General features: G+C 39.3%; 3 protein-coding genes and 2 long non-coding RNA genes across 9 annotated transcripts; 3 read left to right on the plus strand and 2 right to left on the minus strand.

Annotated features, from left to right (window-relative positions):
* Positions 1-133,749: 133,749 nt before the first annotated feature.
* On the minus strand, positions 133,750-843,553 carry RBMS3 (RNA binding motif single stranded interacting protein 3). Of its 3 annotated transcripts, XM_048301460.1 has the most exons (15): positions 842,806-843,553; positions 736,672-736,740; positions 627,138-627,311; positions 483,837-484,006; positions 454,846-454,904; positions 394,198-394,289; positions 280,678-280,835; positions 270,376-270,455; positions 215,764-215,870; positions 203,846-203,892; positions 196,583-196,679; positions 193,959-194,009; positions 162,715-162,825; positions 136,433-136,513; positions 133,750-133,881 (listed from the first exon to the last, which is right to left on the minus strand). In XM_048301460.1, exons 1-15 carry the CDS (start codon positions 842,983-842,985, stop codon positions 133,750-133,752), a joined length of 1,608 nt encoding a protein of 535 aa, XP_048157417.1. In that variant the 5' UTR covers positions 842,986-843,553. The 3 variants fall into 3 exon arrangements, with proteins under 3 accessions (XP_048157417.1, XP_048157433.1, XP_048157425.1); XM_048301476.1 differs by lacking the exons at positions 627,138-627,311; positions 736,672-736,740; positions 842,806-843,553 and adding an exon at positions 578,689-579,211 and having other exon boundaries at positions 483,837-484,003; XM_048301468.1 differs by lacking the exons at positions 627,138-627,311; positions 736,672-736,740; positions 842,806-843,553 and adding an exon at positions 578,689-579,211.
* Positions 843,554-909,003: 65,450 nt separating this feature from the next.
* Positions 909,004-932,792, plus strand: AZI2 (5-azacytidine induced 2). The gene is made up of 8 exons (XM_048301489.1): positions 909,004-909,242; positions 917,564-917,793; positions 920,237-920,362; positions 920,667-920,766; positions 922,475-922,623; positions 924,865-924,926; positions 928,193-928,308; positions 931,065-932,792. Exons 2-8 carry the CDS (start codon positions 917,569-917,571, stop codon positions 931,451-931,453), a joined length of 1,167 nt encoding a protein of 388 aa, XP_048157446.1. The 5' UTR covers positions 909,004-909,242; positions 917,564-917,568; the 3' UTR covers positions 931,454-932,792.
* Positions 932,793-935,261: 2,469 nt separating this feature from the next.
* CMC1 (C-X9-C motif containing 1) lies at positions 935,262-981,945 on the minus strand. 3 transcript variants are annotated; one of them, XR_007203156.1, is made up of 5 exons: positions 981,853-981,945; positions 969,358-969,450; positions 940,513-940,603; positions 938,309-939,192; positions 935,262-937,890 (listed from the first exon to the last, which is right to left on the minus strand). XR_007203156.1 is itself a non-coding variant. In XM_048301500.1 (4 exons), exons 1-4 carry the CDS (start codon positions 981,875-981,877, stop codon positions 939,078-939,080), a joined length of 324 nt encoding a protein of 107 aa, XP_048157457.1. In that variant the 5' UTR covers positions 981,878-981,945; the 3' UTR covers positions 935,262-939,077. The 3 variants fall into 3 exon arrangements, 1 of the variants encoding a protein (XP_048157457.1); XR_007203155.1 differs by having other exon boundaries at positions 935,262-938,229; XM_048301500.1 differs by having other exon boundaries at positions 935,262-939,192.
* Positions 952,729-964,185, plus strand: LOC125324957. Its single transcript, XR_007203157.1, has 2 exons — positions 952,729-952,778; positions 963,749-964,185. It is a non-coding gene; the product is annotated as an uncharacterized LOC125324957 (long non-coding RNA).
* Positions 981,946-982,020: 75 nt separating the features above from the next.
* On the plus strand, positions 982,021-1,000,744 carry LOC125324962. The gene is made up of 3 exons (XR_007203158.1): positions 982,021-982,106; positions 983,959-984,134; positions 999,477-1,000,744. It is a non-coding gene; the product is annotated as an uncharacterized LOC125324962 (long non-coding RNA).
* The last annotated feature ends 98,992 nt before the right edge of the window (positions 1,000,745-1,099,736 follow it).

Below are 1,099,736 nucleotides of genomic sequence, written 5' to 3' on the forward strand. Positions count from 1 at the left end.
CATTCAAAACATAAAGGACCAATTTCAGTGTGTGAGTAGCTCAGTTAACTTCAAGGAAATTATTTTGACCTACCCAGAGATAAATTTTCCTCTAACCATGAATGCAGTTAACATAAACAGCCATAGAGAAACTGTGTAGGTCGTTGATTTTGTAGATTATTTTACACGTAAACTAACTTCACCTTCTGGATTTAATGAGTGTTGATTCAATTTTATGGACTGCTGTTTCTACAGTGGCCCTGAATCACATAAAAATCTCATAAGGAAAGAGTTCCATGATTCCAGATGGTAAAAATTAGCTCTATCTTCATTTTCCACCTGCTTTTCCCTTTGTTAGGATCATGTACTTTATTGTGGTTTTACCAAAAAAGTGAAATACAATTTGATAGTGATGATTTAAATAACAAAGATCTTGTGTGTTTGGATGTAGTTACCAGGACTGTCTGTAAAAGCAGAGGTTTGTAGAAACTGATTTGGTATATTCACTAAGGCTGAGCATTCTAGCTCTTACAGTTATTTAGACTAACTTGGAAAATTTGAGCCTTGTTTTTCTAATTGGAGTTTCACTTTTTTTTAGGTCTAAAACATACATACTAAGTGGTCTGGGCTATTGGCAACTCTTAGCTACCAGTCTATGCAATCTCCAAACTCTCAGATATCAAAATATTTTTTTCTCAATTATGTTGAAGTTAAACAACATTCTGAAACACTTGTACTTTTCCAAGTGTTGACAGTAAGGTAGAGAACAAGTGAAAGCTAAGAAGAAGGATGTAAGTATTCTCCCTCAGACAAGAACATAGCCTCTCTAGTTACTCTTCCCACTGAAAAAGACCTCTAGAAGATAAGGCAGGGATGCTCAACTATGAAGTTTGTAACACTAAGTAAGAGACAGGGATGTGAAGTGGAAGGTAGGCACTGAACATGGTATTCTTTAAGTAAGCAAACACTTCTTAAATAAACTAAACCACCTATGTGTGGTATAAAATTTGTAACATGGCTAGAATGCTTATGTTAAATGGAAATCCATAAAATATCAACTCCAGCACAGAACTACTGAAATGAGCCCTGCCTCCGATTAGCAGAAGCAATGCTGATGTTTGAGAAACTAAAAACTCTTTTCTTCTCAGAGAGTTCTAATGTTCTATTGTTTGCTGCGAAGAAGGTAGAGCAATATAGCTCTACAGAATTCTGCTTGCAAACTGAAGAACTCACAAAAATTTTGTCTTTTTTTTTTTGTTTCTAAAAGTATTCCCAGAGATGAAGCACTTGATCCTGCCTCTATGCTGCACTACTCATGAGATATACTTTGCAAAAAAACTTAACAGAGAAGTTTAGTGTCAATTGTGGCTGAGTAATTAAGGAAAAAATTCCTCTCTTGCACAGAAAAGAAAGCAAAATAACAAAGCAGCGCATTCCTGAGGTTATTTTAGAATGCATTTGTTCCTGTCTGTCACTGCCTGTGGTAAGGCAACAGAACCTGTGATTTTTGACTGACTTGGTTCTGCAGCTACTTGTGCCAGTCACTTTACTAAAGAGTGGAGGTGGCTTTTCAGGTGCGGTGGTGATCAGCACGCAGCACAGAACCAGCTTATCCACAACCATGTCCTCCTAATATCTATGCCTGAGAACTGGTAGAATTAACAAAGTATTACATAAAGGTAACAGCAAGAAAGATCCAGTCTGTAAGCACCATTCAAAATAAGTCATGGCCAGAGGTCTGACACTTTAGAAAAAGAAGCTGTTTCAATAAACTGTTCCTTTTCTCTGGAGTTAGGTTATACCATTCTTGCCTTTGTTGGAGCTAAAGAAAGAATATAAATATATAGCATTTTCTCACTGGCTGCAAAGTATTTGCAATAAATAACAGTTTGGGTGAAAGAGAATAAATAACAATTTTAAGCTTTCTCCAAACACAAAAATTCAAAAAGTTCTGGCTGTCCTTTGTTTCCAGAAGCACTCTGCAGTGCACGAATTTTACATCTACATTATATTACCAATGGAAATTATGCCTTCCTTTTCTGTGATCCATCCATTTCCTTCCTCTGTGGGCTGGTGCATGTGCACAATCCATAAACATAAATAGATAAATATAACTATATATATGCTTTTATATATATCTATATATAAACATATATATAGATATATAAATAGACCTATCCTCAGTCAGGGACATGAGTAGCATAAAAGTGATCTATGTAGCCTATTTGTTTCCTTGTTAGGGTTTTCTAAGGAATGAGGTAGGTTATAAAAAAACCCTAGATTAAGTAGGTTTGAGTTTTCCTTTGAATACAAATGAAAGTTATTATTAGCATAGCATTGGTTCTTAAATTCTGTTAAAAAACTGAGTCATCCAATTAAGGGCAAAATTATTGTGAGGAAGATTAATTGCTTTCCAATGAACCCCCCCATACTTAGTGGGAGCTGTGTTTATTGCAGATGGATGGAGTTCTTGACTGTACAATCATTACCACTGACATCAGTGAAAGTACATATAATTCATGAGCTGAAGACTGACTAAAGAATTGGACTGCTATTTATTCCCATCCTGAGGAAGGGTCTGACTGGTTTACAGGAGACTTCTCTGATTGACCTGAGGAAGAGTGGGCTCAAGCTCCAAATTGACAGTGTGATTAATAACAATATCACAGTGATGTTCCAGTCTGTTTCATTAAAATGGATCCTGAAAATTTTGCCATAGAGATATTGCCCGTTGCTTCATCTGTGTCCCCTTACAGGTCTCCTGATGATTTAGTAGCTGAAGATAAAAGCAGAAGCTAAAGGCCACCAGGTCTTCTGCTGGTATACACTACTGCATCTCTACTGAAGGGCAATGGAGTTTCAGCAACCCACACCAGCTGAAGTTCTGCTGAAGCATTTATTGCAAACTGGAAGGGAAGGCAGAGCCCATATGCCACAGAGCAGGTTCAGAATCTTTGAGCTACTTTTTCTTTGTACCCAGTGAATGTGCAGGTACTCAGGGGAAAGTGTGAAAAGAGAACAGAAGCCAATAGCCAAATGGATGATTGTGCTGAAGGAAGAGCGAGCTGTGAAAAACTGAGTTATAATGAAATAACATATGGGGCAGTTGGGGTGGGAGGAAGCCCATCATGTTTGGTCCCTCAGTAAAGTTAATTAATAGTTGAAAAATGTGAAACTGGATGCAAAAAACAACACGTGGCAAATACCAATGAGGTAAATAAGGCCATTTAGAACATTTCCTATTAAAATTCAAACACATGTGAAAATAGAGCTGCAGCAACTCATTTAAGAGCACATGGTTGTTCTTCATAAATTTTGGTTTACACTCACTGGAAATTACCAAAGTGCTTTTTTGTCACAAAAGAAACTTGAAAGCTCTCTGACTGTGAACATTTTACTCAGCTTGAAAACACTCTGAAACCTGTTAGCTGAAGGGAAGGTGCAAGTTTCACATTGCTCCAAACCTCACTCACTGAGCTCTACAGCTGTAAGCTATTTTCTCACAGAGGCCAGTGCCACTTCTGCGGAGGGACCCAGAGAATTTCACTGCTGCCCACTCTTTGTCGGGATCTGCATAACATCGTCTGTTGGGGTTGCCCAGGATTATTGAGTGCCCTGCTTCCCTAGCTATCTTTCATATTTGCGTGCAGCTATACTGCTTGGGAACTCTCCACAAATGTATTGGTGTGAGTGTGTACTTGTGTGTGTTTGTGTGTTTGCCAATATATTTGGCACAGACAGAATGCATCTGTCTCAAAGAAACTACAGGATATCTACTCTGACAGCATTCCAGTAATGACATTCAGCTGAGGCAGACATATCTATGGAACAATCATGCATTTGTCTGGTCTTTTGAATCCGAAATGCTAACTTGAGTTGGAAAGGGCAAGGCTCTTTCAGAGCACTCATGAAGCAGTTGGGAGTAGGAGATCTAGAAGACTTAAGTTTTTTTCTATCTTGTTCTTTGGAGCCCAAATATGCAAGAACAGAGCATAGCCCGAGGGAGGCTTTGCTCATGCCTAAGCCCCTGACCTCAAAATGGAAAACTTGGAGTCAGCTAAGTCTCCCTGACAACAAAGAGGGGGGAAAATGGAATTGGCTCTCCACATCATTAATTTACTTGCATTACAATTTCATTCTCAAATGAGGAATAAACGAAATCAACAAACACTGGTAAGAAGCGATCTCTTGTTGACCATAAAAAACATATACACATGCATATGCTTGTGTGTGTTTATATATATACACCTATATATATCTATACATATATACATATATCTCCATGGAATGGAGAGAAGAAGTCTGCTTGCCCTTGGGCCCATGACAGGCAGCATTGGGTGTGCCAGGGCAGGAAACAGCACTTATCTTATCCTGTGACATTTTGGGGTCCTCTTCGAGTCAGGAAATACCATCATGACCTGCAGCAGATAAGATAAAGAGTTCTAAAGAGGGCTGCAGAGTCTTTATGAGTAATCAGAGCCTTTATGAGAAATCAGTTGTTCAAATAACTGCTTATATTCTGTGTATTCAGAGAAACTAATACTAATTTCCCCACTTGATTCTTACATGCCAGTGGCACCACTGGCATTTTCTCAGAGATATCTCAAGACCTGACATCTACCTTGTGTTTTGGAAAAAAAATCCAACAGGAATGCTTGGTAACTTGAAGAATCCATGATCAAAACAAGCCTTCCCCACCTTCTCTAGTGCAGTTTCCCTACCTGGTAAAATGAAGAGTTAAAGTGAAAGGAAATGGAATATGACATAAGACCTGAGGCCAAGTCCTTAATTTGTTTTTTTGCTGAGGCTGAACTCAGGGAAGTTAGCTGGATCCTTGCCTGAGTAAGTAATGAGGAGAAATTAAGGAAGGGCTTGAAGACTGGGTCTTTGATGATTAGGTCAATGCCTTCCGTGTAATCCCAAGCGACCAAAAGAGCACAGAGAAAAAAAAGAAAACTACCCCTTAGCACTTCTCATTGCCAGCTCAGGCAGGAGGACTTCAGTACTCATAGAATCAGGGTTCTACAACAGAACTGTTAAAACCCCATGGAAGTGCAAAAAAACACTGGGGCTGGGCAGTTGCAGCCAGGTGGCTGCGAAGCTAAAATAGAGCCATTTAAAATTTTGACAGATTCCTCTCTTCAAAATCACTGTGAAGCACAAGGCTGTAAGCATACATCTCCTCTACCATGCTGAGCACACCACAGGATTCCAAATCAGACTGGAGATACATTCTGCAAAGCAATTGCCCAAGGATGTAATCCAAATGCCTGTATCACCTACCTCAGTGAATTCAATGCCTGATTCATTAAGTCCAAGGACTGGGTTTGCAAAGCTTTTGTTGAAACTATTGTACATCATGCAAGCTATGCAATTGCAATAAAGCAGATGACTGCTTTTACCTACAAAAAAGGTAAGTGTTTTGTATATTTTGTATAGGACCTGTACAAAGCAGATTGGTTCTACTAACACATAATATCATGCAAAAAGTTTTCCAAGAAAGAGAATGATAATGTTCAAAAAAGTAACCAATATGTGACCCTGCTCAGTCTCCACAGAACTGCAGACTTTTGGTTTTTCTTGGATCTAAGTGTTATGGCCAAATTTTGTATTGAGTCATTACTCAGACAGTCCTATTGACTCCAATGGAATTGTACCAATCCAAATCAAGCCCAGTTGTCCAACATCCTTCCCTTGACTCCTAACCCTTTGCAGCCTTATTCTTCCCACCTCACAAAGCTTGCCTTGAGCTAATTCAATGGCAGGAGTACAAATGCAACACTGCAGAACTGACCAGTTTTATGTGTTCATAGCCACAGCAGCCAGAGAGAGTCAGTAATCCTGGAATCATCTGATTAGACAGCACATAAAGCTAAATTTAATTCCATTGTTTTGCTGCCTACAGCAGTAGTAGGGAAAGGAAAGCTATTAGTAATCCCCTTCTGTATTGCTCTCACTGTAAATAAGTGCTTTTTAGTGGATTACCCAAGGATGTAGATTTTATATTATAAAACGTTCTTCTTGCTGTATAAACTATGAGTGTAAATTAAGGCGTAAGAGGTAATGGAATAATAACCAAGAGTGCTAAGGGTGTAAATTCTTCAAAGGGCTTGCTTGAAGACTCGGATCATAACATCAGTGAGCAGATTTATATTTATGCTGTTGGTCTGAAACAAACAAGATCATTCTAAATAAGAGAACTTAAGCAGATTAAATAAGCATTGTGCAAATATGTATACAGTTCTTCTTCACCCCATTTCCTCCCACGCATATCACTTGTTTGCATTTATTATATTACATGCAGGAAAAAAAATTTCAGTTGCTTAGGAGTAAGCTCATAAGGAACAGAAATTGCTGATATCAGTGCTCAATGGTTTGGCTGGCTCCAGCACTAAGGAGGCAGCTGGAGGGCATCCTCACTGCAGATTGTGTCAGGAGCTGTGTGTGACTCCACACAGTGTGAAGAGGAATCTCACACTCGCACCCCCTGGTGCTGAGAGACTTTGAGTACTGAGTGTCTGTCACCTAGCTACTCTCTCCTTGAGGAAGATGGGAGTCAAGTCCTCTGGGATGCCTTTGCACTCCATTGGCTGATGCAGGTGAACAAGTTGACAGCCAAATGGGTCCAAACTGGGAACTCTGCCAGCAGAAGAAGGAAGAGGCAGAGAAGAGTCTGTCTCTGACAGCTGTAACTAAAGCTGGTGTTCGTACAGCCCTCATAAAGGATGGCTGGCAGTACCACAGGGATCTTCCAACAGAAAGTAAGACTTCAGCTTTATGAGGTTTAGAAGAAGTGCTCTTTACTATGCAACTTTTTGCAATTAAAAAAGACAGAGCCCTCTGCAGGCATTAATGCTTTTTCCTGTTCCTCTTAGGGCATTTGACATATTTTTGCTCACATAAAAATTGCCCACCAATTCTTTTATACCATGCTTTTAGGAGATGTCATCATGAATCATTTTCTTAGTAATAGTTTGCTTCTACCTCATGTAGCATATACATGTTATATGTGTACCTAGAAGAGGACAAGCATCTAGAATATATGATCTCCCTCGTTGGCTGTCTGACTAAACATGAGGCCTACACCATGTAAGGCAGGCAGACAGAAAGGATTTGGGAACGGCAAGACTCAGGGGGGCAAAAAAAGAGTGTATCCACTTGGCTTGTTGTTTCCAGGCTGCCAGCAATGAAGTGATGGTGTTCATACACTTATCCTTCGTGTACCCAGCCATGTCATTGTTACCCAGCTTTCCAACCTGGGCCATGCCATGACTCACTGCAGAAACCAGTGTCTGGTTTTTTACAGAAAGGCAGTGTGTGCATGTGTGTGAGTGTACAGACTGGGACTCTGCACTGAAGGACACAACGCTCATGATGCATTCAAGAATCACACAAGCTGGAAGTAGTGCATTTTGCCTTAGCACAGGTGCATTCAGTTTAGGACACATTTCAGGCTAGATTAGAAAAAGAAAAAGCATCTGGTGCAAACACTTTGGGTTTAAAAGTTCAAAAGCCACTTTCTGAGACTACTCCCCCTTGCCAGTATGCAATTTAATGGCAGATACATTTGCTGTTTTCACCTATATGTTCATTACCAAAGTGAGAAGAGCAAGCTGAAAAGCATACTAATAATGAAAGCACAAGGATATTTCTTACAAGAAGAGTGGTCTTAGGTAAAGGGAAGAGATAAATGTTTCCTTGCTCAAGCCAGGAACAGAGATACAGAGCTCAATGTAACTGCAGATTCTGATACCAGATTCATTGCAAGCTGGACATTTATTTTGTACATGAGAACATAATTTTGAGAACCTCTCCAAGCGATACCTCTGTAACATCCAGATTTTAAAGGGCAAACAGGTATAAAAGGTTAGAAATAGGATCTTCCAGCTTCCGCCACATATCAAATTAGTTGTTTTTAAATGAAGAATCTCAAATGTTAAAATCACTGCATACTGGGTGGAATCTGGCAGTCTCATGCAAAGAAAGCAAACAATAGACAAAATATGGTCAAACAGTGCATTAAAACCTCTCTAAAATAGTCTGCTATTACATCTCAATATTTTCTGAAGCTGTCTGATGAGCAATTTTAGGCATCTGCAGAGTCTGCAGTAATGTTATGACAGATCTGTCCAACCACAAAACTCATCAGCTGGGGCTCAGTGGCTTACCCAGCTGCAAAACCGAGGCCAGGCTGAAGTAGACCAGGGACAAAGGTCTGTCTTCACCTACCCAGCACACCATATGTAAGCAAGCCATCATTTGTAGGCTACAGCAGCTGAGCTGCCAACTTCCAAAATCCTTGGGTGGTACTGTGGGCTCTCGGAGATGCAGGCAGAAGTCAAAGTACATAGGGAAATGCTGCAGTGAGATTGTGAGAGATTAATTGGGAAGTCTGAAGCCATAGGTTTTATCCCAAGAGCATATGAAAGTCTCACCCAGGAGCACAGCACAGCCTGAAGTTGCCTTAAGAAGCCAACGAACCAGACAAAGAGACAAAAATAAATCCCAGTTTATATTGAAAGTAGCATTTTTGTTTTAAAAAGCCTCATTCAGCTATTTCAACCTCCCCTTTGGTTTCAACTATTATTCAAATCTTTAAAATTCTGCATCAGTCCTTTAATCTTGTGGAACCAAATTTCTGTTCTGCAAGGAAAAGGGAATGTAGGTTCAATAAAAAAGCAGAAACTCAGAGAAGAGCAAAAGTAGTTTAAGTATTTCAAAAGGACATGCCCCTTCAAAAAAAAAATCAATTGAAATTGTGCAACTGATAAAGAAATCCTATAATACTTTAACTTGGAAGCATTCAAACAGCTGAAAAATAACATTGCAGGGCTGAAGAAATAAATCAAAGTTCATTGGCCAAATTCTGCTCTCAGAAAATAACAGCTAAGATCAGAATCTCTCCCAATTGCTATCTGTTTTCCTATTTTATAATTAAATCTTGCAATCTTTCCTCAGACAAAATCATCCTCTGGGATTGCTGGCATTTTTTAGGACTTCAAAAACTTGGCTCTCAGTGTTCTCAGGAGGAAAATCTTTAAGAGTTAAAAGTATACAGCTGAACTGCAAAGAAGAACCGTCCAGAAGTGGCACGACCTCATCCCCTAGCAACAGAAATCAATAACAACAAAGATAATATAATTACACCACAGAAAGGATCCAGAGGGCAGATTATGTCAAGTATTATGTTGTTAAGAGAGAATGACATGTGAAACAGACAGTGTATTTTAAACATGGATGAAAATACAGAAAATGTGCAAGGTCGATAGAGAAAAGTAAAATACGAACACAGAATAAATTAGCCTGCAAACTCTTAAAAGGGAAAGAAAATTATTCCTGTTCCTGCTTTCACTGTTTTATTTATTCAGTACACAGAATCAGATTCCCAGGGGAGCAGAGAAAGGCATTTTATTTCACAAGAAGCATAGTGGCACAGAGAAAATAGATGACCCTATGATGACAGCCTTGTTCTGGAGCTCTGAAGACCCAGTTCATTTCCTGTTTTGGTACGGATGGTCCATACTACTCAGACAAATCACGGGCTTCCTGTTCCTCTGTCTCCCCTCTGGAAAAGAGTGCCAGTAGAAGTACAAGGATTCAGAACTGAGATGGAACAGATACTGCTGTAGTCTGGGAATTACATGGAATTACCTACAACAGAAGGATTCCTGTCTGCATTGGCACAGAACACACATTTGTCTCTTGAACAGTGCACTTCACTTTTGCTGCCCAGGTTGCTCATAAGCTTAGAGGAGGCAGCACGTAGTGCCTGGGCAGCCTCCACTTCTCTGCAATACTTGGAGCTCCAGCACCACCCGCCTGCCAGCACAAAGTTATTTGGAAAATGTTCCCTGACACAACTCCCAGCCAGTGCTTTCTATATGGCTTTGAAACACTAAGCAACGTGGGGTAACTTTTCAAGGACAATCTCATTTTAAGCAAAACTGACCAGTACCGACGGAAGCTCATACGCCTATTGCTTTACATAAGGCAGTAATGTCCTATCGGCGAATTACCTGATCCCTCTGCCACAGTTTTGCCTGTTTCTTCCCTGTGCCATTGCCATGTGAATGTAGTTTTCTCCTCAGTCCTAAGCAGGCTTTGACTAAAGTGACCCTGCCCTTTTCAGCCGTGTGCAAGATTTTTGCTGAAATTGAAGTATTTAAGCTAACACAAAACCCAAACAAACAGCTGCAAAAGGAGCATCAGAGGTTAGTAGTGGTGTCTCATCACAACTTCGACATACTGATACATGGACTAAGCTACAGCTCGGTGAACTCAGTTTCTAAGTACTCCAGGAACTCAAAAGCAGGAACAAGGTGAAATGTTTGTAATAAATTTCTGAGAGGATAAACACTAAGAGTATTAGTTTCACTTATTACTTTTCTGGCATTAGTGAAAGAACCTTCTGAATGACAAATATGTGCTCATGGACAGTCTTAGCAGTACAGCCAATAATAACGGAAAAGCCCAAACTAGAAAGACAGAGAGAGTATTAGAATATATGTGAGATGTTACTCACACTGTGGGTTTTGTCTCATTTAAACATTCTTTATTTTGCCTGTTTTCATTGCAATCCTTGTGGCACCTGGTGTGGTCAATCTTTATACCTCTACATCTAATTTTTAATTGATAGGGTTCATATGTCACACATGGAGGACACATAAACACAGAGATACCTAAGCACAGAGACTACACCCACAGCAATAAATGCAGCAGGGCCAGGAACAGTCCTGGACCCTGGGTCTCAGTCATCCACACTGTTAACCTGTAATGTTTCCAGGCACAGTTTTGGCCCAAGGCTGATAGTCCACCTTGAAAAATTCCTGGGCCCTGTTCAGAAGTTGACACTGGCCAGGGAACATTCCCAATGGCAGTTTGGATGCAGACACCTGGCTTGGGGGATCAGAGAATTTAACAGTATGGACAGGTTCTTCCATGCCATTTGGTCTCAAAGTCAGTCCTGGGGATATTAATTGACTCATATGTACATTATCTGTGATTATTTGTGCCTTCTTACCATGTGAAACAAGTGTTACTATTCTCAAAGTCTTTCTAATTCTTTTTGAATTAGAAATGTTTGAACCAATTCCTAGCGACAATAGCTTCTTGCCTCCAATCTGTGCAGAGTCCTACTGCATTTTTTGAACCTTTGCAGGCAAGACCCAAAACTGGGCACCCATCCAGGCCTGCTCTGCTGTGGTACCCATCTTCATATCTCTTTTATGAGCGCAAGTAGCTGATAACAGACCAATTATGGTCATCATTCCTGTCACAAGATGTAAAACTCAGCACAGATGGTATCTTATTCAACCTTAATGTGATGCAAACAAAAGAACTATTTTAACACACTGTATAAAATCAGGGGACTTTCCACACTCTTTCCCAGGAGTGCCTGAGAGCTGGTGATTTAGCTGTCTTGGCACCTACCCTAGACCCATCAGCCAAACTAGACTATTTTTCCTTCAGAACAATATGTTTTGCAGATATTAATAAATCCTGTTTTTTTCCCCAGCTTCATATAGAGCTGTGTTAATCACAGCTCAGTGGATGGGAGAGTCAGTGCAGTGGGTGCAGTTTCATAAGCCCTTCTCACAGCCTGCACAGTCAGTCTCCTCTAATACTGGCTGTTACTATTCCCCCATCTGAGCTGCTGTTTAACTCCACTGCTTTTTTTTTGTATCACACAGCTCATCTTTCCTAAATCCCAGAAAGGTTTATCAAAGACTAATCAAGTCACTGATACTCCATGTGATAGAAATGAGCCAGAGTTTTCAAACAGGACTCCCTGTAAGTTAATTTGAGGCAAGGTCATTACCTGCATTTATTAGCAGTTTTTGAGGTGAGAAATACTTCTGAAGGGTGAGGTTAAAAAATGAGGCTGAAATGAGTTAATACATTTTTTTTTTCCTGTCTGGTAATCTTACAATCTGCAGGGACACAGAGGTTACTCCTATAGTTCAATTTACTGGTGTGTATTCATGTGAAGTAAGAAGATTTTCCACATGAAGTAAGAATACTTTGATTTTTTTTGTGGCAAGTACTGTATTTAAAAACAAAAAAACCCTGATGTTAGGGCAATTTAACACAGAACAACATAGAAGTAAATGGTAAGCAGGTAGAAAACACAGTCAATATAAAAAAAATGCATAGATTGTGTCCCAGTAATAAAGAATATACATAGAGAATCCTGGCAGTGGTAACACTTGTGATTATTACCTGTTGTGTACGATATTGCCATTCCTTAAGGGTACTGCAGTTATTTCATAGTTTGTTAAATGGTACATGGCATCATGGAGAAAAAACTGTGAGTGGTCTATTTGGAGCTGTGCAGAAGAACAGAAAATCTTCACTATTTTGTAAGTTAAACTTACTAAGTTTTAGCTCTTTGTCAATGCTAATGTCTCTGAGTGTCTGAATGTCAGCTCCCAAAAATAATTGGTTTGATATCTTTGTTTAGAATTCACTGTAAACAAAATAAATAAATTAAATTTTGGTCAACTCTTTTGAAAGGACTGCATTCTTTAGGCAAGCCATGTATTTTATTGCCTCTAAAAACTCCTTGTTTGGCTCAGAACCATTTAAAAATGACACTGAACAATGCTGAGTATATGTTTATATAAATGAGCAGATTATTGGCCTTGATCCAATCAATCTTGTATTTCAATTGCTACAGGAAATGGCACCGGCATGAATCAAAAAACACACACAAATCATTAGAACTAAACAGAGTGCAAGCTATTGAAAAATTCCTCTCTAATTGATAGAAACATTTGTCTACTACCCCACCCTCTGCTTCTTTCATAGCTGTTACACAAGAAGGCATGTTGCTGCTATTCTTGTTTCTGAATTCCAATAATGTGTTCAGGATCACATACACTTATAAAGAAGTTAAGTAACTTATGATCTAGATGGATATAGAAAACAATATTTTTGTCATGATGTGTGAGGCAGAAACACTATAGCTTTAAGAGGTATGAGTGAAAAAATGCTAACAAGTGTTCACTGATTTGATGTGCAGTAAAGAGTGAAAGGATTCATGTCTTGAGCTGACTGGAGAAGTCTTTGAGAAGAACAAACCACTGTCAAATTCAGCGATAATAATGCTAACATTCAAGTATTTCCTGATTTGCCAAATAAAATCTCAGGTTTCATGTATACGTTTTTTTTCCTCAATTAAAAAAAAAAAAAAAAAGAGAAAATAATATAAAACTAAAAATAATACAAATTTATGCAAAAGTTTCTGAGGAATGAAGGTGACACACTGTTTCCCAAACTTTGTTAAAAAAAAAAAATGGCAACAAAACCAAACACCCTTGCAATCTTTCAGCAAATCTTCTTGTTATAAATACTTGTTTATATTCTTCTAGGATGTGGTTGGACAATACCACAGGAGAAAGTTACAAGGTATTTGCACACAGGTAGAAGAAGAGGGGAGAAACTGTACAAGAAGAATCACAGAGAGCTTAAAAGAGAAAGCACCTTTAGCCAGGTGAGGAAGATGAGAAGTGAAACCTTACTAGGAGACTGAAGTTAATAAACATATGATCTTGGAGAAAAAAATGCTGTAATTTTATTTCAAATGAGGCCTTGACTTGCTGTAACTGATAAGGCTGCAAGTATTGCCAAGGGGTAATCTCTTCCTGAGTATGTTCCTAAAGAGCTCTCCACGAGAGCATGGAGCTGTGAAGGAGAGCAGCCTGCCATGCTCTTCATTTCTGCTGCTCAATGCCCTGAAGAAAGCAGGAGTCCAATGAAAGTGTACCTAAACTGGCCCTCAGCATCTACTTCTAGTGGATTGTTCCTATGCCCAAGGTAATGCAAAGGAGTAAAGGTATTGGTATTCATAATGAAGGGCCTGGCCTTGTCCTTGCTGATTCATCTCTGCTTCAAGAAGTATATCAATTTTTAAATTAAACAGGAATAGGTTTGGAATATGTGTATACCTTGTTACAACTGTTTCTTCTTCACTGGGAAACCAAATAGAAAAGGTTTGCCCATTTTTTACCCACTGACAGAATGGGTCTGTTGGAAGAACAGTTCTTCCTTGCCCCTTAAAATACAAAGGATGTGATTCTTGTCTGCAAATGAATAGCAGAAATAACTGTTGAAGTTAGTGAAGCTCAACAGTAAGGAAAATGAGAACCACATCCTAAATGTCAGCACGGTCCCTCCAGATTTTCTGTACTGCTTGGCACTTACACAACACTTTTTATCTGAGGAACTCAAAAGGCCAGTTCTCAGTTCAATTTTGTAATACCCCTCTGAGGCTGGTAAAATGCCCAGCTAAGGGAACTTGAGTACAGAAAGGTTAAATAATTTACTGACAGTCACACACAGTCAGTAGCAAAAACCAAAGGCCCAAATTCCCAGACCTGTGCTGTAAATGTAACAAGCAATGAGCAAATTCTGGCCATTGTCAGTAGATTTGTGTATCTGTACTTTGATGGAATGCATTGACTATTCATCCTTAGGGGCTTAAATGCTCAGTAAATCAAACTGAGCTAAGGCTTGTTTTAAACAGATGTAGATTTCTAAAACAAATAGCAGCATTCACTCAGAGAAGTGGATCATAACTCATGGATAGGTTGTTGTTTTGGAACGAATAATCAGCAAAATGCAGGAAGAATTTTTACAGTGTTTTCTAGTAACAGTTATTACTCCTGTACCATATTACATTTAATAGCAAAGTCCCTGCTGAAACTGCAATGCTGCAAATGCCTAAAATGGTTCTTTGTGGAGGATAGGAATTATTACATTTAGTTTCCATGCAAAGAAACTGATGTCCATTTGGAAACTGGAAAAGAAGAAGATTCAGCTCAAACCAATTTAAATTTTGAATAGCTCAGGTAATGACAGTTGAAGGAAAATGGAACTAAAATGCTACCCCATTTAAGAATCTGTTACACAGTACTTTTCACAAAAACTTGATGTAAAATCTGAACTTGTATTTCAGGATTTCTGGAATTCTAGACCAATATGAAAATCCTGTTTAGTAGCATTTTTATAATCAATGAAATTCTAGCAATTAAAGAGAAGACCCAGCAGTGTTCATATGGATATGTAGGTCATCAGTAACTTACAACTATGGAAAATTTTTTTATAGCTAACATATATTACAGGAATATACTTATAAAATTTCCAAGTGTCGTGGAGCTAGGACAAATTGTGAGTACCTTAGAGGACAGGATTAGGATCCAGTTGGAGAAATTACCTAAAAAACATAGGGTGTAAGTCTAAGAGGATATACAGTTAAGTAAGAATAATTAACTGCATAACTGTACAATAGGAATAGCAAGAGTAGCTCATTAGGTGGGGCTTCTTTAGCAATGGTTTGGGATTTATAGTGCCTCAAAAGCCATGTTAACAGTGTCATGTTTTTGGAAGGAAAAAGGTAAATATGATACTGGGGTACCTATATAAACAATTTTCAAGGCATAGGAAGCCATCCCCCAGTTTTTGTCAGCTGCTGCTATATGAGTGCTGAGTGAAGTGGTAGCCCTGTGCCCAAATTTCAACTCAGGAACCATGAAAAATAAGAGAGGGAAAAAGGAAAAGAGAGTCTCAAAATTCCATCCTGAAGGAAAGGTTCAATGAACAGGGAAGGGGGATAGGGTGGGGATGAGAGGAGAGTTGATAAGCTGTCAAACATACAGAAGGCTGCTACTACAAAAGAAGGAAAATCCATTCCCTGTGAGTAATACAGACTAAAATTCCATAAGAAAGATCCAGGGTGGGAATTGGGAAGAGCTTTCTAACAGCAGGAAAGGAAAATCCTGGAGTAAATTGCAGGAAGCTCTACAATCTTCCCACCAGTGGTGAGATAGGTAAATATCAGGAATGACATTGACACAAGATCTGTAGATGATTTCCCTGGGACTCTGATTCTATTCTGCTAAGTTACATTTCTTCAATATTTCACAGGAATATCAGCATTATTCATTTCTCCTGATGTAGTGTGCTTGATTTCATCACTTGATCTAAGCTTCCACTCAGACAAAAAAAGTCTCTAAATGGACCAAATGGCTCTAACTACCAGATGCCCAGCCCACAAATCACTTCTCAACTAACACAGTGCCAATAGGCTAATGGGGAATCTGAAGCAGACGCTACTCTCAGAAGGGTTCTAAGTTTCTGTTGTGGATGTTACAATCAAAACCAGTGAGAATGCATTTGAACTTGATCAAGTTTGACACTTAGTCTTGCTCAAAGCTAACTAGGGTGGTAAAGAGAAAATCATGATCTAGACCCATTTCATGCATAGAGAAGACCAAACATTGTAAGGTGTGTTGACAGAAACACTAAAAGGCAGTTAAAGAGGGTTTTAACAGATAAATCACACCGGGCTTTGATCATGTATATCATGCATCAGAAACATTTTGATTGGTGCACCTAAGCCTATACTGCTTCAGAATTATTTTTGCTTTGCTGCTTCTTGCAACTTCACCTTGCAAAAGGTTTTACCCCAAGTTTAAACTAAGTTGAGATATCTAAATAATCTTACAACTATTCTTCCTCTTCAAAGTTTAAAAATATCTATACTGGCCCTGATGAAATAGGCATATGATAGTTGATCCTGACATTCATTATCGAGAATTATAAAAACTTACTGCAAAAACATCCTCAACTGCCAACAAACACCTTTTTTTTTAAGAATCAAATTGTATTTATTACTTCAGAATGGCTTTTTATTTTTGTAAACCTTCACCTGTATGGACCAGAGACAGAGTAACAGTGAGGGAAGATGAGGAGAGGAAGAGGGGGAAGAAGAGATTAGGGGAGAGCAAGAAGAAAGGAGGAGAAGGGTGAAGAACAATCTTAACCCCAGTACCTCATGTTTATTTTTTAGGAAACGTTGTGTTGCAAATCTAAGAAGTATAAATAAATTCAAATCATGCTGAAAAATTGCTGTTACTCTTACATTCACTAAGTTTATATAATTGCTAATAATGTGAGAATTTGGCCTCTGAGTTTTAGATGTTTATTTAAATTTTCTGTGATTAAAACTCTTGAAACAAACCCCTGTTTTTATTAGACTTCGTGGCATTCACCAACTTAGAGAAGGCTTCCTCCTCCATTCTTCACACAATTCCTGGGTAAATTACTGGATAAAATTATATTTATGGTAGCTCAAGGGTTTCTGGAATTTAAAACCTGGTAGGTGCTTAACAGTAAAACACAGAGAAGCTCAGATCTTGTGTGTGTGCTGAATGAACCAAGGCCAGAGCATATATGTCTTCCATTGTGCAAAACTGAATGTGTAATTAAATTAAGAACAATAGGTATTCATAAATCAGCACAAGTGCCCATGAGAAACAAGTCTTCTAATTTAATAAGAGAATCAGTGTTCCTTGTTCCGGGAATTGTTATTTGGTATGAAGGTAGACTATACTGATAGTAGAGAGACATTTTTCTGTGAGAAGAAATATTTGGTTTATTTATCAAAAACAGCTCCCTTCCTACACATTATTCAAGTTAATTTACACAACTGATTTGGAGGGAAATACTATTTGTGCTTTTTGAAAAGGAGCTATAAAATGCTCTTAAAGAAAAATAAATCTTTGTGATCAGAATAAAACAAAACTAAAAGTAGTACTTGTGTGGAAATCATTATGGTATTTCATTCTGGTTTGATTTTATACTAAAAGACAAAATCAAAGAAAACCTAAACCCATCAAAAAACCAAGACAGGCATAAGTATCCTTACCAGGAGAGAAAATTCTTCAGTGGTATGAAAAATATTTATTGTCTCAAAAATACTTCAGAATTTGAGTGGAAAACAGTTGAAATATTCTAGACTTGGTGAGTAAATGTGGCTTGAAGATGGCTTTATTATTTTCTTATCCTGATCCTTCCCAACTACCCGTTTTCTCATCATCTCATGCAGAGAAGACAGAAAGCAGAGAACTAATGTTTTCTAACTTGGGTCCTGCAACCCCAAATTTCATCTGCCCGTTAAGACGTGTTGCAGCTTTTAAAGTAGAAGGAAGAACCTGAGTAGGTTATACTTGGTAATGTAGTCAGGAACATGGACATTTCAAATATTGGGGACATGAAACATCACACTTACTTTAACCTCTTAAAAAATAAAACATTCTAAAGAAACTTTCAGAAATTTGTCTTCAAATCTGCTGTTAAGTCAGCCTTCATACGACTATTTTTATTATGCCAGGTTGACTGAATCCCATTTAAGGCATACTAAAGGAAGTAACTACATGTTTTCTGCACAGAGGGTAAGTACTTAGATCACCAGTTTAGGAATCATATTCTTTTCTCACAGTTAATCTGAATTCCTTTTCAAGGCACATTAATCTCTGGTGTAGACACATACAGACTTGAGCTGGCTTTGAAATTCCATCTTCAGTTTTACTCAAACTGCCAAGAGAATAGTTAATACATGTAAATTCCTTTATTTTCCTTTCTTTCCTTTGACATACAAGTTCAAAGCAGGGAAACCCCACCAATGCCTCACTTTGGATGAGGTTGAAACTCAGTTTTGAGATTGTCCTCTACAGCATTTCCATATTAATGAACATTAAGCTGCCAGGGCACCTTGCTTGCCTAAACAAGATAGTGCACTGAACTACATGAAATGCACAGTGTATTTACGTGATACATTTGAAGCTTTTTTATTTTCACAAAAGATGATTTGAACTCATTGTGTCATAGTGATTTAAATATATTTTGTCATGAGTAGCATTTTAGGCTTTTTACTATAAATGTTTTTTAATTGATTTAATGCAGTTTGGGTTAGTATTTTTCCACCCAAAGAAAACCAAATTCTATACATACATTCTGGTCCTGTGAGTCCTAAGCCCAAATTATGTAATTTATTTTATATTTTCCTTGATTTTCCTCAGTGGAAGAAAGAGTTAATACTAGTCTGGCTTGAAAGTGAAAGAAAAAACAGGGTTTTAACATTCTGAGTTCAAACTGTTGTCTTCTTCTGAAGCTTTATGTGACATATTAGACATACTGCATCACTGGTTCTGTACATTACTAGTATTCAACTCTAGTATGAGAAACTTAGACACTGTAGAAATGAGGTAACTGGCATTGCACCAACTCTCTGTTATTTAACTCTGGGCAAAATAGAAGTATGATGGGATTTCAAAAGCAGACTCTCTTCTGTTGCCATCACAAGACATTGAGCTAAGACTCTTCTGGAAGTCTTACCCTAGGAGTACAGGTTGCAAGTCTTGCTGGAGTCCAGTCAGTGAAACAGTGGAGCGAAAGCTTTTAAAGTATTTTCCTGCTCCAGTCACAGCTGTCACAGCTGAAAATTTGCAGTCAGTTTATTTGCATCATTCTGTGGCAGATTCTAGAAGATTCAGTAATTTTAGTCATTGAAAGCACAAAGTTGTGCTTTGTGGATTTGTGTCCACAGAACTGTTGTTACTGGCATTTTGACATGAGGCAGGTTTTTCCTCCAAGTTCCTTTGAAGTGACCACTGTAGAAAAATTACTAGCTCTCCAAGTGTTTACGTAGATCTACCATCAAACTTGTAGGTCTATTCCATGTAACAACTAAGAAAGTGTTTCTGACACTTTTTTATTCCCAGTTGGGTGATTTTGGTGACATATCAAAAAGACAGAACCCAGAAGCACAAGGAGATAAAAGCACATTATTTTTAGGTCCAGTTCTGTGGTGTTGGGAAATGTTTGTGAAGGCTGCTTGCCCAGGGCATTGTGTTCCCCTTGAGCTTCCAGAAGCCAGAATGGTGATAGACCACACAGCAGTGACCATCAAGGGCAGCCTTGCCTTTCAAAGTCTTTGGTTTCCAGCCCTATAGACTGTGTTATTTTCATGGCCATTGTAGGGCTGTTTTTTCTCTGCCTGCAGCATTTTCTACAGAGTAAACTCATAGGCCATGTGTGAGAATGTATGAAACAATTCATATAGAATTTTGCCATCATTTCACAGAGGACCCACATTGTCACTGCCATTGTACCCAATTCCAAACACAGGATGCTGATCCCCTGACAATGCAGCACCAATGAACAACATTTTATGAGGCAGAGGAAGGTAGTCTAAAGAAACAGAACTTAACTCGAGAAAAAACCCCACCAAACAACAAAAAATCCACCCAAGCAAGCACAGCAAAACTGAAGCCCATTACAAAGAAAAGATTAGGATGACATGACTATTTTTTCCCCCCATTGTTAAGTGTAAACCAAGCTAATGGTAAAAAAGTGGTGGAGAATGAGGGAGGGAAGTTGTGGATGATTGCTGCATTCTTTATTACGTCCTCTCTCCATCCTGGCGAGTTGGAACATCAGTGCAATTCTCATGCCAGCTTCCAAGCAAACAACACACACTTCCTGGCTATCTCTAATCTGGGCAGCAATGTGTGTGAAAGGAGAGTGCTGAGTGATCTGTGGTTGTGACCAGGTATCCTGTTTTGACAAGAGTGTTTGTCCTTTACCCAACATACTGCAGAAGTTATTCTTGATATTTTTGTGCCGTGCTTTATTGGAAAAGACCTAATTAGGTCTTTTGGGAATGACTTAATTTGGATTACTGAGAAGTTTAGAGGGCCAGAGGTAACAATTAAAAAGCAACAACAACAGAAAAGCTTCACTTATAAAATGCTTTTTGCTTTCAACATTTTAAATTACAGTTAATTCAAAGATACTTTCCTCTAATTAATATTTACACTGTGTTACAGTCTGTGGTTCAAAATCAAGTTTTAAATTTGATTCTAAAATATTTTGAGGAGCTAAACGAATTGTTTTAGTAGCTGCCTTACTTTTCCATTCTATAAGTAATGCTGCTCAAAAGTTATTTTCAGCAAAAGACATCTATTTTGGAAAATGCCGGTTAACCAAACCCCCTGACCAATAGAATGCAATGCTTCTAGTGAAGCTCTGCTGGCAACAGCAGCAATCTGAACAAATTTAAAGATGAACAAAGTGCAGATTAGTGTAATTAATTATCTGGTACTTGGATGAGATGTCATTCAAGATCCATGTTTTAAAAACAGACATGCTGTCTCCCAGGGGAGTGGTCTATTATTTAGGCTGAGGAGAACTCTGTAATTTTACCCAACGAGTCCTTAGATTTACTCAGATGAAGAGTGTCCTTCACAAGAGAGATTTAAAAGAGGCTGAACACTAAAGATAAAAATTTTGGCTGGGGTAGAGTTAATTTTCTTCACGGTATCTAGTACAGGTTTATGTTTTGGATTTTTGCTGAACACAGTGATGGTAATAGAGGGATGTTTTTGTTATTCCTGGGCAGGGCTCATGCAGAGCCAAGGCCTTTTCTGGGGGTGCACGGGCAGCTGGGAGGAGACACAGCTGGGACAGGTGGCCCAGACTGACCAAAGGCATATTCCAGACCTTATGACATCATGATCAGTATAGAACGTGGGGGAAAGAAGGTGGAAGTGTGGAACGTTTGGAGTGATGGCATTTGTCTTCCCAAGTAACTGTAATGAGGCCCTGCTCTCCTGGAGATGGCTGAACACCTGCCCATGGGAAGTAGTGAATTAATTCCTTGTTTTTCTTTGCTTCCATGCATGGATTTTCCTTTCCCTATGAACTGCCTGTATCTCCACCCATGAGTTTATAAGCTTTTACCCCTCCAACTCTCACTGCGATCCCACTGCTGCGGGAGAGATTGAGCAGCTATGTGGGGCTTGGTTGCTGGCTGGGGTTGTACCACAACAGCCACACAGCTGACATGTAGAAAGTTACAGTTGCTATTCCTTTTCCATCTAATGTGGAGAAAAGGCTTGAATGGGCAGTTCCCATATTCCACCTAATTGCCAGAGCCATCTAGATACTGGCATTTTTCATAGGGAAAGAAAAAAAACCCAATAGTTTTAGTGTGAAATACTCATAAAATTCTACTTCTGTTTCCAAGTCAGCTTTAGCAAAATACTGTTTAATATGGATGAGGAAAAGAAAATAATAAAATTTACATTATATCATTTGTTTAAATGGTCTAGTCCTTTGTACACTGAAGACTTGTATTTTTTTCTCTCTATGATTACTTTGCACTTTGGACTAATCTAAAAGCTGATTTCATTGGACCCTGGTTCACTGAATAAGATGGATATAACCGTCCAGTTGTGGGCCTGGTCCTAAACCGAAGAATGCTAAGGTAGGCTTGTCACTGACTTCCATAGGAGGGGAATGGATATCCCCCAAACCAAAAAACTCATCATTTACAAACTTAAATTATCTTAGTTAAATCTAACATACCTGAAGATTTTACTCTGATAAATAGTGCTGGCGTCAAGTAAGGGAAAGAGGAGACCAGAAGAATGCAGGTTACTTGTGTTAGGGACAGTTTTTAGGCAAACTCTGATCTGAGAGATATGTGGGAAGGTAACAATTCTATCTACTGTGTCCAGTAGGCACAGAATTTACCCTTTCTCTAGCTAGCTTTCTCCGTTTACTACGTTTGATGAGAAAAACCCACTAATTAAAAATGGCTCTCAGCTAGCTACAGAACCTGCTCAAAATGTTCAATATTCAGAGAAACTTAATTCCTCAAACAAATTCCCATCTATCTTAAAGAAAAAACAACTTGCATTTTCCTTTTTTTTCTTTTGAAGATGAATTTTATCTCTGAATACCTTGGAATTGTCCAACCTTTCTACCACAGCCCAGGGAAGGAAAACTGGAGCCACACATTCTCCTTAAATTCCATCTGATTGCATAAGTGTGACCTTGGGATGACTTTGACCTATTATTTTTTCATTTTAGAGTTTTGTCGGCTAATTCCCTCTGCACCCCAAATTGCATAAATCCAAAGATAAATTAATATTTTAGTAATGTTAGGAACCTGCTCTTAAGTCCTACATTTCTAAGTTACTTTTTCAATTTTTTTTTTCTTTGAGAATCAAATGTTCATCATCTATTTTCTATCAGTTCATTTCAACATTTGAATAAAGGCAATCCAGAGGCACAAATTGTCATTACATAAAAAACAACAGGACATTTAATGGCATGATATGCAGTTAATATAGGGACTGACAGTGATGTTATATATTGTTGGGAACTCAGTGTCAATGAACTTAGAGCAGACCTCATTAAACAGCACTAATTTGCTTTTTCTTTTTAAGGCAAAATCCCAGTTCCACAAGACATTGTAATGGACTGTGATTCCAGAAGTCCTTCTGAGCACAATGCTCACATAAGGACCACTGGAGGGAACTAGTTAAAAGGATTTACTTTTAAATTATCCCGTATGAACTGAATATATTAGAAATAATGAATCATTACTAGCTGATGCCTTAGAATGCTAAATCCTCATTTTAGTTAAATATACTGGAGCTGAACAGGAATGATCTTGGAGGGTAATGAAAAGCAAAATAATGACAGATTAGCCAGTTCACTAACTTCACTGATTAAAATCTTTCTCCATAATGAGCAAGCCAAATTAAATGGAGGCATGAGGTAAAAATATAAAACATACTTTTTTGTCGAAGTTTTAAGTACTTTAGCAAATTTTGTGAACAGATTTCAGATTCAAAGACCAGAAATGTAGCCTGAGGTCTCTCCCTACATTTTACTTGGGATATGATGCTGTTCCAGTGATAAAGCCTAAATGAATTCGACAAGTCTTACAAAACAGAAATTCACAAACTGTGACTTGAAGTCAAGACTTGGAGTTAATCCCATGGCTGAAGAAAATCAATAAAATAAAGTGAGGGATTTTAATCAGGTAAAGCCTCCCCAAGATAACTTAGCAGTATTCTGGGAACAGCAACTTGCAGACACAGAAATCAAGAAGTCCAGCCTTCGTACTACCTTCAGTTGATTTTTTTTAAAATATGTTGAACACATACTAATGCAACTAATTAGTTCATTTGGGAAGCATCATTAAGAATCCAGTACCCACTAGAAAAAGATATGTTTTCCAAGGAAAAGTAAAGTAATCCAAGAATTACTTGGAAAAGTCTGAGACCCTAAGCTGTCATGTTCTCTTACAGCTCATATGGCTTACCTGCCGGCACAATACACCTTATAAAATTTGTAAGACTAGTGACTCCAGTGCATTCTTTATTATTCCACAGCCTAAAGCTAGCCATATTTTAATTTCATTTACACTTCTGTCAGTCCAAATAAATTCACTGGGTAGCATCCTGAGGTTTTTTAAGTCAAGGACAAATTGTCCATTTACTTCACTGAGAAGTGTTCTCCCTAAATTTGGTGGAGTTACTCCAATTCATCTCAGTGCTATCAGCTCTGTGTCTCGTCTTTTATATCCTGGGGTTACAGCATAAATAAGGGAGCAATTAGAGATGCAAACCAAGTTTCAGTATCAGTGTTGGAAGCGAAATGTGTCGCACTAGGAAAATAGAAATATGAATCCCAAATGATTTAGGCAGAGCTGCCAAAGGGAATATCTAGCATTTCCCTAATGGAAAAAGTGACTGTTAGGTGGAAAGCATAATTGGAAAAGTACAACAAAACTTGAAGCCATATGACTGATTTATATAGAGTGTAACTTGAAGTATGCTCACCTGTTATTTCCTTTCTAAAGTCTTTAAAAAGAAAGCATTGGTCACTTTCCCAGGGGTCTGTCAAATAGTAACAGATATGGGGAGACACTTATCTAGATATTCTGGTTTTGAAAACTGTTTTGCCACCATCTTTTGTTAAATTTCACATATTTCTAATTTCCTTTACTTGTTTGCATTGCACTGATTATCTGTGATTGTTCTAAGACAGTGTCAATACAGAACAAATTATTTTAGTAAGGGAACTCAAGAAACCCACAGCCTCCTTTTTAGCAAAACAGAAAAGTCTGCCTATATTAAGTCTAGCCAAAAAGAATACTAGTTTCCTGTTTGTTAGGAGAGCTCCAAATTTCCATGAGTTACAAAAACTCATGCCTGTAGCACCTCCAAGAATTTTTGTATCTAGGAAGACTTACAGTTGGACTCGATGATCTTTAATGTCTATTCCAGCCTAAATGGTTCTGTGGTTGGTGGATTATTGGATGATGAGTTTGACTGGTTGCATGCGGGGTGGAGTAAGATTGCTTCCAACCTTCAGCTCTGTGTGCTGTGCTCAGGCAGTGTGCTTGTGTTTCTCTCTTACACCCGGCAGCATGCGGGCAAGAGAGGCAGGAAGCCCCACTAACTGACTGTTGTATTTGATGTGATCTGGAGCCCTCATTATGCTTTACTGCTATTGCAGACCTTTCTGGAACACACCTGGATCAAGAAACACAGACAGGAGCGGGTATTTCTCAGACAGTGCACTTCAGAGCCCCTTTTGCTCAGAACTGACCTCAAAGGCCACAATCTGATCTTGTTTTTCAGTTCGTTAAAGAAATCCATAAACTCACAGATGTTACAAGGAATACATTTATTTTCCCACATTCTGGCAAATAAAAATAAATGAGATACTAAAACCCTATTTCTAATGGAGAAAAATAATATTAGAGGTGAGTGAACTATGACTTTGGCCAGGACTTTCAGCAAAAAGGTATGTGACTGAAATTGCTCTGAAAGGGACTAGTAATTATTAAGAAAAAAAAGAAGTAAACATGTCTTTTAACTTAAACCAAAGTATACATCACCCTCAAGATCTTAATTAAATTCTCAGCAGGAATTAGCTCAAAAAGAAAAAAAAAATTCAGTCAACTTAAGGAGTCTTCTATAACACAGAACCTTGTGCTATTAAAGGCATTTCAGAGAAAAACCATAGTATGAGCTTTACAGGTAGACTAAAAAGAAACTAAAAATCCTCAAGTGGAGATATTACAAAACCTAACTCTATCTCCTTCTTTATAGCAGCAGATAAATGTGTCTCATATTTTTAATTTTTAAAAAAATTAATATCTCTCTGTAATTTTTAACTATCAGTGCCTTCCTGATACATTCTTAAAGATTTTACTTTCTACTAACTTCTCTTCCTTAGTGTCTTCCTTTGCTCCTTTTTATGTAGAGCTTGGTGCATCACAGGTTACAGTTACGTGCCCAGTCTGCACCCCCACAGAGAGCTTGGTCTGTATTTTTGTCATTTGCTGGATGGTTTGTGTGAAAACCATTCAAGTGCCCTCTGGTGACTGAAACTCACAGTAAATTTACAGCTCAGTACAGCAATCATGAGTATTTGATGGACCCAGTAATAGCAGTAAAGTGGATGTGGACGTGTTTTAGGCATTTCCCTATTGCTGTGACCAGCACTGGAACATCTGACAAACAGCATGCCTGCAAGCTAGAGGATAGAAGCCATCCCCCTGGTGTAGAGAAGATAGATGCTGTGATGACAGGAAACCACATATGTTTATTACTTTGTCAGTCTGAGGTCTAAGACCCGCAAGAAATACAAAGTAATGATAATCTATTAACAGTTTATTGCATTCTTCATGAAGCAATTTCTGGTACGTTTATTACTATATTTAAGAAAATAATGGTAGAAAAGCAATGTATTAGTAATGGTAGGCAAAGCTGCCATTTTACCACAGGCTGGAAAATGGATTGTAAAATTTATGCTCTTTCAATCAATTCAGATTTTGAACACTCTAATGTAACTGAGCCACCGACTAACACCTTATTGCAGAAGTGCACTGTTTATTTGTCTATCAATTTATCAATTAATCTAGAAGCTTAGCCTCTGGAAATGGAGAATCATATAATAAAATATATGTAAATATTACAGCCAACATAGCTTGATAAAATGAATTCAAATTTTAAGCAGTAAAATATGAAGAAGAAAAACATAAGTTTTAAATTTAAACCATTTGAGACAATAAAAATGGCAGAAATACATGGAAATGCATTTTTTAAATTTCTACTCTAAATAGTAAGTTAAAAAAGGGCAACAAGACACATCACAGAGACATTTTGGCTCACTAGAAGACATCCTGGTTGTGTGGATTAGTATAATAAGTGTAATCTGATCCAGCAATGAATTACCTACTGAATATACAGGTCTTAGGAAAATAGCAAAAGATACTCAACCTGCCCATGCCATCATGGGCGAACCATTTTTTCCTCTCCTACCTAAAGGAGGTCTACAATTCCTTTCCACACTAACATTCAAAGCAAAAAGGGGCACTGCACTGAATTAACCAAGGAAACCAGAGTTATTCATCATTTTTTGGCAGTTGCTTTATACCAGGATAAGTTTGATTATGTTTAGAGATACTTTTAGACACTAAAGCCAGCTCAAATTCTGTGAAACATGAAGAATGGGGAAAGCAACAAAAATTCAACAAAGGGCAATTCTGGGGTTTTGTACTGGTAAGGAATTCCTCTGAATACACTTGGAGGCCCTGGTATTATCACAAATTGAACGCTTCTAATACAGGCATAGTGGTTTAGTCAAAGTATCCCACTCTGCAAATTCTTGTTGAAGTGGGATAGTCAGCAAATGATATGTAAAGCAGAATGGTCACTTTTACAAGATGTTTTGCAAAACCTCCTTTCTTCACGTGTTTCAGTTTTCCTGGGTTATAACAATAAATACTGATCCTTGTGTGCGCTTCCTTGAAAGTTTCTTTACTGTATGCTTCAGTAAACCCAAAAAGCTCAGCAAAAAAATAACCACAGGCAGCCACAGCTGCATGCTTGAAAACAGAGTGCACAAAAAGTTTCCATGTGTGTTAGGAGAAAAAGGATCTGTTAAAATCCGCTATACAACATGACAACAAATCCTCTACAAGTGTGACTGTTCTCCAGCTTATCACTACTGTTCTGAATTGCTGTTACTTCCCCTCCTTTTACCTCAAACTTTTTCTACCTCCAGACCCTTCATCATGCAACATGTTAATCCTTATTGTCCTTTTTTGTTCTCTGCTCTATTTCTCCTTTGTCAATGTCTCCCTGAAAACATTTACCTGCAATATTATTCTTTTTGTATCCTCATTTTCCTTTTCTTGTCCTCCCCTCTCACAATATGACAAAAATGTTATATTGCAGTCCTCATAGAATGAACATTCCTGAAAATAAATCAAACTCAAATTTAAGGTTGAAGAATAAACCCTAAAACCATCCAAAATTTTCACTGGTGTTCAAGGGTCTCCACCTTTCAAAAAACTCCTGCAACAGTGGGTTTTAATAGGGATGTTTATTGTTTTATTTATTGGAGCAGGCTTCTTTATTGTGGTTTTGTTTCTCAAGTTTGCCTTAGAGAAAATCTCTTAAATGGTTTCTAGACCTCTTGAATGTCTCAAAAACAATCTCTCTGCACTACCAATTTTCTTTTAACAGCAGGACAAGTTTGCCTGCCAGCAAGCCAGTTCCTTGTCAGAATGAGGAGCTTCTCACCAGTAAATGCAACATCTTCAACACTGTATTTCACTCTCTGTGGTAATAACACAGCCCTACCAATGACTTGAAAATAATTAGCCAGCAGCAGCATTGATATTTTCTTATTGCCAGCACAGCTCTTCAAAGCAGTAATTCGTCTCTCTTCAGGAGCATCAAGCTCTTCAATTGAATAATGATGGACTTGAGCAAATACCAGCATCAGCAGCAGGATTCCTACTGTGGAAATTTGTAATCCGGTCTTCTTGCGTAGTAATCTAGTATTTAAAGAACTACCATCAAGCCCTCCATAAAAAACCCTCTGATGTAATTGTGTGCAATTAAAGTGGAGTAGCTGAGATTCAAGCTTCTGAGGCCAGTGTTTTCCTTCCAACACACACTTTGAATAAATCTGCAATTCCCAACATTCTCCCATGTTATTACCATGTTCACACATCCAAAACAAAGTCAGTGAGTTCAGTGATCAGTTTGCTTTTTCAGTAGAGACTATAGCAAGCAACACTCTCCCTTTTGTATCAGCATGTATATCCTCTTACTGAGCCTCTCTGACCAAGACTTCAGTCTTTTGAACAATCTGTCTACTCCTCTACATACACAAAGAAGTCCTGAAGCATGTCTTCAGTCTAGCACTTTGATTTACACTGTCTCAGAAATTCACAAGAAAAGAGCAGCTAGTTCAAATGCAAGCTCTAGAAACATTTAACCTTCATTCTCACCAGTCTTTTTTGTTTCCCTGTGCATACATTATTTTTACACATGGGCATAGGACTGATGATATGTGTTTGCACTCTCTTGGCAGTAGACTCACAAAATGCTGTCCAGTTTCCTCCAAGCCTGTAGCAATGCTCCAACAATTTAGGAATAAGTAGTATGAGATAACCTCATTTTATTAAACCAAGTCTGATCAATAGACAAATGATAGTAAAAACAACTTTTGGAAGGGAACACAACATGGTCAGATTGCTCAGCTGGGTGGATGTCTTTATCTGAGTAGCCGTAAATTCCTGGAGGAAGCAGGTGAGGGCCATAGAGGCAATGCACAAGCCCAAAACCAGCAAGAGGTAGTCAGTGAAAAGGCACTTTAGGCGCACTGTGAAAATATAAGTTCCTCCTGGCTTTGTTAATGCTACAGCCTGAAGTAATTTTCTTTAATTAGTTAATCCAAGTTCACTTTTTGTTTGGGGAGGGCAATTTTCTTTTTGTAGAGTTAATCAAAACCACCAGACAAAATGGCTAGGTACTTTTCTGATATCTTTTTTTAAAAAAAAAATCACTCAATGGTGCATGTTTATTTATGCAAGTGTATTAGGAATATCAGCTGTGTAACTCAACAGTTGGTTTCCCAATTAAGCTGACTGGTAGCAGTAATTAAGACAGCAAGAGGTGGCCTGTAACAGTATAGTCAGGAGGCTATCTCAATTATGAAATTTAATAGATTTATGTATGCCTTCTTAGTAAGTAAGCAAATTGTGGTTTCTTTTACTACAAAGTCTGTTTTGGTTTGATTTGAAAATAAACCTCTTTTTCCTCTGTGCCAAGAAGAATGCCTTTTGAAGCTGAAAGTCAAAACTCCAGACATGGTCTACACCATTTCTAATAATCAAAGAGCTCTTAACTGAGCATCAACACACACTCCTCTAAACAGGGCACTTTCTCAGATCTATTTGGTTTCCACCACAGCCCTCCTACCTCATTATTTGCATTACTAAAAGCTGCTTGTCCTCTACACTCCCTGCTACTGAACAGCTCACTTCTACCGATGTCTAAGAGAAGCTTCTTCCTTTTCATTCCTCTTGAGATTCCACTTTATTCTTCTATTCCAGCTCCAGTTCCTCTCTGGTGAACTGACAGGCATAACTACCTGAAATTTGTTACTTTTAAATAACTGTGTTTTGTAGGAAAAAAAAAAATTAAATCAGAATGTTCTGCCTACATGCCCACAGGGCCTTTTCCTCCATTGCTGAACCCTTGATTTACTGCCTTCGTGCACATAATATGAAAAAGAAATTAGGATGGTATTCATATAAATCCCAACAATTTTCTTCAACACATTTCCTTTTCTACACTTTGCTTCCTGATAAGTAGAGTTGGTCAGAAGTTTTTCCAAGAAGGCCTAATCACAAACAGGAATGCTGTCTGAAAAGATGTGTCCTAGTCATTTAATCCCTTGTTTCTTTGATGCATTACCAGAATAATAGTGTTTCTAACAGCTCTGATTCATGAACAACATTGTTTCAGGTCGAGGCAGCTACTGAGGCTCCCACACTCTGCTCACTCCTTCTTGGGCTGCTGAGTCAAACCAGCAACCTGTACACTGGTTTGCTTTAAGATGCTGTGTGGAGAACTGCTGCTGCCTCAGGAGTGAATTCCCAAGCAGCATTGCCATTCATTTCGGACTCACAACTCTGATAGGTATTCCCAGCTATGTTCCCCATGAAAAATACCTAGGTTAGAAATTCACTGTGGCATGGCATGTAGTAACTGGCCTTGTACTTTTGCAGTTTGCATTCTGCACTGGCCCTTATGGCCCTTACGAAAAGGAAAAATCTATGCACTAAGAAATGTTAATAGAAAATGCAGAGCAGTTCTTTCCTTACTCTGTCCTTAATTTCTGTCTAAGCATACAAATCCTGAGACATAATTAAAACTTTAAAAAGCTCTAAATTATTCTTAAACATACTAAAAATGGAACATCTGCTTAATTCACAAATAACTCAGAAATTTAGGACTATTCACACTTGCTTCAAGCAAAACAAAAAAAATAAATAAGAAAGTGTCACAAAACCAGGAAAATATGATGAAAATGCCTCCAACCACCACAAGCTAAACATTTTGATACCATTCATTCCACCCACAACTCAGAAAAAACAATGTTAAATAAATAGAGAAATGGCAGATTCACTTGTACTGAAGTAATTTGAGAATTCTGAAGTGAGCAAAGAGAGTTGTGCAGGAAAGTGCATAGAACTACAAATTCACAAAATGCAAGTTGCCATTAATTTCCTTGCAGTTGTGACTAATGAGGATATAGGCAGGGGAGAGTCTGGGAAATATTAACAGAAAGAAAAAGTGAGGAATTGCTAATAATATCTCAGGCTCCAATTCCAAGTTTATTATTTTATGGCAAATTACATAGCTAACGTTATTAATATTCAGCCTAAGTAAAAAAAGGCAGACAAACTACAGGCTAAGCTCAGCTGCACAGAACACATACCCCAAAATTCTCATTTGCTTGTTAAAGACAGCTCAAGCTTGAGCATGTTTGTTCCCTTACATGCTCACCTTCTTCCATTAACTCTTTATACTAATCGTTGTTAAACTGAAGTTTTCCTTTTAAAAAATCAGAAGTAGGAACTAAGCTTTGCAAAATAAATTTGTGTCAGCATAACTGCAGAACACTTCATTCTTTGGCAGTAAAACCATGAGATACCATTTTGTTTATAGGATGAAAGGATCAGGTTTTTTCCTTTTGTATTTAACTGAGGCTTCCGTTACTAAATTTTTATCAAAATGATCTTGCTCATAAGTTCATGTCACTGTTTCTTACTGGCTTCAGAAAACACACATGGGTAATGAGAAATGACTGCCTTCTAACAAGGCACTCTTGGATGAGGATATGTTTATGCCTCTAAAATTTGCACAATAGATACATGACTTTCATGTCTTTGAATATCTGTCCAATTCACATCTCAACAGCCTTGGAGTCTTCCTTATGCTACTTTTAATACTTTTTGAGTTTGTTTGCACTATATTACACTGTGTTGGTTTTCTGTGTAACTGTTCAGTTTTGCCATTACTGGCATCCAGTTGCACTTTATTATTATATAAATGTGAGGTAAACCAATCAAGAGCATGTTGAAACCTTACATGACAGCTACAGGTGAGTGTACATGACACTGGTGCAGATTGGGAACAATGTAGGGTTTTAGCCTATTGTTCCTCACCTAAACAAAATTTGTGTTCAAGGAAGTAGAAACATTGCCAGAAGATTTACACTCACATTCTGCTTCGACTCTGTGCCTCAGATTCTATACAGAGAAAACCACATTTTCACAGCGTAGACAGTAGAAATTAGAGGGAAAAAATAAAGAGATCAATGGAAAAGAGATCCATTAGCCTGAAAACGTGGAGTAGTCAAGACAAAATTAGAGTATTTGAGAAGCATGAAGAATTAATCCCCCAGCACACTTCACAAAGGTATTTGGAACACAGTGGGAAAATAAAGCAAAGCTGCAGTAAGATATTAAGTCTGGAAGGCACTGGAGAATAGGAAAGACTAAACAGTTAATATCTTTACCATAAATACAGCACAGCAGACCATTTATATTATTCAATTTCAGATGGCCATTCTATTTTTTTTTTTTTTTGTAAAACAGGGTAAAACCATGCAAGCTGACCAGAAAAAAAGGAGTAGTAAAATTTTAATCACTTCAAAATGCCACAGACTATGTAGTGCAGATATTCATTTTGCACAGGTAAATCCAAACTAATCCTTTACTCAAAGAATAAGGTGATTATTTCTCAGATAAGGTGCCTAGCTGCACTGCAACTCATGCTTTTCTGACTAACATTAAGGTGGACTCTGGAAAAGTTTATTAAGTGGCTACACTGGTGACTGACTCCCTGTGAACCATGATGCTAATCAGGAGAACAAACATGAAAGTTCTGTAAAATGCCCTGAAGCTGCAGTTAGTCAGAAGAAGGTGAAAACAAAATCTTGACAGCTTTTCCCTGGAATGGTGCTGAGGTTATCACTGGTGATGCATTAACAGATCCTTAAGCTAAGACTGCAGAGAAAGGGCAGTAGCTGGACTGACTCGCTACAGAAAATGACAAGCCATCAAGGAAAGGCACTGGAACTGCAGTGTGCTCTGCTGCATTTGCATGCACTAACCAGAACAGGGACCAGCAACAAAATTCCAACTATTTATCCTCCAGCACACATTTTTTTAACAGTGATCCTAGAAAGTGAATTTGTTCCTCCAAAAGGCAGAGTGCTTTCTGTTACTAGTAAAGAAAATTTCAAAGGCAAATGATCTGAATCTCAGTGGCATTTATGCCCTCAGTATCTGCCTGTGGACAATTAGCACTGCTACTAGTTAAGATTTAAGGATAGAAATTCACTGTGTTTCAAGTGTAAAACACAGAAAAGATGGTCTCTGTCTAAAAAAACTTTCAATTCAGACTGAAAAATTTGAAATGGAAGCTAGGCGTGGTAACAGCAGGGTATTCAAGAAAACAGATGGCAGACTGAGTTAATGAAAGGATTTATGTCACATGTTCTGAGAGTCACACATGAAATCATTGGACAAAATTTCTGTCTCCTACTTACCTGCTCTAAACATATATATCAAGTTAGATGGTAGATCAAATAAAGGACATAGGGACATAGTATCCTGTAAAGGAAAACACCTGCAGCATCTCATGCTTAGATGTCTGCCCCTCAGAAATATACATCAAACTCATGCTTGAGTACTGAGACTCTTATAAACGATTTGCAGTCAGAATGATAACCCCCTGGCATCAAGATGCAGGTGGAGCTTTCTAGACAGAGTCAGCAAAAAACCACTAAACCCAGGATCTGTCTGAAATCCCGCATCTTTTAGGAGCTTAAAGGCTTGAGCTTGAGCAGATGCCTGGATTCCCTTGGGATAAAATGTTCTTCTGCAAGTAGATGCTTACAGAGCTGTGTTTTTCTCAAGCAGGTGAGCAGGGTTCAACTTTTGAAGATTCAGCTTCTGAAAGGAATATATAGTATGAGCTCTCAGATTTTAAGTAGTAGCCTCATGTAGATATTAGAGGACTCAAAGAAAACTTCTGGGCTCCTAGAAAAGCATCTATCCAGACAAAGTGTGTGTGAGATAAGAATGCATACTTCCCCTTTCAGGGGTACCACGTGCCTGTGCAGAGTTTTATAGCAATCCCAGGGCCAGGAGAGAAGCACGGGGGTCTGTTAAACAGCTGTCCTGCCTCCCAAGTATGTTAACACTGTGGGAAAAGGGCCATCCTGGAAGAGGGGACCGGAACCACCCACCATCAGGCTAATCCCTTAGCCATGGACACATAATCTCATCCCCTCTTTGTGCAGTTCAGTGACTGTTTTGCAGATACACGTTTCAAATTGATCTACAAGCACTATCATCCCTTTCCTTTGGGAATAGCTCATAGTTTCTTCTCCTACAGAAAAACCCCATGGTCATCAAAAAGCCCACCAGAAAAAAAAAAACCCGAAACCCAAAGCAGGCATCAAAACCAACAGAATAGCATTTTGCTGAACTGTTTCATAGCTGTCCCTAACCCTGATTAACATTAATGGGACCTTCTGCGAAAGCACAAAGGGGAACCAAGGCCACTACTTCGTGCCTGGAATTGTAGGGTTCCCATTTCCTGAGGTTCTTCCCTGCAGCAGGAAATAGTAGAAAGGTCTGAGTCAGTCTTGAATCACTGCCCAACACGCTGTGAGGGGATAGGAGTCCACGTGCAGTTTTTATTATGTTTTCTTGTGGTGTCTTTTGAATATAAGCATAAATTAAGACCACAACAATTTTAAAGATCGGACAGCCCACTATGCTTTTCACACAAGTATCTGTGATGTTTGCACTCCTAAAGCAAACAGATACAATATCCTGCCTCCTGTTTAGTGTTGCCTTAATAGCTAAAAAGCTGCAAATCCCACTGGGGAAGTAACATATTTCAACAGTGGATAGGAACAGCAGGAGAGGAAGGGTGACCTCATGCTTCAATATTGGTCAGAGGCTTGAAAGACCTAGGTTTGAGTTCTGAAGTGAGAAGACCAAACTTCTTTTGCTTAGATACACATTCAAATGAGACATTTCATACCTAAACATTGGCCACATCAAAACTGTAGTCCTTAAACCCATGACCTCCACCAGGCCCATCTGCCTGGAAAGGCTAAGTCTCTGAAGACCTCAAATGCATAACACAAGCAGAGAACACCAATTTTAATGCTGCCTGTGGAGAAAAATTAGAATTTTGTTTCTCTAGGTAATGATGACAGTAAATTAGGCAAGACAACGTTCCGAGTTCGAGGTCTTGCTCCAAAGTCAGCACACATACTTCATAGCTGGTTTATGTCAAATGCAAACCCTCCGCAAAGCAGTAACTTGAACCCAGTCCTTTCCTTTTCCCTCATAAGTGTCCAAAAATTACGCTGAGTATCCTGTTTCCCCTCACTGGGCCAGTGAATTTGCAATGTATTCCACTTAAGTGGAACAGCTTCGGGGAAAGGAAAGCACCAGCCATATGGAGTTCTCACTAGCCAGTAGCCATATGGAATGCTCACTTTTGCAAGATGTGGGTGTCTTCACCAGTCAGGCGAAGACAAGAATCAGCTGCTGTCTCCTCTGTCTTGGATCAGTGTTCCAGCCACTGACGCTACCCTACTGCACGAGATACCAACCCACACTCGAGAGGAAACATTGACTCTTTTTTTGGCTGGCAGGCTGCCAGAAAGCTGCCTTAAAAAAGAAGGTATTGTGGGCTGCAATTCCCTTCCCAGGGAGTGAGTCTTTTGTCTTTGTGGAGTTGTATAGATGGAGGGGGTAGGATTTAAGTTGTAACACAGCAGTGCTTTGCATAGTCCTACTAGACCAGGCAACTCCCAGTTGATTATTTTGGTTCCCAAATCTCTCAAGATCCAGTCTTTCCCAGGTGGTGTTTTTTGGGTTCAAGAAGGAACCCAAGTATCAGCTTGTAACTCTCAGCTTGATGTGTGTTGGAGTTAACAAACACAATGGGCTGTGCTTTGCCCAAGGCCTGTGGCAAAACTATGACTGCACTCATAGTTTGTGAAATGCTCAAGGGCACTTTCAGGACAAAGCACTATACAAAACACAAAATACTGTTGGACTGATTTCCACAGCAGAAAGGAAGCAAACTGTTTCCTATCAATGCCACTGGCAAAATTCCTTCTTGTCAGTGACAGCAGAAGGAGGCTCCAGATAACTAGAAAGTCAGTAAGAGATAGTGAGAAATACCACTGAGCAGCATTGCATTTTGATTTATTATATTGTTTGTGCTTTACATTAAAGCTCTTTCCTGTTTTGTAGCCCCTGGTCTAGAGAGCTGAGGGTGTGCATTCACTGCCCTGAGCCAGGAATTGCCTCCATGTCTTGGTGGCGGTTTTTAATCAGGTGCACCACCCTGCTGAATCCAGTGGCGCAGGCAGGCAGAGTGCAACAACTGAAAACCGAGGAATAGCAGGGTGTGAAACAGAAGATAGTTGCACCACATTTTGCAGCAATCAAATGCCAGCTCTTTGTAAAAGTGAGGAAGGTATCTCATCTATCAGTCTCCTCTCCTTCAGACTTGTATGTCACATCCTTTTTTAAAATAGTGTCTCCTACTTCTCATACACTGACCAAATTAGTAGTGGTTAGTAGGAGGCCCTGGACATCACCTTGCTTGCCCAGAACATAAACCACCGTATCCAAAGCTTTTGTATATAAAGAATCTTTAGGGATGTAATTTCAAACTGCGGCCTGTGCATTGAACTAGAAACGGATTGGAAAAGCTGCATAACTATCAAAACAGATAATTCCTCTTTCCCCCCCCCAGCAGTGGGATAGGAAATATAAGAAGCAACATTGCCAAGGCAGAAATTTCTTTCTGAATCCCCTAAAAATTCAGTCCCTGGAAGAGATACTAGGTGCTATTAAAAAGCTGGAATGTACACTAAATTAGGAACTGAAAAAATGGCAGGGATGATTTAATTCTGAATGTGTGAAATTCCTGAGATATTCCTCAGTGATATCCTCAAACCTTAATGACTTTGTCCATTAATGCAGATAATAAAAGTTACTGTAAACTACAAATATGCACATATCTACAACAAATGATTCTTGTTGTATTGTACTATTGTACTATTCTATAAAATAACTTTAACTTTTCAGGAAAGCAGAGAGATTTCAACACTTCAGAGAAATAAAAAAGTCCTAAGTAAAATGATCTCAGAATGAAAATTCATGCAAATTCACTAATTTTGAAAGTGCATGCATCTAGCAAAGCATTTCACTAATTTTGAAAGTGCGTGCATCTAGCAAAGCATTAAAGCAGCTTATTAAAACAAATATCTATTTTTTACAAAATTCCTTTTTCTACTCAGGCTGAGCATAGAACTTAACTCCTTGATGCCAACTGAACCTAGGAGGCTCCATGAATAAATGATGATGTCAGCAGCAGGGCAGTGCAAAGCCAAAGGCTCAGCCTTATTGGGTCAGGTTTTGGACTGATACAAGTTTTCACACAGATGAACTACAAAGCCCTGAAAAAATTTATAAATCTCTATCAAGGAGATGCTAGTCTAAAAGAATAATCCAGAGGAAAAAGAATCAAAACAGATTAAAAAGTGGTCTGGGTGAGGTCTTGCCCATCAGTCAGAAATCAGGTGAAATGTTAAGCTTTTGTGTAGGCTCTCTACAGTTCAGTTCAGGACAGTTCAGGACAATTTCCTAAATACCTAATAGAAGACATTTTCCTGTTAACACACAGCAGTAGGTGTTTCTGCAAAGGATTGATTGAGCTGTGTTTTTAAAAGCTGAACATATTCATTCTGCATTTACCATCATATGTTGAGCAGGAAATGATGGGGGGGAAAGCGTATTAAAAGTTGGAAGGAGAAATTTGTCTCCCTCCAGTCCAGAGTTTTAAATGATGAGATTTAAGCTATGCATTATTAGTTGTTTACTTTTTGTCTTAGTACTTTTGAATTACAACACTTTATTCATTAATTCAGATGTGCAGAAGAGGTCTAACACATGATTTTTAGGTGTTACTTATAAGAAGTCTGACCCTTCTCATGGCATTTTATTTATTTGCTCATTTTTTACTCCCACTATCACTTTGTTTTTTTTAAAGATAGACAGAGACATTATTTCCCACTCACTCATCTCTACTCGCCTGTCCCTTTACGTTGCAGTTTTCTCTTTTAATAAGCTCTGAAGACAATTTGCTGTTGAGGCAGTTTTGCCCACTCTGCAAAATACAAGTTGTTGGTTTATTCTTTCCACCTAATTCACAAAATGCTTTGGGCATTACTAAGCGCTTACAGCTATAAATCACTATTTCTGTAGCAATTTTATGCCAATGATCTTACTTCATATATCACAGGACAGACAGCCATCACCATCCACTCTTTGTGCAGTATCTGTTGCTTTGAGAGGCACCAGAGTTGGATGCCATGGCCCAGAACTGTGAGGCTGCTGGCTGGAGAGGAAGCATGGCAAAAGTGCCAAGGAGTTGTAGCACTGAATGTTTCCTTTCATGACCACGGACCATCACCATCTACACTGTTCAGAGCAGCTTCCTGAAAGGTCACTCAAAGCAGCCCTCCAAGGTCTGACCACCTCTATGCCATGCAGATAGGCTACTTTGAGTCTCTGGGTTAAAAACAGCAGTATTCCTCTTCAGGAAAAAAGTCATCAAGGAAGCCTTATTCCCAGAGCTTCCCCTACCTTCTTTCCCCTCCCACCTTGAAGTGAGCTACAGCAGTGGTCTTGGAGTTGCATTAGTGTGTGGTATTATCTGAGATTGTTTTCAAGGGCTTAATTAAGATGTTTACCTGAAGCCAACAATCACAAGAAGTGTGATGTAGAAGTAAGGAATTTAACTTGAATTCACTACTTTAAAAAATTTATAATTTGCTTCTGGAAAGCATTTAGTTCCCTGTGAGTTATCAGAAACGTAACATTTAAAGAGAGCTGAGATTTTTTTTCCATGAAACTGGTACTACAATTCCAATTATCATAGATCACTGTGACATCTGTGAGCAATTACCTTTCACTTCCTTTCTAAAACCTTGACAACATGCTAAGCTTAGTCGGGTCTCACTTCTTTCCTGAGGTTTGGATGCATGGCCAAAGTCATTTGCAGTAAGATCAAGTTCAACCCAAGCCTTCTTGGGTTGAATATAAATATATTTATATAATATATATATTATATAATATATATATTACAAATATATATATTTGTATATATATACGAATATTCGTATATATATATATACGAACAAATATACGAATAACAAATATAAACCCAACTTGTTTATATCAAGAGTTGCTGCTTCAAAATTGCCCTTTCCGAATTCTCCCTGTTTTTCTGTCTGTGCTTCAGAAACCCCTTAAAACTCCATAAGACTGGTAGCACACTTTGGATGGTACTTCTCTCTTTTTATGAACCAGATAAAAGATTGCTCCTCTAGGGGAACGGATACTGCAAAGCTGGAGTTATTTCTCTCCCTTTGTCCAGGACAGACTATTGACTTCTCCATCCCTGTATGTTACCAGGTTTGTTCTTACACCACCACATTAGTGAGAATAGTAACCCCGGGGATCAGAGTGACATTGCTTATTTGAGAGGAAAAATAAAAAACAACAAAAAAAGAGTATTTTACTTTTCTCTAGCAGTTGAACTGCATCTTAAACAAGATTGAAGGTGGCTGTCAGTACACGGTCAGTGCTGCCTGGGTTTTTTTTTATGTAGTGGAACAAAAAAGCACCACATCATTACATAAAAAAGGTCCCTTTTAAAGTTATTTGTTTCTTAAGTGCACCCAATCATTTTTTCCCATATTTTTAAGTGTTCAGAGGACTGATTATTTATTAAAACTAGGACCAGCAGAGCTGGAAGTAGTTATAATCCATACTTTCTACTTGTATTTCTACAGTACATCCTATAAGTGGAGGTCCTCAAAAGATAATCAAATTTATCAGATCTGACTGGTCTGAACACCTCACATGTAAGAGTTTGAAAAGCACATATGTTTTTGATTGACACCAAAAGTTCACCCAAATGAACCTTTTCTGAAATTTTTCAGCTCCATGACCCCTGGGAGCTTTGTTAGCACACACATTTTTTTAACCATCAACAGCATTATTAACAATATCAGCATCAGTAGATACTGCTGCCAACTGGAAGCATCCCCCATAGAGATGTTTGAACCCTAAATGGGATTAGAATACCTCAAAATGGATCTGATTTATACTGTTCAAGAACTGAGAGGCAACAGACGTTCACCCCTGTTCTTGCTGCTCTGTGGCAAAATTTTAATCTTCGTAGTCTTCAGTCCAACACCATCCCCATCATTTAGGAAGAACAAATGCAAAACATACAAACTGGGTTGATATTATTATAGCAGTGCTGCTGTGGTCTTTGCAATGACCCTAACAGTTATTTCTAGAATGATCCCTCAAGGTCTTCACAAGGTTTTCAAATAAAGTATTAGAAACACTTTTCTTCTACCCATTACTTATCATTCCAGTACCTAAAGGGGACCTACAAGCGAGCCAGAGAGGGACTTTATACAACAGCCTGTAGTGACAGGACACATGGGAATGGCTTCACACTGAAAGAGGGCAGGTTTAGACTAGAAGTTAGAAAGGAACTCTTTACTGTGGAGGTGGTGAACAATGGCTCAGGTTGACCAGGAAAGCTGTGGCTGTTCTGTTCTTGGAAGAGTTCAAGTCCAAGTTGGATGGTAACGCTGTCCGCGTCACTAATTGTTGTCTTCCCTGATGAGGGAGACATTCAGATTTTTGCCAGGAGAAAAAAGGAGGCGAATGGGACTTCATGCTTCTCAGTCTCCAGATAGGTGTTTATTAATTCTTATCTAAGGAGTACAAGCCACTGGCATGGTCTAGACATAGCACAGAGCAGAGAATGCAGCAAGAAGACAACTTACCAAGATCTCACAGCCTTTTTAAAGGTAAATTACCCTATGAAAGCATAAAACACAAGATATTTTCACTTTTTTACCAACGTCCAACAAGTTCCTAAATCACATAGACAGGAACTGCGGAATTCTGTATCCAGTCATCCCAAACCACTATAGCTGCAAAATGTGGAGTTAGTGAAGAAGGAGAAAGAAGCTTTTAACTACAACTTATCCTCCATTTTGACATTTTCTACTTCTATCTACTTACTATGCAAATAGACCTAAAAACTCTAAATTTTTCCTCCTGTGATAATATCACATAATATTCTATCACCTAATTCACACCATTGTAGATTCTAATTCTTCCCAGAGGCTGGGCAAATTTTCTCATGGACAAAGGTCAACAACAGTACTGTCCAGGGGGGTAAAACCTTTCAGAACAGGCAGAGAAATATTCTCTGCATTCTGGGTTCCCACAGATGGGACTCTGAGCAACCTGGTCTAATGGAAATGGGGAGTTGCAACTATAAAACCACTATAAAACCACTGTTCCTCATTACTCTTCTAAAGCCATACTGTATTTCTATGACTAGTGCCTACTGGAGATTTAATCTAAAGTTTGGCATTATGAGACTGGTGAATGATTCATGTCTTCTGAATCAAAGACAGACACTTTCCACAGTCAAGGAGAAGCAGTTACAATAGCTACATGAGATAGATGATCTGCTTATAGTCCCACAAACTTGTTTAATTCAAGATACCACTTCTGCTATTCATGGTGATTGTAGAAAAAAAAAAGTATTCACTGTTCAGCTATAAAGACAGACAAAATCTCTGCCTCAAGACAAATAAAGGCTGATTCTTATTGATTCAATAACACTCTGATTGATAGACTACAAACTCCCTCAGAAAAATACTGCTACTTCAACAGTGATGATGGAATCTCCCATTGAGCCAATGTTCAAAGTTTCATTTTTCAGAGCACCTTTGGTGATAAATTAGTGTGATTTTAACCACAAAATGATGGCTAGAGGTGTCCTAGTGTTATTTGTTGTGCCCACTGTAGCAGCACTCTTCTCATTCCCTCTTTGTGTTGCATAGTGTCTATTTAATTCTGCTCACAGTGCCAACAAAAACTACTCTTTGATTCTCTGAAACATCAGAAAAAAGATAAGCTGTGAGTGGGATATTATTAATGGATAGTGAAACTAAACCCCACTGAAAAGATGTGACTGGCTGAAAGACGTAGGAGACTGGTATTTAAAAACCCCAACCAACCACCACTGCTTCCTTACACTTTTCTAACCTCAAGTATTCATATAATGATGAATTATTTAGGGAAAAATGAAAGCCATATTACATTTCTTGCAAAACACTTACACTTTCATAAACACACTTAAGAACTGCCACTTCAAACCCACATTCATTGTTCCAGGATCCTCTGCCCATGTTTCAAGTACTTGCACTCTCACTTCTCAACTTTTACACAGGACAGTTTTTGCTTTGTATGAAAATTATCCTCAAATCGATTTATACTTCGTCATTTATGTTTCTTCTGGTTGCCTCATGAAAAAGAGATCTTATTGAAGATTTGAAACGTAATAAACAAAACTATTTAAATATTAAAAATATGTTAAAAATATCAGCCAACATTGATTAATTTATGTCAATTCCATCAAACTAGACTTAAAAATTTCACAAATTGCTGAGTCTCTAACATGACTCTGATTGAAGAAGCTGAGAGACTTTGGTCTGCTTATTAAAGAAACTTTTTTTCCCCCTCTGATATTTATAATTCCCTTGTAGTCTTATAATTTCTGTAACATCAGCCTATTTTTTCAAAGGTTCCATATTTAGGCTTAGGCAACAACCATGCTGGATTCCACAATAATGTTGTCAATGGCTTCTTCTCTTGGCTATTCCCATTGTGGCTCCACTTGTTGGTATGTGGGGCTGCACAACTCCCTTTTAATCTGTGTATGACATTTTTAAGCATGCCTTTAGTGCTTCTTCAGAAGCTTACATGCTGCACTTTCACTTAAGAATTTAAAACAACTCCAGCCAAGACTAACTTCAGAACACCATGATGGCAAGAGGCTGCTCTGTCAGTCAGCATCAGTACTAAGGGATGAGAAAGCTGAATTCATGGAGTGGGGGTTTGAAGAACTCCGAAGTGCTCCTTTACAAAAATTGGTATACTGGACATTCAAAATAACAATAAAGCAAACAAACAAAACCATAACTTGGCTATGAAATCAGGCTGCTCTGATGTCAGGGAAAGTGACAGCAAGCGAGGTCTCTCAGCTCTTTCTATATGCAAAAGTCCAGAGAGCTCGCTCGCTCTGGGGCAGGCCCAGTTTGCACACCGAGGTGCCGGCAGTGAGTCGCAAGCTCGATACGGCTGTGGGAGCGTTTTGCTCAGCAGTGGTGCTTGTACTCATCATGGGAACTGCTCCCCTGTGCTGCTCTCACTGAGCAAAGCACTTACACAAGTGAGGAATACCCTCTGTCTCTTCCAAGGCCCCTAAAAGCCCAGTGTACTTCTTCAGCCACTGGTGCTCTAACAAGGTGGAAAGCACTGAGCAATGTACTGCCAATGAGTAATGTCTAGAAAGTAATTCTGCCACTTAAGAACAGTCAAAATGTCAAAACAGGCAAATGTTTTGCAATATCTAGTTGAAAAAGTAAAAAGAGCCTTACATGAACAAATTTTCCTGACAGTTTTTTTTCTCTCTCAATCTTTTGTACTTTTTATCCTGATCAATAATAAATTAAGCACCAATGCTTTTATTAATTTCCTTCAGCATCAAGGAATTTTAAATAAGTTCACACATTTGTTTGTTCACAATAACAAACACCTAAGCAATTTTTGTGTATGAAATTCATTTTAAAAAGCTGTGCAATGAGAATAAAGCTTTCAAATAAGCTCATATGGAATATTACTCCCCTGGAAGCACAATGTCACAGAAAAAATTTCCAATTTCACTTTTTTTGTACTATGCAGCAACTTTCTACATTTAGTTTATCACCCATGTCTTACAGTATTACCAACATCTGTGAAAGGATTCCTTATACCTGCCAACATAAAAAACACCCCAGACAAAGCAAAACACAGGCAGAATATGTTGCTTTGGAGTTCTATTTATTTATTTCAGTTAATTTTTGTCCATTTAATGAATAAACTATGGACACAAGTAAATAACATTTCAAGCTCAACTTTTGACAATGACCAAGAAATCTACTTTATTACCAGAGTGAAAATCTTGTACTAAATAATTGAGTAATTTTATAATCTCATGTCAATTTTGGATTGCGCTAGAGGGAGATTTTTATTTTCTTGCTACTTTATGTTTGATTTTATCACACTTCCTCAAAGGAAGTCAGACCTTTTTGTTTAGCTCTATGTATACTTACTCAGATAAATCTTTTTGTTTAGCTTTGTATATCCTGACTTGGCCATATGAGGAGGGCTATGGAGAGAGTGTAGAGGGTTTGATCTTCTGAGTTTTTTGAAAGGAAGAGATGCATGAAGCACCAGAGCTGAAGCTTTTTGTCTGGTTAAATCCCACTCTTCCCACTTCATGTAAAGATACAGTTTTACCCTTCATATTGTTACCTGCTGCAGACTCTCCATGGTTTCCATCATGGAGAATACGAGACACAGCAGTTCAGATATTTTGCCTTGTAATCTTTTCAAAGATACTTTTGGTCCAGTTATGTACCCACAGTTGTTGCTTTGCAAGACAACAACATTGAAGAGCTGACAAAGATTAATAACAATTTTCTTAGAACTGATGCTTTGTCAGACTTTAGTAGCAATCAAATTTCCTTTGTAATCAAATCATAGTATTAAAACAATCAAAGAAAACTATTATGCAGTGTCTTGAAAATGGTCATTAGAGGCAGGATAATCAGTCTTGTTTCGAACAGGGGTGGTCGGCTAACGAGCAAAAGCTACAGTTTAAGAAGGGGAGGATTTCCTAAGTAGAGAGAAAAACACACCAATGCATGCAGCCACTAAAATCATAAAAGGACTAAGTATTATGAGTAAACAGTGATCAAGGAAACCTCTCAGATCACTAGAAGCCAAGTAGTATGAGAGAGTGAACAAAGAAATGAACTTTTATTGTATAAGTTGAACACTTTGACGGCATAGAGTTGACACACATGAGTTTTTAAGGGGGATTTGATAACTGATTCACATGATATAAAGAAAACTTGGCAGACCTTATGAAACATTTTTTAAAAGCCCATTATCATTCTTTCTTAATCAAAAGATTTAAAATTATGATCAGGTAAACACAACTACATGCCTTTCCTGTTTATGTGCAGAAATCTGTAATTCTTTGAACTACCCAAAGTTGATTCTTTCTGGCCAAATATTATCAAATATTCTTAGGCCTATTACAGAGTGATTTTTTCCTCTACTATTACTAAATGGGCAAACTTTTCTCAAACTGTGCTCACTACTCTTGTTTTTGTAGTATCTGTAGAGAAGAAAGATGATGATTAGCTGTGCATTGCAGCAATGATTTTAGCATTTGTGGTTTATGAGTCAGTTATACTTTCCGTGGAGGGAGACCAGACCATCTCTGTGGAAAGGAAACAGCCTTGCAGGTGACATGTCATGGCTGCTGAGATATGTGACTATGTCTAAAAAAAGAAAGTGATGTCCTCCCTCCTTGAGGTAAAGAAAAACTTAAACTTCCACACAGAATACCTACTAGCTAGGATAAAACGTTAGAGCTAGTATGTAAAGTTATGCAATCATACCTTATGCCACTCCTTGAATAATAATTAGATTCAAATGATAGTATTCAGGTCCAGTATTTCTTGGCTGACTTCCCTCACTCCTTTCTCTTGTGTGCTTTTTAATGCAATAGATTAGCATGGAATAGACTCACATGGAATTTGAATAGGATGAATTTAAAATAAAACAACATTGTGGACATAGCAATTGCTTTGCTAATGGTTAATAATCTGATTGTGCTCCTTCCAAAGACAATGAAATAAGATAATTTGGTGTACTCTTTTGTATCACAGACAAATTTACAAATCCATCCAGTAGGACTAAACCATGAACAGCCCAGAAGCCCAAAATCTCCAATTTATTTTAAAGGGGTCAAAATTGTCACTATGTTTCTTACACTTGCTAAAAATGACAACAAAAAAGCGCTGTTGTTATGAAGTGAAATGTTACAAATGTAACTGTACTTGATGTAAAAAAATGATACAGCTATTTAACTTTCCTCGTCACTAATTTGGCCTTACTGTTTACTGTGACTTAGTAAGAAGACAGTTAATGTTCTCAGCAGTAGGAGATACATCTAAATGGTAATAGATTCCCTGAAAGGAGCACTTCTAAACTCCATCATCCTGTCACAAAATCTGTGAGGAAGCCAGCGCTCTACTAACTAGTATATTATCTTTCCTTGTGCTGGTTGGCTAAACAGGGAAAAAGAATATTTTAAGTATGCCCAAAATGTCCTGAACTGGGAAAACAACACCATAAACTTACTGTCAGATGTAATTCTGTACAACCTGCTAGAAGGAATGGAGGAAAGAAAAAATTGTTTGTCTCAGTGGAGAAATGCCAGAGATAAATCTGGCCAACTATTTTCACAACAACGTAAGAAAAAAATAGTCTCTCCAACCAGAAAAAAGAAACCCTGAACCAAACTTCAAATAACTTTTGCAACAGCCTTACTGACATAGCTTTTAAGTTTCTAAGAAAAATGACTGTATTCCTGAAAAAAAGACTCCTGGTTTCTGCCAAATAGCAACCAATAAAGAAATCTCTATTCATATCAGAGGATGAAAAGTTCTCAGAACAAAGCCATTCTATTTCCAACTTTGCCAAATACCAGCGTAAGTTTATTTTCCAAGGGAACATATCCAAGGCAAAGCACTTTTCCTAGGAAAAAAATAATATTCTTCTAACTTACGTCAAACAACAAGGAAAAATAACAAGCATATTCCTGAACCTTGAATACCAGGTCATAAAACTCAAAAGGAGGAGAACAGTTTCCTCAAAATCAGGAGAAAATGTGGCAGACTTTCTAGAGTCTTTCTTCAGTGAGAGCTTGTGTGTTCAAGGCATGTTTGTATTATATGGGAAAGAAGCAAGAATAAGCAAAAAAAAGTGGTGACTCTAGGGAAACTATTGTAGAAAATGTCTGTCTTCATAGTTCAGTAAGTGACCCTGTGCTTTAGGAAAGCTGTGACAGGGAGCTGCAACAGCACTGTGTCTTATGAAAAAACTTTGCATACCTGAGCATTCAGAAGTGTACTATGCCTGCTTTCCGGCATACTAATTCCTCACAGTTTACAGTTCAGGACAGAAGAAACTTCAGGGTCTCATCCCAGAACATTTCAGTGCCGTGTGTAAACATGAGCAATGTGTTTTAATTGGCAGACACCAGTGACTTGTGCTCTGACAGTACAGGATGCAGCTGAACGTGTCATGAATACAGAACAACAAATTCAACACACATACCATTGTGCAGAGACCACATGCCCAAACACAGAAATTTAAAATAGCTCTTGAATGTTTTGAAACCAGGCAGAAAAAAAATCTGGTCTTCACTTACATGAGTGAACTCAATTACTAGAGAATGAGTAGAGGATGCTTTCTATCCCTGCTCCCATCCCAGGGAATCATCAAAATCGGTTCCAGTTTGAGACTCCCCAAGTGCCAGGAAGGGTTCTGACCTGGAAGTTAGCTTTGGAGGTTTTTCAGGCTCCTAGCTCTGTCTCCAATGCTGTGAATTAGCATTAGCAAATACCTGCAAGCCTACTATTTGTTATGGAAGACGGAAGTTATTTTATTTTCCATGCTTCCTTTAACAAGAATGTATTACACCAATCCACCACTCCCATACCTTCAAGCAGCAAAGAATGGCAAGCTTATAAAAATGCTTCCAAGAGCTTGTTTCCCTTTAACCATATCCAGCTCTTGTGAATAGTATCAGTCAGGATAATTTCCTGTGTGTACATTATTTTCTATACTAAAATAAAAAGCAACACTTCAAAGCACAGACAGCACTCTATAGGACTACTCAAAACCAGAGTTATGAATCTATGTTCAAAAACCATACTCCTACTCCTGGAAAGTATCCATCTTTCATTATACTTAGTTTACCATTCTTTACAAATGGAAGCAAAGAAAGAACATGCGTGGTTGTCTGAGTCTTCTTTACGATGTATAAAGTACTGTGTTTATTGCTGCTTTAGAAATATAAGTTTTCTTTGGTTTTTAGTAGCGGTTTTATTTGGCAATTCTCAAGATGGCAGAAAAACTGTAGTTCTATTTAAATTAAGATGGCAAAATACAAACAGATTTTTACACAAAATACCAGAGGTTTGCTGAGGTTTCTCTTTTTCAATTTTTAAATAAAAATATAAAGAAAATCTAATGAGCTAAAGCTTATAATTTGTTCCTTTATTATCAAAGAAACTAGGCAATTTCAGAAGGAATAAAAAACTACCTAATAAGGTTTCTTTCTGAATTAATTTTATGAAACTTAAAAAATTTTACTGAAGAGGTCCATGAGCAACTTGAAGTTTCACCTTCTTTGAACAAGGTTTTGGGCTCTCTGCTCTTCAGAGGTCACTTACAATCCATGTGAGTCTAAATAGCATGGCTATTTCTGTTTAATCCTCTGTCTAAATTAATTGGTTAAAAATATCCAGTCAGGTTCAGAGTATGGTTGAAACATCTACTTACTCCCAGTATCAGTACATCTGTAATAACCTCCCTATGATGCTGCGTCTCATGCTGGGGTCATATCCTTGTTTTCTTTCCTGCTTTACCTTTACATTTTAAATTAACTTCTATTTAATTCAAATTACTAGCGGGACTGGAAAGAAAAGCTTGATTTGTGAAATATTAATTATCTGTATCTTCTGAACTAAGGACTGAGAAATGAAATGCAAGCTTTTTGCTTCTTTCAACAAATTATCACTACCAACAACATTAACAGCAATGATTATTGATTAAATTTATAAGATTAATAATTATTCCTACATTCTGTATTGATTTATTGGGCTGAGACCTAACTTCAAAATTGTGAAGAAAAATAATCTAAGCTGCGGAAAATGCTAGCATGCTCATACTAGGAACATGAAGCTAATTAAGATCTGGTGACTAACGCATGTTTGTGCTTTTACTGGCATACAATGGATATATGCCAGCACAGCTAGTTTTGTTTTGTTTTGTTTTTTTTTCTTCATGAAAACAGCTGTTTGCAATGAATCAATTCTTATAATTTCCCAATTGACCCATAATGAAAGAGAGCAGCCAGCTTCTAAGTACAGTTGTTAATATCCTTTCCTAATCTGTGTTTGTGGGGCTACCTTTGCAATAAGTGAAGGTGAAACTGGAAATGCATGCAGACACACATATGTGTGTGCATTCCTTCTACAGAGAAGAAATGCAAAGTGACATTGGAAGTTGATGGCAAATACATGAAAACTATTTTAGGAATTATATCCAGACACTAAGAATTTAGAAGCTTTTTGAAAGTAACATTCATTAATTATACTTCACAAAAAGTTTTCAATTTATAGCCCAAAGAGGACAACCAGGAAGCTCCCGATGCACCAGAATAGGTAACAGCAAGATTATTTTGTTGTTTGGAAGAAAAAATGCTTGGCTATTTCACAGCTACTTGACACCATTCCTATTTTTATCTTCCTTAGACCATGATAACTATGATGAGAACTGAAAATCTGAGTACCAGAAAGAAGAATACACAAGATTAGTCTCATTTCTACCTTTCTCAGTTGGTTTAGTACTGACAACTGATACATGAGCAGCAGTTTTCAGTTTCAGATCACTACTTTGACAGGTTTTTCTACCTAGAGAAGTGAAGCTACTTCTTCTGTAGTTAACAGATAAAGCCAAAGACTCGTCTCCTGATTAGATGAAGCAACAGTAGCAACACAGCATTTTCTGAAGAACATCAATACTTTTCCTGTGATTAAAATAAAGCTTTTCTAAGGTCCTCTATAGGCAACTGCTATGTAGTATATGCCACAGATTCTAGCGGCTTAAACAGACACCTGAGTTTATGAAAGATACACAGATACTACATTCTGTTTGAAGTACTAAAAAGGGAACATCAGTCAATGTACATCAGTCAAAAGACTCATGTATGTGGTATGACCTTCATGGCAAAGCTAGAACACAAAGGAGTTGTCCAGCCTTTGCCTGAGCTTTTACCTGTGGATTTTGATGATCATGGACAGATCATATTTCCTAAAGAACTCCACAGCAGCTCATTTAAAGGAACTCCGTGAATCAATTTGCAGCAAGCTGTAAATGTTGCTCCTTTGAAGCGGCTGGAATTCCTTTGAGAATCTCTCTTCTGAAAAATTCTGGATACCTGTCAATCACTTGCCTAGGTGTTTAATGATATGAAAGCCAAAAAAAAGAAAAACATATGCAGAAAAGTGTTATGCAGTAAAAAGCTATCAGACCTGGCCCACATTGCAGGTCCAGAACACAGCATGTAATCAATCTGTAATAGTTGGTAATGTACTTGGGTCCATTCTACTCAGATAACTTTGTGGTGGAAGCAAGGACATTTAGCTTTTAACTGAGCATCCAAAGAGATCTTTTGGAAGTCTGAGTAAGGAAAGTTGATAATACCAAGAATTAAGTGGAATACATACTATAAGAAAAGTCATATATTTTTAACTGCCCTAACAGTGGAAATTTATCGGTAGCATTAGAAGTGCTATAAAAAAGAATGATACTGCGAGTGTCTGAAATATATTTGGCTAATAACCATTTTTAATATGTAAAATATTACATGTTTTTGTTTAGCTCTCTGGTAATGTGTTTTCCAAGAAAGAGCAATATATCTGCATGGAGTGGGACATAAACCTGAAACACAACCCTGCAAGGAAACCCTACAAGCCTAGGCCCAACATTCTTACGACATGACAGGCCTTAAGGGTGGCAAAAATGTCCAAGAGACTTTACACCAGGAAACCAATCTGTGTTGGGTTGTTGAAATTCCTCAATGGAGATCATGTTTCGTGCAGGGTTTCTCAAGTACATGAAGATGGGGAAGATCCTTTATTTGGTATCACTTTAATAGATGGATTGGAAGAGAAAGGAAAATGTAAGAGGCACAAACAGGTCCCTTTTCTCCAAATCGTTTTGACAAAAGTCAGTGGTAAGAAATTACTTCAATTACTTCACATATTTTAAGTCAGAGGTAACATTGGCAACAGCCCATTAACAGGCGACCTGAGTTGTAACTCATTAAAAAGTAAAAGAAAAAAAGGAAATAAGTACATTCCAATGTTTCCTCTCTGTCAGTGTAAGCCACACTAGTTACTCAAAATTTCTTTCTACAACCTCAGCTATTTTCCAGGGGACCAAGAGGGTGAAAAGTAGCCCAGAGGTAAAAAGCAATTTTTAACAGGCAATAACATCTCATTATCTCAATGCTACAATAATGTACAATGTCAGGGGAAATAATATTCCTTCAAGTGAAAATGCAACCATACGCATTGTAGTCTTCAATCAAGGAGTTGGAGAGAGGCAGGTGTTGGGAATCACAGCCATAAAACAGTTATACAAAACCATAGGTGTCTCAATAGATACTTGTTTACAGTAGATTTGCTTTCTGATATTTCAACATGGACTAAAAGACTGGAGTTGGAGAAAGACAGAAAATGATGAGCGAAACTTATCCCTTATCCTGAAGAAGAATTCTGTAAGAAAGGCATAACATATTCAAAAAAGCCATTATTTCATATCAACAGGAATCAATTAGCTGTGGCTTATATGGTTGGTTTGGTCATCAGCTGCTGCATTTGCATTCTTATAGATCTTTTTTCACAGCATGAGTTTAGCAAAAAGACATGAGTGAAGGTAGTTGGAGTTTTATGATTTTGGAAGTAAAACAGTGAGACCTAAATTTCAAGGGGACCTCCTTTCTATGAGCTTCTGGAAAAACAAACTCGGAACACTGACATGAACCAGAAGGAACATAAACTATTCATTTCAGTCCTGCAAGAGTCCACTTAACTCCCCTTTCTGTACAGACAAATGAGTGACTGCAGGGATGATAAATTTGTTCAGCTCTCAGCGGTCAGTGACAAAAGCAGAAGAATTCACATTTAGGATTATTTTATATAAGCAATATCATGGACATTTAAAGAGAATGAGTCTCTTTCATGGTGATTTGATCTGCTCGACACACGGGGTGCCTTGAGAAGCTGCAGGCTGCTCCTTGCAGCTGTGTTCCCAGAGACTCCTGCTGGACTCATGGTAGCTGCTGACAAAGAGTTTTGCTACCCATGAAGCTATACCACCTCCTATATGACAAACTAAGCCACCAAAAATACCTCATCTGTAGCAATGATTTTTCCCGCCACTGGAAATACTGGATTTTTCCCCAGTCCTGGCTAAGGATACAATGTCAGAATAGCTTTCCTTTATGTCCACCCTTCTGAAAAGTGTCCCTGTCTTCTGCACAAGCTAGTGCAACTGTTGGAAGAGAGAGAGCTGTAAAAACAGACTTCTGTCTTCTCTGACCCTTTTAGAGGACTTGGTCTTGCTGTGAGCCTTCAATAGGCTTTTATACATGACCAGTACTTACGAAGTAACTCCCTTACTTTTCTGCCAGGAAGAGATGGATGCAAACACTAATTTTGAAAAATTGGATGCAGTTGAATCAGAATAAAATGTTTAAGACCCAGCTTCACCTGCAGTATTCTGAGTCTGTGTTATCCCAGTATTGATCTGAAGCCTTATTTTCACATTTAATGGTAGATCTTGGTGAGACATTTTATTGAACTAGATATTACAATACTGACATATTAGACAAGGACAGAGTTGTGAAGCATTCTTTTGCTTTTATTGCAGTGGAGAAAAGAAGTAGCAGAATTTTTTAAAGAATTAATATTAAAGTACTGTATTGTGCATCACATGCAGTGATTTGTGAGACAAGCCCGCATATTAAAAGCTACAACTCTATCATAGAAGTATTTTTTCAAAGTCTAGTAATAATTCAAACCATATAACCAAATGTTCCAGTCCATTTTGATCTAGTTCCATCACACATTCCTAAGCCATACTGTAAATCCCACCCGAAACAACAAAAACCACAAAACAGAAACTCAAAAACCCCACCAAGAAACCTGAAGGTAATCACTTTGCAAGCCTTTTTTATTTTGTTATAAAGTCAAGCTTTTGGAAGGCTTTCAAGACAATGCTAATTCTTGAATAAATGCCACTACAAACTTTGCAAACGTATAGGACAGGCAGACCAATTTCTGGAGAGAGAATGAGCAAGCATCCAGCTGAACAAACCACAGTGCCCCCCTGCCCCACTCATATTCTTCTTCTCCACACAAAAGCCAGAAAACAAATTCCTTGTGGATAAAGGGAATGCTGACTGATTGCAGGTTGCTTTTTTTTAATTAAATTTGCCACCTTGACAAAATCTGCCCATTTGCTCTATCTCTACATGCAACCAAGACTGCTTTTCTGAAACACTTTCAAATTCCCCTTACCACCAGGATCACTGAATGTTTCACCTATTAGGCTTGAATCCCCCTGGCCATGACATTATTCAAATACTGCTGATACAATGGTCTCCACATACAGCTGCTTCTGCTAACACATACCAGGAAGAATTTTATTGTGACAGCTTATGAAAAAATTTACATAATCAAAGGAAATGTGCTAACACCTTAAGTGTCCAGTATCGAGTACTTCATCACAGCACAACAGCTACAGGATGTGCCTGTGACATCCACAAGTACTAAATGAATCCACTAGGATTAGTGGTATTAAAAGGAATACCAGATGCATTAACAAGGGACTGCATAAAACAAAATGCTGCACAAATGTTTGCATCCCGATCCCAGCTTTCAAATAACATCAGCATATTACCCTAAAATCATTACTTTGCTATTCTAGTTCCTTTCCTAGGGAGCTCTAATGATAGTTCTTGCCCTACAGTGAATTCATATTGCATCTGGCACAGGAAATTTGGCATTTCAATTTACATAACTGTTTTCAATTGCACAAATTTGCTGTTCCCTAATTCTCAGCGTACTTTGAACAACAGTTTTCAAAGCTTGACTGAGAAAGAGCAAAACTGAGCCAAACAAGTTTTCTTTCCCTCCCTCCCCTTCTGTCAGTAGGTTCTTGTGCTTTTTCAAATGAAGATAAAAGAAGGCTGAATGTCAGATTTCAAAGAAGAGAATTTGTCCATCATTTTGCCTAGTTTAATTTGGATACCTGGGACTGACTGATAGAGACTGGATCATGTATTACAAGGGAGAACTGCAGCCTGGGTGAAAATCCAGACACCAAAAAGTATGACATTTCTCAAGAAATAGTGTTCTCGTTTATGTCAGATCAAAAGAGACAGAGATAGTATTATAGTATTTTATATGAGAATTTTATTATAGTATTTCTGTGAGACCACGAAAAATCTCTAAAGATTTATGATTAACTGAGTTTGAGCTGAAGCTATGGAAGGCAGATCTGCTTCTCTAGGGTATGTCCAGTTCCAAGGTGTACACTGCTGCATGTTGAAGGAGTAAGCAATGAGTGAACAATGATAATACACTACACACCATCCATATTAAATGGCAGTGTGGAACTTAGAATGAAGACAACAAAGGTGGAGTGGAGAGGAGGAAATGTGACACATAAAAATAAATCAAGTCAAGCTCTAAGAAGCTGCAGATCCTCTAGCCTAATCTAGTGATAACTAAAGTCCTCTGAGTGCTTGTAAATCAAGGGAAATACCATTATAGTGTGACCCAGGGTTTTGGCTCACACACTGAAGCTATTTACATTTCTTGAGAGAGAAACAAAAAGCTGATATGGGGAAACTGCACAGAAGTACAGCTGTGGAAAAGGAGAGGCAGGCTAATCCTAGTTTTGTTGCCAGTGTCTGTTATCAGGAGCAGCAGTGATAACATTACCTTTTCTGGTTGTCATTGACATCTATAGTTTATGAATATGTTACTCAATTTTCCAACATTGGCTGCTGTGATATATTCCATTTTTGCCATTACCTACTGTCTTGGGGTGACTTTATGATGTGTATCCCCTCTCGCTGCTCTATGCCCAGAAACCAATTTTGTGCCTTTCTGTGCCTTTAAACTGATCCTGAGAGGGGGGAGAGGAAAAAACCGAGCGAACTTTTCAAAACGGTTGTTCAAGGACACAGACACACACACCTCCTTCTTCTGCAGCAGCAAGAGTGGAGGAAGCACCCTGCTTGCTTTTCAGCCAGCTTTCGGCTCCTCTTCTCCGGAGGGAGACAGAGAGCTGAACTTTGTTTTCCTGGGACTTCGGGTTTTCCCTTCTTCTCTTCTGGACTGTTTCAACATCAGAGCACATTGGGAGAATTTCCTACCAAGGCCCTGGAGGTGGGTCCACATCGACCCAGCTCCAAGGAGGAGGAGAGAGACCACACCTACAGAAGGACTCTGAAATCTTCCCAGGTTTCTCTCCACAGCGAGAGGTTTTATTATTTAGCATTATTATCCCTTTCCTGTGTGTTTGTTAAATTAATAGTTTTTTATCTCTTTCACTTTCCGCCAAGGAAAATTTCTTTTTTCCTGAACCTGGTGGGGGTGGGTGGTTGTAACCTGCCTTCTGTCAGAGGACATCTTCCTCCAAATTTGTCCAAACCAGGACACCTGCCTCTGGCAAGATACCTAGTGTTTGTAGCAGTCATTCTCCATGAGTGATTCTGGTGTCTGAGATGTGAAGAAACACCTTGGCTTCTGAACAGGGCGTGTCCTTGGTAAAGGAAGCCAGCACCATCTTCCTCCACGCAGAGAAATCTATTAATAGAAAAGGTAAAGCCACAAAGTATGGTCTCTCCTAGCAGCTCCCAACGACGTTTGTAGTTCTCCTTGCTGAGGCAAGAACACAGAAATGACAAGCAACAGAACTCAAGGGAATAAAGTTTGGCAGAGCTACACTGTCTCCCTGTGCAGCCATGTCCAGTGTCTCCTGGCCTTTTTGAGGATAGAAACAGCAGCCACGGGGTGGGCTGGGGACACAGAGGCAGCAGGAATTTCCACATAGAGGAGAGAGGAGGAGCTGAGCTCAGTCAAATGAAACACAATGCCAAATTTCTCCAGTATGTCTAAGCCACAGAAAAGACAGGAACCACTGGTCTATGCAAATGCCTTCTGCCATCCTGAAACCTTCTTGGCAGCCTGGCCCTTCCTTTTCTTTCTGCTTTTATTAACTGCTGCCACCATTCCACCCACTACAGCTGTTCGGCCATCACCTGTTGCTCAGTCACTAGTGCGTCCCAGTCACTTCGTTCTCCTGGCCTTTGTTGCTACTTCCCACTGCCCAGAAGGAAAACATGCCAATCACTGGCTCAACAGGTTTGAAGAAATTAGAAGGGCAGATTTGACTTTTCAGCCATTATGTGGCAGAATTAGAGAAAAAGCTACAGACCACGATATGTAGCATAATTATGGCTTTCACAGATTTTACTACTTGATTTTTCCCAGCTTGTTTACAAATTCACTGAACAGAATATTCCAATTCCATCCTAAAGGTCAGTCAAAGTAAACCATTTTAAGAGCTCTTGAGATAATAATTTTGAAGAAAAAAAATATATTGCTTTACTTAGACACCTTGCAGAAGGTGGTACAGTATAAACACATAGAGGTTTCTTGGGTTCCTAATAACTGAATGGAGAGAGTGCACCCTGGAATACGTACATAAATGCTTGTGTGTGCAGTGTTGTGGACTCACTCTATGCTTTTAAAATAAGTACATGTTCCAGTTTACATCAGAGAGGTCTTTCAATCACAAGGCAAGAGCAAAATATTCCACTATTAAAGCAAAATACCACAAAGGATGAAGGAATTGAAGCTGTATTAGTTGTTTTATCCCTCTAGTTAAAAACAAGAAAAATGTATCCAAACCCCAGAGTCTGTGTTGAGTCTACTAATGTCACTGCCAATAAGAGTTAAAATTTCAGTTCCTATGTTTGTCTTCTTTGGATATGTTTCATACTACTTTTGCAGTATGTGCTCTGACAGGGAGGTCTGAGAGAACTGCCAAATTCCTCATCCCCCATACTCACAAAACTACAAATAATCACCTCTCCCTTAACCCTCCCAATTTTTTGATGTTATGGAAGTAAAAATAAATTAAGTAATTTTTTAAAAAAGAAAGGAATAGAACAGAAAAACTGTCAAGTGTTATCATTTTCAGAAATGCTAACAAAAAGTTAAAAGTTATGACTATTTAAAATGGCTGCGGCACACTGAGGTGTGGTTCTATAATTGAAATTAATTTCCAAATCCTTCTGTAACTCCAGTGAAGTCAATAGGATTTGGATGAATTTGATGCACTACATTTATAAAATATATGAACAATCACAGTACTGTCTACCATTCATAAGATTTTTTTACAATTCTAGTTTAAAGGCACTTTGGGCTTGTAAAATTGGAAAAAAATGATTTACAAGATTTCATTAGTTTATAGATGCTTAGCTTTTTAGGATTACACATTTCCATGTCCCTTCATATTCAGGAAATACTTGATTATATACTTGATCAAATTCCTGATTCAGAAGTGGCATAGGGAGAATCCACTTTAAAATATTTAGAAGCCCCCTAATATTATAATTTTAAAGAGATCTTGATGAAATAATCCATGTTTATGCTGACTTTTTTAGGTAGAAAGTGACAAGATTAAGCAATCAATATTTTCATTAGTTTAAAAGCTTGTATATATGAATCAGTTACCTAATGTTGTCATAAAAGGCATAGTCTGCCTTTAGACGTGGATTTAAATAGCACACATCAGCTTGAATGTAAGCTGTGCCAGGCACTCACAGGCAGAATTGCATGGGGACTGGTCTGTTTTTCTTTTTATGCCTTCTAAACAACAGGTACAATCACACAAAAAACCCCCATTTGAGTCATTACACGTCTCATCCTCAGATCTAAAAGCCGAATGTCAAAGGGAGTATATCACAAATCTCTATTGCATTGTTTGTTGCACTCTCTGTAGAAAACAGCTGCTAATAATTAATCTATTTTGGGTTGCCACACTTTCTTTTCTGTAGCTCTCAGAAGAGCAGCATTTACAGGATGCTTAAATAAATTTTTTTGGTTTAGTATGAAAAGGAGGGTATAGTTTGAAGGGCACTAGACAAGTACTAAGCCAGTGAAAGATTGTGTTCTAGTCCAGAACCTAAAGCAGACACTGCCAAATACTGTTGGTTTCTGGTTTTGTAATACTGAATAATTATGCCTTGAATTCTTCCAAATGGAAAAAACATCAAACACTTAATCCTGCTTTTAGAAGGTTTCTACACTGCCTAGCAAAACCATTGCATTGTGTATACCTCACTGGAGTCTCATAAAAGAAAAGTTGAAGAAACAGAAAGAAATTCCACGCTGTTCTCTAAGCTTATCCACTTTGGTTCGTATTTATTTTTCCATCATTATAGTTATTATATTCACTTCTACATAAGCATTGTCTTCTCCACTTCCCACCTCAGGTTATTGTAACAAAGTGTTGACTGACAGAGATTTCCAAAATTAACCCCAAAGAAATGAGCAACCCTAAGAGCATGAGTCTTGACAAGCTTTGCAGCAGGAACATTCAGATGATCATGGTGAAACAAAGGGCAACTTTTGATTAACCTTACCTAGAATGAACGGAAATGCTTCAGTGAAAGTCAAAAAATGATCTTTTACTGAAGAAGAATGGAACTCTGAAGATCAGCTTAAGTAAATTCTGACTATAAGCGACACTATTTTCAAGGTGAGCATTTCGTCCAAGAAACACTAAAAGAGAAGGCATCATTCTAAACATGAGCTAAACAGCCACCCACCTAGGGTGCTACTTGTTGTGTCTCTCAGACCAGTGCTGCCATTTTGGGAGTTATAATGAATGAGGAGACTGAGGAGAGATGAAGATCAGCTCATAAAAACCCAAAACAATCAACAACACAGCAATAAGATGCAGAGGCTTGTGAGACTGTGCGCTGCAGAGATTCAAAGACAACTAAAACATTTGAAGGAAAGTAACTGGTCAAGGGTGCCCATTAACATATTCGAGGAATTTCTGCCCTTGCATATATTACTGACAGTCAAAAATGCCCAATCTAAGCTATATAAAATATATATACCAAAGACAATCTGAAATTAAGGAGAGTGCCTTGAAGAATAGACCAAAGAAGGATATGATTATCAACCCCACATCTTGATATGGAAAGAACTGCATCAACAGAGATGATGACTTCAGTAGTAGAGTATCAAATCCATTATATTTAACATTAGCAAATTTCATAAGCTTTTTATATTAAGCAGGCTAAATTGCTACAGCAGTTCTTCCTGACATACCGTCAGTGGCTCAGCACAATGCTAGAACACGAAGCAGCAAAAGTAATAATGAAAAACTAAGTGCCAACAACTGCTTTGCAAAAGAAAGATGGAAAAATCTGTGGAAATTTTACCTCCCATAATCCTTCCCAATGCCAATAGAGAATAAACCTCTTTTCCGCACAAGACTATACTTATAGGCCAAAATAATTCAAAAGAAAAATCTTGTGCAATCCCTTCAGTTGTAAAAATGACGTAGGTGCCAGGAGATGAAAGAACTAAAGCAGAAAGAACAAAATTATTAGCAGCAGAAAGACAGTCATGCACTAGCAGAACACACCCTCATGGTCAATAGTGCAGCAGTTCTAGTGCTAAACACTTTGGGCATGATGATCTCTTGCTTTTTCAGTCTACACCACCTCCAGATTTGTCTTCCCAAGAAATTTTGAGTGCATGGTAAAAGGGATGCATTACGGCACATTAGTTTACATAAGGGCAGCTCCATGAGTCATCAGATATCCAACAGATCAAAGTGATTTTGTCTCACTGCCTTAGATATCTCCTTGATTACAGAGAGGGCTTGACTTCTCAACCTGTGCTTTTTAAAACTAGTTCTAGGGGCTCTTACTGGGCAACAAATAATGACAAAATCTGTTTATTAGGATTAACTTTATAATTACCTGTTGGCTGATTTTGTCCTGGGCAAGAAGAAGCAATGATCCACTGTAGAGAATTGTCTTAAAATTTGCCTGTGGTTCTTATTAAGTGCTACATTTTAAAGGATTACCTATGTTTTTCCCAACAGGAAAATCGGAAAAAAAATTTACTAAAGTAAAATTGCCTTGTGTCTTGCACCTTGATACTTCTTTATTTATATTAATCCCAAAATATTCCACTTAACTGGAAATCCATAGAAACTCTTTCAGTGTTCTACGTATTTCAGTTCTTTTTTAAAAGTTAAAAAGCATCTCTGCCATTTTCTAATTCTTTTTACCATAAACAGTCATGTTTAAATATTGAATATTCTTTTGAGATTTTTTTGTCACTTGTGGTTTTCTATTCCAGCTTGTGAGCAGTTCTGCAGATGGTATTCATTTTTAAGCTTAAGTGAGGTGAACTTTTATATTATTACTGTTCACGCTTATTCATAACTGGCTTTCTTTCAATAAAATAGAGTATTTGTGTGCTCTATTCGACTAGAACATAATGTACAAGAAATTTTCTTTATAAGAGTCAGGAATTCCAGCCAAATTCAATCTCTATATAAACATTTGTCTGCACTGTCCTGTTGTTTATCCCATGCAAAGAAAGATGAGGTGCAGCTGGTGAGGGGGTGAAATTAGACCATTGCATATAAGTTAATTAATCAAAATAGACAGGAGTGTGTAAGAGAGGATCATGTTCGAGTGAGGGATGATGTTCAAGTGAAAACCTCTCATAGAGATATTGAAAAACCTATTCAAGGCAAATAGCTTAGACTAGCAAATTACATAGGTGCTGCTGTTATAAGTAAAACAGCAATTAAAACCCCAGTGAATCTATTGGTGTACACAAAGTCAGCAGCAGGAATCCAACTGTATCCAAAGTCAGAACAAATCCAGAAAAAAATCCAACACTAACTACAGGTGTGGTCAACCTTCAACCACAGTACTCTGTCTTAAATTCCTTAGCCTAGGGATTTATTTTCTTACCAATATGAAATACACGTGCTAGGGAATTAAATGCCTCTAAACTATTTGACTTTGCTAGAGTGCACCAACCACTAGATGTGAGAGCTGTGAGGAAAATGGCTTTGTGTCAATTTCTGTAAGCAGTCACAAAACTATTTGAAATCCAGAATTTTGTAAGTGTCATAACTCTGCATGAAACAGCCCACAAGCCTAGCAGCTAGAGTGAGAAACACTTGTCTTGCCAGAGTAAGGCATGGTATGGAACCAATAGAGAAAAAAAATGTGGGACTCTAAAGATGCCTATTCAGGTCTGTGTTGCAGTGACTGTTGATTTCTGTAGAGGAGTGGATGCAACCTGAGAACTTTATGGAGAACAGAATCTGCAAGAGTACGTCATCATTACAGAGGTTATTCAATGGGGCCCCCACTTTCCATAAGTCATCCCTATAGATGAAGTGTAGAATGACCTGGGCACTGAGTGCTTGAGTGTGAGCTGGAGAGGGACATACAAAGATGTGATAAATATTTTAGGTTTCTACTTCTTCTGGCTCCAATCTGAGAATGTTAGTAAAGTCTGCTTTCCTGGGACAGCTAAATATCACTTTTTTTTTTTTTCCCCCTGAGGGTTAGGCTTCAATTCTCAAAAAATTCTGGGCAGGTGGAAATGCTGTAAAACCTCTCCACAGATCTGAAATCCAACCAAATTTTGTCTAGAGCCATTCACCCACTTAACATCTATCCATCCCTTCAATTGGAAGAGATATTTTTACAACATTGCTCTGCTTCACCCCAACCATAGAAAGAAGGCAAACCATGCTGGAAGTCCCTGAGTGAAAGGTAGGATGTTAAATACATGATGAAATACTATTATTCAATAGGAACAATCAACATATCAAGAAGTTCAGCACACTAAATTCTCCTATTAGTCTGAGTTACAGAAGCAATTGGAAAAGTAATCTCCTGGGGAAACTATTCCATTAACCTCTCATATTGTGGCAAAACTTGTCTCGATTTTTAATTCCTAACTTTCAGGAGATGTGGCTACATGACAGCAGTAAATGTTTGCGTCAGAGCTAAAACTAAACAAACTTCAATGGAGCTGAATATGTTGCAATTTCCACTTTCTATTACCTGGCTGGTGAGGGTATGTGGCTGCCTGCAGTACAGTCTGACAATCACAAGCATTTTGCTGTGGTTTAAATGAGCCTTTTTTCTTTTCCTATATTCAACAGACTAGCAGCGTGCCTATGGTTCCATGTGGTATTTGAAATAAAGGAGGGAATTTCCAACCCTTTTATCTTTTTGCATCTCACACAGAATCTAAGTCAATTACTTTTGTTCATGCTCCCGAGGGTCTGTAGGTTTTCTTATGTAGACTTGCTTACATCACTGCCCTGTCATCAAAACATAATTGACATAGCATCTGCACCCAGTCACCTTATTTTGTCCTGAGGCTGCACTAGTATATGACAAGCGTAAAAATAAAGCTCCAGTTGCTTGGTTGGTAGGTTACATTAACACAGAATCTTTGAGATATCTTTGAAATAGGTGCAAATAGATCCTAGGAAGGATAATGAGGTACAACATTGTGCATGGTTCAATCATCAGTTCAGTGTACTTTCAATGATGGTAGAGAGTGCAAGGGCATGCTCAATGGTTAGCTTAATATTTTTAGAAGAAGAAGCAGGAGATTTTGTTTGAACTTTTACTTTTCCGGGTCATATACTTCATGTCTTGTCTTAAACTTGATATTTAGTGTTTCATCTTCTTGACCATGACTCTTCTATGGCTAGCAGCCTGCTTCCTCCCAGAATCATACTGTGAAGGGAACTGTCCAACTTGATTGCACCCAAGAGACAGGATGCAATTCATGATATTAGGAACATCACTGTTGATGTCAACAGAAAGTCAGTGCTAAGACAAAGCTGGCAGATGGAAGCCAGACAAATCCAAAATTGGAAAATACTACAGTTGGCTGCCAGTGTGAATTACTTTCAGGTGGTCAGGTTCATCCCTAATTAAGATGGCACCCTCAGCATGCAATCCTAATGAGCCCTCAGCAAAGGCATAATGAGTCCTAATTCTCAGCTTGCATAGTTGCATTTCTCAAAGTGGGCTGATTACTATGCAACAAGTGAGGCATATCAAGGATCTTGCATTTGCTAAGTGAAGTGGGAGTCAGATGAGATTAAAAATTTGATTAGTTCATTTACATGTGCCTGTTTTAAAAGAGTCTGAGAACAAAAAGAGGTAAAGTTCACAATTTATCCTATCATTACGCTGGGGAAGTTTTGTTGTTTACATGGAGTTTATCTTTATAACATTTGAAAAGATATACAGGATACACAAAGCTTCTTATAAGTCTTGATTTTATTTACTATCAGAACTCAGATAAACTAGAATAAAAACAGGCTTCCAGCACAGTTGTCTTGTAGTTGAGTGAGATTTATAACAAAGCTTTAATAAGGAAGCTTGGCTAGGTAGTATAAAAGTCAGGTCTCTTGTAGAGATGCCTGGCCAAAGGATTACAGGGCTATCAAGAAGAAGACCTGGCCATTCCTGGCTGAGCCACAGAATTGTTCCATTGACTTTAGAAAAGCTATTTTGTCTACTGCAAATAGAGCCAACTGAGTAAAAGTACCTATGCAGTCTCATTGCTGTTTACTGTCTATAACACCAAAATAGATTCCATGTCTCATGGGCATTTTATGACAGCTGTTGTTTACAACATCCTTGAGCAAAGTAGCCTTCAAAGGTGTTCGTTAACATGATATGGTTAATCACAGTAAATTCTAAGATGCAAAGGTTTGTCCAGTAATTGACCTACGGCTTTTAAAACAAAGAGCCATTTTAACTTCAAATCCCATTTGAGAACCATAGATGCTCCTGTATATGAATAAAAAATGCAATTATTATAGTTAAACTGTGTGGGTAAGCACAGTAGAAAGCTTACCTTCTCTGAAAGTATAATAGTAACTCACATAATGATGAACATACCTAATTTACCTTATCACATAGCAAGTGTCTAAAGTAACACTAAGCAATAAGGGCTTTAAGTGCAGTGCCCTCCAAAATGTTTGTTCATAGGACAATAATGAATTTTAACAGGCATTCAGATGATTATCTACTCAAATTACTGGGAATATTTGGATTATAGGTACAGTAAAGCTTTTGCATGGCCTTCATGCTATTAAAAAACTTGCTTACATTTTTTGCTGTGACCACAAGATTTCTTACACTGCACTTTGTCAAAAATGTTGGGTTGCTTCTGATTATCACTCATTAATATTTTCTTAAAGGTACCAATACTTTGAGCATTTGGGAAAACACTGCTCAGTTTAGTGAAAAATATGAAGTGCCAGGTGTTCAGCTAATGTGAATCAATGTTGAAGAAAATGAGTCTGGCAAGGGAAGTTTTATTACTATGTCCAGGCTGGTGTGCGTAAAGATACAGAACTCAGCATAATGGAGCATCATATTCCATGGCAACGTAGGCTGAAAATAAATCTGGTTGATTTACAAGAAAAGTTTCCTCCTTTTCTTGCCTCTCCCTTTTTCAGTGCCTCAAGAAGCTGCCAATGCAAGATATAAATGCCACAAAGACTTTCTGGCATTCACAGTATTCTGACCTCTTACAGCTTTGCTGAATAGCAATTTAAGAAACCCTCAGGTAATACTTTGGCATAGACCAATCCGACTCAGCTATTTCATCCTCCTCTTCTACTCAGCTGCACGTGGATCTTCCTTGACATCCTTTTTCCTGGGTGTTAGGCATTGCCAGATACCAGCATACGCTCTTTCAGAAAATCGTATCACTGTTAGACTTGGTTGGGAATTTTATGTGATTTTTTTTTTAAGTTAGGAAATACTGAAAAAAACTAAACAAGTCATGGGAAAATCAGTTTTGTAATGGAAGATCAACTTTAACATATGTTACACAGTTGCAAAATTACCATATTTTTTGACATTTTCAAAGGCAGTTTATTTCCCTGGTGAAAATGACTCTTAGTTTTGAAATTAGTGTATCCCTCAATTAAAGGGTTAGTAAAAAACTGCAGAGGTGAGGTTGGTGTGACAGGAGTGGGGGTAAGTGTTAGACCACAGGGAAAAAACCTTCCTGTGATCATCAGAAAGACTTGTGATTGTGCTATGTAGACATAGTTCAGCTTAAAATAAAAACATCAGACAGGAAAAATATTGCCAAAATGGTTAGAAAAGTTTTGTATGGACAGAGCTCCAAACACTCAGATTCTTGTGATACTCCAGCTAGAACTGGATGGCTCCTTAGAGGCATCTTGTACTATCCCAGAGGCTAGACTAAGTGTGCTTGCCTAGGCCTGAGAAGTGTTTCCACACTGCTCTTAAGAGCTGTCAAGGGATAGCAGTTCTCCAGGTCCCTAGTGATTGCTGTCCAGTCTTCAGACATCTCCAGCTCTACAGACACAGATTCCAACAGATTCTTTTTTAGCTGTGCCAGACCTTGACCTTAAAAACTATCCTCAGAAATCCTAAGAAAGCCTGACAACTCATAGCAGATGTCTTCTGAATCTATACTCAAACTGCACTGTCTGGAAGATTCTAAAGTCACAATAGCTGCTAGGACAGTGCATTGGTTGAGCACAATTTGTAAAATTGACTAGGCCAAGTGGATTTTATTTGATGACACTAACAGAAAACTTCAGTGTGATAAGATGGCATGAGATCATATTTTTCTGTTACCACTAACTTGTGATAAGTTCTCTTGCCTTGACCAAGTTGTAAAGATTGCTTGTTAGGACTGCTGTTTTTCCCCTTGATGAAAGCCTCATTTTGCCTGCTCTTGGCAAAGACAGCTCCAGGCACAGGCAAAATGCAAAACTATCTAAGCAATAGGGAAGCTAGCCTGCTACATACAGCTAGAAAAGGGTTGAAAAAGCAGAATCAGCACCACGAGAAAAGCCTTGTCCTCTGCCTAGCCTAGACAGGATCACAAAAAGCAGAACTAAGGCTGTTCCTTTTGTCAAAGGATTTTAGAATGAGTGGTGTAGCAGCTACTGCAGGGAGTTTCTATCCCACCCCAACAGCAACTCTCCCTTGTGGAATCCATTGCTCCTTTTCTTTATCAATAGCTAGAAAAAGAAACTTATTTTCCTATCTGTATCTCCAGTTTGTCTTATCACTTGACCTTGGCTGTGACTGGAAAGTTTGCCTGTAATATTTAGAACAATAAAATTCAATTTTGCCTGTACCACTGAGTGTGTCTGAGAAAGATCTGCTTTGGGAGTGAAGAGGAAACAATATAAAGGTAAATAAAATTAGCCAATTTCAGTTTTCTATAAATTTCAGACAAACTTAGAAGACAAGCTGCAATAACACCACTCTTCATAAGCAACTAAGTTTCTGAGTCTGATCTCTTAAAATTAAAATTATGTAATTAATTAGAAATATCTATCTAAGCAAGCTATTTAGTTTCGATTGCTGGAGATGTTGATGAGCTTTATCATGTAGGTTTCAAAGATTAATGTGTTTCACCATGGACACATTTCTAATACAAAGTAGACCTGAATTTCACTGAATGACTAAGGATGGTGAAAAAAAAACCTCCAGTATGCTAAGTTTTTAATAGAAAGGTTTTATTTGCCTCCCCAAAACTGCTTTTTCCCAGCTGGATGTTGTAAAACCAATTTGTAACCTACATAATTGCAACCTCAATTACTCATATGAATTAACTGCTCTGTTAAAAGATTATTTACTGTTGGAATGACTTATTAAGAGCTGATAATATATTTATTTATAAGTAGAGAGGGGAAAGTCATAGGGGATTTCAGTTTTGGAAACTACAGTCAATCTTATCTTGGTTTTGCCACCTGAAGCACAAAGCTATTCAGGAACCAATAAAAACATGAGAAGTTCTACAGGCTCCAGTTTTTCTTTTTTGACCTACAAGTATTATTCCCCTTTTATTTTTTTTTCTACCTCTAGAAACTATGACAAAACCTAAATTTTTAACCCTTGCCTCATAATAATGTAAGTTAGAGGTTTCAAGGTATCAACATACCTAACAAAGAATAGCATGAAGTTTTGTAGTGCATATGCCAAATGCTGTCATCAATATTTCATTAGCTCCAGATTAGGAAAAACCAAGCAGGAAATTACTCTCATACATGATAGAAATATTAATTGCACACAAGTTCAAGTATCCCACTACAACTCTTCCATTTATGTCAGGATAATTGGACCAGCTATTCATCTCATGCGGCTCAAGAAAATTGTGGCAGCTGTTAAACTTGTGTGCTGGGGATCATACCCCTCCTTCTCATACTTCCATGGAAGTGGTTGTTTAAATGACAATAAATGCAATCTCAGAGAGCACACAGCATCACTTAAGCAGCACCGTACATTGTATAAAGCAGAGTTAACAGCCCAATCACTCCTGAGCAGCACAACATGGAGAGCAACAACCCTCTGTGTGTCCAAATCACTGGCCCTGTGATAAGCACAGTTTAACTATGGGGAAGAGCAAAACAACTATCCAATGGTGTCCTTAGAGCAAAACATACTGGAAGTATGGTACTGGCCAGGCTGGAAGAGCATATGATGCCCAGAATATGACAACTACATTCTTTCCTGCGCTCACTGCAGGAAAACATTCAGGGATATTTACTTCCACATAATCATAAACACTTTGAAAGTCAATTTATGCACCTACCTAAAAGAATCACCTGGAAACTCTATCACCACTCCAGCATGTACACCCTTGCAGCAGCTCTGATAGCAGTGAAATTTCAACTGTATCGTCTTCTCCAGATGAGCAAACTTTCAAAGGCTCAGAAGTTATTGTTGTAGTAGGAGAGATCAAAGGCCTTGTAGCAGGTGTTTAAGCAGCTGTTCCTGTCCAATTTCTGCCCAAACAATTCACAGCTGGCTATGAAAGGACCTGCAGAAGTAGCTTAGAGAGCTAGTCAAAGTTAGGGGAACTCCTAGTTTGCCTGACTTGGTTTGTTATGGAAGAAGTAAATTATTATTATATGATATTTTCTATGTAATAGCAGGAGGAAGAGCTTTTCTGTTAAACACCTGATTAGCTAAGGACTTAGACTCAACAGCTGTGCTGAGTATTTCTGAAAAGCATCTTTCTGTCTGCCCAAAATGTCTACAAACACCTTGCAAGGAATGGAGCTAGGTGCAAAAGTAGGAAAGAGGGAAAGGCCAAATCCTTTACATGGACATCACAGCTCAGTTGCAATCAAAAGATACCCGCTGACATCCTGATGTTACTGTAATGGGGTGCTACAGCAATAAGCAAACATATGCTGAGTACCACAGTTTTCCCGCTGCTTGTTAATGCCTGTTAACAAATTGACAATGGTCCAAGAAACAGCACCACAGAATGGAAAATAAACCATACAATGAAAGAGTGTAGCTCAGTTTTTCAGAGGAAAGGGATTTATTTGTCTGTGGTTTATAATATACTGACAAAGAATTTCTCGTTATGCACAAAATGCAATGCGTGAAAATTGAAGCTAGACATTTTGTCTTGGAAACACTGCACGCATTTTAGTATTGAAAATAACAATCAAATTCTTATTTAACAGTGAGGTGACTTTTCCATTGTCATCTTCAAATGGAGTTTAGAGGTGGTTTAAGTTATGTGCTCTTTCTCCTTCAGAAGGTTTGGGATGGAGGAAAACATTGGGCTGAACTGCCTTGGGACATGCAAATGGATGCACTGCTCACTTTACATCTTGGAAAACTGTTTATACTGCCATAAGAAAAGCAGGTAACTGGTGGATATGCAATCTGCACACCTGCTGCCACAATCATCCTTAGGAGACTAAAAAGAATTCCTACTCACTGTGGCTGGAATAACATCGTGTTGAGGTAACTGAGTACCACCCCAATGTACACCAGACCCTATGGGAGTCCACACCAGTGTGATAAACATCCAAATTTGCACTACAGCTATAAATGTCCACATAATTTCTATTATGGAAACAATTTTGGTGGTTAAATATTTGCTCATATTTCTGTTTGAATAGAAACAAACAAACAAAAAAACCCCACCCAACCAACAAAGAAACAGAAGATTTCTCCTAACAGGACAGAATTTTCTTGAGAAAATTAGGTGCTGATCTAACATGGCTTTCCTATTTAAAAAATTTTGTTTTGCATAACCTTTGAAACATTTATATTAAAAATTGAAATACTGATTTGAAATGAAATATTAAATTATTTCACTCCCGGCAATGTCAGCACCATTGAAAGTGAGAGGCCGAAATTTTCCAAAATGAAGTGTCACTGAAAACTTTGACAGAAGGTTCTGATTCAAAAAAGTTGCTTTTTCCAAACAGAGGAGAAAAAAAGTGTTAGAAAAATGATTAACGCAGCTTTGAGACCTCTGGAGACAAGTTGTGGTGTAAAGCCTGACTGCAACGGAGGAAATTAAATACAGTCTACACTCTTTAAAAGGCAATGCTTTAGAAAGTGCATTTTTTTCCCCTTTAACTTTTATTCAAGTATATTTAGCACACCTGCAAAGAGTCAGGGAGACTGTCCTGGCAGCTGACCTCCTTTCACTAGAGAACAGTTTGAAAGCAAGGAAAAGCAGAGTTTGCTTCCTTTTTCTTTCCTTTTTTTTCTCCACAAATTTCAAGCAACCCAACCCTCATCTGGGTAGACCATCTGCACTTATGAGAGGACAGCTCAGTGTCCATCCCCTTCCAAATTCTTCATCTAATTCAAGACACATGGAGAGTTTTTCACCTCCTTCCAATGTAGGATGTCAAGAGGGTACTAGAGTTCAGTCATTTTAAAGCAAACGAGACAAGCTGGCAAAAAAAGTAATGGAACCAAGAATGAAGAGAGGTCAGCTGACCCGAACAATCCTAAATTGAGAAATGACTGTAAGGGAGCCACCAAAATCCTGCCAATGAATGCTAGAGTCAGGGATAGGGATTCTATCCTAAACAGCAGGATTTCCTAACTGTGCTACGGTAGCATTCCTCTTAACCTGTGTGACTGAAATCATGTAATCACTTTTAGAATATGCAGTCTTTCAGGTTAAGGTAGCTTCACATGCTATGCACTATTAATGTAAAATAACAGCTACCTTCCTGAGGTTTGCATGTCTTAATGTAAGAGTTTTATTTTTGGATTGCAAGGCACCCACAGTGCAATTAAACAGCCAACCCCAGGCAAACAATTTCAGGGAATTTACTTTTTGTCAAAGTGTTTAAGAATCTCACTCTCTTAAGGAGTTAAAGAAGCTTTGACACATGAAAGGATAGCAAAGATATCTACTTTACAAAATGTAGGAAATTTACTCCTGGATTTAATTCATGCATGTATACGGGTATACATTCCTATATATCTTCCAGGCACATTTTTGTATTCAGAAGACCTCAGAGGGTTTTATAGTTTTATACATATGCAGCACAGACTGCTTGAGAGGTTATTTTGTGCTTTGTAAACAAGGTAAACAGCCACCCTTGAATTGCTTCACGAACCAAAACCAAACACAGAATTTAAATATTTCAAAATCTAAAATACATGCATTAAATAGGGCCTGGAATACGTCCACAGGAACATACTGATTTTCCAGAGAAATAAAGGGGAACTTTAGCCTCTTCTCTCCCTTTCCTAGTTACCGTTGCTGGGTGGGGCATAAAGTCTGTGGCAAATAACAGTGTTTAAAAAAAAAGAAACATAAACAGAAAAGAAGCCCGCTCCTGCACTGTTTTCTCCTTCCAGCTTCATCATTATAACCAGCCCTGCTCATAAAGAAGCACAGAGTTCCTCCTTTTTGGACACAGAGATATATGACTGAAATAGGTCCATACTATTAACCATAATTCCACATTGAAGGTAAGACCAGAATGCTGAATGTAAAAACTGAACTCTCCATCTTCTTCCTTCAGTAGCTAGTGAAAATGAGTTTGGCCCTTTTATTCTGTTTTGGTCCAGCTGTTTGGCCATCTTATCCCAAACAAACTACTCAGTAAATTCTTCAAAAGACTTTTCCCCCACACTCTCCTTCAAATCAATTCACACTGTGCTTTAAATTCTGTTGGGGTCCCTCCCCTGCCATGGAGCCCTGGGAGAGGGGCCCTGAGGGCACAGACACGGGGCTTCCCTGCCCCTGCTCAGCCTCGTTCCCATTGGTTGGTTTGTGTTCCCTGCGCGGGCAGAAGGACCCTTGGTCCCGTGACTGGAACAGTTCCTCGGCAGAGCTCCGGCCATGCGGCTGGAGAAATAAACATCTCTGAAACAGCTATCAAGAATCCGTCTATATATATTTCCGTTCCACGGGACTCCTGGTTTGATATATGTATGTTGCAGTATCCCCGCTGCAACAAAATTCATTCTGCTGAATGGGCTTCACAGCTGAACAGTAATGTCAGGAGTAAACATGGCTAAGTTATGGGAACTGAGGCTGTTCAGCCTGTGGTTCTTCTGATCCTGGCCAACAAATCATTACACACCAGTACCATTTCCCATTGGACTGGAAAGAGGACAAATCCACATAGTTTTGTACAAGTTACATGAGCCCAAGAGTCTTTAGCATCCTGGATCTTTAAATGCATGGCTGCACATGGCCAGGAAACTCATGACAAATTTATAAAGCCCTTTGAGATACTTGGAGCAACAATCAATAGCTATGACAGTGATTATCATTTTTATTATGAACCTATTGCAGTTTGGCAGAGTTGTGTCCAGTAGAAGTAAGGAAGAAGAGAATCATCTGATAGACAACTATATTATGATCTGAGGCATTGCATGTGTTACTAAGCTGACAAATTTTAGGGGGTGCTGGCTACCTACAACTCACATTGAAATCATCTCTTGTGACTTGGCTTAATTTTTAAGGAGTATGGGTCTTGCAGATTTGAGCAATGAGAACAGGGTTGAATGAGACAAACAGCAAGATTAGAGCAATGTGCAGAGAAAGGAAGAGCAAAGTGTATCTGCAGAGAGAGCTCTAAAAACCCTTTTTCTTCTATAAACCATGCTTATGGTTTGCTTTGTTACAGCTCCCAAGGAGTATGCTTTACACAGCTCCTGTAGAAAGCACTAGCTGCCACAAAGTCAAAGGGATTTTGTCTTGGTCTGGTTTTTTTGAAACCAAGATGTCTTGGTTACAAAAGAAAGATGGTGTTGCATAAAACTGATACACTAGCCGCATCAAATCCAAAGATGAAACATTGTCAGATTTAAACCTCTACCTTATAACTGGTCAGAAAGACTCCTGGGAATATCCAGCTGTAGCAGCAGAGATTTCCTCTGAAACCAACCCTCCCTCACCACTTCTCCACTCCACAAGAGAGCTGCTATCGATGTTAGAAAACATAACAGTCTGTCTCATTCATATAAATTTACCTACATGAAAGCAGATCTGTAGCCATGCATTTAGCTCTCAAGTGCAATCCCTCTGGGGGTTTATCCTAAGGGAATGGTTCCCAGACCAATCAGCCTTGCTTACCTTACCCAGTAAGATAATGAGGTTCTAGCTGACTTCATTACTCAAATAAAATAACAAGGGGAGGGAGGAAGGCAGGGCAGTGCTTTAAGCTTCCCTAAAATTGTTGCCAGTGATCTCTGGAAGTAAATTATCTAGATTCATCCAGACAAGATCATCAAGCAAGAGACTGAAGGGGGAAAATGTGATGAGGTCAGTGATGGCTTGCCTCTTTCTGCAGAGATCTTGGTGCAAGAGAAGGCTTCACTGAATCCCTTGCTACCACTCAAGCTAAAACAGGAGTGTGTGGTGGGTGCAGTCCTACAGTCAACTCTTAACAGCATTCATGTCCAGTATGACAAAGTGAATCCATCCCAACTTCTTGATATCCTTGTTCTTTACTTAATAAACAGGCCTTTTATTTGAACCCAGCCTTGCCTGTGTGTTAAAATATTCAGTTCTGAGAGTGAGGATCAAGCAGTTTCCCCAGGGTGACCATGATGCCTCCAAGAGCCTAGAAAAACTCATCATTTTAACAGGTCTACCATTACTGTTCTTGTCCTAAACTGTAGCACCAGTCCACTTTCTAGAAGAAAATCCTCCTATGGCATTTATTTTTTGCCTTATACTCGATACTTCAAAGTCATCCAAAGTCAGCATCTGCTTCTTCTATAACTGCAGCAGCAAGAATGGGGGAAGCATTACAAGCTTTTGCTTTTACTGCATCTGGATTTAAAATACCATGCACAATTATTAACTGCCTCCCCTGGACATTTCCTTCATTTATTTTGCTCAGGCAAGCAGGTCTTGGAAACTTGAGTTTGAGTAGCCTCAACAGCACGAAATGGTCAGTGATTTATTAAGACAAGCTCTAGGTGCAGAAATGCTCACCAGGTGGCTAATAAACAGGCTTTGTGAAGTAAAACTAAGGGGGGAAAAAATATCAGTGACCTTTTCTTGGGATAGTTTCAAAAATTTTAAATATGCACCAGGGAAGGCACACTTTTTTTTTATATTATTATTTTTTGAAACAGTTTGACATGTTCTTTGAATGTTAGACACACACTTGGCATTTTCTAAGTCAGTATAATTCCATAGTGAAGAAGGGGGAATATATTAATATAGAAATAGTCTCCCTTCCGTGTGGAACAGTGTTTAAATCTCATAGTGAAATGGTCTTTCATAATGAATTACAAGCATAATCCAAAAGCTGAAGAGGGCTTTGATCACACTTCAGTGTGCTTCCCAATCTGCAGTGACACAAGGTAACTGAGACTGAGAGACACTGCAGACAAAACTCTCAGAGAAGTTCAAAGACAAGCCTTCTTTTTTTTTTCTTTGCTAAACTGTGGAACAAGAATATGTTCCAAACCATGGGGTAGGAGTGAAGATAAGAAAATACACACTGGGGTGACCAAGATAGATATTTCAACAATGTGAAAATGGTTTTTTCAAACAAGTCATATACCTTGCATATATAAAAAGGTTGGATAAGGAAGCCTTGATAGCTTGGCAAGGTAAAGGTAGATCCCAATTATTAAAATTTTGATGGTAAAAAAAAGTTTTTATGGAACTTAATTTTTTTCTAGAACAGTAAAAGATGAAAACCTTGCAAACCTTTTGTTTGTGGTTTTCATCATATTGAGGAGGAAAAAAATCTTGAACTAAAAAGTATATTGATTATAGGAATTATAAAACAAATTTCTAAAAAATACAATAAAGAGAACATACTGACAAAAAGACAAAAATAGACATTGAAAACTGATGCAAATTTTGATTCCAGAAATTTATCTGATCACATACATTCAATAAAGGAATAAGAGAATTTGTTTTTACCAGTATCACTTTTCCTTTCTTTCAGATTTCTTGTTTTGGTAGTACTTTGCATTGCCACTGATATTACCTGGCAAACAGGTTGGCATGGATCAGCTCCTGATGAGTCATTTGAAAACAGACAGCACCCTCTTTAGTTCGCATACAGTTTTACAGCCCTCTCTTTGTCCATGGGCTAGAACCTTTGGCAGGATGTGACCTCAAGAGATCATTTGTATAATTAACAGAAAGAGAGAGCATGTATTCAGCCACAGGGTATTTCCCTTACCAACAATCCACCCATTTTTTATGTTTTTTGCTAAGGACTGAGAGAAGATGTAATGACTGCTCTGTGGCCACCTCTGTATTACACCTTATGTAAACTGCACAGAGGCATTTCCCACAGATTGGGACCAACAGCACTACAGCATTCCAAAGGAGCGTATGCAGAAAGCATGGTTGATTACAAAGGAGAAAGATCTCTTACAGCATCTATAAGTAGGTCACTGAATTTGCCAAGCTTCAGAAAACTGAAACACTTGGGATCCGTAGTCTTGCTAGGCCACACGTACATCAGCCCACTCCAATATACTTTTATTCACTCTTGAGCACAAAAGATCCAGCTTTCCTTTTCCTGCAACTGGCATTAATTCAGTGAACTTCCTCAAACTGCATAATTACTTAATAAGAACAAAACCTGAGCTCAAAGATAAGCAAAATATTTGGCTTATTGTTTAAGGCTTCAGCCCAGAAGCACATGGTTACCACTACCCAAATTCAGGATAATACTTAAACATTTACTGATGTCAGACCCATCTCAATTAGATTTAAATAAATTTAAAATGTCCTCCTGAGTGTAAGCAGGAAGAACTCCTGGTAAGCACATCTCTCAACCTGGTGGGAGACCTCTGCATTTCCAAGAGGATCTGCAGTTGTACGGGGATTAACTCACCTGCTGATCCTTTTGAGAAGAACTTTTGCTTTGTGTTAAAACAATATCTTAAATTTTGCCATCAGCTTCTTAACCTCGATGCCATGTAAGTCACCATAAAAATATTACTTGTGAAAGGTGACAGATTAACACATTTGCAGAAAAACTGTTCTTCATCAAGGATTTGTGGAAATAATAGTGAATCTGTGGTACACACAGTCTATAAATTCAGATATAAAGAGTTTAATAATATGAAGTACCTACAAGTAAAAGAACTGTCCACATCAGAATTGCCTTCCTTCTTGTCCTCCACCATCAGTTGTCAAAGGAATAACGTCTCTCACTGATGTACCAAGCAGTGATCCCATCCCCCATTCCAATTTCTAATAAGGAATATTATGAAGTAACTTGTCTAACTTTTCAAATTTATGATGCATGGTAAAACGGTGCTGCTTTCTGCCCTTAATAGTAAAATTTCACAGAAATGGGTTGTCATAGCTGACAAAATTTCTTTTGAGAAATGGCCTCTTTTCTACTGAATTACTGGTCCCAGTGGAGACCATAGCATCACCCTGGAGATGCAAGACCATCAGGATAAATAACCAGACAGAAGGACACTCATCTTAATTTTCAGGTAATGCTCTGTCATCTTCTGAAACTTCCTAGTCCTGAGAGACTTAGAGTACTAACCAGATAAACTATAAAATATGGCAAGGAATGATCTACAGTGACTTGTGCATCTTTCTCAATCCATAAATAACTTTATATTTCATTTCTGGCAGCATGACAAAGCAAGGAGGTAATGAGCCATTATGGAAAACCCATCTGTTGCTTATAAGGGGAAAGGCTTTGTGCTGGTAGATTTATAGAGGAAAATTTTCACTGCAAGTCCTGTTGTTGTTAATGAGAATTGCACATCTAATTGCCCATGCTGAAACTGTACCCCATTATTCCTTCACTATCTAGAGGGCTATTGTGTGCTCCAGCAACAAGGGAAAGTTATTATCAAAAGAAACCCCATTGTTAAGTGACAGTGACATTCAAATTGTGGGGGAAAGGAACATCAAACAACAGGGGAGGAGACAAGTACAAATGGACTAGTCAAAATTTCTGATAATACAAAAAAACCACCAAAGAAATTATTTTTGCATGCACACAGAGAAGCATAGGTCACTTGATCTACTCCAAAACACATGTGTTTTTATTTCTCTTGCTAAGTTTCTTGACTTAACCTTCAGATTCCCAGTTAGAATTTTAACCTTGTATTGTTTTACTTGATCACTCTTCCAACTGCTCTAGAGAGGGTGCTCTAGGCAAAAATATCCTGCCTGCATCTTACTCAGCAGGATTTTCAGGCTTCTCCAGAGCACTGGAGACTGTCTCTGCATCTTGAACACCCTTGAACATCAGGAAAGACAAGGCCTTTATCTTTCCTTTTGCCTATGATTTATTTAGCTCATGCGTACACACTGGACCCCACCTAGCAGTTCCGTACCATATTGTGCACCCCCAGCATCCCACAGCAAGTGGAACAGGACAAAAAGCCAGGGGAAAAGGAATCTGGGCCAGAGGTTTCGCTGAGCCCTTTGGTCTATAAACATTCTCAACTCATCTTCCATGCCTGTCTCTGTCTGAACTTACCAGTGCCACAAGACAAGACAGCAAGTGCTCAACCACAGCAGCTTGATCATGCCAACAGCTGAACAAGCAACTCCTCTCCCCAGCTCCAAGACTCAGCCCTGAAGCCACAGACACATCACCTCTAGTTTCCTGCTACCATTTCTCTGGTATGGGATCCAGAGCCTGAAGGAGCAGGCAGTCAAGAAGCCTGATAGAATATTACAAGGGTTCACCAACACCAAGCAACATGGAACAGATGGAAAGAAAACTGTAAGTAAGCAATAGTAACAAGTTCCTTCTAGTCCTAGCAACAGGGACAAGTTACTGTCACTCAGACAAAATAACTTTGCCCTTCTCATTTACAGAAGAGGAGCAGGCTCTGTAGCCAGGGCCATGTAGGAGCAGGCCCTGTAGCCAGACTGAAACAACAGCAAGACGTTAACTTAGCAATATCCAGCTATGCACCACACTGCAGTTTTAAGAGAATCTTCTCTGGCTGCAGACCCCCAAAGATGCTGCTAATCCAAAATAAATCTCTGTGTCAAAAGCAGTGGGCCTTAAACAACACCAAGCTCCTACTTTATCTTTCCAAAACATAGCTATAAATGTAATCAACCACTTAAAGCAAAACAGACCATTGCAACCATTGCCAAAGTTTGGTCCGTTAATAAAATAAAGTGGATGACCCCCCAGATATGTTCTGGGTGTGCTTCTGACAGCTTGATGACCACCAAAAATTTTATCCTGCTGCAACTTCCCAGAGTTGAAGACATTGAAGACAATGTTGAAGACTAACAATTGAAGTTCCTACTGAACTTAGCAAAGCAGATCTCGGAGTAACGAAAACAACAAGACAAATCATACCATGCACATATTTTGAAGAACTGTTGTTCAACAGCCCTTTCTATTGAGAGGCCTCAAGTACTGTACAAACATGCCTTTCCTCTGCATAAACTCAGTGAGGTTGAGATGACATTCCATATGCTACTCCTGAAACACTCACATCTGGAATACACAAATTAGTTTGTGAAGAAGCACAACATAATCTGCTGAATGTTGCTGAAATTGTAGAAGGACTGTAAGTAATCAGAATAAAGTCAAGAATTTGGACAGATAACTGTGTTTGACATGAAGCACCATGTGGATCTTCAGCTGCCATTAGTAGCAATATTACCTATATTAATTTCCTCAGCAGAAACAGTTTAAGAAATAGATATCTCTCAAAGAATTACTTATTGATTCAGCACTACTTTTGGGGGGGTAATTGCAACATCATTTTTAAATGCCCTCTGTCCAAGTACTAGTTCAGACTGCTCCTTTGGGAGCTGATGATCAGTTTAGAATGTTATGCTACAACTAGTTCCTTTTAGAGCTCTTAACTGAACAAGGAGCTTCTGGAATTACCAGAGGAGAAAGACTCTATGTTGCTTTAAGGATTCTCCAGTTGAAGAATCATACTCCTTGTCAGCTTGTGAAGACTAACATGAAACTTCGTAAGACCATATGTGCCAGCTGCAGTTTTGTGAGACAGTTTTGATAGAAATGCTATAAAGAATGAAGAGACAGTTATTTTAGTTTTATGTCTCATCCTGTATGTATGTACACATGCAAGCATGCACAAGTCCTGAATTTATAGAAGCCAGATTTTGTCTCAGAGATCTTTTGTTGGGATATGGCTTAAAAATGAAGATAAGGGCTCAAGGAAGGTCAGAACAGCATCAAGAATAACAAAAGAAAAGTTGGACCATCAAAACCAACACATTAAAATTTAACAGAAACCACCTTACAACACTAAAAGCAGAAAAGAAGTATGCCTTGTCTCCAAAGCACATGTATAATGTGACTTTAAAGAGTGAAATTCCTTGGGGAGAAAAGGAGAGGAGTAAAAAGCCCAGGCCGAACTGCGATGTGGTACATATCTCCATGTCAGCAAGTTTCAAATGGCAACAGGAGATCTGGCACACACTTTATATAACATCCTGCAGAGCTGCTGTGAACAGAGGAGGAGTACAGCTTTTTCTAAAGGCATAAAATGTGCCCTTACTCTGCTGCTGTGGAGAAAATAGGATGGGAAAAATGAATGTTTAGGTGACAATCTAGCTGCAGGGTAAGACCATGACTGGCAAGGGCAATCCTTACACTTCAGCTGGCCATGGTACAAAGCTCTGTAAAATTTCCCTTTCCTTGCTGAGTCTGTATATCTGTCCAATGTCTCCATGCTGCCTAGCCTTACAAAAGACAACAGGAAGAAGCATTCTGCCTGGAATTCTGCATTTACAGATAGCAATAACACATTCATTTCTCTACTTTAGGCTTATGCCACATCTAAATTTATGTGCCAGAACTCCTATAGGGATCAGCAAATTCTTTTGAGGAAATATAGGAACATAAAAGGACAGATCACTCCATTTAAGAACTGCTTTAAGATTCTTTCTAGTATAAGCCATGATGCTCATAGCAGAACTTGTTGCTGCAGTTCCACCACTGTAACTGTACCAGCAACCTCCTTCAAATCAGACAAGACCTTATTTCACCAGCAGAAGGCCTAAAACTGTTTTTCTCAGAAGACCTTCTCTCTTCTGCTGCCTGTCTCTCTGATGAGGTTCAACTGCTCTCTCCCTGGGGATGGTGGTGTGTACAGGGTTGTTTTCTGATCTCTGCAGGCCTTGAAAGCAGCATGATCAAATGGATGACTGAAGAGACCTGACAGGTACGCAGCTGTGTGCTGCAGCTCCACTGCCCCCTGACTTCCCAACTCATCTGTCTCTCTTGTCTCACAGCACACAGACAGAACAGAACAGAAGATTAAAGCCACATTACACGTTACTGAATTACACCAGAAAAAAACCCCAGGTATCAGCAGAGGATAGAGATAATGCTCCCAAGCAATAAAGTAGACAACAAATTCTGAGAGTCCCTGTTCTCTAATTGAAATGAAGCCTCCATTTCATTCTCCCTTGGATCTTCTTGGGTATTCTCCTAAAGGTTTTAACAATTTTAAGCTCTTTAAGGCCAAATGGATTAGTTCTCCATAAAAAAATGTAACAGCAGAACTGACATGATTATCTGTTCATAAACATTATAAACAGCTATCAGAAACACATTTTTTTCCCTGAAGAGCTCCTTAAGATAGATCTGAACTGAAGAAAACTGTAAGCTAATGACATTTCTTCTAGATTTAAACTGACTTACTCAATACCAGATGCAAGTTAACTATACCAGCATAAAGCTCAATAGAGCCTGGCTTACCCTACAGTGGAGCATCTGTACAGTCCTATTGCAACTGCTGAATGTTCAAACACAGTTTTCCTGGAAAAAATTTGAGAAGATGCTGTAGCCCTTTGGCTGCTTTAGAGAAGGGAATAGATAATTGCACATACCTCACCAGGAAACTTATATCAACTTAATATTCAAGACAGTTTAAAGCCTATGTCTGGGGCTCCAGCTTTGTTCTGTATGTCATATTTCAGCTTCCATTTCTGAAGACTGTCCCTACAGAATTTAAGACTGCCCTGGACTTAAAACAACCAGACTGTATAATTGAACGTACAAAGGAGGAGATGAAGAGGAATCTGTACCTTAAGGGTGAATCTGAAAGACTTCCTGAAGAAACAGAAGAATTAACAAGACTAATTCTTTTATTGAGACATTTGAATGCAGTGTACATGCACTTGACTGCACAGTGCAGTTTTACCTGCACAGGCAGCTAGAAGACACACAGCACAGCCACACATGCCTCGATAGTTGCAATGTTCAAGTGTTCCACAGACTGGCTTAGTGCAACAGATGGGTGGATATCCTTGAGGCTCACATAAAGCAGGCAGACTGGTGGTTCCAAAACCCCTCTGTCTATTTTCTGTCATGCTCTCAGAAGCAGATTGCTAGTTTATTCCATACCTTTTATACCTAATGAAAATAAGCCCCTATTTGGCAGGCCAGTGCCTAAAATACATATTTCCTTTTATATTTACAGCAAAACCTTCAGCATGTTGTACTTGCCTCTTTTCAAAAACAAAACAAAAATCCACAAATTGTGTATGTCACCTTTTGAAAATGCCTAAAGAAATGGCCCTCGATTTTAATTTCATTTTGTAGATGGAGATCATAAACTGTGATCATAAACTGGCAGTATAACATGCATAGTGGCAAGAACAGTATGAAAAAACCAACATTCCTGGTGAAAATGTGGAAAAATAATTGATTTATAAATACTTTATCTCATTTAACCCAAGGAAAATGAGGGAGAAAGGGATATCTTTACATAAGAGAATTTGAATTCATCTTTTTGTTTAAAATCTATCTACTGCAACACATTAGAAAATACCTCATAACAGTTGATTATCATTTGATAGCATAAAGCTCAGATTCATCAGGCAAGGAAGAGACACATAGAAAAAGGACAAAACAACTTGGACCCGCCTGCAGAAGTCTGATTACAGCCCTGCACACTTCAGCGAGGGTGGATACAACCGCAGAATGGGCTCCTTTCCTATTCACAGACTTGACTAAGCATTGTGCAGGCCAGAACCAGCCAGCATATATTATACTGGTTAATATGTCATAGCACTGTATTTACCAGCTTGAAAGAAACTTCTTCATTAGAGCTTTCTGCTTTTGATATCCTAAGATTTTAATTAAGCAGTGTCACAACAGGGTGTGCATTAACAGAGCATTGGCACATGCCTTTGGAGCATTGTGAAGCATTGGACCAGAGACCAATTACCTTCTACCACCCAAGCAGTACAACAGCAGCCCATTAATGCACACCCTGGTGTGGCCTGTTTCAATTAAAGTATATTTGTGAAAGGACAGGCAGTGTGGAACCACTGAGAAAATCAGATGTTTTTAGGCTAGGATCCCACTGATTATTCTAAGTTTTACAAATGTACACACCGAAATTCAGTAAACAAATTGCCCAGCTTACACTGCATAGTAGGAAATGGGGCTATTAAGAGAACAGAATGTAATTTCCATCTGAACGTAGAGAAGGCAAGGGGGAAGCTGTGGTGTCAGCACTTCTGCTTTCTCCATTCCCCCAAAGGAGGCTCAGTTTCAAGAATCTGGCAGAGACAACATTGAGGAGAAATAGGCTCTACTCATGCCATGACAGGGTTTATCCATGGATAGAGTTCATCCAATTATGTAGCTGTTGCCTGCGCAGGGAACATGTAGCACAGTGAAATTCACTAGGAACTTAATATTCTCTTTGTGTCTTGGTTTGTGGTTTGTTGGGGTTTTGTGCTTTTACTACAAAACTAATTTTCTCCCTGCATAAAAATTTCACGCATGGCTTCAGTAAAAGATGTACACACTTGGGAAAATATATTTTAACTAAACATCCCATGCATATCAGTCTAGTCTTGCTTCCTCACAGGTTTTTGTTTCCCTCTTCTCTCCCCACTCCTTTTTCACCTATGTATTTATGTCAGAGACTGTTTAGGGTAAGCTCAAGCCCTTCTGAGATACTCATACAGCCCCAGATAGAATGCCTCACCATTTTAATGGCTTTTAGCTACTCTAAAACAAGTCACAAATAAATATAAAGCACTAACCTGTGGCCAAGTGGAAGACTATAATTGTATGTTACAGGAGGGGAGTATAAAGCTGTGGTTTTGATCACTTCACTCTAATTCAAGTGCACACCACCACCACCAAAGCCCATAACAATACAAGTTGCAGAAAAAACAAAATTGGTGGCAAAAATTCCTTGGCATGAGTCTCACTCAGTGTCCATAGAAATCAACTTGTCCTGATGGGTTGGCATAAAATTTTTTATGACTACACTGTAACTAACCATTACCAAAATACAGGGCTGAAAAAACCTGGCAGGAGCATCTAATGAGTAAGAAGCCATATCCTACCTTACTACCTACCTACCAGGGTAGGCTGAGAGATTATGAACTAGATGATGGAATATCTGGTAACTGGAAGCACCAGAAAGAGAACCAGTTATGCAGCAAAACAGTGTTATTACTAGTAAGCAACTAGGAATGAAGTTAAACAAAGAGATGTTCACGATGAGATGTTAAAGGAGAACAAGCATGAAGATCCCTGTAGGAAATTAAGGTGGGTTTACTAGCCAGGGTATTGAATCTGTTCTAAACTCCAAGTAATCTTCGACAGGGGGAAGCTGGCATTCGTAGGAAGATGAAGTGGATGGCACAGAGATGTTTTTCCACCTTCATTTTCCTATGTTTTTAAACGAGTCATCAGCACGGCCATGTAATGAAGGGAAGTCATGTACTTCAGCTACCTTCCCCCGAGCCTCAGAGGTGAAGCTCGATACCTCTGCAGTACAGCTAGTTAGTCACACAGGCAGCATCAGAGCCCCCAGATTTTAACTGCAGCATTGCATTTAGCAGCTGGATTTGCTTCCGTATTTCAGGATCTACCTGAGCCAAGTTTGAAATGAAAAATGAACCATGGGATGAAGACACATGGCAAAATAATGAGATCTTGTCCCTCCTATTTTGTTTCCTTTCCTCAGGGTATAGTCTAATAACTCTGAAAAGCAGATGTCATCTCATGTCAACTACTCTTCTTTTTCTCTTGCTGTAATAACAAAATTTGCCAGTTCTTATTTCAAAAATGCTATGTCTTCTAATCTTGAGTCACTATTTAAGTATTAAGAGAACACAAGCTTTTCTTCTGCAGTTACCCAGTGAGCTGAATGCTGCGTCTATTCTCTATTTTGTGTTAACAAACTCCCAGTGCAGACAATATACTGCCAGAGTGATGGATATGGTTGAAATATTGACAATTAGATACTGACTTCAAAGCAAAATTGTAAACATCAAATGAATTTCAAACACATTTGAGCTGATGTTGCTGTTTCTCCAGCTACCAATTCTTCTGGCCTCTTATCTGTTTTTATGGAAATTTTTTCTGGGATTGATAGAAAATCTCCCTCCCATCTTTTCACTGTCTTTCAAAGGAAAGATCAATCTTTCAATCCCAATCACAAGGTAGTCAGAGAAGATTGGTAATGAAGCATCTAAAACTTTAATTAAAAGCAGTAAGACATATTTCTTTTATTTTCTCCTCTACCCCATTAAACAGGATGTCTTGCAGGACTTTCAGGATAACTTAAGAATCAAGTTTATTCTTTCTTCTCTTTTCCAGATTAAATGATTTTATAATCTGCAACTGCTCTTTAGGTTAGTATTTTATCAAATTATCAATGAAATAAAGTGTGTATATATATAAAAAGTATAAAGGCAATATATAAATATACTGAATACACATAAATACATAAAGAGATATAAAGCATGTATCAACATAGATATGTACATCAAATATGCCTCATATTAGAAGTATTAAATGTGATTCCTGATTCAATTTCTTTTTAAGGAAGAAGCATAGAGCAGCACATCCCAGATATGGAAAATGTATTTTCTGAGGAAACACTATAATTTAATTCATTCTAGCTTTCCTAGAAGCTCTGTACACTGGTACCTACTGACAAAACATTAGTGCAAGTTTGACTGAGACTAATATCTAGATAAAACAAGGTGTAGAGCATTAAAACTGAACCCAGAATAATACATAGTTTATTTTAATATTTATGTTGTATATTTTTCTATTTTATTTATAATACATGGATGTTATGGATAAGATGTAGAAGCGCAAACTTCTTATTAAAGGTTAAAAATATCTTACCTGTTATCTAACTTTAAAGAAACTTTGAGACAATTTTTTGTTTTCACAATAGGTTTCTATTCAGAATGAATCAAATTGTTAGGATTTGGATTGCAGTAAACATATTTGTTGAGTCCTGTATGTACATCTTGCCATGAAGATTGAGTTGAACATTTACAGATAACAACTTCATTCATAGTGTTCTGCTGTCTGCTTTCTGCAAAGTTTTGTATGATTGAGAGTTGTTACCACAGGGATAGCAAGATATTCCCCCAAAAGAGAGCTGAGAGTGCTTTCCATAAGCACTTGTGTGCACTATATATATAAAAATATTATATATAAATTATATAAAAGGTACTAAAATTTGCATTGTTTTATCATGTTTAAAATACTACAGTTCTTTTAGGGACGGCAAGAGTGTTGAAGTGATTCCATTTGTAACATTTCCTAAAACTTCCTAAATGAGAGAAGAGAAACAAAGCATAAATTAATTTCCTAAATGACCTAGGTTAACCCCTTATATTTCTCCTAACAAAAGTCAATTGCTAACAGACAAAATGAATAGCTGTTCATCTTTGTTGCTAGTAATCTCTTCTCAAGACTATGCAAGATAAAAGTTGAATTAGTTCTTCATGGTTCAAAGACTACCTGATAGAATTTAATATCACATAAAGTGATATAATGGCCTTCCCTGACAGAAAGGGGGCCTAAGGACATTTTTGGTATAAGGGTATTACTTTACCAGTCCTACAGAAGAAAATTATTCTTCCATAAGGAATAGCTTCTCTCAGCTGCTAATAATTGATTTCTTGCTTTAAGTCAGCAATTCATTGCTGCACTGCAATAGTACAAAGTTAAAGACATTATTCCAACAAATATGAAAAGTTCTTTAAGTTCAAATATTGCCTATTGTAATAGTTTAAATAAAATATAAGGAAAAACAGAGTTCTCCTATTACTTTTCATGTATTGTGTTGACAGCACTGTTACAGCTCATGAAAGTTTTGTAGGTTTCATGATTTTATTTTGTCCTGACACTTCATGGAATTTTTGCACATCCTGCTAAAAAGGCAGGGAGTGCTAGATTTCCATGTGTGTTTTTAAACAGCAGCTCATGAGGCTGATCACTAGTTGGATTGATTTATGTTTTAATTTTATGGATGATATCACACAATTATCTCCAGATGGAATAATCAGGATGAAGCACTGCCAAAGAACATTAGACACTAAAGAAGTCAGCCAATGCAATCCATTCAGTACTGTAATTATTTTTGTTTTGGCTTCAGATATTTCTACAGAGGCACAAACTCATTCTGGTAGGGCCTTGTTCAGTATCTGTGTAAGTCAATGGAAAGACTGCTGTAGATGAAAGGAGGCTCTGGCTCAACACCCCATAATCCTCCATTCCCTCCACACATTTCCCTGTGGTATATCTCAGAGATTCTCTCACTGTATTTCCTTTCTCTTGCCTTTCTCTCTTCTGGAGTCAGCCCTTGCCTTCCCACGCTTGTGCCCACCAGTTCTTTTTTTCCCTTCCCAGAGATTTGCAACTGATATTCAGACCCATTGTTTTTGGTTTATTAAACACAGACAGAGTAAATGAAAACTTGTTCAGCCTGGGTAAACCAAGAAAGCTTTAATTCCTATAGCAATCTCTATAGTTCTTATTTGTATGCATTTATCAGATGAGCCAGATTGATGACTTCAGGTTTCTCAGTGCTGAACTCAATCAAATATTTCTTCCTAGATTAAATCTAAGAGATAGACAAGTTTCTCTCTTTTTTTTTTTCCTGGGAAAACAAATAGACACTCTCTTGTTTAACAGGTCCCACTTTACTCAGCATCCAACATTTCAATGCATACAATTAATTTTCTATGAGTGAATTTTCAAAAGGACCTGACTCAACTAGGAGCACAGACCCCGTTCAAAACACCCAAACTGTATTAAGAAACTTAAATAAAACCGAAACATTGATTCTGAATTATAAGAAGTGTAGACTTCAGGTTGTGACTATTTTGGCTGTATATCCTACTGCAGAAGCCAAAAAAGCACCACAGGGGAACACAGCAGATGGCCCTCTTAGGACACGTCTCCATTGGCGAATGCCCTACCAGAGAGCTAATCAGCTAACTCAGGAACTGGAAGCAGTGCCATGGCACCAGGGCAGCCTGCTGAAAGACAGAGATAATTACACTGGATTCAGGGCTGTACCAGTGTGTTTAAAATGCTTTCAAGACACACGTAGTCCATCGTGGAGTTATAATGATGTAAATGAATTTTCTACAGGTAAGTCTGACGTGCCCATAGGTCTGAATGAGTTACTTTGTCTTCATGATACACTCATGCTATCTTAAGTATGTTTGTGTCTGGCTGAATGAGGCATGACAATCTATATAGTGTCATAATGCATAGGGTTCTACTTGCTTGTGTTCCTGAGTGAATGAATGAAGTTTTCAGGCTTCAGGAGTCTGAGCCAAACTTCCTGAGTTTCACAGCTTTCTGCTAGGTTTTGAATCAGCTGCATTAGTTGTGACTGACACTTCATATTAGGTGAACAGCATGTTCTCTTTCTTCCTATATATATAAACATAAAAAGGTTGTAGGTTAGGGTATCATATCTGATTATTACAACTAATTCCTGAAAATGCAAAGGGGAATATTATTTGATGGGTTTGTATAACATCTGGGAATCTTTTAGTATCATTTTATTAACCTCCATTACAGACTTTTCCCTTAGCTTTTTCTGAGACATTCTTTGCAGAATATCACTTATTTAAATGTAATTAGGAAGAATTGGAAGAAACAAACAGACAAAAAATTGCCCTTTCTCTTTGTACTAAGTGTTCAAAAAATTCAGATAGCTGTAATGACCATTTCCTTACAAAATTCCTAAGACTTCGATCAACAGCCATACAAAAGAAGTGCTGCCTGCCTCTCATTTCACAGAAAGAAATGCATATTTAAGTTTTTAGCCTTAACCTGAGAATCCAGGATATGAGTTTACAGTTTATGAGCTACTCCATGAAAAGCACCCCTTCTGTATGATCTGTGGCAGCTTATCCTCTAACAGAGCAGCAGAAAGCTATCTCAGAGGGTAGAACCTCTAAAGCAGTTGTCGCAGATCAGCTAATGCTGTGTGAATTCCCTGAGCTTTCACCAAACAAGCAAGAGGTGATGCAGCCACTTGGTTATTCCTTCTATTCCACCCTACCACCTGGGTGATTTCTCACTTCCTATAAGTACCTTGGCAGGATAAATCCCATTTAAAATCTACTGTGTCCCATTGCACTGCATGCCCATAGCATAAGAAAAGTAAACAAAGCTGGGATCTGAAGCACAGAGACCATAGGCTTAAATGCAATACCTTTTCCACCAGAGTTCAGTTTCACCAGGGTTCAATGCTGAGTTCAAAAGGATCTTGCTGAATAAGGTGCTTGCTCTATCCACAATGCAAGCAGACATGCTGACAAGATGACAAGTGAATTCATTAGACTGGCATTGAACCTGAGCAAATAAATCTTCTTGGAACCTCCTGAGTTGTGTAGAGATGTTCAGGTGGCACTCAATAAGCCTGGCTGGCTTTGAACTGCCTCTGTGCAGTCCCGGTCCATGTGGGAAATAGGAACACAGCACTGAAGACTTCCTGATGACTCCACAAAATGAGACGGGGTCTTTAGGGCTATTAGTTTCTGTTCTGAGACACAATGTGGCTAAACTGCTCACAGATCCAAGCTGGCTGGGAAGGCAGCACAGCTGCCTCTTTCTGGCACTGGGCCTAAACTATTAAGTATGGGCAGCCCAACGCTGGCTGGGTAAGGACAGAGCTCAAGTATTTCTGCTTCTATCGTATGATTAACCTCAAACTGTTTAAAGCATCCACAGATAACTGAGTGTTGATTGCAAATAAGCTCAGAATCACACAGAAAGCATGTGGCAGAGCCCAGGGCTGTATCTACGCCTCCTGCATCCCAATCCTGTGCTTAGGAATTAGCATACAAGATTGTTTCCCCTTACCAGAAAGGGGTATGTTTTCAGTCATGTGCCAGCAAGTAAAAGGTGGCTTCTGTTAGTGCCTGACAAAATCATAATTAGCAGAAGACACCTACATCAGTGCAGAGGTTGTTAAACAAAAAGAGCACCGGAACAATAAAAAAAAAAAAAAAAAAAAAAAGGAAATAAAAAGAGCCAAGTGACCATTCCTTACACCTGATAAGTGAGGCACAGCCACTCTGACCATAGGTAGTCCACCCCTCTGGTAAACTGCTTATGTGAAAACTACAAATCATTTCTTACCAAGTGCCCTCTAGTCCCTACATGACACCAAGACAAAATTACCATTTAGTGGTTTTATTTCAGTCTCTGGATTCAGACTGACCAATGTGATTACTGCCTGTACTGTAATCTATCAGAATCTGCAGCTTTTAGCTGAAGTTGGGTGTTGCATGAACACATTATGAGGATGCTTGAGGGGTAAAGGCTGCTGGGATTTTATGTTGACAAATCATAAGAGAAAACACCACCAGACACATGGCAGCCTTACACAGCTTTCTGGGGGAAGCCTGTTGAGTGTGCTCTTTCACAGAGTTGTACCCACGTGGTGGCTTAGAGAGCCAAGCTGTGTGGCCCAAAACAGAGCCAGGATGGGGAGGAGTGCAAGAAGGGCACTAATACTGACAATCCAGGATCCAGTGCCTAAGTGTTGTCTGGTCTCCTTTTGTTGAAGGGCGTACACTTACATTGACGTTCATAAACTCAACCGGTTTCAAAAAAGATGTATTTACATTTAGAAGGTAATTATGTACCCCAGGAGTGAGGCTGGACAGAACATGTGAATATTGGAACTACTCACTACATATTTCTTAGACATGAAAATAAAATAGCAATCTTTTCAACTGAAGGCTAAAATTCACTTCATTTCCATCCTAGCAGTGTGCTTAGTGCTATGAGAACTGTCCTAGAAAGAGGCTATGAATATCTCTTTCTCTCTGTCCCCTCCCCAGTTATTAAAAGAAAACACAACATTTGATGGTGAGGAAAATAACTTCAGAGAAAAAAAAAAATCAGAACTTTGTAGAAAAAAGGAAGTGCATCCACCATTGTATTGTGACAGATCTCTTTGTATTTCTTTGACAAATGCAATGAGTTTGTACAATACAACATCTGAAAATGAGAGAAGTCACCTTTGCCTCCCCCTAATTATTATCAAAGACTGTGCAATGAGTTTGAAAAATTCCATTACAGGCTTATGACTTTATTATTTGCAATAAAAAGAAACTGTGCTAATAAAGATAACAAAGGTAAAGGAAATGGAAAAGCATTCTGCATGCCTGGATAGCAGGGTAGAAATCAAAATTCAGCAGCAACATACAACATCCCTCCTAACCTCTCAGTGAAGATCAATGCCATTCTCCTCTGCATTCACAGACTCCCATTTCAGAGGAACACAGCAGAAGGAATGCAGAGGTAGTAGGAATAAGATTACAATAAACTCAGCTAATCCCCTTTGATTCCCAGGTGAAGGCAAGAAAAGCGACATTGATGCAGTCTAAAAATTTTGAGCTCCATCTTGGGCTGCATTTGACAGAGTATCTTCTTGGGCACTAATGACATACTAAGACCAGCAGTAGAAACAGCTGTGGCAAGAAGGTATGGTAGACATTTCTAGTATTTGGGAGGTGGCAGAGGGTACTGGTAATGGCTGAAACTGTTTCATGACCAATATTTTGCTCCATTACCCAAAGCAACATGCGACTTTCTCTACTCCATAGTGACACAGTAAACAACAGCTTGTAGATTATGCCAGTTCATAAATAACAGCATGAATCTTTTGTCTCCTAACACCTCCTCTGAAGACAATCTGAATCATGACAAGTAGTCACAAAAATAACAATTACGTGTTCTTGAGATTGTTGAATTAACTTTATTATATGAACATGCTCTTAAATTATACATATATATCTATTTAGAGGCCCTAAAATTGTCCAGTTAAAATATGTCCTGTCACCTAAATTTCCTCCTACAGTAACTGCCTTGGGGCTGGAATGGGGAGTGAGGGTTAAAAACACAGTAGACACAGTATATCTTGATTTTGACATAGAATTTCCATCAGCAATCTATGAAATGAAATAATGACTCCATTACAATACAGTGGATGAAAAAAAAATTGCTTTGGCTTCCAAATCAGTTTTAAAGGGATGTACTCTAGGCCTGATTCCACTCAATGCTTTCTTAATGACCAGGATGAGGTATGAGAGAATATGTTTATACATTCAGTAATGATGATAACTGGGACTGCAAAGGGTAGGGTTCATCACAGTGTTGAAAACTGAATATGGTTGAAATAACAAAAGTAAAAAAACCTCAAAACAAACGTAAAGTAGCACAGGCTGAAAGGACAGATCAAGTATAAGACATGGGATAAAATACATAAGCTGTTTTACAGCAAAAGAGAAGCTAGGGAATTGAAGTAAGTAAGAAATAAATTTTGAGGCCACAACATGGCATCCCTTTTCCTCAGTGCACTGTATTTAGTGGTGCTGAAATTCGTCTCGTGCACCTCTTTCAATTTGGGACATAAAAAATTGAAGGGAAGAAAATATCAACAAGAATGGTGTGAGGGCTAATACACTAATCTATGAAGAAAAGCAGATTGATTTGATGAAATAGTCTTCTCTGAAAAGAAGAGAATAAGTAGAAGTTGAGTTGACAATACACATTGCAACAGTTTTCTAGCATATACAAGGGAGAAAATTCAAAAGTTACTGGGGGAAGCCTAAGGAAAGTTCTGAGCTTCTGAATGTACTCAAGAATTTTAACACATTGCCTAGAAAAAAGGAATGATTTAGAAACCTCTTCCATTAGAATTTATTTTTTTAGATAGCTCCAAGAGGGGCTGCTAGCATAGTAGTCCTCCATCACAGTAGGGGAATTTCTCACACACAGTCTCTGAAGTCCTTCTTGCCCCTATACACCTAAAATTACAACAAAAATTATTTGTACATTGATGAAGAAGTTTTAGTACAGTCCTCTTACATGAATATGCTGGGAGCTGAACAGCCCCACAGTGATTCTCTTCAGTGCCTTTTAGATATTTGTGCTAGGACTCCACAGGAGTTTAGGCAGACAAACACTTCTGTACTTCAAATTATATGTTTACCAGAAACTGGGAATCTTGATCTAACTACAGTGTTTACAAAAATTGTGTTTCTGGTCTGCATTTCTGTTTTGCTTCTCTTGGTAACAGGACATAAGGTACAGGATTACACTTTTGGCAGGTGGTGGGAGTTCAGTGCACTAATGAGTGCTTTGACCCTCCAGAGTAAACATCAGCAAAGGTCAAAACCTGGTTTAATAAAACATACTGTTTTTAAGGAAGGAATGCCTCATGTTTAAAATAAAATGTTAAAAAAAGGTAGTGGAAGTAATTAAAAAAAAAATTCCTGTACATTAGAGTTACTCCTAAAAAATCTACTACTGACATATCCGTGTGTCATGAGGCACGTGCACAAACCTGTCTGGACCACAGAGGTGTGATTTTTCAATTCATTACTTGCTCTAATTCTAGGAAATCTCCCACTGAATACTGAAATGAAAAGTAGCCAAAAGGAGAGGTGAAAATGGTATTCGCAATGTCTTGAACTTCATGGCCACTAAGCAATTCTTTGGTGTCAGTATGAACTGCTTACCATAAATACAATCTCCTAACAAACAACCTCCAACACGTAACTTTTGTGAAGCTCAGTTACAGATTCTCTTTTCACCTAAGACCAAACTAAATGTGCATAATCTGCACGGACTTTCTCTCTGTCACTCTGTCATAAATGGCAGTCTTTTGACTAGTCAGTTGAAGAAATGAAGGATATCCTCTTCCCATGGCCCTCAAAGTTCGTCTGATTATAGAGGGCAAAGGCAGAGCAAGCTTTCTGGCATAGGGTTTTAAATTAATTTACTTTTCCTCCCTAAATTAAACAATTTCATCATGAATGCCAGTTTCAATATTACAATAAAATTCTTTATGGGGCCCAAAGCAGATAAATACTTTTTTTTTTAAAAAAAAGCCCTCAGAATTAAAGATCTTGAAAGATCTTGCAGAACAATAAACTATTGTCAACTGCTGCATGGCAAGCCCTGTGGCAGCTGTTTGTTGTAAGATATTTCATCTAAGACATTAATCTCCCCTTAAAGGTAAGCCTTACTCTCAGTGTAAATAGAGGCAAAAACTGAAATAAAATCACCACAGCTATAATTTTACACCCACCTGTTGGGAACATAAAGTCTGTCCAGCTCTGCCCTGGCACTGCCCCAATTCCTGTAGTAGCACAAAATGTACAGCCCTCTACCCCAGTTCACCCCGACAACGCATGCAGAATAGGAAACGCTTACAAGGGTAATTTAGTTTATCTGGCCTGTGTAAGGCTCTCCTGACAATTTTGGATGCAGTGTCATGTCTTTGAATAAATGAGAACTATGCCTCTCTCTTTTTTTTTTTAATTGAAACTGATTTAAATGCATGGACTTCCATTACCAGGCCATTCCCCTGAGATTCTGCTGAATCCAGTTGATGACAGCATTGCCAGTATCGAAGTTTATTTCACTGCAATCTTGCCTAACATTGCCCTGTTGGGAAAGAGCCCCCAAAAGGGCTTGAAAAAGTAGCCGGTCTGGATAAAGAAACCAAGCAGGCTTCAAAATCTGAATTCTGACTGCCTACTGCCAGCCAGTCTGAAACACTGCCCAATTGTCCAGGCTAGCCTGCAATCATGTGAGAATACAAAGCTACACTTGTAATCCAGACAAGCGAATTGGCTGCTATTTCCTGCACAATGATACGGATTTCACTGGAATGCTCTCCACTGCAAACACAACCAAGGTAGAAACCCTTAACAGTATTAACTACCAGCCTGGATTTTGTCTTTTCTTCTTTAAATGGACAAGTACCTAAAGACTAAACTGAAAATATAGACATTTAAAATTGGGCACATACCTATTAACCTTCAAGGTACATCGGATTGAACCTCATTTTAAAAGGGTGATCAATCATTAGGTCTTCTCTCTGCAGAACCTAGGATGTGGTAGTCCCTGTTTTGGTCACCTACTTAAAATGCTAGCCAAATTTCTCCTCATCATATGCTCTGCAACAGGTCTTTGTCCAACCTAGACAAATAAAACCTTGCCCTACACTTAGCCATTCAAAGATCATTTTCTTATCTCACCTTCCTGTTCATCTCATGGTCCATTCTTTTTTAATTCCTTCCCTGATTTTCTTACACCACTGAATCTAATCTAAGCTGCTTCTCTTAACTTTTTACATGGCCTAACTTCAATGCACCTGTTATTCACAGTGGAAAAGCTGACTTTTAGATCACCATCCATACCTACCATCCTTGCCTTAATTTGCATTTGCAACTGGTTATCTAAGATGCAACACTAAATAATTTGGTGCAGAAGTCAGCTTTTAGCATCTGTAAGTATGAAGTTTTATTCCATAACCAAAATTCGAAGATACTACACAGACATAAATTACAGACAAGAGCACTAGTCTAGCACTCTAGAAATCTCCAATAGTCTTCTACTGACCACTGGACTTAAATTTTTAGTTACTAAATAAATAGGGCTGATCTTACTAAACTCAATAATATACTTAATTTCCAACCACTCCAGTTCCTCAGTTAACCTTACTGTTGGTGTATATGTAGTAATTATCAATGGAGCCACAAGCCTGGCAACAACATTTTCCTGGCAAAGCCAGTTTGCCATTTATCACAGGTGTGGTCAAAAAACACACATCTGAAAGCAATATTCATCAGTTGTTGATTATACTTCAGATTGAATTTTCATCTTCACCTTAAAGGACTGCCATCATATTCTCTAATTATTTAAACTTTTGAAGGGTGAGACCTTTTAGCTAAGATTCTTACTTTGTCACTGAGAGGATTGGTGGTATAAAAGTGAATTTTAATTGTTCTTTGTTTCTTTTAGAAGGAGTACTCAGAAGATGTGGGCCCTTTGAATCTCTCGCTCTATCCTTGATCCATATATATGTTTATAAACATTTCTATCCCTACATTTATATATACATACATATAGTTGTCTCCAGAATCTGAATTGTTGTGAGTGGAATAGGTCTGAATTGGTTTTTTGCATAATTTTTCTGAGAGATACAAGACTTAGAATGCTGTTATCAACCAAATTAGACTTAATAGATCTAAAAATATTTCTTTAGATATTTATCTAAAATTTCTACCATTGCAGAGATCACAGATTACTAAACTGACAGAACACTTAATACTCAGTCTAAATCATTCCCACAAAATTCTTTAACCTATACTCAGAAACATACTTTCCTTAGCCTGACTGGGTAACCACCAGCTGTTAAAGTCAGACTTCTCCTGAGTTGGAAAAGAAATCTCACAGAAATCTAAGCTCACTGCTCCTTATCTCATCTATCACTGACAAGGGAAGCAAAGAGGACTCCTTCCTTCCTTCCTTTCCACAGCACCATTTTATATTTTTGAAGGCTGCTACGTTGTGTCCTTCCACTCTTCTGATGGAAAGGCGTTAATCTTCCTAGATCATATTTCCCAGGTGTCCAATCACTTTCTCAAGACTGATGACTTCTCCACATCCCTCTGCAACATGTGTTTGCCTCTGTAACACAGTAGCTGCTGTGGGGAACTTGACGTCCATCCACCTAAGTCTGACAGGCATTTAGACCCCTATATGTCTTGTTTTGAAGTTTTTGGGACTCCTCACATTGCCTTCAATGGGGGCAATGTCAGATCCCATTCACAGCAGCTGGTGCATTCAGTTTGATTACTATAGGTATTCTGAAAGATATGAGGAAGCCAAGGTTCTTTTCTATAAAAGGATCACACACGTTCTGTAATTCCTTTTAGAGCTGAGATAACCCATGAGAACAAAGCAGTAATCTTGGCTCAGACACATACTGGCTTTGCTCTTTATGTTACACTTCAATGTTCTTTTTCTTTCTGAGCAGTAGTTCATGAGTGCTGTTGCCTCTCTATCAGGGAGACTCAGACAAGTCATCAGCCCACAAATCAAACTTGCTTGGAGATCCGATTTGCAGTTAGTCCAGCAGTATATATAAGAGCTCTTTAGTTGATCAAAACCCCAGATTACAGAATCCATGAAGTCAAGAAAATTACTTATTATAATTGTAGCCTATTGATAAGGCTTAGCATCCATCAGTACAGCATATTTAGGGTTGAAACTGAAAAATAATTTCAAAAAAAAGCTAAGTCAGCCCACTTTAAAGAGTTTGAACTAAGCAAAATATCAGTGGTCTGTGATTTTTTCCCCCCCTTTCTTCATTAAAAAAGATGTGAAAGCCAGAAAGAAAACCAAGGATCAGATAAGGGCAGGATATCAGAAAATAAAAAGTGGAACAGATCTTTAACCTTTAACTTTGATAATACACAAAAATTGAACTCATCCCTTTACCTGTAAAAAGGGTAATTAAGAAAGAAAAAACCAAACCAGTAGCATGAAATCCTCAAATACCAAAGTGAATGAAATAATCATGTGGTAGTGACCATGAATGAAGCTAAACAATTTTCAGACATCGTTTGATGATCTACATGAATGAACAACCTTCATTCTGGAGCAGAGGAATTAATTGGAAACAGAAACCAGCAAATAACTGCAATAATCAATGAAGTCAACAGAGTCTGAAGAGGCCCTTTTCTTAGCTTGAAAGGTGTTTATAAACACATCACCTGTTCATTTATTATGTACTTTCTCTACACATTTTTATACCTTAATGTTGTTTTTCACCTGCAGAATTCATCACACACTTCATGCCGCAAAATGAGTCACCCATGCTGCATCTCAGACAGGGAAATTATTTCAGCCGGAGTGCAAGACCAAAATAGGTGAAAAGACTCTAAATTACTTGGAAAAACAGTTCTGACTTCACTGGTCAAGACCCATCATCCATGCATTCTCTTTTGAACTACTTCTATGCAGCCTTTTGCTACATGGGACGGGACTACTTCTTAGAAACTGATTCTAGTCAATGGTGAGTGTAGTCCAGGATCAAACTTAAATGTACCTTCATGATTCATGGTACAAGGTGCTGCAGTCCTGAATATGGTTAAGAAGACAATTGGCCACAGTTATTTCCTGCAAAAGCCAACACAAACTGCAATATTTGGTTGCTATAACTAAATAAGCATCAAAAAGATGGGTTACAAGCGTGTAAAACATCTAAACAACTCCTTCCTCTGAAGCAGAAGGTGCTGTAGGCAAGTAACTCATTCCCAAATTGAACAGCATGGCCAGGATGGGATTAGGAAGGACAGGGAAGGAAGGTTTATCAGGTTTTCACACTGGCTTTGGTTGAAGAAGAATTCTGTCAATCCTCAAGCACAGAAACTGCTGCCCAGAGATGGTTTTCAGGAAGTTTAGTGTTAGATACTGTCTTTAGTGGGAATATATGCTGCCTAAAAAGGGGCACAGGCTGTCCCCCAGACACTTGAAATTCTTTCATAATTAGACCAAGGGAGATCTCCATAGTACAGAAAAATTAGTTTTAGTAGATCAGGACAACAGGGCAGGTTGGGGGAATTATTAGCATATTTGGATAAAATTCAGCACTTAAAGGAAAGAATGCAGAAGTGACCCTTTTGACAAAACCCAAATCCTTTGTTATTTCTTCAGACACCATTTCCAATAGGATGTAATGCTACTACCTCCGTTCTAATGCATGTATTCATATTAAGACACTGCTTTAAAAGACAAGAGAACAAGGGTCAACTTCCACCCATACCAGCTTGGGGTTGGGCCTCACTCAGAGGCCTCTTCTGACTGAACTGTGCCAAAATGAATGTCTTTCAATCTTCCAAAATGGATGTCTTTCACTATTCCTACCTAAAACTGTTAAACTTCACCTATGTGTTAAGACACATGTTGAAACAATGGGTCCCACCTCCCTCTCAAATGGGAGGGTGCCATCACAAGCTGTCTGTACACAACCACTGGTTTTTTTTCTGTCCTCACAAAGATGTGACAGGAGATTTATCTCTAAGAGAAGATGCCCGCCCTCTCTGTACAATACTTTTGCAGTGGCAGCACAATTCCTTACTCCTAGTAACACAAGCATCAGAAGGAATGATGATCAAAATTCCACTTCAGAAGACTACACGAGGCTCCCCGTGCTATCCTTGCTTTTATATTTAAGACTGATTTTCCACCATATTTTCTTAAAATCTATTCCAGCAAGGTTTCAGCCATCCACTCTCCACTCTTCATTGCTATTCCACCTTCTGAAGTACTGCAGGAAAGAAGGGACATTTCTGCTTCAAAATATCCATGGAATTTAGGTCAGAATAGCATAATACAACAAATGCTATTAAATTACAGAAGGCTTGCTTTCTCCACCTAGTGGCTAAAATACAAAGCTAATATCCTGTACAATAGTAGCACCCTAAGGAAAAAAGGCAAAATAAAAAATAAAATAACAATAAAAAGGATCAAAGATAAATCACCTGATTCCCTAATACTGAGTGGCTTAATTTTATCTCAAAAACTGATAAATTTTTCCTCTCCCTTGTCCTGGGGTGATGTTATGGAGCTGCTTTATTCCTTAACCATCCGCTCAGTGCCCAAGGATGCTGTGCCTCTAAGATGGACCCGGGGCCAGGGCTGGAGCCAGGGGCTGGAGGGGGCAGTTGAACGGTTCAGCCCAACGGCTCCAGGGGCTCGGCAGGGAGCGCGCCGGGAGCGCTGTGCTGCTTTTTGGTTTCCTTTGTGTTCTGGCTAGCTGGGAAAAGTTCAGTTGGTTTCTTTTCTTGTTCTTTTTTCCCCTTCCTTCCCCTTGCCTCACTGCCTCCCTTCCCTCCTCACCAGTCCGGGGAGCCTGTGGGAGCAGCCCCAGCGGGCCCACGGGGTGGCCCTGGCTGGTCCGAGCCTGTGTGTCTGTTCCCTCTCTGGGAATTTGTTGTATTTTGAGGGGTTTTTTTTCATCCTGTTCTACCCTGTTTTGTTTGTGTGTTAATAAACTGTTTGGTTTCCTTTCCCCACTTTCACTCCTTGTGACCCATTTGTCTCATTGGCAGAGGAAAAGGGGAGGAACACTCATTCTGGAGTGTTCCCTCCTGAAGTTTTGTCTCAAAAACCAAGACATCCCCTCACTTTCAATAAAAGAAATTTTGCCGTTTCAGGCAAATCAAGGGAAATGGATTTTGCCCTCAATGAAAACTGCTAGACAAAGGTACTTTGAGGTTCAAGTCCCCTGTTTATTTATGGAAGAGGCATAGTGCAACAGAATATCACTATTATGACACTGAGAGCTGCCCAGATGCTGAGCAACATGACAAGAAGAAATGCAAAGGTACTATTTTTCTTACATTTGTGCTTCTAAGCTCACTGTGGGCAAATTCTCATGACTGCCATAAAGTAGAGCAGCCCAAAAAGGGAGGAAAACAGTTCCTTCTCTAATTACATTAAAGTAGGATCTCACCTAACCCTAGGTACCTCAAGCTAGACTTCTACTCACTGCATAGTTTCCCAGGCCTTTCTCCATAATCGAGGGAGATAAGCAGGTGCCTCCAGAGAGCGTCTTCTGGCCTTTCTCAGAGCTTGTCTCACTAGGAGCTGCACTGGCTCCTGCAATATTCATCTCTTTAGAAGAGACCTAGGAAAACTAGCTCAGTATCAAATAATTTCTAACATGAGGTGCTAAAGTAGAGTAGAAGATTGATACATAGCATAGCGGGATAGGAATTTTTAAATGTCACATGCTTTACTTTTCAACCTGAAGAGGCACTGGCCTGAGTGATTAAGGCTCAGAGTGAGCAATTTGCTTCCAAGATCAAAAGCCCCATCAGCATATTTTTACTATTTCAAAATAGGATGGGGACAGAAAAGAGTTTTCTGTTCATATTTACCTCCCCCATCAGTCAATCAGGTAAGCTAACCAGCTCTGAGTTTCACAAAATTAAGAACCAAGAACCTGAGGAAATGCTGAGGTAACTTTTTCTACTTTCTAAAGGCCTAGTCCAATGAATTCTAAGGTATTGCAGAAATAATTTGGCTCAGCAGCTACCACTACTTATTTACACATGCAGATTTGTTCTGAGATGACAAACCCCATGTCCACTGTGTCATAAGGGGCATGGTTCAGAAAAAAGCAGCTCAATCATCTTTCAGGTAATGAGAAATAACAGAAAAAACTTCCTTCATTCTTGATGTCCAATATACCCAGGCCCATCCAAAAGTATATGTTTGCACTTGTTCTAAAAACCTAAGGAATTCAATGTGCTTGTGTCTACAAAGAAGAGAACCAGAGCAGAGTCAAATTCTCCAAGCAGATGAACTTCATAAAATAATTCCAATTACTAAACCCCTGGTTTTTGTCCTGGAGGATACACAGGATTGGTTTGAGCTAAATATTTTTGTTTGCCCTTTCATTTAAGCATATGCTTAAGAGCTTTCCTGATTAGAGATTGATTTAAACCTGTATTTAAGTGTTTTTGCAGATCTTCATACATTAATGACAATCATAAACAGGACTGAACAGAACCATTTTGATTTCAGGATTTTCAACATTACAGGAAAATTACAGAAGACAATGTGCAAAAAAATCCCGAAACCTACAAAAACCCCAATAAAAACTCTACCCCCCCCCCCCCCAACAATGGGGAAAAATAGGCATTATTTTTATGGTTTCTGGTGCTATTGGAGGTGGTGGGGAAAAGGGTTTTTGTATTTGTTTGAGGATTCTTGTAACATTTACACTGAGAATATTCAGCTTATATATCACTATCTTCATCAATGGGTCATCAGCATCAAAAACCAGACAATACCCTACTTAGGAAAAAACTATAATTTATGTTATCTAAGATTAATCTGAAATGGTTGTTTAATAACCCTAAATGTCCTTTCAGAGTTACAATACCAGGTTTCTCAATATCAGAGGAAGGCACTTCCTGAACCATATGTTGTAAGAAGAAATATTACTGACCTACTTTCCCTCTTCTCTTCAAGCAGTGAAAAGTAATGAACAGATACTTGCACGGTTATGAAACATTGCAAGTTTAAAGCAACTTAGGGAGAGCCATCACCCAGCAGCTCAGCACCTAACTTTTAATTAATAGACTTTTCTCCTTTTTTTTAATTAGTAATGGCAGTTCATAATGTATATCACTTTATTAATGTATGATATAGTAGTACACATTAGTAATATGATTTTTGCACTCACAGACAACATGTTTCAAAAACAAGTTCTTCAACCTACCTCTGATATATCAAAAAAAGCCCATGACTTCTGCTTCTACATCTTTCACTCTATCTCTGAACAAGCTTATTACTTAGAGATAACTACTGCATGATTCATTCAGCATCTTTTTTATTTATGGTAGTATATTTTCCCATGCCAGATTGAAGGGAGAACAGCATATTCTGCATGTTTTCACAAACCTGAACAGGGTCACAACACCCTCTTCAGCCAAAATAAGTTATGTTATTACTTCAGTACTGCCTTACTGACAGTATTTTTCTACAGTGTGGCAAGATTACTGTAACATGCTAACATGATAAAATTGCTAGTCACACTGCTTTTCTCTCCACAATCTGTCTTAGCATCTCCCTTTTCAGTGAAGGATAACAGCAACCCAATGATGTATAATAACTGACATTGCTAAATCTCCTTTTCTATGCTATGAAGCCCCATGGTGCAAATCTTGAAGCAGCTCCTTTGTTAAATCTCTTACTAGCAGTCTCCAATTTAAGTTCCCTTAATCTGACCAAAGGGATAGAGACACAGATCGATAGTACAGAGAGATAGAACAGGATGACTCTTTCAAGAAATTCATAGCCTTTCAGGAAGAATTTGCAATTGCATTTCAAACAGAGTCTAGAAATACCTGTGCACTGTGTGCTTTGTGAATTGTTCTAATGGCATCATCTGAGCACAAAAGGGATTCTTTGACCTATCACTCAGAAAACTTGTGCTTTGGATGAAATCTACTTTATTAAATGTTAAGCTACTTCTGGCCCCAGAAAAGACACCCCAAATATAAGCAAGGACATTCACATTTTTCAGCTAAGAAATTACCGAAATATTTGGAATCTGATACATGTTGACAGAAGTCCCACAGACAGACTGCAGGGGCAGAGCTGTTTGCATTTCCCACTCAGACACAGGCTATTTATAGATGATATTGGTTCACCAGCCAAGCAAGATTTACTGCTATCCTAAAGGTGATATGGAAGGGCAGTACAACTCTTCACTGACTCTGTAGAAATGATTGTTACTGTTGCAAGCATGGGAGGATTTTGCCTTTATTTTTTGAAGATGTTACTAATATTCTCTGAGTTAATCAAAGGAGAAGAGGGATTTTGTTTCCTTTTGCTTTTCTGCAAGGACTGCTTCATATTGCTTAGATACACAAGTTATAGGTTGCAGCCAGCAGTCAAAGGCAATCATGCATTCATATGCCACATTTCCACTAGGAAAGACAATATGTTGGTGGTATAAATGACAGCTATTTGCCCTGCTTGGTCTTCAGACCTGGCAAAGGTCATTAATAGTCAGTATGTATCAGAAGACTTTTTTTCCTGTGCTCTTCTACAGTGCTCAGGGGACTGAAATAATGAAGCTGTAGGTGACATCTTTTTAAAAGGTAATTGCAGGTAAAAAATACAAGCAGAAATGAGAAATAAGAAAAAAAAAAAAATCCCTGGCTACAATTAGTGAGTTACTTGGGTGGTGGGGGAGAAGAAAGGGGAGAAAATGCTCACCAGCACAAAGACTGATTCTCACTGGTTCTGCTACCTGCTCACTCTGTCCCAAGCTATTTCATTCTGCTGAAGCAATTTCACATTGTAGTGATTGAGACTTTCAGAGGCTGATTCCTCATCACCACACACCTTGTATTTCTGCTGTAGTGTAATTTCATTGTACAATGTTTTACTTCAACTGTCTGCTTGAGCAGACAATTAAATACAGTACCACATTAAGATTATACTCCACCACTTACTAGAAGGAAATCCAGCAGATAAAACATACATTTCAAAGCAGAGCTGCTGCAAATAAGGAAGAGTTTGTAAAAGTAGGAACTTAAGATAAAAAAATAATTGTTTATACAAACCTGTTTTTCAAACCCAAAAGTATGTTTTTCATCTTTCTGAATCTCCAAGAGATTCTGATTTAGACTGATTTAGGTAATTAGGGGTAAGGCCATATTTCAGTTTGGATACAATCTAAGTAAGCCATACTTTAATTTAGATACTGTCTTACAAGTCCATTTCAGATTGCCTAACTATACATACGACTTTAAATTAGACACATTTTAAGTGTCTTAATGCAGTCCAGATAGATGACCTCCACCACACTTTTTGTTGCAACTGGGGTAGTTTGAACGAGTAATTTTTTACCTGTAGAAACTATTTATCCTTCAACTCCTGCCAAGCACAATGTCAGTTGTAATTTCCAGATAAATCTCAGGAGACAGACTGACAGTTGAAAGAAAGAGAAAAGCCTGCAGCTATGCAGTGCACAGTACATGACTAGGTCTCATCTACAAACTGCTCCTAAGAGTGGCTCAGAGTCATAACAGACACTGATCTGATGGAAGGCCTTGTTGTTTGTTTGTGGGTAAGGATTTTTTTTGGTTTTGGTTTTTTTTTTAATCATAAGCCTCACAGAGTTAGTAGGGTGTTGTAATCAACACTGCAACATGACTTTTTTAATGAGTATCACTCATTTCTCACCCTTCAGTCTGACTGATGCTGATGCTTTTCAGCTTGTTTCAGTATTCACACTTCATACTTGTACAGAACTGAAGCATCTCTCAAGATTTGCTTTCATGACCTCTGAAACACTTCAAGGTTGCTTCAAATCCCATGAGTTCCCTCCTTGTCTCCTTCGTCCCCAAGCAAACACCTAATACCTAAAGTTCAAGTATGCACAGGTCAGGCCTAAGTGGCAGCCAAAGTATATTGTGGGTTCACAGTCGTCCTGCTCAAAGCAACAGTATATTTTTTAATACATGATTTTTCCACAAAGGGGGCAGAAGGGATGTTCAAACAGGAAACAGATGAAGCACTGAAAGTCTAGTTAGCCTAGATAGGCTTGCCTTTTGGCACCCATCTACCAGGCAGACCGCATATAGCTGTGACCCAGTTACGCTATGATGGACTTCCAGATCTGAAAGGCTTGATGGGGGTGGATTAGAGGTTTTACAATGAGATAACAAGAGCACAACTGGGGAAACAGAAAAGAAGACATGTAAGTATTGCAACAGGAGACTGTTGGGGAGATAGGGAAGTGAAGAGGATGCAATACCCAAATTTGTAGCATCTCAGGATTCATTAACTCAACTGCAACAAATTTATTGTTCTCAGTGTTCCTGTTTAGAATTACAAAAGACAGCTTCATTTATTCTTCCTGCTTTGCTCATTATTTCTGCAGGAAAGACTCCAATAAAAGTAAGTACAACAGCAACAAATTAAGCTTTTACAACTGCACTCACACAAACCTAACATCCTTCTTCCATCTTCTACCACACCCTCAGAAATACACACTACTGAATAAGGGCTGAGCAGAAAGCTAAAACTTACTGCTTCATATTGGGCTGTGAAAGTGAGATGTCTGTATATATGCTTCAAATTCTGATGCAACCGTCTGGTATGGTTGCACTCATAAGAAAAATAAAAGATGGCTGAAAATTAATCTTAGTAGGACAGACACTAGATTTTAGTTAAGAGGGCATATTTCTTAATACGTTCATCTTCCTTAATAGCTCTAAAGTAGACAGGCAATTGTGCTGCACCTATTTAGTATAAAATTGAATTTATGTTAAAATTACAGCCCTATAAAAATATTGCAGCATCCTCAGGATTCAAAGGCAGTCATATATCATAATTTCATCTTAGAATGCATACTGACCATGTTTTACCATGTGTTTTGTGTCTAGGAAACACATCCTAGAAATAACACCACAATGCAATACTCGTATATTAAATAAACACAGGGAATTATTTCTCCTCAGACATGGGTATACAGCTTCCACTCACTTCAGGGACTACACAAGGCAGGCCTGCACCTCTGTTTTCAGTGTAAGTTTAAATGAAATGTTAAAAGTCTACAAGCAGGAAAGCAGATAGAAAATAATGCTGCTCTGTCTGAAATAAAAAGATAAACTATAATTTCACTGTGTGTTCTTAACTTTCAGATCGTTCATTAAGTGATACTAAAATATAACCATGCAACCACTAGTTTAGTTAATTATAGGCCAAGAATCTCAGCGGATGATCTGGCACACTTCCGCTATTGTTAACAAAGCAATACCAGCTGAACACATGGTTTCCCTTATCACGGACAAATTACTGGCCTTGCCCTTGTACACTTATGGAAGAAGAAGGAATGTGGAATAAAAAGGCTGAGATACTGAATGCCTTCTTTGCATCAGGCTTCACTGACAGGACCAGCCCTCAGGAATCTCTGGCCCAGGTCCAGGGAAAACCAGTGGTGGAAGGAAGACTTTCCCTGTGGTCAAGGAGGATAGGATTAGAGATCATCTCATCAAACTTGGCATCTGCAGGTCCATGAAAGGGCCCTGAAAGGATGCTGAGAGCTGGCAAACAAGAATGTGGTCAGGAGCAGTGAGCATGGATGCATTAAAGGTAAACTCTGCTTGCCGACCTGATTGCCTTCTACAATGGCAAAACTACCTGGATGAATGAGAGGAGAGCAGTGCATATTGTCTACCTGGACTTCAGGAAGGCTTTAGGCTATGCCTCCCACAATATCCTCATAGGCAAACTCAGGAAGAGCAGAGGGTGAAGTGGGTTGAGAACTGGCAGAATGACATATCCCAGAGGGTCATAATCAGTGGCACAGGGCTTAGCTGGAACCTGTCACTAGTGGTGCCTCCAACAAGAAGCAATGAGCAGGAGCTGATGCACAGGAAGTTCCACCTGCATAGGAGGAAAAACTTCTTTACTGTGCAGGTCATCACGCACTGGGGCAAGTTGTCCAGAGAGGTTTGGGAGTCTCCCTCACTGGAGATATTCAAGACTTGTGTGGACACAATCCTGTGCCATGTGCTCTAGGATGACCCTTCTTGAGCCAGGAGGTTGGATCAGATGCCCCCATTGGTGGTCCCTTCTGACACTAACTATTCTGTGACCCTGTAATTAAATAAAGAGTCTATTTATTATTATTTATTTATTATTAATTTGTTAATTAATTTGTAATTTCTGAGAAAGTGACATTTCAGGTTGTATCTTCTAGCTACTAAGAGAAAATTCTTTAGAATCTATTAAAAAAAAAGTTTCATTTGATTTTATGGCTTTGGTTAAAAATGGTGTTGGCCTTTCGGCCAAGCTTCTTAATGCATCAGGGAGTCATACATAGAGGTGAAATACACTGCTTTAATACGATATCATTCCATGATTGGAGAAAATACCATGAAAGAAAAGGACAAAATCACACCTTACTTTAGCTCCAGAAATGCTTCTCTCAGGTACTGAAAAATATAAATACAAATCCAGTAATACTATATTTTACAGTTAGTTAACCCACTACCTTCATTTTGACTTTACCTGAAATCAAATCCTGTGCTGCATACTCATGTGTTAACACGTTCACCTGCCAAAACAAGATTTCTGGTCATTAAGCCCTCCCCTCAAAAAACCCAAACCCATCAATAATTAGAAAAACCTCCAAGAAAACAAATCAAAGCAAACAAAAAACAACCAATCAAAAAAAATCCAAAAGGCAAAATCTTGTAACATTTGCTGTCAGTGTTCAATTAGTTGTCAAAGAAAAAAGTTTTATTTCCATACGTTTGTTTGCTTTGGTAATGGATGTCTCTTCCTCTTGTGTTTTTAAAGCTGTGTTTAACAAAATGACAGCTTAAAAGCCCTCCTTATTCACAGCTTGAGGTTGAAATGGAATCAAGCCAGAGCTGATTCCAAATTAGCAAGGGAGCCCACTGTTGAAGTAGACTATTACCCTGCATGTGTTTGTGCATACAGCCTTGTTTCTCGTACCCACAACTGGGCTAGCTATCATTTACTCACCTCACAAAGCTGCCTCCTTCCTGTTCTCAAAGAATTTAGGTAAAACAAAAGAAAAATCAACATAAGATCTTTTGTGCTTGAAAACACTTTTCACTTCAAATGGCCGAGCAGCATCAAATCATTTAGGAAATAACACTGAAAGGGTCTTGAAGTGCTCAAGGCAAACACAGTGGGCTGCAGTTTCAAAGGGGCTGTGTGAGAGGCTCTGAAAGTCTTACGTGTGGTGAGTACTTACACAGTGTGAGTAGTGGCACACAAAAAGCCAGGGCTACAGTCGCATCAAAGAAACATACAGTGCAAATTGCATAGATCATGTGCCTTGCAGGTCTGCTGAGGAGCCTCTTAACACACATGCAAAGACAAGGCTTTTTTTGTTGAATTCACTCAGTGCCATACGTTTTGGAGAGACCAACAGATGCAAGCCACTTTAGAAATGGGAAATCTAAGCCACAGAAATATAAAAAGAAGACCCTCAAAGAGTTAACAACAAAGACAGAACATGTCCTTCCTGATCTAAGTTTCCTACCCTTGCACAGAAGAATCCTGAATTTTAATGGAGATTAACAGAAATTACCTAGCTATTTGGGCTGACTTGCTTATAGGTATTAGCACTTACAAAGCAGCCTAGCATGCAAAGATGATGGGCAATGATTTCCCAGATGTCTCTTGATCATTTTCCCCTTGATTTCAGTTTGCACAGAAATCCATACAAATCGTCACTAAATGTGCTCCTTACAGAGACACTCCAGAGCTCGAGAGCAATGAAGAAGGGCAAGAAGAACAGCAAAACTTCTCCACAGCTTTTGGGAGATAAAGGGAAAATGTCACACACAATCAGCTGTGTACGTCTGTGGGCTGCAGTCAGAGCACTATTGCACATTGCAACCCAAGAGCCCTGTGCTAACAAAGTTTAATTTAAAGGAGCTAAAAGTAGGAATTTCATAACTAAGTAAAGGGCACATGCAGAGCCTAAAACCACCAGTAAAATTGCAGCAACAGCAGAATGAGACCACATGTCAAGAAAACTAAAGAAACTGCTGACTATGATAATGAACTACCTTGAAAAAATCACAACCTTATTCTACCTTGCCAAGTGAGTTGGATCACACATTAATCCTCAAAGCAACTTAATTATTACTTACAGTTTCCTTTCTCAGCTGCCTTGCTGCACTCCTTGGACTCAAACAATACTTGTAGGATAAAGCACCATACAGTCAGGCTCTGCTGGGTCAGCATCCAGGGCTAGGTAAAGAGAATCACATACGATTTCATGTGCCTGGTTGCTTTCCTCATCAGCTGCAAGCACTTCTATTTAGCTCTCTGAAAGAGCTAATTAGGAAAATACGTGAAAGGGGGTTGTAGCCAGGTGTGGGTCAGTTCCTTCCCCCAAGTAACAATCTGATAGGATGAGGAAATGACCTCAAGTTGCATCAGGGGAGTTTTAGATCAGATATCAGGAAAAATTTCTTTTTAGATCAGATATCAGGAAAAAGCATTGGGCTGCCCAGGGAAGTGGTTGAGTCACCATCCCTGGGGGCACTTAAAAGACCTGTGGATGCGGCACTTAGGGACACAGTCTGTAGCAGACTTGGCAGTGCTGTGCTAATGGTTGTAGTCAATCTTCTCGGTCTTTTCAATGATTCTGTGATTCCCTGGAAAAAGTGGATGAAACTAGGATTGACTTAGTTTTCCTGGTTTAGGCACTAATCCCCAAAACCCAGGTGAAACTCACTCAAGCTCTGGTGATTATCTGCTTCCAGTGAGAGGTCATCAGAACGGACAGCATGGGATGGCTGCCCTTTTCTGCATGGCCCTGAAGGGAGGAGGTGTGTGCCCTTTCTCACCTCCCTGCCCACAGCACAGTATAGCTTGCAGGGCATTCAGGTGCTAGTTTTGGTAATAAATCCCAAAGCCAGGCAAATGTTATTGTGCTTCTGGTGTTACAGTGGGCATTTTTTCATAATTTATAGGTGGCTTTTTCAGAGACTAATCTTGCTTCCTAATCACAGATCTTTCCTTTACTTAGGTTATTGCAAATGTCACAATTTCAAAAGATGCAGAGGAGATAGGGCCTTGAGGTTTTTTTCACCACTAAGTTTAAAAAAAAAAAGTCCCAAATTGCTTCATGAAATCTCCATTTTTAAAGCAGTTTCCTACTTGAGACTGATTCTCTTGGAAAAGTGTCTGGCCTGGGATCAGAGATTAGTGGTCTAAGACAGAGGAGCTGCAAATGAATGTAGAAACAGCAAGGACCAAAGCTGGTCCTGCCCAAGCTCACTAACCTTGGTGAGAAGACAATGGTATTTATGTTGTGAAAGGCCAAGGCTTCTAAAGTGATGATGGAAAAGAGATGGCCAACCATGGTGACTCAGGGCGCTACTCCCACCTGCAGCGGCTGACCAGACGTGCACGCAGATCACGGGTGACATGGGCTGCCTGTGCTGGCCCTTGCACTCAGCCATGTGTTCTTCGGTCACTCTGATGTGAAAAGAATGACTTGTAATAGCATCAGACTTTTCCTCCAGTCTCTCCAAACTTTCTGTCCCATGTTCTATGCAACACTCCCATGGCCTGCCTAACCACAGTCCCCTCGAACATGCCCAACTGCAGGATTGACACAATCTGACTCTCAAAAATACTTTCCTGATGGGACTTAGTGGAGTCAGAAAGATGAGTTGGCAAAGGGGTATTAGACATTAATGGCCAGGAAAACTTGGAATTTATATTTTAAAATAGGAGAATGTCTTAATGTTTTAATATTATATAAAATGAAAATAAATCCAAACAATTTATTGGGGAAAAGCTTCAGACATGCAAGACATTGGTAGGGGCAGGGAGGAGGGAAGGCAGACTTCCTTTTTTTTGGCTTTTTAGTTCACGTATTCTATCATGCAATAGAATCAATCTTCACTTAAAATATACATGTGTGACATGTATTACTGTCTTCTGGGGACCTATTTTCACAGCAGAGTGCTACCTGGCATGAGTGAGCCAAAGTGGCATGTTCTATCTGTCTGAAAAAATGTGCTTTGTTTTGGGTGTTTCATCATTATACCAACAATTTTAATATTCATGGCTCTCTAGCCTTTGTTCTCTAATCTAGGGCTCTCCTACCTTTCTTCTGTTTGTCTCCTCATCCTTTTTTCCAGCACCTCCTTCCTTTTGTTCTTTTCCATGTGTTGCAGCCCTTGAATCACAGCCCTGTTGCCAGACAGTTTGTCCTCTGCGGTGCTGAATGGGCACTTCAGAAGGCAGCGTGTCTCCTTCTCAGGAAGTGACTGCTTATTGCACACACAGAGAGGAGCAGCAATTCAGCACAGCGGGAGAAATTACAGAACTCAGCCTGGAGGGGAGGTCGATGAGACAGAACATTTTTCTGGAGCTTTCTGGCTCCATTTAACCTCTCAATGAAAGTGGGTTAGAGCATCCTGATATTAAGGACCATGTGAAAGGGGAAAGTGAAAAAAAAAAAAGCAGAGAGAGGGGAAAGAGGAGGAGAAGGGAGTCTTTATACTGGAAAAACGTCCTTGCAGGTAATGCACACAGAATTCCTTCCTGATGTATAAACGATGGTGCTGTAACCGCTGGGCTCTGCCTAGCAGGCTGCTGCTCCCGGAGAGCTCAGCGGGGGTTTCCCAGGGCCATGCGATCAGTCGCAGCCCGGAGTCCATTTCGGACAGCCCTGCGATCTGGCTCTAGCAGCCAGCAGCGTTACAACGCAGGGGATGGTAAAGGAGGTAGAGAAGGGTCTCTCATGAGGGTTTGAGATGACTTTAATCACATCTCGTCCCCGCAGTGTTCAGAGGTAGAGAGACAGTGAGGTCTGGGAGCGGGATGGTTCTGTCAGGCGCCCAGGGGCGGTCCCTGGGCAGGGTTGGGGTACAGAACAAATAGGGAGAAACTGAGGGAGTGGCCAAGGCTAGGGAGGGAACAGGGGAACATACAGAATCATGGGGTTAACAGGCCACTGCAGGATGGGATTATCATGCTTGGCTCAAGAGTTTGCAAGCGTGACTTTTTTTTGCCAGTGTCAGGTTTGAGCTGTCACAAGTCTAACGATGCTTACTTCTGCATCTAGACTTGTTGAGGGAGAGACCAAAGAGGAGAGGGTAGAAAAAATATTGTCACTTACAGGTCATACAGACAAATCTAGAAAATAAACTGTGCTGTATTCTTGAAAAAATAGAAGTGTCTGAAGGTCTCAAATTCTTTGCAAACACAATCAATTATGCTTTTAAACAGGTGCTGAGCAAAGACTCTTATTGCCATTTCTCTACATGGGGAAACTGAGGAACCTTCCCCAAAAAGTTGTGTGAGACAGCTCTGGACTGGCCAGGCACAGGGGAAGGGATGGGGACATGACCACTAAAATGAAATGTGAAATTGCTTGTTAAGAGAAAACACCCAGAGAACCATGAAGAGGCTACTGCTTTAACTTCATTGCAATTACTAATGTAGATTGATACAGACGGGGGGGGAAATACACCAGCAAGCCAAGGCAGTTTTTTACCCCTGAGTTATGATGGATAAAGATGTTTGAGTGGGATTTTGTAATACATTATTTCTGTTTTAATCAGGCACTATAGAGCAGCAACAGGACTTATATATTTCACAGCCACTTTGGATTATTGAATGCTCACAGTAGGCTAAAAGAGCACTTACAGTTCATCAAATTAAGCAAGAATGTGTAAATTAAGTACCATCAAGCCCACAAGCCAATGCATTTATGAGGAGTGAAGAAGGGGAAATAGAAGAGATTTAAGAGATGAGGCATTAAAATGTACTTTACAGTATGCTTTTAAGAAATGACATTCATGACTAAAGAAAACAATTAACAAGCATCTCAGTCTATTTCTATCCATTGTGTGAATCTAAGACCTATTTCTACATGTCTCCCTAGTCAACTATCTGTCTTCCCTGGTCATTGATTATTGCAGTATTTCCAAAGAGCATGATTTATTGTCTCCCACACATGCTCCAGCTTATATAGCACACCTGTCATGTGAGGCAGGCTCAGCCTGGAGCTTTACATCTGCAATGTGGATACAAAGCTCAGAGCCTCACACACAGAACCTGTTTTGCAGGATACCATGTGGACCAAAGGCACTGGTACGCTATGAGACAAAATTGCAGCCTTCTGGATGCAGAGCAGCTTTCCTGTCACATAAAAGCCTCATCCAGGTTTAACGATCCTGGGAATTTCGATACTTCTCCCTGTCTCTGGGCTACCAGAGAGAGTACCTAAGCAGAGACTCTCAGCTTGCTTTTTGGCACTGCGAGTTTGTCAGTCAGTAACTCTTCTTTGCTGCTGGTTCCTGGGCACCCATCATAAATCAGTGATGTATTTTTTTCCCTGGTGGGAAAATGCAAATCTTCAATATGTTTGGGATTGCTTAGGCTCCTAGATAAGACTGGAGGCTAAGACAGGCTGAAGATGTCTTCTCCAGGAACGGGAGGCAGCAGGTACCAGCCCATTTCAGAAAGGGCTGGAAATGAATGCCTTAAAGGCATAGGGTGAGAAGAGGGCAGTTTCACCGCTGTGACACCTAATCCAGAGGGAGGGAAGGAAGGGACAGCTGGACACGGACAGATGGAGAAAAAACGCAACAAACATTTTTTCTTCCATATACACTAAGAGGGTATAATTTCTGTTGTCTCTTTTACTGTTGTGATAGATTATGAGAACTGCCACGAAGTAAAAATAATAGCACAAGTTAAGATAGCCCTTGAAAATCATGGAGGGGAAAGCTATCAGGATTATGAAAATGTCAGAAATTAAAACGACTTGGAAATAAATCACAAACCAAAAAACCTTATGCATCTGATAAACTATTTGCAAACAATGGTCATATATCTTTAATCTACATTGCAGCATGAAACACCACCTTTTCAGCAAGGACTTTACAGTAACAATTAAATATCACTGTCCTCAAAACCATTACTGTTATTTCTCATCTCTATGAAGGCAAGACCTCAGACATTAAGTAGTCAGCTGAAAATCCCCATTGAAGACTTTTGAGATGGAGGAGAGATTTTGTTTCTAAAGCAAACTGAAACAACTGAGAATTAATTAAGAAAAAATGGGAATATTAATTAACAGTCAAATTTGCCAACTGTGTTTTAAATACTAACCTGCTAGATAAGGAACATTTTATGAGTATTATTTTCCAGTTTCTTCTAAAACAGTTTTTCTGTGTCCATTATCAACTTGTGCTCATCTTTCAGGTCTCTACAGTATTCTCACAGAGAAGGTGTTAGGTTAAACTACTGAAGAGTCAAACTATGATAGGTAACCAGTTAAAATAGAAAAGTGTTCCCTTCCTATTTCCTACAGAAACATTTGGTAGGCAGCCCATATTGGGATGTGGAACTGCTGGATTGAAAAGATTTCAGATTTGGATTCTATAGAATAATCCTTCATCAGCTGAACTGTATATGAGAATGACCACGCAGTAGGCATTGCAGTTCAGAAGAAAGTGGCTACTTTAAGTTGTGCTAGAAAGTAAAATTCATAAAATGCACTGCATCTTTAATATTTTTTCTTTTAAATAGTATGGAGTGCCTGCACCATGAAAGTGTCAACTGCAGAAGCTTTATTTCTAGTGTGGTCTCAATGCAAGGTGTGGGTTGGTCTTGCTCCTCCTTCTACTTTGTGTGGTAGGATAAGAGGCAAGAAAAGTGAGGTTTGCAGGTGTCTAGCACTCCTATGTTTTCACCAACAAATGGATGTCTCTGGCTACGGTCATATGCACATACATTTGTACAAATATGTATACACACACGTATACATTGTGGCTATGGATCACAGTCTGTGGTGCCATCTGGTGGAAAGAAGTCAGCAGCGGCCCTACTGCTAAAAAAAAAACCGTGCCAAGTAGCCTTAAAATAAGGAAGGAAGGAATGAAACCCCAAAAGAAGGAAGGTCTGATCATATGATTAATGGAAGCCACAGAATTGATCAAAACACAATCAGTTCCAGTCTGTCTCAACACCTAAAGCTTCTTACCTTGACTGTCTCAGACTGTCACACGCATTGATATGGATCAGCAGTCACTGATGAGCATTTAAAACCACAAAAAGACTGAATGGGTAATGGAAAAATACTCCCTGTCATTTCTAACTGTCTCCTTTCCCACTTCTGTCTGAGTTAGAAGGGTTGGAGTCTTGCAGACTTAATGGAACAGCAAACATCTTCAATGTCTTCAACATCTGCATCTCACAGAGAACCTTTAACAGTGAGCATGAATACAAGCTTTTATTTTTTTTTCCTTGATGCCCTGTCAACTTCACCTGGCATGAGTTGTCTCCATTTCGCTCAGTAGATGCAGTTCTTGGCATAAAACATACTACAACTTCTAGACAATAAAAGCAATTATTTGTTTTAAAGATTTCTTGGAGTAATGTTTGCCATATAAGCAGAGGAAGGCAGTCATGTTTTATATGAAGGATCTGGGTTGGCTTTCTCAAAATTCTTTTTTAGTTTTGAAGAAAAAAAAATATAAATGGACTGGGTACTTTTTTAGAGAAATCTTTTATCTTCAAGGACAGCACTCACATCAGAACAGACCAAGGCCTGAGGGAGTCTGCCCAATATCAGTAAGGTCTAATGCTTCACTAGGTTATGCAAAATTTGGTCATTTGGGAATGTTCTTTTATACAGAGTTATGATATACTTCTAACTGTATTCACAGTTACACTGAGGACTAGGGATAGGCATTGTTAAGGCTTCCATGGCAAAATACATGCAGCAAAAACAGTTTTGCAGAGAAACAAAAAATAGTTGAATTGTTCATCATTAAGGGTGGTGACATTATATCATATTCATATTCTTTTAAATGTAGCTTTAGCTGAAAAATTTCAGCTTTCCTATTTTCAGGTTAGGATCCTGAAATGAGTCAGTTAATTAAATTATGATCAGGGTGGTTTCTTAAAAGGCTGGATAGTTTGTCAAATGTTCTGTGTCTCATAAAGAAAATACTCTGGAAAGCAGAGACTTTAAGTACATAGCTGAGCAACCACAAATACATATCCATATACCAGCTGTAATTAGTTTCTGCAGCTGAGGCAAATGTGCCACCTACACTTCCTCCTTCATTTTCTTTCCCCAGGCTTTCCCTTTATCCTTTGCCCATTCAGTAGCTTTACATCACTTCTCCACTTAGTTCTTAGGCTCTCTTAAGGCTCTATCCACCTCTCTGACAGCCATAAAACCCTCTCAAAAAAGCAGATGGAAATTCAGTGGGGCAAAGAGGAGATACGACTGAATAAAAATCCCATCCCTTCTGAGATAATATCCTAATCCATTGGCAGTCTTTCTTGATAGAGATGGAGAAGAATCTTGGATAAGATTTCAGAACTTGAGTTGTGGTTGAACCATCTTTATAGCTGCCAAATTAAATATATTCCTTGACCTCCAAAACTCAGCATTGTCAAAATGTGTTCTTAAATCTCACTCAAAAAAGAACAGTTTAAATTTATGACTTCTGTTTCAGCTGTTGCCTTATTTCTGCAATTCTTGCTTTTTGCTCTTGTGTTGTTTTGTTTCTCACTGCTTATATTATGATGTCTGAATCACAAGCTGCTTCTTGTATCCAGTGAACTCAGCAGAATAATTTGTATTGACTTTACTTGGTATAGAATTGGATTTACTGTCCATTGCTCTAATCTGTTAGATTACTTTTCTCCTGCTATTTCTTTCATATATGTAAATAAACAATGAATATAGAGAAGTTGTACTTACTGGCTAATGTAGTTGTTGGAAGAATGGAAACGAAACAAAAGAAATGGCTGTTTTGGGGAACAATTTTCACACAATTTTATAACAAAATATTTGTCCGTAAGTTTCAAATATGAGATGCTAAAGAACAAACTTCCATTTACTACAGAAATGAAAACATTTCCCAGTAACTATAAACCCCCTTACTGCCTTCCTGTGATGTCTTTTCCTGGTCTTAAGAATCAAACATGGTTAGAAGGGAAAAAGGGATTTTACCTCGGTATTTATTGTAAGGATCCTTAGGTGCACCAGGTCCAGGTGGAATGCACCGAAATGCACCCCGCAATGCACAAACACGATAGATTGGGTATAACCTTATAGGTCTTACTAATTAGCATATCTACCAGAGGTTCCCGGGTGAGAGGCTCGAGTGAGCCCCCCTCCCCAAGGAACCTTCCCCTGGATGGTTCTATCTTAGTTCACAAAATTTCCTTCTGGAAAGGACCTTGGTGTCTGGGGCTTTCTGATCCACAACTACGAGCCTTCTAAGATGTTTCGTCTCCTAGCTTGACAAACAAGTCCAAGAATGTTGGCTAAAAATCACTAAGAATACAAAAGTTATAAAAAGGGATATAAAAGGGATATAAAAGAAAAGGCAAAAAATCATCATGGCATCACCTGTAGCTGAGATTCTTTCCCACCCCCATCGTTCAGCATATCCATTGTAAGAAAATGATCTTTTCTCCCAGTTTTTCTAGCAAAATTCCTTGGTTTCTGTGTAAGCTCAGAACTAATTACTGAGAGGGGGAGGGTTTCATTTGTAGGACAGTAGAGCAAGTTCAGTGGTGAATGCCTGGAAGACCCTGTGATGTGCATTGTTACTATGATTAATGACTCTTATTATTGATGCAGAACCATAAATTTATACAGGATCTGTCAAGAATAAATAAGAGAGCAGTGTGTTCTGCAATAACAAGTTACAGCAGAAAAATCGCTAAGATTTATAAAAAGCAAATATTAACAGATAAACAAACACATAACCAAACTGTGAACATGATATGCTCCCTTGTAGTTCTCTTTTCTCTGAGATGGGAGGGGGACTGGGCTCTTAGTGGATATAAGTAAACCAGAACACAAAAGAGAATTTGAATTTAATGAAGGAGCTGATTCATTTCCTCATAAAACCTTGAAAAAATAATTTGAAGACAATTTGTTTACAAACACACACCCAAACTGATGTCTGACTAAAGAAACTGACCATAAATAGGATGGTGTCACAATTCTGGGGAGCAGGAAAGAGACCCCCTTTTCAGCCCCGGTGATTCCTTTGCAGGTTCAAAAAGGAGCATTATCCCCTGTGGTTTCAAGGTTCTCTTTTCTCTGGGGTGCTGCTGCAGATCCTCACTCAACAATAAACTCTGTGCATAGGTAGTGACACAAACTTGGAGTGTGGAAAGTAGAGCTGATAGAGTCTGGTAATCTGTGAATTAGTTAGGTAATCAACAGCCAAAAATATACACCCTGGGATTTGGTAGTATCTGCCTTGTTCAGATATCCACTTGAGCCTAGGACCAACAAAGGGAAGCCAATGTAATTTCACCTGGGGCCTCAAGAACGATCAGAGAGATACAGCAGAAAAATCCATCAGGGAATTGTGGGTTCCATATTAAAAAAAGTGTACACTGGGTCAAGCTCACTTTCACTGGTTTTTGGTTGTAAAATGGTAGGAATGTCACCTATTTTTGTGCATAATGGAATGTGTCTCTGAGGTGGCTGTGATCTTAAAAAATACATTATGGAAACAATAAGACCTAAACTCTTGAAAAAACCTCCGAAGTTTGTAATTGGATGAAGAAGTGAAATCTAGTATCATGAAAGAGTACAAAAATGAGAAATCAAGTCACATATGGATATGTATTGGCAACATGTAGGGAAGGAATGAATTCAGATGTGTTTCAAAGCTGAGGCAAGAGACCATAGACAGGATCAGTTTTTCCTCCTTACCTCAATGACACAAGAATACCTTACATGACCATGAGCATCACACTTCTGAAGTCACCTCTGCCTTTCCTGTGTCCTCATACTGTACTTGAAGGCACAATTTAGGCTCCTTCTGTGCTTGATTCTTCTGGGCAGCTCTTGTTCTCCCCATGGTTGTATTCCATAAGGTTTCCCATTTCATGTCATGTTCAGCGCAGGGACTCCTTCACTGGCACCTCTCACACGTTGCTTCTGGCTTCATTCTTAGCACACCTCATAGGCATTTCCACTGCTTTTTCTGAGCCTTAATTACTGAAAATGTGTCTGGGCAGTATCAACTACACTAAAATGATTTCCTCTTTAATGTCAATTGAAAAATGAGTTCCGTTTCTTGCTCCAAACGCTACTTTCATGTCAGTTATTTCATGAGGCCCCTGAGAGTTTTACTAGAGCAGCCAGCTGCCATGGTGGAATCGTGCCATGTTGAACCAAGCTCTGCAAGCACACACTCAGCTGTTACTGGCATTCTTCAATTTGAGTGCTCAATACTTACAGGAACACCAAATATTTTGAATAGATCTGCATTGGGTGGGAAGTGGAGACAGTGCTGCAGGGAGCTACTGTACAGACAGAAGCACTAATGAATTCTGTTGCAAGAAAAGGAGGATTGGAGGCTTCTTAAGTAAAGCTATGGGAGAGGACAGAGAAGGGTATTTTTTGTAGCTCATTACAGTGAAAAATTCCCCTGCTTAGGCCTTTCTCTGACCTCTGCACACAGATTATTTTTCCTGTCTAGAGACATGGACTTCCATGCTTTTTATTCTCTACAGGCTACATCTCTGCTGTGTCTGTTACACCAAATGGCATCTGCTGCCATTAAATTGAGAGTGGCAAAAGCCCATGTTGGCACTGGCATGCAGTGCCATGGATCAAATGGACAGGCATGTTTTGCACGTGTGCCTTGCTGCCAAGCAGTTTTTATTACTGAAACTGTTGCAGGAAGAAAGAAACAGGTTGTCAACTGTGCAGCTTGCTCTTTCATTTGAGTTCTGAGGGTAGGTTATGGGTTAAAGAAGACTGAGTATAATGCCCCATAGAGTCCTTATCTCATAAAATTATCCCGGCTCTGTTTATACACATGTACATACATTCATATCCACAGCACAATGCTTTTCCTAAATAGCATTTTATAAAGGGGCAGAGGAACGTGGAACTTTGTGAAGGATGGAAAGCAGACATCTTTCTTGACTCTGGTCAGCACCTTAGTCTGCAAAGAAACATCCCACAAGTGTGAATCTTCTGTAACTCTTTTTGAAACAAGTCTGAAATACTCAGTGTCTCTCACTGCACTTCTGCTGAGGTCTATTGGCAGGTGTAGCTGTGCTGATTAAATGTCTGGCTGGGTGTGATGGGGTTGGGGGCAGGCAACAGGTAGCTGAAAGAGGAAAGTGACTGGGGCTATTTTTTTTGTAAATAATTCATTTTGGATGATTGTAGATATCACTACTGGAAAAAGTAATCCTGCTATAAATTTTTTCATCCCATGTTTCTGAGCCCTTGTTACTGATAAAGTGAAAACTTGCTTGTGCCACAGGGAGGAGAAGACAATTTTCTGGGCCAGAGGCTGATGTCTTGCTGACATTCAAGTTTCCTTGTTCCCTCACAGCCTGCATGAACCTCAGCCATTTATGCTACTTCAGTTCTTTCCCTTTAATCTGTGCACAGAATTAATCAGAATTATTTGTTAATTCACTCACCAGGGCAGCTGATGGTCACTTATCTAAACCTTTGTAGCAGCCTCCATAGGAGAGGCAAAATGAGGTAGAGCCTCACTAGACTGCAAAGCCTCTTCTGAGTTAGGGAAGAGTCTTTCCTGCCTCTTCTCTTTGGGAAGTTTGTTTAGTTTTGCCCATTTTTGTCCAGTTAGCTACAACATTTAATACTCCTACTCAACAGACTGTTTCTCTCAGGTAAACAGCCCGCATTACCGTAGTGAGCTTTGATGCTCAGGTCCCTACTTTTTAATGAGAATTCTTTCCAAGCCTAATAAAAAATCATATGCTTTGGGAAAAAATAACCTAAGAATTCCCAGCAGAGAATCCAATGTGGTTATAGCTTGTTGAAGTTATAGTTTTGAAGGTTTCTCTTCGGTGCTGTATAGGCAAGTAATAGAAATCACCTCGGAAAGCTACACTCTGCATGTCAGACAGGATGTGTCATAGGGAAGGGAGAGATAAATGAGCTTGAAGTGGATTGGGAGGAGAAGAAAGTTCTAATAAAAACAACTATAATTTAGCCAAAGAGCAGTGGTTTTTGCTTTTGTAATTCCCTGATCCTGGGTCTCCACAGCTGGAGGAAGTTTCTGGCACCTTTTTTTTTTTTTGGTGGAGAGGAGACATGAAGAACTTGTTCTCAGGACTTCCTGTCAAGAGGAACTGGCTGCAAAAGCTGAAATATATTACAGTAATTAACATATTTCACTCAGGCAGGACTGGCAAATGGAAGGACCATTGCTGCAGTCCAGGGAAGCCCTTGATATGGAAGAAAACCTTCTTTGTCCAGGGGCCTCTGCGTAGGGGCAGAGTTCTCACTAGAAGTACAGACACTGTTGCCAGCATGCAGTGAGCATGGAAACAATCAATTTCAAAGGGAAAGCAAGGAGAAAGTGTCATTTGCAGAAAACACTTCTAACGCAAGCCCTGTCCCCAGTGCAAAAGACAAAAGAAGGGACAATTTTATGGCCAGCTCACTGCACAAGACATCAAAGTTATGTTCAGGTGAGGCGCTCGCCTACAAAGACAATTCAGTTCCCCTGTGTAGTAGAAACAACCCTGCTGTGAGCATCCTGTCTCAGTCATTGCTACAGACAACACTCATCACTACTCAGAGCACGCTCAAAGCTTTAGTACCTTGTAAAGGTCAGTCTGGCCCCCAATGTAAGTCTTTCTGCATTGAGGAGATATTTCATCCTCGCCATACAGGTCTGCACAGGGGTGAGTCATACACCTCAAGATGATTTTGGTGGCAGCGCTTCCACTGACTGAAACTACTGGGTAACTTTATTTTTCTAAGCAGCAGTAGATGTTTCTTTTGAACATTTTTTCTTCTGAAAAAAAAAAAAGAATTGCATGTTCTCCAAAAATTGGCATCTGCAAACAGCTGTTTACATCCCAAAGCCCTCACATCACAATCACTATGTGAAAAGGGAAACAGATTTTGGAAAGCAGTCCTTGAACTCTGTGTTATAGCCAGCTACTGCTGTGAAAAGTAACCAGAAACACCAAATCCCACTGAACATAGGTGTGTCAGAAGGTCTAGCAAAAATCTCAATCGCTGAATGGATTAAGCAGATCATTTTTCCTTCCCTCATAAGCCTAGCTGGACATCTCTTTTTTTCTGTTTGCATGGCACCTGGTGGAGACTGAGGCCACTGTATGTTACTGTAATAAATATTTACTTGCTCCTTTGGAAGCATGCATGGGACATAATACTGAAGGGTCACAACTGAGAAACTGGGAAGAAACACTACGAAACTGATTTTTTTTTTAACTGGTAACTTTCTGGGCCTCTCAAAGTTTCACCTCTAGAGCAAGAAAGTGGGCTGTCAGAGTGCTTGCTAAGAAGAGAACCTGGAACTCACAGCACAAATGGAGAAAGGAAGCACTGGGTCAGCTCTCCACTTCTCCTGGTGCTTTACTCAGTTCTGTTTGCTTTGTGGTGGACGTTCTTTTCCTCAGCTAAGGATAGCTGTGTCTTGGCATCAGCTGAGGAGATCTGTCTACTTCCCTGCCTCCTCCTCTGTACTAAAAAGAGATTCAATGGTGGCAGAGCACCTGCATGTCACCAAGATTAACTAGAAAAAAACAAGATGATGTGTGGAAAGCTCAGAGGAGCCTGGGCTCCACTACAGAGTATTAAATACAAAATTAACACCAGGCAGAAGTTGCTCTACCTGAGGAAGAGAGCATCCTAGTCAGCTGCTGTGTGATGTAGCACAACTGTTAATAAGGAGGAAATTATTTCTGAGTGAGAAACATAGGACTCGATCCCAGAGGAATTATGTGCAAGGAACTTACACAATTTACACTTGGCTGTGTGTCAATGGCTGAATTCCACACAAGACAGAGAATGTACTGACTGGTAAAAAAAGGTGAAATAAATCAAATAATAGGTGTAAATCATAGTTTCTTCTTCTTACACAGTCCTACTTTTCAGCAGCATTTTCATGCAGCAGAACTTCGGGCCTCAGCTATAAACACTAGGTCACACTATAAATATAAGCCCTTTCAACTTTTAAAAACAGCTGCATCATTTTAACTGGATTGACTTTCAAGTCCTTCATTTAAAGCAGTGCACATATCTAGTAGATTATTTAGTTATCATTTTTGCTCCTTCAAGTAAGCTCAGTGAGGTACCAATGCAAAGCATCTGTTCAAAGTGAGCACACCTTTAAATATAAATTTTGAAAAGGAAGGAGGTGGTTTGGTCACAGCATCTTGCCAAAAAGTGGATTTTTTCAGGAACAGTGTAACATTGGTAAACAAACCTTGACGACCGTGCATGTGTTTTTCCGAGCTGACAGGCTCTGTGTGGGCTTAAGTGGAGGAATGTTCTGTCTCCTGCCTGCCTGCCTTGCGTGCAGCAGTGGGCAACTGCAGCCTCCTGTCTGCATGTGCTGAGCAGCACGTTCCCCTCCAGGCAGGCTTGTTATCTGCCTGGCAGAAATCCTGCCCTGTTGCGTGCAGCCTCAGGACCACTCCTGTTAGCCATTAATTACTACCATGGCTCGTGCTCGCCGAAGCCAAACGGAGGCTCTTGCCTAGTGCACAGTATTCTGCTAAGATCAGATTGACACGAGTGGGCAAGGAGCTGTGGCACAGACAAAGGCTTCAGCAAGTTTACCAACAGTCAGGTGGACACTTAGGTTTGAATCTCGGCTTGCTTGCTACTTTCAGTAGCTTCTGCTGCAGTCCTGTCTGCTCCTGACCCTTTGCTTCTGTGTTTGCTGATCATTTTTGGCATATTGAGACCTTGCTCTTAATGTGCAATCCCTGGTCATCCAAAATAATAAAACTAAAATTTATTTAAATCTGCTAAGTATGGAATTGTCCTAAATTTATGCTACACCAGCTATTGATTTGTTCTCTTTCCCTCTACTTGAAATCTCAGGGAGTGACAATCAAAGGACACGGCTTTCTCCACATGGAAGACATGGACATCCATTCCAGATGCAGACTACTGATAAACATGGCTTTCACCCTCTGGAAGCAACACACATCACACACTAAAAAGCCCTATTTGTCTTTATTCTTTTAATTCTAAGGCTGACAGATACAATGATATAATTTACCAATTAACTTTTTTTTTTTTTCCGGACACTAACAGTGGGACCAAGAGGATGAGAAGATAAAGCCTTCTTACCCACACTTCTGTGGAAGCTGATGCAAACCCCCCTTAGACTGGTTCCATATGCACACAGAGAGCCAACTGACAGACAATAAAACCAAAACCACTAATGCCACATTTGTTAGCAATTTTCTTGTTAGTAGAGCTTGAAGTGGAATGATCTTGGAAATGGAGCAATCCTGGCAGTGACAAAGATGAACCTGACAGCAGAACATCAGATATAAACCACCTTTGCACCATTTGTGTCAGTGGAACACTGTGTCCAACTTTCTGCTGATCTCCCCAGCCTCCTCAGCCAACATTCAGCGTTCCAACCAGGTTGGAGCTTCAGCCTCCTGCCTTCCTCCTTTTCTCACCATCATCATGGCCAGCAGCAATGGACATTTCAGCACAGGTACACTTGAAAAAAATCCCTCTCACCTGCTTCTTCACCTCATTCCTCCGTCTTCTAAGGATTTCTTTGGTCTATCCTGATTAAGCTGAAAGGAGTTAGAAGCTCATTGATGTGTATTTTATTGGGCAAAAAGAAGTGAAAAGAAAGCGTGCAGGCAATCCCAAAAATAGGTATAGGGCTGAAGGAGACAGGCACATTGCTGGCAGGTAAAAAGGAGCACTCAGTGATTCCAAACCTGTGAACAAAGCCACTTGGCTGCGGAGGAGACTGGAGCTGGACCCTTCCACCCCACCCTCGCCTTTGCCACAGAAACTGCCCTGATGGAAAGCAATGCACATGGCAACAAGAGAGCTGCTGAGTGAAGCAGCCATGAGGAATGCACCAAATACCTTTCTTGTTCCATGTGAGATATGGCTGAGGAGGCAATTTACTTTCCAGTTTCCTTTCAAGATGAAGTATGGCTTGCTCTACCATTGCTTAGGCTGTACTTATTCCACAGATAAAGATTTTCTCTCTTCCATGTGGCAACTTTTGCCCTGAAGTCACTCTTTAAAATAAACCTCAGAAACAGAGGCAATGTTCTTCTAGCAGGTGCACAGCTGAGAGCCTGGACAGCAGATACCCACCAGCATTATATATTCAGTCTTGGTGTGAGAAACACTTTCTCCTGTATTTCACCTCCTAGCACGTGGGTGGGCTGTGCTGCTGACAGGGCAGCAGAGCTGTCCTGTCTCTCTCATTCCTTCCTTCCATTTGGTGAAGATGTGGAAGAGGCAGACTTTGCTGCAAAGCCTTTCTGCTCCCTCTGTGCTCAGCACAAGAGTCACAGCCTTGGAAAGCCTCTGCAGAAAGGTGCCACAAGAACACAGAGTCACCCAGCTCTTTTCTTTCTTTATTTTTTTATTGAAAGCTTCATCAAAGAAAACAGAAGTTTAAACCTAACATCCACTGATCTACAGAAAGCCCCAGGAGTGGGAAAATGGCAGCTATTAAGGATTGTGTTACAAATGGAAAACATAAAAAAAAAACCCAAAACATAGCAGTACAGATCTTTCAGAGACATTCTGAGACATCAGCACACAGATGCCCATATAAATAAGATTCATAATTTAATGTATCACAGAGGTTCTGTATTCTACATTTTGGCTGCAGTGAAGTCTGTAAAGACTGTAAAGAACCTCTGACCCATTTTTGTGATGGATGTTTTCTTGATAGGAAGTTCATCTGCTTTCAAAGCTGCTTTGATTTTTCTTACAGATAGAATCTGTTCATTCTCCTTTAAAAAGGAAAACAATTAAAAATTCCTAAATGAATTCTGTACACTTCCTGGTTTTACATAAAATTGTTTTGCCTCAAAAAGATAGTAGAATTTTCTTCCACTCTGGAATACATCATATTTAATAATACTTCAGTTACATAAACATCATGTTCTCTTCTTTAGGTTGTATTTTTGGGCTTTTAAAAATATAACTGACGGTAAATTTCACCAAATTCATAAAATTATTATCCAAGAGAAAGACACTTAAAGGCAGAAAATTAATGTTGGGCAGATACTCTCTTAAGGACAACAGATCCAGATCTTGGAAGGTGCTTACACCTTGCAGGCTTTGGACCTACAAGGAAAAATGGATTTGTGAACCTGTCAAAGGCTGACATTTTACACTTGATTACACATTTTTATTAAGGTGAAAGAACTCAGCTGTCACTGTTGGGGAATTAACAGTTGAACTGAACAACTTCAATAAACACAAGAATTTTTTCTTATCATAGAAATCTGAACCAGCGCTGGGTTTCATTTCTTTTACAGCTTTACTCTCATAATTTTCTGTTCAATTTTAACAAAGAGTATGTTAATAAAGGGGAGAAGAAAGGGTCTCTTCTGCCTGCTTTGAGGCACAAAGGTGAATAAATCTCTGGGGTGCATACAGCACTCTAGCCTATCTGGGTGACAGGAGCAATATAGAAAAAGTTGGTGCTCTTTTTGAGAGGAAAATAACTCTCCTTACACTGCATTTTTGCTGCTTGCTGAGATTCTAGAAATCTGTTCCACTGAAGGGGAGGAGAAGTCTGCTGCTCACTCAGCCCTCCTTCTGAGAAAGTGTGCGTGCATGACTGTGTGTATGCGTATTAGAAAAGAAAGGATTCCTCATTACTAGAGTCAGTTGTCATTAAACAGAAAAGACTAATGCACCAAATGTCAGCAGTTTTGTTGTTTTATGTTTTGCATTTCCATCACACCGTGACTGTTTTCTTGGTTCATGTGGGCTATTGAGAAAGACCAGGAAAATCCCTTACCCTAGGGCACTTCTTTTATATCCAGACCAATTTCATGTTAAATAAAGTTTTGAAAGGAAATGTTGACCATGCGTGTATCAAACATTACTATCTTCAACTACCACATTTGGTCTCATCACTAAAAATGGATTGATTCATTACTTTAAGCACATTATCACTCTTTAGCATGACTCTTGCTATAGGTGGAGTTAAGTGAGTCTGCCTAAACCTGTTTTGCTCATGTCAGCCTCAGCATTAAAATGAAGTGGCATGAGGAGCACCATCAAGCTTAAAATCATGAAGCATGGCAATTTGTTAAACACTTAGGATCAATCTCAATCTTCAGTACCATAAACAACATAATATAGATCCAAATACTATGACATATTAAAAATAAACTTTATTACAATGCAGGCTTCCTCAAATTTGCTGAGTTTTGGTACACATACATACATAAATAATACCCTTCATTTGATTTTTACTTGAGTAAAAATCCATTCGAATGCTACAGCCCAATTGCCCATTGAAAGGTTAAGCCCTCACTTCTCTAATGACCAGCCTTTATCTTCCACGTTTGGGCATGCATCCATAGCAGAAGATGATACAATGTGATGCAACTGCTCTCTAATATGCCTCATTCTGCATTACGGTGTATTTCTTGACCAACACAACCAAGGCAGTCTCTTGGTATACAGAACTATACAAGTAAGCACAGGCTAAGGACATTTCAAGAGTCTGTTTCACTGGAAGGCAATAAGAGGACATTCACAATTTGAGGCCTGACTGTCACAGGTGAAAAGTGCTTACAAAACCAGCAGTAGAGCCAGATAGGAAGAAGAGTCCCTCTGCAATCTCAGCAGGAACAGTGAGATTTTTCAGTGCCCTGATCTACACTTGGGTCAGCACCTGCAAATATAATACTCTCTTCAGTTCCACTGTATCTTTTTCTTTTTTTTTTTTTTTCCCCTTCAATGTTAAGTGACAAGCCCAGGTATTCAGAATTTTCTAGCCATAATTCATAGTTTTCTGACACCCCTTTTGTATTTATCTTTTAAGGTAAAAGCAAAATACCAAACCTGAACATCCAGATTTGATTTTTACAAGAATTCAGGTGTGATGGAAAGTACATACGCAGTTCAGTTTATGGATTTGATGTTACTTCTAGACCTCTGGGCCAGGCACCATTGCCTTAGACATCTAGAGTTGTTTCTGCAATCTTTCAGGAACTCTCGTGATATTTAAAGCTAAATTGGCAACACAGACAAAGATACTGACTTTACAAATTCAGGTGTTCAAAAAAAAAAAAAAGGAAAACAGAAACTAAACAGAGCATAATAATAAACTTTCAAAAAATCGTATTAGCCAGAACAAACATAAAGAAAACCAGTTTAAGATTTCAGAGGCCACCAAGTGACAACACCCATGCAGTGTGTTGCTATTTCACTGTTCACTTTTATCTCATTTTTAACTTTTAGAAATGAGTTACCACTTTCTGAGTATCTTGTAATTTCCAAGTAAGCTTTTTTCTTACCTTATGATCTATGACTGTTTATACTCAAGGCTCACAGTGTCTACAATTCATAGATTTCAAGTACCAGTTCACTGGTTTTTTTTGGGATCAGTAAGATGATGAATTGTATTTAAGGGGTCCATTTTCTTTCCTCTTCTCCTTCCTCTACTTCTTTGCTTTGTTTCTTTCGATTTCAAACACTATTGAACATTATAGCATGAAAAAAAAGGGAACAATTCTAATACAGAATGCACTTGAAACACTTTAAAGTGACAGGCACTGTGATACTGTGTTGCCTGCCTGGCTTAATAAAAAACACTGAGATTGTTTAACTTTGCTGAAAAAAATAAGAAAAATGTTTCTGAATGTATAAATAAAGCAGCAGAGTTCTGAATAGAAACAAGAAGGTACCTCAGCATATTCATCAGCCACATGGTAGCTACCTTGTAGCCTCATTGTTGATAGTAAATGAGACTTTGTGTGTGTCACATTAGAACTAACACAGAAACAAATGTCTTTATTTCATATTTAACTGACTTGTGCCTGGGGTTATCTCCATTTGTACAAATAATTCAGAGAGAGACAGAAAGAGAGTATGTGTAGAAAGGAAGAAAATAAGGCTAGATCGATTTTTTTCCCTCATATGCCCTCTAAAGAAAGAGGGAACCTTAATCTAAGGACAAAATTCAAGTGCCCCTCTCAAAAAGCAACAAGGAATGAGACAGCACATGAAACAGAAAGAGAGGTTTGGGGTTTTTTTCTGAATTGAAAACATGCTGTGGATGATGTTGTTCTTTTACTTTGGCATCATCTGGTTTTCAGAAGTGTTGAATATCAACAACTACTCTGGAGAAAGCAGAAGCTTTATCACTTCTGAAAATCAGGCCCTCTTCCTACAGTGAAGCACTGTGTGAACTCCCATTTCTCTCTTTTCTATGTTGCATATCTAGCAGCATTTACTTGGGAAACCCCCTCCCCCCTCCCACTATGTTAAAAAATACGATCTTGTTTTATCGGTTTAAAAAAATAATTGTGTTCTTTTCCCCAAAAAAGTCAGGTTAGGGAAACACAGACCTCTTTTTAGGATTGGGAAGCTGAATCAGATTGATCCAATACATATGTTTTAATTTCATTATTTTTAATGGATACCCTGTCTGTAATCCACCACAATAAATGTGATGAGCCTTCCCCTCTCTTCTGAATGGAGGAAAGTTTAAAAATGTTTGGTTTAATTTTCACACATAGATATGTGTGTATGTATGTATATATGGAAATGCTGCTTCACTTCTGCCTCCTTAAGGAAAAAAATCATCTTTTGACTTCCTTCTCACCTTTTTCATTTGTCTCTTTGGAAGAAGTAAGGGCCATAATCAAGATTTCTGTATGGAAAATAACTGTCATTCCTAAAACAGATTTTGGTAGATTAAATTTACAGTCTTTTTTTTTTTTTTTTGCCTAATCATACTAATTAGTGATTGTCAGCCAACATATTAAGACAACAGAAATCATAGCAGAGAAGAATAATTTTTAACTTCCTGCCTGCATGACAATACTACATAATTTTCAAAATTTTTGCTTGTAAGGGAAAGCTAAAATGAGAACAAAGATCAAGTTTGCTTTCTCCTATATCTACCTGGCAACTCAAATGCAACACTGAGAAATAAATGCAGAATTAAGGTGGCTATGCATGCTGGACGATGACAAAGACTGAGGTGAAGAAATGAATTGGTATGTTGGAATTCAGAAGGAAGACTGTTGTTTCAGTAGAAATACCAAAGATCAGGTAATTAAAGAGAAAAACTCATCAAAATTAAAGCCCACCTGGACAGATTAGTTGGTAACCCAATCCCCTTGCTTTGGGATGTTCTCCAAAGCACACCATCGAAAACCAGGACAGCTTCTAATACCAACTATTCTGAAATTTCCACTATAAACATATGCCGTATGTAAAACACCAGTGGAAGATAGTTTAAACAAACAAGAAAGTAAGAACTGGTCCGGCCATGTAGGTCAAATAAAGATAAAAAAAGAAAAAAAACCTCTATCTTCTGGACTGCGTTAGGGTGTCACTTCATCTTTGGTATAAAATAGGCCATCCATAGGCTGCATTTGTTCACAACTAGGAAAGACTACAGAAATTGTCAACAATTTCTTCTATCTATTGCTTTTTTTGCACTTTTTTTGACCATAAGCTCCTATCTACTTAAGTTTTTTTTAATGCTCTTAAGCTAGGTTTTTGCAATGTGACAAGCAAAGCAGACTAAAAACTTCTTAAAGCTCATAAAAAAGACTGCAGATAAAAAGCACTAATGCTTTTGCTAGCGATCACGCTTCGTAAATAAAAAAATCTGCATTCTGCAAGAAAAAACCCCTGCATTCTCTATAATGCAGCAAGTTTTTTTCTCAATTCAATAACTTTACTGTAAAATGCTTTAGCCTTCTAGAATTTTTTTCTGTCAACACTTAAGACAAAGTTCATAAAAGTCCCAGCATTTTTCCAATCCTTTCAGTTGCCACAGTTCCTTTATCATCAACTTTTCTTCAAAAGAAGAAAATCATTTTCTTTTAAACTGTACAGTTTATTTTTTGTTCACCCCAAAAACTCAGTCTATTAAACTTCTGCACCAGCACCGGTGTGAGCAGTTTCAATTCATTCTCGGGTTTTCTAACAAGACGTTGACAGCTTGCCTTGAGAGCCTTTGACGTCCTTAAAATTAAGGCAATTAAGATTCAAGATAAACCTTACCTAAACATTTCTTTTAAAAAAAACCCAAAAAACAAAAACCAAAAAACCACTCTAGATTTAAAACAAGAAGAAAAAGAAAATGAGAGAAAAAAGAGTAGCTTAATTTTTGAGGAAGACAATTGGTTTTCATCACAACTTGCTCCCTCTTGACATCATCAGTTTTTCTGTTAAAAAAAAAAAATAAAAAAAAAAAAATCTAGCTACACCTCCAGGTAAATTCTGAATTCAAATGTTCATCCAGATGAAATGTCAACCCAGAATTTTTCCTCTGGGCTTTTCCTTTAGTTGAAAAAAAAAAATATAGCAAAAATAAAATTGTCAGACTACATGACGGAACCATTTGCACAGCACATAAAAACACTGTTTTGTTTTCATTGGGAAAGGTAGAAAAAAAAAGCATTCATTTGACGCCTGTGCAAACTGGAAGCCAACTTCTTGTTCAGTGAAGTTTCTCCATTCAAGGCAAAGATTTCAGACCGACATTCTTCAGTCCTGTTTATTGTCTGTAAAAACAATTGAATTAAAGTGGTCATTAAGTCAAAACAACTTTGATATAGGCTCCTCTCCTTTTTTCCCACCCAATTCCCTTTAAAAGTTATCCAAGCTAAACTAACTCTGCAGCTGTTTAAATATGATACCACCACTAAGCTGAAAATAGTCAGGCAAAAATAGGGAACTCCTACTTTGGGGATGTTAACACATCCTAAGCAGATATGAATTTACTCTTTTAATGCTAAGCATTAATAGGCAGTCTAACTACACTGAAATGAGATGAATACATGGCTTAACGCTGTGTAAATCTTTCACAAGTAATTCAATAAGAGGGTGAACATTTTCATAATAATAAGTGCCACTATTTATTTTGGGTATTAATAACAAAATGAAGGATAAAATTACAATACAGGATATAACCAATTTGCTAAAGAGAACACATTTTCTGATGGCAAGAACAATTAGACTGTGGAGCAGTCTGCTTAATGAGCCAGTTAAGGCTAACTTAGCAGAAACCTTCAAGGCAATATTAATTAGAAAAATATATTTTTTATATCATATAGTGTCATATCTTTCTAAATTTAGCACAAAGAATAAGCAAAATTACCAACTTTTTTCTTACAGATGATACCTCTCATTTTGTCTTTTTGATGTTTCATGTCAGTTAAAGATATGTCAAATCTAGCTTATTTTAACAAGACAGTATGAGATTATTATGAGAGACCCAGAACCTACATAGAGATGCTATTCTGTGTCTAGGGCTATCCATAAGGCTATCCAACTGTTGCTTTTCCCACAGTCCTTAAAGCTTACATGGAAAAAATCATTTTCTGACCAAAGTTCAGCACAAGAAAATCCAGCACCTTTCCTTTTGCAAGCATTAAGCCATTTGCCTTGCCTAGTTTAAAACAAATTTTAAAATTAGGAGTTAAATTGTGAAGAATGTTGATGACCTAACATTTGCCACAGAACTTTTTGTCTGGGAGTATAAACACAGAGCTGCAGTTTTAAATATTAAATTTGCCAATGGACTTTTTCATTGCATGACGCCTGAAAATTAATGTTTTGAATGTTAAGAACAGATTTGTGTGGAATGCAACAATTAACTATTTTCTTCAGACTTTCTACTTTCAGAATTTCTTGTAGGAGTACTCAAGTTGGAAGCTCACGTCCTGAGATTTTACTGCCCCTCTGGGTCGAGTGGCTGCCACATGTATGAAAGTCCAATATCACCAAAGGGTCACAGCATTGAGTTTGCCTACAAAAGGCTCCAGAAAAACATAATTCTTTCCACATTTAAAATCAGATTTTATGTTTTCCAGCAGAATTTTGCTTGGAGGTAAGAGAGTATACTTTCTGGGGGCAAGGATATCCATTGAGCTCTGCTTCATAGTGTTCATGCTTTTATGTGCTTATTAAATATTTACAAGGAAAAAAGGGAGTAGCGTCTAAAATAATTAAGGTGATTTCCTCATAAAGTAGATTCCTCTGCTCAGAATCAAGGACTGTTTTTATCTACACAATAGGTAGCCAGGTTTTTGCCATGAAGTTACCATTTCTGAACTCTGTGGGTGGGATCCTCAAGTATAGCATTCAGCATATTAAATAAAAGAACACAAATGCTGATTAAAAAGTGGAACTAAGAATTGAAGTTTCATGGTTTATTTTTACTTACAAAGAGAGTACAGAGTCCTTATACCACCCAGTTCATTCTTAGCACATTGCCTCTCCTTTGTTGCCTGCAATTTCATGATAGTTGCAAAGAAAATAAATGTAAGGAAATATACCGTTATAACTTTTCTCCTGACTGATCAGCTCCCATGAAATAACTTTATATAGTCTGCCTGTTCCTTTGCCTTTATCTGACAAAATCACTGTCCAGTCGTGGTAATTACTTTCTTGTATTTCTCATTGACAATCACTATTGTATATCAGGCATGATGTTTGTTATTAATAAATGTGCCCTTTGAAAAGCAGAGTAATAAAATTATATTTTAATTATAAAACAACTTCACTTGGTTTTATATTAAAGGTTACTGGAATATTTTGTCAGAAGTTAATTTTTAAAGACAGAGGTTGTGTATAGTTTGGTTTGTTTCTACAGCTTCCCACACTGCATTTCTGCCTGCAACTGGCAGATATAAATAGAGGGCCCATTTCAGATAAAAAATATACTGAAATAAGCATAATAAAAAAATCTGTAGTGGATCTGCCTGTCTGATTAAAAAAGAAAGAAACTCCTCCGAATATAAATGCCGGTGCCATTACAAGTATATCCATCGCTGCAAAAAAGGCTGTAGCTGACAAGGAAAGATGAGGCATCCCATTCTCAGGGAATTCACCAGACAGGCAAGAAACACAGCACCCATTTCAATAAAGAATTGCAATGTAGTTTCCTCCTAGGCTGGAAAAATGCCAGAATCTGCAGCTCACAGCTATCTTATGAGGGCTTCTAGACCTAAGCCTTTATGAGGACTTCTAAATCTAAGTCCTTTTGCTTCGAGATGTAAGAGAAAGGCAACTGAGACACAGGAATGGTCATATCCAAACACTACGGAACACACCAAGCCAACAGGATGGTACAGACATATTTCTCTCTTTGCCTTTTATATTCTGTAAGTATTTTGGAATAAGTATTTTATAGGTGCTAGAGAGACTGGCAGCTAGAAAGGATGAGCACACATAGTCTGTGTCTCCAATTGCGTAGCTCGTGGTTGACTGTTTTTGTAATATGTTCATACCGACAGATATAGGCATGACAAAAGAAATAGTGAGGTCTTCTGTCTCATGGTGGTCAAAACCACATAAATCTGAAACAATTTGATACTCATATGGTAGACAAACAAATACATTTTCCAGAGGTCAAAAATGAAGTAAAGCAATTGACAAATTGGCATAATTCTAATCTTTCCTATACCAGCTCATATCTGATGCCTCTGTAAGTAGAGAGTCATGATGCATTGACTGACATATCTATTGTATTTCTTGTCTATTTCTCAACCTTCTTCCCCAAGATAAAATGTGTAATTCTCTTTTTACAGTGATGATGGTGTTCAATATACATGTATTAATGAAGGACTGGATTTGTGCTCCTTCCTAGAATCTGTCCAACATTTATCAGTTCCAGTGAGTACCCTGTCACTAAGTAACTTTCCCTTTGTGAAGAGTTTTGTTGTAGCAGAGAGAAGAGCTGTGTTTGAAGAGATTATTCTGAAGATGAAGGGACTCTTTAGGAGTTCTAAATACAGCTGTCAGTTTATAAATTTTGAACTCTCCAAGGTATTCCATGGGAAGTAAACAAAGGGAGCAGAAGAATGGAGACAGATCAAGCAGCGCTTCTACCCACCTCTTTCTTATCCCTTCTTCTTCCATTTCCAGGTCCTGCCTATTCTGTGTCTGCATGGCACAGTTTTGCACAATCACAAATACAAACCTGGGGTGATTTTTACTGCTTCATTAACTACAGTTTCAGAAAGAAATCTTTACATGTGCCAATGTGTCCTGTGCCAGTATTTTTACCACTGCAAAATTTAAGCCCTTTTTAACCTCTGATGCCAGATGCAGCTTTAGCCCAGCATGACGATTGTTAATGCAGTTGTTGAGATCCTTCTGAGTCCAGAAAAGCAGCAGACAGTTAGAGAGCATATCATTGTGGGCAGGAGCTCAAGGACATTTTGCCAAGTTGAGGCCATCAGCCAAAACCTTTTTACACTGCGATATATCTAGAATTCATCTGAACTTAACAAAGCTATTCTGAATTTAAATTGCGGAAAGAGGGAGTCAAATTTGGCCTGCTATTATCAATAAGCAAACTTCTGACTCCAAAGCCTATGCCGACTTACTTAGACTGTTGGTAAGAATATGCAGGCGCATGTTCACTGGATGTTTCCACTGTCATCTGTTGCTGTTGACCACTGGCTTCCTGTGATGAAGATGCTACTGTCTGTGGAGAAGTATCAGCAACAACACCCTAGGGAATCAAATGAGAACATGAAAAACTTACTGATTTTGCTCACGGCAGTGAATCACGTAAAGGAGCTCAGCACCAGCTCACCATTCACGCATTTCTCTAGAGATCAAGAGAGTTTGAGGTAGCAGAACCACATGCTAACACAACAAACTCCATCAGTTTTAGAAAGCTAATTTGGCAACAAGAAGCTTTCTCAGCCTACCAGTAGTAGTTTGCTCTCACAGGCTGCAGTGAAAAACACCTTCCCCTTTGAGGGCAGTTCCTGCCCATTCAAAGCTAGAGGTAAATCTTCTGATTTTGGTGGATTCTGGGTTTTACTTCTTGGCTTTTTCACGACATACGTATGGCTCTTCTAATTTTTGCTGACCTACTCCAACTTCACAGTGAGTTCACATTTATTTTGTTTGATTTAAAATGCAATAAAGGCATAATCTAGGCTCACTGCTCTCCACTTTACTACATATCCAACAGAATTTTAGTCACCTTAGAAAAATGCTGCCTGCTTCTACGCACTGTTTCTATGCGCATTCCTTTCAAAAATAAATTTGCTTTACACTAAAGACTTTAATCTGTTAAGTCAAAGCTCCAATGAAGTTTTGTTTATATGTTTGCAAAAAGTAGATAAGTAAACACGCAAAAGATTATATTCATTAATTTAACATTATGCACAATTTCTTATCCTATTTAGACAGTCTGAATATTACTTGGTTTAAGTTTTCGGTATGCTTTCAAAGCAAGCCACATTTTCTTTCCTCTACTCTCATGCTTGGTATGTTGGTCACATGAATAGCAAGCCTCTTCAGGGAACATGCTTTATTACTCTATTGCACACAACAGAGCCAGAAGAGGGAGCACAAAGCACTTGATTTGTTTTTATTTGAGTCCCATGTAAACAACAGGTAGCTTATTTTAAAGCATCTGTTAAAATATCAGTTTCATTTTTCAGAAATTCTTCGTATCTATTGCTTAGCAGACTGCCAGCATTATCTTTTTCTGTCTACTTCCTTGTCTTTATCCTTCTGCTTTTGTTCATCTCATCTTGAGATTGTAAGCTCTCTGGGGCAGAGACTGTATGTTTTTGGTCTCTGCTTGTGGAGCATCCAGCATGGTAGGGTCCTGGTTCATGATGCTACATGAATACAGATAAACATTAACAATAATCATCATCACAGGATAAGAGAAAAACAGGCTATAGATTCAGATAATGTTTTGATTATTATAGTAGATAATTATGACATCAAGTTACTTTAGAAGGCATGAATATACTAGCGAGTGATGGGGAGAAGGGCTCGACAAGTAATTTAAATTAACCTTAATTCTCATTTGGACAGGTCAGCATGGTGTGCAGCCAATGCCGTTGTATGAACCAGTATCTATCCCAACCAGTCTCTGTCCCACCATCTCCTTTTAATTCAGATTTTTATCTACCTGATTTTGACTTAAGAATGGCAATTGAAAAGAGGCACCCACAGTACATTTGCAAACAAATGAAGTTTAGGGCAAAAATTATACCGAGGCAAAAAGGACTGAAACACAACCAGCTCAGTATGACATAACAGTAGTAGCCTTTCCTGTGGGACCTTATCTGGCAATAATTGCAAAGAACTAGGAGAAAACAGGATAAGCCCACTTGACTGCTGGTGAAGCCATGCCAGCAGTAGCACTAACTCACATCCTCAAAGCACAGAGTAGTAATAGCACAAAATCCAAAGTCCACACAGATGAAGACAGAAGTACAGAGACCCTGGCACTCCTTGCCTTACCCCAGAGCAGGGCAGAAGTTGTTAATACAAGAGGGTAGTGCCAAAGAGAAACACACAGGGAAGAGGATGCCAAGGCTCCCTCCTCTCGCTGTGCTCAGTTGCCCTTATGAAGCTTCACAGAAGTGGAGGCCAAGCTGACGCTCTCCCAGCAGCTTGTGGTCTACAGGGTTGAGTAAATACTTACTCATTAGACTGTCATCAGCATGACTCAGCCCCAAGGAGGGAGGGAGCGAATCCTTCCTCAAGGATGAAAAGCACTCAGTCAGTGCAGCATCCTCCACGTCTGTATATACAAGAGGAAGGTTTCCATTGCTCAATCACTTTTTCTGGTGGCTAAATGTTTCAGCAATTACCTATGCTTGCTAAGGACCGCATCAAACCCTCTTGCAATCTTCTCTTCTTGAAATCTCTTTTGGTTTCGTGGTCTGCCTGCTGGGTTTGTTTTCCTGTCTCTTCCCATCTCCCTCCCAAGTACATGGGGAAAAAATAGTCATAATCACTGATGTTTTATTCCATGACCTGCTGTACAACAAAACAAATGCAAAACAAGAGCCCTTGCAAATAATTAAAAAAAAAATAAAAGAGGGGTTAGAAAAAAGAAGGAAAAGGAAAGAAAGAAAACAAAAAGAGAAAGAAATGTGCAGTCCTAATTAAAAAAGCTGGAAGCTTCCAGCCACCACTCCATAAAGAACCTTTAGGCCCCTTTCAAACAACAGGTGCAAGAAGGCATAATAGATAAGAGTTCTGCTCCCCCTTCACTCTACTTTCATGAATAGAGATAAACTTACTTCAATAGGGACAGCTGTTGGAGGCACAGGAGTGTACTGGGGAATGTAGGTCCCTTGCATAGGTGCAGCAGCAGTCATGTACTAGAACAAATCAAAAGCAAATGAACAGAAGAAAACCACAATTAAGATGCATAAAACCATGTTAGAAGCATGACATTATTTCAATTTCCCATTCAGAGTTTTTTAGTTAGTGTATAGCATATTATTTCTTTTAATTAGGAACTTTAGGTAATGGTACAATTTACCCAGCTATAAAGGTAATATCTGAATATAGGCAATAGTAAACATTTCTCTGATAGAAGCAGATTGTTCTAAAATTGAGAGACTCCTATTTGTACTTACAAAAATCTCAGTGGAGTCATGAGAGCAGCATATATATATATACACACACATATATATGTAGTGGTTACAGATACAAAGCAGTCTAAACAATCTTTTGGAGTCTCATTGACCTTATCTAATGACACCTACAAAATAGGAAGCATAAAATTTGAGAGGTTTATTCCAATCTATATTTAACCCCATCAACAACAGCAGCTGAGTTTACAGGGACACAAAGCTGCAGAGAGGTGCAATCCAAGACAGGAGAAATAAAGGAAGAGGAAGATCCATCTGGAGTTTCTCCTTTTGTACACAGATACCTTAGCTAAATTCTGATGTCTTATTCTTACTATCCAGGGATCTTTCCCATGCATTTTGAAGCTTGGGAAAATTACTATTATAGCATCAATTTGTATTAGCTTCTCTGAAATACTGTCTCTCCCATGTACTACAAGACAATCTTTTTTAAAATTCACGTGTGCATGTGAGTTTTGTCATTGTTATGGCACTGACCTCTTTATACACAGCACTTCTCAAAAAGCTCTTGAACTGAATGCAACAGTCATTGTTCAAATTTTCAAATAAAATATCAATATTAAGTTCTTAGATCTATATGTACTTTTCTTTCTACAATCCAGTCCTAACTACATGTCTTCACTGACAAGAATCTCAGAATGTGCCTGATCCCCCATCTGACTGTATGACACTTCCACTACATGTTATCTTCAAAGACACACCAAAGATCTGAATCAGCCCACAATGTATTTGATGAATTTTAAAATGAGTTAAATATATCTCTGCTTCCTGGCAGAGCTAGGAAGTGCTTGCAAGATTTTATTCTGCTGTTTACAGTAAAATTTACATTTAAAGCACTCTCCCACCTCAATTCTAAACGAACTGGATGGTTTGATATGCCTGTCACAAACATGCATTATGAAATTGCAAAGTGGGGTGCAGACTGCAGTAATGCTGGAGAAACGCCTAAGGGAATGACAACAGCATATGTAAGAATCTCACAGCTAAATTCTGAAGTATTCTTTCACGTAGAAGAAAATAAAAAGTATTTAAGTAAATTGTTTTCTATTAAAAAAAATAAGTGAGGATCATATGTGATATAGAATGCATACTTGCAATATGAGCAGCATATGGTGTTGGGAACCATCACAATATTTTTACCCAAATTCACAGTATTTTGCTTAACTTGAGCAAAGAGACAGGAGTGCCCCCAGTGTCTGTGTGCCTGTATCAGGCCATGTTTTTCTGCAGCTCTTTTTCCTTGTTCTTCAGGAAGAGAATTGAATTCAATAGTGTTTTTTATGAAGGCTAACCCACCAAAAGCATTAGGCCAACTCTCCCTATTGTCCTCAGTACAGCTGGGCTGTTCTCCTGCCTCACAGATTAAGAGCTAATGAGAATGTTACAGCAGGGTGTTCCAGAGCCACTTCTGCTCCATTCATTCTGCCTTGTAACGCTGCCTTCACATGTTGGGAAGACATCTGTTGTGTAGCATTGTTCTAAATGTGTCAATATTTAACATTTACCTGAAGCACGCTTTCTTAGACTTCTGCAACGACCTGCAAAGGTGCTAAACATCTAAGCAGTCTAGCATCACTTGTACAAATATATATAGAGTTTATTTGAAAGTGTTAATTTAAATAATAAAGTGGTCTCATTCAACTTGAACATCTTCTGATTTCTTCCTTAAACCTGGCAGAAGATCAACACTCAGACTCATGCAGTTGTCTGCCATTCCCTTACCTTACACATAAACCCAGGCGACTTAAGACATAAATATCAAATTATTCAATTGCCTTTTAATTCATACCACTCCATTTTTGCAAAATCCTTTGGCATTGTGTTCTGTAGCACAACAATGGAAACTGTCTGGGAATTAATTGATGTCTTCGCTGACTCTAAAAGCACTGCTCTCAGTATTTGTGCAGTTTCTTTCTCTATTATTTTTTATCTCTTGAGGCAGATCCTGATCTTACTTTCCAGACTACTTCATGTTGCTTCTTTCACAGCCAGACAATCTCTAGGGAAAACTGTACTGTTGACTTGAATGTCACTGGTGGCCCTGGCCAAAGCCTGCTTGCCCTTGTCTTTTCAGACACTCACACCTCCCCACACTCTCCTGGTTTAGTTTTTTTTGCAGGAGTTTTAACTGAGTTCAGCCAAACAGCAATGATTTAAAGCACTGGAGACCAAAGCTACCCAGTTACTTGCCAGACTCCCTGGAGAACTGTAGGAGAGTGACTTCTCCCCTGAATATAACATTCTGCTTGTCTAAATGTCTTCTCTAGTGGTGGTTCAGTTTTTTTGATAAATCCTTTTGGGTTCTACAATTAAAAAGACGAATGTTGTGAGCCAAATTAGTCCCACCAATGGCACAAATGAAGTCATAGTACTTGTGGCAAAGAATTTGATCCTAGGAGAATTCAGCCAAGGCTCAGTGGTACAGACTACTGGTGCTTAACTGGTCCAGTTGGTCCTGGACCACACAGCAGCAGTGGTCTGTATCACAGGTACACATATTTTGCCCTCCAGTGAAATGTCCAAACATATTTAATGTCTTCCTCTTTATGAATGTAAAGAGACCCTCGCCATTTCAGGCAGGAGTTATTCGGTCGACAATTAAACATGTTACTGGGGCTTGGAACTGATTCTCCATCTCCAGGGTCTCACTAAAGGTTTCATTGAGGCTTCTGTAAAAATCTTTACCAACCTATAAAGGACAACTCCAGCTTAGTTCTCAGAGATACATAATTGGTGTCTAGTATCTGAAGTCCCCTCACATGCAGCACAGGGAGTCCCAGCTGAGACCACATGAATTCGGGAGTGTCTGCCCTGCTGGATCAGTTTCTACCATGGGAAGCCAAGTGCTGAGAAGCTGTTTTAGCTTAGTTTGTTTACTAATAGTGTAATGAAAATGGAGACAGATTAATTTTTATTATAATTGACACTAGCTCAAGCAAGTTCACATGTATTTCTTTCCTTTGCGAACTACATAACTCTAATTCTCTGATCTCACAGGGTAATAGAGATTACATAGTCCTAAGGCACAATGTCAGTGTTGATACTTACATCAATGGGTTTGGATAATGCAAGAGTTGAATTCCTTGTCATGAATATCCACAGTTGGTTGTTTAGCAAAAAGCTTCCTGAACACTGCTGCTCAGTAGCTTCCATATCCAGCACACAACGAGCCCTCTGGAATCTGTGTCTCTCCCTGGGTATCCCAGACACTTCACCTAGCTAGTCTACTAAAAATGTGCTCTGGATGTGTTAAAGTGAGTAGAGCCCATGCTAGGAGGTGGAAAAGAACTCCAGAAATTATTCTGAGATTTAAAGAAAAGTTAAATATTTTAAATCCACTCAGTTTAAGACCACCCTGGATGAAAATTCTAGTCTAAGGACATACCTGAGCTGAGGGACTCTGTTGTAATGCAGCTCGATTTGGATCACAGCTGCTGTAAATGTACATACTTTACATATGGCATCCCATCTACCTCAAGATACTCATGTAACCTGGAAGTAGGCAGACAGCAAACAGGACATCTATGTCCGAAGACGATCACTGGGATTTATTTTCTCCATGAACCACACTCATTACTTTTTTTTATCCACACATATATGAGAAACAGAGACAGCATGACTCACGTGCTCAGCTCAGCAGCACCCAGCTAAATCTGCTAAATATTAGTATTATGAACACTGAAATGAGAGAATCTGAAAAATCCAAATGCATCCTTTCCTTGCCATGTGTTTCCATCAGGATGAAAGATTCTTGAGCTGTGATGTGATCGGTCATTCAACAAGGTATGTGCAAGGTAGAAGAAAGCACCGTTCATTCTTCCACAACTGTACAGGCTTTGTGGGTCTAAAAGTAGGAGCTGCTTATTTCTGACAGTAAAATGAATAGTGACTCTACAGGCACAGATGATGGATCTGGAGGTTATAAAGGAGCTTTTTTTGGCACTCTGATCCTTGAAGAGCTGGTAATTTCTGCTGCAGAAAACTACTACATTGCTGGTGGCAACATGCTCTTAATTTGCTTGTAAGCTATTGTTTTCTTCATACAGTACAGAGAATGCATGTTCTCAGCACTGAAGATGTGCAGTACTATAATATAATTCATGCTTTATGATGCCCGACTGCTTAATTCAGACAGCACTTATCAGGTACCAATTTAGTCTATATGCTACATTAAGAATTCTACTCACACCTTTTCCAATGGGGTTTTTGTTTCTTACCATTTTGAAACTACTTAAATGTGTGAAAAAATATATAGCTAGAAAATGAGAGTGTTAATGTACACGTCTGCTCTCCTTTCAGATACTACTCTCTGTGACTACAAACAGTTAAATGCAAGGAGGTAACAAATGAGGAAGTGGGTTGAGGGGACAAAATGAGATCCCTCAAGAATAATTAGAGAGCAACATCGCTTCTTAGAGATCTGCAAACAGCGGGGTGTCCCAGCCTGGCTCCAGCAAGAACGGTGTTAAGCCTGCAGCAAACACTAAACCCATAAAGGTGACAGGCATTGGGAAATAAAAAACAGGAGGAAGGCAGCTGCCTGTACCTGGCAGAGTGAGGGAGAATGTTGCAGTAGGATAATATGGTTTACCCGTCAAAGGTGGAGCTGAGTCACCTACAGGGAGATTATAGGAGCTTTTACATTGAGACTATGGCACAGGTCATGTCCATTTATTCATTTGCCCTAATCAGCCCCTAGCCTGCCTTTCTCAGGCCCAGGTTAAGGCAGAGTCAGGCAACTGAGGTTGACAGCTGAGGTACATAGCAAACACCAGTCATTAGTTACTGAATTTCAGCTGAGACAGTGCCTGAAAGAGTGCCTCTTGCAAGACCAAACTATTCCATTTACATCACCAGAAGAGTTTGGCTGCACACTCTGTTTAAGTTCTGAGGGCCATCATTAACAGAACATATAAGAAACCGCCCTAAAGTTCAGTTCTGTTTATAGGCCTAGCTGCCTATAAAATAACACAGCTGTGATTAGATGGAGGCTGCTGCAGTTACATTAACTCCCTTGGTCACTATGAGTACTGTGGGATTTTAGAGTGACAACAGTTGATAATCTGATCAATGCTGAATAAGTTTCCTGGTATAAAGAAAACAAAAAAGAATTTACAAAATGAGATAGTAACAGATAGGTTGCAGTAAATCTGGAAGCCTCAAACAACACTCAAAATCAGTAGACTTACTAAGGACAAATGGCAATGAGCAAGGAAAAAATGTTAAAGAAGCCTTTTATAAATTCTACGTGCAAATGTTCTTTTCTGGTGTTTTGCTTTGGTTTTATATCAATGTATATCTGTTGCAAGAATCAGAAATCTCTTTCCTTATATCATCAGTTTCCATGTTCCTGGGAAGGCACAGAGCCTTTTCAGTAAAGGTGAGAGCCAAAATGCAGAAGCCTTTAAGCATTTACACCACCACAGCCTGCTGAAGGGAGATTAAATGGGAAGTCTTACATGAGCAAATGCTAAACCATGTATCTTAAATAAGCAAGGATTCCAGAATCTGGTCTTCAATGACTATTTGTGGTTTCATATCACCGCATGAACTATAGTACAGTGATAATGACTTAGCTTTTCAGGATTCCCAGAATTAATGCCAGGGTTTGTTTCTGCTTTTTTTTTAATCTTTTAAACTATCTGAGAAGTCTAGACACTGCATCACTCACAGAATTATGTGAAAACATTTGCATTGCTGGAAAACTGAAGGAAATGAGTCTGTTGGCTGAATTTATTTTTATCTTTCTTTTTTTTTTTCTTTTTTTTTTTTTACCCCGTGAAGGAAACCTGCCCTTCCACTTTCAAATCTCTTTCCCTGCAAAGAATAAAAATTGCATCTCTCTTTGACCATTGCTCGTGGTTATAACTGTAATGAAATACAGAATAAAACTGCTGGTTTTTTCTCTCTGGTTCCACCTTCTCATTTGAAAATACCCTGCTCTCCAACAGAAAAGAACATTGTCTTGCTGTGTCCTCTTATCCCATAGTCTGGCATGGAGACATGGGAACTCAGGAAGAGAAAAGGACCATCTAGTTCATCAGCGCCAGCGGCAGTTCAGTGAAATACAATATCCAGCTGCCACAGTTTTCACTTTAAACTTAAAATATCTTTTGCTACCCAGAAGCATTCTCATTTTCCAGCTCAATCCTGTACTTATTCAATGCCTGTTATTAATTTCACTTTCTCCCAATTAAAGAATGGGAGAATAAACGATACAAAGTTTTTGCATATATTACAATAATTTTGCTAATAATTATCAGTCAGGCCTAAAATATAATAATATAATTCCATTTTACCACAAAATTACCATAGCCCTATCAAGAACAGCTCTGTCATTCAACAGAATCCCATCGCTGGGCCACTGCACTCATTGTTCAGGCAGAGAATAGAAATCTTTACCGGATTTAACATTCCTTCCCTGCTGCTCAGTAATACAAATGTATTTAGGAATGCTGGCTATCAATTCTCTTTCAACCTTCCTAATGAGATGTTACCTAATTCTCTGAGCAAGTTAAATGAAGGTAGAGAGAATAATAACTTCAAGAACTATATTTGCAAACTAATCTCCTTTTCTCTTCAGAAGTTCTAAACATCCTGCACAAATCCCTATCTTTGGAAATCAGATAATACAAAGGTATAGAAGGAAAAGTGTAGATGAGCTAACCACACAACCCTCCCCCTAACAGGTCTTTTCTTCTTTCTGAAATTCAGTCCTGCTACTAAAGCAGAGTGATCAGGACTAATCAGATAAAGACTATTTAGAGTAAACAAATATGAGAACTATCAGACCCCCACATACAGCTGTGCACCACGCTCTCAACAGCATACACTTTGTAAAAACTGTAGTAAATGCAAGCACTATAAACAGACAAATAAAAAACTGGCTCATTCACTTTAACCACTTTTTAGTCTAAAGGCTGGCACTACAAATTAACTCAGTAAAAGTCTCAAACCACTTCCAGATATCTCATCAATGTGTGAAAAGGGAAAAAATGGAGGAAAACACATCAGGATGTGAAAATAAGTTCCCATTCTGATTGCATCTTTCATTAATTGGTAACTTCCTTTAGGAACTTGACCTGAGGGTGCCAGTGATCCTTGCAGTCCATGTGAGTGTACCAAGGCCCATGACATTTTCACTCTTCCTTGTGACAAAGCTTCCATTGTAGGTGGGGACCCATGGAGGCTGTACAGAAATGTAAACTGATTCTTCATGTATGAGTCCACATATGAATAGCCCCAAGATGTGAAAACTGCTTTTTTGCATAATTCGAATAATGCCATGTGTCTGATGGATACATTTGCAAGAGAGGAAGACTTCTGTGCTTAAAACAAAGAACAAGACTCTAGCAATTTGTTGTACTTTCTTAATTCTTCAGTTCTTACCCATTTCTCTACAAAAGAGGCTTTTTTTTTTTTCTAATACCCTCTGTGTACCTGTTCTATGAATGCACATTATGAGCTCTCTGGGGAAAGTTTTTGAGCATGGGTTAGTGCATGATTTATCACAGTCCTGTCTGCAGCACCCTAAAAAAAACCAGCATATAGTGACTGTATCATAACGTAAGAGTATACTGCATCAGTCTTGGTCAACAAGGGTGGGTAATCACTGAGATTCTGTCACATTTATATTCCTTCAGATCCTGTATACTGAAGAATAAATGGGTGATGCAGTAGAATTATAAGTGGCTCCCGATATTAAAAAAAATCCCTATGCACCACCTTAGTTGGAAATTCTTAGAAATTTCCATCTACCTGCAATCCTTTCAATTAGTCCCTGATGAATGGCGGCTAGTAAGATGAAGGAAGGCTGATCTGTACATTTTAATATTTTCAACGTAAGAAAAAAAATAAAATGTGTCAGTGAATCTCTCAACATATGAGCACATTGAGCTATTATTAATAACATATCCATTTATATGAACAAATAATGGAGGGAAATGTCTTCTAGATGCTATTAAATCTCCATGAATTTGAAGAGTCTAAAGAGAAGCAGACTGCTGTGTGTAAATGTCCATACTGCATGGATGAAGTTTTTAAAACAAAAGGAGAACTGCTTAGACTTTTAAATAACAGTTGCTTATCAATCATCACATGCACTTTCCATTGCTCTTTCAGACCAGGGATAAAAATGGACAACTCATGGGCCAGCTGTCCAAGAATGAAGCAGATGAAAGCCAGGACAATTAGCTGGAATCTAAACCAAACCAAAAGGAACAGTAAAAACAGACAGAAGGCCCCCTGAATATTGGTATTTCCAATTTTCCTAGAAACAGGAAGAATTTCAACACCTCCTGCATGAAAAGGCAGTCATGCTGCACAGATGAAAGGTAGTAAGAGAATAGAATTATACCACCAGTGTACACCTTGGATGTTGTTAAGAGCAGCTGAAGCATGATATTGCTCAGTCCTTTACCTCTAAAAGATCCCTAGAATCCAAAATATTTGGCTAAGTATAATGAAAGATATCACTGTGGGAAGGGAGGAGAGAGCAAGGCAGGGCAGGGCAGGGACCATTTCAGTACTTCATAAAAAAGACTGCTGTTCACCAGTACCCTGCATCCAGAGATGGAGGAGAACTTGCCAGTTCAGTGAGCCTGAAACACCTTGGAGACATCCCCTTTTGGAGCTTACCCTGGAAGTGAACAGTGGCATTAGGGATGCCTTGAAAGCTGGCCTTCCTGAATTGATGGTGAACACGCAACTCCAGGCTTAGGCAGAGGGAAACATATTCCCGCTGGGAAATGCTGGGCCCTTATCCCTAAGGATACTAGGAAAATCATCCTGCTGTTGGGCATGTGTGGACAAATGTCCTGCAAATCATTCACTCAGGCCTTCCAGGCAGCTCAACACAGAGTCAGTGTGGTTGAGGAGAGAGTTTGCAAGCCTCAAGAGCCCTGCTTCATATGAGTCCTCACATGAAGCTCTGGGATGTCCTTGCCTCTTCCTACACACCTGGAAACCGGCAGTCCCTCTTCAGTCTTCAAGCCAGTGCCCTGCTTTTTTTCCAGGACAATCCCATCAAGTTGCGTCCCCAAAGCAACATTCCTGGGGTTTTCTGACTTGGCTGCCAGACTAATCTGGCCATCAGTAAGCAGACCTGTAAGCCGACCCATTAGAAGGTCTGGAAGCCTGCCCAAAGCATCGGACATGGTGAGGCTGCTCTGGAACATGAAATCCTGGGAGTGTTTTGCAGCTGCTGCCTGAAAGCTGACAGAAACCAAGATGGCCATTTAAGCCAGTTGGCAGCTGCCAAGATCTTGCAGACTGTATTTTGTATTGGGAACACCATGAGGCATTGTTTCTGAAAATTAAATTTTGTTTGGAATTTCTGGCTCAAGAGAGAATCTTTCTGGTTTGTTCTGAGTTTTTAAAAGATGAATCAGAATGAACCCAAATTTCATAAGATCAATTTCCCACAAACCATGAATGTTGTTCAGCCAACTCTTCTTCTATCTTCAACTTCAGCAAAAGGATCAGCCATATTCGTGTTTGGATAGGGTGGGGATTACAGAGAATACTAACCCTTAAAGGCTGGTGTCAACTTCAGTACATTTAAAGTAAAGTGTTTTAAAGTGATGCAGTACAAAATATTGCTTCTCATTAGCATAAAATTGTTGCGTCAAAATCTTTAAGTATATTTACATGACCATTAGCTTTGCTTACATGGCAGGGCTGTGGAAGGTGGTAATAGCAAGCATTTCTGGGGAAGACTTCCTTTTCCCACTTTCCATAAACTCTTGAAATTCTTATGGGAGAAGGATCGCCTTAAAATTAAAGTCAATGCCCTACTGATAGAGTGTGACTGAGTAAGAATATTACAGTTTGGCTCTAAGTATGTTAATTATCAACTGTGGGAGGATCTCTGAGACACATCAGATCATATCGGCAATAGGGCTGCAAAAGCAAAGGAGAAATCTTGACTTTTAGCAGAGTAGTCTGAACTATACTGCTATGTCATCAGCTTATCTACCATGTAATGATCTGCTAACAATGTTGAACTCCTAAACTTACTGCATGATAAAAATTACACAAGATCTCTCCTAATTTGTCACTGTTTCATCCAAATGATGAGGGGAAGAGGTAAGAAAGAAGAAAAGATACCAAAAATTAAAGAAAAAAACAGCAGAAGAACAAAACAGAAAAGGAAAGAAGGACAAAAAAATCCTGATACCTCAAAAAATAGTCATCCCTCCTTGCCTTAAGCCCTCCTGTCCTGTCATCTAATCAATAATTTGCCTCCTACAGAGAGAGGTCCCTTTAGAATACCTCCCATTTTTGACTACTGCAGGTCTTTCACACTATTTCACTGTACTATTTTCTTAACCTAGTACTGGGACACTGTTTTTTTGGGAAAGTGTGATCAACACAGCTGATGAACCGTAAGTGAAGTAGCCAAGAACACAAACCTGATGCTTCAGCTTTGACTCTCACTTTGTACAGGTGAGCAACTTAACACAGAGGAAACCTGAGGTTTGTTTGGGGAGAAAAAAAAAGTGCAAGTGCACCTTTTTCATAAGACACAGAATTTTATGGGTGTGCTTAGTACTTATTTTACCAGGAATAACACAACCATTGCTTGAAGGGGCCAGCAAAACAGATGTGTCTTAGTGCTGGCAGAATAGCAGCATTCCAAGGCTGTTCTTTGTGCTCTTTCAGTGCTAGTTTTCCAAAGGAGACAGAATCCCTTCCTATGCATTCAAATTGTGCAATTATCATTTGGTATGGATTTGTGCTTTAACACCTTCTTACAGTTCGGGAAAATATAAGCACTGAAAGTTTTCAGTGCTGGTGTATGAATTTAAATAATTTTTAGGGCTAATAAAGACCAGGCCAAGTAAAAAGCAATTCTCATCATTGGAGAAAAACACCTGTTAATCAGTCTTGTCCTCGCTCTCAGTGTACTGATTGTAAATAGTTTTAGACAGGGCTAAAAAAAGCGGAGCAGCAGTCTCAGTTTGACAGACGAGTATGCTGCAATGGTTGCTCTTGATATATTTTTTCAGCTTAGCACATTCTGTGAAAAATTAGAAGCAAAGCAAAATAACAAAATCTTCCCAACTTCCTCCTCTCTCTCTAATTCTGATAGAGATTATGAGGAGAATAATCCAGGAAGGGAATCAACATTGGGGAAGACTAATACATGTTCAAACACCCATATTTCCTCCCTATGAATGCCCTTTATATGACAGAAATGTCCAAAAAGCACTTAAGGAGCAACAGCAAAATGCCTGACAGACAGGCATGATAAGTAATGGCTCAAAATGTTTGCAAGCCAGACAGAAGGGGTGACTTTTTCTCCCTTTTTTTTTTCCCCTGAAAATCCTTTAAGGTAAGCTCACTCCATGTCTGCTGGCATGCAGCCACTTTCCTATAAATTCATATTACAATGCTGTATTTCTAATGGATTGGGTATGGTGCTTTTCCATTTTGCTAATGAGAAAAGCTAAAGGCCATTACTTGTTCTGATTAAGATCCCAAGGGAAGAAATGTGATGTGTATATTACCAGGCCATACGTAAAGGAAGTATTTGGCATTTCTAATCAATCAGATGAAGGGTAGACAGAAAAAGTCTTATCCTGTGACTGCAGAGGAAGAAGATATAGGGAGAAAAGAAACCATAGAAATTGTCTTTAAAAGGTGACTTACGGGAATCAGTTATAATGATATTTGTATGATCAATGACTAGGGCTACTATCTGGGAAGGATGTAATTACCAAAATGAAAACTTTCAAATGGGAAGCCTGATCAAGGGCAGAGGTACTGTCATATTTCTCAGAGGACTGTCAGCTCTCATCCAGGCAATGTATTATCGTGTCACTCAGCAGCACTACGAGGCTGTGCTTCCCTGGGGTGGGAGCAGACCTAGGAAGTGAGGGGTTGAGAAACTTTGCATCCAGCTCAGAAAAGTGGGTAAGTCTGGTCCCAAAGGCAAATTCAAGATAAAGAAAGATAAGGATGGACAAAGGGAAAAGAGAAAAGAGAAAATTCCCAGTCATGACTGGCTTTAAGGAAGGTTTTGCAGCAGTGCACATTTAAAAACCATTTCAAGTGAGAGAAAGGAAATGCTGTAGACCAGTGAGTTACTTGTTGTAAAGGAGAGGAAACAAAAAAATGTACTGGGAGATGCATTGTTCAATTTACAGGATAGTCTGGAATATTCTCTAAGATATTTCAATATGCAATTCCTACATCTTTAATCCTGATGGTCTAGAACTTTTTCAGATTTATACCTGAATGAAATACAAAGTCTAGAGACAATTTTTCATCTCTTTTTCAGTGGCTGCATAGTAACAGTTTGAAAATGGTACAAGATAGATACTCCAAATGGCAAATAAAATAGAGCGTGGAGATGGGTGTTCTAAGAGAGAACAAGATCCTTTGATTGTGTCACACTGCATAGTCAGCTCTGTAGGCATACTTTAAGTAATACATTAATTTCACAGAATATTATAAATCACTCATGAACATTAAAACTGACAAAAAAATCTACCACACTATATCCTCTCAAATGGAATTGCTGATTAATGAAACATTACTGTCAATGACAGCAAAACAGTAACAACTGATAAGGTCGGCAGGAGAGACAGTCTCCTGCACTCTCCCAAATCTGTGTTAGGGCATCTAGCTTTCCTCTATAGGACACCAGTGATTCTTTGTAGATACTTGGGAATGCTTCAGATACATCCACTTGGGAATAGGAAGAAAGGCTGTAACACCTTCCCCCATGTGCTTTAAAAGAACATCTTCAACCCTTCCCTTCATCATGAGATCAGGAGGCAAAACTACGAGATATATTTCTCTTAAATGTTACTGGGGACCAGGCATCGATGCAACATACAGTGCTGGAAAAAAATAGGAACCACAGCTGAGAAAGCCCATCCACAGCCATCAAACTGAACGTAAATCATCTTCATCTTTCCTTAAAGACATATATTTAAAATATTCCACACAGGCCCTAACAGGAGTTCTCAGTGAACCCTTCTGATCCCTCTGCTCCAGTCATGTGGAAAGGAACAAACGCTGCACAAATGCACCCCAACCTGTACAGGCAAGCAATCCTGGCCTCTTCTAAATGCCACAGCCTACTCAGGCAATTTTTCTTCTCATGAGGATCTTGCAGAGTATCTATTTCTAGGCTAGGTTGTCCATTCGGGTTCTTTGATGCACTTCTGGCTCTGGCACATGGACTGACTGGAAAGCTCAGACATCTTCATTTTGCACTGGTGCTCACTGATCAGCATAATGTTCCCTTTCTCCTTTCCTTTCATACACAATATATATAAAAACCAAAAGATTAAGTGCTGTGCAAATATTTGCAGTGGACGAAGTCCTAACTGCACCACAGATTTCCTTGTCCAGAAATATGACAGAGACGACAAAGTGGCCATTCTTCTGTCAAATAAATTTAATTCAACACTTTAAAGCCATAGGACTTTGCATGATTTACCTTACAATGAAGGATCACTGCTGACATAGAAGTGTTATTACTGAACTCACAGGCCACACTAAATAGAAATAGAAATTAGCAGAATTAACACTTAGAAAGTATAAAACTGGGTATTCCTGAAGCTGAATATGGGCATTTGCAGATGCCTGTCACTTAGTGGCTGATGTCAGGGACAACAAATTTAATCTTAGGATGGGAGTGTGTGTGTGGGGGATGGCTTGCCAGCCTGCCCAGCTGTAATATCCCCTAACAGCCTTGAAGGAATGGTAATTGTGAACTGAAACAGCATCTGCTTAACTGTCATCCTTGCCTCAGGACTGGAACTTTTTGCTTGTTGTGAAGATCATGAGAAACATTACATGGAGCATGAAGATGAAAACAGAGCAAGACTAAAAACATTAAGTACAACCACCAAGACACAGCTGTCCATACTGTTAGTGAACTCAGGGAAATATAAATGCCAAAAGATATTTGACATTCATGATATAATTTGGTACAGGAACTTAGAACACTGAGTTAACTTCAAAATTCTATTTTAAAATATTTTTCATTATTATTACTATAGAGGACAGATTATAACAGATGATTTAGCAAGAAGCAATTAAGTTTCACTGCTTGGTAGTAAAGCCAAATCTAACTAGAACTGGTAAAACCTTCTCTTTTCTTACTGAGAAGAATGGGCCAATTAGTTCAGCTGCCTTGACCAGAACAGCATATGGCAGTCAATCACACTGAGACTCTGGGCTTTGCCTTAAATGTACAGCTGAGCATCTCTGGGTTTGGAACAGGAGCTGCTGTCCATACTGTAAGAAAGGCTACACTGTATAGAGGTCATTTACCTCAAAGGGAGTTGAAGACCTTGCATTAGTCTGATTATTTAAGTGATGCTATAAGGTTTAATTAACATTTTTAAAACACCTTGAGAATATAAAATGCAATATAGGTGCTGCTGTTGCTAGCTGTCAGTTGTTCTCTGCCTCAGGATGTCTCTGAAAAGACTGGAGCCCTATTGTGTTTGGGAGGATCAGCAAATGCTATAGATTCCCTCCTGTATAATTTGTACCTTAGGGGAAAAAAAAAAAAAAAGAAAAAGAAAAAGAAGAAACGTTTGGCAGAAATCTGCAGGACATGTGCAGATGGAGTTAAAATACTTCCATAGAAACTCCACAGCTTCATAAACTGAACTAACTGAACTGCCAAAAAATAAGCGCTTCAGACTATCAGTAAGTACTGGAATTTCTTAGTTTACAATAGGATCAGCTCCACCTGCAAGGATCCCTGTAGAACAATTACAGACCAGAGACACCAATACTTTACACTTCTGTGCCAGATTTGTAATTGCAATCATATATATTAACATTCCTTGGAACACATATCCAATAGTGTATGCAATAAAGTCAGAATCCTAATATTAAAAATAAGCTCAAGATGATGCCATGGTGCTTAAGCCATATTTTTCTGTTTTGAAACATAAGAAAATATAACAGTGCTCATGACATTCGTATGAAAATTAATGGAAGAGAAAAGTGGATTTATAAGCCTTGAAATGCATTATTCTTTTCTTTGCCTTCTGTTGCAGATTAATTACTTCAAATTTTTCCATCAATCATTTTCTGATTTCCAATTCTGTTACATTCAGTTTTAAACAAAGGATAAACATTTCAGGAAGGTCAGTGATCTTCTGCTCTCAATATCTATCATTCAGATACAAATAAATTAAGGAAACCTCCTTCTTCAACTAATGGCCACATACTGACTGGAATTTTTTGCTACTATTTCCCTATGTCCCATAACACAACAAGAAAATCTGAAGTTGTTGCTACCTGCATTTTTTAGTTATGGATAAACTTTTTGTAATACAATAATCTTCTAGAATGTGTATAGGAAAATAATACCAGTCAATCAAATTATGACCATTTTGTTGGAACAGCCATTTTTTCCCAGAAAACTAAAGATTCTAAGTCCATTGTCTTCACAGGAAATCAGTTCTACTAAAGCTAGTTAGGAGCATTTGCATGTTAAAAGAAAGGCAGCAAAATAGCTTTTGTTAAAAAACTATCTTTGAACACTAAAATTCTGAGCACCAATTTGGATTCTGTGGATAAACTAGGCAAGGTTATCTGTGGGAATACCATCATAGCCCAATTTTCACTTCCCCTTGTTACTGTATTCGTGTCACTCTGATTTTCACTGTCAGAAGTGGCAGTTGAAAAAAGAAAAATACAACAAATTTTTTAGTCAAGTGCAGGTGTTTTAGGTGGAAAGGGCTGGCAGCAGAGCAAAATTGTAGTAAAGAGGAGGAAGGGAGTGGTCAGGTGCCTGAGTGGTTGAAAAAAAAAAATCACTTTGGAAATCACAGCACCTTTGGTCCATACTGCAAACCCTGCACACTGCTGTGGTTCACAAGCCAGAAAACACAAACTGCACAAAGTTCTTGCATCAGTGAAATCAGTTTGTGTTATATAAATATTATACTGATTTAGGAGAAACCCCCAAGGGAAACACAGCAAAGGAAAACAGGGAGTTGAGGTTAGCAAACACACAATAATTTGGACATTTAGATACTAAAGTCTTAACAAAGTGTCTGTTGCTGTATTGCAATCACTAAAATGAAAAAGGCAAAATTAGAAGCATACATGTGTGTCTATCACATTCAAAAGCCATAAAATATCATGAAGGATAGAGCAGTCCTTCACAGGACCAGAAAAAGATGTGCCTCTGGGATATGAGTGCTCCCTGGACCCATCCCAATGAGGTGTGGCTTACCTCTGCCACACAGTAGAAATCTGCTGTGTTCAAGAGTTCATCACCTTGGTAGAAAAACAATTCAATTCAGCAAACTCCCAAATTCACTCAAAGCAGCTGCTCTCAAACCCCTTGCTACAGCTCAATGAAAATTGCTGACTGAGCTGTTTCATAGTAAATATTAGGTATAGCAGAACTCTCCTCCCAAATTGAGTCTTTTAGGAGCAAGAGGATTCTACAGCCTCGTAGCTCTGACACAGAATCACCCATAACTCACAGAGTATAAAATACCATCAGAGGGCAAGAGGTTATTGCCATCAGCAGCTCCCTATAGAATTGTAAATCATTTGAACAAAGCTTATCCTTTTCTGAGAACTTCAGGCTGAAATCACTGTATATCCAGGATCCCAGTGTCTTACACAACGTATGAAGACTGCACCTTTAGCTCCTTCCTTTAATCTTGCTTCACAAATGAGTGAACTCTGAACAGGCTGCTCTTTCCAGAAAAAACCAAGAAAGATACCTCAAAAGCACTGGTAATTTGTCTTACAGGAAGTTTAAACCTTTGGGGTACCAGTTTGCCAACCATCTGATAAACCATGTGGATTAACTGTGAAACACACTGTGAGCTGAAATTCAGTGGGATGCGATATGGGAAAAGGCAGTGAAATTCAACGGAATATTATTTTTGCGAGCAGGTGTAGGTCCAGGCCTTTGTCCAACACACAGGTTATGTTATCTCTTCCACTGTGATTAAAATATGTAAAATACTGAACATCTTTTAGATTAAATTCACTTTCAACTCCATTGTATGTGTTTCCAGTAATGTGGCAACAGGTCACCTTCCAAAACACTGCAACGTCTGCAATCTAGTGTTTCTGTGAAGTCCCAGTGCCTCTGGAATTAAAAAATTTGCCTTATGAAAGAACATGGAAAATGTAATTCAAAGGTTGCTGCTCAGAGCAGGAACATTTTGCTTAACAAAATGTACCCATCCCAATGGAAAGGAAAAAAAAACCAAAGTGAGCGGTATACTTACTAATCACACAACACGTTGAAATGAGTCAACCTTACCTCTTGGGCCCAAATTTTTTTTAGTAAGAGGATACTGTGAATGCTCAGTTGCAACATATGTTTACTCTTTGACTGTGTAAACCTCAGACATTACAAATAAAATGTCATTTTGATGCACAGCTCTTTTCTGAGTCTTGGTACATCACGCTCAGTAAACATTTTCAAATTTTTCATAATATATTGAAGTCTCACTACTTAAATGAATATTACTTGTTCTGAACTGAAATAACAATGCTTCTTTGTGATGAAAAACAGAGGTTGGAGATGAAAAAAGGCTATTAGCCACTGCTCTGGATTTGTGTCAACATCTGAAAGTCCTTCCTGTGGATTTTAAGGTGTTCAGCCCAGTTGAGTGCTAGATGTCCCAAACAATGAACTTTCTATGCTTCATTTCTAACACTAGTCTAGCTCTTAACATATTACCAATTTCTGCAACATATTAAAGTTATACTTTCCCTATTCTACTTTCATATCCTTATTGTTAGCACCACTAAAATTTCCATGGGTACCCTTCATGCACCTACGTTGTGTTGCAAACCACTGTTGTCTTTCACCTCTGTGGCCTTTTCTTTCAGCTAAAGTTTACATCTCTGTCTGAAGTTGATACAATTCAAGTGCTTCACATTAGACCGAAATGATATTGTGTGAAGGACTGCAACATTACTTATGATAAAACTAGTTGGTTTCCCATATAATTTATCATGTTGTTCTTTTCCACTGAGGATACAGCCTCCTCAAGCATTTCAAGACTTCTTGCTGTGTTTGTGTACACTTGTACATGAAGAGAAATGACCACAGATCTGTTTCCCAGCTCTTGGGAAGAAGAGCTGTGGAAGCAGCACCTCTGGGAGCCACTTCTTGCTTTTCACATGGTCACAGTTTTGAAAAACACCCTTCACCTCTCTAAGATCCTCAAACTTGCCTTGCATTACGGAGACCCCACAGAGTTTGTCTTCAGTACTTATACTTGGATTTATTACTTCTCTGGAAAGCCATATTCATAATTTCTGTCAGAATTACCTGAGCCTTCTCTAAACACAGGCAGGACAATAAAAACAACTTTTGTTCTAATAAGGCAAAGAGTTCTTGATTGAAAAATGGAAAACACATTTACAAAAGAGAAACACATCAAAAAAATACAGATGACAGACCTGACATTTAGAGTACTTCTGTTTTCCACCTTTTATTGAGTTTGTCAGTTGTAGGTGTGGCAGGATGTTTCAAACCTGGAATTATGTTCAGGGGGTTTTTAAACTTATTATATGTTCCTCTCTTCTACTTCCCTCTCTGCTAAATAGATTCTTTCTCTCCCCCAAACTTGCCCTGTCATTTATAGCATCAGCACAATTTCATAAGAAAATGTGTGAACATTATATTTTTCCTCTTAAAATTCAAATTTTTTAGGTAAATGACCTACTACTAGTTAGCAAAATGAGTTTGCAATCTTGATTCATCTGTAGCAGAGATATCAACAAAAATTTCAGGGAGTATGACTACACGGGAGCCTTTTGTGGCAGGATACTCTGCAGACCACTAACTTTATGCCAGATACTACCAGTTTTATGGCTTTCAGTTTCTATCCATTGCTACAAAATAAAGAAGTTTATCTTACATGCAGTGCATGGCTTTGAACTGCACTCCCATTCACCAGGTGGCACTTCTAGAAATCACAAAATAGAACTGCAGCAGTCATGTTTAAGAAAATATATGATAAACAAACCTCTAAATGTTCTACTTCACAGTTATGTGAAGTCTTCTGCAAATTAATTATATTATGAGGTTAGTTTGATGATGAAAATGAAGTTATATTAGTTAGGACATTTCTGGCTGATACTTTTTGCTTTGCTGATCCATCACTGTTGCTTTGTGTTGATGTGTATTTTTATCACCACAATCAGGGAGCTGACTCCTGCTCTGAAAGGGAATCTGGGCTAATGTCACTTTGAGTCAGTAGCTGATACCTCAAAAAGAGGCAGAGAGTCCTCAACAAAAGCTCTTTGTTCATTTGTGGAAGTGTCATGTGAAGGTAAAATTTAACACAGAATAAAAGCTACTAACCTGCTGGGCTCAGCTGAAGTGCTGCTTGGACCAAAAATGGAATTCCCTCCATCTGTGTTTATCCTCCTTTTACATTTTCCTTTCCTGCCTATGACAGGCAGTGGCTTTGAAGGTTGGCACACTTGCACGTAAGGGCAAACAGTAAGCCACTACCAAAAAATGGTAGGAAAGTAAAGCTGAGCTCAGAAGAGAAGGGGGAACACTACAGAAATATGTTTTTATAAACTCCATTCAAAAATACCATCTAACCACAGCTACGGTCAGACATAGACTGTGGAACCCATGTTGAAACAGATGAGTAGAAAGAGTCTCCTCTACACAAGAGCTGATCAGCCCAATGCTTACACAAGTCTGTGGCATTTCAAGATGGTCCAGAAAGGGAAAAGATCACATCTTTCCTTGCTCACCTGAGCAGGTGTTTGGCCTATGCTGTCAATTTAAGAATTTTTCCACAAAAAATGCTTCCACAAATGTTTACTCATAGAAATGCTGAATCTATTTTTTAAGATTGCTAACCTATTTGTCTCAATAATATTTAGTGGCAGTGAACTCTGCAAATTGCTTTAATCCTTCATGATAAAAGTTCTTTGTTCCCTGTTGACTGCCTTGAATCTGGTACTTTTCAGTTCCACTTAGTGCCCCTTTTTATCTCAAATTACATGTGAGGTAAATTGGAACTGCCTTTCAAGGGACTCTTTGGGAAGGAAGGTGCAGGAGGAGTTATTTGGTTTTTAACAATCTTGTGAGAATTTATGCTGATCTCCTTTCCAACCATAATAATTTCTTCTTAAATGGATCCCATGCCCCAGACAGATCCATGTTGTTAATCACTCACATTTGCCCTGGACTTTGGCTGAGTAAAAGGATAAGGAAGATCTTAGTTTCAGCCTGAACTAGGCTATTTTATTTGCAATGGGTTCAGTCCTATATTTTCCACACAAGCAGTAACTGAAACTGTCAGTCAGTAAATAAAATAAAAGAGCTCTAAGATTAACACCTGATAACGTGAAAGGCACAAGACTGCAAAGAAACTTTGCTCCTGTAGCTCTCCAAGGACCTTGTGACATACAATTAGAATAACAGAGACTTCTTTTTGAACAAGAATCTGAACATGAGGGGAATGTGATGATGTTTCAGCTCCATGTAGCTGCAGTATCTGCAAATAGAATGGAAGATTAAACAGGAAAAAAAAACAACCCTATCTAACAAAGCAGTTATTCTGCTGAGGCCTTCAGGTGACATTTTAAACCACCGGTGACCGTGGAGTATCCAAAGGAAATAAAAGATAAAAAACCTATAACAAGCTTGTTGTTCCATTGAAGGGTTCTGGAGATATCATCAAGCCTTGCTGGCAACAAAAAGAACCAACAAAGTGAAAGATAAGACTGATGTACCTGCATAACAAGCCTGCTATTCCACTGAGAAATTTCGGTGATACTATAAACCAGGAAAGCTGAGTTAGGGTAGTTTGCAGTTACAACAGGATCCCACATTATGTCAGCACAATTCTTTCACCTGACTGCATTTTTAATACAGAGTAACTGGAACAATTAAACAAATTTGATTTTGTTTTGTTGTTTAAAAAGTGCAACGGAGGGTTTATTTTGTAAGTTGCCTATCATGTTTTTAAATTAGAAACTGAAAGCAGAGTGAACTGCAAGTGTGAAGTACAATTAAGCAGCCCAGTTGAACTACCAGTTTTAGCAAAAAAACCTGGCTTCTACTCACTCTCCCAGTGGTGTGGGCCTCAAAGGTTTAAGTTGAAACAAGGCTACAGTAAGGCAGCTCCAAAGGAGAGGGAGAAAAAGCTGGAATTACCCCTCTGCCTATGAGGACTAATAAAGGGTGCCTCAAACTATTGAATGTAACTGGAACCCAAGCAGTACCTGAAATGGATGCTAACAGCAGGGAGGGGAGGGAAACCCTGACCAAGAAAGTGCAGAACAGCACACTTCCTTCAGGAATGAGAAGCAGAAGAGAAAGAATAAAGCAAATCTTCTTCCCACTGAAGAGGCAGATTATTGCTGCTGATGGCCAAACATGGAAGTGCCAAGCAACAATGACTGAAAGCAGTGATCAAACTGCTCAGTTTTTGCATTTCTAAAAGTTTTTGTATTATATCCACTCAGGCATCAATCACAATGTTATTAAACCACAAAAGAGATGTCAGATCAATGGCTGTATCAGAAACATTTTGAATGACAGGCTGATGATGGAACAATTCCAGCCTCCCTACATTATTAAACACATACTAATGCTCCTCTTTCAGTGCTACCCTTACAGACTCACACACTCTATTCTCCCTCTACAATACCTTTTTAATAGCAGACCTAATTGTAGATGAATATTACATAGGAAAAACAAGACTTACTATAATAAATAATAATAAACTAGTAAAAAAAAATCAAGCTTTAAACCCCTTGTCTATCTTCGCATTATGCCTTCTGGCATTAAAATTTCATTTTAATACAGTTGTAGGAGCTGAGACTGAGTTGTCAGCCTTAATCAGAATATTCAAAGCTATTGCTTTCTTGCTGTAATCTTGACATAATTTAAACTTAGGTTTTCTTTATGTATTTGCCCACAGCTAGTACAGCCATGTAAATGCTTTTTGCTCTTTTTGAGTGAAGAGGTGTGTATGAAAAATACATATAAATATGGCAGAAATCACCCCTCTGGCAGATTGTCTGCTTAACTCCAGATTTCAAGCAGACTGGATCAGAGCAGCACATGTGCCTCTCAATTCATCAGCAACAAAAACTGTATTTTCACCAGCGGAAATCAATTTGATTTTCATAAAGGCAAAAAAGAATTATGTTCTTGGTGGATGAAGCACAAAGCACAGTAACTGGGACATTCAAATGCTGTGCCAATTTCTCTCACAACACAGGAATATGGGGTCAAGTTGCCATAAATGGCAGGCAACCTCCTCTCTCCCTCCAGTGCCCTATACCATCCTTTGGCATTGGAATCAAGCAAAGATGGATTTGCAGCTTTTCCCTTGGCCTGGCATATTGATAGCCTTAGTGCATCCTCCTGATTAGGGAGTGCTTGGTATAGCAGAGATGTCTAATTTTATGCAGACAATTCAATAATAGATAAAATATAAGAATGTTAAAAATATAATAAAATTAAATTAAACATGCATTCTTTGGAAGTTTGGATAGAGAGAAATCTTCTTGTCCCTATTAATGGCAAATGGTTTCCTAAACAAAATTATTTGTGTTTTGAGGGGAAGGCTTTACCTAGGGCAGTGGGTATGCAGCTGACTATGAGTGAGTCTGTAGGAAAACTACTTTGTTTTGACTGCTGAATTGGATGCTCCCAGCTGGAAGTGAACAGCCCTGCCAGCATTAAGCCCGCCCTGGGCTGGTGACCAAATAATCAAGTGGATGGAGGGAGCTGCCCCTGGATTCCCAAAGGTTTTAATATGTGCTTCAGGGCTGAGAGATCAAAACTCAAATCCAGTTTTTGGAGTCAAGGCAGGAAATGGCAGAGGTTGCTGTTACTCAGGTCACTCGCCTCACCAAAGAGCTAAAGAGTGCTCCTCTGTAAAGGGTTATGGAATGGCTCCAGCCTGGACAGAGTATTTTAATCTTTTAAGAAGCATCAAAAGGCAGAGTAATTCCCACAAGATACGAAGCTGCATAGGCCCTTATGCTATTTCTCTAGCTCACTCACTAGAGAATAGATTTTCTGTGGAAGCAATGTTTTAGAAACTCAGTGTTCATCCTGAATCAGGCAAGTGGTGAAGTGGTTTTGAAGTCAACTCTCACTTAAGTGACCACAGGGATCTGTTTCGGCTGAAAAATATGTTATGTTAATTAGCAAAATGCTTTGTCTAAGGAAGTGAACATATGAAAGCCTTCCAATAAAAACTGCTTCGCATACTGCAAGCTTTTAAATTAAATTGGGACAGAGTTACTGCCAACAGTGAGTAGAATTGTGACTTTTTGTCTCGTTTGCCTAAAAAAATCTGGCTGGTTTCTTGAAAGGTAGCTGGTGGCTCTTTATGGCACTCTGTTGCACAGTTTTAAGTATAAAACTGAAAAACATATTCGTAACAGAAATGTATCATTTATATCTTTTACCTCCCATAAAACCTAGTCCTGCTGAGGTACTCACAGTAGCATGGCTTAGACTTGGCACAATTCCTCATGCTTTATGCTCTCAATGCTCCTTTCTCTGGACCAAAACTCAGAACTCCAAATAAATGAAGTAAAAATATCTCTAAATAAATCATGTCTCTAAATAGCTTGTGTTCCCCACATTTTTATTTTCTGTAACAGAATACATGCTGAAGAATGAATTTCACATTTGGATGGATACATCCAAGAAAACTGCTACTGGCAGCCCAAATCCTGAATTCTGATAGGAGGAATTCCCAATAGGAGGAATTCTCCATGACATCCATTATTATCCTGCTTGCATGAGTACTTTAACTGGATATGGTGCTGATGCTGTTTTTATCAAAGAGAAATCCTGTATGTGATAAAATAGGGTGTCATTTGAGATGTTTGAAAAGCCTATGGATATTGTAGCACTCATCAATCATTTACTCTTTCTTGCTCTTTAAGTTTTCTGTGAATGAGTTAGGAGTTTTACAGAAAGTAAACATAATCCTGTATGGTATACCTCTGAATGTATTTCAAGAAATTATCATGGGGAATGCTGTGACCTTGAAAGATAAAACTGTGTAAAGAGCAAGGAAGAGAAAGGAAAGATTTGGTTGCAGTAACATGAGTTCAGAATCTTGTTGTCACACACTAGATGACCCATTGCCTCTCAGAGTCCTTTGCCTGACTCCCCAGATGGATTTGTTACTGTAAGCACTGTAAGAGTTGTCTCAAGTAAGAAGAGAACATTAACTGGGAATTTTCTAGTTTGCATTAAGATTGCGAGACAATGAGGGCAGAAGACAATGTCTGTTAAGAGTTATGGAATTGAAAGTGACAGGCAGAAGAAAAAATTCATAGGAGCTGGCCAGCAGCACAACCAGAATTCATTTTCCATTTCTTTGCCTTAACTTTTAAACACGCTATGGAATCACAGTAACTACACCTGCAGAAATTCTCACTAGTCCAAGTAATTCCTTCAATTTCATGATGGGAAAAATGCTGAGATTGAGTTTGCGATGTGATTCCTACTTCTTTGGATTGTTGAATGCAACATTTAAAATATCAGGAATAAACAATAAACCATCATGTTCAAGTTTTATGGGAAAAAAATACAGAAGCCTTAGATCTTTACAGTTTTTTTAAAGAAGTGGGAAGAGACACTGGAGTTAGAATTAAATTCAACAGATAAGGAAGAAGGAGGTGAAGAGAAGAGGACCAGGAGGAGACCCAACACAGTGGGTTAAATAACTTTGTACAGATGTAACTTTATTAAGTACCTTATTCAATTAAAAAAAAGTTGGAAAATGTGGATACAAAAATGCTGTTAGCAAGGAATTTTCCTGCTACTTCTAAACCGTGGGATACTTTTCTCTCTCATGAAGAGATTAGCAGAAGTTCTGTAAACCATGAACACCTGTGACCTTGGAGAATTTTGTTTACAGAACAGTAGAAAAATATTTTGACAATGGGTGTTTTAGGATTTTAGCCAATCACCCCCAAGGAGTGGCTGATCCTTTGTCCATTTAGACTATGAAGAAAAAAGTCTGTAAAAGAGTTTGTAAAATAATTAAATAAATCAATTTTGCTGCACAATTCCTGCCTGCTGGATCTTTTCCCCTCCTCCCTACAGCTGTGGGATACGGTGGTATTTACTACAGTAATAGGAAAACTGTGTTCCTATAGATTAGTATCAAGTAGAACAGTGGTGAAAGAAAGGGTAAGTGCATAACAGAGCATGTTATGTAAAGACATGTTTCATGTAATTATTACATAAAGAGCATGTGTGCTAAAGATATAGAAGTGTAATACGTATGCCTGTATTTTTGCAAAAATTTACATTACATGCAGCGTGCACACATTCACATATCAAAACACCATATTTGGTTGTATATGTCTGTAGATGCTGTATTTCAGGAACTCTTCAGAGAGCTTCAATGATATTAATTAAGAGGGGTGTTTGCCTTTCTCTGACACTGGGGGAGTTAACTGAGTATGACCTACACAGCTTAAAAAGAAAATAATTGTTGAAATACACATGTTTAAATATGATATATTGGAAACAGAGCTGACCTCGACCAAAAATCACATTTCTAAGCCTGGAACAAAATACATATGGCTGGCTGCTATGGTTTGAAGTGAGTGGTGGATCCTACCACAAAGCCAGAACTCCCGTTCCCAGTGGTATGAAACTTTCTAGACTGACAAGGAAATAACTTCCTATTAAAAAACAAGTTGATAGAGCAGTACTTCCACAATTACATGAGAACTAGTACAGATAATTCCTCTTAAATATAGAACAGGTTTTGTTGACCTACCATTTTACTACTCATACTACTTTGTAATTTCTGTTCTGTAATAACTAATGCTGACTGCATGATGGTGAAGCACTGAAAGGCACTCAAAAGACTAATAAATTACCTTAAGAAACTCAGTAAGCAAGAGATGCTTTGCAATAGAGAAACAAATAGTGATCTTACCGTTCCTGTTGTGCCCAAGGAAAGGTGGTTCATCTGCTGGGTCAGAGGGCCCATCATGCTTGCTGGCTGCATTGACATAGTGTGGTCCATTGTTGGTGTTATCACAGCACCCTAGAAACACACATTATTTACAGTCCAACCTCTCTCTTATTAAAAAAAAAAAAAAAAAAAGCATTCTCTAAATGAGTGAACCTGACTGAAAACTTGACATGAATCTTAAAAGAGACTAATATATCTGTCAGAGGAAATATGTTTTGTTCCTATTGACAACCAAGCTACACACACATAATATTTGTACTGCTAATGAGGCCATTTTATGTCAGCTCCAATTAAGTGTCATTTTTTACTTCATTGCTTCTGACACACAAATGCATATGTTCTTTCTATGATGAATGCTACTGTACATTGCAAAATACCTGTCATTTCCATTTTTCCATATCCGATATAGAACAATCTTACAGACAGAACACATATGTCCCCAATTTCCTCTGACTTCTAAAACCTTCAGTCTCAGAGATCTTCAACCTATTATGGTAATTATCTTGGATTTTTCCAGTTTCCATTAAGAACCCTTACTCATGATATTTTATAGCTGATTAAGTAAAACTAGCTATTGACAGTGAGTTTGGTAGTGACATCCATTTAAAACACATACAGAGTGTTTAAAAGCATTGTTCTTCTCTGCATGAAAAACAAAGACATTAATAACAAAGAGCATATGTACTAAAGCAAGAACAAGACTTTGACCATAAAATGAAACAAAAGACATTCCAGAGGAGCTCTGGAGAGAGAGCTTCTTTGCCATTCATATTCCTTGGTTTTTGCTCTCCCACTCCCCAAGGTTCCATGTTGGCAACAGCCTGCCTTAGTGAAGTGTTGATTCTCTTCAGTTCTACGTTGTAAAATGCTATTTCCTGTGTCGGTTAAAGAAAGTCAGTCAGAAAGAGTGGTCTGCTCCTTTTCTTGCAGATAGTGAAATAAGAAGGTACTTCCAGCTATTTCTTCATATGAAATAATAACTTTACTTTGTATGCATGTTTGCGTGCACACATCACAGTTACATCTGGCACAAAGCGTGAAAAATGCTGAAGAATGTATTTGTACAAAAAAATTGGCTTTTTTTCCCCTTTGAGAATACTGGAAAAACCCACCTATAAACAAACTTGTTTAACCAACCTGTAAAACAAACTTGTTTCAAAACTCACAGCACACCTGTTCTTATGTGTCTGTCTCACATTTACATAGAGCTATTATTGCCAAGGATCTGATTAGAAGCTAAAGATTTCAAACTTTCAGCTGCAATTAAAAATAAATAAAAATTAAAGATTCTGGGGAAATACCAATTCAATTCTGCCTCGCCTTCCAGCAATATTTTTTCTATGCACATCCTATCTGAGAAGTATCGAGTCTGCAGTCCCTGCAAACTCATTCCTTGCATGCAGTGGGGTAAGAAGGAGGTAGGCTCATTTTGGTCAGTCCTTTTTGTAATACTCTCAGCATATGAAATACATACACACTTGTTTTATGCCACAGAGTGGATTACATTTCTTGCATTGACAAGAGTCTCTAGAGAAACCTGACAAATTACAGAAGCTAGCCTCGTAGAGTATCTGTCACAATTCCAAATAAATGCTTAGAAAACAAGCCGATCAGTGTGCATGTATCAAACCTCCAACACTTGCCACTTTTGCCACTTTCTTGGCTATATTAATTTGCACTGGTTTACATAGATTAACCTACTGATTAACTCATTTAATGGACTACCACAGTGAAGTCTTCTCTTTGGGTGAAAGAGTCTAAAAGAAAATCTGTGAGGCACACATCCATTCAGCCCATCCAGGAGTTCCAGCATAGCAGATTCAGTGCAAGAGTCTAGAGAACAACCATGTACAAGGAAAATAATGTCCATATTTTGTTTTTGAAATAAGTGGCCTGGGATACCATGCAGCCAGATGAGGTCCTAGGGTTTGTACTTCACCTGCACTTTTTGGTTATGATAGGAAATTGTAAGCTCTATGCTCAGAGTGATCAGCATTTTTACTGTATCAAACCATAAGCGTTCAAACTAAATTTGTCAACTGATAAACAGTTCTCAGTTTGCTCTACACGCAGTTTTCTCCTTTGGCTAAAAGATAGACAATTGCCTCAGGGCTTTCCATGACAGACAAGTTGAGGTCCCACTTGTGATGTCAAGGAAGGCAATTCTCCCCGTCTTATCCGTACTCATGAGATCTCACTTCAATATGTGCCCAGCTATGGGGGCCCCCGTATACAGAGAACGTGGACCTGTTTGAAGGGTTCCAGAGGAGGGCCATGAAGATGATCAGAGGGCATCAATGTATATAAGCAACTGAAGGGAAGGTATCAAGAGCATGGAACCAGGCTCTTCTCAGTGGTGCCAAGCAATCAGGCAAGAGGAAACAGGCAGAGACTGATGCACAGGAATTTCCTGAACATGAGGAAGAACTTCTTTGCTATGCTGGTGACCCTGTACTGGGAACAGGTTCCCAGAGAGGGTGTGGAGTTTCCCTCACTGGAGCTATTCAAGAACCCTCTGGATGCAATCCTGTGCAAAGATCCTTATTGCAAAAGTATGGTTGGAGGAACTTGCTGTGACAGACTGATAACTACTACGGTGTATAAATTCTGGAACCTGGAAGGAAGGAAGAGGCAGTGATGAAGGAAGTCTTATGATTTAGTGTAATAAACGCAAGTACTAGACATATAGTAGAAAAATCTGAGAGCAAATGTCTTTCAGCAAATAAGTAAGCAAGACAGGTATTGCAAACAAACTATTAAAAAAATATGGACTGGAGAGAAAATATATCAAGGACAAAAAAATTGCTGAGAGACAGCAAACATATTATTTTCAAATTGAATATATATATGTATTCCTGACCCTAAATATACAGCATTTAATACGTTAGAAAAAGAAGCTGGGAAAACAAATCAAGTATTTGCAGCTTTCCTAAGACAGCTTAAAGTGTTTTAAGCTGACAGTTACCTAGAGCAGAGAATTACATGCATTTCCCAGATCATTAATTCACCAGTTCAGAATCTTCTTGTGATCACGTAGGAAAGAAATTATACTTAATTAAGGAAATATTGTCTGGTTGTTAGGGCAACACCCAGTCTCCAGACCATAACGCGTATCATAATACATGCTGTCAAGTCCATTCATATTCAATTTATTTAGCTGTAGAAGACAAAAATGTCTTGCATCAGATGTTGCCATCATATTAAAAGTAATTTTATTCTTTTCAGCCCATAATATGTAATTGCTGATAAACATCCAGTTGGCTACTGGCAAAGGTTATATCAAACATATTGTTTTGTCTTCATCTGTTTGGATGTCTGATTTTGCTGAGTTTGTAAATGTATAGAAAGACATCTTAGCATTGCAAACCATTACTTAACGCCCAGCCTTATTACAAAAAACCTGTAGAAGAAATTATGATGAAAGTTTTACCACTGTCTTTGCCAAAAAAAGTAGTTGGCCTGTCAATAATTTACATCTTTCCTGTTGCCTCAGTATGATTACTTTTTTTTTTTTTTGTAATTCCCACAAGAAACTGGTTACTATAATGACTTTTAAATTTGGCAAGATATTCTTGGCACATGATTTGTCATACAGTTGTGTCGATGCTATAGTGGATTTAAAAGAAATTAACAGGGCAAATGGTAAGAAATAATGACATAGACATGCATATTTTTTGCAACATTTTTATAAACCTAAGATAAACTGACACACAGATTTGATTTCCCCTTTACTTTATTTGATAGACCTTGCTGTTTTAGAATGCTTTAAGTTTTATGAACATACCTTTCCTATAAAAAAATGAATGTATACATATCAGAATATAGTCTATCACTTACAGAGAAAAAAGCCTGACTTTATTAACTATAAACACTGCACACCCCCTCTATGGCAACAAACCCAAATTACAGGAAGGACACCAAAACCAGTTTATTATATTAGGTAAAAATCTTTATGTATTTGCCAACACCAAAAAGCATCAGCAGGACAAGTCTATGTTGGTGCAAAGACAGAAGCCACCTTTTGTGTATTGAAAGGTGGGAAAGTGACATCAGAAATAAAAAGTTTATTAGGAGGCTTTAGGAATGGAGAGTTCACTAGTTGAGGGATGCATTTAGGGGCCAGTGGGAGGATGGATTAATTAGCCACAGCTTTCTACAGTAATGAACTGCATTAAAGGCTTATATTTTATTTCAGTGTTCTAATACTGATATTGGACTTAAGACGAAAAGACCAGCTGAATAAATAATTTTTAAAGCCTACAGTAAGCACCTTTTTATTTTACAGTTTACTTTTCCTTTATTTAAGAAGTTTTAACAAGTTAACCATAGTTACAAATTCTGCTTCATAAACACTGGCCAATGTAAAGCCAATAAACATTACAGCAGAAAACTTACTTTTCAAATTTGTTTACAGATATCTTGTGCAGACATATAAGCACCAGGCCATTCAATTTGAAAATTTATTACCCTACTACAGGGTGAATGCCTTTATGTTATCGAGAACATGTTGTTTCTTGAGGTTTTATTAAACTAAGTGAAACTATGACTTTCCTTGTGCTTATCAGACAGACACATCTATCAAGAATTAATATGAAAAAAATCAACATGCGTGCTTTTTTGCAGATAAATATACTCTCTCTGCATACTGAACAAATGATGGCCATATTTCGAATTACTGTTCTGTCTAGTCTGACTTGTCCCATCTCCTTGGGCTGCCTCTTACAGGCAGCAGAGAAAAGCAGGTGCCCTTGTTGGAACTGCGAGCCCACTGAACTACTCCAAACTTATTGGTAGGTGGCCAAACTCCTATGACTGTTGCAGGAAAATTAAAGGCAGCTTTGAAATCCTCTGTGTCCTCTGTCATTGACTCTGCTGGGAATACTCGTTGGTATTCCAAAACAAAGGGAAACTTATTTTCCCTTTCTCAATGAAAAGGCAGCAATTGCCGTGGCATTTGCCAGTTTATCAGAGATTAAATCATGATTTGAGTATGGTGAAAAAGATCAGCAAACATCAGCTAAAAATGTATATTCTGCAAATCTTAGGATTTGTTTTCATTTCATTACACTGTTGATTTTCAAAGCATATACTAAAAATGTGGTAAAGTGAGCAAGAAGCCCAAACCCTCCACTTAATATTAAAGCAACTTTAACTTTGGAATAGGCAAACCTCATACAGACCTTCATCAAGGCTGAGCCCTGCTTCTGTACTGAGTACTAAACCACAAGTTCAAATGGTAATATTTTGGATCTTGAGCATAAATTCAAATTCTTATCTGAGAGCACCTTCAAAACTTAGCTGAATCTCCTTGGAGCAATGGACATATTTGCTTTCCCTTTCTTATGTTTTTGCTGTGTGTTTGTGAACTTCTTTCCTCGGCTGAAAGTATATGTCATAGGTCCAAGAGAGTTACTGCCCAGAAGTAACTGGTTTTAAAGGATTAAGAATCCAAATACAGTGTGGTAAATAAAGAACAAAGGTGACCCTTGTGTATGCTTCACCTTTCTTACAATAATAGCCAAGGTTTTTTTGATGGTTTCTTTCCCACTGTCCTTCTTGTCTTGTATTTCCTGTCTCCTAGTTTGAAATACAGCTTTTGATAATGTACAGATACTAGCCTACATGTACAAATGCAGATTAAAAGGATATAGAAATGGGAACATCAAGATATAAGGAAAACACAGGTGATGCAACAGGAAGAGTTTTATATTAGTAACTGTGTCCACAAATAAAGCAATACCTGAAACTATATTGTACCAGCTAAAAAATGTATTATATCAAGCAGTACCATACTGTTAGTAGTTTATGCTTCTACCAGAGTTGAAAAAAACAGAAAATTTCTTAGCATACCTCTGTCTGTTAATCTAAAAGGACTTAACAAAAAAAAGAAAATAGCATTTCTGTTGCAAACAAAAAGTTGCCAGTGTCACTCAGTGCCTAAGGTGACTTTTGCATGGTGACTTGAAACTTTTCACCCAAAATAGATCTCAAAAGAAAGGCCATTGAAGAAAATAACAATATTTATGAATATTTATGAAGGAAAAATACACTTGAATTTCTACAGGAACTCTGAAGCAGATTTTGTGAGCTCTGTTCTATACCTTTGCCCTTACTGTCTGCCCATGCAGGATGGACCACAAGCCCATGTGCTTCTCTATAGACTGAAAAGATGAAGTTTTCATACCCTTCTTCAGCTTACCCCAGGAATAAAATAAAATTACTGGTATTATATGCATGAATAAATGGGAGTAGTTTAGCTTGGGCCTTCCACAGCAATTAGGGAATGACCTGGCGCAGTGGGGTAGTCATTCCAGCAAGTACTGGAGAAGGCAGAGAGGCCATAGGCAGCTCTTGCTCCCTCATCTGACATATTCTAGAGGGGAACGAGAAATCACATTTGCTTTTTTCCCTACTCTTCAGCTTATAAGTGCACTTGGCTGTATGACGGCTTTATGTAGCCACTCCACATATCAGTGCTTTTGTTCTGTCAAGAACAGTCACCACTAAAAGAAGCATCCTCACAACTCTCAAATAAGGTTTAGCATCCCCGGAAGACAAAGAAGAAACACAAAGGTGGTGATTTGCCTGGGATATAACCACTGTAATACACAGATCAAATCTTCTCCTGCCCTTCCCGGTATCAGATTTCACGAAAGAAATATCCAAAGATTTCAGTCCATGTCAAAATAAGCAATTCCATTCTGTTTATATTCTTATATATATATATTCTGATGTGGATGAAATCCTTCCTCCACTGTCTCCCAGCAGCTGATGTGCCATCCTAGTAAATGGGAATCATGCTCTCAGAAGTCTCATTTCTGTGGACTAGTTTTTCTTAGCATCAGAATGGATTTTCATCTACTAAAGGTAAATCCAATTAATATTTCCCCTCAAACAGTTCTGTTCTATTCCCTCCCTTCTTGCCTATAACCAGGTGTGAAAATGGACTTAATGGCACATCCTAGTTCTAACAAGCTGATAAATGGATATTATCAAACAGTACAATTAAAATACAAGCCAGGACCAATCTTTAGCCTAAATTTTCACTTCCTTGCCTTAGTGGGTTCAAATGAAACTTTCAAAAAGGATGCCATATTTGTATCCTCAATAGTTTGATTTTACATATACATATATACACGCACAAAATTGCACATGGGAAGATAAATTATATTGCCAATTCTATTACACCCACCAGGCCGCAACATTTTTTCAGTATGTGGATAGGTTTTCTTTAATGTTTAAAACTGTCAGTGCAGGATTTATTATGGCAAAGGTAATTAAAAGCAACAGTGACTGGTTTGTAAACTTCTTGTTCATGAGCCACATTTAATGAGCAATGAGTAAAAATTTCTGTTATTGGCTCAAAATGCTTACTAATTTATTTCACTCAGGCAAACATGTCCTAAGACAAAAAAAGGGAAGGTTTTAACAGGAAGATTTGCCTCCAGAGGCTTGTGCTTTTATGTAGAGGTACAGAGAAGGTTGGTGGCATGAGAACATGTAAGATGTGTTTAATGTGGTGGGACCTTGGTTCTCCCCGGGTTTTCCATGCAATGTGAGGCAGTCCCACCTACTGTGTGCTCCATATAGGCAGGACAACAGACGTGACCAAGTGTCTGACACACTGGGCTGTTGATCTCTCTGTTGATTCAGTACATAGGTCATTTGCCAGGCACAGAGAGTGCTTAACTGAGTTTGGGGAGGAAATGCCTGTGACATTTCTTCTACGTGCACTTCTAGCCTCGAAACTGCAATGGCCAGTGACAGGCCAGCAGCTGTGATGTGTAACAGATGTGCTGTATTTCATTTCCTGCCCAAAACCTGGAGGGACTTGCACTGTGAGCTGTAATCTAGCAGCTGAGCTGGAGGAAAAGATTCACTCACTAGAAGGACAAACAATGACACTGGGAGACATCAGAAATTATGAGGAACTGGCTATCAACAAGAGAAAAAACCAAACCAAACAGAAAATCAGGCTGGTAATACAACCCTATGTATTAAGGTTATATTTGAGGTAAGATGGCAAAAACAACACCCTACACAATGAAGAAAATGGTATGGCTGTGCATGGTGTTAACTCCACAGCACTACAAAGACATTACACAACCAGACTTAGATGGAAATATCTGAAATACCTTCAGCTTTCAAAAACGTGAGGTGGTATCACTGAGAAGTTCCAAGCAGACATACTGAAGTGCCAGGGTGGCAGAGACCAGAGTGCTCCTTTGTGAGATCCCAAATACTTGAGAGGACAATGGCAACAATGGTCAAGGAATGGGTAAGTATCAGGATGTTTCCCTGCAACTCTGAGATCAGAAAGGCTCTTGTAAACCAGAAGTTATTAGTGATGGACAATACCAATAAGGCAGCTTCACACAGTTGCTCCTGGACTTCATGTCAGCCCTTCCAATGTCAAGCCAAAGGCAACTCTTCAACATCAGAGTTAACTCATAGGCTAGGCCCAAATCTAGGCTGCACTCTCAGAGACATGCTGATGTAAGGGCCACCATGTAATCCAAGTATGCAGCTGCATGGGGTGGGTAGAAAGCCACCTTAAAATGCTGAGGTTAATGTCATTGTATCACTCTTGAACTCAGCTACGAACGCAGCGTCCATCCTCCATGAGGATGCGCGATGGAGCACTGCCATCTGCTGCCTATGTCTCAACTCCTTGTTGTGCAGCTCCTGCACAAAGGAAGATTAAAGGTATGGAGGGTCTCAAAATTATGTCCTTTCCCTCCTCATCCTATTTTTCAAATTTAAAATTTCTGGAAAGGTGACGAGGACAAGTAATATGCACATAATCTTCACAGGAATCCTTCTTAATCTACCTATTAGGACAGACAGATAGTAGAAGATGCTATAAATGAAACCCTGGGTGAGTAAGGAGGTTTTTCTAAAGATATACTTCTGTCCAATAATAGATTGTAGACTTGAAGATGATAGACTAGAAATCCTGTACTAAGCCACTGTTCATGTTATGTATCAATTCAGTTCTAGATCACAGTGATTCATACCAATCTTTAAAACTAAAAGTGTGCCCTCATTAGAGAGGGCAAATACAGAAATCTGTCTCTCTGTCATGTTCTGTTAGATTTGTAACCTGTAATGTTAAACAAAGCCCTTTCCCACACAGTAATGGAAAGAAAACTATTCCAGCCTGCCCTTCCTCTCATTAAAACCCCAAAATTTTCACAGCCTACATGTCCTGGCCCAGGTCCTAAATTGCATTTCATTTTCTGGACTTGTAACTCCTTAGGGGAAGCTATGGATGAAATCCACTCCATTCTGCATTGGGATTTGTCCTTTGACTGGTTAAAACTGGCTACCTGGCAGTGCCAGCTTTGTCTTTTTTCGCTTTTTGTCCGACCTCAAATCCAAGACTGAGGCACATATTTTCAATAGTGCCTTCTTACCTTGTATTCCATCATTAAAAGTAACATGGGACTTTCCATCACTGCGATTGGTGATGTCCAACAGCCTTCCCAAGGGTTGGGAAAGGTAGGGGGCTGCATCCCCACAGGTTAGCTCGAAGGTGAAGAGCACTGATGACACAGAGGGGAGAGCCTTTACAAATTTTAAGCACGATTTTTCCGACTCTAAAAACTCCAGACTAGTCACTTCTTGGACTTGACTCTGCACAAGCAAACTGCCACCAACACCTGGCTTTTGCTGCACCTGGACAGTCCACTCCACCTTGAATGATGCTCCAATGACAGCATTGCAGTTTTTACATTGTTTTGAACAACTGATAACATAGGCACAATCTGGACAAACTGTGGCTGCAAAAGTACCCCTACCTAAAACTTCTCTCCCAGATGCAGGAGACCTCAAGAGGCCAGAAAAGCTGATGGCAGCAAGAACACAGAGCATGTCCTTCAAAGGTAACTGCATGGAAATCAGTGAAGGTACAACTCCATATAGATGAAGTCAAATTCAAGCCCTCAGCTATGTGTCACCAGTCAGAAAAAAAGGAGTCTAGAGAGGGTAAACAGATTTTTTAACTAAAAATTGGATATTTTAAATTCTCATTTACTTTAAGGTACTTCCAGTGAAACCAGTCTGTGTATTAGAGTAAACACTTAACATTTGTAAGTCTCCCTTCTACCAAAGACCTCAAAGTGTCTGAAATCCTGTGTGACATAGAGGGGACTCAGGAGCTGGTCTATTATCAGGGTTCTGGGATGAGTTTGGATCTACATCTAAACTTTCCCAAGTCCATGAGCGTTCAGACTGCAGAGTACATCTTGGGTCATCACCATTGCAAGTCCAAAGAGAATAGGTGGTTTCAATTACACATACCAGTCCAAATTGATCAAGAAAAGGATACATTTAAACTCTTGATTCATGCTGAGCAGTTTGAAATAAATAAGAGAAAATGGCTGACTTGAGTCTACTTTGCTCCACACTTCATTGTCTTTAAAAGCAAATGAAAATATTGTGGAAAAGCAATTTAAAAGCAACACATGTGAGTAAATACTCAGTGCGAAAATGGTTCAACTAGTCCAAGAAGTAGACATGAAAAGTTAAAAAAGATGCAGATTCTGGCTATTATTAAGCTAAAAAGAAGAGAAAGTAAGTGATCCAGCTAGGATTACTTACTTTCTTTTTAATATATCTTTACTGATTAAGAATGACTAAATTGATATATTTTCCCTTTTGTTTTTTGTCCAGATAAAGTCACTCTTGGGCAGAAATCTTCCTTATAAAGTTTCAGCCTCGAGCACATTTTTACAGCTGAGTTATTATCCTTAAAATACAAGTTCATACTGGAAATGCTGGCAGGCCTCTTAACTATTGTATAGCAGTGAGCACAGCTGTAACACGTTAAATATGCTGAAAGTACATTGGGGAAATAGGGTGGCTGAGGGGCCTGGTAATAGAATAGGGAGTCTCAAAGCTGGGTCACCAGGTTTGGTCATTGCTGGGACTGAAAGTCATTATCAAGCAACAGCTTCTCAGTTATGTCCAGGTATCAGCTACCCACAGAGAAATCCTTCATCACAGAAATACATCACTGCGACTGGTGATGTCCAACAACCTTCCCAAGTGTTGGGAAAGGTAGGGGGCTGCATCCTCAGAGGTTAACTTGAAGGTGAGGAACACTGATGACACAGAGAGGAGAGACTTGCGTGGTCCTTGTCCCGCATGCTGCCCAGTCTACAGAGGGTGTTTGTCACCAAGTCTATGGCTACTGGGTCTTTTCAGGGCACTCAATTTTATCAGAAGGATGGTAACCATCGAAGACTGTTCCTTTCTCCACATTAGTGAATGGACCACATCCATCCCATCACACTACCAGTTTCAGAGGAATTCTGGTGATACTGGTTAAAATAAGGCAGAAAGCAGACAACAAAGTACTTTCTCAGCTCCAATTATTACCAAATTCTTTATTATTACCTCTTTCTTCATTCATAGACACCCATCTCTTTCTTTTGGCATCAAATTATAATCCATTTCAAGCCCAAAGCAGTAGTCAACATTTGCATTAGGAGATGAATGCAAAGAGTTCTGCATTTCTTAGAAGCAGGCTGCCTGCTTGACAGCAGCCTTTTGCACAAACCAAAGTAGCCAAAGCAACACAGGCAAATGAAGTCCAAGTCTGCTGTTTCAGTTTTCTCTAAATGAATTTACAGGAGTAAATCAGATGAGTCTCTCTGGTTTACACTTATATACGTACTGCAGTAATCTCCATAAAAAGTTTTGACTTCTTATAACTTTATTTTGTACACCATCATTTCCTACCAGCTACTGTGTACTATACATGTCAACGCACAGCAAGCAATCAGATCCTGACATACAACAAAGAGGTTCTTTACTTCTTTGTGGTTTTGTGGTTTCCACACACTGCCTGATTTGCAGAAGTTTAGGTTGAAATCAAAGTTTTTTTGGGCAGCTTTTCTGAATTTCCTTCAGCTATTTGAGTATTGTGGAGGTGTTAAAAAAAAAATTCTTTATGTTTATTTTCTATGGCATCTAAAAATCAAACTACCGTTGCGGTCAACAGTAATTTCAGAGGTTCTACGAATGAGCCAAGAACGAGCAGTTCAAGTTATTTCAAAGTAATTTTCTAAACCCTACCTGAATTCAATTCTTCAGGCTACAAGGCAGCTGATGGGAACTGCCTGCTACCAAATACTGCTCCAAAAATGTCTCAGACAACAGAGAGCACCTTGCACTGTAGCCAGAGAGGAATAAGCTGGTGGGTCACTACTGTGGTCAATGTACCAGAGTGAGTCTTTGACCCAAACTAGATGATCACCCTTCTGTGAAGCACTGATCAGGCAGCTGAGTCTGCCACGAGTTCAGTAAGAATTCCTTTAAACAATGGTAAGAAGATCTCTATGCTTAGGAGAAATAAATCATAGAGCAAGCTAGAGAAAAAAAGGCCAGCTGGATGGTATACACATATTGCTGAGATGAACAGTAAACTATCTGGAAAAAAAAGTCTGTGGGAGAATAAAACATCCTGTGAATCCAGGTCACACTTGGCACATAATTGTGACCAAAAGAATGAAAAAACTGGAGCTGTCAAAAAGCAATGTTTCCACCATATTTCAAAATGACATGTCATTTCAGAATTTATCTAAATTTGAAGGGGAAAAAGAAAAAGCTTAAAATTAGTTCAATAACCCAGAAATGAAAACAGGGAGATTATAGACACTTTGTCTTTGTTCTTCTTCTCACCCCCTCCCCACTCCCTAAGTCCTCCCTGGAAGTGGAGTCAAAACAACACTTTTACAACTTTTTCCATGTCACTACCCTCTCCCTCTGCACATTTTCACTTGAAGACAAGTTTTAGAGCTATTATTTGATTCTGCCCACAAAGCCAAATTTTATTATCCACAGAGTATTATATATGTAATAGTCTTGTCAGTCCTAGCCAGAGGCAAAGGGTAGCCTCAGAGGTAAAGGAAACAAGAAACATCCAAAGGGAGATAAATAAGAATGAGATGATAGGCAAATGGCTAATACTCCCATCTTTTGTTGAGAGCTGTGTGGATAGAAAAATAGTACTCTAATGAATTCCAGAATGACAGGGACTCAAGGGCTGGGTTCTGTGCACTGCATGCTTGTGAATCTTCATAATATGTGAAACCCCATCCTCCAGAAACCAAACAAACCCTTGTTTTGTCTTTGACATCAAAAGATGCATCATAACTAACAGCAGATGTTCCGATAAACTCCAGTAGGGACCAACCTCCTGGCAGCCACATTTCTGTTCTGCAGTGACTTTTCTAGGCACACAGAAAACCCACTTGTGGTACTGAAAAGTACATGAAATGGTTTTCTGGTAGTATTTCTTGTGGTATTTTCTGTTACTATTGAGGAACTGCAGCATCATGAAGGACTGTCTTCTGGTGTTTCAGTTCAGTGTCACTGCAAATGGTTACGGATACAGGTAAGTAATGCAGAAGTGCACAGCTTGAAGCATAAAACGGGAACTAGATGAGGCAAAATTTTTAGCAGAAGCTGTTTCCAATTTGAAAGGTTTAAATTTACGTAATCCAACAATCACGGTAACGTACAGATCTTAATGAATTTGAAAAATTTGTCTTGAAATCCTGGCCCTGCTGAAATTAATTACAGTTTTGTCATCAACTGGAATGCTACCAGTATTTCACATTGTTTTAATCCTCTGAGACAGATGCCAAACTGTACATTACTATGCCGGTATCCAAAAGATTTTTATACCACAGACAGATCTTCATTAATTAATTATCTCTAGCAGAGATGATTCTGCTCTTGTTTTCAGATTCAGATTGTAATTCAGTGATCTTGGGTTTTTTTCAGTTATCCAATTGTAAATTTTGTGGCCCTATGCTGCCTGCAGACTTGTTTAATCAAGAAACAAAATTTTATTTTCTGGCAAGACAGCCATCTTGTCTAGAAGCTGAAGTAAATAATAAAGATAAGGACAACGAACCTTGGAACAGGAAAGAATCAAGTCTAATAAAAACTTCCAGTAAGAAACCATCTAATAAATACTTGTTATGCACACTGAGAAGAATCCTTAGGCTGAAATGTTGCCATAAATTATTCATATGGAAGTTTTGGACTGTAAACAAATTTATGAAGATAATGATCTCTTTGCAATTCATGAACAAAAGTGGAGGGAGGGGTCAATCCCCAGAATAAACTGCCATGTATAAATCCACCAGCTGGAGGCATAAAGTACTGATGCAGACATTCACTGCAGAAATTGTAAAATAATCCCTGTATGTTTTCTCCTTCCAGAAAGACAGCTTTGAAGAGCAACTGCAGAGCCAAATAATTTAGCATATCCTCATTTGCTGTTCTTGACCAGAGCACTAATCACAAGTTAGAAATCAAAGCCTTTGGACTATAATGGGTGAATCAAATGAGAACTGTGCACAGCATTAGCCTGTGCCTGCTTAAAACTAACAGCAAGCAAGCGTGAAACCTTCATCAATACAGACTGCAAGGGGTTGTTGCAACTTTGGGGAACACTGATGTTCATTTTCGTTTGATGTACCAAACTGCTTTTTCCTCAATTGAGGATTCATACTGACTGACTAGGTGGTTTAATAAGCTGAATGAATTTCACAATGGCAAAGTTTACTTCCAGTACATTTATTTAATGGCTGAGGGAACTGATGAAAGGGAAATTAAAATCTGATGAGGAGAAAAAAAATTAGTCTAGAATCTAGACTCCCCCAGGACAATTTCTTGTGCTTTGTATCCTCTGTACTGACAGACAACATATTTGCTTTCTAGCTAATTACCAACAAGACTAAAATTTTACATCTTTGATGTGTATGAGATCAAAGAATATTAGGAAATAAAAGTAAGATTAACATAATTGTCTTGTACAGCTATAATAAATTATGACTACACATACAGACACCCCACTCATCAGGAAGGCATAAACTAGAATCAATTGAACAATACAAGGATCTTGTTTAACTTTGTTTCCTCTGCAGCTTCTCAGCTCTCCTGACACCCACCACTGGATCCCAGATGGAAAGCCAGGAAATAGGCCCTCTCCCAGTGGCCTATCTGACACCCATGAGATCCACGAAGCTCCTGTTTCAGTTGTTGAGCCTTAAAAAACCGTATTAGCCTTGTGCAGACACAGCAGGCCACCAGCAGGGGATGAACTAAAGGATTTCCAGGTCCAAAATCACATATCCCTACCACATGCTTGATCTAAAGGATTAACTTCTATTTACTTTTTTTTTTTTTTACTACTATTGTCTACCTAATGTGCCTACACAGACTGGGCACCAAACCTCTTTGGGAGCATTATGTGGTGGTGCAGCCTTTTCCTATTATGTATGTAGGACATGATTCTCATCCATCAAATCTGTGTGACAGTTAGCTTGCTCAATTTAGGAAAAAAAGAAAAAAAAATAGGGGAACCAATGCTTTGATGTATACCTGCATCTCATTCATCATTACCATGGCTGGAATAATGTGTTAGGAATGTTGCATTTTCTTTAAACTGTCCATGAGAACAGTGCTGCCCTATAATAACTGATAAACACCTGGCTTTGATTGATTTATCTTCAGTCTTAATACACACAGCATGTTTGTTTACTCCATAAATATCTTAGTATTCCTATTTCCTCACCAGCTCAACTGTGAGAAAAAAAAAATCAAAGGCAGCCAAAAGTAACTGCCTTGTAAGAGTAAAATGGGGTGGGAATGTTTGGATCACTCTGGCTCATTAAGGTGACGTGAAAGGTCTACTTCTGGCTAGGAGCTGTGAGCTACTTCTTCAAGCAAAAGCATTTTGAAGGTTTTATTTGTCATCAGGTGGCAGTGACAATGAAAAACATCTACTGCACTTCAAGACAGCTGGTAATAAAGCAGCACAGGGAACAACTGACAGAATAATAGTTACTATACCACTGTAGCTTCTAAGTTTTTACAGCCACTCAGCTGGAATTATACCATTGTATTAAAAGAGGTTTAGGGTATAAAAAATATTTGGTACGGAGGGGTTCTCTCCGTCCCCATTGCTGTATGAGGAATCAGTGCAACAAAATTTGGGAAAAGAGGGTTTCTTGCTCAAGTGAATTTAGGTATTCTTAATGTGTAGTTTTGCTTTAGTTCACACAAGGGCAAGCCTGAAAATTTTTCTGACAACTACCTCATTCAGCACCCTTGCAAGCAGCTCCCAACAAATCCCAGTCTTCAAAGTCACATTGTTTTTGTTTGTTCTCATTGTAACAGATGTTTTGTATCATGCACTTCAACGAACTAATTCATCTGCAGAGGACCGCCTACTCTGGCTGGTGTGCACCCAGCTGTGGAAATAGCTCAAGTGTCATCTGTGACCACTTTCATTCCATTCTTCTGACCTCACAGGATCTCAGTGACCGCATCCAAGCCCATTAAAAATAAACAGACCTGAGAACATCCTTTTAAAAAATTTCCAGCGGAGGAGTAATGCTACTCTAGGCAGGAACTGATGCTCTAGGAATGTAACCGATGCTGAAGGAAGATTCACTCAGCTCTGTAAGTCTCCTCCAAAACATGTTGCTTTTATCATATGAACTACCCAGTCAATATTAAGAGGCAATGTCATGTGTGATTTTGATGGAGCTGAGAGCTACTGACTAACTCAGTGCCATATCAATTAGCCTGAGCACCAGACAATCAATCACCACTTCTGCTCTAAATGTACCGAGCTCCCATTAGAAGCTGCAAATACCATGAGGCTACTTCATCTCAACACACTGAGCCCTTTTATATACTGTGGCTCTGCTGTAATATATTTCTGAAGTAGAAACAAAATCAATCTGAATTGCTCTGGAGTGGAAGCATATCCCATTAACAGCTGTGCACCAAGATTAAAATGTATTAGTGGATAAAAAATCCACTTCCAGTCTGTGGCTGTAAGAAGACAATTACTGCTTTCTTAAAAGTGACCAAATGAAACATCCAATAGCAGTAAAGAATAGACTTTCTGAAAACACCTTTAGAATCACTTGGGATCACTTCATCACAAGTCAAAACATGCCTGGGATGGTGCAACTATTCCTTGATTAGCTTCCTTACAAGCAAGAGCAACAAGTTGCTTTCTGAATTTGTTGAGAAGTCGACTGCAGTTTCCCACAGGAAATAAGTAGTTCCTGATAAGATGCTGATCATACACTTCAATATTGGGTCCACTGTTTGCTAATTACTTTCAAACCACTTAGTCAAGTCACCCATTAAGAGGAAATTATTCAATTGCAGATCCACTGAACTGAGAAACTAGGTGACCAAAACTCCTTGTGGAGCTAGAATTATCCACCTGTGTAAGAGGGCTCGCAATATGTCAAACCAAGTAGTTAATTTTGGTTCTGAGAAGCAACTATGGCTGTAGTTAATTAGACAGCTTGGAAGGAATTTTAATACTGTACAACACCAATTACTAGAATATTTCAGAAACATTTCGGAAGCCTTTGAAAAACTTCAGGAAAATTAGAGCCTTATATCAATCATCAGAACTGATTCATCGCTTTCAGGATGTTGCAGTCCAAGTCCCTTAAATCTGCAGAGAAAATTTTAAAACTTTCTGGCAACTGCCCTATATTTTAGAGATGGTAATTCATCTTTTACTTCAGATCAGGTGTATTTGCTACAAACTTGCTATTTGGGTATACCTAGGCCTCATCTGCTTCAAGGTTTAAGCAGATCATGCAGGAGGCATGAACAGCTGGCTGCAGCTTGTGATATTTTCTGCAGTTCCTAACTCAGAGGTCAGCAAAATGGACTTGCTCACAGCAATGCTAAAGAATTTCACATTAGTGTTCACTGACTTCACACTAACTCATTAACTGGTGATACCTAGGGTAAAAATGGGTGCCCTACAGAAGGCTCTTTTGGGATTTTAAGTCTTTGTCTGTCACACATTCTAGCCTTCTGCTGATTTGGCTGTTGCTTGGTTTGTTTGGCTTGGGCTTTCACTTTGGATCATGTCAGAATGATAGATAGTACTCTTTGAAATAGAGAAAATATTTCTCAGAGGCAAACAACCACATTTGAGTAAAACAATTGTCCTTTAGCACATACAGCATACAAAAGTAATGCCTGTGAGTCTCCTATGACTTTTACTGGATATTGGAATTGTTAATGTTGAAGAGTTCCATCCCTTGTATTTATCCACATGAATTTTACCAGCACAAAAGAGTTAACATAGCTGTTTATGCTGTGAGAAGCAGAACAAATATTGCATAATGCCTGGTTACATATTGTCCCATCTTGGCCAAGTAGATGAAAGGAAACGGCAATGCAGAGTCTCATACTTCACTCGACACAACAGCACTCATGGCATGTTTCTACTTACTTCTTCTCTTGTGTGTTGGACAAAATAATGAAAAGAAGCTCAAAGAGGATTCAAATACATTGCATATTGTGGAGGCAAGCAAATATCACCACAAACAGATCATTGCTAATCACCACAGCCCACACTCTCAGAGCCATGACCTGTATCACTGATTTTTATCTGGAAGACAGATTTGAATGGCATGTAAAACTCTAGGAAGAATAAAATTGTATTTATATATTCACATTTTGAATATTGTGAGAAAGTTCTCTTCAATTATGGTATTTGAAACTTCCCCAGCTCTATTACAAGATGTTTATAATGAGTGCACCTGGCTTACGCACACGTCCAGTATTTTTTTTTCCCGAATGGATGAAGTTACACACATTGGTACATTTCTATTATATCAGTGAAAACATCCATGGTTACTATTCATGAAGTATGAAGTCCAGAATCTCAAAGACATGCACATCACCTGTGAGAGCCAAGCAAAATGTTTTAGCCAAACAGGTTTGGCTTTGTCACCCAAGGATAAATAGTCTTGCTTTTCTACCCTGGAAAGTGTAGGCAAAGCAAAGGAAAGGGTCAGACTAGTATGGAATTCCCAGGACCTACTCCAGATCCATGCTTTTAACAAGAACACTGTCATGGATTGAAGGTATGTTTGCTGTGTGAGTTCAAATCTGAGCTCTGAGCCATAACTCTTTTCTTGGCAGCAGCACCCAGACTCCCTTTCAAAGACCAGTTTCCCCCATCACCATGCTCTAACCAACCAAAATTGGCTTCATAGTCATCCCCTGGTAGAACCAACATGCCCAAGGTGTTGAATACCTGTGAAGATTTAGGTTGAAATGTTATAAAATTGGATATCAAGTGAAGGGTGAAGATGTGAATAGGGTATTACTGTCTGCAGAAAGCAGCATGAAACCAGGGGAATTGCACAGGTCTTTCTCTTCAAATTTTTCTTATTCCTGTGCTGTTCCTGGGGGAAGATGTGGCCTGTCACAGCTTTAGCTGTCATGATGAGTGTCTTTGCTCGCTGCACTTGGAGCGGAGTTAGCAAGGGAGCTAATTCAGCTTTGCTACTTCCACAGACACAAATCAGGGAGATGGGGTTCTGCATCTGCCTGTCTATCAGAAACACTCAAACTGCTCATGACAAATGTCCACCCCTTTCTCTCCCTGAAGCAAGACCTGTGACAAGCACCAGGAAATGATCATTGCATCAAACACTTCATCCTCATTTAAAATAAGTACATCTAGAGCAATCCTCTCCTTTCCACAAAAATGACATGGCCTGCCAGCAGGAAGAAATGTCAGTGGTGGAAGGCATACAACCATTCTTTTCCTGAAGCACTGCTTGTTCTCCTGGACCACTGAACTCTGGGTTAGCCAGGAGCAGTAGTGGCAGTGCGGATGAACCAGCTTTACAATGGTAGGTCTCTTCCCCTACCTGCCTACAGAAAATATACTTTTAGCCACAACCCTGTCAGATGTGGGACATCTGTGAATGTGACACCCGCCCTCTTGGCTAGCAGAAGGCAGTAGACTAGTAATTTCCGAAGCCAAAAGCAGGAGTTTTTTATTGATAGTGCTAAAGAGGAAGGCTATCAAGCTGGGAGCTGACACAGACTCACATCCTGTGTGGATTGGGCAAAGAGGGGGTGCATAATGATTTGCAGATTGCCGTACCGCAAAAGTACAAAGGCTGTTTGAAAGCAGGCTGTGTGCTGTGTGAATCACATGCAGCCCTCCTGTCCCACCACGGAGATCAGTAACAGGGTGTCAATCCTGTGATCCTCAGCTTGAAGTTGAAATAATCATCCAAGTTATCCCAGACTGAACCCTGCATGAGGACTCCACACTCTGGGAGTTTACAGCATTTTAGGAGGCAGAAGTAGACAGCTGATAACGAGGAACCCAACTGTCTTCCTGCTTTGGGATGTGCATGTATGGTTTGCCACGCATAGGGAAAAGATAACTTCCACTCGACTGCTCACTCGGAAAAGCACAGCGGTGAAAGGCTACACCTGGGATTTGGGGTGGGTGTTAGAGACAGGGGCTCTCCTGGGCAACAAGACCTGAAGTGACATTACAAAACAGGTAGCTTATTTAAAAGGCACAGAATGGGAAAGGATGTCCGGTAGACATCCTTTAACGAGAGGCTGTAGTCAGTAACAAAAAATAACAAATTGCATTTAAATTGTGGTAGGAAGAAGTGATATTTCAGCCCCTGATTTCCAATTGCTTGTTAACAATAGGCTATTTGATAAGAGAACCTACCCTGATGGAAGTGAGTCTCTTTGGCACGTAGTCCAAACAAAGGTAGTGGTTTCACTAAATAACAACTTGTCACTCCTTCAAAATTCTTCAGATTCTGTTGATCTGTCACTGTGTTGCACAACTCATTCTTCATCAATCCACTATGAAACAGCCAAAGAATGTTCAGTGTTTATGCTATTACATTTCACTATTTGTTTTTGCAGTCATGTAAGAAATGGGTTGAAACCGTGCTCTCAACAGCACTGCAGATACCACTGACTCAAAACAAGAGGCTTTGTGGCAAACACTGCTGAATGCGTGGACTTAATCCTAATTCACACTGCTTTGAGAGGAAAACAAGGCCACAAGATTACAATCTGAAAATTGTTATTAAGCAATTACTCCACTTCAGTGGGACTGAAATCAGTTTAGGAAAGATACACATGATTTGCCTCTGTACTGTAAAGTTTAGGTCAGTATCACATTCTTTCTAAAGACATTTGTAATGAAAAGAAAGCATTTGACCCATGAGAGTAAAAAAAATGAATGTCAAATACTGTTAGACATTCAATACATTCAATAATAAGCTACTAGTTATGATATCTTGGATGTTTCCAGCTTCCAGGGTGTCAGATCACGGTGTACATTTATACATTGATATAAAAAAATAAATTATTAGCACTTCCTCTGCAAAAATAATTTTAAAATAATTATGTTATTGAGATGCTTCAGCAGTTACAGTTGAGAAGGTGTTAATTAATCAGCCACTTACTCAGACACCTCAATAAGTATACCAGGAATGAGCACAGAAAGGAGGAAAACAACAAGGCAAGAAAATGCTGTATTTGGAGACCAGAAATAAGATTCGCTGTAAGTCTATCTGAGACTTTGCAAATGATATTCAAACAACTAACAAAAGGTTTCTTACATAGATAAGTGAAAAACAAGGAGAGAACCCAGAGCTTGGCTCCTGATGCAGGGAGGATGGGGGACACATTAAAGATACTTCAGAAGTAGCCCCAGCAGAATAAGGACACTGTCTCAATTTCCTACATGAACCATCAGACAGCAGAGGCAGCACTCAGAGAATGAGTGTTTGGGCAGAAAAATGAATACAGACAAAGGAGATAAAAAACCCAGAGAAGTCACTGAACTCAAGGTGAAATGGGAACCAGGACTGGATCATCTCTGTTGCAGAGCTGGAACATATGAGCACAGGTCCAGTGGCCAGGACTAAAGGATATTAATGAAGATAGAACATAGATAAATCATAGATCTAGCTAGCCTCATTTTTTAAAATAAAATGACCTATTTTCTCAACAAAGGACATGCAGCAGATCTAAACTCTCTGAAGGTCAATAAAGTATTTCAGGCAGTGCTACAGCCAGAAGTTACTAAACTTTGGGGATGACAAAGGATTAACTAAAGCGGAAATGAGAACAGGTTGTGCTAAAAGAGAAGCTATGCTTCTTCAGTGGGAGGGTCACTAAAATGTCCATCAGGATTGTTCTCACCCACTGTTTTTAATAATTCCCTTGAATAAAAAGATTTGGGGAAATTGCAAAGTAGTAAGGCCCATTAAGTAAAGTGGCAAATTAGACTACCATACAGGAAGGACTGGATTAAACAGAGCAAGGCACAAATTCATGAAGACAATTAGGCTAACATGTGGTTTCCTTTATCACGTAGGAGCATCTGCCAGAAACGTGGAAGAAAGAGAAAACCTAGGTATATCAGTGAATTTCAGGACGACTGCATTACCAGTCATGAGCACAAGGGAAAAAAGATATTTTACAATGCAGGAAAGTCATCCTAGAGAAGAAGAGGAAGTATTTATGCTGTTTGCACAAAAAGCTGGAATCCTGTGAGCACTGGCTGCCCCAGAAAAATGAATTCGAAGTGGAAGAGATCCAAAGAAGGGTCGTTGTTGCAGCAAGAGGTACAAAATCCTTACATTACTGCAAATGCAGTGATGTTAACATAGTTAGCCTAAAAATGAAAATGCAAGTAAAATTTTTGTCTATAAATTAATGTGGGGAACATTGAGAAGGGACAACAGTTACTGAATGTAGGAAGAATGTTTGACCAAGAACAGATGGAGGCAAAATGAATAGGAGCACCTTTAGGTTGGAAATTAAAAATGGAGTGCTAAGCCCCAGAGCAAAGGTGTTTTGAAACAAACCTCCTGAGAGGATTATCAAGAGGTATAAAATCAAACTATTTAATCAGGTTTTGCAAGGGATTATGTAGCATGCCACTGAGATAAGCTCAGCTGGTTAGAGCATGGTGTTAATAATGGCAAGGTTGTGGTTTCAATCCCTGTATGGGCCATTCACTGAAGAACTGGACTTGATGATCCTTGTGCGTCTCTTCCCACTCAGAGTATTCTATGATTCTTTATGGTTCCTGGACACAGGAATTTTTGAATCTTATAAACTGGTCACTAAGTCCTTAGAGTACATTATTATAATTTTTTACACAACTCCTGCACTAGAAAAATCATGATGCAATCATAAGTAACATATAGATTAGCTAGTTTCCCCTCCTTATGTAAATTGGTCCTTGAATACACTTGGTGTAACATAATGGTAATTTATGGAAGTGCTTTTGTTCTAAGGATTAAGAAGGTGCCAGAGTCTCCTTCATCAGTTTATTGCTGCAGGCATGATTCTCTTCTAATTCTCACTGTTTCACACCTATGCAATTCAATTTTCTTAAGTAAAGTTAACTCTTGATGTATACTGGTAAAAGTCAGATTCAATATTTCCTTTTGTAGCTGGGACAAATTTATTTTAATAATTAACATGAAAAGCCTAAACCCTAGAAGTATCACTGTGAAGATGTGTTTAGAGGCATCAGTCAAGACAGGCCCTTGTTCCACCAGACTTTTCACAAACTTCTACTAAAAACTATTTAGCGGTATGACAGTTTTATAATCTAAATAGATTGGGATTAAAAAAAGACAAATCTGAAACTGAGCCTGAGAGAAAGATGTTTTCTCCAAGGTCAAAATGCTGATCAGTGGCAGATGAAAAAGTATCTGTCACTAAGTGCTCTAAGCCTACATGTATTCTTTGAAGCCAATGTGAGGAAAGGCAGGCTCAGGTCAAAAAGGAGCTGCAGCAAGGATAAATACAGCTACAGAATACATTTGTAGCTGAACAAGTATGCGTGATTTCCATTTGGAATTTTCTTTCAAAAGCAGCTGAAGCCTCTGGGACAAAACCCCAAATGAATACCGTATTTTAAAAAATAGTAAATTAATTAACTGTGATGATTACACCTTGATTCATACATCATTTTCTTCTTACTCAATTGTTTATAAAAGAACATCTTGTCAATAGCCTAAAACTTGACTTGATCCTCCACTAACAAGAATTCACCTTACAACTTTGACAGGTTGTGCCAGTCTTTTTAAGTCCTATTTTTGGAGTTATCACAATTACAGTGCTTCCCTGGCATTACTCTAGTTGTAAATCACAGGCTTTCCTCAAGAATCCTCTCCTGGGTTTGCAGAACCCCAGAGCCTGTCTCCTTCTCCAAAGCTGCCCAATGCTTCTTCTGTAATGGAAATGCTGATTTCCTGCAGTGCAGGGATGGGGTTTGGGAGGCAGAAAGGAGAGCCAGGTCCCCTTCTGCTGGTGAACTGTCCTCTGGTAACATCTTGTATTCTTAACTGCGCTATGGAAATGAGAACCACATCTCCAACATGGGAAAAGCACCCAGAGATCATTCCCAGCCTTGTTGCCAGCTAGTGTGAAATCTCTGTGTTCTCAGACCACAGAGCACATTCAAAGCTCTTAGCTGTCTGTGGCAGATGAAAATTGTTGCCTTTCCCTTCCACTATCACAGACCTTGCATGTTTGGCAATTGCACCACATGACCATCTTTGTTACAAGCAGGCTGGGGTCCTGCTTATGACACGCACATCGTCTGATTTGCTGTAAGCCAGCAGAGCAGAGCGCTCTCTGCGGAAGGCGAGTAACATCAGCATCAACTGCAAGACAGCAGACAATGCTAGGCACAGAATAGGAGAATGGTTCACGATGGAGGGTAAATTTGAGAGGACTGTAATACACAAGTCACATACCTCAGCCTGTTCACAGCACACGTGTGCATGCATAACCAGAATGCAATACATGGGGCAAAATACGTGATGGTGAGATAAATTTAGCACTCTGATGAGGCCTTTACCATCTGCACACTGATTAACCTAACTCTTGGCCTATCATTAATAGCATGTGTTTACACAGTCCGCCACTCTCTTCTAATCCTACACATTCTGCCTACTTATTAATCTACCACCTGGAAAGTAACTAACTTGACCAGTGCTCACCAAATGAAGAATTTTTGCTCAAAATGGCAAACACAACATATGAATCTTACAGGTTTGTGTTCAGGATTTTGACTCTGTGTAATTCTAAAACTTGATGTAAACACATATCTCCACGAAAACAGAGACGTTATATATATTGCTATGAAATAAATAAAGTATTGCTGATATTCTTAGGTGATGTACACGGAGTGGGGAAAGTGAAAGCAGAATGCAGTCTTCGTACAAAATTAGAGATTGATTTTTTTTAAAAATGCACTACATTCTTCCACAGAAGGTCCTCTAATATCTATTGATTAATAACTATCTTTTAAAAAAATAGTCCCCTTTGATAGAGCTGCTTTTAAACAGCTGTTGTGTTAAGGTTTTTCTTGACAATTAACATTGATGGGTAAGGTTGCATCTTTTCTGTTAAAAAGAAATCAATATTCCATAACCTCAACCGGAATTTCCTGGCTTCACAAAACTCTGGGGAATCTTTCAAATTTAGTGTCAGATGCCTTCTTTTCCAAATATCTTTTTTGTTTGTGTTTATAGATTTATATGAAACACAGACATATGGTTTTTTCCACTAATGGAAATGTCTTTAAACAAACCCATGGTTTATCCATTTAGTGTTCATGCTATCTGTAGAATACTTGAAAGAAAAGAAAATTTTACTAGAGCTCTGAAGTCTTTTTAGGATAAAACATCACAGCAAAAGTTCCTCAAATGCAAGGGCTTGTCTACTGGAAACATTTGTGGTTCTCCTGTCCATGTTTTCTAAGTGAATCCATATGTGGTGTGTCTTGCTGCCATCACAAAAAATGCTCAGTTTCACTAGGGGGCTCTAACAGAGTGTCAAAAAATGTTGGCAATCTAACTTAAATATATCTTTTTCTGGCATTCATATTAATTTCTACAACAGCAGAACAAAGGACTGGAGCAATACTTTGATATGATTCCAGAAGCATTGTATAATCAGACTCAAAAACCGCTACACTTGCGTAGGAGATGTAACTTGGCTGAATCACTTAAACCTGTTTTCTTTTAGAGGTCTAAGTTGGTTGAGCTCGAGCACTGCTTTTCTGTCCTGAATGCTCTCCCCAGAACAACACCTGGCACTAAAGAAAGTCAGAAAGCACATGGTCACCTGCATCTGAAAAACCCATTTAGGTAGCACTGAGACAACATCTGTATACAGTGAGTGCTGGGTGAGAGGGAGGCAGAAATGACCTCGTGAGCCTGCCTGCTCCAAAGGAACATTGCCAATTACTGTCTTGATTATCAGTTATAGAATTGGCAGTCCTCAGTTTTCTGCCTTGGGAAACACTGGAATTAAAATTGTTCAGCAGAACTTTGTCATTGGTATTTGGCTAGTTATTTCAACCTTTAAACACTTTAGCCTTAAGAGTTCAAGTAAGTTCATGTTCAAAGGATCTCTTAAAAATACACAGCTAAAAGTTGAAAGACTTACTGGAGATTCCAATTTCTAAGGATTATTTCCTGTTTACTTTTCATACCAGCTAGCTGAATTCTTACATTTCATCTTAGGGGCAGGACTCAACTGTCTGCAGAGGACACACTTTGTTTTCTTACACTCAAACAGGCAAACTCGAGATAGACTCCTGGCTCTGTTTACTAAAAAGGTAGAGCAATAAACGTGAGGTAGAAAAAGCCGTCTTGGGAGAGGGACATGGATTGGAGCACAAGGAACTTCTTTGTTCCAGAGCATAGGAATCAAAACACTGAAACTGCTGTGGTATTTTGGGTATTCTCCAGAACAGCAGAATTGCTAGTGAGAAAATGAAAACTGATCCATTTCAGTTGAACAATTTGTACCTTTTATGCTACATTCATGCACAACAATCAAAAGGCAAGAATCTGGATTCCTTACTCAGCCTCACTTCTCACCAAAGTAGGGGTTTTACACTGCTTATGAAATAAGACATGTTTTTGTTGATGTTTTTAAAGACAGACAGATTACATTTAGCCATGGGCCACAGGAAGGATGACAGAAAAAAATAATAAGGGTGTTTTTCAAGACATTGACCTTTCTAGAAGGACTGTGAGGGCTTGAGAAACTTCCAGAACAGAAGTTCTCCCCAACATACTTTATCATTATCAATGGCAGATTTTTCCATATGCTGCTCTGCTTGCACCTTTCATGCTGCCACTGGCATACTCCTTCTCCAGCTATTATGTAGAAACTATTCCACACTGACAAGAACATCTATCTGTGCATATCCAGTGATTACTTATGGTCGCATAGTTTTACTTGTAAATGAAAGAGGATAAGTGTAAAGCCAGTGTGTACACTGAGTACCAGGGTAGCACATTTTAGTTGGTTCACTAAAAAAAAATTGCCTTTAAAGAGGAAGAGTACATGTATTTTTCGTAATAAAGATTTGAATCAAAATATTTTGAACAAATGTTCTCATTAGTGAAAATGAGATTGTCTACATGTGACTTGACATGTAAACTTGTTCTTCAAAGCATCCCCTGACCTGTCAAACAGCCTTCAGGGACTACAGGAAAAACACAATAATACGGCAAATGTTACAAATCCCCAGAATAACTCTTATCCCATTTATGTTTTCATTCTGTCATCACTATCCATCTATCCTCATCCTGAGGCAGTAATGAAATATAAGCCTTATTTCAAACACAGAAGAGTAAGCGCTGTACTTTGAAAGATATAGTTAACTAAACTGAGCCTATACTACCATCAGTGCTTTATATGTTTTGCCAATTTTAATCCAAAATCACACTGCTATAACTCTTTTGGAACTTGTCTTCCCTTACAACTATGGAGAGAGAGCACCAGGGCACATGGCAAAGCAATGAAACTGCCAAATTTTAGGTATTCTTACTGGGACACAGCACAGTCAATACGGGAAAAAGTGGTGAAGGTTCAGTTTACAAAGGGTGCATTTTTCAGAAGTGTCTGAGTCACACATGAACCTCCAGGTAAATTTTTCATCATGTCCACATGATTCAGGAATCTTGTTTTCCAAAACCCTGAAGGTTGTGCAAGCATAAAGATGTGAGAAGTTTTCATGTGTGACCCTACTATGCAAGCAGAAGTTTATTTTTAATACTATTTATTCAGAAATAGCAATGCTACCTCAACCTATTTGATATTATTTTTCCATGGCTCTTAGAGTAAAACCAGCAAAAATCACTGGTAACCAAAAATAAAACCCCCTTAAAAATTGTATCTGCAGCTGTTTATTAGTATCACCCCACAATATCAGTTCTATACCTGCAGAGTCCTCGTCTGTTCATCTGACTTTCTGCTTTTAGGACAAAAATGTTTGGACTATTATTTTCTTAGAAAATGTATTTTTGCTTGTTTTCTGTTTTTAGGGTATCACAGAAGAAGACAAACAAGGTGAGAATGGAAAGCAATATACACAAATATTTTCCAGTTAATATATACGCCATTTTTGCTTGTTAGGGTCAGAGGTTTATCTGGTTGTAGTTAAAAAGCTACAGAAGGAATTGGAAATGCAATCTTTTACTATAGTGGGCTTTTTAATCCACCAAGCAAACGGATACAGAATGCACACACTCACACATCAGGAAAATGTGGCTGAAATCGATATACAAAGGGAAATAAAGGAGCAAAATGTCTGGCAGGCCAACCTACTGCAGGGGATATCACTGAAGAAAGAGCTTTGTACTTGCTGCACAGGGAGGCAGGTGGGGAGGGAGATGAGATGGGCAGGCAGAAGAGGGACAGACAGACACAGGATGGTAGTGCCGTGCAGCACAGCTCTTCCCTCCTGTCAGCAAGCTTGCCAGTCTGGGAGAACACTGCCCGGTCTGCGCACAGCACGCTGAGCGAAAAACCCCCTTTATCTCCTCTACAGCATGGTTCTGCCTGTCTTTTTGTCATGAGGGACACTACGTGATGTTAAATTATACATAAATATCAAGTAGGTCTTTCTGTCGGAAATGAAAAGCTAATCATCCAGTAACATGATTTAGTGGATACTTATAATCAAAACAAAGAATTAACCACCACCGTTTGAGCAATTCAAACTGTGCTTTCTGTTTGAGTTCATCTCTACTCACAAAGAATAATAGAGGCTTAACAAAATGTTCTCCTTCCTGGGGCAAGGGGAATGTAATATTTATCTGCAGTGGTTTCCAGGGGGACATCACATGCCACAATCAATCATCTCATAAAATATTATGAAGTAAAGTGGCAGCAATTTAGATAATAACATGCAAAACTAACTTACAAGAAGAAACAAAAAGCTAACCAAATTAGAAAGTTCCTGGTTTCATCAGCTCACAGGGTTACAAAAACTCACATCCTTAATTCTGCCAACTTTACTGTAATCTTTTCTTTATTTTTTTTAAAGCTATGGAGATGCCGAGAATAGAGTCTATAGTTAGGCATGAAACTACAGAAACTTAAAACGGACACAGACTCTTTATTTTCTTTCAAAACAGGCCATTAATTCTGAAGTCTCCTGAATTCTGTGTGGTAGTACTCTGACAAGTTTTCAGACATTTCTGAATAAGAATTCATCTCTGAATAAAACCCAGGGAATGGTAGTTCTGCCTTTTTGCTTTTATACTTCTTCTGTACTAAATGCTTCATGTCCTCTTAAGAACATAATCTTTGGAAACATATGGGAAGAGATTAGGATTGCTACAGAAAACACATGGAAGTAACCCATGACAGCAATTGGAACAGAATTGGTACACCAGACAATGGAACAGAAATGGTACACCACTTAGCCACTGTCCCTCTGCTTTTCCACCTAGAATCACACTTCCTTTTTTTGACATGACTCTCTGGTTGACAATGAACACAAATTTAACTCGGCATATTGAGGGTGCCATTCACTATAAAAGACAGTTTTCTCTTCATGTCCTTACCAAGGGGTAAATACATTCAATTACCACACTAAAATACCTCTTCTAGTACTGCAAAAAAATGCTCTGCTGAATATTGTCAAATAAACCTCAAATACACACATAAACACAAAATCTGGGATTGGCAAAGTTCTTAGGTTTTCCTTTTAAAGGGAGTCTTTCTGCAAGAATTGGAGATTCTTTGGCTTCCACAAGTCTGGTAACTCATCATATACATGCATCTAAGATTTCTTGTGCTCTGCTATTAAATCCGAATATTAGAATACAGGACTGATGTTAACTGTGAATTTGTTCAATACATTTCATCTCCCTACAAGGAATACAGCAACAGCTTTACTCCACCGAGATGGAAAGTTCCCCCACGGTGTGCAGAGAGGAGCAGCACTGCAGCAGTAGGAACTGGGTGCTCAGTCAGTCCCACACTGTGGTCCCTGCCTTGTGAGAGAATTGAAGAACTTGCCTCCAAAGAGCTCAGGGGTGTGGAAGCGGGATTGCAAATTGGGATGAGAGACTTGTGCTACTAAACAGATATGTAGTGTAATTATATCCATGTTGCTGTAACTCTCACCAGAAGTTACATTACTGTGAAGTCAAAATATATGAATAACAAACAATCCTAAGCCATAGACCTTCATTTTAATTTTACTCTTCTTGTATAAATCAGTGTATTGATGATTATCTGGAATATACATTTAAATTCTGATTAATGCCACTGTTAAGTGGATCCATACCTGAGAAACTCATCAAAGGTAGAAATGTAACTAAAGTGACCTGCATATAGTGGAATTCAGTGTGGTGTTTTCTTCTCATATATCACTAATATTTAGGCAAAGTGCTTTGAAACTGTTCTGTGAGGTAAACAAAAAATCAGCTGCACTACTTCTAATAAATGTTGGTTAGAAACATAAAGCAGCCTTAAGTAGTTATAAATTGATAAAGATTACAATGTCCTCAGGGGGACAAAAAAAGAGAGTTGACCGGTCAAATCATAAAGGAGATACAGATTTCGTAGAAACTCTCTAAGACAGTTGTGCTTCACCTTCTCCACTATGTTGAAATGCATTACTGAGGCACTGAGGATCCTTTATATAAAACTGCACAGGACATTTTTGATGGATAAACATATAAGGAATGGTCACATGTTGATTTTGGCAATTCAAAGTATGTAGGAATGCAGTTATCTTGCAGTCCCCGAAGCAGAGCTTCAGAAACAACACTTCAGAACTTGTTACTCTCTTACAAACAATGCAATTAGATAACACAGTGCCCATGCTCCCCTTTCCACTAAATCAAGTGGTGCTCCTTAAAGAAACAGAATCTTTAAAGCAGAGGGCTCTTGTCACACACAGGGAGCAGCTGGCTGCTCTTATATGACCCAGGACCTTCATGTAGCTGGACAAGCAGAGCAAGGCTACAATGGAAGCACTTTTAGCCAGATATAACCAAGTATCCACTTACTGTTGGTTGCATAACATATGGCGGATGAGGCATCCATGAAGTACTCTGGACCTGCACATCAAATACTTTTAATTAGCATTGAAAAGTTTAAAACTCGAAGATTTACTTGAAAATATTCTCTCTATTACAACTAAGGTGCTAATTTTGACAAAAGACTTAAGTCTTATAACTGAACACAAAATTAATTTACGCTTCATAAAGTTATTGACACAGGAAAAAACTTTCGTATTTCATTTGATAATGTCTTCCACCAAAGTCAGAAGTCTCAGTGAATGCACCACTTCCATGAAGCACATTTTATCTCATAAAGCAGTCTTCAATATTCCGTTTTCCTATTTTTTCATTTGCATTGTTTGCTTTCATCCATCAGTGTAATCATGAACATGTCATCCAACCGACAGTGCAGGAGACATAAAATGTTCAAAGTTTATTTTCAAAGGTATCTGTATGAACTTTTAAAGGTATAACATTTTCAGAGATCCCAGAATGGCTTATTCTGTTTTCAGTAAGCACTGCAAATCTAATTCAGAGTTTTTGAAACTTATTCTAATTGAAAGCTTTCATGGCAAAGCTGGCTTAAGAAGTCTGCCCCTCCAGGATCATTCTTAGCTTGAGCATACTGGGGTCTACTCCCACCAGAACTCCATATGCATCGCCAAAGTCTGTCTTTGTTGTTCTGCCTTATGACTGACATACATTTCAAGGATATAACAATTTTACTAAGAATTAAACACATTACAGAGTGTTTGCATATTTGTGGTGGCATCTCTGAGCCATAACTCCCTCTTATGCTATGTGTGAGCAGCCCACATGCTATCATAGCTCAGACTCAGCCCCAAGAATTGTGTATTTTAGTTTCCTTTTGCATCAATCTGGGCACCACAACACACAAGTACACAAAAGATGTAGCTGTGCTAGAGCAACCAGAGGGCACCTCCCTTGCTGTCACAGAGATGGGTGTGTAGCACCTCAGGCTGACCATGCATGACAAGGAGAAAGTTACAAGGTCCCGCTTCTCCAGATGCCCTGTGATTTTGTTGATGAAGGAAGTGTTGAGAATTAATTGTATAACAGTGTGCTTCAACCTTTGTATGTGTTTATCAAAGTCTATTTTTTGTTGAAAAGCAAGTTTAGCAAAATATCTTTAGAACTAAAACCAGCACACCCACATGCGAACACCTCTGCTGCAACATTTTCTGCTGTGAATCCCCATGAGTTAAAACACACTAGAGCTGGCACATCTTGCTGCTGCTCATTGCTCCCACTCTTGCACCACTGCAGTTCCTTCACTGTGCCAGGGCAAATGTCTTTGGGCTTACACTGCAAACTATCTAAGGAAAATGATACGGGGTAAAAAAAAATAAAAATGAATGGTTTTGGTGCAAACACATGAAATCACAAACTGATGCAATGGTTCAAATCAGAATGGGAAAAGGGAGCAACTGTGAACTGTGGAGCAGTGGTGAAAGTAAGTAGCTGGGTGGCCTGAACTCATTGGCCTGAAGAAGGGGGAAGTAGTATGGCTCTTAAGCCAGCTTTGCTACTGAGAAAACGGCGTGTGAGCTGCGCTTGTGTATCTCTGGCTTTGACTCTTCTTTGGTGCTGTCATTACTGAAATTTACTGAATTGACCTCATCAAAACAACTTTTGTTTGGCAAGTGCTACATAGCCATCCAAAATAAAATAACACAAAAGTCAAAGAGAATGACAAGAATAATCTCTCTTTGAAAATCAAGTTTAAAGCACAGTTACCCCCCCAGAATTACCTGTAAGCAGTACCATACCATCAGCAACCCCCCACCGACAACAAACCAACCCTGACGTTAAGAACAACCCACCATGCAGCTTTGCAAGTTTGGGTAGCTTATTTCAGGTAAGACCCAGGGCTGGAAAAGCACCGATGGCACAGGAGAGAAATAACTAAAATTGGAAAATGTATAGAAAATGACCAGCTTCTGTGAAGCGATATGTTCCCAGAGAATGGCTAATAATAAAAGTGTACAATCTGGGTTTGACTTCCATCTCAGAAAGCCAAAACAAGACAATAATTTCCCAGTGGAGATCTGAGAGAGATATGCTGAAAAGAGAAATTCTGAATGATATGGCATGTAGCAGACTAAAGAACGATTTGAGGACACTTATCCTCAAGTAATTTGCTTTGTTAGGGATTATTGTATAAAAATGAGTGCTTTTAAAGGATGCACTTACTGGAAAAAATACAGCTGAGGTCAAAAGGTCAAAGTATAATGCAGTCAACATAAATTATTAGAAAAAACACTTAAAAAAAAATTTGGCTAATGAAGGGGAGCCAAAATGAGGAAACAGTTCAATAAGAATGACAAGCTTCTGGTGTTGTAAACTGGTAATTAAACAAAATTTTGTTTATCAGAGAAGCTGATTGAAATTAAGAATTACAGTGGCTTTCATTACTGCTGTAAAGAATGCGGGAAACACTTAAAACTCTACCCAATGATACCTGAATACTGCTAGAGAGCCCTTTGTTATAAGCGTGACTCAAGAGTGCAAGCACTTACACAATTTTCTGTGGTATACACTCTGCCTACATCCACGTCCAAAACATAATTAACTGGGAAACACAGTAGACAAGCGCAAATCTGACGTACCTGATATGTAGAGACAGGGGAAGCAGCAATGAATGGCGTGATTGATGTCTGTGGAATCATGCGGTTTGTTGGAATACTGTACGGTGAGGAATAAAATCTGCAAACAAAGAACAAAAGCGAGATTTTTTGAACCTTTTGACTACTTAGGCTCTGACTAAATAATTCACTGCCTCCTGGGCAAAGACAAAAAGAGTCTACACAGGTAATTATGTCCATCTATTTCCAAAACCACAATAAAAAAGATGTGATGGCTCCATTGAGCAGATCTTGAAAATGGAAAGGAGGAGGAATATTTACACAAAGCATATTTTTTTCACTTCAACTAGCACAAATATAGAACTTCACAATACAAGAAGCAATTATCTGAAATGCAAAGACAGCTGATTTTCCAGAGTGCTAGCTAGTGAAAGGAAATTTCTTACACGATATCGAAGACAACATTACCGATTTCATTTTTACACAGGCTACTGTTTTCTTTTCATATCCTAGTGCTTCAGTGCTGAGAATAACACATTCTATATACATGCCTGAATTATTTTATTAAGGGGTGGCTACAAAAACTCTGGCTGAAATTTTCATATTCATCTAGGCAGAGAGCAAAACACTCCTTTCCTGGTGAAATGTATCAGGAATTATGAGGCTAAATGCCCCAGGCAGCACTGAAAATCTCAGATTTACTTGGTTTTATTTCCACTGTTGCATGCTATGAACAGAAGCTGCACAATCTCTTGCTTTATGGTAATAAATGTTATATTCTTTCTCCTTCCCTGTGGGTTAATGATTATTGATAAAATTATCACTTGGAAAATATCACTACTGCTGGATTGAGTTAGTACTTAATATGTGTGTGCTTGTAAAGATTTCTGCATTTACCCTCTTTTCAGTTTTAACCGTAAGCCAGAACAATAAAATTGCTTAAAAAAACAATGTTTGTGGTCTTACAGTTGTCCAAATGCCGGTATTTTGGACTCAGAGAGAAACACTTATGTGCAGTGTTCTTTTGTCCGATTTAAACCTCATGTAGATCCTTCTCATATAGGATGCACCAGTAAGCAACAGAAGATTCTGCAGAGTGAAGTGGACTGCATTCTCTCTCTTTTTATATTTTTTCCCCTCCCTACTCTGAGGCAATCAACAGTAGCTTTCCATGAGAGCTATGCAACAACAACAAAAAAATCATTACTGGTGTTTGTACAAGTGCTCTATTTCCTGATCACCCTGGCATCACAGATTTAGTACTAATCAGTCTAGTTCAGACTGGATGCATTCATTCTTGATGCAGGCTCAAATAACCACCGACTTCAACCAATAGCCTTGGAAAAACAGGCTGATGTCTTTGAATGTTGGGCGGAAACATTCGAAGTTAGGAGGGGAGAGGGAGACAGAGAAGCAATAATTTGTTCTTTCTATTCCAAATCAGATTTTAAAATGCCAAAATCAGCAGGTGGCATCTGAGTGATTTTTTGTTTAATAGAAATATAATGCTATTTTAGGACCATTTATCTGCCCTCACAATGCTCGCACAGAGACTATTTTAAAATTGTGCCTTTGCCCAATTTTATATATATCCTATTATGAGAACTTAGAGGTATTTGTATCTCCATGCTTACACCAAATATTAAGATCACACAACATCATGGGAGAAAGGATTTTTACCACTAGACTGGTTCATCTAAGGCACTAGCACAACGCATATTATCTAACTCCTTTTATAGGAGTCTTCCCCCAGATCAGTGTTAACCAGAAATCTCTTGGGCCATGCTCTTGCTAAGTGGATCAACTAAAAAATGTGTGCAGCAGATGAAAACAGTCAATGGCAGATTGACAGAATTTAGTCTATGGGTAAAATGTGGAATGTATAGAAATACATATAAACCTCTTAAGCTAAAAGATAATATAAAACCAGAACTCTTTTGAGAAAACCACACAGTTTTGTTCATTCTGTTCTCATTCTGTTCATAAACCTGGTACTGATGTTGGCCTCACACTCATAACCACATATGAACTGCTTGGACAAAGACAAGTACAGGGAAGAAACAACTTTCCATTTGGAAGTAGTGCTGACTCTTTGGAAAAAACTCTCCAATAAATCCTAGCAAATACTAACAAATTTACAGAAAATGTGTGCTAAGCCAAGAACTTGACAGACAGCTTGCCATTTCAGTTTCAGCATAGAGATGCAGTTATCTGAATAGTACATAAGCCTGTAGAATATATACTACGGTAATGTGGAAAATACAGCCCTTCCAACACCCCTGCCAATGCCGTTTATCTGACGCCATTTGGAATGCTCTCAAATAAGCATCAAATAAAACATACTACCAGGACACTCAGCTGTATTGGGAAAATTCATGCACAAGGGCATCAAGGAAGAGACAGGAAGAAACTCTGATGATGCAAATGCAAGAAAATCCAGTCCATATATTTCAGTTTTAATAATAATAATAATAATAATAATAATAATAATAAAATCAAATGTAACAATCTCAGTCACTGCAACAGGCTGTAGAGAAAACATTTTGCAGTCAGGAATCTCTTACATCAAGAGACAAAGGCTTGTCTTCCTTCCTCAGTGCCACTTGTGGCCAAAAGGATCTAATACTAAAGGATGGGGATGTCTCTGCCACACGTGAAGTACAGCCGTATGGTGAGGATAGAGGTGTCCTTGCTGGGGACAGGCTCAAGCAGAGCCACACTCAGGTATGGGATGCTCAACCTACCACACTGCTGGAGTCATTTGCTGCCAGGGCAGGGCTCATTGACAAAGAGAGCTCAACATGCCCTCACCCATGGGACACTGAGGCATCTCGCTAAATTCCCTTTACATACAAATGGGCTAATATCCTCATATGTCTGGCATTAAGAGACATGCTGGGGATCTAATAAAAGACAGGGGGAACAAAGAACAAGGGTGGCCTGTTCTGGCACAAACCCTAGAGCATGCCAACAGGATCTGCAGCTGAGGACCTTGCTATATTCAGTCTTAGGCTTTACCTTCTTTTTTTTCTTTAGGCTTAGGGAGAGGTGAAATGAGGTGGAAGATGCATTTGTAAGTTCATTCAAGGGAATAAAGGACTCTCAGTCATCAGAATATCTGCATCAGAAAGAGGAGTGGAAAGAGATATGAATTATACTGGCTTTGACTCATTTTAGATGTATTAAATTATGCCTCCAAGTTTCCTGGCATTGAAGTGCACTAGGTATTTTGAGAGCTGTAGGCTTCGTGGTAGTTGACCTGTGAGCTCTAAGGAGAGCTCTCCAAAAGGCTCAGCTGCATTTTCTGAGAATGCAGTTTGCATCCTTACATTGGTCCATGCAGTTTTTTGCAGGTGCAAGACAGCGTCCCTGCTCCTCAGCTGCAATTGCAACGCCAGAAGCATAAGCATGCAGGTGGCAAGGGCAAGGCAAAATGGACATCGCCCTTGTATTAAAAATAGACCTTTTCAGCATGTCTAGATTCCATAAGCACAGGGGAAACTCATCACTAGTAGGCAAAAAGATGCTCCCAGAAGTTCCTGAGGGGGGGTTTATAAGGAGCTCAAAAGAACACATTTTTAAGTGCTGTTAGAAAGAAGTGTGTTTCCAGTGCATCATAAGGCACACAGAGGCAGCGCTTTAACAACAGTTTTTGTTGCTTAACAGACAAAGCACATACTCCCCTGCTACACCAACCCTCCCTTCACATTTGGGGACTGCACTATCTGCAGTGTCTGGCCGCTATTTCCCTGCCAAAAAGTAGAAAAAAAATCCATATGGTTCCCATTCTACTGGGGAACATGCAAGCTTCCAGACAGAATCTGCACAAGAGCAAGATCCTATTTGCACTGCAATAAACACCATTTGCTCATGCCTCGTGCCTGCGGGCAGTACTGAAAAAGTTAGATTCATAAATAGTATCCTGGGGCTCACATAATGTAAGAGTATTACCAAGCATTATCAAGGCAGCAATTTTCTGTTGCAACAAGGCACACAGTCAGATGTTTGAGTTGGAAAAGACCTATCTGAATATTGAGCCCATTGGCCAGCAAATGCACAAAATAGTCCCCCAGATATGAGATACTAAACTGATACAGTACATTGCAACCTTAGTCAAATGGCCAGGAGGACTCTAGCCTCAGGAACATTTTAAATGAGCTTCCTTACAGTGCAAGTACAAGTGCTCTATCCTGTTCTTTGTATGAGTGCATAAAACCATTGAAACAATGTTAATGCCACAAACTGAAAAATCAATAGCATATTACAACAGGCACACTACTCCCCAAAATAAAACCTGAGTACCTTGGTAAACACAATTCAGAAAAGGCTGATTATAAAACAAAAAAAAAGGTGCAGAGAGGTTGCCAAGTGAAAAGAGCTTATCTACTGAAGTGTGTGCTTACCATATCTTCAGTACCTCATACTGCAATGCTATGGTACACTACGGGCTGGATTCTCTACTACATTATACCAGTTTTATGCTGATGTAACTCCACTAGATGCTTAAACAGAGCTATATGGGCATAAAAACAATATAATGAAATGGAGAATCAAGCTTTACAATGTAATAGACTCAGAAGAAAATAATCTATTCCTTAGTGGAGAAAAAATCGTAGTCATTTTTAGTGAAAGCCTCTCTCTCACTCTCTTTTGTTTTATTCCTGCTATAGATTTTCAAGGCAAATATGCAGTTATATGGTAATAAAAGTGATAGTACGACACCATGAACAGTAAGAACCTACCTTTTCATTTGGAAACAAGAGTCCAGATTCTTCCCTGAGGTTTGGTTATGGCCCAACTCCAAACCTAATATAATCCATGCCTCTTAAAGAACTACGAATTTTAAGTACTACCCCATGACACCTGCAGAGACATGTTTCTCTAGTAGGCTTCCATCCTCCACATAATCCTGTGTGGACTTAGCAACTTAGATGCATCCAAATGCATCTATCAACCCTATAAAGAACTCTAGTAAATGTCAGCACGTGCAGTTAATATTTTTTTAAAAATTTTGTTTGTAATTCATACCTCTTCTGAATTACTACATTGACTTGGTATCTTTACATTTCCCATCCCCAGTGTCAGTTCACTAAGTGTCACACTGGTGACCCCAGCTGAATGCTACAAGGAAAAGGCCTTTGTTTTACAGATCTTTGGGTGACACTGAGCCATGCAAACCTTACTGGCTCAGCCCACATGACTGCCAAAGTATTCTGCACCTTTTTAGGTACAGGGTGAGTGTGGGCACAGCAACAGCTTTTTGCTCACTTCCACACTGCCCTCCTCGTGAGGAAGATGCTCCTTTGCTGAGTTAACCTGTGTTACTTCATAGAGCTTAAGAGCCTTTAAGTCTCTCTCACCACGGCCATACACTGATGCCTGTGTCTTGTGTCAGCGAGCAACAGATCACATTTACACATTTCACAAGCAAAGCACCAAGGTGCTCCCAGACTTCACTAAAATAAAACTCCTGAGTTAGATTTTCACTGTACAAGTAAGTAAAGAGGCTTATGAAAACCAGAAAAAAAGTTAAAACTACAGGATATGTAGAGATTACTATGTGAATGCCTGGGAAGATAAAAATCCTGTGGGACCAAAAGGGTCCTGGTGATCCTCATGATACTGCACACAATCAAGATCTCACCACAAGAGCATTTTGAATGATGGTTTAGTCCTGGTAAAACTGAAAATATTTTTACACTTTAGAAAGAAGACATATGTCAAAGTGGTAATTAATTGTCACTCTCTTAGAGAGATATCTAGTACTGTAATTTAATTTATTTCTTGCCTTAAAAATAAAAGAATATTTTAAAAAACTGCAGAGCTGAAATTCTCCATTGGGTACAATTCCTTTACCCAATGATCAGTGACAGTATGTTCAAACAACTGAGTGACCAAACCACCTGAGCACCCTGAACACCATGAGTACTCTTTGATATAAATAACATCTGATTCTGAGATAAGATTCATAACTTCAAGAAAAATTATTCTTGAATTAAAATTGTATTAGTCTCAAAGGATCCTTCAAGCTACAGTTTCCATAACATTCACACAACCGACATGCAGGAATTTATATGAAAAAAAGAGCTAGTTGTCCACATGAAACACTGGTGGATTATGAACCAGTGATATTTTTATTTATGGATTATAATGTTTTACCAGCTGAGAAGTATGACAATAGAGAAGAATGACTCATTTGGAGGTCAGAAAAGGGAGACAGAAGCAGAGGATTCTGAAATCACAACTACAAACAAACTCTCTATTCTTCTGTGTTTGGCCTCTTCCTCCACAACACAGGAATATCACGAGTCCTACAAAATTACTGCATTTAAAGGGAAATTAGACAAAACAGACTGACTATTACTATTGATTTTTTTTTTTTTTAAACTACTAGGAATGTTAGGGTGTTTTCCTAAATGCTTCAGCTAGCAGTGACCTAACAAATATTTAACAAATAAACCCATCCTTATCTATATCAATAAATTCTCCCCTTCAGCTGGAGAACACAGGTGGGAGTGTGCATGGAATTTGATAATCATATCATACATCTCTCTGATCAAAGAGTGACTGTTGAAGAGTTCAGGGCTGAACTCTCTGCCTCTCTTCAAATTGTTGTTAACCTAGCTGAAAAGAGAGCTAAATTTCAAGGATATCTTTTTCTAGCTTATGAAATAATTGGAAATGTAATCATGCAGGTAAATAATATGTTGATGTAATTTCACTGCACAACTTGAGATAAAATTGCAATTCCTTGTGTCAGCAAATGGTAGCTGAGAAATAAAGAAGAGTGTTGCATTTTACCCTTAAATCCCATCTGCTTAAACACTAATTTAAGGCTTTCTCCCTATCTGGCATTTTTATTCAGACAATGCCATGGAAGCCAGCCAGCCTACAGAAAGAACCCCAGATGAAGTAACAGCTCTGTTATCCAAAATACGTTGGAATCTTCAATGGCTATTTTAACAAAAGCCAAGTCAGTAAAGGGAAACTTTACTGGTTCCCACTTCATGATAAAGAGAGATTAAAAAGACATCTACTGACATTTGCCAAATAGTGATGGAAATTATTAGGAAAAACAACTTCCCGTTCAAATGGATACTGCAAATAAGAAGGCATAAAAAGAAAAGGAAAAGTAAAAGAAGAACTTGACAATATGGCATTATACACTTCAGACAAAATATGACTGAGTGGATTTGCTTTTCAAAAAGTTTCACCACAGAAAGAGAAAACAGAAGATGACATTCAAAATAATTTTTAAAAAGATGTAAGAAAACATGCATTCCTTACCCATTCTGTATAGCAGCTGTTGGATCGTAAGTCAAAGCCATGCCAGCCTGCATATAGTTAGGGAAGAAAAACAGATTTTTACTATTACTGCAGGAAAAGAGAGAAAAAAAAAAAAAAAAAGAAAGACATGAAACATATTCTAAGCCAGTATGAATAAAAACTGAATGCAACTTAAATAGAAATCTAAATTCTCTGACGGCCCAAAGCAGCATGGACAGATTGGGTACCTCCCCTGCGTGAGAGATCACTGAGAAACAGATCTGTTCAGTCTGTTGGCTGTCATCTTTCCATAACATTTAGGGCAAATGGTGTTTTTGTTGCTCCAGTATCAATTAATAACTCCAATCAATGCCTTTACAGCTGATTACTCACTATAACAAGACAGGCCCAAATCCTGCTGTTACCTGTGAGATAGGTGGTTGGTAAATATTCCAAAGCCAACTTCATGAGAGCTTCACAGGAAGGAGTCTCATCTTTCCTACAAAGGTCACACCCGCATGACCCCGCCAACCATTTCCCTGGGGTGTAACTCATACTTAGAGTTAATTCATTACCATGAGACAAGAAACAAAAAAAGGGCTGTGGAGCAGAAAAGCTTGAGCTTTCAAACGAGGCTTTTAAAATACTTCAGAGGTCTGGACAGCAGAAAAATTTGTTAATGTGTTACACAGAGCTTTTCAACTGCCATTTACCACCAGGCAGACCGTGACCTGTGCAAAAGGATTTGGCAGTGTTAAAACATTGTCCAGTTAACAACTGTCATCACTGCCACCATTAGCAGACATATCCACAGGTACCACAGAAAAGGCAGTGAGAGAGCAGGGCTGGAGACAGAATTTAGCACTCCACCTTATGCTCCAAGATAGCAGTCAGGGTCGTGCAGGAAAGACCTTCTTTTCCCCCAGCATTTACTTAAAGACATGCATTTGCTTTGACTTTTTCCCTTCCTTATCGATTTTCATCCCTCCCTTTGTGAAATGCTTTCCAATGTAAGACACTACCAATGTAAGAGATGGGAAGAAGTTGTCCTTTGTGCAGGGTTACAAGCATAGGGGAGAGGAACCCTATTGCTCAAGGTGGTGCTCTCCCTGTGGGAGCAGCTGAAAAACTGCCATGGCACCATCCCACCCCCAAGGCACTGTATTTCTCTTCATTTTTCATACACATCCTATGCTTGCTGCCTGAGACAGGCAGCATTTTCTTCAAGGACAGATGCTTTATCAACCACGTGGCATGGTCTGTGCTCCTGCTGGGAGCTTTTCATGCCCCTAAAGCCATCTACCAAAGTACTTTTGAATAATGGCATCTGCCCCATTCCAGATGGCTGCGCAGACAGGTCAGGAAAGTGTTTGGGCTTGGCTGGTTCCCAGGCAGGCAGGTGAGCAGCCAGGGTAAATGCACTGGTGACGAGCAGGCAGAGTAGCAGGCAGCAGTCCTGGAAGAGCCGGGTTAGCCCAGCAGCTGCAAACTGCTCTAGGAGGAGATGGTCCAGGTTTCCAGAGGCCAAAAATAGTTTCTGATCTGAAAGGCCAGGCTTCCTGCTACCTTATGTCACCAAAAAAAAGGTTCATGTCCTTATTAAATTTGTGTATTTTTCTTGTTATTCTTTTAAGCAGATGCTAGGGCAAATGTTTTGCTTTAGGAAAATGCCACTGTTTTAATAAAATATGTAGTCTCTCCCAAGCAAAGAATCATTCAGGAGACTAAGTCCAAGTGCATGTGGCTATTTTTAAAAGAAGTATTGATTTCATACAAAGAAAGATAAAATGGCTATTTCTGCAAGTTTAAAATGTCAGAGAGCTGAATTTATGGTGACCTAAACCACTACTTTTGATGTAGAAAATCATCATCCGTTACTTTACTTGGTTTAATATTCTTATGTTTTATACACGTTCAGCATATTATATTGTTTAGTAAGGTTGCATTAATTACTAATGGAAATGTATAAATTTCAAAACAAAAGAAAAAAGAAAACTTCAATATCATAAACTTTTTGTCTGCAATACATTTTTGAGGAAACATGTTGTCTTGTTTTCATTTCTCTTTTCAACATCTGTAAAATTTGTTACTGCTCTCTTTTTGTATTCCTGCACTGGCGAAGACAAATAGTATGTACAAGCCCTAGAGGGACAAAAAAATTAATTCTAACAATTTAAAAAAAAATACTGGCTAAAATAACTTAAGATATTCCCTATAAATCTAGGTGTTTACATTTTATCACCTCATCACACATCTACTCAAGTCTGAGGGGAAAAAAAAAATTCTTTGGAAAGGACAGAGCCAAGCATTCTAAATTAAGGAGTTTCTAGATCTAGTCACCCTTAGAGTTTCTGGATCAGAGTTCACTATATCCCACAGCTTGCATTAGTGACCTGGAGACAAAATGGCAATAAGGGAGGTAGGTCTGGGAGGAAAAGTGGAAATAAAAAACTGGTACTATTTTGGTTTCTTTGACATAAGTAAGAATGAAGGTGCAGAAATGACAACCTGCAGCAGCTCTTTCACTGCAGCCCTAATGATGCTTGCTGTTCACGTGAGACCTGCAAACAGACGTTTGTGTTCCTTTCAGTTCCTTTTCTCATGGATATTTGAGCACATGGCCATGGCATGGACACTCATCTCACCCTCCAACCCCATCACACCCCAGACCTGTGTGTGGGTCCATGCAGACAAACTGCACAAACTCAGTTCTCTGCACTGGTATTAAGAACGGGGGAACCAGCTGTGTGCCTGAAGAGTACAAAATTTGAAAGGCTAGACACTCATCTCCTCCTTATCCACGTTCCATATCCATACTGCATGGAGACAGATTACCAGAATCTGTTCAAGTACTTCAGCAGTGACCACTATAAATATCACCACCACATTTACCAGTAAATGAAAAGTTTCACATTAGACAAATAGGACACAGCATGTGGCAATATGTGCATATGGTAACCACCTACAGTTGGCCCCAGTAATATTGCTAATATCCCCCATTGCTGCAGAGCCTTAAACAGCTGCTATTTCAAATAGCTGCTAACACAGGACTATTTACTTCTTTCTCATCAAGTTGTACAATTCCTCTGTACAAAATTATGCTGGCTGGAAGCCCAGGAGTGGCAACACTTAGCCTGGACCAGTCAAAGATTTATGGTCTGAAGCATCCTCATTCATCAGGAATAAAAACTGATGAGCAATAATAACTTACTGGAAAATTGTCTGAACTTTCCTCCACAGCAGACAAACAGGAATTCCAAAAATACCAAATGCAGAATATTAGGGTTGGCCTCAAGACTCCCATGTGAGAGAGGTCTAGCTATTCTGTCAAAATCAGAACTGAATATAGCCATCATAGGGCTTAAAACAGGCTGAACTATACCAAGATTGATGCCTCTATAGCAGCCCTCTGCCGTGCTGAGAGACTGTTTTCTTCCAGGCCTTTTCATTCACTGGTTTGCTCCTGTTTCAGTAGAAGGAGAGGGGCTTATTCTTTCTTCTCACAGTGACATCTCCTGATAAAATGGCACCTGAGGGAGTGCACTGATGATGGAATGCTTCTTTAGCAAAGTATTTGTCAGAAAAATCTTCTATTAAGTAACAACTGAACCACACAATTTTCATGCCACTCAGCCAGATAATGGACATAGACTCAGCTATGGAATGAAAACACACGATGCAAAACTAGGAAGAGCTGTTGACTCCATTGAAGGCAGAGAGGCCCTGAAGAGAGACTGTGACAATTTAGAAAACTTGGTAATCACCAACCATATCAAGTTAAACAAGGGAAAGTGCTGGATTCTGCACATGGGATGGGGTGGCCCTGGATGTATGGACAGACTGGGGAATGAGATGCTGGAAAGCAGTTCTGTGGAAAGGGACCTGGGGGTTCTGATGGCAAGCTGAATCTGAGCCAGCAGTGCCCTGGCAGCCAGGAGGGCCAACCCTGTCCTGGAGGGCATCAGGCACAGCTTCACCAGCCAGGCAAGGAAGGGGATTGTCCTGCTCTGCTCTGCACTGGGGTGGCCTCACCTCGAGTGCTGGGGGCAGTTTTGGGCTCCAAAATATAAGAAAGATATTGAGGTGTTAGTGAAGGTGAAGGGCCTTGAGGGCAAGCTGGATGGAGAGTGGCTGAGGTCACTTGGTCTGTTCAGTCTGGAGAAGGGGAGACTGAGAGGAGACCTCATTGCAGTCTGCAACTTCCTTATGAGGGGAAGAGGAGGGACAGGCACTGATCTCTTCTCTCTAGGATAGGACCCAAGGGAATGGCCTGAAGCTGAGTCAGGGAGGTTTAGGTTAAACATTAGAAAAAGGTTTTTCACCCAGAGAGTGGTCAGGCACTGAACAGACTCCCCAGGGAAGTGGTCACAGCACCAAGCCTGAGAGAGTTCAAGAAACATTTGGACAATGCTCTCAGGCACATGGTGTGACTCCTGGGCAGGGTCAGGGGTTGGACTCGGTGATCCTTATGGGTCCCTTCCAAATCAACACAGTCTGTGATTCTGTGAAAATTCTGCACCTCAGCATTTCAATATGCAACTGCTTAAAGTAATCAAAAAAAGTGATAGCTGCTTTCAGTCATATAATGGAAATAAAGATCATTCTTAATAACTACTGGTCTGTTCAGAAAGTCAGGTGACATAGAAATTAACCCAGTTTGTTAAAATATTGATTTTTTTAAAAGATTACTTATCTCTTATTTTTACCAAAGTGTCTGAACTTAAGGACATGAGGAAGGAATTAAGGTTTTTGCTATTTTTTGCTACAGTTTTCTAACTCTTGACATCAGTGAAAGAGATACTAAAACCAAGAGATTCAGTCTGCACCTGTCTTTAAATTTAAGCTCTTTCATTCAATGAAGTGCAGAAAATATCAAAAAGCCTCTGGAAAGCAAGGGTTTCCCTAGAAGTTTGAAGGCCTTTTGTTCAACACTTTACTGTGACAATTTTTCCATGGGCAAAGACAAGGTGTTCTGCTTCTGGTTTGGTTATTTTTTTCCCTCCTCTCTTTGTTATGATTTGAACATAAATGAGCAGATCTTCAACATCATGTGAAATAAAGTGGGTTTATTATTTCTCTACCCAACCCCTGTGATGTCTCACAAGAACACTTATCAGTGCAGTATCTGTCTTCCAGCAAACATGAATACCTATAAATGACCAATTTCTTCTGCAGTATCTGTCTTCCAGCAAACATGAACACCTATAAATGACCAATTTCTTCTGTGCATCTTCTGTGCAGCCCAGCATCTTCTGTGTTGCTGGGAAGCTGCTTTCATGAACAACTTCACCATCATATCACCATCTACTCTCCGTGTACACGCCTTTACGACACTGCATGCAAAAGTTCACCATAATACCGACCTGCTACAGAGATGTGCTACACCTCCTCCTCAGAGGTGAAACTTCCACATTATCTCTTCAAACCTGCCCTGGCCAGCCTCTGCCTAGTGCTGGAGCACCTCTGCAAGGCAAGGCTGCTGCCATTGCAGGATCTCATACTGCGCAGGAGACCACAGTCCCATTGGAAAAAATTGGAGAGGCCTACAAATTAAACAGGGGTGAAATCCATGGATGTGGGGAGTTTTCCCCCTGGATTTCTCCTGCTTAAGCTGAGATTTGGAAAGGTAAGGTTGTACACTTGGACTTACGGGACTTCTGTGGTGAACTGATGTGGGAGTTAGACTAAAAGATATGTTTGTCTTCTCCATCTCCACTGACTCATACCTTCACCCTCTCCCACTGGAGGACTGCCATCCCAGGACATGCTCTTGGCTACTACAGTGGAATCAATTGAAATTTCGACACTCAGATTCCTGTACTTGTTTTGTTTCCATTGCTAATATCTGCCAGGCGTCACAACACAAGGATCTCTTGTGCCCTGACAGCAGATACCCTTATTGAAATGCTTTGATGGAAGAAGAGAGAGTAGGGGAAAGAAATCATCAACCCAAATGAGATTAATGGGAAATACTGATTTAATAAAACAAGCTCAGTCACCAGTAAAGTTAACTTGGCAGAATTCCTTTCTTTGATTATTTAGCAGTTCTGTCAGAAATATTCAACATTATTAGAAAGGCTTCTGAATTTAATTGTGAATAAACCCCCATCTTTGCTTTTTAGAGAAGGAGAAATCTAGAATGCAAATGTGACACCTCTTAGATATAAAAATGCATATGAAAGAAATGGAGCATTTCCCAGTGATGTGTGCTCCTTAAGCAGCTGCAGATTCTGAGGAAAACAGTGGTTGTGGAGAGAAAAATATATAATATTGATGTTAAACTTGGGAAGTGATTCATGAATCTCAGAACGTCAGAGGCTGCACTGATAAACACAATAACAAGTTCAGATATCCAAATGAATGACAAGAAACCCTTTTGTCCCACAGAACTGGAATGAAAGCCTGACATACACAGCTTCTGTTCTTGGGATTGAGTCACTTTCTTCCCACTTCAGTTTATCTGGTTAGTTAAAATGTAAGTGCTGAAGTCTACAAAAATTGAAAAGAAAAATAAAAACCAACAAAAGAGAAATAATATAACATAATATAATATAATACAATATTTCTCTTTCCACAGCCAGCCCATACATTTAACCTTGTCATCTTCAGGTCTATGAACCATCTGCTCTTGGGGATCTGGCACACCCATTTTGCCATCAGTGTGATCCAGTGTTATGTCAGCTGTTTATTACATCTGCACACTAGATGTGTGTGCTACAGTGAGTTAGCTTGCAGCACTCCTGGTATCTGTTGGGGATTCAGCAGAAAAAGGTATGTCCTTTCTCTGTCTCCAGCATTTGTTTATTCTGTCTAAGAAAACACTGTTATAGCAGCAGAATTTGGAGGAAAACCCAGTTACAGGAAAATCTCCAGGGCAAATGGCATGACATTTTTCACTAGAGAAGGAAATTTGAAGCCAAAATGAAAACAAAGAAAACTAATCTCTAAGAACAGGTACACTGCTGATTCTGTTTTAACTATACCATGGGCCTTTTAAAATCCTGATTGCAGTGACAGTGATTGGTTTAAAATATTTCTAAGTACTTTATAAGCTCAAAATCCAAATTAGTCTTTGGTATTTGTGCCACTGAGGCATCTTTTCAAAATATTGCCCACAGTGACAGCACCTTGTGTCATTATTCCAGATATTTTCAATTACTGGTCAATTATCTTTTGCCCTTCTCTTTCTCCCTCTGCTTGGGCTTTCTTCAGGTTCAACACCTCTCTTTGCTAAACTAAGCTTTTGTTGAAAACAAGCATGCAAAGTGCCAGTGTTTAACTTACAGGCATACTAAATATATATAGTAAATGTCTTTGTGGATGGTTTACATATGAGGGTACTACTGCTTGTCTGGACAGAACTGGGAGTTGCCTTTCACAGCGAACAAACGTTACTTGTCCAGGTATAAAATACATCTGTCCTAGACACTCGGGATTATGGAACACAACTAAGTAGTACCTATCTCCTTGGAAGCATAAAAACAATCCATGTCTGAGCTAAAAATAGGCCTGGCACAGAACTACTAATCATTTCCAAATGCATCTGCTGGTAAAGAAGGGACCATTGGCACCAAGATCAACTGCTTCAGCCCTTCACTGGTACTGACTTTACAAAAAAATTGGTGTGTGTCTCAAATTACCTACTGCATGTTTTTCTCTCTAAATTACTGTTTGCATTAGGCAAAGTTGTAATGATTAGTGGATAAAAAGACAGTTACAAAAGCAACATTCCCCAACTACCAGGTCATTTTATTTTTTTAAGAAAGAATTAAAAACATGTTTAATTCTTTAGGTATTCCATGAACTGAGCTTGAAAGAAAACAAAGGAGAAAGGGGTAAGGAGGAAGACAAGAAAGGGAAGGAAAGGAGGGTAACCTCTTGGCTCTTTAGAAATAAAAAATGTAACTCAGATTACAGAAGCACAAAAAGCAATCAATATAAGTATTATTAGTGACAATTATTGAATATCATTATAGACATCAGACCAAATTCAATGACAAGGGGATTGCATTCAATGGTGCATCTCACTGTTGTGAAGCATGCACCAATACTGTAAGGGTGATATTCCCTTATAAGACAATGCAACTATTTCAATAGCCCAAATTTTACAGAAACTTGCAAAAGAAATATCAAAGAGTTCAAAATACTGTGACTATAAAAAAAATCTTAATCACTTTGGGCTGACCAGATGTAGAAAAGCTACAGTTTCTAAAATTGTAAACAGTAATAAACTTCAGGACGATTTCTCCCTGTCTACCAGGTAATTTTCAAATAAACCTGGTCTTAAATACATGTACCAAAAGACATTATTTCTGAATAAGCAAAACAATTTCATTAAATCTGCAATAGAAGATTATGTTGCAAAATTCATGTTGCAGTTTTTAATCCAATCTGATCTCATTTTGTGACTACACTTGATTCCCTGGGTACATTTTTGACTAAAACATTTTGGGGGAGTTATATCACCCACCTCTAGACTTGTCAGTTGCAATTTGGAGGTAAACTGAATCAAATATTTTATAGACAGAATTTGAATATGATTATGCTCTATCACTATTTCAATTCAATCTTGTCAGGTTAAGTTTCACAACAGAATGCCTAATTAAAACAGTGTGAGGAGAAACTAGCCCAAAAAAGTAATTACTGAACTTAGTGCAGAAATTGTCAGAATTTTACTGCAAATATTTCCAACACTTGCAGGTTTCACTGTACATTTATTGCACCTGTCTATTAGATGCCTAATTTGACAGCCTTATACAAAGCCATCACTAATATAAGCACTCGGCTCTGTAGTCCAGAACTGGTCAACCATCACAAACACTCAGTTAAATGTCTCAGTAAATCTGCTGAACATTTCCAAACAAGAGTGTAAGTATAAGGACAAGAAAGCACTATTCAAGATCTGGCATTCTTCACTGGTTACAGATGGCCAAGCAACCAAGCACCAAACCCACCCTCCCAGACCTCCCAAAAAGCCCTAGAGAAATTCAATATATTCCTAAAGACTTGGCTTTAAAAGGGATGTCAATTTAACAGCCAATGAAAGTATTTCTATATGGTCAAGAAGGAAACTACAAAGATGTATGACAGGAATAAGATTTTCTATTGCATTCTGCAGCATGATCTGACAACTTTATAAAAAAAAAAGAAATCCTGTCTTATAAAATTTCATAGAAGCTCTTCATAAAAGAGAGAAAAACCTCTGAGAACAGCATGACCAGAGAGGTAACACTGCAGCAAACCTGCTCGTCCCCACTAAATCTCCTGCCATTCCCTCCCTGCAGCAGAGTACTGGGCACAGCTGTTTGTCTCTACTTTGCACACTCAAGTTTGAGGCCAGTGACAGAACTGTTGGCGTCATTTCTCTGGGATCTGCCTTTCTGAGAAATAATCCTCATGCACGCTCAGTGCTAATGCTGGTTAAACCTCAGATGTTTTAGAAATGCCCTTCATGAAAGTATTCAACAATGCAAAGGCTTATCTGAACAATAGCCAAAATACATCTTGGTCTAGATACCACAGGATTTGGCCAGGGTGGAAATACTAAGGGAGGAATCTCTTGGATGCTTTTTCAATACTTTTCTTTGGGGAAGAAACCAAGAAAAAGCAGAGGTGTAGGGAATATTTCCAGATCCCATTTGTCATCAGAACTACAACACTTGTCATATATCAGTTATTTTTCACTACTCACTGCCTGCTCTTTTAAAAAGGAATTAGAAGACATTAAAACTGACAGGAATAACTGTAGGAAGGTTACTCAAGTGCTGCTACCTAAAGAACAACTGAATGGTAGATCGTTTTTAGAACAAGACTGTTAAAGGACAAAGAGTCAGAAAACCCCTTTTGCATATACAATATAAAAGTAATTATAAAGAAAGATTTTACATTGGAAATAAGAAAATTAACAGTAGGGAAGAAATTCAGTAAATGAGGGACCCTAAAAGAGAACAAGCATTCTTGTCTTTTATGCTCCGAGTAGTAAATATCCAAAGTGCAGCAAGCTATTAAGCAGATGCTAGTAAACAGAGAAAATCTGAGAAAATCTAACCTGAAATATCTCTGAGTTTGTATCTCTACAATCTTTTCATGTTTGCACTTTATACCATGACAACAGCTCTGTAGTTGACTGTGATCAACAACAAGGAATGACATCTTCCAGCACTGAAAATCAGTTCTTAAATGTTGATACTACAAACACACCAGCCACACCCTGTCTCTAGGTCACCAGGATATCACTGGGCTTAACAGGCACTACTCCACTAGCAGCAAATGAACTACACAAGATGCAATAAGCTGATGCCCTGAGGCCACAGGCATAATGGTGGCTTGCTGGCTTTAACTTTATATTCTCTTTTTGTATTGATTTGAACTGAAGGAAGTAAAAAACAGTCGAGATAATAGCTATGATGGTATTTACTTTTTAAACAGGGATTTAGACATCTTTAAAATATGGATTGTTGACCTTATTGAGGGTTTATTATTGTCTCCTATATATAGACCTTTGTTTTGCAAGCTCTGTGTATGCTGACCTGAGTCTATTGCTTGAAGTACTTCTTGGGCACTTGCTCTTCAGTAGATCCCTAATATGACAAACCATAATGGCTCCTGAGAAGACAGCTCCATTTTTTCAGACATACAGCATAAGAGACTGCAGTGAGCCTTTGGAGACTTCTGCAATGTCCTTTGGCAAATGTGTCTGCCACACTGGGGTTTTCAGCCCACCGAGATAAAAATGGACCATTGCTGTTGGAACAGTGTAGAACAACCATGGGATGGTGGGAGAAATTTCTACAGGTTCAAAAGGACTCTCTGTTTGTTTTAGGAGCTCACCAATAGTGCTGGAGTATATATGTCATAAACTAATGGCCTGAAAAGTATCAGCTAAAAATATCAAGTAGTTACAAAAAAGCAGAAATACTCTCAGAACATGTAACTCAGAAACACCAAATAATTTTCTTTTTTTTTTTTTTTAGTTTGCCTTGTAAAATTGAAGTAAACATACCAACATCCCCCCCAAAAAAGAGATCCCCCACCTCCCAACTTGTATTCTAGAGGAGCACAATTGCACAACATACTTTTTTTCCTTGAAATCTCAATCACAAACACAAGGGATAACTGTTTAGGATAGAAATACTTGCAAGTCCTTCAGCCTTCATAGCTATCAGGATGCATAAGAAGGCACTATGATCAAATCTCCCTTATTTATTCAAGTCTTTTCTCGATAACAAAATTCATAAACAGTAAACAAACTCTTGAAGAGTCAAAAAAATGCCTTTCTTATTTCACCCAAATTTGGAGTCACTTCACACAAAAGAACACAGAGAAGAAACTCCAGTAACAGACTACTTGCAGCAGAGCAGAGGGCAACCATTAGATTACTTTATTTTAAAACTCTGTATACATGATGCAGCTGAGCCTACTGTAAACTGCTTTGTCTTGAACAGAACAAGGAGCTCAGCTCAGATAAGCTTGCAGAAAACTTCTACATGGACCCTACATCTGGATGCGTAAGTACATGTCTCTCTTTCAGAACAGGTCTCACATTCCCTAAGGATCTTCTACCACCAGGAACTAGATGGAGAAAATAACATTGTTGAGTTGCTTCAGTGTAAATTGATTTGGTTTTTAAAAGGTACACCTCGGTTGCTGATGGCTCACCAGGAAGAGAATCCTCGGCTCAGGTCCGCCTGCAGAGCACTCACAGTGGGACCAGGCTTTGCACAGCTCCACAGCAAGCTCGGAAATTCTCCTTTCCTGCAACTTTACACTCTGCACATTATCATAAACCTCCGTCTCCCCACTGCTCACATAGCTTTTCCTGTACAAACCTATTGCATTTTTTCTGCAATCTGATTTCTTCACAGCCTGAAAGGTAGACCTCCAGGTCTGTCGCTGACTTCTGCCAAACCCCAGGAAAATAATTGCTACGTGGCACTTACCTCTCCTTCTCTGGGCCACGGCCTTCCATTCTGTGTGTATTTGCTTTGATTCTGGCGCTTCTTTTGCCCTCCATCAGCAAATTTGCACAGCAAAGGCTCAGTGGGGGCTGTGAAGACAAGAAATCCAGTCTATATTAGCATCCCCCCCAAAGAAAGTGATTATACCAGCAACAGTAGTGCTTTGTAATACTGATCTTTTGAAGTAAAATCTTGCCTTCTGCAGATATTTTTTGCCTCTTTTAGCCTTGACTCCACTGGCAGCTGTTCTTATTAACTAAGCTTCAAAAAATATATACTGGCAACCCTTAAAAGAATTTAGCAAATATTGTTGAAAAAATAATCAGCCTACGCAGGATGTTAAGTTGCTGTAGTGGAACAGTATAGTCAGGCATTAGTTCCAGCTAAGTTAGACACGTATTCATGACCAGCATTAGTTCAAGGATAAACACTGCTTTACTAAAGCAGCTTTCTGTTTTTATTGTAAAAACTTTGCAAGAACCTGTTTAAGGAATAAGTGTTCTCACTACTTTGGTGTTTCTCAGCATCCAGTCCTTTAAAAATCGGACTAAACAGAATAAAATAGAGACTTTTGCCAAGTCCAGTCAGCTTTCTTTTCCTCTTAACTCCTCTTTTAAGCAAGCTGGCAGCTGAGAAAACCCTTTTCCTCTCCAAGTGAGATCTGGAGTGTGTGAATACAATAGTCAGGGGGGGCCAGAGTCCCAGGAAGAAAGGATAATCACAGCACTGCACACCCCAAAAGGCAGCCCACAATAGGGCTCCCTAGAGAAGAAATTAACACACATCAAATGGCCACAACAGGAAGGGAACTTGGTGTCTTCGGATCTCTTCCCATCTACCCAGCTTTTAACAGCCTCCTAGAATATTTTTTTTAACCAAAACTTTATTTGTTCTGCTGGTGGGAGCTTGTTTCTGCTGCTTCATCCTTAAAAGGGGGGCCGAATTCTACCCACTTAGGTGTATGTTAGAGTTGTGCTTTATTGCCTGCATCAGCAGAGAAGTAAAACAATATTTGCCTGGTTGAAAGAAATCTAAAAATCGTGTGTCACATTTGAGTCTTATCAGGAATTTTTGAGTTCCCAGGCATGATAAGTCTGTAATTAATTAACCAAGAGTTTTGATGGAAAAACCAAGAAGTCTGGTTTTTTTCCTTCCCATTTCCTGTTTCTGGGAGGCTAGAAATGTTGAAAGAACACAACTGCAGAGATATGAAGAAAATGTTTGGGTAGGGGGGCTAATCAAGTTGTCAACTTATTTATTTGTAATAAAAATTATGATTTGGTTAAGGGACAAGTTCATGTGGTATTAAAACTAGCTAACCTCCACCGACCTCCTAGTTATAGACAATTCAAAATGTGTCAGAAAGTGTAGATTAGAACTTTGATCACTTAAAAACTGCAACCAAGAAACAATGCACGTAGAGAATCTCACATCAAAAGCACAATTGCTCATTGGGACAGCGTCACTTTGGCCACTTTTGAAGTTATAACAGCTTTGTTTTTTCATTACCATTTTACCAGCCTAGTAATTTCCAAGGTCACTAGAAACTGAACTGCAGGGAACAATCCATTATTGGCAGAAAGCTTGACTGTGTGACCCCAGAGGTCCTTCCCCACCTCCAACTTCGATTATTGTATCAGATTTTTGTAGAAGCAATGCTCAGCCAACCATTTTAAATTTAAAATAATGAAGGTTTAAAAGCATCCAGGTGGCTATGGAGATTCTTTCTGCAGATGGAGAGATTTTACAGGGCTGATTGCCCTGCACTTTCCCTGGTTTTACTCTGTGGCCCGATGCTGCATGATTTCAGAGTGGTTACTTAGCGTTCACTTTGATGTGATTGTGAGGGAGGAGCAGGTGCTAAGCCAGCATTAGAGAAAGACCTATTAAACATCACATACAAAGCTTCAAAAGCTTTTTGTTTTAAGCACTGAACAACTACCAAGCAACATATGATACCATTAGGAGGACCATGCAAAAACCATCTGCACACTGGATATTGACACATGCCATGATCATCAGCTAATGAACACATGTGGTATTAGCCCATGCACTGTGATGTGGTTTAACAAGCTAGGAAATCTACACATCCTCTCTATATTAGCCAACAACAAATAGGAAGCTGTTACCATTTCTGGAATTCCCCTAGCCAGCATTACCATCTGACAACCTCATATTTGTTAATTAGTGGCTTCCTAAAGTTGGTTGAGATTGAACAGAGCTACCAAACAACTTTACTAACCCCATCTAGAAAAAAACGTGAAAAAATATTGCATAGACTTTTCAGGAGGTTGGAAAGAAGGTGGAAAAGGACAATGCTCTACACAGGCAAGATTCTGCATGGGAGGTTATATTCCTCCATGACAAACTGAGGGTAATTCTGTGGAAAAGTCAGTCTGTGCTGACCAACATTAAAAGAAGTAAAAAGTTCAAAACAAAATGTTCTGACAGGAAGACAGAGCCCATATAAATTTTGGGTTGAGGGTTTTCAGGGTTTTGTTTTGGATTTTTTCCCTCCACAGGCATGTAACATCAAACAAGACAGAAAATTATCTTAACTGATGAAGTGGCGTAGGTCCTAATGGTTTACACCTGGAAAAAATTATGGTAACCAACCTCAAAATATATCTATATATAAAACCCTGAATTAATAATCTCTCTTCTTTCAGGACATAAGACAGCCTTGGGAGTTCAAAGATGTTGCTCTAAGTACACAGAAGAATTCAAGTGTTGGTTTGCTTCAGCCCTCTTGAAATGCCTTGTAAGAAAGGTCCTCTAGGCTTTCCAAGATCAGATGCACCCAAATATTTGGCATTAGTACCATCATTCTTACTAGTCAAATACAGAGCAACAGAAGATACTAGGAAGAGCACATCCCACTCCACCATGCGAGCATAATTATTTCTTAGTAGAATTCTTTTTTAATGGTTTCATTAAATTTCCAAAATGCTTTAAAAATAATAAATTCAATTCAGACAACAAAATGATCACAATTAGGTACTATTGTTATCAATTCAAGAAAGAAAATATTTAGGAACTATCAAACAATATCAACATTAGATGAATAATATTTATGGGTTGCAGTAGAAATGGTATATTTCACCCTAAGTACTTCAGAAGGGGGGGGAAAGGAAAAAAGAATATTTAAAATTTTTTTGTTTCTTTTCTTTTCCATTCCATGCAGACAGTCTTCAATTTATGGACTACATTTTTACTTTTCTCCTTTTCCTCTGTATGAACACACTGACTGAAAATAAATGCCTGTGTCTCTGCCTCTTCTCTCACCTTTTGTACTGCTGACTTAATAGAAAATGTAATTTGGATATCTGTAGATGTTCACATTTTGAAGTGATAAGCAGATCTTTTTGTATGGTTCTTGACATCCTCTAAGTTTTAAGCATATGTGGTATTTTGAAGCATATCTGGAAAATCTACTGTTGCTATTTTCCTGTCAAAAAAGTGAGAATTGATTTACTTGAAACAAATTTCAGGCTATTCCATCCTGATAAACTCTTCGAGATAGAAGGCACTGCTCTTTCATTGACTTCTACCTGACAGCAACAAACACAAATATCGAGAATAAATAACTGCTTTAACCTGAACAAGGTTCATTAAGCCATAACCCATTTTTCAAGGCAAAGATTTAAATGCTTGATGCAGTTCCCAGCCAAAACCTTCTCTAGTTAATAAGACATAAATAGCCCTGAACTTGGCTTTGAGTCCCGAGAAGGAAGTGGGATCAAATTGATAGGGCTTCTAAACAGCATTTGCCAAGATATTCAGGGCTGCCTTAGGAGAGGGCAGTAGCTGCTAGTGTTCAAATTCTGTTCCCATGGAAGTCAATGGCTAAAACCCTATCTCACTTCAGTCAGGCTCTGAATTTACTCTAAGAGTTCAGTGGAGGTGAAAGAGAGAGACTGGTTTTATGTCAATCAAGCCTGTCGATATTGTTGGAGTTCCCTCAGGAGATCAGCTTCTCATGCTCTGCTACTTTAGATGGACAGATTGTGCAGACAAACAGCACAGAACTGCCAAAAGGCTGTTAGTATCACCAAAAGCAACATTGGTACTTAAATAGCACAAAAAGTTCAGAACGAAGGAGAAGGGGTAACAGTGCCCCCTTCTCGAATCTGGCAGCCTCTAAGAAATGTTCCAACTCAGGAAGGGAATTTCAATTAAATTGGAGAATTCAACAAAATAAAGCAAACTTCTAACTAATTCTGAATACATAATTTCCATATTCTTTCATTCATCGGAAGGCAGATACACTTGAGCTTCTGCATGTGCAAAAATGTATATATTCATGAGCATGTGCTTCATAAAGGAAGATGAAAGCTGTCATTTGCATTTGGTGAATCTTTTTCATTATTTCAGGTGCCCTGAAACTTTTACTGTCTTAAGAGTTACTGAGAAAAGCTTGTTCCCCACTGTCATATAGCATCATCTGTCCAGCAATGGCAAGAATTACATATAGAAAAAGCAATAACAGGACATTTTCATGCATTTTAGCTGCTTTTACTACAAATATTTTTGAAGACAGAGTATTTTTCAGCATGTCAGGAAGAGTTTAATCTCTTCTTATTTTTTGCAACAATGAAAGTAACATTTTCAGTAGACAGCCTAGAAACACGTACTTTGCAAACACTCATGTGGGTCTTTAGCCACCTCTATTTTGTTAATGTGAAGAAAAATAATTAGAAAGTCATTGGTATGACAATGAATGGTCAGTGCACAATCAATGATCTTTTTCAAAGTATGTTTTAATGAGAAAGTTGGATTATTTTCTTTTTCAGCCTTGGCAAATCCTCCTCCACAATAAAAAACTGCGCACAGTAATAACTGAGTTCACAATTAGACCAAACATTCATACTGATCAACTCTGATAACTATTTTCATTCCTAACTGCCTTCCAAATTTTAAGTATTTTGGTAACATTTTCATGTGCAAATCACACAGAACATCTGATTGAAACACCCATGTAAGAACCAACCTCTTTGTCTGCTACACATCAAACATTTGTAGTCATTAAGAAAAAAACTTCACTTTATGGTAACATCAAAGCCATTTTGTAAGGAGACATTATTTCACAGTAGACATGAGAGATACAAAAGCTGTAGAGCAAGGCAAGACACAGCAAGTTTAAGTTTTGATACTATATCTGGGCTCAGATGGATGTACCCAGCAGGACTATGGTATTTACCGAGCCTGCAGTTTATTTACAAAATGAATTTTGTTGTTGTAAGCTTTGAAAATGTAGAAGTTCCAGGACCCCATCAATAGAGTCACACTCTGCTCTAGTGAGTCCACTGGCTTCTAGGAAAGCTCTGCCACGCAATACTTTTTCATCCCAAAGTCATAAATAAACAAAACTTGAACTTCAATGAAGATTATAAAACAAAACCATAGCTATTCTGCTCTTGGGAAATGAAGAACTACAAAAGATGGTACATGACAGAAAAGGACATGTAAGGACAAAGTGTTAGCTGAGTAAGGGAACTATAAATAATGTGGCAAATAAGCACTTCATCCTACCCTGCATGGAGTTGTTAAAGGCCAGAGTAATAGATTTTGTCCCTGAATTCCATGATACAGGATGAGATGTCACTTGGCAGACCCTAACGTATAGAAGAGTTAGCTTTCAAAAAAGGTGAAGCCATATACAGTATGTCATAGAATTATAGAATATCCTGATTTGGAAGGGACCCACTAGGATCATCAAAGTCTAGCTCCTGGTCCTGCACAGAACAGCCCCAAGAGTCCCACCATGAATCTGAGAGTGTTGTCCGAATGCTTCTTGAACTCTGTCAGGCTTGGTGCTGTGACCACTTCCCTGGGGAGCCTGTTCCAGTGCTCAACCACCCTTGGGGTGAAAAATATTTTCCTAATACCCAGCCTAGACCTCCCCTGACTCAGCTTCAGGCCACTCCCTTGCATCCTGTCACTGGTTACTACAGAGGAGAGCTCAGTGCCTGTCCCTCCTCTTCCCCTCATGAGGAAGTTTTAACTGCAATATCACCCCTCAGTCTCCTCCAGACTGAACAGACCAAGTGACCTCAGCCACTCCTCATTTGGCTTCCCCTACAGGCCTTTCACCATCTTTGCAGATTTAGCCATGTCATAGGTTAGCAAGCATAGTCCCGGAAGGGACGTCCTTGCTAAGGGGTGCTTACAGTTTCCTCTGGGACCTGACAGAACCTATCAGCTGGCCAGTTTGAATATGGACAATTCTCTAAGCCACTTAAAGTTGTGATCACCTCTGTGATCCACATTTAAGAATAGGCAAACTCCCCCCCAAGCTCTCTCTCGTTTCCGGCGCTGGGACAGGTGGCTGCGGGCCCCGAGTGGGGGCCAGCGGGCCCGGCCAGGCCCTGCTTGGGCCAGACCGGGCCAGGCCACGGCCATCCTGAAGCCATGGACCTGTTCCAGCCATGGAACCCCCCCCACTGCCTTGCCGTGGGCAGCCGGAGCGGCTCGGCTCTCCCCCCTCTCCACTGCGATAAGAAAAATTCAACATTCCAGCTGCAAAGCTGCAAGGCCGAGGTGAGATTAACCCTTTTTATTGCTGTGAAGAGCTGAAAACCTGAGGGAAGAGAGAGAGGAGATGCTTAAAGCTGAAATTCTGTTGTGAAGCTATGATATATCAGAGTATCCTGTTGTAATTTCATGAAGATATGGGGGGTGGAGTGTTCAACTCGTGAGCAAAAGCACCTGCGCTGAGATAGGCAGATGCTGACACAGCTGTAATATCATGAGAAGTTTGGACAGGGAGAGATGAACCAGATGAGGACTTTTGCTCCAAACGGGAAAGGAGAAAACCTCAGTCCGTAGAGATGAACCAGATGAGGACTTTTGCTCCAAACGGGAAAGGAGAAAACCTCAGTCCCTAGAGATGCTCCCAGAGATAGTCCTAAAGATGAAAATGAGGAAGACCCTTTGCTCCCAGGGAAGGAGAAGGGCCTCTGTTTTTGTTTCTGAACAGCTCAACCTTAAAATTGTACCCCAAAAAACTTCAAGAGTGGACCCTCGAAAGCAGTTGCGGGAAAAGCTGCAAGTCGGGGGAAAGGACTCACACGCAGGCAGAGAGACTCCTCTTCCTGAATGGACTGAACGATATTTGGAAGTGGGCGGCTGTCTCGTTGTGGTAATGTTTTCATAGCATGAGCAAGAAGAGACTTCTCTTTCTAAATGGACTGAACAAGGTTATTATGGAAGTGGTAACAGACTGAACATCTTAAGGGTTGTCTTTGAACATTGTCAGTGGGAGAAGGGAGGAAGGTGGGGGGAGGAGGAGAGTTCTGAAGGTGGTATAATTTTTTTTTCTTCTTTTAGGTCTGTTAATAAACTTCTTTATATTCTTTCAAGTTTGGTGCCTGTTTTGCATTTCTCCTAATTCTTATCTCACAGCAGATAAACAGTAATGAGTATTTTGGACCAAACCACTACACTAAATTGGTGTTTCTGCCCGGTTACAAACCGAACCCGCGACAAGCCAGTATTTTACAGTTAAACTGAACTACATGATATTAATTGGATTTGCACAGATGATTATGAAAGCAAAACAATGAGTTACCATTGCATTTTAGTTTCTATAACACATTGCTTTCACAATGTAATTATACAAATTGGGGGAACAGCTAATAGAAAAGGACACCAAGGAGAAAAAATATGCAGCGAATATCTATTTGGGTAATCAAGAAAGTGATTTACTTCTGATAAACTCTATCACAGCTTAAGTAATTATCTCTCGTTCATCTCTTTGTCTTAAAAGATGGGAGGCAAGCCTTTCATCTTTTTGTATAATAATTATTTTTAAAGAGCAAGAACATATTAGAAAAGAAAAATAAATCTCAGAAGAGAAATGTGTCAAGCACAAAGTTAGGACTTCTATCCTGTGAAACAGAAATTACTTAGAGCAGGTGGAACAGGTAACCATATGTGTATGTTGGAGAAACACCATGGCAACTTGGAAGTGTGGCCCAGATCTTGTTGCAATCAATCTAAACAGTCAAGCTACTACATGGAAAACTTCTGCTTAATCATATTGTTGCTGAAATGCCCATAAATATTTGTTAGAGTAGAGTTGCCTATGAGAAACTGCAACATTCATTTTACAGTCTGTTTTTTTAAAAAAACCCCTACTTTCCTTTTAAATTTTCAACAGAAGAGCAGACTGGGACTGCCAGATTCAGGCCTATTTAAGTGCTCCATTCCAATCTGCTGATAAGGAGGAACTGTTGTAAAGGTTATAGAAACAGATGCTTCAACATGGTATGAAAAGTTAAATCAATCAAAATAGCAAAACTGAGATGCAGTATTAAAATCATGCTGAAGAGTTGTAATATGATGGTCTGTTTTTATTTTACCAAACTCCATTTCTCAAACAACTTTAGTGCTGGTCTCTGTTGGAGAGAATGAATGCATGGTGAGCAAATCCAGAACAGAATTAAGAATTTTATTAATTAACTTTATTAATTATTAAATAATTATAAAATAAGCTGCACTTTAACATTGAATTCTGCCTTTATTTTAGACAAACGGCCTGAATCAGAGCTCACAGAAATTAAACATTCTCACTGAATCCAAAGCCACTCTACTGAACCCAAATTTAAATTTGAGGTAAGCATAAGCAAGAACAGACTCAGGCCCATGATTTTTCCCAGAGAAATCAGCTTCCTCAAACTTGATGATACAGCAAAGTCCTGCCCTATCAGAGGTCCTCAGCATAATGCTGAAAAATACCAGCTGTAGTTCATCCTTTGTGCACAGTGCTGTGACAGCTGTTCATGACCTTTGAACACTGGGTGAAAAGGAAGGAGCGATTTATTTTGCAGTTTTAAAATTTCTCCAAGAGCCTTTCCAGCAAAGGAGTAGATCCTCTTACTGAATGACTGTGCAACCAAGCCAACTAAACATGTGCATCAGTTTGCAGAAATCATTTCACACACCTATGCTTAGACCCAGTGGGTTTTTTTCTATGACTTTTGGACAAGATCTGTTACAAACTGAAATGTAACGTGCCAATTCTAATTACAAAACATGGAATTCAGCTGGGTTAATATCTCCTCCAAAAACCACTTTGATAGACTCCCTTGGGTTTGTCCCTCATTGGAAAAACCATGTACAAAAGAAGTGACACAATATCATGTTTTGAAGAGGAGCATTTTTGACAAGTCATTGAAATCACTTCATGTATTATCTGTGAGATAGATAATAAGTAAGTACTGAACTGTTAATTTATGTTAAATAAGGAAAGCCTCTCACTTGCTCAATCATCACTGTTAAAAGGTGAATGCTTAAGAAACCCACCACCTTCCCCTGTTTGAAGAATTTTTGTGTAGAACTTATGTGCACCAACTTCCCTGTATTTCTATCTCACCAGAGTAACTAAGCAAGACACTGCAGAAAGAAGAGTCTGTGTAGCTCTTCTGGAAACTATGCAAATAATCAGTAGAATAAAGATTTATGATAATCTAATGGTCCCCTATCAAGAGTTTCTTCCCATTGACAAGAGCTGACAACTGTGAACAGTTTTTCAAAACAAACCAAATGAAACAACAAAAATTATATTTTTTTATGTTTTTGTATAGAGTTTGCAATTGCTAATTATTGTCTGGGATTCTGACTTATATGGTTAAAAGGAAAAAAAAGAAAAAAGACAGAAGGGTCACTTGTATCATTTTTATGCTATTGATTTACTACATCAGATGCTCATGGGACTATGTGTTGGGCAGGAGTTAATTCCCCCAAATAAAATGAAAAGAATGCCAAACTTAAAATATATTCCTATATTAAAAAATCATTTTAAAACCTTTTGGTGTTTTTCATTGTAAATTTCTAGACCATACATGATTTGCCACACAGACACACATATCTGCTGGGTGTAACAAGGAACTAAGAGAAATCAGGCAAACAATATCCAACCCAAGAACACAATATCCAGTGAAGTTGATGAGAACACTTTCAATACCTACAATAGGTTGGCTCCTAGCCTATGACTTGAACTGGAAGTAAATATGACAGCAGTTACGCTGGAATATATCTTACAAACTTTGTTTTTGGTGTTTTATTTGGTCTTTAAACTTCAAGCTGCAATCTCTTCACACTAGCAACATGCAAAGAGAACGGGAACAGTGGCTAGACTGTCATCAGAACCAGTTTTCAGGAAAAAAAAAATTACACAGTGAGGTTTTGCTGTCTTACGGTGTTGCTCCTTATCCCAGAGAAGCATTAAAGCTGAAAATTCATACACTGAGGCAGTGAACTAGAGGAGAAGTCTGAGTTGTATAATGTTTTTGAACCGGTAGCACCCTGACTTTAGTGTATGTAGTCCATACTGGTGCTCCTCAACCGATTGTGGTGCTCCTGAACCAGCTCTGTGGGGCCCCAGGACTCCAATCTGCAGGTAGAAGCTTACTGAGGAAACCTGACCCTTTAAATGTGAATCCAAAACCAGTCTTTAAATCCCCCTCTGAGACTGCCCTGTGAGCTTTTAGGAAGATTGTACTTCATATACTTTTTTCTCCTCTCCCATCTCATAGGTTACTTTGGTTGGATGAAAATGGAGATCTTGTATTTCTTACTGTTCAATTATTAAGGAACAGCAATGGAGTTGGCTTCACCTGAAAGGCTGAGCGATTTTTAAATGATCTCATGTACCGTAATTTATAATGGAAAATCAGGTACAAATAGTGTGAGATGCTTTCTAGTTCCTCTCTAATGGAAATAAAATGAATCCCTGGTAATGGGTGACCCTACTTGTTTCTGTGGTCACCCATTTTACTTTTTAGTGTTCTCTTTAGTAGTCTCAGGAGAAAAGAACAAATGCAAAGCTTTTATCCAAAGCTGCTTCTCAAAAGAATAGCTCTATGCTTCTGCTATAAAATCTATTTTTACTATTCTCATAAACAAATATTATTGATCACAGAGACTTTGCTATTCCCACAGAGAAAAACTTATTGTGCTGACAGTCCAGAGATAAAATTATTAGAATTTATACAGTACAAAGAATTAATTCTGGTTCTGTTCATAAAAGATTATTTCATGTTGCTGTTTAAGCATTACTCTATTATCTAGTATGGAATCTACTTATTTTAAATTTAATTTTATTATATCCTTTATTAGTGTTCATTTCGTATTTATTTCGATTAACCAGAACATTACCATCGTATATTCCTCTGTATGACACTGCTAGAACTAATGGTAGAGAGAAAAAAACCTCTTCAAACATGTTTTCAATATAAACAAGGAAACCAGGACAAATGTCTCAGGTCAATATGACCATTTATTTCCACCAGCATAATGATAATTGCTGTAGATACACATTTATTTTTTTATAATTGAGGTTGAGTTTTGCCATTCCCTGCTTACATTCCAACACATGTATACTATTAATGTCCAGAAGAGCTTATGCAACCCAGGGTTATACTGCATGAGGAAAAAAATGCTTCAATTCTGACCATTAGCTTATTTAATTCACGTATGTGTGTTCTAATAATATTTTTTTCCCCAGTTAGGGAAAGACACATTTGTTGTGTCTTTGTGAATGGCCACTGCAATAAAAAAGTGGCTATATATGTAACGCTAACATTATTTGCAGCTCTACTCACAGCCTGTTAAAGAGTAGCAGTAGAAAATACATGCAACCAAAAAATACTTGGTTTGTGCAAAGATGCCCTGTGTGTGGTGAAAGTAGTAACATTACCTTCTTGATAGCAGAGTTGAAACAATCTATTCCTAAAAGCACTGATCACTGTGAATGCATGAAATATTCGTCTGTAAATGTAAAATAAAGCTAAATTTTAACCAGCTATCAATCTGTTAAAAAGTTCAAAAATATTCAGAAATATTCATACCTTTTTTCTCAGACTGCCTAGTGAAAATCCTTTTATTTAAATCAGTTCTAATTAACACACATTCTAATAACAACTGCTGGGTGCAGCAGCAAAAACTCCAGCCACTGATAATCTAAAACACAGCTCAGTCATATAATTTTGCCATTAGTCTGAGAAAGAAGGAAAATTTGAAGGGAATCTTTTTTTAAGTTATTGTCCTTCTTTCATTTTTTTCTTCTGCATTCACTGAAAATTATAATGTGTATGTCCTAAAAGTAGTGAGTTTGCTAGGACCTAACAGATAGCATTACCAACTTTCTCACTTCAATGCAGGAATAACTTTAAAAAGTGGATTTGACCCTGTGACAAAACCAGGGCTGGGTATAGGTTCCAAAGCAGAAGGCATTTACAAAACAGTGACTGACTGATTATTAAAAGCAGGAGTTCATTTTGCTGCTGTAGAGAATAACCAAGTCACGCTAAACACCTTGGACAGAATAAACTGTGTACCACAAAACCTCACTGTGTGCTCTCACCGTCTTCTCCTGTAAATAGGCCCAAAGGGAGGAAGGCAATACTTTGGAAACAATACATAAGTAAGGATGTTGATACCCCTTACCTTTCTCTCCCCAGAAGAAGGGGCAGGCATAAGCTAAGAGAAGGACTGCAGACTATACAGCACCCATGGACACACCAATACCCCTTGCAGCTCCAGTCTGATGCACTGGCTGCTCCTCATGGCAACTTCCAAGCCCAGAGTCTGAAAGACACTTTTTTCGGGTAGTAACTGTACTGGACGGCTACTGCCCCCCTAAGCAAGTATCTGAAGGTAGGGAGCCAATGTGGCACATGCACTTACTGCTAAAAAAGGAAGATAAGACCTTGGGAAAAAAAAAAAAAGCTCAGTAACTCCCATTTCCTTGAAGGGCAAGAAGGCAGAAAGGCCCTAGCATACAACCACCTGGAGCTCCTGTCAGGACATGGAGGCTTTGCACCAGCTTGAAGTAAGCCTCTGCCTTCAAGGCACAATTGTACCTGTGGTTTCCATGACAGAAAACTGCACAGTGGATTCGCTGGGAATTTTCCACTAAGTCACCTATTTATGATGACATTTTATCCAAGGGAAAGACAAAAAAGTGAAATCATAATCTTTTCCCAAGACAATGGAAGATCTTACTCATACTTCTTAGCTCTTTTCAAAATGTGTTGATGATACCAACACTAAATCTAATGTGCTATGACATAAGGGAAATTCTATCCCTTGCAGCTTAAAAATCTTTTATTATCATCTGAGACAATATCCTAGAATATTAAACAGATAACACTAAACCCTTCTGAAATCTTCAATTGCAGAGCTCTCAGCTGAGGGTAGAAAAGGAAGCAAACTTACATATTAGAGACTGAGTGACAGACTAATCTTTACCTCTGTAATACATGTCTCAGAGATTGTATGAAGGTCATACTAGATCCTACTTTGCCATGGCCCCAAACAGTACAAAAAGAGTAGGATTTCAATGCTAAGATTGGCAAAGTAAAAAAATCAGCCCTCTGCTCTTTCAGTTAAAAATACTGGAATAATCAGAACAGGAGAGACCCAAGCACAAGGAAGAATAGGTGAAAAGGAAAAAAAGGTATAGAAATATGCAAAGAAAAACACTTTAAGAAAATGGATGGAAGAACAGGAAAAGAAGGGAGACGAATGTTTCTGAATTGCCCTTGAAAATGTTGTAGCTTCACAGAAAAGCAAATGCAACTCATGTCCTCCATTTCTGGATGACAACAGGGGCCTTCACAAACACTTCACAAAGACTGCAGAAAAGAAAATTCTAACTGAAATGGCTGCTTAAATGTCACTGCCTATAGCAAACAGAATGACACATAAAAAATATGTAGTTTTATCTGAAAACAGAAAAGGAAGACCTGTTCTGTTGCATTGTGAGGAACCCACTAAGGCTGTGGATGGTCTCAGGGCAATTGTTTGGCATCAAATCACTGAAGAAGCCGGGAGAGACTACTGAGTCCCCTCTACAAAAAATACTAAGGCTCTATTATCAAAGTAAATTCAAAAGCTTATGTCAAAACTCTGTAGATGAGCCAACACTTAACATGCTACAGAAGACAAAATTAGAGATGACTATGTGAAAGATGAAAAAGCAAGGACCTCTCTTCCAGATAAATTATATTAGGAGAAATAGTAATAGTTGCCTACACCAAAACCCATCATTATTTAAAATTTTGTCCCCATTTGAGTGGGATCCTTCTTTGGTTTACAGGCACATGGATGCAGCCACGCTGGCATGATGAATCTGTGTGCAACTCCATTCAAAGCATGACTGCAAGTCAACAGCAGTATCAAAGTCTAGCCTGACAAAAGTCGTTTCTAGCTAATGTGAAACAGCAATTTTCTTCACAGCAAATTATTTCATGAATCAGCCAGCAGAGAGTGACAACATTCTGCTGCCAGTGACTAAGTGTATGACCTCTGGGTTGTAATTTCCACCGGCTTAAGAAGAGTTCATTGCAAACACAAGCGTATTTTTCACTCCACTGTTAAGAGAGATGCTAATCTGGCTCTCAGTTTCCTTTTTTCTTCTTTTTTTTTTTTCTTTTTCCTTTTTACCAGCTTTATTGCTTACAATGTAGTATTTCCCTAGAGACAGAGAACAAAGTCTAGAAGAGGTTGCTAATAAAACTTGAAGACAACACAGTAGAGTAAGAATTAAAGGGCAACAACTTTTCTACTTCGAGGAATGTGGCAGGCCTAGCACAGACCTCATGGCTTTCTCCTGTCATGAAAAGGCAGGTTAGTACTGAACCTTGCAATGTGGTGAGAGATAAGCAAACTGAAGTAAGAGGGAAAAAGTCTTTTTGAGAATGCTTTCTGATACAGAACCAGGGACAGAGGAAAAATCCCACTCCTGAGTATGGCCAGAAGAGGAACAATGAGTTTTAAATGAAGGGTGAGGTAGAGACTGAGCAATAAAAATATGAATACTGCCCAAATTATTACATTTTCTCCAAATACTTCATCTAGGATCTGCACACAAATAAAACTTCCAGCTAATGAACCACAACAGACTGATGTCAGCACTAATGCTACTGAATTAACACAACAGTAGAATACCGTACTGCCTTATGTGACTTGATTGTAACAATAAACCATGTAGAAAGTGCTTTTATACCTTTAATAGAAGTACTGAGGAGAGGAAAAATGGAACCCTAGATTTCATTCAGCATTGGGATTCTGTTTGATTGTTGATCCTAAAAGGAGTGACAACCAACAGTTGAAAGAGCTACCATTAAGCCACATTTGTTATTCCTCTGCAGTGTAGTTCTGCTTCTTGGGTTGCTACCAGTGGGGAGAACAAAGTCACAGGCTCTAAAGCTCAGCTCTGAATTGAGAAGGACAAGCTTCTAATACTGATAACCAATGACTCTTAGACTCTATGGCAAGGGTGGAAGAAGTTGGATTGAATAGGCCAGCATGGACTTGTTGGTGGAGCAGGAGATGGAAATTGTAAGATTTCTTTGTCACCACCTCTGTCTGAGGTGCCCTGACAACTGGACTACTTGGACATGTGCCATATGATTAATGTGGATCTATCAAACTGTGCATTCAGAAGGACAGAGTCGTATGAGATTTCCTGAAAAGTTACTGGTTGGCTACATGGTATGTGCATGGGGATTTTAAGTAGTCTGGACAGAATACATTACCTGGATTGAAATACAAGCACATGTGACATCAGATGCAATCACAGTGACCCAGGCCTCAGCCCAGCCTGGTTGCAGCAGACTGCTTTTGCTAGTGGATAAGCAAAGATGAAAGCACATTTTGGAAAAAGCCTTTGCTTTAAGGGTGCCTACGTGCCAAACCAGAATAACATTGCATGTTTGCTCCAGGAAGACTTGCTTTACAACACCAGAAGAAAAACGTATTTATTTGAAATTGTCAACTTAGACCAAACTAGCTTGCTTTTCTCATCAGTTTTTAACTGTGTTTACATAGCATATAAAAGGAACACAGAATTATTCCAGGTTTAATCCTGTATCTCTTACTCCTGCTTTGTAATACCGTTGTAGGAGAGTCTTCTCATACAAACTGAAATATTCACATTTTTGTTATGCAACATGTACGAGTGCTGGAGGATTAGGGTATGAGCATGCCTATGTAGTTCTAAAGCTGTGTCATGCCATGCTCCTTCAAGGTAACTTCTGCTGCCACTTTTTGCATACTAAATAAGGTGGGCGTTTTTATGGGGCTTATCACTGACTTTGTTTGCAAATACCTTACAAACACTAATGGTTTCATTCTCCCAGTAGGTAGTGAAGTATTTCCTTTGTCTCACAAAGAAATGAGATGCAACATGGGGATAATGCAAGTTGTCCAGTGTCACGCAGTCGCTGAGTGCAGATCTCCTGAGTTACTGTGCAGTATTTACTCACAAGTTAACCTTTCTCAAACAGTTCTGCCTAGCTGCTCTGTTTTCTCAGCCTCATTTCCCACTTCACTCTATGTCAGGAAAAATCTCTTTCCCCAATCCAAGTTTGCAATGCCACCATCAGCTCACAAAAGTGCTTTATCAGAAGGCAGCCTGATTTACAGCTCTAATTGAGCTTTTATTGATAATAAGGACTGGACGCAATTATGGGCACAGACATTTCTCTACACATGTTTGTACATAACATATCTATATTATCAGGTATCTGTGGAAAGTTATCAAACACCAAATATCAGAACAGTCAAACTGCAGTTATCTAAAGCTTCAAACAAACCTGTTTATTCACTGTAATATTTAGCTATTCCAGGCTCACACTCCTATCTATATCCCTAGAGGGCAATGTCACCTAAGAGGTTGCGCTCATGTCCCTGTCACCTTCGTATGAAGTCAAAGATGATATTGCGAAGACAGACAGAAGTTAAGTCTGTACTTAATAGAATTTTCTGTAATTAAATATAAACTTGTCCCTGTTTATATTCAAGAAGTTTTGAAGCCTGATTTCAAGAATGTCAAAGTACAGTTGATTATCCCAAATTTACCTACCTTCACAAACCTCTGGGATTTTCCTACTATGTCCCAATGTCAAACAGTGTAAGGCATAAATAAAGACACAATTCAAGACATTAGAGTCTTAGAGAACAGCATGCAGAAAACTAAATCACAAGAGAAACTTGAAGGGAAAACAGAACATTCGTTTTCTTCCTGGCATTTACTATCTTGCTGCTTCACAGCTAATATTCTTTCTGCAAAGCCAAGTTTCCTGTTGGCAAGGCCTACATCTATCCCCAGGTCTCACTCCACATTTACTCTCAACATTGTTCAACTTTCATACTATGGCTCTGCCAACTCTGGTGGACACCATTTCAATGGTCTCTTCATGTGTGAAATGAAACCCCTCACTTCATCAACAACCTCGGAACAGGAAACGATATTTGGGTGGGGAAACTTCCCAGCAAAGCTTCTGACAGTGCAACTGTCTTTTTAAATCAGAATAATGCCACGTAATTGCTTCATTTATGGATTTAGCAGCCTGGATTTAGTCTCTGAAATATAAAAATGAAGGCTTCTGTTGTTTGTTTCCTTTTTGTTCTAAATTATTGATAATTATTTCACAAATGTCTTCCCCTGACATTTGATTTGCTAGATAATACACAAACATACAGTTTCTAATGGGTTTTCTGGCCTTTTAACCTAATTTCTTTTCTCATTATTTTTCATTTTATTTCCAATTCCGATACAAAATCTGTTTTCTAGAAGATTTTTGCATGATCTGAAGCTTCCTCACTTTAATAACATACAGAATGATATTTTAAAACAATGACAAAGCCAAGATCAATGATAGCAGAGAAGCAAAATCAACCCATATTTTAAACTTTTCTTTTTCATGTTGAGCTCCTTCACACACATTCTCCCCAAGAAGGTTCCAAAATTATGATGGAAATTAATAATCATTTTGTATATGTTAACTTTAAAAAAATCTGCTACATGAAAACAGTTAAGTGAGGACAAAACAAGAGAGTTCAGCATAAGAACACATGTTTTTCTGTTAAGCTACTAGCTGGCATTGTTACTGTATTGCAAGGATCTATTAGCTAATTATTGATTAGGGAGATCACAGAGATAATCATTAAGAAATGAAAATGATAGATTTTACATTTTTATAGCACAGAAGAGGAAATAACAGCTAAAACTTCAGGGACACCTTTGAGTCTGCACAAAACAATGAAAAAATCTCAGTGTTAAGAGAAGTAGTAAGAATTCCAGTACACTCACTAATTGCAGTGGCAGTGAGTAACAAAGTCCAGTAATTTATTTGCTATAACAGCATTTACACTCTTTGGAACAAAGCAGAATGTAGTTGCAATTGTTCTATCTTTGGGATTGTACTAATTTACTCAAAATTTATCTGTATGAAGAATTACACTGCTTTTTTTTAGTTTTCCTCAGCCAATATAAATCTGTTGAAGTCAGCGGGACCTTGTGATTATTGGTCTTACAGCACTCCAGGTCCACCCACCACTCCATTCATAAATGCATGAGAATGCAGGTCATCTTTCTAAAGAAAACTACTTAAAAGTTTAAAGGACAATAGCCTTTTGTATCCTTTGTTGGAATCCTACGTGACTAGGAGGGAGACATAACTTTTTTTCCAGTGAAGATTCTCAATATGCCATCTGTATATCATCATTCTTTACAAAGACCTACCGAGATTCTCTAGAACTACATTAAACAAATTAAATGCATTTTTGTATTGCTATACTATTCAAAAGACTGCTCCCATGCTCTAAGACTCAGAACAGCAGAAGTCTTCTGAAAGAGAAGTCTAAAGAGAACACATCCAATCTGCTATTTAAACTATTCTTCTCATTCTAAAGACTCTTTTTTTTTTTTCCCCCAAGGTGTGGCTCTGGTTAGAAAGGATAACACAATAATGATCTCCAAGCAACAATACCTGTACTGTAAAATCACAATTTATTCAGATGTCCTTTCCAGTGTAGCCAAAAGAAATAACCTGACATGCTAACAGACAGGTTTCTATTTAAACAAAAAAGAAAAAACAGAAGTCCTTAAGAAATAGCCTCTAAAAAACATGTTTTTGACTCTTCTCCTTGAATTCCACTGACAAAAGTAATGAGTGAGGTGACAGGAAACCTGATATTAATTCTGCAAGTTCTAACTAGATGTGCAGGAGATCTAAGCTCAAGGAATAGAGCTTGAATGCAGAGCAAATAGGCAATTATTCTGAGCAGAAGGATTCTGTGCCTGATGATGACTTGCCTGTCTCCATTCTCTGGGGTCGGTTCTACAGAGACTGTAATCTTCTATGTTGATGCCTATATTCAATCTTAATGCCTGATACTGAACGATGGCAAGCTGTAGGGATTCTTGCAAGATTCACTGTTAATAGGTTTAACTCAATTGCCATGTCTGCTGGGATATTTCATAAATACATAACCTGTGCTATGTGATTGGAATAATTAACTAGAATCATGCAGAGCACATATCTCAACACGGCTCTAAAACTTTTGCCATCTTCTGCTTTAGCCACTCAACTTCCTAAAATAATAAATGCTGGTAAGAGGACACAGAGTGATTTCTCCTCCTCTGCATGCATTCACGGCACATTCACACAGCTCCTGCCTTTGCGGTCTGAGGTTCTGAAGGAATCCAGACCTCAAGAAACAATTTTTTGCCACGTGCTGGGATGGCTACAGTTGTTCTCTACTGACCATTCTACAGAATATATGCAAGTTATACTCAGAAACTGAAAATTCCTGTCTGAAAGAAAACTACAGATTTTATATGAAGAATTTTTGAGAAAGAAAACCCTGCTGCAAATGTGCTTTTCAGCAGCTTAAAGTTTATCCCGCTGCTTTTTTTGTTATTAAACTTCTGCTTCTTGGTCCTCTCTTTCCTAAATGCAACATCTACTATTTTTGTTAGCATATGACATGCAGGAGGCTTATTTGTCCATAAGGCCTCTCCATAAATAATGCAATTGCTGTGGCTTCTGACCTACCTGAACTCTATCATTTGAAGTGGACTGCATTCATTTATATGAATGGACTTCCACAACATGGATCTCAACGATCCACCAGTAGCAACATTCTCAGTATTTGCCTTTCTTGCATTATTGTATTAAACAAAAGGAGGAAAATGACATAGGGTCCACCCCAAGGGAGGCTGTTTCAATTTACTGTGCCAGGTGTCTGACAGATGATTCAGGCATGGTGACACCATGCATGGCTCCTTCCTCTAAACCAACCTTCTTTCTTTCTACAGTCTTCCCAGTTCCTTCAAAATTAAGGAGGCATCCTAAAGAAAATACATGTTCAGAGGTACAGAACTACCACGTGATGTAAAGTGTTCCCACTCAGTCCATATGAGAGAATCCCAGGGGTTTATTCAGTCTGCTAATAATAATAATCTTGCTGCAACATCACTACAATGCAATCTTCATTTCCAATCCCATCAAAACACATGGCTAAAAATTATTTTCTGAATGCTGGATCTCATCAGATCTTCTCCTAAGAGTTAATGTGGCTTTTCTGATGATCAACATGAACATGAGAACATTGGCCCTAGGAACTCCATAAGTTAAGGGTGACAAGCAGGAAGCTAGAAAAATTTAAAAAGGAAAATTACACGATTGAAGTTTTAAGATCAAATTGACAATGGATTGTGTTTAATAGTCATGACTAGTTAATTCCCTTCAATTAGTAGATGTTGAAACTTTAGTTTGAATTAGAGAAAATGATATTACTAAGTAATTAAACAATGGTTATTACCACTTAAGTCTTTCAGATGTACAATTATGCAAATCCACCAAGCACCATTCTGACTAGATTTTCATTACTTGGCAAAAATTGCGCTCATAGAGGAATGAGTTTACATAATGTCATCTGCTATTTAATTTACAATTTGTATTTCAAATAAGGTGTATGTAAGGTAACTTGTACAACAGTTCCACTATTCCTCACCTCCAACAGCTGCCATTTAAATTTTTTCCTCCTTGTTTAGTAAGGATGCAAACACAGGACTGAGAAAAAGCAAGGAATCAAGAATACAGCTTAGGATATTTGCCAGTACTGGTCTCATTTCCAAACTACATGCTCTCTGAAATATGCATGCTTCCTTTTAAACATAGCCAGAACATAAATGCAGATCTAGATATAACAAAACTTCTCATTTTTGGTGTACCATGAAAATGCATATATTTTACAAAACTCAAAGCATAAAACCCAAAATTGAGATATTCATATCAATGCTCTCTTCTGACTCCCTCCTCCATTTCTCCTGAGTGAGATATTTGAAGATTCTGGGCTCTTCAATACTCTTTCACATGGCAAAGTAACAAAATGGTCCTTTATCCTTACAACCTGTCTCTACTGCACTTCATATCAGCTCTCACTGCATATTCTTCTGATCAAATTCCTTACCAGTCCAGTACAAAACTAGAAACAGAAGACACATAGGACAGTATTGGCAAGATAGTATTTCTTTATGCACAAGTAATGTAACTCGTCAGTTTTCCGGTAGTAGATAGAGATTTTGCAAACAGAGTTTTAAAGATGGACCACCAGGAGAAGAACCATGAAAGGGATTTTCAGATGCTTCTACATTCTAGACACTTACAACACAAACTAAAAGAAAGAGAAAGACTATGCACATTCGACAGGAAAGATGGACGAAGAAAAAGGTGTTAAATTCCAAATGAAAGTTTTTTCAAACTCACATTCAGGACCATTGAAATATATGAGGTTTCATTATTTGATCACAAGGAAGGAAATTTTTTTGATTTTCATTCAGGAGAGAAATGCTACAAAATCACATCCCTTTGGATAGAAAAACAAATACTTTGGAATAAAATAAAATACTGTACTTTTGTCTGGTTCCAAGTTTTCTGTTTGTTTTTGAATTTTCTGCCCTTGTTCTGAGTTTTCTTTGTTATTTCAACTTAAAAGTTTCCTTCTCATTTTTAAAGGGAAAAAAAAATCAGCTCTTCTTTTAGTGGCTGGCAACTCTTCCTGAGTTCTGCAACTTGTGCCCTTGTCTAGAGATATTTAACTTTGACTTCAACTTCTCCTGCTTTGAGTGACAAAATGAAAATTAGATCAAAGTAGCTGAAGTTCAGCATTGTTGCTGTTGACACTTTCTTTGTGAATTCCTTCTCTCACGATTTTCACCCAAGATAGTTCTTTTACTTGTTCCCATTTCTTTTCATCAAAACATTTCACTTTTAAGTCTCTGCAATACATTGTACTGTACATCTTTTGGATATGAAAACACTGAATCTGCGTTTTAACTGACCATATGAAATAAAAAAAAAATAAGTCATGAAACATTGTACAAAATATCTTTTCCATTCTTTTGGCACTTTGGGACTAACTTTAAAGTTGAACAAAGAGCTATTTTCTATTCCCTCTGGAAACAACAAAAGCAAAGTTAGTACACACATTCATTGCACACACTTAAATCCCACATTTATATATCTGAATACCACCAAAATTCAGAATGATCCAGTAGTCAACTACTAGTGTCACATCTGTATGGAAAGAAGCACAGAAATAAGAAAACACTCAGTATGTGATTATTCAATTATCACTAAAAGTGGAGGTAGTAGTGTGTGCACACTGCCTTGAAAAATAACAATATAATATCCATGCCACATAGAGTACACTCTAAATTAGGGAGACAATATAATGAGAAGCACATAGAGCCTTTGAATAGCACATTTGCACATAAATGAATTGAATATAACACATATTCCACACAAACACTTCTTGGTCTTTTTTTTGTTAACTCCTCTCAATTGACACATTTTACCACACTACAGCACGACTGCTACGTTTGCAAGGATATTAACACCATAAAAGTCTACACAGGTGTTTATTTCTGCTTGTACCATGTGTTTGAGAACTGCAAAAGAACAATGAGGCCAGATCCAAAATTCTTTGAAGCCCATACAATCAATGTTAGTATTAAAAAATCAGTTTGTTTAAGAACGAGGCTGAGATCTGCTTTTGTCCTTTTCATTTTAAGCCAAGCTGCTAAATACTATTTTGGTTTTCTCCTTAAATGACGAAAACTTGCATATGTTATAGTAACCTGACTATTCCTTTGCTTCACCTTCTGTAAGAGGGGTAACCCAGTATTTATTGATTTGACACTGGTAACTGGCACTATCTACAGTACAGCATCTGGTGAATCAATCACTATCACCACAGTGGCACATTACAACTCAGTCCAAGGTTTTTGTGTTCACAGCACAAAGTAAAGAAAGTTTATTACAAATAAATAACCAACTTCAAGCCAAGCATGCTGTGTTATCACATGTTTTATTGTAACTTGTGATACCAGACTACGCTCAGCGTGCTGATCTGCAAACTGGCTTTCTGAGGGAGGAGATGAGGGAGTCTCATCTCTCTGCCAAAATGAACTGTAAGAGAGAGTCATTACATCCAAGTCCATAATAAAAGATTGTGCAGTTCCATCCACAGTTCATGTAATTTTTTTTATATTTTACTGCATTCAGTATTTAGCTTTAACGTTGAACAAGTTACTTTTCTCTCTCAGTGACAGGTTAAGACCTTTACAAATCTCTTTTTAAGAGTCCTGGCAAAACCTACACTGCTCTTCCTCTTGCTCTGTTGAAGAGAAACACACTCAAACCTCCAGCCCAATACTTACTGTAGGTACAATCAGAGCTCATTTTCTATGAAGTAGAATTAATGGGGGTGGCTTCTCAGGATGATTTCTCTAAGTAACACCAAACATGACAGAGATGGGGGCTATGTGCCTCTGCTGGAGTCTGCCTAAATAAAACAAACTTGGCAGGTTTTGCTAGGGACAACTGTTATATTTTTCTCCTAGTAATGTCATGTTTCCTGTGATGTTTATATATACACTCGCTGGGTGAAAACCCTGCTTAGGGTATGTGTCCCCTTGCCAGAGGTGGGGTAAATGCAGCACAAGGAACTGAGCATACAGAGCAAATGGTGGAACCACACCACAAATGAAGAAACCCTTTGACATCAGATCTATAGTTTCTAAGCAAGATCCCCCCATGGAACTTCTGCTTTCCTGGAGGAATTGTTTCACCACAAGACAGATATGGTCATTACAGACCTCTTCATGTGAGCTGCTCCTCCTAAGATTCCTCTACAATCAGTTAAGAGATAAAAGAGCAGACTTGTGACTTCAGACATATAACCAATTTCAGGACAAGATGAAACACGAATTGAAAATGTCTATTTCCTTCTGTTAATTGTGAGAGGAGACCAGGTGATGTAGTGAGATGCAATCTTCTACATCCAGCTTCTAGTGGCTAATTTCAGGCTCTTGAGCCTGAAGATTAGAATTCCTACTCATAGAAGTGCTTACCAAAATGGAGTGAGATTTGATCTTTTCTAATCCGACTAGCAATACTATAAAAACAACAATATACTTAATATACTGATCATGGTAAAAATACACAAAAAAGATTAAAAAAAAGACAGTTGTATCATAAAATCAGCTAAGAAAGTAGGCAATAGTACTTTACATATGGAAGTTAGTGATTCCAATTAAAAAGCCAAAATTTCTTGGCTGCTTGTTGATGACATGGAAGGAGTTGATGGCATTGACTTATATCAATGTGAAGGGCAACTTATGCTGCAGTATTATGTCACTGCCTTACTGTAAACAGAATTCCTACTCCAAAGCCAAAAGGAAAGTGAAGCTTGATCTTATATATTAAATGTATGTGTGCTTATGTGTTGGTGAGAGTGTGTATTTGTATCAGCTCTCTTTAATATCAACTGAAGCTGCTTATGCACAAGCATATTCTCTGCTTTGCTTGCGTTATGTTACAGTTAGATTAATTTGTCCTTTAGCTTAACAGGTCTTATTTCTGACACAGTGATGGACAAATGTGAGTGAGAGGTCAGGGAGAAGGATTCCTCTCAGCCATCTTTGTTGTGTAAAACGAAAAATGGGACCTAATTATGAAGAAATATGATTAAGACTCCAGTCTCTCTTTTTGCCTTGTCTGTGAAAACTGTCCTCACCATATGGATGGGTGAAAGACAAAAATAATGACAGAAATAACCATCACCCCATTTTCTCTGCCTACAGAAGACACTCATATTTGATCCAAATCCTGGGCTAAGTTATTGTTGTCAGTCCTTTACTTCTCTTAGCCATTAACTTACTTGCATATCACACCAGTCCAGCATAGCAGAGGCTTTCATTAAGTATGCTGAGAAATGCCGGTCTGGCCTGGAATTCAGAAAGAAACTCAATTTAAAATCAAAATGAATTTAAATGTCTCTGGATATGACACTGCTGAAACTCTCAATTTATTCCACCAAGAACTTTCAGGTTAATATATATTAATGTATTTTTGGTAGCTCTGCAATGCAAGTTTGATTTGTTTCTCCTAGAAGTAATTTAAATTTAAATTCCAAAGCTGTAGACATCTGAAGAATGCTTAGGTTCTCTTAATCATGGTAAAACACCATATACAGCGATTAAAAGGAGGCAACAGCCTACAGAGAGTCTGTTTAGAGAAGAAGCTGCTTGATAGCATTAAGGTGGGGTTAAAAAAAACAACAAAAAAATCCCATTTAAAAATTTCCAAATAGATTTTTAGACCCAGCAGGCTTGATTCTGGTGTTTAACCAACACAACTAATTACCTTAAGCATAAGAATTGAGAGAGGAGAAAAAGTGAGGAGACCTCTTTCAGGCAGCATCTGAAGTCATGCATCCAGTTGTGGGCTCAGAGAGACATGGAGCTCCTGGAGCAAGTCCAGTGGCGGTTAAGAAAGATGATTAAGGGACTGGAGCATCTCTCTTATGAGAAAAATCTGAGAGCTGGGCCTGTTCATTCTCAAGGAGAGATGACTGAGAGGGGACCTTATCAATGTCTGCCAGTATCTAAAGGGGGGGTGCCAAAAGGATGGAGGCAGGCTCTTCTTGGTGGTGCCAATCAACAGGACAAGAGGCAACAGCCAGAAACTAATGCACAGGAAGTTCCAGCTGAACATGAAAAGCTTCTTTACTGTGCAGACAACCACGCACTGGAACAGGTTGTCCAGAGAGGCTGTGGAAGTCTCCTTCACTGGAGACACTCCAGAACCGTCTGGACACAATCCTGTGCCATGTGCTCTGGGATGACTCTGCTTTAGGAGGGAGCTTGGACCAGGTGACCCCACTGTGGTCCCTTCCAACCCAACCCATTCTGTGATTCTGCAAAAGCAGTCTTCACATTCACAAGCCTACTCTGACTCTTGGAATTAAAGAAGATGCTGGAGAGGAACCCGCAGCAATCATTCCAGCTGTGGTGGGCAAAGGTTGTGAGTCAACAGCTCTGCCTCATGGAGGACAGGGTTTTTTTTCCTATTTTCACAAAATTTGAACTAGGAGAGACAGCTGTGCCCATTGGGACTCTTCTGTCATGTAGGGGGTCTCTGGCCTCCAGCTGTCAGAGAAGGCAATGGGAAAGTGTAACTGTGGGAGTGGAAGGAGATGCTTAACCCTTACAACTCCCAGTAACAATCACCATATGCAGAACACCCAACCTAGGAGCACTCCTTGGGGAAAGGGCTAAGCTGGGGTTTTTCGGTTTGACTTGGGACACTTTTTTACAATGACATTAGAGGAGTAGTCCATGTTCTCTGTCAACAAGGGAATGTCAGGTCTGCTTGTCTTATCCTGGTTTCCCTTATCTTCATGCAGCTGCCTTTCACAACACTGGCCAATCATGTCATGGCAGTTCACAAATTTATTCACACACAGCACAGCACAGCTCACACACAGCACAACAGGCTGGTGTCAATAGGAAAAAGTGGCAGGTTTCTAAGTGGTCTGTTTCTGTTTCGGAAATGTTATTTTTTTCTGGAAAAGCTAAAAATCCTATTAAAATAACTTGGCTGTCTTTCACTTTATTAATCAGACTGTCTAGCAAGTGACTTCTTGGTAGCTGAGAAATTCCTATCTTGCAGGCTTTACTAGTAACACCAATTAACACAGCAGGAAATATAAACATTTCTACCATGCAAGTGATTATTCCAAGGCAGTAGCACGCTGTTTTTCAGAGTGAATAACTCCCAATACCTGAGCAAGTTTCTACTCTCTAGCACTGGAAAAAAAAAAAGAATTGGAGAAATGCTTTTTTACCTTTCTCAAGAAAGGAAAGCTAAATTCTCAATGAAAAAAAAAATCCCCAAACTGTATTTTTCAGAATGTGAAAATGTATGTGAGATGTAATGTCTATTAGCTTCTATTTAGCGTCTTCCTCACACCAGGGAACTTTATAATAAGAAGCAGCTGAGGAGGAATCAATGTTGGCCTCCATGGATATTCTGTATTCATAGGGACAGCTCCTCTGATTGATTTGTTGGCAACATGAGATAAAAACAATTTAAATAAAAAAAAAAAAGGACTTAATGAGAGCTACAGCCTATATGAGAGAACAGTGAGAGACTAACACTAAAAAAAGGAAAAAATTTTTAACAGCTCCTCTAACCTTGCTTTATTAAAATTTTTGGTGCATGGACAAGGACAATGGAAGGAGAATGGCTTCTCCCCTAAATTTGACCACTGAGATAAAATAATCAGGTCAAAACACTTGAGGCCTTTCACAGTATGAGAGAACTTATTTGGCTGAAATAATAACAGAGAGACATTCATTCCTTTCCAGTTTGAAAACTAGACAGCCCCATTTTTATTTTCTATGCTTTCTTGTTTCCTATGGGAGACATAATCTACTTGCTCTGTGTCAAAGCCACATCCCTACTTGCTCTGTGGCAAAGCTAATCCTCCAGGATTCCACAAAGCACTAGTAGGACAATGCAAGAGTACACAGCAGCTTTCAGGCCAATCCAGCACCTGATACTACCTTCAGAATATAGTCCTCCCCCAAAGAAATACTTCTCATAACTGCTAAAACACATACAGAGTGCCCCTTTCTTCTTCTACACAAAATTTCAGACTGTACTATATACATGTATGCTTCACAGCCACAGGATACCCATTTTAGCAAATGTTTAAACAGGGAGCCTCTACCTGAAGGCATCAGAGGGGGACGAGCATTCACAGAGGTATTAGATGAATGAAGCTTGAAAACGGTGTGAAACATAAATGACACTGCACATAAATTCAGCTCAGTGCCACTATCCATGTAAAAAGCTAACTACATGTTCTGGGTGGGCAATGTTCTGATGCATATTTTCTTTCCAATCAGTATTGTGCATCTCTTATCTGCACCACAGGTCTCTGCTGTATATCCTGACAGTGCCTAGCACACAGAAATCCTGTTGAGATAAATGAAACTTCTATGCATAGAAGGGGCAGGGAATGAGCAACAGAGATCCCCGAGGTAGATAAGTCTTTAAAATCAAGTTCATGGAAGGTGAGTTTGCCCTGTGTGACTGGTAGCAGATTTATTTCAGGTTTTATACAATTCACTGAAAGCCAAAGATAGGTCTGGGGTTTTACCTGTCATTGCCTTTAAAGGAACACTGAATTTATTTTATTTAGAGGCACATCATGCAGCTCTGTACACTGACCAACAAAGAGAAGTGACTATGACATCCAGCACAGACACGAAGTCAGCGTATAGATGCACTGAGGTGTAAAAATTCCAATTGAGTGGGATTCTCAAGCCTAATGTATAGCTGTGCACTTAGTCTGAAGCGCTTTGGGCAGAAAAGAATCAAGATACAACACTTAGGCTTAACAGCAGAGCACTTACTCTTGTCTTTTGTCTCCTGTTGGTGGTTAAGTGGCAGAACAGAGCTGGTTATAATGCAAAGTGCTTTCATCCATGCAGGATTATGCCCCTCTCTCTTCCTCACAATTTCCATTGTGTGCTTTCCAGGATCACATATATTTTCCCAACACAAGACAGAATTATGGGGAAAACTGAGCTCTCATAAGGATTCATACCTTACCATCACTGTGCCCATCCTAGTATTTCATAGAGACTTCCCAGGATCACAGCTGCTGTAAAACACAGCAAACTCTGAAGGACACCGAGATTTTAGGACAACAGCTGACAACACCACCAGAACACAGAGCAGATAGTTTGCTTTAAAGATCATCTATTTATGTGATTCACTTTGTCTCAAAGCTTTGCAGTTAGATAAATGTCTTTTTTCTTCATCTGAGTTAGAACATTCCAATGCAACATCACAGTCTCTGCCGCCTATCCCTTGTAACTCATCACTATAATCAAAATGTTAACATGAATGACCCAGAAAGCATGCAATCACTCAGCATTGACACAAAACTACCTCTGTCAGGCCACATGGGCTTATGAGGCACAAAAGAACATTTTGCTGTGAAGGACAGATACTTCAGCAAACACACTCTGCTAAACATCCACCTACAAAAGTTAAAGCTCTTCATCACACAGTTCTGATGATACAAGTATTCCCTAAGTAAAAAATAATATGCCCTTGTATTTTCATCTCTGCAGCATGTTTCCATAAATTGTTAGTCCATTCCACTGCAGTGTACATCCACTCAGCTCTATTTTTTTACTTAATTTTATGATTTAGCATATTCCTTACATTTTTAAGAACTTTTTTTTGTTTTTCAAATAATGGAATCTTCTCCCTCCAGAATGAGGAATCATTGCCGGTTGTGATGAAGTACACAAGCTGCCATCCACTACAGGGCCTCCTCTGCTACCAGTTCAGTTTCACCATAGTGAAACCAGTTTGCAACTGCTCCAGCAGTCCACTAAATCCCACAAGTAATCACGTGTTACTGACAAACTGCTGAAACTTAGAATACATACCAACACATTGCGAATAAATGCATTGGCTGGTGCTATATTTCTATCCCATCCATCCATCCCATCCAAAGCACTTCATCATTTGAGCATATTGTCCATGAGAAGTGGAAACCTGGAACCTCCAGCACAGTATGGCATGGGGCCCCTCCTTATGTCACACTCTGGAGTATTAGGAGATATTTAAAGCCTCAAACCCTTGTAAGGAAAAATGCATTGTTGTACTCAGAGACAGCTTTCCTCACTTAGGGACGCCCACCTCAGCTGATGCACGCCCATGAACAGTTATGGAAGATACAAAAGGTGGTTATAGCTTCCATAACTTCCCACCCTGCACAGAGATTGAGGAGTCATTAGTCTTAAGAACAGAATCATAGAATCATGGAATGGCCTGGCTTGGAAGGGGCCTTAAAGATCATCCAAATCCAACTCCCCTGCCGTGGCCAGGGACACCTTTCAATAGATCAGGCTTCTCAAAGCCCCATTCAACCTGGCCCTGAACACTTCATGATTCATCTGAGGATACATCTGGTTATGACTGCTACGCAAACTTTGTGAGTTCAATTCCTGACTTTGGCAGCACAATTTATTTACGTACAGATGATGAAAAATCAGCTCAAAAATGTAATACAAAACAATAAATCATATATTCAGATATAGCTGTCTGCCACAAATGAAAACACACCAACAGAAATCAGAGAAATATATTTTCAGCAGAAATGCTCCAAAAACATAGGGCCCAACCATTTACAGTAAAATCAGTTCTCACTAATCCCAAGATCTATACTCTGTTTTGAGGGCTAGTCAGTAGAGATTGGGAGGATTACGAACATACGTTCTGGTCTCAAAACTAAGACCCAGGAATAGAAAGCTGGAGATCTGGGCTCTGTTTCTTCTAGGCCTCAGAGACTCATACACTGTGCAGGAAGAGCAGGAGTCTTTGGAAGGTGAAGTCAACTCATCAGGATGCTTTTCAATAAAAAAGGTATCAAGCACTCCAAAACATCATCTCACTGTATCTTTACTGGGGAAACTGGCATGTTTTCCTCACATATAGGAACTGAATTAAACTAAAATAACAGGTATTTGGAAAACATTACTTTGAACATGGATGACAGAAACCAGATTTTGTAATCTGTTGAGAAGATCTGACAGAAGAAAGAAGATAGCTCCCCTGCGCTGGCCCTAAATATGAACAACTTTGTATCCTGAGGCATGATGAAAGAAAGGGGCAGCTATAGTCATTCTTTGCCACTCTGTGGTGGCACCATCAGCCACTGAATCTATCACTAGTAATGGACAGATTCTCACAGTCTCACCCTGCAAAACCACTTAAATGAAGATTAGCTTTTTAAAAGGGCCCTGTCCCTTCTAACACCCATATTGGTATTTAAGACTGAACACTTTAGGGATCTGAAACGCTGGATGTTTTATCTTTAATAAGCATCACAGAAGCTCAAACCATTAAAATCCACTCACCATTGATCACCTAGAAGAAAAGAATATCCTTCAAAGTCATGTAAAATTTTCAACATAAAGCATTGACTTCTTTTGCACCAGCTTTGAGTATATCTAAAATGCAATTTCTTTGCATCGTATGAACAAGATTTTCAGCAATTTAGTGAGAGAAGCATGTGTGCATTTTTTTTTACTCTCTTTGCCAACCTTCCCCTCCAAACACATAATCAGATCCAAAGAATGATTAAATACGTAATGGGATGAGGCATAATGCAACATCTTACTGAAAGATAAGAGGGCAAGCACAAGTATTTAAACTTTTCTTCTAGCTTGTGACAGACGAAGCAGGCACCATTATGTAGAATAGGCTTCATGTTACTTTAAATATCCTGTACAACTCCTATAAAGCTTTTGTGTAAAATCCTTCCCTGCATATATAGAAATGAATCATATCACACTATAGCTTGCTATACATTCTTCCCTGAGCACACTATGTTTTAAATTGCAAAATCCATTTTTATTTTCCTTTTCATTTGTCACCTCACCACTGGAAGGAAGGTTTCCTGGAGCGTATTCCATTGCATGCCTGACAATATCAAGCCTGTCTTCAATATATTAGTATAAAAAATTGAGGATAAATGATTACATTTACATGAGGTCAATGAGCAAGCACAGGAGATAGGAAGCCTACATGATTCATTATCTCTTCTGCTACAAAATTCTGAGACTTTTTGATGGCAATACAGATACAATAAGTAAGCACTTAGCAGAGAAAAAACTCACTTTTTAGTACTCTGATAATTTTCAGATAATTTGGATAAATAAATCTGATATGAATATGTCTTCTTTGTTATCTGTCATCTCACAATACAACATTATGCTGCACAGTGTTAGCCTCTCCTAGTCCTTAATGTAACTCAGCCACTTGGAAATGAGGCACTGATAGAATTTCTCTCTGAGGCATTCTCCTTGTTAATTCTGAATTAGTACACCATTCTAATCGATGTATACATTCACAACATGCTTATGCAAGAAAGCTTTAAAACTGGTGCAAGCATCTTACAATGCTTTGTCATGCATGTGTTCTTGAAAAAAAAAAGTAAAAGAGTAACATACTTGTAAAACATGTATAAAACAGAAAGGCTGAGCATGCTCTGCAGGGCTGAAACACTTTTCAGAGGACTAAGGGAGAATCCGTAGATATTTAACATTGCTACCTGCAGAGGGATTAACAGAGTACAGCTCTTTGATCAATACTTGCAGCATCATGTATTATTTCCAGCAGGGATGAACAGCAAAATGCTATTTATTGACTAAAGTATGCTACACATCACTGAAGTTTAATAAAAGGGGACGTGAAATTCTCTCTTCATCAGGAGTAAGCCACTGACCTGACCGTAGCCTAATCAACCATTTCTTGAACTGCAGTAGCACTTGATGGTTCCCAGACTTATTTTTCTGGGAGCTTTCCAAGACACAGACAAATCCAGTCTCTGACATCAAGAGATTAAAGTATTAGATAGTTTAAGATGAAATTAAATAAAGCTGGTGCAACAGAACGAATGAAAGTATGAGTAGTAAGAGGGCAAAAAGAATAAAATCACTTGGGTTCATAGACTAATTAGGACTTCAATTAGGAGTTCAGAATAAGAAACACTTTTGGTGTAGTTTTCTAGCTTATAAAAATAATAAAAAAGAGTTTTGGCAGCTTTCCTCCCAATTTCATTGTATGCAGTGCTATGCAAGCCAAAAAGGAACAGCAAAATGAACACAGCTGCCAGACAGAAGAGAGTTCTTGATGGGGCAAACCAGAAATGACCCGATCAGACTGATGCCCCATCTGCCACAGACGGTGCTCCATATCAAATACATATAAGGAAGCAAACTGTAGACATCTGTGAAACAAATGGACGGTAAGAAAACATCATCTGCCCTGTCATCCTGAGTCTCTTAAAATACATTGCAGGATTCTCACTCATTAATCTCACTGGGATACATATGAAATTACCTAGCACTACTTGGGAAAAATCAACCTGTGAACCTAATTCTGCTCTTTTAAATTTCACATGCTTCCAGTAGCTGAAATACCTTGAAACAAATTGTATGGTCCCCACCCTTAATGCAAAACCCTGCTGCACATACAACAGCCAAGGAAAAGCACAAACAAGGAATTTTGCATCAGCCATTCCTAACACTAAGACCTTTTGAAGATAAATTGTTGTAGTCCACTGTCCTCCAAGTCTGTTCCCAATCTCCACATTTTCTGTTGCTGTAGCATGCAATGTTTGTTGTATTTATGATAAAGCTTAGAGTAGATAATACATGAGATAAAATCCCATAACAATACAAGTGCATTAGTCTAAAATCCAGGAACATATACTCCTACAGGGGCAACCCAGACAATAGAGTTCACATGAAACTCTTTTCCTCTTGATGTTGAACATGGATGAATTAATGTCACAACAGTCAGCACCTGAAAATTGTGCTTGCCTGCTGCTGAAGAGACCAAACTCTCACTCAGGTGCAAGGAGAGGCTTTCCAGTGCACAGGAGTTCAGCTGCCTCCAGACCCATCACCTCTCAGGGCTGAGCTCATTTCCCATAGATCATAACCTATATTCGACACTGCTGAATCTAAACCTGTGCTGCTTATTTGGAACTAGGTAATCGGAATAAAATGAAATAACTTTTCCTCAGAAGGGAACTCTCTCAATTTTCCCTTCACAGCTGCACTTTCTGTTACTCAATTTCAAGGAAACCAAAGTGACTGAATGCACCTGACTTAATCTTTTTAAAGGGCTCATATATGGCTTTCAATTTCTTCCTCATTGACTGACGTTGTACCACATCCAGGAAGCAAAGAGAAGCTTCCCTTGTAAACTCTGAATAAACTTTTCCAGTAAGTGTATTTCAACCCTTACTTCTAAGAAGGAAAAAGGCTATTCAAGTAGACAATTGCTACTTCTGAATTTCATTTAGCATATATCTCTCATGAGGTTTCTAAGTGATACATGTCAAAAGCTAAATGTGAAATTCCAAAGAAGCCATAAACCACTTACCTAAAATGTCATTTATTGCCAAGGAATGATTCTGGAAGATAAATCCTTAAATGACCATTTTATATTTTCTTCTTTTCAAATATGGTCCTACTTTCCCTGACAAAGCATTTTGAGTCCTCTTATGCAGTTATAAGCTTTTCTTAAGGTTCTTCAAGTGTTATGAAAACACTTTATGATTGCTTTTAACAATCACATATAATCCTAAACACTATGAGGGATTTCAGAGAACAAATTTCAGCAGCCACTGAAATAAGAAGTCACCAACTTCAAAAGGTTGCCACCTCAACCTACCAGACTGACTTGTTTTCTACATCTGGTTTAAAAGATACGATAACTCCTCAATGCTAAAATAAACGAAACCAAATCAAATAGTGCAATGGTTGAAAATACTGACAGAGGAAAAGAAATGATGAACGGAAAAGAAATGATGAACGGAATAAAAATAAAAATCCTTTTCAGCACTCCAGCCAGCCCACAAGAACTCCTTAGGGCATCTGATGGGTATTTTCTCAGCTGATAGCAGGACTGATGCACAGAATACATTGTGGATGTAAATCACATGAAGTGATGAAAAGAGAATGAAGAGAAGAGGATATATGCACTTAAAGAGGAACAATGACATCATGAGTAAGTGAAAATGTCCTGTAGGAAATTTCTAAAGGCACTGAAGAGGTGAGTCAGAGAGACACAGAGAGGCAAATAACAGTGTCTGCAGAGGTAGGAGGTTAAAGGCAGTCCATAGGTATACATTCAATAGACAAAAAACTAAGGAACAGTCATGTTGATGAACCTCCTTGTCAGGAAAGTCTTTCCCACCTTTTTTTCCTTTTTAAATATGAATTGTGTACATAAATGTGTGTAAGGAATTTTAATGAGATGTACACTTTAAATGTATTAAAATGAATTATGCAGAAAAGCAGTAGGAGAGCAACAGATGTACAGATCTGAGGGTGACATGCTTAGTTTCACTTGATGAATGTTTGTTTTGTTGCTTTGAAAAATTAATGTAATGAAATATTTAAAGTGAACAAGAAACTTTAAAATTAACTTGGGGGATGGATTACTTCCTTACAAGGACAGGGTTTTATTAAGGTAAAATATGCTGCTAGCATTTGAATCAGGACTCTATGAACAACCATTAAAATAAGCTAGATATTTTAGGAATGTCTTACAGACAATGTGTTTTCAAACCATGGTATAACACCTCTTATGGACCATAGAGACCAGAGAATAAAGTCTTCACAGCAAACGTACAGGGTGGCGTTTCCAATTTAAAAGGCAGTGATACGATAATCTTTAAAAACTTTCACAGGCTGATAGAAGACCAAGGCTGTCCACAGGTCCAAAAGAATTCTGGACCACTGCTTTTATCTATACCAATAGTGACAGTATTAATTCTAGAAACATCATTAACATTTAATTGTCTTCCTTCCATATACTTAACCAAATGAGCAAATTAGAAAGTTATGACAATTCCCTCCATCCCGTAATCCTGCTATTAACTGTGTCTATATTCTTGTCTAGAGCATGATTTTCTGAAGTTTATGCTAAGCAGTGAAACTTTCAGTGGTCTTTATATTTGAAAAACATGTTCAGGTATTTAAATTTAGGTATCTACACCAAAAGGACATCTGAAAACCAGACAAAAGATTCTCTGCCTAGGCTCTTCAGCTTTCATTGGCAACAGCTATGAGGGGATCATGTATGTCTGCCTGATACCTCAGTGCAGTCTGTACAGCATATAGAGAAAAGCAAGTACCAAGCTTTTGATTTCTGAGACCAAAGTCAAATTCCAGAATTGTAAATAAGAGTTAGGCTGCAATGGAAAGTGATTGTGAATGAAGCAACAAACTGGAATTATTGATTTTGCCAACAGCACCTCAGGGAATCAGAAAATTTGTAGTTTTTTCAAAGAGAAAGCATATTCTTGAGAATATCCAGCCTCTCCTCCATGAGAAAATTGTTCATGAGGCAAGTAAAGAAGAACAGAGGAGGTTATGATGACATAACTTGCATGCCAAGCCTTTGAAATTATAGCCTCATGAGAAATAACATGAATCAAAAGGACTCTTTGATTTTTCCTTTTCAAAATAAGACCCCAAAACCTCACATTGTCCAGTACTATGCTCTTTACCATTTAGAATGGCCGTTAGCCAAGAAACGCAAACTAACCATGTATGAATGATACGTGTCAAGGTTGTTCTGCAAAAAACAAAAGAACTTTTTATAGCCTAATAATACTCTCTGACTCTAATCCATCTATGAAGAGATTGCTGCCGATAACAGCATGAGCATCAATGGAAAACCTGGGTAAAAACATCTCAATTGCATAAGATGTGGAAATTGTATTATTTTTGTAACAATTTAACCTCAAGCCTTGTCTGTGTATCTGATAAAAACCCTCCCTCTCCCCTATATCTTGATTCCCTATATACAGGATCAACAAGTAGAACACATTTTCATGGTGGACTTTACCAAAATCTATTTTACTTTTATGAAAATTCAATTAAGCAAGATAGTGCAATTATCTGTTTACTGGCAAACAGGCAGTCCCCATTAGTTCAGCTCTGCTTTGCTGAACTGTGTTCAACTGCTCAAAGCATTCACATGTTTCATTACGAGATCTCATCAGACACCCTGGCTCCAACACCATGGCACACAAAATGGAATGCACAATGCCCACTGCTCTCCACATTTTGGCTGCAGCTTAAAAGCTGATCATGCTCTCTAAAGAAACTGTTCACAGGTATAGCAAGGGTTAGGATAGCTTCATGCATTTATGGCTTGTATTATCCACATCTTATCCAGGTTACTTCCCCTCTCCCTTTTTTTAGCATGGAAAATCGAAAATTAACTTTCATGGCTTTGCTTTTGCCTCACTTCAATCATGATGCCTAAAAAATCAACAGTATATATAGTATTTTGTAATCTATTAACCGCATGCCGCCTGACATGCTGGTGTAACTTCCCACCAGTGCACACAAAGCCACCCTGTCCCTGCACGGCTGAGTTGGCACCCACATGCTGATGGCACAAGATACATCTGACTGAATCGCCATTTAAACCTGAAACTCCTGATGGAGCCAGAAGAAGCCTTGACCCTGGGAAATGTTTCAAGTGAGCTGTACTCTTTCCCAAAGCAGACAGATCTCAGATCTGAAATGTCATGCGCAATTACCCTAGAGTCTTTGACTGAGTCTCCAGATAACTCGGGGCATTATGCAGGCTCTCCTCTTCCCCCAACAACTTCAGGACTTGATTTTAATGAAATATAAAGATTTTTCTTTCAGAAGTAGTGGCTAAAATGAGACCTATGACTTAGTATAGGAAATTAAAAAATATTACGACATTGATTCTTACAAATAAGCAGAAGAATGCAAATTGTTAGGAAACAAGTAGTAAGACTGCCTCAATATGAAGGTCATCTAAAGATTTTTCAGGCTGCTTTTTATTCAATCTGTGTTTGGGACTTCTCTAATGAAGACAAAATGTCCCTCTTTGTGATGGTGGAGCAAAAAACTACGGGCATTTGGAATCAGGTTTGTATTGTGATTCAATATTGTATATTACAATTGCTGTATCATGCTTGTGTTGTGATTTTCACATATTGCTATATGAATCTTACAAATCAAAATCCCATGTAATATCAAATATCTTCAAAAGCCTATGTTTGGCACTAAAACACTGAACAGTCCAGCTGCCTCAGACCTGCTGAAGAGACTACAGTTTGTAGGCCAGGACCGGAAGCCACCAAGTTTCCTTAGCGTGACAAGGATGAGGAGCTCGGTGAGTTCTGTGCCAGCAAGAGTGGTCTGTGTTTCTGTGGGGCTCAGGAAGTAAGGTAGTGAGGCAGCTCATGATATCAAGAGGTTGCTTTGCTGGTCATGTGCAGGGGCAACCATCTCAGTGACCATCAGAGTAGTCTTCTGATGCTCCACGTCTGCAAGGATACCTGGAGCAAGCAGGATCAAGGAAAGCAGAGGCTGCTGTCCTTTGGCTGGCATGCCAAAGAGTCACGGCACTGAGCCATGCACTGGATCACTTTCTTGGCCAGGAAAAGCAACACATTAAGAAAAGGGACACCAAAGACAGCATCTTTGTGCAGAAGTCATCACCAGTGCTTCTGTAAATGATGATGGGTGAACCCCACAAAGCACAGCGACAGAAATGAGCCCAGGGAGGTTTCTGAGCTCATCAGCATTTCCCATAGGCATATGCTCCCACCCTCACTTTGACCAGGCAAGAGGGCGGGTCATACATGTGATGACAGATTAAATTCACTGTGCAACATCAGTGACCACTAGTGCTGGTCTGAGGTGGGGGTAGAAAATCACTGACCAACAGCTCATCATCCTTGGAAGAGGAGATGGGCACAGGTGAGGTATGTGCTCATGAAGTTCAGGGAAGAATAGACAGGTGACCACAGCCTTAAGAACACTGAACTGAACTCAACACAGAGGACACCCACAAGGTAAAGAGCCCTCTGCTTTAGACAACAGCACTGTCAGTTGAGTGGATCATCTCTTTGTGTAAATGGAGTTCCCTGACTTAACCCAGATACTGTGAATGTCATTCTGAACTGTGGAAGAAATGTCTACAAATTTCAGGCCCATTTAAAGTATAACATATAGGCAACTAATAAGGGAAACTTAAAAAAAAAAGCAATAGGTTTGATCTGGCTTTGAACCACATGTTCCCCTGCAGTGACTGGGAATGTTCAACATCATGATGGTGAAGCATAAGACTGGCCTTGGGAATCATGTTTTTATTGGGATTCTGCTATGTAAAGTGATTGCCATATCATGCTTGTGTTGTAGTTTCAGCTTACTGCTCTACTGCTCTTCTAAATCACAACCCCACATAATGTCAAGTATCTTTAAACAAATCTGGAACTCTTCTCATGTGAAATGTCTGAAGGAACCAGATCTGAGAGTACTGGACTCTGACAAGCAGAGTCTCAGGAGGAAAAAATTTTTTGTGGGCTGTTAAAATGATACTACTTGGAATCTAGGGCTAAGAGATTCCAAACTGTCCCCTTTTTATTTTTGTACAATGAAAATAATAATAATAATGAAGACTATAAATAGAGTAGATAAGAATCTTTTTCTCAACCAAGCAGTAAGAGCCATGGGAAAGCAGTGATGATGCCACTAAGTGCTTATTCCCCAGCATCCTCTTCCTGTGAGCTCACAAGCCCAAATACGTTCTCAGAACTCTCATCTCACTGCGCAGGGAAATGAGCGAATTTAAAGGCAAATAAAGGTGAAAAAAAATTAGGAAAAAAAGGAGGTGAAGTCCTTTAACTAGGAAATTAAATCCAGGATCTGCCAAAAGTCTTAAGCATGTTTCTAATTTTGGCAAAGGAGGAGATTGACAATCTTAAAGACTGTCTTTTTGTCTGGAATAGAGCTTTGAGATTTCCAAACAGGCAACAAGCAGTGAAAAAATTTCAGTACACAGCAAAAAGAATGAAACTGAAGACCAAATATTAAACGAAGAATCTATCAGGATGTCAAAGTCAAGGGGACTTGCTGAAAACTGGACGTTTCTAAGACTGCCGCAACTTTTAAAAGATAGCACGGAAAAGGAGGAACTGTTTTAAGTTGATAGATGCTTTTGAGCTCTTAACACGAGAAAACAGGAAATACCTAAGGAATTGTTATTTTTGTTTTGGCAGCTACTATGGACAGACGTTTAAAGTGCCACAAGAGCAAAAGGATATCCCCTTGAAAGGAACACAAGTCCTTTTCTAAGAGCTAAGCTCAATTGCAGAAGCCCGTAAAAATGAACTAAGGCAAGCAAATGTTAACATTCATGGCTCAATCCCCGATTCAGCTCAGCTGAGATCTAATTCCAAAAGACAGGTATTTCAGCACAAAAGGATATGCCAACAAATTAAAAGCAGTATGCAGAAGGAAGATGCAGGCAGCAGTGGTCTCAAAAATCAGCACACACTGGTTAAATATCAGGAAACTTAATTCCTTAAAATGGATTACCTAGGAAAACAGATTTATAATCACTAAAACCAAAATAAAATCAATCAAATCCATCAAAATTAACACAATCTGACTTTAAGAAGAGTTAATGAGCTTGAACTAAGATGTAGGATTAAAAACCAGATTTCTTTGAGCTCCATTAGGGAAAAAGTATATGAAAAAGCTATGCATTAATTATTCTTATTATTCTTAGCACTCCAACCTTCCTACATGATATAGTCTCTTTTTTAGTTTCACCTTAGCTGCCAAAGAATGGCCAAAGATTTTTCTGTATATTATTCTGTGAGCTAATTCATTTGTAAGATGGTAAAATGTTACAGTGCCGGTACTGTAACACGCATATCAAACAACAAGGCCCGTGGAAAAGAAATACATATGGATGGATTCTTGATAGATGTTTCAGAGATGTTTATTTCCCCAGCCGCATGGCCGGGATCTGCCGAGGAACTGAGGCAATCACGGGACCCGAGGGTCCTTCTGCCCGCGCAGGGAACACAAACCAACCAATGGGAACGAGGCTGAGCAGGGGCAGGGAAACCCCGTGTCTCCCACCCAGGGCCCCTCTCCCAGGACCACATGGCAGGGGGGAAGGGACCCAACAGTAAAATATTAGGGACATTGAATGGAATGGAAATAGATATACATATTGAACAAACAAAAATGTCGAAAGCATTCCGAGTTTAAAAAGAACAGAACTGTTTTTACTGTAAGTGGATGTCAATATCCCTCTAAAGATTTGGCAATTCAGAGGAGTTCTTGGCTTGCTCAACCAATTCAGGTAAATTGATTTTGATCTATCCAAATTTTTTAACTTTCATTTGCCTTTAAGAAAAAGATAAAAAACATCATTCAAAACCTTGGCAGACATTAGAAAATGAACCTTGCTCTCTCACCCAGATGCTCTTTTAATCTTTATATAGAAGGTTCAGACTCAGGAGACCACTGCTATTCAGGTAAAAAAAAATCAAGCATTTATTTAAAATTTGAGTAGGGGTTATTTAAGTATGTGCTAAGAAACCTTTCTCAGTCAAGGTCACCGATAAGATTTCAGGAGGAAAATAAAACCAAAAAATATATATATTTATATACATACAATCATATGAGAAACAGCTTTAATGCAAAACTAGCTTGCCAACAATTTGGCACAACAGGTGGGAGCACAACTCAAATTTTCCTAGGCTGTTGGACTGTATCTTCACCTACAAAAAGCAACAATGCAAGGCACACTCAAGTCAGCATATTTCACATGTATCAGAGCTTGAAAAGCCCAAGCAAAAGGGATATACCAACACAAGTAACTGTCATAGGGATTTAGCTCCAATGACACAGACTTGTTATCAAAAGAGGTTATCAGAAAACAGAAGGTTTCTGCTGTCTAATCTGTCACAGGCAAAAACATTAAGCAATTTTGAGTCTGCATTGAGGAAAGGACACAACAGACAGGCTCTAGGTCAAAGTCATTGGTGCCCAGTTTGCCTACCAAGAGTGCAGGAATCTGTGCTGTGTCATCATCCAGTAAAACCCTTCCTTCAGGAGTGGATAAGTGACAAGATGCAGACGGTGTCTGATCTAGTGCTGCAGGCACAGGACATGGAGATGCAGGATTGTATTTACAAGAAGTTCAGTGCAGCTGAGGCTGCTCAAAACCCATGGAGGAAATTTTTGAAATGCTTGCATGAAAGAGATGGTGACAGGAAGGCGATGCTAGCTGCAGGGAAGACACACTGTACTAAGCCTGCTGGGAACAGGAAAAAGTGATGGACAACCATTTTATTAATCGAGATATTCTCTCTAAGGTGTAAGGAAAGTGAGATGAAGTCAGCTGTTTTCCGAGTAGTTGCTTGTGCGGGTTAAGCTGGTTCTTACTAAGAAAGTAGCAGTTTAAGAAACACTAAAAAAACCCTAAATGTGGATTAAACCAAAGACCAAACATACCATATTCCTAACAGCTGAACTCCCTCACAGAAAGCATAATGTGTAGAGTTTGCCCTGTGGTACCTAATACAGGTCTCTGCTCATAGGTGTAGTAAGACTGACATCCCAATGAACTTGGCATTGTGTCTTCCCCTGCCTCATCTTTCCCTGTCACGTCCCTCTTAGATGCTGTACATAACGCGTCGAGAGACCCCAATCTGGAATCCATCAGCTGTGCTAGATAACTGAGTTACTTTGATTGCTTAACTAGTGTTTGTAAGTTCTGACAGCCACATTTAGTTTTATTAAATGTACTTGTGCTGGCTAAAGCCTTTCCCGATACCTCCTTAGGGCACTATTACAGATTTCAGATTGAGACTGGACTACTTGGGAATCATTGTGTTCCTGGAAAATGGGCTAATTACAATGGCAATCTTGCACAGCAGTTACCACTAGTCTCTGCCTATATTGTTTGTTCCCTGCAAAAGGTTAGAAGCATGAAAATAAATAGAATTAAGTCTGTGTTTGTTATTAGAAGATATGCAGCAATCAGGCAGAAAGGTTTTCATGTTTACTGCTAGGTACAGGATCTGATGCATGAGAAATGTTAATGAGGTAACAACTTAGCCATTGATTCAGACACATCAGTGATGACTGAAAGCCATTACGTAGTGACTGCTCTTTTCTGGGGGTCTGTTTGAAGTATGTTGGTGGTCCTCATGTATTTCCTAGGAGAAGAACATCTGTTGAACAAAAACCACTATCAAAATCAATACAATTAGCATCTTTTTGAAACTCTCGCCTTAACAGCAGAGTGGATCTTTTTCCTGATCCTGAGTTGATCTTTTTCTTGTGTGACAAATAGAAGCTTTCAGCTTCCAAGTTGTTTTTGTTGGTTGAAGAAACAGTTTTATTTCCCAGGTATGACAATCTGGCTCTATCAATTGATTTTCATACATTTGGTTATATTAATGTTGATTAATGGTCAATAGTTTCAATTAAGCCTAAGATTTCAACACCTAAGTATCTATGTAAATTAATGGGACTGACATACTTCCCACTCAAACTAGTTCAAAAAATGCCAAAAATGTTAAATTACTAACAGATACCAGAGGAGTAATATGGAAACCACTTGCAGAATAAGCCTCCTTTATGTCACTACTCTGGCATTCAGAAAAACCTTCTGGAATCAATGGTCACGCAAAATGACCAGAACAGCAGAATCCCAATTCAGACCACTCCTTATGTATATTTTTAGGGGTGCTGAATATTTTTTCATCTTCCAATGCCAACAAAAAAGCAATGCCTTGGGACAAAAAAAGCTCTAAAATTAAATTTAAGGCACACCCCAATCCCAATATCTGCAGTATTTTCCACCTTCAACTATTATTTCCCATGTACGTCTCTTATTTTCTTAGCACTGAAATTAAATCCCACATTGGTTGCAGCTCCTAGTATATGATGCTATACCAGCAGCCTGGGTCATGAGATACACAAAAGGACTATATTTGGTTGAAATTACAGGCAGGCAAAACATATATAAATGAAAAACTGCCTACCAATGCCTTAATCACAAAAAAAAATTGCATTTAAGCCCTTCAGTGACTATTTCTTCTTACATTGTATGCAGTATGCTGAAGTAAGGGTAACTCATATGGAAAAGGAGCTGCTCAACCTGAACTTGTATCCACCACACAGCTGTTGGAATTACAGCCTCCTAAGGCACAGGCAAGTTTCTTGGTGCTACTGCTCACATGCAAGACAAATGCTCTCCGCTTTCAAAGAATCCAGCTCACTTTTCCCTGGTTTCTATTAGAGACACCCTTGGGGCTAGTCTGAAATAAGATAAATTAGAGATAAAAATAACCAATGACATCAACGCCTACATCAGTGAAATGCAGGCTCTCACAATATACTTACTCCTATACTACCAGGCTTCTTTTGAAAATTCCAAATGCTGAGGTTTTTATTACACTGTAATGTAAAATTCAGCTGATGAAGAATTTATTGAAGGGGAGCACTTTGAAAGGTGCTCATTCATGTTGCTGTTACCACGGGTGAGGTTGGAGGGGGAAATCCAGATGAGAATACAGTTAGGAGGCTGCTGGGTCATATTTTCTTTATTTTAATACATATTTTTTATTCAAATACATTCTTTGAATACAAATTCTTACAGTATAAGCTCTGAACTAAAAATCTTTATATATGGTCAGAAAGTTACAGTACTTACTCAAAGGGGGACAGATGGAGAAGGAGGGGAAGAAGTGAGAAAGGGAAGAGGGAGGGAAAAAAAGGAAGAAAGAAAATGAAGAGGAAAAGGGAAAGGGAAGGAAAAAGAGGGAAAAAAAGGCTCAGAATCAGTGAATTCATAGTGTAATCAGTAACCTAATAGAGAAAGATGCTGATTGTATTCAGTAATACAATACTGTAACTGAAGAGCCACCCATGACAACTGGGATATATACATTTTTAGTTGCTTTTTGAGGATTTCTTTTGTGACTATAATTTACATTTTTTGAAATGTAGAAGTCTTATGTGAAGTAAGGATTGTTAAACTTGGTGTTTGAAAGGTATTTTTTTATACCATATCTGTGCAATCTAAAAGTTAAATTACTCCTTTGCCCTTTTTCTCTCATTTTTTGGTTTCTTTTTCTTTGCTGAACAGCAGCAATTCTAAAAATACTATATACTGAAAGATTATATACTGGGTGGTAGGGTAAAGGCTACATAGAAAATGCTGCTTTAATAAGCTTTAACAAAAAGGACAAATGTAAAATCAGATATCCATCACCTTTCCCCTCCCTCTTGATGTCTCTTACATTGTGGAAGATAAATTGCAGACACATCACAGACATGGAGGCAGCCCAAGTAAAATGTAAGCTGCTTTGCCCTTCTTTCAAGTTCCTGTGATTGAACTTGGGAAAGACCTTTCTATGATCTCGTGATCAAATGCTGCCATTCAAACAAGAAAGGCTCAGAGAAATGGCTGAGAAATGGCTAAGAAATGGGGCTTTTACAGCTGCTCAGGACTGCTGACCAGCATAATGACATTGTTTCTGTGACAAACAAACAAAAAAGTCTAATAGAATCTTAGCCTCCTGCTTTCCCAGTGCTTTCAAGGCTGAATGGCTTTTCTCTGTTTAGCAGTACCATTCGAGGAGAAGGGGGAGAGAGACACTTCAAGTATGCAAGAGGCTCCTGGTATTCAAAACATATGGAAAAGGGAGAGAGAGGCTCCTGGTATTCAAAACATATGGAAACTGCTATTGTGATACCACTCATCTTACTTTGTCTGGATGAATCTCAAAGGGAAACATCTTCACACGCTACTCCAGACACTTCATGTCACTTCGAGCTCAGAGGGGAAGGCCTGCAGAAGAGTCCTCAGTGCTCCTCTGGTGCCAGGGACAGGTTTACTTTTGGAGAGAGGGAGGGAGGGAGGGAGGGAGGCAGTGTGGCAGAAAGGCAAGACTACAAGGGGAGGACAGACCCTGTGTACTTTTTCCCATTATATGTGTCTTCCCTTTCCCATGACACTCCCTTTCTCACTACAAAGTCCTTCCTAAGGGCAACAGTGCCAATTTTTTCCCAAAATGCTTAGGGACACACCAAGCACCTGCAGGATTACTCCCGTTCACAGAATTACTCAGAAGTTTGGATACATATCCTCTCTTTCCAGCTACCAAATTTTCCACATTCTCTGCCAGTGACAACGTCTTTGTAGAAAACCCTCTGTACCAGCCCTGATGGGACAAACCCAGCTGAGAGCCTCAATGAGGCTGTCTGCCATCCAAGGGCACTTCAAGGCACCTCACCTGGATGTTTATTGATTTACAGCAGTGTTCCAAAACATGTGAAAATTCAATACTCCAATTTTATTGGGACATCTGAAAAGTCCACTCCCAGAGGCTTCCACTTCTGGCTGAAATACAGATGCCCAAAGGAGTGTGTCAAAAAATATCTATCTGCACATTGTTAAGCTTCAATAAAACTTGTTTGTTCAGGTTAGTTGGAATTTACAGGTTAAAGGTTCAGACTGAAACTTCTGACATAAATTTCTCTATATTTTGAATTTAAAAGTGTTCAATGTGAAAGCAAGTGGAAAAGCGTGAGGGAGGGAGGAGTAAAGGAAGAATTTTTCTATGAAAGGCCTGAAAGGGAAATAATTTTCCTCGGTTAAAAAACAAATAAGACCATGCAAATTCCCACTTGCTGCGAATTATTATTATTGAGCATAACACACTATGACCTAAAGTGGTTAGTCTGTGCTCAGCCTTGCTCAAGTTGGCTTTTTAAATGACTTTTAAACTAGTTGGCTCAGGTGTGACAACACTATACTGCAGCAGTAGGGTCTGCAAAGCAGATGTACTCCATCACTGAAAGAGTCCTGAAGGGACTAATAAAGTAATGCAGGAGAGGAATAAACAGGAGGAGTTGTGCCACCGTTGGCCCCAGCTTATGCAAAAGCAGAATTCCTCCCTGAAATCTGAATCATGCACAAATAACTTCACAATGTTCGACATTGTTTCATGCTCTGATTTGCATGTTTTTATTTATTTGCATTGCTTTGTTTTAAATTGCCAGCCCTTTAGACCTAAACAATCTGAAATTCAAGCTGTGAATCTTTCTGGCTCATAAATTTTGCCTGCCATAACACCTGCGCAACTCGTCTGTCTTGTCTTGGCTTTTACAAGTGCATCCAAGGAACAGCACTGTCCCTGGACCAGAAACTTGTTGACACTTCTCCTGCTGATCTATGAGGCAAGACAGAATTCAGTGCACACACTCTCTAGCTGTGCTGCTTATGCAGCAGTAGCATACAGAAGGGACTTTTTTGTTCATAAACAAATATATCCACCATTTCCCATAAAGGGAATGGATTTTCTGAATTAGAAGATTTATACAGTCACTCTTAACAGCAAAAAATGCCCATGAATTAAAAGAAAAAAAAAAAAGCATATATTGAAATTAGTTTAGATAAACTGTGGCACAGTTCATTGCCACTAGATATTATGAATGAGAAAGAAATGCAGTTCTCTGTTTATGCTGCAGACTTTTGGAAATCTTAGGAAAGATATGACAGGTGGTACTGTGACAGGAAGAAAAGAGGAATAATCTGTTCTCATTTATATGCCATATTGTTCTCTAACTTTCATTCTTATAAACCAAGTGAAAGATTTTAATCTAAACTGCAGTAATGCTATTTTATACGTCATAGCCTGAATTACTGTGATATCACAAACAAACTGATCTTAGGCATTTTTTGTTACCTCCAGTTACAAAGTAATAAAAAACCCCCAACCCTGCCAGAGACTTTCTTCTTAATTATACAGCCAGATTACAAAATTCAGTATTTGATCATACAGCTTCTTGAAATACAAAAAGATATGGTTCTTTTCCTAGTAACTTACAGACCAGTACAAGATCAAATGAAACACAACATAAATATGTAGCACTTCAGATCTCTGAGACTGTCCCCATCATCAACAACTTTATATATTTTTGGAAAAGCAGGCTTTAGATGATGTCAGCATTCTGTCTTCTCTCCCGCAGCTTTCCTCATGAGCTCAAATTACATGACTTAGCACTGATACACACCTCCTAATATCTTAAAAACAAATTGGCTCAGCCCTCATTCCTCCAAGCGCATACCAACTATTGGGGTTTACTGGGTAAACAAATAATTCTGTATCCTCCTAACCAAAGGGAGTCTTTTTTGAACTAAATGAAAATGGATAAAATCTTGAGAAGATAGGAATTTTTCTTTTTCGCTTTTCAGAAAAATATCCCTTTCCTTTAAAGAATCTAAAGAATACACAATCTTTAAGATCCAAGAGACCTAGGAAATTGGAATGGATCTTTGCTTCATGACATGGAAATGTGTGCTATGAAACCAGAAGCACTTACAGCAATGTCAGCACAGCAAGGACAACTGAAGGTTACATAAACGTAAATGTGAAGAAATAAAACCTTACACTTCACATTTGAAATTCTTAAGAATGCCATGAAGCAAGACAAATATCAGATTTTAAAGGCTGTCTTTGAAAGGAAGGAAACTTTAAAGACCAAGAAATACTTGATTTCAGTTGAAGTCACAACCTATTGGAAATTTCTGGCTGAAGAGTTGGTACCTGTTTGATTAACTACAAATGCTGTTTGGCCGAGTGCCAGAAAGGAGGGCAAAGCCAGGAGCCTGTGCTGGTGGTGTGTGACAGCTGTGGGTCTGAAAGGGAGGGCAGAACATGGAGCAATGATGAGGTTTTGGCCACATCATAGAAGCCTGCACAAACCACAAACCAAAGTCAGAGAGATTTAGCCAGGGAACTGCTTTCTAAGCAAAAGGTTTTATATTTTCCAATAAATCTGTACCCATTCCGTAGCTTCTTGGTTGGAAAGTCCATCTTTATGACCATCTTCTGCAAAGTCCGTGTGATCTTAACCATTACGTGATGTCTGGAAAATGAAACTCTATTTCCCTAGGGATGATCCCTTCTGAGAGCTTTACACACCATCCAGGCACCTCTTAACATCTAACATGACCCAGGCAATAGGTCCACAAAGCCCATTCTGCATGGAACAGTTTGTCAGAGACACCAGAGTTGGGATGGCGCCTGCACATTGCTGAGGGCGTGGAAGCACATGCGGTCCAAAGCAGGATGGGGTTACAGCAGCCTTGTGGTCATCACCAAGACTCAACAGGAGTTAAAGACTTTAACTGACTGCCAAAGATGAAGACTTTGAAAGAAGATGAAACCAAGAGAAGTTAAAAGAGTGTTCAGAGGGCTTGCAGTGTAAAAGAAATTTCTGCTAACAATGAGCTGAGCATTTGTGTATTTATGGAGCACAGAAAGTGAAAGATAACAGTGATTCCATTAAAAATGACAGCCAAAAATTGAAAACAGGAAAAATAAATAGAAAATTTGTTAAACTGTTATTTTTTATGAAGGTTTTTACATGGATCATATTTTCTGACACAATAAGGATGAACTTATATAGTGCAATCAGCAGATAACAATGAAAGTATTTAAAAACCTGAATTCTTAGACAATCTAAAAGACTTAGATAACGTTAATATCACATACATGAAAGGAACTGAGAATACAAGTAAGAAAATCCGGGGGTTTTTAGTCCAGACAATTTTTGAGGATAACAATATGGAAAAGAAAACCCCCTTTTTAAACTAGCTTCACTGAGTATTACCAGTATCAAACCTGGAAGAATCCCCTTTATTCTAAGTTCTCTGTAGCATTCAACAAATGTTTTAAGACACCTACAAACCAATACCTAGTTTAGAGTTTGGGCTGCTATTTTATCTAGTTTAAAATATCAAAAAATGCATATACATGTAGACAGACAACTAAGCAAATGCCCCAAGAAGAAATATTTGGAAGAGTTTTTCAGTGTTTTATGTATATAAATGAACAGACAATTAAATAAAAAGACAAAGTACCAAGAGACAGGGGCTAAAAAGTTATCAAACAAAACATTTTAAGTTCATTCACTCAGAAAAACAATTTACAGCATCACTAATGACAAACAAGGTAGCATTTTTTCATCCACTAAGATAAAACCAGTGGAAAATGTTAATATCCATTACACAGTTAACCTTCAACTGGAATATTGTTCCCTCATCACCATTTTAGGCACAATATCCTAGAAAACACGTTGCTCTAAATAGAGTATTCCAAGTTCTAAGTCTACTTCTCTGAAGCGAAGATTAATTATTTGAATTTACTCTCCATGGTGGAAGAACCTGAGAGATGTCCTAAGAGAAATATTTACACTAAGGAGAGAGGCAGAAAATACCAATTGATTTTGGTGAAATGAGTCCATATAAATGCAGTGCTTTGAACACTTTCAAGATGAAGAAAAAAAAAAAGAAGCATGCCCAGTAACGATTAAAGGAAGATATGAGGTATTTGCAAATACATCTGTATTGTTGCAGATAATTTCTTTCTATTTAAGAGTTTTTACTTCAGTAAAAGTCAGTATCAAAATGACACAGTCACTTGTTACTTGTGGGATTCTTAATCTACACAAGGACAATAATTCCCTTTTCTTTCTTTTTGTCAGATATCTGTAATTAAATTAGCAATAAGATAAAGATTCTTGACAATGTAATGTAGCATTCATGTGTCTCACTTCCTTTAAATTTTCTCTGAGATAGGAACTGACTCAATGTCCTCTGACAACTCAAAGTATTTACAAAGCAAATGAAAATTAGGAAGTACTATAATGACTAGAAAATGCTGTGAGGGAGCATAATGGACATATCAGCAGAGGATAATTATTGCAACTGAGGCATGTTCCTGTGAAATTCCAGAGAGAAAAGTAAGAACTTGTTAAATTTTTGCATTTATTCAGAAAGAGAAAATGAAGTTATCTAAAAACATCCAAGGATGCTGGGAGATGAACAAAAACTCTGTGTAAATATCATACCCTAAACTTGCCCATCCAAACAGAAGCCAATTTGTTACTGAGAGACGAGCTAGAAAGTTTTAATTTAATTCAGTGATTGCAAAATCATAGATTAGCAAGATTTCATGTGAAGTCTCCTATTCACCAACAAAAATAGATGCAGCACTGGAAGACTGAGAGCAAGCTACCGTCATTATCAGTAGCGGTCTTCACATCTTGATGGAGATGTGGAGCGCTATAGAATTCACTTGCTGACTTTCAGTGTGGCTGTACCAGGCCCATACAATTAGTTTCACATGGGGCTGAATTCTCTATAGGATGAGAATATACCCAGTAGGCCCTGTAGGTCTATTAATCTCAGAAATGCAGTGCTAATAAAGAGAAAACAAAAAACCCTCACAAATAAAACCCATTAAAATAATAATCACTCAAAGCTACTCAGAATATTTATGAAGTTGACACGGAATCTGCCAAGCACTGAGATTTTGCAGATTTTTGGAGATGACTGTGCTGTCTCAGTCTGAAAGAAATGCAAAGATATTAACTAATTATTTATGGGATGACCAATTATTTTGTACTGTAAATCTCAGACTGAACATCATGAAATGCTTATTAGTTGAGCAAGCACAACAGTGGAGCAACTCCTTTTGGAATGGAATGAAGCCAAGGAGTTGGATGGAGAAGGCCCCTTAATGAGAATAATTCACTAACACAGACACAGTGATGCTCAATTTACCTAGGCACTATACAACTGAGCAGCAAAATGTTGCAAGAGACAGAAAATAACCCGTACATGGTGACTGGGTTGAAGCAGAGGGGTCTGGAGCTGCAAGTGCTCAGTTCTACAATTTTTAAGAAACAACAGACAGTAATTGAAGTTATAAAGTCCAAGAAGGATGTATGTGTTCTTGCTTTCAGAAGGTACAGAGCCTCCAAAGTGCCCTGTGCACCCTCCTTTCCTTGCAGTTGTAACACTGCTTTCCTGCTGCATTGTTGTCCTGGGCCAGCCTAGATGTATGACTCTGGGCTAGAATCAAAATTTACATCTCATTTGCCAAGAAAAAACTAGCTGAAGAAGAGTTCAGAGTTCAAAATTAATGTTTGAGACAACCTTTTGGGAAGATACAACTAAGTCATGGCCCATGCTTTATTCTGGCGTGAAAGCCAGAGCCATGGTGCCCAGTGTTTCTGTTCAGCATCATGTGAAAGCTACCTACTCCAGATCTTCCATCATGACTTAGTAACCAGGCAAAACTGCCCCTGCAATACATGAACATTTTATCCTCTAAAAATGCTAATCTCACAAGCATACATCCCACAGGATGTATGGTGACACATCACCAGGCTCACACCTTAGGGAACCCAGCTGAGGAAGACAGCATGGATGGAGGAGAGCTGCCAAAATGATTTGTCTGGTCCATAATCCCACTGCCTCAGGCCAGTAGTACATGGCCAGCAGCCAGGCTGATTTCTTTCTTAATGGGCCTCATGCAACCTTCTATTAGTTGGCAAACCTGAACCAGAACATTAGAGCTTGGATGAGAGATGTGGACAAAAATGCAAAACCCTTTCAGTTCACTGCTACACCTGAAAGAAATCCATCTGAAAATCCAAAATCAATGTAATTTAACCCTAAAAGGATTGATCCATTTTCTTTCTCAGTAAAATCAGCCCTCTGAGCAGCAGAGGTTAATAACAGATAGTGTTGAGTATTTCTGCTAATGCTCTCCGGTTCTTCATTTTTTAACTGATATCCATAAAGAGGTCACAGCAATAAACTAGAGATGATTCTCCTCCTATGCCAATTCCTGAGATGCTGGGAGGATCCTTTTCAGACTATAACTGTGATTTTCCAAGTACATTAAGAGACTTGATTTTCCCTCCTACTTCATGCAAGACACTTCTATCTTTGCTGAGAGGCTTAAATACAGGTTCATAGCACGGATGTAGAAACTGAGTACAAGCCTTAACAGGAATCTACAACAAGAAGAAACTAGGAGTGAATTATTTTTTGCACTGGATAAAATGTAAATCATCCCTTGAATCAATCCCACTGCTAAGGTGATCATGTTTGTGCCCTGGCCTCTCAAGAAGAGCAATGAATACAACAAATCTTCTAATTATGGATTTAAAGAGTGCCCTACTCTAATAACGAGGCACAAACAATCTCTTTTATGCAGACCAAATAACCTATGACAAGTTCTAATTATCTGTATTTGGAGATATAAAATCTGTCTCCCAAAACTTGCGGGCAAAATGGGATCTTACAGATATCTCGTGCATAGCTGAGTGAGTTCAGTTAATGGTTCAGTGACTTTGTCCCAAGCTGCATTATGCTCTATCTGCATCTGAACAGTACTCAGGTAAATTAAAACCCTTAATATAGTCACTTCCCTTGTGACTAAATGCCATCTGACAACAACAGTCACGACAGAAACATGGTAGACAATCTTTTCACATGGACACCTTTTCTTCTTCAAGAAACTAGGAGCTAATTCATGGCCTTTAAGAAAGCATCAAAAGTTATAGCCATTAAAATCCAATTTCAGTGTATCTCTTGGAATAGAAGTAAATAAACATGCTGTCTTATAAAGACTCCTATTTTGATGGCCGACATTACCAGTACTTTCCTGATTAATTAAAAAATTTAAAAAGGAAAAAAAAAGAAAATTATTTTCATTTTATAGCTTTCATTCTTTACCATGAAGCTCTGTCTCAAGAAGGTTCTGTAAGAATATTCTATTTTATTGCTGGATCTAATGATGTGTCCTCTCTGAGACAACTGGGAGTGTGACCATGGAGCACACAGGCTTAGAAGGACAAAGCCAGACTTACTGATTCCTTGCTATTCACACTCTTTCCATTGGGTGTTGCTATGATATTAAACAGATTACTACTGGGACTCAAAGTGTGCATACAGAAAGGCAAGCCAAAGGTTAAAGTTCTCTGCCTATGTTGCTCAGCCCATTGTTCTACACAGCCTAAGTTTGTTGTACTTCACAAAGTTGGTGCTGTAATTCATTAGCTGGTGCTGAGAAAAATTGTCAGTGACCACTTTTGAAAAAGAAATCTTTAAATGGAGTCTTGCAGCTTGTACTAAAAGCTTTATATTGTTTCATGAAGGTGATCTGACTAAAATTTATATGTACATTGCAGCATTCATTTACTGTACACCATAGCTGTACAGATGGCTTTCTTTTAATTAGAGTATTTAGTACATCTTCTGCATAAAGAACCAGGCAATGAATAAGAAGAAATTTAATGAAAGTAACCAAAAAAGGAAATAGTTTAAAGGAAGCTAGGGAAAAAAAAAGGAAGATAACAACTTAGGACACAATTCTTGCAAATATTTCCTGCTCATTTAATGCAGCCCTTCAGAAAACCCAGAGGAGAAATCTTTGCAGATTTGTGGCCTTGGAGAGGTCTTGTCAAGCAGTAAGTATCAAACATCTGATCACAAAACTTTGCAAAGCTGACGGATGCACAGATGATAGCTAGGCATTTGAAAAGGAAAATAATAGCTGGAACTTGGCTTTCAATGCGACACGGACACACCAATGAATGTGTTCTATGGGTATTTTAGGAAAGTGTCAGGATTTCATTAAGTTATGGCAAGCAAAAATGATATAAAATGATTTAATATTTGAAATATCTTCAGTATTAACAGCTACTGCTGTTAATACTGGTAACAGTAACTAGCAACGCTAAGTAGAAACTGTAAGGAATATAAAGCTTCTACAACTTGACATCCTGGATATTTTATAATCTATAATGAAGCTGCTAAGCTAGTTACATTCCTAGTTAGTCTGAAAATCATTGGTGTTTAGTTATGTGGCCTCTAGTCTAACTGAAAAAAACCAAAAAACAAACCAACATTCAAAAGGAAAAAAACACAGTAAGGCAACATGACTTTTATATGTTCTTAAATTTGCTGCTGTCAGGCATAAATGCTTAAAACATACAAATCTGGGTAAGAAAAAGTTGCTATGGGTCACAAAGGATAGGCTTCGACCAGGGAAGTTATATGCCGTCTTAGCAGGAGCAGTAATTTAAGCCACTCTCAAGACAAATTCCAGTATTTCTGTATTGTAAACTCTTCAGTGAATTTTAAATTTCATAATGATGGCTGCTTGACTTACCTGGTAGACCGGGTGGTGTTTTCAGATATTTGCCATTAAAATGTTGAATTACTACTTCACATTTTTCTGTAGACTCCATTCTGAAAAAGAGAAGAGAGTGGGATATGGGTAGAGGCAATATGTGTTACTAGACCGTTATGGAAGCACTCAGTCAGCAAAAAACAAAAAGCAGAAGGAGAAAAAAAAGGACAAGCACAGATGATGAGAGAAATCTTCAAAGCTGTTCTTGCTGATTTCTGCAGAGAAACTGGTTGAGCCCATTAGGACACACTGTGGCTCACGAGGAGGACCCGCCACCCTCTCCGCCTGCAGCTGCGCTCCCAGCTGTGTTTGAGCTGCAGCCCTGTCAATGACAGTCCCCTTTTGGATCCTGGGCATCACCCTGAACAAGGACACTCTTTATGCTTTCACGTGCTGCTTGGAAAAGCAAAGGACGTGTTTCTAGGTTCCTTGTGCACCCAAAATAACTTCAAATGGCTTAAAGAAATGAATTACAGGATTTGGAGAAGAACATGGAGGATTAAACAACAATTATTAAGGATTACAATGTTAAAAAAACAACCTGCAAAGACAGACTTTATAGTAAAACCACAAACAGTGCATATATGCCTATTACAACATAAAGCCAAATTCTGGGTGAAGACAGTAATTTATGTGTAACACCAGCAAGGGAAATGCCTTACTGTTCATCTTCTGTGAGTTTAGGATAACTTTCATTATCCTAACACTGAGACATTAAAGCATTAACATTGAATTGGTTCATGCATTTTTGAAGAAATATTAGGAGTACAAAGTTACTAGTCAAATCCCAAACCATGGTTATACCACACCTGGGAGCTCATCATTGTTTCAGATCTTCTAAGTTAACTGCATATAAGTCCACAAAAAGAGTTAACTTTGCTGCAGAGGGGGTTTAGAAACTTTGAAAAGAGGAAAGAGAGAAATGGAAAGCTAGTAATTTCCTAGAAAAGTTGTGTTTAAAAAACATGTTCAGTGCTCCTTCAGTACACCAGTACCTACCTCCAGGTATTCTCCACAAAATAACTCTGCTGACATATATATTGCTTACTTCTCACCAGTGTATGTCATTTTAAAATGAATTTATCCACTATCCTTCGTGTCACACGGTTTGGGGGAAGAGTGGTTCACATACAGCAGCAGTTTGTCACCCAGGATACAATTTTGCCAGAGCCCAAAGGACTGGACCACACCACACCACCCCACCCCAAAAAAAATTTTAAAAATCCTGCTTGCCATTTAATTCTTTGAGGAAGTCAGTCTATTGTCCAATTTTTTCAGGTGGAGTCATTAAAATTTCCCCTTCCAGGTTGTATCACTGTGTATCATGTGGGCTGGGCTATTTCTACAAGCACAAAGACAGCGACTTAGATTGTTCACTTTGGCTTCATTCAGATTTAACTAAGCGAATGTCTGTGTTCAGCCTTTAGAGACTCTTGTCTCTGAAAGAATAAATGCAATAAAAGTCTGTTTTCTGTAGCTGCAGGCATTTGGTGTCAAACCATGTTATGTTGCACCACACAGCAGTGACAATTTCATTTTAATACATGGGGTACATTTTAACAAGCCAAAGCAGTCCCTGCAAAGAATGCAATATATAAGCTGCCAAATGAAAGAGACTCAGTGCACTTCATGCGTTTTATGTGGGAAGAGAATAAAAGTGAAACCCACAGTGTTCTGGGATAAAAAGGCCATCATTCGAATAGCACTCTGAAAAAGAATGTGCACATTTTCCTCTCAAGTTTCACAATTAACAGCTCTCAAATGCCATTGCTGGCTATCTGTAATCTGGCACACGCTTCGCTTGAAACTGACACTGGCATTATCGACTAAGCCTGAAAAGGCAGCACAATAGACAAAGCCCTCTATACATGTTCCCCTCAGATGTGTTGCTGAGTAACAACTGCATCCATCCTTTGCCCACCCCACCTGAGCCCTCATGTGCTTTCTGCAACTTGTGCCTGTGGGGGTGGCCTTTCCTCCCGGCTGGGCTGAGACTGGCCAGGCAGCCACTCACTAAGCAGGAAGGCATCTATCCCAGGGCCACCAAAACATGAATTATAATTTACACTTGTCCACAATACCCCTTTCCTTAGAAATAACCCTTTCAAATTGAGTTCTTCAGGATGATTAGCTCACTGACCAACTGGGGAAATATAGGGGCCTAAAGAAACCAGATATGCTAGCAAAATTGCCTGCTTCTTGCCATAACAAGACCCTGGTTTTAGTTTAGTCAAAATTCTGATCAATATCAACCACTTAGGTGGCAATACCTATGGCAGGCACCTACGCATGAGCTGAACCTATCGGCAGACATTGATTCGCCCATTACTCCTTCTCTTGTTTCATCCATGAAGACGAGCTGTATCCAGGCAGAAGCCCCAAAGCCACATTTTTTTAGGTCCACATTTATAAATTCCTCCTACTTTTCCTTCAGAAAGCTGTGGCACTTCTCTGTTTTAGAATGTGCTTTGAATTATTCTTCTCATATGAGCTAGCAATGTTTCAAAATGTTGCTTGAGACTAATATTTAATAAAAATATCACTAATGACATTGTTACATGTTAAAAGATTTTCTATAAAAGAATGTCAGCTGAGCACAGGTAAACTTGGGAGAAATTATTTAAATACATTTAAATATGGTTTTTTTAATAGTGGTGTTCCTTTCATAATTGACAGAACAAAAATATGAAAAATTTTAATATTCTGGATAAAAGATAAAGACCCCAGATGCTTCAAAACCTCTCACCAAAAGACATAGATATTCAACACTCTTGCTGGAAAGGTAAGGAAAACAGCTTCATATGATAACAGAAATTTGGTTTTGATTTGATCATTTGTGAAGTATCATTTTCAAATTCCTTCAACTGTAAATTTTGGTGTTGATCTGAGATAGTAAGTCATGTTTAAATGCAATTTGGAGATAACTATAATGCATCTGAGTATTATCTTGAACCAGCAAATGCACTGCAGAAAAAAAAAGAAAATTACCAAAGCCATAGGCTTTTATAATTTTTTAAAAGGTCCAGATAATGATATAAACCCAAATGAACTAATAAAACCATGATAATTTATTTTTACTTGTGTCTATATATCTCCCAGTTCTGGAAAATAAGCTGTAATTATAATACAAAATGGGTAATGAGACTGTCTATATTCTATCCAATTTGAAAAGAAGTAAATTTTTAAAAATCTGAAGACTGTTTTATGTTCTCTGTTTCTAGCTGTAGTTTGTAAACTAAAGATACTTCAGTATGAAAGGGAAAAAAAAAAAAAACCAAACCAAAACCAGGGGATACTTAAACAAGCATCAGAACCAAATCATTTGATGTCCACATCTTGCTATTAAATATTCACTTTAGATAATTTAAAAACTTTATATTATTTCTATTATAAAATAATAATAGAAATAATTTATTTGATAAAATGAAATTTATATTATATATTGCTCTACAGACCACAGTAGCATCAAAGTAGTCATTACGTGTTGTTAGAAGTAATAGGGAGCATTTACCATGAGAGAAGAGAAGAGAAAAAAAGAGAAAAAGAGAGAGAAAAAAAGAGAAAAAAAGAGAGAGAAAAAAAAGAGAGAAAAAAAGAGAGAAAAGGAAAATTATTTTAAACCCCCCTAAAGCTCTTACACATGCTTATTATAAAGATTGATGCAGTGTCAAGAAACAACTTAATAAAATTTTCATATAAGGAATAACATGATGATTACATAATTATTACCTGAGAAATATTCAGTACCATGTAATTACCAGTTAGTGGAAAAGTGTGGGTTTGGTTTACATATACCTTATAGTCACTTAGCTTAATAATAATAATGTAAATGAGAATCAGGACTGTAGGTTTTTTACATCCAGAGTAAATACTTAAAGATGAAATTGTTACTACCACATCTATGTTATGATAAACATATGAATATTGTTTACATTTACAAGAGTGGGAATAATGAATCTTGGAGAACAATGTTTCCTTACTATTTAAGGCATTTTGCAAAGATGGAAGCAGGTAGCTAGTAACAGTATTATACAGTGAGAGAGTCCATAGAATGGAGACCATAGCTAGAATACACACCAGAGAACTCAACTTCTTTTGGCATATCAAAAGGATGACTAGAGGAGCAGTCTGATAGCACTGCATAAGCAGCTTTGTGGGGAGAATAAACTAGGGAGTAAGGACTTCTTTACTCTTCCTGAGAAAGTTGTGACAAGAACCAGATAAATTCAAAAGAGAAACTAAGCAGAAACATTTAATTGCAAGGAAGATGATCCACTGGCGAACATTAGATAGAAAAAAGGTGATCCTTTTTTTCTGGTTGATGTCTTTGAATCACTTCTGAAAGTCTTATTTTAGTAAAACACAAACATTATCTCAATATTAGGTAACTGGGAGTATTTCAACTGCCTATGATATAAAAGATGTGAAGCAAAACAATCTTCAGGTCTCAAATACTCTAAAGCTACAAGATAGTATTGATTAGCATGAGGTTTCCTAGCACCTCCCTATGTTCTTCATCCTTCCATGGAAACACACTCACTAGCTCTTTTAATTTATTTTGCTAATTTAATTCCAGGCATTCTAAGACACTGATATGGCTGCAACCTGTGATTTCCTCCTCCCCTGTAACAGATTTAGGTATCTCTCCAGCTTTTCAGTCCATAAGAGATTGCTTCAAGATGTTTGTGCTTTTTGGTTTATGTTGGAAAAAAGCTATTCCCTTTGCCACTCACAGCCTAAGAAGACATTTATTTTGACAAGTTCTCTTCATCGCTCACAAATTATATCTTTTCCCAACATGTCTTGCCTGTATATTCTTCAACTGTCTGCTTGAACAACAGGAGGTTGTTTACTTTCTCAGATAAATATACAAAATCTACAGAAACCACTCTTCTCTCAAGATACGGTTCATTCCGTACCTTGCAGCATCACCTATTATGCCAAGGTGAGCTGCCTGAGTATCTCTGCAACACAGTATCTGCATTTACAGTGCTCTCCATAGAGAAACTTCTTTGGGTCAGAAGAAATAACTTCATTACACCTACATTATCCTGAAAAACTCTGAAAGATGCAAGGATTCCTTTAAGGAAAAAAACCATAAATATTAAAGGCTCATCTCTCTCGTTTTACTTCAGTGGAAACTGGAGCATAACCATTTCTACTGAAACCCATGCAAATCTTCTACAAATAGAATAATGATCCTGTGACAGCTCAAAGTCTTGTTTCCTAGTTTTTGTTGCTCCCTTTCAGTTGCCGAGTGGAATATTGTTTCCAAAGACTAAATTTAAGACATGTAAAATGCGGACAAGCAGGAGATAAGTTTAGTAAAAAAGACAGGCAGGCAAAGAAAAGCAACCCACTGGAAGCTTTTCCAGAAGAATAACGTAGGGAAAAGATGAGGATGAAGCCCAAACTCCCAACAGCAGAGTGTTTAAATGCCTCACTACAGACCCTGCAGCTAGGTCACAAAGGGATGGAAGCATCTCCTTGATATGTACCTTTGCTCTGAGGTGACAGCTAATTGAGAATCTCTTGACTTTGATTATTTGCTGGGAACAGAATCAAACCAGTCTTTTATGACAGTTTGTGTTGGACAAATTTTCTCGTGCTACTGGAAAAGAATAGTATGAACACACAGTCATTTCCACCTAGACCTAGGCTGATTTATGCTACTGTCTTCACAGTCTCAGGTTAAGTATTATACTGGTGCCCGCCAGCAGTGCAATAGTTGACTGTCTGACTGTCAGCATTTCCATCATAAATTTCTGTTTTCAGAAGCTTATGACTTCGTTGTAAAATGTCGCTTGGGGGAGGAATCTTGCAAGGTCGTTTTAAGTTACAAGACAGCAAACAAAATAAAAAAGTTAGTGGCTTCTAACTCTTTCTTTGCACTTTATCATTTAAAAGGACCTATAAAATGCTTGTTCTGCAGTTCAGCTGAGTGTGACAAACCTGTGTATGGTTTTATTAATATTACTATCTCTTTAGGGAAGATACTTAAATAATACTTGAATGGTATTTTATTGTGGGGTTATAAAAAGCAGTTTTTATTTCATTGATTCAGTTAAGTCCCTCCCCAAGGTATATACAAACGTCTCCTTGCTCCCTTTTCCAGTGCCCAAGGAGTTCTTCAATTAAACTTGCGGTACCTCAGGCTTGGATTGTGCAAATTGCTCAGCCAAATTATCTGATGGCTCCCAACTTTCCAACTTCCTCCCTCATCACCTTTCAGAGCTTCACGTTTATTTTCATCTTATGGAGTCCCATTGATACTTGTCTAGAGATCCTGACTCACCTATCCTACTCTGGAGCTTGCTTCTCCCTGAAAGTACAGCTTCATGCCTGTCAATTGTCTTAGGGATGTACAAAGTCCACCAAAATTTGTCCAGGTTGAAACTCCAGATGGAAGTGTGAGGGTCTCCGAGATACATCCTCACACAGAGGTCCCCACAACCCTGCAGTGTTGCTCTGGGGCTTTCCCAGGGAGGCCTTTCAATGGAAATGTACCACCGCAGGCATTGGAATATTTTACAGATATCACACAAAGTCTTTGGAGAATGTTTGGGATTTCCAGTTTCACCTGAGATATTCAATTATAAAGCAATTTCCTGGGTAAGATGTAGGATGTGACAGATCATTCTTCTGACTGAAAGTAGGAATGATCCTCATAATGTCTAAGCCTGTATATCTATACTGTCCCAGATGATGGATCTATTCAAGCTAAATTTATAGCATCTTTTCAACCGCCTTCAATTAAACCCTTAAATAAGGAAGAACAAAGCACTTTTCCCCTTCACAAATGCATCCCTAAATTGCCTGGATGTTCTTTATCCCCTGGTGCTGCTGACACTTCTATGTCTCCCAAGCAGCAACATCACTGATCCTCAGAAATCCCCCTCTAAATATTACCCCTTTCATTTAGCAAAACAGCACCACTGCTTTGCCGCCACTGTGATTTTGTTATTTTTTTATCTTCTCCAACCTTAACATCTGGAACTCATCCTTTGTGGGCCTGTGGAAAGCCAGGTCTTCCAGCACGTACAGTTACCTCTTTATAAGTGGCAACACTTCTTCAGGATGAAGATAAATATTTCCCTCCGAGCTCTCAATACCTTCCCCTCAAAGACCTTCTTACTATCTCTGATCTGCTTTTTACTCATACCATCAACAACACTACTAATATTCTGTTTGCCGAACTCATATCAGCTTTAAAATTATATCTTGAAATAAGTCTTCAAATCCAGTTTCTGTGGATTTTTTCCTTTTTTTTTTGCGTTGTTTTGTTCTGTTTCATCTTGCTGACTTTTTTTTAAGGATGAAGGACTATGATTTCATTCTAAGCTCTAAAGAATACACTTACACTTTTAAAACAAATGCTCAGATGCTGAAGTTATTAGATGACTCCTAGCAACAGGGATTTAAGAGAAACACCTAGAAAATTAAGTGCTGTGATGAAATTCTGTGCAAGGGTACCACAGTGTCACTCCCTCTTTTGACAGGCAATCTTACAACAGACTGAACTCAAAGCTTCACATCCAAAGAAGTGCCTCCTTTTTTCCAATATCCGACTTCTAGTAAGTGTTTCTGCCCCCTCCTATTTCTTCTCATTTCTCTCTCTGCTCTAGGATAGGCTGTGTTTAGTCTCAGCTTCTGCTTGCCGGTGTCAACAGAAACACCCCTGCCAAAAGAACACAGCAGTATGAGCCCGGTGGAATGCCAGCTCCCACGGAGAGCCTGAAGGCAAGGTAATATGGCCTTGAAGTACAAAGCATGGGCCAGGGGTGAGGCAGAGGCAGATGTGCAGAGGTTACAGCATGGATAGGCTTTTATGAAGCCACAGTCAAAGTCTAAAGTTTCCTTTCTCTGGCCCCTTGCTCATAACTCTCCTCAAAATCTCCCCTGGGGTGCACCCAGGCACAGCTGGCTCAGGCCACAGTGAAATGCTCTGGAAAGATTCAGGAAAATCTGTTCAGTTGCTTCTGAGGGATGCAAAACAGAGGAAATAGTTTCACGACTTAACTTACACTCAGAGCTAGTTTTGTACACACATACTTTAAGGGAGGCTGTTAGTGTCACCAGACACTACTAAAATAATTTTGATCCAAGAACATTTGAAGTTCTCCAGGTTATAAATGATTAATTAGCCACTTGCAGTACTATAAAATTGTTTATCATACCATTTAAAAGAAAAATCTGACATTAGCTGCCCACCTTCAGTCTTTACTTCTGATTGCTTTTTGAATTAATACAATTATTTTGAGATTGACTATTTCCATAATTGGGCAGACTCAAAAAGTGACTTTTAATCACCATGAAATTTAATTAATAACTTTGAAACATCAAATTTCAAAATTGTTGGATGCTGCATCATTTCAGCATATGCAAATTTAACTTTTTCTCCAGTGCTTCTGTGGCTCTGTTTAGAGCTATGCTAAGCACCGTGGCACATTCCACAGGCAGGCAAGATATACTGTGATAAAAGGTCCCTGGTCAGAATAGCCAGGATCCTCACCTGGGGGGCTGATTTGAACTTCTAAAGTCTTATCTGAACTGGAAGTCCAGCTTCTACCCCCTACCTATACCGCATTGGTACCCACTCAGCATGTTCTCACACTATAGGTACATTAGAATGAAACCTTCATGACTACAAGCAAAGCTAAAGAAATTAAAAATCTATTTGGTTTGACACACTGCAAAAAGATACCAAACAGCACTTCATTATGAACAGAAATTCAGCTGGTCATGTAATTAAATATTGTATTGATAATTCTGCAAAGACAAGAGTCAGCATTCAACCATGGTTCTAAATTTCTGGATTAACTTTAGCCTCACTAAAATCAGTGGGAGATCTGCTCTATACTTTGATGAAGTGAAGGTTTTACCCCACTGTTGTTTGCATGGTGAATTACACATCCAACAAGTTAGATCATTAAAGGATTCCTGAAAGATGTTCCATAATTAAACACATTTTCACAAAGTAAGTCAATTTTTAAAAATGCAAGTTTATCCATTATATAGACTAATTAATATTTAGAGAGCTAGAAAAATTCATGTTATTATCCGCAAGAATGCATAAGGAACAGTGTGCCATCTTTCAGCATAAATATTTTTCCATTTTCCATTTGAATTCAGACAATATTATCTTAACATTTTTGTGCATTATGGTCTTTCACATCAAGGGCAGAGGTAACACTAACAATGGCACTATTCTTGAAAGCTAACTTTTTATCTTACAGTATCTCATTTTATTCAGTAGTGTTATGACACTAACAGAAGTGCCATGATATACCAAGATATCATGGATTTCAGGGAAATCTGCAAGATGAAGTCATTTTGCCTCCTTTACAAAGCACAATGTTATGAATATTCTGTAGAAACAATGATCTGGGATTTTTTTTCCCCTTTTCTTTTGAAGCAGAAGGCTGCAGTAGAATTGCAAATTTCTCTTCTTATTTGTTTTTTCAACACCTTTCTATATACAGCACTCTACTGCTTGGCTTTTCAAAGGAAAACTATTTGATTTGAGAATGTTTCAAGCTGGAGAGAATCTATGTATATATTCCCTGAGAGTAAACATGGAACCTTGTCTATCTGTACTAACAATGAAGTACATGGTAATAATACGTTGCCCACTCTGTCTAAAATATCTGACTACTCCGTCAGGGCTTGTTCTATGCAAATATTTCTTCTTAAGCTCTTTTCATAGCTGCAGTTCAAGGAAGATGCAGCTTTCAAGGAAGACACGTTTCTTCAGTTACAGTTCCTACCCTTTGCTCTCCCAGCTGCTAAATTTACTTTCTCCTGTTGCAAGACCTTTGACAAATATTTAAACAGTTTCATAGAATGGTTTGGGTTGAAAGGGACCTTAAAGACCATCTAGCCTCTCTCCAGATTTCTTACAGGACCCCTTCAGGTACTGAAAGATTGCAATAAGTTCACCCCAGGACCTCCTAAGTACAGGCCTCGGTTTCTTTACCAAGTGTGTGCTTTTTGCTGTAGGACATTTAGTATTACCTGAGCTTGATCCTGTACAGGCAGCTCACTATTCCTAGCAATTTTTATTTATATATACCTACATAGAATGAACCAGATTTTAGAGCAATGAAATGAACATCCTTCTGCACTGGCATTTCTTGGTGGAAAGAACAGATACAATCTGATAAAGGTGCCGTTCTGCATCTTCCATAGCTGTGAGACCTCAGAGCTACAGAACAGACAGCATTTGCGAAGGACCAAAGGCGAAAAAATGTGCATGAATCAAAGTAAGAGCAAAGGTTTCACCTGGCAAAGCCGACTCCTCTGCTGACTCCATTCGCATCTCTTAATATTCTGGTGGAAATGACATGTCCAAAGGGTTTCAGCATATTCTCCAGTTCCTGCTCGTCCATGGACACAGGTAAATTTGAGATGTATAGATTTGTGGGATCTTGCTCTTGTTGCTACGACAAAATGAGAGAAATATCCTCAGTTAGGCTTAGCACAATAGAATAGCTTATGGCTCATACAATAAGGGCTACTCAAAATAGGACCAAGCCAAGAATTCATAGCTGCATTAGAAGAAAGGCTGCCTTTTCATGACAGCAACATATTTGCCAAATTTCTGCAAACACTCATGCATGTGCTTAATTCTGTGCGTGATTGCTCTTATTGAACTCAGTGACACTACTCATTTATAGAAAATTACTCTCATGCACAAGTGTTCTTGGATTTGTGTCCTAATTTAGCAAAGAGATTGTGAAGAAAACGTGATTTCCACAAATGTGCTAATGTTAACATAAATAAAGAACAAAAATTCAACACATATTTTAAGCAGATGTGCTTTCCAGCCTGAAGACTTCCCATTCAGCCTGTTCACGATGAACAAGGTTGTTTGAAACACAGAACACTTTTCATAATATCTTTTCCCTTTTTTTTCCCCATCAAAAATGTCTTAATAATAAGCAACAAGATCTAACTGGGCGAGGGGCAGGAGGGGGAGCTCTGCAGTTCAACCTATGGTCCTGGTGAGATAGGTCACATGTTTATTCTGAGACTGAATTTAAAAAATCTTATAAAACAAAGCCTGTAGCATGAATAATTGAAAAAAACAAAAAACCAACAAACCAAATTTGAAAGCAGCTTTCTTGTTCTATTTCAGATCTTTAGGCAAAACTTTCCCTTTTGGTAACCACTACAACTCCTATTCTTGCTTGCTGAACTACTGAAAAAAAACATGAAAGAGACATAGGTGCCATATTAAAATAAGTGTATTAAAACAGTAAAAAACCCCTTGTATACAGACAACCAGGTCTTGATTGCACTAAATCAATTTAGTTATGTCCTTGCAAATTTTCATGGCTCTACCCATTTTCATTGATACAAGCTTTACATAAAATCTGATCATCTGCCAATACAAGCCTGACTGGGATCAGGCACTACTATATAATTTCAGCTAATGTTAAATAACAAAAATATAAAATGCAATCATTATACTGTGCAGTAATCCAGACAACACCTTATCTGAGAAAGTTCCCTGAGACAGAGTTTTTAATTCTTTTTATTATACATTTTAATGGGCAGAATTATTTGTATATTTTCAACATTGAGTTAACAGTAATACCCCTTTCTTGCTGAATTGCCCTAAAATCAGATTAATAATCTTGCAGCAGCACCGCAACCTTGCCCTGTTATGAAATTACACACAGTCCTGCAGCCATCTGCCCTAGTTTAACTAAACTAGTTTCAAATTACACTCCATTAAAATCAGTGAGGATGTGCCTTGTCAAACACAATCAAGCATTCTGTTTCTAGAAGATGCATGAAGACAGGACAGAACCAAGATGTCTGCTCCATCTCTGCCTTGTACTTTCAAGGCCTCAATATTGGAAAGAGAAATTGCTTCAAGCTGTGATTCACGCTGCCCATCTTCGCAGGGACAAGAATGACTAAGCCAAATCTAATGTAGCTAGACACCAGAATCAGAAACTGAAGAAAGTTTTTAGCTTCTCTTGCCCCAGGCTCAGGGGAAATTTTCGCCCTTTTGGATAATACAAAAAACTGCAAATGGATACCCCAAAAGGTCCAAAATCAGGAGGAATGTAATATTGTTGTACTGCTTAATTTGAATTCTGATCTAAGGGCTGTGGATGCTTGTCTTTGGACATACTGCCTAATGCCCATTGCATCCTAGCTTTGCATCTCCAGACTCACTACCCTACGAAAAAACACATTATCATGCATGATGAATTCTCCACTATTTTACCAAACATAAATAAAAGAACAAAGTAGGCATGTTTTCAAGCTGCTGTCCATAAAAATAGACCCAGTTATTACCATGTCTTACAATAAGGAGCAGAGGAGAGAAACACCACACACATGAATACTGAACTTACTGCAAATTCAACTGAAGTTACAAACTTCAAATCTGGAAAAACCTTCTTTCCCTTTCTGGTTATCTTTCCCTGCAGTCATCTTCCTTCCTCTCACATCAATTTACATTTATACAGATCCAAAAGCTAGCTCCTGTCCAGTAACCAAAAGATGCTAGTGAGGGATCAGAACTGCTACCATACTGACAATGGAAGGAAAATCATGCGAACAGTCCTGGAGAGAAGGCAGGCAGGAGAAGAAAAGGAATATGAGCTTCAGATCACACTTTTAGTGTTGAAAAAAGCAAGGAGACAAGAATGCAAACCATTTTCTCTCTCTCTTTTCTATTTTTTACATTTTTCACCTTTTCTATATGCAAACTATTTAAGTTTTATTGATTGCTACTTCCCCCCCTCATCCACCTCCCACACCCTGAAGCCACACAAAAAAATGAAAGATGTAGGAATTTGGAAGCATCTTCATTGTTACTAAGTACTTTGAAAGTGTGAGCAAGAGAGGCAGGTAAAGCAGAGGCATTCAAGAAGCAAATCGAAGCAGTAAGGTTTGCAATTCAAATTGGCACAGTTCTTCAGACATAATGCCATTATTATGCAAACCTCTACCTATTGATTGGTTAAGGACTTTGATTAATCCACCAATCAATGCTCAAGGACTAACATCCCTTGCTAATATTTAGGAAAAATATGCTGATGAAATCCCTGTAGCCAAAGACCAGAGTAATGTGGAAGAGTGGAGTTATGCATCAGTAACTTCACGACAGCCTCTGCTTTCACTGAAGCAACTCAGTCCCGCAGCACATTAAAATGAGAACTCTTCCTTTGACTATTCAGTTTTCAAGCTGGGGCAAACAAATAAAATAAATAAGAACCGTTGCCAATGTGTCTCACTTCTGAACTAAGAACACGCAAGCCTTTTAACTGTGCCAGAGATTAAGTGTCGTTGTTTTAAATATCCTTGGAAAGTTAGCTACAGTCTGAGTGTGAATGAAAGACTAGCAGACCATAGTCACTCTTTCACAGGGATTTGACAAGTCTATCTTTTATCAACGTGATAAATAAATGCTGCAAACAGAGAGAGACAGATGAGGCCACTCATGCTACCTCCACAACACAACAGTGTTTTCTAAGAAAGGAAAAAATTCACATTATTTTTCCTTACTATACAAATATAACATTTAGAGAAATACCCCTTTCCCTTACAGAGAAATATCACCCCACAGAAGCCATATATCACACAACCAACTGAAACAAGACGAAATGTCTTCACTTCACAGTAATGCAGCCTGGAGCTGAGCACACTTTACAGGAGTGGTGTGGAACCCAAGTGCCCTATCACTGTGCAGCCGGACCCCACTGCCGCCTACCCTCATGAGTCCCTGTTTGTCAGGCTTGGTCCCACTCCCAGCATCTGTCACTGAGGCTCCCTGTGATCTTTTTCAGCTGTGCAGAGATCTCTGATGTTCAGCGTGGAAGTGCTGACACACGCCTCTTATTTTGCCCAAGCCATCACAGATTCCCCATGCTCCTGCATGAGATATTCTCTTCCCCATCCCAGTGCCACTGCTGAGCTTTTCACTGTCAATAGTAAGTGTCCTGCTGTTCAAAATGTGCCTATTTGTTGACAAGATTAGCCTAACTAGAACCATAAGTCCGAGCACTCCAGGAACTACTTGTCTTTCATAATCCTAACAGTTGAGACCTCAGTTTATGCCTTCAGTGAAGGAACAGCTCCCAGGGTTGCAGAACTGATGGCAGTGTTAGTGCCTGGATGAGGCTGCCTCTGGTTCATTTAATTCTTTCTGAGACTTTTCACCAGACATTAAAAAATGCTACTTCCCATCTTGGGATGCTAAAATCCCACTTATTGTTATCTCTGGTCTCGAACTGCACTGACTGACCAGTCATCATTGACAGACCTGAAAGTCTTTCGTTCGATACTGAAGGTCACTTCAGAACTGCATCTTCCTCCTATGCCCCCAGTAGTCTGGGCAGGAACCGAAGGGGTGGGCTGGCAGAAAGCCACATGCTCACCACAAACAACTCCAACAGCACTGTGCCTTGGATGCCCCGCAGCTGGACACTTGGAGCCAGCGCAGTGGGGCCACCAGCCAAGTAGAGACTGGGCTTTGCTAGCAATTTCATAGAATCCTAGAATCACTAAGGTTGGAAGAGACCTCCAAGATCAAGTTCAACCACTAACCTAACACTGCCAAGTCCACCACTAAACCATGTCTCTAAGCACCACATCTACATGTTTCCTAAAAACTTCCAGGGATGGTGATTCTACCACCTCCCTGGGTAGCCTCCCTAGGCCACCTGTTCCAATCCTTGACCACCCTTTCAGTGAAGAAATTTACCCCTCCAGAGCACACAAGAGACACCATGCTGGCCCGGCACTGTGGGGGAACAACACACCTGTTGATACAGTCTTCCCAAAGCACACCTGTCCCTTGGATCTAATCCTGCATGAGTGAGAAGGGCCTCCCCAGGGGGACCAGGGCCAGCCCCTGCAGCTGACCACTGTCCTGGAGGTTCACAGGAGCAGGGGGCTGCTGGGAGCAGTGGAGGGCTCTCTGCAGTGTGGCAGCACAGTTCCTCTGCCTTTCCCAGGCCCTGTGCCAAACATGGATAAGTAATGGGTACAACACCAGGCCAAGTTGCTGCTTCGTGAAGAGAGTGGTGAAGCAGCTGCGGAGCCTGCTGTGTGTGCCAGCTGCAGAAGCACCATGCTCAAGACATGCAAACTTGCAATCGCAGTCTCAAGGCACGATCAAAAGCCTGCTCCTGGCTATCCTCACTGATGTTCATTTTAGCCAAGATCTCCCATTTGATAGCCCAAGGATTTTCCATGTACAGTTTGCACTTGCACTGCAGCCCCAAAGAAGCGGGTATGAACTTATCCAGTCAGTCCCAAACCTGTGAAATCCTGGCACAGCCTCACACCTCAGACTAAGCGCATTCTGGGATCCTGGTGTGTGCCAGTCTGTGTGAGTACACTGAGTGCCAGAGAAAAACAAAAAAGAAAGGAATTAAGTCAACTTAAGCTCCTCTCCAGAAAAGTGCATGGCTTTTTGAAACTCCCTTTGCTCCCACTGCAGCCTGTTTCACCATCATTGCACCAACCCAAATACGTCAGCTCCTCTGGCCCTTGTGCTCCAGGGGCTTTAGTTGCACGCATATGTTGCATTTGGGCCATTCTGGCCAGGGGATGTGTATGATAGACACTCACAAAGTGACCAAAACCACACCTAGGAAGGCTTAAAATTGTGAAGGTTTAAGATTTTTTTAATTCCAATTAAAAAAAAAAAAATCCAATTTTAAAATTGGAAGGTTGAAAATTGTGAATACTGCAAACTAACAGTAGGTCAAACCCACGTTTTTGATTAGCTCAGACCTTCTCCAGTGGTCAGGAGCAGGCGTCCTGCTGCAAGGCCCTGGAGTTCAGCAGTCAGGAGTAGTTGTGCCGGGGAAACAGCCAGAAATCTTGTCACTGCCTTTTAGCAAGAACTGGGCCAGGCACTCAGCTCCCAAGGCTTGTGCCAAGGAAGCAAAAGAAGTTTATAATGCAGAGGACTTAAAATGCACTACACCAACAGCATTTCAAACAGAAAAAAAAACCCAAACAAACCCTAGCGGAGGGCATGCTGCAACTTCAAGTTTGCTGTTTGCTTTGCTGGACCCTCCCAGACACTTTTGAAAGGAAGGACAATGTTCAGATGGGATTTTCCCTCCCATCTTGAGATAATCTTTGGAAGCAATGCATGAAAAGCTGGAAGAACAATTCCTGCTTGTGTGAGCTGAGGCTGAGCCTCTTTACACAGTACATTTAGTAATGCATTCTTTAAAGACACGTGTAGGGAGGGGCAGGCAGCTTTTGGTGACGTTATTTTTTTCCCAAAAGGAACTCAAACCTCTTCTAATCTGTGGTCTCAGTAGGACTGGAAACTGAGTGTGTTTGGTTTATCTGGAAACCTTATGTACCAATTCCTTTTATTGAACCTAATTTATTTCTCCTTAGAGCAGCTTGCTCTAGGAAACTAAGCACTTATTATGAGTTCAAATGATTTCTTTTTCCATCTTCCAAACTTATTCTGGGAATATATCTTTGTATGTGGATCGATACAAGATTCTGAACTCCTCTTTTAAAAGATATAATCGATATTTATACTAATAGATCATATGCTTTTCTCGTCTTTAATAAATTGAGACTTCATAATATTAACTTTGACACAGGCCAATATTACAGCTCACCTTTAGAAACACAGTTCTGTCTTTTTGAACATTTTAGACCCAGGTTCAAAACACCCTCAATCAGTATTTTCCCCAAATTAGTTCATCTCTGCCTTATGGCTACTGCCCAGATCTTCAGCCTATGCATTGAACTCCTTGTCTCCTTTAAAGATCTAGGTTAAACTTCTGTTCCCCTCAAGGTAAAAATAGCCACATTTTTTATAGAAAAAGCCATTTATGTGGAACCATATCTATGAAACCAGATCATTTAGATGGAAACATTTATGTGCCATTTCATACATTTTTCAGTGTTTGCTCACTGTTTTGAAAACTGCAGTTGTATGGTAACATCAGTCTCATTTTCAGTTTATTAAATTATTTCTAAACTGGATTCTTTATAGCCACTAAGCTTAAGTGAAATTTAAAGGAAGCATGTAATACTTTCTCGCAGTAGATTCACATTCAATAACTCTTCTTGTTGTTTTATTTTGTAATATTCATGTTTTTAATACTGCAGATCATGAGAACATTTCAGGACATCTGAAACAGATATTTATTTAAAAGCTGATTTCATGTGCATTTGGTTGGATTCACACACCAAAATTCTGAATTAAAAGGCTTTCCCCCAGTTTTCTGTTGTTACTCCATTTATTCCTGCTGCTTTTCCACATTAATGTGGCATATTTTTTCACACGTGCAAAAAAGATGCCTGGTTTTCAGAGTAAGGTACTGAATTTATAATCCTGCTGTTTGACTTCAGCTCTAATACGTTATGTCTTCATGTAACATTTAGAGAGGTTCTCTCTTTACTGACCTATTCAGGCATGGCAGGGTGCTCCTAACTTACTTAATCACTCTTAGATGGGATGAATGTGGGCTAGTAATGTGAAAGTTAAAGTCACCGCAAACTCCACCACCTCCTGGTATCAGAGAAACAAGAACAGGAGGCCCTTATCCTCTTTCTCAGTGAGGATGGGAGGGAAGGGTATGGTGTAGTGGCTGGGGATGAAGATCTTGCCTGAAGGCTCATGTGAAGGTTCATGTGGTACCTTTCCAATCAATGAAGATACACTGATATGAATTAAGTGATAGTAGTCCTGCTCTCAAAGATTTTTTACATTACGTATTTGTTTTATAGAAAGAAGGAACAAACTAACAAACTCTCATGAAACCTTTGCTATAGCAATGGTCCAGCCTTCCAGATTTGTCAGTGACGTATTTTGAGCCATCATTGCAGTAACATGAGGTGAACAAAATGAATGAAGTGCAGCTGCCAGGGTTTCCTTTGACTTTTTTCTTGCTTATTTGCTTTCTTTTGTGTGGGCACATTTTTAACAATGTAGACAGCTAAATCAATGGCCAGTTAACTATTGATCCCTGGCTGGTTTCACTCTCTTGTTGAGCACCAAAAGGCTTATAGTACTGTATAGAATGCCTGTACTTCACATGGATTTTATTAGTGCACTATATATTAATAATACAACAGATACAGTTGAAGGCAACTGCTAAAAGTAATGCTGGCCTCCTTGTCAAAGTATTTCCAAAGCTCTTTCATAGAATCACAGAATTTTTTAGGTTGGAAAAGACCTTTATGATCATTGAGTCCATCCCTTAACCCAGCACTGCCAAGTCCATCATTAAACCATGTCCCTACCTGCCACATGTACTTGTCTTTTAAATCCCTCCAGGGTTGGAGACTCCATCACTTCCCCGGGCAGCCTGTTCCAATGCCTGACAATCCTTATAGTGAATTTTTTTTTCCTAATAGCCAATCTAAACCTCCCCTGTTGCAACTTGAGGAAATTCTCTCTTGTCTTATCACTTTTTATCTGGGAGATATGACTCTCACCTGGCTACAACCTCCTTTCAGGCAGTTGTAGAGTGATAAGGTCTCTACTGAGCTTCTTTTTCTCCAGGCTAAACAACCCCAGTGCCTTCAGTTACTCCCCACAGGACTTGTGGTCCAGACTCTTCACCAGCTTTACTGTCCTTCTCTGGACTCACTCCAGCACCTCAGTGTTCTTTTTGCCCCAGAACTGAACACAGGATTTGAGGTGTGCCCTCACCAGTGGTGAGCACAGGGGGACAATCACTGCCCTGGTCCTGCTGGCCACACCATTGCTGATACAGGCCAGGATGCCATTGGCCTTCTTGGCCACCTGGCCACACACTGGCTCACGTTCAGCTGGCTGCCAGCCAACACCCCCAGGTCCTTTTCCACATTTAGCTTTCCAGCCACTCTTCTCCAAGCCCACAGTGTTCAGTGGGTTTGTTGTGACCCAGGTGCAGGACCTGGCCCTTCACCTTGTTGAACCTCATATAACTGGTCTTGGCCCACCATTCCAGCCTGTCCATATCCATTTGTAGAGTCTCCCTATCCTCCAGCAGATCAACACTCCTGCCCAACTTAGTGTCATCTGCAAACGGACTGAGGGTGCACTCAATCCCCTCATCCAGATCATTGATAAAGGAATTAAACTGGCCTCAGCACTAATCCCTGGGGAACACCACTTGTGACCAGTGGCCAACTGGATGCAGCTCCATTCACCACCACTCTTTGGGCTTGGCCATCCAGACAGTTTTTGCCCAGTGAAAACACATGCATCCAAACCATGAGCAGACAGTTTGTCCTGGAGAATGCTGTGGGAAATGGTGTGAAAGACTTCAGTAAAGTCTACTGAATGTCAGTAAAGACATTCACAGTCTTTCCCTCATCTACTAAGTGTGTCACCTTGTCATAGGAGGAGATCAGGTTGGTCAAGAGGTACCTGCCTTTCATAAACCCATCCTGACTGGGCCTGCTGCCCTGGTTGTCCTGTACGTGCTGTGTGATTGTTCTCAACATGATCTGCTCCATAACCTTCCCTGGCACCAAGTTCAGACTGACAGGCCTGTAGTTCCCCAGATACTCCTTCTGTCCCTATGGATGGGACATTTGCTAACTTCCAGTCAGCCAGAACCTCCCTGGTTGGCCAGGACTGCTGGGAAATGATTGAAAGTGGCTTGATGAGCATTATGTCAGCTTCCTCCGTATCCTTGGGTGGATGCTGTCTGGGCCCATGAACTAGTCTAGCACATCACTAACCATTTCCCCATGGAGTATGTGGGCTTCATTCTGATCCCATCCCCATCTTTCACCTCACCTGAACAACTGCTGGTCTTATCATTAAGGACTGAGAAAAAGAAGGCATTAAGTACATCAGCCTTTTCCTCATTCTTTGTCACTGTTTCCCTCCACATCCAATAAGGTATGGAAATTTTCCATAGCTCTCCTTTTATTGCTGATGTATTTATAGAAGCAATTTTTATTTTCTTTCATGGCAGTAGCCAGATTAACTTCTAGTTGGGTTATCGATCCCAAAATGTTTTTTGGGGAAGAAGCCCTAATTATTACATGACCATTCTCAGGTGTTTGTGAGGTTTCTAACACATCAATAACCCGTGCTCTTGCTACTGCATGGATCTCCACCCCTATTTCCGCTGAGACAGCAGATCTCGCTAGCACACTGCCCCTCAAACACTGGCATGATGCCCCCAGGCTTATCTCTACTGAGCCTGGTTTTATCCCTTTTCCACTTTAAATTTTTTTGCATTAGGCATTGTCAGAAGCATGAGCTATCTCCTCAACCAAGACTGTCAAAACACGGATGGTTTCACAGGGAAAATACTGAAGAAGAGAGGACATTTGGTTATTCAAAGCAGCTTATTTTGTCTTAGGTACCTTCAAAAGAATCTCTGTGTTGTTTGATGGTCTTCCAAAGGCTCCAATATGCAAAGATTTAACATACTGAGATGTTAAATCTCACACCCTGACAGATCACCTTCACAGCAGTCACTGTGCCTTTTTAGACTTAGTGCTGACTACGTTTCATAAATTATCTTTCCTCTGTACCCAGACCTACCTGATGTTTACACCACAATGGTGCAAAATTTCTTAACAATGTGTTGTTTCCAAAGAGTCGCAGGAGATTTGGCCCCAGAATAATTATGCAACCCCTATACAGCCATAATTCAGCCAAATCCATCAAACATTATAAATACATCTAAAACTAAACCTCTATAAGCTCGACCGTCACTAAGTCAAGTCAAAAGTCTGTTAACAATGAGGACACTTTCTGAAAAGACACAGTGGTTCTGCACATGAACAGAGAAAATGCTCAAAAGTGCTATTTTGAAGAAAAGCATTTTCCCAATGATTTTCAAAAGTATTTTTTTGTTATTTGCAAAAGTAAATTCAAGCACTTCTGAACTTTATAACGGCCCAAGAAAAGAACTCCTGCCATTTGAAACCCTTTTCCTGGAACCATCTAATCAGAAAAGAAAGATATGATTTGGGCACCCAGCATTACTGCACCATCACTGAAACACTCTTTACAGTTACTTCTTAAACAAGGCATAGGTTAAAATTTGCTCTACCAAATTTTGTCCAAAAATTGCAAACAAGCCAATTCCTAAACCCCATGACCTATGAAGAGAAACAACAAAAGGTATTGTAGGAAATTATTTGTCACAAATACCTGTATCAGCTCCACAGTGGCGTATTATTTATAAGCACTGTTTTAATTAAAAACATGAACTTTAAAAGAGTTCACAGTTTATATATGCCCAGGATTTCTTCTCTCTGTGCAAACTATGAGAGTGCTGTGTCTGCTGTGTAAGCTGGACTCAGCTTTCTCTTAATTAAGTTTGTTCATGGACAGCACAGCATTTGCTAAAGCTAAATATTGCTGGAACTGAATTGTTATTGGTCTGTCCAGCACAGAGCTGCTGCAGAGCCTTCCATCATGAAATTCACCTGCCAATGGTGATTTGATTTGCCCTTTTTCTTCTGTGGGAAATATGGGCTTGAGTCACAATGGTTGCTGCCTTTAGAGCGTTCTATAAGATACATGGTACCTCCTTTGACTTCCACAAAATACAGTCATAACCAGAAATATCAAAGACTGCTATAAGAACCTCTTATTCATACTTTTGCTATTATGAGGTGAGATTTTTAAAACTTCTTACTTCTTAGTCTTCCTAGAAACAAATTTTCAGTTTCCAACTTGCACAGTACAGTGCAGCCAAAAAGGCAGATCAACTCAAAAAAATCATTGTGTCATTCTAGCTTTGAATATGTTCAGCTGTCTCCATATTCTCTTTCACACTGTTTTAATGACTGGTTTTCTATTTTTATTACTGTTAAGTAAGAATCAGTTAACTACCTCAGATGATCTGATGACTGTCTATAGCAATTTCTGAAAATGCTACACAAACCCCTACACATGAACCCGAAATCAGAAACTCACTTATAACCTCTGGAAGCAAAACACTAATTTGCCAGATGAGCTGCAATCTAAGTTGAACACCTTATCTATTTATTTTGATTTGTCATCAACGGTGTGCCAGTGAACTTATGACAGTTTCCTATTGCCCATTAGACAATATTGCCTCAAGTATGTTTGCTTTTTGCTATACTGGGCTAATGACATGCTGATTGGTGTATATTTTGCAGGATTCTCTTGCTGATATTTAGACAAGAGTCAAGTCCTTCTTCCCCACAGACAGTTAATGAATCTTGCAATTTAACTCTACTATTCGCTTTCCCCCTGAATTGTGTTTTACATGATACTGTCCAACAGAAAGGGTGCATTTGTGATGTGCAACAGAGAACAAAGAGGTCACGGAAGAGCTTACTTACTTTGCAGAGGACATAGCATGAATATGAACCATTATTAATAAGGGAGGAAAGAAAACTAATTCGACCTAAATTTCCATATGCACTAAAACAATAACATTAAATTAACAGCTTAATTTAAAGTGCTCTTAAAAGAAAGAACTTAGAAGTATGCACTAAAACATCCCATTTTTATGGATTCTTGTCATTATTTGTAATTTTGAAAAACATGATACAACAAATAATAAGTATTTAGTAGAACTGCTTACTTCAGTTCTTTAGAAAATATCTGCAGTGCCAGTGACACTAATTAGTTGAAATGCTTTTTTCCATACATATAAAATTCTCTCTGAAAAGAAATTCTGATTGCAATAATACCTGAAAGAGAAATTTACAATTATTTTTTCTCTACTTAAAATCATAATACTTCCAAACACCTGACATAAAAACCAAGCATTTCAAGATGGAACTCAGATGATACAACTCTTTCAAGAATTCTACAGTTTTACTCTGCATAAACTGAAATATCAAGAGTTATGGTAAGAGATACTCAAAAGGTGTATTTGTGTTCAAAGCACTGCAGATTCTAGAGTAAATGGCTAAAATTATTACAGAATTTCTAGATCTTGCTTTGTCAGTCTCCATTTGTCAAGATGACAACTCTCAAGAGTGGTCCCCAGAGCTGACTAGGCTGTGGTACTTCCTTACCTCAAAGTTTAAAGCAGAATGTCTATGTTCTCATGAGAGTAACACTAGACCAAAAGCATTGCAAATGGCAGTGGAAACAAATGGCTTTCTCCCTAATCTGAATCAGGATACAATACCACCTGCTCAGTGCAGAGGTCAGAGTGCAGTGTCATTGTAGAGGACAAAATTGGGCTCCTCAAACTGTAGATATAAAGCATTTAGGTCAACCTGTGGATTAGCCCCTTCTGTGTAACTTGTGGAACTGTAGCAGGTGTTAGAGCAGAGGGTAGAGGCTCCTTCCACAGCAAAGGAAGCAATGGGACTTCTTAAATAACAGGAGCATGGCAAAGGTGAGGGCTTTGCTCTCTGATCTTCCACTGGCTATAGGATGGCATAATGGAGCAGCAGAGCCACAAGTTACAGATGTGTTCATGCACATGTAACCTGTGCTTGGCCAGAGTGGCTTTAGGGCTTTCTGTCCAGTATTTCTGGCAGCGGTACTTCCTAAGGACAGAGTATTTGTTCTGTCACGGCCTGATCCTTCTCTAACTGAATGCTACAGGAAAATTCTCTTCAGTTTAGTTGGTAGCATCAGGATCTGTACTCGGAAAGTATTTTCAGAACCACATTCAGATTAACAAAGATGCAAATAGCCCAGTGGATGCATTTCTTCTGATGATTATCATGCATTTATTGTTTGCCTTTAATATTTCATTTCAAAGCTGCCAGAAAAATAAAGACAACATAGACTTGCACATGGGGTTAAATTATTATCGATGTTGCATCCACCTGTAGAACAGTAGGAACTGATGTGTTTCTCTTGAGAAGCTTCTCTAGATTTGGGGCTAAGTCTGAGGAATCTAAGGAAACTCAGACTTCTTTGTGTAAAATTCAAAGGCTTAACATTTAACTGTCTACACTTGGACTGGAAAAAGACCATAGCTATTAACAGTAGTAAATTATCAGCACTGGGACAGCATTAAAAGCTTCAAGAGGACTTTTTGGGACAGTATAAGGTTTTTTAATATTTGACCTACTGACCCAAAGGTGAATTCAAGCAGTGCACGAGTCCCATGTGAAGAAAACAGAAGGCTTTCTTCTGTTATATTTTGTGTTACTTCCTATAAACCATAAATAAATTCAGAATTTTCTAGTCTGGGAATTCCTGTTGGGATAAAGGTTGAGGCCTACTTAGCCTGAGTCCATACAAACTGCTAGAGAGCAGTTATTCATCTTGATGCACATGCCAGAAATAGAAACCTACTAGTCCTTGAGGATGCATCAATTTTCAGGGAGTCTGGATTCTTTTAACTACTACAGAAACCTAAGGAAAAAAAAATCTACATAGACACTGCTTAAGGAAACCAAAATCCATCACAAAACACTGCCTTGACAGTTTTATTTTGAGAAATCTGTATTTAACACAGACAAAAATACCATTTCCATTTAAGATCAGGCTCAGCTCACAAAATATACACTGCAGAAATATTTGTACTATATCTAAATGCATCAGATATAAAAAGGCAAACAAGTCATGTTTCAAATGTGACAAGGGACGGTTATCACTCAGAATCACAACAGACGCAACATTACCACATTTTCCCTATTTGTGGAATTTCCAAAGCTGAGTCAGCATGTCCCAGCAGAGGGTTGGCAAGAGGGCCTTGAAATAATCAGTTTCCCCTCCCACAGATGAAAATGAGGAAATATTATGAGTAAGGGAAGAAAATGAAACTTTTATTTATTTAAAATATAACATACTAAAATACAACAAAAAGGCAGGGTTGAATTGCTGTGATTAACACTGCTGAATCCCATTGCATGGGATTCACACAGCAACTGAGCTGTCTGTGCTTTCCTCAGCACCCGTCAGACCAGGTCTTGCTCCATGTGATGAGATTGCCCTGGTAAATGAAGTTGAGATTAGGGGCCAACATCAGGAAAGAAACATGCTAAGGGTTAATGATGGGGTTAAAATCCTGACTCTTTGCCAAATCAAGCAGGCATGGTCCCATGGTGTCCAGGCTGGAGTCTTAGCAGTGCTGCACTGTCCCTCTAGGTTTTTTTCTGCCAGAGAAGTGCACTGCTCCACAGCTGCAGTCAATGTCAAAAAGCAGAGCCTAGACAGCAGGTAGCTGAAGGGGACACTGGGTTGTGTGGGACCACTTCCCTCCCTGCTCTGCCCTCAGCTAACCTGGGGCTGTGACCAGCTCCAGGGGAGCTGCAGAGGCTACAACTAATGAACAAGGAAAACACAGCAATGGCAGGAAACAAATCAATAACCCATGATGGCCAGGGAAGAGGGGCCAGGTGTCTGTGGTTCCTCATAACCTGCTTCAGAGAAGAAGATGAGCTAGGTGTCAAAGCTTACCTTCCCTGACACAGAAACCAAGTACCACTGGGGAAGGAAGCATTATTTAAGGGTATATTATGCTTTGTGCAGGCAGAAAATAGGGATCTGATTGGTTCAATGCATTACTTAGAGGTTTGGGGAAAGTCAGGTGACTATACCTCTACAATACTGGGGGAGAAAGGAAGAATAGCACGATCAGTATGAGAAACATGGTTCTTCTTTTGCCATTTGATGAAAGCAGAGAGGAAAGGGGATTTTATTGTACTTTTCCATCTGCAAAGAACATAGTGCAAGATGGCAGTGGGGGGAAGCAGCAAACCAAAAAGGAGTCTATGAACTCTCCTACTTCCCAAAAACAAGGCAAGCACAAGTTCTTAATGAGTTTTCCTACAAACCTTTCATTACTTTCCTCCACCTTTCATATTGGCTAGAAGAATGCTGTTTTCTGAGCAATGAATGCTGACACAAGTTTTCCAAGCCAATGAATGTTTCCAGTTGTATATTCACACAGAAAAAGACAAAGTCAACAATTATCTGCAGAAGGAAGCAGAAAAACACTCTGAAATCAGAATAGGTATAGCAAAGTGGACAACATGGCCAGTTCTATCCACTTATGAAAGGTCAAGACAGAGTTATAAAGCAAATTTTGTTGAGCCATGAGGAGCCATAAGCTGGTCCTACTGTGGTGAGGAAAAAGAATTTCCCTCTGCTCAAGAAACTGGTGTGAAAGGGCACATCTGCTGTTCTTGCAGCAGAAAGAGAGTTTTGAGCAAGCCATTAAGCAAAGATACCTGGCAACCAACATGAAATAACAGATGCAGTTGTCAGCTGGTGACATGGATCCGGATGGGAGTGGCTGGACAGGGCTGTGCAGCACAGGGCTGTTCACTGGGTGGCAAGGACACGCTCAGAGGTGCTGCTGCATGAAGCTTATGCAGTTCATTGCCTTTGTAACCCAGAGACCAGGAGGCAAACTGTACAGGGATGGCACAAGATGATACAAGAGAACAGTACAGAAGAAATTGGAAGACGCTACAAGTTGAAATTCAGACCGAGCACAATACTTGAGCCTGAGTACACATGACCAGCCCCTGTGAGAAGGAGAAATGGAAGAAGGAAATGGTCCAAGCCCTGTAACTCCATCTTTCCTTCTGTTCCCAGAAACCTGGACTTGGCTGTCTGTAACTGCTCGCACATCAATGACTTGCTATGTTGTACTCAACTGGCCTGTGAAAAAATGCACCAGCATTCCAATACTAACCTCTCTGAGGTTCGTGCATATCTGTTCTTGTGTCTGTACAATATTTCAGCTGTGGATAAGGTGTATATGTGTGAGCCTGTGTGTGCGTATGTGCATGGGAATCATAGAATGGCCTGGGTTGGAAGGGACCTTAGAGGTCATCTAGTTACAATCCCCCTGCCTGTGGGCAGGGATGCCTTCCACTAGATCAGGTTCCTCAGAGCTCCATCCAACCTGGCCTTGAACACTTCCAGGAATAAGGTATCCACAACTTCTATGGCAAACCTGTTCCAGTGCCTTGCCGTTCACCCTCATTGTGAAAAATTTCTTCCTAATATCTAATCTAGATCTACTCTCTCTCAGCTTTAAGCCATTTCCCTTTGTCCTGTCACTACATGCTCTTGTAAAATCTCTCTGCATCAATGATGGAATAAAGTGTATAAGTATGTAAGTATTGTGCTATATTACATATGTAACAACAAAATATACACATAAAAGTGCATTCCAGTTTACACATGCTTTCAGTTTTGAAGATCTGGATAAACAGATGCCTATGTGTAAAAACATGTAAGACTACATCCAGGCTTCCAAAAAAAGGATGCACATTTGCAATTGAGCATCATATGTGTGAGTGACTGTATGAAAAGTAGGTATCCCCATACATAGTCACTTAATGTGCTTAGCTGGTGGTCTGCTTGTGTGTGTCATTAAATATATCTGCATGTAATCATATTTTACATTTACTTGTATATGTGTATAAACTATTCACGTAAAAAGAGATGGCTGCATCAATCCAACAAATGAAGGATGTTATTATTCTCTTTCTCACTTATAAATCATAAGCAACTCTAAGAATTTCTGCAGTAATAAAACTGTGAGACAAGATGTGCAGGCATTCTGTGAGTCCCAGACTGGAAAGGAATCACAGTTGGGCATTTTTGGATGTAGTAGATGGCTGGGAATTAAAGCCAAAGGGGAACCTGCAGCAGGGTGTAGAGAGAGTGGTGTGGTCTCCTCCTAGGATGCTGAAAGCTGGTTCTTGTGTTGGTCCTTAAATGATATGATGGTCCTAAATGATCATCAGGAAAAGGGGGAACGGGTTCTAACTGAAAGAGGGTAGGTTTAGATTAGATACCAGGAAGAAATTCTTTACTGTGAGGGTGGTGAGCCACTGGAACAGGTTGCCCAGAGAAGTTCTGGATGCCCCATCCCTGGCAGTATTCAAGGCCAGGCTGGGGTCCTGAGGGGGAGTTCTGAGCAACCGGGTCTAGTGGATGGTGTCCCTGACCACAGGCAGGAAGGTTGGAACTAGGTGATTTTTAAGGTCCTTTCCAACCCAAATCATTCTATGATTCTATGGCTTTATTCCAGCTTTAGAATCTTTTTTATAATGAAAAAGACAGCATTAAAGAAGATAACTTGAACTACTGAACACTTAAGGCTTCTGGATTACCTCTCTCAGGTGCTGTATTCATAACTTGTTTTCAGAACAGTTTTAGTGAAAAGAAAAGCTGAAGGCTTAAAGGTGGAATATCTTAAACTCTCAGCTCTCTAATATTACACCACTAGTGCAAAGTAGAGTGAGAGAGAGCCATTTTACCATGTAAATCAGGAGTGCTTTATCTGACGTGTGCTTGTTATGCCAGTGCTTATCCTTGCTAATACTGATATCAGCAGTTGATGACATAAGTAAAAACAAAAAACAACTTTGACCATTTTTTGATGAGGTAAAATGCAGTTGTCTCTAAAGGAGGTAAGACTGAAAAGATACCTGTGAAATTCCAGAGTCTGACTGTGAAGTTCCTGTCATGAGTGTAGCAATTCCTGGTGGCACATGGTAAAACATACAGCTGTGGATGTGTGAGCTTTCTTTACTAGCTGTGTAAACACTTTAAACCTAAGGGAGCGAACCTGATATTATGCAGTCCTGAGAAGTCTGTGCTCAGCTCAACTTTGTCAACAGATCAAGCTAACATTACATGTATTCTGTGGGCCTCTTAAAAAGAAAAAAATCCCAAATCACAAAACCCCCCATGTCTATGTTCTAAATATGGAGTTGGTCACAAAACCCCAAATCTACCAAAAAAAATGCCTTAAACACTCTCAGGTTCTCCAAGAGAAAAATAAATATCCACTGGATCCCACTGAGTAATGTCTCAGTCTGATGTTGACTCAGTTGTGGACCTGCAGATTGGTGACTGCCACAGATGGATTGCACATCCAGCAGCCTCAGGATGGGATCTGACACTCAGAGGTTTCCCAGCCTTACCACGCCAGGGAGCGGATGAGGCTGGCTCTGCTGAGAAAAGCATCAACAACCTCTGCAGCTTGTTTGTTTTTTATGGGAAACAGTTTCAAGTTACATGACCCTATTTTTAAAGATCAATCAACTTAACCTGCTAGGCTGCTTTTCACAGGTTCTTGAACTACTACATTGTTTCAAAAGATCAAGCAATTCCCAGAGAAAGTGAATAGCTAAGTAGAGCTATTTGCATTTACTGTGCTATTAATTTTAAGACCTTAAATAACAATATTTAAAGAGTTCAAAATAGTCAAGTATGGGAAAAAATATTTTGAGGGAGTCAACCAAATCAAAGGTCATGCAGTGAAATAAGAAGAAAAAACAAAATACAGAACCAGACTCTGCCACTTGAGATACACCTAGAAAATTGTGTTGCACTGTCCCAGTGTTGCTGATCCCCATGTAAGTAACAAATTTCCCCACTTTTCAATTCTGCTAAACTTGCTATCGATTCTATAAGCTCCAAAATTAACATGAAGAAAAAGAAATACTATTCAGAGACAAAGCCCACTTGAAACTAAGTACTCTGGGACAATTAAAGTGCAGCCTGGGTATATTAATCACAGCCTTCTGGCCCATTTCCAAATCGGGCAATTACAATCTGCCTACCTCAAATTCTCCCCAGAGTTTCAAATGCAAGAGTTATTTGTGATTTCCTTCCTATAAAAAGTGTTGTTTAGCACAGTCAGTAAAGACTGGTTTCATTCAAGTGATGGGTGAATAACCCACATTGACTATAGAAAATGTGTAAAAGCACTTTAGGATCCTTCAGGAAGAAGGACACTTATTACATGGTCATTTTGCAGTGCTTTTATTATTCTAAGAGGAAGTACTCCTATCTAGATGTTTCTTCACATGACTCTTAGTAACCAAGTAGTTCAGAGTTTGGACTTGTTTTTCTAAAATTATATTATGTTAGATTATTTTTTTAGCAAATTTAAGATGATAGATTTGAAATGCAAGCACCGCATCACAAAGACAGTTTAGGAAAACATACACAACTTCTACTTTGAAAACTACTCAGACAATTTCAAAGCCAAAAAAGATTAATGATTTATTATGGGGCTCATTAATCAAAAATTGTCTGTGCATGTTTTTTAAAGGACCAATTCCACTGTTCAAGTCAATTAGGTCCTCTAAAGCTTTTACATTGGGAAGGAGCCACAATATTACCAAGACTTCCTGCAATATTGTTGAGACTTCCCCAAGTGTATTTAGAGTATAAAATAAATGCTATTATTCAGGAGATACTGAATTGCTAAGCTCCTTAAATTTGTACAATTGGGAACTTGAAGTACATTAAAATGCTGAAACTCATTAAGAGCCCTTTTCACAGCTGCAAAATTGTTGGCATTCACAGCACCGTGCAGAACAATAAAACACTCCCCACACCTTTGAACAGGGCGACTTCCGTTCCTCCAGCTCTGCTTTAATGAATCACTGAGGCAGAACTGGTATCTAACCTCTCCGCCAACCTCTTTCATTGAAAGTAAGAAACAAAAAGCCACAATAGCACTAATATTCTGAACGGAAAAGCAAAATGTACAAGCATCCTGTACTAACCCTCCCCTAGCACAAAAACCTCAGCTATTGCTGCGTCTCTGTTAGAATGCAATTCAACTTTCTCCATCAACAAGAAACAAACCATCTTCAGAGGCAGAAAACAATCCATGTTTTTCTCTCAAGCCACCCACCAAACTATACCAAGTAGACTGTTTGCTTGGGTGTCACTTTTCTGAACCCAAAGCATAGGACTCAGCATTTTGGTGGGTGCTTTCACAAACACTCGCTGGATATGGTCACCCTGCATGCCAAAAACGTCCTCCTGCCTTGATCACTGAGGGGCTGGATTTTGTGCCTCCAAAGTGGTACCAGAACAAAGAGCCCAAGCCCTCAGGAAACTTGTGGATGCCCCATAAATGTTTCCGACACATTCTCCAGCAGATGCATGGTGCTGGTCCTGATGATCAGAAGACAGCGCCTTTCTGAGGTTCAACAAAATTCCATCTTTCTCCAACCGCATCGAGGTAACCAGTGCCCAACCCTTCCCAGCCAGCAGCCAGCCACTTTGCACATCAGGTGATTGCAAAAGTGATTAAAAACAATCCCTCCCTTTGATCTAGGAACTGTATGTTCTGCCTCCTCCTCAGTCAGGAGGGTCACAACTGCACCTCCCATATCTACAGGTCTCACCAACCCCAGGGCAAAGAAACCCCAGTCTTATCAACACTAGTGTGCATCAGTCTGATTTCTTCAGCTGAAGGATTTTTTTCTAAGTAAATTTCCATTGGACCACCTACTGCGCTTCCTTTGGTATTTGAAAAACAGAAGAAAAAAAAGTCAGCAACTGACCAAAAATTAAGTGTGAATAAAAACTATTGGAATAGTGATTACTCTAGATATTTCACAAGATTCATCATAATCTTGGTGCTGGACAAAACTGAAAGAAACAGTCTTGGGACTATTATTTAGCTTATTAAATTCTATGTGCAAACTCTATCTGTTTATTTCAAACTATTCCCCAAAGCAACAAATGGATTGTCTCCCTGAGAGGTGGAAATTGTTCCCTTTTCTCCTCTAAACATTTTTGAAAGGAATGGAGGAAAGCACAATGCCAAACTGGTGAAAAGATTATCTATTTCAGAAGTGGGTTTGAAAGATCCAACAAGAGATACTCACAATAAGGATCACAGAATTAATTACAGAAAAAGAGGGGGTGGGGTTCTGCGTGGGAGTTCCTGTCTACATCAAACAAACTCAAAGAAAGCAATGTTATGAGGGAAGATTACAGTATGACAAAAACAAGGCATGTGGTTAAAGCAAAAGATGCTTTGATAGTGTACAAGCTGAGATGGTTTTGTTGCCGGCAACAAAAAAATGTAGCTTTCAAAGCTTAGCTGAAGAGTACTACCCCAGCCCTACAGCTCTTGACAAAACACACAACCACTGGCACATGGTTCTGGCTCCATATGTTCAGCTGGGGATACCTAACACATGCCAAGTGAGGAGAGCAAGAAAACTTGCCTGCTGATTGCCACAGGAGTACACACAGGTGTAGCGCCTGCATACCCCCTCCAGGATCACATTCCTCAACTGCTTCCCAGACACGGAGACATGGGACCAGCCACTGCTGCTGCATGGCCATCAGCACTGTGGGCAAAGGAGGTGTCTGCCTCCATGTCAAATACTGCAAGAGACACAGCAGTGGCAAATCCCAACTTCTTCCTGACAACAAACCCAGTAAGAAAAGGGCTTTGGAGTTGGGAGTAGGTGCCTCATCACACATAGCTTCCCTCCAGCATATGTGAGAAATATTTAAGAGACGTTTTAGCTTAAGCTATTGTCATAAGGGTTCTCCATTGTAGTAAGCCGAAACTGCTCTGTTTTAGCACCTGACCCTGGTGCCAAGATCCACATCCAGGTAAAGACTGTTTGGATTGCAGACCCAGCCCAAGGACCGTGTCTGATTTTGAAAGCTTTTTCTTTCCACTGCCTATGATTTTCCTTTTAGAGAAGGAAATGAGAGGAAGAAGCCATTCTAAATGACTTGACTAAATTTAACTTTGCTATCTAAAGTCAGACCAAGAATTTTTGGTTAAGAGTTTGGGTTGTGCTTGCTTTTACTCCTAAGTGAGTTCCAGCTTGATCCTAGAAGCTGCCTGTGGCAGCTGAAAATGGTACCATCCCTTCAGATCTTATCCTCATACAGATCTCAGTACTATCCCCTTCAATCCCCTGTGGTTTTGAGCATCTGGCCTTTCCTTGCCAGATGACATTAAGAGGATGAGTGTAAGGCTCAGAGTGAGGCAAATGAACAGCTCATTTTCATGAGCAACACCTAATGTGCAAATATGGCCTGAAAAGACATGGAACACCAGAACCTGCATTTCTAAAACAGACAGTAAGCAGAAAAAAGCCCCCAAACTATCAAACCACAAAAAAAAAGCAACCAAAATCAAACCAACATCAAAGAAGCAAAACAAGACAAACAAAAAAGGATTTATGTTTTAGCTGTTTCAAGTATATATGTCAATGATGTCATAATCAGCCAAGCATTTTGCTGATCTGACTTACACTAGTTATTAGAAAACCTCTAGCAGCAACAGAACACAACGAAAATTAAGTTATCAGGGAATATCTTTCCTTATATTTTGCTCTAAATAACCTATGCATAAGTAAATCTGGAAGTGAAAGACTTCTACATTTTTGATACAAAGTAGCTAAGCTTTGGTCCAACTTCACTGAAGCAGTTTGTCAATACCCAAGTAACCAACAATAAAAAAAAAACAACAAACCAAAGAGTAAATTGTAATTTGGCCAAGCATGTTCAACACCAAATTATGCTGAATGGGATGGGTTATGGACAAGCTAAAGTACAACACTTGTTTGCAAATCCCAAGATGAAAAGCTATAGAAACAAGAAAGAGTCTTGAGAGACTCATGAGAGAAAAACAAGAGATATCACTGAATTTGTAAGGTAAAATACCCAAACATCAGATTCTTAACCAATATCAGCATGTACCAAATGCTCTCTTGAACTACTTTTGAAAATGCAATCCTCTGGGCTTAGGTTTGTGTTTTGACTCTTCTACGCTTGCGCCCACTCTATTAAAAAGAAATGCTAATTTAATTTTTTTTCATTTTTTAACATATCAAACTTGTAGCTAGGACTACTAAACTTCCATGTTCACATGGTTTTAAACAAATTCTTTAGTTTGCCAACACAAAGATGACAAAAATGAGTTGAAATCTTCTCACGGAAATGTGTTCAAAGCTAGGAACAGATTTCTGTACCTAGCAAGCTGAACACAATTTGCAAGCTAAAATTTAAGCACAGTTCAAATCCCCTGAGAACTACTACAAGAGCACTTTCTTTCGGATGATACCTAAATAGTTAATAGAGGAGTTAACAGTAAATGATGTTTAAAATGTGGACCTTAATTCATGAACTTTATGAGAATGATAAAATACAGTGATGGGCTTTTCTAATGGCTTCCACAGTTCAGCCATCATCTCTTAATGGGTAGGACCTCAGGCTTTATGGTAAGCATAAAAAGGCAGCATTTGCCATCCTGGGTGAGGTTGCTGGCCCACCTAACCTGGAGATTACATCCTTTTACATCAGTTTTGTCATCGCAATGCACGACCAACAGCAGCTTTTACTTATATAACAGTAGAGTTTATTTGTTTATACAGGAAAATGAAAATATAAATCATCACTGCTTTATGCAGTACATAGAATATAGCCCAAATTAAGATAGATTTCAGATGTGCAGTTTCTTCACGACTTGTCTTTCTCTGCCATTAAAGAGAAAGGCTGTGTTAGAAAATTGCAAGACTACATTATGACACTGGGTCCTGCCTGGCCCTTCTATTGCCTGTCATGGCAGTGGCAATGGTTTAGAAAATCCACCATCCCTGTCTTTGGAGACCCCAGGACAACACCACAATTTCTGCCACATGGAGAAATGACAAAATGTTTTCAGCAAAGCACATCTTTTAAGTTGACATCATCCTTCCAGAACATGTCAAATACAGCCACTAAAACTGCAGCCTACATATGGTTTAGATTAAAACTAACAAACAAACAAACCAGCCCTTAAATTATGAGGCCTTCCAGAAGCAAGAAGCCAAAAGTACAATAATTGCTTTATAGTGCACTGCAGGGACTGCCAGCAGAGCCGGCCGCGAGCAGAGCGCTGCAGCACATCTGGCGCCACTCGGAGGAGAGATCGCTCCCTGTTCCCGTGAGCACGACGGCATAACACCCCCTCCCAGGGCAAAAGGGCTGCTGGGATGCTCATCCTTGCTGTGCCCTGGCTGGCAGATACCCCCAAGGGCACCTGCACTGACAAAGGAGTGAAAAACACAGCACAAAGCACAGAAAATCCCTATGTAGCTCTGTGTAACCGGCATTGGACCTCTACCTCAAGGAGAAATGAGCTCCAGGATGGTTTGGTATTAATGACAAAAATGAAGAAATTAAATTTGTGCAGCTTCCTACATTTAGTAAAGGAAATTATGCATTTCCCACAAAGGCTAATGCCAGCTCCACAGGGATTATATCACTATTTATTGTTTTGTTTGCTCAAATAAAACACCTGTTGAGGTCAGCTATTCAAAGAATTTTTAATATAAAAGCCTTACACTATGGAGAGTAAGAAATGTTTATAGAGGAACTCCTGGTAAAATTGTTGGCTTTTTTCCCCCCAGGTAGGTGCATAATGATTTAATAACAGAAACAGCATGCCCGCAAACCTCTGAACCTCAGATTTAAATAAAAACTAATCTATCTGAAATCTGGATATCAGTCTCCACAGACCCTTCAGCTTTCCCTGTTATGGAAGGAGGCGTAACCCTAGGATACGGCATCCTTCTTTTATAAAGTCCCATCTTAAAGTGTCAGGAGTCAAGGAATTAAAAACAAAAGCAGCATAAATCGCTGTCAATCATTAAAGTCTTTGATCTGCTCGTTGCTTCAGAAGGCATTATGCCTCCTAAATGGAAGGATCAATCACCCTTCACCAGACCTGCTGCTAGGCACTCCTGCGCCACGCCGCCAGCACGGAGGGCAGCCCATCACGGCACATTCCAACTCCTCTTCCAGGCAAACCAAGGGGGAAAACTGCACCAGCAGGAAAACAAAACAACACAACACAAACCCATTTGTGCAGCTACACAACATGACTGCCTCCCCTTTTGGCATATTTTTAGGTTTTTCTGTTAAACAGCAACTCACTTTGGGTCTGTCTTCCCCGATATGTCCTCAGTGCGTGTTCCACCATCACCATGCCACACTAGCAAACAGGATTATTGGGGATTTTTTTTTAATCAAGGAGAAAATGTTTATATTTTCACTCATCTGTGGCCATACAAAATTATATCTTGGCCTGCCTTAGCTTGTCTCCCCCTTTTTTAGAGTAAAAAAACAGGCTGCATAAGTAAAGGGAGAAAAATTTATTCATCTCTTTCTCAAATGCCAAACCTCCCCAAAAGCACCACATTTATCTCACAAGGAAGACTGAGCAGTTAAAAGAAAAGGGAAAAAAAAAAATCAAAACAGAATGAACTTCCTCACTATGACAGCTATACACAGAGATACATATACCGACTTAGAAAGCCATGGTTCAACCCAGACAGACCCTGCTGTCCTGTGGGGATGGATCCTGCAAGAAGGCTCAAAAGGAATGCGACCTCAATGTTCTGTACCGGTGCAGGAGATGCAATGAGCTCCAAACAAATTCAGCAGGATTAGGCCCTTGATTACCATCCTGGCTACTGATAGAGTTGCACAGATTTGGTGGAAAAAGAAGTATTTTAATGATAGCAAATGGTATCAATCAGCTGCTGGCCAAGAGACAATATGAACAGAATACTTGTTTAAGATGGGTGCTCTTGGCCTGTGGCAAGAGCTAAATAGGTTTTCATCCTAATTCAAACATGTTTGTCACTTGAAGGTTTCAATCCCTCACACGTCTCCCAGGGCTTAATTCTGTTGCCCTTCCTCAGTTGGAGAACTCTTTTCCATAAACATTCCTTTTAGATTCAGATTATGGCAATCACGAGCACAATCTGGTCTTTATAAACAAGGAGTTGAAGAAAAAGCAAACATCAAAGAGATAAAAGTAGCATTGTACTTTTAATTATCAAAGTATTTTATTTCTTTTAAAGGAACACATTCGCTGGTCTTTTCCCACTGCCTTGCATCATCACAGCAATGCAAAGCATTGTAAATCCAGTTCAGGTGAATGGTTACAGTGAGTTAGCAGCTGCTTTACATCACTGGAGCAGCATAAAGCAGCAAGCATTTCAGTCTAACCCCTAATCTTTCAAGGCACTTTACAAAACACGAGAAAAGGTTTTTCTCTCCATCAGTGACTGCTGCTTAACTGAGAGCACAGAGCCATCTAGTAAAGAGGAATAAAAGGTACCAGAGAAAATATCTGCAAACAATTTTGAGGCAGAACTCATACACTCTACTCTCCTTTGGCTAGCAAGTACAATTCAGTCTCCTCAGTGTAACTGGTGGAAGAAAACTGTTTGAAACAGTATGCCTCATTTGCAAACCTGATTTTAGACAGGTTGCAATGTAATGCTTCAACACAAGTTAGAAGGGCATATTCACTGTTACTTAGGGCTTGGAGCACAGAGAAATCAATGCTCAGAGATAAAGGCAGATAAGCACTTTGGGAGGATATGAAATAGGAAGAAAAATACCACTCTCAAACTCCTCCTGCTTACCTAATGCAAGGTCAGTGGAAGCGTGGTATCTTCCACAAGGTGACTGCAATGCTTCTTTCACTTGCTTTCAGTTTTCTGTCTGTTCATGAGCTGACCTGCAGCCTGATTAGATGAGCAATTAACTATGCCCTACATTGTTCTTTTTTCACCTATTTTCTCAAGTGGATGGAGCAATTGCTCCTGTTTGGCTAAGCTCTTAACAACCACAACTACTAATTTTCCATATTTTTTCAGGCAACCTGCAGTTCAGAGCAAGCATTTTTTTTCTACCTGAATGCCATAGAGAATGGGGGAATAGTGCCATGGGAATGGCATCCCCCATCAACATGTGCTCCACTCCACATGTGTGCACACACACACACATACACTTACTCACTTTCAATTGTCTTCTTTTACCTTGCCATGTTTGGAAGATGACTAGAAAAACAAAAGTAGACTTCATTCCCATCTCTTATCTGTAAACAGTGGCTATTTTATCCAAGTTCCTACGGAAATGAGGCAAACACAGGATCATAGAATATCCTAAGTTGGAAGAGACTCACAAGAACCATGAAGTCCAGCTTCTGGCCCTGCACTGGACAACCCCAAAAAACCACACCACATGTCTGAGAGAATTGTCCAAACACTTGAGCTCTGGCAGGCTTGGTGCCACGGCCAAATACGCTGTTTGTCTGTGTTCATAATTTTTTAACATAATGGCTGCCAAACCCAATAGAAAGAAAGATAAGGTTTTCAAAGACAAACTATAGTTCTACATGTCTTTTGTCATAAAGGAAAATGAGAGACCAAGTAAGCTCCCCCAGCTGTAAGAAAAAAAAAAATGTATGTGTTCACATTTTGTTGGACAGCAGATTACCCACACAGAAGAGAGGCCTTACAAATGCCTTTGCTGCAAAAAAGTTTCACTCAGATCTTGTGAACTTCTGAACCACTGTCATCAATCAACTTTGCAACAGAAATCTACAGGAAAACCAAGCTTTCTTAGCCTTGGTCTTGAGGGAATGATGTGCTAACAATGCTGTAGCAGATAACTGTGCAGCATCCTTTCTTGGCTCTACTCTTTGATACGCCTGCACTGTGGGTGGCTGCCTTGCAGGAACCTTCAGGTTGCCTGAGTTACCTTTCTATTTGCATCCCCATTGATCTGCACCCACCTGGCCAAATGCTCAACTTCATTTGCACACAGGGCTTCAGCATGCGAAATCTTTGTCCATCCTTACATCCCTCTCTCCCATTGACTGTGGCATGTCTTAAGTGAGGTTGGGCCCAGCACTGCAGCCTGGCTGTTGCATGACTCCTGATGGACATCCTGGAAGCACTGGGCTGGCTTCCCCACTCAGAAAGTGAACATGGAAACTTGAGCACAGACAACACTTTATCCAAATGACAATTACTGGAGTGCTCTCTTGCAAGCCATTTCAACTCAATTACTTCAGTGAGCAGTAACATTTAATTTTACAGCCTGGGAGCACAGTGATTCTGTAATTTAAATGCTCCTGACAATTTCAATCATACTACGGTCTTCATGCAATTTTATTCTTGACACTGAGTGGCAGAAACTGCAGAATTGATGCCACTTGCCACAGTGGCACGTGCTCATAATCATGCTGTCACAACAACCCGACAGCCTGGCACCCATGCTACCAGGCTGGGCACATCCATAGCTCACTATTACTGACCAACCAGATCAAAAGGACAGCAGACGATGGGGAAGAAGGCAGAGTCCACACTAGCACACCTGCTGCTACTTCAAGAAGCCAGCAGCAGTAACAACAGCAATTCACCCTCCAAATATCCCATTTTCTGGATTCCTTATAACACAGGAACATCACATAAAATCCCAGAGACTTCAAGAACTGTCCATCACACCAGTCTGCCAGTCTCATTTTCTACTACGAGCCTTACACACTCGGAATTAGCTGCAGGAACAAGCACTCTTTCTTCCCCTCCCTGAAGTGCAAGGAGGGACTCAGTGTGGTGGGGGAAATTGGCAACTCAATAGGTGACAACATGGCTGTGCAGCTCCCACCTGCTCTGCATTTCTAAAAGATGACTGAAGCCTATATCCCAAAAAATTAGGACCTCTCTTTCAGAGACAAGCAGAGCTGCTGTCACGCATTCATCAGAAATCACAGTGAATGCGCACACCTTCTTCCCAAGAAAAGCTAATAATTAAAAAATAAAAATAAAAGACATCCCCATTTAAGTTTGAACTCATAGAAAAAACAAAGCTTTTAGACCTTTCTACAATTGAAAAAAAAAACAAAACAACAAAAAACCCCGAGAAAAAGTCTATTTAGTTTAAAAGTTAATTATGAATACCAGTCAGAAACATTTCTGATGACTACCTGGTATCCAGTTTGGATTGTTTGGCCTCCTGGTTTACTAGTACTGACACCCTCACTTCCTATTTTCATGCTTGAGAAAGGTAGGGATGAGTAGCAGACATGGCCAGTGACCAGTCAGGCTTCACTTTCCTCCTTTACCAGTCAAAATGAAGAGGAAAGAGAAACCTACACCATGGTGAAAGAGGGGGCAGCTGAATGCAATGCCAATGGCACCACTACCATTTTGCAAAGGCACTCTTTCACTCCTGTACATGCAGCTCTCCTTACCACCTCACCAGCATGAAGCAAGGCAAGCTGGAAGAGAAGCAAAGGACAGCTGTCTGACCGCTGAGCAAGGAAAAGTACAGGGATAGGTCAGCACCAGGCACAATCCTCCTCCTTACTTCTAAGCTAGATATGGAGTTAGATTTCCCAGTCTTCCTTGCTTTCCTCCTTCCTCTACACAGTTCTTTTCTCAGGAGGACAAGAATTATCATTTGGAAAGTCACTCTATAGCTGCAGTTTCTCTCTGGCTGTATGTCAGCTGAAGCTGAAGTTAGCACACTGCTGGGTGTGAGGCAGAGCCCTGCAGACCAGCTTCTGTCCAAATCCCCAGCACTATAATTAAAGTAATTCCTATGTCCAATGAAAGAGGTTTAATTTCATAGGGATTCAGGCAAAGCCAGAGTGTGTCTTTCCTTCCCGAGGGCTACATAACAAACTCCAGTGGCATGGAATTTTATTTTGTCATTTTTAATAGTTATTAATTTTGAGGAAAACACCTCAAATGTTTCCACAAGTATGATCAAATATGTTGAGCTGTGGAAAATGTGCTGTCTGCAACTGAAAGCTATTATAGACAATGTATAAGAATGCATGACAGCAAGAGACTTCTTTCTCAGAAAAAAAAAAGTCTATTCCAAATGAATATGCTTCCCATGAACCACAGTTTTACCTTCAGAAAATTTTTGGTGCTGGAGCAAATATTTAGTCTTGAAAGACAACCACTTTTTGAGTTGTTGAAAAGATTAATAACACAAATTAAACTTTTTTTTCAAAAAAACAGACCCAATATACAATATCAATGACATCCACACTAGTTTTTCTACTCACGCCTTATGAAACCGTTCTCCTGTGTGAACTCCAACAATTTTTATCCAGAAATTTTTTGGAGAGAAGTCTATGCCTATGCCTATTGCACATATATTTAGTAAACTCAATTTAGAAACATCATACTCTATATGTTCTTTACACTCAACATGTCCACATGTAAATCCCAATGCAACAAATGCTGGAATTATTGTTTTCCACAAATCATCTGGGTGACACATTCATGGCTCAGTGCCCTGGATTTACTGTGCATTGCGACACAGCAAAACATGCATGAGCAGTGACTTCAACCACACTGCACAACATCTGCACACTGTGGACATGGCTACAGTGCACCGAGACGCCCCAGGGATCCCTGAGATAGTTTGCAGTGAAAGTGGAGTTGAGTTTAACAAAGTCTCATATACTGCCCAAATAAAAAGCCTTGAAAATTCCCCCAGGCAATTCTGTTTGTAAAAGAAAGACATTAATGGAAAAAAGTGGGTGATGATCCTTTTATGAAACTCCCCTCTGTACCTTGGTTATCAAGAGATGACCATTGCACGAGCAGGAGGACTGCTTGGGTGGTTACTTGTTTCCCAGGGAGGCACAGGAGCTGTCTGCAATGCACCCATTTCAGAAGAGAAAACTCAAAACATCTGGAGCTTTTCTTTTCTATCTTCCCAAAGAAAAAAATGAGTTAAATGCTTAAGAGTCCTGGCAGAGTTGACGTGCAACAACATATAAAGCATTCACTCCCCTCATGTGAATTGGCTGCTTGATAGAGCTATGTGGAAACTGGGGGGCTGGGGGAGCTGTTGGGTAAAAAGGATGAGAGTACATTTTTCCCTGAGGCTGCAGTTTCAGTCCAGCTCGAGTACCAGAGCTGTTGCTGCCAGACACCATTTCAGTTATTCCTGCGAAATGATGGATGGCCTCAACCCATTCCCTAATGAAGATTTCATCAGGAAGGCTGCCATTGCCATCAGCTTCTTTTTAAGGGCAGCCTTAAAGAATAAGCCAAAGAAGGGGAAAAAAACCCCAAAACCAAGAAAACCCAAATGAAAACACTCACCTCCCTGTGCACTTCTCTATTCACTTCTGAAAAGCAAGGTGCTAAATGGCAGCAGAATGTTTTTGAAAGTTTCTCTACTGTATTTATTAGCACCTCCTTTGTGTAAAGCAGAGACGAAAGAGGGAGAGAAGGCCTATCCTACAGGCTGAGACCTCAATGAACAGGAGTAAAAGATGGTGCTGAAGGAACCAAAACATGCATGCCAATTCATGCTGTGAATTCAGGACACCAGCTAGTTATAATGACAAGGAATTTCTGTTAAATTCTATAGCATCACAGTGGTCAAGTTCATTGGATATTTCTGCTGCTGAATGTTCCACCAAAACCTCTTTCAGGTCCCTCTTCTTTTCTTGAGAGTGTTTACAACAAACTCGGCCATGTTTTATATTTTATTTGAGAGGAAGAGAGGAACAGAGGAAGGCTATACTCTTGTATACAAATGTATAACATTACACCAACCTGTAAGTTCCTTATAAAACAGAAAAATAAAATAAAGGCCTCTTTTTTTGATCATTCTTTATGACAATGGCTACATTAATTAGAAGTGCAAAACAGAGATAGAATAGTAAAATTAGAATTGAGAGTGTTCTTCTAAACAAGAAAATAGAAGTTGTTCATGTCTAGTAGCCTTAATGATATATATGCAACAAATAACATCACTGAGAACAACACTGTATTTGATGCAGTGTGCAATGGTTTTGTTCTCTAAGTTGACCTGGTGCTCCATTTTTATTTAGGAAAAAGGTCCATCTTGTTTAGTGCTTTTGGCCATAAAGTATATTTTACATGCAGAATACAAGAAATGTTTACACAAACCTCTGAATATTTTAGAATATATCTGTCTCTTTTGGTTCACAGTTCTGCAGCTGTTGTTCACTAAACTTATACTTTGTTTTTTGACACAGTCAAATGCCCTGGCTCTCAGGTGGAAGATGACATTCAAGTCACCATCATCAGCATCACAACTGTGTTCCTCACTCCCCTGTCTTATTGATTCTGGCGCTTAGAGTGGCTTTCTCTGAATCTTCTGATGGGGCAGCGGACAGAAACCCCATGCTCAGAAAGAAAGCAAACGCCCTGCTGTTGCCCAAGAATGTAAAGCAAAGTACGAAATTCAAGTTCAAATTTGAATGATTACCAAATTTCTGGTGTGTCTGTGGCTGGTTGGGTTCCAAAATGAGGGTTCAGAACATTTCTAATATCTGAAATGGGCAATGCAGCTCTACTTCCTATAAAGAGGATACAGCATAATGAAACACAGTATTATTTTAGCTAATGAAAACAAAAAAAGAACAATTCTTGCTTTAAACAGTGTCTTGCACTAACTAGATATAACTAGGACACACCAAAACCCCAGCAAAATAAATACAATTAACCATCTAAAAATTAATGTTTATTCTTTTAACCATATTCTTTTTATCTGAAGTACTGTGGACATCTTTATCCATCTTTTTAGGAAGAATAGGAGACTATTTTTTCACCAGTATTACACCACTTTTGCGGGGTTTGGCTACAAAGTTAAAAAAAAAAGTGTTATTTATTCTTCTCCTGTTAACAACAGTTTATAGGAGGATTTTCCCCTCAAAGATTAAAGACAGAATAATGCAAGTAGCTGAAACCAGGACAACATGTTACATTTTTCTAAAAAAGCAGCACTGTCTCTTTTAAAGTAGAACAAAGCCCTAAACTTTCCACAAAGCCAGCAACTGAGTGAGAGTAGGACCAGGCAGCTCCCACTGTCTTCTGAGAAGCCACAGAAACCTCCTGATTTCAGAGCTTTAACATTGTTGCTTTTGATGTACTACCGAAAAAGAAAATGCACCTGCCTTAAATTTGCCCATTCTTAAGAGGGCACAAACAGGTTGTCCCACCAGCAGAAGACTAGAGGAAGAATTTATTTTTAACACTCCCCCAAAGACAAAGTTGAAAGATGAGCAACATCACAGCTGAGCAAGGTGTGATTTTAAGAGTGCTGAGGCCTGTGGAGGCCAACGCACCCTTTACCCAGCTCCCACTGTTGATAGCAGGGGAGAAACACTCCAAAGAATATTGACAGTCACTATTTCCATAGCTCAGAACCTAAGGAAACATTATCACTTCACTTAAGTTCCCACAGCTATTGCTTACAAAGAAGCAAGCATTGTTTCAATGGCAATATTGACAAAGCTTGACTTCATAATGGTGGTGCCCAGGTGACTTCAGGGCACTGCATCTGAAAGTGCCTGATGCACTGTGAACGCAACATCAATGATCATAGCTTTGAGTTCAATATGAAAACTTGGGGGAAAACAAATTTGTTCTCACTGTAAGTACACTCAAAATGCAAACCATGACTTTATGCACGTTTTGGAACAGACTACTGGGCTTCAGACCGTACTTGCTGGTATTAGCAGCCCTTCTTTGCACATTGGTGATACACTCTCTCCTGCTTCCATCACTTGCCACGGGTAAATCAAACCCTACAACCAGATGTTTCAGGGTTAATGCAGAATAATTAGGTGAGGTTATAAAGTCAGTTTTGTGCAAAAAAATCATCTGTTGCACCAGTATCTATGAATGAGATGAATGCTCAGTACTTTCAGAAAGATCAAATGTGAAGAGAGGTAGCTGCCCAGAGACATAGACACCTTTCCACATAGCCTTTGTACTTATTAATAGGTTCCTTCTGCTTTAGTGCTTCCCTCGCATCTGGAGCAAATACAGAGATGTAGACTTTAGCATCATAAATAGGGGTGACTCTTTTAGGAATGTGTTAGTGTTTCCAACAATCATATCATCTGTCTTTGTTATTGCTCACTGTTTTCCTGTGTGGATAAGCTTTCCTTGTTAAAAAGCATCCAGTAAAAGAAGTACAGAGAATAGGAACAATTGACAATGTTTTCAAGTCTTACAGAAAATTGTTTTTTCCCTGGCAATAATATTAGGATTTAAAAGTTTAAAGCCATTCAGGGATAAAAACAAATATTAGATCACCAAGATACTGGGTGTTTCTAGTTTGCTTTTACGGAAATGAATTCCTCTCACAACTATCAAGGCAGTGTATTATTGTACTGTTTGGAGAAATATCCCACTATACTTTCACAGTGCTTGAGCCTGCTACTTCCGCTTGTCCTAAGAGCCACCCTGATGAGTTACTGCATTTGGCCAGGTTCAGCACAACTGCTTTTACCTCGTCCAGTCCAAAGCTGCAACTTTCATGCTTTTTAAAGTGGAAATAACATCACAGCAGAAAGATTACCCTCTCCTTTTCAGATAATCAAATGGATGTGTGCTTTATGCTGTTCAAAACTTTCAAATTTGAAAAATAAATTTCAAGGAAGATGAACTAGAGGGGTATGCAGGTCAAAATGTCCAAATTTCATCTTGAACACAGGCTGGTATACTCAATACTACTTTTTTTTTTTTTTTTGGTACATTTATTTACCTTATAAATTCAACTTCAGAAGTAGCTGTCATATTCTGCCATCATATGTATAGAGAGACATGTAGAGACAATATTCCCTTTGCTGGTAACTGGTATTATACTCTAAGGTATACTTGTAAAAATGATACTTGTTTAAATAATTCTGGTTGCTGTTCTCCTGTTTATTTGAATCAAAATTTTTACCTAAATGCTATTTGATTCTTACTTGTTAAATCCCTTTATCAAACAATAAATGGGAAATGTCTCTCTTTACTAGCTCCATAATACTATAAATGCAATGCGACTAAGCTCTAAAAAAAAGAAAAAGAAAAAACTGCAATAGATGACAAACTGGGATTGCTTTGTAGCTCACTTGGGCATTGTGAGGAGCGGGTCCAACCTCAGCAAGCACTGCTTAGTTTCAGCAAATTGTAAAGTTATCTCATGTTGGGACTAAGAGAGAAATTGAAGCTTCCATTCAATACAACAGGCCATGTTAGAAACACATCCTGCCTGGTCCTCATTAAACTTGTAAAACATGACTGCTAGAGTGCAGTGCATAACACCCTCTAATAACACCATTTAAATACTAGTCAACACTATAGAAGAGGTAGAGAAATGTGACAGAAGTATTAAAGCTAAGTCAGCCCTGAAATGTCTGGAGTTTAAACGTCTATCCAAATCTCTTTGGACCTGGAATCAAGAAGAGAAGTCTTGTGTGAACACAGAAATGTTTTTCTCCAATACCTGTTTGCAGTCAGGCTTCAAATACCAAGAAAAAAAGACTACGAATATCAAGGAAAAAAATGTATTGTTGGAATAAAAAGAACCATATAGTTTCCTTTTGACCTCTCCCTGTCTGAAATCATTCTTTCACCCCACAGAATGCTCAATTCCAATGAAATGTTTCACTTCAAAGAGTTCCGCCCTTATCTTAAAAAGGAAATATGAAGCAAGTATTCTCCAGGGGAGAGTAAACAGTAATCTAACTTGCTGCCGAATTTTAAGAGTGAGGGTTCGGTGAAAGAGCATTCAGTAAACACTAAAGCCAGCTCCAAATAAAATGAAAACAAAATTTTAAAAAAAGGAAAGCATAAATTACAAATCCAGGGACAATGCAAATTGATTTTGAAAAGAAAGGCACTTTCCTCCTTACTGTTTTCAGCACCATGACAATTTTCTTCTAAAAACACTTTATCTGCTATTTTTCTTTAAGCATGTTGAACGTGTATGTGTGAGCTCTTCCTCTAGCTAAGTACTGTTACAGCATTATGAACAGAAAGTTAGGTGATAGATACTAAAGGGGTTTAGTTTCGGAGAGGCATGTTTAGTCAAACTTTCAAGCTTAGCAGGAAAGACGTTGCCTCCGATGTTTTTAATCTTGGAAGAATTTTCCCCTTTGAGGCTGAGATCTAGTAAAATTTCAGTGCTGTTGACTTTATGGAATTTATTTGATTTCAAACTTCAGTATCAATAAAAACTTACTGCAGTTATCTGAAAACAGGCTTATTGAACTTATCTCAAGCTATATTGATGGATAGGAAAACAATGTTCAACACAAATAAATGTACAGAACATTTCTAAGGATCTGAAGGACTCCTATCCAAAAGCAGATTATTTCCGCAAGTCTTTTTCTACCTTTCTTGCTTAAGTGCTGCATGAAATAAAATTATTTCCAAAACATCTCTTCATAAAGTAAGTGTTCAAGTGAATCAGTACGTGTAAACAAGCTCTACTGAGGATTCATGTTGCCAATTTAGGATAAACTATTTTGTATATTCAACTCCATTTCTCTGGTAAAATTTCCCTAATGAAATGTAGTAAAACTCACAAACCATCAGATCAACACACACCAGCAAAATTAAACCCCTGAGAATATTCACTGCTTTATTTTTATTAGTACTGCTTTAAATATTCAAAATGTATGGGTCATAAAATTATGCTTAGGGCAACATTTTCTCATAAGTTCATTTGTGCATGTTTTAAAATAGATTTAAAAACTAAATAATTTTAATCTCAACCTTAATGCACACACAACCAGCAGAAATATGATGGGAGCAGATCTTAATAGCCTCCTCCTCAACTTTTTAATTTTAGGGTGTTTTAGGGCAGGAAAAGGAATGTATTTAAAAGCCTGAAGCAGTTTATATAATATTTCAAATTTCTAGAGCAGCCCTCACATTCCCTTCCTTACAAATACAAGATAAAATTACTTGGAATTTCCTTATATTATTACTGAATATAGGACAAACAATAACACAGTCAAGAGTCAGACAAGGTGACCCGTGATTATTTTTCATGGAAAGATCACAAGACAATATAAAATCTGAGCAGTCGACTAGAAAAATGGGCTTCCATGTAGTTTAGACACATATGCCTCAGCCTACAATTTATCATGTTATTACCCTGATCACAAAACGCAAGAGGAAAAGTTCATGTCTGCTTTCTCGCAGATGTGGTGCATCACTGTAGCCCTATGCACAGGAAAGTCACAATGTGATTTGAATGGGAAAGGGTTGGGGGGTTTTTATGTTTGTTTGTTTGTTTGTTTTGGGGTTTTTTGAGGTTTTCCTTGTTTGGTTTGGTTTTCAATTTTTTTTTTTTTTTTAATCTCGAGGAAGCCAAGACAGCCTGTGATACGACATGGATAACTTGAGAAGACAAAGGATGTTTTATCTGCAGACATTGGGAGAAGGGTGCCCTTCATGTTCACCCCAAGAATTGAAAGATGCTAGACCCCTCCTGAATCACAGAAGATGGCCTTGCAACTCCTCCTGAGTTTTTTGCCAGGTCTGAATGCAAAAGCAAGGCTGAAGAAGAGGTGGAGGAAGGTGGCAGGTTGTGCAGGGAGCCTGGCAGCACTGGGAAAATGGAAGCTGCTGCTAGCAAAATCAGCAGGAAATGTGACACCTCATATTTATCCCCAGGAGCTTGGAAGCATCAGGACAATATTCAGCACAAGCCAAGAACTCCACAAAATGCACTCTGATTTGAAGTGCACTCTGCCCAACTTTTAGGTTATCATGAGCTAGAAGGTAGACAGGCCAGTGTCAAAGCCTTCTGATGAGGTAGGGAGGACAGCAAGAGAAGGCAGCAACATATTGCTGCAGGACTGTGTGTGCCACCAGGAGAGGATGCAGAAGCTGCAAGAAAAGTCACTATCAACAGCCATCTCAAGCATATAAAAAAAGCTTTCTTTTCTTTCCTTCTCTTTCTTTCCTTCTTTCTCCTCTTTCTCCTCCCCCTTTCCCTGTCTCCACACACTCCTCTCTCCCTGCCCCTCTCATCAATGTGTCCTAGGAACAGACATTAGTTTTCACTTTCTTTTACTTTTGCTTGCAGGCAGGAGCAGAAGCTTCCACAAACAGAAAGTCCTAATGCCAGTGACTTCTGGGTACAGGCAGTGCAACTGCCCAGCACTATCTGGGATTCCCTGTGGGAAGAAGTCAGTTGTGAATATCTGTCTCCTGACTTCATAGAAACCATTGACAGTGCAAACTGGCTGGAGACTGCCTAGAGCAGAAGACTGCCTGGCTGAAGCCTTGGTGTTGAGACAGCCACAGACAACACAACTGGCTGCATGGCCTAAGAATACTGGGAAGGAACAATCAAGCTGGGGGCTTGGTTCCAGCAGTTATCACCAGGAGAAGTTTTGGAGCAAACCCCACACCACTCCTTTGGTCTTGAGTTAGAGCTACGTGTGCAGTTTATCCTTCTGTCGTACAAAATTTTGCATCCAAGAAAAGCCTGCCTTGGCTCTTACTCAGAACAGTCCTAAATGTAATTTCACAGAAAATGATTATTGAGAAGAATCTGAAAGTGGTCATCCCTACAGAGAAGATCACTTTTGTAAGGAAAAGGAATGAAATATGATGCCCATTACATAGTACAGGACCTTAAGAGAGACAAATTGACCCAAAATGCACATCTAATGTTGCTTTCCTTCAGGATTTTTTTTTTGTTCAGACATTTCATGCCAGAAAATAAGGTATCTGGATAAGAATCCAAACTGATTTGCCATAGAAAACCCACTTTATTTGACTATGCAGTGAGGCAAGAAGAAATTTTTTGCTAAGCGTTTAAAAAACAACTTTCTTGGGGAATACAGTGAAGTCACAGACCAGACAGCAAGAAGGAATGAGACTGGTGAAATGCACACCATTATAACATTTCTCTAGAAAGTTGTCAATGTTCAAAAGTGACAGGACACAAACCCACAAATGAACATGTATAAAGACCACCCCAAAAACACTGTCTGATGTTATAGCTGGTTGGAAACAATTTTTAACAAAATAAACCTTTCAAATGCACAGGGAAATATAACAGCCAAGAAATCACCTAAATGCTTTTCATAACAGATTCTCAGCAGAATATTATTTAAATATTGAGAATTATAATTGATGAAATTACTATTATAAAATACTATGTTAGCAATAATATGTCCCAAAACCTCTTCCTTACATTATACTGCTCTTTACTGTATTTTCAGGCAGCCTCTCTAACATGAAATACCAACATGGTACACATCAATGGCCTCGAGGGTATAATTACCACTTGTTATTTACATTTATTTTTTAAAATAATTAACTGGGAGCATGTCTAATGAATGGTAATGGGCCTTAAATTGAGACACAATATGTCAACTACCTTGCCATTCGGAAGCGAACTCCCATGCAGTTCTGTGTGATCAGGAGGATGGGGCTGGTACTGGAGCCCTGCGGATGGCACTGCTGGTATAAAGTCAATGGCACACACTGGCTGTCCATTGATAACTTTGAAGAACCTGATTTTCATAGACATCTTCATTTTACATAGAGCATTGATGAGTTAAGGCATTGGCTTGGTTTTGGTAGGCGTCAGAGGTTAAACAGAGGCTTATCCATACCCTAAGGTAAACCTGCTGCGGTCCTTTGCTACTACACTCTCTCTCTTTTCCACTACTCATAGGTATGTCCTCAGTTGACACAGTTTATAGGACATGGCATAAGCAGCTACTCATGCCAGAATAAGCTTCTGACTCAGAAAGAAGCTATGCATAAAGAAAATCCTCACACAGTGATGTACTTTCAAAATGCATGACCTCATTCTTCCCCAGTCAGGCTCTCAAAGGGAAACAGACCCAAACAAAACATTCTGTGGAGTGAAACATGAAACCAGTGTCTGCAACTCACTTCCAAGAGTGAAAGGCAAATTGCAAATGTGTAATCAATGTAACAGTGCTTTTGTCAACTTACTACAGGTATAAATCCATTTTCCCAGCATCCTGAAAGATTTTGCCACCATGGTACACTTGGGTCAAAAGCAAAGAATTGACCTATAAATGTGCACTCATTCAAACCTGATCACTGGTTGGGGGTGCTTGTATTAATTATGTTCATGAGTTAAAAAAATATATAAAAATCTATATGCAGTGTTTTCTCTAACAGACTCATGTAATCACTTCAATTCACATAAGTTTAGAAAGACTCCCTAGTTTTCATAATATGGCTTCAAACATATTTTTGTAAAAGATTAGCAGCTGTTCACGTGTAATACATATATTCCATAAGATGAACAAAAAAATCTCACTAGGAGAAAAGCCTGAAAGTCCCTGTGTCAACAGTACCACATATCAACCATATGAATGAAGCTCCAGGTTGTAAATACAGTAAGAGAAGGAAGTAGAAAGAACATGACATTTTTCAAACACAGCACTCATAAGCTGAAGAATAGTTGGATGTGTTATCACTGTCTTTCCCCCCCGCCTTTAACTTCTTCCCCTATGTCTGCCCATTTTCAGGCTACATTCTCCTTTCAAAATCCTATTTGTCCCTCCTCCTTCCAAGTAATTTTTTGGCCTGTTATTGTGGGCTGCACTGCTAATATTTGATGCAACCTAATTTATGCAAGTCTTGCACGTATCAATACTCATGAGTTGGTAGTAAAGGCTGCAATACCTAACAAAACTAATTTGACATCAGCAAAACTACTTTATGTAGCTCTATGAGGATGAATTTAAGAAATGCAAGATGAGGATAAAGAAATACAGAGATTTATTTATCTAAATCTATTTTATAATGTGTGCTATATACAGGGATACAGTGGAAACCACCTCAAGTAATGAGGCAAAAATCCATGAGTTCCGTACCACGGCTAAAGCAAAACTATGGCCGATTATGGCTTCAGACTGTATCAAATCTACTCTTTTGGTCCAAGGATCTGTTCACCTTTCTTGAGACATAAATGTGCATCTATGTGCATCAGTTCAAGGTAAAAACAGAAGAAAAACAATGCTTCTATTTCAACATTAAATATTTAAATTTTCAAAACAGCTAAAAATTTTTGAATAATTGTACAAGCAAGGGCAGTTGCTCTAACTAGATAATGATTTCTTTGTATGATATACAAGAAGAAAGTGCATCACAATCACATGTATACAGCTGGGTGCACTTCTACAGAGCAGGTAAGAAAACAGCGACCATAATGCATATGCTAAGAGAAATAGAAGGTGGTATTCTAGACAGAAAATGTACTGTACCTGTAATATCTGTCAGTGTGAATAATTTCTTGGCTGCTGGCTAGAATATATTCTGCAGTTCATTTTGTTTTATCACATTATTCACACTTTTTTCTGGAACAAGCAGTTCTCTTCTTATAAGACTACGCTCTAGTGGAACAAATGAGCTCAAGCCTATGATTGATTCTCCAACATAGCTGAGATGCTACAGCTTTATTCACTTTTTTTTTAAATGGCTTTATTCATTTACTACCTCCAGCATGACTCCAGAGTATGCTGAGAAACAGCATTTTGAAAGGTTCTCTCCATGCTCAAGGAGGTGGTGGTAGCTTTTTTTAAATAGTAAATTCCATGATAAGGAGGAGGAGAAGTGCCCGACACAGACAGACTGTCTCTGCTCACCAGTTCAAAAAGTGCACTCCCAGAAATATTTTCTAAAAGCTTATCAGTCTAAACATTCCTCTTCAGCTCTGTTTCCCTGTTGAAATGCTGTGTGAGTCTGTTTGGATCAAGGCAGCAACTCCCTGTTTTATTTCCTGCTGAGGAACTGGCAAGGATGGGAAATCAACAACAATCTGAGCAGGGCCCCTGGTGAAGCTAAAGCCATGCTATAGTTGCGAAGGTTTTGTACAATGCTGTTCTGTCACAGTGTCACCAGAAAAAAAAAACCAAAATGAAACAAACCCAAATCACAGCAACAAAAAAACCCCAAAGCAGACAACCACAACTCTTTTTTTCAAAGCTATATATATTTTTTAATCTCTATAATAACCAACTAAAATAAACATATTTTGAGGGATACAAAATTCACACAGAAGTAACCGCACACTTTTCTTGAAAGACTCTCATATTAAGGGCAGAATGACAAGGACTACCAACTACCATGGATTCCTCTTTCTCAGGACTTACCTGTTTTGGTCAGTGAAATTTTTTTCTAGGAAAAAAAGAAAAAAGACCCTTTTTCCAAGATTTTCCTTGATGTCTCAGACCTGCAACACATCAGCTGAATAGTTCACGCACAGATATTTCTGCTCAAGAAATCCCGTGAAGAAGTATGGGACACATTTATTCATTCTCATTTTCAAATACACACATTCAGAATAATCCTAGACAAACAACTGTATTCCTGAAACATCCCAGTAAAGGAGACATTTCCGAAAAGCCACCAGGAATTAAAAAAAAGAAAAGAAAAGAAAAGAAAAGAAAAGAAAAGAAAAGAAAAGAAAAGAAAAGAAAAGAAAAGAAAAGAAAAAAAAAAAAAAAAAAGGTGTCAACTGCTACAACTCAAAAAAGGATGTAAAAAGATTAGAGGAAAATGTGGGGTTAGATACAATTTAAAAGGTACAGGTTTAGGTACAATCTAAAAGAGACCTAGGCTGCTTTTCTTTATGACCAAGGAAAGCACTTAAGCACTTACAGAGTTGGGCCCCATAAACGGGAAACAGTAAGAAAATTCAGCCAATTCTGCAATATAAATGTTAAGATCTGTGATAGGTGAAATTCAATGGCAAATAAAACTGGTTTTAGAATAAATTGTGAAAAAAAAGTTGCACGTGTGGAATGATAATAGTCACTGATATCTCGTATTATAATGCTTTTGCTCTTTTTTTTCAGAAGTATTTCGTTGTTCTTTTAAAGGCAAGAACTTTACATGGCATAGCAACCACAGTTTATAAAAATGTAAGTCTCTAAAAGGGAGACAAGAAGTAAAAACATGCATGAATTTAACTCAGATCTCATGTAACAAAATGACCTTTTAAAGTTCTGCTTAGAAGCAGCTGCATAATTTACTCTGCCACAATCTTTAGAAAGCTCAGAAGGCTGGATAAAGAACAAAATTCAAATATTTGGAACTGAACCACGGAATTTTGGACTCCTTCCTTTTCCAATGTCTTAACTTTGTTTATCAGCAACTCTTCTGCTGTGCAAATAAAATTACAACCACTTAACCAAGCAAGCAAGAGAGCCTTAAATTAAGAATGCTCTGTGAAGAGAGCAACTGTGTAAAAGCATCATGCAAACCAAAAATGACTAGGAGCAGAAGCAAGCTAAGCAAGTTCATGAGCTCAAGGATCTCAAGAGGAGAAAGTTTTCATTTTCCAAAAGTTCTACCTCCCTCCTTTTCCAACATACAGGACAGAAGAAATGTGAAGGGAGCAGGACTTCCCAAGGATTGCAGGGGCAGAGAAACAGGGAAAGCCACAGCTGGTTCTTGTGTCTGCTCACAGAAAGGCTCCTTACCTTTAGAAATACCTTATTGTGTCTGATACTACCTCTTGCTGGGAGAGATTACACCTGCCTCTCTGCTATAAAACTAATACTCACCAGGTGCTACAGCAGTAAAATAAAGAAGAAATAGTAAACATCATCTTTGTCTCTCTGACAGACATAGGGGTGGGAGTCACTGATTTTACACCTTTTCCTTTAAACTTGCAAACAAACACCAAATCCTTCCTCCTGCAGTAAGGGAACAGCCTTACTGCACTGCACCCTGCCCCCAGTGCTACACACTGATCTGCCATTCTGTGCTATTACACTTGGTATCATTCACCTCGGGTATGTACTAAACATGAAGCTTTTTTATTTCTCCTCATTTTAAAAATAATTAATTTAATTTTAGGCTTAGGAGGGAATCTGCAAACTCTTCTGGGCTACCTAGAAGCCATTCATCACTTGTGGTTTGCATGTTTTCCTCGTTTGGCTTCTTTTGACATCCTTGTCAGCAGTTTTGGAAGAAAGGGACTTCAGAGCTCCTGAATGACCCAGAACCCTTTCACCCCATCCCGCCAGCCGCCTCAGGCTCTGCAAGGCAGCGCAGCACTGCAGCACCAACTTCCCCCTCTGCCTGTGAAAGAGACTGAGCATTTAGCACTCTGCTGAATGTTTATTTCAACCACAACTAATCAGAAAGAAACATGCAGTTGATCTCGGCCTCCTCCTCACAAGGAGAGACTTCTCATCTCTCCTCCTACCTCTTCAGCACGGTAATTTAGAGCACAGTTCTGGGTCTGTTATATGCTACTTGGAAGTTATCATTGCTCCAGCTATTCATGGCTCATAAAGTATTGTTCTCTCAGTTGCACTGTATGGCTCTTTGTGTGGAAATGATGGATGAAATGGGATACATATTACTTAATGATTAGACTTCTGCAAAACATGTTCAAACAGATATGCCAGGCTTGATGATACCTTATTATCATCAATGAAACAGAGACAGCATAATGGTGCCATGTATGTATTTCTCAGCAGTAAAGGCAAGGGAAATGTTTCTGTTTCAAACCCCGACAGCTCTTTAGTCTCAGCTATTTCAGTTCAGCTAAAGATGACATGCTAAAATGAGGGCATTTATTTCTAAGTGGCATTAAGAAGGGGGATATTTAACCTACCATTGCTTACAGCAATGCATGGAGAAATCATCTAATGTGTGCTGGCAGTAATTTATGACATTGGAAAAAATGCTATCATCTTTTTTCCCTCGTCTGTGGTCTGGCTTTGCAAACTACAAGCCCTCAGGAGCAAGTTTGATATAATGCAGCTAATGAGAATAAGTGAGCATACTGCAATATTCTTAAAGGGTTACACTGCTGAGTCTTTGACTCTTTATACTTTTTAATTTCCTTGTACAAACAGTGCAGTGAAAAACGGCAAAATCCATTTGGCTGGTCTGTGCTACAAATTAAATCCTTGATTAAATTTTGGCAATTACTTCTCCGGGTCTTTTTCATTTAAACATTTTTAATTCATTTGAATAAGCTTCTTAATCATGATTCTGGCAATCCATTGTATAGCAAGACAAACTCTAATAAATACTATAATGCAGCAACAGACAAACAGAAAGATGGATGGATGCTGAAAAGGAAGGGTTCTGTCTTTTGGGCTTTTTTTTTATCTTGGTAAATGTTGCCTGTATCCATCTTTCATGAAAGTTGTATTCCAGTCTTCTGTGATGTTGAAATTTTTCTCATTATGTGTTGACATTTCCCTTTGTGATGTCAAAAGCTAATAAAGACTCCAGGTAGGGTTTCAAACCCTCTTAATAAGAGGGTGGAAGAAAGATTAAATCATCCTTAATGCACAAATCAATATTGTAGTCAACCAAAGGGTACAAATTAAGAGGAAAATGTGAAGGGCTGTCACTCTTGTAGCAGGAAAGATGCTAGATGGACATTTTCAGCAAAGGTGCTTGAATTTATCTGCTTAGCCTTTACTGCACAGGATTGTATTACCTATTGAAAAAGTATCACAGAACTTGAGCTATTCCCTGGAGGTTTTGGGTGGATTTTTTCATCTGCGAAGACAGACATGAGACAGCAGGAGGTAAAGTACCTCCTTAGTCAGAGAGGAACTGTCTGAGCATGGAGAGCAGCACCGTGCCGTTTTCTGTGCAAAAACGATGTGAGGAAAAGCAGTGGCAACTGGATGAGCAGAAAGAGCCAGGAGAGAACAGAGATTAAAATAAACCCCACAGGACAAGCAAAACTGGGTGGAAATAATAAAATGTTAACCATTTAGTTTTAATTATTGTACCACTCGTTTACTGCTGCTAAAATGCATAGAAAATATTGATAAATATAGAGATTCAAAATTCATACAGTGTTTACGAGTGGCCCTAGAAAAGAAAGAGTTAAAGTCTTACTGCAAGGCCAACTCTCTGTTGGACAGGAAATACGCTAATATCTAACCTGCAGTATCCCTATTCCTGAAACCTCTGCAAACGCTTAATCTCACCAAAACAGAAAAGACGACCTCTGTGATCCTGAGAGGATAAACAAAGGGAATGCACATGCCCTGTCTTTTTCCTCTTTCCTTTAAGCCACAAGTCACCTGTAGATAGATTTGCTTCTTTTTCCCACTGCATTCCAGAGGCCTGGCTTCACACAGTTCATAAAGGAGAAGAATTTAAAAGCCGTGCATTGATTTAGGTGCACTTAATTGCAGTTTCACCATCACATTACATTGTGCGCTCAGCATGAGGTAAAGGCACAAAGAAAACAGACAAATAGAACGCCGAAAAAGAATACCTAGATTATATTAAGAATTGAAAGAGGGGAGATGCTAACTCTTGGCAAGCTGTATTAATGTTGTATCTGCCTCTTCTTGTCCCCAGAGGTAAGAGACTGACTCTAGGGGATGTAAGTTGAAATGTGAAGGTTCTGCATACAGGTTCATTGGCATGCAGGGGATACAAAGAGTGGGTGAGCTCACCTGTTCGGTATAAAGCAGTAGTGGATAAAGAGATACAGTACCCGAAAAATAAGTCTGTCAGTGCTATATCATTATGCTTATGCTCAATTTCGCCAATAGTACATAAAGTCTTTTTAAACTTTAAATGTTGGGCCACACGATTTAGTCTACCAGTTAATAAAATCGTGGTTTTCTTTTTAAAGCCTCTTGTCATGACAGAATTTCATTCTCTAGAGTGTTCTTATCAAACTTCTGTTATGATACTAAATAAAAACCTAGTGCCTGAAAAATACTACAGTAAAGAGGGGGAAAAAAGCCCAAATGAAGCACAGAAGAGAAAAATCCTTACCAAGATAAAAACCTTCAATATATCACAACAAATCATATTAGAGCACAGGTGACAAACACCCCAAATCCATCACCAGGAAAGAAAAATAAACTATGATCTATTTATACAAGTATAGGGATATGAAAGGAACAAGGAAAGAATAATTCACAAGGAAATTACAAGCTCTGAGCTTCTAATTTTGTAGATTATTGTCATTTTCTCTACAGATGTTGGCACAGAGAGCCAACTTTAACCCTGAATTCTCTTCTTGCATAAATGAGGGACTACAAGCCTCCTGATACTGGGTTCAATATAATATGAAAATTAAATTTGGCAGAAGTAAAAGTAAAATGTCGCATATAAATCTATTGAAAGGGTAAAACATAGAAGTCACATATAATACCTTCAGAATCAGCATTCTATTGCAAATAGATGTTTTTCTGTAGCACCCCTTAATTTAGTAAAGACCGGTAGAAGAAGCAAAGACTTTCTCACTGTAATTAGAAATTAAGGTCTGAATTATACTTCTGGATGCTCAAGGATGTCTCTAAATGAAGCACGGTAGTGTAAGGGAGACATGCAGCTCATTACCTTTGATAAGGAACCATATGATGTCAACAATGACAAGAACTCAAATTCTGCTCTAAGCTGGGCTCTTCACAGGTGTCTATCACCTACTAGTAAGACTTTTCCATTTTCTGCACCTTTGGAACATTACCTCAATTTTGGTGTGAAGGATAAGACCCTCTGCTTAGAAAGCAATGAAAATATAACTACTGGCTGATTAATTGGTGCATCAATGCATTTTTTATATCAATTTTTATGTATTAGAGAGCTTGGCCAAGGACTTCCATAACCAAACGCCTGGCAAGGATGAAACTACATTCGGACAATTCCCTCTCTCAACTAGCCATTCATCAAGAGGCAAGCTTTTATGACAGCTCTGGTTTTCTTTTTTTAATGGTTTTTTTTTTTTTTAATTTTAAAATAAATTTTTTTTATGAGCTTCAACTCCAGCACATCCCAGCCTGCCAAATTCATGTGCTTATAGCCCTGGGCTGAAACATCTTTTAATGCTCGGTTTCTACAAAGCCTGAGAAGGACAATTCCAAGGCCTGTGTTGTATCCACTCATTCCCTACCCTACTCTGCCCAGCTGGCACCTCCTGCCCAGCCCGAGGGGCACCTTCAGGATCTGGTGCTGGCAGAGAGACACCCTTTGTTAATCAATGTTGGGGGCAGGCTGCAGCCCAGCGCTCATCAGGACATTACCATGCAAGCCAGCATGTTACTCTTCTCTATTCAGTTCCTAAACGAATCGTGTTTGACAGAAGTGAACAGCTGCTGTGTATTTAGAGATGTGAATGTATTGCATTATTTAATGAATTGTGTCATTTTAATATAATTATTACTAAAAGTCCAAACGTAAGCCTATTTTTATTTATGCTCAAAAATTTTACCCACTAAGCATTTTCAACTCTGTTTGCAGCCAGAAGTGCTTTCACAAGGTTAGACCACCATAGTACTCCCAGTTTTGTTTGTGGATCCTTATTCAGCCACTTTCTTTTCAACAAAAATGCTCTCCGCCTTTCCAGATAGTACCAGGACTGTAGCTGCACTGCTTGCACTTGAGCCAGCTCCCCTGCATGCCACTAATATTGCTATCTCACATACAGTATTTCTGGGCTTTTAACAAATTACATCCATGCAAGGATTCCTGTTTCCCCTCCTTTTTTTGTAAAAGTCTTTTATTATCCCAGTGCCTCCACCTAGATGTTCACTCTTACTTAATATCATGACAGTAATACCTATGCCAAAAAGTCCTGAGCATGAATTATTCCTTCATGTGCTAGGAGAGTACCTCATGTGGAGCAAAGGATGAATTTCAACAAGCCACTTGATGCTACCAATTTCTTAACACACAAGCAGCCTAACAGGCACCAGGGCAGCTCGGCAGGTCTCGCTGTCAAGCCCATGGCAGAGCTCAGCTCCCACCATGTACAAGGACATGACAAGGCAGTTTTGATCCCAGTGTTCACTTTCCCTTCAAAACAGCACTGCTAATAAACTCACAGGGTTTTCAGAACAAGAGGGAATAAAAAGGGAACGCGGGCTGTGACACTTTGCTTCCTTACTATTGGAATCCAGAGCGTGACTTGACTCTGCCTACCTACCACTTAAAATTACAGCGAGGTAAAAGGATTTTAGAAGCGGTGCTCTGCCTCTAGCAGGAGAGGGATTCAAAACGACTGGTCACACAGCTCTGGTGATCACATGCGTTCGCAGGCATCTCATTTTATGCACTTATGCAATAACCTCATTTTTGAAAGTCATCTGGAATCATTCTCTGGGGCTGGGACCCTGGGCCTGACACATGTTCTTTTTGGAAGGTGTTTCTGGTTTCCCAACTGTTGTTCTGCATTGCTCTAGGGCTTACAGACACTCTATCGATGGACACAACCTCATGCCTTATTCACATACCTCTATATTCCTACATTACTGGGTGGATACTGAATTACTCATTACCAAGGGTCACTGAAATATTCACCTATTACTTCATTTGCAGTAGATACTCATGTGGATATGAGCCAAGTTAATGCTGAATATGTTTTTCTCTTGCAGTGTTAAACAGATGATGTCCTTCTTTTTTCTAAAATACCTATTGCTATCAGAAGGAAAATAATGTCTATGTATCTTTTCATATATGTCACACGCATCTGTCTGAAATCAATTAAAGACAGGAATGTTGCTAGCCCACCTTAAAAAATGCTTAGGTAAAATGTGTGTACACCAAACTACCCCATGCCAGGAGTTTTTAAAGATATTAAGTGTTTATTTAAAGTAGTCAGACAGAATGGCCTCTAGGATAAAATTCAATTCAATCTGAAACAGCATGGAGAGAGTGATTACAGAAGGGTAGTGCTCTGTTTCTTTCTAAAGAAGTAGAGAACATCATATGAAACTGTCAGAGGTCTAAAACAATTACGCAGAATTAATAAAACCATGGAACTCACTGGCACAGGACGTTTTAGATGTTTTAGATTCACAAAGTGATAAGTATAGAAAAAAGATCCCATATGATGAAGCAATCCAACCGAGGGAAGACATGGTACACCCAAATACATCTGTATTTGCATACCATACCCCTACATGCCTCAGAAGCAGGACACGAGCACATTGAAAGCCTTTCACAGCAGTGCACCCAGGCATGATGCTGTTTAATCTGTCCCTTATTATTAGTTTTCATTTGCAAATTGAAAGGGGGAGCTGTGGGCAGGAGGGATGTAGCTTGTTCCTCCCAAAGGGGTGCTTAAAATCCAACCCCTTTTCTGAGCAGCCATGAGTGCAAAAGGCAGCAAAAAAATCCTGACAGGCACTCTAATGACAACGCAGTCTGTTGTAGTCCCTGTGATAGAGAAAAATTCAAAGAAAAGGAAGGAGCAGCCAGTGGGGCTTCACAAGGGACTACTCTGAGGGTTTAAAGAAAAAAAGTGGGCATACTGGAAACAGAGAGGATCCACACAAGACTACAGAGGATCAGTAAAGACTTGCAGGGAAAGTAAGAGTAACAGAAAGGGGAGTTCATGCTAGCCAAAGGGATTAAGGGGAGTAAGAAAGGCTTTTACAAACACTTCATATCAGGCAGGAAAAAGATGGAAGAGGCTCACTAATAAATGAACACCAGGACAAAGAAAAGACAGGAACTCTAAAATGAATAAATTGACTTTTAACAAGGGACATAAATAAGAGAAAGCTGGATAATAAAAGGAAAACTGGGTAATAAAGAGGCAGGTAGGGGGAAGCATGAGTTCAGTGTTGCAGCACTGAGGCACAGGGAACACAGGGCAGCAGGGGAGCCTCTGCAGAAGGCACTGTTCCCTCTGCATGGGGCAGAGGGGACAATATGGCCCAGCAAGGGCTCCCGCTAGCATAATAAGGCACAGCATGTGCCTGCAGCTCTGCTGTGTCCCTCTGCCATTTCTGGAGGGAGTGAAAAAGCTCTCCTCCTCCTCCTTACCCACCTCAGAGACCAACAGAAGGATGGGGAGTTTCTCCCAGGATCTTGTGGGGTAATTGACTGCACAAAACTCAAAGGCATGTGAACTCAGTAGCTCACAATTTTGACCAAGAACCATGTTGTGAGGCCATTCGGCAAAGAATTTAGTGAGGATCTTCTGCCTGTCATGTCAGTTCTGTGTCCCTTTGAAGATACATTGTAACCCAATGCCCTGGTTTACAGATCAGACCTGCTGTGACATCTCTTATGGCACCTCCGTCAAGGGTTTAAAATTTAACCCGATGATCAAGCTCAGGCTTTTCCCCAAAGAAGCACAAAACCTCAATGGAGAGCAAGGATGGGGTAGCAAACTTCCCCCAGTAGACTTGGCCTGTCCACAACTGGTGGACACCCATGGAAGTGGGTGACATACAAAGCCTACCACTCAGGCAGTGGCTTCCAGACCAAACCTAATCTCACTGCAGAACATCTATAATATAGGTAGCAATCAATCAAAATAACCCATCGGTTCTAAACTACCCTTCAAGCTTGGCTTTGAAAAATGCCTCCCTGGAAAGGATCAGACTTACCTCGATCTTTTATTTTTGAATTCCACTTATCAACAAGAATACTACCAATGTGATGGAAATGTATGGGCCACTTGATTGCTATGTGCCCTTTACCATCTCTAAAACTAGGCCAAAATGATAGCAATACAGTCAGATGTCAGTGCCTGGAGAGCCACACAGCAGTTTCTGAGAAACCTTGAGAAACTCTTTCAGAGGTTAAGATATTAAATAATTTAAATATGCTTATGTAAGTTTTCCTGATAATCATCTCACCCAACAAAATAAATGTGTCAAATGTAAACTCTGTATTATTGGACTCTCCATCTTCTCCATCTTGGCTATTTTAATATTTCTCTGGGGAAACTGCAGCAAGTTATTGAGTGCAGCCCAGACCCAAGCAGGGAGTGAGCCTGCAGTTCTGAGCCCACTTAGCCGCCTACAGACTGCATCTGTGATACAGTTCACATGGCTCTGAGGACCCAGTGCTCCACAGAGAGCAGCTCCCATCATACCCACTGTTGCTAACTCAAAGGCACCCAAAGGCTGCAAACCCGACCCATGCGCTCCAGCTTTGCTTGCAGGGGTGGCGGGATGATGCCTGCCACCTTCGGCCCCCCTCATGCAGCCTCCTCTCTCTGTGTTACCATTTCCTGCTTCTTCCTTGTCCCAGAAGAGGGTCTTTTCACAGTTCAAGTCCTGTTCTGCAGGGAGACCCTGGTGCAGGAAGGAGGGCTGCTGAGCCCTGTGGGGAGGCATGGCTCACCCCTGCTCTCAGCAGGTATTGTCCCCCCACCCTGTATGCCGAGCCCACCTACTCCACTGCTGCACTAACAGCTTCCTCCTAATGGTCTTCTTCAGCTCCACACCAGCACACTGAATGAAACAATTTATGCTGGCAAATGGAGATGCACATAACCAATGTACCAAGCAGCAGAGATATTCAGCTTGTTCTCTGCCTATTCTACTCTCAAATGCACCCAGTCTCATCAAATTGCTGATCAGAGATTATTAACTCTGAGTACTTCCTTCCATTTTGTCCAGCTTTCTCTTGGTTTTCCCTATCACCTGCCAGATGAACCCACTAAATTTCTACAAGACTTCTATTCAGTTTAATAAATTAAAAAAGAAGCTAGAATGAATGGAGCCCTAATACGATTTGTACCAAGCTGAAAGTAGCCAGAGCTGCTATGTTGTTGGAAAATAAGCAAACACAGTCATTTACACTGAATCTTTCTCCATATATCAGTCTCTAGACAAAAGCACCTGAAACCACTTCTCCCATTTCAGACAGGACATACATTAAATTTACTTTAGACAAGGATGGATAATTAAGCTCAGGATCTATTAAAACCTTGACATCTGATTTAAAGTACAAGCATACATGAAACAATATGTGTCAAAGTCTCCAGAAGTTTCCAGGCATTAGAACACAGGAGAAGCAAAATGCTGCAAAGAAGTGACCCAAATTAATTATTTCACTGGAAACCCAGAAGCCGTCAACATTAAGTATGGATGCACCAAACTACATTAGAGAAACAAAAAGTTACTTCAAAGGGTATCCATTATTCTTTCCTAATACCCCTGACCTCTCCCCAGTTTTTTTGATAAGCTAATGACATAGGCTGCTGGGGAAAAAAAACCTGCCGTGAAGAAAGAACTGGGTAAAGCCAGAAATCACATCTCATACGGGAGTCAGAAAATCAAAACGTTTTTAAGATACAGGCTAATTTATGCACTAACTTTGTTTTTCAGAATAAATTTGCTGCTGAGGCCCCAAGGATGCCTCTCACTGAGGCAGAATATTATCAAACAGGAATGAGTGCTTTGCTTTCTCAAAATCCCAAACAACTCAAAGAAGAAAACCTGAAGCTTATTTACAAGCATCACTTGTGCACTCTCAGCCATGAGTAACAGATTTCCATTAACACTCTGAAAGAGTATTTGATTTTTACAGACAAGCTACAGGCTATGCTTAACTTTGGATGCAGCCAGTGACCAAGCTTCAGTGATTAATTTTTATGTGAACCACAATTATTACGAGAATGTCTGTGCTGTTTTCTTCATTTTCTGATTTTTCACTTTCATGTGTTTATGTCAGAGACTTCAACAAAACAGATTTATAAGCAGGGACTTGCATTATTACCCTTGACTCTTTCATCTTCTGAAATAATGTAACATCTAGTGTAAACTTGGACAAAACCAATGAGATATACACAGTTTATCTGTTCACAATAAAATTACACAGAATAAAAATGACTTAAAGATTATTTCATCTTTTCTCATCTTTCATGTAAATTGAATTTTGCTACCGTGAGCTCTTTCTGTACACACAGGGGTAGGAAAACAACTACTTTTTATGGAATAATGAACACTTAGATAGCTGCAGAGAGAAGCACTCAATTGCATTTACATTTCACAATTATTTAATGTCACCTATTAATATCCAGCTACTGTCTCCGGCAGTCCTACCTTGCAAGGTGGCTGAGCATGCAAAATGTGCTAAAAAGGAATTTCCTCCTCATTTCCATCTTTGTTCTACTAGACCATGGCTCCCATTGTCCCTGCACACCATTCCCACCAGGAAGGCAGCTTGCATTAAGCGCAGCCCCAGCATGCCAAGCCTGCTGCCAGCACGCTCTCAGCGCTGTTCTTCTTTTCTGCTCACACATCATACTGCCTCACTCTTTTTGGGTTTTGTTTTCTGTAATCACTATCCTACCGTTTCTTGGGAGGTTGAGTCCCTTGTCAGCCTTGGAAAAAAACCCAACAACATAGCTTTGAATGCCCCAGTTTGTGATCTTGTCTTATCTTTCCATCTATTGGGAAGATTCAAGTGCAACATTGAGACTAGTAGAGCCAAGTTTATACCATGCCACTGTTATTTCAAAAATAATTTTCTGAGAAGCAGACATCTATCTAAGCTGGTCTCATGGCTAAATTTCAGTTTTCATAGTTTGGATCCCTTCACACCTTACATTTGAGTACTGTTTTCCAACCTGCTGAAAGCACCGAGTGGTACTGTTGTGCCATGAAAACCGTGTGGCACACCTGTACAAAGACAGGTGCATGTCACCCATGCAGAGATCCATGTCAAACTGGGCACAGAGTGATCTGAGGTATGAAGCATTAAAGGAAGCTTGTAATAAGGAAACTTTCAGGGCTTTACCATATTATTAACCCTTTTCTTTCACTTAAGCAGCCTGCCCAATTTTAGTTTCTTAACACACCTTCCTTCACCAATGCTCACGTTGATCAACATCTCCCTGAGGAGCCTCCATCTCCCCTTAAAATGAATACACATGAAGTCAGATCAGCTGGTGGTTAATCCCACTATGGTTCTAAAGGGTCAAAATGTTGGCAACAGAAATCAATGGTCAATCATGTAATGACCTCAGCAGGACTCTGATTACATGAGTACAAGACAGCTTACACAGAAAGCTGGCTACCATGGGGATGTACTTTGGAGCCCCAGGGTATTAGAGAAGCTGGCAGCCAGAACACAGACAGGCAGCAATTCTCTCAGCCACACATGCAGATGGATTTGTAGGTATGCTGCAAATAAGTCCCAAAGGCAAGAAAAAAGCCCCAGCTTTCTTCATAGTGTCATTTCATTGCTGATGACTGGTAACACCTTTCAACTCTTCTCTCTCCTTTGCTCTATAAAGACTGTGCTAGCAGAATAGATCCCACTACATGAATCCACAAAGACCAGTGGCCCAAGCATATTTGACACTAGTGGTGAAACTTCCCTTGGCTTCAGTGTGGGAGAAATTAATCTTCTAAGTTTCATTCAAAGAGCCACAGGTTAATCTCTGAAAACTCATAAATTAATTTTGGCCAAAACTTGCAGACTTCCTACAAATCTGCTAAGACCAGCCAAGAAAATACATTTATTTTAACTTGGAATATGAAAATAAAACTACAGAGAAAGGCCTGCTGAAGACTAACTGCTATTCTCTCCAAATTTTAAGAGAGACCCTCAAATGTTTACGCAGCATTCTTTTAGCTACGAATAACTATTCCAATGCTATCTACTGCAGTCACAGCTGGTTTAGCCAAATATTTTAAAACCATTCTGCCTGGGTGAGAATTTATTTAGATGCACAAGTCTGCAAAGAGGAATTTAAAATTCAACAACAACAATTGCACACTTTTTGGAAGCGGATTGCAGAAATGCTGAGAAGAGACTACTTCACAAAAGTTTTCTGACACTCTACTTTGGATTGGGTGGGTCAGCAGCCAGCCTAGGTGTAATTCTGAAGTGTTGCAGATGGGAAGATCATACAAAGCATGTGAAACTATCTCAACAAAAAATTGAAGTGCTGAAGAAGTCACTGTGCCAGTGCAAGGGCTCTGTAGCATCAGCATGGAGCCAATTCTTTCTGAATGACATTAATTCATATCTGTGTAAAAACAGAAAGGTTTCCAAGGCTGTAAGGAAAATCCGAGGTGCAGTTTGAAGTAGAAAGCTTTTGAGAGAGGTATGGCCACCAAGTTCCTGTATTTTTTTCTTTTTTTTTGGGGGGGGGGGGGGGTGGGGGGAGGTGTGTGTAATTTTGCTCCTTTTGTTTCCAGTTCCAGACAAAACAAGGCAGGAAGAAAAGTTCTCAGAGATTCAAATCTGGCTTTTAAATAAATGTCCCACTGTCTTTCGAGAACCAGTCTTTTGTGGAACAAGTGTCCCTCCCTCATATGGGGAGAGAAAAGGGAAGGTTTTAGATCTTGACTAATAAAATGAATCTATGAAATACTGACCAGAGCTGCTACTCCTCACAAAACTGCTACACAAAGACATCATTTTGTGTTGCTGATATCTGACCAAAGGCAAAGAGGCTGAGCAATGTGCCTTCATGTCAGGAAAAATAATGCAATGCTTAGATTGTGCCAAGTGTGGAAGCCCACTGGGGCTGAAAGGGAGGAAATGCAAACAATAAGCCTTTAGTTTCTCACTCCACAGCGCTACTCTGAGGCTGAACATCCCAGATCCTTTCCAAGTGCTGCCTTCAGAGCCTTTCCAAGTGCGGCCTTCAGAGCCTAACAGTATTCTTTCTGCATGATTGAAGCATAAAATAAAATAGAATAAAATAAAATTAAATTAATAATAAAATAAAATTGTAAATCATAGGTTACGCTTCTTTCCTGAATCATTAGGCAATTCTCTTGAAACCATAAGACGGGAGTTTTGCCCAAGCATCTTACAGCCCAAAGCTCATCTGTGCCAGAAGTTATATTCGAAATGCCCCCACAGATGTTAAGAAGACTTTGCAAACTGTTTGTCTGATATTCCTCTTCCATAACTTAGTGCCACTGAGGAACTACTGATGAAAGAAACAATACCCAGAGGCTCCAAAAAACCCAAAACCCATAAACATCGCTCGGTCACCACATTTCTGAGCCTTCTTGCAAACCTTGGTTGAAAAAATTCACCTCCTGTTTTAACTTTTTTAATTAAAAAATGAATTAAAGTGAATTAAAGCTATTTTTGGATTTAACCTGCTTACCTCTTACATAAACAACTACCTTGAGACAAAGTGTCTGAAACACATGTAAAAATGAATATTAAACTCTTAGTATAAAAATACCTCCTGTGGATTTCAATTTTGCGTTTAGACTCCTCTTGGGAAAATTATTTTAAACACAGATAACAGATAACAGCAGGCTTAGATAAAAAACTGGTTTTCAATAGTTTGGGGCTGGATTACAGGCTAGTAATTCCTCTGTAAAGCCACAACAGTAAAGATAGCCTGGACAGGCCCTGAAAGTGTACATACGTACCTTATAAATCTTACACAAGATTAGATGCTGCTCTTAAGGGTGTTAAGAACCTAACAAAACACCCACGGCTCTCATGAACAGAGCCAAGAAAGACAACTAAAACTTGTAGTTTTGGACACCTTTTCCTCCCATGAGAGGCTGAATTGTCTGAGAAAGATATTCAGAGCATACCATTAGCCTAAGACTTTCCAAAAAAGCACTCTGAGTTAGTTTTTTTTATGGAATTTCCATGTTTAGGAGTTAAGTATCTATCTGCTTTCAAAAATCTGCCTGCAAGCATAATTGCATCTTTGGATATCTAAAATAAATTTAAAATTCTGGCCAATAGTGCCCCATATTCTTCCATCTAGCCTCCACAACTTAATCAGCCAACTCATCACTTTGAAAGCAAGAGCAATTAAATCCTTGTATTAGAACTGGGTCCCATTAGATCTCCTCCAGCAGAACATCTTCTTAAACGAGATCTGCAGGAAAAAGACATCTGATGGAAGAACTGGGCTGTAAATTACTATTTGAATGCTGATGGCACTGAAAAAAGAGAAAGAACTAACGGCATTTAAATTCCTATACCTAGAGAGGTATGCTTTTTAATTAGATGGGAGAGTTGACAAGGCTTGGAATAAGAATATTTTCATGTGCTCTGCCTGAAAATACAGATCTCTCTCTTCAGTCCTAAGAAAACTATCAGTTCGATGTGATTGTGTGCTATAGCTCTATTCATGGTGTAGTCTGCACTAATATGTTCCAAGAGAAGCCTCCCTAGGAAAAGCGTTTGAATGAAAAAATTTGCCTGTGGAAGGCATGGCTTGCCTTGCAGTGCACGGGGGGCACAGGATGTGTTTGTAGGTACTGATCCATCGTGCCTATTTTTGGGTAGCCCTCTGCTCTCTGAAGGCAGCCAAACAACTCCAAAATGAGAACAAGCCCACTGCTCCACATATTAAATCAATTTGTCCTGAAGGAGGCTGTGCTAATGATGGCAGAAAAAAATAGAAGTCTCTCTCTTTTCCTAGTCTTACTTTGGATATAAATCTGTGGCAAAAGAAACATTTGTACCTGATCCAAAGAAGTTGTTACTGAGTGAGTTTGACAGATTGATAACACTTTCTTTGATGCAGTAATAAACATTTTCAAACAGAAATCAAGATGCCTCTTTTCTGTTTAAACAAGGATCCGGAGAGGTCCAGTATATTCAGTTCAATATTCCAGACATATATTGAATTAAAACCAGCTTGGTAATGAATATTTGTATTTTTTTGTCACGTACTATAACTGAAGAATGCTGTGGAAAGACAGCTTCTACCCCCGTACCCTGTAGCTAGCACAGAGATGCCCAGCAATGAGCCAGCATGCAAAAACAGTGGCAGGAAAGCTAAAAGAGGTACAGCAAAGTCTTCAAGAGGTCTCCCAGCTACCAACACGACATGAGGCTAAGTACATTTACTCACTGTCCTTGGTAGGGCACAAGATTGATTTCAAGTGCTGGATAAGCAACATGGATGAGCTGAAGGAGAAACCAAGGTTAAGGAGATGGTTTGAAGGAACACTACTATGCAAACTGGATTTCTCCCCATTTGGCAGGCCTCTGAACGGAGACGAAGGGAACCGCTTGCCATAAATATGTGTAGGGCTGCAGTGCACCAGCTCTCTTGTGATGAGCAATAAGGGATCAAAGCTGATCCCTGAGGCTGCCACGTGCAAGATGTCAAATAAGTCTCTTACGAACTTCCAAACCCATGACATTTCTTTCTTCCTTCCTTGTTTTTTTCCCCCCGTAATTCACAGATGCCCAAAGATCTCTGATATTTCAGCAATCTACTGGGGATTATCAGATGAATAAATGTCTGAAAAGCCACAATAACAGTCCACACACTCCCCTCTTGCCTGGATTCACTGAGTAATGCCAGGAGTTTCGTACACCCCAGGAGCTCAAAGAGCAGCACGGGCGACTGACTGTCTAGTAAAATAAGGATGATTAAGTCATATCAGAGTCACTGTTTGCCTTTATGACCCACATCTAGTCTTTCATCACATTTACAACACTTAGTCCTTAATAGGAAATGCTCCATTTATTTTGACCACTGATGTATTCAGGACAGTCTCAAGGGTCAACAGAGTTTCCATCTTTCTTCTTCCCAAGATACATTATTATTACTGTCCCATGGGAAAATCAGGCTTCAGCTTATCACATCAGTTTCTTTCCATCAGCTGAAGAAGCTCACTGAGAGGAGAGTGAGAAAGAGGGATAGCCAGGGCAGAACTCTTCCCCCCCAGAAGCATATCTACCAAACACGTTACGTGAGCTTTGGTTAAGTGATCACAGGGAGCTTCCAGCAAAGCTTGGCTGATATCAACAGCATTTCCCCCCAAAATATGGACTGTGTGATATTGTTCCTTCATCTCAATTTGCATTAAAAATGGTATTTACAAAATATAGCTAACCCAGGTATTAATAATTGTGTTCATATTAATTTTTTAGCATATTTGAGTGATTCACATTAGGATAATAATGAATACAATACATTTAAGGAAAGAAACAACTTATTTCTCCTTTCTAAATAAGTTATTCTGTTTATTATTCACAAAAGACCACAGATTTCTACATCACTGCATTCTTACTGAGATCTGTTTATTTGCAAAATTTTGAAGTCATGGATTTCACATCACTGAGAGATCCAATTTCTTTAAATGGACTTTCCAACTTCTTTTACAGAGTTTTTGACCAGGATAAAATATTTTGCCTCACAAACAGAACGTGACAGCTCTACACTCCACATATTTGTCACATTTAAAATAATGTAAAGGTAGATGACCAATGGAAACCTGACAAACTAAAATATGTAGGCTTATAAGGGAGGACTGCACAGATGGGTACATTTAGCAAAGTCATTTTCCATCAGCATGTGAGTATCAAATTTCTAAATTCTTAAGTCTTTATTCATTCACTTATGGAGGGTTTAGATGCCAATTCATTTTCTCAATCTCTCAACTTCATAAATTTTCATTATTTGCATTTTAATTCAACATGACCTTCATTCTAGATTCAGAATGAGTAAAGATAGGACAAGAACAAAAGAAAAAAGCATTCTTATAGATGGTAGAAGTAGAGTGAAATGAAGGGAAGGATAAAAGTTGATTACAGATTTGGAAACTTAGAAACACCAGGGAGAAAACTATTTATTAAAAATTAGAAAAGAAAAAGGGAGAAAACCCCAAAATAAATGGAGCACTGATTAAAACCTTCGTATTATTAAACAGCATGGAAAGAAATTTAACATCCTTTTAAAAGAATGAAAAATAATACAAATATCAGAGGAAACCACAGGCAGGGGACAGCCTCAAGATGAGAAGATGTCAAAATGAAGAACATGGAGCAGAGAGGAAAGGTACCCTTAAAAGGTCATTCTTTCTATTCATTGCATAAGTTTGACTTTGTCACACAATTCCAATACTCACAGCATTTTCTGTGGTATGTGCTGACCTTTTAGGTTTGTCTGCTGAAGTATCTTCTTTTACTTCAATATTTTTCTTTAAACATTTTGAATCAATGATTTAATGTCTAGTTAGGTAGAGCACTAGTAAAAATAAACCCCTACACACAGAACAAAAAGAAATCCCAAGAAAAATAACCCTCCAGAACACTTCCAGCTTTGGCTCTGGACATGGGTGTAAGACCTCCCCCTCAGAGCTAACCTGTGAGCTTTACTGGGGTAGCTTCAGTGTGGTGTGGAAAAGCTGACTGGCACAAACACTTTTATATGCAGCATCTCTTAGGACACGGAAAGCTTAAGGATTGATATAGCAAAGTGTAAGCCTGTGACTGATGTGGCACCTGAGTATTACGCTCGGAGCAAAACAATGGGTTATAATGCCAAGCTCGGACATAATGGCCTCAACCAAGTGATTTAAGTTCTTCGGGCCTCTTCCTCCTCCTATGGTCTTATAAATACTACACAGATCACAAAGACTTTTGGCCCTCAACATTGCCTGCTCACGCTGTTCCACTTTAGGGACACACAGGCTGCCAAATAAGGGTCCAACGCTGGTGTGGAAGAAGAAGGGGAAGTGAACGTTTTCACATACAGGAATGGTATCAGGAGCATTGGTATTTATGGTCTGGCAGTAGGATTAAGCAAGACTGACATGATGAGGCTAGAATTCATGGTCTGGTTAAATACAAACGCTGTACTTCCAGCCCAGAGTATTTCCACTTGATGGGGGTAAAGAGATTGAAAGACTACATTGATAAAATCAGTCAGGAACCTGACCACAGTTTATTAATACGAAAAAAAAGCAAAGTGAAACAAACAAGGGAAAAATTGGATAAAAATTGAAGACCCTATATATTACATCAAGATTTGAAATGATAACTCTGTCATCATTATCCAGAGTTATCAAAGTCCACAATTATTTCCTTGTACAGAAAGGCAGACTGATAATTCCCTTACGTCAGTTAAGGTCTTTTTTCCCCCCTCACTTTTTACACAAAGCCCTTCTTGTCACTGGGAAATTCCTTAGACAGCAGCAGGCTCTCTTGTTAAGAATGAAAAACACAAAGCTCAACTTCTGCAAAGCACTGCTCATTCAGCAGATATTAATTTGAACACTGAAATCAAAGTGTCTGCTGACAAACAGCTCAGCATCACTGGAGAAATGCAAGACCCACAGCATAAATCTGTGAAAGGACCTTCAGATTTGTACATACCTATGCATTGCTGCTGCCCCGCTCAGCAGGAGTTTTAAAACTGATGCTCTGAGACTCAACATCTCACTCATTAATCGCAATTTAAATAATGAATTTAAATGGACCTCAAAAGACAAGGAAGCCTTTCAGCTATCCTATCTCTTTTGGAGCAGAAGTTTGATGATGGCTTTTTCTGCTCAATGAGGTTGCTTCCACAGGCCCCTATCTGCAGATTGAGGTAATTTTAGTCAAAAAAAGCTCTTTTAAGAAAAAAGCCAAGCAACGCATGTGTATCTTATTTAGCCACATAAGGAATACTCAAAGCACAAATCTCTAAATGCAATAACAAGTCCTGCTTGTTTCAATACACTGGTTTCATGGTCTCAAAAAGTCAATCACATAAGTAAATTGTGCACATAAGTAGCACATCCAAGAGTAGAAATTTAATTTGTTTGTACTTTGTTAAAGAATAACAATGAAAGAGGATTCCTGAAGAACTTCAGGAGAATCTCACCAATATTCCTGAAAGTTATGGATGACTACTGGCCAGGAAAAAAATGAACCAGAAATGGAGGATCTGACACTCCTGAACATAAAACAGTGTTTAGAAGAACTATATTTACATAGTAAATGCATTGCTGTTCATTGCTACTTGATATAAAAATGTAATGACATTGGGAATACTAACAATTGCTTACATGACTCTACTAGATCCTGGTATGGAATGGCAGCACCTTCAGTTCTTAGAAGTGCTCTGTAACTGCTGTTTCCACTAAGTCAAAATTTTAAAATGAACCATGCTTTTGCAAAGCCAGCTCTTGCATACTTTTTCTGTCAAACTTTGCAAATGCATTTTTGAAGATCAGCTCAGATCTGGTACTCATTTGCAAGTGAAATGCTGAACTTGGCATGAAGTTTAGCTCAATTCATCTCACAGGGTCACATCTTCCCATTCTCCCTTTTGGTGCATAATGCCTCCTTGGTGAGTTCTAGTCACTAGGGTTTCACAGGAGACATTGCTATATCTTCTTAAGGAATTATTGTTATTTTTAATTGGAGCCATTTGCCCTTCTGAGAAATCCACATCACTGATGACAGCTCTTCTGTTTCTGACCTCCACCACCTCCCTGTCAAACTGGAATGGAAAACAACCAACTCTTCCATTTAAATCAGCTCCTGCTGTCAGTGACAACACCCAGATTTACACAAGTAAACTGAAAGCTGAAAAAATGAACAGCCAATCTCTACTGCTGCTGCACAAGCTGTCTTCACTCAGTTCAACCCCCTTAATCTGAGCAAGGTGAGAAAGATGAAAGGAATTTAGATATAGCAGAAATCAAATTGAATTGCAACATCTGGATCCAAAGCGTTCTTCCTATGTGACTGTCGGAGGAAGAGACAAGGACTTGAAAGACGGAGCAAAGACCCAATTTAAAGCACACTGAATAGGAAGACCACCACACTTCAAGTATTTTATTAATCAGTTGTTTTCTAGAGATAGGAGAAAACTCCTTACCTGTCTTTCCAAGTAGAAGTGATGTTCTGTCCCGATGTGAGAACAAGCAGTCTTTCAGGCAGGCCAGCTGCTTCAGTGCTCTTTCAGTTAAGCAAAGCTTAGAAAGGAGAACTGAATGGGCATTTTTCTTCTCTTTTTTAATTATTCTATTTGAAATTTATTTCTGCTTTATGTAGGAGTAACTTTTTATGTACAATGATGCTGTCCAGAGACAAACAATTGCAGTCCCGTTGCAGGGAGTTAACCAAGGCAAAAGGTACTTGATGATATCTAAACCTTCAGTGAGTTCAAACCCTCTGCTTTCACGGGGAAAACTGAGAAGCAAACATTTAAATATCTCCTGGCAGCCCATAAGAATCCTCTTTTAAATGCAAGTGTAGGAAAGGCCCACATCTAGAATGTATCTTTCTTCTTCTCCTGAAGTAAGAGCAAGACATATCTTGCCCACTTACAAGAACAGTGGGTTGGACTGCAGAAATAAATATAAGACAGCACGAGGTCTGCTGCCCTTGCAAAAAATGATGAAACATTCAGGGATCAGCATTTTTCGCCCCAACTACTTACAATCCAAAGTAGATATTTCAGGCTGGCAAGTTATACCTCTGAGGACAGAGTTATGAAATAATTTCTCCCCTGGCTTGACAATAAAACGGGGGGGAAGAAATGACAAGCAGGATAAATGTGCCTGTCACACAACTAGCAAATAGGAGAATCAAGCCTTAAGCACTCTTAAATAAAAAAAGAACAACAAAAGCAGAAAGCCCAAACATCTGAACTTTTGCCACAAACTGAATTAATTTTTCACGATGAAAAATCCCCCCCCCAACCCACCTTCTATACCATAGGTATGTCATGTTGTTTGACACTTGGCCGGAAGATAACTTTATAATTGTTGGCTAAGCACTAAGGTTTTGTTTGGTTTTGGTTGTTGTTATGCTCCTCTGTTTACCATAGGACATTACAAAAAAGGAAAAAAAAGGACGAAGGAATGATGATTTTGGACAGTATTATCAATGCCACAGGATGATACCCCTTTTCCTACATTTTGGGACATCCAAAATTAATAAGTATTTTTCATCGTTAATGATTGATGGTGAACTGAGAAAGTATCAAAAGAGCTTATCTCAAAGAGTGAAAGCAAATCCGAACACAAATGCTTTATCATAATTTAGAAAAAGCAACCTGACAACAAAGACAATGACATGATGCCTCTCTTGTGTCTTCCATGGGCTACACTGGCCTAGGAGCTCATCCCTAAAAGCTCTGCATGTGCAGCTGCTAATGCATGGGAAATGTGATTAACTGACTTGAGAAAGGCCTAGAATTACTCCCATTCTGACTAGATTACTGGATAATTAGATTGGTGGCACTCTTCCCTTACTGGGCTGTCAGATTAAATCCTGCTGGTTTTCTTCAGATAACTGTCATGTTTCACAATAATAAACAGGGACTGACACCAAGTCTCTTCATGTTCAAAGGAAGCAAATGCCTCTTCTACCCCCACACATCCAAAAAGAAAAATGCTCAGTGCACTTACTATTTCATTGAAAATGTCATTAAATTTGATTAAAACATACCTAGTTGATGAACCTGGTCAGAAACATTTAATTTGACTTGATAAATGGGAATCACAGGGCTTTGAATCCTCATCTGGCAGATTACTTAATGGAAGGGCAAAATCAAATTATGCTTTAATGGGGATAAAGAAGGAACATTTCAAAGTTCTGCTTACAGAGAAACAAGTCTCTCGTTCACGTGCTCCTAATGGGGATTTGTTCAGCCCAAGAAAGGAGCCGGCAGGTATGTTTGGATCTTCCACATCTGCTTAATGTGGGAAGGGAAAGTTTTTCATATTCCTATATTCCCGTAACTGGCACTACACCACAGGCTGCTAAAACAATAATCAGTATATTTTGGAATTTGGTTCCTCTCTTCCTTCCATGAAGACCATAACAGAGCTTGATATGAACTCTGTGATTTGACCAGAATGGAAAGTTCAATTACCAGTTCCCAAAATACACAAATAATGCTACCATTCTCAAACTCACACATTTAAATCTCATGAGGATCAATAAGTTTGATGTTTCTTCCTGAACTAATCAGCAGGCGGGGAAAATCTTCTGAAAGATAAGAACAGACAGACACATGCCAAACCTGAGCCAGTGTTTTAACTCAGCTGAAAACAGTGCTGAGCTTCCCATCGTCCTGAAGAGCCCAGAGTAACAGCCCTGGGAAAAAGGGGTCCTAATACATGGAACTTTGTTGCCCCACTGTAACCCTGCCCCCAAACCAAATCAACTCTCCCCACCAAGGCACCCATGAGCTATCACAACACCACTGCTGTTTTGCTCCTGCAGACTTCGAGAAGACTGCTATTTGGAACAAGGCACAAAGGTTGACATTCCAATATTTTTTCTTCTTGCTTTAAATTACATAATAGTGCCTTATTTGAAGTATTTCCACAGCTAATTAATAAAGGCAAACTTTTCTGTTCGCCTTGTCGCACTCGCAAATTTATGCAATGTGATGAAAAATGTATCGTTTGAAGTTTGCACAGGAAAGAGGAGATTGAAGCCAAAGAAAAGGTGAAACATCTCTGATAATGTATGCCAGAATATCAAAAACATTAGAAAGTGTAAATCTATACCTGCCTTTTTTTTTTTTTTCCCTGCCTTCTAAAGGCTTTTGGGTTTTTTGTTTATTTTAAACTGCTAAAGTTGTTTACACTTTTGGATGAGATTATTTGCAATGAAATGGGGAAGGGGTAGAGTTACAAACAACAATGCGAATGAAGTAGAGAGTAGATAAGCATCTAAAACAGTAAACTATAACTGTAAAGAGCATGAGCTAGCATTAAAAAGTAAGTCCCTGTTATATGGCTTGTATTTACAACACTAATATATGTTTACCATATTTGATATGAATAATAGTTCCAAGGACTCGCAACAAGAGTTAGAAAAACAAAACTAATCAAGTTAACTATATGGAGATACTTATCTAGAGAACCCTTTTTTTTTCCACCCACAGGTTCTGTTTTTTATAAAACTAGATTAGAATCATTTGTCTTTTCCACTTATGGCTGAAACAGAACCACCTTGGAGGGAAAATGAGCTGGCTGATTTACAGCGCCCAGCAACATCAAATAGCAAGTTTGGATAAGAAGTGACTGACACTTTACCTAAGGAAAACAGAAAAGAGATTACAATGAATTTCTTGAACTGGAATGTGATGAAAATGTTCAAATTAACTCTTTCCACTCCCACAGATTGACATGAACAGTAAATATTTTGAGATCCTCTCCATCAAAGTACAATAAAAGGGAATGTATGCTCAGATATTTATATTAACTATTTGTGAATACATGCTAGATTGTTATCTTGAGAAATGAGATTAGCAACACAATGCCTTGAAGAAATCTTGACATTTGCATATGTCTTCTGAATGCTACAAAAAACTAGGTTACCACACAAAACTGAGGTTCCCAACAATTAGGGCCTTTGTGTGCCTAACAGAGGACTGGTGTAAAACTTCAAACTCCAGTTGCTTCAATGGAGCCAGGCTGATTTGTACCCATGATTTATCACACACCCTCACCCATTTTGATCCCAGATCTATGACATTTCTTAAAAAAACACGCATAAGAAAATTGCTGATGAGTCAGAGCCTTGGGCTGATAATTTTGGGCTACTGAGTATAAACGTGTTCTGATCACTACTCAGGGGGCTGGGATTAAAATCAATACAGAGAGGGGTTTGGAGTCATTTTTTAATAAAGAATTCTTTGTCTGAGTAAGGGAAAGAAAAATGTCTTTGACTACTTGACAGAAGTAAAATGGCACTTGTTTAAGGTTGCTCAGGGACTTGGAATGGCAGAAAATGACCTGTGAGAGATGGATTAATATAAAGTTAATCCTGCCATAAGTACAAACACATTATTCACCTGTGCTCTTTACGAGATGGATAGATACATGTCCATGCAGTCATGCACCCATGAAACCTCGCCTAATACTTGAAATACTTTGCTTTTGCTTAATTGCATTATAGCTCTTCATGCTTTGAGGCTGCTTTGATAATACCAGTTGAAGGAAACCTTCCTGTGCAGTTAAAACAGGGGAACTCCATTTTCCTGGGTTTTCATCCTCAGGCTTGCTCAGGAGCAGGTGTGTTTATGCTCACTATGATGGAGGTCTTCCCTGGACACCTGTCCAACATGAGCTGAACGGAAACCCCTGACACCCTTCACGGCGTCTAACAACTATCAGATGTTAATACATTTTGGCTATTAACAAGTGGGATTATGATTAAAGCCAGTATCGTAGGAGTAGGAGGGTTTTAATCACATTCTTACATGCACTGGGGAGAGAGTGTTCTCCATTTTGAAAGGCTATCATCCAGTCCCTTTGTGAGAACTAAATGCAGCAAACCAATAATGTGAATAGTATCCACCACTTCACATACTTTGGGTGGCCTTTTTTAACAAAAGGTTATTCATGCTGTTACATTATGAGGACCCCAAAAATCTCATTAGCAGCAATGAAGCAGATCCAGTGGCAGTAATAAACTCTAGTTTAAATTAGAAACAGCTACATTTTGCACATTCACATGTGTATACATGATCTGTTTGTTGATAACCCAAAATGACCAATTTATTAAAGTTTAAATAACTTAGAGATGAAAAATAATGATCAGAAACCTCTGCATTTAGAGTAATAAATCCTTTATTCATCCTACAGCTGAGCTGCTCCTCTGATCATTAAGGAAAAACTAATTAAAACAGGGGTTCATACACCTTTGCAGAAATTGCATCCCAGGGTGAAACACAGTAAAGCAAAAGTAGGTTTGCATTTATTTGCAGTGTGTGGTCTCTGCGGTGAAAAACCACACAACTTACAAGAGTCACTCACATTTTAAATATTTCCAGCTTGAACATTCACTGCAAAACATCATTGCTAAATTTTTATTCAAAAGACACAGCATAGTAAGAGTTCTCTTTAAACGCAAAAGGAACGCTTTTTGTTTTACAGCTGAACACTCCTCTCCCTCACCCTTTATTCCACTGAGGAAAACACTACATACTGCAATTCAAGTTTGCTTTCCTGTATGAAAATTCCTATTTCAACATCACAACTGCTATTAACTTCAAAGGAAGCTGACAGTTCTGCAGTTATTAAGTTAAAAGATGGCCAACTTTCAGCTGGAGTCATTGCAAATTAATTCTGCCTTACAAGGCCACATTAGGTCATTTCCTGAGCTGGTGGTAATAAATAGCCCTTTCCGTAATGTAAGAACAAATGAGTAGAGTGAGGTTGTCCTGATGTGAAAACAGGAGGACCAGGCTAGGCTGGGCTCAGGGAAGTGCTGTAGGGCAGCCTGAGCCACCCACACTCAGACCCACCTCCAGATGGAGCCTGAATCTTGCCATACTTAATAATGCCATCTTAGGCGCAAGTCCAAGCTAGAGTGTGGCAGTAGGTATGATCTCACAGTGCCTCTCTTACAGCCCCCTTTACTTTCTTGCGTTTTTTGGGTTGTAACTGCCCTTGCCAGCTACAGGAAAGAGATGGCACAGTGGAATCAAAATGGGCTGACATCAGCAGGTTTTGTCTTACAGGTTTGATCTCTATAATGTCCTCAGCTTTGAGGGGCACTTATTTATTAATGGATGTATAGGAAGGAATAGAGTTGGCAGAGACATGCTGTGTAAACAAGCATCAAACTACTGACATTTTCCTTTTGTGCCTTTGTGCTGAGTAATTTGCCACAGCCATGCGAAAGCACTAGTTAACAAAGCCTAAAATCCAGGATTTTCTCTTCCTACTAAATTATTCCAGTAGCTTCATTTCTTAGAATGCAATAACCTCCAGGTAGAACATTTCCTCAAGTGGTAGCAGAAAAAAAAAATCCTGCCTAAACCTTGCATGGCCTCAGACTTGTGCAACCCTATCTCTCTTTATATACAGAGATGCCACAACATCCAGGTACATGGCCACCCTCTAATACACTATGAGTATTATCCTGCATCTTTCATCACCTGCTGTCTTCCACCTGAATCTCTTCCACTCATAGGGCAAGGACTGCTCTCTCTTTTGATTTGTTCAGGATCTAGTAGAGTCATGGGCCTGATCCATTACGACTAACACAAAGTCTCCATGGTGTCCATGTTACGGTCAGGATCAATGACACAAGCTAGTGCAGAAGATAGTGTTTCTGAAAATAGCAACAAAACCCAGGGGAGTTTTGCCATTGCCTTTAGCGAAGCTACCAGTTAACCCAGAAGGTCCACAACTCATGTTGCGAGGTGAGTAGTAAGAAGTTTGCACTGGGCCTCTGACACCTGCCTTTCATTATGGGAACATGGATTTCCCTTTCTAGCATTTCTGCTTTTTAGTGTTGAAACCTCCATATCTGCATTCTACACTGGGTAAGTGAATTTCAGTGCAGACGGCACAGATCAGTAATAATAATTCTCATTATTACTATTACTGTCATTATCACTAAGTTAGTACAAAAAAAGGAAAAAACCCAAAACCTCAGAGTCCCTGACCAACACATGAACTTAGGTTTAGTTGTAAACAAAATGGGCTTGATGGCAGGCTTTTGCACAAGTCTTAGACAATCAAAGCTACTGATAAACTACAAGCATTGTTTGCCAGGGGAAAACAGTATTTTTTGCTTTGTACAAAAGAAGGAAACCTGAGAGCTGGGAGAGCAACAGGGTGTCTCCATGGATGAAGTAGTATGTCTTACAGCACACACACAGAATATTAGTAGGAAAACCTATACGGAGATGGCCACACAGCATTGTCTCTTTGAGGGAGTGAGGAGAATGCAGGTCAGGAAGAATAGCTGGTGGATTATCCTTCCTTTGCCCAAATCAGAAAAGAACATTAAAGTGCTGCACACAACCTGACAGCATGGTGCCCCACAGGGATTCCAGGCTTCTCCAGCAGGATGTGAGAGCTTTGGATTCAAGGCCCTACATCCCTGATACATAGCAGGCTATAGCTTTATTCTCTTGCCCTGCCCCAATGATTATTCAATTATTCGTACAAGGTGAGAAAGGTCTGGGTGAGAAAGAATGAGAACGTCTTCTTTCAAGACAGACAATAATTTGATGGAGGGACAATCTCCTGGCATGTAAGAGACCCTCCTCAGAGCCACAAGAGACCCTCCCTAGAGCCCCTGCTGCAAATCAGACTGACTCAGGACTGAGGCCAAGCCACCAAAACCTAAGTTCCCTGAGCTCTGAATTATTAACTGTTCTGAAGAAAAGAGATTCTTTCACCATTAAACTTCTGCAGCTCTTTTATTTTCTTCTTTTGGGGGTAAGGTCAAAAAAGACCTTGCCTTTTTCACCATCATATTTATCTACTATTGTAGGTGCCAAAGCAAAGTGAGGTTAAGTGGTCCAGTGAGACCCATGATGAAAGGTTCTACACAAAAATAAGAGAGATGTACAAGTTTTTAAATCCAGAAGGAAGAAGTTAAAAATATTGAAAACTGATAAACAACTGACATAAATTGAAGTTTCATTGACCCTGCATTCAGAAAATTGCACTTGGAAGGACTTTAGGAGTGCACCAAAGAATTAGAATGTTTGGGGTTATGATAAATAGAATTTCTTCATGAAAAATAAATTTACTTGACATAGGTCAACAAAGAATACAGCAACTAGTCAGGTGACACCATAGATATTTAATATATACAATCAGGATAAAGATAATTTGTTCACACAACACACTGCAAAATAAATCAAGCAGGCTGATTATCTTCAGTTATACTGAAGCCAGAGATAATTGCTAATACATCAACATACGCTATTCATCATAACACTCATATCTTTCACCTCAGAAAATAGCCACTCATTGTTCTTTGCAACTGTTTAGTCTTTTCCATTGCTTTGAGACCTTAGTATTCTCGTTGTCATATAAAATGCATTATGGCTACTACACAAATCCTTTGCAATCACAGTCAAATTTTCTGAAAATGGAAAGAAACCCAGCAATATAACCAAGTGAACCTCACAGAGCTCAAAGTCCCAGGAGAGCTGTACAGTGCAGACAATTAGTTTCTGCTTACCGGTAATGTTTTCCAGGCAAACACAAGAGAATCAAACAACAACAACAAAAAAATCCCCTCATAAACAAGGAGAATGGATAAGAACTCTGAAAGGGGAAAATTGCAAAGCATAGGAAGAAAAAAAATCAGAAACAAAATTTGAGATTATCAAAGCTTGTCTGTGTTTCACCTCTGTAAGGTCTCTGCATTTACTTCTACCTATTAATGCATATCCACTGACATTTTGAAAACAACATTAAATAAAGCAGGTCTGTTTGGAATAGCATCTTTCATTATTTATTTACTATAAACCACAAACTTCTATTCAATGCATTTGCTGTGATTGGGGGAAAAAAAATACTTTTATTACAGCCTGAGTCATTTCCTATTTTCTTCCATTACCGAATAATAATTTAACACAGTAAACAAATATCCACTCATTAAAGTTTCTTAGCAGACTAAAGCTTTGAGTCATTGTTCTGGCAAAATTTATTTCTCTGAAAGCTCTGTGAAATGCTTTGTGATCAATATTACACAGGTAATGAACACAGCAGATGAAGATAAACAACAAATGTTTTGTTTTTTAGCACACTGAAAATCTGACCATGGGCTGCAGAAGAGCTGTACATTCATTAGGTCATGCTCATTTTACAAACCTCCTTTAGAGCTCTCAGGATGGCAATCACCAACCTTCCCACCAGCTGAGCCTGAAACAACACTACATGGGTCTCACCAGAAAAAAAAAATCTGCTAATTAGTACACAGCTCTGGGAGGCAAAGTCTTGGGTCCACAATGGGCACAGAGACATGGGGGAATAAGGCTGAGAACAGCACACATAACATGGGCAGAGATGACCGTAAAAACAGAGTAAATGATTGAAAATTACCTCCTGACTGCCTTGATTAAGTTTAACACAAGGCAGGGCTCAAACCAGCCATCTTGAGATACACGGTCGAGCGTGACCAGCTCTGTGGGACTGTATCTCATCTCCAGGGCACAAGTTCACAAAAGTGAGTACTGAAAGTTTAGAGATCAAGAGGAAGAACAGAGGTTAAGAAGTTGTGGTAGAATGGAGACAGGAAGCAGAAAGCCATTTTCAAGTGTTGTTCAAGACTACACATGCAGAGACAACAGAAAGTCTGCAGGTTCTGGCCTTTTCCTAAAACATAAAGGAGAAGACATGTGCATGCACTTTTTGTTTAGATCTCTACCTTTTCCAGTGTTTTGGTACTCAGAGAATACTACTTGGGTGTAAGCAAGGGGTTTGCCATTTAGGATGGTCACTATTTATGGGACTCACAGAGGTCAGGGCACTGCACGTGCTGAGTTAAAACTAGACCTGCTGAGATAATCACCAACACATGTTCCTGCTCAGGGTATTCAAATAAAATATAGAAAAATTGCACAACCCTGTCCCAAGACTTGCAGTAACCAGGATGCTGAAGGTTGGAAAGGATACTGGGAAAAATCAGGAAGTGACAAAAGTCAACCTGTAGCACAGACTATTAAAATCCTGCTTTTAAAATTAGAGAAAAAATTCTCTTGTCCTAAATACGTCTATCAACTTTCACATAATGATAGGAAGATAGTGCCTATATATCCACGCAAACAAAGTTTCAGCAGGCTTTTGGTGAGAGGGACAAACATGGCCCAACCTGGGCAAGCTCAAGTCAGCATCCCATCCCAGGATGATAGGCTATGTGGCTACACAGTTAAAAATGGCTGGAGTTGCACCTAAAAATCCCTCAGGAGAAGAGTGGGGAAGCCAGGCTGTCTCTGCAGCATCTTCCATATCCATGCACCTGTGCCCTTTTCTGGTAAGCTCTCATAGGAGAGCTGCTAAAGACTTCTCCAATTTGCAGCAAGAAAAAAAAAGAAAAAAAAAAAATCAAAAAACAAATCAGGCCAGAAAGTCAGGCACAATCCTGTTTTTCCACATGGTACCAGTGAAGTATTTTGAAGCTGTCATGAAGCAGAGCTGCTGGCCTATGGGCAGGTCCACTGGAGACACGACTCCTGCACAGCAATGTAGGAAAAGGAGGTACAGCTGCCCCAGCCCCAGGGGAAGCAAGAGACAAGAAGCCACAGCAACACCATGGGCTTCATCAGTAGCACCAGAGGGGAGGATCTGCACCCACCAGCCCTCCCATGACACCCTTTGTCCCTTTCCCCCCAACATGTTCTGTACAAAGAGGATGCCAGAGCCTCCCTCTGAGGGATTTACTACAAATAAATAAGGTATTACTGCTAAGGCAGATAGGGATCTTACAACTCTGATTTCTTTCAGGTTTCTTGCTGCTGGCTTAAGACATCTAGAGGACTGAAAATTCACACACACACCAGCACTGCCATGTACAGTGAAACCAGTGGCTCTGAGGATATTTGGAAGCTCTCAGCTTTTTTTCATTAAGCATCTGGGACTGGTTATTTCTCAACACATATAGAAATTTAACAAAGGTCACCCCTTTGCCCCTCCCTCAACTCTTCGCAAAACATTTTTTTTTCCAAACCATAATCAAAATTTGTTCAGCAGGTATTTTAGCATCTGGCATTCAAAGAGGCTGCAGAGGAAGGAACAAGCTGAGAGAGATAAGGAGGTAGAGCAGAAACAACCAGAGTTGAGAGGAAGGAGGTTCAGATTGGTTTTGCGCATTTCAAAATATTTTACATTCAAAGATAGGACTGTGAAGCTCCAGATGACATGGAGGTCTACAGAAATATTCTCCACTACAGTAATCTACAGCACTGATATAAAATACCAGGGGAAGAAGAGATGTAACAGCCAAACATTATTAAAAAAAAAAAAAAATCCAGTCTTTTTTTTTCTTTCCTCGTTTTTAAATCCTGAAAATTCAGGAATTGCCAATATTCTGTCAGGAGTGGCTCCAGAGACTTCTGAGCACAGTTTTGAAGGCTTCCTTTTTATTTTATCATCTCTTTTCCACTTCTTCAGCCTCCTCTCTCTCCATTTAATTATAGAGGTGTCAATGAGGTTGATTAGAGCACAGTTTTTAGGAGCCAGGGGACTGCCATGATAAAAATCTAAGGAGAGACAGTTCTGATGAAAATCTTTTATAAATAGCTACAATTTGCAAAAGAACTTAGTCTACTTAAGAAAAGAGGCCAGAGGAAAATGGCATCTTAACTCTACCTACTTCTCTACCACTGCACGGGTTACATCATGACACTCCATGATCTAGCCTTTGAGTACCTGGACATACCCATCTTTACAAAACTCCCCAAATCCTTAAAATCTAAGGTACAAAACGCTTACAGCAATCCTCTGGTAAAAGTATATTAAAGCCCCTGCATGCCTGAGTGCCTGAACTTCCAGTCCTCTTCAATGTGAGCACTCAGTGCCTTAGCTCAGGCTGTACCACGATATGCTTCTGAACTCTGTGGCTCCTCAGCACAGACTCTATTTGAAGAAACATGATAGCAGGCATTGCATTTTTTTCTTCTCCATGTTTTAGATAACTTTTATTCTTGACAGTACATGTTGCAATATTCTATACTGAGGAGGAATTTTGTTACAAAGGCTTAAGGGACTAAACTTGTAACTAAAAATCAGAGTCTGCACTGTTACGAACAGATACGGGCAAAAGACAATCCAGTATATCCTTCTAACTTATAAAGCAATCTACTTGCTCTGTTAGGCTCTTTTTCCAATAATGGCTGCATGAAGTTATTTACAACATAAATTAAGGCAATTACTAGCCTTGATTCCCACTTAGCCAGTCTACAATTTTTCCCATAGCCTAATCTGCTCTCACTTGTTTCCTTCACATTTTCCAAGAGGTGCAAAGCAGCTTGAATATAAACAGGCACGAAGCTCACTGAGGTTGCATCTACCTTTGCATTTCAGTGTGAATCAGGAATGTGTTTTTATGCAAATTTCCTAATTATTCCCACTTGACTTGTGCCGGTTCATATCACAGAGAGGTTGTGGAGCACAGGGAACTCAGGTACTTTTAGATTAAATTTACCCAGAAGTTCAGTTCAGGACTCCTCTCGATGTATTTCCACCACAACCAAGCCGGCTGCCTCCAGGGCCTGACGAGAACTTGTGTGAGATGAAACCTCAATGAAATGCACAGTGTGGATGTCAGCTCTGCAGCACTATTTTGTCTCCCCAGATGTGCTCCCATTAGTCCATACTGCTCCTTACTGTAGGAGCAACCTACAGTAGACAACCTGAATGCTGGACTTGGGTAAAAACCTACAGTTCTCTGCTTAGCTCAGCAAACTGCCCCGCTGGAAACCACAAACCCACTTTGCTCTCTGTTAAATAATATACCCAGATTATGCTGATCTAAAGATAAAGCAAGTGAATGAGGAGTCAGACATCATTTTGGTCCCCTTGTGTCACTCCAGCATCGTCCTTAGCAGCAATGCCCAAGAAGGTAACCTACAGTAACACCTCTCAGTCTTCACTGAGTCTAGTTAAGGATAGGAAGGTTGACTGCCCACTGCTGTCCCCGGGTCCGGACAGAAATGATAAATGCTTGGGAGCATCAATTTAGGAAAACACCTAAAAGCTCCTTCATGATTTCTGTGGGAGTACTAGTGCTACTTTTGTATAAAAATTACCCAAGTATTTATATTCTTCTGGTAGTGTGAAACTGAAATGGTTATTCATTTGTTTTCATTAAAAAAATTGAATGATTAAATTTGGTTGTATTAATGAGGACATAATTTTTACAATGAACATATCCTGAAAAGTGCCAAAACCTTGAGAAAAACAAAAAGGTCTCACTTTGAACAGAACTTAAAGCAATGTAGTCCTAGTGACCATTAAACAAGATCTCCTTCTTCCACAGTCATGGCAAATGTGTATGCTGCCTAGAACAAGGAAAAACATATTCTCTGGATGTAAAGTAGATTCAGTATGTCCTGAAGAGGTTCGTAGGCCATTTACTAGTACTTGAATTTTATAAGTAAGCTTAAATTGGTAAGTTAAATAAACATACCTGTATCTAACCTTTTACAAAGATGGTAAACAAATACCCATAAATTTACCCACATATTTGCTGTCTACAAGACAAAAAGCATCATCATACTCTCCTGGGAAAAAAATGTTCTTTTTTTGACAGGACTTTTTCTGGTCAAGGGCAGTACAAAGACAACATAATACACAGACCACGGAGTAAAATTAAATACTTAGAAGAAATCACAACCTCTCAAATAATCATTCTGTCTGTATAAGAAGTGTCTTGTTTAAAGATGGCAGGAGTATATGTTCTCTAATTTGCCAGCTCAACGCCATAATTATATTAATGTTGCGTGTTTCCTGGCAGTTTTACTATAAAGATTTGCACCTATTCAAACATTCTCTTTCGCTTTTGACGAATGTGGATTTTCTCCCCCAACTCCTCCACATCTTTATTTGCCTTCACAGAATGGAATGAAGGATTTTCAATAGTATATCCAAGAAAACATTTTTATTGTGGCAAATTACAGGAAAAAAATACTAGTAAAGCGCTATTCCAGAAAAAAAAGTCAGCCCTTTTTTTTTCCCCTCTGGAAAGGCTGAGCAACAAAGCAGGTGCACTGGGGAAAAACAAATCTGCTGGCTTTGCACAATGGAATGGAAAGTCCACTTCGTTTTATTATTTATTACCATTTCAAGCTGCTTACAGACTTCAGTGTGGAATGAAAAAAAAAAAAAAAAAAAAAAGAAAAGAATTAACAAAATCCAGATTTTTCTTGTATATACTTCAGGAAATTCCCTTGCTAAAGCAGAGCAGTAGAGGTTTTCTCTTGTTTCCCTTTTCTCTCTTCCCTTTTAGAGGACTGTTGTGATCTTGAAAACATAATCTAGGAAGAAACATCTGGTCTTCACTTTTTAATTACATTTAAATCATCTCAAAGGCTTTCCTGGAGGTAGACATACCTACAAGGGTTTACTGTCAAAACTATAGGAGTTACAGGGCTGCTGCATAAATGGATCAACTGTAACGGTGGATTTGGGACCAGCCTAAATAAATAAGATAATGCCATGTAAACTTCAGAAGTAGAGACTTTATACAGGCAGATTGGGAGTTTTTAATGCCGACAGATGCATAACTTGGGGAAGGGCAGGGAAACCTTCAGGGAGAAGATAGGGCCAGAGACAGAAGAAGCATCCCATCTGGATGGTGGGAATAACTCAGCAGCCTGCCTCTGGCCCCTGCCCAAACCTTTTTACATAGGGAGCAAGAGTAGTCTCTTGTAAAGGGCAGAAGCAGTGCCCTCCCTAAGCATTATCTCCAAATGAAGATGGAAGGGAGAACAGTGCCGCGGCGATGGCAGCGGGGCCGGGAGCCAGGCAGCCACGCAGGTGGGCTGCAGCCGCTTGCCTTGCGGCTGGGACTCGCTTCCTGAGCCTCCCCCAGCCCAGGTGCTGACACTCGGGAGACCACGTGGGGAGAGCAGGAGAGCTGCCAAGTACAAGGTGTTACCCTGGACACTAAAATGCCTCGCTACAGCTCTGAAGCATGCAGTAATGTAGATACGAGAGGATAAGGAATTCACAATTTGTTCAGGCTGCGATCCAGCAAAAACCACTTACGCAGGTGTATTACCAGCAGAGCCACCAGCTCCATCACACACAGGAAGCAAACATCCAGTTTCCCAACAACAGGATCCACACCATCCTGAGGGAGCAGGGGGATCACTTTGAGAAAAGCCCTTTTTCCTACTATCCATTTCGAAATTTCATGTCAACCTGGCCACAGTATTCCCTAGAGTGCAATGGAAACACTGAACAACAACCTGAGAAAAATGCTTCCCTCCTTCTTTTCTCTAATATTTATGTTACAGTGACGAGAACAGGGCTGCTCTGTGCTATGTTCTGCACAGACAGGAAATAAGAAAGTGTCCAAGAACCACAGGTATCAAAAGGGAAAAAGCTAGAGGGAGTACAAAGATGGTGAGAGGAAATGACTTGATCAGTGTCACACCATAAAGCACCAACAGAGCGTGGAAGAGCATCCACACTCTCCTGAATTTTTTGCCTCTTAATCTTGGAGATTAGTACTATCTACTGTATCATCCATGCCCTGGCAGCCCAGAATGAAGGACCAAAATCTGAAGTAGCAGGTGCAGATATTGTTTTTATAATCAGTACTATGTGCCATGCTTTAGAGTACTTTGGAGACAACAATCCCATGCCAGAGCCCTGAATTCTAGCAAGTATTTTGCCACTTTAAATTATCTAGTAAAATAATGGTTAAATAGTTCTCTTTTAGAGCTCTGTGTGTACATATATACATACAAAAGTACATATTTAGATATTAAATCTAATACATACTGACAAGACAAAGTATTTTTCTCCTATTTTTTTCTTTACATGAACCTAATGAGGCTCTTCAAGGCTGTTATGTCTCAAAGTACCATCAGTGACAGGTAAATAAATAAACATGTCATCCACGCCCTTCCTTAAGATCTTTGCTCACTGTGTCTCTTGCTGGTAAGGTCAACCTGACATAAACCAGTTCTCAGCAGGCATCTCGCAGCTTTCAAAGAACCACCAAACTTAAGCCCTGCAGATGATAAAGCACCTTGTGTCAAAACCACTGCCTTGTGACTTTGGCCTTGCAGTTAAACCTCAGAGGTCTGTTCTGAAATGATGTAATCCACAAATTATTTTTCTTCATTACTGTTTTTAAACTTCATAGTGGTGAATAGATTAACAGAAAATCATGACAGGCTAGAAAAATACTTACGGGTAACAAAGTGAGAGCAGAAATTATTCTTAAATTTTCACTGGCCTTCTTTACTACAGATAATTAGCAAGACGGAAACAGTTGACACTGTTTGAAGTAGCCTAAGTCTTGGCAAACAAAAAGGTCCCACCTTGATTAGCAAACAAAATTGCAATAACCTCATTTGTTTGGTGTTCTCCGGTGGCAAGGAATGGGTGTGACTTTTCTTGTTCAGAATAGAAGTGTGCTGACCCTGAACGTGATTCAGCCACATTCAGGGTATGGAGTTTCCCCAGCCTTTACACCTTGTGTTGGCTGCCGTTAGTTTATAAAGCCTTTCAGTTAGACAGAAGACCTTTCAGTCCTGAACTAGTTCCACCATCCATTTAAAAAAACATTTTCTAAGAAGGAACAGCTCTATTAAATAACACTCTTTCAATGTGATCCTGCCAATATTCATATTCAATTTCTTGACCTGTAGTGGCAAAATACTTCATGAACCTACTGCTGCACATCCAGTAAACTCGCATTTGGCAGTGATGGATACAGCTGGCAGGCAGTGCTGTCAGCCTAGTCCAGCCACACAAGAAGGCCAGTTGGGGTGTGTATGTGGTTTCTTCACTACACTTATTAATTTCAGAAGTTTAGATGATATGTGATATTAATGGATTAGAGGCAAAGATGGGAAACATTTACTTACATTTTAAAACCACCAAGCCTTAAATTTGGGATGAGAAAACACAGAAGGAATCCCAGCTCAGAGGGCAACTTGCTTTTAAAACCACTGCAGTTAGAGGAAGGCATGTGTTTGGACAAGATTTATTTTTATGTACTTGGGGACTGATCAAGAGTAAAGCCCTGTCACACCCCTTCCAAACAGCTCATGAAGAAGTAATCAAAAAGCCAAGTTGCTTCATTCCCTCTCCCATTCCCCCTTCTGAAACCCTGCCACACACAGGTGATGCACCTGATGGAAGGATGCCAGGGAAGTTAGTTAGGCCCCCAAATTAGGTTCATACACATATTATCTCTCTGACTAACCACCTACAAGAGAGAGAGAGACACCCAAAAAAAAAAAAAATCACAAAAGAGGCCTGCAGCTAAGGTACCCTGAGCATTTTGGGGAATAAACTACCCAGGAATACAGGGTCTTGTACACTTCAGAGGGAAGAACTCGTAAGAAAGATAAGGAAATACCCTGAATACCCTGGGTATTTCAGAAGTGCAGAGTACTTGAAGCAAGATTTTACAGCACAGGAAGTTTGGTGTATCGGTTCTGTAATGCCCTTTGGATTTCCATGAAGGAATATCCTGTGAATAGAAACACAAGCATTCACAAAGGCACACAAAGCTGAGAGCAAGATAAAAAGAAGCTAGCAATGCTGTAGTTAGAGCAGCACCACCAACAGTGGCATATGTCTTTTTGTTGCCATAACATGAAAACACATGTACAATACTTATATCCTGCACCAGGGAGCCTAAACCCTGCAATGTTATCTTGGGGTGAGAAAAACAGCACAAAATTTCTGATCTGAATGTAGCCTGGACAGGCAGAGTCCTCAGGATGAACAGCAATGAGGGCTGGTTGTCTGCCTGCTGCACAATGTTTTGGAGGGGATGTTAAGCTCCAGCAAGAATGAGGGCAGCACCTCAGAGCTACTAAACCTCCTTGCCATGACATGATCCAGACACACGGCTTGTTTCCACGCTGCAGTTCTGGACCACCAATCCCTCTTCCAGCAATCAACAGTGCTCCAAATGGAAACAGAATTATGGGAATTTGTTTCATTAGCCTTCTGCACAAGCATTACGTGTTTCCTTCGTACCCCTTTAATCTTTAAAAAAGAGCTACTCATTCTAAAGATCCTGGCATCTCTTCCTTCTTGTGCACTAACCCGTCCAGAACAAGACAAGTTACAAGTACCTTTATATTTCTTTCCAAAAGAGTCTCTGGTTTCTAAAAGGAAAGGAAAATGAAAGAGATTCTTCCCTAAAGTCTCCATGGATATTTGTTTTCTCTAGAAGACTGTTCTCCTACATTTCAGCAAATGGCCTGGCTGCGTGACCCTCCCCCTCAGCACCTGGGAAGCAGATTGTCAACTCTGGAAGTGTTTATTCTCTGTAGATTAAACAGCATTTGCTGGACAGTGATCACAGAAAGTTGTAAAAACAGATGGACGAAGATCTGTCCAGACTTCCAGAGCTCACCACGAGAAGGCTACTTACATAAAAACATTTCACTGAAGGATCAAAGGATTTTCTTTCCCCCTCTCTATACTCAGTTACATGAGGTCTTTTATATAAACATGGGAATGTAAAACAACCATCATAAATAATGCCTAAATTCTGAATTTTGAAACTAACATGTCAAATTAGACCAATAGAATTACTGGATTGGTTTAAAAAACCCCACACAAAACCAAACCAATCCTATGCATGATCCTTCTCCCATTTCACCTGCATCTTGAAGTCTTTTTCTTTTTTTCCAGGTATACAATCATTCATTTTACAATCATGCTATTTTCAATGAAAATAGCAAAACTATTTATTCTCACTAGAGCTCCAGATCACACTGATTTAAAAGTTGACGTCAGTGTGCCCTCTCATGCATCAACATATCCAAATAATGAGCTGTTTAAAAGCATACAGGCTTTCATCTAGGAATAAGAAATAGCATTTTTCTAGATGGTGAGCTCAACCCTGAGCTGTGCCTCTGACAATGTCTTGAGGTCAGGCTAAATGAGAAGATGAACACGAGTTCTTAGAGTAGCACTGCTTCAAGAGGCTATGATGTGATGAAAGGGGGATACGGGATGAGTAAGTACAACACCTTGGCTCTAGTGCTTGCAGTACAGGAACTGTGAGGTCCAAGTTCTCGCTTTCACAGTAAGGACCTGGAAAAACTAGAGCAGTTGCAGGAGAAAAAGCAAGAGTGATGAAAGGATCAAAGCATTTGTTTCACAGTGTGAGATGCAAGATGATCAATTTATTTAACTCATCAAAGAGATGGTTTAGAGGTGACTTGATCTCAGCCTATGAGTGCCCATATGGGAGACAGAAATTTAATAGATGGCTCTCCAATCTAGGAAAAAATTGCTGAGATCAAACAGCTAGAACCTGGTTTGTTCATATTATAAAATCATTTTCTACCTCTCTGCCACCAATTCTGACTGTATAACCATCTGCTCCTTCTTCACATACTTCAAACTGAAATTCAAACAGAAAAGTAACCAAAGAACTAAATGGTATAAAACAGGAAAGAGAATTTATGAACTACATGAACAGGAAAAATACCAGTGATCTGAGCTGTATGCAAATACTGTTTTCCAAGCTCCGACTTCTCCTCCATTCCATGTTCATGTTTTTCTGCATTTTATGTTTCTAATTATCTCATTTAGAACTCCTCTGCCAACAAACACTGTCTTTACACTTACCTTCATGCAGTCAGGTTTCTGTACTGCCTAAGAAGTCAATATGAATAGTACCTTTACTTTGTGTACCAGGAAGCTTGAGTTAATCCCTCGCCTGGAGAGCAGCAGTTTTCAAACTGGAGATAGAGGATTGCCATTTTAGTGGCCCTTGAGAGGTTATCAAGGGGACAAGATGATTAGCATTTCTGCTCCTATACAAAGTGTGGCCTCCCATGCTTTTAGGCATTTTGTGATACTGTTTTGCAGTCTCCATAGGGAATGCATCTTTGCACAGGCATTTAAACAGAGTTGGGAGGTTGGGAAAATCTACTGTACAGGAATGTCATAGTGCTACTGCCCAGAAGGCAGCAGTACTTTTTGCCTTTCTTTGCTAAAGAGCAATTTTGTATAATGCATTAAAAAGTCTGAGTAATACTATAAATTTGCACGTGCAACTTTCAGTATAATGTCCATTACTATTTGAGAGCAATTGATGGTTTTTATATTCTTCTATTATGGTAGTTAAGCATTGGGATTTGAGAGACAGTTTAAAAATAAAACATAAGGAAACTCCCAGAATAGGTTTCAATCTAAACAAGGCAGGTAAATGTTGGGAAAGGAAAAGACCTCATGTCAAGAAGACCATATTGCCTGGCATGGAAAGCACCAGCGTGATTGTTTGGAGCTGCATGCTTTCTTGGTCACATCCTCAATATCATTATGCTGTATCCAGAAACTTATAAGGAAGTGGGTAATATGCCAGCCTTTATCAGAGAAGGATGAATGGCTCAGTTCTAAAAGCGGCTAGTGCAGTATAGCTGCTTGCTGTACATATTTAATCCACAAGCACCAATACTGTGCAAGCTCTCCCAGACAAGCATTTTGCCTTGTGTGTGGGGGGTTTTTTTAATACATTTAAAGCACTTTGTAAGAGTAATAGTCCTGAGATACACACAAAGAAAAGTGTTTGCCATACCAGTGTGTGAAATCCCTGAGCTGACAAGCTGTGTTATAACACAGAATAGAAGAACACCCCACACTTGACTTACCTGAAGAGCTCTTCAAGAGCAGCTGAGTTGGACTCAGAGTCTGACTTCGAAAAGGCTAATTAAGAGCCTTCTGTTGTGAGAATTTAGGAGCAAATTACAGAAGTACAAAAAGGGAGGACAGAGGGACATGAAAAGCCCAGCCCTCCACCTGCAGGATCTTTGTAGGGCACCAGGGTGCGGGGAGCCCAACAGTGTCTCTGTACCTGCTCTGATCCCATGAGCAAGCAGCCTGCCCCTCAGAACCCAGAGCAGGGAGGGTGACAGCCTACTCCTTCCCTGTCTAGACTGTCACACTGGGAAAACTCAGACACTCCCTCTGAACAAATAAAATAGCAGACACAGGGAGGCATGAGAAGAATCCCTTCTCAGAAGGTCCCTCAGTTTCATCCCATACCATAAGCTGCACCTTGGTGACACAACCATGCCCCTGAGAAAATAATAATTAGATGAACATCTTCAAGGAGGAAGAGGTGATGTTTATAGAAGATGTCCTCTGGATCTGGCTAAACTATTGCTTCTCATGGTCCTTGTCCTGCCAGCCCCTGGTGTGAATGTCCACTCTGGGGTGTGAGACCAGGGCCACTCACTTTTCAACTGACACACGTGTGTAAACACACTCACAAGAAACAAAACATGAGGGAAACATGGGCAACTACATCATTTAGTCATGAGCAAAAGGAAAGCCATTTAAACAATGGAAGCCAAGGATGAGTTAAGCCTGTGTTTCATCTTTCTAATGAAGTAAACAAACTAAGTTAATTCTTTTTTTCCCTATCTTTGTCTTCCTCCTTTCTCCCCTACTGAATGGTATTACACATTAATACAAGTTTCAAATGGGGTCCTTGCCCCTGACAATCAGCTCTTCTTGCTCCATGCCTCAGGAAACACAAGATGTTTGGCTGACCCTCCTCTTTTAATTTATGGAAAAGAGCTACAGTGCTGACTAGCAATTATAAGCAAGATTAATGATTTGCCAAGAGACCTCTTTGTACTTTCAACTACCTATACAAAAGCTGGTCTTTGTCTATAGAAAACAAATAGTGTTTTGAGAGAAAATATGACACAGTTACCAGACATTTTCCCCAGAATACTACAGGTTGAATATTTCAAGCCAGTGCTACAGTAAGGCATGCTTTGCACAGTGTCTGTTTGTATCAAGTATACCCTACCAGGCAGAAACTCCTCTAGCTTACTCAAACCCTAACACAGCAATGTTTTAGAGAGGGAAACCTCCATCAGAAAGTACCAACCACAATGCAGACACACCATGTAGCCAGTTAAGCTGCCTTAATACTTATCCGATTTTTTTTCAAAATACTGCTACTTCAGAAATAGTTATTTGATCAATCCATCATAAAATCAAGCAGAGATAACTTTTCACATACCTTCTCTCTGTCACTGATAATATTTTTTGAAAAATCGGGCAATTTTTTCTAGGAAATGAGAAGGGGATCATGGCTTGCTATTACAATGAGTTAAATATATTTTCTTTTCTCCAAGTCCCTAGAAAGCACTAGTATTGTTTCTAGGCATCGCTGTGTTTGCCACAAGGGTTCCAAAATGTCCTTTCTCTGTGTTGAATTCTTCATCTTTGTGTAGCTTAAAATTTAAACAATTCCTTAATATACCACTGCATGAAAACAAGACAGAGGCCTGCAAAAATGCGCCTAGTTATATTTTCTTAATGTGCCTTTCCTGCTGCTTGCCTTTTTTCACTTAATTGCAGGAAAAAAATATGAGCAATACTGAGAAAAAGATAGAAGGGTTATTCAAAATGGGAACTGTAGTGCAGAAAAGAGATTTATATTCAATAGAATATGCTCAATAATGATTACTATCTAATATAGCTCTAGCCTCCCATATACACATGCATATACAGAGCATAGATATTTTCACTCTACACATCTGGAAAAGAACTGATAGCTTTCAAATCCCACTAAAATGTGTGAGAATTGCTGGAAATAATTTGTATCCTGGAATTATCCTATGACTTGGAAGAATAAACACTAGGACAAAGGAAGTAATTTCAGTGACTAACAAAAATATGAGCGATTTGTTAATAAACCCAAATGGTTTAACAGGGGATCATGCTTACTGCCTACATCTATCTTTTTGGGGGGGAAATTATGACAAACATGGAGTCACTGTAGGTATTCTCCTTGTGACTACTCATCATTTCAACAATAAATTTATGCATAATTTCATTTTGCTCCTGATAGATTCAGATTACCAGCAAAATGGCATATATACCAAACAGCTGCATCTGTTTTCCAGTACAGCTTTTAAAAGACAAACAGGTCTGAATCTTATGCCTTGAGACATTGCTACCATATTCCTAGGAAAAATGTTCCAATAATTATAACTAGTGCTACTTTATGTTGGGTACAAAAGCCCTAGGTAAATGTGATTTTCTCACCATCTTTCTAAAAATGTATCTTTTCCTTTTACTCCAGGTAGTTAAACTAAGTACAGTCCAACACATTTTCCCTCACACAACTTGTGGAGGAACCACAGTCTAAACACATATGCAAGGCTGTGACCATCTCTTCCTTACACATAGTGACATCAAAGTCACCAATCAAAACTACAATTCAAGCTAAGACAGTTTATTGGAAACCTCTGACTAAGCTCACTGCATATGACCCTGTGCTCCAAGGGCAGTGTCAGTTCTTTTCCTTAGCAAGGAGGCTGTGTTTATAGGGTAACTCTGTAGGGATTTCCCCAGGAACTCATTCTGTCCATGTTAAGAGCAAAATGAAAATCAGAGAGCTGAGGTTAGAAGAGAGTTGAGCTACAGACAGAAAACTGGCTGAGCAGTTCATAGATTTAATTTTAAACATAGTTAAGCTCATCTTCTGAACAAAAAATAATATGATCAATTACAATACTAGAATTGCACCATATTTTAAAATATTTTTCTGAACTAAGGCTGGGTTTCAGTATCTCATAGAATCTGGTAAAAAGAGGGAAGGCTTTTCCTGCTAAGGCTGTGCAATGTGTTAATGTAAATGACTTGTAATTCAGTTGCTACCAACAATAAAGCACTTAAGAAGATGATGACACTAAAGGGAGAACATATAAAATAATGCAAATGGAGAAAAAATGGCTAAAAATTGAACTGTAACCATAGCATTGCCAAAGTTGAGAAAATAGTGACAAGATACATAAATAGAGAATGAGGTTTATTAATCAATCACAATGCTGTCTGCAAAATACAATATTTTCTTCTTTCTTTTTTCCCCTTTTTTCATCAACATTTCACCTGCATTTCAAGTAGAGGAGCATGAAGGGAGGGAGTGATTGCTGCATTCTCTGTTATATTCAAAAATGAATTAATTTGCCTTACAATCTGAAATTTCAGAAGTAAAGGGAAAGTACTTATGGTTAAAAATGTTTGACTAAGGCAAGGCAATTCATTATTATTTCTATGAGCCCCAGAGTGGAGTCTGCAGAAACCACAGATAGTTTGTAGCTGGTTCTAGAGAAAGAATTTTGGAAAACTCTGCTTTATGTGAAATAAACAAGTCTAATAAATGAAGTCAAGCTGAGTATTTAAACAATTACTTTCTTTCACCATCAATGTAAATGCCTTCAATGAATGTCAATCTTCCTTCCAGAAATGTAAACCTTCAAAACTGCTTCTTACCTCAACAATAGCTATAGATCACCTAGCTATGCAGAGTAAACACACTGTGCTGTATTTAATGCATGTTTCTTTAAAACTCTGGGCATAACACCTAGGCATTAAAAAAAGGTACTATGGCAGTGTCATTACAGCACACAGTTTGCAGGTTGATTAGTAGAACAGAGCATGTTCCCAACTACCTCTGTTTTCTGCAAAGGAGAGTATTTATGAAAGAAAACCATGAAGCATGCCACATATATTTACATTCAAAGGCTCATCTGCATTCCTGTTTCTCAGGATGGTGGATCATTCACATTCTAACACCTCTTAAAAGGTTAACGTTTTTTCTATAATTGCTCCCCTTTTGGTGCTTCAAACCTAAGGCACTGCCACACACTGGAAAAGGGAATTTAAACAGGGTAAAAGAAATGCTACCAATGTACAAGAATAATGGAATAAATTTCACCTGTTGGAAAGCAAGGGGTATTTCTTTTCTGCATGGGAAAAGGCCAAATTTTTAAAGAGGAATCATCCTAGGCTTTACATCTGGCTTAGCACCAACTTCCCCTTGATGCAAAACAATTTATACACAAAGATCAGTACTTCCCCGTGGTAAAAAAACAGCTACTGCAGAGTTCCATTACCTTTATGTATAATCATCTCCCATCATCTCTTTATGCTGGCAAACTTTTTCTGGATTGCATATACAAGGAAGACTCTTACCAGGAGTGCTATGAATTTACATAGCTTTTTATCTGTCACCTATGGACCGGACTATTCTCACTGCATGTAGGACTCAGTACCTACCATTCATGCATTTGCAAATCCTTCTGCCCATACAAAATCAAAAAGAAACATATTTGTCTTTTTTTTTAATATCAGTTCTTCTTGCAAAAACTTCCCTTTTTTAAAGTTTCTATTCCTCACTCTCAATCCTTTCTTAACCATCTTTTATTTTCACTTATGTCTTCTATCAACTACCTTTAAAGATGTTCAGGAAACCTCTAGATAAGATGGTAACAGGTCCAGGAGGAAAAAAAATGCATTGCACCAATGGCAAAAAAATACATGAAACAACATGAAAATTGCAAAGGATAGCACTTTCTCTTTTCAAAGTTTTCCACAATCAGCTCTAACATACTTCCCATAACTTCACAAACTACACAGATAAAGCAAAGGCCTCATTATGTAATTAGAAAAAATCTTTTAATGCCACAATGTGCACTAGATGTCTATCTGACACCCAATAAATTTATGTGGGAGGCTTTCCATTTACTTCAAATGTTACTGGACTAAACCCTGAGTGTGTGGGCTCACTTAATGAGCAACCTGACTTGTGCTCATGAGCCTGGCAGAGGATAGCTCCAAGAATATGCATTTCCCTACAGCTCATAATTGTTTCGATGCTGGAAAATGAAAATAATGAACTGGTAGAGACACAGCCCATGACACATTTGCTTTTCATGTATATCACTAATTGAAATTTGTGGCATATGATTGGAAGAATAAAGTATTTTTTAAATTAAAAAATAGAAAAAAAAAAAGCCTAAATTTGTTATCTAGAGTGGATTGAAAGCTCATTCATAACTTAGGCAGGAAAAGCCTGTCTTCTGTTTGGAGACATGCATGGAGACAGTGCAGAGAGGCATACTTAGGGGCATGGTTACAGTGCAGTGCAGGAGAAACCCAGCTATGGTCTTGGAGAGTTCTCAACAAGCTAATTTAACTTGCTACACAAATTAGATATAGACCTAACAGGAATTATTTCCTCCAAAACATCTTTAACCCTCACACACCCACTACCTAGTATCAATCTAAAGCTTCTTTAAAGAATCAGGTCTTGAAAAGATTAGGTTGAATTACAAACATGAGATTGGTACTTTGATTTACCTTGTGCTAAAATACAGCCAGCACACAACATTGGTTTTATACTGCTTTATGGAGTATACAATTACATGAAATACACATCAAACTCATCTAAATAGCTGGCCATTTAACTGTCTGTTTGGAGCAGTTGCACACTTTGTCATCCTGTGTGATCTAAAGCACAGAGTCAAGTCTGGCTGCTGTTTGTAATTTAAGATAGGTAGCTCTGAACAACAGGGCCTTTCCCCCTCCTCCCTCCCAAGCAAGGGAAAGCTCTTAAAAGGTCAGGCACCAATGCAGTTTACTGAATAAAGCTCAAGTTTGAAGAATGTGCCTTCTAAAGTGATTTTACTACCTGGGATGTAATGAGTTTTACAGGCTCGCTTTGTTAAATTGCCCTGACAATTTCCATTTCCACTTGCTTCAATCATATTAACAGAAGCTAAAGTTCACAAGTAGTAAAATATTTCAGTATACTGAGTTGGGTCTCTAAAAAATAGATCACACACTTGACAAACATACAGGACATAGCGTTTGGCATTCCATTTCATGTTTGGCTTGGCATGTCTCGTTTAGGGCAGACAAGATGCCCTATCATAGTACCTCATTACTCATGGAAATAAAACATGGTTACACCAAGGACTTGACAAATCCCATTAAGTATGTCAGAAGGACAGGATTGCCCCAGTGACTTGGAGTGGGAATGAAAAGGGAAATATTGGAGATGCTCCACTGAAGGGAAATGTACTTATCATCATAAGACACAAACACACAAAACCTGGGTAAATAGGTAAGAAACCAGAAATCCCTTACTGAAATGAGAAAAGGGACAGAAAAAGTGAAGACAGTGAGGATAAGTCTTGTTAATGAGGGGATAATTCTCTCATTAGAAGAGTACACACACTACTCTGTTACTACCTTGTGTAATTGCCTTTGCCTTTTTAAATCACACAGTCCTTGGGCCATGGGATGGACCTTCCTCTGTCTTTGCTAAGTGCTCCTTGGAAGGTACTGCAATCCAAATAGAATGACCAGCAAAAGAGTGTTTCCCCTTTTCCAATGCCGAAATAGTTCCAAAAGCTTTTTAGAGTTTGCAGAATACAGGAAAGAAAACTTCAGTGAATGATTATATTGTACAAAGGAGGATTTGAAATCTTGCATTAATTCAAAGGAAAAGTTTATAATGTTCAACACAAGAGGCTCACCCATGTATGTTGATTTACAAATTTTACTTCCCAAGTGGTTTTCTACATTATTATACTTAAGTGCCATAGCTCTGGTTACCCTGTAAGACACATAGGCACTATGCTGAGATTTAAATTGATTACTATCACTTCGATTTAAAATGCAACTTGGTGCAACCAAGAGAAGAGCTGGGCCAAGAAATGTTTTTGCTAAGCTAGCCCATACTAAGTGACACATAGAACAAATAGAGCATCTTGACATATCTGAAACACCCAACAGCAATCTACAAACTCACTGAGTGAGGGAGTCTGACACAGATCTTTAGGATGCTGGTTAATGGACTACTGAGGCAAAAAGAAAAAAAAGGAAAATCAATTATTTAAAAATAATTTTAAAGCAAAGAATTTGGAACTATGCCTTATCATCCAATTATTCTCAGAAACATTAATATTGCTGAAGCAGGTTCAGATACAGTCAATACTTAACATAAAAAACAAGAACAACAACAACAAAAAAGCAGTACTTAAATAAATGCTGTACTCTTCACTCATTGCTCCTCCTGAATCCCAGACTCCAGTAACTGGCTTGACAGCATGGTAACCAGATCTGATGTAAAAGATCTTTATTATATATACTTATCTGGTGGCACTGACTGAAGGTGGCAGACAGTATGTGAAGATGAGTGCATAATGGGAATACAGTTCCCCAGATCCCAGAGGGAATAAAAACCTGTAGCGATCAAGGTAAATCAAAGCCGTATGAAAAGAAACGCTCATCTCATTTAGATGCAAATATATCCAGATGCCACTGTACACCACCTCTAAACAGTATTGCACAGACAGTATTGCTTCCATTGTACCAACAAATGCCTGTCTTCGCTCTAATAATGTTCTCTTTGATGCACATGCTGTGGAAGAGTTAAGGCATATTTACATTCAATCAACGAAACTTCATCAGCACAGCAAGATGAACAGAGATCATATCCATAGCAGGCAGCTGACCTTTTCATCTCTCTCTCCCTGAATGCGCACGTGAGGCAGGCAGGTGTGCACATGCACAGCAGCAAACGAGCGACAATGCCTGAAATCAGCTTCTGCCCAAGGCATCCTGATAGTTTCTCCTCTGGTAAGTATTTTATTCACTTCAAGCACTGGATTTAATTTGTAACGTCTACGGAGCTATGCACAGTGTCGGTGCTCCGGTAATGAGCATTGAATGGAACTAGAAGAAGGCAATAAATTAAAAAAACACATTTGTTAAGTAAGTGCATTACCTTTATTGAAACCACCTATTTAGTCAATTACTTATTTACTAATTCATGGTATTCAGCCAGGTTCATGACCTACTCAACACAGACCTGTGCATATTGCAGGACTTTGGTCCAAGAAGAGGTTATTACACATCAACCACTTTTCAGAATCCATCTACATGAGTATTTTTCTCTGAAAATATATGTAGCAACTTCAGGTCAGTTTATCCTTCAGTAAAGGAAGGACAAATCACCAATGTATTACTATGATATAATTTGTTTATGTGTCAGAACCTTTAGAGTTTTACACAGTTGGACCTTGATCCAATCTGTCATTCAGCATCTACAAATAAAATCTTTACACATACAGCAAGCAGCAGAAGTTAATAACACTTTTGATGCTACAGTTTCATCTTGACAAACACAGGACATAGCAAACTGTAATGGTATAACAGGGCACTGGATGGAAAGCTTCGGTTACAAAGGCTTCTTTCTTACATTCTGCAGAATGTGAGAAGCTATTGACTCCTAATTTTTAGCAAGCAGATTAATTGGGGATTTTTACTTTGTTGGGACTGGTTTTGAAAATTCTAAGATGTCTTAAAACACCTAAAATATTTGCCTTAATGTACACTGCTTATAGAAATCAGTTGCGATCCTCTTTTGAAAGGGGTTTTCGAAGAAACTGCTGGAACCTTACCTATGATTTAGGTCCCAATATGCCTCAGTTGCACCTCCTTTCAGCTCTTCAGATTTGTGAAGGAGGAGATGGTTCATGGATTCAGCAGGTCAAAGTGCACATCGCTGACTGTGGCTGATAAAATGAGACTTGCCCAGAAGGCCAGATGCTTAGATTTTGGTTTCAGCTTGATGGGCCAAGCTGACTTCCGGGAAAAATTCGGTTATCTCAGCTTTACCTTTGGGCTTCAAACTATCCACAGTAGGCACAGAGGGCCCACACTAAGAGACATAAGAGTTTTGTGGAATGATTTAATATGGATATTTTCCTCCATTTGGGACTTGAGTTTTAAAGGCAAACCTGACCCCCATTTCCAAATTCTTCCAGATGAAATCTTGCACCACACCACTAAGGGTGAAAACCAAAGTTTGTTTCTTGTTCTAAAGAAAAAAGGTTTTGGTTGTTTTTGTTTTTACTAGTGTGTTAAGGAAAGGCAGTTACATTACTGATGACCAAGAAGAACAATATCAAATATTTGAGGGTTTTTTGCCAAATACATACTACCTTGGATTATTTTTTCTGAAACAAAAACTAAGAAAAAGTGTGAATGGAATTAAAATTAAAAGATCAATAGAGATAATTTGTTGAACAAAAACCTTCAATATATTCCATTTCTGCTGCAAGATAATAAGCAGAAATGACACAGTGAAGTATTTTACATAGATGGAATACTAGCAAAGGACCCAGACTGTGAAAATCTTGAAACAATCCAGCACATCTTTCTAACAAAAGGCTTTATACTTATTATTGCCAGCTGAATATATGTGTGAACTTTGGGTCCAAAATACAGGCCTCTGTTTTAAACCAACTAACTTCAGAACCACAAATGACTGCTACGTGACTCTAAGCAATCTTATTTTTAAACATGATTAGAAGTGGCAGTACAACAAGGTTGAGGATCATTTAAGCCATGCAAACTTCCAAATTTGTGCTCCTACTCAAAAAAATCAAGTTCTGCCTTAAAACAACCGAAGTTGATTCCCTGAAAAATATTTGTACATGTATCTGTCATCTGGATATTTATATTTGGGACAGCAAAATTTCAAATGTTTGTCTAAAACAAATATTAGAGACAGATACATCTCAAGAGTGCATCTCTCAAGACTACCAATTTGAAGAGTAGGTAATTTTCATAGCAAACATTTTGTACATCTCAAGGTTTTGCTCCACATAATATTTATGAGAACAGTAATTCTGACAAAAAAAAAAAAAAAAAAAAAAAAAAAAAAAAAAAAAGACCACAACACAAACAACCAAAAACGTGAAAGGAAAACTAGTAAAATACTCATTTGCTGCTTACAGCTCTATAACTTAGGCCTATATTTCTCACCATTCTGTCTTCATGTTAAACCTTTTAGCAGTGAAGTATCTGCATAGATAATAGAGAGTTTGTGGTGGCTGCTTTTTTTTTTAAAAAAAAAAAGTAATCTTAAAGGTAATAAAAACCTGCCAACTTCATGGAACCTAATCCTCATTTCTTAAAATGCGAGTTTTTATCATAATTGAAGCAAATGTTCCCTTAGGGCAAAAAATTCCAAGACTTAATATGTTAGAAACCCATGTACCCTCTTACTGCTATTTCCTCACATCCACTTTTCTTTGTGAAATGCAGCATTTCAGAAAGCATTTAAAGTTTAGAAACACATAAATATAACTTACTTTCGGTATCTCCTGTTTAGCTTACCATATTTTTGGAATTATACACAGCTAGAAATGAAGCTCTAGGACACTAAGTCTCTCCTAGCACAACTCAAGATACTTGAGCTGTCACATTTATGGTGTTAAACAGCCAACCAGTTGATGTACTCACTAAAGACAAGCTGAAGAACAGATCTTTTGCTGTGAATGTTTACAAACACTTGTGGCATAATTTTAAAACTTGTGCTTATAAAATATAACATCCGCATTTGAATGTACACCTGGTAAGGCATTCAGAGATTTAATTGAGCAAATGAAATTTAACAATAGAACATGCAAAATAATGTAGTTTATGCACTTGCTAAAAATAAAAGTTTCTAATGCAAACTCTGCAGTGCTCATCAATTTATTAAAAGGTAGTAAAATATACATATTACAGCACTGCAGACTCTCTGAAAAATAGCATACAGCTGCACTCAACCAGACTTAAGAAAGATGGATTGTAAACAGAAAAAGTATAGAAAAAACACTATCAGTCAGTGGAATATCCCAAGAAGAACTGTGAATATCCTAGAAGAGAGACTTTGTCTGTCTAACGCAACATCCACCCAGCTCAGATCCTAAACTGCAACAGAATGGTGACAGGTGTGGAGGAACACCCTAAAAAAAAATGTTATATTCACAGCAGCAAAATGAAGGATGCAAATGTGGTATCATTCTGCTTTCCCAATGCTTTGTGTGGATTGACTAGAGCGGAAAAGACTAAAGTGAAAGGACTCCACTCACATGGGAACAAAGGCGGACATTACAGAAGGAAAAACATTTGCGAAGGCAAAGACCACTACTAAAAACTTCGAAAATATTAAGTGAAAGACCAACACAATGGGTTGTCAAAGAAATACCAGCAAACAGGCAATAAATAGTATTTACAGGTATCATTCAATGCCTGATCTGACCCATGGACCGTTAAGACCAGGTGACTTGAGAGTGCTGTGTTTTGTGGGAGGTTTCCATCACAGTATAACGTGTTTCAGGTCTCAGCTACTACACATTTAAAGGACCTCTCAACAAAGAAATTGAGAAACCTTTAGTAAAACCCAGTATAAAGGATAAAGTACTAGACGACGCTCCCAGGAGGAAAGTGCCTAAGTTGCTGCTTTTTCAGACTATGTCCTTCAGATAAGTCTGCACCAGGCTTCCCAGATGTCTTGGGATCAAAGAGGGCCAGCACAATAGTCACTTAGAGGAGTGCACAGAGGTGCCCCTGTAACTAATCTAATTGCTCACTGACATAAAATGTTGAGCCTCTTCGAGGTACCCCTGTAAGCCAATCTGGAAATTACTTATATTCTCGAGAGAAGTAAATAGCGTGCAACAATGTAATCATGCAAGATGAAACTATTTATTTAAACTTCAAGCAAAGCAAAGCAGAGTCTGCATCCAACACGCCTTTTCAACACAGAAAGCTTGAGTTCAAGAAGACTCTGAAGATTGATCATACAAAAGAGAGCAATTACGTATTTCAGCTAATGAAATTTTATTCTGAAAGGGAAGCATTTCCATCACTTTAGGCTCAGCAGCCCCAGGAGAGAGGGCAAGGCAGCGAGACTGCTGCAACCCCATTACAGCCAGACTTCAACCTGGTTTGGATCAGTTCGGGCTCCTTTACCAAACCCACGATTTTACCATGTGAAATGTGCTGTGCAACAGGAAAGCAGGCTGAAGTGAATTAGGTCATGCTATTAGGAGTGGTGACCTTTCACTGATGAACGGTTTTTAAGCAGGGGAAAAGATTTTTTAGGAGCTAAGATACCACAAAAGCCCTCACTTCACTGACTCCACATGCTGCTTTATGCTGCATCCCTGTAATAAAGCAACACAGACATATAAATGATAGCCCCCGCTTTCCATAACAAGCTATAATTGGGGTAGGTGACTAGGAAATGTTTAGATAAATGGTGGGATCATAACCTTTTATGCAAAATGGACAAATAAGTTATGGAAATATCTGGGAAACCCTGAGGCTGTGTAGCTCTACTGCAAGCCATAGGCATGGTTAAAGCAGACAGTAAATCACTAAATCTCGTCTCAGAGTTTACAATTTTGTTGTTGTTTTGGAGTTTTTTGCCAGTTTTTGCTGACAGATGGAAAAATACTGGCTGATTATGACCAGGATTTAATTTACCTCCAATTTCCTTCCTATTTCTACAGCACATTCCTAAAAAAACCACATAGTATTTTATTCTCAGTCCTTAGAGGTATTACTAGCAAATAGCCATACTCCAACAGCACATATTACAAAAATACCACTGTAATACTTTTTGCTACTCATGAGAATCTCATTATATTATAAAATTTTCTCAAGATCATTTCTATTATCATCTATGAATGTGGGCATACCTTGATATAAATACAGTTTCTTGGACACTTATCAACTAGACATGCACAGAGTAAAACCCCGTATTTCTATATATAGACAGACAGAACTGTGATACTGCACTGGAACAGCATTATCTATCAACTAAGTGAGGTAGTAAAGTGCCAAAGATACCTTTGAAGATGGGGAAGCCTTTCTTCAGGGTGTCTTCTCTTTCTTTACCTGTCTAGCCGGTAAAGACCAAAAATTATCCAACTGCATGAAGAAATGATGTCTGAGACACAGACTTCGGTCTCAACTCATGAGAAAGGTATGTCCACTTGTTCTGAGGAATTCAAAGCCAAGCTTTTTAGCACCAAGCATTAATTATCCTAACTCCAAAGTTTTCAAATAGAAACAAACATCTTTCTTCCTTATCTCTTTTCCTTTTTGAATCTTGATAAGAATATCTAGATAGCAGATGACTGACAAGTGGTAATCATTGAACACACCCCACTTTGTTACTTACTGGCACCCAGATAAACAAAGTTGTAACCATTTTAACAAGGGAAAAATATACCTCCTACCAAATACCATATCTATATTCTAACTGTGTGTTCACATGGGGGAGGTCCAACTTTTCCAACTACAAAAATGCCTTTACAGCTGCTTTCATCAAAGTTGTCATTGATCTCCGTGGTTTTTGAGACTGCAAAGTTATGAGGCGCAGTAGAGGAAATGACCATTGCACCTCCATTAATGCAGTGTAAAGGGTATCTTTGGTAGGTGTAAACCTCCCAGACATACTCAGTACATACCTTTGGGAGTCACAGAAAGACTCCATCTGCCTACACAGTAGAGGAACTGGCAATTTAGGGCCCCTAGGTTCTTCTACGTGTCCTCCATTTTGAACTATGACTAATAAAAGGGTAATTTTCTTCCATGAGCTCTAGAGAAAGCAGAATATGAATACACATCTCTCCTAAATAAGGATTCATTGCACAGCATGACATCTGCTGCAGTAGCTTCCTTGGTTTAGATATGAAGGCACGTGCTGCAGCACTGCTGGTTACATCATGCCCAAGCAGTGGGTGCAAGACAAAATGCACAGGGGTGCTTCAGTAGCCCCTGGCAAAGATAAAGTCCTCAAGCCTGCTGACAGAATTGGCCAGATATTGATCCATTGGAGGCATCAGTTTCAGGTATTGTACAACAATAAGACAGATACTAATTTGAATATTTAATATTTAAGGAAAGCTGTGACCAAACCATCCAAGACTTTAAGGCAGGTATTTATAATGCCTTATTTATAAACAGATGGAAGGAGTTGGGTATATTTCCTTTTGACACATTGAACATATGTCCTCGTACTTGGAGTTGTGCTTCTCTTGCTGCTTTAAAGGAATAGTTCTGTTACTTTTTTTTTAACACTTCAATTATTTCTGGGGTACATTTTTCTAAAGCTGACAGTTCTTATTTAAAAAATTGATCTTCCTAGGTTTAATCAAATATGTGCATTTATCCTTGTGCAAAATGAGGACTGCCTTACAAAGTACCTGATACCAGGCAAATGTACCCTTCCCCTATGCGTCCATTTTCCCATTTCCCAGGCTGCAGCACGACGCAGCATTAGCAATACCCGCTTCATGTCCAGCATACTGATATAAAATGACCCTCTAAGCTTCCTGTCAGCTCTGCTCTTGTATTACAAAGCCACTTTAACAGGCTTCACGTTCATTACTTAGCAACTGCTCCTTGCTTCTAAGAACCACATCCTTACTGATGCATGCACATCCTGGCACATCTTTCTTAAAACTGGAAACAGAACAGGGATTAAGGGAAGTTATGATTGCATTTTATAAAATCATAAGTGCCATGAAAAAGATTCATAGGGAACAAGAGCCTTCTGTCTCTTCTGATGCAAGAATTAGCAAGCAATCAATGAAATCAACATTGCAGGTCTAGAGCAAGCAGAGGAGATGGATCTCTGGAGAACATGAAGTTAAACTGAAGAATTTCTAATGGCTGGATGTTGTGCTGCCAAAATTTTAAATGCAAAACAGGCAGCATAAATTGTTTATTTGGGGGTGGGGAGGCAGTTCTACAAATGACTATTCAATACAAGCTGAATGTCCTGGGTTGCAGCGTATTCTATTACCATCCTCAGGAGCCGTTGAAACCAGGTGGGGCAGTGTTTCCTTGCCTCCTCCCCCCAGACTATCTTTCTGTTAATGGCCCATCATTGTCCTGCCGCCTGACTCAGAGATAACTCCCTCCGGACTATCTCCTGTTAATGAGCCTAATCAACACTTGGCCTCATGACTCGTTACCCCATTGTGAGATGCTCCGCCCAGAGGGAGGAACCAAGCATCCCATCGTGGATATAAGCTGAGGCTGAACACCAGAGACACCGGCTTCCCACTGGATTTCCAGAGGACAGGAGCTACACAGCCACCATTGGACTTCCTGAGGAAGAGCAGACTGTTTTACTACAGGATCACTGCTTCAGAGGACTGCAGCCACCATTCTACCAGACTGCTACCACCACCCTGCCTAACAGGGTGTCAGGTTGTACCTTGACTCTGTCAGTTTGACAGTGTTTTCTTTTACCTTTTTTTTCCCCTTTTCTTTAATTTCCATTAAATTGTTATTCTGACTTAGTGCCTCCCACTGGTTTGTTTTCAAACTAGTACATAATTTGGCGCCCAATGTGGGGCTTGCTCTGAGAAAAAGTCAGAATTACAATTTTGTATAAACAGAAATCTATTCACCATGGTGCTCAGCTGGTCTGCATGGGTACTGTATCTTGCTCTCTATATTTTTCCTCACATGGGGAACTACCTGCCTGTTGTATTACTCCTGTTAAAACCAGGGAATGGTATGAGAATTGCTTTATTGGTTTATTATGTCTATAGCATAATAACCTGCGAGGCGATGAATACCATTCGGAATATATACTCAATTTTGTTTGGCTGTCCTAGTCTGGGCTCCTATGTCTGGGACCTCTTCAACAATCACAGCCAGCCCCTGGTGGGAGGAGTAGAGAGTGGTTTCTTCCAGCCTTTCAGGCCAGGCACAGCAGTTTTTGAAAAAATTGAGTTCCCTCTGGATGTTAAGGATGGTATAATCTTCTTGTCAGTTCTCTTCTCTTTTTTCTCTATGGCCTGCATTGTGTACACCATGCTTAGAAACAAAACACTACTTAGTGTGGTGCAACGTCTGCTTGAGGAGGAGGTAAAAAGGAGCAAAGCAGCAAATACCATGTCTACACAGACCGTCACAGAGGAGAAAGGAACCAAGAGCAAAGCAACCTCATCCATTTCCACGCAGACCGTCACAGAGGAGAAAGGAACCAAGAGCAAAGCAACCTCATCCATTTCCACGCAGACCGTCACAGAGGAGAAAGGAACCAAGAGCAAAGCAACCGCATCCATTTCCATGCAGACCATCATAGAGGAGAAAGGAACCAAGAGCAAAGCAACCGCATCCATTTCCACGCAGACCGTCACAGAGGAGAAAGGAACCAAGAGCAAAGCAACCGCATCCATTTCCACGCAGACCGTCACAGAGGAGAAAGGAACCAAGAGCAAAGCAACCGCATCCATTTCCACGCAGACCGTCACAGAGGAGAAAGGAACCAAGAGCAAAGCAACCGCATCCATTTCCACGCAGACCGTCATAGAGGAGAAAGGAACCAAGAGCAAAGCAACCGCATCCATTTCCACGCAGACCGTCACAGAGGAGAAAGGAACCAACAGCAAAGCAACCGCATCCATCTCTACGCAGACTGACACAGAGGAGAAAGGAACCAAACAAAAAGCAACAGTGTCCATCTCTACACAGACTGTCACAGAGGAGAAAGGAACCAAATGTAAAACAACAGCGTCCATGTCTACGCAGACTGACTCAGAGGAGAAAGGAACCAAAAGCACTGTCAGCGTCCCCATGCAAACCATCACTGAACCAGAACAGCCTAAACCGATTGCAGTTGCCCCCGTGCAGAAGAAGAAATCAAAAAGCAAATCAGTCTGCATAGTGACTGACGAGGATGCAGCAGGACCTTCGCACCCAGCAGAAGAGGCAGAGCCAGAGATCATCACTCGGTCGCTATCCCTGGGTGAGCTGCGAGACCTGCGGAGGGAATTCACCCGCCAGACGAACGAGTCTATCCTGACCTGGCTGCTCCGCATCTGGGACGCTGCAGCCAATGACACCATTCTGGACGGAAGTGAGGCCAGGCAACTGGGATCTCTGTCCCGGGATGTGGTCATTGACCAGGGGATTGGGAGAACCCAAGAAACCCTCAGCCTCTGGCGGCGACTGCTTACAAGTGTAAGGGACAGGTACCTTTGTAAAGAAGACCTCCAGGTGCACCAAGGAAAATGGAGCACAATGGAACAAGGTATCCGGTGCCTGAGGGAATTGGCTGTGCTGGAGATCATTTTCTCAGAAGATGAGAGATTTCCTAAGAGCCCAGATGGTGTCCAGTGCACGTCACAGATGTGGTTGAGGTTCGCACGCCTTGGACCAGAGATATACTCCCGTTACCTGGCAACGCTGCAATGGAGGGAAGGCGAGGACAGGGTGGGTGTCTTGGTGAACAAACTGAGGATTTACGAGGACACCGTCACAGCCCCGTTTCGCACCCATGTCTCATCCGTGGAAACAAGTCTTTTGGCTGAGCAAGTCCGGAGCTTGATTGAAGAAGGCCATCAGAAATTGAAAAAGGAACTTAAGGAAGAGATTTACCAGATCTCACCAGAACCAACAAGAGTCTCTGCCATTAGGAGCCGGCGACCCCCAACCAGGGAGAGAGGATACACCCCACGAGGTAATCTCTGGTTTTTCCTTCAGGAACATGGAGAAGACATGAGTAAGTGGGATGGAAAACCCACCTCCTCCTTAGCAGCTCGGGTACGTGAACTAAAAAGAGGGACAACTACCACAAGAAGCGCATCTAGAGTCAACATTGCTCCGGTCTCCCGCACACAGAACTCCAGACGGTACCGGAATGATAATATGACCGATCCTCTTGAAGGGACCTCAGGAACGTATTCACCGGAAGGAAGCAACATGCAACATGACCAGGAATAGAGGGGCCCTGCCTCTAGCCAGGTAGAGGAAAGGGAGAATCGGGTCTTTTGGACTGTGTGGGTCCGATGGCCTGGCACATCTGACCCACAAAGATACACGGCTTTGGTTGACACCGGTGCTCAATGTACTTTGATGCCGTCAAGGTATGTGGGAGCAGAACCCATTTCTATTTCTGGGGTGACAGGAGGATCCCAGCAGCTGACTGTACTGGAAGCTGAAGTGAGTTTAACTGGGAACGAGTGGCAGAAACACCCCATTGTGACTGGCCCGGAGGCCCCGTGCATTCTCGGCATAGACTATCTCAGAAATGGATATTTCAAGGACCCAAAAGGACATCGTTGGGCTTTTGGGATAGCTGCTGTGGAGACAGAAGATATCAGACAACTGAGTACGTTGCCTGGCCTCTCAGATGACCCCTCTGCTGTGGGACTGCTAAGAGTTGCAGAACAACAGGTGCCAATCGCCACAGCAACAGTGCACCGCCGGCAATACCGCACCGACAGAGACTCTGTGGTTCCCATCCATGAGATGATTCGCAAACTGGAGAGCCAAGGGGTGGTCAGCAAGGCCCATTCACCTTTCAACAGCCCTATATGGCCAGTGCGTAAGTCCAGTGGAGAATGGAGGCTGACGGTGGACTACCGTGGCCTGAATGAGGTCACGCCACCATTGAGCGCCGCTGTGCCGGACATGTTGGAACTTCAGTACGAGCTGGAGTCCAAAGCAGCGAAGTGGTACGCCACTATTGACATTGCCAATGCCTTCTTCTCCATTCCTTTGGCAGCAGAATGCAGGCCCCAGTTTGCTTTTACCTGGAAGGGTGTGCAATACACCTGGAACCGACTGCCCCAGGGGTGGAAGCACAGTCCCACCATTTGCCACGGACTGATCCAGACTGCATTGGAAAAGGGTGAGGCTCCAGAACATCTGCAATACATCGATGACATCATCGTGTGGGGAAACACAGCAAAGGAAGTGTTTGAGAAAGGAGAGAAAATCATCCAGATTCTCCTGGAAGCTGGCTTTGCCATCAAAAGGAGCAAAGTCAAGGGACCTGCCCAAGAGATCCAGTTCCTGGGAGTAAAGTGGCAAGATGGACGACGTCAGATTCCCACCGAGGTCATCAATAAGATCACTGCGATGTCTCCACCGACCAGCAAGAAGGAAACACAAGCTTTCCTAGGTGCCATAGGTTTCTGGAGGATGCACATTCCCGAGTACAGCCAGATCATGAGCCCTCTCTACCTGGTTACCCGCAAGAAGAATGATTTCCACTGGGGCCCTGAACAGCAGCAAGCCTTTGCCCAGATCAAGCAGGAAATCGCTCATGCGGTAGCCCTTGGCCCAGTCAGGACAGGACCAGAGGTGAAGAATGTGCTCTACTCTGCAGCCGGGAACAATGGTCTGTCCTGGAGCCTCTGGCAGAAGGTGCCTGGTGAGACTCATGGTCGACCACTGGGATTCTGGAGCCGAAGCTACAGAGGGTCTGAAGCCAACTACACTCCCACAGAGAAGGAAATCTTGGCAGCCTATGAAGGAGTCCAGGCTGCCTCAGAGGTAATTGGCACTGAAGCACAGTTGCTTCTGGCACCCCGACTACCGGTGCTGGGTTGGATGTTCAAGGGAAAGGTTCCTTCCACGCATCATGCCACCGACACCACATGGAGCAAGTGGATCGCCCTCATCACACAGCGTGCCCGTATTGGAAACCCGAATCGCCCTGGGATTCTAGAAATTATAACAAACTGGCCTGAAGGTGAGACTTTTGGATTATCCTCTGAAGAAGAGGAAGAGCAAGTGACTCGTGCTGAGGAAGCCCCACCATATAATGAGCTACCGGAGACTGAAAGACGTTATGCCCTCTTCACTGATGGTTCCTGCCGAATTGTAGGCGCTAATCGAAAGTGGAAAGCTGCAGTATGGAGCCCCACACGACGAGTTGCACAAGCTACCGAGGGACAAGGTGGATCGAGTCAGGTTGCAGAGCTTAAAGCCGTCCAGCTGGCTTTGGATATTGCTGAACGAGAGAAGTGGCCGAGGCTCTATCTCTACATCGACTCATGGATGGTAGCCAATGCTCTGTGGGGATGGCTGGATCGCTGGAGAAAGGCCAACTGGCAGCGCAGAGGGAAACCCATCTGGGCCGCTGAGATTTGGCAGGACATTGCCGCCCGAGTAGAGAAGCTGACCGTGAAGGTTCGACACGTGGATGCGCACGTACCCAAGAGTCGGGCTAATGAAGAGCATCGCAACAACGAGCAGGTGGACCGAGCTGCCAAGGTGAAAGTATCACAGGTGGATCTGGACTGGCAGCACAAGGGAGAATTATTCCTAGCTCGTTGGGCCCATGATGCCTCTGGTCATCAGGGGAGAGATGCAACATACCGATGGGCCCGTGACCGAGGGGTGGACCTTTCCATGGACAGCATCTCCCAGGTCATCCACAGTTGTGAGACCTGTGCTGCAATTAAACAGGCCAAGCGGGTGAAGCCTCTGTGGTATGGTGGACGATGGTCAAAGTACAGGTATGGTGAAGCCTGGCAAGTTGACTACATCACCCTTCCCCAAACCCGCCAAGGCAAGCACTACATGTTGACCATGGTTGAAGCAACCACTGGATGGCTGGAGACCTACCCTGTGCCTCATGCTACAGCCCGGAACACTATCCTGGGCCTGGAAAAGCAAGTCCTGTGGAGACATGGCACCCCTGATAGGATCGAATCAGACAACGGGACTCATTTTAAGAATAGCCTCATCAACACCTGGGCCAGAGAACACGGTATCGAATGGATATATCATATTCCTTATCATGCACCAGCTGCTGGAAAAGTTGAACGCTGCAATGGACTACTTAAAACTACCCTAAAGGCACTTGGTGGGGGGACCTTCAAAAATTGGGAAGTGAACTTAGCAAAGGCCACCTGGATAGTCAATACCCGAGGGTCCATCAATCGAGCTGGTCCTGCCGAGTCTGAACCCTTGCACACAGTGGATGGAGATAGAGTCCCTGTGGTACACCTGAGAGGTATTTTAGGAAAGACTGTTTGGATTAATCTCACCTCAGGCAAAGACAAACCCATCCGTGGGATTGTCTTTGCTCAAGGACCTGGTTGCACTTGGTGGGTAATGCAGAAAGATGGGGAAACCCGTTGTGTACCACAAGGAGACCTAATCTTAGGTGAGAACGGTGTGTAGGTTTCACTGTGTGTGTATATATATATATATATATATATATATATATATATATATATATATATGTATGTGTGTTTTAGAGTTTAAGAAGGTATTGGTTTGGGATAATGTAGATGGTAATAGAATAAGGGGTGGATAATGTCCTGGGTTGCAGTGTATTCTATTACCATCCTCAGGAGCCGTTGAAACCAGGTGGGGCAGTGTTTCCTTGCCTCCTCCCCCCAGACTATCTTTCTGTTAATTGCCCATCATTGTCCTGCCGCCTGACTCAGAGATAACTCCCTCCGGACTATCTCCTGTTAATGAGCCTAATCAACACTTGGCCTCATGACTCGTTACCCCATTGTGAGATGCTCCGCCCAGAGGGAGGAACCAAGCATCCCATTGTGAATATAAGCTGAGGCTGAACACCAGAGACACCGGCTTCCCACTGGATTTCCAGAGGACAGGAGCTACACAGCCACCATTGGACTTCCTGAGGAAGAGCAGACTGTTTTACTACAGGATCACTGCTTCAGAGGACTGCAGCCACCATTCTACCAGACTGCTACCACCACCCTGCCTAACAGGGTGTCAGGTTGTACCTTGACTCTGTCAGTTTGACAGTGTTTTCTTTTACCTTTTTTTTCCCCTTTTCTTTAATTTCCATTAAATTGTTATTCTGACTTAGTGCCTCCCACTGGTTTGTTTTCAAACTAGTACACTGAAGAAATCCCAAATTGCAAATTGCTAGAGGCTAAGAGACTACTCTGGGGAAGTATCCTCAGATGCTTGTCTGGTTCTTGTACTCCTCTGTTGGCACGCACTCTGGTGCATTATCAGAAGCAGAATCTGATATCAGAAGGAACTTTATTCTGGTCTGACATGGCCAGTTTTACATTCTTGTATCACTTACATTTATTTTGATCACATCAAAGCTAATTTATCATGACTACAAATAGAATTCAACTGTTCATGTCATCAAAATCTCCCTTTCTGAACACAAATATATACAGGGAAAGGACTAAAAATTCGATGAGCTGCCATCATGACTCAGTATGTTGCATGTAGCATGAGGACAGCCTAATTTCATATTTTTGTACAAAGGAAAAACAGAGTTTCCTTTTATAGCGACAAAAAATATCATTCATTAGTGAACAAAACTGCATCTAAACCTAAATTTATTTAGATTGCAGAAAACCACTCAGACATGTCGGTTGAATGGGAGACAGTCATTAATAAAGAAATAACAAGCAGAGTATTCACTGATATAGTAACATTTAGATATTCAGAGGGGGATGCAGAGGTGCACAGGGAATATCTATGCATACTGCTGGTAGATTTGTGTTTACCAGTAGAGTGTGCACCTGTGTGTTTCCAGGCTGATGAGCTGTTATACAGGCACTCACATCAGCTCAGAAGAAATGCTACTGAAGTTTGCACACCTGCTTTCCAAATCAAACCAAATAATCTGAAAGTGGCTCAGTTTTCACACAAATTGCATTGCTTTTATGAAGCTCTGTCTCAGTCCAGACTAAGTGGGACCCCAAAAAGCATGCACATATCCTCCTGCTGGTGGTCATATGAATCATCATGCTAGATACAATGAATTTTTGTTTCTCACCTTACAAAAGCATTGTCCTCAGGCTGATCTACAGAAGAACATAATTAAATGATATGTCACTGAAAGAAAGGCTACGTCCATTTTCTACCACAGTAATATTTTCTAAAACCACAGTTTTCTGATCATTTCAGAGTGTGCTGGGTTTTTCCTGGTGAGTAAAGCTGTGCTTACTGAATTTAGAACATAGTTTTGCTCAGTCTGAGCTGCAGATTCCCAAGCTGCATAGTTGTGGTTGGATAACTTCTCCGTGGGGCGTTTGGAGTTTCCTGAGTATGGAGGCAAAAAAGAATTAATCTGACTCCAGTGTTTAACTCATTTGCAGGACTCAGATTTCCTGTTCTGCAAACATAAAGGGTTTGCAAAGAGTGTGTCAGAGCTTCCAAGATGTATAGCTATGTGAGTGCCATAGATAGAGAGCCCCATTCTTCTCCCCAGCTTAGATTGCCAAAGCTCTGTGGATTTCAGCTGTATTATTACCAATTCAAATGTGTTCCAAGTCAGAGGAAAGTCAAGAACAATGTGTATTTATGAAAAAAGGCCAACTCTTGTTTGGCTGAAGTTCATAACCCGAAAAGAACCCAGTAATTCCACTATTCTTCAGCCTAAAAGCTGGCTACATTTTTCAGTTTCAGCATCTGTTCTGTGGTGCAAGGCATTAATAGCGTGGAGGTGGATATATTTACTGATTGCTTGTATTTTAATTTTCAAAGGCAGAAGAATGTTTTAATGTTAGATGAAGTTACAGTATGAAAAAAAAATCAAGTAAATCTAGAAACTAAAGCAGCACTTGAAAAGGGAAGGAAAATACCATGGCCAGGTCTATCTGAGGTGATAGCTAGAGAATAAACATGATTGTGTGTGCTTTAAGATTTTCTAAGCTAACTTAGCGGTTAAGAAAGATGCTGAGCTACAATTTTTGGGAACAAAAGAACATAGTACTGACCTAATTCCTCTCAATTAGCCAACAGTAAAGTTCCATTCACTTTCAGAGAGTAGAATTATGTCAAGTTAAGCACTTTTGAAAACCCCCAAAGAAATTTTTGTTTATAAATTTGGCAGGTGTGGTTCAAATGCTGTCGATGTGCATACCCTCCTTCATGCTGATCTACATGTTTTTAGGAGCAACACATGCTAGTGTGAAAGGATTGCTGGATTTTAATACCCCCAGGATTACTTGATGTTCTTTCAAGAATTGCTCAAGCTAATGCATTCTATATGGGCTTGTGAATGCACATCTAAAAGCAGGAAAAGGATCATAAGATCATTTCAGATTGGCTACCATACAGTTCTCAGGTAGAAGCATAAAATTTTCAAGGCTAGATAAGACTAGGAAGTGCTTCCACTGATGTCATATATCTTTGATATCACCCTAATCCATCACTGTTAGTGCAAAGCTGCTCACTGCTTTAGTCTTGATTGTCTAGGACGCTCATAGGACACTGTCGTCTGCTACTGCAGATCTTCTGAAATTTAAAGTTAGCACTTTGCTAGCACATCTGTGATTTGAATCCTGAATTTAGACAGTGTTTCATCTGGGAAAAAAAAACCAAAACAAAACAAAAAAACAAACCCACAAAAAAAATTTCCAGGTTTTGAAAGGCACATCTTCCTAAGAAATTTTGAGATACAACCTAATACAAACAAATAATTTAATCTGTCAATGCTCTTGCTTTGTCAATTATTTTCCTTTAAGGAATGGAAAAATATCCTATATTTACAAAACCTGCACTTAAGAGCCAGCTCCCTCTGGGAAACTATGATTCCCCATTCCAAGAGCAAAAGATAAGTTTATGCAAAACACAGGTAAGCAGGCAATAGAGGATGAGGACAGCATGACTTTGATAAGTAGCAGTACATGAAATCTGGAACTTCTGGTTAGTGCTTCTGCAGGATGCCTTTGATACAGTAGACTTGGTCAAAGAAATCAAAGGAGAGAGACACTTGCATGTGTAATTTCCATATCTAAACTGAACTACCTCTCATTTCCTTCCAGCTATGACTTTTCATTGTCATCAGGATTGTTACCAACTCAGCTCAGTATTGGTCAGCCAGCATGTGCTGTGAAAAAGCACAGGGAGAGACAGGGCACATTTTAGGAAGATAAGAGGAGAGCTCACTGGAGAGTGCTCCACACACATACACGAGCCGTGTGCGCCAAACATCTCTGATGACTGTTGCAGCAGCAGCAGCCCACGCCTGGCTGTGCAATTCATTCAGAAATGACGTGGAAGGTGGCCAGCACAGCCATGGTCTCAGCTTCTCCTACACTACTGAGCATGGCGAGGTTTCCAGAGGCGCCAGCCCCTGTTCTAGCAGCAAACGAAAACAGTGTTTTATAAATCGCCGACACAAATATTTGACTTCATGGAACAGTTCGCTGGGGATGGGAGATCTGATAATTAAAGCACAGGAGTAAAACAAAGCCTGACAATTTCAATATTGAGCTCTAAAACTCCTAGAATATCATTTTGATTTCAAAAGGAAGTTTAGCTCAGTCCGTTAACCACAAATATTATCAAAAAACTCAACCAACCAGTATTCTGAAGTTTCGTTAGCTAAAATTTGCATACATTTCAATCATGAGTTATGAAACCAGTGTATCGTGTATAGGCCATATTTCGTATTTTGTAAGGATAGCATTCTTATTATTTTCATGAATTTTTAAACTGCAAAAACAAACAGAACTTTTCATTAAAAATCTAGATTAAAAAAATATTGGAAAGAAGGGTTTTCACCAGAGTTTTTCTATTTTAAGGATCAGCCCTTTAGAGTATTGGTGTCTGACAGAGAAAAAAAGGGAAGTTATTTAAAAAGAAAAGAAAATGAAGCTGAAAACTAAGCAGACAGAATGAACTTATTTGGTCAGCTGACTCATACCAGAGCAATGCTTAAAACCTACGCAAAAGTCTGGAAAATAAATAAGATTCTTCTGTGGGATTTCCTTTTCCTTGGTCCTTGGAGAAAATCTATTTAACTATACAGGAACCAGCTCTCTGTTCCTCTTTAGAAGCTCTTGTGCTTGGCTCTGTTCTGTGGGAAACAGCTCCCTTTTATCTTTCACCTAGATGGTGATTACTCCCTTCATTTAAGCTTCTGCATGATGGAGAGATGAGGAAAATATCACACAAGAAGCAAAATTACTTTCTGCAATTCTCTTGTGGAGGAAAACACATCAGAGCCTACTGGCACAGCCCTTTTTCAGAACCAGTTCCTGCAGTGTACTCTCTAGACAGCAATTACTGCAGCAGAGTAGTAGTAGCAGAAGAAATGGCTCCTTGGACTTAGCCAGCGCTAATTAAATATTCCTTCAACGTCCGCATTTTTCACGCGGGTCTTGAGGATGTCTAAATGCATTATAGGTACAAAACGAAAACCCAGAGAAGACACACATCATCAAATACATTTTTAATCCTTATAAAAGCAGGATTGAAAACACTTCCTTTGTGAATGTATTTGTTTCAACACTCTTGACGGGCTGCTAGGTATTAAAGAAGCTCTTAGATACTCTGCTAGAACCCACCTTCGCCTGAACTTCCACATTATGCAATCTTACAGCAGATTAGAACTGGAAATAAAAAATGGTAGAGAGGACCCCAAAAGTCTGTGAAGGTATAAACTGATTGCACAGTTCAACTGCAGGCTGACACAAGCTCAGATGCTCAAATTTATTTAAACAGCAGACTTCTATTGACTTTTCAGGTGATTTAGACTCCTTGGCATCATTAAAACTTACATATAAAGTAGATTAAGAAGTGTCCTCATGAATGTGTAATTCTGGATGAAGGACTATTGCAAATCCCAAGAATAGATGTGGCTACAGATTTTATTAGAACACTGATACATTTTTCATGTGTACTAGTATTCCTTGCCTACTTGTCTGAGCCAACTCCCATATAACTAAGATTCTCCTTATTAATTTTCCATATTCCGTCTATGATATTTTTCTAGGAAATGCAGGAAAGGAGCATCTGGAAAAACCTAAACTGATATATAAATCATGTACATAAGCAATATTTTTTCTGTCATGTTTCTGTAGTCCCTAGCATAAAGAGACAACCAAATCAATAATTCCTGTGAGATCATCCAGAGGCATATCAGTTGTGCCATTTTTAGTAGGAAGACAAGCCCAAAAAACACCTGGCCTCTATGAGCCTGAACAAGCAGGCACCACATACATACAAATGAATCTGCATGTCCAAAGGCAAGCAAAAAGCACACAGCAAAATAAGCCAGGCCAGCTAGGAAAACATCCCTCAGCAGCTCCATAGCGTTAATTCTTCTCAATAAATTAAATTCTTAATAAGCACTTTTGAAAAAGATGGACAACTTAGATGAACTTTATTGGACACAGGACAGTGGCAATAGTAAAAACTCCTGCTTCGTGTACCTATGAGAGAGAAATGCTAAAGAAGCCAGGTGAGGACACACGAGTGTACAAGAGCCTCACACAATTTTCCTGTGGGTGGGAGGTTGTGTGGGTCCCTGTCCTACCAAGTGGGCAGCTGCCCATGGGCCCATGAGACCTCATCTCCTCAGCTGCCACCACTACCTCTGCAGCCACACCTCTGCAGGCACTGCCTCTGCTCTTCCTCTCCCTCCACCAAATCCTCTTCTGCCTGCTTCAAACCAGAACACAGAGATTCAGACATGTTTAACGGTTGGGGTTTTTTTCCCTTTGTGGGTTTATGGGGTGTATTAGTCTCGACAGAACAAGTTTTCCAACACTGATGGGACTTGGAGCATCAATCCACCAGAGTTTAACCTTCTTCCAGAGGCAGCACTCTGAAACAAAATCAGCCAAAATGGTATCCAAATGCTATTAAAAAAGAGGGAGGCGGCTGTATTTTAGCATTGATAAAATGAGTATATTTTACTCAAGTCTCCACAAGATACTTCTGCTAGCCAACATGGGTGGGGGTTCAGTTCTGCTTTTTGTTTTTCAAAGAAGATTCCTGGATTTCTATGAGAAAAATTATATTGTGTTAAAACTGAGAAAGAACCACTCTTTCCGAGCAAGATTTCTCTCCAGAAAAACATCACAGACAATACCGACACTTCAGCATACTTTCTCTCACTACCGAAGAAGGCCAGCACATAGCAAAAGTTGGCCAATGCCTCTTTCACCTTTATTCAAAAGCATCCACAGCTGGACTGAGATTATTGACATTTGCTGAACACAGGTTACAGTCTGTCTTCTCTCTGGCCTATACACGGGGCAGTCTCACTGCTTTGCAATGCAGAGTAAAAGACAGAGGACATTGACACTATGAAAGGATGGCACACAAAAGGTTTAGAGAATTTCTTCAGACTTAACTCCTTCTATTCTGATTTCATTTGAGAGCCACCATTCACCTCTAATTAAAGCAGCTCTTGAAATAAAACTGCTCCAAATAAACTTCCTGAAATGCAGGCTAAATTACTGTTCTGCCCCTTTCCTCAAACCTCTTCTGAGCCCTCACTGGTAAATCAGACACTGGCAGGTAACACTGTCTTTCAGTCCTGTTACGCAACTTGGCTTCCAACATATGCAAGAACTAACTTGTTTCTCCAGATAGATTTGCTTTCCCAGGCTCCTGCCTTCTCAGCAATGTGAGGTACTTTGTGTGGAGTCATCTCAATTTCCTTTGAAACCCCATTTTTCTAAATACTTAGATTTTTTCAGAGATAAGAAAAGTCAGTTGTATATTTATCTTGAGCTATCAAACACACTAAAAAGAATCTATCTGAGATTCCAGGCACCATGGCTAAATAATAAAAATACAGTCAGTCTTATGCAAACAAATGTGTACACACCAGCCGCCTCAAAATCTCGCAGGGCAAAAAACTACTCCTGCCACAGATTCCCCAGAAAACAAACCAACCAAGGGTTGGTATAGCCCTTCCCACTATGAAAACATCAGGCTTTGCTTTTAGTCCCTAAATATGGGACAATCCAAACCACAGTGTTTTAAGTCACCTTCCTTTTTTTGTATTTCCATGAACACAGGCACTGCCATTGTTCATTGTTCTGAATCATGACAACCCCAAGCATAGATTTATCTTTCAATTCTATCTTTAAATCTATAATTTTAAATCTATAACTGCACAGTTTTATATGGATTTAGATTTTTTATAGATTTATATAGATTTACTCCTCTCTACAAATGACTATTTGATATCAATCATTAGGACAAAACATATCTCCTGTCTTTGGTTTCTTTTCCACAGCTTGACTAATGCATCAAATTGCCTATATTTTAACAAGGAGATGCCGTATATCTGAGAAATAAAATATCACAGTCCATAGCAGAAGCTCACATTCTTCAGCTTGCCATCTTTTACCCATTTGAAGCAAATATTTTTTATCACCATGTGTCAATAAAAACTAAGAGCCAATAAAACAGCCTAGCTTGCATTGTGGGGCACTCTTAAACAGAAATACATGGATGTCATCCAGTTTCTTTCAGGCACAGTGAGTGTAATTCAGTACAAGGCAAAAGAACCTCACTTACCAGCAATGATTTTTCTCTGTAAAATAAATAAAAAAACAAACCAACACAAACCAAAACAAAACTATGCTTTTCACTAAGACATCATTGAAAAACAAAGGTTTAAACCACCAGCATTCCTTTAAGTGGAAATCTTCAAATCTGATGGTTGTTTATTAGTTGATTTCCCTCTATTTTTGTAATTACCTGTTTGCTTTCACTGTTTTAGATTCTAGGACAGCATCATTTCTACAGAGACTAAATCAGGCAATATCAAATGCTTTTTGTGATCCTCAGGTAAGGCATTTTTAAAGCACAAAACAACAGCTATTTTTGCTGGCTGACACAGTCTAGAGCCCAAAGACACATTATTCCACCTTCAGAAAGGGAACAGCTGGACCACACGATGGTCATTACTATAACCCCTGTCTCCCCATCAGCCTGTTTGCCTGGGGACAAAAGACAATTCCAAGAGTGACTAAGCTCACTGTGCTTGCTATGGCTCCTACAGCCTCTCTGAACAGATGCCAGTCACCTCCAGACAACCTTTAGCAATTATTCTTTCAGCAACCTGCTACACTTCCATTTATGTCCTCAAAACAAAAAAAAAACCTCAACAAACAGGAGAAGCCAAACCTAGGCAGATCAACAAGATTTTCCTTATGCTCAGTCAATCATTCCTTCAGAGAAGCCTACCAGCCATGTCAGATAAGAGTTAACTTTTCCAAAGTAAAGGAACCAAATGAAGGCAACTGTAAAGTGAAGAAAAGGCAACTATCACCCAGCAGTTAGCAAAAAGCATTTCCAATGCTCTTCCACTCCAGTGCTCTGTCTTACAACCCTCTCCACAGGGAGGGGCAGAGAGAGAATCGGATCAGAGCCCATTATGTGAGACAGCTCTCAAGAACACAGACAAACCATGGGATGAACAAGGCGCTGGAGCCAAAGGATGAAAAAATCTTTGGAATAAGCAATCCAAAACCTTAAGAAAAACAGGAGCAAAACAAATCCTTGGAAATTTAACCCAACAGCTGAAATAATCCTGCAATAACACGGTTCTTCTTACCTTTGCCATCTGCGCCTGCACACCATTTGCTTTGAGAGATGCTACTGCTTTCTGTGCTGCTGCAGGACTGTCAAAATCTACAAAACCATAACCTGAAAAATAAACAGATAAATACAGATTTTCACTATTATCCATGTGTATGAGCACAGATAAAGATTTTATTTTAAAAAGAAGGGAAATCTTTCCATTCTCTCATACTGTCTCACAGTCTTCCAGTAGCACTGCCACCACACCTCTATTTGTCACTTCTTTTCTCCTCAACCTAGTGGGGTTTAAGGGAATGCATTGGCCTGATGCTTCAAAGTGCCTGAAGATATGAAGCAGAGGGGGAGTGCAGGCAGGTCTTTGTCTGTCCCAACAGATAAAAGGTCCCTGAGAGCTCATGGGACTCTGGTGCTCTGGAGTCCTGCTCCATCTCTTCCATAAGAGGAGGTAACAGTACGGACCTTCCTGGCATACAAAGCTACAGCTTGCAATGGCTGGTTTCATGAGAAAACAACACTCCTTCGCTTGTCCCCTGAACCCATACAAGGATTAAGCCTCCGAAGAGGAGGGCAGCAAGTCTCTGTGGCAGGCTGGGGCCATCTGTGCAGGGGCAAGGAGAGCAGCCTTCCAGCAGGTGGGACCAATTCAGGGAGAAATCCCAATGTGTGCTCTACGGGCAACTGCCAGATAGCTCTAGAAGATGGTGAGATAGCAAAGTCTCAGCTTTGGTTAACCACATCCCTTTCATCCCACTGCTCTCTGTACTGGAACAAGGGACAGATCCCTGCCAGGAATTGCTTTGGGGTATCATCTGAACAGCAGCCTAGTGAGGTTAGATCTTAGGGATTGGCAAGGGATAATCACCTGCTTTTAAGTGGCTTTCTTACTCCTGGTATTTGCATTAGTTTAGTATATTAATCAGCCAGTCACTTCCTATCTTCTCTTCTTCCCTCTCCATTTTTTTCTTCCCTTAACCAGCAACACTGGTATGTTCAAGCAAGCCCAGTGCTGTTAAGCCCCTACTGGACAGCAACAATGCTGAAAGCATTTTTATTTTCCTTTAAGACATAAAGTAAGGTTAAGAGGGCAAGGAATGGCCTTTTCACAACTTTTAAAGCACTGAGCTCTCTCTGATCTTCAATAACATTCAAATGTCTTGCTCATAAGGATTTCAACTGAATTAGGAAGATCTAAAAATCTCACTGAGCACCTATTTAGGCAGCTCCATATATTTCACAATCCATCCAGGGAAAACCCCTACATCTTATTAAGCAATTACAGTGCAGGTAGGCATGTGCTGCTCAGACAAGCTGTGGCCAGGGGCCACATCTTTAGCATCTCCCTGGAAAGCCATATGGATGAAACTGAACCGCCTGAAAGCTTTAATAATATTAGCACAAGCATATTTATAGCTTCTTTGCAGACATCTCCATTTACTAGGTCAATACACATCCTACAGGAGGCAACCACAGATATGATTTCCTGCTGTATCCATTTGTATTTCTTTTCCCAGCCTTTCCTCCTACTCTTGGGAGACTTCACTGCTGTCCTCTCTGCACCGAATCTAGGTATAAGAGTGTGTGCTTACCTTGCCCCTCAAATTACAAATATCCCTATTATTATTGTTGTATGCATGCATTACTCAATGCAGGGGTTAGTCCAATCATGAAAGAATTTTGTGTACATGGATGTTTTTGTTTCTTGGCTTAAATCTCATTCACAAAGTTTTAAGAAAATTAAAATAAATAAGAAAAAATAAACCAGACAAAATTATTAAAGAAACTGCTGACTTAAGGAGCATGAAAAGCACTACTTTGTAGCAAAGTCAGTATCTGAACCTTTCTCTTCTTTTCTTAGCTCAGTTTTCTGTTTTGGTTTGTTTGGTTGAGGCTTTTTTGTTGTGGGGAGGATTGGGGAGATCTTTTTGATAGGGTATTACTACAGATTGAGGGACACTGTGATAGAGACACTGACAGATTGAGGGACACTGTGATAAATCTAATAAACACTAGAGCTTGATCAGCTTGGGGATGTGAAGAATGTTTGACCTTCTCTGATTCCCTCATTTGATTTTCCCTTTTAACTGCAAGCCACTTTTAAATCAGCTTGTTCTGCATCGCGTCTTTCTTTGCAGCGCTACCCAAGCATTCTTCTCACTGCAGAGCAGCAGTAAAGCTGATGCTGCTTTGAACTAAAACACATGCTACAAGGGAGCAAGAGTCCTCCCTGGATTTCTCCAGTGCCTTTGCCCTTCGGGAGAGCAACTTCTGGAAGGAAGGAGGAGATACAATTAGATGTAACTTCCATTTTCCTGTGTGAGAAATCCTGACAAGAAGCCAGAGCTGCCAAATGGGAAATCTGAAATGTCTTGGGAAGTCATGGAATGGCTTGGATCAAACACTGAGAGAATTACTTTTTAGAACAGTGAGGTGGTCTTCTCAGGAGAATAATTTTTTTTTTTTTTATTTCTCACCGTTTCCATGCCCAACAACCAGGAGCAGAAGTGCAAAAGTAAGTTTTAACATTGTCATGAAAAACAGATAATGGAGTTAGATTTTTATATTAAGCATCAGTGTACAGTGCAGGCTTCATGTATGAAGCAATAGAAAGGAAATTATTTTTAATATGACTTTCCAGACAGCGCAATAAGTATTCACATCTAAGTTTTGCTTGTAGATATAAACCAGAACATGTAAGAACATTCCAGCGTTGTATTACAGATACCAGGTATATCTAGCATAATAAATTATTGAGGAGTAACATCAGTCCATATCTAAAACCATGAATATCTTCTAAGCATTTTTGAGTGGGCACAAGGGGCTATATGACCATACCAGAGATCCAGTGAGAGTCTTGAGACAAAAAAAACCATCTTTAGCTGTCCATTATGCATTCTAGTATTACTACTCCCTGCCTCACTGCAAAGTTGTTCTTTTTCCTTCCCTCAAGCTCATTTTCATTCCAAGTATCTTTTTGTAGCCCTCCCCCCTCCTGACACATCTCTCCACCACACACAGAACATCAGGACAAAATCACTCCATGGCTGAAAACCCGTCCAAAGAACATCAATCTGCCGCAAGGGAAGCCAAGTTCCCAGGCTGTTTCAGCATTCAAGTATCCTTACAAGAACCCTGCAATGCTATATAACAAAAAACCAGGCATGTTGCCTTTTTGTACAGTTTCCGTTCTTCCATGCAGACGTTTATAGTCTATGTTAGTGACCTACACCAACATATTTCATTTGTTTATAATCTCACTTCATTTTTGTATCTCGGGCAGTAACTAAATAGCGTCGGTTTTTCTGTTTGGGTTTTGGGGGTTTGTGTGTTGGGGTTTTTTTGTTGTTTTGTTTCATGTACTTGTCTGGGTGGATGAAGTTTAGCCCCCACAAAAGCTAAAACTGGGTCTTGGAACATCCCCTCCAGTGCTCTCCACAGTGTAAATGAACCTCCAAACTCCCTGTGCTGAGAGTTCTTCTCTCTTGCCCAGGCTATGGCTGAAGTGGCTTGTGCTCCTCACCAGCAGAACTGGGCTGCTGTGGCTGCCCCTGGCAGGTGCACCGTGGCTGCATTTGGCTGCTCCGGCATCTATCCCTGCTCAGATAACTGTTCCCTGGCTCCTCCTGGGAAAAGGTAGGAAAATGGCTGGAGTCATCCCCGGGAGGAATTCAGATCAGGGTCTGCCAATCAGACGCTGCTCTAAGAAAACATCTACATTTCTTTTTCCTCCTTTAAAAACAAGTGCAAGCCCCACCAGACTGTCCCTCTTCTAGACTCAAATTCCACAGCTTTTTTTTCTTTTCTTTTCTTTCCCCTGCATTTTTATTGTGTGTTCACTGCCTTGTAAACATTCTGGTCAATGGATTATATGTTTTTTCCCCCCAGCTTTTATGCAGAACATAATGAAAAACAAACTCAGATTCTAAACCAGGACCTTCAGACTGTGCTCACAAAAATCCATGACCACCACAGGAAACCAAAACCAAAACTATTTCCCCTTTTTTCCTGAAGCACCCTGACATTTTCCTTTAAGAACTCCAAATACAAATAAGGAAAGCTGTGTTGCTGCTTTGAGAGATGGGAATTGAACTTAATCACTAACGTGAGCCCCTCATTTCAAATGTCCTTACACTGAAGGTGCCTTTGGTACTCCAATGCTACAAGTACTCCAGGATCCTGAGGTCTGTTTTGTAGAATGCCATGTTACTGGTTCATGCATGCAAGCACACACACAAAGAAACCCAAAGACAAGACTATCTAGAATAATTGTTAAACTTTTCCTTTAAGAAATACAATGCCCGTAATTTTGTACAGGCCTGATGCCATTAGGGCTAAATAATTAAATTTAAGAAATAAAACCAGTATGGGTTGGTTTTTTTTTTACCTGTGGGGGAAAGAAAACAGCTAAGCATCAGCAAACTCAAGTTTATAGCTAGCTGCAGTAAGTGCTACCCAAATACACTGGCAGACACTAAACATCTCTGTCTCCTATAACCTAAATGGCTGGGGGCCTCCCAGTCTCAGTTTCTCAGTTCCATAATTAAGCTTGGCAGCAGGTTCAAATGAATTAAAACTGAATGTCACTATTTCCTCAACAAATCCCTCATCCTTGTTTTTTCTTACTTGTCAGGAGAAGACCAGCAGAACAGCAATTAGTGGTAAGCAGTGCAGTGAAAAAGAACCAAGTATACACTAATTAGGTCACTCACCAAACACGTTCATTTCATTGGCAGATTTAATCAATGTTTTCCTGAAATGTCTTAAATCTCCTATGCTAATTTAAAGTTTTGTTATTGTTGTTACTTTAAACAGAGATGGGATGCCTGGAGATTTTCAATTGCTTTCCACAAATCCATTTCAAAATAACAACCCCTCATATAGCATATCATCAAAATTTCGGCACAGGTTTTAGGAAATGGCCTCTAATTTTATGCCAACATTTTTGTGCCTGCAAATACCTGTGGGTGCAATTTTGTGGATTTAAGTAATTGCAGGTGTGTAGAGCTCTTAGACATCAAACTCTGAATTGCCCTGACTGATTGGGTACTTAGGGGTAATTCCAAATAATTTAAGGGACTTCCTGGCACTTGTGGTTCCCAGAAATCTCACGAAGTGCTGGATGGTGGCACAGAGAAAAGGTGAGCTCCCATTGGCACACATGGGCTTTACACTTCCCCTCCAGGAAGCTTTGCTGGTGTAGTGACAGGAATGAGAGCCTTGCTGCCTTTTTGGAGCATTAAGGCAGCTCCCCAGTCGCTGCTGAAAGCAGCATTAGTTACTCAAAGTGCATGGGAACAGAGGTTTCAGGGTGTCCTGGGAACTTGGTCCCCCAATTAATGCTTACAGCTAGCACACCAAGGTGCTTTTTTGCATGGAAGATGCTCCGTCGGCAGTCGCCACTGCTGACGCCATCGGAAAGGGAGCTGTCACGGCTGCTGAACTAATCTGCACCACCCCAGCCTGCTCTGCCCTCCTTGCTGTCCTGACTACACACCCTCGGATCCCCACAGTGGCTCCATCCTTCCTGCTGGCACTGCCCCTGGAACCAGCTCGCCCACGGCCCCTCAGCCACCAACGGGTTTGAAAGGACAACATGCAGCCAAGCCACAGCTCGGCAGCCACCTGATCGCCCAGGGTCAAAATAATAGAGAAAAACAACGCCGAAGAGCAGGAGAAGTGAGGAGTGGAGAGCCTTGGCATGCTGCTGAGCTGGAGCTCTGCAAAGACAGGAACCTCTGGCGGGGGGCTGAGAAAGGAGAAGCCATGACAAATGAGGGAAGATAAGCTGGGGATGAGCTCTCAGCCTGACCCTGACACAAGGCCAAACACCCCATCTGACCTCTGACCAGGTGCTGCTTTAAATCACTTGAATTCAAGTCAAACAGTACTCTCTTGTTTTTTGGCTCCCACACATCCACACAGACACAGACAGGAGACCTGATGCATCCAGCCATGAGTCTGGCATGGAGTCTGGGCACTAATTCAGCTGGTGTTCCTGGGTCACTAATCGTGAAAGCACCTAAATACTGATGGGGAATTCACACATACTGAGGAGCTCTTCTGGTTCCACTGATATCAACAAACTCACTTCACCAAAAGAGTTAATGCTTGGTTTCTCTAAGTCCATTTTCTGTCCTTCCTGACAGATGGAAAAGGCCAATCTTCCCAGGCAATCTCCACTCCTGCCAGGCCCTCTGTACCAGGGGCTGACATGGGCATTTAAGGGAAGCTGTGGCAAAACAGGAACTCCAGCTCTTATAATTTCCCACCTTGGAGATCTTGACTTGGTCCCAATGACTCCTTTTGGCAGCATAAGATTTGCGTAAATTTTGCATAATAATACATAATAGTGGAGAAACTTTTTGAAGATGAACACAAATTTGCTTGTGTGTAATTACAATTCCACTCTACCTAAACTTTTTTTCTAGGTCTGAAGACCAGACCATTTGGAACTGTCCTTCTCACCAGCACACAATGCCTTTTTAATGTAAGAAAGTTCCCAGTCCTTGTTTCTGACCATCTAGAATTCAATACATCAGATCTGAAATCCGGAACAGAGAGGACTGAGCATATCATACAGGTTTGGTCTTCAAGGAGTGTAGAGGTTGCTTGGACAAAAAAGGGGACAAAGTAATTTTAAGAGAGTGTTTGCTTTTTTTTCAATGTTTGTGTTAACATTACTTAGAGATTGGAAATTAAAAACCACCCCCAAAAGGAGATGTGATGAGGGAGAGGAATACCCTAGGGTATTCCTGCAGCCTAGGGAAGAGGCAGCAGTCAAAATTACTTGATGAATTAAGAAACCATGAATAGAATATATCACAGATACCGTATTTTAGCTTTTTTATATCACCTCCACACATATCTGTACATATATATGCATACATTTGAAGACACAAGCACAAAGTTTTGACACAAACACTAGTATAAATACACAACAAAGCAAATATATAATAATCAGAGAGATGTTTCTCCTTCACACTTAGAAGAAATGACTAGGATTTCACAGAAACCTAAGTTAATTTGAGTTGTAAAGTTCACTTTTGCCCAGCATTTATTTAGAGTGTCTCTTAAAAGGCAGTATTTCTTCTGACAATCAGGTAGTCTGCAAAAAAAAAGTGATTATCTATTAATTTACTATGCAATTTTCAGACATTGTTTTATGCTCAGATAAAGAATCAAATTAAAGTTTTATAAACCTTGGAAAATTAGAGTTAGCAAGCAAAGAGGTTGAATCACCCTTGAACACAAAATTACCGAAAACAGCTTTTTCTTTCATTGTTCAAATTGCGCTAAAATATTCCTACAGCTCCAAATGCTCAGAGTAATAGTAAAATAGTCTACATTATTACTATTTTTAAATCTCTACTTTATAAAAATGTTCTCAGTGGCTAGAAAGTGGTGAATCATCACCTTTTAATTAAAACAGCTAATATATAGTTAGAAAAATAATTGGAAGTGAAGAGTCTTAAATGCAAGAAAGAAAAGATAGTCCCTTCATTTCTGATCACTCCCCAGAGATGCACCTACATTGTTAAGTATGCATATATAGCTGGGGGTTTTTTTGTTTGCTTTAGCTTGATATGGAAATACAGCACAAAACTGTCACTTTGATTATGTTCCTGCAGTGATTTCTTTTGCCTCTTGTATTATCTGAATCCCGTTCATAACAAGAGGACTGGGGAAAAAACAGCACCAACTAACACAGAATTTTTAGAGATCTGTTTGCCAAAACATTCTTAATTTGAACATTCAATTACTTTGATTTAAGCAGCTCGTGTATGAATACAGGTTATTATTAATTGCATTGAGTAATTAATGATAATATTTTCATGCAAAACTGAAGTATGGAACTCCTGATTATCTTTTAATGTATTTTAAACTGCTTCGAAATTATTTTCGTCAATCTCCGATAAGTAAAGGAAACAGTACAAAGAAACCTACAAAATTTTGGTATGTGGGAAAGAAATACTGATACAATAAGTAAGTAACTATATGTGTATGCATATTCATGCCTATTTTTCTGGAAGTTCATGCTTCCAAAAACTTAGTCTCTGAAGGAACAGAAGCAGATCTCAAAACTGACAAAAGCTCTTTGTGAAAGATGGTTGCAATAACAACAGTGAGGGGGAGAGGCATAAGAAGTTATGAATCTAGCAAATATACCTATCAAGAAAACAGTATTGCAATTGACTACCCTCTCTCAATTTACACTGCATTCCTGGCAATTCGGAACTCCAAAGACTGGCAACTGAAGAAAATTCTAGAAAAAGCACAAACATAGCCATAAAAATCCAGATTTTGCAAATGGCAGAACTGTATTTGTTCATCTCTAACAATATGACAAATGTTTGGGGTCTTAAAAGCAAACCTACATGTGAGTGAGTACTTATGGCTAACCCTAATTGCAACACATGACCAGCACAAACAGAGAGGCCTAAGACTTTGTGAGGACCTGTCAAAGAATGAAAATCTTGATGAAAATGAACTGAGAGGAAAGTTGAGAAATATTTCCAGGTATTTGCTAACAACGCGAACTTGGATTAATCACACAAAACCAATGATGGAAAATTCATTGCTCAAGTTACTAAATAGGGACTGAATAAAGAAGAAAACATGCTGTAAATTTTGCAGTGGCAGAAGGACAAGAGATAAACACACTTTTCCATCTTTAACTTTTGAAGTAAATCTCTGCAAGTCCCATTGATCCACTGTCAAAATACAAAATGAAGATTAACTCTATTTTTAAATACAGGGACAGCTCGCATCTGCGAATATAAACGAATGTATGATCCAACATTATAGTTATTTACTACCATAACATTTTTATCAATATATTAGTTGTATTATATAATCATTAAGGTTATTTTCACTAGATTTGTTTAGCATGAGACATTCATTGTGGCTCTGCAGCTGAGCTAAATTTCACACTTGAAGCAGCGATTGAAGAAAGCAGAATGTTCTCCCAAAAACAAGTACTCCAAGAGCAGTGCTTAGTTACATATTTACATAAAAGGAAGGGAAAGATACAATAGCTGTTTCTTTCCTTGACTGAAGACATACTCAGTGACTCACAAGTGATAATATTTTGCAATACCCAGAACAAAATAGCCAGAATTTGCAGGTTCATATTTAGATCACCTGCTTTGAGATACAGTTACAGTATCAATTAATAGCTTCCCTGAAAAACTTAAAAGGAACCCTTACACCCAAGACTGAAAAAGGGTTCACTTTTTAAGCCACTATTTTTCATATTCACTTTCCTCTGATTACAGCGACGTCCAGATGCCGAAGTTTCAAAATACCACAAGAAAGACTGTTTTCTCGGTATTTCCAGACAGCAGGAAACACTGACACTCTCACGAGAAAGTCTGTTCTTCTGAGGTTTCATGCTCAGTTATGCAGACTCCAGAGCTTTACTTAGCTTGGATAATGTTTGGGTAAGATATGAAACCAAATCTCTTGAGATTTGTCCATCACTTATTTTAGACCTGAGTGACTTGAGTAAAAAACCTGGTGTAGAGAAACAGTTTAGAAAAAAAAATCATTCAGCCATTACTTCAGAAAGCTCCCAGTGCCTGTGTAAGACAACCAATTTTCTCTTCTAAATACTGGACCTCAGTTTACCCAAAGCTAAGCAAGTTACCATCAGCTGTTCACCAAAAGGGCACATAACCTAAAAAACTATGAGACTAATTCCAGCTCCCGTGGACTAGTTAGAAACGAATGTTAACACAGTCCTGCATCTCTCAGGGCTGGTATCTGGCATGGTGTTCTAGCAGGCATTTATGGACAGGCAAAACAGAATCAATGGGTGCTTTACTTCCAGTGCACCAATGGAACCTATCGAAGACAGCAGTGAAATACTGGGGAGGGGGATGAAATCTCTCAGCAGCCAATTCTTCCAGCACTCATTTTAAACAGTGATACTATTCTAGGAGGCAAAGGAGGATGTTGTATATCACCCAGGGCTCTTTGTCAGAAATGAAATATTCCATTCTCTGCCTCCCAACACTGGATTGCTCAGCAGTCTTAACATTAAGTAACTGAAAAACCTTGCAAGTAGGAAGAAACAATATGACAAGAGAAGATGCACTTGGTGATCACACTGTGATTACTGTACTTTATTAAAAATAATTTTCTTTTCAGTATGTTTTGACAAGAAAATAGAAAGCATCTTGTGCAGGCTTCAGGAAATATTAAAATAACCCAAGGTGATGAACATGTTATTATCCAGTCTGTTCCAGAGGGAGGATGCTCAAGTACTGAAATGGTTTTCATTTCAAATACACATTCATTTTCAAGACACCGCACTTGAAAAATTGGACTGTATATTTGTCATACAGTAAGAAGTGATAAAGAGCACAGCAATTTATGTTCTTTATGCAAACCACTTGTAATTCAGAAAACAACTATAGTTTCTAAAAGGCAGCAAAGTGATAACACTTTCCCAAGAAAGTGAATTTTTTTTTCATGCCAGTTGGCCAATTCTGGCATGTCAACCTTTGCTGTGATAAACATTTTGGATAACATGCAAAGAGCTCCTATTCCAACCCATCAACACTCATGATGTCTTGGAGCTTTAGGCAGAGATGAGCAATACCTTCTGAATATTTCATAATTCTAAGAAAAGGATCCTGATACCACCATCACCATAATGCTAAAATACTGATGGCCTTTGAGCAAGAGGTCAATGTGCTTTCAGTAAATGACTGGTGCTAACTACCAGCATTACACCTGTGCTATGGAGGAGAAGCACAGCAGAGATGAGCAGCACAGAGCAGGATAAGCCACAACACACAGGTGAGAACAAAATCCGTGTTAAAGACACAGTGTGCATTTATTGCCCAGTGATTTTGGACTTACTATTTCAGACAATCAGAATTTAAGCATCCTTAGAGTTTTACAGCTATACTGCCCAGGGTGTTCTTTTTCTTTTGTGGTTAAATACTTGTTGCACCTTCTGAGCTTTTTTTCATGTATCTACCACATTTCTCTGTAGCCTAAAGTTCAAAACTGCTATTATTATGGTAGTCAAAAATGGCTATTAGTTTTCCAGGCTGAGACAAAACAAAACAAAACAAAAAAAAAGCCAAAAAAACCCCAAAAAGAATGGAGAAGAAATCACATCAGAAAATCTCTTTTCAGGATCTCTAATCCATTTTTTTCAGATTTGAGACAGTTCTGCAATCTAGGGAAGACATGGATAAAGTGGGTGAAATGTGGGCTTTTAATCAAATCTGAATTTCGGAACTAGTAGAAGTTTCCTATCACTATAAATCACAAATCTCTAATACATGAAAAAGAATCTAGTGAATAATACAACATTTGAATCTGAAGCAAACACCTTCCTTCCTATCTTGAATTTAAGGTAGCTCTTTAGTGCCAGCTTGCGTGTAACATTCCCTGCTGGTGCAGAACAGAGGGGTCACACACCACAAAGGTCTGATGAAGATGCTCACTGAAACCCACCTGGAAGCCACCTGGATGATGACTGTGAGGCTTCAGGAGTTCAAACCAGCAGGAGGACAATCCCCTGTGTACAAATGCCAATACGTAGGAAGCTTCTTGCACACTGAAATTCATGGCCACAACAAGCCTCCAAAGAGCTTGTAGAGAAAAAAGGCACAAATATGGGACTGGAAGAGACATCCTGGGTCTTTCTGGAATGTGGGTGATGAAAACCCAACATTACATGACCACGTGGAGTTACATCAGTATAATTACATACTAAAATAATTACATCATTCTTTTAATATTACCCTTTACTTACTGAAAAGATCTCATCTGATGCATCCTTGTACCATATATGTTGCCTTCACAACTGTGCCCATTTTTGGCTTGGGCACTTACAAGATGATCTGATACTTTCCCTACAGATAATCTTCCTTTTTTTTTCCAATTACTTGCTAAGTGAATGATTTTACTGTTGGATTTGTTCTCTGTTTCTCAAAATCCAGTCCTCAGGATCATCTAATTACCTTTCCATGTAATTGCCTAGTTCTTCCCAACTTAGTATAACAAGCAGATATTGAGGGAGCTTTGGCAGCAATATCATCAAAGAAGAAATGAGAAATCTGGTATATGCCTTAAAAGGAGGGGGTGGGTGGGCATTGCGGATGGTGGCAATTGCTGTGTCCTATCCTGAATCCAGATCATAAGAATATCAGCAAGGACTATGTTCAGTAGCTCCTCCTAAATGCTCAGGCGTCCTCTGAACGTAAAGCTGTTTACTTTAGGGTCTCTAGAGACCCTTAAGGATTTAACTAGAAAGCAAACTCGTTGATATATATTGCCGGTGAGAGGCCAAATATACAATGGAAAACAACTTTCACCATATCAAACCAGTTTAAGGTATGAATTTCAAGACTTAAACATAGAAGGTAAATATGAGGAAGGGGGATTTTATATGGTAATATATTATTTTTAAAAATGAAAGTGAGGAAAATTCAGATATAATCATACTCTGTTATTAATGAGGGATATTTTATTATTAAAATTATCACAGTTTTTATAAATTATACACAAAATTACGGAGATGTCCAGGTCTGTAATAGGATCTGAGTTTGGAGAGAGTGGTTGTGCATCAGCATAATACATCAAATAAACAAAAATGAAAGAAGAAGCAGCAAGGAGTTTTGCTGGGACACATAAACTCAGCAAACATATTTTGCCTAGGAAGCCAAAATGCACAAAAAGAGAAAATGACATTTGAAATGCCCAGCAGGATCCTCATACACCACATTAAAGAAATAAAGAACCAGCAACCAAAAATTATTTTTCAGTCTTTCAAGAAGCAGTGGGGAATCTCCCACAGTTGTGTGTGTGTGTTCTTGGTCAGTCACTTGGCCTAGGTTTGCTGTAGCAGGCGAGACAGAGCATAGACACAGGCACTGCAGCGCATCTCTCACGCAGATGCCAAATACATGTTGGTGTTGTCAATGCAGAGATATGTAAATGTTTTGAGACTGAATGTCTGCTTCCTGTCAACAGCAAGAATTAGCCAGACAAATATCCGGCAGGCACGGTTGTGCTTTCTTAAGAGTATAAATGTTGTACTACAAAATTTGCTGCTTGCTTTATCGCTGGCCTGTAGCTCTCAAAGCCATTTTTGTGACCAAACACAAAGGAAAGCACCTTCCCACACCACCACCAGACCCTGAAAGCAGTGAGGGGTGTGTGTGGAGGAAGATGATGAGGTACTAGCTGGCTGAAAAAATGAACACATGAACTCAGGGTCCATGACCAAAAGGGTGCCCACAAAAGGAAACCCATCTCATTTCCATTACACAGAGACAGCAACTTTGGCAACAACTTGCTAGTCTACCCTTACGTCTTCTGAGGCACCATTTTGTATTTCTGGGGCAATCCTGGGACTCTTTCTTCCAGAGGTGACACAGGCAGGTGGTACATCAATCAGAAGATGGCATGTCCATGTATTTCTGTACATAATGCAATCAGAAGATCCTGTACTGGGTATTTCTATTACATTGAGTGATATTGTGTTATATGACCCTGAGAGCAGGTATATTTTCCACTGGTCAAGGGCAATGGTGGCGGGTAACCTGGACCTGAGGCGCAAATTCCCTCACATGCCAGGCTTGGAACCTTTGAAATAAACGGGGATTGCCACTCTCTTCTATTCACGGGGCACAACAGCTTCACCCTCCCTAGTGCTTTCTCCTGAACTGGAGGACAAGATGAGGTTCTAGCAGCAGACAAGGAAGACATTTGGAAAGAGAAAAGCTCCCTAGTCTTCTAGAAATCATACCATTCTGTCATTTCATTACTTTTTTTTCCTTTTTTCTTCCCAGATGGTTGGGACAAACATTGCACATGAAAAAGAAGTAGCCTTTCCTTGCCTTTATCTAGAAACAAGCAGATGGAGCAGATGAAGGATCTCATGCAGATGAAGGATCTCATGCATCTCTACACCATCATCAATGGTGTAACATGATGGGAGACAGACTACAGTATTAGGAAGCTTTTCCCTCCCTTAGTCTACACTACATCTAATTAGCATGCCCATTTCACCTTCCTATCAGGGATTTTATTGCTTAGGAAGTCTGCATTTACTGCATCGAGGCATTGTTGTCCCAAAAACAAAATCTAAAATCTTTTTTAAAAAGAAAACAAAAAAAAAGAAGTCCAGAAAATCATGTGATTCCAATCCCAATGCACATATGTGGCACAAGTGCACTGCACTTGTTTAATGGGCAACCAAGAGAATCAAGCTTCCCTCAGGAAAGTCAACATTTTAGTGTATGCTAGGAAAATTAAGAAAAAGTCAGCTTCCAACCAAAAAATAAACTCCACATTTAATAGCTTAAAATGAAGCCACTGAAGACTAAACATCTGGACTTTTTGGATATTATCCCAGATACTGTGTGTAGCACCAAAGCTCTTCATCACGATATCCTCTTAAGAATTTGAGTAAGATCATTCCCCCAGTACATGTTACTTCTCTGCAGAACATCACAAAAACATGCCTTGCAATAAGATCTCTTTGCTATGTGTGTGGAGATCCTACAGAACCACAGCGCTTTGGATTTCTTTGGGTTCTCCAGTACTTCATGTAATACTAATCACCCATCTGCAGCAGTGGCAACAGCAGCAACCCATGTGCACCACAAAAGAAGCCAGTTACAGGGGGATTATCAGAAACACTCTAATAAATCAGCAATGTTTCTAGAACTGCCCCTGGAAGTCAGTGGAATTTTCTGTTCCTGAAATGCAACAGGCACATCCACAGCACATCTCGCCAGCATCCATCAGAGACCTTCCCACCAGCATTGAACAAAGCAGTACTGCCCACATGGCAAAGAGCAGTGCCCGAACAGTGTGGTCCTCCCAGAATATTTAGGACTGTTTCTCATCAAGTATAAAAAGAACTAGCAGAGCACCACTGTGTCACTGGTTTCAGTACTAGTTTAGACAGGTCTACTCAGTACAGCACTGTGCTTTTGGAAACCCCAGTTCCTGAACAACTTGTTATGAGATCTCCACTGGTCCCATCTTCCAGGCAGTACCGGCTGTGCTGAGATGCAGCCTGGATTTCCTGGGACTGCTGCACAAAGTTCTGTAGCTGGTTCTGTGCAGAAGGTCAGACTGATCAGTGCATACATTTAAGCTCTGCAAACTTGTGAGAAAGAGTGTGTGGAACGTGGCCACTGGAAAGCAACTGAACCAGCACAACATTTCATAAGCCAGAGGCACACAGATTATAGCCAAACTACACAGTGTGAGAGAGCCACACAAAAGACAAAAGTATTGGATAAGGCTGAAACAGAATTAGCCTTAATAGACAGTGCCTCCCTAGAACTTTTATGCTCACAGCCAAGCAAAACGGTTCTGCACAGGAAGACAAGAACTGCAGACTTCTGGCATGGGTCTTGAGACATAAACAGCATGAGAGATTTGTTCCCATAGTGGAACAAAGAGGTGAAGCACACCCCCTTGAAACAAACAATTCCTGGCCATCATACCATCCAAACAAGCACAAATAAAATTGTTTCATTTAAGCTCTCCCTTTATTTTTAAATATATACTGTGGAAAATAATATTTTAAAAAGTTGCTAGCTTTTTTTTTTTTAATTGACCTTCCTCTACCTCCTTCAGCAAATCACACACAACAATATTCTCCCTTTTTTGAGAGATACATTGATATCAGGAAGCTCTGTTTTAGACTCTCTTTTTGTTTCTTTTTTTTCCAGACAGCCTTGTCCATTTTCTTCCCAGCCCTGAGATGATCACTCCTATTCTTCATTTTCCTGCTCTCCCTCCCTGCTCCTCTAAGGTGACTTAAAAAGAGAAAGACTCACACACAGGCTAGGAAGATGGCTTGATTAATGACTTTTCTACTCTTGTAAGTAATTTCAAAGGAATCATTCTGTCCAGGGATGACAACAGGGAAGATGTTTCCATAAACCCCTGTACGCTTCCTGCAAACACATAAGGAACCCAACACAGGCAAGGAGAGAGTGAAGACCTCATTCTCTCGCAGTGCAATTCCTTTCCTTTTCTGTTTGCTTTTTCTCCCCATATTTTCTGTTTTCCCCATACTGCCTATGTTTTCATCTTTCCTTTACTGTATTTTATGTATTTCTGTCATTTTCTTCCATCATCTCCTCTTTCCTAGCCTAGCTTCTCCAGCCCCCAATGTCCTTTGTTTGCTAATTTCAGCAATTAAGATGGAAAGAGTAGTTCTCAAAAAAAAAAAAAACCCTAAACAAAAACAAAAAAAACCACCCAAACCAAACACAAAACAAACAAAAAAACTCCAAACAAAATAAAAGGGGGGGAAAAAAAGGAAAAAAGAAAAAAAAAAGAAAAAGAAAAAGAAAAAGAAAAAGAAAAAGAAAGAAAAACAGAAAATAATAATAATAAAAATCAGCTTTTAAAGTTGAAACGGGAAAACCAGACTTTGAAAAAAGGTGAAAAGTAAGCACAAAGATCTGTTTTGAAATGATAGTGCAACAAAGGAACCAATCAGGGAAAAATAAAGTGAAAAATTGACCCAAGTTTTCACTTTGAATTCAAGCTTTCTTTCAGTTAAAAAAAAAAGTTCTTGTCCAATATGTTTCTGTACTCACTGATTTTATCCATAACGGGGAGTAGTCTTGCCAAAATATCATGAGAGTCTTACTAGTAATGAGACTTTTAGACAGAGAAAATGCCAGAGTTTCTAGATAAATCAGAAACAGAAAGTACCAAGTATTTGAATGGAAAATTTCTCTCATGAAGGAGTGCAGCCCTGTATCTCAAACAAAACCAGGCCCACAAAGTGCTGTACTTATATTTTTAATACCCTGCCATGGAAATCAATTTTCTAAGATTCAGTCTAGCTGCCTCAGGAGGGGCTTTGTTATCCACACCCTACAATACACAGGGCAGTTTGGTCCTAGCTGGAAGGAAAAGGACGCAGAACAGAGAAACCAAACCCTACTCCTGATGGATGCTGCAGTTTGAGGTTGCAGCACATTTCTAGGGCAGTTTGTGGAAGCCAGTACTCTGCTGCTGTCACAGCCTTTGGTTGCCTGCTGCAGGGATTCCCTGCTGCAACTTGCTTCACAGACACTTGCTTCTGTCCTGCAAACACAGCCAGAAAACATTCAAGATGAACTTGGGGCCTTGGAAAGGTTTTGAACACACTAAAAATAACTATTTTTTTACTGAAGGAACATGTATTAATAGATTATTATTTTGCTTGTCAAAGTAGGCTTGCTACAGGAGTAAACGTGTTCACTGAAGGACAACTGAAGATAGCTCAACTTCTGAACCTCAGTTTTGCCCAGCTTCAGGTAATGTTGACTAATTTAGGAGACAGGAGCCCCATATTCCTCATGTGTCAGAGGAAATGGAGAGCAGCTCCTTTGTAGGGCATTCAGAGCCCCAAAGGTAAATTCATTTTCTGAACCACCTCTGAAGGAGCTTCTCTCTGCAGGGTTCATACAGATTCTAGGAAAACCAGTTTTTACACTGAGAGTTTTGCATTTGTTTCCAAAACTGGGGAGGGCAGACATTTCTCTCTGCAAGTGTCACTAGCCAGCCTTTATCAAGCTTACAGTGCGGGACAAGATCTTGCGAGCTCATGGCACGTGCCAAAGGGAGAAGAAAGGAAGGGAAAGGATGGTAAGACTCTCACGCTGGGATTGCACATAGAGGAAGGGACAGTGTAGCGAGGCACTCATGCAAGGCATAGCATAAGCGGATAAGGAAACAAAAAAAAAAAAATCAGGGATACTTGCACATTGGATTTCAGTTCTAATAAATAAAAACTAGGGCAATGCACCCATTTTTATCACAAGACTTCACTAATGAGAACACTTCTAATGAGAACACAACATGGACAAAAGCTTCTCTCAAAGCTTTCTCATTCAACACCGAACACTTCCCAGTCAAAATCCAGAAAGACTTCCTAATAGGGATTAGCTCATTTTCATTGTGAGCCAGAGGCCTTTGGAACAAAAATACCAAGTGTTTGGTCAGGAAAAGTAATTTGGGCCAAATATTGTTCTCATTTGCTCTTGGTCTCTCTTTCCCTCCCCTCTCTGTTCTCTCCCAGTGATGATGAAGGGTACGACTGTCACCACTACCTCTTCCTGTTAGCACATAGGAAAGACTCAGGCAAAAGGCTCTTGCTCGATTCCATTCATTGCAGCTGGGTCATGCAGGCAAACCACAGCGAGCTGACACAATGAAAAGCAAGTTTCAGCTGGAAAGCATGATTTTTTTTTTTTTTTTTTTTCCCCCCGAATTGTTCTGCTCTCATATATAATTTTAAAGCAATGTGCTACTATGTATATTTTTTAAGGAGCTGAATAAATTAAAATCAACTAATCCTTTCTTCTTGAATTCTTTTTCCTTACAAAGTAGGCAGAGCATACAAGCATGCATATTGTTATATGTATGCATACCTTTTAAATAAAAATAAGAGGTCAAGTTTGGTATGATTTACTACCCTGATAACATACCCTCCAAGTATGCAGCACCCCAATAAATCCTGATGTGCCCCCTTAAATTTGCATAACAAATATGCAGTATCACTCAAATTAAAATGTGGATTGATACAGACATCTCAAGGAACAAACAACTCACTGCATAGGCACAGACTACAATAATAATCATTCTCTGATTATGGCTGATGCCCAAAAGATTAGCTAGCTAGTGGAAACAACTATCTACCAAGCTGGCTCAATTTAATGAGCATTTCATTCATCCTCAATGAGATTCTCTTTGAAATAATAATGGAAAATAAAACAAGATTGTGGTGGGTTTTGGCTTAACTGAAAGTGGAAAAAAGCATTACAGGCTTCAGGTACATCTGCTGAAGTTCGTCATTACCATGGGAGATCAAAGCATTTTTCTTAATCTCTCCTTAACTAAAACAATTTAAGCCCATTTTCATTGTTACTTCCCCAGGCTGTACCTTTCAAGGACAGTTCCACTGTTTTTAATCTAAAATACAATAACCTGCTTCATACACAACACACATAAATTTCCAAATCTCTCCGTGCCAGGCAAGGGCAGTAAATTGAGAAAAGGACGAGGAGAGTAACTTCAGGTGTGCAAAGCCTGTCTCCTAGCAGGGGATCAATAACAGCTGACTGCAATACGGTCAGGGGAACCGGCAGCAGCTTTGCTGTTTTGCTGCTGGAGGTCACTACTACCCTCAGTGCAACTGAGCCTGATGAGCTACATGCCCAGGGTAGAAATGTGCAGAGATCCTTGAAAGAGCTCTGAACAAGCCAGCCTGGTTGCCGGAAGCAATAGAGCTGCAGGAGCCAGGGAAAATGGTCAGTGCCGACCCAGGTTAGCACAGCAAGTGCCTCACAGATATCTTCACTTCTTCCACAGCTTAAGTAGGACTATTTTTAATCCTTTTGGCCCCACTCACATCACAGCTTTACTGGCTACATCCATCTCCCTAACAAAAACAATAATGCTAAGCAATTTTTAAAGTGCAAGTCTTATGAGGAGCAGCTGAGGAAGTTGGGGTTGTTTAACCTGGAGAAAAGGCGGAGGCTCAGGGAAGATCTTATCACTCTCTACAACTAGCTGAAAGGAAGTTATAGGGAGGTTAATGTTGGTGCCATTGCCCAAATAACAAGTGACAGGACAAGAGGAAATGGCCTCAAGTTGCACCAGGGGAAGTTTAGATTGGATATTAGGAAAATTTTCTTCACTGAAAGGGTTGTCAGGCATTGGAACAGGCTGCCCAGGGAAGTGGTATTTAAAAGATGTATAGATGTGGCACCTGGGGATACGGTTTGGTGATGGACTTAAAGTGCTGGGTTAATGGTAGGATTCAATGATCTTAAAGGTCTTTTCCAAACTAAATGATTCTATGGTTCTATCTCAGTTTTGTCTTTGCAGGGGTTACTCTTTCCTCTCAGAAAGGAAGGACAAGTTGGTCCAGCTCGCAGAGTACAACTAAAAGAGTGAAATGAAAGACAGAGCTCTCACTGATTGTCCTAGATCACCAAAGAGGGAATGTTACTTTATTTTATCTCCCTTTCTGTTTATCAGTTGAGCTTATCCTTTTTATTCCCTTTATTATGCCAGTGCTAAACAGTCTGCAGACCTTCCTGTAACTTAACCTCTTGCTGCCTCAATGTCTTCTTCTGTAAAACAGGAGTAATACATTTATATTCACCTTTTGGCAGCTAGATTAACTAATCCAATTAACCAGTTATCACGCATGTGTAAAGCACTGTAAGCTCCTCAGAAGCAAAGCAATACAGTAACACAAAGTTTTATTGTTATTGTTGTAAAAATAATCAAAATTCAGAGGGAAAGGGAAGATGCCAGCTGGCAGATTGAATATCCAGTCTCATTTATTGGCAGCAGGACCATTGCTGATTATGCAAACTTGTACTTCCAGTCTTCAACTGGTTAAGGAGCTGTTGTCAGCTTATTTCACAGAAAGCTCCTTGTGGCTCAAAATACTGTCTGATCAGCTTCTTTTCATGGATCCAGGATTCCCAAAAGCAGAAGTCCTTAAGCACATTTTCTAGTGTAAAACCAGCATTTAGGTGCTCTGGTTAATCTGACGCACAATAAAAAACCTGCTCAATGCAAGAAAATAAAAAGGTTTTTTCCTCACAAAAAATGCACACATATTAGAGTATCCATGGCCAAAATTTCTCTTAATAAAACTCCTCTCTAAACCTTGCATTTGCATAGAGTTTGTTTCAGCTAAGTATATGCATATATATACATACAAACATATATAACACATATCATACACATTTCATTTAAATAAATCTTTTCCTTGGGGCTTGGGTCTTGGTGTTGCAGAAAGATTCTAAGACTCCACTAGGCTTTCACTCCTATTCAAGATATCTGAATTACGCCGGTCTAAGGGATATATTCCAATTTAAAAGGGCCTTTCTGGCTATCTAAGAAAAGTTACGTGGTCAGGGACACAGAAAGATGGATGCATGGCACAGAATACACCAAGGTAACAGACTCTACACTGGCAAGCATGGACTCCTGTTGAAAGCTGAAAAGTAACAAAATCTGTGAGGATGTACAACTTCTGAAATAGAAGTTTGGAACATTTGGAGCACGGCTGCATCAGCAAAAAGGTAAAAAAAAGGTTATGAGAAAAGTCAACAAAGAGAATCTCATCCTGCAGTAATTACTCTTCCTAGAATAAGCAATAGTTAATAATGAGAAGCAGACAGCTGCTGAGAAATGAAAATAAAAACATAATTTAGTCAAAGAGAGAAGATGGTTACCACACACAGGAAGCATCATTAATTAGGACTTCTAAAAGAAGATTTCTCATCTTGAAGGAACGTATTAGCAACTGATTGCTCCAAGGTAGGTTTCAAAACACGTGAAAATAACAATTATAGGAAGTTACTAGCTAGAAGATGACTATGATGATGAGATCAAAGATTAAATCTACAGTTTTTTTATTGGCAAATTCCCACAAAAGAGAATGGGAAAATGGGAAACTTCACAATAATGGGGATATTGATAATTGAGTAGAGAAAACTACAGGCAAGTCGGACACTGATAACCATAGCCTACTCAGTAGAAAACCAGGTTGATCACCAGAAAACTGTTTCCCCAAATCAGTGCCACCATATGACTTGAAATGTATCCATGTATTACACCACCTCCCCAGGACATTAAAGGAACTAACATCATGAGCAATGTAATTCCTGATAGGTAAAACTACAAACCTAGCTTGGAAAAGCCTGATGCTCTCACTCTTTTAGGAAAAGCAATAGCTAGCAGATGGCTGGAGGGTCCAACAGAAGATTTGATACCACTAGAGAAATCTACACTGACCAGAAGAACAGGCTTCAGTGCTCTTAGATCAGATCTCAGGAACTGCCACACTGCAGTTTTGTCTATATGACAACTGAAAGGCAATGCAGCAGCTACAGCTGCAAATAGCTCCAGGGAGGCTCATCTGAAAGCCCGCATAAGTGGGGATACCAGCATGAGAAAGAAAACAAGTCAAACCAAATGTTAATTTCTCCAAAATATGTCCTCAAAGAAAAAGGCAGAAAAACATAAAATGTAAATCAAAGGTGATCTAAATGAGTCTGATTATTGGTGACAGGGAAAATGGATGGCCCATATTAGCATATCTAAGAGAAGAGCAGACTGGATTTCAGAGTCCAGAAGATCATGTGCCTACCACATTTTCACCTTCAGAACAGTTACTGAGAAGCACATCAAGTGGCAAAACAAGCTCATTAACTTAATCAGTTTTTGATGGCATCTGACAGCCTCCATCACTGCTCACTTAAACACTAACAGAGGCATCTGAAGGTTGATCAGAAGCAAAACACACCTTCATTGTCGCAGACACAGGGGACCATGGCTGGGTTGTTCTTTTCACCGGAGAAGAACAGCACAAACTATTTATTTTTAAGGTCTTGAAAGACAATGTGAAAAGAGTCCCCCTACACTTTGCCCTACCCCAGTAGCAGCCACCTTCCAGCCCATCCCAACATCTTGCTGGCCCACAGCACCAGAAAATGTAGATGGCTCAGGACTCTGCCATGAATGACATACACATTAGGGCCACCACTATTATCATCCAGGGTGGTGTTTATTTTGCTCACTTGTAGCACCTCTGCATCTTTATATGCCATGCATTCCATTAAAAATAATGACCAGTCACAACATGAACTATCAAAGTGAAGCAATAAAGGCACAGGACCAATATATGTTGTTTGTCGTCTGCAGGACACTGCCACAGATTTTGACATGAAGAATGGATAAATGGATACTGTCTGAAATCAGTGCACCCTTTTAGCGTGAGACAAAGATTCGGCATTCAATGCCAAAACAGCCAAGTCACAGTTCAACTATCACATACATGCCTCAAAATTTCATACCCAGTAATGAACACAAACAAGGTGCTGCAAATGATAAGTTAACAAAAAACACAAATCACAAATGAATTTGTAAAGCAGAAAACATGGCAGAATTAATATATGTTGGCACTGGCATGCATGTTAAGAGGGATATTCACAAAGACCTATCAGCAAGCTGTTAAGCACTTACTCATTCAAATAAACTCAAAATCTGGCTGTCATATCCAACATTTAAGACTGCAATATATGTACTCTTCACCTTAACAAATTGGTATAGAACAATACCCTTGAAAGATAGATTTGTTGTAATTCTCCCTGTAATTTACCTTAAAAACAGGATGAAAATACCGAGTTCATTTGCTAAGAATGAAGCCTTACCATCAACCACGAGGCAGCTGGGGAACATATAAGGGTATCTCTCCTTTGGCATTTCTTTTCTTCAGGAAGAGATAATCTATAGATCCTGATAGAAAAAATGCACCAAGACCAGGGCAGGAGTGTCCAACAATGAGTTACTATTTGAGATCACATAACATATTCCAGTTAAAAAACATCATCTTTTACATACATTTATCACCCTTACTCTATCATTTTCTATTCTCCACAGGATATATCACTGGACCTACAAGCATTTTTGAGTTTTTCTTGCTATAAAAACAAACCCTGAGTTTCTACTGTTGGTAGCTCTTTCATTTGAGATTTCTTGGTATTGGTGACTCATCTAAAAGTCAAATTCAATAATTTATTTTCCTAATAATTTTTGATTTGTTGGTGGTTTTCATTTTTAGTGTTTGGGTTTGGCAAAAGATGAGGCTTGAGGAACAGGAATAAACAAACATGACTAAGCACACAATGCTACCTCTTCGAGTGCTATTTTAAAAGACGACAAAAAAATAGGACTCTGTGACAATCATTGATTATTTGCATTATATTGTAGAAGAAAGGCTTGCACCACGCTTGGGCCCCACGTTTCAAAGCCTCGTAGAAAGCAAAACAGAAGACATATTTCATGTCTCAATCAACTATGGATAAAATATGCATGACAATTTCAGCTTGGGAGGCCCAGAAAGGTTATTTATTTTTCCTGTCTGGGAAAGAGTTATTTGTTTGTTTAATTGTACTGTGCCTTTTAAAAAGGAATGCTAAAGAATCTTCTGTTGACAGGAAAAACAATACAGTCTAAACCATTTCAGCAAGCATGCCTATTATTCACTGGATAGTATTATGCATATGACATGCATTGTATTTGCTGCAAACAGGAGAAACATTTGCTGTTTTGCTCAGCTGAACAGAGAACAGCTCCTCACCCATGCTTTATCTATTTCTTTTTTCAAACATTAAATATTACATCACTGTGAAATAAATTAATTGACCTGTGCTGCGAACAAATAAATTACAAAATTCAATACGCTGCTCTGAATTTGCAGCTCATTTCTGCAAGACGGTTTTGCAGTAGCTCTAACATATGAGTTAAGTAAGCCTTTCTGACAGGTGTAAAAGCCTTTCATACCACTTGCAAGGTTATGCTAGCGAAATATGACAGAAAACGTGGACTAGTCACAATATCATATGTTCCATATCAGCAAGTATCATAACAGAAAGGCTCACTACACCAAATAAAATGTACTATGTGGTAAAACAATGGGTGTGCAGAAGTAATGACGTAACAGAACAGGCAGGAGCTGGGGCTCTAATTTGGCAGGTTGCTTTGCCATAGAATTAACCCAAATGAGACTCATTATCTGGGAAAAATAAAATCATGAACTTATCCATCAGGAGCCTTACCCTATGCTTGGCTAAGGAGAGAGGAAGCAACATTTATTTATTTGTTTGCTTTTTTAGAGCTAAAAAGAACTCATACAAGATTTTGGCAGCTTTTATATGTACTGCTTTTCTCTGCCATCCTGTTGTATGCGCTTTCTTGAAGGGACTTTATCAATCTCTCTCCCCAGATGTTTCATATTTGAGGAAGTGTCATAAATCACTTTTGGAGCAGGAGACATTGCTGGCTTTCACCCATACAGTGCTCCAAATCTGCATTTGATTTTTTTTGCCTAGTTAGTAGCTCACACTCAGCCCTTGGCTCATGTGCCTGTACCCGACTCATCCCGGTGATACCCTGCATACTACACAAAGAACATTTTAAGGGCCTTGGCCAAGGGATGCTTTTGGTTGCTTCCAAAGCTGGGTGACTCTGTTGAGCCACTCCATTCAGAAGAACAGTGAATGCTGGAAAGGAACTGTTTTTCTATCATAAGACGAAGCAGCTGATGAGCCAAACATCATCTAACTACTCACTTGTGATTTTGGAAAGAGCTCTACCCTGGAAAAATAGGAGACTGTGTGGAACTGCAAGCTGGACTTCAATCAGGGTCTCTGTGCTACAAGGCCAGCACTCCATTTGGTATGTCATCCAGAAACTTCTGCAGAAGGTTTATGTGAATTACACATTGCCTCATGTTGAGAGTCTGGCAGTTAAGACATAATGTTCTAAATGTCCTTGTTCACATGAACTTCAACCACTATTTACTAGCATTCAAGAGAAAAAAATAAATAAAAATGACATCAACACTGATCTAATACTTCGATTTTTCACTAGGAGGACAGCTGTTTATACCAGTCTGCCTCACATCTGCGAAAGAGCACAACTTATCAGGACAGCTGAGGGATGTAGGGAGCAGAACTGAAAACCCAGTTTTAAACTCCTCAAACCTGAATTGACACCAAAAAAGTAGATTTTTTACTGCCTCCCTTAAAAAAAAAGCCAAACAAACAAAACAACAAAACAAACCCACAACACCATAACCAGTCTTCAGAGAAAGAAATACGAACAAGTGAGGTATCAACAAACAAAAAACCAACCCACCAGGATGTATAAACTAGGGATTAATTGTTTTGCTCTATGACTATCAACAAAGTCTATCAGCTAGCATCTATTTCTAGAACTTCCAAATTCAAATTACATCTAATGAGTTTACAGTACAATTTTTAAAGGGTCTCGCCTGAGTCATAAAGACTGAAGCAACCATTAAGGCCCATTTGTTAACAGCTATGATAACTACACTGTCATTACGCTCGCTGTAGGACATTGTGCTACACAAAGGACTAATGTTATTGCACCAGACTAGAAGCACTTTAAAGTCATCTTGTGCAACTAGTAAGACAGGCAAAACACATTTTCTGATCGTAGAAAGCATTCTGGAAATTGCCAAAATTCCTGCATTACCATCAACTACACATGTAAAATATGACATTATATTACCATTTAAGTAGAATGCATTAGCCTGCCATGTTTAGCTTTGCAATTTCATAACTATGGTTATCTAAACACTACTGTTACGGTTATCTATGCATTTAGTTTTGATGACAGTTTTTGTCCTCTTATGCCCTTTAAATTATTTTCATCTGAGGCAGCAAATTTGTCTTATTTTTTTAACAATATTAATTAACATGTTATTTGTATTATAACTGTTCACAGAGTCTAGACAATGACACAGAGTGTCAGCAGATATCTTAGCCAAACTGATGAAAACTGTGGATTTCTGCTTGAACCTTGAAGGGTAATTGGAGCTTATCTACTTGCAATTAAATTGCCACCAGGTAAAGATATCAAATCGAAACCTACTGACCAGATTCTGGTCTTAATATATACCTGGAGAACAGTGAGGATATGAGAGATTATTCTAATTTAGAGTGATGCAGCTAAAATTGGATTCTGAGGGTTCTTGTCTTCAGTTCTAGAAACCCAGGGTTTTAAGAATGCGCATCTAAGATATTTTCAGAAAAAGTAGCTTTATCTCAATCTTAAGGACATCTTTATGTTCCCATTTATTTATAGAAAATTAAATGGAGCAATGGCACATCATAGAATCTTGTGGCCATGATATGTCAGGCTAGAAGTCAGACAGGAGACCTTTGATAGTTCTTTTGTATCAGAAGGGAGATGTCTCTGACAGCATTGACATGAGGTACTGCAAAAATACTGAATCAGTTTTGAGAGGACTGCTGGAATGGATAACAACTGCTACCCTACCATACTTTCACCCCAGGAAAACATGTAGCACACATATAGGCTGTGTGAATGTTTCACTTCGACATTTCATCCAAGGTATTCTCAGAAAGCCTAATGATTTAGGTCCAACGAAAGCAGAGGTATTACAAAATATGCAGTGGTTTATAGAGACAGATCAACAACAACATGGCATACTGCTTTGGATAGAAGGATGTGAAAGACAACTTAGAATAAAATTTTAAAAATCCAGTCCCTGGAAACCCCAGTTAGTGATCCATTTATATACAGCTTTAACTATGATACAATGATGGCTTCTCTAGATAAGCAGGAAGAATTAGCAGGCTTTTTATACTGACTTAGCAAAAATAGAAAGAAAGAAAGTCTTGGTCAAATCTGTATGTTGAAGGTAGAATCTGTATGTTTTATGTTGGTATGCCAGAACACCATTTGTTTATATACTCCAGAATAAATAAGGCATCACAGCCGGGAATGAGTACTTGTCCTCTTCCTTACAAGTCACTTTATCATTATAATTTTCTGAAAGAATTATTTATAAAAGATTCTCTATAGATATTTATTTGGGGGCATATGCCTAAAGAGATAATCACTTAATATACAAACATCTTAATTTAGAGTTAACATTTGGCAGCATGTTCCTCTTAATGTTCATCTGGTAAGCACCAAAATGTAAGCTTAAAGAAGGACTTTTATCTGAGGGAGGAGGATGGGAGGTGCATAACGTCTCATGTCAGAGCAATGTTTTAATCCTCTTATCAGTCATAAACCTTATGTCTTACAGTGTTTATACTACTTACTGTAGCTATTTAATTTCTAAATCAAAGGCTTTCCCCCATCTTACTATGACCTCTTCCTATATGCTCCTGCCTGCAAGGTTTTGACTTCTACTTCCCACATAGAAATCAATATCTTGTAATGCCCCACACAGCTACAGCTGTGTGCTGTTGGTCAATTCATGTCTGAAAATCAGATGCTTACTTCTTCTGATTAAATTTAACTTCTAGGCTTCTAGGCCAGACTAGCGAACTTCTCACTGCTCCACTTATTTCTAGTCTTACACTCTTAGTGCTGGTACAAAGTATGACAAATTGCTCCAGGCTTTCCTCTGACCAAGTGCAGCCTGCGAGCAGTCCTGGACATAGGGGTGTTCATTCTCCTGGGCTACAAAACACAACACTTTGACTCTCCAAGGCATTAATACTTTTTTCTGCAACTTGTTCCTAAGGAACATACAAATACTGCAGGCTCAACAGCAGAACGGGCTGGGAAGTTGTCAAACAAATATTTCTCCTCTGAAAAATACCCCAATTCATTTAAATTAACACAAAACAATATCGTGGTTTCCACAGACCTTTCACCTCCACATCGTATTTCTACTAAAAGTTGTGACAGAGCTAAGGAAGGCAGAGCAGCCTGAGGGTCAGGACACCCTCAGTGGGGGTGGGAGGGGTCAGGCTGGGTGCTGATTCAGAGCCAGAGCTCCAGCCTGAGCTTGTCACCTCTCAGCCAACTCTCTGGATGGGGTGTTTCTTTCAGGGGTTACTATTAACAGTGCCAAGCTAAGGACAGGAGAAATGCAGGTACAGACAAAATGCCTTTTACTAGACTGACAGCTGGAAAACATTCATTTGCACATATAAGCTCTCCTTCAGATTTGAAAAAGCTTCTGTTTCTTCCCCCCCCTCTTTTCTCCCCTGCCTTCATTTCTTAAAATCTTGGGTTCACCCCAATGCAGAGTAGGTGAAGAAATCCTCAAAAAGACTTAACAGATGGGAAACCCCTGTTTCATCCAATTCACTGCTGACTGCAGCTGACAGAAAAGTTGGATCTCAAAGGGAAAAAACCTACTGAAACAGAACTCCAAAAGGACATAGGAAAGTACCAGGCAAAAGCTTATTTCTAACTTAAAAAAAATCATGGAAATTGTTCCAGCTGACACTGCCTGCTTATACGCAATCTTCAAAGACAAAATAACTGTCCAAAAAAGTGACTATTTGGATTAAAAAAAATGTGGCAGAGATTTGGAGGTTTGAGTCTGAGGGTCTTCTCTTTGTGATGGTGAACTGTAACTACACCTACTTGTAACTGAAATATTTACAGACAAGAACATTTGTGCTTGGGAATGGTCCACATTCTTGGCTTTTTCATGATAGCCAAGAAAATAGTCCTTTCATTAGTTCAAACTCTGTATTGACACATGGGCTTTGCTATCCAACCAGTAAAAAACACAACTCAGCTGAGCTGCACAGATGTTTTGAACTGGCCCAAAAGGCCAAGCAATGTGATCAACATCCTATCACCTAAAGTTGCCTCCCTGAGCACTCAAGTACACATCTGTACTGCATATTTCTTCTTTCACCAATGACATCCAATAAAAACCAACTAATTTAACACACTTGCCAGTGGATTCTGCAATATTTCACTTAAGTCAAAAAGAAAACAGATGGTTTTTTTAAAAAACACAGCTATTTAATGTATCATTGCTTCTTGGACTTGAAAGCCAGGCAGCAGACATGTAGCTTACAGAAGTCACTGAAAGCAGGGAATAAAAATGTATTTTGAAACAGTATATTGATTTTTATTTCTTTTCTAAGGGCATATGGAATTACCCTGGGTGTAATTCAGCTTGCCTTGTCAAGGAAACGTTCTCTTTGTGTGTGCAAATTGAGTGTTTATCCTTTCAGCCACTTGGGAGCTGCTGGCTTTGTGCTCCTGGTGCCCCTCATGCCAGCAGCATGAGTACGCTTTGCTCATCCATTTCATACCAGCCTTTCAATACTGTGACACTGGGGCCGAGCTAAAGGCTGCCTCATAGCTGCATTCACTTATGATATCATTGTGCTTCCTTTGTAGTCCTTCAAAAAAGGACAAATGTCAAAGAAGCCCTCAAATACTCAAACTCTGAACAGTCCCTCCATGTTCTACTTGCAGCCACCAATGCTGCCCATAGTCTTGCCCAAAGACACAAAATGTTTCCAGCGAACACATATATTGCCTTCTTTTGTCTTCTATTTCACAATCTAATCCCCTCTTTTTTTTTAACCTCAGTGTATTTCCAGGGCAATTTCGTCTTTTTTACTATATGTGATCCATAAGCTCCATAACTTTACAGACCAAGATGTAGGTTTCAAAGTGATTCTCAGGTGCCTAAAACCTTGGAAGCTGAGGGGAAAAAATGGATTAAAGGAGGCTAATTTGTCTGGTTGTCCATGTCAAAACCATAAAGGTTACATGAAAATCAGAGACATAAGTGCATGGATAGCTGGTCTGGCTCCAAAAAAATATGGTTCTTGCCTCCTAACATCTGAGAGAGGGATCATTTTCCACATATAGTAAGCTCAGCCATTTATTAACATAAAAGCATTTTACAAAGGGGAAAAGTTTTTTTGAAAAAACACACAGGTTAAAAAAAAAAAAGAAAAAAAATTTAAACATTTTATTTGTCCATATTTAACAATGTTTGTTCCCAGAAGTATAAAGCATTACTTCTCTTCTTTTACGATAATTTGAAAGCTATGCTATTAAAAATACAACAATACCAGGAATGTATAGAGAGGAAAAAGGCTAGCAATAAATTAAATTATACTGATAAATGATAGGAAAAATTAATGGTATTCTCCAATTAGAAACACGACCGAATTTTTTCCCTTGATTTTCTAACATGTTTGGTGATAGTAACTATTTATGATTTTTTTTTTGCCATTTTTTGGAAATGTTTAATTAACCTCACAATTTCCCCTTATCCTCCAGCCATTGGAAGCAGTGTGTTGACACTCAAAAATTATCTGCAAGTACCGAAATGTTTCAGATTGGAAAAAAATGTGGAAGCTAGGTTGGCTGTGGGACACTGCCCTAGCCTTTCACCTCTGTTGAGCTGGGAAAAGAAATCTGTCTTAGGTCATAAGTCAAATGGGCTTCGTGATATGAAGGAGTCCCTCAGGAACGCAGGCACAGAAATGAGGAATGAAAGAGAGACACACACTAGGACTCATAACCTACTTCTGTATTGCTCTGAACCAGCTTCCTATTAAACCCTCATACAAGCATGCTCCTTCCTACCAAATTTAACCTGGATGTATCCTCAAAAACAACTGAAAAAGCTAAGCTTTCAATCTTCAAAATCACACACTCAGATACACAAAAAGCTCTTCAACCTTTTTTGGACCTAGATTGATATTTATTCAGCACACTGAGCTCTTGGCATGGAAAATGCAGGCTTAATTCTTCCCACCCCTGCCTGTATAAACAGGCATTTGTGTCCCATGCCCTGTCGTGTTCAGTGAGGTGACTCACAGCAATGCCCGGCCACTGCCCTCAGCAGCCCGTGACACAAGCCTGCTCTCCAAAAGTGGGGTTTGGATGCCCAGCCTCATTTTCCTTTTCTTTATTTAATTCTGAAAGCCTTCATCTTACTCTCCTGAATCATCCTCCAGGCCAGGTAGTTAAGGACTCTCCTATTCGTATCAATCCCCAGTAGCTCAGGACAGCAGTAAAATAGTGCTGGTATGCTAGGAGGATGGGATGTACATGGGATTACCTGAGCAGAGACGTTTTCACTACAATACTTTTCCTCCCTGACATAAGCACTAAAAGAGCAAGGCAAATCCTATAATGCTCACAGGGAGTAGCAGTGACTTTCTCTAGTCCAGCTCACGTTGCTGGAAGCAAAGAGAAAAGCTTTGGGGCACCAATGACTCTTTCAGGGCTCCCTGTTTGATCACTGCATGGCTCCAGCTACAGCTATATATTCATTCCTGCGATAAACACTGAAGTTATTATACATATTCATATGTGCATATAAGCATATTTTGATACATGCATGTAGCAGAGGAAACAAGCTAGACAATGAGATGTTACAGATAACATGACAAACATCCTACTACAGGCTTTGCATTAAAGGACATGTCCAAATACAGTTCTTTTCTCCAGCTACTGGAGGCCATGTTTAGGTTGGACATATTGCAACAGAGCTGTAGCAACTGTATTAAAATTGTATTCTGACAAGTAATAGCACATTTTCACGAGGCTTTACACATGGTCAGAGATTCAACACTGCCATTAAGGAGAACAGTCAGCCAGTAAATATCTTGTGCTGTTCTTCTCTGGCAGGAGTGTAATTACACCCCAGCATACCAAACTGCTCTATCTCGTCCTTGTGACCTTTGTCCTTTAGCAAACCCACAAAGGGAAAAGCTGGTATTCCTGCTCCAAGAGCATCACATACTAGTTTTAATCTGCTTCAAGATTTTGCTGCCCTTAGAAACACTGAACTCTCTTCTGTGTGAACAACCTGACAAGAAGCCAGGCAAAGGGCCACTCGCCGGTCAACAGGAAGTAAGCTGGGACAAAAGGTCCAAGTTGAGGAACGCTTCTCTGGGCTCTCTGTCGATGCGCAGCCTCGGCAGCCTGCACTTGGGGCAGAGCCAGCATAAAAATGTACTCCAGGTAACTGTGGGCTTTGATTAAAAAGCCACAGTGCTTAATAACAAAACCTGACTGGAGAGAAAAGAGGACTGAAAAAGAAAGAGCTGAGCTTATGAAAAAGAGCCCATGCCTTCAGACTCATTTTAAAAATGTGTTTTATTGATTTTTTACTCAATTAAAGGATATTCTTATTCTCTCCTTAGATACTGTCCACTGCTTCATACTGCACATCAATAGATGATGAACCAATACAAAAATCAGGTAAAGCAATCCAGAGCCACTGTTGAATGAGTTCGTGTTTCTCTCAGCATCTCGGAAAAAATGAGCTCTTGAACTATTTGGAAATCCCATTAAACCCACACATGGATAGAAAATAATGGCATTTCCAGAATGTTTGTATGTGCACTGACACCATGAAATATTAAGTATGAATAGAACCGATGAGTTTCATGAGCACTTCTGAGTTAATTGTTGTGACAAGCAAAAGCTTGCAGGCAGCTGAACCTGGTGGCATTGCAAGTACCAGAAGATGTTTTTCACTGAAAAATCTCCAAAGTAGGACTTTGAAGAGAGATATGAAGGCTCTTTAGAGATCACATCAAGTGCTCAAAACCAAATCCCTTTCCTCACTTGAAATAGCCTTTGTGCATACAGAGAACATGTAAATGTGTCCTGTGTAGGAAGATCTGTCTGTAGCCATCCCTGCAATTTTACTGTATGCAGCTTTGGGGGATGTCTCTTCTTCTTCTCCCCTCTCACTCTCTTTAAAAAAGGTTATGAATTTCTTTTGCACATAAGGAAAAAAATCCTTAGAATGAGATTTAGCTCAAATATGACTTTCTAGAACACGACTGTGTATTCCTCTCCAAGTAATTTTAACTGGATGACTAAAAATTTCAACTGAATTATTAAAAATAGAAAGATTCTATTTCCTTACTGCCAGAAAATTTCTGAGTGCTCTGAAGTCAGTTGGCTCAAGAAGTATCATTAATAAATAGAAAGAATAAAAATAATTCACAATTTTGAATTCGGTAATACAATTTCTAGTTTCAATTAGGAGACTTTTCCACTACATTATAAGGTAGGCTTATAAAGGCCTTCATATTTAAAATGTGGTTAATTATTTTTTCTCATAGCTCAGGATGAAACCAAAGTAGCAATACAGGAGCAAATTACTATCCATCATCTGTTTTGCTACCCCCTTTGCAAGTTCTCATTCCTTGCTGAAAGCAATCTCTCTGGTAAATAATGTGCTTTTACCCCAATGTCCTGAGATGTGTGTGGACCTGAACAGTCCCCAAGGAGCATGCAAGAACTTGCTGCTTCACAGTAACTTGCTCATACAAGTCTTCACTCACTCCCTCTCTCCTTCCTTTGTTGATTTTGCCATATAAACAGCAAGAATTAAAAAAAAGTGCTAAGAAGAGATTTTGCAACGACAAGTATTCTAATATGAAGCTTTGGTCATACTAGGGACATAATTTTCACTAAGCAGGGGAATAACTGCCTGGCAGCAGCTTTAAAAAACACATGCTGGAGTTAATAGCGGTAGCTAACTGACCAATGCCATCAGAGCAGCGAAGAACAGATCTTACTGCAATGAGTGAACAGAAAGGTGGTGCAGACACCAACTACAATCATCTCTCCACTCTTCAGTTTGGAGGTTCGTGCCCTTTTCTGAAAGCCACATTTCATGACCAACTGGTTAAGTCCAGAGCAGAATAGAAAAATAATTACAAGCTTAGATAGTATAAGCTAAGAGGAAAGACTGAAAAACTCAGGGTCCAGGGTCTGGACAAGGCAGAGCAGAGACAGGAAGACAGTCATCTGGCAAATTAACAGTTGCTGCAATGTATAAAGATAAAACTATGTTTCCTTGTTCACTGGGAACAGTAGCCTAAAATACAGCAATGGAAATAGATTGAGTGTCAAAAAAAACCCCCAAACCATGTGGGTAAGCATAGTATGCATTGCCTAGTAATGTTTAGGAATCCCAATCATGCAATGTTCTGGGGACAGGATGTAGGAATAACTGCAGAAAACAAATCAGCCTGCCTTAAGATCAGGTGGAATGAATTCTTCCCAGCTCTATCTTCCATAAGTATAATTTTTATCTAGCCTCACTTTAATCTCACTTGGAACTGCAGAATTTATGCTAATATTACAATGAATATGTCTCACAACAGGTTTATACTACCAAGCTGTCATTGATAACTTGAAGCCTGTAATAAATATGTTTGGTAACTAATGAAACGTTATACATATTAAACTATCAGCTGAAGAAAGACTGCATATTTCATTGCAGTATTTTTTCACTTCTAAGGACACCAACATTTTTCTCATGTTAACCTCTGATTTAAAAGACAGACTAGTGCTCAAAAGCTTATGTATGATGTGGATATACAAATCTCAATTTTACAAAGAAAAAAGAATTGCATAGATACAAATTTTAGGCTATCCAGACACTCAATCATTACACAGCTGGCACTTCTGTTGCTGTCTGTTACAGTCTGTTTGAAATTATGACCATCTCTCATTGTAAAAAGCTTGCAGAAAACTTGACAGTGGTTTCTGATCCCTTGTATTTTCACTGCTCAGTAACAAGACCTGTGGAGGACACCTGCTTCTACCTTCTGGACATAACTTTCTGCAATCTTGACTGGTAGAAAATAATAAACATCAAAACTTCATTACAGTGGTAGCCAGCTCTGTCATAGTGACTTTCTGTAGACATCCCCTCTAGAATTCAGAACTTCAGATTAATTTATTAGGACAATCTGAAGGATATTCTGGAGTACGGTATCTGAAACACAAGGAACACTGATTTGCTATTTCCTTCTTTTGTGCATTCTGTGTTGTTTTCCTCATTTGTTCATGTGTTACACTGTCAGGCACATTGGAATTAACCAGAAAATATGACCCAGATGTCAGTGCATTTGTAGTGGGAAAAGGCAATTTCAGAGTCTAGTGCTTAATAAAATTTTTGCATGATTTCCTACAGCTGTTATCCATGTGTTATTTCAGGATAGCTGAATCACTGCACTGAACTGAAACAAACACTCAAAACACGCTGAAAATGCAAATCCACAAGTTACTTTAATGTGGGATGTAAGTCTAACAGAGTATTTGGGGCTAGCACCAATAAATAACCACTATGTTATCCTTGCCACCAGATTCTGGATTCCAAACCCAAAAACCTACTAAACATATGTATTTGCCACATGTAATTATGACATCCTGATTTAGGCACTGGAGCCTCTTCTTTCCCTGAACTTTAATCCTGTTTATTTTTGACACAATGTGGGTTCTTGTTGCACTCTAGTTTCTAGAGACAAAATAAAAACTCTGTGGATTAAAACAAAATTATATAGAAATCCTTCCATACGAACTCCATGTCTGATGATTCTAAGGGCCACAACTGTGTGTAAGCTTCAAATAGTAGTCCTGAAGCTTTAAAAAAAAAACCAACTCCCTTTCTCTTTAAATGTTAAAGAAAGCAGGAATTGGTTTGCCCTATGTTATGAACCAGGATGTGATCCTTCTTCATTTCCTACACCACTTTTGAATACAGAGCTTTTGCTCCGTCTGTCACACAATGGATATGTGAGTTCAACAAGTGCTAAGCTTACCCTAAAAAATAGATGAAAACAAACATCCATGCTTATGAATACACTGCTACTGCACTTGGGTGGCCATCTGCAAGAGAAGAGATGCTGGGACCAAAGTCTTCTCTGGTATATTTCCAGTGACCTCAAGGTTACATCAAGACCTACTTGCCCATTGCACTTACTGATACACATCAGGATTTTTAAATGAAAACATAACTTGGGTGAGAGAGTTCCAGAAACAGATGCACAAAGCCTTAGAAGGGTTTTATACTCAGCATGGTGTAACTGAGTGATGCTGTCCAGCAAAACACCGGAAAAGCACATTAATCAAGAGCCAAAAGCCCACGTTCTGGATTTTTTTGTTTATCTTAACATAATTTGTTTACATAAACTTTGCACAATATTTTTCAACCCACTGTTCATTTGGTATTTACTTATCTTCCTAGAAAAACTTCCTGCCAAATAAGTAATTAGAAAATAGATTTTTCCCCTTCCTAATTATTAATTATTGCCACTTGAAAGAGAAGATATTCAAAGAGATTTGATAGTCAAGAACAGCCTCCTCTGATATGTACATCAGTAGTCCCACAATTTCAGCCTTTTCCACTGTTTCAGATAAAAATAGAACATAAAATCATTAGAAAATATAAGGCTTATACAAAGGCACAGAGCTGAAAAGATCATTCCAGGTACGAAAAAAAACAACCAAACCTGGGCTGTGATTTAAGAAGGCCATTTATGAAGGAAAGAAGATTTTGCAGAACTTCAGCTGAAGTGGGGTACCTTCCCATAAAAGCAGGCAGAGGAAAGGACACAAGTGAGAGCAGCAGTTAGAAAGAGGGGAACCAGTTGCAGACACCTAGAAGGTGGCCAAGTATTCATTTCTGCAGGGTCCAGATCAACAGAGAAACTCTACAGTATCTAAGAATGATCCTTCCATGCCCAGAGCTCTGGCTATAATCCCAGGTAAACACTGACAAGCGTCCTGTCATGTTTCAGAGCAGAACACTGGATACCTGACCTTCAAATGCTCTACTGCTGCCAAAAAAAAGTTTTTATAAAACTACTGGAAGTGCATGTATCAAATCTCCTTCTAGTACCTTCATTAGAAGTAATTAATGATGGAAATCTATGGGTTTGCACAGAATGAGTCACTTGCACAAGTCACTATGGGTGTTCATGACAGAACTTGTTTTTCTTTTTAAAAATACCTTAAATAACCACTGAACGGACACCTTTGAAACAGGTTTTGTTGTTAAAAAAGTGGTGGCCTATCAATAACAAAATAACACACCCTCAAAACCAGCTGCTTCACATTCCATTCATCAATCTTTTGGTTGCTTATGTCAAACATTGACAGGTTTAATGTATTGAGAGATAGGAGTTTGTCCTTGGCTCTAGCAGGAGGGAGGAAATGACGGCTGAGCACCAGCTCACAGCACACATACTGAAAAGCCTCCAGAGTAAATTGGGGCCTTGAAAAAGCTCATCCTTCCATGCCCTGGGATCACCCCGCACAGACACCACAGGAGGCGCAGATGTGTGTGTGTGTGTCACCCCGAGCAAGGACAAAAATAGCAATCCCTGAACGTTTTTTTGGATGCACTTTGGGCAATGCAACAGGAACAGACAAAAGCCTCAGGTACTAGATGCTGGGCAATTCCAAATCTCCCCTAGGCTTTAAAAAAAACAACAAAATAAGTATGTTTATACAAACACATATACCACAATGTTCTGCACTAACACAAAGCAAATAGCTCCTGCAAGTGTAAACATACCCTAAGCAGCCAAATAGTTCATCCAGTTTCAATTTTGGGGGCAAATCTGAAGCATGGAAAGAAAGTACAGGTATCTTCAAAAAACACGTGTCCCAAAAAAAGCAAGTTCTAGTACCTGTTGAGACAGCTGGCAGAGAGCGGAAGAAGAAAAGAGGAACAAATGTGGAGGGCTGTTGTTCTGAAATATTCCCACGCTATAAGGAAATAAAAGACATCGGTGATACTGAATTAAGATCTCTGTTTCCCAATGGCAGTTTTGTACATAGAGTTTGGGAAGCCATTTGATCACAGCTCGTACTGGAATTTTGTCCTGTCTTGCAGCGTCCCTGAAACAAATGTGTTTACCCTGGTAATCTGCTGATAAAGGAAAAAAATAGGGCTGCAAGGCTGAGCTTGAGGTTGGATCCTGTTTCCCCACAAAACTGGGAACATCGCCAACATTTCTCAGGACAGTCCTTGCTTTCCTTGGGGCTTCTTCCCTCCAGCTGCTTCACAGCTTGCTACAAGAATCAGGGCAAGCTCATTCCCATGTACACATCCCCAAGATAATTAGTTTGGAAAAGAAAGGCATCAGCTTCAACCACAAAGACAGCAATCTTTCCTGTAAGTTTGGAGCACTGACACATGACACTCTCTGGTGCTGCAGAACATGTTAGTATTGCATAACAAATTCAAGACACTTTATTCTACTTGTGTTATATGTTATTATTACATTCATGTTGAACAAAAGACTGAGTATGTTTTAAATATTACCAAAAACCTGGTCATATTCCCATCCTTACACTGGGCACCATTTCCCAGATAGAAAGAATGGTTGTGTTCGTTCCCTAGCCTTGGTCTACTTTAGCCCAGGAAATGTAGTGGCTACATTACTGGGGCTACTTGGGACTGCAGCATCTGTCTTATGAAAATAGTCTGAGGGAGCTGGGCCTGTTCAGTTTTGAGAACAGACGACTGAGAGAGGACCCCACCAACGTATATAAATATCTAAAGGAAGGATGCCAAGAGGATGGAGCCAGGCTCTCCTCGGTGGTGGCAAGCAATAGGACAAGAGGCAATGGGCAGAAACTGATGCACAGGAAGTTCCATCTGAATATAAGGAAGAACTTCTTTACGCTGCAGGAGACCAAGCACTGGAAAAGGTTGTCCTGAGAGGGAGTGGAGTGTCCCTCACTGGAGATATTCCAGAACCGTCTGGACACAATCCTGTGCCATGTGCTCTGGGATGGCCCTGCTCAAGCAGAGACATTGGACCAGATGACCCCACTGTGGTCCCTTCCAACCTGACCCATCCTGTGATTCTGTGTGAACAGCAGTTCATACAGTTTTGCCCACCCAGCTCTAATCCCATTAGGAATACCTACAGTTTACTGAAAAATACCAGTGGTGTAGTCAGTGTCACAGCATATTTCCTGAAAGATTGTCCTGGTTATAATGTAAGCAGGGCCTATCTTGGCTAAGAGAAGCAATAGTTATTTATTTAGCCAACTCAACTACCCAAATGACACCTTCACCCAGGAGGATAATAAAAAAAGTAAATGTTACTCTCTGGACCCTCCACTTTCTCTGGGTATTATATATGGTTAGAGGGAATAAGTCTCATAACAAACACTGTCCTGGAAAATCTGCTCTACCACACACTTTCTTTAAAATTCTGTAAAATCGGATTAACAGTACGTCTCCCACATCCTGGGGTGCTGGGAGATCAAACGCATCCAAGACTGGGAGGCACTCAGATACTTCAGAGATGCAAGCCATGGAAGAATCCAAGATAGACAGATAATCCTCATTTATACCATATGGGGAAACACTGAAGCAGAGAGAAGTTAAGCAACCTGTCACTCAAAAAAAATACATGGCGAGTGCTGCAAGGAGAATTTCATCCCCTCTCCCCACTACTTCAGACATTTGGAACAAGCTTCAACATGAAGGATATTACTGGAAATAACAACACGGGAGACAAGTGACTAGCAGATTCCCAACTACATAGCCCAGTGCATATAAAACACCCTCTCCTCTATCCCGTCACTGGTGTTAGCATATAGAGCACAAAATGAGTGAGTGCAGCATGACTGTAATCATTTTGATAGCGATTGTTTAAGTCAGTCAAGAGAAGAGCTGGCTGTCATTTCTAATCCTTTTGTTTGAAAGATGGCAGCGCCAGCTCTGCCTCGATCCTTCTGCAGGATCCTACACCTCTGAGCATTGAGGGGCTTGCTACTACCAAACAAGTTTCATGGAAATGTATTAACTAATGACATTGGAAGAATGACTCTTGATTTCCACTGGCATTACCTCTGCCTGGGTGGTTTAAAGAAAAGAGTTATCAGTTAAGGAACAGCAATTTAGAAGCCATAAATGTGGGGATAGAGACACCCATGGGATTTGTGTGTTAGCTTTGCTTGCAACAATAGATTAGGAAATCAGGTCGAGAGTTTCCAAAAAAAAAAAAAAAAAAAAAAAAAGCAAGAAACTAAAGATGGACTGATAAGAATTACTGCAAACCCTGCAGTTTTGAAATACAGGTCTGATACGAAGAGATTCATAGGTCAAGAGAGTTTATACCTCCCATGTGTTCATTCACAAGCTACACTATTTTCCATGTGCAAAACAGTCATATGTAGCGATTTAAACTACCCACGAAATCAACACTTTAAAGAATTATTGTTTTACTAACAAATGTTCAAATGAAAACTTAATGTTTTTCAAAAGTGTTTACAAATCAGAAAAACGTACTGCCATGTCTGTAAAAGAATAAGCACCAATATTTCACCAGATATTTTAGTACAAATTTCTTCAAGCTCAGCCCTCCAGAAATGTCCAGTTTAAAACAACGCATCTTTTTAGAATGACTGGAGCTATAAAAAACCATATATTTACAATATTAGCAAAGAATGTATAGCAATTTGCTATGGCAACACTACTTCAGAGCTCAATGATACAATTGCACAAGAAAGCAGCTTACTTAAATACAAAACATTATGTCTGTTCTTACAGTGGATGCGCTGACATATTTAAGCTTTTCCAGGAACAACATTGACTGACATGATTTTCAGTCAATCATTTAAAATGAAATACAGGTGTCTGATTTTTATTTAGCTTTCAATAACCTTTCATTGTGTAACATTACATTCAGCAGTTCACTTGATTCTCTCTAGAAAAAAACAAAGTGCTGAGCTTGTCAAGTTAAAACTTTAAAACAGCAAAGTACCATGATACACTCCTGCTTTCTGATGGCAAATGCTGATGGAATACTGTCGTCTCTCCAAGACTACAGTGTGCCTCACTCTAATCTAAATAGTACTTTCCATAAACAATGACAACTGGGAAACTCACTGGAGTCAAACACTAATGGAGAAGGACCACAAGGACGTATGGCCACAATAAACTCATTATCAATTCAAAAGCATATGCGTGAGAACACATCTGCAACTGTTTATCCATCACGACTTCTATATTTTTATTTTCCTGAGTCACGGTAGCTGTAACTTGCATGAGGTGTACTGCTACATGTTTTCAGTGGACAAATTTGGAATTTTCATAGCCCTTCTTGTAGTTCGCATGGCCAGAAATCATCATGTTTCCCTACAACTGTGCAACATGGAAAAGGGGGCATCTCCTTTTTGAAACTCAGGTTTACTACACAGGATTTTAAAATGCAGACTTCATCATTCAGTAAATTTATTTCACTTGCCATGACTCCCTGTTTAATTTTCTTACACCAATTAATGCAATCTTTTTCTGGTCTAAATCAATTTTATTAATTCTTTACCTCCTGGAGACAGTTGTAAAGAGTTTTGTGAGATGCACATGAGACAGCATAGAAAACTCAGAAGGTTTAATCCTAGCTTTGCCAACACTTCCCTCTGAGACTGTGCTTAAAAGACAACCTCACCCTCCCTCCTCCTGTAGCTTCAATTTCCTTGAAAGGATCTCAAAATAGACTAGTAGACCAACCTGTGAGGAGATCTTAATTTCATTAAACTCTTAAAAGGAATAAAATTTCTCACTATTAATAATTTAGTCCTATTGCTGATCCATTTAAATAGAAACACTGCAAAACCACTTCACAAGTCTATTAACTCTGAAGTGACCAGTAGCTCATTATTTGTGACAGCTCTCCAGTTTGAGCTTACTCAAACTTCCTGTAGTATCCATCAGGACTCTTCTATAATCTCTAAGGTAAAGACTTAAAATGCATGAATTTAAAGCATTCTTTCAGAGTACTCCTTATTCTTAGCTTTCCTGCTCAGCATTTATTAGTGGCCTACAGCAATTTTCCTCAGGCCAAGTAGTATCATCAGCGCTTGTGCACAGCTTGGCCTTTCTTCCTAATCAACCATGGAAACACGGTCCAGAGAGACATGGTCTCCTCTTTGTCAGGTGACAGAAAACCAGACTATTTTTCTGTTATTCATTCTATCAAAATATTAAGTCCTGGAGAACTTTCAGACAGTAATTTACAGGACTTTTTGCGGAAGGACTTGGCCAACATATCCTAACAGACATCATCTCTAATAAAGGACTTAGTCTTTTCAGGAAAAGCTCATATCAGTCCCACTTTTTGTAGTGGAATATACCATATTTGCCAAATGACAAGGACATGTTCTTTCCAGCCTTTATTTGCTCATCAGCTGGGACATGGGCTTGGTTTTATTTTTTTTACTACTTGGGTTTGGTTGGGTCTTTTTTTCTTATTTTTAAGGTGATTAGTAATATGTGATGGTACTGTGCTCCCTTTGAAACTGGAGTGCAGACTTTTAAATGTAAAAATTATCCTAAGTGTCCTTTTTCATAGAACCATTAAGGTTGAAAAAGTCCTCTGAGATCATCATTAACCCAGAACCGTCATATTCACTGCTAGATCATGTCTGCAAGTGCCACATCCACATGTATTTTTGAACAACTCCAGAGACGGTGACTCAACCACTACCCTGGGCAGCCTGTTCCAATACCTGAACACCCTTCCAGTGAAGGATATTTTTCAAACATCCAATCTAAACCTCCCCTGGCACCACTTGAGGCAGTTTCCTCTCATCCGGTTGCTTGTTATTTGGGAAGAAACACTGACCCCACCTTGCTACAAACTCCTTTCAGGTAGTTTTTGAGAGTTATAAGGCCCCCTCTGAGCCTCAAAGGCTCTCTATTACAGCCTAGATCCTTATTTTTAGAGCCCACAGCTTTGCTCCTTGTCTTGAAAGCCTCCATCATATGGACAAAGCCTCACTTCAGGGTAAAACTCCTCACTTACAGCTCAAACCCTCATGTGGAGCACCCAAAGACCTATTTTTAGGGTATAAAGTCCCACTTTTAAGGCCAAAAGATTCATTTGAAGGGTCCAAGCCTGTCTATTAATACTCATGGAAGGAAGAGAAGAAATGATGGTTTTGTCAAGGTTCAGGTGCCTAATGACAGACAGCATTTGTTTCCTCAGTGAGTTGTTAAAGTTTACCTGCAACTGGCACGTAATATCTAGGACACAGATGATAATAGCAGGAAAAAAACAATGAGGGAGGGCAGATGTGATAGCTGTGTACAAATGTAAGATAGAATGTCATTAAGGAACAGAGAGTCTAAGTACTTATTTAACCAACAAAGGGCAGAATAGTAAAGAAGGGGCCTCAAAATGTTAAGAAACCATTCCAGAAATAGCAGTGATGGAAAAGGAGAGGCACACAAGTCGAGACTTTAGAAAGGTTCATGCCAGGACACCCCCATATATATCACATGGAAAAAATCATCAAATTATTAAAATCACCTATGCCTTAAATACTTATTAAATAGGACTTCCTAAATACATTAAAGAAGTGTCAGACTCTAGTTTGATTACATATCAGATCATAAAAACTACAATCAATCTGCCTTTAAATAAATAAAAAAAAACCAACAACAACAACAAAAAAGCCCAAGAAAAAGCAAACAAAAATGGTTTAAAGGCACTGATACATAAAATCCCAGTTTACAATGTCACTCACACACTTAGCTGGGGTAATGCATCTTGTTCTGATCAGTTTCATACCAGCAATTTTTAAACAAACCAGAGAGTTTGTTCACTGATGAACAACATTGAATAGAGGTCAGCAGAAAGTTTTACAAGGAAAGATTGCTGGAGCTCAAATATACCTGTTGAGCTGAGTAAATACACGAAAAGAGGAGTGCATTTTAACATTGAACTATAATATTGAAGGGTAAGAAGCAAAAACCAAAGAGGGAGATGAATTAATTAGTGTGGTGCCCAGAGGTAGGGGAGGAAGGATAATGAAGAGTAGTGGGATTAAATTAGGAAAAGCAAAATTTAGGCTGAGTATAAAGAAAAAAAAACTTACTAATAATGAGTTTTATTATTTCGGGAATTAGTCTCTCAGGTGAAATGATGGCAACACCTGTCTAAGATTTAGGACTTTTATATTTAGGTTGCACAAAGGCATACACGCTTTGGGGAGCAAAACAGTGCTGGTAGGGACAGAGAGAGCGGATGCAGCCACATCCTGTCGCAGCTCCATGACTACAGTGCAATCACCAACATCCTCTCCAAGAACTGCCCGAAATACAGCCTACACACACGGGGTACAAGCTCTGCTTGGAAGCACCGTCCACATGAAAAAGTGATGGGCATGTGCACAAGGGGATTGGGGCACAGGTAGCTGGCTCAATGTAGCTCCAAGCACAGTGGGTAAGGACACATCAGCACACCTGGTCTTTGCTCCCAGTTCCAGCATTAGCTCTCTTTGCCACCCTTCCAGGCCTTCCAGTTTGAAGGTAACAGCAAAAGAAATCCATAACTAAAATTGTAGCATTTTGTTGTTCTAAATCAGGTAATTTTGTTCGGAGATCAGTGAGCCCATGCCACATCATTCAGAGGCCAGACTTGGTGCTCCAGTCAGAGCACTCTGCTGCTGAGCACTTTCTGGAGTCAACAGTGCAGTTCAGAGGAACAGCTGCTATTGCTGCTGCCTCTTCATTTGGTTCATGAAGGCCAAGAAAGCCAGCTACCATCATAAAACAAAATAAAGCATCCCTTCAGAAAGGGCTGCAAGACGAAAATGCCATACACTGCAGTTGGCAATCTGATGTCTTGTTTATAGCACTTTTCCTGCTATCTTAAGTGGGAAGCATCACCCAAAACTGTTCTAACTTCTTTTTTTCTGGGGTTTGCTTTGCCTACCTCACATAAAAGTAAAAAACAGCAAAACCCTTGCAGGCAATTCTGAAAGCACTGCAGGGACCACAACAAGATAAACAGTTTGTGCCTCACAACAGGCTGGCTGTTCACCCAAGTGAAAAAGAAGGGTTAAACACTCTAGCTTTATCAGGAAATTTGAGGCTTTATACTGGAAGCAATTTGTTCAATGGCTATTTTGACCATAGAACTTCCTAATCTCAGTTCCCATAAAGTTTGGCTTGGAGCCAGCCAGAATGGTTCATTTCAGCTGCACAGATATCTTCCACAGAGGAAATAAAAGGATTTCAAGCCCCGGAGTCATTTCCTTTGGTTCTCGGCTCATTCAGAAAAAATGTCCTTTCGGTCAGTGATATCTCCAACTTAATTCCTGCAGCATGACTTTAAAAAAAAAAAAAAAAAAAGTCTTTGTGGGAAACTTTTTCTGAAGGTTTGGAAGTGTGCCCTATAAGCTCTTTGCCAGTTGGTGTAAAATACCTTCTTTGCTCCCAGAAGCTTGCAAAGAAAAATGTCCTCTTCACTTCTACATTAACTCTGAGCTTTCCAGAAGTTTTTACTCATCTAGCAATCCCCATTTAATAATTAAAGGAGATATTCACACTCATACAAACAGATGTATGAGTTTACAGAACTGTGCAAAATAATCCACTAAATGTATTTTAATCACAGGGACTGATGCACATGCATCTTCAGAGGCAGTAGTGCAAACAGAACAAGCAAGCACTTGTTAGCTGCAGCAATGTGTTTCTCTAAAGTATCATAGACTTTGAGACATCATAAGCCTCAGTACCTTGGTTTTGAGAGTAGTTGACAAACATTTCATTTTTTCACCAAGATTCAGCCCCAAATCTGAAAAGTGATCCAAAAAATCCAAACAGGATATGTTTAAAACAAGCATGCAGGCCAGCCAACATAAATACCAGGAGTATAATGTCCTCTCCAAGTGAGTGGGATACGTACTCCTAGAGGCTGCCACCATCTTAAGCACATAGGGTTTTACTGAAATAATGGAGATAACATTTTTGACACACAGTCTAGCTGTAATGATCAAATTCATTCCAAGTGCGTCAGACCCGTGAACACTACCTTTACATCATCATGAAAGGGAGAGGAAGCTTTTCAAATATATCCTCAGGCCTGTGATATTTCTAAGAGTCCTATAAAACAAAATACTGAGGTGCAGGGCTCAGTATAAGCGGCAGCACTTGTGGGTTCTGTAATAGTGAGCTTATGCATCCTTTGTCCTAAAATGAACTTTGAAGCACCAGGATGCCTCAGAGCTGACACGTTTTTCATCAAGAAGATTGATTTTAGTGAAACTCAAAGCCTTATTCAGCGCTGTGCTTCAGCATGCATCTAATACTAAGCATACACATCCTGAGGTGGCCCCATCTTATGTTCAGAAAATTCAAAAAGCAGAGTAAATGACACATGCAAAATGGAAACATTAATGAGTTCAACCCTACTGTCAACTTCAAATGTCAGCGCCGATCTTGATAATTAAACTACTCTTTCTAGGAAAGTTTATCACCAGATCAAAATTATAGTTTTAGTTATTATTTATGAATTGAGCCTTGTATAACTTATACTTAAATGTGCAGAATTGTTTCTTCCTGCATCATAATGATTCAAGGTGTTGTATAAGATGGACTGAGACATCAACTTCTCATAAAGTACTTCAACACACATACACTCATATTTACATATATCTCCATATATATCACAAGCTCCTTGATAGCACTGCTCTGCAAAGGGCAACTGAAGCCTTAGAACTGAAGGCCTTCTTTAGCCTAACTCAGGTATTTCCCAACAATGTCTCTAATAGAACAGACTAGATCTTAAATCTTTGGATCTCTACCAGAGAGGAGATAACCTATAATATTAGATCTTATTTCTGTTTTCTGAAGGAATGTGGGGGGCTATTCAATTTATAAAATAAATAAAACAAGTAAAATAAATAACAAAGCACAATTTTCTATATGCCAATCCAAACATTTCTGTATTGCTAAGTTCCGTCCATTTAAATCATTATTTACCAGGATAAAATAACAGATACTGATGAAGCATGTAGAAAGAAAGGCATAGGGGAGATTTACAGAACAGCTAATTTTTCTGAGGTTAAAGGGGACCTACACTGTAATTATAATGGTACCTTTTTCCCATTCTTTTCTAAAGTTGTATGTAAATTCAAACCAAATGTTGACTGGAAATTTTTTCCCCTTTTACATTCCACTTTTCTTCTCCCTTTCAGGAATGCCAAACCCAGAAGCCGAGTGTCAGTAAAGACTGTCCAAATTAAAACAAAAATTCTGGTTTCACTTAGTCCTAAGGGTAACATGTGCTTCCACTCTTCCCTAAAACACAGTGAGAACATGGGGCTTTAAAAGTGTAATCTGAAAATCCTATTTTCTTACAAGCCTTATTAATATGAAATGACTCGGTGACACTCGAAACTTACACTTAAAATAATAGAAGAACATTTCATAGCCATTCCTCTGCCTTACCCTCACTTCCAAAACACAGCACGCTCATCTTGCTGGGCTTTTGAAGGTTAATTTTACAAAACCCATTTAGGAGTTGGTTTTTTTCTTTAATGTGCAAACCTGCAGACATTTCCTAGGCCTCACACTGGCAAACACACAGGTAATTTGCAAGGAGATGAACTGTAACAGAGCTACACTTCACTCCTCCAGCTCCTGCTCCCAAGCATTTCAGCCAGCCATCACAGCTTCCCCACACACTCCCATGCACCCCAATGCAGGCCTGCCTAAGGATGACTGAGACAGTTGCCCTCTATTTGAGTTCAAAAGCCAGTCCTTTTCTTTGAAGAGCTGCCCCAGAAGCTGTCCTCCAGGTAAAGATTTGCTCAGAGAGGCTGTAGATAATGTTGTGGACTGCCACAGTCCCAAGAGCCCTGAATTGGCATCCAGCAGAGCCCACTTGCCACATCAGCCACAATGGCCCCAAGGAGAGCAGTCCTAAAGGGAACGTGTCTCCCAGCTCCCTCCCCAGCTCCTTGTGGGGGTGCAGCTATTGAGACTATTAAAGCAGTTGTATGAAAATACATCTTACAATATTTGCCTGACTCCAGATGCAGAATACTGGGGGAACTCCTAGAAGTAAGTGCATGCATTCAGACAAGAATCCTGACCCTACTCTCAAGCAGACTCGTGACACAACTCCCCTTGTCATAAAAACTGAGTTTGCTCCACCCTCCGTACCAAAACTTGGCTGCTCTGGTGGTCAGAAACTCTCACCCATATTGAATCATGGCCTGTTTACTCTCACTTATCCTTGCTGCCAGCATTGTGCCCACTTTTTTTTTCCCTTGCCTAATACCAGATACTGATTTCTTCACAGACATTCCTGTTTTGTTCTGGTTCTGTGAATACTCTTTTAAATGCTACATCTTCCATTCCTCACCAATCCTTCTCTATACTCTTGTGAGTAAGAAGAACCTCAGCATTTCCAAGAACTAAACTGAGGCCACAGTAGCATGAGTTTGGCTGCATGAAAGAAGGAACAAACTAGCTTTTGTCTTTAGGGCAGCAACAGGAGGGGAGGTCAAATAGGTTACCTGGATAGAAAAAAGTGGTAGGAACAACCCTATCAAATACTTCGGGAGAAGAAATTAAAGTGGGAATTAACTAATTTACTATGCCAACTATCATTTTTTCCCCATGGGAAAGCTGCACACAAGTGCAACAGGCCCAGGTCTATTAGGGCAGCTGCCAGTTCAAGACAGGACTCAGGTGGGAAGGCAGGATGTAATCCAGTGCTGGGTCTTTTCCACTGAGAGCTGCTGACATTGCATCTTCTTGCATTGAAAGTGTCCCTCTAGAACTTGGAGCTAACCAGAAGGAAGGAGCAGGTTGGAATGATGACAATCTCTCTCTCCAGGCAAGCAGATGGAGGAATAGGTAACCTTTGAGAAAATCAGAAGGTGATCACTAGATCTATTCGTCTTGCAAACAAAACAACAGGCTGGAGAACCTAAGTGGACGAAATAAGTGGCAAAGTAACCATGGAGTCACTCAAATGCAGTGCTGACAACACAACTGAAACATTAGTGGCTCCCTAAGTGTTTTAACCCTTAAGAAATAAGATGGGTGAATTAAATACATACTACAGTCAGAAAACAGTCACAGAAAAGCAGTGAAAGCGAGGCAATGAGCGGATCATAACACAAAGATCTAACATGCGTGGCAAAGACAGAGCAAGCTGTGCTGGTGGGGTAGAAATGACCAGACAAAACATGGCAGTGAGCAACACACAACCTGCAAGAACTGAAATGCAGGACAATACAGAAAAGCAGTAAGGGGAGTGCTCATAGAGGACTTTTATCATCCCTACACAGATTGAGCAAAATGGGATGTATTGCAAAGATCGCATTTTTAGGTGCTGTTTCAGAGTGCTTAGGAAGCCCAGAACAGATGCAACTCTTAATTTTAAATGACCACAGAGAAGGTTATAGGAAAAATTGACAAAAGTGTACGCTAACAAATTGCAACAACAGATGGTATTCACCCTCCCAGTTTGAAAAGAGCTCCAGGATGTAATAACTGACTACACACACTAAGAAGTGGTGTGCAGTTTTTTTTTTTCTAAAAGTGACTTTGTACCTGAGGGCTGGGAGGTGGCACACATGGTCCCAGTGTTCTGAAAACATCCCAGGTAAGATCCAGGTATGTAAAGATCTGTAAACTTGATGTCCGATCACCAGAAATTACAGAAACAGAGTAAAATCAATGGAAATACATTATGTGGAAAGAGTTAACCGGGCTTTTGTAAGTTTGTCTCACAGACCTATTGGAGTACTTCGAAAAGGTCAATAAGCCTGTGGGTAAGGGTGATCCAGCTAATACAGTCTGCTCAGATCTCCAAAGACATTTGACAAGCCCCTCACAAAAGGCTTCTCAGGAAACTAAGCAGCCATAGCTTAAGAGGGAAAGTTCTTGGATAAACAATTGGTTAAAAGATAAAAACAGAGGGTAGAGGGCGTGATCTTTCTTACAAGGGGGAAACAGCACCAATGGACTTCCAAATGGAACTTTGCCAGGACCCATACTGCACAACTTGCTTCTAAGTGACAGGAAGAGGCTAAGCAGTGAGGTGACAAGATTATTTAGGAGACAAAACAGGAGAGGCATCTGTGAAGAACTGCAGAAGGACCTTATTAAAGTAAGCAACTGGGTAATAAACCAGAAGAAGAAATTAAATGTAGATAAGTGCAGTCATGCACATGGGAGAAAATTCTGGTTTTACATTATGATGCCCTTGCCCTTTGAAATGTCCATAAAAGTGTCAACTTCCTATTTGCTCAAAAAGGCCAACTGGATTCCAGGAATTATTACAAAAGAAGCAGAAAGCAAGGCAAAGAATATACAGCAGACATATCTACATATATTTCCCTGTCAGCCCCTCCTCTCCCATAACTTCTGAACTGACTGACCCCATTCAAGCAAATTTGACAGAGGTAGCAATCTCGAACACTTTTAAATTCCAAAACCTCAATCTCATTATTAGACATTGGTGAAAACACAGCAGAGGTTTGTTAATCCCAGCAACCTCAGAAGGATTTTTTGCACAGCATACACCCCTCTCCTTTAAGTGTAACAATTTTACCACTTCTGCAATAAATTCCCAAGAAAGTAGAGCATGGCAGGCAGAGCTATGCAATTCTTTCTGATGTAAGAACTCAAATTCACCCCACTTGATAAATATGTATGTCTCCAAAACTCCAAGCATATTTAATGTCTGTTCCATTACTTTCTTCTCTAATAACTGTCTATAGTAGCAATAAAACCCCCTGTTTCTATTTATAAAGAAAATTACTGAAGTAATATGCAACAAATAAACAAAAATAAACACTAAAATTCTGAGCACAGGGTTTTTTTTTCCCCCTCAGTTTTGGGGCTTTTTCTAAAGATATCTTCCATCAATTATGTGGAATTTACCCTGCAATTTACTGTGAGCTGAAGTGACTGACAAGAGCAACCAAGATACCTCAGGCAAACCAGGTCACTCAGACTTCTTCCTGCTGCTTTGTGATTAAAGGTTGACCACAAAAACCTTTACTTTATGCAGAATGCCATGCTTGGTTGGTTAAATATGCAGGCAATTAACATAGAGATAACATGCATTTAAATGGAGGTCCCATTGACCCCCATCTCCTGACTGCAACCTTTGCTCTGAAAGCAAACAGCTTAGCAAAAATATTCAATTAATAAAAAGCCATTAAGGGCAACAAGTCCATTTCAATTAATTTAAAAATAAATAGTGTTTACTGCTCCATATTTAATAAGTTAATAAAAAACAACAGCACAACTAATATCCCAAGCAGCAACAGAATGCACCTGAAAGATCTTTATGATATGAAGATCATATAAAAAACCCAACTCTTTTTGTCCTTTGTTTAGAATGAAACAGAGTATTATGTAAGCAATGACACAAAGAAAGCCAGATGTTTTATACATTTGAGCCCCTTCTTTCTTGCCTCTGCCCATGTCCTATCCCAACTGTGATGCTACAACTTGCTGCAGTGACTCCCATTCCTCTCTTCAAGCATTCCCTACCATTTCCACCCTCTACTCTCATACCTGTACCTCCCTCACAAACTCCTTGTTGGCCAAAACCAGCACAAGCTCTGGTTCCACCACAGAGGAGCAACCAGTGAGTTACTTTAGTTACTTCAGGTAGACCAAAACTAAAACCATCCTGCATTTCTTGTAGAGAAGCACTGAGTGTCAATTCTACATAGCTGCCCATTTTCTGAAAATATTTAACTTGGTTCTATTCGAAAGTCCCAGTCTTCTTTTGCTTTCAACTGGACAATAAATTGTAGACTTCTATGTAGATAAAAAATTGATGGCTTGGAGACTCTGAAATTGGAAACAAAACTAAGAAAATTTAACAATTTTTAATTTTTTATTAAAACTTATAGTTTGGGGGTCCAGAGAAACCACATATCACACCACTGCCATCTAATGGAAGAAAACATCAGCCAATTATTGGTCCTGGAGAAGACCCAGTCAGACAAAAACTATTTCATCAAGTAGAAGAGTCATTTCTAGCACCCCTAACATGGCCTCCTCCTTTTCTCATCTATAAACTTAGCTCTCCTCAAAACATTCTGGGTTGAAAAAACTCACTAAATGTTATCCAAATGTATGATTATTCCCAAGAGAGCTGAAAGACTAATTTGGGTTTTTTGTTGGGTTTTTTTGTTTGTTTGTTTTTCGTGGAGAATTCAGTAATTTAAAGAAACGCCATTTAACTCCATTCAAAATCCTAATATTACTTATGATTGTGGACCCTGCTCTTTTCCAAAGACCTGGGCTGCAAAGTCCACAGGACAAGGTTGCCTTTTAATTAGTTTTTTATAGAGTACAATTGTTTTCTGTACTGTTGATTAGCACCTAGAGCTTTAGTGCTCACATAACTGTATATGGCTACCACAGCCTGAATAGATGGAGCAATATTAATAATGCCTGCCAGTTTCTTCCCCAGAACTGGTGTGGGTGGGTTTTTTGATCAGCATTGAGCGAGCTACATCTTTATTGCCAGCAGTTATGACTTTTCTCCTGTGCTGCACATCTATTCGTGTTTGAGCAATCCTGCACCATCTCCGGACAGGCAGCCCTCAGACACCCAGAAAGACAGATGTAATAAAAATGATGGCATGGTCTCTTAGTGTTCCATTTTCACAGTATACTCTCGACCAAGAAAGAGAACATTTACTTAATTCACTTGGGTAAGAGAACGCTACTCTTCGAAACAAAAGCGGGGGATGTGCAGTAATAGGGGAAAAGCGAGCAGTGACCTCTCTGCTGGCAAACCACAGAAGTGAAGTCACGCTGTAATTCACAGATCTAATTCAGAATGCTTCCTCTTGAGTACCCACGTTCAATAAGAGCCTGTCAATTGGATTCATTATCAAATTGTCACTATATCAAGACAGCATGTATTTTGCATATGCTGTATGCTCTGGGAGAGCCTAACAGAGTCAGCTCTAGCAAAACTAAGGAGCTGGATGGACACTGTCCTCCTCTTGCCTCTGCCCCAGGTTTCTACTGGTCAGCTGCTGCTGAGGACTTGAGACTTCTGAGAAAGTAACTTCTGAACAGAGTACTGTTGCTTTCAGAAGAGATGACCTGCCTTCAAGCAACTAGAGGCCAAACAGATTTACTGGTGTATAGGATGCTGTATCAGGGCGTCAGAAAAAAAAGTTTAAGAAAAGTGATTCTTCAAGACAGTTGAAAAAGCTGAGGCATTGTAAGGAAGCTTTCAACAAAGCTGATTATGAGCCACTGTTCAGATTAAAAAAAAAATTCTCTTCTGTTCATTTCTCTGATATGAAATAGATATTTTCAAGTCTGCTGAGACCACTAAGAGCCTACTAGCATTACCCAGTCCCAAAATGCATTTCAAGTGCATGCTAAGCTATTGGCAAAGTTTTAAACAGACCAATGAATCAAAACATTAATCACTGTGTATAAATGGAAAGTCTACTTTTTTATTTCTCGGGAAGGAAACAAAGTAAACCAATTTTTGTCAGTGATATGGACCTGCAGATTTTGGAAGCAGTAAATTAAGAATAATCACAGATTAGATATGTCATAAAATACTTGAGCATCTTGGGTCTCCTTACAGAAAATATTTGCTAGGCCATGAGTTCATTTACGAAAAGATAATGACGCAGGAAATGTTTTCCTTAATTGCAAAGAAGCCATTTAAGAAAGTGTCTGGGGAACTAATTAGGAAGGAGTTTCCTCTGTAGAGGACCTGGCTTTAAACCCAATAAACAATTTTTAGAGGTCTTGCTTGAGACAGAGCACAGTTTAGATGCAGTCAAGAATGTTTGTTGAGGTGCAGCAGCATTTTGCAGACATTGGGGCAGGTCCTCACCACGGTGACGCAGTGGCCAGTGCTGGCATGCTCCAGCTACAATGACTTGCTGGGCACAACTCATTGAATCCTTTCCTATTTCACTTCAGCAGATGTGAAAAGCACTCAAATATATACAGACAGGAGAATCTCTACCTCCAAGCTGAAGTGATATTTCACAGAACACTTGCACATTTGCCAAGACATAATAATGCCTGCTGGCCAAACCAACAGGTGACAGGAAAATTGCTTTGTTATAATACCTAAACATCCATGAATACATCATCTGTAAATTCAAGGAGACAACTATGTAGTTATTTTTTATATATATATGCAGCTTTCCCACCTCCCATATAGTTTCTGGTAACTTCCTAAAGTGGTCAGATTTACAGAGCATCATAGCTCATGAGCCCTGAGATCAAACAAGCTTCTATTTGCTAAGCTAGGGTGTGAACTTACACTTCGTTTGTGAGTGAACAACCTCATGTTTTTTTATCGGCAATTCTTTTCACTTCATTTTGATGTATGCCTGCCATCATGGTATTTAGATGTCTCCTTTAGGTATTTTTTCCTAAAACTTGACTCTTGGTCTCATGTGGTTCCACAGTAATATCACTTTTTAATTTAAACAGAAAAAAATATTATTTCAACCTTTACTTATAAAAACCACAGGAGTGAAAGTAAAAAACCACTGAAGTTTAAAAAAAACCCCAGAAAACAGACTAAAAAACCTCCAAATATTTACAAATTTTAAACAACTAGCCTCATACTGTTTAATGTAGCTTATCAAAACACATAGCATTGCTTTTTTCCTTTCAACTGTTTCAAAGTGGGGATTCATTGACACTGTTGAAGACTTTGTCCTTCTAGCCCTGGAGATCTGGTTTTATCAGCTGGCTTGCTAACCAAAAGTAGTACTACTCAGCATAGTTTGTGGACTCTGTTCAGGAGACCCAGGAACAGAAGGACCAGATCAGTTGTGGCTGCTACTGGTCAATAGTGAGATGGATCAGCAGAGCCACAGACAAAACTTGCCGAGCTCCTGCCCCACACTCAGCACGTGCCCGGCTTTCACAAATGCCTCACTCTCAGAAAACCTGCTGAACTAAAATATTCCATATCGCTACACTTTTAATAACTTGAGAACTATTATGCCACTGATTACATAATGCTTTGGAGTGGGTCAAAAAGGAAAAAAAAATGCAAACAAAACTAATGCACAAAAAATCAGCACATCTATTGCTACTCTGGCATCAAAAACAGGACTGATTTATTAGCTACACAAGTCTAGAGTTTCAAACTTAAATAAGTCTGTTTTACAAATTACTTACTTTCTACAAGATCCATTTCCCCTTGAAGCACACTGTGCATGCCCTCCTAGTGCGAACAGTTTACAGTCTGTGATCAGGCACAGACCTACTTGTCTGGATTTTTTTCCCTTTCAAAATGGCAATTCTGAGAATCATAAATTACACAGCACAGTTATTGTAATTTGAGCTTATTCCCAATAAATAAAATTTATTAACTAAATAGCTTTCTATGTAGCTTAGCTCTTTCCCATCAGCTTATTATTTTACATAGACTTGCTTCACATTGCTAGTCACAACCAAATTGGGCCATCTCAACGATAAGAATATTAATTTAAAAATATAAAGTAAAAATGCATAATTTTATTTAATCACAAATAACCTTCACTCTTCATAGAATATGTGCAGAAAATACTCTGTTAAATTCAAAGTTTTGAAAGTATTTTATCTAACATACATACCAAGGTATATCTACTGTATGATTGTAAGCTTTGTTTATCAGAACACCAGAGCAGAAGCCTCCAGCTCATTAAGCTCCAATGCATTAGAGTATTTAGGGATGCTGGTGAACTTAAGCAGATGAGTAGCAACACTACACAAGGCAGGACAGACTCCTTTTGGGAGATATGAAACACCACTTTATCATGCCATTCCAATTATCTCCAGCATTTATAGTAAGCCTCCAGTTATTCCATTTTTGTTACACAAATAAACTCTCAATTTATAAAATAGGTCATGGTAAATTTTAAGTCCTGGTCTAAAAAACAGCAAGGAAACTGGAGAAATAAAATTGTATGTGATATATGGTGGGTTAACAAAGACGACTTCATGGCATTTTTTTTATCATAAACCTACCACAATCCTAATGAGTGCATATCTGCATCCCCAGTTTTCTTATTTTAAAAAGAAATAGATCATTGCTAATGTTACTCAATAAGAAAAATGGCGTAATGAAATATTAAAATTATAAACAGAGTCACTTTAGTTCCCCTTGTCATGTTAAGCACATTTCTCTCCTAAGACTAACACTGCTATTCAACAAATCAAGTCACCCATGGTTTGAAAAAATGTACATAAAATGAAGAATGTACCACCAAAGTGTTTGTCTCCTACAAATTAATGTGATTCATAGGTTTTATTTATTAAAAAAAATAATTCCTACAGGTGGGATTTCAGACTTTTAGTCATTCTCCTGTGCTCATCTTCTAAGGTACTAGCAAAATACTGAAAATCATGCAAGCCCCTGATTAAACCAGGAAGCAAATCTGCATGCATGCAATTACAGTGTCTGCAAGGGCAGACGCAGATGACAGTAATTCATACTCTAAGAAATGGGCTTGTGTATTTGGCAGATTAACTGTTCTGTATTCCATTGCAATGAGGTATGGAAACTGTACTGTGAAACAACCATTACTCATTCCCTCAGCTCTGAGCACGTAGGTCTATCAAAGGCAAGCCAGGCTGGAGAGGGTGGGCGGCGAGGGCTGGAAAGAGAAGAGTCTACACGTTTCAGATTAACACTTCTCTTGAATGGTTTCTTTTATTTCATTTCCCCTACTTTTTAAATTAGCAAATACAGTAGGCCCAGAAGGGAAATGTGCAAGGGGAAGAGGGAGAGAGGGGAGGGAAAGGGAAAAAGCAAAAGCAGCCAAACCTCTCCAACTTGTTCATTAGGGGTTTTGTGTTTGAACATCTGAATGAATCATGTGTCTGTTTTCCATTATTCTCCACATGTATTTGTTCTTTGCTTTGTTCGGAGATTTCTGGCCATGTTTTCATGACTGTGCTTATTTTGTTTTATATATTGTTCTATTACAGGGTGATTGTTACTTCTCCTCTGCCTCACTTAGCAGTTATGCCACCAACAAAGAGCAATCTGAAAATGAGAGGTTATGTCAAAAGGTGTCCCTAGTGAACTCTCTTGCAACCTATACGATTACTTTAGATCCAACTGCTTAATTCATACCAGGGAGAAATCCTTAGATAACACTGCTCCTTATCATGACAGGAATGTTGTGGGTATCTCTTTAAAAATCTGAGGAATACTGGAGAATGATTTAAAGTACATTGCCAGGTGTTTTCCTCATCTTTCCAAGAGGAAACCTAACATTTCTTGCTAAGCACTAACCTATTTTAACAGATCTGCTGTTACATGGAGGTTTTTGAAATAATTTCCTCACTAAATTAAGTATTTCTACTTTAAGCTTTACCCTATACCTTGGTCAACACACAAATGACACTGAAATAAATTCTGAAATCACTAATCATGTGATAATTTCTATCATCTCCTTGAATTTAATCCACCCTACTTCATTGGATACACATATCAGGATGATGTGTTCATTTAACAAGATAATCTCGTACTTGGCAGAAAGTGAGTGAGACCCAAAACACAGGAAAGAAGCAAACAAATAGCGTGGCTTTTTCCTGCTTGTTGTTTGAATATTGGGTTAGGTTTGGGGGTTTTTTTGGGTTTAGGGGGAAGGGGGTTGTGTTGTGAGGGGCTTTTTGGTGGTGGTTGTTGTTGTTTGTTGTTTTTTGTCGGGTTTTTCTAGGGAATAGATGTAGACTCCACTGTGTTAGAGACAGTTTCAACTTCTGGAAAAATCTTGGAGCAAACAGTTGTACAAATCCATTCACAGACCTTCAAAGGTGGTGATTAGTCCTATGCAGCATGGATTCAGAAAGAGTAAAAAATGCCTTATAATAATTTTGTCTAAACTAGCACATAAACTGGTATGTAACCAGTCTTATAAATAGCTCAGTATCATGTATTTTAGTTAAACCTTGCTTCTCTTTCATAACTTAAGCAGATAATAGAAAAAAAGGTCTAGCTGAAAATGCTGTGAAGTAGGTGTCAAACTGATCAGCAGATCCAATTTAAAGACATTCTCAATGGCTCAATATTGCACTACCTGGTGTACTGAGAGGGTTTCCTCAAAAGTCTTCCCCAGGTCTGTTATTATTCACTCTTTTCCACATTATCTTGTCCAGTGTATTAGAGAAACCATTTATTAACTGTGAAGAGGAGACTAAAGAGGTAAATGCTGCAAGCACTCTGCAGGCTTAAGATTATACTGAAATCTTAGTAAATTAAGGAGTATCTAGGAAAAAATAGGATAAAATTAAATATAGACAAATGAAAAGTTCTAGTTCTAGGAGGGAATAATCAACAACACAGAACAGCACCTGTGTTGGAATGCCTGGCTGGAAGCAGCACTGCAAGAGAGTAACAGAACCAGGGGCTGCACAGAATCTCTCAGCATAAACCAGCACCATTTTTCTCATGCAACACCCTGTGCCTCAGAGGTGCATCTATATTTTAAATACACTGTTATTTATATGTATACATCAACAAAGAGGAGACTCGTGATCACAGAGAAGACAAATGAAACCCCTCTGTACTATTTAAAATGATAGAAATTAGGCCATCTAAAAATCCTATGCCCAGTTCCAAGTTCTTCAAGTAAGGAGTGAGCTGATCAGAGAGAGACCAGCAAAGTGTAATATATTCAGAAATTTAAAACAAATTGCCTTTAAGGAAAAAGTTAAAGGACTAGTGTTTCATCTAAGGAAAGGATAAGGCAGATGCACATCAGTCTCCAAATATATATGTTTGCTGCAAAAAGGAAAGGAATACACTGCTCTACATGTCCACTGGGGATAAGAAAAGAAGCAATAGCCTTAAATTGCATCAAGAGAGATTTGGGTTAGACATTAGGAAATGCTTCATAATAGTGAGAAGAGGAAGTGTTATCACAGACTGCCTGACAAGCTCAAGGAATCTCCACCACTGGAGGTCTTTGAGCGAAGGTTACAGAAATACCCCTCAGCAGTGGATTAGAGCTGATCCTGCCCCAAGGCAGGTCCTGACCTCTTCAGGTCCCTTCCACTTCTGATTCCTGAGAAGCTTTTTCTTTTTTTCTGGCAACCTTACTGAAGAAAAAGGAAATTGTACCCAGCATTTAAAGCAGTAAACATCTTTTTATGCCATAAAACATACTGTTAATAAATCCAATTATGTTTATGATCTTTTAATGGCACCACTTATGTCATGAAGATCCATCTTTGAAAATACAAATAGATATCTCTGCCCTACAGTACAATACAACAGCATGAAAGCAAACTTTCAGAAAATTCCAACTGATTGTTATATGTCTCCTATTAAAATAATCTTAAAGCTAACTATAATATAAAGAACACCAAACCCTGATGTTTTTATTTCTCAAAATTCTACCATTCATATTCTTTACAATATTTTCACTTCACATTTTGTGTTTCACAAACAGATCCACTCCTTTCCTTGTTTACTACTGGCAGTGGGAGCAAAGGAAATTCTGCTCACAAGGGTATTCCTTCATAATGCAATCCAAAAAAAGCCAAAAAACCCACCAAATCCCAAACACAATGAGGTGTTGTTCCTGGTGTGATATTCAAAGAAATACAGAGTGATGTTACCAGAATTCTGCCAGAAGAGTGCCCCAAGGAAATAAAACGCACGTTCAGGCAAAAGCAAATGAACAGCAGAGCACCTTATGACAATGGCCCATGACCAACTGGGTTGGCAGAGTTTTCTAAGACTAGAACTGCAGTCTTCCAACTTGCTTTTCTCCTGAGTACCTAATTAGTGCTGTTTCTGGCATGCAATAGATAAAGTCACACACTTCTACAAACTTCAAAAACATCTTTGGTACAGGTGGCAGGATTTTGTCCCCATCTCATAATTTCCCCAGAAGGCTTCTCTGCTGCTTCTCTTCACCCCATATCTGGCTACTCACAAGATAGTCCAGAACTGCAATGCCTTCTCTTTTTACTAACACATATAGAAACATATAGAAATGTTCTTCTTTTCAGAAGAACCCACTTGAATAGGTCTTATTACTCCAAAAGGATTCTGTATGCCACTAGCAGAAAGCTACAGAATCATTTTAAAGCACAGCTTCTCCCCCACAGACTCAGTGGCATTGCAGACTCATAAATGAGTAACAATTCTAGTCCCGAAATGCTACTACACACGTTAGTCAATATTTTTCTCAGCAAATATAGCTACACACACACACACAAAACATGCTATATTTCATTTAAAAATATTTTCATACGTTAGCAGAAAAATTAGGAACATAAAACTGGAAGAGGAATTATTTTTATATCTTGGTATTGCAACTTGTAGATCTATTTGTGTCATAAAAAATATTTTCTTCTTCCATTAGCATAGGCCAAGACTTCACAAAAATATAAAAATTAGACCAGGTTTTCCTTGGGAAACTTTTCCCAAAGGTTTCTCAGTTTTATATAGGAAATAAATTTGCATCACTGATGATATCATTCAAATAAGACAGAACTATGTGGTTAGAAGGTAATTTACTCTTCTGCTGAAGCAATTTGATACTTGTTCTGATTTGTGATTTTCATTTTGTTTGTTAATGAAAAAAATTAATGAGCAATGTTCCTGGAAGCACAACTCAAAGCTTTGGCATTATTAAATATGTTTGTAATATACTGTGCATTATGTTGATTGCACAGTTGGAGCCAAAGCTTTGGCAGTCAAGCCACCAGTCAATCATTCAAACTGATAATGAACTCACAGGGTGGACACTTTGCACGTACCTTTGCACTGATTCGTGTTTTTGTCAAGAATTGCCTTTGTGGATACAATTTTCCCATACCTATGGAGAAAACAAAAATCAGAGGTACACGTTACTATATTTTAGTAAAGTACATAGTGATTCTTGCATGCATGTAATACATATCCTAGGAGGAGGTCTACAGGTCTCGAAAAATGTTCATCTGATAATCCTGGAGATGTTCCTTATGCCACTAGTTCAAACACCTTTAAAGATCCCCTGAAGAGCAGTTGCCACATCCTGTCCATCTCTGGTCCATGCACTGCCAGCACAAATGCCAATCATAGTAAGGATTTCACTGATACTAGTTAGGAGGTTTCTTTGACTAAAATAATTTTTTAATAGTTTGTTTCGTTTAACTACAGAGGGACCACATTCCTTCAGGATTAACAAAAATGCAGGAAATATGGTGATTTTTTATATGCATGCATGCACAGCTGTGCTCATGTATGCATCCATGTCTAAGTATATGCACTCTATCTAGTTTCGATAAACAGAGCCTTTGAGGTTTGTGTGCATCTCCCAGCTCTTTTCAAGATGAATGTTAACACTCATTTGAATTTATATCACCTCCCATAGATAGCATGGCACTGCACTGCAATTTGATAAACTTAGCATGGTGAAGAGGGAACTCGAGCAGCTACAACTTGTTAGATTCAACAACTAGACCATAAAATAGGTATCTGTGTTTACCTCACAGAGGTTAAGACTAAAAATGCAGACTTAATAGTAAGTATCACAAAATCCTGGTAAAAGATCACAGAAGATGGCATTTATGGATGAACATAAGACATCAGAAGAGTAAGTAAAATAATCACTGATACATTTCTGTTGGTCTTCGTTGAAGAGAACCTCCCTTAAAATGCCCTTTCCCACATTTTTTTAAAAAGCATTATTGATACTCTGACATATTGGGCTTTCATTTGAAGGACTTTTCCATGAAACACAAGTTTCTACATCCACAAAGGACATATTACTGTGAAAGATTTAATAAAACTATATCTCCTTGTTGCAAAGCAACACCCATGGAAAATAACCAGCATCAATTATAAACCATTGAAATGTATGGTAGACAAATGCTTATTTGCTTAATCTTTATTAACAGCAATATAGACTTGGTGTTAGTGACTTCTACTTGAAATCCAGAAACCAGGATGTGGAAAACCTTGCTGCTCTTCCCTTCTTTGCCTCAGGAGGAAGGCCACACTCTTCTCTGTCCTATGGGCCCGTAGACACACTCAGGAAATCAGTCAAAAATAAAAAGGAAAAAAAATACACACGCCCAAAAAAAAAAACCAAAACAAAATCAAAAAAACAGGGAGACAAAAAGGGAATGGTACCACAACAAAGAGTAAAAGGGACTCTTGGGTTTCAGTCTGGGACCCAGAAAACATTTAAATACTTCATGAAGGGGACTAGCACCAATGGGAAAGACTGGGAATAGCCCGCCTAAACATACTCTTTGATACCTGCAAAAAATTTGAGGCAATTTTGTGCCTGACAGAAAGTTCTCAGATGAAGTTTCCATACTGCAAGTGACATGTAGCCACTCAGCTTAAGATAAAGGGCACTGTCTCTCCCTCTCTCTTTACTCTGCTTTCATGAAATGAGACTTTCCATTTCACTGTTTTTCCTTTCCCTAAGAACCCACAAAAGCATTTGCTTCCATTTGACTTTCATTTGGGGAGGAAAAAGCATGTTTTAGTTCATTTGTTTCAGTCTAAAACCAGCCAGGAAGAGGAAAAATGGACCTAAGGGCATTAACAATTTGTGTAAACTAAATCAAGTCCCAACTCAGCTTTCTTTTAGGAACCAAAAAAAGTCATACAAGCCTTCCTCCCCTTCACGTCTTTCCACCCCCTTTTTTTTTGCTGACTCTGCAGTCCAGAAGGATTTTGGGCTCTGCAGGCAGGCACAAGCCATTGTTCACTGCATTGTGATGGGTACATGGGCAGGTAGTTGAGAATTTATTCTGCCATAGCTGGCTTCACTCCAACCAAATACTTAACAGATTTAATGCTAACCATGAGATCATATGCTTTTCCAACCTCAGGTGTTTCCAGAATAGTGGCCTTTATACTCACTTATGTTCCACTTAATTTTGTAATTCTTCATGGTAGTACCTGAAGTTGACTTTGGCCTCTAAGATATTGGAGCATGTGTCTTGAGAAGGCAAAGCCAAATTCAATTCAGTGATCTATGGCTGTTCAGTGGGTCAACCTACCCACCAGGAAATTTGGCCCATGTGGTGCATCTTCATTTATTTGATATATTTAGATTTAATATCAAATACATGGAAAAACATGCAAAAACCTGCCTATCTTGTACAGTAACAGGCTTCAGACAGATATATGGAAAAAGAATCCAACAAAAATCAGCGGCTAACCCACAACAACCTCAAATAAAACACAACCCCTACCTAAACTTCCGCCAAAAACAACTAACACCCAGCCTCCATTTCAGTCCAGCCGCTCCTAATGAATTGATATGTTGTTTCATCCAAGTCATGTGAGAGCTAAAAGTTTACATTTCTTGCCAGCAGAGAAAGGCATTTGTGGTTCCACTGCTTTTATTACAGATTTCACAGAGTTATTTGCTATGTACTGCAATCCTGCAAACACTTAGTTACACTAGAGATTTCACTCACAGAATTCCGTTCAGCTCCGGAAACGCTTCCCCCCACATTCAAAGTTATGTGCACACCTTCACGTTTGCAAAAACAGACATCAGAGTGGTAAGAGGCCCCACAATAACAAACACTGTTATAGGCAATTAGCCATATGTCGGCCATTTAATCTACTGCTATAAACCCTGAGTGCTACCATAAGAAAGTAATTGGAATTAATTTGGACACTGTTTTACTAAATATTTCAAGTAATTATTCTACAGTAATCAGAACATCAGTTCTGATGAAGAATGTTAGTTTGTGTGCTGCACGAAATCAGGAAGGTATTTTGTTCCTGCAAATGCAGTCATATTTCTTTCTCTCATGTGTGAAGAGTAGTATTAAGCTATGTCTCATCTCCAAAGTTGTGTGGCTTTCTGTTTGTTTTACCTTTAATCACAATTAGATTCACCCAGAAGTACAAAAAATGTATTCTTCAATGGGGATACTCAAAAAAATAAGGATAAAATACATCACAAGAGCTGACCTCTTGTTTTCTTATATTTAAATGGAAATTATTATAAAATTCAACAGCCTGCACACCTGTGTTCTACAAACTACTAATATAATTAATGTAAAAAAATAAAAGGTATGGCTGCCTGTCATGAGAAAATGTGAGCACTATTTAATTTTCTCCTGACTACAGTTCATGGAAGTACTCTTTCAAAGATATCGAATCAAAAATTCTGGTCATAAAAGGATGACTGTAGAATTGAGTTCACCTCAATGCCATATTACCAACGCTTCAAAATAATGGCTGTATCATTAAGGATAACCTACTGCATCACTCTGTCTAAGGAAATAGACATAATGAATCTGAGAAATGGCTACCTCAAGAATGTGTCTATTGAGCATCTGAACTGAAATTGATGTTCAAAAGGTTTCCAGATACTCTTCCTGAAGTGTTATCTAAATGCATAGTAACCACAAACAAAATTCTTCAAGTGCTTTTAAAAAACCTTCTAATTGTTTATATTCAATTATGCTTTTAATTCTTTTTTATGTAATAATAATTTTCATTTAAAACCAGGTGGTCAGATTTTGAAAGAGCTTCCACATCAGGAGCAACTGCACAGACTAGGACTTCACCACATTAATGAAGAACCCATGCAGTGAAATAGTGACTAGTTGTCTTTGTTGTTTCTCACAATATATCCGGACTACCCAGAAAATTACAAAGTTTAAAAACCACAGGTTCCAGAATGAAGAGTTACTTGGGGAACGCATTGCTACAGCCCACACTGATGTCCCACAGATGCATAATTACAAAAAGCTATTGAACAGCATCTAGGAGGGAAAATCTTTCATGAAATTAAAAGCAAAGACATATTTGTGCTCTGGAAGTCACATACCACCAGAAACTGTGAGAGGATATCAGAGTAGCACCATCGCATGTTGTCCCTGTTCTAACATAAGGCACCTCCACAGCTGCTGAAACAAATTCCTATCTGGCCCAGCCCAGCCACTCGTGCATTCCAAGAAAACATTCAGTTGGGGGTGGAAATACCTTCTAACAACCATAACCAATTTTAATTTCTCTTGTATATATCAGTATGGGGTGAAACTGTTCAAGTCATCTGACATACACTATTAAAGTTACGAAAGGTCATTTAGAAACTCTTCACTCACCAACAGCAGTAACTGACCCCATGTCACACAAAAGGCAGAACTAAGGGAAGAGCCCACAGAGCTGTGCACAGAGAAACAATCTCCCTGTTCAGTCCTGGCTATAGAGCTATGTCAAAAATCACTTTCAAGAGCCCCATCCCATTGCACCCCACATTTTCACCCTACTCAGCAGAGACTCAGGAAAGATGCAAACAATGCAAAATAAGCCCTTAATGTATGTACATCAAAGCAGATCACTTTAAGAGCTTTCAGGCAGGCGGTCGATCAGCACTTACACTGCAGACAAAGCTCAACATGATCATTTCCAGGAAGTTATTTGATAACTGCTGTTAAAATGGAGATAGCTCCTGAAGGAAACCATCCAGTTGTGAGTGATACCCCTTGTAAGATGTATGAACCTTAACCACAGCCAAACCCAAACAGAGGAGAATGTGCTGTCCCAAAGCACACAAGGAATTTGAGCCATTTCTCCTCCTGCCTGTGGGAAGCTAGGGTGCAGGAAAGGTAAGTGGACAGCTAGGATTAGGAGACAAGTGAGATTCAGCTAAGGACTGGCTCAAGGCACAGGAGCCAGGTGCCACCCCCCCCCCCCACTGCTGGCAGGCAACATGCCAAGAGAGGAAGCTGGCTGAGTGACAGCTGTGACCCGGAGTTGCTGCATCAAAGAATGGATTTCCTAGGAGGCCAGGCTGGTGGGGGCCACTCAAACTTTTTAGCTTTTCCATGTTTTTATGGGGAAAAAAAACCTCTGGGATAGGCACATCATATTCTGTCTTTCAAGGCAACCTCCAGGTTGGCTACAGCTAGTCCTATAACACAAGATATCTGTGGGATCAGACAGGATGAGTCTCTTACCACTCACCCAACTCAGTCCTGCACATGTGTTGCCATCCTCATCTACAAGGCAACGGGTGCACAGGCACGTACAAAATACAGCTTTTACCTGATTCCAACTACTGCTTGTATACTTCAAAAAAAGTGAAGCTTGGAATTGAAACTTGAGTAACTGGTGTACAGAACTCTTCCTTGCTCAGTAAAAATCAATGGAGTTATCATGTAATTTCCGAGTTCAGAGCTTAACAATTATGTCCCCAGCATTTGAGTTCACTCAAGGCCTCAAGCACTGCTCAGAGCACAATCCACCCAACTGAAAACAGTCTGCATTTCTGGGTATTTAGGTAATGTATGCTTTTATCTTGGGAACTTTTGTACTGGGATGAATTTGACCAGCAGTAATTGGATTTAGATAAGCAACTCTGAGGCACTTTCATTCTTGTGAATTAATATCTAAATAGCACAACCAGGTTTATTTTGTTTAAAGCAGACTCTATTAGGCAAATCATGGATTTTCGGAGAAAATAAAGCCCACATTATGAAGACCTAAAGTGCAGAAAGAACTGCTGTTGAATTTCTTGGAGAGACATTTTTCCTACAATACACTGCGACATGAACTTACAACATCCAAATACACACAAAAGGGAAATTCACTCCAATTTTTTTTTTTTTTTTATTTTTTTATTTGCATGATAAGTTCTGGGCATTTCATCTACTGTGTGGCATTTTAAATGCCTGCATTTTTCCTAGAATATAAGACATTACTATTCCGTCCCTTAACAAAGAGTGAGTTGCTTTGTTGCCCTTTCTCTGTATATTATTTTTAAGTAAAAAAAAAAAAAACCAGAACAAAACAAAAAACAACTTGAAAAGTTAAGACAAAATTCTCATATTCACACAAAAAAACAACAACAAAATACATGCCATTCAGAGCACCTCACGCAGATCAGTGCATGGCTTGGGGAACAAACAGAAGGAGCTACTTGCAGGGAACCCGTGATGTACTGGACTGACAAGACCATACTTCTGTAAGAGTTTAATGTTTGGATGCTGTCTTCTCTACTTACTTTGGTCTGGCTGTCATGTTTACAAAAATCACTCCTTCACTCAGTAAAATGCAAGGTTTTGACACTGTCTCTCACAGTATCCTGCTGGAGAAAATGTCCAGCACACAGCTGGCTAAACATATGCAGTGGGTGAGCAACTGGCTCATGGGTTGGGCACAAAGGGTTGCAGTGAATGGGGGCACATTAGGCTGGGCATGGTCACTAGCGGGGTTCCACAGGGCTCCATCCCCAGCCCAGTGGTCAAAATCTTCATAAATTACTCGGACACAGGACTGGAAGGGATACTACATTTGCAGACAGTACAAAATTGGGAGGAGCTGTTGGCTCCCTCAAGGGCAGAGAGACCTCAACAAATCAGAGGACTGTGCAATCAGCAACAGTATGAAGTCTAAAAAGGGAAAGTGACAGATTTGGTACTTGGGACAGGGCAACCCTAGATGTATGGACAGACTGGGGAATGAGAGGCTGGAGAGCAGCACTGTGGAAAAGGACCTGAGGGTCCTGGTTGACAGAAAGTTGTATATGAGTCAGCAGTGCCCTGGCAGCCAGGAGGGCCAAGAGTGTCCTGGGGTGCATCAGGCACAGCATCGCCAGCCGGGCAAGGGAGGGGATTGTCCTGCTCTGCTCTGCACTGGGGCGGCCTCACCTCGAGTGCTGGGGGCAGTTTTGGGTGACACAAGGCAAGAAAGGTATAAAGCTATCAGAGAGTATCCAAAGGAGGGCTGTGAAGATGGTGAGGGGTCTAGAGTGAAAGCTGTATGAGGAATGGCTGAGGTCCCTTGGTCTGTTCAGCCTGGAGAAGAGGAGACTGAGGGGACACCTCCTTGCAGTATGCAACTTCCTCATGAGGAAGGGCAGGTGCTGATCTCTCCTCTCTTGTGACCAGTGACAGGAACCAGAGGGAATGGCCTGAAGTTGTGGCAGGGGAGGCTTAGGTAAAGGTTCTTCACCCACAGAGTGACTTTGATGATCCTATTGAGTCTCTTCCAATTCACAATATTCTGTGAAGTTGGCAAAGCAGTTCAGAATATCAACTCGTCTAAGAGTTTCAAAAACACCACAGAAAAAGGGAGAGGGACCTCTTAAATCTTTTGTTTGTACATCTAAATGAGCCCTGGACTTTCAGAAGGGATCCCGAACCATTAGCACCAAATTCTGAAAGGACAGCTCAGCAATTTTTGAAACTTCTATTTCTGTTCCTAACAGCACAGTTAGAAGACTAGTTTTAAGCAGACAGTAATCAACACTGTAGCATGTGTGAAGAGTCAATTTTCAAGAGAATGCAGGTTGATGAATCACTAAAGCAACACATTCAATAGTATCTTCTGGTACAGATATTTACTACTAAAGGTGTAGTGATTTCACTCATACATGGGCCTATTAGTCACCATCATCCCACATCCACTGAAAATACATTTTTCAGAACTAGGAGAGGGGAAAAGCTATGAAATTCATAAAATAACTGTGGTATATAACATGTCTGTAAACACTATTATTGCTTTAGACAAATAAAATCCAAGATCTTACCATTCTATTGAAGAACAGGTCCATGTTAGGAAGAAAGAACCTAAAAGGGTATTTCAGATTATGGATCATGCCATTTACTTTAACACTGCTTTTACAGATCATATTCAGAAATCCCACTTTTCAGAAGATGCAAGCACCATTTATCTCAAATCACAGGGCTCTAATACAGCCCTGGAGACTGTGTTAAATGAAGAATAGGGAAAACTTAGTAGTTTTAGTAAAGTTTGCTTCTTGTAAAATTTCAACAACCTCAGAAAGATAATCCTGTAAATAAACAAGCATGTGAAGAAAAATCTACAAAAAAGTCCTCTGCTGTTAAAATTCTAGCTTTCCTTTCCAAAGGAAAATCTACTGCTATTAAAGCCCAGGAATGTGTCTTGCCTTCACCTTCACAAAAATGAAATATGTGTCTCACATTCAAGTTAGAAATGTATTTACAAGACAACACATATATTTATGAAGAAAGAGTCAGCCATACTTTGTATTCAAACTAATCTGCATTTATATACTTCTACAATATATGAACCTTGACCTCTGGAAAAACAGTTCCATATGAAAGTATGCAGGCTTATTGCAATTCTTTAAGTACTTGGGAAATTAGACCAGGTAGAACAGAAGTTAAAGTAAATGAAATTTAAACAGACACAACATTCATTGGAATAGTAAGACCTTGAACTTTCAGACCTGCAAGACGTATATAATTTTAGTAGTTCACAGTTAACCTTTCCTGTAGGTTTGTTCCTTTCCTTGCAAAAACCGAAAGAAGAATTTTTTGTCAGCATGTAAATGAAACCAAGTGGTTTAATCCAACACTTGCAGAAATCAAAGGTAGGTTTTACGTTGCCTTCAGTAGGTACCAACCTCAAATCCTATTCACAGAGTTTATAATAAGGCTACAGATTTGTCACACCCTTGTTACCCAAGACAGAATAAAACGCCACTTACTAATGTGGCAGTCCCCCCCAAAGCCTGACATTTTACAGAGTTTTTTCTCAGTTTGTTGCAAGTAAGACACTTGGCTATTAGCTGCAGTTTCTATTCTAAATGCTGTTTATTCTTAATTAGTGCTATGTATTATATTCATATTAAATCCGTATATTTAAATATTGAAGCTATTTAAGACTATTTAAAAATTGATTACATTACTGTATATCATATTAAAATTATGACATTTATGTTTTTACTTTGATAGAAAGCTATGTTTTTCCCTCACAGTTCTGCCATGACAAATAACCAGTGTTAATAATTAATTAGCAAAATATTCTACAGTTGCTAAATTAAGTATGGAAAACGAAATTCATGCACAAATTAATAACTATGATTTCATGCAGTACAGTTCAGTTCTTTTTCTGGGCCATCATTAAATCTTCAATTACTAATTATTCCATATTTTCAAGAATTCAGATGTCTTAAAAAATAAAATGCAACTTTTGTTTGCAGACACTTAGCAGTGCCTCTAAATTTTCTGTATGATAGGAGGCACTGTTGGGAAGACTGTTTAGGAATCTGAAACCCTTCACAGAATAAGACGTGACTTACTGTAGCCTGTCACAAATGATAATGCCAGGCCTACAGTAATTTTCAAAATGCAGTGGATTTGTAAAAAGTCCAAACCTTTTCTACTATAAAATCATTGCTCATAGGCATTGGAAATAAAAAATGAAGCAGTTCTTCAAACTTGAAGAATTTCCTCTATCCAACAATTCAATTATTTTAGATATTGTGAAAATACCCCTCCCCCCAACATATCATTCCAATGAGTAGAATTTATTTACTTTGTATGTTCTAGCATGCTGTGCTGTCTTGTATCCGATTTCTCATTCACAGTCTTGCTTACTTACGGAAGATTCATTGTTGAATTACAGTTGGTATGAACCAGCATGCCAGCATACCGTGATATTAATCTCTGAAGTGTTCAATCATTCAACAATAGCCTCATTATTCAGGGGAACTCTGAGCATTCAGTTTGTGAAGATTTTCTGACATTTCACTAAAACAATTTACTCTTAAAGGAATTCAGTGACTGCAACATATCGTAAAATACATGTATATCTATATACATGCCTCAATCAGGTGGTTCCTCTCTAAGAATAGACAAGAAAAAGAAGAGGAATTAAAAAGAAAAGGAATTACAGATAAAAGCAAGAACTCCAGCTACCACCAGGGACTGTGAACTCAAACTGATAATTTAAAGCTAAAGTATTTTATAGGGTTCACACAGAGGCCACTTGAGTCAAATGTGTGAGTGAGACTTCTTGAGTTCACAGAGCTCCCATTTCATTATTTGCAAGTTCGAAAAATCCAGGTACTCAGGTTGTCTTTAGAAACAACACAGTTTTGAGAGGAACTGTTTCTTCAGATTTTTACATTGCAAAATACATTATTCAGGAACTACATCATAGAAATTATTCTCTTTCTTCAATATATTTATTTTAATCCTTTTATTTCCAGGGCTGGAATGTCACAGTTGTATTCATTTTCCAAAGGCCAAACTTTGACAAAAATGGCACAGAGAAGCATATTTTTTTCTGCCTGAAATTTTCAGGAAAAAACAACAAGCACTTGGGTTTGGATTTTTACAATTATGCAGGCAAAAGTTCACACTGCTTACCCAGAACTGGGACAGAATACTTCTGGGTTTGAGTTCCTTTGAATTTTAATTCCGTCAAGTGTATTTATAAAAGCAAAGATTTTTAGTCCATTTATTTATACAACTCTAATATAAAGACAGCTCAGGAAGGTATCTGACAACAGATTGGATAAGGTATTTCTTCATGATATGTTTAAATGCTCATGCACACGTACAATTTCAGGCATGTTGAACTTAAACAGGATGAACCACGTTTCTCAAGGTTAAATTGTGTTTGTAGGCTCATAAATTAATGTGCTTGTTTGGTGTGGAAAGTCCTCCCTATAGCCTTGAAACACAGCAAACAGATGTACACAGGACATACAAGTGCATGTACCCAGTCAGCCAGGGCTTTGCTTTCCTCAGTGCAAGGCCTATAACTACCATAGTAATTAGTTTTAAGAAGACAAATCTGCTCTGGCTGGTAACTCACCACAGCTCCCAGGTATTCACCAAAAACTTCCTTTGACTGATAGTTATGTCAACAATTAAATTCAAACTAGGTGAAGCTGCCCCACATGCAATATAGATATACAATTTATGAACCATGTAATTTTTTTTTTGGGTTTTCAAATCCACTAAAAACTTGCAAGTGAATGCAGCATTAAATGAAGAGTCACCTGATACAAAAACATATTTACAGGTTTAAAAATATATTTAGTTCAGAGTCTTTGTCTATTGTATAAATAATTCTTCACTCTTTATTATCCAAAGACAGATGGACGTATTTGAACATATTAGCCTCACTATGTCAGGTGGATGAATATCTTTGGAGCAGCAAACCTTATTAAAAACTGCACTTTGGATCAGACTTCTGCTTTCCAGAAATGTGGTACACTTCTGCTGGGTCCAAGGGCTGCCCTAATTTACACTGATGGAGCAATTGCCTCATGTCTTTTAAGTGTTGAAGCTCTACTTTAAGAAAACATCAAGGGGCAGGTTGTGCAGCATAACTAGCACATCCTGTAGCTCTCTGCTCATCAGTCAGCACTTCTGAGCCTAAGAAAAACAAAATTTTAGTTAAACAAAATCTCAGTCTTTGTGCCAGCTGCTCTCACCGGACACCTTGGCCATGAGTCTTCCACAGAAGAAAAGCCAACACTGGCAGTTGCTGTGCTCTGCTGTGGCTCACTTTGTACCCAAAAACAGCCAACAAGGACCAGGAAGGGATGAGACAAGCCATGGGATTCACTAAAGAAATAAACTCTTTATATCCATACAGTCTTCTGTCCTTAAAAGGACACTTGGTTGATCCTGCTAGGCAGAACCCTAGATGGAAAGCAATGAAGAGATGCATTGTAGCCCATCCTTTCTGAAATATCCATGGGCAGATCTACAGAAAGGCACAAGAATTTAAATATTTTATGTTTCTGCTGAAAAATTTTACCCCAGGAACAAAAGACTCACTGAAAAAAACACAGGGAGCCCATTTTGAAATCTGACCAGTAATGCTGAATTTGGAAGCAAATTAGCTTCAGTTGCTTGGGAGCCCTCAAGAAAAGACTTTTGTATATTACTGGCTTCAGGCATTTTCAAATAAACTAATTAAATAAGATTCAATCCTCAAACCATATAAAGATACACATGGAAAATCTGAGACCTCATTCTGAGTATTGGGCATACTTTGAGAGAGAGAGAACTGTGATTCACTGGAATCAATCCACATCTCCCTGAAACTGGTCAAGGAGCATAGCACTGTCAATTGCTCTTTAATGCACAAGAAAAGGTTATGAAATCAATTTTGGCATTAAAAAATTACAAATAAATATGAGATGTTCTTTTCTTTTGCTTATCTATTTCAAGCTTTTGTGATAGACTCAGGCTGTATTTTCATGCTTCTCTTTAGAGCCATGGGGGAAAGAAACCTACATTTTTATAAGAATTGAAAGCTGAGTTCTCTACCTTATCACATACCTACGGAACTAAGGGTTTAAGAAACAAATACTGTGAACCTTGCAATAAAAATCTGAGGCATGGCAACACCAAGGGCTACATCTTCATCAAATATTAGTGAACAACCTCAGCTAGGGTAAAAACACTGCTTGACAGTTGCATGGTTTGGGTCCCAGAAAACAATCCCAAGGAAAAAAAAATTATAACAAGGAACAAATCCAGCCTGTGCTCTACTCCCCACTTTATAAAAAGAGCTGGATTTAAAGGTAGATCAAAACCCCACTGCTGACACGCCTCACTTACTGCTATCACATATACAAATAAGAAGTATATCCTATACAGATAAATTATATTCCATCCTATATAATCTGCCAAATATAATCTGTCAAAGGTGCTGGGTTTAAAAATTAGTAACACAAAATTTAAAATGATCACCTACAGCAGCAAGCTGCCTGCTTTTTGAACATCCCATCAGAAGCAGTGAAAGCACAAAACCTACGTAAAAAGGTCACACTCATACTTCATGGAGTCAAAGATACATTTTACAAGAAACTGGCAAATATTCTGCAAATAGTTACAACTATGAACAACTGAATTCATATCCTGGACAGTCCTGAATGCACCCAATGGCCAGCTTTCATCAACCTAGCACTTGCAGTATCAGACCATATATTTACACATTTCCTGAAACGTCTTATTCATCAACAGCATTTGCACCCTTTCCTCCCACTTACTCAGACCCTGGGAGTTTCTGACCCTTTTCCTTTCTGCTGTTCAAGAAAGGAAGTTCTCAAAAGACCAACATCTTGAATAAGAAGCCAAGGCAAAAGAAAAGGTCTGCTCTAGCTACTCATTTCCCATATGCCTTTGCCCTTCACTTTACTTGGGCTTGCTCCAGAGAACACAGGGATCAAGAGACAAACCTGTGGATTTGCACTGTTTTGCAGTTTCAAGAGCCAATAAATGCTACTCTACATGCAACATTCCATTTTGTAACACAATTTCCTACGTTCATACTTCAGTTTCTTTTTGATTCCCACATTCCCAGGACAACAGTTTCTTTGTTCAAGCTTCCATGTTTATGGTATGTTATCTTATCTCTGGTTTAGCCTTTAATATTGAGCAGAGTCAGAAAAGAATCATCCTCTTGTTTGAGATGCAAAAATTTACATCTGCTTACATTTTTAAGACACACAAACATACAAACATAGTTTAAAAAGTCTAAGCAAATATACTCTTACTAATGCTGTTATCTGAATGATGATATTTAACACCAGTTACAGCTTAGTGCCCTTATCTCCCCTGTGAAATAACTTTTTTTTTCCCTAGGACACTGTCATTTTACTCTCATAACAGAGCTTGATAAAACTTTCCCCAGCTCTGCAAAGGGAAGATCAAGGTTGGATTAGAAGGAAATTTACAGAAGTGAGAGTGAAGCAAACTATTACAGTGTTGGGGAGAATTTTCATAGCCACAGGGCCACCCAAAGTTAAGAGAGACACTCAGTGTTGCAGCAAAACTGATTCAGAGAAGAGACACAAAAACTTAAGAGTGGAGAATGGCAGAAAAATTCAGGCCCTAGTCTGAATTCCAAACTGCACCTGCACATGGTGAGGAACACAAGGACCCATCCACACCACTGTCATGCCAGTTTTGCAGGAGAGCATGGAGCTACTTTAGCTGGCTTTTACCTGGTCCCAGGTTTCACCGCATGGCTCTAAAACCTAGCAGCATCTGCAACAGAGGCTCCATCAGGAAGTGAAATGGACAGTACTGACTCAGTTCTGCATGTTTGTTCTCCATCTAAAAGAAAAACGCACTTCAAAAAAGAAGAAAGAATCACCATTTGTTTAAACCCCTGGAAGTGTTCTCCCCAACCTCCTCATGGTCCCACAATCCCGACCTTCTCCCAAAGGCTGTTTTCTCTCCCACCTCTAAGATTAGTATGTTCAAGACCTGCTCAGTTTTGACAGGGGAAAAAAAAGCCACCTTGAACAGAAAGCCTTTTGAGTCTTCCCTTACTTTTGAAGCCTTTGTACTTTTTAATCCCTGCTCTGCCAATTTTGTCTCCCTTTCCCCTCCTCCCCCTTTCAGTGGAAATTTTCTACTCTTTACAAGCCTGGCTCTCTGCAGAAAATTGATTTCCCCTAGGATACAGCCATCCTACTGTTCTATGCATGGTCATTAATGACCATCCTGTTCACCACAGAGACAGACAGACACGGTGGCACTCCTCCCCAGCTCCTTAGCACAGAAAGCACACAGGGAAAATCGTAACAGCCTCGGAGCTGAACCGTACCAAGGGTTCACCATCCCCAGAAAACACCATACAAAATCCCCAAATGAGCTATTACAAGAATAAAATGTTTCTTGCTGGTTTCTGTCACTCTTTACTTCAACTGCACTAGATTGAATTTTTTTTAATCTCTCCGAGGTAACAATCATTATGTAGTTTCCTCTCTCCCAGAGGAGGTAGTTCCCTTCCTCCCCCACATGGGAGAAAACCCTAATCAGATGTTACTTGGGCTCATATAGGTTTTCCTTGGGTACTGGCATAAGGCTGTCCAAGGGCAGAATGAATTTCAGCACAGATTGCACAACCTGCTTGAAGATGTAAGAAAACACCTGGGTGCTGCACTTCTTGCCATTTTAGCTGCTTTGCAAGTATTGTACCTGCTGGCTTCACCATCCCTGGGAGATCTGCAGCCTCACATCTGACTGCAGTGAATTCCCATCCTTGGAGTGACAGACAATTCTCCCCTTAACTCTTAGTGTCTCTGACGCCAATGGGTAAAACAAAATGACTGTACTCACAAAACAGCTTAAGCTTTCTTTAGAAACATCTTTTGGATAGACTCCCTGTCTCCTCATTGACCCATGCGGTTCTTGCAAGAACTTCCCCTTGTCCCTGCTGCTAAAGGGAGTTACAATGGAGGGCTAGAAGCCACAAGCTACATTACTAGTTTCAGCAGAACCAAAACTAAGGAAAAATATTAATAAATCCTGAAGATGGATATAGAGTTGGCTTTAGTGGGTTTTGTTTAGTATTCAGCTTAGTTCCAGTGAGTTTACGTTAAATAAACAGGAGCAGTGTCTTTAAATCAAAAGGTAAATTTTAAACAAAAGAAAACCTTTTTAGCGACTGTTGATCAGAAAAAAACCCCAACTCTAAAAATTAGTTCTGAAACTGGAAGAGGGTCTTAATGAAAAGTGTCAACACAGTGAATGCCTGATGCAGCACTTCAGAAAAGCTGGGTTGGGGAAACTGCCCAAACCAAGAAATTCATATTTAAATCTCACATTGTCCAGCTACGCTTTGTACATTGTGCTGTGATTTCTTTATATAACTCTCACAAATGCTGGCTGATATTAACCAAGGAAATCCTCTGCATACAAATAGGACAATCCACCCCACTGTAGGTCTCATAAAATCACATGATCTGTGGAAATTTCCAAATGCCTCAACACCGTATGGGTGAGTTAAGGATAAAGTTTCAAGCCTGAACTCCATAATTTCCTGTCTTTTGCTGGTCTACACAGCTCTTTAATGTTAGGTTAATATCATTTTTGTGGGTGTGATTGCATTACCCGCCGCTCCTGATGCCAGCATTAGTGGATTTCTGTGTAACAGGAGAGCACGCTTTACTGCTCGTACTGTTACTAAATACCATTAAGCAGAGCAGCTGCAGCCTTCCTGATAGCAGGACTAGAGGGCTACCTTGTTAGGAGAGGACAAGCACTTTACTGCTGGCACACAGCCTAAATCCCACAAGCCCTCAGCATGTCCAATTTGCCTCGACGTCCCCACCAGACAGCCTGCTGCAGCATATCCCCCAGCCAAAAAAAGGTCCCCAGGTCTGTAACTCTGCTGAGATGCAGAGATCTCTCTCACAGGCTCAACATCCCGAGTCCTACATGATGCTGCCGTGACTTGGCAGCTTGAAAAGATAGACATGTATTTACTTGGTGACCTTTCGGCTCCAGGTGCAACAGAGGGCTGCTAAACTCTCCACTGAGAGCACGCCGCACACACTGGTGACAGCTACTAACTAGTGGCACAGTGCTTTAAAAATCCCTCACAGAAGTCTTTGTGGAGAGATTAAAATGCCACATGTACGTGAGTTGTAAAAACTCCACAGCAGCCTCCAAAGGGAGATTTAACTTGAGTTTCTCATCAATACCCTTGCACTGCTAACCAGCACCCACTAAGGACATTATGAGCCTGACTACTCTGCAGACACATCCTGCTTTAGAGGAGGAGTGCATTAGAGAAGGGGGGGATGACGAGCAATGGAAAAAAGAATGAGGGAGAATGAGGAGTTTACATCTGTTCCACATAGCTGGCTCACTACGCACTGAACTGTACTGACAGACAACATCATCCAAGCAGTTGCAATGAGCTGTAGTTACACTTCCTGCCACTCTAATCCACCACAAAATGCCTGTATGCTGCCTATAGAGCTATACATGACCAGAAGCAGTGGGAGATTCAGCTGCTAGCACTGAACTAACAGCAGCCCCATGTCCTCAATGGACCATGGGAACAGCATGGCAGGGACACATGAGGGACAAGAAATGTGGTCTTGTGATTGAGAGGAATTCTTGTTTCTCTATATCTAAGTTCAGTAAGAACCAACAAACAAACACAGGAATCTAGTAAGAACCAACAATTGCAAATCAGAGACAGTTTTTTCTTACCACTCAGTGAAAACAGAGATGGAACAACTGCAGTTCCTGAAATTGCTGATAGCATTTAACAGCTGTGTCATTACAACCTGTCTCCCACATCTATATGACCTGCTAACATTTATGTCTGTAGTCCAGTTCCGTTAAGCAGGGACCAAAATCATGGCATGAGTATAGTGCCCTGCTTTCCTTTAAACCCCACCAATGACTTGGAATTTTCCATTCTGTTCGACCACAGGCATCAGTTTTCCTTTCCATCTAGAAGCACTTGCCTTGAGTTCATTTTATTCTGAGTCAAGAGGTTGTCCTATATGAATCCTTCAGGTCCTTGAACTGGCTGTATGTTCATATATGTGATAGGAATTCATCTGTTATAAGGCACTTCATTTGTTCGTAAGGCACTTAATAAATTTTATATTGAAATATTTGTGTTTAATTCTTGTAATCAAAAAAACTTCCTAGTCATAATCCATTTAATTGGCAATTCTAAATTTGGTATTGATTTAAGTAAAGCAGAGGAGACAAGATACATTAAAGATGAGTAGAGAAATTGTTAAGTATGGCTTAGATCCAAATTCCTTACTTTTAAAAATAAAGGTTTGAGGGTGCTGCAGTTTTCTCATTCTATGGGGTTATGTTGCTCACAGCTGAGGATGGACAGACACATGATTTACAATTAAAGGTAATCCAAACCTTAGAGGTTTAGAGATGGGCAGGAACAAACTCTTAGCAACAATGGTAGGTTTGCTGGTGTTTTCACATCTTCAGTTACAGAGTGGGTGCTTTTCTGGAACACAGTCTTTACATCAAAATAAATTGCTATGTTTAGTCCAAAAGCAAAAGGGAAATTTAAAGATCTGAATCAACCAGAAAATTATGGTAGACTGTCCCTTGGTCTCTTCTGGATCTTAAATTCTATGACTTTGTGAATAATTTTATCCCTTTTAATTATTAGTTTCCTACTATAAAGAAGTTTAAAAGTTAATGTTCTTCTTGAATCAATGAATTACAGAAAATAATTGAAGGTTCATAATTGGATTATAACCCCAGAAGAATAGGGAAATGCTGAACTGGGAAGCTGAAGTAAGGAAAGCGTGTCTGTTTTCTTTTTTTTTTTTATGAGATCACCAGGCAGTAATAGCCATAAATGCTTCACTTATTACCTGTGTTACACTGAAACAATAACATGCCTGTGATCCTGCAAGAACTGCTATTTGAAGAGACTGCTGTGCTTCCATAGGACACAGAAAATACATGCCCAAGATAGAGAAAACCTTTTTAGATCTCTGTCAGATCAACATCTTTTAAAAATTAGGCTGAAAACATTCCATCTTTCCTGTCTCTGTTTAAAACAAGGCAAATATAAAAACCTCTGACGTAGTTGCAACAATTCTAAGAAATTCCTTCTCTGGTGAACATCTTTAAAAAAATTAAAGCCTTTGCAGTTTTTAACAGAAACCTAGTAGCAACACTTGTCACACAAATAATTCTGGGAAGTTACCAAATACTTGGAATGAAGGACATTGCATGCTGCATAGCACAGAGCTCTTGTCGATGCTTGTTTGGAATGGTATGAGAAAGTCTAGCAGCTGAATACAATGACATTTTTGTTTTCGTGCTGATAATATTCAATAGCTTTGCCACCAAAGTTGGCCTGCCACTTCCTCTTGCATAGAAATTGCAGGCATGCACTAAGGTTTTTGCCATTAGCTGGAAGCAGTGCCCAGGTTATTCTTGGTTTGGGGAGGGGGTTGTTAAGCGTAGCTGGTATTGTTTCCTTTCAGCAAAGCTTTAGGACAATGTATTTCTCAAACAGAGCAGAACATAATCTGCGTCATACCTTCAAGAGAAAGGTTACAGAAACATTTCTGCTACACAAATGTCAGAACATGAACAGTGTGTCTCCATCTCCCCTCAAAAGCTGGTGACTCCTAAGGAGTATAAACCACATGCCAGTCACAGAACTTCCGTCTCCACTCTCTGCACATGTAAGACAGCAACTGGCTCTGCTCTCCCACTGCTGCCATCAATTCTCAAAGGATATGAGATCAGAAAGACACACTGAACCTGACACCATGGAATTTAGGAGAACAAACACCAAAAATGCCGACAAATCTAAAACACATGGATAAGCTTCAAAACAGAAGAAATAAAGATAACCAGAACTTTCATTGCCACTAAAAAAACCCAACAAAACACCACTATGACTTAAAGGATGGCAGTGAAGCAACCTTTATCAAACCAACAGCATATAAACCAGACCCCTTACTGGAAAGCAGAAACCAAGCATGAGAGTTTTACAAGACACCTTGAGGGCCTGGAAAATTCAGACTGTCGAGAGATCCATAGTTATGAAAGCCTTTCACAGAGCAACATCTACATTTGCAAAAACAGACACGTCCCACAGACTTATATGGTGGAGAACCTGTCCGCCCTTTGGACAGTTTCTGGCCATGAGCACTTTCAAATGGCTACATCAGTAGCCTCATGAATGGATGGTGATGCTGTGGTTGACTGGCTGCACAAAAAATATGCGGGAAAAGTGGAGAAAGAAAGAGGACAAGGAAAGAGTGGAAACACATACATCTCAGAACAGGTCAGAAGAAGCTCGTAAGTTGCTGCCCTCCTACCTCGACACTCCTCCTGCGCTGTAAGCAAAACAAGTGGCTGTTGAGGTCATGTCCTTCACACTGCTACACAGAAGACTCAATATTTCTGAGTTCTCTTTTTAGTTGTGGGGTTTCTTTTTTCTTTTTCTTTCTTTCTTATTCCACAAGGACTTTAATTAAAATTCATCAGAAGAAATGTTTTCAGCAGCAGTGTCTGAAAATGCTGCCTCCTCCCATATCTTCCATTAAATCAGGTTCATCCAACTTGAAAGGAGATGAGAAACTCTCACTGACACCCTGTCACACTCCAGTGAAAAGACAGGCACATTCAAAACAGAGGAGAGTGCAGGTGCTCATTTATTACTCTACGCAGATTATTCTCCTGCCTTTCTTCCTGACAATGGGAACGTTCACATCCCAGATGGAGCTCTCTGTAGTGCTGTGGGCATTTGCTGACCTAAAGTTTTGTTTTCCCTGATGAAAGAAGCAAGCTAAGAAGAGGATTGGTTCCTTGCCTACTGAGGCAGCTTTCATGTTTGTTTCTAACAATGGAAGATGTTTGGGGATTATTTCAGTGGGCATGAACGTATAAATAATTTTTCAACAATATCAGGTAAAGGAGAAAAACCCTGTACACATCCATGCCCATATTTACACATGCAAAGATATAATATTCATATAACTGACAGCAAAACTGCAAAGCAACTGATCTCAGAAACCAAATTCAAGGAAATAATGTTCATCCCTGTTGTTCAAGGTCACTGCCTTGTATGATTTCAGATCTAGAGAGTAACCCCACAATGTTTCTCATAGCATTAATAAGCACCATACAGTGAAGACAATTCTTCAATGCAAGAATTAACAAATCATGTCCACAGCATCAGGTTTCTCTGCTTTAATGCCTACTTTATGCATCCTTTTAATTCACCATTTGGCTCCTGAGCAAAAGCATTTTGACTTAAAAGAATTAACCTTCTTTCCCCTTTCCCACCCCTCTTAATAAACTTTTAGGAAAAGTCCATGACATAAAGAATTTGAGAAGAATACAGATTTCTCCAATCTAACCCATCAGTGCGTTTTTCTCTGGTCTGGAGACACAAACATTAACAAATGAGAGGAATATACTCATGTAGCTCCCCCCTTGCTTTCTATCAGCACAGTAGTCCAGCAGGGTAACTCTGCTGTGCTTGGTCCAGCAGTACACCCTTCTTGGGACTTTGCTTTCCTGATTTTACTTGGAGTAACAAAGAGGGAAGGGGAGGGAAGAGGGGGAATTTTGGTGTTTTTCTTTTTCTCCCGTCAAGCGTGGGCATTTCTTTAGTTCCCATGAAGACTGATCTCTCCAGCAGATTTCATAACCATTCCCAGTTCTCATATTACCAGGATACACTGAACCAAAATATCCACCAAGATTTTAAGCAGGAACTATTCCCTGTGATGCCACATGGTTTCTATATGAGCTAATCCCATTGAATGAGTGCTCTCACCTTCATGCCCTCTCAGTCTCTGCTACATCACAGAGCAATGGTGTCAGCTGATACTAATTACAGGAGAGATGTAGGCTGTGGTTCTGCCTGAATTAATATGGAAGACAGAGTGCACGTTGCTTTAACATACAGAATGTTACAGAATGCAGTAAATGCCTTCACCACTCCAAAGACTATTTCTTAAAAATTGAGGAGCAGACACAGCCTAATACTCTGTAAGTCTAAGTCTCTCTCTCTGTTTTCACCAGGGTCAGGATGAGAACATCAGTTTACACTGGGTGCAAACTTTGTCTGACTTCACTGTGGAACAACAGATTTACTGCAGAGATTCTTTTGGTCTTTTTGGTTCTGAGTTCACTATGGCAATTGTATTTTGGTTAGCCTTTATTTTATCTATAGTTCACACTAATTGTTTTTAATTAACTTTTTAATGCAGTAAGAAGCAGGAAAGGAAGAGAATTTACTTTCCCCACACCTTCATTTCATCAGTTTTCATATAATAAGGTCTTGTTATTTAAACAAAATAAAAGAAAAATGAAAATAGTCAGGAATGTATAACTCTTGCTGCCTTAACAGATGGCAGGAATGACCATCCTGACTTGCTATAAGGCTTGGTCTAATGGAAATGTTGTACTTGTTGCAGCTATTAACAAGACAACCTATCCTGAAAGGCACCTTGAACCCTTCTGAAACCTCAATGAACTCGGCCTTTGTCAGTGAGGGCAAAAGGAACGCACACAGTTCATTTCAAAAACAGTCTAGAATTTAAGTAAATTAGTGTGTGACTTTTCAATTGATAACCTCAGTTACATTAGCCTTGGGACTAACCCTTTAGTAGAATCTAAACAGTAACAGCCTGAATATTTATTCAGACATTCCACAAGACAAAACCAAGGACGTTCAAAATTAAATGAGAGGCTAAAATCTCACATGTTGGGGTCCCTCCCCTGCCGTGTAGCCCTGGGAGAGGGGCCCTGAGGGCACAGACACGGGGTTTCCTGTCCCTGCTCAGCCTCGTTCCCATTGGTTGGTTTGTGTTCCCTGCGCGGGCAGAAGGACCCTTGGTCCTGTGACTGGAACAGTTCCTGGGCAGAGCTCCGGCCATGCAGCTGGAGAAATAAACATCTCTGAAACAGCTATCAAGAATCTGTCTGTCCGTATATATATATTTCCTTTCCACGGGACTCCTGGTTTGATATATGCGTGTTGCAGGATCCCCACGGCAACAAATGGTGGAGATTTGTGAGCAGAACGATCCCCGATCCCTAAGCGACTGATTTGTGTGAGTAAACCCTGGAAACTTTGGATTCCTCTTCTTGGTTTTGCTTTGCTATTCCATATCTAAACTATGGAGGAACCGTGGGAAGACTCTTGGCTCTCAGAGCCGCATATGGACATTTATCTTAAACTTAAAATGATTCTTGAACAACGATTTGTAAATTTTAGCTTGATTCAAGCTCAAAAAGAACTGAAACACTTCCTGGCATGGTTGTTTAAGAACTTTTTCTATGTTTCTTGGGATTTAATTCTTACCAAGGGCTTTTGGAAAACCGTTTGGACACAGTTAATACTGGAGTCAAAATATATGCCGATGGAAGAATATTTTCGTGAATATTATTTAGTTACCGAGACTGTTGAGCAGTGTCAGCTGTGTCCTGGTGAAGGGAATCCTGGCACAGGGACCGTGCGGCCCAGGCCACGTGCACCGAGCGCTCTGAGAGCAGCAGCGAGGCAGTTCCCGCGCGCGGGCGGAGCCACGCGAGCCGCAGTGTCGGTGGCGGAGCGAGGCGCGGCGGGACCCGGCGGTGCCCGCCCGGTCCTGTGCAGTGCGTGGTGGAGCGAGCCCCGGGAACGCCCGACCGAGAGGGGCGGCGCGCGGGCAGCGGCTGGCGGCGATGGCGGTGGAACGGAGCCGTGCCCAGCCGAGACGCGCGCTGGAGCAGGGCGCGGGGGAGTCGTCGCTCGGGGGCCCGGCCGAGACGTGGGTGCAGCGCCCGGCAGCGGCAGCGAAGCTGCGACCAGAGGAGGCGACGCACGGAGAACTGAGCGGCGTGGCCCGGCCCGGCCCGCGCGGCCCCGAACGCGACCCCGGGAAGAGCGCGCAGGCACGAGCAGCCCCGACAATTCCAACACGGGAGCGACCGAAGGAGAGAGCAAAGACGCAGCGAGACAGAAAACAGCAGCCACTCGGAAAAAGGAAAAGATCATAGCAACTAAGACCTTAGGGATAGTAAAATGGTATAATGTTAAGCAAAATTATGGTTTTATAACAAGGTGTGACAACCAGCAAGACATATTCGTGCATAGAACTGCTATTAAAAAGAATAACCCTGAAAAATGCATCCCAAGCTTGGGAGATGGAGAGGTGGTGGAATTTAATATTGTACTAGGGAGAAAAGGGTTACAAGCATCGCAGGTCACTGGGCCTGATGGTGTTCCTGTAAAAGGCAGTATATATGCAAAAAATCGTAGTCATGTTAGACAATATCTCTATTGTAAGCCCCCCCTACAGTTTCCCTTTCCTAATCCCACCTTTCCCTTTTACCCTATGTCCTATTACCCCCAGTGTATTCCCAATCCGTTTTTTCACCCATGGTTTCCCTCACAAAACCATGCTTTTGCCAATTGTTTCCCCAAAAATCCCTTTCCAATGCCGAGTGGGGGATGAAAAGGGGGAGGGAAGAAGTTAAACCCTCTCCTGCCTCAGTTTCCCCACAAAGCATGCTCAGAGAATTCTGTCTCCCTTCTGTCAGCCCTAAGATGTTCCAGAGAATCTGTTTGGACATTTAAAGACTCAGGAGGGTGGCTTGTTTTGTTTTGAAACTGTTCTTGTTATGTTTATCCAGTTGTTTTCATTCTCCTTTTATTAAAATAAAACGGGTGAGGTGTTGGGGTCCCTCCCCTGCCGTGTAGCCCTGGGAGAGGGGCCCTGAGGGCACAGGCACGGGGTTTCCTGTCCCTGCTCAGCCTCGTTCCCATTGGTTGGTTTGTGTTCCCTGCGCGGGCAGAAGGACCCTTGGTCCTGTGACTGGAACAGTTCCTGGGCAGAGCTCCGGCCATGCGGCTGGAGAAATAAACATCTCTGAAACAGCTATCAAGAATCTGTCTGTCCGTATATATATATTTCCTTTCCACAGGACTCCTGGTTTGATATATGCGTGTTGCAGGATCCCCACTGCAACACTCACACTTGATGAATTGTCAAGGAGTCAATCAGGATACCTTCAGACAAAAGAGAAATTAAAAAAAAAACAAATCCAAAATAAATAAAACAACCAACCCCACTAACCCAAAACAATCCCAAAACATTGAGTAATCTGCTCAAAAGTATCAATCTAGAAGTTATTTAAAGAAAGCAACCCTCATGGAAATCATTACGCAGCAAGGATTTCCCATACCTGGAAAACCTCAGAGAATTCTGTCTCATCTTCCTCAAGAGTTAGCCTGAGCAGCATACAGACTTACTCTCTTTAGGTTTAGATATTTTTACTGTTGTTGTTGTTTTAATTAAATAAATAAGCCCTTTAATTTTACCCTGGAACACAAAGAAGTCAAATTGACTGAATCAAGATGAACAGAGATTATCTTTTGAATACATGTGAATGTCTTAACTGTGCAATGCAGAAGGCTTGAGTTTTAGTCAAATGCTGGAGTTTTTAAGCCAACTTTTCAAAATTACTGGGGGGAAGAAAGAGATATAAAATATCTCTTTTCCCAAATTTCCTTTCCCTTCTGCAAAGCTTAATTTTATCTTTTAAAAAATTTTGGGCCTAAATCTTCTTCAGTGCAAAAATGTAAGGACAGACAGAAACAACAAAATCTTGAGAAACAGACTGAGTTCTTTAAATTAAATATGTTTTAAAACCATAAAGCTCAAGTGTTTAGTCTGTGCGTGAGATTTCCTTCAACTTATCTTCACCAGGATGCAGTTAGGAAGAACGGGATGTGTTTAGTATAATAAGAAGGCACTAATTCATCTGTGTATGTTTTTAAGAGGATCTTGAAATTCTTCTGGGTGAAATATAAGACAATGCATGAAAATTAAAGTGACAGATTATGAATATTTCAAAGATAATAATTTATATTTTGTTTGTACAATGACACACCATGCAAATTTTCCTGTCTATAATGTTATATTTTAAGGCTGATTATCTTCCCTTTTGATGAAAAGCATATTTTGACTGGAAAGATACACATATCATGGTGTATACCACTGCACCAGCAGAGACTGTGTACCTCCAAGAAATAAATTGTAACTATTTGATACTTACTATTATCTTTATGAAATATGTAAATATTTAAATTTTAGACTAATAAATTCTGATGATCAATATAATCACAGATAGGTAGAAAGCCTGTTTTTTTAAGAACCTCAGAAAAGGTTAAGAGAGGCCAAGGTCCATTTTTGAAAGTTCCTTTACTCAGTGTCTATGAAAATCCAGAAGATGATACATACACAAAAGAACAAGAGATTCTTGCTTGCTTTAACACTCTTACTCTTTCAATGTAACTTTTGACAGAGTTATTGTATAGAGTCCCAAAAGATACAGTGCAACCTAACAGCTCCCTACTGCAAAAGCGAATTTGATGAAACTCTGCTGGACACATGTTAAACCAACTACTGAGGATCAGAACCACACAAAAAGAAAAATCTTCCAGTAGCAATTTTTTTTTTTTCATTTACTCAGCTACTGTACAGCCTATGATGACTTGTTTTCCTTTAGTTATATGAACAGTTTGACAGATTACTGTGACAAGGTTACTCTCAAATTGATAAAAGGTTTGATAGTGCCGGAACATTTGTCAGAAATGTCTCACATCACATGTAATGGACTCTGCACTTCAAGCATCAATGGTACTCCAGTCTGCTGTTTTCTGTTTAGTGTGCAATGCACACCAACAAAAAATACACAGCAGAAAGACAGAAAAGCAGGCAGGATTTACCAAAACAGCCCCATACTTTATCAAACAATTCTGATTAAAGGGTTTCTCTTCCTTAACCCACCTGGAAAAATGCAATTAAATGAAAAACTTTACACATGACTTGAAGGGTGGCCCATAGGTCTAAACCTGAAAATGGGATGGGATATGATAATGTACATAACCCTAAGTGTTTCCAGCATTTCCTGTACTTCTGAGAGAGAAATATTGTGGGTTTAAGTACATTATTCCTCCGCCTGCCAAATGTGAGACATTAGAAGTGATAGTTGTACTGCTAGCAGCCTTGTCCCATGCTGGAGTAGAGGAAATGAGTTCAGAAGGGCTCATTTTAAGCACTGGGAGTTAGCCTATGGGAACCAGTGTGCTGAACGTAAGCCAGCTTTGGTGAATACCTCCCTTAAACACAGCTCTCCAAAAATATTGTACTACAAAATAATAAAATGGTTTATGGATTGGAATTAAGATCTTCCCCTCACATCTCGTAGCATATGATGCTAATATGAGGCTATGCAGGAAGCCTAAGAACCAGCACCACCTGCTCGTTTGCAAATACCTGTTCACATGAAGACTTTAATGCCTGGTGAAGCCCCAGCCATGTAAGCTACGAGAGAGCTCTGCATAGGACGACTTTTCTGAGCAGAAAAATCCTTCTTGTTCATATAGCAGCAGACTGTTGGGCTTAGTTTTAGTGGAGTTTTTGGGGAGGAGGGTTGGGTTTGAGGGTTTTTTTCAGGGGTGGGGGCAGGTGAAGAGGCAAGGGCTTTGGACCTTTATCTACCTCTACTGTGCAATCACCTGCAAAGATAAAGAAAATATCTTGCAACATATTACTTAAAATCTACACACTGCTGTCATGAGCAAGAGTGTCTGAGATTGCTTAAATAATCCCTGATGAGGGTATGAGCAAAAGTCAGATTTAAGCATTTCTCAGATCACACTGCAGCCTGGAAAGGAGGCGGGGTGGGGAATGCACCACCACAGCTGCCAGTACAAATTCTAGTATTTTCAAATGTTTAGGTTTCCCTTCATTGTCTTTTTCTTCTGCTTTGATAAATTCTTTTAATTTTCTGGAAAAAAAAGTCATAAGAACTATCTGGTTTCTCCTCACTGACATTCAGCCAAAGGATAGAAAAACCAGCAAAACGAATGTCAGCATTTTTCTTAAAGAGCATCTGTTCACACAGGAACCCCATGACAGCAAGACAAAGCCCTCTAATCTTGTATTAGATTAAGTTTAGTGGAGCACATTAAAAATTTTGCCACAGTGCTAAAAGGAAGCTCTCAGATACTTGATGCGCACTTCCCATACGCAGACATGGGGTAGGGACGCACTCTCTGAACTTCATGATTCAAGTATCACTGCTCACACCACAGCCTCACACCACGACGGCAGCACTAAGCACCAAAGCTGCGAGGCTCCTTTAGGAATAGTTAGTTCAGTCTTGATCAGCTGAAAGCATTTCTGTGAACTGCAGAAGGGTGAGGCTGCAAGAAGATGTATCACAAAATAGCTTTTTGAACATCAGCAGACTACAATCAATTCATACCTACTGAGGATCTGGCCCTTGAACTGGGATTATCTGTGACTGTCACATGTGGAAAGTGTCAGTGAATGTAGTTTGTACAAGTGTCAAACAGGTACACTCATATTTCAACTTGCATGAAATATGAAACCTCACCAGCACACTATTCTCCTGTGAACAGTGAGTCAGTTCTACCCAGAGAAGCTTTAATAGCAGAAAGTCACAGGGAAGAGTTTCAAGCTCACATAATTTTACTCAAATCCGGGTATCACTTCAGTAAGACTGCTAATTCCAATCCTGGCCAGTCCTGTCCACATAAAGGGTACTCAGGAAAGCATTTCAGGATTTTTGATCAAAATCAGGAAAGGCAGAATGTCAAAAAATGGTAAAACCCCATTAAATTCTTACTCTTACTGAAAACTTCCAAACAATATTAATTTGGATTCAGGTCTGTAGATCAGCCCCAGGCTGTTCCTTACTTTACAAAATTTCATTTATTGATACCTATTTGAAAGGCTGATTTTTGATGACAAAATACAGAGATGATGTTGTCTTTTGGAACAGATGATTCTATGGCAAAAGTACTGCAGGTCTGCATCAAAACGAGTGGATTTTTGTTTTTCAAATTTCTCATTCTTATTTCAACACCAAAAAAATGTGTTATGCTAAATTCCACCCTGGTGATCTCTGGCTGGAATCTCAAACTCTATTTCCCTCCCACATGTCATCAATAATAATCAAGACTTTGGAAATCCAATCATGTTGTCATTTTACATTGCTCACTACATTCAGTCAAGAGAAGAAGGGTAGAAGAGTGCAACGTTTTAGGAAGCAGCTCTTTTGATGATGCACGAGGAGCAAAGAGCTCCTTTATGCCACCTCTTTGGTTTCAACACGAATAAAACACAATAAAACCAATCTTTATCAGTACAGTATGCAAATATGACTCTCAAGATAAACAGGGAGGTAGAAGGTGCCACTTTCTACAGCATCATTTTTCAGTGGAACGGTAGTTAATTAGATGTTAATTATACGGATACAAGGCCACCTTCAGTGGGTTTCATACTTCTCAATCTTTGAGCACAGCAACGTGTGACACAGCAATCATAAAATGTGATAAATGATTGAGGGAGGAACACCCATGTTGTGTTGTGCACTGCGTTGTGATTCACAGATCATTATAACTATAAAATCTGTCATTAGGGAGGTTTTCCTGCCATACAAATTCTCCTTTTAAGGTAAGAAATTAACCAGATTGGAGTAAACAGAAGTCAACGTGAAGGCCCTCACCTCTCTCTTCCCCTAAACTCATTACCTGAAAGTTTTTAGCAGGCATTAATTAGCCCTTCAAACTAAAGGACGAACACTCAACCTTCAAGTTCTGGAGGCTTCTGATGCCTTTTTGTGGCCACACAAGTGTAAGCAGGAGGGCCAGCTTTGACATCTTCCTACAGAAACACGCTGAGTATTTTAAGGGCACTTACGGCTGGCACAGCTTGATAAGGTCCTGGTCAGTGGTGCCGGGTGGAAGGCCTCGAATGTACAGGTTGGTTTTACTCAACTGCTCTCCGCTGCTGTTGTTGCTGCTGTTGTTGCTGCTGTTTGTGCTGGGGCTGGGAGGAGCCATGGGGTGGGGAGCTGGTGCATAGGACTGCTGGAAACAGAGCAAAACAACAAGGCTTGTTACTGGAAAAGGCAAAAGCATGGCAGAAGCATGTGCTTTACCCAGGTAACTCCAGAACTATGCTATGCTTGTCCTGCCCTCCCTGACCCACTTCTGTGGTGCCTGTATCCACTCCCAGTCAGCAATACCTTTCAAAATGCAAAACAGGACCAACCAACATTTTGGGTTTAGCCATGGCTATGAAATGCATTATTCTACTATATTTTTTAATTTGGAATTAAAACAAACCTCTGAAATCACAAAAAAACCCTCTGAAATGACAGATACTCCAGGAGTAACTAGCATTAAAGAAAGAAGTTAAACACAATCTGCTCCAAAAGTACGCTAAAACACAAATAATACTATCTAGCCAAAGGTACAGAAGCTGATGCCAGAAGCCTAGTTAGTCTTTTCTAAACATGAGGAGCACCCAGTACATGCACAGTCAGGTGGCAGAGGGTTGGCTAGTCTGAAAGAGGAAAAAATTCCAAAGCAGCCTGAAAACACTCTGCTATTACGGATGTCTTTCGCAATAGAGAAACAGGGTTTGGAAAAGATGATCAGGCCAAGACCTTCTGCTCTCAAAATCGTACCCACTTCTGAACAACCACAAACCACACACAGCCACTGAGAAATATTGCTTAAGAAAGGAGTCATTCTCACAGGGAAAAACAGTATTCTCCCCTAACTCAATGGTAAATACATGCTGTGAAAAAAGACACCCACATGCTAGAAAAATTACCTAAACATCTCTGATATGAGGCAACAATGGGGAATTTCACTTGCTGCAACCATCCCTGGCTCTCTTACCACCAGAATATTTACTCATGGCACAGAGTGCTTGCCAGGAGAACAGAAGAGTGGTTGGAAGGAGGAGGCCATCCTGTCACCACTGTACCCTACGCATAAAAGCTGAGACCTAGAGGAAAACTTGCAGGAACTGGAGGATCCTGGGACTGAGCTCCAGATGGGCAGCCAAGGGAACTGGAGTCAGAGCTTCAGGAATGTAATTGCCTGCTGAGAGGGAGAAAATCCCATTTCCACAGCCTGATCAGCTCATTCTGCTAGCTTTATGTGTAGCGACAACAGCAGGTAAATGTTGGACCAATGCTAAGTTAACCATGCTATGCTAATGGACTAATAAAAGCAAAACATCTGCAATTTTCATTATAGCAGCAATGACACTTTAGTAACTTCTAATATGCTTGTTCTGTGTTTAGGCCTTGAACAGAGAAAATGTTTAAGTCTGTGAGTAATTCTGATCATGCTAATCAACTGCCCCTTCAATGTCAGTGGCTCTACTTTAGTGCTTATAATTATGCACACACTAAATCACAGTCTTGGTAGATGGATGTTTCTAAATTAGTAGCTCTAAACTCTTTCTAACAAGTCCCTTTATTTAGTCCCTTATTTAGAAGAACAAAAAAAAAAAATTGAAGAATATAAGGGGAGCATCAGTGACAGGTGATGCTCAGAGGTTTCAATCAAATGAAACACCACACTTGCACCAATGCCTTTCCTCCTGGGCTTCTCCTTCCTTCTTCCCAGTTTCTCCCATTTAAACCAGGAGAGAGTGAACGTAGCATCAAGCGTCAAGACATCAGAATTCCTCTACAATCTCATCTGGTTGTAATGTGACTCAAGTAGGAGCCATTAAAAGGAAAAAAACCCACTGGTTTTCAGTGTGATCACCGTGCTACCAAGTAATGACATTCATTCTCATCTCCAGTAAAAGAGAAAGGGCAATGAGCTCCCTTCCCCAAGTCTCTGCACAGATACTTTTGCTGACAATCAAAAGCACTTAATGCATACGGATCATATTTCTCTGCACACACATTTTATCACTGGGTAATCCCCACCCACTCAAGCTTCAGTGTCATTCCCAGAAATAGAGAGCTGAGGCAGCAGCCTTGAGTACCAGCACAGGCAATCACCTCAACTGAGCCCCAGCACTGGGGACACGTCTTGGAAATCAGCTCCATGCCATGGCTACAGCCCAGCTGGATAACACTGCAGGCAACACTAACCTGTGTTAAATACATAGGTATCTACATATTATAATATCCTGCCTGAAAGCATATTTAAATCTCTGTGCACTGCAGGGCCATGGAAGAGGCAGGTATGACTCTGTATAACACTTTTGGCTTTAATATATCAAGAGCTGAGGAAATAACCCATGGTAATCTTGCACATTTTGAGCATTAATAAGGTTAAATAAATAGACAAATAGAGGTCGAGGTTACATTCTTACTGCTTTACCCTACGCCTCCAAGATTACCATGCACACTGAATGCACGTAAATGACGTAAAGCAATGAAAGAACTTTCCATAAGCCAGTGAAGTGCTATGTACTTTAATTAATACTTGTTATTATTATATATGTCTTAGCAGGGGATAATGAGTAAATGTCCTATTCTCACACCAACCTAATAAGCAAGAAAAAGAAAAAAAATAAGTGGAAATTTACCTTTGAAATACAAAGAGCAATTTTCATTCTATTATAAGATCTTTATCTTCACACTGAGGAAAACACTGGGGGCCTAATTCTAATTTAAGCTTAAGACATTTTATCCCTCTCAGCCAGCTGAAAGGGGATGTAGAAGTGAACACGAATTACATTTACGCCAATTTTGAGGCCACAGCTATTAAAAAAAAAAGTTCCCAGTATGCAGAGAGAATGAGGCCATACAACAGGTTCTCCCTCAAGTAAGAGCTGCTCAGACAACAGGCACACATGGATGCCTGGGTTCACAGCAATGTCCTCGGACATGCTCTAAGGGTGGGCAGAGAGGCAGCCACACTCCACTTTGGGAGATGCTGATCTTCTCAGCCCAGCAAACTCTGCTACACTCCAAACCCTCTTCACTAATAAATCTCAGCCACAGCAGCCCACAGTAATTTCCATACATATCCAATACCCCAGAATACCATCTGCAGAAAGATTACAAAATTGCCTGTACTGAGGCTGATGACATCTTCTGGCTGGTTGCCAGACTAAAAGCTTCAGGTCAGAAGAAAGCTTTGAATTCTTGTTTCCTGAGCTGCTGAGTGTATGACTGATGGCAAAAGTATGCACTTTGCCTCTAAATGAGCAAAGGATCTGGTTTGGTAATCTCCAAGTAATAGCTGAAGTGAAAGAAATGACTGGCAACCTAATGATGACCCCAGATATGGACCACTTGGTCCTGGACAATGCCAAAGTGGGGGACTGTCTGGGGAGCCGCCTGCACACCTGGCAGCAGGAAATTTGTGCCTTGTTCTGATGTTGGACCCCTCCACGGCTGGGAGCAAAGCACTTAACTTCTCTGCCTCGAGAGCCAGAAGGAGCAGCACTGTCAAGACTGGTTCAAAACACCCTGACACCAGCTGTAGAAATCTGGAAAAGAGGTTTTGCCACCGCAACCAAGCACAGGACCTACAGCTCTAGAAAAAAAAAATAGGCAAAATCTAAATGTTCCACTTCAATAGAGAGCTGGAATTCTGAGCTGGTTTTGCCATTAATTTTTCACATAACCAATGCAACCAACTCATTTTTCAATTCTCATGCTTCATTATTCAGTGGAGAGTGTGTGGGGAATGAAGTGGTTTGTAGATCATTCCAAGCAGCTTATTAATTTAGCATGGATGGCTAATAGGATTTGTTTTCATCTTTGAAAAATGAATGAAATTTCTCCTTTTTCATTATTTAAAAGTGAGAAATTAATGTGCTAATTCTTATCCATTCTCAGGAATGCACCCTTGTGCTTAAACCCTACAGTTCAACTCTCTGAGACAAAGTGTCCTGTGAAACTGCACACAGCTAAGCATGAATAATGAGATACACCTTGGTCTTTCTAAGCAAATAACCCAGAAATGCTGAACCAGAAGCCTCTTGGATACTAAATGAACAACACTCCTCCTTCCAACATCCAACCGCCTTACAAAAGAACAGTATTTATCTTTCCATGGCAACCAAGTACTCTTAGGTAGGTTTTCACTAGTTGCAAGTTTAGACTAAAGTATTTTCCTTCCAAAGCAAAACACTACTTAAAAAGACAAATTTCAAATATTTTTCACATACAATTTCTTTTGGATGGGAATCACAGGCCCCAGATGCCAAGTTGTAGAGTCTGCTTTATTAGCAGCAGCTGGCTCCTTGGCAGGCTTCTGAGGCGGTCGGGCTTGTGGTTTTGGAGTGGCCTCAGAGCCTAGGATGCAGCTGGACAGCTATGCTAAAGGACTAGCCAATTTGTTTGTAGTCACCTTTGGCTATCCCAGATTTGTACTCTTTTATCCACTTGAAAGGGAGGCCTTGGAAAGATTCACTATTAACACAGATATGTTGACTTTTCCTATCATAGTTCATATTTTATATGAAAAAATGAGTGCGACACACAGTCCTACATTAAAAGATGCGTTATTTAAGCAATTGTGAGCACACACTATCCATTTCACTCTGAGTGGAGTGTTTTCCAGCTGCTAGATTGGTCTAAGTGCCCAGTTGCAACACAATTCCCTTCACTCCCAAATGAGAAAAATAAAATAAGACAAAGTAAATACAAGTAAACTGTGCAAATACCACTTTAATGCTCACATTAGGAAAACACTGTTCTCTCTACATGCTACTGTACAAAGAAGTAATTTTTGTGAGCTGGAGAGTTCTTACTGGCCAATTAGAAAAAGGATAAGAGCATGCCACCAACTTTCAGTCTGTTGATGGGATTTTGGAGCTGAGTGAACAGAAAATCTCCTGTTAAGCAAAAGACAATCACCACAGTTGAAGATAAAACAGAGCAGTAAGGAAAATACAGGAAAAAGACTTAGATCAGTGTCACAGCAACTCTCCTGCCTTTGGTTTGCTTCCTCAGTGAGGAACAGCACCAGAAGGTAAGCTGTATTTCTCATCCACAGACAGGTGGAACAGAGAAGTGAATAAAAGATGAACATTGAAGCGGGCAACACAGACACCTCATCTATTTTAGAAGGCTGCAGTCAGGGGACCTCGAGTTACAATTTTCTTCCCAAGTTTGCAGGGCAGTCACCGCTCTTGCAGAATCCAGACATGGCTATTGCCTATCTCCCATCTGGCCAATGAAGGCCTGGAAGACAAAGCTTCTTTTGGATGCTTCCCCACATAGTCAGGTCTTTCCCATGACATTTAAGAGAAAATAAACAGATGTAAAAGAGCCTGAGTTTTCTAACCCCTCTGCACAGTAACAAAGCTTCCTAGACTGTTTCTGTAGAAGCACCAACTCACCACTTGGCAACATTTTCAATTTGTAAAGGAATGGCATGTGAAAACGTGAGTAAACTCAGAAGATGAACACAGATAATAAGGTTCAAAGTCTGTTCCCTCACAGTTCTTTCAATCAAGAAAACCAGAACACACCTCAAGAGGATTTTGATTTCTCTGAATTCCTTCCAAGGCCTATAAAAGTGATTTGCTGGATACAAGAAGCCCAGTGAGTCAGAGCTGCCGGGTTACACTCTCTGTACTGCAAAATCACTGTGCTACCCCAAGCGAGTCATTTAAGTTCCTTACATCTCAGTTTACTAATCTGTAATGATTCTTCCTTACCTTCTTAAGGCATATATAATGCTCTGTGATTACTAGATGAAAGACACTACTAAGGATTGCAATATTACTTAAAGATGGGAAAAATATTATTAAACTCTAACTTAATAACTAGAGCTAAACCTAATTCTTTTGCACATAAAAGTGATTTCTGCATACAATGATTTTGCTATTCTGTATCTAAACTGAATGAATGAAATAATTTAAAATACAAAAATACCAAATTAGTTTTCTCATTAATAATAATTTTTAATTTAAAAACAAACTTAGAATCATGTGTTCACAGTGTTATTGTGATCTGTTTCTTGTATGCACTGAACTTGCTTTATTTCAAATGACATCTTTAGTACATGGGAAAAAGGTGTAATTTTGTTTTGTTTATCCTTTTGTTTCACACAGGAAAAAAAAAGATTACTTGGTGAAAATGGAAATTATGAAAAAAGCCCTAACCTAGTCCTCCAAGAGACACAGTAGTCATTCCACCATCAGATTAAAATTGGGATTTGATGGATCAGTAAAATACTTTGAGATCTTTGCTTCACAGACAAAGCTGTTGAAATCAGTAGGCTAAATACTCCTGAGGCTTAAAATTCCCTTGAACCTGTCACAAAGCATTAGAGATCTATAGAATACAAGCACAGGCACAATTTGGCTCAATTTTCTGCATTCCAAAATACGTCTCTTCCAAATCATGACTGCGCAGATTTTAGCATTTTATAAATGTTTAAAGGTAGACAATACAGAGAAATCAAGGCATCCACAGGAAGAGGGAGAAGTTCTTTATTGGACATTACCTGCAAAGTAGGTCTCATTTTATGCAGTTTTCTGAATTAAAACCAACCAATCAAGCAAAGAAAAAGCTTCAGCAATTCACCATTCTGATTATCTTCAAGAGCACTGAGAGTTTAGGAGTCGTTAGCAGGGTGACATACACTAGAAGCCTTAAAATCTTCTCACTGATCATAGTACCTTCTATTTCCAGTAAGACAGACTGAAATAGTCTGCACTACCACCATTATCAACAGGAAATTTCAAAAACAAAGTGGTCGGGTGTAAAGCAGCTTATTTTGAAGTATGATGAAGTAGAAATAATAAAGTGGATTAGAGCACATATCATTAGGAGAGTCTGAAGATCATCTCGCCTGAGGATGAATGGGCCACAGCAAAAACCAGTCCAAGACAGGGGAATGGCACAGAGATTAGAGGCATTGTTTGCAGATGGAGAATACCCTGGCCATCACTGCCTGCCGTGGTTTTGGTCGCTAAATAGATGTAATAGATGCTGCTGGGCTGCCGACTTCAGCTCTTCACCCTCTCCTGCCTAAATATATACCACAAATACCACAGATAGAGCTACTCATCCCTCATAAGCAATTTTCTGTTTATCCACAGGCTACCTGTAGCTCTGGTCTAAAATGTGGTAACTTCTCTGAACTTACTTCTTACATCCAGCCAGGAGGATAAAATTTAGTCCCTAGCATTAAAAAGCGAAAAACTAGCAATAAGAGCCATGTCACCAAATAAATATTTTCCAGAGTGGAAAATAACCTTCACAGCCTTGTCTCCTCCCATTTATTTCATGGCAGGAGGCTCCCAAGACAGAATATTCCTGAGGCATTATTTATTTCTCCACAAGGGAGAAGAAGAATTCTTTCTATAGATAAAGTATTTTGGCACTTTGGCAAACTCGTAAACAATAGCCTATATCCTTTGACATAAATTAGTGTTATTGCTTCATTATCCAATCCATTCATATTTTATTGATGTACTGGGACTAAATGTGAACAGACTTTAGATCTAAAAATTACTAAATCTGGGCAATCTGGACAATAAAACATTGCAATTCCTCTAATAAGAATATTTTAGAGCACAGATCAAAATACGACAGCAATTACTGCTTGTGATACAACAACTCTGTGGTAAAAAAAAAACCAGAGGGGAAATAACAAATTCAAGAAGAAATGATTGTTTGTGTTTACATTTCCACATAGCCAGTTTTAGGGTTACAATGAGCTGTCGGTCCATTTGAAGGTTAAGAATAAAAATGCAGACCAAGAGGCTGATACTTAACTTTCCAAATGTTTGCAAGAACAAACACATATTTGGTTCTGAGAAACTAAATTTACTCTCTGGGTATTTGTTTACATGTGGCAGACTAAAAGCATCTTGGAAATAAGATGCAGGAGGCATGTGCTGCATTGCATTGCTTTTCTGCACACAGTCCACACACACCCCAGAATCAACACTGGTGCAAGAACCTGGCTGCAATAAAAGCCCCCCACATAAACCTGAAGTTACAGCACAGAACAAAACTAAACATCGATATCTTCTCTTTCCTCCCCACTTGAGAATTTGGCAAGCAGAGATCAGAAGCAGATGTGTTTTCGTTTTGCAGAAAGAAAGCCCAACCAAAAAGGTTTTTCAAGATCCAACCCAAGTTTCCTCAGTTTATCTTTCTTATAGAAGAATTAAGCAGGAAATCTGCCACTGTTGACATAAGCCCTGTTGGGATGGAGGATTCAGGGATGGCAGAGCTCCCCAGGAATGTCGCTCATCATCTCGCCATGGTACCACAACAATCTTTTGTAGATGTGTATAGGGAAGCTCTGCCTCCTCCACCCAGTATATAGAAAAATGAGCTGTGCCTCCTGTCCTGTGGCCAAAAGAATCCACGGAACACAGAGTCTGGAAATGGTTTTTCCTTTCCACAGCAGCGTGGCATCATCAGGACAGAATTTGAGGCATTTCACAATAGCCAGAGTTCATGTTTTCTTTGAGACCCCTTGAGCTACAGTAACACACTGGTCCAGGCAGGGTGCCAGAGGATGCCCACAGAAGATATGAGTCATCACAAACCTCACCACATTTTTGCTTCCAGCGCCAACTCATCCAGCACGTTCATCACAGAAAACAGCTTTTAAAAAAATTGCCCACACAAGTCATTACAGTTCATACCTAATTCCTCACTGAGGAAGAGGAGGACACAACCAACCTTGTGAGACCAATGGATGCAATGTCATTTACAGGAGAGCTAGAAAGCCTTCCAAGAGTAAGCTGATATGGTGGGGATAAGAATCCAACCACAGAGATTAGAATTAAGGTGTCAGCCCATGGACATAGTTGGCCAAGGTCACCTTCATGTTTCTGGCAGCCCTGAATACTGTACCAGAAAAAGGCTAAAGGAGGCAGGGAAGCTGGGGTGGCCACATGTAGGGCTCACTCACTGCAGGCAGCTGGGTCTGAAACTCCACGTTAAGAGCCTCTCTGTCCCATTCTAGATACTCCTCTACATTCTCAAAACCAGCTGTCTGTGTAAGAGAGAGAACTTTATAATGAAGTCACCATTATACATGACCTCAGAAACTGCTGGGTCCCATGGAAAGACTGGAGGAATGGGACTCTGCAAGCCTTAACTTGCTAAAGAGGTGAATTCCAGACCTTCCTCAGATCTAAATGAGCTTTGAGCATCACATTACTGGCATCCCAGGAGCACACAAAGCATGAACATGGGAAGGTGAGCAAGATATACCAGGAACATTCTGCAATTTAAGCACTTACATTTTCAGCTAGGGTCAACTATGGGCTTTAAATCATATGCTAAGGAATATGAGCACTCTCTCTCCACTTTGTTACTGCAGATTCTGGTGCCTTATCAAATCTCCATTTTCTTTAGATTTCATGTGGCAGACTTAGGAGGTAGTATGGGAAAAACTGTTTAATTTTCTTTGACTTAACAAGCATCTAACATAACTTACAATTAAAATATCATCCAGACATCAATCAAATCCACTTGAGGCAAAATTTACTAAATAAACTGAATAATTAATATAAAAATAGAGAACTTATTTATCCTATCTTTAGAAAGTTTAGAATTACACCCAATTTATTTACAGACATTTCAATTTTTTTCCTTAAAATTCCATTTTCTGTAAATTATATTGGTTTTGAGAATGAACTTACTTAAGCATGCTGTGAGTGAGTACAAAACCCCAACACTGCTGTCTTTTTGGATCTATGAAACAAAGTATTGCCACATTTTTGTTTCCATTCAAACTCTTATAAGGAAGTAAGGCTGAACTGAAGCCTGGGCACTAAACTCTCAAGATGCACTCTATATTCACACCAAATGCAGACAGAGGCAAAAGTCTTAATTGATCAGCCCACTCACAGGGGTATTTGGCCACCTGTCTAAGTAGATGCCACAGCAGTTATTGCCCAGCACTCACTTTTTGTTGTCACAACTCAAGGTCCTGGAACCACAGGACTACTGAATGATGGAAATTTTGTAATACTCAGAGCCACTGGAAGATGACAACTGTTTCTTTGCAACTAGTGAGATTCTGGCATGTTTTTCCTAGAAGGCAAATAAAAGCTATGCAGTTTTTTTGAAAGGTAAAAGTAAATTCAGAATGTCCATTTTGCTTCAAAATCAGTGAATCTGAATACAGATAAACCTGACCTGCTGCTTAGATATGCAAAAGACCCATCACTTTTAACACTGCAATCCAGTATCATTCAGCAAATTATTTCCCATCTAATTCCTACTTCTTTCTCTAATGTTTCCCCTACCTCTGATTTTAAGCACTTTTCAGAGCAGGGGGGAAAAAAATTTAAAAGATCTAAATTTACTGTGGTATAAGTTCTCAGTCTCTTCCCATTTCTTCAACAATAGATTGTGCCACTCTGCTTGTCCAAAGTTTCAAATCTCATTTCACTCATGCACTCAGAAACATTGACTCAATTAAAATATCCACACAAAACTAACTTTCAGTTTGGTAAAGGTAACCTACTCTCTTTTTTCTGATACACTTAGAATGTCTCATAGTGGAGAAATTTTATTTCAATATGTCAACTTGCTTTTTTTCAGTTCCCCAAAATCATCAGTATTTTCTGCTAAATGTTGTGGCACAATGAGCCAAGTGTCTTGCTAACAGCCACAGAGTCAGCTGAAGATGCTTTTCCTAAACCATTTTTGGCTCTGTGCCACGTGTTTTTTCCATACGGTGCAAAGTAACAATAAGAAGAACCTAAACTCCTGCACTCAGAGGTGAAGAGCTTTGCAATGTGGGGACACAGCTGCTTCGTTACGCATCTGTGTAAAATCCAACGCACCACTAATTGGGATAATGAGGTACTCTTGTTGCAAGCAATAGGAATTCAGAGTAACAGGGTACATATGTTAAATTCCTGAAACAAATCTCTATTTACTGTTTTTCATCCAAATGATGTATTTCCTGATAAACAAAAGCCTAAATTTCCTTCTGCACTGCAACATTGCCTCCAATCTCTTCTGTTAGCTTTCTGGCTTTTTGACCTTTTAATAGTCTTCATTCATGCATGATTTATTTTTTAAGTCGGCATTTTTTTCCTCTGGAAAGAATATGTATTTGAAGTAATTTCAAATGTTAAATCAGGATAAGCAAAGGAAGAAAGTAAATCTCCCTTAATACATTTTCTTAATGAATGTTGTACCATGCTTTAGAATAGAAGCTTGAAGAATTATGGCATGTAACAATAAGGTTTATATTTCAAATCAGATACATTTAAATATTCTGAAAGTCTTAATACCACCTAATACCACTGTCAGAGGCTCATACGCACCAAATGTTGCGCAAAACCAAAAAAAAGAGTTCAAGTCTAAAACGAAAAATAATTTACATTTACCAAATCAGAATGGAGAAGAGCAGCAACTACAATACTTTTAGCAAGTAATAATAACACACAGTGTTACCAGTTGGAGCAGAAAGAGAAATTGGTTAGGAATACCAGCTTGTCTACAGGCATGTCGGCAGCAAAAGGAAAACTAAAGAAAAGATTTGCCCACTGCTCAATAGGGCAGGGGACAAGTGACAAAGGCAGATGAAAGCACTTGGTGCTTTCTTTGCCTCAGTCTCCACTGGCAAGGTCAGCTGCCAGTTCTCTCGGCTGTCTTCCCCTAGTAGTAGGGCCTGGGCTGAGAAGTGCTGCCCAGGAAGAGGAGCATTAAGTTAGAAACTACTCCAGGAAGCCGGTGAGAGGTTACGGAACACAAACTGTAAGGGAGCTGGCCGGTGTCACCCAGAGGCGCCTCTCTCTTACCTCTCTCTGAAAGGCCATAGCAACAGGAGGCCATCAGGATGTTCCTGATGTCTGTAAAAAAAGAGCAAACATTACATCTGCCTTCAGAAGAGGGAGGATCTGGGGGTCATCAGGCTGGCCACAGCCTAGCATAACTAAGGAGAAAAGCCTCATAGGTGCTGTGTCTTAAGCATGTGAAGGACAAGAGCATCCAGCATGGATGAGCAAGGGCAAACAAGATTTGGCCACCTTGCTCACCTTCTGTGCTGGGACAAGCTTCTCCACAGATCAGGGGAGAGTAGTGGATGCTGCTTTCCTTGACTTTAGCGAGGCTTACAACATGGCACTGCTACAACAAGCTGGATGACAGGAGGGAGCGCACCCTCACCAACACTGCAAGTAACACCAAGGTGGGGGGAGTGGTTGGCCAACTAGAGATAAGGGCTTTCTGAAAATACTATTATCAGTCTATCCAATGCTATAAGAAAAAACTATTCACCACAAAACTCCTTCACCTCACACATTACATATGCTAAAAGCCCTCCAAGTTTACTTACAGAACAAATGACTACTAAGTGATTTGTGCAGGTACATCCTATAATCAAATTCAACTGCACAAAAAGGATTTACTAAAACTGAGACATCTGAACTTTATTCCTTTGCTATGCTTTGAACTAAGTTTAGTTCATTTGCTAAAGTCATTATTAAACAACAATGTTCCACATAGATTTCAGCAGCAGTAGTATTTACATTAATGCAATATCCCTGGATTAAAGGAATTAGAAATACTGAAAATCCTATTCCTCGGCTTCTTTGAAGATCTACAGCATAGACTAAGGAAACTCTCTCTAAGAAAAAGCAGCACTAATTTAAGGGCAGTCTGGTTCTCAATCATATGAAATTAAATAAACTGACAAGCCTTTAAAAATCTCTGAGACTAAAAGTTACACAATTAATGCCACTACCAGTTGCCTTCAGATAATCAAAGTTCAGTTTGGGTAAGATTTTAAATTAAATGTACCCATAGTTACAACAAATTGATTTTTTTTAATAATTTTCTTAAATCAGTTTTTTAAATCATTTTCTTAAAATGGTGAAGGGAACCTGACTCCCCCAGTAATATCAAGGCATAGGTCCCAATGGGCAGTATACTCAGCTCAGGCACTCAGAGTATCTAGGCTAAATTTCAGACACAAACTGTCACACTCAATAGATCTAACCTGCTAACTATAACTTCAGTCTCAGTTTTGGGGAATTTGGTCCAAGAAAATTTGGAAAAACAACTGCAATGGGACATAGAAAGACAGCAGCACAAACACTGCAAGTCTCCCCAGTGGGCCTGAGGACAACTGCAGGATTGAATCCTAGTTACAATGAACCAAACTACCACTAAATACAGCACAGGCTGGGGTCTTGTGGAAAGCACAACATATCCAATCAAGTATTTAAATGGCCACGTGGCAATGGCTGTTCACGCAAGATCCAAATTGAGGCTCATGAACAATTCCAATATTTCCTAACTTCTGACTCTTTGACTATATAATCTTAACTTCCCCTAGAAGAATTAGCAGAGTGTGATAACAGGAGCTGAGACTGAGTTTCCGTAAGAAACACTCCATTTGGGAAAACAAAAGGCCTGTCTAATAGAGAGATGGTGAGAGTGTTGCTAATAACAGGTGGGAACATCTTAGGAAATGGCATGAGAAATGCAAGCAGAGAGTAAATATCCCCAGAACACTTTTCACTTTGCAACTTCCTAACCAGATGTTGTACAGAGATCATCATCCTACATCTTCTGTGATTTGACCCATTAGACTTTAGTCCTCTAAACACCTCCTTGTGGGAATCAGTTTTAGAATTAAATTTTATATTAAAGACAAAAAGAATCTGTGTATTTTAAACCTGCCACCAAAAAAGTGTAATTTATGCTGCTTGCCCCCACTCTTGTTTTACAAGAAAAATTTTGTAGTGGTTCTTTTTCCACCTTCTTCCTACCATTCAGAACATTTTATGTGAAACATTTTCTCCCATGTCTTACGTGGACAACCTTCAAAAACACGAGGAGGTGGCAGCCACACAGGGGGATTGCTATCACATCTTTTGCAAGTAAACAGAAACACTGTTAACACAGTGATGCATTTGACAAAGCAGAGAGTCAGACTATTAAAAGCACTGGATGTTTTTAACACACTTTAAAAAAAAAAGTCTACATTAAAAAATGTTTTTTTCATAGGGATTTCTCCTAAGGAAAAAAAAAAAGGAATCCTAGACAAAAAAATATATTGATACTCTTAATTCTGCTTAAGTTAAATATCTGTGCTATCCCTCATATACCTAATTTGTTTGCAGTGGCTTGCCACTAAATTTCTTTTCGTGAACCCTGGGCTAATGCAGTTCTTGCTGGGCAAGAAGTCTTTCAATAATAGAAACAACCTGTTATCAGGTTATTATATATTTCACTGAGGTCCACTTACCATTACAATTCCCTCATCCTACCACACCCAACAGAGGAAATCCTGCAGAGGAAGAAATAGATACAGCAACACGGCACCTCCAGGAAGGACCATGCCACAGCTTTTGGCTGCCAAACAGAGCCCAGATTTCCCTGCTCCCATCTCAGACCTTGAGACCTAACCCTGCTCCCAACACATCTGGAACAGCCTCTGTAGCCAGCAGACCTTCAACAATCCACTAGTCTGGCAAGGAGGATACAATTTAAAAGTTCCTTTGCAGGCTGTATTCTGAGCCGCAAGTGGTCTCCTGACATCCTCTTCCCTTTCTTTCCCTTCCCTTCCCCCTTCTAAACATCATCAGCTGCATAAAGATGACTCAGAACCTCTGGAAAAACAGGGTTTGTTCAGGCTCTGATGGCAAAACAGGTGAGTACAGGTGAGAGTCAATCTGCAGAGTGATTCCTGCAATTCAGTACCATAGCTCTGAAAAAATACAGCGATGGCTACGAAGTTACATATGCATATGTAATATTCACTGCATTTCTCAGTCCCCATATCTTATATTTATTCACCAAAGTAACAGCTTTGCTTTTCTCATTAATGCTTTTTTACAGTCTTCAGCAATTCTTCTGCAGGAAGCTATTAGTACATTAACACAAGCCAGGAAAACAAGACTTTGAAACATTCCCCCCGCTGCTCCCCACTATGAGTGGCATCGAGAATGATGACACAGACAGTCCTGTTTCCCTTAAAGCACTGCCACCCTCCCAAAGTGTTAACTGCCAGGTTTCTGCAGTGACAGTCTGCAAGGCTAAAATTAGCAAGCAGCACCTTCCCTTGCACCTCATCACATGATAGGAAACAAACATAAATAGGGAAATACAATATGTTCCTAAAGGTGGAGTCAGAATACTTTCATCTCCATAACAGTTTAGTAAAGGACACTTATACAAGCAGCTTCTCATAATGTGTCATCTGTTACTTGCATTGTCATTTGCTTTCTGCACAGTGTTAAACATGACCACCTCTAATTAATATGCTCTTTCAGAACCATTTCTGGCCTGAATCAAACTACTTAATGTCTGTGCTACAGACAAACTGTTTTGTTAGGCACCACTATATTATCAGATGCCTATTTATTCCTGTACCCTTCTGCATGGATAAATACCAACCTTCCAGTGGATTCATCTCATTGGCAACTATTGTACGTGGAGTATCCCATACTCCTCTGCAGGCACATCCCTCCCTCCTGGCACTGCTGAGGTGCAGCTAATTGTAGGCTGGATGACAGACTTGAAAGATAAAGGACCAGGTGATATTTCTCTTTTTTTTGCTTCCTTTTCCTAAACAGTGCCATGCAGGCCTTTACAGCCATGCAAAGCAGCCACAGCTCTTTTTCAAAACCTTATCCAGAGGACCCACAAAAAATTAGGTGTATTGAAGTCAATTTGTAAATTCAAATGTAACAAAGAGTAGAATTAAATCTGTTGAAGTTGCACCACAGTCTGCACATAAAAAGAAACAGTATCCAAATTATTAATTAATTTAGGACCTTTATTTCTCCTGCACAAGGGAAGCATGAATAGTCCTTTGCAATATACGAAAGCCCAGACATATATCACAGTGTTACCTAACGTGACACGGCATACAACAGGAGGGCATAGAGCTAGTGTAATTCAACTTACACAGAGCTCTGACAACCTGCTTCTAAAGCTTATCATCACCTTGCTGCCTCAGTTCTAGCACAGCTCCATCAACTACCTCATGTACTCTTCTCCCTGTGCAGTGTGCCTGTGGCTGAGGAAAAGGGATAGCTTCTCCCTGAAGCAAGGGTTTGGCTTGGCCACAAATTCCCAAGGCAGCATCCAGGATGTGCTGGAGCCACAGCCATGTCAGCAGACCTGAGTTAGGGAGAGACTGAGATTTTTATTTTTTTTAAAATCCTCGGGGATCCGACTGCTTCTATTTTAGTATCCCTAATTACAAACATTGTTATTTTGGTCCTAAAATGTTCTGAGCTTTCATAAAATTAGCCGCAGCATTTTACTTGAAGATGCCCTCGCAGAGGGCAGTTCCACAGGCTAGCAGCCTACTTGCTAAAATAGCATTTATCAGCTACTCACTTGATCACAGTAACATTTCTGCCAGTTTACACTTGAGTCCAAATTTAAAGACATCTTTTAAACAACAGACCTCTTGATTAGCAGTTCTCACCCAACATCCCGAGTTTGTGAACTGATCTTGATGTTTAATAAAATCATTTATGCCAATAAAAGGGAATTAAAAACAAACAAACACAAAATCCACACCCCCCCTCCCCCCCCCCCCCCCGACACAATTGCTAAGGAGCAAACAAGGCCATCACCATCGATTCCTCTCAAGCCATTTATCAAACTACTGGCAACAAAAATAAGACCCAGCTTCATTATAAACAGAATAATAAAGAAAAAGAAGGTTGGATATTAAGGAAGAAATGCTCACAGACAATAGACGGGTTCAAGAATTTTTTTTACAATATATTTTTTTGTCAATAGTCCAGGCACCAGGTTTTTTTCACTGCACTCAAAAATTACCAACAAAAATACTAACAAAATGATGCAGCTCTTTCTGGTTATGTTTCATGACTTTGAATTTCAAGTGGTTCTTGAAATATTTCATTATTGATCAGAGGTTTTTTAAATATACATACAACATTCATTAATGAAATCAGGACAGGACAAATCACTTTCATCTACATAAGCAGTAGCTGATCTTATTCAAACAAACACCCAAATTAGCTCACTTTTGCTGCCTGTGTTTCCAGCCTATCATTTCTATTTACAGATTTTTTAAATGAACTTAGCTTTTTTGAAAAACAAAAGAAAAACACAATCCTACCAAAAAGAAAAACTACTACCTAGAAAGAATTGTCAACACTTTGTCCAGTGTAAGCCTGCAATTTTTGTATTCTGCAACCATGGGCTTAAAAGTGCCTTAGCTGCATTTATTAGCTATGGGGTGGCATGAGAAGATGAGCTCCCTTTGCCATCCCACATAGGATAAGAAACAGCCACCTCTCCCACAAGGTTATGGTCCAAGGGTTTGGTCCTGCTCTTGTCATTGCCAAGGCGAGACAGCACTAACACACACACAAGGACCACCACAGTCCCCCAGGGCAGACAAGGTTGTTAAGCAGGGGGGGGATGTTGGGCAGAAGAGCATGGAAGTCCCACCAAGAAGGGCATGCAAACGCTCAGGATCTCAGGGCAGCATCGCTCAGCAGAAGGTCACTGCCTTGCAGCAGCACTTGATTCATCACTTTGCAACAGAGTGGAAACTCCCAGAAATGAATGTGGACAGCGGTGTTGGCACTTTGTATCAATTAATAAATTTTAAAATAAATAATACCAATTGTGTGACAAGGCTGGGAAGTGAATACCAAGATGCCTCATAAATCAGTATCAACTTGCCATATTTTGAATTTAAAGCAATCAAGGATATGAAAGGAGAGCCTTTCTTCAGAGAAGGTAAAACTGGCAGGATAGGAGGCCTCTTGACATCTAGTACCAATATAAACACTTGCACGCTAAGTGAGGTAGTAGGATAATTACCCTTTCTGAAGATCTGGGCTATTGGTTATGTTGGCAGGTTAATTTTCTCAATTTTCTAGGCTCTGTTGCAGTGATCCACTGATGGCCAGCCTCCCTCTGACAGTTTATCCCAATAACTGACACCATTGCTGTTATCCTTAGAATAGCTTTTGTTCAAGCTGCCATTGTTTAACAGCCATGGTCTGTGTATATGAAAAGAAAACGCATTAAAACTAATTTCAAAGATCTCTGTGAGCCCAAGAAATATTTAACAGCAGCAGTAGCTATGCAACAAGAAGGTTAAGCCAGTTAGTGTTTGTGACAACTGCACTTAGCTATTCTATCCAATGGCAAGAACATCTTTGCATTTATCAAGGGAACAGATTTAGTAAGAAACAACACACAGCAAGAAATAAACGAGAGATACGGGGAAAACTCATATTATTGTGGCATCTGCTAGAGCTATTTTAGAACGGTGTCCCCCTGTGCTGCTCCACTGATGGGCTTGTGAGTATTGACTAAAATTAAAATCTGTTTCTCAGGCACTTGTAAATAGGCCACAAAAACTTAGCAAGTCTCAGGTTTTGTTTTGGTTCGGTTTTTTACATAGTCGCATATTTTTCTACATTCATTTAGAAAGTGTTTCAGCTTACGCTTTGCAATGGCCGTTGTACCCTGGACCTGCTGTGAGAAAGGCTCTGCATTTCCCTCCTCCTCTGCCAAAGAAGTAATTCCTTATGTCACACCCTCGTCCCTCTTGCACATAGGGCCAGTTGCAGCAAGAGTTTGCCCTAAGGAGTATTCATTTCTCAAACAGGGCTTCAGTATTAAATCCAAAATTTTTTGAGGACAAAGCAGGTTCTTTGTTCCCAACAGCTTTGGGAATACAATTTCTTAAAATGTGTGTAGAAATTCTACTTCATCTTCTACTTTGCCTATGCACAGGAATCCCTTGCACATGGAAGGCCAAATATTTATGCCTTTTTATATTTATGTTTTTTTAATGAAACGTCCCATGAAGCAGAGTTCACCTCTTTTCAAAGCAAGCTGTTCAACTCACCATTTAATTACGTTTTGGCTCCCATTAGGATGTGGCAGTCTGACCAGACAGCCAGAAAAACATAAACGCAGAAATGGCTTTGAGCAAGATTGCAAGCCCTCTGCTCCCCTTGGCAAATCTGAGCTACTCACACAGGCACTGAAAGAACTGGGGCAGTATGAAAATATACTCAACTGTGAGAACAAAGGTTGTGTAAAGCCAGCCACAACTTCTAGAAAAATGCATATACAGTATCTCTTATCATGGTATTTAATTTTTTTTTTTTTAGTGGGAATTACATGCTACAGCAAGGTCTATGTTACCTCCAGAGACAGAGAAAAAAAGAAGCACTGGGAGCCTTAGAGAGAGAACTAAAATGGTATGTCTGAAATTTAAACTAATATGCTAATCTAAAAGCCTCCTTTATTACGTGACTGGGTTTGGAACACAGAAAGCAGAATATGCCATGATTTGAATAAGTTGCACTTGGCAAAATGAAGGAGAACTGCTGAATCACTGACTTCTATTTCTGGAAATACTGATCCTGGCTATACCAACACATTAACTCTTCATGTCATCAGTCTCCACACAGTATTATCAAAAGTGTTTTTCTTCTTCCTCAATGGGATGATAAAGATAAATCCCACTCTTGTAGCTATATAAGTGTTTCCATGAAAATGCACTGCTTATCTTTTGGTGGAAAAACTGTATCTGTATCATCAAAATGGCCAGTAGATTAAGTAGAGAAAATTATTTGCATGCTGAAGAAAAAGTGCCAAACTGGAGAACAGAGCATCTGTTATGGAGAAGGCTATAATTATCTCATACATCTGAACACCACTGGGCATTGAAGTTACTCTAGCTATTTTGCCAGATACTCTGCGTTCAGGGCTCTTACTTGACACCAGCTGGAAATAATCAAGAGCTTGAGAGGTCTGTCAATATAGACCCTACACACTTCGAAGGGCACTATCTTGATGTCGTATGCCAAGTCTTCTTGCTCTAATGGGGTGAAAATCTGAACTATTTTGCAGCCACTGTCTCATATTACAAAACACTGTAACATTGCTGATTGTAGGACTCACAGGGTATCAACTACTTCTGTACCATCCATCGTGGAGTGCTTCACTGGTTAGGCATTTTTATGGAGTCCTTGGCAGAAAGAAAGAAGAAAACAGCAAAATTGCCACTCTGCCACCTTACCTTCACCCAGCAGAAAAAGCAAGTGGCTTCCCTCAACAGATGTACAGTAAGCGCTGTTGCAGGAGCTTTTCCCTGGGAATGCCAAGCAGAGAAGACTCAAGCTTGCTCCCAAACCTATGTGCAGGAGCTGGGCTTCTCTGTCTCTGCAGAGGCAACTCCCAGTCTCAGGCCCCACATTCAAATCATCTCAACGAAAGCCTTTCACGGGAGCATTCTTTGGTATTCTGTTAGCTTATCATGCTCTTCTGATCCACTCACAGAGAAAATATCAACTGCAGCTGATCCCCAGCAAGACTTTTGAAAATATCCACCTCATTAGTGTCATTAGCAGATCACACAGGAAAATATGGAAAAGGGTTATAAAGTTGTTCTTTCAGGACAACAAATAGCTATTGTTCTATTTTTTCACAAGTAATACACATAATTGTTCACTTATGGCAAAGCAACTGAAAAAACCCCATAAAACACATCTTTCCCTGTTAATTCTCAGTCTTTGCCTGTGCTTTTCTGAAAAAGGGATCAAGGTATAAAAGGAATGATAAAAACACCAATAGCAGCAAGATGAAGAGCATACAACAATTTCCTTTGATTCTGGGAACACTAGAGGCTAAAAGAAACTCAGCTGCCTGGGTATCTCAAGGACAGATTCCCACGTGAGACTCCAGCCCGGCTGTGTCACAGACACTGACAGATGGGTTTCCCCAGCCTTGAACAACCTAATGGAGCTTTTAGCCAATTTGCATAGTGGCTGTCCCTGGGCGAAATGGGTATGTGTCAAGGACATTAAGCAGGCCAAGACAAAAGTGTAATAGCCTTGTATACAATATCACTTCTTACTGCTTGCTATTTTTAACCCCCAGGAGGAGGAAAAAAGAAAAGAAGAGAAAAAGAAGCCTCGCTGAAAGACGGTTCTGAGGCAGCAAGTTCCTGCTTTTGGGAATGGCCATAAGCAACAAGACACTTTTCTTGCAAAATGGAAGAACAAAAAGCACTGTACAAACAATTACTAGCTAGTTTCTTTTCTTTTTTTAAAGTAAAACATGGTTGGAGTCTCTGTCTATACTAATGATCTATTTTTATTCCAAACCCTCACAGAGAAGCATGTGAAGCCGATTCCTGCACCTGAAACAGAGTCCAAGATAACACCATTAGAGCCCTATGCAGGTACAAGAGCCCAGATGCTGCAGCTCTGTACAAGAGCTAAACCTAAGTTTTCTCAGGCCTAAGTCCAGATTTTCTTCCATATCTCCTAGCACCTCACACAAGGCTGCTTCTTAACAAATTAACAAGAAGAATGAAAAAATTCAAATTGGACTCACAACAAAAATTTATAGCTTGATGTGAAATGTAAGGTCAAGCCCTGAGGGTGGCTGAGTTACCTGCTGAGTTGCTGCAACCCACATGCACTCCAGGGAAAAGCACATGTACTTCACATTTGCTCCGGCAATCATCACAACCTCCTGGCTAGATTCTGCTCTCAGTCACATTAGAATAACTCAGCTACCAAACAATAAGCTGTGATTGAAAAGTGGGGCTAAACTGCAACTTGTGCAAAAAGAGCCCCCTCATAGAATCACTGAAGTTTTGTTGCCTTGCCTTCTTCTACAGACTTGTTCCTTTCAGCTTGCACAATGAAGAGTCTGCCAGTGCTTAAACTAATTCTTTAACATTTAGTAGAGATCAGATTAAAAATTAAGCATGAAAACAGAGGCTTCCTTGAGGAAAGATTCAGCTCTGGCAACTAAACTCTTCACACAGCAGTATAAAACATACCCCCGACAAACAGTATCTCTGACAGCAACAAAAACCACACCGAAAAGGTTTAGGATTTAACCCAGTCGAGCTATACTACTTCAGCTCTGAGAGAATACACCCAACGTGTGATGCTACAAAAAACTGGAGATCTTTGGCGAAGAAGTGTGTGCCGATTTGAGATCTGTTTATGATCCTCCTGCTCATGGTGAGTGATTATCACAAGAACACAAGAAGGTAGGTCCTGGTTTTAAGGGTAGCTACCGCAGCGCTATTTCTGATTTTGTCATTAGCCGGCTGCGTGATTTTGACTAAGCTGTCACTAGGGACTTCCATTTCTTCTAAGCGAAATGAGAACACTAACTTTATTTTAGGCACTTCTGAGGTCTTCGGATAGAAAAGCTCTATAAATGAACATTATTTCTGTCAGCAATACTGTTCTACCACTTCCATGGTTATTCAAAATCAGAACCAACAGCAGCGCACAAAAGAGCTATCTAACAGCTATCTGCAAATCTAGGTTATGACAGAGGTCACCACTTTATGTGTTAAAAAGCTTCAGGATTTCCAGATGAGCATTTCAGTCATCATAGTATCTCAAGCCCAGTTCTGAAGTCCATTTATTTAGAGGGGATAGCAAGGAGTAAAGCCCAGAGGGTGTCTCTGCTTGGGTAATGCGTATACGTCTGTTTGTTTAGCATTACAAGAACTGCTACGAGCTTAAGTGTAAATTATTTCAGCCTTTGGCACTATTCAATTATATATGCTAATTTTAGATGGAGTAGATTGTACTTGAAATAATGGGATTGCATAGGAGCAAAGCCTTTTGTGGTGAAATTCTGTTGATACCCTCTCAAATTTTCTCTCTTGCTGAGAGTAACCCTTTCTCACAGCTGATTTTAATCTTCAGGACTTTTATTGTGAAGAGAGGATTCGCTCTTGGTGTGACAAATAAGCATCTCAATTTAAACTCCTCATTCAGTTCAATTACATAGGAGCATGCATGTATCTACCCAGTAGCTAATGATAGGGAGTTGTAAATACCCTCACATCACTTGATTTTAAGACTTTCAATGTTATTAGAAATATGTTTTATCTACTGAAGCTGTAAATAATTTGATTTCTACAAAGTGGTTGAAAATGTTGTGATCATTTACAATAAATAAGTTCAATATTTTATTAACATGTTAACCACTATAATGCAGCATTTCATCCCTTTATCATTTCACCTATTATAGACATAGACTGGATGACCAGCAGCAAGAAGGCCAGTGTAACAGAACCAGAACAAGTAAGGCTAAGGCTTAGACAAAGTAAGGCTAAGCCTAATAGTAGAGATAAACTGCCTTTTGCACCTGAGTTGGTTGCTCTGCAGTAGCAAGCACAGACCCAGCAGCTCATTCACAGTGAGCTGAATTAATTTAAGGTTGCACAATGCCAGGTAGGCAGTTCCTTCGAAAATTTGAAAAAGCATAGAGTATAAAAATCCCAAGAACTTTACATGCAGCAACAATATGCAGCCCAAGAATACTCAATGTCTAAAAATCTAGAGCCTATATAGAAACCTATCTTCCGAATAGAAACACCAGAATAACACTCAAAAATATCAGTATCATAAGGGACTTTCAAACAAGGGAGATATTTTGTTTCTTCTATACCAGTCCTGGAACTAGAAAAAATTAAAGTCATATCAGAAAAAAATTATTCAGGGCTTGACTTTGGTAGCCTTTTCTTGGTTTGGGGTTGGGGGGGTGGGAGGGGGAGAAGAGGTGGTTGGGTAGTTTGGTTTTAACCAAAAAGAACATTTTTAATTCAATTGCATTTACTTGATAAGACAGATATCCATCAAATAATTTTGGAATAGCGGAGACTGTAAAAGTGAAAAAAAAAAATCATTATTATTAACAGTACTTCCTTCACTAAAGAAGGTTTAAGAGTTTTATATACACAGCAGCAGTCTGAAATGCTGACCTCCTCTAGATCTTGGGTTCACACCTCAACCCAGCAAGGCAGATTCAAGATTTACAGCTTAGTGACAAGTCTGCCAATTCATCACCACTAAACCATCTTGAGCCCTCTTTGGAAGTGGCACAGGTCAAAAGAGGAAACCACCAGCTGCTAAAGAAATCCCTTCTCAAATAAATTCATTCCAGAAGTAGCCAGCCTGGCACTAGCTCTCTCACACACCCTCCCCCAAACTCTTCACCAAAATCTGTGCTGCAGTGGGGCCATACACATCCTGACTTTTCCACTTACCTTCCGAAACCACAAGCATAAATTTTAAAAAGTGTTACCAAACTTTAGGAAGAGTTAATAGAAAGAGTCAAGAAGATAATAAAATACAACCACACAAAGCTCCAGAGGTTCTGATGGTTGAGTTTTCTCTAAAGCCAAGAGTGGCTGTCCTGCCTACTATCTTACAGTCTGTAGAGGCACAGTAGTTAGATGTCTTTAAGTCCAAGAGTAGATGAAAGAGAAAATTTACTTCTATCAATCTTTAAAAGGAAACTACAAAATAATTTAACAGCTTGTGGAAACATCCAAAGAGAGGATTTTTGTGGAACTAATGTTCTGGCAAAGAAAATTGAGGCAATTTGTTCTAGTTTTACCAGGAAATGCATATCCATATCTATATACCTTCAGTATGCCTACCTGCATAGTTATTTTATCAAATAAACTCACAGTTCAGTTTAAGAGTGACTTACTTTACCTTGATTTAAATCTTTGTCCTAATTAATTTAAATCAAACTGTTATAAAGCCAACGGAATGCGGACTTAGGCTTATGCATACAGTCTTTTGCATCAGTTTAACTACATCAGTCTGAAATTACACCATAAGTTGGACTAGTGTCATTCTGCATAAGCTTAGCCCTTGCAGCATCAGACAGCTAAACCCCATTGAAATGCTGTGACATTCTTGTGCTTAATTCCCTCAAATTCCTTAGGAAATCCTAGCCTAAACTGTGAGCAGGAAGCAATCACACTGAAACCCCTCACAGATGAAGTGAGCAGCTCACATCTCTACCAGAGCTACTGCTCTTCTCTTACCACCCCTTGCATAATAGAATACTTTAACCACATGCTTAATATTTTGCAGAGGAGTGGTAAGGGTTACTCAGGTGTTTATGGACAAGTTGTGCTAAATTCTTTGCTAGGAACCTCAGAAATTACTGTTTTGATTGCTTCTGCATCAGGTACAGTATCTCTGCTCCTCAAAATTCGCCACCTAAGAGCACTAAGGCTTTAGTGAGGATTGGTGGGTTGGGGACCAGCCTTCTAGGTCATCTTCCTATCCACTGCCCTCTGAAAAATACAGTGGGGAAGGCTGGAGTGCTGCCTGGCTCATCTCCCCCCAGAAAACTGCTCCCAAGAGCTACTGAACAGCCACTGAACAGCCTGAGCGAAGAGACACTCCAAGGTTGCCTCTCCATCACTGCAGTTACCCTAAGGCAGCTGCAAAAAAAAAAAAAAAAAAAAAAAAAGCAGCATCTGATGATCTGATGGCTGTTTGCATGTAATTTTGCATACCTCATGGCCCCTATTTCAGAAACAGTTTTCAGATGAGTAATTTGGCGAGATTCGCTGTTTGCAAACTGCATACTTGGTCTAAAGAGTACTTACAGTGATGTCTACAGCACCAATGTTCAGGCCACAGATCTCTGTTTACCCTGCTTTTCAGACCACCCAATCTGCCTGCTTCCTCACAGTGTTGATTATTACTTACTCTTCTGATACAAGAACTTTTTTGGGTTTAGTTTGGGTTTGGTTTTTGGGGTTTTTTTTGGGGGGTTGGGTTTGGTTTTTTTTGTTTTGTTTTTTTCTTTTTTAGCAATAGAGGGGGGAAAAAGAATAATGTTAAAAGAAGGAAAGCCTAAACTAGAAAAGTTCAGGTCCTGTCATTCACCATCTAGGAGAGCTGAAAGGAGCAGTGGGATACAAAAAGACAAGTTCTCTAACTGGCAGGTCTCCACCAGCCTTTACAATTAACAAGCTAGCTCATTGTCTGGGTTATTATCTAAATTACAGTCTAGGCATTTTCTGCTAACATATTTTCTGACTTTTTAGACACTATACTGTACAGTACCTAGTACAAAGGAATCTTTCTCTAATTCTATTTAAACCTCTAATTTCCTGTTTTAAAAATTAACTACTGGAATCATAGCCCTAAGCAAAGAAAAGGAGAAGGGGAAAAAGGAAGAGAATGTACTTTTAGCAAGGAGGGAAGGGAATTCAGGTGTTGGAGTTTTGAGTCAGAGGCAATAAAAACTCACTACTTTTTAAAAGACGTAAAATCCATTTTTGGTCCCATCACATTTGTTTTATCAGCATTCATCAACAGCTTGGCAACTGACAGGAGGAACAAGATCAGTCCTTTCTTATGATGTTTCTGAACCACTGAATATATCTTCATTTTCTTGTCTTTTTTTTGTTTTCATATCTAATTCCAGTAGAAAAAAATTATTATTTAAAATAAATTTTTAAAAAGGGATAATATAGCAGGCCATACAATATAATAAATGTTAAGTATGATCACAAAAATATGTTCCATTATATTTATTTTATTTATAGCACATAAAAGATAAAACACACAAAACTTGGGAAACATATATTAGGCATTTCACTAAAACTCATAAACAGGGATCTTCAGACCAGTCCTCCCAAAAACAAGCACTTTTTCTGCTTTTTCTTAACTTTTGTTTCTTGAGATTCCCCTCCCAAGTCGTCCTTCGTATGTGTAAATCTTGCATATACAGGCAGGTATGCTTTTATGCTTTTTCAACCATTATTTTTTATTTCAGATACTGGAACTGCTTTTAAAACATGTTAACCACAATTACACATATCCCATACTCTTCTTTTGGCCAACAGGAAAAAAGAATAGGGAAAAATGGAACCCGCTTCATTAGTTGATTGTTCATTTTGCATTTGTGGAGTCTGTGAATCTAATGTTTCACTCCAAGTCAAAAAAACACTGTTTTCTTCCATTCCAGGAAACAGAAAAGCAGCAAGGCTTTTTTCACCACGTATGTGATCATCAGCAATATTACTTACGTGACTGAAGGCAATGCAAAAACAAAAAAGAGTTTGCCATAACTTTTAATGGTAAAGTTCTAAGACAGGCCATCAATAAATCTATTAAAAAAATCAGCAATAATTACAAACCATTGAACAGCTATAAACAAGATTTCCATAATAGCTTTTATGTTTGGTTTTCAGCACAGAGTTTTACTGGTGCCGCTTGCCAAATCTGGCTGACATTATTTAAACTGGAGAGCAACAAAAATAAAGCTTCTTTTTTTGACCTAGAAAGATTACAGATACGAGAAATTTCTCAAAATTTACTTTACCCTTTTACTGAATGGTGGTCCTGACACACTAAATCATTACACTACGGGAAAACACACTGAATGCTGAGAACCTCCTTTGGAAGATACCTACCAGAATTTGCTTTCAATTGAAATATGCACTACTTGAAATTCTAGAGATCAATTCAGATGATTCGATACACCAGTAAAGAACATGGATTTGGTTTCAATGGATTCTTTACATTTCACATGGGATGTGGTTGCTGTAACGATGGTCTTCCCTCTATAGGTGCAGACTTAATTTAACGTGATCATGTGTTGGGCCGTTTTTCTCATGCAGACTTCACTGAGACATCGGTCATGTAAGACAGGAAGTTAAGACAAACCCTCTCACTGCTGAATGTATTCTGGTGCCTATTATTTTTGAAAATTGTTTCATCCTCACTTTTCCCAAGCAGCATTTATTGCTAAGACACATTACCATCCCCTTGGTTATGATTCCCCGCAGCCAGACAGTACAAGTGCCTCACAGCAAACCCTAAGCATCAGCAGCAAGCTGACACCAGTGAGGTATAAATTGCAGCAACTTTTAGTTCCTTCATCTGGCACCTGGAACAAAACCAGTTCTCTCATGGAAAGCTGTCATTGGTGTCAAGCTAAATCTGGCCCATCCTTTCAGCTCAATACCATCAAAAGCATAGAGCCACTTTGGGATCAATAACTTAAAAAGCTGTTTGCTCTGATTTGTAATCCAAACAAGTATGTGGGAGACAAAGAACTGGAGGATTGAGCCCAAAGTCATTACTTCTGACTTATACTTCCAGAAATATGCCTTAGCCATGCATTTTACCAATTAGCTTTAAAAACATCCACATTTTGAAGGTTAAACATATATAAATTGTAAACAGAGCACAGCATAGACATAACACAGTTTTGAACATGAAGCATTAATATTTATTCAAAGTGTAAAAGCTTTCATGTGAAAAAGAAATACCTTTTCTTAGCTGAAACATGTTTAAAGGTTCATCTTCTCTGAGGAAAGTATCAAAATGCAGTGTGACAGATAAAAATCCAGCATATACCATGTCCATATACACATATAAAAAGATATTTTCAACCTTTCAATTCAAAGACCAGTAATAAAAAAATCCCTCTCATATCCTTAGGATGCTAAATGATCATTTCATCCATGTCTCAGTATTGACTTACAAAGACATGACTTGCCTTTGCTCTGTAGTTTTTATATACAAATGAACTGAGGACAACTCATTGCTACGGAAGTCAGTGGGATTGTCAGCTTCTTTACCAAAAAAAAAATCAGCTAGCTGCAGTTGGCTCACAACTCTGGAAAAATATTAAAGATGACAGAAAGAGCATGATGTTTTGGCTCTTCTGCAGCCATTAAGATATTGAGCAATATGCTGCAAAGAACTATTGCAGTAAAGTGCTGCAAGACCACCTCCTTGCTGAATAAAGGTCATGCAAGGACTCCCTTGAATACTCTGAGCTGTACTGCTACATCTGCATCTTCCAAGTTACAATTTTTATGCATCTTTCCACCACGAATTCTGGGCTCTTCACATACCGACAGAAATTTTGTATTGGTGATTAAGATCTTCCAATTCCAAACATCACCAAAACCCTAAATTATTTGTTTCATTTTTACCATCAAAACCATATTAGCTGTTTGGCTCAAAATAGCTTGAAGAGCTTTTCATGATCCCTACCACAGCATGGAGAGACAAAGGTGTCATTCTTGCCTTGAGATAAGAGGATACTGCTCTTCTCCAGGGAGTGTGCTGGTTATCAGGAACATCTTTACCCACCTGTCCCCACCGCAGCAGTCGGTGGCGGTGGCCAGACATACAGAACAAGCCTTCCAAGGACACCCACCCTGCCCACCTGACTGGTGCTGACAGCCTCCCAGCACCTGGCTGGCCCATGTGCTGCTGCCCAGTACTCAACACCCAGCACTGGCCTGGGATTCAAGGAGGTTTCCCTCCACTCTGTTTTATTTCCATTATGCTATGTTATGGTGCTTTCTATATGAATATGTTGTATACATTATATAGATAATGTATATTTGTGCCTAAATAATGTATACTATATATATATATATACACACACACATAGTAGCGAACATCCATCAGCAAAAGACCTCTTTTATATTACAAGCAAGGATTGCACCAGTCACACTAATAGCTGACATGGTAAAACAATTTTACAGTTTGTATTCTCTCCCATATTTTATATTTTCAGAAGGGGAAAGCAAAGAAGAGACCTTAATTTCTCCCTCTAGTTACTCAGACCATAGAATCAATGTAATTTTCCTGTCTTCATTACATTATTTTTCCGCAGAAATCATAATACTCCAAAAAGATTAAATTAAATAATACTCTAAAAAAAAAAAACAAAAAAACAAGCAGTTTTTAAATTTCATTTCAATACCATCTTGCTCTTCCAACAGCCTCTCAGATGTGCAGGAAATGGCTTAATGATGTGCCTTTATTAAAGGGAAGTGCTGAGGTATCTCTGTAGGTTGCTCCCATCCCCCAAAAGTTTGCACAGCAACCACTCTGAGAATACATATCTGCCAGCAAAAAATGTCTTCACCAGAGCCTCCTTTTATCACAGAAGCTGCAACAAAAACAGCACTTAAAGGACATAATCATCTCTACTCACAGTACCTCCTGAACTGTAAACACAGTTTAAAAACTGCACGCCATGGAGCTCAGGAGTGTTATCTAATCCTTTAGAAACTCTACCCTACTACAAACACAGGGAGCTGCAATGCCAGCCACGCCATGTGCTTCCACTTACTGACCCACTCCCTTTCCACAAGCACACACACACCATCCCTCAGCCCTCACCGCCCAGCACAGAAATGCTAACACAGCTCTCGTGGCCAAAACACTTGGGGCCTCACCTGGGAAGCATATCCTGCCCTGCCTGTCACCCTCCTAATGCCCCCAGACATAGAAACGTGCTACTATGAATTATATATGCTGTTGTCCAGAGTTATATTCCCTCACCCTTGCCTGCACCCCTCCAGTACTACAGCCGAAAAACGGAATGAAGAGAGTGGGGTTTTTTAGTGTAGTGTCTGGGGCTGCTGAGCTTGTGGCCTGTTTGAAACATTACTTACCTGAGCAAGTGTTGCAACACTCCCGTCACACTTATTTTGTTAGTAAAGCAGCCAAACAGCTTGGGGGACTTTGCAACTGCCTTGCAGGGCAGCACTGCAACAGTATGGGCTTTGACAGCCAGACCTGTCATAACAAGGAGGAAACAGCTTTTTTCCTTTTCTTTTCCTTTCCTTTTTTTTTTCCTTAATCTTCATTTACTCTGAACAAGGTAATTTGATCTAACTAGAAAGCCATTCTTTTATTTTCTTGCTAATAGTCCTGAAGACTCCTGACAACACACGTGAGCACAAGCCTCACTCAAAGTGGCATTGGGAGCAGCAAGGAATGCTTGGTACCTGTTTCAGAGCTTAGTGTGGCTGGGGCAGGAGCAGCCCTTCACAGACCATCTTTCCAGTGACCATTATGAAGCCAGAGTCTCATTCATAGCACCAACACTACCGTAACTTGCAATGGAATAACGCTTCTCCACAATAAAAACAAACAGTAACTGGTAGGTTAATAATTCTGGGCAAGACAAGTTAACAACTGAAGGGTGTGGGCTTTGCCCTGTGCCCCAAATTGTGCCAGATCAAACTGCCTGAACCAACACTCTCTTTTGTAAATCCTAATGCTCTGAAAAGCTGATGGTTTTCCGAATGGTAAGCAGAGCTGGGGTTTTTTTGCCCCCATACTTGCAATACAACTTAGATGCAGTAGGTTCACTAAGGACCATATGACATTTTGTAAAAGCTGTTACTCATTTCTGCCTCTGTTAGTCTCTGTCCCAACACTCTACATCGCATTTGAAGTGCTGAACCAGAGAGCCTTTAAGTCCTAACTTGCATTGATTTTTAAAATCTGCTCACAGAGAAAGAGGAATCCTGCTCTACAGATCAATTTACATGACCATCATGGCACTAAGGTCACAGACACAGGAACAACCTTCTGCCATGAAGTTACTCTGTAGGACCTGAATGAGCTCTCCCAGTGAAATCAGCTTTGCCATTGGGAACATATGGGATCCTGCTTTGGATGATCCGAGACTCAAAAACTGTATTTCAAAATCACACATAGAAGAGATAAACATTCAAAGGTTTATCATTTATCTCTGCTATTTCTGAGACAACAGTGGTTTAAAAAAAATTAAATGTGTCTTTGTTAAGGGTCAGCCACACTGTAGATGACCACTCAGACTGAGGTCAAACAGCATCGATCAGCTTGATCCAGGTGCTGTCTTGCATCACAGATCGTGTACTCGCCAAGCACAACTTCAATACCAAATCATTCTTCATACAACTACTTCAATGATCCCTATAAAGTTTACAAGATCTCAGAGACAAAAACCAACATCTATGCAGGTATCAAAACTAGAGCAGAAGATAATGTATTCTTGTGCCCAAAATTGTACATTCTAAGAGAATTCTTATGTTGTGCCCAGATTAATTACTTGCTCCAGTACAGGACAATTTTTACAAGATTAGCATACATTGGTCTAGCAAAGGGCTATAAAAATTTTTGCTTGCTTCAGGCTGAACATGTCTTCCAAACACCACTGAAAGCCACACACTAAGCTAGACCTTAGCAGCACCCACACAGAGATGTAAGTCATGTTGCATTAGACCCTATGAAGTGAAATTACAGCCCACATCCAACACACAGATTGTGTCCTAGCAGGCCAGATGTTGCTTGCATGATTAACTACCAGCCTTCCAGGGGAATGCGACGAGCATACTTGTACATGTCCTCTACTCAGACTGTCCCTGAAAAATCTTTTTTTTCTTTTTTTTCATCTTGTGAAACAGAGTTATGCTGCATTTCAAAGAGATTTTAGGTGCTGTTTGATTCCCATTGACATGACTGATGAATAAGACTGATCCACAGCAAGGAAAGGTAGTACCAGGTCACAGGGAGCAGCAGCTGCCCTGCAAGTCCCCCCTCTGGAGCTTTGTTGGGAACTATGCACTGCTGTGCACCCAACATCCACTCACAGGATCAGTCAAAACTACATCATGACCTTAAGCAAGGATTAATCACAACAACAGGGAAAAGATACCTGTCCAAAGGCAATGCTGCATTCTCTACCTAGAGAGAGACATCGCAATTGATTCTCACGTAAGAGATGGGGATGAAGAGCCAAGGGAACAAAAAGGGGAGGATTTTCCACCAAAAAAAACTGTGTTGGTGGTCTGGAGTATGAAACACACTGGGCAAGGAAGAATGAGTTAAACTTCACCGGCTTTCACACTTGAGGCACTAAAAATTAAGAATGCAAAGATGCTAATCTGACTTTCAAGGTTTTTTGAAATTTATTTTTGTTTTATTCTTTTTGTGTAAAAAAAAAAGAAGTTTAGACAGCACATGTTTAAAAATGAAGCACGGAGTTCTTAAAAGGTTTCAATGACACAGGGTATGAGCAAAGACCTCACAAATCACACCTGCCTGAAAACTAACAAAGACCTTAGAGAAAGCTAATTCACATTTTGTAAGATGGTCTGAAATATTCTCTCTGTGTTTATTTTATTAGCATCAAGCAGCTGACACTACCATGAACACTGCAATGCAAAGGTATCATGAATCTGTACCTTTCGTAAGTGTTTCTACTGAACAGCTGAGGACTTAATAGAGCATCAGGGGGAGGAGGAGATTTTTCTGCTTCCTAATTAGCTGTCAAGTGACACAGTTCTCCTTATTGTCTGCAACAGCATTTTGGGAAATGGTTCCTCAGTACATTAGGTCATACAATCCATGCAAAGCTAAATGCACAGTTACTACCATGGGATGTGAAGGTGTTTTAGTTTTCACCCAGACTACTTATTCTGCTCTTGTTTGCCAGCTACCCTTAATTTCCTCCACATCTCACTCCTTGTTGGTCCATCCCCCCCTTTGCCCCCAGTACAAATAATGTTGATTTTTTTTTAAACTCCTAATCTACATTGAACAAAGCATTTGTTCAACTGTTTGTCCAATAGTTCTCCACTGTCATTTTGCAGATGTTCCACTGAATTCATTAAAATTTTATAACTTGCCACCAACACACGGAAAATTTTTTATCAGCACATACTTCAAATGTTAGGCAGGACATCTAAGAAACTACTAGATTCACATTAGATTTTGCTTCCTTGAGGGGGGAAGAAAAAAAAGCAAAACCTGTGTTTCTACCTGTCCCTCCAGACATCAGGGTAATACCCATATCTTTTTTGGTTACTTTACTTAGTTCTAAGCTATTGTTGGAAACTGATGCTTAAACATCTTTAAAAAGCATTAAACCTGTTCTGCTCCCATTTGTGGAATTTCTTAGACTAAATTTATCAAAACTAGCTGCACCAGTAGGTCACTGAAAAATAAGCCTCTAACTAGGAGCTTTCTGCACTACACAGTAAAGGAATACCTCAAACTGGTTTCTCATGAGCTCCCAAGAATGCAACTCAGATGCTCACCACTAGCTGAGCAGCGTCGTGAACCCTTTTAGCTCCTCCCTTGCATTTTGTGATCATTTATACTTCTGGATGAGTTTTGATTATAGCTCAGCCCATATTAGACAAAGTAATTAACCATAAGTGTATTCATTACAGGCATGCACCCATAAACTGCAATATGAACATCAACTATGCTTCCCTAAGTGACAGGGAGTCCCTCAAGGCTCAATTACTTGCCACTTTTTGCTCCATTTCAGATGTTAGCAGCCCTACTCTTCTAAATGGGTAATAACTACCGATAACTGTTTACAAGCAGCAATTAAGAGTTTTAAACCAATACCAATGACTTCTCTCAAAACTGGGACCAAGCTTTACTTATTTTTCCCAATTTCCTAGATAATTATCTCAGTGTGATCCATTTCCCACATACTTTACTGAATCGCTATTTTTCACAACATACATCTAGATGTTTATTGAAAATCCCCGGCCTGTAACAGGGAAGCTGAAGGTATTGATACATCAGATGAATTTTTCTCTGTAGCGTAGATCCAAGAATGGTGATTAACTTTGGATGAGACTATGGTGGTTCAGAATAGCTGCTTATATCCAAGTACAACAGACAAACCAGGCTAAATAAGCTCTCAGAGCCCCACCTTTTCTGAAACCAACTTCTACCCCTTTTCTATAATTGAGCTTAGCGTGCCAACATAATTCTAGGAGATATCAGTATCACATAATGATTGATCATGTGTTAATTAATTATCACACATTCCCATGACCACGCTTGTGCGGCTTCCCTGCTCCTGCACTCAGCCATTAGCTGCACACACACCCATCTGAGACAGGAAACAACACAAAACACCCCAAATGAAACAGGACCTGTCCCAGCACACTCAGAAACTGATTAGCCAAACCAGAGCCTGATAACACACTCTGGATGTTGGCAAACCATCCAGATGTCTGACAGCCTGCAAGAAGGAAAACTCAGAAAACTTCCAGCAGAGGCATCAGAGCTGATCACAGCAACAAGACTGTCATTTCACACCACAGCAAGAGCAAGCAAAAGACACAGAGCTCTCAGCACCAGAGACCAGCAGAATTATCTGAGTGGTAAAATACAATGTCAGGTGTTTCAAAGTCTTCATCAACACCCTTTAAAAATATTTCCTTTGTTATCTAGAATTTTTTTTCCTCTATCCTTTTACCCTGGAGAGCATGACACTTTGCATTCTACTTTACTCATTAATTAATGATGGCTTGACTCTCATAATTTCTGTTAACCAGTTCTACAAACCAAGCAGCTATTTCCATGGATTTAAAGAAAGTAGTGGGTAGGTGCTCTAGGGAGTCATTTAAAGACACTGCAAATGTTCCATGTGTTAAAAGTGAATAATGTACTCTGTTTACATTCATTTTATTTAGGATTCATTCTAGAAGGAAAACCCTACTCTTCAAACTTTTTAAAGTGATGCTTGTTTAAACCCTTTTGTACCACCTGCATCTCTCCTTCCCAAGGTTACGCAGCTTGTGGCAAAGCATACATATGGAAGCAGAGTAAGAAATGTCCTTTCACAGTTATTACCCTGAAAACTAGTCAAATGCCAGACCCAAGAAAAAATAAAATTAAATACTCTATACTTTTAAATGCATGTTCAACTCAATTTTTTGGTGTTTTTTATTGTTTTTGGTTTTTTTCCTTTTAAAATCAAGTTCTCTATTTGAAAAGAACAAAAAAAAGAAAGCCCAAACAAAACAACCCACAATATAAAACAATACAGAGGTTAGACATAGTGCCCAGTGGGGTTTTTTTCCTGTAGTACTTATATACTCTAGTCAGAGCAGGAGACAGAGAAATAAGAGAGTATAATATATTCATCTTTCTTCAGAGTCACATAAAGATGTACTTGGATGAGGCTAAGGGGAAAAAAAGGAATAGAAGTGATGTCTTTTTTACAGGGCAAACTTTCAAATACATACTACATTAAAATCAAATATCTAAACATAGCATCTGTAGTAGTCAACAAAAAACCACAACTCCAGCTAACAAGATTGTTGTTACAGCCATGATCTCTGATGCTGAGCTTGTGCCACCTTGAAAACAATGAAAATTAAGACTCATAAGCAGCAGCAGTCAAACCGCTCAAGAATGCTCTGAGAGAGAAACCTCTGTCTCAGAGTGCCATCGGCTCCTGACAGCCAGACTCAGACAGGCAAGGTAAAACGTTTCAATCTGTGCATCCCTCTGGTCTGTCTGCAGCGCAGTGTACAACTTCAAACAGCCCTCAGTAAACAGTCTTCTCATCACTCCAGCCTGGGCTGAATTTTAATCAGGGTCCTTTAAATGCCATTGAGCAAATCCATATACTATGGATTGCTTCTTGCATGCCTCCGGCCAGCCACTATTTGGAGGGTCATTTATTATTTTTAGAAAACCAAAACAATCCAAAGTTATGGTACAAATCACAGCACATCTCGAAGCAGAGTGCAGTTATTTCTGGACATTTCATGTTGCATGCAAATGAAGCTTTTAATTATTCCTTTAACATGACATAGTGGATGCATCCATCTGTTAGTCACATGAGAAGAGGAGCTAGGTTTATCTCACGATAAAACAGCAGTTTTCAGGCCGCTCAAATGTAAAACTTGGATTCTAAAACTCACATAAAGGCAAGCAAAAGACAGAAATATGGGAAGAGCTCCCAACCATAATAGTAGCAATAAAGAGTCTGCAATTCAGAAGGGATGCCACATATGATGAAAACACTAAGATTGCTCATAAACTACTTTTTTTTTTTTTTTTTTTTTTTTTTTTTTTTTTTTTTTTGCAGATCTGTCCCAGAGAAGGTTAGGCTCGGTGCATCAATTATCAAACAGTAGTATGTCCCCACTAGAACTACAAGCTCAGCAAAAAGTAATTAGAAAGTGTGCATGTGTGCAGGGGGGAAGTGTGGCCATTATTTGACTGCTCTGTTCTGCAAAGAACTGTATTATGGACGTGTAAGCCAGCAGAGTGCTGACTGCTACAGTTCTTTCTATCTCCCATAGATAAGTCAATTAATCAAACTTTGCTTACTACCTGTCAAAAGCCTGTCTCTGTCCTCTTGTTGAAATACAGAAAGAATGCAGGGGCACTTCCTCTGCCTGCAGGTTCTCTCTTGCTTAAGGAGTGGTTCCAGTCATTTTGAGAAAACATTATTTCATGCTGTTAAACAGCTTTAGGAAAATCTTCTCTTTGTCTTTCTTGCAAACAGAGCAGCTGACAAGCAGGGAGTGAAGACTTTCACCCGAAGAGAGGAGTGGCATTTAGCACAGCATCTGAGTGCAGCCCTTAAAGCCACTGTAGTGCTTCTGACACCTTGCTCCTGTGCAGGGCTTGCTTTGGGCCAAGCACCGAAGTGGGCATTATTCCTTGGCTTCACAACTGTCCATTCAAGTTTGAATTTCCAACTGGATGGGCAGTCTCAGGACTAGCAATCCACATAGTTCTGCTGGCTCAGAGGAGGATAACAAAAGCAGGTCTTTCAAGAAACGCACGTCTGAGAAAAGAACTTCCTTGGCCTCTATGTCAGGCCACCATGATACAATCAGGGCTGCAATGTGCGATGAGATGATGTTTCTCTTCTCTTACAATTACAGGCATTACTTCCATTATGGGAAGTGTTTGAGTACATTCGTAACTGAAGACTCAATAAACATTCTTTAAGAAATTATGTCATGTCCTCTTCACAGGAACAGGGGAAAAAAAGTAGGAGGAATTTTCCCTTACACCTTGAAAACCTGAGAAGCTGGATTTGTACACATCTGGAATTCAGGCAATGTACAAGTGGTCTCTATAGTTCTTGGAAGGTATCTTACGACAGTGATGTTTCCCTACGACTTTGTGGAAGAAAAATAGAGTGCCATGAAGGCTGGTTTTCATCCAGGTTTGAGGAAGATATGAAAAAAGGCTACATATATAAATCCTGAAAGATCTATGCCAGGGAGAACAAATGCAGGATAAGGACATTATTGCTATTTCTCACCCAGGCCAAAACGAGCCCAGGAATCTGGGCAGTCACCATATGATGAATTGAGAGTCCACCAAAGTAGATGGAAACACTACCACTTGTTACCATTTGTTCTGTCCACTTCTGGCCTGTGATTGACTAGGTTCTTCAGTACCTATATAGTAGATACTTCTTTCACACTATTGCTTGATGAAATGCTAAAAATGACCAGTTGTTGAATACAGCCAATTCCCAGAATACACTTATTTTGGATTAGTTTCTGAACTAGGTTCAGACTAAGCATTTTTAGGTCTATTTTTATTTGTATTGAAATAGATGCTTCAGTGTTTTTAGCTGTTTGAGCAGCAGCTGTTGCCACAGACTACTTTGTGGCAGCATGAGCAAGAGTTGGATTCAATGTTATTATTTGGAAAGTATTTGAATTTTTTTTCCTCTTAAAACTGCCCTGCATATTGATTTGTTTCTAGTGGTTTCTGCAGTTTCTATAAGAGAAAAGAAAATGCTCTTGATTAAGTTCCCCAACACAAGCATAGTGAGCAGCCACACTTACAGTGTGAAAATATAATTCTGGCTATGGTTGAAGCCAATAAGACAAATTTAATTCCTGTTAAAAATGTATCCCTTCCTAATTTTGTTTGTCAGACTTTCTGACTAAACTGCTTTATTAGGCAATCACAGCCTAAGGTATCAACTAAGAACTAAAGTTCTAATTAGAGGATCCTGCATCCTCTATAATCATAACCTCCAGACATTTAAAAAAGCCCCACACGATCAAGCAAGAAACTCTAGTGTTTCCACTCCCTAGCTTTTAAGCAACATCTTTCAACTCCCAACAATCTATTTCATAAATTGAATTCTCCCACTCTGAAAAAATTCAGAATTTTGGAAATGGAAGAAATTGCAACTTTTGCCTAAATACAAATAGGTTTTTCTCTCTAGTGAAGGCAAAGTAATTTTAGCGAAATTTATGAGGGAGCATTCCACATCAGTTAGTCAAGGTATATACCAAATTCTTAACTGGAAGATAAAGATTACAGCCCCCTTCCAAATCTCTCTCCAACTCCTCTACTATTTTCCTCATGTATTTGTTTCCCTTCACACATATTATGCTCCTCCCCTTTGCTCACATGCACGGCATTGGTGAGTACTCTGACAAGCAAAAGTCGTGCAAAACAACTAAAGGTAAAATGCTTCAGAGCAAGTAGGTAATTCTAGTGGTTCAAGAGAGTTTTTGACAAAACATGAAGTATATTCTTTGGTTCTGGCCCACTTCACTAACTGGCTGATAAATACCTTGAAACATCCAAGCAAACACTCATCAAATGAAGCCATTTAACGCAAGCAAGATGGTTTTGGGAAACAAAAAATTCATACTAAAAGGCAATGTTAGCCTTTCTTATAGAGTTGACTCTGCAGATTTGTGCAGGCACTACTCTTACAGACTTTTCAATGAAAGAGTTGTTTTCATTGGCCCCTTGATTTTTGGATTCTTGGAGTTATTCTTCTAAGCCATGTTGTTCCAGTTGCAAAACCTGATGAAGCTCATTTGTCATCCTGATTACACAATATATTCAATGGTCCATTTTACAATATAATATTGACTAAAATATTAATAGAAACTGTTTACAGGAACCAATCCAAAATAGCAACATGCACGCTGTTATTAGCAGTGTAGTTTCCCCCATTAAATAGTCTAAACCAGCTTAATTAGATTTCAGCAACCTAGAAGTCAAGAAAGGAAAAGAACCTTTCAGAGCATTAACATCTGAAGTTCTACAGCATGTTTCAGAAGCCAGCACAACCCAGTGACTTGTTATGCATGTAGAACATTGCAGAAGATCACCAGTCATTTCCAAAGTCCCGTTTCTTTAGCCCTTGAGTTGAAAATTAGAACATGGCATATAAGGAATTTTCACCTGAAGTTTAAAATGCCTGTATACATAGAAGTTTAATTTATTATTCTAATGACTTTCACAGCTTGAGATTCTCACTGGGAGACATGCCTGTATGCATTTAATAAGGCTGCAGAGATTGGGACTATTCCTGAAGGACTTTCCGAATCATTTCCAAAGCATCTTTTTATAGCTAGCAAAGTATAAATTATGTAAAAAGGCAATTAGATAGATACCATCAAATCTATTTGACTGTTAACCCCTCTTTGTTAGATTAATCTATAAACCTGAAAAGAATCCACTTTTAGCATTCCAAGACCATGCTCACATATTTAGATGTGAAGATGTAATCATTCAAATAACTGCAGCAGGGGGGCAGGGGAGGGAGGGAGAGGCAGGAAGTCTTCATGTTCTTCTCCTTTTCTCTCGAGACCTAAACAGCACATTCATGAAAAATATGCTGTCCTATTACTGTGATGTTGGTAGCTGACAAACATAATTAATGATCCCAGAATTAGATTTTTAGAAATCTAGTAGAGATCTGATACACACATGTATAAAAAAGATTGTTATATCTTCTTTTCTTACTGATGAAACCCTAGTTCTTTGGGGAGGTGAGAATTGAGAAGAAACATTCCCATGCTTCCCATAAATCTTCCAGTAGCAGAGAATGAAGACAGCCAGTGGCACAAAACAGAGTTCCAATTAAGCCACATAATTTTTTTTCCACGAGATCTTCCCACAGGTAACAAAAGATCAGGGTTGATGCCACAGCTCTCTGCTCCTTTTCATAAAGAGCACTTCATTGCCTTCTTGGAACACACGTATCATGGCACTGAATATTAAATATGAGTTTCACAGGCAGAGCAGGATGAAATTCTCTAGAGTTTCTACCAGGGCCTAACTCTACGCCAAAAATTTCTCTTCTCCTCATAAGGAAGTTATGAACAACATGCAGTGTGTTTCTGCCATTCAAGGCCAAGATACTCCTGAAAATTGCCTATCTCCAGTGTCAGTGCCCTTGAAGCCAGACAAGATCATTCAGCCTCAAACACGAACTGCAGCTTGCCTGTAATCCAGACTCAGATCTGAACACCCTCTTCTTCAACCATCTCTAATTATGGGTAACCTTGGTTTGCTCTTTAGCTGGATAAACAGACAAGCTGGCTCAAGCGTTTCTCACCCCATGGCAGAAGAGTAGATAATACATACATCAAAAGTGCTCTCTTCCCCTTCACCGCATGACTTCTGTTTTACGAGGCATGCCCAGAAGTAGAGATCATGTTAAACCATTTGACAAGAACATTCACTATTTCCTCCCCCCTCCCAGAAACCGACTGTGAGATTCTAGTTACAAAGACATTTTGTCAGTTCACTGCTGTAAGTGGCCACTTTTCATACGCGCCAGCTAAGCAGAAACAACCTGAGAGTTATGAATACTTATCAGATTGTGTGAAAGTCACGGGCATCACACTGCTGTCTGACTCTCAATAGCAGGGGACTTCTGGGTGTCATTTGGGAATGAAAGGATGCTGTCATTACTCCAAGAGGAGAAAGAGAGCCAAATGAGACTACTTGTGAAAGCAACCCAATGATAGAACATTTTGATTAGAATAAATGACACCAAGAAATTGTCTGCTGGCAACCACACTTTTTCCCATTACAAGAAGATGATACAATAAAAGGGAATTTCTTTGCCAACTCTCATTCTACTGGGAGGTTTCTGAAACCTCAAATTTCATGAGACAACAGCCTCTAGAGATAAAGAAACAGAAGAAAGTATTTTCTGGGGAACAAAAAGAAAAGTTTCCTTACTTATATATACATGCACTTCCCTTCCTACAATCGATTTTGTTTCTTTACAGGGTAAAAATCTTGCATTTCAAAAGAACCCAGACTATTAAGAACAGTCTTCAGCAAAACCATGTTGCCTGGCCTGAAATTCATCAATAGTTCCAATGGGTGCTGCTCATTTATGGACAGAAAAACTGGTCTTCTCAAGGAGCAGATGATCACTGTATGGAGAGCATTTGAGAGCTGCTTGTACCCAACAGCACTGAAAACTGAAGCCCAGCCCAGATCAGAGCTCTCTGCATGCACTGCCAGCTCTGCACCTCAGTCACTGACCCATCACAGGGCAGTGGCTCAGAGGCATCTGTGCTCAGCTGTTGGCTTCTCTGTCTCCAGCTCTTCTCTCTTCCCCCACCATTTTACAGATATTTCTTCTAGTCACAATTTAAGAAAAGAGGCATTGCTAGTACACAGCTGTACTTTGGGGGGTGTTAGTATGAAAATATAATTCATGCCTTTCCTCCACCAGATCCTTTCCCTCTCAGTCACCAAATAGACATTCCACCCTGGAATAAAGCTCTCTTCCAGACACCTCAAACAGATGGAAGGATTCAAAAGAAGTCATTCTGATGTGTGTGCCATAGTAAGTGCCTGATCCATGCAGCTAGAAAGCCAGCCCTTCTTGAATTAATTTATATTTAATTCTATGAAACTGAACCAATCGAAGAGAAGGAAAACATGTTGTTTTGGGTATGGGAAACCCAGAAACCAGGGCCCACACCCAACTTAGAAAACACCTGGAAACTGCAGTGTGATCATGTTATTTGCATGGGACTATCCCAAAAAAATGCATTAGTGACTACACTGGAGACACTTCCTCCCTCTCAGCTGAAAACTCACCATGCACCTCAGAAATATTTACGTAAAGAGTCTTGTTGAAGTTGATATGTACTCGAGTGGTAAATAAGCCTGGAAGAAGAGGTATGCCCAGCTTTGCCTGCAACTCTCTCCAAGTGGTCAGTCACAGTGAAAATTGATGCAAATGTTGACTGAGAGCCCCAGCAAGCCTGAAAACTGCACTGACCTTGGATTGAGTCACCGTTTGTAGAAAGCTAATCATGTACCTGCAAGTCCAAATAAAAATAAGCACATAACACTTTCAGCTAGATCAGGGAAAAGGGAAGAAATCAATACTAAATACACTGCAAATTTTATTTTGTGTTTTGAAATACGAATAGAATCTATCCATGGTTCAAACTAAGATAATAGTTTCAGTGAAAGGAAGGTTTCAGCTGCTATATTAACTGAGAAATTTGACCTGTAAAAATAGTAAGGTTTTTCTCCACATTTTTCACTAAATCACTTGAAGCTGACATTGTTTAAATATTAAAACCCCAAATAAACCCAGAAGTGAGCAACACACGGGATGTTCCATGCAGGAAAAGATGAGGTTTTTTTATCTAAACACTCTTACCTTAAAGAACAAAGTATCATTAACTAACATGGAAAGTTTTAGATTTACTTGGTTCAATGCAAATCAAGTTTTCAGGAAACTTTCCAATTCATTGACAGACTAGAAAGTCCTGTATACATCCAGCTCCACAAGTAATGTTATCTCACACCTTGCTCTGGTCCTCTAGCTCTCTTTTGGGTCATTTCCTACACGATTTGGGATGGACGTCCCCAAGTGGTGGTAGCACTCAAGTACAAATGAGCTGCTGAAAAGCCAGTGGGTAATTATGGCAATCCTGCATCTCTCTTACTTCTTGGAATTCAACTGCTCAAGTTTCTGGCAGGTAACTTGCAATGGGTGAGTGCCCAGGACAGAGAAGTTTCAGTGTGCATCAGGAGGAACCTAAGTACCACATCTAAAAAGAAAAGAACTGTTTTGTCAGGTCACCACTTCAGTGCTCTTGGGAAGTCATCCAGATGGGAATAGCAGTCTTCCCCCAAAAGCCGCATCCAAACGGTCTGAAATTGAGGTCCTGTGATCAAGTCACACCTGTAATGTTTTTCACAGTTTAGACCAAGACACCGATCTCCACATCAGCTCCTTTCTGCCACATCCCAGAATTGTGGCAGCATGAAAGCCTTTCAGATGACCTGCAGAAGATGCACCAAGGATACCTGAACTGAGAACGATTTTAAGGCTACTGTAAGCACCACACTTGTCCCCAGTATTCACCCTGTGGAAAGCTGCAATGTTCCCACAACACCACACATGCAGTGACTAAAGCCCACTTATCCAGGCTCCAGCCACCTGGTCAATGCTAAAAGCCTTTACTGGAGCTCTTCACATGGGTAAACCTGATGGCAAACGCACAACAGCTTTGCATGAGCACAGCCACCCGACGCTCCATGGAATAGGGACTCCATCTCGCTGCTTTGCAAAGCATCACACACATCCTTGTGACTAAGGAATACACACGAATAGCAAGAAGGACTTAAAATGAAGAAATAGTATTCATCCTACAGCTTTCTGATCACAGTGAGGCACTGTCCTAGGCACAGGGGCCTTTCTGAACAGAGTTTACCTCTGGCAAGCACAGTCATTTGCAAGCTGATACTCTTATTAGAAAATACCAATTTATACGTTTGAGGATACACAAACAATGAAGTTCAGTGACCAAATCAGACCTCACAAAAGTTCATCTAAAAAAGTTACCTGCTTGTAATTTAAAGGTTTGAGTTTTGGTTGTTTTATTTTTACCTAATTCTCCCAAAGTTGTGCTAAATTCCAGATAGGCACACCACTTTTCAGTATCATTCTTGTACACACTTTCCAACACATTTTATTAAGGCACACTACAAATAAATTCTATTGCAGAGTGAATGAAAGAGAGAATTTTAGAGAGAATGAAAATCTTTAGCGGCACAATGCAGATATTAGGCATTCAAGTGAAATAAAGGTCTCGGACCTCCTGATGTAAATGTGAAGACAGCAAACTGAAAAAAAAATGGGAAAGAAATGGGAAGGAAATTCTTCCTTTTGCATTGTAAAGTTACTTTTGTTATGAAAAAGACTAAATCAAATAGTAAAAATTCCTGTGACTCAAACTATATTATATTAATGTGGCTCCACAACAAAGTATGTTGCTACACTGTATAAATTAACTTTCATTTTCTGGAGACAGTAAGTACGGAGTGTTTTGTCTAGCTATATGGATCTTGAACAATGTAACAATTTCAAAGCATTCCCTTCACGCATAAAAACCCCTGCATACTGTTAATATATCCTGACTAGATTAAAAGTCTTGCAAATGATTTTGCCTGAAAAGCCCTAGTATGAGATCTCCTTTAGGGAAATATCTTCAGCACCAATTAGTTTAATTGACAAGGAAGCCAAGAGAATAGCAGCGAAGAGACAGAGTAGACCAGGAAAGCCTCTGTTTCCCCACTTGCTCTCACATCCTGGAGTCTATTTGCTATTAGTACTTGCAGCCTTCCCCACCCTAACTTATTTATATTACTACCACTTCATGGATATGTTGAAACTTTAAATCATGGGAGACCAGCAGAGTAAAACTTAATAGGTTATGAGCACCACAGCCATGCCTCACAAACCTTTTTTTTTTTTTTTTTAAAAGCCCCACTTTCATCACTTGCTGTCCCCGAATAGCTGGTATGCTTTTGAACAGTTTTAGCACACCACGATTGTTTTCCTCCACCCTCCAGGGAGGAAACAAAGGAGAGCAAATTTAACCTACTCGGTGTGATAACAACTGTGAAATCTTCTGCCTTCCGTTCCTCACTCCCCCCACCGTGCCCTCCAAAAGTAACCCGAGCCTACCATCCCATCAAATCAGTGACATTTTAAGGCCCCTGTGCAAGGGGGGAAGGAAAAAAAAAGTCATTTCAACCTTGGGAATCATGTGGAATCCACATAATTTACTATTTCCTGTGATTCATCAAACTTCCTTCTTCCCAAGAGTAACTGGTCACCACTTATTTATATACCACAGAGAGGCTTAACTCCAAAGGTCAGTCCAAGATTAAAAAAAAAGCAGACCATTTATTCAAGAAATCTGGGTGGCTTGGGGTTGTTGATTGGTCTTTTTTTTAATTTTTGTTGGGGTTTTGGGGGGGGTTATTAAATGTGTAAAGAAAAAAAACTTACATGCTTTAAGTAGGCTTTTAGCCTTCCAGAAAACGCACGTGTTACCATCTCTAAGGCAGTATCACACCGTAGATTTAGGATGCAGAATCTTCAGCAAAGAAAACTGCTTGCATGTGTGGTAAATCAGGCCTCAGTTTCAGGCAGAAGAACTGGGAAAACCGGGAGCACGCACCGCAGCATCGCACACTCACTTTGGCAACTCTTTTGCGTGTTTTAAAAGAAAAGGATGTTGCACACATGATCCAGTCCTGCCTTGACACCCAGGCAGATGGGGCGAGTGACGGTGACAAAAATACTTTTGCAGGAAGAGTGCGTGTGTGGCTTTGTGTTTACAAAGCAAACCATTTGGTCCCCCTACAGTAAAAATGTTTAATCTTTACTATAATAAAAAGTAAGGAAAAGCAATTATGACGCTAGAAGCCCAGAGGAGAGAAATAAAACAGTCCTTAAGTGCCACAATTCAGACAAAACTGTCATACTAACATTAAACATCTACTCTTAACATACATGCACTTTTGATACACAAACACCAGGAGACTATGAAATTGAGCACTTTCTCTAGCTAAAAATGCTGCCCAGTTTTCATTTTCTCTCTACATCTCACAGCCCTGTAGCCCCACCTACACAAATGTGAAAAGTAGTCTGAAAAAAGAAGCTTGAACAGGTTAATACTGCATAATCTGCAAACCCCAGCTGGGGGGAGCAATTCATATTACCCATGTTAGAGATTTGAGTAACTAAATGCTGAGATATAAGATGTCTAATCAAAAGGAAAGCTTACACGTATGAGCTTAATTGTTGTAAATGTTACATCCATGAAAATATAGCACATGACATAGCTGACATTAAGAGGGGGACATTCTAATCTTGTTTAAAAACTAGAAAACACAGCCCAGCTCTTCTTTTAGGGCATAACTGAAGCATATCAAACATATTTATTTATTATATCAAGAAAACAAAAGAAACTTACAGAAGTTAAGCCAATTGTTACAGAACAACCATGTATTTTCTAACCCTCTTAGAGATTCCAAAGATCTCCTTTATGGGGAGCAAAGGAATTCCAAACATCCTTGCAGGGCACTTTGCCCCAGGCATTAACTGAAATTCCCACCATGATCCAGACAGAGAAAGAGGAAAAGAAACAATTAAAAAAAATATATATACATACACTAATATATATACATATAAGTAAAAGTACATACATATGCAACAATATGTAGTCAATTGTATTTCAGATGAGGAAATAGAATTAGTCTTTAAGAATATTTATACTCTTAATTATGATTTTAAATAGGATTCTCCATGACAAAATGGCAGATGCAGAAATCCCGATATTTAGGAAAGATATTATATGTAACTGCTTTTGTTCATGTGTTTAGGTCAGGTTTGGTTTCACTTTTTTACCTTCATTTCTTTGTTAGGAAATATCTGATGTCTGAAAAAACAGGAATCTGAGACAAAGCCTTCTCTCCTTCAGCTAAAACACTTCAAGCTTTTTTTCCCTTTAAGCATTTCTATGTACCTGCCGAACACTGGTCAGATGTATGGTCAAGATCATAACCATTTTTTCAAATTAGTTCAAAGTACTTCTTCTACTCCAAATTAATCATTTTAATTATGCTGTCAACAGCTGCATCAGGGCTTCAAATCAAATCTGTTTCGTTAATGAGATCCTGTTGCCATACGCTTTTTACCCAATACTTTTTTAAACTGCTAAACTACATGTTAGGATATTCCATTATAGGCAGGTCTTCATATAGACAATCACTTTAAATAATTTAAAGAACACACTCTGAATTTTCATATGCACATAGAAAAAACCCAGCCTCCTGGAAGTCCTGTCTCAGGAACACAGGAATTTTTGTCCTTCTTTTGAATTCTCATAAAAGTGGCAGGGGGAAAATTGGTTTAAATGGAAGTGTAGCAGAGAAGGAAGATAATAATCCTTTCCCCTTTTTCTTTTGTGATGAGCTGTGATCCTTCCTGTTTCTGCATTTGCTTCAGTGAAACCTTCCTAAATTGGCAGAATTTTAATGCAACAAAAATATGTACTGCCAAGGTCGGGATTTTGCTCAGCGTTTTTCCTCCCATCTCTGGTGCTCCTTTAAACCTTACAAAAGAGCCTGTAGACAGGACTGTCAGGTAAAATTCACAGAACAAAAGAATGCAAATTGCCACCTATTACCTCTCAGGCACATTTCAAATAACCAAAAGAAGTCTAGATAAATGATAAGATTCCAGCCAAGAGCTCATTTCTGCTATAACCACACAGTTCTGAAAGGAAATACACTGCAGTTAAACCAGTAGTGATTACTGGACAAGAAAAATAGTTACCTTTTAACCATGGCACAGTAACATTTACAGATCAAAAACATGTTATTAAACTCACAGACTGGCCACTCTCCATGTCTTCTCAGAATATTTCTCAAAAGCTAACATTTCTAACAGCGCAGCACCTGAAAGTATGCATACCTCGCATTTTCTTTCCTGGCTTCAGCTTCCATAAATTCCATCTGCCCCTCTACGAGGCTGAATAACTATCCTTTTAAGAAAAGTATTAGCTTTTGTAAAGTCACACGCTTAAAGCTGCCACTGAAGCAAGGTGCTTATAAGCACTTTGTGTTGGCCTAACCCACACTCTTTTGAAAATACCACCCTCGGGCAACTAAATCCTTGGCCTAATTTTCAAAATTGCTGAAGATTCAGCAGTTTCTAATCATTGCACAGGAACTATTGGGGTGTTAGCAGTTTGAAAAACAGGCTACTTATTTGAGTCCCTTAGGACCAGAGCTTGGGATGCCTAATTTTATGCAGCCATTTTGTTTAAACAAAACAGCCTTAAGCCAGGCTTTTTGCCAGTTTGGCCAAGCAGCTTGCCCCTTAGCATGAGAGGCTAAAAAGGCTGAGACATCTGAATATGGAGAGGGGGATGGGCAGTAATAAGAGCAAAGTTTACGAAAACTGCATAGGGCAGTGGAAGAGGTGAATGCAGAACTGCTGCTCCACAGAACTACTGCAGCGTGGCAGGTGCCAGGAAGAAGGAAAAAGAAAGCAAGTAGAACCATCATGAATTAGCTACGTGGAAATGAAAAATAGGTATCCATCCTACAGGAAGACAGAATAGGGCTATAGCGCTATTGCTTAGGCTCTATGCTGGATCATAAGAAAGTTGTGTTATAAAAATGCAGCTTCCCAAATGTCTTAACTAGTATCCTAGCCTCAGTATACAATACCCGCCCTGGCACAGCATTCCTCACTGAAATTCCTGCTGTTTGGCTATCAGTAACAACTGGAACCACACAATAGCACTCCTGATGGAGCAAGGTGCTGGTGTGCCCTGGCCTGCCTGTGCTGCCAGGGAACAGGTGAGCTTGGAGGGTCTCAAGCCACTGGAAAAGTCTTCCATACCGAACATGGCATTTGCAGTCACACAAGAAGCCCCACCTCGAGCTTAAGAAACAGCTTCCAGTTGCTGTTGTACATTGTGTTGCTCTGTATGCATTACAGCTGCTTCAGAACTGAAAGTGACACACACAGGAAAGGGCAGCCTGACACTAAGAAAGCAGTGCTCTTGTGAAAATATCAAGCATTTGGGGTTTGTAAAGCAAGAGGCAGCTCCTATTTGTCACCAAATTCCTGAAGATTTATACAAACAGCAATATCTGGTGCTTGATAATGCTGGTGTGTAACATAAGACAGAGCCTGAATGGCACTGGGCAGCTAAGAGGGGGAAAAGAATTATACATAAGGTCAAATTCTAGGGATTTCTACAACTCTTACACAGATTTGCAATAACTATTTTCATTCACAGAGCAAACAATGGAAACAATTATCAAGGCTGGATCTAAGTTTTTTAAATATCCCACAGGAAGGCATTTTGTAATGCACTGAATCTATTTAACAGTTTGAGAACACCAGTATCATCAGCCAGCTAATAATGAAGTCAAAGCACTACCCAGGCAAAGAAACGTGCAGAAAAATTCTATCTTCTAAAAGTCTGAGCTGTATTGGAACATATTTTCTACATAAACATTACTGGTGTAATCCAGCAGATTTATAAGATGTATTCTTAAAAGCTTATTATCAAACAAACGTTTTATGAAGGATGGTATGTTGTGCTTTATGGCAAGGTTCTGAGGTAAACTTTCATTTAAATGCATACTGTAAAATGGTCTAAGCATTATTTTGGCAACTTGATGTGTACAGAATTCATCCCTACTCCAATTTCATAATATCTTTAATAAATTCTTGTAGACTGAAATTGTGCCTAGCAATTATTTAAGAAATATGACTCAAGAATCTATACATAGTTTACAAACACTGCAAAAATATTTGCCAGCAAAATATTAAAGTCTTTTCACTTTCCCCATAATGTAGTTAGATTTCTGGTTTGGGTTTTTTCTGCGATGGAAAATAATTTTTCCCTTAATATCAGAGACACAAGCTCAAAGGACAGGTCCTGTCCTCGTTTAAATCAGGTAGCTCTGTGTAAATCCATTTTGCTCAACTGATGATCCCCCTCAAAGAAAACAACTCTTGCTTTTTATATCATCAAATCACTTTTCCCACCACAAATTTCCATTACATTACTCTTTCATGGAAGATGAGTTACAGCAACAGCTTACATATCTCTTCTACTTTAATTTTGACATATCAAGGTTTCACTAGCCTCTATTACCTCCTTCTTTTCCCCTACAGTAATTGCCAGGATTGCTTTCTTCTTTGAAATGTCCTTCACATGCAAATGCTGGAGTTAGCCAGGCTGGGCACCTCTCCCCTCTCAACAACAGGGGAAAAAAGCTACCTGCTATGATGAATCGGAAGACTTTCATGCTGTTACTAATTTTAACATTTCATGTTCAAGTAATGCTGATCACAGACTTTTTTTCCCTAATTACTGTTTTGGATGAACTATATGATTTTTAGAGCTAGTGGAAGAACATCAAAAAAGTATAATAAGCAAGCAGGGCTGCTGAGAACATAACACAGGCTAGCAAAGGAAAGCCAACAAATAAGAGATTGAAAAAGGGAACTAAATGTATGTATCATTAAACAGTTTATTCAGTGCAAGATAGTTTAAATAAAGCAGGATTTGAACAAAAAAAAAAAAAGGGTTGTCTTTGATGATGATGTAAGTCATGTTGATATCATTTCATTCCCCCATATATTACCTCTCCATGCTCTCAGGAAGAATTAAATATTTGCCTACTGAAAGAAAACTGAAATATTTGGCTATTTTAAAAGCCATAGTAATAGTAAAAATACTATTTCTAGTTAAAATCTGGGTGTCAGCAAGGCAATGTATGCTAACAAAGATCTATATAGTTATATAAAGGTGTTTCCCTTCCCACTCAAGCAGCACCAGTTACAGAAGAAAAGTTCCAAAAGTTTGTATTTCCACGTAAAGAAATTAAAATAGAGAAAATTTTATTAGAAATGCATTTTCACCTCAAAAACCTTTCTCCAAGTCTCTCTGCATGCCACAATCTTCATGTAAATTAAAAAAAAAAAACAAAAAAACAAAAAACCAACACAACCAAAAAACCAAACAAAACCAGAACCAACATGTGCAAAACCCAAGCGGCCTCATACTAGCACCTGGAAGTAGCTCTTGGCTTAAAATTTCACCTGAGAAATCAGATCCTAAAAAACAGTTCAATTCACCCAAAAAAAAAGTTTCTGAAATTGGTTTCTGCCCAGCCATGCCTGTCTTGTCCAGAACCTGCACATGTGCAGGTTCACACTGTAGTCTCCTGCACTTCATGCTCCCCATCATAGCCACACATCTCTATACAGGTAAGAGCTTAATTGAATGAGTTACAATTACTGGCTTTTAACAAGGCAACTCTATTTTCACTGTGCAAACTTTTACTGAGATGGATGACTTCGCAATTATCAGGCAAACTTTGCTTGCTCCTTAAACTCCACTGTTTGGGATTCCCCCAGCCTCCCTATTTCCAGCATCACTGGCCAGGTTCTTTGTCATGATTTTTTTTTTTTTTTTTTTTTTTTGCTTAGATAATTTAGCATTATGAAACCTGTGGATTTATGCCATACAAGTCACAAATTAAAAATTATATACATGTATATATGTATACATACATAAATGCAGCAATTTCTTCAGTACATATCCAGGTTTTTCAATTTATTTTTGGAGCATGCTGTTAGGAGCAAGTCTCGTTACCACTATTAAATTACCAACAGGGAGGGTAAGTATGAATCCTGTGATCATATCTATCTTAATTTTCAGCAATCTTAAGCAAAATATTCCTTGTGTATTTCATATAGAAATTCATACGCAGACACTCAGACTTTCATTGTTATCTCTATTCTATATGCACTGTTATCTTGAGACTATTTTGATGTGTGTATAGTGTTGGTTGACAAGCTTTGTTTTAAGGAAAACAACTATTATTACCTAGAGTAGCTTCCACCAAAAACTGAAGAGCAGTAAAACACTTCTTACAGTTCAGCAGGTCTGATTAAAACAAGTATATGGCATTGAACTCCTCTTTATGGTCATGCATCAAGAACTGAAGACTTGCCTGCGAATTTTGCAAAATACCTTATTCTTTATATTTGCCTGGCTCATTCACTAACATTTTAGGCTGACTCAAAAGCCAGACTGCATAATCAGGCACTGTATGATCATCCACAGAGTTGAGGTAGCCTTTTTGCCCTATTTCAACAAGTCAAGTTTAAGGTAGAGAGGTGAATGGTGATTTAGATCAGCAAAGCTTTTTTTTTTTTCCACAACACTGAACTTAAGTTATTTCTAAGAGGCACTTAGCAATCGTGAACCCCCATATATTGTAGTCCTAGTGTTTTACCTTGACCCTGACTAAAGGGGTTTTTTTCCCTATCTACCATCACTAAAAAGGATTTTCAAGAATTGCATCTCATCATGTCAGCTTCTCCTTGCAGAGCTGACCTCTTTGCAAGTCAGAGCCTGGAAAGATCAGGAGAAAAAATGCAGAGCAGCTTCAGCAGAAGTTGTACATTACTTATGAAGACCAGACAAACTCAAAATCACATTCGCATCAGTGATGCTGCAGTTACAATACAAAATCAAGTCCAGGAGTTCTCTCCCTCCTTCCTGGCATTCTTTCCCTCTGGTCATTCCTACTCAATTTTAAGAGTTGCACATTCCTGAAAGTGAAGCTCACAGGTTTTTTCTTTTGGGGGCTTTCCCAACATTTTGGTGTATTTCACAGAGGAATTCTTTTAGAGACCCTTTTCTCATCAGAACAGATCAAGAGACAGACAAATCACAAGGAAGCATTAAGCTATTGCAAAAACATGCAGAGAAGGGAAGACAGAACCGCTGGATGAGCCCCCAAGCTCCTGTGCCTCAGCCATGACCTGAAGATCACTGCTGCCCCTTTTCCTGACAGCGCTGTGGCTGGAGATGTAAATCTAGGTAACAGTCCAGCTGTGCCAGGCAGAAAGGGATCTTTAAGCTCTAAACTCTTTAAACTCTACCCACGTCTGTAGCAACATCACAACTCAGGTGCATTCTGAAATGGATTGCATCTGCAAAAAGCACGTTTCTCAAAGCCTGTAATCCTGGATTATTCTCTTGTCTTTTCCACTTTATGAAAACCCTAGATTTTGGGTGTCTGTGTTTTCATCATTGGACATAATGTAGCAGTACTCCAGGATCTAGGGAGCATTCAGGACTCAGGCCACAGATTACACATCAGGAATTGGTATTCCCTGATAGCACCTGACTCGTAGTTAGATCAAATGGTCTGAGATGTGCTATATAAGACATAGGCATTATTACTATCATTTGTCTCTTTTGTGCCAGACAAAACATTCTGAATTGCAGCCTTCCTTGTTTACATGAGAACAAGGAAATTAGCTTTCTGTCAGTGCTACCTAGGGAATGCAAAAAGGATGCCCTAGAAGAAAGGCTTTCAGAGTTTTGCCATAGTAAAGATACTTCAGGGCAGGAACCTATGAAAACACCTTTGAAGTGGGAACTGCCACTCAAGGGCATCCTGAATATAAAATATATAATTGTACCAATCCAATTATTAGTCTATCTACTAAGTTTTATCATTATATTAGTACTCGAGCACGCATGATCACATATTATTATAGCTGTTATAAATACTAAGTATATTTAATTTTAAAATATTTATATTTGTATAAGTTACATATATAATTGTATGTAGCAACACATTTCCAATTCAATACCCACATATGCATAATGTGATGAAAATTATTTCCTTAAGAATTTAGATGCTGGTTTATCAATATAATTCTTGCACTTGTGTACTCTTCTCTGACTGCCTACCTTTCTTTTCAAAGGACACTATGCCAGATACATTATATAAAGAAACAGAGAAGATCTAGAGTGGCTCTTTTTGGTTGGGTTTTTTTTGGTGGATTTTATGGGGGTTTGTTGGTATTTTTAAACATATAGCAAGTACACACTAAGAAAAAGGAAACAATGTATTTTAATTGTGCTCAGGAATACTTTGTAGTTAATTGCACTTGTGTTTTCTCAAGCAGCTCAAACACTGCAAAGTCACAATCCTAATGAAGTAGGAAAATATTATCTTTACAGATGTGAAGACAGAAATAAGATGAAGTGACTTTTCCAAGGCCACTGACAGACAGGAGAATAGAAAGAAGCAGAATCAGCCTTTCAAACATTTGATCTTTTACTAGAGAGAGGCCTCCTTCTCAGCTGAAACAGGTCTATTTTGGGGACAGTTAAAAAAAATAGCTTCAGTTGAAAATCAGGGGCTTTTTCTATTTGGCTGAGTTAGTTGGAATGGGTAAGTAATGGAGAGACTCATTAACTCCTGTGCTTTTCACCACTGCTTTCAAAGCAATCACAGAATTAGCAGAAAATTGTTCTCTGGCCTGTCCATGTTTTCTATTGAACGATTCTCATGATAGAAGAGCCAAGATCTGTGACCTAAACTTGGCTCCAATAATGCAGAGAGCAGCCTCTCTTCTGTGGTGAACTGAGCCTTGAACAATTTCATTAAAAGGAATCATTGGAAAAGATTAAATCGATGCTCTCATAACACAATAGCGTAAATCGTTAATACAGATCCTAACTTAAAGCAGGCAAAAATGTAAATTTTCCCTATCTTCTTTCACAGAATGACATGTGCCAGGCTTTCATAAGAGGCATAAACTCACCTGCACTACTGATGGCAAAATTCAACATTTATTAATTCCAAGAACATAAAAAATAACCAAGGCGACAGCTCCATTTTGTAACACGGAGCTGCTCAGGCCTAAGCACACAGCAGCAGTAGGTGATCTACCATGTAAATGAGATGGATGGGTGTTATGAAATCGGCATGTTTGTCACCAAATGATCCTACTGCTGTCAAGCAGTTTCAGTCCATGCACAAAGATCCCCAGCACAGGTCACAGTAAAGCATTCAATTCAATACCAAGAACCTTATCATATTATTTCATATGAAGAAAGATTGTATAGTCAAGAAGTCTGACAACTTTGCCTATGAAGGACGATTTCTCCAAAACAAATGCCAACAGCTTATTAAGTTACCAACACATTGCTAAGCTATAGTGACTTAATGCCACCAGGCCAAAATATTTTCTGATGATTTTTAAAGGGCAGTGCTGGGAAGCTTGCAAATCACACATTCACATTTTAATGAAAGGTGCAATTACTGAACATTTACCTTGTATTTAATTAGAATGAAACATCAATAAGGCTCATTTAGTGTCTCTCTAATATGTCAGCAACTTTTTTTAAAGGCGGTAGCAAACATTTGATTTATAGTTATGCAGCTTGGCATTTGCTGGGTTGCTGCTAAATGACTGAATGACTAACAGTGCAGTTTTGTCAATTCCAAAGCAAAGATAATTCTGCTGTGGTTCTTGCACAGGACTCAAACCAAAGACTAATTTAAAATCAGTATAATTTCCTTTAAAATAAGAACAATGGATAGGATTATCATATGTAATTAGGATGAAGGAATTCATCTGTTTTTCTGACCTAGCTGTCACTGTTTTGACTGCTTCCTAATGGATTCAAAACTACAAAGCTGATGTATTTTTTCTGAAAAAAAAAAAAAAAAAAAGATAACAAGGCAATAACATGAGAATACCTTTGCTGAAGACATCACATGCAACACAACTGATTCCACTTTGCCAGTCTGGTTTCAGCATAAGCTGTTCCTTATGCTACATACCTCAAACACCCTTTCAGCTGGTGGCACAGTGACAAACCAGACACAAGGTGTAGTAATACATTTCCTTCTGGCTCCACAGTATTTTGCTGTTCCAAGCATGCTTGTAGTCACAAGACTCCAGATCTAGATAAAAGTTTCTATGAAGATCTGCTGATCAAGGCGCAATGCAATGACTCCAGCTTCCCTGGACCAAATTCTTCATGGCTAAACTATAGGAACCACTTGCAACTTCTTTCCTAGAGACTAGGAAATGATGAGAGGAATAATTGAACACAAACAGAGGAAAAAAACAACACACTGGAACCTTAGAAGGTTTACCCAAGCAAAATTTGCTTCCAGACTGGAGCACCTGACACCCAAGTACTCAGGTACTTATGTATTACATAAGCTTGCCATGTAATGATGCACCAGTTGGGATGCACAAATACTCATGGAAAAGACCATGGCAGGTTTGGCCAAAGAGAGATCACAGCATGCTTGATTAACATCCTGCTTCCAAAAAAAAAAAAAAAAAAAAAAAAAAAAAACACCAAATCCCTTATTACAAATGCCAGTATGGGAGATGTCCCATGAAAGCCAACAGAACAATTTCCATGCCTTTACCCTACAGTACCAGCTGCAGGTGCTGGTTGCCACTGACCAGACTCTTCTGGACCAGGCTGCAATATAATTCTTTTGAAATAAAAGCCTTAATGCCTGGAGTGGGCACTTAACCACAAAATCACTATAGAAAAATCTTACTTTCACCCAGTTCAATGCTTGTGCATTACAAGCTGACACCCAAACAAGAAAACAACTTAAGAGAAACTTGTCCTTCTAATTCAATATTGAGCAGCAACCTACCAGGTAGGAATATATATCTGTTACAGGAAGATTTAAATATTTAACATCTTATGTGATAAATATCTAATATTTACTCAAGCTCATAATGAATGCTTGTCTAGGAGGAGGACATGAAACTGCACTACAACTATGTCATTACTTAATTAAATTTTCCTTTTTTAAAAATTCTAATTTGCCAGCCAGCTTGCTAATGATTTCATGACCATGCTATGTAAACATTATTTCCCTGATTTGCTTTAGATGTTTTCACCAGATATTGAAAGGGCATTAGGTTTGCCAATGGCCTCTCTGCTCTCACTCATGGGAACCCGTGACAAGTATCTGCCACCGAGGGCTCAGAAATCAGAGGAAATGGTCAGACACATTCAGAACGTATCCTGCACAGGTCAGGGCTTTGAAATAAAGCATAAGTGAGCATCTCAAGGCTTTCTGATTATTGCCTGCTCCTTACAGGCCATCTGTACACTGTCAAGACATTTAAACTGGAACATCTTTGAAAACAAATGACTGCAAGAGACAAAGAGAACTATTCTCTGATAGAAGCTCTGGACTGCATCTCACAAGTTTTGAGTTCAAATTCAGGATCCTGCTAGGCTGACTGTGGGATTCGAGACGTTTCACCCACTTTGCCTGCCATTTCCAAAGGGGATTATTTGTATGACTTACACTTCTATGAGGCCTTTACCTACAAAAGGAGTGGGGTTTAGGAGCACATACATCCCTGTGCACATTATACAATTAAAACCAGAAATCAGTACATTTTGCACAGATTGCAAATATTCTTGTGCTACAAGGAAAGGAACAATCTGTGAGAGCATGTGTGTGGTAACACTGACCCCAGCTGCCCTCAGAAGTGGGTGCCAGGTCTCCATATACTTACACAGGAATAAAAAGCTCTTCTGTCAAGTTACTCTCAGGCAAGTGCTAGACATCCTTCTGCCCAAGCAAACATCAAAACTTCTTTTCACTCACACTGGCAGGTCAAATTTGTGTTTTACAATCAAGGCACACACACACAAAATAAAAAAATAAAGAAAAAGCTGGAGTTGCATTCTCTGATGGAACTGATGTTAACAGACTGAGAGGGGAATGAAGTCTCCAAAGGAAACTCTAGCAAAACCACACTTAAATGTGTTTTTAATTTATAACAATGCTAGAATCCAGGACAATTATGAATTTGGTTTGTTCTCAGTTCGTGCAGACTCTTTTCTCTCCAGAGTAATCACAGAGTATTTCTTGCCCTCCCAATTAGCATGGTCTCCCAGCCCTCACCACAGACAAAGTTAATGTGAGGAATGGAAGAGCAGCTCTGCCTATCCTTCTGCAGGTAGCAATTTCATTACATCAACCTAATACACACCTGTCTCTGAGAAAACTGCTCTGCGTCACAGGCCATCTTGTAACCATCAGATGGCAAGTTTTCAGCACTGCTGATCTGAACTGCATTCAGGTAATGACAACACTGACAGTTCTGATTTTCTCATATTTGATGTTTTATTTAAAACTCTAGCTGCTGCAAACAAATGATTCTCTAGGAATGTCAGCTTTCACTTCCCAAAGCATACTTTCAGCCCTCATGTTGTACATAAAATTCTGGGAACAGGAACCAAATGTACCTTTGATGCCATGAAGATTTTTTGCCTTTTCTTTTATACCCCTGTTATACCTTTTTACAACTTCTGTATTCTTAGTGCTTTTTGCCTACATTCTTGGACTTGTTTGTTCAGCTGAGAGACTAAACATTTTAGAAGCTTCATAGCTAGGGATCAGTGTGCCCCAGACCCCAAGGTCCTCTCCAGAACACATTCTGTAAACTAAGATAGAACCATCCAGGGGAAGGTTCCTTGGGGAGAGGGGCTCACTCGAGCCTCTCATTGGGGAATCTTTGATAGATATGCTAATTAGTAACACCTATAATGTTATACCAGATCTTTTGGGAGTGAGCATTGCGGTGTGCATTTCGGTGCATATGACCTGGATGTAGTGCACCTAAGGATCCTTAAAATAAATACCAAGGTAAAATCCCTTTTCCCCTTCTAACTGTGTATGACTCTTGATTTTAAGACCAAGAAAAGGCATCACCTTGATGTCTCAAAAATTGGGAAATTGGAAAATGAACGGACACAATGTGTACTTATATATCATCATTTTAGGGTATCAGACTCCTTTCCACTAAAATTAGGGGGTTTTTTTCCCAAAACCAATGTGACTAGCTAGAAAATTTGCCTTGAATTTCAATGAAAAATTTGCTTACAATAAGAACTGTTTAAAAGGAACAGGTGTACTAAATAACTTTGAACAAAGAGTAGTTTGGGCTTTTTTCTTCTCTTTCTCTTCCCACCCCTTCCCCTGGTCTTGATGGCTGCTCATTAATGCCAAGAGATGGAGGACTTCATATTGGCTCTGGCTTAGTATTTATGAGATGCCTGCAAACTTCAGCATAAAGCGGATTTGTTTGGAGTTTTTACTTGAACCTGTACAGGGACTTGGGGATAGACTGATTAGTTGGAAGGGACATCCTGAGGATTTTAGCAAAAATCTTTAAAGCAAGAAAATACTTTAAGTTATCACAGAAAGAAAGGAGGGCACACGATTGCTTAGCCAAAACAAGGAGCACAGGGAGTTAATTTCTGACAGAATTGCCCTCTTTCCTCATATTTAACTCAAATGCAAAAGAATGAATTTATAATGCCAAGTTTCAACTTTGCGAAACACCGCTCTCCAAGCATTATGCATTTTAAAAACTGGTTTAATAATATACATTCATGCACAAACCAATGCTATAATTGCAGATTCCTTAGAACAATGAAAGACTAAACAAATCCTAAATTTACAAGGCACTGTAGTACTATTTAAGGACATCCCTGTGTTACTGTAGAATTCCAAGCTGAACTCTCACACTCACATGCAGGGAGGACCTAGCTAATCCTACACAGCAGCACGGTTTAGTAACTCTTTTGCAATTAGCCTGAGGCCTGAGATGAAGCAATGCAAAGCTACCCCTACCTACCTCCATCCCATTTACTTTGGGTTGTAACATGCTTAGACTCCATAAGGGTTAGAAAGCCCTCATCCTCCCAGAAGAGACCCAAGAAAGATGAGGAGAATTTCTAGCTAGGCTGGATATGGGGAAAAAGTCAGTCACCAGTTGTGTGGCACTGGCTGAACAGCATCATTGCTCTCGTGCTGACAGCTCCCATCCAGATGCCATTTGATGCTGCAAGACAGGCAACCTGCACACAGACTTTGCTTAAGTCTTTGGTAAAACACCGTCCAGGAAGGAAAACATCGCCAAGCAAAACTGGAGCTTCAGTTCAGCATTCAGTATACTCATCATCACAGGATTTTAGAAAGAATAGCAGCTCAAAGAATAGAACAGTTTGCCAGGAAAGAGAGAAATCACCACTAGCAAAGTGACTCCAACTCAGAAATACCAGTCAGGGACACTTTTGGGTTTGTTCTTCTCCCCTTCACCCTGGTGCAGTCCCAGTAACACACCTAAATTCAAAGGAATTTTACAAGAGAGGATACAGTATGTAAAAGAAAAATCGAATCTGATGGAACATACCTGTTAAATGTGTAAAAGGAGCAATTATAGGAAAGTAACAGATACTGTGGCACTTCACATTTCCAATCAAAAAGTGTCAAAAAAAAAAAAAAAAAAGAAAAAAGGCTTTCAGTCTCTCCACGTTTTGTATTACCCACAGTTGCAAAACAAATTTAAATTTGAAGGACTAGAGCTCCTACCCCTTCCAGTAAGTCACAACATGTATATTTTCCGTGCCTATTTCACTGCAAATCTGAAGAATTTCAGAATTAGTTTAAGAATGCTGATTTTGGTGCTGTCTGACTTTTCAAGACTCACAAATGAAAAAGCAACATGCCATTCTGACTTAGTTTCTCATTCAATTTCTATAATCCTGCAAACAGGGTTTGCACACTCACCATCCATACCATATCTTGAAACTTTTCCCCAAACTGACTACAGTGGTGATTTTAATGTTCCTATCCAATAAAACTGCTTTTACAGTAAGACTGAGAACAGAGTTCCCTGCACTTGTATAGTCTCATGGTTTAAAAAAAAACCCACACAAAGCAAATTTTTAAAAATACCCTAATCAGGAGACATACAAATTGATTGATATTTGGAACAAGAGATGAAGAATTCTTTTTCTAGCGCTACTAATATTTCACGAAACTGTGCTGTAGACTCATCACAAGTAAGATGCTTGCAACACCGATTAGACAAATTCACACATCACAAGAGACCACAGAAGCCTTCATTAAGCCATGGTCAATCCTCATTATAAGTTCAGTTATGTGATGTATAACCCAAACCACATGTGTTCACAGCATTTCTGAACAGCACCAACCTGTGTTTTTAGATGGCCATCACAAAATGCTCTCAAAGAACTGCACAACATTGTCACTGATGGTTAGAAATAAAAGTATCAGTGACGAAGTATCAGTGGAAGTGAAGAGTTAAAGAAAGAGCCCTACTTTAATGTAAGGAAAATCTTTTCCCACTGTTGTAGAGATACAAAAGAATAATTGAAGGTAATTAGAGGAGAAGCATTAGAGGAGACAAAAGTACCCCTCCATCCCATCAGTTCTCATGGAGTAACCCCCATTCACTCCAAACAGAATCTCTCCAAATTATTGTTTGGCAGGGCTAGAGAGGAGGAAGATGAGCAGTCATCTTTAAAATCTTTGATAATATTGCCTTTAAATTTTCTTTAAAACACATGGATATTTCTTCCACTCAGCAGCCAATTTTTAAGTTAGTTTTTAAATACCAGCTCTATTATCTCTTTACTTCCCCTTTACAAGGGCAGCAGAACAGTTCCTACAGGAGAATTAAAGCCAGATGTTGACAACCGGACCATGAACCAATATATTCTTTAAATCCTTCATTTATACACCTCCAACCTCCTTGGTATCTCTGGCCAACTGTACCAATACACCTGTTGCTCAGGATATCACTTGTGATCAGGTATTGTCCAGTGTGAGGAACAGCACAGTCAGGCATCTCCAATTTTTAAAATCTAGCTCTTCATTAAAGACAGTATATTACATGGAGTCAGCAATATATTTTTAGAATTGACAAAGATTTTTATTGAGCCATTTCAAAACCATGCGTATGATGGCAGAGTCATCCTTCTTTCTCACTTGCCTTGAAAAAGGATATATCAGCAAAAGACAGAACAAAGTACCTGGCATGAATAGTCAGACTCCATTTTCAGACCATGACTCCCCTATTACCAAGGAAACACATGAAGGAAAAACAAGGAAAGAACCTCCAAAATACGGAAAATGAACCTCTACTAACATGTTTGGCAATCCTGCCCTTTGACCAGATGAGCTTAGTCATTCTTAATATGGAGCTGGGAGCTTTTGCAGAAACAAAGATTCAAGGATGCGGCAGTGATGAAGAGAAACATTCCTGCCTTTTACAGCCCTGAAGGATCTTGCTTTGGGACAGGGTGTCTGGAATCAACACCACCTCCCACAGTCACAGAAAAGGTGTAAACAGATTCGCTCTGGGTACCACCACTGACACTCACAACTTTTCCTCCCCTGTTCTCTCTAATTATGAGAAGTAGAACCCAACCCCCTGATGAGTGATTTTGCCAGAAGGTATCGCTGAACATTTTCCTCAGTCAAATACCGTGAGTCATGTGAACAGAATAGGAATGGAAGAAACCTGACTCTATAGAAATGCCTTCAAACAGCCTACGGACTTGAGCTGAGATTTATGGGTCTGATTTAAATCCCTTTGAGGGCAGTGTAAAGACTGCAACAGGGTAAGGCAGGAATTCTGTTCCTGCTGTGGGAAAGCACAGCAGAGATGCCATCTTCTCTTAATTATTTTATTTCTACAGGGAAGTCTCGGGAAAGGAAAACCTGGCCCTAAAACATAAGAAACAATATATATTACTGAACATCAAAGTTTACTTTAGCAAATCAATAGGATTTCACCTTTTGTTGCCAATAAAAATAACAACTCCCTGCCTAAATTACAAGCACTTCGATATTATATACAACTTCAATTAATCAAATGAGCACATTCACTACGAAACTCTTGATCAAACCACACTGATAGGCAGTTAAGAATGATACTAACAGTTGTTTAATAACAGCCATGGAGTAATCCCATTTGATTACTTCTTACAAATATACATTAAACAAAAACATGTTCTCTTATTTTACTATATTCAAGGTATTTGTGCCTTTATAATGCACTTAGAAAAAGTACATAAAAGTTCTTCTTAGCTGTTATTCACTAGAGTTTCCACCAACTATTTGAGATGTATGCCCAAACAGAACTGAAACGTGGTATGTGTATGTTTACACTTCTACTTTGCATTACTTTTAGATAACATGTAGTAGTGTGACCACTTGCATCGCACTTTTAGATATTCCCCCTGCGTCCAGAAACATTTTTTATAAGGTTTTTTTCCTAGCAGCACTGACAAGTCCAAGCCAAAACCCTGCTCCCTGCACAACCTAAAGTAATATGTTTCTGCTCCAAAAGGTTTACAAACTAAAACACAAGGAATGCAAAACAAATGGATAGAACAGCATCTACTTGGATAAATTAACAGACTGACAGTGGAATGATTTTTCTTGCACATATACCTCATTTGGAAAGCTGCATCATCCTAATGCCCTGAATTTCAGAACCACTAACTTAGCAAGTCCTTGGGACCAAGAGGATAGAGATACAGAGAAGTCTTAATTAAAAAAATAATCTATTGCAATACTAAAAATTGTTTTCTTAATGAAGACTGGATTCTACTGGCAACTGTCTATATTGCATTATTGAGGTTTTAAGGCCACTAACACTTTATTTCTTTTACTTTTATAAATGCAGAATATGTAACACTGCATTAAGACTGATGCAACTAAACTGAGTTCTTATAGTGAACTGTAATTCTTTTTTATTATCTTTATTCAAATACTGCTTGTAAACTGTACTCTGGCTGCACAACTATTTATTTCAGTCTTGCTTTCAGAAAGCTAAATAGGAAAAACATTGTTTGCATCATAAAACCACTTTTTTTTGCTAGCTTTGCTCTACGTTATGAGGAAATGGTTATGAAAGCAGAGATTTCACATGGAAGACATACAGATTTCCATGACTACATTTGTGTTTACTAATAGAAGAAGATGCATGTAGAAAACCAAAAATTGAACATTTGTTCCTGGTTCCATTCTTAGCAACAAAGACCAGAACTTGTTGAGGCTACTTGTGTGGCATCCCCCTCCACAGGCAGCTCTACAGAAACTGCTGGGTTTCTATGTTTGGCTCAAATGCAATTTACCACCCAAACAGAGCACACAGGCCCTTAGCAAATGCCTGGGTATTTGTAACCACCGTGCCTTTGCTCAAAAAGGAATCAAGACTTTTCCAAACTCTTGCACCCATTCTGCAGAGCAGTATGAAACTGCTGCCCAAACATCTCCTCTTGTGCAAGTCTGAATGCTGCTCCCAGTGCCAGCATCACAACCGACTACCAGCATCATGATCAGCAGTATGAAGCTGGTGAACCCCTGTCCCCACCTGTTCATGATACCTGTACTGTGAAACACTTCCTAAGGAAGAAAGCATTTTGTTTAGAGCTCAGCGAATTTCTGCTTTGCTTTTGCAAGAGTTGAGTACTTGCAGAAATGCACAAACAGCTGCATATTTTAGTTTTATTATTCATGATATATTATGTTGGAATGAAAATCAGACAGCCAACCTCCACTGAGGCTCAAATACGAGTTGGATACCATATTCTTTTAGGATCCCATAGGAAAAAGAAGAAAACAAGAACCCCAGAGTTCAGCCTTGTATCATTTCATAAGGATCACAGCCAATGGGCGAGGGGAAGGAAGAGAACATTGTTCAGGAGATGGCAAACGATAGGAAGGCTTTCCTCACCAGCACAATGAGATGTTTGTAAACAAGATGCCAGGTCAGTGATGACTCATTTTTTAGCAAGCCTACAAATATTGCCTTCTGAGCCTCAAGCTTTTACTCTCACAACAATTCTTACCAATCATAATGGGATTCAACCATGCTGGGGACTGCAACACAAGATCTTCACACTGCCCAGCTGTGCCTATTGATCTTTGCACTGAAGACAGGATAAAGATTTCAGATCAGTTAAGGCTAAGCTAAAATTGGAATATTACTCTAGCATAGCAAGAGGCAGTTGTGCTTGTGTGCTATGCTGCTTACGCAACAGCATCACACACTCGAGAGGAAAACTGAGGTTTACACCAGGCACTTCTTCAGTATCACACAATCTCTCAAATGCAACTAAACCTTTAAAGAGTGCATTGAGCCCACTCTTCTCATGCAAACACAGTGCACCAAATACCTACCACTTTCTGAGCAGCAAAAGCAGACCCGAAAAATAAACACTTCTGAATAATGTAGAACGGTCTATTATTATATTATTAGATTCCTTCAGAGAAACACTCATGCCAAAAATCACTTCTACACATAAGAAAACCTACAAATCAGAACTAGTGCGCAGACTTGCTCACATATTGAGAAATAACATGGCAAAGAGGAAATCTGATACCTTATTTATAACTACATACTACATCTTGGTAATAAAGAGGTTAAAGGCACATCATAGACTGCAAACACAGCTTTCATCTCTACATATGGATAACCTGGCAAGCAATGCATGTGTGTGCGCCTGTCTGTGCACATGCAAATGAGTGAAATATTCAGCAACTTGTATGAAACCAGAATTAAAGGATGTTAACTATTTGCTTACTAAAAATTTAGACATGGTACTTTATTTCTTGGTCATTTCCTATACACAGAAATATACACTGGTTCCCAAGTACAAGCTAGGGAAAAAGCAAACAAGCAACTTCTAAAATTATTATAATATATATTCTAAAGATATGAACTGCAGAGCATGCTCCCAGTAACAGCAAACAAGTCACTTTCTGACTCTCTCCTCCCTGTTCTGTTTATTTCTAGCAAAGTTGTGCTTGTGGATCATCTTGTTCAAAGAAAGAGGATTTTAAAGTAAATACAGACACATTTCTTCCTAGCAGTCAAGATCCTAGGGATCAAAGATCCTTTGTAAAAAGAATTTCCACCTCTTCCTCCCAGATGCATTCCTTAGAATATAAATACAGAAAATGAGACAAGTTGTATACGGTTTTCTCTCAATACACACCAATGAGCAGAGAAGACCTGGGGACCCACACTTAAAGAACTGCTAACAGACTGATGACAAAGAAGCACAATGGGAGAATTTCTATATCACTAACCCTGCAGCCATTTGGCCTATGTGACTCCAGGCAAATTGATTTCCCTGCCTTGAAATCCTAAAAGTTCCACAGGACTACATTTTGAAGTTTAACAGAAGAAAGAAAATCTCTTGCATTTTCTTTGGAAAAAACATGCGAACCAGTTGAGAAGACTACTGCTCTGATTTCAGAGTATAATATTAGGCTTCAAAATTGTCTGATTAGAAACAGGGCCTCTAAACATGTCTATCTTGATGGAAAAAGTAGTATAATGTTTATTTTTGCAGGTATTTGGCCTGGGGAGGAATATATGAAGCAGACTGAAGTTTCCAAATTATTTTCAATTACTCTGTTGGACTAAGGAAGAACAGATCTTTCTTGCTTGGACAGCATTCTCCATAAAAACACAAGCCCTCCTGAAGGAATCCATTTAACATGGTCTTTAAACAATACATTTTGTATAAGCCATTACTGTATGTCTACTTTTCTGCATCTGTGAGAGTAATAATGATTTCATTCAAGTATCCATTTCCTCATCTGGTCCCAGACTGCATTGCAGACCAGCTCTGCAAGCTCAGTATGCCACATCCAGGGATACATTATCCAGAGAGGAACTTCAGCTCAAAACCAGTACCAACAGCACAATTTTGTTCTCAAAAGTCTGAAAAAAAATAGACTAAGAGACACAGCCCAGTTTCATGAATCATGCTTCACCAAATGGAGACAGCTCAAGGTACAGTACTTATCTTTCAAGATGCAAAGTGGTCAACTACCAAACTCTTAGAGTGAAAATAAGGGAAAAGAGAAAGAAAAAAAATAAATAAAGGTGGTATAGGGGTCAAGTCTTCATTCTGTTGAATTTTCCCTCTATTAGGTATTAGGTATCTGAATGCTGAGAGATACAATAAGCTCTGCATCATCCAAGAGATGTTTACTCAGTAAATCAGCATCAGTTTGGGTTAAGTTAACCGCTCAGAGAAAAAGCGCAGCTCCGAGATCTTGGTGAATCACCAAGTTCAGCTGAATGGATGTTTTTTCTTTTTCATTTTGGACATAAATAAGCACCTCTCCTCTCAGTGTCTGAAATGAGGATTGAACTGACCACAGTGTCTTATTCTGTATTCAGTCAAGACAGCAGAGAAAGAATAAAAGATGATGATCATCATAGCCAAGGTATCTTCTAATGTGAAACGGGGAAGAGATAACAGGAATTAATGGATATCTTTTTTATTCACAGAAGATCTTTTGTGCAAGAAGGGCTTTCCCAGAGGGTTCAAAAAGGATGTATTGTTTTGATTTAGCAGCAACAGTTCTATTTCTTCATAGTGATTTTCATCTTCAGTTAACATTCATCTGAGCTGAATCTTGTTCTTGACAGCATTTATCCCCTTGTGTTTGTGGTTATAGCAAATCCAGGGTAATCCAGGAACTAAATTACCATGTATGTTTCCCTCTGCTCTTTCTCTGGACAGAACTCAGATCAGGTAGAAGAAAAATTCCGAGAAGTAAAAATGAATATGCTTCTACTTCACAACTACACTGGCTTTATCTGGGAAAGCATTCAAACAGTAGCAACCAAAGGCTGCCATTCATATTAAAACTAAAGAGAGAATATGAAGATGTACCTATTTTTGGAATCTACCTAGATGCATACCAGACAGAGCTTTGCTCAATTTGTTCCCCGGTCACTTGAAGTTAGAGGAGGTTGTCAAATGGGTTGCAGTGTTCCAGCCTCAAATGGGTTGCACTGTTCCAACCTCAGGAAGCTGAAAATACCAGCTTCAGTCATGTCTGTGTGAGTCCATTGGTAACAAAAAGAAAGCACATTTGCACTTCTAATTTCTTGCTTATTTTCAGAACACAGCCTTGCTGGACAAAAATGTAATTATGATAACGTAGTTAGTACCCCCAAAATTACCAGCCAGGCAACAAAGGTAGGGGAAAAAAAAAGCTCTACTCCATAGAAGACTTCTCACACACCTTCATTTACTTCCACGGAAAAGAGAATTTGTAGTCTCTTTCTCCCTAAGAATGATGTATGGTTTGCCCCAAAGCTCTCAATTTTTGGAACTGAAAACCTCACACTAAATGCAGAACCTGCCAAGCTCCACAGCAAAGAGATCAGGAAGAGGAGGGCAAGGACACTTGCTTTCATCCTTGACATAACTCAGGTCTCTTTCCTAGAGATCTGTAAAGCAAATAGGGCCACAAACTCCAAGAAGCAGCAGAATTAAGATAACAGTCTCTTTGTGAGACAAAAGCTGTCCTGTGATATAACTAAAAATGAGACACAGACAGGGTACTGTTAGTCCAAAACTTAAGTGTCTCTAATAATAATTCAGAAGCACGAAGGCTGCTTTGAGCCAGACAGAAGCTAAGCACAGAGCATTCATGATTACTGCTGTCTAAAGTTCCCCCTTACCTAAACTGATCAGGCTGAAGCATCATTTTAGGCAAAGGACCTTGACAGGATGTAAAAAGGAACACATGGCTCACAGAATGTTAATTATTCGTTACAAATGAGCTCATGAATAGGATATTAGATAATACATGTCAACCAATATTCTGTGGGTTTTTTTCCCAAATATGTGGTAGTACTATAGCACTAGCCATGTCAAGACAAATGCACACTAACACTGTGTAGAAACAGCAGCACTAATGAAGTAGATATCTTGGGAAAAAAGTCACTGATGGTAGAAAAGTTACTGAGCATTAAAAGAATACCAATATAAAACTAAATTGGTTCCCTATCTTATTTCTGTTGGGAAAAAAAAAGTCAAAAGCTGGATTCATTTTTCACTGGATCATTATTATGCTCTTCTGGAAATTGTCTGCAGTGACTTTCATTCCAGGAAATAATATAAATCTAGTATTAGAGCTGAACTCAGGAGTCACATGCACTTTAAAACCACAAATTTAATTGGGTTCTGGGATCAAAAAGTTATATCCAGGTTGCATTTGCCATTCTTTCAGCCTCCAATTGTCCTTTCCAAATCAGAATTGCTAATAGAAACTTTTACACATCTGTAATAGTGAAAGCTCTCACATACAGATAATGGGCTGGATTGTGCCTGGCTCTGTGAAGGTGTGTAAAGGGGAAAAGATCACAAAGAGCCTACAATACACAATACATTTTCTGCAAGGCAAGCCAGGATTCACAGCCTTCCAATTTATGGAGCGGAGGCCAGTGCTAGACTCTCAAAAGCACTTGAGGAGGGTTATGCCTGCAGCAATTGACTTGTCTTGCACAAGAGAAAAGGACAGACATGGTGCACCTTCTCAAAAGGGGCAATAACAGCCAGGCTTTTAGAGAACAACTGCAAGTTTTCCTTCTGCTCAAGCCATAATGGTCTTCAGGTCTTTTAAATTGTACTAATCTCACCCCTACTTTTAAAGAACCCCGAAAATTCTTATCTTTGAGTTCTGCCCAAGCCAGAGATGCTCATGTAGGTTTTGAAGAGAAAGCAGATTAAAACTCAGTACTTATTATGTGCTGCTCCTGGAGAACAGCACTTCTCAGCTCTGATTGCACCCTACAGAGCTCAAAACCACATCCCTTTCTGTGCCAGGAGGATGATAAGCTAAGCCTAGCTGCTCTCAGAGAGGATGCTAGGATGTGGTATTGGACTTGCAGTAGCTGGCTGACAAGAATAGTTTTAGAAGAATCACATGTTACAGTGACAGTAGCAAGTTTAAGCTCTCGGTCATATAAGTGACACTGTACAGTGCTGATAAAATTCTAATGCCAAACTATAGCTAGAAGACCAATAGTTTACGTCATAAATGTTCTTTCTCTACTCTAGAATAGACGCTTAACTTTTATTCCCTCAGAAAAAAAGGGGAAAAATATCTGTCTTTGCTATCAGAATCAGTCACCACTATTTCAAAAAGAGCAGGAAGTCAAATCATCAAGGGAGTTTGCTGGTGTTTGTTTTGGGAGTTTTATATTTGCAATTCAAATTATCTAATACAGTAAAATTTAATTTCATATAAGTTGCATATTACTTGCAAACATCATTCTGAAATAATTGCTGACGTTAGATCCAGTCACTCGAAAAATATGAAGGAAAGGAATGAATATGAAGTAACAAAAATTTAAAAGAAAACAACAAAAAAATCCCACCCCGAACAAACAAACAACAAAAATCCTGCCACTAAGGTGTCCTAACATCAGGAAGTTACTCAGATGGATCTTACGGTCTTGCATCAATCTCAGCAAAAGTATGGGAAAGAATATAATTTACCTTGTTTGTGGAACAATAATTCAACATTTTTCTTTTCTGTTAATGTGTGCTGATAATCACGAGCCCAGAACAAATCCATCAGCTGCAGGGAGTGCCTGTACTTTCAACATCCTTTACTACCAAAGAATGTTTTCCATTCTGCTCAGGAAGTGCACCCCTTTATAAACATGTGAATCAAAGCCCTCTATTCTTTAACAAAACATGCCTCAAATTAAAGCATTAAATCTTTCCTTAATCAAAGGAGCAGCAGAAGTTGAAAAGCAAAGTTATTCTGCTCAGATTTTCAGATTTATCATTATTATTATTATTATTACTGGAGTAGTAAGTAGCAACAAAAAAACCAGACTGAGAGCTCCCTTGGGCAAAACACAGCAGAACATGGGGGACCCCACTGGCACAATGGGAAGCTGGCGAGGTAGACACCTTGGGACACCACCCCATCTTACCTGACACATGTGCACCTCAACTATTACAATTTCAGAGTTAGTGTAATCTATTTTAATGGCAATACTTCAGGATAGTTTAATTTAACCTGCTTTAATATGCAGCCACAATGAAATTCTGCTGAGAGGCAGAACTTCCAGCAGTGCAGAGCCAAGTCCTTGAAATGTATCGCCTCACTTGTGACTGTGCAAATATGGCCTAAGTCCTCAGCTGACAGAGATGACAACCGAAATGGCAACACAGAAAAAGGGTGTGTGTCAGGAGGAGAGTCGAGTCAAACACATGAAATAACTTGTCCTGAGCTGAACAGAACACTAATGGCACAGCCAAGAAGATAATGGGTTCTCTTCCAGACTACCGACCCTATCAAGGTAAGTATCAAACCAGCTCACCATGACCTTGTGAGGTTCTGTGACTGGTACACAAACACCCCTATTAGGGCAGGGTCCCCAGACTGGTTTATCAGAACAGCTGTCTGCACTAAGCTCTTGTGCCTATGGTTACAATACTCCACTTACTGGACTCTGCTACTTCTAAAAATATTCTCCCTTCAAGTTGCAAAAACAGCTATGTCAGTTCATAGCATTATTCCATCTAGCCCCAAATCTTGTCTTCGACAATAACCAGAAGTAGATGGCAAAAGGAGAGCACAGGATCAGAGGAAACATACAGATAACTACCCTTGACCATACTCCTAGCCTTTAACAATTTGAATGTTTGGCACTTCATGCACAGTCTTTTGGAGGCAATTCCTCAGTGATTTCTATGCAATAAAATTATCAATTCTTATTTGGAAACCAGGTGAAGTTTTAGCATCCCAATACTCTATGGCAAAACATGTATTTTTTTCCTTAAACTGTGGTCAAATCCCCAACTCTGAGATGCAAAGTCTGGTGCTCAAGCCATGCAACCACCCAAGGTGACCCATCATTATGGCTCCAAATAATTTTAGAAGTTTTACCACCATTCACCCAGTCAAAAGTTGTCCTTGTCTACAATCACCACATTCCCCTATTTTTCAAGTATTGCTACCCTTCTGTTCCACAAAATATTCAGCCAGTACCATCAACAATGACGCCAACACAGCCCACAAGAGCAAAACCAGCAGGGAAGAAAATCCTCTCTGAAAAAAGAATATTGCTCAGGGTGGGAAGCAGGCTGTCCATCTCTACACCTGTTGTCTCTGTATCAAGTCTCTATTGGATAAGCAAATAGGCATCACCCTCACGACACAGGAGACGAGTACCTGTTGTACTCTATAATTCAATTCAATTTATAATTCAAGTAGGGAGATAAAATCATTCTACTCCTAAAGTAAAACCATTCATGTCATTTTTGGTACCCATGTAGTATTGCCATCGCAACACTGACAAAAACATGCAACTGTTATCCAGGCTACCAGTTTGTCTTACCATAACTTTGAAACTTCTGTGAGCAGTACACATCAAACATTCCTATGAGGGCAGGATTCCCAGATCGGTTTATCAGAACAGCTGTCTACACTAAACTGTTGTGCCTATGGTTACAAGAATGTGCCATGGCTAATCTGGATCTGGGTGGGATTAACTCCCTACAGCTGCTGGTGCTGAGATTTCTGGCTCTATTTAATTTGGCAAAGAACCGCACAGGAAGCTAAAAGACTCAATCACTATAGTGAAGCTTCTGACATTTTTGTGCCTGGACCCTGGAGAACCCAAACACAACTCCTGCCAGAAGTCAATAAACGATTCAATTTACACAAACAGGCATGTAAACTCAGGTTTCAGTTTTGTTACCAATTTAAGTTGCCCAAAGTGCAAGTTGTCTCTGCCCTTGCTACCTCCCTTGGCTGGGTATTTGTACTCCCTCTTGGATGCCAGTGCTAGAGCTTGTTTGGCCATGTGCTGAGCTGGCTCAGAGAGCCAAAGTACAAAGAAAAAAAAAAAAAAAAGAAAGAAAAAAAGAAAAGTGACAGAAACCAGAATGCCTTAGCTGTCAGCCATATCTGTTCCCTAGCCTGATTCACCTGGTAGCCACACAAAAGCAAATGCCTCCACTGGGGAAGGAGCAGCTTCCAGCAAAGACAGAATTACCTCCTACCACTAGGACGGAATTAAATAACCATGAAACAGCAGCATGGTAGGGCTGTGCTTGTCCTCTACAGAGCTCAGTGGTGTTGCAGCAAAGGGAGGGAACAGGTCTGCTTGTCTGCAGCACTGCATAGATCATGATCCTGCCATGACTCTGGACAGCCACTTCTTAAGATGATTTAAATATCTATAAACATTGCCTGTTCAAAATTAAACAAATTAGTTGGTCTGACAGTGCACATTTACTAATTACTTCACCAACCCTTGGATAGTTTATCTAACCCAGTAAGCCTGGCTCAGCTTTCTTAATAGAGAACACAATTTAGCAACAATGTGCTGTACAGAGCCCAGCCTCATTTCACAAGAACTTTACAACCTGCCATCTTCATCTCTGCTGAGTCAAAAAAGGACTACCCTCTGTTCTCAGCCCTTGGAGAAACACTAAGGTCTACGCAAACCTAGGACAAAGTACTCTATTCTCCACAAGACGTGATCTTTCCCTATTAACACTAAATAGGATTATCAGGGAGGGATGGGAGACTTGCACCGACCCTGCCTGTCCCCTGTGTTTGGGAAGCTTAGATTGCTGGGAATGCCTACATGGTATGTATCTGCAGCTAACTAGTGGTAAAGACCCCTCCTGTGGAGTCCATCAAAGCCGCCCCACCCCTAAAAGGGTTGCTGCACAGAGATCTGAAGCTCTGCCTTCCTTCTAGAGGGAGGCAGGGATTCCCTTCACCATACAACAGTGAAAAATCAAATCCAGGAATCAAACTCAGGTATCTCACTCGTGAGATCACTAAGGCTGGCTGAAACATCGATTTTAATCAAAATCAAATAAAAAGTGAGCCACTGAACCTTCAGAGAGCTGCCACAAGCAAAGTATGTACAGCTTCACTTTAAAAGACAATAACAACAAAAATATCACAGCCTCATCTGTGCTAAAATATCTTTGACAGCGGCCACATGAGCCATCCCACTTGACTTATTCCCACTGGCATGTGGCTTCAAATTGCATCCCTTTATACAGAAATGCCTAAGAGGATCTGCCTCAAGAGAGAGCTGACATGACTGCACCAACCTTCCCCCAAGGGTTCTTCCCTATGGAAAAAAAGCTTAAATTGGCAGCTAATGCTTTCCAGTACTTTGTCCATTTGAGGCTGCAGGGAAAGAAGGCTGAATCTCTGCATCTCTATGCAACCAGGACCAACTACACCTGCTCAGTCCTTCAGAGAGAAGGAATCTTGTCCTTTTTCTACTGATAGAGTCATTCCAATCACCAAGATCTTGGAGCCAATGTCCTCACCAGCAAGAGGTCAAGTCTATAGACTTGTGCATTCTCAAACATTTAGTGCCTTTAGTACGCTTCCAGTTACACTTTTGATTTCCCAGTGATTTCCTCACCAGGAAGCTTAACAAAGGACTGTATGAGATACAGACAGAAATGTTTCCCCACACATCCCTTTCCAAATTTCCATGACAAAAGCCATATATAAATGCCTCCTATTAACAAAGGACTTTCTGGAACTAAAAATCAGAGACAATCTGTAAGATACTGCAAGTGAAGCTGCTGAAGTACATTTTAGGAATAAACAGAGGTTTAAGAGTTTTTAGATAACAAAGAAAGAACCATGATGTCCACAGTTAAATATTGCAACGTACCTTTTCAGGCCTGTCAAGCAACATTTGTTTTTCTCCCTTACCCACCCCTTTTCATCTAAAGCATCCTTCTGTACATTAAAAAAAACCCCCAATATTCTATCTCCCATGCAGCCAACGGATTCCACTAAGCAAAAATAACAGAAAAAGTAGAAGAAAGTATAAAAGAGCCCCAAGAAAATGTAGCAGGCAAGACAAACTCACCCTCCAAACTGGCCTTTTTATTTTAGTTAGGGAGTTTCATCCTTGTTTTAAAAACAGGGACAATTGTGTTCTCCAATCTTTAAGGACGGTGGCTGAAAATCATTAGCAACACCTGCAACTGCAAATCATTTTGTAATGCTCTAAATGAAAGATGATAATAAATTGCACTGACATTCATGGAACATTTGCAATTTCATCATTCAAGAGAACACAGGGATTCTGGAGGAGAAGCACGACTGAAAATCTTATATGATAGGAAATAATATGGGTAGTTTGCATTTATATAGGTCCCATCACCTGAGAATATTTAAAAAAAAAAAAAAAAAAAAAATATATATATATCAACTCTATCTCTGAACATCTTTCATAAAATTCTACAGGCCTTCTTGCCAACCTCAAATCATAAAAGGAAGACAAAACAGTGAGTTTTTCTTCAGTTAATACAGCAGGGTAAAAGGGAAAAGAAGAAACCAGTCAGGAATTCCTTTACCTACCCCAGAGCTTCTCAAACGCTTAAGTGCTGACATCAAAAAAAGAAAAAAATTCTCTAAAACATAATGAAGGGGCACAGAAACATTTATCAATGCTACAGTCTGGAATAGAGTTCAGCCTTTTAGCAATATACTCTGAACTGAGAGATGAAATAAGTTGCATAGCATGTAACTTATTCCTAAAGCAAATTCTACTGTAACTTAATTAACAAACAAATGTAATTTTTCTTCTATTCAATAATAGAAGGAAAAATCCATTCTATTCTCTAATGAACTACAGTTAAAGTTTCCTTTGTTTCAGCTCTCCAAGAGTGGAAATGTTACTAGTTCATTTCTTGACTTTTTCTTTTAACCTTGTTTGTTGCAGGAATTTCAGGGAGTACAAACAACCATAAATCAAGAAAACTTCCTAAAACCATTTGGACTTAATTGTTTTCAACACAGCAGTTTATATTTCAGCATTATTGTGCTGTCTAGTCCTCTTCTAATTTTCCCCTAGCCTCAGAACATGGTTAGCTGGGGAGCAAAGAGGAAAGCAGGTGGCTTATGAATAATTAGAACTTTTTACAGTACTTCTCCACATGCATTTCTACTAGCACACTGTTCTAAATTTAAAGGGATTCTGAATAATCTGAACATAAAGAGAAGTATTTACACGGAGCAGCATTGTCTGTCTTGGTTGATTTACTGTTGGTAGAAAGAACTCATTAGCTGTCAGGCCAGTTGCTGAAAAGACTATAATGCCAATGCACAAAGTTGACATAATGAAAATAAAGGAAAGAACCTGGGCCAAATTCAGAGGCAATCTGTAAGGTAATGTAATTTATACCCACTTATGCTCACTCAGATTCCCTTAGAACTTGTTCTGCCCACTCTATTGGTGCATGAGGGAATCTAAATTGATGTAATTTATATATCAAAGAGTCAGAAATGCTATAAGGCCCCAAAGTCGGGGGCACTTAAAGTCATGCTTTCCAACATATTGTTCTCTTCGTTAATCTGTCCTGAATCCTCCCTCCTTTTACTGTTTCAGCCTGTGATTTATGCCACCAAGAATCCCTGAAATGCCATGGGCAAAGCGAGAGGCAGAGTGTAGGTAAATGAGCATGACTCAAAGGAAATCTAAATAGATGTAACACAGAAGTTAGGGAAGGCAGGTGCCTCTTGCATGCACATCCACTCTTCCCAGTGCTTGGATTCAATTTGAGATTTGGCTCTGCATATCCTCCATTACCACTGGCAATTGAATTTGTTAGTTAAACGATACAAGAAGCCACAGCTCATAGACCCTTTTAGGGCCAGGAGGAACATTATGATGGTCTAGTTTGATCTTCTGCACAACAGAAGCCATTAAATATCACCCAGAAACCCCTGGACTGAACACAGCAAGGATGAATGAGAAAGACCCAATGTCAGTTTAAAGACTTCAAGTGATGGGGGAATCTGCTGCATCCCTCAGCACTATGTTCCAGTGGTAAATTACCATTGCCCTTCAAAACATGCACCGTGTCATCTCCTGAATTTTACTGGCTTTGACTTTCAGCCATTGGCTCTTTCCTTGTTCCATTAAATTCTCTATTTCTTATAGAGTATATATTCAATTGCCTCTCACCCTTCAGTTCACAGTCTCATATTTTCTACATTCGGATTCAAGAGAACATAAACTTTATACTCAAAATAGTTTTAGAATGAGTTGAGCTTGCACTGGAAAGTATTTATATATGCTATCCTGATAAAAGCTTTTTCATTTGGGAGAGGAAACAGGACAGCTGGAATTTGGGGACCACAGTCTCTTCCTTCAGTATTTGAGCACTCCAGGATACTATCAATTGAAGTATTTACTCTCTCTACTCTATCTGAACATTCTGGGAAGAAGGGAAAAGAGAGCCAGCATTGCAAGAGGCTTGGTTGTTAAACCACTGCTCTTCAGTTCCTTCCAAAGCTCTCTGACTGACAGGTATTCTGCCATTCCACTCTAAGCGAACACTCCATCACACAAAAAAATTCAGATTTTATCACCATCTGCTAATATACAGAGATATGTGGTCAGCAGTAGTTCTAGTGGCAATGATATATGGTCATGTTTTCTGGTTTCCTGTAGAACTACAAAATACTGTGTAACAAAAAATCCTCACACCTTAAGGGAAATCTCATTAAGAATTCCACTACAACTTAAGGAGTTGCAGGAACATATGAGAAACACATAAATGGATGCTCTGGAGTGGCATTCTGGTCTTCTATCAACCAGTAAATGGGATTGTCCAGAACAGGAGGTTTCCACGTTGTTTTCTTTTTTGTTTCTAAGCCCTCCAAGAAGATTCATCAGACAGTACAATACATGCCACTGTTGTTTCTGATTTCAGAAGCTGGCACACTAATCTGCTCTGCACAGGCATGGTTGATGCTACCTGTCCCAGTCAGAGAGATGTTAAAGGTTTATGCTCTGTATAACTGAAAGGGATGAAGCACAGACTAGCTCAATTTCTCTTCTGGTCAGAAATCTAACTCTTGGATAGAAACTAGCTGGCTCTCAGCAAAGTTAATGTTGCTTTATTATCTGTCAGGATTACGCACTGTTCATTTGGAACATCTGCTCCCCAAGAGGGGGACAGACTTTGCACAGGAGCATCAAACAGAGACAGGAGGAAGCACATGGCTGCAGCGAACCACAAAGAGCAGCCAGCATCAATGTTTCCTATCGGCTAATGCCCTTTATCCTGTGGCCTCCTTCACCTCCAGACTTGGCCTCTGTCTGCATTTACACCTTCCCAGAATAAAACCCTTGCTTCCCCCACCCACTTGGTAACCATCATTCAGCTAGTTTGTCTATGACTCATCCACTTCAAAACCCTGCTGACTCACAGTCCTCAAAAAGGAAACTTGCTCAAAGAACGTACTGAGATGTGGGTATGCCATCCACGCCAGCGAGGAACTCAGCCAAGCTGACCTGGGCTTTTTACTAGTGAAAGAGATGGAAGATGTGTTTCCTTTGTGAATCTTTATCATTTTAAAGCCTAATTAGCTTATGGATATTTATAACCAAAGTATATCTCAGTGGCCTGATTTCCAAAAATATTATGCACCCAGTAGCTCCCACCAAACCTAATGGGCACTCAACAGTGAAAAATAAGATAAGGCCACACAGCTTTTGAAACAAAAATATACATGCTGACTTCTTGAACCCATGGGTAAAAACTGTGACTTAACTCATGTCCATCTTTGAGAGCACAGGAAGTTAAAACAGCAGCTCTAAGAAAAAAAAAAGGTAATATAAAAAATAATTAAGACATTTCAGATGGACCTGTCATACCTGAGTTGACCATGGCTCCTTCACCTTCATATATTCAAAACTAAGTGTTTTACAGGGGGAGGGACAACAGGCCCTCCTTGAAGGAAAAAAATCAAAGAACCAGACAAATTTGCCTTTATTTTTTCCACTTCACTATATAATGACTAACACACCTACAAGGGTAGGTAGCAGAACCCTCTCTAACCAGGGGTGAGGGATTCAATACCTCTCTCACCATGAGATAGGAATTCCTTGTGTCTCCTTATAATACAAGCCACTGAGAAATGTCTGGTAGAGATACCGTAAATCCATTTGATTTCAATTCTGAGGAAGGGAGCATGGTCTTGATGAGGTCTCTTCTAATACGGCACATCTTCTAACAAAATACTATCAGTATATTGAGGAAATGAAACTTTGCGCTGCAAGATTATCCTCCCTGCTCTCCCCATTTCTCCTGAACTCTACCAGAACTACTCCTTCTCCAAAAACTGCTTACTAAATGCACAGCCTAGTTCAAATCCATGCCTTAATGATGCGTGGTTTACCTTCAATTTTCTCTAGCTATGAAATGACCACCAGTAATTTTTCAGTCAAAAGTTACCACACACTTCTATCTTCACTAGGAAGAAGTTCCACCCTTGCAAGCACTCATATGTTGGCAGTAGGGCAGGTCTAGCTTGCTCTAGAAAAACAACAACTAAGAAATGACGACAGGATCAGTCATCTTCTGAATTAACCACAGGACTCATTATTACAACTTGAGTTTCTTCAAAAATTTCTTACCGTTCACATCCAAGGCAGACACCTACGCATATAAACTAAATATAAACTAATCAAGGTGTTTCTCTGACAGACTGGAAAGAAAGAGAGAAAACAAAGATGTTATTTTTATTTCTCTTTGAAATTATTTGGGAAGAGTCAAGTACCTCGTTTAAACAGACTACATAGCTGGATAGATAGATAGATTAGCCGCATAAGACTAATGTTGAAATGGTTCAGAACTGAATATCTAAGCCAGTTAGTAAATCATCTCACTGTAATCTCACTAGCCTTAAGAATTTATTCGTATGTACTAATTTAATGATTTAAATTATTAATATTTATTTAAATATTTCCTCTTACGAGAATAATTTAAAAAGGTAAAAGACTGCATCTAACAATTCATATTAGCCGATATAGATCCGGTATGCATTAGCTGTAAAAGTGCAAATATTATTTGAATGTTTTTTAAACAACTTCGATAACATTGAACAGAAAAGAAAACCTCTGTACCACTGGCTATTTGATGACTTATGCCTTATCTGCTTGATGTGACATTAGGAAAACACATTTTTAAAAGTCAGTAATGTATTCTGGATTTAACACTGGCACTTCTTGTACCCCATAACCTCAGTCAAAACATAAAAAGGAGAAGAAAAATAATTTTACAACCCATTTAACATCTTCCAAAAAAACAATCTAAAAAAATACTATTAGAATGTAAAATTACATAATACAATTTTTTTTTAATCTCACCTGGTATTTTCTCACCCCCTAAAGAAAGATGTGTCAAAGATTGCACAGTTCACTGGGGACTTCAAAGTTTCTATCAATCTCTATATAGAAAGCATTCAGATACTGGCGTGATGGGCAGCAGTATAAAACCCAAAGAGAGAGAGAAAAATAGATAAAATGCCCTCAGGAACAAGTTTCTTTCCAAGAAAGCTTACTAAAACCAAGGCTTACATTGAAACAATATTATTTTTCTATGTAGAAGCAGTTTCTCATCTTTTAACTCTCTCTTGTTTGTAATACACTCACAAAATGAAATTTCTATCCTAAAGGCCAAATTCTGACAGTTCTCTTCCCACTGAATAATTTCTCATCCCTTATGCAGTGCTGCAGTTTCAGCAGAGTTGCTTACACGGCAGTGTTCAGCTGTGAGCACACCTGGACCACAGGACAGGGCCCAAAGGGAAAACACCTCACAGGCTGCCAGTCTCCCAACACCAGCACTCCATCTGTCCCAATAAATCACTTCCACCAACCTCAATGGGAAGAAAATTAATACAATTTTAAAAATCAGGTACAGGGGTTTTTTTCCTCTCATTGTCTGCTTTGGATATTCCCACTGTAAATGCTGAGTAACAGATACAGCAGTACTTGGCATCAATATGAAACACAAACCCAGAATTTCAAAATGCATGTGTAATTAAAAAAGTCAACAACCATCAGGTGAGTGTTAACCCCAAAACTACTGTCTATAAACTTGGGAAATACACAGCACTGCAACCTACACCTAAACATAAGGAGCCCTAATGAGGCTGGATGTTACATCCCAAGCTTTTTAGAAGACTGCATTCTGGTTTTTTTTGTGTGATTTTGGACCCTTTTAGGTATATCTGGGTTAGACATTTAAGCTTTTTCCTGCAGTCTAGAGGGAGATTAGAATTGGTACATATACAAATACACATTTTGAAAATTTAGATCCTTTTGAACTAAAGTACCTTTAGGAAAAATAAATTCCTGCTGCCTAATATAACTGGAAGAGCTGGTAACAGACCAAAGCAGTAAGTATTTTTCAGAATGCATGTTTAATAAAAATAAACTTCACATAACTGTTAGAGAAGCTTCTGTTGCATTTTTTCTATCTATGCAAATAATAATTTCCTGACAGTCCATGCATCCCAAAAGCTACAAGATTTTTTAAAAATTAAAATTAAATAAGGGAAGAAATCACATCTCTCTTCATTATCCAATCTAAGTTGCAGGAGCTAAATAAACAATAAAATTATTTAAATCATTAACAGCCCACCACTAACAAAATGAAGAGTTATCTGTTTAGAGGGGTACCTGGTTTTGGAAATACATTCTATTCACAGCTGTAAAAAAAGAACACAAACAAACAAAACCACCCCAAAAGACACAAACTTCTTCCATTTGTCTCCGAACCCTCTTTTCTTCCCCTACAAAAAAGTAAAAGTGAGAGATTTCCCTGCCAGCTTGCAAATGCTATTTGAAAAAAAAAAAAAAAGGTAACATTTAAGCCCTGAGGAGCTCTTGGTCTTCGAAAGTGCAAAGTACATACGGTTCTAGTTGAAATTAATAGGAGCTGCAGGTGACCAGCACTTCTGACTCTGAGGCCCCAAGCTACTGTACAGACACTGTCCCTTTGAAATTTCAGCATTTACCAGCAGCCAGCTTGCTGAAGTGTAAGACACAAGCATCCCTTTCCCCACAGTATTTACTTTTCAAACGCACCAAACAGTTGTGGGCAGCATGGCTCTCCTCCACATTACAGCCCTGGTGCAACAGGGAGCAAGCATGAAAAAATATCAGCTCTAATCCTCACCGAGCACGAGCCCCCAGCCATTGCAGACCAGGATATTTCCAGAGCTCTCATCTGCTGGGAATAGACCTCTTGTCTCACACTGACCTCAACTGCTTTGCTCTTTTGTCCAGTTCCATTACGTTCTCCGTGAAGTCAGACAGCAACATCAACTAAGACCGTACTTGTTCAGTGCCAGTTTACCAACACAAGAAACTCCAGAAAGCCACTCCATTGCTTCCTTCACTTCACAACATCCAAAATCTGCCAGACAATGCACAGGAGACTGGCCACCAAACAGCAAAGACGGAGAAATTAAAGCCCAGGGAAGCACAAAGGCAGTTGTAGAAAAGTAGAAATGATTGTGTGCAACTGAAACCCTACATATTAGGGAAAAAAGTGAAAAAAAATCAGCAATGCATGAACTGGGAAGGCAGAGTGACTCATTCCCAAGGTGATGGAGTAGCATACGGTATATGGGTAAACAGTAAACACTAGTTGCCATCTACCATCCAGGTCCTGGCACTGCTTTGCAATGCAGCCTCCCACCAGGCACTTCACTTCTCTCCGTTGCTGTTCCTACCCACCTTTGTGAGGCTGCGTTATTTACATTGCTCATAAACTCTTGCAGGCAGGGACTATCTCTTACCCTGGTTTTGTATGCAGCTCAGCACAACCAAACTGCACAGTCAGAGGCAGTCTGCAAACAGTAAAATACCATTAAAAAAAAAAAGAAAAAAAGAAAAGAGAGGAAGAGTATGACTGGCTTAGAAAATACAATGGCAGTATCTAAAAATAACAAAATAGTTGTGATGGTCAAATGGTAGAACAAACACCATGGCATACACATAAGAATTAGGTGAAAGAAAAATGAGAACCAGCAGAGCTCTTAAAAGGCTAAGAAAAAAAAAAAAAAAACAAAACAAGGGGGGAAAAAATCAAAGACATTGGTAAAGAGGTAGATTTGTTAAATCACAAATGATGGACAAATTGTTGAATAAAAATAAAGCTTCTGGCTTTCCTTATATTCATTTCATTGTAATGATGCCCTTTATATCTCAGCTTTTTCAAGGTCTGTTCTTGTCACCTAAGCATCAGATCACCTCTTTGACCCTCAGGTTGGTAAAAAAGAAGGCTTTAACTTACCTGACAATCCATCTGGAGAGCAAATGAGAATGAGGGAAAGAGGAGGAAGGAAATAAAATCTACCTATCTCTACCTCAAAATAGCTGACTAGCGCAGAAAGGAAGTCACCCACTGAAGGTTAAGAAATAATAAACAACTAATAATTTACTCCCTTGCTAAAAGATCAGGAGAGATGAAGCATAAACGCCTACTTCATCGGCTGTTGCTGGAGCATGGCAGTCCTACTTCATTCCTCAACATACACTGTAAAAGCACAATCTACATCTTTGTGGCCATTGGCACAGTTCCCTGTTCAGTTTTAAAACACCAATAATCAACCCTTGTTTGTAATGTTTTCACACATTTAAAACAAAACCCTTGGGACACAAGAAGTTATCAGCATCAAGAATATCATCATTTCTCTCCCATCCATGAAGTACCTTTGAGCCAAACAAGCTGTGATTTTTAAAAATGCAACTATTTCCAACACAACAGAGAGGGAAGCACATATGATACTGTTACAAGCCAAGGTGAGAAGAATAAAAAGAGTAATGACAACAGAAAATCTAAAGTAAGTCCTGGCAAGGCACACGATGTTGGACATGAGAAAACCAAAGCCAGTTGGCTGTGACAATTTTGTATCTATCAACTACTACTTAGCTAACACCCATCCATAAATAAATTATTTGCTATTGCCTTGGAGATTAACAGGGTGCTGTAGATTTGAAAAATGAACCTGAAGGACTCAAACACAGACCAGTTTCTTTGCACAATGTTGGTGGAATTGTGGCAGTTGTTTTTCTAGAACTTTCCCATCAGTGCCTAACAAAGCCAGCAAGCGCCAGTGGGACTGGGGGCTGTGCACAGGCACTGTTGGAAAGTGTTTTTCCCTCTTCTACTTGAAAGAATGAAGAAGTCCTCCTTTGCATCCTTGTCCAGGTGCCTACTAAGTTTTTGTCTTCTGGAAACATTTGGGCCAAGCACTGTTCAAATCTCTAAAACACTCCAAGTTGGGGCCTGATCTGCACCTCATAGCACTGGTCAAACACCACAAACATCTTTTTCAGACACCTTAGCAGGACTGCAGTCAACCTCCCTCCCCAACACTGGGGACACTACAGGGAATTCCTCTCCTCCCACCCTGCTCCATTTGTCCCCTTCCCCAGCAGAAAGGCTCAAGAGGAAGGTGTAATGTTGAACCAGTAGGAAGGTTCAGGCACTTGCTTCAGGTAACTGGTCTTGCAAAGTGCTCTGTAATTCTGGATGCACATCTGAGAGTCATATTGGGTTTAGTGTCAAATGTCTTTGAGAACTTCATCTGCTAAAGATGTGGGCACTCAACACTTCTGGATAACCAGAGATAAACATGCCACCTTCTGAAAATGCTTTCCCTTTATTTTTTCCAGCTTTGTCTCCACTCTTACAGCTCTCATGCACCACATTTGCTCATGAAGCAGCAACAACATTCCCCACCTCCAGATTCTGCCCAAAGAATGTGGATGCTACACAAGCCTATCCCCCAACTCTTGATAATCCAGTATAGGCTTCTGAAAGCTGAGGTCATTATTTGCATGCAGCCATTGCATGAGCAAATAAGGTGTTTAAGGCACCTCTCAGAATGGGCTCTGAAGATTAGTTAATATTTATACAGCCCACTGAAAATTGAAATGACTGCTACATGCTAAGTATTACCATCACCAGAGATCCATTTAAGTCAAAGCAGGGCAGACAGTGAAGGAAACAAAACTTATTTTTTCTGTCCAGCACAATTACTACCTGACTTATGCATGCGAAAAACACCCAATAACCCCTCTAACACAGTAAATTAATGTTTATACTATTAAGTTCAGACAATCTTAAGCTGAAAGCTTTTCAAACTACAGGAAATTGCATGTTGCACTGGGACAACTGTATACAATTACAGTGATTTCATAAAATGGCAGAGATATAAAGCAGAAACTGAGTGGTCGGCAAGGCTTCTAAAAATCACACAGATAACAAATACGTTCTGGTGGGCCAGGAGTCTACAACTTTCTCACAGCTGTTCCTAGAGACGGGAATTATATCCATAATCTCAAAATTCAAGACAACTCAGTGCATTGCACACCTGTATCTGTGAGGCAATGACAGACACGTCATTGTTCAGCGTGTACTATTACTGCCATCTTGGAGTCACCATACATCAGCCAGATTTATTATTATCCCATCTTGCACCACCAGCTGACACCCACAGTAAAAACAACACCAAAAAGGACATGGAAATATTTGGACCAAACAGTGTGTTTCTTTAGGATGCAAAAGCTCCAAAGAGACACAAAGAGCACAAACATAAAATCCAAGGAGTGCAATGCTCCCCCAGGCAGGAAGTTCCCAGCTGCTTTGCTAAAGGCCACAGCAATATGTCTGCTTTATGCTTGTTTTCACAAAGGATTGTTTAACAGTACACTTAGTGCAGCTCTACCTTGACACAGTAAACGTCGTCTTAATACAGCCTAGGTAAAGCTTTCAGCTTACCAAATCCTGCTGCACGCTTTGTCAAACATCTGAAGGACTGCAGTGCCTCTGACTTTTTTCTGATGTCTTGCAGGTATAGAGTGGTATTAAAGGTAGTTTTCATGAATGCAAAACCAGGCAGAGGCTTGTCTAAGAGCTATCAGTCCTATTTTTCACCTTATTCATTGTACCATTCACAGCATATTTTTATTGCCAGTCTCCCTTCCACTAAACAATTCCAGAAATGTCATTTGCACACCAAACGAGTGTATATTATACCGTTCAGTTACATGTGGTAGATTATCAGGTTGTGTATAGCAGCTAAGCAGAACAGCGACAGCTGTGTAGACACATCTCAGCTGATACTAAAAGAAGTCTTGTCGGCAGTTCTGATCTTAAAGTAAATACACTGAAAAACTTAGCTCCAATTAGGCTGAGGCTGATATGATTTTCTGGAATGAACATTAAACGAATGTGGCCGATAACACCATCTTTGCAAAATATCTTGTTTGGTTTGTCTTTAAAAGATAACATTTTCAAGATAAAAATGTCCTGACTTAAAAGCGATACGTCCCTGCTGTCTGTGTTCACAAAAATCTGAATTTTGTATTTTAAGCTGTGTGTTATGCTTCATTAATATGAAATCACCACCCTGCATCACTGACATATTAGCCGAGCTCCAAGTGACCTAATTCATTTTTAATATTTCATAGTTTGTTAAAGGCTGTAACGAGAGATCACTAACTCAGCTCTGACACTCCCTGTCATGAATCAAAAGATGTAGGGGAAAGGTCATGTACTTACTAACTGGCACCAAACCAAATTCATCACTACAAAATGAGAGAACAGAAATGAAGACTGCATTTCCCATTATGCTTCTCTCTTTGTAAGAGTATCCATCAACTTGCATGACACTAAAAAGCAGAATTTATTTATATGCATGTACCCCAACAAAAGGTCAGAAAGAAGTGAGAAAGAGAAGAAATAAGGATTGCAGCTTTTGTCTAAGCAAGTAGTTCCTTCCCTTTAAAGCATATTCAGCAGCAACAGCCTTTGAAGACCAAAAGGAGAAACAATTCCCAACCACATAAAGAAACTAACAAGTCCCTTATATGGCTAAGAATTGCAATGCCATTTTTTTCCACAGCTGGAAAAATTAGAACAAGAGGGAAAACTAGAGCAAACTTTAAACAGACAGCTCTCTGAACACCGGGGAATTCACACAGGCATATCATTCCAGCTTTAAGAACTGCTAAACACTTTCTTCTTTAAAGGGAAGGAGGACATTACACCAGGTGAGTCCCTGAAATCTAGATTTTAACTCTCCTGTTGTAACTATGGATACCTAGCTTTAAAAACCTTTTGTGATGTAACGGTACACCAGGCTCCCTTATCTCCTCCTCTGGTGAAACGCCTCCTTCTGAAGTTCCCTAGTGTCCCTTTATCACCAATGCACCACCTCAAGGTTTTGCCAACTCTGGGACTGCACATCCAGAACAGCCCTCTGCCCTATCCACTGCATCTTCAGTCTGCCTTTCACCCTGCGTAACCCTGGCATGAAGGTTGCCAGCTTCTCCACCGGGAAGGCAACTAGATTGCATCACATGTTGTTCCAAATAACCAGAGTTTCTCGCAGGCAAGACACACGAGACTTGATGGCGGATCCAGTCCTGCCATCTCCCACCGGCATGAGGCAGAAAGGTCAGGCTCCTGTGCAGCGTCGATACTGAGCTCTGAATGGCTTGGCCTGGCTGGGCTCTAAGTATAGCTAGGCAGAGGAAGGGCTGTGAAAGTGGGTGGGGAAGGGAGTGGAACAGAAGCCAAATGAGCAATCAATTAAATACAACAACATCATGTTGGTCCCCCAGTAAGCCTTTCCCTCTCTACTCCACCACATTCTGCAGCAGAGTATTCAAGCACAGCTTCAGGATTTAGTCCATGAATGCAAACTCACAGAATAAAAACAAACTGCTGGTTGATTTATACTTGGGGAGGGGGGAATACAAATCTGTTCAACAACTTATCTTCTTGAATAAATTTGAGTCACACAGGAGTGACATCACTTCCACAACATGACAGCCCATAAATCATCATCAACCACATGGTACTAACCATAAAACATGTGTCAGGAAGACACCAACAAGGAACAAAATATCAGAGTGCTTTACATTGTAAACATGCAATCTTACGCATCTTCTGGCTTCTGCTATGATCTATATATGTCAGGTGGTTTATTTCATTCATTTGCATCTGAATGAAGCTAACACAATTAACAGAGGAATCCTCATAGAAAATCTGTCCAAACAATTTCACCTGCATAAATATACCACAAATGAAGCACTTAAAAATGTAAATATTTGCTTTTTAATAAACTACCACATTTGATACTAAAGTTGACTTTACAACGAATAAGCAGAGAGGGAATTTATTTCAACCATGGTTGCAAGCTAGCCCAAAACCAAATAAGATAAATAAGAAGGAAAGAAAGAAAAAAAAAAAAAAAAAAAAAGAAGTTTTTCCATCCAAAAAGCAGAAAAAATAATCTTTTTCTCTTATTTGACAATGTTAGACCTGAAGTCTTTCAGCTAATAAAAAGCTTCTAGAAGAAGAGATTAGACTTTGCTGTAAACCAACAAAATATAAAAGACAGTATGATTGAGGATTTCAACGGGAGCTTCCAATCTGCAGCTACAGATAGGACCAGCAACCTTTGCGTCACTTCTCCATTTAGAAACACTGTATCCTCAGAAAAGACCTGCACAGAAAACTAACTTGTTTCAAATTTCAAAGAGGCTACACAGTATTTTTATTTTAAGAATTGTATAACTAAAAGCAAAACCAGCTCTCTCTCCACTTTTTGTGGATTAACCGCACTTAGTCTCTAACAGAAATTGTTAATCTTCATTATAGGCACTGGGCTCCATGTGAGACATCTCCTATGGCAATTAGACTTCTGCTCTGTATAAATCATATCTCAACTGGCAGAGAGAGAAACAGACAGAAAGACAAAACATCTGGTTTAAGCTGCTCATTCTCTAAAAATATAAATCAGGATAAATAATGTTAAATAGAGATTATAGCCACAGCAAACACAAAATGCTGTTAAGTATTGGAGGAGGTATGTCCTCAACCCCTTGCACGATGTAGAATCATTCTGATTGACTGGTTTTATTTCTTTTGTGACTGTATTTTTTAAAAAAAACCTGTATATTGTTCAGCTGTACTGGTTTTGCCATGGTGATCAGTATGTGCTTTGTGGGCTTGATTCTGTCTTGCTGAAGACAACCAAATCTTTTTCATTGATTTTTCAAAGGAAGCAGAACAGATCCCTCTCACTATAACTTCTATTCAATAATATTATTGTTAATCCTCTACTTAAAATACATGGTACATCATTCTGCATCAGTAGACACCATTCTTAGGCTGATACCTGACTGTTTAGAATAGCTCTCTTTGTAAAACTGTTTACTTCTAAACTTCCCTTTGTTACCCAATCTTGCCGCCCATATGAGTGGGAAAGCAATTGCAAAACACCGCTACAGGAATACTCAGTGTACAGGCACTGACAGTATCTGAGTAAATCACTGTTCTCTGACTCCCTTCTCTGCCCATCTGCAGTCTTTGGTATGGAACAACTATATCATAAAAGCTCTTATTCACACATGCTTTTGATATTACACTATTTAATCACATACAGCTGTAGCTGATGAGACTGTTACAAAACACAATTTTAATGCAGCACTGGAAGCAAGTTCTTGAGACACATTAACTATTTTCCTCTCTACATAAAATTTCTAGCACTAAAATTCTTTTCTTCAAGAAAAAAAAAAAAATACAACCAGACTATTTGGGTTTTTTTAGAAAAGTCTGCTTCTCTTCCTGGACAGTCCGGAATGGTGTTGTTTGCAAGCAAACTCAAAGTCCCCGCCTGGAGTATAATAGTGGAAAATTCACTTCCCACCCCTTAAAAAAAAAAAAAATTAAAAAAAATTAAATTGAATTAGAAAATGCTGCTTGCAATTATATGCAAAGGGAATACTATACAGACTTCTCACAGCAAGACCTGAAATGAACTCAGACATCCTACTTGAAATGCATCCTTTCTTATCTGTTTTTTAATTCATGGAAATTTAAGAACCAACAGTCTGATGATTTTTACCAAGATACTTGAATTAAAGTGCAAGCATACCATCATGCTTTCTTTGAAAGGACTTCATGCATTAAAAACCAAACCAGTTCATTTCTGAACCACTGCACTTTATTTTGAAAGGGCACCTTGTATAAGGCATTCTAAATTATAACTATTAACACACAGCACTCGCCACAGCAAGATCTTTGTAGCCTAATCTGGCAAATGCTTGCAACTTCCATCATTTTTTACAGAAATAAAATATCTGCTTGCAAAATAAATAGCCATAGAATATCATAATACATAAGTGTTTGAAGTAGTAAGAATTTGAATTTTCCTTTTCCACAGGTTTGGTCTGGGGGTTTTTATTTGTTTGTTGTTGGTTTTTCGGGTTTTTTATTGCTTTTTTTTTTTTCATGTGGTGCTTTCTTTTGTGGGTATTTTTGTGGGTTGGCTGGTTTTTAATTTAAACAGACTTGTATGGAGGCAACATATGAAAAGAAGATCAATCAAGAAATTTAACACCATTTTAATACATATCATAATGTCCCTTAAAACAACAAAACTATTTTTATCCAGGCAAGCAAGGATACATGAAAAGCAAATGAGTTCATATATTTCTGCATTTTTCAGAGGAACAAAACTTTTATCTTCCTTATTGTTTAAGCCAGGTGGCAAATACTAGAGCTAGATATTAATATTACTATCAAAATCATAGCCAGGCTGAAATATTTTTAAATGGCATTTAAATGAATTTGTATTCCTTTCGGGCAGCTCTCTGAGGCATTTAAAACATGCTGTGACATACTGACTCAAACAGGGGCTAAGTGCGAACAAACTTCATTCCTAGAAATGCATTTCTCTATTTGCAAGTGTTTGCCTTTACTTTGGCACGATCACATGGGCTCCAGCTAGACTTTTGAGCTCTGGCAAAGATCCAAGCTGCAGATGGTTGGAAATGCAGCCTGAAATCAGTGTGTGGTTGATGAATTACTCCTTACACCTGACCCCTGCTTCACACCAGGCACCAAACACAATCTGAACACTACCAGCCAGAGAAGCCCTGTCAGGCATCTCTGTATCTGGAACGCTTTCTTCAAGGCCTTCTGTATGGCCAGATGGTCAAAAGTGGGGAATGCCATAAACCCACTAAACAGAAACGTGAGTGACAAAAGAGCACGGGATTGGTAGGTACAAGGTGAAGAGAGGCAAGAGCTTTGCACTGACTCCAAATACACACTTTGTAAAAGACGGTGATGGAGCAAGGAGGGAGGTATGGTCATGCCACACAGCTGAAAGAAGTCCCCAATTCCCTCATGCCAAAAGATGCCCTAAAAAATGTCAAAAAAGAGACATAACACACACTCAAATGTGTGCCCATAAAATCACTATATCAAACTTAAACTCTTCTGAGTACACCTGTTTGAACTTCCTAATTGTTTTTTTCCTCAGCTGGGGCACGTATCTGTCATTTCAGGAACATATTCATTGAGCCCTCTTGCTTGCAGGTCAGTCTGAATACCTTTCACAGCCACAGAGAAGGGGTTTTATTCAGGTAGGTGTTGGGAAATCACACTTCGTCCTTTCGCCCGTGTTCACACGTGCATCAGGGCATATAGAGATGAAGAGGTACTGTGGGTACTGTAAACATTGTCTCTCGTTTTGGGGTGTTTCAGCCATCTGACTGGGTTACAGAGTCAACACCATGAGAGTTAAAACTACCAGACCCAAACCATGACTAATAAGTAGGAAATATCTGGAGAATGCATGAAAGCAAACCGCACGGAAATAGCTGCTTAACTGGCATATTTTTACCCCAAGTGCAGGTATAGAGATTATAAACCAAACAATTTCTGTTTACAGGTAACTGTGGCACCTCCTCCTTTCTACCCAAGTGATTCAGGCTTTTTCAGTAGGCTGTTTGCAAAGAAAGCTGACCCCAGCAAGAGGTCTAATCGTAAGCTGCAGAGGACAAAGATAAAACACATCATCTACTAAATCAAGAAGACTCTTTCAAATATATTCAGAGTTAATATTTTTCTCCCCTTTTTCACATCATTACATGATATTTCATAGTGCTTATTTTTGTTTTCTTCTGTGCTAAATGGCAAAGAGAAAAGAATTTGCTTTGGCAAGCAAGAAACAAAAGAAAGAAATTCAGACCATAACGCAAGATTTGGCACCATTAACATTTTACATGACAATTTACAACATACTCCTGTAAACCAGCTGTTTGAGTAGTTACACCATCAGCAAGGATGCAACTAAGGAAATTCTCTTAATATCTTGAAAAAAAATTTAAAAGTACTACAGATTCTCATCAGATATACACGAGCTGAACCACCTCCCTGCAATATATTTTGCAACAAGAACACAAGACCATGCTTCACATACAACAGTAACCAGAAACACTTACTCTGAAATAAACTCCTATGCCAGTTGGACCCCACTCTCAGCATCTGTCTAAAGAAGTTCCAAAACTGTACTTTCAAACTGAAGTTGTCAGACAGCATCACACCAAAACGGAAATAAGGTTATGTCTTTCCTCAAACTCAGTGCTTGTCCTTAAGAGATGTATTAAATTCCTTGCAATTGTCTCTTAAGGATTCACATCCTCCCGTCCTTTCCTTTTTTGGATGACAATGGCTTTTCCTAAACCTGAAATTAAAGTTTTAGCTACAGTGGTGGCATTTGATAATGAAGGAGCACAAATAAATTGAATGAGTGCATCCTTTGTGTTCCACAAAAGGCCACAAAACACTAAAAAGTTAAAGCAATCAGACAAACATATGGAATCCATTTTTTCTATTTATAATCCCATTACCCATATAGCTATTCATTTACACCCTTTCTGCACAACAACGTGCTAGCCACGTTAGAAGACACACACACAGACTGTAGGCTGAAATCCCGCGCAGCTCCGTGGTCCCCCGTGAGAAGGACGTGATGTACTGTAATGAGGTACTTCTCAAAGGAGAACCAAGGCAACTTCACCAAACAAGCAAAGCAAAAGCAGCACTTCACCCAAACATGCTGGGGAACATGGATTTCCAACTTTGCCTGTTGAACACGCTGCCACTCTGAATTTCAGAAGCTGTACAGAAATGCTGTAAGAAAGCCTAGAATTTCTTTCTTGATGACAAATGAATGCACACACCCCCCCCCCCCAGCATGCATGACTATGAGCATAAAAACACATTCTTTCTGTAGAGCTGAATCCTACCATGCTTGGTACAAAGAACAGTTTTTGGAAAATAAGAAGCTGAAGTTCTCAGACCGGCTGGAATCATACAAAGGTTTATTTATACGTGTTGCTCCAATAGGGATGATAAAAGATACAGCTCTCCACCACAAGATTATTTGATTACCCAACTATTAGCTTTAGACATACAATGGATCTAACTGCTTTAAAACGTCCCAGAAGCTGATGGCTAGCTTTAAGGTAACAAAATCCAGATGCTGCCTGTCTGCAGTGCTTTAAAGTCTTATGGTCTATGGAAGAGAAATACTTGCATCTGTATATGTATATATATATGCACGTGTATGTGTGTTTATTATTTAGAGTTTATGTACATGCTTAACTGTGGACCGAGCAAAATAAGAAAAAAAACTAAAATGTATCAGCGATTTAAAATTTTACCTATCCTTACTCTAATAGTGCAAGTGTGCCAAGACAGATGCACATGACTTTTCACAGGGTTGATAATTTTATATACTGGCTATAAAAATGCATTTAAGTTATATTTTAAAGCAAGGGGTTAAAAAAAGTCATGGTACAGAAAAGCTATTGTTTCTACTGTAAGCTCAAATATAAGGTTAATTTTCACAAAAAGCTTATTTTACAAAGTTAAAAAAATGAAGAAAAAAAGAAAAAAAAGGACAACTGGCAAAATGTAAGCTACGTGAGTAAAAGGCATGGAATGTCCAATATATCTCCTCCAATACTTGAGGCTATTGTTCTTTCAAAAAAACACCATCAATTGTTTCATGTCCTTGGCTTGCCAGGTTTTGAGGAATAGCATCAGCCTACATCCCCCAATCCCCCAAACAGTTAAAGCTATAGGCAATATTGCAGTCAAGCTAGTGACAGGCTGCTGCTGCAACAGCAACATTACACACTAAATGGTCACAAAGGTAAAATGCTATTTGGATTGACTTTGAAAGGAAAGGGGGGAGAAATGATAAAATTCACTCCAAAATACAAAATTATAAAAAGGATGAATTTTATACCAAAAAAAAAATATCTGCATGATGCAGTGAAAGAAACACGCAAAGAAGTGAGAGGTAACCCTGCCATGAATTACAAGGCTGTAATCATACTGAGTGCTTCTGGTGTCATCACAACTCCAACCAGCCTGAATCACAGTTTTTACAATTAGTTAATTTATATAATGGAGTAGTCGGGCTATAAACGTTAATGGGAAAGTAATTTTTACTAACAAGGAATATAACTTATCCTTTCACAACTGCAGCCAGATCAACGTGATTCAAACCAAAAGTCTGGAGAAGTCAGCCTCCCTTGTGGCACTTCACCACACACAGATGCACACGTCAAATGTCCCATGTGTTAAATTTGCCACAGAAGCGCAATGTGTCTATGTGCACACAGTGCCACACGCACATGTGTGCGCCCTGCCTTGGCTTTTCCCTCCTAAAGGATGTTCGTTTATTTACTGAAACTGTTAATCTGTGGCTGTGAGGTTACACTTCACCTTGTATTTTTTCCTTTTTCTGTTCTCCAAATAAAGTGTCCTGACAGGGTTTGCAAACTTTCGGTTTAGGGCTTTCTTTTGTTACTGTCCTTTGGTCACACAGGAAATCTTTTCACGGAACAGACTATTATACAATGGCATTATAAAAGTAAGGCTTTAATTAACTAACTCATGGCCAGGTAGCATAGACTTCACTCAGCCTCTCTAGGAGAGGCAGGCCTGCTTTTCAGTCTGCTGGCATTTTAAAAATTATTAAGGAAAGAAGAAAGAAAACGGAAATGTCCGCGCTCGGATACACTCTCCAAAAGTAGTTATCCTCTATTTCTAGACCTCCTAAATGCAACAGAGTACAGCCATATCATCCTCGATATTTAATGAAATATTAAAAGCAGTGCAATACACTGAAACAAACTCCATCAGATTTACAGTCAGTCAGCTCCAAGCTCCGATTTCCACAGCATCTCCTCCTGAGCTGATTAAAAGTTTGAGTTGCCACAGACAGCTTTTCTAACAGCAAAATGGTTTTAAGCTGTGATAAACTGTAGAGATCACTGGAAGAGCCACCAAAAGTGTTTCATGCCCGATGCTGTCCAGAGCAATCTTTATCCCATGCCATAACAAACACACTACCTGCCCGCTGTTACGATAGCGTTAACCGCACTGTTCTCCCCAAACAATAAAAGGAATTAGCCGACGCCAGCAGCCCTTGGGAAAAAAATAAATAAATTAAAAGAAATAAAGAGATAAAGGGGAGGGCAGACAGTAACCTTCCTGCCTCTCTCACGCCTGCTTTCTGCCTACCAGCTCGGCTCTGTGTAACACCAAACCCGAGGAAGAGACAGAAAAAATCGCCAAAGAGAAGAGGCGAGCCCGCAGTTCGCGCCGCTCCGCTCTCCATCCCCCGCCAGGCGCCCGGCCCCGCCAGCCCTTACCTTGGTTTGGAGATAGTGGGGGTAGTAGTAGGTGTACTGGGGGTACATTGGCTGCTGGTCCAGGCGTTTGCCCATGTAGCTGGAGTCCTTCTGGCTGGTGCGGGGAACTCGTTGGCAGGGTGTAGTGCCCCAGGGCCTTTCTTCCTCTCACGCCGCTATTCCTGACAGCGCGGGCGACAGAGAAGGCTGCCGAGACTTCCTCGCCGTCTACCGCGCGCTACTTCCAGCGCAGCCAAAAACGCGCCCGCACGAACATATACGTGTGTGTGTGTCTGTGTGTGTGTGAGCGCGAAGGGGTGTGTGCGGGTGTGTGTGTGCGTGGGTGGGTGGAAGCCCCGTGCCCGGGTGCCCGCGGCGGAGCAGCCCGCCTCCCCCGCTGGCAGCAGCGTGCCTCCGGCGGTGCCCGCTGCCCGGCTCGGGAGGGAACCGTCCTGCGAGAGGAGCCGGGAAGACAGTGCAACTCCAAATCTCCGCAGAGCCGCTCGCTCGCTCGCTCTCCTCGTCCTCTCCTCGGCTCGCCCCGCTCTCGAGCCCTCCCCTCTCGCTTCCCCACCCACCCCCCTTCTAACCAAATTAAAAAAAAAAAAAAAAAAAAAAAAAAGAAAAGAAAAATAAAGAAAAGAAAAATAAAGAAAAAAAAAAAAGAAAATAAAAAAAAAAGGGGGGGGAGGGAAGAGCCTTCCCCAGTCTAGTTGCCGCTGCCTCCCTCACGGAGTGACATGGTGCTCCGGGCTCGTCCTGTCTTTCATTCAAACCCCCTCCGCGCCGCGCCGCCGGTGGGAGGGACCTCGGCGCGCCGCTCCCCCGGGAGGTCGGCGCAGGCCGCGCGGCCGCCTCCGCGCCCCCGCCCGCTCCGCGCCCGCGCCGGACCGGGCAGCTCCGGAAAGCGGCCGTGGGACTCGGGAAATCCTAACGCCGCCGGCCGGGGGAGGAGAGAGACCAGCCCCAAAACGCTGTCTTGTATTTATGATTTTAATTTAAATATATATATGTATATATTTTTTTAACAAACGGGCGGGGGAAGGTCACGGAGCCTGGTCGCCGAGCAGGGAAGTCCTTGTCGTCCTGCCCCTTCAGAAAACTACTCCGCACCATCATCCGGCACTTCGCGGAGAGGCGACCCCGGGCCAGACATATTAAATACATACTTTGTTAGACCGCTTATATAAGACTTGGTTTATTTAAAGTTGGAACAAAATGGAGGAAGAGGGTAAAGAGGAAATTCGGCCGGCCTGACGTGCGGGTGCCTTCCCCCAGACGTGTGAAAATACCACGGTGCCACAAAAGTTCCCCGCGGCTGCGTTTCCCCCGGCCGGACTCCCCCGCACGCAGCAGCTGCCGCCGCCGCCCGGGCCCAGGTGAGGGCCAGGTGTGGCCCCCGCGTCCGGCCGAGAGCCCCACACCTGCCACAGATCCCAGGCGTGCAGGACCTGTGTCAGCACCGCGATCCCAAATATTTACCCTCCGAAAGAGTCGAAGGAAGAGTCTGTCTTACAACAGGGCTATAAATCATCAGGAAAAAACAGTGCGTGAATAACAAAATGTTTCCTCTTGTACACAAATCCTAGCGTTTCTCCTTTTTTAAAATAACTTATTTCTTTAACATGTCATCAAATTCCTGGGCCTTTCTACAGTGGTTTTGCCTATTTATAAATTTCTGGGGAAAAAGAATGTGGGACAGCAGTTTCTTTTTGTTTTTATTTAAATCATCCATAGTATTGCAGCGCGATTGTCAGCTGCTGTATTATCAACCAAATTGCTTCCAAAAAAAAAAAAAAAAAAAAAAAAAAAGAATTATAAAAAGAATTTCTTTAAAGGGACACTTCTCAAGGCTGGTAGAGCTAAAATTAGACTTGCCAGCTGTGTTTTGGTTTGTGGGCACGTGCTTGCACATGACAGGAACATGGAAATATCACGCTTTACTCTGGCAGTTTGCTGTTCTCATAAGCAGAGGGTTTTGGTATGGATCTCCATAACTGCCCCATAGCCAGTTAGTCCATGAGCGAAGGAAAAAGGCAGTGCGAGAAGCCATATACACGCTCAAAATATACACTACACACTGCCTATACACTGCGCTTTCATCACCAGGCATTAATAATCAGTGGTACTTAGTTATCAGCCCTCTGCCATACAGTGGGAGCACCATGCCATGCTTGCACAGCTATTTGCCTCCTGTTGCAGGAGAAAAACTTCTGCTAAACGAGTGCTCTGTTCCCAGAGCGCAGTACAGGCATTCAGTGGGTTCTTGCACACCCGGATGAGACCTGTGGGGCACTACCATCTCCCAAGCTTCCAACAGATTCTGAAGAAAAGCCTGGTTGGGTAAACTATTGAGTATTTTCATTCCCTAAAGAATTCCAAGCCGACCAGGACCATGTGGTCCCTCTTCTGAGGGTCCCTCTTTTTCATTCATCTTCTCTTCTGAGAAGTGAATTTAGAAAAAAGATAGGAATGGGAGAAGAAGCCTGAAATCCCCGCCTCCCAGCCCCACGGTTTGTATCACTGCTCAGCTTTAAATATGCTGCCTCTCGTTGTAGTGCAGGATACACCAGTGATACTCTTGCTTACGCTTTCTTCTCCCCCCTCCCCCTGCCCGGCTTTCCCTGAGGGTGAAATAGACTGTTTGAGGGTTGGGATCTCCAGAAGTGAATAGTGATTACTTGACGGTACGTGATACTTTGAGCCGAGACAACTTTCAGATTGTTCTTTCAACTGCCAGAATTAAGTTGTTGTGCTTCTCTCCTCACCTTCTCAATTTTCCCTCAGGATATTAACGCAGTTTTTCTTGCTAAGCGGTTTGCTTGTAGAAGTGGATGTAACCAGATTTGGGAGAAGAAAGAACCTATGTGTGCAGGGTGAAATAAAAGATAAATACTAAAGGAAGTAGAAAACTGTGCATTCTGACAAAGAAATCTACATGAACATACAAGGTTTTCCATGGTCATTATCTTAAATCCAGGAAGGGCTGTTTTGGCTATATCATCTGACTACTGTGAGTATTTCAAACCATGCCATAACATTTCAACCCAAGATTTCCACACACTTCCTCATCAGATGCACTGGTTAGTAGCTCCAGCAGTTCTAGCAACTAAGAAAAGGTGGAAAGCTTCAGGAGAAGTCGGACTATTATCTGAGTGGGTAACAGCTCCACCTTTCTCCAGCTGTCTCTCAGCAAAAGTCTTCAATATGCAGATGCTTTGGGTTTCCCTTTTCACCTGTAATCCCGACCAGGTGCTGAGCAGCCTCTGCTGTTTGCTCTGAGTGCTCAGCATCTCGCATGATTGAGCCTTCAGAGATGCAAGACAGAGTGGAGGCAGCAAAAATAGGAATTCAATATAAAAGAGTGGGGGGCCAAGGGGAGAAGACAGGAGGCAATATAGGATAGCAAAAATGCAAATGAACAGCCACAAAAGCAGATTTAGATAGCATACAGCCTCTGAACAAATGCTAGTGCTGGAAAATGGAAAATTTCCATTTGCAAAATACAGACATCAAAAAGATCATCTGTGACTTGGGAGCACAGTGTTTAAATAGAATCCCCTTCATTTTCTGGCCTGTGCATTTGAATAACTGAATCCACTTGCAAACTGAAATAGCAGTTTGCCTACCGAGTGTTAAGTATAAATGTTCCTCAAAAGAAAAGACAAGCTGTTCGATCCCAGTGAGCAACAGTGAGCAAACTTCACAACTGTTTTTTCTTCCTGTGGGAGGGCTCATTATCAAGCCCCAGCCAGTCCCAGCCTCAGGAACCCAGGGAGTGAGTCAGGTCCCAGTGCATCTGCAAAGACACTGCTGCCACTGGTGTCACTGACCTGAGGGCAGATTCACAAGCCAGGTGAGTAGTAAAGATCTTTTCAATGAGAAGTTTAGAAATGAAATTAAATAAATGTGAACACATCATCTGTAAACTTGACAGCCAAGTACATTCAAAGGCACGAAAGGATATTTAACCCAGTGACAACCAAAGCTGTGGATAAGAAACCTGGAGTTAACCGACAGAAGGCAAAAAAAAAGAGAGACTCATTCTCCTGGCAGCCTAAAGTATAGAAAAATCACATATGTTTGGATGTATTTTTACCTTTCATAGAATGCAGATTTCTTCATTCACAAAAACTGAGTTAAAATAAAGAAGCAGATACCTAGTAGAAAATCCAGGAGCTTTTATTTGATAAAATACAATTCTACTCACACTTTTTTTTTTTTTTTTTTTAAAGCCTTTTACCTATCCTATTAAAACATTCTAAAGTCATAGGTATCAGAATCAGGGAGCAATTCAAACATTTTCTAGCTCCTTGCTCTTGAAAAGCAGCAATATGTATTCTAGAACATTCAACTTCTGACAAAATTATGTCAAAATTTTCTAAGTCAGGACTAGAGAAATAGAGATACCACCACCTAAAGCAATATAATAGGTTAAACAACAACAAAAAAAGAACAATTATATTTGGCTTACATTTTTTACCCTGTCTCTCTACTTTTATTCTCTCTTTTTACTCATTAAAGCTATTACAAAGGAGACCATAGTGATGCTTGACAGCTTGTTTACAATGGATTACAAGAAGGGCACTGATTTTATTTTTAGATCTGTCAGCTCCTTCAGTCCAGCTACCTTAAAATTATATTGATGAACACAGAATTTTACTATTTAATGGATCATTTATCAACCTGATTTACCCAAGGAGAGCTGAGTTTCTAAGAAGTGACATATCCTGGTGCAGCCATCAGTAAAGCATGTGATAGCCACAGAGAAAGTGGGGGTGGAAAGACACAGGGGATCAGAACACTTAACAAGGACAGCATTAAGTGTCTGGGATTGACAGAACCTCTCTGAGTTGGAGGATGCTACCGTTTTCAGGTGCCCTCCTTTCATAAGAGACCAAACACCATTGGAGGTGGCTTTACCCTCACACACCGCCCCCCCCCCCCCCCACCCTTCCCTGCCTGCATGAAAAAACCCAGCAGGTTTGCTCTCCAAACTTCAGTACTAACCATCACAACACCACAAAGTCTAGAATTAGGCAGAGCTACAGATGGCCTAAAGTGGATCTGAAAGAGTTAATGGATAAGATTTTGGACAACAGCAAAGGATTGCCATCTATCATCATACCTCATTATTTTTCACTTTATCATCTTGTGTCTTTACATTATGGCTCAGGGGTTTCCATTAGTCTACTTCTACCTAAACACCCAATCCTAAAGGAAATCTTTGGACAGCAGAGTGAAAAATTTTAGATGAAAAGTGAACAACAATGAACAACAATGAACATTCACTAAATTCTTTCTGTTTTCCACCTGACATGATCTCTTACAAACACAAGCCTATGAAACTAGCAGTCAGTTGTACAGACAGACTGAAATTACGCACTGATGTACTCCTTCTGCAGATGTTAATGGATACAACCAAAGTAAATAATGCTTTTGTCTTTTGTCTACAGTCTGTTTCCTACACATCTCTGAACACTTTGCGAGAGTGAATTCATCCTGAAGTGTGGAAGAGGATTAAGTAACATGACCAGTCAATGGTAATGCCCCAACTGTGACAAAAAATGCAGGGTTCCTCTCACCTCACAAACCCTCATTGCATGGTAAAAGCCACAGCAGATAAGAAAAATGGGGAAAAGATTGGTACTTTCTTTCAGTTCTGGAAGGAGTTCATGTGAAGAGAAAGCAGTGCAATGGCAGTGAGATGCAATGTCAGGAAATGGGAGAGAAACATTGGCTGTAGCATATCAGAGGATCACACATCAATAGTTTAGGGCTTTCAGAAAATGCCAGGATTGCACACAGGTTAGAAGACGCACGTTTCAAAGGTAGCATTTTCTATAGCAACTCCACATCACAAGTTAGTAAATATTGCACCTGGTCTTGAGCCTAAACTCTCAGGATAAAAAAGGCAAACAAACCCCCAAACACTAAGAGGACTAGCCAAGGCCATTTCTCTCTTGCAGCACATTAACTTAATACTACCAGCATTAAATGTGATATGATTCCAGAGGGAGAAAATTCTTCACCTCCCACCTTCCTCCCTCCAAAGTCCTGCTTACTAGTCACTTTCCCCCCCTTGTTTACTTAAAATTAGATTGTAATCAGGGAACACGAGATTTTTTCCCTGCAGGAAGTTTATTTCTGAAGGTAATGGGGAGACGTAAATATGCTGCCTGTTTACTGAGGCTCATAAACATATACGAACACATAAACATATACAAATTGTCACTGAAAGAGTTCCAGCAAACATGGAAAATCCTAGCTTTTTGGGGCATGTTTGACTAAATGTTCACCCATCATGTACTGAATTACTTAGTGAGATATTAATTTTGTGCTCCAGCTGAGGGTAATCACGGAACAAACTGGCATTATTCAAGTTACTCTGTGAAATTACAGCAAGGGTAATCTTAAGAACAAAGGCCAGCAGGAGTCGAGCCTCTCAACTTGAAAGGAATTATCTTTTCCTCTAATTGAAGTGAGGGCTGTTTGTTTTATTTTGTTTTTTTCTTTCCTTCCTCTTGTTAGATTTCCAGCAACACTCTTTGGCAGAAGGTCTCCTTGCAACAGGGTTTTGTGCTTAAAGTCCATGAGCAGGGGCTCATCTGCCTGGGAAAGTTTACTAATGTAATTACACCAGCATCCTCAGCAGCTAGAGTTATACCCACATAATGCCTCGTATGGGCATTCTTCCCCAGGAGAGATTATGCTGGTAAATGCCCCTATTTACACAAACCCATACTTCTCGGTCCTGTTTTCCTGCTAGTGCTGCCGCTGACCTACGCCATGACCTTGGACAAACTACTTCATCTGCTCCCTCCCGTCTGTCTATGTCTCATGAGTGTCAACTGGAACTCTTTATGATGAGAACAGTCTCTATGTTTTTACAGTACCACAGGGGAACCTCAATTTTGGTGGGGCACCAAAACAACACAGCAGAAATCTGTAATAATGTATGTAAACGGTTTGTTGTTCCACCATCCAGACGGCTGCGATTAGAGAATTCACAAGCTGTAGCCTTTTTTTTTTTTCCGTGGGAAAAAGTTAACAGTAGGCAAGAATGGAGGGTCATTTCAGGTGACATTCCATCACTATCAAATATAATAGATTCTGCTTTCTCCATACTTATATCCTCCCCAGCATGCCAAGACACATTTCTTCTTGACTCTTTCATATTTGGCAGGCTTATTTGCCCACTAAATAACACTTTATCTAATGCTGGCTGTAAATAAGACCTGAAGGAGCCTTTACTAATAATTTCTATTTCATCTCCTGATAGACCCCCTTCTAAAACATGGTACAATTATGGCACTACCCTTGCAATTTCATCCAAAACTACATGCAAAAGTGTTTGCAAAAATAATTTTTCATTACAACTGCTGGAAATGTTACAGTTTTGATGAAATCTCAAACATTACCTTATTTTTTCAGTTTAGTTCAAATTTGATTTTTTGTTTTAATTTTCCCATAAAAATTCTGCCTTGACCCAACTGCAATAAATATTTTTCTTCTTGGTCCCCCTGAAAAAGGAAAAATCATAGTCTAAAAAAAGTCTCTAGGATGTTTTCAAAAATATCTTAAGCAAAAACTCTCTTTTATCTCTACACATGCAGGAAAATATTATTTAGGAAATATACAAATGAAATACCCCTATTTAAATCAGCCTCAAGGGAAATGTGTTCATCAGTTGTTTGTTTTTAACTGAAATTCATGACTGGGAAAAGCAATCTGCACTTTAGCTTGTGCCAGTAAGCCCTACAGTAATTCAGAGTCTATTTAGTCCAGAGTATTTTATAAATAAAGAAAAATCACAGGTTGGGAGGAACGGTAATCTTCACCCATAACAAAATGGTATTCTTCTCCTTCTCACCTAAACACAACCGGGAACTAAAGTGGAAAGCACAGAAAATCACGTACTAGGACTGCTAGTGCCTTCTTATCAACATGTAAAGCTTCCCTGAAAGCATTACAAGAAAAATTATAAGTGTCCACTAAATACGGAATCAAAAGATTGTGTGTAACGATTCCCAACAGAGGGGGAATTTCCAGCTCTCAAATTCTGTCTCACCAAGATAGGGAGAGAATGCATAGCAAATGGAGAAGTACAGTACTGGGAGTTGGGTAAAAAGTTTCAGGTGCAGGTAAGCTGCAGACTTGAACCAATTCTCCATTCTTCAAATCAGTCCCCTCTTTTACAGGAATAATGGCATTTTTTTGTAATGGGCAGCTTCCATTTACCACAGAACCAATGCAGCCTGCCGTGCAAAATCAAACCTTATGTCACACTAGATTACTGTCCATCATAACCAAAGAAAACGTATTGAACTGAATATATTTGGTTCAGGAAACCTGTATTTTGTCAGCTGCAGTATAACTCATTGTCCACTAAACAGTACCAAGCCCATTCTGAACAGAGCACACTGTAGAAATGCTTAACCTCCTAATCCTGCATTTGTACACTTGCCAGAGCAAAAGGGAGGGTAATACCTGACATGTAACAAAAACAGGGTTAGGACTGATGTTTTCCTGTACCAGAAAAAGTCTTTGGGTAAGAGATCATTCATTTCCTGCAAACAGACAAATGCTAATTATAGTGCAAATCTTCCCTCTGTTTTTCCCTCTACCATTTCTTTTTTCTTTTCCTTCCTCCCCTCCTTGGTGCATCTTTTCTTCAGTCTTGTTCATCAAATATTTTTTGCCTTCAAAAAATCTCATCAAATCTCTACATTCTCCTTCATATGAAAGTTATCTGGGTTGAGAATAATTTGCCTGCCTTCTTTTATGTATTCCAGCTGGAGTTTTTAATAAAGCACAAGGACTCAAGGCTACTGTATTTTTATTAGGAGATGGTGGAAACTTTATAGTGATTTCTATTCACATTCAGCAAATACTCTTCCCTATTGTTCTATCCTATTTACCGCTCCCAACATCCTATTCCCAAATAGTTTTTACTCTGTAATCCTTCATCTGTTTTGTTTCCTCTTTATTTCTGTCCCTGCCTAACTGCCTGTCTTGCCAGCACAAGCACTTTCTTTTTCTCAATTTTTCTCTCCATTATTTTTCTGTTGCCCCCATTCCTCAGCCACAGATGCTTTAGGCTCCACTTTCTTACTTATGTTGCAGTTCTTTGAATGTAGAACAAAAATATTCACGGGGGGGAAAAAGATACCACTGTGCTATTCTTTTTAACTTGGAAATCCATCCTACTAGATGGGAAGAGAGAGCACAGTGTGCCATAAACATCTAAATTCATGTCAGCTAAGGTGCCTCGGCAGGGTTGTGGACTGAGTTAAAATAAAGTAGAAGGTGAGAATATTAAGTTCATTAACAGAGGAAGAATTGGGTCTCATAAACTGAGGATCCAATCAATCTCACCTCTTACTGACTTCTTTTCAATAAAGGGCTTTAAAGACATTTCTGCTAAGTACAGATGTACACAGGTTCCCTTCTCCTTACAATTGCAGGTTGTACACCCCTGATATCAACATGCTTGTCTTCTCAGGATCCTATGTCAGCAAAATATGTATCAGCTTAAAACCTTAAGAGCAGTCTTTCCTAAAGAATTCTCACCTCACATACAGCAGGGTAAGAATTAGAAGAAGAAATAACTGAAGAGTAGAAATAACTAATTAGAAATAACTGAAAGCGAGTAGGAGTTAAATATTAATCTTTTGATACCATTAAATACTGACATAAATTCAGCTTGAAGATAATTTGCACTTTGGCTATTTGGTACATTCCCACCAAGTAAAGGTAGAGATGCTTTTGTACTGTGAAGACCTTGTAGGAGAAAAAAAAAACAAACAAAAACTTTATTTCATTTAATTAGGAAATTGTATTTTAGCAATAGCTATTTCTTTGTGCTAGTCAATTATTTGACTGTTTTATGAGAAGGGCCGGTAGTGTTCTTCACTATGGGGGCTTGACATTTCCCATGGTCTCAGACATTCATTGGAGTGAATCACTGGTTTGTCAGATCTCTAGAACTGCAGCTGAATATTTCCATCCTGCAGATCACATCCTCCCTTCAAATTCATGGTGAGAAATTTCAGTCAAGCCACTTTTTCTTTTCCTGTTTCTCAAGAAAGATACAATTTTTTTACCTGTGTTGGAATAAAGTGGTGCCAAATGCAGGCCAAAATGGCCAAGCTCATCCAGCTTCTCCTCCTTGGATAGTGGTTGGAAGGAGCCTGAAGGACAGCAAGGTTCCTTACAACATGTGGAAGAGAAACCAGAAATTTGGCCAAATGGGTGACTCAATGGGATGTACCTTCTACCTTTCTTGTGAAAACTTTCCAGGTTTGGCCACATGAGGAACACTTGAAAACTCACAGTCCCTGCATCCTCAGCACATATCTCTCTGAAGTCCCTATACCTGCTTCCCTCCCAGCTTCCATAGACCTCTGCAGACAGAATGGCACTTTCCTCCCAGGAGCTGTACAGAGCAAGAGGCAGGGATAACAGGCATAGCAGGAGATGCTGGCACAAAACTCCAGCAGTACTGTAGGTATTGCATTATCTCTGCAATTATGATACTGCTGGGCTGTTGGGGTGTTGCCCATCACTCACTGAGATGAGGAGGTGTGGAGGAGGGAGTACAAAAGGAGACTGAGGAGTAAAAGAGGGATGTGCCTTGGTTACAGGGGGAGTGAAGACAATACATCAAGGCGCCGGTGTTGTAAAAGAACCCTGGGGTGAATAAGTGTTACAGTCTGAAGTGGAGAAGAATGAAACAGGGATCTAGAAATACCTGTGGAAAATGGGACCTGAGATTAAGAATTGACTAAAATTAAGAATGAAAAAGCAGCAGTGATGGCAACCAGGTAGTTAAGATGAGCCAAATTGATTTGGAGGGCTAGGCAGGACATGAGAGGAGCCAAAATGGGTGAGAACAGAAGGGCACGGAGACATACAAGGGAAAAAAGAGGGCAGCCCTTTTCCCTCTTCATCCTGGCTGCAACCCCCAAATTCCTGACATTGACCACTCCTCCGTTGTCAACAAAAATCATCTACACCGAGCAGCAAAGTGATCCACCCTCTTCCAGCACTGGTCCACATAGACTATTAAAATGTAATGCTGCCAGACTCTCCAAGTCTCTGTGATAAATAGAAAGATTTCAGCCTTGCTGACAATCCATTTGTCAATATGCCATGGGATAGTTTATGCCATTTTCAGGTTCCTTTATTTTTTAAAGCTGAAACCTTTTTCACATGTAAATTAAATTAAAAGAACAAGTGGGAAAATTCCATATGATCTCACATTTGAGGTTAATGAGTAATGGGATAATTATAATGAATATTAAAAAGATAACGAGTGTTCACAGAGAAGCCTGTTACAACTGCAGAGACAACCATTACACTGTAATTTTATACCTCTTGAACACTTGACTTTGCAACCTTAATGCTTTCTTAGCATTGTTTTTGCCTGTGTAATGATATATAACAATCTCTAGACACCATCTGCAGTCTTCATATTTCCTTGATACCTTTCAAATAAATTTTTATACTGAGTATGAGAAGAGGCAAGTGATTATCTCACTGAGCAACAGCCAGGAGATAGTGAGGGATGCATTTTGTTGTTGCCTCTCTGCACATTCATAATTCCTATCTCAACAGCTGGGACCATGCTACAAACTCTTGGGCTTGGTTCTTCTTTTTTAAAGCCTCTGTTTTTATGACAGTATTGTAAAAATTTTCTGATTCTGCAGTTTGCTTCGCCCATTGGTCTAACAGTGGAAGCCAAGTTAACAAGGTTTCAGGACACAATTAAGTATTTTGCTTTATTCAGTTAGGGTTGTGGCCAAGAGCATGGCATCAACCATTTTCTTCATTCCCTTCCATCTGACACTGTACCGATTTACCTTAGTTTTATGTGCTGTCCTTCACTGCTGGACTCCTGCTCAGACATGGTACTAGGCACATTTTTTAATTGGAAAGAGGCATTGCATGCTTACAGACTATCATCATATTTCAAGTTTACTGCTAGAAAAAGCCAATATTAATAAGGGCTGCTTTTGCATTTCTTCAGGCATTACATATTTTAGCTGCAAATGTCAGCTTTTAGAAAGCTCTTAGCTCTTGTTTCCAAAGTACTGTAACAATAATAATAAATGCCCCATAGGACTGTCCCAACTCCTTGTCACTCAAGCAACTCTGGGTCACCTTAAAGCCACTGCAAGTCCCTGAACATCTGCATCATTCAGACTGGAATCCTAATGTGTACCATATAGCAACCACTGCTACACTACGTGCATGCTTATATACAGGTGGTTCTCTTGGCAGCTGAGATTTCTGTTTGCAATAAAAGGAAAAAACACTGATTGTAGTGAAGAGCAGACACTTTGGGGGGCCAGCTCAGTGAGCTGACTACCTGTGGAGCACACATTCTCATTTACGACCACATGACCCTGAAGCAGTCATTGCAGTCTGAGTGGAAAAGGGGAGTTAACACTAAATAATATTAGATAAGAGTCAATCTCTAGTCAGCACTCTTCAAACAGCAAGAGAAACATATCTTAGGTGTAAAGTGAGAGATCAAGTAGGAGGAAACAGTAGTGAAGAATGATAGAGCAAATGAAAGACCCTCTCAGCATGCTTCTCTGAATTGGTCTTTTCTATTATTAAGTTCTTGGCTATAAGAGGAAGGTGACGGATCCCATGCTCTCAGCATATCACAGCAAGTCATTCACTTGTTCTTCAGCTTCACAAAGAGCAGCATATGAACATCACCATATTTATATATCTATTTTATGCAATAATTCAGTTGCTGCCTCCTTGCATGTAGGAAACACAGTAACGCCTAATTCAAGAACTAGTCTTGTAACAGCACTAACCAGCAAGACAAAAAAAAGAACAAAAAATCAGGTGATGTATGGATACTTAGTTGTGTAACTCCTACAAGGATGAATGAAAACAGATACTCTAAATTCCAACATGCTGCATTGAAAAAGACCATCTCTGAACTGAAATGATGGATGGCTCCCTATATACAAACACTTACACACATGTAACCCATGATCCAAGCAGGCTGGTAGATGACAGGGTGCCATGGCACACTTTGGTCCCACAGGACTGTCTGGAAGCAGTTGGACGCAGTTCAGCAGAACTCCCTCTTAAACATCACAATCCTTTCTTGAACCAGCTATTAAAACCCACTTCCAGCAGCGAACTTTGCAAGCTGCATACCCTGCCGCTCACTCCAGCTCCCCTAGGAGCCCTACAGCGCCTGTGGCTCTGCTTGTATGCAGCTCTGGAATACCTTCAGTGCTCAGTCCCCAACTCTGGCCTCCTCCTTAGAGCTGGTGGTTGTTGCACGTCTGCCAGCATGAATACCAGCGCCTTTTGGCTGGGGAAGAAGTGTCATGCCAAGCCTGGGATTTCTGGAATATGATACTAGGATTTCTACATTAGCCTGATGGAGCCTCTAAATTTCCACCTTAGTCACTTTATATAACACAACAGAAAGTATGTTAAAAGACAAGTTGCAAAGTGAACAGCTAAAATTCCTGGAGCACTGGAATTAAGACTCCTTACTCCAGCTTAACTACATCTTTGAGTCTCTTCATTAGAATAAAATCTGCAGAATCGCATCTAATTCTAATGGGAGGCGCCTTGCCTTGTTCTCAGTGTTGAATGGACGCTGCTAATCCATATGACAAAATATTTCATATTTTATTTTCTCATAGCTTTTCAATGCCATACCATATTTCCTGTACAGCATTCAAACTCTACTCTGAAGACAGAATTATTAATGTTTGCATAGACTCTCAAGCAGGTTTCTTTTCACTATAGTGACAGTGTGCTTTGTAACACATGTAAATTTACCTTCCTAACACCTGAGGAGACAGAGAACCATGTTCATCTGCACTTAACAGGTAGGCAACCAAGGCACATACAAAATTAACCAAAAAGTCAGCGCTGGGTTTTAGTGCACATTTTAAGGAAGGACATACATTTTCAGAATACTGTGTATCATATGGCATAGTTCTGCTCAAGCTTCTGCCAGTCATCAGCCACAGAGTGACCAGTAGCAACACGACCTTCCCGTCCTCCCATATGGGATCAGCTCACCAAACTGCAGCAGCAAGCCTCATGGATATCCTGGCAGCAGAGAGATCTTGGCAGGCAAGTACTGCTCCAAGCCCCAGACCTGCATGCTAATCTCAATCTTCTTGCTCGGTAAACTTAATCCTACTCTTACAGCAACTGAAAAGAAAGATTCCTAATGGGAAAGGATGGGAAATCTTAACAATAAGTAGTTCCATCAACCCTTTTCTCTATATAAATTAATGATACTGAATTGTAAAATTATCAGAGAATGAAGCAATAATTTTATGAAATAGAGAGCTAAAATAGACTCCAAAGGATTAACATCCACAGTAGATTATCCCCTCCATACTAAATTGGGTAATGGATTTCTCTGAATAGGATATTTCTTTACAGCAGAAGCATAAGATATTCTTTTTAAAAAGATCTGTAGTATCTTACTTTATGTATGCCTTGTGTTTTCTTTTTCTACTTCCGTCAGTCATTTAGAAGTAGTGATCTTGACTGAAGACACAAGTGCATATTCTTGTTGAGATATCTTGATATGACGGAGAGGAACACACAAGCCACACATGATCTTCTTTGGAAAGACAGAGCAGAGGTCTCCGCGTGAAGATTTCGGAGTATGGCAGGACACAAGCAGGCAAAAATAGCACTGTGGTTAAGATACTGGACTAAACTTGGAAGATATCTTCTGGTTCCTGGCTCTGCTGCAGACATCCTGTGTGTCCTTGGATAAATGCCTCTTGTGAGGCTAATTTCATTTATGTGCTCATGTACATAGTAATGAGTCTCATAAACAGCCTATAAATATAATCACTTGAAATAATTTTTAAGGTACAATCTCATACTCAGTGAGGGATTTCATATTCTCTTGGGAAATGAAAAAGTGTTTTCTAGGCTAAAGGCATGAGACTGGTTTGGAGCCATCTCTATTTCAGTGGCATCTGTGTGCACATTTAAATTTGGCACATGCATACCATTATGATTATAAAAGAGTCCATATTATTTGTGCTACTTCTCATTTTCTTTCTCAGACTGGGATTGTTCCTATTTATAGGAACTCAAACTGTAGGAAGCAAGGAGAGACACATATATAGATGATGATATCTTTGAAATATGTACTGGCTCTGTGTCCTTTTTGTTCAAAATTCTTGGAAACATCCTGTAAAAATCTGTTTGTGTGCACAACAGTTGTGATTATTCACATAGATCCCACTGTAAATCTCAGACTCATATGTACATCTGGAAGTTACACATCTCCACACACACAATATGCATAGATATACAATTCACAAGTAAATTTCTACAAGAAGGGTGGTCCTAGAGCAAAGGCAGTTCTGCCAAATCTGCTAACCAGCATGATATTTCGCCATTTGTCATGCAAGGTACTCCTTTACTGCTTCAGGGGGGTTTTTGGTGCTCTGGCAGCCTCTGTTACAGACATCCAGAAAGGCCAGGTAAAAAACTGCTGCTCACAGCAGGTCTGCATCAGGTGGGCAGCAGGTGCAATAGACCACGGACCCTGGGACTAGCCAGCAAACGCAAACTGTGTCAAGGTTACAACACCATAGTGCTCCCAGTTTTGTTTGTGGATCCTTATTCAGCCACTTCCTTTTCAACAAGAATGATCGCCTCCAACACAAATCTTTGCAGCTGTTGACCCTCTGTGGCTTAGATGAAGCATAAGGTATGAGGAAAAAGTAAATTATAACAGTAAAGTTTTTAAGGCTATATCTATCATCTGTACCTACTGCCTATGATTTTGCAAAAAAGTAAAACTACCTGCTTTCCAAGGTAAACATGCTTTACTTGGGATAGGTCATTACAGAAACCTCTTTTTATTATTATTTTTTTTAATTTAACCTAATATATCCAGTTAAAAAGCTATGCACATGCAGTCATTTATCTATGGATTATTTACAGGCAAAACAGAATCCATGTTTGAAAATTCACCCCATCAGGAATACATTTACCATAAACCAAGGAGTTTAATAATATGAAAGTATAACTGAAGATACTCTTGATGATAAGCCAGGAACTAGTGTTCATTATTAATTTGTAAAGTAACTACTGTTTCTCTTAAATCTCTGTACCATTCCTTGCATCATGTTACTGTTTTCAAATAACTAGAAATGCCAATACCTTAATGAATCAGACTACTACAAAATAGTCTAAGATTGCTAGAATACCAAAAAAACCACAATTTCTAAAATAAAAAGGAGCAGGCAATAAGACAAAATCAAGGACACAAGCGAAAGAGACCTACTGTCTCCACATAAAAAGCATCAAGGTGCAATGCAGCTAGAACACCTGTGACTGCAGCTTCTACAAGAGCTGATAATTCAAACGTGATCACTTACATATAATCCATAAAAGCAAGTGCATAACTACTGTGATAGCTTGATAGTTACAGGGGGTTTTTATAGTTTTTTTCCTGGATGGGAGTCATCGTGTATTGCAGTTACCCAAGTGAATTCAAGTTCATTTAAGGGCAAAGGTACATTTCTGGAACTACTCCCGCTGTCTGATCTGTCAAAGAATTAACAGCCCAGGCAGTTAGGAACAGAAGCCTTACCAAGCAGGATCCTTTTGGAAGGGAAAGGAAAGAAGACATGAAATTAAGAACCAGTGACTCTCAGGAACGGCCTGAGCTATTTGTTAAATGCCTCAGCACTGAGATGTCAACAATAAGTTGAGTAACAATAAGACCTGCGGCAAATCAAGAATCCTGACACTCCCAAGAACTTGTTAATTCTGGCAAGTAAGTTATGTCTGGGGAAAAGAAATTAAGAAAGTGAGGATGTACTAATTGTCACATTGTAATATTACAACATTATGAACAACATTTGTAATGCCATCAGATACCTTCCAAAAGAAGACTACTGATACAGCACAAAACCACCCCTAATATTGGCTCATATTATATTAAAGCTGAGGGTACAGTGACAGCTCAACAGTAAACTGTATGTAACAATTACTCAATAACAGGTCGTATAGACAGCTTTGATAGTTTCTTGCTTGTATCCTTTTGGCATTTTTTTTCTCTCTTTTTTTTTTTTTTGTCATGTAATGACAAGGACATTGCTCATGTTCACTGAAATACCTCCAACTATACAAGCTGTGATCAGTAACACATTTACCAGCATCTCACACTGCCCTTATATTGCTATTTTCTGTTTTTTCAGGGAAATACATTCAACATACATGCACAGAGTAAATCCAAAATGAGCCTTAAATAATCTTGTTCAGGGCAACAGAGAATAATGAGTGTGTCTTCAATGAGGGGCATAATTACAACAAGCTGTCAAAGGAAACTTAAAGAAGGTTTGGGGGCAGGGGGAACTAAAAGCTATTTACCTCTATCAAAGCAGAATGAATAAGGGTAATGAGTAATAACCCTGAGAAAATGACAACAAAGGGGAACAGTCTCAGCACCATGAGTGGGAAATTAATCAAGTTCCTCTTTTGTTAACAGGTGTTACACAATAAATTCCCTGTGTTCCACCCTGAAAAAGCATCCTTAATATCAGAAAAGAAAAAATTCTAAGAAGTAAACAAAAAAAAAAGGGTACCTTATCCTTAAAATACAACACTAGCAAATGTCTCAAAGCACCTTTTAGTTCAATACAGTAAAAGAAATACCAAAGTGCAGTGTTTCACGGCATTTGGATTTAAAATTATGGGGAAAATCCAGTGTCCTACATTAACAAGTAGGTAGAAGATCCATTTGGACAACACCAAATGATTTTCAGGAAGCACAAGGTAACAGCTAACAAAGGCCCAGTGTGCCTACTGGAGATAGGCAAGCTTGGATATCTTGATTACATCTACCACACCTCGGTCCCTTAAGCCAGGGAATACTTAGTGCAAGTCAGAGCAGCACAATGCAGTTGTGTAAACAGAAGACTGAAAATCAGGAAATCCTTAGTTCTAAAATGGGATCCAACTGTGCCCTTTTTTCCTGTCCACAAAAAAGTTAATGAAGCAGCCTAAGCAACCCGCCCTATCCTCCCTCCTGGACAGAAATAGGAGTGTATAACTGCCGCTCTCAGTGAAATGCTGGATGGATGAATAAGGATAACAGGGATGGATTGAATAAGTCCACATCTTTAACATATTCTGAGGAAGCAAAAGGCTCCATAAGAATTAAATATTATTGAAATACTGAGTAGAAGATCTTTTCAAGGAGAAATTACTACATTTCCTTTCCTTATGTATTGATTACTCATTAATGCAGCAAAACAGAGAAAGATCAGATCTGGCAGTTCTCAAGGAATGGTTTTCACTCTTACATATGCTCTTGATTTGACCCTACAAATAAAAATGTTATTCAGTGGACCCCAATCACCTTCCCAAACCACTCCCAAGGGCCACAATTTTAAGACTTTCTGTGCAAATTATGTTCTCTAATCTCCATTCCAGCTTATTCTTATATACTTAGATGTACTTGAGAAATAGCATGCGCAAAGATTGTTACTGCTGCTTCTTGTAAAAGTATCTGTGGACAGTTAGTTTAGATGCTTACTAATTTCAGAGATTTTGAAATATGCTTTGCACCTTCAGATTTATCTGAACTTCTAAAAAATCAATTTATATTTATTGAAATAAATGCAAAAAACCTGAAAAACAAAGGCCATTTCTAAGCAAAAAAACACCCAATTCCAAGAGTATTAAATGTTTTGTATGTAAAAGCTAATGTGAATGCCCAGGAGATCTGTGTATTTTAATGAAAAGCTATGGAAAAAGCAGATGAAGGCATTATACCAGATCATGGAACTGTGAGCTTAAAAAAAGTTCAGGGAGCAGAAACACAAGAGGGACAATCACAAGGTCATTTTGCCCTTTATATCAAATGACAAATTTATACAAATTACAGTCCATTAAAGTTTAAAAAAAACCTCAACCAACCCCCCCAAAAAAAGGAAAAAATATTAAAAGGAAAAGACCCACACATAAACAAAAAACACCAACCAACTAACCAACCAAAAATTAAACCAAAACCAAACAACACACCACCACCTTTTCTTCACTTTTTGGACTTAGGCGTAGTTGTGTTGAGGGATGTAGGTAGATGAACGGCAGTAGGTAATATAAATGAGACTGAATAGGAGGGCAGCATTTGGAAAAGACCCTCTAGAAAGAAATGAGCCGTGTAGAGAAAACATGAGAACCCTTCTGCAGAATACAAGGTGCTAAATTGCTTTTGAGTTTTTCTTTTCTTTTAGAAGGTATATGAAAATAAAAAATGTTCTTCTAGTAAACATAAATAATTTCTTTAAAAGGACCATGATCCTGTACAAGCAATCTCAGTGTTCAAGTCCAAAGAGAAAGAAAGGGTTCTAGAAGGCACGAAGTCCGATTCACTCACCAGCCAGGCACTTTCTTCCTCCATCTGTTTTGGAGAATGTCCCCCTAAAAACTTTCACAGCTTTTTTATTACACAGTTTTGCTTCATGTTGAACAAATAAAATTAAAAGCAATGGTATATAAATGTGAGAGTCATGGGCCTTGGATAAATCAGTGAACCTTGCAGCATATTTGGTCCTTAAGTGAGATTTCATATGAACACATACAAGCTTTATATCACGTATTAAATTGTTTTGTTCAGAATAAGACAGGAAGGTTGATCCAATCACACTAAATCCTGAAGAACCAATTTATGTCTGGAAGCACACAAAAAGAAATCTCCTTTACCCAAACTACATACTTAGAATGCCTCCCAAACTTCCTGTGTGTCATCGGCCATGCCGAGCAGACAGGCCTATGATTTCTAATCTAATCAACCTCAGAGTGACTGTGAAACTAACAGCTATGTCTGAGCAATTGGAAAAATAGATACAGAACAAAGGGGAAGACCATTTCATCAGGGCTTCTCCCTCAAGTGCATAAACTCAGCTTCAGTGGAAAGTATAAATATTTCATTCACTATTTTGTACTGTATTTCTCCCAGGATTTGTGCTCCAACTACTTTCTTTTAAAGGTGCATTAATGTCTTCTTTTAACAGCGTCCCTTCTAAACTTTTCCCCTTGCTTAATGGGCCTGAAGGGATTAAACCCTTAGCAGAAAAATGCATCTGTTGTACATAACACCACAGTATTAGACTATCATAATACCAACTCATTTATTTTCATTTTGTGGAAGTATACCTTCCCTTGAGAATGATGCTACAGGGCATATTTCCTTCCTGATGCTTCCTTTCGTGTATTGTATGATGTTAAGGAGAAACACTTGTATTCAGACATCAGAAACCCAAGGCCCACATTTTGCCTCGCATTTTGAGGCCACATTATGCTAGAAAGGTATCCAGGCTGGCCAGCAAAAAGCTCCAGAAATTCTGCCTGTCTCAGTGAACATGCATGTTCCTTGTGCTTGTCACAGTTCTGGACACTGACCAGACAGAACTGACTTAAATTTGTTTTTGATTCAGGTGACCTCCTTCCTGTGCATCAATTTGAGAAAACTGAGCTTAACATTTCAGTGAGGTCAGCTGTGGTCTAACTGCTCAAACACACACCATAGTAGTCAACATCAGCCCAAAAAATGGTGCCATTTGCATTGTATTGGGCAAGGTGTTGTCTGTGCACAGTTACAGTTTCCATAGTCCTTTGGCTTTGCATTAAATAGGGTTCCCCGCAAGTGCATCATAGTCTCCATCAAGACCAGGTCTCCAAAACAGCCTTGAAATCAAGAAATTAGAGGCACTACAGGTAAAAACTGGTAACTACTCTCAGTTACTTTGGTTGCTTAACTTTGGTAAACTCAGCAAAATTTATAGTTCACCTGAATGGAAAGATGCTATTTCGTCTGTAAACTAACTTCACTTTAATCCACATAAAAGAAGTTGTGTATATTTTGTGGCAGAATCAAACATAAGATGGACATTTTCCTACTAGGGCAAGAGAGGAAAGACAGTCTTAGGCAAAATTTTCCAGGGGCAGTTTTGAAGAAATCATTTTTCAAACTGAATAGAGAAGGATGTTTAATTCTGCTAGCTAATGTGATAGTGATCAGAAAGAAATAGAGCCAATGCTTAATAGTTCAATGGAGATGCTGGCAAGGAGCTGGTTTGGAAAGAGACAGATCTGCAGAGGTTTTGACTCAGTATTAATCTATGCTGAACTGAAAACCCTAAGTGCTGGAGACGAAAAATGTACCAAATTTTCCTGTTTCTTCATGCTACCTTTTTTGCGGGATCCTACACTCTTCCAGGTTTAAAGGCAGTCATCAGCCTTGCCTCAACAGAAAATTATGACGTCTGGTAAATACCAAAGGCAGAGGATGGAGGGATCACTCAGTCAGCAAGTAGATTATGTGGCCTGCAGTATGCTTGCAATGCGACAGACTTCCTCGAGTACACAAGTGTGTTAATCAATAGTTAGGATCTGTCTAAATGTGTAACAAGCTTCACCTTTTGAGAACTCATATTATCCAAGAGGGGGGTTAATGAACATTAGCACAAAACAGAACCACAGTTGCAAAATCCTAAAATGACAGGGAGAGGAAAATAACACCAACTTGGAATCACTGCAGGCTTAGCCACTGAACGATGCTGAGAAGGGCACAGTCCCTGTTGAGTGAAACTAGAGATGAATTCAAGCCACACAAATTCCAGCTCAGTTTCAGACTTGCCATTATTTTTGCAACCCTGCACAAATCAAAAATCTTCTGTGACTGGACTGCCCTCGCTGTCCTTTTTTCAGTGCAAACAGTGGAACAGTCTGCTCTGCTTAGTGCACAGAATTACCAAGGAAGAAAAGGCTGCTTCTTATCCCTTTCCATGACTTTCCTGTTTACTGTAAGGCTTTCCTTATTAGCCAGAAAATGTAAATGCATTTGACTTCCATATTGCAGCAATGTATGGTTGCATAATCTTTCAGTCTTGTCAGCCTTCCCAGTTGTCTTTCATCTTCCCTGCATAGCATCTGTTTTTCAAAGACAACAGATTCTCTGCTGTTGTCCTGGGACAATGCTGGGACATCTTCCCTGAGGAAGACATTTTGTTGCTGTTTTGCTTTGTGTAAATTAGCAGCGACATCTTCTGAGATTTTTGCTAAACCTTTGGGGCTGTTTTTCTTTTGTAAGGTGTCTGACTAAAGTGTCAGCTGTGTTTTCACACTGGACAGCCAACACATACTGTTTTGTTGGAGCTTTCATTATGCTGAACTATGTAAAAACCAACGTACAGTGTGAAAGGCAGAGCATAACAGAACTGTATTATTAGCATCAGCCTCTGAAGCATTTTCATGTCCATTTATCTCAGAATATGAATAGAATACCTTAGTCAGGGCGGCAACTGTTACTAGATTACTCTTTTCCATATCACCATTACATGTGCAGCAAAAATACGCAGCCCTATTGTGAGATCTTGTGGTCTGTTTTGCTTTACCCTCAGCTGATAGTTCTCATTTATTTCTTGACATCATAGTATATATAATGTGGAAGCTCCTGAGACTAAGAACTTTACGAGGACATAAAAATTGACTATTTTTGGTTCTTCCTCCATTATGAAGAAATGTTCAGTTAGAAATCCCCTAAAGACAGCAAATCTTTAACATTTGGCATCTTGGCACTTTCAGAAAATTAACTCATTTGGAATTGTCTCTTGTTAAGCATTGAGGATGAAATTTGCTTATCAGTTTTAAAACTATGGACACATCCCTCTCTCTCTCTCTCTCTCTTTCTCTCAAATTCCTTTTACATCCATAGAACTATCCACACTTCTAATAAATCTGAGATGGATCCAAGACTATATTGATCTTCAGACATTGGCTGTGTATATTAATCTCCACTATTTTTTCTCAGAGTGTATTTCACTCATTGACAAGGTAATTGGACCACGAGGTAGGTATAATGCTACAACCACAACTGTTTCCACAGAAAGCCCCTTTCTCATTGCATTTAAGTTACTTTCCCCAAGTCTTTCTCATCAATATGTGGAGGGCTGTGAGCCCTTGGTGCAAGAGCCCTCTGCACTCCCTTGGAGGAGAGAGCCCTGAGGCCAAAAAGACTCTCCCCAGAGGTAAGCAACCTCGGGTCATGGCGAGAAAGTGAACCACCCCCAGCATGCCTTGTTTCTATATGGTAATAGCCTGTACCCCGTTGGCTAGTTGGTTTCTACCCCACCCCCTGCCTTTCCCATAAAAAGCCCCTGTTCCTTCCCCTCGGGAAGGGAGTCTTTGCTCCCTGACCTTCCCTTCGCCGGGGTTGCTGGACAATAAAAGCTGCCTCTGTGGAATTGCCAAACGAGGCTCCTGTCTCTATTCCCGAGTTCACCTTGGGTGATTTCACAAAGAGCTGAATCACAAGAGCTGCAGTCACTTGTAGCAGAGAAGTTGCCACACTTGCTGAACCCCCCTGCTGCCCAGGGAGGCCTGCGGCCACTGCCCCTGGAAGAGTTGGTCTTTGCAGGACGCTCTCTCGAGGAAGGTCGCGGCACACCGGTGCTGACCAGCATCGGATCCCCTGCAATATCAATAAATGTTAACATTTTTGAAGCAGTGGAGGATTATCTGAATCACATAGAAAAGGAACATATGAAATTACCAGGCACTTGTAAGGGCTGGCCAGAAAGGTTGTAAAAGCAATAAGCACCTGAGTCAAGTTAAAGGTTTAAATATGTGTATAATATGGGAATATTCACAGAAGTACTCTGTTCTAGTCAAATCTGAAATAAACACCACCATTCAGGTTGCGTTTCAACTAGTCAGACTGATTAAAACAGAAGATGTGCACGTGATCTGAAAATTTAGAAGGGAAAAAAAAGTTCCATCAGGCAGTAATACATAGTTCATCTTTCAAGTGAGGAAATAATGACTCTGCCTGTGTGCCTTTCTGTGGGATGAAGGCCACAGCTTTTGTGAAACACAGGCAAAGGTAAGACTGGAAGTTAGATTTGGTTTCTTATCCCTTAAGGTGGCACATAACAACAGCTATCCTAAGCATTTCTAACAGGAAACAAAGGCTGAAAACTCTCCAAAGATTTCAAGGTAACACAGCAGCTAAAGTTGAAAAGACTGCATCAGTATTGGGTCAGTCAGACTAGCATCCCTCTCACTGCAGGCACAGTGTTAGCCCAATTTTCTTCTCACCAAAAAGTCAGAAATCACCAGGTGGTGATTTATGCCATGCTTCAACAGGAAGATCATTTCATTATATTGCTAGGGTCAAATTCTGAACTCAGATGTATTAATACAGAGCTACTCCATCAAAAGCAGAAGAGCTGTTTCAAATTATTAAGTGAAAGAGAAATTCCAAACTTCACCTAATGAGACCATTATTTTATTTTTTTGCATGTATACACAACTATTTTAAGTAGCCAAGTATGACCTTAAATTCAAGGAGACCGCAACATGCTTATATCCTATAAAAAAAATAAAAACTTGGCCTTCCTACGTCCTCCTCTGTTCTCCTATCAGATCCTTACCTGATTTCCCAACTCATGACCATTGCTCTCCAAACCCTCTCCCTCCCAACACTCTTATAAGCACTGAGATAGCAGGAGATGGAGTCGGAAATGAAATCCCACAATCCTGCCTCATGCAAGGCGAAGTCAGATGCTGAGCAGCCAGCTCTTGCTAAATTCCTGCTGGCTGCCTTGCACAGCAGCAACAAAGTGCAACCAGCTGACTGACAGTGTCTGGCTCCTGCCTCATGCATAGATTGCTCAAATTTAAGGGCATTATATCTATATTGTAGAAAAGTTTCCTTGGAAAAAGGATTCTCTTAACACTTAGTAATATGGCAGAATTGAGAACCTGTGTGTCCTTTGATTCAGATTTAAAAACTTTAGCTTCCATTTTGGAGAAGCTGCATGACGTAAATCCCCATCTCCCCCTTCCACAGTTTAAACCAATAAATTCACAGAAACCTGATCACCTATGAACACACAGTTTCCATCTTTCCTCCTAGTTAGCTGGTAAAGTAACCAGTTCTTCTCAGAGGGAGTACTTCATGTTCCTCAACTACTCCCATTGCTCTTGTCCCTAAGAAATTTCATAAAGAAGACTTTGCTTAGAAATGGTCATTTAAATTGACCACCAAGAGTAATGCAGTTTTCATCTTTCCTGAAGAGAAAGACAGTAACTGATTTTATTTAGTCACAAATTTCATGCAACCTATATTTCTGTATAGTCAACCTTCTAACCACACTCCAATCTCTTTTCAAAAAAATTCTGTATTTGCCATGCCGAAGGATCATACCAAATTTGAAGTGATTTAATAGCAGAGGGCCACTAGCCAAAAAAAATCATTTGAAACTTCAGAAGCTATAGAAATTCATTGTTTCTTTTAGCTGATTATAAGCTTATAGCTAAGATTATAAAAAACAAACTTTAATTATTGCTAAAGAGCAATGAGTATAAATTTAAGCTGTGTCTCACAGAAAAAAAATACTAAACAGTCTATAAATAGTATCTCAAAATAAAATGCACTAGCTACACTGTGCTAAAAATAAATGATCCTACTATTACTCTAGTGAAATATTTTATTAAATCTCCTAAAGTGCAATCTCCAAGGCTCTGGGATTCACCCCCACCCAGCACAGCTGGTTAGAGAGAGAGCAGAGACAGCTCACAACTTACCAGAAGAAATCATACATTTTATTTGTGAAAAAGGACAAATTAGTTCTCTGTGCTGTGTGAAAACACATCCTCTGCCCATTTTAACAGCAGTCAGACCACTGCAAGATATCCAAAATACTTAACTTCCAATTCAGGCAACAGGTTTAAACCCACCAAAATATTAATTGTTTCCTCTCAGCAGGCATAAATAAGCATTGCTAGAAGACAGCAAATAGACCAAAAGCATGCAAAAATAGAAAAAATTTCAGGCTGTTAACAGTTACCAAACACTCTGATTTACATGTAATTGGGATAAGGAAGTCAGACATTGCCAAAGGCTGAAAATTATTTTACTGGAAATGTCATTCCATAGGTCCTATTAACAGCCTGTACTTCGCCTCTGGCCTGGCCTGAGCCTGTCTGGGTGCTCCTGCACATCCACAGGCATGGCCAAGAACTCCTCTCCATGGCACCTGGATCAGGTCACTATGGTTGAATTGACCTTGCTAGCTCCTGAAGCCCCAGGATGTCCAGGTATGCACATTTCAGATTGTGAAGAGAAAGCTAACTGATGGAGCAGTGAACAGTCAACATTTTGACATTGATGGAAATACAGAACTTGCCGGTGTCCAGGAAGAGAAGATTATTATCTGCCAAGCATGAAAATTATGATCAGAATATAAGGCCTGTTTTGGAAAGTGATTTAACCAAAATTTGGCCCATATAAAGTAACTATAATTATAATTAATGGAAATGGTGAGTATAATTTATTTTATATACAATTCTAATTGTGACATTTATTATTTTCCCTATAATTTTAATTTTTAAAATTGTTTTCCTTTACATACCTAACAGCACTGTCCATCTCACAAAATATAACATTGCTCCAAAAAGAAAGAGGAGGAAGATAACAGATATACTGGGAAATGTTTACTTAATGTGACAGTGCTCTTCATACTTTGACAACTCAGTCAGGGGTTCTGATGACATAATCAAAATTAGACGTAATGTCTGTTCAAAAACCAGGGACTTTGCTATATTTCAATTTTATTCAGAACATAACAAGGGAAAAGGCAGGCTTTTATAAAAATATATCAAATTATACTTTCTCTTTTTTTAAAATAATGTCTTCTCAGATTTCAAGCTATTTATCAACACCTGTGAAGGTAGTTGTATGTAACCCCAAGAGTTATTGATGACTAATGAAATACTTCTCTGGGAAAATACAGAAATATTTTCAGTTCAAGTGTTTGTTCAGATGAGAGGTTTCAAGTCAGTTGGCAGCACTTCAGTAAAACCTCAGAAAGCACTTGAGCCTTTCTACCATCTTAGCTACTCAATTCTTAACCCTTCAGCCCATGTGTATCTTGACTTCAGTTTTGGTACAACTCGTGGGTATTACAGCTTTTAGTCCTTGGGGCAGTCTCTCTTCCACTTCAAACGCTACAGGAAAAAGAGGCATCTGAACACAGGCAAGGGAATAATGTCATTTCTGCCAGAAGCAACAGCAATCCCTCTTTCTAAGGAGATCCTCACTCTCACATGCAACAATTAAGTACTCGTTCTCATTTTGTACCAGTAAGTCAACTCCTGCTTGGAATTCTAATCTCGGTCCCCACTAATTGTGTATTAAATTGTCGAAAATACATTTTCCTCAGACTGTCCCTCCCAGGAACTGCCTAAGGGAGGATTTCTCCATAAAAACCATTGAAAACAATTGTTTTTTCCTATTTTTTCTCAGAACTGCTGAGATTCCTCCAGAAATGTTGATAGTTAAAAAAGAAACAACACTTCTGGCTCAGGAAGCACATCAGCTGCAAGCTCTTGGAGGCTGGGAGAGCAGCAGTGTCTGTCCCTGCAAGTCTGCCCTGCTCCATACCGTGTCTTAAGACAACTGTATTGCCACTGGTGAGAAAGAGGTAACTGGGTATGGCAGATCTTTGTTTTGCTCATCTTACAGTCCCATGCCACCAGTTGCCTGTAACCTCAACCAACACCATTGTGTGGCTTCTTTGCACTACTCCTCTCGTCCTGCCTGCGTGCGGCCTTTTACTGCCAGCCCATCATTTCCTTGTGGCCAGCATGGCCTCTTTTGCTCTTTTCTAGTTCAGCCTGGCAAGGGCACCAGGGCCCCCAGCTCTGAATTTATGAAAACAAAACACAACAGCAGCCCCAGGGTAATTTCTCACCAGATAAGCATGCTATCTTTGAGGTAATATTTTGAGATACAGCCACAATCTTCTTTGCAAACCTCAACCTTTTGGAAAGAACTGGGGAGTCCAAGCGCAGGGAATGACAGACAAAGCCAGCACAGCAGCAGACAAGTTGTTCCTCTCCCTTCACTGGCAGAAACTTCCCACCCTGTCCAGATTACCCAAGCCAAATCCACATGCCCTCGGCTCTGTACTTTGAAGAATGTCAGTGGAAAAAGCCTCAAAATGGAAAGAAAAAGCCTGAAGCATAAACTGGCAGATCCATACTACTTGCATGAAAGTGAAGCGTAGAAAAAATGTTAATGTACATATTTGGGGAGTTATATTAGAGAGCATTATTTTAAAAGCTGGTTAAAATTGTTACTCCGTCACGGCATTACTATTGAACAGCAGGCAAAACTAAGGTTACTTTTTTGAACTCTCCTTCACAAAATAAAAATTCTTCACTTTTTTTTTCAAGTGTCCTACGTCTAATAGAAATCCACGGAGATAATTTGCTGGTTTTAGGACAGCAAACCACTGTCAGAAACATTTAGAAATACCTTAAATTTCCCACAGCATCAAATTCTCAGGGCTATTCACTTTACCTGTTCACTTAGATTTGAAACTACAGTTGTGCTGGTGGCTTATGTAGCTCTCTCAGTTTGCTGCTTATTTACAGCAAATAGAGCTCAAATAGAAAGGGCTTCTCCTTCTGTACCCTGAAATTAATCCTGATAGATGACTATGGCTCATTATAAGTAGTTTAAAAAAACACAATCAAACAAAAAACCCCACTGTCCTCCCAAGTACAGCATCTCCTTCTTGTATGGCAGGATGTCCACATATGCAGGGAAAGGTGGCTCTTCAGCTGGAATGAATTGTCATATTAATGGAAAATGGAAATTTGCTGTTTAAATCTGCAGTTGATTTCTACATCATCTGAAACATTACAAATTACATTACGCATTATGATGACAAACAAAATCACCTGGGAAATTAGTTTTACTTCTCACCTTCTTTGTGTTAAAAGCAGAATGTAAAAATCTGAATTGAAAAACAGGAATAATTGACAGACTATTTCTCCAGAGAAAGGTTATTATGGGAACACATAAAACTGGACAAGTATTCTAAATTCATCCTATAAAAACAAAGGAAGAAACCTTTGTTTGTTTTATGCAAGTATAAAATAAAAATCTTTCTGTCCTACAGACTAAGACTTGAAAAGACACTCTAAAATGTTTTGTTAAGATCTCACTTATCACAGTGCTGAATTCAAATGAGTTTCAAACATACTGAACTAACACTTTGCAACATATTACTTACCCAGGATTACTTTAATTTTCATCCAGTGCTACTAAAAATTCAGCTCTCCTCCTCTGCCACATCGTTGTGTACATAATGAACTTTATGATTTCTTACAGGCACAATCTATTGCTTTTGGTTTGACTTTCAGGTAGTTTTCCCCAAGTCATTTTTCAGCAATTGAAGGAAGTCTAAATAAAAGAACTTTCCTGATGAGATTTGTCATCTTATTTTATTACAAGACAGGATACTTGGGTTTTTAAAAGATTAATGTTTTGAATACATCTTTGCAGAGCATATGTTTCAGAAGCACTCACCCTCATGTCACCTCTAGTATGTCCAACATCACTCCTCTGGAATTAAGAAACAAACAAAGAAAAACAAACAAACAACCAACAACAACAACAACAAACAAAAAAACCCTGTGTAATTTCTCTTGGTCATAGATCAAATCAAATTTGTGGAGGCTTCTACAGTTCTATGGAAAAAATACTTCACTGACCAGGTCAGATTTAATTCGATTTTGAACTTTGACTTTCAAAGTGAGAGATCAAAGATGTTGGGGGAAAAAATACCCCAAATTGCTGCAGGGTGATCCATGTGGGGAGCCACCCTCATCTCTGCCTCAGGCAATTGTCTCTATGCACTTGGTTTAACGCTGTCTTCGAACTGACTGTAGTTTCAAAACACCAGGATGGCTGATGGCAGGTGTTGCTGCATCATTCTGCTGAGGGGGTAAAATGCTACAGAAAAAAAAATAAATGGGTGACTTAATACCTTCTGGTCTATTTAGCACAGTGGTAGGTAAGAAGAACCACGAGTGCCAATCCCGGTAACGTGCCTCACCTAATTGCACTCCACCTTAGTTCTCCTAAACTGTAAAGGAAATGTTCCCCCATTGAAATACTGAGGTTAGCTGCTAATAGTTGTAGGATACTACGGAATCCTTTTACTAATTCATCAGAAAAATACCATCAACCAAAGTGCAGGGGAACGTCACATTTCCTGGGTCTAGATCCTGGGCTTCTTTCAACAGCCTGTGTTGCCTCAAAAGGGACAAAAGCAATTTTCAAACAAAAATGGTGAAAATGTACCTTCAGCAACTATGAAAATAATTTCTAAAAATTAACCAAAAAAAAAAGCAAACCCAAAAACTGTTAAAGTAAGCGAAAGAAAACAGCAAAGGTATTTCCATGAAACAGAGCTAGGTGCTGAGAGAAGAGCTGAGGAATGAATTCCAGCTTTGCACAGCTCTGTAAATGGGTGGTTGTATTAAATATACTTTATTCCAGCATTTTTTAGCATTCTGAACACTTCTAACAAAATAGTTGGAAATAAGAACTATCCACAATTGACAGAACAAATGTAAGCAACAGCAACCATACAAGCAATTATGTAAAATGTGTCTAGGGAATTTCCCTCCATCAACTGAGAAAACAACACTGAAGAAAACCATATGGAGATGGAGCATAGCATGAAAATATTTTAACTGTTGCATCAATAGAAAAGCGTGAGGATTTTTCTTAGATGCCATTTCTTAAAGACTACGCATTTGTCTTCTTTACCAATTGCAGGAATACTGTTATTTTTACATTCAAGAGCAGATACAGATGTGAAAGGTGAATTTTCTAATGACATTGAGAAATATTCCAAACATTACTACTTGTGCATTCTGTAAGTGATGCAGCAGAGTAGTATCAAGGCAGTTTCTTAAAATGAATAGTGTGACTTCCTCACTCCCCACCCATCCTGGAAAGTTAGTTTACTATCATGCAGTACTGCAGGAAAATTATTGTTATGTCACGATTTTATTTATAGACTTTATTTAATAAAATACTACCAAGCAAAAGAATTTTTTCTCCAAACTTTTAGATTTAGATAATAAAAGTGAATTATCTGTAGGATTTCATTTAGTGAGATTTGGAGTCCTTTAAGGATTTACCAAAATACTCAGTAATGTTAATGTCTACAGTAATTAATCTCAGGAAGGCTCTTTTTTGTTCTTGGGGTTTGGGGGGTTTTTATCTCCTTGGGTTCATTTGCTTTTACTACTGCACATCACTCTCCCCTTCAATGCACAAAATCCAGTGCAAGCAAAGTGACTAGCCAAAAATAAGTTCATTTTCAGGGGTACACTCCCATTTGCAGGTTCTGGTCTTTGGATTTTTCATGCTTTGCTGAGCACTTCATTTGGGTTGGCAGATCTGGTGAGTCATATGGTGACAATTCTCATTTTCTGCAGCATCTGAAATGTCCACTCATGGCATCACTGGCAGCTAAAATTAGATATTTGGCAAAGCACTCCTAGGAACTAAGGGCCCGATAAAGTTGCTTAATTATAGCTGCCTAGTGCCATTTGAGATGCCCTGGAGTACCTCCAGCAACCACAGAGACCTGGCAGGTATCACACAAACCTACAGGAGACCTGTGGTCCTCCAGCGTCAGAGCTGTAGGCAAGGAAGGATAACCCCACGACATTTCAAAGGGCACAGGACCTTTTGTTTAGGCACATTTAGGAACTGAACACTATGTGCTTGCCACTGGGATATTGAAGAGATCAATTCTCCTGTCTTAGCTTGTTCTTGCATCACATTCCATCTCTTTGCAGGCGGGTGCATGAACTCTCAGTGCTGCTCTGTGCCTGCTCTCTGGCACAAAGCACAAGGAATAAAAAATACGAAAATAGGTCAGAGCAAGCGTCAGTTTTGGTGGGGTGAAAGGGTTGGTAGAGAACCTCTTCCAGGGAATGGAAGGGAGGGCTTGCATGCTTTCTCCATATTCATCTCATCACTCAGAGGAAAAAAAGAGATCTGCTTAAGGAATTGTTCATGCTAGTTCCTATTGTGTCAGGGGTTTTCCTTGGAGATGTCCAAAGCAGAATCCAGTCTTGCTTAATTTGTGAAATTTGACATGATTTCAGACTGGGGTTGATAAGGTTTGTGTTTAGGGAGTCTTGATGGCATCTCTAAAGATTGTAATTCTTCATCCACCTCTCTTTTCTGACAAGATTGTATAAAAGTAGAATAAAAAATTGCTTTATTCTTCTTTTCCACATTAAACAGAAAATGGCTTTCTTGAGAGTATGCATTTGCACTGGACTCAAGAAAACAGACCCCTGCAGAGCACAAAATGACACTGGGGAATATATTTTCCTTGACATACTGGGCATTTTTCATCTAAGGCAGCTCTCCACCATTCCCTCCCCTTTTTATTTTTAACATAGTTATGCAGTACCTCATATCAGCACTCATCCTTATATTCTCCTTAAAAAGAAAATGAGCACCAACAGTACAGAGGGACAAATAATGCTTATCATAATAAAAACATTATGGTCTCGAGGAACCACGCACTATTTGGAAAATGGTATGAAAAATACAATGCTCATGTAGTTTCCCAATGCCCAAAATTTCAAATTTACCCATGAAGGTATAAAATATTTCCTAGAAACCTGCTGAAGTTACATGAAATCTAATAGTTTGATGGCCAAGGCAGGGCTAATAAACTTTTCCTTTTTCAGCCCAACAATTCAAACTGCCTGAATAAACAATACTCAACAACTGCCACAGCTCAAGTGCCTCCTGAATATTAGATCCTTTTCTCCAACAAAATAAATCTCATTGAGGCCAATATTGATTCTGACTGGCATATATTTCTGTTCAGATCAGCAACTTGCTTTTTTTTTTTTTTTAATCTGAATCAATGTACATTGGTCTTACACTTTTCTGATAGGGACATTGCTTCTAAACCCCTCCACTTTCTGCATTAACTTGATCTGTTCAGCTGCACAACAGATTGGTTAAGACGATTATTAGTGATATGACTGAAGTTATTCACTCACCATCAGTCTCAAATAGTGCATTCAGAGCACGAGCTAGAAATAGCATGCTTAAAGAGTGGCTAAAATAGAACAAATGCTTAGAACTAGTATGTAGTTAATGAACAAGGATATTCATTGAAGTACTTCTCAGTCAGAAGCGGAGATAAAAAGCTTGCTGTTGAGTGAACATCCTCTAAGATATTTCAGGAGTCAGTGTGGATTGGTGGTGGCATGAGAGCCATGCCAAGAGTCCCTGGTAGTTGGTGACTTCTGTGGGGTGAATTGTCACCACATAGCACAGCCTTACAGGCCTAAATGCCACCTTGCTCTTGTTTCCATAGAGAAGCCCAGAGGTTGTGGAGTCTCCCTCATGGAGATACTCAAGGACCATTTGCTCATAGTTCTGTGCCATGTGCTCCAAGATGGTCTTGCTTGAGCAGGGAGGTTGGACCAGATAGCCCCACAGTGATCCCCTCCAGCCTGACCCATTCTGTGACTGTGAAGTCTGAGAAGCACAGTTATTAAGGCATAGACTGAATGAATACAGAGGTGTTTTGTTAGAGTTGGTTTGGTTTCATTTTAGTGTATAAAAGTTTATACACTCATTTTAGTGGCTAAAATTTTTAGTGGCTAAAATTTTGAACCATTCTATTTTCTTTGTAACTGTTAGCCATGTTCTTATGAAAACAGGGTCCAAGAAAATATCTTCAGCTTGACTGAAAAGCACGTCACAGATTTATGTCATCTTAATATTAAACCAAGGAAACTTTGTTTCAATATTAGAAAATTGTAAAGTATAGAAATTTAAATATATTGATACTCTATTTAACAATTACCCAACATTCAGCAGTCTCAAATATTTTGAAGTAATTCTAGATAGAAGGGATAAGATCTGGAGAATTTAAAAATATAGGTTATCCTATTAGACAAGATTTTGAACAGATTTTAACAAATTACATTTGGATTAAGAAGATCAGGTATTAATTTATTTATGCCTTATGCTTCAGCTGGGATCTTAAATTTGTCATAATGCTACAGAGAAGAAAAATATTTTAAGATGGACAGAGATGGGATAGTTAGGAGAGAAAATGAAAAGTTTGTGAACTGATCTCACATTCCTACACTGAAAGAAAAAAAAATACACACTTCTTATTAAAACACTGTGGCACCTTGATGCAACTATCACTTGAGTAGCATCTGGCAGTGTCACGTAGATTTTCTTGAAGTCTCAGATCTTTTGGCTTCTAAGATAGCAACAAATAACTCAAACCAGTCTTTTTTTTTTCTGAATCACCATAGCAGGTTTAAGCAATCTGTACAGGGAAGCAGATTTCTCAAGAAATTTTTTATGTATGACACTAGAGAAATGATGTGGCATCTGAATCACTAATATAAATCTGGTGAAAAGGTTGCTTTATTTGCTGTGTGTATTGCTTAAAAGTAAACACACAAAGAATTTGACAATTTGAATCTTCTGTTTATCTGAGAAACTGTACACCTATTCCTTATACTCAGGGAGAGATTTCCTGTCAGCATTCATGAATTTCTCTCTTGACCCTGAGCAGCAAGAGAAGCAGCCTGAGATATATTGCAAAGGCAAATGTTTAAAGTTTATATCAATATACACATGGGACAAAGGTAATTTACTCAGTGAAGGAAGAACCCCCTGCTACATTTAATCATGCTCAAGTACATGGGAAAGTGCCCTTACAGCTGTTGTTTCTCTCTGCCTTTTTAACCCAACTACTGAGGAGCCCTTTTCTTCTCATGAAACACCTTAAACCCAAAGCCTAATTAAACTAGTAAAACAGCATTAAACCTGGTGGGCAGACTTATCTCCAGTCACTACAGTTTGCAATTAGATTTTGGGTGAGGGTACAGGAAATCGATGTTATGTTCACCCCTTAATGAGAACATAAACACTTCCATATTAAAAGATTATTTTCTTAAAATCCCCACAGGTAGGCAGGGAATTCTTTCACCTGTGAAAGAACAAAACATAACAAAGAAAATAGTGGGAAGCAAAACAAAAAAAATCTCTTTGCCTCATGTGAAAAAGGTATTTTCCTTTCTCCCATGATCTCAAGAAAAGCCAGAGGAGGACAGAACAAAACAGGACATATATACATGTGGTCAAAGCAATAAGGTCAGGGCAAAACTCAGAGCCATCTTACCTCTTTTTAGTACCACCAGAACCAGGCTTGTTTCAGTGTATTGATACAATAGATAATAAAGACACAAAGACAAAGAAGTCCATGTTGACATCAAACACCTTCCATCTACTTTTGATCATCAATGAATACAAACAGGAATGTCTTCGTTGAGGCCAGTAGGACTTCACCTCTGATCATGTGAGACCTTGGTTGATGGTATTCTTTACACAGAAAGAGCAAGTGTATACTTTGGGGCTTTTATAGAGGGAAAAGCAAAACTGAAATACCTGTGGGAGACATTCTGCACAGCAATAGAGACTGGAATCTGCATTATAAATGTCCAGTATATCAGCACGCTCAAGTGCAGATCTGCCGATACCAACGCCATCACTGCACATCACAGTAGTTAAGCACTTCATTGAAGAAACCTTCCCTTCCTCATGAAATTTGAGAATTGTATAAAGCAAGAAAAAAAGCTTCTCTTTACAATATGTAATTTGGACAGAGTGACTCTCAGGTTTTCCTCCAGTTTCCTGTTTGGACCAGCAACTCATCCCTTTGTCATCACTAGCCTTGTTTACATCTGCTTTTCAATTCCATTTTATTCACTGTTGCTTAGAACAGAATGAAGTATTTTCATTTTGGATGTAGAAAAATTAGAGGGTTTTATTCTTCCACACATATGACTCCTAAAAATGTATAGGGTTGGTTTAAAAAGCTTTCTATGAGTGGGAATGACATCTCTGTTGGGTCCTGAGTTTTCTTGGGGGGTTTTGGCAAGTGAGGGGCAGGATTGGGTTTTTTAGGACAAATTTAAACATGGAGAAGTCCTTAAGAATGTTATAGCTAACAATGTATGTTCACTTTTGCTGAAAGAGATTATATCTGGTTTTGTTCCCTCCTTCTTTATATTTGACATGTTGTTTACAGACAGTTTAGCTGTTTCCCTCAAAACGTAATTTGATTGCCATTTTTCTTTCTGTGTGGGTTTTTTTCAGAGGAAAAAAATCTTTACACTTTCCCCCCCTCTTTTTGGTGTTAAGTAAGGAAAAATATTTTCAATCATGACAGTTACTCTATCCAGAGGGATCACCACCAACGCAGATACCCTTAATGAGGTTAACAAGACTAGGAAAAGGTGTTTATTCACATGGAACATCTTACAATAAAATATCAAAATTGGATGCAGTTATTCAGATAATTTAAGTCAGTTAACAAGATTTCAATGCTGGTTGCCCTTTAAAAAGCAACATGAAGCCATGCAACTTAGCCATCACAAAAGCACTAACATGCTTAGCTTTCTTTTACTAATGTTATGTGAGGTTTTTTGTTTGTTTGTTTTCTGCTTCACTAACATTTCAAGAGAAACAAAGTGATTGTCATGTGGTACACTCAGTCCTGGAACAGCAGTACAGCTGTTTATTCCCAGATCCTGAACATTTTTTTAGATCTACACAGCAGCCTGTATTTTCTCTGAAGGGAATTATACATCTTACCATAAGCAGATACAGTTTCCATAGTCAGTTTGCCTATTGTACAATACTTGGCTGCAAGAACAACGAATTAAATGCTTGTCCTCTTTCTATTGCCTCTTTTACCTTGAATTAACTCCTCTGATTAAAAAAAGGGTGGGGAGGGGTATGGAGCAGGGTGTGGAGGAGGACCAAAAACAGTCATGGCAGAGAATCACAAAATTACTCCATTTTGCATTTCAGAAAAGTCAAAATGACCAAACTTCTGCTTCAGACACCCTCTACTGGAAAGCATCAAGTTTATCTCTCTGCTCCTGATGTAACTGAGCATGCAGGAGGAAGTGAGGAAACATGAACATTTAACTGCAAGAAGAGACTGATATCTATTCCATAGATCATTCTTGCATTTTGTGGGAGGAAAAGATGAGTAAGTGCATCTGACTTTTTTGACCATGAAGGAGCAAAAAGGACTCTATTCAAAATTACACAATAACATCCCTTTAGCATCACACCAGACCTCACGGTTTTCTCTGGAAAGGTGCAAGTGTCATAAACTTATCAGCAAGTAAAAATAGGGACTGAAATGAAAAGACTCTACTATGATACACACAAGCAGTAACCAGACTTAATTTCCCCACAGGTGGGAAAAAAATTTTTGAAACTTCAATTAAATATCTTTAAGATAAATCTGTTCATTTTGTGTAATTCTCAAGCAACAAGTATAATGGGACAAAGCTTCTCTGCAGTTCTATGTGACCACAGCTAGAAATTGTTTGTTTACCCAATGCAGATTTGTTCTGTAAGCAGATCTCTTCTATCATTAAGTTATTAATTATCTATTGAATATATTCAGTCTGGGCTGAAACCTCTATGCAGCCTGAGTATCTTAACTCTGTAGCAGGCAGGTTCGCTCTTTAAGGAAAGGGTGAGAACTTTCATTCTTCAGAAACAGATTCTGAGCTACACTTTTGAAATCTTGGTCCCCATTTTCATCACAATGAAAGAAAAGAAATATTTAATTATCTAAGTAATGATGGATCTACTATCACTACTTTAAAACCTACATCTCAATGAACTAGTTGGAGAATGCTAATACATCCTTTTCCTCAGATAGCAGTGGCAAGAGATTTTGTCCTTAAAAGACTGAAAAGGCAATTCTATCAAGCTTCAATATATAATTAATTTTTTTTACTTTCCAACTCCCAAACAAAATATTAAGATAAACAGCTTGACTTGGTACCAAACATTGTTCATCATATGCTCTCCTCTACAATGCTACAGCTTTCACAGTTCTGTTTGTCTTGCATAATGTACCGTATGTGGGGCAATGAATTACATTCCTTTCTAAGAGACCATGCTGAACTACTATTTCTTTCCCAGGACTCAGAGGTGAATAATTGCACCTGTCCTCCTTAAGCAGACAAAGGACATTAAGTAGCAGCCAAATGGAAAGAAAGATTTTAAAAGAAATTCACTTTATAGTTTGGCAGGAAAACAACTCAATCCAACCTTTCACCCAGCTGTATACAATATGAGGATTTCTACTAGCACAGCTTCTGAAGAAAATTAAGTCTTCAAAGAGAGACTACCCTGATAACAAAGCAAAAATTGAGGTGCTTTCTAGAAGTTTAAGAGATCCTACTTTTAAAATAAATCATTGACAATACAAAAAGAAGAAAAAACGACCAGCTACTCATCTAAGTGTTTGTGGGCAAATGTTCTCATTTACATGATACAAAGAAATAAAGTAAAATGGGGAATCAAATAAAAAAAAATAAAACATGGCTTTTCCAAGACCACACAGAGATGCAGCACTAGAACCTAGCACAGACAGAAGTGAATATGCTGGAACTTCCTGACAACCTTGACACTTTGTCATAGACTCATGGTATCATTTAGGTTGGGAAAGACAGAGTCCAACTGTGAAGACTTTGTAACCATGCTGAATATAAAAGGGGGGTTTTGCTCTCCCTGACTGCAAGCACCTGGCAGAGAGATCTGCAGCAGCTCTGGTTTCAGCAGAGCAAGCCATGCTGGCAGGCATCCAGGGACGGGTCACCGGGGCAGAAGGACAGAGCCTCAACAGAGCACTTGCCTTTGGTGCCAGGAAATTCCTAGCACCTGACCATTCCAGAGGGCTAATGCTCAAACAGATGAGAAAAAAGCGTGAAAGGTGAAAATACTGTAGAGAATCTCTGCAAAGACCTTTTTAATATTTCCAGAACCTTTCAATTTTTTCCCTCTTGCATGAAAGCTGACTGTATACCCAAGGAAGACAGGTATTTGTACATAAATGGAAAAATATTCTGCTCCTTGTGAAACCAAAAGGTAGTCAGTCTATTTGGCAAAATCCAGGCAGTCCATCTCACAGCTAAAAAGGTAAATTCCATGGAAAACTGCATTAAAATACTGACAGCCCCCAAATAAAATAAAAGCAGAAAAAAAGGAAACAAAGGAGTGATGCCTTGAGGGGAGATGCCCTTGCAGAAAGCAAGTCTCTTTTCCCAAAAGCACAAATGTCTGTATTTGACATTCTCAATGAGAACCTGATACAGTATAGAAGAGAGACATGGGTGGAAAACAAAGAACAAAACTAACCATACCTGCTTTCAGCTAGAAGTCCTGGGCTTCACTAAAACACTCCATCACCTTACAGTTGCAGCTTTTAAAACAAAAGCAAACACTGCCTAGTCATATACTTGGAAAAAATACAGAAAACAGCCTTGTTTGACAGATAAGGCACCAACTTGGAATGAATGAAAACCAAAGCTTACTGCCATTCTTTTCCTCCAAGAGCTGCATGACCTTAGATAGGATCCCTTTCAGTGCCACTGTTTCCCTTTCTATTTTCTGTCCCATCTAGTTACATGCCTTGGGATAGGGACTTTCTTTTACAGTATTTTGGTACAAATCTGAGGTCAATAGAGTCCTTATCAGGGAAAAAGTCAACACAGCACTGTGATGAGTTGTTCCCTGAATATCAGAAATAAATAAAGCCTGTTACTTTGTGGATCTCTGGTTTTCCTCTCAAAAACTCCAGCTCCCTCCTTCAAGAGTCATGCAGAAGTACCTTCCACACGGTGCTTTCAGTTTCCCCAACATAAAGTTCTCCCTCAGTAACCTTCATCTTAAAACTGGCCAAAAGTAGAAAAATTAATGAAAAACTTGCCCAAGACAGACACACGGATTACAGTGTCTCTCAGGTGTTTCTTTTAAAGGAAACCCAGCTCATAAAAGCAAGAGAAAACATTTCAACAAAGGTGACAAAGATGAAAATTTAGATTGCTTAGCAAATTAAGCATGGTCATGCAAGGAACTCTACAATTTTGGTCTGTTTTAGATCATGTGCTCTCAAAAGAATGTTTAAATCACTGGTGGAATATATGTCAGAAATCAGCAAGGGACAAATGATCTTTGGTCAGCATTTGGGTTTACAGTAAAGCAACATCTGAAATTTGTCAAGGGTAAAAAAACTGAAATGTCATCAAAAGAACATTTCAATTTTGACAAATCAATATTTCCCACAGACATGCATTTCTTCCATCTCCCTTTGTAAACAAAAGTCACTGTTGACAGTGCTGTTGAATAGCATCCCTGGTGTAAATAAATCCTCAAGGCAAAGAGGTAGGTCTAAGTGCAAGAGGAAAATTTCACCCCCTATGCCTTCACTGAATTGGGTGGGCTTATATTAAATCAATAACCCCAATTAAAATTAAGAGAGAAGAGAAAGAGTCCATCAGCAAAATTATTTGAAGTAGTATTTGCTCAGACTAGTCCAAAACTCTTCACCCTTGGAGGCCACAATACAAGGAAGTTGCCTGAGCATGTTAATTATTTAAAATGAAAGCAACACAGTTGCTGGCCTTTTGAAATAATCAATCTTTCAAAAAGTGTCAGGTGTCTCCAACACATGTGACAGGTTGGCAGTTTGTAGCATCTACTGTCAAGCCCTAATACCAGGATTTTCTCTGGAGCCTGAAGGAACTCATCACCTTAACTAACAAATCCTAAAGACAACCTGTCTGGCTTATTGAAAATGAGATGGAGAAGCTAAATTAGAACCATACACCTCCTATTTGCTAAATTAAAGCAGAAAACCAAAACAAACACTGGAAGCGTGTATATACATATATACAGACACACATATTCATGAATACAGACATAAATACATATAGAGATAAGTATAGGTAGATATATATCTGTAGCTGTAAATTATAGACACTTACTAAGATCTGTATTTACTGCCTCCTACAAGCTTATTTTACAGTCTAAATTTAGGGAATTTTCTTCTCTTTCAAAAAAAAAAAAAAAAAGAAAGAAAAAAGGCAGCATCTGGTTTGGGTTTTTAAAGTCTATTAAAAATACCATCTTTCTGTGTCTTCCACTTCAGCATGCAAGAATAAAAAATGTAGAATCAGCAAGAAAATTCCTGTATATAGAGTTTGTTTATAAACAAAAAGTTCCCATCTCCAAAATGGTTGACTTTATTAGCACTTGGATGTGGTGAGAAACTTGGATGTGGTGAGCAGTAGTCATTTTACCAATAAATAAGTGCTGTGAATTTATAAGTACTTTCGGTAATTTCAAAGATTTCAATTATACTTCCCACAAAGAAATCTTTCTTCTTGAAAATAAGGGCAATAGTTATAAAGAGAGGACTTTTTTTCCAATCTTGCTAGCATTAATTGTTCAGAAAAAATATTTTGTCCTGTGTTTTATGCAGAAAATTTGACTTTTTTCTGTTAAATTACACACAAGAAACAAATCAATAAAAGACATCAGCAAATATCAATCTACAAAATTCTTAACTTCATCTGTCAAGATTAAGAGAAACAATGACAAAACATAATATGTGTGATGTGTAAATGAGTAGAGGATACAGGAAAAAATAACATAAAAACAATGCTCACACATAAAAACCAGAATTCTGAAACCAAATGCCTCTAAACTCACTAACGTGGAACTTCTCCATTTCCCCAGACTTCTTGAAAAATATTTGTTGCAAGTCAGTTGAAGGGCTTTGTGTTATCAGTGCTCTCCGTCCCCTCTGAGAGGCACTGCCCTTTTGGAGCAGGGCATTCAACTTCAAACTGTAATTGCCATCCATCAAAAGTACTCCAGAGAGGAAAAACTCACTTGGTCAACCTGAACCACCCATGGGCAGTGGCCTTTCACACACTCCACATTAGCTCTCCCAGATCTGGCTGGCAGCATCCACAGCACTGTCCCTTTGCAGGAGCCAAGTGGAGCCACAAGCAGCATTTAACACAATTATTACAGCATCATGTACACATTTTTGAATAAAACTACTCTTAGAGGTAAAATACAGTAAACTACTTTGGCTAGAGTCAATTGCTGGTGACTTTTCCCTACAACCCTTCACTAAAGTTCCATTTCAAAGCTTAACACACAAAACAAATATGCTGGATACCTCAAAGGCTGAATGTAAAACACATTGGTGGATTTTGTAATTTTTTTTTTTAAAGGCCTGGCCAAGTTTTAATGGGCTGTCACACACGAATGATTATGAAAGCACTACAATGAACTGAGCTGATAAGCTGATCTGATCGGAATTAACTGCATGTGATTGCTGCTTTGAAAAGCTGGCCTAAAGAGGCAGCATTGAAAGCAATCTCACAAGTCACTGGTACCGCTTGCCTCAGCTATAAGTAAGCACAGATGGTGAGAAAAGTTAATTAAGAGACATATTTGTTTGGAGGTTTGAAATTTCCACCCTCTCTTCTCCAAAGAATCGAAGCCACAGTGAAAATGTGTTTTACATTTGTGGCCTAATAAGTTCATGTTTTTGAGGCTCTGTTCCTGTAGATGGAGGTAATAGATAAACAGAATAAATAATTTATGTCAGCAGTTAGCATATGGATTTGCAGCTGAACACTAAGCTACTCATTGCACCTGATAGCTACAACATCTTGTCAATTAAAAATATTCCTTTTTCCACAATCCTTCATTACTTTTCTCCTAACTGGCACAGCCTCTCTCTCTTATACCACAACTGATACCTAGCAATGGAGATGTCATCCTTTTCATTCTCACTCTAATGACTGCCTCTTCATTTTACACTCTCACTTGTTCTTGCAGTATTTCATAAGGAACACATCAGCAATTACATAAAATAGCTTCTGGTGATACACCTTTTACTTCCAGTTGGGAACTTTCTTTCCAGCCCGCACTTGATCTTTCCCAGATTAACTAATGGGCATCCAAAGCTGGGGCTGTCATCAACTTTAGAAGATCAAAACACATCCTTTACACGTTATATACTGTAAGACTCTGACCAAAGTGACATATGGCAGATATTTTGCTCAATGGTCTTTCAACAGTGTATGATTTCTTGGACCCATTTCCACTTTTTTTCATCTGTGGCTATTATAATGACAAGGGTCAGCAGCACCAAAGAAATACTGTCTCGAGAATGATAGGGAGCAATCTCACATGAAAGGCCTATGAAGGTAACAATGGGTTAACACTAAGGACAGAGAAAACCAAGACTTCAGAACTTCAAGTGTAATTGAGAGGTTTTTAGAGAGACACTTCCAATTCATGCTTACTGTACTATTTATTTCCTTTCCCCTCATTGCTGATTATAAGAATGTGCATGTGTAAAAAGAAGTTTCTTCCTCTCTAATCAGACCAGCTCTACTCCACGAATCCACAATCCACTGTTCGTGACATTACAAAATGAATCAGGCAGGAGGCTCAAGTCAGATCAAAAAGTGACAGCTTTTGTTTAAACAGCTATCTCGGAAATTAGTGATGACAGTATTATACTGCATAAGCATTTCACTCTTAGCACTGTCTCATTCTCTAAGAGAGGTGCGACAGAATTACTCACTGGAAAGATCTTAGTATTATAAAAAAACAAACCGAACTTGACTGCTGATCTGTTCTACTTATATTTCTAGAGAAATAAAGGTCTGTTTTGAATAGGACACCCATGCTATGTATTGAATACTTCCTGATTTTAAGGAAAGATGCTTCTTAAAACATTATGTCTGCATTAAAATGTATGGTCACATCATTTATGGTCTGTCTTATGAATTTGGTATACATCAGTAAATTGCTTCTATCAGTCTTATTTTGCTGTTATAGAACCAACTCTGAGTGGAGCATTACACTTACAAAAATGTGTTCCCTCATTAGGTTTACATTTCAGAGAAAAGGATGACATCAGAAAACTAGAGAGTGACAACCAACTCCATCCCTGCACTGAGAACCTTCCTACATTATTCTGCAAAGATTTTAGCCAAAAGCTTGATCTGTGTTATATATACATAAATATACATATACTTAAAACTAATAATTTAGCCATTATATATATGTATACATACAAATTGATAATTGTATCTCACATCCCCAGGTGGTCCCTAAACATTGTACTACCTAATCACATAAAAATGGGAGGTTTTCTAATTTTATAAACATATACAAAATAAGTTGTTAGAACAGTCAGTCACTGAGAGCTCACTACAGATGTTAATCCAATTTGTGTGGTAATGATCAGAACAGTCAGTTTACATAAAGCATTACAGCTGTGCAATGCTGCAGTCCAGCAGTTCTGTCATCAGCAATGAGGTTTACCTATCTGGAACTGGAAATTTTTCCGATAGACTCTGCATAGTCATGCTGACAGTGAGTAAGCCCTTCCATTAGAGTTGTCCACTGTGACAGCCTTGCTCCCTTTCTGCTTTTCTGTCCAAGGATCGTCAGTGGAAATGTGAAAAAGGAGCCACAGCTCCTTCTACTGGGTTTTAAGATTTCTAAGATTAAAGATTTGAGATCCTACTAGGGCTCGGAGAAGTGAGTGGAAGAATGCCAGTAGTGTCTCATAGCACTCTGCATCACATTTTTTTTTAATTCTGCTTTTCACATTCCAACTAACAGCATAATTTCAGAAGCAATCACACATTTAAAGAAGCCGTAGAAAGAAGTCTGGGGACAGGCTGTTGGAATGGGGACTGCTAAGCAAACTGATTGTCTGATCCATATATGACATCACAGCTGTAACATCTTGTAAACATTATGGGTAGAACTCCAAATAATAACTCTACAGATTTAACCAATCATGCTTTGAAGGCTGTCACTGATCTAGTGGAGCATGACCAAATCCTGTAAAGAGTGCAGAATAGATTCTAGCTGAACGTCTTACAGACACTGGGTTGGGTATCTAGATAAGGATTTCAAAGACATCGCACATGCTACAGAGATGTCTGCACATGGAGAAATTATTACATGCAACTAAATTCATCATCCTGTGGGCATACAACAAAGGTTTCAAACCCTGCAGGGTAACACACTCTGTAACAGTTCTTTCTGCTTCATCAGAGAGTATCACATGGCCAAATTCCTTCATAAGGACTGACTTTTACAGAGGTGAGCATGGCAGGTATCTGAGGCTGCTACATGAATATCCAAGAAAGGCGTAAGAGACTCCCTTACAATTTCAGCTGCAATAGTCCAAAGCTGACGAGATCTGTGTTTGTTTGCCCACTTTACATCTGTATTTCTTTAAAATGACAGCAGAGTCTAAGCAGTCATTTGTTAGAGTTAATTCAATGGACAAGATTTCTGAAGATCTGTGAAATTTTATCATCCTTCCAGCAAAATGTGGAGAAAGGGAAATGAAGTGAGTCTTTCAGACTTTTGAAAAAGCACAAGTATGAAGCTTGTGTAGATGTGAAAGTGCCCACAGGGCACTATCACTCAAAGGTTCCTATCTTGCCCAGCAGGGATAATCATAATTACTTTGTCTATTTTTTATCTTCCTGTCTGAAGAAAGTTCAAGAGAAAAGCATGTTACATGACTAGGTGCCTTCTCCTATTCTGAGCACTACCTGCTGTACTTTTCTGGCTGCAAGCCTCTGAATGTGAATGCCAGGGGAATTTCAAGCTTCTAATATCAAAAAATCATTTACTATGTAAGGACCATCTACCACATTATCATTTATATTAGTATACACAGATCCTGCAGGGTATCCTGCTTCCCAGTATAGCTAGAAATTAGCACCTTCTTGTTTGTTCAAAAACTGCACTGTACTGTTGACTGGGATGATATACAGTCTGTTTTTCCCTTAGATAACTCAAGAGCTGAAAAATTACCCTGTTTAAACAAACTTCCTGTTTTTTTCTTTCTTAGGGTGGAAAGACTGCTTTTAATCAATGATTGTAGCACTATGGAAGAGAGATGCCAAGTGTGCTCTCTGATAAAACAAAATAAAAACCCCACCTTTGGCTCCAACATATTTCTCAGGACCAGCCAGAGTCATAAGGGTCTCTCAACATTGCACTTTGTACAATATTTTTGCTTTCATTTAGATAAAAAAAAAAAAAGAATTAGAGGATTGATTTTTTTTTTTTTAAGTTACATTTGGCCCAATTAAAATGAATCTTTTTTTGTCTCCTTCAGCTTTTCTCCAAACAGTAGAGAAATCCAAAGCTTTTCTCTTAGCACTGTCTCTGGGGACTAATATCTTTAAGTACTTCAAGGGCAGATCCAACTCCCTGACATTCGTCTGCCTTGAACTTGCAAAGCGCTTGTAAGTTTGTTAGCCTCCACAGTGTCAAGGAACTGCAATGATCTTTAGACATATTCCATGTGGGAGGTTTTGCAGAAACAGCTTCATACAGCTCTACAACCTACAACTTGTTCTGGTGAACTTGTGTCAGATGAGGGCAAATAAAATCCTCTGAAATAAAGAAGATACCCAGTTGAGCATGTAATACTGGAAGATTCACGAATAAAGGAGCTCCCCTGTATCCAGCTTTTATTGTTGTCATTTGTCATAAAAAAGTTGGTTTGAGCCCAGATTAGACAAAAGCAGATTAGAAACAGCAACCAGACCAATTCTAACTTTATCATGTACAATGAAACAGATATTAAAGCAAATATGAAGGCATCATTTTTGTCTTGGAAACTTGAACTTCATTTGATGCTGCAGGAGCAAGGAGCTGAGATTGCTGGAGTGCCTTGCCCAGGCCCTGCTTATGGACTTGCCCTCAGAGAATGCAGAAGTAGGGAAGGTATGGAAAAAGTGTGTGATCACAGTGGTAGGCAGCTAACCTGTTACAGCTTCTTACCACCAGCATAAGAAATTTGTCCAATCTCTGCTGATTAGCACTGTAACAGAGCTCCTCAGATGAACAGGAGCTAAGAAATGTGCAAAGTTTTGTAAACATTTGAACCCAGGGACATTGAGGGCAGGATTAATCAACCAATCTGCACGAAAGTTTGTACAATTCTGCAAATTCTAAAATCTCTACCTTCCAGTAATCAGATAAATCAACTTCCAGACTGATGTATCATTTCCAGAGACTACATATTAAGATGTTCAGTGAAAACAAATATTGTACAGATTGTATATGTACAATATACAGATATTGAATTACAATTGTAATGGAGCTACCCTCAACTTCAGTCTAAACAAAGGAAAGAGGAACTGTGGAAGCAGCTCGAAAAAGACTGAAATTTCAATTCAAATTTTAAGCTCTCCTCCAGGAAGAACAGCATTCTTCTCGTATGCTCTTTTGCTTAGCAGAGTCAAAGCTTGACTCACAGAGGGGGTAGTGTTTATTCTAAATGATCAAAGTTAAGGAGCAGTTTATGATTTGGATACCCACAGTTTAAGATAAATTAAGCTGTACAGGGACTCTTTTTGACCCATCATTCTAAAGGAAAATATCTGTGCCCTTCTAATGTCAAATACCTTTTATTTCTTCACAACAGTTTTTATCATTTTCAATGACACCATAATGGAAGTGAGCAAACAGAAGAATCCATAGAGATGTTTGATTTATTCTGAGAACTCACCACCTCAGAAAAGAGATAAGATTTTACAAATTTATTCCTCTCCTTTATTTCAATTACCATGTTAATGTTTGAGACAATTCCTAACCCAAACTTCTGGCCAGAAGTCTGTTGGCAGGTAAGATAGAAATATAAATCAAATCACAAAAAGCTTGCATGGCACAATTTCTATTCTGTACCAAAAGCTGCACTTTCCCATTTCGCTCCTGGAATTCACTATAGGATGGCAAAACTTCATTATGTACACACGGCAGGAGGTTAAGATGCTATGTCCTTTAAGGAGTTCTATAACCAAATGTCCAAAGCTAAGTTCAAGTCTAAACATTAAAACAACAAAGTGTGTAGTGGTGAAAAAAGGAAGATTGCTTATGCTAATGAGATCCTCCCCCATTAACTCTCTCAGGGTCTTTCAAAACCACAAACTACAAGAATGAAAGGGCTCTGCTATAAGCAGTCAACAATACCAATATGACAAAACTCACCATCAGCCTGTAGTTGTGACCCTTTCACGACTGTCAAATTAAAACACACAACGACACTGAGTCACCCCTCCCCATTCTTTCTGGCCACCAGTTCATGCAATTACAGAAGACCAGTAGTCTTTGCTTAGCAACAAGATTGCGTGTTCACCACTGATCACATTAATGATAAAGTAGTGAGTCTAAACAAATCTAATGATGAGAAGAGATGCTCTCCTTCTCTGACTAATCCACACAAATTAAAATGTCTGACATAGAAAGAATAATTCATTCATCTTGCAGGCTCTCTAGAAACAGAAATGAGGCCATCTGTAATATTGCTTTTCCGACCTTTTCTCTGACACCAAAACCCAGACATATAACAATAATTTCACGCAAGGAGAAGGAATGCTAAATTTACAAAAATGTATGTATTTGTACTGAGCCATAAAACTTTCACATTTGCTCATTCTAATTTTTTTTTTAGAGTTAGGGTTAGGACATGTGAGCTGTTCTGACTGCCATGGGACATAAAGAGCACTGGAGAAGGGTGCTGAACCGTCAGCCCCTGAGTGCCTCCACCTCCCAGGGAATCACAGAGCTCATTTAGGTAACTGCAGAAAACATTTTCATTACTTACAGCAGGATGTCCAGCACAGTAGGTGTAGCTAGCATGAGACTGGTAGTGCAAGCTTGCTCTTGGAAAGGTGTATGTATTCCAAGCAGGTTGGCTGCTATTCCACTGGGAGCTAAAGCCAGGGCTCATGGTCACTCTCGATTTACTGTTTTGGTACGTTCTCACTGTGGAGCTGGACTATCAAAAAAGAAAGAAATGCAACGTAAAAATAGCTTTTAGGGTAGAATACAAATAATGCAGCTATAAATCATCATTGTGCAAACATATAATGCCATATGGTTTGGAACTAACTTGAATGTTTCCTGTAAGGAGCTGGGAAAAGCAAAAATGGATTCCACCAAAGTCATCAGTGAAAGAGCTATGTCACTGTAATGCCCAAAAGGAAGACTGATGGCTGTTAGATTTCAGGCTGGGATATAAATCAAATGGACAATTGATAAGTGATAGAAGTAAGGGGATGTTCTAAAAATGTGTAGAAGGTACAATCCCAAGATTAATCATAGAAACTTCCATATTTTTTTATTATATTGACGTTTATTGAACAACTGATCAGCTATGGCCATTTTACAGTAAACGGCAGTTTGGGGCCAATGTTTAGATGTATTTCTTCAAGATTTGAAATCCCATCTAGTGGCTAGCTAAGGCCAAGCCATCACAAAGCTGCATTTCACATATGCAAACTTCTAAGCACACTATGAAATCTCATGACAGGTTTTAATTACTCAGAAAAAAATTCCAAAATCTTGATTTTTTTTTTTTTTTAATTCAATAATTTCATCTGAAAGTAACCTGGACTACAGATATGTAATTCACATGCATTCTTTCTGTCCTTCTCTCATTTTACTTTAATTCTAGCTTTCTGCTTCTAGTCCTTGTTTTATAAAAAATATGCCTAATAAACATCTGCACTGTTAGGAGTGGTTTATTAGGGCAGCAAAAAAAATCAATTTTCAAAGGAGTAAAAGATGCATAGGAGTGGATGCATTTTTAGCAGGTATTTAGGTTGGTCTTCAAAGACATGCAAATGTACTTTTTACTCCATATTCTGCTCTTCATTTGGGTTTTGCTTGCTTTCTTTTTATTGGCAAAGGTGTTCTAAATTTCCCATGCAAATTTACCCCAACTAATTGTAATTATTATAAAACTAAACCTGTTCTTTTCAGAGCATTAAATTTACAGTGACCTTGTTAATACAGTAAAAGCTCAAGAAATACAAACACAAATAATATTTCTTAGAAATGCTTAAAATGTCCCTGTTAGCAAATTGATGCTATCAATTTCAAAAGCTATACTCAAGAATGACACTTCATTTATTTTTACCCTCCTTTCAAAGACAACTTTTATACATCATACGTGTAGCATTAACCAAATATCAATATGGGCCACCATCAAACAAGGTGTTTCACATGATCCAAGACCATTCTTACCCTGAGGTGCTTACAAGATAAATGAGAAGGTCAGGGAAAGGATAAAAGAGCAGAGTCTGGTGTGGAAGCATGGAAAACAGCTTCATAAACATGACTTTCAGTTTAATTTCAGTGCTTCAGCTCAGTTTCATCAGGAGAGAATTAGAGAAATGGAAGGAAAACAGGACAGAGAGAAAACATACAAAAAGGTTTCAAGGACATATTCTAGCTGTAAAAATATAGACCCTGTAGTCTTTCCTGTTTTTAATACTGTATTTACATGAGCTGGTTGCAGAAACCACAGGCCATGCTGGCATGGGCTGAACATGCCCGCTTTATTTCATTTAATTTTCAAAAGTTTAAGTACACAAAGTTTGCCTCACTTATCAATTGCTGTATAAACTTTAAGTTCAAGAAAAGGCCAACTGACTTCCTGCATGTGTTTATTTCCTGTGCCGCCGATTAGGAAGCCTGAAAAGAGCAGTTTCCGCTCACCAGCTCTCAATATCTCGACAGATTCGCCTCCTGCCCCCACCCCTGGGATTCCTGCGGTGTGATTTCTAAAGATTTAACTTACGACTAGCTGAACACAAAGCGTATGAATGAACACTAAAACCCACACTAAACTCTCATTAGTCACTGTGTGTGACAAGTGGTTACTTTGTTCTTACAAAAGGCTTTAGGAGAAAAAATATATCTGCCCCTACAGTTAAAGGGGCTTATTTGAAATAAAACTTTTAGTATGAATTTAAATCATGAAAAATCAAAGGAAAGTGGATATAGCTACAGCTAGGAAAAAGAAAACCAACAAAAAAAACCAGAGGAGTTTCAATGTGGGGTTTTTTCTTTTTTTTCCCCTTTTACCCTCTTTCCCCAAGGAGCAGAAACTGCATTCTCTTTCCTTTGACGTATTACTTATCTTTCAGATCACTCCTCAAAGACAAATCTTTCTTTCTGGGCCCTGGAAGACTTGCTTCTACATAAGAGATGAAGGCTAAGTTTTGTTTCGGCCAGATCAAGTAGGTTTTTAGCCATAATGTACTTCTCTGTGTACATCTCTCCCCTTTATAAACATCAGATATTTAAGTGTGGCTGCATATTAATTTCTCTTAAGAAGTTGATCCCGCATCAAATATTCTGTGAACATTGAGCTATTCTATCCTAATAATAACTTTGCTTCTTCCTATTATTTCCGATGGGTTTTCATTGTACGGACCAGTGGAAGGTGGCTGATGGGATGTAAAGGTGCATTGTCAGCTGTGATAATTGTTAACTGATTATTTTCACAAGGGCAGCGAGCTCCACTACAGTAAGGAGAGATGTGCCACTGGCATTACACGGACATGCACAATACCTGTTCCCTTATTAGAGAACAGGAGCAAAAATGAGCCTGTTTTTTACACAGCCTGCCTCAGTGGCTGGACAGCCTTCTGTTGCCTGGGTTTTGTCTGTGCCCCACAAAAAACGCCCTTCGGGATCTGTAGCCATGCTGGAGGCACGGTTCAGCCCCAGTGCTAAATCCAGGCACAGCGTTGAGCCTCTCTGCCCTGTTTCTACTCCTCCATCCAGCTCATAGCTCACCCGGGGTGCATTAGGAACAGTGAGGCATTCAGAGCACCAAGGATGCTCAGGGGGCACTACCCATGCAAGTCACTCAGGATACAGAGGCAACAAGTGAGACCCCACAGACCCCTCTCCCCCTTGGGGTGGCCGGGAGCCATGGGAGAGGTAGGTCCCTGAGAGGAGAGCCCTCTGCTCTGAATGGCTTTGGTCGGGGACTACCATGTTTGATAGCATCAAAAAAGCTGCTCTCTTTCTGCTGGATTACTTCCAGAAAAAAACCACCCAAAACACATAGCGAAACAAAACCAAAGTCAGCAGAGACACTCACAGGATAATCGGTTTAGAAATCTTGAAGAAATCCAGGTTCTCCACCAGAAAATAGAGATCTCTGCACCACCAGCCACAAAGTCCCAGGACAGCCTGGTCCCCTCAGGTGGTTGGAAGGCAAGGATGTGAGATCAGGGACTCCAAAAGTTGATGGTTTGAATTCAAGGCATTTTCTGATTAGCAAAACGCTGCCTATCTCTGCAGCCTTCTCAGCATAGCCCAGAGGCAGCTGTGGGAAAGAGACCCTGGACCAACTGGGAAAGCTGGGAGGGGACAATGTTGTCCTGGGGCAGGTGCCCAGGTGCTGGCAGTGCAGGGCAGGCCCTGCAAGGTGAGGCTGGAGCTGTACCCCATCATACACAGCAGGCCCCGGCCAGCTCCCAGCCACCTGCCCACCTCACAGCTGAGCCCTGCAGCCACGGCGGCGCTGCCTCTGGGAACATGGATTTCGAAAAGAGCAAAACGCTGCCTGGGAGTGAGGGAAGAAGTAAGAAACATGCCTGCAAGCACCCGTGGGAGCAGGAGGAGGATGAGGAGGCTCTCAGCCCCTGGAGAGCCCACCTGGAGCAAGTGTGGGACAGGATCTATGAGGAAACCCACGCTGGAGGAGGCGGAGATGTCTTGAAGGAACGGTGGCCCACACCTACACTAGAGCAGAGGATGAGTGTGAGGAGCAGAAGAGAGGAGCTGCCCATCTCCCACACCAGGAAAGAGAGAGCATCCAATCTCCCTGTGCCAGCAGGGGTGGGAAGCAGGCTCAGGCTCAGGCTGAGGAACAGAAGGGTGAAACTGAGCTTTAGAAAAAGGCAGGGGGAAGAAGGGGTGGGTATTGTAGTAATTTCCCCTTTCTTCTCACTATCCAAACTTATTTTAACTGGTAATAAATCATTTTTCCCACGCTGAGTCTGATTTTGCCTGTGAAGGTAATTGCTAAATGATCACCCTGTTTTTTATCTTGATGCACAAGCTTTTCAACCTTATTTCCCACCCCTGTTTTGTTGAGGAAGGGGAGTAAAAGAGCCTCTGGGTGGGTGTCTGGCAGCCAGCAAAGATAAACTCACCAAAAACTGGCAGGTCTAGTGGCACACGAGCTTTTACTCAGGATTTAGAAGTGTGTCTCTTTCTCCTTAACTATTGATTCCATCAAGAAAAGGAATCACCTCTCCCCATAATCTCAATGTCTTATTTATAGCTCTTAGGTTGTTAATGGCAGGCCACCACTGCCACTTCTGGGACAAACCAGTCACCTTTTCTCAGAAAACTTCTGCAGGAAATTATGAGATTAAAACAAACAGACAAAAACCATCACCAAAACCAAACCAAAAAACCCCACAAAAACTTTTGCCCTCCTTGCCATATATGTCTTGCCAGAAATAAGAAATATTCTAAAACAAGGGGAGAATTTTCTTTTCCTTGAATAAGTCTGTCTAGTACCTTTATACCCAAAAGGCCTAATGCAATATAAAATTAAGATCAGTAAAATTTAAATGTCTAAGCATATTTTAAAGTATAACCTTTTTTTTCCTGTGCCTTAACTTCTCTGGTTTACAAGTATGGACAATCTTACTTTAAAACTTTTAGAGTAACCTTTTCCTTATGTTTGTAAAAGTTTTGAACATTTTTGGACATAAGCATGAGTGAAGTGCAAAGTGCTATTAGTATTATTAGTATTTCTTGAGCTTAACTGCTTTTGGTTCTTAGTTCTTGTAATAGCTGATGTGTGAAGTCTAACAGTGGAAAAAATAGAACACAGTATTTATGGAACACTTTTTATCATCAGAGCACTGTGTACATTTTAAATGGTGGCAATATTTTTGCCTGGTGCAACATTTCTAACTTTTAAAGAAGTTTATAGTGGATGTAAGAACTAGCAGCCACTCCTTTCTATTCATATGTGAATAAAGCGCACCGTTTGACTAGGACATTAAGCAAACTTGATAGTTCTGACATAGCCTTAGTCTTCATGTCGTTCACACCCATGCCCTCCACTCTTTTGCATTAGTGTCACCATACAGTAAACTAACAGGAAAACCATGTGCTAACTTCTGAAATTCTACATCACATCAAATGCAAGATTTACTACATCTATCAGACACCTTTCTGCCGAGCATTCCAACATGCTATGATTATTATTGGCTTTGGCACTCCAAAAGAAGGCAGAGGCTCAGATATTCTCCACATTACCTCTTGACTAACATTGAAAAAAACCAAAACCAACAGGTAAGTGGGATTAAAGAGGTGCAAACATCGGAATTCAGGCTCCCACTACCTTTTAAAAGCAACTTCACAGAGCTATGATGCCATTTTCTTAGCCCCCACAATTTGAGCTGGTTTCAGTCCCCTTGACTTAGATTATAGAATGGTTCTGTCTTCAGCTGCATCTTCTGGGCTTTTTTTTCTGAAAGGAATTGTGATTGAAAGGGTATCCACCCTCTTTCCCCAACCCTTCAAGGGATTTGACATCCCTTATTTTGGATGCTAAAAAGATTACAGGAGATGGGAAAAGCCAAGGAGAGAAAACTGCCATTCTGGAGATACTGCTTTCAGAAACTCTGTATGCCTGTATTTGGATCAGACCATGATGCAAAGCACAGTCCGATGCTCTTAAAAGTTTGGATGCTTTACAAAATACTACTGTTCCCATAGAAATCAAAGGTTTCCTATAACCTGTAAAAGTAAGAAATGAAAATAACTTCCTTGGAACATTATTGCATGAGCTAAAATGTTGGGGTTTTTTTTAATGCTCAGAGAAAATATGAAACTGGCAAACCAAATCTGAAGCTAGTTCATCACAAAATCCACCTGAGAGACCTTAAAGATTTGGGAAATCGAAGAGTGAAGGTGTTTTTTTTCTTTTGGGGTTGTTACAAAAACTAAACACGAAAGATATTGCAGATTGTTTTGGGGTTTTTTTAATAGCAGAAAAGAGGAACTTCGTGCTGCTACTTTTCCCAATATAATCATTCACTATAGCTTGCAAATCTTGTACAGTCTAGGACAAGATTTCATCTGTTTTAGTAAGAAATGAGTTTTTAATATTTGGGCCATTGCAGATTTCAAGTTTATCAAGTTTGTCTCATAACCTTTAAGAAAAAACTTCAGAGACATGACCAAATTTGAGAGAAACATTGTTTTTCCAGACATGGAATTGAAACTCAATATGCTCTACCTGGAAAAACAGGATCAACTGAGGGAAACTGCATTCCACTGAAACCACACAGAAATGATGAGGCTGTATTTCATACCTCAGCATACATGTAAGGTTACAGCTCACCCAGTGGATCCAAGAGCACTGAGAGCTTGCCCACATCATGCCAAAACTCAGGGTGTGCAGCCCACGTGCCCCCTCCCAGTAAGTGAGAGAGGAATGCTCTCCATGGGATAGCCTTGCTTGGCAGGCAGGCTCCCTGCCAGCCAGGTGAAGGGGACCCAGGTCTGCACAGCTTGAATACTTACAGCTGGGGCCCAGTACAAACACTAAGTTGAGAGTGTTTTTAGGACAGGTCTCAAATTACTCAAGGAATGTATTCCAGAAAAAGAATTTGCCGTTCATTATTTTCCCCCAGAGTTATTATGCCTTGAAAACAAAATATATATGGCTTTCACACTTTCTGGTTAGAATTGCTGCCATTTCCAGTGACAACACTGTAATTCATGTTGTACTTTTAACTGTTACTTGAATCCCAAGAGCATTTTTTTCCTGGGCAAAATATGAAACGTTGCTCTTGTAGTTACAAGAGGGTGAGCAGAGGAGCTGAATAAATGCCTTCACAGCTTGAGGAAGAGGCCATGAATAGGCTGGTTTTCTGGCTCTTATCATCTACACCATGGGCAAAGAATGAGTAATAAGAGATAGACCAGGGGTAACCCATATTAAAGCCTTAAAACCTCTTGGCAACCTGTGTGGGACACACAAAAAAATTTATTGTTACCTGGTGGTTCTCTAAGCAAGAGACCACTAGGTTTCAGTCATCTTCTGCACACACACCCCTCTCCAAAAGCACTACCACCAGCAGTTCTCAGCAGGCAATGTCAGTGTAAAGGCCAAGTAAAAGTCTCAAGAAATGCTTCCGTACTTCAAACTAATTTCTCCAGAATAAGGAAAGGAATTTTGCCTGCATAAGAGACAACTGTAATGGATTTTTTACCTGCGTAGTACCCAGCCATAGGGAATGGAGACATTCATGCTTCTGGACCACTCATTTGTATGTCTTCCTTCCACAGAAAGGAAGATGAAAGGAGACTCTTCAAAGCATATTTTTTTGTATTTGTTTATCTTTGTTACATTCTTTGTAAAAAGTAAACTGGGATTAAAATGTATTTTTGCTAGATGGGATTCTTTTTGGTCTAGTTTAAACCTTGCATTTACTTTTAAACACAGTGAGTATCTTGACTCCAAGTAAGGCCATGTCAAAGTTTCTTCGGTTCAGAACATTATTTAGTCAATCTATTGTGATAAATTTAAATCATAACCACCTCAGAAGGACACTGAATATGACCTTGTAATGGTAGGTCATTAAGTAATTATTTTCTGAAAATAAATCACACTGGCATCTGTTAAATTTACTCCAGCCTTTTTTAAAACAACAAGGTTACAATTTGAAGTAGTGAAGCATTATGTTAACCCAAGAGGAGCATGAACTGAGTGTTTCTAGTAAACTCCAGTAAGATAGCACTGGCTAAGACCCTTTCACAGATGACCTGCACACTTACGGTTTCTAAAGGAGTCACCCACATAAAATAAACCACTCAATGCAATACTCCTACGAATGCATATACAGCCCATCTGTACAGAGTGACTGGAGAAAAGGATGTTCTTCCACTAGCAGCTGTTAAGCACATAAGTCACAGAGGCAAAGGATTTGTTCTAGATCAGAAAGTCTAATGGTGAACACTATTATTAAGGAAATTTGTTGATTACATACAAAACATATCACTGCCAGATCTCCAGAGCAGTGGTTTTACAAGGTCTGAGAATCCTTCTCTCATATGTGCCTCTTGCCAATCTTGAAGGAATTTTCTGCAAAATACGCAGCAGTATTTGGGATTTATAGCATTCCCTCGGTAAACCAGAGAACAAAGCGGGGTACTGCAAAAATTGAAAAAAAATATTTATTGTTATAAATGTATTTCCTTAGGATCACATTCCCAAGTACACAGGGCTCTTCTATCAATTTTGCTGTAAGCCAACAAACCACTTATACCTACATTTTATTTTTCTGTGTAAAACTAACTGCAACACAAGTTCAGGAGCTTTACAGATTAAGGACTGATTTTAGCATTTACCTATGTGCCAAGTTGGGACTTTTTACAGACAGCTAACATCTTTTGTGAAACTCATTATTTTTTGATAGCTTGGGGAGAAAAATAATTATTTCATTAACACTTGAATTCCTTCCCCTTTTACAGTACCCAAAGGTATTTTTCACTATGTTCTGCAGGATCTTAAAGTTCTTTCTGATGTATCTGTTCACTACACGTATATCGAATTACTCCCTGAACAATAAATCAACCACTGTCTTGGATACAAAATTATTTTCTTCACACTAGATCTGCAGTATAGAACTTTTTTTAGACAATACCAAGAGTAACAGCTGGCTGACAACTCAAGCAGATCTTAAACATTAACCAGTGAATGCCATCCAGACTCAGATACCAGGGAAGAGGGATGCTTATGAACAACTGAAAAACGTCCATGGCACAACATCACTTCTACAATTCTACCAAATGATAAAAAGTCAAATTTCTTTCCTTGGCTGCAGTAAGGCAAGTGTTGATTCCAGCATCACATGCATATTACAAACCTTCATGTACACACAATGCTTACTTTGCTGAACGCAGAGCAGTTATGAAACACATTTGGCCACTGGGAAGAATTCTATAAATTCCACAAAACTAACCAATGTACCACTCTTCAGCTAACTCCTGTAGACGGGCTTGCATGCTTTTGTAAACCTCACCGTGGGATTAGGACATTTATCAAAGCTATGATTTCTTTCCTGCAATGTTATATCTATTGTATACCAAGAGTTCTGCAGGTGCATGATTTATCCATCCTGTCATTAGCTACAATACCCGACAAACAGTTTTTATTTTCTGCTGGAGAAACAAATACTCCTCCCATAAATTGTTTTACTGCTGATTGGTGAACAGGCTCCTGCTCCCTTGACAATAAAACAGCTTGCTTTCTCTGACCATGGAGTTATAATTTCCAGCACAACAATCTGAAGCTCAAAACCATTTCTTATTGAATTAAGTAATATAGGGAAAATTATAGCTCACTTTTCAATATCACGGCTGAACTCTCATTATCTGTTAAGCACCAACACGTTTGATCACTTGACAGACATTACAGACAACATAGCCCCAAAGATCCAACAAAGGGAACGCAGGAGGATGAAGCAAAAGGCAGATAAATAGAACAGACAAAATCATCTTTTTAAATTGAGATGAATACCTAATATGAATTTTGCTACTGGAATCATGATTTGCCAAAGGTTACCGTTGGGCTGAAAATGCTCAATGAACATTTTAAAAAACAAGGAGCAAACTGGACAGCCAGGAAATCAAGGAATAAAAAGCTATTTCTTACTCTGTGAAATCATACTCAGACAGGCCTTTCACTCAAATTAATTATTCATAGAACCACATATATTGCATATGACACATTTGAATGTGAAAAGGCTAATATCCTCTGTCTTTTCCAGTACTCAGCCAATCCATTAGAAATACAATAGTCAGTCTAACAATTCCATGACTTCAGTAGGATGGATGAAAAATAAAGAGAAAGCAGAATGAACTACAAAGAGAAAAAGAAAATAAGAAGACATTTTCAAGACCAGCTCTCAGGGTACTCCAAATCAATTTCAACTGCCTCAGATATCTGTTGAGTGTCAAATACAGAACAGAGAAACACGCATGTAGGGCTACAGAGTTGTCTAGAAAAGCTGCTTTTTCTTCCCTTAAGCTTTGGGCATTCATGCTGGAGAAGAGAGAGATGATTAACTTATTAAAAGGGATGAGCAAATTATAACAAGGAAGTTGACTATAAGCTATATGAATTCAGTGTAGCGAAGACTGGTTTTCCAGGATGCATCAATACAAGGTTACAGATTTCATTAAAAAGTAAGTAAAATGACATTAAAATTCCCAAAATAAAAGACAATAGGAATACCTAAGCGATAATATGCTAAGGCACCAGAGCTTGAGAGATTTCCTTAGTTTTGCTTTTATTCCCCTAGGAAAAAAAAAAAAAAAGAAAGCAATGGAAGGCTATTAAAAGCCAAATGATTCTGCAGATTATTAACAATCCTGTAGTCTAAGCTAGTATGAAGGAGACACAGGCATCAACAAACAAACAAAAATACTATTAAGTTAATGAAACACTTAGTGAATCTCAACTGAAGGAATCGAGCAGCATGAGGCACATATGAGGCACACATGCTGAATGTCTGACCATGCAAAGCTTCTCTGGCTTTGGTCAGCACAGCATTCGAAACAATGGGACTACTCATGACCTCATAGTAAACCGTGGGTATAAGCAAACAGAACCCTGACAAAGCTTTGTCAAAGCTACTTTTTGAGTTAAACACAGTTCTCTTGTGCGTCACCGTCTACTGTATGTAAAGATAATATCAGCAAAATGTTTCTAAATATATTAATACACTCTTACTATCAAGTATCAATGTGAGTGCAAACAAGCAACCTCCCCATACTAGTACTTTTCCTTCAAACTATAAACCACTCCTTTTATTCTTAGCAGCTAAAGATCATGAATTTTATGGGCTGACTTGCATTTTGGCCAAGTCACAAATGTTTCAGACTGGCATTTTATACTCTATGAATTGATAAACCAAAATAACAACAACAAAACACCAATTACTTACATTTTAGAAAGGTTACTACAGTAAGAAAAGCTCAGGCAGGTCTGCAAATAGCTTCAGTTTTCTTCAAATTACACTGCTGAGAAAAAATAAGCCCAACACACTGCACTATCACACATTGAGGGGCTCTAAGTGGAAAGCAGAGATCTTTTGAATCCTGTTGGAGGGTGCTCAAATAAGAGAAGTCATTGAGCCTCAAGAGAGGAAATCCAGCTGAAGCTCCTCAGAGCCTGGCATGTGGAGCTGTACTTCTTCACTTAAGAAACACTGACAGCTAGGGGAATAACTCAGTGCAACTCAGCCTAAGGGATTTTTTTTTTTCCCTAGTGCCCAATGGGATGAAGAAGATTCAGATCCTTCCTATTGAACTTAAACATCATGAACTTGATAGGCAAAGAGGGGGACAGAAACCTCTGCTTTTGTGTTTCTTCCTGCTGTAGCCAGAGCCCCCTTTCATATCCCCAAATGTTTGTTAAAATGTTAAAATCCAGATTTTAAAATATAAGTACATCAGTCATGTCCAGGCTGCAAGAACCAGATGAGAAATGAAGAACAGAGACTGAGGACAAGAGAGAAGATGACCAGAAACCACAGCAGAAGGCTCTGAGGATAAACAGATACTACCCTGTCACATTGTTCCCAGTTGGTTTAAAACCTCTGCTTCTCAAGTCCAAGCCTTTCTAGAGCTGATAACTGTATTTCCAAAGCCTGAGGATGGGTAGAATTTCTTACCACTCTGCAAGGACACTTCTCTAAAAATGCTAGAGAATGAACAGAAAGTTAATACCCTAGAAATTCCTTTGAAAGGAATATTTTGAATGTCATGTTGCTATGTCAGTAGATGGTCTCTCCAGCTCTGTACTTAGAATATACATTTCAGGAAAATTTCCCATATAGTATATTCAGTCATACCTTGTGTTTCCTGACATGTATGGGTGTCATAACCTTATAGCAGAAACAGGAAAAAACAGTAATAATAACAAGATTTGTACAGAAGCTTAAAACATTAGTTACCCTATTCTACCTGCACAGTTCAGAGTGACTCATGGGAATATTTTTAAAGATTACCAAGAGATATATTTAGAGATACATTATTTGTTCAGTTTAAAATATATTTTAAAAATTCCAATCACCTATAAGTAGCTTCATGATTATTTAAGTGCAACTTTCAGTACCTAGTGAACTAAGAGGGTGAGTTAATGGGCATAGATGTAAAAGAAAGGAATCCCATCTACTATATCTGGAATAAAAAGATGGTTTTTCACCTAAAGAGGAAAACTATTATTTGGAAGATCAAAAATCACTATTACCTCTAAATCAGGCTTTTGGTCAATTTCCAGGTATATAAGGAGTATGAAAGCTTGTATGATTGGGAACAAACACAACAGAAGACACAGAAAGGCCTCTAATAATTCATATACATATATGTAAGTATAATTAAGTGGAATAAAGAACAACACAGGCAGAACAACACTGAGGATGTTTCCAATTTTGTTTAAATCTAAAAGCAGACTAATTTTTTAAGGACACTAAATGCAGGACCGTGAATTAGATGGATTTAAGAAAGCTAAAGTCATACAAAAGCAAAGATGAGGAAAGTAAATTTGAGGAGCTGAATCAAAATAATAGAGCTTTGCTTAATCTCATTCATCTATGTATATTTACATTTATACATCTGTGTCGATGTTACATAAGGGGAAAATGTTGAGATTAAAAACACCTTGATACAACTTTTTGGACATTATTTTTAAATTATATATTTTAAAACACCTAGAAACATTTATTTAGGAGGAAAGGGTAATTTTCTTCTTTCTATAACTGCTTCTAAGATTTTATGTAATGTGAATGGAGAAAGAGACAGAAAAAAAGAAAACATTATGGTCTACAGTTTAAATATTGAAGAAAAACTGTATTGCTTATTCTAAAATCCAAATACATTTATGTCCCTATCTCCTGAGATTTTTAGAAATATCTGCTCTAGACCGTCATTATACCCAAACTGTTTGCAGATATTGCTGCACAATAGAACATTGAGATGTCAGCTGTTGAAGTATTTGATGGTGTTGTGAACCTGTTAACAAAATAAAAATTACTATATGGACATGGAATAGATGCTAGTGACACCATGATTTGAGGTTACCCACCTTTTTTACAGCTCTCTTTTACTTAGGCAGTGATACAGAAAAATGCATATTTTCTACATTGACTTTCCTAATAAGAATTGTTAACTTAGATCAAATAGATAGAACATACATAGGGGGGATTTTTTGCTGCTGCTTAAAATTCTGATTTGAGTCAGAAACATTGTAATTCATTACAAACTCTCTAGAGAAAAAATTAATTAATGCAAAACAATTTTATTAGTTTATGAAAAACCATTTTTAGTTGAAAAAATTATTTTTAAGAAGCAGAACATTTTACTCTAAAAAAATAAATATTTTCTTGTATCCTCAAATTCAAAAAAAAAATACACAGGCATATAGGTGCTATAAAAACAATTGAATTCAGATATGGTAAGATAAATTTTAAGAAATTATTTGATTTCATGGATCACATCTAGCTGATCAAAGAATAACAAACTTGCTAGATGAAGCAGAAGATATAGTGTTTATCTGTCTCTTTAGCATCAGTCATACGGTTTGACAAGATTTTGATAACCATTCAACTGCAAAAATTTGATAACTTTAGGAAGTGTCAGTCAGGCCTTGGATGTCAGTTTTGTTCTGGATGCCAAGGTCCCAGTGCACCAAGAACCGTAAGCATATGCACAGCTGTAAGCACAGGAAGCAGTCTACAGGAGCTCAGAGGATTTGTTACGGTACTAGAATCATAGAAAAGATTTTCATTTGAAAGACTTAAATATCTAATGGAATTGATCCTGTGCTGAAGATAAAAACTTTATTTCTTTGCAAGAACAAAAAGATGGAGGCTTAGATAGGAAATGGGGGACTTTGTTGTTTATTTTAAAAGTATATAAATCTTCATGATGCAGGCTATACAAGAAGGCTAGAAAGATTAATACTCTCTGGGCAGGATATTCTACTCTTATTATGCACAGTATATCTTGCACCTTGTTCTGAAGCATTTAGCAATGGCTCATGGAACAAGAGATGTTTAATGGTCTGATACGGCCTTGCTGCATCGATCACTGTGATACAGCAATCAAAAGCAGAGGGTGCATATGGCCCCGTTTGATCTCTACAACAGAATTCCACTATGCTAATCTCTAAAACATAGCATCAGATTATGCATTTCCCTCCTTGTGCTTTTCCTTACTTAAAAATAAATAAATCAATCAATACCACTATGATGCAAAATTTCTGAACTTAAGGAAAGTCAATAGTGTTTGTTGGTGCTTGGAAGAATGCTACCTCTGTGGTAACAGGGTTGCAAATTGCAAGGAGCCCTATTGACCTCCTTCTTTTTATAAACTAATTTTTGGAAAAAAACACACACATTCATTATGTCTCTTACTTCCTGGAGGAAATATTGGTACAGCTGAGGTCTGGAAACAGAAGACTCAACAACAGGAACAAATGACTGAAATATTTCACTGTCTTGCTTCTTCCTCCAGTATTCTTCCTACCTCTATTTACTTTCTATTAGGGCTAATTTTTTCAAAAGGTGAGTCATCCACTGTACCTTTTTAAAAAAACCCCACATTTTTGCATGAAAAAAGATGATAGAACAGAAATAATTGGTTGTATAATCTATACTTAAACACTTACATTTGACTTCAGATGTTCAAGAATTTGCAGACAAAGCAAGTAAGCAACTAGCATCTAGATTTTCAATTATCACTGGCTTCAGACTATTCCTTAAAATGCGGAGTATCCATTTCACTGTCCTCATGACTCTCCCATTCCTCTCTTATTTCCACACACTTCTTGTGAAACTTTTTTCACATCTCTCTATTTAGATATTGCTAGCAGTTTATAGTTAGGTCAATATATGTGGTATCCTCACCTGATAATTTGTATCTTCATAATCTGACTCTCAGGAAACAAACAACAATTTAAAGTACAAGACCAAATGGGCAATAAAAGAATTTGAGGTTTATAATGGCCAACAAAGCCTCAGTTACCAAATGCCTGACGTGAAAAGATCTACTATTATTAATTGCTTCTGATAAGAAGCACAGGCATCTCCACTGATTTTAAGAGTTGATATAAACTTTAATAGTTTTTACTGATCTTTTTTTTATGCTTCAGCATTCTCTGCGTTATGCTGAGATTGATACCCATGAATTTATAACATTTTAAAGAGAGATAGTGAACTTGTTTTTTTAACTACTAAAACTGGAATGTATAGGTTGCAGAGTAGTTTCTATAAGGTAGACTTTGCATTTTAATAATAATAAATTATTGTTATTGGTATTAAATATTATTAAAAACAAAGCAAAGCCATCATAAGCATGTCCCAGTTGGACTGATCACGGATGTTAGCTGGGAAAGGAGAATTTATGCTGAAGTCCCAAACTGAGCAGCATAAAAAAGGATTTCAAAGAGAAATTTTCAAAGAGAAAGATACTTACACTCAAACATGTTCTTGTAAGCACACTCCATTAGCATCTTATATGAGTTTAGTATTTTCTAAGCAAAAGATCTCTTATGGCAATTTGGCAAATGGAATTCCCCAGGGGTATCCCTCTTTCCACTTAGTAATTGACAACTTTCCCAATGAATGCACAATCCAGGCTTTTCCCTCTTAGCAGTACGATTTAAAGTCTACAAAGGGCAACATGTGTTTGTTTTCAAGTATCCACAAAGAAAAAGGTGATAATCTGAAAAAAAATCTACAGACGACTAAACATGGATGAAATTTTGAAAATGGCAGAGTACCAGCTGGGAACACTTCCACACAGACTCTCTTCTGCAAAGAGAGAAACACTATTCTTGCTTAATGATATCTACAAATAACATTAGGTAATACTGAGAGCTGCACAATCACGGGACACTCCATCTAATATTAACTATTCAATAGATAAAAACCACTATAAGTCACTGTAAAAACAGTAAGTTTCTTCTATTGAATATTCCCTAAAGGTCAGAAAAGGGCCAGTCATTTTGAGTATATTATCAACAAAACACAACTTTCTTCCTTTTAATGTTACCCCAAACTAGGGAGAAACAGTAGGAGGTAATTAGGTGTCCTGGGTTGCAGCGTATTCTATTACCATCCCCATCAGCTGTTGAAATCAGGTGGGGCAGTGTTTCCTTGCCTCCTCCCCCCAGACTATCTTTCTGTTAATTGCCCATCATTGTCCTGCCGCCTGACTCAGAGATAACTCCCTCCGGACTATCTCCTGTTAATGAGCCTAATCAACACTTGGCCTCATGACTCGTTACCCCATTGTGAGATGCTCCGCCCAGAGGGAGGAACCAAGCATCCCATCGTGGATATAAGCTGAGGCTGAACACCAGAGACACCGGCTTCCCACTGGATTTCCAGAGGACAGGAGCTACACAGCCACCATTGGACTTCCTGAGGAAGAGCAGACTGTTTTACTACAGGATCACTGCTTCAGAAGACTGCAGCCACCATTCTACCAGACTGCTACCACCACCCTGCCTAACAGGGTGTCAGGTTGTACCTTGACTCTGTCAGTTTGACAGTGTTTTCTTTTACCTTTTTTTTCCCCTTTTCTTTAATTTCCATTAAATTATTATTCTGACTTGGTGCCTCCCACTGGTTTGTTTTCAAACTAGTACATTAGGAGACCTACCTTTTTTTTTTTTTTTCTTCTGAAGGGGCACAACGAAGCATCAGTCTGACACCAGCAGATGGTAAATCAATTTTTTTCCCTACTGTATCTAAGAGCGAAGGTTGTTGCTGGAGGACACAGTTCAGTTGCTAAATTAATATTCACACTGTATTTCCACATTTCTACCCCAAAATGAGAAAGGTCAGATCACGTGGAGACAGATCTGGGAGGTGGGGAGAGCCTACCCCTGAAAGAAGTGCTAGGAGAGCTATAGCCATGTTATGTAGTGAGGAAAGTGGAAAGATCACACAATGAAGCACTTTGACTTCTTGCCAGGTATACCCTGTAAAATGAATTTCAAAATAAAATTTTAGATTACAGACGGCTTTTCCAAGCCATTGCTGGCATGAGCACAACTGTGGAAAAGCTGTGACACCAGCAATTAGGGATAGAAGAGCCTGAGATATTAAGGGAAACTTGTCAAGCAGAGCTTAAAATATCTAAATATTTCTCCTAAATATTCGCCAGAAGAAGAAATAGAAATTGCTTTGGCTCTGCTTCCCTATAAGTTTGCACCTTCTGGATTTATTTTTTTTTAAATATTCACAGATACGAGTTCAGATTTTCTATAAACATAATACTAATTCACGTCTAAAAGCATCAGGAACAGGGAGGCTAAAAATAGAATTCTTTTAAAATATAGCATGTGGTGTGCCAGCCACACAGTCCTATGAATTTTATGTTTGTCCTATCTGTCCAAGTAAAACACACTGTGAGCATCTAAGCAAAGCTCCTTGAATTCCTCGCTTAATGTTTGCAAGGAATACAGTTGAAGGAGTATTTGCCAAAAAAATTAAGTTGAAGAAAAGAAAGCATACACATTTAACGAGTGACAAAAGAGGCAAAGCACTTAAGCCGTGTCTTAAAGGACCCTTAGTACTAACCATTCTGGGGAAAAAAATCCAGACTATTCTTTTCATATAATGTCTGCACAAGTGCCAGTGCCATCAGAAATGACCACTGCAATGAAAAGAGCCATATAATTTTTCCAGAAAACCCTGGAAATTGCAAAGAAGAGACGCACTGAATAAATTATTTCCTGGTACTTAATAGAAAATTATTGGTTTTTCCTAAATGCAGATCATTCACCAGCTAATGAACCTTTTTTAAAAGTAGAGCAGAAACAGTTCTATAGTCTCCAACACTCAACGCCAGGGACAAAAATTATTTAGTACCCTTTAACTCCAAACAGAAGATGCGGAATGTATTAAATGTAAATGCAAACAATTGGGCTGGCTCCTGCTTCCACAGGGTGAATGAAAAATTGCCATTGGCACAGTTTCAGGAAGGATTTATTTCGAAAAATGTCATCCTAATGTAGAGTACCCCTCTAATGGATACACCAAACTGCTTGTCACTGTCTCCTACTCCTTAGTCAGGTCTTCTAGGATAAAGAAGTGGAAGAAAAGATGTCCAAACAATGCTCCAGACAATATGAGGTTAAAATCACATAGTTCCAGTTTGCTGCAGGAACTATTTCAGCTCTCAGCAAAGCTCACAGCACACAGACTTTGCCTTTTACTTCTCCTGCTGGGTCTAGCTAAGGATTGAGCCCCATAGCTGAATTTTGAGTATCCTTAAAGTTTGTTGATCACAAATTGTAACAGATGTCCCTGCTGTGCAGGGAGTTTTGTTTAAAGGTCCATCTGCCTGCAAACTGAAATCTGGGATTCTTTGTTCACATCCTGCAAAACCAGATCTTTCAGGCCACTCACCATAAAAACACAGAGATTTTTCTGAAGGGTATGAAAGATCAATATGTTGCATATGTTTGTTCGTCTAAAAAGAGGGGTAGCTTGACACCATCTCAGGGTTTGGCAGGACAGTCTTATTCGTGTTGCTGTTGCCTCCACAGAATTGGCTGCTTGCTGCAAGGAGGAAATGGATATCTGTACCTGTAGCTTTTTTCTTTAAACCCCACATAAGCCTCAAGTGCTCTGCATGTCTGGGAATATGGTAAGGGAAGGCCAGATGGAGAATGTGGGCCAGGCAGTGGAACACAGGGTCCAGAATGTGGTCATTTGGAGGAAAAAGGCAAAGAGACTACAGCACCGGTATATTTAGCAAAAGGATATAAATGTTTCCAGAATCTGAGCAAAAGAAGATAGCAATGATGAAATGACATGAAATAAGAATGGAAGAGAAGTGAGAGACTAGGAAGGAATGAAAATCAGGATACGGGAAGAGAAAATAGCAGAAAGGGGACCAGTGAAAAGAGAAAGAAAAAGTATTTACTATGCAATTGGATTTCATGAGGAGAAGCACTCAATTCCTTCCTCTGTCCAGTTTACAATACCACTTTTCAGAAGAAATTCTCCACACTCCCCTAGGCACATGAAAGGGGAGGGCTCATGGGTGGAGGGGCTTCTTCATGCTCATCAGGCTCCACTGCTCTCTTCCAGGTTCTACCATTAGATCAGTACATTTTGGGTTTTGGATGAGAAACTTGCAGGAGTGAATGAGATACTTGCATTTGAGTGGAGTCAACCCCAACCTAGGGGTTTTCTGAGCAGACACTCACCATACTCTTGGGAGAAGAGGCTCGAGTTTCCTTCCTTGTCTTCCTCAGCTCACTTTCAGCCCAGCAGCTCTATGTTTCCTTACAGAAGTAGCACCTCACTTGTCTGCACATTCTCCTATCACCACCAGTGGGCCTACTTCCCTCCTGCTCATCCTCTAATAGCATGAGGTTATCTCCTTCTCATAGTTCTAATTATCCTTTTTGCAGCTCATCTCCTTGGCGGCCAACAGGCAGACCCATAAGCTTGAGAAAGGACTGCACAGACAGTCAAGAAATTGTTCTAGTGTTACGAACTGTCTCCAGTGTTGTTTTTGCTTAGGTCAGACCTTCCTAAAAAAGTCTTTATTGGCCTTCCTTTGACTTCTCCACCAAGTCATGCATAACTTCTTTGTAGCCAGCTTCCTTCCTCCTGGACCAAGTCCTGCATATGCAGTCGTGTCCAACACGGGCATGACACTCTGTTTCTCTCCCTTGTTCAAGATCAGAAATTACATACCTCCAGATATGAAGCCATGAACTGAATACAGCAATTACACAAAACTGACCAGAATTCATAGGTTATGACAATGTTGGCTTACTTGAAACTGGTTGCAATTCTTCTTGTGCCTTCAACTCTTTGCTATTTTAGAACAGTGTGTTTTACCTCTACTTAACAGCCAAAGGAAGTCAAAGAGTGTATCTTCCAGCTATTTCAGAAAACATTCAGCAACAGGAAATATATTTTTTCAAACACTCACAGTAATTCTTTGCCATTGTTTTAGAATCTGACATCCTGTTCACCAGTTTAGAGGTAATATATTAGAGAACTAAGAAAACAAACAGTATTACACACCTGGAAAATTGAGTAATGCTATTCATCAGCAGAGGAGTTTTTTTTCAGATACATTTATATACTGAAACCTAAGAATGAATTATTTTTGTATTTGTATCTTTGTAAAGGCAGTAGGTACTGGTCATAATAACCATAATGTGTTTTCTCCTGTAGAAGTAACACAGGTTCAATATTTTCTGCATAAAGTATTACTTTCTTTTTATGGAATGCCTTTACATTTTGTCAGAAATCAGATGCTCATGTTCTTTTATTATTGGCAGAATGAGAGGGATAGGTCAAGTCTTCAGCATGGCATTCCTAGTTTTTAATGTATCAGTGAAATGTTCTATACCTCCTTTCCAGGTTTATTCTGTAATTTTGTCCTTTTTATGCACTGTTCTCTTGTTCACGTTTGAAAGACGTGGAAGTTTTCTAAATTCTTTTGACTTTTGCCCTTTTTTTAATATAGGACAATTCAATTTTTACACTTCACATTAGAGTCCTATGTATAGTGGTCAAAATTTGTTACAAGACTTCTTACATGGCCCCATCAGTGGCAGACATATCCTTTCTTTTTCTGCTTCAAGCATCTGTTTAAACTATTTGCTTTTAACAACTGTTGTTTGAGCAACAAGATCTTCCACTGCTTATCTGTGACTGCACCTCCTAAAATGATAGTCAGATTGGGTGTGGAGATATTTTAATGGGTATTCTCTCCTACTGATAGCTGGAGAGCAGTTAATCCCTCCTTCCAAAGAAAGATTCCTCAGGCACAGTGCAATCTTTCATTGTTTCCATAGTCATTCAGTGTGTTCGAGATCCAAAAGTTGTCATACAGCTCCATTTCCCATTTACACTGTTGAGTGACAGGCATGCTGAAATACGGTGAGATTTTCAAGTACAGAATTTTTTTTCCCCCCAAAAATAGAATATTTGCACAAAAGCAAAGAGAATGCATGCTGAAGATGAAAATTAATTCACTCCACTCCACTCAAAGAAACCAATAAATGCTTGTACAACAACAGTGAAAAGCTGACTGGGGTCTGAACTTGCTCTCACTAATGTCACTAACAGTTTGATTCAATGGGAGCAAAGTAAATCCCATTAGAGCCTTTTACAAAAAAATCCTAATAAAAGCAGACACTACAAAGTAAAGGCCCCGTTTAGGCCTCGCTTACACCACAGCCATTGTAAAGCCACACCATTGTAGCTGGGGTTGGCATTCAGAGCTGGAGCTTTTCAGTTCTACACTTACCACGTCACAGAAAGCCAAAAGGAGATGCAGGTCTGAAGTGAAAATTGCAAGGCTCCCCTGGCCGTGGATTTAATACACTATTGTTAGGTTTACATAAGATCTGGCTGCGTCCCAATTGAGCATTCCCTGACACCCACACTGCCTGATTTATGCTGTCTTATTTGGCTGGTAACAGAATCAAATTGGTGACTGGTTTTGAATGAAGGCAATTAGGGTGCTTGATTGGTTTTGCAATTTGGAGAACACTACACCAGAGTATAAGTCAATTGTGTAGAACTATCCAGGTCTTTAATCACTGGTTTCCCTGTGCAAAGAGCTGATACTTTACATCATCTGAAATTTATACCACCTATAATCAATTCCATTCTCCCCATTACCCCCCTTATTGCTTCCTTGCCTGCCCTGCACCTGGCAAAAACATTATATTTTACCAGAGAAAAATTTAACTATAGCATGGCCAATTACTTTAAAGGTATATCCGAATTTTATTTACAGGGTCAACCAAGTATATGGGGGTAACTATCTTTACAGAGCATCTGACAGCTGTTGTGACATAGTGGTCCAACACTTCCTGTTAGAAACACGTTGGGAAGAACTTATTTAAATGAGAGTTACGTTAAATAACACACTTCTCTCTGCAAACTCTAGAAAGCAATGTTATCAACAAAGACAACAATTTTACATAAGTCTCTTGGATTCCCCTGAAAGACTGGAAATTCTCAATTCAGAGTTTTCTTTCTGAATGGATACTAAATAAACAGGCTTCACAAATTCCAAAGATGAGAAATAAAATTTCATTCAAGAGTTTCCTCAAATAATTTTTTATTCTCAACAGTGGACAGGAATTGAAGTGTACATTTACACAATAAATAAGTAAAGAAAAACTCTGAAGAGTTACATGATATTCTAGGCAATATCTTCTGTTCTCTCATCACAATCTGCACTCCTGACATTTATTCAGAACAAGGCTGTGTTCTGCAAAGTGGTTTTCAGATCACTAAGTCCCAAACCTTTGGGCCAATTGTCTGCTGAGAGTCTTTGCCATTGATCACTGACCATCACAGAATGATACCAAACATTTACCTGAAATGTCACTTCATCTTACGCAATGCTGTAAGCAGATGTGATGCATTGAATTCCACTTCTCAGCAAGACTGTATAAGAAATAATCTGTGCTTCACTGAAGGGAAAACAAAACCCCTGATCAGCTCAGAAGATGTGAGGCAACTTCAAGGCTTTCCATAATGTGCCATAATTTTATACTCCTCATTGAAAGTCCTCGCTACAGCTGAACCCTGAAGTCCCATGCAAACTGACCACCACTGACAAATCACAGTTTGGAGAGCCAAAAGTTTCATTAGTAGGTAATTAAGGAACTAATTAAGTTTTATTAGTAGTTAATAACATGTAGGTTATGTATCTTTGTACAAATTCCCTGCATACAGCCTTAATTTACTGTGGTCCTGAAAGTCTTCAGATTTTAATAAAATCTGCCAAACAGAAGGAAACTCTGCTTCCCACACTCAAGTAAATAGCAAATCTTACTGATTATGAGGCAGTAATGAAACCATGTCAAAAGGTTTGCACAGCATGGAATAGGTGAGGTTAGTTAGCTGCATTTAATGTTAGAGTAAGCAAATTCTATTTCAATTGAAATGATCCTATTCCTTGAAATAAAATATAGAGGAAAGAAGAAAAGCCTCAGATTTCTGTTTTGTATCATTACTTAAAAGCAACAAAGAATAACTGAAAATTCATTATCATCCTTTGGTACTGCAAGCAGCTATGCTGTTGCTGTGCAATTTAAATACCCAATTTTCCCATTCCACCTCACCAGAACACTACACATGGTATGTTTAAGAAGAGTGATAAATTTGAATTTGACTGACTTTAACGTAGCTGCTCACCTAATAACATTCACATGCAACAGTACCCACAAAAGCACTTATTTAGACAAAAATTAGTTTTACTCCTGCAACCATCGTGAAATTACTAACACATATTTGTAATAATCCCTAGGAACATCCTGGGTAAACCCCCACAAACTGGACAGATGCTTTGATGGAGTTTCTCCTCCTAAGTGACTAGGTTCATTGGAGGAAGAGAGAAGAACCACATCCCTGCCAGCTCCTCAGATCTCCATTCATGCCTGCGTGATATTACTGGCAGCACCTGGAGCTGGCAGACCAGTACTTCAGATTAATTTATATCTTAAAAAAACTCCCCAAACTGATTTGAACACTTTGTTGTGCTCATCATATTGACCTGAAAAACAGTGCTTACAGTCCCAGCCTAGGCTTCCTAGGCCAGCAGTCATGGGCAGAAGGTGACACTTCTTCCAAGGAGAAAGGCACAAATGGGTAAAAGTCAGGGACCTGGTTGCAGTGTATCAGCCCTCTATGAGAAACCCTGAGTTATTTCTCCTCTTGAGTTCATGATGCAAACCTGAAGGGACACACAGCATATTTGCATGTCTACAACAACTTTGCTGCCTTCCTATAGATACAGAGTAAACTTGTGAACTCACACTCTCAGCTAGAAAAAGGAAGTGAAAACAAATAAAACAAATACTGTCCCAGGGTCAGGAATTCACATCTTCAGCAACCTACATCAGGGTCCAGCAGCAAAGCAAAGGAAGGTACAGAACTTTCCAGTGACCCCCATTTTGCAGAATGGGCTTCAAGTGGTTTTAGAAACAAGGGAAGAACCAGGAGCTCTGGATGCAGGCAAATTGGTGACACACGACAAGCCATGCCAGCGGCCTTAACAAGATAACGGAGGATAACAGAACAGGATTATTTCCAAAATTGTCTCCAGACACAAGGAAATGAAGGAACAGCTCCAATTTGAAGGCCTCAATGATACCAGCCAGAAGCACAACCCAGGGCAAACCAAAGTGCATTGAGCAACAGCCAGCAGGAAGGGGAAATTCTTCCTTGTGATTAGTGGCACATTCCAGCAGTGTATCTCAAAGGGATGATGGCAGAAAAGCTTCACATCCCTCCCTCGGCAGCAGGGAGCTGGCTCCAAATCAATCAGGAGATTAGGGATCCCATCCTTTGGGGAGAACAAAGGAGGAAATAATATGCCAGAAGCCTCTTGTGCCAAAATCCTTTCTTACAAGCCTCTGTTTGGGGGTAATAGGGATTCAAATATTAGGAGTACAAAAGAATGCTGGAGAAGAAAGCAGGAGGGTAAGAGAGGGTGCAACTCCTCCTCCTAAAGCACTGGCCTCCCCTGAGACCACAGGCTGAGCTGCAGAACTCCAGGCTACTAAGCTGAAGTGTCTGAATAACATCTGGATATAGGTATAATTATAGGAATCGCTCTTTTAAAGCACAGGACATTGTAACTCACAAAAAGGTAGATGTTTCATCCTAGCACTGCCCACTTCTCATTGAAAAGTCAGACCCCCAAGAACTGGGAGATTTAGAAAAGAGCAATGCAGCACACTTGAAGCTGCCTTTCGACCTCCCCTCTAGAACAAGGCGTAGAAGCAAGTAAGACATAGGTTTTTCAGCCTGCAGTTATGCTCACACACACTCTCCATGCCCCCTACTGCTCAAACTGAGTTTTACCTTCGGGCAAAAGAGCCATCATCCCACTTCTTAAAAATACAAAGAATTTTCTTGACTGTGCTGTTCCCTGCAATCCCTAAGAGCCACATTTTTCTTCACAGAGCAGTGGGAAGCAGGGGGAGGAGGAGAAATACTGCTGCCGATTGATTCTAATAAGAGAACTTCAGATGTAGAAAAAAAAAATAGAAAAAGCAGCAATTAAAAGTGCTATAGCTGGGTGAGGTACCAGGTGTTTTAGCTATTTTCCCTAAATCCTAACTCTCAGGTACCAAGATTCTGTCTGCATATCTAACGGCAATGGTGGATTCATGTCTTCAACTCTGACACCTTCACCAGAGATATTTCCCACTTCAAACGCCTCCTAACAAATGAGCTTTGCACAGTGCTGCAAGGTGCCAAAATGACACAATACTTCACAGGAGATGGCTAAACATTTCTTCTTGAAATGGGAGCATAAGGACTCCCCTAAGACATGCTGGAGAAGGCTGACTTGCAAATGTTTAAGAACCTCATCAATGAACAACTGACTGATTCTGACTGATTTAATGAAAGTGACCTGTACAGCTGAGGGGGTATTTACAAAAGCAGAGTTTAATCTAGTGAGACTGTGTTCCCACCAGAGCCAATGAATAAACATAGGCTTGCCCTGGGCAATGTAGAGAAGGAAGTCATGCTAAAGACTGTCTTTGTGAAACGTTCTGCTGTTTCCCGTGGATGGAGCGTCCATTTGCTGACAAGGACCATTTCATGTACCATGTACCCTTTCTGGAAGCATTTATATGGTAACCTCAAGAACAATTAACAGAGAATTGTTTCAACTAATTAGAATAATGAATACACTAAAGAGGTTAACTGTAAAAGATTCTCATTTCTCCACCAGCTAATGTGGAGAAAAGAGCAGACAGACATGGAGGAAGTACCAGAAAACATTGTTAAAGGTGAGTTTTCTGAGCAAAAATATCTGTAAGCCTCATGAACCAAACAGATTAATGGAAGCTCCTGGAGGTTAGTAACATGCAAAGGGCACAGTTTTAGCAAAGTCTTCAGAAGGCTGCTAGAATACTGAACAACTCATACACTCCATGAGTGCTTAGTGCTTGAAATAGAGAAAATTGCCTAATTCCTTTTGAAAAACAATACAAATATACTTCAGAGAAAGAAAAAAATTTCAGAAGTCAGTCAATCATACAGACTAATATTATTCTGGATAATCAAATATTGGCAGAAGTCTTGCAAACTGACTCCACTCTTACCACTACTACCAGATCACTTGCGCTAACCTGGCTACATTCCACAGGCACACACAATTACAAATATTTGGTGAGCACTACACGTTATTCACCACTTTAAAAATTACTAATATAATCTTTATTTGATATACTATATAGATAAAATGGCCCATAAGTATTCCACTATAATTTTTTTTTATTTTTAACACTGGAAAAATTCAATTTCATTTAGTCTTACTATTTCTATCAAGGAAGTCTACAATTTTCCTTCCTCAATTTAAAGAGCTCTTAATTAGCGAGCCTACCCCACAAAAAAGCAAGCCTATCTCTGGTCACTTCAACTGTTCATTCCACACATTTGACCCTCTTCAGTAAGTATCTTTTGAGTTTCATGGGTTTCAGACCACCACTCTCCACACTTATATAAAGTCCTTTCACATTAACATCTTTCTTTCTTATAATCAAATGCAGCCTTCATTCAGCACGTTAAAAAACTCCAGAGTCCATTGTAACTGGTTTTCAGGTAAATGTGGCCAGTAGGAGTTCTTGTCCATAAACAGCCAGATTTTCCATGCTGCATTTCCTATCCAATAGCCTAAACAACATAACTAGTCTATCCCTGCTGCTTAAGCTCCTATAGTAAGACAGCCTGAATAAAGTGTAAGGGCTTTCTCTGTAGGACTGCTCTCCAGCATATAATCACAGGTCTTCTTACCTGCATGATCCAAAGCAAAATTCTTGCACAGCCGTAACAGGAACAGATCTTTTTTGCTTGCTCAAGTCCCAAGACCAAAAACTAACCATAACAAGAAACTAGTACCCAAGGCAGCAAGAAAACACATGAACTTTGATTCTTTATGACAGCTGCCTGATATCCCAGCTATCACTGCTGAAAGGAAAGGTTTCCCTGGATCATGGTTTACCAGGGTCGCTAAAACCTCTGGCCTCACTATCCTTCTGCCAACTCTGCTCTGGCTGCATTACTTGGATGTTACTGCTTCCAGTCTTCACACAGCTGCCATGAGGTTTGTCAGAAGCAACCTGCTGTGGAGAACAAAGCTCCATGATTCAGGAAGAAATGGATGAAGGAAACATTTAATGGACTAAAGCAAATTTCATGGAAAAAAGCAATTTAATAGACTAAGCTCATATCTCAGTGTCCATCTCTTTTGCATACAGATGCTTGCAAGTGCTTGTTACAAGTTAAACATTGCTTGAAATTCAAAACTGAAAATTCTCTGAAGGAAACTTTATGGGAACAAGGCAGATGCCTCTTTTGACTCTGAAGGGAAATACTTCAGAGAGCTTATCCACTTCATTCAATTCCCCTCAACAATGGAGATGCTCAAAAAGTGCTAATTAGTCAACTCATTAATTGTGCTTGGCTTATGGAGCCAACATTCTATAGCTCAGTTCTGACTATCAGTTCTAGATTTCATTAGGTTCCAACCAGTCATCTAAAGGAAACATTTGAGGGAAGCTTGTGGGAGGCTCCCTGCTGTGGGGTCACATCTGGGTATGGAAGACATCTGTGCGCACAGAGCTCACCTCAAGCCCACAGACACTACCGAAGGCAACAGAGAGCTCTGCAGCCAGCGAGAGAGCTGGAAACCAGACTCATCGATTGATCAGCACTGAAATAAAATCTCTGTCAACAACGAGATTCATACAGAAATATCACAATAAATAAACTAGCAGATAACTTCACTGATTTCCAAAGCTACCAGATCAACACCTACACTAACCATCTGGGCAAAATGTATTTGGATCGGAGGGACAATGAGGAAAAGGTCATTGTTTTAACAAGTATTATCAATACGCAGGAAGACAGACAAAACTAAGCATTCATTAACAGCAAGAGATGCCTCAGAGCACACTATTTTCTGGCAAACATCAAATGCAGAATTCTTTGTTTCTTCCCTTTCCTTTATTCTGAATGCAATACAAATAAAAATGAATATTTATTAACCTAATTGCTTGAAGGCCTTTCCTCCTTCAGCCCTCTTACACACACTTAATTTTTTATTCCTTGTCCTGTTGAAGTGATGCCATTAGCAATCAAATAAAAAAACACAATGAGTATAAAGAAGGGAGAGCATTTTAGAAATAAAGAAGTCAAAGAAGAAATTTAGTTGGAAGAAACAGCAAGAGGCACAGAATGAAAATAAGTTTGGACAGCAGGAATGGGAAACATGAAAAAATGTTTTCACTTCTGAATTAGCCAGTTCCTCCCCTTTCTTGTTATTTCCTTGAGTCAAGCATTTTCACTGGATAATACAGTTCACCTTGAAGTGTTTTTCAGGGCAGCAGACCTCAAAGGCTTCTTTCACTGCAGAAAATTGAGCTAAAATGGACTTGTATTACTAGTGTTACCAGTCCAGTTTCATTTATTACTTTTCGTTTATTATTTCTTTTATTTACGCCCAGACAAATTCCAAGGTCGTATTTTAGAGATCACCACATAAGACTAGAGAGAAGAACAAGACTTGGTGACTTTTCCTTATGCTTGCACTGACTCATCCTGTGATTTCTAGACAGCGAGCAGCTGAAGCACTGTGTGATAATATGTAAGGATCTCATCGTGCAGAGAGAAAACAAGTTGGTTTTAAAGCCCATTGATATCATTAAGGATTTTACTAGGGATTATGTTACTGAAGCAAAAATTGCTCAGTTGTCTTTCCCATCTTTATCAGTTCCTCTATCCTATGAACTCTAGCTGTGCAAGGAGCATCTGTAACCCTAAAGGGAAGGAATAAACACAGACTGCACCAGCTCTGATCCTTCCTAAATTCAGATTTAGTGACCTTGCTAATCTTCTTGGGTTAGTCCTGCTTCCTTCAAGGCCTGAGAAGCAAGAAAAGGAGAGATGGCCAAGGATTGTTTTAGGCAAATGCAATCTGACTTTGAAAAAGTGTAATTATTTTAATGCTAATATACACGACTAATTACATCAGTAATAGCTCATGGGAAAAATTCTCATGAAAAAAATATTTACAGTCAGCAGAACCAAACTTCTGAAAATGGATTTTTTCAGAAACATGTTAACAAAGAAGAAAGAATACCTTCCTTATTGAAGTAATTATAATAAAATTAATTTTTTCAATACTTCTAATAATAGTAACAATAATGTCATCATGAGAGTCCTTGAAGTTAAAAAATGAAAAATTCCACAGATGAGGAGAGAAAAATAAGCATGTTGCAACCATAAATCACAAATGATTGCAACATTTTGCAATATGGTATTTTTACATTAATTTGCATTGAATAATGTGAATGAAGATGTAGACACTGATAATGTGGATTTATAATTTCTGTCACGAAAAGTATATAGTAATTAGCAGTCTTGGTAAAAACTCTTGGCCACAGACACCGAATTCAAAAGGTTACTCCTCAACACCTGTTCTTGCCAGATGTAGCAATTGTCCCTTAAGACCAGTGGCTTGCAGTTCACTTTGTATGATGAACACAATGAGACTAAACACCAGATATATCAATACCTAACAACATGACCTACATTACCTACCAATTATTATTAAAGTAATTCATAATAAATACACTAATTATCTGACAAAGGTCCTTGCAACTCATGAGTGCAATATATTCTTACAAGTTTGACTTACAAAGATTTAAAAGTACTTGGACACTACTTGTGTGAAGATAGCCCCATTCAGTAGTAGAGGGTTTTGGAGTTTGTTGTTCAGGTTTTTTTAAACTAGTTACTAGACGTAAGTGATGGGACCTTGTTATTGCTAGTTCATTTATGAGCACAACATACACCATCCTTTCAGGGAATTTAATGAACCATGCAGAAGGAGGAAAAGAAAATATCAAAGGAGTTAGTGACCCTTGCCCCAGAAGTAAATTGTAAAGCCTTCCTAGTATTTTTGCTGAAGCATCTTTCTATATTTGCAATATATCTATGCTAGAAGTTGAGCTGTTACGACCAAAAAAAATTGATGTACAACTTGGGAAAGCTGATTGAGGTGTCAAATGTCCACAGGTTTAGAGAATGATTTAATCAATACAAGAGGTATAGGGCATGCAGTTTGTATCGCTGTAACTTGTCTCCTTTGAAGCTTTGTTGTTTATTTACAGCAGATTGGAAAGCTCCTCTTCATTTGAACCAACAACCAACCCACTGAAGTTCCCACGTTAAGGTCAGATGCCACTTGCAGAAGAACTTCAGAGGGTTCCATCATGCTTCTCCTCCTTTTGCAGGAAATAACTTCAACATGCTTTAAACAAGAAGAAAATTACTCATCATTCCAACCCAGAGCTCTGGATCCAAAATACCAGAATTTAGAAGTCTGGATCCAGATTTTGCCAGTCCTTCTCAGATACACCATTCTTCATTGCAAGAAGGAATAAATTGGGCAACGATAACATCAACTATTTGCCTAATTTTAGTTTTCAAGTATTTAGGCCCCATTGTTGAATCAAAAAGGTAGCTGTTTTTCTTAGGACAATCTTTTTAATACCCCAGTAGCCAGCTTGTGCAAATAGCATATTTCCACTGACTTAGATAAATGTTTTAAGTGAAAATAGATCATATCACTTCATACAGCAGTTTTGATTTACTCAAGCTGAGATCTGAATGTAAAGAGTAATTTGGAGGTTAGGTTATTTCAATTTTTTTTAACCTCTACTTATTTCCCTGCCATTATTTGTGGAACAACCGACTAATATTAAAGGGTTGTATTTTCAACTTAATTTCTAAAGTTTCCATCAATAAAATTGCCTATACTTACTGAAAATTTTTGGGGGAAGTAAACGCTTCACTTTTAGTAATCATTTTATAAAATGAAAACACTTCTTCAGCATTGTACTTTGCCAAGAGACCAAATGTAACAATAGAAGCAGATTGAAGAAAAAACTTTCATTAAAGGCAGAAAAATACTCTGACATTATAATTAGTCAAATCTAAACCTCATAGCGCAGTGACAGAACTCTTCAGGTAACAAAAACATTGCTTTAATTTATGTTAACATGCTGTAAAATGCAGAGACGTGCTGAAGAACCCAACAAATTTGACTCTAATTTTCACTCTGACTGATACAACAATTTGGATAAGTGGAGCTGTTATCTCCCGACAGGAAAATCAGGCACTTTGCAAGTAGAGGAAGAGCATAGAAGTGGAGGCAGGACACAGCTGTGCTCCTCATACCTCAGTAGTCAGGATCATCCATGTTTAAAAAAAACAAAATGAAAAAAAGAACCACAAACTCCAACCCAGAACCTATTTTTCTTTTCAAAATATGACATTTTATGTGAAATTGTTTCCCTTCTTATATTTCATTTAAAACCAGGTAATGTTGAGTAGTATTTGGTTTTAGGGAAGATATAAAGAAATTGGTATCAGTAGTGCTTCACTCTTCAGAAGGGCTCAGATTATCAAAGTTGATAGAGTAAGAGATACATAAAAAGTGAAGGAACATGAGATTGCAAATCTACAGTTTTTAATGAGCTCCACTGCAGGAAAGTGGGTGGCTCTTTCATGCCAAATCACTAGCAAATAGCAGAACCTTGGGACCATCCTTTCCAAGCCCAGTGGCACATGGGCCCAAGGGTGGAGGGGCTAAGCCCTGGACTAGAAAGAGAAATGGCCTCCAGAGTGACAGGACTTCACAAACTTCACTTATTTAAGAATAAACATTCAACAAACAGAAGGGGCCCTGTTATGCGCTGCTGCAACAGCATCTGAAATAGTGCTTGGCTGGCTGGGCACCTCATCTCACAATAACCACATACAGGAAATTGAGAAGCTACCGGAGAAGGTAACAAAAGTGATCACATAGCTTCCACTTTGGGAAAGAGAGAAAACCTGGAGAACAGGGCAATAAAGGTGTGTTAAAGAAATCACAAGTAATGTGGACAAGTGGCAAGGAATACAAGGATGGGTTGCCCAGAGAAGCTACTTGTCAGACTTAAAGCCAACAGCAGAAAGAGCTTTCTCAGAAAAAGCCTGGCTAAGCTGTGCAGCTCACACCACCTGACACTTTGGTAGCCAGAAGTATGAACAGCTGCAAAACAGATCACAGAGGAAGGATCCAGTGATCACTGTGAAGGTTAATAGCCTGGATGCAACCTTGATCTCAGAGCCACTAAGCCATTTATTGCCAGGAACTGGGCAAATAAGCAGCACAGCAGGACTGCTCTAGACTAGTGCTTTTCACATTCAATATGTATTCAAGTCTATACATGCAACAGCACCGTATTTTAAACGGAATTTTCACAAGAAATTGTACCTAGTTCTTTCCCAGGGAAATTTCATCAAAAAAGGATATGTTCCTATAAACACTTTAGTTTTGACAAAACTGGCTCTTTTTACCTAGGGGAGGGGGGAAAAAAAAAAAAAAAGAACATCCAACCAGTTCTTACGCTCCATGTAACTGAATCCAGTGGCAATTTTCTCCTGAACTGCTTTCAAACCTGGAAACATTCCAGTCAAACCAATGAAGACACTGCAGAGTTCATAAAAGAAGCTGCCCACTGAGTCACTGTGTGCATGGGAGCTACATATAAGGTGAGCACTCAGCTATGTCTCCTGCTGACCAAAATACATTGCACCTTGGGTTGGTAATTTTAAATAATGAGAAGGGACATGCAGCTTTGTATTGAAGTATATTTTTAGAAGAAATTTAATCTAAATGACTTTAAAAATGAAGGCCATCCTCTTCCCCTGCCTTAGTTTTCCCCTCTGACACTGTGGCAAAACAAGTACAACAAAAGAAAAGATACTGTATAAGACTTCTCTTTCATTGTTTTATACAAAGTAGCTTAAGTACTATTTTTCAGTGATATTGTCAACCACAACAGGGATGACCTGCTTTATTAGAAACAGAGGGAACTTGCCAATTGAAGGCAGAGGTTCCAAGAAATACTAATTATTTCTATATCTATATATGAAAAATGTCCTTAAACATCTGGTGTTTACACATGGTGATATTCCAGTAATCAGCTCTAAGTATGTTTAAATCTCTAGGCATAAAATTGAATATATATTTGCTTGATCCACTAAGGAATAATAGCAATAAATAAATTAATAATAGTAATAACAGCAGCAATAAAAAGAAAGTAAGGTTTTAGAAAAAACTCTTTGCGAACAGAAAAGAAAACAGCAAAAAGTCTCCTTTAAAAATTACAGATGCCACAGGGTTAAAAAGCCTTCCTGTCTCCACTTGGAACAATTCTAAAATCAGAAAAGAAGGAATGAAGGGAGTAGAATGAGGAAAGTTCACCTGCAAGCACAAATCAAGTAATCATTTCTTTGGAGCACAGTTATTTTTGAGGTTACCATAAAGTTTTTCTTAATATTAAAGGATTCTTACGATCAAAATCTAAGATTTTAAAAGTTCTTAGATCTTATTTTTAAAAGTGACTCATCACATCAATGAGCTGAAATACAGATCTGTGTTAAAGATCAAAGACAACACATCACAACCCAAATACAATTGAAACTTACAGTTTGTCAGTGTACCACCTCCAAGATATCAGTGTATTTTTTTTCAAAATTATTAGGAGTTCCTTCCTCAGTGTGTGCCATCATGCGATCAGCAAGAATGTGTCAAAGTTATGAGAATATGCTCAACGGCATACCAAGTCCTCTTCATATTTTTCTTTCTTTGCATAATTCTCCTATTTTAATGCACTAAAAACAAGACCAGAAATTAATACTGATGGCAAAATAGCTTACCTTGCTCTTGAAAATATCCCTGCTTTTATACAAGAAAAATGCCATAAAAATTAGACCAACTGCAGGAAGAGATATATCTCATATTTTTCAGAGAAAAATGCTAATTTCCATTCCCAGTTGTGCTGAGGCAGTGCCAGCAATTGGCTCCATATGTTTCAGCAATTGGAGTCATATTAACATTCTTACAGCTCTTCTGCTTTCACATGCTTTGTCTTGCTTTTGCAAACCCGGGAAATCCAGCATTTCTTAACATGCTCCTCTCCAAAGAAAGACCGATTCGGTTTCTGGCTACAGTGGTTTCTCTATCCCAATCCCAACAATGGTGATTTCTCCAGACAATGCAAGGAGGTAGAATAAAACCCATACCCAGCTTCCAAAATACATTCATTTTTTTTGGGAATTAATGATTGAGTGCATAGCAACATGCAAAGATCACTTGTAAAGGAAGAGCATCCTGGCTTCTTGTTACAGCAAAATGTCAATAGATTCTACTTGTATTTTGTCTTGGAAAAAAAGGCAAGCAGAAGTTTTCATCCTGAGCCAGTGACAAATGAGCAGTAAAATGCTGGTTGGGCTGAGACAAAGCAGACTAACTTAATAGCTGCAATTTTCATCAGCACTGGAATATGAATAGTAGGATGGAAAACCCACATTCCAACACATAACACTGGCAAATATATTTTTTCCAAGACAACCTGTTTTTCTAATGCTATTGACCACAGAGTCATTCAAGTGCACGGTTTTCTTCAGAGGAAGGTAGATCTGCTTAAGATGAGTAAAACTACCACAGCAGCAATTTTACATAAAGGGTTCACCAAAATTTATGCCTCATCATAAAAAATACAGGATGATACTAACTAGGAATGAATGCAATAGTTCTCTTTCAAACAATATTACTAAAAGTCGGTGAGTCAAATCACAAATCTTTTGTCACAATAAAACTCCTACTGAAGTGAGTGCTGGGAGCAGGGAGGTAAGTAAGAGCAGAGCGTCGAAGAGAGGAAATACTGCTTTCTTGGATTTTACTGCGTAGCTGCTTATGGGGTGGTAGATCATATCCCCACTCCTAAGTAAAAGATGAAACACCATCATAAAACAGGCTGGCATGAAACAAGTGCTTGTGGTCTTGCTGGTATGGGGTTTTTCAATTTTAAAATCTGACAAAACCCAAATCTGATTCAGATTCCTATTAATTTAAAACAAAAATTCTTGTGTGACTTCCAACCAGCAATTTTACAAACCAAGGCTTTGAAGTGCCACCTAACCAGCAATAAAGGGGGTGTCTGTGCTATGGAAACACAGGGGAATTCAGAAAATTCCTTTCAAGGACAGTGGAATTTTTAGGACTGTACTCCATTTAGAAATACCAAGCATTTTCAAAGCAGTAAAGAGAAGAAAAGAAAAGAAAAAAATCCTCTCAAACTGAAAGCAGAAACCTTCCCCTATCCAAACCACAGATTACGGAAAGGCTTTCTGACATGCATTTTATGGTATTTGCAGAACTTAACTAATGAATCTCGCAAGATGTTGGTGACTGAGATCTTGCTGCAGCAAAGCCTTTAAAACATCGACTTCAATATAAGTCAAGTGGAGGGAATAAGTTTTGAGCATGCATCAAAGATTACTCAGGTTATAAAGTCATGAGGATATGTCAAAGGAACAAAGCAAAACAAAAGACACTAAAATTAATCAGATGATATTTATGAAACACACACTTTCAAGACTTAAGTAATTTCTTTATAAAACAAACCAGGGAATAGTCAGAAGATAGGAAGAAAATCACACTAAAATTGTGAAGGAAAATAACTGACAACTAAATGCAGCTGTATCACTGAGGAAGAAAACATAACAATTACTCTTACATTCAACAGATCTTCTTCCCCCGCCTCCAAAATGGGCTGACAGAATCTCTGCAGACAAAATATTTTAATTCTAGTGCCACATTTGCCAAATGCCATTGTGAAATCCTAAAAAACTATTCAAGTTCTGTTGTTTGTGAGCAGTGCCATTGCAGACTCTTCCCACCAAAAGACATCTGGGTTAAAGTCATAATCAAGATTATGCAGAGGCATTAAACAATGCTGGCGAACTGACTGACTACAGTCCAGGAAAAACATATCGTCCTCCACAAGCTGGACAATAAGTATTCCTTATTGTCAGGTTCTTGTATTGAATCACGAATGAAATCTCCACTACCTTTAATTTCTAAAATCTAAATCTAAATTTGCAACAGAGATTTGAGAGCTGTGTGTAAATCCTTTTTCATGTAGAGCTTCTATCTATTTGAAACTATTTTAAAACATTAAGTACTAAATATGCAAAAAGAAAATCCATAATGTGAATATGAATGGAAATACTTACCTTCAGCCAAGACACTTTGTAGTTTTAGAACATCTGAGGAACATGAGCCCTATTTTGCCTAACCATCCTCATCCTCAGTGGGGAAACAAGGGTGGAGAAAGTTTGAACAATTTTTTATGGAGCTGTGTGACCTTGAGTTAGAACAGAATATAATCTTCAACCCCCCAAAGCCCTAAATCTAAATTCAGACTACAGTGCTTCCCAGTGCCTTACTCTTCAGGTTATACATTTGGCATGAAGACAAACACAGAAACCAGACAATCCTTGGCCACTGACATGTAGGATGCAGTGCTATTACCATTTGCCTCTGAGGTCTTTGAAGACCTTTGTTGAACCTCCTCACCTCTCACTTTCAGTGAGAAGTTAATGGAGGTCCTGCTCTACACCAGTATCTTCTCACTGGTCCCTTGATCACTTCGGAGATTATGGAGAAGAATGGTGTTACACGGTGCTATTTTAACCAAATATTTCTATATCACTGAAGAAGGGAATCTGTTTTCTTCCTTTCATTTACTTGTTTGGCTACAGGGTGGCTGCTGAGGATCCTTGAATGGCCCCAAGACAGTAAGGAAGGCCCTGAAATACAAAGTTGCTACTTTCTTCTTCATCTCCCACAGTGGCAGAAGCATCAACAGCAGGAAAGCAGGAATGGAAGCTGGATTAGCAGGGTTTAGCAGAAAGTTTCAGCAGGAGTCACCGACTGGCTCCTGAAAAGAGTTTGAAGCAAGGTAGGGGTCAACCTCTTCTACCAGGTTACTAGTGACAAGGACAAGAGGACACAGTCTCAAGCTGTTTCAGGGGAGGCTCATGTTGGACATCATGAAGAATCTCTTCATGAAAAGGTTGTCAAGCATTGTAACAAGCTGCCCAGGGAAGTGGTAGAGTCACCATCCCTAGAGCTGTTCAAGAAATGACTGGACACACTGTGCCATGGTCTAGTTGACAAGATTGGTCAGATGTTGGACTTCATGATTTTGGAGGTCTTTTCCAACCTAAATGATTCTGTGGTTCTCCCACGGATGACATCCCAACAGAGTATATCCACATTCCTCCTGTGTCCAGTAACACATCTACAAGCTGCAGAACAAGGACAAGTGACCATTATGCACAGGGATTCCCACATGGACCATTAAAAGGTGACAAGTAGGTTTTTCCACTTGATCACACCCACAGACATTACTTGGCAAAACAGATAATGAAATAAAGCAACTGGGTGACAGTAAATAACTGCTAAGGTGAACTCAGAGTCCTTCTGTTTTGCAAACAGTGTGTACCATTAATTACAGGCAAGGAGAAACAAGAGTGAACCTCCAAGGCAGATGAACTTGAAGAAGCAGAACATGACAGCACCAGAACACTTCTCACTGGCAAAAGGGTGATGCACAGAGGGGGATACAAAATGCTCAGACATAATATTGCCTCAAACACTCAGCTCATCAATAAATTTGCCTGCCTAACATGAACACTTGATCAAATGCACATATCCTGAGAAACAGAAGGCTTTACTACTTTCAGAACAGATGTAAAAAATATTGATATATTTCTGTATGAAACAAGCAAAGGAACAATAAGCCCCCCTGCTCTTTGTTTGTAAGAGGCTAACTGTCCTGATTATGAAGGACAATAACATGAGGCTTAACTTTTGCAGGCTTTTTAATTTAATTTCTTATCACCCTTGTTGATAGCAGTATCCCTTTTGTTTATATTTTAAAATTAACAAATAAACACACTGTTTCAGAAATCTGCAAGAAAAGGACTCCCACCCGGGGGTGGGAGACAGCTGTGTTTACAACAATGTCATTAGGACTTTTCTGTCAGTAACTAACAGATCACTTCAAGACTCAGTGGTCTGCTGGTCTGGACATGCTACAGTGAAAACTAAGCCATGAAAGGCCAAGCCCAGAGACTTCATTAATGCTTGGGCACCATAGAGACCTGCCAGAATAGAGCAACACCACATTTCCACGGTACAGCTCCAAGGAAATGGCTCTTTTAGAAGAAAAATTGTCACAGCAGGGGACCAGAGTGACAGCAGGAGACTCCCTTCTGTGTGAGCAACAGCTTTGAGAGTGGGTCCAGCTTTTTGCTGTTGAATGAACCTGACTTCTCTGATGTGAAACATGGAGAATGGAGAGATTCCCCCTGCCACAACTCCCTTCTGTATAGTTCTCCCCAAGCAGGTAATGTGGCCAGAGTTACCATGAAGAAGTCAATTCAAAAAGCGAATGCTATACTTTGGTCTGCACACGTAAATATTAATGATCTCTGACCGACAAACACCTCTTAATGCCAATGTAAGAGGAGCATGCACTGTTGTTGTCAAGCTGATATAACACACAGCTTCAATTTCCAAACTGGGGATGCTGAGTAAATGACCAATTTCATACATTCCCACAGGAAGCCAAATTATTCATTCAGAATACCTTATTTTTATACATATTTGCATTTAAAATCTGTTTTCACCTGTTTGCATGAGTGGCAAAATGAAAGCTTACACTTTCACTGTTTTCTATTTATACATTAATTTTTTCCACACAGCAGAATGTATCTCTTCACTGCTTCCACAAAAATCTTGTCAACAACCCACAATTAATGATACCATCTATTATTTTACTGAGATGACATAATACCATATGCCTCAACAACATTTTAAATAAATGCCCACCACTCAGCACAAGAGGGAAGAGTGCATAAGGCCAGCACCTGCTAAACCACTGGATTTTTTCCACCATCCCTATTGGAAATACTTACCCATTCTAATGAGATTTAGCAGAAGGCATCCCATACAAAAAGAGGACAGTGGCTGGCAGAAAGGCTGCTTAAGTTCCCTACAGGAGTCTGTGCACGCTCCCATTTGTCAGGATCACTTTAAAGGCTTTGCTTCCTACCTTGTGAGAAAGAAGGCATACAAAAGGGACTGTGAAGGACCACTTCACTGCCTCTTTTCCTCATTTCACTAATAGCTATTATGAAGGGCACTAGGGATGAGGAGTGGAACTATGATAACTTGTTACACGCCCTCTCATCCAATGCCAGATGCAGCACTTGCCAAGGCTCCACACCCAGGCCGTGCAAAGGGCTACAGTGCCTGGCCAGGGACACACACACTTCAAGCTCTGCCTTCTTTCCCACTTGACACTTCAAGAACGTAGGACAAAAGGTGCCTTGAACAAAAAGTTCTCAAGATTAACATTTTCAAACCAGCTACCTAACTCATTGACTTTCTTGGAGGATCTGTGTAACTTCACTTCATGTTGGGGGCGAAGTAGGGGTAGTTACCTGAGAATTTCAGCCCTAAATGGAAAGAAGAAAACTGGTATTTTAAAGACAAATTTCATGTGAAACTGAATGAGATGACAAACTTTGCTGTCCCCAGAGTTCCCCCAGCTCCCACAAGCCCAAAAGAGAGAGTTATTTTTCATTTGAAAAATCTCAGGACCCTAAAACTCACCTTCTGGGTCTATCACATTTCATACAGGCCATTCCAGAATGGGTTGACATTTCCAACATGCTTCTGTCTTGTCTGATTGAACTGAGTGGTTCATAGAAGTCTCTCTTGAGGTTTGGGTAGGGAGCTTGGAACAATAGAGTTGTGATTCCTGCTGACACTTCTTGTGAAGAAAGGGTAATGCAAAGCAATACACTTGCAAGAAGTCTACAAGGCTTCATTAAGAAAAAAAAAAGTATTTTAAACATCTACAGCATCTACTTCTAGAGTATGTGGGGACTCTGTCACAGGTCACTTCCTAAATTTGCACCAAAAGAATGAACATCTGGTTTTGAGCACCCCAAGTGGTACCACTGTGGCTCTCGCTTAGGTAGCAGTTCACGTGCAATCTTCAAAATCATTTAAAAATGTGTATAACCATTTGCTTTTTTCATATTTAGGGAAGGAGAAGCACAGGATTTGACAGCGACTTTGCACAAGGACACACAACAATTCCAACAGCCAAAGGAAGGACAGAACTCAGGTGCTTTATTCCTAATAAACTGCCTGGCTCTCTAAATCATTTTTTATATTGCCATTTCCTAAGTACACTGTGGCACAGCAAACTCATTAATTTACTAACAACAGTTAGTAAACATTTTCCTGTAACATTTCCCCAGTTACCATCTAATGTTTCATTTGAAAACTGAAGCTTTTATTGACAAAGCCATTTAAAATGTAAAATGAATCATGCAAACCTGCAAACAGGAGGAGAAAAGTAATCCACAGAAGAATTACACAGGGACGTTTCCAAACATGAGAGGGAAGGGCTGGGAAAGGCGAGTGGGAAAGGAGAGCTTTCACCTTTAACTAGAAGCAGCTGTTGCAACCTGCCTAACGCCACCGGAATGCACGTGCTGGGGCCGTGGCTCTGGCACTGGGACCATGGCAGCTTTCCTGTGGGCAGGGAGCTAACTCACATTTCTGTTATTTTATCCTGAAAGAAGTTACCATGGAGACTGGCATGAAAATGGCAACAGACCAGGGAGACAGAGATGGAAAGCACCAGGGACACAGAGTCCAAGGTCTCAAACTCCTCAGGCCAGGTGCTGGGCTTTCTGTGCCCGCAAAGTTCAGTTCCATTCCCCCATAGCAGCAGCCTATCAAAGAAGGTTTGATGGAGTAGGTAAATGCCAGCCATTAAAAGTAATCTATCACAGCTCATGAACACCTAGTTAATATACATCAAATTGCTTAAGATGTATTTGTGTGTGCAAAGGTTGTCAAAAGCAGTGTTAAAATGGCACAGTAAAGGTAGGTGTTTATTTCCCAGGACAAAGCACAGAATGCCAACAAGCTTTCCAGGAGAGTGTCTTGTCTTGGGGTTTTACTGAAGCAAAATAACACTGATCAAATACTGTTCTCTGATTCCCCTACATGCAAGAATGACCTAACTTTTAAGGGAATTAAGAAAAAAATCTCATTTTTTATGGGATAATAATAACTCAATTGTTTCACATTTCTGGTTATTATGCTGCACTTTGAGAAGTGCCAGTGGGAGCATGAAGAGCCACCCTTTCTCAGAGAAGGACCTGAAGGACTCAGGAATACTTTAACCAAACTATAACATGCACAGGGTGGGGACAAGGAGGGAGGCAGGAGATTCCATTCCTGCTTGGAGGTACTGGGAGCCTGCGGAGGGATGGGTGAGGGCCCTGGCAGCCAGAACACATTGAACCTGAAGGCTGAAATGTGTTCCCCATACTGTTCTGTCTGGGCACTGCTCTTTAGAAAACATTTACATAAAATTCAAAGCTTAAAAACTCTGCCCAGGACAACAATAAAACCTGTGCGAAAATAGAATAAAAGAAGGCTCAGGATGAGAGGAACTTCCCCGTGCATGGTTTCTTGGGGTTTTTTTCTGTGTGCTTTTTCCTTTCTTTTTTTTACTAGATGAAGGCAGAGCTGATGAAGCACAGGCTCCCCACCACTGAGTTTAGCCAATGAGTGCAATAGGATTCCAACACACATTTCTGCTTTTCAGACCCATTGCGAACTTTATGGACCATGTTCTTCCTCCATCCACAGGGCAAATGCTCCAGGAGTGATTCACAACCCCTGCCACTTGGTACCAAAACATGCTCCCCTGAGCTGCTTAATTTAAGACTGGAATTAGTCTCTTTGTGCTGACAACCTTTTTATGAAGGCAGCATAATCCCACAGAGCACTTACTGCAAGCATTTCAAATCCTGATGTTTTATAGTGTTACTTTTTACAACATATGTGAATATTTGAAAGGTTTCTTTGATACATTTCTTTACTGCAGTACAAAGCATAAAATACAACCCACAGAGCTTCCAACTTATTGACATTGCTCCTTGCATTTGCATATATAATGGCAATGTCATCTAAACTGTTTTGAAGTACAATTTACAGCCTTAAATAAAATGTTGGTTTTTAAAATACCTTTCCAATTTTACTTTTCGTACCTCAGTGCAGAAAAGGTAGTTTGTCTAGACAAAAAAAAGGTTGTTTAATCCAGTAATCTTTCTATAAACCACTGAAATAATGCCATCTATTTCTGCATATGTGTCTCTGGAAAAACTAACAGAATTTCTGACATTTCTGGAGATACTAAAAAAGCCGTAAGTGACATGCAAGTATTCTCCAAAGTTCTGAGGTCAGACAAGGAAACTGAACTATTTTAACAGACTGAATAGCTTAAGTTTGCATTTTATGACACTGAGTAACGATACATACCCAGCAGTTTTACATGTCTACCTTAATTCCTCTTAAAAGTCTCCTTAGCAGCATAATAAATGCTATGGCATAATGTCTGCTATGGCAGGGCTGGTCCTGAGAGCCCTGACAGAAACCCATCAGTCACGGTTCCTGGGAATGCACCTCTTCCGTTTTAGAAAGTAACTTCACATACGACATTACTTATACAGCAAAGCAGGCAGCAAGTCATGGGATGGGAGATGCTGAAGGACACAGAAACTACTTCTACTCCTTTTGCCCCAAAATAAATTATGCTGAGACTGTAACATATGTTAAAAAAAAAAAAAGTCTCACTTCTTGTTCTCTTCCTGTACCTAAAATCTTCAACTCAGTGTACCACAAAAGCTGCAATTTCAACTGCTTGCCCAGTAAAGAAGACGAGATGGACAAGTCTTTCCTACATAGCAAAGGGCATCATACAATCTGCAAGCAATTTGAAGACCTGATAATTCACTACATCCAGCTTCCAGGGAAAAAAAAAAAATCCCAAGAAAAGTGGGGAGGGGGAAAGCAAATATCTCATATTTCAAGATAACAAGGAGTCCTTTCTATTCTGAGCAATCCAAATCAGGACAAACTTTTCCAAACCAAAGAAAACCAAAAAGTACAATTAAAAGTGTGTTTATGAACCTATAAAAAAAATTACATATATATATAACTAGCCCGCTTATTTACTGTAATATAATTTTATGCTTGATTTTCTGGAAAGGCCAAAATAAAAAAAGGGGGAGAAAGGCACGCCCAGCCATGCAGTGAGTTCACCATGTGCTCCTTGAACACCCACACAACAGTGTTGCCTCCTTTAAAGCCACACTTATTTGCAACTTTCTCCTGCGAAAATATCAATGTCGATATTTTGGATATTGCTCCTTCCTGCTTTTCCAACAGACTTTTTCTGAATAATAACTTCTTGTTAAAAAAAAGGGGGGGGGGAGAAGAAGAAAAAAGAATCCTTTGAAATCACAGGTCCTTAACATCTTAGAATTAACAAGCAGCAAGTGTGATTCTGTGATCACAAATTACCCTGAGAAATGACTGTTGACCTTTGGCTAGGCTCTCCACTACTGCCACTCACCTTAAGATCTTTTATAACCCCACTAAGGACCTGTAAAACATATTAGCAGGGCCTTAGTTCATTACTTCCAAGAGAGTCGCAAATTTTGAAAGCTTGGGGTTATAATTACTTGCTTTTTCTGCATATACACACACCAGTGCACATTTTAAGGCTGTCCTGTCTGGCATTCCTGCAGATGTTATTTGGGACCCTTCAAGACTTCTCTAGTGCACCTTGCACATTGTGTCTCTGATCTCTGTAAAGGTGTTTGGATGAGGAAGATGTTGCAACTGCAACAGAATAATTATTATGCCCAAAGAATTCCTTCTACCTTCTTTTATTCCTCTCCCCAAATCTATTTTAGGAACTATTCCTATCCCTCTGACTCTCAAGCATCAACGCATGTGCTGCTGTAGGCAGAATACAATGGCAATCAAAAAAAGTATCACCATGGCAGAAATGCCTCTCCATAAGAAAAAAACAGGCAGACATAGTTTTGTTCACAAGAATTTACATATTAAAAGCTGTATTTATCAATATTTGATTTAAACGTCTGTGCCTGCACATTTATTGAACAAAGCCAGATGGGTGCAGGCAGCTGCACATCTGTATTCATTAATAGAAAGGAAGAGAGACATTCACAGACAGCCACGACAACAAATAACAGAATGAAAAGTGTTTGGCTGAATTGTAAGCGTTTTACCTCTGTTCATCAACAAAAAACTGAGCCTTCCTCAGGCCTACGTTCATCCTTGACTGTAAGGACCAAAGTACTTAAGTTAGGAGACTAGTTGATGCAATCAGTGGAGAGAGATGCTTGCAAAGGTGCTACACCCCACTTAAGACATGATTAGGTTGACCTCTCCTCCTTGGCTACACAGGGAAGCTGCAGTTCCTCAGTCAGACAATAAATTTCAGCCTCAATATCTAACTGCCAAGAACAAATTTGTGTTTATAGTGAACTAAAATGATGAAATGCCTTTTATGGAGTGGGCTTACATTATCACAAATACAATTAAGTTTTCAAGGATGCTCTTAGCATAAAGGATTGAAGTAAAAATTTCTATTTGCCCTTAAAATTGAAAACTAAAGTTCACTTTCTGACTGAAGCTGTGACTGCACTACCTATTTGAGCATCACATGTGATGGAAAAAGATGTACAACCCAACTTTTCTTTCAATCTGTACTGATGGAACCAAGATAAAGTATCTTCTGCAGGAATTCATCAGTTCATAGGATGAGGCCAACTATTTGGGACAACCTATTTCTAGTTACCAGACAAATAACCTTCAGGCATGCAAAACAGCCATCAGTCTGACAGCTGCTGTAAAAAGGAACAGGCAACTGCTCACATCTGTAGCATCTAAAGACTCAGATCTAAAGCCCCACAGTTTCCAAGAAATTCAGTTTTGAAATTAAAACTATCCATGAAGCTCCTTGTAATTGCTAAGCATGCTGGGTATGCAAATTTTCAAATTAAAGATGTTTTCTTTCTTACATAGGAGCTGAGTCCTTCACAAAAATTAATGGTTTCATAGGTGCTGATCACCCATAAAGCTTAAGGCATTCTCTTAAGACTGTGGGCTGAGGAAGTCAAGTGCACTAAATGCAAAAATGAACAAATTAATTATTAGGAGAGAGGTCTGACACAGGCAGTGCATGTTAGCTTGGATGGACCTTTCTCATGGGGAAGACAAGGGAATGGAGGGGGAGCAGCTAATCTGTTCCACCAGCATAATGCAATTCAAAAATGAGCTTTGCAGAAAACTGAAAGGCATTTTGAGGAAAGGTCTTTTACATTTGGATCCTCCTTACAGTACTTGCATATGCTTCCAAATGAAATGGGATAATGGGACCTCAGTGTGGGACTTAGAGATAACACAGGACCAGTGAGAGATCTGTCACCTGCCTTTGCACTCAAAAATACATCTTTTGGACAAATTACTGAGATTATAGAGCCCAAACAATGCATGGTTTACTCTGAGTGAGAAGAAAACTCTATGCTTTTCAGTCTAGGTCACTACCACTGATAGCTCTGCTTCCTAGAAGGAGATTCATACACAAAAACATAACTGGATACATTGCTGTGCACAACAGAACTTAAAACTAAACACTGACATAATCATGGAGTTTAGATCATAACAGCCTCCTGCCAGTCTACAATATTATGCTTAAATCTGCCAGTAGAACATGGAACAACATAAATATTGCATCAGTGCTTTGGAGCTTACAGTGTGTTACAACTTTGCTTCTCAAAGAATATGGCTCATGTACTCTCCATTGGGAGCTAATATTAATTCAGCAACCCACTGAAGTGCTTTATGCAGAATAAAGGCAAATACCTTAATGCCAGAAGGAAGAAGTTACTTCTTATACACAGGTTATGGAATAAAGCCATCAAGCTTCCTACTTCTGTTGTTCCAGGAAGGATGCAGTGAAAATGGTGCCGCAGCTCCAGCACTGGGCAGCAGGGACTGAGCAGGCAGCGCAGACGTGAGAATTGCTGTGCTTTGCATCCAAGAACACCATCTCTGCAGAAAAGCCTTAGCTACTTATCATAGTGGCTAATCACCACTTCTGGGAAAACAATAACGTGACAAGAAAGGCTTCAGTTTTGTTCCAAAATCCTCAATGCAAAATAAAATAGTTTTAAAACACCCTCTTTCTAATTATTTTTCTATGTCTCAGAAATGAAACAAAGAAGCCCTGCTGATACCCCACACTGCATGAGAGCACACATTTAATTTTGCAGGGAAGGTCATTTCCATGCATGGCATAAGTTATGCACAGTCATGACCTGCATCAGCTTCCCAGAGCCATCTAGGCAGGCTTCACACTGCAGCACTGGACCTGGGCAGGCTCCTCTTGCCTCCAGAAGCTCTGCTGGTCCCTCAAGTCTTGGAGGCTGCTCTGCCCACCGAGGGTACGTGTGTCCCTGTGTGTGCTTCATGCTCCTTCCCTACACCCACTCTGCAGCAAGCCGGTGAAAGCTTCACCCAGCTCTCGATTACACCAAAGCTTTAAACAGGCTCTCCTAACACCTTCCCTCACACACACGCACACCTTGTCTCCCAAGGAGGAAATTAAGAGCCAGATGAGAGGTGCCTGGGGCAGCATTTCTCAAACAAGCGCACAGGAGCTGCGTGTGAGGCTCTCCAGTAAACTGTCAAAGCTCCAGCTACAGTGAAAGTATTAGACTTGCAGTTCTTTGAAAGGATATGTTTGCACGTGGTGACCACACATGAAGTCCCTCATGGTCACACATGGCCACCAAGGCAGTACTCAGGCATGCCTTGTTTACCAGCATGATTTTATGGACTTTTATTGCCAGAAAACTGGGATGAGGAGTACTGGAAGGGGACAGAGTGTTTACATAAAGGAAAAAAGATCTCTGAGCCTGCCAGGAGCACAAGCCCTTCAAGCTCTTCATGCCTTGGCCCTTCTACGATTTTTATTCATTTCCTCATTACTCCATTGGAACCCAACACCCACACACTCAGCAAGAGAGCATTTGCTTAGTAAGAAGAACCTGATGAAAACCCCAAGAAATACAGCTTCATGAATGAACAGCTTCCTCAAGTCTTTTCCTAAGGGAGTAGATCTGGTCTTGATTTAGCTGAACTCTCAACTGTGTTTTTACACAATGGTAAAGCCTGACAGGTACCATAAAGGTACCTTCTACTCTCTGCTACCAATCACAGCATCTTCACGGATCATCTTCTGCATTATTTGCCCTTCACTAGCAGCCAGCACAGTTTGGGAAAGAGCAGACATTTCAGTCTGTTTTCCTGTGCCTAAGAACTGCAATGAAAATCACCCAAGCTCACTTTGCAACCACTTTTCCAGGACAAGTGGCCACTGGGCATCGCTCCTGCTGATCCGTGCAGAGTCGTCTCAGGCTGCAGCCCGCATGACCACAGCACTTAGAGGCAGCCACAAAGAGGAGGCACCTGGCAAACCTTCATCTCAGAAAACCTAGGGAAAGTAAGGCACAGCGACATCTTGTACATACTGTACACTGAAAGCAAAAATCTGACCGACTGCCAGGCCTCAGATCAGAGAAGAGTCGCAGCTCCTGATTTGGCTCAAAAGAGAAACTCTCATGCATTTTAATAATTCAACCCTCTACAGCATGTCAGAGTAGAAGAAATCACATATATTTCCTTTCCAGAGTGCTTTCAGTTGCTTATAAATTTGCCAGTGTTGCTTAGCCCAAAGCCAAGGGCTTGGTTCCTGCATGGGAAAGGCAGACCTCAGCCTGGCTGCAGCATAAGGGTGTCCCTGTTTTGACACCTTCCCTCCTGCTCAGCCCAGGGCAGCCGCATCTCAGCACGAAGGACCCACAGAGGCTGCAAGCGATCACTGCTCAGCCAAGGCACGCCCCTTCCCAACAAGTGACCTGAGGGGCAACGCCTTATCTCCCATAGCTGTCAGACAAGATGGGATTCCTCAAAAGGTGCTTCAATGGTTCTTTACAGATCTGAGACCAGAAGACTGGCTGCTTTGACTGAACAATCAAGACCTAAATACTGGTCTTGGCCGATTTTTAATGTCCTCATCAGACCTTCTCCAGCTTTTCCTGCTGTAGCTAAAGAGAAGCCTGTCTCTACTTCTTCAGTGGCTCCAGCTGCTGCAAAAGCTCTTTCTCTCACCATTCAAAACTGCCTTGTGTTACACAGTCTATGAGTATATAGACAGACCAAAAATGCACAAATTAAAATTGGGAAATTCTGAAGGAGTCTTTACTGCATTTGATAGCTGAAAAATTAGCCAAGTTTTCTTCTTGAGAGTAAATCACTTCAGAGCAATCAAAAGGTTTATTTGGTTTTCAGCCAACCATACAGATCTGCTTTGTGCAACGCCCTGTGAACACCTGAGAGTTCACCTGTGAATACATTGATTTCAACTCTTTTCACCCCCCTCTCCTGCACTGGAGGTAGTCAAATACCCTAGCTTGGAGTTTGTATCTCACACAGAACCACAGTCTCACAAATGATTTTGCATGTAAGGAACGAAGAAACAACCATCCCATGAAAGACTCATTCCCCCAAATATCTACAAACTTGAGTGACACAACAAATCAGCCATCCTCAGATAAATAAAAGAGTTACTTTACATAATGTTAGCTAAGGAAGCTGCCCTCATGGAACACTTTGCTGCTTTCCTGCTCACCAACAGCTGCACACACACCAGCTCAGTGCCTCGCCACAGCACAATTCACTGCTGAGCTACTGAGGGCCTCTGCTTCTGGGTTTTAAAAGCTCACAAAACCCAAACTGCTCATCTCCACAGGAAAAAAAAAAAAATCCTAGGCTAAAATTCTCCCCCTTAGGTGGAGAGGAAGGGCATGAAAGGCAGACCATGGAAAAGCCCTTTGTAGTAAAGGACTGAACCTACCACTCTCCTGCAAGCACAACTCCCACACTGAGATCAGAATTCAGAGTCCAGGGTAAAGTTTTGATCCAATTTTTGTTACAGAAATTGCTTGTGGGGAGGCTCCCTTATCTGTGCTTTTGACAAATGTGATTTGCCATTAACCTAAACCAAGACCCATGTGCTTCTCTGTGCTTCAACAACTTTTTAAGTCATTGTACCCCGATCAGGAAATAAGAAATGTGCGCAGTGTGTGTTGTAATCAACATCACAGGAGAATTCTGCTCCACTTTACACAAAACTTAGCCAGTGTCATTCTAAAAAGAGACATTTGGCATACACAGGTAAATAGATAGATAACTGTAGATACAGATCTATAATCTCTATTTATGAACACAGGGAGCCCTAGATCCAGCTCCCTCCTTTATCTCAGGAAGAAACAGCTTGGCAAATGGTTGGCAGTAGGGCATTTTACAGTTTAAACAACACACACAATCCGCAAATGCAATTCCTACCTGAGAAAATCCCATACTGTGTGCTGACTGACATGTCTCCTGAGGTCATTTTAAAAGCTACTTGTGTCCTATGGGTTTATTTTGCTGTAGAGTTGTTCTTTAATCTCCCAGTACCTATACATCAGGACCATGTCCCATCTGTCAGTTAGCTGATGGGCTGAGGCAGGGTGATGGAGAGCAGAAAGCGATGAGATTTCACTGCCTCTTGTCAGTCACTGGGAGGGGATGTGTGATTTTTCCCTGGTGAAACATATAATGAAAGGTTGCCCACCACCACACACTTAAGGCAGACAGCAGGATGATGAGCTTCTCTGAATCTCAAACAATTTCAGCTCACATTCAGGACTGTGGACCTCAGTGCACAAATATATTCTGACTGCTAGAAATGTCACAGTCATCAACAAGACACACTTAGGAATGAGGCGAAAAGCCATAGGTGAAGAAACAAGAATTTTGGAGTAATGGCCTGGTCTCTTCTAAAGCTATTTAAGACCACATTTTCCTTTTTATTGTACTTGCTCAGTGTTAACAAATAAGAGAGGCGTTTATTTAAAAATAGTTCCTTGCCAGTTAAACACACGGGATAGTCTTTCATTCCAAACTCCTGAAGCTTCAGACTGCAGATGTTCTCCCCTGTTACAATGAATCCTAAAGAGCCTGACAGTGCCAGGACCCTTAGAGCTTGCTTGGCTTATCATTACTTCTATAGATTACATTTATGGAAACAAAGCAGGGCAGTTTAAATGAACTACTTTTCAGAGAGCAAACACAAGCACTGATGCTGCTTGCCACAAAAAGAAGCATTTTCAGTATCTTTTTTGCGCATGATGTGGCTCTGCCTCTCAGACCTAAGCAAACCTAGTGTTTCCTGGTGTTCCCAAAGTCCACCAGCCAACATGCAGGATTTTGTGGTTATAAAGAAAGCTTGCATAAAGCACATTTGGAAATGCAGTACCCTAGCAGGAGCCCTGGGAAACATTTGAGCCCAATGCCTCAGCGCTACAGAGGCAGAAAGAAGCGAACAGATGTAGAATTAAGTTGAACACTAAGTTCTCGGTGCTGCAGTTACCAAAGTGAAAGGAAGGAATGTAAAAAGGTAAGGGATTTATTACAACCACAGTCTCATTCCCTCTATGCTCCTGCTAATGCGCGTAAGAATTTTGCAGTTTTCTTTCTAATGGATGCTGTTTCCATGGGCACAGAGGTAGTACTGGTCTGCGCAAAGGCAACTCCTCTGGCTGCCCACAAAAAGCAATGGATATATCTATCAATTAGTATTTTTACACTAGTATTCACTAGTGTCTCCACACACTGCCACAGATCTTCCCCCAAAAACCCAACCGAAATGGCAGCATAGTTGTTCTGTCAGTAGTGCTAAATTCATAGAGACACACGGTCAGAAAATACCAATTTGTGTCTTATTTTTGCATGGCTGTGAGTGCTTGATTTCTAAATGCACCCACATAGACCACAACATATGGCATACAGCTTTTGCAAATATCACACTGGGGGGACACTGAGGGAGTTTACTGGTGATGTGGTTGTTGTAATATCTCCAGAAACTAAGATCAGCAGCCTTGTCCTTCTTCTCACTGTGTGAGTTGGTACAATGATACGCACTCCTTTTTCAGAAGAAACATCTGTGTCACTTTTATTTGCTAAGTGTATACAAGCAGCTTCATGTCATCATATGGGCGCACAACAATTAATCCTGGCATTTCCATTAGCTCGTGCAACATGAGTGAGACCAGGCTGCTTCTGAGCTGTTACACTTACAGGTCAAGACAAACGTAACCTATCAGATCGTAAGTATACTTGCACTTTATTTTGACTCATCCATTACCAGTGATGAAAGCGTCCCAGTTTCACAGCTAATTCGATTTTACATCTATTCTCATTCACTTTCACATTCCCGTGTAGACCAAGTCAGTTCAATATGTTTCCTTTCACAGGACTTCTTTCATAACTAAAGATCTCCAAACATTTGAATGCCCCATGAGAGAAAACATGCTTTCTTTCAATTGATGCCCACTTTAGATAGTAATCACTTCTACCTACTTATTTGAACATTCACTGTCTTTTCTTAAAAGTCATCATGCCCCAGCAGCATGCAATTCTAAGGAAAAACAAAACAGCTCTCTTTTTTTTTTTTTTTTTTTAAGTAAAAGCTAAAATGTTACCTGTTTTAAGTAGGAAACCAAATGACTCAAAGTCACAAGAAAATATATCTATCTTAAAATTATAAAGCACTGTAGTATTGTGAGGGGAAGGGGACAACCTTGTGGTGCCTGATTGCTGTGGCTGGCTTTTCCTGTGTTTTCACTGCTTGAGACGAGTTGCACATAGCTGCAGCATCACTGCTACTGTGCCTGGGATAACATAAGGTGAGGTAAATGGGAACTCCTGCTGCCACTGCAGGACAGACCTGATCTAAGACTATATTCAGAAAAAAAAAATCAGAGTATTCAAAACCAGATCGAGTTTTCTGTCAACATCAGTGGGAAGTGAGTTAATGCTGTGGTCTGTAATGTACATAAAGACAGCAAACTCTCCTGTTTGGGATTCTGTAAACTCTGTACTGTCTAAAATAACCTTTAAAGACACCAAGAGATATTTACTCTAATGCAGGCTTATTGTCAGAGACATTCTTCAAATTTCTTATTGACTTCATTGTTTATAAATGATATTGAATTTACTCTTTAAAGTAAGAAAACAAAATACCCACTTCCATTTCTCTACATGCACGAACAACAGACTTGCTGTAGTGCTTGTATAATAGATGGTGGGAGCTCTCTGCCTTTGATGTCATCTTAATGAACTCAGGCATAATTGCCTTTGTGAAACAATGGCAAAGAGCACAGTGGTACTTAAATACAGCTCCACTAAAGCAAGGACTGCTCTCGGTAGTGTGCCAACTTCCCATCTCCAGGTTCTTCATTACTTCATCTCTCCCTCTTTTCGAAACACTCTTTTCTCCAAAGTACAAGGCCAGGATCTCAGTTGATATAGAATGATGCAGCCTTATATGATATTTACTAATCCATCAGTCCATAAAAGGAGAGACACAAGTGTATCACAGCCATCCCCATGCTCCACACTCAGCTGAGGCAGCTCCAGTTCCCTGTGACACCCACCAGCCCCCTTGTACCATTGGCTGCTGGGTTGGCTGGGTTTGGTATCAATCTCCTGGGACGGGAATGGAAAGTCTGCACCTCTCACAGCAACTTTCCAAAGGAAAACACTTTAATTAAATATGAAAAATTTATTAGCACAGCACTTGATTAATCTCTGTGTTTATCTGATCCTGCCATTCAAGTTTTCACTATTTTGCAGTATTACAGGTTACCAACAGCTGTACTGCACAGACTAATAAACTGAGTGCAAAAAATATTTTGGGGTAACAACTTATTTTTGAATGCTCAGTAATCACTGTATTACAAAGTGAAAGTGACAGGAAAGTTACAAAGAAATCATGCCTTTCCTGAAAGCCAAATTCATATCTGAAAACATCTCTCTGGAACTATGCACAGCAGGGTAAACTTGTCACCCCTAATTTGGCAGTGACGGGCTTGGCTGATTGTGATTTAGAATTTGAATTTTCACCTTGTTAAGGGGAAAAAAAAAAAAAAAAAGGCAGCCAAATCTTTTAAACCTAGAAACTGAAGTTAGATACTTAAATTGAGAATCATCAAAATAAAAGTGCCCTAGAATATGCTGCTCCTTTTATCTTTTTTAAAAGAGATTTTAATAGAGTCTCTGAGTGATAAAACAATGTACAACAGATCTCATATGACACCCAGTGAAATCAGTGACTGGTTTTGTACAGATCTGAGCAGTACTAAAGAACAGGGCTGGGAATGGTATCATCACACTGTGACTTTTAATCCAGCTCCAACACTGCTCACACCAACTAAAAGTCTTCTGATGAAGCTAAAATAATCTGAGAATGTGCCATTACATGATCAGAATGATTGTTTATCTTTAGACTTCTCTCTAAATCACCTAAGACCTTTGCATGCTATATAAATAAATTACAACCAGTATTTTAGCTTCTTGCAGACACAGCCATTATAAGAATGTCACTGACATTTTAGTCAGGATATTCTATTTAGTTTGAAATATGATAGGAGCCTAATGAGGTTTTAACCATAGAAAGGCAAATGCTAAGAAGCCTGAATCCAAATATACCTAGGAAAATTAAAGGAAAAATCCCACAAAAACTATATAGAGAGCAAGCTGATGGTATCTAATGCTGAGCATGCCCTTCTTATCTGGAGTTCTAACCAAAAAAAGCCACAGCAGGAGGACTGTAGCAGTGGAGCTTTTGCTCTGGCTGCAGTACGTTTACAGAAGACTGAGTGCTACAGTAAGGACAGACTGACCGCAGCTGGCCAGTCCTTGGCTGCAGAGACAGGATCTCACGTGGTGGGCTAAGACAACGCATCCTGCAGAACATTTGCCTGCAGGCACCAGGTGATACAAACCAGAGGATGAGCTGGACATCCGGCATGACAGAGCCCCAGCTGGGGCTTCCCCAGCACACAGCCCTTGCCCCACCAGGCAGCTGTGGAAGAAAACACTCTCCTGCCTTCTCACTTGTCTTTACCTAGCACAAGGCAGGGTCCACAACCTCCATGTCTTTCCACCATTGTGCTCTTTCATTTTTTTATAAGTTGCATAATTTACCTAAGAGACAGCCACTTCTTTTATTTCTGCTTGTGAAAGCTGAATGCAGAGGTCCTTCAAACCATTAAATATCCATCAGTAAAATAAGTGTAGTTAGTGAAGGATCAACATATTCAAAATATGTATATGTTCTAAAGTTAATTAATTTCTAAGTACAAGCACTCATATGACCACTGGTTAGAACAACCTAAAAGCAATGCTTAAGCACTATAAATCAAATTAAACTGCAAACCAGTTCTGAAGCTGTGTGTTTAAGTGCCCCATCAACCTGTACAAAATTATAAAAACTAGGAATTAGGAACAAAATTCTGACTTGACATTCTTTTTCTTAATTTGAATTTAACTGGATTACACATGAATTACTAATTGCTGTTTCTAGTGACCCATGGTGATAATATGAGCTCTGTATTACAATGACCTGACATTTAATTAGTTTGTATGAGCAGATTATGCAAAGTTTTATCATGAAGTGATTTAAACTCATATTGCCCTTGGTAATGCAACATAGCAATAGTGAAGTCTGCACATTGGTACAAACATAAAATTTCAAAGAGAATCCATTAAAGGAAAAATCAATTGATTAAATGTAAAATGAAAACAAGCTCTTCAGAGTATTAGGTACTAAATTCTATTCAACCAAGCTTCAAAGTTTGTAATCGTCAACTTGAACTATGTAAAACAAGTATTAGTCACACTTCAACTACCAAGTAACTCAGTTTGTATATTACTTGCAATTCAAAAACATCCTGGGAGCTCCACTAGACATTTATATGTGAGCTACAAAACCAGCTAATCTAGAAATCGTTTTGTGTGGGAAAGAAGCATTTGCCTGCCTGGTTCTCATATGGAGGGAGTAGCACTCCAAAATGGATAGCAGAGTAAGACAGCATGGACACCACACTGCAGAAGATAAAAACAGAAATTACTCTCTGACAAAGTATCTTCCCAACAAGCTGAGAATGTTCTGAAGAGCTACTAGCATGTTCAAACAGCATAATCCAACTAAAAAAAAAAAGGCACACATGCCACTGAAGACCAGACTCCACTTAATTTATTTCTGTCCATCACTGGAACATCTGATATAAATCAATAACAAAAATGTTGGCCCTTTCTAGCTTCATTTACTGCTTCAGGGCATGTTCTGATAGGAGATGACTTTTTCTTTTTTTTTTCCTAAGCTCCTAAAGATTTATTAGGGGAAAAGGGAGTATTGATTTGCAGAAATCCTACTCCCATATTGAAAGAATTTTCCTCCTACTGAAGAAGAATTTACATACATTACAGAGTTCCCACAGGCTTCATCTTTATCTCATAACCTCTAAAATGTGTTTCTTTGCTGAACCATTACATTGACACCATACAAGTGCTGCTTGGTGAAATTTTGGACATATCTACAAAGAAATGAGTCCAGGCTCTGGAGGAAATGCTTGCTTGTCTAGAATAGTATGGAGTAAGAAAGGGAGACCAAGTGTCAGGGTTGCAGCCAACTATTAGGGACACACTATGATGTTGCCAAATAATCAAGAGAGTCATTGAGCAATAACCCAAGGCCTGCTATTGGAAAACAGATTCTGATCTTTGGTATGGAAAAGTGTGTGATCAGATGGTCAGACTGTACATTTCATTTGCTGTTCATTTTTCTTGCTTCTGCGCCAGGAAGAACCATTTCATCCTGCGAGGCTTACACAGGAAACACAAAGCTGTGTCAGGGAAGGTCTAGGCTGGATATGGAAAAGGTTTTTCACACAAAGTGTGGCTGAGCACTGGAACAGGCTCCCCAAGGAAGTGGTCACAGCACTAAGCCTGACAGAGTTCAAGAAGCATTTGGACAACACTCTCAGGCACATGGTGTGATTCTTGGAGCGTCCTGCCCAGGACCAGGACTCACTGATCCTGAAGGGTCCATTCCAACTCAGCCTATTCTGTGATTCTATAATAGGCCTCTTGCATGGGCCAATCTGATGTAGCCTGAAACACTTGTAGAGTAAGTCTCTGAGGCAGTATTTTCACTTTGCATTTCCGTTTCTTGGATATGTGTGTATACCTAGTTTCAGAGTTCCACCAGCATTCATAAGTGAACATACACTTCCAAAAATTATGATTCCTGATGACCTTATTGCCTTGGAACTGTTAGGGTCCATTGAGATACTCAAAAGACAGGAGAAGCTAGCCTGATTTGAAAACAACCTGAATACCAGGTAGCTCCTCGAAACCACAGGAACCAATTGTCTGTAAATCCAGCACACTGCCTGCAGCTACAGAGTGCTTTCCAGAACAAAGTGTGGCACACCCTGTACTTGTCTCCTGTAAATTACATACCAGCTGCTCCCAGAAGCCTGTGCTGCAGGTCACCTTTGCCTTCGGTGCTGGCTCAGTGCAGAGCTGCTTGGTGGGAGCACACATGTGCAGCCTGGGCTGCAGGAGCACAGCTGCTGCCCAGTGGGATGGTACATCTCCTCCAAGCTCCAACACACTTCAGCAGCACCCCAGAGGCCACCTTGCATCCAAGCAGGGCTTACTGTGTCTGTCTTGAAGTACATGCCAGTCCCCTTTAAATACTTTCTCACTTTTCAGCACTACAGCCACTGAGCCCCTTACTGTCACTGGTAAAGGAAAGCCAATCTTACAGGAATTCATACTGTTTTTCAGTTAGTCTGCCCAACAGCCCCCTGGGGAAGAGGAAAGAAATAACTGAGAACCTGTGGGTCACAGATCACTACACCCACACAGTTTGCCATGCCCATCTGCCTGGTGCCAGAGGACTTGAATTGCTCCCAAGAAAAATGCAAAAAACAAAAAACATACAAGAAGTTGCACACTCACTTGCCAGTACCCTTACAAGTACAAGGGTACTTCACTCACTTGTCATCACTCTTCTAAAGATGTCTCCACTGAGTCAAGGCTGACAATTTCCAAAATCATCTACTGGCAATGCCATTATCCGTATCATCCATTTCTCATTAGATATTAAGTCCTTAAAATATATTGCTGGCTTTGAAAACTACACACAAAGTGCATATCTCTAAATTGTTTGCAATATTTGAAATATATCCTACAGCCTGAGCTTGAAAATTGCACACAGCTGAAGTCTACCTCTATTATTCATTGGCTTCAATGAGAGTATTCATTCAAAAGGTCCAAGGCAGTTTTAGGGCTTTTGGTAATATATGTGTACATATATCTTTTTACTTTTAAAAATGAAGGGGGATTTTGGAACAAGCATGAAGATCATAAAGTGGGTAAAGATTTTTTTAAACCACCACCAAAATGCAATCATGCTGGAAGAAGCTGACAAATTTCAGCAGCTCTTTTTCATTAAAGTGCATTACTTTAAACAAAAGCCCCCAAGGCAAGCTCTGTGAGAAGTTTGCCATGATGGGAATATACTCATGTGAAAGAAATATAGCACAATCTAGCACATTCATAGAAACATCACTTTTAAATATAAAGTCCATTACTCATTATTAAAAGAAATGGATACATATGTGAGAAAAACACCCATCTTGTGGCTACATGCCTGACAGCAGCTTATATTCTTCACAGAGTATTTTACATCCACAATAAATGTGAAAGAGATGTATCTATCTAGCTTTTAGGATGTTTCTTCAGGTTTATAGCCACCGGGAAATAGCTGTGTCTGATTCGAGAAGAAAAGAAAGCTGCATTTATCGAGTGAGTTAAAGTGCCAGGAAATTCAAAGACGTGGGGATGCTGGACAAGTTGAGACACAAATGGCAATGGCTGTTTTGCACTGCAGGACACATGGTAGCCCCCGATAACTGGGGGAATTGTCAGGAGCTTGACAAAATACATTTCATAAAATAAAGTGGTGTAAGTCTGATTTCATTACAGTCACAGCAGTTTATGATGCAAGGTATTGCCTCAGCATTTTGTGGGGTATTATTTTGGTCTCCTCTTTGAAACTAGCCAGAAAGATAGATGTATATTAATAGCACTGATGCACAAGCAAGTTATCAGAGTGCATCTACTTTAATCGCTGTTGTATTTCTTAATCCTAGCAGGGCATACAAATACTGAAAAACAGTCACTTGTGCCAGAGAATCCATATTTAACCAATACATCAGGTTAAGATTCAAATTTTTCTTCTGCAGGATATTCCCACTGTTAAAATTCACAAATGACAGATGCTCTGAAGTTTTCCACAGTAAAGATGTATTAAGGAACATCATTAACATTTCCTAAGACCTTTCTGGCCCTGAAATTGCACAGATGGCATCTCCTTAAGCCCTGATGGTCCTCTCCAGCTGTGCAGTGAGACAGTGCTTGGAGACTGGTGGTAGCTTTTTGTTTTGGAAGTTTCTCAAAACATGCTGCCTTGAAGTGTGGCAATTTCAATATGCTGGGGCTTTTTTCCTTCCCTCCAACAATAACAGGAAACACATACCTGGGGAATGGAGAGGGAGTGGAAGGAGACAGAATTCACTGTGGACTGTATGTTCCCATCTCAGCTGGAATGAAAATTAAACAGGAACACTTTTTTGCTGCACCTGTCACAGTTGATTCTACAGTCTCCAGAGTTGAACTGTTTGGTTGGATTCAAGGTTGAAATTTGGCTGAAGTACTCAGAGACTCACTTGCACAAGGTTTACATACGTGAACACGCGCTGGAAGTGAAGTACATATTGCCTTCCACACGGGACAGAATCAAAGGGCAAGAGTAACACCAGAACCCCCTGCCTCTGCAATTGCCAGGCAGCATTAGGTTTTAGTCAGGGTCTCTCTTAAAATTAGCAGCAGCTTTTGCTCAGGTAGGAGCACCAGACTAGATTTGGCAGGTAATGCACAGCAGGAACAAGCTGGTTTCTGGGGGCATGAGAGGCACCAGGTGACTCAAAAGGTGATTTTGAGCCATTACAGAGAGCCAGAACCTGTTGGAGAAGGCAGCAAGGACACATTTGCTTTGGTAACATGGATCAGGTTCAAGACATCCAGTCACCCTGCCACCTTCCTCTACTGCATTCAGGAAATGGTGACTCAGCTTGTAAAGGTGGCCTGTCCAGCATCTGCATTGCGTGGCTTTACAGTGGCCAGGTGCAATCAACACCTCTGTCACCATACAGACAATTGCCTTCTACACCACAGGACCTTCTCTTTCAGAGCGCATGGGCTGAATGTGGGATGAGTTCTGGACATTCTTGTTTGGTATGTTTTTTCCCCAAGACAAGGACCAGTTGGAGGAGCAAGGAAGGTCCTGTGACCAACACCTATAGAAGTTCTAGCCCTGAAGCAGTCCAATGGAGGAGGATGAGCAACAGGCTGCTTGAAACCTGCATTGGGAGAGGGAGTTTCTCTCTTCTCCCTGGAAAGCAAGAAGTCATTTTTAACCACTTAGCTATAACCCCTTCATTGTCTTTCTGGGATTCATAGTCCTTTCTCCACCTTTGCAGTTGTAGCACAAGTGAGAGCCTGGCTTTAAATTTTATTGTGATTTTGGTGGGCTGCCAGCACTTCTTGGAGCACACAAGGCAACAAAGTGAGGTGCCATTTTTAATATCTGATATTGCAGGACAAGTTGGATGTCATTCTATGGAAAAGGATAAAAAATAATAATAATAAAAAGGGGCATTTCCTTAGCCAAAGGGCATATTTCATGCTGCATATAATCACCCACTGCAAATGGGAAAAAGACAGGCACTTCTCAAAGGAAAGGCTGCAACCACCTTTTGTAATGGAAAGTTTTAAGCAATTTACAAGTAGGAACGGCTAGTGACTCTCCCATTAAACATGGAAGATAAATCAGTTAACCTGGAAAAAGTATACTGTCTTGGGGTGACTTTATGATGTGTATCCCCTCTCGCTGCTCTATGCCCAGAAACCAATTTTGTGCCTTTCTGTGCCTTTAAACTGATCCTGAGAGGGGGGAGAGGAAAAAACCGAGCGAACTTTCCAAAACGGTTGTTCAAGGACACAGACACACACACCTCCTTCTTCTGCAGCAGCAAGAGTGGAGGAAGCACCCTGCTTGCTTTTCAGCCAGCTTTCGGCTCCTCTTCTCCGGAGGGAGACAGAGAGCTGAACTTTGTTTTCCTGGGACTTCGGGTTTTCCCTTCTTCTCTTCTGGACTGTTTCAACATCAGAGCACATCGGGAGAATTTCCCACCGAGGCCCTGGAGATGGGTCCACATCGACCCAGCTCCAAGGAGGAGGAGAGAGACCACACCTACAGAAGGACTCTGAAATCTTCCCAGGTTTCTCTCCACAGCGAGAGGTTTTATTATTTAGCATTATTATCCTTTTCCTGTGTGTTTGTTAAATTAATAGTTTTTTTTATCTCTTTCACTTTCCGCCAAGGAAAATTTCATTTTTCCTGAACCTGATGGGAGGGGCTGGTTGTAACCTGCCTTCTATCAGAGGATATTTTCCTCCAAATTTGTCCAAACCTGCACATATACAAACCCAACAGGAAAAGGAAAAAGTTTCCGAACTGATCTATTTAAACTGAGAGCCATTGATTTCACACAGGCACTGTTCCTGATTAGAACAGGCAAGCCAAGTTTGCTACAGTGATGTTGTTTTGCTCTTGTGATTTTGAAGCAGTGTGAAGGGCAGAGAGACAGAGGCTGGGTTTTAATAGGAATTACATCTAAACTCTGCTCATCACTGAAGATAAAATGTAATCATTTAGTACAACTAAGGACACTGGCGAAAAAATTTTAGAAGTCAAAATGTTGCTGAAGTGACAGCTATACTGCCATGAGAACAAAATTGCAGGAACAAAATTCTGCCATAGCTAGATCCTGACACATTTGTAACCTTGGAAAAAAAACTGTGACAAATGTGCTCAACCCCCTTAACCAAATCAGCCGTAGTTTGATACAGGGTCCAAAAGAAAGGTAGATTTTGAAGTTTCAGTCACCCAGTCGCTCCTGTACATTTACAAAGCACAAAATCAAGGCAGAATATGCGTCACAGATTCACAAACCTAAGCATAAACCTGCGTGCTGTAACTACATTCCGTTTCTTATCCCAGTTAGGCTGAACAGAAGCTCTCTTGCCTAACTGAGGAAGAGAAGCCTATTAACCCCAAAGTGCTGAGAAGCAAAAACATTCCCTGTGGCCTGAATAAACTAGGTTCAAGAGATTGCCAAATAGGGCAAGCCAGCCAGTCTGCACAAATTTTTTAGCTAGCTGACAAGTACGTTGAAATACGGGACTAGATCTCAAGTACATGTTCAGTAAAGGTCCTGCTGCCCACAAGCACCTCCACAACAAAATGCAAGTTGATGGGTAGACAAATACATACTTGTATCCAGATAACCATATGCAGAAAATCTTGATGTGTTTCACTTTTTCAAATACCTTGAGTAGGCTTTCAGATTAATCAGAGTGACTTCAAATCCCAGAAAGATATTGAACAATGTTAAAATACTTGCAAGTAGCAGAGCAGACAATGAAGGTTATAAACAAACATACATAACTCACATACAAAACATATCCAACAAACAATTTACTCCACAGCATCATGGGTCTTATGGAGAGTGAAAAAGCAGTGGCTCTATTAGGTCTTGACTTTAGTAACTATTCTGACACTTGTTCACAAATTTATCATAAACAAGACAATCAACAAATTGCTTGGTATAGGTGAAACGCTACAGCTTAGTACATGACTACTGGAAAAATCATACAAGCATTGCTTCACTGCCGAATAGAAAATTTGAATTAAGTGCAGAAATCTGTTTTCATTCTGTGAATTTTCAATACTTTCATTAAAAATTTGGTATGGTGAAGGAGAAAACACCAGGCCTGAAGAGAGTATTGAGGTGAGAAAGTACACCAGATCCTTTAGAGGAAGAGATTTAGTATCAAAGTAAACTTGATACAGAGGGAAAAGTGTCTGAGCAAATGAGGATGCACTTCAGCAAGTATGGAGCTGCAGAGTATGAAATGTGACGACTGCATATACATATATATATATACACACATCTATATACCTGTGCAGCTTACAAAAGACATAAAAGAGAAAACTGGAGAGGCAGTAGGTCCTCAGAACAGGATTTGGGAATTATAATGGATCATAAGCTGCATGCAAGTCAAGAATATTTTGCTTTTGAGAGAAAGCAAATATCAAAGTGGGGTGTATAAATGGGAGTGCTGCTCCTAAGACAGCTGAAGTAAACCTCCTGCTCTGCTCAGAAGCAGTAAGGCTCCCACAGCTGGAGCACTGCAGCCGGATTTGGGCGCAGTATCTACTACAAGAACAACGCAGGCTGACTTGCAGGAATTCAGATGAAAAGAATTATCACCAGAGGTCTCTAAACCTACCCTTGAAGGGAAGTCTGGGAAAAGCAGAGTTGTTTAGTCTAAAAATAAAGATGTCTGAAGGGAGATGCGATAATGATCTTCAAATATAGAAAAGAGCTGCTAGAAAGAGAAAGGAAATAAGCCCTTTTCCATGTGGGCCGAGGTTTGTATGTATAGAAATAGGCTGAAACGGCAGCAAGGGAGATTTAAGTTAGACTTCAGGAAGCACTTTCTTCAAGTGGCAAGAATAGCTAAGTCTTGGAAGAGTTGGCCTGCAGAGATATTGTGATCACCATTATTTAAGCCTTTTAAGAACAGCTATATAGACACTTGTCAGAAACATATTGGTTGTTTCTGCACTGTCTTGGGGCAGGTGGATGGACTGACTGACCTCTACAGCATTCTTTGCTTTCAACTTCCACTGTAACTATGAAAAGTAAGTGTGATTGGAATATTAGCATGTTTGTTTCTAGCAGAGCATCTCTCTCTTTGAAAATGTATGAGCACTCACTAGACCAGTGCTCGGTGTCCTCACAGCGTCTCCTCTGAGTTTTGGTACACAGATCAAGGCAGCAGAGGGGAGTGCATCAGAACTCACAGGCAGACCTGAGTATGGTTTGCAACAAGGTTTGGCTTCAGTCCTGGAACAGAGAGGACACAAGCTCAATCTCTCCTCTTCCACAGGGAGCAGGTATTCAGTGTTTGCTCTCCACCATCCAGACCAGAAACAGAGGCACAGCAACCACAGGAGTGGGAGCTGGCCTCTATGCCGCACTGCCCAAGAAACATTTTTATCCTTCAATTTTACTGCAGGAGATTTGAAAACAAGACTTTCTCTGTCGGTAAATGTGCAGGCAGGAAGACTTGGTCCATTTTCCACTAGATATTTACCCAGATGACTTTAAAAGCTCTGCATAGATTTTGGACCAGCATTTTTTTTCTCTTGTAGGAGTGCAGTAAAACACCAGCTGCTGTTAATGTACCTTGGTGAATAATCACACTCAGCTAATTTTCAGCTATGAATGATTAAGCACTTCATATAGTACATGAACATAGAGAGCCATTCCCTCACACTTAAAATATATTTGATTTGAGAACCCAGCGAAGCAAACCCCCCCATGCCAGCATAAGGGCAAGCTGCAGAATTAGGCAATTGCTCTTATGCACCCATGATCTTGCATGACATACAAATTCTACAGGAAAGCCATGACACCCCTGCACAAACTGATATTCCTGCAACACTGTTCAAGAGCAGAATGTACTGCATGCTTTTACCCCTGGGTTGACATGTACATACTACACTTTGCATCTGCCAGAACATCTCTAGAAAGTCTGAGTATTTTAAAAGAGGAAGCAGTCAAAATTTGGCAGGACACAATTTTGTAAGCCTTATTCATTACTAGTAATTACTCGTGCAAACTGTTCTCTGGAAGTCAGTTTGACAAAAAAAAACCCAAAACATTTACTGATCTGACACAAAAATTGCCAAGTCACACTATCATTCTACATGAAGACCTCTGCTCTTCCTTTAGTACAGACTTGGGTTTGGGTTTTTAGCCTCAAGTTAACCCAAAGCACACTCTTACAAAGCTTTATTATAGAAAAGATATTTAAAATTCTCCTGAAGCCAAAGAAGTCAAATGCCCCTACTGTCTAGAGAGAGCTCAGCTCTCTACTCCTTCATTTGCTTTTGTTTCCTACATGAATACCTGTTGCTGAACAGGAGTGAGGATTGTGGTCTTGGCCACTAAAAATGTGCTATCACCAAGAGTGGTTATGTATTATTCTCCATTACAAAAAGGTAAGAAAAGTGCTGTATTGTTTTAGTGCCAATAGGAATTTTGGAGGTAACACCCCCTAGAAGAGCCCTTGTAGTTATGCACAGTAGGTGGTCATCCTTTCACGAGTGGTTTTTGCTATCCTCCATCCCCAAGAAACTCCTTTGTATGACATATGCAACAGCTCTAAGAAGCACAGGCTGTCAGGAAAAAGCTGTTCTGATACTGCTCCAGCAAATGGAGGTCTGTACGTATGGTAATAACAATTTACTTTTTATAGAATAATAATAGGCTTGGGTAATTCCTGTGCCAACAGAGCAGCGGCTACTGTTTCCACTCAGAGGTTATGAAAGATTCTACCCTCACCCCTTTCCAATGGCCTCTTGTTCCAGAACAGCTGAGTGTTATTTTTAAGCCATAAAATTGTAGGAGAATGGCTGGGCAGCTATTATTAACAATCATACAGAAGTCCGCATAATGTGTGTCTCCGTCCACTTTATATTCTACCACTTAGCACAAAAAAGCACAGACTGAAATAATTTACAGTCAAGTGACATTTTGCATGTATAAAAGATACATCTATTTGAACAAGGTGAGTTCAAATCTGTGGGCTCTGTTCAAAGAAAACTTAAATGTAAGTCAATGAGAACAAAGTCTGTGAAAACAGGGCCTGCCTGGCTTCTTTTAGAGCATAAGATCAAGTTTATTCTTTCAAAAATTCCTTAGTGTGCAGGACTCAGGAACAGCTCTTTCATCTTCAGTTTCTCCATTCCCCTGATGATCCACCTGCAGTTACTACTCCAGCTGTCCTTTTCCTGAATATAATGAGTTTTTTCTACCTTTTTCTAGCTGATTCTCACCTGCTTTCTGTTCACTTCTTCCTTTTCCTGACAATGATATCCTCCTCCCCTTGTCCATCCTTTTTTATGACACGGGACTTAAGAGCAAGTAAGGAGAGGAAATTGCCATGGTGGCTAAAGGGATAAACTGGCAGAAAGAAGAAATTAAGTCCTTTTGGGAAGAGCTACAGCAACTCCTATTCAGATTTCATGTAGATTTCTTCTTCCTCTTCAGATTTGTGAAAAGGAAGCCAGAATTGGATCTTTCCCTTCCTCCTTTCAGGTTTGACAGGAAATTAGCCGAACAGCTAAACTGCCCACTCTCCAACCCTTCCCCAGCAGGCTGTATGAATGTCTCCAATTGCTACAGTTCGTTAATTGCCACACAGAAGTTATCACATTAATGCAACTTTGATGCCAAGAATAGTTTAAATGAAGTTAAATGAGTAAAGCATGCCTAGTAGTTCCCATTGTTCAGCCCGATAGACAGGCAGTGAGTTGGATAATTGGGCATTCTGACACTTCCAACTCATTTGTTTCATTACACTGTGTTGCTTGCACTCAAATAAACATCTGCAAAAATTGTGAACAAACAGATCTAGGAATTCTTCGTGAGGAAAAAGCTGCTGTATTCAGATTGATTATGCACTAAGAACTTGTAGGATTAGGGGGTTATTTTGTTTTAGGGATGAGGGCATTTTCCTCCCAAATGCATGTCACACAAGAGCAACACAAGTTATTGAAGTCAAAGCCCTGAATATCACACAATGGGCATCATATTAGAAGCAGATTCCTCTAAGATCCTGAATTTATCCTAACATCACATCCCATTACTATTATGTAGGTGCCTTTCACCCTAACAGGGACACATAGCACTTTGCAGAGTCAGATTCCCACAGCCAGATTATAGCAGTTCCTGGACTTTCACCACTCCCATGGGTGCCAAGAGATTTCCTGTACTTAGAGACAGGCATTCATCCCCTGCGAAATAAAATACTCTTCAATTGATATAACTCACCGTTAGCTTTTTCTAGCTTTTTTCTGGTATAGCTCCCCTGACTTCCACAAATTTTTCCCAGCAGAGAACTGCTCTGACAGCAAGAGTTACAGAATTGTCAGGTTGGGCACCACTCATTTTTGTGGCCTAACATGACGCTGGAACGCAGCGTGGACGCTCTCAGTGCCTTCGTGCTGGCGCTGTAGGACGTGCCACAACACATCAAGTGCACTTGTACATCTAGTTCAGTAACCTGCCTCCAGCAGTACCTTCATGCTTCAGGGGGAGACAAACCTTTTGTACTGTGTATAATGAGAGGAAAATTTCCCCTCTCTGGCAAGTCATAGAGCAATTTGTGGATACCCTGATGGATGAGAATTGATTAGCAAGACTTGAAAGGTCAGAGGTACGCACAGACCTCGTCTGTGATACAAAGGACAGTTTATCCTCCAGATCACAGGAAGCATATAGTGAAATTTTCATTGTTGCTGATATAATATGGGACATATTGCAACAGCAGGTTGAATTCTAATGCAGCCTTTATCATTAAAAATCCCAGTACAACTATGTTATTCTTCTGAGCCAACATTTTCTGCCTCCCCCAGTTAGATGGCTGGCTTTTTGAAGGCTATTGAATCTCGACTTATTTGCTAAAATAAATTCACAAAGTTTCATCTTCCCCAGATGTGTCAATTAACTGGTTGACCAGGCCCCCTCAAAGTCCTAGCACTAGAGCAAGTTAATTTTATTTCTACGTAATCTTACTGAACTTTTCTCCTTTTGAGAAATGCTATTTTCTAGAAATAAAAAGATGAAGATTCTCTGCATAAATGCTCTCACTCTCTGAAATTCCATTAAGAAGAAGATCAAGCAGGCACCATATTAAATACTGAAATAAAACTGCAGTGCAGCAGTTGACACACAAAAGCCCAAGATATTTCCAGTTTGGAAAGAAATAGTTCAGATGTTAACATTTCTACAGAAAGGATTTTCTGTGTTTGAACAAGTTCTTTTCTAACATATGAACTCGTGAATCTACAGTGGGTTGTGTATTTTCTTTGGTTAGTTGGTTTGGGGTTTTAACTCCAGCATGTTTCACAGCATTTGACATAAACACCATAGAAGCAGATTTAAGTTTCTAACCCTCAAGGTTGTAAAGAATCATGTAAAATCGTGAACCTAAAGGTTGAAATCCATATGGTAAAAAAGATCAGAAAAGTTTATGCTTTACAGTTTCTAGGAGTTTTGAATCAATCTCATCTCTTGGGAGATGGAAGTGTTTTCCTGAATGTGAACATGAGTAAAATACTGAGCAAGGAAAGGAGGCAGCAGGCAGACTAACAAGTTTTATACAATATAAGTATTTTTATACAAATGCAGATGCATGGCACAAGATTTTGGGATGACTGCAAAGAGCAATGGAGGGAGCTAGTAGATCAAATACTTGCTCACCTAGGACTGAAAATAATTCTTGCTTCCTTCCTGTGTCTCTTATTTTATATATATATATAAGCATATGCACATGAACACATTCTAAAGAGAATTTACAGTTATTTTTCAGTATTACTCTAACATTTCAGAATTGGGATATGAAGCACCAGGTGTTGGAAAGATTTCCACAAAGTTATGCCAGTGCAGTCAGTGGGATTATGCCAGCAGTATTACATTTACAGAACCAGGCCCTAAGGTCCTAACAGTTGCTCTCTTATAGCAAAGGATGTGCAGAATCCCTGGGAATACTGTAAAAGTGGCAGATAATTACATATTTTTACACTTTCATTTAATAATGTTGTTAGCTGTTTCATTCTTGGACCAACCCTCCCATATTTCACAACTCTTACAAATATTTCATTACCATACTTAAAATGATTTAGTTTCTCATCCTGCAGTGCCTGCATGAATCATCATTCCCACAAGAAGGGAAGGAACAGCTACACTTACCCAGGACAGTGCAGAACTCTTAGAAACCTCAATACATAATTCACACATGTTCCCATCTTTTTTTTTTTTTTTTTTTTCCTCCTATAGCTGCATCCTTTATATTTCCCCCCTGGCCAGGAAAAGTCCATAACTGCAGACAATGAAGCCTCACAGCCTGGTAACAGGACCCATTATTTATTTATACGTAGAAAAAAGATGCGTATCATATGACTTTTACTGCTTAATTCAAGTCTGTATTACAGAATTTTCTGATATCCCCTGTGCTTTAGGTTTAGTTAAATACACCAAATACTACCCCTTAGTGTATCATTTGGGTAACTGAATTAGAAAATGGAGTTTCCTTAGGATCCAGGATCAATAGAATAGAGGCACTCCTAAAGAGAAATCCATGGCTAATAACATGACCTTGAAGAAGTCTAGAACACAATATGATATGATTATAATTTGAACCCAGGGCAGGGAACCAGACCCACTATGCTGTAACCATTTTTTCAACTCAGGACTGATTTTGTATTTTTTGAAGAGGCACGCTTCAAAGAGAGGAAACCAATTTAAGTTTTGTGTATGTACATAACACAGGCCAAGGTTAAAAAAAAAAAAGCCTCGCTCCACTCAATAGTTATTTTAAAGCATTTCAGAAATATCTGAGTAAATTTGCATTCTCCTCTGCTGCCCCCATCAGATTTTCATACAGCCTTGAACCTTAGCATTCTCATCGGTGGGAAGCTTTTCCCCATCTGAATCTCACTGAGTAGTTGTAAATACAGAAAGTATTAGTGCTAGTTTCATCAATATTTTGAACTCGACAAGAGCTAAAGGCACTTGAAATTATTTTGGTCCTGATATCTGAATGAATTTAATTCAAAACTGACTAAATTGAAAAAGAGTTGTTAAAGTGACTTAAAGCTTGGGCTACCCTTTTCACAATGTCTTTTCAAACCTCCTTTCCAAAGATCAAGATAACCTTCTTAAAATTGAAACGTCTTAAAGCATCTTGCTTCTGACACTCAAATAAAGCTCCTCAGTTAGATTTCTGAACTTCTAAATCAGCCAATAAAGTGTGTAAGCATGCTGGAAAGAAAATAAACAAACTGAGGAGAAAAAATAAAGACCTGAAGAGATGAAACATATGTGGGAAGGGTAGAAGAGCAGAGGCAATAAGTGGGTGGGGTGGGAAAAAAGCATAATAAATCACAGCCTTGCTCAACCAGCAAAGATCAGTAGATTTTAGCTGAAGAAAGAGTCAAGCTAAAAGCTGCCTATGATTGCAATGAGATTCTGAGCACCAGAAAGTTTAACGAAATTACAAAACTTAGCCAAAATTGGAATTTATTTCTTTTTTAAACACATGATACAGTTCCCATCACTGATGATAAAAGCTTTGCCAGTAAACCCAAATATGGACTCAGACACTGCTTTTGTTAATTCTCAGTTCTTAGTACAGGAGCATGATGTGCCTGTAGTGAGTAATCGAGCTTGGAGCCTGGCACAGCCACCCAATTAGGCACTGAGCCTTTGGTCTGGGTTGTGGACTGCATTTCAACCCCAGCACATGGGTTGGAAGGCAAAAACACGGAGAGGAAGAGACACTCGCTGTCACAAAGCAATGTTATATTGTCACAAGAATTTCACAACACACACACATACACAGAGTGGCATGTACATACCATTACAGACATGCACATATATATGTATGTTATTTAACTAGAAACAGATTAGCATCAGCTAAATAAAAGTAAACACACAGATTTCAAAGAAAAATCACACAAGGTAAAAAGTGCTTGCCTGCCTGTGGCATCAGTTGAAGAATAAATACGATACTAAAAATCATCACGAAATGGCATATGGCACATTTTTGTACACATATTATTCACTCATTTTTTATTGTATTTGACTTGACACTGACAATATATCTTACTCATTAGGGGAGCTTATATTTCAGTCTCAGCTGTATGTTAAAAATCTCCCACTGTTATGTGGCAAGAATACATAAAAAACAAATAGGCAAAAGCACGCTCGCCTGGAAAGACTTAATATTTCTCAAAATGTTCAGAAATTATTCTTCCCATTAAAAATCCAAAGTCAAAGGGGGAAAATACAATTGTTACCCTTGATTTTTCCCTGGTGTTTCATTTATTACATCAAGAGTTCCTTGATTGGATTCAAATGCAAAGTTGCTCCCATGGCTTCAAAGTCAAAGTAAATTGAAAAATGCGCTTCAACAACATTGATACTCAAATAATATCCCAGAATACTGTCTAAATGGCTTTACCCTTATTAAACAAAACCATAACAAAACTTTGGGAGTCCTTTTAAATGAAATTACAGAATGATAATAAAAAGCAAAAAAACCAAACCATGTACTAAAGAAAATCTTGTCCCCTCTTTAAACCCCCTCTGGAAATATTTGAGTTAAATTTTCCTGTGACTCTGAAGAAGTCTCTCTCATCCACAGGCACAGACATCCACACACAGGCTCCAAACTGTCATGCCAGATACTAAAGGGAAGGCTTCTCATTGTGGGCAATGCTTTGAGCAAACAGTTGAGTGTAAAACCAGAGCTGGGAAATCCCAGGAAGAACCATTTTTCAGAGGGAGCATTTCAACACAATTCTCACCAGATTTCTCTCCAGATATATCCATCTGCCTGCAGAAAAACAGCCTGGAAAAGAGGTTCACAAATTGCTGTCTGAAAAAAAGCTCTCAAAAAAGTTCTCAAAAATCATTTAAATAATCTAAAAATACTGCTGGGCTGTTAGAGTGTCTATTAGTACCTACTCTTTATTTTAAGTTTGGATCCAGAATTTTAGACAACTGCCATTTCATGTCATTTCAATAAACCAAAAGAAGTTAAATAATTTAGAGAAAATGAAGAAATAGCCCAAGAGCTGCTGCCCTTTGTAAAAAACATCAGATGATACCACCACTCTGATTCCAGTCTTTTGAGACTCCATTTAAGTTGAAACCACAATAATTTCAACCCTTCCTTCCTCTTGGGAGAAAAACAGTGCAAGGATGGAGCAATGACACCTCCACTTCTGGCAAAACCAGTGTTACTTTCCCATGAGGTTACCTCTTGCCCTGTTCCCAGGTGAACTTCCATTTGGAATGGTTTTCTTCAGAGAGAAGCCAAGGTTTGGCATTTTCTCTCTGACTGGTGCAACTCGGGCAAAAGCAGTGTGTTTGTGAAAAATAAAGGGGGGAAAGTGCTATATCATCCTCAACCAGTTCCCCCTCTGGACAAATAATCAGAAAGCCCAGGAGGAGATTCACCTGGAGTAGTGACATCACCCCAGTAAGCTGCAGTATGTCATCCCCTTAATGACAGGGGATAAAGCAGCCACAGACATACCAAACTAGGATGGTGTCACTGAAGGGAATCAGCTGGACAAATCCCTCTGCAGCCACGTGAACACATCAGGACAGTGAAGAAGCTCGTGGCTCATCCATGTTGCTAACTCAGGAGCTGTCTGGATGTCAGTCTCACTGTGCCACATAGGGACAGATGCACAGGGTGGTGTAACAGGGTTTCCTGAACTATACCAGGAGTCCAGAAAGGAGATGTTCTACAAAAAAAACATGTGCTGTTCAGAAGAGAATCAGCCAGAACGGCCTACTTCACCAATATTTCTTGCTCAATAGGAAATTAATACTCTCTGACCCTTTACCTTTGTTATAGAAAATATTTCTAAGTGTTTTCTAGGGGTAAAGACATGAAGTGGTAGAGTTAATCTATGCCTAAGCTGTGAACTTAAACTGTAATAATTCTACATCATAACCCCTGGAATGATGGCATTTTACAGAAGGTTTATCACAGTCTCACCTAAATCTCAGTGCAATTAAATGGGTTTTTCAGTTTTCATTCTTGCCCCTTCAGAATAACAGGCCCAGACTATCACAATTGAGATATTTCAACTTAACAATACTGTGAGACAGCATTGCTCTTTAGTTTCCATCCAGAAAAATAATACCTTTGAAACCAATAGAGAATATTCTCCAGAGTGTGAATGATGTTAACAGACATCAGGTTTAGGAGCGCATCCATTGTCACCCAGGTGGCCAAGCATAAAAGGATGCTGCAATCTCTGGCCACTGAGATGCATGAAGGGACTGTATCTCCAAGCCAGATATGACTTTCATTACATTTATGAATTATGCCTGACATTTATATTCGAATGTAATATTTTTCGTTTTAATAAAGAATCACTGGATCATCAGAATAATGGATAGCACTGGTGCAAATATAATGAAAATGCCAAGCTTTAAATAGCTGTTTAATTATTAAAAATGTTACCGGAAAAAACTAACTTTGCACTGCTGTCAAGATCAAATGAACATGAATTTCAATCAAAAGAGAGGCTATTGTACAATATATTAAAACATGAGGTTCTGCCTACAGTAATTATTGTGCACAGCGCACAAAGGGGAAAAAAGGCAACACTATCAATCACAGTCTGTCCACATTCAGCCAATACGAGCCCCTCCCCTGCTTTGTTGCACAGTTTTCCCTTTGTTAGCCATATTATACAATACATGGGGCTTTCAAGAGCTTGGCATTGGATGTGCATTAAGGAAAGCTCTCGAGATCATTCTTGAAAGGAATTCAATATCTTTTCTTGTTTGAGAAAATTGCAATAAACTATACAGCATCTTCTTTTTATTTATTTATTGGTTTTTATTGTTAAATCATCAGTCATCTGCTACTTACCCCATTATCCTTTCTATGTGATCATGCTACACAGCACACAACCTCCTCATATGTTCATCCACATTACAGTGACAGTACAAGCACCACTCATTCAGGCTGCTGAAGGACTTGCTTCTGCATCCAAGAGAAACATCAGGACCAAGATTTTCATTTTGCACCACCGTGCAAGGTTTGCTGAATAAGTAGATGCTGTAATTTTCATGCTAAGCAACTGCTGGGGATAACACGGAACGGAACACACTATCTTGCAAGAAACACACCACAGCATCTGCGCATGCTGAAAAACTTGGAACTGCATAAGCACATCAAGGCCAGTGGCCCCAGTATTTTTCTTGGGTTTTTTAGAGAAGTGGGAGGTAACACTACACATGTAGTTGCATGTCCTTCTTGTCCATCCTTCTGCTTCTACTTCGCAAAATTTTGCTGGTAGGCAACTTCTGTGTCAACCAGAATGTGTAGTATGTATCCTTGGCAGAATTCCACTGACACTTTAAAAGTATTTCCACCACTGCTTTTGAAATTCAAGTTCCTTCCCTCCCCCATTCCCATTTTATTTCTTTTAATCTGCATTGTTTTAAAGTTGTTCTTGACTTCTGATTTTTACTATTTTTGGTAGAAGTTTTATTGCAATATGGCAAAAGCTCTTGTGCTTATTGATATCCAGATGAGCAATACAAGTACCACATTTTAAAAGGTGAGATTCAACCTTCACAAAGTTACAGCTTTATGGTTACCCAAGTATAAACTCTGAGCTATATATAATGCATACACTGAAAACATTAAAATGCAGATATATATCATTTCCTCCAACTGGCTATAACACATCCTGTTTCTGTACACCTCACCACATCTGTGGATCTAGTAGTAAAAGATCCCCTTCCAGGGTGAGCCTTATCTTTGGGAAAGCACCTATGGAACCAGTTTATGCTGAAGATGATGGGAATTCTGTCCTCAGGCTTCCTACCAAAGTTAGGGCAGATGTGAAAGCTCTAACAGATCTATGTTAAAACAATAGGGCTTGCTGCCTATTTTACTGAACACAGAGGTGTTTGTTTATTTACCTGTGTCTGTGAAAATCTTTACATTCTCTAAACTGAAGATTCACAGGGATGCTTGAAATTAAACAGCAGAAACAAAATGTCCTCCTGCACACGCTTGAGGGTACGGTCACAAATTCTGTAACCAGGGCTTTATCTCAAGAGAGCTATAAAGCTGTAATAAAAACCATTTTATTGCTACGCTGTCCCATGATGGGGCTGCTGTTCTCTCATGAATATTGGAGATGTCCTGCACTTAGCCATAAATGCCCCCAGCATTACAAACCACTAAGCACTTGACTCATTCCAGCAAAACACTTTAAACCCACACAACCTGAAGTGTGTATCCAGCCCTATGCAGACTATTTCCAAGTTCATTTTCAGAGCAGAAGAAGCCTGTATGGTTGTGCCCTATACCAATGTTACAGACAAAGGGAACCAAAGCAGAGTAAGGACATGGTCTTTATACCAGTCCAGTGGATAAAGCCTGTTAGCTGAAACCACAGCTGCTGACTGGCTGTATTTTTTTCCCCAATTTATAGGACTGAGTCCATCTCCTCTGACTTCTAAAGATTTTCCTGGGAAAAGAGGAACTATTCCTTCCTAACATACTGTCACCATGACCCCTTATCCAGGTAGCCATGAACATTACAGCCAAAATATTTAAGACTGATTAAAGAACACATGAAATGGATTTCATTAAAAGCTTGGCATTGAAAGACTTGCATAAAAGCTTTTGTTTCTTTCCTGTTACTCATACCCCATGACCACTACCCAAAGCTGGAGGGAGCAAGTCACTTGGCAGAACCTTCACAGAAGCAAGAGGTAGATTTTATAGCACAGCATCACATTTGTGCAGTAAAACTACTTCCACCCTACAACCGGCTTATCTGTGGCTAGAGGGTGACTTAACGAGATCAGCCTGGTCAACTTATAACCACACAGACTAGCACTTTTTAAATACCAGCGCTGACGCTATACCTGCTCAGTCCTGAGCATGGTTTTCCACCAGTAATTAGTCATGTTAGGACTAACAGCAGAGAAAATACAGAAAAGTAACTGCAGCAATGCTTTATCTTTGTGCAAGTCAAGGGGAAAAAGCATGTTCAAAACCAGTTGGAAAAGTGCCAGGCAATAACTTAAAACAGACTGAATAAATCCACCCCATCCCTCCACCCCACAGCTTTTGTGGACACAACATAAAAGGATCAAACAAGTGTAAGTTAAACACACAAACTCAGCCAAGGCATCTACTGAAGCATCGGGCTCTCTCTGCTCTAGTTACAACCTTTAGTAAATCTGTTCTGTTAATTTTTTTAACCATTAGTTCCAAGTTTCACAGATCTTAATGCAAACATTTTAACTGATAATAGCATGGAGAAATTGTCTGAGGAAAGTCACATCTTGTAGCTACGTTAAGACTGCCTGTGTTGTCCCAAGGGAATTAGTTGAGAGGACAGGGACAAAACACTGAATCTATTAAGCATGTTGGGCTAAAAGCAGTAATTGGCTTCACTTGATATTCTGCAGACCTAGTTGCATTATGCTGTATTAACTTTTCATGGCTTCATGCAGTGTACATTTTTTGACATTGCTTTCCCCTTGTCCCCATGAGAGCAGTCTGTCTATTCGTTCATCTCTGTTTACATTCTTTCAATAAATTACACGGATAACTCTCTATTTTGCCAATTCTTCACTACTGGCATTTTTAGGTTTGCATTTACATAAGACATTCTAAGTTTATGAATTGAATTGGAGGCCATAAAGTTAAAACTAACAAGGCTATAAAAATGAATTTGCTTTAATACTACAAACATGCTCACAGCAAAACATTAGTTGCAGCAAGCTTTTCCTCATTTTCTCCTGCTTCCCCTTCTCATACAGTGCTTGCCTCAAGCCATGGAGAAGGCACCTCACCCCAGCCCTTCATTAGCAGAATCTATCATAGCATATAGAGGGCATCTCCATTTATAAATTTAGTTCTGGGGCAATATAATAAGCCTACCCACAGCACCATCACTGCAGCATCACAGTTTGGGAGTAAAGGAGCTCTCATTATGTGGAATACAACTGGATATGCACTCAGCCGATGCTCAGAAATTTCCCAGTAAAATCTCTACAGCAGGTCAGAAGAGAAAGAGACATATATTCCAAGGAACAAAAAAAAAATCAACGTTCTGCAGTCTGAGAAAGAAAGAGCAATATTTCCACAAGAAGAGCTGCTAATACTCATACCAAAACAAAGGAAATGAGAAATAGACGGGGCTGCCAGTCTGCTCCATAATTTAATCTTTACGGCATCTCTCTGGAAGGTTGGGTGCCAGTCAGTAGCTGTATTTTCACATAAATGACACGGACATCAGTTCAGCCTTTCAGACACGAACAGACTTCTGCTCAAGAGCAAGTCTTGTGCCAAACCACCCCAAAAAAAGCAGAATGGTGAAATGTTGCTGAGCTCCATTTGACTCGCATTACCCACTGACAGCCTGTGCCACAGCTGCATGATCCGGCCCCACAGAGGAGCAGGAGGCAAGGCAAAGGCTTTGCTTGCTCTAAAATCAGAGAACATGGAGGCAAAGATGTAATTCTGTGCTAGCTGAGAAAGTTCAGGTGCTTGCAAACCCAGGGCTTTCAGGATTCCGGGCCAGTCACATATACTTGAAACTGCAATGTGTGCAGTTAAGGCTATACAATAGGAAGTATTTTGAAATACTGGATTAAAACACTACTTCAAAACATTTTAGCTAGACATCAAAACCTTGCTAAAATTCTAATGTCACCTAAGAAACCAAATTCAAGATGACAAGAAATTCGGTGGGATTTAATCATGCACACAGGGAGAAATTTTGTGAAAATAATCTGACCAAAGAAATGGGAGCCTAATCGCAGAGCTGATGATCTGATCCTCAGAAAGACTGCCTAACAATTTCAGGTCATTGATATGAAACCAGTTTCTATCTTAAACAACCAAAGCTAATTTGAGTACTTAATATATGAGTTATTAATTACAATTAGAAACACCTGTCATATTCCAGACAGAAGATTAAGATTATTTCCTTGATTTACATGGTACATTATCCTGATATTATCTAAACCCGCAGCATAAAACAAACAACAGCAAGGAAAGATCATTCCCAAGAGCACAACAACAACAACAACCTGTTAGACTGAGTCAAAAGGATTTTTTTTAGCCAAATTAAAGATAATGGATTAGCTTTCTCCCGTGATTTACATTTAATTTTTGGCTTGCTAATGAGTAAAACTTCTAGATTATACAAGACTTTTGTAACAACTTGGGAGAAAAGTCCAACTATTTATGGCAGGTAGCAAGAGCTATTAGAGCTGTTGATAAGTTCAGCATTTTACAAAATAACATTTCCATGGCAAACAGCACTACAGCACTTCAGAAAACAAGATTTCATTCATGAAAAATAAAACCAAAACATTCCTGTAAAGCTGAACAAGTTTGACCTTTTTAGAATGCAATTTGTAGCTTTTGTGTTGTCTTATATGAAGTAAAAAATAGACAATAGAAATTTTCCTGAAGGGAAATAAAAATAAGTAGATCTTTCATACAATCTTCTGAAGTTTTGTTCTTAGTCTGCTTAAAAAAGAATTTTTCATTTGTCCCAAACTTTGTATCAACTGGAAGAACCCATCTCCTACAAGATTCCATGTTTTCATAACCTCTCCTGGTGCTAGAAGTTATAGGTGTGTGCATGTGTGATCATGGGAGTCATCATCAGAAACCACAGCTGGGCATTTGCCATCCATTTTTGAAAAGAAACAAAGATTTTTCCAAGCTAAACTGGAGAATGCATTTGCCTGCTCCTGGATACACATGTGCATTTTGTTAATTTGTGAATATGGGCTCTGAAGCAGATTGAGAAAGACAATAAAATACTGTTGCCACTTGCAACCTTTGATATATGTCCCCGAAAGTGGATTTGAAACTGAAAAATTCCTGGCATTTCAGGAAAATAAGAGTCTCATCATTATTTGACTCATGGGGAACATAGGGAATGGAATAAGGTCATGCCATGTTATCCCTAAATTTAGGCATGACAAGCTGTGTCCTAGGCCTGAGGGGTCCATCCAGGAGAGCAGCTCTTCATTGCAGGTCCCAGGCCGCTCCAGGAAACAGAGATGTGCAAACCTACAATGTAGTTTAGGCAGGGTCTGAAGGCCCCAGGCTGAGCTGAGACATTTGCCCTGAGCTACGCTGTGGAATCACAGCTAAACTGGATGAACACAGAAGACTTGCAAAATCCGCAACCTCGTACAGCTATTTTTTCAAATTTCTTCAAGTGGTCAAATTACCTAAAGAGAATCCACAACTCTCACCCCCATCAGAAGGCACATGCCTTTTCCCCACAGAGTGACAGAACCTATTTGTAGAATGGGACATGATTGCCCATTCAGTGCCTTCTGTTGTTGCAGGGCAGTGAAGAAATGTCATCAGAGATTTCCTCTGATGGAAAAAGGGAAGAAGAACAGAACAGAACAATTTCTCTGGAAGGGAGCGACAATGATCATTGAGTCCAACTGCCTGACAGCTTTGGGGCCTACCACAACTTAAAGCATGGGCATTGTCCAAAAGCCTCCTAAACGCTGACTGGCATGGGGCATCAACCACATCTCCAAGAAGCCTGTTCCAGGATTTGACCACCCTCTTGGTGAAAAAATGTTTCCTTGTGTTAAGTCCAAACCTCCCCTGACAGATGCAGCGTCGAGCCATTCCCACACATCCTGGTACAGGACCCCAGGAAAAAGAGATCAGCCAGCATTCCCTTCTCCGTTTCTTCTCAGGAAGCTGTAGAGAGCAGTGAGATGGCTTCTTAATCCTTTTGCCTCCAAACTAGACAAACCCAGTGTCCTAAACCGCTCCTCAGAGGACATTCCTTGCAGCAGCTCCTTTACCAGCATTGCTGCCCTTCTCTAGATTTGTTTGAATACCTTAACATCCTTTTTAAATTGTGGGGCACAATTTATGAGATTATATTCCTTTACTGTGCTCCCTCACAGTACAAGAACACAATTAGTATAGTTACAGCTAATTGTTTCAGGATGTGCTATGTCAGCATTGCACAGCCCTTTGCAGAGAAGAAAGCATAGTCTTAAAGTGCAGTGGCTATCAGCATGTTTTCAAGTCAACAACACATAGGCTTTAGCTCATAAATCCCATGCAGTTTGAAATCCTTGCTACTTAAAGACTCTTTTTCCTAAAAGCTCTCTGGACAAGGGGCACTTATGGTAAGCAAATTAATCTCTAGACTTATTCTGGCTGCTGGTCTATCAGATCTCTGTTTGGACACATTGAGCTTGCATCAAAATATTAAGGTTCTTTAACAGAACAGACATAGTCTGGCAGCTTTCTGCACTCAATGCAACAGTTTTGCAAACTAATTATTATGTGTGTGCCAAGAGATGGCTTTTCATGTTGCTTTTATTAATTAAAAAGTTCTCCCCAAGTAACATCCCACTGACATTCTCAGGTGGTTTCACATGGGCATATAGAAAACAATCTTCAGTCCTATTTTGCAGTTATTGTACAGGTGTGTAGAAAGTCTTTGAGAGAGGCAGTCATCTTTTATTGTCAGATGGACACCTGGCCAGTCAAATCCTTATTCCCATACTATCAACAACAAGCTTGTTGAATGCTTGCAGATTTCCTTTAAAAATTCAGCAACGTTTATTCACACTGCTGGAGAGTAAAGCACATCCCCACAGACAGGAGTGCCACTAACTGCATCACACTGATCCACCAGCATTTCATCTCTTGTGGCTTTTTCAGTACCTGGGCTGATTTGGCACTTTCTCCACAGAAAGTTCCAAAATGGAACCTTAGTTAATGCCAGCTGTGGTTATTTTCTTTTCTAGGAGGCAGGTATCCATTTTGAAAGGGCTTAGACTGCCATCAGCGGCTTCTTGCTCTGAGCCCACCACCACAGCGCACCACCCATTGCGCAGATGGCAGGGGGAAGGCTGGATGTGCTGGCCCTGGCTACGTGGCGCTGCGGTCCAGCAGGCTACTGACAGCTGAAAGCCTCACTAGGGTAACTTCCAGGCTCTACCTTTCATGCCTAGATGTCATCAAATGTATGAAACAGTGAACTGCATGGCCAGGTCTTTTGAGTGTAGATTGCAGAAAAGCATCATTCAAGAAATTTAGATTTCCTTACCCATATAAAAGGCTTGATTTCATGGCATGTCAACAAGGTAACGTGTATCTGTTGCTGCTCCTGATTAAATTGAGAAAAGCAGTAGGCAGAGAAGATCAAAACCTCAAATGGAAGAGCGCCATCATGAACAAGGAAGGCCAAAACCAAAAACTAAAAATACGTTTTATGTTAATAATAAAAATAAAATGTTACTGTAAGTATTTTATTTGCCAGTGCATAAGTTAGGACTGAGGTCACATCCACACACTCCCTACAAGACCACCCACTGCATTCAAGCTCTTGAACAAGTTGCCTCTCAGTTTAAAGGTAGAAGCTGTGCAAATGTAACTCAAAACCAACATCTTTATAGATTCATTTTCCCATTACAGAAAAATTTAGTAATTTCTTCACTGTCATTACTTTTAGATCTCATGTATAATATTCCTGCAGAATGTTAGTCTCTATAGAAATTTGTCAGGCATTAATACTTGGGAGTAAAAGCAATATAATCTTGTTTATAGCTCTAACTACAACACACTTCTTACTTATCTCTGCAAGTTTCTCTCACACAGATTGGTATTTCAAATTTGGGTTTTTTTAAGGTTTTCCTTACCCAACCACATTACACCGGTGAGAATAACTAAGCTAAATCAGTACCAGAAAGACACAAACAAGGAGCCACACCAAAACGCAACTCTGATGACTCCTGCTCTCCATAACAGATTAGCTATGCTGTAAGATTAGCCACACCTCAGGTTTAAGCACTTCCCTATACCTACATATGGAACTAGTTTGTACCTCCAGTTCTTGATGGCTGAACTGTGGCTCCACATGAACCCAAACACTCTCCCAGAAGTAACTAACTTTCCTGAGACAGTGATAATCACAAGTTATTAAACCCCATCAGCCACTAAGCACAATCACTGCCCAAGTGGGATTTTCTGAACAACCACCGAAGTAGACGGCCAAAAACCTGCTAGGACCAGGGGGAGGAGGGTCATACTGAGTCTTTCTGCCATTTCCATCCACAGCCCATTGCACACCTCTGCAAGGCTCTTCTGAGCTTCTCACAGCAGCTGAGAGCTCTCCCTCATCCTTCTGATCCTTCTAACACCCTTAGGGACTCTTGCTAAAGGACTTGATCATCTGTAAAATAATCTAAATACACAGATACTAAACAGGAAAACATGAACAGTGTCATTCATCCATCTGTTCCATGATGAACATTTTGCATACAATATTTATGCAGCAAATACCACTTTCACCACTGAAGTGTTTTAAAGCTACAGTGGAATGCTATTCCCTGCGTGGCAGGCAGCTATTGAGTTATACTTCAGCATTCACACAAGACAATTGGTGCTGGGATCCTGCTTTGCCCATCCTCTGTGTGGCAATATCAGTTTCATAACATCATTTGCTTGGCCTCCAAGTCTGCTGTCCATCAGAGATGTAATCCATGTGCTCCAGAGTCACACTGTGAATCAAGCCAGTGCCTTGTAAGCAGGCAGGCTTAGCAGACTTGCTTCAGAGCAGCACTGCTGCTCTGAACAAACCCCTAACATAGGTGCAGCCTACTCTCTGCATTCAACTGAGGTTGGAACAAATCTTTTTTGCCAAGCAGTTCAGACCTAAGGCTAATGTCAGAAAGAAATGCAACTTCCACCAGAAATGCTTCTAGGTCCAGTCTTACAAGCTTCCCCATTTACAAAGGGTAAAACTAGCCCTGGAACAATTAACCTGTGTATCAAGCACCAAATTAGCATGCACTAGATGTCTGCTTCGCTCAGCAGAAAACAACTACTTTTGGCTGCAGGAGTGCAACTGAGCAGCATCCTACCCTCTTTCAGCAGTGTAGCCTACCAAGGGGTACCCATGTGCTAGGGTCTCTGCTCCCTTCCTCCAGCTAGCATGAGGACCAGCATAACCTGTTACTAGTTTTCCTTGTTTTGTTCTGTTCTCTTTGGAGCACTTCTAGTTAGACTCTAAAGAAATCACCATAAAAAGATATTTGCACATAATGCAATGCTTAGAATGAAAAGCCAATTCTTAAGTTTTGTTTAGTAACTATATGGTCGTTGACTAAATATTACTGTAAAAAAATTGTAAGAATTATATAAGCATAAAATCTCTCAGGTCTCTTTTCCTATTTTCACCGCTCAGAATTAAAAAAAGCAGACATATTCCAGTTTCTTACACAAAAAAAAACCAGTAAGTGATACTGGTTCAGAAAATAAATATTAATTGGACAATTTTCATTCCTCTCAGAATATACTTCTCATTAAAAACAAATAAAAATTCAATGACCTAATAGTGCAAACTGAGCTCTCTTACGGTACCTCTCATTGAACAATTCTATTTCTTCACTTTCGCTTTATTCTAGCACAGAAAACCCAACTGAATGAAGAAAGCATTGGTCCCATTTCTTCCAGAGACTGCCAAAGAAGACACTCTGCAAGCCAACGTACTAATATCCATACCACACATTCACTCATTTCCACTCTCATTTCACTCATTTACAAGGCAGCCTAAATCCAACAGTATTGCCATTTTTTTTACAAGAGGCTGCGAGGCACAAGGTAGGTGAAATAACAATTTGAGTATTTTCTTTCATGCCCAACTGTATTGAGAGTACGGATTTGATCAGCTGCCTGCTGACAGATGTATCACTGTTTACTCCATGTCCTTGCTTGTGGGTTTCTCCTCTGATCTCTAACAGGATCCACTGGGGCTTGCCAAGCTTCAGCTGCTCAAGTCTCTTCTCAGAGAAGCCTGTAATGCTCATCACAGGAAGCCATGTAAAATTCAGCTACCAGAGCATCATATACTTACTAAAACCCAAGAGGGACAAAATCGGCCCTCAGATGACAGTGGGCAGATCTCAGTTTCAAGAAAAACAGCAGTCACACATTTAAAGGTTAAATACAACATAGGAATAAATCCCCAGTGCTGGGAATAACTGGGAACAATTTCCAGAGTCAAATACCTGCTTTTATCATTTTGTGTTTCCATAGGTTTCATATTGAGTTTCTCTCCTTTTATTCAGCAGCAGAAAATTTGTAACAATGGGAGCATCATTATTTGTTATACTTCCTTAAAGGCTCTGTTTGATTTATGCAGTGAGAAAACCAAAACAAAAAGATAGCTGCTTCTAAATTTATGAGTTGGTGCTGCAGACTGTCAATATTTTGCAGAAATGGTATTGCAGGGGCTAAGAGAGAATCAACCCTCTTTCAATACTAAGATATTTTAATGCTATTTCCCCGAACAACTCAGGGTCTTGCTCTAGTAAGACATTGCCATTCCTATACTGTACAGCACCTTCTGGGGTGCATGGGCAGCCAAAAAGATGGAGCCAAAATAACACTGCTATTGGGTAAGAAGCAAGCATCTTCCCATGAGAGGGGTAGAATTTCTAACCCAGAATAGACATGCAAAACTGCTGGGGACAGAACACTCTTGTAAATATATTCAAAACAGGATTAAGCCTTATAGGAAATCTCCTAGATAATGTTGCCATATAATATTGGTGTTATCACCCATAGAGACAGAAAGCAGCTATGAGAGCAGCTGAATTACACCTTTCTGGTGAATATCATCTTTACTGCTCTCATGCTCTTAAGATCAAATTAGCTCATACTGGATAATTACCAATGTCCCAAAAATGTGCTCAATCATCAAGAGCAAACTCAGATTTAACCATCAGAGCCTAAGCTAGGCTAATAGACCAGGCCACTGCAGGCAGAGACAGTTAGCAGCAAGTCTACTTCTAGGACAGCAAGTGTTGATGCTTCTGAGGGAAGCTGCAAGAGGATACTGGGGTTAAAGCTTTTGTCATTGTATTGTCACTAAACTTCCACTTTTAAAAAGTAGGTTGGACATCTGGAAAAGGGAAGACTTGGGGTACCACGTTGTGGTATTCATACACCTGAAGGGAGCCTACAAAAAGATGAAAAGAGACTTTTTTCAAGGGCATGTACTGATAGGGCAAGGTGGAACAGCTTCAAACTGAAAGAGGGGAGGTTTAGATTAGATACCAGGAAGAAATTCTTTACTCTAAGAGTGGTGAGGCACTGAAACAGGTGCCCGGGGAAGTTCCAGATGCCCCATCCCTGGCAGTGTTCAAGGCTAGGTTGGATGGGGCCCTGAGCAACCAGGTTAGTGAAAAATATCCTTCCCCATGGCAGGAGGGGGGTTGGAATGAGATGTTCTTTAAGTTTCCTTCCAACTCAGGCCATTCTAAGATTCTTCAACGCAAATTTTTCAAGAATGAGGTTCCTGCATTTCATCACCTAACAAGGCATATTAGGAGCTTTCTACTAAAAATGCCAACTTTCTGACTTATTTACATCCAGTTCATTGATATGTCTCTAATTTTCACTAGTGTCATATGTAAGAGGGTTGACCTAAAACATGACAGCCTATATCTGTGGCAGGGTAAGTGCATTAACCAAGACAGTGCATGCTCTTGGTTAACAGTTGAGACACTCCATTAGCAATCTAACCCTAACAGTAAGGAATATTTTGCAAAATGGGATAGATGTAGAAAAAGTCACAAAAGCAGTTGTCAACTTCTAAACTCATAAGAAATTGGGTAACCTTGGAAATTCTTTCTCAGCTCATGTCTTTAAGTACAGTTTGCAGTGTGATGACAACTACTGTGGAAGCACCTGACTGAATTATAATACACATCTTACCATGTTACTGGCCAGGTTACTATCATGTTATTAAATTCACTTTTCTATTGTTTGTACTTATAGATATACTAAACTTCAGTCTTCCTGAATTTGCAATGTATATCTATTAACTTCTTCGGAGAGATTAAATAACTCTTCCTGAATCTTTAAACAAAATCTGTCAAGCTCCTAAATAAACAGAAGCATTTTTCTAAAATATTCTACAGGAAAGCTGTATTTCATATAGACCTTGATTTCATTGCAAAAAGTCATAGGAATCACAGGAAAATTCAGGATTACCACTCTACTCAGTCAGCTTAGGCAGCATACAACCCTACCTGGATATTGCTCCTAGGCCTGATCATCCAATCAGATTTTATTTATGCATCTATTTAAGCACCTGCCCCTAACTTGAGCACACGAATATTGCAGAAGACCACATCAGAAGTGTTGCTAAAGACAAGGTAAATGATACCCTCCACTCCTCCCTTGTCCACAGGCCTAGTCGTTTCACCACAAAAGATTGGTCAGATGCTTTACTCTTGATAAATCCATGCTGTTTCCCACACACCCTTTTTTTTCTTTAATCTGTTCAGAAATATGTCACGCAGCTGTAAAATAGATCTAAAAACATATAGCTTTGTTTTTCCTTTTATTGTATCGATTCATCACTCGCAACAGTAGACCAATGGAGGAGGCCAGCAGATGCTAAGAACAGAAGTGTGGCACTACTTAAGACTTTCATACTGCTCTGTTCTTTGCATAATAGTCCAAACTCAAAACACTTGTGCCAATTCATATTACAACCTATCTTCAATAAAGAAAAAAAGGTAGAGCATTATATCTTTTTGATGTGTGCACACAAGGTATGGGTGGAGCTTTGCGAGTAGTTCACACTCAAGACCCCTAGAAATGCATAGCTACAGAAAAATTCCACCTCTGACTGAGCTACCAGGGGAAGCATCAGTTAGAGCATATGTTTAAGTGTGGTGTTCCAAATTACTACCAGTGATTTCAAGAATAAATCAAAGTCTTTCTGCTTGCAGTAATAAACATTCATAGACTTTAAATCAACATATAATCATCATTTTGTTAATGCTCCTTGAAGCCAATAATACCCAAAAAGTAAATACTTAAGAGCAACTGAGAGGCTTGGAAATAAATGCTATTTTCTAAGTATTAGCATTTATGACTAATGCAGTTTATCATCATATCAAAAGAACACTGTAGGGTACTGTGATTGCTTGCTTCTTGATGCTACAGCTACCAACACAACCCCACCAACTTCAAGGTTACCATACGACAAATAACAAATTATGTGGCAAATATTGTCTTCCAAGTCAGCAAACTCTTAATTAGATCATATGGAAGAGTCATAATTTCAGTCCTCAAGCAAAACAGGTCTACTTTAAAAAGCTAGACTGTTTAACTAGTGAGTTGTCTGCATATTCTTAGAAATAGCAATAAAGTCAGTATGGGGAGAAAAAAAAACCCAACAACAAGGTTTTGTTCAACAGGAACATATGTTGGGAAGAGCACTGATTTTAATGTTTGCTGGTAATATCCATCAAGCCTGTATGTTTGCTCAGGACCCTAAGGTTAAGTATATAAATAATTTCAAGATCAGATTTTTCATAGCTCAGCCACAGAGAGGTCAATAGAACACATATGCACATATTGTTGGGATGTTATTCTGACATCTTACTTTAAAAAAACAAAAACAAACCAACCAAGTTGTGTATCAGACATCAGAAAAAAACCAGAACAGACACATCCACTCTTTAATGCATGCAACATGGAACCTGGGAAAAAAAGGAATAAAACCAAGACCTATGTTTACAATCACCAGCAGCACATGAATGAAAATAATACAGCTCTGAACAGGGAAACTGCAGTTTTCCACGAACTGTACTTTCAGAGAGTATTTTAAAAGGGACCACAAAACATTCATAAAAGTGAACATTTATCTCTCTTGCCTCTAATACATGTTAAACATAAAATGGAAGGAAAAGCCAAGGCAGCTCCTACAGGCGTCCTCAAAATCAGAAATTTGGATTTCTGAAAAAGCTGCAAACATTCAATTAGAGACAAAAATTGATACCACACAAAATCTGGTCCAGAGCAGACTGATGTATATGCAGATATTTTCATCAGACTATTTTTGATCAGAAAAGGAAAAAAATCCCTTCAAATCCTTTAAATTGTTAAAGGGATGGGTAGAAAGAACAGTAACAGTAGCCTTACTCTTAGTCATAACAGGAGCTTGTCAGAACTCACCCAAACCATCTGCACATTTCAACAGTACAGAAAAGGACCAGTAATTCCTAGAAACCCTATGCAAGTACATCACTCAACACATATTATTACTCCTCCAACGGTGAATCAAGTTTCCAAAGTGCACATGATAACAGAATCATATGCAAGTATTAGCTAATTAAAAAAAAAAAAAAAAAATAATGTCTGCAAATCCAGCTGAATCTTTACCTGGAGAGAAATAAGACCAAGAGCTGCTTTTCCTCTCCAGGCACATCTTCACTTGCAACTGGAACAAGTTCTGCCCAGGTATTCCCTACAAGTACTTTGTCAGTACCTATGCTGAAGGTATTTCTTCTCAAAAGAATCTCTTTAATTTTGTACTAGAACTTCTTGGGAAAGGTAAAGGACTACAACAGTATTTTTTACAAATATCATACATTATCACACAAGGAAGTCTGAAACTCAAGTGTCAGCTGTTATCTGCTAACAATGTTTATTGCAGTGGAACTTCTCTCCTCCTTCCTCAAATGAGAGGTGTATTTGTGGGACTAATCCTAATTGAGATCACACAATTTCTCAATTTGTACGAGCAGAAAAGAGTTGAATTTCTCATCAGAAGGTATCTGATGCTCACAGTTTCCTGGCAAAGGCACTTTTTGGCTGATTCCTCCACTGCAGTTCAAACTACCATTAGATCATACAGGCCCAAGAGAGCAAAGGAAAAAGAGTATCACCTCTAAGAATCTCATGTTTCTTGATTGCTCCCCACAGTATGAGCTGCTGCAGCCAGATCCCACCAAATGGCAGGAACACAGCATAGCAACAGTGCCTTAATGAAGCTGAGGCACTACAAAGTATATGTGAGCTCAAGTATCAGCCCTTGTTTTCCCCACTGAAGTCTCAGCCTCTGTTCAGGTCACAAAGGACTTCGCACAGTTTGTTCCTGGCACGTTTCAAGCTCAGCTCATACCATGAGCACAGCTTGCCAGTAGTGAGAAACGATGAAAGAGGAAGAGGGGAAGAATCCTCAGGCCCTTTTGCAACGTCACCAGTAAGGTGCCTAACAGGGAAGTGAGATATGAGGAAGAAACACAAGCTTTATAGGGATAAAAACCTTTTGCATGCTGAAAAATTATTAATGGGTGATTCCCAAAGAGAACAGCAAGGCAGGCAGGAGCTTTCATGCCTACTGCTAGGGGAGTGTGGGAAAAGAAGAAAAATAATAGAAGAAGAGAGAATAAATTAGACTGTTAAGAAATTCTTTACGTAATTCCACTTGGATATAGTGGACCTGACAAAAACGAAAAAAATGTCTCCAGAAAGAAACAATTGCCACCCCTTTTGCTCATCCTATCTCATGGTTTAGACTAAGTGGGTTGCTGATTGTTGGAATCTGAGGTTTCATTTCAGCATGTCTAAAGGATGAAATACGGGACTGGCAGGAGAAGAGACAATAAATGGTATCAAAACAATTTATAATTTCTTGGCCTCCATTTTAAACTTAGTTTTCCTCTAGTGAGTAAAAGGAGAAGGTCTGAAAACGTTATACAGTGCCTCATTAGAGAATTCACCTCCTTCCATGAAGAGTGCAAGAAACAGGCATTTCCACAAAGCTTTAAAATATTATTTCACTTGCCTGCTGACAGTCTTGGTCAAGTAGCAGAGCTACAGCTAGCACCAAAACTGGCACCGCACCGGTCTCATCTCTTGCTTGAAGTCATGATGGGACAGGTTAATGCTGGTGAGTAGGAAACAGAAGGCGGCTGCCATCATTGGGATAATGACCCTTTAGCAGATGTTTTTAGAGGTTTTCTTGAAATAATCCTGGAAGTAATGCTGCCAACTTTATTCAGTGCAAGATTTAAATGCCTAGTAAGGAATTGCACTCTCCCCACAAGCAATGGAGGCAGTGAGAGCATACGTGTGAATTTGAAAAGGAACTGCAACACATAACACCAGGTTAGAGACCCACCTGGAATTCCAAAGCCTTACAATGATGGCCTGGTTAAAAAGCAAGGACTTTGAGCTTTGCTCCAGGAGCAATAGGAGGGGGCTCTGAAGAGGGAACCTCTCAGACAAGCAGAGGAAGTTACTAGAAGACACAGAGCTGTACCCAGAGTCAAACAAAGGAAGCACAGCTGAATGACTGACACCACAGGCTGAGAGGAACTGATAAGAGAAAGGCACTGCCTATAATACATGTAGGAGGGGGGTTCTCTACATAGTGGCTAATAGGAGCATCTTCTGGCTTTCAGGGCTCCTGCAAAGCCACAGCACAACAAAAACATATAATGACAAACACTTCAGGAAAGGGACAAGAGATACACAGTTGCAGAGACAGAAGTTGGAAGAGAATACAGTAACTCCACCAAGACATGGGAAATGTCAGCTGACAAGTTCAGACTGAACTCCAAGAAGCTGGGGAAACAGACAAATATAACTCACTGAGTAGAACCGTAAAAGTGTAAAAAAGTGAAAAATATGATTTTGCATGAGACACAAAGTAAAAAGGTTAAACAAAGGCAACATATAGGTGCAGTAGAGAAAAAACACAACAAAGTTTGTAAGAAAGACTTTGCATATGGAATCAGAGCTAATAACTATGACAAGAAAATTATACCTATCCTTGCAAACAAAGGGAAAGCACACAGCAGTAAGACTGCAGGCAGTCTCAAAAGATGAAATATTGCATGCATATGACAAAACTAAAAAGAATGAGAGCAGTTTTAAATCACAGACTAGTATCAACACCAAGGACATATTGGTGTGTAGTGGGCACAAAATAGATAACACAACTAAATGGCTCCAGAGACAGCAACCAAGATCAGAATTATACCTTCACATCTTTGCTAGAAACAGACACGGAGGTAAAACACAAGATAAAAGAAAATCAATATGAATGTCTAAAGAGTAGAACTATGTCCAGACCCTGTGCTCGTCGTCCACCCAAAGATCACACTGTTACCTGAAGAGGTATGAGCATTACAACACAAATCTTTCCTAAAGAGATTAAGCAAACTCAAAGGTTATTCAGCTTTACAAGCTGTAAAAGTGTCTTCTGAAGTTTTCAACTCATATATTGTGCTGCAGTTATCGAGTAGTCAGAAAGAATTGGGTCTCACTGAAATTGTGGAAAAAAAAAAAAAAAAAAATCAGAGTCCTGAAATTTTTCAGTGAGGCAAAAGGGACCTCTCAACACACAATTTTGAGGTTCCCAGTGTCCAGAGGTTTTTTGCTTCTGCTGAGGGAACAAACTATCACCTAAATGCAGGGGAAAACAAAAAATTTAAAGTCTGACAAATAGTTAAACTCACACCATACCATTGTAATAATATCCAAGAGCAGGATACCAACAGACAGAGAAGACTTTATAGTAAGGTCACTGCTAGTACAACTACAAGTTAAAAAAAAAGATCAAGGGATATATCAGTGACTTCTGTAAGGCAGTCTTGTAGCAGAAAAACATAGCATCTGAATAAGAACATGAACTGTTAAACCAAATTCATTTCAGACCACTTCAAGGTAACAGCTGGGGGTGGGGGAGAGGGAATTAAAAAGGAAAAATTTATATCAACTGCACCTGCATAATCAGACACTGCAGGAAAAAAACTCAAGCACATTTTAACTGTCAAGGTGTTTTGAAAAATACTTCAGTGTTACACACAGAGAGAAAACACTTTGGCTGTGTACTATAAAATTCTTTTTAAAAGTTCCTTAGAAGTATGTGGGAGTCACTCTGAAATAGAACTGTTTCTCTGGGGGCTCTAAAGATACAGAGCACTCCCCACCAGGGCCATGACTGTTCCCAGCACAGAGCTGTGATGTGCAGTAGGATATCCAGCTTAAGCAATAGGCTGCAGTTGTGCTGAGATGCACAGCAGATTTTCAAGCATAGTAGAAATCACCAATTTCACCAGGAAGAAAAAAAAGCACACACAATAACATCATTATCAGACTATTATCTAGACACCCGGGAACTAAAAAAACCTGTCAGACTTTACCTCAGTGACCACTGTAATCAAAGCAATGGACCATTTGCTCAGCCATGATATCTGAAAATGTGAAGTATCATTACAGTAAACCAGGCTCCCTTGTCTTTGTGTGATTTGCCTGGAAATGGGAAGTCAGGCATGTCACACACCATTTCCATAACAGAGAAGTCAGTCAAATGACAAAACTAAGTAGCAGTTAAAATTGTTATGGCTAGTCAAGATGGGGGGGAAGAAAAAAAAAAAGTGTGGCAGGCCATTCTTAACTGAAGAAACTGATAAAATATTCAAGCAGCAGAAAAAGGGAATTTAAGGCAGCTCCTATGTGACAGTAAGACATGCACTCTGCCATGTGACAATCACACACAGCGGTTTGTGCAGCCCTGAGATGTACAAAAACAACCCTCCCAAACACAGCAGAAGAAAGGTCAGTTACCAGAAAGGTTAAGTGATTACTTGCATTAGTAGGACAACATAGATCTTACTGGTTGTTACAGAACATTAAACAGCTTACTTATAAAAAGCATTTATTTTATGCTCTTCACAGTGGTTTTGACACACCTTTTGCAGAAGAGTTTACCAGAATGTAAGGCCTGTGTCAGAGCAGCACAGAGCACTGATTATTTTTTCCTGGAAGCACATTATGAAGAAATGCACAAGAAAGTGCAAAACAAAGGAGAGAACCTGGATGTTAAACTGCTTTCACTATCTCCCTTTTAACTTTTAATAATGAATAAAATGAAAATAACAATTATAAAAGCTACACTTAACCTGAAAAGGTAAGAAGAGGAAAATAATACTAGGTCAGAAAACAGATATTACTAAAGTTATTTTACTAGAACAGTGTCATTAATTACAATCCAAAGCTTCCATAAGTTTAGAAACAAAATCAAAATTCCCCCCTTTTAAAAGTAGGTGTAACCACTCCTTGATATACACAGTACCCAAGAAAGAATGTAGATATATTGGTGCTTTATTTACTCATTTTGTATACAGCCTCACTGGATATTAATTAACAGATGAAAATGTCCAGTGTATTTAATAACTAATTAGAGTGGAAGCTAGATGATGTGACCTCAAATTCAAGCCCTAGGCTGTGGAAAGACACGTGCTCAATAGGCTATTGAAATGTAAAGACAGTGCTTGGAGCAGAGGAAGGTTACAAGCCCCTTAGCTTGTAGCTGCTCACGGCAGCAGAAGTAGGGGAGCACATGCCTGCCCTCAGCAATGTGCATTTGTGGTTCCATGCAGGATGAGAGCAAAGCAATAGGATGCTCTTCAGAAATGCATCTCTGGTATCAAATGCCTTTTTCCTTCCCTTTCAGCTGTGAGCCACTAAGCACAGGAGCACAGGAGTATGTCTGATTGCTGCAAGAGTATCAGAAAGCACCTTTGAAATGTCATAATCTGTAATTTAAACCTGTAATACATCTTAACACAATCAACTGCAATATCCCTTCACAGGCAGAAGAGGTGTTCCTTACACAACCATTTTTTAGTCAGGAAGAAATTTCACTTTTAAGTGGATTTCAGCACACAAACTAACTTACATTAACCGAGACAGCAGTCTAAGGCACACAGCAGAGGATCTGTATTTACAGTCAGTTGGATGAAGTCTGACACAGACGGTAACAGGTAGGACATCTGACATTATAGATGATACCATGTCCTTAAACAAATCCCATTATGCCCAGGTACGTATTGAGCTGCAGTAGTTTCAGATAACAGAGTGACCTTTCTTCCATATGTGCTTTGATACTTAAGTAAAGGAGGACAAATTAAGGACAAAATACAAGCTTTCAGTTTGAATTTTGCCTCCCCTTCTCCATTTCTTTCACGTGCATTACCAGGTATAAAAAGCATACACAGCAAACCACCACCAAGCTTTCAATAGTCTGTTCACCAGGATGCAGGCAGGATTTCATTCACATTCAGTAGCGCTGTGAAGTGATCAGAATCAATTAAACCACTCACGCTTTTTGGAATTCTCTATAGCTAACCTCTAAGAGAATTATCACAGTGCAATCAGACCACATCCTCTCCCCAAAAAGGTAGTCCAGAAACTCGAATATGCCATGCTGCATTTCTGAATTACTGCAAGCAGCTGAGCAAGCAACTTATTAGCTGAACAGGAAGACAGGAAGACATGCTTGAAAATACAATTACTGCAACGTTAATGTGCCACTGTCACTGATCTGGACTTTGGAGCTGCCTTCACAAAGGGATAGTGACCAAGAGTGATAACTGTGAAATGCAACGGGTGGGAAACTGTCATGTAAGTGTTGCCAGAGATGGGGGGGGGAGGGCGTCTTTGCTTTAATTGCTGCTTATATGTTTTTATAACCGTTTTTTCCACCTTATCAAAACACCAGGTAAAACCCTACTATACAGAAATTCTTTGATGTTTTGGATTCTCCCCTGCAAAATTTCCCTTCCCCCAAGCATCTGTATACATCAGAGGCAGCTATAGATACTCCGAAGCATGGTTTTAATAAACTGAGATACATATCAAGGACCTGGTTTAAAAGTATTTCAAGATTTAATGCTTCTGCCTCCTTGTGGCAGATGCTGGCATGAGCCTCCCTCCAGAGCTGGTTCAGCTGCAAATGCATCTGTTGGCTCTGAAATGCACAGAAACATTGGCTCTCCTATAAAATCATCAAAAAGCAGATTACAGTTAAAATATTAACTGAGTGAAAAACCACAAGAAGTTGCAGGAAAAAAAGAAACAGGAAACAATTCACTGGAAAATTTGTGGTGTTCCTGCCTCTTCCTGAGTTAATGGCTATTTAGCAAATCTCTTCAGGCACCAGCTCAGGGGAAAGCAGAGCTGAGCTGGGTCCTGGTACTCATCTAAAGACCTTAGAAAGCTGAGCCAACAGGATTCGGCAGCTTTGATGTGGAAAGCATTAAGTTGCTTGAGACTTGGTCTGTGCAATGCTTACTTGTCTTTTTGGTACACTGACACAAATACAATATGCCACGGTGATGGATTATTGTCTCACTGCAGCAGAAGCTGGAAAAGCTGACCTGCCCTACATGTGAAAAGTATTCTCTATAACCAAGAATAGCCTTCACCTTTAGATCACAATAACACACGTTACACTTAAGTAACAATAGAACAGCTGTAACATTTCAGAGTAAATGTCCAGGTGGGTCCTGTACTCCTCCAGTCCTGAGATTAGCAACTGCTCTAGGAAAAGGTGCAAAACAAGATCCAGGCATGGAGTTGTACTGCTCCAGAGTGAGAAATCCTGTTTTCTGAGCCCTACTAAAGTGACAGCAAGAGCAAGGGTTAGATCTGCATCATTATGCTGAACACACCTCAGTAGACTTTTTTTCCTGAGGAGCTAGTGAGCTTCTCAGTTTGTTTTAGGCACCTTCAGTGAAGAACTTCAGTCAGACTTTTAACGTTGGAACCCAAGTATGTTGCAAGATCCATGCCACTTTCATCTAAGAGCTTACCAATTCCTTGATGGAGTTCAGGCAGATTTCGTTCCTCATGGCACTTCCAAATTACAGAAGAGTTTTTAATCAGGACCCTTGCTGGTTGCAAGTTCAATATATATAATATATATCAGTAAATTTATATAGTTATATAATATATATAAAAAATATATAAGACCCAAGCATGTCTTTGGGAAACTGGCATCATATTCCACAACTCCGAGTGACAAGGTATGAGCCAGAGTTGAAAGTTTGGTGCTTTCAGTTTAGTTTACTTGTGGATCTTCATCAGGCCCAACCAAAAGTGATAGTTTTGTTGTATTCAGGGACCAAAATGGAGTAGTTCTTGAGAAAGATCATATTATGTGCAATATGGGAGAAAGACTGAAATACTCAAAATTGATTCTGCAGATGCTTCTATACTATAATGGGGCAAAGTACACAAGGAGTTAAAAAATACTACAGACTATGTCCCTAAATGAAAGCTTTCTCTGAAGACAGAAAATAATCACTGCAACCTTAAATGTGAGGAATTCTGAAACCGTTCTGGCACAAGAGTAGCCACTTAATTGTGACATGAGAATACTCTAGTTCATGGGCATTTCCCATATCAGTCAAAACACATGGCCTTTTATGATTTTCTTTCTCATACTCCTTAAAGCAGATATATCAACAGTTTTACAACCATTGTTATAGGGAGGATTTCATATTAATGTTTGTACCTCAGAGACTGGTACAGCCACTATTGCTTAGTAACTACAAAACTTCTCATATACTACATTTGGGAAATAACATCCTAGAAGAAACAAGATTAAGGAGAAGTTAGAAGACTGGACTTAGGAAAAAAAAGAAAAAAAAAGGCAAAGCTTAAGATAAAATAAGTTTCTACTTCGCAATGCAACTTAGTTAGTTAAATAACAGTCTGAAATGAAAAGATACCAGACTACTGCCCTGAGATTAAAGACTTAGCCCTGATGACTAGAACTGAAAACAAGTAGCCAAAGGGCACAGAAATCAGAACTTAAGCCTATTTTCATTTATTTTGAAAAGTAACTAAGGAAAACTAAATGTTAGCACAACATTCCTAGATAAAAATCAACACATAGAAAGTTATGTGGACACATAGATGACAGTAGTTCAGATAATGCTTAAAAACCTGAAGTTTGTCAGTACGTAGTCATTTGATATATGCATTGTCCTATTGCCCAAGAGAACAGGGAACAAAGTGATTGAAGCTCAGGAGTAATATATTTATCTTACCAAGCTGTATATTGACTGTAGGATTCACGCTTCCTCTGTTAGAAGTGGAATCTCATGAACAACTCCTGCAATGTCCTCCTCTGGACAATTCATGCTTTTAACTATCTGCTATCAGATACCTGTAGTATACTTCACTCAGTAAGACAGATAAACTCCTTCAGAAGTTCACAGTGTAGTATGGAGAGATGCACTACATTCTTTGAGGGACACAGTTTCATTGTAGTTTTATTTTCCAAAGGAATCCAAACAGAGCTTGTTGGCCTACTGCATATGGTGTCCTACTACAAGGACTAAGTATTCTACAATTTTCTCCTTGTATGGTTTATTTTCAGTTCAATACGGCTAGATTTCCACTGAGACCATAACATCATCTGTTTATATATTCTGTCAAGTGTTCCCAAGACCTACTTCAATTGTTTTTCTAAGTGTAGGGCCTCTGCTGTAGGTCCTCAAATAAAATGCGTGCAATATTGATCAAAGTCCTGCTTGCACTCCATGCAAGATTCAATATATTCCTATCAGAGGGGTACAAGCAAAGCTTGATCTTTGGCAGGATAAGCAAGCACTGTACTGCAGGGCACAATAGAGCTCGGTTGTTCTAAGTGGTTTAGGATTTTGTCTAGTCTTTGGAGCTCCATCTAAAAGTCACTGGGAGAATTAACAATTTTCCCCCCCTGCTCCTTACAGTCAGCTACAGTTAGGAAGGCACACAGCACTATTTTGCTTACCACTTCCACTGCCCAGAAATGTAAACCATGGAAAGAAAGTTAATGTGCCTTAAATCTAAGATTCATTAGCATACCCTGCCAGATTATCATCTCCCCCCACAAGTTTGTGATGGGTACATTTGCAACCTGAACAGTACCCCAGTTTTCCCCTCCTAATTTTGCAACTATGCAATTGACGTTCGCGTTTTAACCTGTGCATGAAGAGGGATTCAAATCCATCTCATCCATCGAGGCACTGTCACTCATTCTTGGGAGTTCAGATGTTTTCCCCATTTGAGCACCAATCACACTTACTAGAAAAAGAAATCAACAAAATATCTAATTTTGCCAGAGTCACATTTTCCTTACATTGTTGATCACAACTTTATGTTTCCATTGAAGCTTGTAGGATTTCTGCTTGCACTACTTCAGCCTTTTCGAGAACTTCTCAGTGTCTTTTATTTTTGAAGCTTTAATTCAAGTTTGTACATCTATGCAAATTTTGCCCTGATACATTAATTGTCTTGCACATCCACTACAGCTGAAGCAAGAAATACAGTGGATTTACAGCAATATGTAAGTCAAGTTTATACAGAATTGTTTTTTCCAGTTCTTTGCCTACGTTATCCCTATTTCAATTTCCTTCTTAGAAAACCTGAACATTTCATTTAGACTGGAATTAAGGTCCTGGCCTACCACATCAGTGGACTTTGAGGTATTACTGTAAGTTACTCATATGCCCTTGGCATTTTTAACAATCCCATCCCCCAAATGTGTGAAACATTGGTGCTGTTAAAAATAATCCCAGTCAAAGCTGATAGCCCACTTCACAGCTAGGGTGATGGTCACTCTACAAAATGTTCTCAGACACTGACAAAACTACAGAGTAGTAAAGATGTTCATCAAAGACCTTGAAAACAAAAGTCTTAGATAGATATCCATACCAAACTATGGATACAGTCAAGTAATGCAAGCTTTGGCGACTTTGGGGAAGTTAACTAGCTTCTGCTAGGAAGACATCATGAAATTCTCAAATAATTTCCCCCTAAATCAAAAACCCGATCATCAGAATGAAACAGGATCTCTAAGCACACTGGGAGAACCAGCACCCTGAACCTTACATTGATTTAAATCACCAGTACAAAAGTATCATTTTCTTTCTAGCACCATATTCTTACCTTTCAGATAACTTTCACCAATGCTTAACATTAACAAGTAACTGAGTCACTGTTAATACAGAACAGGGGGGAAAAAAGGCTTTCATTTCCTGATTACAGTTTGATTTCAAATATCAACACAGCTTGATGGAACAAAAATGGAGCACTCACACAATTAAGATCTTAACTCAGTAGGCAACTGAACTGTGCCTTGAAACATAAGGACTAACAAGCATCTTGATATAACTGAATTTTACCAGTGTTCAGTGACTATTCAAACTTACGTAGAGCCATGTAGTAGACAGTAGAGCTCACAAGCTATTGAAGCAAAACTTACATACCGAGATCTCTAGTTAAGAAAAGCTTCTTACCCAAGACAGCTCAAAGATTAGACAAAGGGACTCCAGAAAGAGTCCACATTCAGAAAACCTGGGACAAACAGACTGACTTTGAAGACAGAGAATATCTGTTGCTCTGGCTTTGAGTTAAACTGAATTGTATCCTTTGAGGAACTGGTCCATATGTTCAAGAGGTGTTTTCCATCTCCAGCTTTTATGATTCATACATAGATTGCAGTTTCATTGCTACGGGGTAAATACATTTTAAATTAGACTATATAAAGAAGCTCTAAAGTTGCCATGACAGTTGCAGCAAAATGCCTTGTCGTTTCTCATTACAAAGCACAACCTATCTTTATAACCAAATTAGCTTTTTCAGCTATTCCCCCAAATGCAGCCTGCAGATTTATTTTTGTTGATCCACCAATTGTTTCTTTCAGATTTGCATGGTTAATTATCAAACAGAATGATCATCACTTAGATTATTAAAACAATCCATCAGCCAGCTTTGTTCTCTTTCATGTGAAAGATAGGAAAGGGGAAAGGCTCTTAAAGAAGTTTTTGTCTGGACCTTGTTTAGAAAGGTAGAGAAACAGTTCTATGCCACCAGCCCTGATTTGACCATCTTCCCTAGACATGCCCCCAGCCCCAGATCTGCTCCTGGACACAGCTCACTGTCAGCTGTTTCTCCTCCAAAGGTTAGTCCTTCCCCTCAGCTAATGTTTGCTCTGGAAAACCATCAATCCCTTTGTTAGTGCAGCTGATGGTGGATCTAGCCATGTCTCTTGGTTGCATTTCCTTTCCAGGTGTAAGGCTTCAGGAGCACGAAAGATGAGAGGCCCAAAGAGCAAAGTCCATCTGTTACTTTTAAATACTAGAACAAGGGGGTAAAAGGCTCCTAAAAATAACTTAAACTCTTCTGCTCCTACTTATCTTGCAATCTTTAAAAACATTGGAACACTGAAGAAAGCGGGGAGGATACAGTTAGTACACATGTAGGCTGCAATTACCATACTAATTATCTTTTGCATCAAATTGATTGCATTAACCAGAAAGCAGAATTTTAAAAAAAAAAAAAAATCCCTATGAACTGTTCATTCCCAGAACAACTAAATCTAAAGTAAGAAGAATCATGACGAATTGCTGACAAGTGTTAAAACATCATCTGTTGGCAGCTTCTTTTTCTTTTAAGATGTCATAGCAAAGTCAAAATGAAGACATCTACAATAGAAGATATCAAATGACACATTTAATAGAACATGAGGCAAGATGTTTGTGTGTAACACACTTTGTCAATCTTTGCTATTAGTCAACACATCAGGGATACTACAGAAAACATAATGAAAAGACCCTATTGTAAGATTATGTGTGGCTTCAAACAATATTATCTGAAGTTTATCTGACAAGATCTGAACCTTGGGAAGAGTCAAGAATAATGTTGCTAGACACAGCAAGGAGATAGTTTCCTTAAAAGACTCACAGATTTAGAGTTCTGAATTCAATCAATCCACTATAGAATTTTGTTAGAATTCAACTGTGTAGCTGTGTGAACAACAAAACTAATTAAGCCTGATAGTGAATGTACACACATCTTGCAGCTGATTGACTTTAACTGAATTATTCCTTGAGCTCTGGTGTAAGCTCATCCCTTAACCAGAAAATCTGCACAGGAGAGAAAGTTTAACCTCATTCTTGAAAAAACACAGACACCAACAACTAAGTCTTTTGCCCCATTGATAGGAAATCTGTAACATGGCCAACATAACAGAGCTAACTGTGGACATCAAGATTGGAGGCAGACTGGGCTGCAGTGATCCTGCATTGCTGGAGTTTGCAGTCCCTAGAGATATGGGTCAGGTAAAGAGTAAAGTTAGGCCCCTAAACTTCAGCAAAGCAAACTTCCAGCTCTTGAAGATAATCAATAGGAACCCCTGGGAGACTGCCCTCAGGGGACAGGGGAGTAGAACAGAGCTGGTAGATCTTTAAGGAAGTCTTCCATAGAGCACAAGGGCTAGCAATCCCTGGGAGCAAGAAATTGGCCAAGGAAGGCAGGAGACCAGCATGGCTGTGTAGGGAACTGCTGGTCAAACTAAAGGGAAAGAAGCAAATGCACAGTGGAATCAAGGACAGGTAATCTGGGAAGAGTACAGAGATGACATTCGATTGTAGAGGGATGGGTGAGGAAGGCCAAGGTGAAGCTGGAACCAAACCTGGCAACGGATGCAAAGAATAACAAGGGTTTCTACATGTATGTTAACCAGAAAAGGAAGGTCAAAGAAGATGTATTGACCCCAATGAACAATGCTGGAAAACTGGTAATAACAGATGAAGAGAAGACTAAAGTACTCAACAACTTTTTTGCCTCTGTCTTCAATGGCAATTTCTCTTCCTACACCTCTCAAGTGAATGGAGAGCATGTTGGGGACCACATTTCCTAGTGCAAGTAAAGAACAGGTTCATGACCACCTGAGGAACCTGAACATAAATAAGTCTATGGGGCCCAGTGAAATACATCCCAGAGTCCTGAGGGAATTGGATGATTGCAAAGCCACTCCCCATGATATTTGAAAAGTCACAGCAGTCTGGTGAAAACCCAGGTGCCTGGAAAAAGGGAAACATTGACCCATCTATAAAAAGGGTAGAAAGGAGGACCCTGGAACCCATGCCAGCCTCACCTCCGTGCCTGGCAAGATCACAGAACAGATCCTCCTAGAAGCTATGCTAAGGTTCAGGGAGGACAAAGAGGTGATTCAGGTGAGCCAGCATGGCTTCACCAAGGGCAAGCCCTGCCTGACCAACCTAGCGGCCTTCTGTGATAGAGTGACTACATCAGTGGACAAGGGAAGGGCTAGAGATGTCATCTATGGTCCCCATAACATTGGTCTCTCTAAATTGGAGAGGGATTGATTCAATGGCTGCACTCTTGAGTGGATAAGGAATTGGTTGGACTCTTGCATCCAGAAGGTGGTGGTCAATGGCTCAGAGTCATAATGGACATCAGTGACAAGTGGTGTCCATTGGAGGTCCACACTGGGACCAGTGTTATTCAGTATCTCTATTAATGACATAGACAAAGGGTGCACCCTGACCAAACTTGCAGATGACACACCTGAAGGAGGGGATGCCATCCAGAGGGACCTGGACAAGCTGGAGAAATGGGCTCATAGGAATCTCATGCAGTTTAACAGGACCAACAGTAAGGTGCTGCATCTGGGTCAGTATCAACACAGAGTGAGAGCGGACAGATCGAGAGCAGACCAGCCCAGAAGGACTTGGGGGTGCTGGTGGATGAGAGGCTGAACATTATCTGGCAATGAGCACTTGCAGCCAATGTGCACTTGATCAAATCTGATCCTGAGCTGCACTCAAAGCAGTGCAGCCAGCAGGGCGAGGGAGGGGATTCTGCCCCTCTACTCCCAGTCTGGTGACACCAGACCTGGAACACTGCATCCAGCTGTGGGTTCCCCAGCATAGACAAGACAGCAACCTGTTGGAGTAGGTCAAGAGGAGGACCACTGCCGTGATTAGAGGGATGAGTCTTTCCTTGTCCTATGAGGAAAGACTGAGAAAATTGGGATTTGTCAGTCTGGAGAAGAGGTTTTTGGATGACTGAATTGTGACTTTCTAGTACCTGAACAAAGCCTACAAAAAGATGAGACTTTTTGCAAGGGCATGTAGTGATAGGACAAAGGGAAATGGGTTTAAAGTGAAAGAGAGTAAGTTTAGGTTAGATATCTGGAAGAAATTCTTTAGGGGGTGAGGGGGTGGGGCACTGGAAGAGCCTGTCTAAGGAAGTTGCGGATGCCCCAACCCTACAAGTTTTCAAGGCCAGGTTGGATGGGGCTCTGAGCAACCTGGTCCAGTGAAAGGTGTTCCTGACCACAGCAGAGGCTTGGAACTAGATGATCTTTAAGGTTCCTTCCAACCCAGGCCATTCTATGATTCTCCCCCATGAACTGCCCAATGGCTACTGAAGGATGGTCTCATGCTTTCCCTTGGTATGGCATTACCAACATCTCACCTCTGTTGTACTCTTACAATTCCCATAAAATTATCACATCTCTGAAAGGTTCAACAAACTTGCATCCTTCCTTTTCTTCACCAAATTCAGTCAAATAGGGAACAGTCAGCATTCACAGATAAAATACCAGTAAGTTTAACTTGCTAAGCCAAACAGGCAAAAAAGACTTACAGAAGGACCATTCCTGGGAGTTCTCAAATTCAGTCTGCAGTTTGGAAACGAGGTTTCCAAAAGAGGTTGGGCATTTTTCAGTGATGATAGAATGTGACACAGGGAGAATTTTGTCTTTATGGTTAAAAATTTTGTAGAACTATATAGATTTCAGTCTTTTTAAATCTTAGTAAATTCTCCTTCTAGAAAAAAAATAGTTCTGAAAGACAACATAAGTGCAGCTGACAGATAGTTTTTGGAAATGTTTTACATCTACAGAAGTCATTACAAATGCTGCTAGTTTCCCTCATGCCCAGCAGACACATTTCTCTAGACAAATCTGAGCACGCTGAGCAGACACTTAGCACAATACATACATTTGGTGTTTGTCATCAAAAGTAATTACACAACAATTGAAGGGAGTAAAAAGTTTGCTGGTCTGAAAAAAAACCCCCAGCTGTTTAGAAACATCATTTTGAACAGGTTATTTTTTTCCCCTGCATGCTGATTTTTAAGATTAGCCAGGATATAGATAGAATCTTCTGAACCTCAGCTTGAAAGTGCAACATGATACCAACAGTATCTGACTAAGGATAACTTTCCCTTCCTGAGAAAGGAAACCTGCTGTATTCTTCCTCACACCTGTAGAAGAGAAAAACACAATGCTGTGTCTTGAAAGAGTCTTCCTATGTTTTCATAGCCATTACTCCTAAAGTTTAACATTTATATGCCATAATCGGGAAATTTAACATAATTGGTTTACCAAGACTTGGGTATTGGAAACTAATGCCCAAATCCCATGCTTGGTGAGGAATATATATATCCAACCCACAGAGGAGCCTAGAGGTACCAGATACAAAGATTGCAGAAGACAGCCTGCATTTTGTCATTTACACTGACCCATAAAATATAAGCCTTTCTTTTAAATGTAAGTTTTGGGTTCTTTCTGAAGATACCCTCAGTCTTCATCCTGCAGTGTTAGTAGTTGTGTCAGACACAAAGTGTTTCTCCACAAGTAGTTAAGAGAAAGCATGGGGTTGGACCTTATCAACACCATTGCTTCCCTCCAGGCTCAGGGTCTCACCCTATTGGAGCTTACAGAACAGCTTTATATTCAGTTCAGTCAGCTGCCTGGTGATTATGCCCAGACAACAGGTAGCATACTTGGATGAGCAATCTTTGAATAACAGTGCATACATTTACTCATAATCTTCCACTGACCATAAAAGAAGTCTGTTTCATTTTTTAGTTCCCTTCTTATTTCATTTAAAAAAGCCTTAACTTATCAAAGCTAAGTTTATGTTCTACTTTGGTTGGCAACAGACACAACTGCTCCTGAGTCTCATTTGGCTGAGTTATCTTCACACAATAAAAATAGCTTACGCATCCTGGTGTACTGATGCATTTAGCTGAGCAGCCAACTCAGTGTGCCCTGCTCTCCTGTTACTTGCAAAACAGCCACCAAGATTAACAAGTCTGCTCTGCCCTTGCCCATGACCTTGGTGAAGCTGGGGTTGCCAGTGCAGATTCCTGTGGCTTTACAAAACATATGCCAGGTTCCATCTTCCCTTATGCTAACCTACCAAAAGCATCATGCCAGAAGGAGCAGCTCACAGATTTTACTGAGGAAGCATCAACCTTTGGAGTCAAGCAGAACCTTTAACACCAGGTTTCCAGTTGAGCCCACCAAGCTGCAGCAGAAGAGATGGACAAGTGTATGAGACGTGAGACACACTAGAAAAAAAGAGTGGCTAATATTTTGTCTACTACTAATAGAGACTGACCTACTACACGGGTCAATCTTTATCAATAGCAGACAAAATCCCACAAGGCTCTCATATGCATAACATGGCATATACAGTGGATATAGTAAGAGCAGCAGACCTGGAGTGCTGATCACAGATATTTGAATTTTCCAAACTTCAGTGAACTTAGTGCAAGGCATAACATATAAAAGAATAATTACACTTCTAAGTGTTTAACTAGTTAAATTTGCTCTCACAAGGAACTGTCTCCACCGCAAATTCAAATTAAATTAGTGAGCTGAGGTAAGCCTAAGAGGCTTGTTGAAATTCAGTGAGTCCATTTGACAACATGTCAAAAAAATTCAGTTTCTATCATTGCATACTTGATTTTTCCATGTGCTCATCCAAATGTAACTAGGATTGAAATGCAATGTTGCAAAAGTATGATGATGTATGGTCTAGAGGTATGCCTAGTTCTGAAAGGATATATTATGGAAAGGGGGTATTTAGGGATTTTTCACTCCATTTATTGCAAAACTGGTGAATTTCCCTTAAGTCTAATTAAGCCCACTGAATTTTTCTAGGTTTTTTGGGTAAACACCAAGTGCCAGAAAGAAGGAACATATTTCTGTGGCTTGGCTTGTCTAGTTTGCCTTTGGAAAGTTGCCAGATCTCATCTGACCCTTAAAAATAAGGTTTAACCCTAGTAGCTGGACTAAGTCACTGTCATTAAGATGAGCACACTTGTGCAGCTTAAGCCTCAGTCACCAGTGAAGGAATGTTGTTGCCACTTGACAGCTGTTCAGTGGCTTCTGGGAAAATTGTTGGTGTTCTCAGTAAGTTTTCTAGATGACAGGGACATAACCTAAAGTTTACTGCCACAGTGTGCAGTGCTCAGCAGAAAAGCAAAGAGCTGAGTCATCAGGGAGATGGTGACTTTCTCAATACTGACTTTTTCCAAGTCAGACTTGAGGCACTGAAGGAAAACAAACAAGATTCAAAGCAGCTGAATACACGACTATTACTCTTTATTTAGTATTTAGAACTATCTTCCACCAGTTTAAAAGAAAACGCACTTCACAGGAATGGATCTTCTGAGCCATTTGTCAAATTATCTTTGTGTTCAGGTAGCCTACCAGAACCCACCAAGGAAACTCACTATTACCCATCTCCCTTCTCTAAGTAGTCATGAATTCCACTTGGAGGTGTCTTATTTTGATACAAGCAGGCTACAACAATCCCAGCTGCTACCAGCAGCCATACCTGGTACGGCTTCCTAAAACTTAATAAATGCTCTACTCTCATGCTGTCCAACTAATCACAAGGCTCATTTTGACCTTGTGCACTGTAAAAGAGACTACTGAACTGACACCTGTCCAATTATCTTCTTATCAATACATTACTGCTCCAACACATACACAGGAAAAATGCAAGGGCAAAAACAAGGCAAGCAGAAAGCAGGGACACAGACATAACAGGGACAAAGCAAGAGAGAGGGATTACATATACTGAAATCTCTGACCTGGAATTCAATGAAACAGCTGCCACAGTAAAGCTGGAATATCACCTTTCCTAGCTTCTGTCTTCCTGACTGGTATTTCCATCATCTCAATCACAAAGACGCTGTAATATAAACTATCTTATGGAGAGCTATAAGATTTTACCTGTTTAAAATATAGATAATATACTGAATGTTTATCAACATCCACTGTCTGTCCAGATTCCTCTAAGAAACTGTTAACCGCTGTGTATTAAAATATATTACTTATCCCTGTGTTTAAAGAACAGGATATTGAAGAAAAAGCACATTCTGGCCTTAAGCCACTGATGCCAGGTCAATGGACAAAGTTCTGACTACCAGCAAGAAAGCAATGAGCTTGTTTTGCCACTACCAGAAAGTCAGAGCAATAACTCTGTAACAAAGCAGCAGTGGAGCCAGACAGAGGAGCATTATGGAATCACAGCTGAGAGCCCTCCTGTCCTGTGGCCCATTGGACATAGTTTCACTTTCTGCATTTTTAACTTCATTAGCTCAAACTAATGCCTTGCTAATAGATATGAGGAGGAGAAAGATGCTGAAATGTTCTATATTATTTTTAATGGCATTTAATACATGCCAATTATTCTGCAGGCTCATTTAGCACCTAATACTGAAGAGGCATTCGTATATTTCTAGAAAGTAATATAATCTAAGCATTTCTAAAGATAGTCTTGCTAACAACCTTTGTGCAAGAGACCTGGAATATTGCCACTAAGATGCCAGCCAACAGCAGAGACCAAATGAATTGTCAGATTTCACCAGCTCCCTAGTGGGCTCATGAGCAAGAAAAGTCAGACTTATCACTATCTTCTACCTGCATACAAGGTGGATTTATTTGTGAGGTCTGACTAGGTGCTACTGACTTTTTGCCCCTCATTAACAGTTAGGACATAGCAAATTAGGAGGATCGTTGTCCTATTACTCTTCCTTTTAGGACACTTTATCTTTCAATGGTTTCTTTCAATGCCTCTACCTTAAGCTGGCATCTGAAATATCTGGTTTCTACTCTTTTTCTAAGGAAAAAAGAGGAGGTTTTGTCCTAATTTTCTTCATTTTCACTAGCACACAGTTCCCAAGTCATTACCAGAAATGAGTGAATTGTTAATGCTAAAACTGCTTCCAGGGACAGCTGAGCTGCAAAGCTGAGCACCTTGTGTCCCAGCCTGCCCGTGTACCTATGATTCCCAATGTCAGACAGACTGTCCCACACAAGGATTTGCCATCACTATAAGAAGCTCTGCCTTGGCTGTCATCCCACCCAGCAAAAGCAGCATCATGTTAGAAATAGCTATATCATCATGTTTGATAAAGTGCCACTTCCTCATTCATTTTCATCAGTGGTAAGAGCCAGTTGCACTTCAGGAAGCACACGCAGCCTTCAGAGTACCACAGAAGGACTAAGCTCAGAGCTTCTCACAAAATTGCTGCAGACTTCTTCACACATCAAGCAATGCCACTAGCTAAGAACATAGTTTAGACAATTCTGGCTCATTAGCATCTGTATTTCCTCTTCGATTCCATCCCTCAAGCCAGTTTAGTGCATCTGAAGGCACTTAAGATCCCATACAGCTTCATGGATGCCAGTTCAGAAGCTGAGATTTGATATGGCTTTCCTGCCTATCCCCCAACCCCTTAATTCAATAGATTAATTCCTTGACTTAAAAAAAAATCAGCCTTTTAGACTACTGGCTTCTTATTCTGACATCGAGAAAGAGGAATGCTTGAAGAAACCTAGAGGTACTAATACCTCTTTCCTAGGGCAGTCACAAGGAACCTCTAAATCAAGTTTCAAAGATGCCTCCCCTGCAACAAGACACTTTCCCAAGCTCAAGGAGCAGTGGGGGGGGGGGACCAACCAACCAAATAACACTATTCTCTGAATAGCTTCATATAAAAAAACCAATCTAAGCATACAAATTCCATGTGTCCATGAGAGCGATGAGTTGATAGAAACTTATTAAAAACCTTCCTCAGACAGCATATTTGAGATAGACAAACATGCTTCAGTTTATCCAATACAAAAATATAAGCATGTCTGGGTAGCACAAAGCAAAACAAGTCAGGGAAAAATGTGTTATTTTCTGTGACTCATTGACCCCCCCCCCTTTCAAATCTCTCACCCAATGGACCCTCCAACTTCACTTGGATAGAGGAAATGAAAAAAGAAAAACTTGGGGGAAAGAAGGAAGAAATCAATTTAACTTTTAGCATTTTTTAGATGCATCAAAGGTCTCAGCTCTCTAGTTCTATTAGGTTTCTGTGTGTATTCTTGTAAGATGCATGTGGAAAAGCCTTCACTGGGTTCACTGCATGAGACTGAAGAAAATGCAGACTATGAATTTTGAACTTTAATCTTTTTCTTTCCTGGAAAGTAATCTTAAAAAAAAAAAAAAAAGTTTAAATAAACTATATATAGATGCTGGCAAGTTGCAAGGCTGAATACAAATCTCTGATCCAACACAAATATTTTGCCACTTAGCTCATGAGAGCACACAGCAGTATTCCAGTCTCCCAAACGGAACCGCAGCAAGCCTATACATCCTCACAGTTGGTACTGGCATTTATAATATCCATGAGGCAAGTTTATAAGCTTATTAAACCCAAAACACAGAAGACAAAAGCTTACAATAAACAAGGATGAGAAAGAAAAGATTAGAGTGGAAATGACAAAGACGAGAGTCAAACATAAGGGGTACAACATACATGGAGGGAAATGACCACGGGCATGCTTTAATACATTAGAACAATTTTTTTTCCTGCAGATGTCAGATAGTCTAGACATACTTTCAAGCAACATTCCTGGTAGTTAATCCCTCAACTCTGCTAGTGGTTTGACAGGGTTGTAACACTACAAACAATCTTTATTATGCATTTATGTTTCCCTCCCTTCTCAAAAAGGAGTTCAAGTGTGCAGAGCATAAGGTGCATTCCATATGATTTGTTAGGATGATCTCCTCCTGACTTAGGAATTTGTCCCCCATTAAGAGACAAGTGCAGACACAGAGGAAGAGGGGAACAGTGCTCAGACATATTAGTGATACTCCACAAACTTTTTCTTGCTCACTGTCTAATGCCCTAGGATGGAGCAAGCAACAACCACTGAAAAGAGTTAACCTTTTGTCGACGCATTCTTCATTTTTACCCTCAACAGTAAAAATTCAATGTTGAAAAAGTGAAAGACAGAAAACATGGAAAACTTTACAAGCAAAAAACCCATATTTTTATTTGAAGAGAAAGCACAAAACTCTCAATTCTTAGTGAAAACGGAACTATTTAGAGCGGAAGGATAGTGAAAAAGGTAGCTAACAGCCCAGGAAGCACTTGGCCACTCTTTTTCCCCCATTCTAATCTGAATACAAAATAAATTCATGGTTTCTTTCGCTTTAGTTTTTGAGGCCAAATCACAATTTAGTGGAAGTTTTTTCTCTTAGGGTACACATGCCTTTCAAAAGGAAAATCCAGCATGTCAGATCAAGGGTTTGCTCACCCGGGTAATTTAGATTTTTTCATAGTGTCAAGGAGAGTGGTAGTTTTGGTTTTTGTGGGTTTCTTGGGTTCTGGTGGGGTTTTTTTTAAAGTGAAGGTAGAAAGAGGTAGGAAAAAACTACTTTTAGTAGCGGCCGGAAGAAAGCAATGTCAATACAATCATTACTGAAAAGACATCTGAAGAGTTTTTAAAGACAAAGTTGCTTTAGTAGAAATACATTATTCTTTAATAACAAAAGCAAGCTGCATCCTTGTCTATAGTCAAAAAAGTCTTTTGATTTTGATAAAGTTAACCGAAACCCTGAATACCATTCAAATTCTTATAAAGAATCATTAACATTAATATTGCTTCCTGGCTATCACTAAGGAGCTTTCTGGCTTCAGTTACAATTTACAACAAGTTTTCTTGGAAGTTTTGATGAGGGTAACCACTTCACAAAAAAACCCTGGGGTGGGGGGGTGGGAAGGCTAGCACAGGAGAACACAACTTCATGCATTGCCAAAGGGCATCAAACACACACACCTCTAGCTTAAGTGACAAGATGCAAAGGATAGGGGGATCCAACTATAATAACAATCCCTGAAAAACCAGAAAGGCACCACTGCATTAGAGGAGGCACAGCTGTACAAGCTCTTCCATGAGCAGCAACTGCAGCCAAGAGTTTGCCACAGGATATCCTGCAACAACCTCAGAGACCAGCACGACCTAGTTGGGCCAGTGCAGGTAGATAACACTCTCAGATCCCCTCACAGATTCACTTTAAAAGGAAGAATGTGTCAACCTGAGCTTCATATCCTTTTTGACAAGGGCATATTACCTGATGGGGCTGTGAACTGGACCATCTGCTGTAGGAAGGAGCACCAGAAGTCTTGTTGGCTGTAGGTCTCTGCAAAATAAAAGAAGGACATGTCAAATATTCACCAACATGTCTGTCACACACACAGGCAACTTCACCAATCTCAACCATGTAAATGTTTAGAGTTTAAAAAATAAAAAAGCTAAACAAAAGCCTCCAGAAACCACAAATACGAGACAGTAGCACTAAAAACACACAGAGGAAAGCTTGCTGAATTTGCAACCAATGCTCTGTTCAACCTTGAACCTCAATATTCACTTCTATTTGTACATGTTCCCTAGACTGCATATTTAAATGGTAAACCCCAACCTAAACTGAGGCTACAAAGCACTACCTATCAGAGAGATAATTGACTCAGATTAAGCAAACATGCTCCAAAGGAAGAGCAACTGACATCATCTCTCTGGACTTGTGCAAAGCCTCTGACACTGTCCCACACAATACCCTTGTCCCTAAATTGGAGAGACATAGATTTGACAGACAGACCACCCAGCAAATAAAGAATCAGCAACAAGGTCACGCTCAGTGTTGTGGTCAATGGCTCAGTGTTCGAGTGGAGATCAGTGACACGCGGTGTTTCTCATGGGTTGGAAGGATTGAAGGAAGGATGTCAGGACAAAAGAAAGCAAAATTGTTCTTTCAGACTCATTTCACCTTACCTAAGTTTCATTTTTGGAATACGGAATGGATTATTTATATACCAACTTTTCTTTTTAAGATAAAACAGCCTTTATGATTTATCCCTATATTTCTTCCACCCATTTCTCTATTTTTTTCCTCAAAGAACTAAGAAAAAAGACCATACCATGTACTTTCACATCCATAGCATATTTTCATGTAATGTATGTCACATACAGACTTTACAATCAAACTGCCTTTGATTCTGCAGAAGAATCAATGCAATATGGCATCTAATAGAACTCCATCAATTATTTTATTATACATTATCTCTGGTTTCAAAATTATTTTGTACCATCAACTTCAACACCATTTACTCCCAGTTTAGGCCAGAGCCTGGCATAGCACAAAATCTTCAAATCTACCCCTTACTTATGTGAATTTGGTGCTTCAAAAAAAAAAAAAAAAAAAAACAAAACCAAAAAAAAAACACTCCCCAAAAAACCCAAACAAAAAAAAACCAATCAAACAAAAAAACCCCAACAAACCCACTGGACACCACAGCCAATAACCAAGTTTCTTGCAAGCGTATCACTACTATACTGTGTAAGCTCATGTATTACAAAATCTTCAAGACAACAAGGCTAATTGTATCAGGAAGACCAAGCAGGTTTAATTTCTTTTGCATGAGATCTGAATTCGAACAGGCTTTCCAGACATGAGATACTAATTTATCAGTACATTATGTCACCAGCAGGATGCTAATAAGGGGGACAGATTCATATTTGAACCATATGGACATAAATTACTAAAAAAAATGCAATTATGACAATCCATGTGAGATTTATACCACAATGTAGTACATTCTTTGTAAGTATGAAAATAAATAGCTTATGGCTTTTAACACCCAAGGATATAGTACATTTCTATGCCAATTATAAGCACCAGGGCATATACATCATTACATATTCTAAAGCTGGCATGTCATTCCCTCTAATGAGAAACAGCCACTGCTGGAACTGTATTTGTGTGTCAAAAAGCAGTTATTTTACAAATTTAATTATTAGCATTACTGTATAGTGTATTTATATTCTCCTAGACACCCTTAAAAGGACAGGCATTTTTAATACACATATACACCACATAACAGAATAACACTCTCTTTTGATAGAAACTTCAGAAAAGACAAAGTGCACACAGTGCTGGTTTCAGCTTTATGAAAAACTATCTCCAGCTGCTTCAGAAGAATGACCAGCCAATCCATGAACAACAAGTTGAATAATGAGGTAGCTGGAGTTTTTTCTAGAAGCATCTGGAAGTTGTTTTCCGGCAAGATGCCTTTCTACAAGCACCACACCACCTTTCTGAATTATTATATATGTAATGTATGTCTGCCTTTAGCATTGTCCAATAAAACTGCATCTTCTTCCTATCTAAACTCATAAATACCAGTCTTGGGTTTCATTACTTATTCCAATACCTGTTACCTGTAGCAGGTACATTTCCTTCAAAGCAATCACTCTTTTGAACTTTTCTGTCTCAGTTTCAAGGATATCCAAAAGCTAAACCTCCCACAGAGAAACAGTACTGCAATATTACAGAGAAACGGGCAAATCCTTTCAGGACAAACACCCAGCAAACAAATACCACCAAAGACAAAGGCAGAAGATGATTTTTTTTTTTTAACTTTACAAACAAGAAAAGACTAGAACTTCAGAAATATCTATAAGCTGACCTTCATCTTCCAATATGGTTAAGAAGGCACTTCAAAAAAAAAAAAAAAAAAAAAATCAAATAATAGTATAAGAGATCTAAGATCAACTTTTATTTCCCCTATCCCTCCAGGTTGTTTTTTTTTCTTCTCCATTCACAGAGCAAGAAGTGGGCTCACTTGCATGTTCAAAGGCAACCAGCTTACTGGGTTATAGAGCAAAGGCTTGCACTGCACACACACAGAAGCTTCTATATCAGACCATTCAGAGTAGATTCTGAAATATCTGGAAAATATTTTCATCCAAGCTTCTGTCCAGCTTCTAAAGGGCAATAGGAAAAAAACCTGAAGGCCAGCCCACAATCCCTGCTCATCTCAATGGTTAAAATACTTGAAGCAAATGACTTAGAAAGTTATACACAAGCAAACTCTAAACACACACACACACTCACCCCTATTTTGCTACAATCAGTAGAAATTAGACAACCACCTACCTTTAGGAATTACTCTTCGCACCTAGCAGCAAAGGTCATAAGCCAGACCACATTCTCTGCTGGATGAGTAGCTTTTGCATACCGCTTGCACCTCAAAGACCTCAAGGCATTGCATTTTCTCAAGCTATTTTACCAAGTAGATTACAGGCTGCATTTAGCCCTTTAAGCCACATCCCTTTCTTCCATCATAATCACCTCCCATATCACTCCTTCTTTTGAGAAAAGAAAGAGCGCAAACACAGAACACTTAAGAATGCTCCCTCTGGCACAATTAGCACAAGCCCTGGACATAAAATTACTCCCTAGTCTTGTAGAGCTCCCTGACAGCATTACTGAAACTGCCTAACCCAAAACAGCCACCAACACCTCCACCTCTAGCAAGTCCCCCCTCTTACCTAACTTTATATCCATTCTGCTTTCCCAGCTCATTTTTGCTCCCTAAGCTGCCTCTGAGCCACACGCAGATACAAAAACCCCTCCCCAACTATTAAAAACTAATTAAGACTGACTGCCCTAATTACCTGCTTGTCCAAGCTGTTCCTTATGTCCTTGCCCCTTCCCTCATTCCCTCCACCTGTGAAGAGAGGTCAAACTCACTGAGCTGCAGGTGAATACCAGTTGTTCTAAAAGATCACGAAGTTCTGCTGAAAATTCTAGAAAGGTTTAAGAATCACAGCAGACTGTACTTTTAAAGGCAATAAAACTCTAAACTGGATGAGTGAGCTTTGTATCTGAGATGGAAGTTATGGAAAAAATGGAGAGGAAAGCTGGTGGTCTGCACACTGCTGCCCAGAAAACAGTCAGTACGAGAAGAGAAAATCTGATGGAGATTAAGGTGCAATGCCAGACCCAAGCCTGAATGTGAGGAATGCTGATGAAACATCAGACTGTCTCCAAATCCCAGTGAGACCAGGAAAAAAAATACTTCTCATAGCAGTAAAGTGGCACAGATAAAAGAAGAGCACATGATGCAGTATATGTGCAAAGATACTTTTTTATATGCAGCTCACAGGAAAACTGTTTTCTCAGAAGATTCCTACTACTGAACACAGCAGATAACATAGCAAGAAGCCACAGGAAAAAAAACTTTTAGAAGAATACATGGAAACCAATACAATGGAGTATGGATCAACAGGAGAGTTCATGAAAATATGTATTACTATTTCATTCTTGGGATAAGGCTACCAATGACTGTATGCAATACAAGCCAAGAACATATACAGTCCCTAAATAATTCCTCAGACAGTCAAGGAGAGCTTCAAGATAAGGCCACACTTCAAAATTATGAAAGAAAAGCAGAGCTCAGACTTACAAGTGTCATTGCTCTGACAATATTTCTAAAAGCAAAAAAAAAAAAGAGTATATATTCTGATAACAAAGCCAAAGTTCATAACTTGTTCTACACCCAAATAAACTTATAAAGTCTTCTGATTGGCATGGCAATTCATCCCATTAGTCTGCAAAAGCATCTTGAGAGGGGATGATTTACTGCCTGGAAGTACTTGTCTCTTTGCATCCACTCACTGGAGAGAAAGGCTAAGCAGGCAGTTTAATTGAGACATCTAACTGGGGATGGCTAATGTTAGGTGAAATTAAATCTACCCACAGTCCCTGTTCTCCTTGCTACCAAGGGACCTAAGCAATTTGTCCTCTTCTACGTTTCAAAGGGTTATTATGGTAGCAATTTTGTTATGCAATCAGGGTACTCGTGAACTGCCTTGTGAACTCCTACAACCTGTGATAATCTTTAAAATGCAGCTCATTGGTAAAGACATGAAGTACTGCCATGACTTGCAGGACTTAGAATTTTTTGGCTGGGCAAGAAAAGGAGAAAAGAATTTTCTTTATAAATAGGGAAAAAAAACCTTTGAAAATAAATGGAACATATACCAAACATTTAGTCATATCAAAACCATTTTTCTTCAAAGAAAACTACTTAGACATACCTGTAGTAGTCTGAGAATACAGTTATAGTTACATGATACACCTCATATACCACCAATTCCCGAGCTCTTTGGTTTTCTGGCCTAAAACCTTGCTGGCATTCAGCTGTTCTCTAGTTCATCAGGTTTATGAGAGATGCTGCTTGTTTAAAGAATATAGAGTCCAGTTTTTTATGTAGAGGCAGGTATGAAATTGAGGATATATTTTTGCACTGTCCAATAGCTAGGTTTCTTTTTTTCTAGTATTTGCTATGGAATTTCCCTGATTTTCTTTTAAATTAAAAAAAATCATTTCCTGAACAAAGTAATAGAGACAGCTGACAACTCTGTAAGATGTTAAGGCAATGAAGTTCTTTCTCTGAAGTTTGTTGGTCTGGTTTTTTTTTAATTGAGTTTTGTATATCTGTGACTTCTGCAAAGAGGAACCAGAAATGTTATGTTAAAAAGAAACAATATTCAGCCGACGTTACAGTTCGGAAACTGCAACGCGTATCAAACAACAAGGCCTGTGGAAAAGAAATATATATGGATGGATTCTTGGTAGATGTTTCAGAGATGTTTATTTCCCCAGCCGTATGGCCGGAGCTCTGCTGAAGAACTGCTGCAATCACAGGACCCGAGGGTCCTTGCCCGCGCAGGGAACACAAAACAACCAATGGGAACGAGGCTGAGCAGGGGCAGGGAAACCCCGTGCCTGTGCCCTCAGGGCCCCTCTCCCAGGACCACATGGCAGGGGGGAGGGACCCCGACATGCGGATGTTTCTTGTGGGACACAGGCCTTTGGGTTTACTTGTTTATTTTTTTTTTTTCACAGCAGGAATTTATGAAGGGAAACACAAATGAAAAATAAAGTTTTAACTTCTCATACTATAAAGGGCTATAATGTCCTTTATGACTCTCCAGGAACTAATAATGGGCGAAGTCCTTTTGACATTAACCACAGCAGACTGGAGCAGTGGGAGCTGGTTTTTGAAGCATTGAGTTTTATTTCTTTTTACCTATTGAGCTTATCCCACAACAATGCAGTACAGAAAATGACAAGTTATTAATTTCTATGTACAAGGTAAATAGAAAGGATGACATCTGATACTATCTGATCAAAAATGGTACTTAGAGGAATTACAGAGTCTGAAATTTGAACCAGTGATATCTCATGAAACAACACAGACTTCACACCTACATATCAAGGCATACCTGCCTCTGGTCTGGCTCCAGACACCCTTAAGCCATGCTGATTCTCTGTGTGAGGTAAGACCTCACACACTTGATAATACTAAATCCTTTACAGCCTCTTCCTCACAAACATCATCTCAAAGGATCAGAGAAGTCAGCTCAGTGGAAAGGGTATCTCTGTGCTTCCAATCTGGCATCACACCTGGCTCCATGGGGAGACAAACCCCAGTAAAGCCTGTTCATTACAAATGTACTGCTCACCCATGAAGCCATTTTCACTTCTGTGCCATAAATACACACAATTCCTCGCTCCCTTCAAAACCTGATCCCATTTTTCAACAATACCAATACTTAGCTGGAAATTCATAGCTAGCACTCTGGCCATGAGACAAAACAAATTCCAAGTACTTTAAATATCCATGGTTTCTTCAAAAATATATAAGTTTAAAATCCTCCAAAACTTCCTGGAAAACAGCCTGCTTTCTAGTGATGCTAGCTCTACAAAGTTGCAGTGAGATGGATTTTGAATTTTTTTTTTTTTCTTGTTTTGGGGTTTTCTTGGGGTTTTTTTGCTTGGTTGGTTGGTTTGGTTTGGTTTGGGTTTTTTTGTTAGAAAAAAGGAAGACAGAAAAGGTTAGATAATCAGATTAATAACAGGGATGTCATTTCATTACAGCTATGCAGCAGTTTTTACCACTCATGGCGAACATTGCTGATCATGGAGTTAGGACACAAAGTGAAGTGTAGTGATGTTGACAGCAGTGGAAGGATGGTATGTGACATGACAATATGGTCTTTTCCTCCATGCAAAGGGTGCGTGACGCATCCTTCAGCTTTCTTGGCAGCTGAGAGAATAGCATATGTCAGAGTGACATCATTGTTTTGCAGCGATGAGATGATGCAGGGGAATCACCAAGTATGTTGTTCCATAAAAGTGTAAAATCAGGATGAAAACATTAAGAAAGCAGCTGATCTGCATAGAATGTCAGTACATAAAATGTAACAGAGTTACAAGAGGTAAAGTTCATAAGTAATGAAATACATTTATAAGTTGTGTATGAAAAAGTGCATAGTGGGAAAACAGTCTTTCCTTAACACTGTTACACAATGTCATTAGGGATTACTTCCTCTACAGAAATCAATGTTATGACAGGAAGAGACAGAGCAGGAGAGATATTGACTGAGCTGTCAACCATAGGAGTACATCTCTCTGAACCTGTGGGTTTGGGCTTTGATGAAGCAAATGCATTCAGTAGACGCTTTTATAGGAACTCAGGCACTCACTCAAAGTACCCACATTTCATATCTACTGTCTAGTCTTGATATCAACATAGTGACTCATAATTTTTGAGGTGAAAACTGCCAAAAGTAGTATAAGTCATCTATCACTCGCCCCCATCTGTAGATTCTTGACACCTAACGATTTGACACGGGCTCTGAACCAGGGTGTAGGGGTTGTCATGACACTGTGATTCCCTCTCTTTCTTCTCTTTGTCCATTCCTGTTTACCTATTTAATAGAGACATTAAAGAAGGGAAAAAATAAACCTTCTAGACAAAGCCAGGGATAAAAAATATCCTCTCTTCAGAAACCCTCCAACCTGGAGTTTTGTGCTAAAAAATACCCAGCCCTTCCCTATATACCATCCCATATTCTACTCGATTGTTAAAACTAATAATTAATGTATTTTAAGTTTCAAAGTATGTATTTAAATGGTGATGAAGTCCACAGGCCTTTTTTATCTCACAAATCAAATAAGAACTGATATCAGAAATTGTGCTATCCATGTCAAACCACATCTACCTTAGCAGAACTGACTGGTCAAGCTTGAGCCAGCAATACTGTAACCATTAATTCCTTCTCCATTCTGATTTGTATTGATCAACCAAAGTGCAGCATCCTTGAAATCACAAACAAGCTGAACAACTGTTACTGTTGGTGAGAAGCAATAATATATTTCTTAGGAATTTTATATGGCGAAAGAACTTCTCTGTGGAGATGCTATAGACACCAAGATTTGCTGTGCAGTCAACACTTTCTTCCAAAGCCAGAGAGTTTGAAGATCAGCTGCAAAGAGATTGAGGAAAACCTTCAAGTCTTCCAGATGGAGTTGACATAAAGTTGGCATTCTTATCCCATAAAATGTACAATTAAGAAATTGTAAGAAAGTCACAAGACTTGGAAATATGCAATTAGATAAGGAGGAGAAATCAGCTGGAGAAAAAAAAGAAAAATATGGAGCCATTCGATGCTTTGAGGTCAAGAACTCTCCCAAGCACTACAGAGAAGGTAGGGAAGCACAACACAGCCATATGAGAGAAAATTTAGTCATAAAGTGGGTTTCTAAAGCAGCTGCTTCTGTGGAAAAAAGACTGTGAGCTAGGAAGTAAGTGTAGAATTATGTTGAGCAATGATCTATTATCAGCAATCAGTAACTTAAGCAGTGAGCCAGGGAACACCACAGTACTGATATCACCAGGACTCCTACTCCTATTGAAAGAATGCCCAAGGAAATATAAGATGCATTATCAGAAGAACTTGGAACATACGACATCTTTTACGTCCTTTGGACTCTCACCATTTTCCTGAGTAAATGAGATGCTGGGACATGAGGAGGTGTAGGGGAAGTGTTCACAGGACCAAGCCTGACAGAGTTCAGGAAGTGTTTGGACACTGCTCTCAGGTGCACGGTGTGATTCTTGGGGATGGTGCTGTGCAGGGCCAGCAGTTGGACTCAATGATCCTTGTGGGTCTCTTCCAACTCAGGATATTCTATGTTTCTATGACTGTATGACACAGACAGTCTTGGCTATGGTAGAGAGCAAAATGGGATTAGTTTTGTGGGACCAAAAGACCTGGCTTTCTTCAGAAGTTTGCATAGGTTTGCAAAAATGGAATTAAATAGTCTATGTTGATTTGAGATAAAAGAATAACACCAAGAACATAAAATAAATTAATTTTAATGAGAGCTGTTCTCTTTGAGCAGCTATTCTGAGAAAGAGTATCTGTTCCATTATAATAGCAGACAAGAAATATGAAAAGTGACCCAGAATCTTTGAGTAATATTGGGTCTGAGGTATTAAAAGATAACAAAGTGACCACACTGAAAACTGATACTGAATAGGAAACCTTCAGAGATACACTATATAGAGTATCAAAAAACATTAGAAGAACAAATGCAAATATAAAGACAACGAATGCTCTCATAAAGGTGTGGGGGGAATCTTTCCTTTTTTTATTAATGTTCACCAAAGAAAATAAGTATTCAGATTTATGCTTACATTGAAGATTATAATAAAGCCAGAACAGAGAAGAGCCTTGATAAGACAATGCAAAAGATAACAGTGCAGAAATTAAAGTAAAATATGGCATACAGTAGATGTAATAATCAGACTATTTTACATGTGCTTCAGTACTGCGAGACAAGGGCATGAATCATGAAGGTTCAGTAAAGTACAAAAATAAAAATCTTTATTTGCAAACACTGCAATCATAGAAAGATGGAGGAGGTACTATAATGATCTCTTTAATGGTGAGAGATAAAAGTGAACAACAAATGGTTATTTTCTAGATAAAGGAGTCATTCTCAGAAGAATCAAATTTTTAAAGTACTCAAAAGGCAATTAGACATTCAGGAAAAATGCTGGCAATTCCTGCTAAATTAATAAGGCTTGGATGCAGTAAGCTTAGTCAAATTTTTTACAACCTAATTTTGAAAACATTCCCTAAGAGCAGAAAGAGAAAGTCACATCTACGATTTCAAAATAAGGATATATTGGAAATGTAGGAGTTATTTTTATGTTTCTTCCCATTTCAACCTCAAAAATCCAGCTTCCATACCTTTTACAGACACGTACTCTTTAAGCACAGGAAACAGTGAGTGACGGCAAATATTGGTGTCTGGCAAAGAGTTCCCTCCAAAGATTAGTCACAAAAAATGAAAACAAGCAATGAGTTTTAGTTAGGTGTTGTCTCAAGGGAAAATGTTGATATAAGGACAATTAAGATGCAATTTCTTAGAGGATTTAGAAATAATCTAGTGGGTCTTTGGCCTGTAAGGAGAGGATCTGACATCTTAGAACAGCACAGCACAAGTATGCAACTGTTTGTTATGTAGGAAATTGGATGCTTTCCAAGTAGGGAGACAATGAAATTTCTGCTCTGTTTCATAGCAATCCAATGCTGAAGTGGGAAGATGAAGAAGCCCTGCACTGCCATGACTTCTGAGAAAATGGCTGCTGTAGGAAAGACAAAGTCAGAAAAAATTGTGGTTTTGGATCAGTGAACATGAATGATATTCAAGGATTGTAAAACCAGGTAAGTAGTCTTTTAATTGAGCAAGCTTTCTGTCAGGCAATGAGGTTGCAATGAGTTTGGTAGCCTAAATAGCTGGCAGCTTTAAATAACAGTAGGAGTTTGTGGGAGGAATAAATTCAGTTATTTGCTAATTTGAACTTAATGACAGTAGGAAAATTTCTTTGTACAAAAGACCCTAAAAAGCCACCAAATTAAAAAAAGAGTTTGCTTGACTAGATTAGCACTGGTATTGCCTAATCATCAGCTGAGAGAAGAAGCTGACAAATGCAAGGGGGGATGTACTGCAGTTTGACTGTAGTTGGTGCAAGCACAATATAACTGGCATTGGTGACAGCTGCTATGACTGGGATGTGCTACAAGGTTTGCCAGACATCAACCACTACAGCAAACTTACTGAGCTCCTGGGTACATAGAGTGATCTCATTTTGTTGCAGAAATTTCTAGAGAGAACTACTGAGGGTATAGTTAGCTGACTGTTCTGCATAGGATCTACACCACCACTCTTACTGCCCAAGCAATGTGTTGGACATGGTTTTTATAGGGATTCTAGTCATCCAGGTGATACTCCTTTGCAAACAGGATGCTTGTTGATGTAAATGTTGTGAAATCCTACACCTATTGTCTCCACCTACCTTCCTCTTCAGCCAGCAGTAGCTTTCAGGTTCTCCCTGTTCCCAGCCCCTGTGCTCCCTGTGTTCAGCAAGCACTGCTTCTTCCCCAGGCCTATCATGCAATCTAAGTCCCAACACCACGGAAGGTGAGACCGGCATTCAAATCTGGCTGTCACTGCAAGGGGAGAGATGCGGCATAGTGGCTAGAGCAGCAATAACTGCGAAAATTTATCATCCCAGCTTCTTCAAACGCCCCTCCCTGCTCCATGATCGAGGCACACCAGAGCAATAAATTCTTCTAAGAGCCCTTAAATCTATCACACTAATTGCTAAATACAGAGTAGCCATTCATCTTTCCTGGTAACACGGCAATGCATGAATTTGCTGTAAGATTTTTTTTTTTTTAATGTTTCCTTATGATTAAACTATAAAATAAAAGAAAATGTAACATCATTGTCTACTTTCAGGCTAATGCTTCTTTTTGAAGCCTGGAGAGGAGTTCAGCATGAAAATCATAAAGGATTAGGAGGACTGTCAGCACAAAGGGACAGATATTTTCCTTCTCTATTCACATGCAGTCTTAGCTTTTAAAAATGCATGTGAATAACACTTATTTCTAGACTGCAGAAAGAATAAACAACACCCATACTTCCAGAAATTTCCTAATAACCTTCTCTTCTAATTTCTTTCTAGAAATATCACAACAAGTCTTCATTCATTTAGCACTGAGAGTAAGTAAAACTGGACTGTATTTTACCAGAGAGGTCAAATATTTAAAATAATGGTATTCTTTGCAGTTGGTTGATAAATATACATGGAGAGAAACTTCAGTGAAAACACAGGCAATAATGAGAGGCAAACTTTGGATCCTGAGCTTGTCCTTTGTCAATTTGTTCAGCGTAACAAATTGTTACGTAACAAATTGTTCAGTAACCTTGTCAAATTAAGAAAATTCCAAGTGTATTAGGAAAGGCTGCCCTCTTCAGACAAACTTAATAAAAGGTACACAGAAGAAGTTCTGAGTGTCTTGGAGTTAAAATAAGAATGTGGTGAAATTAACTGTGCAGTGCAATATTAGCATATTAACTTTCTTCTGCTTAATAATGATTTGCTATCACATAAAGAGAAGCATTTTTTTGTAATTAGCTACATATTAATATGTGTTTGTTTAGATTCACTACAGACCCATTTATACAGCTTCTATAAGGCAGCTATAACTTTCAGTCATATGCTGAAATATAGAGACATAATTAATTAAGAAATCTATTGAGTCTGAGCTTTCCCTGTGTCATGTTTTGCACTGTCATATGGAAAAAATACCACATTATTGCTGAATTTCTACCATAGGGGAATTTTCATTAAACGTTATAAAATTGCCTTTTTTCCTCTAACAAAACTTGGGGTTTATATATAATTTGATCTCCCTAATGATCCAAACTAATGAGCAGAAAAATGTCTTTGTCATCATGATTGGTGTTTTATACTTGATGGCTATTTTTAATTTCATTCATGAACAACTAGAAAACAGCTTACTTAGACAGAAAGTAATTTTTTCTTTTCCTCGCTATTTGTCATCTGAGTGTCTTCACAGGTAAAATTGTGCATTTCTATCTTGCATCACACTAGGTGGCCAAACACAAGGCTATCAGGTATTTTCCTGGTGAATATCATAGAATTTTCATAAGGAAGACCACCTGTATGATGTAAGTAACTGTATCTGGGTTAATGACTCTAAATAACAGCTTTTAATTTACTGGGGAGGAGAGGTGGACATAAATATTTTTATTGGTGTTTTACTTTGAAAACTGAAAGCTGTATCATAGAATCTTCTGAGGAGACCTAGAAATACATATTATGCTCCACAATACCAAACCGGATACTTACCTATCCACATTTTTCAAGTCCTTTACCAGGACCTGGAACTGTACGAGACAAAACAGCCATCAAACTGTCAACACAGCCCCCCTAAAGTTCTCCAGAACAGGGAGCAGAGCTACTGAAAGATGCTCCTAGTGACAGAAAGATTTAGCCACCAGTTTGATGGACGTTTCTCCATTCATCCTTAGACAAGGTCTTTTTTCTAGCTTTTCAGCAAAGCCTCCAATATCATGATGTCTCAGGAGAACACGCCCCAATAAGTATGTGACTGCGAGATTACTCTTTTCCTTGCAAAACAACTTTTTTTCTTTTTCATGTCTCATAGCATGGTGAATCCAAGTCATTCTATATTCTGATCCAAAATTTGAATCATGTTTCCTGCCTCCTTCATCACATCATACAGGCTTTCTGGACAACAGGTAATTTTATCTATCATGCCCCTTTCCACAGACAGTCTTTTCAGTCTCTGAAAGAGGCAGCATTTCTAAGTTCACTTTAACAAACACCCCATGCTCTTAACTTTAACCATGTGAGGAAGTCTCTCTGAAGACTTGTGGGGTTTTTTTTCCCCTTTGTTAAATAGGATTCAGTTTAAGATGTACTTTAAGTTACGAATTACTTAAACGCTTTGTTGAACTGGGGCCTGAAATGGGACTTTAATTTCCTTAACAACTCTCAGTATACCATTACTAGAATAAATGCAGAAAAATCAGACTTTCTGAAAAAATGTGTCTCGAGGGTGCTAGTACAAGCAAATTATGGAGCATTTAAATAATGCCGAACTATAAATCTCGTATCTACCAACACTTATCCATCTGTCCTACCAGTATGCTAAGGAGCAGGTCTTGTTTAAATACTGAGATGTTAGAGCTGGAAATGAATACTTGCCTTTTAGTCCCTTCCTATGGTATTCATTTCATGTATAATTGATGGGCTGAAATTTTAAGACAGACTGAGTAAATAAATTATGAGTATTCAAAATATCACCCTTTTGCCAGTAAACCCCTGTTATTCTTCACACTGACTCAGCCACCTCTCATGCTGCTATCTTTATTTATAGGAATAGTAATTTCTGTGATTTTGTGGTATACACTTACTAAAATGATTTCAATGGAAATTATTTCAATGTCAAACATAACCATGATTTTGTAATAATCAGAATACAGTTCAGCTTTGTTTGGGTATTTTTCCTTCATTCAATTGAGACATAGTGTAAAAGAAACGCGTATTAGTTGAATACTAGCATTTTTTGTGCCATTGCTAGTTCTTGCACAATAGAATTCCTAAGAACTGTGCTGTAATTCTTTCCTGCAGTGAAACACAGGGGTGTCCACATTGGCATTCTTGAATTTTCTTAGGCCGTTGAATTATAAGGCTGCCTGTACTATGCAGAGAGATTGGGTTATGAATTTTCTGAAGTGACAGATTCCGTTATATAAGCCACTGATGAGTCTGGGAATGCCATTCAACATTTTCAGCTCCGGAATTAATTTTATTTTACTTTTTCCCATGAGAAAATCGAAAATATTCACAATTTTACTGGTAAGGAGGACAGTTTCCATGACAAAATCACATCCCTGGGAAAACCCCAAGTATTCCTTCCAGCTGTGGGTATACAGAGGTACAATTCTGACCTGACAGCTCTGCACCTCATGTGACCTATTGAGAAACTCAAACAAGGATCCTAAAATTAAAAGGCTGCTGGACAAGATATCTGCAGCATATTTCTTGTAAAAGGCAAGGCTAATGGACTTGAAAAAATCTAAGAAATAGTTTTTGTGGAATGCATTATAAGCCTCTTTTATATAGAAATACTGGTATTTTCTCACATGCAAGTCTTTCCATTTCTTTCAGGTCCAGGCTAGTGAGAGGGGCTACTCTGGTAAGCTCACTGTGCTTCAAGTATTACAGAGGCAGCATCAAACTGAACTGTGACATAACCACCTGGTACCACTTACAAAACTTGATATCATATTCTTACACAATTTACTTCATTTAGTGACAATCTGTAATCACAGCTGACTGAGTCCTTCCAGGACTCATAAAGTGAGTAACTTGAGCATTAAGAACTCTTCTACGGACATCAACTTTCAGTAAAAAGAATTTGAACAGGTAAATGAATACATGCAAGTTTATTAACATAGAGAGAACACAAGAAGTGAAAATTCGCAGTGAGATAAACATTCACTTTGAAAAATTAGAGGAAACCAGTGTAAATTCAGAGACAAGGCAAGGATTACTGATTTTCCTTAAATAGAAACAAGAAAGCAACCTAACTCTGTCCCAAATAATGGCTGATAAATTCACTCAAAGAAATACAGTTTGACTTTTCCTGTCTACTTTTTCTAGTTAAAAGCCCATCACCTTATCAACTCTATTATTCCAATACCTGCAAGCTTCACAGTCCTCTCAGATACTCACCTTCAAACTTCTAACCAGCAAATGGGGGGAAACGAACAACACCCCTCTCTAAATACCCAAAATTCTCAAAAATCACATTGATGTAACTGCATTACCACTATTCAGAATTACTTTAGATGTTACCCCTCCAAAAACAGAAATACCTAAAACTAGGTGCTTCAGAGCATATCTCCAGGTCTCAGTGATTATTCTGGGCAGAAACTCCCTAGGTGTGCACTAGGTGATTCCTAACACCTTCTTTGCACAGCAAAGACAAGTGACAAAATGAGGATAACCACCAGGGTCTACAGCTGAAGCAGGATGTGTTTCCTTATGACATAGTTGTACCCAGTATGATGTGTTATGACACAGTGTACCCAGTACACTGACTGCATTAATAGGTTTAACATCAGGACATCTAAATTCCTGTTTTAGTCAGTGGGTGTTTTGGCACACTGTGTTGGGGAATAATTCTGTCCTTGGCCAACACAGCTTATTGCAGCTACCTCAGAGAAACAACCTCTTGTCTTCCAGCTGTGTGGCACTGGTCTGGTGTCAGATTTTGTAGCCCCCCTTAGGTCCAACTTCAGTACTCCAACATAAGATCACCATCTAAGCTAGGAGTACTCACAGACACGGAGGCTGAAAGAGGCATTGGCAAAACAAACACTGAAGTCACATTTGGCCTGTGCCCCTTGTACCTTGGAGCTGGGATTTTCAAATGTCACTGGTAGATGAATGTGAAATACTCCTTCATTCCTTTGAAGAAGCCAGTCCGAAGCTGCAATGAGCCTGCAAATAGTGATTAGCATTTAAAGTGGCACCCTGAATAATAAAATCTCTTTGAGCCAGATTCTAATTTTCTGGAAGTGAAAGATACTCTTTACATTTACCTCACAGAAGCCTAATTTTGGTCTCGTCCCGCTAAATGAGAGGTCACAAGGTATCAGCTCCAATGAATCTCTCCTAGGCTCCTCGGGTAAAATTTAATTCTTGACATTTCATTTGCAAGCCTTCTGGAAGCTGTAGTTTGTGGCTCCCTGCCCTGTTGTTCCCTTCCAGCCTGAAGAGCAGTACATGTTGTGAGCCAGGCTACAGGAGGCTGCAGTGGTACCTTCCTGCTCCAAAGAACTGCACTTCCTCCAAGGCAGGTCTGAATAACCATCTCTAAAGTCTGACTTTCCCATAACACTCAAAAATCCTGCTCCCCACATCTGGACCCTGAGAACAGTATGGGGCTGTGAGGGTGTTTGTGGTATGCTCTGCACCTCTCCTACCTGCTGAGACAAAGCTCATGACAACCACTTACAGTGCTCAGCTCAGTCTTCAGCCAAGTATTTAATCAGTAAATGTTGTACCGGGCTAGTTAAAAGCACACAAGAAGGATTTATTGTGACATCAAATTGAAGGCTAGCAAAACCAAAATAACAAATGAAGAAACCTGCAGCCAGGTAAAAATATCTGAATCCACAAGTGGGGAAGCGTTCAAATATCAGTAAACGCTCATTCCTATCTGCTTCTGTGGAAGTAGTGTTAAGCAGAAATGCCTAATGGAAACAAACCTAACCTGGGCAGGCTCTTTCAGGAGAGCAAATAGACAGAGAAGCCTCTTGATGCCCGTGTAAACGTCATTACCTCTCTTTCTACCCTCTGCCGCAGCCCACACAAGGACGTTGGTCAAACAGTTCACAGAAAAGTGCAAGCGCAGGTTTAGGAGTTGTACATTCCCCAGAGAAGACCTCTTCTGCTCTGATTTTTAAAAAGCATAAACTCTCTTACTTTTCTCTGGTAATCTTGAAATCTGTTCCATTTTCCATGCTTGACTATAGAAATCCTCTCTGGATTCTCTGAAAGAAAAATATTAAGCAGAACACCCAAAGTTTTTTGAAATGCTGTAGCACTTGAGTCTCTGCCTGCCACTCAGTGAAACACAGCAATTTAAAATTACTGAAGCTCTTAAATTAAGTGCTTAAATTTGAAGGTGATCACCACTCTGAACATGTGAATTGTACAGCTATCTGAGCTATCAAAGCCCTTCAATTTACTCTAAGCAAGTCATTTTTTGAAGCGATAAGGGAGTCTGTGATTGCCCAGACTGTACTGATTTAAAGCTTCTGTTCAGTTTTCTATTCCTTTTTACAAGTATTTGAGTGATTCTGCTAGCTTAAAGAAAGACTGTGCTGAACACATTTGAGCAACTTAGGGGAATGCGTGTGACTTTTGTTTTGCTTGTAAGTAACTATTTTGGATCAGCATTTCCCTTCAGGAGTGATGTCAAAGCAAGTGGTTTTACCTAGTTCTTCAACAGTTGTGTGGAGATAAAAATTGAACATCCATATCCATTTTCAAAATCTTCAATTCACTTAATAGACAATGTACAATTTTCTGAGTGCACTGAAAATGTCATTGCTTTGTAGCTACAAATTGAAACCTATAATGCTCATCTCCAGGAAGCAATCATTAATGTCTTTTTTTACAATACAATATATTTAGTCTTGCAATTTTGGCGCACAGTGCCTTTTGAAAGTATTTTCTTAAATGATCTAGTAACAGCTAGTTACCCTCTGTAATATATTACTCAGTGATGAAATAGTTCCATTCCATACACAAACCTCTTATAGCTGCGAGGACTATAGAGACACAAGAGATTCTAAAACTCCTGCATGATTCTTTCCTGTGCCATCCAAAGTAGCTTCAGGCCAGAACAGGGCCTTGACAGGTTTGTTTTGTCTTTTTTTTTAATTTGGACAGCTTTCTACATATTCCCAGAATTGTTAAATATTGCACTATTTCCCACACTGCATAAAGTTCAATTAGAAACATTCTTTCTGTGGGCCTTTTTCTTGTGCTCCTCCAACTGCCCCATGGCAGAGCTGTCACGGCTGATGCTCTGCTTTGATTCACAACTCCCAGCAAATATTTCCCATTTTCCTTGCTGAACAGCATTAATGATATAGCATAATTATCTGAAAACTCTGATGAATTCTAGCATTTGTTATAAATTAATTCCACTTAATGCCTAGTCTTTTCAAGGCACTCTATCAGAAGTAACTTCTGAGCTGAAGATGTGTCAGTTAGCCTTCCAGTTGTAGACCCTTGAAAATCAAGTCTCTTTCAAGTGGAAGCACATTTTGGCCCTTTGACAGCAGACACTTTTATACATCACTACTGACCCATAATCTATTGCAAACGATGTGCATTAGCATTTGTATGCTCTGCCAGCTAGGACCTGGGGGGCTCTTGCTGCACTATCTGTTGTTTACTCACATCTGGTTGATACCCAGCTCATATTTACGATGCTAAGCTGTCTTGAACGCATGGAGGGGGATTGTTTTTTGCCATTTCAAGGACTTCTGCAACCAGCAAAATCTAATTCCAGTGTATGGCTTCTGAGACATATGGTGCTTGTGTTGTATCCACCCACTTTTTCTTTTGATGGCCAGTCAAATGCCAGAGGTGAGATAATACAACGATGCTTGACATTTACCTATTATCAAATAATTCGCTCAAGATTACATTGATCTAGCTGTGCACGCTGCACCACAATAAAACTGTTTTTACAGGTACATTGTGACACATCAAGATGTTTCAGAATAATTTGTAAGGAAATCTGTCATGTGATTTCTGAAAAAGTATGAAGGTTTTTTTGAAGCCATTTGTTGTTCTCTTGAATGATTGAACCTTGTGTGAAAAATGAGTTGACAGGTTAATTTTCCATGTAAAAGTCCAGGCTGCAGCACTGCCACTTCTTTAATTTTGTTTTATATATCAATGTGGAAGAGTTTGCTGGTCTACGGAAGAAGTGTAACAGTGATGTTGCTTACTTTGTTAATTGCTATCATTTCTAACATCTTTGTTCTTTGATATTTTGTCTATAATGCTGCATTCCCCATTATTCTGTGGGATTTTCCTGTTTCCCTGCTTTGCAGAAGAGTTCAGTAATTTATCAGCCGTCTCGTTCTCACAAGCATTTCCCTAGTGGTATGAGCTTCATCTGAAGTTTTCTCAAGTTTCTGAAAGTTTATCATGTCTTTCTACTGCAACTGTAAAGCAAGTGCAGTAATAGAAATTTCAGAATGGTCAAAGTCTTAAACCATTTCAATAGTTGAGCTGGTAGAATCCTTTACTGCAGCTTAACCAACTGGTTGACCTTCTTGATTAAATTGTCCATGTTGTTCCCTTCATTTCTACCCATGTTGTCTTGTACTACACTGTCCTTAAAACTTTTTGCTGTCCCTTTTTTTAAAGGTATTTCTGAGCAGTTAATACTTTTCTTGTCTTGTTTCTTTTCTGTCCCTCAGTTATGCAGACTTCAGAGACACTTTTCTGAAAATCAGTAACAGCTGTTGCAGCATCTATGATACAGTCATTCAAAAAATACAATGGCACATCAGGGCTGACTTGTGCAGGGCCTGGGCCTCGACACACATAGACTCCTTTCATTGGTACAACCTGAAATGTGGGGTTTGTGTCTTGAATGACCTTTTCCTTATGCTTTTTAAGATTGTAAAAAAGAAGACTTGGAAAAGAATTGCAAGGCTATTTTGGCCCCACTCTTTGCATTATAAGCTGGGATCAAGCAGTTGTAGACTATCGCTGGCAGAGTTTCCTTTAACCACTTTTTTAAAAACCTCTAATGAGGAGCCCTGAATGAGTGTCCCAGTGCCTCAACAACTGCTCACTGCTCCTTCTCATCGTTCACATATGTTTTGGAAGAGAAGTTTCCCCTCAGGCCTCTTTTTGCTAAATTAGACAAATCAGTTCCTTCACCTGATTTCCACAAGCATGTTTTCTAATCCTCTTTTCCTGTTCTCTCCTCTGGGGTCTATCCAGTCTGTCTACTCTTAAACCCACCTCCCAAAACCATATTTCAGTTGCAGTTACACCAGTTTCAGGAGGAGCAGAGCATGTTTCCTGCCCCTGAGAAAAGAAGTTAAAACATCCCACAGCCTCATTCTCCTGTTTTTGCATCATCATAATAAAAGGGTATGCTTTTTTAATGAATTTGTTCTTACCAAACAAATAATCTGGTAACTTCTAGCATCAGCTTATCTATACCAGCTCATGTCTTCAAGAGCTAACCCAAATTTCCTTTTAGCAAAAGTTAAAGCAATCGAAGCAATCCCCAGTGACTCTATTGGGATGACTCCTATGACTTGCAGACAGACAGATTTAACAATGATTTCCACCCACTCTGAACTCTGACACTGGACATTTATTATTATTTTTTCCTCATGCTGATCAGGGATGGAGCTTGCTCATTGCATTCCCCAGTATATTTTGACTGCCTCAACTTTTGTTATTGCCATTATTGCAGAAATCCTGGCCTACCAATGTTGTCAGTCAGAGCACACTGATGAGTAACTCCACAGTCATAACTGGCTCTTAGCCCATGAGTGATGGTGCTGTTTCTGCATTAACATTATGCTCACTGAATAGTAACAAATCTTGCACCCTTGGATATATTACAGATTTCCTCATTTTTAAAATGCTTTTTGTCAGTAGTGATGTTTGTGCACTATAAGAATTTAGGGCTTGCGTTTGTCCATTTCTTTCATTGCCGCTATCAACTTTCATTATTGCAACTATCGTTCTAAATGCTCTAGAAATTCACATACATACTTACCTTCAGAAAAGTCTGAAGACCGAGAGACCTGGCTTTCCCAATGACTCATGGAAAGACTTGCAAAAATTGCTGAGTGCATTACCTTGCTTGTGTGACTACCTTAGCGTGCTTTTGATGCTTGACTTTATTTTGCTAATGAGTATAAGTTATAGAACTATCAATCACCTGCCAGCCTAGCAAAACAGTGAAATTCATTTCATCTGGCCTCTATGACCTGTTAGACTTAAGTGGCCCTACCAGGAGTTAGAACTCCAGCCAGCAGAGATGATAGGATCATTGAAACACAGGCTCTTTCATTACTGCAAGGGGTAGCCCTCAAAGACTGAAATCTCAGTGGTGGCACTCGCAAAGATTAACATTCCTGCCAGAAACCACTGCCCAGCATATCAAAACACTTCTACCTAAAGTGAATGCCTGAATGCATACTTAGGCAATGAAACTGAAGTAGCCTGGTTTGGGAAGGTGCTGAGTACTCACAGCTTTCAGCAATTTTATGGAATTAAATGAAAACAGTAGGTGAAATAATAGACCTAAGAGAGACAAACACAGTGGCATAGTATGGCCATAGTCTTTTCAAAACAGAAACAGATCTTTGTGTCAACTTAAATAAAAATTCTTAAAAGGTAAAGTGACTAATTACTTCTTTTTATACATTTTAATTGATGGCCAAAAGCCAAGAACAGATTTAAAATTAATCAAAGTTTCCTAAATAATTGTGACTTCATGGTGATACAACCCTGAATAATGGACTGAATAATAAGTTAATCAATTGACTGGCTCTTTCACTGAACAGAATATCAAATGAAAATATTCACCTATTATTTGTATTCATTTGTATTTAGATGTAAGCACACACAAATTTGACTTCCTGCCATACTGAAACAGGATAGAGTATTACAGCATGCAGTGTTCAGAGAGAATTTGTCATCCAAACAACTGAACTGCAGGCAAGGGTGACCGTAACACAGCCTCTAAGCACTCACAGCCCAGCACACACTGTGTTTGATGTGCCAAGGAAAAGGTACTGACACTTGTCCAGCCCATCCACCAACATCAGTTCTTTGGGCAATTCTCTCTCTGTTCTCTGCAGAACATTCAGGGTCATGCAAGCAGGACACTGAATCAGGACAATACAGGCCATCTACACAGCCTGAGCACAGCACATTATGTCTGACACCAGCTTGCCGATTTGGGGTGCAGAGGGGATGACCAATGCACTAAAGAACCTCTGCCAAACAGAGGAGTCTTTATCCCTAGAAGATTGATACCACTGCCTCTCTGAAGGCATCAGTGCTCCCAGATAACTTCATACAATTAGGTTTTGAGTGCACTTTTTATGAAAGATTCAAGCCAGCTTATAGTATGCAAGAGCACAGTTAGCAGTTGTTCACAAAAAGAACAAAATGTGGAGGAAGACATGGAGATAATCGTATTATAAATAAATCCATGAGTCTGCATTTAAAAAAATAAATATTTTAAATGTAGGGCATCTTTGAGTCAGGTGTTAAGCTATGAGGTTGGCAGGCCAACACAATTTCTTTTACTCCTTTTACTAGTTCTAGGTTATATTTTCAAGTGTCAAGTTACTTTTCAGATCAGTACTGTGTATTTTCTTACCAAAGCAGAGCAATACAGATCTTCTGAAATAAAAGTGCATATTTATTTGACAGCACCCTGCATTACAGCAACTAAATTAAAACGCATTTAATATTTCCTGTGCTTTCTATTATTTATCAAATGCCTCAATTTAGTTATATATACATATACGTATAAATACATACATAAATATATATGTGTGTGTGTGTGTATATATATATAAAACTAAATATGAGCATCTTTGAAAATTCATTATCATTTCTCAGAACACTCCAGCAAGGGCTTTATTGTTCAAAGCTGCTGTAAAGAGAGCTGCACCAAAGGGAGCCATTTGGACTGCACAACAATGAACTTTATTGATCCTACATAAGTCATAAGCACAGTTACATTTTTCTGAGTGCCTGCTATGGGCACATTTTCCTAATGGCAGTGTACCTGTGTCTGTGTATTATTGTTAAAGACAGTACCACTATGCATCACAGAATTCAGCCAGCACATGGTCCAAAATTTCCAGTTTTGGAGTGGGATCTTTGCAATTTTACTGTACTGTCATTACAGAAGTTTATTTGGAGGCAGCCCTGTGCCCACACTGAAATACAAGACTGCAAAGATTTTTCTGGCTTTTTATTTACACTTGATTAAATTGTTCCAGTTGTGGCCTTGACAACTATACCTGTGTGCTGGTCCATTCACTCACATTAAGGAAAAAAAAGCGGCACATGCATGGAAGTGAAATAACTGTGCCTCCAAGTAAGTGTTCTCACAAATAATCTGGCAAGTTACTCAGTAAGCACCATATTTGGATAAATTCTTTGTGTGCCCAGACTGTGAAGCACAGAAAGGAGAGCTCTTGCAGACTGGTACCATAAACATAGCCAATGTCAACAGGTTTTATTTTACAGCATACATTAAAGAGGAGATTTTCAAAGAAACATAAGAAAGTTATGAGCAACCAGGGATCAAACACCTTTAGGCTCCTCTAAACAGCACAAGGTCAAACAAAACGACCAGTACACTAGCCCATACCAATTGTCACACTGTAGTGCTCCCTAAGGCTTCAGTCCAAAAAATCAGGACCTTGTTTATGGAAACATAATTAAAGCACTTTCTTTGCTTTCCTGTAATAGACACTTTAGCACCTGGTAATCAAAGGGAAATAAATGAAAAATCTGTTGTTGGGTTTCACTAAGGCCATGCATTAGAAGCCTATTTGCTTTCCTGTGGCAAATTTGGTCGCAAATTCACGTGCCAGGGCTTCTTTGACTCACTGGTACAAACCAGAGTACACATCCCTAAATCCTCTGCTGCTTGGTGAGCCTACCTGCAGAAGCTTCCCCTTCTCACTTAGAGGAATTTACTTATCCAGCATGCATTTTTAATAGGCTCAAGTCACTTTCACTGTTTAAATGTTTGGACCCTAATACCTGCTACAATGGTGAGAACATTGAATGGGAATCCTGCCCTTAACACCCACAAGTGATTCACATATATGCTTCCCCTGGCTCAGACTGCTCAGGCCCATCTGTTTGAAATCACCAATCCTGCTTTGCTGGTCCAATACTCAGGCAGCAATGCCAAGGGACAGGAACACTGAGCGGGATATGCTTGCTCATGTAAGGACTCACAAAAGCCCTTTCCATTGCTCCCACCCCTGCAGTCACACTATGTCACTTCTGCTGCCAGTCTCACTGAAAAAGGCCTCACATCTGCTCACTCCAAGTACGGGGCCATGGAAGCGGGATACGGTCCAAGGGAGCTTTGGCTACACATGGTGGCTGCTGCGGGGGAAGCCTGTCTTCACGGGCTTGCCCAGGAGCCCATGCCCATAGCACTCATCTGTAGCTCAGGAAACAAAAAGTGATTCTGCCATGGACAAATCTCCTTCTTAGTTGAACGATCAATGCAGCAAAGGTGCAACAGGGTCCCAGAGCTCCCCACACACATACTCGAGTCCGAAAATCATAATGAAAGACGCAGGTCAGAAACAAAGGACTCTGAGTAATGAAATGATTAAAGAGAAAATACAGTTGAAAACTCCTGGAACACATTATAATTTAGTATCTCATCATTTACTAGGCATATTGAACATAACATGAATTTCCCTCTGCTCCACCAAGCCCACTTCATATTCCACAGAGCCTACACTTCTGTATCTCATCCAAGCCCAGATGAAATTGTCTTGTATATCAGACAAATGTACTAGAGAGTAGCCTACACTTTGGTAATGTACAAGCTGAATGTTCCCAACAGTCCAACTTCCACATCGTTTAGAGAATTTGCACTCACACATTTTCAATGCGTAATGAGGGGTTTTAGCAGTTCATAATTATTAAGTAGTTATTTTACATGCCCTTGTGTGTGGTAAATAATACCATAGAGAAAAAAAGGAACCAAGGGTTTGTATAAATGATTCTGCATAAACCTACAAGCTCAGATTTTAAATCTGCATTATCATGTTGGTTCAGATCTTCGGGCTTAGGTCTGAACAAACATGAACTTCAGGGACATTTGAAATTCAACTCTGTATCCTGACCTGGATTTTCTAAATGACCTTTGAAATTTGGAACTAAATTCAAGTGTTGCAGAGTCTCTATCTGGAAGCTTTTTGCTGATGGATTTTCATTCAGTCTAATGTAGGTGGCAAATTATGCTGGGAATAAGTCATTTTCAAGAGATCCAAGGTCTGGCATACAGACTACCGCTTCCAGTCGTTTTAAATGGAAAACAAAGGTTCTTCATTTACCTCTGAGGCTTCTGTCTGATTTATTTTGCTTCTCTGGTTTGCATTTATTTGATTGTTTGTGCCAGGCATAATGGATAAAATGCAGGCATTGCTAGAAAAGCTGCAATCTGCAGTCCCTCAGCCACATTGACCTCTTGCAGACACCTCTGAATCACAGCAGAAAGGAGAGATGGCAACTCCCAGCTGGACAGGCCTTTGCAGCTTGCCCAGATGTCAGAAAACTAGTCTTTACTGGCCAAGATTGAGACAGCCATAACTTTTTATAAAGCAGTGAAGCACATACTTAACTTTAGTCACATATTTTAACTTAAGAATGCACTTAACTGCTTGCTGAACATGGGCAGGCACATGCTGCACTGGCAGCATAGGGTCAGTCACTCTTAGAGCACTAAAACAGTCTCAAAAAATCCTGAAAATGGGAAATACAAGAAATCCTATTTATCAGGTAATTACTCCAGTGTCATAAAATCATAGCCTCATAGAATGGTTTGAGTTGGAAGAGATCTTAAATATTACCTGGCTCCAACCCTCCTGCCACGGGTAGGAACACCTTCCACTAGACCACGTTGCTCAAAGCCCCATCCAACCTGACCTTGAACATTTCCGTGGATGGGGCATCCACAGCTTGTCTGGTCAACCTGTTTCAAGCCTCACCACCTTCACAGTAAAGAATTTCTTCCTAATATCTAATCTAAACCTACCTTCTTTCAGTTTAAAGCTGTTTCTCCTCATCATCTCACCACATGCTCTTGTAAAAAGTCTCTCCCCAGGCCCCTTTAGGTACTGGAACATGCTCTAAGGTCTCTCCAAAGCCTCCTCTCCTCCAGACTGAACAACCCCAATGCCCTCAGTCCATCTTCCTAGGAGAGATGCTCCAGCCCTCTGATCACCTTAACGGGCCTCCTCTGGAACTCGCCCCAGCAGGTCCACATTCTTCTTATGCTGGGAGCCCCAGAGCTGGATGCAGTGCTCCAGGTGGGGTCTCATGGGAGTGGAGTAGAGGAACAGAATCCTCTCCCTTGCCCTGCTGGCCACACTGCTTTGGCCACTCCCTTGTGTCAATACGGAAATTGGGAAAATGTCCCTTCATCTGACAGCATCTGATACTGCACTCCAACAATTCCAACAGTCCTCTGCCCTTTTCTGTGAAGGCAGACATTCAGCTTATACTGGTAAACCAGCAGATCTTACCCAAATAGAAACTGAGGAGAAACAGCATCCCAGCAGTCCTCTTCTGAACTGTACTACAACTAAAATGAAAATATAAACATAACTCTGAAAAACTGACTTGTATTTCTTATCACTATCATATGTCTTGGTTATATAGAACTATGCACAATTAAAATTAATAACAAAGAAATTATTTTTGAAATGCACACAAATTCAGAAGCAGAAGTCAGTCATATTTTCAGGCATCTATTAGTTGCTTTGGTGATGTGTTGAAAAAAATAAAGGAAGATGGAAAGAATCAGTCTAGTTATTACCTGCAGGAGCTTACTGTCCTTTAAAATAACTTCAGTTTCACGAAAATGTAAAACCCAAAAGCTTCAATATAGTTTGAGAAAAAAACACACAAGTTCCAGGGACAGTAAGAAAGCTACTGAAGCAAGTCTTTTGTTTGCCTTTTGACCATTTCTGCATGCAGAACTCCCTGCAGTGCTGTCCAGTTCTGCTTCCCAAGTGCTTAGAAAGAAGCAATCTACCTTTGACCATGTCTTAATCTACATTTTTCAGGACAAAAAATTCTTGGCTTCTATGCTGCTCACCCAACTAGAATTTTTAAGTACCCTCTAAACATATCACATCAAAATAGTGCTAAGTCCTCTGCACATTTTGCTGTCTCACTTTTCATTCTCTTTTCTTAATGGGAACTATGGACACATTTTACTTCTTCTGTATTGGCAGAATCTCTACAGATTCTTCTGCACAACTGTCTCTGCATTTTGTGTGAACAGTCGTAATTTTTTTAAATTGCACTGTTTGAATTCATATTTTAAATAGAAATTACACGTAGATAAAGAGAATTAAGTTCCTGCTGAGATGAAGACCACTGGAATCAGGATTATCATTTTGTTTTTTGACTAGTATTATGTGTGGTTGAACGATGACCTGAACTTTCTTCCCTCATCATAAAAAGAAGAAACATGAATCAAAAGTCAGCCTCCCATTTTAATCAAATTGCCCTGATTATCTGGTATGGATCTAAAGAAGGGAGGTTTAAATACCTCCTACAATGGAAATATTTCAGAATTAATCTGACAGTACAAGCAAAAAGAAGTAATTAATAAAAGCAAATGAAATTACTTTGAAGTAATCAGAGAACAGCTCAGGAAAGGGCACAAAAATGGCAAGAACCAGATGATCACTGTGGATTGTTTCTACATTAAAAAAAAAAATTAATTAATCCATGCTCTTAAGGCTACTTAAAAGTAAGAAAGAAAAAGGAGAATATAAATTTGTCTGTCTATAGAAGTACATTACTGGATTGCAGTTTGCTGAAACTTACAGAAAGAGAGTAGTTTCATACTAATGAAAAAACTGATCTGATGATACAGTTTTCTTTCCGGAGAATCAGGGATAGTTTTCTGCAATGGAGTTAACATGGGTGTTAACTAAGTGGCAAATCCAGAGTCAGACTTCCTACTGAATGCTTAGGACAGAAAATCAAAATCCTTCACCGAGAACAGCACTCCTGTTTCTTGCCTTTCCTATCAGAGCTCCTGGGAATAATAAAGTTTTATATTGCCCAAAGAGCCTCTTACCTGGAGGCACTGCTGATAACTCTGTCATCTTCTCACCTGGACATAAGAGAGGAAAGATACTGAGGGAATGGCACTGGGCTGTGCAGACAAACCCCAACTGCTGTGAAACAGCTGAGGTTCACTTTACATCAAAACAGAGGTTTGCCATTGATCTCTGGCCAACACAAAACTTTACAAACCTTTACATTACCCTTAAAGACCCTATGATAACTCTTGAGTCCTGCTTTATCCAGTGAGAAGTAAAGTATCTCAGGCGTGCTACCTAGAAAATTTTAAGAAGTCATGATCCTTACCATAGAGTGCCAATGAAAAGAAATTTACATATCCAAAATTGTAATTTGTCAAAGGTCAGACAAAATCTACCACATGCTAACAGATTAGTACCCTAACATACTGAAGAAATATTTTTCAACCTGAGAACCAGCAAACTACAAAATAAACCAGCATTTAGGAAGATGTGTTCCATGGACATGATTGCAATTGCCTTTAACAAGTGGTTCTTCCTGTACCATTCATCATTCATGCCTTAGTTTGTCAAATGTTTGTTAAAGGCAGAAACTAAAGCGGAGCTGGATGTAGCTGTAACACTCTGGAAAACCCTCTTCTGTCAGAGGATCAAGTTAGGAGACTGTGGAAATTAAAGAGCTGTAATGTGAAACCTAATGTATAGTAACTGTCAAGTGAGGTAATGTAGAAACTGGAAAGCCTTGTCTTAGAGTTAATGCCTTAATCCCAACATACCATTTACACTGTGAGGAAAAAATGTCAGAAACTGAAAATCCATGAAACAAGGTTATGGAACAAAGACAATAAAATAAACATTGTCAGTGACAATGTGTTGAAATTGATTTGGTTTTATTCCTGCAACAGGTACTTACTTTCTGATTTGCCAAAATCTCACAGCATCCTTTATGTTCAAGTTATTCTGAGGTCTGTTCTAGACTATAAATACTAATTATGAGTATCTATGACAACTATTGACACTAAAAATGGAGTATTTATCCCATCCAATGCCTGAACTCTGAGGTATTAACCCCTCAAAGTTTTGGATTGCCAGAAAAGAAAACTGTGATGCTAAAGGATGTGGTTATGTGGTGAATAGTGAAAAAATTTCCTTTTAACTAAACACAAAGAGTAAAACAGTTTCCTGATTATTAATGATAAGCTTGTGCTTGGGGCCTAGCTAAATCAAAGCCAAGTGTTCTCAACCACAGAAACAACAAAAAATATGATTGCATGATAATCACATGTGTTTTGTTTATACTCATACTACAGGCTCCCACAGAACCTCCCAGCCCTCAGCCCAGGCCGAGTTCATCTGGTGTCCCATGGCAAACCATGCCAGCCCCAAACCCACCAACTTTCACAGTTTTGACATTAAAAAAGTGATGAGTGGGTGGGGAAATGTAGCCTAAGGACCACCATTCTGCCAGGGCCCTGCCTGTCTGTCCCCCTGGAGCAGACAAAGCAGCAGACAGTACCTACAAGCTCAATCACGTGTGTACCTACATGGAACAAGGACTCGGCACCTCTGACCCCAAGACCAGGACTCTCTGGCATGTCCCATCAGATCCTTTCACTGTTTCTTAAGAGGATACAGAGGGATTTGGATGCCTTCCCCTTGCAGACAGTTTTGGTGGGGAAAAGGGAGAGAGGAATGGAAAAACTCACTCTTGGATTTTCTATTTTTGTACGTGGGTTTTAGAGGACTTTTTGGACCTTCCGAAAAGCACTGAACCAGGAGATACAGTACCATGGACAAGAAATAGGGACATGTGTCAGACAGACATCATCAAGACTCAGTGAAGTAACACAATAAAGACCACTGCCAACAGCCATGCTGGCCCTTAAGTTTTCTGTTTAATGTTCAGAGCAAGGGCAGTGTTGATATATACCAGACACAGGTCCATGTACTAGAGACAAGAACATTATTTGGCCTCAAGGACCACATCCGTGCTGCTAAAATAGTAAAAGGCCCACAATAGTTAGTCCCTAGCCCCATGTTTCCCACAGGATTCTTGAACTGGGTCCCCAGGGGCAAGAGAGTTTAGCGGTGTGCACACACATTGTGCCACACCCCTTTGCTTCAGGGATATCAAAGGATCTTTGGCACAACTACGTGTAGAGTCTTGGGTGCATAAAGGAAGTCCTAAAAATCAAAGGGAGAGGCAGTCACAAGGTCACCAGTGGTGAAATACTGAAATAAAGACAAGAACAGTACTCATCTTCAGTACAAGTATTAGCAGCAGAAAGGCTCTGCACTGCCCTGGTTATTCCTTCCTCCATAGCAAGGAAGCATCCTGGCATGAGTGCTTGTAATGCAGGTGTCCCCATATCCTGAAAAACATGCCAGTACTGATGCTTTCCCCATTTCAAAATTGCAAGGAGTCAGGAAATGTTGCTGCTAGTGAGAGTGGTGCCTGCTGCCACCATAACTACACTACCCTACAGAACAACCCCTCCCCTAAGAGACGATAGGAATGACAAATTAAAGTGTTAATTTGTTAAACTGCAATAGCACTGTCAAATTAGCCTGGATGAAAGTTAAAAATAAATCCATTCGTTACTACAGAACCCAAACAAGTATCAACTACAGAGCCAAAACAAGCATCATAACCTTTGATAGTAAAATTCTGTGTGCAAAGCAGTCTTACAAGTCCAAGAAAAAAAACAGGGAAACAGGTAGGCAGCTCAGAATATTCAGTTCATACAAATGCAGCAAGTCCGACAAGGACATTGCCTCTGAAGAGACTTCAGAGAGCGAGCATATGCATCTGCTGAACACCCCTGAGGTTCACCAAAGAAGTGACTTGAACCCTTGCTTCTCTGACTGCTGCTCTGGTAGTATCAAAGACTGATCACTTGTGACAAAACCAACAAGTACCAAGTAGAGAATTGCCTCATAACAGATAAAGAAAAAAATATACTGTCACAAATTTTTTTCGTGGATGGAGGCCAAGCTGCATCTGTTCCAAGCATCAGGGCCAAAATATCATCTACAATTAGAGCATTGCTGACAATGTTGTTGAGGCTACATGAGACGGAGCAGATTACAGGTCATCCTGCAGCTTGGAGGTATATTGGCACTGTGATGGTAGTGGTAATAAAAATGTGTTTGTGTCAGTAAAGTAAGCAAATATGACTCAAAGCACACAGGCAGCAGACAGGCTGAATAAGAATTCACTTTTCTAAACATAACCACAATTTGAAGTGCCAAGGCATGGTGGCCTACAGAGCCTCACTGCTGGACAGCTGTTGTGGAAATCTAACAGAACATAACTGAAATTAATGAGAGAAGAATGCAACACTCACAATCCTACCACAATAACTGCTTTGCAAAAGCGGAAGTTCTTTTCTATCATTGATATATTCAGGGAGACTTTAGATAGAGTGAACTATACTATTTGATAAAATACCACAGTATAGGGCCCATTAAAAAGGGGAATAGGTAAATGCAGGCACTGTGGAAGCCCTGCCATATTCCCACAACAGGAAATACAGAGTTGGGGAGATGGAAAAAAAAAAAAAAAAAAAAAAACCAACTGGAGCAGAGAGCATAGCCTTCACCATCTGGGAACTTACACCCCTTGTCTGGGAATGATCACTAAGCCCATGCTAAAAGATCAATGAACTGCAAAAGATGTCTCAGTCTGCCTGGGAATCTGAAGAATGAGTGGAATCTGGTTTTGCTTTGATTTCAACTTACCCAGCCCACATTACAGTTCTGTAACATACTGTCAAACCAAAAATATTTATTCTATTGCCAGTGTCCTATCACTACTGAAAGGGAAACAGTGATATTTCGAACATGATGGGTAAATGGCAAAAGCACATGAAATAAAGTGAGGGTGCAATGGCAGTGGGAGAGAGGAATAGCTGGGGGAAGACTCATTCCCTAAATAACTCAGTAAGCCAATACTTTAATACTCATTGTGAAGCGTGATCATGCTGCTAATGAAGCAATAAATCCTCCCTTGCATTGGTGCTGGAGGGAGGGGGGTCAGAAGGTGGAGAGAGCTTCCTTTCCTTTCTCATTATAAGCAGCAATGCAAAACGCTTTAATAAAGCTCAGCAATGTCCTAAAGGAAGGAATAATCAGCTAATGCTTCTCCTCACGAAGCCATGCTGCAAAATGGCACGTCTCCTTGGCTCTTCTGGCTTCCCTCTTGGGACTCCTGTACAACAGTCAGCACCAAGCCTGGCCCTGCCCTCCCCATCCTCCCCACCAGCCTTCATCCACTTTGGGACTTTGACAGTTGACTTCCAGACCTGCACCAGCCAATTTAAGCATAAGCATCACTGATGAATGCCTAATCCCCCCTCCCCCTGTACGTATATTCTAAAATGCCTTTATTTTAAATTGCAAAGGGGAGAAACATTTTCTTTCCCAAAAACTGAAACTGGCAACGAAAAATGAGCAAAGCCTATCTCTAATTAACGCTAATCTGTCTGCCTTGTGTACGCACCAGTGAGGGAGCCACAGTACGCTGCAGATCAGAAGATAAAAACACACTCAGGAGTTCAACTGCTTTAGAAGCACAACATCTGTTAGCCATGTTATTCTGCAGCTATCCAACAAGCAGAGCACTCTTCACAACACTTAATAGCTTATGCATTATGGATGCTGCCGTGGGTACAGAGGTACTTGGGCTCAGGGTTTCATTCTGCACAAGTCTCAAATTAAAAAACTATGGGCAAATCTGGGGAGTGTCTCTCCCCTTTCCTTCCTCACATGGGAAGTAAGAGCTCAGGGCCAAATTCTGCTATCAATTACACTAATATGGCTCCACTCAAAATCAGTTGGGTGTAACACAGAATAATATCTGACTTACTCCATCCTTAATTCACTCAGTATGTGGAATTAGAATAAAATTGCAAGAAATCTCTTTAGAAGAGAACATTTTAAGTCAGCTATTATTGTAATATCCTTGATTGATTTAGCCACTATGTTATTATTACAAATTAATAAAGGAAGGGCACACATTAATGGAGTTTATAGGTTTTTGAATTACTGTTTTCCTATTATTCTTTCTATTATTCAATCACCAGCTTCTTCATATAGTTTATCTATAACTCTAATGCATTATAGTGCTTCAGAATTTATGAAGTATATACAAAGCATATAAATCCTATTAACTAGCCCATCATACTTATAATTGATTCAATTAAAATGTTGTGTGTGTCTACAGTACATAAAGGGGAGGGAAAATAAAACTGAGACCAAGGAGTTAATAAATTCTTGATTATTTATATTTTCTTAAACTTCTCTGCCACAGTGGAGACAAGACACAGCACAAATATGCTGCATTGTACTCCTTAGACCCTACAGCCCAGCATGTAACATAACGAGCATAAGAGACCTGAGAGGAACTTAAAATGATGTTCCTATTCATTTTAAGGCCAAAGAGACCATTTTGTCCTTCTAATATGACTAATATTCTCATTACATGAGCCATAGCATTTCACTCAGGGATTCTTTCATAAAGCTAATGGTTTCTGGAAAAGTTGGATTTTTTCAAGCATCCAACCTTCATTTAGGGATTTGCATCTATTTGTTCCAATTTTGTAACACAGCCTTGTTGATAAAAATATATATTCTGTCAGGTTTTTACCTCATATATGCATGCCCATGTTATGTATCTAGCTTAGGAATGATTCAACAGATCAAAGTGAAGGATTGGAGTTCCCTGCCTAGTCAATGAAAGGAGGCAGTCAGTCAGCTTCAGCACACTGAGTCAGAGATGGCTGAAAGAGCTAAAAGCAGACCAGGAGAATAAATACCTACACTCACTTCAGTTCTGAATTGCTCAAGATCTTTCTCCTACTGACAGCTGTTCCTTCCAACTATTGTCTTTGGCAATACACTTCATTTGCCAGACTGAATAGGCATCTACTTTCTCTACAGCCATACATGCAACTCTGTAATAACGAAACCACATGGAATTTGCAATGGGACAGTGAGAGAGATTTTCCAGAATTCAGATGATTCAGAGAGGTCTTTCTCTCTTCCTTTTCTTGCTGCTATCTTTATTTCAGTGCCAACTCAACACAGGGTTTAGGCAACAGAATCCTAAGGGTCACTGAATTGAATTTGTGCTACAAAGTCATTTAAGTGCTTTTGTAAATCACACCCTTGAACTCCTGATAGGACTACAGCATTACCCTTGCCACAGAATCCCAGTGTAACATCAATGTTTTAATTCCTATTTCTAAAGCACTTTGAAGATGCACATACTACTGTATTGCACCCTGCAGACTTTCACTGGTGCTAAGATGGTACAATTCTGTTTTCTCCCTCCCTCCAGCCTGAGAACAAGAAAGACCAGAAAATGTGTTTTTCCCATACATTTGAGAAGACAAATTTTGATGTCCCAGCATGAATTATTCTGCACCACACAAAAATGCTAATTAAGCCTTTATTCTATAACCTGACAGATGTTTCTGATGCACTGTTCATCCATTTCATACTGTACAAAAGCTAAAGTTTTAAACTTTTTGTATTATGATGCAATTAGCATTATTCATGAAGACAGCCATCAAAAGTCTGCTTGAAGCACTGTCCCATTCCTCAGAGAGAATTTTGAAAGACATGGCTGGAGGTTGCCCTCCCTATGCACTAGGTAGACACGACGCATACACACACACACATGCAGGGAGTCCACAGGCCCCCATTCCTCCTCCCCTCACACCCTCACTTGTCTTTCCTACTATGACCATCTTCTGTTGCACATAAATTCCAGGCCTGGTGACTTACACTCACTACTCATACCCAGCCCACACAGCCTATTGCTGTGCATACAGAGAAGCAGTTCAAGCAAAAGAAATGGCTGCTTTTGTGACTGCAACATCACAGAGAACAAAAGTTGAATCAAAAAACTTTGTAGCTGACCACCCCATTCCTCTATGGCATAGAAGTTTGTCTCAGTGCCCTTCTGCCCCAGCAATGGCCAACATCCCCCTCAGGAGCAGCCCGCTCTGCAGTTCCCATGCATGCCCTGATGGAGCATAGCTTCTGGCCGATGCTCATGCTGCACCTTTCCTGCTGTCATGCTCACCAGGATGGACAGGCAAAGACAGACTCATTTTCACACAGATTCCTCTGCTGTCCTATGGATGTGGCATGTACACCCCAGGGAATGGCCCATTCTGTCTCAGCCTTGTGCCTCCCCTGTCCCCAAGGAGCAGCCCAATGACCAGGGCTGGGACTGCTCCCACTGAGCCCCGACTGCCCTGCTCCTGACCAGGGCAGGTGGGATGGGCCCTGGCTGCCATGCCGTGCCCTAACACCCCAAGAAGCCATGACTGCTCCTGGATCCCAGCACTCATTGTGCTCCAGTGCTTCTCCCAAGCAAACCACCATTGGCTCCCACTGTCAACTTCCCTGCAGTGTCACAGCAAACTCATCATCACCCCTGTTCCTTTTGTCCTATCTTCTACACATCTACACAACATCCTTCTGGGGTTTTTTTTATTCCTCTTACCTATCACTACTCCCTTTTCTCCTCTGTTCCCCTAAAAGAGCACATTAATACTCCAGCCTACTCAGTCTCCTGCCCTTGTCACCAAATCAACATCTGAGAAAACACTTGTCCTTTTCTCTTTGCTCTCTGGAATAACTGTCAGGAAAAGAAAGATTTCTTTAAAAATACAGATTCAGCAACTACACACTCTTAGTTGGAAGGAAGCTTGTCCCTGGGGTAGTGATTATACATATAAAGACAATAATAAGACTGAGGGCTGCAAAGCTGTGTAGCAAAGATAGAAATCTTAAAGTCTGTCTTTACAATTCTCCAGAGGTTTAATCCGTAGCATAAAAAATCTTATTTTACATGTATGTAAGTGCTGTGAAAACAATGCATTTGCCTGTTCATCACAAACTGCACTATAACACATCTCAAGAAATGCATCAGTAAGAGGATAAACAGAAACAAATAGGCATATGAAATGTCTATGAAAGGGATGCACAGAAATGAATAACCCTAATAAAGAATCAACCCATTTTTTTTCTTTTTGCAAATTTAAAAAATTGTATTTATTAACAATATATACCAGAGCTATTATCTGTTACTGTAAAGCTGAAGATGCAAGGTATGTGATCTGTGACTTACCAAAACAAAGCAAAATAGTCTCTTGATCATTGCTTTATGTACTTAACATAGAACATCAGTAAATAGGCAGGATAGATATCTAAAAGCAGGATTTAATTGAATCAAATAAGGTTATGTCAAATTCATTGCTGTACAGAAAAGACAGAGTTAGGTAAATGAAACCTGGAACTGTGGCACAGATAATTTAGCTATAAAGTTTATCAAGAATCATGATGGAGTATTAGACGGAGGCTGAGACAAAAAAAACCCGAAGACATGAAGACTTCCTATGAGGATCTTCCAATCCTAAACCTCATATCCCTTCCTTCTGCCAGGCTGAATCCAAACACCAGATTTATGTATGGAATCTCTGTTCATTTTAAGAAAAACATACATGTCATGATTTAGGTGTGGTACTCTCTGGTTTAGTTCTCCCACTGAGTGTCCAAACCCTTTGCTGCTTACTCACTCCCCTCTCACTCAGCAAGATAGACAGGAGAATTGGAGGCACAAAAGTTGAAGATCACAGCTTGAGGTAAGAACAATTTACTGGAAACAGCAACGAGATAAGAAAACAAACAGTTGCAGCAAGAATACTAATGACAGAGGGTACAAGAAAGAGGCGAAATACCCAACCGCTCCCTCTGCCACACTATGGTGACCAGGAAGAGGGCCCTTCCCCTGTCCCCAGCAATGACATGGTGATACAGGATAACCTTTGGGTCATAGCCATGCCCCCTCCTGGCTACTGCAAAAATTAACCCTGTCCTGGCTGGAACTAGGACAACACTTCAAAGAGGCAGTCCAAAACAATCCATACCCTCATCATACTTCTAGAGCAAGTTACTGGGCAACACTACAAAGTAGGATGTAACACTGACACTGTCCTTCCTGTGAACTCATAAGAACAGAGAGAACTAGAGAGAGTTCTGAGCTGAGCTGGAGGGATGGCAGGGGAAACAGAAAAGGCACCTTTCCTCTCTCACATAAACACAACTACAGTGTGGTTCAGGGTTTGTAATGCTAGAGAATAAGAAAAGCAAGGATGAATTTTCAATTACAGCAGCCTTGGGGTTAAGGAAGTCTTTTTGGATGCAGGGCACTGAGGTTTGAATGAACCCAGACTGGGACAGCAACTGACTTCATTTTTCCTACTGAAAAAATTAAGTGTTCCTGATCATTGTGTATTTGTATGGAAAATAGCTCCCTTTCTTCCTCCAGTGAGTTAAAAAGATAATGGCCATATCTGCCTCTTGGTGAACTAGATATAGGGAAGAATTTTCCCAGAGGTATAGTGGGTGCTTCATCCCTGGAAATGTCCAAGGTCAGGTTGGGCAGGATTCCGAGCAACCTGATGTAGTTGAAGATGCCCCTGCTCATTGCAGGGGATTTGGATGAGTTACCTTGAAAGGTCCCTTCCAACCCAAACTATTCTATGATTCTGTGAAGGACCTGGTTTTACTAGCCTGCGTCAGCGAGAAGTCAGCAAACCTACAGAGTGGTGGCCAACAAGAAGCTTAGGAGCACATGGCTTAGGAATAAAGTAAAATCCAAGGAGCTGCCTCTTACCTGAATAAATGCAAGCCATATAATCCCAGTTCCTGTTTACCCAAGCAGAGGAGCTACCAGCATGTACTCTCATATCACCAAGTCACTCAGCTTCCCTTCAAAGGACCCACAACAGCAGGCATGAGACCTGCACACTCAGGGAGCTTTCCTTCATTGAAGGCTTTCCACTGTCTCAGTATGAAAATGTTCGGTCAGACAAAAGCAGCCTGGCCACTTGCACTAGAGAGAACAGCAGCATGGGGAGCCTCAGGGACAAAATACTCTGTAATTAACTTCAGATACCTTCAAGCTATGGCACTGGCTGTTGAAGCACTCCTTATTTCACTATTCATGAGCTATATGGCATACAGTGGGATTAATCTAATCTATAGTTTGATATCCACCATACTGACCTAGTGATTCTCAATCCCTTTTTTAGTTTGTGGCACTTTTTAGTCCAGGTCTCTTTAGGATGCAGCCAATTTCAACTGGTTTAGATATCTTACTTAAGAGATGAAAATCACATCCTCCCTCTTGACAGAAGAATGGGTGTAGATGACCAGGAAGCAGTGGATATCTGGTGCATGCACACTGATGCACCATCAGAGACTGGATCTGGTTTCTTTTATGTCACTGTGTCCTGTGGAGCTAGCTGTAAAGATCACAATGACTCCTTCAGTCCTTAAAATCTATTAATCTTCTAATTAGAGCTAATTAAAATGAAATGCATTTTTACTTTTTTTTTTAGATAACTTTCTCTTTCATCATTAAAACACTGACATTTTTTAAATGAGCTCCCCTAATAACAAGAGAACATTAATATACCTGATTAGTATTCTTTTCTAATAGTTAAGACCTCAGCTTGTCCAATTACACATTTTTATACCATTAGAAAACAAAGTGAGAAGCTACATGTAACAGCACACCCCGGTTAGCACAAAGAACCCAGTGTAAGCAGAAAACAACCAATTAAGTGGTTCTTCTGGGTATCAGGGATGAGGGAAAATACTTCACTGTGGTTTATGAATTGTGTTTAAAGTATGTGCAATAATTTTGTATTAAATATTCGGGATAAAGTTGAGTGATGTAGAAGTGGGAGAACAACAGCAAGAAAGCAGGGGAGTGCATAAGTAGGACATCTCTCCTCTCAAGCTTCCATCTCTCTCTCTATAGCTCTTATGAAAAGCTTACAGCAGCAGAAGACAACAGGAGATGTGTCATTTAAACAGAGGTAGGCCATTAATATATTGTTTAAAGTAATTGAAATGCATTGCACAAGATTAGTTGCCTGCCAATCATCCCAATTAAGCAGGCGTGTCATTGATCAGCATAGCAATTAAGAGGATTCTAGGGTATCAGCAATTTATTCTTAACAGCCTCAATACTAATTGCTTTCAAGCACAGAACCAGGTTCAACATTCTTTAAAAGAGAAATGAGAGAATTATTGGAAAATTTCTTGTTCTTTTCCCATGAACGACCTATGGGCTAAACTAGATTAGGAGAATTCACAATACTGCAGAGTTTAGACATAGTAACAAATTATTCCATCATTATCTACTGCTAGCAACAGGAAATGACAAGATCAAATGGAGCAACACTTGGTGTTTGTTTTAACCTGGATTTTGCAATGTCCCTGTAAGTCAACAAACAATTCAAACTCCAAAGGCAGCACACAGTAAGGCAAAGGCTCTGTGGCAACAGAGCAGACAGACAGTGCTTCCCTGCAGGTTCTTTGAGAATGAGGAAAAGCAGCCCTGCAAACCACCAACTTTTGGCATCCATTTAAGTCCAGTTTCAAACTGGTGTGACTCCCCACAGTAACACTCTCCGGCTGGCGTCCTTGTGCTCAACCAACTAACACCTAGGTCTATCCTCTGAGCAAATTGATAGTTTGACACCAGTCTGTGTTTTACAAGTGTGTTGGGATGTCTGGTGGTGTCTGCTGTGTCAGCAGCACTCAGGAAATCCTCTGTGCAAGCAGGTGAGACTGAAAGAACAAGGCATTGCACTCCAGGTAGATCAGAGGCTCTCAGGAGCCAAGTTGCCACAAGCATGAATAGGATAGAAAAAAATGGATAATTACATGGGCAGAGTGAGGCACTGCTGGGCCACAGGAACAGCGAGGAGTCAGGCTTGGTCATAACCTGAGCCTTGGCACAAATCAGAAACCAATACACCTCATTAAAGTTCCAGTGAGAAACCTTGTGTGTGCTGCAGAACACTGCACTATGTTTTCAGGCTTTATTTTTTCTTTTTCTGTTCATATAGTTTTTATTCATGTGCATCAGTGAGAAAATAAATTATGGATATCTACATTGGAATATTTACATTTTTGCTTTTGTTTTGCTTATTGTTTTCTTTCAACACCAAAACTACTGTGAACTGAGTGAAGAAATTAACATACATAGCACCTCTAAAAGCACACTGATTGCACTTGAATGCTTATGAACAGCAGCACGTATGAATATTATTTTGATGTATTAAAATCTTACCACAGGACTTTATCTTTCTGAAAACTCAAATATTTGGTACTATAGAAATACATACCCAATACTAAAATATTTATTATGCAGAGAGCATAATGTTTGCTCTTAATCATAGGATACAATAATTACCTCTATAAAAATATGGTGTTTTACAAGCTACTTTATCTAAGGTGCATTTTACTTTAAGTCTATCATTTCCCTCACCGGGATCTGCAGTTCCTAAAGGGGGATATCAACAGCAATGGAGACCAACACATTGAAGACAGTGAGAGGAAGAGGAAATCTTCCTCTCAGTCCTTAGAAAAATCACAGAATCATTAAGGTTGGAGCAGACCTCTGAGATCATCTAGTCCAACCTTTGACTGATCACCACCAGTCAACCAGACCATGGCACACAACTAGACCAAGTGCCACATCCAGTTGTTTCTTAAACACATCCAGGGGTGGTGACTCTCTACCACCTCCCTGAGCACTTCATGCCAATGTTTAACAACTCTTTCCATGAAGAAATTCCTTCTGATGTCTACCTGAATCTCCCCAATATAACTGGAGGGTATGTCCTCTCATTCTGAAAATTCCAAATCTCTGTCCAGTTCATTCTAAAACTTCCAAAGCTTATGCAGAAAGTAAAAACTACATTTCGGCCTGGAGAAGAGAATGCTCCAAGGGAGACCTTAGAGCACCTTACAGTACCTACAGGGGCCCTACAAGAGATTTGGAGAAGGACTTTTTACAAGGGCATGTAGCAGTAAGACAAGCGGTGATGGCTTTAAACTGAGCGTATGTTTGGATTGGAAAGCAGTTGTTCATTATGAGGGTGGTGAGACACTGAAACAGAATGTCTAGAAATGCACTGAAACCACGCCTAGTGAAGTTGTGAATGCTCCATCCCTGGAAGTGTTCAAGGCCAAGTTTGATGGGGCTTTGAGATACCTGATCTAGCTGAAGATGCCCCTGTCCATGGCAAGGGGGTTGGTTTAAGGTACCTTCCTCTAAGGTACCTACCTCTATGATTCTATGTTTTTTCTAGTAAAAACAGCCCACCAAGCCCGTATTCTAGCTTCACATCCATAACAAGACCTAGACATTTACCTGAATTTAACCTCCTCAGACCTCTAGACTAGGGAATAGCTAATACCCTCATTTTAGAGGTATGAGACCCAGAATGACTCACTCAGCTGAGATCACACAAATATCCCAGACAGATCCCCAAGTGCGAGTTGTAATTTCAGAAACCCAAGAGTCTATTGCCCTAAATCCTGACCATACAAACCAGGAGTGTCTTTTAAGGAGCATCTCTTCTCTTTTAATGAGCCTGGGACTTGCCACTCACAGTTCTTCTTCAGGCCTTGTTTTGAAGTGTCAAACAAACTGCAATGTCTCTCCCTCAATATTTCTCCCTGTAAAACTAATGTTGGCATCATTTTAAAAGGCTTTGATATCCTGGCCTGACAGATGCAGTTCCTATTTATCCATGAAATGCTGGTTGGCATATTGGACCCTTGCACCAAGAGACAAGAAGTACACCCTATTCACATGCTCCTAGCCTAAAGAGTAATAACTGCAATTAAATTGTACATTGGCTTTTGCAGAGGTCAGTGAGGCTGCTATGGGTAATGGGACAGAGAGAGCAAAACTAGCAATTAAAACAGCCTCAGTCTCTCCTAAGAAAAGATGCAGAAGCATACAGTAGATAGACACACTATGCATGCAAACATCTGTTGTAAATGCATATTTGGCAACTCAGCAGATAAACAAATGGGTCAGTGAGTTAAGAAAAATTGTTTCTTTGCTCTGTCATTTCAGGAAGGTAAAGCCTGCAACAACCTGCATTTTAAGTAAATCCGACTCTTTCTACTTGCAACACTAGAACTCTTGATTTGGACAGCTTCACAACTACGCATTTACTAAGAAAAAGGGAATGCAGCCCTTGCCCCCAAACCAGCTTTTTCCTATTAATTTCACCATGCTTGCTCTATGTGTAATGGAGCCACTTGAAATCCTTCCATCTTGTTTGCAACTTGAATCATGTCTCTATTTTTAGCGGACTTGGAGCTACACTATGACTTTACCAAATGGAAAATGTAATCATGTCTGTGTTATTATAACAAAATGTGTGTTTGCCCTGAGCCAAATGAACTGCATCATCAGGATTTTGGACAGAGTCAGATTTTGGGGACAGTAACAACCCTAGGAACTAGCCCTGCCAGCAACTTTGCTTTCCTAACTTGCATTAGCTGGAGTTGTGTGACAGCTCCCCAGAGAAGAGCACTGAGGCAGCACAGCAAGAAGACAGTGTCTCAAGAATGCAGGAAACCAAATTACTGAGTTTGTCCGTATAGTGGAATGGGATTTGGTCTATTCAATGGGAAGGGACACAGGAATCTTGGGGGGAAAAAATCCCAAAACATTTCTTTAGGAAGAGCATGTATGTAACATGCTTATAACTGACTCTCAGCATTGGCAGAGATTCAAGAGCGTGAAACACTCCTCCCAAACTCCACGGGGGCTGATTTATGCCACTGGGCAGCCTTTTCACATAATGAGTTTCCCTCCCAGAGGGTCACATTTACTACTTCTGCCCTGCTCCAGAGGCAAATCTCATCTAGCTTCCAGGCTCTGCAGTTAACAGGAACAAGAACAGCGAAGCTGACAGAGAAACTGAAGAAACATATGGCAGCTTTGTGCATACGGAAAGGAGAGGTGTGACTGGGAGCATACTGCACGTTGTTGCTATTGGAGCCCCTCAAAAGACCTATATATGTGCAGTAGGGAGCAGGAATCCTGAGCTGTTTGTTCGCACACTTGTTTTCAGAGATTCTTGAATTAACACCTACTAGATGTGTTATTCAAAGCATTCTGGATCAAAAAACCAGACATTCTTTTTTAAATACTTAAAACATTTAAAGATATAGTGTGCCTTTGCTGATGACAATAGAGAGGCATAATGTAAAAATAACTGCATGCATCTAATCTGGTTTTCCTCTTACAGCAGTTATATACCAGTGTAATTTCACTGATCCTGGAGAAATTGTTACAGATTCAATGGAAGAAAATACTTGAGAGAGAAGAACCATCCAGTGAATGTCACTGCCTTAAGACTGGTACATGATACTTTAAAATGCCATAATAAATGTCCACAGAAGCCACAAGATCTCTTGCAAAAGGAATTCTGAATCATCCACATGTGGGACAATTGTTCCTCAGTAGAGTGGTCTTCCCTCAGTGAAGGAACTGTCAGCATACAATTATAGATCTCTGAAAATCATTAAATCTCCATGTTTACTGGAAATACATTAGTGAGAAAACACCATTCTATTTCTCAAAATGTCTTTTGAACATAATAGCACTTTTTTTCTGAAAATGAAATTCCCAGATCTGTTGAGAAATTACCACAAAATGTCACCATTCTGTAATTAATAATTCAAGTCTTTTCCCTACCTCAACCCATAAAGAAATAAAAAATACAATTGAAATGTTTTTTGCCTGGCAGTATGTATTCTACTTCACAGCAGCAGCTGTCAGAAAAGTACTTTTGGTGTTAAGAAGGACACTTTGGGCTTGGGTTATAAACAAATTTTTGCTGGTACAAATGACATAAATCAAGCTAACTACATGATTTACAACAATTGCATTATATCAAATTAACTGCTAAAATCTAGGAGTTCTCCTAAAAATTGCTAAATGAAGAAAACAATTCACATCAGGCAATCTGTAAGCACTTCCTAGTTGTTTGCAAAGTTATGCTCCCACTTTTAGAAAGGCTGCAAAAATATTTGGCATAACATCACTCCACCATACGGTAACTTTGTTCTGTATCAATTATAATCTTGCCTTAGCACTTTGCTCTTCAGCAATTCTGATGCTCTGCAATTTAATTTTGTCTCTGCTTCCACGTGGGGGAATAAAGGAACAGAAGGAGCGGGTTGAGCCATGGACCCTTCCATTTTCCTACTTTCTAAATAAAAACTGGTGCCAACAAGCACAGCTGTGACAATGAAAAGATAGAATAAATTGTACAGGTAAAGGATGATAACAAATGCTAGGGACCAGGGATCCATCAAAAGCATGAGTGTCAAAACAACCTTCTATAGAAAAGTAGATCCACTTAAAAACAAAGTTATTCACTTCTTCTGGTGCTGTCTGGATTTGGATGAGTATTTGATGGTATGAAGTTGGCCCTCCATCTCCAAACATCAGTCCAGTCACAGGCAGACACATTGTAAAAAACTGCCTGCAACTGAAAACCTCCTCTCTTTGGAGACTGCATCAATTCACTTCTAAAGTTCCCAGCATAATTTTGTTGGATGTCACAAAGCACCATCACTAGGCAACCACTTTTTGGTAGGCTCCAACTTATTGCTTAAGACAAGTTTCTTTGCACTATATCCATCGTCTACCACCCTTCCCTAGGGGTGTTGAAATCTGTCAACATTTCTTAAGACAGAGGCAAACAGTTTTATTTCTACTTGACCCCGTGGCAAAGTGGTATTGCTTTCCTTCACTGCCTCTAAATGTCTTAGCATCCATTTTGCTTCGTATTGAAACCGAATTGGTAATTACCCAGAGTCTTGTCTATGGAAATGGATTTAAGTTCTAATTCATGAGTGTACCAGACCTTCTTTTAGAGTATTTGAATTGCATTTTAAAGGCATCTAAAGCCTTTGATACTTGGGCTATGTACAACAGCAGCAACAAAAATGGTGTGGGAAAAGAGCAAGTCTTTAGAAAAGTTGCATACAGTGGAGAGGCCTGGAGCCCTGAGTTGCCCAGTGCCCTCCAGCTCCCTACCAGCACAAGACCTGGGCTGGGAGCACGGGCCAGCTCTTCGGGGGAAGGTGTGCAGGCCAGAGGGGTGCAGAGGTCACTCGGCCCCTTAGATCCTATAGGCTGCAGCCTGTGTGTAAGGGTGAAGGCATTGCTTTCTTTTTTAGGAAGTCTCCTCTTCTTCAGACACTGCAAAGAGCATGAGGAAAAGGGATGTGTGCACACTATGCAAAGTGAAATGAGGGATGTTTCAAAGAGGATGCCTCCTCAATCTCCTTCTTTCCTCCTCTCTTTTTCTTTTCATCATTTTACTCTTAGCCACCTCTCCCCACTGTCTGAAAATCTCTCGCCATCAGTAAAATATATTTTAGAAACATATTTCATCTCTCTAGTCCTACTGTCAGATTTGCTGAATCTGTCTTGACTTCTAAAGAGTCTCGTGTGCTGTTGCTTCTTTTTAAGACTGCTTACATATTACAGATGGAATAAGACAATAGGAAATCTTCTTTTATCATATATGATTAACCTGTGGCAACTCAGGTCCTTGAATTGGGAAGTTTCCTAAAAGAGCTATGCCCCTATTTCACCTGCTCAATAAAACAAATTTATATTCTGTAGGAGATATTACAAAAAAAGCTTTTCCTGCATGGAGAAATTTTCTCCCTATAGAAGGATTACACCAGGCAGGAATCTTGCTGAATCTTGCCTTATGCTGGACAAGCTGTACTCCTGTTTTGAAAAGCGTATGCTTTTGGCCACTCAGCATTTACCTTACGACAAGGATGATATAAACCCCGCAGAGGAAATCACTACCACTGGAATGCACCCAGAAAAAACAGAAATCTGGTACCAGTTGAGTGAGAAGTTAAAGCCCTGATCAGTAAATGCTAAAGTATTAATCTTGCAGATTTTTGAGTTGTCTATTAAAATTATTTAATACAGCTATCAGAAGGTGTCTTTGTGAAAAACAATGTATAATATTACATCAGTGCCAGCAAAGAGGTACTGCTGCCAGTTTTACACTATTCCAAATACATCTTGCCCACGCCTTGTGTGAGGTATTTATCATTTGCACAGCAATACCACACAGAAGCTCTAATCAATGACGTGGAGTCCACGGTACCAGCCATTAAATGGATACAGGCAAAAAATTACTTATTTCCCATGATGAAGGATCCAAAGCAGAAGACTGACCTAAGGGAGACAGAAGTGTTTTAGAAATCTGTCTAAACTCAATTGCCATTCTTTCATTCACTTTACTATGTTTGAAATGCTTAAGTTCCTATAGTTCAGAAATCATCCGATACACCTTTTTTTTTCACACGACTCATTTGGAGTTTGATACACCTAATTATGCTCATATGATACTCTTAATTATGGCACAATTAGTTAAACTCTGGGTCTAGGAAAGTCTGAAAGCTATTCAGAGCAACATCACTTAAATCAAGAGCTGTTCAGTATGAAACAGAGGTCATGTGGACACCCATAATTCTGAACAACATTTTTCAACTTTATCAAAACATTAGGAAACCAGGAACCATATCAAATTAAGAGGACAGATTGTTTTACAATGCAAACTCCTGGGTAGAAGGAATGAATAAAAAAATTAGCTGTGGTTGTAAAGCAATCATGGTACTATATTATTAGCCTATGGGGTTAACAGTTACAGTTAACCATTGCACCAGAGGAAATAGTTCCAGTGCCAGAATACTTAAAATCAGCATTCAGATGTGCTCTTGTCAACTTATCAGTAAGTCTCAAACAATCTCATTTGAATTAGGTAAGACTGAGCCCATACATAATTTACAAAAGACTGATAAATACTGAACTAGCAAAATAAAGGTCCGTTTTAGGGAAGTTTTCAAACTAGTTAACAGAGTGATCTTCCCTTCCTTTTTGCCTTCTTTGAACAGTAGCTCAATGAAGATTCCATTTGTTTAAGAAAACAGTGTTAGCAATCACAGATCAGGGTCAGGTCCTAAATGGATCGAAACAAGTAGCGTAAAGTAGTTGGGAAGCACAACTGACTGAAGCAATTAAGAAATAAACCCCTATCACTCCTTGGAGCTCTAGGTCAATATGGAAGACTGTGTGTCTAAGCCACCAAAACTGCAAGTTTGGTTTTTTTTAGAGAAGTGAGAAACCTCTTGTGCACAGTGACAACTCTAAATGTCCCTTCTTGCTTAACAAAAGACATGACCTCAGGCAAGTTAAGAGTCTTGCAATGAAAAATCCCAGTATCCATCAGAATTCATGTGTAGGACCCAGAGGTGCTAGGCAGTCTGCAAGCACACAGGGTGGCCTAATGTTAGCCCCAGAAGGGCTAATATGAAGTGCATCACCAGCTTTTGATTAGGAGCAATTGGAGCTGGTTTATTATTCTAGTCAGAAAAACACTTGAAAAATCCTATCTTGCCGTGTGTTTTATCTTCCATTGCGGAAAACTAAAACAGCAGCAGCAAATAAACCTTGTACCAATTCAATTTGGAAATCACAAGTTCAGCAAAAACGCAGAGACACAACAAATTATTGAAGTTACCAGGTTTGAAAAGACCTTTATAGGAAGACAAGGTGAACTAGAGGTGTAAATAAGTTTTTTAAATTGAATGAGTTTTCTAAGAAAGCTTTAAAACAGACAACTTACAAGGTGAAGATATAACAGATTTAGGACACCATTTAACCATGGGAATTCAAACCAGAGAACAAGGCTGTTCACCTCTGGGACAAATCCTTCAGCTCCCCAGGAAGTCTGCTAGAGTGCTGGGAACCGATAACTTCCAGCAGCAGGTGGACCAGGGCCCCACAGAAACCTTTCCGACAGCTGTGCTTATGACAACGCCAGAAGTCACTGAAGGCCACAGATCAACAGGGATGCAAAGGCACATGAGGACCAGGACACACACACACACAAGCTTCCTAAAACAGGCCAAGTGCCCCAGGCAGGAAGGAGAAATGTGTAACAGAGGCTGTGCATTATCTCTACAGCACGGAGGCTGGGATGATGAGGATGGCAAAGGCCATGGCCATGTACTCCTGATCCACAAACACGGCACATATAAAACAGACCAACACTGCAGACCCATCACTTCTTCCTTTCCTTCCCATCTAGAAATTGTCCCAAAACACATGATATTTTGGTGATTACACCAGTGAAGGTGAGAGAGGTTATGAGCCTTTTGGCTTGAAGTCAAATTATTGAAAAATTTCTCAGACTTTCAGAGCTCCTTCCAAGACTACCCTAATTGTGTCTCCACTGCAAACAGTGAGTCACCAAAGAACCACTTAAAGAACTCAGATTTTGCAGTTTGTGAGCCTTCCCTTTTCTCCCCACTCATCTGTGCTGGCAGGTCGATTTTTTCCTCAATCTGGACTGAAAAAAAAAAAGACATCAATTTCTTTTTTCGAATACTAACAACACCCAATGGGAGAATCAGGCGAGAAGAAAATTGCAGGCTTTTCAATCTCCTATTGTAGAGAAGTATGCTGGAAAGACATTCATAAAATGAAATGAATGTAAAGAGTACATCCAAGAGTGCAGATTAGTGAGGAACGCATGTGCTAGGATTTGTATAATTCCAGCTGGTTGGTGGAACATTTAATATTAACAATAATGCTAAAAATAACGTATTTTGAATATACTTGAATAGACTACGCTTAAGCACTGCTGTTTTCTTCACAGGCAATGGGTGCTTTACAACAATCAAAGGCAATGGCAGCGCAGGAAAATTCATCCTCGAGTGAGGTGGTTACAGACAGCGTTGCAAACAGCTACAGCTATTGCAGTGAAAAATGCCAACATATATAACCAAGCAACACAAAATTCCTCCACCTACTCATCAATAACGCCTAAGTGCCTGCAAGAATCCAGACATTAAGTTCTTGGCCAAGTGAAGTTCAGACTTGTTCGATAGTGGGCCTAAATTAAGCATTGCAAGGCAGAGAGAGACTCCTAGAACTCCATTGTCTCAAAAACTCACGTGCTTTCAAGGGTCTTTACTTCAGTGCCTCTAAGCTTTGAACTGACAAAAAGATATTCTTTTATGTTTATAGGTCGCACTCTCTAAGGCTCCTCTACCTCTGGTTCATAATTATATTTCGTGTCTTTTGATTTGGTGGGTTTTTTAAAGCCCAGCTCTTTCAATGATATGTTTATGTAAGGATTTCATTTTTCCTTTAAAATAAAAACCCAGATGCTCTTAGCCTTCATTGTTGAAAACAGGAATTTTGAAAACATCTCCAAGCTGAAGATAAAAGATCAAAAACCAGAAGGCAAGTAAAAAGAATGCACATTTTTTTTAAAGCCCCATTTTTTTTCAGCCAACATCATGATGTTTTTGAAGTATAACATGATTTATAAAGGTTGCAACTGGAGAAAAAAAACCCAAAGAAAATGCCTTTCCCTGCAAGCATGAAAATACCTGTTTAACCATACATGCCCATATGGTAAATAAGTTAATGGAGTTATTCATATGCATAAGTGTGAACATGTATGAGTATTCACAATATATGATACAAAGTTTTATTCTTTTTTGTTTCTATGTATTAAAAGTGAATATCAGCCTTGAGGATGCGATTGATCATGGCTCAGTCAACAGAATATCCAAAAAAAACCTCTAAATCAAAAGTGTTGCATGCAGATATACAGTATGAAGATAAAAAACCAAGCTCTGTAGTTACCAGATACCCAAACCAATAAATAAAATGGGGCAGTGGCCTGTGAATAGAAAATACCACTTATGTAAGGCTAAAGTTTGGGTGGTGAGGTGACAAAAAGAGGGAATTCTTGAACTGAAAGTCTTCTGAAAGACGAAGGCAGCAGCCTCCATTAAATTCAGAAAGACTCAGTTCGTAAGTCTGACTTACGAATGAACAGTAGATATTTGATTGACTCATTCATACCTCAGCTTTAATTTTTCAGTATGTCAGTAGCTTGATTTTCAGTCCCGGAGCACCTACAGCTCCACTGAAGTAGTAGGAGATGTGAGAATTCAGCCTCTTTGAAAATTCAGCTAAAGGCACTTGGAGTTATGAACAAAACGCAGGCTCAGTTGCATGCCTATTACTGTACCATCATTATGACTACTCACAAATTAGGCACACAGTCTCACACATGGTCTTAATCATATGGGGGACAGTTTCAAAGACGCATCATGAGATGATATGAATCCAACTCCCTATAAAAGCACATACCTTTGAAAGGCTCACCCTGGGCTTTGAAGTTTTTCACAATGGTTCTCTTCGAGGATTTGGTGGTAATAGAAATCATTCCTTATATATCAGTGGGTAAAACCTCAAGATTATTGAAAAAAGGCTTAGGTTTTGTGCAAGAGGAGCGAAACTTCGCACATTGCTCCTGGGAAATCTGTGTTTCAACAAGAGGAACAATGTAGGGCAAAGATCATGCAAGAGTGAAAAAAAATATAGCTGCTACACTGCTACGTGAGGGACATCTCATTTTAGTCCCCTAGTAAATACCTTCTTTTTTTACAGCAAATCATGCCAGAAGGGTAAAAAAATAAGCTACCTTCCAGTTAAACTCATTCACAAAATCAACAGAATTTTGAACCATCCCTTGTTTGCTTTCATTCCATTACAGTTTAGAATTAATATAACCTAGTTTATTGGTTTTTCATGCTCTTCAACATTTGCCTTTTTATACCAGACCAAACACTAAACTACAGGGGCCAAAACTGGGCAGAGGGGAGGGAGGAAGGCAAGCCCCTTTCATTAATCTCAGGCAAGGGTTTCAGGCTCAGACTCACTTAGGATTTACAGTATAACCATGCAGTTAGCTTTTAAAATTACCCAAATGTATTCAAAATGTTTGCTTAGTTGAATCTGTAACGCTTTGATAGCATCGCTCCATGCCATAAGGGTATGGCAAGGAAATATAATATGAATGATAGCACTATTAAATTGTCATTGTAAACTACAACCACACCTTTACATGATCTTCTGATCTTTACTGTGAAAAATGCATTTAGGCAACAGGTAAAAAAAAGTTCCTTGGAGTATATAATCTTCTGAAATGTTAGGAAGGAATGGAGAAACAGTGATCCATTGGATAAAATTGCAATTTCACGTGCAACCTTAGTTCTGATGAAGCCAACAGGAATTTTTTTGATGTTTGGGGCATTTTATCCTATCCAGATACTGTTATAAACATTGTTATGACCTATCTAGATATTTTCTCTGAAGACAATAAATTGCATGCAGCTAAGCACCTAGTTTGGAAAGAGGAGGATGAGCGCAGGACAATAAGCCTTATAGCCCACGTGGGATAACAAAGTGATGGCACCCAGAGTCTGGGAAATACACTGGCCCAAATAATGTCTATCACCTGTACTATAAATCTGCATATCAGCCCACATTTGCAGTTTCATGAGTCTCTCTTCCACTATTCCCTGGCTAAGGACAACTTTGGCCTCTTCCTAGGCAAATTATTGTTAAGGACAGGTGGATTATTCAAATCAGTTTCAAAACAATTTATAATAAGCACGATCTCTAAGAGACAATTATGAAACAAGGAGTTGGACATCTGAGTATTTTGTCTCCAAATTCATTTCTCCCCACGGGTGAATGCTTAATGCCATGGTAGGTTTTAGTAACAAAAAGAATGAAAGATTCCTCCCCTTATGGAAATGAAAGAATGAAAAGAACAAAAGACTCCTCCCCTTAGCTTGATTTACCACCTAATCCCATACTTAAGAGAAACCAAGAAGGTGAGCAAACCATAATAGTGATGACCAACCTTTACTCAGAGAACTTAAAAAGGTAGTTTGACATTCTGGAGACCAGATTTTCAATTCGAAAACAGAATATAACCTGAGCTAAGATATGTTGGAGCACTATCAAAATATATTGGTCCACGGACCATCTGCTAAGAGGAGGGAGGAAACATTTTGGAAGTCACCACTACTTGATCATCCATAATCTAAGGGAAAAAAGTGAAGACCCTATTTGAAGAGTACCTGGCATTTGGAATAGTTTCATGGGCAACTGATGATGTTATACATTATCTAGTCTTCAAGTCTTAGCTTTTCCTCTCTCCTTTTATTTTGCCAGAGTCTGGTTTTAGTCCGAAGCTTTTCAGTGAAGTTTGTTTGTTTGTTTTCAGCTTAGTTACAGGAATAGTCAGAAGTTTCATATTTTCTGAGTTGAATGCAAAGGACAGATGCTTATATGTACTAAGGGACAGTTAATTTTCTCTTAGTGTTCATACCAAGACAGGAGTGAGGATAGCATTTTGCAGGCTTTGTACAAAGAAGAATACCAGAAGAGTTGTAGTTATGCATTACAGTTCAGTCACTGCAGCTGGATACAATCCATATGATTTGCTTACATCTTCACAAGATCTTCAAGCCATATCAGCTGCAATGCGTTATTCACAATGTCAAATATTCTAGACAGGCCAGAAATAAATCTGTCTATGAGCTATTACTAAGAAATCATCCATCAGCAACACAAAAGTAATCTCTGCTGTATTCTAGTCCAAAGTCCAACTGAGAGGGTCTAACACACTTGCCGAGATCGGTTGCTTCTGAGCTTGGCTTTGTGCCATTTCCTCAGTCATCCCAGAAAGAAACAAGGAATTAGGCAGTGTTTTAGCTTGCCAAACCAGTGACATAAAAAAACCCTATTAGTCCTGATTGGATTATTGGTTTTTTAAGGAAGGTGATAAATGAAAAGGAAAAATATTTTACATTATGTACGTAATGGAAATACTTTTTAGACACTCTTCATAATCTGAGGCACATCAACTATTTTTTTCCTCAGGTTCTTCCTCTCTCATAAATCCTCTTCAAAGTGCTGATATGCATCAGATTCTGAAGACTTGAAAGAGAGGGGCACAGAAAAATAATCTAATTTGATACATTGCCATTGTGCCTGTATGGATGCAGAGCATAGGAATTGTCTTAAATGAGAATTTGTTTTCTGTAAGCCTGATGATAAGAGAAGGTTTTAAAACCCACAAGCATTCATCCCTCTATCTGAAGAACTCCTACGTCCAGGTCACTACGAGAAACAGCTGGTTTTGAAGGGGGAAAAGGGCAAGATATGCTAAATATTGATAATATTTTGGGTTTCCTTCTCCTCCCCAAATCATGTCTTCCTGAACACTCTGCAAAACAGAACATCCATTACTGTTGTCTTAATTTCTGTCTACTTCAATACAGGCCTAAATCTTCTGCCACTGTAGTTGGTGAGAACACTTCTTTAACAGGACTAATGTCAGCCACTGCTGCCAATGCAGCCTTATAGCACAGATCAGCCTGCCCTTAAACCACTTTGAGTGGAATCCCAGCTCTTCCAAACCCTTAGAAACGATCACAAAGGAGAAAGGAAAGCTCAAACTCTGGGTATTTTCTTCATCTTGGGACTTTTTTTCAACAAAAGCAAAACAGCCGGCCCATGAACTCCCTCTAGAACAGGGAGTACTCAACTCATATGCTCCAGTCTTGACAACAAACAGCCCGTGCTGCTGGGCTTAATTGCTGTCTGGCAGTTCCAACACACAAACTTCTCCAGCGTGGCTCCCTGCAAAACCATCAGAATCTATTCCCTCTCTTGTATTTTTCCCACATTTCCTGAAGATTTTTCTTCGCAGTTCACACTGGGTCACAATTGTCAATCATCACAAATGCTGCCTTGACTACAATTCCACCCAGACCATACTGCAGGAAAGTAATATCTTTGGGAGAGGATTCATCTCATCTAACTCACTTTATTTCAGAGTTCGAGAATATATCCTAGGCTAGCCAGCTAATTCCCATCATAATCAGAATCTTCAGGCAGCTGAAGATTCATTTAATTCCAACCCAGGCTTCTAAATTAAGTGCAATGAATTTACCTCCTTAACTCCTTGACTGTAGAAGGAACCCAGAGAATTAGCTCTGGCTAGTTGCTTCCTTTTTTAGATCTGGTTTAGCAGTGGTTACATGATCTAACTCCATGCAACAGTGTCAGATCCCAGTGGGAATTTGATTGGTGTATATATTCTAAAAGATTTCAAATATCTTTTTAGTGGCTCTCTGTTTACCCAAAACACCACATGTTCAGTAACTTCAAGCCGACCTCTAAGAAGTCTATCTGAGGTGTTGTAAAGTCTTAGTCTGTTCCTCCCGGAAACTGGAAAAATATATTTTATGAGATAATACAGCAGGGTCCATCTTTCCATATGATAATCAGCAATACTTTCTTTTATGTTCAGTTTCAGACATGCACAGAAAACAAGGTGCCTGTCTTTTTCAATTTATGATATTTTTCACTTTGATTTTTCATTGGGCTTTCAAATCTGCATGCAATTTTTGCCTTTAAACCATCTGAACATACAAACAAAACTATAATTGATTTTGGCATTCAACAGAAGAAATAGTGTCTCATGTATTTGGGAATTCTATTATCAGAACCCATTGGAGATACATTTTTTTTTTTAACAAAATAAAATGAGTATGCAAGAAACTACAGTGGCATGCTAAATCTTCCAGACATGAGAAAAAATTAATGACTTAGTGGGTGATACTCCGGAATGCTGACAACTGCAAGCTAGGCTTCTCTAATGTAGTGGTAGCATGGCTAACAGCCTGCAACCAAAATGTCTTATAATCTTTATGTGAACCACCAATTTATGCCTTTAAACTTACACTGCTATTACACCATTAAATTCCTATTTTTTCTTTGCCAAAGCTTACTTTATTTTCTTGGGCAAATTCTACACTAACACAAAATGCTGGCCTGGGGTTGTTTGGAGAAACAGGTGTATACAGAAAAGAAATGTACATCAAACTTAGTGGGCATGCACACAGGGTAAAATAGATTTAGCTAGCATGTTGAGATGCTGAAAGGGAGAAGTATCTGAAAAAGTAATTAAGAATAAAATATAGTAAAAAGCCATGTATCCCTTTTATCTTACACCCTCTTTAACTTCCTGCTTTTCCTTCAGCTTCCTCCCAGTCAGATCTTCTTGCATACAACTTACACATTAACTACTTTCGTGCTCTGTGTAAAAATAGTGTCAGGTTGTTCTAGTTTTCTAGCAGGGCAATCACAGGTGTTGTGAAAAAATAGATAAAGGAAGCCTTCTTTCAGAGCCTTGTCACAGAGAAAGAGAAACCAGATGTTGCTTCCCCTCCTCAGCCCCCCTCTATTATTGGACTTGGAAGGTCCCAAATCTAAGAAAGTATAACAAAATTTTATCTCCATAAGCTCACTGAGACATCTGCTACTTCCTTGTGCTGGAGATACTACCTGGACTTTCACACTGAGCCTGTTTCTGACGCTTCTTACATTTACTAATTCCCACCTGAGGAAACAGACCCATCAGCCTACAAAGCCAGGCAGTTCTGGGGCCATCCCTGACATAAGACATACTCTAAAGCAGTCCAAAGTCATCTTTCCTCCCTACAGAAACCTATGCCAAGACCCTGTCATTTTGAAATCTCTACTATAACATTTCATGCCCATTCCAAAAGACACCACTGCTTACAGAATGCAGTTACAAAATACTACCCCATAACCTCCGAAAACTATTCAGGGACTATAAAATTGTCACATAAACGCTCACCAAAAACAAGGGCAGGGGGGACAAGTTACAGAAATCCAAACTTCTTGAAGGAAGGATAGTGAATATGTTTTTCTTTCATGGTAATTAACACCACCTCCTTGTTACCTTCAGATCTTTTAAGGTGTCACTCTAAATTACGCTCTTCATGAAAAGTAACTTTTAGCCATTTCTAAAAGGCAGAAAAATTACATCTGAGTAAGTAAGCTAAATTACTTTTCTTAAAACAACATTCAAAAAGTCTTACAAGTGTGTCCTGACAGAAATAACTGCATCAAAAACCTAGAGATTTTACTTTGGTTTTATGCTTATAGGGTGATATCCTATTCCCACAAAAGCCAGTGGAAATTTTGACATCCATTACAATGGTGACAGAATTTCACTCGCTGAGTTAAATGACATTTATTAGATTTTCATGTTAAATGCAGAGGAAAATCCTGTTCAGGATTCCTGCTAATCCAGACTCAGAGTTTCTACACAACTAAAGCAAGAAAGTTGGTAACCTCAGATCTCTTCTAAACTGTACAGAAATGACCCAATTTCCCACATTCTTTTGAATACTAAATCTTTGAAGCCTGTGATGAGGGAGGAACCGCTATGTAGTACTTTGAGTTTCACTCAGTATTCCGACTGCAGTCTTTGTGAGTCTGCAAGGATTTACATTCATTGTCTCTCCAGAGTCACTTGCAAAATGATTTCTAAAAATTCTCTCTTTTAACTACTATTAGACACTGTCTAATACAGGAACAAGGAATTCCTGGACCAAGGGCCAGATACAACCTGCAACTTAGTATCAGGCAGATTGCAGCCAAATGAGTTTGCATGTGTGTGTATTTATCCTTGGCTGAAAAACAAAAGTGCTTATTGACATACGACTTGCCAAATGCCTCTGAGAGACCTAGCTGGTCCTTCTCAAGGAAAGGACCTCTAATCCATGATTAATAAACTGCAACTTAACATTACAGCTACCAACCAAGCAACACAGAAACATAATATTGCAGATTATTCCACAGTACATAAATGCAGTATTCCAATGTGATTATCACGTAGGTTTGCCATGCTGGTGCAAAGGGCACCATTAGCAAGGCATTAGTGAGGCTGCTCAGTGCTGGTACATTCAAATCAGTAAATGGCAAAGATGGAGAGGGAGGAGGAGACAAGAAAGAAATTACTATACCTTGAGCTTCAGAGTTCAGAGCAGATTTGGGGACTGCCAGGAAAACAAACAAACAAAAAAGCATCTTTTTGCTTTCAAACTTTTTTTAGCATTTGAAACAGAAAGTGAGGAAGAGACAGCGTAATTTCTGCAAGGTTCCTTTTTAAGCAGAACTGTACTTTTATATCAAGCAACATTAAAAGAGAATGCAGTAGATTCAGAGGGAAAAAAGAGTTCAGAACTGAGGAAGTTGCTCACATCCTCCTGTTACTTGATCTGAACCATCTTATATCCATCTAGGTTATTGCTGTTTCCTCTATCTGTCACAGATAAATGACTGTTCATGCAGTAAGAGCCACTGCTATGCAACAGCTGTGCTCTAAAGGACATTTTAAAGCTCCTTGGGTTGGCAGATGCAGGGAAGGAAGGAAGGGAGGAGGAGAAAAAGAGAGGAAGGGAGGGAGGGAGGGAGGAAGGAAGGGAGGAGGGGAAGAAGAGAGGAAGGAAGGAAGGAAGGAAGGAAGGAAGGAAGGAAAAGGAAGGAATGAGGTGGAGAAGCAAATGAGAGAGAGGCAAATGTAATGGGTTTATATCGCCACCCTTCATAAATCTTGATCATGTCTTCAACAAGATCTAGAAAAATCACAATTTCACTCCAGGACAGGGATGTTCATTACCCAGGTTCAAACTGTATGAAAAATTACTGTGGGAGAATCATTCACAATTGATTTATGGCTAAATTGAGGGAAGGGGAAGTGCCATGGCCAATCCACTGCCTTCAAAATATCTTCCAATCTTCACCAACACTAAAAGCTTTTCAGGAAGCTGCTTCTATCATTTGTGTACCCAAACACAAGGCATTAGCCCAGCACATCCCATTAATCATTCCAGCCACCTAGAAATGAAAGCTGTAATAAAATGGAGAAAGGGGAAGAATTAGTAATTTATTACTTGATCTCTATCTGGAAAAATATACCATTCTAAAATAAAATAACTTCTGTCTTTATAAGCCTGATAGAGTCCTTAACAATATTTACATTAAAAATTCTAACCAATTTATTAATGTTTCTTTAAGAAAAAACAACAAAAAAAAAAAGAAAAATCTTGCTGTCAGAGGGAAGACTCAGGCTCCAGAATATTTGTTCATCTTATTTTCAAAAAATACCTAATTCCTTGAGAGTTGTTCAGGGCAAGCTAAACAAAGGGATGGCTTTGTATAACAGATCGTTTTGGAGATCAGCTGTTCAATGTCTCCATATGCTTCGAATCAATACAACAGGCAGATGGATGTTTAGATTAATTTCTGTGCTCCAAGAAGTGCAAAAAATATCTTAGGCCATGAATTCTATGCTCACCAGTAATTTTATCATCAAGAGACACGTTACTTTAAAGCTGCATCATGCCTTCAGGAAAATTTAACTCATACACAGCTATGGCACAAGGAGTGTGTGGATCCCGAGCAGCATTTGGGAAATGCATCTGGGAAAGAGTATTTGGGAAAGTGAAAGGAAGTTAAAAATTATGCCTCTGCTTCAAGGAACAATCTCTCAAAGCAAAATTCAACTTTCTGACACTGTGAAGTGAACTAGGACCTACTGTGAAAGACCCATCTGTGTACAACCCTGAAAAAAGGAAGTCATGAAAGCCACTAGAAAAAAAATCACACCATGTTATTCTTGTTTGCATCCTATTGAGCAATCCCCATCACACTTCACTATAAATTCATTTCTGCCTGCACACACCCATACACACACATTTGTTTAATGTACACCTGAGTAAGTGGCTTTAGGCCACTGTTTTTTTCCAAAGCATGCAAACTAGAATAATGAGATACTATATGTTATAAAAGAGATTTTAAAGTTGCACAGTAGCTGAATTACACTGTATCAGCACAAGCACTAGACATCTCTATCAAAGGCTTTTTTTTTTTTTAAATGAGCACAGTACACTGTATTATTAACTTCCCTTATAGAATGTAAACAGGATTTCAGAAGAGGAATTAATCACAAAAAATTCAAATAACAGTTTGAAAACTGGAGCATGAAGAAACTAAGTAACAAACCCTCTGAAAAGGCACATTTGTTGGGAGTTAGGCTTCTGTAGGACTACAGCTGTCACCTATCCTTTACCCCTCTTAAAATCTTAAAGTTGAGTTCATGACATTAAGACTGAACTGTTATTATCACCTCCCAAATTAGTCATAATTACTATCTTTTTGAACCACTGCAGGGTTTCATCCCAAATCCCTGTGGGCCTATGCTATGGGATGAGAAGAGACTAAGTTCCTGACCTCTCACCTCCAACATAAGCAGTATCCTCCATACTTGTATCATTTCTCCTCTATCTCCTAGGGCTAAATTTTTGGTCCTTCTTCTGGCAGGAGCTTTCTCAGGCTCTTGAATGTTCTTGGTCAATCTTTTTCCAATTCCCCTCAGTCACATCCTTTTTGAGCTCAGGAGGCCAAAATTGTGCACTGTGTTCTAGCTGAGACCACAGGCACAGCTTTATGCAAAAGGCTGTACAATATCCTCTCAGTTACTCAACTTCTTAGGAGCCTTGAATGATCTGCAACCCAATATCACAGTTGGGTTTTGACTGTTGTAATTTGAGCAAGGATCCCCACTGATCTCTCATGCCCATCTCTTCTGGATCTGTCAGGACTGACTGTTCACACTTAGTCTTTCTTGATTCACCACTGATCTTTATCCAGCACTGTTCTGCCCACTTGGTGGAAAACTTTAGAATTAATAGTTCTTGTTTCTCCTGAACAGACTATGTAAGTATTTCCACACAGATTTTCCGACATGGTGGCTCCAGATCTCTCTCAATAAATAGGTTAACAACAGAAATCTTTGTTAATTTGCAGATGTCCAAATCCCAACTTTGGTCTCTTTCTACCCCTACAGATTAGCCTAACCCTCTGCTTTTCCTCTCCTCCCCAGCTTTTATTCGTAACAGTATTTTGTCTGTTACTCCATGACATTGGAGTTTTTGCAGTGTTTTTGTCCAGAGTTCTGTCACTCACAGCATTTTGTTTCCAAGTACTCATTACTTTTCTGATACATCCTTCATGCTAGAAGATCACTGAAATGTTGGCGGTCACTGAAAAAAAACCAAAACCAAAAAAAAAAACCCACTGAACTACATCATGCCTCTCTGCTACTTTACTATTGTTTTTAAATGAGTATTTCAAGTTGGTTGCCAAGTCCAGATGTAAAGTGTTACTTAAATATATCACTGAATTAACTAACTATGCCTGTAACTGATTCACAGCCGAAGCTCTGTTTCCAGTAGAATTTATAGGAGACACAAGCCTCAAATCACTGGGAAACCCAGCCACAAATCAAAGTCCTCTGGCATATGGGACCAATTGGTCTAGAAGAGGTTTGCTGATGGAGCACTCAGCAGTTCGTGCTTGAATCCCAGCCCTCAGCCACACCGTTTCTGCTCACAGTGCTTTGCTATCTTCAAGATTGCACCACTCTCCTTTGCAGATTTGCCAGACACCCATGCAGATTCATGAGTGTTTCTGTATGACTTCTGGAAACCAGAACATGCCCTGCTATTCCAGAAGCCTGTCAAGGATTCTTCTTGCCTCAAAGCCCTCCAGATTTTGAATTCTCAGCTTCAAAGGCTCATCTGCCATGCAGGAATTCAAGATTTTGACATGGGACACAAATAAGCAAACCAGGAAGGACAGGAAAAATTAGTAGGACACAATGTCTTCCATGATCTCTGCTGCATCAAGGAAGCAGCTCTATCAAGGATGTTTTTTTAATCCTTCTGCTCCAAGAAAAGGTCAACTGGATGCTGTGAACCTTTGAGGATGAACACTAGGAAAGAATAAGCCAGAAGACTTCCACTGACTCAACCACCATTTTGGGAAAAGAAAACAAAGGAAGAAAGAAAACATAGCGTGTATGATGTGGTCCAACTTCACTTTCATCATCTTAGATGGAGAGACAGAGACTGCTGAAACCATAGCAGAGGCCAATATGACAGCAGGATTATTGTAAATAATATCCGTAATAAAAAATGCAATAAAATTACGAGGATGCACTGGTGTTATTACACTTTAGAAATTAAATTCCAGCACTGAAAAACTCACAGGCATAGACATATTCTGAAATTTCAGACAGCCCTCAGAATGACAGCATTGCTTCCTCAGGGTTCAGTCCTGCCTTGCCTGAAATTAAGAGTCTGCCTCCTTTCCAGTTTCAGCACTGCAAGATTAAACCTTGGCATCTTTGTTCCGTGTAAGCATCCACACAGGTCAGTGAAGAAACTGCACCCACTCTCCCTTGGATCCCTGTCCCACACCTCGTTTGTTCAGGAGTCTGCAATGTTATCAATGTCTCATTATTGAACCAAATGCCACCACCGTGACTGAAACGCAGCCCCAAAGTGGGCACTTCTTGTCTATTTGCCCCCAAGTCTACAGCACACAGAGCAAAAAGACAACAAAAAACCCTACGTGTGTGCTTCCCCTGCTCCACGACAGCTGCATTTCATCATGACATCCAGCCTAGGATCACTGTGGCTGGGTTGGGACTGTAGCTCTGTTCCCAGCATGCTCCCCATTTGCCTGTCAGTTTAGTGAGGTGGGTGCTGAGTAACCCTCCTTCTTCCTTACATCAGCATCTTTGAGGCTTTAATATTCTGTTTGATCTGTTTGAGGCTGTGGGAGGAGTAAGCAATTTTCTGTCTGGCTTATTAGCTAGGTAGGGAATATTCCCCAATAAATACATTCTGTAGCATTGCCTTTAGACCTCTTACCCATGACATTGTTCTGCCCTTTTTTTGGTCTTTTTTAAGACTTTTTTGTTTAACTTTATGCATTCAGGCAAGTAGATATAATGCAAATAACCTGAGAGCCAATGTTATTTATAACTTTACTGCACATAACACCCTCATTCTCCCCACCACCCTTTCACTCTATAAAAATATACAAGAGTAAACAGGCACTCCAGAAAAAGAAACCCAGGCATCCAGTGTTAAAACTGAACAGCTAAGAGCTTAGCAGCAGCAAATATAACCTCACCTCCTTGTGAATAATGCCTGCTATTTAGTCTGGTTACAGATGCACCATACTGCAAATACTATGCTGTGGTATCAGCTTTTCTATACAATCTTTAACACAAGTCTGGAGGATTATGTAAGTAGAGGCCAAAGAATCCATTTGGAGAACGGAAAGAAAAGCAAGTATGTTTAAAAATTAAGACTTAAAAAAAATTGTACAAATCAGACTAAAAATGCTGAAGTACAGACTGTGTAATGTGAAAAAAATTACATACCTCAAAAGAGAGGAGAGGAGAGGAGAGGAGAGGAGAGGAGAGGAGAGGAGAGGAGAGGAGAGGAGAGGAGAGGAGAGGAGAGGAGAGGAGAGGAGAGGAGAGGAGAGGAGAGGAGAGGAGAGGAGAGGAGAGGAGAGGAGAGGAGAGGAGAGGAGAGGAGAGGAGAGGAGAGGAGAGGAGAGGAGAGGAGAGGAGAGGAGAGGAGAGGAGAGGAGAGGAGAGGCAACAAGTCTTTAGCTGAACAACTTTAGCTGAACAGCTTTGCCCAACTTTCTGCCCAGATACTGTGAGCGAAGTTTCACATCAGTTGCCTGCAGTTTCTTTCAAGGTACTGATAAAGGGGTAAGTGTCACTTAAAACAGAAACATCTAATACTCAAGTCTCCTGCTCATCACAGATGAGGCATATCCCTGGGTAACAACGTGGGCTTCATCTCTGTGGAGGCTTACAATAGCTTCAGAGCACTGGGCCAAAAGTCCCAACAAGCCTGCCATCAGGCTGAGAAGTGAAAGGGCACCCAAATGCTTCTTTTGTGTTGTCTCATGAAGAAAATCTTTAGAAGAATTTTACAGGGAAGCTTTTAGAGAAAATAAAAATATTTATTTCTTTCCTCTACTGAGGATTTCTGAATTCACACTGACATTTGACTGAGCAGTTACTTAGCATGCTGTACACCACATTTCACTTACAACAACAATGGACACAGTAAAGTTCCCCTTTTCCCCAGAAGATGACAACAGTGTATATTTTTCATAGAAGTTACAATTTTTTAAGGTTTAGGGTTTTTTCTTCTTCTTTTTTTAAAGGCTCAAACAAGGGAAAATATGTTTGAAAGGAAGGATCTATGGTTAGAGGGACACTGAAACTGGAGATACAAAACTTGTTTCTATGATCCTTTAAATATCCTACCATGGTCAAATAGACACACACAATAACAATTATATGTGCAAAGGATCCACAACCGTAGGTCTTCCACCACCTCTACAAGTTGCTTCAGCAGCAGATTTTGTAGTCAGTAACAGGAACCTGTAAGACAAAAGAATAAGGAACAAGTGTTATAAGAGAGAGACTTCTTCCATCCACAGCTTGTTGCTCATTAGAATTTGGGAGAATCTTTAACATCAAGGGTAACTAATTCATCTTCCAGTCCTGCACCATTCTGTGATCAGCAGGTTAACTGATATCTGATTTATCTGTGATCTAGGTGTTCAGCAGTGGCAGCAGGGCTGTCCATGGAGACACCCAGAAATACCCAAGCCTATAAAAGATGGAGGAAGTGAAGCAGAATCACACCTGTCAGCCTCCAATCAGCAAGACCACCCTCCATTTGGTGCACGAAGTAGGTGTTTCTACCCGCCAGGCAGCATTATGGTTTATGTCACTTGTGTTGTTAACAGCACGCTGGGGAAAGGTAAGACAGCAAACACGCATTTGTAATACACCAGCCAACTCATCAACAGGAGCAGTAAAACCTTTAAAACAGACATAACAGCAAAAGCAATTAAGGAAACTCCTTCAGTTCAGAGCTACCTGGGGCGAGCACATGAACTGGCATACAAGCTGCCTGGAGGCCCTGGAGAGCAGTTGCTGAATTAGTGAGGATTGGAACAACTAATTGGTGATTGTTTATCAAATAATACACTAACAATTCCACTGTGCTCTAAGAGGGAGGCAAGAATAAAGCCATTTCAGGTGCCACCACTGTGAACTTAGCATTTTTCTAAGATACGTAAGACATATTCTTCAACTCTTTTAAGTGTCCATATGCAGACTAGACGGAGGCTGGCAGGAGGCACATTTACAAGTGCATTTATTTCAAGTGTCTCTGCTAGTTCAAAGGGCTCAAACAAAAACTGTTGTCTAAAAAAAATGTGGTTTAGAGAGGAGAAGGAGTACAATTTATCACTTTCGAGGTGGGAGGAAGAGATGGCAAATATGGTACTAATTAATATAAAACCTTCTCCTTCCTTGCTGCCCCGCTGTCCCCAAACACACAAAATGAAGAGTCTACTCTGCTCTGCTCTCTCAATACTCTTGGCACGTACCTCCTTCTCTCTCCCCCTCACACTCCCTCTCTCTCCATAAAGGGGCATGAAATGAGAAATTTTAGCAAGGTTTCTTTACAGAAGAGAGGCTTGGCTTCAAGCCCAGTATACATATGTGGGAGGGAGTCTTCAAAGAGAGGCTCCCTCAGCGCTGCCCAAGAAAGCCGTGCTTCTCACGGTCCACAAGCGAGGCTTTCTGGGACTCACTGGCTCGAGCCCCACCAATACTGCCTAGTTCCTCAGAGGTAATAAATGCCCAAGGAGGTAAAAACATCTGCATGATGCTGTCTTGAATTTTCCCTAGCTTGAAGTTTAGGAGAAAAATGACCGCATGTCGAGAGGAATGGCTAAAAAACCCCAAACCCAACCAAAAACAATCCCAAAAAACCTGGGGTATCACTGGATTTCCCTTTTATATAGCATGTCCAGTAGTATGAATTAGTCAATTTATACTAAGGATTATTTGTTGTCTTTAGCTTCGTACAGATGATTTCTTTTCAACAAGTCCTTGTAGACCCTTGTAACAGGGTATTGGTATAGTTATAAAAGCATAGACAATTTACACTTACAAAAAGGCCGTTTGCAGGTATAGTTTAACAACATTTCCATCAGCAAATTGAATTGTCCAAGAAAAAAATCCTTTTCTTTTCTCCCCCAGGTCTAACTTCATACATTCTAGGGCTTTTGCTAGCATAGCAATGATGACAAAACTATAATAAATCCCACCCTGACACAGCTATGCCAGCAAGACTAAAGCCTTCACCTCAATTAGGTTGAAGTACTTCCTATTTCAGCCAGATTTATAGTACAAGTTTTTCCCCTCACAGCACAGTGCATCCTCCCCAATCACCTGGCTTTGCTTTGCTTCCTGCCCATACTCTGGTAAGCATGGATCTCCCCAGACAACATTTACAGCATCACAAATGCAACTGCATGCTCACCTAGGGCCATTTAAAAGGAGTTTATTTTTGATTGTTTAAAAAAATTTCCCTCCATCACGCAGACATTCTGCAATTTTTGATGAACCCTCATCCCCACCTTACAGCCAGTTCTGACCCACTTCTTGGTATCGTGGTAGTAAACGCTGTACCACACAGTCGAAATGTATGTTTGCTTTAGTTGTGTCTCCATCCTATTTTAAATTGCACAACATCAATCAAATGCATCTAGTTTCCTCAGCCGTATTTTCACTTTGAACATATCAGGAGGTAAACAAAGCAGCCAGCTCTTAACTGATTCTTTTTTCTGTAATTAAATGGGAGTTTCTTACCGTGGCCAATGAAATCCAGAATGCTTCAGTGCAGATACCTGAAAAAGAGAGAAGGGTGTTTAAAAGACAGTCTTTTGCTCAATGAAAGTTTAACTCCAAATAAAAAAAAAAAAAACTATTGCCAGCATAATACTATAGGTTGAGTTAAATAAATAAATACTTATCTGATTAATTGTTGCCTGGAATCCATTTGTGCTTGTATCTCTTGAGTTAGAGGCCATATTAAAAAAAGTGCACAGGAGATTTGAAATCTGAGGACAACCTAAAGCTTGATTCTAAGAAGGCTCAATGCACCAGTACTTTCCCATGGCGTGGGTGAGACAGGTTTAGTCATCAGGTGTGACAGAGAGCAGTCTGTTGCAATCCAACATTACATGGAGAGCCAACTAGAAAGCAACGTATTTAGCACATACACTGCACACATTACAATACCCTCAAAGAAAAGAAAATCAGGTATTTCAGTACACAGGTTTTATTCAGGTCAGCTGCATTTCAGTCTCTCTGAAAAGCTACAGCAAGTGCCTGGATAGAAAGACGTTCACGATTTGGAGATTATTGCCAGACATCAACATCACTGTTATTCACATGTGGGTGAGACACTAATGCACTATGTATAGAGCTATTAAGACAAAAAGACCCTTCAAAATTATTAAAATACCTTTGAAAATTAGGACTTCACTCAGAACCTAGTTTTGTCCATCTCAGACTTCTCTTTTTTAAAATCCTTCTGCCTTTCTCTTCTGCAAGAACACTCACTGGAATCCTTTCACAAAAACTCAAATTGATTTTTAAGGGCAGGAGTTTGTTTGTCATGCATTTAAACAATACCCTGGCACGGGGTGGGTGTAATTACATGGGAAGAGACAGATGGCATCGGCTCAGAGACTGAGGAAGTCGAGCATCCTATCACACTCACGACTTTCACTTTTTCCTCCTCAGGCAAGTGCTAATAGCCTCAAGCACCTTCCCCAGCCCCACTCTCCCGACCTCTGGGCCTCCCCGGCTCTCAGCAATCTCTGGTGAGGTGATTCCCTGAACCAGAACTGCATTTTTGTGTACAATAGCTTTTGGGAGAGTTTTCTTTAAGGGGTATGTCCAAACACCCCTGTTGGCATGGGAACTCTTGGCATCTACAATATCCCAGGGTGATTTCACAGCTACAGGAAGTCCTTTTTGCCAGCTTTAAAACTGTCACCTAACCATTCTCTTGAGGCTGCTTGGCTCCCATGGCATGGGAGAGTGAATGGGTATTTTCTATTTGCTTTCTCCATGCCACTTGAGAGTTCACAGACCTTTGTTTGTTCCTGCTCAGATAGATGCCCAAGTGTTGTTTTCTGCATGGGAGTCACTCAACATTTTTATCAATATTTCCTGTATCATCTCCCCTTCTTCTGCATCCTTTCTAAAACGAGGGAGCAAGGACGCAATATCCAAGTGTGCCATGCATTTATGTGGTAGCATAAAGACCTTTCTTTTTGTTCACAATTTCTTTACCAATCAGTCCCAGTATTCAGTTCTATTTTTTTTTTCTTTTTCTCATTCCTACTGCACCTTCAGCAGACATTTTAATACAATTATTATAAACCAAGGTTTCTTTCCAAATGGTAATTTAGATTCCATCACTGTGTATTTCAAATTAGAATTGTTTATCCTCGTCTGCACTATTCTATGTTCATCAACATTGAATTTCAACTGCCGGGTCGTCCTCTGGTCACTCTCTATGGTGAGGCTGTTCTGCAGTCCCATAGCCTCAACTACATCCATGCCTCAACTATCCTGTCTGATCTGGTATCATCAGGAGGCTTTTTTGCCTCATTCTCCACCTCTTTCAGGACTGTGCTGAACAGCACCAGACTCAATAGTATGACCTCACTGGTCTTTCCATCCCTTCTCTAAAAGTTGGCCAGTTTTCCCCTCACTTTTATTTCCTAAACCGAAGTTATTATTAATAATTAAGGACTTTGCTCCTTACCCCATGGCAGCTTGATTTCATTGAGAGTTTTTGAACAGGTATAAATAACAAAAGCAAACAAACAAACCTTAGAAAATTTGTTTATGTGATTATAACAGAAGCACAAATATCCCAAAGCTCAAAAATCTTCTGTCCAAAATCTACTGTCCAACCCTTCTTTAAAGTAACCCTTATCCTTCACACACCAAGCTTTTAGCTTCTTCTTGAAACCACAGTGTGCATTACCTACACCTTGGAATAACTCCTCCCCAGCCACAGGAGTTACCCCATCTGTGGGGAATGTGTCACTCACCTCGAAGAGAGCTTTTCTCACTGTACTTTCTTGAATCACAGAGAGCTGCTAACAGGAGGACCAGTTCCAGACCCAGTTATGGGCTGTAAGTGTCCCATTCCTTCCAGGAGCTGTAAGCAAGGCATGTCATAGGAGACACCAGCTCTGGAGATTTTTCCCTATATAGTCCATCTGGAAAGACTTTTCTCCTGTTCTTTTGTATTTTAGAAAAGCTGTAGCTCTTCTCTCCCATTCCCAGCTTTCTTGTACACATGCATAGGTTGAACAATGGTGTACATTCCATGCTCACACAAACCCTCTGGTTTTGAATGTTGTTCGAACAACGCAATGCCACATATGGTTTCCCAGTGTTCAAGAGCAGTTCAGAAGTCCCAATTTAGACTCTGAGGCCCACCAAATAAAAAGGAATAAAAAGGAATGTGATGCATATGTTCCCAGTTCTAGCTCAGCAAATGTAGGCTAGAGGAAGAGAAAACACCAAACCTGGTAACTTAATATTACACGAGATGAATAAGTATAATTTTCTAAATAAAAATAATTGGCTCAAATGTAATGCCAATAACCCTTCAGGGACTTGAGCTGGTGAGTACCATTGAGAATAATAGAAGAGGCAATTCTTACTGCGTGCGTACACTTTAAGAACAAAAACACAGTATGAGAATTTTAATTCCAATGATTTGGATAAAGCTCACTGCCCTGAATCAGCAAGCAAAGCACAACAGGAATGGTGAAGTACAAAACCAAAAGAACTGCAACTTTCAGACAGCAATCCAACCTCAGCTAAGCACAACTCCAGGATTGCTAGGACAACACACCAGGTGAATGCTATGCTACAGTATGTAGCTTCTTTAGGAACAGAACTTTCACCATAGTAAGTACAGGCCCCGGGCACACACCACCTCTGAAGTGGCTGGTAGTCCGCACAGAGCAGTGCTGTGGATGGAAAGGTGTCTGCTCAGGCCTTGCATTGACCTTTACTGCACCAGAAGCAGTAAATAATTTCTCCTAAGCAATGAAAAGTTGAAAAAGTAAAACTTGAAGAAAATAGATACTGGTGTTATTCTGATTCTGCCTCTCCAGCAGAGTTCTGCTCATTGCAACCTTAAAGCACAGAAGCAGCTGGTACTACTCCAGAGACTGGTCAACACTGCAATTAAAGGATGCACTTATTCTTTACACAGAGCCTCTAGATTTCCCCAAGGCAACCAGTGGAAACCCCAGCCTACCCTTTTCAAGGACATAAACACTGTGGGAACAGAACAGTCAGTCCCTGCCATCCTGGCCAGGATGCACCTCCTGCAGCACACATTGCTTCCGTAAGACCCAGTGCAGCAGGGAGCAAGGAGTGGATTCAGCCCAGCTCATTCACCATTTAAAAATTAATGGCAAATGCAGCCTCTCTAGCCACGGGTAAGGCACCCCAGAGACCTCTGAAAACTAATGTCAGCCCTCCAACTCCTGTTCCTATTACAGCACTAATCTTCAGGTTCATCCACACACCGGTACATGCTTAAAGCAGCCTGTTAACTCTACCAAAGGACTGATTTTCACCCGGCTCACATACACAGAAAGGTAAATGCAACATGCCGATACACACATTCTGCTATCAAAGAATGACTTAGAAGTATCACATTTTTAATATCACATACTTATTTACTGACGCCTGCCCTAGTAGGCATATGTAACCTCATACTGTATTTTACTGATACTGCAGACGGTATAACCAATCTCCTAAACTCTCAACCCTCTCAATGGATTAGTATGATGTGTGGAGCAGTTTTAGCTTACAAAGCACTACTTTAGTGTGCGGAGTTATTGATTTAACTTAGAATTTCTGCTATGTCGTGTATTTTTACTGATTTACCTTTACAGTCGTGTAAGAATATCTTTTCTCTCCAAAAAAACCTTGACACACTTCCTTATCCAATACAAAATATTGCTCCTAGTAGGATTTCAGGACAGGCAATCAGTAATCAAAATTATGGACTTTTGGAAAAAAATTTTGTGTTGCAGGGTTCTTTCCATATTACTCATGTCTTTTTTCCTAAATAAACCTGGCATACCCCCTAAACTTTCCAGAAATTTCTCAGAGAAACACCCACAGTTACATACCAGTGTACCCTCTCCCCTCTTTCAGCCTCAAGCCAGGCAGATATTGATACATAAGGAAAACTTCCCCCCCCATCTGGAATACTTCCCAAAGGTACTGATACATTTTCCTTCTTCTTAGCCATAGTAGTCACTCAATCCTCTAGTCTCCTCTCCTTTTGAATGCTGCAGGAATCTCCCATGTGCCAGCCCCAGTCCCACCTCACAGTTCTAGCACATATGGAAAGCTGCAGCTGAATAGTGCATACAAATAACAGCAATAAGATAATCCTGTGGCATTGCTAAAAGCTTATTTTGAAAGTGTATTTTAAAAACAAGACCAGACCTGGTCCACCAGAACCACTTGGAATGCCAATGGCATTCTCCTCCAGCTTTTCTTCATGACCAGCTGTCTCTGCAGCCATACAACTCCAACTCCTACCTTCTGCCCTGCACCACACCTCTTTCATCACTGTTTATACAAGTACATTTTCTTCTGTTAACTATTCTGTATGTTTAAATCCTCCTTTATTCTGCTATGTTAATCAATAACAGTCCCCATCACCTCTTTCATTCCTCTGCTAATCAATGTGGTATTGAAAGTGCTTCAATTTTACCTTATGATGACTTCACATGGCATAAGCCATCATCAAAAAAGAAGCCTAGAGTCTAGCTCTATACTTTCTCCCTTCTTCTTTGCAGAGGTAGAACTATATCAATAGTTAAATATGCCAAAAGGCCCACCTAGTCTGTATCTTGAAGTACCCCAACTCACCACATTTTTGTACATTCAATGAGTTACTGTATTCATCTTTGACTGTATTCATCAAAACCCTCCATATCAGCCCATGGCCAGTAGCCGGTGACATGGCATGTGACTTTAGTAAGCGCTTAGACGTACAAATAGTTGCTGCACATCTTTGATTCACATCAACCAGTCACATGTATGTTTTTCTCTGACTTACGGCAAATGCAGGGTAACTCTTATTAGCTTAAAAAAAGTCTTGCCTCATGGAAAGAACACCATATGGTTCTATGTCACTTCAACGCCACAAGGAAATTGCCACAGAAAAGATTTACATGTTAAAGCATCGCTTTAGTCTCAGATACTTTACCTTGGTTTACACTGTTTCCACACCTTCACACTTTAAGATAATGTTATCATAGTATCTGGATGCTACCAAATTCTCACTAAGTTAAAAAATATATTTAAGTTTGTATTGAAACTTCTGTTATGGTAAATAAAGCTGTGTGATTTCAAAACGCACATAGATCATAAATAAATGGGTCTAGCAACCAAAATCTTCTCTCTCACACAATGATAAATAGTGCCATTCCAGCAGCTATTTAGACCTCACTGCCTGAACTCATGCTGACCTGAAACATACCCATTCCTTCATTACCTCAAGCTTTGTGTCATGTGCAGCATCAAACAACTTATCTTCTTCCTGCTTACAGCACCTCCAGCAATAGCTCTCTTTTCAAAGTTTAAAAAAAAAAAAAAGACAAAAAAAGCAGACTATTTAAAATGGACTGATGTTTATGAAGTTAAAACAAAACAGAACAGCACACCCGACTCTGTTCTGTGCTTTTCAGCAGCACAGTATCCTGCGGTGGCCTCAGCCAGCTGGGCTCTGTGACCCCTAGACTGATCCCTTAAGTGTGTTCCCATTTTATCACGCAATGAACACTCCAGCCCCAAAGCCAGCAAGAAGTTGTCACTGACTTCAGCTGAGAACAGGAACCGGCTCAGTCATAAGAAACCTTGAGCTAAATAAAGCAGCAAGAAAAGGCACAGGAGGGAGGTGGGGGGTGTCAGCTCGGAGTGCTGTGGGGCACAGCTCTCGCTTGTTACCAAGGTTACTTGTTACTTCCCCACATAAGATTTCATTTTCAATCACCAATAAATCTACAAAAGTTCGACCCCCTTGAGTGGGAAACTGGGCTTGAAATGCATTAAGTATGTGCTGCAGCCTGATTTGGGGGGGAGGAAAAGGTTTCCAGACATAACATTGTAGGCAGTTTTGAGAAAGAGTTTACAGGGAAAGGTGTGGATGGGGAAAGCTCTTTTCCAATGAAGACTTGCTACTATGTCCCTGCTTTGGGTCTGACAATAAGTATGACACATCAAAAATTTACTGTTTGTGTCAAGAATGTGTCTAAACAAAAACTGACCTGAGTTTGGACAAGTATAAGTCCTCAAACAGAATGGAAAAGAAAAACACCAGTTAAAAAACAGTCAATAAATATATATTCAATTTTTAGCTGCTTTAGCCAATAAGCTGCTTAGGCAATTTCAGCCATTCCCTCAAGGCTCCCAAGCCAGCGGGTTTGCTCCAGGCTGGGGCTGAGCAGGACTTTCCCTGAAACTGCAATTCCAGTGTGCTGAATGCCGTTCTGTATAAAAGCATGGATACCCTCTTCCCCTACCAGTGTTTCCCCAGCCAACACCCCATTTGTTCCAGTGAACATGGAAGAGAAAGTTTTCAGAACCAAACACAGTAGGGACAAGAGTCAGGCTTGCAACATTTAGGGAGAAATAGAGGGGGACAAAGTATGTAGGTAGAGAAATCTCTCTCCCTAAACCCCTAATGACTGGCCTGGAGAGGCTGAAATTAGAACAGATGAGAAATGGGATCTGAAAGTCATGGAAACTGACATCATTCACAAGTCTGGTACTGAAATCTGGCTAAAAAAGCATGGCAAGGAGGTGTGGCAACATGGATGTGAGTCTCAGCTCTGATGATCTTGGATGCAGAAGAAATGTTGAGACTATGTCCAAGAGGTACCAATTGTCTGAAGTACCTTTGGAAAGGAGTCCAGGCCTTCAGTCCAGGAGGTTCAGTGGGAACAAACCAACATGGCAGAAAATACCAAAGTCCAAACAGACCACAGGAAGATCCTTGATCAGGGTAATTGTGGCTGAGCCAAAAACTGAGATTTCTGTCAAATATCTGTGAAGTCAATCATGAAGGGGATTAGTGCTGCTTCATGTGCACCTGTGGGAAACATGATTGGTGGCCACCAGTTATTCCGCTAGTGGCCCTGCTTGATGTGGTAGACAGGAAGAGCTGTGGTCTGTCCAATAACTCACAGAGGTGCACATTTCACACCCTATCATTAATTTGGGGTTTGCAAAGAGTTGGCAGGGAGCAACTTCTTCCGCTGTGCCTCTCATATCCCCTGGTCTGTTCATGTAGGTTTATTTTTAAATACTTGATTCTCTTACCTATAGCTGAACCCATTCCTGTGGGGCCTCAGCCTGTACTTATGTACACACCTTTATCTCTTGAAGCTCAATGAGAGTTCGGAAATCGTGTTTTGAAATGTGCACCTTGTCATTGTATAAAGACCTTATATTGTGGAGGAGGCGAGAAAACAGGTATTTTCCATACTTGAGAAACAGTTATGGCCATATTGAAGAGTACAGCCTCCTTCCCCTCAAAGAGTGTTTTAATCCTAATATACAAGAGGATAACTTTCGCACTATGGTAAAATCCGATCTGAGCAGCCTCATTGACTTAGGACAGCATTCCTTCTCGTGAACAAGCACAGACAGTATCATTCTGGGATTTTTTCATTAATTTATTTAAAACATGGTGATTTCAAGTTTTGCATGCCCCTTTCTGTCAGGTACTCAGAGAAACTTTGCTAAATAAAATCTGTAAGCATCACTACAGAGGGGAAAAATAGAGCTCCATGAGAGAAGAGCATTTGCCACAACTCCCTATGCAACCCAGGAGGTGATTTGGAAGAGAAGATGTAACCTTCTACAGCACAAGCCTCCTCTATGGCAACCTGAAAAAAAAACCAGATCCAAGATTATTTAGCTCGTGGTGACACTTGCCTATCAGTAAAAAGGCTGAAAAAAAAAAAATCTTGATCACTGCCATAGTTCATGAACTTACACAAAACTTTCCAGTTCAAAGCACACAATAAATCTGGCATATGGCCTGTCTCACCCGCCACTCTGAGAACTACCAGGTCATTTGTTTCCTGGAAGGATCACTTCCATCAGATCCTGGTGCCATTTCCTTCCCAGTGCAACACTGGTTGCATGGCTGACAAAGGAAAGGACAGTTCTTGCTGAACTTGCAGCATCTCAGAAGTTTCATCATCTCCAAGGGATCTTCTTGTGTTTCCATTACTACTCCTTCCCCCTTCAAATACTGCTCCTTGATATCTGCTGTTCAGCAGAGATGCACTGTTTTTGCTCAGGGGTTGGGCCAGCACAAGCCATTTAGCCTGGCACTTTGAAGAAAAATGTTAGAATGCCTTTTACAGAAGAACAAACATTGACTCATGTTAGGAAATGTCACTTGTGAGATGCGCTATTTTGCAAGACCACCATGGTTGCACTGCCTCACTCTGATCAGCCACATGCATACTGGATGACAACAGCTGAAGATTAATTCCAGTAAGTTATTCATGCCTGGAGGTTCAGATTTCCAAGCAGAAGCATGTGGGCTAGACTATGGCATTTTACCACATCTCCAAGGAAAGTGCAGTGGGAAGTCACAAAGGGCCAAGAGGGTCAGAATAGCTTGTACCTTTGTAAAATAATCCCTCTTCCTGCTTCTCCAGGACACTTCACCATCAAAGATGATATGCCAAGGGCCTTTTATTGCTGCCAGCCAGCACTGCCAGACAGTATGCTTACAAAAGGTGTGGACATATTCAACCTTGTACCCCTGCTGGAGGAAGATGCATCATTTATTCAGCCAGGGAAGCAGAAAAGGCCATTCTCAGACAAGCAAGACAATGTGTTTCTGTGACTGATCAAGCTGGGACCTGTTTGGCCCTCAGCATTTATTTCAGTTCCATACTTCTTACATAAGAGTCTTCAAGCGAGAAAGACTTGAGAACATGACAGTGTGAGAAGAGATACTGTCAAAACATAAGTGTGAGGGCCTATGCAGTGAAGACCCTCTCGAGAATGATTTCTGCCACAAGGACAAACTGTTTTCCTTGGATTGTTTCTGACGCACATGGAGCATGAAACTGATGTCAAGGAGCATTACTGCAAAGCCAGGGTAGAGAGGTTCAGCCAGCCAGCACTTAACCCTCTGCAGAAGGAGATCCAAGGAGTGCCTGCCTCCCACTGCTAGTCCGTGCCTAGGGTTTGAGGAATATAAACAGCAGTGAGATTATTTGAGATATTACATATTTTTTCCTAAAGTCATCATATTACACACTTTTTCTTCTACCATGTATTTTTTTAAATAAGGAAGGAGGAGCAGCCTGCTTCTCAGGAGGGCCCAGCAATCCCAGCTCAACCCCAGCAACAACTAAGGGAGTGCCTTCAGCATGCAAAATTCCACTGAAGACAGGACTAGAAGATATTACTTGCTGATTCCCACCTTTGAAATGGACGTTCAGAACCAAGAAAAATGTCTCTAGTATAATACTCAATACTACCAAATCACTACATAGAAACCACCAAGACATCAGGTCTTCAACACACAAATCCAGTTACTGTTGCATCCTTGAAATTCACTGTCTGACAGCTCCACATACTGAGTAACAAAATATGAAAATTTTGGGTAAGTATTAATTAAGGGATGTGCAAAGGAGTACAAGCTGAATTCTTCAATATACTGAACACTAGTTTAACCACCGGACCCATGTTTATGCTAGGCAGAAGTTCAGACAGAAATCACCTTGAAACATGGCATTCAGTTCCCACATAGGAACAAACTACAATAAAACAATTATTAAAAATAGCTGTAAGTTCTCTACTGATTGTACTGAAAATCAGAAAGGTTTTTAAAATAACCAACAAGAGTGTGAGAAGTTTTGTTGGGCTAAATATAAACAGCAAAACACATTGATCTTTTAGGCGTTCTGATGGACAAAAAAGTCCAAATTTAAAGTCCTCTCCTTCTCCCCACTTCTATAACCTGGGCAGAGACAGAAGACATTTATAATGATGTGTAGTAAAGTCAATTTTTCCACTGCTTTGCAGTCATGTACCTCCGTAAAACAGACAGAAAAATGCTGCCAGTGGAAAGACAGAGAATTTCTGGTGTGTGTCGTTTATCCTGCCATTTTACAGCAGTGTGGGTATAAAACAGGCTCACTTGGCTCTCACGGATCATTACAAAAGTCCAGGTCAACAAAGATCAGGCTCCTTGTCTAAACTGTCAGCTGTGATCCTCATGCTGGGGTTACCTCTTCCAGTCCCAGGCCTTTCCATTTCCTCCTCCTTCCTGCTAAGGACACAACGAGCAGCCACCACCAAGATTCACACCCACCTTCTGGCTCGCTCGGGGCTGAGGGGATGGGGGCATTGCTTACATGATGGTGCCAGGTTACTCAGCAGTGCTCACACTGTGAGGATTTGTAGGGCTGCAGATATCCTGCCTCTAAAACACACAGCACTGCTCTGGCAAAGGACTGCTGGAAGTGATTCTGTGCTGCTGTCTCTTGAGATTACACAGACCACTCCAAAGATTTCCACCCCTTTCGCATCTATTAGGCAGCTGCTGAACTTTACTTCCACAAATTATCCGTATCATAATACAGCATGTTTTATGCAGCTACAAGTTACTCAAGATTACCAACACCTCAAGGAACTGAGAAAACAAATAAACAAACAAACAAAAAAACCTAGCCAAAAAAGAAAAACGGGGAAAAATGTAAACACCAAGCTGGAAAATCATCTTCACCTTAAGCAAGCCATGTTAGAGGCTCTGTTTTAAAAGCAGCAAGCTCTGGATTTCAGCCTGAGATACAGACAGTGTTGAAGCAAGCGGTTTACTCCAAATTCAATATAACTAGTATTTACCAGAGGAGGGAAAAGGTTCAGAATATAGAGCAGGTCAAGTAAAAGGATTGTGCAAAATTGAAAACACCTGCAAGGTGGGGCACATATGGAAGATGTGCTGACTATATAGGAGCACACAGGAAGAAAAAGGGGCTTGGATTCTGGCTGGAAAAGAGCTGTCTAGTGCCATGAGCCAGCATCTGAAACAGTTGAAAACCATTACAGCCACGTTCCCAAGCAAACAGCATTAGACTGCCTTGGGCTTAGTCCTCGCAACTTCACAGGGAACAGCATGGGAACTTACCAGAGGCCAGTGCTTTCCCATTTTATCTTAGTCTTTCCCAAAGAGCATGTTCAGGTGTGAGCAAGCATTTGCAGAAGTGTTGCTGCCATCCTGCTCAGGCTTCCTTCAGCCCAAATTCTAGAAGGACATGGACACAATCCTCTGAGCAGATTGCGAGTGAAAAACCAGCGGGGGGGCAGGGAGGAGGAGTCAAAAAAACACTCCCCATATATCTAAACTACAAGGGATAAGGCAGTGAATTAACTTAGTTGGGGTTATTTACCCTTCAAGTTTTGCATAAGACTCGTTAGGAGCTAATGAGATAGGAAAAAATCTGGAAGAACTGTTGAAAAGATATGGTTTTATAGCCTGTCATAGCATTTTTTCTTAAATAAAATTGGTTTTAATAAAATATTAAATATTAGCTATAATAAGCTACTGAAAAAACAGTGTGTTAAATATTAGCAAAAAGCTCTCTAACAGTGTTGTTCCAGAGTCGCACCCGAGAGCCAGCTGGGAACTGGCTGTGGTAATTCTGATGCTTCCAAGGGGGCAGGAGCAGGGGAGACAGCAGTAACTCACTAGAGGTAGCTTTCAACATTACTCATTTTTTCTAAGCAACAATCTCAAGAGGAAAACTTAGCTCCATTCCTCCATACTGTTCCTCTCCCCTGTACCCCCAAATGTAGTCCCCCAGCAAGTTTAGGTTCTGATCGTAGCTGCCCGTATGTGTAATCAAGTCTTGTAACAGTCAACAAAAGCATGAATTAATAAATAGATTATTAGATCTAAGTATTTTCATGATCCAGTTCTGCCCTGGCTCTTACTTCATTAATCCACGCACAAATGGCCTTCAAGCACAGGTGATTAACACTGCCAAAAGCCAGACATCCCACTTCTGTACTTCACAGCTGTCTAGTATCTGAGGATGCAGCACACCCTTTCATATTAACTGAAGCTCCTACTCATCAGAAGCCCAAAGGAGCAGTACTATTGGAAATGCCACTTGATTAGTCTGTGACTGAAGGAGAAGAGCCTTATTTTTTATTAAAGCAAAAATTCTCATTAAACTGTATTTTTCAGTAAACTGGGACTAGCTGATCTCCACAGCTTTTTAGAATGTTCTGGTACAGTCTTCAGCAGCACACCAAATACAGCGTTTCACAAAGCTAGCTGGAAAGAGTTTGCAGAGCCTTTTAAACTTGTTCTCCTTTTAGTTAGTGTAATGAAGATAAAAACATTTAGCAGAAAAGAAAACTAGGATTTTCCCCCCTCCTCAAATTCTTACAGAGCTTCACTTTAGGGGCAATTCAGCCTCCTTTCAGAGCTGCTTTTAGAGACTGTCTTAAAACAGGTAACAACATTCAAGGTTTGGAAAGTGAGAGGTCACATAATGCAATTACTTCAGATAATCAGACCTGCAGAGTTACTGAGACATCAGCAGTGTTTGTCACTGCCTCACAGGAGCTTAAAGCACATAAACAAAATCAATTCCAAGTCCAGAATCCCAAACAAATAAATCGGTTACCCAAACAGATGAGAAAAGAGGGAAGCAGTTTTCCCTGAAGCTGCTCAGATTTACATCAACTGAACACAGTAACCCACTGTTTCTAACCACTTTAGAATGTTAAAGGCAAAACATAAATTGACACCATAATGTCATCTTAATAAACACAACCAGCATCAGTATCACAGTCCTGGCCCACCTACCACTGCTCTGGCCTCCCCCTTTGAATTTATTATTGAACAGGGAAACGAAATATGAAGGTGCTTGGTTGTTTGTCTTTGAAATTAATTGGTGAGTCAGTATTCATCAACAGATAAGTAAGGATAAGGACACTTCCACGCATGGTCCTCCTCCATGAGGTTCCAGCAAGCTTTCTGCACAAATCAGTTAAAAGTTGTGTCTGTATAAGAAAGAGTTCAGCCAGGTACTGTGAGAATTACGGTGCACAACACCTATTCTATTAGAAATAAATGATCTCATTTACATTTTAATTCTGCGGAACAAGCCACTCTCAACAGGGCAGTTTGCTAGAGTTAGTGCAGATGTACAGAAGTTATAATTTTCATCATAAATGCACATTATGTTCTCATCAGAGAAATGAAAGGACCAATAGGCATATTAGAGAAACTGCCTGTCTGGGGAGTCCCTCCACATCTTCATGAACACAGTCTCTTCCTATCTTGTAGTGTAGATATTTAGCACAGCTAAATATCACAAGAAGTCTCGTTAGTCAAATGGAAATAAGTACAGAAAGCATTGTACTTTTCATTGACCCTTTGAAATGAATAACACCATATAGATGGAAACCATGCCCAAATATCTAAAGCTGTAAATAATTTAATTGAACAAGCTCTAAATACATTCCAGTAACTACAGAATGTACTGATACCTCTCTTTTACTTAGGGTTTCATTTCATTGAATTGTGTACTCCTTAAAATAAGAACCTGCCATCCCTGGTGGATCAGAGGATAAAAAGACAAACTCTTGTGTAGGTGCTGCAGTGCACCAAAATATCATTTCTAATTTTTTTCTCTTTTAGCAAAGACTGCAGTCAGGGCTGGGTCAAAGTCTGCTTAGAGGATGGGGACATTGGTTTTACTGCATGCCTTTTGTATTCACTGTGATCTTAATATTGCTCATGAGAAATTCAAGTAGTATTTGGCAAATAACTATGGCTCAGTGAAACAACCAACACCCACTCAAATATTAAAAGACCTTGTAATATACTCTTCACAAGTTATTTCTACAGTGACAAATCACATGTTTATGGGATGTTAGTACTTACAACAAACTTACAACAAACAGAGTCCTCATTTTAAGATATTAAGTAGGGAAGTAACATTAACCCAGCACTTTCATTTCTGAGGAGACAGACGCAATCATTAAGTTGAAAGCTATTCTGAAGCAGATTTTTCTTCAGCATTTCTAACTGGGTTTGTATCACTTTATACAGAACAATCACAGGAGCCAAAATAAGAACCCTTCCAAGTCACTCTCACTATCTTTCTGGCTTTATTACTATTAGCATTATGGTTTTCATGACAGAAAAGCTTCAGGATAACAGAGAATCCCAGGAGAACCTATAGCTCTTTTGTGAGCATTCCCAAAGCAGGGCGAGAGATGGTTTTGCCTGACGTGAAGATCTGAGTCAATGCCAAACACAACCCAGATAAAGTCTCGGGGATATCCAGTGGTGGGGTTTCAACAAGCACTGTTTCCTTCTTTCTTCTCTCCCCTTCCCATCTGGAACTTCAAACCTTTGAGTTGCTTTAGAAAACCTCAAGATGAAGTGGGGTTACTTCGGGATGAGATCATCTGTTACCTACATATGGTATCTGTAAAATGCTTTCTTCCAAGTTTCCCATAAAATAAAAAAAAACCCACAGAAGAAACTCCTCTCCCAAACCCCCTTTCCTGCTATCCCAAAAGAAGCAGAGGGCTAAAACAGCATTCTCCACTGATTCAGCATTCATTATACATTGAAACACATTCAGATCATTTTCAAGAAGCTGTCAATGGTAAAAAAAGGAGTAGCTTGGTGAAAAACTTCCCTTAGATTCAAAATTTTATGTGTAAACAGAGAGTATGAATTTAGCAGTTCTACCCACCTTATAAGTACACTATTGTCAAAGGCAATCCTCATCTCAAGTATTTTAAAAATTATTTTATAGATGCTGCCTGAGAACTGGGGCAGCTCAAGAAGGACACCTCACAAATAGCACACAGATGCTCAAGCACCACTGTTTTTGTCTCTAACCACTCACTGAAACATGTCTTGCAGCAGAGAGGGAAAAAGAAGTCTGTAGCTTACAGAGCAAGGAAAGAGTCAAAATGATTTTGCTCATTCGCTGCCCCCCCTCCGCTTATCATCATGCAGGAGGAGGAGGGCGATCTATTGATACTGGGTGTAAAGACAGCTGCTCTTCTGATCCTGCGTGGCTTTTGTTAGCAGCAGCAGAGCTGGTGAAAGAGAACAAACGCTCTCTCATACGTGCATTGTTAGGGCAGGAGACAAAAGAATACCTGTTTTGAATCACTGAGGACTATTACTGTAACAAAGTACAAGATAACATTTTGCCAGAGGATACAAGAGATTCTAAGAGGAGCAACAATGAAACCAGACAACCTTTCTGTCATCTTATCAAAAACTGCTTGGGGTACTTACTGAACAGTGGGGGGGGCAATAATAGCAAATAGAGAGCAAACACAGTTAATCTTTGCACAAAGGCTTTTTGATAAGTAGTAAAATAGAGTGGCGTGCTGGCCTTTGCCAACGCACATTGCTTAGAAATAAGAATATAAGACAGGCCTAAACAATTTTAAAATAAACAAATCCATACACAACAGGGGAATGTTGCATGAATGAATTTCCTCATTCTCCTTTTTCAAGCAATTCAAGAAGCAATCAAAGAACTCTGAGGTTTGCTATGCTTTTACATACTTTTTTTGACACATTGCTTTACAGAACCTTCACAACAGCCCACTATCAGTAGCTTTGGTGTCACTGTATGGTATGTAATTGGAATAGGCAGATCTTTGACATAAAAATAATAATCTCTGGTAAAATTACAGTACTACAGTGTATCACAGCATCAGAACTATGGAAATATTAATACATGGATCTTTGACAATACAATGTAAGATGTCACTTTGAGCAGTTATTATGCTAATAACTGATACTTATTATAAAACAACATGAAAGAGGTAAGCTATGTGGGTGTAGAAAGGCATATTTAGTATTCAGCAAATGTATTTAAAACGGAAAAAAAGCAAGTGCTTCATACAGCATCTAATCCCACATTAGGCAGATGAGGAGTTCCCTGGCAGATGGGTGTCAGGGTACCCTGGGACTTGGATGAAGCAGCACATTATCTCTCAAGGGAGCACACATGCCAATATAATTTACAACATCCTTCGAGCTTGTTTTTGTTACACAGTGGGCCAAACTGGGACTGAAAAAATGAAGGCGGGGGAAAAAGTGGCACTAGAGCTTTGAGGATTAACTCTAAAAACTGCTCATCGAGTCCAGCAGGGTTTCAAGAGAACATATTCTGCTCCATGCTCACTGACTTTAAAATAAAATAAAATAAATTCCAATACTAAAGAAAGAAAGAAACCACAATGAGGAAAAAGTCTCATACCAAATTTCCTATACAAAGCAAGAAACAAGCCAGCATCATGATTGGTTCACTTTAAGCAACAAGAAAGTGTCCGTTTACATTTAAAAAAAAAAAATACTAAGATGATTAAATGTTGTATTTAAAGCCAAAGGAAATATTTACAAAAAGTTTGTAATATAAGGAGGAATCCAAGGAAAGAGAGTCTCTGTTTGCCTGATGGCTAAAGAGTAGATTTTTCTAGGGTTTGCCTAGTTGGGAAAGGAGCAAATTATCGATATTCTACATTAATTCTCACCTGGGCTTTTTTACTCTGAGCTAAGACCCTGTTTTCCACCTAATCTGAACTACAGAGTCACTCTGGGGGCAGAATCACCCATTTGGCACAGGGCTACTACACTCTAAATTCAACCCTTAGCTGTGCTTTACAAAAACATCCATACAACCAAAGCCAACCAAAGCCATTCTCATCCTTACAAATATATCTCTCAGCCCTGAAACAAACACAAATGCCACGTTTGTGAAGACAGAGCAGAAGATGCAACACTTCAGACAACAGCCATAAATAAAATTCTTACATGCACAAACATAATCCATTTCAAACAGGAATGTTGGTGCTTATGCTGCAGCTGTTGGAAATACCTGTCTTTCAACATTAAGCCTTGCGAGGATAATGCTTAGCTGCAATCTAAACCTTGGTGATTGCAGCAGAACAACCAGAAACTGTGTGATTACTTATTGCAGCTCCCAGTCAGGGAGAGGAAAATCTGCCACACAGCTCACATACAGGTACAAGGAACTCCTTGTCTCAAACAAAAGAACACAGGGAATCATTTGGATTTTGCTTACAGTTGCAAGGATTTTGTCATGGACACTTCTGTGTACAGATGCATTTCCAGGGCAATTGCACTGACCGTGGCCTTGATCACAGATCCTTCTTTTAATTACTTGGCAATTTCCTGGGTCAAGTTTATTCAACCACCCAGCCACGCACCACCTATTCTTCCCTCTCTTTCAGATTCCTACAACTTTTCCAGGTTAGATGCAGGCTCCCTGATAACTTTATGGCCTTTTATATGGAGTCTGCAAACTAAAAGTTACTGCTTTACTAGCATCACAGCAATAGACAGCTGTGACCAGCCACTGGTGTGTTCAAATCCCTGACACCTCACAATCTACAACTCCTGGGGCATGTCCACTGCAAAATAAAAACTTGTCTTTCCTCTACTTTTCATTCTGAATTTAATTACTGCCCAACATACTATGAACAAGATTTGAAGAGTGGTATTTATCCAGAAGAAAGTACTACTGCTATCATCAGTTAGACCTGGAGCAGGCTAGGAAGACGACAAGAACACAAGGCATATAGGAGAGAGCAGCAAGTTTTCCATTGTACACACCCTTTAGAGATATGCAGATGTAAGGGGGGGGAAAAGAAAAGCCTTAGGCACATTCCTCCTAACTCCCATGATTAAACTCCTACTTTTACAGTATTTAGGGTTTGGGGGTTTTTTCCCTAAACCTTTAGTTCTAATAACCAAGGTATTTTGTCATACTTGCAAATTTCCCTTTACAGAAAGGTGGTGGGAAGAGCATCAGAAAAGTCTTGAAAAGAAGATTCTTCCAGAAGCTAAAAAGCAAAAGTCATTCATAAATCATTCATCAGTCCTAAGCCACACTCATCACTGGGATCCTGTTTCATGACTTGAACTGCAAAGTCTACCCTAACTGCTGAATTTCCCTTCCCAACAGGTGAACATAACTCATTTTGCTTTGTGTGCTAGGAAGCCCTGGAATTTTTCTCGGCATTTTAAGATAAACTGTCCCTTCAGGCTCTTACAGTCTCCTCTTCCCTTCTAATACCAAAGCCTCAATTAGACCATGATTAAAGAGGATGTACTTACAGATAGCAGCAGAAGGTAAAGGTTGTCAGTTTTATTACAGGTCAGGAATGTGTTTCTCTCTGTACTCTAGACTCCAGAGTTTAATGGGAAAATAGAGTTTACTAACAGGGAAGTCAGATTTTCTCAACAGGATTCAGTCTTGATTATCAATTAAACAGGCATAAAAATATCTAACCAGATGGTTTCTGCAAGTCAACAGAAGTCTTAAGGGGAAGAGAACTTACACTCATTCACAGAAATATCTGACAGAAAACTAAAACAAATCCAACAGGAGATGTGCTTCACGTGATGCTTTAAACTCCTCTTTGCTAAATGCAGTCTGTATACTGCAGAATATTGCTTAACAGAATTCTTCAGCTCCATTTTCTTCGTGAACTTGTTTATCACACTTCAGAGTGCTAATCGGTTTTTAGGAAAACATGATGCAAAATTATTAACTACTGTGGCATAGAAGCCAGGCATGGAAGTCTTCACCCTATTTGCATTGAGCTCCAGCTCCATCTATTCTCCTTTGCTTTTGACCAGTTTCCCCCTGCTTTCCTCGCATTTCAGCTTCTGCACACGGTTCAAACAGATACCTATTTTTTAATTGCCAAAGACAACATTGCTTTCTCCTGCACAGTTCATCACGTGGTTTCCTCACAAAGATGACACTGTCCCATAGTGTTTAATGGGCAACATTCAGTTTTGGATCAGTAACAAGTTGAAAGTCTGGTAACGCGCACTCTCCTAATTTAGAAATGGAGCTTTATAACACTGAAATATTGCAAGAAGCTCCACTGCTTGCCCTTCCATTAATTTGTTACTTACTGTGTTGGATTCTCATCAGCAATTCTTAATTGATGTACTCTAAGCCATGCCATCAAATGTTCTCTATGGATCTAGTTGGCAATAATGGGTAATTTCTAAATTTTGGTAAGTTAGTGATTATTTAGGTTGTGATTACTTCAGAGTAAATACATTCTTACATTTTGGAAAGTCCCAATAAAGAGTGGGCACTGCTACAGATAAATAATATACTGCAATAAGTATTCTTATAATGGTAATGTATGATGCACGGCCATTTTCCAGATGCTACAGAACTAATTGTGCTGCCAGCTGAAGCAGCCAAATCCAAAACAGATCCATATGAGGAATTACTGTTGAATCAACCTCATCAGTGAGAAAAGCTTCTGCCACACAAACCTTTTTTCACCTCAGCATAATCTTCATAAAGTCAATGAAATGCAGCCTACCCCTATTACAGCTGCAAACCCAAAGTAACTCCCATATAGGTGATTTGGAACTGATGTAAAGGAGAGCCAGGACTAAGAATATTTTCCATCAGAGCAAAAAGTGATCTCTTAACACAGCGACATGACACCACCACAAAGCAGCCTCTGTGTGGAACAAGCACTGCCTGGCAGAGATTCCACTCTGACCCGGAAAAACAATGTACTGGCACAGCTGTCATACTGGAGCTGCATCACCACCCCAAAGTTCTTTACACCCTCAAGTCTACAGCACAACTGGCCCCATTGGTTTGTCTGTAGGGTAAAATATTTCTCCACAAAAAGAAAAACCATGTTTCTCGTCAGGTTTTAAAGAAATAGGCAAGTAGGATGTATGGACTTTAAAATGAGAAAGGGTGACTAGAACAACTAGTTTGACTTTCTTGAAACAAAAGCCAAAAGCCTTCAGCCAAATATACAATACAAACAAAACCACCAAGAGGAAGACTTGTATCACAACCTTTCCTAGTCATCACTTAGCTAATCTTTACATTTTTAGTACTTCTAATCCTCCCTCATCAATCAGTATCTCTAGCTCCCAATTATTTTAGTAGCACGATCCCTGAGCTGTATCATGTAAAGAAAATTAATGACCTTTAAAATAGAAGGTTTACTTACACAGACATTAATTGCTATTGTAGCATAGATGAATAGTTAAGCAAGCCCATGAAATGTTTCACTCATGCACCTAATTCCAGAGAAGGGAACACTTTAGTCAAATCCTTGGATGACAAAAGGTCAAATGCAATGAAGTTCCTATCAGAAAAAAAAACCTGCTTAGCTCTGTTTGCCAAGTACTTCAAACAGGTTAACCATACACATCATTAAGTTCTGAATCCCATTATGATCATATGACATCAACCTGAATGCAATTACAGTGCCCTAGGCAGAAGATGTCATTTTAAGTAGAGAACCACTACTCTGGACATGTTTTATAAATTATTCTCATTAATTATCATTTCCAATTAGAGGAAATAAAAGTATTAAATGGCCGCTTTGATGCTGGAAGTGACCTTTCACCTGGACTGTCTCCCTAATGGATGAGGGTTAAATTTACTGTGACAGCACCTAACCACATTTGGTATGGCCTCAGATTTGATGGTACCAGTATCACATCAGCAGCAGGCTGAGTTGGTGAGACCATGACATGCAGTGTTTGTAACAGAAGTATGATTATTATTATGAATATTGTCCAATTACCTACTTTACATTTCAGTAGCTTAAGAATGACACATAGCTATACTATGACCTACAACAGGATTTTCATAGGAATGCACATTTTTTATATTTTTTTCTGCCTAATGTATCTCAACTTTATTAATTTCAGCTCCAAAATGTTGGCATTCCCAGTAATAACCAATAACTACAAGTAAGCAAATCATAGGTAACATCCCTCTCTCCAAACAAAGAAAATATTGTATTTCTAACATAGCAGTGCCTCTTTCAGTTAGCACAGACATGTGAAATTAAATAGAAAAGCTCCAGTGAGTGATTTTTTTACTAATCCTGTGTAACACATTTTGCAAAAGTGTCAAAAAGAAATATAGTTCAGTTGCTGAATACAGAATGCAAATTGTTTACTTTATAATCCAAACTTCTCTATTTACATAAAAATAACCTCACTACGGCAGAAATTTTAGGCTACAACACAATATTAATGGAGTTCGATTGCATATTATTCTAAATGGGTTATTTTACAGTCATTGTAGCATTAGATCTAAATACAAGACACAGACTCATACTTGCAGTATATTTTAGTGTGCAAACAATATTTCAAAAAGAGCCATAGGTAAGCACCAGAAAAGAGCTTTTCTAAAACTACCACCCTCCTAAACCCAGTATTTGTATACAGGCACAAAACTCTATTTTAGTATTAATGTTACTTATCTCAGAATTACAACCTGATATTCCCATGAGAAAGACTGACAAACACCTCTTGGTTGTAGCATAAGTCATGTATCACCTTTGCATTACTTCTTCACTGACATTTTTTTAGTGTTCCTTTTACTGGCACGGTTTTGTTTTATATTGGTTTTACTATCGTCCTAGCTGTATGTTACACATGCCTCTCTACAGTCCATCCACAAAGGAAACCAATCATTACAGCTTTTACTTACAGGGCCTGACTTTTCAGTACAAGCTGTAAGGCTCATGCTTCCGTCCTCAGCATCACTCAGTGCAGGGGCCCTTCTATTAGACTGTGTCATTAGCCAGGACTCCTCTGGAGAGCTCTGCTTCCACCGGGAAGTGCCATAAACATGAGCTCCAGTGAACGCCAGCTGGGAAGAGAAATGCATTGCTGCATCCCTTTAATAGGAGAAGTTGCTCCCCAGTGCAGCTGGCAAGCTGTTCTCAGGCTCCCCTTTGGTGCCAGCCAGAAGACAGCAGTTCATGTTCACCAGGAATTACTTTCTATTTGCTTTCATCTTCCTTTAGATTGAAGCAGTATTTTCGCGAATGGATTAAAATATTTAAAGCTGCCACTGCCATATGACTGGGACAGTACGCAGGCTTCTGCTTTGGGAGGGAGGTGATCCCCACCACTTCTCTGAGCCTGAGGGAAACTGGTATTGATGTCAGCAGTAGCCATGAGCCTGAGGAGCGTGTCATTTACTCCAAGCAGCTGTCACGCCTCCCAGGGCCAGTGCTCCAGGAGGGCTGAGTACCCTCCTGGCAGCCACGCTGCCATGGACTGTGAAACCAGAGCTTTCACACCTTTGGTTCTGTTACCTCTCCAGAGCTATCTGACCTTTTGAAATCTCTAGGCTTTTTCCTTAGGACCTAAGAGGTAAGCACCATTTACTGCTGGGACTTACACAGTTCTGAAAGTCTTGGCTCCACACCAAGTGCCAAAGAGCAAGGGTATCAAACATTCCTGCAAGGAATATCTTCATGTAAAAGCCTCCTGTTCAGCTTGCCATGAATCCATATCTGACTGTGAGAACCTGTCTCCAAGTTACTGAAATAAGATCAAATCTGAAATTCTTCCAATTAAATATTTTTGAAAAATTCTTTTAACCAGCTCACCTCCCCCACTGACCCATCAACTCTCCCTCCAGTCTGCTGGATCTGATGAAGCTGCATCCTCAGAGATCCACAAAGAGGGACTAGAAGAAATGGAGAGGAGGAGAAGAAAGTAGTAGGCAAAAAGTTAATATTGGGTCTCTCTTGCCCAGGGTCTAGCCCTCACTTACATTAATGAAGAAAAGTAGAATAATAACAAAATTCCCAAACGAAACCGAGAAAAAGAAAAAGGGCAGGATTTTAGAAAAGCAGAGGGAACTTCTCAGACTTTGAGTATAACTGGGTCATTGTCATCTGCCTGTGACTCTGTAGAGTACATAGTTTGAGAGACAGTCAGAAGACTTGGTGCACAAAGCAGGCCACAATAATGAGCAATGGCAGATTTGCATGTCAGGTCTTTCCACCATAGTAGAATTAGTCTACTGATACTGTAGACATGACTAAGGATGGCGGGATATGAGGGTAAGTGATAGAGACAAAGTGAATGATTAAATGGCCTCAGACCTAACTTGTGACCTCATTCTATCATAAACAGCAAAAAGTGAGAGAACTCGTGTGCGGATCAAAAAACCTGGCAGGGTTAGCTGAGCACGTGAGACAAAAGAAGTAGCACAGCACACTCATTCTTGGGCTGCCATGATGTTCAGTCTGCACCAGCGACACAGAAGACTCAGGTAGCATCTGGGTCCCAGAACAACCTTGCTAACTATGAGGGGAGATGATTAAGCTGCTTCCAAAGATAAAAAGCAGCAGCTGCTGATTAAGGAGAGCCAAGAGGCAGCAAAACACTCTCAGTGTCTGCTGCAGAGCAGTAAGCAACAAAAAGACTGGAAACCCATGTGAAAAAGATGTCACTTTCAAGACCTCTCATGCATGTAGCACACAGCTCACCAGGCTGAACGGGGACCAGTCCAGAAATGCTGGTTAACTCTGCACTGCAGTCTTTCCCATGATCTCCACAAATCCAACCCAAAAGCCTGATTCTAGGCTCTTCTGTTTGCTCAGCACAATACAGTTCCCTTTAGGAAGTGTGTTCAAGAGGTGTCATGATCTGTCTAAGAGACCAGAGTCACCAGGGTGTGGCAGCAGGTGAGAACAGGTCATCTTCATTTTCCTGCTCCTTCTGTGTTGCTTATCTGTGGCAATTTACAGGGGCCCTTCCATTAGACTGTGATACTAGCCAGGAGTCCTCTGGAGAGCTCTGTCATCCCAGTTCATTTGATTAGCAGCTACAACCATGAGCAAAACCACCTTGTCTTATGATGTATTTCCATTCCCAAGAACCAAGCATTACGCAACACTGTAAGTTTTCCAGGTCTGTCCTATGTCATACTCCGGTAACCAGATAAAGGTACTTGCTATTATCCACATGTGGGGGAGAGACAGTCACCTTTAGAGACAAATTTGTGGCATTTGCTCCTTAGAAACACTGAAATGTAGTGATTCAAATTCCTAATGAGACCACAAAAGCATCTGCTGTGGCTTTTAAGGAATAAGCAGACATGATGAGATTATGGAAGGAAATGGGCACAATTGTGGTAATCTGTATAGTAACAAGAAATTGCTACTGGAGATCTACCCAGACACAATACTGCAACCAAGACATTCCACAAGCAGCTACATATGGGGAAAAATTGTCAATAACAGAGCTGCTTCAAACAAACAGGCATTTACCTTTTCCACCATTCTTTTTATTTTTTTAATCCCTACCATTCGAATTGGATAGAATCATAGAATCATTTAGGTTGGAAAAGACATCTAAGATCATGGAGTCCAACAGTTAACACTGCCAAATCGACCCTTAAACCATGTCCCTAAGCCTACCCTGTAAAATTCTTGCCCTCAGAGTTATCCAGTGACTTCAACTTCCATCAGCAACAAGTTCCTGGCACGGCAGAGAATTTCTTCTGACTTCCTTTTGACTTTGACACTTTTAACCTTCACTGAATGCTCCTTGTTCTTCCCTGATGGTAAAACAGCATTTCTTGCTTTGTAAAGCCTACACCCTCGTTGTCTGTAACCTTTTATCATCTCACTTCTGATTCATTTCCTCTCCAAGGTAAACAGTCCCAATCTTCTCAATCTTGTACTACATGAAAGTTTTTCCGTGTCTATTTAAAAACTGATTTATGTAAACAGTTAAAAACTTACTCTGTTAGCTTAGCTTATATCTATAAATTAGCCATGCATATTAAAATTATATTAGCTAGCTTTAACTGAATTAAGTGTATCCACACAGGATTTTTTACCAAATTCCTAAAGTCAGTTTAAAATTATATCTTTTGTTAAAGCAGAGCAAATGAAAGTGTAGTTAGGCCATAGCCAGTTTCTGATCCACAAATACATCCAAGAAGAATTCAGACAGTGCTTCAGGAAAGAGTCTATTTCAGCAGACCCCTTAGAGAGCGTTATGTCCGTTATCCTGAAATTCATGAAGCCTCCACGCACAGCAGAGAGTAGTTCTTCTGAAATATTTTCCATCAGAAACACAGGGATTTGTTATAGAATTAACTTAACATGTTTTACCTTGATAGCACCTCCATTTGTGGGAGACAGTTTACTTCCTAGGCAAGTCAAACTGCTATTAAACCACAGATTTTAATTCAGCTGCAAGTAAGCTGTCCATTGTACCCAGAACACAACAGAGATATAATGAAAACTGCTATAAAAATTAATTCTGAAAATATCAAATACAATCATTGTTAAGTTTAAACAAAGGATATTTGCTAGTTCGTTCCAAGACTTAGCTGCATTCAAAATCCAATGAAAACTGGCTTTTACATATACAGACACACAGAGACATTTGCCTATGGAATAAAAGTTTTAAATTATGGCTATTAAATGCATGGTATTTCTTAATGACAGCATTCATTGTTATCCTTGTAATAATACATTTGACAGAGGAAGAAAAGAGGAATTTATCGAAAAGCTGCCAATGGATTTTAATAAAAAATACTTCCCAATAGAAGGCAACAACATCCTTATCTACTAGGCCACAAGTGCTTGAGTATTTCTCAAGGAATTTAGATGCACTATTTTGCAATAGAAACTTACTGAAAATTACAAAGAAGCCAATAATTCTAAAAATCAAACATACAGGCCACTGAGTTGAAAGAAAGTAATTTCCCACATTAACATTCAGATCTATTATACATGCATACAGATTTCCATGCAAATCAGACTTCACTTATTGTGTATTTTGCCTTATTTAATGAAAAATGAAAAAGACGGAAGAACACCTAACCCCCTCCATTTTGCCTATTAAGTTGCTGTCGCCAGGAGGACCCTGGTGAGGGCATTTCCATTGAGGCTAATCACAGAGAAGTGTGCACATAAACATGAGAAAACTCATGCTCAGGTTAGAGGGAGCAGCCACCCAGCCTGTCTGTCATGTTCACCTCTATTCACACAGTAATTGCTGTACTCTGGAAAGCTGACTAGACCCATCACGATCTCAGAACACGAGTTATCCCCTACTGAATCATTTTCAAAATGGGTAAATAATACAGCTAAGTATAAAAGGAGAGATTGTCAGACAATTCAGCTTTAGAGAACTCACTTTCACTGTATGCAGAAAATTGGTAAAAGCAGCTGAAATACACACATTCTGTCCTGGTCGCTGCTACAGCTGCAGTTCTGGCAGAGATGTCCCCTGCTCAGACTTCTTTGCGTCCATGACATGTGTGTGTGTCCTTGACACTTCCCTATAATCTTTATTCCTCTTCTCCCACAGGGAAATGTGCTGGCAGTCTCCTGCCCCCATCGGCTCCACCCTAGCGCGATGTGCAGGCTGGAAGGGCAGAGCTGCTATGGGAAAGGCTTTCACAGAGCCCCATTTCGTTCCAAAACGCCTTCCTTCCAGCTCACTTCTCCTGCCTAACTCCACTATCTATAGCTTTCAAATGCTTCCCCTTCATAATCACACCTCCTACTATTCTGAAGACTATTTTCTGGGAACGCTGAACATATTTGTTGGCTCACTGGCCCCTAGCACACTGACTGCTCATTCAATAGCATTCATTCAAGACTGGAAAAGACTTGTCATCCTATTACTATCTGGCACTCCATTACTAGCTTACTACTGTTTCCCTCTGCAGTACAGGTCCAAATTGAACATCAGACACAGGAAAATGCCAGCAAAAGCTCCGGTTCACAGTCAGGAACCAACCACAGGATACAGTCCAAAACCAGATACACATTGGCACATTACCATTATTAACACAAGGTTTGTCATGAGTAAAGCCCTTTGTCATTCTTCTTTTTGAAGTGAGAACAGGGAAAATTAGGGTTATTGCAGTATTTCAAATATCTGCTGGGTGATAACATCCTAGAGCGGTAGCATTAGTCAAAAACTCAGGCAGACATTAGGATAAACAGATTCTCCTGCTTCCGTAGCCAGGACTTCTCAGAAGCAAATTCCCACGGAGATCAAACAACCTACAGTGTAACTGTCTCCTGGTTGCCTAAATATTCAGACAAGGAAGGAAGGGATTAGGCCTGTAAGTCTTCCTGCTCACTGGCCAGCCTGCCAAGCACATCCACCACCCAGCCTCATTCCTCCTGCTGCCTGGCTCTGTGACTGACTGACCTTCCCAGACTCTGCACAGCCACAGCAAATACACCTGGGGCACTCCTGACAGTGGCTGAATTGTCAGCTAAAATAATCACCTGGCTGTCACCAGGAGCAACACAGGTAGGGCAAAGGGGAGCAGCTCAATGCGCATGCTTTCAGTTGACATGGTAAACAGCTAACATATGGTAATTCTAAGGGGGTTGACATGCTGCAGCAAATTATAAAAAGGCTGACACTCAGCTGAAAGAGCTGACACTTGAAAGTTACTCCCTAGCACAAAAGAGAAAAAATGAAAGTGAAATGTGACTGAACTGTTGTCTTGCATGCTCATATTTTGTTGACAAATGTATTTGTAGGTATGAGTTCGGCCCTTTCTTAAGAGTGTCACCATCAGCTGCTGATAAAAAAGCAACCTGACTCTATTACAGATGTGTTACTTTTCAAACTGACGCTCCAGCAAGAGCAAGCGGACAAAGAATTCTGCTCTTATAAATCTGTTGTGCAGGCTAAGGCTACACTATCAACTGCAACATTTGACATTGTTACACATCCCTTCTAAAAAAGACTACTTAGAATTCGAAATACTGCATTATAATGAAATACCTCTTTAAATATATCAACCTTGGAAAATGCAAGTTAGCCAACAGTTTCAACTTCAAAATATATTTCCTTTTTAAGGTGCTTCAAACCACTGTTCAGTTGTTACACTACCACTTTATATCAACTATCTACTACCAAAAATAGATTCAGATTAGGCATCACATCCCCAGCACACTGGTGTTCCGGAGCTCAAAGACTGTTTTTGATGCAGCAGGGTATTCAATCTTATACTGTTGAAATATTATCCTTAGTGCTACATGAACATGTAAGTGTACAGGTTTCATTGTAGCAGCAATGTTTAATTACAAAAAGGAAGATGGTACTTCTCACTCAAAACCTCAGAATTCCAAGATCTGATCTGCAAACATGCGAGACTGTAGTGAGTAATTTTATTTATAGTTACATTCATTTTATACTATTGTCAGCTAATGCATATCAACTTTTGGAGTTTGAGTGCATCTGAAAACTCTCTGTGGATGCCATTTCATTTTAAAAAGCATCAAAGCATTTTCCAGCACAGAATCATACAAGAACGAAGTGGAAGATTTACAGCATTCTCCTGCTCCAAGGAAGGATAATTCCTAATCCCAAACAAAATCTCATCAAGGGACTTTCTAGACGGTTTTGTGTGAAATAGAGTAAGATTTGGACTATGCATGTTCAGTAAAATTGTTATTTTAGTAAACTTTAAACCTTTAGATTTATTTCAAAACAAGACCTGTCCATGTTCCTTCCTTTTTCCCCAAATGTGAAAATTACTCCCAAAATTATACTGCTCAAAACTGTTCTCTTACAGCTCTGAAGAACACAAGTGAGTTTCAATTTCCCATTGATACTACAGAATGTCATTCTCCTAGGTGTGTAAATGTAAGAATTCTGTAAGCTGTTAGAGCACTGACAATGCACATGTGACCTCATCTGAACCTATTAATACACCTTCCTCTGGATTATTTTTTAACAATCTGTACCTCTCCACTCCCTCCTGCATAGTTTCTACTCGTAACAAGTTTTACTTGGTCATAAATCATTTTAAGTCAGTAAAATATGACATGCCTGTGAAAAACGTGATGAAATTCCTTTTTTTCTAGTAGGACACAAAATTTGTCTTTAGCCTACTATGAAGTCAAATACTTAACTAAGTCAGCTTTAACGATGGTGTTAGCGTGTTAGATGCACTTTTCCAAACTCTGTGCTTTTAAAATTTATTAATTTACTAATCTTTTGATCCTTACAGATCTGGGCTGATGCTAAAGTGTTAAAGCTGCTGTCAGAGAAGTACAGTAATACTCATGGCAAGGGTGTGGTCTCTGTTCTCTATTGCCGAGTCCACAGGAGCACTACCAGCACACCCTGGCACTGGTTTGGAAGGTCAGAAAAAAGGCTAGTAACAGACTACAGATGTGAGGTAAGACTTTGTCGCTCTCTGTGGCCAGTATTGCATTGGCATCCAGTACCAGCTGGACAGATGGAGTATTGAAATAGTATTTTACCTGTGGTGAATGTGCCTCCACATACAAGATCAAGCAGTGGCCTGCCATACAAGCAGGTCCCATTCCCTTATTATTGCTAACTGAGGGAAAAGGATGAACTGCCTTATTCTTCTTTTCTGTAACTCAGCATTTAAAATTTATCACTAGATCCCATCATTGTATTTATGCATTTTACATTGGTTTGGCTTTTAAATATGGATTTTATTATTTTTGCCTCACTGCTGTACATATGCTTTTCCCTCATTATTTTATGCACCACTATAACACAACAGGTGTTGGCTGGAAGAACACAACATTTTCTGCCTTCACTCTGCACAACACATACACTTCTGTTTGTGCACGGAGTAGCTTCGTGCACAGAACATTACTGTACTTATCATTTGGTAGCTCACCTTTTAAATTCTCTGCAGTGAGGTCCACACCACCTTTCAGAGGTCCTAACCCCAGCTGCTGAACTTCTGTACTGCTCACAGTGTTCTGGGTAGCTGTGACAGTCTCTGCCACAGATGTATAACAAAACAAGGACCACACTGCATGCTGAGACTATTGATACCACAGAACTGTGTGTCAACAGGTGCAACTGCTCTGACCTGCATCTTAAAAATGGCAAAAGTTCTACCTATGACAGATTCATCTATAATTTTCCTTTGTGTAGGTGAGAAACAAGTCACCTCTATCAGCAAATAAGAGAGTTATGCTTTAGGCCCCTGTTAACTGTTGTGTCACTGTGTCTTCCTGCTCCTAGTTCTTAACAGCAACAACACACAGTACATAATACATAAGCACTTGTTATTTATGGTTTTCTGATTTTACTGTCTCTAGTCTCTTCCAGTTACTACCATCAGATGTGGATGTATGACTAAGGGGTGTTGTGATATGATCATAGGTAACGTGCGCAGTCACGTGCGACATACAGACTGACATTGCAGTATGACACCTTTCCATAGGCTTTGCTTGAACCTGCAGACAAACATGGGCAGTATGGATAGTTCTGGCTATCGGGCACAATGCCACAGTCAATAGGATAGTGTGACCAAACAGATAACCTGCTGTGAGGAGCTAAGTCTAAGTCTAAAACAACAGCAGTTAAGTACAATTGTGACTGCATCACCTGATCAGTTAGGAAGACCTCAGTGACTGTTCTGTGTGCAGCAGCATGCAAAAGCATGACTGTGAAACACTGCCTAAAGCGAGAAAGTGTTCAAGTCTTACCAACAGGCAGAGCATTCACAGCAGAGAGCAGACCAGAGAGCCCAGAGCCTTCTTCCTGCCCTGAGCAGTGCTTCTCAGCACAGGATGATCCCGGTTTTGATGTTGATCTGGCGGATTATCTCATGACAGTCCTCTGGTTTAACACTTCTTGTAAAGATTCCCTGAACCACATTGACCTTGATCACTTCTGATGCTCTAACCTCCACATGGCCTCTCTCTGAATTGATTCATCAATTATTTATCTTCTGCACAGGGTGTGTCCTCTTGACAAGTTCAAGAAGTGGCACCCTTGGATCCCATTTTAAGGTCTAATAAGGCAATGCTTTGCATAAGATTACAATAGTGGGTGACACTGTATTAGCCACCTCCCTACTGCAGGACGTAGATGAAGTCTGACTCTTTGTTGCTGCCTTGCTCCTCTTGGTCTCTTGAAAACCTGCATGGCTTTCCTTCCCTGTGAGCTTGCTGCTCCTTCCTTCTCCCTCTGGAAACATATTCATGACCTCCTCCAAACTTAAGTGTTCTCTGTTAAAGCAAAAATTTCCCCAAGCGCACAACAGGCATACTTCAACTACATGCACTGAAGTGACTACAGAACATCTGTGGATGTCTGTCTTTGAGGCCACACCAGCAACCTCGCCATTTCCCTGCATCCATCTTAACAGCCATCTGATAATGGTGCATCATTTCCTGTGCCACACCATGTGTGCAGGGATGTAGATGATAATGTGGATGATGCCTGCTCTGCTTCAGGAAAAAGTCATTTTATCACTTGGGAATTTCAGCATGTCCCTGACACAGTAAAGTTGAAACATGCTTCCAGTTATAAATTAGTTCATATAGGAGCACTCTAAAAATGGACTGATCTTCCCAAAACCACTTACTAGATCAGGGAAAATTTAGTTTAAGAGCACATCCTATGATAGTCATGGGAGAAATAAGACAGGACAAAAAATGGGGATTTTTAAAGTTTCAAGATCTTTGGGGATATCCTTTTTCCCTATCATATCTCAAACCCAACTAACCTAAATACTATTGTATCTGTTTTCTTTGGCAAGGACTTGTTGCCTTTTATTAGATATGAAACAATAGGTGGGAGAGAGTAAGCCAATTAATTATTAAACGGGTTTTCACACACTTTGAAAGTCTGCATGTCCTCGAAGCACACTCAATAAAGTTAACAAGGCTAACCGGGGCACTGTATAATGTCTGTGAAGCCTCAGTGGGCGTTTTGCGAACACTGCGAAATTCTGCTGTGTGCTTCCTTAACTCCACATGGACCCAGTGCACACTTCATAAAGTTCCTTTGCCTCAAAACGTGAACCTTACAAACTTCTCTCTTCTAGCCCTACTCAAAAGTTGCTGCTTTCAATTAGCTTTCCAGCTACTTCCTCTGCCCCTCCATGTCACTCCCTCTCACTCTTAATTCACCTGAAGAGCAGAAGTTACCTACAACTTACCCCCACACATCATGCTTACCTGCCCATCTGTGAGGACTTGTAGTCACCCTTCCTGTGTCATGTCTGATTCACACAGTAACTACCCCAAGGCAATAATGTACTCTTCTTGAATCCTCAGAAAAGCACAAAGCCATTTATTTATACTATACTATATTGAACACAAAATTCCTACTAAATATAACAGCCATAAAAATTATCTTTGGTAGATACTAGCCCTTAACTCCCTTCCCACAAACACTTACCTTGAGTATGTTAGTTTGGATCCAAAACCGTAGTTTCTGCTATGGCCACCTAAAAATCAGTACAGACTAGGTAATAACCTCAGTGAGACAACCATCACTAGGTAATAGAGAAAAAGAGGTGTCAGTGGTGCTTGAGGCACTCGTTGAAATCAATTAACACAGACTCTGTGCTGACAGAACAGGCATGAGCTCCACAGCATTTTATTTTCATTCTCCAATCAATTATAAGAATCCTTTGCAGATGGTCTAGAACGGAAGGGGGAAATATTACCTTTATTTTCCCCACACTTGCTGATCACATTAGCACTTTGAACAACTTGTGTAGAATAGCTTTTTGGAGAGAATGAACTCTGTAACCATAGGACAAGGTGTTCAATGGAATGAACTCCGAAGCCCAGGAACAGTAAGTGTATTAACCAAGCTTTGTGGCTTGAGTCTGTAATTTTTATTCAACCAACACTTGCTTTTCAGTCAAGGAAACTGTTTCTATTCTGCTTCTGTAACAAGATTGGTCTTCACTTCATATAATGTATAATGAAAATAACAGCTGCATTTAAACACATGGCAGAAGACATTAGGCATGGAAGAATCACTCCTTTTCTAGTAAATTATGGCTGTCTAATGAATTTTATACATGACTGTCCTTGTCCATACTATGAGCCAAATTGTGTCTTGTTTTATCCCAGCTAAGATGCACTGGTTACTAGAGTTCCTGGAACAGTTAATATTGCCCCTATATCTCAGAATGCAATGTGGAGAATTGAAATAAAACACAAATTTTTGTTATAGGCAGAGGAGAATTTCAGAGCCATGCAGGAAGAATGACAGTGAGGAAGGAAAGAAACTACTGTAGAATAATAACATCTATATTGCCTTTCAGATCTGTTTTTTTTTCTTCTACACATTTAAACATCACACTAAAACCTGATCTGATCCCTACTTTCATGGAAATTATTATCAGTGGTCCTGTTGTCACTTTTCCCATTTACAGCTGTAGTCCCATTTTCTTTACTAGTTGGGTATTTTCAGAGACAAGATGTTAGAAAACAATAACTCTACTGAGACTCTGCAACTTTTTATACCCTTACCAGACAATTACTACTGGCAGCTAGTCAGTACAAAAATCCACCTAGCACAGGGTGCTGGGAAATAATCCCAGTCGCTATATGAGCAGCATGGCTACAGCCAGGCAGAGAACAACCAAATATGGAATCAAACAAAAACTGAACCACTTCACACATCAGTAACTATACATCTTTCTTAGCTTAGGCAATTAAGTAAACTGAAACCTCAGTCTAGTAAAACTTACTGTGCCATAAGGTTCAGCACAACACAGTAAGTTTTTACCACAGATAGAGATGGTCTAAAAACACTGTGAGCATCTAGGAAAACACTGGGAATAGCATGCAACAACATGGGTATTGTTCATCTCTAGCTTCATTGATTATCCATTGTCTGAAGCCTCAGATTTGTTACAAGCTGGCACTCAACCCTTGGCCAGGAATTCCTGTGAATACTGGGCTTTTGAGAACAAGCTCTGCTTAAGTGGGAAGGATATGCCATGCACTGGCCAAGCTCTGAGCTGTCATATGCAGTTCTGAATAGGACTGCTTTCCAGTCTCGGCACATAGGCATGAACGCATACCACTACATCCGAATCAAGGCAATGCCCCAACTGCTCAAGAGGAGATAACAAAGCCCTTTTCAGTGCTGCAACTTCCTCCAAGTAGGAATCCTCACAACCCTTCTGCAGCCAAGACAAAATTGCCTTTAGCCAGAGAGTCAGTTCTGTGTCTTCTGCATACAAAACTTGTGGTTGTATTGCCAATGACTCAAGAGCGTTGTTCAGCTCCCACCCATGATGTTCATTGTTTATGTCCCTGAATTTGCTACCTAATCAACTACATATGCACTTAATTTCACTTTGTATTAACTCTAAGCAGTACTTACTTTTCACGAAATCTCCCTATTACAATGAATATCTCTATGTTTACCCCAGGAACCAGTCAGGGTGTGATCACCTTTACAAGCTTCATCCACTTATTGATCAGTTGGATGAAAAATTTAAACAGCTGTACAACTGTTAATCTCTGCCAAAACATTTCTCATACAATTTATCTGAGGGGACAACAATTTTAAATAGGATATTCTTCTTGCAGAAATCTCAGTATTGGGTAAAATTTTAAAGAATAGTTCACATGCACTATCAAGCGTGTTGTTTTAACACAGACACAGGCAAAGCACAGAAGTCAACTCCTCACTCTCCAACTTTATGCTTTACCACAAACCTCATATTCTCCTCATTCCAGATTCTGAGATACAGTTAATTTTCTTCTCAGTAGCTGGTACAGTGCTGTGCTTTGGATTTAGTGTAACAATAATGTTGTCCTACTCTTGACATCTACTTAAGGTAAGATTTTTTCCCGTATCATCGAATCATAGAATCTTAAAATGGTTTGTGCTGGAAGGGACCTTAAAAAAACCCATTTCATTTCAAACCACTTGCCATGGGTAGGGACTCTTTCTACTATACTGGGTTACTTAAAACCCCGTCCAACCAGGCATGGGGCATCCACAACTTCTCTGGGCAACCTGTTCCAGGTGCCTCACCACTCACACAGTAAACAATTTATTCCTAATATCTAATTAAGAATTATCTCTTCCAGTTTAAAGCCTTTCTCCTTGTCCTATCATTCCATACCCTTGTAAAAAGTCCCTCTCCAGTCTTCTTGTAAGCCCCCTTTACACACTGGAAGGCTGCTGTAAAGTCTCCAGAGCTTTCTCATCTCCAGGCTGAACAACCCCAGCTCTCTCAGCCTGTCTCCATCAGAGAGGTGCTCCAGCCCTCTGATCATCTTCGTGGCCTCCTCTGGACTCACTCCAGCAGCTCCATGTCCTCCTTATGTTGGAGTCCCAGAGCTGGATGCAGTGCTCCAGGTGGGGTCCACAAGAGTGGAGCAGAGGGAGAGAATCACCTCCCTTGACCTCCTGGTCATGCAGTAAAGGGAATTCCCACAATATGAGATAAAAATAAATTTTGGAGATATGAAAATAATGAGGTCTGGTTCCCAATGTCTTTTCTCCTTTTGGAGTCTCTGATGTCTAATAAAACATGAGTTTGTTATTCTTGCCTTCAGATACTAACAGTTTCTCTTTTTCTATTCTTCGCATCTGCTTAATTTTGTAATAGAGGCACAGTCTTAGGTTCATCTAAGGATTCATTCTCTCAGCAGAAAGCAAGAGAAAAGTGAGGCAGAGTACATGAAATGCATCAAAATGCAGAAGCAGACATGTCTGCAAAGCAAGGCTTTCAGTTCATAGTGAATTTCCTCTTTTTGATTTTTTTTTAATCTGAATTTTTTACTCAAAGCAGATGGCTCTTGGGTCTTGCTCATTGAAACAGGTTAATGGCACAGTTAAAAGCTTTGCTGCCCACATCAGCAATACAAAGGACTAAAACCTCCCTTCCAGAGGCACCTGCCAGATGCTGTGGCTTTGGGCAGCCATTCCAGGAACACATGTCCAGGAGTGTCCCCACATTCCCATGAGTTAGCCTGCACCCAGAGCTTGAATCTGGGAATGCGCAGGACAAACACCTCAAGATGAGGGACTCAGAATGTCCTGGGTCTGTGGCTTTGGGTCAGGCTCACCACCCAGGCTGCCACCAGGCTCTGGGAACTCTGGAAGAAAAGGGTGCCGACTATTTTTCAGGCCACTTCATCAGGAAGAAACTGAACTATGCAGCTCAATACCAATGTCACGATGGCCCACAGCACAGTTAGGAACAGCTTAAGAATGAAGAACAGGTTCTTAAGAGTGGACCTGAAAAAGATAGAGTTGATGTTGCTGGGCTGGGGAATGATTTCTGAAATCTTCTTAGCAACGATTTAGACAAAGACACATTATTCTCCAGCTCTGTCCTCACTTTAAGCATACACTGGAATTTCTGCCTGACATCAAACTCTCAGAACAGAAACAGCCACATGTATAATTTTCTGCCATGTCTGTGTGGTGAAGAATTTGTCCACCTATGCAGATAATGGCCTGACCTTGACTATTCATGCCTGCATTACATTTCGCAGAACCATAGCCCATGATACACTTGACAAAAAGCCTTCAGTGCTTGGAAACTCCAGCTAATACAAGGTGGTGCATTTTACACTATTATCAGGAGAAGCTGCTACCATCAGCAAGTGTCATCTATTTCTGCTTTCTTCATCCCACACATCCCATACTGGTTCCTCATATCCATTACTGATTTCAGTTTTAGCTTTTGGTTCTTAATTTCTAATTGCTCAACACAGGATCTGGCAAAAGAAAACTCAATCAAATCTCCAGGAAACAAGACAATGGTTGACAAGTCCTCTTCTGTTCACAATGGAATTGCCTAAGACAAGATAAGCACATCTGATCTGAGACTGGAATGATCTACCCCCTGAAAGAGCCCCCACCATCTGCTTTAAGCATAAACTGCATCTCTTGAGCCTTCTCTCTCCAAATGTAAACGCATAGCAACATTTGGCTTTCCAAATCAAACTAAACTAAATACGTAAGAGAAACTATTAAAAAATAATTCCCCTGCAGTGTCTTCCACTATTCTTGACCTACTGCTTGTGAAGGATGAGTGAACAAGCACTTGATTGTACTGTTGCTAGCAGTATTCTTGTAAATACGCTAGCAGAAGGCTTTCAGAGACTGATGATCAGATCACATGTACAGCAGAATAGAATTCCCAAGTTAATACCAAGTGCCTTTCCCCAAAGCACTCAGCTTTTCCCCTCTAGAAGCTGACGCTTGGGTGCCATTCTCACACAGCACTATCAGAGGTGAGCATCCTAGGAAATAACAAATAAGGCCACAAAACATCTCAGAACTCTTGCATCAAGCACTGGCAAATTGGTTGTGAACCAGAATACAATGTACCCAGCTTGCTTTTGCTTGCTTTTGCTATAACCTCAGTGTACTCATTTCCATGTAAATACACAGAAAGTTCTTCACTTTGGAGCTATTTCACAGATGGTTTTATATCTGGAATGTAGGTATAAAGTGAAAGCTCTGGGTGTGCTTGTAGATCATTTGTGCTAAATGATTTGTGCATACCATAGAGATACAGAAGTCCTCCTCAGTATGAAACATGACATTACCAAATCCATACCTCAGACCAACTTTGGGAAAACCTGGGGGCTTTGGAAAATGGAAACACTGTAATAGACTGGCTGTAGCTGAGGCCTTGAAAGTCCTAACTCAGGGTTCAGGGTACCACCTCTGGGAAAACTCTGCCCATCCTGAGCTGTGAACTGTGATAAACCTCACCCATAGTCACCGGTCTGCAAAAGAATTGCAAAGCTGCCTTCTACTCCCAAAGTGCTCCAGTGCTCCTTACGCTGATCCTTGGAAAGATGCAATCATTCCAAGATAAGCTGGAAAGATTCCTTGGTACAATTTAGGGGCCTGCATCCTTTGGCACTGAGTCATGGAGTGGCAAGATGGTGCGACAATCCACCCACACAACCTGTCACAGGCATCAGCTGCACCTCCAGCCAGGAATGAACAGCCAGAATTGCAGGTTGTTCTCTCCCCCAGTCACTCACTTTGCCATACTGGAGAATGTCAACATGCTTCTGTATATAGGGTTAGACCTATATGCTTTTAACTAAAATAACAGAAAACATTGTAGGAGTGTTGAAAAATATTTTTCTGATGTGTTTTGCTTTAAGAGAAAAACATAGCATCCATATAGAGTCAGCCTATATAGAGTCAGTAGAGAAGTACTCTACTATTTGTGCTTCATTTTCTCCCACCCAAATGGCAACTATGCTTTAAAGCACGAAGCACTGTATATTTAATAAATTATAAAGTCAATCTTCATAATTTCTATTCTCATACATCAGTCAGAGATAGTTTCAACAGAAAGATATATGAGAAGTAACCTAGGTCTTCCTCCAACAAAGCACTTAAGCACACATTTCATCATGTCAGCATCCCAGCTGAAGACAGTGGGATATATTTCAAGCTACACGTTTCAAAATTTTATTGAAGTTCAACAACAAATAATAAAAAAGCTAATATACAGCAGGAAAAAACCCTTCAATATCCATATAGGTGAGGCTATGGTAGCATCTTCTACTGAAATTCCATAGGCTTAGGAAAATACTTGCTTTGGTTAATTCAGCAATGTTCCTTTTGGAGGCAGTGACAAAAAATACCTTTATTAGAACATAAATTTGACCCAGCTCCATTTAGATGGAAGTAAAACTCTTTTTATCTCCACTGGAAATGGAGCTCAATGATTAAATACAAGATTTTTTTATAATTGAAGCATGATCCCAAAAAAAAAATCTGACAGTGAAATCATGAGACATTGTAAGATCTTAATATTTAGTTAGTCATAATTATACACATGTCAGGAATCCAGGTTCTAATGTCCTTTACAATCCTTTACAATCCAGGGTGCCTCTGATGTTTGTATAAGGGCCAAATAAACAATGGTACAGTTATTTCAATCAATTTAGAAAGTTCTTAGGTGATGTTTCCAGAAATGCTTGAATTTAGTTTTGTAGTTGACCTGGGTTTTTTCCACAATAGTGTTGGATTTTACTATCACTTTAATGGGTTTTTCCCTTCTCACCATATTTCTAGTGCCAGTACTTTACCAGATATCTGAAATAGTTCTGCACTAATAAGAAGTACTGGTTGTCCTGGGACAGCATCCAGAAAAGATACATACATTTAGGGGAGGTTTGAAATATCACAGCACATCCCAAAAATACAAGCTAGTCATTGCAACAACCTTGGCAATGGCAAGCTTGGAAAAGCTAATAGTGGATTTTAAAAAGAGGAATATAACACAGTACTTTAGCATGGCTATAGATAGGACAAAAAAAAAAAAAAAAAGTAGTACTTTTGTTTCTATGTCCAGAAAATGCTGGCAGATACAGAATAAAATAGTGCAATCCTGAGTCATCTAAATACATTAATTAGCCACACCACAGCGAATCGGGCCTTCTTTGGTGCTCATTCACCTTGAGTCACACCTTCTTTGCCTTCCTCATGTCCATGATTGGTAAAACATTAGACAGACTGTGTGGCACATCAGAAAGTAATTATTGAGCATGGATTTCTGCTGATGGCAGGGTTTTAAAATGCTCGAGGCAGTGGCACAACGAAGTCATGTGTAAATGGCAACCTTGGCTCTACACCTTAATTTTTTTAAATAAAATAATTTTAAGTTTAGTAAGTAGCACAATGCAAGGGAAGGGATCCTAGAAACAAACACACACACACAAATCATTCAGCTATGTACAGTAACATACAGTCACGACAGAATTAAATATTCATAAACTCAGAGGAGATGAAATTCTGTGTTCATCTATCACAAGATGTAAACCACCAGTTACCATTTTAAAAATAAAGCCCTTGTATCCACCCTCTTAAACTATACAGGCCCTGTTTAAATGATCCAGCATCGATACTCTCTTTTAATTAAAACAGTAGCACAGATTTTACTGAACAGTAACAAACGTAAAAGTGTAGGAGGCAAATGCTGAAAACTCGGGGTCTACAGTTAAAAACACAATTTTTAAAAAATACCTAGTCTTTCTCATGATAATTGGAGCTCTAACCATGTAAATATGTGGTGTGACATTGTTGCATTGATTTATTGCATTGCTCGTTTACATTCCTTCATTGTGTTACTGTTCTCTTACACATTTGTAACAAAACCAAACTATAGTAAAACTAGTTGAAGAAACACGGCTCAAATCCAGTACATGCCAACATTTCTTTTTTACATTACTCTAGGATTATAATCTGTTTGGGGGTATCTGTGCATTCAGAGAATTACTCGGATTTCAATAAAATATAAACGGATGTGTTTTACAGTCAAGCACACATGGATCACACCTTGCAACCATCACCGAATTACGATGAAACTTACACATTTACCGGTCTCTGCCTGTCACAGACCTACAGACACGGCAGAATTCATCGGCTTCAGTTTAGCAAACCCATGCCGAGAAAAATGAATGGAAGTGAAGACAGTGCCCACAGACAAAAGCACTGATCAATGCACTCCGCTGACATTATCTTAATGGCAACCTTTTCCCATCCCATCCTCCCTACTTTGCGATTCTCCCAGCAGCAGACACATCCGCACCAAAGGGTGCGATCTGACCCATTTCTCGCTCAACTCCGTCACCCGCAGGTTCTCACTCGGCAGCGAGCAGCGTCCCCCGGTCCGCAATGACACAGCAGGGCTGGAGGGACACAGCACCCGAGCTCCTTCCCCAAGTGACTCGCCCCTCGCCGCCGGGTGGAAGTCGAGGCGAGGCGCGGGCAGGGAAGAGGAGCGGCGGCCCCGCCGGCCGCGGCCCCTCGAAGTGAGGTTAAACTTTGGCGGCGGCACCTGGGCCGCTCCCGCCGGGCGGGCGGGCGGAACAATGCCCGGCGCCCCGGGCCCGGCGGCGGCGGTCCCGTGCTCCCCGCCCCGCCACCCCCGTGTCCTCAGACAACCTCCGCCGCCGGCCCCCCGCCTCCCGCCGCCGCGCTGACAAAGGGCGGCGCGGGGCTGCCCGCGGCCGGGGCCGGCGGGAGCGGGACCGGGAGCGGCCCCGGGAGCGGCCCCGCCCGCCCCGCCGAGCGCGGCCCCGGGCAGCCGGCCCCTCCGGCGGGCGCGGCGCCGGCCGGCCGGCGGCCGAGCGGACCTACCTTTTTGTCCTCTTTCTCGCTGCCGTGCCTCCGCTCCGGGTGGCCGCTGTCGGCGGCGGGGGCCGGCTCCGCGGGCTGCCCATCGCGGTGGTGCGGGCGCTGGTGCGGGCAGCCGCCAGACCCCGCCGCCGGGGGGATGGGCTCCGGGCACGGAGAAACTCCCTTAACATCCATCTCCATCTTCCAGTTCACTGTATTGCGAGACAAAAGCAGGCAAACACTTTCCACCACCCCGCGTCTTTCTTCGGCTTTCCTTTCTCCCTCTTTTCTTTTTTCCTTCTTTCTTTCTCTCTTTTTGTTTTCCTCCTTCCTCCCTTCCTTCCTTTTCCCCCCTCAGGAGGCCGTGACACGCATGGCTCTGGCCGCGGCTGCTGCACCGATCCGGCGGCTGCAATTCTCCCCTAGATCCTCCAGACTTTTGTATCCAGCGTGCGTGTGTTAAGAGTGGCTGTGTGTGTGTGTGTGTGTGTGTGTGTGTCCTTGGCACGGCGGCCTTCAATCGCCCCGAAACAGCAAACGGTAACTAAGCAGATCTCTCGCCACGAAGATCAACTCCCGGCCCCAGCCTAATTGTGGTGGTTATTTACTTTACGCTATCTGTGTCCCAGGCCCGGACAAGCCCTCCTGGCTGCAGCCGTTTGAACAAAGTTAACTGGAGAGAGCCGAGCCCGGGGAGGGGGTGGGGGCGAGGGGAAACCACCGAGGTTTAACACGGGGGAAGTGACAATAACCCGGTAATGTCAAGTAAAAGTTAAACCTCCCCCTTCTTCCCCTCCCCCTCCCCTCTCCACAGCCCAGGCAAGCGCAATACAGCAAAGCAAAACAAGCGATTTCAGACCTGTGCAAGGTGCTGGTGGCGAGAAGAGACGAGCATTTACCCGATTGTTGCTTTTATTTTATTTTCCCCTCGTCTCTCCCCCCAGCACCACCCGCTATTGCAAATGTGGGCTCCTTGATGTTAATCTCCTCTCCGCGGTCTGAGTCTATGCGTGTGACTGGAGCTCCCTCTCTCTCAGGCTGCCAGCGCCACGCAGCACTGCACAAGGAGAACTGGAGTAAGGAGAAAAACAGGAACAAATCCAGGCTGGAAATCTAAATCAGTACTAGCCACAGGCTCTCCGATTTTATCAACATAGATAGAAGAAAAAAAAAAAAATCGCCTGTAAGCTTCTAAATCAGTTGTGACCGCAGTGCACTCTCAACTGTTCTATTCTTTGTGTTATCTTCCTTCTCAGACTGAAGTTAGACATGGTAGAGGAAAATGCAATCTCATTAAGAGTGGTTTATACCAAAACAAGAATTTTTTTGGTGGTGTCAGAGCCAAGCCAACTCTTCAGCTCTTCCCCTTTTCATTTCAAAGAGATGAATGGTGAGCACAGACCTGATCGTTCTTAAATCAGGACATTATCAGGTGACCAGTCTGCACTTCTAAATATAACACCACATTGTCCTGAGGAGCAGCTGCTCTGAAAGTTAACTGGAAACATCTCCTAAGAGCCTGCAGTGCAAAGATCTGATCTATACATCACCTGGCTGATGCATGTACTGACCTCTCCAATAGGGACTACCCACTCTGCAGAGATACCTGGCCACATCCTCAGGAGCTGGTCTATTTTACACCAAGAGAGAACCTGTCCCAGGATATTTTGGGAAGCGGGTGACTATCAGGTATTTTATGACACCCTTTTGTTCCTGGCCTTGGGTTCTGTTATCCCCAACAGTATTGTTACTGTGGGAACCTGAACAGTTCTTAATGCTACCATATATTTAGACAAAGGGCAAGAGCTAATCTTACAATAGAGAAAAAAAAAGTCTTTGTCATACACCAAAGATGTAATTTTAAAATACACATCTCTAAAGATCCTTTCATATTATTCTCGAAGCATGTCAAGTATTTGCAGGCCCTTCTGTCTTCTCAGATTGGTGCAAATGAGGACCCTTTCTATTGAAATTACCAGCATAAATGTTTAAAACTAAGGTAAACAATTAGACAATCAAGCCATATATATTAACATTTATAATCAAATACTTTAAACTACTTACAATCATCCATTTGTAATCATTGCAATAGACTATTGAAAGACTGCATTTTGGGGTAGAAAGCCTTAAACCTTCTGGATACTCTGGCAGTTTTGGTCTCATAAGCAAAAAGCAGTACTTACTGCAGAGAGGCACTTTGGGGGGATGTTTGAACATGTACCAAGGTGTACGCAGCTGCAGAATTGCCCAGAACAAAGCCATGAGCCCACACAGCTGATAAGCCATCCCACTGTCTGTCCACCTGCACAGTCACCCCTTCCACAAAGGAGAAGACATGCAAGGAACAAACTTCCGTCTTCAAGAGTTTTTCCTGTTTCAGTCAAAGTACTTCCAGTATCCCAGGTTAGAAAATGGCAAAATAAAAGTGAAAATAAAAACATTGTTCATTCAGGCACTACAGTGCGCATTTATAAAAACAACTGATAAATTACATAGAAAACTTCCCATGGTGGGTAATACTAAATAATCCTGTTAGAAAATAACGATTCCCAATCTACCATCTTGAGGACTGTAAAGTAAAATTCAAAGCAAAACCAGACAATCTAAAAATTCAGAAAAACTTACCCAAGTAAAAATATTTTGCCATGTGCTCTGAAGACTACTGGAGCTGGACATTGGCAGTGAACCAAGGAAAACTAATTCCAAATGTGGGGGCCCTGGATTCAGAAAGCTCTGTACCTAATCCTAGAGAGTTTAACCCCCAAAACCAAAAGAAACTTCTGAGATAGTTTAAGTCAACATGATCATACGTAAGAAGAAAAGGGCAGGCCCTAGACTACATGAAAGTCAGTAAAAAGTCTTGTATTTGGCTGCTGATTTTCAAACTTCCCTTTCCTTCCCTTTTTTTCCCCCATCTTTCCTTTTTGTGCTGCAAGAGATTTACAACTCTATTGCAAAAATAAAATTATTAAAAACAATTCATCATAACAGTGTGCTCTCAGTTTTTCTCTGCACAAACCAGATTGCTGTTATTCAAAGTATTTCGAGAGAAGCCTAAGTAGAATATGTTATTTTAGGTTAAGGTAAAGTTCTGAATAATCATTGCAAATTTCAGTGAGAGAAATAATGATCTCCAGGCCAAGCAAACTTTCAGATACAAACAGTAACCACATATCTAGAAACACTGACAATTTGGACAGAAAAATATAATCTGAACCAGCAACCTGGAGAGATATGAAGCATGACCTCCTTTCAGGCTCTTCAGTGGTCCTTCTGAAGAGTGGGACCACAGACTATGATAATGCAATAAGACACAAAGCTGAACTGTTCATTGGTATTGCCTGATAAAAAGGTTTTGGAACCTTCAACTTATTTGGTACATTCATTGAACTAAAAACACAGAATTGTATTTGGAGCTGAGGTAGAAGAATGGTGAACCAGAATGCTTTACCACATGGCGACTGTATTGAAAGAGGATGCATTGAGTAGCAGAAAGAGGGGAGTCTCACTAGAGGGCAAGCCAATCCACACCAAAAAGGTTGAATTCCTAAGAAAGCAACATCATGTTGAATGCTTTTCAGATGTGCTGACAGGCTGAAAAAAATTAGCATGGATCTTTCACTTATGTGGTAAAACAGCATATAATTTAGTTTCTATATAGAATAATAAACTGAATATGGACTATCTATTACCATACACAACATACATTAAGAATTTCTGAGCCCAGATCTATTATTCGTTTTTCAAGAGAAACAGCATTAAAATATTGCTGGTGAAATCAATACTATGACTCATTAACACACATTCCATGCTCTTGCATATTTTGCAGTTGTGTGTTGTACTGTAAAATGGGTGTAGGTGACTAAATAGATTCCAGAGATACTGATGTTCTAAACTGCAAAAGGAAAACCTTTCATGATGAAGTACATTCTTTGTAGTTCAAAAAATTAAACTCAGGGAGTGATGACAATATGAATTTAATTACCAATTAGGTAAGGCCAAGAATTGGACAATTTGATGGCAAGGGTCAAAGACTTCTTCTAGAATCCAGTGTAATTTTTATCTTGTTATTCTTGGTTATGATCAGATGATAGTAAAACATACTGTGCGACCAACATGGCAGGGAGATTCTATGTAGTCCTAATTAATAAGGCTAGAAATGGTGGGAAGACATGCACAAATTAAATGAGTTGCCTAAGATCATAAAGTAGTTCAGCATCAGATTAAAAAGAACATTTACGCCCTTTCCACAATCTCTTCTTTTGGTCATTTATTTCACTTAACAATTTGTCACTTCTTATGAGTAGTTAGGATAACTGCTCAGAAACTAACTAAAACATTTACTGATATTTACTTACATAAGAATTAATATTCAAAGATATTTTCAGATCTTTCTCAAGCACATTTACATTTACATTAATGTGGATAAACTGAAGATGTTGCATGTAAAATGTACGAAAGTGGCTATTACAAATTAGCTAGATTTATGCAATCTTTATAAAAATGTACCTATCGGAACATTTGGCTTTCTGCTGCCTCACAAATCTGTTGGTTCAGGATTCGTCTGTCCACTGCATTCAGCATTTGAATAATTTTGACCTTTTACCACCCTTACACAATTTAAATAAAAGGTTTCCTGTTGTCAACACAAGCTCCTTGGGGCCTCACTCAACACTCTTATCTGTCAACTTGCATTCTAGGCTATTTCATTTCTGGCTAAAGAGTTGCAAACAGAGTTGCTTTCTCATGAAGACTCTGACTTTATTGATAATTCTCTCCATTCTATACCTTTCAAAGTGGCTAATACAAATATCCAATGAGTCATTTTCACACTCATCGATCTCTGCTTCTGCACTCTTAGGCACTTTATTGCAGGCATGCAAACATTCAGTAACCTGGGGACTTCTGTAATTTTTGAGATCTATCTATGCAGGTATTTTCTGTCTCAGAAAGTCTATAATTTAATATGCTTAATAAATGCTATCCTAAAACAATTACATTGCACTGGGATATAAAGACATGCTGTGAATGCTCATAGAGAATAAAAGCTGAATATACTATTTGAATTTCAACATTGTCTACAAAGTCCAGCATGAAAATTGATACATTACAAGCTACATTTTCAAAAGCATCTTGTCTTCTAGCTTTCTACCCACAATTTAGTTTCACTTCTCCCCTGTGTTCTAACATTTTTGCTCACAGGTACCAAAACCACATAGAATGGCTGCACAACTCAAGCCTTGAGTGATATTTTTTGATACCCTTAAAGACTTATCTCTGTTCCTTTTTTGGAATAAAGAATCCTGTAACCTTTGGGAGATCCACTGAACTCCTACATCTCCTTTTCTAGAAAGCCATCAAAATAGAATTGATAGGCTTGATGATTTTTAAACATGAACATAGCTCCTTGTAGTTTAAATTCTACATGACTGACAAACAAAACTATTCTCTGGCCATAGCCTGAGCTTCATCCTTCCTTGCCCAAGACACTGCAGTGAGAGCAACAGCCATGCACTCACTTTCAATAGTGGCATCAGGATTTGAGCACACAAGTATCTGCTTTTCTGAGAGTTGGCCTGGACTCATAGCTAGTCAAGATATCACTGGGTGGGAGACACAAAGGGAAGAAATGCATCTCTGAGGGAAATGGGTGGGCAGCACAGCCAATTTTGTTCCACACAATCTGAAAACCTCTGTATTTCACTGGGTGATGCTGCGGTCTTCTCAGTTCCTGTGGTAAGCCTGGATCTGTGTCAAATTGAAAAGTTTGACGTAGTTTTCAGTACTTGGGAAAGGAAGATCTCCACTGAGTTAACTTAGGTTAGAAAATGGGAAAAAAGTAATTTGTCGCTGTAATGATTTTTAGAAACAAAAAAAAATGGGAGATGCTTTAAAACCACAGAAAAAGAATTTGTCTATGTAATTTCTTAATGGGTGCTAAGTCTTCATTACTAGAGATGAAACTTTCAGAAGCAGATAAAGGCATGAGAATGTTCTACAAGGGATACAACATCTCCAGTGGCAGCCAAGCGTTGGTGTGCAAGGACTGAAATTTGGAGTCACACTAGCAGGGAGAGATGGGGACAAGATGATGTGTGGGCTAAGCCCTTCAGTATTTCTGTTTCACCAGCTGAGCTGAAAGCCACACACAGCCTTGCTGAGTAAAGTGCAGAGGAGATTTGTGGAGGAACTAGTGCAGGTCTTGGGAGCACCAACTCCTGTCTGATTTTCCATGCTATGGAGTGTTCCTTGTGCCTTTATTTCTAATACGCCCAGTAGAATCGTAGGGAAACATCATCAGAGCAGGAACATGCCATGGGGTAAGGAGAAAGCCCAAAACAATTGTGTTTAGCTTCAGCAACCCCTTTTTATTCCTGTTTTTTTTTCTCCTTTCCCAATCTCTTTTCATTGCTTCTGTCTCTTGTAGTAGGGAGAAGCATAAGGACTCAATGTGCTAATAGCATCTTATTCTTTTCATAGCAGACTGCATATATACATATGCAAATGCAGTTTTGAGCTGGGATGATGGGTTTTGTTTAAAACTGTCAAAACTGAAGTCTGGAGAATTTTCTTGATGATGAAAATAGATGAGTAATCCATTTGGTAGTATCTGTGTAAACAGTATGCACAAACCTACTTTCTTAAAACATTTCTGCTTTTACTTCTTAAATTAATGCATACTGCTCAATTTTACTACTTCTTTCAACTTCTGCTGACTCTCTGGTCCTGCTGAGATATGCCCCATTCTCTCCTTGTTCCTTCTGCAGATTGGAAATACATTTAAACTCATCAAAATTCTGAGAGTTAAAAAAACCCAAAGTGTTAAGCATAAATAAGACTGAACACAATTCATCGCATCTTCTTAAGGCTAAAAAATTGATAACAAGCATATACATTATCAATTACTCTTCTATTCAACTGCTGGAACTTGAGTACAGTGTTTTACAGTTTTGTCCACTATATTCAGGTCTTAACCTGCAACTGGTTGAATCCAGTGAGACAGAGAGTATGTATTTAAACAGTATAGTCTTCAGCACTTTAATTAATATTTAGAAAAGTTTGACTTCACTGTTTCTGCCTATGATAAACCTGTTTTGATGCCAGTATTACAACTACAAGGTGAAATAAAGGACATGGTTCTGAAGGGGAAACACAAAATCTAGAACTTTCCCTTTCCAAAATAATTTTGAATTCCATAAATAGTTTCAATATATCTGTACTTTGGAGCTAGCAATGTCTCCTCAATTGTAAAAGCCATGTTTTCATTATTTCTGCTTTTGTTGGGTGCTATAGAGAAAAGAACCCCCCCAAGTAAAAATCTAAAAGAAACTTTTGCTGAGTGGGATATCATATATCTTCAAAAAGCAACATGAAAAAATTATTTTTAATTTTTCTACTCAGAATTGTAGAGTTTAAAACAGACATTTGAACAAGTGAGTATGAAGCAAATTAATGAGGAAATGAGAATACTAGAAGATGCAAAAACCTAGGAAACTGATGAAAATTAAAAACCCTGCAAACAATTTTCTGACTCTGAATAGCAAACTCAAGAGAGATGAAAGATGAATGCATCAAAAAGAATATCTTTTTGTTCCTTGAAAGAATAGGTTATTGTCTACTTGTATTTCTTGGGCACCATCACTGGTAGTGCATGCACAAAAAAAAACAATGGAAGACACATCCCTGCCCCAAGGAATGTACAATCAAAAGAGCCAATGGAAAAATGTCCAGTCATTGCAAAATGAATAGAATTAGATCCAAAATTAAGCAAATGTACTTAAACAGCAATGCCTCCCAAAATCCCAGCATATTAGCAATAGTTCAGCAAAAGACATAAGTCAGCCTAACCATTCAAAGATAGATGTTTTGATGACAGATTAAAAATAAATAGACATGGTAATGGATATAAAGAAAATAAACCGAAGTTGCAAGGAAATGTTTTTCTTTAAAAGCTGAAGTTCTCAGGTCAAATATGCTGTCAACAGGGTATGACACTTAAAGTCTCAAAAAGCACTCAGAGCTAAACTTCAGCTCCGTGCATGCAAATCACTGGTGTGTGTGGCTGTTTATCACTGTCACTTGTACAAGCAAATGATAGAATTTACATCTGTAAAAGCCCGTTTGTGCTTAGTTTGTATTCAGTTAACACATACAGCTGAGGTTTGTATGCATATCTGTATATTTTATCATTTGCTTGCAGAAAAAGTAGTGCTCAAATTGTACCTGAAAAATAGATGTCATATTTTGAAAATGTGGTTCTCAGTAGTGCTCAGTAAAAGTAAAAAACCCCAATACAATGGTTCAGATAGAATCTAATCTATTTCCAGCAATGACACCAAAATAAGATAACAGAGTTTATGATCAAACAAACAAGATGCCAGACATCTTGCGGATGTTAGAGTGTGTTTGTCTGTTTCCTTTCTTGTGCCCTTTAATTGACAGTGAAGTAGTTCATAATTTTGACCATCATTAGGGGTCACTTTACCTCAGAGAAGGTTCTAATGCTTTTTTACAAGTAGACACAACTCATAGCTCTCAGTACACTTGTTTGATCCTGCCATGAAGACTCATGGCATGTCTGTTCTTTACAATGGTGTCAGTCATGTAAACAGAACCAAAATTCCTGGATCAGGAGAGGTGTGAGGCTGAGTCAGCTAACCTCTCTCTATGCCATCTTCAGCATTGAGCTGGGCCCTTCACCAAGTTCTGTATCGGCACGGTCCAAGCTATCCCCACATGATGGATCCCAGTGCACAGGGATCCATTGGGCTTTGCCTATTTGCCATTAAATTATATTATTTTTATATTTATTTGTGTTTGACAGGATATCATAGTAAGATCTAGATAAAATTTATTTAAAGTGCTTCGATTCTGAAACACAAGACTCAACTGCCAAGGAGAAGAGCAGGACTGTAAAGCTGTTCACTGTCCAGTTTAGCTCTTGCATTTGCCTCTAAGAGACAATGTTAGCCCTCAAACAATAAATCACATTCACTCCTAGTCTGGAAGTTTATCTATACAGCTATTCATCTCATTTCATGGGAGCACCAGAAGAACTCACAGCTGCAGAAAATAGTTGAAGTCAGAATCCAACAGCAATCAAAGAGATTATATTTTTTTCTTCTTCATCAGATGCTTAATTTATTCTCAACTTCCAAAACGTACTTTCCTTGGATCTACCTGTATCTACCTCAATTGAAACTCTTCTTCCAGAGTTTAAGCTCTAGCACCCTGGGATCACTGTACCAGCATGTAAAACCTGGATCTTCACATCATTCTATGTACATGCAAAAGTGGTCAGGATTCAAGACCTGGGCATCAATAGCTCTTAAATTTTCTCTTGAAATTCAGGTCACAGCTGGCCATAAGATAAATGGTATCTCACCATAGCAGAATGCAGTATACTTAAAAATGGAATTCAAGTTTGAGAGCCAGAGGGTGTGTCCATGAAGACCAGGCCTATGTGAAATAGATCTATAGAATGTTTTCTGGTTTAATGCTGGAAATTTGTCTGGAAGATAGTCAAATTACTAAACAGCTTCTCCTAGAAACAACAGAGCTGTGCTGGTCTGGTCCTGGGAAAATCCCTATTTTCTTAGAACTAAACCAATGGCAAGATGCCTGTTGTTTCTTGGGGCATTACCACACTGATGTCTCACAATAAGAAAACAATTTTGCAGAAAAAAAACCCCTCTTTTGAGTGCCTTCTATGAAATCAATTTGCATTTCTATTACTTTCTAATGAAAAACATTGCAGTTTACATACTTTACTATATTTATACAGCTTTTATAATCTTGTCAAGTTATCTATTTTGCTAGCCCTCCATTAAGTGCTCTGGAATAATTGTGTTTACTGTATTAGGCACGTCTATCTTTTCTAAAGAAAATTAGATGAAAACTAGGAGTTGATATCTTAGATCTAAGACCAACAGGCCTCCTACTCCAGTACCCTGACAGTGCCCAGTGTCAAATGCACTTCAAAGGAAAATAAGTAGGCAAAAGTATCAAATAAATATGCAATAACTAGCTGCTACTAGACTTTCCTCTTAATTACCACCACACTGTCACTAATTTATGCCAAAAATAACAAATTTTATCTACAGTGTAAAAATGTTTTTTGCTGTTAACTCCTGTCACTGTTTTTCTCTTTACCCATATAAAGGTCTAATACTCTTAAGAATTTAAAATCCATTTTAAAATTCCAAAATAAGGTACAGCAAAGCAAATGCAAATCAGTAGACATTACATTCTCAAACATGAGTAATGACTCAGCGTTGTTCAGATGTGCATTTTGATTTCTGCAGCTGCATCTTGCAATGCAGTGCTATCAGTCAGATTGAAGCTCTAAACAATCTGGTGATTCTACAGTTCTGTGACATCTAATAGTTCATTTACTTTTTTCTACCTGTCACAAAAACATAACAATCTATTTAAGTAGTCCTTATTTAAGATTTGCTTCCTACTAAAAAAATCTGTATTCTGGGACATGATTCAGAGGGATGGGAGGGTTAAATAGGTACAAGTAGATAATATTACCTTTGGGCCATTTTTTCTGAAGAAACTAACTCTACAAATGCCATGTTGAGTGAGAACTTTCTTATTCTCTGTTTAGGAAACACTTAATATGGTTCAAATATAACTGCAGTGTACACAAAAAAAAAGAGGATGAGAAAAAATTAAAAATAATCTCTACGTTTAATTAAAACATCCACTCAAACCATCTTGTGTATTTGTCCATTTAAATATATGGCTGTGTAAAGCACAAACATATATAAAGCATGTATTTCCATATCATATGGATGCACCTACCCCCACTATGTGAAATGGAATAGTGGGTAGATGACAAACAAAAACATCTCTGCTTCTCATTTGCCATGTTTCAGGATGAACTAGAAAAGCATTTACAAGCAGGAAATGCTAAGGTATTGGGGAACAAAAATCATATTCTAAAAAAAAAAAGTATATTTAAAAGGGTGTTTACCAATGGAAATTGAAAAGTTCCCTTCAAACACAAAGGCCAATTGAAAGCAGTCTCTAGGGGAGGAAAACAAAACCCAAAACAATGCAGGATAAAATCTTGGTTGCTGAAACAATTCTAAAATGCTGGAAAATAAATTAATCTGAACGGAAATCAGCTAATTGGTGTAGCTGATTATGGACAAGTGTTAAAAGAATAGCAGCCTGATTCAGAGAGCTAAGACTACGTTTAAACGAAATAGATGCAGCAGACTGGCTGAAGAACAAGTTTATGATTCAAGAACAGCAGAAAGAAGATTGAAAGGATGTAGGATCATATTGGCTGTACATCCTCTCAAGTGGAAATTCAGAAAATCTGGAAAGTTAAAATTACAGGTAATGATTTCACTAAAAAGATAACAAGTTACTATGATATTGGAAGATCTCATTTGGCCCGTTCTGGGTAACAAGTTTAGTATGTGTAACTTGTCATAGTACAAAGAATTCTTAATTGCTTGAGACGCAATTTCACAGCTCAAGTCTTCAAGTGAATCCATGATTGCTTATTTAGTGCTGGTGTATATTTTAAGAGTTGTGGGGAAAAAAATTCTCTGGAGTAATTTCTTTTTCGAAAATGAAAAGTTGACTTTTTGGCATAGCAACCAAGTTATCTGTACTGGTAAAAATACAGCTCCTTGTTATCTCGCTAATACTTGGCTAAATATGTTTTGTTTTCAGGAGGCAACTGAAAGGAATCTGATGTATGAAGAGCCTTTATGACTGATGGCGACGGTTTGATGAGTGAAATTCCTGTTCTTCTTCAGAAGGAATTTTACATCAATAAACTTTTTCTCTGCACTGAAAAGGAGGGATTTCAAAACAAGACAGTTCAAATGTGAGAGAAGGTTTTAAAAATTCTCATTAAATACTTAATTTGGATAAAACAGCTTTGTCATAATGTTCAGGTGCTCAGTGGTAATCAAATTTTGGTTTTCCTTCTCGTTTAACATTTGTAATAACTAGGATGCACTCAACATTGTTTATTATCTTGAAAATTTTTCAGGTGTCTGATAGGCCTAAGTTTTAGGAAAAAATATTCATTGTAACTGCAAATGATAATTAACCTGCCAAGTACAATTCAAGGCTAAAGGAAATGTGCTACATTATATCACTTAAAAGTACTCAAAATTAAACTATGTTTAAAAATTCTCACAGCGATATTTCAAGATTTTTGCACAGGCTGAGAAACGCTGTACTTAATACAATATCCAAAGAGATTAAGGTGGATTCAGTTTTTATAGACATAAGATCATCAAAGGGAAACCTTTTAGAAACTTCAATGGAAGGCTTCAGAAAAAGGTAAATATGATCCAGCTTCATGGGCCTCAGTCACCAGAGGATGATACAGCCTATTTGTAAACAAATGGTTATCTATTAGCTGTGGTATTTGAAAGACGATGATTGCTAGGGATTTATGAGTAAGTAATCTCATTTCTCTTAATCGTGGCAATGACTCAATTTTCCTAGCTAGAATGGAGTTTCAGTATGCTCCACCAATCTTGCAATACACTTTATCATTTGGGTATTTTGGGCTTTTTCCTTAACTCTAAGCAACAGTGATCGTAAGACATGATATCAGTGGGGAGCATTTACCATGACAAAGCACTGCAAACTTAGCAGAACTACAGTCAGAATACTCTTTTCTGTTTCATTACAGAACTTCATTTGTAATTTGATGTAGAAGTAAATATCAGTGCTATTTAAAATGACAGCAGAGAAGAAATGGTAAATAGTAAGAAAAAAAGTATTAAAGTTACGTAATAGCCCAGTTAGTTCTACTGTACAAAGGCAAAGGAACTCCTAAATGCTTATTAACACAATCAGTTTTTAAATACAGAGCACCACACAGTGTGTGGGAATGGGTCAGTTCCTGTCTCCAGAGCTCTAGTAAATTGGGCAACATAGCTGAAGTGACCAGAAAGTAATTTACTGGATTTCTGTCCTTCAACCTTGTACATTTCTCATCACTGAACTTTTCCGGACAGCTGCATGTGGTGGCCAGCGAGCCTACATTAGAAGGGACAAAGAGAGTCCCCTGGTGGGACAAGTCCCTAGTACCAAAAGAACCTGCTCAAGTTAGGGCAACCAGCAAGGCTTCTCCCAGGATGCATTGTTCTGTTATGTTAATCTACCCCAGTTCTGCTTCCCTCGTTGGCCCATGGCCCCTCAACCCCCTTGCTACCTTATATGTTCCATGCCATAGAAAGTTCTCCACTCCAGGTTCCCCCCGTTGGCCTTGGCCCCTCGCCACTCCTCCAGAGCTTCCCCACTGGCTCCCATTCCCTAGTCCCGCCTTTGTGCCGCCCCTGTGCCCTCAGATCATCCGCTGCTCCTTCCACTCCCGTGCTTAAACCTGGACCCTCCATTGTTCTCTGTCTTCGCCTCTGGAACTTTTCAGGGTGTGGGTGCATTAAAGAGCTCCCGTGGAACTCCACACGGAGATCCTTCCTGCCTCTTTGCCATCGACCCGTATTACTGAAGCCATCCATGCGTTTGTGCGTGCGCGCGTCTGAGTGTGTGGCTGATCCTGCCAAGTGGCTTGGCTAAGGAGACACTCTTGGAAGATCGCAGCACCTCGCGCTCCAGCCCAGAAGCTGAGGAGCTCGGGTTAGCGATAGCTGTGTCCTAAGCTTATACATTTACCCGTCTTTTAAACTTTATGAGCTTAAATATGTTTCAGATACTTTCGTTACTTGGGTATTCTGATTTAGACTTTTCCTCCTCAGAGGCACGTGATGACAGAAACACGAAGTACAGGGTTGACTCTTAAGGGTATTCTAAGAATGACTGATTCATATCAGGTTTCAGTAAAAAATTTGCCTTTATGAATTTTTGAGGAAATAAGTATATATTATGCATAAAAGCCCAAAGAACAACAGGACTGTGTTCAGAAAGTCAGTGCCACTGCCTGGCTTTTAAAAGCAAAAATTATAAACACACAATACATCATATGTACACACTCTCAACTGGTTTGTGTTGGTGGGTGCAGCACAGACCTCTGACATGCAATCTAGAAAAGTACTTGAGTTGTGAAAAGCTGTCCCTCTTCTGTGAATCAGCCACAAGAGGCGGATGAGATATGCATGTCATCTGGCCTACAGAATTTTTACCTGGCAGGAGCAAAACACTGCTTCTAGGGGCAGACAAAGGTAATACTTATCTGTCATTTACCAAACATAAATCCTCCACGGGTGCTATTCTGTGTACATTCATATTACAGTCACAGATTCCTCAGTGGCCTTCCCAGTTAAATAATTTCTTTCTGAGATCCAGACTGTTCCCACTCCTTTCTATTAACTTTGCATTTTAACTCCACTTTTCTCTGCCTTCATTTCTTTTCCCTAATAATTTCAGTCACTCTCTCTTGCCCTGTGCTCCTTCGTTGTCCCCATCCTTGTAACACTCAGGCCCAGCTCCTAATGCTCCACTTAGGCAGTTTTATTGCTGTGGCATCAGCAGGGGTTCTTTGACACTAAAAGAGAGATAATCTCCTGCTACAAGCTTTGTTCTCCAAACCACAATACTTGTCAAAGAGAGGAGGAATTGCACAAAGTCCCACTTGGCCCCTTCAGTCCAGGCAAGGAGCAGATCCAGTGAAGATGAAGCTTTGGAGAAGGTAACTGCCAAAATCTAGTGGCTAAAAATATGTAGGCTTTTTCTTTTTTTTTTTTCCTTTCTCTAGGAGGTTACAAATGCAAACCAAATGTAGGCAGATTTTCACAGGCTAGCTCATGCCAAGCTTTAGGCCACTGCTCCAGAACATAAAGATAATAGAGTTTCCTTGGTAATTGTAAACATTTCTCATAGGAGCAAAAATATTTTCCTATGAAATCTATTGTGAGGCATGGATCTGCTTGCTTAAGCTTTCCAAAGCAAGTACTACATTCATTTCAGCCTGAGGCAGACACCTGCCATGGAAATCTTCGAGGTGAGTATTTAAAATTTAGCAAAATTGTATTATATCTGAAGACACTTAATAATGGGAAAAGACAGTATCTTAAATAAGGGGATTTCTTACGTGTTTATTTAACTGTACCCGGCATTGTGGGGATTGAGTTATTTCCTCTCAAGGGGATGAGAGTCATTTTGCAGACAATCTTAAAAACAGAATTTAACTACAGCTGTCTGCTTTGTTCTTCAAGGGCATGGGAGATGCTTCAAAAAGGCTAAATTGTGAACTGAACAAAGCTTGTTTTAATAATTTCTGTGTATGCATTTACGAGGCATCTGAAAAAATACCCATGTGATTTTCACCAGATGCAGTGATGCTGGGTGTGTTTCCCAGGATGAGATTAGGCAGATTGCCTTGGGTTTGCTCCACAGGGGACACGTCAACTACCTTTATTGCATGCCATCAGCAATGTGCCACTGAGACATTTCCAAAAGATTAAATACTTCTCAGGATTAAGAGGCCTGTTTAAAACAGAAAATTTCCTTTTTTGTTTTTTCTACATGTAATGCCTATTAGGGGGCTATAAAGGGGATTATGGAATCATAAATCATCAACAGTATTGTTTGCTGAGGTCTTTTTGTTATTTTTGCTTATATTTATGAAAGTATGTGCATTTTCAACTTGTATATGCATGTAAATATCTATTAAAATAAATGCAGAATAATATGTTGTTTAGCCTCCCTAGAAAACTGCACATTTCTCAAGTCACTGTGCCAGTTAACCTTTGCTTTGTGGTTGGAAGTGGCAGTTGGTATAGTTATTAAAGAGAAGAGATTTTTTAGGATTCAAAGGATTTCTTATCAGCAAGTACTCTTTATGTGACTCCATAATACTTCCCTGTTCTGTAGTAGAGGTTTCTTTAAAATTCTCTCTACAATCAAGAAGAATGAAATTTAAGAACTATGCTAATAATGGTAAATTCTATTTCTTGTTAATTATTTCTCAGTCTCACATAGTGACTCTTTCAGTTTATATTATAAGACCGAATAATAGAAGATTGACGTATTTTGGAATTTAGTCTTTTTGATTGAAATGTTATTGAGTACAAGATACAGAATCTCAGTCAATCAAATAATTATTGAAACAACTATCAAAGCTTCACATGATGCTTCCATATTTTTAAAACTAATTTTTTTTTTTTTTTTGAAGCAGTTGTAACTTTCTGTCTTTGTGTTTGCTCCATACAGAAATGAAGGCTGGCACAAGGTACATAAATTCACAACATTACAGGTCAGTCTCAGAGACTGCAGGACTATGGATGGAGGATCTTATTTTTGGCAAAAGTCTCACAGAGCCCCTCACTGTATCTTTCCAACTATTTTACTCCTGAATCTGACCCTGTCTTTAAAATGGGCGTCATGCAGTGAAGCACAGAAGTTCAGATGGCATAGATCTATTTTGAAACTTTTACTTCCAGTACATCTCTTCTAGAACTTTAAGAAAATCAGTCTCAGATCATGGTCCCATTGTGCTAGGAGCTGTACCAAAAAAAAAAGAGAACAAAGATGACTCCTACTCCAAAGAACAAAAACTAAAAAAAAGACTGGGGGGGATGTAATAATGCACTTAGGTATTAGTATAAGTATTAGTAGGCATTAATACTGTAAAGGAAGATGAATTCTGACATTAGAGACCATGCTATATAATTTAAGACTTTTAAACTAGGTAAGACGTGTCAACGGAAGTGCCAATGGAAATAGTCTGAGACCAGTAGGACTGTACTTTCCACTTCTGCCAGATTTAATCTAAGAGTAACTGAATTAGTCTTAGGTTTAACTTAGCCTATCTGAAGAAAGACTGACAAAAATAGATACATCCACTTTCCGTATTTGTGCTGACACTGCTTCAGGTTAGGGCTCAGAGATAAAACATGGCCCTGCCCTGAGAAAACATTTCACTGCCACTGATTTCATGTTCATACTCACTGTCCCAGCTGCAGATACATTAGGGTCCTCGCGTCTTTGCAGCTTATTGTTTAGAACTAGGATAAGGTTTTTCCCTAACAGCTGCCCAACTGTTGACATTCTTCTGCTCTTTCAGAACTCTTTTTTTTTATCATAGGACTGCAGTCTTTCTGCCAAGCTTATCACTAATGCGCTGCATATTTGTATCTTTTACAAAATATTAATATTGCACTGTTTTTAAAATTATTCTTTTGTCGCATGTCTCCTGTTTATAGCAATTTTTTTAAGCCTCAATCCTTTGAAATGTTTTCTCTCTTTGGGGCAAGAACATTGAACTCTTCCTGATGCCTAACTCAAGTGTGGAAATCAACATGACGTATCACATATACTAAGTTTGGGATATTGAAATGTCAAGTGCAGTTCTGAAGAAGGTATGAAGGACACCCAGTGCCTAAGGAGACAGACTGAACCACCATTTCCTGAGATACCTGCAGCCGGAAGGGATGAATGCGATCATGGCATAAAATGAAGCTATGCAAACCTGGCAGCACCCTTGGAAGATGATAGCTGTGCCAACTATCCATGTTTGGCTCAAAAAAGTGACAAGCAACTGCAGAACTTTCTAGTGACAATAGCAATGGATATTTCCAGTACTTTCAGCATGCTTTGGAACGCAGGGTACGTATCCGAGGTCTCTTAAGAGTTAGCACTTAGTAACATCCTAACATTGTCTTCTCATTTACTATTGCTCATGTTAAACTGCATAGTACTGTACACATGCCAGTTTCCATTTTGTTGTACAAGATCTGTTTTGTTAGGGAATGCTCATTCAGTTCTCTTCAGTTAGCTGTTGGGGATGTTATATAGACTTCATCTCTGGTTTTGTGAAGTGTATGTTTAAAGCCCATTTCTTAAGGTCCATAGTTGTCCCAGGTCCACACTCTTTGGGTATGAATGTTTATTGTGTACTGGAAAACTAAAAGTGAAATAGATTTGTGATGTGCTGCAGACTGAAAACTTAGATCATGTCCTAGCAAGTTGGAGCATGCTTCTGCCTGAATCACACATGGCCAAGCATCAGCTGCCTTGCAGTGCCATAACATGGCCCATGACAGGTCAGCCATGTGACTCTTCATAGGAGGGTCCAAATATTGTGAAATACGAAGGCAGATGGATTTGTAGGCTGTGTGAGCTCCAGAAGCCTTTCTAAGCCTATAGGGAATTCTACAAGTGTCCTGTATTTGACCATGAAAAGCACTGAGACACATCAAGAGGCACAGCAACCTTAGTGAGCTCCATGGTCCAGCCCCTAAGGTGCCATGCAGACATAATCATATTCATAAACATATGTCTAGTTCTTTAACCCTCTTCCACAAGCCAACCCTTCTGGCACCAAAAAATATTTTGATTTCAACTCTTCCTTACAGAGAAAAGTCTAAGATAAGAGCAAATAATTATATTACTGACAGTGTTAATATTACAGTGTACCACCTGCTCTCTCATTCTCCATCATTGCACCAGCAACTCACTTGTTCAGTCTTGACTTGAGTGAAGCACTGCAGTTTCTTTCCAGCTCCTCCAGTGATGGAGAGAAACTGCTGTGCTCTTCATGACATGAAAATGTGAGTGCAAAAATATGCTTTGCAGCTCTTCGGTTGGCAGAATGCCCCACCGTATGACCCAGCCTGAGGAGAATGACCTGAAATGATGGAAATGGGACACAGCCCTTCCCTCTGCCATGAACCGCTGCACTGCACCTACCTCTGGCCTCAAAGATAGAGAGGGATTATAGTTCTGCTTATAGCAATGTAGCTCACATCCTGCGTTAACTTTGTGCATGATAAAAATGCTTCATTGTGGTGATATATCCTCTCTTGCAACCAGCTCACAAAATTGGCGAGATAAACTTGAGTGAACAAGATGCACTATTCTGAAAGATGATACAGTTTATTTACATGCTCTGCAGATCAGAGAGTTCAAGAAGGGAGTTTGCCTCCCAAATAAAATTGCTTGGTTTTTATTCCATGTTCCAGTTCAGATTCATATGCTATTTGCTGTTCGATTATTGTCCTTGTAGCTTCTTTATTTTTACTACTTTCCGTATTTCTAATGCTGAACTTTTTTTATATTATTTTTCTCCATATAATTAACTTCGAATTTTCTAAGCAAACTTTCCTTGGTTTACTTATTTTCTTCCTGTATTTGCAACCTCCTTTTGCTCTTCTGTTTTATCTCTGTTTTCACTAATATTTGCAAAACCTTCTAATTTAGCATCATCTATGAAACTTGCTATCTTCTTTTCAACACCCCTCTCAGATTACTAATAATACTGTTAAATAAGACATGTTTAAGAGATTGTGCTGCTTCCTTTCTTGCATTCTCAATGGCTCTTTGCAGCATGCAATCTGAAGAAATCTGTTTCCCTAAAGATCAATTTGAATAAATGGTAGGACAGACTGGTTAGGGAGCATATTTTGTTCTGAGGAACTGGCACCTCTCTGATTTTTCAACAAAAACCACTCCTACCTTACCCTCAGAAAGTTCACAAACTCAAGTTTTACTAAATTTAAGTAGAATATTCACCGACTGTAGATGTAGCTAGAGATTTTTTATAAATCCAGTGCTCTGAAGAAACTGTCCTATCCAGCCACATCAATCTATTAACTCTAACTTCGGCTCCTTCCGTGAATGCTAAAATCCTGCTCTGCATGCCATTCTTGTCCATGTACAGCCAGAGGAAACAAGATGATGTGCTGTTTATCTTCCTGCAAGGTAGCCAAAAATGGTACTGTGCCCATACTGCTCATAATATTTTGGCTGTCAATCACCTGCTACAAGTACCTGAAGAGTGGAAAAACCCAGAGATAACTCCTTTCCAGTATCCATTACCAACAGTCTTTGGTCAAAATGTTCAGGTGTAATCAAGATATCAAGGAACCAAGGAATTTTCTGTTCTATCTTTCTCACTTCTACATTACTTTTGGTAAAACATAAAGCTATTTATTCAGTTATTTGTTAAATGGTGAAATTTTACTGCTTTTTTAAGATTTCTGTATGGCAGGAAACTCTTAGACTAGCATTTAACCTAATTAATTAGCTTTTTCTGGCTCTATTCCTACTAAACATCTGAAAACAATAGAAAAGATCATTTTTTTTTTAATTTATGTGAAAAGCTATTTTAGTAAGCATACTTAATACAGTACATCATGCATGCTTATATTTTGTTTTGTAAACCTTCAAGCATCCTGTGAAGTTCAGTTACATTTTTAAGTATTTCTCATAACAATGCAGAGAAGACTCTTCTAGCTCAAAAAATTTTTAATAGTTTTTCTTAGTGATTACCAGTTCGACTGTTTGTTAAACTTCAGTAAAGTGAAATGGATCCCAGCATAGCTGTCCAGTGAAAATCAATATATAGCTCAGAGATGTATCATATTTTATTACAGGCCTTTTAGAGTACCTCTCATCATTGCATTTATCAGAAATGTCTTGCCATTTGCATTTCTGTCTGAGCTAGCAACTACTAGAGTTCAAGTTTGAACTGAATATAATTAACTCCACCTCCTGTTCTACTACCTGAAGCTACCTGTTTCACTACCTGAAGCTGTTAGACACAGTTTCAAATAGAATGTGAAGCAAGAATAAACAGATATTGTCATCAAAAGAGGAATCTTCTGCAGCCACTATTCCTGTCCTTGCTCTATTCCGTCTCTTACATCACCGGATGTACTTATGTGACTACACGATGAACTGGATAAACAAAGTAACTGGGTCAATCTCTAACTCCTTGCTGAAGGGGATATGGGGTAATTTTGATCCAGGTTGCTTTTCTGATCTAATTTACTAAATACTCAGACAAATACTTCACTGCATCAAGGAACTCTGAGAAAAACAAAGCACCAAAGTCAGAAGGACTGGACTGCAGCAATGTCAATTTGATGCTTTGAAGCTATGATACCAGAAAAGTGTGATTAAAATCAAATGATACCTAAAATACATCAGTGGTCTTAGTGAACTGTGATGAAACAGCAGTCATGAGAGATTTCCTGGAAATCACCAACCTAGGCAGCATAATTACTAAAACAAGGTAAATTATTAGCTAATTGATAAAAGCATAAACCTTCTTTTTCCTTAAGTGTTTCATATTGTCTGATAAAAAATCCTCCCTAGTCTGTGAAGAAACTATTTATTAAAACTTTACTTTTTGGCTTGCTTACTTACTTTTAAACCTTCTCAGAATTTTGGCCTTACCTCTTGGCTGCTTTATTTTTCTTCCTAGTTTATTCTGGGAGATTTTGTCAGAAATCCTTTTGAAAAATCAAAGTAAATTACTTCCTCAAGATGCCCTTTATACACTGTACTGTTGACTCAAAGAATTTAGCTGGTCAAGAATGTGTGATTTACCCTCGTGGCAGCTAGACTGGTTTGATCATATCAGCATATATTTATCCAAGTGTTTCATTACTTTCTCCTTAATTATACTGCATCAGTTTTTATAATACTGAAGTTTGCCACCCTGTGATACCTGGAGTCATTCTTTAATCCTTTAAAAAGATGGGAACAATGCTAGACACTTTTCAAACATTGCCTTTTTTTTCCTTTAAGTGATGTATAGATTTTAGAGCTTCACTTTCACATTTTATGTTTCTCTTTTTCTCTGAGTTCTTTTATCTTTTAGTCACAAGCAACACGTAGCAAAGAAGAAGTATTTTCAGAGATAATTTATGTTTGCTTGAGGCCATAAAAAATAGTAAAAGATGACTGGCCTAAATGAGGTGATTTATTTCTTAAAATATTTCTTAACATTAATATGTAATTATGTAAAACTTCAAGAAACCTCAGCAACAAGAGTTGTCAGAAGTAGAATTGTTTTTGAGAATAATTTCAGTAATATTTTCTTTATAAAAAGTCTCAGAAGGAATTAAATAATTGCAAAAATTGCACAAAATAGTTTTAAAGGGCTTTTCATGGAAAAATTAATGTGAGGCTGATGACCATTTAACCCATAGACTAGCGAAGTGAAGGCCTTCATATTTTAAATTAATATTTTATCTGTCTCTTTCTGCCTCTTTCCTAATTCCATTTTTATCCACTTTGTTCTGTTTCTCCTTTTCTTCCCTACTCCTTAGGGTGGGAGGAAAAGGATTTGCTTTGATCTTTATTATATTTTGAAGACTTTTCTTTTTTAACTATAATTTTAGTTGTAGGACAGTGAAATAAGCATGCCTTGGATGTTCTCTAACATATCTAAAAGCTGTGTAGCAGATAATAATCCTCTGGATAAATATACTATTTCTAAAGTGAAAAAACTCTTAGAGACAACTTAGAGTTAAATTTTCCAGTTCTGAACTTAATATTAACCAAAAGGGATTATATATGAGGATCAAAGGACAATTAAACCCCATTATTGTTTAATATTGAAAGAAAAGGAGTGTGTCAAGACTATATAGTTGAAATGCAGTTTCTAACTGCTGAAAGATATGTGCAAATCAGTTCAAAATATATAAAGATCCAGCATTTTCCTAGAATTCATTGGAAATTGATTTAGAATCAGAGAAACTTGATTAGGTTTGTTTCATCCGTTGTCTAAACAGTCATATTTCAGTTACCTGCAATTTTTAAAAATCTAAATAAAAATATTTCTTTGTGGGAAAATATACTACTTCAGTTTTCAACCTTAAACTAGAAAATACAGCAAGCTTTTTAGAAATTGTGTCATGTAATGATCAATTAAAATAATTATTCCTCTTAATAGTTCAAACTATTCTACTTCATGAAGAACCAGTGAGTTTGTGAGAAAGTGGACAATATGTGAGTACAATTCAGCAGGGCAGTAGTGAGAGTGTGGTGACACAAGTCACTCAGTGATTCTCCATGCCTGAATCCCAAGCTATGTTACAAAGGATGCAAAGGATCTGGCTTTGAGCACCCTGATCCATGGAAATATGTCTCTTCCCATGACTGGGGACTTGGACTAGGTGATATTTAAGGTTTCCTTCAAACCCAAAGCACTCTGTGGTTCTCTGAAAAAAAATAAACTTAATAAACGGACATTTCTTAGATGCTGTCATTATTTCCGTACCATCTAAACTTACAAAAAATTATATGCAAAAAAACCCCCCAGCATTTAACAAGAATGCTGTGAAAAGTATCTCATGAAGAGCTACAATATTATTCTGGACTGTGAATATTATTTTTGTATTTTCAAGCCCTGGTTCTATCTCATATGACTGGGTGGCTCTACAGTATCTTTCCTGGTACGAGATTCCCAGTCAGTCTTCAAAGGTGACATACCATGGTTCTGAAGACAGTACCAAGAAAACAGTGTAAAAAAAGTGGCTATTTAGATAGCGTGTGCTTCTGAAGAGATCTGTGGTAGAAAACAGTATTTGTGCATGTCTGCCTTCAGAATGCTCTCTCGTAGTGATAATGAGCAAGCAAGGTAGGCTAGTGGTATCCTGGGCTGCACTAGGCAAAGCACTGCCAGGCTGAGGGAACTGGTGAGGCCATCTGGAGTACTGTGTCCAGTTTTGGGCTCCTCAGTACGGGAGGAACATACTGGGAGGAGTACAAAGAAGAGCCACAAAGATGATGAAGGGACTGGAGCATCTCTCCTATGAGGAATGGTGTGGAGAGTTGGGACTCTTCAGCCTGGAGAAGAGAAAGCTCAGGGGGATCTTACCAATGTATACAAATAACTGAAGGGAGAGAGCAAATAGGATAAAAGCTCTTCCCAGTGGTGACCAGCGACAGGACCAGAGCCAATGGGCTCTGAAATACAAACTGAAATACTGGAGACTCCCCCTGAAAATCAGGAAACACTTTTTCACCATGGTGGTGACTGAGAACTGGAACAGGCTGCCCAGGAATGCTGTGGAGTCTCTGTCCTTGGAGATACTTAAAAACCACCTGAGTATGGTCCTGGGCAGACAACTCTGGATGTCCCAGCTAGAACCGGGAGGCTGGACAATAACCTCAGGAGGTTATTACAACCTCCACCATTCTGTGATTCTGCGATAATCCTTTCATGAGGGAGTAATTTTGCACCAGGAAAGACAAAACAATGCAATAGTACAAAAGCACAGAGTTTTTGTCCAGATTTTCGAGCGCTTCAAAGCGTTTGTAGATCTGATGCTGCAGAAGGGCAGCAAGAATATGTTGCAATAAAATATTAATGAGTGGGAGATTGAAAAATACTATTTCTACTGCATAGAAATATGAAAGGTAAGACCCTGTGAATGCAGTCACTTAACTACACTGAGTCATTACATTTTTCATTTTCCAGTGAGTACCAGGAGTACAGTCCCTTCTGGTACTGCTGCTCCTCCTATTTTCTTTAAAAGAATTTGTGGGAAGAGGCCAATTTTCTAAACAAATTCTAGATAATTTATCCCTAATTTCTTGCACATATATGATCACTTTTAAGAAATATGATCAAAGTCTGATATATGAATTTTTCAATAAGAAATTACAGTACAAATAATCTTGCCAGAATAATTTTTCAAAACAGAGAGTAAATAATCAGGAGATACTGTTCTAAAGAATGTAACACCACAGTTAAGTAATTCAAAAGACAAAGGTAATTTGATGAAAACTTTCTAATTGCTATAAGGCTTTGTAAATGCTGGACGATACCAATTTTTTTAAAGGAGATAATGCAAGTAGTAAATAACAGAGTTTGTTTTTTATCCAATTTTGCTTTTAACATTTGGAAATGGTTTACTTATACTGAGAAATAACAAAGGAACAAGAAAATTTCTTCCTTACCAACATACAATATGCTGCTACCATCAATTTAATTTATTAGAAGTCAATCACTGTTACAATTTTCCTCTGTCAAACCCTCAGAATTTTAAGATGAACTCTGTCCCAACATCTGAGGAGGCAGAGCCTAAAAGACGTTCACTTCTAGACTTTAATTTCTGAGTTCCATCCCTTTGGATGATGTCTTCAATCAAATGCCTTCAGAACCATTGACTTCAACTACACGAAAATACGCTTCATGCATTCAACTTAGTCAAACAAGCTATTTGATATCTCAAAGGAGAATTTTGGCTTTGCACATTTTGGAAAAGATTTATAATGCATTTCAGCTGAAGAAATGCCTTAGGTCAATATGCCTGTCCTCAAAGCACACTGCACTAGCAGACAATGCACAAGTCTAAGGTTTCTCTTAAAGCAAAAGTTATGAACCATTGCCTTATAAATAATACTAATTTCATTCTGACCTCCCTCTGCATGTAAATATAAAACCACCCTGTAAAAAGAACCAAGAAAACTTTCAGATCATGCAGAATACTTAAATGCTGTATAGCCCTTCCCAGTCACTTTTTTAAGTAGATGTAGATTCTGTCTTACTGTAGAAAAGAAAAGCACATGAATTCATGACCCCATTCTGGGAGATGGGGCAACAGGGAGGTAAGTTCCTATCCTTTTCACAACAACTGTGACTCAAAATGAGGCCCTACAACACAGGTGAAACAAATAACTTCCAAACCATGCCCAAGAGGCTCTACAAGCAGTGTGCATGAGGGTACATTTCAATGTTAATAACATGTAGATTATATAAACATAGCCTTACTGTGTCTGACCTGAAGGGTCATGATGAGAAAATAAAGACAAGAAACAGACGAGTGCTGAGAGAGCTCAAGTATGTCAAAAGCATTACTCTTAAAGGGCTTTCCTGTAATAAATAGTATAATGGGAACCAAACAGCCTGGCATAAGATAGAACAAACCCTAGGCTTTCCTGGGATAATGCTCCCAGGAAGGAACAGCAAAAGAAGCGTATTCTCATGTCCAAAGACAATGCAGACCACTAATGTTGCAAGGGCTGTGAAAGGAACAGAGTGTAACAGAGTCTAAAAAGTTGTCCCAAGTGACAAGCCTCATTTTTCTGAAAAGAAAAAATTTGTCGTTTGAAAATTATCCAAAATATTTCTTTTTCAAATAAAAGAAAGTGCATGGAATAACAAAAAATAACAAATGCTGAATTATAATGCTGTCTTTTAAAATAGGCTGCAATACACTGAGACATCTTTATGAGGTATGGAAATGTCTTCGAAATCAATTAGAAATAAATAACATCAAAAAAGGCAGCCGATTATACATCCTTACAAATTCCCAACATTGAATAACAAATTTTGATGGCAGCGAAAGGGTTGAAGTGGGGATCTATTCTGGAACTATCTTTTCCAGCTCAAATGTTGTATTTAAATTCTAGTGTATGCTACTCATTGTTATGTTTGTAACTGTCATTGAAACACCATCTCTGTGTAATCAAAAAAGTTTGCTGTGAGACTGTCATTTTCACTTGATTCTTACACTTCATCATTTCCACAACCACCAGATATAGTGAGACTATACCAGTTATCATTATTCTCTGCAGTTCTATAAATTAACTTCCTATTCACAAGACAGAACTTGTATTGAATCCACTTGAGACTTAGAAAGGCAGATCCCAGGTGTAATATTTGAGCACACAGTGAGGCAGATGGGAATAGCTCTGATTTTTTCCCTAAAGGTCTGACATTAGAAGTACACTCAAGACCTTTATGAAGACTATGATGGCCTACTTGAAAGCTTACAGAAAACAAACACACCAGCATTCCAAGCTATGCATCCTACCTTGTCTGAGAAAGGCAGCAGAAATGTCAGTAAAATGTGAAAATGAGTTTCCATATCTGACTCTTTGTGATAAACTGGATGCAAAATGAAAAAATAAAGTCTTCCTTAGAAAAAAATACAGACAGGATGATAGGACGCAGCCCTTTGAATTGCAACACTCTGGACTTGATCCATGTCAGAGTGATCAAATCAATCAATTCTCACTGATCAAATTAATTACAATTAAATATAACTCCTTAACTAGGTATGTGGACAGAGTAGCAGTTCTGACTAATATAGTACGTATTAAAGGACTCAGCTGGGCTAAAAGTGGTCTTCCTTTTTACAGATGGGTCAAGCAAGTTACTTCAGAATGAGTAGTACTGCACCCCTTAACAGATCTAGAATTTCTGTATGCCAACATGGAGGGATTCAAATTTTAGTGTTCAAATTATGGAGTTCCTCATAGGAGAAATTACTCACCATATATAAAATGCTTGGAGTTCTCAACAACATTGTTTGCTTTTAGAAATAATTTTTAGCAATTATAAATTTTAGAATTTTTAGAAATTATAAATTTTAGAATTTAGAAATAATTTCATTTTCTAATTATAAATATACTTGAAAAAGGCAAGAATTACTCTAGTCATGAGTTATCAGCAAAAAGAAATAAAATTTATACCTTTTTCCTTGTACCTCTCCTTTTTCTTTCTACATGACTCACAAGCTGTTTTTAAAGCAATTTGCCTGAGAATTAGTTCCAGATCTTTTGTGCAATATTATTTCTATTATTTGATCATTTAAAATAGTAGTTCAGAAGGGCACCATTTGTAAGAAAAAATATTATTTTAACCATTAAAAAAAGGTTTTCACATTAGCAAACCATATAGAACTAAAACAAGCAGAAAAAAAAATCAGCTCATATTGCTACTAATGTGAGCACAGGTTAACTCTGTATTAGGTTAGGACATAATTTATCTCAGACTTTTTGCTTCTTTAAAATAAGTGAATAATATTCAAATAATTGCATCTGAATATTAAATTATTGGGTCACTACTATAACTGTCAATAGTGGAAGCATTTTTAAAAGTGGATACTTAAGAAAAAGATATTATTTATACATAGAAATCAAAATGGACATCTTCACCTTTTTGGGCAGAACACTTTGGAAAAATTGTTACAAAACCACAAGAGAAAATAAAGTTCCTGAGGCTGAACTCTCTGGAAAGGGCTGTGGATTTTTTTGTTTGGTTGGTTTTTGCTTATCTTTCTCTCAGATACAGTATTAGAACAGCTTGGGAGTTCTACTTGGAGAAAAGAGGATTGTGGGACAAAAGACCATACACAGCCATCTTCCATATTTCCATACATGGGTATAAGGCAAATATAAGAGGGAAATAAATTATTTATGTATCAGTATATATGTTAAAAAATTTGGTTTATTTCATGTTTACCACAAATACTTTTCCATTGTTCCTGTTGAAAATAAGATAATTTTAAACTGGTCATACTATACATGGTTAATATCTTTCTTCACAACTAAAATTTACTTCTCTAGCCAAGGCTCAGAGTGCCATACAGAAAATCATTAAGAAGTATTTTACTGCTTTCCAGCATGTTTACATGAACTAATTTTATAACATACCTGCAAAGATGGAAGAAGCCAAAAATTATTGCTGTTAGCTATTTTTAATACAATGTAGTCAGCAGATAATTGTGTTTGCCTTAATATTAACTAATGCCCCTCCTACTGTGTTTTAAAAGGAAGTGGATCAGCAGGAAACATTTAATTTACAGCAGCTTCTTGCTGTTTATGTGAAAATCAGCCACCAGAATACCAAATGGTTATTTTAAGTATAATTTATTTCTTCATTATTGATAAAAATTCCTCTTTTAGAAGAAAACTCACATAACAAGAAACAAGGAGAAATATTTTTTAAATACATGAAATGTCAAAAGTTCAGTGTTTTCTTTATATATTGTAATCTATACTCAGACTATTTCAGAGTATTAAGAATATTTGTGGAAATGTGTCCCTCAAAGCTGTAGCTAAGAAACACAATTGTACTCAACAATTCCATATCCTAGTTAATACTATTAATCACTTTCAATGTCACTGTGTCAATGAATGCTCAGCAAGAAATCTGAAAAGCAAAAGTAGAAGATTTTTTGAATTCTGTTTTAATTATTTTAGGATGTTTGGTTTTGGTTTCTTTTGGGGGACCTGACTTCATATTCTTTTTGTCTGATTGACAGTACATACCTTCATAAAAAACACCTATAGATGTGCTTATACAAAATTCCATACAGCATTTTAATGACTTTTCAAATGAACTCACAGCTAGCCTATTGGGAATGCCAAACAAGAAAACAGGGAAATAAAAAAAATAGTTGCCATTTAGCCTCTAGTACAATTTTAATATTACACTGAAGAGTTATTTCATTTAGCCTTATTTTCTTACACTTTCAGGTACTGCAACTCTCAGTCACTTCATAGGTTTGTCTGTCAAAACCACATACTCTAAAACTGGTTGTGAAGTCTAGCGTTTTAAAGGAATTTTTAGTGCAGTTGAGAATGGAATTTGGTCAAATACCTGCTTTAATTTCCTGGGTTTGCCTGTCAACTATTTCCATGGAAAGCACAGGGATATCTAGCAAAACCAGAACTGGCCAAAGAAAATGATACAAGTGGTTGAGAAGGCTTACACAGAAACAGCTGAAACTCCACTTGGAATCAGTATGACAAAACAACTTGTGAATACTTACTGTTGTAAAACTGGGGAAAAGAAAGCCTTGTACTGATACTGAAATTACTTCTGTGATGCTTGTTTATTTCAAAAATGCATTTGTAACTAACAGTATAGATGAGGTTCAGGTTTCCTGAGTTTCCTGAGTTATTTGGTCTCCTAGATACAGAACACAGAGAATGATATATCTTGACAAGTTAAGTGTAAAGCAAGTCCAGCTTCTCTTCTCTCAGCCTTGCTCCTCCTTTTCCATCCTATCCTTTCCAAATGCTCTGCAGTTTACATGGAGATGAATTTGTCTGGGAACGATAGCATGGCTTTTTTAGCCTCATTTTTTCCAACAGATCTAGATTTAAAACTTAAATTTCATAACTCTTACTGAGTGGAGTTTTTCCACACCACACAGTTTATAAAATAAGTAAGTAAATTAACTGATCCTCTAAGATGCTGCACAGAACAATGTGTGGCATGAGAATACCACAGAATCTAGTAGAACCTTTCTACTCTGAAAGACTCAAATGATGCCATTTATTTATATATTGGTTCACCTGGTTTTAAACTGAAGGTAGTCCAACAGAACTGTCTCAACTAAACAATGTGAGGCAAAGTAAATGTTGTAATCTTTCATTACACAATACTTAATAAAACAATAAGGTAGGCCAGCAGGATAGCAAACCATCCTGTGTTCCAGTTCCAAAATGAAAACTATTACTTATACTGAAACACTAAGGATGTGGCTGCTGAAAATTAGGGTTTTACTTGCTTTTGTAATTTATACTATCTTGAAATTATTAGAAGTAAAATGTGGTATGGCAATAACAAGCTTCTTGGAAATTGTTTTTTTCTTATACCATTTATATATACTTATTGTAACTATAGTAGTATCATTACAATTGTGATTATTTGAGCATATTAAAACAATAATAAAACCAAACAAATCAAATGCTGTAAGAAGAAAAACTTTCTTTAGGCAAAATATTACAGCTGGGAGAAAAAAAGCACTGCCAGAAAAGCTGGGCCTGAAGTATACAACTGACTTGACTGCTAAAACATTGCTATATCAGAAACAAACTCTTTTCTCCTCACAGAGAAAGTATGAAACATTTCACGTGTATTATATGTGTCTTGTATATAAGTAATTTCTGATGAGAAAGCCCTCATAAATGAGGACTTCCACGTGTCTTACCTCCCCACAAGAACTGTTTCAACAGAGCATCTTAACACACCTTTCCTTTAAAAAGATTGTATAGTTTTGTGAAATACCATTAAATACACGTAAGACTCACCATTTCAAAAAATTAAATATTATTTCCAGTCATATCATTTCATGACAGATTTGGTGGCTGGAAATTGACTGGGGGAAAAGAATCATTTCACTCTTTAGCAATAATCATAGTACTTAGCCTGATCTGCTTATGTTCTTTAGCGAGGATGTAATTCCATAGTTCCACACTCAGAAAAACAGCTTTTCTGTTTTAGGGAACTCTGTTGGCTAAATACCTCACAAACTACTCTAAGTTATGTAGACCCTTAAGTAATTACTGATAAATGAGACACTGAAGGTATAAATGGTCTGTCCTGTTACCCAATAAGGATTGCATCTGCTGTTGTTCTCATTAACAGAGTTTGGATCAGAAATTAAAACCTGGTAAAAATCACAATGAAAAACTACCTAGTTAGAAATAGCAGTAAGTCATTTAACAAGGAGCAGATGTGATTTTGGAAAAAAAAAAAAAGAATTCTTACTTAAGAGTGTTTCTAAATCCTGAATAAAATAATTTTATATGTACTCTTTGAAGATCCTTGCAATTTTTAACTATTACCTTATCTGTGTCTTCGTCTCCAAAATTCTTTGTCATAGGGATCTTGCAACCACAATGACCTTCTTCCTCTCAATAGTGCTGTGAAATATTTGGGTTATATATAAGAGGTTAACTTTCAGTGCATTTCCACAGTGTCCCATGGAGCAGGCTTTTTGATACACTTAATATATTAATAAAAGTTTACTAATATCTATTAAGCTTCTCTAAATTAGTACACACTAAGGAAAACTAGGTAAGTTTATTGTGATATTTCCATTGAATTGTAGATAAGTAATCATTAAAAAATACTAATGGGTCACAATCAGTCCAGAAGCACAAAACAACCAAACAATAAATGTGCTTACACTTAAAATCTAAAGCAACTTCTTGATTTGTCAGCCTGTGCATTGAAGTCAGCTTGAGGAGTTACTGCCCACATCAAATCTTGAACCTCTCTGCCCAGCTAAGATTTCTCTTTGTAACTGTTCCTAAGAACCTTAACATAAGCCCTGCAAACAAAGAAAAACCTATGTTTTCTCACTTTTACCTGTACCTACATCAATATATGCAGTTCTCAGAAAGGCTCTGTTTTAATAAAACTTAATTGTGTCTTATACCTTGTCTTATACATAAACCAGCCAGGTTTCTTTTCTTTTCTCAAGCTTTTCTCTCTCCTTCCCCAAATCTCATGATTTTCAGATATTATCCACCCTGTCAGAAACATCTTTTGGCATTTGGACACACTCATGAAAGAAATTCATTAATCACCCATACTTGTTTTTCAAATGCCTAGAAGGACAAGAAGTCCTGAAGTTTAAACTTAGAAATTCTATCAAATGAAAATGCATTACTGTTCTCCAGGTCTGTTTATTGCAAGTCTTCAGTCACTCCAATGTTACTGGTTATAACAATAATTATTACTTTCTCTTCTTGCAGTACTAACAATTATATAGTTAGAAGAGTCTGCTTTATATGTCATTATAACTTATCTGATTCTTTCAGTATTACAATATTGTTCTATTAAGTTCTATTGTGAGTGCAGCCAATCTGCAAACCTTTTACTTATCAGTAATACTGTATTCAACAACCACAGTTCTTGTGTTCACATGTAATTTAAGAAATAGCAATTTAAATATTTTCAACATGAAAGTTTAACTTATTTTAGGGTGATACTAGTTTTATGCCTTTTTAACATTCTTTTTTCACAATGTATTTGAACTCTTCACAAGTTCAAGTGAACAAGTAATCCCATGCAGTAGTATGTAAAGTCCCGCACTCATTTAATAAGCAATTTTTATCAAATGATTCTGTGTGAAGAACAAGCATGTTTAATTAAGACCATCAGAAAGTGCCACAGTAAATTGAAGGTTTGGACTGAGGTTTGTTCTATTACATTGTGCAGTTTTAAACAGGAAGTTATGTAAGAAAAATGATACCAATATGTCGATTATTTTTAAAACATCTATACTGGGAATATACTTCAGATAAACCAATATGCTTTAGTCCTGGCTGCTGTAGATTTCCCCTAAACATTTTTTCTATAGGGCAAGATGGTGCACTGAAAATCTGCTGAAGCAATATGCTACTATTTAGCAAGTTCAACATTAAAAAATGGAGTAGGTAGTATTCCTGTAGCCTCTACTAGATCACTGTAAAACCCACCAATCTGGCATGATTTAACATGACACATAGAAGCTGCTGTGAATGGAACAGCAACAGTACTACAATTTTAAAGTTATATAATGTACATTATAAAGAAAACTCACGTATCTTCAGCATTGAAATTATTTTCTTTCTTTATAGCCATTTCCACTTCAACTCAAAACGTGAAGCTTTCTAAATCTTCCTAAATCTTCTGTTTAAATGATAAAGTAATTCAGATTCATCCTGGACATCTGCTCTAACAGACAAACCCAGATGAACTTTGCTCTTTCGCTTCAAATTTGCCCTTACAAAAAGAAATTATGTAATGGTATACTATTACATTTCACCTCATCATTTTTCAAACATTAAGTAAATGTTTCCTAAATCCCTTGTATGTTCAAATAAATGATCATAAGTATTCTGGACTAAAATGCTCCAGATAAAAAAAAATACAGAATTCCAGGCATGGGTTAAGTACCATTGTGCCCATTTGCGCTTTCATTACTTAGAAGGCAAAGGCAGGCTTTTGCAGTAAGATTCTATACCGTATTTTATTGTTCTTGAATAAGGTGCCAAGCAAAAATTAGTATAAGAATACTGTATTCTCTTTATACAATTCTGTAAAACCCACTTGATTTCCTGTCCTTAGATCCTCAAGATTCATGACAGTTCATCAGTTTCAACTTTATTCTGGAAACTACCAATGTATTTTTCTCGAAAGAGTGTACTAATTAAATAAATTTTATATTGTAAGTGTACTAGATGACAATCTATTAATCCATCTGTCAAAGACTGCTTATCCATTTTTACTTTGATCATCTAGGTTAAGATTTCTCTTAGAGGTCACAGTTAATTCAGTCTTCTGAATTTCACTTTGTGCACAATATCAAGGAATGTTACCACAATAATTAGTAGTTCTGTGCTTGTAAAGTGAAAATGTTCCTAAACTAAAACAAACAAAAAACCCATCCATGTTTATCTCTCCGTTCATGCTTCTTTTTCCTCAAGTCATGTTAACTTTTAAATTGTTCAAATAACACACAAACAAGTGAAATGACATGGGAAAAAGTAAAAAGTGATATAATTAAATATTTTAAGATGCAATATTTTTAAGCTGACTCATTCTTATTTCCCATTTCCTCTATCAGTTTAATAGAAACCTCTTCCTTAATTATTTACTAATTAATGAATTCTGGAGAGATAGGGAAGGTTAAATAATTTTCCTTTCTTTTTTACATTGAATGGTAAATGTAAAGCATAGAACTTAGACAATTTTTGTTTAAAAAACCCAGAGATCTACATGCCAGAGTCACTTCAAGCATTGGCCCATCTACTCCTACACTTTGTATAACTAATAAAATCAGCACCCTTGCTGTTCTCTATGTCCTGCCCATCTTTCTTAATGATTTTTTATCTGTTTCCATAAAACTTGGCTCAAAAAACCCCCAATACTTCCCAGTTTACAACTGGTTTCCCACATACAACCAAAGTGCAGCATTTTGCCTTTTCAAGTGGCTACCAATATTCAGCATATGGGGTTTTTTTATTCTTAGTTCACACAGCACAAAGAAAGCAAAGCTCATTTGAAAACAGACTGACTAGGAATTAATTCAAGCTCAAATGATCTTGACTAAGTAACAAACTCTGTTGTATTATAAAAATAAGATAGCATTTCCAACGCTTTATGGCCATAAAATGCCATCATTTACAGATTATCAAGGCAGGAGGGCAAGCAGATTTCATTTTGTAAGGTCGTTCCCTCCTAAGTGTAGAAAATGAAGATAAGTGCATCGTACGTGGCAAGCTGAGAAGAGAGGTTAATGTTATTTCTGTTCTTTGCATGTTTGAGGGACTTGTTTTATGTATCAGAATTTTAAAAAAGAAGGGGAAAAACATCAAGGCCAAAAGGGACTATAACTAAATTAGCATGACCACACTTCCTCTGGAGGCCAAAGAATCTCCTTCTATTACATCAAACTAAATGTCTTTGTAAAGATCCCAAGTAATGGCAATCTAAATCATATGTTCCAAAGGTTAGCTACCCTCATTGTTAAAAGAGATGCACCTTATTTATTAGTCTGGTATTGTCTACATTCAGCTTCAAGCTTCTGAACATTATTACATTCTTTACTGTTTAAGGCCATTAAATACTAGAAATCTCATTTTCATACATCTATTTGTGGACTCTGATCAAATTACATCTGAATCCTCACTCAAACATATTGAATAGATTGAGCTTTCTCAGCCTCTCATTATAACTCACATTACAAGAAGCCCACAAACATTCTTATAGCTATTTCTGAATATTTTTTCAATAATTTTTCTTTTTTGAAATATAACAACCATAACTGAAAATAATATTACAGGAATATTCTAACTTACGCCATTTGCTGATGTTGTCCTACTTCTCTGTTCCTATACCTATTTTATTTCAGCAAACAGTACAGAAAAAAAAAAGTGATCTACACACCTGAACACATTACTCTGATCTCAGAGTACAAAAAATCTAAAATAACTTCTGAAGAAAATAAACCATTAAATATATGAGGGTAAATGGAAAATGAGATAAAATGACATGACTAGCAAAGCAATCCTGCTAGAGTGACTGGATATCTTTAATAAAAGAGCAAATTTTATGGACAAATAAAAAGCAGAGTAGTATTTGTCTAGATCTCTACAATATTCGGCATAAAGTTTTACATAAAATTGGGGTTATTGCTGCAATTGTAAGAAGTAAGGAACTGGCTGTGGAGGAGATGTCAACTCCTATGTGCTAGACCTCTGCCTTAGAGTGAAGTTAGCAGTGGAGTTCCTCAAAGATCATCTTTGAGAACAATCTTATTAAATATTTTTAAAACTGTCTGGCATAAAATGTAGGAGTGATGTCAATGCCTCCTAACCATGTGTCAATACAGAGAGCTGAACTAGGATAAAGGGAAAACTGGGTAACTCGGGGACTGGAGGAATAGAAGTGTCATGACATTTAATAATACGAAGTATGAGGTTGGGGCACAGGCTCAGTGCTCAAGGCTTCTTAGCAGTGTATACCAAATTGGATTTTGATGCCCTCAAGGAGAGGATAAAATTACTTATTTTCTCAACATGAACAGGCTTCAAAACTGTATTTTGTGGTGATGACAGAGGAACCAGGACAGGAACATCTTCCCTGAGAAGTTTGTGTTGCTAAGCCAAGCAACATCCCTACCACCAATAACAAACAACCAGGGTTCCACTGCCTTCTGCACAACCCCCTCTCTGTCTCGGGGCTGGGGCCATGCACACTGTCTGAGGAGAACAATGGAAAGCTACTGGCAGAGGCAGAGAAGTGAAACATACTCATCGCAGGTGAAAAGAACTTCCAGTTCCAGCATCAGGTAGCCAAGATCCCAGTTTCCTCTGTGCTCACCTCTGTCGATGGCCACATCCTCCTAGAACACTATGTTGTCTCCAGTCTGGAGAAATTAAGAGGAGGTGACAAAGGTCACAACTGAGTAAAGCTTCCCGGTCCCATTACTATAATATGTGGCTATGAGACCTAAACCACCCAGCCCTGTTAGAAGCAGGGACTAGCTTTAAGGTCTTGAATCCATCTTCCACTCATCCATGTTGAAATGAACTCCTTTCTCTTTTGTTATCCTCTCTAGCTGTTGGGGTCCCTCCCCCGCCGTGTAGCCCTGGGAGAGGGGCCCTGAGGGCACAGACACGGGGCTTCCCTGTCCCTGCTCAGCCTCGTTCCCATTGGTTGGTTTGTGTTCCCTGCGCGGGGAGAAGGACCCTTGGTCCCGTGACTGGGACAGTTCCTGGGCAGAGCTCCGGCCATGCGGCTGGAGAAATAAACATCTCTCTGAAACAGCTATCAAGAATCTGTCCATATATATATTTCCTTTCCACGGGACTCCTGGTTTGATATATGCGTGTTGCAGGATCCCCACTGCAACAAATGGTGGAGATTTGTGAGCAGAACGATCCCCGATCCCTAAGCGACTGATTTGTGTGAGTAAACCCTGGAAACTTTGGATTCCTCTTCTTGGTTTTGCTTTGCTATTCCATATCTAAACTATGGAGGAACCGTGGGAAGACTCTTGGCTCTCAGAGCCGCATATGGACATTTATCTTAAACTTAAAATGATTCTTGAACAACGATTTGTAAATTTTAGCTTGATTCAAGCTCAAAAAGAACTGAAACACTTCCTGGCATGGTTGTTTAAGAACTTTTTCTATGTTTCTTGGGATTTAATTCTTACCAAGGGCTTTTGGAAAACCGTTTGGACACAGTTAATACTGGAGTCAAAATATATGCCGATGGAAGAATATTTTCGTGAATATTATTTAGTTACTGAGACTGTTGAGCAATGTCAGCTGTGTCCTGGTGAAGGGAAGCGTGGCGCAGGGACCGTGCGGCCCAGGCCACGTGCACCGAGCGCTCTGAGAGCAGCAGCGAGGCAGTTCCCGCGCGCGGGCGGAGCCACGCGAGCCGCAGTGTCGGTGGCGGAGCGAGGCGCGGCGGGACCCGGCAGGACCCGCACGGCGCAGCACAGCGCGTGGTGGAGCGAGCCCCGTGAATGCCCGACCGAGAGGGGCGGCGCGCGGGCGGCGGCTGGAGGCGGTGGCGGTGGAACGGAGCCGCGCCCAGCCGAGACGCGCGCTGGAGCGGGGCGCGGGGGAGTCCTCGCTCGGGAGCCCGGCCGAGACGTGGGTGCAGCGCCCGGCAGCGGCAGCGAAGCTGCGACCAGAGGAGGCGACGCACGGAGAACTGAGCAGCGTGGCCCGGCCCGGCCCGCGCAGCCCCGAACGCGACCCCGGGAAGAGCGCGCAGGCACGAGCAGCTCCGACAATTCCAACACGGGAGCGACCGAAGGAGAGAGCAAAGACGCAGCGAGACAGAAAACAGCAGCCACTCGGAAAAAGGAAAAGATCATAGCAACTAAGACCTTAGGGATAGTAAAATGGTATAATGTTAAGCAAAATTATGGTTTTATAACAAGGTGTGACAACCAGCAAGACATATTCGTGCATAGAACTGCTATTAAAAAGAATAACCCTGAAAAATGCATCCCAAGCTTGGGAGATGGAGAGGTGGTGGAATTTAATATTGTACTAGGGAGAAAAGGGTTACAAGCATCGCAGGTCACTGGGCCTGATGGTATTCCTGTAAAAGGCAGTATATATGCAAAAAATCGTAGTCATGTTAGACAGTATCTCCATTGTAAGCCCCCCCTACAGTTTCCCTTTCCTAATCCCACCTTTCCCTTTTACCCTATGTCCTATTACCCCCAGTGTATTCCCAATCCGTTTTTTCATCCATGGTTTCCCTCACAAAACCATGCTTTTGCCAATTGTTTCCCCAAAAATCCCTTTCCAATGCCGAGTGGGGGATGAAAAGGGGGAGGGAAGAAGTTAAACCCTCTCCTGCCTCAGTTTCCCCACAAAGCATGCTCAGAGAATTCTGTCTCCCTTCTGTCAGCCCTAAGATGTTCCAGAGAATCTGTTTGGACATTTAAAGACTCAGGAGGGTGGCTTGTTTTGTTTTGAAACTGTTCTTGTTATGTTTATCCAGTTGTTTTCATTCTCCTTTTATTAAAATAAAACGGGTGAGGTGTTGGGGTCCCTCCCCTGCCGTGTAGCCCTGGGAGAGGGGCCCTGAGGGCACAGACACGGGGCTACCCTGTCCCTGCTCAGCCTCGTTCCCATTGGTTGGTTTGTGTTCCCTGCGCGGGGAGAAGGACCCTTGGTCCCGTGACTGGGACAGTTCCTGGGCAGAGCTCCGGCCATGCGGCTGGAGAAATAAACATCTCTCTGAAACAGCTATCAAGAATCTGTCCATATATATATTTCCTTTCCACGGGACTCCTGGTTTGATATATGCGTGTTGCAGGATCCCCACTGCAACATCTAGCAGCCAAGTTGACAGTGTTGGGGAAGAGGTGTGAGCGGGAGGGGACGAGTACACAACCAGCATAGCAGCAGTCACATGAAATTAATGCTCGTGTGATCTTGGCACCCTGAGCTGCTAGGAGAGGATGAAATATGGGAGCAATTCTGTACCATGATGATTCTGCAGACACATCAGTCTGTCATCATACACTACTATTTATGCCTAAATCTAGTTCTGTGACAGTTCCTCAGAAACTAATACACTGAAAACCTATTAGGGAAATGAAGATCATAACATATTAGTCAATCTCAGGACAACTGAGCCACCAATGTGATGCAACCCTACAAGGCAAACATGACCTTAAATCAGAAATGATAATTTCAGTAGAGTAAAAGAAGCCTTTATGCTATTTTACATTGCACTAATGAGTCCCTGTGTATACAGCTATGCAGAATAATGACAACTTATATTAAAGAAAAACGGATTCAAACTGGGACACGTGGAGAACTGTTACTAGGATGATCAGAGAATGGAAATTTCCCCGTTTTGTAAGAACCAAGTTAAAGAAAGTGATAGCACACTACCTTCTTTCCTTACCTCCAATTCCACCATAACTTTTTCTTGCTTCTGCAGCACCTGCACCTTTCTACCAGCACAAATGCTCCTGTATGTATGCAGTGAACTGGGTCAAGGAACTAATATTCAATAAAAACCTTTCAATTGTCAGTTTCCTGATGGGATTTCTTTTCTATGTAAGTCTATGCTGGCACACAGAAAATAAGGCCTGAAGCTGAGCTAAGAGTAACAATACCAACTTATGATGCAAGAACAGATTATTGTTTGCTAATAAAGACATGTTGAAAGGGAACACCAAGAAGGAACATAGATGTTTAAACCTAACAGAAACACAAGCTTGGAGAAAATGGTTGTACATCTATTAGAAACCACTTCAGGCTGGAAACCAGAAATTTTAGCTGTCACAAAAGTACATTTGTAGTTCCAGTTACAGGGACAAAGGCATAACCAGTTCTTACAGTACAGCTAGTATCTGCTAGCACTTTAGAAGCTCTTTTTGAATCCCATATTTAGCAACTGTTCCATATTTTTGATGATAAGTATACATTTTATTTTGTTGAAGTGTAGTATTTTTTTAAATTAATTTCCAGGAAGTCAGAGATTAGTAAATTAATAAATAAAAAAATGGTACTGCTTGTACATCTGGACAAACTGTGACATCTGGAAATGCTACCAATAGTAGTATTTACTAGTAAAGGAAAAAGAAGCTTCAGGCAGGGTGTAATGTCTCTAAAATTCCAAAATTATTCCAAGAGGTTTTTTCAAATAATTACCTCCCATATCTGGTGTGGGACTTTCACATGTGCTTTGTACACCCTGAAACCCATTACAATACTTGTGACCTGATTTTTTATATAGTTCGGTACTTAGTATTTTGGGGCTTTTGAAACTTGTCCACCTGTTTATGAGTTTAAAGCCATTATTTGACTGCAAAAAGGAAAAGTATGCAAAAAAAAAAAAAAGTCATTAAAACAGAATTCTTTTTAAAATCACCAAAAAGGCTCCAAAATGTAGGTAATCTGTTTCATGGATGTTAACTGGGTGTTTAATGTTGGAAGGGGGAAAAAAAAGAAGCACCTTCCAAAATCTTTGATGCCAGTTTTGTACATGGTTAGAGCTCATGATTTTGCATGAGAAACTTGACAAACAACGGAGTCTTAAAACATATCAACCTGCAGTGATTGGAATGTATTTAAACATACATGGTAACTCTTACTTTTCATACCAATGAGTTGTACTGTGGCAGCTCCTTTGGGAGTCTGTGCTGGGAGCAATGAATGTGCTTTACTTTGCTGGTTTGTTTTCATATTCTTTGCATTGAAAGACTGACTTTGGGAATTAGTTTTCCAACTACTTGATAGAGACTGACTATTAGATATTAGATATTAGAAACATGCCTTGATACCATTTTAAAGAAATTCTAACATATTTAATTAAATTGAGACATATTTCAAGGGTTAGCTGAATTATACTGTTCGGCATAATCACACAAACAAAATATTTTACATGCCACTTGTTAAATAACATACATATGTGGCCACATAAGTCTAAAACAGTGTGTCTAAACACATCAAAAAGTCCTAACAAGTTTTCAGATTTTACACCTGATCCTGCTTTCTTCCCCCTCAAAACATGCTCCCTTTGTGTCTCACACTTCTACACTGGTACACTTGAAATATCTACTTTTAAAATACAGAATAATACACACAAAAGAGCATGTGAAAAAAATTAAAAATATGCAATAAACATTAATATAAAAGAAATTCAAAACTCAAATAGTATTTACAAATAAAACTGCTTTTATCATACCTTAAAACACACTATTAAAATCTTCAAGGTAGGCTTTAAAAAAATTAAATTTTATTCAGTCCTAAAGAACATTGGAATTGTGATGGAGGGGTTCCAGTTGTTTTTTCAAAGTACTTTAGGAGCTACAAGTGTAAAATTGATTGACAGCAAAAAAACACACAGAAGAGAAGCAAAAACTATGATCTTAATACCTTGCTTATCATTGCTTTTAATCAGAGCATTAGAGATTTATATTTTACAGCAAATTTTATAAGAGATCTCACTCTTCACTTGAGCATCATTACCACCTGTTTGATCCTCTAGTACTGCCAAAAAACATTTCAAGACCAATACAGGCAGAAGTCAAATACAGCTGACAAACAAAATAAATTATATTATACTAGTTATTCATAAGGTATATGTACTCCTTACCTTTGAAATATTAATATAGCTGTTGTAGTTTATTTATTACGTCACACTAAAAACCAGTATAATAAAATTTCAGCACACTTTCCAAATTACTTACATTTTAGATGTGTAGATCTGTGGTCTCTGATATTATTTTTAATGAATAGCAAACAACATACCATTAATAAATAACATATAATAAAAATATTTTTGTATGTCTCATTCATTGTTAAAACATCACCTTCCCCTCAAAGGGATACATTAAGTCTGTTTATTTTTTGGAAACTCCTGCTTGGCTAGAGCAGCTTTTCATCACCGAAAATGTCAGCAAATTTGGAACACTTGTCTTTGTATAGAAGAAAAATGTATCAAGTTTGACAACTCTTTTAAGCACTTTGCCACGAGTTATCCAGAAAACCTCTGTGTGGTGCCAGCGATTTTCATGGTCCCTCCCCATCTCATTACAAACTCTGATAAAGGTGCCACTGTTTGAAGGGCTTGTTTTTGTCAAGTTCTCACATTGATGTCATCCTGTAGCATTTCGTGCACTCCTGACTCCAACCACTTTGCTGCAATAGCTCACCCCTGAGGGATGCAGTGAGGAAGTTTCGTGTGCAGTGCTCTCTGTAGCCTGGGTCTGGAATCCCTTTTTTATTCCAGTCAAAGCAGCTGCTCCATCAGTGGCTACATTTGCACAGTTTTTCCATTAAACATCGGTTTCACTAAAGAAACCATTTCCTGTCGAGAATAGATCTTCTCCAGTACATTTAGAGCAGTAACTGTCCTAATACTTGTTTCTTCAAATCTTCAGCAGTGTCTTCTATGCATCTTTCAACAGTGTTTACTGACAGAAGAGTGCATTTTAGATTGCTGTTATATTGTTTTACCTGTGTTATTTCAGTGATTTTTATCATTGTGGGAACAACAATTGTTTCCCCAATGGCATGTGGTCTCTTGCTATTACCTATTAAACATCTAGATTTTTATCATTAAGTTTTGCAAAGTACTGGATTGAGAAATATAACTCAAAACATCACTGAAAAGAATTTGTGAAGGTCTGTCTTCATGTTCTAAATGCGTAGTTTTCTAAAAATCTTGCTAACCATAGTGGCTTCATACCACCTTTAGCTGATATCTCAAGACACAATACACACTTTTGGTGAACTTCATTAAAAACAGAGGATGTCAATTCATAGAGTCATAGTCATAGAATAATAGAATGATAGTTCCAACCCCCCTGCCATAGGAAAGGACAACTTTACTAGATCAGGTTGCTCAGAGCTCCATCCAGCCTGGCCTTGAATGCTTCCCAGGAATGAGGTATCCACAACTTCTCTGGGCAACCTGTTCCAATGCCTTGCCACTCTCACAGTGAAAAAATGCTTCCTAATATCTAATCTAAACCTACCCTCTTTCAGTTTTAAGCCATTCTCCTTTGTCCTGTCACTACATGCTCTGGTTAAAAGTCCCTCTCCATTCTTCTTGTAGTTTCCTTTCAGGTACTGGAAGGCCACAATTATGTCATCCCGAGTCCTTTTCTTTTCCAGGCTGAACAAACCAAATTCTCTCAGTCTTTCCTCACAGGATATTTCAGTCTTGATAATTTTTAATGTGTTTGATCAACTTACTGCCAGATCCAATCAGATTACCATTTGTCTTGATGGCTGACAAAGAATTCACACTTGGAACAGAAGTGTCAGCTCTACCATTTTCGTGTTCCCTGCTTGTGCTCAGTATTATCTTCAATGACAGTTTTTTTACAGGAATCTTTTTAAGCCACTTGTCCATTTTGTGAGGGTTAATGTAACCAAAACTAGGTAATACGATCTGCAAATCAAGATAAGCAGGCACGTGGAAATGGGAATGTAGACAATACATTGAAAACAAGTAAGTGAGGGCACCACTGTCAACCCCTCTGCATTGTGGAGCACCCAGTCTTCCCCCAGGACACCTTGTGTGCCATACCTGAGGTGACCATCTGACCAAATTAGGGCAGCAGTTTTGTGTTGGGTTTTTTCCCTTCTTTAAAGACAGACTCTTTGGAGGAGCTACCACTGAAGCAAGTATGAGCAATGTGATCAGATGGAGCATAAAGAACAGCAACGAAGAGATCATGTTGCTGGTGGTGCCTGTTAATCTGGATTTCTACTGAAGGGGGAGGAATTCTCCCAGTAAGACCTAATAAATCTGAACAATTTGAACAGTTAAGGACTGGGTTGTGTGTCTGACTGTTGGCTCCATCAAAATCTGAGATGCCATCCATGTGAGCTCTCAGTTATTTGTGATCAGTTGCAACTAGATTCCTGGGGCTTCCTTCTTTGACCTGCTTCATACCTGCTTCATTCTGCTTCCCACTCCCAACCAGTCTGCCTGCCTGCTTCTTGAAATAAACTCTTACCTTGCCCTTCTAGTTAGTATATATTTCGATTCTGTGGCTTTTTGATTCCAAGTCTGATTCCTGAGTATGCTTTTGCTTTTTTGCCTTTTTTCTTTTTTTTTTTAGGATGCTCTGTGCTACTCCTAATTTCTGCATCTTTGGCTAACCTTAACTGTTTTCCTGCCGTGATTCTAGTCTAGCAGCAATCACTGAGCCCGGTTGCCTATTTACAGTACCTACCTACAGATGACAGTTGTTTGATACTGTGTGGAAATTGACAGTATGAATCAAGAAATGGAACTTTCACAACTATTGATCATGTTTAGAGCTGTTCCTTGAAAGCAGCATCAAAACAAATGGAAGACTGCAGTAATTTTCTATATATTTACTGAAACATGAAAACTCTCAGGGCATCTGTAGGGAATCCAGTGTAGATCTCTCTCTTCCACTATGAACACTGTTCAACTCTCATAATGTATCATTCAGGGAGCATCAGGCCTCTGACTAATGATAAAGTTTCATCAGGTAGAGTGACTTGTGTGCTATGACATTACCTAAGCGAAAATGTGGATTATTTTCCTACAGTTTCTAACATAATAAGATATTACTTATGAAAACTAGTGATTCTGAATCTGAAAAGCATAAAAGAGAATATAATTTAAAATTAACCTTTTTAGTAACTATTTCTAAATTCAATACAAGTCCCAATACTAACATATATTAGGACTAAAGTCTTCAATTTTAGACATTACTTCAATAAAACGATAAAAAAATCTATACTTGCAACTGATGTACAAAAATAAAAGACTTCTAGGTTCAAAATCTACTTTATGGCTTCTGTTCAAATCTAATGTCCTTTTGAGATTTCTGGTTTCACAGCTTTAAAGAAGCCTATCTGAAATTCTCTGTATTGGTAAAAGAGCACTGAACTGAAACTTAGTAACTTGATTGAAAAATCTTCCATGAAGGATCAGATATTTTTGGGGATCATGCTTTCCACTTCTTGACAAGTAAAGAAAGTGAATGCCTGTAAGTTTTTGGCTTTTAAACTTAAGCAAATATTCATATCTGAAAACAGAGACAATCTTCAACATATTCATAGCTCTCTTGGATTTTGTCATACCCATGTACCAGGACTTGTATCTGAAGATACCCAGAACTGCTCAAATGAAGTGGAAAGACCACTACAAAAATATGGAGCCTTGTATTTTGTATTTTTTGGACTGCATTATAAATTGACATTTCCTATTCAACATGACATTCACCTTGACTGGGACATAGTTCAATCACACTGGACCAGACACACAGCTGTTGGACAGTAATGCAAGTTCCAATAAAGCCTTCTGAGAGTAGCATTATCAGAATAAACTTTGATGGTTTGTTGTTGTCCAAGACTGAAAAAAATCTGTCTTCTTCTCCACACCACTTTTTAGGGTGGAGCTCCTCATGAACTGCAGCTTGCCAGCAAATTATGAGAAATAAATCAGCATCTTAAGAGAGTTTTGAAACTGGAGAGACTCGGTCAATGGGAGAATAAAATTCTTGAGCATCTCTTATTGAAGAAAAATTACCATTAAGAGTTACTTCTGCATATTCTTGTTTGTGGAATTAGCATCCTCTGATTATAATCGTACAAAATCCTCAACAAATCTCAGGGTCGCTGAAATGAACATTTGAAACTTAAATGTTTGTCTTAAATACTATTTCCAAATATGAATATATTGTAAACTGGCATAATCAACTGGAAATTCACTTTTTGCCAGCCTAATTTCAATCTTCCTTTTATTTTAGAGCAAGGAGTCTAAGGGAAGGATGGGAATTCCTCCTCCAGTGGCATTGTTCTTGAAAGCATTCATTAACAAGGACTTGGAAATGTCTGAGCGTGAAGTGACCACACACTGAGTTAAATCTCTTTGACTGTGATGTTACCTTGAGCAAAGTAAACTTTGATGCAGAAGATGTAGTGGCAGAAAATTTGTGGTGATAATTCTCAGAGAAACACCATTATTAACAAGGAAACTACATTCCTTCAAAAACCTCAGTAGATACAGTGGCAACAGTCAGAAACCTTGCACAGAATATAAGGAGGTATAAGTTGTTCTCCAGTTAAACACAGGAAAAATGTATTAAACAAAAGACAAAGCTTAATATTTAAGCAGAAGCTGTGATTAAGGTGCTGGCTACTGAAGAAGAGACATTAACTCTCCCATGGCTACTCTACACATTTTGATTTGTGCTTCTGCAGTTAAGGCAATAGTATGTAAAATAATTCAAATCCAGGACAGGAACTTCAATGGGACTTACCAGTGAAGATACACCAGCTAGGTATGTAGCTAATAGTTGGGTAACTCACCAAGTTTTTCAGGAAAATAGGCTGGAATGATGCTCTATGAGAGCCCAACATGTTCCCTTAAGGAAAGTCAAACTGATACTTCAATTCTATAAGCACCCCATTCCGATAGAATAATGGTGGTAGTAATGAATTTTGATTTTTGAAGTTTGATATTTTTAAAGCATTGGGAAATGAAATTATACACACAGACTGATGCTAAATGAGCCTTCAGGATTTCAGAAGTTGAACTATTCACCCAAAACCTAGAAAAAAACCACTTTCAGAGCACAGAGGTCAAACAAGATTCCAAAGAAAAACCAAACCAACAAACGAACCAGACAAAAAAACACACAGAAAAGTACTGCCATTTTTCCTTCCAAAATAAGTTGCACCAAAAAATAATCTTCCTATTCCATTGCTTTTTCTGAATATTGAAGTTGTGTAACTGGGATAGATAATGCCATGGCTGAGGAAACATACATAATGAGAGTGTAAAAGCTGTACCAGATGAGTTTTAGGATACAGTACTGGAATGCTGGTACTAGAATGGAGAAAATGGATCTGTGCAATGCTGCTGAATCACTGCTTTGAAAAAACACTGCTTTTCAAAGATCCTTCAAATGATGGGAATACTGAATCACATCTTATCATAGAAAATGAATGTAGATGTAAAGATTATTACTTCCACTTAAACTGCCTGAAGAAGTCTGCAAATATCTTGACTAAGAAATCAGGTTAATACAACCTTGAATTTCTGAAAGGCACTTGGTTCCTAACTACAGACTCTTAAGACAGGCAGGAATGTCATAGTTTATGGATCCTCAGATGACTAAGCCAATGACAAAAAAAAAAAAAAAAGAAAAAGGGGTAAAAGCATATTTGGTTTGTTTTTTCAGGAATGGCATTTCACTAATAGAATCCAAAAATTGTTTCTGCTTGGCCTTTTTTTGTGCAACATGTGCATGAATTATCTGGAAAAGTGAGTAAACACCAAGGGGGATCTCTAAGTATGCGCCAATGTTGATACTAACTTGTTCCAGAAAGAGGAAAGGCACGGGGATAAGGAACTGAAAAAACCCACCAACAAACCAACCAAAAAATAGCGAAAAACCTCACATAACTTTCTAGTCCTGACTGGCCAATAAAATGGCAGATGAAATACAGGGCAAATTAAAACTTAAAAGTGATGAATATATGAAAAAAATTACCTTTATAAATATGACAAGCTCTAAACTGAAAATGTACACCTAAACATGACCTTGAAGTTATGAGAACTCTATGAAAACATTGGTTCATTGTTCAGGAGCAATCAAAAAAAGGAAATCAAATATTTGGAATTACTAAGATGGAACAGGCAAACACGTCACCATGACACTACATGATTTCACAAAGCTCCCTAATATTACAAGCTGCATGCTTTTACGTTCCACAAGAAGAAGACAGAACAAAAAAGAGAGAGGTAACAAGGAATCAAGGTAGAGAATACCTTTCAAGTACCGTGACGTAAGGTAGAATTCTTTACCTTAGAAAAGGGATGGCTGACAAGGTCATAAAATGGAGATATACTCAATCTTGACTGGCATAAAGAAAGTGAAGAAGCTTTTTATTATTTCCTATTTTGCTATGTTCTCACAAAAATACAGATTTACAACAATAGGGGAAGCTGCTGCTTAAAGGAGAAAAGCAAAATAGCAAAGCTATGGAGGAAGTCCAAATGAATGTTTGTCAGAGAACAGACAAAGCATTTTGACTATCGAGTTAGCAAATGGAGAGCAAATGATAAAGGCAGCTGAAGACAGAAATATTTTTCATTAGGAAAGAAATGCTTTTCCGAAGACAATATTGGCAGGGCACGGTGGTGTGTGATGATCCTCGCGAGCAGGTCAGTCGGTGGTGTGAAGCCGAGCTCCGCACCCACAGCTGGGCTGTGACATCTCGTGGTCACACGCTGTAACTGCAGCCCAGACCACCGCGCTGCCGAGCACCCTTTGTTTTGCTTTCGATGTTAAAAGCAGAGACCCTGAAGACGTGATCAATGATGGGGGACAGGCGGAATAAAATCAGAAGTGTACACTACTTATGGACTCTCTACACAGATATGGGTATTTTTCTAAAATTTAAGAAGTGAGTTTATTAGTGTTATATGAAAGAAAAAGTTGACTCAAATGCTGTACTACCATTAAAACAGACATGCTTTCATTAATACTGTTGAATTTGACTTCAATTATGTAGGAAAGCAGATTAAATTTTAAGCCTAATCTGAATCCAAAAAATCACGGACCACCCGAATAATGCTCCCTCAGCTGTGAACGGAATTGGATTTGGGTTTCGTGACATGCAAACCATATGGGTCTAGCAGACAGAAGAACATGGAATCTTAAAGACCCATGCCTCAGAAACAAAATATATCTGTTTCAATATCTGAAAACCCTACTGGAATGTCATTTCCTCCTAACCACTTTTTTGGCTCCGTGCAGCTTTTAAGAGCAATTCAGCTCAGCACGGCTAAAGCAATACTGAAATTTTATTTTGAGATCCTTTCAAGAAAGAGATATGTTGAATTTCCACCTATAGTACAAGATTTTAAGTCTTACAGATACTTTCACTTACCTACTTTTAGCTTTGTGAAGAGATTGAATATTTAATTTTAAAGGCAAATCATAATCACAGGATCACAGAATGTGCTGAGTTGCAAGGGACCCACAAGGACCATGGAGTCCAGCTCCTAGTCCTGCACAGAACCATCCCCAAGAGTCACACCATGTGCCTGAGAGCATTGTCCTAGCTCTTCTTGAACTCTGTCAGGCTGGTGATGTGACCACTTCCCTGGGGAGCCTGTTCCCATGTCCAACCCTATTAAAGTTAGTGTTGAATTTCAATGTGTAAGTATATTGGATAACATGAGCACTGAGATATCTATTGAAGTGAAAATTTCTAATTAATATAAAAATTAAATTAATAAAAAATTAAAATTACTCTTCTCATCAGAAATTTTAAATCAGAAAAGCAGTACTTCTTGAATAAAATATGAACAAAGTAACAGAAGGTGTTTTTTAAAATCCACATGATTTTTTCTACTTACAATCATTTAGATTTGTTGAATTTCTCCTATTTTATCCACTTATGATAACCACAAAAGAGTTCACTTCTTTAGAAAGTCCTACACAACCTTCTTTAAGGGTTTTTCTTCTCCTGAAATCTCAATTAGCATTAGGTTTAACAGCATAAAAGAAGTTTATGTATGACAAGAGCTCAGTAGTGTTGCAAATCATATTCATCAACTTTTTAGGCAAATTACAATCTTGGCAAGAATATAATATTAACAAAATAAAATGAGCATAAGTAATGTTCCCTTGTTATTAAGTTGCAAGTATGCTTTTCCTAGACAAGAATGAAATACATTCATGTGGAACATGAATACAACAAAGTGAGGATTAAAGTCTCTCATTTCTATCTTTTGTTTTAAGTAATAAAAATGCAGTCTTCAGCAACATAAACAAAGAGCATTCTGAACATTTCAGAAGGAAAAACCTAATTCTCAGCAACAGGATGAGGTCATGTAACAGTTTTCTATGAAAAAAAGATTGAAGTACTATGACCCTTCATAAAACTCTTAGTCAAGGCATAAGTAAGTTCAGAGGGAAGCCAGAAGTATCCAAACAACAGGCCAGAGAAACTAAAGATATCTACACAACAATAATGTGACTGGATACATACAGAAGGAGGGGGACTACGTTGCTCTGCTATGAATAAGTGTTTACTCCCACACAGAAAGCTGTACAACACATACATTTTCAGAGAGCATCTTGACTTACAAATTCAGTTATACTTGGTCTTGTATGAGCTAAGCCGTGATGTAAAGATAAGGATCAGGCAGCCTTTTCTCCATGTGGAAAGGAGATATTGCTAAGAGAGGTGGGAAAATGTCAATACCAGTACTGTCTGATCTGTATAGAAGAAGCCATTATGATACATTCTGGTTCATCATGTATCTGTCTGATTAACACTGCAGTTGACAGAAACTCACAAAAATAAATTCAACACAAAACCATTCATGACCAAGTTTCCATCCACTTATACTTGACAGCAGAAACTGCAAATACTTCCTATCCATTAGGTCGTATTTTGTCTACAGGTAGATCAAGGCACCTCCTGAATAGCAATCTTAGTGTAATACCACAGTCTAAGCAGCACTTGCAAAATCTTGAAACTTGCAGTTGAGACCTGCTGGTAGAGTTTTACATGCCTTTGACAAAGCTGGCATCAGATGTACTTGAGAAGGTAAACATCAGTCCCAAAGTGCTACCAAAATATATAAAATTATATATACTCCTTTATGTTCATTAAAATACAGCTCTCTTATTTGTGCCTGCTGCTGAAAGATGTACCTCTTGCTCAGTTTTGAGGGGAGGACAGAAGGAGAGGGGTCAGAGTTCTGGAACGCTTACATAAAGCTGCATCTCGTACCCCGCCCCTCTTTGTCAGGGACAGCCTCTCCAACAGGGAGATCAGATGTGTCTAATGATCAGAACAGATGGATGTGAAAATTGAAATAAAGTCCTGAAGCATGTTATCTTGGAATTCTCACAAGCAGATGGTTCTGAGGACTTTTGGAGGAATGCTCCACAGACCTGGTGTATAGTACCCATTTGGAGTTAATTTTGCTGCCAATCAGTGCTGTAGGTAATCACCTTCCCAGACAGATATTAGCAAAAATTCTATGAAAGAAGTCAAGAGGACTTCTGATCTCAGGTGTAATCTTGCTTGTCTAGCAGAGTGGCATGGCAAGCTTCCTCATAATCTTAACCGTGAGATATGCTTCAGCCAAAAGCAAGAGCACAGTAATCCCTCTAAGAATTTTTTTCTTCTCTACAAGAATGGACATGTCTTTATTGAGAAAAAGAATTTAAGTATCTGAAAAAAACAGAAATAAGTATATTAAGAAATACATTAAAGAGGTTGGTGAATAAGTCGTATCAGGCACCTGACAAATACTTCTGGTCGATCATAAAGGCCAAAGGTTCAGTTTGTCTCCAAGTACATAAAAAAATTAATTTCAGCCAATCTAAGACAAACTGGAAACTGTTTAAATTGTCAACTCTGCTTGGAGGCCTATCTGTCTACACTCTACACCTGTACATTTAATAATCTGTTGGAGGCTCTAAAGATCAGTGACAACATGCTATCTTTCCTAAAGAAACCACTCCAATGCTTATCAGAGACATAAAAAACCAGATGGCCTTTTGTGGTGGGTTGACCCTTGGCTGCCTTCCAGGTGTCCATCAAGCTGCTCTGTCACTCCCCTCCTCAGCTGGACAGAGGGAGAAAAACATGACAAAAGCCTTGTGGGTCAAGATAAGGACAGGGAGGTCACTCAGCCATTACCGTCACAAGCAAAATAGAGTTGACTCAGGGAAATTAGTTTCATACATTACCAATCAGATCAAAGTAATGAGAAATAAAATCAAACCTTAAAACACCTTCCCCCAACTCCTCTTTTCTTTCCAGACTTAACTTTACTACTGTTTTTCCTTATCTCCTCGCAGCAGAATAGGGGGATGGAGTAGAGGTTACGGTCAATTCATCACACATAATTTCTGCCACTCCTTCCTCCTCAGGGAGAGGACTCCTCACACTCTTTCCCTGCTCCAGCATGGGGTCCATCCCATAAGAGACAGCCCTCCACAAACCTTTCCAACATGAGTCCTTCCCACAGGCTGCAGTTCTTCACAAACTGCTCCATCATGAGTCCCTTCCGTGGGGTGAAATCCTTCAGGCACAGGCTGCTCCAGCATGGGTCCCCCTTTGGGTAACAAGTCCTGCCAACAAACCCACACCAGTGTGGACACCTCTCTACATGGGTCCATAGGTCCCACCAGGAGCCTGCTCCAATACAGGCTTCCACAGGGTCACAGCCTTCTTTGGGTATCCACCTGCTCTGGCATGGGGTCCTCCACAGGCTGCAGGTAGATCTCTACTCCAGCATTAACCTCCCTGGGCTGCAGGGGTGCAGCTGCCTCACAGTGGGCTGCACCACAGGCTGCAGGGGAATCTGTGACGGTGCCTGGAACACCTCCTCCCTCTCCTTCAGTGACCTTGGTGTCTGTGGTTGCTTCTCTCACATATTCTCACTACTCTCTCCTGCCTTTTCACAGCAGTTTTTTCCTCTTCTTAAATCTGTTATCCCTTTTTTTTTTTTCCTTTTTATATCTGTCATCCTAGAGGCACTAGCACCATCACTGATGGGCTCAGCCTTGGGCAGTGGCAGGTCTATCCTGGAGCCAGGCTGCCATTGGCTCTGTTGGAAATGAGGGAAGCTTCCAGCAGCTTCTCACAGAAGCCAGCCCTGTAGCCTCCCCACTACAAAGACCTTGATATACAAACTCAATGTATCTTTTCAGATTTTTCCTCTTGTAATAGTAGCCTGAAAACTAAATAAAAACAATAAAAAAGGACATTCATACTTGGGCTAGTAAAGTTATACATAAATAAGAAAAGTTCATGGAAATATTACAGAATGTTTTTTAAAAATTAACCAGGACTGCCTTTTGCACAAAATATTACATCTCTCAGGACTATTTTTATTTATTTAAAGCCAATTTCTTTTTAGTTTCAACATTCAAAATTCCAGTTTATTAGTATGCATGTATGCACAGGTATATACCCACAGATAGAAAGCTGCGCTGTGCCTGAACATTCAAAAATGACAGCCCTTCGACAGTTTCTGGCCCAAATAAATGAATATTGAGATTTACAGACTCCTGTATGAATATATTGGCATTCTGCCATTTCTGTCAGTATAAACCAAGCATTGGCTCTGGGTAACATAGCAACTATCTTGCAAGGCATTATTGATTTATTGAAAATTAAGGTCATCTGGAAAATGGTTCAAATAATATTAAACAAAAAAAGATTACACTTTTGAGCTCTCTGTTTTGCATTTCTCTAAGTGGGATGTAAGGAGTAACATCTTCCAGAAAAACCATGCTTGTCACTGAAGAACAAGTGCTGATATACTGAACAGAAGGAAGAATAGATTACAATTGATGACAGTACACAGAACATACTCATTTAAAATATCCATAAGCTATTTCACATTAAGAATTCCAAAATAAATAAGATAGAGATTTCATATTTGATTTGTTCTTGCACAAATCTGGGTAAACTAGAGAGCAGGGCTACCCAACATGAAGTTATTAAAACAAAATTATATCCACAGTCCAATCTCTGGCAAGCGCTCAAAAGCAGTCAAATCAATACTCATGAGATAGTTTTATTTTATGGTAAATATCTGACATTTTCATTAGTATACACTGGCAAAAAATGCATATTGATGTTCCAAATGCCTATAAAAAGCAAAAATTAATACACACCCCCAAAAAATTACAAGCAATTTAGAAATTGCTTTCTGTTTCATATCAGTTTTAAGCTCCTATGAGATTGCCAACAAGCATGAGTAAAAAAAATATTTTGGTGAGAAAAATTGAAGGTTTTATATGTAAGTACTGCTAAGTCAGACAAAAGATCCACTTAGCACAGTTCTTCGAGTAGCAAAAGGAAATGCCGTGTAGGGAGAACGCACATCCAGCCAGTTTCTTCCAGCACACTCCCACAGCACTTACAAGTGTTGGGTTAGGAATGCTAGAAAGCACATACTTGCCTACTTCTGTTCTTACTAAGTAATTGTTTTATTTATGACAACAATTCCTTTTTGAACCTACTTGTACTACCTGACTACACAATCTCCAGTAAATTCCAAGAGTTCAATGCCTACTGCATAAAGCAGCAGTTTACTTGTCTGTTTTAAATTAATCTCCTACTACCTTAATTGAATGTCATCTAGTTTTAGTATTGAGGGATTTGGTGAGCAACAGTTCCACATTTCTTTTATCCACTGCCTTCGTGATTGTAGGAACTTCAGTCCTATTTCTGTACCTTCTTTTTTGCCAAATTGAACCTACAGCTTTGGTTACACTACTGTATGCACATGTACTTTCAGATAGACTGTGAGTGTAACTTTCATTTTTAAATCTGCTTTGTACTTAAATTTTACTTTTGAATGGAATCTTTTAAGCCACTTCTAAAACATGGTTTTACTTTTCAACTTTCAACAGTCAAAAAATCTCAAAATTCCCAGAATAATTAGTATATTATTCTTATGTCTGTTAATACCTATGCAATATGAAAAATCAGTTTCCAACTACCTTTAAGCACAACTGTATACAGTAACTCTTATCTGAAAGTATTCTATCAATCATGTGTGCATAATGTGATATCTTCCCAACCTTAAAGGAGTTTGGAATAACTGTTAATGTGTGTTGGTGCAACCCAAGCTCTGGAACAAAGAGTAACCAGGAATTCAGCATGATAGCTTTAACAAAGACATCTAAATTGCACACCATACACTGTCTGTTAATTGGATTGGAACAAAGTTTGTCAGAGCACCCTAAAAGGTGCTTCCTAAAAGGAAGTCTATTTAAGAGATGTATCCGTATCTCTGCTGCCATCAACTACTGCATGGTATGCATTAGGAGGAAGAAATAAAGTCCTTATCTTACTTTGAAAGCTCTCACAGGTGAACAATTATAATCCACATTGACTTCATCTGAATTTTGTGATAAACCTCTGTACCAACAGAGAGCAAATCCAATCTGATACATTTAACAAATTTAGTTTTTCCATTTCATTGCTATTCCTGCAGTAGCAGGACACACTAGGTGTTCATTTTTTACTTTATGGATTTGCTTATTATAATTTAAAAGCACAGAAAGTATAGATATATAGCTTCAAAGATCCTTCATTGATCAATTTTCCAATTGTGATTGTCTTTATAGACACTCAGAAATCATTTTAATGAATTTGAAGGACCTGTTGATGCTAAAATCCAAAAGTACTATGATACAAACATCACAGTTGTGCAATTTTTCTCAATTGGTGATCATCCTGCCCCAAAATAAAAAATTATTGTAAGACTTCAATTGAAAAAACTTCTACTGGAGTAGCATGCAAGATGCATGTTTTGTATTTTCTATGTTCTTAACTTTGTTATAAAAGTAAAATTCATGGAATGAATTAGAAAGGTCTCCTGTTCCACAGCAAAGGGCCAGGCATTCTGTCAATGCTGCAGCTGGCAAGCAAGAGGTAACCTTTGCTCCAGAAGTGCCACAGCTGTTTGGAATCAATGCCAACAGGCTTGGGAACCACAGGCCAGGGCATAGGAGTGTCTGCGAACTCTATAAAAAGCTGTGCTGTGGGCACTGTGTGAGAGAGGGGAGTGTTGGGGGTGAGGTTCTCCAGAGAAATGGACAGAGAACAGCTGTCTGCTAGAGAGCATCAGACAGAGCTTTGTAAGAGTTCAGCATATTCATTTCTGGGCAAGATTATGGTACGGTTTCCAAGAGAGTAAAATGAATAGAAAGCCCGGAGGAATAAAGAGCTTTGGAAAATGTTGGGGTGGGGTGGGGAGGTCAGGTCAGATTTTGCTCTGTTGAAAAGACGAGATTGGGTCGCATGTTCCTCTTGTCTCTGTACACCTTAACCCAAGCCTTAGATCATCAGAAAAGTCATCTTTGCTCAAAGGCAACTGGTATTAGGAGCTGGAAATCACAACAAAGACTTCTTTAAAACATTAGTCAGTAAAGTTAAATAGTATCAATGGAAACAACATCAAGAACAATCTAATTAAAAAATACACTGGTGCTGAAAATTTGATATAAATCATCCTGCCCCCAGTAATGGAGCACAGATTCAACAGGGATTGAAATAATATTAAGTGGCTTTCTACAACTAATTTTTATTTTTCATACTCTTGAGAAAAAGAGCACATCTAAAATATTTCTGCATATAATACAAAGTAAGCCTATGGATGTCTTGACAAAAAAGAAGATGACTAAAAAATTAGGATTATAGCCCCTGTAATCTTACCTTGGCTATCTGCATATTTTTCCCAGAACTGCTTCCTGGAGGAAGCTCTGGACAGATATAATTACTTCCATTTTTATGGAGCTCAGTCTCTTCAGGAAGATACTTGACAGAAATCCAACACTTAAAATATGGATGAGTATCCCTATTGCAATACCATGGCTGAGTTGTATAAACTTGCATCATCAGTCCCTGCTTTAAACACCTTCCATTTTCATTATGAGCCCACACTTTATATAGGTCAATTTTTCATTTTTTTCAGCCATAGGAAAGTAAAGTCTTTGTGAATCCTTCATTACAAAGTGTCAAACTGTATTCATTCTAAATTTTTTTTTTAATCCCTGTTATTAGTTGTTGTTAGTTATAACAACTAATGCAACAGATTTTTTTTCAAGGAAGATTTACTTACCAGTAAAGTTATTTTTAGTTCTTTTTATAATCTAAAAGTAACATCTTGTAACAAAAGCATTTTATCTTTACACACCACAAAGATACCAGGAAACTGTCAGTCAGTGCATATGCAACAGGTTACTCCAGCTACTGACTTCTCTATCACCTTATGAAGAAGGCAGAAGAAAAAAAAAGCAAGAAAATGTGGGAAAAAAGTAGGATTATGTAAAAAATATATGTCAATACAGTCCCTTGAGATCTCCATTTCTCCCTAGTTCTTACATCCAAACAAATATCAGATATTTAAAATGCGTAATTAATTAGATGAATACCGATGACAATTCAACAACAGAATCATTACACAGCCTGCTCTTTTCACACATTTTTTAGTTTACAAAACCAGGTCTCTTTTCTTTTATCACAGAAGCATGATTATACCTTAAAACATTTTTAATTTTAACTTAGTCAAATCAGAATATTGCACAAAGGGAGGAAGAGAGTCTTCTTAAAAAATTAATTGCTTTGATAATGAGATCAAGTATGACAGCAACGACCCTTGCCTAAATTACAAGGTCCGTGCAGTGATCAGGGAGCACAGTAGTCACAACTTGAACCTGGGACTGGTTTAAGTGTTTTAACTGCAGAATATGACATCGTTGGTATGTGCATGAAAGAAAAAGAAATAAAAAAATAATTTAAAAATCACAGTATATTTTGATGTCTGGATGACATGCGTGGTCCAGAGTCTTTTCTTTTTCTGTCAGATACATTCCAGATGATCAGGAAAGACATCCCTAAATGCATTCCCAAACAAAAGCCCAGCAGAAAAAAATAGAGGAAGAAGATAGACCAAGACTCCAAGACCATGGAGTCTGCCTTCAGTACAATATACCTATTTACAACTCCCTTTCTTCTCATGGTTCAAAAAAGATGGAAAAGCCCCCAGGAAAATGCTTTTCTGGGAAGTACATTAGTCTATCCTGAATTGTGATTATTCCTCCAAAATTAACAAAATGAATTCTCTTTCTTGGCCTTCTAGAACATTCTGCAGACCCATCAAGGAGCAGACTGAATTGGACATCTCTCCACATTTCTTTTCACATCACACTTACCAACGTATGGCTTTGAAAGTGCAGCCTTGGAACTCGACTGGTTCATCAGTATTTACTTGGTAGAAAACAGAGGTGGAAAATTATGCCAAAGGACCTTCGTGTTCATGAAAGATATCTATACCTTTGCAGTAGGACAAGGTTTTTGTTATCATTGGAAGGCCCCAAAAGAGTCACTCAGTTTTCCCAAGATGAAAAGTGACAATTTTCTTGAACTCAACTAAGACACTTAAAATATTGAAGCTGTTGAAAGAGTTTCATTGGTTAGGGAAGACTAGAGAATACAAAGCATTTACAGTGTGTATCACTGAACTGGAGGCTTATTAAGCCAGTCTCTAATTAATGTAACTATCTCAGCAGAAAATTACTCACTCCTTCTTTTTATAGTACCAAATCATCTATTTATCACAGTACCCTTTAATAACTTCCATGAATAAGGGATACAAACATTTCCTGCCTACAGCCTACTTCCCCACAAAACAACTCTTCCTCCCCTCCCCCCAAAAAAAGAAAAAAAAAGAAAATCAAATAAACAAAACCACAAAATAAACCCTACAAATTCTTCTCCTTTCCCTTTGCTTACTTACTGTGTTTCACTAAGATTTCACAAGAAATCAATAAAGAAACAGCCAAACAGCAGGGAAGCCTGCATTTGAGCAAGTTCTGAAGACATTTAGCTAAAAAAAGTAGCTAAATTTCCAATTCTAAATACTCATAACCAAGCAATGAGCAGTTTGGGATTAACACTGAAATAAAATCCAAAAGCTTAGTCAGGAAAGAGTAATGGAATTTTAACTGGTTTTATCATACTGGCATATGGAAGTTCAAACTTGTTGCAACTAGCAAGAACAAGTTCAGTGTGCTCTAGACCAGTTCCCTTTGCTCAGCTGAAATGCTACCAGAACACACTGCCCTGACAGACAACAGATATCTCTGGCTCAGGTACCCTGAATACAACTGCTAGACAGTAACAAAACATTAGGCACCAGCTACTTCCACAAGTGAAGGCAGTGCCTATGGAGCGGGACACAGTAGTTTTTGAATCCAGATAATTTAATGTCTTCAGAGAGCTACAAGTCCTGAACATTTCTCTGCCTTATATTTTGACATTTTAACAGCCTGTTACTGGAAATGACAACAACATTCATACAATGTAAAGGCTTACTAAAAGAAGGGTTATGAATAAGATGACAGAAGATGCTACACAACCCTAAGTCATCAACCTAAACGGTAATTAAAACCAAGAGTTATACAAAACAGTAAAAACATTTCACAAGGAAAGAAAACATCCATTAGAATTCTGACTGTGGAATCAGACAAATAACAACTTGCTACAGAAACCTGTCACAGCATACTAGAATGTTCTGAGGGTATTGTTAGCTCTTACCACCTTCTTCTGCTGTAATCCTTGAAAGAAAGAGCAGACAGACACAGCTTTAATTTAGGAGACATTTGACAGACAAATTAACCCAGAGCCAACAACAGCTTGATAATGAAAGTATTATTTATTCAGCTTATGAATTGTATATTAGTAATAGTTTTATGTTTTCTTTATCATACTAACATTATCTGAGTGTGTTTCATCTGGCCCATTTATGCCACATCCTGTTGTGCTGCAGAATAAAACTAAATGCACACAAGAAATAGGTAAGAAAAAGTAAAAAGAACTAATTGCCAACTAAAAAAAGAAATGCTTAATCAGCTTGATGCCATACTAAGCCAGTAACAAAAGACTGGTCATACTCTAAGCTTCATTCCCCCATCCCTGATTCCTTTCCAATCCAAAACCTATTTCTGTAAAAGCTGTGTTAAAATTTATGGAAATAAAATGCCGTATTTGGAATGCCAATGCAGTAGTGCCTCAGAGTTTATGCATTTTGTTGACAACATTTTCTTTCAGAACAGAGTTTCCTTTATAAAAAAAGAGTGACCACACCAAAGCATGGTGTTTACCACCAAATTAGTTCTGGACAGACCTTTCTGTTTCTTTTCTCATTCAAACACATATATACCTTCTGACAACATCACACAAAAGTCGAAATAGAACTTCCAAGAGTTTTCCAGACATTTGTAAAATTGCACAAACCTTCAAACAGACAGCTCTTTCATTTGATACACAGAACAAACCCGATAGATGTGTCTTAGCTCGAAAGAAAGAAAAGTTAGTCAAGTTTACCAAATGCAATAATGACCTAATATTTTGTTTTAAACTTCAAAGTAGAGAAGGGACAAAGTAGGAATAACTAAAAATAATATTTGGTTAAGCACAAGCAAGAGATGTTCGATTTTAATGCACAAAACAATTTAGTATTTCAAAATCTAGGGGATTTTGGGGACAGAATTAAAGGGACAGCGAGAGAAATTTAGCTCAGCTGAATTCAGTAAAAGCTTTGACACTGATTTTGTCAATCAAAAAACACCCCTACTCCTTAAGCTATAGATGATGATGAAAGCTGAATCTTCAGTATTTTATATTTTTAGCCTCTTTAAAGTACTTCCTTCCTTATTAGGAACTTAATTTTTTTCATCTGCCAAAGCATCTGTTCTTTCCAAGGATTCATCATTTCAGTTAAGCTGGGTTCCAAGGCAGCAGCATTAGGCTCAAGGAACATACATACATCTATTGTGATTTAAAAATATTCTTCAGATCTACTGAGGAGCCTGCTAACCGTTAGTTTAAAAAAAAAAAAAAAAAGAAAAAGAAAAAAAATCCAAAAAACTCCCAACCCCAGCCACTAAGCTCCTATGTTCAACCACTTCTTCCTTCAACCTGTTACGGTTCTGGATGAGGGGAATGAAGGGAGGTTTTCGCGACGAGCCCTCAGGGCGGGGAGGGCGCCCGGGGCGGCCCCGGGACCGGCTGACGGTCAGACCCGGCCCCTTTCTGCCTGCCCGGCCGGGGCTGCTCTGCTTTCAGAGCTGCTGCTCTTAGAGCGAGCCGGAGCGGGCGCGGTATCTGCGGTATTCCTGCAGCGCCCATCACCTCACGGAAAGCCGCACCCGAGCATTCGCGGGCACCTGAAGCGAGGGGAGGAGGGGGAACCGCGGCGTCGCCGCCCGCCCTGTCCGCGGCCGGAGCCGTCGGGCCGCCCTGCTGAGGGGCGAAGCGGGCATCACTGACCTGCATCACCGGCCCTGCTCCCCGCGCTGCCGGACAGGGAGCCCGGGGACGAGCCGGGCCCGCCGCCGCTGGGCGCAGCCCGCGCTGAGGGGAAGGGGCGCAGCAGCAGCGCCCCCCGCCCGCCCGACGGCGCTTCCCGCCAGGAGCCGCGGCCGGGACAACGGGGCTGGGCAGCGCCGCTGTGATCCCCGCTCCTCCGCTCCCGACGCGGGGCCTCAGCCGCTGCTCCGCACCCTGCGGGCATTTCCTCAGCTGTTCGCTGAGCCCGTCAGGCAGCGCCCGTCCGGTGGCGGGGGCACGCAGGGATGCGAGGAAAAACGCTGTGGGAGCGCCGGGTGTGAGGGGACAGGACCCGGCTGTCTATCCGAGCAGCAGTCTCGGAGCTTGTCAGATCTTTAATTTGGAGCTTCATCTTCTTTGCTGGCAGCTGGGTAAGACAATTCTTAGTCAGAAACATGTCTTCATAACCTTTTCCACAGGATCCACTGGCACCCGAGTCAACCAGCCCTGCCTGGTGAAAACCAGCTTTACAGCTCTTCCTCAAATCCTTTTTAACTAAAGCTTTAGAAAATTTTCTGCAAGGTCATTTGCTACTGGAATAGGGATAATTTATATGCTGTAAGGTTCAAAAGAAATATGTTCATCCCCAGTAGTGGTCATAAAGCATTTGGTTCACTGGAAGTGTCACCCACACCTGTCCCTCAAACAGGACTGACCCTGTGTGGGGATTTTTAGTCACAGTTTTCTTAGGGGACTGAAAACACCCCAGAATTAATTAAGGAAAATGTACTACTTTTGCTAAGAAAATAAAGGTGGGCTTTGCTTTGCTTTTCTTTTCTTAGTCTTCACTTGCTCTTTGCCAGTCATAAAATTACCCAGTTATGATTCTGCATTTTAATTGTTAACAAGAATCCTAATAAAGTAATGAAGTATAAACAGATCCTATATAATTTCCCCGAGAGAGGCCTGTCTTTTTTTTTCCTTTTGTGTTACCAAATTGAGAGGAAAGCTAATGTCTTTACAATTTGATGGGTGAAGGTATGGTCGTTTAAGTCTTTGAAATGGGTCTTAATGTCTCTACAAACTCAGCAGGTTTGTTGCAGAGCCCTGACAACTTGGCTCCTGAAACAAACAAGTGGGTTTGCACAAGCCCGAACTTTTGAATTTTGGAATAAAATAGTAGGTTCAAGGGGGAGTTATTGGGTAGGCAGTCCGGGAAGGCTGTACCTTCCTAGTACCTCAGCCACTGGGGAAAGGAAGACGGCAACATGCGGCCCGGAGTTCAGGATAAAAGGAGGCTGTGCCCTCCAAAACCTCGAGAGAGAACACCCTGCAGGCGTGTGGCCCGGTGGACTCTCTCCCTTTATTCGAATAAAGTTGCAGGATTCCTCTGTCTCCTCTTTGGACATAAACCTCTGGCGTTTGTGGATTTTCCTGACAAAATCCTTCCTTTCATAGCCTTCCTAAAGAGGCCCTGTAACAATAGCCGGGACAGAACAAGTTCCAGCTGCCTGCCAGAGTCACCAAAAACATGGAGATTTACCTTCCAGTATGGTCTGCATCTGTCAAGATAGACAGATTAAAAAATACCAGTCTAGTCATCTCTACAAAGTGTAGTAGTTTTGGCAAGGCATGCATTGTTCCCATGATCTTGCATAGCACATGTTACTGCATGGCTTTTTTTTTCTTTTCATGTCTAATAAAGGGCTGATTTGTTATAAATCCATAGACAATGCCCTTCAGAAATCACACTGTAAAGTGTTTTGGGCCTGGTTTGTTTGTGGGGTTTTTTTCACTTTTTTTCTACCTCTACTGCTAGCTACTGACCTTTAACAGACTGTGCTTGTTTGTGCTGGAGCAGAATTATTTTAAATGTTACTTATGCTTTATCAGCAGTCTAGAGAAATACACAACAAGGATTTTAATTGCATGTATTATTTGGTACTCCAAATTTTTACTGAAATGCAGCTTTATGTCCTACCTTGACTGGTGCAGGATTGCAAAGACAGTATAAAGACTGCTAAGGCATTATCTTTGAGCAGGACAGGTTTTGTGATCTTTGTATTGCTTCTGTACAATGTCAAGCACAGAAAGGAATCTGAAGAAAGCCACTATGACTTATTTTTGTATTTGCAAGGACTTGCGCTGCATAAATAGATGTGTTTAACACAGCCTTTGCATCTGCCAAAGCGAAATCTAATGTAGTGTGGTTCATAGAATGCTGATTTTTATATCAAGTTCATTCTGTTCTAATTATATGCAATAAGAATTTTGTATCATTCTAATTATACTTATTTAAATCACACATAATAGAAATAGTCAAGAGAATTCAACAGAGTACAGGGAGTAAGCTGTTCTAGGCATATACTTCTAATTCATCAGAGTTATTTAACTGTCATAGAATCATCATAGGATGTTAAGGGGTTGGAATGGACCTTAAAGATCTTCTAGTCCCAACCCCCCCATGCCATGTGCAGGAACACCTCCCACTAGACTGGGTTGCTCAAGGCTTTATCCACCCTGTCTTTGAACACTGCCAGGGTTCACACTCTCATCTGGAGCCTTAACATTTCTGAATATTTTATCTTCTATTTGCAATTTTCTAGATGAAAGTCTGATCAGGTGACATTTAATATTACTTATACTAAACAATGATCTTTAATTGCTGATCAGTGGACTTTTTTCATGATAGAATTTTAAAGTTTTCTCTTTTGTAGTAAAACATAGTCTTCTCATAAATCTGAAAAGCAAACAATGGAATTAGGTAACACACCTTTCTGATGGGCCATGAAACCGGAATGTATTTAGTACTGAAATGTTACTAGTCTCAGTTAAAGACACACCTTTTGACACCGGATATTTTGGCACACATCCTTGTGGCCATCTGTTGTGGTGAATTATTTGCAAAAGTCTGAAAAGAGCTGGGATTTGATTTTGGTGGGGTTTTCTTGTTCTGCTTTAGAAGTCTGGTATTCTGGTTCTGCAGGCCTTATGCTTGTGCCTGGCAATATATTTCCTTTGTACGCTTAACATGTACTGGGATTAGGATGTCAAACTGAAGTACAGGGAAATGTCTTGCTAATTAGATGATAATTCTTGGTTGCTTCCAAGCTCTAGGCTGGACAGCTTATAAACAGCTGTGTAGCAACATGATGGTTGCAGGAGAAATCTGTCAATCTAATGGTATGTTTCAATATATTTTTTTTTTTATTCCATAGTTGTTCAACAGAACAATGCATGCCCATATGCAGCTGTACTGTGTATGTTTTTACACTTTCTAATTAGCTTTTTAATCCATACCCTCTTCTAGTACTTTCTGTACAAATGGGATGATAATAAATTCATTTTTATCTCTTCAGAAATCAAAGTATCTGTTTCCTTCTGGAAAGATAACTGACATGATGAACTGTTGTCCACCTAAATATTCAACATTTCAAAGAAAAAGACAAACAAAACCAGACCCTCTACTATGGGAAAATTCTGACATTAATTTTAATATGACTGTCTTTAAGCTGGTTTTAAATGTGTAGCACCAGGTTTTACAATACTGGCCATTGTTTGGGACTATTTTTTGTTTAACTGTTCTGTAGATAGAATGCCAACTGTGTATTTTAATGGGAAAAAGATTACATGATTAAAAATAAATGTGATAATTAGTCTGTGGATGCTATCCACAAAAATAGTGGGCATATTTGATAGCCCAAATCCTTATGTTCTTTCCTTCTGGATTTCATAATGGCCCTATTTCAAATCAATGTTAATTTATGTAGTAAGACCTCTGTTCTGTAACTTAATAACATGCAAACACGTTTGCATCCATGTCATATAAACTGTTACACTGAGGTGTTAACTTGGAAATAGTATTTTTTTGCCCTTCAGCTGAAGGGCACTGCTCTTGGGAAGAAATACAGTGGAAAACAGCATTGTACTACTTTGGCTCATAAAATAAAAAGCAGTTTACAGGTAACATAAACTTCTGGTGAAAATCTTAGTAATGGTAGTATGCTACAAACTTTGTAAAAAGTTGTTTTGAGGTCTGTGTGCATGATTAATGGAGAACTTGTGGTTTTGGTTTTTAAATTAGATTCTTGTCCAAATAACAATTCCCTACCCACAGCAGGGGTCCTGTTTCCATTTGGTCTTTTAGTATTTAAGGAGTACACAATATTGCAGCATTTTTCCATATATAGATCAGTTTGGCACATTAGTACACTTCCCTTGCTCCAGCTGACTTTGTGGCACAGTTGCCAAAAGCCTTTTGGGACTTGGCTGAAGAACTCTCAGAACATAAAAGCAAACTGTTTGTTTTTTTAGCCGGAAAGGAAACTCCTGTTAGTTTTAAATTAGTCTTGAACAGCACAGCTGCTCTCCCCTGTAGATCTACATTAGACTTGTTGAATCAGCTTGCTTTTATTCCCTGTAACAGAGGTCCTGATCTGCAATTTAGATTTATTCTTGCTTCGTTTCGACCTTGGCTGAGGAACAAAAGCTGTGATTTTGGCAGATGAGGTTACATGCGATGATCTTTCACCCTGCTGTAGCAGTAGAGTATCCACTGCCTTTCACCTCTACCTCTGGCTTGTGGGGGAGAAAAATTTTTTAAAAGAGTATGAATGTAAAATGATGTAAAATGTTACACCATGTCTCACTAGCTCTTCAGCTGTGTGCAGGTGTAACTTCTCAAGAACCTGGAAATAGTTTGGAGTATGTGAATTGGATGGGCTCCTTTGCTGAGGAGTACTTGGAGCAAGCTGGGGGCAGCTCCCACTAAAAGTCCCTGATCTTTATTGCTTTGCTAAAGTCTTACTTTGAATGATGGCAAGGAGTGCAATGAGCCTCAGGAAAGGGAGAAAAGTGGGGTTTTAGTTGCTGCCTCGTTGTGGCGACGCCCAGTGGTGCTGGAAGAGTGGGCGGGGCGCTGACAGGGAGCATAGCTGTACCCTTGTCAGAGGAGAGTGGAGTGCCGTGCCCAGTTCTGGGTTCCTCACTACAAGAAAGACAAGGAGCTACTGGAGAGATGATCAGGGGTCTGGAACACTTCTCTTAAAAGCAGAGACTGTGGGAGCTGGGCCTGTTTAGTCTAGAGAAGAGACAACTGAGAGGGATCTCATTAGTGCATATAAATATCTTAAATGTGGGTGCCAAGAGGATGGTGCCAGAGTCTTTCTGGTGGTGCCCAGAGACAGGACAGGGAGCCATGGCCGTAAACTAAAACACAGTAAGTTTCATCTCAACGTGGGGAAGGACTTTTTTACACTGACGGGGCGGAGCACTGGAACAGGCTGACCAGGGAGGTCGTGGAGCCTCTCTCTCTGAAGGCATTCCAAATCCACCTGGACGCGTGAATGTAGCACCTGTTCGAGGTGACCCAGTCTTGGCAGGGGGCTTGGCCTGGACGATCTCTAGAGGTCCGTTCCATCGCTAACAATCCTGTGATGCTGTGAGATGGTTACAAGTGGGAATGCCGACCTTGACCAGCTTCCAGGCCGCTGGGGGCGGCAGCAGCCCCATCTACGGCCGGGCGGAGCCAGCCCTCGGCCGCGCTTCCCGTGGTGCTCGGCTCGGCCAGCGTCCGCCCGCTTGCACGCCGGGATTTGCAGTCCGCCCTCCCTCCTCCCTTCCCGGTCAGGCGGCGGCGCCGCCTCTCTCCTTCCGGGAGCGGGGCGCGCCCGTTGGCGGAGACCGAGACCGGCGTTTGTTGACTTCCTCGGAGGCGGCGGGGGCGGTGCCGAGCCCCGGGAATTCCCTGCGGTGGCGAAGGCCGAAGCCGCGGCCGGGCCGGCGGGGCGGGGGCGATGGGCGCCCGAGCGGAGACCGCGAGGGGCGGCGCTGCCTCCCCGCCGAGCTGAGCGCCCGCCGCTGACCCGCCCGGCCGAGCGGGGCCCGGACAGGTTGGTCCTGGCGCGGAGGGGAACGGGGGGGCTCTCCCGGGGGGCTAGGGAGCTTCGTGCCCCGTGGAAGAGGAGCGGCTCTCCGTGGGTAAAGAGTCTTTAGCTTCTCTTCTTAACATAGAGTGATCCTCGTAGAATCCCAGAATTGTTAGGATTGGAAGGGAGATCATCCAGTCCCGCTACCAAGACAGGGTCACCTCGAGCAGGTTACAGGTGATGCAGGAACGCGTGCAGGTGGGCTTTGAATGACTCCAGAGAGGGAGACTCCACGCCCTCCCTGGTCAGCCTGTTCCAGTGCTCTGCCTCTCTCGTATAAAGTTCTTCCTCATGTTGAAGTGGAACTTCCTGAGTTTCAGAAGGAGCAGGCTGTCGGTCTTGTGCCGTGTCCCTGCCTGTCTTACCCAGTCACACTTGGCCGGAATAAGGGGGTCATCCCGTGGGAGGGCGGTGAGCAAGGCTTACAGGTACCGCTACCAAACTGGGGTTGGGCCTCAGGCAGGTTGTCAGACTAGTTACAAAGCTGCCCCTAATCAAGCTGAAAAACTGGGTGGCCTCTTGGAGCTGCAGTTTGTGCCTTGGTACAGGGGGAATCTGGCAAATGAAATGAATAAAGTAGGACTATGGGGGTGAAAACAGAAACATGATGGCTTATTGGAGCAGACAGGAATACAGGTCCTGCAGGCCATGTTAGTTTGGAAGAAGGGAGTGCAGATGAACATTGAGATGAGCATCATTAGTGGTGCTTTCAGCTTTTAAGAAATTACATATTTAAAACCTGCTGTTTCACGTGGTAGGGAGAATACCTATATCTCCTTAAATAAATTGGTCCCCTAGCAACTTAGAAGTGAGAGTGTGTGTCAGCTGTTCCAGTGAGTGCTTTTAGGAGCTTTTTGTTTCTTAAGGAATCTTTTAATTTTCCCACTGTCTTACACTGTGTGTATGCAGTAAAGTCAGTGTGCTGGAAGCAGACTCTGGAAAAAGAGGAGGTAGGGGAGAATTATTGTCAGGACAGTTAAGTCTGCTCTGGGCTCCAAACATCAGTTTCTCTTCTGAGACATTTTTCTGGGAAATGTTGTTATGGACTATGGGAAACATGTAATTTCCTGGATAGTGGTGTATGATCAGATTCTGCTGCTGCTAATAATCCAAGTTATCTGTGCTCACATCTATTTAAGAACCTTAGCAATTCTACTAGAATTACTGTAGAAACCAAAAGAAATCTAAGATTATGACTACTTTTTGTTCTTTGAATAATTCCTGTTTATTAATAGGACTATTGTTAGAAGTGTTTCAGGTAATTGCCCAATAACTTAAGTAGATGATATTGCCTCAAATTTTAAGCACAGTTTTTTCATCTAAACTGTCAGTGAAGTCAGAAGGCAGAAAACACTGGTTGATTGAACTCTAGATCAGATTATGAGAAGGGTTTAGCCACCTCCTCACCCTCAAAAAACATTTTTTTATGCTAAAGTTGGTAATTTTTCAGAACCTTGTTTGCTGCGTTTGCAGTTTAGAAAAGTGTGAGGTGACCATTGTCCGAGTACTAGCTATGTTATGCTTTACAATGAAAATTAAATAGTAAAAAGTTTTTCAAAAGAGCAAAGAGGGTGAAGTGACATCTTTGTGCAGCAAAAATGGGTAATAAATTAGAGACAGTTTTAAGATTGCCTAAATTTCAGCAAGTATGCTAGTTTGGTTTTCAGTGTATCTCTATGTGACACTCAAAAGGTGAAGAAAGTGTGAAAATTATCAGTCAAAATATATGAACGAACTGTACTTAGTGTACTCAGGGCAGAGAAATAGAATAATTTCATCTCACAGCATTGGAAAATCATAGAGTTTGCATAGAGTTGCAAGTCCAGTAACATTTGTTTGTATTATTTCAATAGATGCATTGAAATGGAGATTGTGCACTATGACTATAAAATGTTCAGTGTGGGTTGCCCACTTAGGAATATGGAAACTCCCATGTCACTCACGTGTTATCCATATCTGGCTTCTTTAGAACAGAATTTGAAGAAAAAAAGAACATGTAGAAGGAAACATGATAAAATGCAGTGTGGGTTTACCTTTTGATATATGTTTTCATTCTTTCACAGGGATTTTCTAGACAGAAGTCGTCTGACAGTCCATATTGAATAAAACAGTGATAATGAGATCCAGTTTGCTAAGATGGTGATGATAGGATTAACACGAGGGTCAGGATAGGAACCAGCTTGGTAGGAGTCAGGGGGGAGTTCTGCTGAAGGAGACTCCATACCTGTGTGTATTATCCATTGTTCACTTTGGAATCAGTCTTATGTTTTTGCTAAATGTTTATACTATAATTGCATTAATTAACTAATTTACATGATTCTACAATGTTTTTATGTGGAATTCTTAGTGTATGAAATCGTAGATGCAACTAAAATTTGACAGGACATTTGGGGAGAAGAAATTAAATTTGAGAGGGTAAGTGAAGCATAAGTGGCTTGAAGATTCAAAGTCATCCACTTAGAAGCTGCTAAGTGGAACTTATGTTCAAATGACCAGGTTTGTCTGAAATATTGCAATATAAATCTGAGTACAGAATTTTAGAAGACAGCCTAAGTTGAGAAGGACCTGGGAAGATCATCTGGTCCAACCTTTTTTGTAAAAGGGGAGCCTGGATGAGATTTGCTGACACCCTGTCCAGTTGTGTCTTGGAAGCCTGCAGATCTTGTGTTGGTGAGTTGCAGGATGACCAAGGACCATTGGTAAGACTCATTTTCCTTCCAGTAGCTGTAACAGGTGAGGCACATTTCCAGTTGAATTAAAAGTTAATGCAATTACATAAGGCTTTTCACTGAACTTGTGAACTTATTGAATGTTAATTAATCTGGCAGTTTAATTGAATAGAAGGAAACTTATGACTGGGAGGTAGGACCTGCTGTTTGGCTCGCAAAATGAGATATGAAAAAAAAATCCAAAACAAATCCTCTAAACTTTTGGAAATAGTTATTCTTTATAAACCTTTTGAACTGGGAAGGAATAAACACCAAAATAAGGGGTTTTCAGTAACCTTTTAAGATGCTTACATTTGGTGCTAGAAATGTTTAACAGCCAAAAGCCATCTTGCTCCTACTTACGTTTCTTTGACAGTACTGCTCCTAATTAGTTTCAACATTAAATGTAATAATTTAATAAACAGGATTATATGATGCTGAAAAGATAATATTTTACTGACTCCTACTTCTAGGTTATTTTCCCCCTTTTCAGGTAGTTGTCGGGGAAAGTGATTATTGTGGTAGCATCCACAGAAAGGCAGATTCAATGCGGTACATTGAGGATGCGTAAGGTTTGCAAATTAGCAGTGGAGATACTGTAGTCTGGCACTGTTCAGAGAAAGTAAAATTTATCAAGCACTGTTGTCATAAAATGGGCTTTTTATTGCTTTCCTAGTTCTTGTGAGAGTAGATTATTTATTGTAAAAACCTTGGGATAGAAAAAAATTGCGTGTTGTACCTAAGGAGATTTTGCTTGCCTTCTGTAGCTTTCCCAGATGTTCAGGATAGATGGGCTACAGTGATCTGGTGTGTGAGCTGGGAGACAGTGACTTTCCATTTCCTGAAGGCAACAAAACGAAAGTGCTCTGGAGGTCGGATGCAGCTCCTGCACTGACGTATTTGTGAAAGAGCACCAAGTACGTGGCCGGGGTGTGCCCCTGTGTGCAGGGACTCTCTGGAAGTGCACTGGGCCTGTGGACTTTGTCCATACGGAAGGATGAGCAGCAGCCAAAGTAGCAGCTACTGAGATGTGTATGTGTGTGTGTGTGAAATTTTTTTTCTTTAAAAATGGAGCAAGTATGTGTAAAAAGTGATGCCTGTCTCTGTAGAACAATCTGTTCACAACTGGAATCAAAGACAGCCTAAGATTTCTGAAGGAGAGATGCAAAGTGATGGATGCTTAAAGAGACTGGAAGTCTTGCTTGTTTTAACATATGTCATATGCTGCAAGTACTGTGTGGAGTTTTTGATGCTGGCTGCAGGAATTCTGTATTATTCCTTGCTGTGCTGAAGTGTCTTTTAAAAAAAGAAAAAAATTCAGTACAGCTTTTCTGAAATTAAGGTGAGGGCTGCAACATGCTCGCTCAGGATTCCTGTAGTTCAAAGGCATTTCTTGAATTTAAAGGGATTTTTTAATGTCAGTGTGCATATATGTATACCCTTCTATGTCAGGCAAGATAAATCAGTACAAAAATTATGCTGTTGTTATTAACAGCTGGAAACTATTCATACTACCATTATGAAGTCAAACCCCTCGAGTCTGGAAGGTAGACAGGAAAACAACCATCTTGAAATTATTTGCATTTGACATTTGGAAATATTTTGAAAAGTGTTTTGTTCTCTTTCAAATCAACAGTTAGGCCAAAATGGGATTCTGCTTCATACTGGGAAAAATTTAATGTAATCCTGCTTTTACTATCTCTCCTTCTGATGCGAGAACAAGATTAGCATTTCAAACTACAGAGGTCTGTTTGTGCAGTGGTCTGTTTGCTATTAGAGCCTCTGCATCCCATGTTCCTTGTATGTAGAATGTGTTTTATATTTAACTGCCTCCCATGGTGTTAATGATTAGTATTCATAATGCTCTATGAAGAGAAAAACTATGTTTCTGCCAAGCATTAGTAAGAGATGGGAAAACATTCTTTTTCTCAATATATTTATTGTATTAAATCAAAGCTGTTCTGTAACCTGTGTTGAGCAATAGAAGTGGTTCCTGTAAACTCTTATTTTCTTTACATTCTGTGAAAGAAAACTTAAGTGGTGCCACCTCTTCAAACTCATATATTTATAAACAGGGAACATAATTAGTCCTGCTAGAACTTAATACTGTGTCCTGTCAACAGTGTATTCAGGTTGGGTTGTTTGTTTGCTTTTAAACATTAGTTATTTAATACAAACTGTACTACTGGTACTCATTTAATGCATTTATTTTTGGACATGAACATTAAAGTCCTTTTAAGCAGGCTGTTTTGTGTGCAGATCATTCTAAAGCATAAATGCAATACATTTATCACAGGCAAAGTATTTAACTACTGTGCTGAAGTAAAAGGAGTAAAAAGTATTAGGGAGACCTTTCTTGGGATGGGATGTGTGCTAAATGGGATTGTAAAGCTTGCCTTAAGGAGGCCAAGATGGACATAAATTGTATTCATAGACATTAACTTGTCAGTATATTACTGCAGATATTTTAGTGAGAAATCTTTCACTTCAACTGGTTACTGTAGGACAAATTATCTCATGAATTGCAGCTCCAGAGAGGTCAAAATTCACTCAGGTTCTTCAGAGTGACAGCTCCGGGGGGGGATTTGCAGCAGTGCATACTGCAAAGTGTGGCTTTGAATTAGGAGAAGTCAAACAGATTAAAACAGGGCAGAACTCTGTGGCTGTACTTGGTGAACCATCCTGCAAGCCCTTCTGGCACTCTGCCAGATTCGAGGAGTTGTAACTTGTGTAATAACCAAAACACTTCTTTGATTGTTGCTCTCAGTTCATATTTTTTAAATGAGCAATATAATACTGGAGAATCTAAATTTTGATTCCTGTCCTTGAGTGAAATTAAAGACTACAGCTGTAGTCAGGGATTTCTTACATATCACCTTTTTCTATACTAAGGGTTTCTGTCTATCCTGACAGCAAAAAAAAGCTGTCTGAGCTGTGCATTTCACCATGGCCTTTATAGTACTGCTGATGTTGAACTGTTCAATGGCAGCTTGTCATTACTTAGTATGCAATACAGTTAGTCAAAATCATGCATATTGAATTTTCTGAACTGTTACCTTGGGTGTAGAAATTTAGAAAAGCATGCAAAGTCCCTTTGAATTATGTGGACTTACATGCTTCTCTTCTAAATAATCTCCAGATTATTAGATTACTTAGAGAGCAGCATCAGAAAACCCGAGTTGAATAATCCTATAAACTAAATGACATCTTTCTAGTAAAAAAATGTTAGAGTAGCTAACATTAGCAGGTGCAGGTTAGGTGTGTATTTGAATTTATAAAATAGTATTTGTGTATGCTGTCTTATTTGGAAGGTAAGTTTCTCTCTTGGAAGCTCATAAAGGCACTTTTAGTTAACAAAATGCAGAATAAATATGGTCTTCTGATGTTGTCTCCTGTTTTCCCATATTGCCATCTCCTGGTAGAAGTGATGTGTGCAAGAAATAGGGAACGTATGATGCTCACTTTAGGAGCTATAGGAAAGCATGGGGACAAAGATCTATTTTATGTACAAGGTCAGAAATCTGCTGCTTTCTTCGAGAGATAATGATAAGCTGTGACACTTCTTTAACAACATTTGAGTCAAGTGTTCAGAGAAGAGGTGTTGCCTTGAGAGGGCAAGCTCTTGGGAATTTGATGAGATGGGTGACAAGACTTGCAGGGCCTTTGGTGAAATGGGGGAGGATAAGCTGGTATGTTATGCTCATCTTGGAAGACAAAATGAGCAATTCCTTCAGTCAGTTAATGGAGCTTGAATGATGTGGTGCTTTTGGTCAAGGTCACCTTGTGCATGGAGTGATACTTTTCTTACAATGAAAAGGAAGTGAACCTTTTTTGCAGGGCTCTTTCTACTTAAATATCACAGAAATCACAGAATATTCAAGGCAGAACAACAATCAAGGGATGCTTGGGCTACTTTTTTTGTCAGAATGCATCAAACAATGTACAAGGCAACTATTCACCTTCTGAACATAACCATTAAAACAAGTTCAGCTTTGGTTTGTAGTGTTCTCTTTTTTTTTTCCCTGTTGAAACTCCACTGGTGTCTTATTTAGTACAAATGAGCTGTCACAGTTTTTTATCATGTTGTCTAACAGGCTTGGAGCAAATTGAGACAAATGCGATAACAGCACCATTGTTCAGCAGTAGCTGTACTCTGTAAGCTTTCCAGCATGGTGAGAGAAATTTAACCATATGTACAAGCTCTAGGCCTTTTCTTCTTATAATCTATAAACAAATGGAAGTCTAGTTTGAATTCAAATAGCAAATACACAGTAGAAGAAGCAATTGTGGCCATGGATTTTTTCTGCACTAATGCCGGCCTTTCCTGTAAAGTTCTGCCGATCAAGTTGGTTTTCTGTTGAAGTTTTTCCTGCAGTACAAAAAACTGTCTTCATTATGGTCAGGTCTTTGATTCCAGCATTTCTGTTGGTTCATTAGGTAATCATCAGGAACCTAAGGATTTGTTGAAGGGGAAAAAATAAAAGTCTGCTTTTCGTAGAAGCCACATCAGTAGTTTGTTTAAAGGGGGCCAGTATTATCCGGCACTGTGTAGCATTCCTTAGTATTGCATAGAAATGCAAGGAATCTTGATGTTCATAACGAAATGAGATGTTTCTTTTTCTGGTTGGTTGGTTTTGAGTTTTGGGGGTTAAGTCTTGTTTTTAAATAAAACCCCAAAACTTGTTTCTGGTAACTAGTAACTCTAAGGAAAATGCTTCTGGGGGTTTTCCCTTGAGACCTGGTGCTCAAGAAAATACATAAATACTTCTTTAAGATGGTATTTTTTTATTTAATATTTTGCTGTGCCTAAATGATGTAGGTTATAACAAAAAATCAGTGTAACATTTACTTTGGATTTGTCACTCAGGTGGAACTGCCTGGTATAGAGTGACACTTTACTAATGGTTGGATTATTGTCAGTTTTCTCCACGCATATTGAGGCAAGTCATGTTACTGAGCATGTTTTCATTCTCATCATATTTTCAGTCAAAAAATTACTGTAATTGTTGTTCAGAAGGAGATTTTCTACAGTGACCAAGGAAAGAATAGCTACTCATGTAGCTCTTTAAGGATAAATGCAAGTGTACTTCAAGATTTCATTTTAAAGCTTGGGAAAAATGTAAGTGTTTGCATTCAGAAATGAAGGAACGTTGGCACTTGTGCTCAGGAACCACAGTAGTTAGTTGATTTGCTGGAACTATACTCTCTTTTACTGCTCAGTGCTGGCTTGCAAAAATTCTGATACAATATTAATATTCCTTTGGAGTTCAGATGGTTGGTACCAGCCAAATTCTATGCTGGTGTTAAAACTTAATAAAAATGAATTTGAGGGTTCATAAATCTGATAGGCACTCAAAATATTTTTATACAGTGAAACATGTCTTTTCTAAATGGTGTATTTTCAATGTAAAATGGATTTTGAGATTTTTCTCCAGTATTAAGATACTTCCTGATTTTTCAGTCTTGTCTTGTCATACTTAGGCAGAAACACCCTGCAGTATTATTTTGGAAGGTTTTCAGACTCTTGATGAATTTGTCTTTGTGAAAACTTAGCACTTATATCTGTCTTTTCAACAGCTGTCATGGAGGAGTTGGTAGAGGATGACATCTGTATTTTGAACCATGAAAAAGCAGACAATGCTCACAAGAGAGACAGCGATGTTCCTGTTCCATCGTATAGTGGAGATGAGTCTGTTGCCTCACACTTTGCACTTGTCACTGCCTATGAAGATATCAAGAAACGACTAAAGGAGACAGAGAAGGAGAACTCCTTCCTAAAAAAAAAAGTGAGAATTTTAGAAGAGAAGGTAAGAAAATAGTTGATGTACCAGTTTCTGGTAGCAGCTTCTTTTTTGCTCCTGGCTGGATGGCAGAGAAGGTTAAGGATTCAAAATACACATTTAAAATAATTTCCGTATTAAAAAGTTTTTGTAAATCGTTTTATTTGTTTAAGTGAAATGCATTTTGTTCCTCTGGTAGTGTAGTTGTGTCATACTGGGATTTTTGATTCTCACTGGGCATGTATATGATGCAATGCAAAGACAGTGGCTTTGATTCAGACAGATGTGTAGCTGCATAGAATTTGTCACTGTAGTTTGGGTGCCTCTTTATGGTGTTTATTAGCTTGGGCACATGTGACACAGTATTGTTGAACAGTGAGGTGCAAAGCTTGTACATTATCAGAATCCAGGAACTGTTTATCAAAAGACTCTCTTGGGCTCAGCATACCAAAATGCTAAGGAAAAACTGGTTGCTGAGACCTATCCAGCTAGCTAACCGCAGCCTCAAGAGTGAAACACGAAGTTGCAATGCTTGACAGAGATGATGGCTGGCTGACTTTTGATGCAAATGAATCTTGGAATTTGTCTATAGGCAGTTTCTCATGGCCATGAACTAGTAAAGTTCATTAAAGCTAAAAATCGACCAGGGCACGGGTTTTTCTCTCCAAGTAAGGAATGCTGTCATTAAACATATATTCATTTTCCAGTACTGAGTGTCTTTGTACTGCAGAAGTTCTTGGCTTTGATAGATTGCCTTCTTGTATAAGATACAAAGAAAGATCCTGGTGTTAGAGCTGAGACACTTTTTAGGAATTACTCCTAACTGTGTGCTACTGACTCTTAAAACCTTTCCAAATGTGTACTATTTTGTGGCATTGGAGTGAAGAACTTGAGTCACGCTTGGCACAGCTTTGAAACACTCAGGAATTCTTGGTGAAGATAAGATTGACTTTTTCTCAAAAAGCAAAACTATCTCAGGACTTTCTTTATAAAAGGTCTGGGGGGATGTTGGGAATAGGAATAGAGCTTTAGACCTAATATTCTCTGAACCATGCTGAGTGTAACATCTTCTATGTGGTTACTCAAAATCACAATAAACAGGATTTGACCTTGACAATTCCTTTTGCTTTGTGTCTTTTGGTTTGGCCTGGTTCAGCTTAATTCTCTTGAAGACCATACTCTGTTTTCTGTAGAGAAAACATTTTAGTATGTGAATACCGTAAAAATATTTCTATGAGGGAGGGGTATTGAGAAGGCCCAGACTCTTACTGACTTTCAGTCTTTGTTAATAGCTAATGTACCTGTATGCTTAAAAAATATATGGGGAGTTAGCCCTTTGGAGTTTTCAATTTCAACATGCATGGAAAGTTCCCAGAAAAATATAAAGGACAAAACTTAAAAGGTCATCCATGTACTTTGAGAGTCAATACAAAAAAGCAAAGGGCAGGAGCTTCCTATCTTTGTGGCTTGTTTTCCCATACTTTCAAGCAAACACTTAAAAGAGGAGATTTTTAAGGTAGATATATGAGTGTCAATGCTTTGTTTTAGTAATTTTTTTGTGTGACTCCTTATTTTTAAGAAAATATGTGCAAATCTATTGTGAATATCTACAAGCGGTACACTGAATGTGTTTAAAGGAAGTGTGCAGGATAAAAAGAATAAAAAGGAAAATGCAATAATTAAAGCAATAACTTTTTATATGAATGGGTGTAATTTGATGTAAGACTTCTTTTCTTTCTGTCTTACTAAAAACACTGAATATATTTTAACTCTGTTCCCCTTTTTTCTAGCAATCCAGTTGGTAGTGCTTACTCTGCCTTGCTTGTCTTTTGCCATAGCAGGCAGTGAGATGGTGGTGATCTGAAAGTTAATAGTTATTTGTAAAATAATTCTGCTTTGGCTTTTCTTACATAAATACACTGAAGAAATCTTTATTTACATTATGAGGCATTTAAGAAATTATGTTTGTTTTCCTTTGAACTTTCTATATGTTGTGTATTTACTTGCTTAAAACTCCTTTTTCAAAAAGCAGTTTACATTTTTTCAGAGCCTGGAAAAAATATGATTAAGGGATTATCAGTGTGAGTAATCATGACTTATGAGTGGTTTTAAGTACTCATAGGAATGAACTCATAGCAGTCCACTGGAAAGCGTCCCTGTCCATGGCAGGGGGGTTGGACTAGATGAGCTTTTAAATATCTTCTTCCAACTCAAACCACTCTATGATTCTATAAATTAATGAGCATTAAATATTGTTAGAGATTTCAAAATTTGTAGACAGCCTTTGTTGCACTTCGGTAAAAAACTTAGGCCCATATCAGTGTATTTGATTAGTTTATTATCTAAACTGGGAAAAAAAGGAAAAGCTGTTAGATTAATATTGCAGGCTGTACCATTGCCTTTTTAAGATGTTGCAGTTCTCAGCATAACATACAAAACTTATAATGTCTCCTGTGTGTTAAACGTTCAGGTGCTTGGCTCCCGGCTAGAAGAGGAGTGCAGCTCAGTTGGGCGGGAACAAGTCAATAAGGCCTACCAAGCCTATCGAGAGGCCTGCATCGACCGAGATCATCTGAAAAGCAAACTGGAAAAAATGGTGTGCCCTCTTAAGTAATGACTTCAATGCATGCTTTATCAGTACTGCATAGTTAGTACATGTTTACTGTGGAATGAATTTTATATACTAAAGATCTGTGATGTTGGTTTTATCACTCTTTTAAAGTATATGACAATACTTCCTGTAAGTACTTCAGTTTTAGTACTGGGCTAGAATAATGCTAAAAAAAGTCAAAGTAATTTTTTTTGCTGTTGTTTTTGTTCTAAAATATTGAATTGTCACACATGATAGAAAAATGCTTCACCCCTTATTTTGGGTTGGGGTTTTTCCCTTTTGAAAATAGGTGAAAGAAAGTGCAGAATCCTTGAAAAACTTGAACGAACAGTTGCAGTCTAAAGAAATAGAGCTGTTACAACTGAGAACTGAAGTGGAAACTCAGCAAGGTATGCATTTGGTTACTTCATCTTATGGTACATTTAGGAGCCCTAGTGGTTACATTGTGATCTTTGGACATGAAGAGGCTTAACCCTATATAGGGGGCAAGGTAAGAGAGGCATGAACAGCAGTGACTACTTTGAACTTGTCTTCATTCTTGTGAATGGTGATGTGCATGTTAGGTAATCATAATTGAGGAGCTTCGTGGTAAAGATCTGAGGCTGTTGTGTTCTTCCACTGTAGGTGATATACTAATTTGAGAAATGGGCACCACCTGACAGTTTATAGGCTGTGTCATGTACATCTCTGGATCCCACCACCACCTTTTCCTCAAAGCAGGGCAGGGGCTTGTTCAAGTATAAAGATCATTCAGTCAATCCCACTTCCTCTGGCACCTGCAGAGGTCCAGTATATTGCTTTGTCTATTTTGCTGTTGGGATTTGACAAATACAAGAGGATGTTGTATAGCAATAGCTGCAGTTGCCAACAGTCAGACAGCTGGGAAATGAGAAAAGATAGAAAGATGCTGGTTGTAGAGAGCCTGGTGAAAAGAGGAAGGAGAAAGAAACAGTATATCCTGGCAATTCCAAAAGCCCAAATCCACCTTCTGTTACTGCAGTTGTAAAGAATGCTCCGTATGTAATAGATGTGTAAAACAAAACACCATGGAAGAAAAAAAACCCTTGATTAATTTAGTTACAAGAGTAGAGAACAAAAAAATGCCATCTGTATAAAGTTAGAGAAATGGACTGACTTCAGAGTCTGTACAAGTGCAGTCATTTGAAAGGCACTTGTAAGTATGGCTGTGCTTGAATTGGATTACTTTCCAAGAGGACCTTAAGCATGTAATGCACTACTTCAATTGCACAAATGTTTAAACCTAGAACAAACTGCAGGTAGTGCTTGTGTATCACTGTTGAGCACCTCATGGTTTAAGGAGGTAAAAATTACAGAGTCTATAAGGAGAGCTCTGAAAATGTGGTGATTTCAATCCTTATTTGTAACGCAGTTTTACTCATAAGTGGACTCTGAGTACCTTGTTTAAAAAAAAAGAATCAGTGTAACTTAAGCTTGCCTAAACTATTAAATCCGGAAATAAGTGTACCCACAAGTTGAAGACTTGTGAGTTTTCTTCCTTTCATGTTCTTTCTTGTCTTGCTGTCTCACTAGTGTGCTACTGATCTGATGGTAGCATCAGGTTACCGTGTGAATTGCTTCGGTCTAGTAAGATTTGTGTAACTTTCATGCTTTCCCCTCTTGTTTTGATTGTATCTTTTGTTGTTCTGTTTGGAACTTCTTGATATTAAACTTGGGGAAAACTTAATGGTAAATTATGTAACAATACAAATCTGAGGGCAAAAAGGCTCATGTTTTCAAAGCATGTAAGAAGTATGCAAGTTGGCATATATGATGTGTCTTTGCCATGAACTGACTTTTCTATTTCCAATGCCTTTTTATGCTGGTACTTCCTCTTTCCCTGTGTCAAGTCTCCAGTGCATTCCTAGAAAGTAGGGGCTTCATGATTTAAACCCAGAAAATAGACCACCTCTGCCAACAGCTCTACCAGTGTTACAGTTCCCTGTTGCCATAGACTCCAGTTTCTTCAGAATATGATGTTTCTGTAGGGCATGGGCTGGTTGAGGAGAGTCTTGCATTTTGAGTTACATTCCTTGGACTGAGATTGGAATCTGATTGTCTTGCTTGTCTTCTTTACAGTGATGAAAAGTCTGAGTTGTACTCAGGCTAACTGGGAATTAGAGAAGCTGAACAGTGACCTAAAAGTGCATAGTCTGGAACAGGATCTAGAAAAACTCAAGGAAGAGTGCAACAGTCTCAGGAAGGAGTTGCAAAATTCCAAGCAGAAGGTACCTTAATTTTTAAGGAATTTTTGTATTAATGGTTTATTTTAAATCCCATGATCAATCAAAATCAAGCGTTAACAAAAACACGAAGTATACAATTGAGTGAAAGAGTAGTATCTTGGTAAAATTGACCTTAAATATTTTTATAGACTGTCATTTTCCTTGGAAATAGGAACAGGCTCCTCAGGGAAGTGTTCCTGGCATCAAGCCTGTTTACTAAGTGTCTGGGTGATGCTCTTAATTACAAAGTTTAGTTTGAGGCAGTCCTGCAATGAGCAGGGAGTTGAACTTAATCCTCAGGAGTCCCTTCCAACTTGAGATATTCTATGATTAGGTGAGATTTCCCAGTCATTACCCATATAACAACAGAAAATAAAGCTTTATGATTTCTTATAAGTAGCCACTGAAGTGTTCTATATAAGCTGGGCTACTAAGAAAGTTTGGGCAAAAGCTAGTCTCTATTTTTTTTTTTTTTTTTTAAAGCAACAATGTGATGTTAACGTTAAAAGATGTCATGAACTTTGTTTATGGAGGTCCAACGCTTTTCTTTAGGGTAGTTGCATGAAGCTTGTCAGGAAAGTACCTCTTTTGGCAGCCTTCCCTGCCATTTATGTGGCAGATTGCTGTTTTGAGGGACACATTTTGTAGCCTGGATGTTGTTAGGATCTCAGAAAGAAAATTAAGGTAACAGTAACAAAAAGCAGTAGGTTATTGTCTATTGCATTCTTACTGCTTCCCATCTTACCTTTGATGAAATGTACAGTGCCAGTCTCTAGGACTCTGCAGTCACATTGAAGTTACACAGTGAATGTAAAACATTTTAATGTGATTGTTTGAGGAGGCAGATTCCTTATGGTCATTAATAATGATGATTATGTAATCTTGAGTCACACCACATTTGAGTGAGTCTGCATTTTTTCCACTAGGTGGGGATAAAGCACTTGAGGTGTTTAGTTAACTTCCCCTACTGTTGGTTGGTTCACTTGTGTCTGGAACTCTTTCAGGTGCTTTCAATAACTTGTAAAATCTGAAGGCTTGCTGTAACTTGTGGAGTTCTGGTGTCTTTGGGTAACTCTAGAACAGAGTAACGGCTGCATAAATAAATGAGGATTGCAGATTATATTGTGAGAGTGAATGATGTCAGAGAGAACAGACTAAAATAGCAGTTGTAAGAAACACTACACGTGACACTGTTTAAATAGTGTTTATGCCAGCAGCTTTTGTTGCACAGAACAAATACAGGGAACAGCTTTTTGTTCTGTTTTGGGGGTTTTTGTTAGGCTTTTTTTTGTTGTTTTTTTGTTGGTCTTTAATATAATTTCTTCTTGGTCCTGGTAACTGCTTAATATAGGAAATAAAAAGTGCACATTTTCAAATGTGGGGTAATACAGTGCAACTTTTTTTTTAACTATGAATTTGAATCTTTGATGGAGGATGGTGAGAGAGTTCAGGAGGAAAAAAAATCTGTCAGGTGAAATACAGTCAAGTGTGATCAAAGGGCAATGACAAATCAGCATTATTTCAACTCAGCTGGTATTTTCATTATTACTTATTTTCATTACATTAGTTAGTTTAGCTAACATGTAATGGAAATAAGTAATAATGAAAATAATGAAAACATTTTTGCAAAAGAAAATAAGGGATATGAGGGAGGGAGCTCATCACAAATGACAGTCTAATAGGAATATGACTAACAAAGTGAGCCCAATGTTTGATTTGTTAAATAGCCCTAGTAAATTCAGTGAGGCTGCCTGTATGTGCAGTTTTAAAGTAGTCTTTCAGACTGAAGGGATAAATTATGTTCTGTCATAAAAGTAACCTGTGGAAGTAAATCTATACTGGAACAGTTTGCTTTAATTTAAAGATCTTTATATACTGTGATAGGGAAAGAACCAAAAAAAAAAGACTGTTTAAAAAGCAAAAATTGAGACTCAAAACTTTTGATGTCCATTTAAAAAAGTAATCAATCTCAAATTCTGAGAGTTCAGCTGTTTTAAAAAAAGAGTATGGAGGTGGCTGAGCAATGCCTTCATATAAGTAGGTAGTTTAAGCATTTTTAAGTGGAAATTCTTAGTAGAAGTCTTTATTTCCCCTTTGAAACCCACTGCATCTAACACAAATGAAGACTACTTTACTTGTGAATTTCAGTATTAGGGAACTTGGAGTTTCACTGCCATTTTTCGAGGTAGGAGATCTGAAATCATGTTCATTCAGTCTCTGTCTTCCCTTCATTCTGTTACGCAGGACCAGGCTCAAGAGGAAAATGTATTACATGGAGACCACCTTCAAAGGCAAGACATCCCGAGGTATGAAGTATTTTCTGTTTACTGAGGGACAGTTATTTGAACAAGTAAATTATTCTTGCAGACTCTTTAGGTGTGTTATTTCAAGTTACATAATTTTTTTCAAAGTCTAGGTATACTTATTTAGCAAGGTCATTGTAAAGTTTTTTGTCATGTTTGTAGTTTGGGATGATGATAATGAACATTTGTATCTCCAGACTGTTGTACAGAAAATGAAAATTTAATTAACTTGGATTTAAAAATAAGATTTTTTAATAATTAGTTGACTGGAGGAGGTGGTAGATAAAGTTTCAAGTCTCAAGCTGGCTCTGGAATATCTTCATTCTGTGTATGGAGAGATTTCTATGTTTGCAAATCCCTTGCTTAGTGCTGGAACATACATTCTTTGTTAGTGTGGTGCAGTAATGTTCCTACTAGAGGACTTTTTTTTAATATTGGAGAGACATTATGTGGCCTATTCAAAAAGAAATAGCAATTGTCCAGAAAAATGCTAAAATACCAGAAAGCATTTTTTCTCATTTTGCACCCATTCAAATAATAATTATGCTTACGATATAAACTCCGGTATTACCCCGCCTTGACTGTGCGTGCTGTATTAGAAGGTATCTATATCTGTCAATTCTTGATGGAAAAGAGCTGTTCATGGATGCATGGGAGTTCCCCAGATCTTGTGGAAATGAAGCGCTGTGTCTCGTACAGCCAGTAATGCCTGGTGGAGCACTTACACCATCTTCCACCAGGGGGAAGAGCGGCCCTTCACAATGCCAGGCTTTAGTGCAGCGTGCCTTGGCGCTTCCTTGGGCGTTGAAGAGACGGGAAGGGAGATCAGCCACTGAAAGAGAACACACAGATCCTTCCCTTCGTATATTCCCTGGTGCAGTGATTATAATAATGCACACCCTACACACAAATCACACTTGGTCCTTTCACCTCGACTGGATACTTATTCCTGTGCTTTCTCCTGGAACTTTGCAGTCAGTCTTACACGCCTGATAAAAGGTGTTCTCTCAAGACTCAGCAGTGATGTCTTTGATTGTTTGATCACTGCTCTGATCAAACTGATCACTTGATCAAATGATCATTGATCAGAGCAGATTTATTCCACAAAGCGGTGCTCAGGTGGCAGCCATCTAAAATAGCATATGTACAGTATGGTGTTTATTGTAATATAAATAGTGAATGTGTAATAAATAGTAAGCCTATCCAAAAATCTTTGGAAAAAACACTTGAAAAACGTACTATGAGAAACATTTGTTGTAGCAAGCAATCCTGCTTTTTATGGGAAATGGAGGCACTTGCACATAGCTAACTTTTTGGAAAGTAGTTATTTCATATTTGTGAGCAGCCTGCAAATCTGACTTTCTCAGTGTGCAAATCTAATTTGCTGTAGATTTAGATGGGCTGTCATGGTGAAAGTTCATATTGCATGTTAGAAGGCAGTATAGGATAAACCTCCAAGCACAGGGAATCCTTAGCTTTCAATTACAAATTCCTTGAAAATTAGGCTTTGCAATGGGATTCTAGGTCAGTATTCACAAAAACAATTAAAATCTGTTGCATGTAATTTAAGTGGAATTCTGGTACCTGCAGCCCTTTGCAAGATGCTTGTAAAAGTGCTAAATGCACTTTAAAAAATTCATCCAAGCACTTCCCTTCTGGCTGGTGGCAGACACTGAGCTGTCCTTATATTTACCACTTCTGTGTTAAATATTGGATAGTTCTGATTTGACATAACTGAAGTTTTTGATCTTATTTTTTAGACGAAAACACGAGAATTAATGAGGTAGGGTTGCCACATTAACTTTAAAATTAAGTTGTCATCTCTTAAGAGTTCAAAGAGCCCAAAGGAGACTGCAGTACAAAGGCCACAGGTTTAGCTGAACTTGAAATATCAATTCTGAAAATTTTAACTTTCTATCTGTGAGAATTGCTGACACTTAATCCATTATCTATTAAAATATCAGCTTCCTCTGCTCTTCAACAGAGGTTTATGAATCTGGATGTTTGTATTCTGGGGAAGTATTTCTGTCCATAGAATTTTTATTTCTTTGTTTTAAGGGAACCGTCTTAGCATTGACTTGCATAATAGCTGCTTCTCAGAGTGATTTGGAACACATCTGTGCTTGATATATTTCATGCAGGAGTGATCCTATATGGATATTTTAGGAGGATAGCATTACATACAGTTAAAAAGCTTATTAATTCTTACTCATCTCAATAGCTTGAGATATTGAGCTGTTATCAAATAAATGCCTTTTAGGTGAACGTAGTAAGGAAGAATATATTCTGGAAACTCTCATCCACTATATTTGTCCTCAATAAATGTTTTGGTAGAATGTTAAGCATTAAAAAAGCATTAAATCATTGATTTCATGTTTAAGTTGAAGTAACTACATCCTTATGTCTTTTAACACTAAGTTAATTATTAATCAACATAAATGTGATAGCTGGTGAGCCTGCTAGAAATGTTACCAAGAAACATATGGTAATGCTGACTTCTCTCTTTTTTTTTTTGTTCTTAATTTTCTTACCAGTTATAAACCTGAAACATCAGTATTGGAGCAGTGCTGCTGTTGCTAAATATGTTTCTCATTATGCTGTCTTAGAGAATGATTTGGATCACTGTTTTTTACACTGTCTGATAAGGCAGTGTATTAACATTAAATTGGATGACTTGAATATGAAACAGTATGTTTTATATTTTAGTTTGGACTCTGTGTTTATACTCAGTTTGGGTCTTGGGTATTTAGTCTGAATTCAGTGGATGGTGTAAATACTGGTTTTTGATTATTTAAAATTACAATCAGCCAATATTATTAGGCTTATAGTATCTGTTGGGGTGTGTGGTCATTTATTGAAAGGTATTCAGGGTTACAACTCTTCCTCTTTTATAACCTTGGTGTCACTTTATTTAAGGTATTCCTTTGAGATAACTAATTTTATTGGAAGATTAGTTTCAGATACTGAAATGGAAAAGTATGCTTCGTATTTCTTTCCTTTGGGGAGTTGAAATTATTATTCTTACCTAGTATGTCAATATATAATGCATTGTATATTGTAATAGGTAAGAATTAAATAAAATATTCAGAGGTCCATCGTTTAAGGTAATTCTCAGTACTGTTTAGCCCATTAGAGTTATCGTACTCTAACGAAATTTGCAATGTGTGTCAGGCAAGAACAATTTATTAACAGTTAACACTTGACAAGCATGTTAATAGGCTGCTTTAGAGGCAGCAATATTTAACTTGTAATAAATTTTTGTTTTGAAGTGTGCAACAAACATATTGGGACCTGAAGAGAGAAATGTCTAATTTGCGTGTAGTGGCTGACAAGCAAGCTGAGGTCCTACGAAAACTGAAAAGAAACCCAACAGGAGCCAAGAAAGGCAAGTCAGTGTTTGCAGTAAGAGACCTTACAAACACAAACCCTTGATTCAAGCTGTAGCATTTTAAAAATAAACTAGCTATCATATCTCATCAGAATCTCATCAATTGAAGTTGATCAGCTAGACTGTACTATGGTTCCAGCTTACCCATTTTCTGCTTTTGCTTCTGTCTCATACTGGTCAACTTCACACATAAAGGTGTTGCTGATGTGTTTTTTCTTCAGTACTGTATTCTGTTCCCCTTGTGGCTTTTTTCTCAGTCAAGTGTTGCTTATGTGCACAAGACTGAGGTGTTAAGTTTACTCGTATTTGACCTTTTACCACAACTACTTCATATGAGGGGGGAAAAAATCTTTTTGCAAATGCAGTCTTATTTTCCCAGTACAGAATATATGAAGTATTAAATTGGCAACATTTTAAAATCAGACTTTAAAAGACTGAAATTCCCTTATGGTTCTGTATTTCTTTATGTTGTGTTCAGAAAAGTTGCCTTTTCTAGCAAAATGCTACACAGTGTGACATTTTCTGAATGTTAGAATACTGGGGAAGCAAAACTGCCTTAAATAATTTTAAGGGTTAAATATTTTTCACATGAAATATTTAAAATTTCTGTGAGCAGTTCATCAGACAGTTCTTCCGTTCCACATATATGTTTCTCTCAAGCCAAATGCTAGACTATCAGTCAAACAGTGGTAAAGAGTTGATTTCCTTTGCTTTCTGCTCCCTTCAATTGTGGTCTTTACTGTGCTCAAAATACCAGTGGAAGACAGGGAACTTGGTTACAGTGTACTGGACACAGTCTCTGATGTCCCTGTCCATTACCAGATCAAGACATTTTGTTTCTAAACAGCTCAGTGAGGTAATGACAGGATTCACCCCCCCAGCAGTCCCTGCTTTTGTGGTCAGCAGTGACTAATGATCACTTTGTCTGTGGTACTTGGCTGATACAAACTATCAACACATTTTGTAGACTTGGCCATATTGTTACCAGGTGAGTCTGTGTTTCTCAAGTCCTAAAATCTGTTTTTCAAATAACTTCAGCAGAGACACTGGGAACTGAACGAGTCTAAATAATCTTAAATCTGCCACAGTTTGATGTGATCATATAGTGTCTTATGTCCTTATTTTTAATTTGGAGTTACCTGTCTTGCCACTACACAACTATTGATTTTTCTCTTCTCCTTGGTGAGGAGTCTCACTTTCTGCAGTTCTTATGCAGTTGTTTGTCCACAGCCATAGAAGGTATTCTTGATTGGTCAGGAAACAAGGCCTTTTCATCTATAGACTTTTTTCAGTAATTTTTCAGAAGTATGTGAGAGTGGTCAGGTCTGATGGTGGTCATCAGCCACACTTATGAATGCAGTACAGATACATCTGTGCTTATATTTATAGACTAATCTTGATTTATGTAAAATATGGGTAGAATTGACTGAAACCTTCCACTTCCTATACCGGTAGTACTGGCTGTTTTAGCATCTACAAACCAGCTGCCGTTGGTAGAGGTGCATTAAGTCTGCAGAACACATGTTCATTATTCTGTGTGGGATATGAACAGTATCAGTTAACATGTGAATTCTACTTATCTGTTATGTATGGAGGCATTTTCCACAAATGTGTGTGTCTGTGGGGTGGTTGTTTTTTTGGTTTGGTTTTGGGGATTTTTTGGGGGAGGCGGCAGGGGGCGTCTTTTTGGTTTGGTTTTCTTTTGTACATTTTCAATCTATTTTCAGTGGATTCAATTTTTCTTGAACTTCCAAAGGTCTGTAGGCCTCAAATTGCTTTTTACACCTGCCAGCACAAAGAGGCCAAATCCAGTGCCTTAGCATGTCTTTGAGACATGATGCCCATGCTATTGGAAAATGGTTTTGGCTGCCATCCACGAATTTTAATTTATTGTGACAAACAGAAGTTGTATTCTTTGACCAAGAGACCAGCTTGTTTTTCTGTCCCGTAAGAACTAAAGTTAAAAATTGCAATTCACGCTCAAGATAACAGCTACTCTAGAAAACTCTATATAAGATGTGAGTTTAACTGCAGGAAGCATTAATCTACTCTCATTACATGTTTATGTACATTATCACTACAAAACAAAATTACCTGCTTGTATTTGGCAATCTGTTCAGATGTGTGTGGAAGGTACAGCTCTTCCATTTCAGGTAGATGCTGTTCTGTTTCAAAATCTCCTCCTTCCTAACAGTTTAAAACTCCCTTGCAATTTCAGATGGCTGAACAGTGCAGTCTCTTGCTTTACTTTTGGAAGTCAGACAATAGTAGAGCACAGAGAACCTGTGAACACCATGTGTTTCCCTTTTACTGCTTCATGGACAGCGAGAATTCAGGTTCTGGGTGGCACGAAAACACAACTTGTTAAATTAATTGGTAGAGTAGGAAGCAGCATTCACTGTTCTGCACCTGGCTGGTTTCTCCAAGCATGTGAAAATGGTCTCTGTTTCAGCATTCCTCCCAGTCTGGACAGAAAGATCCATCAGTTTATCTATGTTGAAATGGGAGTTGGGAGATATCCTTGGAGTTGGGTATATTTTAGACACTGTGATTTCAGGATTTCGGGTTCATCTTGAGTCTGGTGAGGGTAGTATTTGTTTGTAGCTTTCAAGTAGTTACTGAATATGGTCTGGAAACTTGTGGCTTGAAGAAACTGTGTTTAACATCCCTGCTAGACTGTAGTACATTTGGAGTACATGAAAAATGCATTAGATAATGTAATTTTAAAATCTTTTTCTATCTTCTTCCTTCAGCTGCCTCTACTGCACCAGTGCAATGTGTTGACTTGAACATTTCAAAGCTGAATTTGACATCTGGGGTAGTTTATAAAAACCTCTCACAAAATGATAAAGCCCTTGGCAACGCTGTGTCTCCCCCTCTGCTGAGAGATGCCCACGTCCCATCAGAAAGGGTGATCCTACAAGCATGGACAGATGAGAGACCAATTCCAGCTGATGGCAAAATGTTTCAGGAACACCATTCTTATGGAAAGAGCTCTCTGGAAGATAATTCCTGGGTATTCCCAAGTCCTCCAAAGCCCAATGAGAATATGTTTTGGGAAATGAAAAATAATCCAACTTTGTTAAACTGTCCAGCAGATTACCTGGATCAGTGTAATCAAAACTGTCTGCACAAGAGTTAACAATTTTTTGAATGAATTGAGGCATTTTTGGAGTGATTCTGAATAGGCACCTTAATGCTTGAACTTTTAAGGAGAGAAAACAAATTGCTTGAAATGTTCTTTATTTTTGATTCTAGTTCCAAATCAGAAAGCCTAGTCTTCCTCTGCTGTAAATCAGGAGCAAGTTCCTTGACGTTAAAGCTGTGCTGGTATTATGTAAATACAAAGAAATCTCACATGGGGAGTAGATAGTCTTGTACTGCAAATGACATACATTTGCAAAAGGTTACACTGAAAAGTGAGTTTGTGGAATAAAACAAAATAATCCAATTCTGTATTTGTTTGCTATTTGTATGTTACCAAGAAAATACTTGGTATCCAGTGTTAGAACTTGTACCAGCTCTGAGCTTTTATTTTGACAGTGTTCTTTTTCAGAATAAGACATAATACGAAGAATTGGATTCTCTCTTCTTCTTCCTTTCAATTAGCTTTGATTCCTCTGGTTTGGAAATGCATTTTTCTGTAATTTTTAACCAAGAAAGGTGAGAATTTTTTTATAAATTTTTTTTCAACCTTGATTTATATGAGAGAGTGACAAGACAAAATTCTCCCCTAGGCAATCCTGTTTTGATTGCCCCGTTTGGAGCTTGATTGTGAATTGTGAAGGACCATAAGTAATGGCTGCTGAACACTGTGAATCCTGGAGGTTCAGCTGGTTTCCCTCAGTTCCTGCTGAAGGAAGCTGATGAAACTGCACGGTGGTGCTGTCACATACCCAGCCTGCTCACAGTGCAGTTTTCCATACTGTGCCTCCTTTGCACAGCACCACAACTCTGACTCTCTATTTGTGTGGTGGTGAAGGCTACTAACTTTTCTTTTGTTAAAGAAACAAAGCCTTAATTTAATTAGACTTGGTGTTGTTGCATTGTTGATATACAAAAAGAAGTATTTTTGTAGTGTCTTTAGTATGCCATTGAGAACCAGAGCTACTAGAATTCCAACTATCTGCTTTATAGATTATGGGTGTCTAGGCACTACTTTTTCTTTTTTTTTTTTCCCTCTTAAGGCTGTGAACTGTTTCTAGACACATATAATTTATGCCTTTTTTTTTTTTTTTTTTTTTTTTGTAAAATTCTCTGCTTTGAATCTGGCTTAATACAACAGAGTGAAGTGAAATGTCTTGACTGCTCAAAAAGTTGAAGAAAAATGCTTTGTATTTTAGATCTACGATACCTAACTTGTAATGGGTGGGAAGATACTTAATACTGAATATTCCATTTACAGATGTGTGGGTGGGTGAAGTATCCAGCTTCACAGATCCAGCTTAACATCAAAGTAATAAAAATTAATTTCACAGCTGTTTAGTAGCAAATTATCTTAAGATTGCTTGCAAATACATGGGGAAGCTTTGACTGTAGCACAGCCATAGTAATGGTGGGCTGTAGAAGTGTTACAAGGGTGCTACGTGACCTGTGTGGTTCCAGACACTCTTCCCTGCACAGTAAGTACTTCAGACAGAGCCCATCTTTCGCTTTGTCTATCAAAGGCAAAAAAATGCCTTCCAGGTATCTTCTCCTATAGTACAAACAGCATACATAAATAATGTTTCCCATTCACCAGATATTGTTTTTATCTTTCTATTATCTTGCTCACGTATACTGGCTTGTCTGTGATTAATGGAAATGGTGTCAGATCCTGGAATTTTTTCTGACCAATGAACACAGCTGACTCAGGGGAGTACAATCTCTTGGAAAGTAATAGAACAAAATCCAATATGCATAAAACAAATCCAAGTCACTAGGTGTTAGCTGATAGAACCAACTACCTATGTAATAACAAAGAAAACATTTCATGTGGCTGCATAAGCTATATGGTACCTAGTTCTAATGTAGCTTACTTTTGGGGTTCCCCACCTCAACATTACAGAGGTTTTTTATTAAGGAATGTAATATCCAACGAGCATTAACATGATTTGTGCAATGAAGGAATTCTACTGTGTAAGATATTAAATAAATTTATTTTTGTTTGAAATTGGCTTCACTAACAAATCTCCTTTCCGTATTTGGCACAAAATTTTTTACTGAAGTTTTAATTCCTTTATTGTGTATAAATGTTATTCCAAATACAAGCAATTAGATTTGAGGTTCATCCACTTTGATTCAAGGAAAAAAATCAGCCATGTGCTGTAGCCTGCTTCAGCATATTCTGGGAAAAGTATCCTCCTGGATGTTGAAACCTGAAGGCTTTAGTTACCTTAAGCTGTGGTGCTTTGACTACTTGTGTCAAAAGGTTCCCAGTCAGCCTGTCCTGTGCAAAATTAAAATTAAGCTTTTCTGTACAGAGCCTGAGAATTTCCAGGTTTTGCATTTGACCCTTGGTTTATATTCTGTGCTTCTTCCCGTGCTGGAGAAAGGAGCAGCAGTGTCTGCTGAGGGACTTCAGGAGCACTGCGGCTAACTGGGGAGAAGAGGGACTGATGTTGGAGAGCTTGCTGCAGGCAGCATTTCCAATCCAATCACTCACTGCCATGTCCAAGCTGTAACATTTGAAAAGGAAGTCTCCAGATTTGGAGTCACTTGGGAGCTCGCTGGCTGGTGAAGCATCTGTTGGTCCGAAGCTTACAATCAGATTTTGACTGAAGATGGGAAAGTCATTTAAATCCATGCCACTAGTGGCTTACAGTGCTTTTTCCATTTTCAGAAGTGAAATCTTTTCATCAAAGTGACAGCAAATTACATGCAGAAGTAGCTGTAGTAACAGGGTTCTGGTGTTTGTGTGCATGTGTTACATAAAACTGTAAAATTGCATATAGTAAGGACCAAAGTTCTCAAATAATTATGTTAAATGACCCCAAGAAGATTTTAACTTGAATGCAAACATTGAACATTTTAAAACCTCCCCCAGCCCACTATTTCCTGAATTTTTTAATTTAGGAAAGCACTAACTCCATTTAACAGAAATGAAAGCCAGCTTTTGGAGCAGGAGGAGGTTGTTGCTCTGCACATTTAAATGAGCATATGGCATCTGACCTGATGAATATGTATTTAGGTATTTGGTGAGTTGGATGAACCTTCTAATAACTTATATGTAAACTTGCTCTGTTTGGTTAATTTTAAGTATTTTTATAATCTGATCATTTAAAGTTTCCCTGCCAGTTTTGTGGTGTACAATTGATCAGTTTTCCTTACATGAGGACTAGCCATATTGAAGAAAGCAAAGCCTCAAATTAGCTGTGATGCACTGTCCAATTTTTACAGCTGGAAAAAGACAAGAGCACCATGAGACATATGGTGGAGTTACAGTAAAACAATACCTGCTCCAAGTAACAAAACACAGGGCTATGTAAGTAGCACATGAACACTGTACTAGTGGGATAAAACAGACTGAATTTTCTTCCAAAACCAACTTGCAGCAGACTTTGACACTCCTGTGCTGAGACACCTGTAGCTTTAATGATGCTGTGGCCTGGTAAGGGAAGAGTGAAGAGCTCTGGTACCTGACTGACACCTGTGTTGTCTTCTGATCTGCAGACAGGCCCTGTGAAGAACAGTGGTTGCAGAGGTGTAAGGTATTTCCCTGATTTTTTATGTAGTTTGAGTATAAAAAAGGGCATGTGGGGGTTTGAAATGTTTTTTGGATTATTTTTTGAGGTCTTGAGAAGTCAGACTTTTGCCCCTTTCTTCAGGGAGAGCGATGTTACTATGTGCAATTGTATGAACACAAGACAGTGTAGGAAAGCATTTTATTTTTTTATGATCAGCAGTAAACGCTGACTTTAACTGAGTTGCAGCTGAACCATTTAAAGAAAAACCATCCTGCGAGATCAGTGTCCAGCAAAATGAATTTAATTGTATTTTAAGATGGAAGAGGGCAAGTCAAACATTAAGATACAGTAATTAAAGTGGTAAGATCATCATGTTTTAGTATGGTTGTTTGATCTACGGAGAAGCATGCAAGAAACTCCCAGATGTTTACTGTTACTGAACTGAATTTTATCTGGGTGGAACACTTACATTCCAAGTGTATTTGACCATTTTTTGATCAGCAGACTAAACAGGCCACAGGAATTACCTGCAGGAATTACCTGAGGAGGAGTATGGCTGTACTAAATGTGGAGCAGAATGGGTTTCTGGCTTGCAGGTTAATCTCTGGGTGATATCTCAGACTGCAGTGGTCGGCTGTTCCACTCCCCTTTGAAAACCCTGTGCCTTACAAACTGCCCCTCACCTTCCTTCTGAGTTTGCGTTTCACTCTGTGAAGGCAAACTTTTAAGGAAGTATAAGGCACCTTCTCCCTCCTTCCTCTCAGGTCTTCTATGTGTAGCGTGCTTCCCTCAGCAGTTTGAAGAGACCTTTAATACACCAAGAGAGTGCAGCCTCCAGTAAAAAATGGGGAGTGTCTTGGGTGCTTGCCAAGTATTCTGAAGAGGACAGATAGGCCCTGTGCTGCAGGAACAGCGACAGATGCTGTGCAAGGGTGTTCAGCCTTTGACCTTTAAGGCCTTACTCCATCAATGGCAATCATCAGCGCCTTGCCAGGGGAGGGTTTGAAGCTGGCTGAGCACGTGGTTGCCATTACAAGGGGCAAGCAAGGGGTGCAGGATCATCATACAGCCATAGTGAAAGCCCTGCAACTTTACAGAAGCTGCACAAGCTGTAACAGGCAGGCTTAAAACTGGGCTGGTAAACACTTGGTAATGCCACCTTCATTTTTTAGAAGGTCATGTTAGAAAACGTCAGATGCTTTTACTCAAATATTAACTATGATGGGTGAGGGATATTGCCATGCTTCAGACTTTGGCTGTTCCTGCCTGTACACTTCTGCCACCTTTCTATATAGATAAATTACCTTGAAAACACTGGAGACACACGTAGAATAATTCATAATTATTCCTAATTGTTTACTCCTATGCAGAATAATAATAATGTGTAAGAATCATTTATTTCAAAATTACCAAAAAAGAAAAGTATCTAGGGACCATTAATTAGAGTTGCAATCCCTTAGCAGGAGATGGCCAGATGAAGTACTGCACATCTGTACAGCTCCCTGCCTCATCACCAAGAGCTGGCTGCTCTCTGTAAGTACAGGCAGTTACCACATTTTGTATAGTTGGGAGGTGGAGGGGCTGAGGGGGTTAAGACAAGCCAGGCTTCCACAGTTGTACCCTCTCATCAGTCACAAGTAACTTCTGACAAAACAAAAGCGGTTTTTAAAAAATACTCAAACTTCCAGTTCCCTGCTGCAGCACAGCTGAAGACTTTGCCAATAGTACTGGTGTTTCCTTACATTGCTTAGAATCTAGGGCTGCCTCCAGTTAACCTGAGTAGGAAGGAGAGTTTGCAGCTGAGACAAAACCAAAAATGAAAGTAATTTAGTGGTATGAGTTTGTCATGTCATGGTATTCATTCTTTCATTTAAACTTTAATAAAAGATGTAAATGCAATTCAAGTACAGGATATGCACAACATACTAACAAAATGAAAGGTGTGAAACCAAGAATTCAAAACTAGGGAACATCACATTAAGGCTAAGGGTATATTACAGAGGAAGCTGATGCCTGATCCAAGGGCCAATCCTTGCTCTGAGTGCATCCTAGGGCAAACAGAGGAGCTGCAATAATCCAGATGTAGGAAAAGAGAAATAAATGGCTGACAGCACCATCCAGTTCATGGAATTTCAGGTGTGCAGATCAGTGCAGATGTGAGTTATGGCTGTTGTTCACATACAGCCTGTATCAAAGGGTGGGGAGCAATACCTGCAGGTTCACTTGGGCTTTTTTCCATTCGACGCATTCATTCCTCCCCTGCAATCCTGGTCACTGCACTGGGGGTCCCCCTCACCTGCTGCACACAATTTCTACTGGTGCTGTTGTCTGACTCAGACCTGAGTCATAGCTGAGTATGACCCAGGTGAGCTCTCAGTGCAGGCACACACCACTGGCAGCACCCAGCAGTGCCCCTACGAGAATGCTCACTCCCACGCCAATCCTCTGCGGCAGGGCTTTTGCCAACACTTAACAAACACCCAGGCTGCCTTTCCAGAGGTTGAAAATACAGCAGATTTTCATAGTCGGATAACAGAACAGTCACACATTTCACCCTTTACCTCAAATTTCCTCCTTTTAAAAATACATACAGCAAAACAACTCATTGGGAATATTTTTCTTTTCCAAAATGCTTGAGCTAAGAAGCCAAGAACATGTGTAGGACTCTGTTCCACATAAGCTATTTCAAGGTTAGAGCTGAGTGCCACTTAAGTTTGCCTAACAAGGCAGAATGCTACACATCTTTCCCATTTGCAAGTGTTCCCCAGTCCTCCACCCAATCTGCAGAAGCAACATTATTAATGATTACTCAGTAAAAGGCACAGAATAAAGGGCAATGACTAACCTGCAGCATGAAATCCTCTATATACATGCGTCAGTCTGAGTTTCCTTCTTGAATAGCTTCAGAAGAATACTGTGTGTGTGGTGAAACAGTATTAAAATAAACAAGTACAATGTTGCCTCTTCTAATGGAACAGTATCAAATCCCATTCCTTCCTCAAAATTTTTTTTCTTTAATCAGGGCATTAAAGTTACCAAATTTTAAGTGCAGCCTTTCCTTGTAAAGAATTTATTTTTATTTCAGAATGCTTGGAGGATATTCCAAGATAGTTTGTAAAACTTTATATTAGTAGCTCTAGTGAAGACATTTAAGCATTTGAGAGTTCTATAATTAAGCAGCTTCAAGTATCACTACACGAAAAGATCCTTTATGTGCTCTTTTTAAATTAGGCACTTGCTTTACACTTAGTTCCTGCAAGAGAACTAAGTGCATTTTAGTTCTGGTTTACAGAGTTCTGCATCTTAGGTGCCTGGTTTAGTTGTTTACTCACCTCTGCCTGGAATAATTTTGCAAGTGTGGTCACTGCTCACTCCTGAAGCATGGCATCTTATTCCCTGTTCTCAAGGAAGGCCTGGATGAGATTACTGCCTCATCTAGAGCTGAAATGGTCAGTCGGGCCGTGCACAAGCATACGGCATCCATCCCTTCTGACAGCGTAGACTTAAAAGTGAGTCACAGTGTAGACTTAAAAATGTGTCACAGTGCAGGCACAAGTACTACCAGGCTCTCATCCGACACCATTTTGATGAAAAGAGTAATTCACACCAGTCTGAGCAGCTCTTCTGCATTTGCCACCCTCCTCTTCTAGCAAGTGCATCTTCATACACACTCAGCTTCAGGTGATGGCTAAGAGACCAACTTTAATGTATACCCAATCTGTGATCAGTTAATACAATCTAAATTATTCACCCTTAAGTTTTTTATGTAGCCTGGCTCACATAACTAGATAGAAGCTTTAAACTCCAAATGGACATTCTGGAATTGTAAACTCCAAATTGTACACTGGTAATAAAATCACAAGTCCAGATAGAGGAACACACCTTTGCAACTTCTCTTGCAAACTGTGACAGCATGCTCTAGATCTTTAACTACAAAAAAATTTAAAATTAATTCTTAATTTCAGATGTTATTTTATTCTCCATTCATCTTGTGTATTTCAGTTAAACTCCACACAGAAGGGTACAGATGATTTAAGTCTGTTTAAATCAAGTGAAATCCAAGTTGCATATGAAATTTGAAAAGTTCATTTTAAGTTTTAATTATACATTTGGATTAAGCTTCTGTCTTTTCTTCTTAATTCCAGTTGCTCTGTATTCTTCTCTTTGCTTCAAATACTCTGCTTTGCATTCTTCATAGAATGACGGATCAGAATAGCTACAAGACAAAGGAATATATATTGTTTTTCTCTTGGAATATGGAGCAGATATTGCATGAGTACCACTCATAACTGACCTTCTTTTCACACCCAAAGAAAACTTGCCTGACTTTAACAGAAAAATACTTTTTTTTATGAAGTACCTAAGTGTTAAAGTTATCTTTGTAAACTCTAAGTACTCCGTCATGATACTGTTCTCTCTTGAAGCATAATCCTTTTCAAGCCTCTGGAGTGAAGCCATCAAGGGGAAAGGCAGAAAAAGGGAAAGACATTAGGTATTTAAGTTCAGCTGAAGAATTCATTTGCAGTTACCCTCCTCATCATGGGAAGCTGCTGAAGTTGACTTTTTTTTTTATGCACCCAAGTAACTACTGGGAATAGGTTCAAGTGTTATGTCTTGAACAGTTGATATATAGGTCCTTGATCATTACATTAAATTCATTTCTCCCATATTTTTTTAAAATATAACTATTCAAACACTATAAACCTTTTCTGTCAGAAGCATTTTGTTTTGTTTGTTTTTTGTTTTTTTTTTTAAGGTGAAGGTACAGACAAATAGAACTGAGTAACTCCAGCAAGTTCTGACTGCAGTTAGGCCTGAATTCTTGCCTGGCTGCACATGTTTATTCATCAGTTCCTAAATACTTGAGAATAACTGTCAGTAGTTAAAAGGCATTTATTTTTAATCTTAATTGCTGGTTTAAGGGAGCAGGACACACCAAAAATCAAACCAACCTCCTTTTTCCCCAGTCAAACTCAAAAAATCCCCACCCTTCACCCTGGCAAATTCAGGAATCTAACACTTCAGCCTAATGGCACTGGGGTGAATTACAACTTCCAAAAGAGATGTTTCAATCCACCATGGCATTGAGTTGATCTCTCTTACATCTAACAATTTCCCACTGCTACAACTACTGCTGTTCACAACAACAGGACACTTTCAAGACAGACTTAAGTCTTAAAAATCAGAAGCAAAATGAAAACAAACTTGTCCTGTCTCACTAACAGATTATGAAGGAACTTCACTGCGTACCCCTATCCCCACATCTGTGATGTACCAGAGCAAATAAAGGGCTACAGGTCCTCTGGGCTGAAATCTGTCACCAGGTGAATCAAGAAGAGAGTCTCTGTAGCTATATGGTAAATAAAATCTTGTCAGTTAGGGTCCTGACCAGCACGGTTTTAATAAAGCAAAGATACCATTTTCAGAAAATACATCCAAGTCCATAACCCTACACAACCCTTTCCAGAACAGTTAACATTTCTAGATTAGCATAGGCCATGCACAAAAACCCAGCAAAAACTCATGAGTGACTTACTGGCCAACCAGACAGTCCTTCAGTGCTGTGTTCTCCTGCCGACACTTCACCACCATCAGAAGACCAGTTTCTTGACAGCATTTAGTAAATGCTGGGGAAAAAAAAAGCCCACACAAACTAAATTGAAGTTAGAAAAATGACAATAGGTGAAAAAACCCAATGTGTAGGAGGTATCAGACCAGATCTGATTTATTATTAATATAACCATAGTTGGCCTAGATTCTCATGCTGTTTGCAAGGTCTTTGTCACTTGCATAGCAACAGCACTTTAATTGGGATTCTCCCCTCATCATGTAACACATTCACACACGTACTGCTGTTGCTAATACCATTTCTGAAGTTATTCTTGCAGCAAATCCATGACTCTTGTGCCTGCTTTTCACATGCTCTAATTGGGGCTATCATGTACATTTCTGGGATCATGATCTCCGGCATTTAAGAACAATGAAGTTGCTTAATGAAGTGAAAGTACCTGGTCTGTTTTAAGGATTTCAAGACTTCAAAACAAGTCAGTAAGATACTAAAACAGAACAGCAAAATCATGGCTAAGGACATGGCATTTATCTGGGCATAACTAAAATTATGCCTCATTGTTACCAGCACCCTGTACAGATGTTTCACTGAATAATAACCCTAGATAAGAATTGGCTGTTATTTCTATCAGGAGATTTCAAACTGTTCTAAGAGGTCTGCTAAGAGGTAATCAGCTACATTTAGCAGATGGAAAAGAGAGAGAGAAAGAAAGAGAGAGAGAGAGAGAGAGAGAAAGAGAGAGAAAGAGAAAGAGAGAGAAAGAGAAAGAGAGAGAAAGAGAAAGAGAGAGAAAGAGAAAGAGAGAGAAAGAGAGAAAGAAAGAGAGAGAAAGAGAGAAAGAAAGAGAGAAAGAAAGAGAGAGAAAGAGAGAAAGAAAGAGCCATGTGTCCAAGATCAACCAGGAGCCAGAATAAGAACAAAGTACCCCCCTACTGCATCCCCTTCCAGAATTCCATTTCTCCTCCTCTAAGGTCTTCCTCGTAGTGATTTAATATCCAGCAAATTTAGGGCATACAGGAATTGTTATTTTTTTGCACATAGCAAAATTTACAGCTAATCTAGTAACATCAAAACTTAATGGTACTACATCATACAACAGGTAAATCACATTACCTGTGCATTACCCTAGGTGAGATTAATCTGCTTGTCCACAGCTGTTATTAATTGGGCTTTCACTAAAATAATTTACAACAAAAGGCAGTGTTTGCTGAAAGTGTTGATGACAGATTTAAGTCACACTTATATTGACATAAACTTTGCAAAGAACTTACTTCTTATCTACTTCAAATGTATTATTTATTGATGAATACTTAAAAAAACATGCTCAAATACAGCACCCAGCATTACACACTGGCAACTCCACCACACCCTACATGAAAACCAGATGAAAGTGTGCAGAAAATGGGTTTAAATTAATTACCAGTTAATTACCAGCTGGGAAGACACTGTAACCTGTGTTTAAAGGTATCTATTAACAATCACACCCAATTTCTAAGATTTACGTGTTTTAAAGTCATCCAAACGCACAAGCACAACTATGAGGAAACACCTGGACAGCTGAAGTTTACTAAGCTGTGTAAGCTCAGAACAAGGCAAATGGGTTATTAGGTTATCAAAATGTTTCTCTGGTTTTCAAAGGTGAATCTGACATTTCTTCTGTTCTTTCCTGGACTGTTTATCCTGACTGTTCCTACATTAGCATCTCAGAAAAATCATACCTATTAGTACATTTCTAAAAATGACCTTTGTTTTTTTCTAGGAAAAACATCCAAAGCTTTTGAAAGCTTATGGTCTGTCTAGTGACCAGTTTGATTTATACTCTCGACAGGCACTTCTTTAAGTGCTGTGCTGAGGTTTTGGGTTGGGTTTTTTTTTGTAGTAGTAATCATTTCTCCTGGAAGCTGTGAAGTAAAAAACCACTGAAGACAACAGGAGGTCCCTCTCACTTGTTAGCTTACCAGTCTTGATTGGTTAAAGGCGTGATGTCCCAGTGAACAAAAAAAGCCTGAACTGCAATTGCCAGCATTCCCTGGCTCCAGAAGGCCCTGCCTGTGGTACATGGCCAGGCACTGTTGCAAAGTGATAAAACTGCTTCCAGCTGTTTAGCTTTAACATTACTGATGCTTAACAACAGAGAGGAAGAAGGAAGGTTAAAGCATATTAGACATCCTTATATGAGCACACAAAACTTCATTATCCATCTCTTCTGTCTGGCAGTCACTTAAGGAGGGCAAGACAGGTTTAGTTATAGAAACTCACCAGAAACCTTCCAGGAGTCTGGAGAATATTGTTTTATTTTTAACTGTGCTTTGTCTCGCTCACAGAGGGGCAAGTACCAATCTCTTCACTCATAACCAGTGACAGAACTCAAGGAAACAGCACAAAGCTGGGCCAGGGGAGGTTTAGGTTGGCTATCAGGAAAAGATAGCCACCCAGAGAGGCTGGTTGGGCACTGGAACAGGTTCCCCTGGGAAGTGGCCACAGCACCAAGCCTGTCTGAGTTCAGGAAGCACTTGGACAATAGTCTCAGGCACATGGTGTGATTGGGTGTTCAGTGTAGGGCCAGGAGTTGGAACTGATGAGCCTGATGGGCCCCTTCCAACTCAGCATATTCTATGATGCTATGATTCATGATTCTACGATTCGTGAAGTCATGAAATTACATGTGTCAATGTTGAGCAGCACAGAGTGTTTACACTGTTGGTTTGGAGAATGATGTCAGAAATAGTCTCAGTAGTTCAAGACATCTCAAACCAAGAATTAATCTCCATCTCTGTAATCCTGACAATCCTTACTCATTCTTCACTCAGGCAATATCTGCATTGTAGACCAAAGTTTCAGGATGCATAGCAAGACACCACAAAAGGAGCAGATACACAGGGTCTGATTACAAACCTATTGCGATTTAACACTTCAGCAGCTGAGGGGTAATCAGAACACTAAAGAATCCAAACAAACCTTCTTCTTGATACACTGCACATTACAGAAAGAACAGAATTTATATTTTCATAATCTTGTGTATGATCCAATCTTTATGACTTTAGCAAATGACTTTCCATGATTTTACAAGTTCATGGCCTGATATGTTTTCTTTCTTCCTGCAAGCAGCAAGCTACCAAAACAGAACCTCAAGCAGCAGTAAAACTGGAGGTAAATTTGGGCCAGTCTGCAAATTCCTTGTGAACTGTAACACAAAAGAAAGATATGTTTCAAACAAACAATAAAAGTTATCCCCAATATTTCCAAATACAAGCTAAATAAATTGAGGAACAGAGCTCAACACAACAGAAGTGAAAATGCCTTGTTGGAAAGGGAAAAAAGGCATGCCCTCCATAAAATCAACCCTCTGCCAAGACTTTTCTAGGACAGCTACATATGTCCATCACTGATTGCTCTGTGCACAGACAAGGACAGATCCACTACTGCGTCAGCGAGCTGCAGGTGCCTACCAGTTACCACGGAAACTGACTACAGACCCCCCCTTTCACCTGCAGAAGTCATGGTTCATGACATCATATCTGACATAGGTTACCCCACAGGCTCCTCTCTGTGCCATAGGCTCTGTCTAAGGGGATGCACACGGAGCAGAGATCTCTTCTCGAGGCTACAGCTCAGAGAAACTTTACTGAACAGCTCATCACCGAATGGAGGCTGGATTTCTTCTTCCTCTCTCATGAAGAAAGCTTTGCATTTCTTTTGCAAGGCAAATCCAAAATGAGTTTGGTCACAGTTCAGTGAATTTTAAACCTCATTACATTTTGGCCATTACAGCCACAACCAAGTAAGTAAGGACAAAAGGTAGCTTTGCCAAGACAGAGGTCTTCTGACAACTGAACAGCCATGTCTGGATACAGAGCAACTCAGTTTTGCCAGTTCTCACCTGCTCACTACAGCATGCTGGCATGTGTAGGTGATCTGCCTGTGATGGGGAGACCACATTTTCAGGGACAGACAGGAGGGCTTTTTGGCTGAGGCCAGAGATGAATGAGTCCTTCCAACGACTGACTCTTCAGCAGGGAGCATCTCTGGCCCTGAGCAGCTCAGGGAAGCTGCTGAGTTTGGTCCTCCGAACAGCACCTCCAGATCTGCCCTGGGTCCAAGAGCCAGATTTCACTGGGTCTCCCTATCTCCCTATCTCAGCTTACCTACTTGGGAAAGCATGACACAGAGAACTAGGAGAAATTAGATCCTGACATATGTAAAGTCACTGAACAGAAAAAAAGAGCTTTTTAAAGCCTTCTTAATTTGTCTATAAAGCTGTACAGACATGAATTTTTTTTAATAAAAATCCTATTCCAAGTCTTTCTATAATTCCCTTCAGATACAGAATTATACAAATTATGTTGTAGGTATCAAGAATTAGTTTTGAGTGCCTGACTCAGTATATTTGATGGTTGATTAAAAACTTCTTTAAGTTACAGAGCACTCTTTAATTAAGGTTTCTTTGATAAATAGCTAGAAGGTAGACATGGTAAAGAACACTTTGTTTACAAAGATCTTTACAGTCCATACTAATCTTTGCTGAAAAAAACAGTATCTAAGAAGAATGCTTTTCTTTAGTATTTTTAATTGCTTTTTCCCCAACTCTGTTTTATGACTTTACGGCAAGACAATATGGGAAGCAGATGGAAACTGAAGTGAAACTGGCTAACTATTCATTTATCACAGAATAAAGAGTGGACAAATTATTTCCCTGTCTGTCCAAGCAGTCAGACAGGCATATGCAATACACACTAAAGTATTACTTTTAAAAGATCAGATACATTACCAGAAAGCTACAACAAAGTTGGTGGGTGTCCACCAACAGATGTCCTGGTACATATAAGTCCTAATTAAAAAAAAGGAGATAAAAAGCCAGGGTGCTGCCCATTTTAACTTTAGAACATATTCATAGGTTCAAGAAATATTTGCTCTGTATGACAAAAAATAACAAACTTGTAGGATTTTGAGTCAAAGGGACAAACCGACATTTGGCATAAGACAGAGGCACAGCTCTGCTGAATAAAGATGATGATTTTCTTCCACACCATTAAACCAGACAAGGTTAAATTTAACACTGTTAATCTCAGTGTCTGCAGGACTACAAACAGTGGACAACAAAAACAAGGCATCATATTTATGATGAAAGCGTAGCTTACAACATCATCCCACCCCCAAGCAGAATTAGGCTGGTCTTTTCACTGTGCTGCATTCAAAATGAAATGGTGGAATAGGTGTGCTGGACTGCTGAAGTTTCAGTTATGTGTCTGCAAAGGAAAGACTTCATGAAAAAAACCTCTTATGTCCTGCCCCAAGCTTAAAAACAAACTGAAAGTTGTGGGAGCAACAGATAATATTTGTAGCAGATTTTTAAAGGATTTTTTTTCTTTAAATATTTTAAAATTTTAGATACTTAATTATTTCTTTCTGCAAACATCCAAGTCTTCCCATGTGCAAAACAAGACAAGAATAAAAAGTGGGACTTATCTCCAGACAAACAGCTGCATGGAAACTGTGTTGATATAACAACACCAAGGAATCACCCTCATTATTTTCAATGTATGAACTGTTTGCAGTGTGAAGGCTATTTCTGAAAGTTCATTTTTTGCAGATTCAGATTATAAAAATACTTGGCACTTTCATATTGGCTCATATTATGAAGTGTTGTACGTTTCGTATAATATTGGAACTGTAGTTTTATCAATTATAACTGTGCATCTATTTTGCAGATGTGCTTGTACACAAAATAAATGAAATATTCCCCATTATCAAGATAAATTGATCCTCTCAGGTCTGGCTCTCGTTTATTTAAAGACTTTACAATCTTACTACTTAAGAGAAAGTCCTACAGAGGTGTTATCTCACCATTTATATTTTCTCAACACTTATGATACTGCTATCACACTCTTAAAATAAGGAAAAAAAAAAAAACAAACCAACACAACTTGCATCATGATCCAGACCAGGCTTATTCTGAGGTAGGTTTTTTCCCTCTGCACAGAATAAAAAAGAAATAGTTTTGTCCGGTGTTTGGGTCATTCCTGGGGCTGTACCACTGAGTGGAGAAAAGATGCCCAAGTAACAATGGGGATTTGGAGGTGATGATAGAAGGAAGAAGAAACAGTTCCCTTTAAAATGTAAACAAGGGCAAAATTTTAAAAACTTTGTAGAATGTGTACAAAAACATTAAATGATCCAAAACATTACCAGCAACATTTTTAGGGGTAGTTATTATGTTTTTAATTTTGTATTAAATTATGATTTATTAGCTTTTACTTTGAAGATTGTATGTATGCACAGAACAGATTACTGGTGCATTTAATGAACCAGAGGAAGTAGTAGCATGAACATGAAGAGATTGTTTTACATTGTGGAGTATGAGCTATTTGATATTTCCGACACAGTACAAAAGAGAGCTTCTCTGTAGATTGATCATGGTTCAGTTAACATCACTGAATATCTAATACCTCCAACTCAATTAATTCTCACCTGATTAACATCAGTCTGATATTCAAACTAAATCATCTCTCCAGTCAAGTAGAAATCAATATTTCTGATTTTACTTTTAAATTACAATAACAAATAAAATACATGCATCGTCAGTATGCTAGGAGTAGCTTTCCTATTCTAGCCTACTATGGCATGCATAACACAAGCTGATTAAAGAATTATTCTAATTTGAGCAACAATATATATGACAGATTAATTGGAATAGAAGGAGATAGCATGAAATAATTAAATGCATCTTATATAGGGCAAAGAGAAAATTGACATAACATAACCTTGATTCTTTCAAGTGAACCTCTGTTATAAGATCAAATACTTTGTCTCCACAAATATTCATTTGCTATAACATAAAAATCATACACTTTCCATTTTTCTGCTCATCACCAGCCCCCCAAAATCTGCTCCATTTCAGCTTTTGTAGCTGGAGGCATCTATCTATCCTAGGAGAGATGATCAATACACTCTAGCACACAATACAGGACTAAGGAGGAGAGAATCCCAGGAATTCAGGAATTTTAAGGAAGGGGTATTCATCCTCCTGCCTAATCTTTCCCAGAGTACTCTCAGCAGAGAAAAGCAGCTTTATCCTTAAGTATAGAGTGCAAACAGAGGATCCCCCAGCAGACCACACCATCTCTGGCACTCCAGTACGAAATGCTGAAACATCCCTTGTCTCGTGACTGAGGTGAAGGAGAGAATCATCAGGAAGGCAAATAGCACAACTGTGATCTGCAGAGGAGGAATGTTTCCAAAAAAAAAAAAACCCCTAGAAACTGTCTAAACACAATGCCTTGGGATAAAGATGACATCTTTTCAATACCCTAGAAACAAATCTGAAGACTTTGCTTTAGGGAACATTTAGAGATGAGAAAATAACATACTGAATCAGACAAAGGGCCCACTTCTCCTGTACACCATCTTTCTCAGAAGCCAGTAACAGCTGCTTTAGAAAAACGTGTCAGAAAGTCTACATTATGGAAAAACATCTTCTCAAGTGAAGTTTCTTCCTAATCCCTATCAACTGTAAGCTTGGCTTATACCCTGAAGCATAAAGTTCTCATGTGCCCTTCAAAACCCTTAGGACGCCTTAGATGGAGGGTCTAAACAGACAAGCATCCAAAAGAAGAGGAAGAAAGAGTGAAAAAACCTCCTGAAACCAGAAAGGTAAATGTTAGCCTGGATTCCTTCAACATATATCTACCCTGGCCCACTCATGTCCTGCTAAACTCCCAACTACTGCAATTGTAGTTATTTGTTTCATACCATGCATGCATGCTTTTTTCATTAGCAGGTTTTCAAAATCCTGCTGCAAAAATTAATTGGCCTCAAAGTATCTCTCAGCTGGATGCAGAACAGACCAAAGCAGAAGGGAGCAAAGGCACTCTACACAGATCAAAAATGTTTGAGGGTTGGTTGGGGGTTTTTTCAGAACATCCTCACTCTGTCAAGGCCACCTACCTACTTAGGAACTAACAGTCTCCAAGATTTCCACGTCCTACATACACTGATATTACAAAGATCTAGGTTTGGTCAACTGCTTACAATGGGCTTTTAAAATCAATATAGGAAATCAATGGCTTATTTAAATGTTCTGTTTCAAAAATTATAAAAAAATATATAGGGGTTTTTTTAAACCACAATATCACAGCAGTTCTTAAAACTCATCTAAGGCACATAGGGATCCTCCAACATCAGTTAATTCAAAACAGAAGTCATTGCTCAGCTGCTGATCTTTTTATTATAGGAATATTAGCAGAGTTTCTCTTGTTTTCAAACCCAACAATCATTAAAGACAGAATTTGTGGGGGGAAAAAAGAATCTTAAGAAGCTAGCATCAAGGCATGACAAGCAAATTCAGGAAAGCCATGAACAACAAAGATCCAGTCCCATTCCCATGCGATGCAGAGGCTTGTGCTGGGGGAACCTCTCTCACCAGACTCACTACACATGTTCTGCAGTTCAAAATTTGCTACCATTCAGATGGAGAATTGTGGATGTTTGTAAGAGCCATAACCAGAAACCTCAAGCAACAGCAGAGAAGCACTTCTGTCTGTCCCTCGTAACCCACACTTATCCACAGCATATCACTGGACCTTTTCTTTCCAACTTCATAATAAGCACCAAGAAACAGGGCATGAAACTGAAAAGCAAAGTTTAAGAAAGAGAAGAATTCTTTTAAGAAAAACACATAAAACAAGCTGAGGAACACAGCCAAACACAGTAATTCAAGCCAACCCAATCAGTTCAACTAACAAAACCCAGACAAATACTTAAATGTGTTAACAAAAATATGCTAGATTAAAGTAATTAAGAGTTAACAAAAAGAGTTCTGAAAATAATATACACATGCAATCTCAGGATACTTTCAGAAGCATTTAGTTCTGCCATTTGGACAAGGTCAGGTCAGCTCTCTTCATTCTATGTCCTGCACACGTGAGATCTAACCAAAATGTTTTTTTGCGGACAAGGGGTGGAAAGACTAAAGTTAGTTTTCAGTTTGATATGAATACTGAATGCACACAGGAAACTTGACTAGGTAAAGTGTTTTCCTAAGTAGTCTCAGAGTCAGAAAAGGTAATTTTTAAAGAACATACACCTTAAAATGTCAGGCAGTCCTTTCCTGACTGTTGCTAAATAATTAGATACTGGGGTAGACATAATTTATTAGCAATATACATTTAGTCACTAGAATTTCAACAGAAGTTGGACTTCAACAGCAAAAGGAGCTTTGGCAGAGATGATACAGAGAAATGTGTACTTGTTAGTTTTAGTGCCATAGACCTGATCTGATCTGGACCTGATCTGATCTACCATCCCAGATGTACAGAGTTGTCAGCATTTTCTGTATGCATCAGTATGCACACCTATCTACATATTTGTGTGTACATTTTGCCCCAAACACACTGAAATCTAGTACTGTCATCTTTTTAAAGTAAATTCCAGGAATCCAGCTCTTTAAGAGCTACGAGAAGTCAGAAGTTGTCTTGCTTCTGACTAAGCAAGACAGGCAGAGCACAGCAGTACACAGAAGAGGGTTATGTCCTCAGAAGACACAAGAGAAGTATCAAGGGCATAACTATTATGTGTAAGGCTTTACAGTGACTACTTTGTCAGTCAAGGCAGATTTAAGTGCTGAAGGATGACAATCTGCTGGGCTATGCAGGCAGATTTTTCAAGAGAAGCAGACCTCCTTTCCTTCCTAGTGAAATTACAAAAATCTGCCCTTTTAAGCAAAGTAAGCACATTGCTGTGAAACTGTTTATTCGGGTAAATCATCATTTGTCCACTAAAGAAACCTGCTTGAGGAATGTTCTTATCAAGTACAAGCATTACCTTCTCTATAAGGTTTCAGGTAAAGCACGCCCAGCAAGCACAGCCCCTTGGTTAAACTGCACTGGTTTTAAACAACTGCACCCTTTAAGACTGACTCGATCTAATTTTCCTCCCACCCTGCAGTAAGTATCCCTGACATCGAGCGTTACCGTACCAGGCGCCGGAAGAGGCAGAACTGGAACAAATGCAAGTTCCCCCATGGCTACTGTCTGTCACTGCCTGCTTTTATACAAACAAGTGCATCCAACTTGAGCTGCGCAGAGCAGCCTCGCCACTGCTTATCCTCCCGCCTCCTTCGGGAGCTGCCGAGCCACTCAGGGACAGCTGAGAAGTTAGGATAACAGATGATTTAAAGAAACAACATCCCCCTCCCTCTGTCCCATAGCGACTGACTCTGTAGCTGAACTCCGAAGTCAAAATATATCTATTTCTCAAAAACAGAGCTTCACGGAGTGGAAGAAGTAACAGTAATGTCCTTCTACCACACGGTGGGGATAGAGCAGGGTATTTATATAACTCCTGAGGAGGCATTTGCCCAGCTATTCCACCGTGACACCAGCTCTCAGTTACACCGTGCTGTGTCAGGGATTCTTCCTTTCCTCCCTGCCCCCGGCTCAATTTAATGGACTTCCAAAACCATGTATTTATCTCAGAGTTCCAGTACCAAAGGTTGGTGGTGGTAGCAGTAATAATAGTTCTCACTCCTCTGAATGAAACAAAGTATCCTCTAAGCAAAAGGGAAACTGGTTCCAGGGTTCCAGCTGGAGGGTGGGGGTGAGATGGGCCACACAGAATAGGGTCAAAATCTCAGATCTTTTGGGATAGAATATAAAAGATTTATACAGTTATTAAAAGAGGAAGTTACTTTCCCTCACAGGTCACAATTCATCCCCAACCACCGTTCCAACATCTCCAAAACAGTTATCATGTACTTACCCTACTCCGCAGTATATGTTTAGTCTCTTTTTTTCAAAAATGACTAGTCATATGCTGGTGTAGAGGCAGGAATTCTTCACCATGGAAGAATTCCTGCTGAATGAGGTACTACTCAGTGCTAGTAAGGATGACAAAACGAAAGTGCAAATTTTCCAGGAAAAAAAAAAATTCTGCTGTGCCCATATTCTGAAGTGAATAGTGAAGAGTAACTTGACGCTTTGCAATTGTGGCCACAGTGTGATAAAGCATGTAGAATTACTTTTTCAAATGAAACTGCATCATTGACTATGGAGGCATTTAGAATTTCAGACTACCCTATTCATTTCACAATTTTGAAGAGATGACTTTAAACCATGTGACAGGAAAGCACACTACCAAAATGTAGCAATATCTGGAAATTTGGTAGTAACTGTGTAACATTTATCTTCCATTTTCTCTAAAGTGTTTTAAATAAAAGACTGCAATAACCAGGTACATTTCTTCAGAGCAGAAGTTATAATTTTGAAGATAGTAAAATGAAATACTGGTAGATGGGATTTACAAACAAGTCTTTGGCAAATCTATAAAGCAAAACAAAACGCACCAGAAGCTAGGTATGAAAGCCCCTCTAAAAAGAGAAACTGTTTTTCAGTGTAAAGCTTAATAGGCAAATGGCATAAAAATCTGTGTAAGATCATTGACTTTACTAGCACAAATCCAGATGTAGTTTGGTGTCATGGAGCCTCGGGGACACTGCTCTACCTTCTGACAGTTGACTACATTGTGCTCCTCAAGCTGTATGCACAGGGACTCAAGTTTGACAGGAGGGGGTTGTTTAAGTGCATCTATTCTGCCTGCTCCAATTATCTTGTTTCTGATGCAAAAACATTTTAGAGTAATACAGTGTCAACACTGTTACAAAAGAACAGCAAAAATAATCCCATAAATGTGGTCTCCATATTTGGAAAAACAACTGAACTCTTGTGAATTTATTTAGCAATTGTTCAAGTAAGTATATTAACAGTGCGTCTGCTACAAAATCATTGGCAAAGGAGATACTAAAAGTTAGACAAGGGGTTATATATATACATATGTAGCTCCAGTATAGAAGTCATTTGTCACACTTCTTCCCACGGCATGAGGATACTTCCAATGAAATATCACACGCCTATCCAAACAATCAAGAACTACTGTTTTTGTCAATTGCTTTCTAAAGGAGAGGACAGAGTTTGTTTCTAACACATTCAATCACAGGACCCATATTCAGGGCTCAACCTGCTGTAAGACCAGAACTGACAGAAGACCCCTGTGCATTAGTCAGTGGCAGCTGAGGACACAAGAATTTGAAGCAGCATTCAGTGGCTAGGACATGAACAGAAACTGACTGAGGGTCCTGGTGCTGCCATTACAACCCCCTGTGACTTTTTGTCTTCTCTTTACTTAGGACTGAAAGTAAGGACCTTTCCTGGCTGAGACTTCAGTGCTGTGACTGGTTGACTGTGAGTGCATTCTCCACTGGTACAATGAAATTAAAAAGAACATAATCGGGCTAAAAATCTTTCTCCATTTTCTGGGTTTTGAACTAAATGAGTTTTACTCACTGAATGCAGATGTACACATGCCTCTACCACCACAAATTTGTCAGTATGTAAGTTTTTTCCAAAGACTTGTCTCACCTTTTTTCTGAAAGAAGAAAAAACCACCCAAAAGCTAGCATATGCTGTATTAATGTAAAACCCCTAGAGGGCAACTAAGCTTCAATTTCAACCTGCATAAATATTCAGCTCCTTAACTAGTTTACAGATTATGTAAACTATTTCCTTCAACCTTGGGGGTTTTTTTTGCCTCGTTTAAAAGAAATGAATCCTTTTCATTCTCAGATCACATTACTGCTGCCTATTTAGTTTAAGTTAATCACCACTGCCCAACCAGAGACTGAGTCCTCAACCCAAGAAAGCTCAAATGTGCGCAAAAGAGAATAAAGGAAACACATGCAAAGGCTTCATTTAAAACAAAGACAGAAAACAAGCATATGAAAGTCTGAAATCACTTTCTTTGCATTAAAGACCTTTAACAATGCATCTTGTTTATTATTCAGCTTAGTATTAATTTATTGCATGGCATCTGTTTTCTTGTACAGCAGTCTGGTTGCAAGTCTCACATTTATGAATCGAAGTTTACACTGTTGAGATGATTTGCCTGTTTTCCCCTACGTACCAAAATTTCAGCCTTATATATCTGGTGAACAAAAAAAAAAAAGTGATGAAACAGGAAACAAGATATCAAATTAGTTATGAAAAATAGTTTCTTTTAGATTTTGGTCTTGAGCTAGAGTGCAGGACTGCTGCCAGTGGTGAAAGTAAAAAGAAAACAAAAAACGAAAGTAATTGGAGACATAAAAGTAAAAAGCCTACATTCAACTCCAAGTGTTCTTCCCAAATTTTAAAATTGGTAACCAGTGTCCAGCTGAGCCTTGCTTGCCATGAACCAGCAGGCATCAACTGCCTTTCCCCTACTCCCATCAGATCTTGTTGGGAGCTGAAAGACACTTACTATCCTGCCAGTCCACACCTGCACAGAACCTGCAGGCACACTGATGCTTAGTGTCAGAGCAGGCACTAACAAACCAACGGGATTCCCAAGATATGGAAGCAACCAGAGACAGACAGGAAAGAAACAGCTCAAAGGAATCCTTAGGAAATGCTTGCAAATTCCAAGGGTTTCTAAACAGATTTTGCAGGAGATCAAATACCCAAACAAAAACTGATAGCACTGTCATCCTTGCTTTATGCATATCAACACCATGGCCCATATGCTTTGATCATGACAGTTCTCCTTCATTTATGGTTTTACCACCATTTACATGTCTGAACAGAGACTAAGACTACCAGTGGAATTCACTTTACCTCATTTTAGCCACCTAAAATTTCCATGTCCCACCCAAAGCTAATTCTGCAAGTACCTTGCCATCCTTGTTGCCTTGAGCCTTGACAGGGAAGGGGTAGGAGGACAGGGAAGAGAGAGAGAGAGAGAGAGAGAGGGAGAGGGAGGACTACTGCTGGAATAAGATGTCTCCCATCCTACATGACTTAACCAAAAACCAAAGGAGGAGTTTGAGGAGCTGACTTAAGTCTCCAAGGGTGTTCCACTTACAAGGGTTTCCTTTCTGAACGCTGCAGAACAGGATGAAGTAACTTCCATCCCCCCTGAGCTTTGAGAGAATGCAGAAGGGAGAAGAGGAAGGCTAGGCTCTATTTCTTACTCAAATTCATCACTTCCGATTGCCTGAAATACAACAAGCTTTAGGTGTTTGCTCTGACTTTTTTGCTACAAGTTCAGCCAAGGCTTAGAGACCCAAGGACTTGAAAACTGTTAGTACAAAAATGCCCAATCAAAATGTTTTTGTACAATCAGGGTCTGGACACACAAAAGACTTGCTACTACCAGATCTCTTTAGACAGATGCCCACGGCACAGTAGAGCCCAAACATCAGTGTGTCAACCTTATAATCAAATGTAAAATAAGACATTGCCTATATTACATTATGTAGGTTACGGGGGTTCTGGGGGTCCAGTCGGGACGGCCGGACGTAGACGGTGACGGATGGAGACGAGAGATCTCTATAGGCAGGTCTTGGGACACAGCCGGTTTATTGTAAAGGGCGTGGGTATTGGGGCACTGCTCAGAGCTGGTAGACTCAGCTCTGAGCAGGCCCAAGAGAGCAAGAGAGTGAACGGGTGAGAGAGAGAGAGAGAGTAGGAGCAAGAGTAGAAGTGGAAGAGAGGAATGAATAGAAGAGAGAATGAATAGAAGTGAGAATGAGAATGAGAATGTGAATGAGAAGAAGAGAGAGAGTGAGAATGTCTGAAGTCCTGGTTACAATACAATAAATCATCTTCTGCACTGAATATTCTAATTGTCACTAACCAATCTAATACAAGATACAAATCCTATAGCATTTACATACAGCCTATAAGAGTTCTTATATTACCATAGAGTGTTACATCTTAACTTCTAAAAACTACTCTTTGGACCCCTTCTGCTGAGCTAGTAGGGTCTGCTCTGACCCTTGGACCTGTTTGCAAGCAGAGGGTATTGTTCCATCAAGAGGGGATTACTTCAGTCGGCCATACCATTGTTTTCTAGTTGTTCAGTAACTAAGACCTGGTATTTCAAAAGTGGCTTTCATTTCGATGTTGCCTGTAGTTTTCATATTCCCAAAATCTTTTGTCAGGCAATCATATTTCCAAGGCTTTCCTGTTTCATCTTCCCCAACAACATTAGAAACAAGGGAATTCTACCTGCTTCACACAGAACAATTATAGTCACTGTTACAATTTACTGTTTATGTGAAACGTATCTGGCTGAACCTGATACCACAACCTGAATGTTATTACCTCTAAGTACTTTTAACACACTTCACAGAGGTGATTATTTCTCCTCTTTATTAGAGTGGCTGAATTAGCTTTCAGGCAAGCCAAGTCATTGCAACTCAAATATTAGGGCCACAGAGATCTGTAACATCAGGTCTGGAACAAACAGCACTGCAGTGAAACCACTGCAGAAAAGGAAATTATGAGACCAGAACTGTTCATCTGAATTACTGTTGGGAGAAGGTAGCCAAAGCAAAAGTTTGCAACTCTGTTAAATATCTTCCTTCTATAGAATTACAAAATTATTTTTTGGGGTTGTAATTTACTAGGTATTCTCTGCCCAACAATGAATGTTTCCCAATGGTTTATGCACAGTCGGTAACTAGTATTTGCATGAATTTGACAACAGAGTGAAGAGGACAAATTCCCCCAACAGTATTTTGGTTTAAAACTGTGGAAGTTTTATAGCTACTCAACAGATGGAGCATATCAAAATGAACTTACACGACAGTCTAGTTGAAGTAAAAGCATCTTTTGAACACCATTCTCACTCTCCACAAAGGACTCACAACTTCCTCATGCTGTTTGGAATGTATAAAATAAAAAAAATCATCACACATACATCCATGAATATGCTTTTTAATTCCCTTAAATTTGGAATAGTTTTCAAAGTATGGGGACACCTCCATTACAAACAGAAAGCTGAAAAACCATTAATACTATTACTCAACTGTCATGAAGCATTGTTACATGTAGCTAATATAAAATATTTTAAACATAGGACTTTTAATACAAGTCATTGAAGACACCAGACAAGCTGTGAGCTCTTCTAGCACCCCATTAAACATTAGTTACTATTTAAATCTTAAGTTATATAACCCCAAACAGTATACATTCTTTTATATTCCTGTTTTCCATATTCTATGGAAAGCAATGCTAAGTTTCTGTTCATTAACTAGATTATGCTGAAGCCTATATTAAGCATAAAAAACCCAAACCACTCAGAAAACACATGCAAAGAAACATGAGGAGGGAATCAGGACAGATAAGAAATGACAAAGATTATCTACACCAGAGAAAAATAAAGAGTACTTTTCACTATTGGTCTTATGAATCATTTTGACTGGGCTGTCAGATTCACTGTAGAAAATTATCACCCCAAAGGCAGGAAAAAAGGTAATGAGCAACAAAGTTTGAAGTTGCAGACTGTGGTCATTCTTGTTTATTGGATATAATTTTCTTCAACCTGAAAGCATGAGTTTTCCCTGTGAATTTAAATGTCTTTTTTAACATCACAGCATTAAAGATTTTGGGGGTTTGTGTTTAAAATTCTTCATGCTCCTGAAAACAACTCTGGAATCTCAAGGTTCAACACCTTCCCTAAGCCATTTTGGGGACTCTGATAGAAATAGTTTTCCGGAATGGTTACTGAACAAGTCTTTTATTTTTCTTTTTCCCTTTTGCCTGTTTAACATAAATCAGATCATTCTATTTCTTCCCATTTAAAGTCCTGCTTTTGTTCAGATCACTACCAGGAATCTGCCCAATGTCTGAGAACATAAATTGCTTGATACACAAAGAAAAGTTAGTTTAGGCATTGAACCCCCAAAAAACTTAGAAAGCAAAAAGCATTATTTGAATGGTAAAATAAAACTAAGCACTGAAACAGGCTGTCTATAGTAGCTGAAACATTAACCTGATTACAAGACAAACACAGGCATATTAGGTATGGCCCCAAGAGAAGATGATGGCCCAAAGTATCTTCTCAAAGTCCTTTCCAGACCTGCATCCCTTTTAATGCTTGATAAGTGTGCCCTCCAAGGGCATGTAGGTTTGGTAAGTATTTCACAGAACTGAAGTTCATGCTTTTGAAGCATAGTTGGACCAGTCCAGATCGCATAAAGAAGTCCTACTTTCAACTCTCTCCTATGTCTTTCCACATTATCCACTTTCTGTACATTTCCCACATATTAAACCATAGCATTCAGAAGTTCTTTCTGCCAACATTAGCTATGTCTCCCTAAAATAACTTTTTAAAAGTCTGACAGTCTACAGCCATAGGTGAGATTACAGCTCAAGCCACAACTCTGCAGTGCTTTGTTTTCATGAACTTCATGTGCATCCTGTAACACTATGGGACATTTCGGTCACCAAGAAACAAAGCAGGACCTGTATTGAGCATGGCATGCAAATGTAACAGTAACTTTCTGAGTCTGTGCTTCAAAAAGGACTACTTAAATATCCCTGCAATATGTTGTTGATCTGAAAGCTTGAAGGGCATATTTAGTGTATATTGAAGAGGGGGAAAAAGAAGAATGACTAGCACCTCCTTGAGAGATTCCGGATCACAGCCAGAAAGAAAGAAAACTGTAAAGTGTATGACACTATAGGTGAAGAAAGTAATACAAGGAAATCCTGAACTTGAATATCAGAAGCCCAAAAAAAAAAGGCATCACAGACTTAAAGAAATGTTTATTTAAACTCATTTTAGGAAAAAGGTAAGAAGGCAGATCTCTTAGTACCATAATTAAAGCCCCAAATTCCCTACAACCATTTCAAGTCCTTCCCAATACAGTGGATAAATACCAAGAAAAGAATCTGTTCACTCCATCCAAGGTAAATTTTCGTGCACAGGTCCTCTACATTACCTTCTTCAAAATTCCTAATATAAGTTCCTTTCCTACTCATTATCCCATCAGAATGATTACCTTCCCTCCATTCCATGATTCCTTTCAAGCCCTTAACTAGTATCCCTCTCAAATCTAGAATACAGCAGCTAAACTGCTTTTCTTGTTCCCTTATCATAAATTTAACACCTCATCCATACCTCCAAAGCTCTGTACAGCTCTAGCATTCCTTGACCATCCCCTTTCCTATCCTCTGACCAGCTCTGCACCTCTTGATTCCTCATCCAAAACACCTCTTGCCTTCTGTTATACAATTACACTTCCTGTAGAGGCATCTATCCAGATCTGAGGCAGCAAACGTTACAGGCACTCCTTTCTGCAAGACTATTAAAAATAAAATTCAGAGGGATGACAATACAGCACAAATGTTTTATGACCTTTCATTATGTAGCCTTTACTCCTTTCTCAGGCATCAGACCTTTAAGTAGAACACTCTTCAGAGTATAAATCTCCCTACTCTTTTTCTAGGCAGCACCACAGAGATAACTACTGGAAAGCAATTACAACAGCAACAAAACTGGGGGTGGGAAAGAGGTGGATTATTTTTTGTTGCTGTTGTTATTAAAAGGACCTTAAAAATAATTTACAAGAGCATAGTTTTACTCATCAACAGGCAACATTGTTTCTACTATAAGAACAACCTTGTGTATTGTCAATGTTACCACATGGCCAATTAATTACTACATCAAAGAGTAAGTGCTAGAGGGACAACTCAGTTTGAGCTACGCAATCTTTAGAACTACTGTTCTACTTGGAAAAAGAAGCTTAAAAAGTTTTCATTCCAAAACAGCATGAAAACTTGAGATTTCATTGTTTTCAGAAAGCAATGAAGAACACTTAGAACACCACATCTTGTTGAAAGTGTATTTGCCAAACTACAGTTCAACTTTTACTTGGGTTCCCTCATTGCCTGATAAGACCTGTGATTTCTGCCCCTTTTTTTGGACTGGCTCTGCTGACTCATAACATTCTACACAAAGATATGCACAACAGGTATAGGTCTCCAATCTACAGGAAAAAATGGAGATCAGAACTACAGCTCTCATAATCCACCACCTCATTAAATCAAAGCATATTATGTAAAATCACAACTCCTATTCTGATTTCCATTTATTATTAATTCCTGTTGAGCTTCACTTCAATTTCTGAGATTCGGATAAGCAATTTTCTTTGGCAAACACACTTGTCAACTTCATGTGTTTTCTAAAGAATGGACAGAAGCTTTCCCCTATCACCCTATGCTGAATACAAGGTCAATACATTGCTTTTAGGCTGCCTGAATGCTCACTATTTATTGTATTTCTGAATACAAAAAGTAGCTACTTTTTGACCAAACTAAGTTTTATTTTTCACTGCTGAACCTAATGGTACCTATACAACACATTCTGACTTCAATAGTTGAAAAATAACCTATTTTCTGTGTGAAAGCAACCCCAGGGTAATATTAATAATTCATATACAACATAAATATTTATACACAGACAATGGGAATACAGCATGACCTCTTAAAACTATTAAGATTTATTTACACTAAGTGCTAAGTGTGTAACTGTTGAATGTAGTATCTAAGAGGGGTTTATAATCCAAAACTGCAGAGCAACTACTTAATACACTGTAAAGGACAGGCAGCGAAAATAACAGCTACTGTGAGTCACATGTACTGCCACGAATAGTGCATTGCTCTGTCCACCTACGCCACAGTAACACCTTCCTGCAACACTCTAACGCTGCACCCCTAGGTTATCACCACCATCAACAGAATGGATGCAAAAAACCCCTTACAGAATCCCAAGTTTGCGCTCACTTGCTGGTAATAAGAATGACTGACACAGAAGAATCAAAATGTGTCCACTGGGAAAGAAAACTATGAGATCAGCAAATACTGTATATAATATCTGGGAAAAAGGCATTAGTAAGTGCCTAGAACCGTAATCAGGCTACCCTCGCTCTTTTGTTGGGAGCAGCACTTGACCATGTCTCCTCCACTATGGACACTCACCTCACGGGGTTCCCTAAAGACTGATCTAAACACCATGAAATACCCCAAGATCAGTAGATACAGGCAAGGTTCAATTTCTCTATTTTTATAGTTTGTGCCAATCTTACCTCAGCAGGACCCTAAGACATGAAACCAGCTATTCAATCTACCACTGTAGAGTGCACTAATGGAGAACAGGAAATAATTAGAGCACATAAAAGCCATATACATCAAAGCTAGCGCCATTCCTGAAAAAACAAGTCTGGAGAAATTATGACAGAGAAGAGACTTTTACACTTTTCTCATCACTAGGCAAAGAATTTCCAGGTACAGAAGTCAAATGAAGACAGCAACAATGATTCAGATTTAATGGGGAGTTTGTCAGGGAGTAGTAATATGACCAAAGGGTAGAAACAACTGATGATCCTGATGCTTCATTTCAAGTTCAACTCTTCCAGCATTCTAAGAAATTATACAAAAGGACAAAGGCAATTGGTTTTTTCCTTTCCTTACATACAGTTAAAGTACTCCCATTCTGCAGATGCTAAAACACTATGAATCTATAGTCTGGAAGAATATTTTCCTCCTAAAACTGGCTTACCAACTAAACACCACAGTACAATAATTGTATCTCACCATAAGAGCTGCAAAAGAAGCAATCCTATTGTTCAACTTTCAGCAGTTAGTTTGGTGAGTGCTCTTGTAATGGATATTACTACCATGTATTAAAATAATCCAAAAACCACACAGGCATCCTCTATTTAAACCAGCATTAGTTAAGAACATGTAATTAACCTGGGCTATGTTAATATATTTATGCTGGACAGGGAAATCAATTTGAAATCCAGGATCTTAGCTGGAAACCAATAAAATCTGCAACTTGAGAAAAGCAAATTGAAAGACTGGACAAAACATAGATAACCTCTCGAGGTTCTCATCTATGAGCTCTAAACTACCAATATCACTTTAATATCTATACATAAAAATCTCTACCAGGTAAGAGAATCAAAATCAAGACAAGGCTTGTAAGATATGGCAACCTGGCTGAAATTGATATTCATTAGAGTACTCTTTGCATGAATAGGAGCATTTGGACTCTGTGGTCTTTATCAGAGCCCCAGCTGGTAATGGTTGAAGGTTAATGCCTTACCCCATTCTGTTCAATTTTCTGTCCTAATTAGTCCTCTAAATCTATAGCTGTGAGCACCAAGTGTCTGTGCTCAAAAGAAACTAATTAATGCTAGCAAATTAGATCAAGTCCAAAGATCCAACAGCCAAACTCTTAAATGCTCCTTGTTAATAGGAAGTGTAGCTGTCAATAACTGCTGTTGGTGACTATAATGAGGCCTCTTTCTTTCACTGAAAGTGATTTCATTTCTCTTTGTCCCTGTAAAAGCTGTTCCATTCCCTAATAAATTAAAAAAAAAAAAATCCCCACAAACTAAGTTGCAGTGGTAAAGCTAGCAGTCTGACCCATTTCTTGTCATCAGCTGGGTTGAAATGACATGGAGGGGGAAAGAACAAAAATAATCAAACAGGACAAGTTCCCACCCTGAACATTTTCTCCAAAGTCCTACAAACTAGTTAGAACACTGAAAGCAATACAGTATGCCCTAATATATCTTTTCTATAAATTACCTTAGGGTAGTTAATGCTGTTATCATTCACACAAACAAACAAACCCACACAGATCTAGAATCTCATTTCTTCAAATTCTAATTTACATATAGCTGTTCTCTCTGCCCAGTTTGTTGGAGCAAAGCTCAATATACCATAATCCCTCTAGAGATTGTATTAATTCACATAGTTAAATGTGATGAGAGTAAATGCTCATTGGAAATATATAGCACTGAATAATTTTTTCCAAAATAAAAGCAATTGTGTGCAAACAAGAACATAATATAAAAATTCAGCATCTTACTCTCGAGGAACGCTAGCCAGAAAAAAAGCACATAGTAATTTACTACCAGCACTAAATATAACTATTAAAACACCTAAAATAATTTAAATAACTGACAACTGCACAACACATACAACATAATGTAATATCAACAGCTTCCTACAGGGTCATGTGGTCGCACACAATATGATGATAACATACTTCAATATTCAGATAATAAACACAGCAACAGAGGACAACAGTTTTCTTCCACTCTCCACCTGCTGAATTGAAACTATGTCCCCAAATTATACTAACCTTCCTCTCACAAAAATGAAGTTGCAAATAATAATGCAGCATTCTTTTTTCATTCTCATAAGAGAAGGATACTGTGGTCATAACAAATCTATGATTCCTCCCATGTAACCACTCAGGTTTTCCACCAAACTCTGAATAATATGGACATAAGCACATATAAGCAATTTCTGATCACAGCAGCTCAATCTAAAAAAAGGTACCAGCAGCTGTCATGTTAACTCATTGATTTTTATCAGTCACTTGATCTTTTTGCTTTGGTCAATTAGAAGATCACTGTGTTCTCAGATACTGGTAAGACACGTGAACTTAAAAAAAAAATTGTAAGGACTATATTTTCACAATGAGGCAAAGTGGATAGCGAAGTTCAGCTGTAAATGGTGACTTTAGTTTCAATTTGCTTTAATACAAGAAGACCCATCAAAATTTTAAGTAGAGCTGTCACGTAATTTCCCTCTACTATCAGTCTTAGCATCTTCTGGTGTCAGAACTGTAGGTACCAACAGGTTAATCCTCCCTCAGCATCCAACAAGGGTTGACAACAATTAACAGAACTTGGCCTGCAATACCAAGGTAAGTGAGCAACATCAAGGAAAATTTGCTAAGGATTTCACGCATTTCATTATCTGCATTTCTGACAGAAAAGTATATGTAAAAATAATTTTTTTTTAAGAAGGAATATCTAGAGGTGTGTTTGGGCATTTAAATGTACAGCACCACATGTAGTTCAATCAGAAATTTCTTTGGATTTATGGACCTTGATATGTCAGGTGTAAGGGTCATGGTCTAGAGCAGGTGGCCCCTACGGGGACAGAGATAATGTCAGTGACAGGACTGTTGAGTAACTGCACATTATCAAAACTCTGGATGACACTGGTCATGCTCAACTGTAGAGAAGCCTGCAGTAGTGTTGCATCCCATCATCTTCACTAAGTATCAACATGAGCCCTGAGGAGGAGAGGGCTAATGGGAAATCTGGAGAATGGGAGGAGGGTAGTTGCTTGGAAATGTCCTTTTCCAGCCACACTTTCCCAACCATTTCTTAAAGCCCTGCCAAGTATCATGAGATTTTTTCAGCAATGTGACTCCAGTTGCTTTAATTTCACAGCTCCTACAGGCAACAGAATGATCATAACTGTTCTCCAGTGAAGGTCCTCAACTTGGCACAAGTTAGAAATACCTTCCTGGTGTGTCTCTCATAAAAAATTTTAAAATAAATTAATTTTTCTTTTTAAAGGGACAGAACAACTTGTCATCTTGATCAATGGATGTTTCTCACAATATGCTTCAAATAAGAAATGGGTACATTTACTTCACCATCTTTCTACTGGCAGAACCAGGCGGAGTTGAACTATCTATCCCCGTATTCACCCTGAAAAGCATGTAGTTCCATTTCCTACTTGAATCCTTGAACCCTACAAAGGAGCATCAGTTACAGAAGATGTCTGCAGGTCCCTCTTGGTGACCTTAAAGACCCAAATGCAGATGATGTACCAGTAACAAGCAAAAAAATTCAGAGGAAAATAGAACTTAAACCCCTTATCTCTGGAGGAAGTTGTTCTTCTCCCAGAAAAAAAGGCTGTGAGGTTTTGGAAGGTGGGCAGAAATGCTTAACAATACAACAAATACACAAAACATCTACAATAAATATAATACAGAACTAATTTATTTCAAGACTGACTCTGTGACCCAGTAATTTCTTTTTGGGATCTGAATTCCAGACAACTTCTTCACAGTCTAAACCCACAACATCTCAAAGTCAGTCAGCTGTTTCTATTTTCCAAGCCAAGTAACCCAAAATTAAACCAAATTAAGCTGACAGTCCAAGTTTGTGTATTTCTGTTACCAAAAAACCGCCATCAGCTCAGTTTCAGAATCCGTAACTTCGAACAGCGGAGTAAGTGCTCTCAAGAAATTAGACAAATTTTTCTGTAGAAATGGTCAAGAATCAACCACAGCTCTTGCAGTTTTTTCCATAACTGTCCCTAGTTCTAGAGCATGGAGTCATGGAAAGCAAAGCATAGCTGGATGAAATTACAGAACTTTTGATGTGCTAAAGATCACCATTCTGATGAAGAAGCTTATTCATATTTAAATTTTATAACTGGAAATTAAAGCAAACCAGGAAAACAGCTTGCTTCAGAAATTATTTCATAAAAGCAATACGTGAGGGAGGCAATGGCTAGTAAACAATCCTTTTAGCTACTTAGGTTTAAAATGCCAAGGATGTGCTGATACAGAAATATATAATTTAATATTATTTCAGGCAAACTCATGCTACAGTTAGTAAAATTACAGTGAAACATTCCTGTATGACACTGTTGTTGGGGTTTTTTGTTTGCTTGCTTTTTAACACTTTTGCCCACAATTTCACATACACGCATACAGTGCATGGATATGAACACAATAAAGCAAATTTACATAATGGTCACAGAAAATTGACTAGTGTTTCCCAGAAAGCATGTTAACAGAATTACTACCCAAGTTAACAAAATTACTAACATATCCATTTTCACTGAACAAAGTGCTTGAAACTCTTAAATCACACAAAAATTATTCGGAAACTGAGAGATACAAAATTCTTAAGTAACATGCAGCACACACAAGAACTTATACTGGAACAATCTGAAAATAAAGTTGTAAGCAAATTTAAATGATCTAAGTAAAATGAAATATGACCAGACACAATACTTAATTGTTCTTAAAAATTATCAGGTGGACATATTTTCCATGGTTATTTCATCCCTAAGCCATTTTGGTAGGCTAACAACCAAGCACAGCAATGAGCCACCCATTTAACTGTGCACTAGGGTAGCAGGATCACTTCTTAAGTTAACAAAACCTTTACTTTTTATTTATTTTTGTAACCCTTGGGGTTTCTTTTCCCTGGACGGCTCTGGAACACGTGCTGGACAGGCTGTCATTACTTGCATTATTAGCTCTGATAAGCACACAGCTCTAGGTGGTATAGCTGCAGGCTAAGGTACCGGGCTGGGTACAGATGGACCCCTGTGCTCATGCAGAGCACTATTGAATGTATAGGGGCTCCCCATAGGGACACATGTGAACCCAGCCTGATCAAGCCAATTGTAAAGGCCCCATACTTGTGGAATAGCTTTATTTCCTATACTACCGATGCATTTATCACAATTTCCTAAAGACAGAAAGAAACAAAGGTCTATTAATAGGAGTTTCTAAAACATAAACTTAGCATAAAGCAGAAAAATCCTATATTGAGAGAAAGTTAAATGAGTATCTCTGCCCTCAGTGTAAACAACTCCATTTCATGCATGTGTGTGCACTCCACAGCACACAAACCAAGTCGCAGGAGCTTTGATTACTTAATTACACAGCTTATGTTCATAGCTTATAATTGTTTACAGCATAAAAAGCATAGCCTATTTACTCTGATTAACACCTATCCCTGTGTACTAACAAGACAAATTTATTCCAGGAATAATCTCACAATAGATTTATGAGATGATAAATCTACTGATAACAAAACTGCTTAAGCTTCATTTCCCATGGTTTGGTCTCTCCCCTCCATCCAGATAAAAAGGTGTACAACAAAACAACTGAAGCTATGCTACCACCTTTTTATTTTAATACAGGTATCAATGTGGGGTTTTGCTTGCCTATTTGATAAAGAAAAATTGTTTCAGAAATACTCAGTTTCCACTTCTAACTTTCACACAATTTGATCAAAGCTGGCTTACACGTGACAGAGGAATGACAGGAGATAGATGTATCCATGAACCTTATTTTCCTAAAGATATACAACTAAACTCTATGCAGGAGAAAGAAGGAAGAAATTATAGTTTTGCCTAACATCACAGAAAGAGAAAAACTGGAACATTTGGCTTTAAAATTTATAGAAAGAAAAAGATGGAGAAGCTTCAAGGTAATGGTCCACAACTCACAGCTCAAGAACCTACATTGCAAGCAACATTGGTTGCTGCCACAGAAAATGAAGATGCTGAAACCAAAGTCATGTTACAAGTCATGTTACACAGAGAAAGTTCAGAGTATAATAACACATACACATTGTTTGGTTAACCTCAAACAATATTATACAAATAGCAAGCTCTCAAAATACTTTTAATCGACATCTTCTTTCAAATGACCCACATTGCTGCAACTGCTTTTCATCTTCAGTTTTCTTCCCCAAAAGGTATAGAGTTCAAAGTAAAAATGATTCAACTTTTCTTCAAATGAAAAAAAAAGGTCTGTTAAGTCCTTCTGGCAGCACTGGAAGGCACCTGTTACATGATGACCTTTCCTTTTGCAGATATTACTGTAACACTACTTTTTCATATTTTTTGGAGAACCTCTAAAAGCAGCTGCTTAAAAATACACTTGTTCACTTTACCCGGACTTTACTCTAAACCTAGTGATAAAAACTTCAGAAACTTCCTTTGAAGTTTCTTAAATAATAGCAAAATACAAATACATGCCATTGGGGAAACAATTGTTCTTCCTGCCATGGTAAAAGTCACTGAAATAATTCAGGGAAAACAATATGGCAACAAACTAAAATGCACTCCTTTGTCAGTAAATAGTGTTGGAAGAGCACAGAAGACACTGCTGAATACTTGAAGAAACAAGTGTGAAAACAAGTTCAACGGTGTGGAAGGTTTGCTATACAGCTGAGTGAAAGTACAGAAGTTTCTAACTTCTCTCACCTTGTGGTATTTGCATTTCAACAGCATTTCAACAATGAAATGCACAAAGACCTTTTTTTTTTTTGTGAGCCACTGAAGGAAAGATGTACTGGAGAAGATCTATTCTCAACAAGAGGTTTCCTGAATAAAAAACAATGTATTATAGAAAAACTGTGCAAATGTAGCCACTGATGGAGCAGCTGCTTTGACTGGAGTAAAAAAGGGATTCCAGACCCAGGCTACAGAGAGCACTGCACACGAAACTTCCTCACTGCATCCCTCAGGGGTGAGCTATTGCAGCAAAGTGGTTGGAGTCAGGAGTGCACAAAATGCTACAGGATGACATCAATGTTAGAACTTGACTAAAACAAGCCCTTCAAACAGTGGTACCTTTATCAGAGTTTGTAATGAGGTGGGGAAGGTCCATGAAAATCGCTGGCACCACACAGAGGTTTTCTGGATAACTCGTGGCAAAGTGCTTAAAAGAGTTGTCTTTTCTAAAAAAATGTGTCAGGTTTGACAAGTACTCCAAATTCACTGACCTTTTTGGTGATGACAAGTGGCTGTCAGCAGTTTGCTACCTAGCAGGAATTTCCAAAAACTAAACATTCAACATGCCCCTTCAAGGTGAAGGTGTCATTTTAACAACGAGTAAGAAAGTAACTCCTTTGCAAAAGAAACTTGTGCTTTGGAGAAAGCATCTTGAAAACAGGTATTTGGATATGTTCACCTAATGATCTAATTTTTGGTTTGGCTTTGTTGGTGAACAAAACATGTGTCACCTATGAAAACCTCCTATATATGTACACTTTAAAAGGATATAAACAGAACTCTCTGACCTGTTAAAAATCGTCCCAAGGAGAGTTTTAGGTTGAAAACACTGACATGCAACACCTTCTCATTAGCTTGGAAGAACAACTGATTGACATCAGGTGAAAGGATCATTTATTAGCCCAATTTCAAGCAAAACCTTTGCAAAACTTCTGGATAGGACTGAAAAATGAGTATTTTTCAAAATACTTTTACATTTTCAAAAAGTAAAATTTGGTAAGTGCAAGCAAGTATGTACTTCTTCCATGGGGATCTATGCATCTCTGCAAGACATATTTTTCAGGCATGACACCCATTAAGATCAAGTACTGAAATAAACTGAACTTACAACCAGACATTCAAATTCCAATATAACAGTGTTAAAGATTTTAAAAATTATGATGCATGTTCAGCCATATAGATCTCAACAAGAAGTACTGTTATTAACAGTAATCCTTTTAGATTGATAAAATAGCTTAAAAATATTTTAAAGTACTGTTTATTTCATTTTTATCTCATCCTTTTTTAACTTCTATTTTTATGTTTTATAATGTCCATAACATACAAGTACAGTGATACATTTACATAATTTATAAATGAATATATTGGGATTGTGCAGTCAGAAATTTCTTTACCGAAGGGGTGCATGAACAAAAGGAGTTTAGAGAGCACAGATCTGGATGACTGGATGCAAATGCCCTCTACTGAAAGCCAACATTTGTACAGAGTAAATCTGTGGCTTTTCATCCATTCTTACATCCCTCTTATAGCAGCATTCTTGGCTAACCTGTATGTAAGTAGCCCTCAGCAGAGGTAGTGATACCACTTTAAAGAGTTATTGTCCAGTACTCCTCAACAGAAAATAAAAACAGAAGTGCACTGTATCACCCTGTTTCAACATTTGTCTAGTAACATGTGTGTGTTCATGTGCACAGACCATCTCAGTGCTGGGGCAGGGAAAGGATGCAGTCAGTTGGGGATATTTAAACAAATTTATTATAATGAGAGATGCCTTAACTGAAGGTTTACATGAGGCAATTTAATTTATGTAAGTATTAAATAATACACACAGAAACACAATAACTCTTGCACTGCTCTGCACCACATAGTCCAGACTGAGATGTGAAAACTTTTGTATTAATCATACCAAATTCTACAGCCCTTGAGAACAAGTCATTTTGGAAAATAGTCCACATCACCAAGCAGCCAAAGCCAACACAGCAGATTTATATGCTTCAATACTGGTTTCACAGTGAACTGATAAGATGCAGATCACACATACTAATTCTCTGACTACATGATTTCAAAAAAAAGGATTATATTCAGGGCACAAAAGTGAGTACATCTGATCTCCTAATGAATATTTGACTCTTACCTTGCACCTTATCTGAACACAGCTCCTTGGCTCGATCCCTCATTATTTGTGGTATCAAAACATCTTTTTCTACATGTCTCAGCTTTGAATTTTCTGCAACAGTGAAAAAAAGATATTTTTGAAAAAAAAATTTATCTATCCCTCAGAAAAAGTCAATCTAAAGAAATAACACGGCATTGTTTATATAACATACACAAGTACACTAAAATTGTCACAAACAGCTGCAGAAAGTACCACGGAAGGACCACACAGATCAAAAGGATGGAAAGTTAAAAATTTGCTCCAATACAGATATGAGCATTATCCTGAGTATTTCTACTCTGTTTAATGTGTATAATGAACCAAAAGTAAAGGAGCAAATTCTGGCAGCACATTTGAATTTCTGCTTTACTAAATAAAACATCTGCATACAGACAGCACAGCAGTTAAATACTTTTATTTCAGGATAGTAGTATTTTTATACAAACATGATCTGTATGTAGTCTTTTATTCACTGACACAAAGCTGAAAAACATAGCACATACTAGAGCACAACCTAGAATTTGTATGGCTACGTGGAAGACTTCAGTTCTTCAGACAAAAACTAAGTCTCTTCAATGGAGGATCTAGGAGCTATTTTACTGAGCAATCCAATTTAAAAAGAAGAAATGCTGCTGCCTGATTCCTGTACTTAAAAGTACAGTTGCAGTTTGCTTTCGGTTGTCTCCAGAATTCTCTTGAGTACAGCTAGCGATTTAGAATAAACAACACAGACCATCAGGAAAAAAAGCTACTATTTTTCCAAATCTACTTTCCTCAAAACGAAGGGATAAGAATTTATCAAGAACAGTTTTTTACTTCTTGGCTTCTGAGTTTAAAACCCTTTAAAGGACATTTGCTCAGAACACTGTATAGTCCTATGCATTTACACCAAATACCTGGTTTTCATCTTCAAGCACACTATTTCTTGATCCTTTGATGTTGATATTACATTTCAGAATACCATCAGTTGGGATGCTCACACTATGAAAACTCTACTGTCAGATACCGTCAGTTATTTTGGGTTACAATAATTTCATTTTAAAATCAGGTATTAAAAAAAAGATGAAGAAAAGGTAAATGTGCAATGTATTGAAATGAAGGAAAGAAGCAGGTTTTAAGTTACTTACAGCTTTCAAACATTGTATTTTTCAGAGCATTTTTGGTTACTTCTCCATAAAAAAAACAACTGGAACTAACATTAGTCATTCTTAAATCATCTTTTAAAGTTTGCTAATGCTAAGAGATTACGTTATGAGATTACACAGTACTGCATATGTGTATTACTAGTGGAATCTGTCAACAAAACAGAGGATTACAATGAGCAATATACAGAATCTGAATTAAAGACATTTCTCCTCAAAATATCTTTCTTAGCATTTCTAGCACAGAAAAGGTCTATTCTGTACATACAACAAAAACACTAAAAACAAATAGCTCATGACTTAGATTTGCTTCCATGCTCTGATTTTCATGAGATACAATAATTACAAATATCCTTCATTTTAACTTTCTGCAGCGTATCAGTGCAATTATTATACCAAACACTTGGTACAGTACATAGGCTACAGACAACACAAAGCTGTCAGAAAACTTCCAAGCATGTTTTGTAAACAGGAGAAATCAGTTCAGCTGAATGACATGGCAGGAACTGGCACCACCGGTCTACGTGGCTCAGCTCTACTCACTCCAGTCAAAGCAAGCTGGCACTGCAGCCTTCCTGCCCTCTCCCCATCCCTATGATGCTGTTTTCCCTCTGCCCACACAAACAGGCTCAGCAGCCTGTAGTGAATGAAAGAGGAAGTTAATTTCATTTAAAGGTAAATAAATTTCCTGGTAGGCAATTTTTCAGCTAGATAAATTCTCTGATCTAGTTCACTATATAACTGAACTGTCATGAGTACCAGTGGCCCAAATTACAGCCTGAATTTCTGCTCCCCATGCTTTCTTTTCTAAATGTAACTTGGCTATATTGCTGCTTGGAGTACACAGAATCATGTACAAATGCAAACACAGCTAAAAGCAAGTGGGTTGCTACCTGTCACCAAACAGGCAGTTTTACCAGTTCCCCATTGCCCTCACTCATCCCCATCACATCATCATTATTATGCACCTAACAGGCAGAGACTAAGCAGGTCAAAACGGAAAACTAACTCAAATACTTGTAAAAAAGTGCTTCTCAGTACTTTGGAGTAATTAGATCTACTTATCTACTTCCCCTAATTAGCATCATAGAATATCCTGAGTTGGAAGGGACCCACAAGGATCATCAAGTCTGACCTGCACAGGTCTGCACAGGTTCCACTTTTATACCATAGCATACATGGAAATGTAGCAGAGAGGAAAGAAGTCTTTAGGGCCTGGGAAGAGCAGCTGGGCTTCCCCCACTAGCAAAGCTGGCTGGAAGCATCCACGATTTTCACAATGACAAAGCACAGGGCTCCTGTGCAAGGATCAGCTATCCCTCTACTGACACAGAGAGGTGGGTAGGAGTGCAACTAAAGGCTGGAGGGGAAATAGGACACAAGGCCATCTGGAAAAAAAAACAAGCAAGCAAGCAAGCAAAGAAAAGGAAACTCCAAAAGAGTAGACCTCCCTGATAGCCCAGAACAGTCAGAAAGGATTTTCAGGTTTTCTCTTAGCTTACACACCCAATTTTCTGTTTGATTATTCAAAAGAAAAGGGGCGTAAGACTGATAGCAAGGAGTGTGTTACTGGTGTTAACACCAGCTCAACCAGAACCATGACAGAATTGTGCTCCAGGCAAACTCCTTCTTTTTAGTCCCCTGTTGTCAAGTCTATAGAGGCTGAAAATGCAGGAAGGAGAGGGCACATCAGGACACTGGGCAGCATCCAGTAGGAAGAATGAAAAGAGAGCTACAACAGTAATTCAAAGGTAATTATTCAACAGTATAAAGAAAATGACAGTAAAGACTGTTTATAAACTCATCTACAGTTTTTAGAAGAATCGCTGTTGGGAAGTATCAGTTTTAATTTTTTTTTAAATTTTACAAATGTTTGTATTCACAGGATTTTGCTTTTGTATCTTTAATTAGAAAATATTAAGTGCTTAATAATGGTTGGACTTGATGGTGTTAAACCTAACCTGACTCTATGAAAAGCCCAAGCAATTTTAATTACCTTATACTGTCTAAGTTTCAGGCTCTGGGTGCAACTACCTCTCCAAATAGCTCAAATGCAGATATTCAATTTGGGCAGTACTGTATTTTCTTGTGAGTTTCAACTGGAACATCTTAAGTATTTGAATATTCTTCCTTGATTCTAAACTCTACATTGCATTACAATTACAGTGTTTTTCCTTCAAAAACCATCAATTCCTTTTGCCCTTTTTCAACTATATTACAGTTTCCAGAAAAAGTACTTTTTTTCCCTTTTGAACGTTCACTACTCTGCACTAAGAAAGGTGATTCGTACCCTAATACCGGATTTGCTGCAGACTAGTCCCTACAGAAAAATCTGCATTTCAACAGTCTTACTCCTGTTTTATTTCATCTTGAAAACATTATTCCCAGACAGGTAAGAAATATCTTTTCCTACAGTTTGCCTTCTGCATTTGAAAGCTGATACCTTTGGTTCCCACCCACATCCTTCACTCACTTTTCCTGGTCTTCTTGGTAGGCTGTTTGAAGAGACTATGGCCTTTCACCACAAAGTGAACCAACAAGAGCATGTTACCCCTCAGCTTCCAGAGGGCCAGAAAAATGTTAGCAGCAGCTTTTTCTTCTCCCTCTGTCAGCACAAACTTGGGCATGTTTGTCAGATCAATTTAATACTCTGAGATTTTACCCTTATCTTACTTACTGACAAAATTTCCAAGTACCATCAAACATTACGAGAGACGGATGAACACAGCTAATCAAGTAAAGGTTACAAAACACAGACTAAATGCTATTAATACTAAAAACTATGTATTTTGTAAAAACATACATAGACGTTAGCCAGAATAAAAACCAAATGCAGGCTTCCAGGGGTTACAGCTAAGTCACTAGCTCCTTGAAAATGTGAGTAAGTCTACAGGCAAGGAATCTGTGTGACAGAACTACTGAATGTTTCCTAAAGACTGATCAGCAGATTCCAGAATGCTCCTCCTGGGGACAAGGAACAGAGAAGATGATAAAGAACAGTTAAAGAAGTTACAAGCTTGCAGGGGGAAAAAAAAAAAAAAAAAGACAAAAGGGGAGAAAACAACAGAAAAGGGAATAGCTTTGTAAAAGAGAAATGGTTTTCCATAAAACCTCAGCCCAGTGCAAAGAATTAAAGAGAGAGTTTACTAAACTGGGAAATAACCCTCTTCACCAAATCACTAAGAAACATTTAAGACTTTTTTATTTTTTAACAAATAAAATCTGTGGGTTTTGGCAAATCTCAGTGCTTGTGGTTCTCTTGTTGCATACAATATGTAGGGCACAACACTACAGTTGTAATAATAGCCTTCTGTGGTTGATCAAAACCTTCAGCTGCAAAACCTCTGCCATGGAAGGCCAAGGACCACAGCTGGTCTGTTTAACACTTTTCATTATTTTTGTAAAAATGACCAAACACCAAAAAACTAATACACATTAATAGGAACAAGAACATCTCAACCACAAGAACACATCAATTTCATTCTGTATGGAAGCTGGGAAAACAGATGACAAATACTTTCCTGACTTTCTAGCCTCTGACCAAAAGACCCAGCATGGCCTGGAGAACAACAGGAGCACAGTGTAGACCTGTGCTGCAGGCAGCAGATCTTTAACCTTTAAGGGGAAGAGCAGAATGAAATACAAAGCTGCTTTACAGTCCTAATAACAAAAGGGACTGTAGCAGCTTCTCATATTAATTAGAAGACTATTATTACAAGAGGAGGATACCAAGACAAAAGCTTTTCTAGAAGACTGTCCTGAGAGAAAGTCATATCATCTCCCCACTTCATTCAACACAGCTAACTGACTTACTCATCTTTTACTACATCCTGCTGGTATTTACAGTTCTGCTTTCACCTCTTTCCTGACTTCAGGTAGCAGGGACACAGATTACTCAGAAAAGTTGAAATCTACTCTACTCAGATACTTAAAGAAGCTTCATACTTTCTGCACCCAAGAGGAACTGAGACAAACAATTCCAGTAACAGTCTTTGAAACGTGCATTTCTAGTTATATGACCTGTAATTTGGATTTTCTTGGGATTTTTATTTATTCATGTTCAAAAAATGCTCAAAATAGTACTTTAAATACTATTGCTTTTTCATTAAGAATCGCAGTATATATGAAGAATAGAGAAAGTTTTGACAACTTTACATCATTTTAATTAGCAACTGGTTACCACCTAATTTTTTTCTTGAAATCCCACTTCTGTCAACTTTTAAACATCACTTATGTTATTTACAAAAATGCTGTAGAAAGTTCAATCAAGGTTCAAGAATCCAAGTTAAAATACAATACTCCTCAAAACACATAAATTTTAAAAACAATCACTTTCATTATTTTGAGAGCTTGGTTGAGAAATGTGGAGCCATAAAGGGGACCTTCTTTTTTAATACATCTTACTATTTTTTTCCTACCAGCTGCCATCAAAGGCAAGCAGTTGTGAGTAGACAAATTTCTAAGATGCTTTTCTTTTTTAAGCTAAGAAATAAAACTTGGAAAAGTATCAATGAGAACTTCAGCACTAGAAAGAGTAGAGTTACTAAAGTGAAAAGGGAAGAAAACCAAGGAGATACAGGCAGAATTACCATTCTTTAACCTACATCACATTTAAAGAAAATCTCCACTGTAAAGAAGCTGTTTTCCTGGAAAGGAAGGCCTTATTTTCATCTATGATGAGTCTACTAAAACTTGAATTTAACAGCCATTCTGTCACTTTTTCCATATGCAGACCTATAGTATACACAACACTTGAGATGGTTTGGAGAATGAATAACAAGTTTATAACTAAGTTGCAAAATTGCATTAATTTAGAAGATTCAGTTATTCTTCATATCACTTGGTAAAAATTGTTTTTGTGAGGTAAATACTCCATTTCATTACAAAGTTTTGCTTTAAAACACTTGCCTATGAGCTAGTTATAAAAATACACTGGAAAAGTAAACTTTCCTTAAGAACAGAGGGAGCAGCACAGCATCCACTACCTGCTTATTGTCAAATGTTCCTTTCATCAATCAGCCTATTGATTCTAGACATTATATTCTTTTTACAAAAAAATCAAATCTATTTTATTGCACCTATAACAGTGTTTTGAATAAGCAAATATAATTAGAGCTTAGTACTCCTCCAGGAGAAGAACGCATTCAACTCAAATTTTTCATCTCCATTATTCTGCCTAGCTTATTCCCTTGTATTAAATAAAAATTACCATTCTTAGGTTAATTCATGTGAATCATTTATGTATATGTGCATCATAAAAACTTATCTAAAAAGTCTGTATCATTGAATATATTATCTTATATGGACAGACAGATTCTTGATAGCTGTTTCAGAATCTACTACTCAAAACCCCTATTTGAAAACACTAAGTCACACATCAGAACAAGTTCATTTAGAAATAGACCCATTAAAGTCATGGGAGTAAAAAACTACTTATCTTTCTAAAATCTTAGTGTCTTTTCTTACAATTGTAATTCGATGTATCAAGGTAATTAATACTTTAAGTATCCAATCTTGTAGCCTTTGGGAGGGCTTCTGTGCCTTTACCGACAAGGAATTCATGGGGTCAAAGCGACAGAATAATTTCAGCATCCTGCTTTGTAAACCTCGGTCCTTAAAACCCCTGCAGGATCCTGTTAAAGGTAGAGGATTTTATCAGTCAAAAACATCCAGTGTGAACTGACAGATGATGGACCAGGACCAAACAAACACCTTTATACATATGTGAAATGCTACGGAGTTTGGTGATCTCATTTGCACATTGGTGTTTGCATATAAACTAGAGTCTTAAGTAGTGACTTTCTACTGAGGTTTTAAAGTAGAGAAGGACAATATGAAATGACAGAAGTGTTATAATCCAAGTGAAACTAGATCTGTGATACCCTGAAACCCTGATTTAAAAGCAAAAGAAACTTATCAATGCAGTTTTTCTATGCAGTATCCTTTTTTTTCTTCTTTAAATGTATATTAATAAATTTATTTGTATTTAAAAAGTTCCAGATTTTGAGATCTTTCTAATACTGACATCATTTTAAATTAAGATGGAGAACAGGGATGACAACATCATGGAAGATTTCCAAAGCTTTAACTTCTCACCATTCTATCATCACCTCAAAGTCAATTTTCACCTTTTTCACTGGCTGAATTTGTTATCTTACATTTTGCTTTGGGGCTCATGTTCCTGCAATATGGCAGTACTGGATTAGAAGAATGCTGTTTGCTAAAAGTGAACAATGGCTGTACTACAGCAAGTCTGTAATACCTAGAAAGAAAAGGAAAAGCAGACCCGACAAAGCACACTTTCTTGTTAATTACATGCAGATTGCAAATGCTCATACATCTAGTGAGTTATAAGTAAAGCCAAGCCAACACAAGGAGATATTTTTACACTGCTGATCACACAGCAAATCCAGTTACAGGGCCTGAAAATTAATTACAGATTAGGACTTAATATTTACTACTGGAAATAATGCAGCTGCATTAACACGAAGACTGTACCATTGTTCAACTATGACAGACCTGCCAGTTAGGAAAACTTAGGTTGTGAGCTACATATAAAGGGAACATCTCAGCCCACCTCAAATCCCATCTGACAACAGATGAGAATTCCAGCAAAATGCAAAAAACACAGAATGAGTTTTAATGCTATAGACTGACCAAGGATTAAACTAGCAGAGCCAGCCCTAATTCCACCACTATAAAGCTTCTGAGTGCCTCACTTGGTAACTGTCACAAAATCCTCAACACAGCTTTCTGTCACTTAAACAAAAAACCATGCAGCAGGATTTCAGCAGCCAAATACACATTCTGGGTTTTTTTCTGAGATGCCAAAATGTACTAACAGCACAGGCACAATTCAATTCCTACATATAGGATAGGGTTGCACTGTTTTTAAAAAGTCAAGCCCACACGTTTGAGCACCTCTTGTCTGAAACCACTCCCAAGTGTACAACCCCTGTTTCTTCCTCTACACCCTTTCTAACTAACAGTGAATGGTGTCCAATTTATTGCTTACTCCCACTTGGAGTGAGAAACAGAGAAAGGTCCTGAAAAGAAACACAAACTGTATAAATTGTATAAAGCAAACAGCTCACATAAAATAGAGCTACGCAGTGACATAAAAAACCGTGCAATAATTTGCATCAGAAACAAGACAAGAGCTTAAGAGGTAAATCCGGCATAGAAAAAGCAAAGTACCCAATATCTGGATGAAGAAGGGATGCAGGAAAATCTAACAACCAACAGATCCCCCAGTTATAACAAGAGGAGATGTTAACCACCTAAGATTTGCCACCCATGCCCAATACAATTAATCAGCTCCTCCAGCACTACACAGTCCTCCTTACTAATTTTCAGAACTGTGTGACAAGGTGCAATGAAAACCAATGTAAATTACCAAAGTTTCATTATAGAAAAAAATCTGCCCAAACTCCTTGAGAGCTTGAATATTTAGCTCTTTAGCCACTCCTTTCAAGATAAAGCTTACACCTTTCATTCCAAATAAAGAATACTACACACAAATAAAGAGCAAGGCTTATGAATAACAGGACCAAATACCATTCCTCCTGCATTATTTAAAACATTTCTTCAACTGGAAGTAAGGATTAAGAGACAAAAAAACCACAACACCTACCTTTGACTTCTGCACCTACGTAGTTAATGAACAATCAGTATACATAATACAAATGAATGAAGATCTTGAAACCAACATCAGGAACATGATCAAAACACATCAGTGTTTTCTTAAGTTACAGAGCATGAGGTGACAAGACTAAAAGCCTTTCTGTTCCACTAACACAAGGCTTGCAGATGTTATTCTGGCAACTTACGCTATTAATCACAAAACTTATCTAAAAGAAGTTTAATTAAAAGTTGAAAAAGAACAGCTGAAAAGCAACTTTTCCTTTTATTTCTGTATTTTTGCTCTTTAAATTCAACACTGTGTTATCTCTCATTATTTTATCCTTTCTATCTTTTGAAGCTATAATTTCATTCTTTTCAGTGTATTCTTCTAGCTCTAGTTTTACTGCCCTTGCCACTTTGAAACAAGTCACATCCATTCTGCAAGCCAAATTTTCTCCTTCCACTGGTAAAACTGCTGTTGTATTTAACAACCTAGTCTTCCACATGACATGAAGAAATAGACATACTAAGTTGTTGGAACTAAGTAGCTTAGGAAAAATATTAAATCAGTCTTCAGCTCCTCTGCTTTTAGGCCTTATGTCAAGGATAGGTACCAAAACCTGTACTGTCTATCTCAGCTATTGTCAATGACTCCACTTTCACTTCACACATCTGTGAATCTTCAGCTAGGGATCCAGACATCACCACCTGAAAATGACAGCTATAACCAAGTGCACATTAAAAAGAAAATGAGCTTTCTCATAACACATGGCCTCTACTACTAAAAACAGCACCCTACGTAGAGTTGTAAGTGGTGCATACAAAAATCAAATTCGATGCTGGGCTGAAGCACATTCATTTTGGAGAAGGATAAAACAAAATAATGTAATGTTTTCCTAATCTGGGAGGAGCTGTTGACTCCCTCAAAGGCAGAGAGACCCTCCAGGAAGACCTAGACAAATTAAGGGCTGGACAGTCACCAACTATGCGAAGTTTAACACAATTTAGCACCTGGGACGGAGCAATTCTGGATGGACAGACAGACTGGGGAACAAGCATCTGGAGAGCAACGCTGAGGAAAGAGACCTGAGGGTCCTGGTCGATAGCAAGTTGAATATGAGTCAGCAGTGCCCTGGGAGCCAGGAGGGCCAAGCGTGTCCTGGGGTGCATCAGGCACCCAGGCAAGGGAGGGGATTGTCCCAGTCTTCTCTGCACTGGGGGGGACCTCACCATGAGTCCTGTCTGTTTGGGGCAGCACAAGACAAGAAGCATATAAAACTTTTGGAGAGCATGAAAAGGAGGGCTACAAAGTTGGTGAGGGGCCTAGAGGAGAGGAAGGGCCTAGAGCCACTCAAGGAGCAGCTGAGGTCACTTGGTCTGCTCAGCCTGGAGACTGAAGGGAGACCTCATTGCAGTCTACAGCTTTCTCGCAAAGTGAAGAGAAGAAAACACTGATCTCTTCTCCCTGGTGACCAGTGACATGCTGAGGGAACGGCATTAAGCTGAGTTAGGGGAGGTTTTAAGTTGGATATTAGGAAAAGGTTTTTCACCCAGATGGTGGCTGGGCACTGGAACAGGCTCTCCAGGGAAGTTCTCATGACACCAAGCCTGACAGAGTTCAAGAAACATTTGGACAACACTCTCAGGCACGTGGTGTGATTCTTGGAGAAGTCCTGTGCAGGGCCAGGAATTGGACTTGATGATCCTTGTGGGTCTATTCCAACTCAAGATAATCTATGATTTTATGAACATAACATTTTGTGAACATATTTATCTACCAATTTATTTACTGGATATAAACACCTAACGACACAACCACAGTTTCTTCCCAAACTGTGGCTATCAAAAAACTCCTCACATACAAATCACAACACAATTCACAGGTTCTACAGTCTGAGTTTCAGAGGACTCCTTGATATTCACTCCCTACTGCCTGTCAAAGCCATGAGAATACTTGTGTTTCTTGTGACCGTAAAATGAAGTATCAGTCATGGCAACAATTTACAGAACTGTGATCCTCCTCCTTTTTTTCTCATATATGAGCCAAGAAGCAGTTAAAAATGATGACATTAAAATCTACCACACCGGGGTATCTGGGTTAACACCTTACTAATACAAACAGGGCAGCTCACACCTCTTGCAGCTGTTGTTCCAGTTCCTCTGCTACCTCACTTAGACATCTCCACTTTTAGTTCATTCTGAGGTTTTCAACAGAGCTGTAACAGACAGACTGATGGGGAGTGGGGGGAGGGAAGCAAAAGATAGTGGATAACAAGGTAGCAGATTTAGACAGGTGTCAGTAAGCAATGCCACTGCTCAGCAGATGAATCTCAGTATTGGTGTCACATAGCAGGTAACCAAAATACACCTTCAGCAGTCCTACCACAGCTAACATACAACCACCATATGGTTTGGGAGGGACAGAAAATGTCACTATATACATAAATAGGGAAGCAGAACGCTGATGACTTCAGTGTTTGGTGCCATCCTTTTTGTTCTGCACTGAAATCACAACAGCTTGAATCACTGGGATTAGCTCAGTTGATTAGAACGTGCTGCTAATGACACCAAGGTTGGGGGTTTGATCCCATTATGGACCATTTACTTAAGAGTCAAACTCATTGATCCTTGTGGGTACCTTACAACTTAGAATATCCTCCAAATCTGTGAATTGGCTGATGTAATAATAACTGGGAAGCAGAATTACACTGTAGATGGACATCCACCACCTGAAATGCAGCACTAAGTTTTATAACATTTTCTTAATTGAGTAACAGATCAATGCTTAGAGGATACAATCACTAAACCCGGAACTTGACTACTCTATGAACGCTTTGTTTGCAAGGCCGGGAGAGCCAGGTCCAGGCCAGGTTTCCATCAGAAACCGAGAGCCTGGCCTTGGCCAGCATTCTTCGGCTTTTGGAGAAGCAGCCACAGGCTGCAAGGACCGAGGTGCACGACCACTGCAGTTCACCACCACCTACGGGAGTCTCAACATCTTGCGTTAGCTGGAGCAGGCCCACACCTCGCTGGGCTCGCTGTGACAGGGAAATGGCCTTTTAACACACCAGGCCGAGGGCAACTGCCTCGGGAACTCTGGGCACATGAGCGAACATTACATGGGCATAAAGGCCAGCGGCTTACATTCACTCCTGCGGACACATGTCTATAACTACTCGGACCAGCTCTCGGTAGCACGAAGCCGAGGACCGCATAACCTAGGTGCTTTGCCTTTACGTTTGTTACACAGCCAGAGAAGCTACAGCAGGCACTCGCAGTCACCTGGACGCCCCAGAGCTGCCCGCGCCCCGCGTCCTGCCGCTGGAGGTCACGGCGGCGGCAGCAGGGCGACAAGGAGGGAAGGAGGGAGGTGGCAGCGAGAGCACGCTGAGGGCGGCGGGGACGTCCCAGTCCGCCGGGAACCTCGCGGAGGACGGGCCGGAGCCCCTCAGGGCGACCCTTCCCAGCACCCGCCGGCGGTGCGCCGCAGCCCAGGCCACCGCCCGCTCCGGCGGGTGTGAGGGGCCAGCGGAAAGCGACGGGGGTTTCCCACAGGAAGCCCTAGCGAGGCGAGCGGCAGTGGGGAAGAGGAGGTCGGGGGGTGGAGGGGAGTATGTCTGGAGGGCGCTCCGCTGCCCCGCCGTCCTCCCTTCTTCCCTCCCTCTTTCCCTCCCTCCCCCTCGCTCGCCCGCCCGTCGACCGCCCCTACCTGCGGCGCCGGGGGGAGGCTCCATCGGCGGCCCCACGCACCGGCGGCAGCTGCGCACACCCTGCGCGGCCGCTTCCCCCGCCCTGCAGCGCAGGCGCGGCCCAACCCGCCCGCTCCTCCCGCTCCTCCCCGCATCGGGCGGAGACCGGAGGCGGGAGCGCCGAGGGCGAAGGGCGCTATGGGTGCGGGGATGTGTGCGCGAGGGCGGCCCCGAGGCTTTGGCGCTGAGGCTTTGGCGCTGAGCCACCACCGCGGTGAGCAGGGCTGAGGGGTTGTGGGTGGCCTCATACTCTGGGAGTCACCGAGGAGTCACAAAATCACAGAATGGGTCAGGTTGAAAAGGGACCACAGTGGGTCATCTGGTTCAACCTACCTGGGCAAACAGGGTCATCCCTACAGGATTGTGTCCAGATCGTTCTTGAGTATCTCAAGTGAGGGACACTCAACACCCTCTCTGAGCTGTGATCACCCGCACAGTAAAGGAGTTCTTCCTCATGTTCAGGTGGAACTTCCTGTGCATCAGATTGTGCTCGTTTCCTCTTGTCCTATTCTTTGGCACCACCGAGCAGAGCCTGGCTCTATCCTCTTGGCACTCCCGCGTTAGATATTTATATGCATTGATAAGGTCCCCTGTTAGTTGTCTCTTCTCGAGACCGAAAAGGCCCAGCTCCCTCAGCCTTTCCTCGTAAGAGAGATGCTCCGGTCCCCCAGTCATCCTCATTGCCCTCTGCTGGATCCACTCCAGGAGCTCCATGTCTCTCTTGTACTGAGGAGCCCAGAACTGGGGTCCTGACAGGCCTGGGCACCGAGAGCACCAGGTTCCTAGGGAACCTCAGGGAAGTTTTTGTGTGTGTGTGTGTAGCCTCTGACAGGGACTGGTGTCGCAGCCTGGAGGCACCAGCCCTTGGGATGCCCAAGGCTTCCACAGCAAGGACTTGAAGTGGCAACTGAGAATTTAATTGGTGGCTGTTTTTATTGATGAGTTGGTTTCTGATCATAAAAAGGGCTTCCCAGTCAGTGGGCAAGAGGTCCTCTCTCATGCCTCAGTGTCACTGGGATCACATACCTGTGAAAGCTGTGACAGAGGAATCAGGAAATCCAGTGTCCCACCTGCAACTCCTATTTAGGAGTCTGCAGAATATTTAACTGACCAACCTTTAGTTATTCATTGCATGAGGCAAGAATGACCACTTCGGGACATAAAACATGGGAAAAAAAAAAACATTTAAGAAATGATAAATTGCCAGAAATTGTCATACATTTGAAAACCCAAGAACATGATTCCCTAGAAATCAAGAGAAATGAAAAGCAAGGAGATATATCTGAAACTCAGGACTTGTTTTAATGAATACAACCCAGAATTTTCAGAAAGCCCACCCTCTTTTCCTATCTTTAACATTTTAGACTGACAGATGATAGAAAAATCAATCATTTTACTCAGTAGGCTCTCACAGGAGGCTGCAAAAATTCTTTTAAATGTAGCATTTCCTCTGTTATCTGGCATTGTTACTTTCTGTTCAGTGGAAAGGTAAGTTTTACACATTTACATTCTCAGGGAAGTGAGAAGTCCTGGAGCCTTCCCTAAACACCAGGTAAACCTTGTATGCCTCTGGAATATAACAAGCAGTCTAGAAAATTCAGTAGGAGGACTTTTGACAACACCATACTATTTGTTATTAAAATGAATTTCCATCAAAGTTTCAAGTGCAGTTTTCCCCCAGATTGACATTATTTTCCTCTAATGAAAATTTAGTCCCTTTATTTGGAAATACATTGTTTCAACTTGAGGCCACACTAAGAGCCAAGTTCTTCGTGTTGATACATTCACAGAAATTAGTAGAGCGTGATGTAGGCAAAATCTTCCACACGAATGCTTTTGGCCTTACTGATCTAAAGCATCTCTGCTTTATACCATTAAGTGCCTTATGCTTTTCTTTTTTTAACCACGAGTTTGATCTCATTGCTTAGAATAAAATGTGAATATTACAATTGTTTTCTGTAACTTTATACCATTTCAGTTAGTGTTTATAAATAATTTTGAGAATTTTAATTGAACAGAGCTGTGCAAATGCAACATGTCAATTTACTTGTATTTATTTTATTAAGGGATTTTGGCTATGCCACTTCTGCAATGAATATAAGAGAGTGTTAAAAAAAAAAGATACCGGCCAAACTGCGAAGAGTTCTTATATAATCTGCAAAGAGAAAATACAAGAAAACACACGATACAAAGAGGAGCTTTCAGCATAAGAGCCAAAAACGGGGAATGTACACTTTCAACAGTAAGTTGAGTTTAGAAAAAGGGACGTTATTTAAGTTAGTAATTTTTGCTGCTCTTAAACTTTTGGCTACTGGTGTTTATATATGCCCTGCAAAATTAGAACCCTAAATATTTTTTTTACTGATGAATTTCTTCGAACTTAAGTGTTAGCTCTGTGTGTTAATTTGATCAGTTTCAGGCCAGAACTTTGCTGCTTCTTTCATGGTAATAGTACATGCAAAAATGAATGTCCAATAGCTTCGTAGCTTGGAGAAGTTGCCTGCTGCTGCTTCTTCCAGTAGCAGGCCTGGAAAACAGAAACAGGACTTTTCTGGGAGTTTTATTTCCAAGTCTGACAAACTGACTGAATGCTGAGAATGAGGAATGCTGAGAACTGCAAGGGAGTAAGATACATCTTGAAGAAATAAGAACAAATACAAAGGAAGAAAGTTCATAGAACAACTTTGTTCTGGAGATGTGAGGGTCAGAAATAATTTTTGAGGGAGGGCATATGCAGCTGTGAGTCATAACAGTCATGCTATTTGAGACTAGTAGAAATTATCAGAAATGAGAAAGTATCAGAGAAAGTGTTATCTTGACAGATAAGCAAATGAGCTGACATTATGCAGAGTAGGAATGGCATAAGACAGTAAGGTAGAAACTGTTCACAAAGGGCTTTAAATTAAGATAAATAGCTTATGTCTGACTTGGGAGTCAGTGCAGTGATCCCAGGTACTGGCACTATGGCTACTCAATGACACAGGAAAATTATTTTCTCACAGCAGCTTGAATGAATAGAAGCAGAACAGTTTTCATCACCAGAAAAGACGGAAGTTACTGTGTGAGAGACGTGAAGTGTTAAGTGTTGTATCAAGAATTTTAGTAGCACAGATAAAAAAGCAAAACACTTTGTAAATATGTGTTCTTCATGCTTTTATATGCAGTCTTGATGTTAATAAGATCATCGACCTATCTAGAGGAAAGATATATTTACTTCATTAATGTGGAAGTGCCTGTGAAAATGAACTCCATCATGTAGGAGCATCCAAGGGTATAAAGGGATGGTTTCATTAAAAAGAAAAAGAAAAAGAAAAATGAGTGCAAAGTGGGTCTTCCTTAAACACGAGGTCTAACTTGTATCTTATCCCAGGAGAGAGTTTTGAAATGGTATCTGGAGTATGCAATTTGTGTTCAGTCAAATCTTTTTTAATACGAACCTTGCACAACTTGGGCAGCCCTGCGAAGTTGTGCTGAAATGTGTGGGGCTTTTGCTGTTGTAGCACTTTGGTACAAGTTCGTACCATATGCTTCGTTCGACTGACACACTTATCCAGTAAACTTGCTTAACTGGGACATCTCCTGGGGCATTGATGCGGGACCAGTACTACTTAATACACACAACTGCTGCTTAACAGGGCCCTAACAGAACAGTGGCTACTGCTTAGTGCCCCTGGTTATTCAGTATTGTTTATGTCATCTCTCTGTCACAGTCTCTTGGAACTTGTCTATACAAAGAAAATATTCCCTGCAATTAATTCTCTGAGGGTAAAATACTGGGTGCATTAGGGGAAATAGACTGATGATGGTGGTCATGATTTCTGCACTGATTGTTGCAGTGGGGAAGATATGGGAATTTCCCTTATAGTCTTGAAGGATGTTTGAGATAATGTTTTTCTCATAAAATTTAAAAAACCTACATAGTCAAAAGTAGTGTTGGGTTACAGTAATTTCTGTGTTTCTAAGATTCATATTGTCATTTGATTAGCTAATCTCCCATTTTCCAAAGTGTGAACATATTTTCACACTTCAACCAAGACAGTGTTAACAAAGAAACTGTAGATAGCAATAGAGATTAATTACCTATCCCATGAGTCTCCACACCTTGTTCTTACTAGATAAAAAGAGCCTATCTGCCTGCACACAAGTGTGATTTTTTTTTTAAACAATAGTCTTGGTCAAATGAGTTCAAAGGCTTATTTTCAAATGGCACCTCTTTGACATGCTTGTTCGCTGTTGACATTTTTGATCTTGTTTCATGAAATGTAATTTCCAGTAAAGGGTTGTGATTCTTTGCTAAGCTTACCCAAGTGAAATACATTCATTCATAGGTGTGAGATGTGGAGGAACTTTAAATGAGAATATTCAGAATCAAAGAAACGTTTGCTTCTCTTCTGGAGGGAATGTACTCTTACTGAAGTTACTGGAAAGTTGTTGAGGGCCTTATTTGCAATTGCCATCTGAGATTTTCACTGACTTGAGACATGACTTCCAGATGACGGAAAAATGTGAAAGAGGAGTTTGTAGTGTCTTTCTGTTACACAAGTTGCAGCATTTTGTATTTATTCCTCTGCAGAATTAAACCCATCCATATGTCTTTTTAAGGATAGGAGGTCTTTACAGCAGAATCTGTTACTGCAGGAAGAAGCATTAGGCATGTTGAACTATTTCTGTCCTGTCTTGTGAGCCTCTAATTCTGCGTGTTCTGGATATTAGTGGATGCTAGTATGTTGCAGACCTCTGAACCTGCAGCCTGTCAAGGTTCACATAAAGTGACATGAGACTTCTGCAGTATTTTCACAGTGCAGGCACTGGCACTGCATTGCCTTGGCCTCTCTCTTGCTCTGCAAGAACCACAACTGGCATGTTGCTGGGTGGAAAGCTCTGTAGTAGCAGTGCCCATTTCGAGTTCTGTGGACTGTTTCTTACCACTTCACCAAGAATGAAACCTTTCCCTTCATGGGCTTGGCCTTTCCACTCATGTTTCAGGGGAGTTGGGACCATCAGATCAGGGTGACTACCAAAACTTGCTGTCTTTCTATCAAGATGTCACTGAAGTAGTATGTAGGGAGCTGGCCATCTGCGTAAGTAGAAAAATTGTGTCAAATAATAATTCTGTTTGCCAGTCACTAATAGATCTGATTGGCAAAGTGAAAAACTGTTCCGTTCCTTTTCTGAAGTCTGCACACAAGAGCACACTCTTTCACTGGCTTTAGTCTCCTTAAAAATTCCTCTTTTATATCAGCAGAGTCAGATGTATCCCAAAGTTATAAACTCTATAGCAGATGTAGATCACTTGACTGTCATTAAGATTCTCGGATATTAGTAGTTCAGTAGTGTAAAAGGAAGGGAATGTTCACCACCAAAACAAAGCAGACTGTAAACTTTCATTGTTTGATTTACCTTGCTTACCAGAACAATTACTTTTCAGGCTGTGGTCAGAATGGTTTTCTGTCTGGATACATTCCCTGCAACTACAACTAGAGAGTGACTCTCACTTGTATTGAAGGTTTTATTTAGAAACTTATTTCAGTCATTACAGAAGCTTTGGATTTTCATTTTCCCTCCTTGCAGCTCTGCATCCAGTCACAAGTTTTATTTCTGTTCATAATGTTCTTTGAAAAGTTACTAGCCACTTTTGTTTTACCCTCTCCCATTTTTTTTTTACGTGCCACACAGAGAAGGGCTAGTCCTTGATGATAAATGTTAAAAAAGAAATGATTCAGTGTTCAATGTGGCTTCTAGGCCACAGTAACCACTGTGTGGTGCAGTCCTCTAGGTATGTGAGCTGGCATGAGAGCCCTCTTGCTGTCTTTCCATCAGTACTAGCCTGGGTATTTCCTAATCACTCCTTGGTCTGGTTTTAATTTGTTTGGGATTTTTTGTGCCACAGCAGAGAACATCTCTATGGAGGCAAGCTCTGAAATTCTAATGTACTTTCCAATTCATTCTTTAATGCAGACAGAGGTTACAGCTCCACCCTTGGTGTCAGGAGTTGTATTGCAAGTACAGAAGAAGAAAGAGTAAGCCTCTAATAACTGAAATGCGCTACATAGTCAGTTCTGTTTGAGTGCTAGTCTTGTTTGTACATACTCATTTTGTTTAGTAAATCCCTGCTTAGAGACACAAATCCTCTTAACTGCTGGTTGAGCCTCTTAAGAATCATTGTCTGTTTCTTTAGTTCTGGAAATGTTTGCTTCTCATAGGACACATCACCCTGTAGTGTAGGATCACCATTCTGCCTTGAAGTTCAACTGCAGTAGTTGCTTCTTTCATCTCTAAACCACAAAGAACCTTAGAAACAGGAAAAAAACCATCACAAAGAGCTTAGGCAGTTTGCCTGGCACTGTGGAGGAATGCTACTTGTAGAGTAGAGATCTGAAGATGAAGCTCCTCAATTTATAGTCCATTCAGATTACTTGAGATCATAACACTGCTCATAATTCAGGAAATTAAGCCTAAATACAAGCCATACTTGGATTTTTATCATTGGAAATTTTAAGATCTGAGTCATCAGGGCAGAAAAAAAACGTGATAAAACAAAAGCTACTTATTAATGTATGTAGAGAAGGATGCAGAAATGAAAAAGACTGTCATTGCTGAATGTGAACCTGAAGCTACCTAAAAAATTTTTTCTGTCAGCAGATGCCTTCTTTTTACATGCACCAAGCTCTCAGTATTTAACTTACAGTAAATCCTCACACCTATCCAACCAGATTTGCAGTAGGATAGTGTTACATAATTATCTATGATGTTATATTTGCATACCTACTTAGTTTACATTGTTGAGAAGTCTTTGGTTGGTTGTCTTTTTCTCCATGAAATAAAAAATACAATCTGAGATATGGGAATTTTTCCTTAAAATTTACTGTTAAATATCTTTACTGCACTTGTTTCTAATTCAAATTTGTCACGTGAAGTCTGATAAACAGAACGTGAGTAGAGGAAAATGCTTTTCTACCGTGACAGATATGGTCAAAACATGGGGTTTTTTTGTAAAATCTTTTCCCTTCCCTTTAGTTTTTAGGTGCATAAGAGTGATGCAACAATAATAACACTGAACACTTAGCTTCTCTATATTCACCAGTCTGGAAAATTAAATGTGACTTTAAGTTTAACACTACTCTGCTAAGGAACCTCAACTGACCAGCACTGATTCCGTGGTTTTAGTTACTGAGATATGGATGTTGTCAAGAGGAAGAATTGGCAGTCATAAAACTCTATAACCTGAAATGCAGTAAGGGGAAAAACGTCTTACATCCTGGGAACATCAACTTCTTTGTGTTCATCCATTGCTTTGAAAATCAACTTCTTAGTTCCTAGTATCTTATCTATGTTGTGCAGTTAAGCATTTGCCTGTTTGTGAGTACAGGAGACTTATTGGTGAAGGCAGTGAAATTATCATGTCCCATATTTTTGAGCTGAGAAATAAATTCTCATTGTAGCTGCAAACAAATGTTACTTCTACCCTCATCTCACTTTCTCATCTCTTTTTTATGTTGCTAGGTGTGGTTTTATAGCTGCTGTACTTATATCTACTGACATTCATTTCAGCGTTAAGTGAGTGCTGAATGCAGGGGAGATCTGTTGTGAAAACTCAGCTCTCAACATGTATTTCCCTGCAATCTGATTCTGGTGCGTTCCTAATTACCCACCTCACTGGGATATTTGCGTGCCTAAGTAATACAGGCTTTATGCAACTCCAGTTCTGATGGCTGGTTGGTGGGATTGCAGCAAGGGTTGGTCACAGCTGATGTGTCAAACCATAGTGTTGTCTAAGAATCATGAGATATGTTTTGGACTGATTAATGTGACCCGTTGTAATACATAGAACCCAGGTGAAAACTCGACGGATTTATCCCATTGATTCCAGTTGCGTTTAGGAGGCCATAAGAGCCTGACAACTTCTACATTCAAATTCTTTGCTGCAAAGCATTTGATTGACCATTGCCTTTGCTTTACAACCAATGTTCAACCTTTGCTCACAACTGAAAATTATATGAGGATATGTAATGTAATTGAAGCTTGATACAGAAGTGGATACACAATGGAAACCCTTGGCAAAATGAGTTAAACAAGTATTTTAAGATCTAGGAAGAGCTAAACAGTTCTCAAACTTCAGTGACAATGGTAACTAATTTAGGGCAAACTGAAACTGGGAGTTGAATTCAGATACTACAATTCAGGATTTCATAGTTCTCTCTTTGCTCTCCAATTAAATAAGTAGCTAAGGTGTATCCTATATTTCTAATCTTTTAAGATGCAATTTTGGATTATGGATTTTACTATTTTCATTATTTACTATTTATTCAGCATAGTCTGATCATTGTGCGTTACTAACATCAGTATCAGGGATTTGAGTTTGTTTGTTCAGGAATTGTTTGCATATCTGTTCCAAAAATCTTGCCATATAAACAATTGAAATGACCTAACAAACAGAATTAAATAAGGGCAAAGAGAGCAAGAAGACATTACAAATGTCATATTTATTTTGAAGACATCTACTGCATATCTGTTATCATTATACATTGGTAATATATGTGAAATGTAGTAGAGGTTTCATATATACAGATTTAATTCTCTTTCTGACTTATCCTACAGAATTAGAAAGGAGCATAGCATCAGACGTGATTGAATGGGGATGTGTCAAAAGAAAGTGTCACTTTAATGTTTAGCTTTCTGTCATGTTTTTACATAACTGGGACTAAGTGTTAATCAACTCAGAAAAGCAGGGATTTTTGGTCAGGTAATTTCAAGTTCATTCTTTCTTGGAATTTTTCTTTTTTGCCCCGCTTTTTGTAACACCTTTTATTTAATTTCAGTGACTAATTCACATTTTAGAGAAAAGAATATTCAGTGCTCTAAACTTTCAGTAAGGTTCATAACATCTCTGAGGTTTCCCGGAACTTCTACAACAAAATTATGGGAGAGCAAATTTGGTATTTCTGGTAAGTCAAAGGATTGAAACAAATGGCAAATGATCCTTTTAAAAATTAGCAGTTACATAAATTAACATAGAGAAATAGAAAGGTAGAGAAAACAATTAAAACACCCAGCCTCTTGATCTTTCTGTGCTATATTTTGAATAGGTATTTGGAAATGCAACTGAATCCCTGCAGTGGATAAACCAACTTTTTTTCATGAGCATTGCATTCTATGACACAAACATATAAGTCTCCCTCAGTATTGCAATTTGTATTCAGTTAAGTACCAAAAAGTTGATTGCAGTGTGTGATGAATCAATTCCCATGCTGAGATAAGCTGTAGAAAGGGAAGTTGAAGTTTGAATTTCATGATTTTCTGATGTGGAGCAAAAGATTAGGAGTAACAGCAAGATTTTAACCCCTGAGCTCTAAAGAAATATTGCATTTGGAGTGTCAGAATAACTCTTTTTCACTTGGCTATCTGTATGCTGTACTGGCATCTATAGAAATAAAAGTTCTGTTTGTTCGGAGGGTCCTTTCTTGCTACTTAAAGCAGAAAGTTTTAAGATGTGGAAATTTGCATAGCTTGGTATTGATTTCCTCAGGGATTTCCTCTCCTACCAAAATGGAGGCAGCCAAGTTAGATGGAGAAATCATAGCACCTTTAGAGACTTACAATTTTTTTTTAGTATGTTTTTATTGGGTTCTTAACAAGTGCTTCTTCCACCTTCTTGTTATGCTTCTTGATTTTTCATTCGAGAAATATATACTGTGAATACAGTATCTTGATGCTGCATCTTTTCTTCCATTGATATATCATGCATACAAAACCATTTGTTATTCTTTTGTTCTCTATTACAATATGACAGCTTGGCCTTTCACAATGCATAAGGATAACTTCTGGTCAATTTTAGAAGGAGAAGAAGCAGTATGTAGAAAACTTTATCTACCATCTCTGGAAAATGCTATTCTTGCTAGGGTTCCAATTTCAAACCCAGTGGTATGCCATGGTTATACTGTCATCCAGTATAATATATCCATAATATAATTTAGTTTTCATCACAATTCGTCTCCAGATTTGTCATAATAATTGCCTTTCTTGCCATCCTTTGTTGTTCTTGAAAGTTTCAGTTTACTTTTTTTGTATAAGAAGGTTTGGTTGGTGAGTGACATCTGATCCTGTACCACCATTGACAGATGTACAATATTAATCAAGTGTGTGGCTGAACTGCAGTTTCTGCAGATGCAGCTTTTACAGTCACTTCATATTCACTGCTTAGCCAGTCGCACAGTAATTTGCTGTAAAAAGGAATCCAGAACCTGGAATGTCATTAAAAATACTGTGTATGCATCGATGCTACCTTTTACAAGTATTTAAATAGATTTGCACTTTAACAAAAATGATGGTGGATATTGATACTGTAACTGAAAGTACGTAAGTACCATTTAAATTCACTTCTCATCTTGTTTTGACTCAAAATTTTGTTAGCCAGAAAATTAGGGAAAATTTTGAATTTAATTTTTTTAAGCTCTGTATGGTTTACACAAGCAGGAATATATGTTAATTAAAGAAAGATCAAAGCAGTTTACTATACCTTAAGGCTTCTAGAACAATATGATGTTTAAGAATGTCTCACATTGATTTCAGTTCTGGATTTCATTGTGGAGGACAGAGCTACTCATACACGAGGATGAAGAATATAATCCTAACTAGGACATCCAGCATTAGTACAAACAAAGTCCCTCTAGGAAGGTGTAACAAGTTGTGGTGGCAGTTTAAGCTCTCTTCATGTTCTAATCACAACTTCAACAAAGATCAAAATATAAAGGATTGTTCCAAAGAAGATATTACAGTACCTCATTTTGTGTAATTAAAATATAATTTTGAACTCTTTAGCATTAAACTGAGTCTGCAGATGATGGTTACAACATCCATCTATTGACTGCAATTTGCATTGAATTCTGTCTTACCTAGCCCATGTTCCATCTGAGCTGACACTCAGCTAGAGCATGGCAACTGCACTGACGTAATTCTTTTGATATTGGGGCAACATACAGAGTCCATTTGACTGACTTTCTATTTATCAAGCCATGTTCTGCCGAGAACGTAAATAATTCAAAATTTCCATTTCAGCATTATTTTCCCTCATAATTTCCTTCCATTGGTGCAGCAAAGACCCCGCAGTATGCCACTATCTGCAAATTGTGGGTACCAACCAGGTTAGGGCGCTGCAGGCTTCCAGGCAAGGAGCTCTGGTTCCCTGATGGGGTGACACTCATTCTCCAGGACCGAGGCTATAGAAGGCCCCTTCAGGAGAGCTCCTGCTGTGGTGAACCAGCACTAGGAGGGTGGGAAGCAGCTTCAGGCAGAGCTGCTGGCCAGCCTGCCTGCTGGAGGGATGGGGCCAGGGCAGCACAGAGCCAGGGTGGGGAAAAGCGGCAGAATCTCCGCAGCGCGGTTCTTGCCAGGTTAGGGAATGTGTAACGGAGCAGCTGTTGGATATGCAGTGACAGCTACCACGATCACCATGGCTTTGCTGGCTGACAGCATGTCTCCCAAAGGGGGGTAAAGCATGGGCTACTCTAATCAGATGTTCATTCGGAGAAAAATGAACTTTCTGTCATTCAAGTCCTTGCGGGTACTGCAAAGAGAACAAAAGAATACAGTCATTAAAAAAAAGTCACTGGCTACTGACCTGCCTGTCAATAAGCATTAAAGAAATGTGATGCTACTGCTGAGAAACTACCAAATTTGTTTTAAAGAGCAATGCTAATGTCAAATACGAAGTCAGAATTGGTGTTGATCTGTAACAATCATGTTGGAAACCAAGAGATACTTTTGGTTTTGTTGTAAAGGAAAAATCCTCCACAATAGATACTTGCATTCACAAGGGAGAAAATCTGCAGTTGAAATAGGAAGAGAATAGAGGAGGGGAAAAGGTAATTTTTCGTTCTGCTCAGTTTGGATATCCTCGCAGTTCACAACAGCAATTAGGCTTTTTGAAATTGGCAATAAACCCTGAGAAAGGATGAGCATATTGTCAGAATAGTTTTTTTAAAGAGGTGCATTCATTCTGACTCGGGGAGGAGCTGGAGTCTGCAGTGAAGAGTGGGCAGCAAGCACTAGCATTCTTAAAACTCTTTGGAGTTAGAGGCTTTGCTACCATAAAGGAGCCATTTTTCTAGGAAGGATCTGCAAGACCCTCAAAAGAAGAAGACATGCAGACACCAATTCTTTTTCTGCATACTTAAATTCATATCCTGTTTCAGAAAAGAAAAAGAGCTTTGAGGTCTCACTTCAGCTTTTACTGTGTTAGATGTACATCAGAAATACCCTCCTAGCTTTTCACACACTTCTAGTCAGAAGACTACTGTAATTCTGTAAGTACTGTACTGTTTTGGCTAGGTGGTTTTGCCATAACCTCTTCTTAACATCTTTTCATTCAGTTTCTCTCTCCTCTGTCATTTATTCCAGACCGCTTCTGACTTCCGCAGTATGAAAAATCCCAACTAGTAATGTATATAAGTATGAATCATACTTGTTTAAAACAAGTGGTTTTTTCACTTCCGTCCATTTCGTTGTCATGTTTGAGGCTTCTACATTTTTCTTTTATATTGGTGGCTAGCTGGAAGGACATATAGACATTGGGGCCTTTGGGAGAGATTGTTCCTGCTTTTCATTTGAAAGCAGGTCACTGCTCTTATTGATTTCTGGACTACCAGATATTGTATGTGTCAATGTCAAGTTTTAGGTCTCTTCTTGTGTTGGCATTGGTGATGAAGAATTCAGTATTTTGGTTTTACAGGGGCACACGTAGGTCATTTTACCATTAAAATTACCAGAGGACCAGAAATACTCTCTTGTTTTCAACTAACAAATCTCCAGATTGTTCAAATACTTTTAGAAAGGTGATTTGTATAATTGCTTTGTGTGCTGGTGACTTTTTTTCTTTTGTATTTCCGGGAAAAACTTAACAAAGGACTTCTTTTTATTCTCTTACTATTTCATAAGAACTAGTCTCATTCCTGGAATGTTAATATTGGTGTTATCCATCTTGCAGAAAAAAAAAATTGAGATTCAGAGACAGTGAGTGTCATGGTTTAGCATAGTTTGGGTTTTTAGTTAGGGAGGGGCCCCCTCAGCCATGGAAGTGATTCTTTGCGAAGAGGTGCTTACAGCTTTCTCTATGACCTGACAGAACCAATCAATTGGCTAGTTTGAATATTGGCAACTTTTTAATGTCACTCAGCCGCTTCTGCTCGCTGGACACCCAGCACAGCCCCCTCAGTGCGGGCCGGGCTGGCCGGGAGAGAGCCGGGAGACAGCCGGGAGAGAGCCGGGAGAGAGCCACCCCGGAGCCGTGCGGCCCTGTTCCACCCGCGGCCCTGCTCCGTGCGGGCAGCCCCGCGGCTCCGCCGGGCCGGCCCTCGCCTAGTGCGGCTGAAATTCATCTGGTGCCGCTGCCTGGCAAAGATCATGTGACCAAAAGTGATAAGCGAATTCCAGCTGCAATGCCCGGGTGAGATTAACCCTTTTAGTGCTGTAAGATTCCTCCAGAACAGATGAAGCCTGCAGACATTAGTACTCTCCCAAGTCAAAAGAAAAGGAAAGGTGAAGGCACGTGAAGAAAACATCATAAAGACACCAAAGTCAGTGAAGAAGGAAGAGGTGAAACCCTGAGGAAGGAGAAAGAGGAGATGCTTCAAACCTAGAAGCTGAAATTCCTTTGTAAGGCTAGGGTGATGGACTATGATACATCAGAGTACTCGCTGTAATTTCATGAAGCATGGGGGCTGGAGCATTCAAACCACAATCATGAGCAAAAGTACCTGGGCTGAAATAAGCAAATGTTGAAGTAGCTGTGATCAGATGAGAGGCTTGAACAGAGAGACATGAAAGTGATGAAGACCCTTGCTCCCAGGGAAGAAGAAGACCTCTGTTCCTAGAGATGAAGATGCTCCCAGAGATAGGTGAAGAGAACCTTTGCTTCTGAACAGCTCATCCTTAAAATGGTACCCCAGTAGCTCAAGATTGGAGCCTCAAAAGCAGTTGTGGGGAAAGCTGTAAGTCAAGGGAAGGGACTTTCACATGTGAGCAGAGAACCAACCCGGGTGGCTGTCTCACTGTGATATTGAAGCCATGAGAGAACTGTTTCTTGTGGAGATGTCTCCATAGCATGAGCAAGAGAGACTCCTCTCCCTAACTGAACTTAAAAAGAGATTATTATAGAGGTGGTAAACTCACTGAAAATCTCAAGGGTTGTTTTTTTACGTTGTCAGTGGGAGAAGGAAGAAAGGTGGGAAGAGAAGTGTTCTGAAGGTTAATTCTGACTCTTACTTTTTTCTTTCTTTTAGTTCTGTTAATAAACTTCTTTATATTCTTTTAAGTTTTGTGCCTGCTTTGCTTTCTCCTAATTCTTATCTCACAGAAGAAAATAAGTAATGGATATTTTGAACCGAACCACTACAGTGAGTTATGATGTAATTGAGTAATTGATGATGAATGATGACAAAAGTGTCCATGAAAAATATGTAAAACAGTTAAGGTGTGTAGGAATTAAACGGTGTTTAAGATTTGTATAATCTGTCTGAAATACAGAAAACTTTAAAGAATATTGCTACATGTTTAGCTAGAAATTTATAATTTTCTCTCCAGCTCTTACTGTAAATGTTAAAAGTAATTTTGACCCATGTTTGAAAGGAAAGTTCTTGTATTTTTCATATTAAAATGTTAAAATGTTTATTTTATTATTACCTTGAAGCATAGAAAACTGAATGCTCTTTTGGCTGGGAAAACTATCTTTTCCCTTTCAAGCAGCACTGAATATTTTGCAACATCCAGAAGTGCAGACCAAGAGCCGTCTCTTTGAGGAGAGATTCTGAGAAGATTCAGATCCCTTGAGCATGCTCAAATTTGCCTAGAACGTAGAAATACAAACCACAAAATAAATTGGGTGTGTTTAATAATGACAACTGTTGTTTTTTATTTCCCCTCCTCACTTTCCCTGTCTGGAGACTGCAGCAGAAACCACGTGATCAGACAGATGTCTTTCAAATAAGTTCTTAAATTAACCTTCTGTTCTTGAAAACAGATGCAAAACTAAGAACACCTTAAGCAACCCCAAGTGTTTCCAAATGTACATATGGATTTGGTGGGATAGGCATGTACTATTTCTTCTAAGCATAAATTTGTGTAAATTGTGTAAAAGCAAAAAGTAAACCTAATACTTGTATTTATTAACAATTTATATTAACAATGAATCCTTGTAAGCAGTCTAGGAAATGATCATTCAGCTGTCAAGGTTGAATGAAGTTTGCACATGAGGTGAAGTGTGTTGAACTTCTAGTATGAAGTTCATGCAGAAGAGAAACTACTTCAACAATTCCATTCAGGTATGGAGATAGAAATGGACACATTCTTTTTGACTTTCTGAGCTTGGCTTTGAATTGGCTGGTTTTGTACTATAGGAGCATACTTGTTCCTTACCAGTTTACCTTGGCCCAGAGTTCACTTTCTCCAGTAGAAATGAGATCAAGTTACCATCCAGGTACTCTGTAAGCCATCTTTATGTGGTTGATTCTTTCCTTGTGTTAAGGCACCTTTCTGGACTGCTTGGGAAGGAACTCTGACAGCACCATTGCTTTACAAAGTCCAACAGAAGGGTAAACTGCCTACCTTTAGCAGCTGTCTTTACGTTCTTTCATTCCCTCTTAAGCAGACTTAAGCCCTCCTGCCTGTGACCAGCAGTACCCAGTGGTCTGCTCTTCACAGTCACAGGCTTTGAAAAGTGTCCCCACACACTCTCTGTGCTTGATGTGTGCAGCTGTACTCAGGCAAGTGCTTAAGGGCAGATATCTTTATTTCAGAGTTTTCTGAAAATCTGAATTTGAACATTCTGAGCACTTATTAAGATTGTTGGATTTTGTACTCTGTTACCTTTTAACAGTAGCTGGCTTTTTTTAATGTCATCTTTCTGATGTAACTGTTCCATATTTGCCGAGGGATTGTCCTTCTTCAGCAGGAAATAAAAATGGCTTTATGAATATGGGTACTCTAATCTTAATATTGTGTATGTAGAAGACAGGAGAGAAACAGAGAAGGCAGATTCAGCAAGGAACAAAGAAGAGCATTAAATGACTTACAAGTTCACCAGGATACCACACAACTCTTAAGATAACTACTACCAGTCTTGTTGAAGAAATCACGTGAAACCTGTATCCCAGCAGTAATTACAGTGGCCAATGGATCTGGTTTTTGGTGTGGGAGCACAAATTCTTCCACCAATTCTACTCCAGCAAGGCAATATATTAGGCCTTCTGCTCAGCTGGATGGGAGAGCAAAGACAGTTACTGTCCTGATCCATGAACTAGCATTCAGATGTTTTCGTACGCTGTTAAATGTATTTTGAAAGTGTTCCTGTTTATTGCTGACATGTCTTAATTTATGAAAGCAATGATATGTTTAGTGTGTTTTGTAAAAAATACCCCATGAAATCCAAATTTTAGTCTCCCTAAATCTGTAAAATTTACCGGCAGTTAACCAAAACTCTTGAGCATGCCTAGGCCATGGTATAGATGACGGTGCATTGCTTGACTATGGCATGTTGTCAGTGCTTTTAAGACCTTTCCTTCACAGGTCAGCACCTCAGTGTGCTCTGCCAGAGTGACCAGGCAACCACTTCCTTTTTCCTGACAGCGTGTCCCCCTCTCCTTCTGTAGCTTCATAGATATTCTAAAGCCAGCAGGAGTATTTGTTCTAACTGCTATGTCAGTCCACCAAACAAATATGCAATATGAAGTTACAGAATAGAGAGAAGGGATTTTAGGACTTTGTACTTCCCTGAGAGGGGACCTAGTAAGATGCGATGGTTTGGGAAAACATTCCAGGAGACAGTGGAGTGGCCTGAGGAATAAGGGACTCTCGAGCTAAGTACTCTGGTAAAGGTTCTGGTTTTTGTTTTTAAGCCTCTTAATGTAAATAGGAACACGCTTGGTGGTGTTGGTAAACAGAGTGAACATTTCATGCACTATAGCACGTTTGTAGCTGTCACCATAAATGCATGGATAATGTTTTCTCATTTAACATTTTTTGGTGATAGTTTCAGTTTGATTCATTATTGCTCACAAAAAGACTTACAGTAATGGAAACCTTTACAGTTATGAGAGATGTTATGTAATCTCATCAGTCATTTTGTGTTTGCAAAGTATATTTTTTTAAATTCAAATTATTCATATTATTCATATTCATTTTTATTCAAATAATTCCTATTATTTTTTAATAATTTGTATTCTTTCTAGATACATTGCCAAAAGTTTCATATCAAATTTTAATTATAAATTGTTACAAAAACCCAGTAAGTTGCATGAAGCTGGCTGGAAAAGCTTATGGAAAAATCTTTTGGCAAGAGGATGCTTTAAGACATATTTTATGGTCTTGTCCAGAGGTACCATATTTTTGGAAAAAAAATAATTAAAGTCATTAGGAAAATTGAAAGACAGGCAATTTGTTTTGAGTAACAGCAGAGAAAAAAAATCCATATCTAGTGAAAGGTAGTTCAATTTTTCTTTTTATTAAGTTTTCATTTTAATTGTATGAACCACTTTGAGACTGTGTTGCCTTGAGATAAAAATGTAGGAGCCTGAGAGATTTTTCTTTGATGCAGGAGGAGAGAGGCAGAGACAGAGGAAGAAAAGAATAGTGAAGACTTTGGCAGAAAAAATTTGGCATTCTAAAATCGGTAATATATGAACCTCCTCAACTGAATAACTGCACAATATTTTCATATATTTACCATTTCAAATGTCTGCATTTGAATGAGAGTGACTTTTATATTTATCTTTTTATGTCTGGTCTTATTTTTTGACATTAAATATTTGCGTTGTGTGTGCTAACTGAACTTTGGAAAGTACACCTCAAATACAGTGACAATGGTGGTTCTGTGAGGCTTGCTGAGATTACCAAAGTTCTGTGTCCTTTGGATAAGATCGTTTCATGTCTCTTTTTTTGGAATATTTGCCTGTTTTCCTAAAATACTAAATAGCCTATGTCAAATTCTGGTCTTCAGGGCAGCAAAAGTGCCCTGCTTTGGGAGCACCAATTAGTTGTGCAATGGGGAGCAGTAGTAGTTCATTGCTCTGTGTCTGTGTGCCATTGTCTGTTGCTGTTCCTTCGTATTCTCCGTGATTTGTTTGGCAGCACATTAAGAAGTCTTATTTAGTGGCTCATTTAAAAGAACAATGTACTTGAGTTTGCTGAGGAAATAACTACTACTTCTAATTTGAAGATCCTGATTGCCCCAACGTGAGTCCCCCAAAAGTTGATTGCCTTATGCACTAACACCCAGTGGAAGAAGAATCTGTGCTACAAATAGTTGCCACATCAGAAATAATTCAAAACTGCAAGAAAGAGAAAAATAAAAAATAACTGAAGCTCCAGACAAATTGGCAGGCTGGGTTGTGTAAATAAAATGGCCAGCTAATTGTATTCCCTGGTGAATCCAGTCCAAATGGACCAGACGGGTTGAGTGCATAATAGAACACATGCACCACAGTTTGAAAATCTCTGGGAATACTGAGCTGTCTTGTGCTACCCCTGATGGAGCTGAAATTGTAGTGAACAGAATGCTGGAACCATGTTGTATTATCAGAGGACGTGGAACCACTTATTTGAACTAAACACTTAGTGCTGTCATGCTGGTGTGACAGAAAATGGCACTAAAGCACAGCTGAGTGGCTATTTTTGTCTGGGTAAATACTCCAGTTTGTCAAGCTCTGTCTTTAGATCTGCTAAAGCACAAAGGTAGAGTTCACAATTAGACATTAACAACTTTATATTATGTTAGCTCAGGAAGAAGAATCACCTCATTCCTTTTCTTTTCTATGTGCAATTGTAAATGTCTAGTAAATTAAAGAAGTGGGTCTCAGATGATTCAAAGAGGATGATTAAGCCTATGTTTCATTTTGTATTTCCACAAAATAAATTTTGTGTAAATGTACCTCTTTCTTTTCTTTCTTTATTTCAGTTCATCAGGTTTTGGCATTGGTGGTGGTGGATGTAGTCTCCAGTTTAAAAAGCACTCCTTGTAAGAGATGCGCTTCACTAAATAAGTATGCCTGTAACTCCTACTTTTACAATTATCCATACTGTGCTGGAGCACCTCAGATATTTGCTTTTGTGTCCCAAAACTAACAGCAAAATATATAAAAAATTAGAGATTACAGATACGAAGATTAGAATCTTACTGACTGAGCGACCAGGATTGGGGTGTAAGTGGGAGTTCAGGGTTTCCATTATTGAACTAAAAGTCTAAATTTAATACTCATTTGATAATTCGGGGTGTGGGGGGGGGAAATTTTTGTTATTAAACTTGGCTAAAGTTGGGCTTCAGGTAGTCAGGGGCAAATCATAAATTTAGGGCTCATGATTTCTCTGAAGCATTTTCTGCAAATGTGAACTATTATCCCAAGACATGTTCATGGCACCTTGCAGGTGGGGAATGCTCTGTGGGAAGCCAAAGAGGATCAGTGTGAGGCTGGTGTCTCCTGTTGGAGTGGAGAGCCAATAAAGATCAGAGAGAGGGTAGAGAAGTACTTCAGGCATATCCCAAGGCATTCCAGGGGCATAGCTGTCAGGAAAACCTCAGTATATGGGCTATGTGTATGGAAGGACTGTGCTGCTGTGCAGCAAATCTCCTGGCTTTCTGTCAGGACTGCTCAAGTGGAAATTTTTTATTTGATCAATAATCAGAACTGTGATTTTATATGGAGTTAGTACATAGAACTTAGAGAAAGAGCTCAATAATACTGTCTTGAGTATAACTAATGAGTGTTTTTGCCAGACTTGTGGATGAATACTGCTGATGTTGCCTTGAAGTCAGGAGTGCTATGCCCTGAGAGAGCAATGGGGAAAGGTGAAAACAATGTTTTTCCCCTGTGGTACCCTAAAGTCAGCACTCTCAAACTTTCATTACCCTCTTCCTCCAAATTAAGAAAAAATTGTTTGGTCAGTGTGTGTTTAGAGGACAAGAGAGGAACAGAGGAAGCAGGTTCATCAAGGAATGAATAAGAGCAATAAATGACTTATAAGTTTGCCAGGGTATCACACAGCTTTTCAGATAACTAAGAGGGCTACTGCCAGTCAGTTTGGTCAGTGAAGAGTAGTTCTCTCTTCCTCTTTGTTTTCTTTCTTTTCATCTGAATTTTTCTTTCCTGAAATCGATCTGTATCATGTAAATAGCAGTATCCAAGATACCAAAGTTAAAAGTTGAATATTTTAAAAATGCAACTTATTCAAAACCTTTCACCCTTACAATTTTAAGAATTTTTTATAATACATTTTAAACTTTTCATGATACTCATACTGATTCACAAGTGCTGTTTCTGCATTTTCAAGTTAAAGCGTATTAAGAGGCAGACAATAATCTAAAAACTTTTGGTTTGGCATGAGGCATATGTTTATACAGCCAGCTTGTGCATGAATGTCTGTGGGGAAATTCTGAGGCTAGAAATGAAAGCAAGACAAATGAAAATGAACGGCATGGTCTCATTTTTAAAAGGACAGATAACATTCAGTATCAGCTACTTTTTCAATCAAAATGCTTAAATTTTTTTTGCTGTGTAATCCTGTAACTCATTTGGGAACTTTAGTCTTATTTTTAGAACTGTAGTCTTCTTTACTCAGGAAGTCAGCCTCAGTAGTCAGAATGATTCCTTCAAAGTATGTATGTAAATACATGAAAGTAGTGGAATAGGTGTATAATCTGTAATAGATTCATTACCCAGGTAGACCAAGAGACCTTTGCAACACTGATGGAAGCAAAAATAGATCTGCAAGAATGCTTAACTCTTGAGAATATCTAATTTTAATACTATCTCAAATCTGTAATTTTTCACTTTTCTGCCTTGTATTTAAGAACAATATTCTTTCTTTAGTCTTTAACATCCATCCGATTTAATATGAAAGTTATTTATATTACAGTCATAGCAGAAGTTTCATTGTGCTGTGTGCACTGATCTGGTCACAGTGTGAATATGCCTTTAACTTTGAGATATAGGAAACCATACAGTTTGAAATTCTTCATGGTTTGAATCTGCTTTGAGTCTAACTTTTTTTTTTTTTAAGCAGCAAAACAAATAAAATCAGTTATCTGGGGAAAGAAAACAAACAAGCAAACAGAAACATCAAAACACAAACAAACAAAATCAAACTAAAAGCAACAACACCCAAACAAACAAACCCCAATCCTATGGAAAAAATTAGTTCTTTTCACTGTGTATTTGTTTGCTTGACTACTGCTTTCCTGAGAAATTCTGTTGCTTTAACATTTTCAAGCAACTCTTCACAATTTTCCGAGGTTTTTCTATGTACAAATCTGTTCAAGTTTGATGGCCTATTAGTTGGTATATGTGTACTGTAATCAAATATGTCTTACCATGTCACTTTTTCTGTTTTCAAGATTCAGAAAAATACTGAAATAAACCATAGTCTTTCTGCTGGTGGGATATATCCCCCCTGATTGTGCACACAGCTCCCTTTGGTGCATGTCAGAAAACAGAATGCAGTTATTTGAGCAAATCAGAGTACAAGACCCTGATCAATTTAATTTTGATTCATTGTTATGGTCAGGTCAAAAGGGAGTGGTCCAAGACTATAGCCTATGAAAACCTAACGAAGCAGACAGAAGCACACTGGTTTCATTATGCATTTTTTGCCTGCCCTGTAGTTTTAACATCTACAAAATAACATTCTTTTTCATTAATTCTGGTGAAGCAGGAACTTAATTATTTTTAAGGAGAACTAACTGATAGTATTTTGAGACAACTAACCTGTAAATATTTAAGTCCTTGTTTTCCCCTTTGAACAGGAAATAGACTCCTGTGCTACTGAACTGCATGTTGTAGCTAGTAACACTGACAGAAACTCTGTTAGAATTGCTGTACATTCCTCAGGACAAACCCAAAGCAAGTGTAAACTTCATTATGTATTGTGCTCGGTACACAGATTTGTGTAGCTTTTCCACAGGCTAGACAGACATTTCCAAGTGAATTTGTTGAGATGGTTCACTCTTGAATTACATGATGCCAACCTAGAAAATTGACAGGAAGCAATTATTCAGATTCTTTTAAATTTTTAATTTTTAAAGCACATTGTTATGTATTTCTCTACTAGGTAGAGGAAAGCATCTTCCTGGCAATACTGGAATGCCCTGAGGATCCCCAAAAGCCTTTTAAAGAATATTTTATTTACTGTGAAGAGGACTTGAGATAACCCTTTTAGGTGCCTGCAAGGTTTGTAAAGTCTGGTGAGAACAGATTGGCAGTGGATGCCTTCAGCTCAGACTGTACTGGAACAGTTTGCTGTGTGTGGTTTCAAGCTACCGGCAGTACTTGGGGCACTAAGAGTGCCATTGAGGCATTAAGAGTGCCACTGCAGCATTAGTGCTGATGATACGGCGGCTCTGTGCATGGCTGAGGCCAAGTCCTGTAGAGGCTGATCCACCCACAACTCAGAAGTGGGTTTCTTTTTTTCTTTTTTCTTTTCTTTTCTTTCCTTTTCTTTTCTTTTCTTTCCTTTTCTTTTCTTTTCTTTTCTTTTCTTTTCTTTTCTTTTCTTTTCTTTTCTTTTCTTTTCTCTTTTCTCTTTTCTTTTCTTTTCTTTTCTTTTCCTTTTCTTTTCTTTTCTCTTTTCTTTTCTTTTCTTTTCTTTTCTTTTCTTTTCTTTTCTTTTCTTTTCTTTTCTTTTCTTTTCTTTTCTTTTCTTTTCTTTTCTTTTCTTTTCTTTTCTTTTCTTTTCTTTTCTTTTCTTTTCTTTTTCCTTTCTTTTCCTTTCCTTTTTCCTTTTTCCTTTTTCCTTTTTCCTTTTTCCTTTTTCCTTTTTCCTTTTTCCTTTCCTTTTTCCTTTTTTTCTTTTTTTCCCTTTTTCCTTTTTCCTTTCCTTTTTCCTTTCCTTTTTCCTTTTTTTCCTTTTTTTCCTTTTTTCCTTTTTCCTTTTTTTTCCTTTTTCCTTTTTTTCCTTTTTCCTTTTCCTTTTTCCTTTTCCTTTTTCCTTTTCCCCTTTCCTTTCCCCTTTCCTTTCCCCTTTCCTTTCCCCTTTCCTTTCCTTTCCTCCCCTCCCCTCCCCTCCCCTCCCCTCCCCTCCCCTCCCTTCTCCTCTCCTCCCCTTTCTTTTTCTCTTTCTTTTCCTTCCTTCCTTCCTTCAAAATTCCTTCCGAATTCCTTCCTTCCTTCCTTCCTTCCTTCCTTCCTTCCTTCCTTCCTTCCTTCCTTCCTTCCGAATTCCTTCCTTCCAAATTCCTTCCTTCCAAATTCCGAATTCCTTCCTTCCGAATTCCTTCCTTCCGAATTCCGAATTCCTTCCTTCCGAATTCCTTCCGAATTCCTTCCGAATTCCTTCCTTCCGAATTCCTTCCTTCCGAATTCCTTCCTCTCTCTTTCTTTTCTCTTTTACTTTATTTTTCCCTGCTGTTCTGTGGTTCCCCAGAGTCTTGTTTTCCGTACTAAATCTAAAGAAAAAGAAGTCCTGAACAAAGCACGAACAATTTGGTTTTGGCTTTTTGAACTCATGGCAAAACACTTCTTGTTTATTTGCAAACAAAAGTAAATTTGCTTTCATTTTCTATCAAGAAAAAAAATTTCTTACCAGTACTCAACCCCTGGTAGCAGGTAGCAGGTAGGTCTGAGTTGGCACAAGAAACGAGATTTAATCTGGGCATGCATATAATTGAAAATTAAAACATTTTTAAGTTTAAGAGGAATGAGCCTTGGAATAACCTCTTTAAAATCACCATGGAGAGAGCAAACAGGATTGGTTTAAAGAGGACATTTCATCAGTTCATGAACAGGATTAGAGAGAAGGCCCAGGCTCCACTAGCATTAGCAGCAGGAGTCTGACATCAGTCCTGAGTAACATAGAAAGAGACTTTTAAGATCTGTGTGTTACCAGTCATTGTATTTCTGATTCTGCCACATCTGTTTTCTTCCAAATCTTCTGATTTGGGGATACCATTTTAACTGAGCTGACAACATGCTAGACTCACAACACTTGTGATCTGTATATAAATGCATTTTCACAAAAGAACAAGTTCTGCACAGCAGGATTGGAGCAATCCTACAGTCCTCAGGTTTGTCAACACAGAGCAGATTTCTTTCTCTGCTGAGTATGAAAACCCATAATGAAGGGTGTAGGCTGGTCTGTACGAGTATTTGGCCATGAAACAAAAGATAGTCATTCTGTATGAATGGCATTCAGATTAGATGCTTCTGCTTTCAGTATTTTAAGGAAGATTTTATGAAAAATAGGGGGTTTAAGTAACATCTCTCTTTTGTGAATGAGTAATGAAGTCAAAAGTTGAATGTCCCTAATTAAAGTATTGATTCATTCAGTTTAGTCATGGGGTGGTAGAAAAGTTGTTTGGAAGGAACCTATGGAGGTTGCCTACTCCAGCCTCCTGCTCAAAGTGGGATGCATTTGACAAGTGTTTGACACTTTCCTGCATGACATCCTTGTCACTAAACTGGAGAGACATGGATTTGATGGATGGACCATGCAGTGGATAAGAAATCAGTGGGATGGTCACATTTGAATTGTCGTGGTCAATGGCTTGAAGTGGAGCCCAGTGATCAGTGGTGATCCTCAGGCATCTGTACTGGCAGCTCTGTCTAACATCTTTTTCGGCAACATTGTCAGTGGCATTGAGTGCACTCTCAGCAAGTTTGCTGACAGCATGAAGCTGTTTGGTGAAGGCAACACACTGGAGGGAAGGAATGCCATCCAGAGGGATTTTGACAGGCTTGATAGGTGGGCCCATGCAACGTCATGAAGTTCCACAATGCCAGGTGCACTTGAGTCACGGCAGTCCTGAGCACAAATACAGGCTGGCCAAGGAATAGATTGAGAGTGTAGGTACAAGTTTAAATTGAGAAAACTGCCTCTCAGAGTTTAATTTCTGTTTGATTTCTTTAAAACATAGGGAGGAGTAATTTTCTGTATGAAATATTCACTTAAAATACCTACTGCCAGACAGAGTAAATTACCACTAATAGGTAGGTAAGTTTCCTACGAATGAAAAGGAAAAAAAAATACTTCATAACCAAGATATTTAATCTATGCAACATCCTACTAAATCAAACTTAATTGTTTTGAAAATTTGATTTTGAAAAGATTTTGAAAAGATTTGTTGCATCAAATGATGCGTATTCTATCAGGATGCAGTTAAAATAACCTCATTCATTCTATATTCTTCTCAGTATGTCAGGTTGGCATTATTAAGGAAATACAAGTCTCTTCCATAAGTCTCTTCACTTTCCCTAGGTCTGAGCAAGAGTCAGTTTCTAATTTTCCCACAGATGTTTTCTGTGCCAAACTTCATGCAGGTGAAGCACCACAAGTGTTTGCGCATTTATAGATTTTGCAAAGTCTGTGATGCTCATCTGCCTTTCCTGTGCATATTGAGGCCATAGCTGGGTTCAGCTGGAGGATCAATTAAAAATGTTAGCTTGTAACTCAAAATATAAAAGGAAGCATACAAAATATGAAATCAAAAGTAGAAGTAAACTTCCCTTTCCAAGAAAGAGTCCTTTACCTGATAAAATATAGTACCTCTGACTATCTTAAGCATACTAGCAGAAACAGATGTAATTCTTTAAACAATGCAGGCCACAAACTAACTTTGATGGTTCTGTTGTGAGCGTGGATTGCATAATGTATTTGCATTATCTGAGACAATTTTGTAAATGATCAGACACCACAGGAAAATATCTGAGTAGGTACAGAGATAAAATAATGAGAGATTTAACCACTTCAGACTTGCAGGTTTTAGCATCAGCAAATTGATGAATTGTCTCCGATTTTGCAAGTGTGAACCTACACATCTTGTTGTACAGAATGTCAGTAGATTGACTGGGTTCATGATATGCAAAATGAGGAAGAGTGATCCTATTTAGATAACAAATGCCTGAACTTTCTGTCCAAAATTCAGACCGTATTTATTAAGGTTCCATAGCATACAGTGATCATCCTGAAATAATATATAATGCTATTTTCTGTACTACTATGTTACTATGCTTCTGTCTAGAACTAAAAAAGAATGAGTGGCAAAAATGGTGGTTGTTCTGACACAAGCAGCATAGCAAATGGCAACCATCTTACTGGAATGACTCTTTCCATTCACTTTTGCAGATTCAAAAAGATCTTTTAGTGTGAGTAAAATTCACAGAAGTAGAAATATTTAACTGAACTGGGTACCCATCAAAATTAGCTTAACTTGAATAATTCTAAAATTATTAGAAGTTAGACATATAAACAAAAATTAAAAGATCGAGGCTTTGCATGTATGTTGCTTCTTTTATAGTAAATATTAGATAATCTTATAACATTTGTGGAAATTACTGTTAGCTTGGGTGAACTTATTTTAGGCTCAACATAAAATCAAGATTGTCAACACAAGACACAAATTTAGTCATCTTAAAATAGACAAAAGCTAACTGAATTATTGGTAGCCGTCATGATAAATTTTATGTACTTTTCAAAGTGATATAAATAATAAAAATACGTAATTCACAGATTTTTTTTTTTTTTTTTTTTTTTTTTTTTTTTAGAAAAGGCTAATGATTTCACAGCTGTGGACTTCCAATAGTGGAAGTCTTAATTTCTGAATCTTTCCTTCTTAGTGGAAATGCTTGGAAGTACTTTTAGGGGAGAGCTCTGCTTTTTAAAAATTCAAATGGGCTTTTGTTCCACATGGTAAATGTTCATTCATTTAGATATCTAGCCATGCAAGAACTGCATACCAAGAAGGAAAAAAAGACTAAAACATGCAAACAAAATCTAGGAAGTCAGTATCTGATATTGAAGGTACAAATATTTTTGGGTTTTTTTAAAGAAAAGTTTGAAAAAAGTTAGAATAAAATTCATTCCGTTTATTAGTAAATGGACCCTTTTTTTCTTTTTCTTGGCTTCTGAACCACTCACAAGTGAGTTTCAAAATCACTAAAAATTCAGATTTCTGTATTTCCACCAGTGTTGTCTATGCTGAAATACCTTCTAGAGTCTAAAGATTTGTCAGGACTGCCAATATGTATTGGGTATCTTTTTCAGATTGAAAGAGAATTAGCAAAGAAATTTACCTCCCTGATTATTTGAATAAAGTCTGACACCAGACTTAGCTACAATATTAGTAGTTCTAGACTTTATTCTACACTAATTCATATTCAGGTTCCATTTTAGTTCCAATATATTATTTCACTGCTTATTTTTCAGATTCATACACTTGCCAATTAATATAATAAATATATTCTTTCTTATTCACACACTTGTGTATTAACATTATCAATATATTCTTTCTCAGCAGATGATGGCAAACATATCTTTCCTTTTCAAATTACTATCTGCAAAAGGTTTCTTTAATTATAACTTTTAAATAAGCTCTTGGCAATAACAATAACCAGCTGAATAAAACATTCCTGTTCTTTAGCTTCAAAATTGTCTCTCAGCTGGCTTGCATGTACTGTATGAGTCAGATTTAAAAAAAAAAAAAAGATGTGCAAGTTCTTTGACTCAGGCTATACAGCATATGATTGAAGTAAAGAACATCATCTGCTTTGTTCACCAGGGGGTTTTATTATTATTATTTCTCTCTGGTCTTCTACTTTTCTGCTCCTCAAATAAGGCTAATTACAAAGGAAAAAAAGTTGAAACTGGTAGAGAGAGATCCTTTAAAGCCATTCCTTTTGCAGAGTGGAACAAAAGAAAGTACCAAGGGCATGGATAGGCCTTGAAAAAAAAGAAAAGAGAAAAACCGTCTAATGAGGATGCTGAGATAAGTGCTTGTGAAGAAAACTGGCAAAAAAGGGCTTTTAGTCTAAAATCCATAAATAAGTGGGCATTAGATGGGTACTAGAACATTTTTAACAAGAGAGGCCACCTAACTGTATCATCCTATGGAAGAGCTACTACCCTAAAACTCTTCTTCTTAACAAGATAAGGGTTTCTCTCTTTGAAATATTAATTTGAAAAAGATATACTTGAAAATTGAGGAGTATTATTCACGTCTGTGAATCCATTATAGAGGAAGACACCATCAAAGCTGCTTTAGATATAATTATGAATGCTGTAGGCTTTCTAAAGGTCAAAGATCCTAAGCAGTATGAAGAAATTGTTCACAGCATATGATGGTTCAGACAGGGTTTGACCTCCAGTCTCTCTTTGGGTCTTCTAGTCTGTGCTAAAGAAGAAGCATGCACAGCATCAACTACAGAAGAGTTTAAGAATCAAATCATTTGCCCATCCTCCAAACCTATTTCTTAATACTCCTGGGTAATTGGGCACTCAGACGTGCTTGATATCCATAGATGTGCAGGTCAGGTGTTTGAGGCTCGGTCTAATTACCAGAGAATGACTGCCAGCTAAGCATTGTCCATTTCAGCTCTCAGTGCTGCTCTTGTAACACATAAAGGAGAAAAACAAATCTGAAAGGGAGAGAAGATAAAAGGACAAAGAAAAATAAACTATAGGACCTGATCCAAAGACTGTAGAAGTTAATGGAAAGTCCCATTAGCTTCAGTGAGGTTTAGATTAATCTTGGTTTTTAACAAGACTTACAGTTCTTTATCCCATCATGCATTATACCTCCTTTCACCCATGTGTACCAGGAAGTTTGCATTTAGTACCAGTGATCTGATTTTTAACATGTTCTGACAAACTAATGAAATCAGTTGGGAAATTATTTGATTTAACTTAGTGGTTTTTTCAGAAGTTTCTCTTAATATGAAATTTTAAGGGTTTTGAGAAAAGATTACATTACAACATCAGTAGTCTCCGAAATATAACAACAACAACAACAACAACAGCTTGTAAATCCCATGGCTAAAAATCTGATGTTTATACTTCCTTTGGAGCATTCTGATTGTGAATTTAAAAAGTAGTAAATATTTAGTGCACATTTATTAGCTGTTTCTTAAACATGTGGTACACTACACTGCTTCTTTCTTACTTTTAGTCACACTTCTGGCACATGGCCTGTGCTGCAGATGGACAAAGAAAATACACATGTATCTAGTGATCAGGTGTTTGAACTTGATTGCCAGCTAGCAGCTTTTAGTGTGATAGAGGATTCACCCACAGGTGTCCTACACACGGGAGAGTAATTTTTTGGCTCTAACTTTTCACAGCAGGTTACATGTGTGGCTGGTAGCCATTGGCCATTTTATGTCACTTGCTGCAGCATTTCCTAGATATCATGTGTGAATGATGAAAAAATATAGCAAGATACTTCCAAATGGTTTGGTAGATGTCCTGCAATAATTCCGTTTTATTATTAGGATTTACAATTTGACTTACTGAGTAGTGAAGCTGAGCTAATATGTTGGGTGGCTTTCTTTATACCAATGATATTCTTTTTTGGTCAGGGATTTTCCTCAACAATCACTGTTTTAGGAGTTTTTGATAGTCTAGATATTATGATAACATGTTCTGCATAAAGATTAATAAACCAGCTACTGCTGCAGAAGAGATGGTAAGAGGGTTTTTTGTGCTAGATTCAAGCTAGAGAGATAATAGTGTTGTTTACTTGTGAGACAGTCTTTTATTTTGCTTCACAAGGCGCACTCAGTATCAGTGAAGCATCAGACGTAATTCCATTATTAAATTCTGTTGATGCTTACTTTAAAAGCAAAATTATAATCCTTCTGTTTCACACATTAAAGATTGAGTTTGGTCTCTGAATAACACTGTAACTCTTCAGAGGACACTTGAATTTTCTTTATCACATTTTAATAAAAATAATTACTGATTGTAGCAGAGAAAATTTATATAAATGCTCTCTTATTGACATTTTGCACAGTTTTCTCACATGTCTTTGAGTTCAATTAGCTAAATAACCACCATTCCCACAAACCACAGACTTCATAGACTCAAATGGTGTATTTAATACATCGAGTATCTTGAAATAAATATCTGGCTAGATGTAATAATGAATACACAGATGGAACATGGTGTCAGCGATCAGTGTATTTGTACGCTTGTCACACAAATTTCAAACTTGTGATACAGCCCTCCCTTCTCCCCTGTATCTAAATGTCAGCTGGAGCTGGTGTAGAATGGCAGAACCCAGCATAAGCAGCCTTTTGGTCTGGTTTCTACCAAGTGGGAAAGAAAGGTCTGTAAAAGCTGCTGTGCTGCAAAGGAGCCCAGTTACTGCTTTGCCATCACATCTGCCCATGTCAGGAGTGCTGGAATCTCTCTGACGTCTTTCTCTGCTTAATGTAAATGCGGGGCAGATGGTTGAGGAGTTACCGGCCGATGTTCCCTACTACAGAAGGAATTTCCTACAATATACAGATTATGTGGCCACAAAGTGGCCTTCTGTTATTAGACAGTCCAGACAGAAGATAAATTATTAGAGAGTAAACATTTTATTATAGGAAGGGAAAAATTTTCTTTTTATTAATCTTTCATATAAGCAAGCTGGACTATAAATTGTCATATTTACCCAGGTCAAAACCAGGGCAAGTTTAGCTAGCTCAATGCAGAAAAATAGCTTTTATTCTTTAATGAAAACAGCAAGGCAAGGGTTCTGTAACTGGAAATGGGCTTCTAAAAACATAATAGAACATATCAGATATATGTCTGCAGAGAAAAAATTGATCACAGAAAATGAATAATTTCCCAAAATATTTCACTTCTGTAAAAATATGTGAAAATGTGCAGGATATATGATATTAAAATGTATACTGAAGCTGTTTTTTAAATCAGAATGCCTATTTCTTCAATTTGTTCACAAGGAAAAATGATGGTATAGGCAATTCACTTAAGAGTTGGACTCAATGGTCATTCTGGGTCCCTTCCAACTCAGACTATTTTGTGATTCTATGATTCTGATATGGGGTTGAGTGAATGAGTGACAAAAGTGGCCTTGCTGGAAGCTTGGTTTGATTCTTAGCTGTAGCCTGCCTAGTTAATAGAACACAATTGTGGAAACAAAAAGAAGTTCTCTGAGACTAAGAACTAGACTGTGGTTAGTACTGCGCTTTGTGCTCTCGTGGTAACGCAGATAGCAAGCTCACATATTTGATTTCAGATCCCGTAAATACCCACTGTTGGCTCACATTCAGTCTCTTCCTTGATGCAAAACTGGCTCCCAACAGGAAAGCTTCAGCTGGAAATGCAGAACATATAGATGAGTTGCCCAGACCTTTGCAGTTCTCTTAAGACTTCAAAGGGCAGATCAGTAAATCTGTCATAGGCCTTCTGAGGGCTATCATGCAACTCTCAGGAGTCTGCCTAGATCTAGACAAATCTAGTAGTGTCCTTGCTGGGACTATGTTTAGGCATCATCTCAAGACAAGAGTAATGAGCAAAGAAATTTTGTGTCTTGTAACTTCAGGGGTGTTGACTGCAAGGTAGGGGAGCCACTTAATCTCAGACTTCATCAGCTCATAAATGATCATGCAGTTTGCTTGTGCAGGGAGTTCAGTCCTGACTGAGCCAGTGAGGTTCTCATGGAGTGTGCTGGGAGGTGGTAAGATGTGTGAAATGCAAAAGAATCACTTCATGTTTAGTGCTGAAAAGGCCTCTCATTGCTGAGTGCAAAAGCAAATGAGCCCAACAAGCCTCTTAAAGTGAGTTGAATGCAATGGGCATCAGTTGTGAGTGAATGTGGGACGACAGTGAGGACACAACTGGCTTTAGCCATTTGTCTTTGGGAGCTTAAACCTGGCAACCAAGAGCACATAGACATGCTCATAAAATGCATCAAAAAGATGTAAGATTATTAGCTGCCTTTTTCTGGGTGGTGCAACAGATTTACAATGATACACTGAAACAGATTGTGTCCAGGCATAAAGAAAATCTAAGTGTATTGTGTGTTATGATTATAAAATTACATTTAGAGATGAGTCTGCTTCATTCTAGTCTTTCTTACTAAAAGGATCTAAATTGTATGGCCTATATAATATTATTAGCATCTATCTGGTAAGACACTTGCAGGTTTATTGCACAATCTAATGTAAGCCGAATCTTTAGATCTACGTTTCACATTTTAGTTGCTGTTAAAGGACTGCAATAAATACTGCTTTACCTGCATTCAGATTAATGGCTAAAATGGCATCAGGAAATAAAAAATGAGGGAACAAGGCTAAGACTGAGTGGCAAAATGAAACAAAGAGGAAGGCTGTGCAGGTGTCTTTCCACCTGTACTGCAAGGCTTCAGTCATCATTGCAGTTGAGTCTCCGCATCTCAGAGAAGTTGATTGAGATAAGGTATTCAGACCTGGGACTGCTCTACTTCTTTTAACTGACTGTGCAGCTAAATCTGCAAATAGTTATGTGAGCAAACATCATTTGTGGAAGCAAACTGTATCTGTGTACACATGGTGTTGTACCAGAGGTACCATATGGATAGCTACACAGCTCTCGTGGTAAGTGAACACAGGAACCAGGGGGACCAAAACTGTTTCCTGAATGGCATTTGGCTTGAAGACTCCAGGAGTCACAGTTCTTAGGTATAGCACTTCATAATGAAAATATATCTTTGAAGTATGTAGTACTGTATTTGTCTACAAATACTAAAAATACATACAAAAATATATAGATTAGATTTTTTAATTGTTTATGCACAGGCTTACAAACATTATAGGGCCAAAAGCATATGTACATTTATACACTATGTAAGCTGCACTTGCAGTCAGTGAATCACTACTTAGGCTAACATATTTAGCTGAGCTTTTATGTTTATGTATATTCAACCAAAGGTTTGAGAATATCATTGTAGTGTAGGAGATTTTCACTGACCATCCAAATATGGCTACTTTGAAAATAGGATTTGCATCAATGTTAGCCAGCACTATAGGACAGAAAGTGAAAGAAGTGCCCTATTCAAGGGATCTGAGGAACTTCCTCTTTTAAAATTTACCATGTATTAATTATGTATGAAATTTCAGGGAGTGAGAGTTGTTTGTAGCCTATGGCAATGAGTTACTGAAATGAGACAGGAAAAAATGTGTCAGCATATCAAATTACGCAGATATTGGTACCTTAGATATATATGCTAGTTTGGAAAGCTATGTCTGATCTTGTGAAATTAAGGTACTGCACACTGGGTTTAGATGGTGGTACCATATTACTGCAACCCTAGGGTATATCACCGTGTCCCGCAGCCGTAGGGAGGAGGAGAGAAGATCCAGCAGGCAGGAATTGTGCAGCAAGATTGATTTATTTAATTATTTTAAAAACTCTTTTATAGACTTTTTTCTTTATAGTCTAATTGGACAAAGGATCAGCCACCCCTTGGGGTGATTGGCTAAAATCCTAAGACATCCATTGTCAAAATATTTTTCTACTGTACTATAAACAAGACTTTTCAAGGCTGCAGGCGCTTGGTTGTTTACATAACTCTGCTACCTCTTCTGTGAGAGAGAATAGTCTCTCACGGGCTTAGAAAATAGCAAGAAAATCCTTGCTGGCAGAATTTTTGTATCCAGAATACCACATTTCTTTTAAAATGACAATACTGAAGTAGTTGGGTGAAAAGAAATGTAATTCCTATCTCGTGGCAGCACTGCAAAGAGAAACAATAAATAAAATATCTTCTTATAACTTATTCTGGAGCTAATAAAAATGATGATAGAAATATTGAAATGCATTTCACCCACTCACAAAAAAAAAAGCTTAGCAACCTCCTTCTCATTCAACAAAATAAGGGAAAATCTTATTGAGGATTTATATGCTCTGTGTAAATATTTTATTTGTTTTTCCCCTTCTTTGGGAGAATATCTCACTCTAGTATTGATCTTAGCTACAAAAATTCAAAAGGAACTCCTCCTTCACACAGGGGAAGGATCCCCAGCATTCTGGGCATCAGGTTTGGGGTTTTTTTTAATTTAATAATGCTCTATTTTACAGTATGTTTGATGTTACATAGTGTATTAGCTGTATTTTTACAGTATGTTTGGTTGTTATTTTTATATCTTTTGATCCCATGGAAAGAGAAATTGTCTTTCTCACAGCCAAAGACAAGCTGTTGAAATGGCTGCCAGCAGAACTCTGGTGCTAAAAAAAACCCAATGAAACCAACCAAAACCCAACCAAACACCATGTTACAAGCTGGAAATGGTTGAAGCAGTGGGAAATCTTTTGACATTGCTCCTGCCCTACCCATTTGGGTGCCTGTCTTCTGAAGTGTGAGGTTTGTGAGTATTAACCAGCCAATTTATCAATTGTATCTGAGGAAGATTTTCTCCTAGCACCTCTGATTTTTTAAGAACATAATGTTTCCCCTCCTTTTTTATATTGCTGCAATCTCCATTGTCCATTGTAGGGGAATCTGGGTGGGTATTTCTTAAAGTCTCAGAATCCACTGCTGCACCATGCAAGGTGATCCATCCTAAGCCTGGGTGAACATTCTCCTCTGTGCTGGTGCATGTTGTAGTTAAGGATTTTCAGTCCTGCAGCCCACCTCAAGGTTAAATCAGTTAGGTATATACAATGATCTAATGGACTCAACATTCCAGTTTATCAAAATGTAAAAGTAATGGCATTTATCTTAGCAAGAAAAATTTAAGGTGGAAGTAGGAGCCCTCCCTATTTCTCCCATATTCCTGCCATATGTGCAAACACTGCTGCCCGTTTGGAGTTTTCTGGTTTGTGCTGTCCATATTCAGTACTGCAATGGCTTCATATCCACTATTCTTACAGGAGACTTTGGAATTCCTCAGAAAACACTAATAAATGTCATTCTTACTGACCTATTTTTTAGATTTTGTAGCATCTTCTAGCTCATATTTCTCACTTGTTTTTTAATATAAATTAATTTTAATTTATTTTAATTTATTTTAATTATTTTAATAGTTGCCAAGGTACTTCACATTTGTTTTGCAGAAGTAGTGTATAGGGGTATTAGCCATGGTTCAGTATGCAAACTATGAGTGCTTTTAATTTCAATGACAGGTAGTACTTCACACTTACATTTTGCAATGCTGATGCTCTTCCAGTCAATTATATCTGTACTGAAGTATTCTCTTCTCCTTAGGTTTTACCATTTTATCCCTGTGCCTTCCATCAGTGTGTTAAGCTGAGTAATGTCTCTTGTATTTGTTCTTGGACTCCGGAGAGACAGTGGTGTGTTCAGTAAAGTGCCTTTATTTTGAGAAGGTTATATTAGGAAGCTCAGGAGTATCTACTCTAGCTTGAATAGGCAGACATGAGGTTTGTGATGGTCTGTAGTTCCTCAAGAAGTGCTGAAATGAAGAAGCACTTCATAATCTGCATCTTCTGTACAGATAAGATAGTCCTGATTGTTGAAAGCTCCACTGAGCCAAGCAGAAAATTGTCATCAATTGTCATCTTCATGTGCAGGCATTAGGTCATCTTTCATATTGATAATCCTTGTGTGAGCAAGTGAATGCCCTAACTTTTGATATTCAGCGGCAAACCAGAAAAAGGGGTGGAGAATAGGTTTTATGCACCTGGTATACGTTAACTGGGAAGAAATGTTGCAGTATTTTGTACTGTCGATGTCATGCATGGTTTATAATATTGCTATAGCAGTCTAACCACCACATGGTTAGTGCAATTTTGGGGAGCAGGTCATGGTTTAGCAGGATGGAGAAGTCACCTACCCAGCTGAAGATAATGTTCAAAGGTCTGGTAGGCAAAAAGTTTGCATTAGCTTGCCAAACTACATACCAAGCCTGTAGAATGCAAGTCATGAATTACGCAGTTGTACAGACAGTGATTTCTTTACAATAGAAATATTTATAAAATGCTTCTCATTCTTTAATGGATTAACTACAGAGGTGTTCCACTTAGTCTTTAACCTAGTACCCCAGCTGAATAAGAGGAACTCAAGTAATGGAAGAAGTAGCAGTAAGAGCTGCAAACTGTGTAATAGATGTAAAATCTTAACAAAAAGATATTTTGGAGAGATTTTGGGCACGTGCTGAAATCAAATTACAGCAAATGGAATTTAGTAAAGTTATTGCTGTTAAAAGTGAAAATCGTGGTAAAAAAATGCTGTTGGTTCTTGAAAACAACAGCAAAAATCTCTCTTCCATCTTTAGCTGTTCTAAAAGAAAATTTGAACACAATATGAGAGGAAAAATGACCACACTTTAGGCATTTATACTGCATTCATCTCTATCACATGGAACTATTACTGTGTTCTCTATTACATGTAATAAATAAAAAAAATAGAGCCTGGTTTTGGCAAAAGTTAGCAAAATATCTGTGGAGATTGTTTCTTAACAGTGAAAAAGGAAAAATGGTTCTTGCTTACTTAATCTCCCTCATCTTTTTTGTCTACAAGGACATGTATTTCTTCATTCTTGCTACCATGTCATCTTCCTCCTCAGTCCCTGTTAATGTCTTCTTCTGGTCTTATCCTGCTGTGACTGAGCATTACAAAGTTTTTCACGCCTCCATGCGTAAGTCCATCAACCAATTAGTTTTCAGAGCACATGATACATATAGATGGCATGGCAGTGGGTTCAGACCTAGGTCAGCATGCTCCAAGCTTTCAGTAAAGATGAAAAAAGTATAGGTCTACATTATCAGTGGTATCGATTTAGAGAGTGGATTGTTCATTTTTGCTTCTTTTTCAAACTTACTCCCAGCTGTGATCACCGCTGTTATTCTGATTTTTGTCTCAACATTCACCACAGAATTTCTCACCATGACAAACACGAATTTTAAACAGGCACCTGAAATGTATCAAAGTATGAGTCTCATATTGACTCTTTATGGAGGTTTGTTGCACATGTTGCATACCCACCTTTTAGACCATTTCAGTAAGATATCCAATTTTTGCATTTAATCACCTTCTGTTTTCCTTTGAAAAAGTTTGGAAGACTTGTTGGTGAGGAATTTTGAGGAAAGTCTGCCTCAAAAATATGTCTTGCTTGTAAACTAATGTAGAACATAATGGGTAATGTATTTTAATTGAAGTAAAGAGTCAGGTTTTCAAAGTCTAAATTGAAATTATCAGGGATCAATTATCATCAATTGTGTCTAATGGAGATTGAAACAAATATGAGTAAAACAGTGGGGCATCCTGAATTAGAATTGACCAATCTTGACATTTTGGTGGAGGCACTGTATCATTTTATAAATATACTGAGGATTTGGAATCAAGTGTATCTCAGCAGGAAAAAAGGGAAATGCTTTTCAGAAAAATATGTTGTCTGCAACTTCCGGAGACAGGAAAAAGCTTTTCTGCTGGTTGCTTTGTCTCTTATTTTCTAGTAAAGAGGAACATTACCTGCACAGTCTCTTTAATTTTATTGAGCATACTAAGGCATAAATCTGCATGGCTGTGATCTACCTCTGTCTTGTATTAACTTGATTTTTTTTTTCTTGTAGAATTTCTGTTTTGGCATTATAACTAAAATGAGAGGTATGCCTAGTAGTTTAAAACAAATACACCTTTATATTATAGCAAAGTTTGGATATTAGAAAATTAGATGGTAATTACTGTAGTTAAAGCAACATAAAACTAGAAGCATGGATGGAGATGAAGAGGGGTGTTTGCAATTAGAAGGTACTGCCACTTTATTCTGTTTGCTTTCATTTCTGTTTTCTCCATTCTTTTTCTGCTGTGAGATAAATGAGATTACAAGATCCCCTGTAACCAATAGAATTGAAATTATTTATATTAATTTTGAAAAAAAACCCCAGTAACTGGGATATACTGATATCAGAGCTACCTAGGGTAGGTAAAAATACTGTATTTATTATATTTTTGCTCTATTTTTATCCATATAATAATTAAGCTCTAATGATGATAGTGTCCCACTATCATTTATTTCAGGGGCAACAGAAGCATAACTTAGATTGGCCCTTCAGTACATACCATGAGTCAAAAGAGGAGGTTTGCAAATTTTGACATTCCAAAATCTGTTCGAATCAACAGATTTCCATCTTTTCTAGTCAAATAGTCTCTGCTGCTTTTACTCTCTTTGACAGAGGTGGAGCTATTAAAATTCCATATAATACACTGAGTAACTGTATTGTAATACAGCACACATTTTAAAATAGTTCTGATGCTACCAAAAAATATAATGTTTACATATCTTTTTCTACAGGAATGTTGATTATCAGTGACTGTGATAGAACGAGGTTGGTAAAATTTATTTTTTCTGCAAGTTTAAAGAAATGGCTACGCAAGACAAAAATCTCAATCTATACTTAGCCATCCAAAAATTTATTTGATATTTTAGACGTAATGATTACTCTGAGCAAGGTGAATGGATAGCCAGCAGTGCTGATTATGAGTCTACCTGACTGAGTCATTCAGTACAAAATACAGACGTTTGACTTCAGACAGCAATGAAAACTAAAAAAAACCTCGCTTGTTTCCTTGTTTAGCCCGAACTGTGTCCTGCTTTGCCTAATTCCCAAATCCACTGAACTGGATAGTTGTTACCAGTCATGTCCAGTCTGTGTGAACATAGACAATTTGTTCTTTTTGACTAAAACAGGCGAATTTTCCCCAAAGATCTACAAAAAAAGTATGGAATTGTGAGCTACATGAGGTATCATTGTGGGAAAGATGGTCTAGAGTCAGGTCACTAAAGCCTTTTTTCTTTTTCTTTTTGCTTCATTTGAACTATTGACCTTGTGAAAATATACAGCTTTCTGTGAGTTGTTTTTTCTGTTGAGATGGGTTTTGGTGCCTGAGCTTTGAAACATGTATGATCAGACCCAGCTTATCTGTGAGGCTGCTGGGTTTTCTAACTTGCCACGCTGGAAAACACACCGATCTTGGGAAATCAAGCTAATGTCTCTCAGCTGTGCAGAAAAAGTGTGAACAGCTCTGTCAAATGAGCTACCCCATCTCCTTTTTTTCAGGCAGCATCTTATACTGGAGCAGTCACTTCACATTTGCCATTTGAGCAGTTGTGATATAACTGCTGTTTTATTGCCTATAGGAGAGTTTCTGTGAGGAATCAGAAGCTGGTCTTTCAGCTACCCTGGCCAGGAAAGGTTTTAGTCACAGGACTCCATTACTGGTGAATGCATAAGGAGTCCTGACAGGATTATGAGAGAATATGAACACATAGCTCTGGCCTAAAGGTTGCTAATTGACCAAATGGTAATACGAGGGGAAGTATTTTCCAGCCTTGAACCTCTGCCCCCAGACAAGTATATTAAATGCCATCAGTTAACCCCTTGAGTGCAATGACCCAGTGCTGCCAGGGACACTCCTGGTGTGATAGACCCTTATGTGTCCTAATCAGTGGTGATGTATCAAGTAGAGTCATAGGTCCAGATGAGTCCTACGTGTGTTCCTTTATTGGATGGAAAGACGTCTCTAGACTTGCAAGAGGTTAAACACAAAATTTAAAGTGCATCGCTACAGTGGTGTAAAAACACATGAAAATTGTAAAGCAAAAGAGCAGTCAGGAATGAAAATAGAACAATGTAAAGTGAAAAATATAATCTAAGTAATTTTGCTTTGGAATTGAGTTGGGTTTTTTAAATTTGTTTCATTGGATTTTTACTGTTTTCTGTAGATAGTTTCTGAAGAGTGAATGTGCTGAGTTATCTTCAGCTTAGTTCCTCCCTGCACTTATTCTCAGGCCATGAACATTACTAAATTTCACTGAAAAATATCAAAGCTATTATGTCAAGTGAATTTATGAGCAGTAAGTTACACTTCATAAAAGGAGGCAGTTCTGTAAGATATGTTCTATATCCAGTTCTGTAAGATATGTTTTCTTTACTTTTTTTTTCTGTGGCATCTTTTATTTAATTTCCAGGCAGAATATTTCTGTTGTTAAGATGACGTCTTCTAAATCAGTGTTTTTCTATAGTAAAAAGATGTTAAGTTCTGTATCAATTTATGTGTGCAGAAAAAGACAGTCCGGACTCCACTTCTATTGTCTTCAAAGATGTTTCAAGTGAAATTGTCCATTATGGGAGGTTATTACTGCCCTTCTAGTTTAGTAAATGCTGGAATCTTCTTTGTGCTTACATTATGCAGTACTTCACCTCTTGCCTGATTTCACTGAAATTAGTGGTGTTACTTGTGTAATATGGTTCCAGTCAGAAGATATATCAATGGCAGACTCAGCCATGTGGAAGTTGTAGTTATTTAACAAAGGTTTTGTCTTTTCTGGCACAGAGGTACTTACCTATATTTTACAATGTGATGACTAATTCTTTCATTTATTATGGGTATCTTACAAATTATGTATATTTGGCCAGTGGAAACCATCTTTGTTGCCTTGAGGCACCTCACACTGTTGCATTAATGGATGAAAAATTACATTTGCCATTCCATAATTTGTGTCCATTTTTTTTCATGGTTTAGCATCAAGTCTGATAAACTTAGAGATCAGTAACTCAGAAGCTATGTTGTTGACTCTTGGATGTTGAATGTGTTACACAGTCTTAATCAAAAGTAACACTTCCCACTGGAACTATTAAAAGAGCCAAGTGCTGATTTTTCAGGCCAGAGAACAGAGCTAGAAGGCAAAAGTCCTCCTGAGATAAGACTATGAGACATTGTAGGTTTTGAGTGTTGCTTTTGATCATGAGCTGGTACATCAATGGATATGGCATTGCCTTTTAAAGAGGGAAACTTAAAACTGTAGGGAGGAGAGAGATATACTCATGCTGTGCATTACACAGCAGTGCACATCAGCAGTTCTAGACCATGGGAGGCTTTTAAATCTTTCTTTTAAAAAAATCTTCTTTCAAAGCACCAGTCATCCCTTTATTGATCATGTGACACTACATTAACTGAGGCTAGAAGAGGCTGTTCATCAAGCTGACTCTGTGCACCCACATTGTTTCCAGCATCTGGAACATCTCATTCTGTGACTGCAATGTGAGCTGAGGCTTCCTACAAACACTAGTTGCCAATCTGGCAGGTGATGTACTAGGAGAGGTTCCTCTGTCATGTGCCGCCTGCATATATGTCAGGCTCGTTCAGTTTCATGCTGCCTTTTATGCTTGAGTTCTTGGACTCAAACTAAGAGGCAGCATGAAACTGAATTTTTCTTCTGTGTGGACAGTTGACAAGTTTGGACTTTGAGTGTTTGGGGGAGCTATACTGCCCAATTTTCTGGCTGTGATCTTTTCTGGTGTGTTACAACTTTCTATACACGCTCATAAGAAGTTTTATCCTGCCTGTAACAGCTGAGGAGCGTGGCAGCTGGGAATCCACACTTAAGTTCTCACCAGCTGCAGGTCAGTTGCCACATTATATAGATATGTGCCCATCCCCTACAAAATGCTGTGCTGGTACCAAATAAAAAATGGGCATCTCCCCTCAGGAGAATAATTGTGCTTGTGTATCACTGTCTGTTTTGCTTACAAGAGCCTGCTTAACAAGTGCAGGTCCATGAGATACATGATTCCCTGCCATACAGCTGTTTGGAGTGGTTGTCTTGAAGACATGTTAACAATGCAAATGAACAATATCATAATATTATTATATCCATGTGTGATGTCCCTTTAAAGTGTAACCTCTTAAAAAGGTGTGTCTTGTCTTTGGAGTGCTAATAATATGTGTGTTAGTCTCGTCTTTAAAGTGTACTTTTTCTGGTTAGGGAGGAATCATCACTTCAAATATAACTAGTGCAACTGGTAGGTGGGTATTTTCTAGGAGGAATAAAATTATTCTCCTGTCAAGCTTTAGACAGAACCAATTCTAGGTTTGTCTTCCATACCTGAGCTCCAGACCGGCACAAGAGCTGCCTTCCCCAGTGTACAGGTACCACCAAGATCCTCTTCATGAGGCATCAGAGCAGGCCAGTCGGAAGTCATACTTTTTATATTTGTATTAATTGGTTTTGGTTTTTGAATTATAGTAAGTTTAATTAGATTGTAGTCACTTGACCCCTAGGGGCTCAATTCTAATTTGCTCCTACTGCCTGATAACTGGTTAACTTGGTCTAGACATGAACCATTCCTGGCAGGGTTCTCTACACATTAGTTTAAGAAGCCATCATTTTTTGTGTCCATCACCCTTGCCTTCATTCAATCACACCTCTAAGGTTTCCCCAATTATACAAGAGGTAGAAATTCCCCATATCAAATTGCCCTTTGCTGTGTATGCCATCTTTATCCCATCACGTAGTACACATCATTCTGGACTCCCCCATTTCTCCTGGGGGTAGTGTGGCTTGTGCCATTCCATGGGCCTGCAGAATTTATGTGTATGTACTATGCCTTGCATTAACTGTAGAGCTCTTTGTCCATCACTACTTTGCAATTCATTAACAGAAACTCACATCAAGAAGTGGGGTAGGTAGACAACCTATAAATTCAGCAAGTTGCCTGAAACAAGGCATCTGTGCAGTGTGGTAGACCATGATCTACAAGACAAAGACTGCAGTGTAAATTCAACAAAGATTAGATCCCAGAGAATCCACAAAGATGATGTTAGTTAGTAAGACCTGCCACAAAAGAAGCTTTAATTATTGATAAAACACAAAGAAAAACCAGGAGACATCAGTTCTGCTTTTCCTGGAATTACCCTTTTTTAAAAAAATAAGTAATATATCTTATTATTCCAAATAAATGTGTGGGTGATCAGTAAAGAGTATTGCCACCTGCTTTACTGCGGATTTCATTACATAGAAAGTAGCTTAAAAGATGACCTAAAATGTGAAAGTGTATTTTTTCTGCTTTTTAATCCTTGCTTGTTAAGAACATTGTATTAGAAGGAAATGTTTGACTACTGGGTCCAGTCCCTGCTAACAGTGGGGATCCCACTGTGTAATCCTTTTAAGTAACTGGCCAAGCTCCACATGCAGAATAGCAGTGTTTCTTGCCATGCATCTTGCTCTAAACTGGGCACACTTGATGCATTACCAAGTCTAGTTGTTACAATGAAATAAACACCGTTTAGTAGGGTGTAAAACTGGTTTATGTTTGCTGCTAATGCCTATTTAACCCAAACAATCAAGAGGGAAGTTTGCTGTTATAGTTCTTTCCACGTTTCATCTCTTCATTTCAGGGCTAAAGCATAGTAATGGGAAACGATCAGAAAAGCTGGAGTTACAGGAATAATTCCAAGGCACAAAACAAACACTCAAAAAAATAAAAACTGTATACATAATGTGGCAAAAAAAGGAGAGGGAATTACAGTGGATATTGCAAGAATAAGGGGGAAGAAAATGTTTCCCAGTCACCTGAGACATAATATGATGGAACTATCATAGTTTATTTTTTATCTTGTTCACAAATCCCTATACCCACAAAAAAAAGGGATGTAATTGTTTCTTACTTCCATCATTTCTGTTTTATGCTTTTGTGTCACAAGATGAGTGTAATTTTTCTGATATATTTTATTGCTTCCTCTACCAGATGTAATTAGCAAGCAAGTGCTTTGTTCTTTTGTCTCCTTTTCTCATTGAATGAACAGTTGAAAAAAAACCATTCCTGTTTCTTCTAGAACATTCTGATTTCATTGCCTTAATTAGTGTTTTCCTAATTTATGAAAGTGTAAAAGTATTTATTTTCTGATAGTTTATAATAGATCTTAACACAATAACTGCCATTCACTGTAGTTAATATGTCTGATTATATAATAAGAAAATAACTTTGCTATCCTACCACTTCAATTACTGGGAAACCTTTCTTCCTGATCTCTCTTTCTCTTTTTAGATGTCTCCCCTTGCTAATTTTAAATCTACTAGACTCATTTCATTACATCTCTTATCTGGCTGTTCCCTGTTTCTCTCATTAATTTGCCCAATTTGTTCCTGATTTCCCAGGTTTCTGTAAACACATTTCCAGGCATACACTGTTGAAAACTGTGTGAAACATCACATTCTGGTTAGTTTGTATAATCATGAGATTGCAGTAATGTGTTCCCTTGAACACATAAAATGAATCAAATTCTCTCAGCAAAAATCAAGTGATTCCTGAATGACTACTTGTAGGTAGAAGGATGAAATAGTCTATGTAAGGAAATATAAAATAGAGTTAAACACTAAAATCTTGTCCAGGAGCTTTCAGAAGCCTTGTTAGTGGGTCTAAGAACATATAATAGACACCAAAAGGTTCCTGGACATTTTTTAACTCTTCCTGTACAAAATTTCAAAAGCAATACAATCTCTGAAGATTGGACAGTTTCAAACATGAAACATGCTTGTTGTAACCACCATGACCCTCTAGATTATGAGTATAAAATCTAGAACTAAAGAGGAGGGGAATAGGTTTCAGAGACTCCTTAATCCTGTCACTGGGTACTTTCCTGTTCATTGTGCATTTGTTGAGATCTAAGCAATGGACATAGTGGAGGGGAGAAGCAGAGGCGAGGAGAGGGTAACAGAGACAGCTGGTTTAAGTTTTGTACATATTAAAATAATATAAATAATAATATTCTTATATGTAACTCTCATTAAATGATCAACACAAGAAACTATTGTTGCTCTGGGCTGCTGTTGAACAATATCTAAAAATGTTATGACTGGTATTTCAAATTAATTAATTTATTTTCCGATAAAAACTGTGAATTTGTGCAGTGAAATTGGTCTTAGTTCTACAAAGAAACAGATTGTCATCTAGCACTCTTAGGCCTGCTCATTCATTTATTACTCCCTTCAAAGCCAAACAAGAACAACAACAAAAAAAAAGACACTCCAGGAAAAATCTTGAGGGAATGGGGGACTATTTATATCACAAGGCCACATCTCCTAACCCCTTGCATATATTGTGATACTTAAAAGTGCAAGTAGACCTACAGGGCTATCATTTGCAGGATTCACCAAATAACAACATTTTTCAAATATTTCCTTCTGTGACCCTCAATTCTTTGAGAAAAGAATAGAGTACATTGTCTGTATTAGCAATGTATTTCTTTCTCTTCCTTGAGCTTTATCAAGAGTTGTCACGCATTATAGTTTGGTGACAGTGCTAGAAAAAAGTGAAGACAGAACTGACCTCTCATAGCATTTTTGTGACCATGGGGCTCACACGAGCAGCTTGGCATCTGCCGGCACATCTTTAGCGAGTTGGCAGCCCCAGCGCCCTTTGCAGGTTGCAATCAAACCTGCCTTCTACAGCAGCCTCTTTCTGGCTGATTAAGTTTAATGTAATTTTAATTAAAAACCACAGTGTCAAAGGGTTTAGCTGCTCGAGAAATGAGCACAGATTGTGGCACAGTGGCAGCAGTCACTTGGAAAATGGAAATGCATCCTGACAATATTGTGTAGGGGCCAGATAAACAAAGCTGCAGCTACTGTACCTTGCAAAAAGCTGGGAGAGACCATAATTGCAAGGAACCTTATTCAAAAATGAAGTATAGAGCAGTTCTGGTTCTTGTCTTTTAACCATTTTTAAATGCACCTCAGCAACTGAGTAGAGTAATAATTGCCAAGAATTAATTTTAGTCTTCCCTCCACATTTTTACTTTTATTCATTGGCATGTTTAAATTTTCAGATTTCAGTCCTTATTTATTTTGAACAGCAAAATATTTGCTTCACACAATAGACTTATACAACTTCTCTCCTTAAGCTATAAAGAAAAAAATCATCACAGATTTTATCAGTGCTGAAAGCAGGTTCCATTTTAGGGAGTTTTTTGCTTTTATCTGTTTCCAGCTCTTCTTGTCACTTGAAGCAGATCAGAAGGAGATTTTAATACTTTACATACTGCAGATATTGAGCAACATTTGGAGAATGACCAAAAGAATCACTTCACCAACAAAAGATTGCATCATATCCATAAGATTTAATTTTACTATGTCTCAGTATACATAGAAATATTGTTAAGGATAGTTTCCAAAAGAAGTATCTCTGTAATATTTTATTTTCTTAGTTGTCACAGTTTTTTGAGTAAAGAGAATTGCTTCGGAGTTGTTAAACACCCTTGTCTTGGCAGAAGTTGCTATTTTTTAAACCCTTCCTTTGAACGCATGTATTTCTGGAATGAATGCTTGATCCAAAATCCACTAGGATCAGTGGAAAATCCCCAGTGACTTAGACTTTGGATCAGGTCCTGAGAAATATATGTGCAATAGGTAAGTAAAGTAACATTGTTCCCAGGAATTCCTTTCAGCAAGAAGCCTTTTTATTGTTCGTAGATGCTACCGATGCTCAGGGGCCAGAACCCCAGGAGAATTCCACCTAGTGACGTCAATTCTGTAGAGGAGAACTTCCTCTGTCCCCTTTTAGGTTTGTGGGACATTTTCGAACAGATGGAGCCTATATAGGTGGGACGGGTTCCATCTGAACAGAAGGGTCACAAATGCACCAACTGAGAGGATAGACAGAGCTATGGGGGAGAGTTTAAAGGAGTGGACAGGGGGATGGGAAGTCTGTACAGAATCCAGCAGAGAGGAAGAAACAGCTAAAATAAGCAGATGGGTAGACAAGGGGAAATAATGTTCAGGATTGAAATATGTAGCACACCTAGAGAAAAGGTTAAGAGAGAAAATCCGAAGGCAGAATTTGTGCTGCAACAGAATTAGGAGGCATAGAAAAGTCATTATTCAACAACACACATAAAAGGTCTGACAAAGATAGTAAATTCTTAAAAGTAGTAATGTTCCAAGGGAAGGGTTGTCCTGAGCATCCTGTGGTGGATGCAGGTACTAAAACATATTTACAGGCATTGAAATTGCTTTGCTACGTAGGGCACAGCATGATAGAAAGCTCAATGAAGACTTGAATTAGGCCTCTAAACTAGAATTAATTTACTGACAAGTAAAATGCCTTACCTGAAGGACATGAATATATATATGGATTCTCTGTCTCTGAAGAGAATAGCGGGGAGGGAGAAAAAGGAAACAAGGAAAACAAAGCAACATCCCATCACAAATCTGAAATGCAGACCACCCTGGAAGTAACAAGCCAGGGGATGCACAGAAAAATACGACTGTGTATAACCAAATTATGTAGGAGAGACACTGCAAAATTGAAAAAAAAGTTTGAATTTCAGCCATACAAATAAAGAAATGTGTCACTTCCATTTATACTGACCTTGGATCTAGAATGGAAAAAGATATTTGAATGCAGCTCCATTTACCAATGGTTTTGGATGCTGGTTTAAAAAGGACTTTCTCCCACCCTTAGCCTACCATCACTATCACTTACATGAAAATTTAGATGAACACAGCCAGCTTTGATTTAGTAGTGGTTATGATGTGATGATAAGATTAACTTCCTAATATAATTTTGTGAAGGGCAACAATTTTCTAGCAAAGCAGCTACAAAACCACCAACAACCACCAAGTTTCAAATTAATAAGTGCTACCATCCATTACCTTACTACTACTAATTATTTTACTTAATACTACTATTATTTTGTGAATATATATGCATTATTTTGTTTCTAAATAAATGCTTTGTCCAAAGTATTTATAACTTGTAATTACAGATGATTGTCAATTATGGAAATATCTATCAAGTCCAAAATTAATATCTAACTTTATAACAGACCAGAGTAAAGCCCCAGAGCAGAGGACTGCCAAACATTTAAGAATAGTAAAATATCTTCTATTATTTGTAGCACATTGCTATGTACACAAGAACCTTCTCCTCATAGTTATTATCGCCAAAACCCTTAGGGTGCCAGAACCACTCAGGTTTGCTTCTCAGTTCTCCCTATGTTTGTGAACAAGATTCTAAGGATCTTCCATATGGAAAAATGCAAGTGGTGCTTTTATGATCACCAAAGGAAGATGTTTCCCTGAAGCCTTTATGTGTTTTCAGAAAAAATCTGAGCATCTGCCTGGAGCCCATTTGAATCATATATGCAGTTCATTTCTACATCAAAATGTGACTGTGAACGCAAAGGAAAATGCCCCAAGGGTTACATGACACAATAGCAGGTTACATACAGCACTTCACTAACATATATATAATCCTTTTATTTATGAATACGGAATTAGATGTTTATCTAGGCTTGTACGAATAGATAGTTATATTTGATGAAGCAATGAACTAATTAATACCTTCATAATAACAGGTAATTAAAAAATTCTGAAGTGTCAAAATATTTGACTTTTGAAGCACGCTGAAGAGAAATGGTGCTATTACCTTGTTAAAAATGCTAGGATAAAAAGAGAGGGTAATCAATATTCTTCTCTATCTAATTTCATAGTGAAACAAATATAATATGTAAATATTTACACAGATTCCAAAGGATTGACTGAATACTCTGGTAAATCTTTGTATTCTATGAAGTCCCTCAAATTTTGTTATGAGCACATACAAAGTTTTGTGTATTTCCAAACTATTATATATCTTCTATTGCACAATATCATGTTGGGTATGTCCCATCCTTCCAGTTCTGTTCCACAAGCAAAGCAAATGCACATTAACTGGGTGACCAGCCAATATTTATTGAATGTATTCGGCAGCATATAAATTACATAGAGTAAGTCTCAGTGAAACCAGGCATTGGTGGTAATTCAGTTCAGCTACTAAGATTGGCTGTAGATATGCATCGCAGAATGCAAACAGTACTACTCTGAGAAGAGTTACACTGCTTCAATATTCCAGACAAATGACCTGATCTACCTCCTGTGTTTGCATAAGCATAACATTTTATATTTATAGAAGATACTATTGTTTAAGCAATAATCTACAGAGTATAAATAAGGTACTTTTTTTTTTAATGCTGATTCTTAAAGTATTCACTAAATTGTTTCCAGCTTTCTATAGCCTATGACTTTCTTTAAATACTCCACTCACAAGGAGATAACATTACAACATTGGTGCAAGTTTAAGTACTAGACCACTAAAAATTACAAACTTTAACCAAAACATGACTTCACCAAAGCTTCTTCATTGAGGGGTCTTGGGTTTTTGTTTTGGTTGGTTTGCTTGTATGTTTGGTTTGGGGGTTGGTTTTTTCCATTTCCAATATAGCAAAGTATTTAAAATTTGTTTATAATGTTAAATGAAAAGTTAATATTTGTTTTACAGTTACCTCAGTAAGACCAGGTTTGATGATAATGATTTTCTCTCTTGTGTAAGTAAAAATATTTGTGTGAATGAAATGGCTTCTGCTGTCAGTGTAGCAGTTCTCTCTGCTATACTGCTTGCAAGATGGACATTATATTACTGTGCTCCTATTTAAATTATTTTAGAGGTTTTTCTCATTAGTTGTGCAACCTCCTTTCTGCTTTTCTACAACAATAACAAAAAGTTGGTACATTGGAAAAGTGTGTACCATATGCTATTTTTTCAGCCCTTCTAAAATTAAATTAAATCCACTCAACATAGCAAAAGAGCCCTCAGGCATAATTCTACATACTACGTATTTGCAGTATTAAATATTAAGTATTTTTTCTTTTAAAAGCATATTTTTTACAATTGTCATAAACTTCCATGCTGAACCATATTTGGAGTTGCATTTAACCTTGTTTTTTTCCAGGTTGTCAAAACTAAGCTTTTCATATTCATCAGTCTTTCTGATATATAAAATCTCAGTTGATATGGAAGGGAATTTTTAGGTAGTGTCTTCTATCTGAGCTTACATCCAAGTGTTCTTTTTACATAATGTAGAAGAGTGAATAAATGGGTAAATTAGTCCAAGCAATTGCATAGGTCCAAGATACTCGCGAACATTCATGATTCTAAGCCATTGACTGTTTGTTTGGGTCAGTCTGATCTATACATTTCATATATTCTCGTGATTGACAGTCACTCCAGTATTCATTTTGGAATCAAACATATACATTTAGAACTGTAAAAAACCTCAATTATAAAATTAACTCAATACAGTGGCAACATAATATCTATTGCTAAGTTTGAGTCATACTTGACCTTTATTTATGTGGCTAATTTCAGTATGCATTTATGCATCGCTTTGAAAATTTGTCTTCTGATTTCCTCTAATTACCTCTCAGATACCATATTAGTGGGATTTAAGGAGCAATAAGTAGTGTTCTAATTATCGTCTTTGAAACAAAAGACTGCTAAACAAGGATATGGCTTGGGCACAATTCTAGCAGTGACAGCAGAACTTGTGTACAATGAGCAACTCTACTATCTTTTGCAAGGATGTAAGTAATTAATATTGAACACTTAATGTATAGAAGAGTAGTTTAATATTACAGCATAAAATACCTCTTTGTGGTAGTTCATAAATTGCTTTATTGACAAATTTTGTTTTCCAAATTAAAAATGTGTGAACAGAAGCCATCTTCAATAATGCTTTTTTCGTGTGTATACTTTTTTCACAGAATCACAGGATGGGTCAGGTTGGAAGGGACCACAGTGGGGTCACCTGGTCCAACCTCCGTGCTCGAGCAGGGCCATCCCAGAGCACATGGCACAGGATTGTGTCCAGACGGTTCTGGAACATCTCCAGTGAGGGAGACTCCACACCCTCTGAGGGCAATCTGTTCCAGTGCTTGGTCACCTGCACAGTAAACAAGTCCTTCCTCATGTTCAGCTGGAACTTCCTGTGCATCAGTTTCTGGCCGTTACCTCTTGTCCTACTGCTTGGCACAACCAAGAAGAGCTTGCCTCCATCCTCTTGGCACCCCCCCCCTTAGATACTTACACACATTGATGGGGTCCCATCTCAGCCATCTCTTCTTGAGATTGAACAGGCCCAGCTCCCTCAGCCTGTCCTCCTAAGACAGGTGCTCCCAGTCCCATAATCAACTTAGTCACCCTCCCCCAGATCCACTCCTGGAGCTCCATGTCCCTCTTGTACTGAAGAGCCCAAAACTGGCTCTTTTCCCCCTTAGAATTTATCAAGAAATACTGCCACTGCTCCACTGAATCAGAAATTAAATTTTCTCACCAAATATTCGTTAATTTGATTGAGGATTTAGAGCTTCAATGACACCAAATTCCAGCAGCCAGAGTGCAGCAGTGACCAGGGTACTGCGGCCAGGAGAGCACGGACCTTGTCAGGCAGGGCCTGTCCCACTGCCCATGGCAGCAGAACAGGGCAGGCACAGAGGGGATGGCTGAGTCCCACCATAAGTCAAGATCAAAGAAGCAAAGTCTCTAGTGTATCATCTTCAAATATTCTTGACCTGTGGCCTTCTATCCATCTGTAGCAAGGAGTGGAAAATAGTAACTGTGATCTCACTGAAAAATTGGTATGGAGATTTGAATCTTTCTTAGTATTGGCTTACTTTGAGATGATGATAATTTGTTTTCGTAATGTAAAGTCATAGAGACATTGTCAGAGACATTTACACATTTGTAAATACATAAAGCCAAGTTCTCGTTCACAAGTTCCTACCCATTTTAATTTGCTGACTACAGAGGAAGTTGTAGAAAGGATAAGTTTTTATTTGATTTCTCTTTGTTAAATTCTCCTTTTAGAGTAAAATATAAACATCTGAAATGAAAATCCTCTTTATAGGTATAATTTTATTATAATAACAAACATTGAACTATATTGATGCTGCATAATATAAAGATGAACCTGTCTCCAAGGATCTTATATCAGAATTTCAGTCTGTAATGTTGGCTCTTACGCTATCCAGTTCAATTCATCCATCTCCTGCCATGATCTTGATGTGCTCTGAAATTGCACCAAAGTATAGCTGGTCACAAATTTCACACTTACCACTTTAGACAAGTGAAAGGTCAAGGGCTTACAACAGTTGAGCAGCTCCTTATCAGTACCACAAAGCACAGACAGGCATGAAAGTGACTGCGGGTCAGATCAGCTGTAATTTACGCTAACTGTGTAAGTCCACACAGATCCACCCCACTACCCTCAGACAGCAGAGTATGTATGTTTGAACATTGCTCACTTGTCTCACTTCTCATCTGCTCTGTGCAATGTTGGAATCAAATATACAAGCACACTTTCATTTAGTGCCATCCTTTTGTTTTCAGAATAAACAGGCATTAAGTAGCTCTTCCAAATAGAAGCCTTTCCATATTTGGAGGGAGCAATTTAACTTCTAAGACAGAACTGAGGTTTAAACCAGCCAGCTAACAGGAGGAAAATCAGGAGATGGAAATAGAAGTGATCTAATATCTTCTTGAAAACATTGCTTGAGGGATAATATAAAATTACATATTCAGTACATTCTAAAATCTGAAAAATAGGCATTGTGTCTAGTCTACAATGAGAAATTATACTCAGTGTATAATGTGCTGATTGAACTCCCTTGAATCATCTTACCAGATCCCATTTCAGCAGGCGACACGGGATTTATGGATTTTGATTTACAGGAATCTAACAGTGTAGGACTTCTATTGATCATTTTAATCTTCACAACTGAAAGGACTGAGTTTTTTACGTCTCCCCAATAGAGAGAAAAAGCAAACGTAATATTGGTGACTTGGTTTCATTCCTGAATAAACTAAAAACAGTGACTGAACCTAAAAAAACCAAACCAAAACCAAAACCGTAACAAGCCACCAACTTCTGATGTGCAGCTACTTTACAAGTTGGTTTGTCCTACAAAGGCCTCAGCTACAGATTCACAATAATTCTTGGGCAAGAGGAAATTAAGATCTCTTTGTCCTGAAATAAATCCCATTAATCTCTTATTATTTTTATTTGAACTGGGGCTGTTAATATTCCAATTATTAATTAATTTCTTTCCTGAATTAATTGTCATGTATTAAAAGGAATTTAAGTATATGATGTACACAGAAAAATAATTTTTAAAAATAATTCTTTTTTGGGTACACCGACTCTTTTTTTTGTTTTCTAAATTTGACACTCAAGTCAAACAGCTGGTTTTCTTTCTCACATGGTTTACCCAGCAGTGCAGTCCAGCAAATCAGTTTATTCCTGATTAACAGAATCCATTTTGTGGATATCCTGTTTTCATGATCAGTGGCCTACTAGAATCATATTATAAACAGCATTTGTGCAAGCTGTTCTGTAGTTACTGTTATCAGACACTATCAAATATAAAGAAAAATTAAATAACTTTAAGTGGTATGGTATACCAACAAGTCAATTTTTACATAAGCCATGCAAAAGGCACTTCAATTATTTTTAAATGAGAATGAATTATTCCCATATCTAAACTAGCTCTGAGTACAAATATCAATAATACCTTAAACTTTCAGTGCCAAGGTCTGGTAAAAAATGGGTTTAGAGTCAGTTGGAATTATTGGCTTAGTATGTGCCACATCCAGTCTGTCCATTGCATAATACTTTAAAATTCTGTTCAAGTAGAATATATATATTTTGTCTTGAACACAAAAATTATATTGAGACTTCTTCAGATATGATGTTGGCATAGACTATGCCATAGTATCTTTGGACTATGGCATTATATAGCAATAATGGTGAATCTCGGCCTTTTATGTCATTAGACGCAGTTGAGGAATGTGTAAGAATAGTTACAATGTACTGCATGCACAGCTGGAATAGTTGCTGGAAATAGATAGCAACAGAAAAAAACCTGAAACCATCATCAAAAGCAAATCACAATCAGCTATTCCTCCAGCACTGATTTTTGGAACTCAAGGAGTACTGGATTGTTTTAAGCATGACTTTCCATCTTTCACATCAAAATGGTGGCATAAGTACATGTAGGAAAATATTTCCTAAGAGAAAAGTACAAGGATTTGCCTCAGGTTGTTGCTCCACTCAATGTGAACTTGACTGAAATTCAAATTGTGAAATATATAATAAATTTGTCATAAATTAAAAGTTTATTCTTTGCCTCCCAGTGCGTGCAGTAACTTAAAACCAAACACCAACAAACAAATTGGCAGCTGGTGTTTTAGTCTGTGAGGTGTTAGCCATCTGGTCCCACAAAATAAAACATTTATTTGATTTGTCCTAAGTATCTAAGTTAAGAGATATCCAATATGCAAAGGCATTAAGATTTTGCTTTCAGAATGTTGGAAGTCCTTTTTTCTTAAAATTTCATAAAGAGTATACATACTCATTACTATGTATTCATCTCTGCTAAGTCAGATGAGGAACTTCAGAATAAAAGTTGTCTTCAGAAATTCCCATATGGTTTTGAGTAACAGCTGCTACAGCACAAGCCAAGTGGCACACTCATATGTAACACTACCTACATGGTGCGTTCTGTTCCAGGGCTGCTTTCATTTGTTCCCTTCCCTGCCACAAGTACACTGGTCCCATCAGTTAGACTATCCAAAGGAATTTCTTCTTTTGTGAAACTTCATTGCTAATGGTTTCTGCAGTACTCCTGATGTCTAGTGATATTAAAAGCTTATTTGAAAAGTTTAGTCACTAATTTTGGCTTCAACAACAGAAAAATTTGAAAATATTATCAATCTTTCATATGACACCGAAATGTTTGAATACCAACCTAATATTAACAAGATAATCCACAATCTACCAAGAGCATTTAATGCTATCCAGAGCACAGCATTTGCCTGGGAATGTTTCACTGTTAGATGATAGGCTACAAAACTAAAACCAGTTGCCCAAAATGAGACTTAAAAGAGAAAAAAATATTCTTTGGTAAGATTTGGAAGTGCTCTGTTTCTGTTCTTCTTGCTCACAATGTTGGATATGCACAGGAGGACATTAGTGGTATCCTTGTTTTCTAACACCAGAGGCTTTCCTCCAAAGCAAAGCAAGGGCTTCTTACAGTGCCTTTTCACTAAGGTTCTGTTGAAATTAAAGGTTTAGCTGCTTCAGTCCATGCAAGTCATATCCACAGGCCCTGAAAAGTGTTCTGGGACACTGCTGTTCTCTAAGGCTCTTTGGCTTATTTTCATGAAGTTGTCTAATCCTAGCCAGGAGGTTTTTTGCTGATGTGGATTATCAGTTAATAAAAACTCACTTACTAGTGAGGAACAAAAGTTAGTATACTTCAAAATGACAAAGGAAAAAGTAATCCAAATTCCCAGTGCCAGTGTGTGTTTACAAATAAACTCCATGTAATTTACAACTACAGATATTAAAAGAACTTCATTTAATGGTTGTCCCAAAACATACTGCAGGGCAGAGTTAAGATTGTTGGTTTTATAAGCTGGTTCTATTTTTTTTTAACCTTATGCTAAACTTGGAATCCTTTCAGATGAACTGCAGGTATGACTGGTCTTTATAGTGTGCAGGGGTTATAAGACGCCCTGCATGTCGTCAGCTCCCCAGTATGTTGGCTGTGGTGACAGCATAAAGAAAAAATCAAACTACTCTCAGTTCTGATGCCTGCACAGAAGTGTCATGAATCTAAAGAATGATGATGGGTTGTAATTTACTATACAAAATGTCTTCTCTGGGTTAAGTGAACTATTAACATTTTCCACAAAATCCACAAAACATCCTTTTCAGAGTGGAAAACGGTCAAGTCTGCCAATATTAAGTTAAAGTCTTTCAATTAGGAGACTCTCACTTTTCACAACACCACGGCAGAATATAACAAGGCACTGAAGAGAGGGTCTGAGGTAAGAAAACTAGTACTTAAGTAGAGGCTTTCAAAGGTAATAGAGAGATAAATATATATTAAATTTAGCCAGCAGCCTAGAACTGTAGGGGGAAAGGAAACAAGTGATGTGTTTGAAAGCTTCTCTTTTGCAGTATAATTCCAAGTGCTGCCTCTGCTGTTTTCACAGTAATGCTTTGACTACATGCTTAGCTCCCAGTACCATGCATTAACCATTTTTACAGTTTTCATCAGGGCCCAGCAAGGGCCAGAGGGCCCCTAAGAGGAATAGAGCCAGGGGTCAGCAGGGCAGGGGTCTCATCAGCCAGGGGCCACCCTCAGCAGGACAGGCCCAGATAGTAGCCAGGCCCAACCAAGAGTTGAAATTACCAGGCAAGTTCATGATGATGAAGCAGGTCTGAGGTCAAGCCAGAGGTCAATCTGCAGGTCAGAGTCAGGTCTGGCAATTGCCAGGCAGACCCCAGGTTCAAGCTGGGAAGCCAGTCCATAGGGTCAACTGGATGCATTGACAGGCAGGAGCACAGTGCCAGCTGAGCTGAAAACCAACACTCCTCCAGAGAAGCTTAGGAAAGAAACAAAGGCTCAGGGCTGAGCTTAAGTAGGTCTTCTGGACTTGTGCGTGTGTGGAGATTCCATCTGAGGCAGGCCAGGGCCATTTTGGCTATTCGTGCATGCAGGCACCTTGACTAAGGGCTGTTTGTTACCTACAGTTTTGCTACCTGCTGTGTTTATTACATCTGTCAAATATTGTTGATCCTTGTGCTAAGGTAGGAATATTTTAGCTGGTTTTGCTATGTTTGCACTGAAGCTTGAGCACTTCTTAGCTAGGTTCTCATGGATGATTAAAAGAAGTCAATTTCTTTCACACAGGAGGGTCTTTTCTCAAAAACAGTCATAAAATCTGCTTCTAAAATATTCTTTCTCTGCATTTATAAAGGACGCCAGGTCTGTTCCTCTGTTTAAATGGTCAATAAAGTGGTACAGACTGGAAGGACGAGATAAGAAATAGACATGACCAGACAGAAGCAGTTGTATGTCTTGGACTCAGATACTAAAGGCAGGATTTAACTGTCTAAACGCAAGTACTTTCCATTTGAGGTGCCCTAGAGTATCCAAAATATCCACACATATGATCTTTGCCAACAGGCTTTAAACCAGGTATGTCAGGGGATGGTGATGACAGCTTGCAGATAAGTGAGGGAAGAGCAGTCAGGGCAGTAAATACATGGGACAGGGTGACAGGAGCAAGAGAGCCCTCAGGAAGGATAAGACAGGTTAAAAGAAGGTTTGCCTCAAGTGTTTGTGCACAAATGCACACAGTCTGGGAAGCAAACAGGAGGACGTGGATCTCTGTGTGCAGGTGCAGAACTAAGGCAACATAAGAATATCTGAGATGTGGCAGGATCTCTGCATTGTAAGGAACACACAAGTTCTTTAGGAACAACAGGCAGCAAGGACAAGGAAGGGGGTGCTATCTATGTGAGGAAGCAGCCTGGATGTACTGATCTCTTTTGTGGAACAGTGGGTAGGGTGACTGAGGACTTGTGAGTCATCATCAGAGGAGAGGCTGGTGAAAGAAGCATGGCAGTGGGAATCTGTTACAAATCATGTAGTCAATATTGGGAAATAGATTAAGTTTTCTTTAAGCAATTCAAGGAAGTCACCAGATCACCAACCCTTGTTCATACAGATTGCCACACTAGCACTGAAAGATTCTGGAAAGGCCCTGCGGGTCCTGGTGGGCAGTAGTCTGTGTACACTGGGAGATTTCAACAGGAGTGTAGCCAGTAGATCAAAGTGTGATTATTCCCCTCTGCCACTTTTTGAGGCTGCCTTCAGTTTTGGGCTCTCCAGCACAAGGAAGATGCTGGTAAGCTTCAGCAAGTCTAGCAGAGAGCTACCAAAATGGTCAGAAGGCTGCACCACATGTCTTGTCAGCAGAACCTGAAGGGACTCTGCTTCTTTAGAGAGCAAGATTGTTTAGGGAAGGTGTGGGGCATTTAGTAGCAGCTTTCTGATACCTGAAAGTTGTTTTTTAAGAAGGCAAACACAATTTCTTTACTAAGGAGCACAGTGGGTGAATGAGAGCTATGAATTGAAATAGGAAAGGTTACAGCTTATAGGAAATAAGAAAAGATTCTTTCACTGTGAGGATAATTGAACATTGAAAGAGAGGCCCAAAGAAATTATGGCTCTCCATATTTGGAGTTTTTGAAGACCCTATCTGGACAAAGACCAGAGCAACATCCTCTGAATGCTGTGTTGATCCTTTTTTGAGCAGGGTGTTGGACCAAAGACCTCTTGAGGTTCCTTCCAGCAGGAAGGACATGCAGTTCTATTGTATATGGGATATATGTATATGGTGCAGAAAGCACAGGAGACACTATCTCTTCTGGAATGGTGAATATACAGTATAGGGAAAACCTAGGGGCATGTCATATGGCTTTAAGGGTTGTGTTTAGGAAAAAGAAAGCCTGACTGACTTCAAAAAATGGCCAGATGACATGCTTATCTTCCCACAAGAAGTGAAGTTTATGCAGAAAAGTATATGCCTACCTCTTCTTTTTCCATCTCTTTTTATGTGTTTTATCATATTAGAATTTATTTCAGTGGAATTTATGGTCAATATTATCATTATGGTCTTTTGACCAGATGGAAAGACTTTTGTGGCAATTCCTAACAAGTAAAATTCTCTTTTCAAAATGCCATTCAAATTAAAGACCTTGTTTCAAGGTTGTATCAGCACATTCCTGATTAATTTCAAATCTATACAATAATAGACACCACTGAGGCTAAAAATAGGGAGAGGACTAAAATGGACTTTAAAATGTTCAATCATATAAGTAATAATACAGTGGAAAATATAGTTTGACTTATGATACTACTGTGAGCAGCTCACACCGAAAGGTTTATTATTATTTATTATTATTATTTATTATTATTATTATTTAATTTAAATGCTGTTGGGCATGTGGTCATATGTTGCTACATGAATGATGTGTCTGATACAGCTTCCTTGACAAAGGTCTTATAAGGGTTGAGATTTTATGTTCACATCCCAGTATATACAAGTGAGATGGGTAATTACTTCCAAATGATTTTTGTTATTTATGAAAATATAAAGGAGATAAAATGCAGAGCAGGGATTTTCTAACCTCAACAACTTAATGCAGTTCAGAGCAGATTCAAGTTTCATTTTTGCTATCTAGATATTATGCTCTAATTTTGCCTATTAAATTCAAGCCAAGCAGAAGGAAAGGACGAATTTGCATATCCATTTCCATTCAGGTTATGGACTTTTAAATCCATGTTGCTTGTGTCTATAGACTAATGAGTGCACCATTATAGAGGAGGCTTACTATGTCCCTGCATTTGGAATGTCCAGATTTTTGCTCGGCATATAATATTTTGAGAGCCATTTTTTTCAAGCATAGTGTAATAGGCTTTAACTTTGCTAAGCTTTTCTGCCAGGCCTCCAGTGCCCTGCTGTTCTATTATATTGAACTTGTAAGCAGGATGCTCTGCCAGGCTCACCCAGATTACTGCTGCAATAAGGGCCCTGCTGAGTGACTAGTGTCATGATAAGTGCTAGGGAGGGAGTTCACCATCTTGGCATACTGTTCTCATCTTATTAAATTCAGCTTTGTGGAAGCAGGGAGTCTGCCTCTCGGCCTCACTGGCTCTGGCTCAGTCCAACTGCTACTGTCAGACAATATGAAAATAGGAACCACCACAGCTAATGGCAGGTGCTGCACCACCGCAGCTGAGGAAAAAAGGAGAGCTTTTTCTTTTTTTCTTTTTTCCTTTTTTTTTTTCTTCTAATAGGTACTTGACTGGATTGATTTGGAAACATTTAGCTATTTATTGTTATAGCCTTCATACCCACAGATACTTGCTGAGATACTGGTTTTTTTTTTAACTTACTCTCTGCTTTATACAGACTCCTTTGTTCTTGCTTACTTATATTAAAGAAATATAATGTAGCAAAGCCCTTGCAATAGGCCTGATACCATTCAGCTTTAGTAAAGGATGGTATTGTAAAGATCCAATCCTGATGTCTCTGTTCAGACAAAACTCCTACTGGGTGTTGCCTGAGAATAATTTCCCAAATTCCAAACTTGGATTACTACTGGAGGTGAAGTGAGTTAGCTATTCAATCCCCCCTAAACTCAGTAACCCCTACTTGCCTAATCCTCATATTTCTTTTAAAAATGTAACCTTTAGTTTTGGGTGGAGGATTCAGAATCTTCCCAGTGGCCTGAAATGACCAGCTGCGATCTGAGTGTAAGCTATGCTGCTGAATGCAGCAGGAAAAGTGCAACATTTCAGAGAGGAGAGAGAGAACAAGGGAATATGTATTTGCAAGCCATACCCATGGAGAGGAAGAAAATGAAAATCACTCGTTTTGTAGTATGAATTGCAGTAAACCACACCTTAGTTCTGAGTGGTCAGAGAGTATTTAACCATCTATTTTTAAGCCTAAGGCTCTTTTGAGCTACAAATGAAAAAGGCTTTTCCAAGGGCCTGTGGAAGGATAGATAAATTACTTCTGTACTTGCTGGTGTCTGAGCACATATAGAGTCTTCCTTGACATCAGCAAATACATTGTTTCTCACTGTTCAACAGTAAATCTTCAAATAACCCCATCATTGTCACTTCAGTGTTTTGTAAATTGAACGTGAACAGCACATGCAATAACATTTCTGACAGAAATATTGATGATGTCCAGCTACAGAAGTCAGCTTATAGCAAAACCAAGTTGGGATCAATAGAAAAAACAGGTTTTCAATTGCACTTATGGCAGTAGTTGCTAAGTCTGGCAGGTTGCATTTCAGCAGCACACTTGTTGGCCATGTCAGTCTTCATAAGAGTGACAGGTTTGATTAGACTGTTTGAGAGAGGCTGATTCAAAAATTCAGACAAAATAACATCTTTCTGCCAATTTGCAATATCACATTCACAATCCATTCCAGACTCATCAAAGCTAAGGAATAAAGGACTTAACATTTTAATCCCCCCTGAGAAAATGAATAAGAAAATTATGTCTCTGAAAAGTGTGATTATTTTCTTGTAAAATGAAAGTGGAGAACTATTAGTGAAACCGACTACCATGAAAGTTGTGTGTCAGACCTTTCAAATCCCAGGCAATTAGCATGCAAGAGAATTCTTATCAAAATTTGAGGGCAAATGAAAGGATAAAACAAATCTATCTGGTTACGTTCATATGTAAGAAAAGTCTAATTTGTTTATACCTGTTCTTCATTTCTATATCACATTCAAAGCTGTCATTTTTAAAGGTTTTCAAATGTTCCTTGTAAATCACAATTTTTTTCTTTTTTTTTAATTCCTTGGTTTTCTTGTTGTCCCGATTCACTGTGATGTAACTGGGGAGAGCATGGGTGGAGTGGTGTTCTTCTTGCTCTGGTCACTGTGTGATCCACATGAAGTAAATTGCCAAGAAAAAAAAAAAGATTCATTTAGAAGAGGTTTGAACCTTAACTTTTCTCTGTTTTCCATCTCTGTACTAGAGCCTTAAAAAGTTCAGTTGAAATTCAGAACACTGCAGCTAATGAATGAATTACAGTGGAATGGCTGCTGGAAATAGTCCAGGAGAAGCTTAACTGAGAGGTAAGTAGAGAATGATAACAATCTGAAGTTTTGTGTTGTATGAAATTGGTTTTATTTTGTTTTACTTGGAGAAAAAACAAAGACCTCAGGCTTAGATCTTTGCCACTGAATCCAGGCTTGGAATCAATAAATGTGGGATGATCGTGGCATGATTCGGGAAGTATTTTATGAGGAATGCACGGAATCTACTCCAACTTAGAGATGACATTGATCTCTAGCCATTGTACCTGAGAACATGGAACAAAGTGTTTGTTGTTGCTAATCAAACAGATTTATTTTTGGTTTTCATGCTATAATTTAAGTGATTCAGTGGGGAGTTGCTCCTCCATCAGATTCTGAGGGATTAAATGGCCTTGGGATATGGCCTCTCTTTGTGAGGCAGAACATCAATTCAGGATTCAGTTTTTCAGATTTTTCTTCATTTTAATATGGAAGAAGAATGCCTCTGAGATATTCCAGCTGAACAGCAAAATTGTAACAGGATATCAGAGCTGGAACCACTCTGCAGTAAATCTGGATTCTTGAAACTTGTTTCCATCTTCACTGACTTTGCAGCTGAAGAGTTTAGTGTTTGAAACTACAACAGTCAAGTGGGCAGGACATTCTGCATTAAGGTGGCCCTATGGAAAAGTCTTCACACTGGCCTTCCATTCATCACAGAAAAGTAACACAGAGTGCTTTACCAAAGACAAGTGCACCTTATCATCACACTTCAGGCATCCTTTGTCATGGTTAGCTGACAAACTTTTTTGCAAAAGGCTTTTGTAAAGTACATTAGATAGATATACAGCAGCTGTGTAAGCCCAGGCTTGCCTGCAGTATATTGAGAAAAGTTAAGAACATAAAAATCTGAAACAATAAGCCAACCATGTAATTATTTTAATGAAGTCGAGTTGTGTTTGGGATTTTATTTATTTATTTATTTATTTCTAATTGTATGAGAACAGCATTTTTTTGATTTGGCAGTCTGGAGATAAATATACCCTTGCAATGTTTGTAGCAGAGACACTGAATTGTTATGCTACTACACAAGAGTGAAAGAGAAAAACAAATTAATCTATTTTCACTGTCCAAGTTGAATGAAATGTGAAGAATAAACAAACAGCACAGATGGTGAAACAGTTTAAATTTTTAATACTCTCCCAGTGTTAATCATTTCCAATATTTATAACAGCATGATAGCAACATATATTAAAATATGTTATTTTATTTAAATAAAAATGTATTAATCAGATGAGCAATTCACTATTTTCAGCAAAGTCGAATCTAAAAAAATATTTTTGGAACATAATCAGTTTAAATTTTGCTGCATGAATATTAAACAATATATTCAAATGCTGAATCTTTGGCAGGATCTTACTGCTGTGCACTGTGGATAACATATCTGAAAACTTATAGTTCCATATGGTCATTTCTTTTTCTTTATTAATTTGCTAAGTAAGTGTAGACAAGCAGAACTACAATACTCAGTAAGTCTCTTCATTGTTTTTCAGTATTCTCACAAATGGAACACAAATTTTGGAGAGAATCCCAAATGGCAGGTGCTGACACTAAGTAGAAACAGGAACAGCCTTCTTGTTAACATATTATCTACTCCTCACCTACCACTGGTCTGTTACAAAACTCATTGACAGTGAAAGCTAAATGAAATAACTGAAAACTAATTCAGTACTGTTACAAATATTTCAGATAGCTTTCTGCAGCTTAGAAGCAAACAAGCAAAGAAATCTTCTCCCTGCTTAGCCCTGTTGGATAATATCCAAGCTACTGTATTTTCTTTCCAGAGCAAATTTAAGGCATTCTTTGCAAAAGGTGGTGTCCTGGAGTGCTGAACTGAGGAAACAGAAAGACAGATGGAGGAAATCAAATGAATCAGGTACTGCTTCTTGCACAAGGAATTGAATGAGGTGGACAAGTAGTTGATATGACCTTAGTAGAACTATTTTGCTGTGTAACAGATCCATTAATAAATTTTGTAATGTTAGGGTATTCTATACATTAAAATTGATCTAAATAGTCTCATCCCATCATAATCTCTAACTTATTTCTTTCGGAAGGTTAGAAGGAATATATTAGTTTATGCAGTGTTGCAAATAGTTTAGGTAATGATATTTATTTATACATAAACCTTTTCACTGTTCTTCCCTTCCTCCTGTCAAATCCCAGAGTGTGCCCATTGTTCTCACAGTCTGAAGAGCTGAAGAGTTTTTTGCATAATATCAGGAACAGCTATATGGGCAGTGACTCTGAAGGATGTCTTTTTATTTAGATGTCTCTATGAAGGTTCATTCTGTTAAAGTTACTGATTGTGCTGTCAGTTCACAGAACTTCCTTTTTTATTTTCTCCTTTAACTTCAGGATTAAATTTCAATATTAGTGTGAGGGAGCTAGCATCTTAGTTTTCCATACTCTTTTTGGAACTGTGGTAGATACCTTGTGAGTTTTTCTGGGTAAATATGAAACTGCAGTATTAGCTTGCTTCTAGGCAACTGAAATAGGGAGGAGAGGGTGCCTGTAACCCCTCAGTGTGTAGGCACATATTGGACTGCCAAGATTTTCCAAAATGGTTAGTGGCTGAAGGTGTTTTGGCTGGTGGGTGCCACAGCTGAGATACTGATATAATGAGCCTGATTTTTGGAAAACAGCCTTTGAAACTAGGCCTTTACCAGCAAGGCTCTAACACTCTCAGATTTCTGGCAGTATGCTGCCTTGTTTTCCTCCTTGATTTTTGTAGCCCTCACTGTGGACTATCTCTGGTGGCTATCACAAAGGCCATCTATATTAAATGTTAGTTTAAGTGGTACTCCTGATAGACTCACATCCTTTACATAGCAGCCACAAGAGGGGGATGTGGAACACTCACAGAATATTAGGGTTTAGTCCTCTCACAGCTGTTGGTGTTATCGATACTTTCTCTGATTTTTACCATCCGTCCACTTTTAGCACCAGGCTTATTTTCCTGGAGATCACGGCTTGCAGCAGTTTATTTTTAGTTAGGAAAAACCTTTAGAGGGGGTTCAGATGGAAATATTCTGTCACCTAGATTTGACCCCCTTTTGCTCTTTAATGGAACAGTTACAGCTGTTTAACACTTTCAGAGAACTATGCAGCTATCTCAGCACAGAAAAAGGGGTTAATGGAACAACATGGGTTTTTTTCCAATAAACAAATTCTAATTGATACATAGATTGTAATCACAGGAAACCCTTTTTTACAGTAACTGTGTTGTAATGGGCCATTTTAGGGGCAAGGTGGTACATACTGTAGAAAATTTGTATATGAGGGCAAAAGGATTAGACAATTGCTTTTGGGGACTGTGTAGATTAGTACATCATTGCATACTAACAAAGTGCTAATTGCTCCTTTTGACCACAGGCCCAGTTTACAGAGATTTAGCACAAATGTGTCCTGTGCACTAAATCACAAAACTAACACTGCATTATTTCTCTCTACAGCTTGCAAATTCTTGTAGGGCAGTATACATTAGCCTTAATTAGATGCAAAGAAAAAGGATGGCATAGAGATACTCACTTGTAATTTAGAAAGAGCAGCCCTGATGCTAATTAACCAGGTTGCAAATCATGCATTTGTTTTGTGGCAGTAATAGTAATAGCAAACAGTATACATATATTTATATAATTTTAGGATTGTTTTAATATTGTATATAACTACACAAGCAATTTGTCTCTACTCAGTATGTTAGCTAAAAACAAATAGGTGTGAACTACTTTGAACAGGTTGTTGGTACTGATTTTATAGAAATTTTAAAATAGCACCTGTTAAGAATATTTGCCAATTATTTAATAATCATTTAACAATAACGGGGAAGGAAGAACAAAACCATGTCGAATAATCACTCTTCTTTATCTTCATTGGAATCACACTCAGAATGGTAGATGTTCAGAAAAATAGTATCTCGTGTCTCTGCACCTTTTCTAGAAGTACAGAATTATTTGCTCACAGAGTCTTTCCACCCTTCAAACAGGATAGAAAGCAACTTTTCAACGAGACACATGCAGAGTCAATAGGAGACCTCACTTGCTTGGAAAGGCATAAATCTACAGGTGTCACTCCCATTCTGCTGCGCATCATTTAAGCCTTTTATGTACCAGCTCTTCGTTTTGGTTTTTGGCTAGCAAGGAAATTTGAAGATTGGACTTCTTTCACATATCTCTTTTGGTCCCTCTTTTCTTTTCATGCAAGAGTTCTTATAGGTCTGACCCTCTCTTTACATAATCAGTCTGACACTAAGTGAATTTAATAGCTACTGTAATTTAATTCTAGCTCTGCAGATTCTTCATTTTGGATCTTAAGAATCTAGTACTAGAGACTGAACCTGAGATTTCAGGCATGATCTGTAGTATTTGAGGGTAGGGCATAGATCAAAGTATTTTACTAAGGGAAAGGTATATGGTAAGGGAAAAGAAAAGATGCTGTAGGGAATAGACTAAAGTATTTCATAGGTTTTCCTTTCACACATTGTTGAAACAATATGAATACTGAATAACATGAATTCCACTCTCTAGTCTATCTTTTATAATAAACAAGATGATTAAGAAAAAAAAAGACAAGGTATAGAAAGTAACTGAAAAGGACAGGTATGTGTCACCATAAGGGCACTCTGTGTCACAAAGCAAGTATGCCTTAGTTCCAGCCAAAACAACCACCCACTCAGGGTACTGAAGTGTAGGCATGCTGTTATGACCCAGATTCAAATGATGAGAGTAGGAGTGAGAAAATGAAAGTGTTAATAATATTTCAAGCACAGGGCTAATGGGAAGGGAATTTCTGGGATTCCCCTTTCATTCCTATTCTCTCTCAAAAGAAAACTATGGAGTTCCCTCTGGAAAGGAAAAAAAAGTAGTCTCTTTGGCTTATCACCAAATGTTGAATATTTAGACTAAATGATATGTGGCAGAACTGTGCACCTGTCCTGGCTGGAAATATATGTGTGAGTACTGAAGAGGAATAGATGAATTGAGAGGTATAAAATATCTGAAGACTTGAAACTTTGACTAGTGCTGAAACATTTTTTGAAAATGGAAAAAGATTTGTAATTTAACATACTGACATACTTCTTTGTTTTGCTGCAGCTGACATGAGTTTGAAAGACAATAAATCTGTTGCAGCCATCAACACCAAACCAGCAGCCTATCCCACCAAATAGCTTGCACAATGGCATTTTGTAAAGGATGGAACATATGCTTACCATATCGATGCAAAATCTCCTTTTTCTTACTCCTTGTTGCGCCTAATTCAGTTCATTCTTATTAGAGCAAGCATTTTTATGTTGCTGAAGTGTATTTTATGTTTTACAGAAATATTAGGAAGCCCTCCAACTCAGATAGGCTTGGTATCATATTAACACTGAATGTTATGGAAGAGCTAACATTAGCAAATTCAATTGTTTTACAGTTGTTGCTTTTTTAGCTTTAAGTTTAATAATTGAGAAATTCAAGCTTTATCAGACTCTAACAGCTCTCCTATGGTGAGCAACACTCATAGATGCAAATTACTCAGTCCATTGCAAGTAAGTGTCTTGTAGGTAGATTCTCTGTAGCAAACATAAGGATTGCAGCATCAAGCTCTCTGAAAACTTTAATTCTTCCGGAAGTCCTCTATTCAACCCATTTCACATAATAAGACAGTAAAGATAATCTTGTGATAGTTCTCCCTGTAATTTGTTCAAACTTAACAGGGTTACAGGGCTACCACTACTTTTTTTCTGTTAATGTTTTCTTCCTTTGATGTAGGCAGCTTTTTGGTTGGAAAGAATGAGAATCATGAAGTCATAGAATTATTTAGGTTGGAAAAGATCGTGAAGATCAACTGCCAGCCCAGCACTGCCAAGTCCATCACTAAACCACGTCCCCAAGTGCCACATCTACACATCTTTTAAATACCCCCAGGGATGGCAACTCCACCATTTGCTGAGCAGCCTGCTCCAATGCTTGGCAACCCTTTCAGTGAAGAAATTTTTCCTAATATCCAATCTAAACTTCCCCTGCCACAACTTGAGGACGTTTCGTCTTTTCCTATCGCTTGTTAGAAGCTTATGAGAAGAGACTGACCCCACCTGTCTACAGCCTCCTTTTTGGCAGCTGTAGAGAGCAATAAGGTCCTGAGCCTCCTTTTCTCCAGGCTAAACACCCCCAGCTCCCTCAGCCGCTCCTCATAAGACTTGTGCTCCAGAGCCTTCACCAGCTTTGTTGCTCTCTCTAGACTCACTCCAGCACCTCAGTGTCTTCCCTGCAGTGAGGGGCCCAAAACTGGACACAGGATTTGAGGTGTGCCCTCACCAGTGCCGAGTACAGGGGGACAATCACTGCCCTGGTCCTGCTGGCCACACCATTGCTGATACAGGCCGGGATGCCATTGGCCTTCTTGGCCACCTGGGCATATTCTGTCTCACGTTCAGCTGCTGTTGACCAGCACCCCCAGGTCCTTTTCCACCAGGCAGATTTCCAGCCGCTCTTCCCCAAGTCTGCAGTGTTCAGTGGGGTCGTTGTGACCCAAGTGCAGGACCAGACACTTCACCTTTTTCAACATCATATAATTGGCCTTGGCTCATCATTCCAGCCTGTCCAGATCCCTCTGCGGTGCCTCCCTACCTTCCAGCAGATCAACACCCCTGCCCAACTTAGTGTCATCTGCAAACTGACTGAGGGTGTACTCGATCCCCTCATCCAGATCATTGATAAAGAAATTGAACAGGTCTGACCCCAACACTGATCCCTGGGGAACACCACTTGTGACTAGCTGCCAATTGGATGCAACTCCATCCACCACCTTTCTCTGGACCTGGCCATCCAGACAGTTTGTTTTACCCAGCAAAGAGTACACCCATCCAAGCCACGAGCAGCCAGTTTCTCCAGGAGAATGCTATGGAAAACAGTGTCAGAGGCATTACTAAAGTCCGGGTAGACAACATCCTGCACAACAGCTTTTCCCTCAGCCATTAGATGGGTCACCATGTCACAGAAAGAGATCAGGCTGGTCAAGCAGGACCTGCCTTTCATAAATGCATCCTGACTGGGCCTGATCTCCTGATTGTCCTGTACGTGCTGTATGATGGCTGTGTGATGACTCAATGACATTCCCCATCACTGAGGTCAGGCTGGCAGGTAGTTCCCCATATCCCTCATCCAGACTGTCTTGCAGATGGGCGTTGCATTTGCTAACTTCCAGTCAACCAGGACCTCCCTGGTTAGCCAGGACTGCTGGGAAAGGAAAGTGGCTTGATGAGCATTTCCACGAGCTCCCTCAATATGCTTGGGTGGATCCAATCTGGCCCCATAACTTGTATATGTCTAAGTAGTGTAGCAGGTCACTAACCATTTCCATTCGGATTATGAGGGATTCATTCTGCTCCCCATCTTCCAGCTCAGGGGGCTGGGTACCAAGAGACTAGCTGGTCTTGCTACTGAAAACTGGGACCAAGAAGACATTAAATACCTCAACCTTTTCCTCATCCTTTGTCACTGTGTTTCCCCCCACATCCAGTAAAGAATGGAGAATCTCCTTAGCTCTCCTTTTCTTGCTGACATATTTTTGGAAACATTTTTTATGTCTTTTATGGCAGTAGCCAGATCAAATTCTAGTTAGATTTTGGCCCTTCTGATTTTCTCCCTGCATAACCTCACAACATACTTGTAGTCCTCCTGAGTTGTCTGCCCCTTCTTCCAAAGGTCATAAGCTCTCCGTTTTTCTCCTAATTACCAGGAGTCTTCTCCCCTGCTGGCTCATCTTTTGGCACAGGGGAACAACCTCCTCCCGCACCTTTAGGATTTCCTTCACGAAGAATGTCCAGCCTTCCTGGACTCCTCTGTCCTTCAAGACTACCTCCTAAGGGGCTCTGTAAACCAGGCTCCTAAATAGACCAAAGTATGTTCCCTGAAAGTCCAAGTCAGCAGTTCTGCTGACCCCCTTCCTAACTTCTCAGAGAACTGAAAATCACCATTTTGTGATCTCTATGTTCAAGCCAGCCTCCAACCATCATGTCAAGTCCACCAAGTCCTTCTCTGTTCAGAAAACAAGAAATGTCAGTATGTGGTTACTTGCTTACAATATTTAGAATGACTTCAATAAATACGACTTTTGTGCAAAATACAGATGATTTATTTACATTATCAGTTGTGCTTGCAGAGACACTCCCCTAAGAGAGAGCATAAATTAATTAGAAGTGGGGCTCAGGGGTGACTCATTAGCCTGCCTTCCTCTGAAGATTTTTAGTGTTTGCAGGAGAGGGTGATAGAAGGTTGAGGAGGAGGAGCAGATTATTTCGTTTTGTGAGGCCTCTTGTGAAGGCTTTTTCTCCCACTGACTGAGCGCAGATATTGAAAGTCTGTTCTATCTCCCAAAAGTCTGATGTCAACATCAGATGTCATCCACAGCAACAGCAGCAGCAGCCGCTGTGACAGTAAAAGGCAAACAGTGGAAGACATAGCCAAAATGTTGAAGTCCCTGCTTCCCTCCTCAGGGCTAACAAAGCACGCAGAGACCTATATTCTGAACTTGGGACACAGCTGTTAAAAGCACTTTAGTTTTCCAACCTGTGTGTCTGGAAAACTTTGTGATTGCAAGTGGTTTGGACAAGTCTGGCTTTTGAAGCAAAGCAAAAACTGAATTCTATAAGTTTGAAAGTGTAACAACTGAGTAAGAATGGCAGAATTTCACACCTCTTTTTTCAGATTTTCCAAAGAAGCAAAATAATGTTCCTGGTATTTTAACTCAGCTTTGAATAAAATAAAATAAAATAAAATAAAATATAAAAACCACAAATGGCAATATAAAACTATATTAATGGAATTAAATTAGCCCTATAGTGCACCCAGAAACCATAAAAAATTGCAGCTGCATAGAAATTTTCATTTGAAGGGGCAGTTTGAAAGCGGTCAAGTTCATGTAAAGCCTATTTGTTAGTCTCATCACACTTCCTGGTACAATGGAACTGTTACTAATATAAAGCAGTATTGGAAAACACTTTGAAATGACCCTTATCCAAGGACTGGAGTGAGTTGCCTTACAGTAGGTTGTCATGCTGTTTCTTTTTCTTTTTTTTTTTTTTTAACTGCCATCTGTGCTCCAGAATTCAGGTTTTCATTAAAGCAAAAATCAGCTGTAAGGATTTCAGTCTCATTCACATTAAAACCCCTTGGAATAACTGAGAACTCGATCATAGTTACAAAGAAAAACTCTGAAATTCCATCACTTTCTTTTCCAGTTTATATGTGACCCTCACCAGTTTAAAATCTGTCAGTGCCTAGAACTGTATGGAGTCTTCAGGAGGCAAAACCAGAAACCAAATACCAACCATTGTAATGAAGCTCTTTTATTCTTTTGCAAGCTTGCAGTTGTATCTCTGAGAAATCAGGAGTGCCCCATTAATCTTATTGCAGTATCAGCCCTGAGATCTAATGCCATGAACTTAACTGTCAACTTCATTAAACATTTCAGTGTTTATTGAAGTGCATGGCATTAGGTGTATAGAGAATGACACAGGTTGCTTTATGCAGTAAACATGAGTAACTGGAGAGATAAATTACCGTCAGTCTGAATTGCTAATTAAGGAAAAATCTAAAATTTCCTGTGATAACTCTAAAAATGTGTTTATTTTAAGTCGGTTGGGTTTGTGGGTGGGTTTTTAGGAACAGTACTGCATTTTTCCTATCCTTGTGTTTGTATCATTTTGAATCGTAAAGAACTCAGGTGCAAAAAAAAAACCCAAAACCCTTACTAGTAATTAATATTACTCTTTATACTGATACCATTATCCAAAATGTTGGGGAAACTTGTTAGTGGGTCAGATATTGGTTTTGTATTTCCCATCAAAGAGGCCACCTGATTGTGCTGGTATCAGCATATCTCCAACTTGTCATTGGTGCTCAGAAAGTGATGCCATCATGAATTGTTACAAGAACAATTGTAGATGGAAAAACAATCAGTGAAGAAAATTGCCTTCTCTCCTTGCTGTTGGTATTTTTTGTGGGGATGAGGGTGGGGTTTAACCCATTTTAATCTGTTTGCATTTTGTTTGTTGATGTTGGTTTCCCAAAGAAAAACACAGAAACACAGTCTTCTTACTGTTCCAAAAAGCTTTTAAAAGTGGCATTGGCAAAACCAGGCTCAGTATATATATATATATATATATATATATATATATCTCCATGAAAATGAGAGCCTTTTTAATATTCTGAAAGTTTGCATTCTGAAATAGTTTCATCTCTTTCTGGATAGCACTCAATTGGATCTCTCAAATATTTCCTTTCTGAATTTCTGGGATTTGGGGAGGCAGGAGGGAAGGGCTCTATTCAGAGTACTAACAAAGCATGACCTGATTTAAGTTGTAAAAACTGACATTTATGAAGCCCAACTAATGTTTGCACAGCCCTTGGAAGGTACATAATGCAGTATAATTGCTGAATGCAATGCAATTGTTAATTATTTGGCTTCAGGCAACATAAAAATAGCAGTGTGCTCACACTCTTCATCTGCAGGAGACACCAGAAATCACAAGATTAAAAAAATACTGTATTGTATAGGCCAGTCAACAGGAAAAGAAAAAGGTATAGGGGAGAAATCCTGGAATTCTGAAATGTGACTCTGTTTTATGGGAGATTTGTGTGATACTTTAAGGTCAAATGATCATGAGTAAACTTCATACTGCCTTGCAAATGGGCAATAGTAGTTCTGCTGGCATTAGTTAAACTGAAAGAATGCAAGGCAGGTTGATGGGTAGAAAACTGTTCAGAAGATTGTTTTTCCTTTACTAATGCAACACAGAGTGATGCAACACTGGTAAAAGCAAAAAGGGAGCTTTGGGAGTGAAGAATCAGTGCCTTGACTAAGAGGTGGTGCAGTTCATGCATTTTCCAAGTAGACTCCTTAGAAACTGGTGTAATTGTTGAATAATATTTTTCTGAATTGTTCTCTTTAGAGTTGTCAGTGTAACAGGGTGAGAAATTGTGGTGCCAGCTGCATGCTGCAGGTGCAGTTCTTCATGAGGCTGAGTAACTTTTTGCCAAATGAAGACTAGAGAGATGACAGAGTCTTAAAGTTCCTGAATCTCCTTGCTAACCTGCGACAGAGATGTTCTGGGGTGAAATGCTGATTCAGTTAAGTCGGTGCCAAAGCTCCAGCTGACTTCAGTGGAAGCTGGGTTTCATCTGTTTTTCTTGCCTTTATAAAGGAGACACCATGGGTGCACTTAGGTGTCTTTGTGAGAATCACACTTCGTTGCAGCTGGGCAACATTTGATCAACATGGAACTGTGCTTTTTACCTGGCATCAACACCCATCTTGTTCCAGCTCCATGTGTTGTCTCTCAGTTTCCCTGCTATGCAGCTGTAACAGAGCTCACCTGCTCTGAGAAACTCAGAGTTTGCTCTCCCGTGGGTCTCCTGTGTGGATTCTGATCCACAGAACTGGAAGGGGCTTGCAGACCATGCCACTGTGCCACAGGAAAGTGTTGGAGGTGCTGTTCACTGTGGACATGGCCAGATCCAGAATTTTGTTACCATCATTGCTCTGGTCTCCAAAGGGGATTTTAGTTTCAGCCCATGAATATCTGCAGGGCAGAAAAACAGGATATGAAATGATACTCAGAAAAGATTTGGTTCCTCATCTACACACACCAGTGCAAAATGAAATGGCAAAGAGCGATTTTCATATAGCTGTTATAATTGAGAGAGGGTATCGTTTCACACTATAAAATCCCTATGGAATTGTCAGGCCTTATATTAATTTGGTTTATATCACACAGAACACTCTGCACCAGTACAAAATTAACAACTTGCTATTTTGAAAAGAATGGTACATATTACTTATTTGTGGGTTTCATGTTGGAGACGTATTTTTTATATTGGAGGTAGTTTCATATGCAAAACTTCACCCACAACAAATGATTCAGACCTAATACAGCAACCCCAGTGAGAAAGCTGCTTGGTAAATGATGACCTGGCAGGGACATATTGATTCAAAGCAGTTTGAATACATCTCATGTGACTCATGATATCATTCACTGTCTCTCTACTGAGTCTAGTATGTGTGCAACATAAAAACGTTATTTTGCAAAGCCTCTATATATCTGAGAGATATTTAGCAGCACACTTACAAATCTGCTGGAAAAATCTTCATCTAAGTTACTTTTGTTATCTTGTATCTTGTCCCACTTCAAAGATGAACACAAATCCAATACGATGCACGTGTTCAGTTGCTAATCTGTAATTTTATGTTAGATCTAGTCATTCTTATACCTTTTGTGGAAGCTCCATGGGGATCTTTTTCTTAGCAACAGTAATTCTAGCTGCTCTCAATTGGTTTGTGTCATAGCCTTGCAGATTACTGCATTTGTCAAAGGAACCAAAGGGGAAAGTAGCTAGAACACTGAATTGCTGAGGCGTTTAGTGAATTGTGATATTCAGGGGAGTTTTTGATTTTCTTCTCTTTTTTTCTAATGTACAGTGGGACTTAGAATATTTAACTGTTACTGTAGGGATATTTATGGTTCAAAAAACTCCCTCAAATTTAGCTGTCTTTTATATGCAAAATGCTCAAATGGTGGTGGATTCACAGATCAGTCAAATGGCTGTAGAGTTTTAATAGTGCTGAAGTCAAATATGGCATATATGCCACCTACTAGCCAAGACAGATCAGCAGACATGAAACAAAAATGACTGATTGACCCATCCCATGTTAAAGGAATTAGAATTTAAGTGATGACTTAACAAGGAAACAAACAAAAATAAATTGAGCTTTAATTGTTCTGATACAGAAAGGCTATGGAGAATTATTTGAGAGAAAGAAAATTAAGAGCTGCAAGAACAGACATTATTTGGAATTCCTTTGAGAAATATAAAAACCAGAGATAATCAAAGTCTTATCACCAATTTGGAACATACATATAAATTCCAGAAGATATTCTGCATTTTCAGAGACAAGGGTTTCTGATGTAGTGATTAGAAAATTCTATGAGTTCACTCTAGGTTGAAGTGGAAGAACTAATTCTCCAAGTGGATAAATATATCAGCCTGATCAATATGGCAATGACAACAGCTATTTTAAATGCCAGTAGAAAAAACTGCCTATATGTATGAAAGGCAAAATGTGTTAAAATAATTTAAGATAGTAGAACAGCTAAAAAGTCTTATTTAAACAATAAAGTGTAAGTACTTTTCTATACAATCAAGTATATAGCTATAGAAGTAGACTCCAGCAGGTGTATCAGTTCAGTTATTGCTTAAAACATGAAGTTTAAGTAAGTTATTGTGGAAGAAACAGAAGTCCTACTTCTATGTTGACTCTTTTTGGTTCATTTCTACTGAATTCCCTTGGGATGTGATTGATATAACCTCAGTCACAGGAAAGCAATACCAGCAAAGGCACAGATCTAAGACAACTGAATTATAAGCTAAGAAAAAAAGAAATGCCAGCTGGCCAAATACAGAAAGTATAATTCTGTCAGCTTTTTAGTCTTTATGTCTCTATTACAAATGGAAGTAGTATAAAGAAAGTCTGTTGTTTCTAGCTCCTGACTGTACTAAAGTATTGCTCCCATATGAAAATGTTGAAATGCCTCTCTGCTATACTGGTGGTATTTTCATTTAATTTTGTTAATATTCGTGCGGATTCATAATTCTGTGTTCCAGCTTTGATCACAAAGTATGCCCATCTAACAGTTAGTTGTCCAGGCCATGTTGCCTTGCCTGATTTACAAGAATGTTGCAGAAAATAGTGGCAGAATATAAGTGACATTTAATTATAGCACAGGTACTGCTTCTATCCTTGTCTGTTACTAGTCATAGAAGGAAATTAGGTTTGCCTGACTTGATTTAATCTTAAAAAATGTATCCTAGCTGTTGCTTTTCTCTTTATTAGATCCTGGACTTGTATGTGATTATTAATTGTGCTGAGTTAGGCTGGCCAGCTGTTAAATATGATCATGTGGTAGTGTTATGAAAATAAACTTGGGCTGTCCTGTTTCCCTTCTTGCACATCATTTGCTTGTTCTTTTTTTCTTGCATGGCATTAGTGTCTACACAGCCACACTCTAAGTAAAATTAAGGATTTGTTCCAGCAGAATTAACACAGCTTTTAGGTGTGGAGTAAAGGGGGAGTGGGAAGAGTTTGCAGACAAATTGGTTCCTTAAACTGGCTTACCACACAGCTAAAAATAATAAAAATAACAGTGCTAACACTAGGGAAGTGGACAGATGTGTGGGGCAAGATATGCCTGCCTTGTGCAATGACTGCATACACATATGTTGGGTTAAAATTACTATCAGTTCTTCTTTCTGCCTGTGCAAGCCAGCATACTGGTTACTTATTTCCAGTCTTTTAGCACCCCTTGTATCCTCAAAGCTGTAAAAAATAATTGCTAATGTGTTTAAATTACTTTAGCCAGTTCCCTATGAAGTCTAGGCCACAGTAAATTTCACTGGGTATATGTAATTTAGTAACCTCTAACTTACCAAAGTAACCTCTGACTTGTTCTTCCTTTCCTAGCCTGAGTTCTTGCTTTACATCACTGCGTTAGCCCTCTGGTTGTTGCTAACCTCTTGAGGCTGCAGCTTCATGTTTGTTGGCTAAATAGTATTCCTGTCCCAGTTGCTCTGGTGTTTGTCATAGGACTTCACCCTCCAAGTTGTCCTGGTGCAAGTGGTTGTGAGTCAGTTTTGTGGATTAAATCAGGGAGTTGATCCAAGTTGAAAAAGTCATGTTTTATTAATTGTTTTATTTTAACCCAAATCCCTGAGGGGAGAGCATGCCAATGAAAATGAGCCAGGGGTTGGGAATACCTTAAGCCACTGACCACTTTCTATTGTGAAAACAAGCCCCTGCAAAGATTTCAGCAAAACAGCTTTAGGCTTACATGATTACAGCTGAGATTAAAATCTGGCCTTGATGTATCCAACCATCTGTTTCCACCACAAGAAAAGAGACTCAGCAGGAATATTTGCAGTTTTGAGGACAGGATTCTGGTTTCATTCCTGTAGTTATATATCACAAATAACTATTGTTGGTGTTGGAGTTATTTTCATGTTTATTCCGGTGTATATTATTTGGGAACCTACTCTCCAGAAAATTACAGAATGAAAGTGCTTTGGGATGGTCCTGGATTTTCACTTCTCCAGGTTTACACCAACATAACTTCAGTGGACAGCTCTGGATTCATACCAATCTACCTCAGAATACAGCCTTTTTAAAAGCAGTGTGAAATGTATATAATTTTGTCTCAACAGCCTTGGAGGAGTGTGCTTCACTGCTATCTTCATAGTCCTAATTAAATGTGTCATTTTTTCACTCCTTGAATTTTGCCCATCTCTGAAGTGACCTGCACAGATAGTATATTAAATCTGTGAAGGAAAAAACCACACAGATGCCTGTACTTTTATTTTCTGCAAATCCACTTAAGAACATACAAAATAGAATTGAAAATACATACAGTGAGATTAATTTCAACCAAATTTATCAACTCTTGGGGATATCATCTTGCTGACCATTGTTTGTTAGCAGTTACAGAAAAAGTTTTAGTCTCAAATACATGGATAAGGATTTTGTGTAAGTTGCTAAATTTTCTGCTGTTCTTTTTTATCTGTTCCTACTACTTATGTCTGGTGCACAGTGTCATCCACTGATTAATGTCACCACCAGTATGATGAAGTACACACTTCAGTTTCTTGGTAAGAATTAAAAGAACTGGGAACAGTGTTTATAACACATGATGGAGGAAAATGTTACTTCTCTGTTGACTTAATAGCTAAAAGAATATAGCAAAAGATCAGGGAGGAAATTCCCTATTCATTTTTATACATCTGTGGGCTCATGTTTACATTAAATTTGGAATGGCTTGGAAAAATTTTGTCTTCTTGTCTGATTTGCATACCTCTTCAAACTTGCATGTAGCATAGGATATATTCATTCAGTATACATTTGTTTTAATAGGGTCTTCTTCTTTGTCACATCATTCCTCCTCACCTCATACCACAGTCCTGATTTTGCCTCCATTTTCATTTTGTATCTTCCTCCTGCTGTGGAGTAGATTTGCATATAAAAAAATGCATAAATACATCAGAGAAAGAACATCAGTTTTTTGCCAGTCTTTGCTCTGGAACCCAAATATTGGGGATATTTACAGATGTTCCTCTCTTTACATTTTCTCCTCCTGCATCACTAACAATTCTTACCACCTTCTGGATATGACCACACAGGAGCCATCTGAATTCCTTGCAGGCTTAGCTTCAGTGTCTCTGCTTCTGCAACTTCAGCATTCTTCTCAGGGTTGAGAATTTAGAGGCCTGATTCTCCTACTCAGTTTCCTAAAACGCACCATCAGCAGAGGTGGCTTCTTCCTTCTTTATAGACCAAGGCAGGTTCTGCACTGAATCCCTGCATATCATTCAAGAACTAATACTGCCCGAATCTCATTCTGAAGGAGGAAACTTCACGTGGATGCCCATATAACATGACAGTGCTGAAAGAAGATACCACTGGTTAGTCTGTTAATCCACACACAGTTTGTTTTCTTATTTTTTTTTCTCAAATACATCCTAGTACATTTTAAAGCACTGCTGTTTTCCGGGTCTTTATTTTTCAGCATTTGTTGTGAGTCATGACTGTAATTTTTTCAGGTCATCACTGCAATCCAAAGAATGTAAAAACTACAAGTATTATATTTGGTATTCATCAGAATGTGTGATGTGCTATATGATATGCCCATGTGCTATAGTTCTTTTTTTAGTAGCTCCAGGGAATTTCCCAGTAGATATGTGTGGGCTAATGGGAAGATTTTGGTTTTAGGTTATGAGTGTGTTAGTGGTTGTATACATAAGTGTTTCTTCAGCAGGCTGAGGAAAATGACTGTCCCCCACTACTTGGTACCTTTGAAATCACTTGAGGAAGTCAGTTTCCATTTTGAGGCACTGGGTACAAGAAAAATATGGACTTATGGGGGGTCTATACTTTGTTATAGTATGCATCTTACCAGTGTATTTGGGGGATCTTGCCAATGTATACAAAAACCTGAAGGGAAGGTGCAGAGACAACAGGGCCAGGATCTTTCCAGTGGTACCCAGTGACTGCACAAGAGGCAATGGACACCCACAGAAACACAGGAAGGTCCCTTGGAACATAAAGAATCACCCTGAGAGGGTGACTGAGCACTGGCATATGCTTCTCAGAGAGGTTGTGTTGTCTCCATTCTTAAAGATATTCAAAAGTCATCTGGACACAGCCCTGGGCAACTAACTCTTGGTTGCCCTGCTTGAGTACTGGGCAAGGTGACCTTCAGAGGTCACTGCCTAACTCAGCCATGCTGTGATTCTGTGACATGCAGGAGCAAATACATTGAAGAGTCAGAAGGATGATTAGAGAAGCTTCTGTTGTAGAAGGCTGTTGAAAAGAACATAGTGAGGATGGAAGAACACTGGAAATGGGGAGCAGACCAATCACGGAATCTCCATCCTTGGTGATATTCAGAACATGACTCATCAAAGCCCTGAGCAGCCTGTTCTAGCCTACAAGTCAGGTCTCAGCGTTGATCTTTCAGGCAACCTTTAGGTTGGCCCTTCGGAAACTTAAATTATTCTGATTGATTCTGATTGGTTTTGTGTAAAATTTAAGCAACACTTCCTGCTCTTTGCAGGAGGGTCTTAATGAATGTAGAGATATTTGTAGCAGGACACAAAATAAAACCCAAGTTGCTGGTGACGATTAGTAGTATGAATATATTTTGACATCTCTGTTATTATTATTACTTTGCATGGCATTTGTGGAGCAAGAACCACAACTGTTGAGTGTACTACATTGGCATATGTGATATGACCAATATCCATTTATAAGTTGTTTCACAGAGGAGTCCCCTGGAGATGTGACTTCAGGAAGCTGGGGTATAGGATATGCTGTACAACACACTGTTTTGGCTAAGTGTTAATACCACAGACTTTAAGGACATGAAATGAACACAACTTTCCAGAGAAAACTTGGGCACTTCTGCAAAAAAAGATTATGATAGATCCACCTCCTCCTGCCATTTCAGCTGCTCATTTTCTACTCTGGCTTATATGCACACTTTAATAATACATGTGGAGGCAGCAAGTTCCCCTGTAAAGGAATTAGATTTGGTGGACAGAAATGTCTTTGCGCTGCTTCTACTCATAAGCCTTGGCACAAAATTCAAGGCAGGATTGATTGAATCAATACTTTCTCATAAGCTTGTGTTAACTCTGCTAGCTAACTATCTACAAGCCAAGGAGGGGAAAAGTAGGCGTTGAGAAGGCAGTTGGTGAAAGTTTCCTCAGGATAAGATCTGGAGACAAGTAGTCGTATTGAATTTGTGACAACCAGTAAACTCAGGGCACCTTGAGTCTGCTGAATTGATACAAGGCTACTTGAACATGCTGGCATCAACAGTATGTTGTATAGCTTGGACCACATCCTGGGAGATAGTGGCTGCTGGATGAAAAGAATACAGGATTATATGCCCACCTCATGAAACAGAAGAACTCTCTGAAAGACTTTCTGAATAACTACCTGGAAGCCATTGATGCTTCAACATGATCCTTAACTTCCAAGTATACAATGGAGATGTTGTCCCTACTGTTGCTCTGACTGGTAAGTATGAGTGAATGCATGAGTGAGTAAGTGAATGTGTAACATAAATAGATATCTGCTATCAATAGTAACAACTCAATGGCCAAAGAAATATCTGTTGTGGCCTGCATCTCCCCCATTCAAACCCCTACCAGGGAAAAGGGAATTTACACTTTTTCTACAACAAATTAGAAATATAATGAGACAGAGAAAGGATCTATGCTGCTGGTTTCCTTGCTTTTTATTTCCAGTTAAAAATAGGTGGTGCTCTTGTTTCAACTGGGATAGAGTTAATTTTCTTCCTGGTACATTGTTGTGTTTTGGATTTAATAAGAGAGTAATGTTGATATCACACCAATGTTTCAGTTGTTGCTAAGTAGTGTTTACCCTAATTCAAGGGTTTTTCAGTTTTCCATGCTCTGCCAGTGAGGATCTGCACAATAAACTGGGAAGGAACATAGCCAGGACAGCTGACCTGCACTGGACAAAGGGACATTCCATAATACAGAATACCATACCCAGTATATAAACTGAAGGGAGATGGCCCGGAGGTGCCAGTCTCTGCTCGGGGACAAGTTGGGCATTGATCAGTGGATGGTGAGCAATTGTAGTGTGCAGAACTTGTTTTTCTTGTGTTTTATTCCTCTTATTTTCCCTTTTCTTCATTTTTATTATTATTGTTGTAGTTGCTATTATATTTCACTTTATGTCATTATTAAACTGTTCTTAACCCGTGGGTTTTTCCACTGAGGTGGGGCATGTGAGTGAGCAGCTGCATAGTACTTAGTTGCCAGCTGGGGTTAAAACCACAACAGTGGAAACAGATCAAGCAGCAAAGTTTTGAAATAAAATCATTCAACAGATAGCTTAAATGTCAATATGGACTATATACAGTACTAATAATTTTTATTCCAGTAATTATCCATAGAAGTGTCCAGAGAAGCACACTCTGTAGAAGAGTATGCTTCCAAAAGCTGTAGTTGCTCATCATTGAAATTATCTGTTGTGTAATATTTAACATTATAATTATAATTATATATAATTTTGCTTTGTGTGAAAGATTTTCCTATTGCTGCTCTGAAATTGCCACTAAATTTCCATTTCACTGGATGCTCCCTTGTTCTTGTACTGAGAACATGTTATTTGTTATTGTGATTCTTTTTGTGTGCTCCCACTTAATTGCCTTCTGTCTAAGGCAAACATAGGAGAGTCTGTCAGTGTGTTTCTACTATTTTTTTATCTCAGTTAATTCTTCTGTCACCTTTTTGATAGGGGTAATTAAAATTGTGCAGTGTTCCGGATGACAAGAGATTTTTTAGTTAACTAAATTGCAATACATAGACATACATAATTTTATTTCTGTTCTATTACCACTGTATTTTATGCATAGCCCACTAACTTCTTGATTTTTCCACTACTGTTTCCTCATAAATAATGGTCTTTTTTTATCTATTACAGTGTTTGTTGAGTCTTTTTTTGAGGTACAGTCAGTTTAGAACCCAGTAAAGTGAGCAGTTCCAGTGATTTCCTTTAAAGTGTTCCAAAGAGACTTGCCAGCATTTGGTTTCATCTGCCATCATGTTTTCTATTCACTCAACTTGCTTAAGACATTCAAACTTTTTCACAGTTTCTCTGGTCTCGACCTACTTGAATAGTTTTGGAATGTCAGCAAAACACTTTCCAGATAGTTGATAAACAACAGATGCCCTGGGATGGAACCTTGTGGCATGCCACAGATAACCTCATGCCATAGCAACCATTTTTCTTTCTTTTTGTTTCTTATTGCTTCACCATTTTTGATCTGTGCAACTACTTTGTCTCCTCTGCCTTCTCTTCTTTGCCCACTTAGCTTCTGTAGTTGCTTTTTACTAAGTTTGGACAAAGAACCAGAGAACTTCGTAATTGATGTCAGCCCTCTCTTTACCTGCTATACTACTGCCTCATTTAAAGAAATCTTATGAATTAGCTCCTTTGCAGAGCTCACAATGTATAGATCTCATTTTATTCTAAGTCTTTTAAAGGCACCAATGCAAATAATTTACCAGTTATTGAAAGCAAACTATCAGTCTGGAAGTCACTGGGTGACTGCCCACTCTTTCATCTAACTGCTTGTGCAACACTGACTGTCCCTCAGCCCTCAAGTATGGCAGTCAATCCTGCTCTCCCACTCAAGACAGCAAAAAACTGTGTGTATAAATGTCCTGTCTTTCAGTGCAGAGTGTTTGCATAAGCACATGGTACTATCACGTTTAATGCAATGAGCACAACTGACCACTGAGACATTGGGTTATGCTGGTGTGACTGCATGTGTTAGCACTCACCTTTTGCTCTCTTGATTTGAATCTCACAGTTTACTCCCTTTCTTCCCATGTTATCTTCATAACAACTTTATGCTCTTCTGAACTACCTGTACAAATGATAACATGTCTTAAGTTATGACAGGCAGGAATTTTCACACACCTATTTGCAGCTGTGTCCGGTACATTCAGCCACTTTCTTTCCCCAAATTCTTAATCCCAAACAAATCTATCTGTGATCTGCTTCCTATCCTCTGCTCTTTCTGAGGGCTCTATTGCCAACTTGTCTCTTACAGCTTGTTGGTGTTTGCTTCTCTAGTGCAGATAATGTAATGTCCAGTCTCTCCTGACTACAGAGACTAATCTGTCTGTAAGGGAGCTTTATGTACTGTATACCAACCAGGCGGTATTGACTTCATTGCTTTTAGATTAGTCTATAGCACCAGATGGCCTTCTGTCTTTTTGGCACTCTCACAAAATGGCCAGTCTTACTCTGCTGCTCCTGGGATGGTGAGTATTTGCACATGGGGGATGACGGCTGCTTTCAGAAGTCTTCCCTTCTCCGCTAGATCATTTTGGATTTAGAGCACAGACTCCTGGATGCTCAGGTAGCATATCCTGACCCAGTCTGCCCCTTTTAGATAAAACAAATATGCTTCTTATTACAGGGGAAGAATCTAACTTGACTTTTCCACTACATCTGGAAACAAGTGCGTAGAGCTTTCTTTTCTCTCTGGATACATACCTAGATATACTGGAGGTCAGAATGAACAAAGATGTTGGGAATGTGCAGTTAGCAAAACAAGGAGTAAAACTAGGAAGAATTTGTTGCAGACAGCTGGGGATCATTCAGCTTTGTGTGATTTGATCTGATGGTTAATTATGAACTGAGACAAATCTGCTGTCAAAAAGTGACTGTAGAATAAGTAGACTCATCCTCCTGGAGATCCTGCCAGAGAGGCCACTCCTATGACAGCTCCCACAGAACTCTAATTGCAACCTCTGTCTAGGAACATAGAAGCACAGCTCATGACATTGTCCCCTACGGCTGTCCAGCTGCAGCAGCAGCTCTTTGCTTTGCGGCTATTAGCAGTTACAGCAGCAGGTTACAGCAACTTTGGGCATCTCTATTCCACAGAAGAAAGTGAAATTAGCTCTGAAGAGGATACTGCAATTTTATGTGACAATTATGGGCCTTAATGGTGACGTGTTCTACCTACGATTCTCTAATCACAGCTGCATGTTCTTTTGCAAATTTTGAACATTCCTCCCTACCCACCAAACTAGGGAGACATGAACTCTAGCAAAGAAGATAAATGGGCTAAAAAGGTGGAGATACAATTTATGACAAGGAATTCATAAAAATGTAGAAATCAGAGTGCAAACTTCAGTTTTCCCAGGAGGCAAGATCCTGAACTCTTGCACCTTGCCTCTTCAATGACCCTTACCTCAGCAGTCCTCCTTTTTCCAAAATGACCTCACACTCGTTGTCTGGTCACCTTCTGTAGAACCAAAGTGAGAAAATAAGATGGCATTAGCTCTATTAACACATTTGGTCAAGTGAAACAGAGAGATGAGGAGTCAAGGCCTTGTCATCTTCTATGCTGAGCTGATGCAACAGGCTCTGCTGGGGCGCTGAAGTCTGGAGCAGTACCTGGCTAGTAACAGTCAAAACTTTGTTGTCCCTGTTTTCATGCACTGTAGCTAATATGTATCATTTTGTGTCTTCCACAGTATATGACAAGACAAATTATTTGCAGTGAGCTCCTTCTGTACAAGTGGTCAACACACATTTCATTACAGAGCCAACAACTACCATATCAAAAGTGAAGACCTGGTACTTCATTAATTCACTTTTCTTCACATTATTTTCCTGGCTGTTCTTTTTTCAGTGTTTAGTCAAATAGATCTCTGCTGATTTTATGGAGAGATAACTAACAAAGAATTCTTGGTCTGAGTGCTCAGTATATTAGCAGACAGATCATCTTTGGTCTGAGGTTAAGGTGTTAGTGTATGACTGTCCTTGTGAGCTTCCCCTCTCCATTTCTGAATGATCTTGAGAAGTTTATACCAGAAAATCAAAATTGTGGATTACTAAACCTAACCTGTGGATTTCCATCTTTAAGCTTTTGAGGGAAAAGACATTAAAAGAAAAATGTGAAACATTTTCATATCACACAGGAGGCAGTAGTTGATTTCTCACTTGAGTTGTCTGAGATAATTCAAATACTTTTAGAAGGAAAACAATCCAGAGGACTGTCTAGCCGAATTCATCCATCATCATGCATGGGAATTTCAAAGTGCCCCTGGGGTATACAACACCCAAGCAGGGGGAAGTAACTGTTTGAATCACTCTTAAGGCTTTCTTAAAAACTGCACTCTGCACGCAGTCAGTGTCATCAGAACATTTTTTCCTTGAGGGAAAGAGCTTAGCAGAGAGACTAGTGTTCTAATGTTCTGAAAAGTTCACTGAGTTATTTTCCCTCTGTAGGGGCAAAGGTGCTGAAATAACTTTAATTTTACATCTGTGTTTTCAAGTTCATTTGAACATAAATATTGCTGTTTGCCTGTTCTCTCTCCTTCCTTCCTTTTCTTTCTTTCTTTCTTTCTTTCTTTTCTTTCTTTCTTTCTTTCTTTCTTTCTTTCTTTCTTTCTTTCTTTCTCTCTTTCTCTCTTTCTCTCTTTCTCTCTTTCTCTCTTTCTTTATGTCTCTCTCGCTTTCTCGCTTTCTCAATGCATGGTATATGTAACTTTTGTACAACCTGGAAATTCTTCTCTTTCTAATGTGCAAAAGCAGCTGTTTGCAACTCATTATAACATGGCCTCAGTTTAGGTAGTGTTCCTGAGGACCACACAAAAATAATTTGGAGCCCTCTTCTGACCACGTGATCTTCAAAAATGGCCAAAAACCTCTCAAGCTATGAAGGGAGAATGGCTCATCCACCAATGAAACTCCAGGCTACATAGAAAGGTAGTCCTAATTCTCTTGATTATGTGTTTGAATGTGCTCTAAACTCGTCTCTTTCTTCAACTGCATGTAGAAATAAAAGCTACAGCAATCTCAAAACAAACAAACAAACTTATCAAAAATACCCATTTTTGCAAAGATTATTAGCAAGATTCAGCCTATGCTTAACCCAAGTGTGGAAGGCAACTTCCCCCCTTGTAAGCAAGAGAGGATGTTAGTGTTTATGAGATGTTTTGGTAGGGAGAGATAAGGGTTGGTACTGAGAGACAGGGATATTATGTGAAACTGATGTCCTGCACTATTACTGTGGAAGTTTACTCCCAGCAAGCTACATGAGAAATTCAGCAAAGACTCCTGAAGCTCTACACTAAAAATCTGTGGCATAAATAAATAATTTATTCTTCTGCCAATCAGGTTTTCTCCCAGTAAAGGTTCCTCTTGACTGACTGAGACAAAAAGGGAACACATTACCACGGCCTCAAAATCCCTGCTGCTTAGCTTAAGTACAGCACTGAGTTGAGAGGACAATGTTTGTGTGTTGTAAGATTATGGAAACTGTGTGCAGTGGAAGGCTGGATGTTAGCTGGGTGAGTGAGTAGACTCTGAGCAATAAAGCATTGGTGTATGACAGTAGAACACAACACTGAAGGGGTATCATATCACATGGGCTTCTCTAGACTGGAAAGGCAATGTAGGTTAGGTAAAGTTAAACAATGTTCTTTGCTTGTAGCCTCAGAGGGAAGTTGCTGGTTGAAGAGATTTTTCTGAATTACTCACAAGCTGATTTATTGATTAATGCTAGGTATTCACCTCTTCAGATAAAGCCCAGGTTTTTTTTGCCTAGTAGTAAGGAGAAATTAAATAAACAGCCATTTTTCTCAAATCTATCTAAATAGATATTTTTTAAAAATACATTAGTACTGTTCCTATGCCAAGATTTTCCTTGTCTTTTTGAGCATTATGGCCAGCCAAGGATCACCATCAATAAGACGACTATCCCTATTTAGATCAACTGGCAAACATAAAACCCATCTGTGTGTTGTTTAACAGGTGCCATTTTAGATCCATGGGGAGCAAAGCAAGCTTTGTACAGATGGACAGTTATTCATTGGACCCATGCTAGCAGTATAATATTTATTCAGCCACTGCCTGCCTACAAGCTCAATATTTGAAAGAGTCAGTGAAAAATGTTTCTGGTAGAATATTTTCCTGAGAGGGAAATAGAAGGAGGAAGCAAAGGAAATTCCATTAAAAATTGGCTTACACTCGCCAACAGTCTCATTTTGATCAAGAAATGCAAGTTCTGGCAAGTGTTCTGGGAATCACTTGCAGCAACCCGAAGGCTTTAATTATTAATAGAAATACTATTAAACAGTATATTTTTCATGGAAAGGAAGGCAGTTCCTTCTGCTGACAGCAGTTGTATAAATTGGAACGGAAACTGGCAACTCCCATGCACTACACCAGGTAATGAAGGACCCTTTCTCCACTTACGTAATCACTTCCTTTTGGTTTCTTTTAATTTTATGGATCACCTCGAGAATGGAGAGAAGAGTATATGAATAATGAAAAAATATATGAAAGAAAATTTCAAAATGTATTTTGCTAAGTCTAGTGAAAAACAATTGGTTGGGCTGACTTGTACTGAAGAGAAATACCTTTTGCTGTGGGAACCACTGCAGAGATTCTGTGAGTTACTATGTGTATTCTGTGCATGTACTGAAGTGATCCTCCTGACTGCAGCCTCACAGAAATGACTAAGGGACTAATGTAGTTTTCAATAACAGCCTGCTACTTTTTCTGTAGTCCATACAAGAGCATGGGCATACAGACATTTTATGCTGCTTAAGCTTAGTAAAGGCATCTCCATGTAATGACAGTAAGTCTCCAGCATGGGAAAGCAAGCAGTAAGTTCTTGGAGTAAGCTAGCTGAAACTGTTATTAGCACTACCTGCAGTAGGTGAACAGTGATTCAAGCAGTGAGAAACTGCCATTGTGGTTTGGATGTTAAATATAGCATTCTTCGTGTTAAAGAGTGGATAGACTCACAAAACCTAACATCATTTGTTGCAAGACTTGCAGACTTGCCAACTCTCAAGCACTGTGTTCAGCTTCCTGACTGTGACCACTACCTTTTGTCCCACCATGACTTCTAAATCAGGTGAAAAAAAGGAGTGCAATATATAAGCATTACATATTTGTTGTTAAAAACTGGCTTGTGAGACCTTGGTAACAGGGAACATAACAAGGTATTTATGTTATCTATTATTGCTTTCAAGAGAATCATAATTGCTTCAGGTTGATTAAATTCTAAGATGTGATAAAAACCCCCCTGATGACAGCAATTAAATTTTAACAAAAAGCCAATTGCACTGGACAAAATTACCATTTCTGTTACTACTATTAAAGTATACCAAAGGGAAAAAAAAATGTTTTAAGGGCTGAGATAAAACAAAAGGACCAACTTTTGCTGATTTTATATTTTTTCTCTAGAATCGAAGCATGGTTGAGTTGGAAGAAACCTTTAAAGATCATCTAATCCAACTCCCTGTCATGGGCAAGGGACATTTTTCATTAGATCAAATTCTTTAAAGCTCAGTTCAGCCTGACCTTGAATACTTGCAAGCATGGAGCATCCATAGCTTCTATCATCAACCTGCTCCAGTGTCTTACCACCTTCATCGTAAAATATTTCTTGCTTATGGCCAACCCAAATCTACCTTCTTTAAACTACTGCCCCTTGACCTATCACTACATGCCTTGGTAAAAATTCCCTGTTCATTTTTCTTACAAGCCCCCTTTATATATTGAAAGACAACAATAAAGTTCTCTCCAGAGACAATTCTTCTCCAGGAGGAACAAACTCTACACTCTCAGCCTTTCCTTACAGCCCTCTGGCCATTTCCATGGCCATGCTCTGGGACTCTTAACAACAGGTTGATGCCATTCCTGTGCTGGGGACCCCAGAGCTGGATACAGGTGAGGTCTCACAAGAGCAGAGCAGGGAGGGAGAATCACCTCCCTAGACTTGCTGGCCACCTTCGGATGCAACTCAGGATGCGATTGGATTTCTGGGCTGTAGGTGCACATTATCATCTCATGTCCAGTTTTTCTCTGAATTTTTTATTGTGCAAATATAGCATCCTGGTGATTTGGAAAAAAAATTATTCAATTATTCTGCATTTACATCAGGTTGTATACAGTTTATACAGTTTACTAATATGCAGGTAAAGAAAGAGAAAAAAAAAACCCTGAAAACAACCCCAAAACCCCACTTTCTGGTGGTTTCCAAAAAAAAAAAAAAAAAAAAAAAAAAGGAAGAACATCAAACCACAGTAGGAAAAAAATGGCGTAATATTCATTCCCAGAAGAAAGCATTCAGGATTAAGTTGTGAAAGTGTCCAAGAAAACACAGTTCTCATTATACCATGAAGAGTTGCCTATAATAAATCATCCAGTCCAGTCACTGGTGTGCATGGAGAGGGTAGACTCTTAGCATGGATGAGCAAATATTGCCTATGCTTTTTTCTAGAGTTTTAAAGAAGATCCTGATCAGAATTACTGTTAAGAAAAGAATACAAATCAGGTTTTCTTATAGGCCAGTGAGCAAGAAGTGGAAAATCAGGGGCAACCAAAGGCGTTCATGTTATGTTTTAGAAAAATAATTTCTGAAAGTATCTGTAAAGGCCTTGCCTGTTGCTATAATGTTTCTGAAATAACCCTACTGGTCTTTTCTAAATATATACATTCATTGATCAGAGACAGAAAGAGAAACTTGAACAGCACTAAAAACATTTCAAGCACAATAGTTCAGTTTCAATGATGTTAGACATTGCTTTTACTTACAGGCTTCTCCATGGAATTCTGATCTGCCAAGGAGCATGCCTAAAATGCAGATAAAAGATGGATAGACATGAAAATATATTTTCAGGTAGTTCTGTGTTCCTTAGTACAAGGAAGATTGTTGCTTCAGAAAAACATCGGCACCATAGCTTGGCTTGGCTCTCACCCTGCTTTTACCAGCTGCCTCTCCTGCTCAGAGTTCTTCTTCTGTGTCCTAGTGAACATCATCCACCAGTCCTATTTCTTTGTTGTTCGACAGTCAGACATATCCCTCCTTGCATGTGTTGGGGGAGTCGTTTCTCCTGCTCCCCCTCCTGGAAGGTGTGAGAGAGCCTTGAAATGCTAAACGCTACTCTTCTTTTTTCCAGGGCCTACTCGGCTTCCTTTTCCTTTGGAGACGATATGAGTTTTTCTCAATATGCTCCATTGTACTTTTTATCTACATCCCCTTCTTATTTTGTGTTATGAATTCATTTGTTTTCTTTGAGTTTGCTAAGTGCAGCTAGTCTGTGCATGGCTCATTACGTTACTTCTGAACAACCAGAGCCAAACCACGGCCACAAGCCCCTGTTAAAGAAGTGGTGTTTTTCTTGCTTGTTCTCTTGCTCAAGGAAAGTAATTGAGTTTGTATAATTTGTGTTTTAAATTCATCCAATAAGAAAAGGAGATTCTTCAACCCGTTTTTTTTTTATCCCCCAAGTGTGAAAATTAGATTTATCAGTTATTAACGTGTTTATTTTTTTAAGGTATCTAGCTTTGTGTCACTGTTGATTTCACTATTTGCAAACTGGCTTTGTCATTTTATTGATAGCACTTGAGTGAAGAACTCTCTGATAATATATGCAAACTCACAGCTCTCAACAAGCTTTACAGCTCCGTTAATGAGGGGATTAACAAGAGCACTGCAATGTATTTAACCTGCGGCACTAGCTCTGTTTCAATAAGACTTCAACAGCCTATTAAATGGAGTGGGGGCTCAATTAACCCAAACAAAGGCCACTCTACAGAACATGGCAGGGAGGACCACAGTTAGCATCTGCCTAAGCAGCTTGTTCCGAGCTGGAAATAAAGAGGGTGACATGTTCTCGCCCCGAGCTATGATATAACTGAAATGGTGATTCTAGTTCATCTGCGTTGACTGAATAGGTGCCGGCATTGAAACCCACCACTATCTCGCCATATGACAGTTTGTAAAATCCGAGTGCACTCAACGGTCACCCAGAGCCTCCTGCCTGCAAGCACCGAGGTATTGTTCCCAGGGAGCTTTCTCCAGCACAAGGATGCAGTGCCGGCATGGTGTTACGTTCGGACAGTCAGGGAACATCATGTCAGTAGATCTTTCAGGGAATGTTTTAACAATCTCCTGCCAGAGAGGGATTCGGCATGGAGGTGTTACTGGTCTTTGTGTAGTCTGATTATTTCATTGGAGGTTAAAATAAGAACTGGAAAATGACACATAAGCAGGGTGGGAGAGAAACAAAATTTTTTAGAAATGCAAATTGTACATCAGCAACACAGCTACATTTCTCAGTTCTTGGTTAAATTTCAAGCATTTGTTTTAAAAGATGTTACTCATAGTTAAACTTGTGCTGACAATGCTTTACTGGAAAAAGTTCTTATCCTTCCCTTGGTTTTGGGATAAGAAGAATGGATTTTTGCTATTCCTAGGGAAGAACTATCTGCAAAAGTCAGCTATTCTTTTATTTGGTAATCTAGGTTTAGGTTTCTCAACACATATTGTTACAGACCACAGGTTTTATCAAGAGATGGTCACTGATGGAAGAACAGCATTAAGGTGGCCTTATGTGCCCTGGTGTAAGAATCTAGAGACCATGTTGCAATTATTCGCAAGATAATTGGAAATAATAGAAACCAGCTTTTTTTCTTCTATTGGAAAAAGTAGAAAACAACAAAATTTTTAGCTAACAACCAATCAAAAAATGCAAAAGTAATAATGCCTACTGCAAAATTTGTTAGATAGACAAAAAAGATAGGGGACATGAATTAATACCTGGATTAATTGTAAATCCTTTTGATGCCTTTTCCTGGTCTTAAAATCAAGAGTCATATACGGTTAGAAGGGGAAAAGGGATTTTATCTTGGTATTTATTTTAAGGATCCTTAAGTGCACACATCCAGGTCATTTGCACCGAAATCCACCCCACAAAAATGCACACCCCCAAAAGATCTGGTATAACATTATAGGTGTTACTAATTAGCATATCTATCAAAGATTCCCCAATGAGAGGCTCAAGTGAGCCCCCCTCCCCAAGGAACCTTCCCCTGGATGGTTCTATCTTAGTTTACAGAATGTGTTCTGGAGAGCACCTTGGGGTCTGGGGCACACTGATCCCTAGCTATGAAGCTTCTAAAATGTTTAGTCTCTCAGCTTGACAAACAAGTCCAAGAATGTAGGCAAAAAGCATTAAGAATACAGAAGTTGCAAAAAAGGTATAACAGGGGTATAAAAGAAAAGGCAAAAAGTCTTCATGGCATCACTTTCAGAAAACACAGCTCTGCTCAAAAGGGTGTGACAGTTTTCTTTCATTTCCTCTTTTACTTGAAGAATGCTATGTGTTCATTTGAAAAAAATGTGCTCATGAATGTGTAAATGAATTTGATATATTGCACATGCCATAATCTGGTGACAAGGGCCAATAAATAAACTTGCATTGTTAGCAGAATAGATGGAGGAACTAGGTCTACCAAATGTGGAAGAACCAGATGGGCTCTGTCAAGTGCATGAGTGAGTGGTAAGTCCACGGCTTACCTGAAAATAAATGTATATAAGCCATTTCCAGGTTAAAGAATCCAAACTGCATCTGTTTTTTACAGATATCAAGCATATGGATCCATCTGCCTTGTTTTCAGTGATAAGTATGCATAATGCTTTTTTCAGGACCATTTATTCTAGTGCTCTGTACATTTGCTTTTACATGACATTCAAGGCCAGAAAAACATAAGAACCCTCCCCTTTTATGCAAGTCACTTCCAGGTTTATGTGAAGTCAGATCTCAAGTCTTCCAAGGCAGAAAACATCTGCATTTCTAATGCAGAAAACAAACAAAAGACAATTTTTTTGTATCCCCTCCAGAGTTAATTAAGAGACATAAAAGAGCAGAGACCCAATTACTTTTGTTTTGAGGTCAACTTTAAGTATTTCTGATTATTATAGTAAGGACACGTGCTGCTAATTTTATACTTTTATGTAGAGGCTAATTTTCTTCCCTTGGATCTGTATGTTATTATGGTTTGAGGATAAAATACATGAATTACTATAGCAATGTATTGATTTCCAGCAGGGAAAAATAAAGGGAAGTTATTAAATGAACACTGGTTTTCTGTTGGGATGTATTTGCTTTACCTTTTTAAGTCTAACCTGAGGTTAATAGGGCATTATTGCCTCTAATCACATCTATCTGGACATGCCTCATTGGTAGAATACATGCATTATTGGAAGTTCTAGAGGCAATGTTGTTGTTTTTAAAAGAGGAGGGAAAATTGGAACAAATTATGTCATCAAATAATTAGTAACTGCATCAGGCCTTCAGCAAGCATGTTAGGTAGTTTCTGTAGGCTTGTGTGTACCTTCTTAAAGTTTATTTCGATTCCTTGAGCCTTTGGCACAGAGAGGTCCCTGTTGTGCTGGAAATGGTACAAGCATGTAGAAAGCAGCATACAGGATGAGCATAGAGGATGTGATTATGGTGTTAGTGGTGGTCTAATCCAACAGGGTGATTTTTGATCCCTCCTATCCAGTGTATTCTTCCCAACAGTGACAACAGCAGATGCTATTGGGGAGCAGCATGCAATCCTGGCTACTCTCTGCAGTCCTTTCCTTTTGCGTTTCCCCACCCTCCACAACTGCTGGATAAGGGATGTTAGAGAATGCATCACTGCCTATTAATGTTAATGTCTGCTTATGGATCTACTGCCCATGTATTTATTCAGACCTCTTTTAACCTGATGATAGCTTCTGCATCTATGACTGCCTGTGGCAATATATTCCAGAGGTTCATTCCTGTTGTTTAAAACCAAACTAACTACTTAAAAAATAATTTCTAGGTGGCTCTCCCATTTGTTGTGTAACCCCTTGTTCAAATAGCTTGGAACTTGCTGCATAACCACTCACCTTGTCTGTTGCCATCATAAGATTCTAAACCGGTCCCCCAGTCCTCAGCCATCTGCTGTCCACAGTGGAGTTCCATCCACTTCAGTCTCTCACAAAGGAGGAGCTCTCTCTACTTAATTATTTTATTTGCTGTTCTCCATACTTTCTTAACTTTGCTCTGTCATTTTTTTAGGTATGAAACTGAAAATAGTACTTAAAGAAGTTCTTACTTATCATGTGCATCATTTTCTACTCATTCTTTCCTTTTAAATCATGGTCATTGAATGATAATAACGACTTAATCATAAGACAATAACACGTTAGGCAAGGTGATAGGAGGAAAAATTGCTTAGCACACATTGCTACTGCTCTTCTTCCAAATATTTTTTTTGTCATTTGGAAAAACATACACAGTATATAAACAGCAGATAGATCTTTGCTCCTTGTCAGTGCCTTACCAGATATGCTGGCTTTCAGCCAGTCCAAGTTAACTGGAATTCAATTAGCATCTTTGACACTTTTAAGCAGTTATTTTTCTACTTTTATTGGCAACTGATTCCCTCTGAGTTTAGCTGCACAGGAATGAAGATGTCTATCAATTTTTCAACTTAATGAATGGCTTTCAGGAGAGGACAAAAATCAGTATAGTATTGGAGGCTGAAGTGTGAACAGAAAATGGATGAGTTTGTGTATAACAAATAGCAATATTTCAGAATGTCAATAATATACAAATTTTACAAAGTATAAATCATAGGAATAGCCATTAGGAAATCCATCATGTCCTCTGCTAAGGAAAAATATCGACAGTGTTTTTCCTGAATTCTTACCAAGTGTCAGGGAACAGGAATGCATGTGGGCATTTAAATGAGGCAAAAAAAGAGAAAGAGAATGAAAGCAAAATTATAAAGGGCAGGAGGGGTTGAAAGAAAGTACACAAAAAAAAAACCCAGTCTGCACAAAGATATTTCTCACAGACAATTTATCCATACAATTAAGAATTCTGGTTTGTGGAATCAAACCCACGTTCCCCTGTTTCTAGATCTTCAGGTGAAAATTGTTTCCTTCAAAGGATCACCAAACCTAGTGAGAAGTTAGATTGTGCAGCTTTTGACTGTTACAATAAACCAGGAGTTCAGGAAGAGACTGGGAAGCATCTGAGCAAAGAAAATGAACATCTTTCTGGGATTCTTGGATAGCTGCCAGCTCGCACATTAAGCTCTGTTTTCCAAACCAATTGTTCTGTTGTTTCAAGTGAAAATAGTCTTCATCCTCTGCCTGGACTTCTTGTTTTTCACAAAATGAATTTTCCAGCATAAACATGGGGGTTTTTTTTCTATAACTTCCTGATATATCAGCATTTACTGTGGTATATGCATTGATATAATTTATATAAACAGGAGAAGATGATGATAGGTAAGCATTACAGAGCTACTGGAAGATACTCAGAAAATGCTGTTTGAGAATGATTTTTGCACTTTTTTTGTTGTTTTTGTTTATTAAACACTACTTTGCAATAAACAAAACAGCTATTAATTATTAGCTAATATTTATAACACTGGACTCTGTTTCAAGGCTAAATACTGCTAAAGGCTGCTAAATCTACAATATAAATGCCCAGAATTAAAGCTATTAGCCAATATGAAAGCTGTAATTATACTATTAATTGTTCATGTCCTGGAAAATGTTTGCAACAGATGCCAAAGGTGGGATTAGGTACATGCCAGTAAAGCCTCACTTACGGATGGGTTTCAAATGCTGTAAATTACTTTATGATTATCAAAAGGATACACACATGAGAAAATGTGTGAATGAGATTGAAATATGGAAATTGCTTTACTAGATCAGACCTACAGTTAGAACACAACATCCAGTACCTGACAATGAATGACACTAAGGTGTATATTATCCTCTAATAATTAAGTTCTAGTGAACCAGGTTCAGTATCCCTTCAGGAATTTTATGTTTGGTTATGGTATATATGGATTCTCTTGATGTCTGTATAATGAAGTCCAATCCACTGTTTCAACTTCTTGTGTTCTTGGTTTCTTGGCTTCCTGTGACAGTTTTACAGTCCAGCTAGAACCTGTGTAGAAAACAATTCCTCAATTTTTTTAAAATATCTTCCAATGTAAATGAATGTTCCATTTATCCTCGTAGAGTGGAACTCTCCTGTGTGTTTTTCAAATAGACTTCCACTTTAATTCTCTCTTTTCATGGTTTTTCCAGTAACAAGGACCTGAATGTCAAATAGGTTGTTTCCTGTACTTCTGAATATTGCCTCTCTGCAGTTAAGCAGGATAAATGGATTAGGTGAGTGTGTCATGGTTGTTTCTGTGATTCTAATCACTGACTTTACTTAGGATTTTGTCAATTGCTTTCATAGTTATAGAGAGTTTATGTCAACAGGAGCTAGAATGATGATCACTGACCTTTGCTTTTGTGCTTTTACTGGAGCCAAAAAAACTGAGATGGAAGAGGAGCAAGAAATATATTCTTCCTCTCAGCTTCATCAAACTACTTTTTGATCTTTTGTCCTCATTGAACCTCTATCCATTTTTTGTTCAGAAACTTTTTAGAGTATTTGAAAACATGCCAGTTCTGAATGTTTATGAGAAGAGATGTGAGATCTGTTGTACTTATGATCACAGAAAAGATTTTAATTCTTTTAGCCACTTATCTATTCAATGTGAGAATAGATGCTAGCCTGTGTACATTGAAGTTAATACCTTAGTGAACTTGGGAGCACTGAACATAGTAACAATAAAAATGAATAGCTCATAGCCAGCAATTGTCTCAGGTAATCTGATGGAGCGGTGGTAATTTGATCCACTGCTTTTTAATGTTTTCTACACATGTATAGACAGATACATTGGAAATATCTGTGTTTCTTAAAGCTGTAGGTGGTAATGTTCATTCTGTAAGTTCTGCGCAAAACAATAGCCCCAAGTCTTTGAGTTCCCCTTCTCTTGTGGGTGCCATGTCATGGTGGCCAAGTTACAGATAAGCATTACTTGCTGGAACCAGCTCTGACTCCACTAGGCTAAGTCAAAGTCCTCCACTGTTTTTGGATTCACACACTCAACCGCAACTTGACATTAGGGAAAAGAGGAGGTAAGCAACTACAGGAGGGAAAGTGAGAGAAGGAAACACGTGTGATGGAACTGCTTGTCTCAGACTGTTTGTGGAGGGCAATTTGCTCAGATTTGGTACTTTTTTGTTTTGGCTTAACTGGTTTACACTGTTGCTATGTATACTGCTGCATTCTCTGGCTTTCTGTGTGGCCTGCACCACCAGTGAGAAGTGGAATCTTGTTTTTTCAAAAGGCTGTCCTGTGGGTCAGATCTGTGCATGGGCTTTTAGAAGCAAAAGCTTAGCACTTGGACTTGAACTGAAAAAATACAGATGCTACTTCTTTAACTTGAGAGAAATTTTCTTCAGCCCTGTAGCAAGATGTTGTGGTAACTGTTATAAAGATTGTTGCATACGTAATGCTAACTCCAGTTATTTATTTCTGAGGAAGATGTATTTCTCCATCCATGCTAGCCCCAGAGATCTTACTATGTCCACCTAGAGCTGCTCACTGCCAGTGTAATTTCAAGTGAAATGTCAGAAAGTTAGTTTGCAATTTCTTGAATTAGAGTAGTTGAAGGGGAGAGTTGGGGGGGGGGGGGGGGGGGTGGTGTCGGCTGTTTTTTTTCAGAGACAGTTGTTTGTGGTTTTGTTTGTTTGGGGTTTTTTGTAGGGGGAGTTATTTTGGTTTTGTTTCTTGGGTGTTTTTTTTTGGTTTTCACTTATATAGATATATATTCACTCTTTTTTACCAGAGAGCATCTGTCCCTATAAACATCTCAGTAAAGCAGGGTTATCAGTGATGCTGGTGAAAAGATCAGTAGTGGCATTAATAGAGTGTGGTTAAAGATCTGTGTGTGGAACATTGTGATAGGCTTCAGCTCATGTTAATATAGGGGTTTTATTCATTTTTTTTTTAAGACATTAAATTCATCCCTGTAGACAGCACTTTAGAACCTGATACAATAAAGGAGTCTTGTACTGGGTATGTCCTCTACATCATGGCCAAGCTTTTAGCTGAGCACAGATCTCTGAAGACAAAAAGCTGCTTTTCTCTGTCTGCCTTTTGCTATGCTCAGTCCTTTCAAACAAAGGAAGAAAGGACTTTTCTAGATATTAATTTAATCAAAAGCATTAACTATAGCACTCTTTCTGCTAAGGGGAAATTGTAGTATTCATTTGGCTCAACAGGGAATGATAAAGGTGAAAATATAAAGTAAACAGAATTACCTTTTATTTTTCTTTTGTATTTGTGACACCAGATGTGACTAGACCATCATGATCTTGAGAACACTGAAATACTGACCATAACACTAGTTTTCATACCCTTTTAGCCTTTCTGGGTGGGGAAATGCAGATGTTATTTCTCTGTCATCAAGGGAAAAGAGACTGACACTTCCTAATGTTAAGACAAGGCTGTCGGACTCCACTGTAAGTAACGAAGTTTGACAGTTCCTGGGTTAATACTGCAAGTACCAATCCTGTAAATTTCAATTAGCCCTGACAGCAGTAGGGCTTAACGTGATATTTATGTGAAGTGGTATGTTGGTAGCTTTCCTTCACACTTATGAGGAAAAGGATGTCTCTCTCCTCCCTTCTCTTGCTCTCTCTCTCCCTCCCTGCCCCCTCTCTCTCTGGCACACACACACACACACACACACACACACAGAGAGAGTAGGATTCAGCCTTCATCCTGTTCATCTTATTTCTTGAGATGTCATGAAGATACTTTAAGTGTCTCAGACTGTCTCTGTGTGGACAGACTCAGGAATCCAGCTATTCAGAACATATCTATTAAGCATGGATGTCTAAAACTTGCCACAAAATATCCTAATTTTAGCATTTAAAATTTTCACAAGTGCTCTACTACCTGAGCTCTGTGGAGTTCTGGTAAAGGCAAGATACCAAACCTGATACACACCTTCCTCATAAACCTGGTTCTGGCATAGTCCTACTGTTGTCTTCCCCTCTGGAAAATGTAGCTTTGACTAGGAGCAGCTTTGCCAGCTAACAATGCTTTGTCCCTCCTCTCCTTTCCCCTGCAGTATGAGCCAGTGAAGAGGTACCTCTGTGATACAATGTGATCACAGCTGTGCACCCACTTGGTTTAGATCATTCTTGATGTCCACCCCAACTTCTATCAGCGAAACACTTTTTTTGCTCTATCTTGTGTCAGTTTCCTGAAGGAAATAAGCTTTTAAAGGCAAGAAGTAGTTTTTTAGCTGCGTCCGTGCTAGCACTCTTGCTGACATTAGCGATGCTGCATAAAAATCACACCTCTAACCAACTCCGTGCTACACACTGCTTTACCAGCAAAAGTTTCTAGTGCCATCCTGCTGTCATGTAGTCCTCCATGTCAATTTGGTGCTAAATATAGGTGTTATGTGTGAAAATTTTGGCCTACCTGCTGTTCTTAAGAGAAGTCAACAATACGCCTGAGTTGGGTAGAGGTTCCTCTAGCAAAGTACAAACATGTTACCAACAAAAAGCCATCATATCTATGCTTGAAGTGACCACAGGTATTCTTTTTTTAAACGAGTAAATGTGACACATATAAAACTGTGGGACAGATAACATGTAGATGGGCTGAGAAGGTACTGAGCAGTGAACTTCTGTCAGTGGCTTCTTGTTAGCTGTCAGGACAGACATTTTGTGCATGGGATCTCAGAGATCCCATCAGGACTGACTTCCCTCTGCTCCCACTGAAATAACTGGGAGATGAAGGTGTTGAGTACATTGGACAAAAGAAAAGTATCTCTAGGGCTGAGTTCTCTCTTAGCAGTTAAAGATAGCAAAACTATATGTTAAAAACACGTGTTAAAAATAGCAAGAGCCTGAAAAGGACACCTAATTTTTAAGTTCTGTAATAAGACTGAAGCTGACCTATTGGCACCCTTTCCACCCTGCACCACCTCTGGTTCTCTCCTGATCCCATACTGCAGTGGTTGAACTTGCTGAACCAATAGATCATTATGCAGCAAAATTATGAACAATTTAGTGCTGAATTTGCTCCAGAGCTGCTGCCATAGAGTGGAAGTGAAAGGCTGGAAGAAGTGATATGACTTTGGAATTTGCTGGTAGGGGTAGAGCAAGAGGGAAGCCGATCTCTCCTTTCAGGTGATGGCAAGTTGTTAGACATGAGATTTGTCTGTATTTTCAACAATCTTGTATTTAATTCTGCTCAAATCTTATTTCAGCATGCAGTCTTATCAGTCACAAAATCAGGGAGGTATGCTTAAATTTTTATGATAATACAATAAATCTAGGCTGTATTACGTTTTTCATAGGTCTTGGGCACCAAATGCAGCTGTCAGAAGAAAGATATTTGAGTTGTTCAGCAAGTTGAATTTTTATTTAGCTGAAAATCTTGCCATTCTAGAATGATTCCTGTATGGACGTAAGATAATCAGAATGACATATTGTTAAGGAACATATTCTGAAAATTCACAAATTTGAAGAAGTGGGAAATGTAAAAGTTTTGGATTTGAAATGAAGTTATCTGATGTTAAAATAAAAATTAATTGTAAGGCTTACATGGAGGATTTTCTCATTTTAATCTACAGAGTTGGAAAGGTGGAAAAATTAATGAAAATCACTGCTTGCCTGTGGAGACGGTGAAAGAAATGCATTCTTCTATTGGGAAAACAAATAGTCTAAGTATTGCTGTACATATTCATTGTTGTATTCTGTGTATGCTTTAATTTATCCTATAGTCTGTCTGTCTTGTATCCTTCCGTTCTTCCTCTTCCCACCTCCCTTGTTACTTGTTAGGTGATTTACTTAACACTTTGCAAGTGCCTCTTCTGTGCTATGCATATTCAATTTATCAGAGCTTCTTAGAACAGGTGTCCTCAGGAGAGGAAGTCTTTTTCCCTCCTGGCCACACTTTCTCTATACAAAGAGCAAGCTGCAGTAATTGTCTCAAGAATTTAGAGTCAAACAGCAAAGGCAAAGGTCCTCTTTTTTGCCTTGTCTAGCAAATGCGCTGATTCACTGGCATTACCTACTTCAGAGAGCTAGTTCTTCTTCAGAAGTAAGAAAATTAAAGTTCCTCACTTGAAATAAGGAAAGACACTGTTTTTCCTTGCTCTTTAACTGGGGACTCCTACTGTCCTGGAAGACTTTAAGTTGCATTTCTTTTAAGAATCAAATTTTTGGAAGGACACGGTCCTGTTACAGCTTTGCTCTGCTGAATTATTGAAGGTTTTATAATAGCTTCAGTGGGATAAAACCAAACCAAACTGGATACAATGCAAAATCCAATCCTGTATCTTTTGTATTTTTACTCTTGTTTTCATGTGTTTCACATCCCATCCCCATTTTTGCAGACTGTCTTCAGGAAGAGACAACCATCAGACAGTGAAGTCATAGTAAAGTGTGAGAGGAGTGCTCAAGTCAGAAAGAAATTTCCCTCTCTGTGCTTTCAGAATTCAAAGGTTTTCAAGCCTCTTCCATCAGCACTATGCTGCTTTGCGGTGCCAATGTTTTGTCATTACTCTTCCATGTTTGTGCTTTTGCTTCTGTCTATGGCATGACATAATGTAACATATGACAAAATAACTCCTGTAGGTTTCTGACTCAGAAAAGCTTCATCTTCCACCATTTGATTCCAAGGAATCCAGTGAGTAATCTTGTGTGAAAGCAAGAGTACTCTCTGTTGCTTACTCAGGAGTTTTTGACATGGTTTAACTTTAGATGCCACTGTGATGTCATCCAATTCAAAGCTTTTCTACTTGTAGGTATTTGCATAGTACAGGAATTCATTGTTCCTCTCCTTTACCGTTTATTTTCCTTCCATAATTCCTTTTCATATTTTTTTTGCAGCTTGAAAACAAAGGAATAAAGATATATGAATAGCTAGCATGATGGAAATCAGTTGCAAGTTTTGCACTGTACCATTGGCTTGCTTTTCATGCAAGAATATTTTTGTACAAAATAAATCTTACAGGAGGAGAACAAGCCTGGAATTTCTTGCATTGGGTCATTTTATAAGAAATCCCTGGTAGCTCACAAACCCCATATATACCCTCTTTCCAAATAATTTCAGGTACTTGTTACAGCCCCATAGTTAGCCTCATGAGTTGTTCTTTTGTTTGTTCAACTCAGAGTGTCTCCTCATCTTAGGCACCAAAGACACTTAACAATGCTGCTTTGAGAACACACTACAGTGCAAAATGTGTGTGCAATGAATGCTGCTCCTGACCCAAGTAGCCTTGTCCTCAAGCATGTGTATTAATAACATACTTGCTATGTACGTGTAGGCTGAGGGCTTCATTCTGGAGGGATGTCTGCGCTGAAAGTGGGACATGGCAGACTACAGGATTTGTGTAGCTCATGGTTCTTCTCAGAGCTGCAGTGCATGAATAGTTTTGAGAAACCAATCTCCATTTCCATGCAAAAATTTAGTCATCAAAAATTAGAGACCACTTGTGAAATCATGAACCTTGGCAATGCTGTGGTTCTCAGTGTGCTATCAGAGCCGTCTAGAAAAACGCATTTTACATACTCCAAAAGAAATCAGATGTTTCCAAACTCACAGAAACTACTAAAGGGAATTCCTTATCATAACCAGACAAGAATTTAAAGTAAAAATTGGTTGCATTTTCTGTTAGCGATGAACTTTACTAAGAAACAAAAATTGAAAGTAGCATAACTCATGAACCTTCACTGAAGGCAGTGAAGTTGTTAAGAAGAGAGAGGATATGGCAAAATTTTGAGACCTTTTGAGAGGTGGGCTCTAATGGATTTATTTACAGTGATTCAAGACACTATTGAGCCAAACAACTATTCTACTCTTTGGCTGGAGTTTATATCTTCATTTGTAAGTGACAGACAGAAGTCCTTCCTTGTACATCACCTCCCCTGGATCTCATTTCAGTTTATGAATGCCAGCCCACCTCTTCTCATAAGAGAATAAATGGGAAAGAATAGGGGAAGATTGAGAGAGAGGTGAGAGGTATGAAGGAAAGTGCTTGAAGTCAGTACTGTCCTACATCTGTCAAAAAGAAATAGAACAATTATGTGCTGTGAAGATCAAGAAGAATGTGTACTTAGTAATTTTCTTTCAGCATTCAGGGTCAATATTCTTCAAAGTGTAAATGAGCAGTTTAATGGAGAGAATTAAATGAAAGGCCAAGTCCTGTAACACAGCATTATTCTTTCACTTCACCACAACCTGGTTTTAAAGGTAGCTGAGTCAGTCCCACCCAGATCTATTGTACTGTTACCAGCCTTTACTGGTAAGGAACCAGCTTGGTGCTTTCTGTTGCATTCAGTCACTGCCAGCCTTACAGCAAGGAGACACTGGTGTGATTGGGAATCAGGGCAGTTGCTGCAGTGACTGTCAGCCCCAGTTCTAGCCTGTATGGCTGTAGAAGCAGGGCAAGAAGCTTACCAGGACTGTAAATTTTCATGGAAACAGTTCTGCATGAGAAGCACCCAAAACCAAATCAAGTGGCATGGTTGTAATGATCAAATGTTCTCTAAAAATATTTTTGAAAGAAGTGCATGGAAGTTCCCAGGGCAGGAGCACATCTAGCTATTTGTTCGTTGAGGAAAAATAAGATGCAGTAGAGTGCCTATTTTGTTATGCAACTGTTGATCATGACAAAAATTTAGGAATTATTCCTCTGACAATATTATGTAGAGACAGACTGAAGGAGGAAGAGCTTAGAATGGATGAGAAAGTGAGTGACCTGAAATTTCACATTAATGTGAAAGCCAACCTTTATTCTGTACAAAAGAAGACCAGAGGAATAGAAGGTTAATTTAGGTAATCATCCAGAGAGGACAAGGAGTGTTAAAAAGCTCATAGCCCCTTTTCTGAATCACTGTCTCAAAACCTGGTACTTGAGACCTTGCAAGCATTGAAAACAGGCAAACACTGGTCCTTTCTCATTCTGAGATTTTTTTAAACATAGAATCATAGAATTTTAAGGTTGGAAAAGATCACTAAGATCAAGTCCAACCTCCTCCCTTTAACTTGTTCAAACTTAAGTCAGTTACAGGGCTACCACCACTTTTTTTTCTGTTAATGTTTTCTTCCTTTGACGTAGGCAGCTTTTTGGTTGGAAAGAATGAGAATCATGAAGTCATAGAATTATTTAGGTTGGAAAAGATAATGAAATTCAACTGCCAGCCCAGCACTGCCAAGTCCCCCACTAAACCACGTCCCCAAGTGCCACATCTACACATCTTTTAAATACCCCCAGGGATGGCAACTCCACCATTTGCTGAGCAGCCTGCTCCAATGCTTGGCAACCCTTTCAGTGAAGAAATTCTTCTTAATTTCCAATCTAAGCTTCCCCTATCACAATTTAAGGACATTTCCTCTTGTCCTGTCACTTGGTACTTGGTAGAGGAGATTGACCCCCACCTGGCTACAACCTCCTTCCAGGCAGTTGCAATAAGGTCACTCCTGACCCTCCTTTTCTCCAGGCTGAACAACCCCAGCTCCCTCAGCTGCTCCTCATCAAATTTGTGCTTCAGACCCTTCACCAGCTCTGTTGCCTTCCTCTAGACACACTCCAGCCCCTCAATATCTTTTTTGTAGTGAGGGACCCAAAACTGAACGCAGGATTTGAGGTGCAGCAATTTTTTTTTCTTAAAATAGTAGGATTTTTCTTAAAATAGTAGGATTTTTATACAGTGAAATAAAAACCTTTGAGCTTTAGTTCAAAACCCTTCAAATCAGCTCATATGGTGGGAATGGAAACATTCATGTCACCCATTGGCACCTTTGATGCCACTTAGGTTCAGATCAACATGTGGCATGGAGACCTTTGGAGCTGTGATATGTAACTCAGACATCTTTGCCTTGGGCTCCTTCACTTTTCCTTCTGGTCCTTTGATAAGGATGTCATAGAGATGACACCTTTATATAAAAATTGTACAAGTCTCTCCGAGCAGGTAACTCAAGGCAAATTATTTGCTTGTGCAAATTAAATAAAATACCCTCTTCTTTGGCAGTAAGTTCATCCCATCCACAAATGCCTGTCACTTTATGTCTTGATCTGTGAGTTTTGTTTCTACACTGCAAACATGTTGATGCAAAAGTTCCTCCTGACACTGTTCAGTCCCACTTGTTTCAGTCTGTGCTGCACGAAAGAGACATTTTCCAGCACCTGTGTTCTCACTGGTGCCTTCAGTGAAGCCCTGCAGATGAACCATTAGAAATACATGCTGACCTTAACAAAGAAGGAGCCGACATACTTCACTCATAAGACCCAGAGAGCAATCAGACAGCATCCCAGTGACATTCATCACAGCTGCTGGCAACAGCCTTTAATTCATCTGGTATTTAACCAGGGTGAAATATCCTGTAGCTATATCATGTTTGTTGGTGTTAGATGAGCCCAGCTCATCACCCACTCACTAAAGTTCAGGATTTAACACCAATCTGTGGTCTGCAGGCAGTTCATCTCCTGCACAAAATACTTGTATCCTCTTTGTCCTTTATAATATTTTTTATTCACTGTAACTTGTTTTCTAAACTCTCCTCTGCTCACCTCCAACATGTAATTGAATTCCATTTGCCTGGATTTGGGAGCTACACTACATTCTGGCACAAGTCAGAAGTGTAGCCCATCAATGACATCATGGAGCCCAGTGATTATAGGCAAATTTTCCAGTTTTCATTGTTAAAAGTTAAGAATATTCAAGTGGTGAAAACTGCAAGTGTTTTAGTGTTTGAACACTAAAATGATGTGGCTGCAGCATCCTTTTAAAAAGATGGATGGGAATGGGAGAAAATTAGGAACAATAGCTCAGATAATGAACAGCTATGTGTCTCATATGCATTCACTACTGAGTCTTTAAAGGAATTAATTGGACTTCTTTCAGTGTGATTCTGATTAAGAGAAGTCAATGAAAACTAATCAGTCACTGGGGTCTAGAGCAAATCTAGTGGGTATTAAACATGGCCTGGTGCAGTTCTATAGGATGGCTTCCCTTGATTTTATGATCCTTACACCCTTCTTCATACAGGATGTGTTCTAATTGAATGCTCTAATGCTGTAAAGTTGGAAAAGTAAAACTTTCTGGATTGAATCCTTGTTCTGTTGAAGTGTAGAGGCTTCTAATGATTTTAATGAGACTGGTTTCATGCCCTGTGTAAGTCTAGGTACAAACCACATTTTTGTTCAGATAAATTTTTAGGGGGGAAAAAAGCATGTAGCCTAACTTTGAACACTTCACTTATACAGTTCCATCTGTTTTGAATCTAATTTAGCATTCAATATATCTAAAAGGCTTTAACAAATATTTTTTTCTTAAAATTAACCATCTGTATAAAAAAAATATTGACTTCTACTTCCTCCAAAGGCCAGCTTCACCAACTTCATTAGGCTAACTGGAAGCCCTAGACAAGTAATCTTCTTGACCTTGGAAACAAGAACAGGGACACAATTACTGTATAGAAAACACAAGGAGGGAGTTGTGAATCTTACATGAATGATGCTAGAGGCAGAAGAAAATCCACATCGCTCAGAGGAGGATCAATTATTCCAGGCTATCTAAAAAGTTAAAAACAGTAAAGTACATTTTTATGGTTCCCAGCCCCCAAATAACTAGATTTATACAGTAAATCTTGACTTCTTCTTAAGGCAATGGCAAGATTTGTTTCCGAGTTTTTCATCACAGTGTCCAAGGGTGGAAATATTCTCTTCCTTTTTTTCTTTCCCCCAGATTAAAGAATATTGAGGTTCCTGGATGATCATCTGACACTGGGAATTCAGTACATAAACAGAATATTTCTTTTCCATGGAACATCAGGTACAGTGAGATTTTTGTTAAAACTGTAACAAAAATTGTTAGCATTGTTAAAATGTTAACATTGTTAAAACAGTGCATTAAATTTGGCAAAGGGCCAGCATTGGTACAAGGGGTCTTATTCTGTGTTCATCAACACTGAGCAATCACCTGACAGTGCTGAACCAGGCATTCTTACTCTTGGGCTGAATTAACTGGAATGCAAGGTGTGGACTTCAAACTATTCGTGGACATGCAGAACTTAATACTGGGTGCCCTAAAATCCCATGTATTGTTTTGTGACCATTCACTTGGACTGTGTTGAGGCAAGAGGATCTCCAGAACTTGGTTGGTCTTTGTATACAGCAATATAACCAAGGCCAGAACAAGCAGTTTATAAACTGTCCAGGTGAGATACTTACCTGAATATATTGTCATTATCAGTAAAATTCTTGTGATATAAATGTCTCTTTATATAGTGCTAAAGGCCCTGAGTCAGTTGTGAGGGGTGAAAGTGGTGTTACCTTTCCCTTCCTATCTGCTGGAGACATGGAAGACAGAGCAGGAATAGCACAACAGGGCTTGCTCCTCAGCCAAACTCACAGCCTGGTAGTTAACCTGAAGCAAAACCAAGGGTGCATTACATAAATACTGCAGCACCTGTTCCTTAGGTGCTGTAATCACTGACAAGCAATTACAAATTACTGTTCCTAAGGTGCAAATCACTGACATCCATGGGAAGGGTGCTGTGACCTCTGACAGGAGGGGCATGTGGCCAATGGGGTGCAAAAACTGCTGTAGCTGATCCACCAGAGATGGAGACAAAACCCTCTGGGCCTCTGCCCTTTAGCTGGAGCACTCTCTCTCCCCTATACTCAGCAAACACAGATCATTCAACGCATCTATAACAAGGAAAGATGGTGGTGTTGCAGGCAAACCCTTTGCATCTATGGATTGACATATTCAAATAGTCCTCTGTGTGACACCTACACAGACAAGTTCAAGCTGATTTGAGTCATCAGATGTAACTATTTAACATAGTGAACGTAGAACAGATAAAGCAGTTCTTTGCTAATATCAGCCCTCCACTGTCTGTGTGTTGACACTTCCCACACTCTGGGATCGATGTTTTATTACTGTGATTTCTTCTCAGTCTTGGTGTTCTGAAATGATCCTTTTAAATCTGATTGGTGCTGCAAAAAAGAGTATTGGAAGTATCGTGGGTTTCAAACACACACACATTTATTCTCGTGTGTGCCTTATAGGTAAATTCAGGATGAGAGAGAAGGACCTCCTTAAAATATCTTTAAGTGCACATGTGGAAAGTATGTCCAGAACGTGTATTTAGGTCCTGTGGTGTTTCCTAGGCATTTAACAACATGTAGGAATATTCTGAAGGCATCACTCACATAAATGACTGGCATGTGATTGCAATGAAAGATGCAGATTTCATGGAGATTTAGTGTAGTAAAGTGTTGAGTGAAACAATGAAAAAAACCTAAAATGTCACAGCACCTGTTTGGAGTTTCTGAAGCTCTATTTGACATTTAAACCAGAACTGGAGTTTCATTTTTAAGAACCAGGACACAGAAGGAGTTTGTGTAGGTGGTTTATTGGAAGTTCAGGTTAAGATCATCTTCACAACTGTCCTGCTTTCTCTTTGTATTGAAAGGCAAATTGTGTGGTTTTGCAATACCAAGAATTATGGATGATGTATTAGTCTGAAGAACATTACAAGGGATATCAACAGAAGACATAATCATTACATTGGTCATTCTTATTGCGATTATAGTCATAACACTTATTCCATGTTATGATGTATTGACACATAACATTTGCCATTAATTGCTTCTATTTCATTTTCCAGCTTAACTGCTGTAATTGCTTCGAGTTTCCTCCCACACAGATCAGTCTGTAGGTCCAGTCATTGCAATGGTGCAGAAAAGCCTACAGTCCCCGCTCCCATCAAACACACACACAGATCCAGTTAAATTCAGCACTGGTCAGGAATGTTTCCCCTCTGTCTGTCTGCTCTGGTGCAAAACACTGAACGATGCCAGCCCCCATTTCAGTGTGCAGCCACACAGTCCAGCTTGGCAGCATGCATCCCGCTGTGGCTGGCCCTGAGCAGGCAGTGCTGTCACTGCTGCCACATCAGCTCTGATCTAGTCTGTTTCAGCCTGCTGCTACAGAGTCACTTGAGGGGATCCTTGTGGGGATCCCAGAGCAAAAACACTTTCTGCTTCTAGGATGAATATTTCTATTTTGGACACAAGAATCTCTCCTTTCCTTTTGTGGGAATTGGAGCAAAGACCACTGGCAGTTGTACCACCTTCTGGATGGAGCTGCTGGAGGGTGTCATCTCCCCAAATCTCCTTTTGTGCAGTTCTACTTACAGTCTGGTATAATATATATATGCACCAGATGTGTTCTCACAAAACAACAAAATACTAGGCATAATTACAAAAGAGCAACACTCTACTTCCTGCAAAGAAGGTTGGCCAGGTCGTTCCATTATTGAGGAAGCACTCTTTTTAACCCAGGTGCAGCACATGAAAAAATTTTGCCCAAATGCCAGACACATGATGCCTCCTACATTCTTGCAAGATATCCTGCATTTCTTCCCACTGTACTGGAATGCTGAGCAACAGCAGCAGCATGAAACTACCAAGGTGAAAATGACCCAACAAAGTTGAAGCTTACACACCACAGCTGCTTCCCAATATCAAAACATATATATAGATTAAATTGACAGTTGCCTAAGTTTCCTAACTTTCGATGCATACTTCATCCCTGGGACTACATTAGTTGTGCATTTTACAACAGCAGAAAAAACTGTGGGAACATGCCACTTCAAAAATTAGTAATTTGTAAGGTTTAACTTTAGGCATTCTCCTTTAAATTGTGATCCTGTTAAAATATCAGGGCAAGGGAATTGGATTTGATCATTCTGTTACCTTTTTGTTTGGTCGTTAACAAGTTGGTATGCGTGACTTAACTGTTCAAAGTTTGTTTTTCCCAGATGGATGTGCCTCCAAGGATGGACATTGCCTTTGAGTTAGATTTCGCAATTGTCATTGGATGCATCCTTGATTACTGAAATGAAGAATGGCTCAGACTCTTATCTAAGAAGTGCAGGGCGGAGAGCTAGGTGAATGTTTCTTCCCTTGTCCTATCTCCATGTTGGGACAGGGAGGGGTTTGTTTGCCTAATCAGCCTGTGATCTGAGGGTTTGTTTTGCAAAGGAGCATGTGAGGCTGGTGTCCTTGGGTTCCCAAGCCTGAGGCAGTATTGCTGGGAAAAATGTAATTGGGGCCCATCCTTAGTATGTATAAAGAGGACATAGAACTTTTTCTTTTTATAACCAAAGCTAGTCATGCAACAAAGCAAAAGTAAATCAGAAATAAGTATTTCATTTATAACTCAGTGCACTAAAAACCAACCAAACAACCACAAATATAGTCCAGTTCAAACTTTGTTTTATGTCTCCATGTTGTACTTGCTCTTCCTTTTCTCAAAATGACAGTTCTGGGATCTTGATGTCGACCTGTGGAAGAGTGATTCCCAGACAGAGCATCTGGCTCCTTTTATGAGACCTGAGGCGGTTGGTTGTGTTGGGGGCCATGGAGTTGCCTCTGGCTCTGACATGTGGTTGTGTGAGTTGCTTGATGGGGCTCAGTGGTGGCTCTGCCCTGCTGAATGCTGCCTTGTTTTGACTTTCCCATCTCAGTCAGTTTACACTTCTTAATTATTTTTGTAGTGACCATTCCCTTTAGGAGGTATTGCCCTTCCCTCCCAGCCTTTTCTATTCCTACAGCTGGGTGCAGTAAGAGCAATGCTGTAAACAGCAGACTCAGCCTGCTGAGGGGCACAGCCTTTCCCAGTGCTATGTGTGATAGAATTACTTTGTTTTGCCTTCACTTTGAAAGTTAAAGCACAATACTTATGGCTCCTTCTTGTCTGAGGAATTTTGAGAAACTACACACAGGAATAAGGATATGGATGTTGAAGGCATGGGGGGGGGGGGGGGGTTTGTACAAATAATGCAAGGAGGTTTCAAGGATTTGACTCCTGAAGAAGCTTTAATTGCCAGCAAGAAGAAAGCACTCGGTGTGCACTGAGTGCCCTGACTTGTGCTGATCTGGTGTGGGAGTGGTACACAGCACTGTGCAGAACTGAGCCCCTCTGGCTTCAGGGCTGGATACTGCAGATACATCCACACTGGCACAGAATTAAACACAGGTCTTCCCTCTAGTAAGCGACGTACAACAGGTTTACATGCTAACTAGATTCATGTCAATGATTTATCTTTCACTTATAGACAGGTCCTAGACGCAAGAACAGGTCCAAGAGCAGAAATTTTAATCCCCTTCCCCATCCAGCCATTTTCCTAGATCAGAGCCATTAAAGCTGCAACTGTGCAAGGAGGGTATGTAACTCAATTACAGGCGAGAAGACTATACCCAGCTGCAACTGATGTGGAAATTGGGTATGGCTACTGCAAATCACTGTGGAATTATACAAGCTGGCGTTGAACAAGCAGCAGGTCAAATTAGCCCTGCACTGAGCTGCATGCTGCCGTGCTTACGCAGCTACTGAGTTAACATGTCTAAATGCAGCACAGCTATCTCTACATATTGCTGCATTTTGCTTGTGGCTAAATCCAGTGGGGACCAAAGAATAGGAATTGCCTAAAATATCTGGTCTGCCTTTCTGCAAGTTTAGCATCCTCTCTCATCTCAAAGCCCAAGAGACTATTCTGAAGCAGGAGAAAGTCCTGGTTGTAATTAACCAGCCCTGGCTTGTGTCCCCAGGGCCACTTTTCCGCAGACTAGTTCCCTGGAGCTAGAGCGAAAGAGTGCTGCATTTGTGCTTTGAGATGGGGCATGATGTGGTTGCAAATCCTGTATTTTTAATTGCTGGGGGCCATGCAGCACTGCCCCATGAATAGTAGCATGGGACCCAGGAAGAGGCAAGAATTTCTTGGCCTGGGTTCAATTCCATGCAGTGAGGCTGGTACATGCAGAGAGTACAAAAGATGTACAGGAGGCAGGTGGGAGAAAGGTTAGGGATGCAGAAGAGAAAAAGGGTTTACAGGCAAAAGCACCTTTATAAAAACAAGCAAAGTACCAAAATAAAACAGTGTCATAGGTATTTTTAACAAGAAGGACATAAACTAAGATGGCAACCATTTTCCCTGAGAGAATACCTATCTTTTCATAATGCATAGCCTTGATGTCTGTCTTTGGCAGTGCAGCAGAGATGTACTGAACATTTTTTAGAAATTATACCCAGAACACTAAATGTTGGGTCTTCCAATTAGGTGTAGACCAGCAGAGCCTGTTTGGTAGAAGTCACAACTAACATTAAAAGTCTGTTAATAGCAAAGCTTCTCTCCCTGCTGTAATTAGCACTGTGTTATTTTCCCTTTCGTTCCTTTCTCAAAAATCAGTTATTTCAGAAGCAGTTATAAAGGTCAAAATATAAAAGAAGAGCTAATGGTCTTTCTGTGTGATTATAATTGCTGGCAAGTGGCTTAAAGCTTAGATACACAAAGACTTTTTCAGGCAGCTACTCTGGGGTGGGCTTTAAAAATGTATTTTGCAAAAGCTCACAGTTTCTTTGTCAAATGATTCATTTTCATACCATTTTTGACTGAGCAGAGAGAGACCATCTTTAAGGGGCTGGATTGCCCACCTGGGGTCAGTGCTAAAGAATGGAACAGATTTTTTAATAATTATTTATAAGATGTCTGCTTTCATAATGCTGTTCCTTGAGTGTCAGACGACCTCAGGGGCCCTTGGCCACCCCCCTCCATGTGTTGGACATCAGTAATGATTCATTCCTTGAAAAGCATGGAGCAACTCTTAAATCTGCGTATGTTCCCCTCCCTCCCCATGTTGTCCATCTTCTTTTGGTATGCTCCAAGCAAACTGCTAAGGACATGGAATTTAAGACTTGAGGTTATTAGGAGCACAGCATTTCTTCAGGTCTCCCTAGATATCATGTATATACTATCAGACTCAGATGCTGTTTTCAATGGAAACATCATTGGGAATATATTTGTAATGTTCCTTTTGATCCTACAGCCTCACCCTGCCAAAAGGCTCCTCAGAGGTGCACTCTGGGCATTGATATTACCTCACTCACAGTCTAGTGACCGCTCCCTTCTGCCATAATTCTTATTCATAGTTTGGTAACTCTAGTGGCCCCAATCATTGTGCAAGGTGCTGCACAAATCCTTAGGGTTTATCTAGAAAACATTCTACATTCCTAGTTTAAATGGCTTGGCTGATTGACTGATAGTGTAACAATATACTAGGCTGGACAGACCATTGATCCTCATTCCAGGACTCAAATGTTATTGTCTCTCTTTACATTTACTGTAAATGCTCCAGAAATGTTTGTGCTCTGGGGAAAGGAAAAAAAAAAAGAAGAAGAAGTGCAGTGTCTACCTTTCAAATAATTTGGGAACAACAATCCCAGCTAAAAATGTAATCTGAACTGCCAACCTAGCTGTATCTTCCAAGGACTGATAAGGTTTATAGTCTAAGACCACAGTGAAAGGTCCTCTTGCAAGACTACCTAAAGTAGTTTAAGCATCACCCCATCTTTTCATTAAAACACTGAATTTGAACAAGCAACTGCACCAGCACTCCTGTTTCACAGTGCCAGCAGAACCAGGTTCATTTGAAGAGCCTCTCTCCCCAGTAACTTCTTGACTTCCTGCAGCTGTACTTGAGAGAGAACATCTCACTGTGGCTGGGATAGACAAGACAGGATCAGAAACAGCCATGAAATGACTGGTGGTTTTATCTTGGGTTTTGACCATGGCTCCTAAAACTGGTAAATAAGATGTTGGTTCCTAAAACTAGTAATTAAGCTATTCAAGAATCTAAAGCAGTTTCCCTGTAAGGGAGGGAAGAGCTGCTTGCTGAACATGTCCTGGTGAATGGCACCTGCCTACACTAGTTGAATGAGGGTGGGATTTTTGGCATTTTGCCCACTGTCATGAAGTGATAGCAAGTTAAGCGCTGGACGAATGTGTCGAACTGGTCTATATATGCCTTTGCAGCTAGAACTGTAAATACTTTAAATGGCAGTCTGCTCTCTACTGCTTGGAGTGGATAAATGCATTGCTTTGGTTATACCATTTTCCAGCTGATCTACAGAAAAACAGGGACAGACAATCCCACCCAGGGGCTGACCTGTAACAGGGACTTGTTGAAACTTTTCCATCAAGTTCCCAACTTTTTCATGAAAGGTGTTTTGGCTGGTTGGTATTGTTTGAAGATCTCTCAAAACCTGTCTTTTTCACAGAGCAGAAAGGCTTGTTCACAATTCTTGGCAAAGTCAGCACATTTTGTTAGCTCGTTGGAGAGTGCTTCTTATGGAGCTCCCCTCTCTGGGGATAGAGGTCAGTGTTGGAAGGGAATGGATAGGCAAAGAGGATGAATGCTTGTCAAGGAAGACTGAGATTGACAGGAAAATGCATTCTTATCTGAAACCTGGAGATGATGTCACATTTGGTCAAGTTGGAAGTGCTTTTTCTATCAGAAGGCCTACTGATTGGAAAGGTCAGCAAGGGTGGAACAGGGCTGTCTGATTCAATGTCATGCCACAACCTGGCTTTACACAGAACTGAGGCTGTACATGCTATCTTCTCTCTTTTCTCTGGCTGCTCTGTGCTTTGGCTCCCTTCTGCAGAGCGCTGTGGAGGAAGGCACATGGAGCTCCAGGCGGAAGCACCTTCAGGGCACAGCAGCAGAAATTTGAAATAAATGCACCACTAGAGGGCATCTGCTCGTTCTCACAGCTGGAATGGAATCTTGTTCACAACCGCAAAACGTCAGCGCAGCATTTACAGCTAAAGGTATAAGGTCCTGGAGCTCAGATTTTTTTTTTTTTCTTTAATGAACAGATCCTTGTGCTTTGTGTCCTCAAAAGAAGAATACACTGAAATGCATTAATCAGCAAAGCTTAAGATGGTATATCAAGCTCTGCAGGTAACCAAGGTATAAGGTTTGACAAAGATCATCCTAAATGAACAGAAATGGATGTTTGCTTAGTTTTCTGTGGGTTCAGAGAGAGCAAATGGGCTTTGAGAGAAAGAGGGAGGAGCTAAGTTTGCCTACTGCCCATATGAGTACACTTGGAATTAATCTGTGTAGAGATGCTGAAGGAAGTCAAGATAATGTTCTCACTATCTAATACAGTGGCCTTTTTTTGCTATGCTCTAATTCTTCCTGAGAACTAAAGAATTATCTCATTTATAAATTTTCATTTAGGTGTGCTCACTTTATGGGTTTTGTTGATTGCCTTTGCTTTTCTAAGTACTGCATGTGCCTGTGGCTTCACCATGGTACCCAAGGTTTTATGAGCCCTGGGGAGCTAATGTGGTAGCTGCAGGGCAGTCTTTGAGCCACACTGCAGCAGGAAGACCTGCACACAACTGGCTGGAGGTTAGTGGGACACAGCCCACAACACATCAGTGTGGCTATTGATTCACCCATGTTCAGTTGTTTTCCCTTGTGTGTAGACTTTCTCTCCTCCTCTGAAAGAGGTCCCAGCACAAGGTATCTCAGTCCTTCTCTTCAACACTGCCATCTCCAGAGAGGAGGAAAAGGATTTTATTTCAACTCTAAAATAAAACTCCAAAGGTCTCCACTTGACAGATATGATTCCAGGTTAAAGATAATCCAAACTGTCCTGTCCAGTCCTCTCCAGGCTTGCTTTCTGCAAGTAAGGGATGATAGTCCTGCACTAGTGCAGGCTAAACCTCGTCCCTTCCTCCACCCTTTCTGAGCAGAAATCCTCAGGCATGCCATACTGTGCCAAATCCTTTACAGTGGTTTTGTGATATGAGTTAGTATCTGCTGGAGATGCTGAGCTGAGATGTGAACTCGTTTCACAGCGGGCTCGACCTGAATTCCCTGAAGTGAGAGTCTCGTCCTTTTACTCACTGAGCTCCCTCTTTTTGTACTTAATCAAATCCTAAATCCTCTGAAGTGAAAAAAATGCACATTTTGTTTTCAATGACTTGCTGAAGCTGAATGCTTCTCACAACCAGCAAGGCCTATGAAACTAGTATTTATTAAGGATGAGTGATTTCTCACACTTATTCTGTTTCTATCCAAGACTGCCGACTTGGTCCACCTGGGTTTCAGAACTGAGATATCACATTTCCCACATCTCATGCCTTCTCTATACTTGTCCTGCATTATTTATTAAGGCACTGAGTGCTCCTGGGGTTCGCTGTCAGGCAGGGTCGGACTCCTTTGGGCTCACCTCTGCTGTGGCAGTGTTGGAAGACTGCTGCACCAGCCAGTTTATTGAGCAGACTGGTCCTGCAGCTGGTGCTGTAGTAAAAGCTACTCAGTGGAGAAACTCAGAGGAAACTGGGAATGAAAACAGAAGTGAGGACCTGGGGTCTGACTCCACAGGAAGAAAAGTGATAGATTAATTGGTGTCTCCCTCAGAGCTGTTTTGGCTATCAATTCTTTCAGGGCAGGCAAGGCTGCAATATCCCTGCTGGCAGTAACACTCTTAATGACTGAGTTGATCAAATCAGTGTCATCCATTTGGACCTTTCTTACCAGGTTGGGCTTGTAAAAGAGTTTCAGCAACTTTTCCATCAAGAGGCTTACCAAACTGGCTCAGAGGGGAGGAAAATGCTATTTAGTATTAAAGATTTGTTGCTATTTCTAAACTGCTAATTGGATGCCCCCTCTGAATCATACCAGATCAAACATGTATGTGATTAACTAAGGCTGTAATTTGGAAATTTCTTGTGCTACTTTTTGCCCTAGTGAAAAAGAGTTGTAGTGGCATGGCCTGCATGGACACTTTGTTTTCCCTGCAACTGTGATATTTCTGTAGCTTAGGAGGAGCAGTGGCTGATTACAAGGGGAGAAAAGGGTAAACAGGCATTAGTGACTTGGGGAAAAAAGCTCTAGAAAAGATTACAGAGCTGTTAATTTTCATGGTTTCTTTATTTTCCAAGAGATAGGCAGTGTAGCCCAAATCTCCCTGAGCTGGTGAGGAGTGTGAGTGCTCCATTAAAACTGGTGTTTGGACAAGACCATTCTACTCACCCAAACATGTAGTGGCCTTTTTTGCTATGCTCTAATTCTTCCTGAGAACTAAAGGCCGTACTATACAAAATACTGCTAGTGGCAAAAGAAAATGCCTACATGTGGTTCATCTTTGGACTGCAGAAGAGGGGCAGACACTTATTAGATCTTGCAAGTCAGGTTTCATATTTTAAAATTCTGGGTCACTTCATTAATTAAAAAGTTATGTTTTTAAAATTATTTCTAATCAAATGCACTGTGGCACTGGGAGCTGGAGTGTTTTTTGTCTGAAGCCTATATCGTCTATCAAAACGTGCTTCATGAAAACATCTGGATCTCATGTTGGAGTCTTCATAACTGAACTGAATGTTTAGACTGTCTTTTTCCATCAAATGTGTGATTTAACAGTGCAGCAGTGGATGAATCTAGGACAGTTTCTGAATTGCAGATTTCTGTACTAACTGTCTGCGAAGCAGGAAGAAAAAGAAATGACAGACTGCTGGCAGAAAAGTACAATGCTACTACAGTAAGCATACACTGCATTCCATTTGATGGACAGCAGTGTCTATTCTCATAGAAAAGGGCTGGGATTCATGTGGATTACTTTCTCATGAAATGTGCATAGAAATCCAAATATTCTCTTCTCAAACATGTTTGTTGCCATTCTGTTTTCTTCTAGTCACTTACTAATATTAGAAGCCGCAAACTGTGAAACCAAAGTTGCAGGAAAGGCTTTGTGTGTTTGCAAAAAAAAGCAATTAAGCCTATGTGGGTCCATCCTGCAGTCTTTCCTCCTGCAAAGCTTCCCGTGGCCCTGTGTGCGTCCGTGTGCATGGCCACGCACGTGGGTTCCTGTTTGCTACAAACGGCTCTGTCCCTTTTCTTCAGGATCTGTCAGAATGAGTGTCTGTACAATGTTCAGCTCTGCGCTTGACTGAAAGCTTGAGAAGTTAAAAGCTTTTAGAACAGTCTCAAAAAAAAGAAAATCAACAACATGCACATATAACTAAAAACACATGAGAGATGAGAAAAAGAGAAATAATGCAGCATGAAGTAACACTTGGAACCTTTCTCTCTTTTTAGCAGTATCAGAGAGGCTCAGCAAGAAGGGGACCCCTGGAATCCACAGGGTCCCTCTCAGAAACACAGCAACAGCTGAACAGTGCATGAGAGTGAGGCTTCAGGGAAAAACTCCATGAAAAATAAAAGGAAGGGAAGGAAAAAAGGAAAAAAAAAACTGGGTTTTTTTGAAGCTTTGTACAGATGCAGTGACAATTTGATGAGTCTCTCTGCTTTTTTTGCTTTCATGCAAATTGATAGCCTGCTCTTGGGAAAGGTCTACAGTGGTTGTGAGCATCCTATTGTCTGCTTGAAGTTACAAGCTGGCTGAATAAGCTAAGAAAAGCAGCATTGTGGAAAAGTGAAAAGGTGTTTGACAATGTCAGGAATTCTGTGTTGCTGGTGGCACATGCACTCAGAACTAAGGCTCATAGGCAAATTCACAGCATTAAGCAAGATTTCAGTGGAACCAATGTAATGCCAGTGCCAAACACACAAAAAGACACTAGGTTTTGCCTCACAGGGTCATGAGAGTATTATAATACTGCATGGCTTTTTCAGGCAACGATGTGCTGTTTTGATTTGCATTCTGGTTTTTTAACTGCTGTGGGTTGTGTTCTCACGGTTTGCCCTGCAACCACAGGGATACTTTTTGTATTCTTTAGATGAAAGCGGTTCCTTCAGCTTTTTCAAGAAGAAAATTGAGAGTGTGGCCTTTAAGAAAATGATCAAATGTGACAAGTGTTGCAGTAAAGTCACAAACAGTGAACCAATTTTTATTATGATGATTTGGCTTCTTATGGATAAGAGCACTGTTGCACTTCTCTTTTGCTTGCTCTCTAAGGCCTTGTGTGTATAAACCCTGCCTTCTTCTGTCATACCAGCTCTTCTCTGACCTCAAAGAGGACAGCTAGACTTCTCAGGCATGGTTAGCTAGTGTTGCCTCTCTTGCCTTACCGCCTGTCAATATGGGAATAGATTCACTGCAGCATTAATGTGGATGAACATCTGAGCTTAAGCTGTTGTAGAGGGTGAGCAGTCACAGTGCAAAACCAGTTACAGGCACTGCGAGGGCATATGAGGATTTGTCCCCTGAAATTTATGAGTGTGGTAAGCTGAAGTGCTCTGTGATCCTTTCCTAGTCCGTTGTGAAAAAGTTTCTCTTTCCTTCCCATCTCAGAGAATGCTATGGAAGATGCTGGAGAACTGCTGGTTATCTGGAATGGTTTTGTGTTCATTGCAAAGCAAGAGGGTTAAGAGACCCCTTACTGAAGGTT

Source organism: Corvus hawaiiensis, chromosome 1, assembly GCF_020740725.1.
Source record: "Corvus hawaiiensis isolate bCorHaw1 chromosome 1, bCorHaw1.pri.cur, whole genome shotgun sequence".
Lineage (NCBI taxonomy): Eukaryota > Metazoa > Chordata > Aves > Passeriformes > Corvidae > Corvus > Corvus hawaiiensis.

Bases quoted from the DNA above. Each gene is read 5' to 3' on its own strand.
- RBMS3 (XM_048301460.1), bottom strand. From the start codon at position 842,985: ATGGAGATGGATGTTAAGGGAGTTTCTCCGTGCCCGGAGCCCATCCCC. The intron at 484,007-627,137 runs GTAAGTAATGAA...CTCTGTTTCCAG, and splicing joins ACTGTGCTGGACATCCTGCT to CAGTCCTATGCACCAGCTCC. The intron at 133,882-136,432 runs GTAAGTTTATCT...TTGATTCCCTAG, and splicing joins CAACAGCTGTCCCTATTGAA to GGTGTTGTTGCTGATACTTC.
- AZI2 (XM_048301489.1), top strand. From the start codon at position 917,569: ATGGAGGAGTTGGTAGAGGATGACATCTGTATTTTGAACCATGAAAAA. The intron at 922,624-924,864 runs GTACCTTAATTT...TCTGTTACGCAG, and splicing joins TGCAAAATTCCAAGCAGAAG to GACCAGGCTCAAGAGGAAAA. The intron at 924,927-928,192 runs GTATGAAGTATT...TTTGTTTTGAAG, and splicing joins CAAAGGCAAGACATCCCGAG to TGTGCAACAAACATATTGGG.
- CMC1 (XM_048301500.1), bottom strand. From the start codon at position 981,877: ATGGAGCCTCCCCCCGGCGCCGCAG. The intron at 969,451-981,852 runs GTAGGGGCGGTC...TCACTGTTGCAG, and splicing joins GCCTCCCCCCGGCGCCGCAG to AAAATTCAAAGCTGAGACAT. The intron at 939,193-940,512 runs GTAAGTCACTCA...TTTGTCTTGTAG, and splicing joins AAGGACTGTCTGGTTGGCCA to CTATTCTGATCCGTCATTCT.